The following is a 928,269-nucleotide window of genomic DNA, read 5'->3' on the forward strand; positions in this document are numbered from 1 at the left end:
CCAATGATCGACAGGGGTGGTGGGAGGGAGGAAGGCGAAGTAAACCGGGGGGCCCTTCTTTGATCAAAAAGAAGAAACGAAGATAGGGAACAAACAAGCAGAAAAGCCTAACACGATGAAGGTGGGATATAATCTGGAGGGAAGAAAAGGGAAAAGGCAAGGAGCGAAGGAGGGGTGGTTTCAATGGCGCCCGTGCATGCCCAAGAGGCTAAGATAGCTTGGATGGAGAGTCTCACACACAGAAGAGTTCAAGGTGTGGAGTTACCAAATTGATCGACGGGGATTTTGACTGTTTTGGGGAGAGCAAGAAGATTTTAGGAGAGAGAAGAGTAGAAAAAGGATAGAAGATCCCAGATCATCAGTGAAATGACTCGGAGATCGATCGCATTATTTCTTGGGAGAGAAAGGAAATTGGATGAATTGACAATGAAGCTGGATCAACAGACCAAAAGGACCAAAGTGAAGGATCTGGGGTTTGGATTGTGGATCAGAGGGAGATTTGACAGAGGAAAAAGAAAGGATCGAGTTATCGGAACCAGAATTACTTCCTACTACCTAGTACTAATACTCATCCTATACTGCCTAGATAGTCTATACTTGACTCTATCCACAAATGAGACTTACTATACTTAAGACGACAAGCACTAATAATACTACGCAACACCAACTTCATCTTCATCTTCAGGGTTTATTATCAGCTGCATACGGAGTATCCCTCCGTCGTACCTAGGTTCAATAGATAACCCTCATTTCCGAGGTTCTATATAGATTGCACGATCATCTGTCTCCTCTCTACTCTACACAACCCACTCTATACTGTACTGTATACATCATGATCATGATGTTTCTACCACCCACAGCCTTGACTCTCCACTGACGCCTCTCAGCCTCGTCGCATCAAATGCCACTTGTTCTCCAGACTATCCTCGTGAACCCAGCGCCAACACTTAAATTCTTCCGGTCTCCACTTGTTGCATCAACCGCGCTACGCTCCACCCAATCACCACTGACACCCAAACCGCGTCTCATCGTGAAACTCCCCTAAACCCGGTTCGGCCACGACAGAGGGGCTCCAAGCGGGTCCCGCTGACGAGTTATCGCTCCATGCAGAGGATTTCTTCTATTTAGTTCCCTCTTTTTTGTCTTTTTGGCTCTAGTGAGGTGTCGGCGTCGCCAGCAGACACGTAGATCCCCAGAACTACTGCAGCCTCATGGAATAGCACTGCCTACTACGAGTATCAGGGGGGTTTGCGTGATAAAAGAATATCCATTCGTGCTCAATCCACAATAAAATGATATCATTTATCATTTATTATTTAATTTGCATAAATGTACTCCCTCCACCCTGCTAAATACCTACTAAAATCTGAAACATCTGAACCAAACACCCACAAGCCTATAAATACACTGACACCTCCCCCATATCATATCTACCCCCAAAACACGCTAGCTAGCAGTATAGTCCTATAAATATTCCAGTGGCTTGAATGGCTTGACCTCCACGCCAATCTGGCAGTTGATCGGGTGTCCCCTTTCCCGGCTTCCCCCTTTCGTCCTCCCGCCATCTATTCAATGTCGCTCATGCAGGGGATCATTCATTCAAGAATGGGCATGCCCGGCCTCAATCCCTGCCGACTATCCGAGTTCCTATTCGCCGCTGTCAGATGCATAAGACGCATATCCGTACAGGGAGATGTTATATCAAATAAAGCCTCGCTGTCACCTGGGGAAATCTTTCCCTGGGTCACCGCTACATTCCAAGGCTCAAGTTCTCGAATGTCAAGTGCCACATCTCAAATACTGAATTTCTAATTTCTAAATTTCTCAATCTCTAGAATATACTTAAAATGCCTTGCTACATCATCATGTGGAGGCTCCCTGAGTCAAAGGGGTCTAATTATAACCACTTTCCACCTCATGAGTGGACGCCTCGGGCTTAGCTCTTTGGTTTCCTAACTCGAATATTTCTCATGAGCCATTGGAACCTTGAAGTCCCTCCCAATCCAGAATTGAAATTCTACCACATGCCGGATTCCTTCCCCGGGCGCCAACACGGACAGGGCCCAATCCTAGTGGGCGCGAGGGAAATCTTTTAACCGCTCGCAATAACACGTCAGCTGTTATGAGGGGAAATATATGCAAAATTGAATACAATCATATGATATTAGTATAATGTTTCGATTTTTTGGTAAGAAGAAAATTCCGCTCTACTCAAACATACATCTGTCCGTGCTGCGTAGTAAATCTTATGCAGGGTATGCCCGTTCGCCCGTGCGGTCCATGGTGGAGACCCCGATCTGCAATGGCAGTCTTCCCCAGCCAATGTCAATCACCTTTGAATCGCATAGCCTCGCGGGATTTGAAATCATGATGCGTGATGGATTCTTTGATCGACGACAGAACGGTGATAATCGTTGTCTTTTATGTACGAAGTACGGACATCGGAATGCTGGCTGGTGGATTTATCCCGCTTACGATAACATCATTGAATAGTAGTACTACTAGTAGTATAAACATCGATCATGGCCCGCTGACGCGCGTTCGCAAAGTAGTATATATCAAAGCAAACATTCAATGTTCAATTTAGGACCCGTATCTGTCAATTTTTGAATACTTACGTGCAGGCCATTGCAATCGTTTCAATCTTACGCCCTGCATATCTCAGGTGATACTATATAATCCATTCCAAGGTTATTGATGATTTCAACTTCAAGTTGACCTAGTATACTATTAGGTAGTATGTAGCGAGTCGAATCTAAGGGCAAAGTTTGTCCGTCATAGTACCTACACCTGGGCATGAAAGGGGTACTGTATTCGAGGTTCTCCAATACTGTGATGCTGTACTCCGAATATGTAGTTTTGCGCTCCGCTTTTTGATCGAGGGGTAGTATAGTATATACTAATGCGGTACCTAAGGTTGGCGACGACCCATTCGGGCACATATGCGTAGCTATTATAGCGGACTGGTGTAAAGAGCAAACCGTTTGAGTAGATGATAGGGGATTGTCCAAAGTGGGGAGTCTCAGGACGAGGCTTACCGGACTTATCAAAGTTTGCGGCCTAGTAGTAGCGGGATCAGTCTGAAATAAGGTAGGCCTTGGTGACCCACTACGCCATATCGGTGTAGAGCATAGTAAATTTTGGCGGGCAAGTACGGACGAATTCATCATTGTCTCAGCTTTCGTCAGAGCTATTTCTGCCAGGCAGGAAACACACGCCAGCATAAAGTGGCTAGTCCTCCTTAAGAATCGGCCTTGTTTGGGCAATATACTTATAGTTATTCGACCGCATAACATGGGGACGGTTAAAAAAGTCGTGGTAAGCCTTCCGGGAGTACTGCAGATAGACGTAGGCAGCCAACTATCTCGCGTTACCGAGCATTTTGTAGGTCTCAAACATATCGTTGCCGGTTGGGGGAGGAACGCTTGAGGCCAGGGGGCCCTCGTTGTCAGGAGTCTTCGCCTTGGCTCGGGACCTGGTGGCCCGGCCTTTACCCCTGGGGGTCATCGCTCCGGCTAAGGCGGTGGTTGCGACGGAGGAAGGTAGTAGGAGATGGGGATGGATGAAGATGGGGTGGGTAGGTAAGAGAATGAGAATGGCAAGTGAGAGAAGTGGGATGTGACGCGATATAAGTGAACGGCACGGATTAACAGATAACGCATACTAGTAGATGCGTAGATATATAAGAATAGTAGCGAGTCGTATTGGATGAACTTGAAGCCGACCGAGGTCGAACACCTTAGTTGTGTCACATCCTGCCCACGAGCCCTCTTAATCCACCATTCTGCATCACGAACGATGCAAAGCCGGATAGACTGATAGGAATGTTATGCTGCGTGGAGAAAGGAAGAAGATGAGCCCATGCCAGGGGTGTGGTTCTCATATATAGAGCCGGGGCGCAAACGCCCATCAAGGACAGTTCCTATAGGAAATCATCTCCTGATAAAGCCCATATTCTACATATGATATCAGCACACATGGATGGTACAATCGGAAGACGACAGGCGCGGTCAATGTATATGGGCGAGTTTGATCCACGACATACGCCCATACCAAGATCAGAAACGAGCGACAACACCTGTGGACATGAACCTTGAAGTTGGTATGTCAAGGTTAGAATACACAGGCCATTTAGATATTCATAAGCGTTTAAGAATCTGACAAGATAGTAGAGCATACTATCGTTCAACCACGAATTGTTCTTATGTGTTCATTTTGATATTCAGAAAATTCGAAGCTCGGTCGGGAGCTAGTATGTCAACGAGGAGGATGGGAGGAGGTATAAGGGACGAATGGCGAAAGTCAACTAGGCAAGAAATGATGTGAGCGTCATAATTTAAGAAGCTATATCATTCCCTGCATTGAACTGATAGGGTGATGCCAGTTCATGTCAGGAGACAAGTATGGGCCCTGGTTCAGGAGAGAACTCATCGTTGACGACCAGGTGACACCTTCGAAGGATTAGTTCGTAATCTGAATTATCGCTTCGTTGAATAGAGACAAGCAGAGGACTTTTGTTTCGGTTATCCTGACAAGACTCTCAGGCAGCGTAGGGTTGAGGCAGTGGTCGATGTGGGTATTGCATGGGTAAGAAACAAACATGATCTGGTGATAAAGAGATGGTTGTCAATATTCGTATGAAGTATCTAACTTTCGGCTCGGCTTTCTTCTTACTTGTCATTTGTGACCAGCTTGACAGCTTTGAGGTTGCACCAGAGTCAAAGCAGTAGAGACATTCACGGATTGGGCTGTTGACATCGACTCGGCCCTCTGGAAGAGATATGTGTGTGAGAGAGAGAGAGAGAGCAGGAAAAACCAGAAAGGTCAGCGACAACCATGCAGTCTCCGTAATTTAAACGCCGTCAAAGACTCATGTTGAACTGAGAATGGCTTGTATGATACGGCTTGATCCTCCTGGACATCCGAAGTGGGAAGGGTACACTGTCCTCCGTAAAAGAAGCTAGTAATAGGTGAGACATCATGATGCTAACGGGTAACAGGTAACCTGATTCTTCGAGATCTACAAATAACATCTACTTTGATTTGAACTATACATTATTTGAAAGACAGGCAATTGTATCAATGTGTATCATATCCTACCCTCGAAAGCCTCATTCAAGTAGCCGTGGTAGCCATTGGGCATCCCAACGCCACGAATGTAAACCGGCAAGAACCGGTGTGGGATTAAGAGAAGCCATCGTGATCTAAATTATGTAGCCGCTCGTATTATTGGTTCATCAGAGGCGTGTTCAGCCACAGGAACGACCTGAGCCGTACCCCACAAGTACCCTGAGACACTGCCAGTAACCGCGTGCAGATAGCCACATCGTTGCCTTGAAAATGAAAGGAGCTCTGTTTCATGGGGTGTTCATGGGTATGCTATCTCTGGCCATCACAGGGAAAAGTTTTCCTATCTTATTTAGCCCTAGAAAAAAGTTAAATGGAGAAGTGAAGCGCCAAAAAGAGCAAGTCGTTATAGGGGACACAGTGGGAACAGGATCAGCAACCGAGTGAGACATAGAAGCCGCACAGCTGAGGGATCGACTGAAACCGGCTTTTTGAAAAGGCTCAATGGCTAGAAAATATGAAAAATGGAAGGGAATAGTGTGGCGAGGATCATTGATGGCGATGTACAGCTGTGCAGTCATTGTAGAGGGGCCTTAGGAGGCCTGAATGGCCTGGACGTGGTAGTAGATAGGCGCAAGGGACAAGTATAAGGCTGAACGGTGTATTATATAGGCAGTATAGAGTTGATTAGGCTTTTATGATATCTGCTGATTTCAAGTAAATCAATTCTTTTTTGCCCCCTCTTTGCCTATTTTTTTTTTTTTCTAAAATGTCAGTGCGTTTATAGTCTTCTTTTCTCGTGCATATAGAGAGTCGTGTTAGTCGTGTTAGTCGTATAGTCAGTCAGATCCAGATCAGCCACGCTCCACCGCGACCCAACAAGGCGCAGCAATAACAAATAATTCACATCCTGGGAGTCCCCCCTTCTCTCTTTGGAGTCTTTGCCTGAATGCATGTTGGGATTCTTTTTTGTATTGAGGCGATCCAAGTAAAAAGTATTTTATTCCATTTTTTCCGCCAAGAGAAAAAGTCCAGCTCATCTTTTCTCGAGTCCTTTTTCCCCGGTACGTGCCGTTGCTCACTAGGGGCTGCGGACTTACGTACCTCTGAGTCTCTTTCCGCCCCGAAACTCCCCTCTTTCTCCAAGAATCCTGGATCCTAGTCTCCGTCCACTCTATTTGTTCCGACCTGACGTCGAAAAAAAAAAACCTCCTTTCCCCGTTTCTCATCCTTATCCTCGCAGTCACAACGCGATAGCGCGTGAGAAGGAGAGAGACAGAGAAGTGGACCACTGACTAGAAAACCCTGGCTCCCATCAACCCAACTGCCCACTCCGCCTCCCGAATTGTCAACACAACGTGGATTCGATCACACACGGGGGCTGACCTCCCCTAGGAGGTCATCCCGGATGCCCGAGACCCTCGAGATGTATCACGACCCGACGCGTTTCTGGAGAGATGCGATGAACATGGCTGGTCAACCCCGAGATGCGACCAAATGCGAGCGACGCGGTTGCCTGTCGGGTTCTCAAGGTCGACAATGGAGAGATACTTCCAAACGACAACGGCGGACACACGCGTGGGGCTCAACCTGCTGGACACTCACTTTATGTTTGATAATATTGCTGTCATCACCCGCCACTGCAGCATTGTTAAATTTCGAGAACTGCTTGAGCAAAGCTATCATCGACTCCAACCCTTTAACGCTTCAATACGTACCACTGGACGTGGCAGTGAGGTTTAACTTGAACGATCCTTTACACCCGTTGAATGTCACGGTATATGGCAATGTCTCGGGAACCGCTGACAAGACGAGCGACTATCCCTCAGAGGATGATCCCGACTGGACTAACCCTAACATCACCGAAGGGAAAATCGTGGACTTGGATACCTCGACTAATGTGTTGACCACCCTCTTCACCAGTTTTGAGGTCTTGAATTACGCTCCCTTTCACAATGCATCGAGCTTTTGCTCGTCCGTGGTGCAGGGAGACTGTCCACTGGCTCCAGTGTTTCATTACAACCTGTAAGATCAACCCCCCCCTCTAAGGCCACCGGAAAAAGTGTTGTAGAATAGTGAAGACCTCCCTTTCTAACATAAATATTGTTTTCAATAGGAGCGATTTGAGTACCCTTCGTGCATTCTCCATCGAGCATGATATGCTTTCCACCTACCGATTCTCTACAATAAACCCAACCTTCATCGTTCGGTCTGGAGATGCGGCTAGCGACATGCTCGCATGTATATCAGTGCCGGTCACACCGGATTTCGGGGAAAACCTGAAAAATGCGCTAGCTTATGTGCCAGTTGTAATCTTGATATTGGTTGGCATTGGGGCAATTACCGCGGCAATGTTCACACCATGGGGCACCACAGATATCTTTCGATGGACCAGTAATTACGGCCGCGATGAAGACATTTTGCGTCTCGTCACTCCTGGCTTTGCTGATTGCTTGCAATATCTTCAATTCATTGTGCTTACCGGGTCACTGTCGCTGAATTACCCAGGATTCTTTCAGCCCGCCGTCAGCCACGGAGCTTGGTCGGCCCTGATGTTCAACCGCAGCTTTGTCCACTCCGGGGGCTATGAGCCACTTGTGGATGGAGTATATGCTGTCAATGGCACATATGGACTGGATCGAATGAGGCAGCTGGTTGGAATGACCTCCAACCAGGATATCTGGCCTGGAATGATCGTTTGGCTTCTGGTTATCCTAGGAGCCGTGGCTCTGTTGATTCAGCTTGGCTTCTTATTTCGCTGGGTACACCGCGAACTGGCGCATAGTACGGAACAAGATTTGCGCGCCAAGAACATGCCTTTTACCGTGGGCAATGTCATTCGTGTCGTGTTCAACTACCTTCTCCTTCCCATCATCTCCCTCTCCTTCTTCCAACTTGTCACGGCACAGGGCTCTCCCGCGTATAGTGTTGCATTGGCCGCAGTGGTAATTGTTATTCTCATCTGCTTCTCAATTTGGTTTATTCGAATTATTGTGTCTACTCGACCCAAATCTCACCTATTCGACGACCTTCCAACCGTCTTGCTGTACGGTCCGCTCTACAACACTTATTGTGACGATGCCGCAGCTTTTGCAATCGTGCCGATCTTCGTCAACTTCGCGCGCGGTGTAGCTATTGGCGCTTTACAGCCATCGGGGATTGCCCAGGTCGTTTTGCTCGCCATCTGCGAGGTTGTGACGGTGCTCACTCTAATCGCGTTTAGACCATTTCCCGGCCCGACTCACATGAATCTTTATCAGTTTTTCTTTTCTTTCATACGGTTCTTGACAATAATACTGAGCGTGGTTTTTGTACCATCTCTAACCATATCATCCGCTGCACGCGGCTGGATCGGTTATGTGATCCTCATACTGCACGCCTTGGTTTTAATATTTGGATTTTTCCTAAGTGCTCTTCAAACATTGATCGAGGTTCTAGCACGACTTGCTGGTGCCGGTGGTGCCACTCGTGGTGGCCTTGTCAAGGTCTTTGGGAAGCGTCAATTGTCTAGGCGTGTACCTCGACGGGATATTACTCGGCAAAGTCTAGGGTCTGAGGCGGCTATGCTTGCGAATGTCGATGATCGCATGTCATCACAATTTGATGGGTCACGACCTCGAAGTCTATCTGGGAGCTCGGCCCTCCTTTTGAACCGCGCCACTGCGAGCGAAGGACGTGCTAGTGCAGCACTGGATTATGCTAGTTCACAGGGCGGTCATAGCCGTTCTCCAAGCGCTAACTTGATTGCGCAATCTCCCACTGCCTACACAGGGGCAGGCTTCCCCGTTGCGGCGTCTCCAAGCAGTAGCACATTCCTCGGTGGCTCCCCGCGTGATCCATATTACCGCCCCCCTCGTCCTGGTCGACAAACGCCCCAGCAAGGTCCTGGGGAAAGGAGCAAGCGAAGTTCTAGGAGCTTTATGAAACCATCCCGGGGTGACACGGACGAGTCAATCGGTGATATCTCCGGACGAAATACTCCTGTGCCAGCGTATTTGCCAGCACCTAAGGATGATATGGAGATGGATGATTCTCAGCAACCGAAAGACTATGCTGTTCGCGAAGTCGACTTTTATTACCGAGTTCGTGGCCCGCCACTTTCTCATACTGGCACTCGCAAGTTGAAGACAGGGCCTGCTGATCCGACTGGTCCTGTTTCGTCTGCTACGGGTTGGTTCCGCAACATGTTCCAAGGCAAAACCAAGGACAAAGGTAAAGGGTTTGAGGTTGTTCGAAGCGCTCGTGCTCCTCCCCCTGCTCTTGTCCCGGAGGCTCAGTACCAAGAGGAGTCATACCATGATGATCCTGAAGACTTAGGTGCTGGCGGAAAGTCCCGGAATGTATCCGCGGGTGAGGAGCTATACAGAGATTCTGAAGGTGATCACACAAGCGAGCCCAAAAGACTCAGCAATACAGAAGCCCCAGTCCTTCCGCAAGTGACTTCTGTTGGCAGTATCGAGCTACCTAGCCGAAATGGATCGCGCCGCACACAAGGCGGATCAGAGACAGGTGGAGAGGACGGGGCATCAGTTCTCCCTGCCGTGACTGAAGCGTCTTCACATTCAAGATCTCAATCGAGAGCTAGTACAACTCGAGCAGACTCCGACCACCTGCGCCCAGACACACCCAATGCAGCACGTTTACCCTTTAGCGGTGATAGTTCGCCGTCTCGTGAACGAGGCCAGTCCGTTGCATCAACATCCGCCTCATTTACATCAAGCCATCGCACTGGCCATGATGGAGCCCGTTCCGAACGACCATCTAGTATGGGATATGTGCCACAGCATCGCACGCAAGATAACATCCACGAGGCAGACCCCGAAGAGCCGTCCTTTGCCGGCAGTTCTGCAGAACTAGTTGACGAGCACATACGCGATGAACAATAGGATTTACCCCTCTCCACCACACATCACTCTGGACAGTTGTACATTCGAATCTAAATCTTATACCCACCCACCTACTACCGCCTTTCATCAATCTTCTCACACTCCTCGAAATATCATTTTCTCTCATCTACACTTGCAGCCATCCCAATGTATTGATTGTCTCAGATTCTCGCGATTTGGATCTCGTGATGCCACAGTGACGAATTTCTTTTCTCCTTCCTCTTCTGTGTCTCCCTTGCCCTTCCTCTTCTTCTCTCTTGTCATACTTCTTTTGCTTTTGTATCTGTTGTTTTGTCCTGTCCCCAAAATTGCTGCGAGGCGTTCGATCTATTGGAATACGGGTGCTACTGCACTATTCACTCGCACATTTAATTACCCTAGCTAGGCGGGTGCTCCTAATTTATGTTTATTTGGTGACGGTACCTCAGGCCATGTTATACGAAGAATGAGCTCTGGGGTACCGAGCCAGATAGTTTCGCTTAACTGAGATCAAAACAAATTGCTCGACTTTTTTCTTGAGAGTAATTCGTATTCAATACATCTAAGCATTTCAAAAGATATATACATACCTCTATCTCAATATTTCATACCTCAACCGATGTCTCTATTGATACTGTATAGTGGAAGGGTGAGTGACGTAGCGGAGATAAGCGCACCACAACTGCCGACCGACACCGCCCGGCCCCACCGATAAGGCGCCCCCGTTATGTTGGGCTTTAACTCTCCTGCATCCGCTAGACTCTCCTTGTTTGGCCCACGCCACCTGTGATTTTCTCAAAAGAAAGTTGTTCAGCAAGACCTTGTGACTCGCCTAGCCTTGCTGCATCTATTATATGGTTCAAGGCACTGCGCCACTGAACATACACCACCATCACGAGACCAGCATTTGTCATCTGTTGTGAGGCTCTTAGAGGGATCATCTCTGGCCGCCATGGTGCAGTACCAACTGTGAGCACGGCTTACCGGCGCTAAAAACTCGGTATGTGAGAGTGAATGTCATAAACGACAGGTACATTATTTTCTCATCAAGCTAACATTCTTTGAACTGCAGTGCTCTCAAGGAACCAACATCAGACGATCCATCATAAACACGAGTAACAGCAGAAAGTCCCCGAAAAAAAAAGAGCCCCATACTTTAGAATATATATCCTATATTAGACGACGCACCATGTCCGCTCCTACTACCGCATCCTCGAGTCCGCCCACTGCGACCAGTTCACCGCCTGCGGACGGCGCACATGGGTGGAACGAACCTTCTAGCGAGGCTACAGAACACTACGGTAATCCTACAGAGATCTCAAGCAGCCCTATTGGAAGCGAGATAGAACCAACAGCCGATTATACCATGAACACCGTGGGAAGTGAAGACACAGATAATTCACGGATAGTAATAGAAAGCTCACCCGAATCAGGCGGCTATGAGAGTGCAGGTGATGGTAGAGATGAGAGCGAAGTGGCAGCTCGGCATGGCTTTTATGGTGCAGAAAGTCGCAGACAAATAAGTTTGCTGCAGCAAGATACTCCCACGGCTAGACAAACAAGTCACCACTCCAGAGATCGCAAGAGGCGCTTGACCGGCTCTGCCGAACAGGGTCGATTGCAACGAACTCGGTCAGGAGAGATAAATAGAACCAGTGTGCATGAATTGCCGCATCGATCAGTCTCCATGATCAACCCGTCATCCCGGACAAACGCTATCCCGACTGGTTCGGGGTCCTCGCGGGAGACGGCGATTGATATTACCTCGTCCCCACCAGAGGCTGGCCCGTCTGGCAACGCGAGGTACAACAACCATGACGTTAGTGGGAGTGGAATGTTTCCTACTCAAGTGACAGCCGGATCTGTCGGTCTTGGGGGGTCTGGCCCAGTCCGCGCAGGCATCGACTCGCCAGGGGTAGACGTGCATGCATATCGATCACGTCCTATCGAAAACCCGCTTCCTTGTCTTCCACGAGGAGAAAGATCAAGTGCTAGATACCAGCCAGCGGAGGTGTTTCCTCAAACAAGTGTTCACCCCTGGGAAGCCGCTGCCTCCGGCTCTGTTCCACGTCCTGGACGTAGACACCATTCTTCCAGCTTTCAAAATACCACACTCGAACACGGTTCTCATCACACAAGGCCACGAGGAGTATCGGAAGCGATTCTCAATTCCAGACGTGAACGTGAACGAGAACGATATGCACCCGCTGTCTGGCAAGAATCAGGCACCGACGAGAGGACTTTACGTGCATTTTTGTCTGGAGCCCCGGAGACTCAAAGTCTCGCGGAAGCATTGAGATCCCCACATGAAGAAACAGACGTTGATACAACCTTGCCTGCATGGCAACCAGATGCAGAGGTGACAAACTGTCCTATCTGTGGGACAGCGTTTGGCCTTTGGTACCGAAAGCATCATTGTCGAAAGTGTGGTCGGGTTGTTTGCGCGTCCTGTTCTCCTCACCGCATCACCATTCCAAGACAATACATCGTTCGTCCACCTTGGGATTCTCTGGCGTCCAACTCTTCCCCTACTCCCCCGCGCCAAGTTGTTGATTTGACCGATGATGATCCCATCCCTCTGGCCCCGACAATCAACCCAGCACTTGGAGGTGGAGAGGAAGTCCGTCTTTGCAATCCCTGTGTCCCAGATCCCAACCCTAACCCGCTGGGCTATGGTGTACGTTCACGCGGTCATCGTTCTACCTATTCTTTGCCCTCAAACATGGGTAACATATACACCCGTGATCAAGTAAGCTATATCTACTTACCCTCAGCCTGTCTTCCAGAGTTTCGCTTTGCAGCCTATTGCACGACTTGAATTATTCTTGTTTGTTCGAATCTAACAATACCCAGGCAGACACAGCGAATCACCAATTTCGCTACGAATATAGCGGAGAGTTTCTTCAAGAACCTCGTTCAACCGCACAGCAAAACCGTCGTGATCAAGATTCAGAGCGAGTCCGCCATCGCCGTTCCCATCGCGACTCACAGTCTAGCGTCTCAACCCCACGCCAGTCCGCCCCGGCACCCCGCCCTCCAGTCTCAGAGAACGATCTTTGTCCTATCTGTGGGCGAAGATTTCCCGATATCAGCTCTTCACAGCCACTCGAGCTGCGAGAAGAGCATGTCCGACAATGCATAGAAAATTACGGGGCGCCGGCGCCTACGGCAGCACAACCTACCACCTCCACTACAACTACCACACGCCGGGGCCCAGCACCACCACCGCCTCCCCCTCCTCCACCTCCCGCAGCTCGGATGCTGGAATTTACCGCTACGGAGAAGGATTGCCTTGGCGAAGACGGGGGGACGGCTGAGTGCACCATCTGCATGGTGGATTATGAGGTTGGAGATGTACTGGTCCGTTTGGAGTGCTTGTGTAAATTCCACAAACACTGTATTCTGGACTGGTTCGATCATAAGATGGAGTGCCCAGTACATAAAGTTAACTAATGGCCTAGATCAGGTGGGTCGGTTGTGTTGTGAATTAACGTTGGGTGCTTGTTTTCTTGTTGTATTGTTTTCCATTTCAATTATTTAGCGGCGTTGGAGATATCCCTGTATGACGAAATGAATTTGAACCTCTTACTCTTTCCAGTGTTAAACCCCATCCTGACAATATTAAAATCTAAGTAACTCACGCTTTCAACCAATTCTTTGACCGTTGAATTAACCTCCGCATCTCTTTAAATACAAACTTATCGCCGTGAGAGATCACGTGGCTCCCATCAGCACCAACCTGAAACTTGATTCACTTAAGCTTCAAGCTACTAGCCTATTTCCCTTCCCATCGTGAATAGTGGGACAAAAGCCACAGGAGCCACATCTTGTTTGGTAGCACTAGTTTGGACAGGGTTCAACCATTCGGACCACTTACATTCCAGCGTTGAGATATTGGAGTCCCCCAGATCGGCGGGTCGGTGTTAGTGTCCACCGTTCTCCGTGCTCCGTCCTGCATCCCAAGCAAAAAAAAACAATAAACGAACATCGTGGAGCCACCACATCGATCTAAAGAAAGAAAACAACCAATCCGAATTCAAGCACAGAATCAACACAACTTTCCGAAAGCTAAGAGCTCAAAAATCCCCAAACAAGCAAATCACAACCCAATCCAGCCCCGCTTTACTCAGCAAAACACCTCTGGCAGTAGTTAGTAGCACGGGGAAGAATAGCGCGTGGCCCGGTACACCCACACCGGCCCTTGCAGACCCCGTTCCGACCGACATACCCCCGACTCCTATGTACCATGTCGATGCCATCGCACTACCCCGAGCCCCCAACCCATATATCCGACGCACAGGGCCCCCGAATCGGCTCTCCAGGCAATCGGTCCGCGTTCGGGCTACAGCAACGGCAACAGCCCCAGCCACATACCCACCCAAGACATGGCGAGAGCACCTCCACCGAGCCGGAAGATCGGCAGGTGGATCTGGAGATCAAGAGACCCCGAGCCTGCGAACCATGCCGACAATTAAAAGTGCGATGTGATTCTGATCCAGGAAATCCCGACGGTCCCTGTAAACGATGCGCAAAGGCACGCCGGCAATGCATTGTGACTGCCCCCACGCGGAAACGGCAGAAGAAAACAGATAGTCGGGTGACTGAATTGGAACGAAAGATTGATGCGTTGACAGCTACATTGCAGGCTTCGAATCAGGGCCCACCGTTTCCAATTGCGGGAGACGCAAATACACACAAATATACTGAGACATCTGCGTCTACGGAGCAACGCCAGTCTCCGAGGCGATGGTTTCGAGAAGATACTCATTTAGCTGGGGCTGGAAATAAACGACACCATGATGGGTTTTTGGTATCACAGTACCCGAGGCCTAATAGTCCATCTGCAGAACAGATACATAAACAGCCAGCTTCGAGACATTGGCGGGGTCCTTTCGCGGGGGAGACTACGCCTGAAGCGAATCCTAAGGCGCGAAACGATTTTATCGATATTATTGATCGGGGCTTGATTGATATTGACACCGCGCAGATGTCCTTCCATCGCTATGTGAACCAGATGGCTGATGAAATGCCAGTTGTGGTATTTCCCCCTGGGACAACGATGGGAGATGTACGCCGCGACAAGCCAGCACTTTTTCTTGCTATTATTGCAGTTTCCGTCGCGTCTTTCAAAAAGGATCTCCAAATGCCATTGATTAACGAATGCTACCAACTCATTGCCGACAACGTAGTTGTCAAAGGACGCAAGTCTCTTGAGCTTGTCCAGGCTTTATTGATTACTGCGATTTGGTATATACCACCTGATAACCTGGATGAGCTTAAATTCTACCAGTTAATTCATATGGCTATTGTACTTGCTATGGAACTTGGATTGAATCGGCGTTCAAATGGAGATCTCAGGCCCCTTTCTCGAATTCGGGAAATCATTGCTAAAACACCCGTTACACAAGAGTTGGACTTGAATGGTCCTGAAGCGAGACGGACTTGGCTAGGTTGCTACTTTATTGGAATTCAGTAAGCACTTCTTCTTCTACTTCCTTAATTGACCCACGAATTGAACTAATACTAATTTAACAGGGTGGCGACGGCTCTGAGGCGTATGCAGCTTGTAAGATGGCAGCCGTATATGGATGAGTCTCTTCAAATACTTGAAAGTCATCCTGATGCCTTGCCTTCTGACCGCAAGCTCATTTGGTGGGCAAAGTTAGGGTGGATCATGGAGCAAGCGGGCATACAATTGACTCCAGATGATACCCAGTCAGTTGTCTCTTTTACAGACAGTAAGGTGCGATACACCATTAAGGCATTTGCAAACCAACTTGTCCAGTATCGAAGAGATATCCCAGAGGATTTTTGGACGGGTAAGTATTGCTCTACTCAATCAGTGTGAAGTCACTTTTACATTTTCTAACTTCCGAATTTTCCAGTACCGTTATCCCACACATATTATGCTCTCAATCTATTTGTCCATGAAAATGCCATGGGGATTGACTGCCGGGACAGCATGCTTCCCTACACCCCAGCAAATGAAGACCTAAGCGGCAACACCATTATGGCACCACTTATTGACGCGTTGACTTCTTGCATCAAGTCTATCCACCAAGCGCTAGATGTAATTAGCAGTGTTGACGTGGAAAGATTTACATGCTTGCCAACACTAACTGTAGCAAGAACTGCATACCCGATTGTCAGTCTTATCAAGATTTACTCCCTTCTCACGGCCCCGGAATCCCGTATTGGCCAAGTGATCGACATGCAATCTCTCAAGGTAGAGTATTACCTGGACAAAGTGATCAACCACTACCGCGCAGCAGCCGCCCTGGACGCCGGCAGAGTGGCAACCAAGTTTGGCAACATAATAATGATGCTGCGGAACTGGTTCGTCAAGAAGAAGGAAAACGGCCCAGAACTGCGAGAAATTTTCGGGACGGAAATGCGATCAGATACGCCCGGTGAAAGGAAATCCGTAAGTCCTGCAAAAATCGACATGATAATAAGATTGAATCGGGCTAACAATGCACTGACAGGTGAAAGAAGGCACAAATCCACTACATGTGCTCAGCGAACTAGCGATGGAAGACCCAGCTAGACGACCATCGGAAAGCAACCTTTCACACCGACCACATTCAGGTCAAGGGAATATCTATCGATCACCAAATCCAAATTACCCAGATCCCACACGCAATCCCGCACCCCGAGCTCCAAGCCAAGATTCAGGACCAACAAAATACGGAATGGCCGAACAGCACAGGATGGGCAGCATGGCATCTACAAGAAGCGATCCGACCTCTGGCCCACCCGCATCGAGCTGGTCATCTACATCTTATTCACCGCAGGTCCCTGTTTCAGGGGTCAATGACACGAACATGGGGAATAGGACATACTATCCACCTTTCCAATCAACAACCGGAGCATCACAAGCATATGGGATGTCGAACGTAGGAACAACCCAATACCCCCCAATGTCGAATGTTGGAAACATGCCTCTTGAACAGTCAATGGGGATGGTCCCTGAGGGGCCTTTTGACCCTGACAACCTTACAGCCTTGGGTAACATCATGGACGAGGGGCTGTTCTCGTTTCCATTTGCTTTTGATGGAAATTTTCAGTTTTAGATGGAAACGCATTGCTGGGGGGTAGCTTTTGCTGGTTTTATATTATTTTTGCTGTTCATATTTACTCTCGCTACATATACCCCATGAGAGAGCAGATAGATGAATATCTTCGACGCTTACAAATTTGAAGTTCAGGATAAAACTTGGAGAGTCTGGATATACTAGATAAAACTAATGCACATATTTTGTGCCAGTGGTTCAAAGTTTATTTCCACAATAGATTCAGGAATGTCTCGCGACATGGTTCATTTGTAAAGGTTCAGGTATATATATGGGTATAAAAATAACAGAAAGCACCATCATGATCTACAACAACTCTTATGTCCACTTCACATGCAGATGAAGATCACCGTGACCTTGATCCACCCTGCCATGTATGCAGAATGCGCTGCTCGAAATAAGCCCAAGGCCATCCATTCTCCCTTTCTGTGCGGCGCAAGAGTTCAAACAACAGGTTCCGAGCACCGGGGTCGTCGATCCATGCGCTACCTATAATCACAATTCGTTTAGTCAAGTTCAACATGCATACAATGTTCCAATATGGATCGAAGAAGGCAACTTACAGGCACAAAGGGCATGGCAAGCCATAATTCGTAATGAAGGCTCGTCGTCCGCTGAAAGAGCTATGCCGAAGAGATAATTCAGGTTCTCGGTAATTTGTTCCTATTATCATATTAGTATTTGGTTCCTATTGTCAAGAAGAGTTCTCAAATTTGATAGATTGGACATACCTTGATTTGAATCAGCTGCTCCCTTGTACCACCACGGCTTTCATAGATCTCCGATTCTCGGATTAACATGAGTGCTTTCGCAAGACAGACATGTTGCATCGCAGTAGCTAGATAAAAGGTTAGCATAGAGCCACAGTCAATAAATAGTAAAACAGTATACTCACAATGCACTAGACTGGTATACCAAACAACAGGAAAGGGTTTCCCATGTCCAGGATCCGGCGGCGAAATATGCAAAGGCGTAAAAGCATCAGACCTCGTCAACTCCCACTCCCTAATGCGTTGCTTAAGGGCATTTTCCCCAGAAACTCCTAAATGACCCCCATAATTCCGACCGGAGACATTGAAGCAGAAATCAATAGTTTCGGCAAGTAACCAGATAGCACGATTGACCCAGTCTCCATCGCTAAGAAATGGCTTGGCGACCCACCACTGGCGGAGACGGTCATCAAACGGGGCGAAAGTTAGCCGGAGACATTTCTGGTACGTAAGTGCGAATTGAATGTCTTGGATCACAAAGACCCAGAAGGAGGCGGAGGCTAAACCCCCGGAAATCGCGCAGTCGACATGGGAGCTGATATAGACTGAGCCGGCGAGGAGGTGGCGTTGTGGGTCGTTAGAAGGAGTATGAGCTGTATGTGAATTAGCCTCGGGTTAACTTAAAGTTGTTCGGTCGTTTTTCTATTCGTCTCATTCAAAAGATAGAGGGCTCCGTACATGATATTTGTTCGAAGAAGCGGAGAATAACTGTTGAGCTGAGGAGGATATCGATTCCAATGTCGAATTCTGGTTTATCGAGAACTGGGAGCATTATTGAGACGCAGCGCTCATGGTAATTATCTGCCACTTCTGGAGAGACGGTATGTGCTGTGCGAGAGAGATGACATGCTGCTACTGCTATACAAGCGTATAGTAGGAGTGGAGACTGACTCGCACGCCGGGCGACATCCGCCGAGAAATGCCGCTCGGGATCACCGGCATCAAGCTGTTCCAGCAGTGTTAGCGAAAAGAATCGTAATAAAGGGGAAAAGAGCAGGGAAATCAATAGGAGATAGAAATTCGCGATCGAAGCACCTACCCAGTCTGCTAGATGTCTTTGAAAATGGCGTAGTAAATATGCTTCATTCACGTTAGCCAGCCTCGGCTGACCGGTCGGCGTAGATAATTGAGATGAACGCTCCGATGTAGAGCGCGAACCGCCCTGTGATTCTATAATATAAGAAAGAACAGCTGTATTCTGCGCGGGTACATCCATATTAGAAGAAGGCGTTGATCGCGCTTCGGATGGTGAGCGGGAAACACATTGATGCCCAATCACCGGCACAACAAAATACTCTGCAGCCGTCTGGTCGGTCTCATCTTTGAAAGAGTCTAATAGTAACTATTAGATTGAAGTTCTGTCAAGAAAAAAAAAACAAAAAAAAGCAAGATGCGACCAAAGGATTCGTCGAGCAGAGATTTTTGCCCTGCGATGAAACGCCACTTACATTCGGACGAGGTTTCAAGCCAGACCTGGTCATTCGGGAAGGCTAGGTCGCTTTCACCGTATCTCGGGGGCCCCTTTCCTCGTAGAGATGGATTCTGACCATGACGAAATGAAACTTCTTCTGATTTTCCTGGGGCAGGGATACATTCGCGGCCAGATCGTTGGCAGCGTAGACATTTTGTTCCAGATTTATCACCTAGGGGAGATTGTTAGATGGGTTGTTCTTTTTGATCTTTTTGATCTTTTTTTTCGCCCCTGAACATGAAAATGAACAAAGACAGGTCCAACATACATTTCAGATGGCGCAGACGGCATGTGAGGCTAAGAAGAGGTTAATAACGGACAGTATTAGTGGGAAACTAGCAAATGATACTCACCATCCCCTCATTACGCAGCACCAGAGGTCAGAACTCGTACAAACAAGGAAGTATTCCAGAAGGAAGATAGACTCGGCATCCCGGGCCCGAAGATATAAATAAGATAAACAAGTCGAGACTATGATGCAGGCACTATCAAAATCTATAAGATGGTCCCATCGCATCGATAAAAGAAAAAAAAGGTAAATTAAAAGAATTAAAAATAAACTAGGGTGGATTTATTGAGGGAAAAAAGGACATTGGAGTCTATTGGCAGATCATCATGATTTCTATGTGGATATGAGTTTTTTGGGGTAAAAAGCAGGAAACACTTTCATTAGCGGTTGGAGAAGGCTACACATACGCCAGGGCAAAAGAAAATGAAAAATAGTGGATTCAAATTGGAATATGGGGTGTAATTATTGAATCCTTTTGCCCGAATACAAAAATAAATAAAATGATACAATGAAAAGTCAACGCGGCCAACATCATACCCTTCAACGGACTGCAACGTCCCCCACTACGCCCAGCGTTTTGACAGTATTTCTGTCGATCTGGTTGGATGCAGAACATATCAGTCCCCACGTAATAGGTACCTAGAACACGAACAAAGTTTTGCTTTCCCCCGATCAAGACCGATCGTTGCCGCAAATAGAAAGATCAGGGAACGAGCCTTCTGGCCGAGTCAGCGCGGCTTGCTTCGGGAACCCGCTGCAAACACTGCAGCGGGCAAGAACAAGCGAGTTATGCACAATTGTTTGATGCTCTTTTACAAGTGTATTACATTAGTAAGTAGAATTTTGTTGAAGTTGTTGAGTTTTGTTTGATAAAACTGTATTGAACCGGTTCCTGGAGAGGTTTCATATAAACTACAGAGTGGTTTGTTCTTACCTATGCGTCGTTTTCGTATTTTCTGATTCATTTCGCTGATCTCTAATTCTATTTCACTGTTTATCTCTTCTTCTTTTCTGCTGTCTTTCTGCACGGAATTTATTTGAACACCCATTAATAAGCGTGGGTAAGCCAATCCACCAATCTTAAGTATCCACTGCTCCACAACTGACACGGCAGCTATGCCTTCACGTTTGGACACTCGGAGACTTTTTTTGTGCATGCAATCCGACCTCATTTTATCTCTTCCAATCCATTCCAGCCTATAACAAGGGATCTTGAGAATTCAAGCTTCAACAGAAACACTAGTGCGGCCAGGGGAAATCACGATATCCACCCGTTGGTTGCCCCTGGTTGGACTTCTCACCGACCTGCCTTGTTGAGATTGATTACGCGCGTTGGCCACAATAGTGGCTAGAGTATGGCGTCAATTCCAGGTACGGAGACTTCGTACCAGATTATAGAAGATAGCCATGTGGCGGTCACGCATTGTTGGAGTAAAACAATGTGAATGTACTGTACACTACGTAGAGAAGAAAAAGCCACACCAACTCAAAAACCTTCCACCCCAATTGAATACGGTCATTAATATCTGAAGAGCCAGAGAAATGAGATACAAAGTCCACACCTGGTCGAGTAATTGGATCGGCGACGCCGGGATCGACTCTGGCACTTGAGAAATCCCGCAGTGAGTGGAGATAGAAAGCGGGCCAGATTGAATGAAGGAAATTCGGCACTATCCGCGATTCGTTCGGCGTCGGGTTTAATTTTACTGGACCCGTGGATGGCGCACTCCGGACCCGTCAAACCCTGTCGATCGTGAGGAGAGGGAGAGAAATATGAAGCCCGAGCACTGCCAAATGGAAGCCGACACTGTGATTCGTGATCTCTGCTGGGTCAATGCCGAGACGCGCAGATAGAAAAAAGTTAAATCGTGCAATAAAAGGTTGATGTGCCCCCATCTCCCGGAGCTTTATCCAGAGATAGATGTGTTCGCCCGTGGGAGGATGTGGGGGGCAGATGCCGAGTCATCCAGCTGCCTTTTCGAGTTAGATGTGCCGGGCGGGGTCTGGATAATTAGAGGTGCGTTGTCTCGTATATCCCGGAGATGGTATCTACATGGAGGGTGGGTGGGTTGGAAGAGGAGGAGGCTTCATCTGCAGGAATATGGAGTTAGAAAGCGTACATATACGAGATGGAGAAGGGAGGTAGTAGTCAAGGAAGGGATTAGCAACTTACATGGAGAGAGATATAACATGAAAAGTATACTCTTATCTCCATATCTCCATATCTCTGTAGAATCTCCATAATAAGCCACTATACAATGTATGATGTGTTGTTGCTTCAATCCTTCGTGCTTCATATCGCAGGGATCGATGTCAGGTGACCTCTTATCTTTCCCCTCAGCGCTTTGACATCATTCAATCTCATCAGATACTGGATTTCCAAGATTCAGTTGATTTCCCATTTTTCTCTAATAAATCATTGTTTTTCTTACTATAACCTTGCAATAATCACCAAAAAATGCCATAAATCATGTCTTTAAACCGCATCTCTTTCTTAGAGGGATGGGAGCGCAATCCTGCAGCATTTCTACGAGGAAGTCGGGAAGAGCCCTTATCAGACACCGACTCCGACACTTACCAGGACCTACCAGACACTTCATCGCTGTCATCTTCATTTCCATCAACGTATAGCAGACTCAATTTCAACCCATATGCGGGACCTGGCTGGAACGAGGTCACTGATGATCATGATCGCCCTTCATTGCTGGGTTCCTTGGGTCTGGTACTGTCCCCCACGACAACTCAGTCTCGTGGGGACCCGCTTCGACCGGCAAGTCCTGCAAGTCCCGCGGTAAGCGGTGCAGCTGAGCTAGGACTACCAAAAGAGCCGGCCTCGTGGTCGGATACTACAGGTGCCTTTGAGGTGAGCCCCGCAAAACGTGTTGGTATGTGAAATGAATTTTCTTTTTTGAATTTTCTTTTTTCAAGCTTTTGAAGATTTAACTTTTGACCTTCCTTGTTGGAGTCAAGAGGAGTTGGAGAACCCCATATGGGGTATATGCACTCCATAATTCCTTTACTCCGTGCCTCGGTAGTATCCAAACTAGAGTTTTTAAGAGATTGGCTGACATTCGCTGAATAATTCTAGCTCAAATATGTTTGGCAGTAGTGTATTGCTTTCTTGCAGCTGGTGTTGTATTCGGGTTTGCAGCCTTGAAACCCGTCCTCATTCGCGAGAATGTATATCGTAATTTCTGCTCCAAGCAGGAACTTGAAGACGGCGTCGCCGTTTGTGACGGCCAAGAGATCAGGTATGGCTTCTTCTCTTCTCTTCCCTTCTTTTCAAAGAATAGAAGAAGACCTATCTCCGTAAACATAATTGCTGATGCATTTCACAACAGGCTAAACTTGATGTTCACCATCGCTGCCGTTGGAACCAATGTCTCAGCTCTGCCCGTAGGAACGATATTGGACACATACGGCCCACGTATAGCGGGAATCATAGGCAGCTTCTGCCTAGCAGCTGGAGCCACCCTGTTTGCACTTGCCGACAAGCTCTCGTTTGATGGGTACATCCCAGGATACCTACTGCTAGCTTTAGGTGGACCATTCGTATTCATTTCGTCTTTCAATCTCTCCAATGCGTTCCCCAAACACTCGGGTCTCATTCTGTCCATGTTGACAGGTGCCTTCGATGCATCCAGCTCTTTGTTTTTATTCTTCCGACTGCTAAGCGAGCACACTGCAGGCAGTGTATCTCTACAAAGATTCTTCTTGGCTTACCTGGTGGTTCCAGTTTTCGTCTTGGCAGCCCAAATCACAATCATGCCATCGACCTCGTACAAAACAGCTGGTGAATTGGTTCTCCAGGCTGAGACGCAGGTGATAGAGGAAATACATGACCAAGTAGACGATACCATTCATGATCGCAATGAAAGTGAACGCCAACGAAATGACCGCCGCATGCTTCGTCAAAGTATAGTCCATTCTATCCAAGGCCTACTTGACGACGGCACATCTTCAATAGCAGAAAGCATTGACGATAGGGTCTTCAATAATAGCAATGGATACCGTGACGCAGTCAATGATCCCACACGCAGTAATGGGAATACCAACACCAACACCAACATAGACACAAATACCCCACAGTCTCAGCCTACCATCCCAAATGCAAATACTCCAGACGTCAGCAAAAGTGGTATCTGGGGCATCCTTCACGGCCAATCAGCTCTATCACAACTGAAAACGCCATGGTTCATCCTCCTTTCTCTTTTCACAGTCCTAATCATGCTCCGAATCAACTACTTCATCACAACCATCCACAAACAATATTCCAACCTCCTCTCCTCCCCAACAGAAGCCACGAAATTAAACACAGCCTTTGATATTCTCCTCCCAGCAGGCGGATTACTCTCAATCCCATTCATAGGCACAATGCTCGACAATCTCCGCACACGAACCGTCCTCTTCATCCTAGTCACGATAGCTACCCTGATTGGCATCCTAGGCTGTATACGCGGTAGTACCGTCGCTGCGTATAGCAACATTGCCTTATTCGTACTGTACAGACCATTCTATTATACCTCTGTCTCGGACTACGCGGCGAAAGTGTTTGGATTCAGGACATTTGGCAAGGTGTACGGGCTTGTCATTTTTCTTGCTGGGGTTGGAAATTTCGCGCAGGCGGTATTAGATTGGGTTACACTTGTTTGGTTTTCGGGAGATCCTGTACCGGTTAATGTTGGGTTGACTGTTGCTGTTGCTGTTGTTGGGGGGTCGTTTGTTGGGTTTGTAAGTTGGGAAACGGAGAAGGTTTTGCATGGGGAGCCTGCCAGTGAGGGGGAGAATCAAATTCTCAGAGGTGGTGGGAATGATGTACATCCTGATATCTTGTCGAGGGATTGGGAGAGGGAACCTCTATTGGGCAGTGTGGAGGCTGGACAGAGGCAAGGAGAGCGGTTATATGGATCGTGAGGGTGAAGGATGCACAGTGATTAGTACAATCAAGAGGTCCATATGTATAACCTTGAAATGTTAGAATCTAACATATAGTATCGCGATTATATTGGTGGCCATACTGTATGACAACTGAATAGGAAAAGATGTTATAACATTTGAAGCTACTTCTTTTCCAGTCAGTTGGATCACAAACTCGATGACGCATATCAAACGACCGGGCTTTATAAACGACGATGATCTTGATTCAATATGAATGCCCGTTAAGATGTCCTAGCTTATATAGTTGCAAAAGGAGTAGTATGTCCATGAGTCTTAAAAGAAGTGCATAGATTTGTGTTGGCCCAGAAAAGGAGAAGGGGATTTAAGGGGATTTAAAGGGGGAAAACATCCAATTTCATTTGATATACGAGCCAGTCGCACAAATGAAAATTCTGCAATGATCCAGACTTAAATCTTCCATCGATCACTTAATAACAATAGTACCACAAGGGTATATATACTAGAATAAAAGTTCATGAGCAAGACGTAAATCAAGCCGACTCCAGTGTTGAACAGAGATATCCCGCTCGGCACAATATTGGCCTATTAGTTCGGCGGGGCGAGAGAAGGGAATCAGGCTAGGGTATCTGAGACAAAAGTATATAAAACAAGATTATAAGATCGTAAGGGGTGAGTGCGTAGATAGTCAAGTGATGTGAATGAAGAGAAAAAGAAAGGAGAAGATAAAGATCATCAAGCAAGTCCTCAGAAGGGAGATGGGAAGGAGAACAAATTCACGCGAAAATGTATAGTTTGCAAAAGCCAAAGACAAGGCAGCAATAGATGGACATTGGAGTGAACCTTGCAGCATCACGCCCGGGGTTTAGTCCGTTGCCAAGAAGCTTCGACTTCAGCCCATAGAACTTTACCGGCAGTCTCCCCAGCTGTATTGTGCCAAATCATCTCCGTCAACATATCTCTCAGTTCCAACCAGCTAGAGAGACCGCTCCGCCGCGCTGTGCCTGCAAGTGCCGAGACGAAGAACGAGCGGTAGGAAGTCTCAGAAGCTGCAATGCCGGCAAGCGTCAGAATCCAAACAAGTGGTACACGAGTACTTGATGACGACCAGAGAACACTCGAGCTGGGTTGAAGTAGGATGGCGTGGATTTCTTGTGCTAGTCGCGTTAAAGGGCTATTCTGAGCTGGAATAGGGAATATAACCCCCACACCGAAGATCAAACTCGCGAGACGACAAGCTTCGTAGGTAGCAGATTGCGTTGAATGTGCGAAGTGGTTTAAAACTTGTGGCGCTGGTAGGACTGCAAGAAGGGTATATTCAGTAAGGTTGCGTTGATCAGTCAGGAGCACATGGTTGACACCGTTGCGACTTGGGTCGTCAGAGCCTATACACTCAAGGATATTGATGTAGGCGCGAGCAGCTTGAAAGGCTGCTGCCATTTGTGGAGTGAAACCGATCACTTGGAATTGCCCAAAGCCTCGTTGAACATCCGATGGACCGAAGCCAAGTAAGTCCTGAACCGAGATTCCTAACCGGCTTTCATCCAACGGCCAGAATTCGAATATAGGCTGAATACACCAACATGCTGCGGCGAAGATCTCCGAGCTAGAATATTGCTACTGTCAGTTGACTGAGTAGTGAGATTTATACTTATTGAAACTTACAAACTGAGTGTTGTAGCCAAACCGGGATACTTGATATTCCGCAATCCGCCACGTATTTTGATCAATGCTACCAGACCATGAATATGGATTTCATTCGGCTTCAGACAACCATAAACATTAAGCCACTGTAGCCATTGAAATGGAGGATTGAAAGGGATTGATTGGGACTGGGCATGTGTTTTATCAGGAGCTTGGTGATGCGCCATACATATGACACTCAAAAGAACTGCATCGCTGACCATGCGCGATGGATCTCGAACAGCAGCATTGATGTGCTTAATGGATTCCATTTCGCAGACTTGTAACAATGCATCCTCTCGTGGGCCGAACTCGACTGAAGGCCCCCATTGATTCAGATACAGCACTCGCTGATGACATAAAGAGCCATACATAAAGGCCATATGAAGAGCCGGATCCGATCGCGAAAGCGAATACCATAACTCCGGAGGCTTCGGGAGGCGGGTAGAAGAGACCGATTTACTCGAACTTCTCGGGACGAGTCCTGGCCAAAGTACATTGAGACCTATAGAAAGCCAAGGAGGCAGCCGAGTCAGTACATATAAATTGACACACATGCGTCTTGAACATTCACAGAGTTACAAAGCGAAAGATAGAACGAACAGTAATGTTGACGTGCATCTACCATTGCTGGCGAGATGTTCAGGTCACCGGACGGATATGTGTAGAAAGGGTCTAGGAAAGGCGATATCTGCTGCTCGACGGAGGTGAAGGTAGCGGTTGATGGCCAAGCATCTGGTGGAGGGGAGCTCTCAACGCTACTCTCGCTACTATCACTGTTATGCGACGGCGGAAAGGGCGAGCGTCGCCATTTGCTATCATCGGGGATGGAGTAGAGGAGATCATGTCGTGGGCTCGGCGGTCGATTTCCCCGATAAGGTGAACAAGACGGTCGCGACGCAAGCGGAAATGACGAGCGCTCGAATGCGCCCGTAGGATCAATAGGCCGGGCAACAGGGAGGGCAGGTATCAACGTAAGACTTGGGTTGTGAACAGGATACGTGATGGGGTGGGGAATAGCGCGGGAAGGATTCGAGGACTCGGCGCGGTCTCTGGTCTGATCGGAGATCCAACGGCCGACATGAGCGCGCACGATGCGCTGTGTGTTAATGCGCTCACTCTCGGATGTGGGTCTGGCATTCACAAAGTGTATGCCATCTTTTGGAGGGTTCTGGCTCCGTTTACACGCCATTTTCTCTCTCCTTCGTCTTTTTTCCTTGACGCCCCCCTCTCCCCCTATCCCTTAACCACCTAGGGTTCCTCAAAACTGTCACCGGCGCAGCATGCAATTGTGAGATATGACCAGGACCAATCTGTTCAGCATCCTGGGAGCAGGAGGAAGACCAGATTGGTGTGACGTGTGATGTGGGATGTAGTTGAAGAGCAGAAAGAGGGTCGAAATAAAGGTACGCGTAGTCAGGGCTCACGAGCGAGGAAGTAACCCGAGATTTTATAATAAAAAAAGACGATCTCAGGGACATGAAAATTCTTTAAAAAAAGAAGAAAGTGGGGGAGAACGAAACACGATGAGGTTAACTATATAGTAGGAGTTGCCATAGATCCAAGGTTGGGGAAAAGGGAACCGGATCAAATTACCGGAATCACCATATTTCAACTTCCACCCGACAAGCTTCCCTCAACGCTTCAGCAAAAAAAGAAAATGAAAAAAGAAAAAAAGGGCGGAACTACGTGCAGACTATTAAGAATGGACTCTCTATTCCTAAATTATGACATCTGATAGGTGTTCACCCTGGCCTAGCTTTGCATTAGATCACGCACTTGTTTCTCACTTTTTTTGCGCCGCATCTTGACTATTTGGACTGTGCTCACTTGCATTCAGACGAGCCACGGGGAAACGCGTCCGTCATCCGAAGGAGCTGCCCAACGGTAATCCTTCCTGTCGAAGCGATCTATCAACTCGTTTTCCCGTCTGCGCCTGCCAGGATGGTGGAGATACCACCCTTCAAAAAGAACCAATGGAGGTGTGTATCGCCGCCCAAACTAGGGGTCCAATTCTCAGTCTACCGGGTTGTGGCATATGTACGAGGTCGCTACGGGAGCACGTATACACCGATATCTGGGTTTCAGATGATTCGATGGACACTACATTCTACTAAGATATGTACTAAGACCCCTTCAGTGGCTTGCATGGACAACGGCAAAGAAGGAAAAAAGAAAAAGAAAAAAAATCACGGATGACAATTCCCACGACGCACGAGGCCTTCAAATGCCAAGATTGTTGTAATGATGGAGACTGTCGATCACCGATAGGTCCAGATCCCCCCTGGGGTCGAGTCCGACTGGCCCCCACCATGCCCACAATGACACACGACGGCACTGTCGATCCTTCGGATAACTCCTACATTATATCCTCAATGCCTTTCATAGCCGCCTGTCTTATTGACTAATGCAGCTGTGCAGTTGTGGCGGGAATGAAACACATTGTTCCAATATGCAGTCAAACAGGAATCTCTCGCTTGGCTATCTGCTGATGCTCCTTTCTTCTGCAGAACCAACAATAGTACAATATGTCTGATTCGACTACGTAAGGGGGTGCTGCATGCGCTAATGCTAGCTTTGCACAGTCGAGACCACCGTAACACACCAGTCTCCAGCAACGGACCGTTAAGGCTTACATTAGGCTGTGCATCTGGGTTGCACGGCACAAGATTATTTATTCGCGTGACGTGGAGTCCTCCGAAAGCGGGGATTGAACATTGGATAGATTGGACAATTCAATGAGTGGATTTATGTTTCATTGGCTAAGGTATAATAATGTGCACCCGGAACTCAATTTTAGCTGCCGCGGGAGGAATAGAGCTCGGTACCCGATACAGAGAAGAGGGGCTGTGGGGGCCGAATTCGAAAGAAAGAAAAAGAAAAAGAAAGGGCAGGGGAAGAGTAAGAATCCTAAAGAAAGGGGATAAAAGAAAACCACATGTGCAAAAGTTCCTCCTAATCAATCTCGAGTAGGGTATATTTGGCATTTTGGCCAGTGTGTGGATCCCGATATTGCTCTAGCGCACTCTCAACAACGGACATGTACCCGAGAACTTGCTCTTCTTGCCAGCGACGACCGACTACCTGCACAGCAGTGGGGAGACCAGCCATCTTAGCTGCATCATAGTGCTTCCAAGCACCGCGGGCAACGGAATGGTCACTACCTAGCCGTTTCAGGGCCGTCTTGTACGGGGTAACCAGAGCATCGCGTGTAGCATCCACATGGCCGACTGGGAGCACACCAGCTGAATAATCCAGAAGGTTAAATAGGAATGTGTATCCACAGGACGACATGGCATCGCGCATGGCATTATGTGGTAGCGCGGGCGTGGCGTTGACAGGGCACAAGATGAAATCGAATTGTTGCGGCTCAGCGTTCCACCAGTTGTGCCAGGTGGCTCGGAAAGCTTCGCGCTGCGCAGTAAGGGTCCACAGATCAGCGGAGGATTTTGGTCCAAAGTCACGAATCAGAGTAGCAAGAATGGTGTCGCGCTTGATGTAGCGCACATAAAGATAGTAGAGATAGCGGAATGGGCGAGGGAGGTGGGCAATGCGAGTCATCTGCTCGGCACCTGGGTCAGAGGGCTCAAAGCTACGAAGAGGAAGGTTGAAGTGGTGGCATCCATCAGAGTTCAGAAGTTGAGAAGCGAGGTTAAAACCGGTGAAGGGATCAGCATCCTTGGGTGTGGTGATCTCAGTCACTGTATGACCGGCCTGAGTCAAAGCAGCGACAGTAGTAGAAAGAGCGCGCTCGATAGCTGGAGTGGGGGGCACAACACCTATAGCGAATTATTAAGTCAACATCATGTTCCCCGGCCTCCAGGGAGACCCATAGAGGTGAATTAAAACAATGAAGATCGAAACGTACCATCGTTGCTCATCAATCCAATACGAAGCTGCTTATCTTGGGCCTCGGCCTCAAGCTCTTCCCGCCACGAAATCGGATGAACTGTTGTATCATACTTCCAGGGCTGCATGCCAATAATCGCACGTGTGAAGTATGTCAAGTCATTCAAAGTGCGAGCCATAGGGCTGAAAACACTCGCAATACCTTCCTGTCCAGGCATACTGGTACTCACTCCAGCCTTAGGCCAGCGACCAGTACTACAGCGAAGAGAGTAAATACCACTCCAAGCAGCTGGAACACGGACAGACCCAGCGACGTCAGAGCCAATACCAATGCGACCACCCTGCGCTAGCAAAGCACCCTCACCACCCGTCGAGCCACCGGGCGAATATTCGGGTACATGAGGGTTGCGGCAGGTGCCCCACAGTCCGTTGGCGGATTCAAAAGACAGAAGTGTGATAGGTAGGGCAGTCTTTGCATATGGGACAGCGCCTGCAGGAGATCAAAAGAGGATCAGAATGAAGATTTTCAGAAGTATCCAGATACCTAAGGGATAAAAACATACCCGCATCCTTGAGGAGTTTGATCATCGCTCCATCCTCTGTGAAGGGCTTCCCGGCCTTGGTAGAGTAGCCCAGGGTTGAGTCGAATCCCTTGACTTGAAGCGAGTCTTTCACGGAGATGGGAATACCCGCCAATGGCCCCTTGAGATTAATCTCAGACTGAAGCCATGATTCAGCTTCTGGTAGCAAAAGCTCCGTAATGCAGTTAGTCCGCTTCTGCGCACGAACAGCGACCTTGCCATATGTGCGGAGAACAGCCAACGGAGAAGTCTTGGAGGTTTGAATATCCAGAACAAGCTCCTCAATCGGCTGATCGATGATTTCCTTGTCGGCCTTTGTAATCTGGAGGAGATAAGGATGGGGTAGGGAGGCAAAGCGGAGCTCCCTCTCCGCTTGCTTTTGGTTGCTAGCGCGTAAGTTAGATATAGCTCCAGTTGAACAGATGGATGGTCCAAAGTAGATGTATAGCATAGAGAACTCCACGAGGGAACTTACCGTATGCGGCGATACGTGAAATAGTCGAATGGAGGAAGCATTTTGGCGTGGCAGTGTGTACAAAGAACAAAAAAGCGAGATTCGCGCCTTTTTATCTTGTGAAGCAATTTGCGGGGAAACAGTCAGTGCGGAGATAGCTTATCTTAGATAAGCCGAGATAGCACCCTCGGCTGGAGACGGCGGAGTTAAGTCCGCGAGAAGCAGGGTGGTTTGATGTCCAATCAGTTGTAAATTGGACTTTGAGCCACCTTATGTCTCGGCAGATCAAGTCGGAAGTTGTGATATTGTCTTGGCTATCTGTAACTTGAAGATTATATCTCGGGTTTATGACTTGTACGAAGACCACCACCATGATGACCTGGGCCAAAGCGGCTATCTCAGGCTACCTACACATACGCAACGTGCTGCTAGGGCGGAATAAACAAACAAAACAAAATTTCATTGTAGTATTTGCAGACGGTCTCTATTGACAGCACGAGAATGTTGTAAATCTTCACATTTATATTTTCATGTTCAATATCACTATACTATTTCGAAACTATCTACTCGAAAACATCAAACCCAACAACTTGAACAAAGCCGCCCTGGAGGCGCGGGGGTATATCTCCAGTATTCCATCATGATATACACAAGCCAAGCAAATCAAAACAAACCCCGATAACTCCAGTGAAGCTTATAAAGCTCCAATATGCAATTTAACAACCCATCACTGTCGTATGTAGCCAATGCCAATTCATGGCTCAATGCTCTGAAGCCAGTTATGCTTGCTGAGCCACCAAACAATCACACCACCCGTCACAAGGAGAATGATGCAGAAGAATATAACAAAGCCCCAGATGAGAGACTTTTTACTTTTCCTGCGTTCTCGGTCAAGCCAGGTGTCTTTTGGTCTGCATTTCCCATTAGCTTCTTCGTCCGACGAAACATCGAGAGGATTGACAGAACACACTTTTCAGAAGTTGGCGTGTCCATTTCCATTTTGGTAGGTGAACCGTTGGATTCTTCGTCGAGGTGAACTGCCGTTGAGAATCGTTTCCAGAAGTACGGGTCGCGAACGAGGGCCATATCTGTGATCTTTCTGAGGAAGTAGGGGCTCAACAAAGTGGGATGGTACAGTGAAGCCCCTTGCTGAGTTTCTTGCTAACCAATCGATCGCACAATGATGATATAAAGGCAACAAGCTCCGTATGAGAGATCCGTTAGGCGAGTTCAGATGTTAGAGTAGGCTGGATCACAGTGGGAGGATAGCTGCGGCAGAGGTGGGATGTCGGATAGAATAAGGGTGGACATCAGGTAGGAGGGAGAGTTGGCCTTAACACCAAAACAAAAAGCTCATGGTAGGTCAGTTGCCGCTGGTTAAGTCAAGGTTGGCATGGCCGGCTGCCTTGATCAACCGGCTCGGCTATGTAGCAGATCCCCGGGCGTTACTTCTAGACGTACACAAGTCGGCCCTGCGATAACAATCTGGCTGCCATGGTGATAATCTGGCCAATAGAGTAGCTTGTTGAGCGGGACAAAATGCTGTTCTTGAGTTTGGTATGTGTTCATGAATGAAGGGATGCGGTTGTTGCAGCTAGGAGTAGCCAACCCCCGTGCGTTAAGAGCCATATGGAATGTGAACCGTTACCCGTCCATCTCATTTGCGTGGGTAATTGAAACGATTTTGCAAATGGGCCACCACGGAATTTAATGGTGGGCCATTTTCTAGCTATAGGCAGACTGCATTGGTTGGACATCTTTGAACAGATCTGAATCGCTGCGGGAGCCACGGGAACCACGGGCCCCACGCGAGCGAAGAGAGCTGGCAGCCTAAAATAGACGGGTGTGGAAGAGTCCTGGGGGTCTATTCAAGTTAGGAAGATCAAGACGATGAAGACTTATCCGCCTTATTTGCTGCATTGAGAAGGCACCGGCCCAGGCGTATTGCTCGACACCCACAAGGGATGTTCGGAAATGAACCTAGTAATAATGCTCAATCGTAGACTTCGGTAATAATATGAGGCGCATTATTTTTGGAATAAAACTTAAAGGCACTCGAGACTCAAAGCAAAGACCTCATAATCTTGGAAGGTGATTAAGTATATCATGTCACAAGTATTTGCACGGGGGCTTTCATAGATAGGCGTGTATTTCCAGATGCTTTATCATGAGAATGGAAGCTCAAATTTGTTGACAGAGAATACACCCGAGAGATAAAACAAGAATGAAAAGTTGGAGGATAAAGATAATTCCCCGGCAACACGACCAATATATCAACGGAAGCCGTGTATACCGTGTGGCAGCTTGGTTCACGGTCGGACTTCCGAGTCTTTGGCTGAGACCTCCAATCAAGGACCATTTTATTGGACGACAAAGTAATGTTTTCAAACCGGTATGCTTTTTGAGCGTCCCATGTACTCGGGTGAGTCTGGTTGGGAAATTGCTCCCAAGGCTCCAGTCCCAAAAAGGTCATTGCTTTAAGATGTAGCTTTGGAGCTATTGATGATGGAGGTTTAATGTGCGGATGTGTAGATTCAAAGGTGAGATCAACTCGTAGAGTTGTTGTTAATTCCAAATTATCCCGAAGTAAACTTGTTGATGTTTGAATTGCTGGAGGCTGAGCCGTTGAAGCCCTCATCAATCCCAAAGAGGATCGAAAAAGTCCTTTAGTGAGGGTTTTTTGTGAAGTGAGTCGATAATACTCGCTCCTAGAGGGAACGAGAATAGGCGCACCTTCACGGCTTTTCGGCAGGATGTAGATCGGACAGTTGTACTCTTGGGTCTTTTTCATCCGACCATCCTTCGAGTTGTCGGTATCCCAAATAGCGAACGCAATCTCATAGATAACCTGCGCTTCCTTCGGAGCCATGTCATGCGTCACATCAAAGTATTTGCTTGTATGTCCAAGGCTTGGAGGTAGATTCAAATGTTCTTGCTGAAGCTGTGCACTGCAACACTTGTGATGACAAACCTGCACTGGAAGCTCGAGAGGGACAATGAATTTGAATGGAATGTCATACTGGATGCCGGGTTGGAGCTCTTCATGTGGTATGGAATCGCGCACTGGTGAATCCATGCGGAGAAAAATTCTTTTGAGAGAATTGACAGGCACGGGGACATGAGTTATCATGTTTTCTACGACTGTTTTCATGCTTCCTACTACACTGTCAGCCCTTTGAACTTAAAACCCCAGACTAGTACCAGTGACTGACCTTGAAGACAAAGACTCAAATTTTCGACATAAACCGGTTGATCTGGCACAAACACAACCTTTCCTGTAATTGCATCACCAGTTTTGAAGATCTCTGAGGATGGATCCGCAAGCTGGTCGATGTGAATTATGGCACACGGGCGCTTCATGGTGTTTCTCGATAATTTTACATGCTAAAAAAGTTAGACCCGATCTGTTTCAGCTTTAAATTATATTTTGATACTCCTAATCTCTAATTAAAAATCGGCGAAGGATGGCTTCGCCGATACTATCTAGATCTCTGCTATTATATGTTTCAAGTATGGGGCAAGGTATTTATTACTAGTAGTGAGTAGTTAAGTTAGCCTTTTCAATTCCAGTTCATTGCATGATTAGAGGGGTTTTGATCATTTATAATTATCTTCAGATGAAAGAAGAGTATGGAACAAGTTTTTATAATTAGGCTTCATAGGTAAAAGTGCCCAAGGGAGTTCGTCTTAATAAACCTCCAGTAGTTCATTAGTGCTCTGTGGCGTCATCATATAGCCGACCTCGGGACTTGCCACTCGGCAAGATAAAGCTTTGCCGACTGAAGGCCCCCAACTTGCTACCCCAGTGTTCTCTCCAAAGAGAAATTTCACCGACGTTGTTTCACAAGTCCGATCTGCATACTAGTTGCATAGCGTCAATTCGGCAAAAATGAGATCTACTACCAGCAAGAGGGTTAGTGACGCTGCAATTAAGCGCCAGAAAAAGAAGTCTGTCGCGTGAGTATCCAACCACCCACCTGCTTTGCCGATCAGCCCACTTATATGCCTAGCTGTCGGAGATGTCATACCCATAAGATTAAATGCTCTGGTGGGCAGCCCTGCGTGAAATGTCGGCAACTAGGTTGTCCTACCGAATGCACCTATGTTAATCGCGATCGTCAAGTTAAGGTGCATGAAAGGTAAGAGCTAGCCCACAGCTCCTGTAGCATAAAGCCCTACTAACTAAAAATCAGCTATCTTGAACAACTGGCAGCAGAAAATGAACGTCTGCGTGAGCAACTGTCACAGTCACCGGCATTGTCGACGCCGAGAGGCCATAAAGACCAAGGTTTGTTGTAAAGGTGTTAATTAGGAGGCCAACTGCTAAATATGCTCGATAGAAGCCCCAGCATCAGACTCCGACATACATGTACAGAACCCCATGCTTGGCGAAAAAGCTTGGTTTCAGCCATATGATCCTTCGGCGCCGCCTATTTACATTGGCGAGGCAGCATGTACAGCATTCGCCACTCGACTTCGCCAAGTCCTCAGCAGGGAGAACAAGACATCTCACATGACTCGAACGCAATACACGGATGATACGACCTTGATGAAGCTTCGCAGTCAAATACCTCAATGGCCTAGTCTTGCACAAGCTCGATTGCTCATCCAAGTCGTCTTTAACCAAGTGAGCAGAGTGTACCATCTGGTCCTACGCAAATCGACAATGGAAGAACTCGAAGACACATATCGGAGAGGAAATTTCGATGATCCAATTCTAACTTGCAAATTCTTTGCTTTATTTGCGTTAGGTGAAGTGTATTCGGCAAGAACAAACACAGAGATGGAGTGTGGTGTCCCCGGTGCAGCATTTTATGTGCATGCCATGATGCTAATTCCTATTCTACCGGAGCGACCCAGCCTTGCGCATATTGAGTCACTTTTACTACTGGTAAGATTTGCAATCTGCTCGTATTGCATCGGGCACTACATATATATCAAACATCAGCTAACTCCGCAGTCTCTATATTCATATTTTCTAAATCGTCGACACTCGGCCTTCTTTTTGGTCGGAAGTGCCATGCGCGTGGCGTTGACACTTGGATTGCACCACGATATCCCGGAATGTCAATGCGCTGATCCGGTAGACCGGCAACACAGAATTCGTCTATGGTGGGCCATCTATGTCTACGACCGCATGTATGGATCTAAAGCAGGTTGGCCAATCCAAATTTCAGATGATGATATTCATGTCGAGATGCCATCAACTGTGCCTGGGCCAATTCACGATGAAGAGTTTTCTGATACCGATTTTCTGGTTGCTAGTATCGATCTCGCAAGAATAACTGGACAAGCAATTGAGAAATTATACAGTCGCAAAAGGCATCCGGATTCATTTTTGCAGCGAGAACAAAAACTGTTGATTGCCCTGAAGCAGTGGTCGCAGTCTTTACCCCATCACATCCGACTTAACCAAGATAGATCACTTCCGAAGAATGTGATCTCATTACATCTCCAGTTTAACCAGGTAGGTTCCAGACACTTATAATTTCTGAAGTTCGCGTTGCTCTGCTGACAAAAAGGAAATAGTGTATTATGCTGGCGACACGTCCCATTTTACTTTACCGTCTGATGCAATCGAGAGAGCCCGGTAATGAGGACGACAAAGATACCGCAGACGCAAGCTCTCAAGCCCTTAAGACATTAAGTGATGCGTGTATTCATGCTGCAAGGCACACACACTCGCTGATCGTCGACGAATGGATCAACGGAACATTGCCGATCTTTGGATATTTCTATGCACACTACCTATTCTCTAGTGCGCTCATAATGGTGATCTCCAGCCAGCTTCACAGTGAAAACTACAATGACTTCACACTATTCGAAACTGCTTTTGAAATCCTCCGCGCCATGAGCAACCACGGAAACCTAGCAGCATCCGAATTCTATGACAATCTGGAATGTGTACAAAAATGTTTAAATCAGAAGCATGGTTCATCAAATCGCCACTTACTCTCCAATCATGTCGATTATCGTCAATCCGACCCGCATCTTACCGAATATGCACGGGGCACCAGCGTCGAGGGAGCGTCAGGCCACCATCCGGCGCTGCCCGAGCCCACGGCACCGGGCAACCTGACAGATGAAATGGATTTCTTGGGCGCAAGTATGGAAGAATTTCTTGCGCACCCTGATGTTGACTTTGGGCCGCTGGACCCTTCGGGGGAGCCGATTAATGTGGCTGATGCGATGTACTCGTGGCCAAATTTCTCGCTGTGGACTGCATGATCGATGCAAGGCAATAATTGAGGCAAAGATGAAATTTCATATCCAATGATAAATGAATGACGCATTTCTTTCGGATTGGAACAGCTGATATGTTGTTAGTATGTCTATTCTAATTCTAATCCTATGCTAAGACTCTTATTAGTTACTCTTTATCACCTCAGCGCCGCCTTGTATACCAAGCAGTAGAAACCTACAAAGCGGAGAGACTCCAATGATGTACAAACGCTGCACTGGTTCTTGCGTTCAATATGAGAAACAAAGAATAAGCAAAAAACTTAAGTAAATGTTCATTCTGGGGAAGTCCTGATTTTTGTTTATGGCTGATGAGTACTAGGAATGCTGCCGTCGTATGATGACAGCAGCTGACTGCATCATAAACATTTGATCCAACTAATAGTATTGTTGTAATATAATATGAGTAACTGTTATGATTAATTCTATGACACACTGTTATATTATCACCCTAGCCTCGACTCCTTTTACTTTGTTTTCTTTATTCTGGTATTACTCTTCTCACTCTACGCGCTGATTAAGTGGGGTCTCCATCCTCCCCCACATGTGTGTGCCTGACCGCCCCTCGCTGCCTATTGACATTGACTCTTCAAAAGAGCCTGGCCATGCGCTGGTCGCGATCTCGAGATCCGACTCTAACAGCCCGAATGAGATGTCTTGGGGAACACTAATCAATCCGGATAAGAGCCCGGCTCCATTGTTGGAACAGTTATGTTTGGGGATTGCGCAGTTGATGGTGAGCTGAGACCGACTCCAGACCGCTAGATGGAACATAACCACTAACAGAGACCAACAGCCCTCGTTTGATTCGAGTGGCACTACAGACCTCACTCCTGAACGCATCGCCACATTTTATCGCAAAGTCGGCGGTAACTACGATCCCCTGTTCCTCGGTACAAAGTCGCAAGCCTTGTCCTTTATTTACCAGTCGCTTGGCTGCTTTCACAGCCTTCAACCCTCAACGAACCCATACGAACCACCATGCGTCCCATCACTACTGCCAAATGGCTTCGTGAGATGGCAAACAATTCAGATATTGATGGACCCGGATGAACACTGGCGATATTTGCAGAACGCGATCGACATGTGGGACATAACAGATGCAAAGGGAGAGATTTTCCCCAAAGAAATTCCCCGGGATGCGTTCCCTTCGGAGCCCGACCCGGAAATGCTGCAGTGGCATGAGGGCGTGAGTCGTCGATTGGAGTACGACTACATGAAGCGGAGGACTCAGCGCGCCTCGCCGCCCAATTTCGCCGGGTACCACTATCGCTTCAGCGGGAAGGACCCACTCCCCGACGAGGAGGAATACAACTCCTCTCATACCCCGCGTCGCTCGGTATCAAGGCCAAGGCATTATAGCCAATTCGAGGCGGAGCGACCGAGTCGGAGGCGCCACAATCGACGGTCAAGTGGCGATTACCCTGCCTATACCAGCCGCAGGCCTGACGGTGCTTTCTTCGCAAGACCAGATGGAACCCGATCTGGATTCTCGTCCCCACGGGGGCTATCTCCGTCATCTCGAATGGACCATCACTGCCGTCCAAGAGGGCGAGAGCAGCGATTCTGGCATGCACGACCGGAGCCAGAAAAGTCTTCACGGGATGCCGAAGATGAAACCGATCATACAATCCATGATGATGAACCAGACCCGACACGGTCTCGACATAGATCCCGTCGGCATAATCTCTCACCTCCATCGCATTCTCGCACTCGACGTCATTCTCACGATGCATACATGCGCAAACCCGCTCGCGATCTGTCCCCATACGCAGCTCGAAGGACCAACCGTGATCATGACCACGACGCTCGTATCCCCAGTACCCGCAAGTCAAACTCAGACGGGACCCCGAGGCACCATCACAGCGATCATCACAACGATGACCGATCCCGGTCCAGACCCTCGGGCGTCAAATTCAAGGAGTTTATCTTTGGTGGGCCTTCTTCGGCGGCTCCGACCCATGCACCAGACCCGCCGTCAATGTATACGCATGCCCCTCCCCCAAAATCTCCTCCTCCACGAGCAGTCCCTCGCCATCGGCATCATCTAGATCCATATGCAGCAGAGGACCTAAGACGTGGAAGCTACAGCGGCGGTAGCACTGGTGGCAGCCGTCCTGGAAGTGGAGGCAGCAGCTCTGAACGACCACGCTCATTTAGTAATGCCGGCTTTTCCCCTGCGAAATCACGATGGGTGAGTCCCTCGCGGGGCCCCGGGAAACGATACATCCCTACAAGCCTTGCAGAAGATATGGGATACATGCATTCTCGAAGAGCTCCACCTATATATGACTAATGACTTATGATAATGTCTGATGATGATGCATTGTAGGGCATTTGACGTTTTCAGCCTGCATTTGTATTTCCTCTCCCATTATTTTTCCTTCGTGCTTCTTGTCTTTTTATACAGCCCAGTGATCCCATCCACTCATACTTCATTCTTCACAACCTCTCCTTCATTCCCATTCTCGTTCACGTTGCATATTATGAACCACCAATTACACGACAGATAGCATTTACTCATGACTTACGACTTGTCTGGTGCATTGAAGGGAAATACGTGCTTTTAGCAATTTTGGTCTTTGGTTTCTTGTCAATTTTATTCATTAGCGCATATACGGAACTCAATCAATTGTGTGATTTCACACCATAAATATGCATCTGTCACTCTAATGCCTTGAGATCGGCATACGGTTAAGGCCGAGCGCCAGTTACACGGAGCTTTACCATCTGGGCTTGCTTATTCTATTAATTAAATCGAACCTCTGGTGGTCTGTATTGACTGACCAGAAAACGCGGGCCCGGGCACGCTAAGGTGGGATATCGCTTCAAATGATTCAGTTTAGCGAACGCCACCAAAAGCCATAGTTAAGCTGGTCTGAAACCCCTATTTCCCCCACAGGAGTTAGACTGGGCTGACTCTCATCTGTACCAATGCACGAGAGAGGGGTTTTCTATTGCATTTTAAGCTTTCTTCTGTCTCCACCTCTCATGCTTAGCAAAGCGCTCTGTTCAGTTTTCTCTCTCTTTTCATACACCGACTTCAGGCTTTCCTGAGTTCCCTTATAGAATTAAGGCATCATAGGCTCGACAATGATGAATATGTTGTTTTTATTAGCAATTCTAGCGTGGAGTGAAGTGGGAGCATTGTCTCTCAGCCAAAATGATGATCCAGCAATCTTTAAGCTCCCCATTCAACGAGCAAATGATAGACATGCCCAGTCTCAAAAGAGGGACTCTGTTCTTTCGGCATCATTTGGAATTTACGTAATGATTCCCTAACAAGGCCTTTGAAAATAGAATTGAAACTAACTGCAGTAGGAGCCAAGTTCATATTCAATATATCGTACTAATCTAACTATTGGGACACCACCACAAGCTATGAGCGAGCTATGGTTAGATACAACCACTGGTGTTATCGAGATAACAGCGACCAATTCAACAAGGTGTACAGACAACCCTGACGCCAGTTGCTCTACCGGATACTTTGACATCGACGCCTCCTCGACATATAAGTTCATTAGCAATGACCCAACCGACGAAGCTGATTTCCCCGTGGACTTTGGCAGTGACAATGTGACCATTTCCGGCCTTGCCTTATCATCAGTTGACCTAGTAGTCAATATGGGCACTGATTTGAATGAGTTTCTCGGTATCGGTTATATTGTAAGCGACAAATTAGATGCGCCTGCATCAATCCTCCAGGCCTTGCTTGATCAAGGACACATCAAATCAGCGGCATACAGTTTGTGGGTAGATGAACCCACCGGGACAACAGGAACCATTCTCTTTGGTGGAGTCGATACGACCAAGTATACAGGTGAACTCTATACCATGTCTGTCCCTGCCGTAAATGGGACACGCTATCTTCCCACGGTCCTAATGACAAAAGTCACTGTTCAAACAAGTAGCGTCTCGCCTGGAAACTCATCGACTTTACCAACATACATGGTTTTGAGCTCTACGTCGCCGCAAACAGTTCTCCCAACCGAAACTGTCGAGCAGGTTTTCAAAGACTTGAATATTACATGGGATGAAGAGTACCAAGTAGGGATGATTGACTGCGGCGCCAGCGAAAAAGACTACAGCATTACGTTCACATTTGGCGATTTCAGTATCAAAGCCCCAGTCAGTGATTTTATTGCTACTGGTAACAGTGACAGATGTCAGTTCAATTTTGTACCAAGTCTTGGTGGAACACCAATTTTAGCCAGCGATTTCTTACGCAGAGCCTACGTTGTTTACGACCTTTCCAATCATGAGATTTCCATGGCGCAGAGAGATTTTGATGCCGAGGGGGAAAATATTTTAGAAATCGGCAGTGGTGCCAATCCTATTTCTAGCGCGATCTCTGTATCAGACACTGCCAGTGTGACAGTTCCAACTGCCGTGGTAAATCCAAGCGGAGCTACGGTACTGCCCACTAAGTTCACTTCTAGTGTTTCTAGTGCTCACTCTACATCGACCAGCAAGGATGTGGCGGTTGTTCCGACTGGCTGCCCCAATAATCCGAGTCTTCTGGCTGGAGTGATTGGCGCAGGTCTTTGGATGGCACTGTAACATCAATTAGACGCACTTCCTAAGCTATTTATATCTTCAAGTTGATTTAATTATCTCCCACGATTCACGCGTGCCATATGTAGTGAATGTTGCTGTGACATTATTGGCGCGATCATAGTCCAACCTTGTCGCGATTTTATGTAGGCCGAAGGGAACTTACGAGAACAAAAGATTCGCTACGCTGAATTTATTTTGAAATTTCTCATAGAATATTTGAGGTTATGTCGTGCTTGGGGTGGCGCGTTGTGTAATTATCGCAATCATCATAGTTGGCGAAGAGGGGATAAATACTAGTAATGAATCTACGTAAGGAGCAAGCAAGTCGGCCGACATTGCCCCTTGAAGTTAGGCAAAGTCAAATCGGTTTAAATCACTTTTGAAAAGTGGACAGATAATTTCGATACGTGTTTCAAGTTCACTTGAAGTTTAAATGTTCGCCCAATTTTTGGGCAACTTGGCAAAATTGCTTAGCCCCCACGTACCGGTAGTTGAAATTCTTAGCCAAATACAGAGGTCTTACTGAGCCTGTGAGATATGAATATGTTACTTTAGATAGTCCGACCGAAAAGATCGCGTCATCTACACTTGACTATTTTAAGCAATGGAGACATAGTTGAATACCTGAAAAATGCAAACGATATGTACGATACAAATGTTAGTAGTACTAGGTAGTACCTGAAGCGAAATTTGAAGCTCTTGAACTTTCATATCTATATCATGATGCATATATAATTACTATATACATTCTGTTCATCACACCTCGTTAAAACCATGTCGGAAACATCATCTCCGTATATACATCTATCAGTCAGGATAACTCAACGTATTGCAAAATCTCCGTTTAGGCATGTTCTTGCTGCTCAATAGCGCCCTTTTCTTCCGTTTGTTTCCAGACCTCAACCTCAGCGGCCTCACCCTGTGGCAGATGACGGGCCATAGAAACAATATCCCATGTGGTGGGTGCATCCCGGAAGACATGATTCAGGGCCTCGAGGTTGCGGTTCATAGTCTCAGGATAGAAAAAGTAAACAGCGACGGGGATACAGGCTGAAATAACAGTATACATAATATAATACTGGTAGCCAATAGTGTCAAGAGCGACAGGAGTAATCATAACAACGACAAAATTCCACAGCCAATGGTTGGCGGTCGAGATAGCAGACATGGCGACACGAAGGCGCATGGGAGCTACCTCAGTGCAGTAAAGGAAGTTACCACCCAGGAAACCGACGGGGTAGAAGGAGTTGAAAAGGAAGATGAAGACGGCAGAGACAATTGAAGCCTTGTGGTTCAAGCCAAAGCTGTTGGTGATAGAGAGGACCATCATACAGACAGCCATTCCAGCACCACTGATCATGAAAATCTTGCGACGACCAAGTCTGTCGATAGCGAAGAAGGCAATGAAACTGCAAAGGAACTTCCATGTCATTGCACAGGAGGATAGAATTCGCGCAAGGTCGCTGTCCATCTGGAGATTTTCTTCGAAGATTGTTGAAACATATGTCGAGATGAGATTACCTCCGCACATCTGCTGGAAGAACTGGAGGGCAATACAAAGACAGAATCGATACAGGAGGCGCTCGTCATCGGGTTTGTTGGGGTTGAATAGGTCGCTGAGCTTGGCGCTGTCAACCGTGACTTCAAGGGAGGTCTCGATACCACCGATCTCGATACGGACGGACGGGTCCTCAGTGGGGACTCCCTTGTAAGCAGCGAGACTCTCAGTTGCTTCCTCGATACGTCCAACACGGACGAGCCAACGAGGGGATTCGGGGAGGAAGAAGACAGAGAAAAGAACGATGAGGGAGAAAAAGAAGGAGATGACGAGGGGAATTCGCCACTCCAGTGAGCCGGGGACTTTGCTGAGACCGAAATCGATCCAGTTGCAAAGTGCATAACCCAAGCAGATACAAATTCCATCAACGACGACATGTTGACCTCGATGCTTGGCTGATGTACATTCGGATTGCCAGACAGGAACAGCAACACTCCATTGTCCGACACCCATACCAAGAATCACTCGTCCGACGACAAATTGAGGAAGTCCATATGCGGCTACTTGCAACAATTGGCCGATGATTGTGAGAATAGCACCAAGGAAGATGGTCTTACGGCGACCAAGTCGATCACCAAGTGCTGTACAGGACAAAGCGCCAACAAGAGCACCAAGCTGGAAGGATGCAATCACAGCACCCTTGCTTGTTGAATTCTTTGCACGCAATGCACCCTCAGTGTTGATGGTATCGATTTGAGGGAACACATCAACCCAACTTTGCAGAGTGGCCAACGGGCCTAACCCAGACTGATTATAACCGAAAACAATGAATGCGGGCGCAACAATCAGTAGCGCCTGTGCTACACGAAGCACCTTTCCTTGAAGCATGATGGGTGGTCGGGATGGACGACCTGGAGATATGAAAACCCAGCAGGAAGGAGTACGATGAAAGGAAAAGATCAGAAAGCAGAGAATGTCCGAGATTTATGTCTACCGGTGAATCCGGTGTGCTTGTGGAGACCCCACAAAAGAAATTGATTTCTTGGCCAAAACCTGGTGGACTATGAATTACGAAATGGTATTGCTGAGAGATCATCTGTTATCCATAGCTGGGATTGGTTGACAGTACGGGGCACGAAGTATGGAGAACCACGCGGGTTCCATCGCAAGGAAAGGGACGGTTGATAATAGGCTGAATTACGGAACCAAAGGTACAAGATAGTCAATCCTTCCAGATTGGATGCACATAACACCGAGAGGGTTTGGGGATGGCCATGGCTCGGGGGTGACAAACCGGGATGTTTGCGGGAGACTTTGGGGTATGATCGCTAGGAGGGATGCCGAAAGTCGGAGAACACGGCATGATTCGAGCTGATTTTTCTACCATAGAAACTTGATACAGCTATGAAAATCCATCATGGGGCTAGACTGGAGTTTCGCACCGGTGAGGGGGGGACGGGGTCTAACTCAATTGGCATCCCACCCGGGGATGACTCCACGGCTCGGAGATCGGTTTCCATTCATCAACAGGTCCTCGCGAAAGGAATTTTATTCGGGCCGACCATTCAAAAAATCGGTTGACCAGCGCTTCCCGTGCAGAGCCGTCGGGCTGTTTGCCACAATGAGTCTTTAGACTGGAGATTTCGCCTTCTATCCCCAACAATAGCATCTATTCAGTTTGATCGGACATTTTATATCGTATGTGCGTCAAGCTGGGGAAATCGAATCTCAAGTTGAGTTTGCCGAGAAATTACCCCGGCGTCAAGGGCCTATTAGAGCTCATCCAAGGCGTGGGATGAGGCAATAACTCAAGGCTTGTTCGGCCTTGTCGTGCATCCCTATACATAGCCAAGTTCCCCCCGCCAAGACCCCCATCCCCGCCAAGCGGCCCGCCAAGAAGACCATCATTCCCATTCGGAAGGCAGTCGGTGAATTAGTGGAGCATTAAGGGACTGTGGGGGACGTGGAACAACCAGTTACTTAATACTTTTGTGGGTCTGCCTTGAACGGGAGCAAATCAGCGACCGCCACTCCGGACTCAAAATGAAACATGCTCCACCATATCGGCCATCTTCCGAATGGCGACAGCAAGACCCGTGGATATTTTGGAAGGAAAGTGTAAAAGGTTGATCATCCCATTTGTGAGACGCCACTTGAGTTATGTCGTGTCCAATCTAAGATTATTGTATAGTCTTTGTTAGGCTTGAATCCAATAAGGTTTGATATTTGAAGTCAATATTCAACGTGCACTAAGGTCCTAAAGTATAAAACCTCCACGTTCTCGAGCAGTACAAGATGATTAGGTTTTGGCCGAAGTCAGCCTCATATTAATGCTTCGGGTCAGTAAGCAATCGTGTCGATTAAACTTCAATTCTACCCTATTTATTCCGGTGGCCAATAGAGACAATTGAAATGACCACTCCATCCGTAGGGATCATGATGCAAGGCTATGGCATAGCCCCACGAATATCAAATATAGCCCCAGGAAAAACAACGACAAACTACTTCTCCGCGTTCTTTAAAACGTAGAATGGGTCATGGTGCATAATTAGCTTAGAATGCCACCCCGGCGTTTCATGATACCATGTATCACTGTCCACTGGGCAGGTGATTGTTAAACAGGCATTGAATAGTCTCATGCGCCTCTTTAGAATATCATATACCCAAATACAAAAGCGAAATGAATATCAAGTCATCCTATTTTGAATATCACGATAACCCCTTTACGAGTTATGGCCTCGGGAATCCCCGGAATGACGTCTAAAGTATACGACTTCCATCTGAATTATATTGAAGCTCGAAACCTTGGGCTTACTATTAACGCCGGAAATCGGTGAAATAATACATAGATAGTCCCGGGAACCGGAGGCTTCCATAGCACCATCATTAGATTGGAAATTCTCGACAGTGGGATCCACCGTCATGCAAAACACGGACCGCTCTGCCTTCCTTCCAAGCCGACATATCCCGGCACATTGTGATATCATTACATGATACAGTACGAATGACAGTGTGAAAGGGTTTCCTTTAGGCTACGACTAATAAAAAGCGTCCAACAGAGCTTGCTTAATGAGAAAGCCTAAAATCAGGAAAAGTATTCATTCGCCCGCGTCCTCCTAATTGAGGCATCTAGGAACTAAGTACTTGATTCAGCTCCAAGAATAATATCTGCTGCTTGCTCTGCAATCGCATACAATGTAGCCTGCGGATGTCCCCCAATACTCAAAGGCAAGATACTTGCATCCACAACCCGAACATTGCCGACTCCAAATACGCGTAGGTCAGAGTCTACCACCTTACCCATGGCAGCAGTTCCCGCAGAATGGTGGTGAGCCATACCAGTTGCACGAATACGCGCTTCAAACTCCTCATCTGACGACTCAGAGGTAAGTACTGACATTCCAGGTGGAGGCACCTCAGTCTCGATATAATCCGCTAACGCATTCGTATCAAGTAGCGCCTCCATAGTCCGACGAGCACCATGAATCAATGTTACGCGGTCGACTTCGGTGTCAAAGTAATTCGATAGAATCTTAGGCGGATCATTCGGCGATGCAGATCCAATTGTTACAGATCCCCGAGAGGTGGAACCAAGCAGCATTACCGAGCTTACGACCAGGCTCCCGTTCATAGGAACATCGGGGACACCTGCTGGGGCATAGATAATCATGGATTCAACGAGTGGGCGTCCGGGCTTCAGCAGGGACGGATGGCTTTTACCAAATCGTATATAATCCTTGCGCATTGCTGCCTCCAACTTGTCTGCTGGCACGTCTTGGTTTGTCGCCCAGTCTGTTGGAAGACCCTTTACAAATGCAGGATCCGAAAGAGCCGGGCTGCCAAGTGCAAGGCCTCTCTCGTGATTGCGCAGCTTGTAGAGCTGATAGACCGCGAAATGATCATTTAAGTTTTTTCCCACCTCTGGCATATCAATAACCTGCGGAATATCATATTTGAATAACTCATTGGCAGGTCCGATCCCGGATAACATAAGAATCTGTGGCGTTCTGATACTGCCTGCGGCCAGGATGACTTCCTTGCGAGCCTTGATGCGCTCACCATTGGCAAGAATAACAGCTGAAGCTCTCCTTGGCTCTCCTGGGCTGGTGTCGTCAAATTTGACCCGATGAACAATCATATTTGTGATAAGTTTGACACCATCCAAGCTATACGCTTGCTGTGATGCCTGGCGCTTGCCCTGATTCCAAGTCTCCAAAAATTCACAAACGCCATACGAGCTTCCCGAACAACCATCGGAGTTAAAAGGCACACCGATCTCATCCCAGGCCTGTCTGATTGGTTCACGTAATGGATACTTTCGATTGGGATCACTTGCAGAAACAGACGTGATCTTTACTGGACCATCAGATCCATGATTATGGGAATCTTGAGAATTGAAAGATTCCGACCGACGAAAGTATGGAAGTAATCCATTATAACTCCATCGATCATCACCAACGATCTTCGCCCAGTCATCGTAATCAGCAGCATCGCCACGGCTCCAGCCACCAAAATTGATGGTACTTCCTCCGCCTACTGCCTTCCCAGCATGAACCACGTGGGTCCGATCGCAAGTATTTGGCTGGGCTTCGGTTTTATACGTCCAATCTAGTGGGGAGTCTAGTAGAGAGAAAAGACCCGGGAAAGTCTGCGTATCGGGCTGATTGGAAGCATCCTCGCCGGCCTCGATGACCAGGATATCAAGTGATGGGTTCCGCTGTTTTAGGCGGGAGGCAAGCGCGCAGCCTGTTAAGCCGCCTCCGGCAATAATATAGTCGGCTTCCATAATTCGTAAATAAAGAATGTATTTTTGAAGAGATTATGTTCGAGGAGTCGAATTTAAATAAAACGAGGGGAACATAGGATAATGATTTGAAACCGAATTGAACAAAGAATGTTTGCAGCCGGCACATCCGGACACAGTTTCTGGCGAGAGAGATGGGGGCCATTTTCGAAGGCCGGGCTCATTGGTCACAGACTTGGAATATTGGGCTTTTTTCAATGCAGCTGGTGATTAATCGACAGGGATCAGCCATAGCCTTGCGTGGGGGCGGATTCCTTCTGACGATTGTCCAGTTAAAGGTGCGGCGTAGGCCCACGGAGAAGGATTTCAGCTTTACAATTACGGAATAACTAGACAGCCAACACGATACTCAGGCTGTTCCGCTTGCAGATGGGTTGAATCTAGCAACAAAAAAATAATCCTAGATTTACAGATGTGGTGAAGTAAAATCGCGATCGTGATCATTATCATGATATTGTATTGTGTGCGAACGCCAGACTTGAAGCATTAGCTTGTTCCAGCGCAGTCTTTGATTGAGATCTGACAAGTAATGATAATTGGAAGGGTTGAAGGTCAAATGGATGTCCATGCGGGATTCGGCCATGTTAGTTCTTCAATATTTTCTTCTTCGTCTTGTCTCGTCTCATCTATGATCGTTTCTTGGGACATTGGATCGCGAGATCATCATCCCAAACCTATGTGTCTTTTGCATTTATATTCCTCACAGGTTTCGATATTCGTTGTTTGGATCTGCCATCTCTTCTTCGACCGATTGGATAGTCTTGATGACACGACAAGGGCTTCCCACAGCAACAGAATAAGGTGGAATATCCTTGGTAACAATAGATCCAGCCCCAATAGTCGAGCCTTTCCCAATCCGAATACCAGGCAGAATGACAGTGTTACCTCCGATCCAACAATCATCTTCAATGAAGATGGGATGACCGAACTCCACCATTTTCTGTCGAGATAGCACGCTTGTATCGTGACCAGCACTAAAGATGCCGACACCAGTACCAATCTGAACTCGATCTCCGATGACAACGAGACTTGTATCCAGAATTGTAACACTGAATTATATTAGTACTTGAATTATGTATTTGGGAATTCGATATTCAAAACTCACTTCCAATTAATGAAACAGTCCTTCCCGATGATGATATTGCAGCCGTAGTCTGGCAAGAATGGAGTCTCGATGAATGTTCCCTCGCCAACTCGACCTAAAAGCTTGCGGAGAATTTCCATTCGCTTACCACCGATCTGGTCAAATGGAATAGTCTTTGTGTCCAGGCCGTTGAGATCAGCTGTCAAACCCCGGCACCTATGACGAGCTTCTAATAAAGCTGGTATGGTGGGATTGTACCTGGATAGCGTGTCAGGTTCTAAAATCCAGCGAAATTCATGACTCAAAGGATACATACATCATTCCCGAGATCATGCGATCGTAGTCCTCGCATTTCGGGATGCCTGTCAGGCTGCGGGAGAGCTCGATAATCTCCGGTCGCTTTTCCTTGGCTGCCACCATAGTGTTGAATGTAAAAAAGAACTTGAGATGAAATTGTTTGAGAATGGATGAAGTTGAATGAGAAGAATCGAACAGATGAAAGGGTCTGTTGCCTAGGATTTTATATGCGTGTCTTGTGTCGCGTCTGTGGCAGTAACCTTGGATGTAAATGAAGATATGTCATTGGCGGGGCAGCACCACGTTTACCCCGCTAACACAGGTCCGAGGTTTGTCCGGACGTGATGCTGGCTTGGCTGCCGAATCAGGTAGTTTATTCCACTCGGTGATCAGTCTGGACAGAGTTGCAAGTTATAGATTGCGGCGAATCTAATTTTGGATTATCTGCCACCTATGCGCTTGATCCCAAGTCTTTGTGGGGCTACAAAGCTTGAAATTATACGATACCCCAACTTAAATCCGGACACTACCTGCTTTCAAGATTATTTGAACCGAGTCTTTGATGATTTACCGTATACTTGTCAAAGTTTATATGGATTCCAGGTATGAGTATGTAATTGGTGGCAAAGATTGGTCTCTAAATGATTTAAGATTGAATTTTTCCTCAACTTGAAACAGATAGGCTTCAAAGTCTATAGTAATAGATATAGTACTTAGTATCGCAACATACTAGTAGTATATGGAACGTCTTCAGTATGATTTTGGCTGCAGGTTTGAATTAATAACCAGATATCTCATCTTTGCACAGTATTCCAGTGTCCGGCATCTAATCTTCCAGCTGAACTAAATCAATATATAGACTGTTGGCGGTGTCAATCAACTCGGGGGGGGGGTTGGGGAAATGATTCCGGAGACTCATCGGCGAGATCATAATGGGCGCGAAAAATTCACAAGGAGAAGAAAAGTCGAAGCATTTGAAACTTTAATAACTTTATTTATAAAAATTTATTTTACGAGCCACTGACAAGATCCAAAGAGTGTTCAAGACAAAATCCCAAATTGCTATTTCGTTTCACATTGATTTTTGCGTCGATCAGCAAATGCTTAAATACTGAACTTTACTCGCTCCTGACTATTGTGGAGACGGAACACCACACACAACAACACTCCCCCCACAAATTCACAATCACATCAATCAACAACCAAAACGTCTCTTTTGGACCTCGTCGAAGCAAATTATGTCTGCACCAACAGTAACAAAACGTGCCCGCGCAAACACTGCCGGTGACACGCTCGCCCAGTCAAGCACAGATGCAGAGACTACACCACAACAAGCGAGCGGAGGAGTTCAACCCAGCCCCACAGAGGAGGAGTTACAGCTCTTGAAGCTCCCACAGCTATCCGAGCTTCTAAAAAGGGCTGCGGAAATGCATCCGGATGTGAACGCCATGGTCACTGACGCGATCAAGGAAGAACGTGAGAAGCGCCAAAAAGTAGTCATCAATTTTGATCATTATTCTTCGTCTATTTGGAAGTCGATCAATATCACATATCGCTCTATGTCAGGCTCCAAACAATACGACATGGCATGGGATGTGGCCGGCAGCGTCACTTCTACTGTTGGGATGATTGCACAAAAGTGCGACGCGATGGCCAGTCCTCAAACCCGACTGAATGGGCTATCAGCGCTACGCAAGATTGGCAAGACGATTATTCTCTCAAATGACACGCTGGGCAGCGAGGTGCGGAAGCAGTTTCAATCGGACCCGAGCTTGGAGAATGCGATGCATGACATTGTGTCTGCGATGTCGGTTGAAGAAAGAGGGGCAATCATGGAAGATGATAGCGGGTCGGGCTCTCTTTGGGACAGATTGGACGAGTTAGAGAATCTTGCACATGGTTACTGTGTGTTTGAAGGACTTAAGCAGGTCTTGGACTTGATTGAAGGGAAAGACGGGGATTACGAAGGCTCCGATAATGATGATGAAGAGCTTGAAGGTGAAGAAGATGAGCTTGAAGAAGATGAGTACGGGGCAACCGGCGATGAGCGAGATATCTGTTAAGATCTTCAGTAACTATCTTGATAATTCAAAGCGAAACATTTTATTCGAAACCTACCATTGGCTGACCTCATCTTAGAGGGGTTGATTCATCATTCCCAATTGTAGATCATATTGACTGGTGGTTACAGATTCTAGACGAATACTCTGTCCGTACCAGATGAATCAATTTGCCCACAGAATTCGAAATCGAACTCGATCAATATGGGCTGCCGTTGGATCTCTGCATGCGAGGCAGATCTTATTGTGGGTCGCGTCGCATCACACATAGTGATATCGCAGAAGGAGAAACCCATCTTGGTAATTCCCTCGATAACCAGTTTAACGCGAGCTCAATTTTATTATCCAATTGTCTTATCTATAACATATAACTTCTACTGTAGGTGTGGTCCCTTACCGCCCCCTACCTTCACGCGCAATGCGGGGGGCAAAACTCGGCTTCGCGCAGTGCGCTGACATAGTCCACGACGTAATTCGCATGATAACTAACGCCCCCTTTCGTCCATAGCTTGAATTACAGGAGCATTCAAATGAATGAACGTACAGGCGCATTGAACCTGAAGCGATGTGGAGACAAATGACACACACTTCACAGGCTAACCTCTTTGGGATAAGGTGTTCAGCTCTTTGATTGGTCAGTCCCGGCGAGCTGTAGCGAAGGCGTGTATGTATTTGACCCTGATTAGCAAGGGCATGGGTAATGATCTTCGCCTAAGATAGTGCGCGAACCGAACAAGATCTTAGGTTTGCGAATCAAGAATGTGGGGCTGAGAGATTTTTCTCTATAAACGGGTCTTTGATTCCTCCCATATGGCACAGAACTCTCGACCCTGTGTTTACCTACTTCGAACGCTTTGAAGTTCAAACTAAAAACATACAAAATGAATGAAACTGCTATGGAAGCTCAGGAAGAGTCTAGATATGCCGATTTTACGACTCCCAGCTATGTCATGCCGGACTTTTTGGAACTCTCTCCTTCAATTGAAATGCACCAGGACGCGCAAACGATCCCAAATAAAAGCATGGAGTCCTCGGATGAAAGCAATCATCGATCCAAAGTAACGAAAGCAGATCTATTAGTTACACAGATAAAACGCAAAGCCCTCTAAGCCTCTCTTAAATCCATACTGAAGACCAATCTGTCCGGACGTAGAGTGCGCGCTGCTCGACCTAGTTTCAGCTCGAATTACCAATGAAACCAACAAGGGAATGGTTATCAGCGACGGCATAAGTGACTATTGTAGCGATATGGAGAAAGAGAGTCCTGCTTTCGAAACGTAAATTTTGGAGATGCTTCTGATTACCAGACTTCATCGACACTAACTATTATTCCCTGTGCAGAGATAGTTCGGACCCAACCCAATCTGTGATGCCTGAGTTCTGAGTTTAGAGTCGATTTGTGGAAACGATACACCCAATTAACGCGTCTTTCAAAGAGTAAATGCACAAAAACAACACTCTCTTCGGGGTACCGCTTTGATAAGCATTCGAAGCACACATGTGCAGTTTAAGGATGTTCAACACCGTCCGTATGCCCGGTGGTTAAGCCGGTTTGCAGCGAAGCGGATCGATGAAAAGGCCAAATGAAATTATATCTGTTGTTGTTGATATGGCGATTTAAACGCTCTCCAAATGCTCTCCAGAGCAGCGAAATGAAATTGATGGGAATCCATTCAATAAAAAGTATCAAATATGATGCCCGCCAGTTTATTGTACACAGCAACCCACGAGGCTATCTAAATCTTTCGTGGTCTTGAAAATCCCAAGGAACCAGAGGTGAGTCCCCCCTTTTTCGCGTTTGGGTGCAACAATGCTTTAACGGACATGTCGTTAGGCTGATCGATCCGATTTATTACAAGTGCTACACCCTGAAACTAAACGTTTCAAGGACACATAGGTTTCAGTGGACATGTGCCAGTGGAGAACACAACGCCTGTATGTAATTACCACGACCGGCGATTCATGATCAGCAGATGGATTTAAAAAGGAAGAGTGTTGTGAGGGTCGAAGAAACAGAGGAGACGGTTACGTGCGGATAATTCGGCTAGATGCTCCAGTGCAAAATGAATTCGTTACGTTGATTGATTTCGGATGGCAGCCTAAGGCTAAAGAGGCAGTTCGCCGCATGGATCCACTATGGTCATGTATCTAGCTCGCGTTTGTATCTGCCACCTCAGGCACAGTGTTAAGGAGTTAGTGGTTGGGTAAAAGTACTCTTAATTCGGGAATAATGAACAGAAGAACCTGTTCCAAGAATTTTAGGATACTGTTTTGTTGATCCTCCTGTGGGTTTCTTCACAATCTTGCATATATTAGTGGGGCAAATCGCATTTTCGTGATCTTGCCAATAACCAGATGCTTCCAAGTTGATACAACAAGGTCGATCATTCTTTCCTGGTCGCACTGGGCCAATTGACTGGAAAGTTAGCAGCCTGCAATGATCCTGCGGTGTGATTTCAATTTCCCTCGGCAGCCAGGCGTGGAGGCCTGGGCCTTCAGCCCCTGAAAATGAGCCCATCTCCACCCGAGAGTCACCGGGAGACGAAACCCACCAAGTCCCAAATATTCTCGGCCGGGACACAACCTACATGCAATGATCTACGGAATGGTGGAATCGTTAGTGAAGCTGGAAAGTGATAGTGAAACAGTCTGAGACTATAGAACCACTAGAAGATCAAAGAAAAAGCCAACTTGGAAAAGGGGAGAAAAAAAAAAAAAAAACCACACACGCACACAACCCCACCGGGTGATTCAGCGCATTGACGACAAAACACACGAAAAGCCTCGAAACAACCCAACCCCTGACTAAGCACGCTTCGGATGAGCATATGAATATTATCGTTTATTGGTCCGAGGCCAGTTTGTGGGGAAAGCGGGGAAAATATTGGGAGATGGACAACGCTGGCCTATCCCGCCTCTTCTAACTCACGCGTTCAACCTCATCCTGTATCCAGCTAAACGGGTGATTGACCAGCGTGTACAAGCCAAACCCCAAGTAGCCAACTCAAACTCCGGAGTTGACAGCGACTTCGTGGAGACCATGGTCGTGAAGGCATGCAATCGCTGTCATTCCGCGAAAGAAAAATGCACCTTCACCGGCAATGATCAGCAGTGCACACGATGTCGCCGGCTGAAGATTATATGTTCTATATCTCGTCGCAGTGGACGAATAGGCCGTCGCCCATCTGCTAAAACTTTCCCTCACGGCCAGATGCAAGTTTGGAGTGTGGAGATTGAACCCGAAAATGAGCGCCGTGGATCTGAAGCAAGCAGTAGCAATGACAGATCTGTTCGTGCACCGAGCCGAGGTTCAGATACCGGTTCACAATCTGATGCGACGGAGGAAATTCCCTCGCCTAATAATAATAATGTTTTGTCTTTGTCTCCGGAGAGGCTACTCGCAACGACGAAGAAGCTCCAAACAACGTCCGACGCCCTGTCGACGGTCTTGGATGTGGAGCAATTTTCTGTGATACATGCGCCTTTCGCATTGGGCACGAGCTTTATACCAGAATCCCAAAGCACAATTTATGCGATCTTGTCTTGCTCGGCGCCAACATTGACGGAAGGATATTTGGCATTCCTGGGATTGATGACAGGACATCAAAAATCACTTGTTTTGCGACCCCAACAGCCAGACATGCGCAAGGCTGCAAGGGGCTTGCAGAACCTGCGAGATATAATCATCCGCCACGATTATGACGCCGCCTGCACCCTGTTTCTAGGACAGACAATGTATGTGTTTAATGTACTCAGTGCGCCATATTCGAACACTGCACATTCCATCGTCCGAAGCGCACTTTTATCAGCCAAACCGTGGTTCCCAAGACTCATCCAATCTCCGATCATGGATACCGTTGTCATGTCACCGGTTTTGATTGATACAGTCGAATGTCTGGCGCATCGCGAGGTTCCCATAATACGAATCCCTAATACAGATCGGATTATTATTGACCGATATGCGGGGCTCTGTGCGACTCTCTTACCTCATCTATATGATATCTGCGAGTCTAGCCATGCGTTCAAGAAGAGCTTGGCAGATCCCACAATTGAGCCATACATTGGCTTTTATGACCAACTCACTGTCATAGAGCAGAGAATAAAAGACTGGGCGCCTCCAACTCCACCTATCCTGTATGAGAAGTTCGGCCAACATGAGGTGGTAGCGATGATGACTCAAGCGAATGTTTATCGTCTGGCGGGGCTGCTCGTAATTCATCGGCATCGATATCCGCTTGGTGTGGAGGATGAGACTGCTCGAGCTCTAGCCGAGAGCATTTTTTGTGCCATGGAGCTGTTTGCTAATACAGCAGCTGAGAAGTCAACAGCGATGCCCATGGTATTTCCAATGACCATGGCCATGCTTGAGATCGAGGGGACAGGAGAAGCACTGCTGGATAGATTGGCGACTTTCACAGTTCAAGCAGCGAGCGCATCAAGGCTCAAAGAGTTTATAAAGCAAGTAAGGGCGGCCAAGCAGGGCAGATATGAGGGGGTCTGGTTCGAACTAGTGGAGACCCATTTGCAAGTGGCAATGCCGCCTTAAGCTTATCAACGGAGATTTTACGATTATGAATCGACTATAAATATGAAATTATTTCTTTTTGGGCATTTTCCTGTCTCCTGGGCCCGGCGGGCCTTGCTCCACAAGGAATAGTCGCTGATCAAGCGGACCGGATTTCAGGTATCTTATTTAAGAAGTACAATCTAGCCGGTCGGATCATTTCCCCGTATCCGCATTTTGAGTCCGGGGTGAACCATTTAAATAATCTAGACTAGAGTACAGACGAAGTGCACGTTCGTTAAAGCCAATCTAAGTTCATTTGGCATGCCACGGATGATAATCGGGCCCCGGAGAACGGCTGCAACGGGAAAGAATAGACCGGACTCTCCACTCGATCTGGTTAAAGTTGACGTCGCTCTGACCCACATCTCAACTAACCTGATCGAGCAAAAACTGCCCGGGTGACAGCCACTTAAATGTTAGGCAATGATGCAACGAGGATATTAAATCAAGGTCAGCAGTCAAGGGCTTAATTTAAACTTCCTTTCTTCCGCTATGACTTAAAATGACTATCTCCCCGCATTCCAAGAACGTTTCAATGACGAGTTGTGTTGAATGACATCTGCAGCTTACATCCTTACAGCTTGTAGGATACACTGTACTACATGAATCGCTGCTTTGTTTCGCCAGACACCACCTAGACATCCTTGTTTCTTGGAGTTGATCTTCCAAGTTTGTAAAAGAAAGAAAAAACCTTGTACGACTCAAAAAGTCAAATATTCCAATCTATATAACGATCGAAATTACCCCACGGCCAAGGCAAGACCACTTGCTGTGAGGCACAAGGGTTCCCTTTCGATCGATTTCACTCAGACTTCAAGTTGCGAAGTCTCTATATCCTCATTCAAACTCACATTACCGAAGATCGACGGAACACAAGCAAAATGCCGAGATCACCCATTCAATCCAAATCCCCTACGCGGAGAAGCTCAAGAGCATGCCAGTTGTGTCACATCACCAAGGTTCGATGCAATGCGGTCCCTGGGTCTCCATGCCAAAACTGCTCGCAAAGAGGCATGGAATGCATTATGAACAGGAAGCAGCGCTCAAGGTAGGTGGATCCTCAAGCTGGTACACTGGACTTTCCATGAGGCTAATGTTCAAACAGACAGCAAATGCACCTGAAAACAACGGGACTACCTACAAACGAGTCTACAATTCAGTGGTCACCCGAAAGTGTAACATCCGAATCTTTTCCCTACACCAGCCCTCAGCTCAATGGTTGGAATGATGGATATACCCTTAATCCATCACCTACCAATATGGAGTGGCAGAACCCTTCGCTGAGCCCTCCAATTTTCCAACAACCAGAGGAGGAAGTTTGGAATGCCTTCACTAATCTTGGCTCGCCTGGCTCATCCGGCTCTGAGAGCTCAAGCCCAAGTGCACTCCTACCGGGCTTTATCCAACCACTTCCTATGATGATGAACCCCACAACGATCGAATTTCTTTATGTGAACGGTGTCTTTACTCTACCCAACACGCAACTGCAAAATATACTCCTGCAAACCTTCCTCGAATGCGTACTCCCCAGCATGCCGATTATCGAATGGCCCGCATTCATGAATGCTATCTCCAACCGCGACACCGATCATGGTTCCGTCAGCCTGTTGCTCTTCCATGCGATGATGGCCTCTGCAACAACCTTTGTAGACATTGGTCATCTCCAGGACGCCGGTTTCTCAACCAGACAAGAAGCACAGGAAGCCTTTTACAATAAAGCAAAGGTAAGCCAATCAAATGAATGAAGTTTAGCATCAAATACTAACCCCTTGATTTAGCTTCTGTATCAATCTGAATATGAGCCCAACACCATCATTGTTGTACAGGCACTTCTACTCATGACTTACAGGATTGAGACCGCTGACGGAGAGGACAGTCGATACTGGTCTTCTATCGCAATTTCAACGGCTCAGTGTATCGGTCTGTTTCGTGATGTTTCCGGCGTAAAGAACGTTCGATTGAACCCCAAATTCTGGAAGCGACTTGCTTGGACATGCTACATTACCGATTGTCAAATCGCACTCAGGTTGAGATGTCGGCCAATAATCCAAAATTCGGTATTCTGCCACGGAATGCTCACGGAAGACGACTTCGATTGGTATAACCTTTCCGCGGATAGCCTCGTCCAGATATTTGGATACCCATTAAGCCATAGCATGAACGTACAAAGGGACCTCGCTCTCATGTGTGTTGCAAATGCTCAGCTGTGCTCATCTATCAGCGAGGTACTAGACCTGCAAAACAAAGAAACATCTCGCCACGGTTCTTTCTCATCCTCGTCGCCACATACGACCCTCACAGATGCAGTCGACCACGAGACTCGGGTCTCAGTCTGCGAATCAAATCTAGCTCAATGGGCCAGCAAGTTTCCCTCTTCAATCAAGACATACCCGTTTGAATCACCGAATATGGAGGACGAGCCGGCAATCTCCCTACAGAGAGGCCTCCTCCACCTACAATTCTACACTGCCATTGCCGTGTTCTACCAATCACATCCCCTCCCATCATCAAACTTCTGCATTCCATACGCTGCCCAACAAATCACTCAAATCGCCTCAGAACTATACCAAAAGAAGCTACATCGCCGATTACCCATAGTGGGTGTGACAGCGATTCTCGTTGCACTCATTATCAGTATCTCTGAAATGAAGAAGGAGCCAACCCAGGAAGGCCATGCCGTTCAGAGTTTCCAGCTGGGATTGGAAGTCATGGCTGACCTGCGAGATGTATATCGCGAGGCGAACAGCATTACTTTATGGGCCATGAAGATGATGGACAATATGCCATTTGATGGGGTGTCACCATATTCGGATAGACGGATGTCTGTGACCAGCGCGGCGCCACATCTTCCCGGTTTAGACTTCCAGGTCATGAGTGTACCACAGGTGATGTAGTTTGGTCATTTTCGGGATCCAAAATTCTTGTATAACTCTAAATGTTACTTTCTGTTCAAAATCTTTAATATTATAGCTTTAGTGTATGAATATGAATGACTTTCAATATACAATATTGGCCTGAAATTGATGAAAACTAGGTTGAAAAAAAGCTTCAGGCGTTCTTCCGCGACTTTTGTTGCTGTGCAGCAAATTCTTTTAGAAAGGGCTTTTGCCATACGTAAACTTTGTCCTGAATGTAAGTGTTAGCAAGCTCAGTGCTTATACCCGCTCTCGAGGGCATGAAGAACTTACAAGCACCCACTGCGGTAGAAGCCACAGAGAAACCCGAGAGATAGTGGAGGCTCCACCGATCCAATACTTCCCTGTCGTCCCCCTTTCCACTTGACGAATCACGTCTTGCGAGTATGCTTCAGGGCTCATGCCAAAAGGAACACTATCCTCCTGTTTTGCAATTTGGTCTTTGATGCCAATATAAAACGAAGTTTCTGGTAGCTCCACAGATGGAAGATTCTGTAAGAAATTTGTATCCACGCCTCCTGTGACAAGACACAAGACGCGCACGCCGAGTGGTGCTAGCTCTAATCTCCAACCTTCACTGCTTTGAATCAGAGCAGCTTTTGTGGCTTGGTAAATAGCTGAGTGAAATCAATTAGCCTGAGTCTAAGAGCTTAGATTTCATAGTATTGGGTACATACTCATAAAAGGGACGGACATATACCCCCCTATAGATGCATTGTTGACGATGCATCCTTGAGCCTTAACTAGCATGGGACCAAACATCTGGATCATCTCGAGGACGCCGAAATAGTTGACGTCGAAGGTCTTCCGTGCCAGGGATATTGGGATATCAAGGGCTGGCATATCCAACCCAAGACCGGCGTTGTTGATCAAGACATCCAGGGTTCCTCCAGTTTGGCTTTTCACTGCTTCGGCAACTGCAGCAATTGACTCCGAAGATGCCACGTCTAGTGCTATAACCGTCGCATTAGAAGCGTCGTGTAAGAATTGAGGAACTTTAGATGGCGAGCGTGCAGTGGCGAAAACATGGTAGCCTTTTTTTGCGAAGGCTTCAGCTAAAGCAGCACCAACTCCGCCGCTGGAGCAGCCTGTGACAAGACAAGATTTGCGTGTAGTAGTCATTGTTTGGTTATTGCTTTGTGGTGAAAATTTAGAATTCAAAGAATTAGCATGTGGGAGCCAGCGACTTAAATATTCATTTCTAGGAATTAGGAAAGGGGTTGCACCGCATGTGGTTGGCATTTTATCTCCGCTACGAGTCGATAGAAGAATGACCTGCTCATTCTATCTACAAACCCAAAGTGTTTCGTCAATTCTAATTGGCTGTGAATTCCGGAGCCCAGCATCTCGCCATTGGCCCGCAATTGCGGCGGATCGTCATTAGCGTGGGTCGGCCATTCCGCAGTTCGCGGAAGCATCAGAGCTACCAATTTCTCATGCTCGTGTCACTCTCAGCCTTTGTATTGACCTAGGCGATGGCCCGGCCTTCCGGAAATTAGCATGCCGGTCCGACGAGCTAAGGCCTGTTTACAATGCCGCAAAGCTAAATCCCGATGCTCCCTCTCTACTCCGTGCTCGCGATGCACGACCCGCCGCCTCGATTGTCAATATGTTCGTGCGCTTCCCCACCTCGAGAACCGATCGCGCGCAGCCTTCCGGCCTATTCGACCTGCGACAAATTCCTTCACTCCTAACAGTGCTTTCACCGAGGATTATCTAGCTGGCACCCTTGCTGGGATCTCACCGAGGGCCGACCATGACAGTTCTGCCGCTGTAGCCAAGGAAGCCGAACCAGATTCGAGGAGATACTATACCAATATCGACGAAAATGAATTATTTGGGTCAATACAGGGTGGAACTGAATATGGAATCCCAGAGTTACCACCTTACTCAGATTTCACCTCCTACATTTTCGATATGCCTGAGTCCTCCGATACACCCTTGGCAATGACCCCAGCAACATCCCACAACTCCCAAATGCCCGAAGACACGTCCGCAGACCCGTCATCTTTCGACATGATCTCTCCTCTTCTATTGAACCTTGAGTTCCCGTTCGATAATCCTGCCTTCCCTACCCCACACCCGACCGAATCCACGCCCAGCACCAAAATACCGGGGCCGCAGTTAGCGCAACGTCCTAGGTCGCTCCAGCAAGGATCCTTGACGGCTAGGATGGTTTTAAGTCGAATGAAAGAATACAGCCGCATGATGGCAGATGCTAAAACCCTGCCACCCTTTATATTCCCACCCTGCTGTCTCGGACCCGATGATGAATGCCCCCAGAACACGTCCCATCGCTGCTTGCCTGAAGCACTGGCCGTGTGTTCAAACTTGACTCAAATGTTCTACAATCGTATGCCTGGAAGCCACAACTTTGTATGGAAGCAAATATGTGCGCATATACGCCAGATGCGAGAGGAAGTGAGATTCTACTGCAGCGTATCTTTATGTTGTGTATTATTTGATGCTAATGAGCTTGCCAGTATGAAACATGCGATGAAAATTCGAAGCTTACCTCCCTCCAATCTGCTCTCATATACGGGATGTTGTGTTCCCAGTGCACGGAATCAGTGCCAGTTGAAGATTCGACTTGGATAGTCAGCACAATTGAAGTTTGTTTATTCAATTGCGAAGTTTCACTCGTTCTGACTGCTGACTACATCTTTGTATAGGATTTTGCTGAAGAGCTGTATGATTTGGGCACATGGGGCTTAGATACAGACAGTCTGTGCGTGAATCGTACACAGTGGGTTTTCGTAGAAACCCTGAGAAGGTAAGTACCGTATTTTTTAATTATTATGCCATTATGCAAAGGCACTGTACATTTAGACCCATTCTAATCTTCATGGTTATACAAAGGATCGGCTGCCTACTGTACCTTTTCGATTTATTACTCCAGATCGATACTCAGAGTCCCTCTACCGGAGATTGTCCAGAATTTTTTGATATGCCCTTGCCTTGCCACCGCGACCTTTGGGAACCAATACCAGATCGAGACTGGAGAAAACGACACCAGGAAGATATTGAGTCAAAGAAACAAAAAGGAAGACAGGGCCTGACGTTGGGCAAGCTCCTTTTACACAGACAGTCTGCCGCCCATGGTGAGGATTCTACCACATCCGAGAGACCTGGGTTTGCAGAAGAGCTTGCTGAGTGGTGCGAGAAGGTAGACGACTTGTCTATGTTATTGTGGATGGCTATTACGGTCGAGGGTGAGGGCCAATCACAGTTATATCGGCTGGGGATAAGCCCGACAGTTAGCTTTTAAACCGACGCTGTTCGGTTGCTCTTTAATTTTTAAGAATACATTTTCAAGTTCCATTTATATCTAAAATCTCCCATTGGAGACACCGGTGATCGGTGAGTCGAGGTGACTAGTGCACGCGCCTTCGGATACAATTCGGCTACGACATTCGCCTCACCTCAGGCATGAGTCACCAGCAAGTCCGAGTGGAAGACATCAGTGACAACGCACCCCATGCAATTTACATCTGAAATTGAAACGAACAAATCGCATTAAGCGCGTTTACAACTCTAAGAAATACCGAGGTGCCTACAATAATTTGTCTAAAGCAGCGAATGCGGTCGATCTAACATCCCTCCAGATGGCCACCGACAACGACTCATTCAAAACAGAATTGCGAAACACCAAAGTTCTTCAAGGGCCATTCCCAGAAACCACCTTCGACAGATTCCCCGAAACTCCACATGACGCATTCGTATCATGGTTCCACGAGGCAGTTGCGGCAGGTGTCAAAGAGCCTCATGCCATGACACTTTCAACTGTGGATGAAGAGGGCTATCCGGATGCAAGGGTGCTGATATTGAAGAACGTTGATTCGCGTGGCTGGCATTTTGCGGTCAAGGCCGACAGCCCCAAAGGGAGACATATCATAAAGAACGGACACGCTGCGTTGACATTCTATTGGCCTCAACTTGCTCGACAAATCCGGTTGAAGGGAAAGGCTATTGCACTGTCCGACGAAGAAAGCGCTCATGACTACCAAGCCAGGCCTCTCGCATCAAGGGTTAGCGCTGTCGCATCGAAGCAAAGCGAAATCCTCGTGGATCGGGAGGAGCTCACTCGTCGTCATGCAGAGACAGAGGCTCTGATGTCGACAAACCCGTTCGTGGGTGTGGACAAATGGCGTGTGTTTGCCGTTGCACCTCAGACAGCCGAGTTCTGGCAGGGTGATTCTAGCCGCCTTCATCAACGGCTTCAGTATGTGTTGGATGAGAACACCAATAGTTGGAAGAAGCATTTACTTTGGCCGTAGGGGTATTTTAAACTCTACTATTTACTAACCGAGTAAATATTTTACAGCATTCAGAATGTTCAGGGGTCTGTATTTGCGGATATTGAATAATATCAATTGTTTTATAAGTTTGACGCACATAAGAAAATATTTATGTAAGGACAGAATACCCACAAGTACTAGTCGAGTATCATAACGAAGAAGTTCCAATACCGACACATGGTTTTTGAACTCCTCGGCAGTTGCATCGGTCCAGATTTCCGGGGTTTCGGTCTTTGGAACGTGAAGTACCCAGGTACAAATTTGATCTTGACATTATAATGAGCGTAACTGCTCATGCACCGTTCGATCTCGAAATCGTAAAGTCTATGTTTCTTGCCGCGATCTTTCTTGGTAATCACTGTCCCGACGTGGTCTCTCCAATGGGTTTCTGCCTTCCTGGGGACTGAAACCACATCTATGGCTTTCATAACTGCGTCAAGCCTGCGAAGATCGGCTCTCTGACAAGCAAGTTTCAATTTAAGGCTAGAGGGGTCCATTTTGTCTTCTCTTTAACTTATATTCGCCCAGCGGATTTGAGTTGAATTTCTGAAATGTCAAAAAGCAAAAAGTCGATGCGACTAAGCCGGATTATTCCTTATGGGAGTTGATTTGGTTCTTGGAGGAAGTTGAGGATAGAGATGGAATATTGTACAGCTCTATAAGAGGATGTAGGGTGTTTCTCAAATTATGGGTGTATAGTAGTGACAAGGGAGGACAATCAGCGGTATCATTAGTTACTATATTCACTGTGGCTAGAAGTTTCAAATATCTATTCTCATTACTGATGCACCCTTGCCTAATTTTAAGTCTTCTTTGTCCATTCCTTTGTCCATTTCTCGTAGAATAGACGAACAATACTTGGAGGGGGCCACTACTGAAACGTTTCTTTAAAAAAGAGACTAAAAGATCTTTGTTAAGTGATTCAAAAGCCTCAGTCGTAATATGCAGGCGAAAGAAAATGACTTACATCATAGAGCCGATAATAGTTTCTTTGAGATTAGGAGGACGACCGCCACAGCTACGATCCATGCAGGTAATACAAGGTTCATGTAAATGTAAAGAAGATCTGCTCCACGACGGCCGGAGATAATAAAGATGCACTAACACGCCAATTACTTGTTGAAGGGTTGATAGAAACATTGATGTCTAATTGAAAATCCCTCTCCGAAGGTGTATTCTATCTACTGGTACTTTTCATATTCTTTCCAGTCATAGCTTTGTATAAAGTGTCATATCCATGGATTATTTATAGGTGGTACCCTTTATCAAAATAGAATTCTGATCAGGTTTTTTGATCGCCACGCTGAGGGGTTTGAAAAACCAGAAAAACCAGGAAAACTTGTAAAATCTCTTCCATATAATAGCCCATTCTCTCTTTGCGTAAATTTGTGGATCCTCGATATATCGAAATACTAGTATATATACACTTCCAGTTCGTCACGCAATGCCATTGACGACAACAAAACAAAAGCAGGCGCTGACTTGTCTCCCTATTAATTCGAGATTCGGTTATGCTTGCGACCTTAAACATGCAGAGTTCTAGGCAGCTTTGGACCCTGGAAATACTTACAGCGGTAGATGAGACATCGCAAAAGATAGTTCAGGAAGTGATCCTTTGAATTGATTGGCTCAAGATTGAGGCTTTTTGTCTTCATCCTTGCCAGCAATGCCTGCTAAAATAATTCAAGATTCGGAGAGCGCGCGCTTCAACTAGGGAGGCTGTAAGGCGGGCTACCACTATGAGGCTTGGCGCTCCGTTAGTGTCGGCGCCAAAAAGCGGGGTCGGACCTTTTTGCGGGCGGCATCGCATCAGGTACTTCAGATATAATTGGATGCATCTGCGATCATTACCCCATCTCATATATTTGTTCGCTTTTAGTATAGGACATGTCTTCTGAAGTCTCCACCCGAAAGTGCTCAACACATCGAAGATTGCGAGTATTGACTTCAGTATTGACGAGACCGATCCTGAGGTGACAGCAGTAGTCGGCAAATTCTCTATTTTGAAGGCGACTCTTTTGAAGATCGACGACATGCTATTGACAGCCATATGACGAAGGTTTCTGGGTACTGCTTGTCTTGCAAATGTCTTTGCTCCCACATCCCTGATCGGCGCATCGACATCAGCTTTATACTTCATAGATATAAGATGTGGAAGATATCACTCTACCAACAGCTGCTAGTCGTTACTATGATCAAATAAGATTTGAATATTGGTATACCTTGAAACTGGCCAATGTTTCTATTTGATAGCTTAACTGTGCTCCCAAAATCTGACCTGGAGACATCTCGCCTTACTTGCTGCTCATGGCTACATACTGATCTCCTTATTGGGAAGCTTTGAACTGTACTCTTGATGTTAAAATTAATATATTGTAAGAGATAATTAGACGAGTTTAGGCCGCGGGAACACCTTGTCCTACTTGTTGGCCATACTCAAGGTGACACATATGAACTATGTTGGGGTGAACTGTTACATTGTACCTAAAATGAGGTGCATACTTGGCTCTACGGGGTCCATTCTTCAAGTTTGACCCTGTTTACAACTGTGGTACAGAGAATATTGCGTGACAACCGAAACTGGAGAGTTTAGTTTGTATTTTACCCAAATACTGCCTCGATAATATTCAAGATAAAATTCTGGCATAGATGCGCTGTTGCCTACGGCTATTTGCCACCTTGCAGCCTGACAAGAAGATTTCCGCGGTAAAGCAGGGTACAAGTGCCGATATGCATTTCAATTGTCATATGTCGGAACTAAAAGCGTAGTGAGGGAGCATGACAACACTCGGAAAGTAGCGTTGGTAATTTTATAGCAATTTCCTCTGAATTTAACAACTGTCATTCCTATTTTCCCATCCCCTCTCTCACCTTTATCCTACTAGTATCAGTTGTGAAGAATTATTTCGTACCATGAAGCTATCTATTGCAGCCCAGTGCCTGTCGTTTGGAGCTCTCATATTACCTTTAGTAACTGCATCTCCTCGACCCACTCTTGATGAGGTTACGGAAAAGCTAGCGATCGGTAACTACACTGGACAAGGTCTTCAAAAGATAGCGGATTTCCTCAACACCTTAGACCATTATGAGCGCCCTCAACTTGGTCTACCCGTTAGTTGCACCTTAGAATCTTTTCATTTGGCACAAAACTGCCGTAAGTTTTTTTTTTATCAATTCTAGATGAACTTCGCTGACGACTGGATATACTATACAGACGGCAACAGCTGTATTTTGGCACCTTCTGACTTTCATTTTGTTTGCCCCACCGTGTTCTAGACTAGCTTCAAATTAAAAACAAAATTTGAGCTTTGATGATCCTCTTTTTCTTCTATTAAGAAAACAACAAGAAAACAACAAAAAAGGGCATCAAAATCAATCCATATTCCATCTTCCATTATTATTCAGTAGAATAAAACCATATGTTGCTATTGAAAAGCCGGCTTCAGATTTTGGATCTGATGACTTCGGACATTACGCGTGGCTTATTGACGGAATAAACACTGGCATGATTCATGACTTTTGAATATCAACTGTGGAATCCGAACATTACCCATATGTTACTAGTAGTATATCAGGAATTTATTATATTAAGGAAAATTTGACCAGGTTAAGTTGTAACCAGGTGTGCTTGGAGCAGTGGATCTAGTTGGACGGTTACCTGGTTCTAGTCACGGTGATAGTACTAGATGCGTCAAATGTGATAATCCCCTTTATGTCTTCGCCTGCCCAAGTGTGCAGACGAGATCAAGATGCAGAGTTCATGCGTATGGATCGGGGCCAAGATACAAAAACTTTCGATGAATCATTGTAACTGCAACACATTCAGAAACAGCCTACAATTAGTAATATCTATTTTTGTTTCTCGGGTTTAACAGAGTAGTGCTCGCATGAAATTGGCTTAAAGCAGCCAAGCCTGGGCGAACTTTGGCTTCACGTGAATCGGAAAATTCGACATATAAAAGACACAAAGCCATCTTGCATTTTATCTCGCTTCCCAGACACAACGGAAAACAGTTCCAATTTTAGTATCTCCAAAGTCCTCGAACCTTTCGGCAATCTATCCCCAAAAACAAATCGCCAACATGAAGGCTGTTGTTGCAACTCTGTTCTCTCTGGTCCTCGCTACCTCTGCGATTCCTTGGTCCGGCTCAAAGTCCGTTGAGCTGAGCGGAAGCCAGCTTAATAGCGCTCTGGCAAGCCATGGAAAGGCAGCAAAGTTCGATGTCAACCAGGTCATCAACTGCAATGTTTCCTACACTCTGGCACTCAGTAATCTACCCCTTCTCACTTCGATACATCTGATCAAGAATGTTTCTTTCTGACTATCTGGAATAGGCACTGGAGGCCCTCCCTACAGCATTGACTTGGCTACCCTCGATCTGTCGAACTGCACCTACACTGGTCCTTAGGCCAGAATAGAATTAAGTGGCCGATTGCCTCTATCGAAGGTTCGCTTACATCATGACAATCTATGAGGAGGCTATGTGGGTAATTGTCTTTGTAGATACTACCATGACTTGTCATATAGCAGGACCTATGTCCTTCGAGCTATAAGTATATAGCAAGTACTAGTTGAAGCAATCCAATCGGTTATTGAAAATATTGAGATTCCAATGAGAGAACCACAGCCAGCCATATTGCACTTTAATATAACCTATTGACGGCTAAGATGTATAAAACGCAAACAGTAGTAACACACGGAGACTAAGGAACGAAAAGGGGCCCTGGGCATTTGGGTTCTATATCTGATCTCATAGATGTTTGGATATTCAAACCGGAGATTTTCCTATGCGGCCCAAGGCGAATCTTCAATCCCTTTCTCAATGCTAGCCCTTATAGGAGTGAAGTCGAGCTGGTCGAAGAATCCACGAAGCAATATTTGACTTCGGGTTCGCGGAAATACTTCTGTAGAGTCCCTTACTTCATCTGCGGGCGGGTCTGGGATCTTGGTGTTCTCTGGTCGCAATTCGCGCAGTAGAGAAATGGTGTCTGTCCAATTCATCTGCTCACCAAACGCGAATATACGCTGTGACTTGACATCGGAGTCCAAAAGTCCGATGATACATAACTTTGCGACGTCTTCAACATCAACATACCACTCTGGAAGGAATATCAGCAGATATTATAAGTACTGCAGCTTTCTTTGCTGTTTGAAGATGCTCTATATGATCAGATAACAAAGAAAGAAGATTCACAGCACGTACGTTCGGGCAAAGAAAACGCATGGGGGTTTCCATCAAGCAGCTGACGTAGATGTCCCATTGTTGAACCGAAGATTTCCGGATGAAGAATTCTTCCAACCTAGCGAAAACGAATTAGACCTGCTATGCCGGAACCGAACAAATCAATTTAAACAAACCGTAAAGCAAGGAAGAACTGAGTTGAACTCAAACGGGCATTTCTCATCCTCAGCCCATTTCCAGGCCTCTCTCTCTCCCTCTATTTTAGAGGTGGAATATATGGCTACATTCTTTCTCTCTTCTGGTGTATTTTCATCCCAGGCGGCTTGAATGGCGCTCTCATTCCAGCTATCTATTAGATAAATCAGAAATTCTGCTTCAGATTTAGTATTTGAGTAGGTTAAGCTCACGAGTGTCAATTTCACGGCCTGTGGAATTTGGATGAAGGTCATACGCTGCACTAGATGAAGACACCAGCACAACACGTTTGACAGTTGGGGTTTTACTTGCAGCTTCCAATAAATTTTTCATGGCTTGAACGACCCACGGTATTACCGACTGGGGATCATTACTGAAGCTCATATCAGATGCCTACACAATTAAGTTAGCCATGGAGTTCGATCCGAGTCACACAACCGGAGGGCGCTAAAAAGGAGGACGACACTAACCGCATGGACTATTCCATGTACACCATCCAGAAGACGTTCAATGTCTTTTAAATCGTCAAAGTTTGAGATTCTGACAGTTTCAAAAACTCCGATTCCATACTTTTGCTCGAAAAGTTCGTTCAACCAAGGTTTCTGGGTTCGCGTGGTGCCCCGCACGAGATATCCCATTCTCAAGAGATTGTCGACAATGTGGGAGGCAATAAAGCCATTTGCACCAGTGACAAGAATCCGAGACCCTTGAGGTAAATTGTATATAGTTTCAACCTCCATTTTGTACGAATTGTCCTAATTCCAGTGATGAGTCCCAAAAGCGGCGTCAATTCCGATCAGTTGTGGTGGAGCTAAATAAATATCCCTATAGGGGTTAGAGCACGACAGCCAGATTACTAGGTCTATTGTATCTTGTTCCTGGGGGGTCGTAATGGCTTTCCGATGCTAAATAACTCGACTTTGACACGTCTTGAGTTCCAAGGTTGCGGGGATCTGGAGTATCTCGCCCTTGCGCAGGGCCTAGCTGACCTGGCATGCACGATGATGTCACCATACGAGGGGAATGCATTTTCCGGTGGCTGGGAAATACCGCATTGTGGTTCAACTAATATGTTCGTTGGATGCACAGATTGAGTATTTACTGTAGAATGTCTGGACAAATTAATGTGATTGATTGATAGTCGACAGTTGAAATTCGGTAAGCTGGTAGATTGATCTGCGAATTCCGTCTATCTAAGCCGTGCATAGTGCTAGATTCACTCACCACGACGCGAATAAAAGAAAAAGAAAATACATGAAAGAAATCTAATCGACAATACCCTCGGGCAAAAAAGAAACATAGTCTAGCGGGGCAAGCTCCTTCCCATCTGGCTGACCAACGATCTTGAAAATATCACCCTTTGCTACTGGTACACCTCGGAAAGTGACACGAGTTGCTGAATGGCCATCCAGTAACTCCGAAAAGTCATGTCCCAGCTTCGATGGCAGATCACCAGTCCAGTTTCCGACAAATTGATCATTCAAAAAGATCTCATACTTGGACACACCACCCAGGTGATCGAAATAATTAACTGCGATGTCGTATGTGCCTGACGGGAAAGGTACTTCGACTTTGGCAGTACCAGGAATCTGATTTGATTCTGCCACAATGGCCTTTCCACCAGATGCGGCCTCTGCAGGCGTGACAGAGACAACTTTGTAGCCAGTTAAACGCATGTTCTCGGCTTCGATGCGCCATGGATAGTTTGCGACTCTTCCCTTCTCATCAGCGATTCCACACTTGCCATGGTAGAAATTGTTGACCGAGTCCCGCCAGACAATCGCATGACCTGCCTGATATTGCAATTTGAAGGCCACATTTTCAAAGCGATAATCGTCAATTAAACCCTTCAGCTTTGCCCACTCAGTTGGGAAGCTTTGCGCGTGGGCTGCGCCCTCGTAATGCGCATCATAGAAATGTTGAATCACAGTCTTCCCAGACTTCAAACGGTGTGTATATGGGACGTGATGAAACCAAAGTAACAGGTTATCAGGTGTTGTCTCTATGCTCTCATACATTTTGGCGACTTCCTGGGGATATTGAGCAGTGTTTCCAGATCCCGTCGCAACCGTACGGTCCATACCAATCGAAGTGGCGTTGGCACGAGTCCATTGACCCCATCCATTTCCGTCTTGAGATCCTGGACTTGGTCCGTAGTGTGTGTAAATGATATCACAAAGTGTTTGGATGCCGAGATTTCCACTATAGTTCTCATAGGTTGGCCAGGACTCCATTGAAATCTTCGTTACCGTATCAACAACCGTTTTGTTCAAACTAAAAGTGAGACGAGCCCAGTCCTGGATAATAGAGGCTGGGTCCGAGTGAGGGTCCCAGGTCATATGCCCGTATGCATACAGGTTAGACAATGAAAGATGGTGTCCAATCCAGGTATTGTCATCGCCAATATTGAGGACGGTCGTATAGCCGCTTCGACTCCAATTCAGACGATCACCAGAGACGATATCTCGGATAGCGGATGGTTTTCCGTCAATCCTCATATCGAAGTCGAGAATCTCTTTCCAGAGTGGTGCCATATAAACAAAATGCGACTGCTGTCCGAGATATTCTTGGGCAACCTGAAACTCGATCGCAACCTTTGTTTTGCGCAAGTTGGCTAACAAGGGAGACGGAGGCTCGCGAACTTGAAAGTCAATGGGCCCCCACTTAATTTGAACAATGACATTGTCATCAAATTGATCATCAAGCTCTTTGAAATACTCGACAGCGGCATTGGCACGATCATTTTTCCACTTAGATTCATCCAAGTGATGGTTGTAAACGAAGGCTCTGTACATCACAACTCCGTCTCCGTATGGCTTCAGCGCCCGAGCGAACATGTTCGCGCCATCAGCCAGGGTACGGTTGTATGTCAGGGGCCCCGGTTGACCTTCCGAGTTTGCTTTGATTGTGTATCCAATGAGGTCAGGCACCTTCTCATAAAGCTTCTCCGTGATATCTTTCCACCAGTTGTTGACAGCGGGATCAAGGGGGTCTGAAGTTGGTAGGCCACCGAATTCTCTTGGGGAGTCGAAGTAGAGTGAGATTCCGATACGTAGGCCCCATGGTCTCATAGTATCCGCAATACGACGCAGCCCATCAAGATTTGTTTTGCTGAAAAGCTTCGGGTTGGCATTGACGTTATTTACCACCACGGCGTTCAGGCGAATGGACGAAAGAAGGCGGGCAAACTGGGCGATACGTTTCATGTCTTCAACTATCTCACCGTCTTTGAAGAATATTGAGAGCCCCCCATATCCTCTCTCAATACTTCCATCGAGGTTGTCCCATTGGTTGACCCATCGTATAGGAGCGCTTGGATTGTTTGCAGCCGAAATAGGTTCAAAATTCCCTTGAGCCAATCGCATCAGATATTCGAAAGCACCGTATAAGGCTCCACGCTCATTTTGACCGATGATGTGAATGCAATCATTCTCAGCTTGTGTATTCAGCCAGAAGCCATCTTCCTTGAGCTTAGGTACTTGCGCAGTGATCAGCGCTGTGGGCAATGCATCAATAGTACTGACAACGATGGCGGATGTAGGAACACTGTTGATTTCGAAGGATGTCTCCACCTCCTGGCCAAGGATTCGTCTCAAACCATCTTGCAGCTCTTTCCCCGCGGTGTACACAGGGCTTGTTTCCACATTTGCGGACGCAACAATCGAAGAAATCCGTTTGTACTGAGCAGAAATACCTTCTGGTAGCGCAGCATAGCGCAACCACCCGTCGATTCCTGTTTCAATAGACATGGTGCAGAGAATGGAAAAGACAAAAATGAAAGTCCAACAAATCCTAGCTTACCCCTCAGGCGGGGTAGAAATATACCCTTTTATCATACCCCTGTCAATATCTGGGATTTAACCGGTGCAGGCTAAAGAGAATGATCGTCAAATATTTTATTGTGTTATCCCGATCAAAACTGTGGCGTTCTCGTTTCTGGTAGTGGTGGTGGGGACTCTTGAATTACGCGGCAATTGTGTTTCTTTGCCGTCGGCATGATCAACACGAGCAGGTCAATAGGCATTTCGGCAACATCGCAATAATTGAAAGGTTGAGACTATTGGACAGCTGGATTGTATTTGGGTTTTTCTTCTCTCCTCTCTTGTTCGTTCCATTATTCTTTCCTTTCCTTCCAATCAATATTTGAGCCATCTGCTTATTTTATATCACTACTAGTACTAGCTACGTGTATTGATCATTGATGTTGAAGTGGGCTAGAAAATTGATTCAAATTTTGACTGACAATACTGGCTCAATAAGGTGCTATAACGCCCAAGTTACATTTGAATGTTAACGATCGATTAAAATTAACCAAATACGGACGAGATAAAACTAGGCATATTATCCCTGCTTCGTGATAGTCTGCGCGGCATCCTCATCAACCTCCGCATCTCTGAATTCCCAAGCTTTCAAATCCCGCGAAAACAAAATGTCGAGCTCCTCGTATGTGCGACCTCGAGATTCTGGAAGTCTGAAGTAAGCCCAAACAATGATGAAGATGGTGAATCCACAAGCAAGGAATGCAGTTTTCCCTTTCCAGTCTCCAGCTGTCGGGTTGAGTGTATAAGGAGCAACCGTTGAGCTAAAAACATTGGCAACATTGTAGGCATTTCGAGCTAGAGAGATACTCTTTGATCGTAAACGAGTAGACGAGATCTCTCCGACAATAATGAAAGCGATCGGCCCAATTGTCAACTCGTAAAACACGTACCACAAAAGGTACATCGCCGACTCTCCGTATCCCAGCTGGCTAGTCTGTGGGACACAGGATAGGATGCCAATAAGCATCATAGATAAGCACATACCGCCGTATCCCCAGAAAAGAACAGGGCGACGGCCGAAATTTCCAGTAATGAAGACAGAGAGAAGAGTGCAGAGAAAGTGCAGCCCGGATTGTCCGACGCTCATCTTATACGCATCTGAAGTGGCCAAACCTGCTTGTTCATAGAAGTAGGTTGCATATGAGGTGATAGCAAAGCCGCAAAGGACCTGGGAAGTCCATACGATACAACCGATCTCCGTACGCCATGCGTTGGAGCCACGGAAACAGTCGAGGAACGATGCGCCCTCGGTAAGAACTTTCTCTAGGTCCGTTGTCTGAACCATGAGGGCAACAGATTTCTTTGCGAAATCCGGGTCACTGCTGGAAGAGAGGCGTTTGACGGAATTTTCGGCGTCTTGGATCCGACCTTTACGAACAAGCCACCATGGAGACTCGGGGGCAAAAGCGAGGACAGGCGCAATGATCACCGGCCACACCCACTGTACAGCAAGTGGAATGCGCCAGGCCCATTCATCTGATCGATGTTCAAGGCTGTCCAGAATACCAGTCGCGACGAATTGACCAATACCCCAGCACAAGACGACATATGTCTCGAGATAGGACCGAAGTACAACGGGAGTAACCTCGGAGGCGTATGCTGGAGCCAGTGTGGTGAATACACCCCACGCGAGACCGCAGAGAAGTTCACCGACGAAAAGGACCTGGATATTTTTCGCGAAGAACGGGATGAAAAGGACACCGGTCAGGAAACCTAGAGTACCTAGGCAAGTCTTCTTGTGGCCCCATCTCTCCGTCAAAAAAGCGTTGATGTAGATTCCAACAATATTTCCCAGAGGACTAGCAAGTCCAAGAGCAGTTTGCCATTTGGGCTCTAGCTGATAACTACCAGGGGTAGAGGTGGGATAGCCAAATTGTTTTTGAAAAGCAGGGAAACCAAAAAGGGAGCCAATAAGAGCTGTATCGTATCCGTCAAGAATGACCACGAGGGAAACAACCATTGTCCATAAGCACGCCCTAGGATACAGTTTCACAGCCTCGAAGAACGTCAATCTGTGTTCCTGTATGGTCGCGTTTCGAGCATCTTCGGCTAGGCCTATCCAACCTTGGACCTCGTGGTCCTGTGTGGCCATTTCGTCATGAGCGATATGGGGTGCGTCGTCTTTATTGATTTGCGCCATGGTCGAGATTTTGATGGTTATGACCTTGGCTGATCAGTAGCTAGCCTGGACTGCAAGCAGAAAAGGTGGGTAGTGGGCTTCTCTTAAACGCGACATAGGGCATCCTTATCGCCCAGTGGCATTCTTGGGCTTGTTAGCCAGCCAATTGGCTGAAGGGAGCTTCGCATTTTGCCGGATGTGAGGAGTTCTCACAAAGAGGGACATGAAAATCTTCTGATTAACCACCCGACACCCAGACCCGATAATGGCGTTAGGGACCCCGGGCAAAGGCAAGGTAATGATTCGTTCCCTAGAGTCGGAGAACGCGTGGCTGAAATTATCGGAGACTTTACACACCCGTGGACGCCCCTCATAAATATGTTCTTTTAATTTTGCTTTTATTTCTGCCCACATCTAGTCCCAAAATTCAGGCTCATTATTCTGCCCAGCTTGTGAATCTACAATAAAACTTTACAACGCGGTTTATCTGATGACTTGGCACATGCTTCGACTCTGGGCAGTTGTCTCACAAAAGTAGACTGGCTTCACAAAGTAAACTTTAAAATCAAAATAGCCGGATGACAAGGCGTGTTCAAAGCACTATGGCTAAACTTCGGGGCCTACTATTGGTAGGTAGCCCAAAGCTTGAATCCGGGGTAGAAGTCCAGGTTCTGGAGGGAGATAGGTAAAGCGAACACTACTTCCCTTTAGGATGGATACCAAGGGGTACATGCATATTTTAAAATGGGTTTACAACTTTTTGCATTATTGCAGAGCGTGAGACAGAACAGGAAGAAGTAAAACCAAACCTATCCTAATGATCAGCTCACTTCTTGCTGGGTGCACCCGCTTTTCCCACTTTTTCCCGCATGGTTCCCCGCGTTCCCCCACAACTTCCCCAGACTAACCCAAAACACGGAACAAAGGCCGATGCGCTGTCAATATTTCCCAACAAACATACCATACCCAGGCTATTCTTCTATTTATCCGCTTACTTTAGCCAAAACAGTGATAATTTTGGGAATCCTTTTATTATTGGTGGACCTATAATGCAGAACAAGCTATAGGCTGTCTAAGAATTATTCCGACCAGTTGAGCTTACCTCGGCCTTCCTTTAGCCGAAGCTACGGCCGCAAGCAATAGGCTATCTTTGTTTACCCCACGCCTGAGCTCCAACCTCAAATTCATAGCTTATTATTGTCAAATGTTTTTCTTTTTAACTCAATTCAATTGTCTTTGGACTCGAACGTAAACCCCTGCATGACATCAATAAGCTACGATAAACCATCGCCAACATGCCGTTAATCACATTCAAGAAAGCATTTTTGTTGAGCGCATTAGCTTTGAAGAGCAGTGCGACCCCCACACCTTCAACCCATGTTTCTGTCTCCGTCAACCCAAAAGTTCGATTTCAAGAGGTCGACGGCTTCGGCGCATCTCAGGCCTTTCAGCGTGCCGAAGATGTCTTTGGAAAATATGGTCTCTCCAAAGTCAATCAAACCCATGTCCTCAATCTTCTTTACGATAAAGATATTGGTGCTGGTTTTACAATTCTGCGCAATGGCATTGGCTCTAGCAATACCTCAGACAGCAACTTCATGAACTCCATCGAGCCAGCTGACCCCGGAAGCCCGACCGCCAAGCCCGATTATGAATGGGATCACTATAACAGCGCTCAATTCCCATTGGCTCAGCAGGCCGATACTCGTGGTCTGCAGACCCTTTACGCGAATGCGTGGTCGGCTCCCGGTTACATGAAGACAAACGATGACGAGAATAACGGAGGGTATCTGTGTGGTGTGACCGATGAGACCTGTGCAAGCGGAGACTGGATACAGGCTTACGCCGACTACCTCGTTCAGTATGCACGATTCTACAAGGAGTCGGGTGTGGAGGTTACGCATTTGGGTTTCTTGAATGAGCCACAATTCGCTGCTAGCTACGCTGGTATGCTCTCGAATGGCACTCAAGCAGCAGATGTGATTCGTGTACTTGCCAAGACTATCAAAAAATCAGGCCTTGATCTCAAGATTAACTGCTGCGACGGCATTGGATGGGATGATCAGGAGGCCATGATGGCTGGCCTGGAGGCCGGCCCTGACCCAGCCATCAACTACCTCGACACGGTTACTGGGCATGGATATGATTCTGCTCCCACATACCCCCTCAGCACCAAGAAGAAGACATGGTTGACAGAATGGGCCGATCTCAGCGGTGGCTACACTCCATTCACATTCTACGAAAATGGAGGCGTTGGTGAAGGCATGACTTGGGCGAACCATATCCAGGTCGCTATGAGAGATGCAGGTACCAGTGCCTTTCTGTACTGGATCGGAGCAGAGAACTCAACTACAAACAGTGCTCTTATAAATCTTATCAATGACGAGGTGATACCCTCGAAGCGATTCTGGGCCTTTGCTCAATTCAGCAAGTTTGTGCGTCCGGGCGCTTATCGGGTGGAAGCGAGCAGCTCCAATGCCAATGTCACGGTCAGCTCTTTTGAAAATGAGAATGGCAAGATTGCTACTCAGTTGCTTAATCAACTTGGTGTGGATGTTGAAGTATCTGTCCAGATTGCAACCCTCAAGTCTGACATTGTCATTCACCCTTACTTGACAAACAACGAGTACGACTTGGAGGCTCTAAGTACTTTCAAGTCTGAAAAAGGAGGCTCATTCCAAGCTCGGGTTCCGGCAAGATCCATGATCAGCTTTGTGTCGGCATGAAGCTAATGCTTCCAAGGTTGGAGATTGGCATGTATATAACCTTAATGACGGATAGTACATACTTCCCTATGAGATAGTAAAGCATACTACTAGTACAACTCAAGTATTTAATGTTCTTCGACTTGTTATCAAGACCGAATTTTCGTTTTCTCTAATCTATTTGAATGTATTTTTACGAAGGGGAAGCCTCTGTAAACACACTATTTAAGTAGATTCAACGAGAATCCATTCGCCAACGCGTGAAATGCATCAAGATTTGGATGCAATCGATCTCCTGAGTCAAACTCACTCGCTAGGACTGATGGTTGTTCGTTGTCTCTCAAAATTTGATCGAAGTCAACCACTCCGTCAAATTGTTCGTTGTCCCGTATCCACTCGTTTATCCTCTGTCTCGTCTGCTCACGCAATGGGTGTGAGTACCCAGTAAGCCCTTCGGCCTCGGCGTCCACAATAAAATCATCCTTTCTACGTCCAAATGGCGTTATCGTAGCAGCAAAGATCTTCAACCCGTGATTATGGACTCGCGTTGCGATTTGCTGAAATCCGGCGATCAACTGATCTCCAATTTCTCTCTGACTTTCCTCATTCGCATCGGCAACACCGATATCATTGACACCTTCGAATATGACAACGTATTTCAAGCCCGGTATGGCAAGGATATCTCTGTCTAGGCGACTCAACACGTTTGGTCCAGTTCCATCTGCCAAAATTCGGTTTCCGCCGACTGCCTGGCTTATGACTGAGAGCGAAGTCGTAGCTGGATCAGCATGTAAACGAGTGAAAAGAAGATCCGGCCAACTGAAAATAATTAATTTAATGGTCACAGTGACTTTTCTCAAAAAGAAAATTATGAGCGTACCGATCATTTCTGTGGGGCGTGCTACTTCTCCCATCCGTGATACTATCTCCAATAATAGCCAAGGTGCTCTTTTGGCGGGGAATCAAAACTTCAACCCCAGAAATATAATACCTATTCGAAACGTCAATTAGATTCCGAGTACAATTGGAGACAAGGAACTTACCAAGGCGCAAACTCTCGCACTGAAGAATCCTCCAGCACCAAATTCGACACAGCATTCCCTAAAGCGCAAAACGAAGTAGACCGACTACTGTTATGACACGTAATTCCTGTCCGACAGCTCTGTCCGTCTTCAAAAAACAAGCTAATACTAAGAATAGTGTTTGCGGCGAGTGGGGTTCCAAAGTCAATCGCGTCGGAAACTGCCAGTGCACCACCAGGGATGTGCGTTTTTGCCGATCCCCCGTCGAAAGTAACATTGCGCAGGGTATGAGCCTGGATTCGACTTGTTCCGGCCAGTTCATCTGCTGAAATTGCAACACTTGCTTGGGAAATCTTCAAGTTGTCGCGCCCAAACGCATTAGAGAAGCGTAACCGGAAAAAGCGATCGGTGCCCAGGGTGATCTTGATTGTTTGGCGGATTGTCGCGTTGGTGAATGCAATTGAATCTCGAATCTTGTTCTCGGGTAAGTCATTCATATCCAGACCTTCAAGTTGCAGACCACTGGATTCAAGTTTATCATATGTACTTACAAATTCTTTGGGTGGCAGTTTGTCAGGCTCTGCGAGCATGGGCATCGCTGTCCATGTGTGGACCCAATAATGATCTTGATTCATCTTGTATGCAAAGATAATCGGGTAGTCGGGCTTTAGGTAAATTGGAAGCCGACGTGTACTATACTCCTTTTTTTTCGGATATCGACTCGGAAAGGGTGATTATTGTGAAAAAGCAGGGATAAGTGAGAAAATAAATGTAATTCTCTCTCAATAAACAGTACCGGCAAATAGGATCCGCGTGATTAGACTTGAAGCTATAATCGATTGGTCTATTTTAGTTCAGGCTTGTTCTTCGTTTCCTGCGGGGTAAATTCGGTAGAATGCGAACCGGATAAATGCAAAGCCAGAATCACAATAATAGCCACTATGGGGGCCGTTGGGCCTATTCTGTTATTCCGGAGCCCAAAGCTCGACGTTCGATGGGAAAATAAGCTTCATGGTTGATTAATTTTATTATGGGTATTTGTTTTATCACAATTAATGCTAAAAAAGTGAGTTTTGGGGCATAACTCATACATAGAAATTTACTGGGCTCGTGAATCAATGAGTCCAGCATCAATTTCACAGGAAGTTCATGTTCTCCCATTTCTACCATGAAACTTCCTCTCAAAAGCTCGTCTTTTCCATCCTTTCATTCCCATGGTTACGAAGATAACTCCGTTCCAAAATCCTCGCAAAGACCCCAAAGTGCTAACAGCTAGCAGCAGTTGATATGATTCAACGTCGGGATGAACAAATGTTGCCACGCGATTAATTGTAGGCGTAACCCAAGTGGCCAATAAAGCGAGGAAGAAAAGTGATGGCATGAGGATATACTGTTTGAACGAAACCCGACGTTGTTTGGATGATTGGTAATTCATCGGTGCTCGGCCCGGTGTGAGAGGGCTCGAAGTGATGGCTTGTTGGACCGAAGTTTGGGTAACGATATGAGAAGGTGATATGTTTGCAGATTTGTCTGGAGTTTGAGGTGTTGATACGACGGTCGTTGAAACTGGAGTTTGAGAATTTTCGGGTGTAAATTGGTTCGAGAGGTTCGATGTCAAGGCAAGATGATCATCGTCGGTCAATTTGAACTCGTCACGAAGTCGGGATATCTCGATACCAATGAGACCATAAAAGACAAGAACGACCGCTATCGCAAGCCTGTTCCGAAGAGAGAAAGTTAGATGAATGAACTTATTCAGAATTAGTGAATTGATACCACCTACCACACAGGCGCGTAGTATAATATCAGACGTAGAACCATCCAATTTGGAGAGATGGAACACCAAATCTATCGCAACGTTAGCAAGAGGGTTTTGAATAATAGTTATCATCTGTATCCGGCGCCACTCACTGTCTCGCTACCATATATGGGCCCTCTTCCAGGCGACTTAATGAAGAGAAAAACGATCGCAGGTATGAATGTGAGAACTGTGATTCCGCCAATGTATTTGAGCTCCAGCTTATGTAGATTGTGGGCATCAAAGTGGTGAAAAACAACAAGGTATGTGTCAAGTGCCATTGCCAACGTCCAAAGCACATCGGCCAACGGAAACCTATAACCATCAAAGCGACTTGCGTTAGTGTCTTGCTAAACTACAAAATTGGTTCTACCAACTCACATTTGAAGCGCAAAGCCTTGAAACTGGCATAATGAGGAATAATCACCAGCCTCCGGTCCACTAACAGATATCATGGTGGCCACCGAGTCGAGTAAATTGAAAAAGGCATTAAAGAAGATAATCCGATGGATCGGACTTCTAAAGTGACGCGAAAGAATGAACGTGCAAATAATTGTTAACGTCCCCAATATCGAGAATACTGAAGTCACCCGCCCGGCGATGCCGATCGCGCGGAGCTGATCATCCGTAAGCGTCATGGCTTCTCGAAAGATCTCCCTTTTCCCTAGGATTTATCTCGCAGCAACGGCGAGCTATTAACGATAGCGACTTCACATAGCCGTGGCTGAATGGTGATCGCAAGAATATGCAAAGATACATGAAGAGAGGTTGTGTAGATTTATGTGCGTTAAGCAACTGCTCGCGCAATCAGATTTATTTTTTGTCTTATCACATAAACCCTGTCCGTGCAGTATGAGGACTCTTTGGTCTGGATGGCGTGATTACTTATAGCAGCACGATTTGACCACGAACGCCTGGACAATCCATCCATCGCCCCAAGTGTGGGTCTTCGAAGCGTCGATCTACGCCGCATGAAGCAGTGTCAGGAAGCAACCGCCATAAAAAGTCTTAGTGAATGCGATATCTATTATAACGATGGCTCATTAAGCCATGAAATCGCGTTCGTGGGATATTTTTTTAGTGGGGCGCGATCAATATTCCAGGGCGCCTTCGGTCCCTGGACGTGGTAGCCAATGAACATGGATAGGATGCGATATCCACTATCCGTGGCTTTGGGTACACAACAGACAGGGCTTTCGATCGGCGCTGCCAAGTCTTTTTACGATCATGCCATATGACCAGACATATTCTCAAAAATCACTTAAAGACGCATTTATGATGGAAATCGGCCAATATGTTTGACTTTAGGTCGCGCTCGTGGCTGACTAGTAACGATTGACTCAGGTAATATGGCGATATCCCAAGGTTGCCCTTAATTAATTTATCTGCCGCCATTACCGAGGAGCTTGGTTGCGACGTGCGTATTATGGAGGGAAAACAACAGGGGCAATTCTCGATTGAGAGTGAGGCGCAGTCTGTTCAGCTGCCAGTGCCACTGGCAGTCCCCGTCCACATTTCGAAACGTATTATGGCAGTACGATTCCACGGCTGACTAGACGGCAACTTTGCTACCTAGATAGCTGGATGGCTCGCGAATAAGGAAAATATTCATATGTTCATAGCATCGTTAGTCGAGTCTTTTAAATGTATAAACGTCCTTGTCGTACTCTCTCTGTCTCAGTAGTCTTCCCAACAGACAGGTTTCCGACATCTTCTTCACATCGTACATCCCCAAATCGGACCTCTAATGGCTTGATTGACCGAGTCTTCTTGTCCGCCCCCAAGAATGTTCCTGATCGAGGCAGCCCCAGAGGTGGCGAGTTCCATATGAAAGTTGAAACAAAACCTAACATATCAGGATTCATGCTGAGACTAGTCAACACGACAGTCGCAACAGCTGAAGCACCCATAATTATTGTTGCAACAAGGAATATTCCTAGCCAAACAAAATTGACATCATATATTGAGCCAGAGTTATAGTAAATTCGACGTGCACTGGCTTGTATTGGATTTGATGGTTGTCCTTGCAAAGACCCCGTGGGATCAATAGTACTGAAGAAAAAAGTATTCAAAAGTTGCTCGAGGCGTGCTGTCAGAACATTCATTGACGGGGATGCAGTGGAGGGATCAGAGAGGTTCGCATCGAGTGGTGATTGCGGGTATCTGATATATGCCTCGGAAAGGGAGAAGTTCTGACCAGATAGCAAGGTGTTCCATGCAATCTGGATATTCCTCACGCTAATCCAGCCGAATTCTGGTGTGATACTTGACATGTTGGTCTTCATTGCGTTCACTTTACAATCTCGACCGCTAGCCAGCGCTCCTGTTACAACACACTCTATCTCTGAGTTTAAAAATCTCTGAGTCCATTCGAACGTGGCCTTAAACGTTTGGTTGACGGGGCTGAATGTGACATAGGATTTCTCATTGTTGTTGCTGGAGCTGTTCCATGGAATAAAATTCTCGATGATGCTCAGGTTTGCAACAACCCCATTTCCATTCAATTCGAGCTTCCCAGTGCTGTTGACCAGATCAAGCGAAAAGTATGTTGATTGAATCACAGCCGTGACATTACCCGTTTTGTTCAACCCGCCGATCGGAATTCCAGTAAGTGCAGAGTAAGTGATATTTTGATCGGTAGGCACCGATACCCAACCCGTCGAATTGGCTGTTGCGGACAAAGATTCAAAGCTTGGAATTTTCACATTCGCCCATGGGTCCATCGAGGAATAGCGAAAGCTGCCTGCTGCAATAAGACTAGTTGTATAAAGAGCATCAATATATGGGGTGTAATACTCCAAATCAGCTGCCCCATCGACAACAGAGGAACTGTTTATTGGTATATATCCGACCGTTTGATGTCCTGTACTGGTGGTTGGGGAGGTTGAGAGGATATGCAAAGGAGATTGACTACCGATAGGTGACACCGACCATAGCAGTGCCAAGGAAATTGGTATGATGCCAAAATATCGAAGTCTCAACTGGGTGATAATGGTATTGATAAGTGTAGAGCTCCCATTGAGAGTCTCAAGATTCTGTAGGGAGCCTCCTCTCTCGAGTCTCCATTCGGCGATTCTTCGTGTCATTCGACTGACCAGGGCTGAAAAAACGAGGGTGAACGCAGTAGCGGACTATCATTGGTGGTTAGCGCTTTACCATAGTCAATGTTTGAATTCAATGAAGTGCACACATACTACCCACAGTCCCTGGTTCATACGATTCAGCAGAACTTCATCGACAGTCTGCTTGTGCTTACTTGCACAATAGATAATAAGGAATAAGAATGGAATCACCAGCAAAACACCAAGTATGTCCACTGTGATACTTCCCCATTTCCATTGTCGCAGTCGTTGTGGAGGCTCTATCTCTTGGCCAATTGAATCATTGGGTCGTGAATCTGCCGACCGCTGGGCGGGGAAAGATAGCAGCTCGAACTCTGCATCATCTTGAGCCTCGGAAATTCTATCCCCATCTTCTGGCATGTGTCGCATTGTCATGTTGACATCTACCCAACATTCCAAGGTCGAAGAAGGTCGAAAAGAAACATGCAGGGTATGGGGCCAAAAAAAGAACTCAGTTTCACTTTTGTTTCCTCCACGCCCTGATTAGGCTCAAAATCTTAACAATCTTAATGCCAGCGCATCATCATGCCGTTCGGTGAAATAAGCCGATGTGATTGGCCACAATACCCCACCGGGCTTGATCCTTCCAATAACTCAGCCATTATAGCGCTACGCTAGGATGAAAGGGGCAGAAATAAAATGTGTTTCGGTCCTTTTGCGTAGAGCTCGGGCTTATGCGGATTCAGCCGCAGTAAAAATAGAAACAAAACAAAATCCCCACCCGAAAACGTTGACTCTCAGGGATTCTTCTTTTTCTGTGGGGGTAGCGGTGAAATGAGACATTGTTCAACTTTATTGGGAGTGTCAATTGAATGAATGTTGCGTTATGCTGCGTTTCCCAGGCCGCGCCAAGTTCCGATCGCTAGCATCCAATGAACCGCTCGGCGATGACGATAGGGATGATTCGCCTTACGAGAACCCATTTGAAGATCCGATCTCATCTACACAATCCAAAACCGGTACAACTGCTACTTCCATTAACGAGTACTCGAAACTCGAGCCACAGACACTGAAACCGTATAATCGCCGATGGTTAGCAATTGCTGGGTGTCTTACTGCGATCATTCCATTTTTCGGCCTTGCGTGGGCTGCAGTTGGCTTACATGGTCGGGGCATCAGTCAAAATTCCTGGAATGGGCTACAAATTGCGATGAAAGTTGTAAGTATTTGTATTTATGATTGAGGAACTTGGCTTGACTATTCATCTAACAAAATCTATAGGAAGTTACCTTATTCCCCCTCGTATATGCAGCTATTGTCGGACGAATGTGCCGACAACTAGCTCACTGGGAACTCCAAAAAGGCGCATCTGTATCGAAAATCCAACGATTTATGGGTAGCACTACCGTGTTTGGAACTGTCTATACATCATGGACCCTACGGTCTCTCAACTTAATCGGAATCGGCCTCACACTGCTTTGGATACTCTCACCCCTGGCAGCACAAGCTAGTTTACGGATTTTGTCTGCTTCTCACACGAAGACCTCATCATCGCCCCAGTTGAAATATCTCAATTTTACAGGAACGGATGATATTACAGATTTGTCTAGTTGGAAATGGAGCAACGACCCTGCTGATGAAATGTTCATCGGTAGTATGGTCACAGCTAAGATCACTAAAGGTTCTACGACCGATCTCTGGGGAAACGTGAAAGTTCCCCTACTGAGTAGCCTCCAAAATGGAAATGACTCTTCCGATTGGATTACAGTGAGCGGTGATGATGTGGTGTATACGTCCCAGCTCGGGGTGCCTATTATGGGTCTCCTGGGGAACGGCAGCACTTCGACCAGCATCGAAACTTCTTATATGGATTTTCGATGTTACAATCTCCATGATACGACATTTGATGCTGCCAATATCAGTGCTAGTGATGTCCCTAAAATCACTTATGTCAACGAAACCCAGACCGAAGCTGCCGTAAATTGGAAATCCTTCAATTTTGCCGAGGGCTGGGAACGAGACAAAATGCAAGTCGCCGAAGCTAACTGCTCTGTCACTCATCAAACTATTGTTATGGACGTGAGTTGCAGCAGGACGGGAGGCAATACGCGTAACCAAGGAACATGTGCAGCAACCCGAATAAGAAAAGCTCAACCAGGGAATCCTGCCCTCCCACGGATACTCTCGAGCGCTATGATATTCAACAACTTCACAGAAACTATTCATAATGCGGTCCCGATGGGCCAAGTTACCGCGCCCACCGTCTTAGATTATTGGATGTCGAACCCCTATGGAACATATCCGGCTCTAGCAGCCAATATCACGCTATACGAACTGGATCCCGACGTTTTCTCACAAAGGTTGACACAGATGATCAATTCTTTCTACATGTCGCGACTGGGCTATCGATTCATGACAAGAACTTCCCTTGCGGGCTTGCAACTAAGTGCATCTGGCGATGAGACAATAGTAAAGTCGGACACTGGTTCAGCGAAATTTTCTTCGGCTTCTGGCAAAGGTGTCCATGTTAATTCGGATCTCACTTTGCATACAGGCCCTGGCTGGATCACGGCCTTCATATTGACAATCGTGGTCATGGTAGTTGCGTCCATCTTGACATTCTACCTCGGGTCCACCACGCTGATCCCAGATATTCTTGGTTATGTATCGTCTTTGACTCGAGATAATCCTCATATCCCTGTCAATGAGGTCTCACCAGTAGTTGGTGGCTTGCAGAGAACACGACTCTTGGGGCCTTTGGTATTGCGCATGGGAGACACTACACCGGGAGATGATGTAGGAACACTAGCGGTCGGGAGGTTGTCTTCTACGACACGCTCAAAGGCTCGGCGACTCTACCGATAAAAAGGCTTGTAATGAGTATTAAATTTCCATCGCGTGTCTCAGGTCTTAACGATAAAGAGATTTATGTCTTATACCAAAAATTGCGTGGATCTAATTTAATTTTATAACACGACATTTGAGAAGATTCAAAAAAATCCCATGATGTAGCTCGTCTACAAGTCAACCCCGCTCAACACTTAGCGAGTTATAGCAGAACTACTGGGAAAGCCTTGACTCGCATCGCGTGAGAAGAAATTCAATACCCGCTTTCATTAATTGATACTCATTAATTGGTGTAAGTGAATAAAGTGGAATGGCAATCCTCGAAATTAATCGTCGGTAAATCGGATTTGCCGAGGTTTTTTTTTCTCTATAGCACCCGTGGGGCTTTCAGATTCCTCCACAGTACTTGCTACGGATGTAAAACTTGCGTCTAGTGACATAGAGGAATCCGTCTTCTCGCCGAGACTCCAATATTGCCAAAGCATTTCAGACAAGCGAAATGCAAAATCAAACCCCAGATCCCCCATGATATAGAATGCATGCTGGCTCCAAGTAAATTTTTCTCGGCGTCTAAACTCCATGTATACCTTGCAAATTTGGCTCAGGCCAAAAATAGCGACACTCACGCCCCACGCTCTCATGGACGTCTGTAAGCAATATGGAAGGGATCGGCTGATCTCATCGGCGTAGAATTCTGTAAGAACAAGATCTTCATCCGCTATAGCATCGTTTGGTATCTGTTCGTATGCACGAAGTCGAACCTGCGCAATCAGACCGTGGAGTATTGACAAGGAAGCCCAAAAGAGGAGGGTAATCCTAGCGTTATCGAGGGACGGGAAACGATAAGATGCACCAAAAATATGCTCTGCAGAGGGGAGAGATGTATGAACAGATTCGTTGGGAGGATAAATTGATGGACGGCCACCTATTGAATTGATTTCTCGGGCATACCAGGCCATTAGTCGCTCCTTGTGCAAAAGGCAGTCATCCAGTAATTCTTGGTAGTAGCTAACATTAAGGTTGCAGCCATTTGGTGTATTATTAGCGTTCAAAAGTGCTGATATAGTGGTCATGAGACCGAGTAGCCTGTCAACGGGCTCATCTGGGCTCGGAGGTATTGGGAAGTCGTCTTCAGTGACATCTATCGAGCTCTTTGATTGTAGCGGCGATAATGCTTGTAGCTTTGAGACACATGGGTTAGCTACATCCAAACCCCTAGGTAGAGATTCCATTTCAATTGGTGAGAGCAAGAACATACCAGTCGCATTCTGTGAAATGCTAGGTATATATTTTGAATGATGGGGTTATTGCTTCCACGGCGAGCGCATTGTTTCAAAATTCCATTGGTCACCTCCATTTGGCCAATCCAAACGTCAAGGCCATGAGGACAATAACATGACTTGATTCAGATAAATGTCAGTGGCAATGGTAGGTACTTTCAAATCGTATTCAGCCAACATACCACTAGTTTCGAGAAAATGACAACAGTGAACACAAGTTCATCACTGTAAGCATTTTGCTTCTTCTGATTAATCTGATGTGACATATGTTGAATTGCGTTGTTGAATAATTGAACTCCGTGATAGAATAGTTTTTTATCGTTGTTAACTTTGCTCAAGAAAAGGCATGATTTTGCTGTAATGGCCTTTTCAAGCATTATGGGCCTGCAGGAGAGGGTAAACACGCCGGACATCAAATCGAACCAAGGATCGATAAAAGTGTTTTTTGTCACATCAATCGGAAAGTAGGCACCAATATAGGCGGAAAAAAGTTGCTCCCGCTTAGAAGGCCCATCATTCAGAATCTTTGCTTGTTGAACCGTCGGATTGACTCTGAAAGTGGTGTACTGGGACTGGCCCGCCGAAACTGTATGAGAAACTGCCAGCTGTTTCGACTTTTTCTCGCTAGCTTTTGGAGGCGAATTTTCATGGAATACAAAACGCAGTTTCTCGTAGCCTTGACACTTAAACCCACGTCTCAGACAACGCTCGCATTCAGGCTCTTTCTTATCACACTGTTTCTGGTAATCAGCAGACGGCTACATAACGGAATGCAGTCATAACAAGGCAAACCAACCTTCTTCTTTTGAATTCTACAATTTAAGCAGCCTGTCGACTGCCATGGTTTGCCTCCCATTTTGCTGGCATGCGACACCGTCTGATGAGCGGTCGCATTGATTGCATGAAATTCGGCAAATTGAGGGGTGAAGGATCAGAAAAGGAGTCAGGGACCAGTCTGGTGTGGGTGCTGCCGATCGTGCTCCACTCTAAGCTCCACTACCATCGATCAACAACTAATGACACTTCGGGGCCATCTGAGGCGTGAACAAAGTTGGCCCCCTTCGAACACATCTCAGCCCGAATACTGCGGAAGTGGCCCCGATCATGTTCACCTGGAGAGATGTGAGGTTCAATGTTTTGTTGATCACACATACGTGATAGGCCAGTTTCACATGATGAAGTATCTGCCCGTTTATTATGTAATTTCACCGGGCATAAGCTCAACTGGCCAGTTGACTTGACTCGTTGATGTTATTCTTTACGAAAATCGAAAATTGGACATCGGAATTGAAATTGAAATATGATCATAATTATTTTGGTGCCACAAAATGTACTAATGCAGGTTTCATGAAGGTTCTATGATACCACAGCCAGTCGACTTCGCACTGGCATGTTCTCTTCCATTCCTGGCTCAGGGAACCCAGAAACATTAACACCCTTCCGGAAGAGAAGGCAATGGGTAGATCCACCAAAATGGAACATGCCAATCTCATCTCCCTTGGCGATATGCTGGCCCTCTTTGACAGTAATATCACAGGTAGAAACCTCCGCCATGCCCACGCCAATAAAAGCCATTAGTCCAATGGCCGGTTCATCTGCTTCAATGAAGATTACCGCACGGGTAGCAGTCGCAGTGATATACCCCTGTGAGGTGACCTGACCTGCGATATCAATATCTTGAGAGTGTGGCTCGGGGTTGCCAACGCCTTCAAACAGTGGTTCAGAGTAATATGTTCCATCAATGACGAATGCCTTGGTAATCTTTCCAGAGACTGGAGAATGCCAGCGGTGATAGCTCAATGCACTCAGGAAAGCCTGATAAACCGTGCCGCCAACAAACTGTTGGGCGTATTGATCATGTCCCAACATATCAAGTACAGAGTACGGCTGGCTCTTAATCCAAAATGTATCCCGACCTTTTACATTATGAACAAGTCTGTACGGCTTCGATTCGCAGGCATTGGCGAGAACCCGGTCATTGTCCGGCTCTGCAATCGGACGCATTCCGTCGCGGAATAATCGAGTGAAAAAGTCGTCCCAGGACTTGAAACCGTAGTTGGGTGCTGATGGATCACAGTGGAACATTTCGTGAAATTCAAGCGTTTCAGCTGCTGTTGGCCCTATCTTGGCAACGGCTGTCAGGTCACGATGTCCAGTCTCACCAAACCATCCATCCGATGTGTTATTCAAGACATAGGCTGATTCAGGAGAGCGTAAAAATTCACCCCATGCGTTGAGGATTTTCTTGAGCATGGCGTTGATCTCGGGATCAAGGAATGCAGCATAGCCACTGGGAGTTCCCATCGGCCAATCCAAGACGGCATTGATGGGTAGGCCAACTAAACCAACGCGGTGGGACTTGTCAGTCCAGGAAGGGGCGGTGGTCAGCATGTGGTTGAGAATGCGCAGGAAATGGTGATAGTCCCGGATTTCTGGATGACCAGTAGGATCCTGTCTGTATGGCTTCTTCTTCGGTACTTCTGCAAACATTCCTTCCAGAAGCATGTAAACCCGCGTATTGTTCTCAATCATATCTTTGAACTCCTGGATGACGGGGTGTAGCTGGCCGTCCTTCTTGTCAACCTCCTGGATCACTCCCCTAAGCCACCTCTTATGGGCTTCATGGTCTGCTGGCATCCAATTGCCCATGCTGAGAATTGTTTTAGCAAGTGCAAATCTTGAAGGATTGGAGAGTCATACTGATGTAGGTGGTGGCTGTCTTCTTTTGGCGACATCGTGAAGGGTGAGAATTAGTCTGGTGGACACTAAGACTTCGGGGCTATCTCAATGGCCTATTAGATAGTAGTATGTGATCACTTTATAGTGTGTAAACAAAGTTATCTATTGTTATGGGTAAAAAGAGCTTGGTTGTGGTGATCATCTTGGCACAGCGGCTTTTATATTGAACCGCCGGCCCATTTACTATGTATGTTGCATCATAATGACGGTTGTGGAAGATTTACTTAAACAAAAACCAAGATTATTATAAGAGCACGACACGTGTTTATTAGGTGGGTATCCGGTACGTTGCATGATCTTTTCTACACCAATACAAACAAGTAGCCGTCTATCCGGAGGATGATGTCATAGAGCCGGTCTTGGTTTAATAGAAGCAGAGCCAAAGCCCGCTCAATGAACGATAAATTATTCTGAAAATTTATACAAAAATTAGTCAACCTCATTTCTGTGCTACCATTGAAGTTATTTGTTAAATTTACTAAAGAGTTGTAGGCCACAAAGCTGCAATTCGGTCCCAGATCGCGCAGGCTCATTGCGAGCGCAAGTTATCTGGGGGGCAGTACCCCACATTTCTCTCCACTGATGTCAATCTGCTCCTCATTAATGTCAAGATCATGATTGAAAGGCTCAGATCAGCCAGCCCTGTCATTTTCTGCATTTCCAGTTGGATCTAGACCAACAGTAATATACTAGCTTATGATTTCCCCCTCCCATCCCACCTAAAAGTCTTTCAAATTTACTACTCTGAATGGCAGCGAATCACAAAGGCACGGTCGAGGGCAACTTCGGTATCAACAGAACGAGCCGCAACACGCATTAAATACTAGACCTCGATTTATTCTTTGCTTTGACTCTGGCAGATTCGAATTCAGCATTATATGAAACGCCCTTAGATGTATGTAGGAGAATTTGATCCTGCCACACACTTTGATTGTTCTCCGTTATAGCTGTGGTACTCTTTATCAAGGGGTGGGGCATAATCAAGGATACCAGTACCGACGACTCAAGCGCAGTACACTCAAAGCTTAAGATCTCGATTTTATTATTAGTGCGGCACAATCAATCTAGACTCTTGCCTTTTTCTTCGATGGCCTTTTGACCCACAGGGTGTCCATCCAGTCCTCTACTTAAATACCCAAGTGACAATTACAAAATAAATATTAGCCTGCTCAGCTTCACATTTTGGAGACCCTTTTAAAGAGTCTGGGGTATTCTTAAGACCGTGGTTGGAAAGGGCGAATGTTGAGGACTAGTAAGACAAGTCCCAAATACACTCACAATAATCAAGTACCCCATCATTAATTAGGGAGCCGGTGGCCACGTTGCCTACAAGTTGTTTACACTTCCATTCTTCTGAAAGGTAAAGCAAGACAGAATATATGAGCCAGGGTGACTTGCGAAACAATGATATTTTTCAAGTTTTTATATTTTGCTGTTCATTAACAATTCGATATAAATATATGAAAGACTTCAACTTGAATGTTATATTTTTCGGCCCCGGATCTTCGGTGACAAATGACGTCAGAATATTTGTCCCCTTGAGATTTCTGTCTTTCTGTCTCTTTCTCTCGAATAGACTGCATTCGAGAGATAGACTGAATGCTAGAGACTGGCAAAAGATCAAGTTTATCAGTAATTGAGCACGAGTAGCGTTCGAGGGCTTTCAAGTTATTTGTATATATACCCCAGTATTTGCAATTCAACATGGGTTTCACAGCTGATGCCTGAAGGAACCAATACAGTACTATGAACTCAGTAGAGTTCCGGGGACATGGATGCTAAATATAAACTTGAACGTTGAGTGCACCGTAAATGGAGACCCTGAGACATGTCAAGGGCCAGGCGTGTAGTAGTAGCATAAATAATTTCATGATTCATCGAATGTAAAGCATTCATCAATCAGAGGTCCCACTTGGGCATATGGTTATGTTATGGCAGACAACATAATTTCTTTCAGGATAGCCTACTAACTAGAGATATCAGATAATCATGAACTCGTCAGCTCTAGCTTTGATGGACTTTTATGATGTCGCTACCAATGCCCAATGCCTACGCCACCCCGAAAATCAGTTGAGGCATATAAAAGAAAACAAGAAGTTTCATTTACGGATTTCGTCCCCCGCTGCTATGTAGTTGCAGAAAAGAGCTCAATAGATAGCAGAAGCATTATTGGAGAAAGAACCATGTGCGGGTCCAGTGGAATTTCAAGTTTCTGTGGAACATCGGAATATCTTGGGCTGGACCCTTCACTTGCCATTTGTTTCTACTTGTACATATTGATGAATGTATAAGCTAAAGATGCCTGTTCGTTCCAAGGTTTCTATCACTAGTATGACTTTGGCAATATACTTGTCTAAAGCAGTATACTAATCTCGATGCTCCCATTCCCTCGCTGATGAACAAAACATTGGTCAAGTGTTGGGTTTATGCACAAGGGGCAGGGTTTTCGGGACAAAACCGGAACGAGCCCGATTGAGATTTTTTGTGGACTTCAAAAACTCAATAATGGTGCTTTTTCTAGGCATGGAAAGGTTTGAACACCTGAGCCTCGTCATTCGACGATCTCTATGTGGGTACGCCGAAGATCTACCGACCGGACGATCATTTCGGTCAACCCAACGAGGAAACAAAGCCACCGAGGCACATTTGACTGCTCTCTTGGTACTTTAGGGCTCCTATTATGTCGATGGGATTCGAATACTCACCAGAAGTTAGACAATACTGTAACAACTTGTTTGTGTAAATCTGTTCACATTTTGTTTGGAACAGAGCTGAACCGAGAGGGTGCCGATTATGTACACGGCATGCCGAGTCCTTTCGGCCACGGGCTGACCGCCAAGGATGCCGACTCGGTTCGGGGAGAGTAGGATCGGGATGTCGTCGGTCACTCTTCGGTGTTATCAGTATCCACGAAAAAAAACCTCGCACCGCGGCCCTTGTCCGAAATTGGTCTGATCTTGACTATGTGGCGCTGTTATTCTGGATACGATTCGCCCAACATTCTGGCGATCCACTGGTACACACAAGGAAGCTGCACCGTGTCGGGCGTATCGATGGAGTTATGGTTCAGGTTTCACCAAAACAAGATACGATGGTGAGTTCGGTGCAAAGAGAGTGAAATACAGGCATATGCCTTCATTAGCTTCAAAGGATTTCATGGTACCGGGGTCTCTGCACAGGTGAGGATAGAGCTCAACGTCCCTGGTGGAAAGCTTTCAAGATTCATCAATCGGAAAGCTCAATTGTATAAGCTGGGTAAACGGTAAAGTCAATTGTACCGTTACCTCCACCTCAACAAAAGTTAAATTCGTCGAATGAAAGATCCGAGAACACGTTAGAACAGGTACATACTTACCCCCACGCTTTGGCTCCTGGAGGCCCGCGCCCCATACTCCCAGAACCCGGAGTTTTGCGGATGACGACAGGTCTCTCCCCCTAAGATCGATTGATTTATATAACCTGTTGTGTTTCCCCCGAATTCTGGTTCCTTCTTATCCACAAAAATTTTCATTATTATTTCGGGGTCCTTTATATTGCCCATCATGAAGACAAAAGAACAGCAGCAGCCGGTCTCTGCATCTCACACCGAGAGTATCCCTAACTCCGATATGTCTGCCACACACGACGAAACGCCTAGGGAGGATCAGAAAAGCTATATCGTTGGTGGAAAGTATCGTGAACAATTGCACGATGAACAATCCCCAGCATTCGACAATCAACTACTACAAGAGGTCGACTTCGACCTGCCTCTCACCGTGACCAGACCTCAAGAACATGACGGTCAACAATTCCTTGTCCTGGAATTCGTGGAGGGCGATAAAGAGAATCCATTTAACTGGAGTGGAAAGAGAAAGGCCTTCATCAGCCTTCTACTTTGTCTCATGACCCTGTTTATTGGTCTTGCCACTACAGCATACAGCTCCGGTATCTCCGATATGGTTGAAGACCTGGGGGCTTCTACAGAGCTTGGCCAGCTGGGCTTGTTCACGTTCAATTTCACTTGTGCTCTTGCTCCTCTATTCCTGGCACCCTTCTGTGAGCTGGCAGGACGTCGAGTTATTTATGTCGGTGCCTATGTTTGCTTCGCCTTGATGTTCATTGGACTTTCTCTCGGAAAGAATATTGGTACTATCATCGTCTGCCGTGCCCTTCTAGGTCTGTTTGGATGTGTTGGTACTATTCTTGTCGGTGGTACTTTCGGTGACATGTATACCCCTGCTCACCGTGCCATCCCGATGGCTTCTTTCTCCTTCGTCGCCATTTTCGGTACCGTCGCCGCCCCTATCTACGCTGGATTTATCGATCAAGCTCTAGGATGGAGATGGGTTGAGGGTATTCAAGGATTGGCAAACATTCCTCTCGTCATCGTCATTGCCATCTTTCTTTGCGAGACTCGTGGTGGTGTCACTCTGGCTAAGCGAGCCAAGAAGATTCGCAAGTCTACTGGAGATGAGCGCTTTGTCACCCACAACGACCTTGAAGCACCTGGCATTAAGCAGATGCTTCACAACTCATCGGTCAAAGCTGTTCGTATGCTCTTCACCGAGCCCGTCGTCTTCGCCTTCGGTCTCTGGATTAGTTTTGCCTGGTTCTTGACCTTCCTTTTCCTTTCCGTCATCCCGATTACTTTCACCGACAAGCGTGGCTGGGGAGAAGGTGTCGCCGGTCTTCCCTATATCTCTCTCTGCATTGGTACGACTATCGGCTTTGGTCTGAACTTCCTGCAGATTAACAAGTACAAGTCTCTTGTCGCCGACCCATCTACCAAGGTCACCCCCGAGGCCCGTCTGTATGGTGCTATGTGCGGTGCGGTCTGGCTACCCATCGGTCTGTTCATCTACAGTTTCACCCAATATGCTCAACTCAGCTGGGTGGGTCCCGTTATTGGGCTAGCTCTCATTAGTATTGGAATCTTTTTCATTTTCGAGTCCTGCTACAGCTACACCTCCGATTGTTATGGCGAAAACTCTTCATCTGCCATTGCTGGACAGGGTTTCATGCGTAACACCCTTGGTGCCATTTCGCCCCTCTTCGCTACTCAGTTCTTTGAGAACTTGGGCAGCCAGTATGCTGGTCTTCTTTTGGCACTCATTGCTACTGCGCTGACCTTCATTCCATTCATCCTTTATAAATTCGGGCCTGCACTTCGTGCTCGGTCCAAGCTGGCTAGCTCTACAGTGGCTGCTAGTACCCTCTAGTGGGGATTTGTTACTGTATATAACACAGCATTGGGGGAGTTGGGGGAGTTCAGTTCACTGATTGGACTTTGACAGTATATAAACGATCATGCTCACGCAATGAACCATATGCATATAGAAACATCATGATGAATATAGAAAGCATGGATTTCACTTCAATGATTAGAATCGCAGATCTTTATCTCCTTGAGGGTGTATTTCTTTGAACAATATGAAACTGGTGTGAATCAAACTCTGAAGTGGATCTCTTCCTAATATGGGATAACACCCGTCCATAGAATGGGCGACAGAGGCCTGAAAAATTTTCCGTCAAGAATGTAGAAGTGTTGACAGACAAATGTTCCGACGGTTCCCTTAATTACAATACTTTTATCCTTCTTGACATTGACTTACTTTTCACCGGACAGTTCATGACATTTGATTTAAATTCTTTTCATGGCAGTGTCAATACCATTTTCATCGCGCGTCAGCTCGACATACAGGCAAAACGTTCACCCACGTCATAGCTCGCACCCTCTTATGCCTGTCTGAAGATGGCGCCGCGTAAGCTTTCAAACGCAGAGGAGCTGGCTGGATCCACGGAGTATCTCTTTCGTAATTTCTCAAGCCGACGGGCAGCTACTGCTCATGTCTTGGCCATATGGTCTTGACTAAAGCGTGACAAACCACGCAAAGTCGTTCGCTTCGATGAACATTCTCGCCTCGTGGATTCCGGTAAAACCCCGGTGGATCGACACATCATTACCAAATTCGACGCGAACGCGACAACGCAGTGCCGAGCGTAAAGGGGGTTTTAAGGAGGTGTTTGAGGAGGCTGGATCAGCCCCGCAAAAAATGCCGTTCAAGAACGCCTGCCGCATCAACATCGGCTCTGAAACCGCCGATCACTCAACGTCAGACGGCTTTTCGGGGCCTCTTTAACCCTCCAATCTTAATTCATCGGCATTTTCTCCTTGTGGGGCTATGGACGGCCCATCCGTCGACCCCACTCAGGCTTCTATGGCTTCTTTGCGCGGGCCCATTCCTCAGCGGACGGTCGCTAGGGTCGCCAAGTGGAACATATTGATTCATGTAACGGTTCTCCCCATACTCCAATGACTCGGCCAGCAATAACCCGTGGTACCGCTTGAAAGTGCCGAATGATCTGACGGGAGGGGCCAAATTAATATATCCCACCACTCTAAATCGGGTTGAGATATAAGCCATGATCTGTGACGAGTTTGCCGTGCCGCTTCCCCTGGAGAGGGTTTCCCAAGGCTATATTACTATGTGTACCTAGCCACTTCCTTGGTGCACATTTCTGTGAAATCCTCATCTTTACTCTCTTTTCTTTCTTTTTCCTTCTTTTTCGATTTTATTCAAAATGCTCGCGTCTCTCTTTGCAATTGGCCTGGCGCCATTGCTTGCAACGGCTCAACTCTCAGGCTCCGTGGGCCCAACAACTTCTTACGCGTCCAAGGCAGACAACAAGATCTGCAGCGTCCTCGACTATGGTGGTGTCGCCGATAACTCCACCGACGTCGGACCGGCCATCAGCTCTGCCTGGGACGAGTGCAAGGACGGTGGCGTCGTCTACATCCCATCCGGCGACTATGCGCTCGACAGCTGGGTCACCCTCACCGGAGGCAGTAGCTGTGCTATCAACATTGATGGAATCATATACCGAACCGGTACTGATGGTGGGAACATGATTTACATTGAGCACACAACCGATTTCGAGTTGCTCAGTTCTACTTCGGAAGGTGCAGTCCAAGGCTTTGGCTACGTCTACCATGCGGATGGCAGCGTTTCTGGACCTCGTATTCTGCGACTGTATGAGGTTGTCGACTTCTCGGTTCACGACCTTGCACTTGTTGACTCCCCCTCTTTTCATTTCTCCATGGACACCTGTGAGAATGGCGAGGTTTACAACATGATCATTCGTGGAGGTAATGAGGGTGGCTTGGATGGTATTGATGTCTGGTCTACCAATATCTGGGTTCATGATGTGCGTTCATCCTGCTTCACTCCTATATACCTTTGGATACTAATACCCTTCCTAGGTCGAGGTTACCAACAAGGACGAGTGTGTCACTGTCAAGGTCAGTTTCAAATTTTTCAAAACACTACTCATTTACTAACTTCCATCCAGAGCCCTGCCCAGAATATCTTGGTGGAAAGTATTTACTGCAACTGGAGCGGTGGCTGTGCCATGGGCTCTCTGTCTACCGGAGTCAACATCTCTGACATTACATACCGCAACATCTATACCTGGTCATCCAATCAGATGTACATGATCAAGAGCAATGGAGGCAATGGAAGTGTTTCCAACGTTCTTCTTGAGAACTTCATCGGTATGAATCTCAACAAAAAAGGTTGATATATCAAGCTAATAAAGTTAATAGGGCATGGCAACGCGTACTCCCTGGACGTGGATCAGGAATGGAGCAGCATGAGCACCGTCGATGGTGATGGTGTGCAGCTCAACAACATCACCTTCAGCAACTGGAAGGGAACCGAGGCAGATGGTGCTGAGCGCGGCCCCATCAAGGTAAACTGTGCCGACGCCGCACCATGTACCGATATCACCATCGAAGACTTTGCCATGTGGACTGAAGAGGGCGATTACCAGTGGTACTCGTGTGAGAGCGCCTACGGTGAGGGTGCCTGTCTGGAGGATGGGGATGACTACACTTCCTACACTACCACTGTGACCGTGACTGCTGCACCGACCGGATACTCGGCCGCTACAATGGCTTCAGACCTGACTGCTGCCTTTGGAACTGACTCGCCCATTCCAATTCCAGCTATCCCGACCTCGTTCTACCCCGGTCTTACTCCCTACAGTGCTCTAGCTAGTGCTGCGGCGACTTCTGTTTATCCAGTTCGCGCTTAGGTGTGACAACTTTTCTGTATTGATTCTATTCTTCAATTTTGTACTTCGTACATCGATCTTTGTATCTATTTCAAGTAACTAACTTGTCAGCCACTGACATATATAAAGTTTCTGAACCAAGTGGTAATATACTTATAGCCGAAGGGCTTTAACAAACTTGGCATGTCTGAAACACATAATCGTCCTCAGTATTTCCCCATGCGAACCCACGCTACGTCAAAACCCCCAAATAAAGACCAAAAGAAAAAGCAAGATGGGGGAAGCTAAACTTCATTTGATGAGAATTGACGAGCACGCGATTTGCAGGATCCCATGGGGCAGAAAAGGGTAAAAGCAAGAATGTCAACAGATAAAGTTTATGGGTAAGCAACGAACCTGATTCGACGATGCTGATGCACATTCTAAGCTTCTTGCGCAAGGAGCGTGATTACGCATAGAAATATGGGGGCGATTTTGGCATACAGTCGCTATATAGAATAACGTCTATTCCCCACGAGGGTTATTTAGTCATTCATTCTTTCATATCGACCTATTGGGCCCCGGGCGTGAGGAAAATTAAACACCATGTCGGATCCTCAAAAGTCTCCACTTCCACATCCTGCAACATCCGAAGATTACTCTCCTGCAGATCCAGAAATTACCACACAAGATGATGGACCTGAAAAAAATTACAATGCCAAAGCAGAAGCTCTTAACCATGCAATCCAGGAGATTGGTATGGGTAGATACCAGTGGCAACTCTTCATTGTCATCGGTTTCGGCTGGGCAAGCGATAATCTCTGGCCGATCGTGACGTCTCTCATTCTCGCGCCGGTCGCGTACGAATTCCAAATCGGCAAGGAGTCACTCCTCACGCTCGCACAAAACATTGGTCTATTGGTCGGCGCGGTATTCTGGGGTTTCGGGTGTGATATATTCGGTCGGACGTGGGCGTTTAATCTCACTATTGGTGTGACGGCTGTCTTTGCGTTGATCGCAGCAGGGTCGCCCAATTACGGGGCAGCATGTGCATTCGCAGCCTTATGGTCTGTTGGGGTAGGCGGGAACCTACCCGTAGACTCTGCTATTTTCTTGGAGTTTTTGCCTGGGTCGCATCAATATCTTTTGACTGTTTTGTCCATTGATTGGGCGTTGGCGCAAGTTTTGGCGAACTTGGTCGCGTGGCCATTACTTGGTGATTTTACCTGCTCTTCAGCGGAGGGTTGTACCAAACAGAATAATATGGGATGGCGTTATTTTTTGATTGCTATGGGCGGACTAGCGATGCTTATGTTTCTCGCGCGCTTTGTCTTGTTTACTATCTATGAGTCGCCTAAGTACCTCATGGGTAAGGGGCGAAATGCCCAGGCGGTTCAAGTGGTTCATGAAGTGGCTCGGCGAAATGGAAAGACTTCGGCCTTGTCACAAGAGGACTTGGATGAGTTGGACCGGGCCCATGGTGAGTCGTCGAACGGTGTACAAGCGACGAGTCTCGTCCAGCAGCGACTGAAAAAGCTAAAGTTCGAGCACGTTCGTGCCTTGTTCAACTCGCCAAAACGAGCCTATTCGACGACTCTGATTATATTTGTCTGGGCGTTCATTGGTTTGGGTTACCCTCTTTACAATGCCTTCATACCGTATATCACTGCCCAAAGAGGTGCGGAATATGGTGATGGATCCACCTACACAACCTATCGCAACTCTCTCATTATCGCTGTGATGGGCGTTCCAGGATGTCTACTCGGTGGAATTCTTGTTGAGCTACCTCGCTTTGGTCGAAAAGGTGCGCTCTCGACTTCGACCGTATTGACTGGCGTTTTCTTATTGGCATCCACAACTGCATCCTCTTCCAATGGACTACTGGGATGGAATTGCGCGTTCAACTTCATGAGCAGTCTTATGTACGCTGTGCTTTACGCGTATACTCCCGAGATCTTTCTCACCAAAGACCGCGGCACCGGAAATGCGTTGACAGCATCTGCAAACCGAATCTTTGGTATCATGTCGCCCATCATTGCCATGTTTGCCAATCTCAACACTGCCGCGCCGGTATATGCCAGCGGAGCACTATTCATTGCCGCTGGTATCCTTGTGGTGTTGATGCCATATGAGCCTCAGGGCAAAGCAAGTCTGTAACGGGTTTTCTATTCATTCATAAATACTGTACAAATTTTTCGGTCGGGAAATGAGATATCATGAGATTTCCTCAAGCTGTAATTAGATAAGACTCAATAATAAATTTGAGTGCGTTGCTGTTGCTCATTTAGTCTATTCGGTAACCATCATAGTCGCATAAAATCCACGATGAAGCCAGAAACTTAGACTATATAATGTAAGGTTAGAAAAAGTAACGTACTAGTGATTAAATGAGCAGTCAGTTTCGTTAAGCCTAATGTTCAAGCCATTTAGTAGACTGATTAAAGTAAATTGACGACATTGATGATATTCAATTAAATGATTAAACAAATCGGCTGGCTAGATATAGCATGGAATCGCTATCTATAAGTTTGTATGCTTTCCTGCCTCTCAAGACTTCATGTAAAATAACTTCATAATCACGGACCCAAATTCAGCCCCACCAATATGCCTCAATATCTGTAGAAAGCTCTATGGGGTAGGCTGGGGAGCCTGGGTGAAGTCGGCGACGGGTGGGCTGGCAAGTTCGGCGTCTGTGTAATCAGGATAGATGAGGTAGCCATCTTTAATGACAGACATCTGTGTCCATGCGGGATCCGCATCCCCAACGTAGTTGCTGGTGATAGTGTAACCGCCACACTCAGTAGGGCCTCCGCTGACATCAGGACCATCTACGATGTAGGTGCACTCAGTGGTTGTGTCACCATCATAAATGCTGAAGGTCCAAGTGCATGAGGTTTGATCTTCGGTGCAATCACGATCAAGGTTCTGAATAACCCAGTCGGATGTCACGCTGGAAGTAGATGCGGAAGTGGAGATGGAGGTGGAGGTGGGCGTAGGGGCCGCGAGGACAGCCGAGGCAGCGAAGAGAGTCGCCATTAGAGCTTGAGTAGTGTGCATGATTGCGACTGTTTGAGTTGTTGTGATGAATATAAATGAAGAGTTCTGATTGTTGGTAATTAAGGCTTTGATTTCTAGTAGATTGTCTGAATGAATATTCTCTTTTTCGGGAAGATCACTCATGCTATTTATGCTTCTCGAGAAATTGACGAGTCGGTGTCTCAAGCGTACCCGGGTGCTTAGATTGAGACACGGATCGGTCGGACCTTTGACATAGTTCTATTGAAATGGAGTGGTATTGCAGCATTCTAGTAGGAAGGGGGGAATATAGTAAGTAAGGCACTTTTGACGCACCCAATAAGAAACAGGCTGCTGCGGCTTCCCCGGACGCCCCGATGGCTGCTGGCCTTATTTTCTACCTTTTCGGCTCGGCGATGATCGTTCTCATAGGCTATAGCAGCAGATCGCCTATAATAGAAACTAAGCCCAGCCTTATAAAGGACGCCTGAAATCGCCCTTGGCTCTAGTACCCGCCTGAACGAACCGTTCCCATGAACGTAGTATCAGTATCGGCCAAATATAGCGTGTGTAAAGCTGGAAGTTGAAGCTCCCGGCCTGGAGTCTCTGGCTCGAATACAATCATACCAAATATCTGTGCCTTCCAGATGTTCTTATTTGTTACAACTTACCGAATTATAGTTATTGTTTAGCACCTTCCAAGACGTCCGTAGATTAGATCCATGGCGCAGAAAAATAATTAGGGCAATCCTTGGCACCATGAATCGCAGGATGAGACATTCCTTGTAGCCTGCCTAGAACCAATAAATTCTGAATCAAAGAGATGCACCGGGGCAAACATATAGTCCCATACGATTCATGTCTAGAATGTGCCAAGAGGCAAAGTGTTGTGGTTACATTAATTTCAGATCTAAAAATAGGTTTCAGCCCCAGAGCATCCGTTTGTATGGCCGCTTCTACGATTTTGCAGTAAGTATCCGTCAAACTCCAATACAAACTCCAATGAGTTGTACAGAGTCTTGGTACTGTACGGTGAAGCTATTGAAGTATAGCGTTTCTCAATACTAGGGCTCAAGTAGCGGTCAACAAGGAATCCACTTCCACTGTCGTCTGGCTGTTCAATGAAACAGGCACCATATCTCACTCTTGAGCTGCAACTTACTATAAGGATATGCGAGCTGAGCTACCAAGCAAGAATAGTACGATCGGCGAGATCCAAGATCCATTTGTTCAAAGTTTTTTGAATCTCATTAAGCTGATGGATCTACTTCATATACATTCACACAGAATTCAATCCAACGTCAAGAAGACATATGTTAAACTTGGAATACTCATTCAGTAAGAAGATAGAACTAGTGAGGCCCGTTTATATAAAAATGTTGAGTAATCGCCTATTCAAGTTGCAAGTCCATGCATCGGTAGTACTAACCATATCTACCAATAATAACCAAATGCTTCCTTCGATCCAATAGTAAACCTCCAGTCTCACGTCTCAATATATGAGGATATATCTCTTTGCTTTCTTCCAGTCCATATTATATCTTCCTCCGGCTCCCTTTCACCAAACTTGAGGCCTGGAAAGACGCACAGGGTTTTGCCAATGATTGAGTTGATACACAAATCTAGAAGTTACGGTCGTGACATCAAAGAAGCTTTACATTTAGCTTTTAGAATGCAAACATTTTTGTTCTGAAAATATATGATATTAGTGAACAGCAAATCTAATGATCTCTCAATCTACGTCAGAGTTCACTGGGAATTGAATCGGATCAAGATACAATGACATCATTTTGAACCACTATCAAAATCGTCAATTTTCAATTCAAAATGCCACAATCCAGAAATGGTACGCATATGTTAATTGAATAAATTTCTTCCTTCGAGTTAATATAAAAAGCTTTTAGATGACAGATGTCCGCCATTTGCCATGGACATCGTTTGGTGATTCGGGGTATATCTGATCCAATCATGTCACCGAACCAGGTTGAGGCGATCAAAAACTGTGGATACCTGGAGCACATTTACGTCAGGCGGCGTTTCATCAGGCCCGCCAGGTGTGGTTGTCATATCGAAGGCGATTTTCTTATTCGACGAATGGGGCGGCTGTTGACGTGGGTTTAATTTATTAAAGTGGTTGTGGCTTGGGCGAGTCGTACGGATTATATCATTGCTCGGAACAGGTTTTCATCATTATCACTTAATCAATCGAAAAGTATATAGCCAGGCTTTCCCTACTGGGATGAGATATATTATTCTGAACACGAACACATATTATAATTTCCTACTGCGAATACTCATTCAAGTTCGCTTCTACTACGATTATTTTCGCCTCTTACTCGCACATCATCTCTGAATTACAACATGCCTGAGCAACAAAACAGTAAGAACTCATTTTGAAGCCACCACTCCTCTAGGGACATCACGAAATCTTTCTTTACTAATACGATGCGTCTATCTCTAGGCGGTGGACTCCTCGGTGGTCTGGGCGATACCGTTGGGAAAACAGTCGGCGGCCTCACGAACACTGTAGGCGGTACTGTCAGTGGCCTCGGAAACACAGTTGGTGGCGCGACTCAGGGCCTTGGAAATACTGTCTCGGGCGCAACCGAGGGGCTAGGAAACGCGACCAAGGGTGCTGGTGAAGGTGTCTCAAATGGTTTCCAGAGTGTTGGGGGAAAGCAACAGAATGCCGATAACCCCTTGGGCTTGGATCGGTCGTAATAGGTTCCTGGCAAGACCTTGGACGATTGCCCATTTGGATATGTTTAAATGAATTTTGAGACGCCATTTTATTTATTTTTTGTTTCTTCATCTACATAATGATATGCTTAATCAACGTGATACTAGTATTCCTCTCTCTGTCCCATTTAGTTGGTAAGTACTAGAGTTTCTCGAATATTTATAGTACTACTGAAAGAACACACGTAGCAGCCCTTTCCCTGTGTTTTCAATGATTATATGTGAGACACTTCCGAGTTCGAAAACAATAGCATCTAGCGTGTATTTTTACGATCGTGGCTAGTACTAGATAGCAATATGGCCGTTCACGATTCCCAAAAGTCTTAGATCAACTAGGCCAGAGCCTTGGGAATTTTGGTGACCAAATTTAACAATCAATAGTCCGAGAAGAAAAAACGTCCTTGGTTACCAGAGAAGTTTGCTTCAAGGGGATATTGGCTATTTGGAGATGTGTTTTTCCCACAATATTGCGAAATAGCTTCCCCAAAAGTAATGCTCTCGAAGCATCCTCGGGCCCATGTTCTATACAGTATACTCTTGGCTTTCTGATCATCAAAATATATTTGATTTTTGATTTTGTGTGGTATTCTCCGCATTGGCATATATTTTCAAAATTTCCGAAAAAAAGAAAAAAGAAGTTCAGTGTGGGAAGTCGTAGTATACTAAGTAGCACATACTACACAGCACATTCATCAGGCTATAAGGCAATAACTTGAATCGGTTAAGATGTGAATAAGGCAAGACTAAAAGATTCCAAAAATGTTCGAATATCCTCACATTGACACATTCCTGATCTGGCTGATTGGCCAAGACTGTCTCACCAACAGGAAGTTCAATTTCAGTTACATTACTCCATGCCCAGGATTCCCCAATAGTATACTTGGGCTAGGCCATTCAACTACAACACTAGGTTTCCCCGCTCCGGTCACGTGCTGTGGAGAGAATTTCGTCGATTTTTGAATTTTGAATTTTTTTTTAATTTCGATTTTTGATTTTATATTATTATTATTATTTTTGACCCTTTCGCCCATCGAGATCCCCCATCGTCCTCCACTTTGGTTCCCCCCACGATCCTCCGTGTATCCCTCCCGTCTTCTTTCAGGGTGCACTTGATCGGTCTTGATCCTGTTGGGTCGACTGGCCTTGGTGGTTTCTCGACCCCCTGAATCCCCCCTTTTCCTGTGTGCTGGCCCAATTTCCTTCCAACTTGCGCTGACCGGCAGCACTCGGTCTCCGTAGCCGCTAAGCCGTTTTGGGACTTTGGAGGCAAACTTTCTGCCTTGTTGCCTGACTGCCTGAGGCCTGGATCACTCGGCTCGTCCGAAACAACAGAAAAACACGCGGCGCGACTTACACGAGTAGTCTCAACCGAGCCACCTCATCACTTTTGTCTTGTCAACACGCGACCACTGCGAAAAAAGGGCCCGGGGCTTAACGATCTCCTAATCTAATATTTCGCCCACTATTTAACGCAGCCCGGTTTTCTCGCAAGCGGTGGTCGCATGTGTTGTGCATGATCAAAGATTCAAAACCCCGTCGAATCATATCTGCTCACTAATACACCGTATACAAGAATCACACGTTATTGAAGATGATGGGATACGGGGGTCAGTCGTTTCACCCCTCCCAGCAGCAGCAGCAACAACCGCATCAGCCCCATCAAGCCGGTCAACCCCAGCATCCCCTGGGTCCCCCACGTCAGCATGTCCCATCCCCATCGTTAGGCGCCGCCCCGAACCTCCCTCAACATGGAAGCCCCTTTCCTGGTAGTAAGCCACTGTTCCGCGGACAGCCACAGCAGAGTTTTACGGCCTCGCAATCCCCTGATCTGCGTAAGATGGCCCCGACTTCCAGTGGTCCATTGGCGGGGTATCCCACCCCTACCAGTTTTGCGGCACAATTTCCTGGTCACTTTGCCCCACAAGGGTCTCCCGATTTATTGTCGCGGAACCCAGATCTGATGAGGGGTTACAATGCAATGCCGCAAATGCGACCGCAGCCCGGAATGAGTCCTGGTATGAGCCCACAAAACGCCTTGTCGCATCCCCATTCAACAAGCGTGTCATCACCACAACAGTCGCTGAATAGACTTCCTCACTCAGGCGTGCATCAACGAGATAGCTACCCAAATGCTAGTCCATCTATGGCTAGTCCCTCCATGTTCGCCATCAATCAACAGCAGCAGCAGCAACGCCAGCCCCAATCCCAGCCACAATCACCGCAGCAAGCGCAGCAGCATTTACAGCAGAGGCAACAACAATATCAGCAACAGCAGCAGCAACAACATCAAGAACGCTTACAGCAGCAACAGCAGCAGCAGCGAATGGAGCAGCAGAAGCAACTTCAACAGCAACAGCAACAGGCACAGGCGCAGCAGCAGCAACAACAGCAACAGGCGCAACAACAGCGTATTGAACAACAGAAGAAATTGGAGCAGCAACAAAAGTTGGAACAGCAGCAACGCCTCGAGCAGCAGCAGCAGCAGCAGCAGCAACAGCAACAACAACAACGACTCGAGCAGCAAAGACAACACCAACAGCTGCTAGAAAAGCAAAGGCTAGAGCAGCAACAGAAGGATATGCTTGAACAACAAAGGCTACAGAAATTACACCATCAAACTCAAATTCAAAATCCCTACCAGCAGCAACAATCTCCCTTTACGCAACATGCTCAACCACCGTTCCATCAGTACCAGCCTCAGTCACAGAGCCAGTATACTCAACAGCAACCTGTTCAGTTCTCCCAGTCTCAACAATCCCAATTCTCTTCATCACAGCAAGCTTCTCAATTCCAGCATTATCAACCAACAGCGCAGGCTTCGGCGGACACATCCACAGGGGCATCTATACTGCAGCCTCCATCCACCGCCTCTTCAGAGAATCCAGCTCTTAAGGCTGAGGACCGAAGTCCTGCTCCAAAAAAGAAATCGAAGCCTAAGACACCTGCTGCTAATCAAACCCAAGCAGGACAGGCTCAGTCTCAGCTACAGCAGAATGCTCCTGGGTCTGCACACAATGTGACTCCTGCTCAGCCCAATGGACCGGCCCAAGTAATCGCCGCTAACGGCGAGCAACCCCAAACGCCAACTCCACGCCGCAAGCGTGGACGGCCACGTAAGGAAGAAGCTGCCGCTAGAGCTGCTGAAGCCGCCGCCAGAGCTGCTCAAACTGGTCAGCCCATTCCGGGATTGCAACCTGGGCAAGCGTCTTTCAACTCTAATATGACACCGACTGGCCCTGGGGGAATATCCACGTTTACACCCATTATCGGACCGGATGGAACTCCGCTTCCCTTAAAGCGCAAGCGCGGTCGTCCACGCAAGGCGGATCAGATTGCCTGGGCACAAGCCACTGGGCAACCGCTGCCAGTTCCCAAGCCGAGAAAACCAGCCGTTCCCAGAGCTAATAAACCTAAACAACCTGGGACAGGTAGACCCCGTGGCAGACCCCGTAAAGCGGATATTGCCGCTGCCGCTGCAGCTGCCGCAGCGGCAGGAGGAAATGGTGGAGATTCTACTCAAATAGATGCCAAACCCATCAACCCTAGTGACAACGCAGATATGAATCAAGCTCATAAGCGCGCGGTGACCACTGGAGATGAAGATCCCAACAAGCGAGCTTGTCCGACGCCTCCATACCACCAACAGGGCCAATCCTTAACGCAACAGCCGGGTCAGCAACTGCCTGGGCAGAACCACTCTCTCCCTCGACCAGGCCAACAAATCCCCGGGGCCCCACATCATCTTCAGGCACAGGCACCGCACATGACACACCAGAACAGCCAGCATGGTCTTCAAACTCAACAAAAAGCTCAGCAGCAGCAGCAATCACAGCAGCACCAGCAGCTTCCTCCTCGACCTGGTCAGCCTATGTCAATGCCTCATATGCACATGCACCAACAATCGCCTGTCCATCCTCCACGCCCTGCTCCCTCGCACCCGTTCATGCAAATGCCTCCGATGCAACATCTTCAACCGCAAGCTGTCCATGGACTTCCCCAGCCACAAACTCAAGCCCAAGCCCAGGCCCAGATGCAACCCCAGGCGCAAATGCAGGTTCAAGCTCAGGCACAAGGTGGCAGGCCACAAGGTCGCCCTGCGCCACAGCATCAACATCAGCATACATTCCAGATCCAGCTCCAGCCGCAACCCACATGACTAGGCCAAGGATACCAATAATGTCTTGTTTGAATAAACCATACCTGCTCATCGCAATTTAATTACGGCCTACGATCTTGTGATGTTTCGAAGTTTACCTGTTTTATTCCTACCCGTTTATCTTCATTGGGTTTCAGTGTTCCCTATCTACCTGGGTACATGGCAACATTTGAAGATAGATAGGTACTTATACTAAATCAAATCCTGCATCTATTCCTCCCCTCCTCCTGAATACTTGCCGTTTGTATTCATCTCTCATTTTCCTATTTATGTTTCTCTTTTCTATGTTATCATCTGGCATGACTATTCACGAACCCAGTGAAGTGGTTATTAGGATATCCTATTTTCTTTCCGGCGTTTACGTGATATGTTGGCTTGATCTTCGCATGATGGGCATGGGCATGTTTTGCTTGTGACTTGTTTTCACCTCTTCTTCATTTCCTAGTTCCTTTTCTTCATTCTGCGTGTTTGCTTAGCTGGTCTGGTTTGGTCGGTCTGGTTTTGATTGTGATTTTCTTTTGACACATATATCTAATGCTGTAGTACATATTCCTAATTTCATTGTACGGGTCATTATATTGACACCAGATGTTTCGCCTCGTATTCACTGGCATTTGCCGGCCTCCAAGATTGTATAGATCTATGGAAATCCACCATATTTTCAACTTGAATTCAATATCCATTATCGAAAGCTGGATCATGATTCAATTATATGATGGATAGTATTACTCTATGTTATACATGTATCTCAAGATTTGAGTGTTTTGTTTTGTTTACAGCTTCAACTTCCAAGGATTTTCTAGTAGATATCGATGCTTTGAACTTGGAAGGAATTTTCATTTTCATGTGACAGGCACGCACACCAGGATATAAAGCAAAATCAAGCGTTTCCCTCAATCGAAATCAATAAAAAATCAACTTATTCATCCTCGAAAGCAACGAAATCCTCCAAATCGCTCATATCCATAACCACAGCAGGATCAACTCCATAGCGACCGCTATCCCCAAACGAGCTCAAAGTAGGCCAATCGCTCAAATCAATTTGCAAAGTAGGTGCAATCTTCCTCACAATATCATCACATAGCAGAAACGCTCGCTTCGCCGCCGGATCAACAGAAGCCATAGCATGGATCCAAACAACAGCCTTTTTACTCATAGTAAACGCTGTACTCAGATCCGTATCCAAAATAGCAGCATACGGGTTCCCTGACAAACGAGACGACTTAGAATTAGATGCTCCATTCGCATTATGAGTCTCTTGTTCTCCCGTCGGACCCAAAGAAGAATACGACAAAGCCAAAAGCAACGCAGTAGTGGACTGCATAAGGAAATGAAGAACAGCCCACCAGGGCGTTACGCGCGCTAACCAGGCAATATCAACATTCTCAGGAAAGACAGAAATAAGCGAGCACGAAGCCTGGAGACAATTCGTAGCTAGTTCGGCACGGATTTTTTCGCGATGGGTCACCTCTATCGAGGAGCCTGGGTTGGGCGAGTAATTGAGGCTGAGACAGGGTCTGCAGAGCGTAATTCGGGCAGAGTAGTAGTACAGTGCTAGACAAACACGTTCACGAGCGTGTGGAGCACTGTCATCGTCCAGTTTGGAGTGATTTAGGCTCCAAGGACCTGCATCGGGAATATGAAATTGGTAGTCTGGAGGTATTTTCGCGAGCCAACGATCCATGCGCTGGCCATATTTATGGATACGGTGTTCCGTATGATCAGATCCTTGACGCATACCCTCGATGCTATATACTTTGTTCAGGACTGCTTGGGATACAAGGGAAAGATCAACGAGGTAGTAAAAAAAGAGGGACGGACATGGCTGGGTCTTAGTAGCCCAATCGGGTACAACGTGTGGCTTGGAGAGCTTCTCAAAGATCGAAGCATTGAGATCGTTAATCCGGGCTTCGGAATCATGGAGGAGATGCCGGATCTCTGGATTCTCAAATGATTCTTCTTCGACAGGAATGGGGAGGGTGACGGAACAAATGCCCTCTCCGACTCGAGAGGCTCGGCCATGCATTGACGTGAGAAGGTGTTGCAAAGCATAGATAGACCACCATAATCGACAGCGGGATTCCTTTGATTCGTCGTGGGGGTTCTCATCTTCGAAGCGAAGGTTGATTCCGAGGGAGATTGCTGAGTAGAGAGCCATATCTGCAAATTTGGATGCCCTATATTTTAACAATTAGTATGGCTCAATATGAGTCACGTCTAGTACTTGAATAGAACATACCTATTTAACTGTCCGGCACAGAGTAGGTAAAGGGAAACCAAAAACTCGAGTTGAATTTGTTGCAGTGTTGAATGCTCGAACAGCGTATTTGAATGAATACTCAGTTGTCGCGCTCTCGTCAAGAATATCATCTCGTTATCATAGACATTGCTCTTCTCGACATTAATCATTCGACAATGTCGACACCCAATAGCGAAAATCATATTCAGAATCGCCAACCATTTTCTCGAGGGTTTCGAGGGCCGCTCAAAAATCAACAAATACTGAGATGTAAATGTCGATTTCCGAACAGCGCTAAAGAACGGGTGAACCAACTCCATATATGAGTTGAAGTATTCGTCTGCCAATTCTCGGTCTGGTATCGCAAATGGATCCGTTTTGTTGTCAACAAAAGGAATATCAAGGTCATCCAGATGATAGTTCATTGATGCGATGGGGATGTCTTTCCCTACGTTGCCCATCTCGGGTGTGAAATCCATAGAACCGTGCGATGATTGAGCGGCAGTCTTTCGTGAATTATCCTCCAACTTCTGTATCCAAGATATCTCCGAGTTCTTGCCGAAAAATCCAGCGGCGCGCGTGTTCTCGTTGCGATCGAGGTCTTCGCCTACTATGTCCACAGCATCAAGGGAGCCGACAGACGAAGACGAATCAGACTGTTCACCTGCGGCTTGTTCGGAATGGTTTTCATCCTTGGGCTGTACATTTTCAAAATTGTTAAACATTATCTATACAGACAATTGGGTATAATAGAGTCGGGGTTCTAAGATGCCTATGAGACTCTTGAATGCGTGTTTTATACTAACCTTAATTGTTTTTCGAATCTTCCGCGCAACATGCGGGTCGACATCTCCCTCAAGCGAGTGAAGTAATTTTTCGTATTTTTCAATTCGGCCAGTTAAAGATTTAAGCTGCTTCTCGTCACGAATTCTTTTGGCATCCTCGTACATGCAACGATTCTTATGATAGATACACTGTCCACAAACCGGTTTCTTGCCATCGCATTTGATCTTCCGGTGTCGACAAGATTCACATGCGCGGGCCGATCGTCTTCGAGCTTGAACATGGTTCAAACCAATAATCCGAGGAATCGCGACCTTATTTGAGGGTATGATATCAGGACTATGGCTTGGATCTGTTCCAGATGCCGAAGGCGTTGGTCCGAATGGGTGCAAGAGCGCCGGACTCGTTACAGGATACGCGGAAGGCTGAACCCCGGAATCAAAGGTTTGTGGTGAGGGTAGATATGAAGGGTGGCTTGCGGGTGGCGCCCAAAAAGACCTCGTGATAGAGGGGTGAGATTCATCGTTAGACGCTGAAAGCCGCCTGCTATTCATATAGGGCAAAATATGTGCGAAACAGCGAAGTGATACACAATATGCGCCGATTTGCTGATTTTTACAAGATTTTGTAAAAAGATCGGTAGTGTAGGTCGGGTTGTGCAATGACGCATGCTATTTAAAACAACCTCAAATGGGAGGCGGGGGAGCGCAAGAAAGACTTTCACAAGAAAAAAAAAAAAGTCAAAAAAAAAAAAACTTACTGCATTGGTAACATCCAGAGCGGAATTCGTTCGTGACCGGTTCAAGCTTCATGTTGAACCAGACCAGATGTACCAAGTAGTTCTTCCCGCCTAACTTGCGTGCCGACGTTAACTTCCCCTCAACACGGAAGAGACCCAGACTAGATCCTGTCCTGGAAGAAAATGCTGAAATCCGACTCGACGCACACGAGCTTCTGTGGGGTTCACATATCAAGATAACCAAGCAATCGGGGCTCGTTTGACGTCATATCCTGGACATTGTGGACCTGACGGGAACCCTCGTCTGAACAAAGTGGCTCCTAGATCTGAGTACATCCAAACTTGGTACTAGCCTGATGAAGGTCACGGAGTCGCCATCAGATAATATGTACATGTATTTTGGCCTCTGATATTCGACATGGACTGACAGTTGACCAGGTGACCAGGTGAGATCTTCCCCAAGACTCTCGAATGAAAGCCTATATACACCCGCGTTGTGCAAGGAGTTACCTTTGACCAGCAGCAATCAACATTTGACTGGACGGAACCTTTCCACAAGCATATCGTCCTTCCCAAGACTAAGGCTTTCATACCGGTCAAGCATATCAGCAAGCCCCATGCCAGGGTAATCCTGGAGATTAGTGTCGCCGCCATTACCAATGCCATGGTATTTCTCCTTTTGGTTCAACTTCTCCAATCCCTCAGCGTACTGGTCAAATCGATGACCACCTTCTCCCCTAGACTCTTCATCGAATAATTCTTTCAATTCATCGGGTATAGATGTAGCGTTACGAATTCGGTCGCCTTGAGCTTTGGCCCGCACAGACTGCCGGAAAATGTGAAACAAGTTTCGCCCCAATGCCGATCGATTGGCAACGATGGAGAAGGCGCCCGCCAAGGAGAGAAAATCTTGGTCTAGAACATCAAATGTTTCCTGTTCAAGCATCGCGAATAGCGCAAGGTTGATCGCATACATAGCGAAATGATGAGCGCGGCTTAGACCGACTTCCTGCCGATGCAGATGTGTTAATGCAGCAATACTTCGTGCAGCTGATTGCGTAACCTGCCAGGGATTATATTTGGCTTCCGGTGTTTGCCTTGGTGGGCTTTCGGGGGTATGAGGGGCTTCAGATGTGGTTCTTGAGAGTTCGTTTTCAGAGATGCAGCTGAATAGATTGATGACCAGTGCATTGTATCGCATTCTGTATATTCAACGTTAGCAACTGCAGTGTTCATCATGCAAGGGATACCCAAGATTCATCATTCGATTAGTTCATTGACGAAGGTCCCAAATGAGTCAACTTACTTTAAGAGGATTATATGCGGGGGCAATTCCTTCGAGTCAAACGCGGTCGGCAACAACCTCTGCCACCGCTGTAGCTGCTCATATAGCTCTTCCCGACTTCGGCGTTGAACCGGCTCCAAGTGTATGTTCAAGTTGTGATCATTATCCCCAAACATGCTCCGAGAAATATCCCGCGCAATGGTGGACAGATTACTCGCCTCTTCGAAAAAGAGGTCTATCTGTGATGGACACGGCTGGCGATGAGTCGGATAAGGTGTCCATCGAGCTTGATCCGCCAGACACTCGCCCTCACTCCGAGGCATATTGACATGATCAATCAGACAAGGCCTTAAAAAGCCAGTATGAACCATCCTGCGTGATATGTAAGCTACAGTCGTAACAGAAGAATACACAGTCAACGTACGTGTCAATGTTAAAAAGACCCCAAGCTGCACTTCTGCATGAAAAGTCCATATCTCTTGATAACTGTTTGGATGTTACCCGAGGCCCTTTGTCTCCAACTAGCCCCAGAGCCTCTCCCATTTGGATAGCCTCGTGTAACATGATATATCCCAGATCATCATTGCGTGACAGGGCATATCTCTCATGCATGAGAAGGGTCCCCTGTAGCAATACCAGGCTAGGCTGAGGATCTTGTAGTTCTTTCAATCGCTCTGCCTCAGCTAAGAAACCACAGCCTTTAGAAGCTATATTGCCCGGATAAAGATATGCCTCCGAGAACTCTGAAAAGTACTAATGTTCACCACTGCAATGAGTAACCAAGTTCAGTCCATCATGATCAGACGGGGACTCCACAACTTACACACGCATTACTTAACAGAGCATTGACCAAATAAGGACTACAAAACTCCGATCGTAGATCCCCACTCTTCATATGTCTCAGAAAAACATCTCGATCCAAAAATCCCTGAAAAGGATAATTCCACGTGAAATAGAGAGAAATAAGATGAGACACCAAATCCGCATCATCAGTAACACTCGTCCACGGCCTCGCAGGAACCTTCAAGGGCGCCTCATCACATAAATAATGAATATCCATCACCTTACTCCGAAACGAAGGACCCTCCGCTTCAACATTGATAATATGCTTTATGTCCTCAAGCTTTGCCACTGTTTCCCTCGGCGCGGTGTTATCCCTCCCAAGTCTCGCAAGGGCATCATCGATATAGGTCCTAATTTCGTGCGGCGGGGCATTGCGTCGAATAATGTCAAGTAGCTGGAGTGCGTTGGATTCATCAGCCTCACGAATCAATCGAAAGAGATCAGTCAATAGGTCCCGATGGTATGAGAGTTCATCAGCGGTTCGTTTAGCAGCGACACGACGGCGTTGGTCAAGAGATTCGTCAAAGATGCAAACGCGTTGAAAAGTGCGACAATTTTCGCACGGGGGTGTTCCAGAACACTGGAAGGGAGAAAATTTCCGTGGTCAGCTGGGTCTAACTATACAAGGTAAAGTAAAGTCTCAGTCTAAATTGCAGGGAGACAATCACTAACCTTTCTCTTAGACTTCTTGCATGCAAGACATGCAGTCGATACTCTTTTCTTCCATGTGTGTCCTGAAAAGGATCTAGAATCATCTCCTGGTGGACTCCCATGATAGGAAGTAGGAGAGAGGTCTTGGGCAATGTGGCGGCGTTGATCATTCATCGTATCGTATCGTGTGCTAGTATCTTCCGGCATGCATGTACAATGTGGCTGCCGAGTTCAAAGCGTACGTATATACAATATGTGTATATGTATTGAAAATCAGCAGAGAAAAGGGAAACTAACGTCTCCTAAAGATGAGATCCAGGTGCTGTGGCGGTGGCACATCGCGAATTTCAAAGTAGCCACACGTTGACGAGTCGAGGTTATATCATATCAGAGGCATTTGCAGCCGTGATGGCGGGGGGCAACAGGTCTCGAGCCTTGGGCAACTTAGGTAAAGAGGCAAGACCTTCAAAGTTTTCTGATAAAAACTTGTATATTGATATACGCACGCACTTAAAAGAAAGACGCTGGATTGGTGATTTGTTCGTCGGGATGAAACGTGATAAAATACATGATCCTAGCGTCAAAATTAAGAAGCAAAGATTTCCTGCTGCGAGTACAAGAATTTCATTTCTTCCTAGGGCATCATTTGAGCTAAGCTAATCAAACTACCATAGCGGTGACTGACGTAAAGTGGAATTTCGGGCTTACAGTCCGCTTATCACAGCAAATAACGTAACGGCTAAGAACTAGCCACTACACAAAGAAACCTGAATGGAACCATAAAGACACAATACTTCAACTTGAAAGAAAAGAAGTCCAATTACATGATTCCATCCAGCATGGCCTATCTCTGCTACGTTTACGAAATGATGAACATGGAAGCTTCACCCATCTTGTGACTTCAACTTCCATTGTCTTGCAATTCATTCGATAACAAGAATACGAAAAGATTCAAAGGCCGTCAAGGGCCGGGAAGAAAAGCCGGGCACGTGATGGATCACCGCACCATCCAAACAGGGTAACTGATGCAGTTCGAGACCGACCTAAAGTTAAAAATATAGTGCTGCTACTATATCCATGGTCATGGTGTGGGAGAACTACTAGTAGGACTGCCATGTGTAGAGTTCTTTCATGCCCGTATACATTCTGACGAGAGTAGACCCTTTGACGCAGGATCATCATATTTAATTAGCTATCTCTATTCCCTTCATTGCCATATACTACAGCCTGATCTTAAAAGCTATATAGATGTATATATTGCTTTGCTCATTTGCTTTCGAGTATTTTTTGTCCCCAAAGATCCAGATATGTCAGCTTCAAGTTGTCTACGTGCTCTACAGCCCTCAGACTGGACCGTGCGGTCTACGTAATAATGTAAGAATGATGTAACAACATATCATCCAATAGGTATAGTGCAAGGCGCTCTAAATTTCAAGTATTCTCTTACAGAATTTAAGTACTAGGTCTAAAGTTGCCTTGTCAACGGTACATAGCGGCTAAGGCGTGTCGTCGAAATAGACGCAGCTGATGCCAGCCACAAATCCACTCCAAGTATACGGATCACGATGTTTCGACATGCAGTGACTTATAGTAACCAACATAATTTACTGATCCAATATGTTACCCCTGCATCGTTTACTTACTGTTGTTTTTGTTTAATCAACCTAAATTTGCAACGATGACCACTAGGAAGCAAGACACCGTACAACCATCGAATTGCGTGGGCTCACAGAGAAGCGTTCAGGTTGCACTACTCGTGGTGTCGAAACAACTGCGTGGACGGAGTCGTATCAAGGTTTTCTCTTTCCCCTGTTTCTTTCATGTTATATTTCAGGTACATTATCATGATCGCGACGTCATAGCCCTTTTTTTGTTGCTGGAGGTTGATTTTTTTCGCCCCCGAGACCTGTGCTCACGTGCATCATTACCTATGAAGAGGTCAATACAATAAGATCTATCTAGTATATTCCTACTGTTTCTTTGAATGGAGTCTTAGGACAGCCTGGAGTTCAGGTCTCATATACGTGGTAGAATGTGGAGATCAAAAAGGATGATGGCATTGACTCGGATAGTCCAGGACAAAAGTAGTACTTGAAGAAGGTAAAATAAGACCGCGATCCTAATGCAGCCTGAACCAGGACAAGAGACGGACAAGAGAAGGGTAAAAAGAAAAGACAAAACGCTGGATTATTCAAATGTAATACAAGCACATGTTTTGCGTACTCCATAGGATTCCGTAGCCACGAATGCACCTCCCAAAAACAGAACAAACATCATGACCGTTCACGATCCTTGGTATCAGATCAATTCCGCCGATTTAAGGCAAGCGAGAAGGACCCGCGGGGAAGGAGTCGCTTCGGGTAAGATTAAGAGGTTTTCTAGTTATTCCCAAGGAACCCGTCTAATGCTCCAGGATTCTCAAGCTACCTTGCACGACACAGTTCTCCAAAACAGATCCAGGGGGGATGTCAATGGTGCTGCCCTCGGTGGCGACAATGATAACTGTGCCCTTGAGGGTGACGTTGCGACCAAGGTTGACGGCACCGGTGATAGTGAGGTGGTCCAGCTCAACAATACGAGGAATGCTGCCAATACGCTTCTGGAAGTCAGAGACCTTCTTGAAATCAGATCCCAGCTTAATAACAGGCACACCACCGAAGCGGTTAGGGTCCATAACCAGCTGGCCGTGCTCGAGACGGTACAGATCGGACTTAACAACCATGAGATCGGAGCAAGTCTTGACGGGAAGGAAACGACGACGGGGCACGTTGACACCGTGGGCGTTCTTGAAGTGACGGATGGCAGCACCGACAGCGGTCTCCAGCTGGTAGATGGCCTGGTCGGCCTCACCCTTCTTATCAGCGGGGATGGACTTCTCGTTGGCGATGATCTCCATCTCGAGCTCGTTCTCCTCAACAACACGCTTGATGGCACGAACATTCATCCAGATGTTGTTGGTGTTGAAGTACTTGAACTTCTTAATAGACTTGAACTCGTTGACGTGCTCCTTGGGCACCTGGGCGATCTCGAGCAGGCGGACCTTGCCGTCGGAGTCGATGATAGTACCACCCTTGACATCAGCCTTGGTCTTGTCAGTCAACTCCATGATGTACTCGGCCTGGGAGTCAACCATGTGCTGCAGGATGCGGAGATCAACAACGGCACCCAAGTTGTCAGCGTTGGACAGGAAGATGTACTCGACACCACGCTCGATCAGTTTGTCGAGAGTGCCGGAGTTGTACAGGGACTCGAAGACGTCACCGTGACCGGGAGGGTACCAGTCCTGGAGGGGAGCATCGAAGCTCTTGGGGGCGGGGAGAAGGGAGTCCTTGATGATACGGGGGTAACGAGACTGGTTAAAGGTAATGATGTCGACGTTGTGACCCTCGTACTTCTTAATGATGGACTGGGTGTCCTGGTCGGTGTTGAAGGAGTTCATGAGAACGAAGGGAACGTTGACGTTGAAGCTGCGGTTGAGGTGCTCAATCTGGCGCACAGACAGATCCAGGAAGGACATGCCCTCACGAACCTCAATGACGGACTTGGGGCCAACACAACCCATGGACGTACCAAGACCACCGTTCAGCTTGACAACAGCCAGCTTGTTCAGGAACTCAACAGAGGCATCGGCACCGAGTTCTTCATAGCCGACGACCTGGGAAGGCTGGGGAGGGGCAATACGCTCCCAGTTGACAGCATTTCCCTTGGCCTTGTCGTTGAGGAAGCGGCGGAACAGAGCAAAGAAGTTATCCATCTCAGCCTCGAAGCGCTTCTTCTCGCTGCCTTCGGGAACGGAATCGGAGAGGGCGTTCAGGGCATTGCGCATCTGGGAGGCGGCGACGCTAGTGGAGGCATTCTCGAATGCCTGGCGAGAGGCGATATGGGTTAGCGATGCTTCGGACGTCATGATGCAGAATGATCATGCGAGTTAAATAATTAAACAATTCCCCAAGCTCAGGGAAACCAAAAAAGGAGAGGATTAAGAGAGGGGGGTTTTGGCGGGGGTGAGAGGCCCCAGATCGTAGAGAGCGCGGGGATATCAAGATTCACGGGATAGATAAAACACCTTGGAACGGTGTGGGCAATAAACACAATGGGAATAAGATGAAATTGGAGAGGAAGAAGAGAGAGAGAGAGAGAGAGAGAGAGCAGAGTTGAGATCCATGATGAATCAATCCAACTCAAATGTCAACCGCAAACTCTCTTTTCCTCCCAAAAACAGAAAGCGCGACTGGGCAAAACAGGCAGGAACGGAGCTTCATCCCGTGGCCTCGCAACAACGTCTCCAATGTTGACTTACCATGTGTGACTGGGACTTGCCATGGTGCTTGCCCTCGAAACCAGAGGAAGCATCGGCGGCAGCAGGCCGGAGGTGGGCAGGAAGTGCCTTGGCGGCCATGTTATTAAAGGTGGGGGAGGATGTAGGGGGAAAATGGGGGGATATGAGATAACAAGGGAGTTTGGAGAGAAAAGGTGGGAGGGGACCTGGTGGATAAATAGAAAGTCAGATTGTGGAGTTCACAGTAACAGAGAAGCTAATGGTTTAGTGTTTTTTCTTTTTTCTTTTTTCTTTTTTAGTGAATTTTTTTTTTCCAGGTTCTTTAATTTGCAAGAGGGGTCGTTGCCACAGCTGTCGATCAGCTCGGGCCCAGGAGCCACGGGATGTCGACAAGCTGCCGTCATTGGCAAGGTGGAGTGGGATTGAGGGATTGTGGTGGTGGCCAACTCACAAGGATTGTGCAGAATCCAGATCAATTGTCAATGCTCAATGCAGCATTGGAGGGGACAAATCAAGAGCACCGAGACTTGTAACCTTGGAAGCCAAAAAAAAAAAATTTGTCGAAGAGAAAAGAGAAAGGACAGGGAGGAAGGGAGGTGGGGGAGTAACGTGATATTTATTGACGCCGTAAAAAGGGAGAGAGCACTGTACATATACATAGAGCTACATGTATTTACAATTAATTAATTATTAAATTATACTCAAATTGGGGATCTAATTGAATTAATGAAATCGAATTGACTATTTTTATATCTGATTTATTTCCTCAGAAATAGCTCCCATATCCACCCACTCTCGCACGTTCTACCACAACGGCCCGTCGAAAGCATCTGGGAGTTTCCGGAAAGACAGTGCTCCCGACTGGTGATCTGTCACCTTTCGAAAGCTCTAAATACCTAAATCCCTACTAAATTGTCTGAGACCGGAAAACCCTAGACCCAAGACATACTAATATACTATGTATATAGTAAGACCTAAGAACGCCCCCCTTGTCTACATGTCTAATCCCTTCTCCGGAGTACAGCAAGATAACCCATAGCCCGATAGTCGCGATGCCACTTCCAGGGTCCTGTCATAAGAACCTAAAGGGGCAAGGGGGGCTTCAACGGGGAAATGGAACGAAAAATAAAACAAAACAAAACAAAAAACAAGGAAAAGGGGTGGGATGAGCTCCATTAAAGGGGGAGAGGCAGAACACTCATCCGTACAATTGACGAAGTTTACTTCCTTGTTCTAATGCGTATAGAAAGTATACGATCAGAGATTTTACTCAACTATTCTCTTCTTTGCTCTCCTGTATAACCAACATTCCCATGTTCCAGAAGAACTAGAACATCCAGCTTCCCAAAAAAAAAAAAAAAAAAACATTAATTTCCCCCTTTTTCATTTATCTCATTCGATCCCTCTCCCAGCCTTTGGTGGTATTTGCAGTTCCACCCGAATTGTCCCTCCGGTCGGGCATGGTATACCCCCATCTGCCCCACCAGGTGTCGTCGCCTGGAATCTGACCTAGAAGGTCCAAGTTGCAGATTATGCCGATAAGACGATTTTGCCGGTTCTAGAACTGCCTCGATCATGGTCTTATATCTGTCTCAATAACCAGCACTACATTCATTCTAGAATGCCTCTTTTTTTAAAACCCTCCCATGGCTCGATCCCGAGCCCTGCATGTATGGCGAATATCATATCCTCCAAGGATTCTAATAATATCTCCGGAATGCTGGCCTCCGAACCAAGATTCGTATCTCATTCCAAATGTCCTAAGTCTGTTCTAGTTCCGTCAATGCTCTCATGGCACACAACTCATTGCAGCGGAACCAGGCACGCCTACTAAATGAGTTCTTGACAGGTGGCAAATATCACCTGATCGCTATTCAGCCTGGGCTGCACTGGCACGTAGGTATAAAATGAAGTTGTTAAAACAATCACCTTGTATCACGAGTTTTGGATTCAACCAGCCTACAATAGACAATAACAACCATACACCTGGACATGGATGAGCACTTCCCAAACCCTCTACTCTCAATACTAGGTAGCATTGATTACACCTAACATCTCCTCTGTACGAAAAACAAAGATATCAGCACTTTAAACATAGGCAAGCCGGCCAAAATCCGAAAGAAAAGTCATGGCAGCCAAAAGCACTGAAACAAATCCAATACACAACCAGCCCTCACTGCAAGCGCCATTAACTTGAACCAGATTTACAAATAGCAAGACCAAACCAAGAAATCCGATGAAACTAGAGAAAAAATAGAAAAAAATCGAATAAAAGTGGATCTCACCACAATGTAATTAAACCCGCACCCCACCGAACCAAAGCCTCCGGAAGCGTGAAATAGGCACAGTCCCCGTAGGGCGCTACGTAATAAGTTAATTGCCAAGACAGAGGTTGTTAGCTTGAAATAAAGACAGATGCACCTACGCTACGGAGTAATTAGATCCAATTCAATTCAACTCAGGGATGAATTGTACACTAGATGAGCACTATTGAATTCAAGTTGTATACGTGGATCCTCTTTCATTACATACAGATTAACTTCAAGTTGAATGTTCCCCTGAATGGATCATACAAAATAAGGTATACATCCGCTACAACCTCAAGCTGGCGTAATTACTAGTAGCCGTGCCACGTACACTAATCCGGCTACCCCGAATTAGTGTCCCCCACCGTAAAGGAAAATATCACCGTAAGGGAAAAAATCTCTTCACCCACACCATTCCATCAATTTCACATCCTTAACTATGGCCGATTTCTATGAAAATAAGGAATATTGTATGGAAGAGGCTATTGGATATATCTCTACCCTTGAAAAGCCAAATTTATCGCGCATTGCTGAGGAATATGGGATTTCGCCTAAAGTTTTGTGGACTCGCGTCCGTAAAAATTCAACGCCTAGAAACCAACGAAAACCTACGAATAAGGCTTTAAATGATACGCAGGAAGCTGCTTTGATGTATTGGATCAAGTCATTAGACGATGCATTTATTCCACCGACACCAAATATTATAGAACAGTGGGCAAATATGAGTCTTGCTCGGTCGGCAACACCAGATCGAACAGTTGGTAAAAACTGGGTCTATCGATTTATGAAAAGGTTCTCCAAAGATGATAATGATTCTGAGGATAGTTTTGGGCTGAGACGTCAGAAAGTCACCGATTCAAAGAGAATAAGTGATAAAGATGTCGCTATCCTACGGCATTGGTATGATTTATTAGCCAATATTATGAACGGTGTGCCCGAGAGACTCGTCTACAATTTTGATGAGACTGGCTTCCAGCTTGGCCAAGGACAAACCCAGAAAGTCTTTACACGTTATCAATCAAAAATTCCTCGCCTCGCCGGTGAAGAACATGGAGAGCGAGTGACAGTCGCTGAGTGTATTGCAGCTGATGGCTGGCGAATGGAACCACTTATTATCTTCAAAGGACGTCATCAAATGGAGTCGTGGTATAACACCAATTTACCCCAGAATTGGATGACAGCTACTACTGAAAAAGGCTATATGATTGATGAACTCGCGGTGTCTTGGCTTAAAAGATTTGACCAAGAAACACAGCATCGTGTAAGACGTGGAGAGTATAGAATTCTTCTTCTTGATGGCTGTGGCTCCCATTTGACTGTGGAATTCTTAATGTATGCTGAACAGAAGAGGATAAAGATTTTTTGCTTTCCAGCAAATAAGACCAATTATATTCAACCTCTAGATGGCAAGCCTTTTTTGGCTTATAAGGCCTATTTTCGTCAACAAAATAACCTTATTTCACAGTGGGGTGGTGGCATTACAGCCAACAAAAATTCATTTCTTGAAGACCTTATGGGCTTTAGAGATAAAGCTTTAACACAGCGAGTTTGCCGCAATTCCTTCCGGGAAAGAGGCATTTATCCAGTTAACGCTGAGATTGTTTGCAAGCCACTAGAAGATGCACTTCCTCCGATTCCTGACATATCAATTGACCTTCGGAATACACCATCACCACCCCCAGAAAATCTATTATCTTCAAGTCTTGAAAATACACCTTCAAAGACAATCGAAGACGTTCAAAAACGCCGACAAAAACTGGCTCCGCTGATGGAATTGGATGGTGTTACCCCCAAATTAAAACGGAGGTTTGAGCAAGTCCTTACCGAGATGAATTTTCATGTTGAGGCTATCCAGAATGCATCAACTACAATCGCAAAAATGGCCCAAATTCAAGCCCCGCGGGCTAAAAAAACTACCAAAAGACAATTATTAAACCTCAAAAATGATGGTATTCTACGTGTGAAAGATGCAAATCGATCTATTGCTGAGCGGCGTGAGAAAGAAGATGCAGCAGAGGAAAGACGAGTGGCAAGAGAGATTAAAAAACGCGATGCAAAGACACCTTCCCAAGGTCCTGTTAGAGGTCAAAATAGTATGGTATCTACAGAAATTCTTGGTGCGAATGGTGATGTAATTGGTTATCACGATACTTTTGTTATGTAGTTAAAAATTGAAGATTTGGTGATTTTTTTCCCTTACGGTGATATTTTCCTTTACGGTGGGGGACACTAATTCGGGGTAGCCGGATTAGTGTACGTGGCACGGCTACCTAACTTATATCCAAGTCTATCCTACAATCATTACAACTTGACTTCTACAACCGAACGGAAACACGAATCCGATAACTTGAAGATACCCATGGAATCCCGTACAAGATACTACGTCTAAGCTTCAGAGGAAATGCAGATCAACATGTCAACGGGGCTGTGCAGGCACTAAACAGGGTTTTTAGGGTAACTTAGAATCTGCACGGAGTAGATCTGCTCTGCTCCACGTATGCTATTATAGAGAATTTAGTAGGGAGTAACTTGAACTGCACCGTGAGCTTGAATGAACTTGAAATTAATTAGACGCCGAAATACCTCCTATTGCTAGTAATTGAAGATTCTAAGATCGTCATGCTGAAGGTGTACATGCTCCATACTACCTAGCTAAAACGAACATACAGTGTAGTTGAACTATTTCAAATGAATACTAGTAGTAATGAATAATTCAACGAAAACTTTCCTCAGTATTAGCTAATTGAAACACCGAATCATGAAAGGGAATACTGTATAGGTCTAGAACAAGCTGAAAAACTTCATTGCATGGCTCATACGCTAGACTGCACAAGATAGACCAGATAGCCAAAAAAACACCCGACCGGAAAAAGCCAGGCTAAAAAAAAGGTTAAAAAAAAAGGTGAACAGGATAAACAGGTGAACAGTGAAGAAGCAACATGTAAAACACGAACTTGAAAATAAAAAATGAAAATAAAAAAGGATATCACATAACAGCCACCCAAAGCAACAGGTCATTTGAGGTTTTCTTCATATACTAGACTCGTACCAACTTCATACAGTCAAATCAGGTCGGGTACATATGTAGAGTCCAAAAGGGTCACAAGAACAAACAAGGTGAGCCTTCTAATCGCCTTTCCTTAATATTAAAGAATAAAGAAAGAAAGAAAAAAGGCTTTTAAGCACCGCTTACATTCCGCTTGCTGAGGAAGCTGCGGCGTGGCTTGCGGGAGTCAGGGCTATCGGGACTCTCGTCACCACCTCCACCTCCACCAGCTGTAGAGTGTGAGGTAGTAGGACGCAAGTTCGAGTCTGAAGGAGTGAAGCTCGAGCGAATGGTGACAGTTCCCGAACCGACAGTGATTGCCTTGTCTTGACCCGCAGAGCCCTGATCATCAACGAAGTAAAGAGCTTCACCGAGAACATCGTCCGAGCCAAAAGTTGAGTGGTTTACCACACGAACCTGGTACTGAGCATCAGCAGTAGCATTGGAGACCTTGAATGTATCGTTGAATTGGACCTCTCCACTTCCCTTTTGACCCTTAGTCTTGTGGACTTCCTTGGGACTCTTACCAGGTAGAACTTTGGAGACGACGACCCGCAGATTAGCAGTGGGAGAGAAGTTAGACACAGAAACAATGGTGATGAGTGCAGTACCCGCATCACCACGACCACCGCCGAGGACGCTGAGACGGTCCCCGTATTGAGAAGCAGTGCTACGTGTGCGGCTGTGCTCCTTGGTAGGTGTGGCGGATCCGGAGGGGCTATCCACCAAAGGCGCTGCGGGAGTCAAGCCACCACCAGCGCCTCGTGAAGCGGCGGGCGATCCCTCATCATTAGTGCTTTCGGCTAAGGATGCGGCATCGGCATCGCTGCCTTTAGGCTTGTGAATGTGCGACATGAGACCGTGTTTCAGGAATGAGGCACCACGCACAACGTTGCCACCCACGAATCCAACACCCTTGACAGGAGCACCGACGATCTTTCCGGGAACTGCGAAAGTACCAGCGAAGGTGGCGGATCCTTGTCGAGATCGGACGACGTAGCTAGGCTTGAAGAGCAGTTTCAATCGGATCACGCCAGACTTGCCGTTCAGAGGCAGAGTGACCTCTTGAGCCTGGAAGGGCTCCAAAGACTCGAGATCAATTGGGGCGGCACCCAGCCAGTCGGCGGAGTCACCAAAGTCCCAGTCATACACATCGACGTGCAAGTTGGCGCCAATACGAGATTTGATGGGAGTCTCGAAGAATTCGTTCCAGGCGGGATGAAGCGTCTTCTTTTGCACCTTGGTCTTGTAGATGTCCTTGTGATCATCACCCATGCGGAATTTACAGTAAGGGTCAGAGAAACCGTTGCGGTCGGCAGAAGGTAGATCGGCAGCATCCAAAATATCAACACGGAGGGTACCCATGTTGTTGATACTCTCCCTGGGGTCGAGCTTCATCTGGGTAGGAATGTAGCGAGCGCTAACAGTGATCTTGCTGACTTCACCAGAGTTGGAACGAAGAATAAGTTCGGTAGGAGTGTACAGAATGCGCTGCAAAGTTGGCAGGGTATCACCAGTCAGCTTGGCAACGATGTGCTCCTCGCTGGAGTCCTTGGGATCATCCTTGTTGACTAAGCGCAAAGTGAGCTTGGAGAATTCCAGTTCACGAACGAAAGCTTCGCCAATATCAGAAGACTTGACAGTTTGAGAATGAATCTTAGGAGAAACATAGGCAGGGAACATGTAGTCATCAATCAAGACCTCCAGCTGCACATTGCTGTGCGCCAGTTGACCTTCATGGAACTTGAATACAATGAATCCAGACTCATATTTGCTGAGATCATCAACACCAACGTAAGTACGGGGAATAAGATCCTTGATGGAGCGAACGGATGCGGTCTCGGAGTCACGGCCAGTGAGTGGACGAGAAGTAGTCGTTTCGAGACTGGCACGGCTAGCAGCTGCCTCGCCATTGGTGGTGCCATTGGGCGCGGCTCCGTTTGTCAAGGGCTTAGAAACCTTAGAGGCCTTCGAGTCCACGCTAGCGCTCTTCGAGTGAGAGCTCTTGAGAGGAGTCGCAGGAACTTCATCCTTTCCTTCCTCACTTTCCTCCTCTTCATCCGCCTCATCCTCGGGGTTCACAACAGGAACAGTGGGGAAGAAGGAAACGGTGTAGTTGATATGACCCTTAGGAGCTCCCTTACCAATGTGAAGAGAGCTGGTGATCAATTGCTTCTCATCATCGATCTCGTACTCCCCAGTCTCCGTCTCGCGAACGAAATCAGATGCATTGAGCTCAACCCAGCCAAGAGTGCGGTCCTTGTTGATAGTTTCCTCATCCATGACCTCCACGCTCAGTTTCTCACGAGCACTTCGAATAGGAACGTACACAACCTCATCCCACTCAGGGTTAAGGTTGTTGCGGAAAGTCACAGTGCGACCCTTGGTCAAGCCAGATAGCAACACACGGGCGTATGGGTCAGACTTGCCCATGGCCTCGAGGTTGCGCAGATCAGTAGCACCCTTGAAGTGGAAACGCATGACACCAATAGGATCGATATAACCAGCGCCACCAGCGATACTGCCCAGCGCAACAGGCTTCCATTGTAGCAGCATCTTGGCGCGTCCGGCCTTGACACCGTGAAGGTGGAACCATTGTTTACCCTGCTCCTGCATCTTGATCATATCATTCAACTTAATCTGGTAGCGACCAATGATTGGGTCAGCCATCAAATCACGGTCATCCTTGATGATAAGACCCAGCTTGGCGTTCTTGCGATCGGTAACCAAGAACTCCTTGGCAGCATCTTGGAAGATAGGGTTGTTGGTACGCTTCAATTTCTTGGTGATATGAATTTCTTTGCCGTTCAGCAACAAAACACCGTAAGGGTTCAACTTGCCAACCAAACTCTTGGATCCATCGAGATCCTTGGCCTGTTCAACAGTGAACTGCGCAATACCAGTATTAAGCTCCGGTGGAGGCTCGGTCTCGCCACTCTCCATCTTTCTACCTTCAATGACGGGGAAGAATCGAATATCGGCCTGAATAGCACCACGGTGACGACCGCTAGCCAACACTTCCAAGTAGATACCCTCATGGGTAGGTTCAGCTTCTAACTTATCCATGCCAAATGAAGATACTCCAAGCTCCTTGTCCTTGCGAAATTCGTTCCAATCAAAGGTCTTGATGGTCAACGCATCGGTATAAGAAGTAAGAATAACATAAATGGTTTCGTTCCAGCGAGGGCTATCAGTATCCTGGACAACCTTGGTACGACCCAATTCTGTACGACCATTCAAAGACACAACTGCGTAAGGATCGGGGGTACCAGCAAACTTGTCGGGATTCTTCAGCTGGTTGGCACCGTGAAGGGTCACAGCAACAACACCAATAGCCTGGTCGACAGGGTTTCCAGCCAGCATCTTGGCAATTTCAATTGGGAAGACGTTGGGGTCGTACATCATGGGCTGCAGGTTGGCGTGGATCTGTTCCTTGATGAAGTTTTCGAGACCAGGGATGAAGTTGATATCGAAACCAAGGTGATCACCTCCGAGAGGCTTACAGACATAGTCGAGTTCGGGCTTGCCCAAGAAGCAAACATCAACACGTTCGATATGGGGGAATTCAATTTGCAGTTTGACCTTGACGCGCATTAAGCCAGAGCAAGCCATGTCTTCGACAATAACATCCAGACCCTTGCTAACGACACCCTTACCAATGCGCACCTCCAGAACTACCTTGGGGTTGACCTTGTCCTTCACCTGGCGTGCGGTCAAATCCATAGTATCGTTCGGAGTGAAGCTGAATTTCCAGTCCATAATAACGGTATCGGGCTCGGTCTTCGGGTAGGTCTTGACATGTTCGAGACGAGGGGGCTTGGTACCAAGGACAAAAGTCTTCAGGCGCAAACTATCCAGGAAAGCAGGGGTAGATGTACTCAAAACCTGGTCGACAGAGTTGATGATGGTATCGCAAAGCACAGGAGCGTAAATGGGCCAGAACTTGACCAGGAAGCTGTTAATCCACTCCAGACTTTCGGTATCAGTCTCCAAACGCGCCTTGGCCATTTCCCGATGAATATCGTCACGGAAATTACGGCGGACTCGACGAATTGACGTGCGGTAGTAAGTACTGCATGCCGCCATGACTAGCAAAACCCAGCCTATACCACCACCTAAATTGGCGATGATCCAGGAGATCAGACATGCGAACACAATCACACCAGCATTGTGATACCAGTCGCCGAAGAATTTGTCGGACAATCGGCCCTCTAGGAATGTTTGGTGGTCAATTAATGTGCCTTCCGCTTCTTCTTCCTCGGTCTTTTCCTGGTGGAATTTTGGCGCCCAACCGGTACGATCGCGCGCCCACCTCATGTCCTCGTCCATTTCCTCTTTCTTGGCATCGGGAATATTGGCTTCTTCAGCAATCAAAGCGGTAGCCGAGCGAGGCGGAGGAAGATCATAATCCGCTTTGCCGTCATCCTACGATCGGATTAGCGATTTCTAACTTAATCTAGCTCTCATCTTAGACGAGCTGCATACCTTATCTGTGATCACTGAGATACCCTGAGGTTTCTTATCATGGTGAAAACCCGGCGGTACACGCTAAAATAGACCATGAAGATTAGTACGAAGCTCAAATCTCTAGACAGAATTTACACCTCTTTGCGTCTTCTTTTTCTTTCTGTCTGCTCCCTGTGTCATTTCTTCTTTGTTGTTTTTGGAGCTTGTTTCGAAGCTTAATTTGGTACATACCGCATCGGCGGCCGCAGCCTTTTCCTCGGGCGAGGCATTGGGATCGAATTGATACGCTGGAACGCCCGCTGCCTGTGAATCTTTAACCAGAGTCTCTTCAACCGTGTCGGGGTTGACTTTCGACTTGGGGTCCTGCTGTAATTCGGTGGCTGCCTGAATGACACCCTCCTCCTTCAACTCAGTCTTCTGCGCCTCGACAGACGCCATCGCGGCGGTCGGCGCTTAATGTAAGATAGTGCTGGAAGATGCGAAACTAGAAAGGGTGGTGAACAAGGAGGTCGCGAGGGTTTTGTTGACTGGTGGCGTCTGGGGATTGGTTAGAGACCCATGGATGGTATGATGCGGGACCAGAGCTGACGATCCGGGGATTGGAGTAGAGAAATGGAGGGGAGGTGGTGTTGAGAGAGGGGAGAGTTGAGATTGTAGGCGCTTACAGTGGGATAAACGGAGAATTGTCGACCTCCGAAGAGTAAGGAAAAGGATGATTGTCGAGAGAAGAAGAAAATACGAGGGAAGAAAGAGGGAAGGCCGAAAGTGGAGAGAGAGAGAGATCAATTGGGGGAGGAAAAGCTCTCGGGGCTTCACCCGCCGCTTGCGTCAGGGAGTAAGTCCGGATGGCCGTAATCAGTGAAATGTGATGGGATTCGCCGGGGAATTAATTTCAGGGATTTAGATTTAATTGGATCTCTAGTGTATTTTTATTTTTTATTACTTTATTCTATTTTTTGTAATTCGATATCACTACACAGAGCACACAGAACACACACAGAAAGAAAAAATAGGGAAAAAAAACAAGAGGGATCGGCCCTGAGCGATCGGAGATCAGTGACGTACGGAGCTCTGGGTCCCAAGGTTCATTAGGAGGAACTAAAGCTAGTCAAGATCCCCGTCCCTAACTGAGTAAGAGAGGGGGGGGATCACGGTGTACAGCGGAGAAGGCCGTACTTGCTACCTGAAGCTATATACACCTAGCCAAATACTAGGTGGAAGTATACCGATCGGGGTAGATGCTGTATAGCACACAGTTAACAGCTTCCCATGGATTATTTCTACAATTTTCCTCCTCTTTTCTTCTTCTCGTATCATCTCCAATCCATCCAGCCCCTAGTGTGGGACTATTGCTCGGGAGAAAAAGCACCGCCACAACCCCCAAGTCAATCGAGTCCATCCAAGTCATTTCCGGGTGGAGAACGTCCAAGCTGTGGCTCAGGAATCCTGTTGGGGCATTCTAGTGCTCGCTAGTGTGTTCGTCGGGGTTTAAAGGGGTAGCCCTACCAGGCAGCATAATTTAATCCAAAGGTCATCCTATGTAATTGTACATCGAGTGGACCATATGTGTTGTATAGACACTGCCAAGGTCTATACAGAAATCCTCAGTCTTCAAGCTGCAGCTATACAACAAATACAACCGTGGAACACAATCCTAGAATCCCCGATAATATCCCATCTATAGTACACGTGGCATACGCAATCCAAACGAAATTTAATTAATTCCATAAATCACATAAAATCAATAAATCAACAAATCAATTCAATAGTCGCCGCTCGCGCCCCGCCGATTGGAAGCTCACACAGATCTCCTTCGCCCTGCTCCACTGTGGATAGAAAATGGATTCCGAGGTCTCTGCCAGTCAGATTTTAGGGCAAAGAAATCAAAATTGCCTTCCATTCCATCCCACTGCGATCCATACAGATTATGATTCTGATTTTACTATCTCAGCACCCGATACTAACGCCAATGCCGAGGTTCTGTGATTCGCCATAGTCTGTGCGACTTATGCAGGCCATGCATTGGTAATACCTGGACCGGCAGACCGTATTAGCAGATTTGATCTATCAGGTTCAGGCTCAGGTTCAGCTGCAGGTGGTTTGGTGAGGGGCTGGGACCCGTGGCAGCATTCTTGGCTATGGGCGTTGGTGTTGGTGTTAAGGTTTCCACTCCTTGCAACATTAAAGATGAAGATGTGAATAAAGCCAAACGCGCATGAGAACACTATATACACCTGATTATGTTCCATTAAAAAAAAAAAAAAAACAGATTACATTATCTCTAAGAAAGAATAAATCTTCATTCGTAAACTTGAAGAACATGTGTCACGCTATTGTGGAATCGTGTTTCCACGGTCTGTGTCATGGTTCTGCAGCTTAAGCGTGGATTGGAAACCCTGGACTCCACTGATCAGCTTCAGCCTTCCTGTTTATTTTCGATTGGCTTTTTCTTTCTGCCTTTCTCCCGCAGATCTGCAATGAACCTCGGGTTTCATGGCTACCTATTCTACATAGCTGCAGGAGACGATACCATACGATCTTCACCGATAGAACTGCCCGCATGAACGAGGCGTAATCCCTGTCCTTGTCTACTTATGTGCGGAATGTTAGCTTTGTTGGTGATATGCCAGTGGTGGAACCTTCATGGTTACGGGGCTAGATCGCATCCATAATATAAGTATGTTATAAATAATGAATGCGGCTGATACTATGTAACGCTTGTTTCAAAGTTCGAATGTGCAAAGTTTGTCTCAATGTACCACATCCTACATTTGAATGCACAAGTGTACTACAGCTACTAGTACAACTATCTACAACTACACCTGGATTCAAAGATATCTACATAAATCCACCATGACATAAAAAAGGGAATCAATTGAAATTCATTTCATGCTAAGCAACTCATGAGAAAGGGATTTTAGATCAAATGGTAATGATATCTGCAAGACAGCTCGTCACATCTTGAATTCGTCGCAGTACGTTCCATGCTCGCCTCAACTCAGTCGGGAACAGTCATCGAATTTACCGTCCCATACGGATCACACCAGCAGCCATCAGCTTCTGGATCTTAATCCGCACCTGGGGGTTCTGCATGTGCTCCTGCAGCGCAGCGGGGTCACTCTTAGCTTGTTGGAGGATGCTCTGCATAACAGGGTCCTGGAGGATAGACATAATCTATGAAAAGGGTTAGCATGTATATTTGAACATATCAATGAAACAAGAGACATACCTCGGGGTCACTCTGAATGCGTTCCATGGTCTGCTGCTCGGTCTCGCCGGCACGAGCACTGAATTGTGCATCCAGACACTTCTGTTGCTGCTGCTCAATTTCGCGGGCGTGGGTACCGTCGTCGTGCTCAGCGGCCACAGTGAATGTATCCAGAGCACGGTTGTACTCCTTCATAGCAACGAGAGCCGCACCCTTGCGCATGTAGGCGCGGATGAACTTGGGATCGCGTTTGGTAGCCTCGTCACAGTCGGTCAGGGCTTGAGGGAATGCCAGCAGCTTGATCAGGGCAGCGGCGCGGTTGGAGTAACCGCGGGGGTCCTCAGGGGCACGCTTGACCATCTCAGTGAAGGCATCAACGGCAGCAGGCCAGTTGCCCTCCTGGAATTTCTGTTGACCGAGCTCACGGGCCTTCTCGGCCTCAGCGGGGTCCACGTATGCGGTCGTCTCAGCGCTCTTCTTGGTCTTTTCGGCATTGCGCAGTTTGGTCAGGGTCTCTGGTGTGCGGTGCTCCATAAGAGACTTGTTGTAGAACTCGATGGCCTGGGTGAGATCACCCAGCTTCTCGTGAGTGCTTCCAATACGAGTGAACGCCCTATTGTAAAACATTAGCACAAAATTTCAAAAGGCTGTTGAATAATCCTTACTTGGCCATTGTCTTGAAGTCGGCTCGCAAATCACGACCCTCCTCCACAGCCTTTTGGCAAGCCTCGATGGCACCGGGGTAGTCACCCTTCTCGAACTTAGCAGCACCCAAGTTGTTCAGGTAGGTAATGTCCTTGTGAAGCTCCCAGGCCTTCTCGTAGTGCTCGATAGCCTGGTCAAATTCCTTCTTCTTGTAGAAGTCGTTTCCAATCTTCTTCTCGGCATCACCAGCCTCCTTGGCCTTCTTCTTAGCAAGAGCCTCTTCATCCTCGGGCTCAGGCTCGGGGGTAGGCTCCTTCTTTGGCTGTTGCTGAGCAGCAGGCTTGGCATCGGGCATGGGGGAATCCTGGGAGGGACCCTCGCCACCGAAGTTCATATCAATTCCAAGCAGGACACTCATCACTGACAGGAAACGAGGATCGCGAATCTCCTCACCGACACTGTTGGGGTTTTGTTGGATCTTCTTGAGCTTAGCCATGAACTCAGCATCAGCCAGAAGAGGAGCGGTCTTGGGGTTGTTGGCCAGCTTCTGGTAAAGTGCTGGATCGTTGAACATGCCACCGAGGCCAGCAGATGGGTCACCCTCGACACCATCAGCAGTAGCCTCAGCGTTAATGGCGCGCTGAACGGCGCTGAAACCAGACTTGGCCTGTGCATTTTCGGGCTCGATCTTCAATGCCTCCTCGTATGCGTCGTGAGCGGCCACTACAAAGAAATTGGTATCCCATTAGTTATCTAGATTCACATAAAATTTGAGAGAATGCGTCATAATCTCTTACAGAGATCTCCAAGTCCCTTGTAGGCAGCTCCCTTTCGGGCATGGCCCTTCGACCAGTCGGGCTTGATAGAGATGGCCTTCTCGGCATCATCAAGGGCTTTTTGGTACTCGGCTTGAGCAGCGTAAACGGCGGAGCGGTTAGAGAAAAGGATGTGATTCTCGGGTTCAATGCCAATAGCCTGAGAGAACTTCTCACTGTAATTTCACATCTTCATCAGTATACTAACTTCAAGTCAAACAAAGGCGGGGTAGAATCATACATGGCAGTCGGATAGTCCTTGGCCGAGAAGGCCTTATTGCCTTCAGCCTTCAAAGCGTCAGCCATATTTGTATAGGGCGTTGGGGGGGGTATAATAGAAAAAACGAGGTAAATGAGTCTATGGAAAGAAAGTCGGGGGTTCCCAGCAAACTGATTACGAGCTCCGCTGGATCATGAGCTTCTCGAAATTTCCGTTGATAGTTGATGCCTGAGGCAGTCAAAAAGTCAAATGTTAAAGCTCCGGATGCGCTAGTCCCCAATAGGAAGCCCGGCATCCCCGCTGAGAAAAAAGTCGCCAAAAAACACAATGAATCGCACTTTTCTTTGACTTGACTCACTGCTTTGACAAAGCGAGAGGCCACCATGCTTATTTAAACGAACTCTCCTGCTATTGCAAGAGACTCGAATCGAATCATGACCTCTTCCGCCCTCCAATGATACCCTGATCTCACCCCATTCCTTACAGTCGAGACTCTGACTCCTCCAATTCCCTTCTCCAAATTCCGATCATGGCCGCCGCGGGGCCCAGCGTGAAAGAGCTTGCCTCGCAACTCTACGACGCCTGCTCAGAACAGTTCTCTACAGACCACACTTTCTACCAACAAGACCTCCTCAGTCTCGGTGTCATCCCCAATGATGACCTTTCACTCCTCCTGGAATGCGCCCAGTCGCTAGTGAATCAAAAACTATTCCGACTTCTCGAGGCCCAGAACAAGCGCCTTGTCTGGCGCCTGGTGGGCCGTGAAGATGCTGAAAAGTATGCCATTCATCGGAGTGGTTGATAAAAGCTATCCACCACAATAATGTAAAAAGATCAATTTCACTAACGTTCCCTTCCCCGCACAGACTCAAAAACCTGACCGGCGACGAGGGCCTGGTCTTCACCGTCATCCATTCCAGCGGCCGCTCTGGCGTCTGGGTTCGCACCATCCAATCCCGAACCAATCTCCACAAATCCATCCTAGACCGTTGTCTCAAGTCTCTCGAGGGCAAAAACTACATCAAAACCGTCCACAATGTCAAACACCCCACCAAGAAGATGTACATGCTGGCGGGCCTCGCGCCAGGCGAGGACGTCACCGGTGGCGCGTGGTTCACCGACGGTGTGCTAGATGCCCATTTCATCAACACCGTGGCTGGCTTCATCGAATACACCGTCAGTCGTAAGAGTTGGTACGAAGTCCCCGCCGACCACGGCAGAACCGCCAAGCGACTTAAAACGGCAACCGGCAAAGCCGACATCAATGACCCTTCTGAAAAATCTTATCTACCCTATCCTCCAGCTTACACTGGATATCCGACTGCCGAAGAAATCACCCGCGCTGTTAACAAGAGTGCTATCACCCCGGTACAGCTTGGGGAAGAGAGTATTGTCCAGCTGTTACAGATGCTCTGCTTTGATAGAAAGCTTGTTGATTTGAGCAACGGCAAGTATTACAAATCTCTCAAGAATCCCGCTCTTGTCAAGGCCGCTCAAGCCCGAAAGCCAGCAGAGGGCGAAGAGCCTCATCCTGCTATCGATCTGGGGAAGAACGGCATGACTGAGTCACCCTGTGGACCATGCCCAAGCTTCCGTCTCTGCACCCCTGGTGGATCCATCAGTCCCGAGACCTGTGAATACTTTGACCCCTGGTTCGAGAAGGTACTTGGCTTTTGAAAACCTACGTCTTACGTGGCCTACATTCTCGCTTTTTCTAGGCTAGAGACTCACAAAATGAGAGATGGCATTTCATTCGCTCGTGGCTGTGACTCATGGCTATGGCTCATTGAACCCGATATCATGAGTCATGAACTCCCAATGAGCGAGAGCAGCAGTAATCTGCTATGCCTCCCACTCTCTGTACTTGATTTACAGATACAGGTGGTGCTCCACTGTATCCGCACATTCGCATGGAAGATGAAAGGAAAACAAAAAAGGGATTTACTGCATAGCGCTGGCGTTGATTTTTTACCCTTGGCATCCACGTTGCTGTGGAAGGCGATTACGGTTGTATCTTGCATCCCACCTGTGGACAAGCCTTTGCTGGAATTTCTTAAGGATATTTCAAATGTTGTTCTAGACGAATAACAACTCGGGTTTACTATGATTGCAATACTTTCCTATAGATTAAGATTGACTGCTTGCCAAGTAGAAAAAGGTATAGGCACCACGCCATCACACATGTATTATGCAAAAAGAGGACCATGCTTCCATAGCAATTCTATGCAAAGTTTCAAATCCAGCAGGTAAAACCTGCCCAACGCCCTGGGTATATCAACTCCATCGCGCGAAATCCCACGCAAACAAATACAATAATAAAAACAGACGAAAGGCATCAAAGGGGTAGTCCGCCTATTTTCCCAGCGTCTTCCTGCACTCATCACAATACCACGTCCCCACAGGCTCCCGACTCAATCCAACACATTTCCAATGGAACCACTCATAAGGACAACTATCATTGTCGCACGCCACCATATCCCCATGACTAACAGTCCGACAAGTACAGTAGACCTTCGTATCCTCATTTCCCTCATCCTCCTCTTCATCCTCCTCCATATCCTCATCTCCACCCGCAGTATCACTCTTATCAGAATCCGACATATCGGCACTACTCAGCATGGAATCATCATCTTCCTCTCCCTCACCAGCAGGCGACTTCTTCGATAACTTCACCCTCCCACTCGCACTAGAAGACCTCTTCGTCGGCTTCCCATGAGAAGAAGACTTAAGCTTCTTAACCTGGTGATGAGGCGCGATTTTCTTCGTCAATGCCTTTTTGATCGCCCCGCTAGCTCGCGGTCCTACACTTCCCGCACGGCTCCCAGCCGGTGTCCCAGGCTTAGGTGTGCCCGGGCCCATAGAAGCTTGTCGAAGATTAGACGAGGCGGCCGGGAGAGTCCCTAATGATGGATGGTTCAAACGACGGCGTTTGCTATCCACTGCACCGGCGGAGGACTCGCGTTGTCGTTGTTGAAGATGGACACCTGTAGTTCCGACGGGAGTTGCTGGGGCAGAACTCCTGGCTGTAACTTGAGCAACCATGGAGGCGGGCACAGCGACGCGGGGAGTACTAGATGCCTGATTTAGACGCTGAGCAGCTGCGAGAATGGGGTTTGTATTCCCGGATGACTGGTTGAGAGGGGTGGAGTAAGAGGATGTTTCGGTAGTGTTAGAGTCAGGAAAGAAGATTCTAGGCGGGTCGCGGTAGTTATTCTTGTTATCGAAGAGAGAAGGAAGAGGCGGGTCATTCGTGAGGAGGCCATCATTGACTAGATCTCGAATTCGGACATCCAGCCGCTTAATTTGGCGATCTAGGAGAACGCAAGCTTTCTCGCTAAGATGTATCTTCTCGTCTTGTAGTTGCTGGCTGCGGTCGAGGTTCTGAAGCACGGATTTGCTATATTGGTCTTCTTTTGGATTGGGAGCCAGACTGCCGTTTAATTTAACGAATTTTTGGATGCTGCCGTCGCGCGAGTTGATGGTAGCCCGACATTCCTGCATAGTCTTATCCTTCGCTTGAATTTCTTCCATCAAGTGGTTGATTTCGGCGGGCAAATTGGCGGCATCGTGAACGAACTGCTCTAGGACGGTCGCGCAGTCCTCCGCGCCGTGCGCCATGGTGGATGGTTGGCTTGAAGAGATCGGATCGCGCTGGGCGATTTAGGGACTAATAACGGGGTCACACTTCCAGAAAATTTCGAAGTCAAACCTTTCGTCGGTTTCAAGTGTTTCTTCGAATGGTTTAAAGCCGATATTGATGCTGAAGGCGCGTCAGTTGTAGAGCGAGTTGCACGGTCGCAAGGAGTGACCGCGATCAAACCCGGAGTGAAAGTGAAATGATGACTAATATTTGCCTGTTGCGGTCTCCATCTCGAACCTTATCTCCGATGGTCCTTGTATAGTAGTCCACGGGTGTACACAGCTCTTGACAGGGAACAAAACTACAGTGAGTTTAATGCTTGGAGATTATTTCATTATTTGTATAAGATCAGAATACATTCAAGGTATCCAACTCATCCTGGGAGAATAACTAAATTTTTATTATATGATGAATATATATATACTTGATCTTGATCTGTCTACTTTAAACTTGGGGCCTGAGGCACATCATGAACTTGAAGTTTACTGTTCAATCTTGGTACGATTATAATATTAATGTGTACATGTACTAGTATAACATTTGAATCAATCAATACAAGGCTGACGATTATGGGTATGTAGTTGGTTGGTCGGTTGATTGGAGGAGGAGTGATTCTGCCTAATAGGTAGAGAAGTTTGTTTTTTGAAATATCACGGGCCGCAGTGGCAGGCTTGTTTTAGGCTTCACATTTAAAAATTGGGAATTTGGGGTTATATGAGGAGGACAAAAAGCATTGAAAGGGTGTAAGAGGCATTGACAGGACAGGTATAGGCTGAGGTTTTGGTCAACCCGGACAGAAACTTGAAACATTGACGGAGCTTGAAAAGCATTGACAGGGAATAAAAAGCCTTGACAGAATACTTCTGCTGTCTTGCAAAAGCCCTTGAAATCTGTAAACTTTCACTTAAAACTCTATAGCATAAAGAGATTTAGTACAGAACTCGGCTAAAAAGTCAAGTAGTTCTATTTTAGAGTCATTTGAAGTTGGTTATAGCCCATAAATCTATGCATAAAATGGATGAAACAATCATGCCGAATTGATAAGACTATCTCAGGCTGTACCACTGCAAGAAACACAAACACATAACTTGATTGCCCTACCATTGTCGGCCTAGTAGGTAGGGTACCAACCTTGATATGTAGTAGTAGTAGTAGTAGTAGTAGTAGTAGTAGTAGTAGTAGTAGTAGTAGTAGTAGTAGTAGTAGTAGTAGTAGTAGTAGTCCAAGTCCGCTCTAAGAAATACCAGTGCTTATGCTCCTGGAGTTTCAAATGTACTTCTCAAACGAGAAGAGCCAAGACAAGACTGCCTAATATCTGAAGAACTGCTGAAGTTGGCTGCAGCAAATACCGGCCATTTTGCGCCTGAAATTATGACTGTAGTCCTTTGCCAGTGAACGGCGAGACTCAGGGCAAGGCTGCTTGATATCGGAAGAAGTGCTGATGGCAGCGGCAGCAAACCCTGAAAAGTTTGGCTATAAAGTAATGGGCATAATTCTAGGAGAGCGAGAGAGCCTTCTGCTATCAGAGAAAGTGGTCAAGGAAGTCGCAAAGAATCCCAATTGGGAGGATATATTGGGTGTTCTATTTTACAGGCGAGGCGAGAGCGTTCCAATACCCAAGGAGGTATTGAAGGCAGCAGCAGAGAATACCGTAGAAGATGAAGCAAAAACCATGGAGATAATCCTTAAATTGAATAGAAGACCGCTCGAGCTAGTATTGACTGGGAAATATACTGTCTTCACTACTTAGCTGAGCACCCTTGAAACGCCAAAGTGAATTACGAATCGGCTATTGTGAAGATGTTGAAGGTAAAAATTTGAAGCCTGTTCATCACACAGCTTGCTAACTTAAGAGAAATGGGGTGGACCTGCTCATTTTCATTTTCATCTTCGTCGGCAGACAGTTTACACTGTCATATACTAGTAGTACATATAACGACTCGAGCTCGTGTGGAGTCTGAAGCTCCAGGGCTTAATTGTGCCGATCTAGGGTCGTAAACTTAGTTTCATATTTTACTAACAATTACCAATACTCTATTAGAGATCACTTGAAAGAATTAGCACACCATAAAATGAGTGGGATTCCCGCCTACCCGAATATCAACTGACCGATGTCTGCTCGGGGAAGAATACCTTTCTTGGCCTGCTCCCTTTGAGCGCCTCGGGAAAGCCTCGTATACTCGCCTCGCCTTTGTACGCAGCTTGGCATGGATCTGCCACTGACGAACTCGTTCCATGAGATCCATAGGCTATGGCAGTAAAAACAGCTTATTCAATCGATACATAAATCTGTTTTCATTGCATAGTTCAGCAATATTTACCGGGACGGGCCATTATCAATTGCTGTATGCAACCCCCCCCCCCATTGCAAACATTGCAAACAGCAACGCAATCAATAGTGAATTACCCCCGCGCTAAAGCAGTTGCTTGCGCAAGACAAAAGAAAGTCGGCTTTCATATCGCTCCGTCTTCCTCCGCACTCTCCTCCTTCTCACACACCCAATCTTCATAAACTGAACCCCGCGATCATCAAGACCGGGCTGTCCGGTCCTACCAGCAAAATGGGCGCCGAATTCACCTCCACACCAGAGGGCGTATCCTCCCTTCTGGATACTGATCTTTACAAGCTGACGATGCAATGCGCGATCCTCAAATACTTCCCTGATGTTTGTGAGTGGAAGCGCTGCACTTCATTTCACAAGAAAAGCGTCTGATCGGGCAATAGATGTGACTTATGGCTTTACGAATCGCACTCCGCAGATGAAGCTGCGACGCGGGGCAGTCAAATGGCTCTCGCAGCAGCTGGAGAGTATGTAGTTCTTTGAATATATTCACCTCTAACCATGCAGTGGATACAAAGAAGCTAATCTTGGAACACTGCCTTCATACAGAGCTCGGGAATCTCCGTGTCACCGCCGAAGAACGCGCCTTTCTTAAGAGAAAGTGCCCATACCTCAACGATGCCTACCTCTCCTTCCTCGAAACTTTCCAGCTCAAGCCAGCCGAACAAGTCGAGATAAAGTTCACACCAATAGAAGATACCGGAAGTGATGAGGACGAGGGATCTATCGAATACATTATTAAGGGACTTTGGCTCGATACTATTCTCTACGAGATTCCTCTTCTGTCTTTGACCAGCCAAGCATACTTTATGTTCAGCGACAAAGAATGGGACCACGAAGGCCAGGAAGAGAAGGCATACCAGAAGGGGCGTACTCTTCTCGAAAATGGCTGCGTCTTCTCAGAATTTGGAACTCGGCGGCGGCGAGACTACCATACCCAGGATATTGTCATGACAGGGCTTACTCGTGCTGCCGAGGAAGCGAAGAAGAACGGATGGAAAGGAGTGTTAACAGGCACTAGCAATGTGCATTTTGCTATGAAATACGACGTTAATGCAGTGGGAACTGTGGCACACGAGTGGTACATGACCATTGCGGCTATCACGGATGACTATTTGAACGCGAACGAGTTGGCGCTGCAGTACTGGCTTGGGTGCTTTGGAGAAGGAGTAAGTCCCTTGAAAAGATTATATCACGGTTTCTACAAGTATGCCGAATCGGTAGCTGACTTCTGAAGGTTCTTGGTATCGCTCTTACTGATACCTTCGGGACACCTGCTTTCCTGGATGCATTCCGCAAACCACTTAAATTCCTCGATGAAAGCTCGAGCGGTAGCCAATCTAACAAGACTTACGCACAGACATATACCGGCGTGCGTCAAGACTCAGGCGACCCAGCGCAATTTGTCAAGACGGTCCGCGAGTTCTACGACCGCAATGGTATCACCGATAAGAAAACAGTGGTATTCTCTGACTCACTTGACATTGAATCATGTCTGGAGTACAAGAACCTTGCCGAGAAATCTGGCTTTATCCCCTCCTTCGGCGTGGGTACCTTTTTCACAAGTGAGTGTAGACACCAGTTCAGGGTTTCCTGTATATCACTTCCAAGGTTGCTAATCATAAAATTCAGATGACTACCTTAACAAAACAACTGGCGAAAAGTCCAAGCCTCTTAACATCGTCATCAAAATTGCGTCTGCAAATGGCCGACCAGCCGTTAAGCTCAGCGATAACATGGGCAAGAACACAGGTGACAGCTCAAAGGTAGCAGAGGTGAAGAAGACGCTTGGCTACATCGAGCAATCCGGTGTTCAAATCGACGAAAGCAATCGTTGGACAGAAGGCAAATAGATGACACACATATAATCTATTTCGGCCATGTGTATGATCTGCAAATAGGAGATCCGGAAAAGATTTAGCTGATTGCTGAGCAGGGTGTTTTCATTTTTTTTTTTTTTGACGCCGCCTGTGTGAAGATAGATCTCCCGATAGACTGAGCAATAGTTTCCATGATATCCAGTAATAGAACCACGTAGCAGACTTTCCAATCAGCATCGATTTCTCTCCAGTATGCTCATTGTAATCATATGATCATATGGTATCACCGATCCAGTAGTCATAGTGTGATAATAGACGTGACGATGCTCTGTAGTATATTCATATTGATGATCTTTTAAATACAAATTGAGGAAGAATGAGGCCAAGGCCTGTTAATACACACAATACACCCAAAAATGTGACCCGTATAGCACAGCCTGAGATCCAATATTAGGGAAAATTCAATGATGTCAAACTAGAAAATGTCATCACCAGTTTAGAAGCCCAGATCTCGATCCAGATCGCCTGTAATGTTTCGATTATAACTGATTGGCTGGTTCTTCGGGAACCCCGCGTCATCATCTTTTAAAGAAAAATCGAACATATCGTCCTCCTGTGGTTGATGTGATCGATGTACGCCCCGGACTTGTTGATGTTGACCAAACTGTCCGGTCGTAGGCGCAGCTTTATCAAGTTCAGGTAATGATGTTCCCTGAAATAGGGCTGTTGTCCAGTCAATATCATCCAGATTTTCCTGTGATATTTCCATATTATCAATAATATTATACGAACGGTTGGAATCCACCACACCGCGGAACGAGTCAAAATCGAGAGACAGGTAATTGAAGGGATTATTGTCTTCGGCGCTGGGTGCGGCTGCAAAGTGCTCATCGAAATCATTGGGGAAGGAGCGGCGGGTTTGCGTAGATGTTTGGGGTGTATAGGGTTGATCGGTGGGAGTTACACTTGGTTTGCGTTGTTGGGATCGGTTGTCTTGCTGAAAAGATGGGGTTCTGGCGGATTGAGAAACTGTAGATTGGGTATCATTTGATGGTCTTTTTTCTTCTTGTCGTGATGCTTGAGGGCTTGATATTGATTCAGCATTGCTTTGCTTGCGGAAGTCGTCGAAGGAAGGGGTTGAGGTGTCGAAGTTATATTGCATGATTTGGAAGAAAGTGTTAGAGTTATAATTGCCTGATTGCAACTTGATCGCGGCTTCGAGATTTGCAAACTCGACATTAGCGGCTGGATACATGTCCTTTAGACAGTGTAGTACATGAATGCACCGTTGGAAGTTGTAGATGCTGCTTTCACGGATGGCAGGGTTATCAGACATGGAGTTTGAGAGGTGTGCAACTGCTGCTGGCAGAATAACCGTGACGCCAGATTGCGGTAAGAACCGGGTAAGGTTTAGCTGATTCAGACCTTGAACTATATGTGTAATCCCGGAAGCAGCATCCTGCATTTTCGTACGCGCTATATTCCGCCACTCAATGCGAGACTTGGACTGATTTTTGGAATTGGCTGCCCAAGGTCGATGCAGGGCACTGCTGGTTGCATGATAAAGCATACGAAGCATAGCACCGTGCAAGAGAAGTACATCTTCACCATCACGGAAAGTGGTTTTAGATTCCGGGATAAACTGTGCGTCCTTAGGCAGAGATCCTAGCCATGAGTCAAGTTTCTGCGTGCAGCGAGTAAACTCGGATTCTGACGCTTGTCGAGGAATTAGCGTGATAGTTGTTCTGTCAGTTGCACCAAATTGATGTTGCGACGGAGCATACTGCGCAAACAGTACACGACCGATGCACTGGCACAGTTTAACCATTTCAATGAACATTGTGGACAGGCGCTTTTGGTGTGACACATCTTCTAGCTGTCGACAGCGGAAGAGAGCAACTGCCGCAGGCGAGAAAGGCTCGAAATCAAAATCCTCAAGTTTTAGCATTGGGACATTGCTCGTTCCTTCATTCACTTGCAGCGGTCGGCGCATTCCCATGGCAATCAATCTGTCACGGGAGTACATACACCAATATAATCGTGTGCGCAATCTTCGTAGCGTGGGGTCAATATCGGCCGTCGAAGAGTCATTATTTAATCCAATAGAATAAGCCTGTGTATTACAGACACCAACCCAGTCCCATATATCTCGTTGCGGGAAATTCTCGGTATCAGACCAATATGTCATTAGCAACACAGTTTGCACAATAACGATGCGATCTTCTTCGCAGTCAAGGGAGTATAGGAGCTAAAAAATAATGGCGTCAGCAACTGGAATGAGAATTTGAATATGCAACTGGAACTGGAAAAACCTACTCGGAGTCGCGTAAAGAACGCATTGCGCGCCTCCTTCCTCGTGGAGTACCCAGCATCTTGTAGGTGCTGCAGATCGACAAATGCCGTGCCCACGAACATGACAGCCTGAAATAGTAAAACACTGATGTTTCCATCTGGGTCATTCTCCGCCACGCGTCTCAAAAGCTCTTGCAAGTTGAGAACAGGCATAAAGCTATGTACCCATTTGATATATGACCGCAGCAACTCATTTCGAAGGCCACTTTCCGGGATCGTCAAAGCACCTCGAAAGCGTAGAAATTCCAAATCTTCCGGTGCTATCCGAGCGGGCAACGGCTTCAGAAATCGGGGCTCCTCGTCCAGGATCGCAGTTAATGGGTCGAAATCCGGATCGATTAGATCTTGCACGGCCGAAACCATATTTGCCAGTGGCAAGGAGTGTTGGACTGCCGGGTCACCTAGTGTACGCCGGCCATTGCGCGGTTTTGTCGTTTCATAGAGCCATGGGGTCTGTGGATCATATCCCGAGATACTGTGTCGTTTTGTTGTAGGCTCATAGCGGCTTTCCGCTTGCTGCAGCTTGCGCTTGAGAGCTGCCGCGCTGCTATTTGGGGATAAAGACATCGCCGAATATGAAGTAAACCTACATAGAGCCGTGGTTTTCAAGCTTTGATAGAAGTTTTCCCTCGGAGACTAAGCATCTCAGAAAAGATCGATAAGTGGAATTTGCTGAGAAGGAAAATGGAGACCTCGTATCGACTAGTCTAGTAATGCGGCGAAGGCGGTGTTCGGAACTTTGGGGGAGAGTGTGGGGTGGGGATTTTGCGGAGGCTTACGTGTAGTCAATATAATAGGCCCAGGCAGATATAGAGATCTCCACTTTTGTATAATAGCATTCGAACAAGTATAGATCGACTAGGATCAAGGAACTAAAGGATTTGGAGAAGAGTTTAATCCCCATGTTTGATATCCCGCAACAAGTTCTCTGGGGCTTGGACGCTCTGTTAACCTACTTTATCACTTCCACGTCCGTGCTTGGAATGATAGAGATTTCCCCTCGAGGGAGTGTTGAATGTTTCAAGTTATTCTAATGACGTTTCCTTGTCTAAGGATACCGACATCTGATTCATATGGGGAGAGTACTGATAAGATAGCTACACTAGAGTCTATAGTAGTCGGATTGGCACCGAATATCAATACTTATAGGCATATAACAATTCCCAGGCTTTACTTTAATCGCATCTACTAGTACGTTATATGAGAATACGGAGTCTTGAAAGCTGGCTGGCAATATGTTACTTCCATCAAACAGCGTAAGAGAATAGCTTGGCACTGTAGAAGCAAAGTAGCTTTCATAGCAAGCATAGCGCATCCTAAGCTTATTTTATTCTATCATCGGAGCCATGTTTATTCTGGGGTCAACATCTATCATGATAGCCCTGAAGATGGAATGGCTGGAATTATTATTGGCTCGCAACCAGAAATCTTTTGCCCATGAGATATAAGTGATATAGCGTAGAAAATGGAGACTTGAACTGCCATTGGATGCGGCTCGGGATTGGCGGTAATGTTTTGCGTCTCTGAGCCTAACGGTGCTGCACAAGTACACGGTTATAAAAAGCTAATATTCTGTACATCAGAGTCAGAAAATAGCCATACTACCTCTCAATAGAAAGAAAAAAGAAAAAAGAAAAAAGAAGGCTTCCACGCGTGGAGGCTGGTAGTGCTCGGATAAGGCCATGCACCAAATGTATCTACGTCGTGGGAGCATCATATCGCAATGCCGCAAGGTCGAAGCCCCGCAGACACACTTTAGAACGCGGCTATTAATCATGTTGGCAGCACGTGTACGATTTAGCGTAGGCGCGCCCCTTTTAGTATTGGATTCGTGATTCGATTCGCGTGGAGTGTGAGAGGTTGGGCGTTCCGAGCTAGCCCGACAGCCAGGCTGAGGCTACGCAGAAAGGTTGTATGGCAATCAAAATCCTTGGTATTCATAACAAGATTGTGACACAATGCACATGAAGGCATGGGATGTGCCCCTTAGAAGAGACTATTGTACAGAGAAAAAAATGCAGCGGAGTCCCCTTAACCGACGCCATTATGCTTTCCCAAATTGGATTCAGGTTGAGAGGACGTTCAAGATTCGAGATGAGAGTATGTAGATGTTTACATACTGATGTGTGTTAGTTTATGTTGACTGGCACCGACCACGTTCGTCTGGCGATCAGGCGCGGATAGAATAGCGTCGACTTACGGAGGGAGGAGGATCTCGCCAAGGCTGCTGTGAAGGAAGGCAACGCCAACCTGTAGAATAAGTTAGCTCGTTGAAATGATAAAGAAGGATAACGATAGCGTCGCAGCCCGGCTCGGGCTAGGTCAAAGACGTACAGTGAAGATCGCGATGCTGCGAACAATGGTGGCGTTCTCAGGGTTGCGGGCCTCATCGATAGCAGTGGAGAAGAAGCCCTTCTGGGCGGCGATGCTCTTGGGGGCCATTTTGTTTGAATAGGGGGATGAAGGATGGAAAAGAGAGAGAGAGATGGCGTAAGTATACAGATCGGAGATGGAGTTCGGAGGTTCGAGAAATCTGCGGCTTCGGGAACACTTGGCGTCACTGCGGTTTAGGTACATTTCGGTTTCCGTATATCTTTTGCGCGGGCGCATTGCAAGCAACTGAACTATCCTACTGGCCGATCATGATGAAATTTTGATTGGAGGCTTCTTTGGGAATTGTGTGTTTCTACTCTAATCTTTCAAGAGATACAGTTCCAAAGAAAAGTGGGCATTCTACCGCGTTGGACACAGCTAAAGAGCACGCGCCGCGACCATGACTAGTGTCGACGAGCTCTTCAAGGTATTCCATAGCTCCGAACATTACCCAGGCCTTTTTCTGACATTTGAAGAAACCTTTTGGTGTAGGAAGCTCCAAGCGAAAGTTCGAGCCTGTTCAAGATCCGAGTACGTTACTTTTCCCCGTCAACAAGCTCGCGACATCCTTTTAACGAAGCACATCCAGATGCGCTCTACAAATCAGCAAAGCTCGACTCCGACGGCGATGTGAGGTCCAAGGGAAAAGAGGCTATGGTTGAAGACGAATTTGATGATGAAGGCGAGGCTGGGCCCGAGATGCCTCCAGACATGGAGGAAGATATCCCCGACGACGAGGAAGGGCGCTTCTTTGGCGGAGGAATGGAACAAAAGACTGCTGAGGCAATGCAGTATATTGACCAGCAGGAAGAGGAGGAAGTCGCGGTATGTTCAAGAGGTTCGAAAAGTTCGAAATATTGCAAAAAACTAACGCCTACGTGCTTGACAGCCCGAGAAATTCGACACAGCCTGGGTCCGCCGTTTCGCTTTGAACTTTGAACGAAAGATATCCAAAAACTCCGAGCTACGAGCTAAATTTGAGAATGATCCACAGAAGTACGTGACGTGAGGGCTTTCGAGGGATTATTATCGCGTGCTAATTGGTCATAAACAGATTCATGGCATCCGAAGCCGACTTAGATACAGAGATCAAGGGGTTGTCAATCTTATCTGAACACCCAGAGCTTTACGAGGAGTTCTCCAAGCTGGGCTGTGTCGACTCTTTGATTTCGTTGCTTTCACATGAGAATGCAGATATCGCAATTGACGTTATCCAAATCATTAGCGAGCTTACGGATGAAGACGTCGAGGCGGAGCAGGAGCAATGGGATAGCTTGGTTAACACGATGGTGGGTCTCCGAGCAGCTAGAAATCTAAACTTAAACTAACTTCGTGCAAGATGGATGCCGGCATCACTGAATTATTGACCTCTAATCTGACTCGCCTCGACGAGAAGCAAGAAAATGACAGGGCAGGTGTTTACTATATTCTGAGTACGTTCTACTTTTCGAGAGTAATGTCTACTTGACACTGATGTTTCCCAGGTGTATTGGAAAATTTATGCTCTCAAGCATCTCTAGCAGAGAAGATTTGTCAAGATGCGTCTGTTTTGCCCTGGATCTTGACTCGCATCCAGCAAAAGGAATCACCTGTCACCCAAAACAAGCAATATTCTGCTGAAATATTGGCTATTTTGCTACAATCTTCTTCCAAAAATCGAGACAAGTTTATCAGTCTCGATGGCGTGGATTTGATCTTACAACTTCTCAGTCAATACCGTAGACGGGATCCAGAAAAGGACTCTGACGAGGAGGAATTTGTGGAGAACCTCTTCGACTCTTTGATTTGTCTCGTTGATGAACCAGCAGGAAAAGAAAAGTTTTGCGAGGCAGAGGGAATTGAACTGGGGCAAATAATGCTGAAAGAGGGCAAGTTCAGCAAACCACGAGCTCTTAGGGTTCTTGATCACCTCTTCGGTGGAACAACAGGCGGGCCAGCATGTGAACACTTGATTGACGCAGCAGGTCTACGAACGGTATTTGGAATGTTCATGAAAAAGGTGAGTCTTGCTTTCTCCACCGTGCAATACATACTTGCTCACAAATAATAGCAAGAAGGACAGAACATTGAGCATCTGCTCGGAATCTTCGCATCGCTCCTCCGATTATTACCAGGGGGATCGGCATCGCGAATCCGAACATTGGCCAAGTTCATGGAGAAGGAATATGAGAAGATCGAGAAGCTTGTCAAGCTGAGGCGAGACTACGCCGCTCGAGTGGCACCAGTTGAGCAAGCAATTGAGAAGGAACGCAAGTCTTACCCGCCAGAAGATCAAGAATTCATGGCAGCCGAATGGTTGTCTCGTCGATTTGATGCAGGCCTCTTTTCGCTTCAGGTATGCGATATATACTGGGTTTAATAGCAATGATTTTCAAGCTAACCCTTACGCAGACTATTGACGTTATTCTGGCATGGCTCATTGCAGAAGATGACGGGGCAAAGAAAAAGGTTACCGCTCTTCTAGCAGACCGCGATGAGGATCTCTCCCTAGTCCGGGGTACACTGCAAGGTAAGTCACCAATACTTTTAGTTGGATTGAATAAGAGGCTGATTGATTCAGAACAAATGGAAGGGCTCTCAGAGGAAGATCCAGGACAGAAGGATGTTAAGGACATGCTAGGCACCCTCCTACAGTTTGTGTAATACTCGCAGCCTGATAATTAGCATGCAACAAGTGTATTCTATCTTCTGAAATATTGATCCTGCTGTAAGAATACAATTGTTCAAAGTTTAAAGTTTTCCAAATTAGCCAAGTGAAAGGTTATTTATTCAACCTCAAATTAGGCACCTAGGTGATTGTAAGATATAGAAGAAAAAGTCGTTCACCTCCATGGACTTCTGACCTTGGTACTATGGTCCACTTTCGGAATTTATTAGCACATTATTGACACCTAAAAGCATCTCCAATTACTTTTGGAGCATAAAACTTCTTTTCCAAAGCTTGGTAGCTGCAAATGATCCTTCATGAAAAAGCACGTGACGGCATACAATAATATCACGTGATACTTCAAGGTCCACATCAGGACTAGCGTGGTAATTCGACGGCGCCGAAGCATCAAGATCCTTGGAGATCGCCAGTTCCTTCATCTTGTCACCGCTGGGATATTTTCCGTCCATCCCTCCGAGCATCCCCCCTTCTCTGCTTCCTCGCTTGTCTGGACCGACTGCAGAACCTTTTTCTTCAGTCACTGACAAGAGGGTGTTGCAGCGCGTTGGGTGATTATTCACTAATCACCGCTTTCTCTAATTCCGACGCGCCTCCCTACGACCTTCGGCCATCGCTCTTTTCACCTCACCAGTGACAGCGTGCTGGAGAGATCCCCAGCAAACCGAAACCATGGCCGAATACGACGAAGCATATGAAGATGAGTTTTACGATGATGCGGATGAAGGAATCACCTCGGAAGATTGTTGGACTGTGATCTCTTCGTTCTTCGACACGAAGGGCCTTGTGTCCCAACAGCTTGATTCCTTCGATGAATTCATTTCATCGACCATGCAGGAACTTGTGGAGGAACAAGGACAGGTCGTTGTCGACCAGAGCGTTCTCCCCGACGAAGACGAAGTGGACCCGATCGTTGTCCGCCGTTACGATTACAAATTTGGAACTGTCATGCTGTCGCGACCGTCTGTCCAGGAAGGTGATGGCGCGACAACGATCATGTTGCCCCAGGAAGCACGTCTGCGAAATCTCACCTATGCCAGTCCTCTGTACCTCGAAATCACAGAGAAGCTCACCCATGGACGAGAGCGCCTGATTGCTGACCGCGATGATGAGGATGGAGAAGGAGATGAAGAGGAGCGCAAAGCCAGGGGCACATATCTTGATTGGGAATTAACTAAACCTGTCAAGACGGAGACAGAATTTCTGGGTAGAATGCCGATTATGCTCAAGTCGAAGTACTGCATTCTGAAGGATCTGAATGAACAGTCTCTCTACGCCTGGAACGAGTGCCCTTATGATTCGGGTGGTTATTTTATTATAAACGGAAGTGAAAAGGTCCTGATTGCTCAGGAGCGTAGCGCCGGAAACATCGTTCAGGTTTTCAAGAAGGCACCTCCGAGTCCCACACCTTATGTGGCCGAAATCCGCAGTGCTGTGGAAAAGGGATCTCGACTGCTATCTCAGCTCGCGTTGAAGCTCTTCGCCAAGGGTGACAGCGCCAAGGGTGGTTTTGGTCCCACCATTCGGTCAACTCTGCCATATGTCAAGGCAGACATTCCGATTGTCGTTGTATTCCGTGCCCTTGGTGTCGTCTCTGACGAAGATATCCTGAATCACATCTGTTATGATCGCAATGATACCCCGATGTTGGAGATGCTGAAGCCGTGTATTGAGGAGGGTTTCGTCATCCAAGACCGCGAAGTTGCTCTCGATTTCATCGCCAAGCGTGGCTCGTCGCAATCAAACCTGAACCACGAGCGACGTGTCCGCTATGCTAGAGAAATCATGCAAAAGGAGCTGCTGCCTCATATTTCACAGAGCGAAGGTAGTGAAACTCGAAAGGCATTCTTCCTGGGTTACATGGTGCACCGCTTACTACAGTGTGCCCTTGGTCGCCGGGACGTCGACGATCGTGATCATTTCGGTAAGAAGCGTCTGGACTTGGCTGGTCCACTTCTGGCCAACCTTTTTCGTGTCCTTTTCACACGTGTTACACGTGATCTACAACGCTACGTGCAGCGTTGTGTTGAGACCAGCAAAGACGTTCAGCTCAACGTAGGCCTGAAGAATAGTACTGTCAGCGGTGGATTGAAGTACGCCCTGGCGACGGGTAACTGGGGTGAACAGAAGAAGGCGGCAAGCGCCAAGGCTGGTGTGTCCCAGGTGCTGAGTCGCTACACTTATGCCTCGACATTATCCCATCTGCGGCGAACGAACACACCAATTGGACGAGATGGAAAGATTGCCAAACCTCGTCAGCTGCACAACACCCATTGGGGCCTGGTGTGCCCAGCTGAAACACCTGAAGGTCAAGCTTGTGGTCTTGTCAAGAACCTGGCACTTATGTGCTACATCTCCGTTGGAACACCCAGTGAGCCGATCATTGATTTCATGATCCAGCGAAACATGGAAGTTCTGGAAGAATTTGAGCCTCAGGTTACTCCAAATGCCACAAAGGTGTTTGTCAATGGTGTCTGGGTTGGTATTCATCGCGACCCTTCGCACTTGGTAAATACTATGCAAAATCTTCGTCGACGAAACTTGATCTCCAACGAAGTGAGCTTGATTCGTGATATTCGCGATCGAGAGTTCAAAATTTTCACAGATGCTGGACGTGTCTGCCGACCGCTCTTCGTTGTTGACAATGACCCGAAGAGCGAAAATTCTGGATCTTTGGTCCTTAATAAGGAGCACATTCACAAATTGGAGCAAGACAAGGATATTCCACCAGACCTAGATCCGGAAGAACGCCGGGAGCGTTATTTCGGTTGGGAAGGGTTGGTAAGATCCGGAGCTGTCGAAATCGTGGACGCCGAGGAGGAGGAAACCATTATGATTGTGATGACGCCCGAGGACCTGGAGATTTCGAAACAATTGCAGGCTGGTTATTCTCTTCCAGAAGACACAGACGATCCCAACAAGCGTGTTCGCTCAATTCTTAGCCAGCGTGCCCACACTTGGACCCATTGCGAGATTCATCCAAGTATGATCCTCGGTGTTTGCGCTAGTATCATTCCGTTCCCAGATCACAACCAGTCACCTCGTAACACTTATCAATCCGCCATGGGTAAACAAGCCATGGGTGTTTTCCTGACGAACTTTTCTCAGCGCATGGAGACCATGGCGAATATTCTCTACTACCCCCAGAAGCCCCTTGCCACCACCCGATCCATGGAGTTCTTGCGTTTCCGCGAGTTGCCTGCTGGTCAGAATGCTATTGTTGCCATTGCTTGTTACTCTGGATACAACCAAGAAGATTCCGTCGTCATGAACCAAAGCAGTATTGACCGTGGTCTTTTCCGCAGTCTGTTCTACCGTACATACACAGATGCGGAGAAGAAGATCGGTCTTAACACTGTGGAGACGTTCGAGAAACCTTCAAGGCAGGTAACTGTTGGTATGCGCAAGGGTACATATGATAAACTTGATGATGATGGTATCATTGCCCCTGGTGTTCGCGTTTCTGGAGAAGATATCATCATTGGCAAAACGGCACCACTGGCCCCAGATTCCCAGGAACTTGGTCAACGTACCTCTCAACACACCAAGATCGATACATCGACGCCATTGCGTAGTACAGAGAACGGTATTGTGGACCAGGTCATTGTGACATCCGGTAATGATGGCCTCACCTTTACTAAGGTCCGCATGCGTACTACTAAAGTCCCCCAGATTGGTGACAAGTTCGCTTCTCGTCACGGTCAAAAGGGTACTATTGGTATCACCTATCGACAAGAAGATATGCCTTTCACTCGTGAAGGTGTTGTGCCCGATCTGATCATTAACCCACACGCCATTCCTTCTCGTATGACTATTGCTCACTTGATTGAGTGTCAACTGAGTAAGGTCTCGGCTCTGCGTGGTTTCGAAGGTGACGCCACTCCCTTCACTGACGTGACAGTCGACTCGGTGTCTCGTCTGCTCCGAGAACACGGTTATCAATCTCGTGGATTTGAAGTGATGTATAACGGGCATACCGGTCGTAAGCTTGTTGCCCAGGTGTTCTTGGGTCCAACATACTACCAACGTCTGCGCCACATGGTCGACGATAAGATTCACGCTCGTGCTCGTGGTCCCACTCAGATCTTGACCCGTCAACCTGTTGAGGGTCGTGCACGTGACGGTGGTCTCCGTTTCGGAGAGATGGAACGTGATTGTATGATCGCCCACGGTGCCAGTGCCTTCTTGAAGGAGCGTCTCTTCGATGTTTCTGATCCATTCCGAGTTCACATCTGTGACGACTGCGGACTGATGTCCCCAATTGCGTAAGTGTCCCCAGCGACTATCCTTGATAATATGATATATTAACCGTTCCAAATAGTAAACTCAAGAAGGGTCTTTACGAGTGCCGTCTGTGCAACAACAAGCACCGCATCTCGCAAGTCCACATCCCCTATGCCGCCAAACTTCTTTTCCAAGAGTTAGCCTCGATGAACATTGCTGCTCGCATGTTTACCGACCGGTCTGGAGTGTCGGTGCGATAATCTTTTGGCATTTGCAGACAATTTTTTTGCACAGTTTTTCATTCATTTCCTTTTAAACATTGTACTTTAATGATCCATCCAAAATTTGCGAGTCCTTTCGGGACTAAAGTGCGGCGTCTGGAGGGATTTCTGGCCATGGCATCTTCTGTTCATCGGTCATACATAGTTGGGAATCAAAAAGTTTCCTATCTTCTTTTTGGTCTTTTATTAAGTAGACATTATCTAGTGCTGTTCAATGTTCGACTCATAGATTGACGTTAAATATTGTTCTCAGCATGAAAAAAAAGTGTTGTTATGCGTAAGGATGTACTTGGAAATACATCCTTGGGTGTGTTTTAGGTATACTATGTGTCAAACTAGATCCTAGTCTCCCTTTTTTTATTTCCATTTTTTTCCTTCTTATACCATTTCTTGCCAATATAAATGAAAAGAGAAACAACTGACATCTGCAGGGCTGCAGTGGATGGTTATTATGCAAATAATGCCCTCATCCGTCTAACAGGGATCATCCCGCTTCCAAGATTCTTCACCTTCACCAGCCACCACTTTATTGATGATAGAGGTGACCGTGCAGCCCCCCTACATTGTTGGGACCAGGAGACCACTGCAAGCCACTGTCTCGATAATGGAAGAATTCTCTCGGCATTGGCGCATTCAACATCCTTGAGTACATCCCGCACCTGCGGGGTACTCACACCATTGATCTAGCACATCCAAATCCTGATTCTCGGCGAATTCTTCCGCGTGCAATATCTTCAGCCCGCTGGTTGACTAAATTAATTGGACTGTGCGCAAACTATGATGTTTCTATTCTTGTACATGAGTACAGGACATGCACTGATACACCCCGAGGCCGATTTACGATGTCCATATTCGGTCGCAGGTTTTATGCTGGGATGACTCCATTCAATGATTTCACCTGAGCAATTCGGATTATTTTCAAAACAGACCAGCGAGTTTAAAGTATCGAATGCACACATTGGAAAGCACTATTATCAGTGGGAAGAGATACTTGCGATGGTCGCATTTCTCATCACATCTCGTGTCGACATGCATCACCTCAAAGCACTTTGGCCCACATTGTGAATAGCGTCTGCATGTCACACCCGAAGAAAAACTCTGCACAGCAAGATCAACGAGGCTGATTCGACCAGGACCCCTCATTTGGTCTCACCGCGAGCGTCAAAGACCAGGGGTTGATTGGCTGATGTGGTTGGTGATGTGGTTGACAGCCCATCACCATGCACCAGCAGAACGGGCCAACCAGATTCCTCTATTACCCGCCCATCACGTCCACACCAAATCCTCCCCTCCTCGTTCTGCAACGCTGATCCATTCGATTCCCTTAAAAGTCCTATAACCGCCCAGGCGGACTTCTCTTCTTCTTCTTTTCTTTCTTTCTTCAGCGAGTTTTTGTTGTTTGAGCTGTTATTTCGAGTCGAATCCAGGCACTGGTTGTCCGGTTTCTTTTTTTCTTCAACTTTATTCTTCATTCTATTAATTTTTTACTTAGACACTAAAGAGCTGTGCTCCTAAGTGTTCTTATTCTCAAATTCTGCCTTGCTTTGATTCATCTCGAATTCTTTCAATCAATTTCACAGCCTCAATCTTTGTTGCCGGTCAACATTGTGCCTTGCTGCCCCAGCTCTTTACAACAAACACGTTAATTAATCTCGCTCGATTCGTTTTTATATCTCTCGTCGTGGACAGGTTCCCTTCAAGCAGACACTTTCAAAAAGATTCATTATACTCAATCGACAATCAAAACTCCGGTAGTTTCTGATTGTTTTATTTTTGACTCTTTTTACGTCAACTTCTACGACAATATATCAACACTTTTTATTTGATTCTTTTGTTTGAAATCTTCATAATGGCCAACGTTCAACTGAAGTTCTCTCTCCGTACCTCCTCCAACGTCAAGACCGTCCACTTGGTCGGCTCCTGGGACAACTATGCCCGTCAGCTGCCTCTCTCTGGCTCTGACAAGCCCGGTTCCTGGGTCGGCAAGTTCCGCTTCCAAACCTCCATGCTGCAGCTTGGTCAACGCTACTGGTACTACTACATCATGGATGGGTACCACGTCTCCCACGACCCAGCCGTCGAGTACACCGTCGAGCCCACCACCGGCCGCAAGCTGAACATCCTCGATGTTCCCTCCGGAAAGCCCACCTCCAGCCGCAGCGCTCCCAGCGCTCGCCGCACCTCGACCCAAGTTGCCCAGGGCCGCTCTCTCTCGCCCTCGCGCATCCAGCACCCCAAGCCATCCAAGCCCTACGCCTCGCGCTCCCTGCGTGAAGCCGAGTTCGGCGCCCCAACCGTTGACGACCTCGCCCGCCGCTTTGCTGACTCCCGCCTGTCTGATGAGTCTTACTCCTCCAGCCCCCCAAGCTCTGCTGGCTCTTCCCTGTCGTCCCGCTCCTCCGGCTCTAGCTCTCCCTCTTCTCTGTCCTCCATGAGCGACTCCTCTAACTGCTCCTGTGAGCGCTACGGTATCACCCGCAAGGGTGACCGTGTCAAGCTCGACTGCGGTGGTGATCGCTGTGGCTACTACGGAGAGTCCTCCGATGACAGCTGCTCCGAGAGCGAGGATGAGGATGAGGTCTACCGCCGTGCCCGCAGCGCTGCCCGCCGCCAGGGTATCGTTGTCCGCCGCTAAGCTCGTCAAGTCTGTTTGGTTTGGGCTGTGTATCTTGCACAGCTTAAGCTATGGTCTTCAATTCCACAGTCGTATACGTCTGGATCTTGGTATCAGGGATTCCTGCTTTATTGTTTCCTGCTTTGATCGCCTTGCTTTCCAGAGAAAATACAGTTCTATAAAACCTACAAAAAAAGCCCAACGCCGCGGGTGAATCGGTTCCCCCCTTCCCCCGCGGCATGTGGCGGGGATGATAATTGAAAAGATGGAGTGAAGAAGGAAGTGGTGCGCGAAGAAGATGATGCACCAATTCGACAATATCTGCTCCTGGATCACGCTTTCAGAAGAGAATCCGGACATGGTGGATAAAGAAAAGCTTATTTTGCACCTTAAGTGCAGACCATAAGTGCCAATTCCGTTCCGCAGACCCTGCATGACAAGTATTTCTTACCCAGGGGTGCGGCCTTGCGGACCAGCTTTGCATCTCGCAAACCAATGAGCATCCGTAGATGTCCTGACACCTACTTGGTCCCAGGCTTTGGTTAGGTCTTATTTTGAGATGCGATGAATAATGAGATATGACCATTGGATCTCTTGGTGCAACTTTCCCGTAGACTGTAATGTAGATTACAATTTTTATTCAGTACGTAGTAGCTCTTTGTGTAAAAAATCAACTGTATACTATGTACTGTAGACGGACCAAAGTGGTAGCCTGTGGATATTAAAATTCCTCCTTATTCATGGGACATGTCCATATTATCAAAGGCTACCTAATTAATAGGCATGCTATTATCCGGAGCAGAATGAGTATAATGTGATGCGAGCTACCATAGATAATCATACGTTTTGAACAATATGCTACTGTTGTGAACTTGAGCCCATGGACGAGAAAGAAATCAATCTAGTCTCGAATTACCAACAAGCGAATTCAAATTTGAAAAGAATCCTGCGTACTGAAAAGCAAATCCATTATTGAAATTATCTTAACGGTTCGAAGCTCTTTTGTACGCTTCCATGGGCCTACTGACACGTCGTGGTTCCGATTAGCTGGAACTATATACCAGAATAAAGTGAATTAATATTCTGCGCGTTTATATATTAAGTCTTTCATAGAACGGAATCAAGTCTAATCGTTATTCTAGGGCAAGCATTAAGCGTATGTCAGAATTAGCACAAATAGACATAACTATAGTGCAAAGACAAAGAAGATGAGCAATTCAGAGAAAAGGAGAGAAAAACAAAAAAATATGTCAAAACATCAACCATTGATCACCAACAGAACAGATGAAACAATTTAGAGCAGGCCATGACATGATAAATCGGAGGCAACATGTCTTCGAAACCAGAGACAGCTACCCATATGCACGACTGCCAAATGGGAACGTTTGAAGTATATAGCCCCGAAGCCATAAGTAACCCTGTCAATTTTACATAAGACAAGACTACAACTACAGCATGAGAGCCAAAGCACCACCAATGACTCCAACGGCAGCAGGGTGAGCCAGAACAGCAACACCAGCACCGGTAGAGGGAGTAGCAGAGGCACTGCCGCTGGCAGCACCCGAGGAAGCAGCAGTAGTCATACCAGAGGCAGGGGTGCTAGTCACAGCGTGAGTGATCTCAACGGTGGTGCTAGCACCAGTGCTGGTAGAGACAACCTCAGTAGTGAAAGGAGTGGCAGTAGTAGAAACGGTAGTCGAGGTACCGGTCATGGTGGAAGAAGTAGAGGAGGTAGAAGAGGCAGTGGAGGCAGTGGAAGAGCTGTCAGCAGAACCAGTGACGTTGAACTGGCCGGTCTGGGCGAGGATGCCGCTGTTGTGAACATCGTTGGACATGAGGTCAATTTGGTAACCGTGTCTGATGGGTTGCTGTTAGAGATACTCCGAGGAGAAAATGAGAGGCATGCTTACCCGTTGGGGATGTCGCCGACATTGACGCTGTAGGAGTCCTTGGAGGTTTCGATATCCGAGGCCAGCTTCTTATTCACGGGGGGATAGACAGCGTTGTTGACGAGGTAGATGTCGAAGCTTGAAGCATCGGTGCTTGTTTGGGTTAGACCTTTAAATCAATCCGATGTATAGGGAAGTTGAAGTGCATACTCAACAGAAGTCCACTTGACATCGACAGAGCTTGAGGGAGTGATGTTGTCACCCTTCTTGGGCTCAGTGAGAGTGATGGCTGTAAAACTATCAATAAGGTGGTTTGGGATATAACCAGTAGTATTGATTCCACTTACCTCCAACGGAGATGGCCAAAGGCACCATAGACAAAGCGAATGAGAAACGCATATTGACGGTATTAGATGGTAAAAGAGTGTTAGAAGAGAACTTTAAAGTAAACGATAGAATGGCTTATTTCGAATAAGAAAAGACTGGGAGAGTTATTGTATTAAGTAGGTGGTAGTGGAATGATGATCAACAAAAACCATCAAATACGGAACAGGTCTCAGAATCCAACTTTTCTCTCCTCCAACTGGGAGGGTACATAATCTGAAAATAGCCATCCAAGAATATCTGAATCAAGACATGTTTTCATTTCTAAAAGAGAAATCCTAGAAAAAGTTGTTTATGCGATGTCTCTCGGTGCCTTGAGTACATACTCCGTACATACTGGAGATAGGATCCATAGAAGCCGCAATACGGGAACAACCCGACGCCAACGCCGCTAGAAATTTTCACCCAGTGCCAAGGCAAACCAGAAAAGATAAGTGAACCAATACTAGATCGAAACTTGGAAGAAAAATCCGAAGGCATCCACAATACCTAAGGTCAAGTAGCGAAGCCTCAACAATTTCGCTTCAAAGAAGCGTTTTGGTTCGGTCGGAGTAATCTCACCCACACATGGTTCGGTCCAAGCCGAAATTGGACAATCGAGTTGGATTTCCACGTCAGGACTTCGTAGATTGCTTCCAATGAGAATGGCGCCCAAGAGGCGTTACGCTAGTCCTTTTTGAAGTTAGACCCTGATGTTCAGGGTCCCGATAGAGGGCTCCAGGGCTGTGCCCAGCCCGGGTATCGTAATGGTAATTCCGGTATGCAAATCCGAAGATCAGCCCCGGTGAAATCCTTATCTTGTTACTTGTTTACTGAAAATTACTAGTCTGGCAATCATGGCTGCATTGTGTCCATGGGCGTAGGAACCTTGACGTTGTGGCTGATAAAATCCCCAAGTAGCAGAAATTCGAGCCTCTTTTTCCAATTTGCACATTGTTCGATTTACAATAATATTATATCCTACTTTTCGAATTCTATCATACATGTCTTAAACCTGATTGTTCGGAACAATGAAAATCTACAAGTAGGTTCCGGTAGGGTCGGATAGATCGAGTTTGTGGAAATTAAACGGGCTCAGTGGAAACTTACTTAGTCTCAATTTAGGTATTCCGTTAAATTTATTAATATCGAAAGGGTGGTGAAAGTCTCTTATCATGGGGATTAATCCTCTGTACGGACGTAACTTCAAGACATCTATGCGTTGACCCACACCCTGATTCATGGACCGACCGCCACTAAATGATGTTTCACCGAGTGCACACCACGTTTTCACACCGAGAAAAAACGTGCTTTTCAGAGTGGAGGTGAAAATGCATAGGGTAACTTATCTATGCAACTGTAGGGATGAACTAAATATTAATATTTAATTTTCAGTTTGAACACGAGTTTGATAAATCTTGTTAAAAGTAAGTTCGTATAGGAACTGTTTGGGACACATCAGATTGAGAATAGGCGAATCGCGTTCAACTGTCATAAATATTTACGTTACTAGCAAGTTTGAGCCGTTAATCATCACAAAATTAGAAGCAAATAAAAAGAGAGGGGAGAAGGAATGTCCATACAAATTATGTTGCAACTCCCGAAGATCAGCGGCGCTCGAGTCAACCCATACACTGACACTCATAGCACGAACCGGGAACTGACCATAGCCACGTCGATCGATAGCGACTGAACCAGTATGATGTTGCAGTATATCAATCCATTTTTGGCCCCTATTTCCTCGACCAATAGACATTCGTTTCTTGCTCATCCCTGCATTACTGATCACACAAGCAAGGCCAGAAGGATGACTCTCATTTCCGCTGCGCACAAACCCTAGGAGTACAGTTAATTGAGATAAGCCTCAAGTTCAGGGGACAGGCATACGAACCGATGCAGTTTGGTTGGTCGAAATAGTCTTTCTGGGAGCCATGGGCATATAGTTTCCGTGCCTGTGCAAGGATAGGGAGTCTTCCATTGCATGCGGGTGTCATCGGGTCTGGAACGTTGGCTCGTATTCCATAAAGGTCTCCATAGAATAAGCAGGGGAACCCATTTTCACGGAGAAGGATCAATGCGTATGCGATTTCCTTGAACTCTGGGGCTACCGGGGTCTAGGTATTGATTAGTATGGTGGTAAGATTGATCGCAATGAGGTGACTTACTTCAAGCATTTGTCCAGGTTGCTTTCAATTCGACTAAGTTAGCTGATTCCACATAATCAAAGTGATGTGAGATAGGGTATGAGTATTTCTCACAGTATCATGATTTGACACAATTGTCTTCAACAACAGTTAGCATTCTTATTCGCCATGTTTTGTCTTTGGAAGTGTTCTTACCACGGCGTGATCTGGTCTGCATTGCACTAGAGTATCATTGAATATCCCACGTAGATCGGCTCTTGGCGTATGAGATAACTGGGAGAATTTCTCCAAAAGAGGAACATCGTATGCAACAATTGTATGCTCCGTATCTTCCAAGTAGCCCAGGAGTGCTTGGATATTCCCAGTCCAATACTCACCAATCACGAAGAACTCCGGATTAGCCTTCTTCTGGACATGAGTAGTAAATTCCTTTTGGAAACCAGTTGAAATATGCTTAGCAGCATCTAATCTCATTCCACTGAGAGCCAGCTCGTCAGTAACCCAAGTCCCCCAGTTAAATAAATCCTCGCGGACTTCGACGTGAGAATGGTCCAAATCAGCAAACATTAGATAGTCGTAATTGCCATTCTCCGTTGAGACATCTGATGCCCAACCCTTTTCAGGGGCATGTATCTTGTAGATCGCATTCTGCTTGCTCTTATCGTCCCAATCAACACCAGTAAAATGTTGCCAGCGATACTTCATAGTACTGTATTGATCGCAGCGACCGGGGAAATCGAATCCAACCCAGCCATCAACTTCCAATGGTTTGGATATCTCAACATTCCGCTCTAAAACACAACATAATATTTTCCAAATTAATATACATCTGATCAATACCAGGATAGGACTTACCTTCGGAATTTACTTTGACAGCCTGGAACCTCTCAGGAAAATCCGCCCCAGCTTTGTGATTAAGAACCGCATCCCAGATGATACCCATACCCATTGAACGAGCGTCACTAATGAGTTCCTGCAACTCCTTTTTACTTCCCCATTTTGTTGAAATGCAGCCCTTTTGATCAAACTCTCCAAGGTCAAATAGGTCATAAATATCATACCCATTGCCATTTGCGTCCATCCCCTTGCATCCGGGAGGAATCCATATTTGATCAACACCAAGAGCTTTGAAATCGGGTAAGGCTGTCCTTAAACGATTCCAATGGTATCGATCGGCAGGTACATGCCATTCAAAAGCTTGTAATATAATTGCGTTCTCAGGGGCAGCCCATGCACGAGGCCGATCAACTTTCTGGGCTGTTTATCATGAACCAATACATGGCTTGTATCAGACTTGCAACATTGAAGCCATTCCCGAGAGAGCACTTACATTTTTCATTTTGCGATGAGGATTTATCTTTGCGGTAAAATCCGCCGAAACATGATAAAAAAGAAATCATTACACAGTTTCACTTGACAATAACAAGCTAGCGTTGATCTGAAAGGTTAGAATAAAGACAGTCATGAAATAACTATACATAGATCTTGACTCGGAAGGTGATTCTTTTTTTGACACTGGATTTTGCAATCAAGCCAATTACTAGGATATTCTAGTTTGAACTCCTTTCCAAAGTGTCTCACTGAAATCCATAGTAACAAGGATCTATCAATTTTCGGTCGCGGACAGGTGGAGTCGAGAAAATTTGAAAATTTCAACGGGCGGATCCCGCTATTTTTATGCTTGTGCCTGGTAAATTACATACCGAAATTACATACCGAACCACAGAACCAGACACTTCCAAGATTTCCAGAAGACCGAGGTATGTTGGCAGGAAACCTCTTCAAGCAGTGGATTTTTTAAACTGGGTCATCTATTTGCAGATATTTATGATTAATTTAGTCAATACTTGCAAGAATTTGAGTCGAAGGAAATTTGTACTTGGCATTTGAATTTGAAAGTATAGGCTTCAACGCTTACGGTAAGCCCAGAAAATATATACATTGGGTGAACATGAAGAATAAGCATTTAAATAAACATTTCTTGAAACTTTGAACACTGAAACAAGAAAGACGAGGCATCGGATTATGCGTAGGGATATATATGAAAGCCAGAAATGCCAATGACGCCTCATCAAATACAACTGACACCAAGAAAGAACAACGAAAGGGAATTGCTAGGAGCATCATGATGCCTACTAGCGATAGTTCAAAGTCAAACAGCAATGAGACTTATCAGAGCCAATAGTACTGCAAAGGAAACAGTTTGTCCCCGAATATGATTTAATCCAACTCCAAGAGACTTTTGCTGAGACCCTGACTGACCAGTCCTGAGTTCTGCGTAAGTCAGGTTGGCAGAGGAGTAGCCGCAGAGGCCACTGCCTTCCATAAGTCGCGTAGGGAAGAAGACCCGTGGCAAGCCCGATTCCATGCCGACTCTCAGGGCACCAAAAGCATCGACAGTGTAGTTGCTGCAATATAGGACCTCCGTTACGTCCATACCAGCGTTGTAGGTACCTTGCATTATAACATCGTATGGTTTCGCATTTGTGCCCTGCGTTGAGAGAAGCATGATGGTTTGTTTCCCCTCAATACCCTTGCTGAATCCTAACTCACTACCGCCCAGATAGATGTTAGATGTGTGTTGATCCACATAGCTGCTGTCTAATCGGGTGGCATGTTTGCGAATCTTATTAAGCTTCGTGATGAGACTGTAAAGCTCCGCATCCGTGTTATAGCCGGATAACCACAGAGCTTGTCGGTTTGCTGGTGTGTTGGCACCCTTGAAGTGTTGTTCTTGGCCTTGGTAAATGAATGGGACACCGTCGTAGAGAAGAGTGAAAGTAACAACATTTTTCGCAAGCTGAAAAAGCGTGATGTTAGATGGGGAATGGCCAATCTATCGCGAAAGCAAGAGATTTACATACCGATATGTCATCAACAAAACTGGGGAAACGTTCAACGTCATGATTCTCTGAAAACGACACAAGAGCAGTGATGTCGGGGCAGGCATCTTTCATCAGATCCACGCTGTTTGCGAGATGAGTCGTGTTCCCCAGGGTGAAAGCTTGTAGCATCGAGTAGTAGATTGGATAGTTGGGAAGACTTCCAATGTACTCTTTTTGATACTCGCAGATGGTCGATATTTCTTGTTGCATAACCTCCCCAGTCATGAACACACCAAGGTCATCGTTATACTTTCGTAAAAATGACGGAGTAACACTCTTCGCAGCATCGATTCGGAGTCCGTCAATTGAATATTTAGTCATCGTGGTCGTAGTCCAGTTGATCAAAAGCGATTGAACATCAGTGTGCTCAGTGAAAAGATCCGGTAAAGCGGTATAGTTATCACCTGTTTGGCAAATTTGCGCGTCTGTAAAGTTGTTCCAGTCCGTGATCAGACAGTAAGGGTGAAAGTATTTCGATTTATTGAAGGGTGTAAAGACCGAGTAATCAATGTTTGTTCCAGGGTAGCTGCCGTTTGTCATGTAGGCCATGTTATTGATGACAGTATCCATCATCAAGTACATGCCACGATCATGCACCTCTTTACTCAAATCCAATAGATCCTGTTCAGTTCCGAAATGCGAGTTGAGCGAGTATAAGTCCAGCGGCCAATATCCGTGATAGGCCTCTCCATACTTGACATGACCTTCAACATTCTCAATGATAGGTGAAATCATAATCGCGTCGAACCCCATCCCTTGAATATAATCCAACTTGCTGAGTGTTCCCTGCCATGTTCCTCCGCAGTACAAGCCCTCGGTGGTATTACAAGGGAAGGTTGTCGAGCCATCTGTGCGAGAAAATCGATCTGTCATCGTTTGGTAGACAGTCCTAGACTTCCAATCTGACGTGCTGGCGGCCAATGCTAGGCTGGACAGACATGATATGCCAACGATGCCACTCGGGAGGCGGCAGAATGTTGATGATGATCGCATTAGGAATATTGTGTGCGCCGCGACGCGGGAGAATAAATGTGAAACGATATAGGGGTACAGCAGTAACAAGGCCTTGCTAAAAGAGTGGATAGGACCAATTTGCCCAATGAAAGATAAATTAAATGAGTGACATGAAGACAAGCATTGTAAATATGTTAAGCACTAAGGAAAGAAAGTTGTCATAGACAAGCAAAAAACAAAGAGGAAAGAAGCCCACTGGAAGCGGAGTCCGAAGCGAGGGGTTTGGAGCATTGAATGGAACGAGCGGAGGTTACACCACCCTAGTCTACCTTGTGACCAAGTTTTTGTTGGCGATCGCCGGCACTCATTTTCAAGCAAAGCAATATCATTGAATCACACTACGCCATGAAAGCCACTAGTGTAGCCCTGTTAACTATCAGTGCTAGTAACTGGCTAAGACCCGAAGCGTCCATTCTCTAAGGATATCCTCTTTAAGGATATCCTCTTGACAATCATTCCTCTTTAAGGATATCCTCTTGACAATAATCAAGCTAGAGCATCGGATGTCTCTCAGGCTCTTCAACTGAATCGATCTATTATTGGAAAGGCAGTGGAATTCTCATGTGGTAGTGGGGATGAAGAGGCAAAGCGAAGTGAAGAAAACTAGCTTGACCTTGAATAACTTTACATGGAATAGAGCCAGAATGGTAGTGGATAAATATTGAATCATTTGAAGTTGGCTTTTGAAGGGAAATACTTGGTTGACCTAAACATGCTCCATCGATCTCCATTTTCTATGGAGTAGATTGCAGCAAAGTGGCTGAGACATTTTTCCGCGAATTTCCGACTGTGCGGATGGATGTCATGAAGTTTGAAAATGGCGAAGAAAGTAGGAAGAAGCCAAAGGTCCGAGACAGGATGCCAAGGAGGTTGGGACGCGCGGCTGATTAGGGCTAACTTCCAAGGTTCGAAGGCTGATGATTACCGATATCCAATGCTATAATTTGCATATCGTGGCGCAAAACAATCATGATTGAATCCAATGAATTAAAGCATCCTATCTGGAGGGAATTATGGTTACACTGCCTGATTTTACAAGTTGTGTGGTGGTATGCATCGGGCAAAAATGGGACGTGTAAGAATAGTATCTACCGATTATTAGGCATAATTTTAGATCCAAATGTCTTAAATAGTTACTAAAAGCAAAGTAATCTCAGGTTAAATCAATTATAAGGCCTTTTCAAAAGAAACATAGTAGACACACATCTTAGATACCGTATACAAATACGTGAAACCCTGCCCAGGTGGAGGGTACTGTACCATTTTCTTGGCATGTGCTTAGTTAGTGGCCCCCATTGGTAAACTAACGATTATGTCTGAGCTGCGGATTTTATCCGAGATCTATATCTCCACCCGTTGGCCTATTAAAAGACCGAACCGTGGTTTCGAAGCTCCGGTTGATACCAAAGACAAGAAGAAATAGAAATTTCATGTTTTGAATACTAGGAAGTGAAAAATACACGCGAGTGGGTCTGATATGGACCCTGCACAGTCAGTGGCTGAGTTTCACAGCACGCAGAACAATCGGACCAATCGGAAGGACCCACTCGTCGAGTGATGCCGAAGGCTAGTTATCTTGTCATTTTCCATCCCGAACCCGTATTTTCAGGGACCGAACGTTCGGGAGTATATTCTGTTATAGAGAGAGATTTATTTTGTATTTTATCTACTCAAGTGAATCGGTTAAATACAAGGCTTATCTTCCAAGTTTCCTTGGCTCATCCGGGTATTGATTATCTGTTACTTAACTGTACGGCCGAGTGAGACAGCTCATAATCGGCGTTCACTTCCAACCACATTGGGTACTCAAAGTTCATCTATGGCTTGAATTTCAGCGTTGAACATTCCAATTTTCATAGCGAGGAGAATTAGATAATTGCTTGGTATTGTGTTTTCATAAAGCATTGATCAACGGATCGATCCATGAGGAGAAAGTCATTTTTGGATCATTATGTGGGTCATTGAACGGCCTTCCAGGAAACAATCCGCCATGAAAAATACACTACTTAGAAAAGAGAAAGGAAAATTAAAACCAAAAACGTGCAAAGTGGGTAATGAAGTGAATCAGGTACCGTTCCTGGTGGGGGAACACTGCTAGTGTCACGAATCTATTAGGCATATGGGTCTTTTTTTAGTCAGAACAACGCTCTTGGGTCTTTCCAGAAAGATGACCCAAAGCTAACTCAGCCGGTCGTTCGCGTATCCTGTCCCAATCTAGTTACCAAATAAGCTGTAATATCTTGGCTGTAAGATGTTATTCAAACTCAGCGGCGGATCAGAGAGATCCGTGGAAATAGATGCATCTGTACCTCGTATAGGGCTGAGCCTATAGACATCCGCAGTACACCGGACTCTGGATGCTCCACAGACTTCGAGATTCTCACTGATACGGAGACTAGCCGATTTATGTGGCAATGCCAAGTTTTAATATCCAAGTTAGGCTCGCCGTTGTCTCATTTGTCTGTCGAGAATAGAAACATTGACCCGTCTAGCTTTGCAGGGCATTAGCACCTCAAGCCACTAAATCCTCTATCACTGTACCCTTTTCGCGATATGTGATCCTGCTGTTTGTTCTTTTGACTTTCTTTTGACTTTCTTTTAACTTTCAATTCATCTTTTTCATTCTATCTTCTCTATCTTCAATCCTCAAGGTTGTTGGCTTTCCCCGCGTTCATAGCAACTGAATGCCATCCACTCGTTTCTGAAAGCCTTCAGCCCCATAGAACTGTTATTTTGATCCTTTCTATTAATATTGCTGCAGATATTATCTATGCATCGCTCGTTTATTATTGTTTAAATTCTTTTATCCACGTTTGGAGGTGCTTTGACACCCACCACCACAATAATGGGGCGTTGGTTCTCTATCGGACTCGTCGCCCTCTTGGCCAAATCCGCAACATGTTGGCCCTACGATTCCTCTCTGACTGATTATAACTTGAATGAGAACAAGACTGCTACAGACCCCGCGCAATATTGGGGAGAATGGCCAAACCATAAAGGGAAATACTTCCCATCCCCACAGAATTGGAGAATGCCAACCTACACAATCTTCTTGGATCGATTCGTCAATGGCGAGCCAGGAAACGACAACATTAACGGAACATTATTTGAACATGACCTTAACTCAAACCAGATGCGTCACGGGGGTGACGTTGCTGGTTTAGTCGACACATTGGACTATCTCCAGGGAATGGGCATCAAGGTTCGTTTTATTCCATCGAGAATCAATAACCCAAACGCTTATACATACTAGACGCTATACCTTGCCGGAACATCTTTAATGAACCAGCCTTGGGGATTTGATGGATATTCTGCACTTGATACAACCTTACTCGATCAACATTATGGTACCATTCAAGAATGGCGCAATGCTATCACCGAAATCCACAACCGGGGGATGTATGTCATTTTTGACAATACTATTGCTACGTAAGTCACGATTGCCATGATGATACAGTATAACAAGCTAAACATATGCTTTTACATTAGACTCGGTGACCTCATCGGCTTCGACGGCTATTTAAATACGACCTCGCCTTTCACAGAGAAGGAGCACCAAGCAACCTGGAAGACAGATCGTCGATACGTCGATTTCGATATCGGAAACACATATAATGCCACTTGCGATTACCCCCGATTCTGGTTTGAGGATGGAAATCCTGTCAATGAATCACAAATTGCAGGTCTAGTCGGCTGCTATGACAGTGACTTCGACCAGTATGGTGATATCGAGGCCTTCGGTGTTTTCCCCGACTGGAAGCGTGAATTAGCCAAATTCGCATCCGTGCAAGATCGTCTCCGAGAATGGTATACACCAGTCCGCGAGCGATTGATCCGCCACTCCTGTATGATCATAGCCTCCTTGGATATCGATGGATTCCGATACGACAAGGCCACACAGTCTACCGTCGACGCGCTTGGAGATATGTCCGGGGCTTACCGTGAGTGCGCACGCAACGTTGGCAAACATAACTTCTTCATTGCCGGCGAAATCACCGGAGGTAACCAGTTCGGTGCCGTGTATCTCGGACGAGGCAAACAGCCAGATCAATATCAGAACGACACAACCACGGCGATGCTGTTGACAAATGAGTCCGCGCCACAGAACTTTTTACGTGACCTTGGCAAGGAAGCCATCGATGGCGCAGCCTTCCATTACTCAACATATCGTGCTCTCACTAGATTCCTCGGCATGGATGGACAACTTTCCGCTGGTTACGATGTAGATGTTGATTTTGTTATATCATGGGGTGAAATGGTCAACACAAATGATCTGATTAATGCCAACACTGGAGAATTTGATCCAAGACACATGTTTGGTGTGACCAACCAAGATGTGTTTCGCTGGCCTGCAATCCAGTATGGCTTGGAGCGTCAGCTTTTGGGTTCTTTCATCACTACCTTGCTTCTTCCTGGCGTTCCTCTGGCTCTATGGGGTGAAGAGCAGGCGTTTTACATCTTAGATGCGACCGCATCCAACTACATCTACGGACGACAATCTATGTCGCCTGCGAATTCCTGGATGGCCCATGGCTGCTTTGCGTTGAACTCATCTCAATACTATCAATGGCCCATCGATGAGGGCAAAGGTCGTCAGGGATGTCTGGATGAAACTGCTGCCTACGATCACCGTGACCCCAGTCATCCGGTGCGAAATATTATGAAACACATGTACCAGATGCGTGAAAAGTACCCTGTGTTGAACAATGGCTACAGTCTCACAACTTTGTCCAAGAATACAACGGAAGTTCGCTACCCTGGTTCCGGAACAGTAGACACTGAAACGGGAATGTGGTCGGTTCTTCGCAACATCAACTCTGAAGCCCAGCCCAAGGAATCTTCTAATTCTGATTACCAACCAGTGTGGTTGGTATATCAAAATGTCAACAGAACCATGGACTACGACTTTGACTGCGATTCGAATAGCACAGCTCTAATTGCGCCATTCGACACTGGCACCTGGGTGCAAAATCTTTTCTATCCTCACGATAAAATGAAATTGGTAGATGGACCTGTCTCGCTTGGCTTGAATGGGTCAAAGAGCGTTAGTGGTTGTTATCCCAACATAACATTGAACGCATACGAGTTCCGTGCGTATGTCCCATTGGAAAATTTTGAAAGCCCCGATCCCATGGTCACAAAATTCACTCCTGGTCATGATTTCCCCATGCTATCCAATGTTGCTCCCGACAGCCCAGAAAACGTGACAATCGAGTTTTATTTCTCTGAGGCAATGAGCTGCAGCTCTGTAACAAACAGTTTGTCATTCAACTCTTCCACTGAAATTGGCAAGATGCCTACAGTTGACACCAACTCTGTCCAATGTTCAAACCTTACGTTACCCAAAAACATGTCGTGGACAGGAGAAATCCCGAGTGCTTGGAAGTGGAAAGCCAATCTGACCGATGTTTACAACGGAGTTCATCGACTGAATCTCAACAATGTGTCCAATTTCCATGGAACTGCGTACACAGGCTCAAACGACCATTTCCTACTTCGACTTGGACAGTTTGATAACCCGATGGTTTTCAACAGCGCAAACTACTCCATCAGTTTGCTTTATCAACACACAAACAACGACAGTCTTTACATTAAGCACCACTCTGCCGGCGCAGATAAATATCGCTACTCAACCAACTGGGGAACAAGCTTCTCAGACTGGATGCCCTACAAGGGCGGCAACGATACCATTCAGCGCCTCCCTTGGTCTGGTACCAAAAAGCAGGAATGGACAGGCGACCATGTCCGGGTTGAATATTGGAGTCGATGGACTGGAAGCAGTGACTACGTCCAAGAAGGCGATGCAAACTGGGCTTTCGGTCAACGGCGCTTCCCTCATGTCTTCTTCAATGGACCTTACAACGAGTACGGATATGACGGTGGCCTCAGCAACGCCGCACATCTGGACGAAGACGATGGAAATTGGAAATACCATTTCACATCCGAGTGGCCTGCAGTCGGTCAGCTCAATATCTGGGGAATCAACCCCGACGGACAGCCTGATCAATCCTGGGTCCTGGGTGACGTTGATTACGACTATGTATTGGACAGAATGCCACCGTCCTCTCTGTCGGCTACTCTGATCAATATCACTGATGCGCCATCGGATGGACACCTCTCCTGGCAGGTCACTATCAATGATGCCACCATGCGCTATCAGCTAGTGCCCGTTGGAAACCAAAAGGTCCAAATCGCCATGTACGTTCTTTTCTGGATCTTGCCTGTCTTGACTGGTTCAGCCTGTGTCTACATTTTCATGAAGTCATTCTACAAGGTTAAGTTCAACCAAGTCGGAATCAGTGAGAAGCGCAGCTTGGCTCCGATAATTTTATTGAAGAAGTTCAAGCTATCTTCCTCTCTTAATAACGGTACAAACAAGGGATTCTTCAGTCGGGCTAAGAGCTCTGCCTTCATGCAAAGTACTACTGCGCTTGGAGCTGCTGGCGCCACAGGAAAGCGCCGCATGGTCCTCATTGCTACCATGGAATACGATATTGAAGACTGGGCTATCAAGATCAAAATTGGAGGTCTTGGTGTTATGGCCCAGCTTATGGGTAAGACCTTGGGACACCAAGATCTGATCTGGGTCGTTCCCTGTGTCGGTGGCATTGACTATCCCGTGGATCAAGTTGCTGAGCCCATGACCGTGACTATCTTGGGTAGTGCATACAGGGTCCAGGTGCAATACCATGTCTTGAACAATATCACCTATGTGTTGCTTGACGCTCCAGTCTTCCGCCAGCAGTCTAAATCCGAACCGTACCCCGCGCGTATGGATGACCTGGACAGTGCCGTTTACTATTCAGCCTGGAACCAGTGTATTGCTGAGGCTATTAAGCGTTTCCCAATTGATCTTTACCACATCAACGATTACCACGGCTCTCTTGCTCCTCTGTACCTTTTGCCCGAAACTATCCCTGCTTGTCTCTCTCTTCACAATGCTGAGTTCCAAGGTCTTTGGCCCATGCGCACAGTTAAGGAGAGGAAGGAGGTTTGCTCAGTCTTCAATCTTGATGAGGAGACTGCTCGCCGTTATATTCAATTCGGTGAAGTTTTCAACCTCCTTCACGCGGGTGCAAGTTACCTACGTGTTCACCAGCAGGGATTCGGTGCTGTCGGTGTGTCAAAGAAATACGGCAAGCGATCCTACGCTCGTTATCCTATTTTCTGGGGTCTGCGCAAAGTGGGTAATCTGCCTAACCCAGATCCCTCCGATGTGGGTGAGTGGACCAAGCAGCCCACCGAGGAGAAGGATATCACAGTCGACGCTGAATATGAAGCCGGCCGCGGTGAATTAAAAAGACAAGCACAAGATTGGGCAGGTCTTGAACAAAACCCAGATGCAGATCTATTGGTATTCGTCGGTCGCTGGTCGATGCAGAAGGGTGTCGACTTGATCGCCGACGCCATGCCCGCCGTTCTAGAAGCTCGCCCCAACGTACAAGTTATTTGTATCGGACCTGTTATTGATCTCTACGGAAAGTTTGCCGCACTTAAGCTCGGTCGCATGATGGAAGTTTATCCTGGCAGAGTGTTTTCGAAGCCTGAGTTCACTGCTCTTCCCCCATTTATCTTCTCTGGTGCGGAGTTTGCCCTTATTCCATCTCGTGATGAGCCCTTTGGCCTTGTCGCCGTCGAGTTTGGTCGAAAGGGAGCCTTGGGTATTGGAGCCCGTGTCGGTGGTTTGGGCCAGATGCCAGGCTGGTGGTATAATGTGGAATCCACTTCGACATCGCATCTGCTCGTTCAGTTCAAATTGGCTATCGACGCTGCTCTCAATTCTAAGACTGCCACTCGAGCAATGATGCGTGCCAGATCTGCAAAGCAAAGATTCCCCGTTGCCCAATGGGTTGAAGATCTCGAAATTCTTCAGTCAACCTCAATTCAAGTTCACGATAAGGAGGTTTCTAAAGGTCATGGCCTCGCTCGAACTCAACCCAATTCCGGGAGAAGCACCCCTGTTGGTACCATGACACCCGGAGCTATGACACCTGGGAACATGACACTTAGTCCCCTGCCTTCACCTGGAATCCGATCAGCATTCCCGCATTCCAGAGATAGCAGCTACTCAAGCTTCAACCAATTCAGTGATTTGGGCTCACCAAAGCGAAACCTTTTCAGTCGCGATGGTAGCTCCACTCCTGAGACCGAGAAGCCAAAGTCCGGCCTCAACCGTTCTCTTTCATTGGGTGTACGAGTCGGACCTGGTCATTCGGGACGTGGTACTCGCCGTGCTCAGCGCGGAGATGATTCTCAAGGTTCCGGCAATAGCAGCGACATTGAAGAAGAGAGCAGTGATGAACAGAGCGTTTATGGCGATGATGAGTACACTCTCACCTCCGCGCAAGCCGAGGAACAGAGACTAGCCCAGGCTGCTCACCGTCACGAACGGCCAATTTCTACTCATAGACGCGCCCCCAGTCAGGAGTCTATGCATCCCAGATACGCATCCCCAATGACTAGCCCAAGCATACCCCCACCTACAGATTCACTCCTTCTTCCACCTCAACCTATCATGAACAACAGATTTAGCAATGGATCTGTACTTTCTCTAGACTCTGTGGTGGGCAACAAGAAAGACTTCCGACTGCAGAAGGTTGATCCATTCTTCACGGATGGCAACGGCGAGTACTACCATATGTTCGAGCAGAAGCTGGCTGACTTGAATGGCTCCAACTCTGAGGGACCTCTTTGTATCGAAGAGTACCTTATCAAGAGTGAGCAGGAATGGTTCAATCGTTTCCGCAATGCCAGATTGGGTCGTCACAAGTCACCTACTCCATCCATTGTGCACTCAAGACACGACTCCCCAACTGGATCTTATAACGACGATGAAGCCCTATCGCACATTGCCGATAGTGACGATAATCATTCAGAGGATGACGAGTTCCTGCTTGGAAAGGACTACGTTCCTCCCACCGGACTTAGGAAGTGGATGCAGATTAAGGTCGGAGACTGGCCGGTCTACTCAATCTTCCTTGCTTTGGGTCAGATTATTGCTGCAAACTCTTACCAGATTACTTTGCTTACAGGCGAGGTCGGTGAGACTGCTGAGAAGCTTTATGGAATTGCGACTACTTACGCTATTACCTCTATCTGCTGGTGGCTGGTATATCGGTACTTCAAGTCAGTTGTCTGCTTGTCAACACCATGGTTCTTCTATGGTATTGCTTTCCTCTTGATTGGATCCGCTCACTGGGTGGATGATTCATTCACTCGTGGCTGGGTACAGAATATCGGAAGCGGATGCTACGCAGCTGCTTCATCTAGCGGGTCTATCTTCTTTGCCTCGAACTTTGGTGACGAAGGTGGTGCACCTGTTAAAACGTGGATCTTCCGTGCTTGTGTCATCCAGGGTATCCAACAAGCATACGTGATTGGCCTTTGGTACTGGGGCTCGATTTTGAGCAAGGCTTCCAGTGAAGGTCTTTTAACCTCTGACAACACAATTTCCAGCACATGGAAGATGACGTGCGTATTCCCATAAGCCTTATCTTTTCAATGACTAACTTATATTTTAACAGTGCCATTTGCTATCCTATCGCCATTTTCCTTTTCGCCGTCGGTCTTCTTTTGATCCTCGGATTACCAGATTATTATCGTCAGAAGCCTGGCAAGGTTCCCTCTTTCTACAAGTCCCTTTTCCGCAGGAAGATTGTCCTCTGGAATTTCGTCGCAGTTATTCTACAGAACTTCTTCCTTAGCGCGCCATATGGACGAAACTGGAGCTGTAAGTATCATTCCACAGCTTATAGCTTCTATGGCCATAATCCACCACACGATACTAATTTTGCATTTCTCTTCTTAGTCCTTTGGAACTCCATTCACACTCACCCCTGGGAAATCGTTATCCTGTGCATTGTCTTCTTCGGAATAGTATGGTGCATCTTCCTATATATCGTCAGTCGATTCTCCAAGAAACACAGTTGGTTCCTTCCTGTGTTCGCCTGTGGCCTAGGTGCACCACGCTTCATCCAAATCTGGTGGGGTGTCTCAGGCATTGGGTATTATCTACCATGGGTTGCGGGAGGAGCTACCAGTGGAGCATTGGCATCACGTAGTGTTTGGCTCTGGCTTGGTGTTCTCGATTCCATCCAAGGTCTTGGATTTGGTATTATTTTACTTCAAACCTTGACCCGTGTGCATATGTGCTTTGCCCTCATTGCATCCCAAGTCCTTGGTTCTATTGCGACGATTTGTGCGCGAGCCTTTGGGCCGAACAACCTTGGCCCTGGTCCAATCTCTCCTGATGTGACTAAAGGTGTTGATTCTATTGCAAATGCTTGGTTCTGGGTGGCTTTGTTCTGTCAACTTTTGATTTGGTATGTTCTATCCTCTTTTCATATATTGAGTACATCGCAACTAATGATTCTTCTATTTTAGTGCTGGATTCTTGCTCTTCTTCCGGAAAGAACAGCTCTCTAAACCTTAATCACTCCCTTATCTTCCTACTTTTTTCATGTTTATGCTCCGTCATGTACATATAACCCGACTGATTGTCAAGACCGTTCCGCTTTTCTTACATCTCAACGGCGTCCACCATCTCATCATATTTAGCCTACACTAATACATACATGCACGTTCAATGTTTTCAATTTGATCACACCGGTCCTCTTCCAATATACTTTTCTAAGAAATCAAATCCCTCCCGCTGTAACCACCAAGTCTTCGACCCAACTTCCATCTTCATTGCAAAAGTATGTTCCTCCCCAGGGACCTCAGTCATTCCAGACGGGACCCCCTTATCTTTCAACTGCTGGAAGAGTGCCCGACTCATCTCAATAGGAACCATCGTATCAGCCAATCCATGAACAATATACGTCGGCGGGAAATCCGATGAAATGTTCTTCACCGGATCAACCTTTTCGTAACCCGGGTCTGAGCCATGAGGTTCTCCAGAGGGATAGATAGCCGAAATTACATTTCCCGTTGCAATTTGCGTGAAAGCAAACGCATCGCGTGGCCGAGAGAAATCGGGTCCTTTCGAAGCCCCCGTTTCAGTCTGTCCTTCTAGAGAAACAGAGCTATCTGTCGGTATTGGCACCTCCTCGTAGATCTTCTTGAGAAATGACTCATCCAAATTAGGAAGTATAGCAGCGACATGAGGGAGGGGAGCTTTCCATGCAGGATCTGCGAAATTAACGGCGCCATAAAGGGAGAAAATTGCCTTCGCGGGTCTGGGCACGTCGAAACCCTGTAGCCCGTTAGTGAGCATTCTCATATCTACTTATATGATGATTTCTTACAAGACTAAGAGCCAGATTTCCGCCTGATGATGTTCCAAAGACGGCAACATTATCCAAGTCAGCTCGGTGGAATCCCCTTTCTGCTAAGTAAATGTCGAGGTGACCGTCGTATACCCAGGCGAGAAGATCGCGGATGTCTCGCATTGGACCTTCAAGGAGATCCACGCCCGGACAAAGTCGGTGGTTGGGAACGATAACGATCCAGCCACGTTCAAGGCAATCTTTGATCTGGGGCATAGAGACCATTCGGGAATGGCCGAGCATGAAAGCGCCACCATGGATATCGATCACTGGAAATCCTGTTAGCATTCGTTTCATTCCTTTATCCCTACCAATTGTGCATAATGTATTCGATGTGAATATTTAATATAACTTACCTACGGGGTATTTTTGTGGAGACTTTGAATCGCTCGGTGGGAGATAGACATCGGTTGTGATCTTGCTCCCGTCAATCTCCTTATAGAGCAGTGTGAGTGGATTATCGAGCGACATGATGAAATTGAGCGATTTGTGGATTGAAGAAGAATCAAGGGAATAAATGGGCCACTTATGCCCGGCAGATGCGCGGATATAACTATTTCAATGGAGCGAATCCCGGGGTACGTAGCCGCGTCAGTGCAAAAATCCGGAATTCCCGAGCGGGGCACATGGTCGGGTGAGGGGGGAAGATGGAGATCCCGGTAGATGATCTCGGACACGTGGGGGATATTTTACATGAAGGATAAACATTCATCATGACAATCTATTTCAACTATAATATACCTCAACGACGGTATACCATGCCAGGAAGTCTAAACACTCAGCTTAGATAGCAAAAACTGGCTCGCATCACCGGTATTAAGGATGTACGAAAAATGAGCTAGCGTGATGATCAGCGTGTTATCACAAACCAAATCACCAAACGCACAATAAACCTTCACTTTATCCTGTGGAAATCCAAGAATACCCCCAAACTCCTGTGCATTCCTGGTATACCCAAAGAGCACTACACCTTTGATCCTATTCTTGACATCTGCAGGTAGCTGTGTAATGGAGTCTGCAATGACGGCCGTTCCCTGACTACAATGATTTCAGTTTCCATCTCACCAAAAAAGAAAGTGAATTCAAATTTATCAATGAAAATAGTTCAAATGCATACCTATATCCTCCGGCTACAATTTGTGTATCGGGACATTGCTTCGCAGCCTGCTCGAACAAGCCGACTGCTTCGTTAATCGCAACCGGGGACGTGTTTCCAGGAAGAACATTCGACAGTAGATCGGCTTGGTATGCAGGTCCGACACCTTGGCAGGCTACTTGGCCTAGTCTCGCTAGTTGAAGATCACTGCATACGGCTGGACCGGTGGAGATACCCTGCTAGAATTAGTACTGGTAATAGTGAGTGGATCAGGCAAGACATACAAGTAGACCAGGCTCGGTAGTAGCACGAGCGAAGATGAGAGTCACAGGCTTGCAAGGTCCAGTGCGGAGGTCATTTCCCAAGTCAACTAATAGACGTATGTATTAGTAACAAGTCTCGATCTATTCATAGGATGGTTCGGACAGACATTGGCGGGTAGTAATATTCACCGGACTAGCCGCGGCGACAGCAGCCAAAGCAAGACTGAGTAGTAGCTTCATATTCGCGAAAACAAAAAATTGATAAAATGAATTATTGAAGTATAACGAAGTTGCTTCTCTGGTACTTTCTCCTAGTCAATGGTAGAGCGATACCCAGCCTTTTAAGTATCCAGCGATATTTAGAACAGCCAATGAACAATTTATCAGATTCCACCAAATATCCCAGAAATCAGTTTTGATCTACCATGCATCCCCATAAGATAGCACAAGTTTTTTCTAAGCTTTTGCCTAAACCTACACGTTGAAAAATCAATGGTTTTGAGACTCTTTCTACTAGTTCGGCGTTTCAGGGTATGCAGGATTAAAATTTCGGGTACCTGATCCAGAAAACAAGATGAAGGGTCTTGTTAGGATCTAAAAAGAAGTGCATGCTTTTGCATGTGGTTTAAACAGACTTGAACATTGGTTCAACGGTTTACAATACGGGATCTTCGTAGAGGACTGATTTTTGGGTTTGGGATCGGTCACTTCACCAGAAGGGGTAATGTATCTCAAAAATGATCCATGACGGTTCATGTGTTGAGTTCATAATTCAGAATTTCAATCTATTCTTTACTTATAGAGTAATATACATAGTTACAGGATAGTGCAAGTTCAATGGATTGCTTGTTGCTCCGCGGCTAACTACATACACGTGGAGTTGATCTACATGTGGCCATCCAGAGCTAAGTTTATCACCAGAATCTTCAAGGTACAACTCAGTCGTTTATTTTCCTTTATTCTCTAATTTTCTGAAATAACAAGACTTAATAAATTCTTTACGCTTGCAGGCATCTTATTCATACTACTGAAGAAACAACTTCCCAAAAAAAAGAGTGTATTTTTAATAATGGTATACCCCAATCGCTCACCAATGCAGATACGCAGAATATCACCGTCGACACAGTCACAGCAATAGAAAGGACAAAAAGAAAGACAAGAACAAACCAAATCAGAAGGCCGAAGGACACGACTACCAGAGTCCACGTCCACGCTTATCACTTCAATCCATATCAAATCCATATTCATGTACTATACATTGTCATGCTATTCATTCACCGCATGCATAATCCTACATCACTCATAATCCATCTGTCTGCCGTTGTCATTGTCATCGACCTTCCCTAGAATCAAAGCCCACACCAATCCATCGCGCCCACAAACGAAAAATCACGAACCAGCGTGACCATCAACATCAGGCCGTCTCGACTAGCGAGGATTCGGGCCCGAGCGTGGAGCAACTATGAATAGATGTAAAGCAAGGAGTAGGTCTCTCGAGCCAGCGAATTGACCCACTCCACTGATCTATGAGTCACTTAAGCCTAACCAACAGAGACATACTTGCCAAGCAAGCTACGAATCTTTCTATCATCCCATCAAGTACGAGTACTGAGTACCTCATCATTCCATCATGTCGGCATCCTTGCGTTGCGTTTGCATGTGAGTTTAACATGATCAAAACCAGTTCAATCAAGTCATCCTATACATCATCATTCATTCGTAATGCCGCCATTCCATTCGTTCTTCTGTCCTCCTCAAACCAGACACTCACTCAATCAAATGAATCAATCAAAAGACCAAGAATCCCATAATGAAATCAAACCAGTTCCAGCTCAAACCTGCAACCAGGCAAATCAGAGCCAAGACGATCAACGTCTACCGATAAGATCCCTTAGAACTAGAGTATCCCGAATCCGGCCAGCGGGTCGCAGTCGGCGAGGAAGAAGAACCACGAGAAGAGTGACTCGTGCAGGCATAGCCTACTAGCACAGTCTTTTCCTGAACGGAATGACCTCGTTGACCATAAGCAGAGCAGGGGTCAATAGAGTGTTGAAAGTAGACGCATTTGCAGACGGAGAAACGTTCGACGACTTTGTAGCACATTGTTGCGTTTGCGTTTGCGTTTGTTTATAGTAATCTCTATAAATAATGAAATCGGATTGAAATGAGATGAAATGCAATATCCTCTGATCTGATCGTTTTGTTCGTGTTCGTGTGAATTTGTGAATCCGTAAAGTCGAGTCGGGGTAAAACCGAGAATTGAATTGAATTGAATCGAATCGTTTATAAGGACCGGAATTTGTTTTATTTGCGATCGAGATCGTCCGCAAGTCGACGTCAACGGCGTAGGCGAAGCGAAATCGAAAGCGTAGTAAGGTAAGGTAGGAATCGAGAAGATCGAAGTTCTGACGATTTAAATCCTCGTCCGAGATAAAGAGCGCGAGCGCAACAAAGAATCTTAGTTGATGAGAAATTGAAGTTGAAAGGTGGACCAGCCCGGTATTAGGTAGCTTGAAACCGCGGAGGATTAGGTAGGTAGAGAGGGGAAATTGAGAAGGTGAAATTGAACTTGTCAATGCAATGCAATGCAGAAAGCAGAAAAGACTGAAAGAGAAAGAAAGGAAGCTATAAAGCTAATTGCAGAGAAGAGAAGAGAAGAGGTGCGCTGTCAAGAAACTCATCGCCAAGGAAAGGACCAGTCGGGCGTTATATACAGCGCTGGAGAGACAAGATTGACATGAGTGGAGTAGGTAAGAGGGGAGTAACTTGAAAGAGAGCTGTCTGTGCATTGTGCATGAGAAGGGCAAAAGAGCAAGGTTCCGAGTTCCACTTTCATCCACGCTGATCGCAGTACCTAGTGCAAGGCATCCCGCAACGGCCAGCCCTACGGCAGGAGCCCCAGGCAAGGACCGGAAAAGACCGATGGGGCTCGGGCGCGCTAATGGACCAATGGGCCAATGAACCACTCGGTGACGGAGTGAATGGGGACAAATACGACAAAGCTGACCGGGGGAACAGGAAGAGAAGAACGGAACCAAGACCAAGGACCTGAACCGTGACCTCGCAGTTCTTGTCATGGATTACGATTATCCACGGTGGGACTAGAGCCTACTGTATCCCGAATCCGTTGACTCCGTAGCTATTATTACTATTACTATTACTCTCACTATAGTTAATGGTGATCATTAATCCAAATCGGGGCTAGAATGAGGATATTCGGGACATGCTTTCGACGATCTCCACGCTTCACGTCAGAAAAGAGTTCACAACGCAGATCAATGCGCGAAACTGTGGCTAAAAAAGAATACTAAGCCATAAAGACGGTGAACACAGCATATAACAGACGTCCGGGGTGGACAATTTGTTAGAGGAAGTCGGTGTACACCAGTGAGCCACATGGAGGGGGAGGCTGAGTATGGCGGAATAAAGGAAAAAAAGGAAAGAAAAGAGTCGGAGAGTCGGAAGCTGGAAGCTACTAAGACGAACTAACAGGAACCAAGTGGGAATCGGGATGGAGAGAGCGAATATCAATGCGGTATCCACTTTTTTTCCCTGGTTCTTAGTGGATGTTGTTGGGTTGATCGTGATGATTCATCGTTGACTCCGCCTCATTTGTGGCTAAGGCAAGGCGAGGCATACTTTGCTTACCCTTTTCAGGCAAGATGAGAAAAATGATGCTTTGCATAGAACTTAGCTTCTTGGTTACCAAATTCAGCAACCTTCATGGGATCATAACTACAGTTCTTAGTTCACCGTCTCTGTTCCTCCTTTGACCATAGTTAATGCATCGCATCCACTGTAAATGCGCGGTGTCCCGTGCTGCCCGTCCCCGCCAAAGAGAAGAGCAGGACGCCCAGGCATCCACGTTCAGCTGCTGACGTTCACTGGGTAAACAGTTCAAGACCCAGTTTTTATCCCACTCCAGTATGTGGATGTGTTTCTTTTTTCGGTTTCCGTGCTTGACGAACCTCGGAACCCGGAGATTGCAGAACACGTAGGGCTGAGAAAAAAGAGGGGAATAGATCCACTGCGTTTTCTTGATTGGGGATGGTCGGACACCGGCGAGTCGGTTCTCAGCTGGCTCTGGCAGAGAGAGAGGTAGTCATAGATAGTCATGAAACAAATGAAACCTGATTCTTGAGGATCTCCAGCTTGCTCTATCCGGCTCTAGCCTAGTTTACCTGGTCTACCCGGTCTAGCTCTACAATTAAACCTTGGCTTTCATGCAGGGGGTATATCCACTCACTAACAGCTTGGAACCATGACAGAAGAACCGCAGTAAAAATAAACAAATTCAATACACATCATATGGAATAACATAGAATTTCGGAATACCCTGACACCTTCTACAGTATAATCATACATGATATGGCTCCATATTCAGCTCATGTCTTAAACGGACCCCAAAGCACCATGACTCAAGCCTTGCGCTAACCCCAGTCTCAGCATATGGAGAACATCCTGTCCCTTCAGAGTACCAGGGAGTCCCACTCGCCAGTCCCATCCCCGGGCTCGGCCCGCATCCTTGTCACTCAGATGAGGCACCAAGACACCTGAGCTACTCACGGAGGTCGGGCCAAATCCATTGCGAGCTGACTCCAGCATATCATTACCGATTAAGGAAAAGGTAGAGGCCGACAGCGATGACACGGACTTCTTCAGAAGGGCCCGCGGAGACGGGGGCTGATGTCCTTCTTGGGACTTTTGACCAGGGTTTTGGATCTCAAGGAGGGTGGACCGGAAGCATTCTTCACACTGTGCAAACACTCGGGGGGTCACTGTCTCAATATCTTCAATCGCTGACAGGATAGTGAATTGTTGAGCAACCGATAAAATTGGGTTGGGTTCTGGGTCGCCTGTCAGTATGACTGCTTTTGTTGCTGAAAAAGAAAATGACAACAAAGAAAGAATAGACTAAGACTTACGGTTCACAAACACCAAGGCCTCCCCAAGAAGAGCAAGCAATCCATCCACCTGCACCGCCGAATCACGACTAGGGTCGTACAGTCCACCGTAAATGTTGTCCGCCGCACTGCTGATTACAGCTGTGAGGGCCTTGGCGGCTATGCGTCGTCGGGCCAGAGGCTTGTATCGGGGTTGCTGGCCATCCTTTGCCTCCACGGCCTCGTCTCGAATTTCGTAAAACTTACGGAGGGTAGCGTATCCACTGAGGTAATATTGCAGGATACGAGCAGCCTCCTCATCGACAGAAGCGATGGATGAAAGGCAAGCCTTTGGGTCCTTGATCAATGATCGCAGTTGACCGTCCAAAGCAGCTGTTGCGGGGAAGGCCCGTGATTGCACCAGTGAATAGGAAATCAATAAATCAACAATTGACTTGACCTTTCGTCGGTTGTGAGCGCGGGCATAGCAAACGAGAGCAAGACCGAAGTCCTCAGAGTTGGAACTAGTAAGATCACCGAATCGCTATTTCATCGATGTTAGCCAATGCACAGAAATAAACAAGGCTGAGCCAAATGATGAAAATGTAGGGGTGTCGCAATAAAACGAACCTCGGAAATCCGTCGACCTTCCTCTTCTAAGCCCAAATCTGAACATAATACCACAAGTTTGTCTTGTTGGGAAATGTCATCCAGTGGCAGGTGATCCACAATATCCGCCACGGCCTTCTTCATTAACTCCTGATCATCGAGACGGCTGAGAACTTCCAACGCCATTTCCCAGCCTTCACGGGTCCCGGTCTCATTTTCAATAGAACCACGGTCATTGAGCCCAAACGCATAGCTACGCAGAATCTCATCCTTGTTGAGACTTTCGGCAGGTGGCCTGTTGTCTTGTCCGTACGAAAGTACCATCAGGTCATGCTCGCTCAGACCCGGCATCTTCTTATTACCACCAGCCTCAAACCAGCCACCAAGGCTTGCAACTTCGCTGACGGCAGCAGCCACACAAAGCGACCATGACTGTAGGAGTTCCAGGACACCTTGCACATTGCCCTCGAAGACAGATGCGAGTCCGACCTCCAGGCTGTTCAAGGTGTTTACTCGGAATCCTGTATCATCGGAGGGCTCGCTAGTGGCGCTGCTAAAAGCCAGGTCCAGACGTCGGAGATACGCATCTCGCATGTTACGATCCACGGCTCGGGCCTGGTTTCTGGATCCGCGAGACCGCTGGAAGTCGTTACTGGATGTGCTCGCGCGAAGGTCTAGACCAGGTACGCCATCATCATCCTCTCCATCCCACCACACAGTTAAACCAATTGTAGCCTCCACCCAATCTTGTGAGTATGCCTTGATCGTGGCAGTGTCGCCAAGAATGATTCGATATAAAGAACGGAGGTTCTGATAAATAGACCATGGTACACGACTTTCAGCCATGCGCGCAGATTGGGCGAAACTGGTGGGATTTTGATTGCCCATGTGGGGAAAGCCGAAGTTGACAGCCTGAAATTTGTTTTCTTGTACTGGAATATCAGCTTGATCTTTCTCATCACCCTCGGCGAAGGCTTCGAGATCATTAACTGCCGACAAGACCCGCTGTCGGTACTCAGTCCAATCCGAGCCTGTGATATCCCAATCATCATCTTGGAATCCAGGGCAAGAGTCCAAAATCTGCCATGCCTTATTCACGCAGCGCTGGATGTTCTGCAGCTGGATACCGCGGTAACCCGGTTGGGGCAAACCATCCTCGAGTGCAGATCGAGCATAGTTGAAATCAGCCGATCGTAGAATTTCCGCAGCTTCGGCAAAGCGGCCGCGTAGAACAGTCGCATTGATGATGTCCCAGAAATTAGAAGAGGAGGTCGGGTTTGGCTCAACATATTGCAATGCCTGGAGATCATTTGTTTGGGATGCGTGGTTTCCGTTCAGCCAATCCAGCAGAATTTGAGGCAATGGAGTAGCAACACTAGCTCGCTGCACGGCCTTGACCATGCTGGGGCGAGCAAGCGGGTTTGATTTAGTTGCGATGGGGGCAGAAGCGCGAGAAGGATGGTGGATTTGAAGAAGCAACGAAGCAAGGAAACTAGCTTTCACAAGATGAGGAGCTTGTTCTCCCGGGCCAATCTTAGATCCGACACCGTAGGGTCGAATGATCCCACTGCGATCGGCACAGATATCCCATGTTGCCGCCAGCTTGTTCGCAATGTAAGCTAGAAGCGCATCAAGATCCAGATGTCTATAATTCGTTTCTCTCAGTTCGTCCCACATACGACCAAGCGTATCCTCCGTGTTGATGACCATATCAGCGGGTTCGTTGACGGGTGGCAGCACGCGCGTTCTCGAGGCCAGGTTATGCAGGATAGAAGGCATCGCCGAAGCTTTCTTCGGAGATAATTTTGTTTTGCGAATTGGGGACTGGCTTGCCCATTGCTCGTCTAGCCTCGGTCGCTTGGCATCGGTAGGGTTTGAATATATCGATTTGCGCGGCTGGCCGAAGAGAAGTGGCTGCTGCGCTGGCATCGGGTTTGTAAAGGCTGAATCAATAAAGTCCGGACGACCTGTCGGATCCTGAACGCTCATGTCCATATCTCCCTCTGCATCCTCATCTTCTCCTTCCAATTCTTCCTCCATCTCTTCTTCCTCCTGTTGCTCTATTTCCTCTTCATCCTCATATTCCTCTTGGTAATCACTCAATTTTGAGGCCCCGAAGCCATTCGAGTCCGCAAAGCTCACAGCAGACTGTCTCGACTGTCCGAAATTGTTCCCATAGCTTGCGCCACCAAGATTGGCTTGTGATGTGAAGGATTTTTGGGTTTGCAGGGTTTTCTTGGGCATCGCAAAGTCGGTCGAGCCGAAGGAGGAGCCGAAGATGCTATCACTGGTGTTGAATCCGCCAGACTTAGTGAAGAGAGAGTCTCCGTGGCCATTTTGAGATAGGCCGAACTGAGAGTTACGGTTCACCGTGGAGGGAGGGTGGCCTTGCGGTGTAAACGAATTGGCGGTTGACGGTGGAGGACCGGCGGGTGTTGTAGAAATGTTACTCCAGAAACTTTGGCCTTTCAATTTATCAGGGGTCGCTGGAGGACTCGAGTCACCGTAGGGGACCTTGAACGACATTGTGGATGGTTGATGGAAGGTAGACTGGATGGATCAACAGATCTCGAGATTCGAGGAACGCAAGTTTTGGGCCGCAACACTTGCAGCACAGATCAAGATGGAAGGGCGATTGCCGATCGCCCAATGAGGATCGGGCTAAGAATTTGGACAAGTCACGGTTATTAGGGAAATGATGCGAAATGTGTCAAGACGAGCCCATGGTTGATGGGATGGTTTGTCCTTTCCTGCTATGATCGTTGACGCGCCTGAGAGCGCGGTGAAATTTGGGTCATGTGACTCGAGCTTATTCTACTATACAGTCTGGAAGTATAGTAGACTTGATTTACGACAACATATCGAGGTCAATTTTCGATTTGTATGAGATGAAATGAGTTTGACCTCTGTTTACTTCATTTGGTATTGTTTGGTCTGTCTAGAAGAATTATTTAAAAGGATGAAATGGTCTATATGGACAATATTTAACTGTAACACCGCCTAACTACCCACCGCTCGAATTATTTTATTTGCTTTCGCCTTCAAGTTCTCTAGCACACTTGAATATTCATTTTACCCCAATTTAATATTCAGGAACATTGGAACATCGGCTGTGCAAGATCTACAAATCTGAGATCAGCCTAAATTTCTGAATATTTCTATATATATACTACTATATGGGGCGTAGGTTCTGCCGTGAAGAGATCTGAACATCGTCATTCAACTTTAAACTTAACTCATAATATCTTTGTGCACCCAATCCTTTCAACTATTTAACATAACCTTGGAAGCTTGAAATCACAAAGCTTTGAATAAGCTAGGTTAACTTGGTACATCCCGGTTTAGTGTTTGGCTTAAAAGATAGTTGCGGAACATTCCGTGGAAACCCGTACATAATTCCAATATAGGTTAGTAGAGCGAGGTATGCCTACAAAATTAGTACCTAGCAACATCCTGTATACATTGGAATCATTCAAGTAGAGGACCCGATTTTTAATACCATAGGGAATGAAACATCATCACTCTGCATGGAACGCCTTTGTCCACGCGACTCATCGGGCGCCCGCTCAGTCTTCTAATTCATCTCATCTCTAAAATTCACAATAAGTCAAATGACAGTTACTCACAAACCCAAAAATAAGAAACAGTCATCATGTTCAACCAGTCCAAATCTACACAAATTACATTCTGCACTCGGAAATAGTATAGATGGTAAATATAGATTTACCAAGGCTTAGCCATTCATTCGACCCAGGGCCAAACACGTTTTTCTTGGGGGCCAGTCCAAAACAACCAGTCTGATTGGTCTGATCGGCTCATTTGCATGTTTGACAGCGCGCGATACAGCCGGATCCTGCTATCTGTGGGGTCTTAGGGGGCTGAATGTGCTTGGCTGGCAGTTTCCACACACCCAGCCCTGTGGTTCAGCCTCGCGAGAACGAAATTAGGAACATCAGGGGGATGGAATGTAATTTCCGTGAGATTAGGATTATCTGTTTGTTATATATAGGATGTTGCTCTTCGTCATTCCGAGGTTGAAGTCAAGTTCAATCAAGTTTCAAGTTGCTCAGCCCAATACACCAAGATCGTTCTCGAGTCAGACATACCATCGAGAACTTGAATTCAAACATTTAAACATTCAAATTGAAACAATTTAATATACGCATACCCACGGTCCGCAGACTACCATATCATAAGTCCGCATCCTTCACCACAACCATCATGCGATCAACATCAACATCAAGGCTCGCGTGCCATTACTCCATCACCCACAGCCTCTTCCGACATGATTACGAGATCATCTCAGCGAATGGGAAACCGAACTACCACGTGAACAACTCACATTTGACACCCGGCAAACCAGACCTAACGTTTCATGTCGGATCGGACGCCAAGGGCCCCATCGCGGGAGTATGTAAATACCGACACTTCTCCTCAGATGCGATCATCGGACTCGGCGATCCCAGCCATTCACATTCACATTCACATTCACACCAAATAAGCTGGGAACATTTCACGCGCGAAAGCCCACTTTCATCTCGATATTCATTCCGAGTCAAGTTAGGCGGTGGTCGAGCACGCACATTCACTTGGCGAGTCAGTAATCGGCTCAACAGCAGCAGCAGCAGCAGTGGAGATTTGTCTTGCAGTCGGTCCACATCAACGTCATCGGTACGCTCGGGTTCAGGACCAAGTTCATCCTCATCATCATCATCATCATCATCATCATCCTCATTTGGATCTTTGTCCGGGACATCGATGGAGAAGTTCAAGTTGGAACTGGAACTGGTGCATGAATCGAGTAACCAGCCGATCGCGGAGTTATCATCCGGAACCACGTTTTCCAAGAAAGCGGGCCAATTGAACATTTACAAATCATACGGAGACCAATTCGATCTATTGGTACTTATAACGGGACTAGCCTTGCGTGAAAAAATTCGCCGAAGTCGACCCGCCGCGGTACCTGGGCAATAAGGCATCGATATCATAACCCGAAGTCACCGCAGGTCGGCGTTTAATTCGGGGAGAAATCATAATCATGCTTAATGGCTGGAAGCGGGGACGGGTGAGCGGAGAAAAGCATAACTAAGACACCTGCAGTATGTAGTAGTGTGCGAACCCCACAAAGGAAGAAGAAAAAGAGCAGGAAAAGAGCCGGAAAGCAGGAAAGTCGAAAAAGGACCGACGGGGGACACTAAAAAGAGCCAAGACTGCCCATGATTATACGAAGTGACGAAGGATCCTACAATACATTTTATATTATATTAGACTTTGTTTTAATTTTTACTTTTTTACATTGTCTAGGCGGAAGCATTTTGTAGTCTATTTTTATTTGAATCATGCCAATTACGTGTACCGTATATTGTATAGTCCGGATGAATCGTCCTGGAGAACATCGTTAAATGTATACCACACTGAAAAATAGAGTTACTACTTTATTAAATCTTGGCTATTATAGTCTCTAGCATAATGAGGCAGTGCAGAGACAATGTTTCAGAGCAACTTTAAAGCGTGTTTGATCGACAGGGTTCGCCCTTAGTCAGCCAGGAGTCTTGAATCCTGTTGCCTATTATTGTCTGTTAGTAGTTTGAGTCTTTGCAGTTGTCTGGAGTTTTAGTCAAATCGAGTTAGTCATTTTTATTTTATTTCATTTTTTTACCCGAGGAACTATTCTATGTTCACTACATCTAGTTTATCTTATACTCTCCCTCCTCCTTCCCCCATAGTTAATCCCACCACACACATCTTCCCTCAACATCCTCAACCTCCACGATTGATCATCATGATCAATTCGTTGGCGTGACAATGGCACTCCGACGGCCACATCGAAAATCAAGACATGGGTGTTTGGAATGTAAAAGAAGACGAGTAAAGGTATGAACGAGTTTCAAATTGATCCTCCGATCTGTTCCCCAATTTCCCCATTCCCCTTTTTTTATTATCTGCAGTCCATACGTAACTCCCTCAAAACCTTCCCCTTATACTCTGTTTCATATTACTTAAAAATGAGAGAAAAAAAAAACAATCCCCCAATTGGCTTGGAAGTATTAAACTATAACCACCCCCTGCTTACACTAACGCAATTCAAATCCATAGTGCGATGAATCTAGACCTACTTGCTCCAATTGTGCAAAACGTCATGCGGAATGTGAATATGGCTCATCTACCTCCCTCCTCTGGGCAAATGAAGAGCCCACAGGCACGCGATCAGTCTTCCGCACCTCAGGTTCAGAGAGCGGTCACCCAACAGAGTCAATCCTAGGATCACCAACAGCATCCGACTCCCTCGGAATCCTAGGCAGACTCAACAATGCAAATGCAAATCCCGAATCCGCCACAGCAACAATCATCCCAATTCTCAACCTCCATGACCTGGAACTAATGACCCAATGGTGCAACACGACCTATTCCTCGCTCTCCCGGAATGAAACCACGGACCAAATCTGGCGCAATGCCGTCCCCCAGGAAGCCCTCTCTCACCCCTTCCTAATGCACGGCATCCTAGCTCTATCAGCTCTCCATCTAGCCCGCATGGGCCCAGACGCCTCGCGACGAACAGCACATCTGAACCGTGCCGTCGCGCACCAAAACCAAGCCCTAACCCTCTTCCGAGAACTACTAAGCGACATCCAAGAAACCAACGCAAAAGCAATGTTCGCCTTCGCAAGCATAGTAGTCGTCTACACATTTGGTTTTCCCCACTCACCAGACGTTCAAGATCCCTGGTCCTGCATAGACGACTTCCACCAGGTCCTAGTTCTAACCCGAGGAATCCAACAAGTGATCAAGTCCCCGACAACCTTGCTCAAGGAAACATCCTTCGCACCAATTTTTAACGTGGACGAAACTCGTGCTCCTCTCCCTGAAGAAACAAGAACAGCCCTCTTCCAACTCCAAGAAGCAAATCGCACATGTGGAGCTCAAGACCCAAACCACGAAACAGAAATCTACGCCATAACAATCGACAAAATGGCCGACATGCTAAGCTGGACTTACGCGGGTGTCACAGCTACCGTTGTAGCGGGGCGATGGGCAATTGGTCTTCCGCCACGGTACTTGGAATTGCTGCGGGAGCGGGAATCATTTGCACTCGTGATGTTAGCGCATTATGGCGTGCTATTGCAATATTTAAAACATCGGTGGTGCTTTGACGAGTGGTGCGTGCGTGTGGCCAAAGCTGTGTGGGCGATCTTGGACGATCAGTGGAGACCCTTGATTCATTGGGCGATGCAAGAGATCCTCGGTCAGAATTACTTGGAACGGATTGACACTCTTTGAAATGGAGATGAGGGGCGGCTCCGGGGCCCCAAAAATCTCTGTAAAGTTTATTTGGTCGCGATCTTGTCTGTATTTGGTCATGCTTGGGATTTCTATCGTGATGGTAGTCTTGGATCTACCTCATTGTCTCTCGTGCCCCTCCACAAGGTTATTGGTTATACTGAGAGGGAAAATTGGAAAGAAAACATCCGCCATGAAACGCAAGGAACATTAAAACCAGTCAAAATTTTGTTGGTGACTAGGGATCGAATTGTGTTTGGATATAACTTGCAACACCCACGACAGGTTTTACGTTTAAGCGAGTACCACAAAAACAGACCACAGAGGCAATGGCCTCGAACCAAAGGCGAAGAACAAGGTCAAGATAACCGGTACCTTGAATTCAAAAACCAAACCATTATCACCAGCGCCGACAGAGTTGGCACTGATAAAAATGGAAACATGCTGCAGTTTGTACTGGCATGGATCTATCGCGGATGGAAGTCACAAAATCAGGATAAGTGTACGGGCGGTGATGTTAACGACTAGGGATGAAAAGGAGAAAAAGAAAAAGCCGACAATGGAAAAATATTCCTTCTGGGAAAGCTACTTGTACTATAACTGACTGTTAGTGAGCGGATCTGTTTAAATACCCCTAGAATAGTCTTGAGTATCATTTATTTCATGTATGTTGTATGATTAGGTAAATTTAACCATTTGTATACTTCAAATATAATCTGGCTTCCTAGATACACAAAGAGCATATTTACAGACATCAGCGAAGTATCTCGCATCACAGTATATACACATCCGAGGTCTGAATCAAATACCCCCAATTTCAACCTAACCCCAAGGTCCTCTTCTAGCTATATACAAAACCAGGCGTAAATCCCTCCTAACAAATCCTCCCCACGCAAAATCCAAATCCTTGGAAAATTCAAAGCTTGGCCTCCACCTGCTCCCCACCATTCTTCAAAACGAACCGATACCTCGCCTTCCCATCATGCATATCCCCAAGAGCCGCATTAACATCCCCCATATCCCTCATAGTAACCCACGGCAAAACCCTCTTTCTCGCCGCCAACTCCAACATCTCCCTAATATCCGCCGTGGACCCAATATTCGACCCCGTAACCTTAACACTCTTCTGAATCAACGACCAAGCCGCAAGCTGCGGCAACGGATCCTCCGGCGCACCAACCTGCACAAAGACCCCATCACGCTTTAAAAGTCTCAAATAACCCGAAAAAGGCATATCACCGCCTGAAACAGTAGAAAGAACCACATCCAGCGATCGAGAATGAGATTTCGCCCACCCCTTCTCTTCAGCCGTGGCTATAAAAGCGTCCGCACCCAGTTTCTCCGCATCACTCTTCTTGCTTGAAGAGCGGGAAATAGCAACGACTTTCTCTGCACCGAGAGCCTTTGCAAAGAGAATACCTAGATGTCCTAGCCCGCCTATACCAACGATACCCACTGTTTTGCCAGGACCAACACCATATTTCTTGAGGGGCGCATAAACAGTTACACCGGCACAAAGTAACGGCGCCGCCTGAAGTGAGGGCAACGAGTCCGGAATCTTGAATACAAAATGCGCAGGACCACGCCACTGCTCCGCAAATCCTCCAAACGATTTACTTTTATCTGCATACCGCGCATTATAAGTCCCCGTCATGCGCTGACAATAAGATTCCTCACCATCAGCACAAGCTTCACAGTCTGCTTTCAAACAAGAACCGCTCTGAGCACCGACACCAACTCGATCTCCGAGTTTGATTTCTCGGGATGCTGCTGAAGAGGCCAGAGTTGGGACACCGGATCCAATCCGCGTCACTATTCCGATTATCTCGTGGCCGACGACGCAGGGGTAGTCTGCTGGTGCCCAGCCTGAGCGGAGGGTGTGAATGTCTGTTCCGCAGATTCCGCAGTGTGTTATGCGGATTTCGATATCCGTTTCTGTGAAGGGTTTTGGTTCGAAGGTTGTGTATTTTAGGGGGCTTGTTGCGTCATGGGCGACCCAGCCTGAGAAGGTTTTTGTGGGTGCAGACATCTTGTCGGTATAATAGTATTTTGTATTTGTTGTATCCGTTTGAATTGTCTCTTTGGTTGATTTCGTTTTGTGATGGGACTGTTGTCGTTGAGATGATTTTTCGAGTTCAATTGTCTTTGTATTCACAGGCATTTGGTTTCGTGTGGGGTCGTGCGGAGAGCCGCGGTAGTTGTAGAGAGGTGCGTTTTGCTGATTGTCGACGAGACCTGTTGTTCGATTTAAATCATCACTTCCTGGTAGTAATACCGGAAATGACTGAGTTTATAGATGAGATACCGAGGTGTCTTGTTCCGTGTAGAGGAGAAAAGAGACCATTGATGTCAGTCGAAGGACTTGAGCTTGCCGATTTGGAGCCGAGGAACTTGCCTAATTGGGGTTAGTGCTCGGCGACTGCGGACTGTGGATCGATGCTGCCGAAGACTGATTCTGATGTAAAGCGATTATACTCTATTTACATATCGTTGACTTATGCTTAAAATGGCACTTGTTATCATATAAAGGAGAGATGATAACTGTATAAGATAGGTAAAGAGGAGGAATAAACGCACCATTTCGCTTTCTTCCGATACTGTTTTGGGAGCCGAACAATTTGCTATTTGACTATTCCTGGGAGAGTTCTCAGGAATCAGATGAGTTCTCAGCCTCGTGTTTGACGTGAATGTCACACCTTCCATGACTTGAATAATCCAGCTCTCTATGCGGGAAACAATTGGGATTCAATGTTTGCTGGCGGCCCTATCATCACATGATATGAGGCTGAACTGGGCGCGTCTTTATGTGTTCTGACTGGCAAACAAATTATCGAGGCCAACACCAGCTTATTCCAAGGCTCATCTATTCTCTTGTTCCCATGACTGGACTTCTCTTGTAAACTCCCATCCTATCCGACTTCTCAATATGCAACCACGTATGTGCTACGACGATGCCACCTGGGAAGAAAGCGAGGAATTTGCCGATACTTGGGTGCGCAAGTTTTTCAACCCCGACATCTCCACACCGATCGGAAACTTTCTCTCCGGACACCAGAACCCAGGTGATGCCATTTCCTTTGATATCTTGGGAAAGAGCTACTTTCATATTGCCCTTTGGATGATCTACGAAACAGGTCCCGCCGGTGTCATACGCATTCCTCTTCCAGGTGCTATAATGTTTCCTGAAGAGGAGCAGCGGTATGAGGTGGCCATTATGCGGTATCCTTATGACCAAACTTCAATACGGGTGCCTTTTATTTATCAACAGGGCTCTAAGAGATCTCGTCCACTAGAGCTGGGTCCTTATATTATTTTATCTCATCTCAAACACCAAAGAAACAATGCAATTCACTCTGCCGATGATTGCCGACGGAAGTTCATTGCAAGATTTCTCTTCCGCAAATTAGCACAGAAGTGCCAGCTTACGCAGCGATGGGAAGCATCCATAAAGGCCCCTTCAAAATCTGGGGCGATGATTTCGCCTAGGTAATGTTCTCGTTAGTAACGACAAAAAGATCGTGGGTATTGTGGATTTCGAGTTTACACACGCTCCCCCATGGCGGCTACTCATCGAATGACCCGCGAGTACTGGCCAAATGGTCTCGAAGATTGGACCAATATCTTCGATTGCCGTCTTTGCACATTTCTTAAGAGCATGATAGATTGTGAAGATACTGCTATCAAGGAAGGATGGCTCAAAGAGGATGAACGACTTTCTGCCCCAATGCAGGAAAGCTGGGAAAGTGGTGACTTTTGGACTGCATATGCTGCGCAGAATGCCTTTGCATTCGATTTGCTATATTAAAAGAAGATTGATCAGCGCTTTTTGGACCCGCTGTAGGAGATATTGAGGATGTGTTGAAGCAAAGACTCGATCTTCTAAGCCACGAGGAGAGAAATGAGATGGAAAGACTTGTTGCACAGAAGCTCGAAGATATGAAAACTAGGGTCCTGGCTTGGGATCCCGATAAACATACCAAGTCTCATATAGATATCCCCAAGAAGTATGGTGCAGAGACAGAAAATGAGGCGGAGGACGAGGCGGCTGATACGGAAACCCCGAAGCCAGACCATGACGAGGTTCAAATCACCGAAGCGGGGCCAGACAAGCCTGATACCCAGCAAATATCCGAAAAGCTGACCCAGCTTTCAACTAGATCATAGAAATTTAGTGAGTGATCATTAGTTTCTGAGCATCCCTACACTGCCAATTTCTCGTCGTCCTGGCAAAGCGCACTCAGCCCAGTAATAATAGAGCGTTCGTGTAGACGAAGTTGGGAGGTGGGAATAGAAAACCCCTTTGTTTAAACTTATAGATATTTATAAAACAAAACAAAGTAAATAGATAGCAAAGAAAATAATACTTGATACTAATATAATTTTACATTGTTGACTTTTACCATTGGCTGTACTATTGTTTATTCCTTTATCCATATGATTACTTATCCTACTATCCATCATCAGCTTTGGGAAAACCTTGAAATATTCAAAGTTACTACTATATTGAATGTTTCTTTTTTAGATTAGTTGCTATTTCTGACCACTAATACCTTTCACTGTCTCATGCTGAGGACATGGCTATAGTAGCACTAGTATTGAGTTATAAGAAATCTTTTTGTTTTTTTAGAAGAGCACTAATACTATTTGAATAGTTGAGTAAAGCTGCATTTAGGCTTGGCTCAGAGAATATGCATGCTTTCATCCAATTTATAATTTCCGGTGACCCCTTTAATCAAATGTAAAACATTTGATTCCAATAATTTATAATATCCGTGGTGACCATGTACCCCGGAGAGTTCAACTCGGGATCCCGCGACATCATCGCTGCGACGATCGTCGGTTCGGCGGATAATTCGGGGTTTCATAGGGGAATTTTCGGTACTTGGCAGCACTCTCATTCGGCAGTGGGGAAATGTCAACCCCATATTCGACGATTTCGAATTTAGCTTCGATTCCCTATTCTGCAAGTCCCTATTAATGACTCCACTAAAAATACCAAGCGCCCGAAGATATGGCGATTCAATCCCGGACGGGCACCATGTTGCACTAGATCAATGAGCAAACATATTATAAATGGGCACTTTCATTCCCTGTGTTTTTTTTTGGGGGATCTGAGCAGTGAAAATCAACTATGAAGTCGATAATATCAAGTTGGTTGGCCATTGGGGCTTTTGCCTCATCGGCATGGGGGCAAACACTCACGAGTAGTGAAATTGAGAAGATGGGAAACAATACGTTGTTTACTCTCGCGCGCTGGAGACCATCTTCTCATTTTCTTGCACCTGCAGGCTGGATGAATGTATGCAATGTCAAATTAAGCTTACACTTTGGCTCAAGCTAACGATAACTTGAATAGGATCCCTGTGCGCCTATGTATGATCCTGTTCGGGATCTTTACCATTTACATTATCAGTTCCATCCAAATCATGTTGCCTGGGGTATGTTGTCAATTTTGTTTCTAACCTCTGACTTCAAAATATTAACCATTGAGTTTATAGGCAACGTATCCTGGGGACATGCCACATCCCAAGATTTAATTACCTGGACGGATGTCGATCACTATCCCGACGACGAACTCCCAGCTTGGAAGGACTACCAAGCCCAATCAATTGGCACGACCAATCTAACCAGTTCTCACCATGACCCAGAACTTTACAACCACCTGTCAATTTTCTCAGGCAGTGCTCAAGCTGTTAACCTCACTGGCGGAGTCGATGGTACAATTCTCGCCTTCTACACAGGTGCCTCCGAACTTCCAACTGCATGGAACGAAGAGTATTTCCCAGGAACAGAAAGCCAAGGGCTGGCGATCTCCAAAAATGGAGGCCTCACATGGGAGCACTATGAGAATAATCCCATTCTCAGTGCTCCTCCCGGTGATTGGAACATCACTGGCTGGCGTGATCCGTTCTTCATGCCATGGCCACAACTGGATACATTATTAAACATGACTGAGCCTCACTGGTACGCTGTCTGGGGATCTGGTATTCGTGAAATTGGTCCTCGCATGCCATTATATCAGGCTCCTGCCTCCGATCTGACTAACTGGACATTCCTGGGTTCTCTTTGGGAGCCAGAGAAGAATACATCGCTTGGAAGTCTTGAGGAAACCGGCTCGTATGGCTTCAACTTCGAACTTTCCAACTTCTTTTCGTTTGGCGATCGATACTTTGTGAGCATGGGAGCCGAAGGAGGCAATACCAGCTTCCATCAGAACAAATGGTCATTGTGGAATGAGGGTAATGTGTCCGTTCGATCCAATGGAAGTATCGCTTTTGAGCCCATTTCTGGAGGAGCAAGTGACTATGGTCTCCTTTATGCGGTAAGAAACGCCAGCTTTACCCTTTTCCTGTGTCGATATCTAACAGTCAATACTAGATTAACTCATTCGATGACATTAAGAATAACCGCCGTATTCAATGGGGTTGGGCACAGGAAGATTTGAATGACTTTGCCGCCACACAAATGGGTTATCAAGGCGCCTTCTCACACCCACGAGAGATTTTCATCAAAGACACCCGAGGCGTTGCCCATGACCCCTCCAATACCACACTGACAAGCTCCCGTTACTTCAAAAACCCCGATGGTAGCTGGACAGCTAGTACTCTTGGTGTGCGTCCCGCCCCCGATGTTATCAAAGGTCTCCATCGTGGTGCCCAACACACCAAGTATGCGTGCAGTAAGCGACGATGTGACAGGCAGAAGATCAACCTCCCATGCAACCTCACGTCATCTTACCAATTCAACGTGACCATTGAAAATACCACTGGGATGGCTGGAATCACCGTCGGTGCTTCCCCAGACGGCGAGGAATACACCAACATCTACTTTGACCCTTCGAGCAACGAAATTGTCGTGAACCGCACCCATTCCTCTCTCATTCAAGATGCTAATAATGCCTCTCACGTTGGTTTCTTTGAGCCTTATCAGCTCAAGCAGAAGAACGGCACATACATCACGGAGCCTGTCCAGTTGAATGTTTTCATTGATGGCTCCCTGGTAGAAGTATACGCCAATGATCGTTTCGCGCTTACTAGCCGGATTTATCCCAGTCGAGAGGATAGTACCGGAGTCGCTCTCTTTGTTGCCGAGGGTGCTGATGTAAAATATTCCAATCTTGAAATTTGGGATGGTCTGTTAGATGTTTGGCCGAGTAGACCTCAGAATAGCAGCTCCCTCTTGGTCTGGGACACGGCGGCTGCTACGGGCAATTATACTTGGTGGGCGGGCAATTAGGAATGGGCTTAATAGAAGTAAAAACGATAAGATGAAAATTGAAGAGTCATTTATCTTAAGATATCTAAAACACAATTGTTGTCTACGAAATTCTACTATCAATCCGGCGAGCCTATACTAATCCCGCTGGAGCCTAAACCCGCTGGAGCCTAAACCCTGTCGTAATAAGTGGTGTTCTGAAGACAAGGCTATCAACAAACTCCTCTTTCCCCCCACCCTACCACAAATACCTGCAGAGTCTGGTATACAGCGAAATTTGGCAAAGACTGTACCAATTGATTGATTGTTTGTTTCTTTCCGAAATCACAAGAATCCATTTCACAAAGCTTACTAGCAGCTATACAGTGCGACATTATAAACATGGAATCGCCCCTCCCCGAACAGCTGTTTCTCGATCTTCGCGTCGCAGAAGTAATCAATAAAACGGCGAGAATTCGATTGGTCGAACCATGGGCATCTCGCTACTGTATAGCGATTTCCGAGAAGCGCTACGGAGATGCAATCTACGCACGATACCAGATAGATGGAACGGCCAAAGATGGTATATACACAAGTCTGCGCGATAATGGTGATGGAATTGAATCACACGAAATCAGTGTTTACGACAGTATTATGGAAGACGCCCGAGAAGCTGCGGAGGGATGTCCTGACCTTTATCGTGATGCACTGCTGTTCTACAGCAAATCAAGTCCAAATGACAATCGACGGGATATCATTGAAGGACTCTTCGATATAGGATCAGACCATTCTTGCACACCTGATCTTCCATCCAGTACATAGGGAGTCACCCGCCCACCGAGGATGAGAGCAGGTTGTGATTGGTATATGGCTGTCATAATAAGAAGCAAAATCGAAGCTGCAAGCACCGAAATGGATTAAAATAGTCACACACAAGCAACACGCTGTATTTACATGCTCGCTCATCAATGTATATGTACAAGAGAAAAATTATGATGCTAAACGATGCGCATTTTTCATATCCTTTATTGAGAAGGGACTCCCATAAGATCATCAAGTTCATCACTGGTCAGAGTACTCCGGCGGCGGTTGCCAGACCGGCTGGATGCTTTATCTGGTCGGCTTCGTTTGCGGGACTCACGCTCCTTCCGAGAAGTCTCGGCTACTCGTGCTTCAGTTTCAGCTGCGGCGAGTTTCTGATGGACGCTCATCGATTCAGTTCCGTTGTCCTAAAAGCAAAATAAAACCGGTTATTAATTTCTTTTTCGAAACTTGACGTTAGGCTGTTCATTTCAAGGTTACTTACCTCAGATGTCTTGGAGTCAGTCTTGCGGCGTGATGGGCGGCGGGTCACAGCATCGGACTTGTGGGCCTTGATCTGGAGTGTTTCCTCATCGGCGCTAGGCAAGCATGGTGACCCTTGCAGACCGGGTGTGAATGAGACTTTCCGAAGGCGTTTTGGCCTGGCCGCCGCATTGTCACTTCGTTCTTGCAGGGCCCGCTCTGCACGTTCGGAAACTTTGCGCACCTTAGACCGAGGCATTGAAGGCTTCTCGGCTTCAGGCTCCGGTGCTTGGTCTCCGACAGAGCTCATTTCTTCTTCTTGCTCATCCTCAAGAATTGGCGAGATAGGTTTACTGCCTGTTTGGTCCTGCATGTTCACATCATCGATCGAGTTGATGCTTAGGTCGAGGTTCATTCCCAGTTTCAGTTCCTCCACCCGCACCGAGTCCCCGCCATCCGTGAGACGACGCTGCCATCCATCCATCATAGCCACAGCTTGCTTCCAGCGGCTTTCCATCTTCTCCCAACTTTGACGCAGGCGCATAATCTCCTCGTCCCGTATTTCAACCTCTTCTAGCGGAACAAATGAGGGGTTCGTGAGCAGTGTTCGTAAATGATCCAGTACTGTGTCCATTCGCGTTGAGAGCTCCTCACATGAAGTGGGAAGCGTGGTCACCGCGTTGGAGGCTGTTTTCTGTGGCCCAGTGCTTGTAGCCAAACCAGCCATTTCATCGCCTTGATCGCCGTTATCCGCCTCGGGAAGACCTTGGAGCTCTTTCAAAGTCTCAACCGTGTTCCGCGCCAGTTCGATTAACGTATCATTCTCGTCACTGAGATTCTGGCAAAGCTCGGTTAAGAAATCGGTTGTCTCTTGTTGAAGGCTGTAGCCTGGATCGTTAACTCGGTCACCTCCACCACTGGAACGCAAACGTGATCGGCTTGACCCGGGGTTGATATTGATAGTAGTAACACTCAACCCCTCACGCTTCCCTCGTTGTCTCTCGCATAGATGTGACTTCAACTTCTGTAATTCAAGATCGCGCTTGCGAACATCATTGGCGCATTGAGAGCGAACTTGCTGAACAGTGGTTTTCATGCGCTGTACTTGCTCCTTGAGACCACGAATTGTCGTATCGGCGCCGGACATGTTAGAGCGTAGCGAACGCTCTTGGGCCTCGCTCAACGCTAGCGATCGCGATAATTCGGATGTTCGAGTTTTCAATTTCCCCTAGAAATACGCAAAAAAGGTCAGTCAGCGTTGTAAACTCAGTTTTGAGCGAACTTTCCACATACAATCTCTTGCGTTTGCTCCGACTCGGTGGCGCGCAAGGCCCGAATTGTTGTTGCCAAATTCTCCCGGTGCTCAGCTTCTCTCTAAAGAATTGTTAGATATAATGCGACGCTGATGAATAGTATTGACTGACGTCTCTCCTCAAAACTAGGTCATTCACCAAATTGATGACCCGAGCCATTGTAGCTTCTGTTCCTCCCTCCTCATTTTCAGGTTGAGCGAAGTCGATCGCATTTCCGTCATTTAATAACCCTCGCGCCAATAAAATGTTGTTGACATATGTCGACGCTGCTTGCAGATTTTGCGCCTCCATGACGTTGCGACAATGCGACGATGCAGTGATGTGGAGCTGGCGGAAGATCCTCAAAGAGGAAGAAAGTAAACATCGTAAACAAATCATGACTAAGCGACCCTCCGGCAATCTGGTGGGGCCAACCGCGCAGGACACGAATCATGTCTAACGACGCGCGCGATCACGTCGCCAAATATTTGCTCTTGAACTATTTTCTTATGAACACGAGAATACTGATTTTCAAGTTAAGAGGCCACTATGCCATCGACTGTCTCAGGTCATCACGAGCGCGGCCAAAAGCTTTATCAAAAAAAGGATTTCAAAGCCGCCATTGAAGCCTTCGGCGAGGTAGGTCTATTCACGCTAAACTAAAAAAGTGCTTTATTGACTATCTCCTAGGCGTTGACCCATAAATCTTCAGATGCCATTGGTGTTCTTGATAATCGTGCAGCAACATACTGCAAACTTGAGCAATATGAGCAGGCACGTCGCGATGCGAGGCATATGATTAAAAAGGCCAGTCAAGATGAGCGCGTAAGTGATGGTCTGTTTGAAAGATTGCCATTTTTTAACAATTAGTTAGGGATATCTTCGATGTGCCAAGGTCTTGCTCCTTGAAGGAAAACCAGAAAAGGCATTAGAAATATACGCATATGGCCTGAAGACCCTTGGCAGTAAACATCCGCGTCGCGAGGTATGATTTATTCATTTTTATTCTTCTCCTTGCAATATAGTCCCCTTTGAACTTACATTTGAACCCCAGGTGCTGGAGCAATTGTATAAAAAGCTTGAAAGTCGCATGCTTCCCAACAGAAGAGACCCCTTTACTGTATTGCCTCTTGAGATGGCAATGTTAGTGATTGGCCAATTCTCTTTCAAACAGATTGTGGGCATCCTGCGTGTATGCAAAGGATGGCAACGATTCTTGGGCTCCATATCGCAACTGTGGATGAAGATCGACTTTACTGGCGCTCGAGGGACAGTTCCATTCAATGCCATCAGTTCATGTATCCGACGATCAAGAGGTCTACTCACCCATGCTACCATTAAAAGTCTTCCTCTTCCGCAGACATCAAGGAGCTTGGAATTCCTGAGCAGGTGCCCCCATATTGAGCATCTTGATATATCAGCAAATTACGGATGCAAAGAGTTTTTTGAGAAATTCAAACGCCACAAGAAGCTTCAGAACCTGACCTTTTCATCGGAAATACCTGTGACAAAGGCTGATTTTCTACGCTTTTTACATGACTATCCAAAGCTAGACCGCATCGCATTATGGAATATTCGAGAGGGCCAACAATCTTCAGCAAACTTATGGCCCGATTCTCTTCCAATTTTAAGAAGCGTCACCTTAGCTTCGCAATCTTCAAATACCTCATCCATTATACAGCACGGGCTGTGGGTGCCGAATTTAATATCTGTGCGTGATCTTGGAGCGTTACTTTGAATATCCAGACTCATTTTCTCTAGGACAAACAACCCCATCCTCTTCCTCGCCTCCAAGAATTGAGACTTGATTGGGACCCTCCAACACTTTTACCAGTGTCATATCCTATATGCTTCGACCGGCCCGACCGTCAAGATGCTTCGATAGATGATGATCCGGCGATGAAACCTCCGCCATTGCTTCGGCAAATTGATTTCCGTGGAATATTACCTTCGCCGAATCTTTTTACTGGCCTGCCAAAGGGTCTGGAATTTCTACGTTTTTCGGGTGGAATGGCTCGACCACTTCAATTAACGCCCCCAACAGAGACATTGCCACGTTTACATACAATTATCTTTGTAGATGCGGGGTGGGTTACATTTGATATTCTCCAGCAATTCCTTTTCGATGCCCAGCCTCCCATTCGCAAACTTTACTTGGACCAGTGTTTCAACGTCTCTTGGCACGAATTCCTCCTCATAATGGAACACAAAGGCCGCAATCCTGAATTGGAAAAGTTGGAGGAACTAGGTGTCTCTCACTGGCGAGACGTGGATGACATGTACGCGAGTGCCCTTCGCAAAAGCTTCACTAGCTTGAGGGTTCTTGATCTATCATATACAAGTATTACAGGATGCACAATCCGAGAATTTACCGATTCCCGCACCTCAGAATCAGATAAGGGGGCCAAGCTTGATCGGATCATCGTACGAGGATGTGAGAGTATCTCCTTGGATGCTGTTGCATACGGGCGGCAGAACGGGCTTGAGGTCATTACCTGAGTTCTCATCTAGTGCTCTACATAAGAATTTCCACGTCCAAATCCAGATCCACAGCCCGACCTTTCACCAGAGCCAAGTCTTTTACAAACTCATAGCAACTTCGCTTGGTTATCATAGCTCGGATCTTACCCCTTTCACCCTTGCCATATTATTGAATGGTCTTGTTGACGTTCGGAAATTGTTGATTAACGCACAGCTGTTTGTATTCCAGGCGGCGGAACGGCGGAATGGGTATCTAAAAAGGGTTAAACTACCCATATGTCGTCGCTAGTGCACAATCGGCTATTCGAGGGGAAGGGATGGCTCAAACCCACCGAATAAGCGGTGGATACAACCGGGCCGGCTAGAGGTTTCCTCAAATGCTATCATATTAGCTTTGTTCGCATGCCACATGATCGGGATCGACTTGAATTATGGTTTTTGCCAACAACAATATGATTCCATTCAACTTCATTATTTTCAGGGGATTTCTAGATTTTATCCCGGCTTTAGATATCTACAGTACAAAGACCAACGGCATTTCAGTGTTCAAATCAAATCGATCGGTTGATAATTGGGAATAAAGAAAGAAAATCGTTAATCAGGTGAGATCAATCCGATCTAAACCATACGCAATGCACTTTTAAAAGTCAAAAGAAACGGCAAGGATCAATGCATCATCTTAGACGCCACGCTCCTTGCACCACTTCTCCACTTCCTTGGCCAGCTTATCCCTCTGGTCACGAACAAGCTCCATCATAGGCTCCACTTGCTTGCGATGCGCAGCAATCAGATCCTTCTGTCCTTCTACAATAGTTACACCCTCCTTAGGAGCAAGGTGGTTATCGTAGACCTTAACCATCAGATCCATAACAGCCGACAGCTGATTGGGCAGCCACTAGATGATGTCAGTACAAGAGAAACAAAGGATATTCAAAGGAGGTACAGTCAAACTTACAGTCACGATGGGACTACCGCCAGTAGCAGTGGGGTGGGGTGTGCGACGGATAATGTACTCGCGGGCAAAAAGCCAGTGGCGCCAGCGGAAGCTACGCACATGGTTCAGCACTCTCAAGAAGAGAACGGCAGTCTCGGAGTCTTCAATAGCGTATTTCTGGACGCCGATTTCCTCTGACTTCTCCCGGATGTAGGTAAGGAACTCTCGATGTGGGCGAGGACGGTAGGCACGGAACTCGTGGAGAATCTTAGTCAAGGGAGTCTCGGGCATAGGGATCTCGCAAAGGTGATCGAGGAGGGGAATCTGCAAAATGGGGTTACTATTGTTAGTTTTTGCTTTCTTGATCGAAGTGGATAGACTGGTTTAGAGCCTGGATGAGGGATAAACATACAATGCTGTCATTGGCACCGCTCTCTCCACGGAAAGCGAGGGGATGATTCTCCTCAACACCGTCGTAAACCACTCCATCGGGGAACATGGATTGGTTTGTAATGCCGAAGATGAAGACACGGAAAGACAAGTATTCAGCTGGCTTTGAGTTGCCCCACATAGCTATGAATCACGGTTAGTTTGGAACTGATCCACGATATAAGGAGTGGATGGGGCGGTATCATACTTTCCATTGACTCCTCGATCTTCTCCATGGCAGCCAGGATTTCACGGAAGCCATCATTGATATCATTGCGAGGTCCATGTTGCTCAATGGTGTCAACAACACGAAGGGCACCACTGATCAGTGCGCCAGTCTCCTTAACCATGTCCACGTGGGTCAGAATGAAGCCGGCCTCGGAACTCTTGGGATCAAGGCCGCGCTCAAAGCCACGAATCAGACGAAGGTTAGAGTACTCTGAAAGGCCCTTGGAGTGGTCTGCCAAAGTGTAGTTGAAGAGCGCATAAGAGGCAGCATAAGACATGAAAGGAGGAAGGTCCAAACTATACAACAAGTTAGCATTGTATGTCAAAGAATGATACAATAGAATAGATAGCATCTTCAGATATCGGGGTCAAATAAACATGAGACGGTATGCACTTACATCTGTGCACATAGGTACATAGGACGAGCAACAGACTTTGGCAGCATCTGACGACCCAGGCCGTAACCTCCATCAGGGTTCTTAGTCCAGTTCTCCCAGCAGGGCTCAAGAAGGTACGACGAAGCCACGAAAGTGTAGTCACGGAAGATAGCAGCAATAGTGAAGCGGTCCAAAGAGCCATCAGGTAAGACAAGCTTCTCAACTTCATGGGTAAGGTCGGGCATCTCGGACTCGACAGCAGGGCCGAACTCATAAGTAGCCAGCAGACCGGGAGTGCCATCAGCCTTGACGACGGGCATGCGCTCAACCAGGGACTTCAGAGGTTGGAAGACCTCAGGGAGGTCAACAGGGGCAGTGGCATAGGGAAGAAAGCCAGTAGATGTAGTGATGGTGAAGGGGTCCAAGGCATGGGACATAGTAGCAGGGTCATCATGCACATGAGGGAACTTCTTCAGAGTGGAGGGGGAAGGGTAGGGGACTTGGGCGATAGTCATAATGAAGACGTATGAAGACTTGTGATATGTCCACGTCTAATATGTTCAAGCAGGTAGATAAAAGTTTTGGATGGATAATAGAGGAGGAGGGGTTACACAAGCAGGTAGGTTTAGGGTGAAAGGGGTTTAAGCGAGCAAGACCAAGGTAAAAGACCAAGTCAAGACTTAGGAAAGCAGGGGAAAAGGGGTAAAAAAGTAGAAAGAAAAGATATGAATTGTTGAGTGATGAAGAGGAGAGATGGAAGTTCAGGATTTGGGCGGGTGAAGAACAGATTCTTATAATACTCAGAGGCCGGTATCAATTCCGGCCTCAAGTCCACCATTACGAAATAAAGCAAGATAGCGTGAATTCGGTGACATCGGGCATGGAGCGGGTCCTTCAAGCTCCCATACTGCATGGAATACTTTATAGGGGCATTTTTACAGTCCCCAGCATCAAATTGCTCAATTCCACGATTCATGAAGCCATCCAGATATTCTCTATAGATGCACATGTGTCAAGCATTTGAGCGCAGCCAATCAGCAAAGAGACGGCGCTAATCCTAATACGGTAATACCTTATATGCCCCAGATTCATAGTTGGGGTATATGGGGCCTCTTTTATTAATTCAAACGATACTATTGGTAGTATTCACGTTCTGTATGATCCTGTAAGCTCATTTGCCGCAAGCCAATTTCACTGATTCTCACCATGAAAGTCATGATGTAGGCTCTATACTTCAGCCGGTGCCAACATTGGCTGGTCCCTGAGATCCCTCATGGTGATTGGTCGATAATGCTTGATTAGACTTTCTTAGCGCCAAGAGGCCGGAATTCAGCCGGCCACCGATAATAGCCGGCCATTTTGATTTACTCCGGTCACGGCCGATATCTGAATTATATAGACGGAAGATAGTCCGCGAGTATACAAAAAGTGAACTTACTAACATAGTCTAAAGTATTTGAAAATATGACGGTTTCTCTATTTGCCGTTCTAACTGTCCTTCTAACTGCCTTCTCAATTGTCTTTCCACTTGGTTTTATTTTCCCCCGTACCGATAGTACCGATACCAACGGTTGCCCTTGTAGGAAAGGTCGGCCCTCCTTGGGTTCGTCTCTGTATTGTTCCAGCTGGGTCTTTGCGTTTTCCCAACTTGCATTTGTTGAGTTCAAGTCTCCATCACTTTCTAGAGGAGGCCTTTTGCACTCTATCCAATCACTTTGATTGGGATTCCGGCCATTGGCGCGATGATATTGACGTTAGCTCTTCTACGCGTATTCGGCGCAAAATACTCCTCTCTTTCCAGGCCATATTGATTGGCCATTGTAAAGTTGTGGGACATGAGGTTTAACCACACGTGGTCAATGACCACCTTGCGGCACTTCAATCGCCTGCTCAATATACCCTCTAACAAAGCTGTTGTCGTAATACTAGTCTTTGTCAGTATAATATCTTCAAAGGGGACAGATAGGAAAGGTCTGGCTGTTCGCATGATTGTGTTGATGTTGATTGAAATGGGGGGGTATAGAAAGATATCTGGGGAGAAACGTGAGCGGGACAATCGTTGTAATGGTGGATTGGTCTTTTCGTTATGTTGAGAAATTTCGGTATCAAAGCTGGTGGTGGAATAAGTAAAATTATTACTTGAAGACTTCTGGGGAACAGGATTCCCAAGTAGGGGAAGGTATGTCAAGCGTATGAAAGTTCGAAGCAAGTCGAATCCGCCCGGGCAAGTTCAGATAGGTAAGTCATTTGAACTGAAGACTAAATGTCTTTGCTTTCATTTTACTGATTTCAGCATTCTCGGAACGCCGAGTCTTGCAAAATGACTACTCTGTGAAGCTTTAGTAAGCGCGTTGAGCTGATCTACAAATCCTGACTGCGCAATCTCAAAACGTATTGAGTGGAAAGTACCCTCTGTAATATAGAATATGCCGAATAAATACACGATGATGCCTGGGTATCGCATCATCTTGGCTTGACAAGGACGGCCGACGAAGCGAAAGCTTCGTTCTGGAGGTATAATAGCATCACATAGTATCGTACACGTCCCCGATTTTATACAAGAGGATTATGCATCGCCAAAGATCGAGAACTCCCTATGTCACCAATGAGAATCAAGCCACTTTCCACATATGGAAGAAAATGCATTGAATAATGGAGAAGATCATACCTAATATGCGTTCCATGGTCCAGTTCACAGACCAATGATAAAAATAGTGTATTCGCATCTCATGTCCCTGTATTTGACGCTTGACCCGCTGGACTTCTATCACCAGTACTGCTAGAAACAGTCTGCAGCTGTAGGTATTCCTCTTGCAATCTCTTCTGCAATTCGAATTCGGCCTGTCGTTCTTGTCGGATGCGCTGCTTTTCCATATCCCGTTCGACTCCGCGGTGCATAGCCTATGATATCAAACAAATTAGAACTTATATCGCTTATCCAGGAAACATGGAAGACCTACCGCCCGGTCTGCCTCTTGCGCCCAGTGCACAAAATAAACAATGCCTGCAGTCCCCAAGCCAGTGGCCGCCAATGTCAGCTTTGCCGCACGAGACATTCTCAATTTAACCTCGGATGAAGCTGCACAACAATTCAATGGACACAATCGGAGATAGAAATACAAACACCCCAAGATGCGGAATTATCGGGTTATCGCAACGAAGGCGGTGTGTTTGGCAGTAACTCCCCCACCGCCCTGGGGGGTCATGCGTGGCTGATCGAGCTTCGAAGCTCCAGCTCCCTACAGTTAACGCTGCTCTATTCACGTCCCATCAAATTCATAAGAGAGTTCCAAGAGCAAATATGGTGAGCCCTTTTCTTCTGGATAAATTCATGTCGTGACATGCGCTAATGTTGTTGGAATGTAGTCGGCTCAGAACTCCGCGGGCATTCAGACCCTCCTCGATGTAGGTTTGGACCAGACCCCGATCACGGAACGATTACATTGACCATAATTGTAGGCCGAGAGAGAGGCTCAGAAGATTGTGCAACAAGGTATGGAGTTCTGTCGCTCTTATCAAAGGATCGTGATGCTAATTTGTCTGATTGTGTCTAGCTCGGGAATGTATGAACATCGAATATCCGATCGATCGGCATGTGATGACCATCTAACTTGACGTTTTACAACAGACCGTACCAAGCGCATAAGGGAGGCTAAGGCCGAGGCCCAAAAAGAGATTGAGGAGTACCGCAACTCCAAGGAAGAGGAATATAAGAAGTTCGAAGCGGAGGTACGTTCAATCACCCAGTTGGAACAATACTTACCAGTGCTTCTTACTGACATATTGATTGAACTTCACAGCATTCTAGTGGATTCAAAAAGGCCGAAGAAGATGCCGACAAGGAAGCCCAGGAGAAGCTCAAGGAAATCAAGGCCTCTGGCCAAAAGCAGGGCGACAAGGTTGTGGATGGACTCATCAAGTCGACTACCATCGTGAAGCCCGAGGTTCCAGAGAAGATGGCGAAGGCTTAGAGTTGGTATTTTGGGTTATTTTTTCATTTGATGTGGTTTTCGCTAGAAGATGCAATTTCGGCTGTTCATCGATATCCAATGTTCGAGATATGAGTTTATTTCCTAGCCCATCATTATAGGCATTACAATAAAAGCCTGAGAATATGGGTCTCTATATTGAGGGGAAGTCATATAGGCACACCTGCTTCCATTATATCTACACCTGGGCAGATTCTCAAGTGATCCGGGTGTGTAATTCCCCGGATTATGTAGATGAAATAAGGTGACAACCATCGCTTTTCTCTATGTAGTAGACAAGTCCAAATGCATTGAGTTCATTTTATGTCCAAAACTCATGGGATGATCTAGATATTATCTCTCTGCAGGCCATCAATGGATGGGCTATTTAAAGGCGTATACTTCCAGATGTCATAGTGGTGATCCTGTGGACACCTCAGGCATCATATTCATCTTCCACCTGCGTCATTCCGCGACAGATACATCCGTTTCGACTGGTATCAATGTCATATACCGAAGGAAATAATGGGACATGCAGTTCCTTCAATGGTCTTGAGCACGTCGATAACTCGCACTTGCGGTCATGGCATTATAAGAAATCCATCAAAGCGTGCATTTCACTCGTTCTCCAGGAGGGACAAGCCGATTCTTGATCCGCGCTTAGAGGATCATGGGCACGTTATTCATGACAAATATTCAGTCATTCGAGATAGCTACGGTTTGTTACCGGTCCATTTAAGCTATGAAATGTGTTCGTTTTGTTGACTTTGTGAGCAGATGCCCCAAAGCACCCAGTAGTCCTCGCTCATGGGCTGTTGGGCTTTGATGAGTTGCGGCTGGCCGGTCCCTATCTTCCCAGTGTCCAATATTGGCGCGGAATCAAAGAAGCATTGGCCACTCAAGGTATTGAAGTGATAACTGCTACTGTTCCTCCTTCTTCGTCGATCGAACAACGTGCCGAGGAACTAGCCCGTGATATCGAGGCCGGAGCACGAGGAAAGGATGTAAATATAATTGCGTATGTACAAATTTCTCCAAGCTTCCATGTACACTAATCTCATTATTGTTATGTGGAACAGTCATAGTATGGTAAGTGAATATCATGACTCTTTGGGCGAATCCTACTGTGAATCCTATACTGATCTCAGTCACAGGGGTGAGTTAGTTACCGAATACACGGAACTCTCCGTTGGTAGTAGTATCTAACAGAACTCACAGTGGCCTTGACTCTCGATATATGATTAGTCGGCTCAAACAAGAGAAGTTCAAAGTGCTCTCGTTAACAACTATCGCTACTCCGCATCGAGGTTTGTAACAGACGGTACAAGCTCTGGGCGCGCTGCTGCTAACAAAATGCCTATATAGGTTCTGCTGTTGCAGATTACGTCTTTGACCAAATTGGAGGTCAGTAATTACAAGATTTCTACGCGATACAACAGTAGGCTCACATTGACTTTAATCTAGCCGATCGACTCCCGCAGATTTACTATACTTTGAACCGGCTTAGTGTTGAGACCGGTGCATTTGCCCAATTAACCAGGAAGTACATGTCTGAAACATTCAATCCGAGTACACCAGACGTTAATGATGTTCGGTAAGTGCATAAAACAGATCACCACTGATGTTTCTTGCTAATCAATCTGCAATCATAGATATTTTTCCTATGGGGCAGCAGTTGATCCTAGTATCTGGTCTGTCTTCCGTTTATCTCACAAGATTCTCGCTGCGGCGGAAGGTCCCAATGATGGGCTCGTGAGTGTTGCGAGTAGCCGATGGGGTGGGGAAGACGGATATAAGGGGACACTGGTGGGAGTCAGCCATTTGGATTTGATAAACTGGAGCAACAGAGTAAAATGGCTTCTTGGAGAAGTCATGGGTCAACGGCGAAATTTCAATGCCATTGCTTTTTACTTGGACATCGCAGGTATGAAAAATTTCAAAGGAAACTCGTCTCGTACTATACTAATGTTCCTTCTTAGACATGTTGGCGAAAGAAGGCCTTTGATATTCTGCTGCTCCTGTATTGAGCATTAATACCCTACATAGAGTGATGAAGCTTTATAGATAAGAATCCCCAATGACAACTTAGATAGGGTTCTTTCATGACATGAGGAATTATCTATACCTATAATAATGTTGCTCATTTTTTAGTTTTGGTGCGAAAGTTTATCAAGTCAAAAATTTGGAGTCCCTATGTCAACCAGTGGCCTACTGCCACCCTAGGAACATACATACCTTTGTTGGGAAATTTGATGTAAGTTACGAGATCAGATCTAGCTATGATAGGACTTGGAGGCTAACTATCGGTATAGCACTGCAGAATGGTAGGCTTATCTCTAGGTTCGCCACGTCTAAAGGCATAAAGGGAAGAACTTGGATGAAAAAGGCGCCATATCTAAACACCTTAACTTGAAATAGATATTTTTCGTTACTACCTTGGAAGCTGAGAATATCACCACAGTAATCATTCCCTTGACTGTATACATCTACTCGCAGATTAATCTATGTAGTTTGATTATAAATGGGGTTATTTCTAATTATAGTCCATAGTGACTATGTATAGGCAGATATCAAGCTTCACATGGCGGCGCATTTTCACCAGCACCCTTAAAAGATAAGATGCTTCATGTTTGAATATGCCACGTCAAGTCTTAAATTAAATTGAATTAATTATGGTAAAAGCGTACCTCAGGTGGTTCTGCCAGGTACATTCTGCATCATGCAATTGCCCGGTTTTGGGGCAAAACGAGTGGAAATTCTGGTGCCTGGGATCGTCTAGCATTGGCGCTTACGGTACTTGTTTGGCTCATTTCGAATGTTCCAAGGTCTGAGTTTTTGTGTCAGAGATAACAGTTGAACTGATGAGTTTGAAATACTGAATAGCATTCAGTAGGTTGCGGAATTATTTCGAAATTAAAGAGTTTGAATTTCCCACGGTTTCTAGTCGTCCAAGATCTCCGGATCGTGTGGATGATACAGTCCCGATCGCTCCATAGTTTGTCATGCCAGGGATACAGTGGCCTCAAAGTGGCTGAGTAGTTTGTGAGGCGCAGTTATCAAGCTTTAATTGCTATTGTCGTTTCGCTGTCTATGACAACATCATTTATGCCATTCATCATGCAAAAGCCCGGGGCGATCGCATAGTGGGGGGTGAGGATTTTATAGTGCAGCCCTGGAGCCGTAGTTTGATCGGGGAGCAAAACGTCATTCCCGCTCCCCTCGCATTTCCATCTGCAATCTTCCCTTTGTCAACACATCCCACTTTTCAACCTCTCCCTTGCCCACTACGACTTACCCCCTTTCGCACAGTCCACCTACTATTGTCGCAAACCATACCGAGTCCCAGACCAATTGCCCATAGCTTCGAAGCGACCGACAACAACAGCAACCAGAGCGCCGATCCGCCCCGGCCCGGGCGCTCGCCGCCATGTCTGCCACGGTCTTGCTAGACAGCCAGCACTCGCATTATACAAACCTCGACACTCTTTCGGGTCGCGTTGTATTGAGTCTTCCAACGGAAGCCGCCATTGCAGGTATCCAAGTTAAATTGGAAGGGGTTAGCCAAACAAGACTATCCGGACCTCGGCATCCACAAAATGTGAATTCCGAAAAGAAACGAACAGAGCTAGAGATTCACAAGGTATGAGGGCAACTAGGAATGCGAAATAAACAATTTGGGCTTTTTCTCATCTATCTAGATCCTGTATAAGGTTGCGACTGTCTTCCCTACACCAGCTGTCGTACAAACGGGGCCTGCCGCAGCCTCCTATACATTTGCACCGGGCTCTTATGAATATCCCTTCCAGTTCAAGGTCAGTCTACCTTTAAGTAAGAGTTGAAAAGATAACCTAACTCTCGAACAGCTCCCTTTCAACAATGCCTGCAGCAACCAAAACAGTATGCGTACAAATCTTAACTTCAACAACTTCAAAGTTGAGATGGCTCGTGACACCAATCGACATGTGAAAAAGACTCTCCCCCCTTCATTGAGTGGGTTCTCAGGCATGGCAGAGATTCGATACTTCGTCAAGGCTACTGTTATTAGGCCTCAGTTCTACAAAGAAAACTTCCGAGCGGTATGTCATCCCCGTTAGAAGTGTTTGACCCCGGTCAGCTAATGAGCATCTCAGGTTGTACCTCTAATGTTTCTTCCCATTGAGCCCCCGCGAACCGGGAATCCTAACGAAGAAACCTACGCGAGGCGGCCGCATCATTTCTCCAAATTTCAGCCAGGGAAATCGAAGAAGAATCTCTTCTCTAGAACATCGAAAGATGACAATTTCGAGCCTCCGCGCGTATCTGTGGATGCACGACTTCCAAATCCCTCTATTCTCACCTGCAATGAACCTGTTCCACTCCGGCTACTGGCTAGGAAGCTATCAGAAGGACCGGACATGATTTATCTTCAAATGCTCCAGGTAAATCTGATCTCTTTCACCAAGGTCATTGCGCATGACCTCACCCGCGAAGAAACCAATACCTGGGTAGTAGTGAGTCGCAGCAACATGGGTGTTCAGATTGGAAAACCAGATGATCCGGCTGGTACAGACTGGGCCATCGACCCCAACTTGTGGAACAAGGTGCCTTTGCCAAATTCAGTGGCCCCTTCGTTTGAAACGTGCAACATCGAGCGACGATATGAGGTAGAGATTACCGTAGGACTGACTCATGGCACACCAGGAAATATGAAGGTAGGCTTTTATTTCTCCTTCCTTTACTCGTGAACAATCTCTCTTTACTTACACTATCAACACCATTTAGCCACAACTTATCGTTCTGCCCCTTCGAATGCCAGTCAAGGTGTACTCGGGCATTGCTCCTCCCCAGGCTCTCTTGGACGCTATGGCAGCGACGACTCAACCCTCATCAGCTTCCAAATTGACATCCCAACCAACCTGGCCTACAGATAACCATACTGAAAATCCACCTCCGATGCCGCCTCGTCCAGCTGGACCTGTACCTGTACCAGCAGATTCAACGGCAGCATATGATGACGCGCCCCCAAGTTATGAGGACGCAATGGCAGATAATCTTAGCCCAGTAGATGGACCACGCCGCGAGTATCACCCACCAGACGCCTCTTCCTCCCGGAATACAGTGGAATCTGGAACTGATGCCAAATACCCAGTCGAAGCTGGCCGGACACATGAGGGAGGCTCCATCCCTGCTCCGGAGGGTAGCCTCACTTCTAGGGTCATCGAGCCCCGTTCCTCCTCCGAATCCTTCGATATGCTACCTAATACCCCTCCCGAATCTCCTTCCGGCTCACCACCTGGCTCCCCTGTGAGACGCTCTCAGAGTATTATGAAAGTCCGTGGTAATCCAGTGGAAGACGATAGTCCGCCCCAGTACCAACCCGTGGCAGATGGCCCGCTCCAAGCTCCAGACAATACAATCCAACACCGACCGTCGCAGAATAGCCTGCGCCCTATGAATCTAGGTGTACCCTCCCGGAAGCCGGTCCCTCGAAGCCCGGTTAGGCGACCTACCACCTGATCAGGAAATTTGGGAAGTTTGACTTTATCATTCGATTCATTTCCCCCCCCTTCAAACCAATATGAAGCTTCGTACATATGCTGCAACTGAATGCTTTTCCCCTGCTTGCATCTCTGATACCCCCTTTAATGATATCCTTAATGTTGTCCTGGACATCTGAAAGGGCTTTACTTTACTTTATTTGTTGCATTCATGTGGAGTTGGGCTACAGCATTTAGTCATAGGTGCCTAATATCATTGTCATGTAGTATCCATACGGATATGATTATCCTAAGCCTCTTACCTCCACTGTGTCCCCGGGTATTGTATGAGCCGAGTATACGATGTTAATCAACAAGCTAGTGATAACAATCGATTATTCCCATGATTCGTATTTGAGAATATCTATCTCCCTTGCTATACTTGATTCTGTACATTTCAATCCCAACCGTTGGGCATTAACGAGCACCGAGATTATTTGTAGATCCGACGCTTAGAGTTTCCGCCGATCAATGCTGCCTTAGGCGTCATACCCAATCAGGCTAGTCCCGTCTCCAGCTTTTGGAGCTGCACGAGGCATTCGCGTTTGCTTAACCTCGACAGACTTCCTCTCACGTTGACAAGTAGATGCCTAAAAGCATCAAGACATACTCGTTCTCGCTTGCTTAAGTCTAAGACAAAATAATCACCACCCTCCCCCTTTCTCTCCCGGAACTCACTCCATATTCGCGTGTTACTTCCACCCGCGCGAAAATTGACGCGCACCCGAGATTTGGCCGGACCTTCACTTTTCGACATCCCACCCTCTCCCAGATGATTTAGTTCGCTCATTCGCATCACTATGCGTCTTCACCTGATTATCTCGCGGCACGGCTTGCCCGCTACGCGTGTCCTGTGGACGACCACCGCCGCCGCGACAGGAGAATATGGTTCTCACCGTGCTGCTCCAACTTCCGCGATCGCTTCATCTCGTACCCCGAATATCGCATTCGCAAATGGTGGATACACAATTGCTCAATTACTCGAGGATGTGAATGAGGTTGTACCACTTGAGACAGAACCGAGTGTTTTTGACCCGGAATTCAGTGGCCAGTGGGGCTTGGAAGATTATGTGGTGGAGGTTTGCGGATCAGAATGTTTGCATTTTATGGAAGTTGAGGGTCTGCTTCGAGATGGGGATGAAGTTGTGTATGTTTGATATTCCCTTCTGCGCGTTTACTTTTTAGGGAGACCTTTTGACTAACTTCTCTGGCATAGTATCCGAGCTTTACAACTTGCGGATTTGCGCGCAAGACGACTTTGTGGTCGTCACCAGATTGCTTCTGATGGTAAACATCTTATTGATGGCGTTCCGTTCGGGTTACCATTTAAGCAACGAAATACCTCGAATCGACCTGCTATTACAATTCCGCCAAGAAAGAAAAGACGGACAGTGTTCTCGGGCTGGGACCAAGATGCAGGATATGCATTCGAGGATCGCAATGCTATTGAAGAAGAAGAAGGCGATGGAGATTGGCTCCCACCTACTGATAATGGGTTTGGTAAGGAGCTTTCTATCCTGCCTACCGAGCATGATATGTCCATGGGTACGGTTATTAGACACCCGGTGGATCATTCTGCGGACGAAGATAGTGACGACGACATGGATGTGTATGAGCCAGAAGAGGAGGAGTTGGAGAGTGAACTCAAGGCTTTGAAAGAAGACTTTGAGGAGCCCGCTTCTCAGCTGCTTGATATCCCAAACCAGGTCCAACGGCTCAGTGATTCTTCTGTCCGACGTCCTACATCTGCTGGTAACAGACCAGGTTCGGCTGGTACGCTGAGCAGAGGATCAGTAGTTGGTGCCTCATCTTTGTCTAGTAAACGTTCTCGTGTGGACGATTCTTCCCCTCGAACTTCTAAGGCTGTAAGATTTAACAAGGAAAATGAGTCACCACTACCACCACAGCATCCTCCAACGATTCGTGAATCGCTTGATAAATTGCTTCCTGAAAGATTTGAAGCTCAAAGAGCTCAAGCTGAAGTCGATGATCGCTCTTCTGATGCATCCTTTTCGGACTCTGATTCAGATTCCGACTCTGAGTCCGACTCTAGTTCTGAATCATCAGATAACTCCTCGTCTGAAGAAGAGGAATCATTTGCGGGGCAACAAGTAGATTCACCTGACTCCGGCTCATCTGACGATTCAAGCTCTGAAAGTGACAGCTCTTCTGATGAAAGTTCCCCACCTCAAAAAACCCGAAGTTCACTCATGGCTCCTCCCGGGCAAGGTTCCGTACGAACGAAGAAGAGTAACAATCGTTTCAAACTTCGTCGTCGTCTCTCGAAACTGAAAGAGATCGGTGTGCTCCCCGCTGAGGCAGACTTTGCCGCGCTTCGCTCATGGGAAGACAAAAATGGTGGCTGGCATTACCCTGAAGAATCAAGCATCATTTCAACCTCAGTGAGCAAAGCCCCAGAAATCAAAGCAGATAAGAAAGCCCAGGAACAACGTGAATTTGAGAAAAGACGACAAAAGCTTCTCGATGATCTCGCTTCTGGGGGCGTTGATGTAGAAGGTGGATCTGAAAAAGAAAACGCCCCACCACGTCTATCTACCGTCTCCGAACCTGCTGTCTCAGAGGAGACTAAGGTTGAGACTCCAGAAACAGAAAAAGCTCACCGCCGTACATTGGATGTTGCAAGCTCACGCCGACTCCTTTTCGGATCACTTGGAATTCGCACACCAAGGACTAAGGAAGATGAAGAGGAAACTCGCAGAAAGCTTGCCGCCCAAGCCAGCAAAGTGAACCATAAAAGCAAAACACCTGCCGAGAAACTGGTTGTTCAAGAAGAAACAGAAGAGAGCCATAGCGATCCCAACTGGCAACAGAAGCTCATCATCAGGGCTACCGAGTGTATTCTTCCGGACATCCAGTTGACTTCACCTCCATTTCCATTTGTGAATCGTTGGGATAAAGACGCGGATGCTATAATTCGTGAGCAATTGGGCTGGGGCAAAAAGCGAAAGCGAAAGCAGAGAATCCAAGTCTACGAGGGCTACGATGAGTATGATGGCTACGAGGAGGACGGTTACGATGGATACCAGGAGGACGGCTATGATGGCAATGAGGACACTACTTACTACGAGGAGGAGCAGTTCAACTATGACGAAGAAGCTGGCAATCATGACCAAGAACAAGCTGAAACAGACCATGTCCACCCTGAACGACGTGTTGCTGTCCACGAAAATGACCTTCCTATGCTCCCAGCAGACCCAAGCTCTCTTCCTGACTTGCTTGAATGCGAAGCGAAGCCGGGAGCCATTATCGCTTTCCGTCAACTTGACATGTCCAAGGAAACCAACTGGCAACCTCGCATGTCTGAGTACAGAGTAGCCGAGGTACACAAAGTTGAGGACAGTACCATCCACGTTCTACTAGCTATTCGGGATCGCAGAGTTAAACAACCCCCATCCGACCCGGAAAACGACGGACCTCGCATGTACAGTGGCTTTGAAATGCCAGGTTTCGATGACGATGACGAGGATGACGATGGATACCGAGATCTTACCTTTGCGGAGCTTAGCGACACCAAACTTCTAAAGCCTGCGCCATGGGTTGTCGACGATTCGGATAGCAATGTGAAGGAGACGGGCAAGAGCAATGCTCAAGAAGGTAGCATGTCAGTGAATTGACCTTGCGATTTGTTACAAATGCTCACCCGCTTTAAGTATCTCCGTAGTCAAGGATTCAATGCCGAACGCCCAGTTGGCTCCACCATCTGTTGACATGGATCTCGACGAGACAACCTTTGTGACACTAGTTACTGCCAATGAATCTCCAGCAAGAATCTCCGATATTCCAACCATACAAACTCCCAACGGTGGCGTCTTGATCCCCAGATCCCGAGACCACGATATCGACGATGAAATTAGCGACAGTCCTGCAGTACCTTCACCATCTTTCTCTGGCTTCCACTCGGCTCGCTCTTCCCCTGGGACGACATCGCGGTTCAATACAGAGGTCGGAGAAAGCAACAACCTTGACGGCCACACACTGATAGGCGACGGACAATCCTTCCTTGCTGACGGGTCTAATCAAGATCTATCAGCTGTCTCTTTCCTCTCCGCCAACCCATCTATCTCAAATAGCCGATCTCAAAGCCAGGAGCAGTTTGAGCGCCAGGTAGTCGAAGAGCCTCGAGTCACTTCAGGTGCCAATGGCTCTGGCAACGATTCACTTCTCTCGCAGGTGCAAAACGAAAACGGTGCTAATTCCATTAATTCCACCACTTCATCGCCGCAAAGATATGTTCAAGAAAGTCCAGATGTCAGAAGAGAAGACGAAACCAGAGAACCTCCATCTTGGGATAATGTGTGGAGTCTTCTGAAAAGCGGTCTACCATCTCGTGAAGACGCCGATCAGGACAAAGATGAGCTTGAAGAGGATATGAACGATGATCAAGAAGACCAAGACAGTCTTCTACACAGCAACCAAAGCCCCGATCTGTCTCCGCACCCATCTCCTCTTCCCACAAGCTCACGTTCCTCACGCAAGCCACCCCCAAGTGCGCAGCGTGAGCCATCATCCCAGAAATCCCAAGGATCCCAAAAGAGCAAATCCTCTTCAAAAATCAAAACCGAATCGCGCAGCGCATCCACCAACTCAAATCAGGATTCCCAAAAGCCCAAAGTCATAATGAACGCATCACAGATGTCCGAAGTCGTGGATCTAACCTCCGACTCAGTATCCCCAAGACCACACACAGCAGCCTCGGCACCAATCACCCCAGGACAGAAGTCAAAGTCTGGCGCACAAAATGCCAATACCTCTCCCGGACCATCCGATGTACCTACCGCTTCATCAACGGGGAAAGTACAACGCATGGTAGAAGTGAGCATTAGCCCACGAACGAGCCAGAAGAAGAAAAAGCGACTATCCAGGAAGTTTTGAGGTTCTTTGCTTCCATCCCTTCTTTTCTTGTTGCTATCTTATTGGATGAAGGATTTGGTTTGGTGCCTTTGTTCGCTCCACAATCTATCGCGATCCTCATCATTGTATGTACTAGATATCCCAGATCTCGAGCTTCATTCTTTGTATCATATCTACACTCTACGAGACGTCATGACAACAAATCCAACTTTCCTTTTATTATCTAGTTTCCCGTGCGAATTGTAGCAGTAACTACTATATCTATGTATGAAACTATATGTAGGCACAGCTAAGTACAATACAGCCCTAGAGGAACCGTTGACCAAATCGCACTCATTCGTGATTGTTCCGACTCATCTCATCCCCTCAAGCCTTATTCAAGTATTCTGGGTGGCTCCTTCCTCCATTCATGACGGTTGATTTCAGCCATCCCCTTACTAATCCGGTGCTGTGGTCCAGTGGTCAAGACCTGACATTGTGGTAATCTTACTTATCTGTCATAACCCCGGTTCGATTCCGGGCAGCGCCATTTCTTTTTTGTTTGCTTTTATTAGCCCTTGCGATGAAAGCACTCTTAGTGGTATTGGTTTATTTTTATTTTTTGGACATAAAGTTATGATTGATTCTGCGGGTTACAGTTCTTGTAATTTTAATAGTAGAATTCAACAAATACAGTGTTGCGGTTGTCGGGGTCGCGCGCTACCTATTATATCTAGTCACGGCCCAAATATGTCGCTCCCCGGGGTCAAAACATAGTACATATACTAATACTACTAACAGAGAACTGAGTATGTATTATCAACTTCAAATGTCGAATGTTTGTGTAGAGTTAGACTTTGGAATATGTCCTTTATCCACAAAATTTGAAGTCTATAGTGTTTATTCCAACATTTTGAAGGGTTTTGTTCGAATACTCTACAGAAGCTTTGTACCACATCTACGCTATATAAGGCGTTCAGCTACGACAGCGTATCCAGCCCCCGCACCCTTTTGTTTCTTGTTTCCAAGTTGTAGTTCCCAGAAATAACTAGATTCACACGTATTAGACATGTCGTAGACGCAACCAAGGACAATACAGGAATTGTTGACCAAATCCCACTGATGATTGGCTCAGGGTGATGTCACTCCGCATCCTACATGATGACAATCCCAACTTCAACATCCATGATACTCTCATTCACAATTCATGGTAGATTTAGTCAGGAATTCAGGAAAATACGGCTAACCACTAATCGAGGAGAGATAATAAATAACTTAAATATCCGCAATGTATCTCCATGACCATCACACTATCATGCCACCCCTTCTACATCCCCGCTCCTTTACTCTCCCCTCATTCCCAATTTTGCGGGTTCAGTCTAGACCAACCGGTTGTCGGTGTAGCTACTTGTGTCCCTGTCGTACGCATGTAATCGTCAGCCCAACTGCATTGACTCCAATTCCTGCTCGCTCATGCTCAACTTCCTTTCGTCTTCCCCTAACTCCAACCACAATTAATTCTCCTCTTCACAATACTCGAATAACTTCATATCGAGCTCCCTTTACTTCCCCGCCACAATTTACGCATTACTCCAACTCTCATTCACATACCCTAATCCAAACCCGTTCTCTCTCATCAACCTCCAAAATGACGCAAGAATACAAACTCAAAGACATCACGTCCCTGGGGGAACTCAAATCCTCCACCGATAAGCTTGAAGTCGAGATTGAAGGAGTTCCTGATGGAAAAGTACTGCTAGTCAATCTAGATGGCAAGATCCATGCGCTCAGTCCCAAGTGCACGCATTATGGTGCCCCGCTGAAGAACGGCGTTGTGACGCCAGATGGAAGACTTACCTGTCCATGGCACGGAGGTATGTCGAAATAATCCAGATCCCTTTTCAATTAAATTTTTGAATACGAAATATGGAAAAGGATTAGTGGAAATATAGCTAATGGGTGATAGCATGCTTCAAAGTTAGCTCCGGAGATGTGGAGGATGCCCCCGCCCCGAACGCCCTACAGAAATACGATGTCTTCGAAAAAGAAGGCGCAGTCTACATCAATGCTACAGAAGCAGCTATCAAATCAGGACAAAGAGATCCAGTCGGAAAATGTAACGTTCAATCCGACGAGAAAGTCGTCATTGTTGGCGGGTATGTATTATGTCCCCACCGACCCACTCTACAGATACTCTTCGCTATGCCTGTCTTCTCGATGCCACAAACCAAATCAACCGAAATAGAAACAACACCGGTACTGACAATAATCAACAAATAGTGGAAGCGGAACATTCGGCGTCATTCAATCCCTCCGCGAACTCAAATACACCGGCCAAATCACCATCATCTCCAAAGAACCAGACTACGTGATCGACCGGACCAAGCTCTCCAAAGCCCTCATCCCCGACGCATCGAAGATTCTCTGGCGTCCAGAAGAATGGTACAACGAAGCCGGAATCGAGAAGCTAGTCGACGAGGTAAAAGCCATAGATTTCACATCTAAATCTCTCTCCACGGGCTCCGGAAAGAGAATCCCATATACGAAACTCGTCCTAGCAAGCGGCGGAGAACCACGCAGACTACCTTTACCTGGATTCAAAGGCGAGCTCCAAAAAATATTCACTCTCCGCACAGTCGCAGATGTTCAGGATATCTTAGCCGCGGCGGGAGACTCTAAAAAGAACATCGTTGTCATCGGTAGCTCCTTCATCGGGATGGAAGTCGGAAATGCCCTAGCAGGAAAAGAGCATGCTGTCACGATCGTCGGAATGGAAAGTAGCCCCATGGAACGTGTTATGGGCGCAGAAGTAGGCCGTATTTTCCAGCGGAATTTGGAAAAGACCGGTATCACATTCAAGCTCGATGCTAGTGTGGAGAAAGCTACTGGATCAGAGTCAAGCCCTAACGCCGTCGGCGCAGTCCATCTAAAAGATGGATCGATTCTTCCAGCCGACCTAGTTATTCTAGGTGTAGGCGTACGTCCTGCAACAGATTACCTAGTCGGAAACCCCGCCTTGGATCTATTAAAGGATGGGTCCGTGTCTACAGATGCTCATTTCGCAATTGACGAGCTGCAAAGCAACGTTTTTGCCATTGGTGATATTGCGACGTTTCCATACCATGGACCTGGAGGGGAGGGAACTCCCGTCCGCATTGAGCATTGGAATGTCGCGCAGAATTCTGGACGAGCAGTTGCACGGGCTATTGTTCATCAATCTCGCGGGTCTTTGGGTTCTCTAGCGCCTAAGAAGTTCATTCCGATCTTTTGGTCGGCTCTCGGGGCTCAACTTCGATACTGTGGAAACACGGTGAATGGATATGATGATATAGTCTTACAGGGCGAGCCTGACAATGGGAAGTTTGTTGCGTATTATTCGAAGGGTGATGTGATTGTGGCGGTTGCTACTATGGGGGTGGATCCTGTGATGTCTCATTCGGCGGAGTTGATGCGCAGAGGGAAGATGCCTGGGAAGAAGGCAATTGTGGATGGATTGGATGTGTTGCAGGTGAAGTAAAAGTCGTAGTAGTAGTGTTCATCTCTGGAAATGTCGTTGATAGTTTAATACCGCCTCCTGTTAGGACTTTTTACCACATTCTCTTTCTTGTAGTCAGTACCCAGAAAAAAAAGCAAAATAATATCTTGAATGGCTCTTGAATTTGAGTTATACACATTTGCACACATATGAAGTCTTTTGACCGGAACGCCAACCGCGAATGTAAACGTCAGAAGGTAAAGGAAACACGTAGAAAGTCGAATATCAGAAACACTGGCACACCAGCACACCAGCCTCGAACATGACACACCAATTGACTCGAATATACAAGAAAAAGATCTAATTCTTCTCCTTCTTTTCTTTCTTCTCTTTCTTCTCCTTCTTCTCTTTCTTTTCCTTCTTTTCTTTCTTTTCCTTCTTCTCCTTCTTCTGAACCTTCTCACTCGGCTCCAGCTCAACATCAGCAACATCAACGACCTCAGCAGCCGGCGTAGCAGAAATAGGAATGACACGCTCAAACTTCCTCTGCGAAGAAGAGGCAGACTCAGAATCCCCCGAAAAGATAGCAGCAGGAACAGACTGTCCATGGTGTTCCGCAAAAGCCAACTTCTCTTCCTCAACCGGTTCCAGCATCGTTCCCTCAATACTCAAGAAGCCTCGATCCCTCTCCGACCCAGGAATAACATCAATATCAACAACCCGGAACTTCACAACCCCACGCACCCGATGGCCAGAAACAGACTGGAAGTAACCAGAAGCAGCCTCAGCCTCTTCATCTTCACCCAGATCCAGCTCATCGATAGCCAGCGCAGAAGGCTGGAAATGTTCCTTCTCAGCATCGAAAACAGCCTTCTCACTTCGTCCGGACTCATCATCTGTCGTTGCATCTTTAATAGCATCACTTCCATCAGGTGAATCCTCTCCCTCCTCGCCAGGCGGAACCCATTTCCAGTTTGTAGGGAGACGCTTGCGCTCAATACCCACGGAGAAAAGGTTGGAGACCACAGCGCCGAGGAACCCCTCTGATTGAACATTCACCCATCCCTCTAGAGTTTGGCCACGCTTAGGACGGAAGATAAGGAACGTCGCAGTGAGGTAAACGTAGAGGACACCGTACTCGTCAGCCGTCTTGGCCATGGTGAGCGGGGCGGGATTTTCTGTGTTGGATTGACGAGGGTTTGGAGAAGGCGGTTTACTAGAGATTGAAGCGTTGGAGTATGCCATTACCACACCTTTTAAAGGTGGGAAGTAGGTTAAGAGAAGCGGGGCGAGATGCTCCGCCTGAAGAGAGGCCAATGCATGAGTTGGAGAGATGGAGATTGGCGCAAGAGGCAGGTATAGAGTAGCCTTTGTGAGCGAGAAGGGGGACTCGGGGTTTTCGTCGGTGATTTCAGAAGATTGATCCTTCTTGCTTTTAGATTTAGAAGATTTATCGGCTTTGCGCTTCTTCGTTGGAGATGAAGGATCTTGCTTTTTGTGTTTGCGTTTGCGCTCAACCTCTGGAGTTGTCACAGGGGAATTATCGATATCCATTGCGTCGACAGCCATGATGTTATCACACAATTGAGCTGCTCTCTGTCGCAGCGAAAGTGAGATCGGCGTTCGGTCTTTTCTTCTTCTTTTTTCTATTCGAGAAACTTTTTTTTCATCGTGCATTTTCGAGTCCAGATCGGAAGGCGGTGTGGATGGCGGTGAGCGGGGAAGAGACAACATTACACGCTGGAGTTCCACTATCCAATGTTCATGCCAATGTTCACTTTCAAGCATTAATGGTATTGAAAGCGCTGAATTGCCACTGAAGAATAATCTTCAGCTTTTCAGCCCATATACCATGGCATCCTTACTCCCTTTGATTGGGTGGGGTATTCTCCCAAACGTAAGGAACTTCCCCTCCCATTAACCGCAACAATGCGGAGTATACAAAGAGCCATCCGCTAACAAAGCTTTAAAACGAACAGTATGCCACAAACTTCCTCCAAAGCGTCTACTACGGTCTTACGATTCGAGCCGGCGAGCCTAGACCCCTGCCTCAAACACCCCGCCATGAGCGTCATCGCCGCCGAATCTTCCTCTTCGTCATAGTCGCCTATCTCCTCTATACGCTCTATGAAACTTTCCACCAAGTTCAAATAGCAGGCGACTTCTACCAAGTATTGGGTGTATCCCCCTTTACAGATGAACGGACAATCAAGTCTCGATTCCGCCGACTAGCAGCGCAGCATCACCCGGATAAGGTGACCCTCGACAGCGGCTCCGAAGCATACTTCATGTTCTTGCGCCGTGCACAAGAAACCCTCACAGACCCAGTAAAGCGCTTCGCATACGATAGATTCGGGCCCGAGATAGCAAATTGGGGTGAGCAGAAGACCATGCGTGAATATGTAATGCGCTCACTTATCAAGTCCGTCCTCCCCCAGTATGTGGGTGGCTTCGTTACAATGATACTCCTAAACTGGCTCTGGTGGGCTAACTGGGGTCGCTACGTAAGTATATGCATACAATATCCTTTCTTCCTACCCTCCCTTTATATACATCTCACAAACCATCTACGATGATAACTAACAAGTCCCAGTGGCGCTTCTACACCTTCGGCGTTTTACTCGCCCTCGAACTAATGTTAATAACACACCCCCGATCAATCTTCATGCCAACCTCCTACCTCCCTGAAGTAATCCAAAATCTCCTCCCAAAAAACACATTCTACCTCCTCCCCTTTCAAACACTCACGCTTGCCCGCCGAGCATCCATAACACTACACATCTTCATCTCGCAAGCCGCACCACGAGATGCCGGAAAAGCAAGCACGGGCGGTGACAGGATACCGCAACAAACCATGCAGCGGATGGGACAGCTTGTTGTGGCCTCGAGGGCGACAGATATGGAAGCTTCGCGTATGCTGGGGCTGGGATTAGCGCCGTTCCGGGGTGATCGCGAGATGGTCTCTAATTTGAGGAGGGGGATGAAGGAGGGGTTGATTTTGGGAGGGATTAGAGCTAGTCCTGAAGTTCAGAGGGCCTGTGCGGAGGTTCTGGAGCGGAAGAATGCTGAGAGGGAGGGGAAAACTGAATAGGATTATTTCATGGTTTGTGGGATTGTTAATAGAGATACATTTTTTGTTGGAATACATAGCTTTCAAGGTTCAATATACATGTTGAAAAGTCAATGCCCAGGTGGTTGAATGACTTTCATATATACCTCTCTGTGATCTATCCATGTGATATTTTGCTAATCAAGTACATTCGAGTTTGACAATCAATTTCCGGATTAAGCTGCCACCGTCGAATTACCAGGATCAGATATGTCTTCTTTCATGCGCTGACATAGCTCCTTAACCCACGAGGTTGCCCTTGAAACATCCACAGTAAAATCCAAAAAGGATTTGCTCTGATATGCTACTCTCTGTACTATTACAAAGACTTAATAATACAGCAGAATCTAGGTGGGTCAATCACACTCCTGCATGACGCCACCCAAGTCAGTTTAGTGCTTCCCCGCCATACTCACTTACACCGCGCAAAATTAATCATGAACCAAAAGTATGTAGGACTCAGAAGACACCGAATGAGAAAGCCAGGAGACTGACAATACATTCAGCACGCCCCGTGCTGAAGCAAGTGAGGTTCCAGGCTGCGACCGCAGCTGGGGACGCACTATGAAGATGATGCGGGAGCGTCGGGAGCTTCTAGAAAACCCCGACGAAGGCGAGGACGGCGGGCATCCATGCGTGAATTGTCTTGAAGTTATTATGAAGACCCCTGGAGGAAGCGTGCGATCGCTTATCCTTAAGTGCCCCTCGTCTGATGGGGAAAGCATCCCATCGCTGCCATGCGGGATCTGTGAGGCACCGTGTTGTCGCCTGCACCCGGGGTTGAGTACCCCCGAACTCGATGTTATGATGAATCACGTTCTGGCTGGAAACTGGGAGCTCGAGAGCTACAGTGACAAGGAACGGAAAGACCTGATTGGGAAGGTGTTGGATCGACACCGGTTCTTAGTGGCGGCGGACATCAATGCGCAGCATCAGGAGCTACAACGCAAGGCAATGGAGAATTTCCGTAGCAAGTTTGCTTGAACTAGAAACCCATGTCCACTACATTCTACACTACATGAAATAAGCAGTGTATCCACGTAATCCGCAACCAAAATTTCCCCATATCGAGCGAATGGGGTATCAACTAAAGGCTATATACTGAAATCTTCAAGTCATCCCAACGGATTCCCAGCCATAACAATCATGATGCCTTCTTCGGAGTCAATTGGTCTTGCACAATATCAGAAACAGTACCATCTTCGCCCATTCTAGTCTCCTCAATGATAAACTGGTATTCCTCTCCCTCTTGCTTTCCCCAACCAAACCTATCGTGCCCATGAGCGATATACTTAGATCTCCTTCCCTTGGGGATGATGAGCCTTTCTTGCTCAGTGTTATCTTTAGCAGTCGGCCCTTTGATCGTAACTTTCCACCTCTACTGGAAGCTCTTATCGCCGTCAAAGCCCTGAGGCGACCCATCTGGACTGACTATGCAACGCACCACTCCAGATCCCGTGGGAGTAACAACGGCGCGGAACTGATTTGTTTCCAACGTCTCTGTAGATAAGCAGCCAGTCTAACTGCCTTTCGATAATGAGATAAACAAAGAGGAAGTGGTCTGCCCAGCAAGAAAATTGGTTGTAACCCTGGATAATTTGATATCTTCATTGCTGATGTTTTCCCCCAAAAGCGAAACAACTGTTCCAGTGGACTCGATAGTGGAGTTCAGGGACCAAAGTAGCTGGACTTTAGGTGTTTCATCGCTCTTGCCAAGCCACGATTTTCCAGTTTCCTTGATTCATTTTCGTACACTGTAGGTTCACGCTCGGCCTTGAGGACGAATGCGCTCACCAGGAAGAGAACTAGACCAACGAAGGCAAGAACTGGCACAGCAAAAGCAGAGATGGAACCAAGTGTTCCCTGAGCACCAGAGAAAATGAGGCCATCTGCAGCAGCTTGCAGAGCCTGAACAACAATTTGCGCAACCAGAACCCAATGGCCAGACTGGTAACTTTCCCAGTTGTTTATGAGCTGAACGAGTGTGATGATAACAAGGGCAACTGATGTTAAAAACATAAAAAAATGTAGGCCTTTAGGACCCCAAATCTTCTTCCACCAGGGCCTGTCCTCCTTGGGAACTTGCAATAAGGCCCCATGATCTGGATTCCCTTGAGGCAGGATTTCCACCATCTCAATCCCTGTTTTTCCCCAGTGCGGAATCGGCGCCTGCGCTCACTTCCAACACTTTCGGTGTAGGTTTCAACATGGCCCTGCCCGCTCGAAAGACGCTTGGAATCATGGCAATTGTTTGCGCGCTGCTGTGAATTGTGGTCAAAATGCAATGGGCTTGATCATCGGGGCTAAGACTGGAAAACGTCGTAATGGTGGTGCAGAGATCGAACACGGCACCTCCAAGAGTGATAAGACCACCGAGAATCGTCAAACCACTCTTCCATCCTCCCACGGACTCAACAACGGGGATATCGGCTAGAGGTACATTGCCTACCATCTGAGCTCTCTGCCATACGTTCAATACCACCAAGCCAGGTATGAGCGCTGCTTGCCATCTGTCATAAAGATTCTTGAACCCAATTATCGTGTCACCTAGACTTACAACCAAGGCTTGTTTGATCATGACACTAAGAAAGTGGATTAGCTGTCTACATTCATATATATAGATGGAATGAATGAATATTTACGCTTGGTCTGCGACCTCACTTATCAGAAACTTCTGACGATCTAACTCTACCTCCGCCAACATATTTTCAAAAGGTTCCTTCAGATATTCTAATTCTGCATCATGGTTTAAAAGCTTGACAATCACCTTCTCCATGTTATCCATATGATCCATATGTGATCTCCATATGCGAATGGAAGCATCTTGACTAAATGCTCCATCTGCTATTTCTTCGCTGCTTCCTGGAGAATATTGGTTAAGAATTTTCAGCTAATATTAAGAAATTGCTCTTACATTATCAACTGTATCATCAAAAGCAGCCGGACTTTTTAACTCAGCAATTCTCAGTGCAGCAGACGCAATGGCATGACTGTTTAACGTATCATGCATATTTTCGCCATCAAAACTGGTATCTGTCTGCCCAACATTTGGAACAGCCAGCCAAGATTGAGAATGTTTTGTGGCATCAGTGAAGTATGTTGCCTGGACTAGCTTTTGGGCATACTCCCTGCTGCTGAAGGGGCTACTACTCGAAATAGAGCTCAGCAGCGAAAGGAACTTCTACCTGGTCCTCCATAGATTACACGTCAACGTGAAATTTAGTCAGGGGTATGTATACTTTGGTGTGGATAGTCAACAAATAGTAGATATAACATAGTGCTGATCATGAGCGAATGCCAGTATTATGTTTATTTTTGCGGGCGTGTTGGTTGGGGAGATAGTAATGCTATTCTCAGGTTACATTCGGATATGAAGAAGCGTAGCTGACTTCTGGATTCTAATCTAAGTGCCAGTATAGCATTAAGAATGAGGTGTGAATATCCAAACGCACTCGTGTTAGGAGTAAATAGTAGAAGCTTATACCTTAAAAAAGTACTCCTGTTCGGCTGTTTTTACTAGTTTGAAGGTGGACTGTTTGATTTACATTTTTATTGGTCACGACCCCAGGGCTATTGCTGCTAGATAACTTCTTCAGCTTGATACACTAACGCAATAGGTACAAATAACCCCACCATTATATCAGTAAAGGCGAGAAAGTAGTTTTGTAACTGAATATTATGTTTGAGAATATCAGCGAAGTCGCCCGTGCGGTATGGAAGGAAAGACGATTGGAGAACAGACTGTTGGATGGTGAGGATCAAGTTGAACCGTATGGTCGTAATCTGGGTAGGCGAGAGATTCTTAGAGAAAGGACTATTGCTGATTTACGAAAGTACATATGAACCATATATGACAAAACCCAAAGGGATGGATATCATATTAGGTGGGTATGAATGGACTTGACTGCTACATAGACCAGGATGAAGGCCCAGCGGTGACGAATAGATAATAATTAAAATATTTAAGCATTCATTGGATTCATTTGTACTCTATAACATGTCATTTTCTTTTTCCAGGTTTGCCCATTGAACTCCAAAAAGATTAGAAACAGGCAACAGCCTCCTTTAAGTAATTTATCTATTGCTGTTTTCCAATGCTTCGTTGACCAGCATTGACAGCTTTCGTGACCTCATCCAAACATCCTGCAGCAGCAGCAAAGAAACCAAGGAAAGCCTTGCTGGGGCTCAACACACGGCTGAGATACTCCGGGTGGAATTGAACACCAACGAACCAAGGGTGGTCCTTAATCTCAATAATCTCCATTCGCTCTCCCTTGACATCCTTGCCAATGAAGGAGAGACCGGCCTTCTCGATCTGACCAATCATCTCAGGGTTCACCTCATAACGGTGACGGTGACGCTCCTCCACCTGGGTGGTGGTGGGACCGTACATAGCGCGCAGGCGGGACCACTCAGTACCTTCCTGGAAGATACAGGGGTGCTTACCCAGACGCATGGTACCTCCAAGCTTGTCCTTGTCAACCTCGGGCATGTAGACGATAGCATGGTTCTTGGCCTTGGGGTCAAGCTCCTCACTGTTGACATCCTCGATGCCCGCAACGTTGCGGCAGTACTCGAGCACAGCCAGCTGCATACCGAGACACACACCGAGGAAGGGCTTCTTCTGTGTGCGCGCCCATGAAATCGCCTTGATCTTACCCTCTGTACCGCGGTTACCAAATCCACCAGTGACCAAGATACCGTCCGCGGTGCAAACAGCGTGCCACGCCTTATGGTACTCGGCCGGCGAGTTGGTTTCTTCCTCAAGGTGCGAGGCATCGACCCAGACAACCTGGACCTTCTTGTTGCAGTACATAGAGGCGTGCTCAAGCGCCTTGGAGACACTGATGTAGGCGTCATGGAGGGTAGTGTATTTACCCACCAGCGCAATAGAGACGGTGTCGTGGACGAATTCCTGGCCACGAGCAAGCTCGCACCAGTCGTGCCACATGAGCTTGCCGTTCTCGAGACGCTCGGGGCTAGGAGGAATGACGGTGGAGGTGGGGGAGTTAAGGTCGAGAAGTTCGCTGAGAGTTTTGATCAGGTGCTGCTTCTCGAGAAGCATGGGTACGTGGTATGTAGTCGTCACGTTGTGCACACCCAGAACCTGTTTGGGCTCCATTGAGCACATGTTGGCGATCTTCTGGATTGTGGAAGCCTCAAGGGGCAGCTCACAACGACAGGCAATCAAATCAGGGTTTAGACCAGCGCTGCGAGTATCGCTCATGGCACGCTGAGTAGGCTTGGTCTTTTGCTCGCCGCCAGGGCCGGGAGGAATCATGGGCACGTAGGACACGTGAATCTGAGCAAAGTTGTTCTTTCCAGCGCGACGCTGGAGCTGACTCAGAGCGTGGATAAAGGGAGCACTCTCGATATCTCCGACGGTACCACCGAGCTCGATGATACAAACGTCAGGCACGGCCCTGGACTCGTCAACGGGGATAAGAGCGACTCGCTCAATCCAGTCCTGGATGGCATCTGTGATGTGAGGGACGACCTGGACGGTCTTACCCAGGTATTTTCCGATTCGCTCGCGTTCGATAACGTGTTGGTAGATCTTGCCGGTGGTGATGTTGTGATCGCGGGACAGGGTGGTGAGGAGGTAGCGCTCGTAGTTGCCCAGGTCAAGGTCCATTTCACCGCCATCATCTGTGACGTAGACCTCGCCGTGTCTATAGCAATATTACACGGGTGTGAGTCACATGTGATTTTTTATAATTTTTTTTTTTCAATCGAGACGTTGGGATGCGCAAAATACTGACTCGGTGGGGGCCATGGTACCCGCATCGATGTTGATGTAGGGATCGATCTTGATGCTGGTCACAGTAAGACCTTGAGACTTCAGCAGTAGGCCAGTGCTGGAGGCAATGATGCCCTTGCCCACGCCGGAGATGACACCTGCCGCGGGGAAGAAAAAATGAGATTAGCTATCAATTCTGGTAATTGTAGATTTGCTGTTTGATTTTCTTGAGAATTTCTTTCACAAGATGAAATCGGACGAAATAGTCTTACCTCCAGATACCAAAACGTACTTCATCTTGCCGGCGATCAGAGCAAAAACCAAAGGACCAGTTGCTCAACGATATGAACGACTCGGCAGAAAATCAGAATGAGGATGGAGATTTGCGGCGCGGTGAAAAAGTCACACGCTAAGCCTAGTTCGGCGAGTCATGAGAGTCACGTGTTATATAGATCCACTCTTGCTGTATATCATTGATAAGTCAGTTTTTGTATGGAGAGATCGACATCATGAATTAATCTATAGGGATTTGCGACTATTGATGATTTCGAGATTGAATACGATAAGAAAGTTTTGAATGAGATAAATTGCGCATGTGTATATTAGATTTAGAGATTATTGTGGCACTGTATCGTGAGTCTAGGATCCTCGGGGCTTATCATACTATGTTATAGTAGCACCCATTCGTACTCCTAAGTATGCTACTCTATACAACAGCGATTGATATAGACGATCACTAGATTTATCGATTTAATGGGGTGGTATATTATATACGTTTTTCCTTGCGGCTTGACTTTTGCCACTTGGATAAAGTTCCTGGGCATATTAATAGTCATCAGGCTACTTAATAACCGTCCCCGTGAGCTATTTTTTTCGGGACGCAGCGGGTACGGGCTGTTGGAGTGGAATGAGATCCATCCACGGAGTTTAGGGTTGTCGAGGTGGAAACGGAATGAGGTAAGTTTCCAATGATTGAGGAGGGAAAAGATAGAGAGTGTAAATGATATTTTGATATTAATTAATGGGTATCCAGTATTTGAAGCAATAGTAACTAGTCACTTGTGATAATTATAGACAACCCCATATATAGAGTACCGCCGTACTAAATTCCGTATGGATTCTTTGACGCAGATCGGGTCCAAAAACCTCCAGGGCGCGTAATATTGGTTATGGTACAGTCACAATGCACTTCCCGGGCCTCCATTCAAACCGATCGCGGTGTAATCTTGGTCACACGGTGTACCATCCGGCTGCGAGGCCCTTTCACCCTCTACTAACCCCCTGGTGGTTCCTCGTTCTCACGGCTGCGACAAAAACCCTTTTTCTGCGGATTTTTCTATCCAGAGAAATTAAACGAGATGAAATCCACTCCGACCATCCCTTTCTTCCCTTCCCCGCCCATTTCCCTCATCCTTCCCATCTACTCCCCCTCTCCTCCATACTATGATCCCATCTCTATTCACTGTCGACACTTTTGCCTCATAACCTGACGAATAAACCACTCTTCATTTCTTTCGGGCGGTGGAGAAATAAGGCACCACGTCACGATCGCCCCTAACATCATCATCAACTTGACAACATTATCCTTCTCACCCCCCTGATCTTTCATCATCTTCCACATCAACAAGGACGAGGTCAACCTTCCCAACCTCCGCCTCCATCATCATGCCTGCCGCCGGCTCTACCAACGGTCGCTCCAATCGCGCTAGTACAAGCAAGGCCGTCGCCCCAAGTACCTTAATGATTACTTTGAAAGTGTCTCCAGACAGCCTATATCGCATTATACACGGTACAGACCGACCGTCCCCGGCACAACCCAAACCCGAGAAGAGTACCGAACGCTCCTCGCCGGCCTCCTCTGAAGCCCCCGTGGTTCGCCCTTCGTCTGCCGACAATGGATCCGATGCCGAAGCTACCTCAACGCCAGCAGCTGGGGCAACCCCCGGCGACACCCCACGCCGGAAGGGAGTTCCGGGACCGAAGCCGGGCAACAAACGGACAAATGGTCAAACAGAACCCGCGGCGCGTTCACGAGGCAGACCTGGACCCAAGAAGAAGCTTAAACTGTACGTAGGAACACTATCCTGCCCAACACCTGGAAAATACCCAAACCAGGGTCACGGACAGGTATTGAAAACAAATTACTAACTTAGACTTGTCTTCATAGGGAAGAAGGAGGTGATCCAAGTAAATTGGGCCCCGGCCACCGTTTAGGACCCAAGGCGAATACCGGCGCCATCAACGCGGGACTTCGAGCCCTTGATCGCACTGGTGCACCATGTCGCAAATGGGATCGTCAACCTTTGAAGCTCCGCAGCTTCACCGGAGTCGCGTGGCAGCTACCCGCCTGGCACACATTCAAGACCGCTCAGCTCGAATCCGACGAGAACAAAGAAGCTGTCCTCGAGAGTGGCGACAGTGACGCCAAAGCTACTTTAGCTGCCACCGGCCTTGAGACTGCCAATGGCAGCAGTGCCGTCCCCAGCGAGAAGAGTGCCGGCGAAGTTACTCCAGCCCCATCTAATCTAGTTGAGCCCTCTTCGCCAGCCATTGCTATGGCGGCATGAGCTATGTGCTGTATAGTATTTGATGTTTGTTTCTTTCCTTTCTTTGTTCTTTTCTTACGATTCACTATTGGGATGGATTTTCGGTACGGCGCATTTGGGGAATGGCTTCGGGTTTGCTATTCTTTTCCTCTGTTCTTCCCCCCACATCTTCATTTGTTTCTCCCCTCATGACAGACAACGGACTATACATGTTCATGTCACCTTGCAATTGGGATAATATTTGGCTGCCACAGGGCTATATTGTGTATTATATTGAGGTGTTTTGTTTTTTGTTTTCTGTTCTGTTCTCTCTATCTGTCATGGGCGATCCGGGTGATTTTCATGTTTCTTTCTCCCTCTGATCATGTCCATCATCTTCTGATCAAGTTGGCGGATCTTTCTTTGTACTTGCTCATGTCTTGGGCGAAGTGCATATTTGCTGGGGATGTGATGGTCCATAGCGCTGATATTTCTCGATCGAAAAAAAGTTTGAAGCCCGACTTGAAATTGCTGGCTGATCTTTTACCTTCACAAACTATTCTCTATATCTGTCTCGTATATTCAAATTATTTATTATAGCTCAGGCCAGTATTAAATCAACTTTCAAGGCACGAGGCCAATCACCGGCAAGTATAGGCATCAAGAGCCTGGTTCCCTGGCAGCTTCTCATACAAAGGTGGCACGGATGAAAAAGAAATCATCAGGTAACCTTGCATGGCTCTCTATGCTGCATTCAAAAAAGGTTATCCCATATTAAATCTCTTCTCTTCTCGCTATAACCCGTCTATAGGGTTCTATGGGTTACCTAGGTACCTCCATGATGTATAGTGCCCTCGTGACCCGGTTATCAGTCCATCTCCCCTCTTTTCCTTCTTTTTCTCGTCACAATGTGTCAATCCTGATTGCCCCGCAATTCCCCTGCTTCTTCCGAGACAGCTTTGATCTAATACCTTATCTTTTCTTTTCCCACGTTGGGTTCACCTCCCACTATTACGGCTCTCTGGCGTGGTGGCATCCTCGCTGCTTTCGGTCAACAAAGGACCCGCTCGGTCACGCAAGAGTCAGCAAAGACAGGAGAAAACGAATAAGCAAGAAGGAAGAGAAGAAGAATAGACCGAAGGACAAAGAGTCACGAGAATAGCAGCGAAAAAGTAAAGGCCAGAAACCCTCCGACAATTTTTTTTTCCAATACAGAACTGGTATACAACGAGTGAAATCGCAGTCGCATATCGTTTTTCCGTTCGCGGCTTGGGAGTTGATCCCCCTCATCTATTCGGGGGTGGGTTACCCGCACCCGCTATGGCTGATATTCCTTTCCCCGGTGGAGCTCGAGGAGCTCCAGCATACGGTATCGCCTCAGGCCAACGTCGTTCCTCCTACGCCTCCGTCGTGTCCGGCAACGCCCTTTCCCCCCAATATCAGGCTCATTTTCCCATCTACTCAACTCAAACCCTGTATCCTCCTACCCATCATATTCTCAGCCTGACGCCCCTCTCCATCGGGCCTCGTCCGGTTTGGATGCCGCAGATATGCATCTCAACTCAGCCTGGAGGGCCTCTACCTCCCCAGATTCGCTCCCAGCATACTCTCGCAAGTACGCCGGAATCGCTTCACGACCAACAGACTTTCCGCATAATCTAGCCCTGGCCGACGGGCCATCCTTCTTCACCCCATCCTACCTCCGTCACTCCCGATACATATCACGTCTCGACGCCGCCCAGCGAGCGAAGACAGCTACCCAACATCGTGATGCCTCCTCCACATCTACATCGAACCCTCCACTATCTACCTCCTCAAGCCATGTGCACCTCCATCGCATGGCCCCTTCCCATCGTGGGATGACGTATGATCTCATCGAAAAGGATCCCCCGTCTCCCGCCGACCACATTAGCCCATTACCCACCCAGTGGAATGCATTTGACAAATATGCCAATCTAGAACTATCAAACGATGGTTTGGATGTGAAATACACTGGTCCAGTACACAAGCATGATCACGAGGCTGCTGCGCTGCGCGCCGACAACCCCATGCCACCGCAGTGCGGAATTTACTATTTTGAAATAAAGATTGAAGCCAAACCCAAAGAAGGGTAAGTACCTCCTTATATATCCAAATCATGAATGCGAAAGAAACGGGAGGTGAGGAGATGAAAATATATACTAATAAGTATTGTCGTCATACAGCATGATCGGGATAGGATTCTCGAGTCCCAAAGCATCGGTTGAGAGACTTCCCGGTTGGGAGCAGGAATCTTGGGCATACCATGGAGACGATGGAAAGTCGTTTTTTGGTGAAAGCCAAGGACAAGGTCGGCCGTATGGGCCGACTTTTGGCGTTGGTGATACTGTCGGATGTGGGGTCAATTTCTCCACAGGGCAGGCCTTCTTCACAAAGAATGGAAGCTTTCTAGGTATGAGACTATCCGAATTGCGAATATATATGTACGCATATATATTTCCGTGGCAAATGAAAGCTAACAGTTTGCTAGGATATGCATTTCATGAATTGCGCAATGTTAAGCTATATCCATCGGTGGGGATGAAGAAACAGCCCCCAGTACACTTGAAAGCGAACTTCGGTCAACAGCCATTCGTCTTTGACATTGATGGCATGGTTGATGTATGTCCTACGCAAAAACCATCTTAATTTATTTGGCATAATTGACTAACTCCCAACAGCAAGAGAGACATGACATCGATAACCAAATCAGAACTACAAATACAGATAGCTTGCAACCTCCACTGGATGAAACAGCTCTACTTCAGGAATTGGTCGCTCAATTTTTGGCTCATGATGGCTATGTGGAGACTGCGCGGGCTTTCGCAGAAGAGGTTGCCACTGAAACTGCAGCTCTCCAGAATGGACATGACGAACCGTTGAAGAAGTACGAAGTGGAAGAGGACCGCGAAGCTATTAATAGGAACAGTAAGCAGCTCCCACCTACATAGATAACGTTCTCTGGTGTGAAACTAAATTAACATCAAATCAGGAATCAGGGCGGCTATCCTCGACGGCGACATTGACAAAGCTCTGAAACATACGAATGCCTACTATGCCAATGTCTTAGAAGATTTCCCCCACATTCACTTCAAGCTCCGGTGCCGCAAGTTCCTCGAAATGATGCGACAGTCAAATGAACTCTCTGCAGCAGCAACAAACGCAACCCAAAAACGCCGACAATCAGGATCACAAGGCATCCCAGGCACAAATGCGGTCTTCGATCAAGAGATGGAACTCGACGGCGGCGAAGACTGGGATGCAGATGGCATGGTCATCGGAGAGACCGAAGAAGCGGCTGCGGCAGTAGCTCAGTTCAACGAACTTCTGACTGAGGCCGTTCAATATGGTCAACAACTACGCATGGACTATCCGTCCGACGAGAATGGCGGAGATAAGAAGACGCTGGAGGACATCTTCTCTCTAGTTGCATATCCAGACCCTAACCATTCCAGGCACGGGCATTACTTAGACCCCGAGGGACGAGTAGCAGTGGCAGAGGAACTGAACTCGGCCATTCTTGGTAAGCTTTCTACATAGATGCCTGATCTCTAAGTGCTTGTATACTAATTAATGTTTAGTCTCACTTGGGAAATCTTCGTCTGCTGCTTTAGAGAGACTCTATCAACAAACAGAGGTTCTCGTTAACGAGATCAGCGAAGACGGCGGCGCTGGGGCGTTCATTAATGTTCGGAAACTAGCATTTCCTTGATATGGCGTTGGCAATATGATTCAACTTTCCGCTCTTTCGTTTCCTTTTTTTCTTATGATGTCCATCTATTCTGTGTCCCTCCGAAGAATATATCAACTGTCCAGCATGACAATCTGGACCATCATATTCTGTTCTGCGCTGAGTCTGTCTGGGGTAGTTCACTTGTGCACCACCCTTCCATCGCTCTTCCCTCTCCCTTCTTCATTCCTCATCTGTTTCAATCTCTCCATCACTGCCTTTCCCCTTTGTCGAGTGTGCTACCTAAGACTTTGGTTGGTAATACACAGCCAGAGTTGATAGAGAGAACGTCATTCCCTTGATTCTCCGGGGAACCCTCTTCTTTCATTTACTCATCCCCCCTCATTGTGCACTCATCTGTCTATCACTGTATTGCGGCTCTGGGTGCTGCCAGGCTTGTAATGTTGGTCATTGCATACCCTAGATAGGATTTGTGTAGAATGGAATGATATAGTACTTGTGTGCAGACTCATGTCTTCAAAGGGTACTGATCGATTTCTTATCCATTTGGTTGCAGATGCCATTAGATAGCGCATATAAAGAATGGCGATCGAGCACTGAGAAAATTTGAATATCTAGAAGTTCAGTACTGAGGTAGACACAAGCTACATGCTATATTGATGCTACTGATCTATTCTACACTACTGAATTCCTATATATTTTCGGGTGTCAGTGGATTAGGCTTCATCAAGCTTACTAGTCTCTTGTGTAAAATTGATCTACCGAAGATCTTATCTAGACGAGTAAGTACATAGTAATTTGCAATGCAAGGGTTGTCAACGGCGATGCGGAATGTAGACCCCTCCCCATACAACTATGGCTAACTAGGGCAACAACCCCCTATACCCAGTGGCTAGTAGATCATGCAAATCCTTTATCCCCTGGAAATTTAAAGATACATTAGCTGATATATATTACAATAAATGCTCATTTCACCTCCTCAAAGTCCCTTTTGCAGCCCAATACCCAATACTTCCCGATTCGGCAGACTGTGTACCCATTACATAATCCAGTTACGTCAGCGGTTCAGCTGATTTCTCCGCTTTCTCGCGCCAACAGCTTGTGATACTCGACGCTGCATCACCTTGCAGAGAGAGAGAGAACAGTGTGGCTCTGTGATAGCTCGCATCCAGAGACCAACGCAGGGAACGGATGATCAGCTCGCCAACTCGTTGTTCGCCCAAGGGGCTACATTCTCATTCTCATACCGCCCATGGATTCCCTTCCGCATAGCTCGGACGGGAACCAATATCCCAGCATTCCGACGCATTACCGTGCGCCATCTTCGCTGCGCTGCTGCTGTGGTCGTGATGATTGCGCTCTGCTAGAACACAATAATGTTGCTCTCGAGGGACTGGAAAGGGACCTTGAAACAGCGGCAAAACTAGGTCAGGTACGTGATTTATTTCTTTAGAAGTGTTCGATTCCGCGCTTTCTCCGTTCTTCTGTAACACAGTGTGGAGAAGTTGGTGTTCATGGCGAGCTGAGCCATGCATGATTGACGATCCATCATTTTCATCTCATCATTCCGCACAAACACTCGTTGGTCCCTTTTCTTTTTCTAGCGAAGGGAACTTTTCCAGTTTCTGCTTTTCAATTATTTCCCCCTTCTATTTGCATATTCCCTCCCATAATTTCTATCTACGCCAGGTAGAGAGAAGGTGTTGCTGGAATACTTTACTTTTGCTTTATTTGCTTCACACATGGAACCTCTCACATTGAGGTCTCCCATACTCACTCATTGCGTTGGCGTCCGTCATGACTACCTTTCATCTCCACAATCGCTCTGTTTCAGCAGACTGTCATGGGTCGTCGTCGCTGACCTTTGCTCTACAGGCTTTGCTCCATCGTCATGAAAGTTATATGGCCGAGGCGGAAGACGATCGCCGGCGATTACTTGAGAATGTCGATGCACTCGAGCGCGAAAAGCGCCAGGTCCAAGAAGAGAATGCGCGCATTGTTGAGGAGAACCGAAGTCTTCTAGAGCAGCTTGATGGTTTAAACAAGGCCGTCGTTGACTCAGATGACCATGTACGGTCGCTTACTCTTACTTTGGAAAGCACACAGTCGGAATTACGCAGATTAACCGTTGCTGCATCCCGTGCTGCCGAATTAGAGATGCAATTAGCAATCATGGAAAGTGAGCAGTCGAAACTGCAGGACAGTTTGACATCTGCCCAGGAGGACGAGAAGTCTGCTCTTCAGCGCTGGCGCAATGCCGAGAACACATTACGAGGCCTTCATGATCAGGTTGAGCGCATTGAATCCGAAGCTCGCGAGGAACGCGAAAGACACGAGGAACTGGTGGAGCGAATGGAGCGAAAGCGCAATGTGGAACGTGAGCTTGACAATGCAGCCGTTCGATTGAAAGGTGCTGCCGCGACGTCCGAACTTGGCCGCAATCCTGGTACCCAGGTGGTCTCGCGTTTTGTCAAGGATATCTTGCAAGATAATGCAAATCTGCAAGTCGGTATTATGGAGTTACGTGAGATGCTTGACAACTCCAATCAGGAAGTACAACATCTTCGAGACCAGGTTTTCTCTCATCAGCCGCTGGAAGGTGTGGATGAAGAAAGCAACTCTCAAGTTGCGCCTATGACGACGTTATCCGAAGAACTAGAGACGAAAGAGTCAAAAGAACGCCGTGTGTCACAAGAATTTCACATCCACCATCACTATCACACACCGACATCCTCAAAAAAGGACAAAGGCACTGCCAATCGTCGTGTCAAGAAGAAGAGGCCTTCGCTGGGAAGCCCCGTCCCTATGCATTCAGCCGTTGGCACTCATTCCCCTCGCCGTTCTATTCATCGCTCCCAATCATCAGGCTCATCCATGAACACCATCTTATCCCAAACCTCCGTCTCTATTCCGCCACAATCCTCATCGCGTCGATGGTCACTACAATCACCACCACTTCCGGCCGATTCAGTGGCCAGTTCCCCACAGTCTGCATTTCGTACCTCTTCCATCTTTGACCGCGTCGAGCGAGGGTATGATTTCTCTCAACCCACTAGTCCCGATAGCACAGTCTTCTCGTCTCCAATTATGGAAGCGTATAATTCCAAAGGCTTTGACCCCCCATCCAGACCTTTGGGTGGCTTCGACAATTTTGACTACACGCCCCACGAAGATTCACCTTTCAACGGGGACCAGTATGATCGGCCTGCATATCTCGATCTCTGCGATGGCATTGCGACGCACCCAGCTATTCCGGAGGAATCAGAATCTTCACCACCCTACGGAATATACGCTCAATCATCCGCAGAGCGACGCTCTTCAGCAACCGCCGAGGATGTTCTGGGACTACAAGCCCCCTATACACCTTCCCTACGGAAGTCCACATCCCACGACAGCCTCCTCTCCGTCGCCGGGATGGACATCCACACCCCGATCAGCCGGCAACCACGCATGGGCGACTGGCATTCGGGCATGCGACTCCCCCAACGCCTCATGTCCTCTAGTATATCCCTGGCTTCCACGCCTCCAGTCATCTCAGCGCCTACAGTCACTGCCGATCGAGCCAAGGGCCCTGAAAAATCTTCCCGCTCCCTCCTCGCTTCAATGGCAGCAGCAAGCACATCAGCTACGATTCTCCCGTCTGACTCTGCTTCTATTGCCTCCGCAGACAGCACCAGCACCTCCTCCACAACACCTACAAACAGTCGCAAACCCTCCACGTTGGGTCGCCGCGTGGGCGGCTGGGTCTTGGGTCGGTGGGGCATGGCTCCAGTCTCAGAGAACTTGGATTCCGAGAGCGAAGGCCGTATTGCCGCCATTCAATCAGCACTTTCTTCAAATTCCTCTGAATCAACGCCAAGCAAGGTTCATTCGCACGAGCCACCGACAGCTGATCCCCCATCAGCTCTCCAGTTCAGATTCCCAGGCGTGAATCAAAAAGGTCCAATCATGGGCCTCCGTGCTCCACCCCCAGCACCGATTACCGTTCAAGTCCAAGGTATAGATGAGAATCTGCTACGAGAAAGCCTTGCTGACAACACTTGATATATGTCACACGGTTGATCCACTCCTTCCCCATCTCTCCCATTAACCTAAACTCCTTCTCTATGACCTCAGCCACTTGTCTCCCTCCTTATTCGTACTCCATGGTATTTTTTAGCATTGCATTTGGGTTGGCTTAGTGCTCTTTCTGCATTGCGTGGTTTATCCAGTTTTGGATCTTATTTTGGGTTGTCGCATTTGCACCATGTTCGCGTTTACCGTTTGAGCTCGTGAACAGAATCGTGCTGGCGTTATTTCTATGAATGATACCCTCAAGACGTTCCTTTTATTTTATTCCGGGTTTCTTTCTTCATCTTCGAGATTATTAAAATCTACGAAGTCCACAGTATGATATTCAAAGATAAATAACAAATATAATACCCTTTTAAAGAATACTCAGGATCTTCTCCAGTGCCGTATACACCGTATAGTAGTATAATCAATATAATTGGGTATTATCCTAGCTAGAAAGGGCGTGAGGTGACCGGGTTGCTGGAACGGATCTGCGTCGCCAAGGACCGAATCGGAGCATGAGCGGATAAGGCTAACATGGAAGTTGGTATGAAATTTTCGAGATTTTTTATCAGTTGTGGTTTTGTAAGGGAGCAAAAGAAAGGAGCTTCCGGGGGCTTCGACTCTTGGCAAAATGGGAAAGCCAGATCTTTTCCTATTTCTCGGAGGCTGAACATGGCGCTGATCCGGAGGCGCAGAGTGGGACTTGGGGACTTGTAGTCGCTATGTCATCTCAATTTCACAACCCATTCTGAATTTGGTGTTGTGTTGTAGACAGGCCCCTGTGTCTGTGCTAGAGCCGCAACAGCAAGGAAACATTGCCTCAATGACACAACTGGTGTAGCCTGGAGATCGGCCATGTCCGTCTTGACATAGGAGGTAGATGCCCGAACGACTGGGGAGTAATCGATGATCCATCTGCCTGCAATGAACTCCTGCCGAAGGAATATCGTCTCACAGTAGTTACTCATGAAGCCATACATACAATTCAGATCCTTCATATATTTGATCGGTTGGGCAAGCAAATAGCGAAGCATACTTTCTTCCTCATACGCCTCGCACATCTCGTGTTCGTACACCCAAGGGACTTTAAGCTCCCCAACAACCTTTAGCTCAACATTCTTGGTCATGAGAATGCTATCAGGCGTGTTAGCATAGTGGTTTCCAAGGCACTTGAAGTCCGCAAATTCTAGATCGATTGACTGGGCCTTTAGGATTTTTCCGACCATAAATCCCACCGAATGACTGAAAACACCCTGAAGGCCTGTTTCATCGCCAATAACTTGCGATTCAGCCTCAGGGTTGCCTAATCGATGGGTGTACTTGATGACCTTGGTGCTCCATCTCTGACCTTGGATCTCATTTTCGACAAAACGGAGGAAATTGGACCAACGATGGAGCTCGCCCACAAACTCGATATCGTGGAGGGCGTTGGATTTGGTGTGATTTGGGCCGAGGAGGAATGGAGGAAGGGCTTGAGAAGCTATCTCCCTTACGCGGGCTTGTTTTGCCGGCATATTGTCTAAGGTTGTAGACAGAATAGAGAGTCCGTTCAAAACATCAAGAATTGAGCTTGAGGCTTCTAGAGTGTAAGTTATAGATTTGAGAAGCGTAGAAATCGGTTTAAAATCCTGGTTGATAAAGTTGATAGCGATAGTGCTGGAACAAATAAAGGCGTATTGGGCAGGTACGGTGTTGTGTCTTTTACGAGTTTTGTGTTATTTTTCTTATCAACTTTCAGTCAACCGTTGCTACAATCGCCGCAGTACCCCCATTAAGATGTATTCTAGTCTCCTACAACAACTGTTGCAACGTAGGATCTGCATCGCCTCGGCTATGTGCGATTCGAGTGGGAGATCATAAGAGTACAAGAAGGATTGGAACAAGCATTTAATGTGGGTCTTATTGACCAATCAAAAAGGCGGACCGCCTGCTTATTTAGCTGTTGTGGGTGCCAAAACGGTTTACCAGAACCCGCTAGGAGGTCTCCACACCAGATTTACTAGGCTTTCATTTACCAATAGGTCTTCATCTATCGTTGCAAAGCTTATCAAGTCAGCATGAACAATCCCGAAACTGCCGAGTTCCTGTGCGGCCTCGACGGCACGGACGTCACTCTCGATCCACCACCTGAGCCGCCCCTTCACCTGCCCTGCCAGACCTGGGTGATCGATAAGAAACTCTCTGAACGATCTCAGTCGATGACGCAGCAAGACGTTGCGGATGGTCTTGGACTTCCATTCGCAGCTGCTAAGTTTCTCTGCCACCCCAAGGGAAATCCTAGCAAGAAGGCTTTTATGCGGATTTATCTTCAAATTCCAGTTATTGGCACTCAATATCAGAGCCCTCAGATTCGACGAAAGCAGGCTGCTAAGCCACAACCACACGTTGAGTTGACGACCTTGAAATTGTTTAAGAAAAATGAATGCGACGTTGTCCCTGACCTCCTTGCTTACCAAGAGGGAAAGCAAGACGAAGATAGTATCGTTCCGGGAGGTTATATTACTTATTTGGTTTGGGATAAAGTCCCCGGGGAGCCTCTAAGCGCAGAAGAATTCTGGGGGCTAGATATTGAGTCGCGCCAAGTGATCCGTGATAAATTTCGTGAGGCCTTTCCGTAAGCCTAGAGAACTCTTTGCCTGGCGTGCTCTCGATTGACATGAACATTAGAAAGCTGAAGAAGTTTGGTTACCTACCGCGTATGTCAACTATGTCAAAGATCATCTATGACAATGCCACCGGGAATATGTACGCTCTATCCGTTGTTGAGTGGCGAACACTATAAGCTGACGGAAACTAGGCATTTCTCAGGTTTTTCACGCGCAGGCCGTACTGATAAAAGCGAAGAGTGGCATGACAAGTACTACGTTCTGTTTCGTTTGGCTAAGATATCTCCAAAGACGATGGACTGGGCTAAGGATACCACAGGATGGACTTGGTGAACAGCGAAGTCACACTCAATGTAATACAAATTAGCTAGTTAGGTACCAGGCACTACCGTGGCGTAATTAACTGCGGCAAGTTTATCAAGTTTATTAGGACAAATGATCAAATTAATGATGCCCGTGCTTTTTTGAGAGGAACTGTGGGGTAATCTAGAAAGTGAGGATAGCTCGTGAATTGGACTAGCGTGTTGCATTTTATTGAGGCCGTCACTCAAGTCGCTCACCCATGCACGGCTTTACCACCTCATGAAACAGCATATCAACCCCTTGATATGCAGTACATTCGAATCGGAATAGTCGTAGAATGAAAGAATCCAGTCTGTTCGTCCAAATTCGTCGACTGAACCGGAAGATACTCAGCCTTGAACGAATACGCTTCTATTCACCACATTAGTTTCCATTGTGTTCAGCTTTGATCCATCATAGAATCTTCAACTCACCACACTCAGTCAAAAATGTTTGAAAAGTATCCTCGTTGCGTAAAGTCGCTGCCATAATAAACTGTTCGACCCCATAATTGTCAAAAAGGTCTCGAACAGTCGACAGGAGAAGTGGGACAAGATCCGCATCATAAACCTAGAAAATATCAGCATGCATCAAATCAAAGCCAGAGCAATTGTCAAGACAACAAGACAAGAAAAATTACAATAAGACAGAAATACATACCAAGTCAGCCCCAAGCGCAACATCAAATTTCAAATCCTCATTTCCAACAAGCAACTCCATCTCCTCCGTTCTCTGTAACGGTGTCCCCCAGTCCCAAATAGCAGGATACATAGGAATCATACTCCTTTGATCCAGTCTCGCCTGAGTTGACTCAGGCCCCGAATTCAAACGTACACATTCCTTCATAGTCTCAATCAGCGCATGCTCTCGATCCGTCGCAACAACACCACGCACACCAAGATGTTTCGCGCAGAATAGAGAGAGAAACCCTGTTCCAGCACCGAGTTCTATGATCCTTTTCCCGGTGACAAGAGCCTCGCCAGCTGGGGAGGCAAGAAAAGATTCCAAATGTAGCGCCGCTTCCCAGGTACGATTACCAGTTGTACCACCGGACAGAATCACGCCGCGCGATTCTATAGTTGTGACCGTGCGATCTGAAGTATGCGATTCGGATTGCGGAGCGGTATATTTCACGTGGGAAAGTTGTTGCGCTGCCTCGATAGCGCTGGGTTTTGGTTCGGAGAGGAGATTACCCCAACATTCCATGAGGTCATCTGAGATTTCCTAGAGGGTATTATATTAGCATTGATTCTGAAATTTGGTCGCAAGCAGATCTAGCTATGTCCCATCCAGATGTAGTAATGATTATGCTTATGCTAATTGCAATAAACGTACATGTTCATCTGGGTTTTGAATTCCATTTTCGATGCGCGCGAGGAGCAATTTGAGAATTCGGCTGCGATAAGTTGTTGGTGGTAGCGGGGTTAAAGATTCATCGAACATATGCTTGTATAGTGCGTGTTGGACCTCGGGGCGCACGAGGACATCATCGGGTGGAATGGTTAGTTCTGGTGGGTCGACAAGTTGAAAGTACTGGGCTGATAATTTGTGGATTGTATCTGCCATGACTGTTTGGGGAGAAGACAGAAATGTACTTAGAAGCTAGGTAGGATCGGTGCATGAAACATTTGAATGTTTAAATTGGATGTGACGTCGTTGCTGTATTGGGTTTAGCGTGGATCAGGGTTAGAGACATGGTTAATGCCGGATTAATTCCGAACTATACAATATACATAGCAGGGTAGGGCTTACTACCTAAAGAGTTCTACTGGTATTGACGTGAGATGAAATTAGACAATACAAGTATTCTATATGATTGATTAAGCTGTTATTTGCACTCTACGCCCTCTCAAAAGGTAACAGAACCTCCGTTGAGATCGCGTGCCTCTCTGAATCCTTTCCGGGCCTGTCCCTGAGACCCCCCAAAAAATTCGCACATATTCATATCACATATGAAAACACAAAGGGTCTACCAGCCCCTTGTATCTATAAACTGAAACAAACAGGAATCCTTGTTCCCTACTCGAAGGGGTACATGACCACAAATAGAGTTTTAGATGCTGATATCGTTTATCTCTTATCGATAAGGGGTAAGACTACTGTAGTACAGTCAGCAGCCCCGTGACCCACTTTTCACCTTACTAAACATTACCAAAAGAAGTCTAGCGCAGCCCCGTAACCGAGCGACGCACACGAAAATTGAAAGTCCATCGTCCATTTCCATTCGACTTCCGCATCACCACTCACCACCAAAATGGCCGACACTCCCGTTACTCTGCGGACTCGCAAGTTCATTCGCAACCCTCTGCTCGCTCGCAAGCAGATGGTCGTGTAAGACTCCCTTTCCCCGTTTCTCTATCGTTCTGGCGCAAATGCAAAATGCAAATTGGGACAAATCCACGAATCCTCGGCAAGGACATCGAAATATCTTCATTCCGAATGAACTGGGCACACCCTCGGCATCAAAAACGACCAGAAGAAGAAAAAAAAACCGGTCTACCTAATTTCGTCTTGAAATTTTGAAAACCAGGGATTTATGGATTGTTACCAATTTCGCGAATCTTGCAGCCACACAGACACGTCACATTTACCATCAAACCGCGACTAACATTAACTTCCAGGGATGTCCTCCACCCCAACCGCCCCAACGTCTCCAAGGACGAGCTCCGTGAGAAGCTGGCCGACCTCTACAAGAGCAACAAGGACCAGGTCTCCGTCTTCGGGTTCCGCACACAGTACGGTGGTGGCAAGTCCACTGGCTTCGCTCTGGTCTACGACTCCTCCGAGGCCCTGAAGAAGTTCGAGCCCCACTACCGTCTCGTCCGTATCGGCTTCGCCGACAAGATCGAGAAGGCTTCCCGCCAACAGCGTATGTCAAACCCCTGGAACTTTTTACTCTCTTTTTTATCTCCAAAAATTCTTCTCTGAAGAATTACCTCTTCGTGAGGTGGCCGAAAGGCCCGACCCTTTATATTGGTCACCCCCACTGACACATACTGATACAGGCAAGCAACGCAAGAACCGCTCCAAGAAGTTCCGTGGTGTCGCCAAGGTCAAGGGTCCCAAGAAGTCCAAGGACTAAGCGTCTCGCTCTGCTTAAATTATGGCTTGGTGAAACGTTTGGTGGACTGGTGGTTTTTTGGAGTGCCCGGCTGTTCTCCTTTTAAATTCTTATACCAATTAAGGGATTGAGGCGACAGACGTGGTCTTGGTGGATAAGATGGAGATGGTCTCAACGACTGAAAGAAAAGAAAGGGTTAAAAAGCGATTTGTTTTGTCGATGTGGACCATCTCTTAACTCCAATGAAGGTGGTTATGCCCCCCTGTGGGAGCCAGTTCTACTCATGTATTGTATAGTAGATTCTGGTTTCTAATGAGACGTGATGATCAATCCCCCTTTCAAGAGGCGTCGAAGTTTGATCAGTTTCAATTAAAATTACAGCGAGGGATATGAGAATCCGGGCTACGGCTGTTGTCCCCGGCACGAGTTACATATTTTTCTTCCTGTTCAGCCACAGTCTGCTCAGTGTAGATGTAGATGTAAATTGGGTCCAGTCTGGAGGTGTATATACATGAACTGCGCCTGGAAACTCCATCTCCTTGTTCCATGTGACTATCCAGGGTTCCCCACAGTCGACCCCGGAGTTTACTTTGTATATCGACCTCGTGCATACTAGTAGTTGATACTGAGGACAACGCCGAACCCTAGATATAATTGAAAGAAAGCAGCCTCGAATACCTACATCAAGACCATCCCCATGTGCATCTATCCCAAAATTCAGCCGTGTAGTGCATGATGTTCACAACCAACCCAATACATACATACCACCCCTGTCCCTGAAAATGAAATCTCAAATAAATTTATATATATCTCTATTTAGTCACAAGTCACACAATCCATTCCAGCAATCCCAACTTGACTCTCAATCCATTCACTCAACCTACCTAGGCAATACCAGTATCAGTTCAAGCTCTGATGAAAGAAACTTAAGCAAAAAGAAACACAGACTCAAGCTGTCTTCCCAACTTAAACTACTTCAGGTCCATATCTAAACTCTTTCTTCATCCTGGACATCTCGAGGTAACAAGTTACGCTAGATGGAACCCAAGCTTTCTTTTTTTGTCCATCGATAGACTTTGAATAATTCTACTAACCATCCATGATACAATATCAGGAATCCCAAGAGACAGGAATGAAGCTGAATAAAGCCATCTCAAATCATTATCGGAAGATATCTCTTGTAGAGGGTGATGCATGCAGGGTCTGAAATTGCAAATCATAGTATGGGGCTGATGTTGTGCAGAGATTACACAGAGCTAGGATTTGCTATTTCCTTTTTGATTCAACGTGGTTGAAATGGGATATCTTGTTGGGACTTGTGTACTTCAAGCTATTTTCGTGATATGATGCAATGTCCTTGAGTATATTGTAGTATGAAAGTTCGATCATCGTATGTACTAATGTAGGACTTTGTTCGAGTACTACCTGCATCAATGATATTCGCATTTTATGTCTCTTTGGAACCAGGGTTACAAGTTGAAGGTGCGATGATATTTCCAAGTGCCTGATCTTCCTATATTGGAGGTATACTTGAATGTCTCGCAATGACAAATACAATACATGAGGACGTACCACATGGTGATAGTGAAGATAAAGATATGCTACGTTGGATATGATTCAGATTACGAAGAAAATAAGAAATGCTTCCTTGATTTGGATACCCTAGAGCATGATGTCACATTAAAAGGATTAATATTGAATAATTATTGAGACTATTTTATTAGATATTCATCGTATAAAAAATGCTAAAACTAAACGCAATCAAGAGACCTCCAGATGATTATCCCAGGAGGAAATATGAAGTAGCAAAAAGCCTCCAGTGGAAAAAGCAAGTAAAATAAGATGAAAACAATAGATTAAAATAATCAGAAACCACACTCAGCTTGCGCGAGTCCATGGGCATCATCGTGGATCTCTGCTTTGTTTGGGCCTGGGAGTAGGCAATAGTGACACAAAATAGATGAAGATAGATAAGCAGCACGAGACCAACAGTTATTGGAAGAAAAGAGTGACACTTGAAACAATGAAAAGGGTAATATAAAAAATCAAAACAATGATGTGAACATACGAATCAAACTAAAAAGAATATAACAAATCGAGCGCCCTCCACACTAATACCTCCTCGGCTTCGAAGCCGTAAAGACTTGCCGTGCCCAGATAAAAGACGAACAACACTTTGTAAAGTCAAATGAAACATAAAGGGCAAAAAGCATCACAAACAAGATCCCTACCAGGAATGTCGAGACAGTGGCGCAACAAGAATAAATCAAGGTAACCAAGCCAAGTTGCTACAAGCAGAAGAAAGCACATGCAGATACACAACGATAAACAATAAAACACACCACAAAAGTCCAAAAGGGCAGAGAAGATAAATACGTAAGACAGATGCAACACCACCAGCCAAATAGGCCAGGTCCACTAAATAGTCAGATACACAAGCCATGCGGCTTTTGCAAGACCTCTTAGTAGAAACCGATCTAGTATCGAGTCCGGATCGGCCCCGGGAACAAAAAATAACTGACCCTGACACTACCCATGGTCAGAAGGGGCAAGAGATGGGGAGCAAGATCTTCAAGAAATATAATATATTCCGATTTGATCGATATGGCTCGATTCCCATACACAAGTATCATACAATTTGTTACCTTGAGAGGTGGCATCCTAGCATCCATCCACATGCACAGTGGAATGGGAATCACAGATACAAAGACAAGACAAGACAAGACAAACTTTGAAACAGAACAAGAGACGAAAGTCAAAATCAAGTACAAACCCAAACCAAACCAATAATGACAACATTAACAACAAAAGGGGATTAATAAACGAGGGACGAGAAATGTTCCTAATAAGAACCCTGGTTACCCAAAGGCTCAACGGCAGGTGGCCGGTGCACGTTCTCGACCACAGCACGGTGATACTCGGGCAGTGCATCCGGCGACGAATTGAAAGAGAATGCAGTGCTGGATGTGTCCCGGTGCTGTACACGTGTATATGGTAGGCCACTGAGTAAGGTGTGGGATTCAGCATCGGGGCCGCTGCCACGCGCTTTACTCTTTTCGCTGGTGCTATAGCCATAGATGGCCGGTGTGCATTCGTTCAACGCAAGAAGCCGTTGACCTGCATTGCCGTGGTCCCGGGAATGGTTGCGAGTGATTCTTGTGTCATTGTGTATACTTGGGTAGTCAGATCCGGTATTGTCAAGGGTCTCGAGAATGGGATAAGCCGGGCTCATACCCGCCGTGGAGATTGGGGGTGGTGGAGCTGTGGATGAGGATACTAGAGATTGCATTGTGTCTTCGGAGGTGGTGGGCATGGGAAGATATGGGAAAAGTAACTCTGAGCCAGTTCCATTGACGCTGATACCCTTGTTTGAAAGTTCGGGACCAGTAGTGAATGGTGTGTTGGTTGGGACAGTGTGAGTGGAACTTGGTCGATGGTCAGGTGAAGCGGCTATACGGGGACTCCAAAAGCCGGCTTTAAAGTCAGGTGAAGACCAAGGTAGGTTTGGATTTCCCTCTGTTGGAATGAATTCCGTCGCAGAGTTAGGGCCCTGTTGGCCTCGAGATGTAGGGCTAGGTAGTGTACGGTCTGGTCCTGGGGCATCAGAGGATCCTTCACTCATAGTGGCGCTGTTGGGTTGAGATAGATCTCCGACAGAGTGGTCTTGACTAGGGAGCATGTAGGTAAAGTGTGACTGATTGAAAGAAGTATTGGCATCAGACTCAGGATAGACGTTTCCATTGGTATGTCTGCCAGTCCCGAACATTGAGTCCCAAGCTTTAGGACTCCATGCTGGAATTCCATAGTCCATCATAACCCCCGGTGAAGTATTGGGTAATATGTATTGAGAGGGATGAGGGTGGCTTGACGATGTCTCGTCTTCGTAGTGCATAGAGCTCACACCTCCTGATCTCTGGTAAGCATGTGCATCAGCAGCACCCAGATCAAAATCGGCAGAGCGTTGTTGATAGGCATTGACACGGGTCTGAGGTTGTGTTGAGCCCATAGAAAGGAGGGTCGGTTTGGATTGGGCATGTGTCGGGATCACCCCAAGTTGGGATGGTGCAGCTGCTGGTCTCATATTGGGATAAGGTTGCCAGCCACTGGCACCGGGTCTGTCAGCACGGTGAGATTGAACCCAGTCACTGAGCATTTGGGTATTAAATTCATCAACAGGTTGAGAATTGACCTGATACGAAGAAAATTAGAACATATAGTCTAAAGCAATCCGTGAGTAATGATATAGTTGTACTTACTCTGGTAAATTGGCATAGGTTTTCACCGGCGCTATGACAATTCGAGCAACCTTGACCATCCTCGGAATCCCCACTACATTTAATCTTTCTTCTCCGACATCTTTGACACTAAAGAAAGAAATATGGTTAGCACATAAGAATATATCAAGGGACTCTGAAAAATAGTACGTACCGCCACTGGAACACGACGTCGTTGGGGATTGCGTAACTTGCCATCTGACTCACTTGTCGGCCCTGTACAGCTACTAGACCGATCTCCCATTTCGTGACGACTCATGCTTCTCATGGCACGAGGCAAAGAAAGTCCACAGGCGTGTCGAGACTGGGCAAAACCAGTGTTTTCTGCGTAGTAAGGGTCCATTGCTGTTCGACCACTGGAACAGTCAAGATAGACTTGCAGCCTTCAAAACGAAAACCGGAAACAAGATAATGTTATAGACACAAGGAAAGCGGAAGCAGAAGAAGAGAAAGAAAAGATCAGAGTATAGACAAGACACAAATGTTTTCTGAAGGTTCAATGATCAAGTCCTGCTGAAGCGATCAAGGCATGAAGTCAAGGAAGAAAGAAATAGGAGAGAAAAAGAATATGTCTCTGGTGAGTAGGGCTAGATTTAAGTGTGTTTTACTAACAATCAGTGTGTGGTGGCTAAGTCTCTCTCTTCCTCGCTCGATCTTGTTGATTCCTGTTATTTGTTGAATTTTTTTTTCATTTCATTTTTTTTACAAGAATATAAATGTAAAATATAGAATTAATTTTCTACTAGCAGCCCCTGGCTCATTTGGGATTAGATTATGGCGTAAAACCGATCTCTACGATCTATGAAGTTCTAGGTTCAAAGTTGGGGAAAGAATGCGTCAAGTGGAGAAGAATAGTCAAAAAAAGAAAAAAAAGAAAAACAAGTACAGTTTAATTATTTTGTTTTTATTCTTCATTTATTTTCAGATCTAATAAATCCATTTTAGGTCTTTTCTCTACCTTGTTGTACCCAGGGGAAATGATATGCACATATCCGCGGATCCAATCCAGATTCTCCTATGGCAAGACCAGCCAGAAGCAACCGGCGTTTTAAGAGGCTTGGTTTCACAACGTAACGTCACACGGAACATGACCTGATAGCCATGACAAGAACACGGCCAGGTGGAGAGAGAAAGATAGCTTTCTGATCCGCCACCAAAGAGGGCTGGGGTGTTTTCTTTTCGGGTGGCCCCCGATTCGCCGGTGTAAAGAGCCCTAGATAGGAAGAGGTGACAAGAGAATCCTCAACAATTATCAATAAAAAGAGAATTACATAGAGGCGTATAGTATAGTATTGGTAAGAGTAATCATCATCATGACCTGTGGTATCAATAGGTAAGAAAGATAGCATTTAGGACTTAAGGCAACGGAAAACCACCGCTAACGTTTGCCGAAAATCCTGCTGTCGATCCGGGGGAGAGGATCCGATGGATCGATCAAGATTAAGATTCAACAGGGTAAATGTTTGCTGCGTCGATGGGGGTCTTAGTCACAGTTGATTGGTGTGTTTGCTGCGCCCAGCTTGCTAGAAGAGTGGAGAGTGTTTCCTGACGCATCAAACAACGCGTCAAACAGTCCGAACTGGGGGGCCCGGGACGTTAAGCCGGGAGGCCATAGCAAGAATGATCTTCAAGATGATTGGGGATCTTTTGCCCTAAACCCACATCACATCATCTTGCGACAAACGCGCACACAGTCAGAAATTTCATTCTCTGAGGTTCCCTAATGTCTCAGACCATGGAACACGCAGTACATGTCTCAACATCCCCGACTTTTCCCCTCTTCTCTCTCTCCAAGAAAATGAGAAGGAGTCAAAAATACAGGGGTGGAGAAAGGCAGAGAGTAAGTAGTACACCGGTGAAATGATTTCAAAAAAGAAAAGAAAATACCAGACTGACACCTGTCAACTTGATCAGCCGGCGCTAGCACGTTCTAGCGATGGTGGAGTGGGCCCGATTAAAGCGCGCGCCTTTAATAGGCAAGTAGCTCTAGCAAGGATCACGATATTTAGGTTGCGTCTTGATCGACAGCATGGATTGGTGGTGGATCAATTGGGTGAAGTTGTTAGCGCTTCCGCCGCATCTAGATGGAAATGGCAACGGTAGAAAAAGCAATATCCAGCGAACCAGAAATTTGCAAGTTTGAGAATTTGCTAGGTTCACGACTGATGAATCCTGAAGGTAGACAGAACAGACCTAGAACTAGATCCCGGACCATCATTGAGGGGAAAAGAAAAGTAATCGGAATGTCCCAAGCTCAAAAGGGAAGAGGATCATGGTTCGCGTCTATACTAGGTATGATGCAGGAGATTCCGGGATACTAGCCAGTTGTGCGAAATCTTTACCCCCAAAAGAATCTAGAAAAACTCTTTTTTGCAGATATTAGCTTTTGATCCATTTCCTTGGGATTTCCAGTAGGTATGAAATGAGTCAAAAAGGCAAAACAGAGGCCGTTGGTGGAGATGCATCTAGGACATATGAAGGGAAGTCCCACATGCTCTTCATTCTTTGGGGGTTTCGTATACACAATTACCCAGACATTGGACTCACAGAGATGAAGAGACATCAGGTGAGCTCCAATCAAAATGCCCGGTCTGATATTGCACGACATGGAAGCATGAAAAAGAGAGAGTCAGGAGAGACAATTCGGACTGAACCAGCTGACTCTGAGTGGGCTCTAGCTTAGTTGCCAGGGACGTTGGAATTGAAACCGGCTCTATTCTGTGCAGACACTAGGTAGACGAGGGAATCTAGGTACTAGCTTCTGGGAGCCTCTTTCCTGTACTTTTGCTTCACGTTCCTTGCAAGGCTCTTATGATTGAGCTGGATTGATCTGATTCGTTTTTTTCTTTTCTTTTTCTTGGCATGATCCTTTTCTTGATTCTCTATCAACTTCTCATTGCTGCCGCTGTACCTGACCAAAGATGGATAGACAAGGTTCCCCATGATACTATCCCTCAGCTACCCACATAGAGAGATTTCTAAAGTAGCAAGAATAGCCTGATGTCGCCATGATGTCGCTGGTCTCCTTGCTGCAGGAATCCGCCCGTTTTCTCCCACCGTTATCTGCAGTGGAACAACTCACCCGAGAAGAAAAGAAGAGAATGTATCCAACAGGAAATGATTAAGTAAAAAAACAAAACAAAACAAAACGAGGAAATCAAAGTCGATCACCGTCATAGCGCTGTCGGGTAGTTGTACCGCGTACCTGGCAAGGATGAAATAGCACAGTCATCCTGAGGTTAACGCTCAAGACAGAGGCAGAAAAGAAAAGAAAAGGGAAAAAAAAGCCAAGACTTGTGGCTGGAGAATATGAAGATAAGCCCCTTTCCCAACATTCTTGAACGGGCACTTCAAGGACTTGAGAGAGAGGATCTAGTGCTTTTGGCCTGGACTGCCTGGTGCATGTTGCGCTATTCCGAGAAATCGGTGAGGGGATCTGCAAGCAAACAATTCATCTCCAACATCCAGATCCACTGCATCTTGATCTGAAAAGGGATTATCCATGTCCAACTGGGACATTCGGAAGATATGCCGCTCGATTGTGAAGAGGAGACATCCGCGAAGTTGCACAAATGCACCGGGGGCGATCATCCGGGAAGCTAGTTGACCTGCATGTGGGCGATTTAGGAGATTGGGGGTTAATTGGGGAAATTGGGGAGGGGGGGAAATCAATGATAGGTAAAAATCTCCTAAAGCCAAGTTTGATTGTATGACGAGAAAAAGAAAACATACAGTAGACTATTAAGTCTAAAGGAAAGATGATATGCACCAAGTCCAGTTCCCCGTTCCTTGTCATGTCTCTGATTGGTCCAAGCTGCCCGTCGATCTTCTCTCTCCGACTTTCATTCTGCTGACTTTGCTGTCATTCATGCGATAGGAAAAGGAAACAAAAATACCCCTTTGGCACCTTTACAACCATGAGTACCTTGTTAGAGACATCTCTGGGCGATATCGTCATAGATCTACTAGTTGATGAGTCGCCCAAGGCTTGTGAGAAGTAAGCGCCCTCTCTTCCCTTTGCCCCCTCTGGAAAGCACAACCAACCATCCCCCCCCGGGTCCAGCCTCTTATCCTGCCCCATCAAACTGTGCTGAACAAGAAAACTAAGCCTCGTCCTATCCGTCATAGCTTCCTGAAGCTCTGCAAAATCAAATATTACAATTTCGCCCCCGTCCACAGCGTCCAGAAGAACTTCTCTTTTCAAACCGGTGACCCATTAGGTCCTGATGCGCCCGAAAGCGATGCCGGTTCCTCAATCTGGGGCATTCTCGATGGCCCCTCGAAGCGCACCTTTCCAATCGATCTGCCGAAGCTCAAGCACTCCGAACGCGGAATGGTGAGCATGGCAACCGTTCCAGCCACCAACGATCCCGACCAACGGCTTGCTGGAAGTCAATTCTTAATTACCCTCGGTGACAATTTGGATTATCTAGATGGGAAAGCGGCTATTTTTGGAAAAGTTGTTGAGGGATTTGATGTACTGGAAAAGATTAATGATTCTTTCATTGATGACCGAGGCCGACCCTTGAAAGATATTCGTATCCGTCATACGGTTGTCCTGGATGATCCCTTCGATGATCCAGCAGGTCTGGTAGAGCCACCCGAGAGTCCCTTACCATCGAAAGCTCAATTGGCGACGGTGCGCATTGCGGATGATGAAGAATTGGGCGAGGAAATGGATGAGGATGCCATGGAGAAGTTGCGCCGAGAGCGCGAAGCTCGGGCTCAGGCATTGACATTGGAGATGGTCGGAGATCTACCATTTGCTGATGTCAAACCCCCAGAGAATATCCTCTTCGTATGCAAGTTGAACCCCGTTACGCAAGGTATGTCCAACCCTACTACATGTGTCTGGTTTATAATCGAACTTTATACTCACCATGACGCAGATGAGGATTTACAATTGATCTTTAGTCGGTTCGGAACAATCTTGTCCTGTGAGGTCATCCGGGATAAGCGGACTGGGGATAGTCTGCAGTATGCGTTCATCGAATTCGACAACCAGAAGGACTGTGAGCAAGCGTACTTCAAGATGCAAGGAGTGCTTATCGATGATCACCGAATCCATGTTGACTTCTCTCAAAGTGTGAGTTTTAACATGCTTACCGTTAAATTTTTTTTCACTTCTTCAAAAAAGGACGATATGCTAACATGCAGTGTAGGTATCCAAACTGTCGGAAAGCTGGAGAAATGCCACTGTCACTAAGCGAAAGCAACGAGGCGGTTTCGGTGGTGTGGCAGACCTTGAAAAGAAACGCCATTACCGAGTTGCCGACGAATATCGAGCCGATGAAGCCGACAATAGTTACCGGATGGTCTTTGATAAAAACAAGCCTCGCCGCGATCAACCTTCTGGACCCTCTGGGCCCTCTGGACCCTATGGACCCTCTGATCCTCCCCCTCCCCCTCGTGATTCATATCGCGACCGAAGAGACAATGACAGATCACGACGTCGATCTTATAGTCGCAGTCCTGGTCGCAAAGATTCTCGGCGCGATCGTCGGGACTATGACGGACGGCGAGATGACCGGTATGACCGACGACGATAAATACTATTTAGTGAACAAAAGGAGAGCAATACAATTGTACAATATCCAGTATATAACCAAAATCTAGCACCTAATCAACACAATTCTCGTGCATCGCGCAAGGCTTCAATCTTCAAAGAAGAAAACCGGGTCCGCACCGGGGCTTAGGTAGGCTTAGCGGGGCACAATGGGCCATTTGTAGCAATCCAGTGGCCAGGTCTCACATGGAGACACTCAGGTTGCCATATCCGTGGCTCCGATTCGTTCATGATACTAAAAATAATTGTCTAAGCCCATTAGGTGGGATTGCTGTGGACTCCCAAGGTTTTTACATGTTTTACTGTATCCCTAGTTACGGTGTAGAGCTGTTCATAGCTTCACCCGGTCAATTGCAATTTATTTACTTTCTCTCTTTCCCGCCACTTTCCTCCCCTTCAATTAATTTCACACATCTCAACCCCACCCACCTCCCCTCCCTGAATTTCTCTCTATACTCCCCTTCTCAATACCATTTCATTCCCCTCTTCCTAATCAAATTAAAGTCAGAAATCACAATATGGCCGAAGCAATCAAGGAAACTGTCTCCAATCTGATCGGCAAGCTTTCAGGCTCCTCCATCGAGGAAGCTCCCCGCGAGCCTTCCACAGAGGAATTTCAATCCCTACAGAAGAAATACACCGATGCCGGACAAGGCCACGTCTTCGCCTTCGCCGAGGAACTCCCTACCGCCGATAAATCTCGGCTATTCCACCAGCTGTCCAACTTTGATGTCAACCGCATCAATGAGCTGGCCAACATCGCCCTCAATCCTCCCAAAACCGAAGAGACTACCTCCACCGTTGAGCCTCTTCCAGAGTCCGCTACAGCCTCCATCATTGACTCTGATGCTGCCGATCTTAAGAAATGGTTCGATTCGGGTTTGAAGGAGGTTGCCGAGAACAACGTTGCTGTGGTTTTGATGGCTGGTGGTCAGGGTACTCGTCTTGGTAGCTCTGCGCCTAAGGGTTGCTTTGACATTGGTCTTTTGAGCCAGAAGTCTCTTTTCCAGCTGCAGGCTGAGCGTATTCAGAAGCTGCAAGAGCTTGCTCAACAGACTCACGGTGTGCAATCGGCTGTTATTCCCTGGTACGTTATGACCAGTGGACCTACCCGTAAGCCCACAGAGGAGTTCTTCGAGAAAAGCAAGTACTTCGGTTTGGACAAGAACAACGTCTTCATTTTTGAACAGGGTGTTCTGCCTTGTATTTCTAATGATGGCAAGATTCTGCTCGAGAGCAAGGGCAAGGTATGTTTCTCTCTAGTATTCCCCTCTATACATATACATATATGTATCTTCAAAATAAGCGAACAGTATACTTATCATACAATCTATAGGCTGCTGTTGCCCCCGATGGAAACGGTGGAATCTACCAGGGTCTAGTGACCTCCGGTGCCCGCGAGGACATGCGCAAGCGCGGCATCAAGCACATCCACATCTTCGGTGTAGACAACTGCCTGGTCAAGGTAGCTGACCCAATCTTCATCGGTTTCTCCGCCGCCAAGGACGTCGACATTGCCACCAAGGTCGTGCGCAAGCGTGACGCCGCCGAGTCCGTCGGCCTGATCGTTCAGAAGAACGGCAAGCCCGACGTTGTCGAGTACTCCGAGATCGACAAGGAAACCAGTGAAGCCAAGGACCCCAAGCAGCCCGATGTGCTTAAGTTCCGTGCCGCCAACATTGTCAATCACTACTACTCCTTCCGCTTCCTCGAGTCTATCGAGACCTGGGCTCACAAGCTTCCCCACCACGTGGCCCGCAAGAAGATTCCTTGCGTTAACCCCGAGAACGGTGAGAGCGTTAAGCCTGCCAAGCCTAATGGTATCAAGCTGGAGCAGTTCATCTTTGATGTCTTCCCTCTTACTCCTTTGGACAAGTTTGCTAGCATTGAGGTGCGCCGTGAGGATGAGTTCTCTCCCTTGAAGAATGCCCGCGGCACTGGTGAGGATGACCCCGATACCAGCCGGGCCGATATTCTCAAGCAGGGTCAGCGCTGGATTGAGGCTGCAGGTGGTGTTGTCATCACTGATGGTGAGGCTTTTGGTGTTGAAGTTTCTCCACTGATCAGTTACGTACGTTTAATTCTTTCTCCGTCTCCCTCTACTCTACTCGTGACAATGCTAATTATCTATATCAGGCTGGTGAGAACCTCGACTTCCTTGCAGGTCGGGAGATCAAGGCTCCTGCCATCCTTGAGCGGGAAGAGTAAGATATCCCAAGTACCTTTGACCCATGTCTAGGGATCAGTTAGGGCCGACAGGGGTTCAAACAACAAAATATCTCGGGTTGCATTTTGGTTCTTTCTTGTCTACACCAATTCCCTCTTTTTGTTATAATCTCCTTATCACCAAGCTTTTCGAAGCGATTGGAACGAAGAAATGAATCACATGGTTTTCTTATCTCTCATTGTTTCTGTATAATTTTTTGAAAACGCGAAAAAAAAACCATTATTGTTGATCAGAGAATGGATTCGGTTGCATCAGTCATGCATGGTGAACTGCATGTGGAATGTAGGGGTATACATTTCTTGCACTTACAATTTGTTGGAGGTCTGCTGTTGCTTTTCACAAGTATATAGACTGCGGAATTGCCTTGATATTATCTTGTTAACCATGGTCTTTGCGGTCGGTGCTGCAGTCTCTGTCATGGCTGCATGCAATCTGTACTCCTACCCCGCAACTTTGCGGGGTAGGATACTGCGGATATTTTACCACATTGCGGTAGATCATAATATTAGAACAAACCTTAAAATCTATCTATCTGAGCATGAGGGAATGTCAACTCTGAATCCATTCACATTGTGACATTTGACAACTTCAAGCCAAAAGAGATTGCCTCCTACCTCGAAGGCCTCTGAAGCTCAACTAGATCTCAAACTAGCACGTTATATGCTGCATTCTTCCACCTGTAGTAAAAGGGTTCAACAGATCTCACCATCATGGTAGAATACAACCTCCATGTTCCAGCAGCATGTCCATTCCACGTTCGTCGCTTGAATAAATCAATCTACCTTTTCCGAGAACACGACAACTACGGCCAATTCCCAAACATCTACGCAAAGATCTGTTCAACTTCAGACGCAAATGGGTAAATCTCTCTCTCTCTCCCCTCAAAGAGATACATTCCCAACTAACCACTAGCACCTCTAGCTCCCCAACCTCAGTGATTGTCCTGAGCGATGCAGGCTGTGCAACATCCATCAAGAACCCCGAATACGATATCTCGAAAGATCCCTCAACACCCAAATACTGGAACATCTACACAGTTCTAAAGCACACAATTAACCCGCATGGCCAACTACCCTATCTCGTCATAACCACACACTGTCATTTCGACCATATCCTAGGCTTAGGCCTGCTCCCACCAACTGACTCAGATCCACAAAATCTGCACATTGACCAGAGAAAGGGGCCTCAAACAACAGTCCTGTCATCCGCGCATAACGCGAATCATATAAATCCCTGGAATCGAATTTGCTGCCACTCGCTCGCAAAGAAGTTTAATGCAAAATGTCCATACTACTCCATTGGTATGTGGGCGACCGATTACCAAGATGTGATATATTTAGCTCCTACTACTACCCCTGGTTCATCTATCAAAATACCAACCGGTATCACCATAATCCATACACCGGGCCACACCCCAGACTCACTTACATGGTACGATCGAGATTCCCATCTCATCTGTGTCGGAGACAGCTTCTACGAATCTTCATCCAAGGACACAAAAGAATGTGAACTTGAAAAATCTATTCGGGCCCCTATAATCTTTGAAGAAAGAAGTCATTTAAAAACTTGGTGGGAGAATCTGAATAAAGTGCTGAAGTTTGTAAAAACAGAAAACGACCGGTTAGCGAGTCAACATACTGGGCCTACAACAGCACCATGTGTAGCAATAGCTGCATCCCATGTTACGACTACTTTTCCCGATGCTGTGGGATTTTTGATCTCGATTCGAGAATTCATGGCTCGTATACTTCGGGGTGAAGTTCCGATGACTCCGCTGGATAGTGGGGTGCTTCCTTTCGAGGATTTTATGGTGTATGATGATGGATTGGAGGCTGGATCTTCTAAGGATTTTGAGTGGATTGTTTGGGCACCTAGACAGATAATTGAGGAGGGGATTAAAGAGTTGATGGGGGAGTATTGAATATTTGTTATGAAAGATTTCATGGTCTTCAAGTTCTAACTTTGCTTTTATGTAGCTATCTATATTGAGATTTTTCTAGGAATTGTGAAGGGGCATAAATCAATAGTATCCAACTTTTTATCGTACGCATGTCTCGGAATATACTAGCCCTGGAGGTAGACATGTCAAATTATGGATCTACTTTTCTTAATTGAGAAACACCTCGTGAGACTCAGGCTCAGATATTCATAGATTCTTGAATCACATTATCAGACTTACAAATACAAAGAGAACTGAATGGCTGGTACCGAGATGACGAGATGAAAGGGGATCCGAGCAATGGACGCTCCGCTTTCCAGGTTTCTCGCGCAGCCGCACTCACAGCTGAACATCGCCACCCTTCGCACTCGGTAGGAGCCTTATACCATGTTTACACTTGTAGGTTCGAGTTGTCGTAATAGCCGCTGTGGGGTTGGGGTACCCCCAGAAAGCCCCACCTGCGGGCGGCTTTCCCCAGATGCGAAAACGAGGGGCGTCAGATATTTGCGGCAAAAGGCCGAGAAATGGTATAGTCGATTCGGATCACGTTTCTGACATACTTGATTCACATGAATACATAAGAGGGGAGATCAAGTTCGGCCTGAAAAGATACCCGTGCCTTTACAGCATTAGAATACAATAGATTGAAACATTTCAATACGACCGTCGACTTTGATCTCAGATCGAACTATGTTCAAATCATCAATGAAAAGAGCTCGCCTACAGAGTTCACTCGCCATGGCCTGAATCCTGCTACCTTGGAAGCTTTACCGGAGGTTCCAATTGCAACACCAGAGGATCTTGATAAAGCTACTGAAGCTGGAGAAGCTGCTTTCAAGCTCTGGTCTGCCACACCATATGAAGAGCGGTAGAAGGCAGTATTGGCTTATGCAGATGCTATTGATCAATATAAAGATCAGTTCCGGGATCTTTTGACCACTGAACAAGGAAAGCCTGTATGTCATCACTATCTGGTCATTTGTATATCTTGTACCTCTAACACATAATACTAAATGGATAGATAATGCCATTAATTGGATTCGAGGAATGGCAAGCCTTCCACTAATCGAAGACATTATTAAAGATGACGAGACAAGAACAGTGGTAACAAGACATATCCCTCTTGGTGTCGTTGGAGCCATTGTGCCGTGGAACTTTCTCTTGATGCTCGCAACCGGAAAGATTGCACCGGCTCTTTTGACTGGTAACGTTATTATTGTAAAGTCATCAGGCGTGCCACCGGCCATGGCCCATATGCCCATGTGCACATGGCTCTTACTAGTTCTTTTATTTTTATTTTTATTCAAATACAGGGTAACTCAATTATCAAGACCAAATCATATCATACTAGGGATATTCCTTACGCATCTTTCTTCCTGTGGCCATTGCATCTGTAGATATACTCGCATACAGCTTGGACGAAAGCTGTGTCCGAAATTTCGAAATGCTCTCTTTGTTCTCTAAATCTCATATTATATACCGTTCGTACTGAATATTAGAAACTTTAGAGACGGAATTTCATGCATGGATGTTAATGAGCTTCACCATATGTTATTTAACTATTTAACGGGCACTGGTAGCGAATGATCAGGTCAAAAGAGGGATAACATGTCTAGATAAACACCTCTACCATATGGAACATGTCTCCGATCCTCCCCCAAGTTATTTAAACATAGATAATCATAAAAAACTCCCAAATATCCCGAGGTCTGGGCATGACCATACATGAATTGCTTGCGGCTAGATATCGCAGCTGGTGTCCTTTACCCGATTGGGTATAATAGTCGCACGGTAGGTCCTGGTGCTGGCGACGTCATGTAATTCGCTATGTAATGCCTTAATCCTACTTTTTAAAGAATACAGACTGCGTGTTTCAATTCTTTCGTCTAGAACATACATGCTTTTTTCTACGGTCGCTCTCGCTGAGTTAGGGGCGCTTTTCGTTCCCTTAACAGCAGCATTCGCTGTTCCCAACCTCCCTACCCAACATCAACTAAGCGTATCAACCAACCCAACATTTGTGGAAGGCAGTATTTTCAGACAACAGTCAAGCGTTAACACCTTAGCCACCAGCCAAGAAGAGTTCTACATCGAGAACGACTACCACATGGAAAATGATTTCACCCCGCCCTTCAGCGGAATCGCAACATTCGCTCATCTGAATTGGACCAATTGCTTTGTCCCAGCTAGTGATGAGACGTTTGATATTGGTATTGTCGGTGCACCATTTGACTCGGGTGTTACTTATCGACCAGGGGAGCGATTTGGTCCACTCGGGACGAGATCTGGATCGCGTCGATTAGACCCCGGAATGGCATATAGGCAAGTCTTTACTACATCGATGAGGCGAATACACAACTGACGGATTATCCAATATGGACCATATGGTCAATCCTTTTACAGACTGGGCATCTATTATAGACTGCGGTGATATCTCCAATACACCATTTGATAAACGTTAAGCCATTCACGAGCTGGAGGCTGGGTGGACAAAAATCGCCTCGAGGAAGCCTAAGATTAGGGGAAATGGCGACCATGTTCGACTTATCTCGATTGGAGAAGATCATACAGTTAGTAAGAAATTCTCAAAATAATACTGCTAAACTGTGATCGAACTAATTAATAACTAATTGGAAGTGAACAGCACTTCCGGCCATCCGAGCATTACAACATACCTGGGGCAAAGTTGCCGTTCTTCACTTCGACTCCCATCTCGATACATGAGACCCCAAACAGCTAGGTGGTGGATTAACGAAGTATTCTGAAGTAACACATGGCAGCATGCTCCACATAGCGCATGAGGAAGGGCTTCTCTTCAACGATATCAACATGCATCTAGGATCGCGATCTATGCTCTTTGACAAACACTATGACATGAAAAACGACGCACGCTGTGGCTTTACAGCTATCCGGGCTCAAATGATTCACATTCCCGTGAAAGGATAGATCAGAATCATTATAGTATATTTAGACAAGTCTAGAATTAAATATCAATTGACTATTACCTCCTGTATAGAGCTCCAATGGCATTACAGGTGAATCAGCGGAATACGGAAAGGCTCGGGAGCTAAACTTTTGACGAGTTTGCATTGAAACCCCACGATTTGTCTCCAGGGATCTTCTCTCTCTCTCTCTCAAGCTCTTTTTCTCCTTTCCCGATCGAATTAATACAGTCAAAACACCAGAAAGAAATATAAACCGGTGAACTCGTGGTTGAAGAATTCAGGGGTCTTTCCTTTTGTTGGTTGTTGTAATGTGAGTGAAGTCATTGTGCGCTTGGGGCTAACGTTCCTCTCCCCACTTTTTTTTTTCTTCGTGTTTTTTTTTTCTTGAACCTGGTGGGCTGTAAAGAATGTTGGTGGTTCTTTGCGGGTTTCATATCTAATCATCCCTACATTGTTCATTTCCCTCCGTTTTCCTCCTTTCTCCAAGGTTCTCAAAGCTGACCAAGGTCCCTGTTCATAGACCTGAACTAGTCAAGGTTCTGTTGTTCTTGTGAGTGTGCACGAGCATCCTTGATTCGCTCTTTCGTGTCTCCCCGCGCAGATCGTCGGCTTCCCCTCCATCCCGCCCGATGCAAATTTTGAGGTTACCGGACCCTGCTATACCATATAGCCACCTATTAGGTACTATTCGGAGAACCAACACACCTACAATGGCTCTATAGCATCAGTTTTGGTGTGGAAACAATTCAATTTGCCCGATATTATCGTCATGGAGTAGCATTCGGTCGGGCGCGGGGAGCTTGCGGACTCAGCGGAACACTACGCCATACGATGGGAACTGACAACGGGCCCTAGATTTTCAAAATGATGCTTTCTCGTCGTGCATGCTACAAGTGTGGCAACATTGGCCACTACGCTGGTTAGTTGCGACGAACAATCTAGAGAAATTGGAAACACCTCACTGACTGACGTAGAGGTTTGCTCGTCCTCTGAGCGTCTTTGCTACAACTGTATGTGGGACTCTGCTATACCCTTCTTTCCCCCTTAAACTCCCCCATTATCGTCTGCTATTGAGATACTAACTGTGACATCATAGGCAAGCAGCCTGGTAGGCCTTTCGTGTAACCCAATTCCTTAAGAAACCCGTCTCATTCAATTTCAAATAGGCCACGAGTCCAGCGCCTGCCCTCTCCCCCGTACCACCGAGAGTAAGGAATCAATTCCAACATATGACCATATAATAGCGCCATGTCTGACCTTCCTCCAGCTAAGCAGTGCTATAACTGCCAGGGTCTCGGCCATGTCCAGGCTGACTGCCCTACCCTGCGCCTGAACGGTGCCAATGGCCGTTGCTACAACTGTGGCCAACCCGGTCACCTTGCTGTATGTGACAACCAGTTTATATCTAGTTTTCAACAAGTCGACAAGTACTTACGAATTCCTCTAGCGCAACTGTACCAACGCCGCTGCTCCTAACGCTGGTCGCCCTACCGGCCCTCGTGGTGGTGGTTTCCAAGGCGGTTTCCGTGGTGGTTTCCAGGGTGGCTACCCTCGCGCTGCTACCTGCTACAAGTGTGGTGGTCCTAACCACTTCGCCCGTGACTGCCAGGCTCAGGCTATGAAGTGCTACGCCTGCGGTAAGCTCGGTCACATCTCTCGTGACTGCACCGCCCCCAACGGTGGCCCTCTCAGCCAGGCCGGTAAGGTCTGCTACAAGTGCGCTCAGGCTGGTCACATCTCCCGTGACTGCCCTACCAACAACGCTGATGCTCCTGCTGCGGCTGTCACCACTGCCCCCACTACTGAGGCTGTCGCTGTTACCCCCGCTGTGGATGCCGCTGCTCCTGTCGTCGCTGCTGTTGCTGCTGCTGAGGCCAGTACTGAGGCTGCCCCCGTTGCCGCTGCGGCTCCTACTCCCGCCGTCGTATAAAGCGACAAACCCTAAAATATCACCCCCCCCCAAATGTCTCATTACCGTGCATTGTTATTTCGTTTCGTTTGGGGCGCTACTTACCTCAAACTACACTATCCCATTTCTTCTCTCAGCCCTGTATTACGGTCACTTTTCTTTTCCTGAAAAACTTCCCCCTCAACGATCTTTTCAATCCGGAGTCTCTGAACCATTTCTTCACTTGCATATATTAACCACCCTTCCATTGGACGCGGAGATGGCTGGGATCTGTTTCTCTAAGGCTTTTGTTTTTCCTTTTTTACCTTCCATTTGTTTCCCCTATCATGTACACGACAATCAAACAGAAAAGGTTTCCTCTTTTCTGTCTTTGAAATCACGAACTTCCCCTTTTCCCACAAGCTGACTTGACTCCGGTCAAGTCTCATGGTTGGCGTCTTGTCTATTTGTTTCTCCTATGGATGAATCTTTTTCTTGATTCGATGAAATCTACTCTTAATTGCGGTTTTCCCGGATGGGCCCGGTGAGAGAGAGCGAGAGAGGATGAAGAGAGGACGAGTTGTGGTGGATGCAGAGAGAAAGAGAACAGCAGATCGTAGTGTCGCAGTGTGTTTTGGAATGGGGCCTTTTATCTGGTGGGAAGATCACTCGGTGTTGAGAATACGAAAATGCAATTCTTCTCCATTATAATTATTCTTGTAGATTTGTAGATTCGCCGCTGTTCTTTGAGTATGTATAAGTGCGCGCAACTGGATATCAACCACACCAAACCCGTGACCTTCATCCTCACCCCAACTCTCACTTTCATCCATCACCCCTACAAGATCTACACGATTCCAATCAAATTATCATAAAATGCCAGGCTCAGACGTGGAAGACGGAATTAACGACGAGGTTTTTCCATACTCATCATCCACAATTCCAACCACTAACCTCCAAAGGATTTCATCGTCGACATCGACGGCATCCAGTCTCATGGCATTGGAGCAGCAGACATAACAAAGTTGAAAGCCAATGGCTTCTACACCGTTGCCGTATGCATCAGACAACCCCACTCATACACTGAGAGTCTCTTGTAATTCATTCACTAACACCCCCAGTCCGTCCACGGCGCTACACGCAGAACGCTTCTCAAAGTCAAAGGATTCAGCGAAGTCAAAGTTGAAAAGATCAAAGAAGCTGTTCAAAAATGCCTAGTCAGTCCTTCTTCTTCAAGCTACATACCCATCCCATCTCCTCCCAACTTTTCCCACCTCCTACTAATCTGATCCCATATGATCCTTCAGCCCTCCGCATCAGGCTTCATAACCGCAATGGAACTATTCCACCAACGCAAAAAAGTCGTCCGAATCTCAACAGGAAGTAAACAATTCGACTCAATCCTCGGCGGGTAAGCACTAGTCTAACCACAATCCTACCTCTCCCCTCCCGGAAAATCAATCAAATCACTAACAAAAGCCATTCTACAGCGGCTTCCAAAGCATGAGCATAAGCGAAGTCTTCGGCGAATTCCGTTGCGGAAAAACCCAACTCTCCCACACAATGTCGGTAATAGCTCAACTCCCTCGTTCTTTGGGCGGCGCAGACGGAAAGGTCGCCTACATAGATACTGAAGGAACATTTCGGCCTGAACGCATCGCACAGATAGCAGAGCGCTTTTCTATGGATCCCGATACTGTGCAGGAGAATATTGCGTACGCACGTGCGTTGAATAGTGAGCACCAGCTTGAGTTGCTTAATACGCTTAGTCGGGAGTTTGTAGATGGGGCGTATCGGTTGCTTGTTATTGATAGTATCATGAATTGTTTTCGGGTTGATTATTGTGGGAGGGGGGAGTTGGCTGAGCGGCAGCAGAAGTTGAATCAATTTTTGATGAAGGTTGCGCATATGGCTGAGGGTATGTTTCTTTTTTTTTTTTTTTTTTTTAGCTTTTGGTTGGACGGGCTTTGGGGTTTCGACTCATGCTAATATGATACTAGAGTTCAATGTCTGTGTTCTCATGGTTAGTATCTTGTTCTTCCAGGTTGTATTTGTTTTTTGCTGATCTGGTTTATGTCCGCAGACGAATCAAGTGCAGAGTGATCCTGGTGCTAGTGCTCTGTTCGCTGGTGCGGATGGCCGCAAGCCTGTCGGTGGTCATGTCCTTGCTCATGCGTCTACAACTCGTGTGCTGCTGCGAAAGGGTCGAGGGGAAGAGCGGGTAGCTAAGATTCAGGACTCGCCAGGTGAGTATCTTCTAATTATATTTATATACTTGATACAAGCTCTAATATCTTACAGACTGCCCCGAAAGGGAAGCCACATATGTGATCACGAATGGAGGTATCAACGACCCTGATAAGATTTGAGTGGCAGGATGTAATGATTTCACAACGCAAAGATGGAATCTGGGGTGATTATTTTCCACAGAACACGAAACCATTTATTACGAAAATACCTAATTAATGTATACTACTTAATACAAATATACAAATTATGCAAGTATTTTCCCTTCAATCTATGTCAAAAAAAACTATACTACAACTAGTATACAAAGCCCTAATAACTCTTGTACCTATAGTTCATTCTCACCGCCACCCCACCGCCCTATAAAATAGGCAGTAAAAAAAACCCTATCAACGTCCGAAAAAAAAAAGTCTCATCACCTCTAAGCTCTCTAAATCTAAATCTAAATCATCCTCAACGGCCAAAAGATGAAGAATTCCCCCGATATACCAGGGTACACCACCCTCCCAATTCAACTCCCATCAACCCCCCTATTCCCAAAACCCGCAACACACAACCTCTACATCCGTCCTCACGAGCCTCGCATCCCAGACCCCGACTCTACGCGCTCGCTCTTCATCGTCAACTTTCCAATCGACACAACAGAAACGCATATCCGCCACTTATTCGGTGCCCAACTATCCGCCGGCCGCGTAGCATCTGTCCAGTTCGAAGAACATCAAAACAAAAAATCCAAATCCTCCTCCGCAGTATCAACAGAAAGCAACCTCCAATCTTCCAACAACAAAAAACGCAAACGCATAACATCCTCCGACCTCCAAGTTACGCTCGACAACATCTCATTGCCAGAAACATGGAACCGACCCCTCCACAAAAGCGGCACACACGCTATTGTAATCTTCGCCGATCGCTCCAGCATGGAAAACAGCCTAAAAGCCGCTACCAAGGCGTCTAGGAAGCAAACAACCCTAATCTGGGGCGAGGGGATTGAATCCCGTATTCCAGAACTAGGAATTAAGCGCTATCGTACTCATGAGAAGATGCGGTATCCCAATCGGGCAGATATTCTTCGTTCCGTGAACGACTTTATGACTGTTTTCGAACAGGTTGCTGAGGCGAAGAAGAGAGAGGAGCATCGCAAGATTGGGGAGCCGGATGAGGATGGATTCGTTACTGTTACGCATGGACCGAAGTTAAATTCTGTTGCTAGGGAGGATGAGGCTAAGGAGCTTCTTGAGAGGCAGAAGAAGAAGGGTGAAGGGTTGGAGGACTTTTATCGGTTCCAGTCTAGGGAGAAGAGGAAGGAGAGACAGAATGAGTTGCTTAGGAAGTTTGATGAGGATAAGAAGAAGTTGGCGGATATTAAGATGCGGAAGGGGAAGATTCGGGTGAGTTTTTCTCCTAGATCTTGATCTTTGGTCTATGATTCTGGTGCGTTGTTGCTAACTTTTCTTCTTCTTTTTTAGCCTGAGTAAGGACTCTACTGCATGTTGGCAAGGTGTTTGGGCTTGGATTTGGGAGTTTTTATCATTTTATATCAGCGGGGTTAAAATTGAAAGTCTTTTGTCTGTATAGAAATGTGAGTTGTCTTGGATTTCATTTATTTCCCTGCACATTTATATCTATTCTATTCTATGCATATTCATGTCTTGTATCTCCATGATGAGTCCGCTGGGGCTAGTGTAGCAAGACGCGCTTTGTTAGATGGCTTAACTACCGGAAGTAGTGTGCACGAATACGATGGTATTTGCTATGAAGAGAGAAAGGTTACCCAGGTAGCAACTAAATACTGTGTAGTACCTAACGAGATACATATAGCATATGGCCCGATCTATCCACACAGTGTATCATTAATACCCAGAGTACATTCAAGGTGGACTGTGTTAGTACGCCAATCTACGGGATGTAGAGTGCATTTGAACGATGGTATTGACTATGGGAGAAGAAAGATTACGCGCATGTAGTTATTCAGAGTAATGGTGCGGCAGACCGCCAGAATACGCAGCGCCCATAACAGACTGTGTAGTTTGGCCAGCAACGTGGGGCCGCTACTAGGAGTATACTTGGTGTGAAGTTTGACTACATGTTTCTCCCCGAGGCCCCACACAAACGAATGAGGCCAGCTGGGTCTTCTTACTCAATTTGGAAGATGATCATTTTGGAGGCATTTTACATTGAGTGCTGGACTAAATAGATACAAGTACATCCCCAGGACCGAACATAGCAAAAAGAAGAACAAGAAGAACAGCAGAACAGATTTACCCTCCTCCGTATCCATGCCTCAATCTTGATCCCACATCACTTCAGTATTCAGTTCTTCATGACTGTTAAAAATCACAACCAAAAATATACATGTTTCAGCTCAGTCCAGCTCACAATAACCCCTTGTCGTAATCGAAAACGTCGTCATCAGATCGGTACAGTGTGAGGATGGGTCAAGGAGTCCAGTGCCGCTGTCGTAACGCGAATAGCTTTGGTCCACTCGAGATCTGTGCTATCATCAAGGCCAACAAAGCACAGATCCCCAAATAATCTTCCAGATTCCAGAAGCTTCACTGATCAGGAAGTCAGCAACGTAGAGGCAGCTTAGTGCCGTGATTGCAATGGTAGAACCACAGTCCATCCCTGGGCGGTTTCAATCTCGCACACATTTCCGTCGATCCCACTTTGAATTTCCTTTTCCAAATCCTTCACCAAACGTAGTTGGAAGGCATAATCCGAATCCTCCGAACTGAGCCCTGCATCTTCCTTCGCCATGTTGAGAAGGTAGAGTATCAACTTTTTCATTCCGAGCGAGATTGCCCCTTTGTCCTCTGACTTGGGTAGTCTTGCCAACATAATGGGACTTGCTCGGTTCAAGTAAGGGTGGCTCTCATCGAACGTGGCGCGCACGCACCATCCCATTGGTCTAGGGTCATCAGGGTCATCTTCATGGCGAATTGCAGGCGCGTTCACACCCAAGATATCACAGATACCTAGTATAAAGATAGATATATGTATCAGTGTATTGTTAAATCTCCAACCGGGTAGAGGGAATGCGATGAAAACGCGATTAGTAAGAATTCAAGCCAGAGGAGGGATTAGTTCAGCTTACGGATCAAAATAGAGTGATACGACAAATCCTTTGTTTCAATCGCTTTCTGGATGGCTTTGAGGGTAGCAAAACGATCCACTCTGGGCTCTGGCTTTTCTTCCAAGGGAGCCACGCGGTTATGGGTCAAAGGAACACGATTGGCGTTACCGAGATTTGGCTTCTTGACCTTCGGGAGCTTTGCGAACTTGAGAGGTTTGGGCGATGGGGAACCCCCGTATCTCGAACTGTGTCTCCCTCGCTTGATCTTTCTGCCACGTTCCGCTCTGATAGACACTAACACATCATCGAAAGATCGAGCCGGCACTGTAGAGTGGTCCGCGATACGCCCATTGAGACGCTCAACCATGGCTCTGGGCTTTGGCCTTGGCTTTGGCTTTGATCCTTCTTCCTCTTTCTTTATCACCACTGATGGGTCGGTAGCTGGAAGAATATGGTCAGCAATGTTATCACTAATCAAAGCGCTGTGAAGAGCAAGATGTGCAGCGGTATTCTGCGCTTGTGTTGATGTTTCACAGGGCGAACCAGTGCGGAAGGAACTGCCATTCAGCGTTAGATCGTAATGCCACAGCTTTCCCAAGTAGAGAGAGCCGTATAGAGGCAGTTCAATTCCTTTGATGTTGCAAAATGCTAGAAGAGTTCAAGTTCATAAGTGTTTGCCAGGAAAAGATTAGATAAATGGGCGTAGAAAGCTGTACTTACCTTCCACAAGTTTGATCCAGTCCCATTCAGGACCAGTTGGACCATCAGAAGGAGGGCATAGCCAGTGAGGGTTAAACTTGCGGAGCTTCCACAATGCTCTTCTGCAAGCTGTAACCCTGGAGTCCTGTACAGAATTGTACACAGGGTCAAGCACAATGGTGTGGCCGAAGAAAGTGAGTCTCAGACCGATCTGCTTCCCCTGCAAACCACCGTATTTGAACTCAAATCGCGGTTTCAAGCGCGCCATGATACAAAGGATGCCAAAAATGAACACAGCCTGGTTTGGGGTGAGGCTCTCCGGGTCCAATGCGCCCAAGGGCGTCTGTAAAGATGTCAGTCCGAGCTATCCAGCTGTTAGTTATATTAATTTGGAAACACTCACTGGTCCAGAAAGCTGGTTTGAGTTGTTGACCATAGAAGGTGACCAAGTAGACCAGATTTGGTCTCGTTCCCAACGAATCAAAGGATCACCTTGAGCAACCTGCTGAAATGGAGAGGACCGAAAGAGAGGTCGAGACTCGAGGTTACCCGAGGTGACAGGAAGAAGGTCTGGGTTGGTAAAGAAGGAAAGAGATGACAGGGGAGCTTGATGATCGGCAGGTATTGTAGTCGAAGGGTGTGAATTAGAAGCTCGGAGGGGGGATGTGCCATTCATGATACTGAGGCTTGCCAGTGACTGGAGATCCAATGCAGAAATCACTTCATGCAAAGGTGGCAGTTGAGTATTCATGATTGCTGAGAAGCGGGCTCGAAATTCACGAAGTTGACACAGAAAAGAGGAGAACAATATGATAAGAGGAAGAGAGAGAAGCTTTGCTCTGAGAGATGAGATGATAAACAACTAAAGACGCGTTACAAACCAATTGGTCAATGATAGTAACTCCTAAATCCGCCGGTGTTCCAAAACAGGCAGGCACTCCACTCGGGCCTATGTAAATCCCTGCAGGTTATCAGGCATTAAACATTTGAAGGTATATTACACTACGCATGCGAGTATTTGTTTGATATTTCTAACTAGGGAGATGATATCAACACATAATGACACACGAATGCGTACTCAGAGGCAAGACAAACGTGGAAAAACAGCTTGATTTTACGCTATGAGGAAAGGTTATTACTCCTATCTTTCATCATCTATCTAGGTGAATGACGCACGGGCAGAATGCCCCCGCCGGTATCAACACCGGGAGGAAGTTTTATCATTGGACAATTCTTAGTACACGTGGTGTTGGACGTAATAAAGGCACCCTTAGGACGTACCATAGTGACCCGCCCTCTCCTATGTGTAGCCCGCTTTTCCTCAAGTTCCAGTGCGCATGCGGTTTCGGGATGGTCATTTAAACTAACTATGTACTCAATTGTCTCTTGGTGGGCACACTAGGAAGCTTCACTATAAGAGACCAGCCCATAGGAGATGTTTCTGTGCACGACCAGAGATACTAATACGGGCTGTTTTTGTGCTGTAGCGCAGAGGCACAGAGCTCGGAGCGGGAATCGATTTGAAAGCATATTACTAGTATAGTACCTGGTAGTAATGGGGACGCCGTCATATAGAAAATGAGCTTGCTGCGAAAGGCTTCGTCCACTGGGGGGAGTAAGAGAATAGGGAGAGGATAACCTAGGGGTAGATGCGGAAGTGGAATGGTCCGTCCGAGTTCAAGTTGCTATACTGGTATCGACATATGTAGAACAAGTCTTATATACAGAAATGCTGTGAATCCTGACTCACACCGCTATCATGACCTCCCCACTACACTAGGTTATGACAATGGAAACCAGTCAAGCATACATATGAGACCTTTTTTCTTGATATTGTAACTGTTCTGAACTCTCAATCCCTGCCTCATGTCTGGATACAATATGAAGAGAAGCAGAGAGAGAGCTATAAGAATAAGACCAGGAAACAAAAAAGAGCATGGAACACCCCATCCATATCTCCGCTTTCAGGGCAGAGTTTCAGAAGCAGCTTCGTTCTCTTCATCCTCGCGCAAATTTTCGTCATTTTTTTTCTCGTTTTCAATTCCCCGTGGTGTGGTAAGCTTCTCGGACACTTCAACGATAACCTCCTTAGGGCTTTTCTTTGGCGTTTCTTTGGTATTGTCCTTGGTCCCTTCTTTCTTACCTTTGACGTTGCCACTGGGACTAACACCAAGCTTGGACGGAGTTGTAACGGTCGTGCCCGTAGGATTGGACTTGTTGCTCGATCCTGACACGTCTCGGGTACTGGGTTGTGAAATCTCTCGTAATGCAGAAGTGCGAGCACTACCTCGGGAGGTTGCTGCAGGGCGTACTTCGGCGGCGGTCTTGGTTGGTGCAAGGATGGCCGAGGGGGTATTGGAAGGTGCACGAGTACCAATGGTGGGTGCTTTTGTAGGAGTAAGAGCTTGAATCAATTCATTGTACTGCTCATCATCCATGGGTGCTATGATGCTGGGCTGTTTGCTGTGCTCATAGCTGAATCCAGTGAGGCTCGAGATGGCACGACTACCAGAAGAGGTAGAATAGTCTGGCATTGGAACATCTTCGCGAGACAACCGACAACCTCGATGATTCCAAACCTCTTCATTGACTAACGAGTCGATTGCTTGTTCTCCCATGAATGGTTCGAAGAAACGGTCCGGGTAGCCTCCCCATCGACGAGTCTCATTAGATTGGCGTTGCCACTGAGATGCAGGAACGGGAAAAGCACGATTGGAGACCCACGCATTGTATACCATCCCCTGCTTGCTGCTGGAGTGACTGGCTGCCACTGGCTGTGATCGATGTTCGACTCTAGTTGGAGAATGGCCATGAGGCGTCCCATCGAGGGTCGATCCACCAATATTCCCTGTAGATTGGTATTTAGAACCGATTGGCAGATTGTCGGTCCACATACTAGGGTTGGGCCAAGCGATGTTGGAATACTCTAAAATATCTAAGTTGTTCAAGTTGCGTTAGATAAACGTCCCTTTGTGAGCAACCGATTGGGAACTTACTAAGTGGAGCATGCTGAAAAGACATAGAGATCACATCTTTGACTCTCTCAAAAGGAGGAGATCGATTCGGACGAGCGAATCCCTCGGCAATAACCACCTTTATGCGGCCGTATGGGTCACCAGCATCCCAGTGTCGCTGGTCCAGAATATCCGGATGAAAGGTCGGAAAGCGAAGGAATTCTTGATTACCGTCTCTATCAATGTCTGCAATACAGTCAGTAAAGCAAGATTCTTGATACGAGACGGTGAGGGATTCGGTACGAGAACTGAAATCTGTAACCCAGAAAACGTCAGCATCAAAGCCAAGCAATCAACCGACGGGCAGTATCTTGTAATCTTTCAAACTGACCGATGATATACGGCCACAAAGCTCTTTGGCCAAATATACCACCCCTAATCTCAAAGAGTCACAGTCAGCATGATGCATCCAAAACGCCAAGATGGTCCGATTGTAAAGACCAATCCACCCGAGAAATACGCACGCAACAAGAACGCCATCAATAAAGACCCGAGCCTCAAACATCAGCATATCCTCCGGCAGCATCAATCTCTCGATGAATCGGCTAGGTTGTGGCTTGTCCCAACTGTGAATGGACACGCGAAAGGGACTGTCTTTGGTCATGCTGGGAACAAACGTTGTCAAGACGGGGACCTGGCCGACATTGCCCTGGATAGGATAGTATTGGGCGGGGCTCACTACAGCAGGAAGCTGTAGATAGGGGGAATCGAGGTCTTTGGTCACGAAACATTGCGTTTTGAATTCCTGAATGGGCACCTTCGAGCCCTCGGGGAAGAGCAACACATCCCAGTTTTCGTAACGCATGGTGGCGATGAGCTTGAGAAGAGAAGAGAAGAGAACAAGTGAGATGTTTGTTGACGCGAGTCTGGGGTATATAAGCACCTTCTTCATGTGGATATGAACAATTGTTGAGATAAGGCAGGCACAGAGTAAAGCGGAAAGACGCGAAGAGGCAAGAGCCAGTAGACGGTCACTGCCCGATTCATTGCTAGCATGGAGGTATACGTAAACACACTTTACACGGTCAATGGGAGAGTATCTATTCAATATACATGAAATAAGAATCAAGATTCGGACGAAGAATAATCCTAATAGGAGTCGTGTATACATGTGGCATAAAAGGTGGTTAACTAGGTAGTGATTTACTAGTGCAAGATACCCTTAACACCGAAGTCAGCCCTAACTTGAATATGTAAGCCTCAACACCCCCGAGCTCGATACAGCTACGTCACCGAGGCTTACACCTGACTTGAAGTAAGAGAATAATAATATTCCATGCTTACATTTAATACAAATACAAATTGCCAAATATTAAGGTCATTTTTCTGTTACGATTTTGGCCTCTTGAATCGCAAGCCAAAAGACATGGCTTCACGAATCAACATAGCGAAGGAGGATGGGAATCATCTAAACCCCAAAGATAGGAACGCCGGCAAGAAAACCGAGATAATGCGAGTCTCCAAATGTTACAGGATACAAAAGGAATCAAACCTTAACAAGATTTATCTAATGCAGTAAAGAATCCCGCAACGAACAGATCAGTCAACGCCTCCCCAAGGTGCGCCGGAACGATGATTCCACAGCCACAAGACACTCCAAGAGAAAAAAAAGCAACGTTTGGAAAAATAGCGAATTTTTGTTCAAAGGTAAATCAATCCCTCCACGCTTCAAATTCAGAAGGATCCCCGGGCAAAAACATGGGGTTGGGGAATTACGACAGTGGAGATCAATACCAAAACATGGCAGCATCAGATATGCATAAGACGTCAACAGATCAAAAGGGGCCGTGAGGGAGATGAACCAATAAACACGGAGAGGCACGAAACAGAGCGTGTTGTACAAGCCGTCGTCGGTCTAACAAGAAAAAAAATTGATAAACGAAAAGACACGGCGAAACGCAACACTAGTTGAAGCGAACATAGTTCAATTTGGCTGCTCGATGGAGAGAGAGAAAAGGAGGAACAAAGGAAAATAGAGATTGCGAAGGACGGAAATACTTGAACTTTTCGCAGAATGCCTGCCCAAGGAGTATAGAGTAAAGAGAAACGCATGGAGAATACGCACTTTCGTTACACGCGAAAAAGCCCCCAGGGCGGGGTAGTAAAGGAAAAAGAGGATAGAGTAAGTAGCAGACGCATTGACGTAAATAAAGAAAAGGGGGCATTTCGAGAGGAACCAAGAAGCAAATGTAAATAAAAGGGAAACGAATACGACTTGACTCTGTAGAGATACAGGAGTTGGGGGCCCCAAGAGGAAAAGAAAACTTCCGCAGTCCTGGACGAATAAAAAACGAAGAATGAAAAAACCATAGGGAAGGGGGCAAATAAATAGAAAGACCCCTCATAAGGAAAAAAAAGAAGGGAAAAACGATAACGGGGCTCATATCTTGCGAAGACTAGAAGCGCTCACGAAAATGCGTCGCAAGGAGGGAAAGAATGCTCATCAAGAGCTATAAGCGCATCGCGATCAGAGGGGAAAATAGCAAACTTGTTATGATACTAAAAGGGGGGACCCATCATTGGAATGACGCAAACAACTCCTGCTCGTGCTTTCTTGAATCAAAGGAACGCTTACTGTGAAGAGAGAAAGAGTCAGCCGACCGAGCCTGTAACTCAAGAGTGTTCTGGGGCTGGGCTGCCGGGGTGACTGCTAACCTTCATGGGGGCAAACCCGCCGTAGTGCTGAGCAGCTGGAGGCATACCCATGGAGGGGTACATGGGAGGGGGGGGGGGGCGGGGCGGTAGGGGCTGCCAGCAGGGCCGGAGTTGTTCTGGGAGCGACCCCAGCTCAGGCGGACGCGGGAGTTACCGATGGGGTAGCCCTGCATCTGGTTGATAGCCATCTCAGCAGCGTGGCGCTGAACGAACTGAACGAAACCACAGCCCTTTCCAGGGGGGATCTTGACGTAGGTAATCTCGCCGAATCCCTGGAAGAAAGAACGCAGCTCATCCTCAGTGACGTAGCCAGACAAACCACCAACGAAGACGGTAGTGTTGTTAGGGTCAGTGAACTGGTTCATGGGCTGAGGAGCACCATAGAAGCCCATGGGAGGGCCACCCATAGGAGGGTACATGCCGGCGGGTCCGGGCATGCCCATGTTACCGGCACCGACACCAGGGCCCTTGTTCTTAGGGGTAGCGGTGGAGATACGCATAGGGCGGTTGCCACAGTAGACACCCTGCATCTCAGTGAGAGCGCGCTGCTGGTCGTTCTCGTCAGAGAAGCGAACGAAACCGTAGCCACGGGACATGCCGCTGATGGGGTCGGTCATGATCTTGGCGGACTTGCACGAGGGGAAGCGGCTCTGGAAGAGGGAAACAAGGACGTATTCGTTAACCTCAGGGCCGAGGTCACCAACAAAGATGGAGTACTCGGGACCACGGTCATCACGGCTGCAGAGGAAAAGGACCTATAGTTAGCTATAACCGAACGAGACTAATAACGGAGCTCAATGAAAATAGATTGCACTTACCTGCGGTCAGCGAGACCGCCACCGGTAGCCCAGTTCAACTTGAAGACGCGGTTGGTGTTGGGCATGGGGGTACCGTTCAGAGAGAGGGCCTTAGCAGCAGCGGCGGGGGAAGAGAAATCCACAAAGCAGTAACCAGCATTGCTCCTACTACCAACATTAGGACCTCGGGAATCGTCATATATAGGGGGGGAGGAAATCATGGTCTTACCCAGAGAACTTGTCACGGATCATCTTTACGTTGACCTGCTCACCCATCTGGAACCACAGATTGCGGATGAAGTTCTCATCAATCCAAGGCTCGAGCTCACCCATCCTATTTCCCAAACCGTCAGATGTATTCATCAATTTGCAAGAAAATCTTCCTGCTAGAAGTGGTATAACTTCAAACGTACCAGAGGGTGGTCTTGCCATCAGCACTACCCTGGCCAACCTGCGAAGCGCCATCGGGAGCGGGGCCCTGGAAACCACCAGCAGCGGGATCAGCCTGGCCAGTCATAGTGGTGTCGGTAGGAGCCGGGGCACCGGAGGCGGCAGCGGCAGCGTCGGCCTGGTTGGGGAAAGAATCGAAGTTGTTGAAAGACATTGTACTATCAGCGGAGGCCCGAAATTCGACGTAAGAATAGAAAACGGTCTGTTGCGACTGGAATTTCGTGTATTCGTAAAGCGAAAGACCGTAAGATCAAAAAGCACTTCGTGAATAAACTCGGATATGGAGAGACGGAGTAGGTTTCCTGAAAGAAATAGATGTTAAAATTGGCCGTCACTCGGGAGGAAAGAAAGAGGCAGAGAGATCAAATGCGCAATTGAAAGATAAAGCAAAGAATCAAAGCCACGCGAAAGAAAGTATCAAGGTAGGTAGATATGTAGAAAGTGGAAATATGTTTGATGCAAAGTTCAAATCCACGCCCGGACCAGGTGAAGCTGAAGAGAGACAGCTGATGTTGGGGGCTATAGAATAGCCGATTCAAAGCGAGTATGTAGGCGCAGAGAGAAAAGTAAGAGCCTCCACTGTAACGACTATACGCATATACCAGGTATATCGTCGAGCCTTGATCTCTTTCAACTCTTTCATCTCTTTGCAAAGGGCGGCAATAGGTGGAGTGTGGATGGCATCGGTTAGAACAGAACGGAAACCGCCGGACTAGGCATAGTCTTCTCTCTTTCTTTGCGCCAGTCTTCGTTTTCCAAGAAATCGAATATCACATAGCTAAAATAGATAGGTACCCAGATGCTGAATCATTGAGGTTCCGTAGTATGCGTGCGCCGGCCGCTTCCGTTCAGGTCCAGTGTCGATGCGACCGTCCCTAGGGCTCCACCTTCCCATCGTATACACTATCCACCCAACCCATACGACCCATATGCTCTGCTGTAACTCGATATGCGATACTGGCGAGAGATAGGTCGGATCGTAATGGGTCTGGAGAGGACTGTTGCGAGGATTGCGCGGCGTGGCCTAGTCGTGTGTAATTTGCGAACAAGTTGGGTGTCGACTATCGCGGGCGGAGCGCACCGACCGACGATGAAATTGAGCCAAACCCATCGCAATAGCGATCTAGCTCGCTATTTTGATAGTCGTTTGTGGTCCAGGCATAGATTTCAAGATAAAATCGAAAAAGCAAACATCATAGAAACAACGAAAAATGCAGATAATCAAAGGGTTGGTGGTGACGATAGCGGCTCGTCAGGCAAGATGAAAAGAGGCCTAGGAAAGACTTACCAAGGGGAATATGGAAAAATCGAAATTCAAAAGCTGACGAAGAAGAACGAGATGAAGCAGAACTCCCGAGAACGGCGCAAGACGAACGAAATCCGCACGATAAATGGAATAATGAGAAAGGAGGGGGATGAAGAAAGGTTGGAGGGGAAAAGAAGGCGATGAAGAATTGAAATCACAGATTTCTGCTGGTTAACTTTGGGGAGGGGAAGTATTACATACACGCCAGTATGTGAGAATATGGGATACAGCTTCATACAGGGTATTACATATACAGTCAGGTAAAGTCATCTGGAGTCAAGATGTAATTTAGATTTCGATTATCAGTCATTAACTACATAAGAACTACACAGTATGACTATTATTATCTTCTTTTTCACCAGTCAATTAGAAACTAGTTCAGTCTATTCTATTGTTATCATCTCACATTCCCATCCTCTCTCCTCTGCCCGTTATCCGTTCCAGCTTCCCGGGCCCGAGGTTCAATCATCGATCTGCACAATTCTCTCATACTAAATCATCCCGGTCGGTTATCCCCAGCTACAGCCGATGTATCCTCGAGAGACAATCTACATATGCAAAAAAAGAGTCGACTAACTTTCTCTGCTCTCCATATCTCCTCTTTCTATGACCTAAATCAGTATATTGACCCAATTTTGGCCTGAACCTAGGGCTTAGGCGCATACATCTGCAAGGACCATCTGTCGTTGTCCTTGCAATGTGACTGGTCGCAAAACTTCCCCAGTGCTTACCCCAAACCATCGTGACAGGTTCATATATCCCTTGATCCCATTATTTAAAATAAAGAAAGTCATCCCTACAGCTTTTCATCGAAATTACCTACATATGGTGATGAAATACCAATAGTACAGCCTAGATATCTAAAAACTGGGCAGTAATTCCTATCCCGCCCGGCATAGCTTATACCCCTCCCCCCCCCCCTATATAAGCACTTCAAGGCTCTATATATATACCAGTCCTAGCGAGGTACCCCTAGGGAGTAGTATAGAATCCTGCACGCTAAGAAAAAAGAAACCTGCAGAACAGACGGGAAAAGCGAAGCTCCACATAAGCCACAGAACCGTGGAAATGGCCACCGCGGGTAATTCCCTTTCAAATCCGAGCCGCCATACCGAGGATGTCAGCCCAATACAACCAGGAAGAAAGAAAAAAAAGGTGGAAAAGTGGAAAAAAAAAAAAGGAAAAAAAAATCCAAAACCTGGAAAATCCCGAATTAACCTGCAGCTACACAGCTGGGGGAGGGGCATGACCTGAACTACATTCACTGCTTCAAGATCCTTTCTGCCGGTAACAAGGCGTTTTCCCCATAGTACAAAATGGACACATTTCCTTACCTAGTCAAGCCCATATTGCATGCCCGTACCAGGCAGGTACTCCGATGCTTCTGCAGCAAAAGCTTCTCGAAGCAAGGTTCTCAGATCCATGTCGGGCTTGCTCCCGCGCTTACAACGCAAGGATATGGACGATACGTCACCTGTGCACAATACAAGCTGAACGACATCGACCTGAACCAGAACCATGGGACCGACTAACAGACCAAATATTTAAATGTAACTCCCCATCTTGACTAAGCCTCTCACCGCTATTGAAATTTACCATATAAATACATCTACTCTACGCCTATTAATAGTGATATTCTATAGCCTGACACTATATTTACAAATAAAATACGGCAGAACTCATGTGGGTCATTACATTCAATATTTGGACCTGTAGGTCTGTTGGTCGGTGTGATTGGTTGCAATGGCTTGGATGGGGCTTTAGTGGTCGCTTGTATTCGAATTACATGAAAGCAACCAGCTTGGCGGGGGGAAAGAGCTCTTGACCTTGTCCAGATGGGGTTATATTATACGTTTCCTTGATCTTGAAGATATCTCTGAAAAATAAAAAGGTCTATATACAACTATGCATCTTCATCTCTAAGTTAAGAAGAGAAATATCTAGATTTCCATTTTTCCGATCGCGCCCCTAGCTCAGTCGCTCTCCTAGTACGCCTTTCCGTCCTTCATTACTAACAAGGGAAGTTCACCATGAGCAAGGGACTGGTGATCATGATATCAGAGCGGTAAAATCGAAACGATACCATTATTTGCCCCATTCATCCTACGAAGTAGAGAAGGGGCCAACCACTTAAACCCTTACATCGCGTGTTTTTACTCCAGTTGTTGCAGTGTCGCACAAGCACAACCTTGAGTAGACTAGATTTAACCTATGTGGATTCAGCCTGTCACCCAAACCCCCTGCAGTATTACCTGGAAGAATACTGATCATCTCGATCTTGACACCCTTGAATCAACATCGACATTGCATACTTCTCCTTCAAAACTAACCATATGAATATTGGACAATACCCCCATTACGCATACGCGAACGAACGGAAAAGCGGGCATTCATCAGAGACATTAATAATTGAGCGTGTGAACCATGGAACCCAGCTCCCACCGGAAATAGGAAATAAGGGCATGCCCTATTATTAATTAAGAAAGAAAGGAATGAACACCTATCCTTTCAAACAACCTTAGCTAATGTTAGAACCTTTGATAGAATTAAGAAAAGAACAAAACACACACAACGTATTCCAGATCCATTCTAGATTAGATTTAAATTTACGGTATAGTCTTGCCTACCATAATCTGAATCTTACAGTGGCTCAGGCCCGAGGCTGAGCAGCCCCAAAACCCAAAAGCTCCACTTTCAGGGCTCGCATCCACACTAGTTCGCGACGCTTTATCCAAAGAGAAGCCTAGGACTCGCTTCGTTCATTACAAGCGTAGCTGATTGTATTTGCCGCTGGTAATGTATTCCGCATACAGGGCGCTGCACCGGTTTGAGCCATTACACTCACTCACCCACTCACTCCACTCCACTCCCACAGGCAGGGCCCGCTTACAATTACACCTTGATTTGAATTGGAAACTTAACTTACTGTACAGACTTGTGGACACCATGGCCCGGAGGTTTGGGACGCGATTCTTTGTACCTGATGCTCCACTTTGAATTTTGTTTTTGTTGCTGGTGTCTTCGAGAAGATTCGGTCGTTTATCGCGTGTGGGTGGGCCGTTGTACTTACTTGGTACTGTTGTAGACTGATGTCGTCTATATACACTTGGTGTTTAGGCGAGGATTATCGATTATCGTCGCTATCGCATATTGATTATGTCCCAGTTGGTGATTGGCAGGTTTGTGCCTGGGTATATCAGTTGACCTCGTTCATATCTAAATATAGAGCCTCAATGAAAAGGTCTGCCTGTTTCTGGCTATATATAGGATTAGACTATATTCCAAAATAACTCTAAACATTGAAGGCCTACTTACTGTGCGTACAAACTTTGTAGGTCTCCACATATGCATCATCTACAGCTGAGCTCAGCTCCGCCTATTATCCAGACAACCTTTAAATTTGCCCTAGAACTTCATTCGACGAATAAAAACTGTAAACTCTGAATCGTCTCTGATATACACCATATGTAATACCCAGCACAGCCAATATTCAGCTTTCAAATTGAAGACACTGGCACTCAACCAGCAAAACAACCCCCCTCCAACGGCATCTCTCCCCCAGCCCCATCCCCTTGATCTGCCAATAACATCAATGTCTTATCATAGACACCAGCCGCTTCCATCAACCAAGGCTGCGCAGAAACATGCGCAGCATCATCATCAATATCGCTATTTTCCTCACTTTCATCCACCTTCCCATTCCCATTCCCATTTACATATCCATTCTTATCATTCGACTCCGCCTCATTTAGACAAGAAAAGATCCTTGTCCGTGTCCCCTCCGCTAAACTTCGAATGCGCACCTTCTGCGTCTGCGTAACGAGCGGACGACCATCTACTATACCAGGGAGGGGAGTATGAGTACTTGGATGTAGACCCGTACATAGAGCAGCGAAGACAACATCAAACTTATGTAGAATGTTTAGCGTAGCTTCCGGGTCGAAATTGTAAGTTGAAAGAGCCATTTCAGTCAATCCGGCTAGAGAGATAAGGCCTTCAACCTGGATAGAAGCTAAATAGTGAATTACCAGTTAGAGGTTATTACTATAGTGATTGTATATTCCAAACAAATGAATAAACAAACAAATAGTAAATCAAAGATAATCCATGAATAGACAAATAGAACATACAGGGGAGGATAAAGTAACTTACGACTCGCAGAAGCCCAAAGTATATCAACCAGCCCACCAACCTCAGCAGCCAACTCCCCGAAACCCTCGAATCGTCTCTCAGAAGCCTGAGCGCCAGAGTCAGGACTAGACTCATCCATACCCATTTGAGACTTCATATGGCGATAATTAATCCTTTCTATGCCCGTACTCAGCCGACCACGCAGCTGGGTCTCTTCTTCCGAGCCGGGACGGATAGGTTCGGCCCGTTGAGCTGATAAGAAGAGTGTTGGGACCCATGGCTGTCGGGGTGTTTGGAAGGAGACTGAATGGATTGAAGCACCTGTGTCATCTGTTGCGCGCTGACGAGATGATAGAGGCACATCCTCGAATTCCACATCCGAGTCACTGTCTGAGTCGGTTGGTATATTAGACATTTCGGCGAGATTGAATTTAGTATGTAACTCCTGGGGTATCTTGACTCTAGGGTTCTTGTCGTGGAGAGCTAGAACAAGAGTATGTCGGATTTCGGCTAGAGTATGGATTAGGTATTTTGTGGAGTGGCGGAGCTAGAAGCTCTACTGGGCTCTTTGTACAAGCCTGAGCGGGATGATATGACGCCAAGCCTTGGTCTGTGCTTCTCCGGCATCATCGCTAGACATACATGTTGGAGAATATAATAGCAAATATAATTCTACTAGGATTTGTTAAAGTATATAATTAATATTATTCGGTTCGTAGATTCTAGTCTTCATAAGTTATATACATTCAATCTTCGAGTTGATACAATTTTTTAAATAAAGTAATAAACAACTGGTTCTTGACTTGTTCTATTTTGATTATATTATAATAGTAATATACTATTATTATCACTATGTAGTATTGGTAGTTATAGTATTAAGGCTTTATCGGATCTCTTCTTCTTCTTCTAATCATTATTGCTTTTATATTTTTGTCGTTACGACCATCGTCTTGTTGCGATTGTCTCATTGCTATAAGATTGATTTATAAAAGTTATTGACAATAAAAATATTTCCTCCGACAAAATACCTTCTTGTGGCTATGACTACAGGATCGATTCTTCTAATAGCATAGTCAATCATTGAAATTACCTTCATAAAAGCTTATATCACAGCTAACGATTATCATTTCCGATCGGATCGTAGACATAATATTAATAACCGTGATAATATAGCCGTCGAGGTAACCTAACCAGACACGAGGCTTAACTTTATTGCTTTGAACACGTTTTTCCTTTAGGAGTCAAAACACAAGCTCGAAAATATCACGTTCCGAGGTGGCTAAGCGAGTTCTCGCTTGATCCCACGGTGCTGGAATTGTCCCCAGAAGGCCGATTTCCATCATGAATTCAGCGAGTAGCAAGCCGCCGCGGATGAGGCAATGGCCTTGTAGTTTGTCAAAACTTCCCTTGAGATCGGTCCTCGGCGCGATATCATCCATGAGAACTTTCCTCAGACCACTGTATGGCGAACAATGCAGCAACACGTGCTTTGGGGCTTGGGATCCTTCCGCACAGTGGTACTGATCGATTTCAGCCTCATTGATCTGGTACAAGAAGTGAGGAAGACCTATCCGCATCGAGCGGAGCTGCACTAAGATTGATTTATACGGTCGCAAGAGATCATTAAACAGATACCTTGAAGTTTACCTCTCTCTCTTTTACTTCTAGCTTTGTTACTCTTATTAAATGTTACTAAGTTTCGATCTCATCCGTTTTTATTAGGCCAGTAACACTTTAGTAATTTCAATATCATATAAAACTTCACTCCTATAAGCTCTCTAGGTGATTGACTATAGATTATAGGGATATTCGCTTGACTCCTTTAGGCTACCACCGATACTTACAGTTACTGCTTAAATTTATATCTAAATAGAAAGACTATGCAAATAATCTCATAAAGATACGTATAAGTGTGTATATCACTTTCTTCCTTTTTTGTTTCTTTCCTTCTTTCTTTCCTTCTCCATACTCTTCGGGGTTTCCTTTCTCATTATTCCATTTATCGTGCGGTTTTCGTTTGACTTGCACCGTCCTGGGGTTTCAGCTACTGGACTACAGGGGATAAGTTTCGACGTATTCTCTGGCCACGAAGCTTTGCATTAGTTTGCGACAAAGAAACACCTTAACGCGCGGTAAGTCTGGTGGATAAAGGAGTTGGCTAGTTACCAGTTTATACTCAGACATAGACTGGGGAGAGCTAATATCCTTACGGATACCCTCTCTCACAAAGAGACAGTACTTACCGCGATAGAAAAGAGCAGGTCTTGCTTCCTTCCTGTTTCTAGAATCGCCTGGAGTCGACCATCTCTCCAGTTTTTCTTAGTCTGGTCAATTATGTGCTAGCATCGAATCGGGATAACGAGAGTCTACACGGGTTATGCGATCGCGCAGTATCTGCGGACCCGGGAGAGTAGACGCTTAACAAAGGCCTACTGTTTTTTAGTGAGAAACTGGTGATGTTGGATGAAGGCGACTTACGCGCGCGGCTGTTGAATAACATCCACTGCTAACCAGGCCTTGCTCACCCCGGTATAGAAAAGACGAAGCTTTTTTTATCCAGCCAATACTACCGGTCTGGATGGAGTAAGGATGTGGAACGTTATTGCGATAACTGGACGGACCGAACTCCTGGACTACTGAATTCACTCCTGCAGCATACGGATAATCGCTAGCAGCTCATGGGACTCAACACTCCTAGTATCACCAGGGCAACTTAAAGGATATACCCAGATTAGAGGGCCTCTCAAAAAACACCCTAAATAAGAGTTTACGAGAATCTCTCGGAAACTCTTTCTTCGGATGAAGCTTCAAACAATCTCCACAGAATGACCATCGACGATCTTGAAGCCTCAGTAAAAACAGAGTTCGAATGACATGAATGCTATTCACGCAGAGAATAGGAATGCCCAGGTATAGAAGTCTAGGGAAAGAGAGCTCTTTGTTAAGTTTCTTTTCGAATAGAGTGTAGAATCGCTTGCAGGTGAGTGATAGGCATGTTTTGTCGATTAGGGGTAGCAACCCGTGGATGTCGAGTAATAAATAATTATCTAGGGAAGTTGTGGTAACATGTCGCTTGGTGCTTGTGAGGCGTTTTAGGAATGATGATAGAAGGGGGGTTTTGGATAACACAGCAGGACCCGGAGTGCGTTTGTTGATTTCATCTTGCTGTTTTGTGTATTTGGAGTCCATGTTGGTATTGTATCTGGTTTGGGAATGGGAATGAAAGTTCAATAAGTTGACTCTCAAGCTTTTGTGGGGGATTAAAGTTGCCCAGGTGCAATGCGCATCATAACGTCACAAGTTTATGGTCTCAACCTACTTTAGACTCGGAGCCTTACAGCACTTTGGCAAGCAAAGCCTGCTTCCATTTTTGGATCCGACATTATTAGCCTTGTATTTTAATCTGTACTAGTAGGTAGTGTTTTCTCTCTTTTCATACTATCTACAAAGTAGATGGTCAAAGTCTATTTGGCTATAGAGCCTACTAGTTTGAAAGCGAGATAGTGCGAGGGTGTGTAGATTATCGTAGCCACTCATATGAAGAACGTTCAATAACCTGGGATGAATGGAAAGGGCAAGAAAAAGAAATAAAGCTCCAGTCAAGGAAATGAGAAGCAGATAAGGTGGCGCTTAGGATACTGAGAATGGTTCTCATTTATAGCATACCATGTTGAACGGAGCAAGGAATTAAGTAACCGCACGAGAATAAGTAATAGTAATAGAAAGAAAGAAACGAAGCCAAAACTCGTAGGTCACAGTGCACTAATCTTGAATACAAAAAGAGACGCCAAATCCAAACATCAAGTTTTACGCGAGGACTTGATTGACGAGAGGTAGATGAGGAGAGGGAGAGAGGCGTAGCGTAGAGAGGTATAAGGAGGGAGAGGATAAAGAGGAAAGGAATGCGATCATTTGAAACACACCAACGCCAATCTCATAGCATATGCGCACGAACACATATCCGGCATGGAACCAACCAAAAAAAAGAGCAGGTATAAGGATGAATAGGTCGAAAAGAGGAAGGAAGCAGAAGGGAACGAGTATCCGCAATACGAAGAATTTCAAATCCAGCACAGGTCAAAAGAAATCAAATGTACAAAACAAGGGTATATCGGAGAGGTTCAAAGCACCTGAAGAGAAACCATCAAGACTTTTTCATCATGAAAGACCGTCGGCCCCGGTCTCAACACCGTCAGGGGGGTAGGACATGTTAGGATCAAATCCGAACCCAGTACCGTCAGCATCAGTGTTCAAGAATGTATCAAAGTCAAAGCTCTCCAAGATATCGGGATTATCCAGGGCGCTGAAATCAAGACTGAAGGGCGCGTTCTATTATCACAAAAAAAGTCAATAACCAGTTACGGAATATTAGTTAACAAAGAGATTTGTAAAAAAAGCTTACCTCAGAGATGCCGAGATCATTGAATTGTTGAGACTGGTCTGGAACAGCTGGGACCATTGGTGGAGGAGCGGGAGCCGATGTCTGCTGAGGTGGAGCGCCTGCAGCCGCATTGGCTGGACCCCGCAGAGTATTATTAGGAGGATGAGGCGTAACAGGAGTAGAGGGGTTGGGAGTTTGCGGGGGATCGGCGGCCTCAGTAGATGGGGTAGCACCAGTAGCTTGGTTGGCAGCGTTCGCGTTCTTTTTGCCTCCCTTGGCTGCGGCCTTCTTCTTTTCCCTCTTGGGGGCTGCTTTAGAAGGCGGCTGGGGAGTTGGGGGTGCATTCCCACCAGCTGGAGACTCCTGCGCACGGCCGGCGTTGCCACCAGCACCAGGTGGTGCCTGAGGTGGAGGCATATTACCTCTCTGATCCTGCGGTGTGCCAGCCTGAGGCTGAGTAGCAGGAGAATGCTGAGGAGGCATTTGCCCTGGCTGCCACTGACCACTAGGTACGCGGTTAGCAGCATTAGCAGTGAGGGGCTGGCCCATTTGAGGTCCACTGAAGGAGGGGTTAGAGCTTGGGGGGCGCATATTGGGTCCACCTTGTCCAAAGGAGAATTGCGCGGCCATCTCAGGCGGCATTTGACCACCGTTCAAGTTCATGGAGCCCGGTGATCCACGGTTCTGACCGAGGTCGGCGGCACTAGGCGATCCGGGAAGGCCAGACTGAGGCATCTTAGGTGTGCCTCGCTTCATTTGTTCGTTCGGATTTGGCGATGCACCGGTGCGACTGCCCTGAGGAGAGGTGCCAGGCGGCAAAGCACCTCCTTGCAACGGTTGACCGTCGCGGGCCATGGTGTCTTGCTCCTGTCGAGCCATCATCAGACGACGCTTATTCTGCTGTTCGAGCAGCATAAGTTGCATCTGATAATCTTGGAGAGCGTGGTTGCCGTGCTGACCGTTCGGTGTGCCCGCCATACCGGGGCGAACCTGGGGCATCTGACCATTGGCACCATAGTACTCCGCACCCATAGGGTACATTCCTTGTCCATCAGGCATAGCCACCAGATCCGCCTGGTTAGGCATCACACCGGGGTTCATCATACCACCGTTCGGGATACCCTGGGAATTCGATGCTGAGCGAGAGTGATGAAGGGCCAAGTTTTGAGCATATACCTGCATAGATTTTTGTTGCGCTGCAACCTGTCCCTGTTGTTGGAACTGCTGGAACTGAACCGGGTTCATTGCCCGCTGTGCCATCCCATTCTGCATCGCCATCTGCGGGTTCTGACCCGGCATACCCTGTCCTTGTCCACGTCCACCAGGAGCCAGCGGTTGGCCATTTACTGTACCATCTGCGAGGCGAGGGCGTTTCGACGGCGAGGGGGCGTTATCGGCAGAGGCGGGGGACTGAGGTCGGTTTCCGTTCATGTCCATGTCGGATTGTTCACGCATCTGCTGCATCAATTGCATTTGTTGTTTCTGCTGGAATGCCGCCATCTGCTGTGGGGATCTATAGACGTGAAGTAAAGGTAATTGTCAGCGACCCACAACCACTTGCACCGAGGGTACTCTCTAAAGGAGGCGCAAAAATCGGAGGAAATAAATGAGCGAAGCATACATTCCAGAAGTGTTGTTCTGCAACACTGCCTTGGTTAGATTGTTAGCCCCTGGTGGCACCATGCCACCATTTCGGGGGCGCATCATTTGGTTCATATGACCTGGCATCATTGGCTGTGCGCGCATAAGGGGATTTTGCTGCTCTCGCATGCGCATCATAGTCTGTAAGCTCAAGTCAGATTTTAGTGACTCATTAGAACCTGTCCAAGATAGTGACGAACCTGATGTTGCTGAAGGTATTGTCTCACGTCTTGACTACTACCCTTCTTGCGAGGAGTGAAAAAGAAATCCCAGAAGAGACTAAACCAGTCCAGTAAAAACGAGGACTGGAGATTTTCGCTTGCGAGACTGGGGCGTGGGAGGTCATCAGGGATCTTGATCTTCTCACCGTCCTTATCTACCATCATCGAATCACCATCGATCCCATTCACATTTCCCGGGCTTGTCTTCGTGTTCGGCTCAGTGTTGAGTTTAAAGGACTCATCCTGGACGAGAGCGCGGGCGCAATCATGGTGGCCACGTTTCAAGAAATAATCGTAGATGTAGGTGTTCAGCTGATTGATCAGGTAGTCAGGGTTATTCATGGGGCTGTCATAACGTGGAGCCGCAGAACCGTTATTCATCATAGGAACGCCGCCGACTGGGCCAGCGACTCCGGGATTCATATTGACGTTCATCTGGTTCATTTGGTTCATTTGGTTCATGGTGGCGAACGGTGGGACTGCAACCACCCTTGCCTATTAATATGTGAAAAAAACGAAACAAATATTCAGTGCGACTGGGGATATCCAGACGCGCATCCACCGTCTCAGGCGATGAGGCCTAGCGCGGGGTGCAAGGAGTAAACGTAACGCGTTGGAGCGGGAGGGAATCAGGAGAAGCGGTCAGGGCGCTTCGATGCGGCGGGTTTGATACCGACGGCAAGAGAACAGTCTCCTGACGAACTTCCAGACGCGTGAAGTAAATGGCGCGTGCACGAAATGAATCGGTAATCGTAACGAGATAGAAGTTGCGATAGAGATCTGCAGCGGTCGGGAGGACGTCTTCTCCGGATGGAAGCCACGCGACGAGAGGGTAAAAGGATCTCTAAATTCGGGTGGCGTCGAGGATCACTCTCAGATAAGCCCCAAAGTACTGAATAAATCAGACGAAAATGTTAATAACACGGCTCAATGCAAAAAAAATGAGAAGTACAAAGAAAAAGAACCGAGCGATCCCACGAAGGAAAGAGGGAAAGCGCGGATTGATAGGGTTGCGATGACGGAGGTAACAGGGAGGCGGGAAAAGGTAGTGCAACCAGTGAAACCAGAGAAGATGGGGGCGGGCGCTGGGGGGAGGGGAGGGAGCCCGATCGGGCCGGGTTGACAAAAACCAGCAAGAGATATGTCCACCACCAAGACGTAAAACGAAGAAGTCAACTCACCAACTATTCCGATGTTGAGTTAGGGGAGGTGGAGTCTCCTTCAGTGGTAGCAGAGAGAAAAGAGGAGCCGGGGGGAGGGATTAACGGCGACTGTCACTGCTTTTGCTCTTGTTCTCTGTCGGTCTCTGGAGAATCGCTTGCTCGGGATCGGATGAACGAATGTTCCGGGGCTGGGGATGGCGCTGTCAAGCGTATTTCTGGGCATGCACCGAATATGGGAGGAAAATGATCAAATAAGAATAGAATAAGCTGAGGGTTTTTGGGTGTCGGTGAAATTCACTAGGGAAAAAATAAAAAGAAGAAGTGAGCACACGAACAAACTTGACAAATATCAGAGAAAATAAGTAATAGACAAGAATCAGAATGAGGGAAGAAAGAAGAAAAAGACCATCAGACAAGACGGAAATGGGTCGATTGATACCTCCATAGAAAGAATGGATCCCGCAAGTCTAAACTTCGGCTCCACGCAAAGTAGAAGTGGAAGATCGGCGATCGAACCAATCAAGACAATGAAGCTTTTTCAAACCAAGTGTAAAAAGTGACGATGGGAGGGGAAAATATCGAGATGTCAAGAAGTCAAGGGGGACAAAAGAAAGAAAAAGTTGATCTGTAAGTTTTTTCGGGGGGGGGAGTTGAAGGGTGGCGGAGGGATCTTCGTACGGTATTGTTACACTCTAACCAGTTGTCTACATCATGGCACACTCCGGAGATCATGAGGATTAGAGTACACACCACGGAACATTATTACGATATACATCAACTTCTACTGTATATGATAAAAATTAACTTGCAATATATTCTCGATCCTCGTCATTTATAGGCTCTTCACCTTACCATCTTCAGGAACAAAAAGTCACAATCAAAGTCTATTCATGAAAAAATACACCACAACCCGGTCCGATGCCAGTGATAAATCGCGTGGCGGGGAGATGATGCTTCCTACATACTGATAGATCATAAACCCTAATACTACATATCAAGATCACCCAAGACCACAAACCCACATATTTACACCTGGGAAAGCAAGCAAAATAATAAGAATAATAAGAGGGCAGACTCAGAAAGAAAGAAAGAAAAAATAAAGAGTATCATCAAATAGAAATAGAATTGCAACCCTCAAAAAATCATTACCCATCGTAGTCTGCCAAAAACGCCCGGGAAATGCTCTTGCGCCATCTTACTCTTCCTCTGGAGGCATCTCGTCTTCGATGTATCGGACCAGCGAGACCCGCATCTCCGTAGTGTCGTCTCCACGAAGTACATCGCTCACAAAGTGTGCCTCGATCTGCACTTGAACCTGGATCTCGGGTCAGCGATCGGACCCAACACCAAGGATCCCCGGAGATTTTTAAGATCCAAGATAAACATGAAACAAAAAGCAACAGAGAGGGAGAATAAAATACCATTTCTAGCGACCCCCGAAGAACTCCACACAGGATATTAGAGAACCAAAGTTCATCTTGTGCCCGTCCATCATCCGGCAACTCCACAAAGTCCGCGAGCGGATTATCATCGAAGATCAATGAGAACTGGTTGTTATCGCTAGTCCAATTGGTGACTGTCGGAGCAACATTCAGAAAGATCTTAAAGCCCACCTAATCAAACCAAAGCGTGTCAGCATTGCATATTCCCGACTCCACTCCACTCCGAAAAGGACAAGATAAATAAATCTCCATCTCCATTGTTACCACGCACTTTGGCAATCATATCCGCTGTCTCGCGGAAATTGGCACACCGGCCGACCCCCGATTTGGCCAGGAAATCTTCGATCAACCGCATACCAATATTATACCCCATTTTATCCAATTGCTTGTTCACTTCCTGGTAGTCGCTGTTGTAGTCTTGGCATAATTGGGCCACAATGGTACCGTAGGTTAATGTGACTAGCTCCGCATTGACTTTATCGACTCTTGTTCTGTAACTCCGAGCGGATAGGTTAGATAGGTAGGTTCGTAGGGGGGAGATAAAGCAGATTTTGGGTTCGATGCAACAGGTCGATGCGTAGCTCCCAAGGTTTAGCAGCTTACTGACTTCCATATTCTGCCCAAAATAGTCATTAATTAGTAGGGAACACTTTATAGACTAAGGTAGAAGCTCACTCACTCTTCTCCTATTCTGGAGGCTTTATTGGCTGACATGGCGGATGTGTAAGGCTAAGCTGCCTTTATCGATATTTCTCGAATGATCCGATGACTTCAAGACTCCCACGATGGTTCCGCACAGAAAAGATATACTCTTGAACGGAGTTATGTGGAGGTTGATTGCGGGGAATTGTTGATGCTGCTAGAGCTGTCGCTGTACCCATATTCTCACCGCCCGAAAAAGAGTGGGATTATCATTCTTCCCGCTTTCTTCAGATCGTCAAGGAATATCTGCGCACGCCACGCTTCCTCTCGCTCGTCGACTTTTAGGCCCATTTTTTCTTCTTCTTTTGGGTCCGGATCTATTCAGGCTTTATCATCAATATGTCTGGAGAGAAGCGCCCCGCGCAGGAGGCTTTCGGGTCCTCCAACTCACTCGTGGTGAAAAGAAATAAAGCCGATGCCGACCTCAACCCCGGTACAGCAGTCGTGAAGGGTTCCTCGCAGAATGGAGCTCTTATCCAGGCTGTAAGCTTTTTTTCAAGGCCGAGGGTCCTAGTGGGATCGGCCGATTAAGCTTTAGCTAACGTTGTAAATAGATCCCTCGTACCAGCGGCCTTGATGCGCCTATCATGGAACTTACTGGTGAGACACGCTTGCCCAATTGAATTGATTTGATCGCCTCTAACAAAAGGAAAATAGGTCACTCTGGCGAGGTCTTCACAGTCCGGTTTGATCCAACTGCACAACACATTGCCTCCGGCTCGATGGACCGATCCATTTGTATGTCCTTGCACGAAATTGACTTGCGCGCAAGCATTGAAACTAATACCTATCTGCGATATAGTACTTTGGAACACATACGGGCAATGTAATAACTACGGTCAACTGACAGGCCACAAGGGCGCCATTCTTGACCTTCAATGGGCGCGCGATTCACGAGCAATTTTCTCCGCATCAGCAGATATGACACTTGGAAGTTGGGATGCAGAGACCGGGCAGCGTGTGCGTCGTCATATCGGCCACGAGGAGATCATCAACTGTCTCGATATTAGCAAGCGCGGGCAAGAACTGCTAGTCAGCGGAAGTGACGATGGGTGCATAGGAATCTGGGACCCACGACAAAAAGATGCGTTGGAGTATCTTGAGACCGAACTTCCCATCACTGCAGTCGCACTGTCGGAAGCAGGTAATGAGATTTACAGCGGCGGTATTGATAACACAATCCATGTTTGGGATCTTAGGAAGAAAGCTGTGGTTTACTCTATGGCTGGACACAACGACACTATCACCTCTCTTCAGATTTCTCCCGATTCACAGACTCTGCTATCCAACTCCCATGACTCCACTGTCCGAACATGGGATATCCGACCATTCGCGCCAGCTAACCGTCTGGTTAACACATTTGACGGCGCTCCCGTTGGTCTTGAGAAGAACCTCATTCGTGCCAGCTGGGATCCTAAGGGAGAGAAGATCGGCGCAGGAAGTGGTGATCGTAGCGTGGTTGTTTGGGACGCTAAGACAACAAAACTACTTTACAAGCTTCCTGGCCACAAGGGTACTGTCAACGATGTGCAGTTCTCCCCCAACGATGAACCTATTAGTAAGTTTTGAACCTTCTCGTCGACGAAACTAAGGACATGCTAACCTTTTCTTCTGCACAGTTGTTTCTTGCTCTTCTGACCGCAATCTCATGCTCGGTGAATTGGGCAAATAAGCATGGAAAGTCAGTGAAAAACACATAAAACATTTGTAATTAGGGACAAGCGGGCGTTGAAATGATCTGATCCTTAATTATCCTTCCATCTCGAACCCATATCGACTTGCGGAACCAGCTAAATGAGAAAGCTGCCCAAGCAAAGGACTATCTACTGTTGTACTATGATATTTTCTCTCTATGTGCAGACATATGGTCCCAATGATGTACACTATATCTTTATATAAGGCGTTTTTTGGTATTCTCCATCTGTTGTTCCGGTCAACATCTAAATCCGACATCTGTTTCGCGGCTCCATACTCCATATAGTAGCTTCAAAGGTTGTACACAATAAGCCCGGGCCGTTATGAAGTAATGACTTACTACAAGTTAGTCAAATGATTGACTGGGTGAGAAGCATTCGGATTAAATTTGCCTTCAAAAAACTAAATACCTAAATGCCATGTATCACATCAACTGTAGGCCCTTTCTATACTATAACCAACTTCTACGAGTATATCATAGCTATACTTACTCCAACCCCCTAAAACAGCTCTAATTACAATAAAATATCAAACCTCTACCATTCAAACTATATTTCAATACAATTCGAAAACTTTCCAGCTCCTAAAACCTAAAATTACACTAAACCCGCCGCTCAGGGCTTCCCACAACCAGTCAAGGTCCATATGATGCAATGACCCAAAGCGCGAAAAAAAGATTCCCGAATCGGCTTATCTGGCCGTATCCACCCCCGTTTACTTTTCTCCCCTCCACCAGCCCTGGGCACTCCATTCCGTTCAAGATTACCACTATAAGCCCAGGACCAGACTCCCGAACCCAAACGTTCACCCGACAGGCTTCCGTCTGCCACCCTATACGAACCCCAGCGGACCGACCGCTCAGCTGATGCGCACGCGATGTTGGAGTTTGCAAATGTTCAACCCTCGTCGCGCCTGGATAATGGTACTCTGGGCCATTCTGCTATCGCTATGGCTCACCACAGCGCATGGAATGAGAGATTACCAAATTAAAGAACTCCGGTACGACTATGAATATGGCACTTAGCTACTTCCCTTCTCCGTGGCGATTGGCGATGTCATCCCTACCTGCGTACCTGGCCAAACAATGCTGATCTCCTTTCCTTTCCTGTAGACAAGAAACTGAGCGCATGTTCTATCATGGCTTTGAAAATTACCTCGAGCACGCATTTCCCGAAGACGAACTACGGCCCTTAACCTGTGGACCCTTGACTCGCGACGAGAAACGCGACGAACATAACGATGTCTTGGGCAATTATTCCTTGACGTTGATTGATAGTTTGTCAACGCTGGCTATTCTGTCTTCGAGTCCAGAGAGTGGAGACCAGTCTCTTGGATACTTTCAAGATGGTGTAAAAGACTTTGTTAGAATGTATGGGGATGGTTCGCGCGGCCCTGCTGGTCGGGGAGAGCGTGCAAGGGGATTTGATATTGATAGCAAGGTGCAAGTGTTTGAGACTGTTATTCGAGGACTTGGTATGGATATTCCTAGATTTTTTAGGCGACTTATAAACGCTATAGCTGGTAAGCTAACATGAACGTCTAGGTGGATTACTTAGTTCACATCTTTTTGCCATAGGCGAGCTACCTATCACTGGATATACACCTTCAGAACAAGATGCATCCTTTGCAGCTGCGTGGGACAAGACACTATTCTCTGAAAATGATCATGGAATTGAATGGAGGAATGGATTCGTATACGATGGCCAACTACTCCGATTGGCAGTTGATTTAGCACATCGGCTCCTTCCCGCATTTTATACGGAGACCGGCCTGCCTTATCCGCGCGTCAATCTACGTCATGGGATACCATTCTATGAAAACTCGCCTTTGAATCTCAAGTCTCGCCCAGAAACCAAGAAGAAGAAATACTCCTACCTGGCTACCGCGGAAGTGACTGAGACCTGCAGTGCAGGCGCAGGCAGCTTGGTTCTTGAATTTACTGTCCTGAGCAGACTCACCGGTGATGGCCGATATGAGGAACTAGCCAAGAGAGCGTTTTGGGCTGTCTGGGCTCGCCGCAGTGACATTGACTTGCTTGGATTTGGGATTGATGTCGAGTCTGGTAAATGGGTCGGCTCATATGCTGGGGTAAGTAGAAAGGACATGAAGGATACCGTCAGGAAGTAATGCTAACAAATATTATTAGATTGGTGCCGGCATTGACAGTTTCTATGAATATGCCCTCAAATCCCATGTTCTGCTTTCCGAAGGAGAACGTCCCCCCTTTGATACCAAGAGCCATTGGAAGGCATTGGATGATTATTATCTCCCCTTAACGGAAGATCAACATTCTCCCGATTCCTTTCTCCAGGTCTGGGAGGATTCACATCAATCAATCAACCGCCATCTATACCGAGGTGAAGGGTATCAACACCCCCATTTAGTTGTTGGAGATGTAATCACGGGAGCTACCCGGGCCTTCTGGATTGATAGCCTGAGTGCATACTATCCGGGACTTTTGGCACTTGATGGAAAGCTAGACGAGGCGATTCAAATCCATCTTCTCACAACCGCGATTTGGACCCGCTTTTCTGGCCTTCCCGAGCGGTGGAATGTGGCTACAGGTGATATTGACGGCGGTCTTTCCTGGTATGGTGGTCGACCTGAATTCATCGAATCTACATACTATATTTACCTGGCAACCCAAGATCCCTGGTACTTACATGTCGGAGAAATGGTTCTTCGTGACATCAAGCGCCGATGCTGGACAAAATGTGGATGGGCTGGACTACGCAATGTTCAAACTGGAGAGATGATCGATCGCATGGAAAGTTTCTTCCTCGGAGAAACTGCCAAGTATATGTTCCTTCTCTTCACTCCCGAACATCCCCTGAACAAGTTGGATGCGCCGTGGGTATTCTCCACGGAGGGCCATCCTTTGATAATTCCGAAAAAGACCAGGCCAGCTCAGCCTCAGCCCAATCGCCGGCAAGACGTTTCCACATTTCAGCACACTGCTGAGAATATCTGCCCCGTAGTTCCTGGCTCACTCAGCTTCGGCGTGTCATATACAGCATCCCGGTCTGATATCTTCCACGCTGCCAGCTTGGCGCGTTTACACCTTCGTCCTCGCCGCGGCACAAATGAAGGACCTATCCTACCGGAGTCACGCAACCACCAAAGTGTATTAGTATCTGACTTAACATCGCCGACGAACTATACATTTTACCCCTGGACGCTCCCTCCACAACTCGTTCCCTTCGACGCAACCAGCGCGCCCATGGCTGTCCGCCCAACGCTCGACATCTCATTCCCATCTCTACCTGGCGGCGTCAACCTAGGACCTGGAGCCTTGGAGCGAATTCAAGACGGAATTCTCGTCAAAACCATCGGAGGACTTCGACTAAGCATGATCCAAGATGTGCCACTAATCTCTACCGAGAAAGGCAAAGAAGGAGACGGATTCCGGGTGCAAGTGATCAACAATGTGCCCTTAGGCAAAGATGAGAAGGTATATCTCTCACGCCAGGTCACATTTGACGTTGTCGATCCCTATGATCCCAACTTTACCCGAGTCCGCGACAGTACAATTCTAGATCTCGTCATTGACGTTCTCCCAGAGCCCCCTCGCCGAAACAATGGATCAGCTTATCCACGATCTGAGCAAACTGAAACAGAACATGGAAATGATTCGAAAGATCCACAGCGACTCGGTCGACCACGACCCGGACCCGCCTCATCAGTCCACGATAGCCCAACATTAGACTCTCCCATGAAAACTATCTTATCGTCACTAGTCAACTCGGTCTCTTCTCTCCTCCGAGATGACCCTCATGAAGATGCTCCCCTCCGCCTCAGCCTCCCAGCAACTATACCTATAGGCGTTGGCGCTGCACCTCTTCCCGAAGTGGACGATGCAGCCAGCGTCTCGCTATTTGGAAACCCATCAACCTCTCGACTGTCATGGTCCTCTATCTATTTCGCAGGGGACCTCTGTAACGAGCGAATCCTGCGTGACGTCGCCCAAAATCACGAAGTCTTGGTAATCAAACGAGGACAGTGTACATTTTCACAAAAACTACGCAACATCGTCGCATACAGGCAATCGCGATCATCACTGAAACTCGTCGTCGTAGTCTCCTACGATGATGAGATTCCTCCCACTGCACCTCCTGCATATGATCACGATCCCGAATCCGAATCCGAATCCGAAGAGTACACCAGCGAACAGCCCCAGCCAAGGCCTCAGCGAAGAGTTCCACTAGCTGCCCTACGCGCAGAACCATACCTTATTCGTCCTCACCTCGAAGAAGGTCAAGTGACAGCTGGTGGAATTTCTCGCAATCACCCCATTAGCATGGTCATGGTTGGTGGTGGCGACGAAACATATTCCCTTTTGCACGGAGCTACCGGGATCGGCATTCGAAGAAGGTATACAATGCGCTCGCAAGGTGTCCCTATCACAAATTTGCATATCATTTGAAATGTTTTTATATACCCGGGAATCACCAGGATGTGTTTTTCTTTTAGCATTGGTTTCGGTTTTGTAGATCATTGTTGTATAAAATCCAGTATGTTTTATAATTTGCATTAATACCTTCCTGCCTGGCACTAAGACGTTCATTCAACATAGTTTCTAGAGATATCATGCCTAGCTACTATTATACTGCATACATCAGATGCCTCTAGTACGTACCCAATACCTCTTGAGTCATACCATTGTCACATTTAATACTTGAATAATTCATACAGCATACTGCATAATCAATTTCAGTTCCATTTTATTTCCTTAATTCAGTACATGTCCGATTTACTCAAGAGCAATGCACTCAATCTCAACGGGAACACCCTTGGGCAGCTGATGAACAGCAACACAGCTACGAGCAGGCTTGTGAACAAAGAACTTCTCGTAGGTAGCGTTCATCTCGGCGAAGTTAGCCATATCAGTCAAGAAGACCTAAAAATTCATCATTAGTTATGTCCATCCGTTCATTCCATGAAACAGTGCTAAGAAAGCAAAGAAAGGGAGAACATACGTTGACCTTGACAATCTTGTCAACGCTAGATCCGGCAGCGGTGACGATAGCCTTGATGTTGTCGCAGCAGGCCTGGGTCAGGACACCAATGTTACCCTCGACCAGGGAGCCGGTGGAATCAGCGGGGATCTGTCCGGAGACGAAGAGCTGGCCGTTGGCGCGGATGGCCTGGGACTATAGGATTGTTAATTTGGTCTTGTTCTTGTTCTTCTGGTCTAGGTTCTGGAGCTGTCTGGGGATTGAGGGTGGCGGAGTATTCGTTCAGAGATTGGAGGGTAGGTATGTATGGAAGGATGAAGGTAGGTTCAGAGATTGGATTGAGGTTGAAGGGGAACGTACGTAAGGACCAGCAGCTATACCGGAGTAATCGTTAGCAATTGAGTCAAGTCAAGCTCACCGGACTGCCCAGGTGGGGAAGGGACTGGACTGATAACTTGAAAGAGGCAGTAAACTCACGGGGGCAAGCGTCCTTAGCAGTGACAGGGGTCATGTGGGCAGACATTTTGGTTGAGAGTGGGAGACGTAAAGTAGGAGTGGTATTGAAGGAGCGAGAGAGAGCTGTAAGACGAGAAGTAGTTCGTAGCATAGTTGGGCGGATTAAATGGGAGAAACTGTCCGCCGTGCCCGTGCCCCGCTGTGAATTTAGTGGGGTGTTTGCGGAAGGCGTTTCCCGCGGTTAACTATGGAGGGTCGGGAAACTTGAACATTGTTCAGTATCTAGATAACTACCAAGGTTATTCGGGATGAACCGTGCCACCAATTAAGAAAGATATGATATAATATGATATAAATTTAGAAAAGAGATCCAGGTGGATGTGTCAATAGAGCGGTTTGGAATTCGATTCGCTCATGAATACAAGTACAAAGTTGAAGCAAGTCATCTCGTCGTTAGGTAATGGGGTAAATCGCTGGACGCCAAGAACAGATTCCCTCAAAAGAACCAAAAGAAGCAAATATAGAACAAGATAGAGGAAAGGAATGAGAAGCGAGAGGCCTAATACTACATATTGACTTGGCCAAGGTCGCGTAGTTGTTGCAGCAAACTGGCTGTTTGCTCTGGCGAATACCCAAAGAACACCGGCCCGTTGAACGTTATATGAGGCCGCATTGAGGTTGTGTCTGGTTTCTCGGTGGCATCGTCGGTCTTGGGAATATCGGCATTGACCTTATTTCCATTTGCACCGTTGCCCCAGTTAGCCCAGGGTGAAACAGGTGGCTCGGGCTTGAATTCAAGCGCAGGAGTAGGAGCAGGAGGAGGCGCAGGTTCGGCAACTTCTGCTTTAGGTGCGTCATGCCCAAATGGACAGCCACCAGCTGGTTTAGCCGGTGTCTCGATAGGTGGTTTCTCTGGGGGTTCGATAGGTGGCGTTGCCGGTTTAGGTGCATCATGCCCAAATGGACAGCGACCAGCTGGCTTAGCCGGGGTGTCGGTAGGTAATTGCTCAAGGGGGTCGATGGGTCGAGAGTCGGGGGACATTGGACCAGGTACAGATCCAGACAAAGGCAATGAAGCGCTGGTCGGTTGGGTGATAGGAACATGAATACCCCACGGCCGGCTAGGAGATTCACCCAAGCGGACCTCACGGAGAGGACGGTCGAAATGACTCTGGCGATTGTCATCATCGTTCCCGTTCTCATGCTCAACTGAAACTCCTGGATCAGGACCAGGGGTCGCCTGGTTCACGTTTTCTGCCCATTTCTCGACTCTTTCTGTAGACGCAGTGTGAACACTCTGGTCCTCGCCATCTCCATTCGCCTCTCGGTCTGGGCCTGGTAGAAAAGCTTGGTGTTTAGCCGACAGGCCACTAATCATATTAATTAGACCGCCATACTTGGCATCAAGCTGCCGCATATTTTGGGGGTCTCTTTGATATCGTTTAACGCAGATAGCATGACTCCGGGGAATCTCATGCTTGTGTCTCTCGACATACTCAGCAATCTCCTCCGGGGAATGTTTATCAAGGTATCGGATCGGGCATCGGGATACAGGGCATCGGCTGCCTGAGGTTCGGGCCGAGGGCGTCGTACTAGACCGTCGCTCTTCTTGTTCGGCTTTAATAGGATCCAAGTCCTCATGACCACATGTATCGACGCTGATCTTGGGCACGTCCTTTAATCCATTCGCCGCCTCGCTTCCTATGGGTGTTTGAGGCTTTGAAAATGGGCAACGCAGAGTTCCCTGAGCCCCATTGGTGGTGAAGTCTTTCTCCAACGAGGCTGAGAGGTCTGGTCCACGAACCAACATGCATGAATTGGCAGAGGATATTTGGGAAAGCTCGTCTTGGGAACGAAGAAGGGCTTTATAGCCCTTGACACCGGCTGCGATAGCACGGGTTGTATTTTCGTCTACATTTTGGTGTGAAACGAGAGTCTTGATTACATCCATAGAATTCAGCGATTGTTCTTCGATTCGAGATTTGCTGTGCACAAGGCCTAGACACAATTCTTTCTGTTGATCCAGTAACCTTTGCTGAGTTTCCATCGCCTGAGGTCTATCTTGAGGAGGCAGTTGTCTAGTGACACTAGTATACTATATGGCAGAATGTTAGCCGCCATGTCTTTGTCATGAGTTGAGTGAAACTAGTGACAGTGTAAAAAGTCTCATCGGATAATACATGTTAATCCGTCATCGCCACAAAAGAGTGACTCGTGATCTAGAGCTAATCAAATTTTCTCGTCATTTGAGACATTTGGGGGGGGGGGGGGGGGGGATGGGGCAACGTGCAAGTGAGGAACGATCAAAGAGAAGGGGAGTAATTACCTGTTTAAAAAGATCATCGGTGTGTTGTTTGAGATCATTGTGTCTGTTTGTAAGCCGGTAGAGGGTTAGTAGAAGGGCATCAAATGCTTTGCCCACGGCTTGAAGCTGGTCTGGATGATGCAGATCCGGCTGCATCTCCTCAGCAATTGGGGCCGGCATAGTCTCTTCGAAACAAAGCAGATCAATAGATTACAAAAGGAATAAAAAGCTCATTTGACATTCCAAGAGCTATGCCCTATGTGGTGATGACACCGAAGGCATGTAAGGTGACGATGAAGGAAGAAATCGTAAGACAGACATTTTATAGCGATCTCGCGGCGCCGGAAAAACGTTAAGCGAGCTGGTCCGTGCTGTATCACGTGGAACATCCATCGCAAACCCTTTTAGGCAAGTTCTGAAGATTCTTGGCGGTTTATGTAATCCATTGTTTAGTTAACGTAATTCCCGGTCGGGCTGTACACCCGGCCGAGCTGTACACCCCATCAAAAATCACATCTTCCTACCAATATACCAACTTTAACCAGCCACTATGCCACCAATTCGCGCCCAATCGTCTCGAAATTCTGCCGGAAAAGAGGGTAGGATCTTATTAGCCGTTAAAGATATCAAAGATGGCCGTATCAACTCTCTCCGCGCAGCAGCAAAGCTATACGATATCCCCCATACAACGCTGGCTACGCGCGTCAATGGTGTACAATCACGCGTCGATATACGTCCAAATGGCCATAAACTGACACAATTAGAAGAGGATTCACTTGTTGAATGGATAATCTCTATGGATACGCGTGGAGCAGCGCCTAGGCCAGCTACTGTACGAGAGATGGCTAATATACTACTAGCTGCGCGTGGTAGCTACCCTCCACCAACAGTTGGTAAAAATTGGCCATCAAGCTTCATAAATCGACGCGAAGAGATTCGATCACGCTTCTCTAGGCGTTACGACTATCAACGCGCATTAAACGAAGATCCTAAATCGCTACGAGAGTGGTTTGCGACCGTACAACGTGCTATTGACGATAACGGTATCCAAATGGAGGATATCTACAACTTCGATGAGACAGGGTTTGCAATGGGTCTTATTTCAACACAGAAAGTGGTTACGCGGGCTGGATACTACGGTCGGAGAGCTATATTACAACCAGGAAACCGCGAATGGGTTACTGCTATTGAAACTATTTGTGCAGATGGCTATTCGCTACCGCCATGTATAGTTTTTAAAGGCCAAGTTGCTATGGCTGGTTGGTTTGATAATCTACCAAAAGACTGGCGATTTGAGGTCTCAAATAATGGCTGGACTACCGATGAAATTGGCCTACGTTGGCTACAGAAACTATTCATCCCATGTACAAATTCGCGCGTACATGGCCGGTTTCGGCTATTGATTCTTGATGGCCATGGTAGCCATCTTACGGCTAAATTTGACCAAATCTGCGCAGAAAACAATATTATACCACTTTGTATGCCTGCGCATTCTTCGCATTTATTACAACCGCTTGATGTTGGATGTTTCGCAGTGCTTAAACGCGCATACGGTCGCTTTATAAGTGATCTTGCGCGTGTAGGCTATAACCACATTGATAAGTTTGATTTTCTGGATGACTACCAACGCGCAAGACTGGAAGTGTTCAAAAAGCCAATTATTATTCAAAATAGCTTTATAGCTGCTGGCCTAGTGCCTATTGATCCAGAAAGAGTGCTTTCGAAGCTTAATATCTCTCTACGAACACCAACACCCCCAGGAAGCCGACCAAGCAGCAGATCTAGCCAATTTACACCAAAAACGCCGAGAACTGTCATTCAACTACAAAAACAAGCTTCTATGATGAAAGATCTATTAAAACAACGGTCAAATAGCCCACCAAGCCCATCGAAGACTATGTTAGATCAAATTATCAAAGGTCACTATATATCGCTACACAACACAGCGTTACTCGCACAGGAAAACGCAAATTTACGTACAGCCAATGAGAAAAAACGCCAAAAACGCAATCGATCAAATAGGCAGATACCCTGTGATACTGGCCTAACGGTCGAAGAGGGCCTACAACTAGCTACGCAGCTAAATTTACTAGATGAAGCTACTCCGGTGGATTCGAATACACAGGGCAAAACGCCTATTCAGCCAGGTCAGCCAGCCAAAAGGGCTCCGCCTCGGTGTAGTGGATGTGGGAATATTGGCCATAAGATCAATCGATGTATAAATCGCGTTATTTAGCTAAATTAATATATGTTGGCCAATATATATCGATTTAAATTTTTCTAATGGGTTGGGGTGTACAGCTCGGCCGGGTGTACAGCCCGACCGGGAATTACGTTAACTAAGTTAGTTTACCAACAACATTTGAAGTTAGCCCCAGACGTCGACGACTGTACAACGAAGACCAGGTGATTGTACAAAATATTCATGGGTAAGGGGCTTTTCAATGTTGGGCCCTATAAGCAGTCACCAGGCCCACCAGAAATGCAGAGTCGGTTTCGTAGGTTCTAGAGTGAATACTGAGGCGGCATATCAATTGTCGTAGGGGCGTGAAATTCCAAGGTTCTTAGTATCGAAGCTCTCTCCAGCAAGTTGCTTGAAGATGATTCAAAATTGCCAACCGTATTCGACGAATACAACCCCTCATATGGCAGAAAATTAGAACATTCTGCCCTACGTCACAAACGGCAAGGATCCAGTCAGTGAGAAGCTGAAAGAACGCGTAATTCTACCCCTTGACTCAGAGGGTCCCCGGGCATGTATGGCTGTCGATCACATCTCTTGCGTAAAACTTCTGAAAAGCAAAAATACATATCGTCATGCAAGGGTTGTTGATCCACGAGGGGGTTGAATAACGAACGAGTGTGAACCCGCCGAAGGATGAATTAAGCTCAAACATTGCCTTTTCAACCAATGTCAACAATACTTTATTCATATGATATAGATCTTGTCTGTCAACTCCAAGACTCGGTTAAATCTGAGGCTATTCAAGAGCACATGCTCCATACGCTGGAATTTTCAGATTATTCAATCTCGTCTCCAATGTCGCGGCCTTATTGCCTATTGTCCTGAGAAATGAATAGCACCCATCTGCTTGCAGTCTCACAAGGCTGGGACTCAGGCCTAAAATTCACAAAGGCAATTGCACTGGGTGCTATTACACTACTGAGTATTCCAGCAGGGCAAAGTCTTTTCTCAGAGGCAGAATATGGAGAGAAACCAAAACATCGAAATGAGTGTCAACTCTACGAAGATGAAGATGGCCAAGCTACATTTACTTCCATGCAAGAGTTTTCGCAATCAACGCAGGCCACTCTATCTCTAATTATGAATATTATGGGCTGTGTGGTATGCTTCAATGACAGCAAGAACGCTTTAATAGACCGATCTGGTGGTGAATCCTTGCTTGATCACCAGTTACAAATGGCTATATGGGTGAGTGCAGGCTCTAATATTTGAATTGATGATACTAAGTCAGTTAAAAGGTACTTTTATTGATTCAATGTGTTGCAATTTGGCGAGAGCCACAATGTACAAATCGTTTTGCTCTTGGCTTGCAGGCCAGTGTCTGTCAGTTGCTCTCAGCGCTCTCATTATCAGCTGGTCTATATTCTAGCGTAAAGTTCGACCAATCTATTCGAATGCGTTCACTTTTCCAGCTTGGGGTTTCCATCGCCGCATGTGGATGCCACCTTCTTACGCCCAGGCGACCCCACGTCTTCCGAAATGGCGTGCTGGTTAGTCCAGAGTCCACTGTCAGCTTGATATCGCGGATGACATTCATGTGGATGAGCCCTTGGCTGGCAGTAGGAAAACTGCCACGAGCTCTTGAAGTTTCTGATACTCACGAAATTCCCCAAAAAGCCCGTTCTCTAGAGTCGAATAACGTATTCATGCAGACACGCGTGGACAGATTTCAATGGACCCGAACAAATCTCCTGTGGACTTTGCTGCGTCTACATAGTGTCGCGTTCACAACGCACCTGATATGTACCCTCCTGGTTACATCTTTCAATTTCATTCCGCAGGCCTCGCTATTTGCTACTCTGAGAACGTTGGAGGAGGGAAGTCGCCAAGGGCCTGTCCTTTGGCTTTATGTCGCCGGACTAGCGATACCGCCAATCATATCGGCTCCGTTCGATGCATATAAATACTGGGTCGCCCATAGTACCTTCATCCTAGGGACACGCCAATATCTCACGCCTGCCATCTTTTCAAAAGCCTTGACTCTTAACGGCAAATTGCAGACAAAAAAAAGCACCGAATGGGGGGATAGCGACAGTGCGCATCGCATTGTGAACCTGATGACGGTGGATACCACAAAGTGTGGGCTGGCCTTCAATACTGTTATGCAAAGTATCTGGACGTCTATGAACCTTCTAGTCTCGGTCTATTCTCTTATCGGTCTCCTCGGTTGGCACAGCGCGTTGACTGCTATTGTGGTTGTTGCTTTGACCTTTTTGGTTAGCAGCCAAGCAACCAAAATACAGAGTACAGCCAGGCGAGAAACGCGAATGCTTCGAGATAAGAGACTATCCAGTCTAACTGAAGTATTTCGTTGTATCAAGATGGCCAAAATAATGGCCCTTGAAAAGCAATGGGAGGAAAAGGTGAAAGGGGTCCGTGATGCTGAGCTCCAGAAATCTCACACTATACTAGTCTGGGATCTTTTTACGAGATCATTGTATCTGATTACGCCCACTCTTCTGTCGGTATTGCTTTTGGGAACGCATGCATGGATTTATGGTGAAATCAAGCCGGCAAAGGCATTCGCGGTCATTTCAATGTTGAACACCGTTCAGACCTCCATGTCTGCTATTCCGGGTATCATTCCATCTTTCATGGAAAGCCTGACTGGTGCAGAGCATCTGGCAGAATTCTTGAATGCGCCGGCGAGGATTCAACAAGTGATCCAATCCGACACAATCGAGTTTCGCAATGCCTCAATCTCCGGCCCTGGTGGCCCTATAAAATCTGGGAAAGCAAGACTCGAAGATTTGAGTTTACAATTCCCACAGGGAAGCTTAAGCCTCATAACAGGCCCCACAGGTTCTGGTAAAAGCTTACTGCTCGCATCAATCCTCGGTGAATGCCACCTACACGGGGGTACTATCCACGCTCCCATCGCTCAGCCATGGGACAGCACGGTGGACAGTGGTTGGTTAAATGACTCAATAGCCTATGTGGCCCAGAGTCCTTGGATAGAGGCCGCGACTGTCAAAGACAACATCCTCTTTGGTCTTCCATATGATTCTGGGAGGTATAATCAGGTTATCCATGCTTGTGCTCTACAACCCGATTTAAACTCTTTCCAAATGGGCGATCTAGCTGAAGTATGGGCTAATGGAGCCAACCTCAGTGGAGGTCAACAATGGCGTCTCACCATGGCGCGTGCGCTTTACTCACGAGCTCGAGTGCTAGTCATTGACGATATCTTCAGTGCAGTTGACGTACATACTGCTCGGCATCTATATGAGCACACATTGACTGGTCCCTTGTCATCCGGGAGAACACGCCTTCTGGCCACCCACAGCTTAGGTCTCTGCTCGCCGCGCACAGCATATTTGGTTTGCCTTGACCAGGGCAGGGTATCATTTGCAGGGACTGTGGAAGGCTTTCAAGGTGTCAACCAGTTGCCTGTGGCTAGGATAGAGCCATCGAGCGATAACCCGACAGATTTCCAAGAATCTCGTCTTCCTGATTCAATACATCCTCCTCAAGCTGTGGAGAAAGAGCCCACGGTGTCGAGTATGCATCAATGGTCTAAATTCTGGATGTATACCCGAAGCAGCGGAACAACTGCACATTGGATATTGACATTGATCATTTTTGTTGCATACGGTATTGCGTTACTGTCGCAGGTAAGAAATATAGACTATCTCAAAGAACAAAAAATGAACAATGACGCTAATAATTGACTGTTTCAGGCATGGTGGCTTGGGGAATGGAGTACACAACTAGATGACCTACATGACTCGCAGTTTAACGGCCAAGAAAGAACACATCCAGCGCTGAGAAGAGGCCTCGCCATATACCTCGGACTCTCTGGACTCCTAATCACGCTCAGCGTCGCCCGTATCTACGCCGTCTCAGTGGGAGCATGGCGTGCCTCCCGCAGACTATTTCGAATTGTTCTCGCCCGAACGCTGGCAGCCCCTACTCAGTGGGTCAACACAATGTCCCTTGGTACCATTCTTGATATGTTCTCAGCAGACTTCGACACAGTTGATACACTACTTAGCACACACATGCAAGATGTATTAACTTCCGGAGTCGATGTAATCATCGCCCTAACCTCAGCTACCGTGACCCAGCCTCGATTACTACCCGCGGTCTTCATCCTCGCAACGTTTGCTATCCATGACACCAAAAAATACCTCGCAGCCGCGCGTAAGGTTAAGAGGCTTGAAGATTCCATAAGAGGACCAATCATCAATTATGCGACATCCTGTCTACAGGGTATCTCGACAATCCGTGCCTACGGAAAGACAGAGCAATCCTTAGCACGCATGGGGGAACAGCTTGAAGAACGATGTCGAGCATCACGGCATATCGCGCTCCTCAAGCACTGGCTTGCAGTTCGAACTGATATTCTTGGAGCATTTTTCGTGTCTATAACTGCATCTGTGATGATTGGGCTTCCAAATGTGGATGCGGCATCTGTAGGCTTCGTCATTACATTTGCCAACCAACTCGCACAATCATTTAAAGTGGCTATATATCGCTACCAGAATTTCGAGCTAGATCTTGATCCTCTTGGACGGGTGTTAGATTACACTCAGCTTGAGACAGAAGGGGGCGAAGACAGAAGCTCTACCACCTCTACCGAGTGGCCCAGCACAGGAGCGATAGAGGTCTCTGGCCTCGTGGCTCAGCACGGTCCTGATCTCCCTCCAGTCCTGAACGGGATAACATTTCGGGTTGAGGCAAATCAGCGAGTGGGAATTGTCGGACGGACAGGCGCAGGAAAGTCCTCAATTGCGCTAGCATTATTACGGATGCTCAGCATAACGCAAGGTCACATCATGGTGGACGGGGTAGATATTGCAACGCTTCATCCTCAACGTGTCCGGAGCCGCTTGGCTATGATTCCACAAGACCCAATGTTGACCAAGGGTACGATCCGATCGAATCTTGACCCGTTCGACGAGTTTGGAGATCAACAGTTAGTTCACGCGCTTTCTTTGGTCGGTTGGCATGGTGTAGCGGGTAAATTGGCAATGAATGAAGATAAAGAACGTAGTGCTCTGGTTGAGAACACAGAAAATCTATCCCAAGGTCAGCGCCAAGTACTATGTATTGCGCGTGCAATTGTCAGAAATTCAAAGGTTTTGATTCTCGACGAGGCGACTTCGGCAATGGACAAAGTGTCTGAAGCCAAAGTCTTGCAGTCTCTGCGGTCCGCGTGTCAAACCTGCTCTTCCAGCTTGTTGGTAATTGCTCATCGACTAAGTACGATTGTGGATTTCGATCGAATTATTGTGCTTTCAGATGGTCGGGTACAGGAATATGGGAGGCCTTGTGAGTTGATACAGATAGAAGGAGGTTCATTTCGGGGGATGGTGGAAAAGGATATAGAGAGAGACGTATTGTTCGAGAAAATTATTGGGCAGAAAGCGTGAATTTGAATCTGTGTATACGTTCGAGTTGTCACAATAGCAGCTTGAGGAAAACTTCCAGCAAATTTGATGTACCATATACTAGCAGTACAGCCCTATTGTCGAAATCTCAACATATGCGTGCCATTCCCTATTCAACCTTAGATGGTACGCCAGGGCGTGATAGCTGACGCAAAAAGTGGATAGAGACTCGGGACCTTGGAATTACAAGTAGACAATGTTGCAGTCACACGGAACATGCCCAGGTGAATTGCACTAGTTTTGAAAACGGTATCAAACCACCAACCATTCCCTAGGTAGCAAATATAGTACATGTGTTGCACAACCGGGTCCGTGGATTAGTCAACTTGTGTGGCAGGACACTTTTATTTCTGGGGGTCTTGATTGGCTAGGTGTTAACACCTGGGCACCTTTACCTTCCAAGGTTCATATTTCACAGTTTCCATATCACTGGTGCCCAGGTCACGCTGGTGGCGCCCGGTGACCCGGAGTTGACGTGCATACTAGTGCTCATCGTGCATGGTGCAGATCCGCTCTAGATTCATCTTGAGATATATTTATGACTGCGGGATTAGGTGGGAGGCAGATGATGCCCTTCTGGAGTCTTTTATCCTGTTTCTTGGGGAAAGAAGAAACTTGAAGCAGATATAATCTTTAAACATTACTATGTAGTACACACCAAAAGTGGGAAAGAGGAAAGTAGCAATTCAACAAACAACTCTGGGCAATTATGGTGATCAGATGAGACCTAGTAAACTGATTCTGCAAGGATGGTTTATAATTCCACAATTTTCTCGGCCCTCAACAAGCCCTGCCGGGCTAGCTCAATCGGTAGAGCGTGAGACTCTTAATCTCAAGGTTGCGGGTTCGACCCCCGCGTTCGGCTATTCCTACAAATAACCTGAGATATCTTTTTTTGCATCCTCAATTTTTTTTTTCTCTTCTTCTCTTTGCATTTTTCTTTTTGTTTATTGACAATGACCCATTTTTATCCTAACCAAACGCGCAATTACCCCTCCACTGAGTCACACATGGGGTACCCAAAAGTGTATGAAGGAGTTTCCAGACTTCCTCACCCCACCTCCCTGCAGAACAGACCCCTTGGACCTGCACGAAACGTCGCCCTCCACTAGATCCCCTAGCGCTGCATGCGTCCAAAATTACTAGAAACCCGACTGTAATAGGTACAGAAATGTACTAGTATGGTTCGATGAGTGTTATTGGCTGGGTTGATGGCTTGTACGATGTAATCTGCGCCCTGACGTGGTCTGTTGAAAGACGATGATGGTCTGATGGTCTAAGACCACATTAGCTTTGTCTCCGATCTATGGATTCCTTCCAAGGTTCGGAGATAGAGATACATACTAACATACATGTACCTATGTACCTATTATAGTAGTAGTTGCCTAGGTAAATATTATTATTTATAAAAAGTGAAAAGCCGCTTTGAGTCTTTCCTACACACCATCATTCCGCCACTTATGTTCTGGACAAGGCTATATCCTTTCAGCTACACGCCATGAGTCACGGTGGTTGGTGCATTTTTCCACAATGAACCATTTTATTTTTTTCTTTTATTACCGAGTCAGTAATATACATAATTGGAATGGAGCATTGTCAGAGACCCCAACTTGAACCAGGATGGTGTGATGGGCGGAGACAGAGCGATGATTCGTCCGGGATGAAAACCAGAGGCGTCCGTTAGCCCCAAAGCTAGGCAAGATGCATGTTTAGGCAAGTGGGCAAGTTTCGCAGATCAGAACGGAGAGAGGACGGAGTGGACAGATGTATGCCCGAGGCCCGCAGCGGGACCCTCAGCCAGACACATCAGCACATTTCTCCTTGGAGCTGCATGGGCGGATTCTAGAAACTGGCGGGCATGCGCGAGCTTGAAACGGGTGACGAATGTAGGTAATATTACAGACTGACACAGACCGATGGAGATAAGTACATCAGGTACGGGTGATTATTTAGTCAGATTTAATTTTGGCCCTTTTTCATGGGTTTGACCGCTGAAGATCTACTCTGTTTGTGTCAAGGTTGTTCTGCACTAAAATAAGGCGAACCGGGTACATGTCCACTGTTATCTGTAGTGGGCGGTATCTATAGACCTATAGTGGTAGAATAGATATCCCAATTCAATTAAATAAGAAAGGCTTAGTATAGAATAAAGTCTGGAGTTTATACTGTGTAGCTTAAAATATAATACATAATATAGAATCCCCGTCTATAATAATATCTATAATAATATCTATAATAATCTACTAGTATCTACCCATGATACCTTCTTCCCATCCAATTCTAGGCTTTTGGAGGGGCAATTCTGGCAACTTATCTGCTTATCAACCCTACCTTAGAGTACTTGGACCCGTAATTTTACCATTGAATTTTTAAATTTTATTTTTATTTTTATTTTTTTGGATTTAATTTTTTTTCTCTCTTCCTTCTTTACCAGATTAGATTTTTTTCTCTTATTTTTTTTATTTCTCGACTCTATAACCTTCTCAATTGCTTTTCTACCCCTCCCTGTCCTCCTCCTTCCTTCCCCCCTTCTTTCTCACCATGTCCTCATCCACTCTTCCTGATGCCTCCGCCCAAGTCCCCGGACACTCCGCCTCCAATCCCTCCAGCACCTCCGAACTCGCCAGTCTTAAAGTAAACCTGCGCTCTGCTCTGCGCCAGTTCCCGGACTTCCCCTCTCCGGGAATTCTGTTCGAGGATATTCTGCCTATCTTCGCCAACCCTTCTCTCCATGAAGCCCTGATTCGCTCTCTAGAGCTCCAGGTTCTGGCCAGCAGCAACGGCCAAAAGCCCGATGTTATCGTCGGCTTGGAGGCTCGTGGCTTTCTGATGGGCCCCAGTTTGGCTTTGCGTTTGGGCGCTAGCTTTGTTCCTGTTCGCAAGCAGGGCAAGCTTCCTGGTCCTTGCGTGACCCAGGGCTATGAGAAAGAGTATGGTACGGATTTCTTCCAGATGCAGAATGATGCTATCAAGCCTGGTCAGAAGGTTATTGTTGTCGACGACATTATCGCCACCGGTAAGTTTTTTTTTCTTCCCTTTTCTGCCTCAACCTTCATATAGTCTTGGATAGTATACAGTACATCCTTATCGCAGATCTTCATATTAACATGTATTTCCTTTTTAAGGTGGCTCTGCCTTCGCAGCCGGTGAGATGATTAAGAAGATGGGCGGCGAACTGCTGAGCTTCCTTTTCATTCTCGAACTCGAATTCCTCCACGGACGTGACAAGCTTCCTGCTCCTGTCAACACTCTCCTCTCCGGCCAGGCTTAGATTTTTCATCTTCTTTTCTGACTGGCCATTGCTGTACCCCTCCAACCGTGTTCTTTATAATATTTCTTTTCTAAAAAGAAAAACAAAAAAGCACATTTGTCTACCACGATTCACCGATACAAATGGTAATAACCAAAATGCCCGCACCGGAAACTGGCGGTGTCCCCACCATCCCACCCGACCAGCCGCCACTCCCGAAATGACGCTCATGCAACCAAGCGACCTGAGTTCCCGAGCATTTGGTGAAACTTTATACGCCTATGGGATCCTGTTGGTTTATTATTTTATTTTTAGCTTCCAATTTTTTTTATTACCTGGTTTTTTCTTTTTCTTTCCGTTTTGATTCTACGGGCCGAGGCTTCTTTCCATGGGTTGGAATAGAGCCGGGCTCATACAACCCTCTGACTCAAAATTTAATGAATACAAAAAACTCTTCCTCGACCATGTCGATATAGATAGAAGCCTCTCAAAATGCATTTCTCTGGTGTCCTAACACAAATCTACAAACTACATACCCAGCTTCATTACCTTGCAATTGTCTTATCCAGCTATCAGAATGTATAGAGCAAATGCGATTAAGATACGACCTCGGAATCAATTGAACTTCTCGCCGACTTTCTAAGTATGCCTAAACTACTAGTATTAAATAGAGATATAGATGCATATATCGGAGATTACAGTCATACTCCGCCCAGGTGAACATTTGAATAGGTGTAAAACGCCTTTTCTATAACAGAAACCTGAAGATGCTATCTATTGTAGCAGCAAATACTCTCTATCTAAAATGACATTCACACACGACTACACTGTGACCTTAGGCGCCGGAATAAACCGCCTCATAACCTCCTCAACCCACCTCTCATTAACCCCCAACGCCACCGATTCACGAATAGCCCGATTCATCCTCCCGATATACTCCGTCTTCGGCGGCGCAAGTCTCACCCGCTCCTCATCAACATAAACAAGCACATCCACCTCCTCTCCACTTCCCCCACTCTGACCCTCACCCTCATTCTCACCCTCACTCTCAGAATGAATCCACTTAACAATCTTCGCAGGAAGATACCACTTATTATAATCTCCCTCTCCCTGCTCCTTCGGCCTTATATCAACCCCCACCCCCGCACTTCCATTCGCATCCTCCGCATCACAATCAACACCCTCATACCCATCAAGTATAGCCTCATCCTGTAAATCCATCTTATAAAGTACGCCGTAGACCGCATCTTCAGATCCAGAAATAGGTATTTTAGATGCAACATCGCTTTTTTGAGCTCCAACTCGTAGACCAGCTGGTGGGAGGACGTTCGCATACCCCGCTTCGCAGATTAGCCAGCGCCATTTAGGGAGGATGGCGATTGCGACGGGTTTTCCGGAGAGGTTTGGATTGATTATGCAGCGTTGTTTCATTTGTGATGGGGAAAGGTTGGAGCCGTAGGCGAAGTAGAGGTATTCTTTGGGTGTTTCGGTGGTTCGGGGTGTGGATTCGGGGCATATTGTTGATGAGACGGGGAGGGTTGTTTCGGAGGGGGTTTCATTGTTGAGATGGATGTTTATGTGCATTTTGGATGATGGATTCATTGTTGTTTGGCGTTTGTTAAGTTTAGGTTGGGATACGAGTGTGGTGATGTAGGTGGATGGATGATTGAAGGTGTATGTGAAGAAGTTAAGCTTAAATGAGGTTTGAGGGACTCCGCACCTTGAGATCGGGCGCGGTTAAACTATAGATGACATACTACATAGGCTATATGAAGATCACGAGAAATAAACATTAATTAATCTAAATTAATATAATACTTTAAAAATTTCAAAATATACTAATTGTATCTTGATTCTATTCTAATTATCTTTTCTCAGCTTATTATACACGAGTAGTGCATCATTCTATTTTCATTCAATGCTGAAATTTAGTTAGTGTGTGATCTTTGTCATTACTCCAAAAGCTATATAATTGCTCCCGAAACCATGTCGATGGTCTCAAATCCGCTCTAAAGCCGTTCAGAAACCGTTAGGAAATTTCTACCCTCTCAAAGCCGTTCAAAAACGGATCGCCCCCTCGAGACCTCTCCAAACCCTCTCCAGGCCCTCTCAAGATCTACCGCCGGCACAAACATATAGTCCCAACACCGTAGAAACAGTGCTACTAGTATATATACTACCTAATACATATACCAGGCTCAATCCAAAAACACACCCAGATTAAACTAATTACTCAAAATAAGAGACTCATCACCCTCCGCCCAAACAAGACCGGCAATCCACCTCCTAATCTTCCAAAGCCCATCTCCATTCCCATCCCCTTCATGAAAATCCATCTCAAACATAAACTCCGCCCCAGCAAGATACTTAGGTGCCTTTACATCTTTCCCCATCCCAAGAGGACAATGCTGAGAAAGTGTATAACATTGCAACGTAGCTTCCTTCGCGCCCTGCTGAACATCAACACGAATATTGCTAAGCATATGGGAGGTATCCATCTTCACGACACGGTCGAAAGTAGCAGCGCGAATATTTGAGATGCCGGTAAACATAAGAGGCTCGGTGATGTTTAGTTCGAGGACTGCGTCTTCGGATATTGCTGAGTTGAAGGCGTTTATGTCGTTGTGGTCGAAGCTTCGGGCTAGACGGTATGCGGTGTCTGTTATTGCTTCGCGGGGTGTGAGGCCTTTTAGAGATAGAGGAATGGCCATTTTAGATTTGTGTGTGAATTTGAATTTGAATTCAAGGATGATGGGGTACTGGATTCTAATTGTATAGATAAATGCCTTTTTATGTTAGTTGTTTTCAATGTTGATTATTCGGACTTAAGGAATATGGTGCTTTTATGTCCTTCGTGAATACGGCGATCATATCGTGTGAGATGCACCTAGCAAAAAAATGTGGAGTTTACGGTATTGGAAGTAGGAGGAATAAACATGTTATGCTTCTTTACTGGCTTCAAATGCTCATTGCTCGGAGTTAAGGGTGTAAAGTCCGCCAAATTGGAGAACAAGTACAGAAGACCACGCACAGCTTTGAAGGTACCTGGGTAGTAAGTAGCGTCTATTCTTGGATATTCCGAGAAGGCCCGAGAAGTGCCGGGCGGGCCTTCTTGTATAGATTGCACCGAGATGATGGAGCTGTCATTAATGGATGCCGTCAATTACAGAACAGAGACCGAGACATTCATTTGATTGCTAGATTGTCATATAAAGATCCATGTAAGAAAGTATTACGAGTTCACATCATAGAAACGGTATCCTGGAATCAATTCAATCGCTGGCCATGAAACAAAAGAAAAAAAGGAAAAAAAAGGAACAAAAGAAAAGGAATTACATAAAACACCTAGCGCCGGGGAATCGTTCCACCCATTCGACTTCCAGCCCCGGCCATCAGACTTTGTTTCACGATGGCATCTGCGGCTGCGGCTGCAGCCAGTCGTTCCTTTTGACGACTACGATCACGAAGATATCCAGCAGCTTCAGGGCGCATACGAAGGATACGCAAGATCATATCGTCGTTAGGATCAGCCTGTGCTTCACGGCGCTTCTCCTCTTTAACCTTCTTCATGGTGCCCAGGTTGCGGGAGAGCATGATACTCTTTGCGCGACGAGCGGCGGGGACACCTAGGCCTCCATAGCTGGTACCGGTGGCGCCTAGGTGCGCGGGGGCAGATGTGCGGTTGCGATTGGCTTGCTGGCGGTTCACGGTGGCCGAGGCCATCTTCTCAGAAGTACGGATTAGATTCTCCGTAGGCTCAAAATAGAAGAAGTTCAAGCTTTGAATCTCATGGTACTTTGGTGATTTCAAGATATCAATGGGGACACCATTGGCTTCTCCAGTTTCTTCATCGATTGCATGGAAGAAGTTGAGCAATAGCAAGAGCCATCGTGATACGATGTCGACTTCTTGGATAGTCAATGGCTTCTGATGGGATGGTTTATCGGACAATGGTGGGACCAGTAGGCCGTCAATGGTTGCAAGAACCTCTTTCCATAGACGGGCCATAACCATTCGCATGGCTTCAGTGGTTAGTGTCTTGTTCATGATGGCGAAGTTATCGTTAAAGTAGTTGAATAGAGGATCGAGGGCATTCTCGACATCGGCAGGGGTGGGTCCAGTCGCAGTAGGCTGTCCTCGGTTGCGGTTCAGAAAGTTGGACACACTCGAGATGCTGATTCCACGGGAAAGTAGAGACTTTAATGTCCGACGCGATAAACAATGACTGATATATGCAGAGAGCTAAAATAAAAGTTAGTCACACGCAGGATTTTATGCAAGATGTAGAGTTACAACGAACCTTCTCGGTAATCTTTCGAGTCATGTCTCTTTCTGTTCGCTTGAGAGTACGGAAAGCTTTACCAAAATAGAACTGAATATCATCACGCTCACCCTCCATGCTGACACGAAGCAAAAGACGTCCTTGAGTATCCAGATCGAGCCAATATTCTCTCGGCAAAAAGTCGCTGAAATGAACGGGGTCAAGTTTGATGGATGTTCGGCCAACATAGTCATGATCACCGACGGCATCCCAATCCCAGATTGTAGCGATGATATTCAAAGCACCCTGGGTCGTGATATCTACAGAGTCCTCCCAGCGCGGGTTGAGGTTGTTATAGATGATACGAGTCTTCGCAATTCGCTTTTGGTACTCATCTGTCAGAACCACATATGGGTCACTGCCGCCATTCATGTCGCATGCCTTCAGATCTTCTGCTTCCACCACCTTGATGGTGAATACGTAAGTGGTTGCCTTGCGCACCTTTTTAAGTTGCGGAGGTGTATTCTTTGCAATAACATCGGCGCATCCATCAACATTGATCTCCTGTTCAAGCCTATCCAATTGAGAGAGCGCATATTCAATGTTATTTAGTTTCACCAAAGACTATTACCATGGTTAGCCAAGTTAGGAAGGTTGTTCAAACGAGCCACGAGTAACAAGATCAACATACCTCAGACGAGAATTGAAATGGCTCAATTTTGTCCTTGTTCGTCCAAGTATCCTTGGCAAACTGCATAAGCTTCTCCTGTGCGGTTTGATTCAAAGCCGCCTCTTGCTCCGGCGTGAGGCGGTCCAATTCCCGAACAAACATTTGTTCTAAGGATTCACAATATTTTGCGACACCTTTACCTATCGAGTTGGATAACGCAGTCATGAATTTCGCATACTGGAGGTCATCATCCCACTCGAGGTTGACTAGGTTCTCCACGACCTGGTTAAAAGATCGGAACACATCAATGACGGAGACACTGTGCCGGCAATCTTCTGGGACATCACCCCCAACTTCGTCTGCCCGAACGGAAAATGCATCCTGTCTGGTGGCCTGGTTGACCCACTCCATGACACTTTGGTCCGTTAGACGCAGCCATCGCCAGACGAATTCCTCTAGTAAGCTCTCTATATGGTATGGGAAAGGGTCACTATAATGAGTTAGCTAAGAGACCAATGTTAAGAAACACGATGTTCATACTCAGGAATTGTATTCATAAATAGACGCCTGATGGTAGCAAGCAGCCTATAGAGATCAAATCCTTCTTCGATCTCGATCTCTTCGCCTTTTGCCTTTGTTTGCTCAAGAATACGAATAACCATTTCCTGTGAATCTTCTGCAAACATGGGGAGCACTCTGGAGCAGAGTGTTATGTATGGGTTGACACTACTATGGTGTTAGAACATGTATCTTTGGATATCGGGTGAAAAACCGTAAAAGCGTACCCCATGATCTCAGGGTTATTCCTGTATCGTTTTTGAATTTTCGTTGCGAGTTTTGAAATAGCATCGCCCAGTTGAATGATATCATCGACCTGCCAGGACTCTTGATTGACAGAAATTAACTGGCTAAGAAGGCTCTGGTACCTTTCCGTGGCCTTTTGAGCGAGACCCTCCTGGACGTACGAGCCAAATCGTTCAAGGTCCGCCGGGTCCTCTGTATAACATGGATCCATCTGAACGTGATTTTCAAGAACATACATTACTGGCCCGAGAGGCCGTGGCTTTGTTTCATAACAGTCCATCATCACATCGTAAAGTTCGCGTAGTAAGGCCTCATGAATTTTGGACAATAGCTGCTGCATCATCTGGATATCATGCACGGTCCACTTTTGTCGGTCAAACATCGCTGACGCAACAAAACTGCTGCGTTTGCTACTCTTATCGCCAGCCGACGATTCTTTCACAAAAGTAAATGCCGAGTCCAAAGTGTTGAGATCAATCTCGTTGTCCACGAATTTTGATTGCATCACATCCAAAAACAACACAATGCGTGAGAAGTGAGGTATCCGCCAGCGGAGACAAATCTCATTTAACATTTCAGATGACTGCTTTGATAGCAGTTTCATGGACGGGGCATCTGATGTCGCTTGGGTTGCCTCGATTTCCCGATCACGCAGATCGTGAGTTAAGGTTTGTGCCAAAATGATTCTATAAACTGCCCGGGGGTCAGAGGGGATGAATGTATATGTGTCTGACTCTTCCGAGTCACCATTGGTACCACTCAATGAGAGACCGCTGATGTCAACGGGCTGGTCAATGGCATAGGATGTTCTATCTGTACGACCGGAGGCTGTTCTTGCAAGATCGTCATCTCCTGATGCTGAGTTGAACTGAGGTAGGGAGCCAGGTGTGCTTTTAGCGAGTTCTGGATTTGACTGCACGATAGCAAGCATCATCTGAGAAAGATCAGGCCCTTCGCTCTTCTTCCAATGTTCATAGCCTTCGTCTGATTCAAAGTCATCCCTAGACAAAGTCTTATGGGTTTGAAGACTCAAATGAGTTTGATAGGTTTTCAGATCCTGCAAAGCTGCTTTTTCTGTCCATTTCTTCTTGTGTTTATCAATTTCTGCTTGGGCTTGAAGCGTCGCCATTCCAAATACCCTAGCCACATGTTGCACGAGAGGCATGTCTTTAACATCATAACTCAATGGAGCAACAACCTCCGTAGTTGTCGTAGGCCCATTTGCGGCCATCAAGTCCTGATCTTGCACTAGAAGCTTGTTCTCTAGGACCGATAATCGATTTGACAATTCAGGGCGATCTTTGGCCCAGTCCTTTTCACTCAAAATCAACGCAAGTAGTCGGACAAAAAGAGCAACGTGTCGGTCCACCATCATTTTCCAGCTATCATCGTCATGGTCTTTGCCCTTGCTAAGCTCTTTGATGGCATTCGAGTAGAAGATAAGAACCAAATCCTCAGCGCGCCGATCCTTTTCCATGCGCTTGCGGAAAGAATCTTCTTTCAGCACATTGAGGAAAGCAGCGAATGATCGCACCACCAAATGATCCTGGTATTCCTTGCGCTTTTCTTTCCCTATCAACACGTTCGTCAACCGCTTCTCCAGCTCAGCAACGAAATTATGAGGTATTCTGGTGCTCTTTGAGTCCCTGACCAAAGAGAAGTCGCTCATCAAATCATGGATGGAGGTAGACGCCCGTTTCTGCTGCGCCGGCGCGGCAGGTACAGTTTGGGTACGACGAGAGCGAGGATGTAAAAGGTAGGCTAGGTAGGCTACACGGAGCGCATGGTTGCTTGCGACATTGGCGGCGACGGGTCGGCGACGCGAAAGAGAGGAGTTGCGCGAATGACGACCCTCATTTTGTATACTGTTGATCCGTCGGTTGACTCCTCGGGATTGAGTAGATGCTGTCGACATCAGGCTGTCTTCTGGATTCGTAAACGGTTCGTGGGGAGGCAGTGGAATGCGGGACCATGGATTAAGATAGAACGCAGACCACTAGCCAGCATCGGGAGCCGGACGAAGCCCTTTTTTGCGCGGCCTGATTTTAGTTCAGGTGGAAGTTTTATTGGTTTCCAAGTGGGTATTGTCTCGGAGGGGAAAACACCTTGGCCGGGCAGAAGGGGGGCGGAAACTTGAATGTGATTTCCACTGTTTACACTGGAGAGAGAAAGGAGGAGGGGGAACGGGTGAGACTCAAGCTTCTAACCTGACGTAGGCGCCCGGACCATATATAATTGACAACGAACGCCTCCACTGAACCCTGGGCTTGGGAAATAGAAGTTACGTAGGAGATTGGGTGGAAATAAATATATGATGTGTTTTTGTCCCCCAACTTTTTCTAGGAGGTGACGCGCCCTGGCTCTAAGGGAGGGGCCTGATCTACGTAGGCGCTAATAACAGGCATTGTAATGCAAGGGTGGTCTATACTACAATTTATACTATTTGGCCAGGACAGCTCCGATGTCTTTCAACAAAATTGTAAATGCAAGCAGGAGAATTCGGATATTAACTGTTTTTAGCAACTAAACCCAAACTTACCAATACCTGCTGCTTCAAAAGGTGCTGGCAAACGATATATACAGGTGCCCAATGTTGTAGGTATGGGGTCGTTTTAGCGCTCGGCAACATCATTGGCTCAAATTAATGATACCTATGCACCTGCAACAGAGTAGGGATGCGTTACAAAGGAAGAAACTTGAATAAGAACTTGTTTTGGAATGGTAGTTGAACTTCTAGTTCGGTCCAGATCCAGCTTGCGTCAGGAGCTTAACATGACACTCAAGTGACGCCAAATAGGAAACAAAATCATCTTGGTATTTACACACACAGCATATCAAAAAGGAAATGAGTAACGAGAGAAGTACAGCGGGAGGCAGGGTTTACCACTTGTCCTCGCCAGCCTTGCGGGCCTATATATAACTCCAAGATTAGTGGATAGGTTCAAAATGGTGATATAGTACAGAACTGAGCCCTACCGGTGCAGCATTGGGTCCGCCCAACTCCTTCTCGAGACCATCGGCATAAGTCTTGGGAACGCTGGGCTTGTCGGGGTAGTTGAGGCTGACAATACCGCACACACCGAGGAAGGCGACGACGAACATGCCGAGGTGGAGGAAGCCCTTGCCGGAGCTAACGTGGGTATATTGCTCGGGACTGAAAACACCGAGGATTTCGTTGTCCTCATGAACGGGCTCGCCGAAGTTTCGCTTCTCTTGTGCGTCCCACCAACCACCGTAGGGGTCTCTGTGAGCGCGCTTCACGCGGGGAGGGTTGGGGTAGTTTCCATTCTGCCATTGTCGTTAGATCACTTGCTGGATATCATCGGCTCATAGTCGGCGTACCTGGAGAGGGTCCTCAACCTCAGCAGCACGGAGTGCTGACACCTGAGAGAAGGATGCGCGGGGGACAATGGCGTGGCGGGAAGCCAGCTGGGGCAGGCGCCGGGCTAGGATCCGTTGAGAGAACATCTGAGGCAGGGCGAGGAATTGAAGGTTAGCGAGGGCTAATGACTTGCAAGTAAATAGATAGACATGAAAGAGCCACTCACTGTTCTGCCAAAGACCAAAGACCAATGGGGGCGTGGATAAAGGTCAGGTAAATCGGCGGAGATGAGGTGCAGGATGATTCGATGATGGAAACGGAGGTTTGCGGAAATCGACACCTGAGGCATTAATAAAGCCTGAATTATTAGGCCACCAAGGCGCGGCGCGCTTACAAGTCGAAAGTGCTCGCCCCGACGAAAAAACCACTCCCTCACGCATTCCCCCCATCGAACTACGTTTTCGCTTCCCATCCACGCTCCTGTGTCGATAAGCATGCCAAACTTTGGGTGGCATATTGAATCTATCATATCTACTCGTTGATGTCCAAATTGTCAATTTCGACCGCGTCATCGTTGGGATAACTGGGGTCACCTGCGAAAAAGGCCCCTGTCGTCTGCGGCTACAAGTCATGCAAAACGGCAGCCCAAACGGCCCATCACCCCAAGATGAACGCGTAACGCCCGTGCCCGACTCTCCGCGCCTCCAAGATTCAGCTTTGGAAAATCCACAAACTTCCACCCCCGGCGAGTCAATCCCTCCCGTGCCGAGCGACAATGAAACTGGCCGTCAACTCGATGAGCCTCCTTCGAAGAAGCGACGCCTGACAGATACAACCCCATCGCGTCGCTCGACCCCCCGGCCTATCTCGCCACCATGGAAGAAAGTCGGCGTCGAAGGCCCGACATCTTTCACATTGGAGGGCCGGCGCAGATCGTCGCGGACAAACACCGTTCCTATGGAAATGCAACCTCCATCCGATAAGCGACATACACGTGCGGCGCAGCAAAGCTTTACGACTAAGAATAACCGCAGTAATGGAAAGCCAGTAACGTCATCACCGTTAGCTTCCACCCAGTCGCGCGCCGAAGCGAATGGAAAGCCAGGTGGCAAGCTGGTTACAAATGGCTCCCCGAGAACTGTACCTACCAAAGGCGCGGCGGGCAAGCAGCAACCTGCGTCCCCTCCATCGAAGCAATCCCACTCACGTAATCGATCACGAAGTTCCGCTACCACACAGCGTCCTCGAAGCGGCGTGAACGGTGCCAGCCCTCGCCAAACCCGTGACCGATCCTCCCTATCAACTTCCTCCCTTACCCCCGCCGAGAACATCTTCGATACAAATGAGAATGGAGAAGAACTTGACTCAAGATCCCAGGTCGTACCTCGATTGCGAATCAAATTTAAAAAACCCATCCTTCCAATCCGACATCCTGGCCACGTGTCTGGCAAGAAATATGCGAATTTCAGAGAATGGATAGATCACGAGGATACTCCAAATTTACTATCATCTGAAGAGGCGCTTGAAGAAGCCCAGAGGCGAGACGAGGTGTTGAAGGCGGCGGAGCCTGGTGGGCCGTTGAGTTCGGAGGTCTGCTCTGCATACATTATGGAACAACAGGAGGAACCATCATCACAATATTCACATCAAGATCACTTAGTGGCGCATGCGTTATATTTTCAGAAACTCTTGGATAAGGAGCATAAACGTCATCGTCAGATGGCCAAGCTTTTTGCCCAGTGGTGCGCCGACGCCTACAGAAAACGCCACAAGAACCCGGAGGACATTCTTCGAGAGCAACAAGAAGAGATGCGCGGTAAGCGTAAACAGCTGGGCAAAGATCTCCAGAGGATGTTTGACCTGGCACGCGCAGACATTGATCGGGTCCGTCTTGCACGATGGGAGGAAGAGAAGAAGGTTCAAGACCAACAAGCCCTTGATCGTGCTATCAAGAAATCAACTATGCTTTTCGAAAAACGTCGCTCCGAAATTCTCGGAGAGGTTCCTAGCGATGCTCCTATGTCAAGCGATGATGAAGATGGGGAGACGTATTACTCATCAGACTCTTCAGCCGCAGATAATAACAGTAATATGTCGGGATCCGAGTCTGAAGCCGACGATGAAGCTAACGTGGATGATGACGCCAAGTTGACTGCCGAAGAGCTCCGCTCAAAGTATGCCAATATGCCAGCCGAAGACACTCCTGACCAGATGTCAGTGGTCTCTGCATCAATAAACGACGGCGAAGATACACCTGATGATGTTGACTCTCAAGCTATCCCTGGTGATACTCAGCTTGATGATGTTGACCCAGTCTTGATTGACGGGAGTGACGAATCTACCGACATGGACGACATGAGTGATAGTGATGACGAGAGCGGATTTGAGGATGATGAGTCTGACAACGAGTCCAATGGCAGCGTTGCTGCATCTGATATTCTCGGTTTCTTTTCGCGCAAGCAACTGGCTAAAAAAGAAGACGACACCGTTGAAAGAGAGGTGGAAGAAGTCGACGAGGATGATGAGGACGATGGCGATTTCACACCCAAAGCAACGGGATCAGAAAATGAGGTCGAGGATTCAGACGAGGTCTCTCTTGCTCCCAACAGAATTGAACATAATGAGGATGAGTCGGTATTTGATGAGGGGACACCATCAGAAGTCGTTGAGGCTTCCATAGCCACCCCTGCAGACACCGAGGATATTTCAATGGTTGATACTCCCACAGAGACTGAGATCAATGAAATACCCCTCCCAGCGCCCAGCGCCCCTACAGAAGATTCCAAAAGTGTAGTAGTCTCTGATGCCGTTCAACCAATTGGTTCTGAGGTACTACAAGAAAACCGACCGGCCGGCGAGGCATCTAGCGAGGCATCTCCTGGGACCTTTGCGACCAAACCCTCTGAGCCCGAGTCTGTCTCTTCATACGAGCCCGCTGTCGAGAAAGCGTTACAAGAGAGCCATTCACCTGCGCCTGGTCTACAAACGCAAATTCCACACCTTCTCCGTGGTACTTTGCGTGAGTATCAACATTATGGATTAGATTGGCTCGCAGGCCTCTACAACAACCACATAAACGGAATTCTGGCAGATGAGATGGGTCTTGGTAAAACCATTCAAACCATTGCCCTTCTTGCTCATCTTGCTGTCGATCACGGAATTTGGGGTCCTCACCTTGTCGTTGTACCCACCAGTGTTATACTCAATTGGGAAATGGAGTTCAAGAAATGGTGTCCCGGGTTCAAGATCATGACCTACTATGGAAATCAAGAGGAGCGCAAACAAAAACGCCGAGGTTGGACCGATGACAACTCTTGGAATGTGTTGATCACTTCATATCAACTAGTCCTACAAGATCAAATTTCACTGAAGCGAAGGGCATGGCACTACATGGTCCTTGATGAAGCGCACAATATTAAGAACTTCCGCTCGCAAAGATGGCAAGCTCTGCTCACTTTCCGGACCCGAGCCAGGCTTCTTTTGACCGGTACACCACTACAGAACAATTTGACTGAGCTGTGGTCTCTTCTGTTCTTCCTCATGCCCTCCGATGGTGATGGCACTGGCGGTGTTGAAGGATTCGCCGACCTCCGGGACTTCTCTGAGTGGTTCCGACGCCCCGTGGAACATATCCTAGAACATGGAAGAGAGACCTTGGATGACGATGCCAAACAAGTAGTCACAAAGCTCCACACTGTTCTTCGTCCTTACATCCTACGTCGAATGAAGGCCGATGTCGAAAAGCAAATGCCCGGAAAATATGAACATGTTATGTATTGTCGACTATCGAAGCGCCAGCGTTTTCTTTACGACGGGTTCATGTCGATGGCTCAAACGAAGGAAACGCTTGCGTCGGGTAACTTCCTCTCAATTATCCACTGTCTCATGCAGCTTCGCAAGGTTTGCAACCACCCTGATCTCTTTGAGACAAGACCCATCTCGACATCTTTCGCCATGCCTCGCTCTGTCGCTACAGATTACACAGTGAAGGAAAGCCTCGTTCGCCGAAGACTTCTTTTTGACCATCCTCTCACCAAAGTCGATCTAGATTTCCTCAATCTGGCCCCCGTATCTCGCGAGGATATCTCACGGCGATTAGCCGATGACAGTATTCGACTTATGGCGTTTGGGCCGTTCAAGAAGCTTCGTGAGCTACAATACAACCGCACCAATTGGGAGATGAAGTTCAACGGGTCTACTATGCAAACAATACTAGAGTCGTTGGAGAATTCCAGCCGGAAGCGAAGAATGGCCGAGTTAGAACGGTGTTTGTATTTCGAGTCAAAACGTCATGGTCGTCGTCCTGTGTATGGTAGCAGCCTAGTCGAGTTTCTGAGAGCTGGAACTAAAGAACATGCTCTTTCGAACGCTCCCCTGCGCAAGAGCAACATGGCCGAATGGCTTTCAAGTCGATCTTCTGTTCTTGCATCAATGATCCTCACTCTCGACGAGCGATCATATGACATGGATGGGTACGTTCAGAGATTTGCGTGCGTTACCCCTGCTGCGGTCGCATCGGGTATGACGGAAGCCGCCTTGACTCCGGTTGAGACACGACTTCTCACAAACACTGCCAAAGAGCAGGCCTATGACCCATTCCACGAAGCTCGCATGCGTCTCTCAATTGCCTTCCCCGATAAGCGATTGCTGCAATATGATTGTGGTAAGCTACAACGGCTGGACAAACTACTACGCGACCTGAAGGCTGGCGGGCACCGTGCCTTGATCTTCACGCAGATGACCAAGATGCTGGATATCCTGGAACAGTTTCTCAATATCCATGGCCACCGGTACCTTCGTTTGGACGGAACCACAAAGGTCGAATCGAGACAGATGTTGACCGAGCGGTTCAACAGTGACCCTCGAATCCTGGCTTTCATTCTATCTAGTCGATCGGGTGGTTTGGGTATCAACTTGACTGGTGCCGACACCGTAATCTTCTACGATCTGGACTGGAACCCTGCTATGGACAAACAATGTCAAGACCGTTGTCATCGTATTGGACAGACCCGGGATGTTCATATTTACCGCTTTGTGTCCGAGTACACCATCGAGTCCAACATCCTTCGCAAAGCCAATCAAAAGCGAATGCTCGATGACGTGATCATCCAAGAAGGAGAGTTCACAACGGATTACTTCACCAAGCTGAATTCTCAGGCTGTAGAAGAGCCCGATGCACGAGAGGGTAACGACGAAGCTACTGCGGCCATGGACCGTGTCCTTGGGAATCGAGTTGCAACAACTGGTTCTCGCGCCTTTGAGCAAGTCGAGGATAAAGAGGATATCGATGCGGCCAAAAACGCACAAAAGGAACTGGAACATGCAGACGACGGCGACTTCGAAGACCGCAGCCCTTCACATGGGACTCCGGCACAACCGGGTACCCCATTGCCAGGTTCTGGCGAAGGTCAAACTTCCGTTGCGCCCGATGATGCAGGGGCAGACGTTTTCGAACCAGGGCACATTGATGAATATTTGCTTCGTTTCATGGAATGGAACATGCGTGATGAGCCTCTAGTGCTGCCTCTAGACAAGAGCAAGAAAAAGTCTAAGAAGGGCAAAGAGCACCACCTCAAACGCCGCCGCTGATCCTCATTCCAATTTTCAAGCCTCCTCGGTGCCTTTTTCTGCTACTATCCTCTCTTTTTGGATTCCAGTCCGAATATAGTTCGTCTTCCTGGGTCCACTCTTCTCCCCCGACCGTTTCACCATACCCATCACCGTGCATGATATCCTCTTCCTTTGCCCGGGGTTTGCCCGTCTCAACGAACGTCTTTGACTTCATGAGTTGTTTTCTATGAGCAATTTTCTGTTCCTTACCTTTTCTCACCCCTCTTCTCTTTTTTATCTATTTGTCAATTGCCATTTACTCTGTGCCCGGCGACCCATATTCCCCTCTAACTGTCCTGTTTACAATTTCAGCCTCTCCACACCTTCTCCCCTTTTCTTCTTCAACCTTGTGTTTTTAATTTTCTTTTTTTGATTACCTTGCACTGCGTCGGAGCCATGTGGGTATGTACTTGTTTCTACATGTAATAGTGTGCAAAAAAAAAGAGTGGAGAGATCCAAAGACAGAATCAAAACCCCCCTCGAACCAAGACGTGCGCAAGAAGACCAAAATCCAGAATCTAGTTCTATTGATTCTAGTTTGATGTCTGTGTGTTCAGACCCAAATCTTTGTATACTCCGCCGTGTATGCTAATACTATTCTGACTATTTCATGAATGTCTCTTGTCTCTATACTCTATGTAAAATCTGCCGCATTGACCCTATTGTTCCCACTTTTTCTTAAATACTGTATCCCACAACTAATTTAAACAACTATATTAATTTAGAATATCTACGATATCAATTTGACTTTTGATCCACATCACTAAAAAAGCCCAAGCTAAACTCTTCACATCAAAGTAGAGTAAGAGTAGTAAGACCAAGCAGAGGTCGAGCTTCCGAGACTTGTTCCGATCGGATATACCTGCTCCACACCATTGACAAATTCCATATGAATTAAAATAAGAAAAAATAATAATTGTGATTCGGCCTTACGCATGCCCAAAGGGTAATAACTGCCCGGAGATTATCCTCGAATAGTCAAGTGGAGATCTAGCCCTTTAGAAAAACACCAGTGCTTTTTCAGATTCCGCCACCATTTCACTGTCTTGGGTCGGGATCTGAGAGTACTTCCTAGCTAGACCCAGTTTATGTGAATTATGCAGCTCACTTGAAGATTACCCTTTGCAGCAAGATTCAGACAATTGCTTTTTCATTTAATCTATTTAGCTTTCTTGTGGTATGGGGATTTAACTGTTCCTCATTACGTTGGATGTGATCACCGCGGCAATCTGATTATGGTGGCGGCTGGATTCGCGGTGCCATCACGGACTCTACTTTCACTCCGGCTTTGCGTTCTTTGCGTCATGAGAGCTCTAATTAGAATTTAGGTTTTGCCTCGTCGCGAGGCTTGAAAATCCTTGGATCTCAATTCTTATCATGTTGGAGACTAGAATAGCTAGCTCGATTAAAAATATGAGGGCAGTATGAAAAACTATGTAGGGAGGAAGGGAGCCGGGGATGAGATAGTAGAGGTTGAGGCACTTCGAAAATACCTAAGACAAGGGGAGGCTACCGAGTACAGTGCAGATGGAGCGGAAAAATTGAATAGCGTGATCCAGATGTGGGTTCTTGTGAAGATTCACCCCGGATAATCATCATCCAGTATAATCTCCCCGAGATTACTCCGTCCATCAAGCCACTAGCTGAGAATAGCCACCGATTCGCAATGCCCTATGAGGAAGATAGATAGATCTACATGCATCCAATGCAAAAGGACCGCGAGAGGAAAGTCCACTTTGAACTGCACATGGCATGCTAAGCCATAGGGAATATCCCGGTCGATCACATTCGGGAGGCCGTCGATCACGGCGGGTTCTCGAGCTTCGGCCACACTGCTCCGAAGAGCATCAATGCACCGGTGATAGGGGCTAGACGCTTACCTAGTACAGGATAGCGTATAATTCTTCAAGAAACAAGGCAAGCAAGCTAAAAGGTTCGGGGGTTGGACAAGATGCTGTAGGTCTGAATAGTGGAGTATTTCCGCCGACCCGGGTATATGGAGACTTGCTGACACAGTTTGCAAAGGAAATTAAACTTGGAAGAATACGACGCAAGTACGGAGTAAGACTTGGAGTAGCAGCCTTACCCCAAAACCTTGTTTCTTCACCCAGTATCAAGAGAAGGTTCTCTCATGGTTCCAAGGTTCCAGTTCTGCACGTTTTCTGTCTGGGAGAGTTATAGGGGGACTATTGGCTATTGTTTCAATTAAACACTTGAGAGAACATACCGAGAAATTCCCGGGTCGGGTGCGCTCTTTCTCTCTCTCCTTGGTCCCCAATGGTGCTGATGCCCCGTGGAAAATGTGGATATGGGTTCGTTCCATGTGTCGGCGACCATACCGCTTCCGGAGCTAGTTCCGTTGATGTTGGGGAGGAGGAAGTGGTTGGTGCTTGCTAGTGGGCTCGAGGATCATGAGCTGCAGGGATCCACGGGGATCCGGAGATCCCACTGCTTTTCTCTTCTCCTTCTTCTTTTTCTTTTTCTTTGTTCAGGCGCGCCGATTGACCAGGTTTCATCCGAATAGGAAAGAAGTGGCCGGTCTTATTGGGTCGGGGAAATATTATGATTGGAAGACAAGCTTAGTTTAATCTTGAAGTTAGAAAATCCCGGAACTCTCAACAAAGACGCCTTACGGTTATCGCGACCCTACCCTAATCGTGGTGTAGCTCCCCGTCTGGGCATGCTTGAGGGGGACGTGTAATCTGGGGATAAGCGATCACCCTGCTTCTGGGCCCCTTTGAAGATGCATTGAGCTAGTGGAGGTAATTCTGACGGTAATTGCCCGCGCTGCCTTTTAGGGATGTGATCCTGCTTGCCGATCCCAACGCACTGGGTAGAGAGACCTTCCAAGTACAGGGTGTATACTCCATAGTGCTGAAGCACGACCCGGGCTTTCTAACTAAAGTTCGTTCGACATGAATTCCGGGAAACAAACAAAGACCCCAATTGTAGATGCCTTTAGGGTTCGGTTCCTCTATACCGGGGATTTGGAGATTGATCCAAACTTTCATGGTCGCGGTAGTTGAGACGCATTTCATATCCGGTGGGCGACTGGAGAGTGAAAAACGTGGAAATGGGGAAAGTTGGAACCGTAGACCCGAGAATGGAATGATCCGAAAACGATTTACATATGATGGACATGGCGATCCCTTCCTAGATGAGGTTCAAACTCTCTTTTAAAATAATGAATAATATTTCATAACGACAATACAATTTGACAGTTCTGCATCGTGCAGAGGTGTGACACATGCAGTCGCAAGAACGCTGCATGGGTGATTGGCAGGATGCTCGTGGGTCAACATGGACACCAATGCAGGAATAGGTGGCGTTGACTCTGAAAGCTGAAGTGTTTGGTGACTGGGATAAATGTGTAGATGCTCAGTTTCACATCTTTTCTCCCCTAGTTAACCTGTTACAAGTGTAAGCTTTGCTGTCCAGATTGCTACTCGTGAGTGTCAACAAGGATCCTCTCAGATCTCCAACACAGAGTCCAGTGGCGTTAACAGTCGATAGTCTGACTGGAGGCTCTGGATACTAGGAGTCTCCACATTGTCCACTATTGAGTACCCGGGCAGATCGGGAGGATCCACATCCACGTCGATTGGCGCGCTCACGAACCGTTTCTCCATGAGTGTCTCCATGATTGGTTTCGCCCGAGAGGGGGCTTTGCTCACTAGGCTGACACTATTCCCCTTGTAAATTTAGCGTGTCGGTCCAGAGTGTTGGGTACTTGACCGAAAGGGAGTGAACAGCATCATCACCAGGCGAAAGCAGAGAGTTGCTAACCAGACATCCCCTTTTCGAGTAAAACCCAAAATATTAGTATGTAACGCAATGACTACAACTTCTACTTTTGCCCAGACGCCAAATATTAATCTACCAATGGTGTATACCTACCTACCTCGGCAGCATCTTCGGCACCAAAGTTATCAAGAATGCAGGGGCAAAAAGACATGACGAAGGACACCGTACATCAGGCTCCGTTTACCGGAGTAACTTCCCTCTCAATCGCTCGCAATCCCGCATGGATCATGGGCGGAAGATGGCGGAAGTGGAGCCGTTTTCTCTTTCAGGAACAATGTCCATTCCTTTCAGGCTTTTTTCTCGGAGGTTTCAACTCGAATGGACATTTTGTTGTTCTGGTTTTCTTTCCCTCTAGATCTAGTTATTTCGGCAGTTTTGTGCCAACATGTGTCAACTTCAAAATTCAAATCAAGTGAAGGTTTGAAACGCCCAATGGTTCTGATCGTCTAGTTTGGGGAAGACATCCGGTGAAGAGCCCACTCAAAAGCACCGCGTGAGAGCCCCCGGTACGGCGATGATCAGCGGGACTTGGCTTTTGAGATCCAGGCGAAGCTAGTTCCTGTTCTCCTAAAGTGGAGTTCAGCTTATCTGGGTTTTTAGAGAGAAAGAGTCGAGCACATTTACGCCCATGACGCCGGCAAACTTAATAGCCTATTCACCGAGAAGCTAGCTAAGTGGACGGAAATCAAACGCATGAGGGGGAAAAGAGCTCGGGGCACACTCCCATGTTCGTATGGTTAGTCCGATAAATGATGGAAATGGTCGGAGCAGAGGAAGCACCCCTCAAACACGCCATTCCATGGGTCGATAGGTCATCTTTTTCATAATTTACAGGCAGGGTGGGAGTTGCTATGGAAAAACTAGAGGAAACTTGTGTGGAAAGTGAACAAAGAAGGATCTGTAGGAGCCGTCACCTGTCATAAATCCAGATATAAGCCGTTCAAATCTCAAGGTGATCAATCGAATCTCAGGTCTTCGTTCATCCGGATATGCGCCAAGTGCCCCATAAGGAATACTTGGAGGGGAAGGAGTTGGGTTGTTTGGCTACTATGGCGCGAGATGTCAATGATCCACATCTGGATCCCTGAGGATCGCCGTCGATCCGAAAGGACCAATTCCCACCACGTCAAACATATCGTCACAGGATCGACGGAGAGGGGGCGCACAACGTTGACAGACCCGACACCATGGAAAATGAAAGTGGGGTTTAGGAGAAGGGGAGAAAGAGAGGAAAAAAACAGAGCAGACCCTGGAAAATCATTTGATTGTCGGATGCAAGTTGGTCGGTCCAGTCTATATCGCTCCTCCCCGGAGGCACCTCGCCCTTTCCCTCTCTCTGGGTTTCTCTCCACTTTTCTTTTCTCAGTCAAATCAGCGTTAATTCGTGTTAAATCCAAATTAAATCAAAAAACATAATTAAATTTGGGTTTTTATTTTATTTTATTCTTCTACATAATAAATTAAGTTACTCGTTTCCATTGGATTTTCATCCTTGTAATTATTTCCCGCGATCGCGACTGGACTACCGAGAGTACATAGACCCTTCCCCATCCTCTTTCCCCTCTCCTTATTCCTTGATACTCCTCTTTATATCTTATATCCCTGGCCATCTTACTCTATCTTGACCCTGGTCCCCTGTCAGCCTCTTATCCTTCGAAACTCTTGGTATCTGGCTTGGAAAAAAGAAGAAGAAGAATGAAGACATCTATCTCCTCAGATGTCTGGGAGAAGAAGAAAGGGTTGATTGCCAAGTTATATATGGAAGAAGAATGGCCATTAAAGCAGGTCATCAAGCAAATCCGATCAGACGATTTTAATCCAAGGTTAGTACTGGGATTTTCGAATTTTCGTGGTGGGTTTTCCTCATGCTCACCATCTTCATAGCGAGACACAATTGCGCAGTCGATTGAAGAAATGGAGGGTTACAAAGCCTTCACGTCAAACTCGCAAGAAACCCCAGGGTACAGATGATGGGGATTCAGACAAGGATGTTAAGGGATCGTCAACTTCCCCTCGCAACAACCGACCACCTCCCATGAAAAGGAATACATCTACAACTTCGCCTCATTGGACGGGCGCATATCACTCCGCCTATGTCCCCTCCGACATTCACACAGCAGACCACCAGCAAATGAAATGGAACACTTCTTTAGATCAACAGGTATCTCCCACCCCATCGGGCGAACATGGTCTCGATGCAGAGAGGCCCTCCCTCCACAACTACAACCCGAGCCCAACTACTTCTTCCTTCGAGCAATCTGCTCAAGCATCTCCTATTAATGACGGTCTGGTGGTCAACACCTCATCAGAACTCACGCCCACATACGCTGGATATCCACTTTCGCCTACTTCATGTATTCCTAGCCCTGGATCAACCGCCGCAATGCCATGGCCCGCCCGCTCTGTTTCTGTTGATCTCGGTCTGAACTCCAGCTTATACCCGACACAATGGTATCCCATGCCTTTTGAGCCCATCACCCCGCCATCAGGTGTGCCTCATTCTGCTTCTATGGTTCCTCCCCCTGGATATCGCGACCACATGCCTATGGTGGTCCCATCAAACCCGAATGTTTATCCTCATGAATATGGTTCGTTCCCTGGCGACGGCATAGAATATCATCATGGTTACGATCCAAAGCATTGGAAGCGTACCATGTCTCTTCAATACGACTTTACTGGTCACCCATCCGCACGGCTGGACCAGGCGGATCGCAAACATATGCCTGTTCATGGCCACCCTCCTTCAGGCATGATCTCAATGCCAACAAGTCAACCGGGACCACACAATGGAATGTGCGCACCCATTGTTCCTTACTTAGGTCAAAACCCAATGGTACATAAGCAACACCGCGGGGTTGGATACTAAAGCTGATTGATACCTAAACTGTGGTTTTCTTTCTTTCTATGTCTATTTTATTTACTGTTTATTATTTCCTTTTTTCACTTTTTCCTTGGTCCGTATCTCGGAAAAAAAAGGGTGGCGGCTTGTATTCAATAGATGTTTCGTGTACGACATACTTGGAGTTGATTTGTCTGGGTGGTCAGCTTTTTATTGATTTGACTTTTGGCGTTGGGAGGCCCTTTATCCATTGATACCTCTATATCTACTATCTACAGATACCTTTTTTACTATCTACATTTATCTCTGAATCTACTTGTATCTTGATCTGAATTTCTCCTCTCTGATTTCCATCCTATAGTATCAAAAATCGTCACCAAGACTCAAAATTGGGCCCTCGTACTTGCAATCCTCGGTATTTTGATTGTCCACCGAGGTTCTCGATTTCAAGCAGGTTACGATCTCGAATCACAAATCCTTCTCATCTCAACTTAATAATGACCCCAGTATGCAGGCCTTGTATAGGGTTCAGCTAAACCTTCTACCCTTGTTTTAGCATTCTCACTATACGACTAGTGTCTGCATGAAAGCTGAAACCCCAAATGGGAAAAATGGGAGATTATGCATAACAAGAGGCTGATCTACCGTTTGAAGATTCGAAAATGAGTCCCGAGGAATGCGGAGTCCTTGTCTGCTCCAAAGTATCTGGGGATAACCCACCCATGGCCGTTATCAAAATTCATCTACCGTTAGCATCGGCAGATTATACCGATGAAGGAAATGTCCGGTCATGTTTCGGATGAAGCATTCGGCAATTACAAGAAACGCATTGGGGTCTCTGCCTTGATTCTGAAACCCAATTAAACAGTAACATCGCCCAATAATCCTAGTTTACGTTATAAGACCTGTTATCAGTTCCTAATCCCGTTGCTTAGGAACAGCCAACTATGAGACTGATGATCCACCAGTATTTCCGTAAAAGGGGAATATTCAGCAATCTGCCATAGGCAATCACTCTAGAACCAAAAAGGCCAGTGTTACGCTTTAAGAAAGTGGGACCAGAGGGAGATCAATAGCTGAGGTCCTCTTTTTGAGACAATGAGAAGCTTAAATCTAATTGCTCAGGTGGAATCCCTGGCGATCCTCGCGGAGATCACCACGTGGGACCCTTATATGAGGATCGCCGTGTTAACAATAGACAAATTTTGGGTTCACCTGGGTATCTGACCACATGGATAATGAATGATCGACTGGAAACCATCCACCTTATTTTATTAATTAATTTCGTGTTTTGGTGATTTGTTATTTTTTTGCTCTGATTATTGGTTGCTGGATGAGGCTTTCACGTTGGATAACCTTGACTTTTCAGCTTTGACTCCCGGACCTTTTTCCTTTTCTATTCTTTTATTTGTTTTTGGTTTCATTTTCTGGTACTTTTTTTCGTTCTCAGACATCTCCTCATCCTCGGGGCACATCCTCGGGAATCATTCTCAATTGATATTGTGCTCAATTAATCCCATGAGGGAACTCCGCTTTATTGATCTCCGCTCTTCATCTCCGCGTGGATGGCTTCGGCTTCAACTATTTTCCCTTGGCCATGACGCTTTGGCTGCAAGACCGTTTTTTGAGTCTGGGGGAGAATCTTGACTGCTTAGTTGCAGAGCCTTCTCAATGCCATTGATGGGTTCTCACCCCGGTATAGGTGCTGATGGCGGGGCAAACAATGGAAAAGGCAAGTTTCAAAGGCTATGACTACATATCCAAGAAAAACAATACCCAGCACTAGAAGCCTTGAATGCTAATATATTTGAATCTTTCCAAGCAGATATATCTTCTACCGTATCACCTTCCCCGCGCTCGATTTATTTTATTCCTCATTTATACAAGGGTGTCGCTGTCTTTGTGCCTATTCTGCAGGCTAATGTGCACACATAACTGGAAGAAATACACTGAAAGGTAGCTTCAATGGGCATGGCACCATGGGAGTTCTTAAGAGTTCATGGACTTCATGAAGTGCATCATGGCACATAACTGTGTCACGGTATTTTATATGTCGCCTGAGACTACTACTATATCGTTGGGTAGGACTTCAAGTCGGGCGCACTTAGTATACTACCCATGTCATAAAACAGTTAAGGAAGGCCTCTTCGACAAAGTCATCGAGAGAATTCAAGTCATGGTTAGTGGTCTTCCAACAGCTGTTTAACATATCCTAGCACTTCAATATTCCCCGGAAAGGAACTTGAACTTGTACTGAACGTCAAGCCCTCGGCACATGAGGCGGAGGCCCACGTTGCTGGTACGTCATCAAACTGAGGCCATCGCCAGTTAAAAAGCAGCAACATTGCTTACATTAAAACACCAACCGGTCAACCATTATTTTGTTTGAAAAGTTGAAGCTATCGTAAAATTCCTTCGAGTAGAGTTGTAGTCGGGGTATACTTCACGCCGAGTCGATTATCCGAAAATAAACCTCGGCATCTCACGCGGGGAAACCCCAACTTAATCAGCCCTCCGCTTCGGTTTTCTCAACTACATATCACACGTGTATACCCCTACTATCAACGAGAAAAGCACATTTATCCTGAGGTCAGAACCGATTCAACTCCTAGAAACGCCCAATTAGCCAAAATGCGTGCCGTCCAAGTCAGCGAATATGTCAAAGTGCGTTCTCCTATCTCATGAATCCACTCCGCCCATCAATCCACTGACACGAGATCTAAAACCAGGGTCCTCTCGAGTTGAAAGTGACCGAAGTCCCAACTCCCACACCTGCAGCAGACAAATACCTCATTGAAATTCATTCTGCCGGTACCAATTTCTTCGATATCCTCCAAATTCAAGGCAAATACCAACACCAGCCACCTCTGCCCTGGGTCGGAGGTGCAGAGTTCGCCGGTATTATCGCCGCTGTCCCAAGCTCGTCTTCTTCACCCCGCTTCAAGGTCGGAGATCGGGTATTCGGTGCCACACAAGGTGCCTACGCGACCCATGTCCTTGCTCCCGAGAGCACACTGCTCCCCGTGCCGCAGGGCTGGAGCTTCGAAGACGCAGCAGGATTATTCGTCACCGCTCCAACATCATATGGGGGTCTTGTGCATCGGGCTGGTGTGAAGAGTGGCGACTGGGTACTTGTGCATGCGGCAGCTGGTGGTGTCGGGCTAGCAGCGGTGCAGATCGCGAAGGCAAAGGGAGCGACCGTTATTGCGACTGCGGGTACAAAGCGGAAGCGTGAGATCGCGAGCGAGTTCGGAGCGGACTACGTGATCGATTATACGGATAAGGCGTGGCCGGAGGAGGTGAAGAAGCTGTGTGCTTCTAAGAGGACAGGGAACGGGAAGGCAGGTGTGGATATCGTTTACGATCCTGTTGGCATGATTGAGACGAGCCTGAAGTGTGTTGCGTGGAATGCGCGCTTGTTGGTCATCGGGTTTGCGGCTGGTCAGATTGAGAAGGTTGCGTTGAATCGGGTCCTGTTGAAGAACGTGAGCCTGGTTGGATTGCATTGGGGACAATATGCACGCTTCGAGACCGAGACCGTTGGCGAGGTGTGGCAGGGTATCTTTGATCTTGTCGCTAAGGGTCAATTTCGCGGTACTGCTTTCAAGGATGAGAGCTTTACAGGGCTGGAGAGTGTGCCGAAGGCTCTTCAAGCATTGGGCGGACGGGAGACATGGGGAAAGGTCGTTGTTAATGTCGTTGGGGAGGAGAAAGCTAAGAGCCGGCTGTAAGAGTGCATCTTTTAGACAGATAACCAGGAACTAAGGAGACTCCATGAAAGGATCATAAATGTAAATGCGAGGAATATGAAATAATATTTTCTTTTCGATTCTTCTGCCCAAATTTGCTTGTATCAGGATGAATGAGATATGTAGATTGAGATATGTAGGTGCGCAAGGAGTCATGCTCTCGTAGACAAAGATAGATCTTAAATCTCTTCCGAGGAAGAAGACTCGAGCAAGTTAACATGAACTATGAAGGCCCTTGATTTGTTCTAGCAACATATTCAAATCAACGACCGAGGAATCTCTGACGAGAATCTTCAGACGCGCAATCCAGCTCCAGTCAGTCACGGCCACAAGACGCAGCACTGTGAAAACCGTCCTTCAAAGAAGGGTCCGTGGAGATTCCAGGATGGAAGGAACAGCTGGATTGGAAAATTGCGATGCGAAAATGTCTTTTCAGGAGTTGGGGGGGGGGGTTGCAGATCAGATTAGAAGGAATTGGCGCTGGGGTTGAAGTCAGTGACTAGATAATGATTGGAGTATGTAATTTTTTCAAGTTGAATGGAATGTACAGAAGCATCATCAGAATCTGACATCCATATCGTGATTGGGGGTGGGATGGAAAGAAGGAAATCAACAGAAGCAGAAAAAAAAAGGAAAATAAGATATTGCCGGGCGGTGTCTATCTTAGTCATAATTGAACTATGGACCCACTTGCAGCTACAGCTCCCCCATAGCTCTGTAAACGATTGCTGAAGCTGCTCTTCATGCACCGGTTTTAGGAGCAGAAATACAATATGTAATCTCATATTAATATGTTCAGTCATATTGACATCTGTATATGCGTAAAAGTGGGTGATGGTTAGGAAATGAAGATATCAAGATGGACTTGCTATCCAGAACACATCGAGGGGCTGGGACGTTGAACATCAGGTGACATCGAATAATTGATTACAACTGAGCTGCACAATGGAATGCCCTCTTTGATTTTATGTGATCTTGGATAGCTTATACACTAAGTAGAGTGGAGCACATGTACAGACTCATCCTCATATCTGCATGCATGCATTGGGGATGCAACTCGGACTTCAATTGATCACACCAACTTTTGTCACAAACAATGGGACAATATGGCGCCGGCTTATAAAGGCAGAAAACACCAATCAAAAGCCGGATATATTCTTATTAGACCGGAAAGGGTTGCTGGAAGGGGTGTGGGTCCGGCTTTTGGAGATCCGATCTGGGGAGGAAAGTGATATCGTGACTTGAGAGCGCAGTTACTGCAATTTAGTATAAGGCATTTTTTACTCAAGTTACGTCTAGCATGCTTAGCGAGAACTCCGCGTCTTTCATTGGCTCAACCAGAAGACCAAATTGCTAACCACGAGTATAAATAAGTGCCTTTGTCCCTCTCTTCTTCCTTCTTCTTCCACCTCTCGTCTTTTCTCTCCTTTCCTCTGAACCTCATTCTGCTGAGTCTGTTGCTTCCCCTCTGAGCCTTAGCTCATCTTCACGATGTCTTGTTCATACATCAACCGCCACAGCAACGTTGTGCCTCACCAACATCTTACTCGATGGATGGCACAACATGTTTCTTGACCTTATCACATCACGCCCTTTTCCTTCTCTTTCTCAACTCTCTTGATCTGCTGCTGTCGCGTCAATGACACGTCCAGACACGTTCTGCCCGTGTAACCTTCATGCCCTTATGGATGCCTCAACTCAGGTAAGCTCCCCCCCATCACCCGTTCATCCAACATGCTGACAAGAACATAGCCATGACTTCAACCAAGGTGAGAATTCACATGGACGATCCCCCATTGGTTTGGTTTTTCGGCATCGTTCTGGTGTGTGGTTCCCACTTAGCGACTGGGCTAACGTAGGTTTCCTACGTTCTCATTCTAGGTCTTCAAGTTATCAACTGCAGCATTCATCCCAGTGGCTTCAATCAAGGTGAGTAATTCACGTGGAAGATTTTTCCTTGGGCTTAGATCGACATCGTTTTGGTGTGTGGTTCTCACTTAGCTATTGGGCTAACAGAAGACCTTCTTCTGCTTTTCTTCTTCTAGGTCTTCTTCTTCCAGACTTTTCTTCTCTCCGCTCTCAACTGCAGCGTCCCCTCCCGTGGCTTCAATCAAGGTGAGTAATTCACATGGAAGAATTTTCCTTTGGCTTAGATCGACATCGTTTTGGTGTGTGGTTCTCACTTAGCGATTGGGCTAACAGAAGACCTTATTCTGCTTTTCTTTCCCCAAAGTCCTCGTCGTCTTCTTCTATTTTTTCAATTGACAACATCCAACATCTACATGGATGTCAACCGAGGACTTGCTTCCCATTCTGCCATCTGGATCTGATCTTGAGCGCCTGCCTTGCTGAATTTATCATTCTCCACACTTTCCTTCAAGGTGAGTAAGTCACATGGACGATTCCTTGGCCTTTTTCGACATCGTTCTGGTGTGTGGTTCCACTTAGCGATTGGGCTAACAGGAGATCTTCTTCTGCTTTTCTTATTCTAGGTTCTAGGTTTCCCCATTTCAACTTCGAACTACCACTCTTGCTGCATTTTACTGGCTCGAAGGCGGAAACAGTTGAAGACCTCTTGCTCCTCATCATAAGGATTGTTGAATAAAGAAAGAAAGAAAGAAAGAAAGAAAGAAAGGAAAAGGAAGGGTGGAATAGGGGACTTGAGAACATGGAGGATGGGTAGGGGCTTGAGAATATGGAGGATAGGTAGGAGCTTGATAACAAGCTCAGGAGCGAAGAACAAAGATCAGATCCCCGTATGTCTGTCTGTCTTTCTGTATAGACTTTGAATTCATTCATGTCAATTATTCACATCAAAGACAATCTCAAAATAAGGGCAAACATTAACTTGTAGCATTCAGTGCAAGTAGGAAGTGCAAGTAGGATAAAATAAAATATTGAGGTACGGAAATCACAGAAAAGAGATCGTATTCATGATCATCATCCATGTCGTGGTCAAGTGAGCAGAAAATCCTTTAGTAAAATTCATGTTGGATACATCCAATCCATGATCGAAGTACTAAGCAACAGCAACAACTAATGATTCCGCTCCCGCATATGCACAAGAGCAGACCACCCCTGACAACAAGTCTTGCTCATATTATGCGCACACCAACAGCATTGAGGCCGATAAAGAGGCGTCGGCTGCGTAGGCGGCGCCGACTGACCATTACCCTGACCATCCGTAGCACCTCTCGGTCCAGATTCAGGATACATTCGCCGAGGCACCGGTATCCGTCGAGTATCATTAGGATCCGCCGAGAAAATCGAGTTCCTACCCGAGTTCTTTCGCGAAAAAGTTCTCACAAGACGTGATTCCGAGGGTAGACGCTCAGGACAGGCAAGTTTGGCATATACCTCTGATGGCATGTCGTGCCAGTATTTGCACTGGCAGCAGATGACGAAGAGTTTCGCGACTACGTCGTCCGATCGGGGTGGTTTGACTTTTTGCATGGGTTTTCTGCGGAGCATGCTTAGGGGACCGCCGCCTGGGGCAAGTGGTGGATTGTTTCGGAGATTGGGTGGTGGTAGAGATTGGGGTTTCGTTGTAGACATCTCGGTCGGGGGAGCGGACGGTTTCTTGATGGGTTGTTTTGTTGGATTGGCTTGGGGGTGGTTCGGAGACTTTGAAGGAACATCGAGTACTTCTTCGTCTGCGGTGTCATAGCTTGATGCTGCGTGTGATGAGTTGCGTGAAGGTGGTCTGGGATGATCTGCTTCATTCCAAGGTTCGGTCGTCTGTTTGTCTTCAAATACTTCTTTGGGCGTGAGGGTATATTTATCCTTAGACTCTTCAGAGCCATGTGGTGGAGAAATTAACAAGGTAGCAGGTATGGTGCTATGCGCATTATTGTTGTTTCCTGTTTTTGGAATATCATGATGATCGTCGAGGCTTCGGCGACCTGGATGTTTAGCCGGGGGGATTATACGAGAGCGCCTGTTCTCGCTATTTATTTGGTTCCGCGTATCAGGGCTATTGCTAGTAGGACTTGATCGATTTTGAGAGATACCCCATGAACGAGCAGGAGCCGATTGACGATTTCGTTCGCGAGATTCTTCTGGTTTGGAATGTTTGCCGATTCGCAGTGGCTGGGGTACTTGTACTGGATGTGATTGCATTTGAGAGTTCTCTTTCGGAGAGTTATCATAATTTTCTGGGTTATTGGGGTTCATTGCCAGAGGCGACGATTTATATGCTCTTGGATATGTTGGCGAAGAAGCCTCCACGCGAGACTTTCTGGGCACATTGCTCGAAATACTGTCAAGCAAAGATGTGAGGGATTGGATGTCGTTCGTACTCGCACTGCGTGGGGTTTGACCAGACTCAGGCACCGCGTTGGAGAGGTCACGTAGCTGGCACGCTGTTGTGATTCGAGGAGTTGAGGGATCATTCAGGGCTTGAGTGTTATCGGACCGAGGGCTCTTCTTCGGTAAGAGACCTCTTGGCTGATGAGATGGCTTTTCTATCTTCGGAGAGCCAGTGGAGGGTTTGCTCGTCTTTGATGGCTTCTTTATCTCCTCCTTTGTATTGGTAGGGACTAGATCTCGGTCAACGGCTGCCAATTTAATTGTGCTGTTACTTTGGTGCCGAGACTGACCTCCCGCCAATACATCTAATTTCCGAGCAAGGGATTCAGAACTAGAGTTGCGGCCTCCATTTCCCTTTTGCCATGCCTCTGCCATTCTCCAGTTCTCTCGAAGATCATCCGACTTCATAGTTGAATGGAGCGAGCGCTGCAGTTGCAAAGAATCGCGTGAGGACTGTTGCTGACTGGTGAAATTCTTAGTCAATGAAAGTTGACTCACTGGAACTAGAGTAGTTCCATGTCGATTGGCCAGTTCCCGAGAGACATCAGCTCCAAAGCGCTCGGGCAAGGCCAAACCTATAGCTGGTGGACCCGGTGGACCTCCTCTTCCTCCTTCGCCTGAGGTACCACTTGCGCTGTGTCGATCATCTGCATTCGCGGAGCTGGCTCGAGATCGCGAGGCTCGACGAGAGCCAGTGAAAAATGCCGTGATGCTTGAGGATCTCAGTCTTCCTCGCGCGCTCCCAGCACTCGAGGAGCGTTCCGAGCTTGGCGGGGGATTTTTCTTGGTCAGACGCCGAGAGTTTCGATCATAGATACCATTGTCCAGCCTAGCTTGGGATTCCTCCAACTGAAGCAAGCGCTTCTCCAGTTCCTTTCGCTCTGCCTCTAAACGCTTCGTGGCACGTCGTTCCTTCCTCGCATTCTCCTTTCCCCAGGTCGGAGAAGAACAAATATTGTCGCGATCCGCGTTCGGGTTATTGATCTCCGGCATTGGCTGTGGTGTGGAGTCCTCATCTTTGGGAAAGAAATGTTGAACAGAGGGTGTAGACCCCGGCGTACTGAGAGTGGTAATGCGCGAGTTGGAGGAAAAGGTTAACGAGCTGATGCCCGTCTCATCAGGCACCGACTGGGGAGCAGTTGTTTCCGACTTAGGACCCTGGTCATCGCCTGGCGCCCACGATAGATGAGACTCGGTCTTCGAGGTTTCCTGTAATAAATTGCGTCGTTTCTATGATGAACTGGTTAGCGCGACACGTTCGGTGTCAATTCCAGGGTCCCTACCTTCTCTGCGGAGTCGACATGGAAAACACGTTGAAAGTGACCGGAGAGAGATGATCGACGTTTGCGGGGTGGATCAGCCGACATTGTGTCCACTCAAAGACAGTCGCGCCCCAAGTGTATGGAGAAGACAGAAATATAGGGGTTTTGATCGTGTTTTGTTCTTCTCTCTCTTTCTTTCTTCTTCAGATGAAAAATTATTCGAGGGAAACAGATTGAAATCCAAGCTGCAAATTCCAAATCTCGCCACTTCGCATTTGGTGACACTGAAGTTTTTCCAGTTGAAAATGTGAGACCTGCAGCTCCGAAATTCTATTCTTAGCGTTGTTAGTGTTGGTTAGTTAGTTAACTAGTGTTAGACCCTGGCATCCTGGAATTTTAGGTTGGGAACTATTAACTAGTATAGAGATTAGACCTGTATAATCCGAGTCTGCTTTGTTCTATTATTTTGAATATATATATAGATATAATGAATAAGACATACACTTAGTCTCTCATACTAGTATTACCTCCACACTATGCATTGTTCCAATTGTCTAGAACATCACTCGAGTTGAGAATACATCTGTTACACCTAACGATGGACTGATCTCAAAACCGACAAGTCTCAATCTCCTTTCTAATCCCCGCATAATATTCTGGCCATTCTTTGACTCCTTTACTCTTTGACTCTTGAATACCAACCTCCAATATAGTCTGGGTTCATTTGTTCCTAACAAAGAACCGTGGATGACCCGCACTGCCCCGCTTGGCACCGTGGATACCAATTCAACCTTAAGCCAACCCGGAGCCGGAAGCTACAATTCACATCATGACCAGCCAGTTTGAGTCTTGATGCTTTTATTCCTCAATCAAATCAGAGCTCCAGACAAAGAAAGTGCGTGAAAGTAAAATAAAAAAAAGGCACGAAAACATGTCACAGAAAAAAGACCCCCAGGTCTGGGGACCACCACCGAGCTACGAAGCAGCCGCAAATACAAATCACCAAGGTGACCCTCCACCATATCACAACTGGCAAGAAGCCGTACCAGATACCTCAGTCTTCCCCCCTCCCCCTGTCTCAGGGTACTACAGCTCAGGAGCAGGAAACGCATCCAGTGACGAGGCCGAACGAGCCCACCAGTTCTGCGACAATACCCCGCTCTGGATCCCCAGCAGACCATCCGAGGCAGTCTACAGTTCCGTCCAACATCATGACCTACGCCCAGTTCGCCAAAGAGAGTACGCCGGAGATCTACAACTAACCAATCCCGGGAAATGGCGGGGACGTACCTTCGACGGAAACGGAGACTGCCTAGTCCTCACACATCTGCCGCTGTACTTTGCCGCGGAGGATTCGCCTTTCATCCGAGAAACGCCTAAGACAATCTACTTTGAAGTGAAACTGCTAGCACTCCGATCTGGCCCGGGAGCTGACGCGAGTGGCTTCTCGATCGGGTTCGCAGCTCAGCCCTATCCCTCCTGGCGATCTCCCGGATGGGAGCGGGGAAGTCTAGGAGTCTTTTCAGATGACGGGTGTCGATTTGTGAATGATTCGTTCGGGGGTCGGGATCTAACAGCCCCATTTAGAGTTGGTGAGACCGTTGGGCTCGGCATGGTCTTTGCTCTTCCTGATCTTGAGTCTAAGTCTAGCGGCGATATGAAGTCCGAGAAAGGGAAAGTTATATGCAAGGTGGAGATCTTTTGCACTCGGAATGGACATCGGGTCGGGGGGTGGGACTTGCACGAGGAGGTGGATGAGGATTCCGGGGGTGTTCAGGGCTTGCAAGGGGACTATGACCTTTATGGGGCCATTGGACTGTTCGGTGGCGTCGATTTTGAGACTTGTTTTGACCCTGCAGGATGGCTTTGGAAGCCCGCTGTGTAGTTATGCAGGTCAACTGGTGTGGATGTTATGCTTAAGCCAAGCCTGGGTCTGGGTCTAGTGAGGATTCATGACATAACTCTGAAAAGCTTATAGGGCTGAAATGGCTGTCTTTTTTTTTGCTTTTTTTGCTTTGCTGAGTTTCCCTTCTACTAGGCTTTGTATGGATAATAAGAAGGAGAATGGAAAGAAAGAAGAAAAGCATGAAATTCACTTTTGCTTCATTTTGATACATACATTTTACCCCTGTAGATCTAACCTTAGTATCTAGGTACTCCCGAGGTCTACACTTTCTAAGGTACAGAGCTCATCAAGTTCTAGATCCATTATCATCTCTATATTACATACCAAAAAGCAATACATACCTTGTTATAATATGTAATATTCCTTCTTGAACCTTGAAAAGTATCATGCATAATAGACCGAAATATTAATCTAAAACCCCAAAACAATCAGTGGTAGCAGCGGCTATTACTCCAACGGGCCACGCCTCGCCTCGCCTCTCCTTCTTATACATGCTTACCGCACCAAAGACGCATCTAGAAGTTGGGCACTATACCATGCATGGTTCTAGAAAGGCATCGACCACCATCCTTCCAGGATTTCTTCCTGGCAGAGGCGCGCATTAGTGTGCTCGGGGGGAAGCAAGAGCTGCATTTCCGGGCTGCAGCACGTTGTATCAAGGTGTGGGAGATGAGCAGGGGCATGCAATCCTTCCGCCCCCAGGCCTGGACACCACCCCTCCAAGTTAATCGAGGTGCATGAACAGCAGAACAAGGCTTGACGTCACAAACTGCATCCACTGGATCCACTGCATTCCTGCAGTTAATGAAAAGAAAAAGAAAAGGAAAAGAAACGATTGACTGCGGGCTTGCATTGCCTCGTGCAACTCGCAACCTTCTTCGTGAAGATCCGGGTGGTCGGTTATACTCTTCAGTTCAACCGAGGGTTTAGCCTGGAATGTAAGTAATTAAGTTAGTCAAGTTACTACTAGTGGTGGATATTAGATATGGATATTCAATTTTTGCTAGCTTTGTTTGTGGTTCAAAGTTATTAAGTGAGTACTAGGTAGTAGCCCTGGAATAGTTTAGTACAACGTTATCCATGCGTTCGGTAGCGAAGCCACGGCTTATCCAAAGTTTGAGCTCTACAATGCCTAGCTTTTTTCTTGCTCTTTCGGACTGGCTTAGCTGCTCAAGGGCTTGAAATCTGTCTTAAAAGAGTCTCATGCTTTTACTGGCTTCGAGAAGCGGCCTGAACACACTCTCTTTTGCTTTTGCTGGGAACGCCATGACCGCACCGCAGCTGCATGTAATGCGCACTGACGACATGGGGGTGGAAGCTGAAAGTGCACGGCTGGTCTTGACAGGGGTTAGTTCGTTGATAAGAAACACCCTTGTCAATAGAAGGGAAAGAAAAATAATGTTATAATAATAGAATCTTGTAGGTATAATAGAGTAAAATAAATCGCCGTTCAAGCTCAGCTGCAGCCGGCTTTGTCCCCTTGGCACCTGAGATTAGGGTCTAGATACAGATACAGTAGTCGATTTGGTACATGTACATAGCTTATGGATAACTGCGTCGATCATGAATAATTGCACGGTTTAATCTGCAATAGAGTTCTCTTACCTCGGTTATTCAAGTTGTTTTCTTTTTTCCATTTTTTCAGGTTTCTTATAAAGCATTTTCAATCAACCACATGTATATTTATAAAAAGAAATGATTGCGCAATATAGTCTCGGTCTTTCTATCTCACTAGTTGTCGTCGTGTACCCAGGAACACGGGAAAGGACGGACAGAAACCTTGAAAAGATCGAGTTAATATAGATAGATGCATCGTATACATGCAGAATGTACGTAGTACTATGAAAAGGTACGGAGATATCTCCCGTTAACAATGTACCTACATACATTAAATATGTAGAAAGAAACAAAAGGCCAAAGTCAAAAAGCAAAACAGCTTCTTTGAAGATCGCAAGATGATATCCAAAATGCAATCCGAAAAAAGAAAAGTGAAAATGTAATGATAATACCGGAAAGAACAAAATCAGAGGCCCGAGAATGGAAAAAAATACAAAATAAAATAAAATAAAATAGTTTTCCCAATGTTAAACCTCCTAAATCGACAGAAAAGGGAAGAACGGCAGCGGGGGACCGAAGTCGGTGATTAGACCGAGACTATCCACGACGGTTGCTGCAGCTGCAGCCAAACTAGCCAGCCTCGCTGCAGCTAGAGGATCAGAGCGACCCAAAGTCACCGGCAGCGGGGGTGGTTCTATCGACGTCGTATCAGCAGGCCGAGTTTCCTAACTTTCGTGACTTTAGAGACTTTCGAGACTTTCGAGCCTCCAGAGAATGGGGATCTGACACGGGACATTGCGATGGGGCCCCCTGCAGCTCTTGGTGGATGCGTGGTGCGTGAGTCGGCCGTTGCCACCAGATCGCGCTACTCTGCATCTCACCTATTTCGATCCCGCATACGGAGTAATCCGTATCGGATTAGAAATAGCGAAAAGAGTAACTATCCGTACTTAATTAATATTAATAATAGAAAAAAAGAAATTTTATTTTAACAAAGAAGTAAATTAATTATGATTGCTGACCATGTCGGCCATAGTCTGGGGAGAGGGGCTAAACGCCTACATTTGTGGAGCAATAAGGGAGGGGTGTGTGTATGGGGTGGAAACTTGAACAGAGAAAACTTGGCAAAGGAATCTAGCTTTGACGGACTCAGGCTCTGTTACAGAGTATACTACATACACTGGCAATCTATGGTGAAGTGTGAGCGTCAACCAACTACCAGTACGGAGCTATGTAAGAACTAGAGACCAACATAAAACAAACCCACAACCTCCTAGGTACATACAACGGAAGAAGAAACCACTCAAAAGCCGTACTTTTGGCGCCTGGATTCAACTTGAGCCTTCGATCCACCATGGATCAACTCATTGTCGTCTTCATTCAGGTAGCGTGCTGTTGTTTTCATCCTTTCAGCGCTTGTAACAATACTCAGCCCCACTTCGTGATCTAGGCGCACCAGTTCAGACGGGTGCACAGCTGTCTGTTCTTATTTCCCCCCTCCGAACAGGAAGTGCGAAAGAGAGACGGGACCTCGAAAGAACACAGACACACGGACATAAATCTAAGGACCTGATTCGTCGAAACTTTCAGACGGTGGCTAATCGGCTTGTCAGCGCCAAAATAGGCCAAAATGGGCCAAAAATACGGGCGGCCAAAGATAAAAAGCACAAAAGTGGAAAAGGCAAAAAGCAGAAAGGCTGGTTGTGATGGGTGGGAACTTCAGGTTGAACTTACGTTGTCGATCGACCAGGAGCTGCATGTCATTTTCTGGCCCCCGGTTCAAACTCGGGCTGTCAATTACATTTACTATCCTATTGTGGTGAGTTCCTACTCTCGAGGGGTTTGATCTCATTCATGTTCATGTTTAAATTAATAATGTTAAATATTACATCAATGCTTACTTTGCCTTTCTTTGCTTTATTTTATTCCGTGCGATGCTATTGAATCCTGCCTGCAGATAAACCCTAAAACTGAATCATTGTCTTCCCACATATAGTTATAGTTTTATGATAATTGCATTAAAACACAAACTTGAAAAGATAAATTTGCACATACTCCATTCCATGCCCCTCTGCCCCTCCAACGGGAGAAAATGAAATGGAAACGAGAATGACTGACATACGGAATACCCATAACACACTCAAACGAATCCGGTCGCTCCCGGGATTTGATGTGGGTTCGAGGGGCGCTACGGATACATTGTGGAGTCGGGGCAAGGACTCGTGGAGAGCAAGAGGGAGAAAAAGTCCGTGCAGCCAAGATACGCGTCTGTTTCATTCCAGACAGACATGGGAGATCTCCACGGGCGAATCGGTCCTTTTCAAAACAGCCCTCCATACTCCGATAGAAGAGCTAGGTTCGGCCGAAGAGTCAAATAGTCCTCAAGGCTGGGTGACATGACAGCCCTACTAGCGTAGACAAAGAAAAAAAAAGAAATTAATAGAAAAGAAGGAATTAATTGGAAAAGAAATATACTGTGCTGTGGCTTTCCGTTCAATTCTATAATTTTATTATTTTATTTCTCCGGTAGAAACTTGAAATGCCAAACGAAAGAGGGGATGATTGCCACTGAGAATGCAACGGCCTGTGCTGATGTGATGGTCTTAGCGAACCCCATCTGAAGTACCAAAAGTACCAAATTGCGTGGACTAAACATAGGGAAAGAGAAAGAGAGAGGTCGGAGTCGAGTTCCAGACGACCTTGGCGTGATGATTATTACTAAATTATTCCAAGGTAAAAGATTTTAAATTGTAATATTATGAATTGTAGTATAAAGTTACCGTTATCATAGGTAGAGGAGGGGGAGGAGCTATGCACAGTATACGGCCGATCATGGACCATGGACCTCGAGCGCATGGGGCGGAGATCCAAGTTGAGTTCCAAATTGAGCCGGCTGCATGATGCATAGGCCAAGTCCGTTAAGGCGGACTCCGGGTGTCAGCACGAGCTGGGTTGCTCCATTAGACGCCAATTCGCGCCTGTGAGTAAGGTCATGGGGGGAACTGGGAAGGAAAGGCGTTGTTCGCTCCAATCATGACCCCGGTCGGAGGGGGTACCAAAGGAGATGGGTGGGGGGAACTTCAAGTTTGTAAGTAGTCCCTGGTTCATAATAGACGGTTTTAAATACTATACCTTGGTAATAGTAGTAGGTCTTGCCCAGAGTGGTAGTTTGTACATAATTAGCGTGTGGTGTGTACGGACCTCGGGAGTATACATCCACATTGATAATCCCGCATGATGATAAAGTACTAATGTTTCTTCCTTACAATCATCGGCGAAGTAAAAGGTATAACCGATTGGTATATTCGGGATGGGTAAGTTACCAGGGGCTCCAGTAAATATGTACAACTCTGGAGTAACTTGAAACTATATCCATCGGGGACCCATCTTAGGTACCTACATTATGTACAGTATGCAGTGACCGACTGACGAAATACTAGTCCTACTAGTAGCTGAAGGAGAGTTTGAGTCTGACATGATAGTGACACGGGCCGAGAATGTACATTTGTACTGCATCGTCAATAAGAGTCAAAAAGTCAAGAGAGAGAGGGAGAAAAAGCGAACGAGGGCGCCACCTAGCCGGGGCGCCTAAACTCTTTATGGACGGACCTGCTTCGGTCGCAACCGCACAGCCATTCAAGTTGCCTTCTTCTTCTCACGATACCCATTCATTCTCTGCTCCGAGATGGTTCGAATCTGCACTGCCTTATAGAGGTGTATTTACTCGTATCTTCTGAGTCTGTCTCTGTCTCTCTTTCCCTCTCAGCGGCTTTATTCGTAATCCACTTGCCGCTTGTCTCTGCTCCGCCCCACAGAGTGGTTCCATCTCTGTGACTCTGATCACAAAAACGGGACGCGAGGGAATTTTCTTTTCTTTTCTTTTCTTGTGTCTACATATTCTGTTCTCGATTTTCTTTTTTGGGAGAATTTTATGTACGATAGTTGGAGAATTTTCCATGTAGCCGCTCGGAGAACAAGCTAGTATACAGAACAGCGTGTACAACAGATCGCCACCAATGTTTTCCCTCGTAGATGCTCCGAAGCGAGCTCCGGTTGGCTCAGTGATAGTTTTTTTCTTTTCCTTTTGCCCCAGTTGCTGTATGAAAGTGGATTTGCCCGGGTACACGTCTTGGCCGATTCGATGCACGTTAAAATTAAGAAGTCTATCTTGTGCCACAAGGCGTGCGAATCATGGCTGATCATTGTCGCAGTTCTGAAGCGGGAAATCAACCGCAAAGGTACGATACAGTCGGGGATCCACGTCGGCGCTAGGGAATTTTCTGTTTCTGTTTCTGTTTCTTGGCCTTTTTATTTCCTACTTGATTTCACTTGATTTCATTTTCTGTAATTGTTTTCTCGGATTAGGATGTAATTGATTTGAATTAAATTATTATTTGACGATCTAGGTTGCGATTCTTCCACTAATCGGAGGTCGATTGGAATTGCAACTTGAAGGTAGAATAGACGAGGCTCGGCATTAAAGACTGATAATAACAATAATTAGAAATATGTCAACATCGTTTTGTAGGCGTCATCGGTGCCAGAGCTCAAGATTCAATCGTGCTGATCCATGCAGCACACAGAGGAACGAGAAAGAGTAAAAAAGGTTTCCGGTGATGGGCTGGGCACCAATGAAGATCCACACCCTAAACAAGAGGGGAACGAAAAGAGGGGGAGAGAATCTCGCGTGCATAACGGATACATTCTCCTTGTTCGGCCCCCATTGTTGGTTGGCTAGTCGCGAAACATGATACCGGCTTGTCTGGTTAGCTTTTCTAAACCCCCCTTGTTGGAGATCTGATTCTTAGCTATTTGGGGGGGGGGCAGGGGGGGAAAGGTTTATATGACTCGCTTTTGATTCTATTTGGAGAGATTCATGAGTCTGTAGAACTAACTAACATTCCTAGTTTAAACTCTGGTAACTATTTTATTTTACCATGTGCAAGTCCTATCTTTCTATAAATAATTGGAAATACAGAACAGTTATTCAAAGGTTGCTTTGTCTCTGGTGGATGCATGTCACAGGCGAGACTAGTTTACAGTAGTTCGATCGCGCAGTTGGTACCTGCGACAAGTGAGAACCAACCAGAAACGAAGGATGAGGAATTCCTCAAAGTCAAGTGCTCATGGTTGCCTTATCCAGTTTTCGTCACCTCGTAGATCAAGCACTACAGTAGCCCAAAAATAAAACTAAAAAATTGAAAATACCATTGACAGGATGAGAATGTCTATTGTTCGTGCTCCCAAGCAGCTGATTACGATCTGATGCTTTCGCCCCATTACGTTCCATGGATCGCGTCGCCCTAAGTTGATCCCTTGACTAGCCGAGCCTTGTGTCTTATGTTGACTGGAGGCTCCAAGAAGCTATCTGGATCTACCTATACCTATTAGGTAGTATGTATGGTATCTATGGGGAGTAGCTGGTGACCATGGGACCCAAGACGCTTATCTGAAACATCTCCAAGTATAAACTATGTACTCTCTACCTTCCAATAACCAGATCCACCTATATATATGTACCTGATCTAATGTATAATGCAAGCTTGAACTGTACTAGCTCGCGCCTTATAACTATAGCAGTTGGTTGAGAAGCAGAAAACCTGAATTCCCGAATTTCTACCATAACTTTCGAAGCTAAATTACTAGTAAATTAGCCCTGGTCTAATCCCCCATCAGCTTGAATTAGATTTCACAGGTACGGCGTAATACCCATGTACACTTACCCGGGAACTCCACTCCATGTCACCGTGCTGCATGGGCCGCCGCCAATCCCTCTCCACCCTCGAATGCCTCCATCTAGATCCAGGGTCTCTGACGCACGAGGCAAAACTACACCTGCAGCACACTCAAAACGACAACGGGGACTGGGGCGTTTTTTTATTTTCGTTTTTTCTCTTTTCTTTTCCCATTTTTTAATCATTTTTTATATTCCATTTTTTATATTTTTTATATTTTTTAATTTTCCATAATTATATTTTTATTTTTTATTTTTTATCTTTTATTATGATTATGAATTTATGATTTCTGGGTTTCCAATAGTTCTAGTATCAGGATTGTGGAAGGCATGTGCCTATAATTTAAACCTCCTTCGAACTCCAGTGGCTGGGTTTCTTTTCCTTTCTCTTTTTCTTTTCCTCTTTCCCTTATTCCTTTTGCTCTCCTCTTTCCTTTTTCTCTTTTCTCTTTTTCTTATTTCGACATTGCCCTCGGGCTGGTCAAGGAAGCTGTCTCTTCCCCGACATTCGTTCTGTGCTTCTTCACCTACCAGCCCATCTGGTCCTCTATATTCATCCCCGCCAGATAATTGGGTTTATGCAGGTAAGACCCTTTGTACAACCTCCCAATGCTTTAGAGCTAACAGGGGAAATTGAGGGTCCAGTTGAATTGGAAACTCGGGGACTACCAGCGCAAATCGGTCGCCCAGATAAACCAAAAGGCATAAACTTCGAAAAGGGGAATCAGAGAAGAGCAAGACGAACGGCTTCTATAAACCAGGAGGAGAAGAATTATAATAAGGAAAAAAATTGGAACAAAAGGGGGAGTCCCAAAAAAAAGAACGAAAGAGAGGAAATCATACTCCTCTTTGGAACATTATGGCATTTCCCTTCCTACGGGCATTTGTTGCGCTATTGTGAGTGTGGAGAGAGACAGAAGAGCAATTCGCCCTTCCCCACCTAAGGAAATCTTGGAAGAGATATCCCCTCCCCTAAATTAGTGGTGGCTGACTTTAGAGAATTAGTGTGTATCGCTACTTTCGCCTCGTGGTCAACCTGATTTCCTTCTGGTCATTTAAGCCGATCCCACCTCCAGAAAACCCGAAATTGACTTCCCAAGATGTCTCGGTGATCATCCCCACTTTAGAAGGCTGTGGCGATGAGTTGGTCGAAACAATCCGTTCGATTTTGGAAAATCAGCCCTTTGAGATTCTCCTGGTGACAATCGAAGCCAATAGGAAGAAGGCCGAGAGAATGCTGAGCGTGATGCCAGCCTCCAAGTCCCGAATTCGCCTCTTTACCGTCACCCATCCCAATAAGCGCCGTCAGATGACCAGGGCGATCCCGGAGGTACGTACGGCAATTACTCTGCTTGCCGACGACGACGTTAGCTGGCCTTCTACCGTGCTTCCCTGGATTCTAGCTCCATTTGAAAAGGATGATCGATACGGAGGAGTGGTGACCTGTCAACGATTGCGTCGAGCTATTGCTCCAACCCTCTCACAGCGCGTCTGGGGGTTCCTGGGAGCTTTGTATCTAGAGCGACGCAATTTCGATTGCGGGGCTACGACCAATCTGGATGGAGGATTACCATGCATGTCCGGGCGGACAGTAGCATATCGAACAAAGATTCTCCAGGACGAGGGTTTTACTTATGCCTTTACTAATGAGGAATGGTGGTGCGGGAAATACCAGCTCAATGCTGACGACGATAACTTCATCACCCGCTGGATGGTCTCGCACGGCTGGGAGACTTATATGCAGTATCACCCCGAAGCAGAGGTGCTCACAACACTCGAAGATAACCCCCGATTCCTGAAGCAATGCGCACGTTGGTCTCGAAGCAATTGGCGGAGCAATCTCACCAGTATGTTCCACGAGAAGCACGTCTGGTAGTAAGTGATACCCTCCCTCTTCCCTTTCCCCCTCTTTTTTTCTTAATTATCTTGTTTTATCGCCCTGTTTGCCTCATTACCTTTTGTTATCCAATGATGGAGTTTTTATTTTCTGGGGGGTCTCTTGTTGGGTTCATTTTTGGGGGGGTCTTTTTTTCGGCTTTGGGGTCCCACGACGCGTCCGTCGTGCATGACGCCTCGCCTGCAGCTGCATCGCACAGGTGCCTGTTGTTTGGACCCATTCAAGGGCCCCGAATGGACTGTGGGTAACCACGGCGCATGTCCGGGATCCAATTTTTTTTTAAAAAAAAAGAGGGAAAAAAGAGAGAAAAGGTCAAGCACTGGCCTTATCGGTATAGCCGGCTCACTTATACCCTTGTATACTTTATAGCCTTTTTTATGTTTTGCTTTTGCCTTTCTGGCTTAAGGATTGGAGAAAAAAACTCGCTTTTGATGTTCAGCCGCAGCTAACTCTTGTTATCAACGTGCAGCCGTCAGCCATGGAGCGCCTATGCTGTCCACTTGACCACATTATCGCCTCCGGCCCTTTTAGGTGACCTACTACTGCTTTGGTTGTGTCACCGAGCGACCCTCCCACAGGGAGACCTTCTTCACGATCGTGCAATGAAGGCGCTTATCCTATGGGTCTTCACTAGCAAATTCATCAAATTGGTTGGCCATTATATTCGGTACCCAGTTGATGTGATGTTATTGCCTGTGTCGGTGCTATTCGGGTATTTCCACGGTGCGATCAAGATGTACGCGGTGATGACCCTCAATGTGGTATGTATTGTTATTTCGATTTTTACATCTTTACCCTTACTATTTCCCTCTGTATTTTTTTTCTGTCAAATTTTCTTGTTGGTGGCGGAGTATGGCACAATTGGCAAAGATGGTTCTAGCCGGTTTAACAGTCGCTCTTACCCCCGAGCCCCTCTTCCCGGTCTTGGTCCTTCCTATGACACGCCAGCATCACAAACGCTTTGATCACGACTCCTCTCTCTTGCAGCTGGAGTTTCCCACTATTTTCCCGTGCGAGCCACTTTTTTGATTTCTGTCTTGTCGTTCTCGTTTCATTTCTTACGAGACCTGTTTACTGGGCCCGGCGGTCTTTTCCCCCGATTTTTGATTTTTTGTCTTCCTGTCGGGGTTGCCTTTTCCGATGCACATACATTTCCCGGGTTCGGGGTTCGGGGATCTCTTTGCTAACTTTGCCTTTCTCTAGACAACATGGGGTAGTCGTGACGGTGCTGATGATTACGATGCTGAGCGTATGAAGAAACGTACCGATGCCGATCGCAGAAAGCAGCCCTACTACCCAAGCTACCTTACTAAATAAGGAGCTCACTCCATCAACCGGAAAATTGATTCTATCCCAACCCAGCTGAAGTTGTTGTGTAAACACTCAGTATGAGATATACGACTACAGATCACAGGTCCAAATTTCAATGTCTACGAGATATTAGAATGCGTGATGTGTGATCATAGCTCACCCTTTATGATGAAATGCCGTGACGTCTATTTTCGACCATGTTCGAAGCCATTTTTTCGTTTATCTGCTGGAATTTTCGTTTCCTTTTTGATGATTATTTACTCTGGGCTCGAGTTCATTTTCAGTACCGATTTTAGATGCTTTCAACTTTCCAGCGCTTTGGTTGCCCTTTTATTTTTGACCGATGATTTCTATGACTTGATATTCCATTCAAGTTTTTCTACCACCATGCATTCATGCTCGAAAGAGAGGGAAAATCCAGGAACCCCCATCCTAGGATCCCTTTCTTGAAATTCGTGCGACTCGACAGAACCTGATATGCGATGCCATCACAGCAAACATCTCTTCTTTTTCGGCTTTTCTCTTTCCGCCCATCTCATTCTTCTCTGCACATGATTGGTTTTTCTTTTCAAAAGCAAAAAGGGCGGTTCACGTCGAGCTTTGAAGTCTTTGATATTTAATTTTCTTCTTGTAAATTACAAAAGCATGGGCGGATCTTGTCGTTTTGCACTTGTTCCTTTGCGCTTTGCATCTCGATGTGCTGTTCAGCTGGTTTCTGATTCTTCTGGATTCCTTTTTTGGTGATAGTTTCAACATCTCGTTTTCTTTTTTTCTTTTCTTTTCTTTCATCCATTGCTTTCTCTCTGGGATCTAGATTCACGGGCGGATATCTGTTTATCGTCTTCATTTTCTTGTTCGTTTGGTCTTTTTTTAGTCCAACTGCTCATGCTGTTGATAATCCTAATCAACTGAATTACGCGCAATATTACTTCCTACTTCCATAGTACCATGTGGCCGCATGTGCCTCTTAACACTGGTGTCATCGTACATGTACATTCATCATAGCGTCCACTCTGATGCAATATTGCAGTAGGTTTGCCCCGCTTGTCGTCGGGGCTAGAAAGCCGCGGAATCCGAATATCGAAAGATGATCGTAAGACATATGATGGGGCCGAATCGAACGTTAAAGATTGAAAGTTTATTAATCAATAATTTATTTTTCTGTAAGACACCTGACAAGTACTTTTGGAAGTGTACGTGGACAAGCACTATAGTGAATATATATACCGGAACTACATTATATAGAGTTCAAATTTGGGTTGACCAGTTGACGTAGACAGGAGATAGATATGTGTAAGCAAGGAACACGGGAGATTACATTCGGGCCGAGATTCGAAAAAGTTCCAGATCTCAACTTCTCCGAACTTGAGCTCAACCATAACCATCTCTTCACATATCACAAGAGAAGAGACAATGGCAAGTTTCACTCGTGCTGCATTCCCGCAGCTCTCATCTCTCGTACGACACAATGCCGCTCGCCGATTCCACTCCTCCCCTTTGAACGCCGCAGTCGCACACCCCATTACCGCCCATGGTCCCCCACCCAAAGCTCCAGAGCCAGCAGCCGGTTCAAAAAGCGAACAGAAATCAGAGGCATCGGCAACAAATGCTTCAACAAAGTATAAAACGATTGAGTTGAAATCGCGGTTCTGGAATGATGTCCATGTACACGGGAAATCAGGTATGTGAGGTTGGGATTGTCACTGTTTACGAGAATAATGAGCTAATACGAATACTAATTGTCACAGGAGAATATCAAGTTCTACTCGACAAGCGTCCCGTCAGAACACCCAATAAAGATATCCTCACAATCCCCGCTACAAAGCCTCACCTTGCACATGCCGTTGCGCTAGAATGGGACGTGATGACATCCGCCCAACAAGCTCTGAAAAGTCATCTTATCCCCCTTACATCGCTTTCTGCGCGCGCCGCAGATATCGCCCGTGAAGATGAAGCAGGCGACAAGACAACCCGAGAGGCAATCATCAAGACCGCAATGCGATACCTCGATACCGATACATTGTTATGCTGGGAACCAGAGCGGAGAACCACTTCGATTCTAGACCGGACACCAGTAGAGGCGGAGGAGAACGTCGAGAGTCTGCGTGAGATTCAGATTCGTGTTGCGCAAGGTATCATGGGGTTCTTGTCTACTAAGGTCTGGCCTGGATTGGAGATTAAGCCCATCCTTGACTCCGATAGCATTCTCCCCGTGTCACAGCCACCCGCTACCAAGGATAGTATTCAAACTTGGGTGTCGGAGCTCTCGGCTTATGATCTAACTGGGTTGGAGAGAGGTATTTTGGCCTCTAAGAGTTTACTGGTTGCTACACGACTGCTGGTTGAGTGGAGTGAGAACTTCCGTCATCTTCAACGATCTGAAGGACAGAAGTGGGGATTGGATGAGGCGGCCGAGGCTGCTAATTTGGAGGTTAAGTGGCAGACAGATATGTGGGGTGAGGTTGAGGATACCCATGATGTTCAGATTGAGGATTTGAAGCGACAACTTGGTAGTGTTGTTATTCTTGTTAGCGGCGAGACTCGATAGATCAGGATCGCGATCGAGCTACATACGTCGGTGTGGAGACAGTTTTGTACAATATGTGTTTATATATGCTCTATGTTCCATTATATGTCAATCTATTTGAATAGAACTTAAATTTCGAACAGATTGAATAAGTGAAAATAGAAACAGCATTTAAAATCCAGCCCCAATTGATCATCCAATTAGTCGCGATACTGTCCTTTCCATGCTTTGTTCCCGGGTGATATCTACGGGGGCGCCAAGACTCAGGGATCGTCCCCTTTCCCCCAAAGCAAATTCGCCTCTTTCCAATAACCTCCCTCTCCTCTCCCAAGTTTCCCGAGTCTTGGAGTCTTTGCTCCAAACGATCAAGGGAACACAGATAACCGAGTGTTGGAGTTTCGCCAACCATGTCCGAGAACCCTGCAGGGTAAGTGCTCATTAGGTCCCCCCCCAAGTCCTATCTAGTCCCCCCAAATTGCCCCCCCAAACACCGCTTGGACCCATGGTTCCAAGGTTGTCACGGCGGTTTACCCACGACCAAGTTCGCGAGTCTTCCATGACGTTCATCGTTCTTAAGGTAAAGAAAGAGGAAGAGAAAAAGTGAAGAAGCAATAAACACAGAGAGTGTAAAACAGGCAACTGCGATCACAAACATTCGGGGAAAGAGCGATCTATATGCACACCACCTGACTTTCATGTGACTGACTCGCCATGCCCTTGTCTCACAGACACAAGCGCTCGCGTAGCTCCTTAGCACTCTCTCTTCTGCATCGCGACAAATCCCGCGGCGAAGAGAAGAGCGGAGACGACAACACCGACACCAACTCGGTCGCATCAGCCTCGACGAATGGCTCCTCTCGATTGACGCATGCCCGCAGTCTAAGTCGTCACAATTCCCGCAAACCGCCCAACGACACGAGTCCATCCCCCGCGAACCCCTCAATCCCCGAGATAGGCCCCGTGGACCCAGACCCAAACACACCGATCGTGGACGATATGGATTCCGCGCCGCAGGTGGTAGAAACAGGCAGCATGTCCCTGGACCAGTCGGTGCGAACATTCCGACTGTTTGAGATCCTGCGCAGCGGAGACACCACTGCCATCGGCAAGGTGATTCAGGAATCCAAGGATCCCCAAGTGGCAAACAACTTGTACGGAACGACCATATTGCATCTGGCTCTGCAGTGCGCTGAACCCCAGATCGTGGAGTATGTTTTATCCGAGGGTAATGGGTTGGATATCAACGCTCGCGATCGTGAAGGAAATACTCCGCTGCACTTGGCGGCTCAACTGGGTCGTGTCTCACTTGTGCGCGACCTCTTGAATAAACCCGAGATCAATGATGCGATTTTCAACTACCGAGGCCAGACACCCCTTGACGTTGCGCGCAGCCCGGAGATCTTCCAGCAACTGCAACTGGCTCGTTCCCTGTTCATCGATACCAAGACCCAGGAAATCCAGAGCATGATCAGCAACAAGGACTATGAGGATTTAGAGAAATTGCTAGAAGAGCCCCGCGCGGAGGGCATTTTAGATGTCAACAGCTTGGAGTTGGTCACTGAGAGAGCTACCGTTCAATCGGGCGGTACTTTGTTACACGAGGGGGCTCGGAATAAGGACGCACAGCTCATTCAGATCCTTCTAACTCATGGAGCTGATCCGTTCCGTCGCGATAAGAAGGGAAAGCTTCCTCAGGATGTCACCAAGGACGACAAGACGCGGGCACTTCTGAAGAAGTCGCCCGCTGCTGTTATTGCGCAGCGTGGTATCCAAGAGAAAGCTATTCTTGGAAACAATAGTGCCCAAGGCTTGTCTGGTCGCGCCTCTATCGGGGAAGCACCTTTGGCCGGTAAAGATGCGCGTGAAATGAGGGGTTATCTTAAGAAGTGGACTAACTACACGAGTGGCTACAAGCTGCGGTGGTTCGTACTTGAAGATGGTGTCTTGAGCTACTACAAGCATCAAGGTAGGTTACATACTCTATGTTGAATTTGAGGTTCTCGTCTCATCGCCTTGATTCATTTTTAACAATTTATCGCAGACGATGCCGGTGCCGCTTGCCGTGGTGCCATAAACATGAGAATTGCTAGACTCAACATGGATGCGCAGGATAAAACTCGGTTCGAAATTCACGGCAAATCGTCTGTCAAGTATCATTTGAAGGCAAACCATGTTGTGGAGGCGAAGCGCTGGTTCTGGTCTCTGAACAACGCCATCCAATGGGCCAAGGACGAAGCCAAGGAAGAAGAACGACAGCGATCCAAGGACGCGGAAGCCCTCCGTCAGGCTAAGATAGATCAGAACACCGGAGAAACACCCTCCGAGTCTGGTCTAAGCCGAAGAACGAGTGGCAGGGGACCTCCAGCGTCGTCTCTCGGAGTGCCCAACAGTGGCCTCAACAGAATGAGCACAGCCACATCGCGAACAACCCTTGAAACCTCCCTCGCCGAGGAAGAGGGCTCGGTCTATGGCTCAGTTGACCAAGATAACGCGCCTAACGAAGTGAATCGCGTGATCAGTCACATGTCCACTGTCCCTGATGGAGAGGGTTATGACGAAGACTACAATGACTATGATTCAAGCCACGAGATGCCCTCTAATGATAAAGATGCACTTAACATTACTGCACAGTCTGCGAAATTGCAGTTAGATCTCCTTTCTCATGTCGCCGCTTCGCTTCAAGCGGAACGATCCAAGAACCCAGAAATGTCTATTGCCGACCCTACTGTTGACAAGGCTCTCTCCGCCTATGAAGGGGCTGTTAGCAGTCTCAAGGGGCTCATCCAGAATCTTCTCAAGATTTCACGGGACCGGGACTCTTATTGGCAATATCGTCTAAATCGCGAGGAATACCTCCGCCATATGTGGGAGGAAAGTATGGCTCGCGTCGCCCAAGAGCATGAAGAACTTCAATCTAAGATGGGCGAATCCGAGGAGAAGCGCAAGCGAACTAAGAAGGCCCTGAAGGAGGCGTTGGAGACTGCAACAGCCGCCAGCCGATCTACCAGCGGCCCGTCCTCAAGGATTCCCACCGAAAATACTAGTGATGTGGAAAAAAGCCAGTCAGACATCCGCGAAGCTGAACCGGTATCCGAGGAGAGCCAACCGACTCAGCTTACAGGAGAAGATGCCGTTACCCGCCGACCCTCTGCACTTTCTCGTATTAGCAGTTTGTACGACTCTGAATCGGACGGTGATGAATTCTTCGATGCCATTGATGCTGGCGAGATCGAAGTAGAGGAATTCAGTCAAGCCAATGAGAATAAGGAGCCCGAGGAACCTGAGGATGAAAGTGCTCAAGCTAAAGCTAGAAATGAGAAATCTGTCGTGATCAAGCCCTCTTTCAAGGGCTACGAAGATCCCGTGAGGCAGAGACTCAAGATGGATAATGATAACAGGCCAAAAATTGGTCTTTGGGGTATTTTGAAATCTATGATTGGCAAGGACATGACGAAGATGACTTTACCTGTGTCTTTCAACGAGCCCACTTCATTACTTCAACGAGTTGCAGAGGATCTGGAGTACACTGACCTTCTTGATGTCGCTGCGGATCGCTCTGACTCAATGGAACGTTTGTTGTATGTCGCATCCTATGCTGCCAGTGAATATGCCTCCACCATTGGACGTGTGGCCAAGCCATTCAACCCTCTTCTGGGTGAAACCTTTGAGTATGTTCGACCCGACAAGGGTTATCGGTTCTTTGTCGAGCAAGTCAGCCACCACCCTCCAATTGGTGCGGCGTGGGCCGAATCTCCCAAGTGGGACTACTGGGTATGTTTTCGAGGCCATTTAAATACTTCGAATCAAATTGCGGTCCGAACTAACCAAATATTTTCAATAGGGCGAGTCCTCACTCAAGTCTAAATTCTACGGAAAGTCGTTCGATATCAACCTTCTGGGTACTTGGTTCCTCAAGCTACGCCCGTGCACAGGTGGCGAAGAGCTGTATACCTGGAAGAAGGTTACATCATCAGTGATTGGCATCATCACAGGTAACCCAACAGTAGACAACTACGGTTTAATGGAGATCAAGAACCACACAACCGGCGAAGTCTGCTATCTAGACTTCAAGCCTCGCGGATGGAAAGCATCCTCCGCCTACCAAGTCACCGGTAAAGTGGTTGACAGCGAAGGATCCCCGAAATGGAGCATCGGCGGACGATGGAACGATAAGATCTACGCTCGACACACACCAGGCTTCGAAGCCCCTGTCTCCGGCCAAGACCCCGAATCAGCTAAGACACTACTGGTCTGGCAAGCTCACGAGCGTCCAAAGGGCCTCCCATTCAACCTCACTCCATTCGTCATCACTCTCAACGCTATCCCAGATAACCTGCGCGCTTGGCTTCCTCCAACCGATACCCGACTCCGTCCCGACCAACGTGCCATGGAAGACGGCGAATATGACTTCGCCGCAGACGAGAAGCACCGCGTGGAAGAGAAGCAGCGTGCTAAGCGCCGCGAAAGAGAAACTAACGGTGACGTTTACTCTCCCCAATGGTTTGGTCGAGCTAAATGCCCCATTACTGGGGAAGAGTACTGGGAGCATAATGGTAAATACTGGGCTAGCCGAGATGCACAAGACTGGAGCCTCTCTGAAGATATTTTCTAAGTGGAAAAGAGACTTGGAATTCGGCTTTAGATACCATCAATTGATGCATGTTACATAGGTGGAGGGGGCTTTGTCTTGTCTTGTCTTGTATTTCTGTTCTTGTTTTATTTCCGAATTGTAACTTTCGTGTGTATGCCCTTCCGTGCATTGTCCATGAAAACACGATTAAACGGACTCCATTCAATGTCAATTGTGCATTATCTCATTGTATATTTCCAAGTTCACATGTTCCTGGTAAAAACTCTTTACAGTAATTTGACTTGAATGTGTTGAGAGTCCTAGTACCTACCCCAGCTCTGGAGGTGAAGACACCCTGCTAGAATGGCAAGGTTTACCTCCCAACTCAAACATGCGTTTACCGAATGAAATCGGAGCTGCGAGGATGTAGCCCGAATGTGTCATATATCTTTCTGTGTTCAGAACAACCACTGGCATGGTTTTGTCCGTTTCCGAAAGCTCCCATCGCTAGCTCTGGAGGTAGAGGATGTTGATGAGATTTTTGTCGCTGGCCTCTTCCTGCTCATAGATAGGGAGTAAATGTACTCCAGGCTTGTCTTTCAGAAAGTATTCACTCCGTCCTAATTGGACAGTGACTCCTTGCGTAGTCATTCTGAGGTCTGTTAAGATTGTTTCGTCAGAGCTTTTATGACAAAACATTCAGACTAACGATAAACGCGATAATAGAGTTTGATACACTCGTGAAATCCACAGCTTTAGACCAGCCGTCTTTCAGCTATAAGCGAAGAAGGAACAAAGAAACCTCCTCGCTTTTGTCTTGCTGGCCGACATTTATGATTGGGTTTTTGAGGACAGGGATCAGATTGCCCCTCCTTTCAACCTCTCAATTCGGCTTCATCACAATAATACCTATCTTACCTGGGCAATGTCACATATCAACTGAGCAGTGAGTTTCGAAATCCCAAGTAGCTAGGCAAATATTGCGAAGGCATTTCGTGGTATGCTTCCAAGGTTCTGTTGTTGTGTGTATACTTCAAAGGACCCACTTATCACGTGCACCGGGAGCGCTTTGAGAAAAACGACGAGATCCATCATCAGTCCACCCACGTCCCGGTCACCAAATTCCCCCTCCTGTCAATTCATAATGGCTGGTGGCTACACATGTGCTAAATGCCTCCACGGGCTTCGCCAGGGAGTTCGAGTACCCAATGCGCCAGCTCGTCTCCAAAGCCTAGTTCACTCTCGTCAAAGATGGGCCGTTTCCCCGGCATGGACTCGCAGCTTTGGCTCCGGGCGTAACAACGGCCCACCTGGCAAAGCCCCCGAAGGCATTCAAGCTGCTACTAAATTGACACAGAGCACAAAATCGTCACCTACAAAACCATCACTTGCGAACCGAGCTGCTTCCTCTTCATCCGGAGCCACCGTTGACCCGCGTCAGCTGGTGTTGAACCAGGATAACCTCTTCCACTCTTTTTCCAACTCTCCCTCCCCCGCTATTCGACAACGCGCAGACTCTATCAAGCAGAATGCCTTCTGTCCTCATCCAAGCCACCAGCAGACCCGTCTCCCTGACTCGCCGCATGACTCCGAAGCGCGAAAGACCGAAGAAAGCAACCTACCTCCGGCACACTCCCATTTCGAATGCCCCGACTGCGGTGTCCCAATTTACTGCTCCGAAGGCCACTGGATGGATGACTTTGAGTCCCATCTTGAGGTTTGCGAGACAATTCAACAAATCAACGAGGATGACCACGACCTGCACTCCGGCCGTTACTTCCCCGAATTCAACTACCCTGGTGTCCAGGATGATAACTTCGTTATCAACATGACAAATTGGGATACATACCTTTACACTCGCGAGTTTGAGGCGATCAACTCCGACCGTTCCATGCGTCAGGTTACCCGCATGCTCACCTTCCCGCAGACAATTGCTAGTGTTCTGCATGAACTCAGTCCATACAGCGTGCGAGGAAATAACCGGTTAACGGCCGAGGGGTTGAAGAGCGTTAGCGGTATGTCCATACAATGGTGCCTGTTTCTTTTCACTTGTATTCTTACTAACTTCTTATTTTCTAATCTAGCTCTGCGATACTCATTGCACCCCCCTCGAACAGGTGAAGACGTTGACATCAAAGGTCTCCGCGTCAAGGCGCCCCCAGTCCGAATCTTCATTCTCGGTGCCCGTGCTGAATCCTCTCTCCCCCGTGACGTGTGGCTCCAGCTCCAATACATGTTCCCCCGCTCCTTGATCCATCTCGTCTTCATCGGACCAGAGAGCATGACAAACCGTGATGCAGAGTATCCGCTCCCAGAACGCACACCTGGTAATCCATTCGGAGGCATTGTCGAAGATCGCCTCGGTGGCCAAATGAAGATTACCACCTACGTCGACTACTTCCACACCATGTACAAGGCAAACTACTTCCAGCCTTTTGATCCCTACCTGGACTGCTTTATGCTCTTCCACCCTGGTCTAGGACACCCCGCCAGCTCACACGAGTGGCAGGAAACCCTTCCTCAATTGCTTGAGACCAAGGTCCCCATTATCTGCACCGGTTACACACAGTGGGATATGGACCGCGATATCAACTGGGTGAAGGAGAAGTGTGCTGGTGAATTTGATATGCTGCTCGAGCCTGGTGAGAATATTTTCCGCAGTTTGCGTTGGGATTTGAATGATCTTGACCCGCATGATGTATCATGTGGTAACTGGGGTGTTTGGGCATTCCGAGGCAAGAGGTATGTTCCAATTTTATCCTATCCGCTTTATATTTTTACAGTCATGCTAACATGCGATATAGATACGAAGCCACTTTCAAGAGCGAATAAAGCGGTGCGCGCGCTTTCTGTATGATATCAATTTCCTTTTCTGGGGTCTCCAGCGGAGGTCCTATGTAGTAGATAGACACCATTTTGAGTCCTCTCCTGAAATCTGTATTATTTACCCTGCCAGTTAGTTCACTATCAAGTATTCCACATTTGCTGTCATGGAACGTCATGCATAGACGATCATGCACATCCTCACCTCGTATCTCGAATTCTATACCGAGAACAGAATGATCAACAACAGACCCACAAGCTTATACAACAATAACAGATGATTTCAGCGTTTTGCGCTGATATTCAATTCTATATAGTATCTACAGCAACCTTAATTAAATGACACCTAAGCTTAACAATGATGTCTTATTAAAATCGAGAAGGGATTAGATAGACTCTACTCTAATATTGAAAGCTAAAAATGCAACCAAAACCAAGGAAGTAGAAAAAGGCTTGGATATAATAGATGTAGATCGAGAAAGGGTATAATAGACATGAAGAATTCGGAGAACACATCACAGCAGCCGTGGTCACACGTAGAAGAAAAGTATATCGAAAAAGTATGTATGAATCAAGGCGGGCAACCAAGAAAGAAAAGAAAGAAGAAAAAGCCCAAAAAGAATAGAAAAAAATCGAACATAGCGACCATATTAGATGGTCGATCCATCTAACAGTACCAGCCGAAGCCGATAAAGTTCACTCAAGATCCTCAAGATCCGCGCTCAACAAGCGCATCGCACGTCGCAACGTAGATGCAATTAAACACCCAGTCTAGATGGAAATCTAAATCATCAAGAGACCGGCAACAGCCAGCGCACCAGCGGCAACAGCACCAGGCATCTGGAGCGAAGAAGCGCCAGAAGCAGGGGTGGAAGACCCAGCGGGAGCAGCACCAGTTGTCTGAGAAGAACCAGTAGGCTCAGTACCAGCAGCAGTAGCGGTAGTCTTAACCAGGGGAATAGAGGTGCTGTGCTTGACAATAATGCTTGAGCTAGGGCTGGGGGTACGGGTGCTGCTGCGCAGAGGAGTCTTGGTCGACGAGGGAGTCGGGGTGTGGGTGTGGGTTGAGCTGGGGGTAGGAGTTGAGCTGGTAGGGGTGTATCCGGCAGGATACAGGGTGATGGTGCTGGTTACGCTTGCTGCGGATGAAGAGGTAACAGCTTCAGCGGCCATGGCGATAGGGGCCAGGAGAAGAAGGAGAGTCTTGGAGAAGTACATCTTGAGTTTAGGTTGTGGGATTGTTGATGTGCTTGTTTGTTTGTTGTTTAAATGAAGTATGTGGAGTGAATTTGATTGATCCGAAAGAGAGTGATTGTAAAGAGTGAATGGAGCTGGAGAAAAGAATGACAGCCCGTGTCTGGGATCAAAAACGAATGGCACTGAAACAGTGAAGAAGAAGAAGGGAAAGACGAGAAGGAGAAGGGGCGGAAAGTGGGAAATGAAGCCTTAATCTTAGTAGACCCGCGTTTGTCTTGGTTGGGTTTAGCGGCAGACGTAATCGCCCAGCAGCCAGTGGAATGTGCACATCAACATCAACATAGTCAAGCTACCAGGAGCTACATTTACGGTGTAAACAACACTGGCTGGCTTCTTTTAGTTTTGCTTTCTTTGTTGCTTTTGTTTTTTTTAATATCTTTGTTAGCTAGCTGAATCGATCTTATGGGAGCTTTCGATAGATAAGTATGGGTAACGCCATCTCTCCTTATAGAACAACAGCAAATTCTTACTGTATGGCATCATCAAGTCACTTTGATGCGGTGAATTTGGCAAGACCATCAAAAATCGTCTCATTAAAGAATACAAAAGCAAAATCCATTTCATCTCGGGGGTATAAATAACCAAGCCAATGGTGAAAAAAAAACATCTCAGCCGCCCATATAACAATCGTGGTGTATGTACATGGCAATAGCCTTTTGTCATGGTCGTGAATAAAAGACAAACAAAAGCAGACATATCGGGCACTCTTCCACATATTCAGCCTCAACAAACATTAAGCGAGTCTCAGTCCACCATCCCCTTCAAATCTCCTCTTACTCCGCTCCTCTCCATTCCATTAGACTGTCCACACCATTGCAGCCACCAAAACCCCGGTCACCCAGAACCCACTGGAATAGAGCAGAGTTGATATCGACCCAGTAGCGGCAGAGCTATCAGCAGATGTAGTTCCGTTCGCGAGGGTGCCATTAATCCAGATCTTCTCCGTACCATTTACCTTAGCAACCTGTACCATTGTCGAATTGCCAGGCTGAGTACCATTGAATAGCGACTCATAGTAAGTAGCATTGCTGTTATTATCGCAACCACATTCCTGATACTGTTCGCACAGACAAGCCACCGGAAGCGAGGAGTTCTTGTTGGTCTCATCATTGTGATAGTTGTAGTTGTCGTTATAATTATAAACGTAAACAGGATGATACCAAAGAAGAGGGAAGAACGCAAAAGCCGCAACCGGCAACAAAAATGGCGTAATTCCCAACGCTGAAGTTCTTCCAGCTCGATAGGGTGTAATTGCACCACCCGCGTAATATCTATTCATGCCGTAAGCTCTACTGTCATCTCCCGGGCGCTTGTGCTTCTTTGGACGAGAATCTGGATAGTAAGAATCAGATGAGGAGCCAGAGCCCCATCCGTTTCCCCTATATCCGTTATACCCGTTGGATCCATCGTAGTAGTCGCCATAGTAGTTATTAGTTGTTGTATCATACCTGCCGTTGCCATAAGATGGTGTCACGCCGGAACCCTTGCTGCTTGTACCGCCGGTGTTACTTGATGAACTGGTTTTGCCACTCGACGATCCGCCGGAACTGCTGCTTCCACTGCTGCTGCTGCTGCTCCCAGACTTTCCCCCGCTGCTTCCTCCACTGCTACTACTACCTCCAGAGCGACCGCTGCCGCCTCCACCGCGACGCTTTTCTAGCTCGCTAACATCCTCAAGCTCATAGTCACCAGATATCCCGAAGCGTTCAACGAGATCCGTTTGCGCGTCGGTTGGTAGAGAAGTAACGCCAGAGGCACAGAGGAGGAGCGCGGCCGTAGCCCAAGTCAGCTTCATGATGAGATGTGGATATCGATGATGAAGGACTACAGTTCTTGGACGTAGGGGAAAGATGCAAGAGAAAGAAAAGAAAGAAAGAATTCGAAGCAAGAAAAAGTTCCCAAGCCGAAAGTTAAAAGAGCAAAAAGCATTAGCCAAGGATAAAGTAACCCTGGGCAGATTCAGGGTCCGCTCGGGCTGAGGCTCTCATTGTGGAGCGGAGTTGAATCCGGGAAGGAGCCAAGACTCACTCTAACTAACACTGCCACAATTAGCCTCGAAGGTCAGAAACGAGTACGGAGGTCACAGTAGTTTATTTGTTTGTTTGGTTCATTTAGTGGTTTTAAACATTCAACCATTATATCATCCTCCCAGGATTCGCCCCCACATGCAAGGCGCAGCAGAAGATTAACCTTGATGACATTGACGTCTGCAGGGATTATGGCTGTTCCTACATGATATTTATGTAGAGATGAGTAATTCAACCTTGGGAATAACCTTAGTCATAATCAATGTAGTGTGGCTCAAGAGTTTATACGCTCCGGGGTCAGATAAGCATAGGTCGCCGGTGTTCACTATTTGAATGAATAAAAACATGTAGAACATTAAAACGAGAAGAAGAACAAATTTGGGAAATAATAGTGTCGCTACATTTATGTACAGTAAGTAGTAGTAATATTAGTAGCAGTAATAGCAGTATTGCATGATCTCCTTATCAACCTGATTAGGTACCCATTCATTCAAAGGACCTTGCGATCTAACATCTACCCGTGCTTGTCCCCTTCTCCCTCCAACTCCCCTGCACTTCTCCATGGTGCGTCCTAGGGGTTTATCGAGCGCCTCTTCGGTCTCCTCGGTTCCTGACCAAGATCAGGTACCTATTCCCGGTTTCCGCCCGACTCCCAGTGCCCCTTTTACTTACCATGATGCTCTAGGAACTGGGGAGCATGTATGATTACCTAGCCAAAGTCATTCTGCTAGGACCTAGTGGCGCGGGGAAGTAAGTGATTTCCAAGAATGTAAAGAAGTACATCAAGAAGAAGAAACTAAAAATACCTGAGATCTGAACACGGCTGACTTCCCGTATCGAATTCCAGATCGTGCGTGCTACACCGATTCGTCAAGAATGAATGTACGACGCCGACCCCGATCACCTCCCTCCTCTCCTCCCACACACATGGCTAATCTAAAACTTGAATTTTACAGGGCGCATCCTATCCTCACAAACTATCGGGGTTGAATTTTCATCCCGAATAGTTAAGTTGGGCACCGGCTCAAGCAGAAAACGCATCAAGCTGCAACTCTGGGACACAGCAGGCACGGAGCGATTCCGATCGGTATCACGATCTTACTACCGCGGCGCAGCGGGCGCAATCCTAATTTACGATGTCGCCTCAGACGCCTCCTTCGCCTCCCTCCCAACCTTCCTAATGGATGCGCGAGCCTTAGCCTCTCCGAACCTGACTGTGCTGTTAGCTGGAAACAAAGCCGATCTGGCCGATGGCAACTCCGAGCCGTCCGACGAAGCCTCGCGACCTCCACCAACCCCGTCAAGCACCTCGAGTAAACAATCCTCATTTCCATTGGACGGGACTAGCTCGATGCGCTCGACAAATTATCTTGGTACAGGGACTCGTCTGACAGCGACGTTTGGCGAGGGTCGGGAGGTGAATCGGGAGGACACGTCTCGTTGGGCAGCACAATCGAATATTCCCGTGGCGGTTGAGGTGTCTGCTTTGACGGGTGAAGGTGTGGAAGAGGTTTTCCATCGACTTGCACGGATTATTCTGACTAAGATTGAACTGGGGGAAATTGATCCCGACGATCCACAAAGTGGGATTCAATACGGGGATGGGGGAATGTACGGCCACGGGACTAGCGATGCCTCTAGTATTCGAAGCAAAGCGACTTTAGATGAGAATGGTGTACATCTTCATCGGCCGCGTCGCCGGACTAGAGGGGCTAGCTCTGTGGGCTGGAAGAGTGGGATGAGAGAATGGGAAGATGTGTTTCGACTGGGTGGTTCTCAGTCACGGACAAAGCGAGGGTGTTGTTGATCGAAAACACCTCTACGCCTAATCTTCTCGAGCTTGAGCTGCATTGGTTTTTTTTTTTCGCCTTTTCTTTTCTTCTTCGGCTTGCCTTTCGTTGAATCCTTGCACGATACCCCATCTTTCCACGTTCGTTTATACATAGTTCTACATACGGTTTTTACTTATTCACACCACCCAGGCGTCCTTTGAAGATAAGAGGCGACATATTCTACTTTTCTGCGATACGATACGATTCAATTTGATTACATTTTTTCCCACTTGACTGCTGGACTAAAAAATAGCAGCTAATCGCAACACTTTTCTCTTTCTTGAACGTCATCTCTCATTTCGTCTCATAAACCACGGCCGTTACATCATATTTTCTGGGACCTTGGCTCATGAATTCAAACATCAATTCCCGCAATCAGGGTCTTGATTCCCTTTCCAGCCTTGACTTCCTTGAAAGCTTGCTCTGCCTCCTCAAACTTGACTGTGCCCGTGATCAACTTCTTCACATCCACTCTGCCAGATGAAACAAGGCCGACAGCGAGCTTATAGTCACCGCTACCGTATCGGAAGCTACCCTTGAGAGTCAACTCCTTGGAACAAGCAGCCATAATGGGGAACTGAATCTCGCTTCGGCCCATACCACCCTGCACGTAGGTACCACCATTACGCAGAACATGAATACCAGTGTGCACCGAGGGCTCAGCACCAGAAGCATCAATAGCAACATCAGCACCAAATCCGAGATCGTTCTCCTCAATCAAGCGCTGCGCATTCTCCTGCGCAGAAACCTTAGACGGCATGAAAGTGGAGGTAGTAGCATATTGCTTCGCGAAGTCAAGACGGGGCTGCTGAATATCCACAGCGATAACCTTCGAAGCTCCAAAAGCAGTCGCCACCGCACAACACAGTAGACCCACAGGGCCAGCACCGAATACCACGACCGATTGACCGGGGCTCACAGAAGCCTGGCGCACAATGTGAACAGCAACACTCAGAGGTTCCATCAGGGCACCCTCTTGCAGAGACACACTCTCAGGGAGCTTGTAGCAGAAGTCCTCGGGAAGGGTATAGTACTTGGCAAGAGTACCATCGTACGGCGGGGTAGCGGCGAAAGCCATATTGATGCACAAGTTGTATTTTCCACTCTTGCAGGGCTCGCAGCGACGACAGGCAATACCAGGTTCCATAGCGACGCGATCGCCGACCTTCAATGAGGTCACAGCGGAACCGACCTTGGTGATGATACCTGCGGATTCATGGCCTAGCACCATAGGATCCTTAACGACGAATTGACCGATCGCACCGTGTTCCCAGTAGTGTACCTAATTCATTTCACCCGGTCAGCCATTGTCTCTTGCCTCTCAAGTCTCTTGACACCTCATGCTGGGCATGGATGAAACAACCTACATCACTTCCACAAATACCAGTGTATTTCACATTAATCAAGACATCATGGGGATTCTTCAATTCCGGAACTGGACGATCTTCGAATTTAACCTGATGGATTCCCTCCAGGACGAACGAGAGATTCTACAACAGCGGGTTGTTAGCTATGTCATCTCATCCGGGAAAACAGGAGCGGTGTATCCTTTGGGAAGAGTGGAGCGGGAGTTAGTTACCTGAGCAGTTGCGGAAGCCATAATGTGGGATGTATTGTATTCTGGAAGAGAAGAGAGAAGAGGAAGGAAGAGAAAGAGAAGAAATAGACAAGTGTTAAAGAACAGTCTAATAAATCAAAATCAAAATCAAAATCTTTTTCACGGTAAAATTGCAGGAAGAATGAACCGAAGCTCCCACCTCCCCGCAAGTGCCAGTGATAGTCGGATGACTTGCCCCGTGTGGATCCAATTGGGACTTTAACCGCGGGGTCTTTTACCCGATTTTGCCTATGTCACGCCCACGTTTCTATCGGTCGAATAATACTTGCTCTGTTGCTCTGGAACGGTCTACTACATTCTAGAGGGGTTCACCGGCGTATCAATTAAACCGATTTCTCACTAGATCAATCATATCCATGTCAGATGACTTTCTGCACCTGACCTGGCCTGCATAACGTAACACGGCGATCTGTGGATGTACCAGATCCTGGCTAGTGTGGTTCTGTGCTCCTCGTTATTTTATTTTCAATAGGGGAGTCTACCTAGTCACGCGGGTTTCTGTTAATTGATTAGTAGTTTTATTCTGAATTAGCCTATCTATAGTGTTGTTGACCAGTTGGAAACCAGGTTTGAACTACAAAATACAATTGAACATCATCGTAGCCGGCAGCAAGCATTTTTTAGGTCAATTTAAACTATAAACTATAAAACTACACATATAGCTCAAAGCCGCTTTGCCCCTCACTACTGGGCAGTAACAAGGATGTTACCCAGGTGTTGGGCTGCTTGCTGGTCCGAGTCCCAACATACAGCGAAAACTTCAAGTTGGTTTGAGGATAAACCGACATTCAGACCTCTTTAGCGTTTACGAGTGCTTCTGGCTCGCCACATGATATTTCATTCCAGATAATTGCCATTTTTAAGTCTATTCTCACCCCACTAAGAGGAGCCTTGAATGTTCTGTATCCTGGAACAAGTGTGAGGACTCTTGAAGCCCCACATCATGATTCTCCCGATACAACATTCAGTGACGGATCAACACATACCCTAGACGGAAAACGCTATCATATTCACCCAGAGGTTATTGTAAGTTAATTGCAAGCCACCAAGAAGATATGTCACTAAACTCCCAAGGGACATATGGAAAGAGTCAACATTGGAAAAGTCACACCAATCTTCTTAATCTCCATGCATGATGCAAAATGTACTCAAAACTAGATTGAAGCCTATATACAAAAGTCCTTATTCCGAGATGACGTTCTTACGGAAGCTTTCGTGACTACTGTGATTGTTGAGACAGAAAACAGAGAGCAGAAAATAGATCTCGTTACTAGCAAGGTCAAGGAACGTCAAAACATTTACCATCCGGTCCATAATTTCCTTGCGCCCAATCTATCCATCAAGCCTGGAGACTTTACGAAGATTCGCTAGACGCGTTCGTGATCCCGATCATTCCAACCTCTTCACTCCCACCGGAAAGGTAATCAATAATGCCGCGCCATATAAAAACATATAGAAGATCCTAATCGTATTTCTAGATTTAAACCACTAGGCACCACAAGCTCCGGAGGAAGATGGAAAGAAGTAGCAGTATCAAGCCGCTATTACCACCAACCTACTGAAAAGCATCAACTGGCCGGACTGAGAGTCAGTATCAAAGACATATTTGACGTACAGGGCACTCAAACAACTTTATCAAATCGGGACTGGATGTCAGTGTACGGGCCAGCTGAGACAGCAGCGGACTATGTCCAGCGCCTTATACAGCTTGGAGCTGTGTTTGTGGGCAAAACAACCTCGTCAGCAGTTGCTAATGAATTGTTATTAGCTTACTGGCTGTAGGAAATTAATAAAAATGATTTCGCTGGTACCTCTGAGATTAGAAGCTGTAGAAGATTAGCTCTCCATACTCTCTGACCTTTGACCTCTGCGAGAGGAAGCATACAAGGGCAAACTAGATAAATTGTTCCCAGGAGCTTGCATACTTCAGCCAGAATTTCATAGGATAATAAGGTGAGCTGCTCTATGTGTTTGCTCCTGGGGGATAGTATTACCACGTAATTCTGCAGCTGTTTGTGATGCGTACTATTTTTTGATGGAGCATCTGAGCCTTCTAAAATTGGGGAGACTTTTGTGAGAGATAGCGTGTTGCGTTTTATTGGGGTCGCTTGGGTCGGACCACTGGCTCTCAGGTAAGCAATGCTCAGGGAGCAGATCAGAGTAGTTACGTGATGATCACTGGTAGAATATATATTGCGGTTGGCAGACAACGGCTATCCGCTTCCCGTCAAGTTCCTACGCTCGCTTATCCTGACGATTGTCCGACAAACAACGAGTCTCAATTTTCCAGATCCTAGAACCTGGCCTCGACGTCCGACCTCCGGGAAAAAATTGGCTTTAGGGGTTTTATCGATGTACCCGCAATTGAAAGCGTGACGGCTGCGAGTGATTAATTAGAAGCGAGGTTTTAGGTAGATCGAAGATAAAGTCCGGTACTGATTTGCTATAATTGGCTGAGAGCTGGCTAATCTAGCTATTATCCTTAAGAATGTGTATAATATGGACGAAACAGGAGTTGTGCTTAGCGTTCTTAACTCCCTTAAGGTACTTGTTAATAAAAATGATATAAGAAAACATCGAGGGACCATCGTAAAGCGGACGCTAGTTATGGCGATTGAATGTATTTCCGCTGATAGTCAGTTCCTGTACCCTCTTATTATCTGGCTAGCGGCTATATATTGTAGTTAATGGACTATTTACCCCACCCCCGGATGGTGTTTTGTCTACTCTGAACCGGGCTATATAAATATAGATATTATTCTATATTGGGCGGATATGCCCTATACGGTGGGGTTAGGCAGTGTTGCGTTTTCGTGAGGCTGAGCTCCCGAAGGCTATCACAACGCTGCACGTAAACCCCACTATTTAGCGTCAGATTTTATCGAGGAAACAATCTTTCTAATTTATTTCTCGGGCTTCAGCATCCAGTTTAGCTTTAGTATATTTCAGACTTAGCGCTTTCGGAAAATGTCAACGCACGTAGAAACCCCTTCATTGCCATGTCCCTTCCACGAAGGTGATCAGCTCAACAATGATCTCGATGCATCGCTTGATTATTTGCCAGGTTATCCCCGTATCAAGATGAGCAATGAAAAGGAGTTGTTTGATTTTATTCGCCAGGAAGTCTGGTCAGAGGATCTCGAGTCGATGTCGGGCAGACTCTGGTGGATGTCGAAGCAGGATAGCAGCAATATCTCTCCGTTACATCGACAGCGAGTGAAGGGCCGACAGATTATCGTTACCGAGGATCCCCGGCTACATCTCATCTGGATCGACAATCGAACCTTCCTGAAACCTCTCCCCCGGTACATAACGTCCTACGTATTCTGGGATCCGTTCATGAGTGATCCGTCTAAATATGGTGCAAGGGTGGAGCTAAGAAAGGCCGCACTCGGGTATCTGCGAACATATTTCTAACTCATCCAGCATGAATCAGATCTACGAATTGCACAAGATCCGGCTCTTTACCTGGTTCCTAAGGAAGTGACCTGGCATCGATTCTGACAGTTCACTGCCCGTTTTAATAACATCACGGAAAACGAAGGAAAGGCCGATATCATTACGGAGAGATCCGGTTGACCCGACTGAACTATTATGCGCCCATTCTCCTGGGAAAGGGCCATTATCAACGGGAGAACTATCAGTATCGAGCATACTTTGCTCAAATTCAAGGCCCTGTGATATCTGCATTTGCATTTTTCTCGATTGCCCTGAACTGTATGCAGGTCAGCCTCGCAGCCTCCGATTCCGATGAGAGATATTCGAGTACTTTGTTATTTGCGGGTTGCTACTGGCTCAGCACTTTGATTGGATTTGTGACCGGCGTCCTTATGCTGCTGTTGGTATTTCTTTTCCTTTTCAAAGTGATCAAAGAGTGGAGGTTTGCGATAGCCCATCGGCTCCAATGGAGAAAAGAATCCACAGCAAAGATCAAAAGGCTATGTGTAGCCGGGAACTTAAGTAGATTTCAGGATATGCTACCGCGAAGACAAATTAAAGACTGGTTGAAGCTAAATCCGGTGTCCCATAACAGTGGAGTTTCGGGTCTTCTGTTAGAACAATGGCAGGCCGGTTCACCAGCTACTGGTGAGTAGGGATATATTACTACATACAATCTTATTTCGACATACACCAAAGTCTGTCAGGAACGCAGTCTAAGTCATTAGAACAGGATCTTTAGCAAGCAAATCACACACTGCTTATTTAGTCCAGTGGAATGCCAGGGGGACTAGGCACATGTCGGGACGGCCCGTCCAGTCCCCGTGTTAATTGATAGGCCAACGGGTAGGGCCATGTTACACCTGATGTCACCAAGGTCGCCGGCATCATATGAAAACGGACGCCTAGCTATTCAAAATATCAGACTTATTCCCGTGAATCGGCGAGGATGTCGACAGCTTCACTGTTCTACAACACGTGGACTAGGCGCGCGATACGTCACGCTATGCCACGTCACTTCCTGCTACGCCCCATGTGACCTTAAATCATGTGGTCTTCAGCCGCAGGTCTTCCGAATTTTTACTCCTCATGGCGACGAGGCAAGTATCCTGCAAGTTCATTTTGCCTGTTCGCAGCAACTTTCGCGACCCGCGCGGACTCCTGATTTTGAGTGAGACTAAAGGAATCGACTTGAAAGACTCTGCTGCTCACTATCGACTATCTCGTTCGTGCATCTTTTATCTCAGAATGGCTGTAGAATCTCAGTCTGGATCACTTGACTGGAGGAATGAGTCTAAATTCCCGTTTCTACACTATGCTACAACGTCATGGGTATCTCACGTGAAGCTGGGGTGAGACAGCAGAAAAAACTCCGGATGAGCTCATCAGATGTCTAGGATGGCCGAAAGAGTTATTGACCAAAGTCTGGGTAGAAATATATAGCGCAATGGAGCCCTACTCTCCCAAACGACCTGCTTATGGAAGTAAAGTCGTGCATATTTTGTGCAGATACGGCTTGACAAAATTACTCTCCTCCATTCTGCTTGACATAAAGAATGTCGATGTCGATGCGATAGATACAGAATATGGGCGGACAGCGCTATCGTGGGCTGCCGAGAACGGCCACGATACCATTGTCAGGATGCTCCTTGACACGGGCAAGGTCGATGTCGATGCAAAAGATACAACTGGCTGGACATCGCTGTCATGGGCTGCCAGAAACGGCCACGATACTACTGTTAGGATGCTTCTTGATACAGGTAAGGTCGATGTTGATAAAAAAGATATATTTAGCTAGACACTGTTGTTATAGGCTACTGAGAACGGCCAGGATACTATTATTAGGATACTTATTGACACGGGTAAGGTCGATATCGATAAAAAAGATATATTTGGCTGGACACTGCTGTTATGGGCTGCCGAGAACGGCCACGATACCATTGTTAAGATGCTCCTTGACAAAGGCAACGTCGATGTCGATGTCATTGATGAGGATAGTTAGGCTGTGCACCTTGTTTAGGAGAACTAGCTACCCGAGCCTCCTAGTCAGTAGTTTTATAACAATTTCATTAGTATCAGGTTCATGCCAAACCAACTGAGAGCTTTTCTTGTTCTTACGGTTCAGTATATTAGTTTCGTTTGGCCTTGATTCTTTTTTGTTCCTGGTACGCCGCACTGAACTTAGTTCTCCAGTTGCTATAAAACTGATTCTCATGCGGTCATTTAGAATCCTCCAGAGACTATAGGCCGAATTCCAGCTAATAATCTGGACGCGGTTTCATGTTGTGTAGCAGATCATTGGGCAGTGGCCCACACAAATACATAGTGTGCGTCCCCATCAGTTAGCCTAGTGAATTCTAACATTGAAAACTCTCTCGGAAATTGACTGGCGAATTTGATCATCAAGGAATACGATTTGAAAGACTTCAATCTCGCGCAAGTTCCCGTCCAGAAATAGATTCTTTCCCCACCTCCTGAATCAATAGTAAGACAGTATCAGGAGTTTATCCAAATCCCAGATCCTATATTTCTTCTGATTCAAAATTCAATGTTCATGTGAACGAGGAATTATGAATAAACCGAGGTTTATTTGTTTCTCATAGATTTATTCCCATATAGTTATGGGGCGCCTGTTTCGTTTAGCGGCTCTAGTATTTTTTATACACCAAGTTACATGACTATTCCGTACGCGTGTATTCGCCTCATCAGTTTTCTTGTTTCAAGTACCTTCCGCTGCCAAGAATTCCACCAGAATTGTTACATTCTCAGGTAACATGATTATGAAGATTGAAAAATCAATTCTCATAGTCAGGAAGGTAAGACTGTGCAACCTTGTCTTTTTGATCCCTCCCAGACATTTTATGGATGATCCTGGCGTCATAGCAGTAAACAGCGCATTTTATAGTCGTCCGTGTCGTCCTGTAATCCACCACTCCAGAGCTTTGTAATTTTGTGTAAAAAGAGGCACCAAATAAGAAATTGAGTGACTAGTGCTTCTGCTACTCTTAACAATTAGTCAATATGTAGATCGGGAGTGACGGTGCTCGAGTTTGCAGGTACCTGGTGGGCGTTTCATCACGTAGGGCATTTCATGTCACCGGGATGGGGGCTACCTAGGCTCCAAGCGGGAAGTTATCAGCATCTCTAAGATGTGGGGCTGATCGCCGTCCGAAGCAGCTAATGGAAAGGGGATAATGGAGTAGATGGAAAAAGCAGGGTTCTGGCCTTAATCGTGAGTTTTATGACGTCTTTTGAAAGGTTTAGGGAGACCGTTAGAAAGAAGTTTGGCAGACGTCCTTTTGTTGGACCGACTACTGAATTTCGATGGTAAGTATGAGTGCTCATAAACCTTTCTTTGAGCGGCGTAACAACACAGCTCACTTTACCATGTAGGAATCTTGGCCTCTCTGTCACGGAAAGCGACTTCAAAAGGTTGAAAGAGGAACAGATGGTCTTCCGTGATTGGTTCAATGAGAATAACTATCGGAGCATCCCGACTCGCTCTGTAATGCTGTTATGCTTTTGCCGTATGGCCTAGCGGATCCCCAATACAGAGATCTACCAACTGAGTCAGTGGAATATAAACGTGTAAAAGGGCTTGGAGTAACATTGTTTTAGTCCCCCTGGTAAGTTTCATTCGTTCACAAGCAAGCTATTGTCACCTATCCTGCGATTGCCCCAGCTAGTCACTCCAAGAAAGTATTCAAGATCTCGATTTAACATGGCTAAATAGTAATGTCTTCAGTTGGTCCAAAGCCTTATTACTCGTGTATCAGCGAACGTGTTGAATACTTGCCGATTGTGTGTACGTTGGTAGGCGCAAGGGGTAAGTTCGAAATTACCCAACACCAGGGTACGCTTCGATGAAGAAACTTCTCTGACTCTTATATAATTCACAAGGGAGTGAGCTTATGCTTTTGAAGCTCGCAGAAGAAGTACTTGGACAGGCTAATTGACCATCTACTGTTCTTACAGGAAGGTATACTTTTACTCCAGACGAAAAGTGAGATCTTTTAAAGTAGTAGTGGGGTAAAGGGAAAGTGGCATTATATGGATACGTTCTTTCAATAGCAGTATAAATTTTATGGTAAAATTCGTTGATTCCGCTCAATCATGATACTATCATCACCATTAACCCTTGATCCGCTTCGCGCAAATCTAGAAAGGTCCAGAGGTTTGAGCAACTCCTCGCGGCATGACCATAGAGCAAATAGTACGATAGTTAAGAGGGTCAGAGGCATCGAGACTGCCCATAGGATCCAGAAAGATGGTGAAGTCTCCAGATTATTTGTATCATTTTCGAGATAGAAGAATGGTGTACTAAAGAAGGTCTGAAATAATTAGACGGGTAGGAAAGTGTAATGGGAAAGACAGATAATTTGGTAAATTAAATGATTGATGTTATTGAATGTGTCCTCGGTTGGAAAGAGAAGAACATTCTCGGCGAGTCGGCGTATCTCGGCGTACACAGGTGCACAATGTCACTCTATCTAATCAACTCATCTTTTGATTGTCATTATTTTCAATTTTCAATTTCCATTTTCCAGAGATATTAAATAGAGAGTGTTGCTCGGTTTCATACGGGTTATGACTTTAATTTGAGGAAGGTCAACTATAAGACCGCCTGTAGAGATAGAAATCATATATCGAATACAAGCGAGTATTCGCGTGTTGATGCCTTTTTCATTTTATTTTTTGAACTGGCTGTTACTAATAGAGCGACAATAGTGTCATTGGAAGCCGAAAAGTCGGAAGCGCATAAAAATTGTCCAAATTCTTGAATCTGATATCGCGAATATACTTAGGAGCCATTAAAGCTCGACCAAGTTCCAAGATCTATACTAACTAAACCACCATAGTTTTGCGATTTTATACAAAATACAAATAGAAAACATTCGAGAGTATACGTAATTTGTTTTAAATTAATCATGATAATAATTTATAACCATATTATCTGTGGATGCTGTTGTACGCCGTAATCCTGCACTTATAAGACGTGCTTGGTCCGTGCACACCCATGCGGAGAACCGCATAATCCCGCATCTCGCACGAGAGCTATCTTTCTGCTCTTCCAACACCACATTAGCCATGGTGCGCCCAAATCCAATTGCCCTACGAGGGGCCCTGCGCACAATAAACGCCCGATCTGCCCTTCCGCAACGAAGGCTGTTCGGTGCCTCCGCCCGCTACCTCGCAAACGAGAAACCCCAGCAGCCGTCCTTCAAAAGTCAGCTATACGAAAGCACCCAACAGCGCTTGCAACGTGAGCGGGCCGAACAGGCGCGATTCGCCCAGTACCAGACTCAATCTCCCGGTAGTCGGTATGCCGCTTTAGTTTTCGGTAAGTATCCAGACGGATTAACTGGCTTTTCATGCGATAGTGTCGCTAACTTATTCCAGCATTGGTCTTCTTCTCCACCGGTGCCTATTACCTCGGATCCCTCAAGCCACCTGCCCTTCCAAGCACGTCTACAAGTCCGCTCTCCGAGCTCGAACCCCCGAAACATAATGTCACCCCGTCCAACCTCCAGGCTGCGTGGTCTGATTTTGTTGAGATCCTCGGCAAGGAGAATGTCTCCACGAATCAAGGTGACCTCGAGTCTCACTCGGGATCAGACTGGTCTTCCTACTCGCTGAAGGCGGATGAGAAACCATTCTTAGTTATATACCCCTCGACAACGGAGGAGGTGTCACAGATTATGAAGGTCTGCCACCGGCGAGTAATCCCGGTCACTCCGTACTCAGGCGGCACAAGTCTCGAAGGACATTTCGCCCCGACCCGCGGAGGGGTGTGCATTGACTTCCGTCGCATGGATCGCATCCTGCAGCTGAACAAGCATGACCATGATGTCGTCGTACAGCCCGCACTAGGATGGGAGGAGCTAAACGAGGAGCTGATCAAGGATGGATTGTTCTTCCCACCGGACCCTGGTCCTGGCGCCATGATCGGCGGTATGGTCGGCACAGGCTGCTCAGGAACAAATGCCTATCGCTACGGAACTATGCGCGAATGGGTTCTTTCACTAACAGTCGTCCTGGCAGATGGCACAGTGATCAAGACACGCCAGCGCCCTCGTAAATCGAGTGCCGGATACGACCTGACCAGACTCTTTATTGGAAGCGAGGGAACCCTGGGTCTTGTGACAGAGGCAACCTTGAAATTGACCGTGCGCCCCAAGAGTGAGAATGTGGCCGTAGCCAGCTTCCCCAGCATCCAGAATGCAGCGGAGTGCGTCACCAACGTGGTGGAGGCGGGTATCCCTGTTGCGGGTGTGGAGATCCTGGACGACGTACAGATGAAGTGCATCAATGCCAGCCAGACCACTAGCCGGCAATGGAAGGAGTCCCCGACCATCTTCTTCAAATTCACTGGTACACCGGCAGCCGTCAAGGAGCAGATTAGCATGGTGCAGAAGATTGCTTCTAACGCATCCGGGAAATCATTCGAGTTCGCGCGTGGTGCAGAGGAAATGAAGGAATTGTGGAGTGCCCGGAAACAGGCACTTTGGAGTGTTATGGCCATGCGTCGGGGGCCCGAAGATCGCGTCTGGACGACTGATGTGGCTGTTCCCATGAGCAGACTGCCTGAGATCATCGACATAACCAAGGACGATATGACCAAGAGTGGCCTTTTGGCTGGTATCTGTGGCCATGTTGGAGATGGCAACTTCCACGGTAAGCATACTCCAGACAAGGCAGCAACTAGACAACGGACTAACTTGGAATTTAGCTATCATTCTGTTTAACGAAAGCGAGAAGAAGGCCGCAGAGGGTGTGATCCATCGCATGGTCAAGCGAGCTGTGGAGATGGAAGGCACTGTCACAGGTGAACACGGCGTTGGCCTTGTCAAGCGGGACTATCTCAACCATGAATTGGGTGAAACTACTGTAGATGCTATGCGCCGGGTAAGTCTGAAGATCCCCTCTACGACGACCTAGTTACCAGTTATGACTAATTTACTTTACGCATTTATAGTTGAAATTGGCCTATGATCCCCTGCGTTTGCTTAACTGTGACAAAGTTGTCCGAACTGAGCTCCCAGCGCCTGGCGAGGTCAAGGAGTGGTAATTTAATTGATATATGAGGTTCTATAATCAACACATTCAACTTGAATCCGAGCCAGAGTGTTCATGTTCATCATCGTCATGATGATGATGATGGTGGTGATGATGGCGGTGGTGCCTGTGGTGGTGACGCTCTTCGTCATCGCTACCGCGCGATCTCGAGCTATCTCTAGATCGTCGCTCATGTTCAGGCGGTCCCTCTCCATAAACCACAGGTCTCTCACCAAAGCCTTGGCCGTAACTCTCTTCTCTGTATGAATATCCCGGCTGCTGTCCCGGCTGCTGGAATTCGTTACCTGGTGGTGGATATCTTCTGTATTACAACTGGTCAGCTATTGAAACCTGTTAATATCAAAAGTATAAAACTTACTGTTCAAAACCTTCACGACCGTAGTTGCTTTGCATGGGTGGGTATCCCTGCTGCTGAGGTGGATAGCCCTGCTGAGGTGGGTAACCCTGTGGAGGTGGGTAACCTTGCATAGGTGGGTATCCAGATTGCGAGCTTTCGTATTCGTAACGACTTTCGCTATGCACATATTCGGATGACTCGGTGCTTTCAACAATCTCCTGCCGCTCCTCTCGATAGTATCCACCGGAGCTCTGCTGTTGGTGCTTTTCGTGATGCTCGTGGCGAGCATAACCATTCTCGTTGGAGGACCGATCGTCTTCATCTTCTCGGTCAGACCTACGTTGATTCATAGCTCCCATGCCACCACCCACGATACCACCAAGTAATCCGCCCAGCGCGCCTCCTCCCAGCATCTGGGAGGCCATGTCCCCAATAGCATCATCGCCGAATCCACTCTGTTCATCAGAGTTATTCTTGATCTTTGGCAGAGCAAGAGGCTTCCCACAACCATGACCACAGTCTTCAACGCCTTCCTTGTGGTTTTTGCCTTCTTGAACACCGTCCCGACTCAGCTGTTCGCGGAGGTACTCCTGTGCCCCTTCTTCCTCCTTCTCGCCCCACCACTGCTCAACTGTGGAGAACATGATCTGACGCATCTCGTTTGCTCCATCGTCTCCATACTCCCGTGCGGCAGGATGATGAAAAACACCCGAGATGATACGAGTTAACACTCGGTCGACGTCCTCATCTTCGTTATCCCAGCACTGCATCAGCTGAGGAACGGTCCATTTGACAATCGTAGAAGCAATCCGCCCAGCAGGTTCATTAAGTACATTCGAGAAGTGATCTTTCGAAAGCATCGAATGGGTTGGGTTGGAAGAATAATCATCATTGAACACAATATGCTGTTGTTGCTGACTACTCTGAATCACTTCTGAGGAGCCAGTCTCGAGCTCAGATTTGACTTGTTGGATAATCGGTAAAACATACGGCGCGATAACTGAGAAGACAAAAACCGTTATTTCGTTCTGGATGTTTTCTATCAGATCTGGTAAAACGGGGATCTTCTCGATGATCTCATTGATTGATTTCAGCAGATGGTCGTGCCACTCCAGAATTGGGTAGATTTGCTTTTGTACATCATTGAGATAGATTGCCCACTCCTCTGGTTCGCGTGGAGAAACGTTTGAGCCATTGACTCTAGCCTCGTCGGCCTTTGCCTTGAAATCGTCCATCTGACCTGTCTGGTTCTCACTGTCACCAAGCAATCCACTAGGAATATTGCTCAGCAACCCTTGCAAGATGCTCTCTGATGAATTATCGTTTTCCGACTCGCTAATAACACCCTCCAGTGATTGTAGCTCGGATTGCTTTGTCTTATCAGAGAACTCCCCGAGGACGGAGTGGAAAAAATCAACACCACCAAAAGTTCCAGTCACAATCGGATAGACGTTGTCAGAGATACCCTCGATCTCCAGCATTGTATCTCGACCAACGTGGGGGAAGATGTCTCTTTCCCCAAGCTCAATTAAACTTAACTCAGTGTAGTTTGAGTGAGCTGCATAGTCTTCGAGACAATGCAGTCCCGTTCCCAGTAATCGGAGTGCCTCGAATAGATCTTCTTCATGGCCGGAACGAGCATAGCGACGACCGAGCTGAATAGAACGACCAAGAACACGACGGATCAACTGTGCCGACGTATCAATACCCATATCCTCGGATGCAATGTAGCATTTCAGACCCGTCCGCGGATCGATAGATAATTCTCGCTCCTCATCCACCGGACCACGTAGGCGATGGTCATAGTTACGAGCATCCTCGCCTTCCGCATATCCCAAGGGATTATCAATATGCTCAGTTGGCTGATAGCAACCAAGTCGCTCCGTCGTAACCTCGAACTCGCCAGTGCCATACCTACAATTCCAGTTAACTAAGTCTTCCAAGTTCTAGACGAGAATACCCTTACCCGAAACTCATAAATCCCAGAACCCAGATCAAGATCCGAATAGCCTCTGCACTAACATACTTCACAGTACCGACATCAACAGCCTGACTATAATCCCTTAACCAATTTCCAAAGTAAACTCTTTTCACGTCCAATTTGCCGAACTTTTTGCCTCCAGCCACTCGCGCCAGGTACAGAGTTAAAAGGGCATCTTCAATATCACCATGGCGCCAGTTCTGCCCCTCGATCTTAGAAAGGGACGCGATGTTCCCCGCTCCGAATCCATATACCGGGCTGGAAAGGGCAAGGATTATCAGGACGGAAAGACACAGGCTTTGCGCGGATATACCCATGATAAGAGGAGATAGGGCGAGGAACGTCGACGATGCGGGGGTTTCGCGGGGATGGGGGGTAGATGGAAGGAAAGAGAGATTTGAAACGAACTACTCACGTGTAGGTATTTTAATACCGTCAGAATAGGAAGAAAATTCTGCCCAACGTGCCGAAGCCTTTGTGGTCGGGCTTTATTTACTCTTCTTGGCTGCAGCTTGTGTCGTGCTTGGCTCCGATTGATGGGCTTGGCGCGCCAGCTGAGTTGGTATTTAGTATGGTGAAAGGTGAAAGATGGAGATTTTGAATGAGACTGTTGATTGGTAGGTCTTTGCAATAATATTAAATTGATATAGGTATGAGTACATGTGCTGATGGAGTGCCGAATCTTGACGATAGTAGATATACTTCACATCTACAGTGCAGATTTGAAACAACATCCCCACCGGGTATCACTGGCGAGGTGGGGCCAGACCCCGGGAGGAATTTATTTCTAGCCACTTCAAGTTCAGTCTTTCTTTCTTTTTCTCCTCTGGTGTTTGCTCTAAATTTCGGTTCCTAGACGAAACATGAGATAAATACTATAATCCGAAGTTCAAGTCCCCTAAAACGTTTAGCTGGTTAAAATGAAAAAGAGGCTATAAGTATCGGATAGAAGTAATGGACGTTCTATACAATGCACAAAAATTGGCCCTGGTAAGCAAGAGTCAAAACTGAGAGTCGATTTGTGACCTGATACTTGAGAAGAGTATGTTTCAAGTTCATCTAGGTCAACTCGGTTTCTTATATCTAAGATCAGTAAAGAATCCAGTGATAATCCCTTGAGATTGCTTGTCTTTCAATATTTTAGATATCCGCCCGCTTCTGCACATTTTGTTAATACAAGAATAAACAGTAATATATCGTAAAACATTTTCCGATTGCTAACCAACATCGGAGAGTTTACATTACATGTCACTAGAATTCAATAAACTAAAACAAACACAGTTAGGCTCAAGTGTGGATACTACGGAAAATGCAGGCGACATCCAATATACATGCAGTCTACGGAGTAGTCCTTGTCGATTTTCTTTCCAGAGCTCCGACTCTTCCGGGCCTTGATCATTCATGTGGATAAATGGATCAAATCATGCCGTGCAATCAAATGTTTACTTTAATTGTATACTTACCCAGATTACTGCGGCCAAGTGCCATATATAAGGGTCCCACTTCTACATTCGCAAACGCAAGCATGAGGGTTAATTTGGACTCAATTGTGACAGGTCATATTCATATACAGCTGTATACATACTAAACATTTAAACCATGCAGGTCATGCAGACTATTGATAACAAAACAGCAAACTTTGCGTGATTGGACTGCATCACACAATTAATCTGACATGGTTTAGCATGATCTATCAGATTACGCTCAATCTACGGCTATATTATTGGTCAATTCTTGAAAATTGACGTACATTCGCAAATGTCTAGCAGCTGCTTGGGACTAGTTAATCTTGGGTGGCGGTGTGCCTGTTCAGATGCCCGACTACTGTACATACATATGCCTAGTGCATAATGAATCCACATCCCTCCACTGGCAGGCTGCTACTAGTAGAGGAGTTGAACAAATATTGGATACGGTGGGGGCTGTGTGCAGACATATATAACCCTTTCAGCAAGGACTCATTCTAGAAACCCTGTCTTTTTCTTTTCCTCCAGCATTCCTCTTGTGAAGACGTCTTGGTTCAGAATGGCCGAGGAATTTCGCGAATGGCCTGTATACCCCCCTCGCCCGGGATTACATGGACCTCAAGTCACGCAACTCTACCGAAGTTCAGCAAAAGACACTGCAATGGATCCAAAATTGGTGGAGCTACGTGCACCTTTTGTCGTAGCCATTACAGGATCCGGAAAAGGAGTGGGGGCCGCGATTGCTGAGGCGTATGCGCACGCAGGCGCTTCAGGAATTTTGCTGAGCTCGCGGACTTTGGACGATCTACAGAGCATGAGAGCACAAATCAATACTATCAATGAAAAGTGTGATGTGCATTTCGTGGTTTGCGACGTGACAAATGAAGATGAACTTTCAAACTTGGCCTTGGAGTGCAAAAATAGATTTGGCCGTCTCGATGTCGCTATAATCAATGCTGGAGTCGGATCGAAGAGAATAAAGGGCCCCGATGGAGATCAACGCTACCCTCAGGGTATACTAGAAGATACTACGGCGGATTTCTTTCATGTCTGGAGGACGAACTTCGGTGGAGCCTACCTAACAGCAAGGGCATTTCTTCCTTTGCTTCGTGAGACTGTCGACGGAGCGCAGGCGATGGTCTTTATCTCTTCCATGGCTTCTCTTCACAATTACACAGACCTCACTTCTGTGTCATACAATATTAGCAAGCTGGCAGTCAATCGTCTGGCAGAGCATATCCACGACTCGTACGCAAAGGATGGCATTCTTACGCACGCAATTCATCCGGGTTGTATTCGAGATACTGACGGTCACAGCTCATCGCGCTGGCACGATAGTGAGTAAATCACGTCACCATCTAGAAGTATCTTACTAATATTTGATAGTAATGGTCGATGATATAAGCTTACCTGGTGCTTTTTGTGTATGGCTCACTCAGGAAAGACGTGATTGGTTATCTGGTCGCTACCTTAGCGCAAATTGGGATGTTGAAAAATTGATAGAGGACAAGGAGCAAATTGTGGATGAAGATAAGTTCAAGGCGTACTTGAAAGTGTGAGGTGTGAGGCTACAGGTCCAGTCTATCCAGAAGGACACTCGAGAACTCGCCTTATTGTACTATCTGGGAAATCTTGCGTGGTCGCTCGAAATCACCTGGGAAGCTTCATTGGTCATTTAGTTGAAGTTTGATGGAAGACAAGATATTCCGGATATAGTATGTCCTAGGTAGTTTTAGTATGTAAACATTACTACCTACTATTCAATGTTTAATCAATCGTATATCCAAGGACATTTGAATGTTGTTTTCAGCGCGCCATGCCAGTGGTATTATCAACGTTGACAACTTGCATAATTTTATCGTCATATATTGAATTTTGAAGATATAATCTTGTCTGTCATATCGTCTGGCTTAAAAATTGACGGTATTGTGTACTGGAATAGTTCTACGGAGTATGTTAACTTTAAAACGACATCTCCGCCCCGGACAGTGCACTTCCCGATACAGTAGGTGGATTTTCCCCGGCATGCACGGAGCGAATCGAGACAAAAGATACTCAAAAAATGGTGGCTTTCTAAGAGTGCAGTAAGAGAGTACGAATAGATCTAGAAATTGAACTTCAAATAATCTGGCAACCCCGCTCTTGAGTTGGGGTTATTTTTCCACCTGAATCATGCTCGTGAAGAACTATATCCGCCCGGCCCACTCGATCTATGTGAACTAAATCCTTCTGCAATATAGAAGATCAAAATAGCCGACAAAAGAGAATTTGGGGACTACCCAATGTAGGATATTTTTTTGCATGATGAGAAAACAGATATGGGTGGCAATTTTGTAGGTGGGCAGGTGATTCGGAGGTTTGGGCTACTTGGTCTAGTTCCTTTTGCTTTTAGGCGCTGGCACTTCTGATTGAGTTCAGCGTCGGCTTTTTTATACTTTATAACATAGACTTTTTTTCTATCAGGAACATATAGTTTAGCCGGAAGTTTTTGGTAGATAGGAAAGATGGTACTAATAATAGTAGTGAAACTTGAACTATTCATGTTGCCTTCAAGTTCCGCAAGGCATAAAAATTATTACTCGGAAATCCCCCACATCTGGGCAGTTGCTGGGTGGTAGGGCCCACTTACACAGCGTTGCCCCGATAAATATGACATTATGGAGTCGCGATTTTCCAAGGTTAGGCGTTCTTTCTTGCACCGGATATGCTTGAAGTGTAGAATTTTGATCTAATTCTGTCCTCGTATATGTATCTCTACTTTCGCCCCTCCTCTCCGCCTCCCCGAAGGCCTATTCTCAGTTGACAGACTTCTTGGATGCAGCATCCGTGTCCATCACAGCCCCGTGGCTTGGCATGCAGTGTGAATTCTCATGTGCCGTGAAAAGGTGGAAACCTGGCCAATCAGCATGACCTTGGAGCGCAATCTGACTTACATATCTCACCATTCATGGAGATATAGATCGATCGTGGTCCTTGTTATCTCGGTCGGGGTGTCAGTAGTATAGATTAGTATAAGGCTGAAAACATATATTAAAAAAAGACTTGTTACCCGAGCAAACCAGAAAATTGGAGACTTGGATCAGGTTTCCTGGTCATATCATAGGAGGATAGTTACATCAAAGAAGAGTAAAAATTTCCTTTGAAGTGTATCGGGGGCGTTGCACTTCGGAGGATCCAAAAGATCGGGGAGTCCAATCCTACTGTTGCTCCGGCGCCGCATGCGGAGTCTCCCGGCTTTTGCCCTTCACCGCTCCCTATTTCTCCTCTTTTCTGCTTTCTTTTCTTCTTGATCTCGCCAGGCCTTCCTCGTTCTATTCTCTCTTTTTCTGTTTTTCCCTTTGGTATTGGATCTCTGAAATATTTTGGGTATTCCAAAGGGGTCTGATGTGCCCATCGGACATGCACCAACCAGAGACACGGTCCTCAGCTTTGTGATTTTGACATTGCGCCCCCGCGCTTACGTTCCCCACCCCAATTGCCTGATAGTCGCGACTTAGCACTCGTGCGCTGCCTCTTAAAATCTCCTCACAGCCCCGGATTCCGCCTCGTGGTCGTCCATATTTTGAATCCGTCGTTCGCCACCCTCAAATAAAGATCGGCACCCTCGATCCTCCACCCCGTCTCCACTCGAAACTCCGTGCGGCTCCCTATCAGTGACAATCATGCGCCGCGCGATTTATTCTTAACGGCCCCATTAGCTTAGAGTTGGAAGCGTGGGCTATTGACATGGCTCGCACTGATATCCCATACGGCCGCGAGTCGGTCATTGCGGCCTCTAAAGGACGGGTCTCGACCGATTCAAAGAGACGATGGCGCACGAAGTCAGCAACCGAGGATTCAGGGGATCCTAAGATTACCGGGCTGGCCCCGTCTCATCTAGATGTAGAGGATATGCACGAGCCAGCTGCTTTTCCTGAGTACTCCGACTCGCAATCACCGACATACAAAGGCCGCGACACAATCTCTTCGAGTAGAGGATCAATAACCATAGCCCCGAGCGACCCATGGAATTTACCTCTCAATGAATCCTCCGATACGGTGGATTATCGTTCCAAGATCAAGCATATTAAACCAAAGGTCCAAATCAAACCGATGCTTCGCAAAATGTCCCGTGAGGATGCGCCCTCCGCATCCTTTGATCTCTCCCGTTCGTCGACCGAGCAGGATGGTCTGGGCATCTACATGAGTACGGAACGGGATCGGCGCCGAAGTGAATCGTTGACTGGAGCAACATATCGGCGCTCGTCAGGACTCCATCATCGATCCACGAGTGGGACGTCTCAATTCTCAACGGGCACAGGATCTAGTGGAGGTAGAACTGGATCGCAATATGTGTACCCTATGCGCCCAACACCTAAGACCTTCACACCACCATTGAGTCAATCCTACCAAACATCAGCAAATGAAAGCGACGATCCAGAAGATGACAGCCCCGACTCTGATTCCAGAGGCATGTCTACTTCGGAAACTCCCCGGTATGTTCGTGCTTCCTCAGGGCCGGTCCCACGCTTGTCACTGCAAATCGAAGACGATTCATTCACCCGCCTTTCTGGGTTATCACAAACAAACATCTCCAGTCGACCTTCGTTCACTTACTCAAGAGACAACGGGAGTACGTTGGACACTACGTCCCCAATCTCCAGGCCGTCCCTAGATCACGTATTTCGATCCCGAACTCGCACCAGTACGGATCTGATTTCGCGGGATCCGATTTCTCGAGCAGCCACAGTTCAGGCTGCCCGGCAGGCGTTTGAAGAGAAAGAAGCAGCCAAGGCTCGCCGACTCGAAAAACAGCAGCTGAAGGCTGATGAGCGTCAGACTCGCCGTCGAGTGAAGCGTACTGTGACGAGAGACCAGGAGTCCTTGCCAGTATCTTCGCAGCAGTCCAGTGAAGAAGTGATTTCCGAAAAGCCGACCAAGCCTCGGGGTCCCAAGCGAGGTAATACAGACCAACAGCGTCAATCAGCTTCATTCAAATCCCAATCGAAGAGTACATGGGTACTTTTCATGACTTGGCTTCGGACCCGAGTCTTCAAATTTCGACGAAAGCTGCGAAGATGAATCGATATTTGAAAATTTTGAAGTCCTTTTATCCTTTGACCGAATCCATCCCTGCGTATTAGCCATTTGCTGAGCGAACTTATTTTTTCACCATTTTTGTTATTTTCACGTTGGACATCGATGTAGCCTTAAAGGGTTTATCTATCTCGTGCAATTTAGGAGTTAGAAGCCTAGGAAAGAAAGGAAATGATTTCTTAGCCATAAGCAAGCTCTGTATATTGTCTACTCAATACGTGGAACTTAGATCCGCTTCTGAATTTAAATGACTTACTACATAGCAGTAGTGGGAGTTAATCTTAGTCTTCAAGTTTGACCTAAGACTAGGACCAAGACTATACCGCAGTCTATATTATATACTGTTAAAAGCCATGCGGGCTGAGATGCGGGCGGTCTATCGCGGGTCCTCCACTATTAATGAATAGTAACTGCATGTTTGAAACCTATAGTTGCGTGATTTTGTATTGAAGTTTGATTTTTGGAGGACTATGCTATCCATTCGCCTGGTCTAGTGGGTAAGCAGCCCGGAATTGCCTGGTATTCAAAATACAGAGTATACTAACGCCTTATAGTATGATTCCTGCTTCGTACGTAATACCGAATTTCCATACAAAAATATCCTTACTAACATACATCCAGGGACTCTATGTCACACTGCGCACGTGGTGAGCTTGCACGAGGCCCCGGCCGCATCCCGGCTCGGGCCATCTTTTCCTTTCCTCCTTTATTGGGCTATAAGGATCTATAATATAACTAGTAGAAATAGAGCTACTCTGAAGTCATGAGCCCCTTGCTGCCGTCTCAACAGAATCAACTCTTCGTTCATGGATACTTCATTCAGATCACACAGTGGCACGTGCCTGCCCGTTGGAGCCTGGTGTTTCACATACAGTTTATGGGTGGTTTTCATCATTTTTGATATTATCAGGTAGTCAATTCATATTGGACTCATAGAAACTAACAAATACGATTTTCCATACGTATTTAAAAAGTCTCAGCCTCTTATTGAACATACTTGGTATTGATTACATCTGGCTCACGTGACCAAACTGCGCAAGTGTCGCCTCTGCGTCGCCAACAATCTACCCTTCCTTACTCCTCTACGGCGAACAGCAGCGACAACAAGCGCCTGATAAGAGCTTCCAGTTGTTGGTTGTATCAGCTAGCTCAACCCACACCCTGTCAGGTGCACCTCCACGAGGGGTAGCACCTCCATCATAATGGTGTACGACTGGGCAGGAAAGCGGGACATCTGCTTCCAGATGTACATCCAAGAGAAGAAGGCACTAGAGGAAATTATGGAATACATGCGGAATTACTACCAGTTTTCGCCGAGGTACATCCCCATGATAACCTATAAGATGCGCTTCATGATTTTAGAAAGCTAATATCCATATTTTCGATAGTAAACGTGCCTACCAGACTCAATTTAAGCGATGGGGGTTCCCTTCGAAGCAAAACCCCGCTCATAAGAACATGGAATTAGTCGCCCGCGTCAAACAACTATGGGAACACAATACGAACCAGCGAGATATGCTCCGCATTCTAAACGACGAGGGATTCGAGATCAAGGAACGAGAATTAATGCGTGTGCGCGCCAAGAATCGATGGTTACTCCGCGTCCCCAATGGGATGAAGACTCAACAGAATGTGCCGACGCAAGAAACGCAACCAGAAGATGAAGGGTTACTAGCTCTACAGCGGGAAATGTACAAACAAGACGCGATATTTGAGGCAACTGAGCCTTTACCCACAGAACCGCCTGTACCTGAAGAGGGCACTCCTGAATCGTCCGTTATAACACCCGAAGTTATGGCCAAGCGCAAGGAAAGGCTGGACCGTCTAAAGTCAGAGAGCGCAGAACGATGGGCATCTAGGAAGCGCCGCCGTCGCACTCGAGGCTGGGCCGGATTACCAGCTGATCCACCCGGCCCCCCACGATTTCCCTCCGAGACGACAATCGACGAGAGTAAGCAATATCTCAATCTTGACAGTACAATGTACCGCCAGCTTCGGGACCGGTTTCAACGAATATGCGAAGGATCCGGTTTCATCAAGAAAACAGTCGCAGGCCCAGAAAAGTGGCAAGCAGCGAAAGATAAATTGATACAGGAATCTCCGCATCTCCAGCAGGTCTTCAACGCTGAACCGAACGAGCGTGATGCGAAGATCCTCGCATTAGATGTAGTCTGCACTGATGTCACAAAACGAATGAGGACATTAGAGAGACGAATGACGATCGCCGAAGCAAAGAATGCTCTTGGCATCAATCCCGAAGAGAGCCGACAAATTCGAAATGCCTTTTACGACACCCTGAAAGGGGACCATTTCACAAGCAAGCTGGAAGCAGGCGACGAGCACTGGCGAGAACTAAAAGCGCATTGGATTCAAGATACACCATTACTACAACGAATTCTTGAACCGGGCCCGGCCGACCCTCAACACACGGATAAATTGAAAGCCTTAGAAGTTTTATGTCGCGACGTAATGAAAAGACTTCGCGATGACCAAACAAAACGAGACCCAGCTCGCAAGAGATCATCTGCGCGCGCTGAATCACAAACTTCCCCTCCTTCTACCGCAACCCCTAATATCCTCAGCAACGAAATCAGCAACGGCATCAGTACGCTTGCATCTCAAGCTCTTGCCAGCGCACCGATCACAGCAAGTGAGATCGGCGATATGCAAATTGACCCTACACTGCTTCAGGCCGCGAATGATCCTGCCTCTTTCTCAAATACTCAACACGACGCAGCGAATGCATTTGAATACATGGACCCCATGCTTCACTCTGCCTTACTCAACACGCCTGTTACATTCCAGGTTCGTCACCAAGTGGACATTAGTCCATGGGTCGAGAAACTCCCGACGCGGACTATAGAGGAGATCCGGCAATTGACTGCGAATCGATATCCGTACTCGATCATTACCAAGATCGAGGGGCTGGGTCAAGACGAACATGGAGAAGAAATTTATTTTGCTATTGAGGAGGATGATGAATTAGATGCATATTTGACACATACGCAGGGCAGGAAATCTTCAATAGTCCTGACATTGGGCTCGGTTTAATTATTGTCCATTCAAGCCATGGCGTACGGGTCTATCAGAAAACGGAGTTCTTGACATTTTAATAAATCCAGTATGGTCATAATGAACAGGTGTGTAATGAAGGAAATAGTTTGAGAACTGGATATGAATCTAGTCTACATAATTTTGCAAAATAAAGCTACATACGATCATGTATGTATGGACCTAGCTAGTGCTATTCGTGAGGTACATCCTATTAAAAAATAAATAAAAGAATCTGCAAACTCCCTGAACTGGACCAACGCATGTATAGATTCTATAATCTAGCCTGGTATACTTTTACAAGACAAGATTGTTGTATAAAGAGAAGGAAGAGAAAAGACTTCTTTTGTACATACATTGTTGGCATGTTGACGCTGATCTTGAAAAATACATGATATTGCAAAGCCCTTGATTGAAAGGCAATTTTTACTAGATAATAACTCAGAACCCTCACCTAACTACTCCCCAAAGACTGGACCACATTCTTGAATAAGACACCCAAGGAAGGCAAAGAGAATGAAGGAGTATCACCAAAGACGCTAGCCAACCCCCTATCTTGCGAGTGATTGCCATCCTCAATAGCCTGTACAGGAGCTTTCTCAGGACCTCGGCTGAAAATACTAGCCAGTCCTGAGTTAAGGTGCGTTGTGACCTCTGTAGGCTGCACATTCTTTTGCGATGCCTTGTCCAAGCATCCAAGGCGTTGCACACTGGAGGTTGCATCGAGGACAATGTAATCACCAGAGTAGATGTCCGAGAGAAGGACAAGAGGGGAGCTTCCCAGGGTCTCTTGGAATACCAGGCCCAACGATGAAATTCCATAGATCCGGATGTGAAACTGAGCGTTGCGTCGTCTCTTGCGTGCGGATAGCTCGAAGTTTGAGCTGGCAACGGCAAATGTTTGGGTGCGAGGGTTAACCGCGACGAGAGGAGGGGATGAAGAGTTGGTTGAGCTAGATTCTAGCAGTTGAACTGGCTTCACCACGTCATCAACGATATCCCAAACTGTCACTGATTTTGTTGAAGCAATGATCAGACATCTGCCGAGGAACTTGGCTGAGTGTGGGTTTCCGTGGAAGACGTCGTTTCGTCGGTAGTGCACAGTGCAGTTGTGAACATCGATCAGAAGCACAAGGCCATTATTCGCCGTGGATGACGGTAAGCAGACTGCGAGTGTTGAACCATCCTCCGAGAAACTTATGCATGACTGGTTTAAGGGCAGAGCCGATTTACCAAGGAATCCAGTTAGATCTACGGCGTTGCGAGACTTCCAGGTATCTTGGTGTTGCTCTGAAGGATCCTTTTTGAGACCGCTTCGGTGGCGAGTGGTTGGGCACCAGAAACGAAGGAATCCATCGGCGCCAATGGTTGCGAATTCATTTGACTGTGGGCGGGCCGTTAAGCCGAGAACCTTGGCATGGCGGTTGTCATTGAAGTGAGGTCCATCAACACGAGTCACCAATTCCCATACATTAGTAGAGGCACTCCACTTCCAGAACTTAAGGAAAATCTCTGGTCGCACTGAGCCACTTTCTTTGTTGGAGCCAACTCCAGCAAGTGCCTGCATGTCTTGAGTAGGTGGGGTCCAGCTATCAACGGTAGCCATCCACTTGCCATTATCAAGGATATCCATATTCAGAATGTCAGGTGAGGTTATTGGTGTTCCTTCAGGGCCAACATTCACGGTGGTTGCGTTAGTTCGGGCAAGAGCCTGACGAGATATATGGCCATTTGACCTGATGTCGAAGGTCTGTAGCACGGAAGTATTAGAGCGCTGGGCTCCTCGCTGGCCAGTCTGGTGTGAAGACGGAACAGCAACAAGTAGGTGTTCCGGACGTTGGGGGTGGAGAGCGGCAACGGCATCGACGGACTTCTTGGAATCCTTGCCATGGCCGGTCTCATAGTTAAGCTGAAGGCCAGTCATGGTGGCAGAGGGTTGGAGCTCTCGTGCAGACATGACCATGACTGAGTTATCGGCAAGTTGTACCACATAAGAGTTGCCTTCCGGTGAGATAACCACGTTGAAGATAGGGGAGGACAGATGAGGCAAGAATTGCTTTCTGCCAGTATCCAACTGCCATAGAACTAAGACCGACTCGTTTCCACCGGAGATAACATAGTTGCCTGTGTACAAAACGTAAAGTTAGAAATCTCATTGGTAATCACGAATTGAATAATCACAAGCTTACCATCCTTCGACCATTTCACTGTGTTGACAGATCCACGGTGCCAGTGCAATCTCCGAGGAGATGACTTCTTCTCTGAGTTCTTTCCGAATAAAGTGTTCAAAACATCTTGATAGATTAAGATAGAACCGTTAGACTCGCCCAGAGCAATGTCGACAGTCTCCGAGCCCTTCAAGCCTTTAACTTCAGAGGACTGGCCTCGCTGAGTTGAGGCCTCTTGCAGGTGGAAACATGTGGCAGAAACTGGGAGCGTAGCTTCTCTCCAAGTATATTGTGTAGACTCGGGTTTCTCGAGATTGATTTTGGCGGTGGTGCCCAGGAAGACGCGGGGACCATCACAAGCAACCACGACCCGTCCACCATAAGCGACCTGAATTGTGTTGATTTGCTCGCTGGTTCGAAGAGTGACGATGCTGGTTGACTTCTTGTCGCCCAAGGCATTGATGAAGATCTCCCTCTTTCCATCCTTGTTGCCTCCAATGAAGAATGCGGCCGGTTGATCCTTACCCTCGACAGAGACCGAGGCCACATCGACAGCGACGCCCTGGGAATCAGTTCCCCAGCGAGCGAGTCGCTTTCCAGAATCCCAGTTCCACTTGGTCACGAATCCGGATGTGAAGATGTACAAAATATCCTTGTCGACAGGGCAGATTTTATAACCAATGACTCGCTGGCCAGCCTCCATCTGCAAAGTTCGTACTAGTCGGGATGTCGAGGTCGCAAAGACTTGGACGGCTGTATCAAGTCCAATGAAGAGATATCTATGGCAACGTCAGAATAAGTTCTGCAATACATGCGCAAGAAATGTAATTCTAAAAATCAATAACTTACGCCTCATCCTGGGTCATCACAGGGTTCACATGGCTGTACCGACCACCAACCGGTCGTGAGAATGACCATGGCGAAGTGCTCTTCTGTTTTTCAAGTTCCAATGATGGGGTGTCCTTTGTCGGGGTCTCCTGCGCAGGAGTTGTATTTTTCGTTTTCTTCAAGGCCTTTGCCTCATTGACATCCGAAGTCCGTCGTCGCTTTGATCGCTCCTGGGTGGGCTTTGGAGGCTTTTCGGCGGCATCGCTAGCTCGGGAGCGTTTTTGCTGTCGTTCCGATAAGTTCGCCATTGTGAATGATCGAAGGTGGCGTTAGGCCAGAATATGTCCTGATAAATAGTTGAGCAAGATAAGCAGTCACTTAAATCATGTCCCGAATGATATTTGCGTCAACTGCCACGGAAGATAAGGCCCGCGTAGATCGTCGTCGTGCTGAATCGCAACTTTTTTTTTTCGTCCGAAGCAAAAACCAGGCGGAGAGGAGTGGCAGAAAACCATACTTCCGCGCTGACCGCCATCACCGGGAAAAGTTTGAATGAGCTTCAACACTTGTGTCCCACCTCATATCTCATCGAAGTCGCAATGATTATCCCGGTGCGCTGTTTCTCTTGCGGAAAGGTGAGTCTCGCTTATTGAAGATATGAAAATCTTTGTCACTGAACATAACTCTAGGTCGTTGGTGACCTCTGGGAGCGGTACTTGCAGCTGCTCGATGACGGTGTGCCTGATGGGTATGGATGACTCTTGAATGACTCCTCTTTCATCGCTTTGATTCTAACTATGTGCTAGTGATGCCATGGATCAATTGGGTTGCCGCCGATACTGCTGCCGCCGTATGATCATGACCCACGTCGATCTCATTGAGAAGCTCCTTCGGTATGTCCCGAGACAACCCTGAAAAGATTCCAAATGAAGAGTCCTTTTACTGATTTTGTTTCTTTTCTCGCATGCAGATACAACTCCGCCGAGAAGGACCGATCCAAGGCCCAGGCTTAAGTTACGTGTCTATTGGTTTCTTTATCCGGGATGTGTTTTTTCTTCTTTACGTACGATCCACTCGCCGGCGAACTCTACCCCATTCCCTTGCACAAGCATTATATCTTCACGGCTTGCCGGCGATCTCGACATTCCCCCGACCAACAGTGATACCCCCGCCAGCGGCAAAAATCATATCAAGGAAAGATTGTTCGGATCACCCACTCTTGCTCTCGCCCTTCTCCCTCTTTTCCAAGGAATTCGTCCATACCTCGATTTGATAAGCTGTCTACCTCGGGAAAGCTGCTTGGAACGGTATGGATATGTATTATTCTCCTTTTTTTTTCTGGTATGAGAAATGGGGATGTTTTGTCTCCATTCTCACCAGTGATGCATTTGACTAGGCGTTGTTCACACTATCTGGGATTCGGCGTCTATGGAGGTACTTACTAGAAGAAGACCAAGAGAGAAAAAAAATTCATATCAATTTACAGCCATCTTTTTTTCTAATTGTCCCTCTTCCCCGGAACCCATGATACACGTCTTATCCATGGATATAGTGTATACATAGTTCGATTTTGACTTTCTGATTGTGGAGAAAAGGAGGACCAGGAGCTATGAGAAGGGGATTCGGAAAGATCCTTTTAATTTTGATATTTCCTTTTTTCCCTTTTCCCCACCCCCTTCTCTGATAAATTTAGAAGAATTCCAAAAAGCGAACTCAAAGTGTAAGCGCCCTGCAGCCAGAAAGAGTCTAGTTGGCGTCTGAGTGGAGACGGAGGAAGAGCCCATGCATGCTCATCACGCCCCAGGCGCCTAGCACCGTGTGCTGTCTTGACTTGTTTTCCCTATTGTTTCTCAACTTTTTCTGCAAGTTGGATCCTTCCGTTCATTTGTGTCAATTTGATTGGGACCAAGACTGTACTAGAATACCCGAGGACCAAATTGATGGGTTTCCTTAGAGACGCGGCCTGAACTCTGCCCAGGATCAGATGCGCGGGGATTGCGCTGAACTCCTCTTCCCTCTTCAACTCCCCTTGCCCACCCTCCCATTAGGAAGCTCGTGTTATTTTCACTTTTTCTCTGTTTAACAGACTCGGCTATGATGGCCGTTAGGTCACCGTTGCCTGTACTTCCATATCGTGACGCCTCCAGCCCGTATGCTGGGTCGGACCCAATGTAAGCCCATGTGCAGCCCCAAGGACAACGGGTATGACATGGATGTGTTCCCGGTCGCTGATCAATCCTTGTATATACATATAGGTCTTTTGAAGGTCCCTCAGTCCCTGTTAGTGTCAGGAGTTCAACCTCTTCGATTCCAGATTCAAATTCAAACATCAGTGCTACAGAGTCTCCATCAGGTTCCCCGGCCCCCACATCACCGGATAACACCCGGACGGAGCCAGATCAAGAGAAGCATGAAGAGAAGAAATCCCCGTCAGCGACACCAATTCAAAGTCCAAGACCAGCTATACAACCAGGGTTGACGGTATGTATTGATGCCAAGGACTCGGCTGATGCCCAGCGCTGACGCGAACAGATAACAACTACAAATGCGCATCACTTGGGACCTAGTACAAGATCAGACGATGACGAACCACCGCAATCAGTTATACATGCCCCATCAGGGTTCAGAGACTTTGTGAGAGACGATCAATCTAATCCTGTAGATCAAACCTCTGGGGTTTACCGTGATTCGCTGCTAACGTTCACCCAAGAATCAAATCGAATCCGAAACCGATGAAGCACGTGAAGAGGACGACTGCGATGATAACGAATCGTCTTCCCCTGACACCGAGAATGGCCAATTAGCAATTGCACCTGCTAAAAAGGTACTCATCCGAACCTTCTGATCATCTATTGGGCCTAGTAATAATGAGACATCCATCTGAAAAGATTGGTAATAGCCCTATATCCCCGCCGCCAATAACCACAACCATAGCACCTCCGAAAGACTGGTCCGAAAGAGCGACTCCACGAGCACAAACAAGATACGAATTTGATGAATCAGGGCGACGCACACGGTCCAGCAGCAGCTTAGAAGGTGAAAATCTATACCAACTCTCAGTATATAAAATATTGGCTCACAGTTTATCAGATATACCCGAAGGTACATGGATCTCAAGAAACCCGCAAACGACATGCGTCTGTTACTAGTGATGGGCAAGAAACTAACATCATATTAGGAAATCTTTCCAGCAAAGATGCCGAGATCAATGCTCTGCGTGCAGCGCTAGCAGAATGCTGGAATCTATGTAATACGCTGGCTAGTTTAAGCTATATAAATCGAGAGCGGCTTTTCAGAACCCAAGAGGATGGAATGCAAGAAGATGCATGGAGATCATGCTGGCGACTATGCCAGAAGTTATATGAAACGCGAGACGATGATTTCGCGCTACAGATCCACCCCACGCTTGACCTTTGTCGCGACTTTTGCCAGTCCCTCTTCGAGGTCCGTGTTTGCGACAGCGAACTAACGGACTCGGTTTTACGAGTGAGCTTTGAACTAAACAACCATCTATACAATACCCATGATCGCAACTTACCAGATGCGTTCCGTGAACGAACACTGGACTTCTACATCACACTCTGTCACCGTCTCATGAAACAACGCACACGACTAGCCGAAACCGACTCATTACTCAGTGCATGCTGGACACTAGCCGAGATGCTTTTTAGCATTCGGCAAAGTAAACGGGAAGGAAAGAGATTGGATGAGGAACTCTTGGGATCGGCAGTGCAAGCTTGTTGGGAACTTTGTGATATCTTCCGAGAAGGCTGGACTCTACACAGCATGCGTAATTCTGACCGTGGCACACCACGACCGAGTCAAACAACTTTTGCTCAAGCCTTCCAACAGGCTAATAGCCAACATGAAGACGACGATGATTTTGCAGATGATCCCGGTCTACTTGGTAATCCAGAGACACCGACCACAATCTTCGAAGACACAGCAATGGTATCACCAGATGAAGCTCCCGTTCCCAACATCCTTGTCCTTGGACATGGAAATGGTGGCGGACACGGTCACAGCCACGGACACAGTTCCCAAAGATGGCCATCAAGTGCATCAAGCATCTCAGAAAAGTCCCGAACATCAGAACGCACAGCATCATCAGCCAACACCGTAACAACCGTCTCTGAAGACCCCAACTTCACTCGACTAAAGGTACTGATTACCAAAGCCGCCATAAACAGCGGCTATCAACGAAATAGTTCTCAAAACCTATCATCATTCGTGAAATCTCTACCATCAGACGCATTCGGTTCCGCGCCATGGCAAACATCTCTACTAAAGTACTATCGGAAACTGGTTGCATTTGATCCTGCTTTTCGCACCGTCGGACCTCAAACACGGGTTAGCGCGATGGATGTCGCGCGAGCTTGTCAAGCAATGCTTCAGAGTGGACAGTATTCCTGGCTGAGAGATCTTTATCGTCTCGTATTTGGTTTTCATATGGAGGAAGCGATGGGTCAGAAGGGGATTATTATTCAAGCATGAATGAGAAAGTTTGCTTTCCCTCTCATCCATTTTTCAACACTTAATATCATCTACGTCTTCTCCTTGTCCCTGTCTTGCTTTACAAAATTTCGTAGTGAATGAGTACTGACGATTAAGGGCAGGGCTGCACAGACTTCTCTCAACTAGTGGGATTACTAATACAGAGCCAGTTGTGATAGATAATGAGTTGGGGTCATTCGCTACATCGAGGTAGTTATACCAAGCAGAAACTGAATTTTATGAGCAAAGTTGACAGCAGACTATGGTCAGCAGAGAGGCAGAGATGTAAAAGTTACAATATAATAGCACGTCCCAAATACAGATCTTATTGGAAGCGTCCGTTACGTTGTGATCAGTCCTTTCCTTATCCAGCCACACATGGCCATCCGAGACAGCCCCCATAGATAACAATCCTTTGACCAGATAAGATACTAAGAGTGGGATAAACTAGGCAGGTTCTAGACAACAACAGATTTGCGGGGCATGGATGAGGGGAAGATAGGAGGTATTCAAGGTTATCTATAGCCCATGGCTAGACCAGTCGATTCAGTATTGAAAAGTTTCATTTTGAAAATTGATGGAATCAGCTCATCATAATATTAAGTAAGTACATTAAAACATCCATAATTGACCTCTATGCTCGGCAATGATAGGAGTGGCGAACACCACAATGGAGTCAAGGCATCTCTTAGCAGGAGGATAACGAAAAAAGAAGAAAGAAGAACGGGTCCTCTAAAATTTTGTGAAAAAGAATTGTCAACCCAGGACTGAAAGAGCTCACTGAGCCTTCTTAGCAGGCACCTTAGACGCCTCACGACGCTTCTTAATAGCCTCAGGGTTGTACTCAGTGTCAAGGCAGTAATCCCACCAGCGGAAACTGCTAGAGTAGTTACCAACGAACTTCTCATGGTGAAGATCGTGGTGATCAGCACCAGCCCAGAAAGGAAGGAAATGGTGCAGACTCCAAGGGAACTCGTAACCGCTGTGAGCATCGATAGCTTGGAAAAGACGCAGAACGATCCAGATATACATTGTGAGAATGTGCAGGTCACCAGTGAAAGCACACCACAAGATGGGGCAGCCGACTGTTCCGAAACCAAGAATCATGACTTCAATAGGGGAAGCGTATTCTGCGGCGAGACCGAATGGAGCGGAGTATTGGTGGTGGATCTTGTGAATAGCCTTGTAGAGAGGACCCCAGTGAAGCGCGCGGTGAGAGAAATAATGCCAGGCATCTTCCATCACAAAGAAAATCGCAATTTGGTAGGCCATGGTCCAGACAGTGGGGAAGGGAATCGAGGTTGACAGGCCGCAGAACTGGGCCATGGGGTGGAAGAGCCAAATTTGAGGAAGCTCAACGGTGAAGTGACTGAGAAGGACGAACTTGGCGCAGTCCCATTGCTCTTTCAGGGATGGGATTTTGCTCTATAAACAAGGTATTAGTGAAAATTCCGCGAGTTTTCGTCATGGTTGTGGTTCTGGATTTTCTCGACTCACATTCTGAATTTTGTACCCCTTGAAAAGTCCGAGGCTGTCGATGAAGATCCAAGGCAAAGAGCGACCGAAATAGACGGCCTCGTGCATCACGAAGGACATAATACCAGTGGCCAGCACATCGTTTTGCATCCAGGCATACCATGCCGCCCACAATCGCTCCGCCACATTGAGACTTGGGTTGTACTTCCCAATCTCTTCAAATTGACCCCAGTAAGTGGGGGTGATAGTGGAATTCCTAGATAAATGTTTGATTAGTTCCGAGCAAAAAAGAAAACGAGGCAAGACTCAAGGTTGGGGGTTGCAACGAACATTGTGGTTTAGGAAAGATTTTGTGAAAGAAAGAAAGAGCGAGAAAAAAAAAAGGGGAGATCGCTGGGGTTGTTCCAGCAGAGAAGAGGCGCGAATGCAGCAAATGAAGAATAAATTCAAGCCGGCCGCTATCAATACTTCAGAGAGTAAATTGAGATAGGTTGGAGAAGAGTGTGATAAGAGTAGGAAGAAAAATAGAAAAGGTCCAGAAAGGACTGAAAAGCTCGTGATTAATGTGTTGACGGGGAAGGCAGGACAAGCCATTCCCGAAGTGGCGAGACCAGCTTATCGTCAGGGGAAAACCAGTTAGCAGCCAGTAATCGCCGAGGAAAGGGGCGGCAAGGTAAGGCCACTGGAAGCCGATCGCTATCCGAAGCCCCAGTTGCCCCACCACGGGAGCCGTAATGGGCTTTGACTCCTTTCTGTTTGGTTGATCCTGGTCAGGCCATATAAAAGGAGGAGCACTTGAGGAGTTGCCTGCAATGCCTGGATTGTCTGATACTTTACTAAAAATACGGGGTAGATTAAGTGTGCAGGATTCAGTGCTTTGTACTGGACTCTTTTGTACATAGTTAGAGACTCGTTACTGTTCACTGTAATGCATTAAGCTTGCATAATTTACCCTTTTGGGAAATGAAAATTCTAAATTGTGCACGTTTACATAAGCCAGGATGCAGAGTACACAGCACACTTGAGTATCGCCAAGCACCGAGTTGATCACGTTCATCCCTGTTTGCTGTGTTTGTCTTATCCATCTAGTTTGCCTGGTTTGCATGGCAGCTTTTATGACGACAGTCCAAAGACCGCATTAACATGCGCATAGCTTGGTAAACCTGTAGATCCGGTATCGTATCATGTTCATGGTCCTTGCACCATGTCGATTGTTCAGGAGTAAGATCTTACGATGCACCTTCAGCCATGTCTTACTAGGGAATACATTGATTTCTAATATTTTCTACTTTCTTCGCATCTAATAGGAATGCCTGTGGTCTAAATGTCCAGCTAGATCGTCTCCAGCAGCAAATCAGCCCATCGGAACAGCGCCTCGAAGCCACCGAAGCGCCGGGTTCCCATGTCAATAAGCTCCAGGATGTGATCAATTCAATTTCTATTACCTCAAAAACACAGTCCCTTCTACCAGCAGCTCGGTTGGTGGAAGTGCTATCAGACCCGGCCCTTGCAAATCACCCCACCGGCGATTCCTTAATTACCTCCGACAAGGATGCCTCCAACTACCTCTGGCTAGCGGCGGCCAAAGCCGCGGTCCAGACGTCGGGTCTAGCAATGAATTCCCTACTGGACCACACGCTTCAGCTTCAAGAGGAGATCTATTATTGGGACGAGGTGCTAGCCTCCAAATGGCTCAGTGGTGTGTACACGGCACAGACTTCTCCCACCCGACTGTGGCACTGGTCAGTAGATGTGTATACTACACATCGTGCTCGGGAAGCCTCTTCAGCTACTATTACAAGATCAGTAGCTGCAGGCTGGGCCCAATTTTATCAAATCGCCCGACAAAGTTTACGAGAATGTCCCAATGTGCGCAGCTGGTCGCTACCCATCAGATCTTGTCGTCTAGAGATCCGCCAGAAGAGAGACCATCTGGCGGCCATTAGAGATCTCCATACCAGTAGCCTTGGGCTCCTGATGGAAGCTTGGTATGCATTTCAGACCGAGGATTTTGCAGTCCAGACCAGTGCTTCATCACAGCAATGGCAGACCAGTGTAGCTAAAACAGTGCACCTGACCGAAGCTATCCTTCAACATGTGGTCAATCAATCTAGTACCGCAATTTTCGAACAATCCGTCTTCCAGGCCGTTGAAGTGGACACGGCCCGCGTGCAGTCGCAATCTGATTCTCCACTGCCTACTCAACAGCCAAAGGATTTGATTCAATCTCTCCTTCGTGTCCTTCGAGACCAGATACCTACTCACACTGCCGCTGTATATACCTCCATGGATAACCATGGGCGTCCTTCGAGGCTCGTACGATACTGGATCCCTCTCTCAGTGGCTTTACTCTCAGGTAGCTTCTCTTTGAACATTATCTCTCGACGTCGGGATGATATCATCCAATGGGTCATGAATATCGGCTCCACTATCATGGATTTCGGAAGCAACTGGGTGGTGGAACCCATTCACAAGCTCGTTGGGACAATCAGACACGACGAGAAGAGCGAAATTGCCATCATGAGTAAGAACAGTTTGGAGGCTGAGCGGGCTAGCTTGGAACGGATGGTAGTTGACTTTGTTCGCGATCGACCGGATTCTAGTAAGGGTAACGTTGCTGATGATACCGCCGCTATTATAAGTGCAGTTAAAGAAGGCGATGTTACTCCTGTCTTGAAGGCATACGAACGTGATCTACGATCACCATTTGTGGGAACAGTTCGAGGCGATCTGATTCGCGCTCTGCTTATCCAGATCCAGAAAACGAAGGTGGACGTGGAGGTTGCAATGAGTGGAATCGATGCTCTGTTGAAGAGCCAGGAACTTGTTTTTGGGTGAGTTATTCCCATGCTACATCCATTTAGATCCATTCCCTCCATTGTTCAAGCAGCTAAGCTGACATTCCGAAGATTTATTGGTCTCACGCCCGGAATCTTGGTTTCATATACCTCTCTACAGTGGTTTGCAGGACTCTTCAGTAACCGCCGAGGTCTACGACAAGGCAAGAAACGATTTGAGTTTAAGCGCAGACTGCGGTATGTTTTCAATCCCAAGAACAAACCCTTCTTCCCGCATATAGAACTAATTATGATCATAGACATGTGACACGAATCCTAACATCAGCGTCTCTGTCCTCCAATGGGGTGATTTCCTACAAGGACTCAGGCCGCTTGATATGCGAAGCCGAGGCTCTACTCCAGCAAGCCAAAACTGTTTTGGGAGGTCTACAGTACCGAGAGTTCCGGGAGGATATCGGAGATCTCTTGGACATTCAGGGAGGAGTCACCAAGCAGCTTCGCGTGGTCGAGAGGATTCGCTGGACATATTTCCAATGAACATATCTTGCATCCATACATATGTCATATTAAACCAAAGAAATAATGATAAAAAGAAATCTTCACTTATCTCACCTCAAATAATAAGCGAGTGTTCAGTAGGTAGTATAGTAGAGAACTCAAATCAAGGCATATCGTGGAATTTACTACTGTGATAGGCTGGATCCACCAGTTGATTGTGACGACTTGAAACATGGCGACACCGCCCAGGATTATGTAACCCCGGGGCAGGTATCAACCGTACCGTCATCACTCCACTTAGGTGTTGACCACATTTCCCATCTGCTCCCCCTGCTCTACTGGTTGACTGGAGGTTTTATGCGCTGATCTGTGAGTTTAACCCTTGGGTCTATTTAAGTCACACGTCCTGATCTTGCTTGTCTTGGTCCCGTTGGCGGTGGATCTGTATTCTACATTCGGTCACTCCTGATACTAATACCGTCCCTGGAGGCCTACGATCTCTTGCCCTCCAACAATCACAGGCACCCAGGCGCCTCACCGATTTCTTACGGATCTCTGCAAATCAGCAGGTCCAACTAATCGAACTTCTCTTTCCATCGGGCACTATACCTCTCCTCTCTGCTTATTTCCGATCTTGTGGGAATCAACCACAACTCCGACCGTCTCCTATCTCGAAATATTGAATCTTGTTGAGTCTAAAAAGCACTTCAACAATCCAAGATGGCGGGCACAAGAAATTACGACTTTTTGGTAGGTAAACATGAATGTGAGATGGTGAAGAAATACTTGGCTAACTCGGCCCTGAATTACAGATCAAGTTGCTGTTGATCGGAGACTCGGGTGTAGGCAAGTCATGCTGTCTCCTGCGTTTCAGTGAGGACTCTTTCACCCCCTCCTTCATTACCACAATCGGTATCGATTTCAAAATCCGTACGATCGAATTGGATGGCAAGAGGGTGAAGCTACAGATCTGGGATACGGCCGGCCAGGAACGCTTCCGTACCATCACCACAGCATACTACCGTGGTGCCATGGGTATTCTCCTTGTCTACGATGTGACCGATGAGAAGTCTTTCCAAAGTGAGTACCAACTATTCGTTCGCCTTTGTTTTTCAATTTATTTCCGCCTCCAAGGTTTCTAGGCTGACACGTTGATTTTCTCTTTCTTCCCCTAAAAGATATCCGTACCTGGTTTTCCAACGTTGAACAACATGCCAGTGAAGGGGTACACAAGATTTTGATTGGTAACAAGTGTGACTGGGAAGAGAAGAGAGCCGTCTCCACCGAACAAGGACAACAACTAGCCGATGAACTTGGCATCCCCTTCCTGGAAGTCTCTGCGAAGAACAACGTCAACATCGAGAAGGCATTCTACAACCTCGCATCAGACATCAAGAAGGGTATGGATACCTCAAAGACTGAATCATCTGGCTCTCAGGGCGTCAACATAGATCAGCAGGGCTCTGGTCTCAACGGTGGCTCTGGAGGAAAGTGCTGCTAGCGGCTGTATCACTATAATTCCTTTCTCATTATCTCACATCTTGCACTGCGCGCCATAATCTCCTTTCCCTCCACCTCCACAGTCGACCTCCACGAACCCCCATCTCCACCTCTTCGAACTCCTCCTTACCCCCTTTTTCCTATCTTTCAATCTTATCATTTCCCTTTTGGTCGCTATCTGTTTTTCCTTTTCCGAAGTCGCCCATGTATGTGTGTTTGTCGTTTCTTTACCTAACGTATTTGCAATTGGTTCTTTTCCACGCAACCCGCTACATATCCTTTCTGCCTCTGCCTGCAATTTCATGTGCTAAGACCTGTATGTCCAAGTTCTATGGGAAGTTGGCGTCTGTTTCCCTGAGGATCATAAACACCTGTCCATAGCTTGTGGCCATCTCCATGTTTTATGTCTAGTAGTTTGAATTGCGTTCTTGAAGATTGATGTCTATAGTTGTTTTTTATTCTTGATCCATGCGAGATTTACTTACAGTATAAATTCAATGTTCATTCCAATATATACTTTTGCCCCCCCTTTAATGTTCGTCCTTGACCCACTTTTCTTCCTTCTGGTATCAGTTCGCCGATAAGATTATTTTCCCCCCACCATCAGAATTTCACGCTCCGAAATTCAAGTTCTTCATTCCGCTCATTTAAGATTGTCTGTACAACATATGGGGGGAACAAAGTTTTTGATTCGTTAGTATTTTCATAATGTCAAAGTCCCTACAGCTCTTCAATTTGCTAACTATCCTTTCCCAACCATGCAGTACCATTACAGAGACGCCGGAGCTACGAAGCTGCACCACCCACCTATACAAGTTCTTCATTTGAACAAGCGCAACCCATAATTTCTCGAGTCAGCATTTTGCAACTTCTGCCAGATATCATATGATCAAAAATAGATCCCCATTCGATTAAGACCGTCGGGCGCATCTTACATATTCCTTTCCGCTTAACTTGAACAATATTTCGCAATGGCGGACGTTCGCAGCTTCACCATACGACCGGTCACGAAAAATGCTCGAAGCGACCTCAAAGATGCATTCCGCGTATACCTATCTTCCTCCTCACTCGCTGCTCTCCGACTTCGCGCCGACGATCTATGCGTACTTAGCTCCGCGGAAAGACCTCCCAAAACCGCGATCGCTTGGACCGCTACAGAGAATATACAAGCTACAGTTGTACAGACATCTAAGGCTCTCCAAGAAAGCTATGGAATGAAAGTTGGAGAAAAAGTCGCCATTACCAAAATCGACGGCGCTCTTGAGAAAATTCTCTCCGTTAACGTGACGGATTGTTCCGATGCGGAGAAGATCGAGAGATTTGGAGCTATCTCAGCTGAAGAACGATGCCATTGGGAATGGGCATTGGAGTTTCAACTTTTGAGATGCGAGGTTCTTTCTAAGGGACTGACATTTGATCTTGAACTCAAGGGTCAGCGCCGAAGCTTCCAGATTGTGAATATTCATTCTGAAAACCCAAGCTCTAGCCGTACTATCTTTCGCTTCACAGATAAGACTAAGGTTTCTATCGGGGCTATGATCGAAGATGCTCCAAAGACTACCTCTCGAATCTGCGTTGAGCCCACAGGACTCGGCGGCCTTTCGCGACAAATTAACGACCTAAATGAAAGTCTCTCCGATCTCAATGTGGAACCTTATAGTCCAGTCATGCCTGATTTCTATGAACACAGCCGTGGAATCCTTATCTACGGTCCTAAGGGAACGGGTAAAACCTCTCTACTTCAACAGCTTGAAAAAGCCGGCTGGCAACGAGTCTTCAAAATCAGCACCGCATCACTTGGTCGGAATAATCATGAAAGCGAGTCAAAGCTGCGCACTATTTTCCAAGAGGCTGCGCGCTCAAAACCCAGTGTGATCATCATTGATCAATTGGATTTCATCGCTCCTAAAAAGTCATCCGCTGAATCATCATCCCTATCCTCGGTTCTCTGTGAAGGTCTAGATGCACTGAGAAGTGCTTCTGTCCTAGTTGTAGCTGCAACAAGACATCCCAACAATGTGGATGATGCGCTACGAACGCCTCATCGCCTCGGAACAGAGATCGAGATTCAGGTACCCACAGCACAGGATCGAGGTGAGATCCTACGCGCCATTCGTGGACCAGCATCTAGTGGACTGAATGATGAATTGATTGAACTGCTTGCCGAAAAGACCCATGGTTATGTCGGGGCGGATTTATTCGCTCTTCTTCAGACCATTTGTCGGAAAGCTCGTCAACGGCAGATGCGTGAACACAGCTCGGGAAATGTCTCTATAAGCCAATCGTTAGAGAAGTTGGATCTGGTTGGTAATGAAAATGAGGAAGGTCCAGCTGGTCCTCCTCTCAATATCCAGGAACCCGATATCTGGTCTGCATTGCAAGAGATTCGCCCCACAGCTATGCGAGAGGTATTCCTAGAAACACCCAAAGTGAGATGGACCGATATTGGTGGACAGCATGATATTAAAAAGCGTCTCCAGCAAGCAGTCGAGAGACCTCTCAAGGTAAGAATCCTCCTTAAGCCCAACATGATTACATCAACTAACTTCATCAAAGCACCCCCAACGCATGCAGCGTCTCAACGTAAAGAGCAAAAAGGGTGTTCTCCTCTACGGCCCACCAGGATGTTCCAAAACACTCACCGTCAAAGCCCTAGCCACAGAAGCAGGTTTGAACTTCTTAGCCGTCAAAGGCGCAGAGATCCTAAGCATGTACGTCGGTGAATCTGAACGATCACTCCGAGAGATCTTCCGAAAAGCCCGCGCCGCCCGACCAAGCATCATCTTCTTCGATGAGATCGATGCAATCGCCGCGCGACGAAGCAGTTCCTCATCAGGCGGTGTGAACGTCCTAACAACCCTCCTCAACGAAATGGATGGTATCGAAGAACTAAGGAACGTGCTCGTCATCGCAGCCACTAATAAGCCGGACGTGCTTGATCCTGCACTTATGCGTCCAGGTCGTCTTGACAATATTCTTTATATTGGACCTCCGGACTTTGAGGCTAGGAAGGAAATCTTGCGTATTTGGACTGATAAATCTGTTATTCATGATGAGGTTGATTTGGATGAGTTGGCTACTCAGACTGAGGGATATTCGGGTGCTGAACTTGTTAGCATTTGCGAGACTGCGGGTGATGCAGCGTTGGATGAGGAGGATGAAACCAATCTGGAACAGGCTATTGCGTTGAGGCATTTCGAGTATGCTTTGGATCAAGTGCGAAGACAGATTACTGATGATGTGATTCGTGAGTATGAGAATTGGCGGGATGGTCAAAAATAAATACTTTTCCATCTTTGTATATAATGGAATCCATTAAAATTCCCACAATGACACCTGGATACTTCTAAAGTTCCAGATATTTGAACAAATTCGTGAAAGTTTTGATTCTCAAACATCCTCCAACTTGAACATATAAAGACAGTCTTCAATTTTCATATTGCTTTGCCATCCTCGCAAAAATGGATCTTAAATACACATACACATACACAGAATATTCATTCTCCCTCGACATATACTTCAGAACTTGAAGGACTGAATCCATAAACTCACTTCCCTACGTGAAGTCTATCGTACACTTCACCGATTTCCAAATCTCCTCACTGTTAAACTTATACATACTATTACCCTTACATTCCTCAAGCTGAGAAACAGTAACCGACCAATCGTTTTTTGTACAATCCGTATTTGTATACGCAACACAATTACCCCCGTCCATCATCCAAGACCAAACGGTTACCTCTAGGCCTTCCGCACAATTAGCCCAGTTAATCCCGTTGTCGGTGTAGAAGCCACAGGAAAAGTCTGTTCCTTCTATAATCATTGTTGGGTGTTCCTCTTGAAGGACTATGCATGTAGAGTCTGCTGCGCCGGTGCCGGCTATGACGTAGTAATCTCCGTCGCAATTCATGCCGGAGTATCCTGTAAGAGCCCAGGTGGGGGTTGGGATGGACTCGGTGCTGGTTGTGCTTGAGCTTGTTGTGGTTGTGGTTGTTTTGGTTGAGGTGGAGGTGGATGTGTGGGAGGTGGTAGAAGTATGAGAGGTGGTGGTAGTATGGGAGGTAGTAGAAGTGTGGGAGGTTGTAGTATCAGATGTTGTAGTATGGAATGTAGAACTTGAACTTGGTTGTTCTGTTGTGATATCTGATGTAGATATAGACTGAGTGGTGGTATCGACTTTGGTTGAAGTAAACTCAGCCTGAGGTTCACTGGTGGATTGAGCTGACTGGGTATCCGTCTCAACTGATTTGGTGGTGGCATCGGTCGATCCTTTCCCACAATTCGAGATGCAGTTCTTTGATGCGCATGAAGTTGAATCTGAGAGACAATACCCTCCCATCACACACTGTTCAAATTTACTGACCGTTAATACAGGCCAGATGGGTATGAAATTAAGAGAGGCTTACACATTGACCACCAGGACACGGATTCAATGAAGAAAGGATTGAATAATCATTTGGTCGAACGGTGCCTGGGACCTGAGGACCACAAGTAGCTTGTGGGAGAGCAACAGGCATCGGTGGTTGTCCGGAGCTAAGACAAATAAATTCACCTTGTTCAATGCTAGCACATCCTGTCCAGTTCCAGGTTTCGCTGTTATAAGTCTCGATTTCAGCCGCAGTGATCTCATATTGCGACGCAATAGTTTGGCATGTTTCGGACGCTTGAACAGTATAAGTATAGCAGATACCATTACTGCTGGCCTGGGGTGGAAGAGTAGATGTGGTTCTCTTGATCATAGCCCACGATGGCCAAAAAGCATTACTAGTGCCGAGTACTAATGTTGCTATTGTGAGCCATCCGAAGATGCCCACAGGTGATAAGATTGCAGTCTTCATATTTGATCATAACCTAGCAAGTGAAGAGAACCTACGTGAGCTTTCAACATTTAAAGAGCAGATGTCATCACGAGGTTTGGGGTCCGAACGCTCTATATAGATGCATTGAACGTTGCCGCTGCCATTGTTTAGTCCTCGAGTAAATCATCATCTGTCGCCTGATTTGTGAGTGTTGACTGGTATTTGAAAATGATTGGTTCTAGACAATAAAGAAATCTTTGAGAGGAGCATTATGCGTCAACAATGGATCTCGTTGATATAGTTCTTCAGTGGCAAGCTGGGTCTTGGTTGTTTCAGAAAGTCATTTGAAAGAACCGAAGAAAGAAGAAAGGTGCTTCAAGGGAACTTTATCAAAAAAAATTCCAAAAGAATAGCTTGGTATTCTTTGTATAGTACAGAGAGTAGGGCGAATTCTGAAGTCTACTCGGAGATGTCTGATGCATGCACTCGACTAGACATGATACAGATCCTCCCTTGACGGGGCTCCAGAGGGCTGTATTTATCCGTATCAGAATGTAACACACTGTAATCAATATGGCCCAATAGAGAAATGTGACTAGCCAAATGAGGCTAGTGCCAATATGCCAGAGCTGCAACTTGTTTGATCAGTTTGCATTCATCGGATGCAACAGACTGATTTGATTGGATTGATGCATACTAACTCTCCCTTCTCTCCATCTCTCTGCCATTTATCTCTTTGCGTATCCTTCACTATTTCGTGCAAACCGAACTAACCGATCTCGGATCCGACCTGTCATGTCTACGCGATCCCCTCGGGGCCGTTCGCCCATCCCCTCACACCAAGATCGAGCTCCGTCGCGTTCAATGCGCTCTCGATCTCCCCAATCACCGCGACCCCGAAGCATCTCTTCTCGCAGCCCCTCACAAGATCGCCGTGACCGACGCTCTCGCTCTCGATCATCATCTCGTGGCCGTAGTGGTCGCCGAAACCGCAGCCCAAGCTACAGTCGCTCTCCAAGTCGGGATGTTAGCCCTCCCAGAAGTGCAAAGGTCAGCGCGCCCAAAGAATGACATCAGTGCTTTGAAATATCAGATTTCGCTAACCAAGAAGAGCAGATTGTCGTGGAAAAATTGACCAAGAATGTGACAGAAGCTCATCTCCGAGAGATCTTCGGTAGCTTCGGTGACATTGAACACCTTGATCTCCCCATGAACCGAACATGTAAGCTGTTGTCGAGCCATCAATTTATGAATAAGCATCAGGATAGCTGACTGGAGACGTTAGTTATGACAAACCGCGGCACCGCATACATCATCTACTTCGATCCTGCCGATGCCGAAGCAGCAATTGCCCACATGCACGAGGCCCAATTGGACGGGGCGGTGCTGAATGTTTCTATTATCCTTCCAAGACGCGCTTTCTCACGAACTCCACCCCCATCATCCAAACGAGGAAACTTTGGCAGACCTCAAATGGGTAGAGGGTCCCCTCCAAGGCGGGGCGGGCGTGCGCGGCCTGGCGAACGACACGATACCTATCGACCTCCATCGCGATCGCGATCACCGGTCCGCTCTCGATCCCCACCAAGGAAAGAGAGTGCTCGTCCCGATAATTCACGACAACGTCGACGACGAAGCCCCAGTTACAGTAGTTTCAGCAGTCGCAGTGACCGAAGCCGAAGCCGAAGCCCAGTTAGAAGCCGGAGCCGGAATCGGCGTTAAATGAGGTTCTACCTTCCTCACCTTGAGCCTTTGTGCAACTTGATCACCGCAATAGCCACAAAATGGTTGAGTTAGGTTTTGGGCATTGCGAAGACCTAATGATCAAGCCAGAGTTGAACCTTTAGAGCTTCATGCCGTTACACCCAAGAAATAATCAAAATATCTCATTTCACATATCACATATCGACGCCTTCTCTATCATCATCCTTCGCTACTGAAGCCTTTCAAATTCTGAACGAGGAAAATCGAAGAAAATTGGAAAAATTCGCTATGTCATTTTATGCGTATTTTCATGGCATCACGGCATTGGTGACCCATTGATCACGGAAGTAAAAAACATCAAAATGTTAGAAAAACGAGCACCATCCAATGTACATGGCCGCTAGATTCTTCTTGTCAGTTGCCTGCACAATCAGCTCATCAACTTGCCCGTCTACTGAGAGAGGGATGGGCTGCTTAGACATGAACCCCCGAAGTTTGTTTCGAACATCCTCAAGGACACCGGCCGGCGTGTCTGGAACATTTGTATGATTACGACGCTTTGAAGGAGGTGCGTTAGCAAAAAGGTCTCACATTTCACATTTTCGGAAGGACTAGTCTCACTCTTTTCCCGATGAAGTCGGTGGTTGGGTCATGTAGGAAGGTCTCTAGGATGGTCATCAACGCATCCTCGTTTTGACGAAGGAGGCTCATGGTGATTTCGCAGGTGCGTCGGAAGGGTCCTGTGTATCATAAAAAATTAGTAATTATTCACACTCTCAATATTTTCTTTACGAATCCATTTACCATTATATCCGTAAGCGCCAAATGCGTCAATCATATTTTGTGTCAGTCGGAATGGAACCACTTCGGGTTTCTCGAATGTTTGGCCCTATGGGATTGTATGAGTATTTTCTGCTGGGCCATTGAGATCCATTTGAAGACTCACCTTGTCGAATAGACAGTTGAAATCGACATGCAAGATGCCTCCAGTTCCTTCTTCAAATGACAAGTTCTCTCCGTGTCGATCGCCGAGTCTATATGAAAGAACCCCATTAGTATGTAGTTCAAGAAAAGAAAATGCTTGCGTTAGAAAATTACGAGAATCCACTTACCCTAAAACGTATCCAACCATAGACATCACAGCTGAAGACCTTGTATACCGCATTCTTGCTGTGAACCAAGCCTCAGTTTCAGGGAACATTTCAACAAACCACTCATGGAGGACAGGAGGGAGCCTGAATTGATATTAGCATGGGAGCGTGCGAAGTCATGATAAATGGGGCTCGAACTTGTCCAAAATCTTGGTGGTGAAGAGTGGTAGCTTGGAAAGCGACCTGTCCGCGCAGATCTCATTGAGATAATGCTTGATTTCGGTATACTAATGTTTGAGTGTCAGTTGCATGGATCGATAAATAACTTTGCAAGTGGCTCACGTTTGGCGCAACTCCTCTCTCGCGGAGAAGCTTGATGATAATATCCCTCAGTGTACGAAGGTTGTCTACCCATTCAATCAAACCACACTCTTCATTTAGTGGCGTGACTGCATAGGTTTTGATGTCTGTTCCCCAAATTAGTATTCAGATTTAACATGTGCCCAAGACTTTGCTTATGACTTACACATTCTTCTCTTGCTGGCCTCAACGTCGCGCTTCAGGAATCGATTAATCATGTTGTTGAACTCCATGAGTCGCTGATCCTTTCGCAAATCATCTTTTGGTTTGCAAAGTGCATTGTAAATTTTCCCGTCAGAACCACGGATACTGATCTTGCGTGGCTTTTGAAGCGAGTTCAAGATTTGAGCCTCATCGAGAACAGCTAGTGCAGATTAGCTTCAGTCCACAGAAAAAAATCAATAGTAGAATTGACATACCTTCAATGGTCGTGGGATCCCTCGGGAAAGCTCTGAATCCTTTCAAATACTCTGAATCATGACTTGTGGGGAGACTCGGAATCAACATGGCTTGAAACGGTACGACAAGTCGGCATGGTGCAACTTTATGATTAAACCCAAGAGTGCGAGCAAGATGGACCTTAGAGACTCTATCCTCAACACGAGCAAGACACAACTGGAGTAGCTCCTCCGAGAACTTTTGGCCTGAGTTTATCATTCGCCGAATATCAGGAGACGAGATGTCAGCCTTGTGTTTTGTGGTAAACTCCTGTAAATATGGTATTAGCAAATTATTCTTGTCTTATTCTCGAATATTGCTTACCGTGATTTTCTGGAGGCAGTTATAGCCTTTTGTAGCTCGATCTTTATTTGAAGATTTCACTACAGCCAGAACTGTCCAAAGACCTTGTTGGGGGAAGTTATGGACAGATTTGGTCACAATTCTGGTCAACAGGTCGTAGACTGTGTTATTTGGGTGACAGATACGAGCCACAACTTGAGGAAGAATGGTAAACAACTGGGACTATTAGCATATTGTATATGTGGCTTCAATGGGTTTTCACGTACCAAGGCAGGCTGGAGGCGAGACGAGATGTATTTTTTCAACTGCGTATGCATCTCATCCAGACTTTTCTGCCGTTGTGTCTTTGTGTGCCTCTGAAACTCCCTGAGAATCATGTTAGATTGTGGGCTGACATTCGTTGATTCAGAACACTCACTCGTTATCTCCTCTTTTTGGGTCAATGGGTTGATCCACAATGGAGGCATGCTCTAACCAGAGAGTCAAAAGCTTTGGTAGAGTCTGGAACACATATTTGCTGCCATAGGTTAATGAACGGAGGTAATTGTCAATCACCAACTTAGTAGCTTCTCCACTCAGACTAATAGATTTGTTAGCTGGACCAGGACTTTCATTCCCAGATGCGATAGCTTACTATATTTGAGCCTCTTTACCCATGGGTTTGGCCTTTTCTGAGTCCAAGATTTTGTTGTAGTGTTTCCCCAAATAGTAATGAGCTTTCTCCCACCTATGTACCTTATTAGAGAGGCGCTCCTGGAAAGTGCGACAGGACTTGTTGAGTACTGACCTTGGATTTAGCTTGATAGCTTCTCGGTATCGCTGGACAATGGCCTGAGAATGGGTTTGACCAGCTCTATCAGTCCACTTCGCCAACAGGAGGTGCGCCTAGAAATATTTAACGTATTGCTATTAACATATATCCAGAGGAAGATATTTACCCTGGCAGGAATATCGTTTTGCTTTTGACCACGAGTGGAAACAAATGACAGTGTATCAGATTCATTCGAAGTAGAGGTCGTAGAGGTCGTTTCATTAGCAGCTATGGCTCCTTCAAGAGTCTGAATTGCTTTACGGTGATGTCCATCTTGCCAGAGAAGTTTTGCGTGTTCAATGGTGGCCGAACCATCCTTGAGTCGCGCTGCATTAAGCATGGAATGATAAGCCTGGGTGGTGAACTTTCCCTTCCGGGAAAGATGGGAGCTTGTAAGCCAAGCAGTAGATATATCGAAATCGACAAAGCCGCCCCTATATATAGAAAATAATTAGCAAGCATGCACTAGGCTAGTACCACCTTAACATTCAACTTACGCTAGCTCCATAGCTGCTCGTCTTATACCCAAGAGATACTGTTTGTCAGCGATGTAACCCCCCAGAACATCCAATCGTCGCTTGAGAGCAGCTTTCAAATCTGGATAGGCAGGATTTGCGGCACCTGCGTTAGCTATAGCCTCGACATCTGCCAGAGCATGCAATCGGAGCATGTCGTCATGGCACGACTGCAACGAAGTGACAGAATTCGCTGTCAACGACTTTGCGACGTTGAGTCTAAGCTCATTGATAATTCTGGTGAAGTCATCTTTCTTCTGCTCTTCGGCATTGTCCTTTTGCTGGCGTTCCTGAAGAGTGCGGAGAACCGAGCCGATTCCCACATTGAAGTCGCCAGTACCTTGCTCAGCACACGACTTGAGATAGCCATGGAGCTTAGACCATCTACTTGTGATCCATGATGCCTCAACTGCGAATGGCAAAAATCGTGAAGTCGCAGCGTCGTCTTCTTTAAAGGCTTCAAAGCGAGTGAGAATAGCATCTAGGAAAAAATGAGTTAAGAACTTCGGTAAAAAACTGTTGTTAATAAAATGGTACCTACCTTGCTGGCCTGATTCTTTGAGGCAGGTAATCAGATTCCACTGCGCGTCCAGATTCTCGGGCTCCTTTTCGAGCTGAAGCTCATACCAACTTTGCGCCGTGGCCCATCTACCTGCTTTTCGATGCTCTAATACTTGCTGATCAACGTCGAGCGCGGAAAGATGAATAGAAATTCCTTCTATCCCATCTGGTTCGTCAATTTGACTGTATATGTCTTGTAGTCTTTGATAAAGAGGCTCAGCACTTGCTCCATCTTTGGGCTCTGGGGATGATGAATTCCATCTCCGGATGTATTGCTCCCAATGGAACAAAGCTCTAGAGAAAGATTTACATTCCACAGCACGTTTGGAAATGATCTCAGGCGGTATCGCAGCCAGAAGAGCCTCAACCGACTTGATCTGAGGCGTATATTTGTCGACAAGGAAATCTCGACCTCCTTCTCGGTTGGAACGACTAGATTGATGCGAATGGTTGCCTACAGTATTGAGTTGTTTCTTCTTTCCCTGTAACCACCTTGACAGATAATCAAGGACTTCAAAAACACTCTGAAACGGGATTTTCTGTTCAGTACTGGCTATAAACTTGGGGTTCGGGGATAGCTTACCTGGCTACTGCAAATTATTGTGTCCCGATCAGCATTGTTCGTGTCGGGAAGAGGATGCGACAGCACTTTCATCAGTTCATTCTGAACATCTAGCTGTTCTTGTACTGTACCTCCAACAACGCGGTTGAGGACTGCAAATGGCAAGAGAAAGGATGAGATCGAGATATCTTGGCCCTTCACAATGCGACTGCATACGGCAAATATGAGTTTCACATTATCGGCATTACCAGTTTGGAGCAAGTCTTGTACGAGAGTTCGGAGCCATTCACTGTGTGTCATTTCAGGAGAGAAGAGAGGATATTCGACTGTGGGGTTTGTCGCGCCGATGGTCACTGTGTAAGTAGATGTGAGAAACGGCGTTAAAGTACTTCTGATTCCTTCCGGAAGTTCAAGCCAGCGCTGATATTGTTCATCGCCCTGGAGGGCACGGGAGTTTTGAGCAACAGAAGTATGCAAGTGGCAGATCTTAAGGAGATTTTGCATGGCGTATGCTAAGAACCCTTGAGCTCTTGTGTTGGAAGCCGACAAGAATGCTTCAACTAGCACATGCTGGAGAAAGAAGAGGACAAATTCAACAGTCTCTTCCATTCGATCGAAGTTCGACAGCACAAGAATATCTTTCTTTTCCTTGATTGTCTCCACTCGATTGGGGTCCAGACATCCAACAAGACCCAAGCACCGTGCTGACAGCGACGTGATTCGATCAGAATTGGCGTTGAATTTAACACAACAATCTAGCAATGCTCTAGTAAGTTGTGCTAGCACAGGATCAGGTTGCTCACTTAGAGCAGACATATGCAGGAATTCTTCATTATCGGAAAGGAAGGGAAGTAATTCGTTCAATGCCTGCTCCACGACAGTCCCATTCTCGCCTTGGCAGCGACGGATCAAGGCAAGAAGTTGGCTCCGGACGTCCATCTCCGCACGCAGTTCGTTAATCTTGGCCTCGAACGGAGCCATTTCCGGTATGGAAGCTAGAGAGGGCATCGTGTTGAAAGTGTCCCGCAAAAGGTTTGAGTGGGTTGTCAACATATGGTCTATGAGATTATAGGCCTGTTTCCTGCTCTCCTCGGTCATTTTTGTCCAGTATCGAATCACAATTGCCAATGTCTGATCGACAAGGGGTTCGACATCTTCCGCACTGAGAGTGCTAATCAAGGTTTTCCATGCGGAGAAGGCCTGATCACACAACTCCTCGATCTCGAGTGCAGAGCGAAGACAAGCACAAACCTGAGGTAATGCATTGCTGACATGACCTCTTGCGATATTGATCATTTCTTCAATCGCTTTCAAGTTACGCCTTTTCTCTGCTAAGGTCTGTCTGACTTGGAAATCGTTAATTGCGTTTGCAAATTGAGTGATGATTCCGAGAACATGTTCTTCGATAAAGTGGCTGAGCAAATCCGCCTTCTTGGAGCTCCCGTGTGAAAGCTTTCTAGGAACAAACTTGGCTAGGCGGCGGAGTGCTTGATGAAACTATGGGTATATTGTTAGTTGGAATTCAGATGTGGTGATGTTGACCTGCAAAGAATTCTAGATGCCTACCCTTTCCTTGGTCTGTTCGCTAGCATCCCCTAAGCTTTTCAACAGATCGCAAGCAATGAGGATTGGCTCGATTCGCACCAACTCCGCCAGAGTGCGCCCCTTGAAAGCCGGATCTATTTCTGCCAAGAGAGACATAATCATAACTTCTGGATTCTTGCATTCCTGAGATAATAGAAACGCTAAAATTGCGGCAAGATTATTCTTCTCGGAACATACGTCGAAAGGCGACTCGGCTTCATCTCGACTCGCCCCAATGCGAGCAATGATGTCTCTCTTTCTCGTCAAGACCAGATACGGAAGTACGTAAACCTCTGTTAGTCGTAAAAAGCTATCGACCTTCATACCAAGTAGTTCGCAGAGCTGCTCGGCCATATATGGTCGAGACTGAAGGTTTTTGACCACTTCCACAGACAATGTTCTCCAGTATGGTCTGAATAAGCCAGCAGGTGTTAAGCTGAAGGATTGTGCAAGTTTAGACAACTATTCGAATGCGTCAGTCCGTATTTCGAAGGTAAAATGGCGGGACTAGTTGGCAAGTTCAATCTGGTCCAGATAGTTGGAAGGCGTAAATCCTTACCTCATTGTACGATACCGCACATATGTAGGGATTCGAGTGGCCAAGGTACTCCAAGAGACGCAAAAGAATGATGTTCTTTTCTTCTTCGTCCGAGACTCTACAAGTAAAAGCCATAAATTAGCTATCAAGAAGGTTTAGCCATGATAATGGAGGGAGCATTACTTCGCAAGACAACATAGTGTTAGCACGCATGCCTCGTGTAACGGCATTTCATTTTTTTGAGAGAGGCTTCTCAACCACTCGAGTATCGTGACAAAGTTGGCTCTTCGGATATCTGGTTGCAAACTAGAGCGTACAAATGCCACGATTGAATGACTATATATGAGTCAGTATATACTCAACAAAGTATTGTATACTTATAGATCGAACCTTGTTGCGACGCGAAGCTCTCTAAGAGAACTTCGAAGAGAGTGAAGACAAAATTCCCCGGGTGCAGAGTGGGACAGATGCATTTGATCCATACAAGGGGAGTGTATCAAAAGTCTTTTCAGCGCAACCATGGCAGCTATTCGGGGACCAGGTGTTCGCGTGAGCTTTGGAAGGGTGAGGTTGAACATCTTCCATAATTCCTCAAAGTTGGCTTTATCTTCCTCGGCAGCGATTCGATGACCATCTTCTCCCAGGTCACAGGTTTGACAGAGAACTGTGTCTCGGCCTAGAATATCCGATGATTTTTGCTTAAGACCCCCTATGATGGCACAAGACATCTTTCCCATGATATGCAGTACCTCGGACCTTTGAGTCTCAGCAAGCCCATCGTATGATGCCCTGAGAATTTCAATATAAGCACTATGTGTGACATGATAGTTTGTGGGAATACCTACTGTAGGGCAGTGTGCACGCCTGCTAACCCCCCGGTACTGTCGCAATTTAACACGGTCGACATTTTTCCCATGAAAGAGGACAACAAGTCCAAATCAGTGGATTCAACAGCAATGCAAATGCGCTTCGAGGCTCGCGAGTCTCCATTTTGCTGTTGCTCATCATGGGATCCCCCAATCATCTGGACCGGAGCTGTCTTTTCTGTCTCCATAGCATCATGTGGATCACCAGTAGCTTCTTCGGCATGCTTTGAGTCGCTAGGCAGGTTACGCTGTAGAAACTCTATTGCGGCCTGTAACAGAGTTAGTCTGACATTTCCCGAACCCAATTCAAACAATATGGAGGCTGGTAATCACCCAAAGATCTGGCTCCATCGGCCGCAAGGTACCGTTCTTGTTCTTGATTTCTTCAAATGCAGGTAAAATGGACTCTCTCAGCTGCTGTCTGAAAGATTTGGACTCATCTGCTATTCCCAGCGCTTGAACCAGATATACGCTTAGACTTGTTTGGATGGTAGATGATTGACTGTAAATGCTAGGCAGGAGTATTTCGCTCAAACATTGAATCCAAATAGATGCCACACACATGTCTGAACGCAGAGTAGATCCAGATGTATCAGAAAAACAAAACTGCTTTGTGTATAAAAAATACTGCAAAACAGTCTGCTCGTCCTCTGCAGTAATTTTTGACCCAAGTTTATGGAGCCATCCAACTACTACCTTTCTTAGGCGGTTGTATCCATTCGATGCCCATGGATGGTTCTGGCGGAGAATGAAGGGACGCTTTTTAAAGCCCCCCTCAATTGGTGAATGTGAGCTGAATGAATCTAATAAGAGGGTGACAAGAATAATTGCTTGAGAAAAAGACCCAAGTGTAATGTTTTCTCTTAGGATAACACGAGGAAGACCCAAGTTATCTAGATCCACTGCCATTGACCCCTTCGGTGCGGGGATAAACAGCTTTTTGGGACGGGGGCCCGCCGAGAAATCATCTTGTGAAAATTCCAACGTGCACAAAATATCTGTCGTTTTATTGTTAGTCCTAGTCTCTCTCTCGACGATGGTAGATTTTGCCGGGACATGACAAACCTGATGTACAAGCACGCAGGAAGGCTGAAATCCCATAACTTGATGTTGGTAAGCGCGCTTGTTTGGGTTGGATATTGATAATGATGCTTAAGATCAAGTGAGCCCTCTCCTGAATATCTTGAGACGTCCAAACACTCATCAACTTAATTAATCTTATGATTAACCAGGCATACAATGGTGCCGGGGCATCCTCGCCTAAGATAAGAGGATCCGAATCTTCCAGCAACACCTGGGGCGCTTTCTCAATGCCTGCATGTATGATATCGAGACAGTCCAGAATTTGACCCTGCAAATCATTTGCTAAAGTGATGTTGCTCGGGTTTACTTCCAGGCCGGCTTTGAGAACGATACATATGAGCTTGTTGATGTCTGTGATGCCCTCATCGACCCGGACTTGACTTTGCCTTTCTCCCAGAAGCTCCTGGCGAAGCTGCGAGAAAGTTTCTCGGGACAGGCGATGCGTTTCATGTCCTTGAGATGCTAGCGGGGCGAAGTGTGCCGCCAGGATAGATGAAGCGGGCTCCACCTGTCGCTGGGCATTCCCAGCCCTGAAGCCGCCTTTTCGATGCTCAGGTGCCATTGGATCTTATCATGGTCGGTACTCAGAAATATCCGGTCTTGAATATATGATATTGAGGTCGAATGGCACGTGTCGTAAAATGAAGAAAGGCACGCGGAGTTGATATTGACATGGACACCTGAGGCACGAACTCCCCACATCGGGACCAAGGTTGTGTTAGATAATGATGAGACACAGTGACATTTTATTCATTTTCCAATAATTGAACAGCTTTTTTTAAAGAATTTGGGAAATTTGGGGGAAGAGCAGCTATACTACTATAGATCAAAGAGACAGCCATGAGAGTACATTGTGTAGCACGCATGTTGGTGGTTTATGCTCTCAATGACATACATTGTGTTAGGGTGAGGTTGAGGCTCCCGTAGAAAATTTAGTGAGCAAATTATCCCATATCTTTCACCTCTTAGAACCCCACCCCACCATTAAACCTTGGGATATAACATTGAACTTATCCATCTCTAAAGCTCTCTTCACCCATCCTTTACTCATCCCAATTCCTTTCATCCATATCCCATAGAGCGCAACCAGAATGGATCAGCCCACTGCGGAGCCCCATAGTTCAGGCACGGAGCAGAAAGACTCCAGGCATGAGTATTTCATGCAACAAGCTTTGTTGATGGTAAGTGCGACAGCTTTATCACTTGTTTCTCTTTACTGACCAGTGACTACAATGTCCAGGGAGAGAAAGCGTTGGAAGCTGGAGAGACACCAGTCGGGTGTGTGTTGGTCCACAACGATGAGATCATAGGATATGGAATGAATGACACCAATCGATCGATGAATGTCAGTCTCTTCAAGTTGCCTCAAATTACTGATCACTGATGACCTACAAAGGGAACACGACATGCGGAGTTCCTCGCGATCGCAGAGGTGATCCAGACCTACCCCAGATCAATCCTTCAGTCTACGGATCTCTACGTCACAGTTGAGCCTTGTATTATGTGCGCCTCTGCCTTGAAGCAGTATCGGATTCGTCGCGTGTACTATGGCTGCGCCAATGACCGATTCGGAGGAACCGGTGGCGTCTTGTCTATTCACTCAGAGTTCGTGAACGAACCTTTCCCAATTCCAGAGCATAAAGCTAACCAGAACAGCCCCTCAATCGATCCCCCATATCCAGTCTATGGTGGGTTCTTCAGAGACGAGGCAGTGATGCTCCTCCGCCGGTTCTACATTCAAGAGAACGAGAAAGGTCAGTACCAGAAGCAAAAGAGCAAAATATGGTACATCCCATACTGATAACCTGCCAGCACCCAACCCTCGACCAAAGAAGAATCGAGAACTGAACACCAATCTCGACGAGGGACTTCTGACACCAACTGCACCATCCATGGAAATCTAATCTGCTTCTCAATTATTCATAACGAGGCGGTACAATGACCTTATGCGCAATGAAAATGAAATTTTAATACCCAAGAAAGCGAATTCAAGAGTTCTCGCAAAGACCGCTAGCATAACATAAGTTTGTATTGTTAATTGCAAATTGCGCCTTTAAAAAACACACGAAAAATGGATATGTGTACAAAAATTTTGCAACCCGAAGGTCCAACTCGGAGGACGAATAGTTCAAAAGATCATTTAGAAGGAACCTATGCGGTTTTCTCAGCCTCCAATTCCCGCTCCGCTTGTTGGTAGTACTTGGCAGTGTCAACACCGTGCTAAATAATAGTTAGTGAATGGATATTTCAAAACATAATAGAGAGGCAGGAGCCTCGGTATCAATTACGGACCTGATCGTGGTTGACAATGTTGATCCATGGGAGGACGTGAATGAACAGCTCGGAGTAACGAGAGTTACGGGCAGCAACACCCTGAATATGAGAAGAGACACCAGAAACACCGTAGAGGGGTTGTCCCTGCTTGACCTTGTTGACCATCTCACGCATATCCATGTCTACTTCACGAGCGTTCTCAGTGAAGCCGTAGAAACGTCCTATAACTGTATAAGCACTGGACTGGAGAACCGATTGAAATGAAGCTGGTATACGTACGGCAGGAACGCTGGTAGAGAATGTGAAGACCGCCAATGAGACCAACGGCGGTTGCGAGGCGCATAACGGGGGCAAAGCCACCACGGCCCACATGCGAAGGGCTCACCCGCTCCATAACCCAGAAAGCAATGGGAGAAGCTGTGGCCATACCACCAGCCACGGCATAATCGGAAGGACGGGCGTATCCGAATACACGGCGCAGGTGCCTATAATGATTGTGATTGTAAGTGTCGAGTTCGTAAACATGGAGGATGAGAGGTTTGGTTCGGGAGAGGATCGTACGGGTCGGAATCGATCAGCTATAGAAACGGGTTAGCGGGGTCCATATGAGGAGTTGAGGCAATCGTACAGGGTGATCAGTAGGGGCCCGCTTAGGGGGCACAATGGCCGTGTTGGTGGAAGCCATGGTGAGCGCTTGATATGGTGGGATAGAGCGTTGTGCAGAGTCGAAGTTCGGAAGTTGGAGGAGGTGGATGTGCTAACTTGTTTAGGACTAGTGTATGCGGGTGGGCAGCTTTCCCATTCACCAATCACAGAACTGCTGACTGGGCGCGTCTGGAACGCGTTGACTGGACCAAATTGCCTCGAGATCCGCGACGATTAAAGATGGTCAATATCATTATCGGAGAAGGAGATTGACACCTTTCACCCAGCTCCCACCGCACAACATGGATACTACAACAGCAGATTCTACCAATGATCTCGATGATCTTTTTGACTACGATGTGGGATTAGACGAGATATTGCAAGGAACCGATAATACAACAACCAACGCCAACGATGCCTCGAGACCAGCAGGCGATCCCTCCTCACTCGGTCTTGGATTAGACGAGGAGGTCAAGATCACGAAGAAGCGACAACCAGTGGCCAAATTGGACGAATCGCGGTATGTGATATTTTTCGTGCCGATAGCTGCTAGCATATTGTCTAACTATATTCCATCGCAGACTACTCTCCCAAGCAGGAATTCCCAAATTACGAAGCTCAGCTAAGACAAAACTTCGACTCAAAGGCAAAGGACACGAGGTCAGTACATCCAGCTCTTGGAAATGGACAAAATCGACTAATAAGTAATAATTGGGTAGTTTTCCGACGCCGCTCGTCTATTGAATTTCTATCAACTATGGCTCGACGATCTATTCCCCCGAGCAAAGTTCGCAGACGGTCTGGAAATTATTGAGAAACTGGGCCACACAAAGCGCATCCAGACTATGCGCAAAGAATGGATTGATGAAGAGAAGCGCGAAGCCTTCGGAAAACTCGACAACTCGCACAGAACGTCTACAACGGAAGATCTGCCAGCTAGGCTGTCCTCAGACCAAAACAATGCCGACGCAGAGAACGCAGGCAATTCAAATATTTCACCGCCAGTGCCGGGACCATCAGAATCCACAGAACATGATTTATTCATGCCGAACCCTGAGGGTCCAGCCCAGCCAGCTGCTAGTCACCCCGAGCCCGATGACGATGATCTAGAGGATCTGCTTAGAGAGCAAGACGATGCCATGCAGGACACATCGCACTCAGCAGTGGACGCGCCGAAGACCATTATGGATGATTTTGATGACGAATACGAAGCCATGAATGACATGGGGCTGTAGACTCTTGTATAATATAATTTTTGTCATGAATGATAGCTACGGAATAAATTGACCAAATGCTCTGCTCTTTATTCTTTGATGTAATAGATAATTTGAAGATAAAATGATATGCATAACTTTGATCATTATTAAATGCCCTTGGTAAACGGAATGTCGAGGTTGAGATTGGAGAAAAAGATATCAAATAAGATTGAAACGAAGGTAGTATCATATTGCGGCATCGGTTATCGAGGGAATTCAAGAGAAAAGAATACATGATGGATGAGACCGAAGATATTAGATAGTAATCCATAAGGGTCATGGGAGGAAGGGAGGGGCCCGAGAGGGTTTGACGGGGATTTAAACGTTAGCAGCTAGCAGCATCAGCGAACACAGAGAACTGGCCACCAGCACCAGCCCAGTTCAGCTTCTTGCCACGAACAGCAGTGTTGTCAATAATGGTGGCAACTTCAATATCGTCGGCAGTACCCTGGCCGGTCTGGTAGTTGGCTGAGAATCCCCATGACCAAGCGCGGCCATCGGCATCAATAGCAAGTGAGTGGTCTGAAGAGGCGGAAACCCACTCGGCCTTGATACCAGGGACAATGGTGGGTTCAATCAGAATACGGGGACGGCCGCGCTCATCCTTGATGACAGCGTCATTGCTAAGGGCGTCCAACTTGAGGCCGCTCTGGAATCCGTCCAGTCGACCCCAGACCAGACATTCACCGTCAGTGGTGCGGGCAATGGAGTGGTGAGAGCCACCGACGACCTGGGCAATGTTTCGGGACGAGAGCGCCTTCACAAGGACAGGGTGCACAACGGCGGCTTCATCATCTCCGGCGCCCTCTTGGAGAGCTGTGGCACCAAAGCTGTTCAAACCCCAGGCGTAGACCTTGCCAGATGAGTGAACTGCAAAGGAATGATACGCGCCACTTCCGATGTGCACAATGTTTTTGGGAAGACCGAACTCTCTGGGCTGCAGGCCATTGAGCTTGTTGCGCTCCACAATTCGGCGACCAAGCTGGTTCTGCTGACCAGATCCCCAAGAGAAGACGGCTCCCTTATCGTTAAGCGCAAGCGCATGGTTCGATCCGCAAGTCAGGTATTTGATATTCTTCAGGTCGGGAAGAAGGATGGGGGTCTTCTGGACCTCGTGAACTGAATCGAAGCCGAGGATTCCATCGTTGCTCTATATCAAGAATTGGTTAGCATCGATAGGAAATTGTATTTGTATTAATGGGATGGGTGAGTCCTACTCGGAAAGTTCCCCAGCCATAAACTTTGCCCTCGTCGGTAAGGGCAAAGCTCGCGCTATCCGCAGCGGCAACTTGAACAAAGATGGTTCCTTCTGGGAAAGAACTAGCAGGAATATCGGTAGGTGTGGACTCCCGGGGGTTCAAGCCGCTGTCCTCATCGTCTGAGTCCGAGTCACTGCCGTCATCCATATCCTTGTAACCACCGTCCCAATCTGTGTCGCGGCCAAGGGCGCCCTGGTCGTTCACACCCCAAGAGAGGAGCTTGTTATCGTGGGTCAAGGCGACGCAGTGCATACCACCAATGGCCAGTTGCACCACGCCAACCTTGTCAGCAGACAAAAGCTGGTTCAGACGCGGCCGCTTAACGTCAATGACATTCTTGGCTGTGCCCAAGCCAAGCTCGCCAGAGCTTCCCTCGCCGCAGACGTACACATTCAGCCGAGTCTTGGGAGCTTCGTTGATGGCGACCTTTGGCTTGGTAGCCTTGGGCTTCACAGGGGCCTTAGCTTTGCGCTCGCGTGGCTGAGCGATAACACGAGGCTTCTTGGGTTCACGAGGCTTTTCCTCCTCTTCCTCCTCTGCCTTACGCTTCTTTGACGCGGCGGAGGTTGTGGTTGTGGTCTTTGTGGTTTTTGTAGTCTTTGCGGTCTTTGTTTTCTTGGGTTCCTCGGTCACCTCTTTCTTCTTCTTCTCCTTCACGGAAGTCTTCGGAGCATCCTCAGTGCTCATCTTCTTTGGGCGGCCACGACCGGGTTTAGCCTCAGCTGTCTTGGTAGAAGTGGCCTTGGTGGTGGTGGCCTTAGTGGTGGTGCTCTTGGTGGCAGATTTGGTTTTCGGGGCATCCTTCTTGGGAGCAGAAGCCGCAGCTGCCGCAGCCTTTTTTAGAGGCATGTTTGCTGTGGAATGTGGAATTGATAAAGAAAAAGGGGGAAACACGACTTAAAAGGGGTGTGGAGAGAAGTAAAAAATGGGCGAAGCAAGAACGCGTTATGATGATTCGGACGGGAAAAAAAGTAGGAACAAGAACGAGGCGCCAAGGCACGGACGTAAATAATACGGCATTCCCGGCCACCCGAGTCTACCTAGTCACGCATGCTATGTAAAACATTGGAAGTTAATTGTGCCTCAAGGTTACCTAGATTAGGCACTTTCAGCAGTTATTCACTGGGATATTCTTTTATACTAGATTTGATTCGCTTTTGTGATTATTTTCTATTTATTATTACATGTTTCACTTCTTTCAACATAAATCCCTTGTAGATAAAGAGGTGGTACGTTCTTCATTTCGGTGGCTCAGGCGATCGGATCTTCCCACACATGATGACATTCTGTCCCAGGGGAGTCCATTTTACACTGTGTGGGTTCAAAGCAGCATTGGGGTTGCCCCCGACGTCCTGCTTTGACTCTGGGCTGACACTGACTCCTCCTTGGCCTAGGTAAGTAGGTGCCACAGTCACGATAATTGAGTCGACGATGTTGCTGTACTCCGGGTTCAATAACTCATTGAGAACAGTCCCACCTCCTTCAATCATGACACTCTTGATCCCCTCTAAGGCGAGAGATCGAAGGATGGCCTCCCATCTTATCCGCCAAGCTAGATTATATTCCATAATCCGGAGAAAGTCACCGCCATATCCTTTGAGCATCATTAAGTGGTCGGCATTAATTGATGCCCCCGGTGATACCACGACCCATGGAGCCCTGCCTTTACCCTCGACGGCAGTTCGGAGCATTCTATCCTCGGGGTGAATTGGCCAGCGTCCTGTGGGATCGATAACGACTGGGCGGGGCTGCCACATTCTTCCCAGCCCTCCAAAACCCCCAGCACCTTCCAGGCGACAGTTCAACCCGGGGTTGTCAGAGAGTACGGTCCCAACTCCAACAAGGATTGCGTCATGGCGGGATCGAAGGTAATGTGTCATAAGTTTGGCCTCGGGTCCAGAAAGCACTGTCTGCATACCAGCCCGCAGCGAAATTTTCGAGTCCATAGATGAGGCATACGATAGAGTAACATGGGGGAACTCGTGCTTTTCATTGTGATGCTTAGGTATAGCAGGTAGGTATGGCTCTAAAAAGTCCAGTGAGAACGTGGGAAATGATAGAGTGTCGAGCGGTAGCGGAGTGGATGTTGATGTTGATATTGATGTAGGTGGAGGATTCTGTTGTGGTGTCTGACTGGTCGTTTGAGTTTTAACAACACCACGTCCTTCTACGTACTCCCAGCCATCGTGGGTTCTAAGCTCAACCTCAGGGTTTTGTATACGCCATTTGGCGGAAACGTTGCGCACATCCGTCACACTAAGACCGCTGCCTCCTGCATCATCGAGTTTCTCCTTTTGCTCTAGAAGTACCTTGTAAGTCGATGAAGGCAGATATCCTTTGAATGACTCTCTTCGAACATACTCCATAACTCCAGAGTTACGTTTGACACGGTCAATATACTCGAGATCATGAGAGTGGGCGGCATCACTTCCTGGCGTTCTGTATATTGTGACCGCCGAATATGCGCCTTCAAACCGCACAACCTTGATCGAAACATTGCAAATGCCACCTTCTCTTGCGCGTCTTTTGCGTGGGCGCTTACCCTCCGGTAATGGCGGTTTTGTCTCCGACGGCTTATTTGTAGCTCTTCGTAGCCGACACATATAGTACTCTGTTGTGCAATGGCCATCATGGCTTGCGTTTGTTCTCTGTTTAACCCAGAAATTATCGACGAATGGCCAGTAGGTCTCAAACTCCTCCTGGGTGATCTCAATCGGATCTTTGCATTCGAACAACAGTCGACGAATTCGCGCCAAGTTTGGTGGGTTATCGATTAAACTGTCCGTAGACTCTCCCACTGGGGACCTCGTACCAGCCTCGTTGGCCTCATTATTATTGTTGGGTGGACTGCTTTGCCGTGGGGGTTCATTCGCGTCGCTCCGCTGGGCTTGCTTCTCTAAGGCGCCCGTCAAGTCCACGGGGGCTGGGGTATCTGTAGGGTGCCGCGGGTCTTCGTCTACTGTAACTTTGTCAGGCGCAGGTATGGGACCAGACTCTGGGTCTTTCCCCTTCGCGTTTGGCTCATTTCTGGGTTGGGGTTGATCCGTTCGTGGAGGTGCTAGAGCTTTCGTGGTTATAACGACCTGTGGGACCGCGGATGATTCGTGGCTGGCAGGGGCCATTCTGTGCCAGAAGCCAATGAGGAACCGCAGCTGCGACGGGGATTTAGGAGGCCCCAGGCGATAAAGATAGGGCACTCGTATGATGAAGTAACTCCATCTGTAAATAGTGGAACGTGCCGACGCATGTTGGACGCGAGTGAGGAAGTTTCAAAAGGCTTGGCATTCTATCATCATTGCGGGGAAACCTAAACTTATACTATGAGGAATCCACACCTTAGTTCTGCTTAATATTTAACCGTGCACGCTCCCTCTGGTCTAAAGAGCCAGGCCTTTTCTGTCACAATTGGGACATCGTCAGAGCGCAATATATACTTAGTGTAGTTGGCAGCAATGGCACATGCGTTGAACATGCTGCCGGGACTACAATGGTATAGATTACGCTGAGGATCTCTCAATAACAGCCATGGAGTCGGGCTAGAACAGGTCACAAGTTCCCCATGGACATCACAGAGATTTCAGCTCGACCCTTCCAAGGTTTCCGTGGTTTCATCAACCCACAGAGCTTCAAATTTTGGAGCATAAACTTCGGCCAAAATAGATTGCCAAGATAAGCGTCACGCTAATTGATCCCGAACCAAATAAGTATCGAGACATTCCCACCGGAAGTTCTTAGGGTCTCACCACCAGGGTAGAAAGATCCCTGAGGATCTGTAACTACTACTCTATTATCTCTTACTTCTGCTGTTCGGATATCTCGTGGTCTATCACTATCTAAATATCAATTCCGACACATGATTGCTTCGACTTCTTTCCCTGCTACGCGATCTAGCTGAGATCAACAAACTAGTGACCGAACAGGATAACCAATCTTTCTAATATCACCCTTTCTAGTCAAAGCGATAGCCACATCTCAACATTGTCGACTACTTCTCAGTCAATTAGCTCAAAGCTCTATAGTTCAAATAGACTAAGTAAAGCCTAAGAACATTTGAAGGCTTCTGTACCCGTCGGTACTCTCTAAATTCCCCTAGGGCTATATTCTAAATGAAACCGAGCTTGTATGATTGTGCTGGACGGCTGGTAGTGAAGCACCCGCTCGCCCTCCAAAGTTACGGGGAGAAAGGTGGCTGTTTCTGACGTCAAAAGCTATCAATTTAGGCGTCAATTTCACAGATCCTCATGATCTGAATGTAATACCTTTTAGTGGGCGCAAGGACCCCGCTCATGCAAGGGCCAGGGGCTCATGGAGATCGTAATTAAAAGTCAAAACATGCAAAAAAATAACGCCCCATGATAGGTGCAGTTCAAACGGGATAAGCACATTTGTGATCTTGATGTGCTTAGCTGCCGAAGATCGGCAAGTACTATCTAGGCTAGTTAAATCGATCAAAAATGAACTGACCCACCCTGTCCAATGGTCTCTTAAGTGGGCCACACCCTACTTATTACACTATTGCAATCCTTTGATGATCTATTGATTTTCCCTGTATTAATGTTCTAAAAAGGAAGTTGTTCATCACGATTATGAACTAGTATGCGGACACTATTGAGGGACACCTGGGATCAACCCCGCTTAAAGTTGGCGATCAACATGCTGAAGGTTGGCGATAATAAAATATACTAAGATCAAAGAGCATATAAAAGAGGACATCCTCGCTGGGAGATTCATTTACTGGCCAGCACAATCAATCTTTTATTCATATCTTGCTGAAAATCACGCTCATTATATCTTTCTTTTGGCAAGATGCGATTGAATCGAATCTTCGCTGCTTGGATAGGAGTGGCTGCCACACCAACTCTTGCAATAGGCTTGCACAAAGCAGTTGAAGGCCTCTTGCAAGTCACACCTTCATTTAGTGGTGATGATGTGGTGTTGCATCCCGGGCTGAGACCCGACCACGACACACTTGACCTAGAACACCTCATGCCCCGCCATGACAAAGTTCTTCATTATAGCCAGGAAGGACATCGCCGTAAGCCTTGTTCCTTGAAACAATTCAGTTCTTACAGTCTCGCTCACCACCTCTAGCTGCCCTACACGGAGCCAAACATGCCTCCCTGGAGGGCAAATTCGTCCGTGGTACTGTCGTCTTGGATCAATCTAATCATATCAAGAGCGTCATTTGTGACACTGATGACATTCAAGTCTGCTTCAAGAATTCAAGTGCACTGCAGGCTGCTGAGAGTTCTTGGGCACGCGACGGTGGCTTTAATCTTGCGACTTACCATGTGGGCTGCGGAGACGAAGGCTCTGGAAAGCGTACTTTCTTTCACGTATCACACACTTCATTTAACAATCAGACAATGTGTGCGGTGATGACTGTCACCGAGATCTCAGAGGAAGAAGCGTTGGAGTCGGCAGTCTTATCCTGGGGCACCTACACAGATCCAACTAACAGAAAAAGGTCACCAACCAAAGGTCATGTACGCGTTCAACGACCGGGCAACTCTAACCACACTTTACGTGGCTCTAACCACACGCTGCCTGGCCGACCAATGCGAACCATGAATGGGACAGTGATAATAGGGAATCCGACAGAGCCTCCGATCATCAATGGTACTACAGATATTACGACTGATCCCAACGCATTTCATTATTTCTTTAATAATTCTCACCTGAATACGACTGATATGGGAGCAAAAATTCCCACAATGCCTTTCTTGGACATCGACGACTATGAGAATGAAAATTCCAAAAATGTTTCCCGTCGTTCCTTGATGCGAAGCCGACACGAAAGAACCAACAGAGTTCGAACTGAGTTGTCAACACGCAGTACATCAGCTCTTGCTCGGCGTGACTTTTTCGGAGATATTTGGGATGGAATTATAGCACTAGGTCGAGTAAGTTTGCTCGAGAGATCCTTGAAACTTATCTCAAATGATGGAATCTAATATGGTTATAATTTCTAGGCAGTCGTGTCCGCCTTTAGATTTGCGGCCGGGGCGGTTCTCTCAATTGGTGAGCGGGTAGTTGAATTAGCGACTATTACTATCAAACTCCTACTCGTTCCATTTGGTGTCCCGTTTAAACACATATATCACCATGACATCTCATTCCATGAATATCTCAATGGAGCCAGTGTTAGCAATAAACCACCGAACATTTTCGGTGTTGGGGACGGATTTGTGCTTGCCAAACCCCACGGCGCAGAGTGGACAGTACAATGTACCAAATGTGGCGTCCACGTGAACATGGATATCGAAGGACAACTGGAATTCAGCATCAAAGATGGCTTGACGGAGGGGTTCCTCCAATTTCGTAACAAGGATGAGCTTAGACTGGATGCCCAAATCGGCATCAGCGCCACTGGAAAACTGTCCAGAGGGTGGTCAGACCCCATCAAACATCATGACAAGGAACTAAAGAACATTCCGCTTCCTGGATTTGGGATCCCGGGGATCCTCACGCTCGGTCCACAGGTCTCTTTCAGTGTTTCTGTCGCTCTTCAGGTCGAGGGAAAGATCGAACTGCTGGTGGGTGGCAGCGTGATACTCGAACCAGGTACTGCTACAGCCAGCATTGTAAAGGCCGAAAATGGGATCCACGGATTCAATCCAAGATTTGAACCTGTGTTTAAAGCGTCAGGTCAATTTACTGCTGGTCTTGATATCGGACTTCCAATTGGGATGGACTTTGGCATTGATGTCCTACAGGGCAAATTCAAGAAAACCGTCTCATTCACGAATGCTCCATCCATTTATGCAGAAGCAACTTATGCCCTATCAAATGATGAAACAAAAAAGGGCTCGTGCAATAATGGTGTGCAACTGAAAGCAGGCGTCAGGCATCGTCTATATGTTAACGCAGTTGATTTGTGGGAATTTGATATTGCCAACTTTAAACTTTATGAAAAGGACCTTGGCTGTGTTACGTACTTACCCCCTCAGCTTCCCAAATATCTCACTTCAGCTAACCTTGGTATATAGGGCGAATGGATTCACACCAGGAAACGTAAAAAACGATAATGGAGTCATCAAAGACATCGTTGACAAAGCCAAGGGGGATTCTTACAACCAGAAACCCTTCATTCCTCAAGTCTCTGTCGTACCCAAAAAGACCTATAAGGACCAAGCATTCAGAATCTTGATGGACTCGAAAGGCGAGACCATTATGGTTTCTGGTGAAGACGGCGGACTCTATCTGGTCGGGAAAAACCAGGGGTACGACACCAGTGCACCATGGGGGACACTCGACAAGAAAGAAAATCCAATCTCATTGGATGTCTTCGGACGTGTTTTAGCTTTCAAATCTCTTCCACGTGCGGTGGACTATCAAGACTTCAAATACCAGTTCGCAGGTTATGGTCAGGGTATCGCCGATCTAGTCGTGGTAGACCCTACAAAAGTCCCAGATGGGTACCAAGCTACGTGAGTTTCTCAAAATAACTTTTGAACTTGAAACACAAAGTGGCTAATAGTCTCATACTAGCGTTTTCAAGCCATTGCCAAACAGCAAAGCTGGGTGCTCAAGGAGATATGGCATCGCATACGTCGGCGCGCATCCAAATAAAAATGATGGAGACTTCGTGTTTTACCCCACTGCCTGTGTCACGCCTACTGGACTGAGAATCATCATGACTACTTCTATGATTGACAAGGAGGGTCAAGCTCTCGACCTTTTCGGCCACCCTAGCGTTCTACTTGAAGAAATTATGAAAGATGACTTTCTCAAGCACTATGGCACTGCTGTATGCCGCACGGTTCAATTGGTCAGCGATCAGGATCAGCAGGGCTGCAAATAGACACTTGGGCTTGATCTACCAGCATCACAGCGCCTTATGAGGTCAAATTTCCATTGTTTTGAGAGCTTGGGCATGTTATTAGCGCCCGGGGCTCCTAAGTATTGAGGCGATATCTGCTCGAGGGCATTCAAGTTTCGGGGGGTAATTCGTTGTCCAACTTATATTGGATTTCAAATGTTATGGTGAGGCACTCTACATTCATGTACATAATTGAAAATATTATATATAGTTGTCGTATCCCGCATATACTAATTCGCGAGGGGGCAGCGTAAATGAAAAGTTCTACTACTGTTTTCGTGGCAGGAAGATAAGAAGACTGCGAAAAATCCATGAGCAATCGATTACGTGAAAGTACAGGAACAATTTTCATCCTTGTGTGTTGAACCTTGGGGTTCTGGTCCGTTCACTGCCGTTTGAAAGGTCAAAATACACTAAATATCCATGTGCAGGCACCAGTGAAGCTAACAGATCGAGATCTACAATAGGTTGGCAGATCTTTATTTCCCAAAACTATTCGCTGGGACTCTCACGAGCCCCTACTATGATCAATAGAAGTTCGAATGCTAGTGCCATCTCCAGATGGCTCCAAGATTCTTGCACATATTGACCAAGATCTGATGGTTTTGGATTTCTTCAAATGGAAGTCCGTTGCTTAAGTTGAGTGTAAGAGACGATTTCTTGGTATCTGGCAGTCAACCTTCACTTCCACAGGATGGCACTCGCGCATCAGTTTTGACGGAAGATGGAGCTGTGCGCATCTGGTCTCTTACCACCAGCCACCTCAGATTCGAGACCAATTGTGACCAAATATTAAACATGGATGATTCACAGGCCTTCTCTGCTGATGGCACTCGTATTGCTCTTTGGGAATCGTGCTCGAACGTTCAGATATTCAATGCTTCAATAGGCCATATGGAACAGGAGTTACCCATTTCCGATAATGGTAAACCTCATCTGGTATTTTCGTGGGTCCATTCCGGTCCGATGGAATTCCCTTCAACTTATGACAAGTCCCTCGGACTGGTGTTCTCCCCTGGTAATACCAGGATTGCCTCTTTTGGGGATGATGGCTTTGTCTATATATGGAATACAAGCTTCGGGGCAGTTGAAACATAGGCTACGAGGCCACCGGGACTTAGTTTATACACTATCATTTGGATTGGATGACTCCTTCCAGGAAGCTGCACCCTACTTTCTCGATTCCTCGCCTCGATGGGTTCTTTACAAAGGTGAAAGAGTCTTTCTCATACCGCAAGAAGTCTTCATAAAAGTTGTGGCTGCCACAACTTGAAGAAATAAACTGATACTAGGAGATAAAGATGGGCATATACACATTCTCACATTTGATGGACCAACAGACTTCATTGATTCATGAACTTGAACTTGAATTCACCATTATCGAGCGTTTGGGTGTCCTGTCTGGCCTACATACTAGTTAGAACATGCCCTGGCTGAGGCCATTATAGAATACGTGTTCATGCCAGTAGAATTATATGAAAATTGCTTTGAATCATCTGAGGCATTAATATTGAAGAGGAACAATTAAATACAAACAAACGCTCAAAAGGCACCAATGTTAGCACCCGCGCGAGCCAAAGCCTCATAAACCTTAGGTGGCAGCTTGTATTTCACCATGCCAGAGAAAATCATGAGATCCTTCGCCATAGCCAAAAGTCGTTCCGCGAATCCCTGGTGCATATCTGTCTCATAGGGACCCGAAGTCTGTCGGCGACGCTCATGATCAATACAGGCAATGCACCACATAATGACGTGGCCGACATTGCGGGAGATAATCTCCGGAAGGGAGGAGAATGCCTGAGCCGAGCTTCGGATGTGCTGCATAGAGCCCTGTGCTTGCAGAGGAAGGACGTTGAGTTTGTCAATAGCCTGTGTTGAATGATTAGTTTTGCGGAGGAGAATAGTGAGGGAATAAAATAGCAACTTACATCGAGTGCAGGTGCCCATCTGCCGGCTTCCACTTCAACCTTGGCTTCCATCATACAGAGGAGCAGGCCGCAGGAATCACGGTTGACTGGGCGAATGCTGTCATAGTACATTGGGTTGGAGTTGTACAGGAAGATCATGTTCTTACCGAGGACGACCGGGTCATCGACAGCAGTCAAGCTCAGGCTACTTCCAGGTACGGACTGGTCGTTTGATTGGCCTTCCTCGACACGGGGGCGGAGAGGCTGGAGCTTCAGCATGATGCCGCCCAGCTCGACGGCAATTGATTCAGACAAGGCACGGTTGATGATGTCGACTACGCGGTCATAGTTCTCTGCCAGGTGGTAGAGGAGGACCGCATCGGTGATCAGACCCTTGTCATCTGCCACACCTGCAGCTTGCAAGGTGATGTTCTTCAAGAAATCCTTCTCATCTGCCAGCCTGATCAAGTCGAGACGCTGCTCAATGATACCCTTGATTCTTGTTCCGTCGGCACGAATATCTCCCAGCAACTTGGCAAAGTCTCGAGTCTCGAGAATGAACTCTCGCAGGGCCTCGTGGCAAACTGATGATTGAGATTTACCAAGCGAGCCTGGAAGGTCTGTATTGAGACATATTAAAGTGAAGTAGTCGATAGCTGCTTCGACATACCCAGTACGGAATTCCCGCGTATATTGAGTGATTAGATAGCCGAAGTTGATCTGAGCATTCTGTTTCACAGTGAAAGAAACTAAAAACAGACATCGACGTTAGTAAAATGAACATTGTAAATGGAAAGACAGGTACTTACGGATTTCTTCTCCAGAAGTATAGAAATCTGAGACGCGTAGGAGGCCATAGAACGACAGCGCGATGGCAAAATGAACGGCTGTAACTGGCGCATAAGTGCCCAGATAAGCCACTGCCTGCTCAAACATTCCACCCAGAATTTGCAGCAGGAAGAATGTTCCAAAGCCGCCCGGCGCATCCTGGCCCTTGGCGAACACCCTTTGGCCAATCTCAGTTATATCAGTCTGGATGTCTTCGAGACCAAATGTATCACCTGCCGCTTCCTCGGCGCGGTCGTCCTCCCTAGCCAGACTGAACTGCAGCCACATCCAATCCTCAACAGTTTGGTTCACGTCAACTAGACGACGCTGAGAAAGGTCACAGCGGCCAACGATCTTGTAGCAAGCCATGCGGTACGGATCAATGGTATTTTGAGGGGCATTGAGAGAACGCTGCTGGTATTCTCCAGTAATCTTCTGCTGCAAGTCTCGGGGAAGGCGCCGATTCTGGGCGTAGGTGGTCATATAAGTCACAAATTTGTGATCTAAGGACCTGAATCCGGGATCACGGCTGACATATTCAGCTGCCTCTGTGACGAAACCGCATCGTAGCAGGTAGAAGATGAGGATCCAACAGTAATCTTGTCCATTCATCTGTAAATGACAGTTGTCTGCGCCCAAATCCTTCCTGGCGGCAAGAACGCGGATGTAAGCTCGGATCTTGTTGATCACAGATGGAATACCACCTAGTTGGGCTTCACGGGGATTCTTGGAGATGAGGTTCTCTACCTCAGTGTAGAACATTTGTTCGAGGAATCCCCTTGACCCTTCAAGGATCTGTTTCTTGAGGTTAATGGCCTGGCGAGATTTGTTTGATTCCTCCTGGTAGTCTGCTGAGTAGTGTCGCTCTTTGACTGCATCGGGGTCATATGAGCCGGTGACAGTTGGTTTCTCGTGGACAATATTTATCAGTGCTTGATAAGCTCCATACAGCTGGCGGGGAACCTATCAGGGATGTTAGTTTCATCGAAAAGTGGATGTGAGTTAAGCTCTTTATACTCACGTCGCCCCCAGTGTGCAGTTCAACTTCAGAGAATTCGTGAAGTACTGGGTATATTTGCCCAGCAAGTCGAGTCAAATTCAGCTGCTGGACCTTTTCAGCGTAGTGCCCCATTTTCTCTCGTAAGAAGCGCTGATCGGGCAAACCGTTCGAAGGCGCCTCGTTTCTCTCTGCTGGATCCTCGAATAACTGGCGACTTGTGAGGCCGGCACCCGGAGTTCCAATAACAGATTTATCAAAGCCTGAACGCCCGAAAACGCTTCTCCGAGATGCAGGAGGACCTGCTTGCTTCGATTGGCGCGCCGATCGGCCAAAGGCCCCGCCCCTTGCTGTAGCATTCAGACTTGCGCCGTTGGGGCTGTCTTTTTGAGAGAGGCCAAAATGGTTGAAAATATTCTGGCGTTGTTCTTCCCAATCCATGTCCACCTTCTCTTCCAAAAATGCATCGAAATCCTTTTGAGCCCGAGAAAGACTCTCCGCGATCATCACCTGGCGGCCACGCTGTTGGATGTTTCTCAAGAATTTCTGGTTATCCGGATCAAAATCCGATTCTCTCGTCGGAGTCAAAGAGGTCTGCGGGTCTAGCGAGCGAAGATCTCGCAGTGTTCGCTCGGGTGTGATGCCACAGGATGCAAGGAGGTAATGACTATGATTGATAGATTTCAGATTAGCATAAGAGCCTAATGAAGCCTTAGTCGGCGAGAGAATTGCCCATAGTCGACTCACGCTTTGGTGTTCGTGCCATTCTGTTGGGACTCATTGGATCCCGCTTTTCCAAGCTCCCGTGCCTTTCTCCGGATATCATCTAGACCCAGGTGAAGATTGGGAACGTCCTCGAAATTGCCGTTTTGAGCGGCAGATAGAGGTCGCTTCTTACCGCGCTCCAGAAGACTGTTGAAGAACGCCGGTTTAGTTGCCTGGGATGACATTGGTGCTTGCTGTTGTGCGCCGCCTGCTTGTGCCTGGGATTGACCTAGAAGAGAAGGCTGCTGCTGCTGCTGCTGCTGCTGCTGTTGAGGTTGAGCTTGCGATTGGCCAAACAGCGGAGTCTGGGCAGGTTGTGATTGTGCTGTGGCCGAGGGCCTAGCGCCAAAAGAGCTTGTAGGGGTTGATCCGAAGAGACTTGGAGTCTGCGGGGCGCCTGTTTGGGCTTGGGCGCTTGTCGAAGCCCCAAGACCGCCTGTGACCCCAAAACCGGCGCCGCCGAATAAAGAACTCATGTTGGAATGGTAGTCTGGGTTCGCTGAGAAACACCGAAAAGAGCTTTCGGCTCAGTAACCTTCTGGTGCAGGAATAGATATTAGATATTGCTGAATTGAAAGCCAAAGCCGTTGCGCTGCGAGGGGGGAGAAGGGGAACGGAATGGAAAAGAGCAGCTGTGAGGGTCGAGTCGCGCGGCCCGAGGAGCTTCAAGTGAAAGTCACAAGAAACGGGTTGCAGATCCAGGACAACATCTAATGGTACATACAAGTCAGGTTTGAGGTAGTAGTAAATAATCTAGCACCAATGGTAGTTCACTACCTGACCCCGCGAGCTAAAAGGCGATCACAATCACAGGTGGAAGTGACTTTGTATGCTCTTGTTGCTCCCCAAACAAAAGTTATCGCTCCGGCATCCCGGACAATCCATTTCCCCGATATCTTTTTTGGAGATAGAAATCCAACGCTCCAGAACCCAATCGACATTCACAATTACAGCTGCAATTATGCCTGCATTTCAGTCTAAGACCTTTCGCCGGGCGACAAACGCCTCATCGACCCTCGGTGAAAAACTTGGAGCCCTGTATCGGGCACGTCTAAGTCGGCATCCTTTCCTACTTTTCGGACTCCCGTTTATGTCAGTCATTGTGGCAGCATCATTTGCCCTGACCCCTGCGGCAGCTCTACGTTATGAACGATACGATCGCAAGGTTCAGCAAGTTAGCAAAGAAGAAGCTTTCAATCTCGGTCTCAAGGGCCACGACGGTGAAGAAGGAATTAAGCGCAACCCACGTAGGCGGGTTGTTGGCGATGAACGTGAAGAATACTATGTAAGATGCCCGAATTTATATTACATTCGAATATTTCCCATATTGTATGCGTAAAAAACTAATCAAGCTTTTACAGCGACTCATGGCCAAGGATCTTGATGATTGGGAACAGAAACGAGTGAAGAGATTCGAAGGAGAGCCAGACGGCAGAATATGATAATCCCCAGAGACTTTCTTTCTCTTTCATGCTTGTACAATATCTATGTTATCATCACTTATCCGGCTTCTCTCACATCTAAATACCCCAGCGAAGTGTCAATATTCATACCAAGCTCCCGTCGAACATATGGTAGCCATACGTCTATGTATCTCCGTTAGGTGCCAGGTGCGGCGGCAATGACACCCCAGTCCAAATCCGTTCCAAATCGCCACTTCACTCTGTCCAATGGATCTCTCAGGTTCAACCTGATTTCGTCGGCTTTTTTCTCTCTTCTTTTTTCCTCTTATTCATCTCTCCCGTTTTCCTTTTTCGTCTGCCCCCTCCAGCGCATACATATTTTAGCGGCATTCCCAGGTATCCTGGTTGTCCCCCTTCATGGATCATATTGACGTGCCAGTGTGGAAACAGTGGGGACAGCTGAGTGGCACAAACTCTTGCTGTCTCGTTCACATAGCTTTACGGTGACCCTAATCTCAACTCAGATGGCTAGACCAAGATCGGCACCGGTATGATGGAAGTCGGATCCTCTTCGGTGATTTTGACGCCCCCCGAGAACCCCCATTCTGTATGCATATGCGTGTGTGTGGACCTGCAAAGGTCATCCTGAGTCCGTGCAACTTACCTATTGGTAGCTAGAGCGGAGTTCCTTTTGAAATTGGAAAATTATGTATAACGGAAGAATAAAAGTCTAGCCCAAAGGCGCGGGAGTCCTCCGTAGCTATAGATTTACACAGTTCATAGTACAGGATATACTCACTGTTCAACAGCTATGATATCCCAAGAACCTCAAACTGAGATTGCTAATCTCCATTTTTTATTTATTTAAAACAATTTGAACCAGTCATCCCCATGCTGGTTTGTCCCCAGTTTGTCCAGCTGTACTCGAACCGAGGAGTGACCGAACCCGTGATCCCCACCATCACGTCATAAGGGAGACTTGATGGGCGTTTTTCGCTTCTTTTCCAGATGTCCGCTTCGCTGATCACTTCTATTGGTCTCGCTCGGTCCATACCCCATTTCCACTAGACGGTTTATGCTTCTTCCCCCCCCTGCCATCGTGGTATCCCTTCAATCTTGCTTCCATTGGTCTAATTAGGTCATCTTTTGGCTGGACTCTTTTCGCCGCAAGCCGCAAGCCCCCTCGAACGCCATCCGACCCATATTACGTCAGTTATTATTTTTTAACTTGGTTTCCCCCCCTCTCCCAAATCCGACTTAGCAAAATGCAATCATGAACACCTAAACCTCCTTTCACTATTCCCGTCACCTAAATTAGTAACCAACCGATCAACCAACCAACCCAATATTGAGTTCTTGGTGATTCTCAATTTCTATCCCGCCAATATTCCATATCACAAATCAGAGACAAATGGTGTGACCTGTCTTCGTTAACTCTATCCTACTTCCCCTCGATTCATAAGCGCTGGGAGCAAGACCAGTTGCCATGACGGGCCCAGGGCGATCACCATCTTCGCCATGGGGACAGGCGACACAAACACTTACCCTGGAGAACCCAAGCCCCCAACCTTTTCATAACGCTCGACCCTCACCTACGAATGGCATGCACTCTGTCAGCAACGCCTCGGACAAGCCCAGCCCGAATTACTTTGGTATCGCGGTTGGGCATTCGCATAACTCACCCAACTCCAATCCCGGATTCCATACACAGAAGAACTGGAGCTCGTTTCAACCTGCACAATCATTGCCCAGTCCCACCAAATTACAACTCTATTCACAAGAGTCGATGTCAGAGGGTTTGGTCAATTTGTTGAGAACAGAATCGGACCTTGATAAAGACCGACGAGAATCGTTGGGTTATTCATCTAATGGTAATCAATCTCCCGAGAAATTAAACGTGGCGAGTTGGTCTCACGGCTTTTCTGGTCCATTAAGTTCTCCAAATAGGAAAAGTTCACTCGGTAAGTAAACCCCAGCGCTCCCCATCGCAGGCTGATAATGGTCATAAATCTAACATTTGACCAGCCTCTGTACCGGAAGCCTCTCCACCTTCTCGGTGGATCTCAGCTGATCGTAGTGCTGAACTGCTTCGATCTTCCCCACGTGGCATTCTTCTATTAGATGTTCGACCTTTTGCTCATTTCTCAAAAGGCAATATCAGTGGCTCGCTGAATCTTTGTATTCCAACCACTCTGCTGAAGCGCAGGTCGTTTGACACTCAGAAATTGGAAAACACATTCACCAGTGATCATGACAAGCGACATTTTGCGCAGTGGAAAGAATGCAAGGCCATCATCGTCTATGATTCTGCGACAACTGACCCGAAAGATGCCGTTCCCCTCTCTAATGTCATCAACAAATTTCAACTCGAAGGCTGGACGGGCGAGGGGATGATCTTGCAGGGTGGCTTCAAAGACTTCTCGAGTCACTTCCCAGACTTGCTTCACCGACCAAAGTTGCAGCCGGCCAATGTACCTACTAAGAAAAGATCCCCCATGAGCATCGATCTCCCATCAATAGCCCCTGTCGTTGGAGGCTGTGCTCTGCCCGAGTCATCATCGGCAGTCAATCCCTTTTTCAGCAACATTCGACAAAACATGGATCTGTTGGGTGGAGTCGGTCAAATTCCTTTGAGATTACCACAGGGCCTCACAGAACGCAAGCGAAAGCGGCTTCCATCTTGGATTCAAAATGCTTCTGAGACCAAAGATCAAGGTCGCTTGGTTTCGGAGACGTTTCTCGATTTGGAGAAGGAAGAGTTGCAGCGCATGAAACAGGCGCTGTCGTACGATGGACCTTCCGCGGATACCGGGGGCGCGTCTAAGAAATACAGAGTAGCGGGTATTGAAAAGGGCACCAAAAACCGGTACAACGATATTTATCCGTTTGAACATTCCCGCGTTCGGCTCGAAGGCGTCCGCCTAGGCGATTGTGACTATGTCAACGCCAATCATGTCCGAGCTGAATTTACCAACCGCCAATATATTGCCACGCAAGCCCCGGTGCCTGATACATTTAATGTAAGATTCTACAGCTCTCTCCGTGCTTTCTTCTTTTATCTAGGGACTGCATACTGACAGATTGGTGATAGGACTTCTGGCGAGTGGTTTGGGAACAAGACGTACGGGTCCTCGTTTCATTGACTGCCGAGGTAGAACGAGGACAGGTGAAAAGTCATCCATACTGGAAGACTGGGAGTTATGGACCATTTCAAGTGAAAGCTTACTCCGAACAATCTATTCATGTCGAATCTCAGAGTGCAGCAGGCAAACCAAGTCAATCTCCTGACGGAAATAATGAGAATCCTGTCATTACCGTGCGACATTTCAGTCTTTACCACTCAGAAATGCCGTTCCAACCCCTTCGGGATATCACACAGCTCCATTATCCTTACTGGCCCGATTTCGGAACAACGTCACAGCCAGCGCATCTACTCACTCTAATTGAGCAATGCAACAAAGCCGTTCGTGCTAGCAGCAACTCTGGATTTAGTAGCCAAGACGCCGAACCCAAGGGTCAGCGACCAGTCTTGGTGCACTGCAGTGCAGGCTGTGGCCGTACCGGTACTTTTTGTACGGTTGATAGCGTGCTGGACATGCTCAAGCGGCAACAAAACTCGAATGCACATTCTTCAGAATCACCCGAATGGACGAAGGATTACCATCGCGACTTAATTCGCAAGGCTGTCGAAGATTTCCGGACTCAGCGACCAAGTATGGTGCAGAATCTGAGTCAATATGTGCTATGCTACGAAAGCGTGCTCGAATGGCTTGTTACTCGAATGGATAACGAGTCTTCTTGATGTCAAACCCTTGAATGATTATACCCATTTTGTTGTTTCTTCGTCTTTCCTGAACTCATGATCTAAGGAAAAGATGCATTTTTCGGTGTTGTCTTGCTTTTTTGGACTTTTTGGGATGCGGCGGGGGATGATAACAGGAGTTTCATGACTTGATCAGACATTAAAAGCATTGAATTTAGCGATAGATATACGAATTGCTTCTCATTTCAAATCTTCAATTCAATCTTCAATTCATGGATTCTTCTCCTCTGTCTAACAACCAATATGTTATAAATGACCGCCCCCAATCATCTTCAAATCCTTAAAGCTCTTTAAACTCCTGCATGGCCCCGTGCAGATCTACTACTAGTGTATCTATCATGTATTTAAAAAAGAAGATCTAGTAAATAAACTTTCCTTCCATGCATATACTTATTTAGGTTGTGAGGGGTAGTATGCGAGGTTGGGGCCGTGTACGGCCTATCCCGACACGGTCAAACTCTAGAGCTGGCGAAGTCCGATCGTATCCAATGAAGAAAGAACTTCATTATATTCACCAAGCCGTGCACATTTGTGGGTATATCGTGTCCACAAGTTTTAGTACTAAGGTCTAGAATCAAATTTTGCCAAGTCCCATAATCTGAATCTCCACTTTGATTAAGGCCATCTCTGCCTGAAAAGTCCACCAAATCTAGTCTCACGCTCTAACTATTTGAGCCCCAGGCAACAAGCAACGCCTGCCTAAGGGTCCGCCGTTTGTCTCTATACATAAAACAAGCCACCTGGAACCACACTACAACCTCGACAACACTTCTTCTTCTTCTTCATTTCTATCTTCCTCTCACAATATCTCAGGTTATCTATCAACTTGAGCCTGCCGCCTATCATTAACGCAATGTTGCTCTCGCTTCCCCCTGAGTTGATTCAGCTCATCTTGCGGAGTTGCGAGGCCTCAGCTTTCTTGCAAGCTGCGTACAGCTGCCATGCTTTATTTAACCTTGCTTCGTCAAGTCGGGATCTCGTTCTGTTCCAGCTCAGCCAGACACCTGGAGACGCTGGGGACTGGGGACCTCTCACAACAAAACAGCTGTTCCAGATTCTTCTACAGCGCTGTCAACGGCAGCTGTTTGGTGTCGAATACCAATATGAAGGCAAAATGATCGAATTCAAGGGCAAAGTACTTGATACCAGAGCATCTTCATTTATACATGCAGAAGACGCCAAGCACTCCCTGCTAGTTTTCAAAGATGACCCTACGGTTTATCTTGTGGGTATTCACAACGGAGTATTATCTCTTCAACACCGATTTAATACCCCTGCGAGCAAATTTGGGGATGTTCAAATTCTTCACACGGTTTTTGATGACCCGGAAGTCTATGTTCTGCATCGTTTCCGGCCTAACTTTGATCAGGACTTAGATATGAGCCATCCATTTGTAAAGAGGGCGATACAGTCTAGTCCTCATGGGAAGATTTATCTGAGCTGTCATAGGCTAGATCATGGAAGCAGTGGTGTTCATGAAATTGCGCCTGAAAGCACGATCGTGGAAGTCTACGGATTTCCAGAACAAAATAGTCACGAGCCTTTAAGTCTCGCTGTACATGGAGACCATTTCGCGATATCATGGCAGCATATGCAGCATTCTCATGATCATCAAGTGGTTCTTTATACCGCGCAAAATTCTGAGGACGATGAAGAGAAATATGATTACCTACGGACAGATGCAAACTGGAAGGATCAATCGGCGCATATCGGTTCGTCTTACTCCATTCACTGTATACACTAAACGATCATCTTCTTCTCTGAATACTGATACGAAAGATACCTAGTTGTCTCCAAATACTCCTCATGTGTTTTGACAGACACCACCGATAATAGTGATGGTGACCGCGAATCTGACGGGAGAGGTGCCCCGGTTAAAATCGCATTCAACGATGAAGGCCAACAACTACTATACCATTACAGGGCAAAGACGCTCTATGATTCCTTCCATAGACTTCAGTGGACTCCCCCTGTCGGCCAGTTATATCCACCTGCGAGCGAGAACGGCTGTCGCGTAACATTCAGAAGCGACCTTTCGCTTCGTTTCTCAATCGGGATCCCCTTCTTCGGTACCCATCAAGCAGGCGATGGAACGCTCGGATCTCGCTGTCGCTGGCGGTACTTTGCGGTCGGGATAGCGACTCATAGAATAGAGCACTGGTCTGTAGCCTGTCTGCTCAGATCCGAGGCTTTCCCCGGATTCAACCGCTGTGGTCACGAGTTGAATCTCGAGCGAGGAAGACGGTTCAATGAATGGCAGATAATGGCACAGTTAGGAGGGTTCCAAGAGAATAGCACCTCACTCGGATCTCTGATTGCATATTCCAATCAAAAGACTCGGGTTGCGATGGCTAGCTGGAAGACTATATCTGTCTGGGCTCTGGAGCCAAATCTGTTAATCGAAGGTGATGATGATGGCTTTTATCCTGAATCATGGCAGACACCAGGGGGGTATCCGGAACTTCGACCGGCAATAATCCACTTGAATGCGGTTTGTTCTCAATTGCAGTTCACTGAGAAGGAGAATGAGCTAGTTGCGATTACGGATCGAGGCCTTATGCTTCTTCATTTGAAACCTGATGGGCGAAGTATTCAAGCTTTCGAAAAGCATGAAATCGACATTCCGAAGTCTGAGGGATGAAGCCTTGCTTCTTTTCCCTTTCCCTTTCCCTTTCCATTTTTCCTTTTATTTCTCGCCAGTTCAATTTTTGATACCAAATGCATAGCGTGCCTGTTGCTTTTTCTCAATTAATGGAATTCGTGGGACAATCTGACAGCGCCTTACAAAAGAAGAGTTTATGAAAAGTACCGCAAGCTATTTTTATTATTCTGTTCATAAAGAATGGTATTATACTCTTCTGTTTCTATGTCCAAGTCTATTCTCCACCGCCACCACCGCCAGACATAGTCAAGAAAGTAAGAATCAAAAGCACCCACCAATACCTATTCAAAAACCACATTAGCACACTTCCAACACATAACGTAGAAAGAACGAAAAATGACTTACTTCTGCAAAAAGCTCTTCTCCGGTACCTCCTCCGGGTTAGCTCCATCAGGTCCAACCACCACCGGCCGATTAAGATGAGGCTGAGTACCCTGTTCAGCAACAACCAATTGCACCTGAGGCCCAGAAACATCCTTCGTAATCGTAGACGCAGAAGCAGCCAAAGAAACGTGGTAAATATCATTCGCAGGACCGAGGTGAAGACGGAAAGTGGGCTGGGCGTCATCGCCAATCAGCACGGACATTGAGACAAGACTACCGGTCCATTGTTTCGGGTTTGAGGGGTTTGATTTGTAGAGGCCGATGCGAACGAGATCGTCGCCAGAGGTTGAGGGCTGGTGGTATGATACCAGTTCAGAGGTGAGTGTGGTCGGGTCGTATGTGACGCGCGCCAGGAGAGAAGGTTGCGCGGATCCAACGGGCCAGTATAGGATATCTGAGGTGTCGGCGATGACGGATGCGATTAGGAGCGAGATTGCTCCTAGGAGAGTGAGGAGGTACATGGTTGCCGGGTGGATGATTGAAGAGGAGTGATGGAGCTGGAGCTGGAAGTTCGGGGAGTTTGGGGCGGTCGGACCCATGTTGTTGCTATTCCCTATCGGCTTGTCAACTGGTATCCACTACATAGTGCGTGCAAGGTACAACTTGAAGTATAGAGTCCATTTAAATTCTGCTGACGACGTTGTGACATCAGATATCTGCCATAAAGTCTTTATTGAGTATAACAAGATAAATTAATAGCCATATCTAACCCTTTTATATACACAATTTCAAGCAAATGCCAGCCGTGGACCCAAAGTTCCCTATCGTAGTATTTTACCCCACAGGCTTAAGTTTGTGCTCCATCTCGGAAGTTCAGATGCGATCATTACCTTCCATTGCTTTCTCTGAAGAGCTTCCTCACTACTAGACGTTCTACAATACCTCAATTGAGCTGACATTGTGAGAGATTTGATTCCACTTCAAGATACATCCGACCCTGCAAGCTAATCTGCGCCACTCCGTCGCAGAGCTCCTCTTCTCCCCCGCACCACTTTTTACTCATAAAGCTCCGACAACCTTAGCAAAACAATGGCTTCGGACTCGCAACCTTACCGCAAACCCTCACTCGAGAGCTCCCGACTAGCCTCTCTGGGTTCCCGAGAGGATATATCCGTGAAAGCAGAGCATTTCATCGGTATAGATGTGGGCACAGGCAGTGCGCGAGCATGTATCATCGACGGCAGAGGAGACATTGTCGGCCTAGCCACGGAGAACATTGGACTCTGGCAACCAGAGCACGGCTTCTATGTACAGCTCATCCAATAAGCATTTCCGCATTCCTACATCTCCATGCTAATTGCATCTAACAGGAGCAATCCACCTCCGATATCTGGCGTTGTATCTGCATAGTAGTGCAACGTGCCATTAGCCAACATAACATCAAGCCAGAGACAGTGCGAGGAATCGGATTCGACGCAACATGCTCACTATCTGTATTTAACAACGAAACCGCCGAACCAATCTCGGTGACTGGTCCGAACTTCGACACAGACCGCAATGTCATTCTATGGCTAGACCATCGTCCCGTGAGCGAAGCGGCCAAAATAAACGCTACAAATCACAATCTCCTCCGATACGTTGGAGGGAAAATGTCTGTTGAGATGGAAGTTCCAAAGGTTCTTTGGCTAAAGAACCACATGCCGAAGGAACTTTTTGATAAGTGCCAATTCTTCGATCTAGCAGATGCCCTCACGCATATCGCAACGGGTAATGAGAAGCGAAGCTTCTGTAGCGTGGTCTGCAAACAGGGATATGTTCCTGTTGGAGTTGATGGGAGTGTAAAGGGGTGGCAGGAGGACTTCCTACATGAGATTGGATTGGGAGATTTGACAGAAGACAACTTCAAGCGCATGGGCGGCGTTGACGGGGTGGTGAGCCCTCCCTGATAAAAGATAGTGACACTTTCGCTAATATAATTACGCAGAATGGTGACTACTTGAGTGCTGGTGAGCTTGTCGGCCATTTATGCGAAAAGGCTGCTGCAGAACTAGGATTACCCGCTGGTATTGCTATTGGTAGCGGTGTCATCGATGCCTATGCTGGGTGGATCGGTACAGTTGGAGCCAAGGTTGATCTAGATGCTGCCCAGCTAAAAAGTGAGGTTGCCAAAAACGATCCGGCACAGGCCTTTTCTCGTCTAGCTGCTGTGGCAGGAACATCGACGTGCCATCTGGCAATGTCTCCGGATCCTGTCTTCGTTGATGGTGTCTGGGGTCCTTACAGAGATACTATTATTCCGGGGTATTGGATGGCGGAGGGTGGACAATCTGCTACAGGCGAATTGCTGAAGCATGTCATTGAAACACACCCGGCATTCAACCAAGCCTTATCAACTGCCGAAAGCTATCACAGCAATATTTACGAATACCTGAACGAGCACCTCAAGGAAATGAAGCAAGACCAAAACGCCCCATCCATATCCTATTTGGGTAAACACTTCTTCTTCTACGGTGATCTGTGGGGAAATCGGTCTCCTATTGCGGATCCGAACATGTCCGGATCTATTTTCGGATTAACGAGCGATAAAACCGTCGAAGGTCTTGCCATTTATTACTATGCTACCTTGGAATTCATCGCATTGCAGACCAAACAAATTGTCGAGACAATGAACAAGGCCGGCCACAAGATTACTTCGATTTTCATGTCAGGCTCACAATGCCAAAACGATATTTTGGTTGACCTCATCGCATCAGCTTGTGATATGCCGGTTGTGATTCCTAGGTATATTCATGCTGCTGTATGTCACGGTGCTGCTATGCTTGGTGCGAAGGCTGCTAGTGCCGATGATGAGGGAAGAACAGAGTCTCTGTGGGGTATTATGGACCGTATGAGCAAGCCTGGGAGAAAAGTGGCGCCCACAGTAGATGCGAAAGAGAAAGCTCTTCTACAAGCCAAATACCAGGTTTTCCTGGAGCAGTGCTTTAAGCAGCAGCAGTATCGGAAGCTGGTGGATGAAGCAGTTGGTGATTGGGGCTCGCACTAAACACCATATACTGAAATTTGAATTGATTGGTTTTAATTTTCATTTTCATTTCCATTTCCATTTTGAATTAAAATTAAGATTAATGAGCTTTGTTAGTAGCGTATTATTCTAAGATAAGAAAAAACGAGACGCAAAATTACGCTGGGTTGGTTATTGAGGAGTTAGCAAACTTGGATTTCCAAAAAGCCAATAATTATATTGCATAAAATCTCTAAATATATGTACGGGTACATCATTCTAAGTTCTATCTATTGTACTAGGTTATGTCATCTATTGAATAATAGCTCAAAAGTCTTGCTGACATTAGATAGGGTAGGTAGTAGAGCTATAACCTACACAGAGCCGATAACCCCATCCAGCAGCGACCGATGGAGATGAACAAGGACATAAAGGGTAGGCAAGTATAAACACATTCACGCTATGCACAAGATGACAGATATAAGACAAACCCCTCGCCACGATACATACTGTGCATCCATGTGGTCTAGGTAATTTCAGGGTAATAGACATTTGTGCTGAATTTAATATGCCCTACCTGCACGAGTGTGACCGATTGTATAGAACTTCTCGGGGCCATTAGCGCCCAGAGCAAGCGTGTCAAATCGGTCCACGCCCATATTGTCCATATTGCTATAACCTGACAGATAAAAGCCGAGCACAACAACCAGGTACGTCAAGACCAGGACGGAACCCTTGAAGTAGTTGCTCTTTCCTTCGCCGTATACGTACGAAAGCAAGAAGACACACAGGATCACGGTAATCATATCCCATTGAGGGAAAATGAGGCTGGGGAGAGACAATGTCAGCAGTGGTATTCTAGGTGCACATTCACGGCCAGTAAGAGAGAATACATACTTGAAAGAGTGCTTTGCGAGCTCTGATGGGATCATGGAACTGGTGTATATGGCACTGAATAAAACAAGAGCAGGCACCTGCAGTAGGCAGACCTGCAATGCGTACGCTGAACCAATCTCCATGGACAGGGCAATATTACCGTTCATTGCGAACGAAATAGCATTCTAGTGAAAGTAGTTAGCAACCGTGATCAAAAGGTAGTCTAGCAATAAGAGAGTAAGTAAAAACGTACAAGGAACTCAGTGGTGTTGGGGACCAGAGCAAAAAGTGTGATACCAAGGAACTTTTCGTCAATATCAACGCTTTCCAATACCACGTCTACCGTGTTGACAAGAATTTCTGCAATAATAGCGTACAGCAAGGTTGCTCCAAGCAGAATAATGGAACTCTTAGCTTTACTCCAATTTGGAGCATCATGACCTCCAGCAGTGTGGTTAGCTTCGACAGCAACACCGATGTCCTCGACTTCGTCTAAGGCTTGGGTTTGAGCTTGTTTTGCTTGCTCTGCCAAGGCACGACCAGCATGACGCCCAGCAGTTTGTTGACCAGCAGGTTTGCGGCTTCGAGCGGCATCGCGAGCCGCCACTGCGGCTGCAGTTGCTGCAACCTCTGTGACTTGTCGTACAAGACGCTCGTTGTCTTCCCCAGTAAGCCCGTGGATAGCCTTGGGAATCTTGCGGTCTTTGTCGCCGCTGCTCGATGGGGGTACTAGATGAGGTATACTGCTCCGATTCTCCGAAACATTATCACACTGCTCCCAATTGTTGCCACTTTCATCTTCTAGGCCGACTTGTCTTAATGATTGTCCTAGAATCCGCTTGTACAGTTGAGTTTCCCTGATCGAGTCTTTGCGGCTGGCTAGTGCCCCGGAAGCCTCGGCCGATCCTGAAAAGAGCATATGTCTGGGTTCAAACGATGCTGAATCGTGAGCAGCTTGAGCCGCAGCTGCCTTCTTCTCTTTTTCTTCAATTTCGGTGGCCCAGATTAAAGCAGCGTGGGTTCTTAGGGTGAACCAAAGACCAATGATGTACGACAGGAAAAGGAAACCAGCCGCAGCCCATGCGTACGGTTGAACAGCTTTCTCGTAGAATGCATCCTGGAATGTCGCTGTCTGAGAGAAATAGCATTGTCGACAATCTCGGTTGTCCTCGCCGGCTAGTCTTACACAAGCATGGCAATTAAGTTCGTGCTGTAGTACGATGTTAGCACGTAAACCTCGGTTATAAATGAAAACCCTAGTCACTCACACTGCCATAGACCTGATAGAACAGAGTGGGTCCGAAGGCTGCAATCATAGCAAATAGTAGCATTGTTGATGTTACACCGGCGGATTTGACATTGAACCGCTGGGTTTTACGCTTGATGGCGCCAAAACACATTGATAGTCCGGGGAGGAAAAGGATACCGGCAAATATACTTCCGATGATACTTCCCTCCACAAGTTGGGCTTTGCCTTCTGTTAAAGCAACACAGTAGAGGTATACTTCTACCACAGTCGAGAAAAATGCATTAATCGCGGCACCTAATCCCATGGATGATTGGGCGGAGATGGAAGCCACAGCTTGACCGATGAAATAGGCCAGTGGAATAATCGAAAATAAGGCCAGAGTAAAGATGAGCCCTGGATGGGTGAGCCATGTCTTTATGCCTAGGAAGTTGCCCAGGAAATGGTAGTCAAGTATGACAAAAAGGACAACACTCAGCAGATTAATAAAGAAGATATTAGTGCCATCGATAGTGTATTTCCAGTACCTGCTTCCTGCAGCACGGTAGGTACATAAGAGGATGGAGGGCGAGGAAGATCCAGAGCTAAGTCGTGAATATGAGGTGTCCGAGTGAAAAGACAAGGCAAGAGGATGGCGCCGCAGGTGGCTCACCAGAACCAGTGTCACGCGGCCCATTGGAATAAAGAAGACCAGTAACCAGCAAATTAGCGACACCATAAGTGTCAAGGGTCCCACTAAGAAGTAGAAGAATATGAAGAACACAACTCGGCCCGTGGTCCATTCACCGCGGCCGAAGAGACGACGCTTGGAGTGGTGAAACTGTGAATCTTCTCGCTCTCCTCGCAGAGGCCGTCCTAGCAGACTATCTTGCTCACCAGCAGAATCCACGCTATTCCGTCGACGCCCAACAAGCGATCGGTCCCTACGAGGTCCGAAGAATAGTCGACCATGTTCCAGATCCCCATTCTGCCATTGCTCGTACTCGCTGATGCTTCGGCCTTCACCTTCATCCTCTTCTGCATAAATCTCATCTGTTTGGAGAAGAACGAAAGAGCCGAATGGGTAGAGTAGGTAGCGCGATAAGCCCGAGAAAACCCTTCCGTAGGCTCGGGCACTGGAGGAGTAGGCAAAGAAAAAGCATGCGATCGCTGCCATTAGAGAAACCAAGGCAAGCCACCATCCAAAACATAAAGACCACAGGATGTTAGTCAGGAATAGCATAGGACTCACACGACCCCCAGGAGACGAATGAATATCGCCCTCGGCCGTTTTTTCCACCGATCGGCTTTTCTTATACAAAGCCGGCTTCCAGATTCGAATACCGAATGGATGGGTTTCATTGATAGCTTGCTGCCGATCCTTGAGCGTAAAGCTTTCGGTATCACTAGACACATCCTCCTCGTCGTCGTCTTCGTCGCTGTCATCATGATTATCATTATGGGAATCCTCGTCTACGCTGTCGAGATCGCTTCCGCCATCCAACTGCCGCAGTGATGGAAGCTCGAGTGAGGCTTCTAAGCCCGGCTCCGGAAGGCCGGTCTCATCCACACTGATATTATCCGATTCACCCCAGATCAGCGGGCTGGGTCGAGCACTCGGACGGCGCCTCAAGGTGGAAGTTGCACGCAAGGGGCGAATTCTCGGTGACGGCTGGGTGGATTGATGGAGGGCATCTTCTTCGATTTCCTTAAGATCATCGTCGGTGGAAAATTCTTGTCCCTTGTGGGGTATTTGGCGCTTCGAGGACATGCGGCGCGTAACCGAGGGCTTTCTAGGCCTATCGGGAGCTGTGGAGGATGAGGTGAAAGCGCGACCCATGGAGTCCTCCTGGTTCTCTTCGTGGCGTACGTCAGATGTTGCTTCAGTGGAGGAGGTATCCAGGGTTCCTGTTCGCGGATAGAAATTAATACCATTTTCTCGAGTCTTTCCCTTTTCTCCCCTTATCCCGTTACACGGAGGGCCTGGTCTCACCGTAAGTTCTTCGTGCAGAAGAAGTTGATCTTAAAGCCGGATTGGATGACACCGAGGCGTAATCACTACCTGACATCCCTGAGGGCCGTTTTGACTCGGGAGCCTCGGGGTCTTTTGTGTCGCCCGCCATATCTGGATAGTCTTGTCCAGCGAATGGAACGAGATAATAGAATGACAAGAAACCTACCCAACCAAAAAGCTCGGACGGTGAAAGGGCAAAGAAAATGTCAAAGAAAAAGCAAGAAGTGGGACTGAATACCCAAGCACCCTGCAAGGACTTTAGAAATTAACAAAAGTAAAGAATTCACGTCATGTCATGGCGGGGAGGCAGATGAAACGGGTCCGATCTCAATGATCGCATCAGCTGAGATGCGGATGGATGATAATGGTCGATATTGACTGTCATATCAGCCCAATCATTAAATCCGCGTGGAGAGCTCCCGCTGTTAATAATCGGATGATCCATGGCTCGCGGCCAATCACTGGGTCTAATGACTAATCTTATGGGGAGCTGTGTGTTTGTCATGTTTGCTCAGAAGTGATAGCCTAATCATAGACACCTGGAGAACCAGGCTCCAAGATCATGTGTTTGGTTCCCGCAGCTTCGAGAGAGCTGGTCCACAGCTTCATCGGTGACATCTTCATCTTAGCCTCCATCGTTTTCTTTGCATCCTGCACCGTCCATCCCACGAATCGCTCATTTCCCTCCGATTGAGCCTACTATCATATACTTCTGGTTTATAGGAAACTTATCCTTCCAGCAAGTCTCATCCCTCTGTGGACGTCAGCAGGGTCGACCGCTCCTCTCTTCCTTCTCCGATAGCGTCATCACTTCAACATGGCGCTGGATAACTACTACCGCAATAAGATCGAGGGCATGAAGCTCGAGATTATACAAGGCCAGGCAGTTCTACGACGATTAGAAGCACAGCGCAATGATTACAACTCCCGGGTACGCCTGTTGCGGGAGGAGCTCGGTCTGTTGCAGCAACCTGGCTCGTACGTTGGTGAGGTCGTGAAGGTTATGAGTACCAAGAAGGTCTTGGTGAAAGTACATCCGGAGGGAAAATACGGTATGTCCATACATGATCTAGGGTGCCGCATCTACCCAGCCAGCCTTGTTCTCTGTCTAACACACTACTCATTTTATAGTGGTCGATATTGCCGACGGTGTAGATATCGCCAAGTTGAACGTGGGCAAGCGTGTTGCGCTTTTGTCTGACTCCTACAAGCTGGAGAAGATGCTGCCATCCTCCGTCGATCCCCTCGTTTCGCTCATGATGGTGGAGAAGGTCCCAGACAGTACATATGACATGATTGGTGGTCTAGACCAGCAAATCAAGGAAATCAAGGAGGTTATTGAGCTTGGTCTGAAGCACCCCGAGCTTTTCGAATCGCTGGGTATCGCACAGCCCAAGGGTGTTTTGCTATATGGACCTCCCGGTACCGGAAAGACACTGCTGGCTCGAGCTGTCGCTCACCACACGGACTGTCGATTCATCCGTGTGAGCGGTTCGGAATTGGTTCAGAAATACATTGGTGAGGGTAGTCGGATGGTGCGTGAGTTGTTCGTCATGGCCCGTGAACACGCACCAAGTATCATCTTCATGGATGAGATCGATAGTATTGGATCTAGTCGTATAGAATCGGGAGGTGGCGGCGACTCCGAGGTACAACGTACTATGTTGGAGTTGCTGAACCAACTTGACGGTTTCGAGCCCACCAAGAACATCAAGATCATTATGGCGACCAATCGATTGGACATTCTCGACCCTGCCTTGTTACGGCCAGGGCGTATTGACCGAAAGATCGAGTTCCCCCCTCCATCGTCAGTTCCCCTCAGATTTCCCGCTAAGATATGATTTCGTAGTACGATGCTAACTAGTTTTTGTTCGGTGTAGTGTCGAGGCTCGTGCGGATATTCTACGGATCCATTCTCGGTCTATGAACCTGACCCGAGGCATCAACCTGACCAAGATTGCCGAGAAAATGAATGGATGCTCAGGTGCTGAGCTTAAGGGTGTGTGTACCGAAGCTGGTATGTATGCTCTTCGTGAGCGACGTGTGCATGTCACACAGGAAGACTTCGATCTGGCCACTGCCAAGATTCTCAACAAACACGACGACAAGGAAGTTGCCGTGTCGAAGTTGTGGAAGTAGATAGAGGCAGGGGGGTGGTCGGCCTGTACCATTAGTTTCTAATTCTACCCTTGCACTTATTTCCGTCCTGAACCCTCAACAGATGCGTGCTTGGCACCGCGCATGTGTGTAGTGCCAAATAATGATCATCTAGCACTGCCCAACTTTATCTCTTGGCTTGACGCACATAGGGGCCCAGTTGATCACCCTTAGACAGAATCGGACTTAAGACCGAATCTAACCCCTTTCAATAAGCCTAGCCAATATCCATACTCATATCCGTAGATCCGTCTTATATGTTCGTACTTTTGTAGCATACTACCTAAGCAATTAAGATGCCGCCATTATCGCGATACCCCATCCAATCCAAAATGAACAGAATAAACTCCAACATTGAACCGTTGTAACATAACCCCCGTACGCCCAACCGAGTTTTGACCGAAAAAGCAATGCAGACTGAGACTGAATTGTTCATCCGTCATCCCTTGGGGTCTTGGCCCGTTGCAATCATTCCTACCCCCATCTGCTTCAACGACAGTAGTCCGTCTTGGCTTCGCAGCAGTGGGGGAAAAAGAAGGGTCGAACATACTTAGCATCATCCCTGGTCTGACTGTATCTAGCAATGGACGGTATGTCTGTTTTCAAGTTCATGCAGAAGACACATTCATCGACACAATATGTGTAAGTAGTATTCTGCATCGCCCCCAACTTGAAGGGCCAAGAGCATCATGGTTACCTCATAATCTTTCATGTAGGCGAATGCCCGATCGACCGCTTGGCGCGGATCATTGAGCGCCCTAGTGAAAATATTCTCTTGGCAGTCTGACATTAAATAGTACAGCTAAAAGGATTCTGCATGTTTCTTTAATGGCCCCTGATTAATGTAGTTCGTTGTGTATTGTGAGACTATCACCAATGCCAAGGGCCAAGCACAGTTTGAATTGTTCAATTCAGCCACCGTGGATAAAACGGGGTTACCCGTCTATAGCCTACAGTCCCCCGTACGGAAGAATTATTCCACTCTTCCCTTTTTCCGCTCCACATGCAAAGTATACTAGAATGGGCAGATTGGGTTATTTTCTGTAGATGAAATTTACCCGGGCCTAGTTGATTGGACCACGATACATAGTTGCCACCCGGGGCCCCAATATAGTGTACAGTGCAAGTACAACTCCGTCACTACGGATCACATTCGAGAAGAAAGTGGATCTTCACTGCTTCTCTTTTCGCACTGACGCGGCCTAAAAAAGAACCGCGTGACCTGCGGATCAGTGGGGGTATCTCTATTCGAGGTGGAACCTGGTTGTACTCAATACTTGGCTGGGTCCACTGTTCCCCAACCAATTCAAGTCCGGAGTAACCAGAGAGAAATGTACCAGGTACACAGGAGATGTCCCCCTTACTCCTCAAAAACAGGCATGGATTTATCATTGGATGATCTATGTTTTCTTTTTTGTGTTTGTTCATCGTTGCGTTATCTTATTTTGTTATGGATGACTGTATAGATTGGGGCGAAGAGTGGCAGTGGTGATTCTGCCATAGTGCATAGTATACATCATACTAGTAGTAGACATCTGCACTTGAAGGCCATTCTTTCATATATCTATACATCTCCCTCGTTCCTTCGTCTCTTTATTCTCCTACCACCTACTACATAATCACTATTCTCTTACAACCTGAACAACCCGATCATCTGATTCACCCTTGTCCCCTTCCTCCCTCTCACCCCCAATCATTTACTCCCCGTGTTCGGCGCCTGTGCTCGCCGGACCTACTCAATTGGGAGCATCCGCAACACTGACCGACAGACCGACTCTTATCATTACTCAATCCAATAATCCAATAATTCAATAATCCCAATTCCTCATCGGATTCTCCACACTCCGGGTCTTTGTTTCCGTCCCGCATGACAGTCGCACTATAACTCTTTTTCTCGCCGGTGAAGATCTGTTCGTCAGTCGATCAGATCAGATCCCTTCTTTCAATCGCATTTAACCCCGTCCGAGTCCCTGGTTCCCCACATCACCTCTGACTATATCCATTCGGTGGAACCACCCACCTTTACTATATATTTTGGACCCTCTCAACTATAAAGGCCCCGTCATCCACGGACTATGTCCGACTTGTGGCTCGATCTTGTTTCTACTGTTAATATCGATCACATCGATACCATGCCTGCCGTTCTACAATCCACCATTAATCTCCTAGAGACGGAGCTCATTAAAGCGCGGGCCGCTTTACAAGAAATTCAACCACATCCACCAATCTTACGCATTGGCGATGAAGTCGCCGTCGGTGCCATGGCCGCATATCGCCAAAACCTTATCGGCCGCGCTCCGGACTTCTATGGGTCTCGTCGTTTGACTGCAAAGGAACTCGGTCTCGAGCCAACAGTACGTGAAATAACTCACGAGAAACTACTTCCAGCTCCAATCCAAGCACCAAAACCTGCTCCTGTTCCACAACGAGCGCCTATCGAGAGGACCTTAACCAATAGCTTGATCTTGGATCATATCGCGCCCTACCTATCTGCCCCATCCTTGATATCTCTGGCATCAACTTCGCGACACATGCACAGCATGGTGACCCAGACTCCATACATTTTCCGCCATCTCGACCTGACTCATTGCCGAGGCGCAAATCTACCTACCAAAGAGCAACCCCGTAACGACTCTCAAACAGAGGACGAGTTCTACTCTGCACCATTACGGCGTATTTTCGGAAGTCTGGAAAAGAAATCCGTCTTGCAGGATGTGCGCAGCCTGGTTCTAGACGGATTGACCGTGCCCGCCGATCTAGTTGCGGAAATCATCCTGACAGATCGATTCAATGTCAATATTCTTTCCATTCGCGAGTGTCTGCATCTCAACGAACGGAAACTCATGCAAATAATTCAACATGCCGTTCGACCCACGCGCCCAGAAGGTACTCCCCGCGTAAAGGGTATCTATCACTTCTCACCTATAACAAAGGCGCCTCGAGCTCCAGTACGGCGCCGATACCGCGACTGGTGGGGTTCTCGCATTGGTGCCTCTCGACGCCCAAGCGAGACCTCTTCAACTTCCTCTTCCTCTTCAACCTCTTCATCAGATAACGAAGAGGAAGAACGTCCTAGAATCCAGAAGACCCAACAAAACGAATGGTATAGCCCCTCAGGCAAATTATTCAAACACACCATCGAAGACGGGTGGGCACAAACCCTACAGAAATGCGAGGGTATCATCGCATTTGATGCAGTGCTTTGTCGCGGCCCGCGCCATGATGTCAACCTATATTCTTCCGCCAATGAAGATACGCCGGCCCCAGAAGATCCTCTTCTTGCACCGGCCATGGCCACAGTCGCTCTGGGGCCACGCGGGTGCGATGGATGCCATAGTTCTCCCGAGGGACCGGTGATCTGGGGCCAATCTCCAGATCACCAGTTCCCCTTGTTGAGTCCCATGCCATTGCATGTATCGAATATAGCAGCTGCAAAGCGCCCTGAGCAGATTCCAGGAAAACATCCACTCCTGATTGCTCGATGCACCGACTGCTTGAATCATCGCTGGTGCCACCGATGCAACAAATGGTTCTGCGGTAACTGCCTGCCTCAACCACAAAATGCTCAATTGAATTTGTCTCCACACCAAACGGCAGTTCGTCCAGACCAGGAGAACTTTAGAGATGCTGTTCGGCCATTAGAACGAGAGGTATGTTGACTCCATTACTTGGGATAAATCCCATGTTAGATCTAGCTATTAACTTGAACTATCTAGTCACTCGGACAGGGCGTTTCTAAGGACTGCTGGGAGTGTGGACCGACAGTAAGTGGCTATTATGCAAATCTGAGAAGCTTCATTTCTATTCAGAAATGCTGACTCTTGACTTAGTGTGCATCGTGTAAACTAGATTGCCAGCGCAGATGTCAAAGCTGCCAGGGCGAATATTGCATCGATCACAACGAAGGATGCTCTGCAACGATGGTAAGCCTAATTACATGTCCATTTCAAGGTTCACAGTTAACAAAGTTCCCAAATAGTGTGATTGGTGCAATACCAGTGCTCGCCACCGTATGCGGACGTTCCAGTGAGTTCGGACTCGAAGCGGAGATAACAAGTGATTTATAAGCGAAGGAGTATACAAGGAGCAAGATTAGCAGGATATTTGGACTCTCTTCTCATTCTGGGAATTCATTGTGAAATTTAATTCAACCATCTGCTCCGTAAGCTTGATTGCATATAGATCCAATAAGTGGGGAGAGAAGAAAAGAGGCTTCCAGAACTTGCTCGGAGAGCTTGTCAGCTTTCTCGCCCCGCGCTCCACCTTAAATTACTCCAATTTCTCAATGTCCACTTTACCCTCTTTACATCATGGAGGGCAATTCCTTGACCTGGTCAGCCCAGCTGGCTGTAGCTGCTCCCGAGAAAACGCCACGTTTACCAGGCGACAAGATCACTTTACCTCAATCCGCGCTCGAACAACTTCTCGCCGCCGCACCTCTCCAAGCCATTTCCCCGAACCCGAATTCTCGCGTACATACCACGGCCTTCGATCCTTTCAACCCCCACACTTTCGCAGCGGAGTCTCGAGCCCGCCAACAGGTTGAACATCGTCAGCAGCAGCTTCCTCATCCTTTGACGTTCCGAATTGTTAATCCTCAGAATGGTCGCTTCGTATATGCGGGGATTAGAGAGTTCTCTGCTGCGGAGAATGAGGTCGCGCTGAGTGCTTTGCTTCGCGAGTCGCTCGGGATAGAAGATGAAATAGAGCCGGCCGCCGAAGTGAACGGGGACACTGAGATTACCGATGCAAGGGAAATAGAAGACGCATTACCTTCTACTAGCCCAAGCGTGACCGTACATGCAAAGCAACTCCCAAAGGGCACATATGTGCGCCTGCGACCGCTGGAAGCTGGATATGATCCTGAGGACTGGAAAGCATTACTGGAGCGACATCTACGAGATAACTTTACAACACTGACAGTGAATGAGCTGTTGACTGTCCCTGGAACGCGCAGCGAAGCCTTTCGATTCCTAGTCGATAAAGTCTACCCAGAGGGCGATGGGATATGCGTGGTGGATACCGATCTAGAGGTTGATATCGTTGCGCTATCTGAAGAACAAGCCCGAGAGACTTTACAAAAGCGACTAGAGCGTGCTACACGTGCACCAGGCACAACGAGCGGTAGCTCAGTCGGTGGTGTTCTTTCTCTCGGAGAAGAGGTTGCAGCGCAAGTACTGCCGGGAGAGTACGTGGACTACGAACTACGCGACTGGAACCGTGAAGACACGATTCGAATCGAACTTATCAACGAATCTCCGAATGTTTGCCTTTTTGTCAGCCCGCTTGGTGCTCGCCAACAAGGCCGGCCTCGATCCGATATGCATGTTTGGGGAGACTTTTCAACTCAAAGTCCCAAGACATTAGAGATTCGGTCTACGAATGTGGCTCTTGAAGGGGCAGAGGCTCTTTACATATCAGCCCACGTGCTTTCTCTTATTTCTGAGTCTGAAAACCCGACTCAAACGCAGCAGTCCCCGGTACAATATTCCCTACGCATAGCCACGGGTGAAAGCCAAGAGAAAAGTGAAGAAGATGAGAGCGAGGACCACGAGCCAGGAGATGTACAATGCAAAAACTGTCAACAATGGGTACCAGAACGAACATTAATGCTCCACGAGAACTTCTGTCTCCGAAACAACATTCTCTGTACTCAGTGTCAAAATGTTTTCCAAAAACGCTCACCCGAGTGGGAAAACCACTGGCACTGTCCACACGACTCATCACACGGCAACGACGAGCCCAGCAAACAAAGCCACGACTCGATATTCCACAACTCATACGCATGCACAGATTGCGAAGTTCAATTCGAAGGACTCCCCTCTCTAGCCCAACACCGAACAACCGAGTGCCCCGGAAAACTAATCCTATGCCAATTCTGCCATCTCCTCGTCCCCCAAAAAGGCGACTCAGATCCCGACCTTCACGATCCAGAAGTAATGCTATCAGGCCTAACACCACACGAACTAGTAGACGGAGGCCGAACAACAGAATGTCACCTCTGCGCTAAAATTATTCGTCTCCGCGACATGAACACTCACCTCCGACATCATGACTTGGAACGTCTCTCACGCCCTCCACCTCGTATCTGCCTGAACAAAAACTGCGCCCGCACACTTGGCAGCGTAAGCAATGAATCTCTCGGACTATGCCGTACCTGTTTCGGACCTCTTTATGCGAATACATATGATCCTGAAGGAAAAGCTCTCCAGCGAAGAATTGAACGACGCTATCTATCCCAATTACTTACAGGATGTGGCAAAGCATGGTGTCAGAATTCATTCTGCAAGACTGGAAAATCCAAAAGCAAGTCACCTGCTGGTCCTGAAACTATGAGCATGCCAGAAATCAAAGAAGCTACGCGTCCATTGGTAGAGTCTATTTCTGTCAAACCTGATGTTGCGAATTTATCATCTTTCTACCTCTGTACCGATGAGACGGGTCAAGTCCGTCGTAATCTAGCAGAGATGATTTATGCTGAAGGATCCGCGAGTGGAGACAAGCGGTACAATTTCTCATGGTGTGTTGCTGGCGTTGAAGCTGCTGGTGGCGATTTAGAGAAGACGAGAGAATGGCTAGCTAAATGGGCACCGGCTGAAGGCGAGAAGATGGGATAGATTAGAGCGTGGTTTATCTACTGGACATGGATGATTGATATTGATGTATATGGTGATTTAACGGATTTCAATTCATTTAACAGGATGGATTTACAGGATAAAGGTCAAGGGTATGGATAAATGGTGTGTATTCGATAGAGCAAGCATGAACGAATCTAATGATACATGATAGTATATAACAGGCTTATTATCGTAATATTCATAAAAATTAATGCAAAGCGCCCAGGGCAACCTTAGTGCACTCTTTACCGATTTGTATCTGTATCTGTAGGTAAAGGATATGTAGCATCCTAGTGATGACAATCAGGATCACAGCCAAACACAGCCATGGCCAGTATCTTCATAGCCAACTAACATAACTGCATGTGCTAACAGCAAAGCATCCTAAAGCGCCCCCGTCTTCGCAGCCAAAGTGCCCGTTCCCCTGCTCGAAAAAATCCCCATAATCCCAAAAACAACATAAAACAACGCAAGCGGATAAGCCACCAATCCTCTCATCCCCGTCATCCTAGCCACAGAGCAAAACATCCCCGAAGAGCTATACGTACACCAACCCACTGCAGCAGTGGTAAGAAGGTATCCGAACAATGTATCCATAGGAAGGAGGACACCGATAAGAGCCGTGAGCACGAGAGGAAGAAAGCAGTAGCCCAGAACGCTTGCTGAGCGGGGAAATGTCAGGGTAGCGGAGAAATGGCCGGCAGCTGAAGCGGTGGAGATAGATGGCTTGTGGTGCGGGTTGTAGTTTGATGGGTCTGCGGCGTTGGGGGCTGATGCTGCGTCGAGGACGGGGGACATGAGACTGAGGATTAGGTGTAGAGAGACGGTGCCGAAGACGGCTACGCCGTAGATGTAGCCGTAGAAGACCTTTCCAGAGAAGAGGAGGAAGAGGCCGTAGAGGAAGACGTAGAGGAGGGCGCCGTAGAGGTCGCTGTCGTCCATTAGGTGGTTGTCGATTGAGGCGAAGGGGTTGAGGACGGTGAGGGTCTATAATGGGATGTTAGGTATGATGATGCACTGTATATCAAATCAAGTCAAAGCATCAATGCGAGAGCAATAAAGGAGAAATATCCTAATTAACGTGACTGAATCCCCCCACTGTTTTGTTGCTTTTCACACCTCGTCTCGTCTCGCCTCTCTCATTTGATTTGATTGATTGAATCAAAAACTCACCTTAGTCTTAATATGACCAATATTGATCCCAAGTTCCTCTTGCAAAGAAGGCTCCCCATCATACCCCTCCGCTCCAAACGCAGCCAACCACCCAGTCCTCAAGCCACCCTGTTCACCCATCCGTCCACTCACACCCGCAGCCGGGGCCCCAAATCCCCCATATCCAGCAGCAGGATATGCCTGTGCAGGATTAGGCGCGCCACCGAACCCAGCACCATACCCAGCTTGCGAAGGAGTAGTGTGTCCGGAGACAGAGGAATAGGACGTGGGGAAGAACTGGAGGTTCTGTGCAGGTGCAGAGCCTTGAGGGGCATAGCCCTGTTGCTGTTGTTGGGGGTAGTATTGAGCCATTGCCGTAAACGGCTACGAGATGAGTAGCGCTGACAATGTGGGGGATCGGAATTAGAATCGTGGTGAGAGCTGAGAGCTGAAGCTCGAAGTGTACAACTTGGCGGTTTGGGTGCGGTGATGATGCTGAATAAGCGGGTGGAGTCTGCACATGTGCACGGGGCGAACTATAAAGGAATAACATATAAAGGAAAAGGTTTCGATTAATTTAAATAATTTATTAGGAGGGTGGGTAACGGAGTGAGAAGAAGGTATCCTGGTGATATTGAATATCACTTATTATGGATGTATTTTTCTAAGACTAGGTTATTCCATAGTATAACAATGTGATAATCAATCATCTAGTGGGGTACCTGACATCAAAAAATTGGAATCGGAGGATAGCAAACGATCAAGATAACAAAGAAAATAGGAGTTGTTGAGTATAGTTCAAATCCGCTAAAATCTAAAACAGAACATATTTCTACAGGAAGCTGATACCAATGCCCAGCTGTAGGCCCTTACGGCCCTCTTCGCCTTTACGAAGGACCAAGGGGAGAGCGAAGTTCAGCTCAAATCGCGCCGCCGGGTGAGCGTAGACGAGACCGACACCAGCTGAGATACTGGGGAGACCATTTTGAAGATCAGAGATAGTTGAAACCACTGCGTCTTGCACCTCGCCACCGGTAGTAGGAGTGTTATTCTGTGATGTGCGTAGCGGCATCAACCGGCCGCCATTCAAGAACGCCTGGAGGCGAATGGGCCTATCAGCTCCAACTCTTGGGAGAGGAAAGAGAAGATTTGCACTTCCCGCAGCGTAGACATCTCCACCTAGAGAATCACCACCTTCACGGGGACCAAGGCCGCAAAGACGGAATCCACGAACGTCAGTGGGTCCACCAAGGAAGAAGCGATCGTTTACACGAGAAAGCTGCGGACGAGAATTTGAGTCCAGGCCCAAGGGACAAAGAAGACCTGCACGGAAGCTGGTGGTCAGGCTAATACCGCTGTCACCCTTGATGAAAGGAATGGGGATAGGGATGGCGCCTTGAGTCTCGACCTCGGACTTCCAGAAAGATACGTCTCCCTTCAACGGGCCCCATCCGGCAACCTCGTTGAAAACCTTCGCGTAGTATCCGCGCGAAGGGAGCATAGGGTGATCCCGCTTATCACTCACCCAGCTGTGGAAGACACTACTCTTCACACTATCTCCGGCATCAGCTCGGATGGTAGGAGAGGCAGCTTCCGAAAGGCCAGTAACCTGTCTCCAGAATCCATTGTAGCCCAATTCGTGGCGATTGCCAGATTGAGACAGCCATCGAAGCTTGCTCCATCCACCCTTAACCACCTCATCGTGGCTAGCCCATTGCTTCTGGGTAGCGCTTGAAATACCGCCAACTTCCAAACGGAAATCCGGGTCACAGAATAACGGAGTCTCAAAAGCAGCTTGGTAGGCAGATCGTGTACGTGTACCCAAAGAGGCATTCAAGTTGAGGGTCTCGGCGCCTCCGAATACATTGCGCCACAGGAGGTTACCGTAAGCTGAACCTTCCGCATTTCCAAGGTCGGTGCCGGTCTTCAGAAGTATGCGGGACTTCTCTCGGGTAGCGAGGTAAACATCAATAGTGCGCAGGCCGGTGACAGGGTTTTTCGACTCATCCAAATTAACAGAGATAGGTTGTTGGAACAGGTCTGGAATTCAAGATGTTAGAAAAACTGTCAGAATTCTTTGCATGCCGTAGAAAGTCACACACCAAACCGTCCAAGCTTGTCTGCCGTAGCCGAAATTTCCCGCAAAGCCTCGGATAGGGTTAAAGGTTGATCGCGGTTCTCAAGAAGCGGGCTGACGATCTTTTCGAGGAAGCTTCGGCGAGTGTTCGGGGCACTGAGGAACTGAACTGAACCGATGTTGGTTGGCAGGGTGGAGTTTTGGTCGAGCTGATATCAATCGCGATTAGCCGGAAGATCCTCGAAGCTCATTGTTGCATGATACCAAAGTACCAGTGGTCTCGGAGACTGAAGAAATGGAACTGCATACCAATTCAGAGAGACGATCCTGGGCCTTGCCAAGAATTGCCTGCATCCGCTCATTCACAGCTTGTTGCTGTTCTTCAAGGACCTTCGGGTCCTTGCGCTGTTGCAAGCGCTCGAAGATCTACCGAAGGGGTAGTTAGTAGGGTCCTTTCAAAGGAAAAAAGTAACAAAAGTAAGGCATATAGAAGGATGACATACGTCTTCATCTCCAACCGACAGAGGAGAGGACATTGTGACGACTGCAATGGACCATTATCGGAGAAGAGCAACAGCTCGATGATCGCGTGGGAAAACGGTGCCCCACGTGACTCCGGGGAGTTCGCCGCACCGCAAGTCTCGTCCTCGCTCTTTCTTTCACTTTCCAAAGTCACTCTCTTTGACTTGATATTCTGGTTTCATTTGCTGCATCTCTCAGCCATTTACCTTCCTTTTTACTCAGACAAATAACCGCTAGTCGGGTCTGCAGCGTAAAATGGCCACCAAGGCAGCATTCAAACGTGTGGGTAGTCAAAACTAGTGATGCAACAAGTATCGGGGTTTCTAACAGTCCATATAGCTCACTCGAGAATACCAAAATATTCAAAAGAACCCCCCTCCATTCATCGTCGCTCATCCATCAGAAACCAATATTCTTGAGTAAGGCACTTGTTTGAGGTGGTACTATGGCGAAAGGCGCAGGCACTAACTTTAGACCAGATGGCATTACATCCTCACGGGTCCTCCGGGGACCCCCTATGAGAACGGGCAATACTGGGGAACCCTGATGTTCCCTCCTGAGTATCCTTTCGCACCCCCTGCTATTCGCATGCATACACCGAGCGGTCGTTTCCAGCCGTCTACTCGCCTATGTCTCAGCATCAGTGACTTCCATCCTAAGTCATTCAACCCGGCCTGGGAAGTTTCGACCATTCTGATCGGATTGTTATCATTCATGACCAGTGAGGAAATGACTACTGGGAGTGTCAGCGCATCGGAAGCAGAGCGCCGAGTGTTTGCAGCTCGGTCGCGATGGTGGAACTCCACTGGAGGTGGTTCGCATTCTAGCGCCACCCCAGGAGTCACTCGAACAGCCAAAGGAATCAACAACGTCAAAGCGGGAGACGGTGGATTAAAGTTCCGTACTGAATGGCTTGAGCTGGATGAGGAGAACTGGGCGTGGATGAAAGAACACCGCATCGACACGAGTACCGGCCAGATTCTCCCAGACCCAAATGCCCCCACCCGCTGTTCCCCAGAGACTAGTGCTTTGCGTCGACGTCCGAATGGGAGCGCTCCGGGGATCGGCGCAGTGATGGAAGGTGGCCATGTGGCTCGGGAAGCCGGCGAAGGATGGGCACGACGACACCGGGTGTGGATCGGATTGGCCGTCCTCTTTGGCTATGCACTAATCTCTAGACTAGTGAGTGACGTGCAGGGATAGAGAGACCTCAAGGTACACTACTACATACTACAGTAGTACTGCTGGAGAGGTATGGGATTGATACCAATTTTGTCTTGTTAGCGAGTTTCTTCTTGGTAGATAGCATCTTCAGGCGCATTACAGAGGACATTTTTGGTTTCGTTTAGTTTATACAATTTTCTACTCTTTTATTCATTATTCCTTATTTTCTAGAATCTAGAATCTATTCGTCCTGAGACTTTCATCTTATTTCCGAAACACTGCTCTAGAAAGAAGTGTACAACGTCGGTTACACTCATCGTGACCACACCGGGTCATCCCATGCATGGTTTTCTCCGCTCAAACTATTGGCACTGAATTGGGCTGGTGCTCTCTAACCTTGGAAACGCCCATCCTTCCTTCTTTCCCACCTCCTCGCATTGACAAAATAACTAACTCCCCTTTTTCCTCTTCTAAATCCGCCTTCGCACCCCCCCCCCCCCACTTCAAATCGCCAGCTTCATTGGCTTGGTTTGCTTTGATTCGCCATCATACTGGGCGCTGGCCTTCGGGCCCACGATGGATCAGCTGGAATCGTTCACATTCTCCGGTGCTCGACCTTCTAATTCAGGTTCGTGCTCGATGTCCCCCGTTTTCTGCCCGCATTTCCCCTGGCAGACCCACCAGTCTCGCCCCGTTAGTGGATCATTGCCATGCCCCCGCATGACAGAGTGGAGGGACCTGCAAAGGGGCATGCAGAGAGGGACTCCCATTTGACTCAAATCAGGCTAGTATATCATTACTAGTCGTGTTAGCCCAAAGGAAACAAACAGACAGGTGTATGTGCTAATCAAAGTGATCAGAACCAAAAACTTCTGCACCGCTCGATCGACCCTCATTTACGTTTATCGACCATGACGATGACTTGATCTCCAAGAGAATCAAAGATGTCAATGCTCGCAAAGCTATTCGTTCACATGTAATGCGCGATGTCCGCCGTCGGGAGAGGTTAGCTGGAACAAAACGGACATCCAAGCGGGAGAATCGTGAGACCCGTGTCACGGCCAGGACGGAGAATGACGAGACTGGAGACCAGACGGAGCGCACAATGGTATTAAGAGCTCCATCGCCATCGCCTGGCTCATCTGCCTCGATTAAAGCTTCTGGGACCAGCTTGATTACCCCAGAAAGTGAACGAGGGCGCCCACCAAGATGGATGGCCGGCTCTCCGCTGCCTTATCAACCTTCACGGTCGTTGCCCATGGCGTGGTTCTGTGATCCGTTTTGTACATTGCCAGGGTCAAATGAGATTCCTGCAATAGTTGCGGGTTTGCTTTATTATTGTATGGGGTTCTTGTCCGGTAGTTCTTCTCTTTACAAACTAACAAATCGCTGCAGGGAAGATGGTATTTGTCCCAATAACGTTTCCAAGTGATCTCAAAGATTCAAAAATCCCCGAAGTTGAGTTGATGGTCCGATCTTCTTTCTCTGACCCTGGGAGCTTTTTCGGTCTTATGAGCATGTGCGCTGCGCATAGAGCTGTACTGGGTGTTCAGCGTCCTGGCGCATCAACTACTCCAAATGACCGCGACCGGGTCATCAACGACATAGATTACTACGTCATGAAAGAGAAAGCCATACATGAAATGAATATCAAAGTTAGGGACCCTAGTCTAGCACTCAGGAACGAAGCCTTCGACACTATTGTCAACCTCCTCACAGGCTCGGTAAGACTCTTCCCTTTCATCAACATGAGCCAAAAAGCACTTCTGACTAATTATATTACAGTTAATTGCGGGATTATTTGATGAGGCTAGAGTCCACCTCACTGGGCTCAAACGTATGGTGGAGCTTCGAGGTGGAATTACGGATAAGAGCATCAGCTCGTCTTCAGTTTTAGTTGCGATCGTTGCGTATGCCATCCCTGGACTTTCTTTTCTTTCTTTTCTTTTCTTTTCTTTTCTTTTCTTTTCTTTTCTTTTCTTTTCTTATTCCAGTATAGTGGCTTACAAAAATTGTCTATAATAGGAGTGATGTGAAAGCCGGCTCGGGCCTGTTGGCCAAACCGGTATTCCCGCTCACTTGGGATGCACAACCTGTGCCTATGGAGATACATCGGCGAATCCGACCTCCTACCCAATCGCCCGTCCGACGACTTGGCTCTGGATTCTGGGCCAATGCACTCCTCAGTCACCAGCTCCTAATCATTTTGAATGTCGTACGGGATATAATCTTCTACAGCATTACTGTTCGAGTTACGCCAATGCTGGTTCATGAGAATGACCATGGTTTCTTTCGAGTACTCACTTGTGAGACTGAGCATCAACTACTCAGTTATATTTACGACAATTATTCCGACTCTCAAGACCCCTCCAAGGCAGACCTCGATATCCATCCGATCGAGTCAGTCACCCGTGTGGCTTCAATCTGCTTCCTGAATCACTTTCTCATAGTCTCCCCTCCTTCCTCCGGGCTCGGTCGAGCCCTAACCAAGCATCTCAAGAAAGCAGTGGATCGGTATAGTCTTACATCTCTTCTTGAGCTTCCCAAAGAAAATGCTGGCTTGTTCGCATGGTCTTTATTTATTGGAGCACAAGGCTCACTCGGTCACCCTGAACGATCCTGGTTTGTAGAGCGGCTGGGCCGCGTCGCAATGCTCTATGAATGGCAGTCATGGGAACAGGTCTCTCGGATTCTGACCGATTATTTCTTCGTCGCAGCTGTACAAGGGTCGAGCTGGCCAGCCATTTGGGACGAAGCAGTGGCAGGGTTTGTGATATGCGCGGAAGAAGCATAAACACATGGTCCCGTTGTTACATCATAAATACTGCCCAGATGGCATTGTTGCTGTATGATCGGGGAGGTCTACTGTAATAAGCGTAATATTAATGAATTCCAGTGAAATATTCTTCTCTTTTATCTTCACATTTTCCTCTTTTTGCCTTCTAAATATACTTGGCAGACCACCGGAGCAGGAGACCCAACCATATCACAGCGATTTCTCATTGGCCCCGGTTTTATAGTTCGGACAATTGCCGGGAACCCGACTTAGTCAGCATTCCATTCATCATCCCGATCTTTTATCGGCGAAAGACAGCTTTTTTTGATTTCGCGATCACTTCACGTTTTTCTTTCGCGCCCTTTTTTCGCAGCTTTCATTATTCACTATCAAAATGGGTTGGTTCTGGGCAGACTCTCAGCCAAGCGTGCCACAGGCACCTCATCCTCCTTATCCATCCAATGCATCCCCTCCGGTATCTACTTTTCACCCTATCTCAACTTTTTGACTTCCCCCGACTGACCCTTATCGACGTAGGCTGCATGCCCGATGCATGAATCGCGTCCGGCAGCCGTTACAGCCCCCGCGAGCGCAGACCCTCCCAGCGCCTGTCCTATGAAAAAATCAACAGATTCTCCTTTCTACACTCCCCCGAAAACATCCAACGTGGAAACTCCGCAAGAGCCCGCTCCTTCCAACAAGCCCTCTACATTGTCCAAACTGAACCCGTTGAACTACATGTTCGCTTCTATCTCTCAAGAGCGCGCTGCGAACCAGACCGTTGATCTGTCTATTGAGCGTGAACCATCAACTATTCCCCGCGGCGACTCTGAGGGTAACTGGGAATATCCTTCTCCGCAACAAATGTACAACGCTATGCTTCGCAAGGGTCACACGGATACTCCCCAGGATGCAGTCGAGGCCATGGTTGCCGTTCACAACTTTTTGAACGAGGGTGCCTGGAACGAAATTGTTGGATGGGAGCGCACATTCGCCAGGGGCCTTAAGTCAGGGTGGGAGAAGTGCCGCCGCGGTGAAGAGAATCTCGGCTGGGAGCTGGCCATGGCCGAGATGCATGGCAAAATTGACCAGGAGACAGAGCCTCGTTTAATCCGATTCCAAGGCCGACCGAAGGAGCTTACTCCCAAGGCTCGGGTGATGCAGGCTCTTGGATATGTGTACCCCTCTGCATTTGAGTATGTTCCGACCATGCCACTTTTGGATTTGGCGCATAAACTAATATAGGCATTCTTTAGAACAAAACCACCATTCGATCGACACGATTGGTTTGTCCAGCGTCAAACACCTTGGGGAACTAAGGAAGTTCGATACGTCATTGATTATTATTCAGGCCCCCCCGAGCCCACTGGTGAGCCTGTGTTCTTCCTCGATATTCGCCCTGCTTTAGATTCGCCCACAGCTGCTGTTGAGCGACTGATGCGATGGGGAGGTGATGTTTGGTGGAGAGCCAGCGGTGCTGCTGTCCGAGAGAAAGGTCATTGAGCAGGCTTCTCAGACTCAGTTGGTGTTTTTTTCTCCACTCTATATTCTGTATAACTTTTATTCCTGCATTAGATAGGCGTTTTTGTGGCTTCATTCAAAACGGTATCCATGAAATGCATGCCGATGTACATCAGTCATTTATTTAGGTAATATATCGAAGAACGTCAATGAAGAAGAAACCGATCTATTTCGAACATCTCTCCTCTGCATATCTGGATCTTTCAAGATGGAGTAAAGAGCATATCTCGGCCGAGTCGTATGGGGTTTGAATAAAGTAGGGTGAGAGCACATCATTTAAAGGTTGATTGTGTCATGATCGTACCCCAACCCACACGGTTTCCATAGGCTGTGGCTCCCGAAAGCTAACAATTAAGGGATTTGAAATAAGCCAAAGTAAAGTTATTATCGAATCCTTTCCCCTTTTCCAGGCTAGTGGATCGAGACATAGCTGAACCTGAACGCAAAGCTGGTTATGCAGATCAATGGTTCGTAAGTTCCATGTCACTTGTGCCCTTGATGGTGCGATAGTCTAGATACCATAGCATAGATTTTAGTATATGTATTCTTCAATCCAGCTTTTCGTCCTCTAAAATCTTTTAGAACTTCATATCCTTTCCTATCAGGGACTTTCACTAGACTGCCACGCCTTTTCTACTGTGAACTATAGCCAAGATGTCCAAACCATCACCGGACAGCGACAATGGCACGCAAAAAGCCACTGAGTCGCTTGACCTTGAGCAACAAGGCAGACCGATCGCTTTAGATCCAGGTCTTCCCAAGTCTCTCGGTGCAGGCGTAAGTTGAGCCCGGGCAAATGCAAGAAAAGAAGTATAAAACTAATCATGATTTCTAGTCCGCGCTCGCGCTAGGTGCATTCGGCACAACTTTGACCACGCTCGCTCTGGGTCTCATGGAATGGCGAGGAGTCACCGTATACAATGTCTTCATCGGAAATTTTTTCTTCATTGCTGCATTTGGTCTTCTTATCACCGCGCAATGGGAGCTATCCATTGGAAACGGCTTCGCATACACTGTATTCAGCGCTTTCGGTACGTAACAAATCCCTAAACTCAAGAATTTAACCCAATACTAACATCATTCAGGTCTTTTCTACGCAGGATATGGTGCTCTCTTGACTCCTGGCTTTGGAGTAGCAGAAGCATACGGTGGGACCGATTCAGCACAGTATAACAATGCCGTGGGATTTTTCATGATTCTCTGGACAGTCTTCGTCTTTACGTTCCTTATAGCTTCTCTTGCGAGCAATATCGCATACATCTTGGTTTTCCTCTTTGTTGATCTTGGCTTCTTGACTGTTGCCGCAAGCTATTTCGCCAAAGCCGATGGCCATGCTGCGTCTGCTCTGGCCTTACAGAAATCAGGCGGAGTGTTCTGTTTCCTAGCTGGATTGGTGGGTTGGTATATTGTTTTCCACCTATTGTTGCAGGATTCTATTCTTGATCTGCCACTCGGTGATACATCTCGGTACTTTGGAAAGAAGAACAAGTCTAAGGGGGCATAAATCGCGTGATTGGAACAGGAATTATTTAATAGGTTGGAACCTTGGAACGCAAAGCCAAATATCAGATCGATAATTAGTTGATGGGGAGGAGTGGGGCGAATCTTAGTTGCGTGATAACTTTAATTCTATCAAATGGTGTGTTATTTTTCGATTTTGAAGCCTCAAACCTATTTCTGTAGCCTGTGCGGATTAATCTTTGAACTCGCACTGGAGATACAAAATACATACTGTATCAATGTACCTAAAACCGAGTGGATATCGCGATCGCGTTCATAATTGGGGCGCGTGGGGGGATCTACATGTACTGCATATGATGATAACGACATCACCCGTTCATTTGACGAAACCAACAGCTATAGATATTCGAACAAGCAAATCTTGTCGGCCGAGTCACAGTCACAATCACAATTTTGAGCTACAAACATGCAAGATGATGTGTATGGCATCATTATCTACGAACAGCATGTCATTTAATATTGACAAATGATAGATATACTGCTATTTCCCCTACATTTATCGATCGGAAAGACCTTTTTTTGAGAACAACTTAATTGTATATTTGCATAACTTGTCCAATCATGGCTGCCAACGTTCCAGCCTCTGACGAAGCTGTCTATGCTTCTTATCAAGCTAAATGGGCTACCCAGCCTGATAGCTCTGATGCCTGGCTCGCGAGGGCTCGCGAGGTATCTGAAGTCTTGTCTCAAGATGCAGCCCAGCGAGACCAGGAGAACAAATCGCCTCGCGCGGAAATCGCGCTTCTGAAACACTCAGGCTTGCTTAAGCTTCTGGGTCCTAAGAAATATGGTGGTGGTGAGCAGCCTTGGAGTGTCGGATACCAAGCCATTCGCGAGGTCGCCAAGGGAGATGGGTAAGAGCTACCCAACTCAAGCATTATCATATCAGAAGAAAAAGGAGAAAAAAGAGAAAAACGATATACTGACAGTCCTAATTAGTTCCATTGGAATGTTGCTCGCTTATCACCTTCTATGGTCAACCACTGCCAACGTCGTTGGCACACCGGAACAGATCGAGCGTACCCATGAGTTAATTATTAAGAACAACTATTTCGTCGGTGGCGCTGTCAATCCCCGAGACAGCGACCTTAAGATCACATCAGACGGCGATGACATTGTTTTCAACGGTGCCAAATTCTTCAACACTGGTGGTGTTGTATCCGACCTCACCGTTCTGGAAGGTGTCCTGGAAGGCACAGAAGACCACATCTTTGCCCTGGTAGAGACCAGACAGCCCGGAATCAAATTCGCTCATAACTGGCACAACATTGGTTTGCGCCTAACAGAGTCTGGAGGTGTAAAGATCGAGAACATTCGGGTCCCATGGTCCGATGCCTTGGGCTGGGACGCAGCCACCAAGAAACCAAGAGAGGATATCCTGAAGATCCCATTTGCCTCTCTACTCCTCCCAACGTATGTTATTACTACCACCCACATATTCAAGCTCCCATAACTAATCATTTTCTTAGTATCCAACTGGTCTTCAGCAATTTCTACCTTGGAATTGCGATCGGAGCTCTTGAATTCGCATCAAAGTACACTGTCGGCAATACGCGCGCATGGCCATTTGGCGGAGACAACAAAGAATCAGCAACAGATGAATTCTATATCCTGGAGCGATATGGTAACTTCTTCGCCCACTTGCGAGCTGCTGAGGCGTTGGCCGACCGTGCAGGAGAACAAATTTCATCGGTATACAGCAAATATGGTTCTAACCGAGCAAGTCTGACTCCGGAAGAGCGAGGCGAGGCTGCCGAATGGGTTGCTAGCATCAAGGTTGTCGCTACAGACGTTGGACTGAGGGTTACTTCAGGTGTATTTGAAGTGACTGGTGCTCGGGCGACTTCGTTGAAGGTAGGACTTGATCGATTCTGGAGGGATATTCGTACTCATACCCTTCATGATCCTGTGGCATATAAGAACCGGGAATTAGGGCGATTTGCTCTCTTGCACGAGTACCCCGAAGCTTCTTGGTACACTTGAGAGTGGGTCCAAGATTCTTTAGTATGAATTAGTGATTATTATGAGAATATAAGACTTTCATTTCAATTTCTGGCATGTAATGTATGGCCCAGCTGGCAGACCGCGGGAAGAGAATCATGAAAGGGTTGATATGTAGACGATAAGGCAGAGTACTATGTTCTGTGTCTAGAGACCTCGGGGATAGTCGGCTCTTGCCAGCTATGCAAGAATTGAAGGTTGGTTCAAAATATTAACTTGCAAATTACTTCATCTTATCTAACACTCTATGTGTAATGATATTATGTACTTGTGAGCGGGGTTGCGCCCTCGAGGCTAGTCCATTTCCCGGTCACTTGGGCACTGACACTGTAGTGCGTATTGATTCGTGACGATCTCAAATATTTGGCGACAACTGGTCATACTTGACACACTGCTCCACACTCTCGATGCTGGCCTGCAGCAGTCCACGAGCCTCTAAGCCGACCCAGACACGGAGCATCGATGTATCCCCCGAACGCACTGTCTGTATAAAGGTGGAGCCAGAGCCCAACTGCCGAAGAATGGGGAGAGAGCTGGTGATATCAGGTTAGTTTTGCGATTTCCGATAATCTCGAAACACCAACATACCTCTTAAACAAATCTAAATCAGGGTTCAAACTTCGTCCAATGCCTTCAAGTAGGAGACATGATATGACCACGTTGACAAAATCGCCTTCAAACCGGACATGGTGACCGCGAACCATTGTCAGGACCTCACTTAGCACATCGCCGATCTTGATATTTCCCAGTGCAAACGTGCGCGTCTTAATACTCAGCACAAGATGCTGCATTTTCAATGAGAAAACTTCAGGTTCGAGGACTTGTTCCGGGGTACGGCATCGTTCAACCATAAGATGGCCTGCTTTGTATCCGTCGAATTCGGCGATGGCTCGGAAAAGGTCCAAGAAGTTCCGTCGGTTGTCATCATTGAGCTCGGTCACCAGGCCAGTGTCAATGAATATCAATTGCGGACGAAATCCCTCGTGATTTAACTGGGTTAGAGCTGCATCCCATTCCTGCTGGTTGCCGATATGGGGACGCAACCGAGCAAGTACGGATTCAGTTACATCTACCTCCGCGCGAGTCGGGGCATCAGTAGCCCGTGAATGCTTGCGTAGAGATAGATCAAGTTCACTCGGCTGGTAGAATCGCACCATAATGTTCCCTGGGTGCAGATCCGCATGGATGAAGTTATCAATCAAAAGCATATGCAAAAAGGCATCCAGGCCCTCATTAGCGATCTCACGCTGATAAACACCGCCTCCAATTTCCAGAAAAGTGGCCAGTGGGATGCCTTGCGCGAATTCCTCAACTAACACCTCTCGAGTTGCGTAATCAAGATACGGGTAAGGGAACCACGCCGTGGTCCGTGTCTTGAATTTCTCCCGGAACCTAACAAGATTGGTGCCTTCGATGCGCATGTCCAACTGGAGCTTCATCATCTCCCCAAATTGCTGGACCTCGTCCGGAAAGGATAGCCAATTCATTGTGGGAATGGTATTTAGTAATGAGGCGAAGAACGACATTATTTTCAGATCACGATGGATCATCTTCTCCACTCGGGGATGCAATACTTTGATCGCCACATATGATGAAGGGACTCTTTGGGGTGAGCTCTTCACCAAAACGTCAACGTTCTTTCTCATTTTCTCCCCCAGTGTCGTAGGCTCATCACCCAGTTCCGGGTTGCTGGTAGCCAAGCTAGGCTTGAGCTTGGCTTTATAGACCTGTGCAATCGCGCCTACACCCAAAGGCTCTTCTTCAAACTCTTCGAATATGTCTTCGAATGGCAGGCCATTGAATGCCTTTCGGATGATTCTCTTGGTGTCGCGTAGAGAATGGGCAGGCGCGTTCGAATGGAGGGAGGACATAACGGTGCACATCTCAGGAGGGAATATATCGGTTCGAGAAGCAGCCCATTGACCAAGCTATGTAGTGAGATAGCTGCGGTCAGCATACAGTTCAGTGAATGAATCAAGATTCAAACTCAATCATACCTTGATAAAAGCTGGTCCAGCGCGCTCCATCGCCTTGACCAGGAATCGATACCACCATATTGTTCCCCATTGCGCTCCATTATTACTCTCAAGCGCTCGACCAACCCATATCATAGGTACAGTCACAATAACAGGCATGAAGATGACGAAGAGGTGAAGGAACCGGAACCCAGTAGCGATTGGATCGTAAACATAGTGATAGAACCCGACGGTAAGGGTTTGGCAGACACGAGTTAACCCCCGAGCATCTGGTGAGACACTTATTCGAATCTCATCTCGAGAAGCTTCAAGCATCTGTTGCTCACCCGTTGTTTCGGGGCAGTCCGAGTCCTCCGCCAGTTTGAGGAATGCGCCGGGGGCTAGCACGGCCATCACCATCCCACCGAGAAGGGGACCCCGCGATGGGGTCTTTCGAGGAACGCGCCATGATATTAATCGACGTTGCGGGATGCGCGAGATCCCACGTCTTAAGCATAAACGACTGAGGAGGGCCGTCCTCATGGTCTAGTATGGTCCATGGAGATGCATGGGAGAGATGAGAGATGACAAGCCGACGATAAAGCCGATCGATAACCGGCACGTGTTACGACGTCATCACAGCTTTGGATCGATCAACACTTAACTTTGGAAAAAAACAGGGAAACAGGTGATTCATATCATGATGTTGATCCTTGCGAAGAGCTCACTTCTCTAGTATATTATGATATGACAGGATGAACAAGGACAAAGAGGAGGTGAAGAGAGAGAATACACGACCTGTCCATACAGTAAACACGTGAATACGAATACGAACGCGATCACGACATGTTCATACTCTAGCTATTCATATACTGTGGCATGCACATCAGCAGTTTCTTTTATATACTGTATCCTGAGAAACTTCAAGTCATTAATTTTCCTACTATAATAAACTCCCAATACAGCCCCGGGTGCTCAGAGGAGTTCCAAGGTTCTTACTATCTGGATCCTCCCGTCTACCCAACCCCTAGACCCACATTCCAGTATGCATTCCAATCTACATTCTTCACATTTTATCCGTTTGCTATAAGATTCAATGAGAACATTTCCTATTCCGTCCACCTGGCAGCTATTTTTCAACCAAAAAGAGATTGTACGTCGATCTTACCGGAGTCCATGTTCTTTTTGAGGTCGTTGCCGATTCAGTTACAAAGGCTTTATGTTCCGAAAACAGGCCCGTAGATCATGGTCCCATAACGGAGGCCAACACTGGGTGCCATTAAATGGGCCACTAGAACCCTAAACACTTACGAAGAAATTTGCACTTCTTTTGCTTCTTCTGGGGGACTTCGAGTTCATACCCAGCCAGGTCATTTCACAATGGGCCGCCCACAACCCGCTCATGATGTTGAGTCGAACGACGACCAGGAGCGTCCAGCCTGGCGAGATTGGGCAGCAGTATTTATCTGGAGTATTGTTGGTTACTTGTGTATTATCATGACCGTCATTGGCTATTTTAATCCATCTTTCCTGCCATTTGATCCATCAGTCTTGATGTTCAATAAGGATATTTCTCCGTTCTTTGCATATTCGCATGGCTCGGGTTATTTTCCCAAGCCAACCGACTTCAAGATCATCGCCGTGGTTCCATTTAGGTATCATGAACGCACGGAGATTCTTGATTGCTACCTGCAGGTGAGTTACAACCTTTTATTTCTCCAAAATCAAATGGAAATAAACACCAGCTAACTTCCAGAGCAGAAAAACCTAGTTCATAACCGCGGACTGCTTGATCAGGTTGTTTTTGTTCCGGATACACACGATTCTATAAGTCTGGATTGGCTACAATCTCTCGTTCTGCGAACGCCCGAATATTCAATGGCTCCTCCGGGTAAGGACATAGACTGGAAGATTCTCCGGGATAATGTCATGTATATTCGTATCGATGGGGATACCGTTTTCCTAGAAGATCACACTATTCCTACAATTGTCAAGACCAAGTTGGACCATCCCGACTCACTGATGGTTTCTGCCAATGTCGCAAATGAAGCTGCGCTTGCATCACTGCACAGCCACCCAGGCGTTGCACTTCCATACCTACCGGAACTGCATCACGTTAAGCAGGCATCTCGATCGAAGTCTCAGTTAAGAGAGGATTGGCGCACCTCGAGCCTCCCTGCCTGGGAGGGTCCCGAGAATTTCAAAGTTCAGAAAGGATTCGAAGCGCCTTTTGAGGGTCATCGCTGGTTGCTACCCGCCGGGGCAGGTGCGGATAGAGACCCCATTGCTGCATCGGTGTACACCGATACTGGTCCGACTTTGAACGACTGGACTGTCGCTGCCCAGCAGCACTACTCTTTCCTTCACAACTTAGAGTGGAACAAATTGAACAGGTATAAGTTCCCAATCTGGGAAGATCCAACTGAGCCGATCAGCTTCAACTTTGGATGTTTCTGGGGAAGAGATGCCCAGATGCTGCGTGACATTTTTGTGCGCCAGTCAACTCACGGAGACTCGTCGGAGTCATGGGTTCAGGCGGATGGGACACGACCACATGTCAGCATTGATGGCAAAGGTCTAGTCTCACATTATCCGGCCAAATTAGGGGCTGCAGGTTTAGACGCTACTGATCTCCTAAGTCGATACCGAGCATATGCCCAGGAGAAGGTTTGCCGAGATAAGTGGTGAGAGTCCGTGAGCACAGTATTAATTTGGAAACTTTGTGTATATATTGTCAGTTGCTAGATACAAGCTTAATAGAAAAACGACCCCAACCATCTATTATATTCAAATTCCTATGCAATGAAAGCTGCCTTGCCATTGTAGACTAGCCATGAGCCTAGAAACCAGGGCAAGGGAATGCCGTACGGTACCAGCTGCAGGCTTTTCCGGACTCGGCGTCGCATGAGTTCCAGGCACCATTCTCGGGCATACCGTATCCATATGTGCCATCACTGTAGCTAATAGTATACTTCATACGGCAGTCCGCAGTCTGACCACCATTCTCATTGATAATGCTGACGGTGTATGGCAACTGAGAGTCAATCGAATCACCTTCCTGGAAGAAGTCGCTAGACCAACCGATCTGGTTGCAAGCGTGGTCGTAGATAACCGCCTGTCTTGTCAAGGCGGTTGAGCAGATGCCGCCAGAGTCATCGGTAATGTCGAAAGTCGCAAACTGGCAGCTGCCTTCGCCTTGGCTCTCACACATATCGGCACCAGAGGGAGTATCGATGTTGGCGGCTGCCAAGGACAAGGTCATGAAGAGACCGGCCAAACTCTTGTAAGAGAACATGGTGATGGGTTGAGATGTGAGGGAGGTAAGTTAAACTGTTTGAAACTGTCAGTATGTGATCTCTGAGTGCCCGTGGATGAAATCGGCATTGGTATGCCTAAGGAGATGAGAGAAAAGAAATGGGAACGAACCTTGAAATGGAGTCTTGTGAGTATCAGATGGGATTGATGGATTATGAAGGAGTTAATTCCAAAGGAAATTCTCTGATTTATATACCTTCGACTGAAGTCATGGAGTTGTTCTATTCATATCTTGTATCAATGCCATGGGGCCTCATGCCACCGCCATATTGCATTCCAAGGTTGCGATCGTCAGTTTCATGTAACCTATACTCCGTACTCCGAAGTGCTATCCACATAGTACAGTCGACTGAATGGATATCCAGAGCATTACGGGTCCAGAGGGGGGCCAGCAAGTTACGTATTGGTCGCAACTACAGTATATCGCAGTCGTTGCGCAAAAAGGGACTAGGCTATAGTATTGAACCCACTTTCAAAGTATATGAAGGAGGGGGCCAGGAGATAGGCAATGTCGATGGGGGCCAAAGGATGCGAAAATCATTACTGAGTCTTGTACGACACCAGTTGAGCAAAAGCTTGGCATACACCGATGCAGTAGTCTTGCATAATACTATTTAGGCTATTATACTGTACTCGGTATGTCCATGAAAAGCTCTGAGACGAGGCTGCGGCTGATTCCACAAACCTGCTGGCAATTGAATTCATTTAAAGGCGGGAAGAGGATAGGCAGGGGAAAGAGACCCGAGATGTTAATTTCGAATTGCCAATCATTCCTGATCATGGCTATGATCGCCTTTGCGGCTTCATACTGTATGTACATGCAATGCTTCCAATGGCGAATCGTTTATTCAACAATGCCCCACAAGCCTAGTCAATTTCGCCGATCTTGCTAATTATAGTATGTAATTGGATTCTTCATACTGTACTGTACTGCAGGGTCAGGTTGGCCCACATGGCCATGCATCGCCATGCATCCCACTTTCAAGTTTGCAATGAAAAACAAGCTCCACACAGGCTATTCTTATCGCCAGAAGCTTATGATGTATGCGTGTGGAATCGAGTTAATCGATACACCGCTGTCTGCGGCTGAATCCTTGGGTAGTGTAAGACATATGGAGCCTCAAACGGACCCTATCTTATGCATATCCATGGGCGTATACGTACTGCATAAACGTGACGCGCATCGGATCCTCGCATGCTGCATCAGCAGAATTTCCCCATAAAAAGGAGCAGCAAAAAAAGCCCACGCGTCATCGGGACCCATATTCTGTATCGCCAGTCAAATTATTTTCAATTGGTTTCTTTTTCGAGAGCTGAGGGATTTTCATGGGGTGTGCGCCCGAGTGGAGATTCTTCACCCCCGGGGCCGAGTCCATAATCTTTTTTTCTCTAAGCCAGTGCTGATCTTCTGCCCAACCCACTGTTTACAGTTCGCTTCGAGGGCTGGAAATAGCCTCTGTATGTATGTGTCTTGTCCAATAATCTGGTTCAGAGGACCACAATTACAGATTAATTCGCACCCTCGCATGACCCGTGGACCTCATGGCCTCATTTCTGAAACAGGTTTCGATTTCGATAATTCGCCGTGCATTAGATTGGAAGAAAATCATGATTTCCCCTGAGACGAAGATCTTGACAACAATAGCCGAGTCCTAAGCGACTACCAGGGATCTGAGACCGGGAGGTCCGAGAAGATTCCAAGGTTTCAACGATGTCCCCTAAGATGAAGATGGCGATCATCAAGCGAATCTCAAAATTCTCGGATCCATTTCTATGAAATTCGGAAGCCTGGGAGCAAGGACAATTCGGGATCAGGTTCTTGACTGTCTCCACCAGAGTGACGTCGACCCAAGTGGTAACACACTATTCCAAGACCCATACGAACAAGCACCGCCCGAGGGGAAAGATTTTGTTATCGCAATGAATCCCGTTAAAGGCGCGGATGCATTGAAAAATAAGACCGAGTGAAGGTACAGCGAAGGGCGAGGAATAAATTCTTCCCCATCTGCGTGTTCCAGCCGAGTACGAGTCGGTGATTATGCAATGTCTGCTTGACACAGACACTGCCTCCTTGTATTAAGGGTCCGAAGGAAATGGTGGTATTTCCCCCTCCTTGTCATCGACGAGTTGTCGCATATTTGAGATACGTACGGTAGCCATTAATATGACTCGCATGACACTCTAGAGATAAATCGAAGTTTTTTCAACAAAGAGTAGATAGAGCCAATGGCAGAGATGGGCATGTATAGGGGCCGTGCTCCATCATGATGAAGCCACCTCTCACCATGAGCTTGAGCGTGGAGGTTTAATCCACCTCCTCTGTCGGCCTCAATCATTCTTCTGTTTCCAGTCAAGGTCGGTAAAAGGAAAGCTCAGGAGAGGTAGATGGTTGTTGGCTCGAATCAGCGTTCCGTATTATAGGCGTTGGTCTACAGGTGGAACGTCCAGCTCAAGTGTGGGTTTGAAGTATAATGTGTTCATGAACTTGCGACAAGGTGATATTGTCCGCGAAATAGTTTAAAAGACTTGTCGATTCGGACAGGCAAAATAGACAGCCATAAGACGGGAATATAGTCAGTCGATGTCTATCCACTGATTCTGCTAACATTCATTTCCGGATGGCGCTGTCAAGGGTTTCAAAGATGCGAGAAACTCAAATAAACACGATTGGCTTTAACAAGACATACTGCCTGGATTTGCTCTGGCATCAGGATTCGAATACTAAGTGGTCGGCTAGAATCATCATCAGGTACAGAGAACCCCCGGCTAGCATCGGCTCTCGCGATAGACGACTTAGGATTGGAGAATATGACAATAAACTTCATACAAACCATTATAAGAGATAGCTTGAACAGATAAAGTTGGGCACTTGAGGAGATACTATGATCGGATTTTGTTGAAACTGGAGAAAAAGCGCGAGGGAAGGTTATTTCTCAGCCCAGTAGCTGGGTGACGGGTTAATTGGATATTAATGACATCTCTCATAGTAAATCCAAGATATATCAGTAATCTGATTTACCGTAAGGTCGAGTTCAAAATACCTCCAATTATTCGTGGACCTATATTTAGACTATCATATAGATCGTGTCGGCATATGTCAAAATGTCCGGCGATAAGCCCCGCGCCCACGGATAACAGAGGGGATGCCGATCCGAAAATTTCGGCTTTTCTGTGTGGAGATTTTTCTTCTTTCCCTCGTTCCCCAGCTCCTAAACCCTCTCAGTTGAAGACCCTCAGTCTTGCTGATCTGAAACCTTGATATATACTATACATATCCCTGAACCCTGTCCAGCTCAAACTCAAATCCGCCAAAATGCCTCAGAAAGTCTACGTTACCTACAACCAGGTACGATTTTTGTACTTTCCCTCCACTTGTCATCGATCTACAGTCATGCAATATGCACGTTCACTCTTGTTCTCAACGAGATTTTGATATATTGATTGGCTCAGATTGGCTCTTTTAAAGTGGATTTGATATAAAAAAAAAAAAAAAGGCTAATCCCATCTATAGGTGCACAAGCTGTGCCAGAACTCCGCAGATGAGATCCTAAAGGAGTTCCACCCTAACCTGATGATCGCTATTGGCGGTGGTGGTTACGTTCCTGCCCGTATTCTCCGGTATGTACCTGATGATACGCTCTTCTTGCGCTTGAGAACGAACCACCAGAAAGCGCACGTTCTAATCCGTCTCTTGCGAACAGATCCTTCCTCAAGCGCCCCGGTGACGCCAACATCCCTATCCAGGCCATCGGTCTGTCCCTCTATGAGGATCTCGGCAAGGGCGATGCTGAGGAGGTCCCCGGTACCAAGGTGACCCGCACACAATGGTTGGACCTGAGCTCCTTGGAGATGGCCAACCTGATCGGCAAGAACATTCTGATCGTGGATGAGGTCGATGACACCCGCACTACTCTGGAATATGCCGTGCGCGAGCTGGAGAAGGATGTTGAGATTGCCCAGAAGCAGCTCGGCCGTGAGGGCGAGAAGACCAACTTCTTCATCTTTGTCCTGCACGTGAGTTACAAACTAGGCTTATTAAACTCCAGAAGGATCATTCTTTCATACTAACCGCATTATTTCCTGGGATAATAGAACAAGAACAAGGAGAAGAAGGGTGTTCTGCCGGCCGATATGATGGAGAGCGGTCGTTACCACGCCTCCGTTACCACCGAGGATGTGTGGATCTGCTATCCTTGGGAGGCTAAGTACGTTTTGATACCGAATCATTATGCACAGTCATTGAACACAAGCTAATAATCAGTAGGGATATTGATGAGCACGATGCTCTGTCTAAGGAGAACCCTCTCTTCTAAAATCACCGGACCTTACTTGCATAGTCTAACAGCATTTTGTACGGCGCCCTGATCTACCAGGCGGCTATTTGGACCCCAAGCTCAAACTCAGTGTCCACCTGGACCCGAACATGTTAATTTACGATACATATGAATTAGAGTTAAAAGTTACTTCTTTCAAACACACCTACGCCTCCCTGAGCCCATGTAACTCTACCCTTTGGGCATTGCGAGGGCTCCTGCTTGACAGAATATTGTATAATGAAGGGTATCAGACGTATATTTATTGAATGCGACAGAAATAGCAATTGAAAAAGGCACCATGGCCTAGAATGCCCCGCTTCAACTCTCAATGGGGAAAGTCACGCTTCCGCATCCCAAAAGTCCGGAAGATTGTAGAATGACTCCCGCATAACGATGTACTGCAACGCGTATATTTTGTGAACAGGTTTAGTCGATGTCCACCTTGCCCTGGCGCAGCTCAACTTTAGCCAGTTCGATCTCCTTCTGCAGCTCTGCGTGTGCCTCGGGGACGTCGTTGAAGGTGAAGATCGCAAGACCCAGGCGGCCGAGTAGGTAGGCTCCGAAACAAATAATCGCCCAGAAGGGAAGCTAGTGCACCAAAGTTTGATTAGTATTGAGATCGGTCTAGTCGGGTCTGGTCTGGATGAGCTGCGGAAGCTTGAATGGACATACCACGGGGATGATTTCGTTCTGGACAGTTTCGTTCAGGGGAACAAGGCCAAGGTAGAGACTGAGGTAAAGCTAAGGAAAGAAGTAGAGTTAGTTTTGTATTATGGGAATGCTCTCGTGGAGATGAAAATAGAGGGCGCGCGAGTAGTTAGTAGTGAACGTACGGAGGAGACGAGGAGAAGGACAGAGAGGGTCTGCTGCGCGCGCGTCATGATGGAGTGGTGAAGCGTTAAAGTGATTAATTAAAAAGGTCGACAAAGGAGAGATGACAGAGCCGATTTGCACCGGTTCAATTGATTGAGTATAAAGGAGTGTATTGGATTTGTACAAGGGGAGAGGCTAAGGCCAGCTTGGGGATTTGACGGTTTCTGGCCCGAAGGCGGAACTCGAACTCTCTCAGCTTAGCGGAAGGGGGAACTACACTCTACAGTACGGATCATAACACAAATTGAAGCCTTGTTCATCAAATTCTTAAATAGATATTCACCAAGCGAATAGCCTGAGATAAACTAATAACTATTTGTCTCTCTAATGACAGATATCAAATAGATAAAAGGAATGTAGGCGGCACGAAGCCTAATTTGAACATTAGAACTGTTGGTCCTGCTGAATTGCAGTAACGTGACCTCGAGACTCTTCGCACGGGCGGTGTCAACTGCTAGTGTATACGACAGTACACACATGCAGTGAACCCAGTTCCAAGTTTGATACCTTATATACATAGGAATGTACGAGGGGCAGCTCTTCATGGCTGAGTGACTCTTTTAGGCGCCAAGCACACCCAGGTTTTCCCAAGTTCCCTTCGAAAGTGATAACTGTTTAGGCGCAGATCACTAACTAATCTAGTTGATGCCTGAATCCACCTCAGGCAGCACTCTCCACCACCCATGTGGTGCCTGTTTTCTCGGTTTTCCAGAATCAACTATTCAAGGCAACGATTGAGGCTCTCACCAGCCTAGAACTGAGAATACAAAAAATATGGCCTCCCTAGGACCTATATTTACCGGCCATGGAGCCCCCGACGAAACGAGCCAACTCTCAGGCTCAGTGTCAACGCTCGACTTGCCATCTGTGGATAAAGTTCTATCAGGTCTACCTGATACACTGAGCTCACTTGAAGAGAGGGACACTACAGAACTTGAGACTGAAAAGCAAGAAGAAATGTTTCGTGCTTTGAAAAATGTAATTGAACGCACCGCCGAAACGACGGAGGCGAGCAACACCTTCGATCTGAAAGAACTGCATGCTTCTTTGGGACAAGCAGAGGGAGAGGCACGTCTCGGATCGCGGGATGCCAAGATTTTAGAAAGTGTGCATGATACCCTGATTCAATTATGGTCATGCAACTCTCAGTTTATGGCACAAGCAGCTGAAGTCCTTGCCAACGGAAGCCGAGAAGGTAAGTTCTCTTTATGATTGTTACCGTCCACTGTTAAACTAATGATTATTAGAATCATGGAGGGGCCCTATTGGCCAGTCTGGTATTCTCAAATTCTTCTTAGATTTAATTTCGTCTAAGCAAGAAATTGATTCGGATATACTGCTTCACTCCTTGCGTTTAGTCGGCAACTCTTGTGCCGATACTGATGAGAACAGGAAGATTGTTGTGGATAGCAACTACACTCGTGTCATTGTTAGGCATTTTCTCAATCCTAAGTTAATTCAGGTGGCGATCCCGGTGATCTATAACATCTGCATGGATTACGGTGAGAGGACCTTCATTTTGATTTATACATTGCATTTGCTGATACATCTATAGAGCCGGCGCATGCGCAAATAGCTGAAAACCAAGTGGCATATATTGTATTGCGCATGCTGAAGGACAATTCCGTTGGGGATAATGAGGCTTTGCTCAGTTTCTCATATGATTTGGTTGAATTAGCCTCCGAACAAGGTAGAACATACTTTACACGCATCCATTGATTGATGAAAAACTAACAAAGAACAGCACAAGGGGTCGAGAACGCTCCGGACGGGATTATTCTGCTTCTCATGGAACTTGCATTGAACAAAGAAATAGAGTTGGAACGTTACTCAACCTTGATCAACAGTCTCTTCGCGTACCTGGAAAAAGAACGATTCCAAAACACATGCGTTGCGCACAACCTAGTGGAGACGTTACTCTCTGTCTTATATCGATCTTTCTCTATTGAAGTTGATCAATCCTCCCAAGAAGATGTTCAGAGTATGGCACAATCACGTCTGAAGGTTAACCAGGCGCTGGGCGAAGTATCTGCATCACCACTCTTCTCAGAACATTACCCTCTTTCTTCTCCATTATCCCAAAAGCTCAAATCGTGGATCGTCGCCGAGGAGGATCAGCTTCAGATCTGTGCTTGTGTGATGCTGGGTAACCTAGCTCGATCAGATGAGGTCTGCCAGGCGATGGTCAAAGAACTAAAGATTCACGAAGAATTGATATCAGTTCTTCAGAGCGAGGCCCGAGGCTCCGTCTTACATGCTGCTCTAGGATTTTTGAAGAATCTGGCAATCGCAGGTGACAATCGCATCACCCTAGCTGAGGCAGGAATTATTCCTGCCGTCTCACGATTATGGGCATTTGAGTCAGTTCCCCAGGTACAATTTTCTGCCGCCACGATTGCACGCCAAGTCATTATCTCGTCAATGGACAATATCTCCAAACTGCTATCGCCACTATCTGATGATCTTGACTCACCCGCCCATCGACGGACATACCTATCTCTTCTTCTCTTGCTTTTCGAGAAGACAGACTCCGCTCCAATCAAGACCGAAATTGGCCGCACCATCGCTTCTATATGTCGAACTGTGACCCCCAAGATTGCTACCGAAGATGCGCAAGCAATCTCCCTATTGAACACACTTTACGATTTGCATGAGGGTGTTGCTCGCCCAATCGGCGCAATGATCACACAAACCCAATGGCCCGTTGTCCGAAGTGAAGGATGGTTTGCGTTAGCTCTTATGGCTAACACCAAATCCGGTTGCGTGGCAGTTGCAGACTGTCTGCAGAACGAGGATGTATTGGAGCTACTCAAGCATACTCTCAGCACGGAAGCTTCCAATGACGATACAACCGAGAAGCCCGATGAGAACCAGGTCAACAAGGACCGAGATAATGCATTCGTGCTTGTCCAAGAGCTTTTGAAGAACGAGGTACCGCACCATAAAATAATCCCTAATACTTCCGTATACTAATCAGTTGGCAGTCCGGAACACTCCCAGATGGATACCGCGGTACAATTGAGGATCTAGCCAACGAGCACTCGAGACATTTGGCTAGTAAATAAATTTGTATATAATCGGAATGTCCAATCTTAAACTGATGAATAAAGGAATTTCGATGAAGATATTGCACCAAATTTTAAATATGCAAGTAATGTAAATGCAACACTTTTCAGTCGTTTCTTGAAAAGAAAACAGGGGTATCAAGACGACAGACAACAATTTTAAGCCAGACTATTCGCGCCAAATCAGCAGGATATGTGCCTACACAGCAGGATTGATCCGTATAATCTCAAAGCCACCCTCGTCTCGATCCTCACCCTTCTGCGGCCACAAGATCTGATGGAGAAGGACAGCCCTCACCATCATGTAAAAGACAAAGAAGTACATCAGAAGCAGCGGTAAGATCGCAACACAGCCAATGATATTAATCGCATCGCAAGAGAATGCTTTGCCAATCGCGAAAGTCGCAGTGACCAATGCAGTATTCGGAAAGACAAAGGAATACCATGTCATCGAGAATACCATCTTCCCCGGTCCAATAGCAGACCAGTGAGCTGCACTCGCAATGATGAAGAAGAAAATCGCCAATCTATTCAAAATTAGTCCATGAAGAATCATAAGCAAGGTTGGTAGAGATAATTACCCCCACAGCCATAAACATGCAAAATCAGTCGTTACTCTCACTATATCCGCAGCTAATGCCCCATTTCCCATAAAATCAGATGGGAACGAGCGCTTTGCTCCTGCTGCCATATTCACAAGACCGGCGACTGTGAATCCACTCGGTCCGACGGAAACAAACATACCAGGTCGCATGTTTTCTTTCGGTAACTTTTGAGTCATGAGTCGGTAGATAAAGGCTGAATATACCATCAAGGACACTAGGAATCCAACTCCCTGGATAGTAACGCCGCCCACAATGATACGTAATGAGCGACCCTGTTCTAGCTTTTGGCATAGAATTCCCGCATGAGGACCGATGATGAGCATGGGATAAGCAGGGAAAATCCAGATAGGCGTCATTTGGGCGATTGTAAATGTTTGTGTCGACCAGCTATGAATTGAATTAGTTTTACTTTTCATTTGGATGATATATCCGATGATTTCATACATGGTCAGATAGATACCTGCTGAAAATACTACAGCGAGGATGCAGTCGATCCAGAACAAAATACCAACGGCTTCCAGTAGCCATGGGCCTGCTTTCTCTGGGCCATACTGAGAGATGTTGATCAAGATTGTACCAAAAGACACCACTGAGGCGGGAACAAATAGGGATTCTGTAGGATGGAGAAAAGACGCTTTGAAAGTGTAAGGGTAATAAAAAAATCGTGCGAGTAAAAGGCCCCAGACAAAAAGATAAAGGACAATATTTATCAGAAAGACGACAGTCCCAATCGTGTCTATGCCGTGAAAACGGTACGGAACTGCGAATTGTTAGTATAACTTAGTTCAAGTTTCCCGCGATGAAGTATTGAACTATGAATATTTCACCTTCGTAAAGAACATTTGCCAAGCCACCCGTAGCCATAGTCAGCGTAAAATAAGCCCAAGTTACATGCCGAATACGTTCCTTCCAGAGGAGTTTCGGTGCAGAATATTCATCGCGGACTCGATCAAAGCGCGCATGTTCACTATCGGGCTCTGCACAGTGGGCAACCTCCTGCTTAAACGAATTCCCCGTAGTGCGCGATGAGGTCTTTGCCACCGTTGCTTCCAGTGCACTAGCATGTGCATCACGAGCAGTGCTTTGGCTTCTTTGAATTTCTATACTCCCAAGTATAGAGCTCATTTGTTCGGCATCTTCTATAGTCGGGGTTCGGTACCCGTCTTCGCCCGGTATTCTCATGTGTCGGGGAACCGGAAATTCAGATACCATGTCTGTCTAGAAGAATAATGTATTTCGATTCCGTACATTGGCGTATTTAGGATCCTCACGAGTATCGTCGATACATTAACATGAGGGAGAGTAATAGATTTCGAAGGCAAATTTATTCAGAAAGTCAAAGTTTCAAGTTCCAAGTTTCGAGGTCCACGCAACAGTGTCTGGGCTAACATCACTTGGGCAGTGATTGCCCCCGCTATTGGTCCGAGTTAGCCGGGTGAACGCTTAGTCCCATTGCGGAGTCTCAATTTTAATTCAATTAGAGTATAACACTTTAATCCATTTTATAACCGTAATATAATTTATAAATATTAGTACATAGTAGAATCAGCTTCGGGTCGTCCTATTCTATACAGCCAAAAAAGACCAATATGTAGATCATTGTATTGTATCGAATTATTCCGAGATCCTATACAATCATGGCTACGGGGTTCATAAAGACTGGGCTTGTGTAGGGCATAGAAATCTGGAACTTGACATGGATGCTTCAGATGCTTACCCTCGTTAATTTCAAGGTCTTACTTCTGATTCTACTTTGTAAGTAATCAGCAGTTCGAGTCCCCAATCTCTCTTATACTATCTCTCTCTTATGTACATCGTCTGCTACCTAATCTAATCTAGCCACTGAGCACGTCTGGATCGAGTCTTGGGGATTTTGGCGTCGATTGGGATCCGGTCAATGGCAAAGCTCACAAAGGGACTGCTGTTGGCAGTCCTGAACAGTCCACACTAGTTGCTCCGATGCTGTCAGGTATCCCATTCAACTCGGTCATACGCTTTTTCCTTCATTGTGGAAAACCAGTAGGCAATATGCATCCATTTTTATCTGCTCATTAGCCTCAATGGTTTCGATAAAGATGTCTAGATAGTAACATCACATTTTGCATATCAATAACGCGATCTTATAGAGCAACAAATCTGAAACAGGATGTGGGTCGGGTATTACGGTTACAGTTCGACCCGCCTGTTAGGCTTTAAAGCAGTGAACGGGAATAAATACGGGTATTGAATGTAACATTTCACAGCTTGATTTTGTAAAGTCATGCAAGGGGTATATATCATTCGAAACTTGAAATGTACGAAAATGTATAGTAAAGAAAAATGCCTCGATATCCTAAGACATAGGGTTTAGGGTCCATGATGCCTGTGAAGAACTTGAACTTGTGAAGAACCGAGGCAAAGGGCCCCCAATGGCCGGGCGTGAATAATGGGGCTAAACCTGAGGGAGCTTAGTGGGGGCAGAGATATACCTTATGTACGACCTAGGCTCTTGGTTCAAGTTCTTTTCTCATTCAATCCTAATTTCTCTTAGCATAACCCTTCATTCAGAAGCAACCATGTCAGGAGTTACGGACGTTCGCAAATCCATTCTCATCACAGGGTAGGTACCATACACAAAAGCGACCAGGAGAAATAACATACGCTAACTACGTCATTCAAGATGCTCTCCAGGTGGCATTGGGAATTCTTTGGCCCGTGAATTTCAACGTCAGGGTCTGCGAGTCTTGGCTACTGCTCGTAAAACAGAGACCATCTCCGATTTGTCTGATCTAGGTATTGAGACTCTGAACTTGGAGGTCGATAATCTAGAGAGTGTCAAAGCCTGCTATGCTGAAGTGGAGACACGGCTTGGTGAGAAAGGCCTAGATTATTTGGTGAACAATGCGTGAGTCTATATCTGCTTTGCTGAAGCTTTATCACGTACTGATTTTATGTTATAGAGGTCGAAGTATGATCTTTTAAAAGCTTTTATTGGGCGCTACGAACCTATGCTTCAAACACTAATGATTTATAGACTATACCGTCCCTGCTATGGAGGTTGAGCTAGAAGAAGCACGCCTCACTTTCGAGGTTAACCTCTTCTCTGTTATTAACATGTGTCAAACATTTATGCCACTTCTAATCAACGCCAAGGGAACCATTGTGCAGGTCGGATCGGTCACCGCAGTACGTAGTTCCCAGTCATTGATCACAGACAGAAGTTCAACACGATTGACCGGCTCTTAGGTTGTTCCTTATGTCTTTGGATCGGTCTACAACGCTTCTAAGGCTGCTTTGCAGTCTTTCAGTGACACTCTCCGACTCGAAGTAGCCCCATTAGGGTATGTGTCTGCCCTTATCCCATCCTGCATTTCTATTTCTTTGGTGTTGATTGTCGGATAGGGTCCACGTTACGACCATTGTAACTGGAGGTGTATCATCTCGAATCGCGCGTACTGAGCGCCAACTAAAACCAGATTCCTTATACCGCGACATCGAGGACAAGTATCTCCAACGCGTCGTACATAGTCAACACAACGCGATGTCGCACGATGAGTATGCGCAGAGCGTCGTCATTCAGATTCTGTATGGATCTGCACCATGGCGTTGGATTAACCCATGGGCTCAAGGACGAAAGCTTTATATTTGGGAAGGTCGCCTCAGTTGGGTGATCTGGTTAGCTGCGGGAGGGTGGATATGGATTGGGATCTTTGGAATGGTTCTCAGCCATATGTTCCAACTAGGAAGGATCAAGCCAAGACAACAGAAAGTCAAGGCGAAATGATTGTGATGTCTTTCCAAATAGATTTGATGTATCATTTAGCCAGCTAGCCAGCCAAATTCCAATAGCAACAATGAATGTGTTCAACGCAAGTTCGTTCCGTGATATTCGCGTCTGCCCGAGGCTGGAGCTTAGTCAGTCAGGGACGGGTGCTGGTTGGCTGCAGCACCCGGTTTTACCGCGACTGCAATGTCATTCCGAGAAAAAGAAAGAAACAGCTTTCTCCCCCGAGTTTTCGATATCTAACTATCCCTCCTAAACTCCTTCAGGGCCCATCACACCCATTTCCCTCTCTTTCCTCTCTCCTCTCTTCACATTCATCATGTTCAAGCTCGCCCGCGGTCGCCCCTTCGCTGCCGCCCTTCGGGCTGCGACGGTAAGTTCTTCGTGAATGCCGTGCTATCGGCCCGTGGCTCGGTTTCTTTGTCAAGATGTTCCGGAAGATGAATATTAACGTGTTCATCCATTTCTAGAAGCCCTCCGTCCAGTCCAACCTGGGTATGCAGCAGAAGCGAAACCTTTCCATCCACGAGTACCTGTCCGCGCGCCTCCTGAAGCAGGTATGTCAACCCGCGTCGCCCCGATTCCTTCGGTTTCAGAGAGGAATATCTGTTTTGGACCCCGATCGGCTTGCTGATAACAAGAGATAGTACGGTGTTGGTGTGCCCAAGGGTGAAGTCGCTCACACTCCTGAGGAGGCTGAGGCTGTCGCCAGGTCTATCGGTATATCTATCCTTTTCATTCTTGTTCAATTTTGATATTTTCCACATCTCCCGCAATACATATAGGCCACCCCCTTCATTGCGCCCTGCTAACCATTCATTTTCCAGGTAACGATGACATGGTTATCAAGGCCCAGGTTCTTGCTGGTGGTCGTGGTAAGGGTCACTTCACCAATGGCCTCAAGGGTGGTGTCCGAGTTATCTACTCGTAAGTAGAATTCGATTTTCAAACGTCCAACGCGAAATAACGATCAGTGATCTCACACGTCTCATTTTTTTAGTCCTACCGAGGCTAAGATGTTCGCCGACCAGATGATCGGCCAGAAGCTCATCACCAAGCAGACTGGTGCCGCCGGTCGCGCCTGTAACTCTGTCTACATCTGTGAGCGCAAGTTCGCTCGCCGTGAGTTCTACCTTGCTGTCCTCATGGACCGTGCTACCCAGGGTCCCGTCATCGTCGCCTCTTCCCAGGGTGGTATGGATATCGAGACTGTCGCCAAGGAGAACCCCGAGGCCATCCTCACCACAAGCATCGACATCCACACCGGTGTCACTGACGAAATTGCCCGCACCATCGCCACCGACCTCGGTTTCTCTGAGCAATGCATCGAGGAGGCCAAGACCACCATCCAGAACCTCTACAGGGTCTTCATGGAGAAGGATGCTACCCAGCTTGAGATCAACCCTCTGTCCGAGACCTCTGACCACCAGGTTCTGGCTATGGACGCCAAGCTCGGATTCGACGACAACGCCGAGTTCCGTCAGAAGGAGGTCTTCGAGTGGCGCGACGAGACCCAGGAGGATGCCGATGAGGTCAAGGCTGCTGAGCACGGCCTGAACTTCATCAAGCTGGACGGTGACATTGGCTGCTTGGTCAACGGTGCCGGTCTTGCCATGGCCACCATGGATATCATCAAGCTGAACGGCGGTAGCCCCGCTAACTTCCTTGACGTTGGTGGTGGTGCTACCCCCGCTGCTATCAAGAGCGCTTTCGAGCTCATCACCAGCGACCCTAAGGTCTCTGCTGTCTTCGTCAACATCTTCGGTGGTATTGTCCGCTGTGACGCTATCGCCCAGGGTCTGATCAACGTTGTCAACGACATGGGTCTGCGCACCCCCATCATCGCCCGTCTGCAGGGTACCAACATGGAGCAGGCTCACAAGCTGGTATGTTTCAATCTTTTCGCCCTTTTCAAATACGTGCTACCATTCTTTGATACAAATATACTTACAATTTCCTTCTCTAGATCAACGAGTCTGGTCTTAAGATCTTCTCCATTGAGGACCTCCAGAACGCCGCTGAGAAGTCAGTCCAGTTCTCCAAGGTCGTCAAGATGGCCCGTGAGATCGATGTCGGTGTTGAGTTCACCCTGGGTATCTAAAGAGTTTCTGAAAGTCGAACTCATATAGATGAGGGCATGCATTTGGGAGCCCGCGGGTCGTAGCGACGCATTAGAGAACCCCATGTGGTTGCTGCACTGCCCGTTCGTGTGTCATTTACTTTTTCTTTTGTCACTGTATTCTTGAGTGTTTCTATGTCCCTTTACTTTATTAACATTTCCTAATCGGAAGGGGATCTGAGATTTCAATCGTATCAAACGATGTTTCCTTGTAATCTGTGATTGTAAAATACATCAAGATTCAAATAACACCAGCCTGTCTATCCGGGTGCTGATCACTGAAGGGCTCCCATGTATCATCAAAGCCCCAAACTTCCATGACTCCGTAATCCACCAGAACCAAAAAGTCGCTATCACCAGACACCCAATACCAAGGTCCAACGTCAATTGCCCGCTGGAGCGAGATTCCCCGTTGAATCGAATGTTGACACTCGCCCACGTCCTGGGTTGACAACACTGCACGAGACTTCTTATACGTCGAGTCCAAAATCACTATGCCGTGCTCACTGGTAGGGATATAGATCAGATCAGGGCCCACGCAAGCCATCCACATTGCTTGAGGCGCAGCCGGGAAACTGTGACAAATGATCTGATTGCCCTGTAGCGAGAAACACATCTTCACGCTATCATCCCCGGAAGGACTTTTCCGTACCAAAATGGTACTACTTTGACCTTTAAAGAGTTCCTGTGGATCGAATAAATCATATAATTCTCCGGACTCGATCATCGGAAACTGCTGTTCTTGCGAGTGTGCACAGTAGAAGTCATTAGAGTCGCTATCGACAGCGTATTGCTCAACATGCATCTGGCACTCCTGGTCTGCTATTACCATCGATTTACCATAGTACACCTCTTCGCCGACACGAACCATCGTAATCGAGTCTTCTGTCGGGTGAGGAACTAGCAGAAACACGCAAGTCGGGCATTGGATAGTTCGAGCAATGCCCGATTCCCAGCCCCAGTGGATGATGGTGGAACGGTAGCTGACAACCAAGTTGAGACCGTTAATTAAGATATGGGTATAATTTAATGAGGATATTCGAAAGGATTTTTGTTCTTGCGTGCGAAGATCCCAGACATGACAATAACCGCGTGATGATACTGCCGCGATCAAAAGCGTGGATATTGAGTGTTCAATCAGAGGCTCACGATTTCCTGTAGTCAATCGATCCATCTTTCCTGTCCTTAAATTTGTCAAGGAGATAGAGGTTCGATCATCAAGCGCGTCTATATACGCATAGATTCCGTTTGAATAGCCCATCGCTCCGATATTGCGAGCATTATTGACGTTTAAAGCGCGATTGGTGTTAAGGGGGCGATTTGGATAATTATGCACCGACGACAATGGAGAAGACAACTTCATCGTCGCCGCAGGTTGACCCCGTTCAGCCCGTAACCGTTTTCGAATCACAGATTTTGTATCTGATTCATAGATACCGCTAGCCAGTGTGGCTCGGATGGCCGCATTCTGCACCATAGAGGATGAAAGAACTTGGTGCCATTTCCGAGACACTCGCTGCAAGCGAATCAGATCGGATAGGTGGAGATGCTCAGCTATTAGAGCGACAATCTCTAGAGGGAGATTTTCGTTTCCTAGTATATCGCATTCAAATGTGATACGATCTGCGCGGTGTTTCACTTCGCGCCACTCCGCCCGACGCAACTGGTCCAGGATGCCATGGTATCTGCAATGTTGATCAGTCACTGTATATTGACTCTGCATCTCCGTTGGGGGCTGCAGGGGAGCTTGATTTTCATGGATAACTTACACGGCATGCCGATTCTGCGGCGGTAAGGCACTGAAGTGGGACAATATTTGCTGGTCCATGTCAGGATTTAGGAGGTTGGCGAAACATACTATGATCTGCTACGGAGCTGGAAGTCCACTTACTCAAGGCGGTCAATTTTATATTCTGATTTACATTTATTTGTATATGTTTTGTCTAATATCGATGCTTATATTATTAAGGTTATTAGATAGTTATATTCTGAGGTCTATATTAGTCTAATAATATAAATGGGCCCACTTGGTAGGATATTATTACGAAGACCTTGGAGATAGCAGAGGATTATATATAGACCATTGTGTACGAGAACTTATAGGAAGACGTATAACCTTGGAATTTGAAGAGAGTAAATTGAAGTAGTTGAGAATAGATGAAAACGTTCACTCTCTATACAATGGCATATATCTATTTCTAACTACGTTAACCATACTAGTAGTACTCGTAGTATACAAAGTATGGAAAGACGGTGGAGCAGGAGCAAAGTCAGTCTCTCTCACTCATTCCTCTGATTCCTCCCCCTTTTCTTTTTCTTCTCCACCGGATTTTCCCCTTCTCTTCAACTTTCTCCCCCTCCATCTTATCGTTAGCTTTGGGATACTATTCAAACTTGGACTCTTCTTTTTTTTGGTTTCCCAACCTTCTACCAATCTTCCCGAAACATCCTTGGAAGCTTCTATCGCAGATCCCGAGATCTTTCGCTTTCCCGCCCTTTTTTCCCCTCTTCCCTCTTCCCCCTTCCCCGCAGCCTGCAACTGAAACTTATTCTCCAACCTTCAATCTTAAATCCTTCCCTGGACCCTCAATTCTATGGGCGCAATGACAGACCAGGTATCAATGCTTCGGTGTTGATCTACACCTTGTCTCTAGCCCTACGCGATTACTTCTCTGCTCTCCCACGTTCTGCCGCGCCACGAGCTGCCCGCTTTAACGGTTCATCGCGTTACCCTCTTGATCCTCAATCCCGACTCGGCCCCCCCCCCCCCAACCTTTCCCAGCTTACATAGCTTATATATATACACATACAGAATTCGCTTGACCTCGAAACTTGCAATTCTATTCACCACCACTTAAATCGCCCCCTTATTACACTCGCGCGACATGAGTGGGCTCGCCGAACCCCCCTCCAGGAACACTTTTGCCGGGCCTCCAGATGCGTCTAGCAGAACTCGAAACATCCCGGTTCTTTCATCGTCTGCTCGCCACTCCCCCGCAGCAATGGAGATTACTCCCCCTTCATCAGCTGCGCCAGCTATGACAGTTCACAGCAGCCCTGATGGCGACCGTGTCGCAATTACTACCAATGGCTCTGAGATTGGGAGCACGAGCAACCCATCTAACCCTGCTGTTGGAGCTGCAGCCGCAGCCCAGCAACCCAAAGTGGTACAAACTGCGTTCATCCACAAGCTTTACAAGTAAGCTGCTCTTCCATGTCAAAGCTTGTCTGGCCTCTCGGTTACTAACGCACGTCCCACTAGTATGCTCGAAGATAATACCATCCAGCATCTCATCTCTTGGTCGGGTACTAATGATAGCTTTGTGATGTCCCCGACCTCGGAATTTTCCAAAGTCTTAGCGTCAGTTCCAAAAAGAACCCCCTTATAAACACTCGATCGCTTCGGTTGCTGACACCCTCGAAGCCAATATTTCAAGCATACCAACATCTCGTCCTTTGTCCGTCAACTGAACATGTACGGATTTCATAAAGGTATATTTCTCTGATCGCAAGGCGTCGATTACATTGCTAACATCAGAATCTTGTAGTGAGCGATGTGTTTCATACAGGCTCTCCGGACTCTGCGTTGTGGGAATTCAAACACGGGAATGGAAACTTCAAACGAGGCGACTTGGTCGGCCTTCGAGAAATCAAACGACGTGCATCCCGACATGCTTTAATTCACCGCGACTCGTTCCCTAGCCACAAAGCTGCTGTATCACAACCGGGTACACCCGCAGAGCCTGTTCCCGATGCGACTGAAGCTAGGTTGATGAACCTGGAACACACTCTCTTCGACATGCACAGCCGCCTCTCTCGCGCTGAAGAAGGAAATATGGCACTTCACTCGAAATGTCAGAGTATGGCCGAGGGTCTGTCTAAATGCTACCATGTAAGTCAAATGGGCTTCAGTTTTTTTTTTTTGTGAGAAGATACTCGTTGCTAAATTAATTGTTTCCTTAGTGGACTCACTCTATCTCTCGATTCCTTCAGGCCGTTGTACCTGACAGAGAGAATCCTCTTTATCATGACAGTAAGACCACGCCTATCTCATAGGCCTAATTATTAGCTAACATTTGCAGTTTCAAACATCCAAAGAGAAGTCGAGAAGCAGCTTGAAACGATGCGTGCCATGGAAGCATCCCACGACACCCTCATGCCACCGCGCCAGCCATACTTTGGAAACATGCCTATGGAATCTGGACCGCCCTTATCTCCCCGTCAACTACCACAGGACGACAGCCGGCGCCCATCCATGATTCGGCCACCTGTCCCACCACACATGACAGGCTCACCGCGCCGATATGGTTCAATCGGAGGTGCGAATGTTCCACCTAATTTCAATCGACCACAGCCTCCCCCGGTTCCACCACCACATCAACCTGGGCCATCTCCTTTATCCATATCAACTCCTCCCGGTCCTAGTTTAGGTCGCCGCCACACATTCGCGGACATTCGTCAGACAGATTGGCAACCAGGGAGCTCTTCACCATTCCCGCCGAGTGGCCCCGCTAGTGGGCCTTGGCCCTCGTCTCCACATCGCACACCAGCCTCTAGTGACCAACAGGTCCGCGATGTTCTTGCACAATACGATATGGGCGCACCTCGACGCCTTCAGGACCACTCTCGCCATGCCACACCACCTGGTCCTGCGGAGCCCTCCCCTTCCCTGCTTAGTGTTGACAACGGTTGGAACATTGGTGGCTCCAGATTCCCTCGCCAGGAATCTTCACTACCTGCAACCCGTCGTTCTAGCATGGCAAGCAATGTCCATTCACTTTTGAACCCTGCAGATACAGCTGAAAGACCTGACGAGGATCAAATTGGCGATGATCGCAAACGCAAGCGGCTGGAGTAAATTCTGCCCCTCCGAATTACACAATCAGGACTTTCATCAAATCTAGTGATCACAATTGACTGAAATCACATCTATTTGATACATCTAAAAAACCACCATCTATTTGACAATTGGTGAGCAACAGTTCCAAATTTGGCAACATTTGTACACTTAAAATCCTACCCAGGTTACTTTCCTCCTTACCTCTCTTATATCCCCCCTCCTCATATCTGGAGAATATCGACAGCATCCCAGGATTTTCTTTCTATGTTTTCCATCTTTTCCTCTTCTGTCTGTAGATGTCTCGATTTGTTTATCCCTCCTTATATCTTTTTCTTTTCTTTTTGTTTCTTTTTGTTTCATTTATTGGATATTTCAGGCGGAGTTGTGTGCTGTCGGTGCCGAGTGATCATAGCCTCGGGGGTTTATACTTCATTCCCACCGCATATCTTATACCCTTGGGTCGGGCGGAGCAACCAAAAATCATGGCGACATCTAGAGATTGAAATAAGTTTTGTACTCTAAGCCTGCGCCCTTAATCTAATCAACGGAGATATTCTCTCTTGCCATACTACTAGCCTTGGAAAATAAGCTGTTATAGCCTCATTGATATGACATTATAATATTTATCAGCAACTGAACTGATCCGGTGATCCTGCACCGGGATTCGGGCTATACAAAGCGTAACATTTTCGGTGATGAAGTGAAGAGTAGACTCGAAGCTTGCTATCCTACAATAGCGATAGATTGAACATGGCCTTAAGCCTTGTATATCATCACAACAAGTAGAAGCACAACCCCATATCCAAAACTCATCCTCACCTCTTCTTCCTCTTGTTCGCCCTTTGAGCCAAAATCTCATCCAAATAGCTCGTAGCCTTCTTCTTATTCTTCGACGGCGCCTGTCGCACAGGTACCTTCTTCGTAGCAACAGGCACTTCATCCTGTCCATCACCCTGCACCTGCATATCTGTATCCTGATCCTGATCCTGACCTCCCTCCTTCTCGACAGCCTCTGTCTCCGCCTCCGCCTGTGTCGTCATCTTTGTCTTTGTCTTCATCTTAGACTGTCCATTTTTCCTCCTCATCCCAACAGAAGTAGTCCTCCCCTCCTCTTCATCATCACTACTCTCCTCCACAACAACCGGTTTAGCCCCCTGAGGCGCCGAAATGTTCACCTTAGCCTGCGCCTTATTTTCCGCCTGAATCTTCATAAACCGATCATAGTTCTTCCCAAGTAATTGTTTCCGTAATTTATCATTCGAGCTTAACTCTGTGCGGTTCCAACTTCCATCCGCTGCTTTTTCGGGGAGTGGGGCGCCGATTCCGAGTCTGTGATTATATTATATTTTATTTTAGCCATATGTATAATAAATAAAAAGAAGAAAAATGTGAACGTCACTTACGTCTCTGGTACTGCGGTGAAGATCTCGTCTTCTTCACGTTGTAGCTCTTCTTCGGATTTGAGATTTGATAGCTCGTCTTCTGTTTGGGTGGGGAGCCATGATGAGACGAGACGTTGGCTGCGGGATAGAGCGACATTTGCCCTGTTTAATATCACGTCGGACTCTGCTTTTGAGAGCGACATTTTGTGTGGGTATATTTGTTTCTGTCGTGGTTTAGATGGAAAAAGTTATGCGCGATAATGTAATTTTTTGATAAGCTTATCTTAGGCGGTGAGGGGTGGAGATCTATACACCAGCCAGTCGGCTTTATACTAGCCGTGCCTTAACCTACGGTCTGGACACCAAATGCGGTGGCTAGCTAGTACTTCATGGGAAAATTAAGTATATTCTAGACTTTATTTGAATAGAGAAATTAAAATATGTGTATGTGGCTTATACAGTAAGTATTTATTTACATGGTGTTATGGTCAGTGGTGTTGAAAATGAACAATAAACAATGAGCACAAAGCCTATTGTGCAACTTCCTTCGCCTCTTGCTCCTGTTCTTGTTCTCCTGCCTCGGCAGATAGCTCTGATAAGCTTTCGAGGCGATGTGTATCCCACTTGGTAGGTTGAGCATGTCGATCGGGAGAGCTATTATCCTGTTCAAAAATGGCTGAAACGGTCTTTCCCAAAGTCCTAAGAAATTCCCTTCGAGATTGAATTAATTGCGAGCAATCATGGTCTTCCTCCAGGCTATCAACGGATGTGATGATAAGTGATTCGTAGGCGGTCGTCAGTGACTATATATTAATTTTAGATTAGTGGATTGGGTATTTCCAGTGTTGAGACAGCTTACCCGGTCAATGGCTTTTCGAAGCTCGAAAAGACTCCGCAAAGCCTCGTCTCGAGAAAAGGCGCCCTTCTCTATTATAGTCGGAATTGCCAGCCAGTCATTCATTCGCAGCTGTTGATCTTTCCAGACCAACCTGCCTCCCATAAGACATGCAGTCAATGGAGTAATTGAAGACACATTTGCCAAAGTAGTCACGGAATTCATTGTGCTGTCATGTTTTGAAGAGTGCGCGATCAACTGTCGCTGTGGGAGGTTTTCCTTGTCCCTGACAGTGCTGACTAGTCTGATCGCTAGGGCGCTTTCAGTAGCTGAATAGTAATCAAACTTATTGAAAGGTTTTGGAGCGGATATTTGCGCCGAAAGAGTATGAGCGACCAGGGCCTTGATGAGAGGAATGTTGTGCGAGTTGATGTTGACATAGGGACGACCGAATTGACGGTTCTGAGGAAATCCGCGTTCGCGTGGAAGAAGGTGTTCCCTTGCTAGCGTATCGTAAATCGCGCAAACAGTTTCAAAGTTCTCATTGTAGCCTCGGAGGTTCAGATTTTCCGAAGTGGCATATGCTTGAGCTTCCTGTCTGCCTTGGCCCCATTTCTCCCGAAGAGCTCTAAATGCATTCAACTCCGCAATGTGGTCACTGGAGGTCGTCCCTGCAAAGCTAGAACGAATTTTCTGGATATTCTTCCGCTCTTCTGTAGTCGTTCCAGTGGGAAATATGCTTTTGCCTCGCTCTACCGCTGCGATGATAAGAAGTGGATCCAAACATCGAAATATCACTCCGAGAATGGCCAACTTGCCAACCGTTGGGGAAAGGCGAGTTCTGGAAATAAGAACACCAAGGCTGGTCTTATTCTCATTTTCGTCAATGGCCTTCATCAACTTCAATGCCTCGATGGCATTATCAACTCTCTCATGATCGGGTGGCTCTATGGTTTGCTGGAGAAGCTCGCGGAGTGGAACGTCGGGAGCAATATCCTTCGCGCGCATGCACACGTCTCTTAAATCCTCACGCTGTATTTCGGAGAATCTAGTTGGTCGAAGATTGTCGTAGCATTTCTGCATGCCGAGGAAGAAATATTCCCCATCTTGGACCCTACCAGCTCGGCCTTGCCGCTGAATTGCATTGGAACGGCCGACCCAAGAGCATTCCAGATGACGAGCGCGCGTTTCGCTGTTATATTTAATCAGGTTTGCCTTTCCAGAGTCAATCACATATTTGACGTCTGGGAGGGTAACAGATGCCTCGGCTATGTCAGTGGATAGGAGAATTCTTCGGCAACCCTCCGGGACAGGGAGTGAGAGCTTCTCCATTTCTTCGGGCCGGTCGGCATGCAATTGCAAGATTCGGAATTTGTTGTCATCTGAAAAATCAAGGTCAACATTTGGGCTGCTTGCAAAATGGTTCAACTGTTCTGCCAATGTCTCAATCCAAGCCAGGCCAGGTAGAAAGACCAATATGGAGCCGGACTCAGTGGTAGATAGAATATGAAACACCAATGCGCTGACCAGTCCACATGGAACAAATTCGTCCGGGTTGTCTTCCAGCTTCATTTGCTTTTGAGATTCTAGGCGGGAAGGCGAACTTCCGCTGGTTGCCACTGGAGTATATTTTGAGTCACCAAACAGTTCATGGTGTTTTACCAAGAATTGTTTAGTCTCCAAGTCACTCAGCAGCAGGGAAAGCAACTCGAAATCCGTTGTCTTTCTCAAGGTATCTAGGATTTCCGCGAGGTAATGTTTCTTTACATGATGATGACGACCGGGGAGGCATATATGCGGGGCGGGAATGAGAGCCCCATCAGGTCCAATATTTTGGAAATAGGATGTAAAAAGATCGATATCCACAGTTGCGCTCATGATGACAATTCGAGGTTCGCGGATACCAGCGGTCCTGCATCGATCAACATAGCGCTTCAACAGAAGCATTGTAAAATCAATACCAAGATCTCGAACATGAACCTCATCGAGGATAATATGAGTGAGTGAGTCCAATTTTTTGGGACGGTACTGTAGATAGTTCAACATGATACCGGTAGTACAGTATGTGATAGTGCCACCACGAGCATCCGGTTCTCGACGGTCAAATCGAACCACGCTGCCGACTGTTGATCCAATGAGCTGGTTGCGTTCTTCAGCGACACGCTGTGCTAGGAGCTGTGAGGCGATTCGCCGTGGTTGAACGCAAATGATTCTGCATTCTGCTCCGACTCCTCTGTCAATCGCATCGTCCAGAATAATCTGAGGGACCTGTGTCGACTTTCCGGTCCCCGTTTCTGCAGAAATTATAGTGTAGGTGTTCTTATTTATGAGTTCCAAAATCTGGTTTCCGATCTGAAATACCGGCAACTTAGCTCTGACGGATTGGATAGCGACAACTTTTGGATATTTTGATTCGCGTCGTCTCTTCAGGAGCATACTCAACCGTTTGGAATGCGCCTGTGTATCATAAGTTATCAACTCTTTTGACATATGCGATTCGGGCCATTCTGACAGAGAATCCTGGGGTTCTGGTAGCACAGAACGGTCTGCATCAAGCAGTTGATCCCTTGTTGAGCGTAGTCCCCAGATAATTTCATCGTTCAGAAAAAGCTTGCAATCGGGCCAGACAGCGGAGCTTTGTATCTCGTTCCCTAGCAGCTTGTAGGCCCACAATTTGGCGACAAGAACTCTGGTGGCTCGTCTTTCCAAGTCAGACTAGCAAATGCAATGTTAACACATAAATTGTTCGTGCTGTATAAAGCACTGTATAGGGAAGAACTAACCCTTAGAATTGGTTCAAAGGGATCGGCCTTGATGATAGCATCCACTCGTGCATCTCGTTCATTGTAAGAGGCTCGACAAATCTTTTCCCCTGTGTATAAGACTTTTACACTCATGTCTAATCGACCTATAGCCATAAGTCTGCGAAACATGTTACGGGATTTCTCATTCGAATCGAGTAATGTTTGAACTGCTCTTTCTATCACCATCGGAGGTTCCTGTTCTGTGCGTCCTGGAGATAGCAATTCGACAGCATCAGGATCCAGCTCCTTGGTCGGACTTGGCGTCGATTGACTTAGAGGTTCAAAGGCGGATTTATGTTCAGAAGATTCAGATTCCAATACTTGAACCGGGTCTGATATCGAGTCTTCAGGTGTATTTCCTAGAAGGCGAGACCAAACTCCTTCCGCTTGCATCATCGGGATCAATTGCTCGATCGCAGATATAAGGGTTTTTGCGTTCAATTTTTTTTCTCGCTATGGGGAAAATTATTAGAATATCGTGAAGTATCCATAGAAGTGATTGTATCTAAACGTACTGGCAGTGTTGTCTTGAATGGTATGATCGATCCCGGTACTTTAACAAAGATACTCCAGTGCAATCCCTTCGATTTGGTTTCAAGTGTCAAGCGATTTGTCAACACCATCTGCAAAAACTTGATCTCGTCTGATTCCCCCGACATATCGTACCAGTCAATATCTTTGGTGGTCTCCGAGAAGAGGACCTCTAAAGCTCTCTCTTTCGCTTCGAGCTATGTGAATTAAGATTAGAACCCTATCAGTAGCATGAAGTATCAAAGCGTACATACCGGTGACGGAGCCTGGACTGAGGCCGTCCATCGTTCTTTCCCAAGAGGATCTTCTTCCGTATTGAGGCGCTCTAAATGCATGTCACACCACGTTGTCCCAGTCCTGGCATTTTCATCCCAAGGCGTAGTCGCCCATGCTAAACGCCACCCATCGTCATGCTTCAAGCTAGCCCAGCTACCCAGAGCATAAAACTTCTCATTGCTGTGTCCCCTCCAAGGCGATTCCCATTTTGATCGAAGCTTCGGTTTCGATTTCAATATCTTTGGTTCATCCCCAGATTTCTCCTCCGGGTTATAAGGCCGCGGAGATATCTTGGAGGTCTCCTCGTCCGCAGCACTTTCAGTCTTCTCCCCAGGGTCCAGTGTCGAACCATAATTGACCGATATCGACGAATTGAAGAAGGTGGCCGAGACTTTATCGTGCTTTGAACGGTTGGGGTGGGAATGTGATCGTCGGGTTGTGGTTGCGTGAACCTGTCGATACAATGATAGACGTGATTTAGCTTGTCGAGCTTTCCGGGAAGCTGCATGGCCGAAGGAGTCAGCTCGTAAAATGGCCAGAGACTGTGCCAAGTTCCGCACGCGGGTGTATGCGTGAACTCCTGCCATCATGGTGTTGGAATGGCTGTTATTGGGGATAAGCTGGAGAACCGCGAGCACGCATCGCGACGAATGGAATAACAATCGAGCCCAGCCTGAGCGGGCGGCAATTGGACAATCGCGATCGAACTGTAAAAAATTGAGTGATCAACAAGGCGTCTAACGCAGTCTTGGTACTGTTCAGGAGCGGTGGGGGGTTGGGTAGACATGTGATTAAAGAGCGAAATAAAAATTGCGGAGAACGTTGAAGCCCCCGGGGGCTTGGCATGTGTTAGCTCGTAGCGGCGGGAACCTTGGAACTTGAACTTGAAGTACTTAGTATCAAATCATTATCTATGATATCGTGTTAATCACTAAACATCTTATAAGTAAAAAAAAATTTAGAAATAAAAGGAAGATTATAAATCTTGAAATCGTAATTTTCGAAAATCATCAAATCATGGATGTAATCTATGTACAAATCTAATCTAAATAGAGAATCTATATATTTATGCTTTAACACTTTGCCCGACTCTTCAACATTGAGAACGTTCAAATCCACCACCCCTTACTTCCGGAATTTATAACACAGGATATCGATTCCAATATAGATCGCAAGTCAATGCCCACAAAAGGCAAAATACAGACAAAGAGGGAGAGGGAGAGGGAGAGGGAGAGGGAAAGAGCGGACAAGTTTATATAGTCGCTTTGTTCTGGTGCTTGACCCGCAATTTCTTCTCAGTCTTCATAAACTCCCGAATTCCAACTGGGATGTTGGCAAACAAGTCATCATCTTGACTTGGAGCTGGCCAGTTGGCTTCGCTTCCACCGCCGTCATCATCCATACTGAGACTGGCTGAATCAACCTCTGATCGAGGCGCAGTGCGCATGTCCCGAGTGCCCTTCTCAAGGCCGCCCTTAGCCTTGGCAATTGCAGCACGGCCAGCCCATTCTTCCATCTCGTCTCGAAAGTCATCCCACACACAGTGCACGCAGCCGCTCATACAGCAATTTTCAGGCTTCTCGGGTTGGGGTGGGATAGGAACACCATTGATAGTTTGCCATTCGGACTCTGGTGGTGCCTCGCCTGGATTATAACGAGACTGACGACCTGGACCAGCAAGACGAGTACCAAACACAATAGACATTTTATCTTCGGGCGTTTGTTCCTCTTTTGGCTTCTCTTCGGGCCGAGGAGCAGTGGATCGAGCGGTCACTGGAAGGTTGTAATATGGAGAATCGGATTTCAATATTAAAGCATAATATCCAGATAGAGGGTATGCTTGAGACTGGTCGGGCATTTCTTCTTGTTTGCTCTGGGTACGGGTGTCGGTTCGGCTATGAGCCATGCGCCGAGATGTCGGGGCCAATGCATAGTGTCGGTTCGGAGGAAAAGAAGATACGACGGTATGAGAAAGAAAGAAATGACGTGCTATCGTCCGTTTGAGCGAGTGCCTGCTCGCTGCGAGACACTCCATCGCAAAATGGCGCAGAAGAAAAGAGGAATCCTTCAAATGTTGCATTCTCCCACTTCCGAGGCGGAGGGAGACGATTAAGTCATAGATGCAAACAATGCAAACACCGTTGTTTATGCGCGGGACTCGCGGCGCGAATCCGAGTAGATATCAACATTGCAATAATGGATTCGCCTCCAAAACGACGCAGGAGCAGTAATGTTCCAGGCGACGCCGCTGGCGCGTCGCATTCCACTGCATTTCACGATGCGACGCGGCGTTCCGGCACCCCCTCCTTCCAGTCACCAACTAAGTCGAGTCTGGCGAAATCACATCCTGACGTTCTTGAGCGTGCCCTAAGTAGATCTCCTAGTCGGCGACCGGCAAGTCGAGACAATCAGGACCAAGCAGAAAGGCCTACCAGCTTTGGGCTTCGAGGCCGCAAAGCCTTTCGTCCCTCTATGAGTGCGACATCCAGTCCGACAAAAGCCCCGCGAATGGGTGACAATGCGCCCATGATATCACCGAGTAAACGCCCAAGTGGCATCCAATCGTTTACAAAGCCACCTCGCCGATTATCAAAGAAAATCCTGCCGGGGGATTTCTGGTTTGGGTCACCTGCTGGGAAACCAAGTCAGCCGATAGCGCAACCTCAATCCAACACTCCAGAGGACCAATTAGCTTCGGAGTTGGGAACAGCTACACAGGAAGCGAATTTGAATGAGCCTATACACTTTGGTCTGGATGGTGCAGAAGATGATCGTTCAGAGCCAGAGCTTCCCCCCACTCCCACACAGCTGGGATTGGTAAAGGCGCCGGATCATGGAGCAGGGCTGATGAGCAGCAGTCCCAGCGCGAGACATGAGAAAAGAATGAAACGAAAAGCAGCCGATATAACACATGGAAGTCCCTTGAAGTCAATGAAATTCCGACATCCAAGTCCAGAAGAGGAATCGGTCTCGGGCTCAGATCTAACTGGGGACGGCCTGTCCGCAGCCGCTCTAGAGAGACGCAAAGTGCACAAGAGCCTTCAAGCGGAATTGCAAAGATTGAAAGACGATGTCGATGAGTTGACACAATGGACTGGGAAAATTGAGTCCAATGCGAACTTGGACAATAAATCGAAAGAACTTGACCGTTTCCTGTAAGTTGAAACTTGCGTGATGTGATATCCACTCATTCTAACAACCGTAACAGCACCCTTCTTTCAGATGAATCATCTCATATCAACCGCCCCATTCCTCGACAAGCTCCAACTCCTATTTCCTCTCTTCTATGCTCTTTACTCCCGTTCTCCAAAAATATACCTCGCCCTGCACGTCACACATCACCTCTACCAACAAACCCATTCGCATTGAAACAATCACCGCATGCATCATCATATCTAAAGGTCTTCGCCCCGCTGGCTCTTCAGACAAGCACGAGCCGTAGGACGGTCTCAAATACTAATGTCATCCTCGAAACGCATACTCTAACATTCACACCTCCACCTCCATTTCCATCATCTTTATACAATGTCTCGGTTGTTTACGAAACAAACCCAGAGACTCAAACTGTTGTCTCTGTTTCCGTTCCGACAGGAAGCAACAGTAAAAAACGCCGAGTACCTGAAGTACTCCGAGGATGGATTGAAGCCCGACTAGCCAACCCCCTTCTAAGACTTGATATAACCACACTTTGCTGGGGTATAAACCGATACTGGGAAGTGTCTGTTGCTCGCGCCCAGCTATGGGCATATATTGACCACAAGCATGGCAGTGGCGGGAAAAAAGGCACCTTACCCCAATCCCAACCAGGCGTCATCATGCCTTCGGAGCTTCGAGGATTGGTTCCCCACCTGGAACGCAGTACAATGATCCTCCAGTCCAAATCAACAGGAGGCACACCTCGAGTCCTTCTGGCCAATGCATTGACTATTGACGATTGGACTGGAGAGCCACAATTACGACCGGAACTGAGTGTTTCCACATCGGGCTCTGGCTCTGGAATGAGCAAGAAAATCGATCAGGAAACAAAGAAATTGTTTCATGCGCTTTTGCGTGAGGATAATGCTATGTCTGCCCAAAGTATTATTGGAGGTGTTCAGTTTGATGCGATTGTACGCGCCACTGAGGGTGCTATAGGTGCCTTGTTCAATCGTGGTTGATGTTCTTTATCTGTGTTCGTGATAGCGATGGCGCAAGGGAGTTGTTGATTTGTAGGCTGATTTTAAGATACCATGGGAATGCTCTTGTAATGAAATGAGAATTGTTTGTTGTTTGACATAGACCAGTTGAACTCTATGACCAGATTCAAGTTGTAACAATGCTCCTTCCACACTACTACGTACCTAGACAGCCAATTGTAAGAGGGCAGCATAGTTGTCTGTACACGCTGTGGATGCAATACAACACTTAGTTTATCTACTGAGAATGCCCCAAGAGTACGTTAGGTACAGCATTCTGATAGTTTAAAGATGCTAATTTTGAAATCATGCAATCTGTTTATTTGCAAGACTACAGATAAGTTACCATGGCATGAGCCTCACTATTCCCCTCAATATATCGTAGCCTATAGCTTCACGACCTCCAACCCGATTGAAATATACCAATGCCAGAGGAAATGAAAACAAATTCTCATTTCTTGAGAATTGATACCATCCAAGAGACAAAACAGGCTGGGAACTGTACAGTCACCAGTAAATATACACCAAAACCAAGAGATTGGACAATAGTTGAGAAAAATTGGGCGGTTTTGCATTTCGAAGGATCTTCCGAGTTCTTTCTTTTTTAAGAGACAAAAAGGGGTAGTTTCAAGGGTAGAGGGGGAGGGGAAGAAGAAGGATTCAGTTTGAGAGAAATGGAAGAGGCGCCGCGCCATGCCACAGTACACTCATCCCCGATCCGAAAACCGACCCGATCATCATCATCAACGCGAGCAGTAAATTATCACATTTATTTCTTGGCGGCAGCCTCCTCATCAGCCTTGGACTTGGCGCGCTTCTCACGGATACCCTTGTGGCGGGCCTCGGAGCGAGCGTCACGAAGACGGCGGTAAGCAGCCTCCTCACCCTTGGGAAGAGAGTCACGCTTGATGTCGGTGACGGCGTTCTCCTCAGCGGGGTTGGTGATGGGGAAAGTGGCGTTGGAGCGAGTGGAGTAACCCTCACGCTTGCCCTCGGAGAGAGCAGCCTTGACAGCGTTGACGTCCTCAGCGGAGGAGTCGAGCTTCTTGAACTGACCGCTCTTGCGGGGGAAGAGGATCAGGCGGGCCTTGTAGTCCTGGAGACGGGCAACGTTGGCGACCAGGGACTCCTTGGAGTAGTTGGTACGGCGGTGGTCAACGGAGATACCGACGGTAGCAGCGAGCTTCTTGGGGATCTTGGCCTCCTAAAAGAAGAGGAAAAAAAACATGTGAGCCAAACTGCCCTCTCAATTCGTATCAAATAAAATATCAATCGACAAGAGTCGAATTTACCTTGAGCTCAGCCAGAGTGAAACCACGGCCGGCACGGACACGGCGGTTGTACTTGACGGTGGGGCATCGCACAACGGGACGCAGCTTGTCGACCGGACGGGGAGCAACGGCAGCAGCCTTGGCGATACGGTTCTCACGACGACGGTGCTTGCGGCCGGGCTATGACATCGAAAAAAAGTCCATGTTAGTTTGGCGAGGTCCATCCAATCAAAAATTTTCCATCGTTTTTTCCACAATCGATTCTGGTCGTCGAGTTTGAATCGGGCGGATGATGTTCTTGGCGGGGAGAAAGATTTTTCGAAATCGTACCTGGTTGAAGTGCACGCGCACACGCTTCTGCCAATCCTTGCGGAAGTCTATTGAAAACTTGTTAGTTGACTTGATTCCCTGATTGATTCTGCATTTGCTTCCGTGCGACGAGTATCGAATTGCGAAGCAGAGTTGAAGGCCTTCTGGGGACACTCACGGTTCTTCTGGATCTGGTTGTTGTGCTTGATCGCCTATATTCCGGAAGAGATGTCCATCAGCCTTAAGTTCCACCACAAGCACGCCGTATATGATTGTTCTTGAACAATTCTTTCAATTCCAGCGCATATTCGCATACGATAATCGAGGGGAACGCACCATGGTGACGGATGGGGATCGAGCCGGTTGGTGGTCGTCGGAGGGTTGCTGGTCAAATCTCCCTTCAACGGCAGAAACTCTGAAGTTCCCAATTTTCGTGTGGCCCGCTTTACCACTGACCGCCTCGCTTAGCGAGCCCTAACTAGTCCTGATATGGACATCTGCCGTGCCTTAGTCATCCATATCCGCTCCCGTTTTTGGTGTTTCTGATTGGATGGAATCGTAGTAATTAATATCCACTTAGGCAACTTTTAGTATGGAGTAGACCTTGGACTTTACAGAGCCTCTTCATTTGATACACGGGATATATTTCTTTCATATTGTTCATTGTTTCTATTCCTAATGTACAGCTATGCAATGCTTTGCATTCTGAAGCCGAATGCTAAATCAATAGAAACAGGAGCTGCAGTACTGGAATTGACAGAATAATTATCCATCAATTACAGCCTTGCAGACTTGCCAACCTGTTTCCGATTTTAAACGCCATGAGGGTGGTGGCCATGAGGTAAACCACCAGGGTCCCGAAAACAGAAAAAAAAGAAGAAATACAACGCGGTTAAAAAAAGAAAAAGAAGAAATCGAATCGCTAAGCAAGAGAACGGCGTGACGTTAAATTTCGTTCATCAGTCATAATGGATCCTACCCTGAAGGATCCCAGTCGTAAAGTGAAGAGAGCAGCGCTAGGTCATGAATCGTATGCAAAAGGTTCAATAAAAACAGAAATGGAGAAACACACGTTCAAGCCCCGATACCCAGGCCAACTGCGGTGCTGGTCCTAGACTTCTTCGTGGCCGTGCTATTCTCATCCGAGTTGGCCTTGCGCTTTGTGGGAGGATTGCGTTCCACACCGGGTTTCTTCACATGGCCGAATAACTTGGTTTGAAGTAAAGCACTGGTTTTTGGTGCAGTGCGTCGCACATGCGAGGATCGACCTGGGATAACTTCACCCTCAGATTCGGGGGCAGACAAGGAAACGGTGCTGTCGCTGTCATATTGGTGACTACGAGAGTCCTGGCCGGGAGTCATATGAGGCCTTTGTTGGCGAGTGGCACGATTCGGGGTGACAGGAACGGAAGAGTGAGTGTCATCGTAAGACACCTGCGGCTCATGGAGACGATTTGTGAATTTGTCGGCGAAGAGTAAGGCTGCGAGTCCATCGGTATGTTCGCCACGGCAAATTGTGTGAAGCTCGCTCTGCATACTAGGGGACAAGGATCCATAGCTGTAGATCTGGGAGAAATGGAGGCGGTTGTCCTCGATGCGTTTCTTCAACATATTGTTTTGCTCGGTCAGCTCGACCTCTCGAGCATGACTATCCTCAATGGCACGCTTTGCTCGACGAAGTCGGCGATCTGTAAGAACATTTTGTTCCTCAAGCTCTTTAGATCGCTGAACCGCAAGGATGTATTCATCGCTGGAGAAAGATTGTTTAGGTGTTAAAGGTTCTGTGGGTCGCGAACGACGGTATTCGGCGCTCTGAATAATTTCGACTTCCCGTTTGGCAAGGTGATGCTCCACCTCTGCGCGCTTGACGGCTTCATTGCTAGCAAACGAGACGAGGCTATTTTGCAGCTTAAAGTGCAAAGCGGACATACGTGCCTCCTGGGCGACTGTGAGCAGATCCTTCGCAATGGTGCGCAGCTGAGTGACATTTGCATTGTCAATGTCTTCGGTTGTTGGGAGATTCTCAGAGGCTCCATAGGCAGCGCAGAGAGATTTGTCTAGGTCGGCAGTAGAGACAAGAGTAGGGCTAGTGGAGCGGGAATGCGACCGGCGCAGAGGTGCGCCAGGGATTTGAGTAGATGGCGGAGGTGTCATGTCAGATGACGACACAGGTGGTGGAGAGAAGTATTTTCTCTCTGATGAGCGATCCTTGACTGCAGCACTCAGATCGGGTGAGGGCGATAGAGTTGCCCGGCGGTTTGGAGTTGCGGGGGCCATGATCTCGGCCGGCGCTGCGAGGGGACTTTGAGAGAGACGAGTGGATTGAGACATGACCGATGATGTCAATTTAGGATCAAGAAGACAAACAAGCGGTCAGTTGTGAGGGCGGACTCCTCACACTAAGATATGTTAGTGCTACATTCCACCAGGCTGATACGATATGGGTGATGAGCGATAGGGCGCATACCGGAGGATAGCGGGAGAAGTGGGGGGAGAGAAACCACAGGAGAAGCGGTTCACAAATGATTCAGATAGGATCACAATACACACGGAGATATGTGGAAGATGAGAAGAAGGAAGGGTTGAAGGGTTGGAAGTGGGCACTTTGTATGGTATCGTGGAGGAGGGGGCTGGGAGGCTGGGAACGGCCAGTGCAAAATGCGGCTGGGGTGAATGTGCCCAGCCTCAACCAACCATTTATAGCAACTAGCCAATCAGGTAACAATATACAGTCCAGGTACCGACCCACATTCCTCGATGCGGCTAGATTGACGATCACGGGACGCTCAGGGCAAGTAAACAGCCGTGAACGACGTCGATGGGGGCAGGTTGGACTGGCAACCGATAAGCTTCCAAGGTCGGATCTTGATTCGGGTACACGTCCATCTCGTCATACATATGTAGGTCAGAACTCACGATACTGAAGTCAATTGGATATAGTTTACCTACACAGACACGATTCTTTCCAATTTTCCATAACAATTATCGTTTATCCTCTTGGGGATCCATAAAGGGGATCCATATCGCCAGTCAACCTTGGAAAGCCATCAACTTGCTCTTTTTGATAGATCATATATCAAGCTTCTCAAACCTATTAGCTCCGCATTCTCAACATCTCTTCTGATATAAATACTTTATAATACTATCCCCAGCTCTATCAATCTTTCTTGACTCCACTCAGCTTCGCTTTCTTGCACTTCTTGCCATCCCCTTCCCGCACCACTAATAGCTTCTATCCAGACGTATTGTGTAAGATCAGCCGGGAATTGCGTATTCCATAGCAAAACCACCTTATATTTCCATCTCAATGTAATGGCTCCCAATATCGCTGACTCAGCTTTATCATCAAGTTTCCTTCCCCGCTCAATTTACCCCGGATGATTTGTCTCATCCCATGCGTATAACTTGTACGCCACAGTCAATCCAGGAAAGAAAAGACATTCGCGATGTCTAATAAGATTGTTGTTCTAGGGTAATCACTCTCATTATTGAAGAAAAACAACAAAGAAAATATCAATGATATTGAACTCACACATCATAGGGCGGGTGTCTCGGGCCTCACAACTGCATATCTTCTGTCCAAAGATCCCGCCAACAAACTCACCATACTGGCAAAGTATATGCCTGGTGACTACGATATTGAATATGCATCTCCGTGGGCTGGTGCCGACTATTTGCCGTGAGATCAGCCCATCAGCTGCGCAGTTGAACATTGGAAGCTTACTTCTTGTGATGCTCAAATTTCTTTAGTTTTGGAAAAGAGGGCAGTAATCAACGTGAATGGGAGCGGGCTTCCTGGCCAGCGTTGAGAGAAATAGCAGAGAAGTTTCCCGAGGCAGGTCTATATTTTCGAAGTAAGTTGCCATGTGTCTCAATTCCATTTGGCCAACAATTGATGTTTGCTAGATTGTTTGATCTACAAGCGCAAGAAGGACCAGGGACCTGCTGCGAGGGGCGAGATTTCGAAGTCTGTCCAGTCGCCTCCCTGGTTCGCCGACTTGATGCCAGACGTATGCGTCCAGAATAAATTGTATCCTTTGCAGCCTGGCCGAGAAACTAGCACTAATTCCGAATGCACAGTTCAAAGTGATCTCTTCGGATCAATCGGCACCTGAAATCGACAGTGTTCAAAGTTTCACTTCTATTTGCATCAATACCGCCATTTATCTACCGTGGCTAGTTGGCCAATGTGTCAAAAATGGTGTCATTTTCAACAGAGCCAGTTTCCATCATATTTCCGAAGCTGCCAATGCACATCATTCAGGGCAAAATGCAGATGTTATAGTTAACTGCACAGGGCTATCTTCCAAATTCCTCAATGGAGTTCGTGATGACAATCTCTATCCAGATAGGGGTCAGATTGTGATCGTTCGTAATGATCCCGGCTTCATTGTCTCTGTCTCAGAGGCTGAAAGTGGTAGAAATGAAGTCTCATATATTATACCTCGCGCTTGTGGCGGAGGTACCATTATTGGCGGCTCACACCATCAGCACGATTGGAACCCCTTGCCAGACCCAAACCTTGCAAATCGTATTATGAAACGTGCTATTGCGATTTGTCCACAGCTTGTGAAGAAGGGCCAGGGAATTGAGGGTTTGGATATTGTTCGGCACGGCGTTGGATTACGACCTATGCGCAATGGTGGGCCTCGGGTTGAGAAAGACCAAGTGGAAGGTGTGTCAGTGGTTCATAATTATGGCCATGGAGGCTTTGGATACCAGGCTTCGTTTGGCTGTGCCGTTACAGCTGTCTCGTTAGTAAAAGAAGTATTGTCAAAGAAAACGCGGGCTAAACTTTGAATGATGGGCTGATGGGCTGATGGACTGCATGGGTCAATACCAAGACAGAGGCCAAACAGAATTATTTTTTTTCAACAATCAAGGAAACTAATATAACATTGATTGACAAAGAAGAAGAAACAAAGCCAAGTAAGACAAATAATGATCTAAAAGACTTTCAAAGTTGTTTTGTCTTAGATTGTTTTTCAAAAACGCTCAGATACATCAAAGTATATTCTGACACAATCTGCTCAGATAAGACATGGATCGTCGTGACTGGAATCTTTTCAGGAACTTTGGAAGAAAATTTTTTAGTCACTTAATAATATAAACGTCAGTGATCCTAGAGACCCGCAAGGTATAGATACGAAGAGAAACAACTAATGATTTCAAATCATTAAACTAACAAAACATACATCGATCAATTGATGATGAACCTTGGAACCTGCGCGGAATGGTTCGCTGCCTCAGGCCGCTATCAGTAGGCGCGACAAGTAAACATCGAACTTCAACTTTAAAACAAATCTCCAATCGGTTGCCCGGGGTAAAGAACACGCTGGGAAAGTGGGCCTGCCGCAATTCCATCTCAGACCCCTCGTGATTCTTCTGACATCTCTCCTTGCGACATTCTTGGCTCCCCAGATATAACTATATACTTTCTTAGGCGGTTTCATCTTGAAATCCCGAGCAGTCGCCATGGATGGGCAACCAAAAGTAAGCCGCCCGCCCAGCGGCATTCCTCGATTGGCTTCCAGATTACCTCTACCTACCTCCACTGGTTCGAAAACCATTCGCCCTTCCCCATCGCGAGACCGATTACAAGCGGATCCAGGCTTAGATGAGCGGCGACTGCGAAGACCCTCCTACGAGTCGTTGCTGAAGAAGCACACGACGCGCTACTCCCCCGCGAAGCCCTGCTCCGAAGCTCTTCCAAGCCAACAAGAGGAACTCCCAGAAGAAGAGAGCGCATATACTTTGGATGATGGAGGTTCGGCAGTGGGGGATGATGAGATCGCGCCGGGTGAGGTCCGTGGTCGTACACGTCCCTCGCTATCGGATCGGACAATCGAAACACTAGCGCATATACCCCCTTCGCCGGTTGGTGTAAGAAGGCAATCCAGTTTCTTCAATGGAGCTAGCCCAATCCGATCGCCTTCTCGAACACCGTCAAATGTGTCAAGTTATTCACGATCTCCATCACGATCGTCATCCAGTCAGACCATCGGCAATGACTTGTTATCTCAACCGGTTTCTAAATTGCGCCTCCCATCCCGATCTCGCATGTCGATGGCTTCATCCTCAGAGATATCCACGGGGAGTACCGATAACCTTGATAGCCCTTCGAAGTTAAAACTACCTACCAAAAGGCGGAGTATGGCGGCCTTGAATACCGCGCCCGGGGGTAGTACGACACCGAAGAAGTCCATCGCACCGCCCAAGAGCCCCCACGTGCGACCATCCCCGAGCGCGGCTCCAAAGCCTTCCAAGTCAGATATGGGGCCCCCAGAACGGCCTCTTCAAGTCCGAAAAACCAGAAAACCCCAGACGGAAACTGCCTCTTCGCTAAGATCTCCTTCGACTACCTCGCGATATGTGTCTGCCGCATCTACCCTACAAGATGAGTTGACCCCAGGGCAGCAAGCAGATAACGAAACTAGAAAGACCTCCAAATCATCCAACACTTTGCGAGAAACCATTGCAAAAGCGAAAGCTGCCCGTAAGGCGGCAGCAGTGTCTGAAAAGACAAAGGCGCCAGTTACGGATACCACACCCGTTGAATCATGGGGTGATCCGGAGCTTACTGATCCTTTCAACCAAGTGCCTAAGGGCTCTAATAACTTGGTCCTTCGCAAACGAGTAGATGGTGCGCGCTCATCTGGGACTTTGAACATTGCAGCACTCTCTCTAAATGAGATACCAAAAGAAGTTATGACCATGTACGATTTCGACCCTGAAGGTACATCCAATTGGTTTGAGAATGTGGACTTGGTCAAGTTTATTGCCGCTGACAATGAATTGTCTGAACTGCCTGACGCTGTCTTTCCCGACATCGACCTTGAAGATCTTGATCCAGACAGTGATGAGAAAGGCCCTCAATTTGGTGGCATTGAAACATTAGACCTTCACGGAAACATGCTTCGCTCTGTTCCAATGGGACTTAGACGGTTACACAACCTGCGCTTTTTGAACCTCTCGAACAATGCCTTGGGCATTGACCAAATTGATACCATCGCAGAGATCGTCTCTTTAGTTGACCTGAGATTGGCAAATAACAAATTGGAGGGATCATTGCCGTCGGCTTTGGGTCGTCTTCAGAAGTTGGAATCATTGGATTTACGCGGGAATGCTTTGACTAAACTGCCGAAAGAAATAGGCGAGTTGAAGTACCTCAAATCATTGGACGTTGGTGACAATCAATTATCATCTCTACCCTTTGAGGAATTGAGCAAGGTCCCACTGAACATTCTAAACGCCCCCAAGAACAGACTGAGTGGTACCCTGATACCCGAATCTGTGAATCAACTTGAAAAGTTGCAGTCATTAAATATTGCAAACAACTCTGTCGAGATTTTTGCTGCCAGCAATATGCTTTCTTTACCCAGCTTGCACAGTTTGTTTATCAGTGTGAACCGCATCTCAAGCCTACCCTCCCTATCATCATGGCAATCTTTATTGGTTCTTACTGCAGATGAAAACAGGCTCACAGAGCTTCCCGCTGGTTTTGTAGACTTGAAGAACCTCAAGACCGTGGACTTCACTGGCAATAACCTTACACGCCTGGATGAGAAAATTGGATTCATGGACAAGCTATCGTCCTTCCGAATTGCCAACAACCCACTTCGCGAGCGCAAGCTTCTCAGTATGGATACAGAGGATATTAAAATGGACATGCGTAATCGAAGCGAGCCTGATCCTCAAGATACAGATGACGAGGGATCTGTGGCAACTCAGTTTACGCTCGCTCCAGAAACCCCAGCACTAGAAAGTGGCTGGAAAGTCAAGCCTGGCGGCGTTCTTGACCGATCTTATTCAGACCTGACAGACCTAGAAACAGACAAACTGGAATTGATCAATGCAGAGGATGTGCGCAGTCTTTATATACAACACAATGACCTGCGCTTCTTCCCTGTTCCAGCCCTTACAATGCTTGCCCAGAGCTTGGTTGATCTCGATCTTTCGCACAACTCCATGGACAGTACTCAACTACTATCTTCATCACTCGACATGCCTAGATTGCAGACCCTCAATATCAGCGCCACGGCATTAACAACGCTGGAGCCTCTTCTCACAAATCTCAAAGCCCCATCACTTACATTCCTCGACGTTTCCAATAACAAACTCACCGGAAACCTTCCGCACATGCGCGAAACATACCCAGAGCTTAAGACTCTTCTAGCCTCTGATAATCAAATCTCTCAACTAGAATACGAAGCAGTACAAGGCCTTCAAATTTTGGATGTCAGCAACAATGATATTGATTCACTGCCTTCAAAAATAGGGTTATTGGGCTCTGAGCGCTCCCCGAAAAATTGGGGCACTGGATCGGCCTTGCGACGCTTTGAAGTTGCTGGAAATCGGTTTCGCGTACCGCGATGGCAGACGGTTGCTAAAGGCACTGATGCTGTGCTGGAGTTCTTACGTGAGCGTATCGCGGTGGATGACCTGCCTGAATGGGAACGTGAACACGAGGGTGTTGATGAGTATTGAGAGATCAGCATAATATCTATACACGATTGTTCCTCAAATAAGAGATGTAACAACCATACCCTGTATATACTACATAATCAAAGACCAGTCAACACTTGAATATTGCCACTGGCCCTCTATATAAATAGTGCAAATCTAGAGTTCCCTGTTCCCTCTAGAGCGCTACGAGTATAGAGAAGTGGGAAAAAGCTAAAAGAGAGTAATTGTTGACACTCGTAAAAGTAGAAATAAAAAGTTAAAAAAAAGAAACGCCCGACCGGGGTCTCGAACCGGAAAGAGCCACCAGGGCCAGCGGCATAGACTGGCAGAATATTTATGCAAACACAACAAACATCATTTCATTATTTGTAGGACGGTGCTAAGCTCTCTCCAACCTTCAATAACTATAACTTGCAAGAATGGGAACATCAAAAGCCCGCGCCTCTACGAAGGCACAGAAGGCAACCCCAGATGTACCTACACGACATATTCCCCAGAAAACCTTCGTTCTCGACAATGGCGCATACACCATGAAAGCGGGCTACGCCGCAGCTTCCAGCCTTTCGTCTGAAGACGCCTTAGCGACCTGCACCTCGATCCCTAATACGATAGTCAAAACTCGCGATAATCGAACCGTGATTGGTGCTCAGATTTCTACGCAAATTACCGATTGGAACGAGACCGTGTTTCGTCGCCCAGTGGAGAAGGGATACATTGTCAATTGGGAAGCGGAGAGAGAAATCTGGGAACAATCTTTCTTTGAAGAAAAAGCTACTGCGCGGAATAAGAATCTTCGGATTGCCTCGCCAGAAGACACCACTCTTATTTTGACCGAAGCGCCGAATGCTATGCCGATATTACAACGTAACGCTGATGAGATGGTGATGGAGGAATGGGGATTCGGAGGATATGCGAGGTGCCTTGGTAAGGAACACTGACATACCTCTCGCTATTCTGGGTATGCGAACAGTACTGACATGGGCACACATATAGCCCCAACATTAAATGCCTGGAATGAACTTCAATCTACGTTCGGTGACCCTCTTACCAGCACCGAGGCCAATATTATGCCAATGGACTGCCTACTTGTCGTGGACTCCGGCTACTCACACACAACCATAACGCCGGTCTACAAGGGGCGACCCCTGCAACGTGCGATCCGACGTCTCGATATCGGGGGCAAGTTCCTTACGAATTATCTCAAAGAAGTCGTATCAATGCGACAGTATAACATGGTGGATGAATCATACATTATGAACGAAGTGAAAGAAGCCGTTTCATTCGTGAGCAACGACTTCAAAACAGACATGGAACGTACTTGGAAAGCCAACAAGAAGCGACAAATGGAAGAAGGCGTTGTAGTGGATTTTGTCCTACCAGATCCAAATGCTGGAAGGAAGGGCTTTGTGCGCCCGCACGATCCGCTTCTACACGCGAAAAAGAAAAAGGGCGCATCTTCAGGTCTCAGTTCCGAGGTCTTATCTGAGGACGTGCTAGTCCTGGGCAATGAGCGTTTTGCTATTCCAGAGCTTCTATTCAACCCAGGCGATCTTGGGATGACTTCGGCTGGTATACCTGACATGATTATACAGAGCTTGTCTGTTCTTCCTCCTGCTTTGCACGCTGCCTTCTTGGCTAATGTGCTTGTTGTTGGTGGCAATGCTCTTATTCCGGGCTTTATGGAAAGACTGTCTGTGCCTATCTGTCTCTGGACAATGTAAAGAAATAAATGTGCTAATTATAGTGTGATACAGGGAAACTGAACTTCGCCCAATTGCGTCGGCCGACTGCGTTGTGAGGGTCAGACGTGCTCAAGAGTATGTTGCTTATATCCATGCTAACCTTTTTGTGATTTTGTATGCTAATCTTTTCTTCTAAAAACAGCCCCATCTGCTCAACATGGCTAGGAGGTTCTCGCCTTGCTAGTAATCGGGCAGAATTAGGTAAAGTTGCAATCACTCGCCAGGAATACCAAGAATACGGGTCCGGATGGGCCGGTCGACGATTTGCTGGCGCTGTATAGAACATAACCCTGGAGGAAAATCAGCATCCACGGGTTTATGGCCAATACTCGGAGTTTTGGAACTTGATTTATGAGATGGCGATTGGCAGTGATACCCTTGTGTTCTTAATATGGCGTTTTAGGTATAGTCGTATATGTCAACCACGGTTTACTTCTGCATTTCCATTGGCCCTGACTACGGGCGACGATACCGTCCAGCGGGAAAAAGCGTTTTTTTTTACTGGCAGAAAATTAAGATGCCGCTAATACTAAATTCTGATTGGCCCCAAAAACGTTTTTCCCCGCTGGACGCTATCGTCGCCCGTACTTCGTGTTGAACACTAGAAACTTCTAAAAGTAAACAAAAAGCTTGACATGACGCAGGGCTGACACGCTCATGCATACTATTTGCGTTTGTAACCGTGGATATTAATGTTTTCCCCTCGACGAATGACATAATCGACATGTGCATGAATGGTCATTGCAGAAAAACCCGGAAAAGCTACCCTACTTAGATAGTATACTCATCATGCCACTCCTTGAAGCTTTAAACTCATCCATCTCTGCATTAAATCTGGTTAACTGCCTAGGTGCCATATAAGAACAATGGCTGGTCTAATAGCTCAGGCCCAGCAGAACCATCGTAAACGGTTCCAAAAAGCGGCGAAAACCAGAGAGACCCAAAGAAACAAGTCCAATAGCTCTTCGATCAATGAGCGATACCTGGCCTCTGATAGCGATTCATTCACTGATCGACCTGCCAATACAACTTTATTCGACTCTTTTTTAAAGGCGGCATGGTATTTCTGGCCGTCCTCTCAATCAAAAACAAAACAAAAACTTCTAATGGTTGCGATACTCATACCAGCCAATCATCAGAAAGAAGAAATAGATCACGCCCAATAGCATCAGGAACCACCACTATGAAATCAGAACCTCGTCGAAATGCAAGCTCAAGCCACTGTCGCGATGTTGGAGCGCATATACAGTCAAGGTCCCATGTTGGCTTGGGAGAACGGTTGAAAGAAGCTTGGAAAAGCGCTCTGCCTAATAAAGGGTAAGTAAGCCAATCTATATAAGGCACTTGTACTAAGTAATAATAGGAAATGTGAAGGATGTTATAGAGATACCCTAATCACCAGGCTAATCTTCACACCCTGCGATCATAAATACTGCCCCAACTGCGTATGTAAAATGGCCAGTCTCGCCATGAGAGAAAAAAGCCTATTCCCAGTTCGATGCTGTGGAAACGAGATTCCCACCAAGCACGTTTCCTCTGTACTAAATGTCCAGGAAAGGAAAGCCTATCTATCTCGTATTGACGAGCAAGAAGTGCCTCCTGGAGACCGTTGGTACTGTCCACATCCAAATTGCGGGCTATGGATCCACCCACGAAATTTGACTACAAGGTCCAAACCACTTAAATGTCCCCATTGCAGGGTGGTGATTTGCTTTAAATGTCGTGATATGGCTCACGAGGATCGTGAATGCGCTGTGGATGATACAATTCTTGATATACTTGCTGTAGCACGACAATATCGCTGGCAACGATGCTATAGATGTCATACACTAGTTGAAAAGACGGACGGTTGTACTCATATGAGATGTCATTGCTCGGCGCAATTTTGGTAAGTCTTATATCTCCTGTATATTACTATCTTATATGTCGAGGGCATTTTTTAACTAGCAATTAGTTATGGATGTGGTGGTCCGCATCCTTGCCACTGTAACAGAAGTGTGGCGGCGGCAGCTAGAGAGGATGCTAGACGGCTGCAGGAAGATGGTGATCTTGATCTTACTACCATAGTTGCTGCAATGGAACAGGCGGATCGGGAAGAGCAAGATATAGAAACCGCGAGGCAACAGCGTGATAGGTTCGGCCTATGGGCTTCTGGTGGTACAGATGGGTTTAGACCCGCAACTAGACCTACATAATGAGATTGGAGGAAATTGGAAGAATTCCAACTATCATTTATGCTAATGGGTATTTTTCATGACAAGTATAAGAGTCCAAAAGAAAACTAGAAAAAGCCCGACAAAAAGAACCCATGTGTAAAGAACATGAATCACTAAAATCGCCCATTTTTCACAAAACATATGGAATGCTAACATACAGAATGAAGTGTACATCTCAAGATACACAACAAATACTGAGTCGTCAATAAAATCTATAATTTATGAATAACATTGGAATCAGTAATCATAGAAACCCTTTCCAGACTTCTTGCCTAGCCAGCCAGCATCTACCATTCGGCGCAGAAGGCCCGAGGGTCTGTATTTACTGTCACCAGACTCTTGGTGAAGTACGTTCATGATAGCCAGACAGGTATCCAATCCAATAAAATCAGCCAAAGTTAGGGGCCCCATGGGGACATTGGTACCAGTCTTCATAATATTGTCAATGTCTTCGCGACCACCGACACCTGTTTCCAAACAGATGACAGCCTCATTGATGTATGGCATGAGGATTCGGTTTGCTAGGAAACCGGGAGAGTCAGCAGAGACCGAGGCTACCTTGCCCATGCGCTGCACAAAGGCAATGGCAGTTTCCATAGTCGCTTGAGAGGTCTGAAGACCTCGAATAATCTCAACTCCCTTTTGGATTGGGACTGGGTTCATGAAATGGGTTGAGATTACTCGTGAGGGGGCTTGCAGATCCGTCGGGTCTGTGGTAGTGGCGGCTGCGATCTTTGTGATGGAGATCGAGGAGGTATTGGTAGCCAAGATAGCGTGCTTGGGAGCGATCTGGGCGAGCTGAGAGAAGATAGATTGCTTGAGATCGACAATTTCGGGAACTGCTTCAATGACAAAATCTACCGAGGATAGGTCATCTAGCTTCACACTCGGGGAAAGCAGCCCACGGGCAGCGTCGGCAGCTTCTCGGGTAATGCGTTGCTTAGAGACATCCTTTTCGAGAAGCTTATCTGATGGTCGCGACGATGTTATTAATTGATGGCACCAATGACGGAGAGAAGAATGGCAGGGCCGAGGCTTTAGAGGATTCATGCGTGTAGAGGGGAAGGCATCATACCAGCAAACCTAAGACCCTTGTCCAAGGAAGCTTGAGAGCTGTCAACTAGTGTGACGGGGACTTGAGCTTTCAGTGCAGCAACGAGCGCAATTCCCAAGCCCTGACATCGAATTAGCGTCAAATTTCCTAATAACCTAATGTGTAAATTGAAAACTCACCATCTGCCCGGCACCGATCACACCCAATGACTTGACCTCGGCTGCGCTTGCAACAGATGTGGAGCTAAAGCCGCGGGCTGCTCTTGGGCCATTTCGGCAGAACGAACGAAGAGAAGTAGCAAACATGATGGCAATAGCATATATCAATATACAGAGGCAGATGAAGGAACAGAGGTTAGAAAGATACAGGGAGGAGCCAGTTCATAGATCTTCACGTGTGATCCAACGTCATCGGTTATCTTCGGCTCTTTCTCTATAGAGAAAGGCGGTGATAATCACCCCCGAATCGCCGAGCCATAAAATCAGCAGAAAAATTAATAAGCAATTTAGATAACGATAAGAGAGACGGTGACAAGGCGGAGCACGCGTTTAGTACGCGTTTCCCTTGTACTTGATGAACTTGATGAACATTGGAACACAAGTCACTCATTATGGAGCAGGCGCCCATAGCCGTGGGCCATGAGGTCCAGGTCGTCGACCCAGATGTTCGTATTTATGTTTACAGCTTGGTCACCGCCGTAAGTTGCATCCCTGATCTTAAAAATGCTTACACGCGTACTAACACGAATTTGATCTCTAGCTGGGAGGTTTCAATGGCGAAGACGCGGAGCGCTATATCTTGGGTGATGACGCCATAGCGTGTCTACGCGATATTAAACGATGGTTGAAATTATATGACGAAAAGAATAACCGAATGGACGTGGCACGGTGTCTCGGAGAAGCGAATGTAGTGAATGGCGACCTACTTCCGATTCTTTCGCTCTGGGGGTCCAGCGAGAAGAAGGGCAAGCATATGACACGTATTGCTCTAGCATGCTGTATGTGCTTATTTGACGAGTTTTGATGTCGAAGAACAGGCAGCTAATCTATACACAGTGGAACTTCTTGTGCCGTTAACATGGCCCGTCGAGTTCCATAGCCAGATGACCGTGAATCACCACCGCCACGCACCCTACATCCAGCAAGCACAGGTTCAATACAAGCGAGGTATTCTTCGAAATAGCGGCCCCAACATCCTACACAGTATCATCAGCATTGCTCTTCCTAGCATGGCCATGCCCCGATCCGAGCGTGAAGCACGAGACGAGGGTATCCTGAAGCTGCTGCTCTATTTTCTTCGAAATATTGCCATAATTTCTACCAATGCACGTCTCGCCGCCGATGGTGACGAAGAGGAAACGTCAAGGTCCACTACAATCGATGTGTTCCATGAACAGGATGTATTCGCCCTCATCCTGACCATGTGCTCAAACGTTGGTGACGACTTCAACTTGCAGGATGTGGTACTATTGGAAATTCTATTTCACCTTGTTAAAGGTGTCAATGTTGAGAAGCTGTTCATGGACGATGACCAGAGAACAGTGAAGCGAACGGACGAGCTAGGTGATCTTCTACAGAAGGAGCGCCAATCACGCAGAGAAATCACCAAACGCGCACCAACCCGACATGGACGATTTGGGACTATGATTTGGGTCAAACGCGACGATGCAAAGGTATCCACAGTTTCCGGACAAGATGTCTTGCGTGACGATAAAACCACCCTTCACAAAATGGACCAGAGCAAAAAATGGAACAAACCCCGCCCTCGTCGCAAGCAGGAAGACGCTGTTCAGAACAACAACTTCAACATGCCTGCCTATCTGTCATCATCCGCAACCAAAAATCTTCGAGCCTTTGTAGAAGAGTTCCTCGACTCTGGTTTCAATCCTTTGTTCATCCATCTTCGAAGAGCGATTGAGCGCGAAGCAGAGCGAATTCTGGAAATCAATTCCCGCCAATACTTCTACACAGTAAGCTGGTTCCTAGAAGCTGAACGTGCACGACGAACTCGGCAGGCGAAGAAGAACGCACAAAGTGGCAAGTCAGGCAAGCAAGTGGAGCCAGATAGTTATGGCCTGGTGGCCGGTGTTTTGAACCAAGAGACGTTTGTATCTTTGAATCGTGGCATGCAAAAGAGTCTCGATAACAAAGAGTGGGAAGATTTGACAGCGCAGATGCGCTGCTTCACACAGATCTTGTTGATGGTTCAAGAAATGGCTGCATCGCCAATCGAAGAAGACCAAGAGATCGCGGACAATATTCAGAACCGCATTTTCTACGAAGAGACAACTCATGACAGAGTTATCTCCATCGTACGTGATTATAAGGATCAGGGGTTCGGTTATCTTGATGCAGCCACGGAGCTTGCGCATGTATTCCTGCGCATGCTTGAGCGATACTCTAAGGAGAATGCGGACATGCAAATCAGAAGCCGACGAAAGGCGAGGCGCAAAGAGAAGAAGGCCGCCCAAGCCAGTGCGCCCGGTGGCGCTAATGAAGAAGACGACGAACAGAACTCTGAAGATGAGGACTTGGTGGACCCCGCCCAGGTTGTGAAGGAGCGAGGTTTTGACTTCAGGCGCTTCGCAGCCAAGTTTTGCAATCAAAAATGTGTTGACACGTTCATTGCGTTTACCGAGTTCTACCGAGAATTGAGCTCAGAGCAATTAAAACGTGCTCATCGCTACTTCTATCGCGTTGCCTTCAAGCAAGAAATGAGCGTTCTACTTTTCCGCTTGGACATCATCAACCTTTTTAATCGGATGATAAAGGGACCTGGAGGGATGGCCTCAAGTACGTCTGTCTTTAAAGAATGGGAAGAGTTGGTTCGTCAGCTCATTCGACGCGTCGTTAAGAAGATTGATCAACGCCCTGTTATGATTACGGAGCTGTTGTTTAGCAAAATGAACTCTAGTGCATTCTATCTGGAGTATGGCCATGAAAAGCAGACCATATCTACACCTAGGCGCGCGCCAGCAGATTTAGATATCACTATGAAGGAGGAATTATCATCGCAAGCAAAACAGAACATTGTGGCTGGTGCTCTTGCTCTTGATGGACGGGCAGATCTCGCGAAATGGGTCATTGACGTCTTGAGCTCCGCTGCCTCTGAAAGAGAGTCTTGGGGTGTTCAGGATGAAGAACGTCGAGCAGAGAACCCTGACGCTACTAGCGCCCCCAATCCCATGATTTGTATGTTCTCCAGTCACTTATATGCTCTTTTTGTCTCATCCTAACCATATTATTTCATATAGATGTGAAAGCTGCCGACGAATTCTGCCAGAATGCCATGTTCTCAAACGCCAAACTCCGACTCCTCATGGGCATAGTTGGATTTGAAAGGCTCGGAGTAGAAGACGTTCCTGGAGCCTCATGGGTGATCCCACCGAACTTGACTGCTAGTGAGATGCGCGAAACCATTTCGAATATTCACCAGACCATTGTCAATCCGATACCGGAGGGTACCGATGAAGACCCTCGTACCCTACTTAAACGCAAAGAAACCAATAGCGGGCGAAATAGCGGGGTCCACGAGAATCTTGGTGTCAAATTTGGGTCAGAGTCAGAGGGAGAAGATGTTGTTCCGGATGGGATCTTGTTCCCTCCAAATCCTCGATCTAAGTCCAACGCCTTGGATGATCTGAAGAAGAAACGAAAGAAGAAGAGTAAGAAGGTTGATGAAACTGAACATGAGTCTTTGGATGACGAAACACTGGAAGCCCGCCGACAATTACGTCTCACCAATACTTTGGCTCGCCAACAAAAGATTAAGAGTGATCTTTTCATCCACCCAAGTGACGAAGAAAGTGACGCGGAAGGAGACCAAGAGTTCTTCCGCCTCGAAGAAGAGCGACGAAAAGCCCAAGCGGCGAATGTCAAACACGCCCTCCTAACTGGAATTGTTGAAAAGTCAACCGCAAAGGGCAAGAAAAAGGCAAGCGTGCGTAAACGCAAAAGCGACGAAGGAATCTCTGCTGCCGGTAAATCGAAACGACAGCGTCGTGGATCCGACTCTGCTGAGAGTGGCCTTGAGAGTGATGGGGATGATGATATCCTTATGGCGGATGTTCAAGACCAATCGCCTCGCTCTCAACAGGAAGTTTCCACAAGCCATGGCGCTGGTGAGGATGAGGACACACCTCTGACATCTGCAGAGGATGATATGGATTTTGATGATGATCTTGCGTTCAGACGCAATCCCCTGCCAAGGCCCTCGGAATCCAAGAACGATTCTGATGACGAGTTAGAGGACGCTCCTGTTGTGCCACCTCGTCGTATGCGAGGTGGATTTGTACTTGACAGTGACTCTGAGTAAAACAGATGACATGTTTCTGATGACCTGTTATGAGGGCGTTACTTGTATTTTTCAGCTGGCGGAATTGTAACTATGAAAGCAAATGATACTTATTTCAAACTTCACATACTATGGCGGAGTAAACCGGCCAGGCAATTGATATAATAAAAAAGTTATAAGAGCATTAGTAGTCTAAATAGTATTCAATGTCTCTACTCAACATCAAGTTGTAATAAGGGATAATGTGATATCTTCCTCTGTTGACACTAGTGTCTAAGCGATAATTTAGCAACATCCATGTCGGTGTCGAATTGGAGGGGATCTTAGTGGCTGACAAAGGTACTAGGCTGACGTGCTTCATGATCAAGGTATGCTGTCCTTGCTTTCCATATAAATTGCCATGAGCTGGGGTCTATCCACCTTAATCAACGATAAAATCAATAGAACTACAAGGATGCCTTAGACTTTCCCTTCTTCCCAGTATTCCGCACAATATTAACAATCATCGCAACATGGTTACTCAATGCAATGATCTCTCCATCAGCATCTCGCACAAGAACCTCGATATCGAACTTTCCATCTTTGATTTGCTTCGATGACGCTCGAACAGCCAACCACTCAACTCCTTCATCCGGAAGAGCCGTCTTAACCTCCATATTCATAACCACAGTTGGAAACCACAGCTCAGAGCGCTGCTGATCTTTCTCCCGGGTCTCTTTCACATCGGAATCACCGGACCGCTCAGGGGGCGCATTCAGAAGCTCACGCAGTGCCGGAGCCGCCAAGAACGTATGCATATTATGCGGGAATGTATCAACTACGTATGCTAGTGTGCTTTGTGTGATGGGTTCACCGCTATCGAGCCGAATCCACATATCCAGCACCCCGGGGCTCAACGGTTCTTTGCGAGGAACATAAAACTGCCACCTAGCCAATGACGGCATCATAGCGGCGTATGCCTTCGGAAGCTTCTGCAGTGCCCAAGCTTCGTCGGCGCCGTTAGTCTTCAGAGCCTCGAAATCAGATACGGAGGGGAGTTCAGCAGCTGGGGTTACTTCGTAACCTGTGGGCATTGAGGTGCCGGAGAATGTGCGCAGATTCGTGTGAGTAGTGTAGGCAAGTATCACCCGTCGTGAAACGGAATGGTCGATCCATGGCGCTTGGGAAAGGAGACCACCCTGCCAGAGTGTTAGGTGGAGGGTGGAGACTTGCTTGCCAAGCTTGACATCCTCGATTATGACAATGGCAGGCCCGGTCGACGCCCGGTTTGGAAACTCGAAATGTGCAGTCAGGGTATCGGGCTGGTCACGTGGACCAAGATGAATCTTTGCTGCTGCGAGCATACATGCAGATGTGTAACCGCCATTGGGGACTAGATTGGTCAAGGTCAGAAGAGTTGCTGTGATTATGTGTCCGTCGCAGCGACATGGACAGTAATGCAGAGAGGGACGAAACTAGGGGTCAAAATGGAAGTGGCTAAGTACCTGCACCAACAGAGAAGTCTTTGCTGAGGCTGACTTGATATGCGTGAGAGCTCAGCTGCTCAACCTTTATGGCTTCAGAGAAAGAAGGGGGAACTCTAACAGCTTTGTCTGACGCCATGGTGGGGTTCTCCTGGACTGGGTGCTCTAGATTGTGAGATCAAGTTTCTTGGAATGGCGAGAAAGGAGAGCTGAGGTTGTGAAAGCTGCAGAGATATAATGAATCCACGGGGGTCGGTTTTTGATTCTGAACAACCTTGGAAGGCAACAGCTTGGGTCATTTATCATGGTCGGTTTGCCCCGGTCCGGAGTTTCCCCGTGTGACGTGGTACTTCCCTGGGCAGGTGCATTTCTTTGTTTGGTATTCCAAAGATGCAGGGATGTTGAAACGTTGATTACAATATTACTACCGAGGTGGTGACGATACATACGGTGACAGTCCTCCAGGGCTGATCGTCGCACCCCGCCCACGGGCACGGGCACATGCACTTGGCCTGGGCACTGGTGGGGCCGTAATGGATTCTGGGATGATATGATTGGTTTGATTGCTCTGGTCTCTGATTGGTCCGTTCGTGTACTACATTCCACATGTAGATGTGACATCAGCTATCTCCATCATAACATTCTACTACTTTCTACAATTTAACCTAGAGAAGCGGAGTAGAGCAAGAAAATATGGACAGAGAGAAATATTTTGAGACTGAGGTCTGCCGAAACCGCCCACAATCAAAACCAAAACCAAAGAACCACAAACAACGAACAACAAAGGGAGAAACAGAGAAACAGAGAAACAGAACATTCAAGAAGATAAATGAAACATCTTGGATAAAGTACACTGTCTTACCAAGAAATTGCCTGTTAGGAGAGATCAGACATATCCGCTTGACCAAGAGTCATCGCTGGCAGCTGTGCAAAAGCAAGAATCAAGCTTTTATAGCTTCTAGCAAGCCTATCTGCTTCATCTCTTCCAAAAAGATCACTTCGCAAGAGGAAGTAGTGGATGCATTCACCCCCCGGATTGTCAATCGTGTCAAGGGAAACGTCGTAAGGGACATTGAAGTCATAGTCCATCATGATTAGCTCATTATTCTCACCGAATTTCATCGAAGTGCTCTGCCCCGTGCGGTAGTCGGCGAAAACATGAACGAAAGGGTAGTCCTCCGTGACGTGCTGAGAACCGAGCCTGAAAGAATTGATTAGTTAGCATTTCGCAAGATTTTGGGTCACATAGGAACTCACTCTTTCACAAGCACTGGGTAGGGTAGCTTGGAGTTTGCTAGTGCCGCATATGTTTTATCTCTTGTAGCTTCCAATAAGGTCTCAAATCTTGTGGATTGTTGGGCAAGAAGGCGCACGAGCACGATGTTATAAAGGGGTCCAAGAACATCCATCTCCTCAGTATTGTAGCTTCTTCCGTTTTCTGCAACAGCAATCGTCACATCCTCGTTTTTGTCACTATGGGCGGTGTACCGAAGTAACAAAACTCGAAGAGCTGCTAGGTAGAAATGAAATGGCGTGGCCCGCAGGTGACGACATATTTCGAAAATACGCTGTTTGGTTTCGACGTCTATTGTTAGAGAGGACCGGGTATTCCGGAGTGCTGTCAATTCTGGCCGCTCCTTTACTATAGATAACGACAATAGGGGCAACACCTCTATTGGAGTTTTAAACTCGTTGCGCCAGAACTTCAGCTCAGGCTCAAATTTACCTAAGATGTAGTCCGCGTGTCTTTGCTCTGAAGACTCCGCAAACTGCTTCACCCGAGGCACTGTGTCGTGAGAGGTGTAGTGAAACGAAAGCCATCTCAAATATGCTTGAATGGACGTTGCATCAAGGATCAGAGGATGTAGCCCCATGATGAGAAAGTTCACTGTCGCTGATCGAGACAGTAGTATCATTCTCATTGTTTCGCCTCTTGCTATGTCATATACGTGTGTCTTTTGAATGAAATCTGCCATTTCGCTCGCCTCATTATCGTCCTGAATCTTTTTATACTCCAAACAGATAGGGCTAGTATCCATTATGTGCTGCATCTGTTTTTGGCCTTGGTCAAAGAATGCAGTTCTCAATATCTCGTGCTGCTGTGTGAGAGAATATAAGGCCCGTTGCAGCCTATTTGGATTTATTTCCCCGACAACACGAGCCCATGCAATATGGTTGAACCCCACTTTGTCTTTCAAGGAAAGACCAGCAGGGTAAAATCTCGCTTGCGTGAACGAAACCGGGACCGACTTCAGAATCTTTGGTTTAGAGTGTGTGGTAGTCACGCATTCCTGATCCGATGAGGACCCCGCGTCGGAGGGGTCCATTTGAGCAGATTCAAAAGGACTATTAGTGGCCCCGTCGGAACTACTAGAAACATCCTCGCTAGGGGTAGGTCTTTCGGAGTTGGGTTCCGCGGCAGAACATCGCTCTATCTTTGGAGTAAGATGTGATGGAATCATGTCCGTTGCTGTATCGACTAGTCCATCAACAGAGCTGCCATTGAGGATTTCGAGAACGGGGATGTTGACTGCGCAGGTTTTCATGAGCCAGCTGCTAATTTCTATAGCGGTCAGAGAGTCAATTCCCATTTGGTCCAACTGCATAGCGCCCAGCTCAGCATTGGTAGAGCCGGTGGTGTCTATTTGGAACACGGATTGGAGCTTGCGAACAAACGCATCCCAAACAATTTTCAAGACCTCCCCGCGGTTTCGGGCTTCCGTAAGTCGTGTCTTGATTGGGATATTAGCGTCGACACCAGAGCTTGACATGCTTTTATCTTCTTCAGGATCCTCGATAAAGTGGCTCATACGTGGCCATGCTTCCCAAACTGGCCGTTCTTCTGCCCGTCGACTAATCTTTTGCAGCCCTGAGACAAGCTCGATAGGGCCACTGGACCCCGGCTTCCCTGCAAGCACAGCTTCTCCAAAGAGCTGATGTAAGTCTCTCTCAGATGTAGGGATGTAACCTCCTGTTCGAAGTGTCAATCTCCCCACGCCGTTGTCACGATTGGTCTGGGTCGCGTGGCCCACTCCCACAACAAAGCCGAGGTCGATGATTGATCCAGCAAGACCACGTTGCCTACGCTGTTCGGCAATGCTGGACATGAATGTATTGGCTGCTGAATAGTTTGCTTGCCCAGGGTTCCCAATAACAGATGACACAGATGAGAAGAGTATAAAGAAATCCAGTGTGTTCTCTTGGAAAATATCGTTCAAGAATAAGCTGCCGTCAACCTTTGGCTTCGTGGCTCGTAAGAATTGATCTAGCGTCATGTTCCGAATAGCTGTATCCTCCAAAATCATGGCACCCTGACAGACTCCACCAATGACTGGCATACTGGAGCTTATATCAGCGTAGACTCCCTCTACTTGGTCCTTTTGCGTGAGATCACTAGTTGTAAGTCGTTAGTCACAAAATCCATGCTGTGTATCGGGAGATTCACTTACCAGGGTGAGACTTTCACTTGGACTCCTTTTGTGTGCATGTCGTCTAACCATGCTCTTTCAACATTGGGGTTGCGACTGGAGATAACAAAATGTCGTGCGCCTCGCTGTACCATCCACTCACACAGAGATAAACCAAGCCCCCCAGCGAGCCCGACAAGCCAATAAGTCTTCTTGTTGGAGAGTAACACCAATCTGTCGACAGGCTGAATTTTAACTGGGACCTCAGAGGCTATGTCCCATCTTATGATGGTAAATGGCTCTCGTTGATTGCCAGTCTCATGAACAACATCGATTGCGACGGTGGCCATGTGCTCGGACTGACACGTATCAAGCATGTCAGAAGCCCATGAGACAGCTTTGAAAAGACTTTTGTGTATTTCCTCAACTTGTGGACTCGACGGGATCCAAGAGTGCGGTCCAAACAGTGATCCTAGATTTTCCTTCCTACAGTAAGCTGGAAGAGTTGCCATGATGAGATCTCTAACAAACTTGCTTTCTCCATGGGGTACCATATCGACGAATACTGAACAATCTTCATCTGCAATGCGAGATACAGTCCTCTGTGAAGCAAACGGGTGGAGGGTGACCCAATTCGATGGAGCTTCATTGTTCGTGGTTATACAGATAACCTTAACACCAAGGAATGCCGCCTTGTCGGTTACGGCCTTCGACAATTCCAGACTGGGTTCATGAATCAACACTTTATCACCTTGGGAGAGTCCTTTCAGAATGGTGGATGCAATCAAGTAATGGGCTGTCAGCCACAAAAAGCGAGCCTCTGAGCCTGGTGAAATATTGACAGAGATTGACAGTTCCGGTAGCGGACAAGGAAAAGAAACGTTCTCGGATGATAATGCCATTTTCTTCTCACCAGAGACAGTGTCAATACCGAGTCCCAGATACACACAGCCCGAATTAGCAAGTCTGATTGGCGAGAGCAATGAGTGCGTGATCCGCAGCTGTCGGGACACGCAAGGTTCTAAAGCGACATCCCAACCAGACTTAGACATCGATATACCGATATTATCAGTACCGGAATGAGCCGATCGACGGATCTCTCTCAAATTAGAGTTATAACGGTCGTTCATCTCATCATTCATCATGAGTCGAGGGATCAGAAGTCGGCCTTTTCTGTCAAGGACCAACTCGTTTTCAACGGTGAAGTTGGCGTCTTCAAGTTCTCGCCACTGAGATGAAACCTTGTGGCGTAAAATTGCTTCCGCAATAACGGTGTGCTGAACCCTTTGAGAGTCTTCAATTTCCAATAACAAGGAATCCAGAGTTGGATTTTCGCGAATAGCGCTGCGAACTATACCCAACACCATATTGGCATGTGGATTATCCGCAAGGCGGCCCCGCGTGACCCACACTAGGGTCCCAGTATGGGAAGCTATTTTCTTCAAGGTCCCCCATTTGGTCTCGTCGAGCTCCTTGAAAACGCTTGTGTCTAAATCGACCAGGCTTAAAATCACTGCTTGCGGTGGAAGCTCAACACCGACAAGATCGAACGAGCGTACTATTTGAATGTTGTCACAATATCCCTTGAGCACTGCTGAGAGTTGACATACAAGCCTAGAGGTTTTTAAGCTGTTCCCACCCAGTATAAAAAGGCTTTTTATTACTGTCTCAGCTGATGAAGCAGGTAATTGGGTTAAAAGGGGATCGCGAAGGAAAGCAATTTTGTCGTCCGTGGCTTGTGATGCAAAGACACAAAACGGCACGTCAGTGTCAATGTTTTCCACAGTATTGGTATCAACCCCCGAAAAACCTGCTTTGTGTAGCAAAGTATCCCATTCCAGCAGTGTAATAGCCGGAGACGAGGCTCTACCTTCCTCAGCGTTCAACGACTGGTGAGAGGAGGCACTGAAGACAACACGGAGGAAGTCAGGAAGAGAAGGCCGCAACTCGAGTACAACTATATAGCCACCTGGCTTAAGTAGACGTCGTGCGTTCTTCAAGGCTTTCTCGAAATCTGGACTTTGATGTAAAATAAGAGACGCCACGATCACATCAAATGACCGTTCAGCGAAGCCTTGTTCCCGTGGATTCTTTGAAAGGTCCAACAATTTAGTTGAGACCTTTTCCTTGTATGAGTCGGGAAAGGCTTTTTGAGGACCGAGTAAAACGTCTGTCGAGGCAGTGATAGTGTAAGATGCGAATTTTGGACCGATTTCTGCTAAAATGATGTCTGTAGCCGTTCCCACCTCGGGCCCAACCTCAAGTATGTGCATCTGAGGGTATCTGTGCACGATTTGCTTCATTATTTGAGCCAAACAACTGAAGAAGGGTTGTAAACCAGAGCCATTCTTATACCACTCTTTCATCAAAGCGGACACGGGGTTGGTAGGCATTTCACCCAGAACGATATCTTTCAGATTCTTTCCGCATTCTAGGACCAGCTTCATGTCCACGCTATCGACATATGGCTCGCACATTGCAGCCAGGGTTTCCGGTGTATCATATTCGCAATCTACCTGCGCGGTCTGCGACACTGTAGAGGAGTATTGTAATAAACCCCTATACGGGCCCTCATGTCTTGATGGGTGATTTTCTGGTACTTCTTTTTCAAATTTTCGCAGATAAGAGCCCGCAACCCTCTCGAGCAGACTAGGTAGCTCCAATGGTTCAGAACTTTGCGAGTGGCTCCACGTTAGAGCTTGAACGTCGGGTTCAAGAACATCCCAAACAACATTAGAAAAAGCCTCTCTATCATCCCTAGCCGTCAGCCTGGGAAATGGGACGCATTCCAATCCTTGTACGCAAATCATCGCATTGCCTAGATTGCCAGGGAAAATATCAATATCGCATAGCATGTTGACATGTGGAAATCCGATAGGCTGGGTTGAATGAAAGTCCAGCGCTGTTCGGTCATTTTTAGCGTGCGTACAGAGATCTGGATTGAAGGCAAGTCGTTGAATCCTTCTCGGAATATACATCGACTTGGAAGAACCATCCTCAGGGGCTGCGTAAGTCAAAAAAGTGGATTGCTGCAATCTCAGTAAGCATCGTTCTATGAATATAAATGAGAAGTGATCAACGTACAAAGGCAGCATCTAGTGCTCCAGGGTGAATGAGACAACTAGACAATTCTGTCATGGAGATGGAACCTGTTGCGGCGCCGAGTTTCCTTTTGATATTTTCTAGCGAGGCAAATGGACCACTATATTGGTACCCAAATTCCAAAGTGGATTCGTAAAAACTCTCCTCACTGACTGGAATTAAGTTTGGTTGCCTTTTAGGACGAGGAGGAAGAGCCGTACGAGAGGCTTCGCCCAAGTGAATTCGCATCCGGCCACTGGCTTTGAGTTTAAGCGAGTCGTTGTCTTTTCCTGAGGTGGCGTGATACTTGAAGTTTGTTTCTATTGCCTTGTTTTCTCGTCTGGAGATGTCTGTAAGGGACAGTATTACCTCGATGCTGATATCGTCGTTTTCAAAAACTAAGGCTGAGCCAATGTCGACATCGAGAATTTCAATCAAAGTGACGGAAGCATTTTTGCACAGTAGCATGGCTGCTTCTACCACACTGACAATGTAACCGGCAGCTGGAAAGACCACAAGGTTCTGTAGCTTGTGCCCATCCAGCCACTTAAGCTCAGATAGACGCAAAAAGTGACGCCATTGCATATCTTGATCGGTGCTGTTTGGAGTTAAATGACCCAACAGATCGTGTACTGGATCGGGTCGCATGCGCATTGCTCTGGCATATCTCGTCTCATGCCAGTATTCACTTTCATGATTCCATGCATACCCGGGAAGTCCTTTGATCAATTTAGAACTCAAATTGTTGGATATAAACTTATCATAGTTTTGTAGATTGACTGCCCCCTGGCCAAGGTGAGTCCAGGAGCATCCAAGGCCTTCTGAGAGAGAGGTAATTGCAGAGACTCCGCGTTTGAAAAGACCAGTGTATGGAATTATTTGTGAAAGTTTTTCTCCTATGGTCTGGAGAGCTGGTCCCTTGAGAGCTGGATGTGGACCTAGTTCGATGCTTAAGTCGAAATCCCCTATGGCGACACAAGCGCCCTCAACAGCCTGCATAAAAAGTACTGGCTTGACCATGTTATCAACCCAATATGGTCCCTCCAACAAGCTGAAGTCTTTCAATCCCGATTCATAAACACTGGAGAACCAAGTTGTTTGGCTGCCAGGACCCACCTGTATGTTCAAAGCTCCAAGAGATTCAAGATATTTGACAGAACATTCAATCATATGATGAGAATGGTAGGCTTTGTTAACTTTGAGAAATTTAACTTGTCTACCCTCGTCTTCGAAAATAACCTTCATTTCTTCGAGGGCATCTTGGTCTCCGGAAATTGTTACACTCGTTGCTGAATTAATTGCCGCAACACAAGCCCGGCCCTCAAATTCGGAAAACTTTAAGAGCTCCGCGGCATCCTCAGCAGATGTCGCTACCGCCATCATGGCTCCAGGCTTTTGGTCAATCTCCTTTTCCAACGATGAATGTAGACCACGGTAATAAGCTATGCAGATAGCATCCTCTGCTGAAATCAAACTCGCCGCATAGGCAGCCGCAATCTCACCAGAAGAATGACCAACAGCAGCGTTAAATTGAATACCTGCAGCGCGTAGCAGATCTACTTGAAGGATCTGAATCGCTGTGCATAGAGGCTGTGCAAAGGTCGCCTCCATTACACGCGAGCAGGATGCGTCTTTTTCAAGTTCTTGAACGAGTGACCAGGTGGGGCGATCAGTATCGGGAAGCTGATCAAGTCGTTTTTGAAGGCCCCCAAGAATGGATCTTGCAACAGCGGAGGTAGTTATCAGCTCCCGTCCCATTTGGGCCCATTGCGCTCCCTGTCCTGTAAATACCCCCAGCACCCGAGGCTTTCTATGCTCTGCTGCTTGGTGCATATCTCTCACTCCAACGCGATAGTCGGAGTCATCGCGTGACAATTCGAGCTTCTTTTCGATATTTGCACATAGCTCATCAGCAGTGGATGCGCTGATAGTTGAGCTGACCTGAAAACGCGTCCGCCGAGCATCCAATGAGTAGGCAATGTCTCTGAGCTCATGTGTGGTCTTTTTTTGGCGTAAATAATCCATAAACAGAACGAGATATGATTTTAAAGAAGTTTCTGAGAACGCTGAAAAAACAAAAGGAATATATACGGTTGATGCAAATGGGTTATGCTGGCCCAATTGAAGTTTTGCTGGACGGATGTAGCTTTCGAGAATTGCATGAGCATTGGTGCCCCCGAAGCCAAAGCTATCACATATGTGAAGTTAGTCCATGAAACAGAACATCAAAAGCGATAATCAATATGATCTTACCTATTGACACTTGCTCGGCGAGGGCAGCCACTAGCAATGGACGGCCATTGCGTCAGCACAGTTGGCACGTGTAAGCTACCGTAAAAGGGCTCGATGCGGGAATTCAGAGTTTCGAAGAGGAGATTAGGGGGGATTTGTTCATTTTGCAGGGCAAGTGATGCCTTGAGCAGTCCAGCAATGCCTGCTGTTCCTTCCGTATGGCCGACAACGGTCTTAATACTGCCGACACACAGAGGCTCGTGGACGCTTTCCTTATTTGGGAAGAAGGTGGTACTGATAGCTTCCGCCTCAATCGGGTCGCCGGCCGGAGTCTGATAAAGTGATCTTTGTTAGATTTATTTATTCACGACACGGTGACACTCAAGAATTGAGCTTACCCCTGTTCCATGGCATTCAAAATACTGAGGACGCTCTGCTGCATTTCTCAGGTCCAGCCCAGCACGGGCATAGCAGTCTCGCATGAGTTGTGTCTGCGCAGTTGCACTTGGCCTGAAATAAGGTAAGAAAGCTTTCCGTCCGCCTGGTTGCTTATACACTTACATTGTCTGCCCAGGTGTCCGGCCATCTTGGTTAATAGCCGTCCCACGGATAATGCACTCGATATTGTCTCCATCGGCCTCGGCGGTGTCGCGCATCTTGAGCACAATAGCAGCAACTCCTTCCCCGCGCGCGTAGCCATCAGCACTTGCGTCCCACATACGCGATTGGCCTTTGGGTGACAGCATTTGCAGATTGGTCTCGGCAATGAACGTGCCCGCATCATATATAAGATTGGATCCTGCAATGACAGCCACGCGGGAATGACCTGCTTGCAATTGCTGAACCGCATGATGCAGAGCAACCAGGCTCGAGCTGCATGCCGTATCAATGGTCATTGATGGGCCGTGCCAATCGAAGAAATAAGACACTCGATTTGAGAGCATCGCCCGCGACGTGCCGGTAGCGTGATATCTGCCCAGGTTCTCATGATCTCGGTACATGATTAGCTCGTAATCATTTACCATCTGCCCGACATATACGGCGGTGTCCGAGCCTCGGAGTTCGTGAATAGTTTGTCCGCTATCCTCCAGCGCTTCGTATACTGTCTCAAGAAGCAAACGCATCTGCGGGTCCATTACATTTGCCTCAGAGGGTTTGATGCCAAAGAAGGCGGCATCAAATTTTCGGTGCGCTGCATCTTCAGCTAAGAGATAAGCCTCTTTCACATTCGCATGGCCGTGATACAATGCCGACTCATGATAGTACCCTTCAAGAGCTGGAACTTTGCTTGCCGCAGGTTTTGGATCTCGTAGCAACGTCCAAAGCTTGGAAGGAGAGCTAGCATTTCCAGTAAATCGACACGCGGAGCCGATCATGCACGCAGGAATGTCTTGGCGCTCACTAGCCATGATGAGGAGGATGCTCGTAAAGATGGAATAGCACAGTTCACATGCGATCCGCCAAATTTTCCGTACCGTGAAGTTAATTTATGCTCGAATGTGCTAGTAATCTTCAGGATTAAAGCTTCCAAGGTTTCTGCAGTAATCTTCAGAGCAGAACTGCCGATACCTACTACCCAAGGGCAGCCACGAGATTTAATAACTTTGATGTTCTGCCTTCCTAGAAATTAACATACACAGTCATTAACCACTATGAGGGCTACGAACCTTGTCGTTCCTGTAGCAGCTTCAAACACATTCAACTCTCTGAGGTAAGATCCCACGGGTATTGTGAATTATTGTTCAAGAAAATATAGTGTGTACAACGTCGCGAATGGCTGTAATTGAACAATGTAAGGCATTCCTTGCATTATTTACGTGTGGGAGAATAACCTGGGCTAAATATACATAGTGGAGTGGGGATGTATGCTCGCCAATCATGTTGATAATATCATTCAAGTTCTGGGGCGGAGAACCTATTACCTGTTATCCTGCCCAGTTGCATTACAGTATTTGAATATCACATAGCAGTCATTTCGAGGAGAGCCTGAATATTACACTCCTTACATCTCTTGAGTCCTCGGAGTGATGTGACACGGTGGCAAACAATGAGATTCCCGCTGTTGGCGCTGTTGGCTGTTGTGATGATATTATTGGTTGCCGAGTCTTGCCTGCACGATTGCGCACAGCGCCAAGGCATATTTACGGACGACGATAGCAGGGAATTCTTTTTTGACCAGCAGAAAACTAAGATACTAGTAATACACTGACGGCGGCCATACTTCAAGTCATTAATATACTGAGATTGCTGTATACCACCACTTCACGATTTCTCTTTGTCCTTCTCCTACATCTACTCCTGCGCCTATCCCTGTAGCTATGATACTTTCTTTCAAGACTGACTAGGTTATAATCGTGTGTGAAACCTATAGTTAACTAGGGTTGCTAGGGCTCTATATATTTTACTGTACACAGTATGGCCATGTATCAAGTTAATAAGAAGTTTACATTACATTTAGCGGTCTGCTAGACGGTAAAAATACTAAATTCTGATTGATCCCAAAAACGTTTTCTTTCCCGCTGGACGCTATCGTCGCCCGTACATATTCCCCAGTTCACCAAGTCCAGACAAACAGACGTATCATCATCGAAAATGTTCACTCGACTCTAGCTCATGTACCTACTATACTCCAGGATTTAAGATCGCCGCCCTGTTTCTATTTCCGTTACGAAATAAACACGGCAGATCACCGCGGGCGCTAAGCCGGGCCCAGTGCGGCCCGCTATGGAGTTTGGACCCATTTCACATAGATTCCCGGAGGCAACGCAACTTGCAGGCCCCACCTGGGCAGAAAGCACTGGCACATGTCGTATATGTATCTATGCATGCCGAGCGCCATAAATGCAAGTAAGCATCCATATATAGTAAAGCCTCCGAGCCTACACAGTGCTATGACCTTTCGGTACGACTGATTAATTTAACAACAAGGCGTCCCCTTTTTTTCTGATTTGAAGATGACTGACACCTAGACAAACAGTGTACATACATGATGATATACCCTTGCAGTACGTGTTGTTACAACCATTCTTTTGACCTTGATACCTTACTCATTAAGTAATGATCGACCGGCCTGGTTTACATGTACGGGCCGCCTTAATGCGGACGACCCCCTCAACTATGCAGCCCATATTACAATATCGTGATAAGCCTTGCAGGAATCACCTCAGAAAATTTGGTTGCCAACGGATTAGAAGGGCTGGAATGCTATGTTCCTTATTTGTATGTAATGGTGTGGCAGCAAGGACCCACGAGTTCCGAGTGTTTACAGTGACTCCTAGGTTTCGAAGGGTTCAGTTCTAATGATTCTGCCTCAATATCACATTCTTCCCAGCCATACACCATTTCCTTGGAGGTTTTAGTCGTTAAATGTTCGATTAATTCATTCTCTTTCTCCACGTTATTGTCTAACACAGTAAGTACTGGTATCTACCAGGGTAATGTTATACCATAGTGGAAATGAAACGCGTGATAAAAAGCACACTCCCCTACCCTCCCCTACCCTCCCCTACTCTCCCCTGCTTTCAAAAATTAAATTCTAGTGCTTTTACGCTATATCACATTTGGAGGTCTGCATACTGCCCCCAAATGACTGCGGGGTTAGCCCCCATCCAAAACTCATAGTACAGTGGTGGAAAATTGAATGGGCACTTGAGAATGCTCTCTGACATACAATAGATTGTTCGTCAATTCTTGCCTCAACCTGTCACCGTCAGCCCGATCGTCACACATGAGAATGACGCGTATGTAATCTTTAATGTAATTGCCTGGGGCCAAAGAGGCTGTTAACGTTCACCTGTTGGTGCTATTTGATCTCCACAATATGCCACTTGGGTTTTTCAGATGATTACCTGCTATCTAAGAAGGGTACCTAATCACCACCTCCAGGATGGCTTTCGAAATGCAAAATGATTCAACACAATTCGCCCAGTTTGTCACACTTATAATACTCACGCCGTTGGGTATTGTGGTAACGGCCTTGCGCTTCGTCGCCGTCCGACGTGTTGAACGCAAAGTCGGCGCGGAGGACTGGCTGGCTATCATAGCCACTCTTTTCACTATATTGACCAACCTTTCAGCTTTGATGGGTAAAAAAGACCCTTTCTAGAAATAAAATAAGCTTACTAACACCCAATACGTTTCTTAGCAATTGGCATTTTGAATGGACGTCAGATCAACGAAGAAATTGCTGAGAGCAAATCGGATTATGTGCGCATGCGAAAAGTACGTCTAAACTCCAAGCTTTCCCGCTCCATTTACTGGGGCCTCACTAACCAAAGACAGTGGGATATATGCGGTCTCTATTTCTACTTTGTTCAAACACTCGCCGTGAAACTGAGTGTTCTAGCGCTCTGTTACCGCATCTTCAGCTTCAACAATACCGGCGGTAAAATCTGCATATATGTCTTGGGCGCCCTACAAACAATCTTATTTACCTGCATGTGCATCTTCCAGGGCTTCCAATGCGTCCCAATTCAGAGATACTTTGACCCATTTGTTCCCGGTCACTGCACAGATGAGGGGACGGTAATTCTAGGTGGGGAGATTCCCAATTCAATAATCGACTTTGCCATGGTGATTTTGGCAATGGTTATGATTCGGTCTGTGCAGTTATCAAAGAGAAATAAACTGAGAATAATGTTTATCTTTGGTCTTGGTTTTATGTAAGTCTCCTCCTACTCGTCGTCACGGTATAATTTGAAATCTCACTTCTCCTTAGTGTTGGTATAATTGGGTTCGCCAAGGTCGCTATCACTTATTCTGTTAGCGAACTATGTAAGTGAAGCTCCTTTTTATCCGTTTTATATAGCCACATGTGCATGCCTTCTAACCCTCCCTCAGATGCATTCAGCCTGATTTCTATATGGACAGCTGCCCAAATGTTTGCTTCTCTACTCTGCTGCTCTCTCCCCACGTACAACCCTTTTTTTAGGGCAGCCACCAGTTTCTGGCGGGGATACTCTGGTCACTCTCTATTTTCATGGAGCTCCTCCGTCTGGTCGACACGAACAGGGAAAAGCGGTTCGAAAACGCGTGGTGGATATGATTCATATCGGCAAGCAAGTTATGACCAGCAAACCCTTGTCCAAAGTAACGGCACCGATGACCTTTCGTGGCCCAGTGCTACAGCTCATGCTGACAGTCATGCTTTAAATAATATCCTCCCACAAGCGCATAGTATTCATGTGCAGAAGACGTTTAACATGGTTTAGTCAGATCATCACGCCTAGATGCTGCACGGTCTATTCAAAGATACTATGTTGTGATTTTTATACGATGTTTATACGATTTATTATAGGCCCCTTTTCGAGGGCAAGAGCAATTTGGCAAATATGAATGACGTACTAGTAACTTTCAGAGTAACATTGCAAGGTGACTTTTTGTAAGCGAAAACGGAGTTAACTACAGGGATGTTTGACTCGTCTTCACTAGAATCAATAGAAACACGGGGCCATAAGCTTAGTTGAGAAATAACACCGTTACAGTACCGAATTAGTCTCGTAATTCATTTGAAAAAAAAAAAAAAACTGCCAGCCACCTAGGCCCTCGTATATAGTAATATTACGTACGCTGTACATATACCCCTGCAAATTTGCACTGGTGTGAGGTCATCTCATCGGTCGGCGGACAAAGAAACAAAGAGATAACGCCCCGTCACATGCCAAGACGCAACCTTCCTCCTTCAAGGTTTCTCCTCGTTTATCACGACTCCTCTTTGTCATGAATATTAGTTCCTATTCATCATAGAATATCTTCTTTTTCATTAGCGATTTCTCACACAGTCGCTGCCTTCCAACTATGATTTTCCTCGATTACAAGGTGCTTTATTCGTCCACATTTCAGGATCTGATTGCCTTTGTTTTGATCAGTGTATGTCTGACCAGGAACCTTTTTTCTTTCCACTCCTCCTTTCTATGGAAATAAAGCCGTTGACCCATAGTTATTTCTAATAATAGAGTACCTTTTATCTGGCTGCCCGGTCTGTCTGGCGTCTCTATTTCCACCCATTATCCAAATATCCCGGCCCAAAGATTGCTGCCATTTCCGATATTTGGTATGCCTACCATTCGTAAGTGCCCAATAATTGATTAGTGAAATCGATTGTTTCAACGGTGGCTGACTTGGGGCTTAGATTAGCTGGTCGATGGCCTTGGGCTGTTGCGAATGCCCTCGAAAAATACGGTACGTGAATAGACATCAACTTCAGCCTCAATTCAGCTTCTATGTTCTCACTGAAATTAGGTGATGTTGTTCGCATTGCACCAAATGAAATAGCCTTTTCCACCCCACAGGCTCTAACAGGTAAGCATAACAGCAGACAATATTTTATATACGCTTACGCGGAAGCCATACAGATCTTTACGGTTCCCATAACAAGAATCTCGAGACTTTCTGCAAAACTCAGATTAACAATCATGGAAATGACAAGCATGGTGGGCTAATCTGGGAATGGGATCCGGTACGACATCGTCAGGTGGCTAAGCAACTGTCCCCAGCTTTCAGCGGCCGTGCCCTGAGAGCTAAAGAACCGACTCTTCACAAATATATTGACCTCTTCGTTGAGCGTATGAAACAAATGGGCGACGAAGCTGGAGGCGTCAGCTTGCCTACGTGGGTAAATTGGCTCTGTGTTGATATTTCTGCCGATATGGCTTATAACAGGGAGATGAATGCCCTGCAGGATAGTAGGTTCTCTTGTCTTCTACCCGGGGAAGCAATATTGATTATTTGACAGTGAAAGAGCCGGCGTATCTATCAATGCTTTCCGGCTTTAATAGAGCTGTTGTCGCTATCCAGATGTCATGGCGATTTCCCCTTCTCTACCCTCTTAAGACTATCTTTATGGCAGTTACAGCCATGCGGTCACATTCTCATATTCGGAATCATAGCCGGTTTCAACTGGAGCAACGCATCCGCCGGAAGGGTGCTCCACTACACCTTGATTTCTTTGAGCAGATCATTCCCGAAAGTCGCGAACCTCCTGAGGACCCTAAAGAGTTGCGCCACCTTGAGCAGGTTGCAGGTCAACTTTTGGTAGCTGGATATGAGCCCCCAGCACTATGGCTCTATTTTACAATTTACTACCTTCTCAAAAACCCAAATGTCTTGAACACACTGACCAAGGAGATTCGGAGCGCATTCAAAAATTACGACGACATCGTCCCAGACTCTGTAGCGCCATTATCTTATTTGACGTCGAGCTTAAAGGAGTGTCTACGCATCATGCCAAATGTTCTTACTGGAATGCCGGTGGTCAGCCCAGGTGCTATGGTCGATGGGGCCTATATCCCGAAAGGAGTAAGACACATTCGCATTTCTGTTACACCTTGATCCGCTAGCATTTGAAGTGTACTGATATTTCAAACTATCAAAATAGATTATATGCCAATCTAGCCCACTTGCATTGGCACGAAGCGCAAATAACTTTCGAGACCCGATAAGTTTCCGTCCTGAGCGGTGGCTGAAGGAGGGACATCCACTGTATGATTCACAGTTTGCTAGAGATAACCGCAAGGGCTTTCATCCTTTTAGCCAGGGACCTCGTATATGTGCGGGAAGGGAAATTGCTTGGTGGCAGAGTAGGTTGTTCTTAGCCAAGGTCTTATGGACATTTGACCTCGAAATGGTGTACGGCCAACATGTCGACATGGAAAAAGACTTGAGAGGGTGGGGGATGTACGAAAAACCAGAAATTAGCGTCAGATTCAGGCCAGCGGCTCAGAATGTTGCTGCATAGGCTAGGTCTCCAGTGTTGCTATTTTGATATTGGGTCTATATATCTGTGCTGATACAATGGACTGATCTTCACTGCACGGCACAACCCCGCTGATCTCTACATCTTCATGTATTACTCCGTAGAAGTTTTCAGAATTAAAATAGGCAAGGCACTAACTCGATAAAGAGCGTGCGGAAAATTCTAGATGCAGCCATACATAGGTCTCTATACAATCCAACCAATCATGAATAGTCTGTAAACAAAAATGATTGATGTGCCTCTCGCCTACTCCTGTGAGACATGCCAAGGTACTACTCCATATGCAACTCAGCACGCGTGCATGGGATGGCGTATGTGTGCGCGAAATGGCGGCGGTCTTCATTCAACCCCAGCCAGTGTCGATAGATAGCCTCAGGTACTACTCCAAGGTTCTGACAATCAAAAGCCCCGGAGCTTGTATATTGTGGCGTTTTATCAATTTGAGTCCATCCAATTTGCGCTAGTCCCAAATCATAGATTGGCTATGATGATCACTCCAAAACCGAGTTTACTAACCCCTGAATTGCATTAGAATGTTACACAGACCCTTGGGGGCTGAAAGATGCATATTCAGCCCGGTCTGAACATTCTACATACGGTCCGGTACATACATGTACCCGTCATCCATATTACAATACCGCAGTTACTTACGCATAATCAGTTGATCATGCACCTGGGCGACTCTCGACGAAATGGCTATGTTGCTCTTCATCAAAGCCGCCTGTGAATAATAAACACAACGTTGGAACTCGGAGTATCGAGCGACACAATTAGGAGTCTGAAATCCAAATCCATATCGATCTTTCTAATATAAAATGTTTGGAATAATGAAGACCTCGAACTCTTCGACAGAAACACAACACTCACCCCCACGAAATGATGTTAATCCCACACCCTTTAAGCCTAGCTTTCGAATATATGCAATTGTCTTCGGTCTGGGAATTGCAAATTTGCTGGCAGCGCTTGAGAACACAGTGCTTACCATCGCAGCACCTGTGATATTTACTGACTTACAGCTCGGGGATAACTTTATTTGGGTCACCAATGCCTTCTTCCTTTCCAGGTACGTTGTCCAACATGGAAGAAAGAGAGAAAAAAAACAATATATAATCTAACACACAGAGCAGTACAGCAATGCAGCCCCTCTTTGGGCAATTCTGTAATGTCTTTGGTCGACGATATGTGATGCTCACTGCCGTGGGCATTTTTGTGCTGGGAAGCGGGATCTGCGGGGGAGCCAGCACTGGCGCCATGCTGATCGGAGGACGTGCTGTTCAGGGAGTTGGCTCTGGCGGCATAATTATGGTCTCGAGTATTGTCATCAGCGACCTAGTGCCTCTCCGCGAACGAGGGAACTTCTCTGCCATACTCATGTCCATATTTGGCGTCGGAAGTGCCTTGGGCCCCTTCGTCGGTGGCGTCATCGTCTCCTCAACTAGCTGGCGTTGGGTCTTCTATATCAACCTCCCAATTGGCGGGGTCGCCTTTGGTCTCCTCTTCATATTCCTTCGAGTCAAATACAACAAGGAAATGACTTTATGGGAAAAGCTAAAGAAAATCGACCTCATCGGTAATGGCATCCTCATCGCCAGTACAGTCTCCATTCTATACGCTCTCAGCTATGCCGGTACCCGCTATCCCTGGCGCTCATGGCATACGCTGGTGCCTCTCCTAATTGGATTTCTCGGCCTCTTCATCTTCGCTTGGGTCCAAAACACCTCCATATGTCCCGAGCCGCTCATGCCAATGCGCTTCTTCCGTACCCCCACGTCAATAATCCTCGCCATCAACACTTTTTTCTACTCTGCCCTTCTTTACTGGTCCATTTTCTTTCTTCCCGTTTTATTCCAAAGTGTTAAACTCTACTCACCCAAACGCGCCGGTGTCGCTCTCCTCCCAATCTCCCTCCTAGGTATCCCGGGCTCCATCGTCGGCGCCGTCGCACTCACGCGCTGGGGACGCTACAAGCCTCTCCATATATTCGCTTTTGCATTACAAACCTTGGGACTAGGCCTTTTCACACTTCTCAATGAGAAAACTACCGTTGCTGAATGGGCCGTGTTCGAATGCATCTTGTCCTTTGGCGGCGGTATGATTTTCACCAGCTTGCTCCCCGCCTTCCAAGCGTTTATTCACGAACGAGACCTAGCCGCATGTACTGCAGCGTGGTACTTTATCCGTCTTTTCGGGAATATCTGGGGCGTGGCTATCCCCGCGGCCATCTTTAATCAACGTATCGACTCATTACTTGCCAAGGGCGCGATATCTGATCCACAGGTGTCAAAGATTATATCTGCAGGAGGCGCATATCAGGCAGCTTCAGCCAGCTTTGTACACCAGTTTCCTGAGTCGTTGCAGTCAGAGATTCGGACTCTGTATAGTCAGGCGATTCAGCGCGTGTTTCAGGTTTCGATTGCCTTTTCAGGTGTGGCGTTTCTGTTATCACTGTTGGAGAAGGAGATTCCATTAAGAAAGACCCTGGAGACAGATTTTGGGCTTGAGAAGGAGCAGACGGTTAGGGAAGGAGAGAGTGAGAACGCCGAGCGGACGTCGGGTTAGGATCATGATCTGTGCTACAAATATATACACCCTGGTGATGAGAAGATCTCGAATCTAGAGCGATTCAAATATTGTCCAAATGACTCTTCCTACCTACCGGATATACGTAAGTATTTCGGATACGAGGAGAATTGGACTCTGTGGCTATATAAAGATAAGAATATTTGTCAAGCCTAGTACCTTCAAGGCCGATTCTGAAATATGAGGACAGCACCTATTAGCAGACGTATCTACATAGTCACAAACTAAATAGAAAGTTTTCTGGCGGCCGAATTCCCTTTGAATTGAATCAAATCGTATTGAATGATCCCAATTATCTTCTAATGCTCACGCCCCTAGACATCGTGATTGGGGGTTTTATGTAATTTGAGCCTTTGCGTTATAGTTGATCTAGCAGTTTACTGCTTCTCAACTGATAAACCTAGTCCGTGGAGTGAATATTTATTCCTCGAGGGTCAAAATACCACGTACTGGCCTACGAAACGGTTTCATATATTGACCTCATCTCAAAAGACAGCAACTTTGTACCTGATTCTGCACATCTACGTCGAAAGAGACCAAGACCTGCGGATTGCTACCAGAAGATCTTGTTAGAAAAAAATGTTTGATACTGCACTTAATATTACAATTACTGGAACTTCCGTTTCTGTCGTATTGGGGGCGTACGAATGGGTATGTATTTTGACTTCCAATGGTCATTAGTGAAGATACTGAACAAAGTAGGAAGTATGTTCCTTATGCTGATCACTGTTCGAAAGTTCCAGTCATGAAAGCCCCCTTTATATATTCGAAGACCGAGGAGCTCGTTTGGAAGTGGGAACAGTCAAAGCTCTGTGGCCAGAGTATCAACATCACACTTACTTCTACCATGATTCTACAATGTCACCTACTAAACAAAGCTGATAGCCGAGGGGAATTCGTATCCGTCGAGAATTGCGTCATTCATGTCTTCCCTTAAGTATAGCTCACGGATCTGGAGCCTCATGATTATCAGATTAGAATTCTGGAGACAGAGCATTCAGCAAACTTGAAGATCATCCTTCTCGGTTCGAAGAAAGAGAAACAAATAGAACGTCTCTGGAGAAGCCTCTTTCGCCCCCAGCATTCCCCTGTTGGAGAGAGTTTCTCTTTCTTCAAACCGCAGGTCAACCGAATTCTGGGTATTTGACTCGATCATTATTGATTCAAGATCCATCGAAGAGACTAGATCGGTACTCAAGGCTGTGCGTCTAGAGAGCCCTGAGGAGGCAGCGTATATCTGTGTTGGCCTTCCAGTCACATTCTTCGGGCTATTATTCAATACGCTGGTTTCGAAATAGAACACGAGTGCGGCTTCTTTCGCACTCTAACAGGTTTATCTCGATATATTTCACTGTGGACCCGACAAACTTTACGATTGACTGGGGTGAATCTTCCAGTCCAACCAAACACTCAATTTCTTCCATACTGGAGCGAATGAACGGTAAATCATGGCTTATTAGGGTGAAGCTCATGCTCAGACTCGAAATGTCGAGCAGAAAGCGGCTATTCTGGCCGAGCTCCTGGAAGTTTCTCATATACATGTCACCTCTTCTCATAAGCCCATCACTCACTCTTAGGGCGACATATGTTGGAAGGTTGGCACAACCGCCGCTGTCATCTTTCTTTTGTCAAGTAAATAGAAGTACTTTAGATTTATACTAGGGCATAGTCGATATTAGAGCATAAGAACTGCGTGCATTTTTACCCAATAATGCTCGGTAAAATACAATAACGGCGCCTTGCTAATTAGGGTCAGATAGGTGCAAAAGGGGGGGGTCCGTTCGTCAAGAAATGATGTCCTAATAGGAATTCCCTTACTATATCATTAATTTCTGAACAAGTTACAGATAGTAAGAATAATCATAGAAAGCAAGGCAGATTGTCCCATCTGTAGAACCTCCTAACAGTCACAGCCCTTCATATCACTGCTTACCAGTGAAATCATTAAAGTTATCCAAAGGCGCGTCAACCTCAACAATCTTCCAAACCTGCTCAATCTGCGCCGCAATCTCAGAATCAAGAGGTCCCTTCGCAAACGCAGCAAGAGTCTGATTCAGCTGGTCAATAGTGCGCGTGCCAAAGATAACCCCATCCCCAGACTGCCCGCTGAGCGCCGAGTTATGTGCCACCCACCGATACGCCATCTCAACCTTGGGAATGCCGGACTCCTTAGAGATCTTATCCCAAAGCTTCAAGCCCTCGAGCATGTTCTTCGTATTATAGAGGGCATGGTACTGTTCACCAAGCTTTGTCTTCGGATCCCATCGACCCTCACCACCAGAAACCAAAATCTCAACGTCCTTAGTCAAGAATCCACCTGCGATAGGCGAGTAGGCATTGTAGGAGATGTTGTGCTTGCGCAGTGTTGGTAGTAGCTCTGTCTCCGCCCGACGCGCGACGGCAGAGTAGTTTCCTTGATACACACTGGGCAGGACGTATCCCTTCTCATGACAGACGCGGGCGACTTCGTCGACCTCTGTGGCGAGGTAGTTTGAGAGACCGAAACGCTTGAACTTTCCAGCTTGGTAGAGGGTGTTTATGCCGGCCAGAAGTCCCTCGAGGGGAACGCGACGATCGGGTGCGTGAATGTAGTAGACATCCACCTGATTATGCTATTAGAGATAGATCTTCCACGTAACCCCCACGTAATCAATTTTTAGATGCATACCTGGTCTGTTTGGAGATAATTCAAACTCTCGTTTGCGATTGAAACGATCGATTCTTGGGAATTTGCCTCTGGGGCGATCCCACCGGGGTGTTTCGTGTCAATGGCGAAGCGGGAGCTGGCATTGGCCTGACCCAGACGCTCCTCAGAGTTCATGTAGAATCTGGCTGTGTCAATAGTCTTGACACCATTGGCTTGTAGGATATCTAGGGCTGCATTGATGGATTCGAGAGTGGGAAAAGACTCTTCGACCATGATGGAGCCTCCGCCCCAGATGAGATTGGCGGGAGCCATGATTGATGGTTTGGAATAGATAGAGGATATAGCTGTGGATGAATGTTGTATTTTCTGCTAATGGTAATAGCAAACAAAGGAGTTGAATTGTTCTTGAATATTTATCTAACTCGCCCCATATGAATCCCGCCAGCTCCACCAGATTATAAATCGCAAAGCAAACAAAAGAGTTGAGTTGTTCTTGGGTATTTACTTAACTCGCCCTATATAAGTGCCGCTAACTCCGGCGGATTATAAATCGCACCCCTTGTACGTCATTGTTAAATTACACTGTGTGCATCACTAGAACATTGACTTAAAAACCCAGCTTAACTCAGGAACTCGGGGATCGAACGTGCCTTTGGCGAATTGTATCACATTGGCATGCTGGCGTTGAAGGAGGAGCAGTTGTTTCCAATTTCGCCGGGTCCGTATCTCCAACAATGGGCTCAAGGTCTAGGCTTTTCCCAATAGAACTGAATGTGGAAGTAGTGAGACATGAATCTCGGGGCAAAGACAAGCTTGGCTTGCAAGATATCAAAACTGAACCAGGGCAATGTCAGTCATTGCACTTATCTAGTTCATGTATCAAGACCACTTGGATAAAGTGAACAAAATAGACTCACCTGTCACACGCCGACAGGAGACTTCGTGAACCATGATTCTGCTCATCGTTCCCCCAGCCTCATAAGAACCCAATAGGTACTTAGCCTAATGATTGTATGTCTCAGTGTTTGAAAAGAATCCTCAGCTTTCTTGTAGTGCATGGATCTTTTTCAACGGTTCCTGCAAGCGAGGGAGATTACCCCTGCATTCTGTACAGCACCATCAATTCGCAGCGTGATAGAAAAATCCGCAGTTCCTAATGTGAATCCCTTCAACCACATACCATCTACTCTGATAGGCACCAGACCTCCATAGAGACATGAGTCTTCGAGACTCCGTACCATTGCTGTACAGGCTTGGATTGACTCCAAAACTCCAAGCGTAGTGACTTTGGAGAATTTCTGGGAATACAGGCATGTCGTTGATCTCGTCAATATACACACGTATTGTATTTTCATCCTGCCTTTGCTTTTCCAACTCTGCAAAGCGTAGCAGGTAGTCCATTTTCGCGGAGAGTTGAACGACAACCTTTCTATCACTGATTCCTGAAACAGGAATATCGTAAACGCTGAGGTAACAGTGCTCTCCAGCCATGATGTACCCATGTTTGCCTGACTTAGACATGGTGTCACCAACTTGGATTGTTATCTTAAGAGCGCGAGTCTGAACAACTACACACAGAGTAAGTAGATAGTTTAATACCATACACATCTTTCCTCATTGGGATTGCATTCTGTCCGCATAGTGAAACTTTTGTCCACATAGTGAAACTTTTGTCCGCATAGTAATTCCCAAGAAAAACCTGGAGTTAGAAGTGACGTATGTACGCGATGATCATATCTATTACTCCTAAGGTCGTCTATAGGAAACCAATATTTCTCCAAAGTGATATCAAAACGCTTGCTCCTTGTCTTCCTAGGGTAGATGCTCAGCACCTACCCTCGCATACACCTATTCTCGTTCAAACAAATTGCATATCCTTCCTTCCAAACCAATCATAGAAGCTTGTTCGAACCCAATACTCCAGCTTGCTGTCTGTTCTTATGTCGTCCGATAATTCATTCTTGAATGTATTTTCTTCAATGCTGCGCCAGACGCGGGATTCAGCACCCCTGTTGTGATCCTAGTCACCCTCACCAAAGATCCCCCAGTTTCCTTTGCTCGGTCCAGACACAAATTGAATGCTGCCGGGGATGGAAAAATTGAAAAATCACATGCCTGTTGAGCAAGAGTGCGATAGAGCTCATCCGCTCGGTAAAGTACTTTCTCAAGCCGAGCTATCATAGCGTCGCGATCTTTCTTTGCTTTGTCCCTAGATAAATTTATACTTTGATCGGCCCAAAACACAAGCATGACATCCTCACAATAACGGAAATGCGTTTGTAGAAGCGTAATAATAGCATCATATACACCCTATGATACTTCGAGTCCTGAAGAGGTCTTGCGGCAGCTGATAGTTGGATAAGATGTGGAAGATTGCAGTAGATTATCACAGGACTTGTGCCAAATTGCCTTTCAGCGGATACAATATCCACACCACTAAAATACCTGAAGAGCCTAGGGTCAGATTAGAGGGAACACCTCGATCGAGCTTCTACAGGTCTTGAGAAACTCACTTCATTCGTAATCGATTTAAAGTCCGGAAGACACCGCCCTTTCCGGACAACGTAGGGTGTAAAGCACACGTAATTTGGCTGCTGATAAGTGTCGGGTTCTGGTGTTGAGCATTCTCTCCATGGTCGGTGAATGGGTCTGTTAGAGCAGCCCAGGATGTTTTGCTGTGAAACTCTGCTCTAGGCATTCCACATTCAGCTGGATGAAGCTGGAATTGTACGGGTATAGACATCTTTTGTCATGTGCCCGATGTCGGAAACCTGGCATGGCATAAGAATGAGAAGAAAGCTTGAGCAAGAAGCGGCAACGGAAGCCGTAGCCGCTTAGACTACAATTACTGCGCCTTTACTAATTAGGTAAGGTGTGCGCCGGGGGTGTCATTTTAACACTACATTGAATAAACTCTGTCTCTCATTTAAAAGTAGCTCGCTCTCCCTAGCTCCATCTTCTTCAATTTCACCTGCTCGTAAAATCCTTGCGGCACGTACAGGTTAACGGAGTGTGGAGAGTAGAGTACTCATACGTTCTCCATAGCGACGAGACTGAAGTTTAGTCAAGCAATGATGTTGGTACTTATAATTGCTGGCAGTTACGGGGCAGCCTGTCGCCAAATCCACTCCAAAGTATCAGTTGATCGCCGTATGTCGCACATCGCCGACGTCTTTGTTTGTGATGTTTCTAGCGCCAACCATCAACATGAGGCGAGACAAACTGAGAGAAAAAAGAATGTACAAATAGTTCATACTAGTTCGTTTATCATTGCGTCTCATTAAATACACATGCTGAATACTCGGTCCCCTACGAACTATCATCCATCACTAATGCTTCCTCTTACCCATCTACACCGTATCGAGAATAGCCTTGATAGGCTCCCTAGCAATCAAACGCTCAAGCCACTCTTTGGCATGAGGGAACTCATCCGCCTTGAATCCGTCATCAGCAAGGTGGCTGGTAAGGATACGCTGCCAAGCAACGAACGCCACATCGGCGTAAGACAGCTTATTTCCAACTAGCCACGGTCCATCACCGAGACTCTTCTGGTGAGCTTCCTTCTGCTTCGCAAGCCATTTGTCCAGCACGCCAGTGACACGCTTGGCCTCATTGACATATCGTTCCACAGCAGTGGGGACCTTCTCGGCGTGGTAGACTTTGAACCAGATAGCCTGGCCGTAGTAAGGGCCCTGGCCGGAGATCTGGAGATGGAGGAATGAGCGTGCAAGTTCGGCTTCGGCGCTGCGGGGCGTGAAGCTCAGCTTGCGGGGCTCTTGGGCGTCATAACGGTCAATTAGATATTCGATGATGGCGCCACTCTCCCAGATGGTCAGATCGGTGTTCGGGTCGTGGATTGAGGGCACACGTCCGTTAGGGTTGACGGCTTCGTATTCAGCGCCCTTGACCTCGGACATCTCGACTGGGACAGTTTCCCAGGGGAGTTCGAGGAGGGAGAGGATGAGGGCGACTTTCAAAGGGTTGGGGTGGGGGGCGGGAGGCCCTCCGTAGAGCTTGATAGGCTTAAGAGTGGAGGCCATTGTTAGGGCTTGTTGATATGTTTTGAAATGTTTTGAAATGTTGGTGTGGTATATTAACCATGCTATGGGAATTTAATCTTGCTTTATACTTGCTTTATACCTCATTACATCTCCACTTCGGCTCTTGCTTTAGGTCCCGTTGGGTTCGCGCCACTTAGCATTACTAATCCGACTAATTAACCTACATATATGGCATCGTATTTCCAAGGATTGGCTTATTCATCTGGGGCGGCTCGGGCTTTTCGGGGGCCGAGCCTGCCAGGTGAGATCGAATACAGATTACCCCCAAGACACTCACACTTTGTTTCTCGGTCCCTACACAAGGCCACTTTAACATATACAGATTAGTGTGGTGATCACATGACCACCAAGGTCATGTGACTGGATGTTCCTGAGTATAACGTTAGTCCTCGGAGGTTCGAAGCTTCTCTTGTTCCCTGTCCGATTTTCCAACCAATAATTGCCATTATTGCTTACTACCTTCTTGCCTGTCAAGAAATAGGCATAAACAATCATTTTTTAAAGAAGAGATGCTTTCTAAATTCCAGAACGACCGCTTTGCGTATAATATTGTATTTCACACGAAATTCCTATACATTTCTACGTCACTGCCATTCCATACCCTTACATCCATCCTTCTCGGCACCACTATCTGACAACTGCTAAATATGGCACCTAGACTACCCCTATCAAAGCTACGCCTTATTAGTTTTATAGTACAAAACCAGCCACGAATGCAGTGAACAGACAGTCAAACATATCCGCAGGAATTTGTGACTGTTCGGAGTTATCCAACCCCCGCCCTTCTCGTCGGAGTTGAACTCGGTCGAGGAGTGTGTTGCTGGGCTGAAGAGTTGCGAAAGCCTATGTGTAACGAGACCAAGACGTAAGAGAATGAAAGAAGGGACGATCTAGACGCATCTAGATATCCGCACCGTGCCTGTATCATTCGCCGCCTTTGCCGACTTCGTGTTGCGTCAATGTAGGCCACTTTTGTCTTAGTACATGCCCGTTCAAAACTATCTTCCCACTCCAATTTCTCGGGTCCCCTCTCAAAATATATATTCACTTACACTATATATAATAGCACCATTTTTTGGCCTATAATAACGAGGTAAATAAATTAATAAGCTTCATAATAGCACAATAAGAAATTCTACTATAATTTCGGTCGCTGCCCAATGAGCCAGGTGCCCCCACTGTGGTTCCAATACTGGCCATGTCGATTTCAGAATAGCCGTAGCCCATCCTCATACGTAAGTGCCACAACTAGAGAGGCGTGCATTAAAAAAGGGCACTGTGAGCCATGTGTTAGAGGAGCTCAGGCCCATGATATATAATCCCGCTCCGATCCTGTATTATATAATAATACTTATGGCGAAGGCTAGTCTCAGGAGCTTGCGATTAACATACATATCAGGGTCATCTGGGGTGATGAAATCTTGACACTTTGCGTTCAATTGATAGGACGTGGATTTATCAGACGTCGAGACAGCACTTTTGATAGGGGGTTGAATCTCTGCTTTTCCTCGAACCACCAATAGCCTCCTTGTGGTAGCGGCGATGGGGTGTAGGTCGAGAATATTAGACATAAAGTTGCATAATACCCCGAGTGAACTACATCTCTTGCAGTGTGGTGGTTTGCCCTCATCGCACTAAGGGACAAATGGATTTTTCAGTTAAGCACCAATATAGGAAAACCGAGAGCCACCTACCTTGTGTTTTATGAGCTTACAATTCCGGCAGCCCAATCTCGACCTCCGCGGAATCCTACGCTCCCGATCCTCTCTTGGACAAGTCGGGGCCATACTTGGTTAATTGTCCAATGCTTTGCGGAGCTTGTGAGGGATTTACTCTCGAAATGGAATACATTGCCGAAGAGCTTCGTAGCCGGGGGAGGCATGGTCACCCCAAGGACGCTTGGTTTCACATTCAAAGGCATACGCTAACTTCCCCGCTAGTCGAAACCAGAGGGCTCTGATTGGCTGAGTCCTGCCCTGACCCCACTCCCATCTATAAACCACAGTCGCATCGGGCCGTCACTACATGAAGATGGGTTAATTGTATAAGAACAAGGTTGTCCCTCAGTATCCTAGAAAGAGGAGCTAATGTCCATCAGGATAATGAAACCTCCTATTAGCAGTAACGATTTCATATCATTATAGTAGCCTATATACCTAGGCACATCAATTAAAAGCTCTAATGTTCTATCCCTTGATAATATATCCAGTATTATTTAGAATCTGGTAAATTGACTTTTCCTAGGTGATATTCTCTTATATCTACACAGTATACTGACAAAGCCAAAATTATAGTCGTTCCTGTACCGAGGGGGTTAAAATTAATTCTTTAAGCGTGTGGCATCCCCCGCCAGCTCATTACTTTCTATTACGAATTACACTAACTCTTCTACATTATTGTAGGAAGCTGGAAGACGCGTGTGTTTGGCCAAAATTAGATTTTCTTGTGGTCAAAGATTCTGCGTGTAATTCAAGTTTAAGACTTTCTTTTTTAGCAAGACTTTTCTGATTCGGAAAGAGAAAGTGAATATCATTCGTCGACATCGCGAGGGTAGGAGTCCTGGTACTTTGCAATTTCCCGGTCGGTAATGCCCGGAACAGGGTCGTATCTGGTCAGAGGAGCCAGTGGAATGTCATGCTCTTTGAATTGCGCCAACTTTTGTTGTGTGAGCTTGTGGGTTTTGTTCACGCTGTAGATCTTGATGCGGTGTGCTGAGGACGTGACATGTAGACCCCAGTTCCAGGCTGCTCGCACATTAAGTGGTTGGGTATTCAAAGAATTGTCCCAACATCTGCACACAACCTCGATCCAACCTTCTACATCGCAAGGAAGATCGATTTCCCATGATCTCCAAGTCCATTTTCCCTTCTTAGATAGATTCTCTTCTGGAACAGCGTACCAATTGAAGCCTCCATCGGCTGATAACTCCACACGTTCAGGCCACCGGCCACCACCAGAATAAGCCCAGCCCTTGCAACAGATCTTACCACTATGCATAATCACTTGATTCTGCCATGGAGACATGATAGCAGAGCTTACAGGCATCTCCTGGATCTGGATTCCATCCATGGGGCGTTGGTTATACTTACCCATCTGTTGGTTGAAGTACAGATATTCTCTGCTTTGAACAGGCGCCATGGATGGACTCTTAATGGCCTTAATTCGATACAGCCATTTCACACTGCGAGCTCCAATATATCCCATCACGATCACTCGTAATGGGAATCCGTGAATCTTAGGAAGTGGTTCACCATTCATCTCCCAGGCCAGAATAACTTCATTGCTCTTGACCTTGGACCATGGGACACTGACAACGTAGTTACCAACATTAAGGTCTTTCACATAGGTGTCAACGCCATAGAATTCAAGGTGCTTGGCGTTGCTGACCAGCCCTCCACAATCTTTGATCAGCTTTTTGAGACTTATGCCTTTGTATCTCGCAGTGCCTATGGCACCTTCAGCCCACGGTGCCTGGGGAACTTCGTCGCCTTGACCAGCGTACATAGAGATCTGCTCAATCCGACGAGTTCCTGAGCATTGCATAGTAATTGTCTTCTCCATCTGTGGAAAAACTGACTCGTTCATCAAATCTTTCATAGTATATGTTTTGGGGGACTTGACAAGACCATCGAGTTGTAACTCAAATTTTTTCTCGTCAATAAGCGGGATGCCACCGTGGTTACGGACAAAGTGAAGTGAGTTTGGAGTAATAGCCTTGTCTGTAACCAATCGTTTGGGTGGCTCTCCATTGTACGGGAATTGCAGCAGGTGCAGCATTTCAGGGTGTTTCTCCTTCAGAACAGTCTTCCAGGAATCATCGGGGACTTTAGTTAATTCTCCCCCTAGTGCGGTATGCCATGACTTGAAATCATCGCCGGGTAACACAGGGTTGGTAGGAGGTATAGGTCCCCATTGAAAGTCTGGACAAGGGGCAAAAGTTTGCGATGTTAAGACTTCATGTGCTTTGGCTTTCTTTTCGGGGTAAGTCTCCCACTCAACGTATCTGAATAATACGTGATTGATTAGTCGAGATAGATCTACGTATATATTGTCATCTCATGGAAGACTTTACCCTGTCCAGCCCGGCTTTTCACGGGCAAAAAGTTTATTTCGGTCACCAATGGCGCGGATGGTCTTTTCATTTTTTGTGACCGGTTTATCCGCGACTGGAGCAACGAAGAAAGTTGTTTTTGCACTTTGATCGATAATGGGAAGTTTGTAAGCAGCAAGACCTTGCTCAACCTTCCACTCATCAGGGCGGTTATTGATCGGTTTTGTATACTTGGTTCGAGTCTCCATAGTGGAACGATGTGGGGTGGACATGTGGAATCAGAAAATGTGGAATGCTTTAAAGTAAATAGTTTATAGACAAGTGATTTGTGCCAAGTTATATACCTAGCTGACTATGGGACCTACAGACCGACATTTCAGCCCTTGCTTGTGATGTACACCTGGGTCGATTCTAACCCATTTCTCGTATTTGCCATACATGGATTCCATTCGATCCTTGCCTTGGGCGTCAAAATCAGAGTTTGTGTAAAGCGTCATGTGGCTGTTAGTGTGTTTTTTTCATGCCACGGAAGCAAGAAGATAGCGTAAAATAGGTTATGATACTTTTTCTATGGGTTTGGGAATGTTACAAAACCATGTTGCTATTTTACACAAGAAATACGAGACAGATCCAGTTTTGAATGAGATTGACTGATGGAAAATCTTTTTATAAATCTCTCTCTTTTTCAACGTCGACTCGATCCGGGCTAGCAGCATAGAAGATATCATAGAAGACTAGAAGACCCCAATCGAGTGATTGACATCATGACCTCTGAAGCGTACACGGTAACCTTAAGAAAGACACACCACGCCGCCAATCTTGGTAACAACCAGTATAATAATACCCCTTCTTGCGACTTGTTTTAGATGATATTAGTAGTCATTTAGTGACAGGAAATTGTCTGGAATGCGGTCTACAACCACGTGGCATCTCTTTTACTGATTGCAAAGTAATGGATCAGGAGAATTGGAGATAGCTTCAAGTTATCCCTACAAGGATAAATAGGCTTCAATATTACTGGATTACTTTGTAATAGATAAGGGGGATGCTGAATCATTGCCAACACTACCGATACCAAGCCGTGAGGCGTTCGGCTGTCCCGGAAGAGACAAATATTCGTAATTTACGTTAGAAAATCGAGTAAACAACGGTGTCTCTCTACCAATGAGACTTTGATCTATGTAGAATACAACAGCAGGTCCAGGTTCTGTTAATATTTTCGATCGTTATATTATCTTTACAATTGATGTGTGTGTATACAATATGGTGGGGTATCTAATCGAACAATGACCCGAACTGTCATAGGGTGTAGATCTGCTCACGTGGCATTTAAGACGCCTCCATTCACCTCTTCAATTCAATAATTACCGATAATTATATTATAGAGTATACCAAAATCAATCATATTTTTGTTACTAAAGTGGAATAGCTTATAGACACTGTTGGGTGAAATCATTATATGAGTAGGTGGGTAAACATATCGACTAGTGTAGCGTGAATTGATATATTCCTTAAGCAAGTACTGGTAGATTGTGAATAGTTTTTACCCGGTCGGAACTCCTCAAACTAGAATAAATTATAAGAAGTATTTAATAAATGAGTAAAGGGTGGGGTCACCCATGCATACATATCCCTTGCTGAATCATCTATATTTGTTATCGGGCATAACCGCTCAATCCCTCAGTAAACACCCATCCCTTCTCCCTGGTTCCGATTTGGTGCTTTGCAATACGTTTCGTGGTTCGATGTTAAACTTTGCATGCACCAGCCACTGATAGTAAGGAGACCGAGATCTGACTAAGCGTAATCTAGACAACCAATTATCTTTCCTACATTAAAAGCTTAAACCGACAAAGTCTCTGGTTGGTTGTGGCCCTGCAAGGATCTCGTATTCCCAAGCCTCTGAGTCCCCGCTTTCATGAAAAAAAGCTGGAAGCTGGTTTCTTTGATTTTCGGATGAACTATTATTGTATACGATTGTTACCGTGGAATGGCCAGCCAGGCATGGCTTGATGAAAAATGGTAATCGGCGGTACTATGTGAGCTTTATCGAACCCCCCCCAACAAACCATCTGTTTGTGCAAGATGCATCAAAATATACCTCAATAATGGCTCGTATTTTATTTTTCATGGTACAGTACCCAATCAATCGACGTCGATTTTATCTGAAAACTATCTCTGAGACCTCTTGCCCATTCCAGGAAGGTTTTCTGTTGAAATATCCAATGGAGTCATCATCGAAGAACAATAAAATCAGTGTAATGCATCACGCTAAAATATTGAACTACTGTCGGACGGCCGAAGCATGCAAAGGCCGACCGATCAGTCACTGATACCTTGGTACCGGTTCTGACAGGCAGTGTGTTGTGGCCAATATTCTGTAAACCACACAGGTAATTTGATTCGGCCTTCTCCTCTTTCATAGAAATGTGATGTCACCTAGAGGTCCGATGAAAGAAATTAGTGTATCATGCGTTGGTGCTGTGCTCAGACCTCGCTCGAAGCCACATGAAACGATTGCCGCTTCGCCTAGTAAATTCTCTCCCTAGAACGTAGTGTGTATCATGGCCCAGCAAAGATTCAAAAAATGTGGACCACCTCCGTCCGTTTATTCTCCTTGGATCTTTGTATCCAACGCACTTTCCGAGTCGTGGAGGAAGGGCGACGGTTCTTACAGACATCAAGTGGGGCACCTCCTGTGCGTCTCGTCCGAATAGACAATCTATCAGTCACATAATCTGACCAAGTTCACTTAATAGGCATCTCGGCCTCCGAGATCGTTTAACGAATCGACGGTCAAGCCGTTCTCAGCATTTCTCACAGACCGATTTCATCGCCAGCATGATTATCTGCGGATCAGCGTCACAGAACGGTGCAATTTGCGATGTTTGTACTGTATGCCCGAGGAAGGCATCGAGCTGTCACCACCACCTCAGCTGTTGACCACTCCAGAAATACTTTACCTATCATCACTTTTTGTCTCCCAGGGCGTCAAAAAGATTCGTCTTACTGGTGGTGAGCCTACCGTCCGGAAGGATATTGTACCGTTGATGCAAGGAATTGGCCAGCTACGGCAAAACGGGCTCCGTGAGCTTTGTTTGACTACAAATGGCATCTCACTACACCGGAAGCTAGACAAAATGGTAGAAGCAGGTCTGACTGGTGTAAATTTGAGCTTGGATACCCTGGATCCCTTTCAGTTCCAGATCATGACACGCCGGAGTGGGTTTGAGGCTGTGATGAAGAGTATCGATCGCATACTGGAAATGAACCGACTTGGTGCCGGAATTAAGCTCAAGATAAACTGCGTCGTAATGCGCGGATTAAACGACCGTGAGATTATCCCATTCGTCGAAATGGGTCGTGAGCTGCCTATTGAGGTCCGCTTTATCGAATATATGCCGTTTGGTGGGAATAAGTGGAACCGAGAAAAGATGTTCTCATACGAAGAGATGCTCGCAGTTATCAGAAGTGAATATCCGGAACTGATGAAGATCGCTGATCATGAAAATGATACTAGCAAGACATATAAGATTCCGGAATTTGAAGGTCGTATTGGCTTTATTACGAGCATGACGCACAATTTCTGCGGCACCTGCAATCGACTCCGCATCACCAGTGACGGAAACTTAAAGGTTTGTCTTTTCGGCAACTCAGAGGTATCACTACGGGATATCATACGCAAAGAAAATGACGGGCTACCAATTGACAATGATGCCCTGAAAAAATTTAGCTTTCTAGAGAACACGTCTCGTCTTGATGGCAGTGGGGTACCGATCTATGAAAGGGAACGCGAGATTTTAAATATAATCGGTATGGCTGTGAAGCGCAAAAAGGCAAAACACGCCGGCATGGATGAGCTGAAGAATATGAAGAACCGCCCTATGATTCTTATTGGTGGATAGATACGGAAATTCGTGTTATGAGATGAATGAGTCACGTCCTCTGTATTCTCACGAATCTGGATGGAAAATACCAATTTCAATTCGCGAGAAAATGTGTTCTAACTTGATCAAACCCCGTTTCGAACTTACTGTGTGGTAGTGTTCTGCAATACCTATGTTGATTGCACATGTCCGTGCTTGTAAGGTTATTCTAGCAGAGCTATTTTTCCTACACGGTGCCATATTAATGAGAAAGGAGATGACCCATTGAGGCCAATGATGCAACATTTTTTTCTTTCCAACCTTGGACTACAAGCCAGTTTATCACCCTTCCTGCATCATGATCGACCAAGCACTCACGCTGGACTTTTGTGCCTGTTTGGGTACAACTATTGAACGAATCATGTCTATTTTAAAAAATATTACGTCCCGACCGCAAGGGATCCAATTTGAGAGGAGCAGGTAATGGCAGCACTCTCGGGAGAAATTCAATTTCCACTCTAAAATTATGGCTTACATTGGTCAAGCATATCTGAATACGACCTTCCCTGCAGCTAAGACCAGTGATGAAGTTTCGGTAGGCCTGCGAAAGCGGAATATATTTCTCCGATCCCTGCATATTATTGGGTTGAGTTACTTCATCTTGTGTGGAGCAAGGGACTATATCCAGGGAACTTTCATACCTAGATTGTGGATAGATTGAGAAAACACATGGATCTAGCTCGCTTCAGAAAGGCCTTTTTGTTTTCACCCAAGCCACAAAACCTACCTCTGAACTGGACGGTGATACCATGTCTTTGAGAACTATGTCTAAGACAAATGTGATAGGGTAGCTTCCTCGAGTAGAAACCGAGTGCGTCGGCCAGAACTTTGACATTCAAAGCAAAAGACATTCAAAGCAGAATCCCCCGCCGCTTTCCGACTAGCTAGTGGCGAAACTTACTTTTCGCTGCACTAAGCGGTGGGTGTTAGCATTCCCCGCACGAGGACGGTGATTCATAAAGTCGGAACTCCCTCAGTAGTAGCATGAAGCGTAATATACGCATTTTACCAGTAGCTAACGAGGGCTTATGCTGTTCAACATGTCTCCGCTCACCACACTCACTGTTGTGGCATCCCTGCTCCTTTCAGACCTGACCAACTCAGAACGGGTCCTGGGGGCATATGTCTTCCAGCGCCATGGTGATCGCACCGCAAAATCCTGGCCACCGACCAAGTTGACCAGCCTAGGGTATAGCCAAGAGTATATGACTGGGAATCTTTTCCATGACCGCTATATTTCGGCCAATTCTTCCTATAGGATTGATGGGATCAGTACCGACATCGTAAACTGGGCCCAGATCACTGCTAGTGCACCGCAAGATGATGTGATCGAAAACTCCGGAGAGGGATTCCTCCAAGGCCTTTACCCTCCCGTCGGTTCGATTGCCACTGAGACTCTGCGCAATGGATCAACCGTCGAGGTGCCGCTGAATGGATATCAGCTAATTCCGATGTCAGATGTGAAATCTGGCAGCGGGAGTGAGGACAACACGTGGCTGCAAAGCACTTCTTCCTGTGGCAAGGCCATAGTCAGCAGTAATGATTACTTCGACTCGAACTCCTATAACAGCCTACTTTCAGGCACTTGCAGGCTCTACCAATCTCTTGAGCCGTTGGTGAATGGGACGTTCAGTGCTAGCGAGCTGAGCTACAAGAATGCATACACTATATGGGATTTACTCTTCGTGGCTCTCATACATAACTCTACCGCAAGTTTCCCTTCATCGACCATTCTCAACGACACAGTAATGCAAGAGCTGCTTGTTCTCGCGAACGAGCACGAGTTCAACCTGGCGTATAATAGCTCTGACACTATCCGTGCTATTACGGGTATGACTCTGGCAGGCGAAGTTCTGACGGCCCTTAACGAAACAATCACATCTGGCGGCAAATCCAAGCTAAACGTCCAGTTTGGTGCGTACGCCTCTTTTCTGTCATATTTCGGTCTGGCTGAGCTCCCAGCCACCACTGTCAATTTCACAGGCATTCCTAACTATGCTTCATCCATGGCGTGGGAGCTTGTGACAGATGACGAGGGGACTGAGATACCCGCCACTTCAGACATCAGAGTCCGTTTCGTGTTCCACAACGGGACTAGCATCGAGGGTTCGATCCAGCTGCAAGCTTATCCACTTTTTGGCCAATCGACGGTCGAGCTCCCGTGGGCGCAATTTGTGAACGAGACGAAGAGAATTGCCATTCAATCACAAGAGGACTGGTGTCAAGCGTGTGGAAATAGCACTGGGATCTGCGCATCGAGCTCTGGTGCCGGTGATGATTCGTCGTCTACTTCCTCTGCTGGTTCTTCCTCGGGCAGAGGAATGAGTCTGGGGGTGGCAGGTGTCATCGGGGCAATGGTAACCTTAGGTGTTCTTGTTGGGCTACTCATCTTGAGCATGGTTGTCTTCGGCCTACAATTCGTACCGAAGAGTGCGATCGCTGGTATTCATCGAGGATCGGACGCTTCCACAGTTCCCGCGATGAAAACGACTGCTGCGTAGAAAGCTCCAGTGGAAAGAAATTATCAATAATATGATGAGCATTACCTTCAGAGCTTTTATTTTCTCACTGCGTTGGTTTTATTAATAGTTGCATTGTTAGCTTCGAAGTTACAGTTCTCTGTAAAAGTATAGCTACTTTTAACAAATGAATAATTATCATCAGTAGCCCCAAATCCACTCCACAATCATATAAAGTGTCTCATCGCAAATTTCCACTGGCGGGCGGCTTGACCAGGTCGACCCCCCTCCATGCCAGCGGGACAGGTTGACCCGAGCTTGGCCTTGCGTGATGAAAACTGATATATTATCATCTGTTGCTCCAATTGGCTGGGCAGGATGAGTGAGAATGGGGCCTGTTCAGCTTTGCTGTGAATACTGAGGGCTCGAGGGGAAGGGGGCTGCTTGCCGGCAATCACTCGAGAGGTGCCTTTCGCCAATGGGCTCACATAAAGATTGTGGTGCTTGGGTGGAGTGTAGACACAGATTATTAGAATATCCGAGCTGTTGGGATTTAGTTAATGATACGCCGCTGTCATTGGGAAACGTCAAACTTTGGCTTGCTCGGATCACTTGCTTGCCTTATACAGGGACAGCACAGCGCCAGTCAATAGACAGTTTTCACACAATCTAATATTTTTTATTAACCTCTGTTCACTATATAATCCATTGTTTCTTCTTGCAACAACCCATACACCATATGCACATATAGATCAAACGTGCCATTATTGAGTCTCACGAGGAGTCATATCGAGACGCTTATGAAGTGTCTTCTACCAATACCGAATTATGAAAATCATTGGACTACTTTTCAGCTCTCAAATACAGCTGAAATCATTAAAGACTACCTCTAATCAATCTCCGTGTATCAATTACATATACTATGCAGCAACCCATGATAGCGGCTATATATAAAAAGGATTGAGTTTATTTCGGTGGTGGCACTGCACTTCTCTCTTTACATTGCTCTGACAGATAGTCATACTTGATAATCTGTGTAGGGCAACATACGGCTTAGAAGACCATCTTTTATTAGTTGCTTAGCCTATTGACATTTTTCGCGTGGTAAAATGGTGCAACTTTAGGAAGTTTGCCGTGGGACTATTGGATACATTAGATTACAAGATGATGAATGTGGGACTAAGGATACTGTGGTGTTAGCATTTACTGGGACCAAAATACATCGAATTGATGAAAACAATTTTCTATTTTACGTGTCAAAAGTCGAAATGTTTTTGGGAAATATGTATAACTGCTGAAGTTCATGAAGACCTCCTCATTTTTTGATTAATGCCTCGGTCGCACGCTTGACTCTAGTCCCGAGGTCCAGGCTGACTAGACTAAAAAGATCTATGAAAGGGTCAGTTTCCATCACGCGCTACTTAAAGGGTGAGACCAACCGTATACTCCATCTCGCAACTTGGGTGATTTGACCTCTTTAACACTCCGAGCAATGTTTTCGATGGTTCGGTCCTGATGTCCAGGTTCACGGCCGATTACTTTCCACAAAGCAGCAGGCTGAACAAAATCATCTTCCCTCATGTGACTGGTGTAGGTGGTGACCTCACCTACCCACTTCTCGTGCTCAGTATGTAAGCTCAGTGAATTTGGGCTTACTCCCTTGACTTCGGGATAGAACCTTGTTGGCTGAAGAGAAGAATTCACATAATTTGGATCACCTCCATAGTTTCCATCGAATCTCATTTTACCATCTCTCTCAAATGGGCAATAAACGGGTACCTTGGCTGCGTTGGTTGGAAGTTGCTGGTAGTTGACACCAAGACGGTAACGAGCCGCATCCGGATAAGCAAACAGTCGTGCTTGAAGGACTAGAGGGGATAAAAGTGAGTTTCAATCCTTCCTTTTCAAACTCTCAGTGGGAGACTCACCTGGATCGGCAGAAGCAGCAAACCCAGGCACCATATTAGATGGAGAGAATGCTGCTTGTTCTATGTCGGCAAAATAATTACCAGGCTGTAAAAAGGTCAACAATCAACATATCAATTTATCAAAAGGGGAATTGGTAACATACGTTCCGTTTCAGGGTGAGCTTGCCGATATTTCTCAACGGGAAGTCTTCATGTGGCCAAACTTTCGTCATATCGAAGATATTCCAACGATAGTTTTCCGCCTCTGAGGGATCCATAACCTGTACAAAAACATCCCAAACGGGGTAGTCCTTTCTCTCAATAGCTTCAAACATGTCTCGAATCATGTAATCTGGGTCTTCACCAGCAATTTTCGTAGCTTCTTCTCGACTGAAGTTCTTGACCCCTTGTCGGGTTTTCATATGAATTTTGATATATTTGAAAGAGCCATCCTAGTTCCATAGGCTTAGCTAATGTGAGAAATAATATGCTGGAAGTCGAACCTTTTGAGTAAATTTGTAAGTGTGACCACTGTAGGAGTTCAGGAAGCGGATAGATTGGGGAGTTCCACGGTCACTGAAAAGAACCAGGAGCTGGTGGATTCCTTCAGGATTGCCCACATGGAAACTATATCATGTAAGCGATGAAGTGGTAAATAAAGCTACCTTGACCTACTCCCAGAACTAAACTCATGTCATTATTGTATATAACTTGAGCTGGATCACTTGAACTTACCATATTCGCATCGGGAAGGTGGGTCTGTGGGTGTCTCTTGTGAGAGCGATTCATGGAGGGGAACTTAATAGGGTCACGAATAAAGAAAACAGGCTAAAACTAGTATAAGTAGGGGATTTATCGATGGATTTTAGTAATCTCACTGTGTTATTGAAAACCCAATCAAGGTTGCCTTCATCGGTATAGAGTTTCATGCCCCAACCATGAACATCTCGAGAAGTATCAGCCGAGCCTGCTTCGGGACCAACAGTAGAGACACGAAGTAAAACAGGGGTTTTTTTGCCAACTTCACTGAGAAAACTGGCACATGTCAGATCAGAGCAATCGGCTGTGGCTTCGAATTCTCCGTAGGCGCTTTGAATGGGAATGTTGATTAGAACTTGATCTGCGAAGAAACTTCTTTGAGCCTTACCCAACAGCTTTGGCATGAACAACACTTTCAATCCCCTACAGTGTCAGCCAATACACGAAACTTCTTATAATGGCGACTTACCGCTCCGGAATCCTCTCCCGCGAGAAATGCGCCAATGTCTCGATGAGCTGCGTATCTTGGAGGAGTCCGAGACCCCCTCCATCTCTGTTTCGCATAAGCACTGCTGTGCTATTGCTTGCAAAGGGGCATCCTTTTTGTCTTGGTGAGCTAGGAAAATGAAGGAAATTCAGGCTATTCTTTATTATTTGCTTCACTCACCTTCAGCAAGGGTATAATATTTGTCTGCGGACATGATAAGATGTGAGTTGATAAAGCTTCTGCAATTGAAGATTCATTGAACTTGAACATTAAACGTGGGCTCTTGTTTAAAATTTATAGGCGTCATAAACATACAGAGCCTTTTAAGCTTTCCTCCCCAAAATCAGCAGCTGGTGGGTTAGCTGAGTGGTTACCATAATCACTCCATGTGTTAGATGTCTTACGTCATTTACCGTTCGTAAAACAGAAGGCCATCCAGAGCGGATAATTGGAAATGAAATTCAAACCATTGGTCTTCGTTGAAAACCCAGCGGGACTTGGTTCCGTGTCCCCAGATCTAGGTCTTGAATTCGAATGTTAGCTCAATGATCCATGGCCATGATGAGAGTGTCCCCACATACCCGATAAATCCATGCAAAGCCATAGATGGATAGGCGTTCTTTAGATATTATCTGGTATCTATACCGTGGATTGGGATCCATAATTATAGTGGAAAGCTAGTTATCCTACTTCAGCGCCACCGTCCTCATGAATTGTTAGATTTCTTTTTGATGTTGCAAGGCTGCATTACCGGCGAATCAAAGCGACCGGGATAAAAAGAAGTCCAGAGAACAAAATTTACATATGGTATGTATAAATAAAGATCATTGGACAAATGCTATTTCCAAACTGAGATTCTATTTCTTATTCATCCTCAAGTCTTGCAGTTTGTGGAGTCGGTTGTCTAAAAAGGAAGGCTCTTTTCATGGATAAAGGTTTTTTTTATTATTAAATCTCTCTGCCACGGGTGGTAATATTGCGTTGTAATAATTAATTTCCTTCCGAGTTTTCGTACATTTCAGCTTCTATATTTGAGATTTCGTCATTCCTGTTCAGTGCATTCGTAAGAAGACAAGCTTCTCTTTTCTCTGACGACTATGTATTTGATATTTGCAACAAATTACGTGGGCATTGAGTTCGTAGAATTGAATTCAGAAGTATCTTTGAAGTGACTGACTGGTCAAAGCTTTTTATACATAAATATGAAAAAGATTTCTTGGGAGGAAACCGGTAATACCGGCTTTGAAAGTTCGCTCGGTTCAAGGGATACTTTACGGTAGTATAGTAACATGGATAAAGTTAACTTTTTGATCAAAAAACTAAATTGGATTTTTACTATAGATGTCAACTTGTCGTCGACGTCATTGTATCGATGCCCGCCCATATCTACCCGGCCTCAAAATATAAGGAGGTGCGTACACCAACGGGAAGGAAGTGAATGGTTCTAGACTTCAACCTTTGACCCAGTCTTTTAGTCACGAAAATCCTCGTTTTCAATAACAGAAACAAAAAACGGAAAGACTGTAGACTGCCTTGCTATGTCTGAAAGTCCGTCCGTATAGTCCAATTCTGAAATACACGGAATTAACGATAACCCAGACTTCCATGAGAATCCAAATCGAGAAAAATCTAAGATCAAAAGGCTTTTAGGTCACTTTTCTCGAAGTCATCCTTCTCGTTCTCCTAAAGAAAGTGACTCGCATAGCAGCCCGGCAGAACCCAAGACATATGAAGACTACTTGAAAAGAGACGAAGAAAATTTGGAAGAGTACTACAAAGAGGAGGAAGAGGAAAATACGAAGGAGAATAAGTATAGTAAAGCTGAATCAAGGAACCGTGGAGATGTAATCGACAACCAAATATGAGTACTGCTGTCCGGGTCGCAAGTTATGAAAAGCACAAGTTCAAATTTACCCTTTCCTTTGATGGGTATGAATCGAAAATTTAAACTTCAGTTGTATCTTAATGAGTGTAAATGATGTACAGGTTACTTGGTCAACTATACGGAGAGCAGAACGGAATTTATCATGTACTCATGAATCATCAAATCAAAGTTCACTCAACTCAATTCAAGCCGGCGGGGCCATAAATTGGTACCAAAGAAATTAATGTAAAAGCAATTTCTTTTAAATAGCGCCTCATACATGATGCAATGATGCTAGAGCTTGACATCGTACTTTTAATGCTTCGTTCTTGTTCACTCAAATATATATATATATATTCTTCGACGAAGCGCAGTTGCGTTTCGACGAAAAATATTCCGATTCTCATTGGCAAGTGATCATTAGAAAACATAGAAGCAACATGGCCCAGTCTCAACGTAAGTTGATATTTTCCTAAACTTTTTGGTTTTCTTGACTAAATATTTCCAGAAACTGAATCCAGCCAGCCGCACCACGAAGGCATTATGGAAAGAATTTTTGAACATCACGGTCAACATCACCAACATGGTGATGAGAAGAAGCAGGATTTGCCGACAGAAACAAAACCGGATACGACGCATAAAGAAAGTGAGAAAGATAAATATTTGAACTGGTATCACAAGGAGGAGGAAGAGGAGGAAGAAGGAGATACGTACGGTGGTCTGATGTAGGATCTTCAGAATCTCGAATGTATTGTGACGCTTATTGTATATTGCAATACTCTAGTTAATGACTCCCTGTGACATGTGCCTTACTTGAATATCTATCCCTCAAAACTGAGGGATAGATATTCAAGTAACCCGGCCTACACCGGAAAAGCTCACGTGCACCCCCCAATTTCATCTATCCTACTACGCGAGCTTCTCTCTTATATCCAGCTTTATTACTTTGTCTAATATTACGCCATAAGTGCAAGTACCTGGTAAATGGGCCACGTGACCAGTTGGCAACGCGAGACAGCTGGTAACTTTGCGATAAAACATACCTCTGAACTTCAACAGGATAGACGATTCATTAGTCTTGTACTCGTCTCTCACAACCTTGGCTCTTTTCGGGCTTTGAAGGGTCATGATAGAGACCGCCTCTATGTATTATAGTTGCTGGCTCGAAGGTGAAAAGGAGCCGCTCATTATTCCTCTTTTGGGACATAGAGGGTGGCTATGCGCAGGTGCCAAGTAGACTAGTGCTTCTCCACTTCAACCTGGACGGTCAAAAGCGTGATCCTTGCATGACAAGTATGATTCTCACCCGGTGTCACCCCGCTCTCGCCCTGTCTATTGCGCACTCACCCTATATCACACCGGTCGCATGATCTCAAAGCGGCGCTCTCTAAACTGGATTTATTGATTGATTACACATGTAAGTATATGGAGCAGTAACAAGATATACTAAATACATACGACCACAGGGTGTGGAGAACAGGGCTTCCCGTCCGCTCAGCCGTACTTAAGCCACGCGCAAAATGGTCAGGCTAGCCAATAGTTAGTCTAGCCTGGTGGGGAAATAGCTGAACGCCGCTTTTCTGCCGCGCGACCTAGGGTGATAAGTGTGAGTGCTTGACGAGAAACTGGGAACTTGGGTGATAATATCACCCCCGGACGCGCGACTGCTGCGCGGGCTTCTCCAGCCAGATAGCAAAATGAAGAGTGATTGGCCTTTAGTACCTCTGCCAAGCTGTCCGATCTAAAGCTCTCCTTGCTCTAGAAATAGCCTCTTTCCATGATATGTGAGGATTAATTCCAAGAGTATACTGTTCTGGGAGTTAGAATGGGGCTACTTAAAGTGTCTGATTAGTCGTCATTAATATCAGGTGGGGAAAGTTGACTGATTAGAGGTGTTTATAATAAAGCAAGGATACATAGCAAAGAAAGCTTGATTCTTGACACCTTTCATCTTCACTTGCCTCAATCTTGTTATACCTCGTGTAGTTTTTAGTGCTTTGTGCTATCAATTACGGGGATTTGACACGCGAACATAACTCAGAAGTTGTTTAGGATATATATAAATTAAATGCGTTTGTTCTGTTGAGGAATCAGCCTCAGTTATCACTATTAACCGTACGACACCACTATGACAGACTATTTCCTGGTATCCACATGTAGGACTGTTTTATATTACTTCATTCTGTGCGCTCACTGTTCACCCCAAAATTGATGAAAGGGCCCATTTTTTTCCCGAGCTTTCAACGCCCGTTGATATACTGCGTCTGCCTCTTTTAATTTCTCTTAGGTATTAGCCACTGAGCTAAGGTTGCGGATATCCGGACTATATTAATCTGTGGAGACTCCCTCTGTGCTTCGACTTAGCGCGTTATTTGTTAGTTCAATCTCCTCTAGCCTAAGCACTGTCGGTGGGCTTGTTAGGGAACTATGCTTTATGTTTTTGATTCTTTGATTGAGCAAAGACCGCAAGTTAATATCGAACTTAACCATAGAGATGCTGTCGAGCCCTGGATTGTAAGAGCTGATCTGAGAGCTAATCTGAGAGCCAAATAAACCCTTGAGTGGGTCTTAGTGGGAGTTCTTTGTTTGTTATTGGCACGGAACTTTGTACAGTAAACAAAGAGAGCACTAGGCCTAGGGTAGAAAAAAGGAAAATGTCACCTTTATAATTGTACGCCCTCACTCATTCTCCGATAATTAAATTCTCAACTATCACCAAGCCTTGTCGAAGTCTTCACACAGAGTGTACATTTTAGTTCCAGTCTCCTATCCGCAATGTCGAAGAACAAGATTTCTCGTATACTCTTGTCTGCGAAGGATAAAAAGGGAGAAAGTTCACTTGTTGCAGAGCCCGCCAAAGAAGTGCGGCGCAATGTCTCTGTTGCTTGTACTGAGTGCCAGAAAAAGAAAATCGTCTTCCCCAGGTTACAGTACCCAAGTCAACTAGAAGGGCTGACTTTGGGGATTGGTACTGCCGTCTTTGGTGCTCCCATGAGAGGTCGGAGTACTCAGGTGGGCGATCCTCGGACGAGAGACATTGCACACGCCATACGTTCATCCTCGTCTCATTTCTCCGAAATTTCGGAGCACGTAAACCAGGTTTTGATACCGCTTTGCTATGGAGATATATGAAATATGAGAGCATGATTTTATCTTTATGGCGGTTTCAATACTATCCTACACCAAAAAAGCGTAATTTAAAGAAGGGTATAAAACGTAATGAGAGAATAATATCATCACGCTGGTTCGCGACTAATTAGATAACATGAAGCTCCTTCATGTTCATAGTTTGTTCTTCGGCCTTCTTTAAATAGTCCTTCCTCAAAAGATTGCCAAGTAGGGGTGTATAGTCGAAGATCCAGTCACGAAGCTTTGCTACTGGCCAGGGCAACGAATGAAACACATGTCCACTGAAACGAGCAAACTCCATGTTGTGGTTTACATATTCCACACGCTGTTTTTCGAAGACTTCAAAACCTGCGTTGACGGCCGAACTATCACGAAGGTTGACGCCGTCTAGCGATTTAGCTAGGAAATAGCCATCTTCGATGGCCATCCCTAGCCCGTAGGCAGCATAGGGCGACACAGGTTGGATAGCGTCACCAATGCACATGATGCGTCCAGTTGACCATTTTTTCATGGAAGTTCGGTTAATAATTTCCCATCGATACACCTGGGTATCAAAGTTGGTAGCCTCAAGTAGACGAGGTAAGGGTTGTGTCCAATCCTTAAGGATGTTTGCCAGATATGCTTGAGGGTCTATTGGCACGGGTTTGCCTTCCCAGGACGACTCCACAATCCACCACTCAAATCCTGGTTTACCTTCGTGAAGCATGGGGAAATAGCTGGCTTGGTACTGCCTATCATGGGATATAACGCCATAATTCTCCGGGATGCCGGGAATGTGGTCGCACCAGGCAAGCCAGACACGAACCCCGGCGTGGAAAAGCTTTGGGTCACCGAAGGCTTGGCGTGATACATTTGAGCGTATTCCATCGGCGCCAATCAAAATATCGGCTGTGACACTGCCTCCGTTTCGGAACCGGACTTCAACGCAGTCTTGCTCTGGGACCTCGGAATAACATATGACTTCGTGGTCATTTGATATAACACCGGGAGGGAGAAGATCGAGCATTTTCTGGAAGACAGACGATCGCAGTACTCCATATTGCCAACCTTTGATTCCCATATGTCTCTCGATTTCTTCGTTGAATGGAAGCTCAGCTCGTTCTAAGCCTTTTTTGTTTTGAAACGAAGTGGTAGTGAAAGATCCCACATTCTCCATCTCCATCCCGTAATGGCGTAAAATGGCCAGCACAGGAATATTGAGAAGCACAGCACCCCCGATTGGCCTGCACTCTGCTTGCCGTTCGAAAATACGGACGTGATAACCACGCTGGATGAATGCGAGGGCTGTCGAGACGGCGGCAGGCCCACCACCTGCTATAGCCACCCTTTTACCCGGTTGCCAATTCTGCTGAGGCATCCGGAATATATTTGACCTAACACGCAAAGAAACAAGAGGCAAATGCCCGGTAGATGGCAGAAGAAAGGAGGTGGAGCGTTGAAAGGAAGAAACCGAAACGAAACATACGCTTGCTACATTTTAACATCCTCTGGATTTATGCAACGAGCAGATGCCGATGACAAAGTATTGTGTGGAGCCTAGACCTGTGCATATGGGACCCATGGGACTAAGGTCACTCCCATTTCCCATATGCCCCACTCCCATGGGAAATGTAATATGCCATGGGAGCCCCATTTGACCCATTATTTACATAAAATAGCCGATCTTTACCTCATGCGTATACATTAAATAATACATGTATGACATATAATTTTCTTTGTTCTTATTATACGTATTTTTACATGCTTTTATAAAGTTTCATCACCGTCTTTATTATACCTATTTTCAATATTCTTTATCAGAAATCAAACTGTTAACTTCTTTGATTAATTTCGCTGGTAGAAAGGTATAAAATCTAGAGGTTATTCTCTCCCTTTTTGCCCCAGAGTCTCTACAATATCAAGATATAATGCCTGAGCCAATTGCTAGTTGGGACCATATCCAAGAGCCTCTATTTGAATGGTGTCTACATTGTTTACGTCAGGCAATCAATAGCTTTGACCCTCACTAGTATCGCAGAAAGTATGTATTAATTGGCCAACCAGATCTCCAGGGCTACCTACCTGGGTAGTCACGACATCTTAACATGAGATGAGATTCAAGTTCGAATTAAATTTTTAAACTTAATCCCACGGTGCCATAATACCGAACTACAAACCCCCAAATGTTCGAAGTTTAAATAATATGTGGGGTAGAAGCTCGGCTCAATAGTAGTAGGTACTTACCTAGGTACATAGATACCTAGGTAGATACCTAGGTAGTGTAGTGGGCGTGAGAGGCCTATATTGATATTGCCGCCTGGGCGGTGAGCTCTCCGACAGTGATTCTCATGTTTATCTTCATGTTCTATAGAGAGCATGCTAGCTAAGATAGTACGAATATGATCCTTACACACCTCTCCTGACGTGCCCAATAGCTTCATTTACCATCCCAGACGTCTATATATCCTATGTAGCGAGTGGTGGTGGTGTTGGTTCTCCCTTTATATCGACCCGTGTAGCTAGACTACACAGCCTTGAGCGTAGCCCACTTTAGTAGGTATATGTAGGTGATGTTAATTCATTATTAGAGTGTCATCAATGGCACAGCTTGACGTATAGACTGATATGGACATGCTGCTGATAATTCTCCTCGAAGCCCGAGTGACATAATTAAATGCAAGAGCTTGCACAAAAGTATCAAAAAATTTAAGATAAAATTTTCATTGATCTGTGCATTGCCTTAGATACGAAGTTTCTGCTAAACTAACCCCAAATCAATTTGATGCGAAAGCCCCTCTCCGTAGTATTTACATCAACGCCACACAAGTGGCATGGCTTGAGGGTGTTCGAGATTACGAACGACTAGATTGCATTGGTTCAATTCCCTCTGATAACGAATCTATGGTTGCATGGTAGTTGGCCTGAGATCACTCCGTACTCAATGCGAGAATTTGCAAGATAAAATAGGTCGAGGGCTTTATAAATTGCACGAATGAAAAACACGCAGGCACACACTCCGCTCGGCGGCTTAGTACATCATGCTAACATTTTGAAGATGCAATCGTCAGTCAAGATGGCTTGATTGCCGCATATGTTTATGCCTACCTATGATGCCCCATTGAAACAGAGATGCAGTAGGCGAAAGCAGCTTGTACAATACGTTTCGTAAGCTTATCTATGGCCACTTCTGATTCAGACTTGGACCCGTCTTGTAGCATTTCAAGCCAGGACTCACAGTTGAGACACTGACAAGGTGGTATACAAGATTCGACGGTGCAAACCCAGATCCTGCTGGCTTTCTGATATTAATATTGACTGAGTCTGTATTACTCGGGGTTTAGTCGATGTTCTCTGAATTCTTGATTTGTATATAAAAATTTGTAGAGAAAAAAAAGAAAAAAGAAAAAAGAAAAAAAGAGAGCGAGAAAAAAAAAAAGAAAAAAAAGAGAAAAAAAAGGAAATCGAAAGTGGCATATTTGAGCTACTAGTAACATGGCTGAAAAGTTTTTGCGTACTAGCGTAAGACACTATGCTGAATTATTACTTTTGCAATTTAATTTGTTCGCTTCGTGACTCAAGTTTCACGTATTACGTAGCGGTTGCAGGGGTATATCCCATGGTGGCCGGAGAGCGAAATCCCGCAGACCGAACCGAGTCTGTTTGCCAACTAATGTACCTTTGTACCTTTGTACCTACTTTCTTTGTTCCTCCCACCCGGGCAATCCCCCCATCCCCCCATCATTCCCCCCATTTTCCTTCACTTTCAAGATTGTTACTTCCTGAATCCTTTCCATAATCTTTCTCAAACAAGTTACCCTCTTGAGAGTAAGAACCCATTTCGGAAATACTATATTCCCTTTGTAGCTAACAACGTACGATTGGATCACCAGTCGCCTTGGGGGCCATTTACTGAGAGATCTGAGGCAACCAGCCATGGCTTCATCGACTCAAACTCCAGGAAAGCGTCCATCACATGGTTGGCGGTTCTGGGCTGTGTTCCCTGGACTATGTTTTTCTATTCTTCTTGCTGGCCTTGATACTTCAATCGTCGCAACGGCCCTACCTACCATCTCTGCAGACCTCAACACCGGAGCCCTATATGTCTGGGCCATCAATGGCTACTTGCTCACAACAGCAGCAGTGCAGCCGTTGTTTGGCCAGGCATCGGACATTTTTGGACGTCGTCTTCCCATGCTTTTCTCTATCGCCCTATTCACCCTAGGAAGTGGACTTTGTGGTGATGCCAAAAACACGGCTATGCTCATTGCTGCCCGTATGATACAGGGGCTGGGAGGAGGCGGCCTCTTTGTTATGGTTGACATCATTGTTGCAGATCTGGTCCCGTTACGTGATCGGCAGCTTTACATGTCAATTGTTATGGGGACATTTGCGTTGGGAACATTCGTAGGACCCATCATCGGAGGTGTCATTATCACTAAAATATCCTGGCGATGGATCTTCTATATTAATCTACCCATTGGCGGCGTTGCCCTGGTTCTGGTTCTGCTCTTCCTAAGAGTCTACTACAAACGTGAAGGGACCCTGGCCGCTCGCCTGAAAAAGGTCGACTTCTCCGGAAATGCCCTCTTGATGGCTGCCGTAGTCCCTGTACTTATCGCCCTGACGTGGGGTGGCACGACATACACCTGGGACTCATGGCATGTTCTTGTCCCACTGCTTATTGGTGTTGCTGGCTTGGCCGCTTTCTTCGTTCACCAGAAGTTTTATACACCAGAGCCGACCATGCCGATACGCCTCTACAGCAACAGCACTTCTATGTTGTCGTACCTTCTCACATTCCTGCACGGTATTGAGATGACTTGGCTGAGTTATTTTCTACCTGTGTATTTTCAGGTTCTTATTGAAGCCAGTCCTCTTAGATCCGGAGTCGATCTGCTCGCCATTGTTATTCCCTTAATGCCTGCTGGAATTGCCGGAGGTCTGATTATTGCCAAGTTCGGTCGCTATAAGCCGACAATGGTAGCTGGCTATGCGCTGCTTTCTATCGGTGCAGGTTGTTTGACAACCCTGGATGCAAACTCTTCAACAGCGGTATGGGTTATTCTTCAAATCATTTCTGGCATTGGAGGTGGATTAGCCTTGACAGCGACGCTTCCTGCAGTACAGGCGCCATTACCGGAATCAGACGTTGCAATTGCCACAGCATGCTGGGCTTTTGTGCGTAGTTTTGGCTCTATCTGGGGTGCTGCTATCCCCTCAGCTGTTTTCAACTCGAAGATTGACTCTTTGCTTCATAAAATAAGTAATCCAGAAGTCCGTGCACTTCTAAAGCGCGGCGGCGCGTATGAGCATGCGACTGCTTCTTTCATGAAGTCATTTAACGGCGACCTTACAACAAAGAACGAGCTTATCGAAATCTACACTGCAGGCCTCAAACAAGCATGGCAGGTTCTCATTGCCTTTACGGTTATTGCCGTACCCCTTGCTTTGGCCATCAAAGAAATACCCCTCCGGAAAGAACTGGTAACTGAATTTGGACTCAAGGATGAAGATGAAAAAGATAATGCTGCTGCTGATGATAACACTGAGCTTGCAGCAAGGGCGACCGGAGTGGACCCGAGTCCAGCGAGGTGATGTGGAGGAAGTGCGAGTCTTTTTTCTTTCATTTCTCTCCTTAGATTCTTTCTATCTGTTTATTGCCTTGTCACTAAGTTCCCCTCTATATATGTACAATACCTACATTTCCACTCCAAAAAAGAACCTTTCCTTATTGTTTAGAGAACTGCATTCTTATAACGGGTCACACGATATCCAATTTTGAATTAATTGGACAGGGCTAACATCATCTCCGCCTGGCATCGATTTGTAGCACTGCCTATTCACCTAGGGGCCAGAAGGTACCTTTGCAAGATGAAGTCTCAATTCTTGCTATGATAGGCGAGGGCAAATATCGTGATATGAATTCAAGTTAGCGTATCAGCCATTGTCATTCTAGCGATATATCATATGCTGATTTTACATATGATACTACCTACACTAACGTATTTCACTACCGAGCCGCCATCACCACCAAGCCGCCACCCACTGTCTACCCTACTATTTTAAATGCAGTTTTCACCACCATAACGCCATTTTATTAAGGAAAACTAATTATCAGGGTACCAAGTACGGATATGCTTTAACTATGAACATTTACCATATTATAGATTCTTTCGTGATGACTACTAACCTAATAAAACAAGCGCAATTAAATAAATCTAAGGGAGTGGTAGTTATATTTCAATCACTTCATTAAAAGACTATATAACCTTTTGGCTCTCTTAAATAATTACTCCACCTTCGTTTAGTATCTATTATATTAATTATCAGTGTTTTTACTTTTATTTTTCATTTTCAGCGTATAGTCAAGTATTTTCTTTAGCTAATAAGATAGTAAACTAGGGTCTGTAAGTTAGCCTCTTTACTACACTTCTTTACTATATTTCTTTACTATAATTATTCACCACAATTATTTACCACAATTATTCACTACACCTCTTTACTATACTTCTTTACTATAATTATTTACTATACCTCTTCACTATACTTCTTTACTACACTCCTTCACTATACTCCTTTATTACAATCCTTTATTACAATTATTTACTATAATCATTTACTACACCTCTTCACTACAATTATTCACTATAATTATTCACTATACCTTTTTACTACACTTCTTTACTATACTCCTTTACTATAATTATATACTATAAATTTGTTTATCTATCTTATTCTTACACTCTCCCTCTTCTCTATACTTACTAATCCCCCTTCCTATCACTTATCTCTCTATATCCAGCTGTTATACTATTTAATCTACTATAATAGATCCTCTTTCTGAGTATAAACTCTCTACTGAGGCTACCTAGCAACCCTATAATCCAGCCTAGGTCCTCCCTAGTAGTAACCAATTCCTTTATCTTCTCTCTTATTTCTATAATAACAACTAGGCTTCCGCAGAACCCAGTACTGGGTCAAAACCTTCGACCCAGAACCCAGTCCAGCACTGGGTTGGGTCGAAACTTCATAACCCGGACCCAACCCGGACCCAGTACTGGGGCCCCAGTATACCCAACAATAACCCAGTTGAACCCAACTTTGGCATAAATTTTAACACAAAGCTACTTAGTCATCTCAATAGAATACCGTTTTTTCCTACGTTTTACTTCATACCCCAGAATTTAACTGTTCTTACCGAGATGCCCCTTGAAGTCCTAAGAAATCTCTATGTAAATAGCAAGAATCTATCTGTTTTACTACCAAAAGTTTTCGAGATACTATATTCACGTGAAATATCGTACATGAGACGTTGTGGAAGATCTACGACCCTAAAGTTGTTAAAATATATTTTCAACACTAGCATACTGTGAAGGGCTGTAGCAGAATTGATTCAATTGTACTAGGCCGATATGCTGTCTACATCAATCTTGAGGAGAAGGAACGTTTCCGTGCACGTTCGGATATAAACGTGGGCGATCGGTCACGTGTCTCCGTCACTAATATGGGGCTTCGGCCCGTTACACATACGTGGTATGTATTTTCTCATATATGTTAAGAGTGAAAAAAAGATAACCATTTTTCTATTTTTGAGAGTTTATTCAGTAATAAAGTAGACTTTTATTTACATCTTGATCATAGAAGAGACATTTAGAGTATAATGCATCTTAAAATGCCGAGTCTTGTCCTTTGGAGACCCTATGGGATGAAATATTTTGAGGGTTTTTAAATGAAATTGGGGTGGGAATTGGGCTTCTACTGGGTTATCGCTGGGTTACTGGGTTTTTAGTGGGGTTTAATTGGGTTATTGCTGGGTTACTGGGTCAGACCCATATATTATAAGCCTAGTAGACCAATCAGAGGAGTATAGCCATCTAGCCAGATATAGTCTATTTGATCTATCAACTACTGAATTTGCCAACAACCTTTACAGAATATTCATAATCTCTGATTCCTCCCTTACTTGACTATTCATCCTACTTATAGTCTATTATTATGTCTCAAAGCCAGTTTTCAGACTTTGCATCATCATTATATGGGGAACTTGATGATTCACAAGTGCTTACTCCATCCACAAGTACACAGACCCAAGAATCCTGGGCATCCATTTTCCTCCGACCGGGTGATTTGCCTTCTACACCGGCTCTTTCTTCCATTACACGCGTTGGCCCCGGTAGTAGGAAGAGATTTCTTCTTTACAATCAGGTGGTTCATTCGGAGTGGGTAGACTGGTGGCTAGCGACTGAATATGGCATAAAAAGCAAGATCAATTGGGACTCGAGAGCCGAGACGCCATACAGAGGTATGGGATAGCTACCATCAGGTCGCTCAAATTGCCGATGGGGCACCAAAGGTTATGTGCAAACGTTGTGGCAAGATCCTAGAGTATCCTTATTCTACTAGCCTAGGTAGTACAGGTAGCAGACTGCAGTACTATGGCACATCAACAATCATGAAGCATCTTAAGACTGCTGGATGTCTACGCTTGGATACCAATAGGAATTCCGGGATCAAAAGGTTTCTACAGACTGAGGTAAATTATAACCCCTAGCTCTGTCAACCCATAGTCTTACTGATTCATAGCAATTTGAATTTGTAGGTAGAAAATTCAGCCAGTACGCCATTTTCATCCCAAGAATGGGAAGAAGATATTCTCCAATTCCTTACCCTTAATCGCTTGCCATTCAATATAGTCGAACATGTGTCATTCAAACGTCTATTCTACAAAGCTCGCTCTGCCCCAGCTACTTTACAATTCCCCTCCGCCGATACTATGCGTCGCCGACTCGGGGGCATAGTCAAAGATCGACAGCAGTGTATCCTTCGTACGCTCCCCCCTCACTCTAAGATATCTATTGCGCTTGACTTCTGGACGTCTCCTTTCTCGCAGGCATTTATGGCCATTACTGGCTATTTCATTGATGCTGATTGGGTTTATCGAGAGGTGTTTCTTGGGTTTAAACCGGTTTCTGGCTCACATACCGGTGATAAACTAAGTGGTATTCTGTTAGAAACACTTGTAGAGCATGAAATTATAGATAGGGTCTTTGGATTAACGACAGATAATGCGTCGAATAATAAGACACTGGCTACTGCTCTTCAGCAAGCGTTACAAGACAGAGCTTTCATCACCCGGATCCCATGCCTTGCCCACGTTATTCAGCTTAGTTTGAACCAGCTTCTTTCTCAGATCAAGGCCAGTCCAACAAATGACTCGACTGAGACAAAGTGGACGGAGAAGCAGTCAAACCTCGCCCGGGAAAATGCGAAGCAACGGTCTGATTCATATCACATCTCTTCTACAATAAACAAGATCCGTTATCTTGCAGTTTATATTAACGCAAGTCCCCAGCGCCGAGAGACATTCTGTGGACTTCAGGTAACCGATGTTAAGATTGTTCCAATCCAAGACGTACGGACCAGGTGGAATTCAACATACTTGATGCTTCGCCAGGCAAAGCGACTACGCAGAATCTTTACTCTATTTTGCACAGAGTATGAATGTGGGGAGATGCTTCCTAGCGATCAAGAATGGCGCCAGATCGACTATTTGCTGTTCATCACCGAGCCGTTCTTTGATTATACAACACAGCTTCCAAAGACTCGAGACATCACAGCCCATTATATGTTTATAATTTATAATAAGCTGTTTACTCATCTTGAACAATAAATAAAGCAGCTCCGACGAAAGCGGGTTATATAGAAGGTACAGATGCTTAATGCACTTGAAGCTGGGCGGATAAAGCTTGATGAGTATTACTCTCAGACTGATAGTATCCGAGGGCATATCTATGCCATTAGTACTATGCTTGCGCCGGTAAACAAGTTCCAATTCTTCCATACCAACGACTGGTATCTGCATTGGCGAGATATTTATCGATCTTCATTTCGCGAAGCCCTTGCTCCATACCAAGCACTGCTTAAAAGTGATATCCAGGCTTCAGGAAGGTCCATAGCTTTAGCTGGACTATTCTCGATACTTGATTCAATGCTTACTGGGCCTGGACGTGGTGGAGATTCAGCACAGCTTCCAGTTTCTGATGAAATAAGCCAATACCTTGATAGTGGTAAGTAAGCCCATTAATTGCACCTATTTAGTAACCCGATACTAATTAAATAGATACTATTCCTATGAGCCCCCTCACTTTCTGGAAAGAGCACCAGTCTCGCTTCCCAGCTATTGCTGCTCTTGCGCGAGATGCCCTCTCGTTCCCAGCAACTGGCGCAGGGGTTGAACGTCTATTCAATATCGCTCGGGATATCTGCCACTACCGTCGTGGTAGAATGAAGTCGAAGACTATTGAAGATTTGATGATGTTTCTTTGTACGACCAGATTTGATATGGAGGAGCAAGAGGCGAAGCTTCTTAGGGAGTTCTTTACGTGGGACGAGGTCGAGACGGCGAAAGAAGAGAAGGATGGGAAGATTGATCTGATTGAGGTTGATCTAATAAGTGATACGGAAGAGCAGGAAGATGAGATAGATAATCAGGATAAGCACCGAGACATTGTAGAGATAGACGATATATCTGTCAATGCTGGTAACCATGATGCCGGGCCTAATCCGTCATTACCACCAAACCAGACGCAAGTTCGGGCCTCAGGACGAAAGCGGAAAAGCAGAGAAGATGATGTCTTTGAATACCACTAGAAGTGAATATAGATATGAATTCAATCTGAAGATATCCTGAATCCTATATTCACTGTGCTGAACGTAAGTCAAATACTCAAATTTACAGCTGGAAAACGTATAATTTATGCAATCAGAGATCTTGGTATGTTTGTAACGTTTGAGACCCAGTTTGGGGCCCCAACCCAGTGCTGGGCTGAAGGGCTCGACCCAGCACCCAGCACTGGGTCGGACATGTTGACCCAGAGCCCAACCCAGCCCGGGTTGGGTCCGGGTCCAGTTGGGTTTTGCGGAAGTCTAATTCAGGGTGAAAACGCCTGAACAGCCTGAAGATAAGGCGGCAAGAGAAATTTCCCCAACGAATCCAAAAAATTGGGTGAGCACAAACATACAACAGTCAGGATTCGCATGTGGTCACCCACCATACTACTAACTGACCGGCGTGTGGCTTAAATGCGGCCAGTAGTTGGGTGGGTGCCGCTAGGGTGAGAAATGGGTGAGAGCCGCTTTAGCGTCGCGCGACCGGGGGTGAGAAGGGTGAGTGCGCAATAGACAGGGTGAGAAGCAAGGTGAGAGCGGGTGAGAGATCACCTCCGTCGCCTGACAGCTGCATTGACCTTTCCAGCTGAGCATCAATAGAACCTCATTGGGCCACGATTGCCCATCTGAAACAGCCAGCCTCTTGGCATCTGCCCACAGCCCCCTCGGTGGACTGATTCTTGAATATAAAGATGAGGCCTATCCTCTTCTATACAGTACAGTAGACTTTCGAACATTCAACGTGGTATACGTAATGACTGCCATTTAACGGTGGGAATCAGAACGGCGATCCTTGATCATACTAGCGCTTGAAATATACGTCTTTGACTTGTTTCCTCTCCACCCTTTCAGTCCCAGTATCTTAACCTTGCAACCATTTAGGTGGCTTCGCGGACTTCACCACTGTGCTGACGATTGCGTAGCAAGAGCCCATGGTCATACAAATTAAGGGATAGGAAGGCATTTTCAGAGCCCCAAAATAAGGAAAACGCATTCTCGTCAATATTCTTTGCGAATTCGATCATCGTGGCTTTGAACTCACTCCAATCTTTAATGTCTTGACAGCGACCTCGGCCAAGGTTTGGTACTCCTAGGATGTACATTTTATGAGGGTAGAGGCTTCAGCGGCGCTGCTCCCTTTTATTAACGGACTGAGTCTAGACATTGAGAACCTTTCCGGTCTCTTTCAACTCAAAGGGATAGATAGTACTTGTGTATACTATAGCCCATTCATTGGTTGCCCGGCGCTTAAAGCTTTCCGGTGATCAAAATGTCTAATTCAGCGCAAACTCTCCCGCCTCATACACACGGGAGGTATTTGGTTCCTCGACATCATCATCATAAACGATAATTATCTTGCCCTCCTCGATGGCATCTTCCTTATCGGAGCCTGGCTCTACTTCATCGTCATCGTGTCCGAAAGTCAGATGATGACCTTTACTTCGCTTAGCCTGGCCAAAAGCTAGTGTCTTTTTCACAAAATGCGGAGCATTTCTAATGAACTCCCGTTTCACTTTGACCTCGCAGTAAGCGATTGCAAATATTTCCTCTCCGATATATGCATCGTGCACTGTGCGCGGGTTCCGTGTTTATTTCTAAGTCTCAATCCAGCGTCCAATCTAGCTTGAGACCCTATTCCTATGCCTATGATGTCACCGACCGGCACACTGATTCTACCCCCTTCAGAGTGCTCTCGGTTTCGCTTGTGCTGCCACACGGCACCGGTGACTGTGAGGAAGCCAACGACAAGGTAAGCCTTTCCAAGCCGGGCCTTCTGCAAGAGGTTGAAGACATCCCGGGCATAAAGCGGATTAGCAACCAACCGGTCGAATTGGTTTGCTGGATTAGAGAGTGTAAATCTTTTGACCGACTCGCTATGCAGGGAGACACTTTGCTGATCCTCACGAGAGAGATCCAATCCCAGATAAGTGGTTAGGGTTGACACAATGGCCGAGCGGTGCACGCTTGTGACAAAATCCTGCCTGGATGTGGAGATGAAAGGCTCGGGGAGAATATCAGGAATTATATCGTTTGTGTGATGGCTAGGTTCTTCGGTCGACGAGGGCTCGGAGGGGGCAAAGTGGTGGAGTGGCAGCAGTTTATCTACCACCACTCGGCACATCATCCGACTGATCTCTTTGGCCGGGATCGTTTCATCAAGAAGAAAATAGCGATTCTTCATGATGATGAGAGCGCTATTGATTCTTATGTGGTAGAAGGTTGCAAGACTGTTGAGATGGAAAAGAAGAGAGCTGAGTGGAAGGACGTGGCTGTAAATACGAGCCAAGGAAGTCCTGAAGCAAGGCACACGCCATAGCGCTTATCGATTGGTAGCAAAGATCTTTGATGCCTATTTCACGTATCAGCTAAAATTAGTGCTTCTCCAGGGAATGAGACGTATCAACTCGAATTTGGGAGGATGCTGGGTCTTCGCCAGCATCCCCACGAACGTGAACCGTAAACCATCACACGATGAAAATAATGAGCAAGCAAATCCAAGTGAAGATTCAGGCTTCCGATAAAGATTTACCATGTGATTCGAAAGGCAAGCTATGCTGGTGCGTCGATATCTCCGTTGCAGGTATCATTGTTGCTTGTGATGTTGAGGTTTCAGATCCTTTGACGTCGGAGCAGCAAGACCAAAGCCGTTGGTACTTGGAGCAATTTCTTCAGCAAAACCCGTATGAGAACATCAAATCTTCAAAGCACGATGGTTATTGTCTGTGTACTCTACCAGCATTCTGGAGCAGCTGCAGCTCAAAGCCTTCGTTGAAACGCGAATCAAGCCGGAAACAAGTACAGGGGCGATCTTGAATTTGTCAATCGACGTGGTCGACGCTGCAGAAAGTTCTCACACAATTCATCAGCTTTTCTGGGAACTTTTGGAAGATCTCCAGCTTTTCAATGGTGAATTTCAAATCGTCACTGTTGTCAGATCTCTTAGAGTTAGATCCCTACATTATTCAATGTGACAATCCGATAGCATTGCGGCCGAGAAACCGAGCTATGTCCGCCTTCCATCACTCACATGTGCATTTGAAGAATCCGTTCAGTAAAATTATGTTATTATCTTTAAGGTCTCACTTTGGGGTCGGAAGACGAATGGGACTGAGAATTGTATTCGCGTCGGGCGGAGCATTTATCCGAATATATGAAATTCTCCTATTCACAACAAAATTCGCGTCGAGCATATGTGTTATCAGGAGTGAAGGGTATCCGCTGCATTAACTCCAATTTTCGAAGGTTAAGGGTTTGTAGGGTTCTTTTAATTGTACTTTCTGAGATCGTGCCGGTGGATGCAGGGAGATTTGCGCGAATCGTAAAATACGTCCAACGAGGGTTCTGTCGCGTTAAACGATAAATGTATATAGTGGCGAGTACGGGTATTGAACTTTTTAGGTTTGCCTTTCCGTGGTTCCAGATATCTGATTGAACGCGACCGGTGGTTTGGAAGCGTCAACCTTTTGGGTATTAGAGATCGTAAGTAGTGTAGTCCTGGTCCGTGACAAAAACCCGGTTAAGCTCCGATGCCTGTTGAAGGTTATGCCAGATAGGTACTATGCCTAATTCGGTCGCTACAGGATCTTTAGTGCCACCTCCCTAACCTAGATAATTACATTTGAATAAGCTAATTTTTCCTTCTCCTTTCATTGTCTACGTATTCCTTCTAAATACCCCTTCGAATTAGTATAAGCTCAGTCAAGATGAAAACCGAGTATGACTTGTGCCAGAAGCAGTGCGATGGGTTGGAAAAGATACTCCGCTCCCTCTTTCCTTGGGAAAACTTTAACGATATTGTCGACTAACGTCTAGCTGGCATAGAGACCTCTGATCTTGGAGTATAGCTATATTATCTCGATATCGAAACTGGTGATATAACCCCTCCTGATATACCCTACTTTCTTCCAAGAAAGGATTTCCCAGACATCCCCGACGCTTGCAAAAGTTTGCTCTAACGGGATTGTGTTCTTTGGTTGTTGAACAAAGACTTTGAGTATTAAAAGACCGATTCATGGATAAAGGAAAGCTTGGAGACCTATATATGTCTTGCTATTATGTCGTACTTATTTGATCGGGATGATGATATACGTAGTAAATTTATTTGCTCTAAGTATGTTATTTCCCTGTAGAGTCTCTGGAGGTGTGAAGATTACTTACTTTCTCGCCTTTGTATAGGAACCTCCTAAGCCGATACGATTGGATTTATGACCGGTAAGCTTACAATCCAGCATACTTTAATCTAACTTTACTTCCAAGTTCCCTAACTTTTGATCTGTAAAAGAGATACTGTGCACAGGGAGTCGCAGAATTCCCAATCCATCTAATGTTATTTGACGCTTCTCATCTGTTGGAATATTGGATGATGTAAGCTAACTAGATCACATGACCTTAATCAGTACTTATATAAAGTGTGAGCGGGAAGATAGAAAAATAGACAGATATATGTATACATACGACCGGAACCTACTGGTTAATGATCCACCGCCCTGATTATGTATTTCTGAGATTATTACCCTTGAATACGGCTGAGATTGTTGATTAAGGCCTTAAGCTGCTGAATATATATAGAGGTTTGTAGTCTTCTTTTTAGTTATGAACCATAATAATACATCCTGTAGACTACCTAGAGCTGCTTACGATACGATAACGTCGCCTATTTTGTGTATTGTCGATCGTATCGTCTTATCAAATTGGGCGACGATAATTATTGTTGATATTATTGTTAGTTAAACGATAATTATTAATAACTAAGTATATTAAATGTAATAAAGGTGGGCATAAAAAAGTATTAAAAGTACTATATTTTTATAGATAATATAGAGGTGTATTATACTACCTTAATCCTTAATCCCCGTATCAAAGGTAATATTATATTTTATAAGATGTAATGAACCGATGCCGAGTTGATGCTAATATTGAGGTTGCGAGGTTGCGGGATCACATAATGGATTATATAATCCTATATCTATCTGATTCTCTTGTATAATAACGTATAAGAACCTAACTCCCCTCTTTCCTTTTTCTTTATTTTTGATACTTTAATTAAATTGTACGAAAGTTCTTCTATTTTCTGGTTCTTATATTGTATTAAAGATTATTTTCTATTACTTGAAGCTGTATAGATCTGTATCTATTTAGAAGTATATCTTAGCTAATTAGATTATATCTTATCTATCTTATATTCCTTAAATAAATAAATTACTATAGTTTGTGAAACCCCTACTATTGATAAGATACTAATATATAGAACTAAATCTGAAGAACCTACTAATAGTAATGATAGTTATAGATAACCTAACAGTATAGAGAAGCTTAATCTTCTAAGTCTAAAAAAGGATTGGAGATTATTTATCTTTATCTATCTAGATCTCCCTAAACTAGACCTAGAGAATAGTTTTATTAAGTTTAGCTAATCTAAGGATCTATAGGAGTACCTATAAGAGGATCTATATTAATATAGATATTTATTTAATATCTAGGAAGATATAATAGATAAACTAAATATAGTTTATAAGAGAATTAATACCTATAAGTAGAATTATATAGATATTACTTAGCTCTAGGATCTTTTAAAGTAGTATCTCTAGTAGCTTTAAGAAACTAAATAAGAGAGAGATAAACTTTGATAGGCTCTTAATAATATATATAATATTTCCTAACTAAAGATATTAATATCTAAGAGAACTAAAGTAAGGATCTATAAGTTTATTGACTTCTTATCGTTTACTAATAGAAGTAAGACTAATATAAAGTTCTATAGTTAGTATACTACTATAGAATTAAAGCTGTATATAAATATAGATCATTTCTTAACCCTTAATCTATATAAGATTTATATAATAAGTTAGTTAACTAGAGCTATATATAATTAGATTATATCTTTTCTAAATAATAATAATAATAATACTCTTAATAATAGTAATAATATCTTAGACTACCTAGAGTAGATCTATAGAGACCTAGTCTATTAGGACTATACTAAATTTAACTTTAAGAAGCTTTATATAAAGGAAACAAAGAAATTTATAGTCTTCCTTACTAAATTTATCTAACTAACTAATAATACTATTATTCCTTATAAGAAATATATAAAACTTCTCTATTAGAAGTTAATCCTTAAGTTATAATATAAGCTTGTTAGAAAGGTCTTGAAGATTAGTATTACCTTCTTAGACTATATAGAGAAGACTTATTATATTATATCTATCCTAGAGATTATAGATATTAATACCTAGTAGATAAAGGTTATAAAAATTACTATAGCTATAGCTATTATTACTAATATTATTAATAATACTAGTAGGATATAGAATATATAAAATATAAAGCCTATTGTAGATCTTCTTAACTAGTCCTTTTTAACTATCTTATACCTAAAGTTAGATATAGCCGAACTCTAGAGATAGCGAAAAGAAGGATATTATTATAAATATAATAAATAAGACTATTATAATAAGAATTATTCTATTTATATAACTTATTTTATAACTAAGGCTATAACTAGAAAAACCCTTATTATAGCTAAAGTAGTAGAGCTAAAAGTGAATACTAAGATAAGAAAAGATTAGGCTTATTATTAGTCTTCTTAATAAATAGAGAGATATTAATCCCTAAGTTAAATATAGAAGATATATCTATAGGTAAGAAATTTATACTTAAAATAAAGATAGTCTTTAATAAATATTATTATTCTATATTAGTATTAGGTAATACTAGAGCTACTAGATTTATATATATAAATATAGTATTTATTATATCTTTGGAAAAGTTTAGATTAAAGAACTATTATCTTTTAGTTCTAATAATCCTAAAGGGTTTTAATAGATATAAAGATAAGCCTATTATCTATAAAGTATGATTAAATTTAATAATAGATAGATAGAAGATAACCAGGTTGTCTTTCTTGATTGTAGATCTAGGTTAATATTATATGATCCTAGGTTAGGACTAGTTTATATAATACTATATTCTAATAGACTATTATAATAATAGGCTTATTTAGCTAAATAATATTATTCCTATACTTAAAGAGCCTATATCTTAGGAAGAGTCTCTAGAGTCCTAATTAAGATATAGCTATTTAGCTAGATAATAGTATAAATACTAAGAATTGTAAATAAAGATAGATAGGGCTTTAACTAGTACTAAATTACTCCTAAAGTAGCTTAAGGAGATATTATTCTATCTTTTTTCTTCCCCTAAGATTATAATAATTAGAGTAATAGGATTCTATTAATATATAAAGAAAGAAGGTATAGAGATCTTTATAACTTTACTTTATAAGATTAATTATATTATTAAAGAGATGTCTCTATAAGAAGAGGTTATAGAGATTAAGAAAAAAATATTAATAGTATACTACTACTTAGTATAAGTATTTTCTAAGTTAGAGTTAAATAGTATACTACTATAGTAGGGTAGTACTAATTATATTATTTAGATAGATAGTATTTTTAATCTAGAATACTACTTTCTCTATAAGTAATCCTTTAAAGAGCTGAAAGTCTATAAGAAGTATATTACTAAGAAGCTTTATTTTGGCTTTATTAAGTTAAGCTTTGTACTCTTTATATTACTTATTCTAATAGTTAGGATATTTAGTAGGAAGATATACTTCTATATTAATTACTAGAGGCTAAATACTATTACTAGGAAGAATAAATATCTTATCCTATTAATTAATAAGCTATTATAGTAAGTAGTAGATATAAAGATCTTTACAAAACTAGATATCTAATAGGGATTCTACTATATCTAGATATATATAGACTTAGAGGATTTAATAACCTTTTGGATGTGATATAGGATATTTAAATATAAAGTAATATTATTTGGGCTTACTAATGCCCTTGTTATATTTTAATGTTTTATTAATATAATATTAGCGGAATATCTTAATAACTTTTATATAATATATATAGATAATATTAAGATAAATTTATTTAATTCTCCCTATATATTTTATATGTTACGATCTGTTATGTTTGTTTATGTATAGCAATATCCATATCTATATCTATTACCATCTATCTATAATTATCTGATTGTATATAATTAGATATATCTATTTGCTATATTTATTTACTGGTGTATATATATTAACTATTGTTTCTTTTAACTTAGTAATATATATTTGTTGGTACCTAAAGATCTTATATAGTAGTATTATTTTAAAGATAATACCTTTTATAGTTTATTAGGGACTGCTAGGGGCGTAATATAAATATCTATATAACCCTAGAAAAAATGATTCGAAAGGTGATAAGGTCTACTAAAGGGGTCTTAATATAGTAATAGTGTATGGAAGCTTAATACTATATATATAGCTTTTATCTAAGGGAATTTAGAAGCTAAAGTTTGTAGGATAAGTATAAACTACTATAATCGGATAGTTAAAGCTCTAAGTATAGGTAAGATATAGTAAATCTTGTAGATCTATATATGTTGGTGCTTTATTTTTAAGCTATTATATTATATTATATCGACCATACTATTTTAGGATATCCTTCTAAGTAAAACTGGAGATTAGCGGTTAAGAACTATAATATAGTCGCCTCTAAGGGAAGTAAAAAGGTAAATATAATAAGGACTTAATATCTTTAAAAGAACTTTATTATAAAGAAAAGAAGAGTTAGTATATTTAATTTCGCTAAAGAAAAGGCTAGAATATATTAACTATAATAGATAATTATTATCTATATAAAGTTATTAACAATAGATTAGAAGATTACCGGTAAGCTTTATCTATAGATAAGTGAACTATATATATATTTTCTATCCTTCTATTGGTACTTATAAAGACTTATATAAATATATAGAGTACTAATAGTAATCTAGTAGTTATATCCGAAATTATTATCTAGATCACTATTGTATTTAAGTATAAATATATAGGATAAGGAGTACTGTAAGCTACTTAGTATAATATAATATCTAATACTATTTGTATCTAGTTAAGTATATTAGCTACTAAATAGGTGTTGATAAAGAGTATTTATATAATTAATAAATATAATAGCCGAATTTAGGATAATACTATATAAAAGTATCTCTATGACTATGAATACTATTTTTATAAGATTATGTAGTTTACTAAAATATAACTAGAAGAATATAATAAGATAATTCAAGCTAATAGAGCTCTTAAGAGAAGAGTAGCTTAGTTTTAGAAATATTATAAATAATATATTATAGTTATAGATCCTAATTAAGAAGTTTATATATTTATAGTATATAAGGTATAGATTAAATATAAGTTCTTGGAATATCTTGGTAAAGAAAAATAATAGGACTGCTTCTAGAAGTATTATTAAGAAGATTATATCTTTATTAAGTATATAATAGATCTTTAAGAGGCTATAGCTAAATATAAAATTAAGATATTAGAGGCTATTCTAATTTAATTCCTATAGAAGAATATGAAAATATAGTTATAGAAGTGTTAGATAGAGGACTAAAATTATTTAATAAGACTTATAGAGGTAATTAAGTATTTTATATAGTTTAAATAAGGAGCTATAATTGTTAGCTATCTAGAAAAGAAGGATAGAAGTAGTAATTTGTATAGTAATTAGTGTAATCCTAATGTAATAGACTTAGATGTTCTTAAGTCTATGAATAAATTGAAGGATAACTAATAAAAAGAAACTTAGATATGTTTTAATTATAATAAGAAAGGGTATATTAAGTAGAATTACTAATTATTTAAGAAGAGTTAGAATAGGGATTCTAGATATACTAAGAAGTTAAAAAACTAAGGATAACTAAGATAACTAAAGCTTTTATTAGCTATATAAAAAAGGCTTTGAAATTGCTAGTATATATAGGTCTAGATCTATTAGACCTAGTGTTAGTAGTTCTTACTATTCTAGTTGTTTTGTAGAAGCTAGAGAGTATAGAAAAATATAAGAAGAAAGCTAAACTTATTAATATTAAAATAGATCTCTATATTATAGGAGATTTCTTATTGTACTATAAAGTTTTAGTATATAGCTAAGATAGAAATATAGTTATTTATATTTTACTTAATTGTAGTACTTTCTATATCTTTATTTTTATTAACTTCCTTAAGAAAAATTATTTATATCTTAACTATTGTAAAATAAGCTTAGATATATATATTTGAATATCTAATAGAGAGAGACTTATTATAAGATTGAAGGTTTGATTTTTGATAGCTTTTGGAAGCTAGTATATAACTATTTTAGTATAGATATTTAATTTACTAGAATATAAACTTATCCTTAAGTAGGATTTCCTAAAGTACTGGAACTCTAAGATCTATTAGAGAATATCTATTATAAAGATTCGTGATTGTGACTAGACGCATATCATATAGGTTAACGATTGATATAGGTATATCTTAAATAATAATAACCTGTAGCTAAATTTAATATTAGTTAGATAAGTATAAAAAGAACTAAAATATAAGTCTATATAAGGAGTATTGTATATTATATGTCTGGAGGTAGTAGGAGAGTTTAAAGTATCTAAGTTATCTAGGATTCTTATATATAGGGACCTGAAGATTTGTACTATCCTAATAGGATATAAGGATATTTTTAGAGTAATATTGTTATAAGAGTTATTGCTAGAATGGGCTATCTTATATAATATATATACTAGAGATACTATACCTATTAATATCAACTTATATATATTATCTGAGTAAAAGCTATAAGAATAGGTAAAATAAGTGTCTAAACTATTGGAAAAGGGTCTGATTTGATTATCTATAAGTGCTTAGGGATTTCCTATAATATTTGTTATAAAACTGAATAGTAGCTGGAGGATATATATAGATTACTATATATTAAATAGACTAATGTTAAAGAATAGTTATCTACTATTGTGAATTTAAGATCTACTTGATTATATGGGTACTACTAAGATTATATTTAAGATAGATTTGATATCTAGGTACTAGTAGGTTTAAATAGGAGTATAGTTAATTGAAAAGACTACTTTTAATATAATATAGGGAAAATATAAGTAGATTATAATACTATTTAGGCTATATAATATATCTATTACTTTTTAGTCTATTATAAATAATATATTAAGACCTTTTCTTGGCTAATTTGTTGTGGTTTACTTAGATAATATCCTTATCTTCTTAAAAACTATAGAAAAATACTATAAGTATCTTAAAAAAGTATTAGCTATACTGAGAGAATATTAGTTATATGCTATACTAGGAAAATGTGAGATTGCTACTAAATGTATTAAGTTCTATAGGTTCTATATTAGAGGAGGATAAGTCTTAGTAGTACTAGTAAAGATTAATATAATTGTATTGTAGCTGAGGCCTATGAATATATATAAAGTCCAGCAATTCTTAGGACTTGTAATATATTACTGATAGTTTATTAAGGATTTTGCTAGAATCTATATACCTTTATATAAATTGTTAAAGGAGCTTAATGAGCAGCTCCGAAAAGATAAGCTTTATCTAATTTTGTGGTTAGTAGTATATAAAAGGGCTTTTAAATAACTAAAATACCTTATTACTACTACTTCTATATTGATCTAACCTAATCTAATGAAACTATTTGTAATTGAGATCGATATGTCCGAATAGGCTATTAGGATAGTCCTAAATTAAGTAGATAAGAATAGAAAACTCCATCCTGTGATCTTTAATAGTTGTAAGCTTTCTAGTGTAGAATTGAATTACCCTGTGTATAAAAAGGAGTTATTAGCTATTAAAGAGGCCTTATATCTATAGGATTATTATTTAGAAAATAGTACGAAAACAACTGTTATAACTGATTACTAGGGTTTATAGTATTTGTAAATATTGCTAATCTACAACAAACAGCTTACTCGCTAGGTTATAAAATATTAAGAGTATAATCTAAAGATTTAGTATTAGAAAGGTAAAGAGGCGATTATTTCTAATGCTATTAGTAGGAGGCTAGATTTTATTAGTAAAGGCCCTATAAATATATTATTCCCTCTGATTTAGGATATTACTCTTACTATAATCTTAACTATAGTAGAATAAATGATTATAAAAGTCCTAGAAAAAGAATAGTTGGCGGCTATAGAAGAGTATTTAGATTTAGGAATACTCCTTATTGATAAGAAGCTTATAAAAGCTGTAGAAAAGTTCGCTCTGAACTTATTATATTGTGATATAAAGTTACCAATAAAGTCTATAAGTATAGCTTATTGTTAATTAGTCTTTATCTATGAAGATAAGGTTTATATACCCTATCTAGAACCTCTTTTTTATAGAGAATAGTTGTTATATCTCTATAAGAAATTTGGTTATTTGGAATACCTAAGTATAAATAAAGTTATTTGTTTACAAGTGTGGTAGCTAAATATAAAAAAGAATATAGAAGATATTATAAAATTGTACTTTGAATACTAAGTTAACTAGAACTCTTAAAAAGGTTTAGAATAAGAGATAGCTTGATATATAGTGGAGAATAGTATCTATCTATTTAAATAGTGGGGTATTAATCTAATTGGATATCTTTTTTATATATCTAATAGTAATCACTAGATTATTACTATAATTAATTATACTATTAGCTAGGTTATTGTATAAGCTATTCTAGAAACTATAGAAGAAGCTTTGGGTTAGTTTATATATAAGTAAATCTTTATAAATTATAGTGTATTGAGAGAAATAGTTACTGATAATAACTAGAATCTATTAGCTAGGGTAGTGAGATACTATATCTAGCTTCTTAGTACTTAATATTGAATGACTACTCTATACTATCTATATATAAATAGGAAGGTAGAAAACTTTAATAGATTATTAGGCTGAATACTAATGAAGTATTTGATAAATAAACTGATGAAGTTATGGGATCTTTACCTAATGTAGGCTGTTTTTACTATATACGTATATAAACATAATACAATAGGATTTAGCCTATTTTATTTAGTGTATAACAAATAATTATAAATACCTAGTGATAATAATAATGCGATAGTAGTATAACCTTTTATAGAAAGATTGGATATACTATAGAACTTAAACAATATATAAACGAAGATAAATAAATTATTGCTAAATCATATAATCAAGAAGGGTTATATCTGTAATAATAAAGTTATGAAAACTAGCTTCTAGAAGAATAACTAAGTATTAATATATAATAAAAGTAAGAAGAAATTTAAAAGTAAGTGGTTTAGACTATATTATATCTTAATAGTCTATACCCTTAGAATATATATTTTAGTAGAGCTATCTAGCTATATGCTTTGAAATCTTATAAATAGATTAAGATTCTTAGGAGTAAAAATAGATAACCTAAAGTTATTATAGATATTATAAGCCACTTAAACTATAATATAACAAGCTGATATAAAATTAAAGAGACCTAAAGAGATCTAGAAGATCCTAGAGAATAATACTTTACTACTAATTTACTCTAATTTATTGACTTTTATTTGTAAAGAGTAGAAAGAGTTCTATTGTAATAGTATATAATAAAGTTTAGTAGGGGAGAATACAATTATAGAATATATTATTAAGAAAGTATATGGATATATAGCAAAATACTAATATATATAAGGAGATCTAAAATGGAAGGATCCTAAAGAGTTATAGGAAGAGTTAAGTTTAGACTTAAGTGATAATAATAAAGCTAGGTATATCTCTAAAAATAAAGATATAGATATGGAAAAAGATATTCTTCTAGGAAGAAGTATTCTATATACTACAATAGTATATAAAAGAATACTAATAAAAGATAGTTCTTTTACTATTATAATCCTAAAGGCTAAGTTATAAAGTCTATAAAAAGAGAAAGGGATAAAGTAGAGATTTATATTAGATATATAAGGTTTATTAAGCACTAGCTAAGAATATAAAAGAAAGTATAATTAAATTAAACACAGAAAAATACTAAGAATCATCCCCAAAAAAAGGTTATAAATATTATGAAGTAGTATAAAATAGTATAAAATAGTATAGATTATACTAAGGTATCCTTATAGAGCTAGTTATAGTAAACAGGTTATTTATTAATAGTCTTCTTTGAAGAAGTTGTTAGAGGTCCAGACAATATACTAAATAAAAGTTTATTATTAAAGGTATTATAGGTAGAAAGTTTAGGCTTATTATAAATAATATCTTTAAATTCTTTAAGTTCTTCTTTAAGAATAGACTTCTTCTTATAATAATTATCCCTCTTTATAGATAGGATAACTACTTAAGGCTTAGTCTTAACTATATTAAGTATAAAAGGATTCCTCTCTAACTTAGTCTTATTTTTATTAGGATTAAGAATATAGTATTCTGTTAAAATTACTACTATCTGTATATAATTATAGGCTAGTTAAGACTTTATAAGAGAAAGCTAATTATATATTACTAGTATTAGCTTAAACTTACTAGTTTTAATATAGTAATAGATATTATAATTATCTAGTAGAGAAAAGTACTAGTCCGTTAGATAGACTAGCCTATTAGGATGCTTAATATTAGTAGTATAAGTAGGTCCTTTTAGACTAGGAGAGGAAGAAGAAGCTATAAGAAAAGGAGATTAGATCTTCTAGGTCTTTTGTATAAAAGAAAGGACTAACTTAGTATAAACTAAAGTCTTTGGAGTTACTAGAGTAAAAATAGTTATATATAGCTTCTTAGAGATAAGAGATATAGTCTCCTTAGAAAAAGATATAGAGATAGTAATATAATACTTTCGTAGCATAATCATAAGAGAAGAAGCTTTTTCTATATTATAATTGTCCTCTTCTGTAGCTAGATCTTTAACTAGATAATAAGAGATATAATAATAGGAGGTTAGATAAGTATCCTATATAAAGCGAATAAGGTTCTTGGGAGGATTCTAACGGAAAGAGTATCTATTTATAATATTCCTGTATATATACGAAGTGTAAGAGCTGCTAAATATAATGTCTCTACTATTAAGAACTGTGACTATATACGAAAGAAAAGGCCTATAACCTACTAAATAGTATATATATAATAGAGAGGTAGCTATCCCGATTTATTAGGTGATATATATATATCTTTATCTTTTTGAATTGACTTTGATGTTATTGATATTATACTAATCTATATTATACGTAACTAGTGTAACAATAAGTATAAGATTGGAAGTAGATTAGAAGTTAAGAAGAAAGATATTGTTGAATATATTAATGCCTTTGCTATATATAACAGCTTTCACAAATTAAGATCTAACGTTAAAGTTCTGGGGTACGATTGTATCTATATTAAGGGGTAGAATATCTAATATTTCTATAAGAAATAAGATATTAGCTTATATTTAGCTTAAGTAATACTATAAGAATCTAGAATCATACCTATTGGAAAAGAAGAGACACAATAAGATATTTAGGAAGAGAAGTATAGGAGAAAAAGTATATAAAGGAAGAGAGAGTGTGATATAATAACATATAAGAAGGATAGTAAACAACACAAAGGTGGTATTAGTAAGCTTTAGCAAACAAGTAGAATCATATTACCGGAGAGAAAGATAATATAATAATAATAGTGATATTAATTACTAAGCTATGATAGGAGGTTGAAGAGAAAGAGGGCTTATAGCTGGAGAAGGGGTTGATACTTTATATAGGTCCCCTATAAATAGGAAGCTCTGCGAAGCTAAGCGAGAGGCCTTAGGCTAATATAGGTGTTTATATAGCCGGAAGGGGTAATCATAACACTATTTGGTAAATACTGTATAATTTATAATCACAGCCTCTCCCTCTATACCATTTACTATATTATTATTAAAACTATTTAGAAAACGACCGGCAGGCTACTATTGAGCCTAAGGCTATCAATTTATATACTAGAAGGGTAATTTAAGAGGTTCTATTATCTTAATACCCCTGGGATACTACTATTGTATAACAATCCTTGATATTACTAGTATTCTCTTATACAATATATACTATATAATAAGACTATCTACTATATAACTGGATATATTATTATATACTATTGTATAAGATGCTTTATAAGTAGCCAAAAAAGTAAGTAACATAGCACTCTTAAAAAGGCGAATTGTGAACATTCGTAATCCTTTATATATATAATCATACTACAGGTGTTTTATATACTGTTGCCCTATACAAACACTTAAGATCGAGACGATCTTGGTTAAGTAGGGGAGGATAAGATAAATTTACTTAATTCTCCCTATATATTTTATATGTTATGATCTATTATGTTTGTTTATATATAGCAACATCTATATCTATATCTATTACTATCTATCTATAGTTATCTGATCGTATGTGATCAGATATATCTGTTTGCTATATTTGTTTACTAGTGTATGTATATTAACTGTCGTTTCCCCTAACTTAGTAATATATGCCTGTTGGCACCCAAAGATCTCAATATCTTAATTTATAATAACTTATTAGAGGAATATATTAAGTATATAAATAAAGTACTATAGTAATTGATTAATACTAGTCTATAAGTCTCTCTAAAAAAATATAAGTTCTATATGATTTATACTAAATTCTTAGGATTCTTTATTAGTATAGAAGGTCTAGAAGTTAATCCCTAGAAAGTTAAAGCTATATAGAATTAGTAATAACTAGTAATAGTTAAGGATATATAATCCTTCTTAGGATTTAGTAATTTCTATTAGAGATTTATTAAGGATTATAGCTATATTATATAGTCTTTATATCTCCTAATATAGAAAGATATTACCTTTTAATAGGATACTAGTTATTAGATAATATTTGAAGAGATTAAGAGAAGACTAATAGAAGCTTTAGTTCTTTAATACTATGAATTAGATCTAGAAATAAAGGTTAAGACTAATATATTAGAAGGATATATAGGTATAGTTCTCTTTTAATAAGTAAATAAGGATAACCTATAGAGGCCTATAATCTTCTTCTTAAAGTTAATAGACTCAATAGAGTAGAATTATAGTACTCTAGATTAAGAGTTATTTATTATTATATATATATTAGGTGAGTAGTATCTAGAATTAGAAGGGTTATAATAGGATAATAGGTTTAGTATTTATATAGATTATTATATCTTATAATACTTTATAATAAAGAAGATACTTAGTTCTAGATAAATATATTAGAGTAAACTTCTTTCTTAATTCTACTTTGTTATTAGATATTAATCTAGTAAGATAAATATTATTATTAATACTCTATCTTATAAGGAGAAGCTTAAGTAAAGAGATAAATAACTCCTGATCTTCTTAGCTAAAATAGTAGAGCTATATATCCTAATAGAGTTATTTTTTATACTAATAGATCTTAATATCTTACTAACTATAGTAGAATATATTCTCTTAGCTAATTAAGTATATACTTCTCTTAATAATTATAGGATAAAGGCTTTAAATAAGGAAGAATCTTAATAGATAGTTAAGAATAATCTATTACTTTTCGAAGGATATCTAGTAGTTCTTGATAATGAAGACTTATAAGTAAGGCTCTTAGATAAAATCTACTAGTAATTATATATAGTATATCCTAGATATGGCTAGATACTAAGATTAGTTAAGGATTACTATTACTAAACTAGATATATAGCTAATATAAAGTAATATATTAATAACTACTTAATATATAAGCGTATAAAGTATGAAGGGCTAAAGTAGAATTTATGTTTAATTGAGCTAGGCTATATATTATATATAAAAAGCTTAAAGAGAGAATTACTAAGTAGGTGTTCTATATATTAGGTTGTTATAGTTATATATACTACGTGACCTTATATTAGGTATTAGCCTATGATAGTATTCCCCCTTTAGGGTAGTCCTTCTTATGTATATTGTAGTTGTATTTAGTCGTCTTCGGGCTTGTAATAAAGTCGAAATGGGGCTGAATTGTCTTTTAAAGATATCTAATATAGAGTAATCTTGAATATCACTGAGACTCTATTAGGTCTGTTCTATCTAATCTATCTATTTTACTAGGGCTTTATTATGGTATCCTTAATTGATTTTCTTATATTTTATGTTTATTATTTTTTCTATTTTATACTTAAGTTTCCTATTAACTAGTATTGGTAGGGAATATAAATTATTTATAATCTATAATAGAAATAGATCTAAAGCAATAGGTCTAACTAGCTTTATATAGAATATTAGATAGATATTAGTAGATACCTCTAATTATACTATATAAGATATAGGAATATCTAAAACTTAATATTAAATATATAGCTAGTCTAGCTTTTTTGATTGTTGTTGTATATATATATTCTATAAATTTAGCTATATTTAGTTATCTTTCTTATAGACTAGTATAGTTTATTATTACTTATTTAATTACTTTTCTTATAGAGCTTATATAGAAGTAATTATAGCTTAGGCCTAATCGGTGGCTTCTTATAGTTAATTTATAAATATTTTATCTATGATTCCTGGTTGTATATAGGTTTTATAGGATTTCTTTATCTTTTTTATTTTAATAGGGTTAATATAGTAACTATATATAAAGAAGAAGAGGGATAGTCCTATTATATTAGTGTTATAGTTATTAATCACTATAATGACGATAGGGAATAATATATTCTAATTACTTTATATATAGGTTATAAATATATATAAGATCTATTTAACTTCTTAGTTTATATACTCTATAGTACTATTGGATTATAGATAGAAAGTAGTTAATAGTTGATATTAAATTAATAGCTTCTTATATATTATTCACTAGAATACACCTACAAATTAGGACCTATAGTTACTTATAACTACTTATAGTAGCTTATAGTATATATAAAAGTAAGTAAAGAATATATCTACTACTCTCTTAGTAGTTATCTCTATTATATTTATAAGAATTATACTTTTTATAAGTTAGTTTATGATTACTATTAAATTTATTATATCTATATATACTATTAGGGGTAGTTCTATAATAAAATCTATAGATAATTCTACCTATATTTATTATAGAATTAGTAGTAGTTTTAGTAGTTTATACTTTATATTATACTATATAGTACTATAGCTATAAACTATATAGTTTTGTAAGAAGTATTATATATCTTTTGCTATTTCTGGCTAGAAGAACCTCTATAATAGTATTATATAAGTAGTATCTTAACCAGGGTATATTATAATATAAGAGTTATAGATCTTTTATATAATCCCTATATATAGTATCTTATTATCTAGGATCTATATCTATTACCTAAAGTAGAGTAGCCCTTATTTATTTAGATAGTACTCTAATAGGCTCATTTTTATATTTGCTTCGGCAGTGATTTACTGGTCTCCCTTTTCTAAGGCTTTATATATCTTCTGATACTCTGGATTAGTAGATCTTATATTCTTCTATTCTTATTATAGTATAGGCTCCTTGAATAGGGGTATTTCCTTCTTAAAGTTAATTCTCTTTACTACTAGTAGATCGGGTTATCCTGTCTTGATCTATACCTTGTCTACTCTCTATTTCTTATAAATATGTTAATATATCCTTTTCTTACTGAGTATTGGTTGTTAATATCTTATAGCTAAGGGTCTTTTAATATTATACTATCCTCTTGTTAGGGAATAATATATATGAATACTTATTCTTACTAGTGGCTATGAATATCTAGGTTAAAGTATATAACCTAGGTAATTTAATCCTGATTTAGGACTATCTTATCTAGGATCTATATAGGTATCCTGATGCGTAGGAGATTAAGTAACTGAACTAATACTTTATTTATAGTTGTGTAATAATAGTATTTACTATTAATTAGGACTTATATAAATTAGATTTTATTTACTTTAGTATTAATTAGAAATAGTAGTGTTTCTTATTTTAGTAGTTTTTTAACTCTTTTTTGTTTCTATTTATGACTTAGAACTAGAGTTACTCTTTTTTTAAATCTTTATTTAAGAAGAGTTTATCCTTAGAAGCTAATATACTTAACTTATAGTTAGTTATATATCTAGCTTTCTTATCTTTAATCCTATAAGAGTGTCTCTTTTTTAGTCTTTAGTATTATATAGCTAGTAAGGAATATTTTATAATAAAGTAGTCTTATTTATTATAATAAAGATATCTTCTTTTATCTTATTATCTTTTTATCTCTTTGTAATTAACCTATTTTGCTTATCTATTTATTTTAGGTCCTGATTAGTAGTATTTTGTATAGAATTTAGTTTAATTAACTATAGTAGTTAGGGCCTAATCTATTAAGTCCTAGTACTATAGGGTATATATATAGTATAATCTTTCTAGGATATTAATACTAAGGGTATCTATATTAATACTAATTTTATAGAGCTAAGTAATAAGATCTAAAAATGTAGTAGGAATACTATAATTTATTAATAAATTTATTATACTTTTGTTTAAGGATCCTAATAAGATCTATCTCTTTATTTTATTATATTATTTGAGGGTATCTATATCTATAAACTTCTTCTTTAATCTAGGAAGGAATTTTATAAAAGATATATTATTTAATTAGTGTATTTAGTAGAGATATCTTATAGTATATACTTTAATATTTAGGTCCTTATAAATACTCTTAAGGTAGTCTAGAATTATCTATAGATCCCTATTATTTTATTATAATTTTATAAAGGTTCTAGTATTCTTCTAAATAAGCTTCTTAAGCCTAAAGAATATATATATAAACTAATCTTAGGATAAGCTAATTACTATACTATTAATATATAGTTTATTCTCTATTGTTATATACTATATTAGCTAGTTAGCTACTTTTCCTTTAAATAAGATTAGGTCTAGTAATTATATCTTTAGGTAATATATAGATTCTAATTATAGGGGTTCTAGGGTTAATTTAATTATAGTTTATACTAGAGTTAGTTCTCTTATTATTATTGTTAATTATAAGACTAATTACTCTATTATAGTCTCTAGGCGATAGATTTATTTATCTTAAGTAATATACTCTTGGTCGTATTATTATATTAATTCCTTCTATATTATATATTCTATATTAATTTATTTATTCTATTTATTTTATATAGCTTATGACTATACTATTTATTATAGTAGTGTCTATACCTATAATAGTGGGCTTATAGACTTTTATATCTTTTACTTAGGGGTTATATTACTGAATTACTCTTGATTCAGGGATAATTTATATATGGTTTTAGATTTTTATAATATCTAATTAGAAGCTTTTTATTTGTGAAGGGCTAAAGTAGAATTTATATTCAATTAAGCTAGGCCACGTATTATATATAAAAAGCTTAAAGAGAGAATTACTAAGTAGGTGTTTTATGTATTAGGTTATTATAGTTATGTATACTACATGATCTTATACCGGACATTGGCCTGTGATACAAAGTATTAGTAGGATAAAGTCCCTAGATTATTATAACTGCTTCTAATCTCTCTTTATCTAGGTGAATATCTCTTAATAGATTTCTGATCCTTCCCTAAGAATAAATATAGATATAATATAGTTTTAGTGTTTATTAATTATCTATTGAAGTGATAAGTATTGATTTTATACTATAAAACTACTAATATAAAAGAGATAGTGTATCTATTTATCTAAGGGATTCTCCCTTAGTTAGATATTCTAGATATAATTATATTAGATTAGGGACCTTAGTTTATATCTGAATTCTAGATAGAATTAATATATATTCTAAGTATTAAAAGGAAGCTATCGATAGCTTACTATACTTAGATAGATAGCTAGAGTAAAATTGTGAATAAATAGATGGCTTAATAGTTATAGGCCTATATAAACTTTTATTAAGATAATTAGTCTAAATATCTCTTACTAATAGACTATACTATTACTATACTCCCCTAGGCTAGCATAGGATAATTACCTTTCTTTATAGAATATAGATTTAATCCTAGGATAACCTTTAATTAGGTATTGGATACCCCAGCTATCTTCTCTAAGGATATATAATAGATAAGAGATGTTACTAATAATATAAAGAATATATAGGATAATACTTAGGAAGCGATAGGAGTTGTGTAAGTAAGCTAGAAAAGATATATAGATATACAATACTATAAGGATAAATTTGGAGTTAGTTAGTTAGTTTTTGTTACTATATATATCTAGAAGATAGGAAGATAGAGTAGGAAGCTATTTAATTAGTAACATAGACTGTTTAAAATTGTGAAAAAAGAGGGCAATTCGTAGTGTTTAAAGCTGTTAGACTCTATAAAGATATACCCTATCTTCTTGCTAGATAAGCTATATCCTATAGTGTATATAGAGCCTCTCGTCGGATAGATCCTGGATATAATATTACTAATTATTATTAATAAGGAGGAGGCTTACAAGATTAATAAGATTAAAGATTCTTATATATACTATTAATGTCTATAATATTGAGTATCTTAGATCGGAAATGAGAATACTAAATAGTATCTTGTAGACGACTTTAAGAATGTACTAGAGAAATTAAAAGAATTCTATATTTAATACCTTAATAAGCTAGGGCCTTCTATATACCTACCTATATAGCTTAAGGCGGTAGAGGAGGATGAATTTATTAATAATAATAAAAACAATGATATTCTAATAGCTAAAGCCTAGAGGCTAGGCTTTTTTTAGAGGGGGGGTAATATAATAAACTAATACTAAGTTAATACTAATATTGAGGTTACGAGGTTGTGGGATTATATAATAGATTATATAATCCTATATCTGTCTAATTCTCCTGTATAATAATGTATAGGAGCCTAACTCCCCTCTTTCCTTTTTTCTTATTTTTAATATTTTAGTTAAATCATACGAAAGTTCTTCTGTTTTCTGGTTCTTATATAAGATTGAAGATCAAGAAGCTGCCAAAATAATAATATAGGAGACTTGTCTAATATTTTATGATAAATATCCGCCGCCTAAATTAAATCCCTAGATAATTCTATAAGTAATTCCAGAGTCAATATAAACGCGGATATTTAATAAACTCTAATCTTAAGGCTTATCTGGAGACTTTAAATATGTAGATGATATATATATTTATTCTATATAGTAGAATTAGTCATATATAAGCTTAATTGGGCTAATATTTGTTATGTGTAAGCTTAATTAGGATAGTCTAAAATATTGACGATAATTATTATTGGCGATATTATCGGTTGATAAATTTATCGTGAATAGCTCTAAGACCATCTAATATGGTAGAATTAGACGGAAGGTCTAATGGTTTATTGTTATTTTCTGCTTTTGGTGTGTCTGGCCCTATATATATATATATTATCCGAACCTTCTATTTCTATTTCCGGCGCATTATTTTCGTCCAAAGGGTTTACGAATTCCTTAAATGATATGATATTTGTCTTATTACCTGACTTTTTAATTGCCTTATGATATAAATCCTTTAATTCTGTCGCTAAATGTGGCCCTTTAGGTCTATTAAGCTTACTAGGCTTATTAGATTTATTAGGTTTATTAGGCTTTAGATGAATTAATGTGCTTTTGTTATGATATGGATGTCTAGATCTTGTGGTAACTATGCCCTAACGTTAACTAACTACCGCAATATCCGCTAAATGACTGCTAATTTACTCTGAATTAGTGAGGAAGCACTATTGTAAGGCTAGGTGAGATAGAGGAGAACTTGTAGGGATCCTCAAGAATTATTTTTGATAATCCTATACACCTTATTGTGATCATTCTTTTTGCCTAGCTACTATATTATTCTTAATAATTCTAAAGTAAATAGATAGCCTCTTATCTAAGTATTAGCTTTATCTGTTAACAAGAAACTCACTAATCTTAAAGATTATAACTATAATTACTATTTGTAATCTCTTTCTAAAGGTATTATATATAGAATATTTAAATAGTTAAGATCGATAAGATACTATTATAGTAAAATATATATTGTATATACTAACATTCTTAGTTAAATCTAGAAGATACTAACAAAGAAATAAGGATAATAATATAGAATCAGACTTAGAAATATAAAATACCTAAAGATAATATATGTTGAAAATTAGCTTAAAAGTATTGAATAGCTTCTAAATTAACTTAGACTATAAAGTCAATATATTCGAGGAAACTTTCTGGGCCTCTAGCTGGGTAGTTAGGGCATTTGGTATAGATTGTATATACCCCTGAATTGCTATGATTGCCTGTTACTAGATTTTCTATCTCTTGTGATATTTTGCTTCTTTGTACTTGTACGTGTTGTGCTTATTGTTCTAATGGCTATATCGCGAGTTTGAGCAAGAATAAACTGCCCTGAACTTGTGGTCATTTTGGATATTACCACTATTCGGAAGTTCTCTAGTCCTAATTTAGAGTCTGTTTTATGCTTTTATATTAGCTGTATACCCTTCTTTCTTCCTAACCATTATGGGTAATATCCTTTGAATGTAACTGGATGTTAATGACTTGCTGAGGAGTTTGGGGTGTATTTGCCATCACCTGTGAGCTGCTGGGGAGATTTGAATATATTATAGCACCAAAGCTCTATATTTGTTGCTATAAATAAACACTATAAACTGTTCCTTGAAGCTGTGGCTTGATAAATATACTCCTTTGGGGGTCCTTACTTATGGATTTAATATCTATTTATAGAAGAGTCACGAACTTGATCGGTACGTATGTGGTATTGTGGTGCCATCCATAGGCGCTTAGGCTGAGCGCTTACTGATAGGTGCTTAACCCTTAGTTATTATACGTTAAATTAGAACGAATTATGATTGACTGTACTCTCTGGTCTGGAAGATTTAATACTAAGAGCCCGGCGATCTTTTTCAGCGAACATAAAGAGAAAACTCCCGCCAATAGTACCTTTCCTCTTGCCGCTGCGGCGTTTCAGCTCTTTCTCCTAAAAAATTTCATTTTAATTATTGTCTATGCTTATACATGTTATCTCTATAACTTGGGGTTCGTTTGCATGGGAACTGTTAGATCAAACGCCTGTGTTCGAATACTAAGTTATAGCTATGGTTATATATTGGGGGTATACTTCTGAACCTACTGATGAAAGCCATCAGAGCCCTGATTATCCACTATATATTATACTATCTGAAGATTAAATTCCCACCTATGCTAGAGTCAGTTTGTATTCCCCTCTTAACAAACTCAAAGATTATGCTGGCTTGTGTTCTCTCGACATGATTCTTGCAATACTTGAAGGCACCATATTAACCAGTTTCTTGATGTAGCGCATTGAGATGTTTTCCTTTCCTTTGGTAACTATATACGTCAAATGGTTAGCGCTTCCACAGGTGCGCTTTTGTGTATTCTTCTTTCTATGTAGAAGCACGTCCTGTGTAATGCTAAGCACTAGAGAACAAACAGGTAGTCGGATCACCATCATGCCTATCTCCTTAAGAGCTTGTTCGAAGGTTTGTGGAATCGCTGTATTTTTTCGACAATAATATATTTTGCTGTTTGTTGGGAAACAAAGGGTTACGAATGAAGTTTTCCTCCACAAACGACGATGTCGTCGTGCAGAGCGACTGGGATTTCGTTTCGTTTGCGGGTTAAGGCAAATCTCGATTTTCGGTTAAAGCCAATTATGGTCCAGTAGAAAAGCGTCCCCTCGCGTTTAGCCGTCCGATTCTGTAAATATAGAGAACAATATTATTGTTCCTTTTCGATGTAGAACTTGATCGCATCGTTCGCTTTGAGTTCAACTTCTGCGCAGCCGACGAAAACAGTCGCGCGCTATTCAATTTCCCAACTTTGATAAAAACAGGCAAAGTCAAGGCGTGCTTTCCGAGCCTCCACTGTCAACCATAGCCCATGAAATCCCATACTTTTGCAATAGCCTTCATTTGTCACACTATTTTGCAAAGTTTGCAAGTGGACATCATCAATGCCAAATTCACGTGCCAGTTCCTCCCAAGAGCTAGCTTTGAGCTCCTCAAATGCATTAACAATTCTGTCAATTTGGGCCTGATCCAGTTTCTTGGGCCTTCCTCGCCTCGAATGAACCGTTTTCACTCTTCGCAGACTAGAAACCATGGCGTCGGTGATGTGGGTATCGTATAAGAATTTGTTAATGTAGTGAACAAACTAGAGAGATGGATAAACATAACAGAGCATTCCACTGCCCTAGGGGTATGTGTGATAACCACATCGACCCTCGAAACCTATAACAGGAATGCTTTTTGATTTGTTCCCAGTTAATAGTGCTATTATAGTAGCATTCCGTTGGCTGTTTGCTCTTTTCTTACTTAGCTGAATGGTGTTACCAATTCAAATATTTGGGACTAACCTTAGCTTCGGACTTTTGCTCCTTCAGACTGAGATGTGGTGATGAACACGAAAATGTGTTATGCGATACTTATGGGTTAAGCGGGCTAGCTACCCTTTCTATTATCGCTTTGGACTACGAACACCAGGACCTAAACATCGTCGCAAGTGCTTAAACGTTTAAGAAAATTATAACCCCCAGCTTTTCTTATAACTGTCTGCGGACCTCTTGAGGGTGGTACTTAGACTAAGTCGCCTATTATTAACTGCTAGGGCATAAAGAAGTAAAATTAATTCAGTATACAATAAGTATAGTGCCCAGGTCTCTTCTACGGAAGCAGAGAATGCGCCTGAGGCAAAACATCTTGCCCGATTCCGTCGTAGTGACCCCAGCATGGGGAGGGTGCAGGATGTTCAGGGTGCAAAATAGTGGGCTTCAGGGCGGCAAGAGGGGATTTCCCGACGAATCACAAAAAACGGGTGAACAAAAAACATACAACAGTCAGGATTCGCATGTGGTCACCCACCATACTACTAACTGACCGGCGTGTAGCTTAAGTACGGCTGAGCGGACGGGAAGCCCTGTTCTCCACACCCTGTGGTCGTATGTACCAATTGAGTATCAACTTGGAATATATAGATTGAGTATTCTATGAGTTTATTGTCGGGCGAGAAATGAGTGAGTGCTGCTTTAGGACTGTGTGACTAGAATGAGATAGGGTGATTGTGCAATAGACAGGGTGAGGATCCGGGTGAGAGCGGGTGAGAATCATCCTATGTCGTGCGACCTCGCACTAACCCTTTCAGCTGAGCAGGCACGGGATATCATTGGGCCAAATACCTGTCCCTGAAACAACGGATCTCTTAGCATCTGCACTTCGCCCCAATTCGAAGCGATATATCATGAAGCAACTGGGTTTGCCCAAGAGCTCTACAATTGGAGCATAGATTATCTAAATGAGGAGACACAGATTTTTTCCTACAGATACTCAGAAAAGTACAACCAGGAATTTTGGGCGGGAGGGGATTTGGTGACCACATGGGAATCCTGACTGTTGTATGTTTTTGTTCACCCGTTTTTTTGGATTCGTTGGGTCTAGTGCCCTTGCCGCCCTACTCTTCAGTCAATTAAGCCCCTTCACCTGAATGCCCTGAACGCCACTATTTTACACCTGAACCTCCTGCACGTGCCTGAAGCGCTGACGTAGCCTTACTCTTCCCATACTCATTTCTATCCAATCTCTACAATCTAGTCTGGGCTCGGGTACTCTTTTCCGTCGGTCGCAGTAAGGATTCTCTATACATCTGGATCACCGCGCTGATCAATTTATTTCAAACATTCAAGGAAAGGTGTAGTGGACTATCTATAGAAATCCTATTCCCACTCTTATCGTCTCCTTACTGATTCAGAAATTTTACGCATGAATCGGGATGGAATAATCGTGAATCTGATATGCCTAGATAGAGTTGGGTTCTAATAAAGACCGAAACACTAGAAATGAGTATTGCGCTCTTATGGCCAATTCTTGACGCTGCTCCTGGCCTAGAAACTTTATGTTGCATCACTAACACATACGAACGCTCAATGATAAAAAATAGACACCCAGTTACGTATGAGACCCCGTGGTTTCGACGCTGCCGCCCAACATCACACGCTAGAAGGGGCTTAGCGACGGCGGTTAACATGAGCATCAGGCATCATGATTCGATGTTCAAGGTTTCCATATGTACTTTTTTACACTGTCACACCCACAGTCTGCCCCACCGAGGCTATGACAACTTTCTCAACGTACGGCGCGGGAGACGGGCGTTCCCACTAGAATAAGGTTCGCCCCGTGTGGAGATGATTTGTATTTTTGTATTTTTTTTTGCACTCTAATTACGCCTTAACACGACTTACGGTCCAACTTTTACTTGTGAAAAGTACGACTTTGACCAAATGATGGACAATCACTTGAAGAATATAAGACGCTTGGCGCTTTGCGATCGAAAACGATGTATTAAGAAGATTTTCCGCAGAAATGGCATGGTATGTGTTGTATTTGGCTTCTTCCACAACTTCCTTCTATCCATGGTTGTGACTAATAGAAATCATAGTTCCAGGTGCAGAGCAAGAATCTGGCAATCGGAAATACAGGTGACCATGAAAAACAGTGAGCACTATTCTAAGCAACTGGAAGAATGTCAAAGCTCTCGAAGACCTTGCCAGTGCTCTTATTCGAAGAATTTATATGACTTGTGGGCATTCTCCTGTCGCACGATTGGTACTATCGACCTTCCGCTGACATACTTTCCCTTCTACTAGTTACGAAACTAGAACGATTAGACTGTTCGAAGACCGAGCCGAGGAATTTGTCATTTATGATGATATCCTGCGATCGCAACTCGAGAAGCAGGGCCCGGACCGTGTGTATGGATTGAAGAACACAGGGAATTTTGATTCTCTTCTCTCCAGCTCAGCCCCGCCGGAACTTGCAAATGAACCAGGCGATACTATCGGAGACATAATCAAACACAAACCATTTGATTCCGATACAGATCCTCTGCTTTTTCCATTCTTACTTCTGGAGGCAAAATCCGAGTCCAGCAATAATGGATTCGATGACATTCAAATTCAATCCGCTTTTCCGATCCGAGCACTTTTGAAGTTACAAGGAGATTTGCAAGCTAGTTCTTCCATACCTGATCCTTGTATGGCCCCTTTAGTCTGGTTCCTTGCATGTCGAGGTGATGCGTGGAAGTATACGGCTGTTATACAGTCCCAGGTGAAGAGGGACTCCCCACTAAATTTGTGAGCTGGTTCAGACCTGTCACCCAGTCCAAAGCTAATATTATAAAGGAAATGACAATACTGTGGTCTGGCTCCCTGATGCATAAGGATCAGGCTTTGCAACTTGTTCTGATTGTTGATTATATTATGTACTGGGCCCGCGACATATATCGCATTGAAATTCTAACGCATCTCCGATCAATTGTCACCGGTAAACTCTCAGACGAAATTACTTACAGAGACAGTGATATGTTCTCAACATATGGAACCATCTTTAACTGGATCCCACCCGCAAGAAGCATCGTGACCGAGGAAAAGAAAAACTCACGCTCTGCTGTAACTGCCGATGAACCTGAAACGAGTCTGTCAGACTTTACAACAGGACGGTTCAGCCACCAAAAGATCCTCAATACCACAATTTCAAACACAAGGCTTGGATCAGTTCGCTCAGCAATGATTTCACATTTTAATTTCGATTGCCTCTACATCACATCCGATCTGATCCCTAGTCTATTTGAATTGATTGGAGGTAAACATCAGAGCAAAGATCGCATTGAGTCCGCAGCGAGAAGTTTCGTAAACTTCTTCACGCAAATTGATGAGACATTGGTAATGTCTGGAAAGAGCCTGGAGCTGTTTGAATCACTATGGACTGGATCTAGCCGTTCCAGTTTGGAAGCTTACCCAGAGGAGCTTTTTGTCACCATGGAGGCAAGTTGGTATTTTAACACTTCTTGGGATATTAAGCGCAAAATATCATGTCTGGCAATATCTCGAACAGCATTTGATATGCTGACAAAAGCTGCCAACTTTCTAGTCAAACATAGAGGGGTCCAAAACCTTGAAAATACTGAGAGAATTTGCCATGAAGACAAAATCCGACTTTTGGTACAGTGTCTCGCTTCTGGGCCCCCCTGGCAGGTACTTCTTGCCACAATATCGTCAACTTTGCTTACTTTGTACCCTTTCCCTTTACGGGAAAGACATGATTTTACACCCCCATTAGAAGCCATTGGATTTGGCTATATTTGAGAGGCAAGCGCTGGTCCTTTCATCCAAACGATTCTACGTCAATAGATGTGGGCACCTACCAAGCGTATGACTGTCTCAGACGCCGAAATGAGAGCTGCCCACCGTATGGGCATGACCATTAATAATGTTCGTAATTCCAAGCGCAAAAAAGGAAAAAGACATCCCGGACACGAGGATTGGTCATTTAAACGTATCTTGGAGTGTCAAAAACAGATAAGACAGCCGAAGCACATTTTTCTGACCACTGCGCCCGATGCCTCCTCAGCCAGGAACACAATGTCTCATCCTCGGATTATCGAATATTCTCGGGTTCCAAGATTTTGTGCAATATAAGGCAAGATTTCGAAGTATTATTTTTGAGTATAGTCCCCTACTCCAAACCCTCGAGTTCTTTGTACATAGGTCAGAATAGGCATTGGCGAGGCCATACGTTTTATCAGACTCGAAGAAGATTCTTCTTTCCAATAATTATTTTTTCATTTACAGGTTTAATTTTTACGGCTATACTAACCTTGGAACATTCAAGCATGGACTTTGAATTGAACTCGCTCACGCTGCCTGCTCGTGGCGTAACAATTTTTTTAAATTGAGAGTGGATTCATCTCGGAGAATTTTCTGTTTTATACCTCCACGCGTCTGCCCTCTGGGAGTAACCGACTCTATCTCTCAGATGGATGGATCTGTTTGGGTACATAGAGCTCCTCCAAGTAACGTATCTCCTCTTCTGTTAGCTGAACGCTGATGGCAGCCACAGCTTCATCTATGCGATCTTGACTGTTCAGACTGAGAATGGGGTTCTCGTTAGGATGAGCCAAGCACCAAACAATCGCAACCTGGGCCATAGTGATGCCTTTACCTTTTGCAACTTCCTCTACTATATCAATAATCGCCTTGTCGCCTGCCGATTCTCGATCACGGATAATGCTTTTAAGACTGCCATCAGTAGACTCGCGGATACTCGAGCGAGAATCCCACGCCCTGGCAAGCACACCACGAGCTATGGGGGACCATGGAGTAAGTCCGATCTCTGTGTCCAAGCAATATGGAATCATCTCGCGCTCCTCCTGGCGCGCAATGAGATTGCGAAGGCTTTGCATGGAAACAAACCGATGCCATCCGTTCTGTGCGGCTATATTCTGGAGAGTCTGAAAATCCTACGCAGCCATCTGGGCGTGGTGCATATTCATTAGGTCTTATATCAGGGAAGGCTCTTTTTCTGAACACGAAATGACTGACAGAGCTAGCACCGATGTATCGAACTTTCCCACCGTCAATGACATCGTTCAAGGCCTTCATAATTTCCTCTCTGGGGGTTCCACGATCCAAACGATGAATCTGTAGCACATCGATATGAGTCCCCAGTCGCCTCACACTTGCTGCGACTGCGTCAAAAATATGCTTCCTTGACAGTCCAACGCGGTTTACCCGTTCTTTTCCATCATTATAGGCGGTAGCTCGATTTATCGGTTGTCGGCCTTGGTCGTCCACGCCGAATAACACTTTGTCATAATGACAACGCGATCGCGTGGTATTTTCTTCTGTTCCAGAAACTTCCCAATAATCTCTTCGGAACGACCGTGGGAATAGATATCCGCCTGGTTCAGTATCATGTCAGAAATTTTGGGTATTGAAAAAAGCAGCTTTTTGTGTTTTGACTAGGACACAGACTGTATCCCAGGTATTAGTGCCTTTATTGTAGGCATGCTCGAGAAGGAGGAAAGCTTTTTCCTCATTGAGGACCCATCCCTGCCACTCGCTGCTGCCATAGGACATAATCCCGAGAACAATTTTGGAAATCTTGAGTCCGGAGTTGCCTAGCCTGATGATTGTTGGAAGTGCGTTAGATCCATCTGATTTGGCTTTCACCAAGAGGAAGATAATAGAAAAAGCAATATCGAACATATTCCATCTTGCCTTCCATATTCATCATTGAAGTAAAGTAATTCCTAGGTAGTTGTGAGCAACAAGCCTGTTTTCAGTCAGCAAAGTGAGGAAAATTAATGCAGCACGAAAGGATGGCAAGCAAAATATCTTATGAGGATGGAAGTTCTCTGGAGATATGAGAACGCCGCTTAAAGTCCGAGGGATGACACGTCGGGAAAACGGTAGGTTCAACCTTAGAACCTATTAAGGTTGAAAGTTTAATGAGCTTCTATAATTACAAGTATGACGGACGTCTGCTCGTTCTACTGAGCTTACTCCTTCAAGGCTTGCCTCGGAAAGGCACATCGGTTAGGTTCAAAGGTACCGTAATATTACCGTATCGTTCGGCTTGGTTCACGCATGGTTATAGATAAAGAGCAGGGCCCTCTCTTATCGCCCCGAGAGCTTTCCACATTGGTTCAAACCTCAGTGCAAAAATGATGGACAGAAAGTTTGTTCTTATCACTGGTGGAAGCAGAGGTGAGTGCCTAGCCTTCAAGGTATCGTTTCGTTTGCTTCAATTGCTGATCAATATCGTCACACAAGGGATTGGCAAAAGTCTGCTTTCGACATATCTTTCAAGGCCGAACTACACTGCCATTGCTGCTCTCCGTGATCCAAACACTTCATCATCGAAAGAACTAGAAACTCTCCCTTGTGGAAAAAATAGTGAGCTTATTTTGGTAAAACTCGACAGCTCCTCGGAAGATGATGCATGCGCCGCGGTCAAAACCTTCGTGTCCGAGCATCATATACAAAAGCTCGACATAGTGGTTGCTAATGCAGGAATTTCAGCTTATTTGGGTAAAGCGACCGTTACGCCAGTCCACGAGATATTCGAACATTTCGAGGTCAATACTGTGACTCCTTTACTGCTATTTCAATCTACGAATTTCCTGCTAAACGCTGCCTCGATCCCAAAATTTGTGATCATATCATCTGGTGCTGGAAGTCTGAGTGGAGTAGAGAATCTACCAGTGGAGAACACTGCCTATGGCACATCAAAGGCTGGCGTCAACTTTGTCATGAGAAGGATTCACTATGAAAATCCGAATTTGATTGCCTTCTCCATCAATCTTGGGTGGTTTCAGACAGATGTGTGTCACTCTCCTGACCAACTTCTTTTTCCGAATGCTGATTTCTCTAGTTGGGCAACCACACTGCCATAGGAATTGGAATGGTTGTAGCTCCTGTCCCTATCCAAGACGGAGTGAACGGTGTCATCGAGCAAATTGGTGTGCCTACCTGAGAGAAAAGTTCGGGAAAATTTCTTAATTATGATGGAAATTTGATCCCTTGGTGAAGAACCCAAGATTATCAGAACTACTGATTTGGGTCAATATCATTATAGAGCTTCCATAGTGTCCGTGAAAAGAGATATGAAAATTGGCTATGAGGAATCTGAGTAGGTAGTATTACTCAAATAGTGATATTCACTCCTGGAAATGTAATTTCCATGATATAGTTATCGAAATCCTACACGTACTACACCATAATTTGCAAAATTATGTCGCTGGGACTAGAAATATCGAGTGGGTTTGTTTTTTTCAAGTCACTTGCCGCCTCAGGAGCGGAATAATCAGTTTCAAAGAACAAATAGCTTACCAGTGAGAATACTAGTATCATCGCTCATGATCCTAGCGTCGAAATATCCCAAATTTCCTTTTGTGGGATTTGCTCGTACATTTTAACCTACCTGTAACTTCGCAGTAAGTCCGACCGAGTGGGTTGCGTTGATGACCGTGCGTAAGTTAGGCATTTCCACTAGGGCCGCTCGCTGACGCAAGTGGCATCAGCGATGTAATTCTTACCACTGTAATACCACTATGCTGAGACCATATCCAAGATGCCAGTCATTCAAAGAGTAACCGGAATTCTAAGCTATAGGATGTATAGACCCCACCACCCGAGCGTGTGATGGAATTGTCAAATCACAATTGACATATGTTGAAAACGAGTCTGTATCTCTATCCACGATTCGTTTATTATCACCGAATAGCATGAACTTCAGAATTCGATCAAATTGCCCAGTGAATCTTTAAAGCCTTGATTTTTTTCGGGCCTTGGTAAATCGATCTAAGTATCCATCTCTTGCTGAGATCTATTAAATGGCATTCTCAAAGCTTGCCCTTTTTGGCTATATTCCTCTTCAGTCACAGCTTCGTGCCATACAGTGCTCCCAATTTCAATAACGAAGTGAGTCATAATGCTCCCATAATCCGCTCCATGCCAGTGGGTAGTTCCAGCTGGAGCCCAAACAACATCACCAGTCTTCAGGCGCTGTGGAACGCCGCCCTTATCGCAGATCCAGCCGCTACCAGCGATAACTTTTATCATTTGTCCCTTTTCATGAGTGTGCCAATGGGTTCGGGCACAAGGTGCAAATGTGGCATTGGCAATGCCTGCATCTTGGTCGATATGGATCGGATCCAGAAAAACGTCACCGCTGAAGGTTTCAGTGGGCTTCACACACTTAACGTCCTATCTGAAGCCATTCGGGATGACAAGTGATTTAGGCATGATCGCATACGATGTGCTCTAAATAAATAGGAGTTGGGTTTAGCTAATTCTCATGGAGTAGATCAAAACGGAGCCATACCCTGAAATTCCTCTTTTTGAAAGATGGTGAGATGAAACGATTGAAATCAGTCCGGAGTCAAAACAGCTTTTTGGAGGTAAAGACCTTACATCACTATTTAAAGATCCAAATTTTACCCTGTAGTCACCAAGCGATGCAGAGCTTTTTTCAGTCTTCTGCGGCAAAAGCTCAGCAGAGTCAGCAATCAGCAGATTTCACTGATGTGCCAAGAAGTTCCACTAAATCCCACCTTTAAGTCCGATTTGCTTACATCGGCACTTCCCTACCGACGAGGCATTTCCAAAATCCAAGGCATATTGCGGCATTACAACAATCATTTGATGAATCGTCTGTGGAGTACAATACAATCTGACTGGAATTACTAGCTAATGGCTAAATTAAGACTAGCGTGTTTCGAAGCAGGGTTCGCGAATGAATGTCTAATTTCGAATATTACTGTAACCCATAGATGATCTCAAACTCTCCCACCATGACGCCGGGATGATGGAGTACACGCCGACCCACATTTAGTTTATACCAAACATTCTCTTCCAAACCAGTGGCTTCTCACCTCTTCGCAAACGAACTGTAGGTGATAAGCCTGGAGATGGTGCAAGTTTTCAAGTCAAAGCTGAAAAAAAAAGTGAGAGAAAAAGAGAAGGTTGTTTCTGAATTTTTGAATATTTCACAAGCGACCTGTTTACAGTTTCGATTCTTTGGGACTACACATCTCTTTGATCAGATTTCATGCCATAATCTTCAGCAAGGTGTCGCCGATCACTGCAGCACTTCGTGGGTTTTGTCCTGTCACTAAATTCCCTCCATTCCCGCTAACAACCACTTTTACCTCAAATAAGCCATCAGCGCTCTCAAACTTTGCTCCGCGTTTTCGAAGCTCCGATTCCAAAAGAAATGGCATGTCTCTTGTGAACTGCATATATTCCTCCTCCGCGTCAGACAAGCCCGTCACAGTCTGATTTGAAACAAGATACGTTCCGTTGGATAGTTTCACATTGACAAGAGCAGCAGGGCCATGGCACACAGCTGAGACAACTTTGGAGGACTCATAGAATTCGCGAATCAAAGCCTGGGAAACAAGATCGGTTGCGAGGTCAAACATCGCTTTAAATTATGTGTCAGAATTCCATTGTGTGCAGTATATCGTGAAAACAACGGGGTTCAACTCACGACCATGACCACCAACGTAAAATATGCCCGCAAACTCAGCCGATCTTCCAAGGAACGAGGACAACTTCTCGGTTTCTTTCCACAAATTCTCATTTTCTTCTAAAAAAGCCTGACAATCAGAGTCGTCTTTGGTAGCTTCAATAGAGTAAGGATCCAGTGGTGCCTCTCCGCCAGCTGGAGAAGAGATGACGATGTTGAAATGGGGCGCAAGCTTATTGTAGGGGTGGACAAGTTCAGGCAGGTACCAGCCAGTAGGGGTCCCCCGACTAGGCAGAGTTGCCTGGGAAGAAAGTACGAAGAGGAAGTTGGGCTTTTCGATCATATTGAAAATAGTAGAGGCGTGGCCGGGTGACGTGTATGGGTTATTCATGAGACAACAGCAATATAACTCCCGGTACGTTGAAGATCTACGTTCCTAATGGTCACATCCTTTGCTTTATAGTTGAAAGCCCAGTGACTGTCACTCCAGAGTCGAGACATGCACGGGCCAAGGTTCACCCGGTATTAAAAATATGACCACATGAACTTTAGCTGAGGGAAATTCGACGGACTTGTGCTAAATCCGCTGCAAACCCCGCTCTTGCTCAAGTAACAACGAGAATTTTATCAATCGCATTCCAGAGAGTATCATTTTTGCTTACCTACATATATCCCCACTCGGTGGGACTCTTCGGATTTACAGGCTTAAATCCTTGCTACACCTCCGTTATAGCCGATCTTCCATACTTCTTTCTCGCAATCCTGCATACACATCATTATGCCCTACACCATCACTGTTCTTTTCCCCAACGAACCAGATGCCAAGTATGACATCGAATACTATGTCGCGCACCATATGCCACTCATACAACAACATTGGAAGAAGTACGGGGTCCAGAGCTGGTCCGTTACCACGTTCGGTCCTGGTCCGATGGGGCACAGCCTCCCTATACATTCGGAAGTATTGTCGTTTGGGAAAGCAAAAAAGGTGTCGAGAAAGCCTTCGAAAGTATTGAGGTCACGGAGATCATGAGTGATGTTCCCAACTTTAGCAATAAGCAACCGCTGTTCTTGTTTGGTTCGCATGTTGGGGAAGCAAATTAAATATCTCACGACAATCCAATCAAGATCCATTGAAATCAGGTATGTTCACATTTGACTTATTTCTGACTATTATATCTAATTTGAAAAGTAGTTAATTAACTAGATGTCGTCTACGTGGTTAGTAAGTTATACCGTCCAGGGTGACTTTCTTTTGTACATTGTCATTTACTTAGATAGCTCTGAGAGCGGCATAAGTAACCTTGGAAGCAACCTGATAATTCTTGATTAGTCTTTTACTTTAAGAACTCCATTTTGTAACAGTATCGAGTTGATGCTCTTCCATATGATATTTGGCTTTGTATATTTGTATATGTTTTGGGACCATGGCTGCATCCTAGTTGTTACAGTTCAATAGATTTGGCAGTGGGAGTGCCTCTTCATGGGTATATTCTTTAGCTCTACCTAGGTGAATACTGGCCAGGTCCACTCCGCTATGTGTATACCCCATGGTTCCAGTGATAGTCACCTAATCGATTGTATCTATCTCCGAGACCGACAAGAGACGCGTCAGGACTGGAAAATGTCAGTTTGAGAGGCCTGCACTCACGCCCAAACAGAGAAGCCCTTCGAAACTAGCGTCTTCAAGTTTCGCTCACCCGTCGCTGATGTTGCGGCGTCCTCCAATGCCTACAGGACTGTAACGTGACATGCGCTACATCAATGTTTGTACCAACTCTGTAGAATCCTCAATATATTCGCAGGAAATTCGGAGCAGTGTACTCCCAAGTATTCTGTATGAAAGTTAGCTCCGCTGTAATTCATCGGCTATGATGTTCCAGTCCTTCCCCAGAATACACAGTCCAGGCGAGTTCGCCATCCTATGGACTGCTTGTCTCGATTTATCGCATGGATAGGCAATCCACATTGCTTGGTAATCGAACAAAATAAGGGTGTATAGTGATTAATCATTGACCGAGCTCAGATTCCTACAGTCTGCACGAAATATCTTCTAGAACAGGATTTTATGATGGATATGCAAATGATGGCTATGACTCAGACAAGAAAAACATTCAAAAATCACAAAGTATCAAAACTATAGGATATCTACGAATCATTGATCCATAAAATACCGGAAAACAAGACAGGCCTAGCAGATCAGATCGACAGCCGATGTGATATTTGATGAAACGGAATGAGGTGTCCGATTCTCGATTCGGAATTTTCTCAACAATCATCGCCGTAGTCATAGTCAAAATCGGAGTCATACGCCCCGGTAACATCAAACGGAATAGTGATAGACCCGCTAAGCAGATATTAGCAAATTGTGATCTCAAAAATATCGAAAACACATACCATGCGTGTTCATTACAATAAGTCACTGGCATGCCCCCTTCTTCTGGGTTATCCGAGTAATCATAGTTCAGGGAGAACCCATCGATGCAGTCTTCTCAACAGATTAATATAATTGAAGATAGTGGTTTGAAGGATCTATCATATTAAACATACCAAGGTCATTATCCCCAGGGAGTGTACCGCCCTGGCATGTTTCGGTTTCCTCACCGGTCACATCATCGGTTACAGTCATTTGCCCGTTTGTTCTTCCTTTAAAATTCACGCAAGCCAAAGTGGAAGAAGAAAAGCCAACAGCTACAATAACTGTTGCCACGATCTTCGAGCTAATCATTTTGATAAAATAAGATAAAGAGATATCTAGAAATCGAAGGCTGAAGATTGAAAATTGAAGAGTGCTTTGCTGGAGAATGATGCGATACTGTTGATAGTTGTCTTTGAGAAGGTGTGATATAGTCCCTTTTATAGAGACCATGAGCAAGCTTGGAATATACGTATAGTTCACTGTCTATTAGTAGTATAGGGGCCAAACAAAGGTGCAATATATATTGTTACCGTCTTCAGCAGTGATGCCCAGGAAATCTTGGAGTCATTTTCTATACTTGTTTGAAAAGAGGCCATTGGAGGACGGTGATGTCACGCTTTCATGCTGAGCTGTGCCTTTTCCGGACCCAATACAGGTGTAGATGAATCTGATGGAGATAGATTTGCAAACTTGAAAGCTATACAGGAAAGGATGATCAGAGCTGGGGAAAGGTCGGGCAAAATGGGGCGGGTCCAAACATCAAATCGGTCTTGGCGTGCCGCTCCGCGGCTGTCGCCAAGACCGCATTCAAGGTTTAAAACCTCAATTTTTGGAATTATTGCCAAGAGGAGTTCTCACCCAGGCAGCCCCCGGGGCCAGAAAGATAGCCACTGAGGTCATGGTCATAACCTATCCAGGTACAATCGAAGGGAGCTGTGAGTAGACAAGGAACCCCGAGGTCTAAACAAGACCAGGGTGTCGGATAAATTGTATTTCTATTAATAATAGGTATAGACTTTGCCTAATAAAGACTTTGCCTACCTAGGTAACATTGATTCAATACCTCGGACTCTCACTTCGGCTTGATGTATATCTTTTTCTCTCTGCACCGGGTGGGCATCATCTTTATCATCTCGGAGGTATGAATTCGATACGTCCTTTACGCTCACTACCTTGTGCCTCTGTTTCTCCCTTCAAACATCGATATATAAATTTCCAGGTCTTAATTTAGATATAGATAGATCTATAAGCTATAAAGAGAAGGATAATCAGAGATAGATAAAGTTAGGCTAAACAAGACGGACCCAATTTTCAAATATGATTTAGCGTGCTACTGCGAAGTACCCACCAAAATCTTATTCAAATACGAGACTCTGAAGCCATTGCCAAGGGGGCCATTATGTAGGCCCCCGGGGCCCTAAAGCTAGACTAGGGAGTCGAATTATGAACATTTCTATCAATCTCATAGATACAAATGACGTAGAGGGTATACCTAGCAAAGAAAACATGAGCCAGAAACCTGGTCCTTTTGATGTCATACCCAGCATCATCATCATCATCATCATCGTTGGATGAACATCTCTCTCTCTCTCTCTTAGTGGTGTAGAGGGGAATTGCTCCAGTTCAATGCAGCTTTCCCTGAAACCATAGAAAAGAGGGATTGTCAAGGCCATCGAAGTTAAATTTAGATCAGAGATCTAATTTACGCGATCATAGTTGTTTTATATTACCCTAGAGATAATTGTGCAAAAAGGAGTAAGAGGAATAGTAAGTGGAATAACAGAGGCTAAGATATGAATCATTCCAAGGTTATAATATGTAGTCTCTCTAGATAATTCAAATTCTCCTGCTAGGAGCCACCACCACCAATTGGGACGAAAGATTCTCTAGTCTCAGCCCGGCTGGTCTTCTTGGTCCGGTTGGCTTTCGCTACTGTATAACGTAGCACCAATTTTATCTTTCTTCCCGTCCTTATCTTATGAGGATAGAAAATTATATAAAGGAATGAAATGAAGAGTCGTGAAGACAGTGCAACCCCCCCGGGGGTGTTGAAGGAAGATCAGCGACTCTCTAATAATATACGTGCGAGCTGAGATAGTGGGGACTTTTGAATTGTATACATAACTTTGCACAGCCTCGTATTTGATGAAGTATATTGGCAGAAGATCGATACGTGATGTTTTGATATATTGAGAATACAGTAGAAGCGTGGAAAGGCGTTTTTGGTCGCTCCTAACTTGCTGTATGCTGTAGTATAACTACATAGAGGAAGACTCGGGATAGGTATGTTTGCACTGTTTGTACGTTTATGTCGGATAGGGGCGAATGCGTATGAACTAGTATAACTGGATACTATTTAGAGAGGGTTGTTCTATCTAGGTGCTCGATCGAGTTGAGCGATCTTACCTGATTCGTATAGGCTAGTTATATAGCCTATATGTACGCTTATGTGCGCTTTATATACAAAAATAGTAATATAGGATCTAAGCCTGCGCTGAATTATCAATCTGTAATAGGAAAGGTGGTAATCTTCTCTTGCGGAGTTCGATATACTCCTCTAGTGTGTGCGGTATTCTCTGTTCGCTTCTATTTAGGTTGGACTAATTAATCTAGTAGGTCCTTAATGTCCTCAATTCTAAGCTGACGGATGAAATTGGTGTGTTTCTGATGTGGTAGGAGCTTAGTGAGGCTGTCTGCGATTATCTTGTTCGTTCTTGTCTATTGAATAATAATATTTTCTGCCTGTACTTCTTGGTGAAGCTAATGGTGATAAATATCTATGTGTTGTAACTTTGTATATAGTTGAGGCTGTTTTTTGTGAGTAATCCAACTGTTTATTGATTATTGTATTTAATCGATAGTAGGTGATTAGGGTTAAATTTGATAGCTGTAAAGAGATATTTCTATATCTATATTGTCTTTATATTCTTAGAGATAGTAAGGAGTTCGGCTTTAGTTGTGCTGGTTGTGACTGTATGTTGCTTTCTAGCTCTCTATTTAACTAGTCCTCCGAAAATTATATATATATATCCTTCTGAGCTCTTCCGGTCTAGATTGTCGGTAAAGGAGATGTTAGTAAAGAAGGAAACGGCTTTGATTTTATTAGATTATTGGGGATAGTAGGTGATTGTATATGATTGTATATAGTAAAGGTAAGTAATCATTCTATTAATTGTATCTAAATACTTAGGTCCTGGATTCTTTAGGAACTATATAAGGACGGTAGTATATTTAGTAATATCTGGTTATATTATTATAATAGTATATAGAGTTGATCTAATCTTTTATTAATACTTATAGATCTATTTAGATATTACTTTATTGTTAAACTTCTGAAAGGATATATTCGGTAATAGTATTGCTATTTGTTGAAGATAGGTAAGATAGTATTGGCTAGTTATTAAAGAGATATATAAGTCTTAATAGAGCTAGAGAACCTTATAGTTATGATCTTAGATAATTTAAATCCTAAGGAACTAGGTGGTCTTACTAATATCTCTTAACTTCTATTTATTTATAAGCTGTTATCTAAGCTTTTATACTTATTTGGTTTAGGAAGGGTAGTTAATAATAATAATATTATTAATATAAAAGAAGATAATAATTCTATTATTTATAAATAGATAAAGATCTTCTTGTACTACTTGAAATCCTAGTTTTATTAATATCTTTATAGCTTCTTTTTACTATAGATATAGGGATTTTTATAGGCTATATAATATTTTTATAAGCTTCTAGTATTGTCTAGATTATTAATAATCTTCTAGTAACTTTATTATTACTTCTTTATTAAGTATATTATTAAGAAAGGTATTAATAGTATTAAATTAGTAAGTATTAAGATTAAATACTATTACTAAGATAAAGATAGCTCTTATTATTTATACTACTAATATAGCTAAATATTTCTTTTTGGTTATGATCTTTTATAGATTGTCTTATATATAGATTCTTACTTTTAGTTTAATTAAGAAGTTATTACTATTAAATTTATATATATATATCTAATAAAGTAGAAAGATCTAGGTACTTTAATTATTTAGTTGGTGAATAACCTAGTATATTTCCTTTTATTTAAGTGTTTTTAGTTTAAGTACTAATACTTTTAGAAAGCCTTCTTAGTAAGGATATTTTATTATCTTTTACTAGTTCTCTAAGATAGATAGAAGATTATTCTTATAGGCTTTTATATATAAATAAGTATTATTTAGTCTTATTGTAAAGATAGAGAGAGTTCTATCTTTATAATTACTATTAGTATAAAAGCTGAATTCTTTTAGCTTTTGTATATAACTCCCTATAACGATATTATATTTGTCTATATCTCTATTAATATCTCTTAGTATATATAGTATAATTATAGTTATAAGCTTATCTTAGAGTTAATTAGTAGGATCTTATTTATTCTAAATTATTCTATTAGATATTAGGAATAGTAATAAAAGCTACTGATCCCTTTCTTTTAGTTATTATTTATGATTACTAGTTAATTAATTTAAAGATTTAAGCTATATATATAAACTAATTGAAGGTTATTTATTGGTTAGATCTCTTTCTATATCTAACTCTAATTTATTATTTATCTAAGGTATTGCTTCTATATTATTTCTGATCTATTTGATTATAATATCTTATAGGTTAAAGAATCTATTCTTATTAAAGATTATATCTTAGATCTCTTAGACTATTATTTATTATAGAAACTAAATCTTCTAGATATTTAAGGCTTTATATCTAATAAGATAACTTATTTCTATATATGTTTATATCTTATTAGTATTTAGAATATTTTGTTTTCTTATATATATATAATAGTTATATACTTTTAGGTTTATAAAGTTAATAGATATTAGTAAAGAGTTTAATACTAATATTAGTACTTCCTGATATAGGATAATCTACTTCTTATCTAGTATCTTTATAGATAATCTATTTAGAATCTATACTACTATTTAGATAGCTTTAGGCTAAAGAGCTTTTAGTAAGCCTAAATCTATTATTAAGCTTTTATTAACTATAATTATTACTCCTCTAGATCTTTCTATAAAAGAATTCTATTCTAGAGTACTAATAATATTATATTCTACTATAAAGCCTTATTTAGCTATAAAATCTTTAATTATATAGCTAGTTAATTGCTTATTATTGTAATAGAATACCTTAATTAGTAGATTCTACTAATTTCTTATATATATAATAAATTCTCTAACAATATTCTAATAGCTATTTTTTTATTTATATATAAAGATAATATATAAGTATATTCCTACTATATAAAAATAGATAATCTAATAATATCTATTATAGCCTAGATCTATTTAGATTAAATTAAAGTAAATATATCTAAATTAACTAAATCTTCTTATATTTAGTTATTAGGATATCTACTACTTTATTTTAGTAAGCTAATAGACTTTATATTTTTTTGAATAATTTTATTTATCTTTATTCGATTCTTTAGTAATTTATATACCCTTAACTATCTTTTAAATCCTTGAAAGGTTTTGTTTAGCTATATATCCTAGGTATTAATACTATCTTTTTATAGATACTTCTAATATTAAGGGTTTCTCTAAGTAATAAATAAAGAATACTAAATATATTAGTATAGAGTCTATAGTATTAATAATATATAAACTATTTTATCTTTTTACTACTAATATTAGTTTATTTATGTCTTTCTAGATGATTATACTTCTATTTAGATCCTAATAGAACCTACTATACTCTATTTAGTTATATAAGATTATATTTATATAGAATCCTAGTATATACTATATATTTTTAAAATATAAACAAACTAGAAGTTTTATATAAGGATTATTACTTATTATTATAATTTCTTTAGTTCTAAGGATTTCTATATATATATCTCTAGTTTTAATCTTATTAGATTATAGTAATAAATATTTAAATATTATATAATTATTATAGATATAGACTAAGGCTCTAGAGTTAATAATCTAGTTTAATTATAGAGGGCTTATCTACTTAATTAGGAAATAAGATATTATAAATACTATCTCTTCTTAAGTATATGATTTTGTATTAACCGGCCCCACAATTTTTCTTTCACAAAAATAATGAACCCTCGCTTACGAGGGTCCGCCACCCATATGGAACAGATCACCCATATGGAACATTTTTTCTAAATCTTACCACAACCACTATTATCATCTACCACACCACCAACAATGCCTAAAACCAATAAAGATATAGAGAACCAGATTCAGCTGGCAATAGAGTCTCTCTCTGAGCAATCTAAGCCTAATATTAGGAAGACTGCGCGAGAATTCGCGGTTCCTGAAGGCCGTCTTCGTCGGCGCTGGCAAGGTGGAAAATCGCTTTTCCAACGACAACCTAATGGCCGGAAGCTTAGTATTGCACAGGAGAAGGCTTTATGTGAATATATTGATTATTTTGATGCGGTCGGAGCATCAATAAATCGCCGTCAAATTGCTATTGCTGCCGATTCAATTCTGGAAGAAGATCATACCGACACCACCACAGATCCCCCACAAATTGGCGACCATTGGCTAAAGCGTTTTCTTAAACGGTATCCTGAGTACTATATACGACGTCGGCGAGCTCTTGATGTTGAAAGAGCTACTGCACTGGATAAATCCGTTATAGAGAGATGGTTTCAAGACTATCAACGTATAGTGGCTAAATATGGCATCTGTCAACAAGATATCTACAATTTTGACGAAACTGGCTTCCAAATTGGCGTCGGTCGCGATCAATTTATTATCACAAGACATCCAAAAAAGAAGCTATTTAATGGCTCAGTTACCAATCGCGAGTCTGTCACTGTTTTAGAGGCTGTTTCGGCTGATGGCTTTACATGCCCACCGCTGATTATTCTAAGCGCTAAACAAGCATTACTACGTTGGTTTGATAAAATTGAAGACGACGAGCATCTTGCTATAACTGATACTGGCTATATCAATGATACATTAGCATATCAATGGATTCAGCTGTTTCATAAATGGACAATTTCTCGTACCATTGGGAAAAAGAGGCTAGTTTTATGCGATCGTTTTGGATCACATTTAACGCGTCAATTTGTTGAATTTTGTGAGAAGAATGATATCATTCTATTCTTCTTACTCTCACATACTAGCCATATACTACAACCTCTCGATGTTGGAGTGTTTAGTGTATATAAACACTGGCATAGTGAGGCAGTTGAGGCGGCTACAATGACTGGATGCCGTAAATTTTCAAAGGATGAATTCCTACATTCAATCAGTGAAATCAGACGCAAAACCTTCCGGCCACATACAATCAAGCTTGGGTTTAGATTAACTGGCCTTTGGCCAATTAATTCTAAGCTTATTACCGATGAATTGGATTCGTACGATCCATATTATGATAATATATCCCGGGAAGATACACCATCAGTTAACTCACAAAATACTGAGTTTAGCACCCCAAAAACCGCTGAGAGAGTTCGAAGAATTAGCGATCGTATTAATCAATATGATCCTACTACTCAACGTTTTAAAGAAGGGCTAGCAAAGCTTGTAAAGGGTGCTGAGACTCAGGCAATGTTGGCTGTCCAACTGCAACGGGAATTCGATTCTACACAAGCTATTATGGGAGCACGTCACGCTAGATATGATGCTTCTCGCCGTTATACGCAAATCACTGGTATTATCAATTCAAGCCAGATCAAAGAAATGAAGCTAAAAGAATATAAATTGACTGAAAAAGCCGATCAAGAAAAGACGAAGCGGAAGTGGAAGAAGATATTGGTTGAAATTAGGAAGCATGGAAGAGCCAAAAAACGCCGGGGAAATTAACTTGATTTTGTATTCTAATATTAAAATGGCTGATTGATTTGTTTATTATTTTTAGTTAATTAATTAACTATATGGTGGTGTGGTAAATAGTAGTTGTAGTACGATTTAGCAAAAATGTTCCATATGGGTGATCTGTTCCATATGGGTGGCGGACCCTCGTAAGCGAGGGTTCATTATTTTTGTGAAAGAAAAATTGTGGGGCCGGTTACTCTTTTTCTTTTTCTATTATATCTTTTTAATTTAATTATAATCTAATTAGCTTATCTTTTTAATATTCTCTTATACTTTCTTAACTATATTCTTATAAAGTTCCTATTCCTCTAGATAAATAGTTTTATTAAGATAGAAGTACTTTAAGAAATAATATCTTAGTAATCTATATAGATATCTTTATTTCTTATCTAATTACTTTAGCTCTAAAGCTTTTACTTCTAGCTAATTATTTAGTATTATAAATACTATCTTTAATATTAATCTTTAGGATATTATAGATAGGTTAGTACAATAGTATTAATAGTCTATTATTACTTTATAGAATTTAATCTTATCTAGATATTTACTTAACTCTTATTTCTAGTCTATATAGAAAGTATTATCTATATTCTATATAATATTAAGAAAGTCTCTAATAACAAATATATCTCTAAATAAGTAATCAGGAATCTTTATAACCTTCTCTTCTTTAAATAGGGAATCCTATTAAGTAATCTACTAATTAATATTAACTAATTAGTTAAGTAATTAAATTATTACTCTCTACACTTATTAAAGCTTTTATTAACAGTTTTCTAACTTTAAGTAGAATATTTTAGCTAGTTTTAAAAGTTTCTTTCTTAGTAAGTCTTTATCTATAATTAGATAGTAATATTTAATAGCTAATAATTAAATAATAAGACTATTTAGATATATTATTATCTTTAAGAGCTTTATATATTTTGATTTAGATCTCTTATAGATCCTTATCTTTAAATCCTATACTTAGATCTTATCTTCGAATAGGTCTTTAAGATCTTTCAGTTATCTATAATTATTTTTAGGGACTTCCGGCTTTAATAGAGCTATAGGAATCTCTAAGATCTTATTATTAGATCTATTAAGATTAATATAATCCTATATTTCTTCTAAATTTACTACTAACCTAATATATCCTATCTAGACTCTCTAGTATACTTTTAACTAAAGCTTCTAGTTAACCGGAATTATTATAAACTTCTCTTTATCTAAACTAACTATTATAATCTATATATTTTCTATCTTAGTTTAATTTAATTTAACTAGGATATATAGGTAGCTAACAAATTTCGTTTATAGCAATCACTTTACAAATTTAAGAATAATCTAACCCGTTTATTTAACTATAGCCTATCTAAATTGTATAGGGGTATATAGTTAAAAACTATTCTAAATATCTAATTCTATACAATAATACCGGACTTATAACTATCGGATAGGGACGAACATATATAAACTAGTACAACTAGATACTATTCAGAGAGGGTTATTCTATCTAGATGCTCGATCGAGTTAAGCGATCTTACCTAATTTGTATAGGCTAGTTGTATAGCCCATACGTACACTTATATACGCTTTATATACAAAAACAGTAATATAGGATCTAAGCCTGCGCTGAATCATCAATCTATAATAGGAAAGGTGGTAATCTTCTCCTGCGGAGTTCGACAGTTTATGTAGTTTAACCCACTTTCAGATGCAAACTAATTAGATGATTAGTCTAGAGAGTAGGTATCCGCTTATATATATAAAGTATAGCTCTCTCTTCTTTTCCTTTCCTTAATATTATTATTTATTATTCTTTGTACTCTCCTCTATTCTAGTAGATTATAGGTACCTCGTCACACTTAGTGGAATTGGAAGGAAGTCTATATCTCTTAGAGATGAGACTATAGGAATTTTGTTAGTAATCGTTGAAGTGAACAATTCATGAGGGGCAGAAAATAGATAACGTGAGAAGGCGAGAATGTATTAGACGGAATGACAGAGGCAAAAGGGCGGAGGGGCCTCAGAAGACGCAGAGAAGGCCATCTAATGTAGATATAGACTTACCCCCAGTTAAGATTAGCTGTACAGGCAAACTTGCAACCATCGATGAAGTTATTTAGGTTAGCTGCCAACTTCTCATCGCCAGTGTGCATATCGAGCACCTTGTCGGCGATTTGATCAAATTCAGCAACAGAAGATGACACAGTCTCGACTGCCACGTCAATAGCCTTTTGCAGTGACCTATACCGGAGAAATAGTAGTGGAATGAGAGAGTCCGTTTGTTCTTGCATCTGAATAGCTGAGTGTTAGATCATAAGATTATCGAAATTTGAGGTGCTGCGGTCACGTAAGATTTCCTTCTTGAGAGATATTATATCATTTGTACTATATTGATAAAATTGTATCAATTAGTAAGGTAGAAGGAGCTTATAAAATAGAAAATACGAAGCATCTACTCACACGGAGATAATGACGTTTGTCAGATGCCACAGTCGGCGAATGAGCCTTTCATTCATGACGGAATCTGGAATGTCCATTTCGTATACATAGCTTGGAATCCGTGAGCTAGGGAAGCAGAAAAGGATGATTGCGCTCAAAGAAGACGTACTTCGTCAAAGCCAAACATACTCCCACCGCACTAGACCCCATTCTACGGTGCATGTACTCCTCAGGTGTCGGGAGGTGAGTGCTGCATTGCACTTGCTGCTCTAGGTCCGTCATATCAATGAATAGGTTGATCTCTTTCAAAAATCGATCCAAGTCCTCTTCATAAATACGTATTCAGTGAGATGTACAGCCTCGTAGAGGAGATAATTGCCTTGATCGAAACGATACCTCTGTTGCACGATTCCGCTATTGCCTGGCCCACGATGTCAAAATTAGCAATTAGAGGATCCTTTGACCCGGGGAGATCTAAAATCTCCGCTTCTCCAATTGAGACTGAGGTTGAGTAGTGTATAAAGTCTTTTGTCTGTTGTCGGAAAATAGCACCCTGGTTATGGTGACGAACCATATCGGATATCTCAATGGAGTCGGATTCTGAACAATCTCTATATCAGAGCGAGCTCGCTTTGATGATAAAAAGCTCGTAATTGAAAGGAGGTCAACTTACCATCATCCCAAGCGAAGAGCTGTATTGATTATGGTATTAGTCGCGTAATTCCATAGGTAGGAAGATGATTGAGAGGAGGAGGGGACCCACCCAGAGTGAGAGGTATGTCGCAATGCATAGTCGGTCCAAAGAGGCGCACGGCCACCAAGCTGCTCCAAACTCTGCAACCTTTGTTTCTTTCGTCTTCCTAGCAATTTTACCCTTTGGGAAGAATCTAAGTCTGTCGTAAGCCAATGTATTCAAAGACACCGATTTAATGAAGGCTACTCCAACCTACTGGGTAAGCCTTTGATCGACCGCTACCGTAAGATCTTTGAGGCATGGATTTATGCCTTGAGGCCAATGGGAAAATGTAGCTTGAAGATCTGGTATGGTGAAAGCGATACCCCTTAGGGACGCGAGGAGCGATGGTCGAGGATCTGGAGTGAATGCCGAGAGAATAACTGAGAAAATGGCTCCCATCTTGAGGAATGTAAAATTTGAAAGGGTGTTGTTACATTTTTGGGACGAAGGGACTTTTTAAAGCCTTATGCTTAGAGCTCAAAAGTGGAATCTGAATGTTTGCCATGCTAGCGCGACCTTGGAAGCAGATGACGTGTTGCAGATGTTGTCCATCAACATGGCCCCCACTATCATTTGAACCGAGATTAGCGGACTGGGGCCTTTTATCCTACCGCTTACGGTTTATGTTTGCGTCCTATGTACGGAGTAAAGATAGCCAACATCCATCTGGGTCTTGATTTATGGCGGACTCGGATCGTCTCATCGATAAAGGCGAAGCATCCCTCGACCCACTCGCGATGTGGACTGGGAGCCGCATGGGGCGCCATGGGGCGGGATGCTAAGGCCTTCTGCTGCAGCTAAGTGCCCAGTGCGGCATCTATGCTCGCTCGGGCATAAATGTACCTAACCTTGGAACCTTGAAAATTACCTAGATACTGTTCTTTGCGTTTTGTGACAATAGTGATGCAACCCCCTGCTCCACCAGGGCTCCAAGAGCTCCACCAGCGGTGGAGCGGGGCACATGCATCTAGTACAGAAGGCCAACGGGGCACCTTCCAATTTGGCGCACAGGGTAGCCTAGAGCCCGCCGGCATCAGGATGTCTACGTCATAAAAAGCCCTAACTTTGCGAACCCTTGTCCCTCCTTTGCCGACAGAAGAGAGTGCCATTTCAAGGACAAACCGATCGCCCACTTTCTGCAGTTTCTCATTGCTTCCATTTAAACATTACCGTTTCAGCATCCTAACTTTTCGCTATACCATGCCTTCCAGCAAGCCAACGATCGTCATTGTTCAAGGCTCATTCCAGACACCTTTGGTATATGAGGCTCTTGAGGCTGGGCTCAAAAATGCTGGGTATCCGGTTGTTCATCCGCTGCTTCCAAGTTGCACTGATGTCGAGGCTGATGATTTTCCCTCCCGAACCCTGGTGGATGATGCCTCAGCTGTTACGAAAGCCATTAAAAGACTTGTGGTTGACGAGGAAAAACTGGTTATCGTCGTAATGCACTCCTATGGTGGAATTGTCGGAAGTGAGGCTGTCCAAGAGAGCCTTAGCTATTCACAACGCCAAGCTGAAGGTGAAAAGGGTGGAGTTGTTCATCTTTTCTACTATTCTGCATTCATCCTAGGGAAAGGGCAGTCAGTTCTTAGTACATTTGGTGAATCGCCGAATAATAATGTTAAGGTTTGTGGCACATCGTGGTTTCAATCTAAATGACCCCCTAAAAGAAAATCTCTGATGTTTGGGTACTAGTCTGATGGGCGATTCTGTATCAAAAATGGCGCCCCTACCCTCTACAATGATCTTCCGGATGATCAGGCTAGACTTTGGGAATCACGTCTAATTCCCCAATCATACAAAGTTCAAACGACACTTGTCGAAAATACGGCATACGAGGAAATTCCGTCCACATATCTCATCTGCGAAAATGATAAAGCGGCCCCGCCACAATACCAGGAGATGTTCGCTAAGATCTCCAGGTCAGAGACTCAACATTGCCAAGCAGGACATTCTCCCATGCTGAGCCAGCCTGAGATGTTAGTCGAAAGGATTTCAAGTATAGCCGAGAGCTCAACCACTGCAGTTTAGACACTAAATTAGGAAATTACTTTGAGCGACCTGCTTCCAGTCTTAAAGAGGTCTGAACAATGGATCTCCTACAGGGAATATCTGAGCATTGCTTCAAGCACTACCAGGTAGAATTTGCCTTGCTGTGATGTTTTACTTGCAAAGAATGGAACATCCTTTTAAGATTTTGGAAGCCCCAATGAACCGTATAATTATGTAGTAAATGTTTTGGGCCCAATTGAGAGTCCAATGTTTGAATACATGTGTACAATTTCTTTTTTTAAATTCCTCGAGAATGAATGAGCTTCAAGGTATTTGTCGTTACGCATGAACATGTTTCAAATATTCGCCCACGTGACAGGGATGGTTGTGTAGAGCTACTATAAGTTACTACCAGGTTCATTTTCATTAATTTCTGAAAGATGGGGGAGGGGAAGTGGAATTTCGAGATGTAATTGAAGAAGCCCATGATTCGATCGTACCCAGGCAAGACATCCGCCTATATAGGAAGCTTATAACGAACGGGAAGAACAATTGTATGTAGAAAATTATTAAACCTTAAACCACAAGCTCAGTTCGCTTACGCTGCGCCACCATGGGTCTTGATTGCAAGACCGCGTGCCAAGTTCAATCAAGAGATCGCACGCATGTCTTCCGCGATCTTTTCAGCCAAAGCGTCTACGCAAAAGGGTTAGATTGTTTGAGTTATGATTTGAGGTTCTAAACTTACAAACTGTAGCTGATGGTTGGCCGGGTGGAAGGAAGGGGAAGGCGGAGGCATCAACTACCCGCAGCGATTGAACACCAATGACTCTGCACCGACTGTCAACAACAGCCCATGGGTCACTCTTTCTGCCCATACGATTGGTGCCAACTGCATTATAGACCGAATTAGCGCTCTCGCGTATAATCTCCAAAATATGCGAGTCGGATGTGTAGTTGGCACCCGGAAATGCTTCAGAAACGACAACTGGGTTCATCGAGGCAGTTTGAAAAAGCTGTCGCCCACGGCGAAAGGCTGCTATAGCAACTTCTTGATCTCGAGGATCGGCAAGCCAGTTTGGACTGATAACTGGATTCTCACGTACGTCTGCGGAAGTTATTGTCACATTGCCACGGGAGAACGTAGCGACAAGCCCGACGGATGCGGCTACGTATTGCCTCATGTCCTTGAGGCCAGAGCTGCTGTCGGTTCCTGAGCCAAAGTACTCATCCAAAACAAGGTACTGAATATGTGGCCAATCCTCTGGGAATGATTCGTTGAGGGCACGCATCGTCGATACGCTAATCATATCTAGTGGAAGTTTTTCGAATGCTAAGTAAGGGTTGTCAGCAGCTACACTAGAGATGGAAAGACAAAGCAAGAATGGGGTTAATTACCAGAAACGTCGCCGCCAACGTTTGTCAACATTCCGGTTCTGTTGATGTTATACTGATTGATGGAATCGGCCAGGAATGCTGGATCAGCGAGGCTGTTATGGGTAGTCACCTCTACTTGATAGGTAGGACCCACCAGCACATTGTCCTGAAGAATCGTAAGCAAAAGTATTTGGAGAGGTCGAAAGCTATATCTGCTTGGGGTCCATGGTATTGATTGACATACCGAGAGGTTTTGACCAACGCCTGGCCGGTCGGCAATCACATCAACCCCGTAAGCCCTGAGAGTGGCGCTTGGTCCAATCCCGGATACCATTAACAGTTGGGGAGATCGCATCTAGCATCAGATTTAGCATTATAATACATATAAAAGCAAGTCCGAGCAACAGGAGGGGGCTTAACTTACCACACCGGCAGAAACCACCACCTCCTTCTTTGCAGTGATGTGATACTTCTCCCCGCCACTTTCGACCATCACACCTATGGCTTTTTTCTCTTTGAATATGACCTTCTTTGCCATAGTAGATTTGTACAAGACCACATTATTGGATTCCACCAGTGCTTCTTTAAAGTACTCCAATGAAGAGCTCCGAGTCTGTGTATTTGAGTCCAAAGTCTGTGACAGCCATGACCATCCAAGCAAGTTTCCACTCAGAAGGGACGGTATTTCTTTTATGCCAAGCTCAGTGAATCCCCGTCCCAGCCAGGCCGAGATCGGGTTCACCCAAGATGGAAACCCTATCTGAATTGGACCCCCATTGACACTCTAATCCGAGCTATTGAACGTTGCACTCGCATTTGAGGGACGCTTATGTTCATCAGGGGGATTGAATTTGGCGAATCGCTTGAAGAATGGCAAGAACGAATTGTATTGATAGCTATCATCTGAGACTTCGTGTGCCCACTTTTCAAACGTACCATAGGTTCCACTAAAATCATCCGTCAATAAAAGCAAAAATAAAGGTGTAGACAATGATGTTCGTCTATACAAATTTTGGGGGCATAGATTGAACCCACCGAAGTTGCCACAGAAAGTTCCTTCCACTGCTTCCACTGATCATCTTCCCGGAATCGAATAATGCTTTTCGTCCGCCAATTTGCTGTATATTAAGAGGGCCCTATTGTTAGCCCGACCTCTTTGCTTCGCCTTCTGTCACTTCTCAATGTATTGGAAGGGGGTAGTTCTGATTCACCTACCGTTTGGGGCGTCGTATACATATACCAATCGAGATAGGGATTTTTCTCGGTCGGATTGTTCCCTGTAAACTCAGATGCATATGCGGGAACCTCCGAGTAATTGCCATTGCTAAATTGTGGGAAGTCACCAGCTTCGATGACGGCGACAGTTACAGAAGAATTCTCGGCAAGGCGACGGGCAACCGCTAGGCCGGCTGTACCCCCTCCGATAATCACGAAGTCATATGTAGCGTTGAGCCCCGGGATGCCGAAATGAGAGCCAAGGAGTCCCACCGCCTTAATTGATTCTACGCCAGCCGAAAAAGAATAGCAGTATTGAAAAAACGCGAAGAAAATCGCGGCAAGAATGATATGGTCGCGCATTTTATGGTGAATTTGCATAAACCTAGGCGTTTTGTCGCCGATTACTGGACCAAAATCGAGAAAGACTGAAGATAATATTCAAGACGAGCCAATTTATATCAATATTTACGTGTTCTCATGTTGTCTCCAAATACAACGTAATACTCTGCCCTAGAAAAACTTGTACGAACGGGTACATATTTCGGAGCTCACGACGGCCCAAGTACCTCCAGCCATCGATATACTATTCCAAGTTTCTCAGGTGAGATTTGATGTGTTTTCCTAGCCGCGGGCTGTAAAGATGGACCCGCTGATCTTCTGCGGGCTCTGCGAATGTGTAATTTATTTGGTACGAGGGACGCATGATCGGGTAGCTGAATACAGCCCGGCAGGTGCCCACCTGGGCGTGGGAATTGATGTCGAAAGGTTCCACACGGGTTAATTCAGCCCCCAAGTACATACCCCCAGGCTTTGTGAGGCGGTTTTTCTATGTGGGACCTAGAAAACACACTCGCAGGAGCCCTGGAGGCAACCTTGGAGCCTTGGAAAGTGTGGCCTGTTGGAATAGCCAAGGCTTAAGCTCCTCCTTAGCAACGGGATCCCCACTCGCTCGGGCTTAAAGAATTATCCCGCCAACTTGAATGTGACGTATGCAGTGCTTGAATTTGAGAACCCCATTGCTGAAGAAATATACACAATAATGCAGATGTACGACAACACTCTGTATTGTTGTCTCGGTCTCAAAACTCAGATTGTATCGGGAGCTCATGCTATGTACCGAGAACAAGGCGCAGCTAATGGCCCTACATTATTTTTGGAACTCATGTGCAGAATGATGTCATCAGTACTGGAAAATCCCACTCTCTTGATTCGCGTACGTAATACGGCAAATGATTGCATAGCCCATTACAGTATGCACCTGCCTTTAGTTATGTTTATTTGTAAGGATCAAGAAACTACACTATAAGGGATCCCGGCCCGTACCGCATTAGCGCGAAGGAATGCCGTGCTAATTGGACCCGCAGAGTGGATCCCTAGCAAATGCAACACGTACACCCTTGCTATCAGGAGACACCTCCCCAATGAAGCAGTCTCGGATGGTGTCGATGCCTCGACCTCGGTGGGTATCGTAGAGCTCTAAGTCCAATTCCCGCAAAAGATAGCCGAGGCACATGTAGAGTTCCGCGAGCGCGAAGCTGTTCAAAGTTACAAAGTTAGTTCCAAGACGAATACAGCGATAAGATAGGATATGGGCACTCACTTCATGCCTATGCACATTCTGGAGCCTCGTCCAAATGGTACATACGCGTGTTCCATTTCTGATGTCGAGTGAAACCAGCGCTCAGGAAAAAAGGACTGAGGATCGGGGAAAATTGTTGGATCAAGCAAAACATCGCGGAGTGTCATGCTAACAGGCGTCTATCGAGGCTTTGATAAGCTTAATTCCTTGCGAAGTAACATTGGTTATACTCACGCCAGGGGGTATAGTCCATTTGTAACACAAAGCCTTATCAGGGGATACCAGAGGGAGTCGAGATGTGACAAGGGCGGTCAGACGAAGAGATTCCTTTATCACAGCGGTCTGACTGACAGTGAGAAAATGCTGGAATGAAGAAGCGTATTTGGGGAACTCACCAGCCATGGAAGCCTTTCGAGAGATTTTAAATCATAATCAGATCTATACAGTAGTCTTTTGCCCTAGCAACAAAGATCTCTGGAGGACAAATGTCACCTTTGACGTCAACATTGCTCCAAAATTCGCGCAATTAACAGCGGCATCACCATCACCATAGGGTGGGCATTAAGGCAGTGGTGGCGTTTTTGTGTCAATGCGAGTTTCCTGTGCAAGTTCCTACATAACATTTTGATTCATCTAGTCTACCTGCAAGAATAATATGAAAATACTGGTGGTGCTATCATCTTGGTGATACCCGTATTCATTATTCGGTCCACTTTTCTTAACTTAAAGACAGCTTTACGAAGCTGCTATTTAATCAAAACACCATATATAGCATTTCAAGTAGTTTACATTATACAATAAGATTAGTGACTTTAGCTCTTCACCCTTTTCGGCAATCTCTTGTTCAACATTGACCTCTGTCTCGGCGAAGTGGCGCACAGGGACTTTTCTTTCGAAAAGAATTTCCATCTCCGCTTCAGTTCTGCCTTTGGTCTCAGGAACACAGAATTAAGCAAAGATGCAAGCTATAAGGCAGCCTCTACCCCAGAAAGTACAGTCTTAGCTCACCAGTTCCACAAAGTCGCGGTACGTTGGTAAGTCGTAAGAACACCCGAAGCAATTTCAACAGCGGAAAAAGATGTTTGTGAGAAGTCCCATAGAGGCATTATAAAGGAACGAGGAAATGATAAGGAGAGCCCCAACTGCCCATAGGTAGGAATCTTCTTGGTGATCCGCCAAAGGCACACCAGTGGCATCGATGCTGATCATCATCAGCAACATGAGGACCAGACTCCAGAAATAAATCGATTGACGACCGAAGACAGGTAAAAGGAACCACTAGAATTAAAAACCACGCTTGTTGGCCAAAGCCCATAAGCGGGATGAACGGGCCTCTTACCGAGGTGGAAATCCTAGAGAACGCTACTGGCCATGTCAAAATTGGCTGGCCAATTCCCTGGACATAATTACAAAAAATGGTGAAAGACGACGTTGGAGGTTACGCTTGAGTGGCCTGTTCTCGAACTCAAAGGATCAGTAAGAGATGCAATAGAAGCTACAGTGGTCGCAACTCAGCCAATTACCTCCAACAATGGCCCCCTGGTATATGGATTGGAGGACAAAAAGATTATACCTCATCTCGTAGAGCTATTCATCGAAGAGGTACACACGAAAAACCCGATCCTGGATATTCCACAGATTCAACAAGATACCGCGCGTGTCTTATCTGAAGGGTTTGGCTACGACAAGGAATCCTGTTTTGTTGTGAGTAGAAGAAATCTCACAGATTTTTTCAAATTCCGACGCGTTTAATGAAGCTTCTGTATTGTGCACTGGGGTCAATATCCTGCAATTTCTCTCCATCTTCATTACACATATTTACTGGGGACTGCAACACCGCATTGAGATATGAAAACCATGCTGATTATTTCGCCGCGGCTCAAGAGCGGGTTGGCACGCTTTGGAGAAACTCAAGGCTGAGGCATGCCCAAAGTCTTTTCCTAGCGGGAGTCTATCTCATGTACGACCTAAAACCATGGCAGGCATTATAACCCTTTCGAATGGCCAGCAATTCATGCTACTGTCATATGATGGCAGTGCGGACCGCAAGGAAATCCGATAGAAACGTACGGAAACTTAGTTCTTTTTGAGCTGTTACCAATGGTGCTAATGAGGTTTACACAGAGTTAGCCTACAAATATGGGTTGGAGAAATCATCATTGACGCAGCTAGCGAATCCCCCATCGCTGCCGACACCACCGGACTCACTCACAATTGACAAGATCTTCGCGTCGAGATTCATCACGGCAGGTCCGGACTCCAAACTTTCCTATGTGCAAGAGAACAGTTGGTACTACTACCTCACCAGGATCACGCTTCGAAAACTGGAGATCCAAATCCATGCCTCATCTGAGCGTTTAAACGACGAGAACTGGCATACTCTCATTGAAACAATGTCCGATACGGAGAAACCTCATCTACAAGATTTCCTCCAATGCATTACAAGCGGTATCTCGGAATTTGAAACCCAGCTCCAGAGCTGCTGGGAGCGATTGGGCTCGGCGATGGATATCAACTTGGACAATGTCACAGTCGGATGTCTCGATGAGCTGGTAGAGTATTTGTGGATCAAGTTCTTTTGGATAAGGCATGATTTGTTGCGCATTGCATTGACCATGGTTCTGTGCTTTGAATCTGAAGCTAAGGAGTCGAGCGCGCTCACAGAGTTTCCGATGGTAGCGGAGACGTTTGTTCGGGATGGCCAATCGTGGTTTGGCAGCCTATGTGGCTGTTATGATAGTTGCTTTGAATACGCACCGAAATCATGGCTCCTGGTTTGGGCCTAGAATTGCTGTCATGTGTGCGCTTGAGGTTCTGGCGGCGCAAAAGCTGGGGAATCCGGATCTAAAGGTACCAGAGGAATTTGAAGATGCGGCGAGGAGACTTGTTGACGGGCTGAGGTGGTGGAGACCGGGTATTTTAGACGCTGGCGATTACTTGAAAATTTTGGCGTCTCTTGATCCTGTTTTTGAAGATGTGTATTGATAAATTGTGACTTTATACTATCAAATCTATTCTATTCAACACCCAGGTACTTCAAATAATCGCTATATTTTTCGTCTTGTTGCGTCCCCTTGCCCACCAATCCCGCAATCTCAGTTATAATCCGTCACGGAGCTGTTCAAAGCCCCGGACAGGAGATATTCAATGGAAACATTTTTCCGTGGCACCAAAGTACCCTCAACATCAGGAATATACCCCGGAAACCCACCATACATTTGCTGAAGCACAGCCTACGAAGCCTGAGAATCAGAGTCATAAGTCTCTGACTTGTCGAAAGAAGTAGTATCAAGACTGTGATAAAGCATAGGATGATCTTCGAAGCTCGCATTGGCACTAATAGAAGCCACGACCTGAGCAAGCGGGCTGCTAACGAAGCTATGCCCAACAGCTGCAACGAAGCTATAGGCACCAGCCAGATTCGAGTAGAGACCAACTGCTCCACTATTCGCCTCTGCTTCCTCCCACCACAGGTAATTGTCATCACCCCGGTCGCCCATGTATGGGAAGGGGCCCAGATGGAAATTCTCGACGTGTGCTTGCATGGGGAATGTCATACTGGGATACCAGTTCTCACCACACTCTAGCATTCCGACTCGAACGTAGGCAGAAGTGATCACCTTGAGCTGGTCCATTGTGCCATCACTGAAAATGTCCCGCTCGACTCCCGATGGGCGGAGTTTGTGTCGGAAGATCAATTCGTCGCCCAAAGGGGAGATAAGGGCTTGAGCCATGTAGAGGTTATCGCCGATCCTTTGAGCAAAGTTGATACCGGCGTAGAGCTTGGTTTCTTGAACGGTAGATACGAGGCGTTTCCATTCTGGGCCGCCGACGACCATCGTGTTCTCGATGTAGGTGGGAAGGTGTGTTTTGGTCCAGTTGTTGTACCCCGACCCCTTGGGGAACCTGGTGGACAATGCGAGGTTAGCATGCAGTGAGATTATTTCAACATAGATGGGGGTTGGAGAAAGTAAATACCCAGGAAACCAGAGTTCAGGAAACAGAATTCAATTGGCGTCGTTTTCTTTGGCTTCATGCATGTACTTGATACCCTGGTCGATCGAAGAGTTCAAGTTGGGGCTTGATGTCGGCCCAGTCATAACTGTACACTGGCAAAGGCCAAGCAGGGGGTGGTGCTCTGACAAGAGCAACTGTGAGGTTGGCATCCTTGCCGGCGGCTTTGGTAAAGCCGGCTTGGAGGGCAATTGAAGCAAGAAAAGTAAAGCTCAGATGCATCTTGGTAGAGATCTTGAAGGTTGGCCTAGTTCCTTACACGCAGGTACATGTCTTGAATTTATAATAAAAAGTGATATCTAATGAATCGCATATCTATCAATGTAGTTCTTATCATTCAATTGAGTTGATTTCTGTCTTAGATGTCGGGAGCCGATCGGCACCCGCTGCTACAATACTACTGCCGATCGGCCCGACACTGATAAGTTCCTGCCTCAATTCGATGCGCAATCAATGCCCTTACTCTATTCCAGGGACGTTATACCTGGGTAGGTTCCATGGGCTTCTTTGGAACCTGATTTTTGGCCTTAGAAGTTGCTCAGTCGCCCTGGAATTGGTACAGTCTTATTTAACCAAATATTCTATAAACTATGAAAGTTTCAGCCTGATCGGACGAATGGTGGTGGAGAAATTAATTCATGACAAATTTTTGATGGGGTGCGACCGGCGGATATCAATACGGTATCACGCAACGGCATCTTAACTATGGTAGTAGTAGTGGAATAGAGTACTGAGTACGGTCATTAATACGGGTGTATTATTGGACTGGGTCATTTGAGGTAACGTGCCAGTACTGTCGAGGTACTACAGACGAGGGCCTTCCTGTCTTAAAGTGCGCTGTAAAGTGCGAGGCAGAGAGAGGAAAGTGTGGACAGCCGTACCACTCAGATACCCAGTGATAATTCGATCAACCTCTGCCCAAAGCATGTCAAGATGACTTTCAGCTTTGCGCAGAGCCTCGACATTTTCTTTAGTACGACGCTTCTCAAAGGGGTAAGTGAACTTTCCATTGGAAGGCTCACCAAGGTATGTACAAAAAGTATTTGACCAGTTGAAACATTTGTTAGATATCCATCACTGCATCTTTAAAACAAGGGAATCTCTGTTACATTGACATAATCAATATTGTCTTTGTGCCCTTCTATACGAGGGATAGACGTGTTAAATAGCCGATCCCATACTAGAGTCTGTTTACCATAGTTATGACTGTTCTTCCAACCTTTGCGATGATGAAGATCATGATCCTCAATTACAAGCTGCATATCGAAAAGCTTCAGCAGCCAGCCCCACGGACTCACAGCAGGGCCCATCATGCGCAAGCCGCTATGCCCCATAACTTCAGTGAACACCACATACGCCTGACAGATCCACCATTCGTAGAAGCCCATCGGAAAGCCCATCAGCTTCATTGACCCGTACGCGAGAAGAGGTGTGGCGATAATATCGAAGAACTCCTGAACCATATCCGCGTAGGCAGTCAGGAGTGGGTTCGGGTGCTTGGTTAGATGGTGGGTTCGGTGAAACCTCCACAGGTACTCAGATTCGTGCGCACATCGGTGGAAGATATAGTACCAAAAGTCGATCATGAGGGGGTATATGCCGGATTCAAAGATTAACCATCCCCATCGAATGGATGATGGGGCTTCACTTGCTCGATAGGCGACGATAATCGAATACATTGGTCTGAACGTGATGACTGATACGAGAGATTGCGCCGTCTTCCTCACTCCCACATCAGGTACACCATCTCGAGCATGTTTGTCACCGTCGAAGTATCCAGTCTTCTCGCCGATTCGGCGGAAAATGTGGATCTCGTGCACGGCCGTGAACTTCAGGGCTAGACTATAGAAGAGAAACACCAGCACACCCGATGGTCGGCCGATGTAGTTGATATAGAGTTCGTGAAGAATGAGCGGGATGGCTGCGTGGGCTAGGATCCAAATGTGGAACTGTATCTCGGGTACATGGGGGACTTTGTCTGTCTTCTGATGAACTGGGACCTCTTTATCTGAGGAGAGGGGATGAACATCCAGGATCTCGATCAGCCAGTGACCCGCATTCCAGCGTGAGCGATCCCACGAACGCCAGGTGGACGTCATGGAATCCATCGGGTTGCGCATAGGAGCAGACATAGCCAGTGAACATGTGGTAGGGTACTGCGAAAAAGACTGGCAAATGTGTTTTTCATTCCTTGCGCGTCGGTTTGGTGGGCGTCATCTATATTTGTATCGAACTTCAATTGTTGGGAAGACATGTGAAGAGTGGGATGAGCGGGTCAACCTAGTCCATAAAGAAGTTGAGAACCGAGGTGTGGGGAACGCTGATCCATCGTGAAGTCGGACTGTTTTTGTTGCAGCCTACAGCTTGGGATAATTATCACCAGCCAAGTGGATGAGGCAATGATTGTAGGAGGAGGCATATCATTTGAGGATGTTTTTCATCCAGTGACCCATTGTCGAAAAATTAACATGATCAATAGATAGCAATCTTCACGCATATTGCCGAGGTGGTGATTTGGTGGATTACGCTATCAACAAATTCCGGCGCCTTTTTCCAATAACGGGATAGTTCATTGGGGTCGGTGGGCCTGAACCTTATCCCAAGTTTGCGCCGCATTCAAGGCGACTAAGTTCATATGAAAAGCAATGGGTTTTGTCGGAAGCCTTGGAATATCTGGGAAAGGCTATGGGAGATCAACGGTGCGTCGATGATGATAATGATGTATGCATGTAGAGGTTAAGATAAGGAGAGAGAGATGTCGAGAATGTTGGTGCCTGACGCAACCAGACCCACTAGTTAGTTAACTAACTAGTTATCCGATCTCCAGAACATGGACAAGCTCTCACATTCTTGCGAGTTGAAGCCAGAAGTAGACATTGATGGCCAGATCTAACAAAATACTCCCACTATACTAACGCCCTATCAGGATCTCCTGCGCCATGGACGGAGCCGGAGCGTGTTAGTTTCTCTCTCAAAAATCTGAAAGGATAGATGACTTACACTTGGAAGGCAGGGCCTTTGCTTGTTCAAGCTTTTCCTTCGCAACTAACCACTACATTACATAATCAAATTAGCTCATAATTTTGAACCACTCAGTAGAAAAGACTCAATACTTGTACGAGTGATTGGGAGGTCTTCTGTTCGCTCTTTACACTGCCATCGTGATGATTCTGATTCGGTCTATTTACCGTGTTATCGAATACGCCCAAGGAAACAGTGGCTACGTCATCAGCCATGAGGTTTTCATTTATGTTTTTGATGCTACAATGATGTTCTTGGTTATGATTGTGATGAATGACTTCCACCCGTCTGTTGTTCTAAAAGGAAACCCGCCCGTTCACTCCAAGGAGCAAAGGGGCGAGCACAATGAAACTGAACTGGAGGAGGCGCGCGTCTAGTTTGTTATGACGCGTGAATTCTTGATCGGACGAGCACTAACACTTTTATTGAACGTGGCACGATTGGCGTATACGGATGCATTTATCATAATTTGGTTTATTTTTAACCCCTGGTTCCTTCAACTTTGTACATCATAAACATGTTTATATTTTAGATCTCATATATCAAATGTTACTGGTTCAAATTATATTTCTTGACTTTAATACAACCATTTTTCTTTCTGCCTAGGCGTAAAGTACTTGATTTGAGAAAGATGCAAAGTGTGTAATTCTGCTGCTATATGAAAAATAAGTCCTCGACAGCGCTGTATGTAAATATGAATTAACATGTACCCCCGAGAGCAGAGAAAGAGATTCCGATGTTGACTAAAGCACGTCACGATTGTCTGGAGTATATCGATCCATAAGCTTGTATCCTCGTGGTGGACAGACTCTGGGGAGATGGGTGAGAGCGGGTGATTCCATCGACAACCTTTTCAGCACTTACGTCTAAGTACGCCTTCACGAAGGAGAAGCATGGTAACAGATGCCAGCGCCACTATTGAAGGACTGCGCGCATTTAGCCAAAGCCAACGTGATTGAAGATTAGACAGAATCTTCGCTCTCCGTCCCCCACGAAGACTGATTGCCATACAGAGAACAAGGAGGATGAGATTCCTATCATCTATAAATATTTGTCGAACCCCAATAAATATGGCTCGTTGGCGACAAGCCTGGTCTCATTCAATAACCAGAAGATCCTGAAGAAGGTCTTAGTGCGACAATTTGAGAACCCCATAGTCGACTCTATGTGACATACGTGTGATGGAGAGATTCGGGTTATCTTAGTATATGAATATATAAACTGAATATCAGAGAGCCAGAGTGTGTTGTTTCTACTAGCTAAGTCCAATACCAAGAATACTTGAACCTTGGAAGCTTTTCCAAGTCACTGCATGTATCTAAAAGAACTTGAAGTTTTTTTTTTTTACAAAGTTTATCATAATGGAAGGGACAACAGTGAGTATTAGTTTTCGATGGATTTGATGTTGAATATGTAAAAGTTGAAAGTCGAAAGTTTTGTTCGTCGTGGATACAAAGCGAAATATTTATTGAATGAAGTTCAAGACCTCCGAGTCAAACAGGCCACTCGGACTCGGAGGCGAGGGCAGAAGCGATGGGTAAGATTATTGTGGTGAAAGATTCAGATGTAGTGAAAAATATTCAGTGTTTACTCCTTGGCAACGCACTTTCCAGTGACCTTTTCAAGACTATTGAGGCCAGATTTAACCTTTGTTCCAAGGTTAGTAATCTCAGTCTCGGTCAGATCACGGCGGATTTTGGCCGCCTTTGAAGCCTTAGAAACGGAAGTCAAAGATCCAAGGTCGAAGACAATGTTCATGATATCCAAAGCAGCGTTGCCGGGGTGCTTGACGATATCCTCAACGCCCAAGCCGATATCTGCGGCAGTTCCGGCGATACTGAGAACCGTAGCCATATCAGCCAATCCCTCAACACTACCCAGAACCTCACCAGCGACAGGAATCAAGAACAGGATAGCAGCGATGAAACCACCAATGATTTCCTCTTCTTTCATTTTCTTTTCCTCTGCGCTGATCTTCTCTGCGACACTCTCTACCTTTGCCATTTGCTCCACAGCTGAGGAGATCATAAGGATAGGAACTGAAATGGCATCAATGACATCGGCTCCACTTCCGGTGAAAGTGTCGGTGTTGATTCCGAACAAAATATCCTGGACCTGTGGATGGAGATTTCCGGACCGAGTAAGACCCTTCTTGGCTGTATCCTTGGGATTGTCGACATCAGATGAATCGTATCCGCTGGCTTTAGGGATGTTGAAATCGCGACCGGTCTTATAACAAGGATCGTCATCTTCAACATCACCGCTGCAGTCATCTTGGAAGATATATGTACCAAACGAGATATACTTTTTGGCTATACCAGTTGTGGTGTAAAGATCGGAGTAAAAATCAGCGGACTTGTCGTCCACGAGTGTCCAGTGTATGCTCTCGTATTGATTGTTCTCACCCGTTCGTTGGAATCGCTGCGAGTTGTCTGGTGGACATGGCTCAGAGATTGTCTGCCATTGGCGCCTTGTCTTTTTTTGTCCGAATTCGTGATCCATTTCGCAGCCGAGACTGTCGCAGCTCTCGGTACAGCTCCCGGTGAAATACTTGCAAAGGTCGCAGTTGTACAATTTGTCGGAGCATTTATCAGCGCACATGAGGTCTTCATCCACCTTGCAGGTGAAGTACTTATTGCCGTTCTTGTAGACATAGTCATGGACCGAGGCGCCAGCGTTGCTTGAAACACTGTCCGCGTAGATCTTGAACTTCTTGTCGTATCCATCATTCATAAGGTCGGTGTAGTTGGACATCGCATCACTCAATACGGTCGACAAAGTGTTCAACATGTATTGAGTCTGGCAGTGTTCTGGAATCGAGTCGGCGGCATCTTCAAGTTCATCCAAAGTGTCATAGCTTGCAGTGCAGTCAGACAAGTCGGGCACATCAGGGCCAGTCCAGTCAGTCTCGGGATTTCCATCATCTCCACTGAACTCAATCAGGTCAATGGCCCAGTCAATGGTTCCGCCAAAGTTGAAACTCTTGTAGTAGCCCTGGCGACTTGCCATAGTATCGCTAGACATGTACGCAGCCCATGTGTCGTTCCACACAATAATATTCGAATTAGATCCCTCGTCATACCACGCTTTGGTCGACTCGTTGAGATTGATCATCTCCTCAATTTCAGCCTGGGCAATAATCCCGGCAGTCTTTGTGCAACGACCTTCCTCAGCGGTAGAATGAAGTCTATTTCCGGTGTAGTGGCAGTTAGGGCCAGTGCAGTCTTTATCCGCCATGCCAAACGAGCGGCCATAGCTTGGAACTCCCACCATGATCTTAGTAGAGTCGACACCAGCCTTGGTAACTAAATGAATCGTGAGTATGCAGACCTGTAGTAACGGTATGTATTAAAGAGAGAAGTCGCTTACTCATTGCTAGGGCGTAATTAGTCTCGGTCAGATTCACTTGACTGCGCAGACAGTTTCCATTAGAACATCCTTCCTGGGTCCACTCCTTGCCGTAATCCCATTGACCTAAATTGAGAACACATGTCAGCTATGCAAACAAAGTCAGAGTGGAGACTTGATACTTGCCGTGCAAATCGTAGGTCATGTAGACGATATAGTCCAAGGTTTTAGACATCTCCTCAATAGGGAAGTTCTTCAGATACCAGTAGGAGGCTGGAGCGGCAATTGAAACGGTCTTATCGAAGGGAAAATTGAGCTTCATGTTCTTGAGGAATGCTAGGTAATTAGCACCATCAGAGGTAAGACCCTTCGGGATGCCAGGAATGTCTTGTTCCTACATGAAATGCATTAGTATGTTATCCAGCAACCGAAGACGAAATTTTCGATGTACTCACTCCAGGATACTCCCAGTCAAAGTCGACTCCGTCCAAACCGTTGGCATCAATAAAGGTGTAGACATTTTCCACGAAGGTATCGACGTTTTTTGGATCCATAGCCTCTCGAAGCTTATCGTAAGTTGAGGTGCTGGTAGAGAAGCCCCATCCACCGAAAGATAAAATCTTCTTTGACCCATAGATATTTTTGAACCCGTCCCATTGACCATATGTATCGTTGATGGTGACATTGAAATCGTCACTAATACCAGCAAAGCCCCAGTGAATATGGGTGTACGTATCGGCATCGATATCGGAAGCACGAAGGTTCAGACAGGGACGGTCATAATTCCAGGACTCGTAATATCCGACCCTGAACTGTTCGGCCGGAGCAGATTCAGATTTCTTTATCTCTGTGCCACAGTTGGAGATACAGCCATTCTTGTTTTTGGGTGCTGTTCCTGGGTTACCAGTTGAGCCTGTGACATTGGTACAGTACTCAGGAGTGATACCACACTGACCCCAGATGTCGCAGCATGACTTCAGCGGACACTGGTTGAGATCAGCAAGTGCGGTACCATTGGTTGGTTTCTTTGTTCCAGTGACTTGAGGACCACACTGTGCATTTGAGAGTGCTGCTGGCATTGGCGGGTCGCCCTTGCTCAAGCAGATATAGCTACCAACTTGAAGGTTGTTGCAGCCGAACCAGCCCCAGGTAGTGCCGTCATTGAAGTCACTGATATCAGAGGCCTTGATTCCATTTGCAGCCGCGATTGTGCTGCATTTGTCATTTGACTGGACCTTGTACGAGTGGCAGGAGCCATCCTTGTTTGCCTTGGGGGCGATGTCTGGAAGGGTTCCCGCATCACAGCACAAACGTGTACCAACGGGTAGATTATTGCAGTCCACATCGTTATCGGTATTGTACTTCTTAAAATCGGCCAAGGAAACACCACAAGCCTTTGCCATGCTTGTACAGGTATCTCCCCCGCCCACTGAGGTAACTTTGCAATCGCCGCGTTTAGACAGCTGGTGATCGGAAACCGTGCTGTTGCTGTTAGTGGCGGACTGAGAAGGTGTCTCAGAGATCTTGACAGCGTCGATGGTAGTGCTGGTCCCAACGGCCTCAGCACATTGACCTGCATGCCATGATGCCACAGACTTTTGCACTGAAACTAAGTTTCCAGTCGTATCAAATGCAACACCGACAATAGATTTCGCATTGGAAACATCATTGCAGCGCTGCATGGTCATGCTCTCAACATCCTTGGCGCCCGAAGATTGTTGGCGCATATGCTCAAACACAGATGAGACGGTTTTTTTATTGTTAACGGCAGACCCCAGGTATACTCCCACTGCAACACCCTTGTAGTAGCCAAACACATGTCGAGTATCACAATCCGCATAATTCACAAAGCTATCTTCGGTATGCTTGAGGATAGCTTGGAATGTACTGTCAGAAGTGGAAGAATTTCCTGTAACAGTGCTCAAATCCAATGATATGGTTCGCTTTTCACCCGAAGGGCAAGAATCAGAGTCTCTGGTGTGGAAACGCCTATGGGAGATTCCGTGATGGCCTTTGGTAGAGGAATGGCTAGTTGAAATAGTTGAGGTACTTTCGCTGTCGGCTGTGCTGTTTGCAGTGCAGACAAGGAGTTTGGTAATGCCTTTTTCTGCCTCGAGGTCTGTGTGAAGTGGAATGTTTAGCAGCATAGGCTCGGTGCAGTACCGGATGCGGTCGACTGAGGAGTAGACAGTCCATTCATCGGAATCGGTGGTGCAGGGAGCTGGGCAAGGTTGCAACGAAGATTGAAAGGCATTTGACATGGAAGCAACAGACATCAATGCCAAGCCAATTGCTGGCGTGCCCTTGGGCAGCAGCATTTTTGCAAAAGTCCAACTAAAAACAAAAAGAAAAAAGACCTGGTGATAAGGGAATGAATAGGTCGTCGGAATCAAAGAAATTGAGAAGAAAGAAGGATATACATCCAAAAGAGTGTAATGTATGAACGAGAGAATCCGAAAATGCTGGGTTGAATGAAATTCCAAGAAGGCGTAGAGACTCGCCTACATATAGGAAATCAGAAGCTACTCTACTTTCAAACTACAGAACCGACTTCTCCTGTACGAAGCAGCCATTTCTCCTGCACTAAGTCCCGGCTTTCCGGTGAGACGACTATGGGATCCGCATATCGAAAGTTCGAGGGCTCCATTTGGGGCCAAAGACCACGCTCCGTCCATTGTTAGCACGGACAGCTGTCAAAGATTTCTGGTGATATCCAGTTTTTTCTTGAGCTAAGCTGTCGATCCCAATACAAACCGCGCGCAACAACAAAAAACACCCCCCACTCATTTGATCCACCTGTAAATATCTGTAATGCTCTGTCGCGGGTAGTAACAATCCAAGGCCGATGGCAGCATACCTGTAAGGCTCCAGATAGGACAGGCCAAGAATGGAAAACCTGCAACATAGTAATAATATCCGTAGAAATTTGTAGTAAATTTTGAGCGGAGATGTACTATTTTGACACACGGACTTCTCCACTAAGTCTCAGTGATTTCCTAAAAATTGAATATATGTGATAAGCAATGCTACAAATGCAAGTGGAGTGCATCTCTCTGTATGTTGAACCCTTTGCGGCTGTATATTAAGCTCAAAACAGAGTTTGCAGCATGTAGGTAATGGTGCCGCTGTCTGACTAAATGCCGAAGATCTTCAGTTCGGTAGAACACCGGGGGCTGAGGATTGGTCTACTCATTGCGGAGCATTTTTTTCATCGCACAAAATGCCCAAAATGAACCCTGATCGCTATCGCTTGGCCCCAAGCGAGCCGTCAGTATCCACAAGGGGGCCGTGATCTGCACAGGGTAACCAGCTGCCAAGAACGGGATGATCAAGCTTCTTCAACACAATCCGTCAAGCCTTTTATGAAAGCTTGGCGGATTTGATACTGTATGTATCGCAACTGTAAGATCAATGTTCTAGGCAACCATTCGCTTCTTTTTTTTATCAAAAGAAATGGGTTTAAAAACCGGCCTCACCTTTTCCCCTTATCATTCCCCGAGCTATATGGGCCCAACCCCTACCATGGTCCAACTCGTCCGGTGGTTTGACCCCTGCCAAGACTAAGTCCGCGCACTAACTGACCCCATCCTGCGCGCTAAATTAGTACCTCGCATTCTACAGTATCGATTCCCATAGCTCCCAAACACTAATTCTGGTGCAGCATTACAAGCTTTCCGAAAATATTTCAGAGTATAGAGGGTGTTTGGCCATTCCATTACAACAAATGAACCCCCCACTCCGTTATTTACAAATTTGGGGGCCATAAGACCCTTTCCCGTTCTATCTGACTATAGTAAAATGAATAGGGGTAGCGCCAATTCCCGCCAATGCAATTTTCAACATGTTCTTATGCATAAGAACATGGTAGCACTGCCGACTTTGTCTAAAACTTTGTCTCGAGTGCGGTTCTTCATCCTTATGTCGCAATAAGGACTTCCCTTCATTTCCAACTGTCGTCAATCATTCAATCTCTTCAACTTTTTCCAATCGTTACATTCCTTTTGTCAACATCAGCAAGATGAAGTTCTTTACACTTCATCTTGTACTGTTACTGGGTACCTTCCTAGGCCCAGTAGCCGCGTACGACAAACGCGGTACCATTGAAAAGTAAGACTATACCAAACTCGCAAGATTGTTCTGGTGGGGTTACATCAAGCTAATTGATACCTCAAAGTATGTCATATTATTATATGTATCTACTTGAAAGTCTGGATGGAAAGACCAGTGATACACGATCTGTTGCGCCGGGTTGCGCAGCAAAGATGATCGGAGAGGACCAAAAGGACGGAAAGTGTGACCTTAAGCAATTTCTAAAGTACATTTGGTACCCAAGAATAGGCGCAGGGAAGTTTCCAAAAGATCCGTCTGATAAAAACTCGGAAAAGGTCACAAAGACGGTCTATGGCATAAACGGGAAAGACATTCTAGATGCCGATGGCCAGCCAGCGAGCCTTGAGGTTGCTCTGAGCAAACGTAAAGATTTGGACGAATTCGCCCCTTCACTGGATAAACTTTCGAAGCAGCAGATCAACTGGGAGAACAAAGGCGCCCTAATCAAGCTATTCGGCAATTTATATAAGGCTGGATACACCGACGGTGCCGATTCAGCGCGACTTGTTCGCGGCGCCACCAGCTACACCGAAGCTCGAAGCCAAGTTACGAAGTTTCTCCCCCATATCGCTTCCAAATATCCAATGGTTGAGAAACTAAGCTCAAAGCCCAAAGATTACAGAAATGGGGCCAAATTGGTTGAAGCAGCTCAAAACTGTGTCGAGTCCGCTTACAAGACACGACTCTGGGATTACGAGACCTTCCGTATCGGCCAAAACGGTCTCAAGAAGCGGCTTGATACAAAACATCCAGAGCTGAACGTCCAGATCAAAACCAAAAAGATCAATACTGGTCTGGGATTTCCTGATTTTAACGCACTTGATGCCGATGCCACTCTTTCTGCCAATCCAGATTTGACTAAGGATCAGTTAGTTACAGCTTGCAAGGAGCAACGCACTCGCGGTGGCACAGACAAGGAGCATTGGACAGCCTTGCAAGCTGCGGTAGGCTCAGTCTATAATGGCCAGTGTGAGCGGGTCAATGTCAAACTTTGATCACATTTTTCGACTGTCTCGATATTCTGCTCCGTTGGCAAATAGTTGGAACAATTTGTGTGTCTTGTATCTATTTGCATTTCGACCTAAAAACGAGGTATCAAGTTGCGGCGGACTTTTCTATGTCCGTCTCATATTTCAGATACGTGGTATAAATGCCATATAATTACTCTTTATTCTCTTGATATTTCTCCCGATCTGATGGCTTGGTCTATTTCCTTTTTCTGTCCCCGTTTTGTGGACAATTCGAATGGCCGGAGTATCGCATACATACACAATGTAACCTTGGAAGGAGTGGGGCACTAACCCCTATCCCTGTGCTCCATATATAGACCCACTGTGCCAAAAATTTATTCCTGTAGACTGCCGATCAAGGGTGTATGTAATTAATCAGAAAGTTCTGTTAACCCTGGGCCGGGCAATTATTGGACCGCACAGCGTGTAGACGTGTGGGGTGGGGGTACGCTCCTTCTCCTAAGACTAGACACTTCTCTTCCGGCGTTTTCCTTCCTTCTCCCTTCCCGCTGCACCCCACATACTTGAAAATAATTGACAGACAAGCAATATGCGAGTACGAATCCGGGATTTCGCTGTTCTCGAGCTTTGTCGAGCTGCAGGTAACCAGAATATTAGACTCGTCGAGGATCTGTTGGCTTCAGGTGTCGATCCAAATGCACGTTTCGATGACTTAGAATCCGTGCTCTCCGGTGTGGAAGAGGGCTGGGCTAGCGGCGAGAAGAATGCTCTACCGCCCAGATTTTATGAAGATGAAAGTGAGGAACCGCCTCTTTATGGGGCCACCAGGCGTGGTGGCAGGGATAAGACTTGTATCACTCGTCTGATGAAAGCCCTACTCAAACATGGCGCAGACCCTTATGCTCTATTCCGTCAACCCATAATCCTCCACCAAGAGCAACCTCTCTTTCCAGGGAGTTCCGTTGATCTGGAAGAGGTGAGTGATGAAACGTTAGATCTCGACTATGGCTTTTTTGCCCGGCGCGGAATCATCGACGAAGCGCGTAAGTCGGAATTTGAACGCCTCAGTCTTGATCCAAATTCAGATCCGAACGCTATCTTTGATTCTTATGAATTTGTTGGTAGCCCCTTCGGCAATAATGATATGGGAGACTGGATCGACTATGAGGATCGTTTCCCGCATCCATACGGTGTACGCAGCGTGCTTCATTCTTTACTTGAGATGGGTGTATTTGTGCAGCCTATACTCGACTTCCTAGGAGACCAAATTGACGTTGAACGACGAGATCCCCAAGGTCGCACATTATTCCTGGCCGCTTGTCTAAGCAGGCTCGGCTTAGATGGCGCGGTTGATGGAATCTATACCACTGTCAGTGATGCTAGAAGTGACAAAGGAATGGCTGAAAACCCATTCCCACAACCCGATAATGCATGGAGATCATTTGAGCGCCCCTCTACTACACGAAGCATTGGGCCATCTCTACTTGATTTTTTTATTTCCCATGGATCAAACCTATTGGCCGTGGATAACTACGGGAGAAATGCCTTTCATCTAATTTTTGACGAAGAAAAGCATGTAACGGATCTGCCTTCCATCAACGATATAGCGATCAAATATCTAGTCAAAAGCTGCCCCAGTCTTGTCAACAAACCTGATAAGGCCGGGTTCTATCCCCTTCATATGGCGATACGATGGATGGGCATCGGTGGCCACTCTGGCTGGACTCCCGTATACGCCCCTGAGTCACTTTATCAAGTCGAAGTCCCTGTCAATGAGCTCCTTTCTGCCGGCGCCGACCCACTAGTCCGTGATAGTCGAGGAAATACTGTCCTTCATTATCTTGCGGCGAGTAAATTGGGAGAGAAAAATCATCGCGTGGGTCACAAACAAAAGCGTTTGCTTCAGGTATTCCTCGACCGAGGGGTAGACCCCAAGACGCGCAATGCGGATGGCCGCACAGCATTAGAACTCTTTTTTACGACCGGGAATGACGATCAAGTTCATCATGACCAGTTAGACGATCAGGAAGGCTACCGCATTCTCTGTGAAGAGGTTCTTGGCATTTTTGTGAAAGGGGGCTATGACATTGAAGAGAGAAATGAAGAAGGGCAGACACTGCTTCATCTGGTAGGCACCCTGGCTTCTGAGAGGGCAGCCGCGTGGTTCAAAGTTCTCCAGGCTAGGGGGCTCGACCCTTTGGCAGAAGACAAAGAGGGAAATACGCCTCTGGGATTGGCGAAGAAGAATGATGAGCTGGAGCGGTTCATGGTCAATGACAGAATTGAGTAGACGAAAAAACATACTTATACTATCTTGAACCTCATTTTACTAATCAATGAATCTGAGGGTACTACCCATTTGAGCTTGTATCTATCTTTTGATCTGTTCTACTGTGTGGTCAATAAGGTTGATGAGAACTTAATACAATTCACAATGCTCGCCCGGATAGGTGGAACCGTATTGTAAATTAACAGAGCTGATATAGCACTAACCTCAAACAACAACCCACCCACTATTTACTTCATTGCCCATTTCCTTTCGAGCGTAAGCACCCCGAAACCCAACTCTTATCATCTTCCACCTTCTATTCTTGATGGCCAGTGCAGGCGTACTAACCATCGATTCGAAATGGAATCGACGAATTATGGCAACCAGCATCTAACCAACCTCCAGTGATATTCTTCACTGTCGTGCCATTTCCAAATTCCAGGACGATTCCACCATCGGAAGCACTGGCATTGAAGGCAGGCCAGCCAAGAGTGGAAAACGTGCTGCTATTCTTCATATATGCTAGGAAAAAGTCCTGCATAGTCCTAGAGGTATCAACCTCTAGCTGGCTGACCTCACCTACATCCAAGTGGTAGGTACCGAATATCATAAAAAGATCTGTCCAGTGGAAGGCTCCCAACCAAGGGACTGGACTGATGTTGGTGAAGTTTCCTGGTATATGTCAGTCTATAGTCATCTTAATGTGGATATAGTAGATATTGACCGGCCCAGTAATAGCGGTAGGTGTCAAGACCAATTGACTCCCGCCGTTCAGAGTCTAACAGAGCACGGCAATCCGATACTCCCTCATTCATGCTCACGTCCGTAGCATTGGTGCTCGGATCTTCCCTAGCTGTGTCGGATCTGATCGAGGGGCCTGGGGCAACCTTCCCTTCGGCATATCGACTCGCCTGGTCGGAGAAAATATATCTCTCGTCGGCTGGAGACGTTAGTAACTTCCTTATTCAGAATTTGTCTCCGCGGGCAACAAGAAACTTGAACTTACGAAGGTACTCTGCGAAAGAAATTGACGGGGTACCATTGTAGCGATTTATATATTCTTCGATCTGAACCCAGGATATTTGACGCATGCATTCCAGCTCTGCGTCTGCATCATCCCCGTAGTTGCATCCAAGCCCTTTCGCGACGATATCGAAGTCTTGATAGACATCTCCGGCAGTGGTGATATTAATTGAATCCGACGCTCCTTGGGATATGACGCCAAACTTTACTGCAATAGGGTCGTCCGGAAAGGCAAGAGTGTACAGATGAGTGAGAAGTGCTCCTTGACTTTGCCCCCACAACTGTTTATAAGTTAGACAATGAAATGGCACGCAAAGGGGAAACCAACGAAGATATTGTTCTTATCGCCACCAAAGGCTTCGATATTCTCATACACCCACTCAACCGCAGCCCTAACGTCAAGAAGACTAAGCGAAGTTTCATTCAGTGCCCTCGACTTGGGATCTAGCAAATAATCAATTTTGGTGCGAATTCGTATTCAGGAAGTAGTATTGTCTTACTGCCAAAAATATTCACGCGATAGTTTATAGAGATTGCGATATGTTCCTGAGTACGCGAGACCCAGGGTGTGGGTATCTGAGAAGCAATGTCTATTCCACCTGTAATTCCACCGCCACCGGTAATAAACAGCGACACTGGCAACGTGGATGTTTTATTAGCATATGCAGGGGTCCACACCGCAAGCGATAGACAGTCTTCGGCGGTCGACCAAGCTGTAGAGCTCTGATTCAAGTTTTCGCCAATACTGATCAGCAGGTTCGCAGGCTGATACGCATTCCATATACTCCATGCCGAAGGAACGTATTGTGGACAAGCTAAACAAAGTGTCAGCTTTTGAATCGTGAATGGGCTTGAATTCAAAGGCTTCACGACTAATAGCTTACCAGGACCAAAGAATGTAGAGTCAATTTTCTTCGATGATCTCTCCTGCTTGTTTGGGGGCATCCAGCGAAGATCACTAATTGGAGGCTATATCAAGATGTCAGCTAGTTGACAGCAGATTCCGCTCATGGCCTCGTGGCACTCACCTTGGCGAAGGGGACTCTGAGAAATTGTCGGACGTTGGGGTAGGTATCGTTCAACATGCCAATGAATGTCCCTGTTTGTGTTTCCACGGTGAGATTCGACCAGTTTGACAGTGTGCGAGGAGCCTCCCATGTCAAGTTTGCGTAATAAGGCTGGTCTTGATAGCCTAACACCAGACCGACGAGGCCTAGTAGACCAAGGCTGGATATTCTCATTTCGCTGGATGAAGTATTTCCGTATAACAAGCGACCAGTAATTGTGTGGCGGGGTTTGAGAGTGATCTCAATTTATTCTCTCCGGGGTGTTTATAAATCCCAACCGGATCACTGCATCTTCTTGTTCCCCACGCAATTTGACGATATCCACCCTTCTCCCGAAGTCGGCCCATGAGGATTAGAGGGGTTCAAGGCCAAGAGGAACCATGGCCAACCATGGCGGAGAGTGTTTCTTGATTCCCCACTGAGAACGTACTGGGGTGCGGGGAGAATCCTTTAGCGTGGGAGCGGAGTCTGGAGAAGCTTGGAAAGCCTTTGGCAAGCAATGAGCCATCCGCATATTTCCATCCATGAGTTAACCCTCTTTGGCAACAAAAGCCGGATCGACATCTTACGCCCGATTGTTTCGGCTTCACGGGCGGAGGTTCCGCCACAACCTCTCTACTGATTCATAACTCTGTTGCCAGTTCCCTCACTTCAAATCGGCTAATTCTTTTTCCTATCTCTTTTGTCTCTTTTTTCTTGCGAGCATGCTAGTTCAAATGCTTGGAATACGTAAAATGGGAACGGAGTTAAATGAATTTATTTCACCCTTCTAGCCAATGATTTTATCTACCCCACGGGGGTGGGAGAAGCAGACCCCAATGAATTCAATTTTTCTCCAGCTTCAAAAATAAATAAATGATAACTCTCCTAGTCTTCTTATTTTTTTCGGGCCTCACTATGGATGTTTCGAAAAGTCAATTTTTCAGCAATAGTCCGAGGGGGAAAAGGGAGCGAGGGAAACTTGCACTACTTACTGGTCAAAGGAACTTTATTCCGGGAAGGAGTAGTAGTGCGGGAATTGAAGGAGGAAAGACAAAGGAGAAGATACATTTAGCTACGAAACCGAGCCTAATTTTGCAGTTACGTTCTGCTTCTTAGGCTGCTTAGTAGAAAAAAAAGATGAAAGAAAATGTCAAAGGTTTCCACGCACTCGGTTTTGAATTGAGGTTTAAATCTCTTCTCAGGCCCGCCTTGAAATTATAAGCTAGATATGGGCGATTTAGCATCAGGAAAAGGATAAGGACTTCTTTCCGGCTTTCTTCATGTGACTTTATTGGGGGAAAGATCAACTCGTCTAATGAGGTGTCCAAACCTGCGAAATGAATCATATTTTTAACCACGCGGCTCTAACGTTTCTCCAAGGAGAAGATTGCAAATCGTAATAGGAGAGTTAGGCCAAAGAACATTATAGCTCATCTTAGACCACATCTTGTAATCAAACCTCACAAAACCTGAAACCACTATTCAGACAGTCCATTAATTGAGTTCAACTTTCCCCCAACCGACTAATCTCTGTGTCAAACCCCCGACCTCGAACATTTACGAAAGAATACATATCAGTCGAACAGATGGCTAAAATTTTACGTCGTTCGAAGGATGATTACTTGGCCTCAGAGCTGGCCTGAGACAGCATGTCAAAAGTTGTTAAGAAAAGGACACACACCAAAATGAATTTTCCCATGCACAATATAGATGGGGTGTTACAGATAGAAGATGGCGTCAGAATGGGTGCAAGTTGGACAAGACAAACGAAGAGCCTGAGACTGATATTAAGTAAGTTTTTATGGGCCTGCGGCCTTGAGCTAAATGAAGTGCCCCATGATGATAGAATGTAAGTGAAATGCGCTTTTGAATTCATTGAATTGGGCACATCATATAATGTAGTGCGCTGAGAGAAAAATGGCCTACAGTATCGGACGAGGAAGCACAACGGTTAGAATTTTTGCACGGCCTGAAAAACCAACTTCGTGAAAAGGGTGATCCGCATAATGTACTCCCTAATATAAGAGCTGTTTTGAGGGCCTACAAAGCCAGAAGGCTTGAGCGGACTCCGCCAGAATATGTCACATACTGGTCAGGTGGGAGACAACTTACCAGGCCACAGAGATTTGATTGGAATGGATTTTAAATTTGGAACACGAATAATCAAGGGTGGGAAGGCTTTTGGGTTGAAGGGATATGAAAGTGCACATTTTCTAGCTCAGGCTCAGAGAGACACTAATACAAACTGCCTTCTCTAGCCTCGTGACACCACACTGACCCGTAGGTTCTGGAACGCAGAATTTGTTGGCCGGCAAGATATAATTATCTAGGTGGAAATCCACCTGCCTGTGTCAAGGTATGAATACCGATCGGAAGTCTTTGAATATAATCTTGCCATATGTCTCGATCCCATGACCTCTTCGGTCTGTGCCTTTGTCTTGAATATTCCCTGATGATGTTTGATATACGATAGGTTCCAACGGCGCTTCAATTGATTCGACCACCAGATGATTTGACAGCTCCGAGCCCTAATACGAATATGGATCCTGCTCTCCCCAAACTGGCCAACCCTAGATGGGCCAGTACTGTTCCGCGGCAGTCAGTAGATGCTATGCAGTTTCTGGTTGGGTTTTAAGACGAGCCTTGGGACCAAACAGTAACTCCAGGGCCACAGTCACAGTCACCATATGATGTAAATAACCCATACAAGCATCTCGTTCTCTGGATGAACGATGATACTGGAGCTGACATTTGCACTATCACCGAAAGCGACGTAAATGCCTTGACAGCCGCCGCTCAAACCGCAAGTGCATCCCGTATCACACAGCCACTTCTGCTTGGTTACATCGGGGTGCAAACCTCTGATGGGCGTGTCAACTTTGAACCGGTCATAGCACTGAAAATGAATTGCCGGGGTCTTAATGGGAACTACTTTTGAAAGATGCCAAATAGGATATAATATAAGTTGCTATAGCGCCTGATTTGGCTGATCCTGCCGTGGAACCGATACGGTTATTAGGCCCGTGGCTAAGACATAGGTTCTATACAGCGACTAGTCTGAATGGTATCAATCGTTTATATATCGTCAAAAAGAGACGGAGGTTGCGACACGTGAACGGTGTTCCTAACGGATACTCTGGCTTACTTCCAGGTAAGGAAGCACGGCAAAACGTCGACGCTAATGGCAATGACAGTGGTGAGAATGGTGACGATGATGGCACCAAAACCAGTCCCAATACCACTGTCAGTTCTCCTCAATCCAATAGCAATAGACCGAAGCCCCATTCGATCTAGAAGGCACCGAAGGAATTGAAATGGACGAGGTCGTAGTCCTGGGGTGGCAAAGATGGCAACGGGAGTTGAGAAGTATAGTCTAATTTCAATTTCATTGTTTTGATCCTACGTAATGAGTATGTAGATAATTGCTTGACAATGCCCTGGGTCGCAATTTCCTGTTGTCAGGTGTTCAATTTTTGTCTGTTTGGCTGTTTGACTGTTGTATGTTATTCTTATTTGTCCTCAATCTGGGCCTCTGCCCGAACTGTCTGTGGGATGCGTTCTTTTTCGCTCAGCTCCATTTTAAACAAGTAGCAAATTCTATTCATGTAAAACATAAAATTTCCCCAACTTGCTTTCGTTTTCTAAATACCCAATCTGCCCAATTTTAAGCCAATCAAACGTACAACACAACACATTCAGATGATAAGGAAAGGTTGCTTGGTACGAATGGGTTCAATAAAATGACATGTCAAATGTCAACGCAATTGTTCCAAACTCAACTCTGGTAGCATGGCTTCGACTTCAGCGTCAAAATGCGTCAAAAAGTCCTCCAATCCTCGCGAGGTATTCCAACCCAATTGATTGCGGCCAAAGTCAGCACGAGCTCGCGAACTGCATCATAGATATCAGTATGCCAATCTGAAGTTCAGGGAAGGAGTATTATACTTGGAAGCAAGAGATATCTCAGCCAGACTCTCATTCCCTTTCGTGATCTCCGCTGCTGCCTCCTTCAGGCTAACCGATTCAACCTGGTTTGTGGCCAGCAATCCACTTTTGTACATGGCGTCTGCAATACCCTGGCTGACCTGAAGCCATGTATGCTCGCCACTTTCAACAAAGAAAATAGCCTTCGGGCCAGATGGAAGCCATGCTGGCTGCTCCCTCACTGCCCGAAAGAGTCGAAGGTAGAAAACAGACAGGTCGGACATGTGCACATGATTCCAGGTCTGTCATTATTTGTTGAATCAGTATCAATTTTTATAATATATAATTTCACTGTCGTCATGATGGTCTTACGGCCTTTCCTGTCTCGATTACAGCAGCAGATCCACGCTTTTTTGCCATGCGTGCAAGGTTGGGAATCTGCTGGCTCAGAGTTGCAAATGGACCAGATCCCATTCCGTCTGTCAACTAATATCAGTACGGGACCTCCTTTTCTGGAATCTAATTGACGCACATATGGTTGGAGGGACGACGATGTAGGTTTTAACGCCAACACTCAGTCCTATCTCAACAACCGCAACATCGGTAATACGTTGGCCATATCGTTCAGGGTGTTGCTTTTCCATTTCATAGATGTCATCTTTCTCATCGGACCAGATCTTGTGATCTGATGATGCCGTGCGAGTGTAGGGATGATCTCCTAAAATCGACGTTCCGGACGTCTGAATTGATGTCAGGATCTGAGAGGATGATTCTCATTTGAGCATACTGTCTCACATGGATGAAATATGCATTCCTCCCCGTATTCTTCTGTCTCAGGGCAAGGCCTTCGATCAGAGCTTTAGCAGAAGTATCATGAGATGCCGAGGCAGCATTGATTACAACTATAGTAAGATCGTCAGCAAGGAATATATTGAAGGGCCAGAGTGTGACCGGTGTACCATCATGCTGAGAAGCTGCATCCCTGCAAGCATTCAGATCATCCAGGCCTTGAAATGGAAGCGAGGCAACACCCAGCGATTCAAACGTCTTTGCCTGCTCTGAGCGACGAATCAAGACGGAAATGGCGAGTGTAGAACTATCTGGCGATTTCAGGAGCTCAGAAAGAATCGATCCTCCACTATTGTGAATTCAGTAAACCTTTATGATAATTATGGCGTCACTCGTCACCCTCGCAGATGCACATACATGTATCCGGTGGCGCCAACGATAAGAACCTGGGTTTTGATTGAGACCATTTTGAAAACGAGGTTCAAACGATCAGCCTAAATACTTTTGTATAATTCAAGTTATCGACGGACATAGGTCAAAGGGACAGACAAACTATTTATCTCTTGAGTTGCCGACCGTTCTTCGTGGTATCAAGTATGCACTGGCACAGTGACTAATTCGACCGAAGATCGAACTAAGAGTTAAAAACTCTCCGGATTACAAATTCATTGTCGACGTTATGTATTTCAAGTTGATGACCCTTAGTTCCAGCGGGTTGGACCTTCCTCGCTTCATAGAATTAAGGTTTTGACATATATCGGATTGCTAATCACAGGTGGATACGCATACGTGCAGGCCCGTACAGGGGGGAATTAACTCCCAGCTCATTAGTGAGAAGCGCGGAATGGCTGAATCGGCCTCTCACTCGACATTTGATCAAAGGAAACCGTTAGTAGTCATGATGATATGCAGGCCTCTGGCGGTACGGGGGTTGCATCTCTGCTGCAGGGAACTTCTTTGGCTCAAGCCAGTGAAGTTGTCACTGAATTCTTTGCCCAGAAGCTTTCAAAGGCGTTGGGTATCACCATTGCCGATAATGATGCAAACAAGCCCCTGCACCAATATGGTGTCGACTCACTTGTCGCGGTAGAGCTACGTGGTTGGCTTACCAAGGAGCTACAGGCGGAGCTGGGAGTCTTTAATCTTGGGAGGGGCCACCTTATCTTCGGTGACACAGGTGGCCACGAGGAAAAGCAAGCTGGTCAAGGCATCTTAGGCGAAGCGGTATTTCTCATGCTATCTTTTTTTTTTTTTTTCCAATGTTGTGTTATACATAATACAGCAAGCGGGACGCGCTGGAAGGCGGTAAAGAGCATAGTCGATTATATGGGCAGCATTAAAGGCGGTGTCCTGTTTGGGAGGCGGTCATATAGGCGGTGGCCCCTCTGCCCAATTTTTCTGCCGATCATTCTCCACTCAAACTAGGCCATTCCTGTCATTAGCTTAACGTAATGCGATTACATTCGATATATTACCAAGGGTCAAGACCACCAGTTTGTATGCTGATTTATAATACGCCACGGTTTGTAACTGTTTTAATTACAAGCATAGTTTTAGCGTGGATGTGGGGTGACGCATCGAGGGGTACCAAACTTTTTTTTTTCTCTCTTCAATATCTTCAACATTCTGCCTTTACGATCACCCCCAATCCTTTCTATACGCCGCTAAAATCACGACCATAATGACTACCAGCCTCGAGGCCGAAGCGCCTCACAACAACTTCGACGTACGTGCTACTACCCTTCTAACAAGACTTGGAATAGTGACCTTGGACACTTATCTTCGCCTTCCGCAACTTGCGATTAATCACCCCCGCAATGGATTCATAGATCCAAGATGAACGATTTGACTGACTTTTTGACTTTTCAGACTATCCTCGTTCTCGACTTTGGCGTACGTCAATTCCAATGCCGCTCCCTTCCTTCATTACATCCAGAACTCCGATCTTGAATCGCAAACACTGACTCATGTTGAAGTCCCAAACAAGCCATCTCATCCTGCGCCGTCTTCGATCTCTCGGTGTCTTCGCTGAGCTGCTTCCCTGCACCACCAAGATCGCTGATCTGTCATGGAAGCCTAAGGGAATTGTTTTCTCTGGAGGTAGGAGACCTCTCGATACATAGTCCATGATTCATGACGATATCTGACTGAGCTACTAGGTCCCGCTTCTGTTTACGATGAGGGCTCACCCCGTAAGGTGTTCAACTTCCAAATTGCCTATTTTCTATACTTATATCTCTAGATGTTGATCCCGCTGTGTTTGATCTCAATGTGCCTATTCTGTGAGTCTTTCCTCTGTACAGCACTTGTGTTTCTGAATGTAGGCTAATACAGGAGGTATAGGGGTATTTGGTATGACTCATCTCAAAATCAGATCAATACAGCTCTAAAATTAACACAATTCACTCAGCTATGGTTGCCAGGAGATCGCTTGGCGCATTGACTCAAAGAACGTTGCCCGCGGCGAGGCACGGGGTTAGTGAATCATAAAAGTCCACATGGAGATCGTATCTGACCTTTTGCGCACAGAGTACGGCCACGCCGACGTCAAGGTCACCAAGGTTAACGCTCATGCCGACCGACTCTTCGCTGGCTTGGGAGATGAGGTTCCTGTCTTCATGTCTCACTTCGATAAGCTGATTAACCTGCCTGAGGTGAGTTAACTACGGTGGTCTCTGGAGATATGTTGCTGATCCCAGTGTAATAGGGATTTGCCATTATTGCTGCCACCAAGAACTCTGAGTTCGCTGGTATCGCTCATACTGAGAAGCCCATTTTTGGTTTGTTTCTCCCCAGGCTGTCTTTGCGCCCCCATAAATACAGATACTAATACAATGTCACTAGGTGTCCAATTCCATCCTGAGCTCGAGCACGTTCGTTTTCCCTATCAAACCCCACTTTAATTTCCTCCGATTTTATCTAATATTCAAATTTAGACACCTTGCGGAACTGATATCCTCCGCAACTTCAGTGTCGATATCTGCGGTGCGCAAGCAAGCTGGAAAATGGGCGACTTCTGCGAGCTTGAAATCGCTCGCATTCGTGAGCTTGTCGGTGACCGTGCGTTAGTTCTTGGCGCTGTTAGCGGTGGAGTTGATAGCACTGTCGGAGCTGCCCTCATGCGTGAGGCTATTGGAGATCGCTTCCACGCCATCCTCATCAACAACGGATGCATGCGTCTCAATGAGTGCGAGCAGGTCAAGGCTAATCTGGGAGAACACCTTGGCATTAACCTCACCGTTGTCGAAGCTAGCGACTTGTTCCTGGACCGTCTTGCTGGAGTTTCCGATCCTGAGAAGAAGCGAAAGATCATTGGGTCCACTTGTGAGTTTTTCAGCTATATGAGATGAAAACCCAAGTACTAACTACATCGAAGTCATCGATATGTTCGAGCAGGAAGCTATTAGAGTAAGCTTTACATCTGAAGGATTCGTGTGCCTGGCTAACAAACTTGCCAGATCGAGAAGGAGGCAGAGCACACCCCCAACAGCGGAAAGGTCGAATGGTTCTTGCAAGGAACCTTGTACCCTGATGTGTAAGTTGTTTAATTCAGTTGTATAGAGGCCAAGCTAAGCCGACGGCGTTTTAGTATCGAGTCCCTGAGCTGGCGTGGTCCGTCGGCCACCATCAAGAGTAAGCAACCCAAAGAAGTCACGGGCGCAGAATCCTGCTCTATGCCGTACCATGGGATTTACTGACAGTAAAAACAGCTCATCACAACGTCGGTGGTCTACCTGAGGTAAGCAATACAACCCCCCAAACACGAAATTATCAAACTAATCAGCATATAGCGTATGATGAATGGCGTAAGTTGAGTTGATCTTGCATCATTTGATTTATTTACTAATTGAAATGACTTTTTTAGCAAGGTTTGCGTGTAAGTATCATTATTATCTCTCCATCAAAAGACCAAAAACTGACGTGACTGCCTACAGCTTATCGAGCCCCTTAGACTCTTGTTCAAGGATGAAGTCAGGGTAAGTTAAACTTTGTAGGCGCGAACACCGTCATGGATTGTACTAAATTGTGCAGGCAATTGGCCGTAAACTCGGCATTCACGAGTCTCTCGTAAACCGACACCCCTTCCCCGGTCCTGGTATTGCCATTCGCATTCTCGGCGACGTCACCAAAGAGCGAGTAGAGATCGCTCGTCAGGCTGATAACATCTTCATCACCAAGATCAAGGAGGCCGGTCTTTACGATCAGGTGAGTCTTGTCACGCAATTCGGGACGAGTGCAAGCTAACTCTCCTCTCTCAGATCTCTCAAGCCTTTGCTGGCCTTGATACTAACCGTAGCGTTGGTGTTTTCGGTGACCAGCGTGTTTGGGGTTACATCATTATCCTCCGTGCTGTCCGTACCAGTGACTTCATGAGCGCGGAGGTGTTCAACTTTGACAACTCTTTCCTCGCTGTAAGTCACATCTTCAAGAGATTTTACCTCGGCTGTCCCTTCCCTTATGACCCGATGCCATTAATTTTGTTATTTTTACTAATCTGCTCACCTCAGGATGTTTCACGCACTATTTGCAACCAGGTCGAGGGCGTGGCCCGTGTTGTCTATGATTTGTAAGTCATAGTGCTGCCCTCAATCTCGACGCTTGAGCTAACATTTTCTCCACAGGACCTCCAAGCCACCCGGTACTATTGAGCTGGAATAAGCGATATATAGAGGGAAGAATGGCAGACAAACATTGGATAGATCATCTGTCGGCGTCAACTATGAACAAAAATAGGACTTCAATTTTATGGCGTTAGAGACTCTACTAGAAAGGCATATATAGTGAGAATAATGCAAAGACATGCAACTGGTAAACGCTGCATGTTTGTTTTTCGTTTGACACTTTATAAGCCCCTTACTCTATCTACTATGTCTTAACAGGATTGGACTAATTTACATTGTCTTTGTTTTCCTTCAATGTTGTATAGTTCTCTGTCAGCATGCGTGGATCGATTATGTCATGATCGGCCCCCAGAAAATAACATGTGATGCCGCGGAGTTTCGATTATTGATCACAATTCAGAATTCGAGTTGACCGACACTCACAAGCTCCTGATTACATTATGAAATAAATACTCCAAGTAGTCACCTAATTTTCCCACGCAGCTAGAGCCGCCCATTCCTCCATCACAACCCGGGTATCTATCATGACTACCCTCTTCACGGTCCCGATCACCTCCACTGGGGGCTCTATCGTGTGCACCAACCCAGCCCCAGACCAGCAAACAATCTATCTTTTGACGTTCACATCACCCCCAGATAACCGGCTGACCCCAACATTCATTGATGCCTTCATTCTCGCTCTCGACATTATCGAGCATCGCTACCCCAAGGGTGTTGTGGTTACAACGAGCGGAATCCCCAAGTTCTACAGTAACGGATTGGATCTTGACGTTGTGGCGAGCACTGAAGGATTCTGCGAAAAATGGCTATGGCGACTTTTCCGCCGACTTTTGACGTTTGTCCTGGATCTTAAATGAAATTAAAAAAAAAAATCATCGCTAATCAATTCGATTCAGATACCCCATGCCAACTGTGTGCCTGCTGAATGGACACGCATTTGCGGGCGGATTCATGCTAGCCATGTATCATGATTACCGCATTCAGAACCCGACGAAAGGCTTCCTATGTGTAAATGAGTTGGAGTTCGGTGTGCCACTCCAAACACCTATGATGTCTATTTTCAGGGAGAAGTTGGTTCCTACCACTTTCCGGAATGTGGTGCTTGAGGCGCGCCGCTTTGGAGCGAAGGATGCTTTGCCGGCGGGGATTATTGATGGGGTCGGTGGTTTAGATGAGGTTCTGGGGCTTGTTAATGATCGGAAGCTTCTTACTAAGGCTGCGACTGGTATTTATGGTACTATGAAGGAGGAGATGTATTCGAGGGTATTGAATGGTTTGGATGATGAGCCTGGGAATCTTGCGTGGAGAGAGAAGGTTGAGGAGAAGAAAGATGAAGTGCAGAGTCGTGGTCTACGGGATGTGGAAGAATGGGAGAAGAAGGGGAAAGCGAAGCTTTGAGTTCATATGTTCTATCGTTCTGTTCAATGTTGGCATATGCCTAGTAGTAGCAACAGTCGAGGCGCTACTATCACCCTCAGGTTATCATCCTTTCTCGTTTAGAGCTCAATGCACACGTACATTACTATGGAAACAATTTGTATATATCACTACATGTGTATCCATATAAATGCCAGTGGAGATATGATATGGATACTATATTTTATTCCTGCCAGTGCATCGTTCGGTGAAATACTAGCAGGAGAATTGAAAAGCAACGTTCAGAGCATTCAGAATAGAAGCCTTGGAACTTTCGACGTTATTTTTCATTATGTCCAGATACTAGTAGCTTCAGACCAGGAAATAGTGGCTTGATTTAATATTAGCCGGTATGTTTAGGCCAACAGGTCCCAAACTTGATGCCTTCTAGAAAGACTCCTAGGTTTATACTGGGGATCCTGAGTCGTCATCAATGCAATCGTTTGATCTACGCTCACCATCAAATTTGGTGGGCTTTTCAAATATTACTGATGACAATGATGACAGGATAGTTTTGAATTGGAATATACTTGTTTACGTACAGGATTTGGCACAAGTATAGTCTAACGTTCTTTGTTTTTTGTGACAAAATACTGATGAATTTCTTGAGGACTGCGGGATGGTATAGTTGGGAATCTGCGCCGTATTCCTCAGCAGATGAACGCAACCATGGTGAATCATCATCTAAAAAATTAACAGTATGCCTCATATAGAATTCGGTATAACTAATCGCATAGTTGCTTACTTTCACGCTTACTTTCAATATAGTCGGTTTGCTGGCCCTTGCCTGCTACCTTGCTGCTACATTACCAGTTGCTAGCTAAATAGATCTGACAGATTGTGATCCGTTAAAACGAAATGCAGCTCAAATGTTATATTTTGAGAAGCCCAGGAGAAATCTTCAGATTAAGTTTTCAAGTAGCCAAGGGCTGCTCGTCTCGCATGGACACCTGGAGCCACGCTCCACGCGGCCCTGTCACATAACAAGGATACGAACTCCACGGACTCTCGATGCATTTATGTCCAGTCTAGTCTGTCTATCAATGAGAAAAGCAATATATATGTATTATGTAGTTCGGCATGGAAGGCCTGCTGGAGATTACAATCCTGGCGATCCAGCCCACGATATGACTGGCTTGTACTCCGATGATCTCCGACTCTAGTCAAGACATACTCGCCGAGATTATGAGCTGAATTCAGCACAGCGGTTTTCAAGATGTGAGATCTAATTTTGAGAAGAATATAAAATGGGATGTTCGCGCTGATTTATTGCTTTTCAGATCTACAAGCCTTACAGTTCCTCGGTTGATCCCTCTTGCCTCTTCTCTCACTCGCTCAATTGCACTTTGCTTCATTTGAAGTATTTTTCAGGTACGATATTTGAATTATTGTTGCGTTGCTTTTTTGCTAAACTCGTGCTTACGGCGTTGAACTTGGCTAGGTCTACTATCCCAACATGCGTTTCAACTACATCTTTGCCCTCCTTTCCCTTGGAGGTGTTGCTATTGCGGCTCCTGTTGCCGCCGAGGCCGGTTCGTTCCTTCCATCCCTTCTCATTGAGCTTCGTCTAACAAATTGACTCTATAGAAGCCGCTGCAGCTGAGGGTGGTATCGGTTCTGGAAGTGGTTTTGGTCTCGGAATTGGTAGTGGCAGCGGCGGCGGTGGCGGTCTTGGTGCCGGCTATGGAAGTGGAGGTGGACTCGGTGCCGGTGCTGGTAGCGGCTATGGCAGTGGAAGTGGAATTGGTGCTGGAGGCGGTTCGGGTTCAGGCTTCGGCTTGGGCGCTGGTGGCGGTGGTGGCATTGGCATCGGCATTGGAGAGGGCTCTGGGGAAGGTGGTGGTGCTGGCTACGGAGAAGGGTCTGGAGCTGGCTTTCGCAAGTAAACCATAGATCTAAACATGGATTCTTTTGATCCATCTTGAAGAGATTGATTCGATGTGAGAAATCACATCAAATATCAAATGGCATTGGCATTGGCATATATTCGAGGACACCTCTCTAATTGCTTCATAATAAAATACATCATGTCGTAAGGTGTAGCATCGCTGTCATCAATATAAAATTTCATCGTAATCATGACTTTTTAGTCTTGCTTGGACGGCCCAGCCGTACAGGTGTGTCTAACTGGTCAACCAGTGGACGATATGGCGAGGCTAATACGTGTTCTGGTGCAGGGTCTCGTCTTAGTTCGCCGGTATTTGGTCGACGTAGCTGTTCTTCATGCATGCGATCAAGGGGTTCCCCGACCACTTTGTACTTGGCCCAGTTTATTGGAGGCATTCGTACAACATTTTGGGGCGGGGGGATGCGACCGAACGCGGAGGGGCTATCGGCGCTTTTTGTTGTCGGGTTTTCTTTGTTATCATCGTCATCATCGTTGTCGTCGTCCAGATCCATATCCATATCATCAGAGAACTGAATCACAGTACCGCGATCTTCGGTGCGCAACCGACCCTCTGCCAACTCGCGCGCAAACCCTTCTGGGTCCGCAGCAGCAGAAACCTTCATGCGATCGAGAGTTTTTAAATCGCGTAGACTCTGTTGTTTCTGCATCTGCAGTATGGACAAGGCTGAGCGCAGTGCGATCGCATCGGGGTTCTCACTCTCCGAGATCGGGACTGGCGGTGGCTCTGGTTTGAATACGGGCGGATTTGCAGGAGGTGGCAACGGTCGATATGTTGTTTGTGGAGGAAAATACTGGCTTGTAGGGGAAGGCGACAAGGGTGGTGGTACAATAGTCGCATTCTTCGCTGCTTCTGGTTCCAGCTGACGGAGCACAGGCGTTACTGGGGAATATGGCGGGCGGGGTGGAGTACAACGTCCATATTCCGGTATCTCGGCCTCATTCGCTTCATTCCCCGTTGGTTCAGGAACAGGTTGCATGGTTAGCGAATAACGGCGCACCCTGCACCCAGTTCAAATTTGATGTGTTTTATAAAGGGTATCCAGGGGGGGTGTGAGGGGGGAGAAATGAAAAACTCGAATTGGATCCGACGGCTGCAGGGTGTTTCCAGTGGTTTCTGGGTCCACGGGAAGTGACGACACCGGCGCTGCCTGGCGCGAAGGGGATTCAGTCAAATGAGGCCACCCAAATCTTTGGGGTCGACTGCTGGAAACTCTGTGGATCTATTCAAAGAATATAAAGTTGAAAAGAAAATTGACACACACACACACACACACAGAGAGAGAGAGAGAGAGAGAGAGAGAGAAAGGGATTCAACATTGATCGGTGTTAAAGCTATTGTGTCGATCACTTTAGAGTGAGGCGAATCTTCAAGTCCCAGCGAATGAGAGAATGAGGCTTTGTTCCAATAGAATCAATGCCATAGAACAAAGATCGGAACTCTGAAAAAGTCCGAAGTCACGGTAGATATGTTCAAGCACATGGGGTCAAATATACCCTGCTTGATAGGTATAGGCTCAAAGCTTCAAGACTCAAATGTTGACGAGACCAATCCTGGCTTGACCGCCCCAGTTGACGGATCGTTCACCGCCCGCAAAAATTTATTGATCAGGCCATTGATCGTCCCCTCAGTGTTGCTTGTCTGGAGATCGCGACATTTTTCAAACAATCATGAAGCGCAAGACAGATGAAACAGGCTCTCATGCCAATGGACTTCCAGAGTCCAAGAAGCGTGCCCTCTCAAGTGAGGAAGCTACTGCACGCTTTCGTGAAGGCTTGTTCAACTCCGCGGAGCAACAGAAGTACACCGATCAATACGCCAAGTCAAACCCGTACGTTCAATGTTACTCCCAATGCGTGAATGAACGAGACTCTAACTAGCTACCTCAATCCAGATACTATCATGGTGTAATTCACTCCTTAATCGAGCCGTCATTACTCCAATCCGTCCGCGAAGAGATCCAAGAACAAGTCGACTTCACCGAGAAAGAAACCGATATCTATAAGATCTTCCAATCCGGTGATCTGGCCAATTTGGATGGTCTTGACGATTCTTCTTTGTCAAAACTACCCTCCCTCCTGAAGCTCCGTGATGCGATGTACTCGGCCCGATTCCGCGAATTCTTGTCTGGTGTGACCGGCTCAGGCAAGCTGAGCGGTCGCAAGACAGACATGGCTATCAATGTTTATACGGAAGGTTGTCACCTACTGTGCCATGACGACGTTATCGGTAGTCGTCGTGTTAGCTACATCCTTTATTTGACCGACCCAGATACCCCATGGCAAGAAGAGTGGGGTGGTGCGCTGCGTCTCTACCCTACTAGAACCGAGAAGGATGCGAATGGTGATGATGTCAAGATCCCCAGTCCAGACTTCAGTCTCTCTATTCCTCCTGCTTTCAACCAGCTTAGCTTCTTCACCGTCCAGCCTGGTGAGAGCTTCCACGACGTTGAGGAGGTCTATCATTTCCGCGAGGGTGAGGACAAATCCAAGAAGCGCGTGCGTATGGCTATTAGTGGATGGTTCCATATTCCTCAGGAAGGCGAAGATGGATATGAGGAAGGTCTTGAAGAGAAGCTAGCAGAGCGAAGCAGTTTGGCTCAGCTCCAAGGCCGTGGCGATATCTACGATCTGCCCCAAGCACAACCTGTCTCTTGGGAAGAGCCCGAGGTGGAGGGCAAGGGTAAAGGCAAAATGGAAGAACAGTCCGAAGGCACTGAGTTCAATGCAAGCGATCTTGAATTCCTGGTACAGTATCTTGCACCCACATACTTGACCCCCGATATTGCAGAGGAAATGTCCGAGGCATTCGAGAACGAGTCATCGCTAAGCCTTGAACGCTTCCTTAATGAAAAGTTTGCCTCTCGTATCAGTGCATACATTGAGGATCAAGAACGACAAACCCTGCCTGCCTCGTCTGAAGAGATCAAAACTGAAACAGAATGGACTGTGGCTTGCCCACCGCACAAGCACCGCTACCTCTACCAGCACACCGCGCCCGGTGATACATCAAATCCTATCAAGGAGCTGTTGAACGTGGTGTTCCCTTCACAAGCGTTCCGGAAATGGCTGGCTCTGATCACAGGTGTTGACCATCTGAAGAGTCACAATTTCCTCGCTCGTCGCTTCCGTCGCGGCGGTGACTATACTTTGGCTAATAGCTACAATGGTGAAGAGCCACGTTTGGAGTTCACTCTTGGACTTACGCCGACAACTGGGTGGGAGAAGGAAGTGGATGAGGAAGATGATGAGGAGGAGGCCGACGGTGAAGAAAATGCAGAGGCAGAGTCATCCTCGTCCAAGCCTAAGCCTAAAGAAAAGACTGAAGAGGAGACCGCTGAGCATCCTTCGGTGGGTGGTTACGAGATCTACATGGCTGGTGATGAAGATGAGGAGGATGCGGAGGACGGCAAGAAGAAGGCCGACCCTGCAATCTACCGATCTGCCGGTGCTGACGAGGATGATGGAATTCTCTTCAGTACCCAGGCTGGATGGAACCGACTCAGCATCGTGCTCCGCGACAGCGGTACCTTGAAATTTGTCAAGTATGTCAGTGCGGCAGCTAAGGGTGATCGGTGGGATATCACTGCTGATATCGATGTTGAATTTGATGATGACGACGAGGACGATGATGATGAAGAGATGGAAGAAGATGATGATGAGTAGGCGGGATATTGTTCCTTCTCAGCAACATTGAACAGCTATTTTGAAAGAGAAAAAAGGCAATTCGCAACAATTTGTAGATACATTATACCATTTCATATAAAATCTTTTATTTATACTTACTTCAATCCATGAAATGAATGAAGAGAACTGCGCACTTCTAATTCAGCATTTCTAATAACTAACCTGCAGACAACCACTCTACCACTCTACCCATCTACTGATACCCGGTCGAGTGTGAAATCTCCTCAGCTTCCTTCAAATTCTGCTGCATCCCATCGATTTTCGCCTGAAAGCGCCGATAACAGTCCGAACCAAGCGGTAATCGAAACAAATTCTCCTTCCCAACACCCATGCCAGTGCCTGTCACAACTTCCACAATCCTCTGGGCCGTTTTAAAAGGATCTCCCGGGTGATTGCTCTCCTTAGATCCAAACTTCTTCAGGACATCTTCCAATGGCGTACCGGCATAGTCCTTGTTCATTCCCGCGGCGGGCGAGACGAACGATGTCCAGAATGGGGTACGGAGCGATCCAGGCTCAACTAGAAGCACGCGGATCCCGAACGGTGCTAGCTCTTTTGACAGACTTTCGGACATACCTGTAGATTAATTAGCTTTGGTTTGTTTTGTTTTGGTAATTTGTTTATGTGTTTCGGTTTTTGGTTTGTAGGAACAGTAGGTAAGTTACCTTCTAACGCGAATTTTGAACCCGCATACATCGCACATGTAGGCACTCCGTCTATTCCTGCACTGCTGCTGATATTCACTACTGTACCGCTTTTCTGGGCTCGCATGAATGGTAAAGCGCCCTTTAATACCCGTACGGGTCCGTAGAGGTTTGTGTTGAATTGATTCTCGATCTCCGTCTCACTCATATCCTCGATGCTGCCGAGTAGCGAGTACCCCGCGTTATTGACTATCACGTCAATTTGGCCGTTCACTTCACGGACCGCATCTTCCACTTTCTTGGTGGTTTCTTTGGATGTGACGTCGAGCTGGATCCAGGTTCCGCCCAGCTTCTCGATGTGGGGGTGTTGTTCTTTTGCTTTTGTGGGATCGCGAGCTGTGCAAATCACTTTATGGCCTTCTTTGAGGGCGAGTTCGGCCATTATAACTCCTAGACCCGAGGAGGCGCCTGTGATCAGCCATTGTTGAGTTGTCATCTTTATTATTTGTTGGATTGGGTTATTGGGATCGAGTTCTTATAGCCTTGGTAGTTCGATGTAGGTTTATGATTCTCATTTGTGGCGGGGCTCTGCCTTCTTATATGGCATATATATCAGTAGATTATTACATAATTTAATTAAGCTTGCCAAAATCCTGTCTGGGCCATATCGGTGATTGTATGTATGATTGGATAATTCTATAGTATCTTCTTGCGAGCCTTGCACGTTGGCATTTGAAGTCGGAGATAGCCGGGCCTAGCGGAGTTAAGTATACGAATACTAGGCTTTATATCTGATAAGGAAACAATGGCGAGTAAATTAAGCCCGTAGACAATAAACATTTCGTGTTCATTTCAAGGTTCAGACATTCCACTGCCCATCCATGGATGGGGTTTTGGATTTCAAGTTCAAGTTCGAAAATGGGAGTCTTTCAGTCCACGGTTGAAATATACTACTACAACGGTGGGTGTATATATCTAAGTTCACGCGGATGCGTTCCAAGGTTACTATTTCGCGTCCATTAACTTTGGAAGTAAACTAAACAAATTTGAAACGTTACCTGCCCGTAATCCAGCAGTCTATGAAGAAATGTACTATATAAGATCAAGCGACACGCATCAGGTTATAGATACTCGCTAATGATTATAAGTTGTTTGGTGCACATCATGATGTGCCTAGCGGTTGTTAAGCCAGCGGTGGAGCGTGAAAAGCTACATACCTCCACATATTGGAACCGGTCGTTGTCATTATGAAATACAAGGCTTAGAACTTGAACAATAGAACATAGAACATCTATCAAGTACAGGCGAGGCTCTACTACTTAATTTCACCTCGAACGCCCAAAGCGATAATCTGCTAGTACATCCTCGGCAGATTCCCAACAAATTCCCCATCTACAGTACATGTCTGTCAATTACATCCATGCCTATGCTTACTTCTAATCGGAAAGTCCTCAAACCTCAAGCCCCACAGCCCTATGGGACCCTCTCCCCCAAAACTTGAATCTGCAGAACCAAGAGTAGAAAAAGCCCCGGTCGCAAATCGTCATCAAAGGTTCGTGGAGGTTCTAGATGAATTTGGCCCCATCATCTGAGAAGCCGATCCAATCCTTTTGATGACACGCAAAGACGATCTTCTTAACTAAATGGATTAATGATGTAATTTAGGGCCGCAACCAGAGATAGCGGTCAATCTTATTATTATTATTATCTGTATGATATCTCCTATTTAGGATTCTCGTGAAGTCTTACAGGCGGTTATTTGGTGGATCTGTGGAATTGCTGGCAACTCGAAACGAAACTTGAAACAATCGCTCCACTTCAGCGCTAAACAACGGGTGGGTTTTGGGGTTTTGGCTTTTTCAGTCTGTTAGCTTTGTTTAGGGTATTATTAGCCTTCGACGTAATTCTTCAGCGCGGCGGTAGTTGAAACGATGCAGGTGGTTCCTGTTCCTGTTCCTGTTCCTGTTTATTTTGGGTTCATGCCCCTTTTGGTAGTGTTTTGGATTATTTTAGATGGATCGGTGTATACTTCCTTACTTTGTGTATATCTATGCTTACACTTTTACATGCTACGGGTTGAGTGAAACAATTCCTCCTCGTTATGAGATCATTGCTACCATTAGTCTAGTTATTGTTTAGATTTAGACCGCGCGGTTGGATTGATCGACAAGCGGTATGGGATATAATCAATTATTGGCGTCAGTGGCTCTTCTCTTCTCCCCTCCCTTGTACAATCATTACCATGTTGTACCGCTGTACCTAGTACACATGGGTTACCCGACAGTGGATGAGACATGGCCAGTGAGAATGGCCATGGAATTTGGGGCGTGTTTTCCGCGGTATCTCAAACATATTTCTCGCGCTCTGGTCCGACCCTGCGAGCCTGGTCAAGGTACACATACACGCGAGAAAATGGAAATAAATCAGAAAAGTAATAGTAATGAAAAGCAGGGGCAATACTGTCTATCGTGCCTTTGTACATTAACATTACCAATGTATCCACTTGCATGTGGGACATTTGAGATCTCGGCATTTGCATTCCTGTTTGTATCTACTAGCAAGGGGTTGGTTGCTTTTTGCACGCCATGAGACATGACAATGTCAAGGAAGAAATGGAAATGGTCCTTTCCCGGTAAGCATGGAATGATCTACCCATGTCTGAACCAGAGTGCTGGTCCCTCAGCTTCGGGGAGGAGGGTCCGACGTTATGATCGACGTGCACGGAGTCTTTCTCCGCTGTTTATGTCTCGCTGGGATTACTGAGGTGCACGCCGTGTACAAAACGGGTTACAATACGGGATGTATTCTGCTTACCTTGTCTGTTTACCACTATAGTTGTTTCTTGGATAGCTTCTAGCTGTCGTTCTGTTTTGTGGTAGATTATCCTTTTTTTTTCTGTGTTTCTCTGTCGGATCTTGGGGGAACACGCGCTCACTACTACGTGATACCTCGCGTGTCATAGCGAACAAACTATTGGGACGCGGCAGTAAGGAAGTGGGCCGCAGTTTCTATTATTATTATTATTTTACATTATTCTATTTTATTTTATCACCCAATCTTCTTGTTCTCCCCGTGGGTTGACTGGAATCGGAATGGGGGCAGTTGCGTCTGGCAGCACAAGGTCCGTGGGCCACACTATTTGGTCTTGTTAACTCTATCGGTGCCAGGTGGATGCCATCCCTTGAGGCTGAAGCTTCTGGAGGGGGCAAAGGCGAAGCTATGACCTTCTCAGATGGCAGACTAGTGGAGTGGAGAAAGTGTACTGATGGGGATTAAAAAAAATAAAACTAAAACAGAATTAATTTGAAGACGATGGGTTTAGCCTCAAGGGAGCTAGCTACCTACCTACAAAGCCTGCAGAATACAGTAGCAGAGTCGCATTGGAAATTCCCACGGGTCTGGAGAAGCTTTGATGGGTCGGTCTCCGGAATGGAAGATTGCTACCGTGTCAAATGGAAGAGAAGTGAGCATGGTACTGCAGTGACGATCGGTGGCGATCTTAGTGAGAAACATTCTGCAAGGCTACGACGCCATGTGGCTGACTCTCTGAACTTGGTGATGATTGTCGTTTTTCCCTTCTCTGTTCCAATCATGGGTACGAAGTACGAAGGTCCGTTTCTAAGGTTTCTTTCTTTCTTTCAAGTTCTTTGGTTGGTCTCGAACGGGCCAAGGAGTAATGAAATCAAGGAGAAATGCATAAATGCATACATGAGGAGTATGGTTCAAATGTTATTATCCTTGGCAATGCTGAGATTTAGGCTGAAACGGTTTTACAACCTAGCAAGCCACCGAGTCCACTTCAGCTAATCCTTGTTATTTATGTTTAAAAAAAATGATAAAAAAATAAAAATTGGTGGCTTCGCTCATCTGGCCGTTGACTGGGATATGATCAGACTCGGCAAGTATCTTGCTGCCTACTCTCATCGCGTCAATCACACCTGTTTATTCCAAGGTTTTTTTGCGGCGCCACAGAAAACCTTTGCCAGCCCTTTTCGGACTCCCCACATTTCTATAGCTCGAGTACTAAGTAATAAGTACTAAGCACTAAACTAAATTAGAGTGGTCCGGGATCTAGATGTTTGGAGAAATCTCCTCCGACTCGACTGTATGACCGGTACCTTGGGGAGGCGATGAAAGCCGAGGAACAGGATCAAATTGACACATCCATCAGGTGTTAGATACCAGCCAGCCACGGAGAATTTACAATCCTGCGCAAACAAGAAAAACGAGAAGAAGCAAAATACTCGATGCACATTCCCTAGATTACATTTTTTTCCCTTTTCTTCTCTTTCATCCGGAACTTGGTGGCTTATGCTCGTGATCTGGATGCTGGACTCGGGGGTTTGTCCTCACGCTACACCGAGATTAGGCTCGGCAGCTCGGGCAGCAAAAACCCTAGGTGAAAAACCCCGAATGCTACAGCGATTAAGGATCAGATCTAGTCTTGCGCCAAGTGCCGTTCCGGTCGCACAGACGTGAAATCCCTGAGACTTCGAGTAAGCAGGGTTGGTTCAAGTTATGTGGGAGTGGGAGTGTGCCCGGGCAGGAAAAATACACATCAAGATTGGAGAATACTAAGTTCAAGTTTTGGATCATTTGTAGCGATGAGTATCTGAGCACTTTCTAACCTTGGTGATCTATCTTGTACATGTATGTAGCACTTGAGCCTTCAAGATGAGGTGCATCTTAGGTGAAAATAGCCGCGCATGAGTCTAAGACTGAGCAGGATTAACCGGTGACCCGTGTTTTGTATTTTTTTTTACCTCTATTTACCACCTGGGTAGGTGCCCAAGTGGTAAATGTTGCTGCGCGTAACCAGTCACCAGTCACCCTCGATAACGACTAGAGTGGCATTCGGGCGGCAGCGGGTCTGCACCGACCCGCCCCAGTCCCCTACGATCGAAATTGTCAAGCTTTGAACGTGAACGGAGTCACTCCAAACACGCGGCTCGGACTGAGCGCGTAGTGTTACGACTTGGCACCGGCGATTTAGTTCTACGCGAATCTGCCGGTTACCGTGTAGGACAGACAGAAAAGAACAGAGAGGAGGAATGAAAATAAAAAAGCAAAGAAGCTATGGATCCATAGGATGTATACGGAGTACCGACAGTGCTGGAGGGGTTTCTGCATAAGACTCCCAGGGCCATGGTACAGTCGGGTATAGTTTAGCGAGGAGATAGGTTAGTTTTTGATATACCAGGCTAGAAGTTACTCGTCTTTTTCTAAGTATTTATTTGTTTTTGAAAAGTAAAATAAAAAGCCACTCTCTCGTACCTGTCTTGGACAAGACTAATGCAAGTTGACTTGGTTCTAGCGTGGTCGTTATTTTGCAGAGTGATTTGCCATGTGTGTGGGACACGATGTGCAGCTTGAGCGTGGCGTGGGTTGGACAGGTCGTCCAGGGGGGTAGATAGGTATTCGGTACCCATGTTGGGCCGCGAGGTGCGGATGTTGGGGGCGTATGAGTGACAATCGTATCCCTGTCGAACATATGCCATGTGTCCAACGTTTGATGGGGATTAGCGTGTGGTCGGCATGCAGCCACTGCTTCCCCCCCCGGTCAGGAATGCAGTTTGACACCTCTTTTTTTGAATTATTTTATTTTTTGTTTTCTGTATTTTAAACTTGGGGAAGAGTATTTTATTATTTCCGCTCGTTCTTTCTTTTCTTCCGCTGGACCCTGGGGATCTCCCAATTTGAATTTTACCTGGTTATAGATTCTGTTGAGGAAGCAAAGGATTCTGTAAGGAGCTCAGCGTGCCATGTCCTTTTTTAGTTTTAGTTTTATTTATTTATTTTTTATTTATATTATTTTTTACCATATGTACTCCGTATTCAATGTTACCACGTCCCTCGCTAAGGGCGATCACTGCACTTGCCACGTGAAAAATCAAACATGATCTCAGAAAATCGTGGGTGATATGTAGGTTGTAAGATGGTGGATGAAAATGGACCCAGTATTAGGCAAACGCATATCAATTCCCAGAAGGATCTACCTGCTATACCTTTTCGGAGTACAACGGAACATGGGCATAGTACATTGCCCAGTATGTATAAATAGCGAAAGGGTGGGGAAAGGCTTATGCTTATGCTTGAATTTTGGGTTGAATCCTTCTTCCTCTTTTTATCTCAGCCAAAATAAAGAACAAGAGATCTGCTCCACTCCACTTAGTGTATAGTAGTCCATGGGTTGCGCGGGTCGTACAGAAAGTCAACCACGTTCAAACGTTGTGACGTGAAGACTGACGGTCATGATGTAATAAGGGAGTGCATTCTGCTGGGAAAAAGTTTTTATTTTCAATGTTACCGGCAGAAGTCAACTGTACATACACAAGGTTGGAATAATAAAACGTGTCCTCCTTGCGTGGGTCTGTTCTTCAAGGGAGCCCAACGATGAATGGGAAATGGCCCATGTCCGGCATTTGGGGACTGGGGAATCTGGAGGACCACGGGGATTGGAGAATGTGAACAGAGACATAATGCAGAATGGGGTTATCATATTTCTTTTTGTATTTTATTTTATTTTATTTTATTTTTTGGCCCCTTCTTTCTCCCCGGTCAGATGTACAGAGTGGGATCAACTTGAAGGACTTTTGATCAATTCCACAGGGAATTTGGGTTCGACGGGCCGTGGTTCCTATGTACATACATTTGTCGCTTCATAGAAGGATTACCAAAATGCGGAATTGGTCTGTTCCTGTCAACTGTGCTCTCCACGGATCCAAATACATGTATACTGTCGTTCTTTCCGCAGTCTTTCAGGGTGACTGCGTCGGCGGATACGGATGGTTCGATTTGCAACCTGCCAGTCCTTCCTGAACTATGGGAAGAGACGTAGAAAAAGAAATCAAAAGAACAGATCATTTGCCTTTTCCTGGCGGAGATCATGGTTTGGCGGGTGTCTCTATGCCCGCCCTGTATTATTGGGTGGGGAAGGAAATGTAACTCTGGAATCTGGTGCTCCTTGCCTTTATTTTACTTTAGCATTTAATATTATTTCATTTATTCCATTTTGTTTTTTAGTTTGCCCCAGAAAGGGTCAGCCTCGTGGCACAGTGGAGAGTGTTGCGCGCAGTAGCGGGCTTGGCGCATGGTAACGATACCCGTAATCCGTACATTCCATGAGGTGTTGTTTGTCTTGACAGGGATATTACCGTGGAGAGGACATCTGGAGAGAAGCTTTGTATATTGTATTGTAGATTGTGCTCTAGATTGTAGCTATACTCGAGATTATACTCTAGATTCTACTGTATAATCAATTTATGTAAGGAATCCACCAGGAATAATGAACCGGACGAGTTGCCGCAAGAGGGCGAGGCACCGGGCTAAATCCTTGTGCCACGTTCCTTCAAGCTTGATGCTCCCTTGTGGTATTGTATGGTCACGCTGAAAAGACTCAGCGGATGAATATACTAAGGATCTAGAGATATATAGAATAATATGTGATATCTACAATGAAGATCTATGCTCTCTGCTTAAATTAAAAGATCACGATCATCTACTCATGGAGATCCAAGACCTATCGTGATCAACTTCTTCATAAATCATAAATTACAGATATACAGCTACGAAACACGCCGTAATCAAGGAGAAAATAAAATAAAATAAAATCTAATATTGTATTCTAATTCTAATTCTAATTCTAATATTGAAAATAAAATAAAACAAATCCCATTCGGACCCGATCCTTTCTACTGGGACCCCCTCCAGTGCCTCTCTCCCTCTACAATACCTACACACTCCCCAGTGCCTCTACAATACACACTATAGAGGTCCACTTATTCTTCTAACTTTCTTAACTTTCCTCCCCGATCAGTGGGACATTCTCATTCGTTTATTCCGTTGATTCGTTTTCTTCCCATTTACCCCAAAAAGGTTCTTCCCCGGCCCCTCTTTGCAACATTGCCTCGTTTGTCTTCTTGTCCGCTTTTTATGCCCCCATTTCCTTCTTGAGGAAGAAAAGAAAGGGAAAAAAGAAAAAGAAAAAAGAAAAAAGAAAAAAGAGATTAAAACAAGAAACAGAAAGACAGAGTGTGAATCCTTATAACAAAATCTCACCTTCCTGCTCCTCACCCCCTCCCTTCAGCGTTGCGTTGCCGACGCCGATCTCCGACGTGACGAACTTGGATCACTTTTTCTACTCCATCTGGACTCTGACTCCGACTCTGACTGGCTTTCCTCTCACGCTTCGGCTGCCACTACCACTCTCTCTCTCTCTCTCTCTCCTTTGCTTCCCTCCCACCCTCTCTCTACAATTGCTTTCTCCGCTTCAATAAGTCTACGGAGAAATATGCAATAGTGTGCGCCAATCCTCCCCCGTCTCAATCTCGAATCCTGCCGAATCTCGCACCATTCTTTCTCTCCCCTTGCACGCTTTCGCTCTTTCGCCCATTTCACTTTCAACCCGGTGGTCGCACCTCACCACTCTCCCTTCGTTTAGCCTCAAACTACTTTCCATCATGGACTCAGTCAACTCCGTCACCCATCGGCCATGGGAAACCGTTCATTCGGGCCCTGCGACGCCCGCAGCCTCGGTTCAAACCCTGCCTTCCATCTCCACACTCACCGCGAACATGAACGGCGCCGGCGTGAATACCGCCGAAAAATCACCTGGTAATGCATCTCTAAATACCATTGAGCGGGACTCTGGGAATTGGTCAATGCCGCAAAGTACAAGTAAGAGCCCGCCCAGAGTACAAGCGGCCAAGGTACTGTGCAAATGTACTAACTATGATTCAGGATCCTCAACGTATTCCACCGCGACCAATGGAACAGGCAACAACTATCCCTCGCTCACCTTTTTAACCTCGACATCACAACCCTCGCCCAATCGGGGTCATATGGCTCCTGCGCCCGATCGATCGCCTTACAGCCAAGAACAATCTACCACTCCCTCCTCAGCCGGTGGACAACAGCAGCACTCTCCAAATTTCAATTCCTCGCAACCAAACCCAGCCCTCCCCTCAATCAACCAAAACTTCGATGCTTCATCTCAACGAGGAAGCGTGGCCGATATTCCCGAGTCCCGCCGCAGCAGTGTGGACAGCCGTATGAATCAAGGCATCAGCTCACTGGCCATCAACCCAGCCTCACCCTACCACAGCACCAATGCATCCCAGGCCTCGATCGTATCGAGCCTCCAACGCGAACGGGGCATCGCAACAGACATGAATTCCTACCGTGGGCCCAGATACTCTGGAGGCAGCCAGCCTATATCTCCCATGGACCCTCGCGCAAATGACCAGCATCGCGGGTTTGCAGCTGGACGTACGGCCCCTGCTATCTCATCTAACCCCCGGTCGGATATTTATAACGCAGAGGCACCCACTGCGGGTATGGCCTATGCTTTCCCCGACCCAGACGTAGCTCGCTCAAGCTCAATATCATCAACTGAGAACCCTCCCTTCTCACGAAAGGGTAGCACCGCGGAGTCGCTGAGCAGCTTATACTCGGAATCGCAGATGCCCCGAGGCCAGCACGGTAAGATCAATCGAATTATTCAAATAGTAATATTCGCTAACTGGTATATTAGAATTACCGCAAAACGCGCACCACCACCATTCCTTACAACATAAACAAGTACGCGATCTAATCGGAGAGTCAGAGGGCAACACCCCCTACAGCCGGACTCCAGAATTACGTGTTACACATAAGTTGGCCGAGCGGAAGCGACGAAGCGAAATGAAGGACTGTTTCGAAGCGCTGCGTGTACGTCTCCCACAGGCTCAAAACAACAAGTCCAGTAAATGGGAAACCCTCACCCGAGCCATCGAATATATCAGTGGATTAGAGAAGAACCTTGGGCAGACGCGCCGCGAAGTATCCGTACTTCGGACTGAAAATGAAGAGCTCCGAGCGCAATTGTCTCAACAACAAGCTAATGGCGCCTCACGAACACCCTCAATCTATGAACATCACCCTATGGCTACTCCCCAGTCAAATGGACAAGCCCAGCAACCTGTCTTTTCTGGATTTGGGAACGGCAACATGGTCACTCAAGAACAACCTCGTACCCTCCCCCCACTTATGAACGGCTCAGTTGCCCCGATGCAGGGAATTGAGTACGAACGACGATGACCAAGTCGCTTTGGATGAGAAATGACTACGACTTCCTCTCACCTTTCACAAAAAAACATTGTCATTACTATATATCCCCCTGTTTTAGATATGGACCTCTGGGTATCTTGACACGGCCTGTTGTGAGATGACTCCGGGGTTTTCTTTTTTTTTTCTTTCTTTCTATCTCCTATCTGATTTTTGTTCTATCATCATACCCGCAATCGCTGTCTATTTTCATATCTTTTCCTTGCTTATTTTTTTCATTCTCTCTCTCTCTCTCTCTCTCTATTTCCTTTTTTTTTGTACCTTGGTTTCATTGAGGCATGATCCACTCCTGCATGTTTTTCATGTTTTTCATTTTCTTCTTCTCTTTTCTGGGTTGGACATGACGGGGTATTGGGGTTCTAGGTATATGGGACTGATGAATATGTTTGAACTGGTTTCTTTTCTTTTTTTTCTGATTTTTATTCCGTACTTCCAGACGGAGTGTGTACCAAATATCCAAAAGCGTGTGCTCCACGCCATGAGATCCTTACCTTGCTGTGCCAATACTACTTTCCTACCTCTGGTAGAATCCTGACTCAACAATCTGGCTCCAAGTTTGTAAACGTCAACAGGTAGTCTATTTACAGTACTCTTGTGGCGCTACATCAAACAGCTAGCCAGCATGCAAGTGATGAATAGGTCGGTACGAAGCTATAGGTTCTAGAACCACCAGGGCTCCTAATACTCCTCAACTGGTTACATAGGATCGACCAGAACCATCCGTTTCAGCCATCAATCCATCGAAATAGATACTACTCTTCTCCAAACCATCCAAAAACCATAAATAAACTCGCAGCGCCTGAAGAAACACATCTCCACAATTAAAGCGGGATCTATTTTGGGGCCCGGGGGTTGCTTCCTCCTCATTGGTCATTCTCTAAGCGCCCACCACCTTCCCGGCGCGTAACACTGACAGCTGCACCCAATCTTTACACAGCACCCCAATTGCCCCTGGTGATCTTGTCCTGAAACATGAAGGATCTTCTTAGCTTGTCTTGTTTTGCTGCAGTGTATTAGCTGGAAGGATCTTTATTGGTTGTTTGGATCGGTCTGGATGCAGATGCGAGATGCTCCTAATCCCGGTTCATGTAGAGTGATGAGTTAGTTCATTTACTGCAGAAGAGCTCTTTTCTTGGGACTCGTCGCCACTTTCTTTTTTCTTCACTCTATTTTTCCCCCCTTTTCTTATGTTTCGTACTTTCCTTTGTCGCGGATCTTTTTAGGCATTTGGACTGGGTTTGTTGCCTGGTGAAGTGAATGCATTGAGTGGCGTTTGTTTCTTTGACTGCATTGTTTCAGGCGTCGTCATTCATATTATTAGACAGTACTTTGTCTTTGCTCTTCTCGTGATATTCTGCAGAGTCTGATCTGACCATTACTCTTTTTCATTCATCTGCATCTGATTTACATTTGCATTTGCATCGACATATGGTATGTTGTGTATTGTACCCTTCACAATCTTAATCTCGAAACTAACCCACCCCACCCTGACAGTCTTGTGCTCACAATAAAAAAGCGTCAAAATGGCTTCAAGACGACTGAAACAGCCTGATTTACAGGTTCCGGTCCCAAAATTTCCCCTCTCATCACCTATTAGCGAGGAAATATCCAGTCCATCATGTTCATCCGCTGAGGAACGGGAGATGGAACGAAATCGACCCTTCGACTTTCTTGTTAAATCGACTAGACAGAAAATCGAGAAATCGCAAAAAGATAAACATACATCTCGTTCGTCGCATGGGGGAAGCAGCTCAAGACTGAGTATTCGGGGTATGGGTATTACGAAGAGGAAACAGGCTGCGAAACCGGTTGGATTGAATCTGGTAACGAACTTTGCGCTTGAGGATCCACCGAAGAGGAAGAAGTCGTCGCGCGATGGAACGGTCGCTCCGTTTGTCGATTTAAATGATTTGAAGCAGCTTTCTAAGGCGAGGGAGCAGGAAAGGACGGCTCAGAAGGATAATGTGAATGTTAACGGGGATTGGAAAGATGCCTCGAAGAAGAGGGTTTCGCGCTCTTTTCAACAGCTGGAGGGAGAAGAGGAGAGCCCCGCTTTGTATTCGCAGACTCGGGGATCGTTTCTAGAACCAAGCTCTGAGAATCCTTTTGCTGATCGGTCCGAACATGGATTTTCACCCTCTGATCGGAATGTGATGATTGGGTTGACGGTTCCGTATCATGAAACTCATAATCGGTCAAGGGAACTCGATCATAATGGAGATCAACAAACTCCTCTTACGCCTTCGATCATTGTTACGCCTGCCCAGGAAGAAGCGCCTTGGTCGGTTGATATGTCTAGTCCTGAGGGTCTAAGGTCCCGAGCTACATCGAGCGTTTATTCGCAGCCTACTCCGCGACTTTGGTCTGATGGAGCGGATATTCCGCCCGTGCCTGCGATTCCACAGGAGCATACCTCGTCGAAAAGGAAGGATGTTGAACCTAGTTTCCTGAATGCTCATTTTACTGCTATGACGAGGAAGCGTCGCTCTGCCTCTGCGAGTGTTGTGCTTGATACACAGAGCCCTGATACAGAACGTCCTACGTCTATACTTACTGATCATGAACATGATCATGATCACGACCGGAGACTGTTGGATAGGCTTAGTGTTAATCCGGAAGCTAGCCGTCCACAGTCTCAGGGTTGGTGGAATGTCTTACTCTCGCCTTTACTCGGTCGCTCCAATACCCTGTCTAGTAAGAAGTCACCTATCAGCCCGGGGTTTCCTCCAAGTCCTTCCGTTGCACCGTCTTCATTGGGAACAAACAGACACTGGTGGGAAAAGGAAAAGGAGTCAGAGAAGGAAAAAGAAATCTCATGTTTTTCGCCTGATACCCCCGAGACTGCGGTTACGAATCAATGGCAAGATAAGATGCCTAGCGTTGAACAATCTCGTTCTCTCGATGATACCTCTGCTCCGCCTCTACCTCCAGTTCCAGATAGACAAGCCGCGATGTCGATGATGTTCCCTGGTAATCGGATCCAAGGTGAAGCAGCGGAGTATTACCAGGCTTGTGCACATGAACTCTTCAGCAAAACCTCCTACTTCGAATGTTACAATCATACCTGTTCGCTTACACCTTTATCTGCTACTGGACAGCCAAGTGTCGGAGCTGTTGTTACGGGTGATAGAGGGTTGGTTGTGGCTGAGCCGGAAGCTGAGACTCTTTCTGCGGATTCGCAGGTGAAAGACGCTGAAGTTGCGACTGTGGCGCGTGGGTTGCTCATTGATGTTAATTCGCCAACTGAGGAGACTGCGAAGGAGAAGGAGACTGGATGTGCTAAATGTACGCATTTGCGTGCTTCAACTGGTAGTGTGGATTCTTGGGCTTCGACTACAGTGGATACTGTTGTGGGTGATAATGAGAAGAGTCTCCCTGAGATACCGAAGGAAAATACGAGGGAGCTTGTGCCTGAACGTCCTGTCCAGCAAGTACCACAGCTTTTACAGCCTTCTGTTCAGGAACCAGTTCCTGTTCCAGCAGCTTATTTCCCACCTGAGCCTCCAGCTCCTACGCCTGCACCTGCACCTTATGTACCACCAGAGCCATTAACGAGGGAGCTAGAGCCATCCCCAGCTCCTTATTACCCATCTGAACCACTCATGCCAGGCCCAGCCCCATACGTCCCTCCCGAGCCTTTGGCCCAAGCTCCACCTCCACAGATCATCAACAATTATCATTACGGGACCGCGCCCTATGAAGTTCCACCTCAAGCTCCAGTTACAGTTGAGCGAGCAATTCCCCATTATATCCCTGTTTATCCCTCGAACAATCCTTTCTTTCCTCCACCGCAAGATCAAAAACAAGCCGAGGAAGCTGATTTGGCAAAAGCTCCTCCGGTCCCCCATGCGTACTCACAGGAGCCTCCACAGGAAGCAGACATCACAAAAGTGCCAGCAGAGTTTCAGGATGCACCACATGGATCTGCAACACAAGAATCAGAGCGATCACTGGAGCATCTCGCGCCACCAGGGAATCAGGAACCACATCAGGCCCTGGAGCCAATGTCTCCTGGATTTCAACACGCTGCAGGAGGACCCAGCTCAATTCAACTATCTGATGTCAATGCTCCTGCACCTACATACGCACAACATACAAGAGATATACCTCTCCCACAACGATATGATCTTTATCCTGCCCCAGGCGTTGCAGTTATGGATCCCACTGGAGCCATCGGACCCGCCGAGGCCCACCGTCGTAGATTAGAGCGCGAGGATGCCGTTGGCAGGAAAGTCGGTGGTCTTTGGCGTGGTAGAGGCTGCTTCAGCAAGGGAGGTTGCTTCGGACGCCCAGGCCGCGAAGGTCGTCTTCGTCGAAGATGGTACCTCGGTATTGCCGCTCTATTCCTCATAATTATCATTGTTGCAATTGCCCTAGCCACTACATTGACGAAGAAGACCGATTCAACCCCCGTTCAGTCGCAATGGGTGAACTTGACGAATTACCCGCCTATACAAACTGGAATCATGACCATCGCTGGTACAGAGCCTCAAGCCCTAAACTCGGGCTGTATCAATATTCCGACTATGTGGAGCTGTGCTCTTCCGAAGGGTACGCAGCAATCGGGAAATTCGCCTTACAGTGCAGACCAACCTACCTTTCGTGTTGAGATTCGCTACCGCAATGGTACATCTAGCAATAGTACTGATTCTGGTACTTACAACTCAACTACGATAAAGCGTGATGTGTGGTCTGCAGATCCATCTGCGCCGAGTATTGCAGATCAGACCTTTCTCGGAAACACAACAGACAAGAACTCCAAGCCTTATGCTGGCGAGGAAACCCCCTTCTATCTATCTGTTCTGTCGCCAGCCCATCTATCTTCTACCAATGTCTTCCGTCGCAGTGCATCTGCATCTCACTCGTCCACCTCTACATCTACCTCTTTAAACTCAACTTCTCTCATTCCTGCTCCAACCGAGGACTCAGATGGTACCGCCGCTGCAGCAACGCTGTATCCACTTCCTTCATCACAGCCTGTACGACTCTATAACAGGGGAGAATCATCAGAGCATTACGGCTTCTATACATACTTTGACAAGTCTATTTTCCTTAATTCACGAGCTCCCCTCAATAACAGCAAATTCGACTACGCATCCGAAGATCAGAATGGCGGCTCAACGAAGGAAGATGCACAAACACGCTGTACATGGTCTCAAACTCGCTTCCTTGTTCAGATATGGACTAATCCATCTAAAATGGGATATTCTCTTCTCTCGGCTGGTAGTGGAAGTGGTAGTTCTACCGCTACCGCTACTGCTACGGCAACCAGTACCTCTTCAACGGCTACTTCCTCTTCCTCAGCGACGGATTATACGACACCAGGCTCGTTTCCTTATCCAGTTACTATTACCCTTGATCGACATGGTGGTGTTGAGGATAAAAAGCGAGTGTATTGTTATGGTGTTGAAGAGAGTGGCCATTATAATTTTACAGAGGCGAGGCTGCAGCTTGAGACGTTGGGGGCGGGGGGAACTTTGATTAATGGCTATGGTGATGATGCTGGGTATGGTGGGATTGATGGTGGGACGGGTGGTTGTAAATGTTCGTGGATTAATTGGATATCTACCTCGTAGATTGTCGGTCGATGTCTCTCAAAATCGTGTTTATGATGATTTCTTTTGTTTTGCATTGGGTGGTTTTTTTCTGAGTCTTCCATGACTATTTTTGTATTCGCCGTCGTGGATGATAGTGTGTTATAATATTTTGTTCTCATAGCGTGCATCAATGGATATCTTTTAAATTTAGACTTTTTCCAATTATACATACTAGTAGTAGTCAGTTTTGATGCATTTCGCTTATGTATTATTTCATGATTACATTTATATTCAAATCACTCGTAGTAGTAGGTTTGTTTCGTGCTCCAGGGCTACGAATATACGGCTAAATTGAACTTGAACTACGTTTGCTCTGTTACTACTGCTACATGTCCTCAATCTCATTCCCTAGCCTAGTCCACAGTCTTGAGAATGTTAAAAATTTTTACCTATGTCTTTCCATTTGTAGAAGCTACTGCTGCAATAGGGGACTGAAATTTGTAAGTTCGCCGGAATTGGTATATCAGACATCACTGAGTTTTCCCTGGTAGAACAGGTTTATCCTCCAAAACCTAAGGTACAGTTCTAGGTACTGAGGTTTAACAAACTCTATGGAAAATTTCAATTCTCAGAGGCAGGCTCACTTAAGCTTAAATAGAGTGTACTGTCTGAATTGCTCATAGATTCGAGAAAAAGGTATAGATCTGCGCTGAAACCCTTTTATGTCATGGCGGATCGTTATGCGCGCATCTACATCTTCCTATCATCAACTTGATCAAGTATGGCTTCCAAGTGAGCCAGTCTGTCAAGGTTGCATCTTTATCTGGGAAAACCTTATTTCAAAGTTAATTTCACTCAGCTAAAGAGCCCCTGGTAAACCAATGGTTTGCTCTTGGTGTCCTGATTCAGCACGCCATGAGCTATTAATAGATGTATGACTCTGACAGGGTCGACGTTGCATTTGCCACTCTAATTAGGGTTTATGGTTTATGATCAGCTACTAGTATCTAGGTGGTCATAGGGTTTGGAGATTGTGTGCTTGCACCGTTTGCTGGGGATACTATACTACTACATATACTACTAGTACAATGTACATACTGTGAAGAAAGTTGGAGAAAGCAAAGAAAGCTCCATCCACTAAATTTTTTTGATTAGAATTATATTAGATCGGTATATATCCCAAAAAATATCGGTAGAAACATTTAGCACGATCTAAACACCACCTGAACGCCGTCCTTTTCATTTGGGTGTCCTTTACCTTCAGTCTGGGTTCTGTGGTTGTTCAAATCCAACAAGATCCTTTGGACAGCAGCCATTGAGATCATACCAGATAGAAGTCCCGGTCAGAAGATCAGATACAGAGGGTTAAGGAGCCAGACGAGAGGAAATTGAAAACCAGAGCCACAAAAAACAATTGAAATTAATAAAAAAAACCGAGTATTAAGTAATAGCGACCCGCTTATGCGAGGAGCATAAGACCGTAGGCAGCACCACCGACAACAGCGCCGGCCATGCCCATGGGGCCAACATTGGCACCAGCGTTGGAGGGGGTGAAGCCAGTGGAGCTTGGGGAGGCAGGGGTGTTGCTAGCGCCGGAGCCGGAGCCGGAACCAGAGCCGGAGCCAGAGCCAGAGCCAGAGCCAGAGCCAGAGCCAGTGCCAGAGCCGGAGCCGGAGCCGGAGCCAGAGCCGGAGCCAGAGCCAGAGCCAGTGCCAGAGCCAGAGCCAGCGGTGCTACTAGCGAGAGGAGTGGAGCAAGCACCATTGTGGCAGACGGCGGAGGTGACGGTGACGGTACCGTTGGTGCCGGTGGTGCCGTTGGTGTTGGGGGAGCCAGTCACGATGGGGTGGGTACCGGTATTGACGCCAGTGCCGGCGGCAACGCTAGCGGACTTGCCGTGGACTGGGGGCTCGTGCTGCTTAGCGGCCTGGACACCGGCAGCGACGGCCAAGATGGCGATGGAGGAGGCAGTGAAGTGCATGGTGAATTTTGTGGATGAAGTTTGAAGCGACTGAATCAACGAATGACGAAGCGTGCTAATGGGAGATTAGTGTAAGGTCTTGTGATGCGGTTCAAGATAAGAGCAAAAAACATACCTAGTGAAGTAGATAGTAATGCGATGGCAAGATCTGGAGGAGGGGAAAACGGAACCTGACCATTGTGGGTTGAGGACCTCATTCTTATAGACTTGTGAGCTGTCCAAATCCGGCCTGTTTACGGGGGTCCAAGGGAAGTAGATGATGATGACATGTAACGGAAGAGAAAAATGTAAGAAATTTTCGTTTTTCACTTTTTTCACTTTTTTCTTTTCGCATGTTCCTATCTATGATCGCCTGTACCTCTCTGCCTTCGACAAGAGCCTCGGTACCTTGGTGTGGGATGAGGTTTGCAGTATTGCGGGTTTCCGCATCCGGGGGTGGATACTTCAATGTCACTCTGGGTAACCGGTCAAAGCCAGGCTCCACCGTGCTACCCTGGCAAAAATCGGCGACAATCTCCCAACCTTATGATTTTGGGGGAATCAGTCAGCGTCTGTGCTGATGGTCGTTGAATTCTTGCCTTGAGGTGAGGGCATTATATGTCACGTGATATTTCCTAAACAGGAAGGTGATAAGATCGCATGCGGAAAACAGTCGAGATAATCGCTTCAGATGTTTCTGTCTACGTCCTAATATCCAACGGGGAATTCTTCGATCAGCAAATTATGGAGACAGACAATGGCCTTATATCTTCAAAGGGAGGTAGAACGTCATTTGGACGTGGAGAAGGGCCGCTTTCTGCATCCGCCTGGCATGTTACTCCGCATATATGATGGGTACAAATACTAGTATTTCGTATATTTAGTATGTGCAATGAAAACTCAATAGCGGTTTAGATGCAAACCGCGTGTAAGTTTCAAGTTGGTCATGAGATGGCCTAGTAACGATAGACAAGATCCAGGGCACTAAGTACACTCTTTACCTGGGCTGTGGTAGATGATCGTAGATTATACCAGGCTATAACATAAATCCAATATCTTTCTGTGTTTGACAATTTGGCGGGAGGTTTAATTAGTTGCCTCGGATCAGAAGCTTCCAGTCCCCCAAACACGCGTCGTGTGTTCCCCTGGGCGTATCAGGGTACATCCTAGACGAATCAGTGCAGCCATGCGCACTGACGAGCAATATTCGCGATGAATTCACAAAATGACAACGTAAGCTGCATCCGGAAAGGCAATCAGTATCTAAGGTAAATTATTGGCTTCCTCTGGGATGCACAAAACCGCACATGTCGAACGGTTTGAGACAGCTGCAACGTTGATCATTCTTGCGGAATGTAAAGGCGCCGAACCCGAAGATCGCCAATGTTCTTGATCTGACAAGGATCAGGATACCAGAATCATTTTGATGGAGATGGAGAGCAGAAGCCGATTTCATTCAGCCGATCGCCAGGCTTATCCCGTTTCCAGATTGGCTGTAGACACAAACAAGGGAGAATAGGAAAGCTGCTTGTCAATCTTGCCAATTTGAGAGACGATCACCGGTCGCGCTCGCCATTTTGACCGCCATGAGAAAAGATACAAACAGGCTTCATCATCTGCAAACTCGAGATTATAGAATCAGCTCCTCTTGTTTATTATTGTCAGTGGGTCTTCTCTTGGGCATGGTGCGTAGTTCGAGCGTGACTGCCAGACCTCCTCAAGATATGACGATATCAAAATATTTGCACTGAGATCAGCTCGATCACGAATCGCCATGTTGTTCATATTGGTTAGCATGGCCACTGCCGTGAGAGGGCGATGAACTTGAACGTTAAGATGCAAGACCAAGAAGGGAAACCGTGTCTTGGCGGGCCGGGGTTCACCCGCCGATCTCCCTTTTTCAAGGTCCGACCATAAACCCAACCTCATCTGTAATCTCTCCCCTTCCCAGCTTCAATGTCTTCATGCTGTGGCTGAGATGCCCTCTATGTTGCATCACGAGAGCCTAGAACTGCTCTCCCCATCAAACTACGACAACGACGCGGCTTCGTTACGATCACCATCTGAGCAAGACTCCGACTCCGAAGATGACGAGTTCCTTCGCCATCCCCGCAGTACCCTAGAGCTCGCCAAGCACGATCAAAGTGTCCTTGAAGATGAAGATGAGTTGGAAAAACTGTTGACGAGACGGGGTCCGGCTCATGGGATACGTCGTATGTTCAGTCCCAATGGGAGCAATGTCCGCATTGGAAAGAAAGAACGGCGCCGGGCGCGCAAAGAAGCCAGGCTGTCGCGCCGGGAGAGGGTCAGCGAGGAAGGAGAACTGATGTACGAGATGGAAGAAGGCTTTGGCGACGATGAATCTTTAATGAGCGGCTCCTCGACCGACTTGGATGACGACGATTACATATACGAACCGGTAATTCCCTACCATATTGCACCAACGAACTCTTTTTCTATCTTTCCCTCTACGAGTAAGACTAATATTTGCTTTCTATCATATACATTAGCCATCCAAATTTTCCTGGCAACGATACCTGTTAATCTTCGCCCTCGTCGTCGTCCTCTTCCTCATCCTCGTTCTAGGCGCATACAAGGCCTCCACCGGCTTTCGAGCTTCCCAAATTCCCTTGCAATCACTTCTATCCAACGGCACGGCCCTTTTTGCCCCCACCACGATCCTCATATCCCTGGATGGATTTCGAGCGGACTTTCTCGACCGTGGCCTAACCCCGTCGCTCAACTCACTGGTTGCCGACGGGGTTTCTCCTCAATACATGAATCCCAGCTTCCCCAGCGTGACTTTTCCCAACCATTTTACATTGGTTACTGGATTATACCCAGAGAGCCATGGGATAGTCGGGAATACCTTTTGGGACCCAGTTTTAGAAGAAGAATTCTACTACACCCACCCATCAGTCAGTATGCTATCTAAGTGGTGGAATGCTGAGCCGCTGTGGGTGACTGCGGAGAAGAACGGAATCAAAAGTGGCATTCACATGTGGCCAGGGTCAGAGGCTCATATTGGGACACCGGAACCGACCTTTGTTGATAAATATAATGGTTCCGAGGCGTTATCGCGCAAGGTGAACCGTGTTATGGAGCTTCTTGATCTGCCCGGCGCAGAGGACAACTCGCAAATGTCACCGGAGCGACCCCAGTTCATCGCAGCCTATGTACCAGATGTGGATCGAGATGGTCATAAATTTGGACCTAACAGTACTGAAATTAGATCCACAATTTCCAAGGCAGATGAAATGGTGGGAGGTATTCTGGCCGGTCTGAAAAGCCGTAATCTCACTGACGTGGTGAATGTTGTCGTGGTTTCGGATCACGGCATGGCTACCACTTCGATCGATCGCCTTGTACAGCTGGATGATATCATTGATCTTGATCTTGTCGCACACCTGGATGGGTGGCCGTCTCGCGGAATTCGTCCTAAGCGACCGGAGGATTTGGCAACTTTGCAATCTCAGCTAGAAAAGGCAGCGCCAGAGTATGAGCATGCCTTTGAGCTTTACACGCTAGATAATATGCCTGAGCGTTACCATTTCACGAAAAATGATCGCATTGCCCCATTGTGGGTGATCCCGAAAACGGGTTGGGCCATTGTAGAACGCCCTGAGTTTGATGCAAAGGAATCTTTGAAGACGGGGGAAGTTTACGAACCTAAGGGAATTCATGGGTATGACCATCAACATCCGCTGATGCGTGCCGTCTTCATTGCTCGGGGACCAGCGTTTCCTCACACACCCAATAGCCGACTCGAACCATTCCGTGAGTATTCAATTCCTTTTTGAATCACCCAACTTACACACACTGACATGTCATTTAGAAAACATTGAGGTTTACAATATATTATGTGACTCTCTGGGGATTGATCCGCTGCCGAACAATGGAACTCTCCGTCTTCCCCTCAACCCCGTCGGACTCCACTCAGATGAGGAAACGCCTTCTCTAGAACAACCTGCAGATCCACCTCAGTTCACATCTACTACGCCTGCTCCGTCGGAGCCGACCAGTCCAGCACCTGAGGTTCCACCCGCCCAGACATCGCCTGCGGCTGATTCCGACAGTAAAGATGAGAAGAAGCCATGGTGGCAAAGCGCGTTGGATAAGTTAGAAGGGTGGAAAGAGTGGACTGAGGAATTATTCTCGGCTCAGAAGGATAATCGTCCTTCAAGTGCATAGAGTGGCTGGCGGATATGAGAATCTTTTGCTACTTTGAGTTTTCTATGCTTCTTCTGATCGTCTTTGGTCTCTATTATTTTCTGAAAGATACCCATGTTTATAAACTGAAGACGCCGGTTAGATAATATATTGATTCGTGAAAGAAGACTGCCATGTGCTCATGAGGTCTGAAGAATCAGCTGCACGTATATATGGCTTCAAGACTACCACTAGTAGTACTATCTTATCTCAGGCCTTGGGAGCCTTGAGGCAAGATTATTCCGGGGGCTATAGTAAAATTTACATAAATAGTAGTTGAGTTGCTTTTCTGTTATACTAAAAACTTGCAGTCCACGGCACCGCGGGTCTAGGCACTCAGAATCAAGCACTCTAGGGCTACTGTAGGTACCTACTACTACTAATAGTAGTACGGAACAGCGGTCTCAAACTCAACTTGAACTCGGACACCAAGTCCATCCACGCCAGTGAACGAGCCCAGGATCTCGATATATATACTACTCCTACAACCCGTGGACTTGAAGTTCAAGTTCCAAGGCTGGACCAGCTAAATCCTACCTAGGTATCCCCAGGGTTGGTGCCCAGGTGTCACTATATCCGAGTCCACATGAATACCTATCTAGCTAATCTGCAGGCTTTAAGTCTGCAGTGATTTATTTACATACATCGAGCATTAGACCCACAGCCCCGGAGGTATAGTACAGTATGACTGGATCATATTTTTAAATTTTAGACTTTTGACATCAACCACCCCAAGTGGCCGAGTCGAACTCGGCTGTCTTATCTTCCTTGGTCTAGTGGTCATGATTTCCGCTTGTCATTAACACCGTCAAGCGCGGGAGACCGGGGTTCGATTCCCCGAGGGAGAGTTTCTTTTTTGCTTTTTTATTTCATCTTATTTGTTTTATTGTGCATATGTTTTATGAATCAATTTCTCCGGCTTTTGTGTTATTCAGCTCTAGCCACAATCGCACCTTTTAACACATTCCCCCGATCCTTCATTTCCCCACTGTGTAACTTTTGCGAGCTCCACACTAATGACACATGTACCAACCAGCCACACTGGTCACTGGTAAGCTGCAGATCTCAGAGTCTAAGCCCTAGAGTCACATCAACATGCATGAGTCAAGCATACAACATCAGGCAGCAGTCACTCATTACTGGCTGGTCCCGGGCTCGGGCTCCCAATTGAGCGTCGCTAACTCTAGGTCTGTGAACTAGGCAAACATGAGGCTCAACTCATCAACACCCTATAAAATGCTGTTGATCGCTTCTGTTTATTTCCCTTATTTTTCACATTGCTCGGGCCCTTCTGTGAGGTCACGGTGATCGATCATGGAGTTCAATCAAACCAACCCTTCCGCCACAAGGCCGGGCCTTTCATCCTCCGACTCCGCCATGCTGGAGGTGCTTGTGCCCGGGTATACTTTAATTTCACGATTTCTCGTCTCTTATCTCCATATCGACCCCACCATCTATCTACAACAACTGATTCTCTTGGCAGTACTTGGTGCTGCCGTGCGATACATTTCTTTATCCGTGATTGATCTTGTTAAAGATTATTTTGTTTCCACGGCCGAAATTCGTCTCGACGATGAAGTCTTTACTTACTTCATGTACTGGATGTCACGGCAGCCGCATATGAAACGTACCAATCGCTTCGTTGCTGGTGTCAAGGCGAATGGCTACCAAAGCGACGATGAGGAAGAGGAAGAGGAGGATGTCAACTCTGATAAGTCTGAGGGAGAATGGGATGAGCCCGGCAGTAGCGAATCGGCAGATGACTTCGATCAGTACTGGGCCAAGGTGGTCAGTCGGGACAAGTATAAACCACTCCGCTTTACTCCCTCTCAGGGAAGCCATGTTTTCTGGTATAGGAATCGACCCCTGATGCTCCAGCGACAAAAAGAGGATGGCAACAATAGGTTGGTGCTCATTAACGAGCGACTTTATCTATCTTGCCTCGGTCGCGATGCATCCATCCTTCGGGATATATTGAATGAAGCCCAAGAGGCGTATGTCCAGCGAGATGGCAACCGTACCATTATTTACCGTGGTCATCGATACTATTCTGGGAGTTCGTGGTACTGGGATCGCTGCATGGCCCGCTCGCCGCGTCCTCTGTCTACTGTTGTCCTTGATGTAGAACAGAAGCAGGATTTCATCGATGACATCAAGGAATACCTTCACCCTCGAACCCGCCGTTGGTATTCCAACCGTGGAATTCCGTATCGACGAGGGTATCTGCTACACGGTCCCCCTGGTACAGGAAAGACCAGTCTTTGCTTCGCCGCGGCAGGTCTATTAGGCTTGAAGCTTTACCTTCTCAATCTCAACTCCAAGGCTCTTGACGAGGACAATCTTAGTTCCCTGTTCTCTGAGCTTCCACAGCGTTGTATTGTTCTCCTTGAGGACATCGATACCGCAGGCATTACTAAGAGCCGTGGCAAGACGGTTGTTACCAACATCAAATCTGAGGATGAAACTGGTGAAGACTTTGAGATCGAAGAGAAAGATAAAACCACTGCTGCCGAAGAACCTGCAAAAGCCGATGGAATCACACTATCTGGACTCTTGAATGTTATCGACGGGGTCGCCGCTAGCGAGGGCCGTATCCTTGTCATGACCTCCAACCACCCAGACCAACTAGATGCGGCTCTTCTTCGCCCTGGTCGCGTTGACATGAGCATTGAGTTTCGCTACGCCACTTCTGACGCCATTGAAGAGCTCTTCACTACCATTTATGCTACTATGGAGGGAGACTCTCCCCAGACCTCTGCTTCTTCTCGGCGCCTTAGCAATGGGAATACGAAGCAGCCAAACGGTTGCACGCCTAGCCCGCCTAGCCCGCCTAACATGAAGCGCACTAAAAGCCAGGAGCTGAATGAGAAAGCAGAAAAGGAATACAAGGAGCGACTTGCTTCTTTAAAAGCTCGAGTCTCTGCGCTAGCAAAGCAGTTTGCTTCTATTGTTCCTGCCGCTGAGTTCACTGCTGCTGAGATTCAGGGATACCTTCTCAATCACAAGAGCACTCCCGAGGCCGCTATCAAGGGCGCTGACACCTGGGTGCAGAGTCTTCGCGAAAAGAAAAAAGCCCGTGAAGAAAAGTCTGCTTAATTCGGGAATATCATATTAGTATCTAATTAATTAGACGACCGGAGTTATTTTCAGTGACCGATTGATGATAACGAAACCATATCTACATTCTTGCAAACCTAAATAGAAAATTCAGTTATTAATCATTCAAATGACCTATCTTCTTCATTTCGCAACAGTCATCAACAAATATTCAATTCGGCATGAAACTACCATAGATAGGGGGTATATCTCCAGAGAACAAGTCATAACAAATTCATAAATAAGTCACTCGCCAGGCTTTAAGAAATCACCGCATCTTCACCAGAAAGGCTCACATCCGCCACATACATGCACCTGGTCGTCTTTGCAGAATTACAAAAGCCATGAAACAGCATCCGATCTCCACATCCACAAACCGTAGCCGAACCAGGAGACGTCAGACCATGCTGCCCCGTCTCCAACAACTGAACATTCTTCTTTCGATACGGTCCACCAATACTACTAGCCGTTGCCCATCTCAAGTCATACGCTTTATCGGTATAGCAATGTGTTGAGTAAAAAAGATAATAAACACCTTGATGCAGCAGAAGACTCGGCGCCTCAACGAGCGGTCCGTCATTATCAACCGTATCCCGATCTAGAATCTGTACCGCGTCTCCAACAGGCGTCACACCATCTGCTTGTAGCTTCTGTATCATTATTGGCGTTTGGACTAGTGGCTCAATGCCATTATTACAGTCTCCACCGTGCCCGATGCTGTTACCGTCCACTTTAAAGACGGCGTAGCGTGTGCCATCTGCATCTTGGAAGCCGGAGGGGTCAATTGAACCTCCTTGGTTTAGACGACAGGAGAGCGGTGTGTTGCTGGGTATGTATGGTCCTGTTGGACTCTCGGAAATAGCAGTGCCAATGCAATGGTGCCCTATGCTTAATTTGGATTCGCCAGAGTAGTACATGACGTATTTTCCGTCGTCCTGAGCATTTGTGAGTGTTTGTTTATTTGCTTGGCTCATTTTGATATGCTGTGTTTTGAGTTTATTTGGCTAATGGGCTTAATACTTACTCGTAGAATCACGGATGGTGCCCAATGATCCTTATCCGTCTCCCACGTTGATAGTGTGGTGAGGGCGTCGATATTTAGAAGTGTCCATGTGTTGAAGTCGGTGGATTTTGCAACTTGAATCCGTTTGTCGTTTCCATTTGATCCAAAGGCGTACCACTTTCCATCTGCTGCTTTGAGGAAGGTTGGGTCTGGGAAGTCGGTGCTCAGACCCATATGAATGCTATTGGATCGTTTGTGTATAAGTGGCGAGGCAAAGACAGACGGAAGTGATACTAGGGAAAAAGATGCCCACGCAAAAATTCTTGAAGTGAATAACATTTCATATATTATGGCAAGTGGGAAGCCAGATGAGAATTGAAGCAAGATCCAATAATGGGCACATCAAGAACTTATTATCTCTGTGGGGAGAAAGTAAGCCTTATATGTTAAGTTCTGTCATAACTCGGGCCACTTCCCAACCTTGGAGCTGCACTGGGGATATGCTTGTCTTGGAGACGAACGGAAAATCCATCTCGAAAAACTAAGTAAACTACGAAGTACTGTGCACATGACATGGGAGATCCGCTAGCTAAATGCATGTTTTGAGGGAGGAGAAATTGCGCTTGAGAAAAAGCCACGTTCGTGCCCATACCCGTGCCTGCACCATGATGCGAGGCCGGAACTTAATGCTGCAATGGCAGGACCGGCAAGTGCATATACTGGTGAAAACAGCATAATGCCAGTGTCGCTTTCAACCGAGAAAGTGCCCGAAAAAGTAAGATTCGGTAGGGCGATGGGAACTTTGTTTCTATCAGGGTCATCACGAGGGATGTAAACTTACCCCAAATCTCGGGAGTGATATTGATTGATTGCAAATATCAGCCAGTAAGAGGGAGAATCGATATATTTCTTTACGACCCGGAAAATCTGGGGTGATCGTCCCCTCACCGTCACTTCAAGCTTGAACCGGGGTGGGGAAATACATTACAATGCTTGGCTCGATGGGATCAGCCCACGAGCATACGCACAAATTAAATCATGGGATGGGTAAGGTTCAGGGCAAAGAGTTCACTCGATTTGTAAATGGGGCGTTGAAGAAGTCATGGAAATTACAAGACATTGACAAAATGGATATGCAGTCCAGTAGGAGAGATGCGAGGGTGGCATCCCTCGCTCAAAAGGGAAATATTAGACATGCAGACTAGACATGCAGCGTTGTTCAGTTCAACGTGGCTCGTGTATAGGAAAGATCTAAATTTTCATTCCGATTAGATTGGCACACGATAGGAAATCAACCGTCCTAGTCTTTTGTTATTGTCTTGAGTATGCATCCCTCGGCGAAATTTCACCGATTTTGAAAATCTGAATTTCGGGCCCATGTTCTTATTGGTCCATATCTGAAATTTTTTAATAGTCTCAGTTTCCCCGCACGTCGTTCTTCCGCTTCAGAGGCTCATGGAGGAAAGTGCCGACCTGTTGGTGAAAGATATTCAACGGGGCCCGTGATATAATGATGTCATCGTTCGATCGTGCGCTTTGATCGACGCCTCGCATGACAGGGCACAGCAGGGGATGAAGGACATGCAATGATGCTGAGACCCAAGTGCCAGCCGTGACATGAGGGCGGCGAAGTTGATTGAATTTGTTGTTCGTTTTTTGGGTTTCGCATTTTGGATCGCAGGTAAGGGACAAAAATATGATAAAGTTAATGACTGCTGCGGACTCGGATGAGAGAGCTACAAACATTCGAGTTTACTCTATGGCAAAGGAATACCCGAGATCCCTTATATTAGCTATAGGTAAATTTAAGGCGACTTGGGAAATTGACTGTTTAATTTTCGGATTTCATTAAGACCCGAATACTAGAAGTTTGGCTTCGACCATGGTTGAATTTCTGCTGAGCCCGCCTGAAGGTACGTTCTAACCTACTACGATTCTATTTTTTTTGGTGAAGTCGGTTTCAATTCTTTATTTCGTTCTTTCCTTGAAGTGATGCGCAATAATGGCTATATAAATGTTTTGAAATTTCGTACATGTTACAACCAAGCAGATGTCATATTTGGCCCGCTCAGATAAACGTTGATCTGCATAGCTTGAAGCTTGCCATTGTACCATTGAAGTACTTCGAGGGTTTCACCTGTGGCTTCAGTGGGAGCCACCATTGACAATACACCCTCTTTCTTCATTTCATCATACCACACATCCTGTGCTTGTTGCGCAGAAGTCATAGTATCTGGGATAAAAGCAGAGATATTGCCATTGTAGGGATAAACTTTGCCCGGAATCATCCCGCTTGTCACGATGAATCCCAATTCTTCGTCGATGACCAATCCAGTACGGGGGTTTGAATCAGTAGGATGACTAGCAGGCCAACTGCAACCAAGTGGTGTAGACGATGCATTCCCCCATACCCCAGTATCGACCACTTTCCAACCTATTTCAGTAAACTGACAGTCATCGCCGATTTGATTTGAATAGTCGCTTGTTTTGTCAAAAAGAGACCGACTGAGCAAGTCTAGCTGTTCTCTACTTGCTTTAGTGCGATTGTTGGGTGGCGACATTAGTGTCTCATAGTTCGAGGGAAGCTCCTGAGCTGAATACGAGAAGCCATGATCTCCACGGGAGCGATTGATAAAGAGCTCTATCTCAGTAATCTTTTTGTTGACAACTTTAATACGACCACGCAGCACTGAGAGCTTTGTATCATCACCCTCACTGACATCTAGGGCGAAGTATGCGGTGCTGTTCGTGGTATCGATTGCCAGCAGACTCGGTGGACCTGCATTGACAATGGTACGCCAGGAGGTCATCGTGCTGAGCGCTGCTGGATGCGAGTTCTCGGTTGATTTATAGACAGTTGCAAGTGGGAGGGAAAGAGGATCATGGTCTACCATAGAATCCAAGACTTGCCGTACAATTACTGTCATGCAATCTCGGGAACAAGCATCTTCTGAGGTATCCGAAGAGGAAGCACTGGCCAATGAAGACAGAGCCAATCCAAAAGCGAGCGTTAGGTGAAAAAAGCGAGTTAGAATTTGAAACTTCATTATTATTTTGATCAAGTACGTAGTATGGCAATGTGCTTTCGTTGAAGTGGCGTAGATTCAGTTTCAAGTTATCATATGCCCCTTTCGGAAGCAACGATTTTATACTCCATTGATCGTAAGACAACATGCATTAACCCCGCAGCTCGTCCATAGCTACCCGAACCGTCACATATGTCAAGTAACAAACCTGGGGTTTAATTGACTTTGTTCCAATAATTTACGCTGAAGTGCGGAGGTTGTTAACCGGATCAGAGAAATCTCGGCTCCACACTCGGGACCCCGCTCTGAACGATCGTCGCGTGTATACAGCCAAGAGATTTATTCACAAGGGGAGAGATCGCAATTGACAATACAATTAACTATCTAAGGCATCTTTAGAGGTAAACAGAAGTTCAAAACAATTTTCCTCCAAAGAAATCGCAATCGACTCTCAGGTGTTTTAATTTTGATGTGGTCCACTGGCTCTACATACGCCGGATAATCAAGCGAGGTTAGACTCAAGAAACTTAGTGCGCTTGATATATGTCCACTTCAGGTTGATCATGAATTCAAGAGGTGGAGCCGATGATGATAAAGTGGACTTATGTCTGAGTCTTGGCGGAAAATTAACATGAATGGGAGCTTTTTATGGAAAATATGGCCGAGGCTTCGAGGGTACAGAATGGAGTCTGACTTTGTATGTCCTTAGCTTAAGTGTCTGTACGGCATTGATGTTTTCGGGCCAAAACTCAGAGAAACTTTGAATCACTACGCCTTGGAATTTTACAGGGAAGGTTTGGCAGTCACAATTTGTTCCCAAAACAATACGCATATCTATGTCACTCACATAAATAGCAGGTGGCTCAATTTAAATTCCAATTAAATATGATGTTATTTCTCTTACTAGTCAAGATATACTAGTATCGCGTGGAAGGCTATATTTGTACTCGAGGAGATAATTTTGAATATATGACAGACTTAACAAATGTTTTTTGAGTAAAGTACCTCATTAGATTCATATTGGCGACTGGGAGAGCGAAGATATCTGCCACAGATTCTTTGGATACAGCTTCTGGTGCTCCTGATATTGACTTGAAGAGAAGAAAACATCAATTGCAAACCATTTTGACCCATTTCATATTGACTGGTACCGCCCTTGTCAGTGACAGGATTTAAACATGGTCAATAGAGGAAGGCCCGACATCAATCGGATAAGTGAAGAAGTAGTTAGGAGCGCTGGCCATTAGACCGTTACTCCCAGGGCGCACCTGAGAGGCTGGAAGCCACAGCTTCTTATCAGTAGTCACCCACATGAGGTCGGTCCAGAGTAATAAATTCTCTTGGACAAGAATAGTAGCACGGCCCTCTGGAATAATCTTCCAAATTGCCAGAAGATTGGTATCACTAACGAAGATATTGCCATCGGCATCAACAGTTGTACCGTCAGTAGAAAGGGTCAAAGCAACAGCCTCAGCATAGTCCTCAAGACTAGCAGCCATAGTCGAATTTGTGAGGCTAGCGTCGACATACGTAGTCTCTATACGATATAGATCACCATTGCAGGGCTGGTGATATAGGTACTTTCCGTCCGGCAAAACCTCGATTTGGTCAAGGCCCACTGCAAGAGTGCTGCCTGCGCTTCCATACCCTGGAACGAGCGTGCCGTTGTACATCATAGGGAACTATGCTGTGGCGGAATCTGAACCAGCCAAAACGCGAACACCATTGCCAGCTGTGAGGTTCAAAACGAGAAGAGCACCAGCAATATAGCTCAAGTATCCCACTTTACCCGAAGCACTGAAATGGAAATCATCAATACAGCTGTCAGACGCTTTGATCTTATCAAGATAATAAAGCTTATCAACAGAATTTGTGGCCAGGTTCCCACCGACAAGCTTGGTCGATCCATTCAGACTAGTGGAGCTACCGTCAACTACCTAGTATCGGCCGTCGCGACCAATACGGGCACCATCAAGAATGACGAAGGTTCGGCGTGGGTTGATGACGAGTCGCTTGAATTACAAGAGTTCCATGCTACGTTCGCATAGAGCTTGGTAGTATTGTCCGCGAGAAGCTCCAGGATCTGGGGAGCAGCAGTTGTCGAATAGCGCTGCGACAGGAATTTGCGTCCATCGGCGGCATTGCTGATTCCCTGAATTGCTCGATCAAGCGAGTAAACCAGTTAAAGACCAGGAGAATACTATGTACTTTCTGTGCAGTCAGGAAAGCCTAGAAGCTCCATGAACAAATGAACACGCATAATGATGGAGTAGTATCAACCTTGGCAGGTGAGAATGTGGTATCTAGAGGAATATTCTGCGCGCTGTCCATGGTATATATTGCTCCTCTAGAAACTCAGGAGAATTTCACAAAAATACTAAGCTGTGGCAAGAATGTAGACACATGGACTTGAGTCGCGTCGCTCGTAGTTGATAGAAAGAGTGACGCGGGAAGTTTGGAGCTGATGCAGCCGAATGGAATCATCCTGCAATACTGTGGGGTCGTTGTGGAGTGCCAACACCTTGATTGTACCTGGAAGATTGAAAAGGTTCGACCAGGAGATGAAGATCCTAGCCCAACACTTGAGTGATTGAGAATTCATCTAGATCCATGAGAGGAATAGGTTACTTATGTGAGCCCACGCAAACAAGCTTAACCTCACCAGCTGCGGAGATTAAACCTAATCGGTGTTCGCGTGTATGGAGACCCACATAAATGAGCCCTGGATGTTTGAAGCAGTGAAGATTGTATCGCAATCAGAATTTAATGATGATGAAAAATACCTATCATGTACCTGATTTTCCCCAAGTATTGCCCGAAAGCTTAGATCATAGAAGTATTTCAATGGAGTGAGAAAGTAACATGAAACAGAGTCAAATATGACAAGAAATGACTTCCAGATGCAGGCAGTATTCTAATAATCCTGGCAACAGTACAAAGCGATCTGCCTCATACGCTTAGTTGGCATTATAGATACAAAAGACTTGGGTAATTTCATAGTGAGGTAATCATTGACAGGTGAACGGTGGTCTTGGTTACATTTCCATGGTTCTGATATGTCTGGCTCACAAACACTGCGAATAGTAGGAATTCTGTACCTGGCAGGTATACGGGCTGGCACATTTTGTCGCTCCCGTCCAGCCATTGCCACCGCACTGTGCCCAGTGAGATGCGGTTGCGGTGCTAGTGGTAGTAGACCCCGTGCTGGTGGTGCTAGTGGTTGATGTAGCTGTGGTTGTTGTTTTAGAGACTGTGGTAGTGGAAGTGGTTATAGAGCCAACCGAATTGGAAGGGAAATAGGGAGACAGGATGTCAAGGTAGTACGTATACGCAGGTCCCGAGGGTGGTTCCATCGAGAAGATGTAAGTACCCCACCATGGTCCTGCAGCCCACCAGGATGCTCCGAGCCAGACGTCATTGTTCTCTTGTAAGTAGTCCAACATTCCAGTGACGGCGCTTTGACAAACCGAGTTAGCACCGCCGGCGAATTCGCCCAAGAACCCAAGCTTTCCGTTACTTTGTAGCCACTCTGTTGCTGATTCGACACGCTCCTGACCGATAGTCGTGCTGACGCAAACATCGGATGTGCCGGATCCATCCGAGTCAAGATACTGGTGCATCTCGTAAACAATCTTGTTATTGGGATCCGTTAGGCTGACTAGGTTACTATTAACCGACGTCCAAGTCCAGGCACCACTCCATGAATTTCCTTCTACAAATATATACTGCGAAGTGGCCCCGGTAGCTCGGATAGCGTTGATGGCCGCCTGGTTGAGGTTTAGTACTAGTGTTTGATCCTCCGTATTGAATTCATTATCTATAGATATTAGTAAGGAAAGAGAAGGGAGCCATAGAGGACTAGACTTACTCGTGTCGAAAATGACCTTACTGTTTGATGCGAACTGCGTTGCTACAGTCGTCCAAAAGGTGGCAAAGTCACTCGTGGAGTTGATTATATTTCCATAGCTGATTCATGAATGAGTTAAGTTCCTAGTTAAGAGCTTCGGAGATGGAAGTTATCAACTCACTATCGCCCGTAGTTATGTGGATCAATGAGAGCGTAGGCTCCGATGGAAGTGATAAACTCTACCGTCTAAAAATACCCATGAGCGCGGGTTTATTTTTAGCCAAGAACAACTTACACTCTTGAGGTCTGCAAGATAAGTCGCATCCGGACTTGAAGTCAATGTATTCGGGACCAATCGTTCCATCAGGAATGGCACCCGAAAGATGTTCATACCAGCATCGTAGAGTGTTTGGATTGCCGAAGTATCTGGCCAAATGTAGTCGGTTCCTAGTACACCCGGTATATTCCCACTGCCGAACTCCGCTCCGGATTCGCTTGCGCCAAACCCTATAGAGAATGGTCAGCAATAGTTAGGTCCTGGTGGACTCTAACATACAAGTAAAGGAAGAAGCCCGCTTGGACTGGACATGAGGTGCAGCGTGAGCCAGGGCGGCAGTGGCCGTGAGCAGTAGAGCGTACTTCATGGTTTTGAATGTTGAATTTGGATGCTAGTCAGCTCGAGGGCATTGTTTCTTTCGAGTAGAGGAGCTCCGAAGTAATTTATATGAGATCCTCATCCCAGGAATTTGGGAAGTTCGACAATGCCCACTTTCTCCGCGGCGATGTAGCCGTATCGGCCCTTTACCGTTGGGAAAAGGTCTCCATGATAATAGCCAATACAGCGAGTGACCATGTTTGGAAATAGGGGTTTCGGAATGTTCACCGAGTATTACTGAAAATCTGTGAGAGGGCCTTCCGGAAGTGAACCATTGATCCAGAGAGAGTTCAAGTCATGCAGATATTTAATGACTCAATTAGACATGACAGTAGACGCGGCACGGGGAATGGCACATAAACGGCTAGACATCAGACACAATACGCTGCTACCACATTAAAAATCCAGTTCGAATGTGGAGAGTAGATGGAGGAACTTCCGAGCCAAAACAGGCAATTCATTTTATCATCGAGCCTATCTAGACAGCCAACCTCCCGGCTTATTTCAAGCGTAGTGGAGCTCCCCGCATTCCGACATGCTAGCCTCTCCTATTCATATTCGAGACGCAGGTCAATCCGAGGAGTGATAATCATCTGTTTCATGCGAGATCAATAGTACTGTGAGGTGTTCGAAGGGACTTCAAGCTTCCTAGTAGGGATTGGTAGATCCTGAGCTTCAAAAGAACGTCGCCGTCGAGACTGAAGTATTGCAGCGACCGAGAGTTGGTTCTTGGTGATGAAGACTGAAACTCGACTTGATATGAAGCAAAGAAACATTCTAAAACCCCACAAAAAAATCGGCATAATTTAAAATTTCGTCACACGGAGCTATGGCGCTGGGTGTTTTCGGAGAGAAGACCTCCTACTGGCTTGTGCTGTCGGAGCGCCCTCCGCATGGCGGCGCCACGCATGTTGCAGAAACGTGACGGACATGACTGCCGGTGGAAATGAAGTTTAGAACAACTGGCGCATCTTGGTTGGTTAATTCAGCAGAACAGACCATACGAGGGGAATTTTAAAGCCAGGTCATTCGTGTATTGGGCCATTTCGAGTCCTTCATTCTTCTCTGGACACGATACGGCAGCTCGCGGTTTAGAGACTCGATAACAAGGGGACTGGGTCGGATATCCTGGCCTGGAATGTTAAATACCCCCTTGCCTTTGATAAGAGTCAAATTTGACGGTCGGAAAGATCAGAAACCGAATATCTGGTAGCAGTTGCCATTGTTGTTGCAAGTCAAATGTACTAAACCCAACATTGTATTTTTAAGTCATTGACTCCGGATCAGCAGCATTGACAACCGTCGTTTGACTGTGCATCTGGAAAATGGCACCCGCTGGGAGCCATGGAAAGTTATGGTCTTTGCTGTTGCTGTTGCGTGGCCAAGATAGTTGAAAGTCTTTGTGTCACGTGAAGTAGGCCCCATTTAATACAGAAAGGTCTCGCTTTTCGTGCTTTGCAATCAATCGAAGGCTGTGGCGAGCCAGCGTAGTGCATAAATCATAGAGGCGCGGGTGAGCTGAAAGCCAACGTGACTGAACAAGCGGGAGATCACTGGCTATGCGCGCGGAAGGTTGTGCAAGGATGTCACATGTGTGATAACCTAGACAAGAACCAATATCGCACAAAAGGTAGAATGTAGACTTGGAAGCCATAGCGACCATGATCACACAGCCACCATAGCCACTCTTCCCCTCCAGTAATAATCAAATAAAACTTTTTATGCTGACATAAAGTCAAATAGCATATCGTAAAAAGGATTTGAAAAAGCATATCAATAGGATGGTCTTTTGCTAGCATGTCCTCAAAGCCCACCAATCAAGAACTATGTGCTATTGTAATGTTGCACCAATTCAAGAGTCAAACCCGCCAAGGCATACGTTCCTCCCTTTCATGACATACGCAAGGGCTCAGCCACGTCGGGCAGTAGGTCCATGGTCATGGTCAAGGTCCGCAAAGTGGGCAGAACTTGAATGACACAAAGCCTCCCCCCGGCAGATATGGACATATTGTCAAATGCCCTGTTCTAAGAGGAGGGAGTCGAGTCTGACTTTGTGGGGTCTTGACTCTTGACTCTTGTTCCCTCCCAATCGCCTCATCATACAACATTGAAGTACTGACGTTATGTGTAAGCTGAGTAAAGAACGCCATGGGGGTTCTTGAAATTCACTTCGCTGGCTCCGTACAATTCAGCTCCGTGTGCTGTCCAGACAACTTTGCCTTGGATGCCTCTGTGGAAGACACAGGACTGTGGCTCTTGATGGCTGCATGTGAGATCCAGGTCCAGCCACTTGATGCCTCACATCTGAAACGTAGCCATATTCCACGATACCCCTGCAAGGAGAACACGAGGCTGGGTATTCGGTCTCATAAGATACCACTACCAATCAGCGCGAGGGATTCCGCGTTCAAGTGGAGGAATGCCTAGGCTCCCGCCGAGCGGAACGGTCTTGGCATGAACTTTCATCACGAACCTTGATAAGGATGTTGCCATCTCTTCATCGATCGCCTTGATGTGGCCTTGGCTCCACTCAGAGCAGAATTAACTGCCGCATCCAGGTTTTTTAAATCCACGGTCCAACGAGGCGCTGCACTTGGCATACCCACCGATCCACATTCAAATGTTTCGAGACAAGGAAAGTTCACAAAATTGGGAAGACCCAAGAGAAAAAGATGTCGTCAGCTATTCGATGACTACATATCAGTCACAGGAAACCGTTCTAGCATATCTGCCAAGGTCCCCAAGTGAAATAATGGAAATTTGACATCTTCTAAACAGACCTAGGATCAGCAGCTTCTTATCCCGATGATACCCTCAGCTGGTAGAAATAAAAGGCCATTACTCGCCGGGCTCATGGGGGAAAAAAGCCAACGGAGGATCCGGAGTTTTTCATTTTCATCTCAAGGGTAGTTTTGAATTCGGGGAGGATTCAAAAGCCACCCGAGCAACTATCTGTATACCAAGAATAGCTCATTGGAAGTCCAAGAGACCAAGAAAATCACCAAATCGTCAGCTCGCAGATCTTTGCCGGTATTTTTTTTTAAATCAATTCACCCCTGCAAGCTAGATCGGAAGTCGAATTCGAACTCTATAAGCCGAGTTTAAAGCCCAGAACTTTTCATCAATCAAATTAAGTAGAAAAGTCTTGTTACGTCGCAAACGCTCTACGATGTCCTCTACTGAAAGCTCACTCTTTTCTGATACAACTGGCATTAGTCCTCTTGAAAAAGACGTGACGTTGCAAGGCCGAGAGGGAACCCAGAATCATATCTCGCATAGCCCGTCATGCGCTTTAGATGACGTTGTTACATTACCCGCTGAGGAGAGAAGAGCAGACGCACGAAGACGCCCTATAATATCGCACATATCCCAATATCTTCTTGTGGAAATAGATCCAACACGCGCGGACGTTGTTCTCATTATCTGTGGGTTCGTGAGCGGCCTGGTAGATGGTCTCTCTTTCAACGCATGGGGTAGTTTTTCGAGTATGCAAACAGGTCAGTGAATCAGGTTTACAAGCTCCGTTTATTCCCTTCTAAAAAGATAGCAGGAAACACAATTTTTATCGCACTTGGAGTGTCCAGCCAGCCAGAGTATCCAGCCTACCTATGGGCGAAATCACTTTTGGCACTAGTTGTTTTTTTGATGAGTAATTTATTTTTCATTCACATATGTCGCGCTCTCAATCCCCTGCGAAGATCAACAATTATCCTATCATTTGGTCTGCAGACAGCTGCATTGATCATCGCAGCTTCTGTGGTCCAGATAGGAATTGTAAGCCCCAAGCCCGAAGATCCAAGAGCTGCGATTCAGTGGATGCAGATCCTGCCAATAACCCTCCTCGCATTTCAAGCAGCGGGGCAAATCTGCGCGTCACGTCTTTTGGCCTTTGATGAGATCCCAACCCTGGTGGTTACTACGCTTTTGTGTGATTTGCTGGTTGATGCAAATCTTTATACCAGGCCTTGGTCTGCCAATCCGAAAAGAAACAGGAGGGTTGCTTCTTTTCTCGCTTTGTTCGCGGGAGCTATGACTAGCGGTGGACTCTCAAAGACTACCGGAATGGCTAGTAGTCTCTGGCTTGCAGTTGCTTTAAAAGGGGGTATCACGTTAGCGTGGTTCTTCTGGAAGGGAAGTTCGGATTGGCATCAACCAAAGTTCTCAATGAATGAAAGCCCAGTTTAACCATCCGGAGTCGACTCCATGGGGGCAAATTTTGTTAGCTCTGGAAGCTGAGCTTGATCTTCCACGGCTATTATGGAAGGTGAATTTTTGGATTTTCGTGAAATTCAACTTGAAGCTCAGAGTCATTTCTTAATATGATCTTAGAATTTCCACCATGTAGTAGACTCATGTATATTTTATAGATCTTGAGCATATATTAGTCTGCTATAGACTTTTCAAAGGAAACATAGCTTTAGTGCTATGCCAAACATCTCAATTGGAATTGAAGTTTCTACAGAGTACAGACTATATGTTGTGGCAAGCCACTGGCATCCGCGCCTTCATAGCCAGGCACCTAGTTACCTGTAGGAAGTTTGGCATTAGGCCTCACATTTTGTATTTTCTCTTTCGTCTTCACGCACATAGTCGTCTCTATTAATGAAGATATTGCACCCCATTGCGATGTACAAGTAGCGAGTCTCGCCACGAATCACCAGTGAGCTCTTGGAGACTCATGCTATCGTCGCGTGGACGCATTGGAAAAGCCACATGCGTATTAAGGTTGACCCTCGGAAGCTCACCCGAGGGCTGGATTTATTTAATCAATGAAAAAAGTATATCTTAAATGAGGGGAACGAAGAAGATAAAGCCATAGCGATTTAGAATCTGTCCAATAATATCATAGATCTATGAATCCTTCCTAGCTAGTCTCCTAATACATAGTCAAGATCTGCTTTCGTCATTCAGAACTTTCTGAAACATTGATTAGAATAAAAAGATAAAATATGGAAGAGGTTTTGGATCGGCTCATCAAGTTTGCATATATAGGCGATAAGAAGAATTCCTGGAGTGGGGCCACCTATAGGTCGTCATGCATTCAGTGCTAATATCACTACATCACTACATGATACTACTCATAGCATCAAATTAAAGACACTCTCTTTCGATCCGTTCCTCCTAACACCTAAATCAGGAGCATCGGGCTTGCTTCCGATTGCGACAGTCGAATGCGAGTGTGGCTGATAAGATACTTTGTTACCTACCAATAGATAAGGGGGATTGTCGCCTAATCAGCCTTGACATGCTTTGGAAAGCTTCCGATATTTTAACTTCTATTGCATTGGTCGGCTTTCACAAACTCTGTATCCAACGAGAGTGAATCTGCCATGTTCAGCCCCATATTTCTCTCTACATCATAATATTATCGTGCACGAGTATTGGGCCCCCACGAAAGGTCTCATTTTTGACAGCTATTGCCTTGGATTCAGAACCTGTCCTCCGTACCGATGCTCACCCTATTACGGGAAAGGCATGATCTTGCTGAAAGACACTCAAAAATGATGCGAGTTTCTTTCTGAATCTCGCTTCTGGCATCATATTGCCTTCAATCTATTTTCTTGCCCTGGTCGGCGCAAGTTGCCGGTGGAAGAGCAAGTGTCGGGAGAATAATCCCAACGGGCTCGATTCCGAAAGGCAAAAAGTGCGGGGAAACCAATCATTGGAACTTAGCTGTCCCGTCATTGGGTGGCACGGATGACATTCGTATAGATAACAACTTCGCCCGCTAAAATGTCAGCTTAGATTAGCTACACATACGATTATACTTTTTACTTGTCTACTTGGAATTATGTATTTAACCTGCCAGCGACCCACTATTTCGCTCATGCCTCGATTGTTTAATTCTCTAAATGATCATGGCTATTCCTACGGAGAAGATACTGGCGATGGACTGTAAAGAGGAAGAAGCTCCTCGGGTGGTGGCTGACCAGAAGGAAGGAACAGTCCTTGATAATAGCGATCAGCTTAGGCGACATCTAGGCAATCGCCAAATCCAATTGATTGCCATCGGAGGCTCCATTGGGACGGCAACTTTTGTCACAATATCCTCTGGGCTAACCAAGGGAGGCCCAGCAGGCCTCTTCCTCGCTTACGCTCTTTACTCGTGCGTTTTGGGTCTGGTCAATAATTGCATGGCTGAGATGGCGGTTTTTATGCCTGTTAGTGGCGCCTTTATCCGAATGGCAGGTCACTGGGTGGATGAGGCGGCTGGGTTTTGGGCGGGATGGAACTTTTTTATCTACGAAGCACTCTTGATTCCTTTTGAAATCACAGCTCTGAATTTAGTCTTGACGTACTGGCGAGATGATATCCCGGTAGAGGCCGTAGTATCTGCTTGCATTGTCCTTTACTTGTGAGTTTCAATAATGGTAGTTCCTCTCAAGATCAAAGGCTAATGGATTCAACTATAGCATCCTCAACGCAGTTACGGTCAAGTGGTATGGAGAGGCTGAATTTTGGCTCGCCTCAGGAAAGTGCATCTTACTCTTGATTGTCTTTCTCTTTACCTTCATCACCATGGTAGGCGGCAACCCTAAGCATGATGCGTATGGGTTCCGTTACTGGAATGATCCTGGCCCCTTCGCCGAGTATATCGCCACAGGAACTCTAGGTCGTTTTGAAGGCTTTTTGGGCGCTCTCTGGAGTGCCTCGTTTACAATCGTGGGCCCCGAATATATGTCCATGGTAGCCGGGGAAACGAAGCTTCCCCGACGCTATTTAAAGTCCGCTTTCAAGACAACTTATGCCCGGTTTGCTTTCTTCTTCATCGGAAGCGCCCTATGCGTCGGTATTGTGGTTCCATATAATGAGAAGACGCTGCTGGCCATCCTGGATGGATCAGCTAGTGGCTCGGGAACTGCAGCAGCGTCTCCATATGTCATTGCTATGAGAAATCTGGGAATTTCTGTGCTACCACATATCACCAATGCATTATTAGTGACAAGTATTTTCTCTGCCGGGAACTCCTATGTGTATTATGGCAGCCGCAGTCTGTATGGCCTTTCTTTACAAGGTCAAGCACCGAAGTTCCTGGGCCGGTGCACAAAAAAGGGAGTCCCGATCTACTGCCTCCTCGTCGTGATGGTCTTTCCGTTCCTTGCATTCTTGAATGTCTCCAGCGGCTCTGCTAAGGTTCTTACATGGCTCATCAATATTATCACCGCTGCTCAGGTGATTGACTACATTGTCATCTGTATAACCTACATCTTCTTCTATCGTGCTCTTCGCGCGCAGAATATCGATCGCCGCACCCTTCCTTACTATGGCTATTTTCAGCCTTACTCCGCTTGGATTGGCCTCGTCTGGATGACTATGATTGTCTGCGTATACGGCTATTCGACATTTTTGCCGGGAAGTTGGAGTGTGGGTGATTTTTTCACTTATTACACCATGGTCCTCGCGGCACCCGTACTTTTCATTGGATGGAAACTGATCAAACGCACCAAGTTCATCAAGCCTCAGGAAGCAGACCTAGTCTGGGACCGGCCGGTTATCGATGCTTACGAGGCTACTTTTACAGACTATGCCCCCGGCTTCTGGACCGAAATCTTACAGATGTTCGGGCTGCGGAGGAACCACAAGGAGCAACGGCAGGTGTGATTATATGTAGTATGGGATTGTGGACTATGTATTTAGACAAGTTCAAACAAATCGGTACTATTACTAAATAGGATTGTTCAAGTAGTAATTTATCGCGCGTCAATGAGTGGCACAACCCTCATGAAAAAGGCGCTTGGACTCACGAACCCGGGTGCACTAGCTGCCCAGGCGTCTATTGAAGCTGGGCTCGGTAATATGGGGTAATTCCAGCTACCGGGTGCAAATTTGAGAGTAATGTAGTCAAGCCGTGGATTGCTGAATACTAGTAGTGTGATAAACTTGAGACACTTGTCATAAAAAAGTTCAAGTTTGATTTGTTGAAGAAAGCTGAAAGTATATACAAGTAAATCTTGAGCTTGCTGCGGCCATCGACTGAAACTTTGAAAGGAGGAAGGATTACAGTGAGGCGATGTTCGGCTGCGCCTGAGTGTGATCAATGTGCATATACGAATCAGCCACCGAGGTAACACAGCAATCAAGTGAGCCTGTGTTCGAGGATTGAAAAAAATGGAATTTACAAATAGCCAAAGGCAGGTAAATTGAGTCAGCATTTCTATTTTTGAAGAAATTTTCCTTGGGTCCCATTACCGACCAATACTAGTATCGCCTAGTCACCCATGGCTTCTTACGGCTAAGTTTAAGTTAGTATCAGGCACAGTCTACATTGCACTAACTCATCAACTTTAACATGCATGATGGCATTCCCCGCTTCCTTCCGACTAGGACTTGATATCACAAATGTTGTTGGGCCGCTCGTAAAGACAATTCTCCTCCTGGGCTCGGTTGACATTTTCCAGGAAATCAAACGGTCTAAGTCGGATGGCATTACAGGGCTGCATCTCGAGGCTCTCATTGGCCGTCACCGAGTAGCGGAGTATATGAAAGAGAATTTTCAGCGCATCGTTGCTCAGTCACATCAAACTATATTCTCTAGAATTCTTCAAAATGAAGGCTTCGTTCTTGAAGCTGGAGCTGGGCCGAGTGTTCGACAAGCGCTTACCGATTCAAACCCAGCTTGGCTTTTAATGATCATTCAAATGTCTGTCCTTGGTTTCTCAAATGAGCAAGAATCCCTAGCGCAGGCAATCACAACTGTGACGAGTGAGATGCTTCACTCATCGGCAGTGGATAAGAGGCAGGATCTAGACTACGTATCCATCCTAGCCGCTCTCAGTGCCTGTCAGCAACAAACCGCCAATTTTGTCTATGTGGACTTTTTCGAAAGAACAGAAAAAAAGATTCACGACGCTATAAGAAACTCTTAAATAACAAAGCGACCCATCAAAAAGCGCCGTTTGAACGACTCTGTAAACGCGAAAATTATGTCAAGTGTCACAGACCGGTCATTACCGTTCGTTGTTCTGAAAGCATTATTTATAAAGCTTGTGGCAGTACAAGATTTTCTCGAACATCAAAACCTCCATATCAAGACTGACCGTGGAATCAACACAACTGTTGTGTGGTGTTATTACATTCTTGGAATGGGCACGAATGTCCGGATGGGAGGGGTTGTCGTGAGGTTCGGCGACGAGCCCCAGATCTTTGTGGAATATTGTAAACCACTTCAAGTGTTTGCCTCCTATTAGAAACGACCAAAGATAATGAGCTATTGTTTCAATTATCGCAAGTTGACGAAGATCCGCTTCTCCATAGTGAGAATCGAGCAAGTGCGCGAGGCTTCGCGCGGAAGATCATGCTTTTGGCTAGCGTAGACGAAGGAAGCATCGAGTCACAAGCACATTGTATAGCTAGGGCTTGCATTCAGATGCTTTCAACCAATAAGCATTTGGAAAGTCTCAAAGACCCGAAGTTGATTTCTATGACATCGCAAATCAGGGAGAACATATCAAAGTTAGTGGCCCTGCTTTTCGATACCCCCGAGCTGCAAATTACTGGCGTACCCGAGCTCAAAGATTCTGCGAGGTCGGGAAGGTCATCTATTTTGTCAAACAATAGAGTTAAATGGGTGAACCTAGCTCTTGTGATTATTTCATTTGTCAGAGTGAAAGATTTGAGCAAATGCGAAAACCTACCACTCTCTCTAGATTCATTTTGGGATCTAAACGAGAATTTCGAAGTTCATGTGAGCGGAAACCAACTCCAGGGACCACCGCCCGAAACACTTGCCTCATTCGACATAATCGCGCGTCTTATTCTGGGAAGCCACTATGTCCAGGATGATGTTGGGAGCTCGGCCCTTCTTAGTGGGTGGGAATGGAGTATCTTCCTTGATTCATCATTCGACGCTGTAGATCCAGGACACGTGCGGCCTGGACTACTCCACATCCAAATGGATGTTCCCGCACGCATCGTAGATAGTGAGAGTCAGCTCAGCGCGACTCTTATTGGATATCATGGACGCGATGTGTTCTCGGTTGTTCAAGTGTACGAGTGGAACATCACTGGAACAAGATCCAAAAAGTGGAGGTTAGGCTTTCGAAGAAAACAAAAAATGTACTCAAAGTTTACTATCATGGAACAATGTCCATGTGAGAATGTTCTCCGAGATGAAGACCGATATCAAGTCGGTTGATAAGTTCATCGCAAATGGCGAGGCGGGGAATAATGCAAACCACTGCACTGTCATTGGGCAGAAGTATCCTCCAAAATCCGAAAGAACTCAGACGCCCAGGAAAGGCTGTTTTACAAAGAGCTGTCTGAACAAGATTCGAGGGTATGGTTCTTTTTTGTTGCCAGGAATTATGTTTTCCGTTGGCTGGCAATTGACGGCTTGGATCAGTTAAAGGGTGAAGAAGGAGGATTCGAACATATTTCGTGTGGGAAGAACTGCTGTGTCAGGTGCGCATGTGAAAGTGTTACTGCCAAAAGCCTTGTGCTTGTGTGATGAGTCGCTGTTTAAGTTGCTAGTCTCGAGTCCCGCAGTAGAAGAATGCCTTGAAGGTTACGATATGGTGGAGATAAATAAATCAATATACTAGTCACGGTGATCATTTTTGAGGATCTCAGGCATGGGATGAAAAGAATATGAATAAAATGAGTGGGCCCGGGTCAGTATGAAGGAGCACTGATAATAAGTCAAATATTGCTGATGTTGGGCTATTACTGACCTTAGTTAACTGCCGGGGCGGACCGTGCTCCAAAAAGTGACAACTATGGCGCACAGTAGTAAGGCTTAAATGTTTACAGTAACAAAACCGGAGACTTGTGCCTTGTACTAAGAATTGCACATAGAGGTGGAGGCCGCGAAGCATTGTATTTTTATGCCTCAGGAATCCCGTTCACCCCTTGTTGTTTCTCTAGTCACGTTTTTCCTTTTTTAGAGATGGATGTCTTTCTTCTGGTTGGTTGGATGGCATTAGCATCAATGGAGACGAGCCCCTATCCCAAAACAGGCAGGATCCTCGAATTGGATCTGCGCGGCCTAGTCTACATGCGGGCCAAGGTGCGACGCCATTTCTCTTCCTACTGGACGTTGACCTGTCAATCCTTGTTCAGCTACTCCACATCACTGTGGTTGGCCGCTCCAGAACCGCGTTTTGGCGGGTAATTTGGTGATGGTGGGTGGACCTTGCGGATGGGGGCGAAAATGTGAGAGACTAAAATATAAAGCGTCAAGTTTAACCTGCCTTAAATCTGGTTTTCGTCGCGTTTCATTTGATCACTCCAACAGTCGTGATAGGGGGAGAAATCCATATTGTCTGAGATCCTATATCTGTGCAACATGGGAGGCAACCCACTCCTTGATCCGCTTCATTACGCTACTCCCCAACTACGATTAGGGCCACCTGTGACGTATGCTACCGCGCAACGCAGCCTTAAAGGTTATGATTACGGTTTGTGTCTTCATACATGGTGATAATGTTGATTTTAAGTTCGTGCCAGCGCTAATAAAAGATTTTTACAGTAATTGTGGGAGCCGGCGCAGCTGGCTGTGTTCTTGCAGCGAAACTTTCCGAGGATGAAAACACATCAGTTCTTCTTCTTGAGGCTGGTGGTGACAATGCAAATGTGCTTGCGTGCAAAGTTCCTCTCATGTATTCCGAAATGTTTCATACTGAAAATGACTGGGATTACTATACTGCGGAACAACCTAACTTAGCATCCCGTCAGATTTACTGGCCCCGCGGACGGTTGGTGGGAGGCTCATCATCAATGAATACTATGATGTATCATCACTGCTCACCATCTGACTTCGACGAATGGGCATCTGTTCATGGCTGTGCTGGATGGGGGTACGATGATCTTGCTCCGTACTTTCGTCGCATGGAGAAATTTACTCCCAATCCTGCACGCCCTGCGATTAATCTTGAACACCGTGGCTCAGATGGCGCGTGGAGCACTGGATATACATGGCTATCAGAGATAGGTGAGAAAGGCTTGATTCCCTCATGCGAGGCTGTGGGCATTCCCGCCAATCCTGATATTAACACCAAAGACGGCACTCTGGGTGTTACTCGCTTCCAAACCTCGATTGATCAAAAAGGGCAGCGCTCCTCTTTGGCGACTGCGTTCCTCACGCCAGGGGTGCTACAGCGGCCAAACCTTTATGTTGCGTGTCATTCTCATGTAACCAAGGTACTTTTCGACTGTCTTACTAGCGAAACTCCAACTGCAATTGGCGTGCAATTGCAAAAGAGCCGCGACGGCGAGCTCTTCAATGTTCATGCACGACGTGAGGTCATTCTCTCCAGTGGAACAGTTAACACTCCCCAGACCTTACTGCTCAGTGGCATTGGTCCTGCTGATGAGCTGTCTGGGCTTGGAATATCTGTTGTGAAAGATAACAGAGCAGTGGGGAAGAACCTGAAAGACCACCTCTGCCCTACTCCCATAATTTGCAAAGCCAACCCTTCATACACCTTAGATTACCTCAGGAACCCCATCAAAGCTTTACCGGCTCTTCTTCAGTGGAAGATGTTCGGAACAGGACCGTTGACTAGCAACGTTGGCGAGGTTGCTGCTTTTATCCGAACAGCGGATTTCAATTTCCCTGGATCAGCTAGCGGGCCCCCAGTTGATGTTACTTCGGGCCCTAAAAGTCCTGACATTGAGTTGATTGCCGCTCCGCTGTCATTTATACATCACGGCGAAGAGGCGCACCTTGATGCCGAAGGAGTGTTTACTATAGGTCCCATTCTTCTTCGTCCTCTCAGCACCGGAACCATCTCTCTCAGAAGCAGGAATGCGTTCGAGCCACGTTAGTGATCTATACGAAACCACCGCGAGAGCTCTTTAGCTAATGAATAACTTCTGCAGCAATTATCGACCCAAGGTATTTGTCAGACAAATCTAAAAATGACATGAAAGCCCTCATGGCAGGTCTACGAGTTACTCTCAGAGTAATTCGTGCCGCACCTTTCCAAAAGTACCTTGAACCAGTCCCAATAAACGATGATCCAACTTCCTACTGGTGGCCGTACTCAAGCAGCGATATTGAGAATATCTCGGACGAGGATCTTATCCGCTGGTTGAAAGAGAAGGCGTTCACACTCTATCATCCAGTGGGCTCAGCACGTATGGGCCCCGACGCAAAGACCAGTGTCGTTGACTTGGAGTGTAAAGTACATGGAGTCAAGGGCCTCAGGGTCATGGATGGAAGTGTTTTTCCGCAGCAGCTTAGTGGGCATCCGATGGCACCGATTGGTGCTATGGCGTTCAAGCTAAGCCAAATGATCAGGGAGGGACACAGCGCGAATACTCCAATAGATAAAACAGTTTCAGGTGGTGGGTTGTAGTGAGGTGCAACTATTTTGCGGAGGGGGCTTACAGTACTGAGATGGTTCCAAATAGACTGGAGCCCCAGAGCTACTAGTAGCTCATTCCTAAAATGTTAGAGAGTTCTAAAAGAATGTAGTAGTACTCTTCACATGGTTGTATAAAGCTTTACTTGGGCGTTCAAAGGTCTTGGGTCCCAAGTTCCAAAATTCTAATTCATTGACTGCTTCCCTTCAGAATTTGAATTGGTCTCTATATAATAGATGATGTGAAGTATTTATTCAGGCCCGTACACACGCTAGGCGCACGTGATCAGCATCTCTCATCCTCAAAAGCAACTGGAGATCAACGTCCTGAGTGGTAGCCAGGATTCTGCTACGAGTCTGTCCACAGGTTTCTCCCGGGCTAGGAACAGCTCGTACCCGGTAATGACATAGCAACTTGGCTATGACTGCCACAAATTCAACTTGAGAAAACTTGTTTCCAGGGCAGCTGTGTCCACCATCAGCCCACGGGAAATAGGTACATCGCGAAGGCGTGACAAGCCGCTCATCAGCAGGAACAGTCGAGCCCAATGTTGGGGTCACGAGTCGCTCAGGTTCTAGTAAGAGTGCTGCGTCAGACTCAGCTGTGGGTGAGTTCGTCACCCATCTTGCTGGCCTCCAGACGAATGGGTCCGCCCAGTAGGAAGGACTCTTGTGAGTGTGAATCAAATTGATAAGCACTCCTGAATTTTGAGGGATCATGATGGTTTTATCGTTGAACTTGAGGGGTTGAGGTGAGTCATAGGCAATTTTCGGAAGAGCAGGCACTGGTGGGAAGATGCGGAGAGTTTCGAGCTATTTATGTCAGATGAATATTCATTCTTCGATGATATATGGATTGACTTACCATGAGCGCTCTGCAGCGGTTGAGCTTGGGGTATATCTCAGAGTATTGCCCTTGGAGGTCATCTGGGAACGATTCCAGCTCCTCGGCCACCCAATCTTGCACCTCTGGGTATGCAGACAAAAGCAGCATTACAAAACTCAGGGTGTTAGCCGTGGTGTCGTGGCCAGCAAAATTGATAACAAAGATGTTGCCAAAGATCTCATCAATTGAGAGCCCTTTCTGTGGTTCATTGGGTGTTTCGGTCTTGGTACTCGCGTTCTGAATATCCATGGCTCTTACCAGAGTCGTCATAAGACTCCCAGATCCAAGCTTGCCTTCATTCAAGGCCCTGGTCTCATCATTCAGCATTGTAAGCATATGGCCTTTGAATTCCTTAGCTGCTCTTCCAAGTACTTGCCACGACTTCGGGGCAAATGGCAGGCTAAGAAGGTTCCGTGGAGCAACCATCAAGAGAATAGCGTTGTCAAGAATAATTTGTAAGGAGTCCCGATAGTTCGCCGGGCCATCCTGCTGCTCCTGCACACTTAGGAACGGATATGATTTGCGAAACCCAGTTGCAGCCAGAACGTTTAATGAAACCGTGCGTGTGTCTTTTGAAACGCTGGTTATCTCGCTCGACCCTTCTCCCACCCACACATCCAGCATTTGGCGACCCTGCTCGACACTCTGGTCCCAAACATAAGACATGACATTTTCATTGAATGGAGCAGCCACGATCTTCCGATGGCGCGCCCAGTCCGGTCCGTTAGCTGTCGAAATGCAGGGGCCATAGACCTCTAACACCTCTGTTGACCAGGAAAAATTAGTTTTCGATGAACACCAAGCGCAAGATTGATTCCACACATACTATACATGATACTTGGGCGAACAAAATCAGTTCGTCTTTGAAAAATATCGCAAATGGCCTCTGACTCCGCCACAATTAGTGTGATTTCACGGGGGGTCGCGAGAGCCCAAACGGGCCCGTAACGGCGATGGGACTCGCCCCGGTCGTGAAAGAACCACCCACGACGGGAATAACGCCCGAAGCTACCAAGGCTGAAAGGTAGTTTCTCCAGCAATGGCCATACATGGGGCTCAAGAATCATCCAAGCGAGGTTTTGCGCGTCGACGCACAAGCGTACGACTGGGATGCCCATCGCAGAGGCTCGACGATAATGAATTTCCATCATCACCATACTCCACCCGAAGTACAAAAGGGCTAACGCGCCCAAAAAGATCAGGATCATTTTCTCTGGTCAGAGCGCCCAACGCGTTCGGGCAGTAAGAAACGAACGTGAAGGACTTTGGCAATTTTGAAAATGGGAGAAAGTGAGGAAGGGTAGGAACGAGCTACGCTCGCAATTATACTGAAATGCTGCCCCGCTAGGCATTAGAGCTAGTCAGCTCGCAGACTACTGCCCTATTAGGATAGACCCAATTTTGATAATGACGATTAGTATACGGAAGGCCGTGGGGGCCACAGCTCTTTTTGCCTTGGTGCCTTAAGAATGAATGATCCCCGGGCTTTTCTGATAGGTTCAACGTTTGATCCAACAGGCATTCTCAATGAAGTGGCAGTTAAGGCTCATGGTGGTGCTGGTTGTTACGTCGAGTACTATTACTACAAGATGATATTTGTCTTGGAATTATATTATCTTCCCTCTATGGATATATCCGTTTTACGGTCAGTCGCGCTACAACAACAAGCAGAGTGATTATGGCCCCCGGGGCCATTGCAATCATCTTCTGACACTCAGTGTCTAAGCGCCTGAGCAGTGGCTATTCTCAGTCGCCCGTAAGGCTATGAGACTTAGATAGTGACCTGGTATATAGCTACACCCCTGTCTCTTCGACTGTAGTCGAATTTCTTAGCCGGATTCGGGACCTGGCTGGGCTGAGAAGCCAGCCCCTTTTCATGGACCCGGCTTAGCGCCAATCAAAGGGCTAGACAAGGAGCTAGAACAGACCATGATCTACGTTGGTTGACTGGGAAGTGCCATTGGTATTCGAGAGAATCCCCACCCTGACGTCTGTTTGGCACTACCTACCAGTCACAAGTGAGTTGTCTATTGATGCAAACACCCTGCAGTGAATAATAGGTCAAGTATTAACTCTGTCTTTTGTCCGATTTGGCAACTCCGCTTGTTGTCCGATTTGCAATTTCGATTGCAGTTATAGTTCTGCAATTTGCAGGATTGTTTATTCTCCGCGAAACATACCCTTCCTATATCCTCAGGAAGCGGGCTAAAAGTATCCGCGAAGAGACAGGCGATCCTTTACATCAGACTGCAGAAGAACGAAAGAACAACACTCTAGCCCAAGGTCTAAAAACATCGCTTATACGGCCCTTCCGCCTTCTTTTTATGCAGCCTATTATTCAAGTCCTCTCTGTGTATACGGCCTACGTTTATGGGCTTCGATATCTTATGTTATCAATGTTATCAACCCTCCCTACTCTTTGGACTGATCCTGAGTATTACGGAGAGAATATTGGTATTGGGGGATTGAATTATATCTCGCTCGGCTTAGGAGCCCTACTAGGCTCCCTCATCGCCGCTCGTCTAAATGACTATGCCTATGCCAGTCTCAAAGCCCACGATAGCGGTTTAGGAAAATCCGAGTGCCGATTGCCTTTACTCGCTATCACCAGCATCTGTTGTTCAATTGGTCTTTTTATCTACGGATGGACAGCTCAGAGCCACCAACCCTGGATAGCTCCTAACATCGGCGCATGTATCTTCGGTGAGCCGAATATGATAAGCTTTCAGTGTATGCAGACCTTCACCGTGGACACACACACGAAATATGCAGCCAGCGCAATGGCTTCGGTATCAGTTCTGCGGCCGATATATGCTTTTGGATTCCCTTTATTCGACCCATGCTTGTACAACGACCTTCATTATGGGTGGGGTACTAGCGTGCTGGCATTCATTTCAATAGCTATAGGGTTCCCAGCACCGATCTTTCTTTGTGTATTTGGCGAGAGATTGCGAAAAGCCAGTCCATATGCCGCTGGTTAGGCCAGTATCATAAACAAGAGAAGGAGGGCACTCAGCGTTCATGTAAGACGTTGAGTCAATCAATTGGCCAGAATTCCACAGGGTCAGTACATCCGATGGTACAAACTTCGCACCGTAGCTCAGGATTCGTTTTCGCCAACCCCAGGATGCCTCCGGTCTGTGCTCACAGATGCCAGCTGCACAATTGTCAGAATTACACAAGAATTCGCACGCATTGAAGACAGAGATGGTAGCGAGTGGGTCGAGAATCTCAATGTAACCCTGTCTTCTGGAAACGGCGTCGAAGTGGCTATGATACCGAAGTAGGACTTGTGTGTCAATCTATATGGTCTAGATCGCAGCAATCTTTTACACAGCTTGGACAATACATGAAGAATTTAGATAAACATATAATAGTAGAAGACTACGACCGCCGTTAGAATTGACATGTAGAAAGATAAACTGGGTTTAAAATTGAGATGCAACGTAGGTGTTGAGACAGAAACTACATTCTACATCGGAAGACTCCTGTCCGACGCAATTTACGCACGCTTATCAAGAACTAGCCGTGGGCCCGATATTCGTACGAAACCAGGGCCATTTGGGCGGATCCTATCAAGATACTACAAGTGCTAACTCTTAATCGTTATGATATTCGCCCATGAACTTACAATGTTCCCCAGGTAGACTTCATGGAGGCCAATCGCCTATTGCCGGTGATCGTATGTATTTTGGAGGGTTTGTACTTGCAAGCTGAGAGTTGAGGGGTTTGAACGTTTCTGTCGCATATCACTCTTCAAAATGCCGTGCAACATGATGTGCTACAGCGGCTTCGTCGCCTTCAAAGACACCGCACACGGGACATGACGCAGTTTCTGTTGTTGCCTGAGGGATGGCGGTTGTGTCTAACATACCGTTGTCCCTCTCATTCGAATTCTGCTCCGTCCGTGTCTTTCCACCTCGCTTCTTTCCCTTGGGAGGTCGTATATACATGTCTAGCCCAAGGGGTTCCGATGAAGGCTCTTCGGGACCGTCAAGACGCATATCACGCGCAGTAAAATGATTGTATCGTCCACCCGTCATATCGCCTCCCTCTGTTTTTAACTGTATACCCTCTTCCCTTCCTTCGGCTTCATCTTGCGTTGAGTCGGTTGGCTCGTCAGCGCTACGTAGGCTCTGTACCCTTCCGACGCGCCCGTCAGTAAGTCGCACTTTGACACCCCGCGGATGGTCTCCTCGTGTGAGCAGTTCGTCAACTGTGCCTGATACTGTGCGCCCTGTAGGCTGGTCGGCTTTGAGTATAATGTTGACGAGTGTACCGTGGCTGATCGATCTCGAGGGAGGCACGCGTGAGTTGGAGGGGCGCGATCCACCGCGGCCGCCGGGTCGCTTTTGGCGATTCATTCGTGAGTCGATCTAGGAGGTCATGGGCAGCACGACGTGATGAAGTTGGTGCATTATGGTTGATGTGGGTAGGATTTGGATTATGTCATCCACATATCCTGCCTGTGGCCTGGTAAATCAGGCGATAACAAGCCTTCATAGATCAATTTGCAAATGGTGCATGAGGAAACATGACTATTATCACAATTCTTTCTATTTGCTGATGTTTCCAGTATCTACCTGAGGCTACGATTTCAAATGGTCATTTTTGGTAAATGTCAACATTTGTAATGTAAACTTGATTTTAGCCAATATTTAAACATTGAAGTATACGACCCGGCATTGCGAAAGACGGATTGAATTGTGCTATTTTCTACATTAGCTGGAATGGATGTCTTTCTAAAAACTCCTCAAACGTAGAAAGTTTGCCCCTGGCAACCGCACCCGCCTCAGCGACTAACGCCTCAGAGTCAGGTCCAAAGTATCCATATTCATCCATGAAGCTAAATCCCTCCACAAAAACATCTTGAAAGAAAGGCAGGCTTGTCCGAAACTCCTGAGTGGAGACCTGCTTGAAGACAATATCTCTTCCGGTACTCTTAGAAAGAAGTGCAGCAATCTCCTCTCCGGTATACAACTTAGTAGCAGCATGGAGTCTTTTCCCCTCGAACTTAGCAGGGTCAGCGAGGATTGCACCAGCAAACTTTCCGGTATCACCAACTGCATCGAGCAATGGGAACTTCGCTTTCGGAGAGGTGTGACGAGCTAGTACATAAGTACCATCTGCAGCTGGTTTCGGGGCTAGAAATGTTTGTGCTTGAAAGTTTTCCATAAACGAGCCGAGTGAAAGAAAGGCCTTTTTGATAGGAAGAGTACGAATATACTGTTCGGCTGCGGCCTTCACATCAAACGGGACGACTAAGGTATATTTTCCCTTGGAGATGTCATGCACAGATGGTAGCGTGCTCCAAATGATATAGTCAACGCCTTGTTGAACAGCGACGTCAGCGATTCGCTTCGCGTTTTGTAGCTCGACTTCATAGGCGCTGGCGCTAATGTCTGGCGTGGTCATGGCAAAGACAGTATGCACACCGGTTAAAGCCGTGGCCAGTGATTTGGCGTCGGACACGTCACCTGCGACAATATCGACGTTTCCTTTTTCTTTGAGGGCCTGGGCTTTCTCCGATGTGACGTCGCGAGTGATAGCCCGGATTTTGTACTCAGGGGAGAGTTTTGAGTCATTCAGCACATGGTTCAAAACAGAGCTTCCTTGTTGGCCAGTGGCACCGAAGATTGCGAGAACTTTTGACATTTCGATTGTTGAGTCGGGGATCAATGAATTGCGACGATTAGGGCACTGTAGTGGATGATGGAATAGAACTCGCTTTTAAGACTGGAGTGCTCGGGAGGGGGAATGTCTCAGCTTAAGAATGGATTGTATAGACTATATACTAAAACATTGGGATGTACTGATTTCCAGGTCTTGGATTAAACGCGGATGCATACTGAGCTCACCCATACTGTCATAGCTTCCAAGGATGATCATACTAGAACATTGTGGAGTGCGACGGAACTTTTCGATCCTTCAGCCCCCACTGGGGGTTGCAGGCCTACTAAAAATACGGGACTTGAATTCCTATCTCCGAAGTATTGCCAAGCAGGCCATCGGATTTACCGTTTTGGGCCGTCAATTGTACACTTAGATCCACACCAGAACGCCTTCCCGTTGCTCAGACCACCTTTTCTACATTCCCGCCATTCACGGCATCCGGCCAAGAAAGAAATCCCAAGGAAAGGCATTGGTGATATTTTATCGCCTGATTGCTAAGCCATACAGCGGCTTTATCAGCTCGAGGATTTCTACGCTTCGGCGTGCAAGGTATCGCGACCGAGTGCTCGGTGATGACAACTAAATCATTGATACGAAGCGTGAAAATAAGTGTCCCTGATTCGCTTCTTATAAGCCCAACAGAGTCATCAAGTTTATCTTTTGAACTAGCAAGCTTTTGATGATTATTAAATGATATATTAGAAATAATGTAGGTCAAATTATGTGTTTTTACACCAATCTGCATCTATATCGCTGGGTAGTATATGCTACTAGTAGTTGTATATTCTTCTAAGATCCAATCTACCAACTTGGGCTTCAAGCTCTACGGAGCCTTCGCATGTCAGCTTTGAAGAAAATTCATTGAAGTTGCAATTCAAATATCAAACTTTTGGACATTGACTATTTTGTCCCTTGCCAACCGATGTTTACAAGATTGACAGATCTAGGGGCTTGGTCTCAGTATTTCTCGGCAGCCAACATGATTTCCCCCGATTCGACGTTTTAAAGATAAATTCTTGGAAAATTCCCAAGATAATGTAAGCTTCCGTGGATGTGGGTGGCTGAGGAACTGACGCGCCAAGAGCATGCAATCCTTGGACGGGCCCATCAAGCCTCAGTTCTTTGATCCGTCGAGCCATACCCATTCATATTTTTCAATTGTGTAAGATTGAGCTCCAACTTTCTTCACTAAATGTCTTGGGAGGCCTGTAGGAGTAACAGTGTGATGCGTGATATCACAGACTTATCATATGAAGAGGTATCATTTTAAGATAATTCTTGTCAATGACTTGAAAAGGAACTCTTTGGGGTCTTTGTAGCTGGATTTCCTGGTTTTACTCGTGGATCTGGGCTTCTGGTTAGAAATTCCCACTTATCATAAGGGTCAGGAGTACACGATAATCCGTAGACAAGCTTTTTCTGTGCCAAACCATTTCCTCTGGTGGACTATGTGCAGGCGATCTTTCCTTTTCTGCCGACTAGCCTTTTGGAGATTGACCTTTCTCAACAGGCTATTACTCTCAGCCGATCGACTCATATTTTTTTTTCGCAGTAAACAAAGCTGTGCAAATTCCTTTAACAACTCTTTGACGTTATGCAGTGGTTGACTGAAACCTATTGGTGGCGTGCTAACATCCTCGGTCCCTGATCTACATTACTTGCCCTTAAGAATACATACTGGGGTCACCGGATGGGGCGGTGCAGATACTAAGGGCGTGTTAAGCAGCGTAAAAAGTGTCCCACTATGTTTCGTAAAACTCGCCTCTTGAATACTATTCGGGTAAAGTGAATAGGCTCTAATTGTTTCATCAATTGCTTGTTCAGGTACGATGATATCAACTCCAGTGGGGTCTGGTTTTCTCCTCCTAACCATCCAACTGCAGATCAAAGGATTGATAGCCCTCATTTTACTAGACAAGGTAGGATGTTTGATTTTCGCAGATTCGACTTTTTTTAGAATGGGGCGGTCGTCGTTACATCACTGCTGGGGGCGCGATTCTTTGAGCAACACGATGGGAGGTAAGTATATGCAGTAAGAAGTACCAGAAATAACCCAACGATGACAAAATTGAGAGAACCCAGCTCGATGCATTGGCTCTTAAGAAAAACCAGGTTGTTGACAAGGGGAGAGAGGGTAAATAGGCTGCACCAATTGCCAAGACAGTAAAGGATCGACGATGCGAAACTCCGGGGAGTGGAGACACCCAAGCGCCCCATACACACCAGGCTTAAAGGGGCGATGGCAACGAATTCTATTTTCTTGATGACCTGATTTCAGTTCTTTTATTTAAAGGCATGAACCTGCACTGCGAGAGTAACCATAACAGAATTCTTACAGCTTCCAAAGTTGTTTCCAAGTCTATTTCCTGGCAAATCGGTAAACTACCTCCTTTCTATCCCACCTTTCATACACACCAATTTAAAATACAAGCCGAAATGTGTTATATCACCTATATGTTGCTCAAGAAGAACAAGGCCAAGAAGGCCGCTGCAGCTACAGCCGGAGATGGTAACACTCCGCCACGACCAAGGGAAATCGAGAGAAAGGGGGCTCCCGGCTATTCCTATTCGCCCTCCCAATCCGACCAGTCATCATACAGTGAAAAAAAGATACGCAGACGGGAAATCTAGTCTGAGTTGGCAAATATTTTGAGTGTAAGTTGTTAAATTCTGTGGGAAAATTGGCGAAGGCGTATCTGACGATCTATGGACATAGTCTTACATTCGACAGGCTCGAGTAAGAAACCGACCACCAAGACTGTTTTTTGCGGACCTTTTGATATCCAATTCTCGTCAATCTAGAGATACCGGCCTTAAATTGTGTCTTGTTGCCTTGAGTCTTTTTTCACATTGTTTTGCTTTTATGTACAATTACGATTTTACGATATGTATGGCTCACTACCCAAGAAGGAAGCCTACATGAACCATGGTCAACAGGTCATGCGTTTGTCATTTTCTGGAAGGGGTTATCCATCTATCCTCCTGTCTTTTGTTGGTTAGTTGCGAATATCTTACGATTTTCATTATATAAGCCCATTTTGAATTCTCAGCAATTCACCGAATCCCCCTTCTTTTAGAACCCAGCCCCAATGGTAAGAACTTGAGTAGCCAACAAAGCCCCCGGGACCGGAGTCCAGGTCTGAAGTGAATAAGGCAGAGCAACGTGGGCCAATTTGTGGGATTGAGCCTTTTTTCTTCTTTCTCTTTTCTTCTTTTTTTTCACATTGTGACGACCCGCTCTCATAGTGTTATTCACTGAAAAGGAGAAGCGGATTCATAAAAGCGAAGTCGGGGCATACAACCCGCATAAAGATTTTGAACTCTAACCCAATCGATAACTTTGAGATCGGAGAAATGACGACTTTGATTGATCTAGTTTGATAGGATTATTATACAAGTTTCGAGAATCTCAAGATTATTTATAAGAGTTCAAATAAACGGGGTATTCAAATGCAATGAATAGTTACCTGGGCATTTTCCAATAATCTGCGTACTGCTAACTACGAGCGGCTATGGAGATGTGACTAACACTTTCATGTCTCGTATACTCACACTGACCCTATCTTTGAAAATTGACACTCTACAGACTTCGCTATCTTACATCGAGAATATTATTTGGTCTCAAATCTGGGCTTCACCGGACAGGTCTTTTCATTTTGTCTTGACAGAACTTGTATTTGATTTAGACGAATACTAAATGCGGAGCCTCTATTGTAACGAGTGGAAACCATGTTCATTAGGTAGTAGAGCCCTGGAGGCCCCGGGAGAATCACATGTGTATCATGATGATATCCGTATCCAGATAACATTGAACTCCGGCGATGTAGTATTCTCATGGATGATATGATGTGGACACTATTGAGAAAAAATCCAATGTATGGAAAACAATAAACAATAATCCGAGACCAAGTCATAAAGGTGGTAGGTAGGATTGAATATTCAACGAACATCCATCTTTAGGTATCGCCGGTGCCGTGGACCCACAATTCCGAAGTCCTAGTTTATTTGACCATGCTCGGAGGGATTTAAGCGTGCCGAATATCCGCAGTGACCTACGCCTGCCTTAGTACAGTATCGATGTGGATTCCAAGATCGGTTAACACTGCGCTGCAGACTTTTGTTCAAACGCTGAGCCCCGCGCATTCATCCCGCCGATTCAGTATGCAACGCGCATAATCGATGTGGTTACCCAGTGAGGCTTAGCGTGTTGAGGGGGCTGAAACTCAAATCTGATTTTGAGCCAATCGGCGTTGATAAAACACGCGCTAGCTTCAACCCTCTGTAGAAACACCGCCAAGAGGCTGTGTTGGATGCTGGATGTTGATGTAGCAAAAATTGATGAGCAGAGTACCGCGTTGACGGATGATATAAAAAGGTAGCTAAATTCGCATTGTAATCTTGATACTTTACTTCTCCTCATCTACCTTCACACTTTTATATTTGCTTAGGAAGATTCAACTCCATTCAAAATCATCATGAATGCCGGTCCTATTGGCATGATTGCCAAGGGAGTTGGTAGTGGTATTGGCTTTGTGAGTGAAACACACAAATATAGAAAAGCGAAGAAGGCAGCACAACAAGAACGAGAGCTTGAGAGACAGAGTCAGCCGGGGCTATTCGAAGAACGCGATTCACCAAGTCACGTCCCTCCATCTTCTTCCCCATTCAACACGTTTTCACCATATGGCTCAAAGGAGGACGAAGAGCGCTACAATTTCACTCCTACAAATGTAGCTGAACGCTCATGGCAACTTGATGAAGCGCAGGATCATGTTATCGTCGAAACCAAAAAGCCCCGCAAGAGCAAAAGTGGCGTCGCAAATCCTGACAAACTCATCGCTGCTTTCCTTCAACGCCAACCTCCTCCTTATTGCCCTGCACCGGTACAACTAGATTATGTGCGCCCTATCCCAAAACTCCATCATCCAGTCGCAATACCTCAGCGACGTCCAAAGGATAAAGCACGGGGTTTTATCCATGCGTACGCACCGGACTTGCAAAATGTGGGTATTGACCAAGAGACTTGGTTCGACTTCGTTGAAACATTCAACGAGGCATGCCTAGCTAATCCGTGGATTAATGCCATTAACTTGGCAGCGCTAGCAGCTTCACCGTTGCCTTCTCTTGCCTCACAAGCAATCTCAATGGCACTTATGGTCGCAACAACTGTTGCTATGGAAGTGCAAGGCCGACACCGGTACGATGGCTGCCTCTTCTTTTTTCTCCGGTCGCTCTTTGGAATTAAAAATGTCCTAATATTTTATCGTGAATTTTAGACAAAATAAAGCTCTCGACAAACTTAACGAAGAGTTCTTCCGACCCCGTGGTCTCTTTTGTCTTGTAATGACATGGGACGCTGAATCTACCAGTACTCGCACTAATATGAATGTTACCGATACTATCCGAAATACAATGAATGCCCAAGGCCGAAAATCACACAAGTTTCAATATTCAAATGGTGTGACAAACGGAATGGAATCTATACAGACTGCAGAGCTTGTCTTCCCGGGTCTTGATCTTCTCGCGACGATGGGAAAGAACGAACAGGCAGGGTTCAAAAATAAGATGAAACGTGGAAAATTGTTCGTTGAAGATTACATGGACCGTAAGGCACAGGCAAAATTCGTGAGTATCTGTCCAGGCATTTGATCTTTTCTTTGAATTCGCTTGTTAATTTGACTAGTATTCGGAAAATCCAGGCAGCCATCTCAACCAAGCTGGAAAGCCAAAATTCCACTCCAAATATGGTGACCCAACGCATGGTATACACAGTGGTTTCGCTGGAAGCACAACCGGTCAAAATGGCAGACAACGAGGCGGACTTGTGGAAGATCAAAGCAGCGGTATGGGAGGAAGGGGCGATAGCCAGAGTGGTGGCCTTCTTGGTATAGGAGGTCAAGGTGGTGGTATGGGAGGACGTGGTGACGGGCAAAGAGGCGGTACCACTGGTATCGCAAACACAGGCCCAATTGGTGGTATCATTGCACTCGTGGGCATGGCTGTCAATCACATGAGCGAGCGTAACAAATCGCAAGACAGCTCGAACAGTACCGTCAGCGCCTTCAAAGGCAATGGTGCCAAAGACATCGAGCGCAGCACCAGCAACGTCAAACAAGACAGCATTTCTAACCCCGATGGACCTATCAACAACATCCATAACCACTATGTCAATCACAACCACAACCCTGTCGACGCCTATTGCCCCATCAACACCAACAACCGCACCATCTCATCAAATTCACCCTATCAATATTCTAGACATCCGATATTTGAAATAAATGCAGAATACGGAGAAAACCGACATGAAAGACAAGCTGCTGATGCGGGATGGTCTAATGAGCACGCGATGCAACATCCCCAATATCAACAAACTGCCGCAGGTGGAAGTGGATGGCAACCACCAAGTCATCAGTCAACAGGCCCTCAACATCAGCAACTTCCCCAATATCAACAAGCCTATCAGTATCATGAGCCACAATATCCGCAAACACAATATCAAGTACCGGCTCAGTATCAGCTACCGCAATACCAGCAACCCGTTCTCCAAAATGCGCAATACTCATCTTTTGGAGGGCAGCAACAGTATATGCATATTCAACCAATTAATGAGGAACAATCACGCAATGCACAAAATGCTCCAATGCCAGGGCAACAGCAGCAGAACCAACAAGGCGGGCTCGGTGGAGGGTCTGGAGGTATCAGTTTGGGCAAGCTTTTCAGTTCGGTAAGAGTTGCACTTATACTTCCCAGTGATTTATTCGGCGATAGATACTAACATCCCGATACAGAAAGTACTTTACTTGATGGTAGTCAATATGCCTACCGACGAAGAGATGGCCGAAGCTCAAAGGTTGTCTGCCAATTGGAAGCTTCAGGGTCAGCAACAGGAGTTGTAACGATGAATTTCAATTTAACTTAATTCAATATCTTTATGGCTTCTTTACAGGCAGCTTCATAGAGTATTATTTGTGTCGGATAGTCGTCTAATCAATTTTTGTTTGAATTTTCAAGAAATGGTCGGATTTTGCTAGATAGATGCAGTCAGATCGGGAATATACTTGTCTCCACTGGAATGATTTTTACGTGAACACGTATCACACTATTTGACTTATGCATGTCCAAAGTGATACATGCATATACAGTGCATTGTGTCACAATGCAAGGCGTGATACGAGTCGGGTAGAATTCGAAGTACACAATACTGAACACACGCGAGCCTCGCGTCTATCATTTGTACCAGTTTGTTTGGCTACCCTCAGCAATTCTACCCCAGGTCCCCTGTAAATTCCAGAAGAAGACCCTCCAATGATATCTCATTAAGTATAAAAATGTGGCTTTAGTCATATTTCAATGTCCAACGTAACAGGTTTCACCGCGCCCTGACAATGCCGATCATCGCCCAATTCAAACATGTAGCGCTCTAAATTACCCCACTAATCACCTAATTACGAGAAATGTGAAAGTGACCAGAAAGTGATTGATCATTTCAAAAGAATTGTAAAAACTTGGAGGGCTCCTAGAAAGACTATTCGAATTATTCGGGTCATAAATTTAGTTTCCCAGCTGAGAAAACTGCAATTGACCCAATTCCGTGAATAACGACTCTCTAAAGTATGGGGACCGATGAGAATGATATACTTCAACTCGCCGAAGACATCTCGGTAGCACAAACCCCTTTGAGACACCCATCTCCCAACTCTCCACATATCCTGGTCATTGGAGGCGGAGTCACTGGTTTGGTTACCTCCTGGCTCCTCCTTGACCGCGGCTATATCGTCACTATAGTCTCCAAAGAATGGGCTAGCTATGGCCTCAGACAACGCTTAACATCACAAATATCAGGCGCGTTGTGGGAACTACCCCCAACAGAATGCGGCGGTGTTAACGCAGTAGAACAAAAGCTCAATGATGGTGACCTCAAGACCGTCCAAGAATGGGCACAAGAAAGCTTCAAAATATACGCGAAGTTGGCACAGAATGAAGAAGTTGCTCGTGCTTCTGGTGTCAAGTTATGCACTTGCACCTCGTTCCAGACATACCGATTATTGGATGATGAGTTGAAATTCCGCAAGATGGAATTGGCGAGGAAGATTAGTCCTGATGGCTTTCAGTGGGGGCTTGATCTGGCACGGAAATACGGTGTTAATACTAGTGCTTTTGGGGGATTGAAGGATGCATATGAGCATCTTGCTCCGGTTATTGATACGGATATGGCTATGTCCTTTTTGATGCGACTTGTTCGCGTCAAAGGTGCAAGTTTTTATACGGATACCATTGTTGGGAACTTGATCGACCAGGAGGCTCATCTCTTGCGCATATATCAGGCTGATGCGATAGTCAATGCAACTGGTATGGCCGGGGAGCTAGCCTCAGACAAGGAAGTCTATCCTCTTCGGGGCGGTGTTCTCCGCGTGATAAATGATGGGTCGGACTTTCCCAAAATTGAAAGCTCTCTTATAGTGGCCGCTGATCGAAAAGACGATGGCACATATGGAGACGTGGCATTTGTTGTGCCGAGGAGTGATAATATTCTTATTCTTGGATCTATTGAACAAGCTCATGAGTGGGACTTGGATCTTAAGATTGACTCCCCGATAATCCAAAAAATGCGCGAAAGGTGTGAGGAGCTTGTTCCGGCCCTTAAGCAGGCACGTTTGGATCCTAGGTACCCCCTCGCACAGGGATTGAGACCATATCGCAATTCGAGGATTCGGGTCGAGCGAGAAGGACATGCAAAAAATGGACACCAGAGTCGGATAGTGCACTGCTATGGTCATGGTGGCGCAGGTTGGTCGCTTGCATTTGGGTCCAGCAGAGAGTGTGTACGGTTGATTGAGGAAACAATCGAGCGCACCAAAGGGAGAGACATCCGGGCTTCTCTTTAGCATACATAGTACGGCGTGAGTTTTATTCTTTGAAGGAAATGGGTGGTGAGTACGGGAATAGTTACAATTTTCGGTTGATCCCATTACAATTAAACGAATTTATGTTCAATCTTGACATTCAAATGTGTAGTATAAGAAAAGGAAATAGGAAGCGATTTCCAAAAAGACCGCTCAGTCATCAATATCGTCCACCATGTCAGAAAAAGGAAAAAGGAAAAAGAAATTTGAACAATTTAGGAATACCCTCCCAGCCCTTCAGTTAGACCTCCGACTTCGCAGGAATACTCTCCAAGTGAGTCGCCTGCTCGCCATTGCGCTTCTCATTAGCCTCCGCCTCAAGCTTGGCAAGATCACCATGCTTTGAGCCAGCAACGTCCCTCACATCAGTGTAATGCACAGATGGAACGAAGCCTTTTGACTTCCACGCAACAGGCACTTTAGCGTAAAGCTCATCGACCTGCTCCAGTGACAGTCCCTTCGTCTCATAAATACAAGTGTAAACGAAGATAGCGCAGATGAAACAGAATCCACCCCAGATAAAGAAGACTTTGGATTGGAGATTTGCGTTTCCTGGTCCATCGTTCACCATGTATGGTGTAGCGTAGGCAATAGCCCAATTGAGGAGCCAGTTGGTTGCTGTTGTGATGGAAAGACACTTTGCACGGGCCTTCAAGGGATACAGTTCACCTGTCACTACCCATGCAACTGGGCCCCAGGAACAGGCGAAGAAGAAGATGTATACGCAGACGAAGGCGATGAGGACCTTGTTGGCGACCTCGGAGTCTGCTGCTGTGCCGACGATAGCGACGATGAGTTGGGAAACACACATGCCAACTGCGCCGAACATGAGGAGTGGGCGACGACCCCACTTCTCAACCATGTAGAGACCTGGGAAGGTGGAGACCACGTTGATGATGTTGGTGATCAGTGTGATAACGAAGGAGTCCTTGATGCCGGAATTTTGGAAGAAGGTGGTGCCGTAGTAGACTAGGTCTGATGTTAGTATACACTCAAAGTGATTTGCTGGCAAGGGCTAGACTTACAGATGAAGTTGACTCCTGCAAGTTGCTGCAAGGCCTGAATACCACAGCCAGTTGCCAATCGCTTTCCAATGGATCCGCGCAGAATTTCAAGGTAAGACGCACTACCCAGCTGGAGCTCAAATTCATGGTTGGCTTGGATCTCGGCGAGCTCCTCAACGATAGCAGAATCGTTGATATCAAGGCGACGAATGCGAGCTAGAGCCTTGGCAGCTTCCTCTTGCTTGTTCTTCTTGATCAGGTAGCGTGGTGTCTCGGGCAGAACAATCATGCCGGCGACTAGAATAATGGCCCAGGCAAATTGAATTGCCACTGGGATCCGGTAGCAGCCGGTGTCATTGCGGTCCTTGGTAGAGTTGTTGACGATAGCAGCTAATAGAAGACCGAATGTAATGGCGAGTTGATAGGCTCCGACAATGGTTCCTCGAATCCACTTTGGAGCGGTTTCAGACTGGTACAGAGGGACTGAGAGTGGGAGCAGCAGGTTAGCAACACGTTTCAAGGTGTAAATTCAATCCTGAATGGGTGAATATAATAGCTTACTGGTTGCAGAAAGAAGACCAACGCCCAAGCCAGCAAAGAAACGACCAGCCACGAAAAGGGGGATGGAGGTGGACGCAGTCTGCAGGATAACACCGAAGCAGAACACGAAACTCTCAAGGATCATAGCAAGGCGACGACCGAAATGGTCTGCGACAGGGGCAGCACCAAGGGCACCGAAGAAGGTACCAGCGGAGAGCAATGAGACAATCATAGAAGATTGAGAAGAAGTCACATCAGGTAGATGGTCAGTAGGGTTGGTGTAGCCGGTTGAGAACATTTCCCGCCAGTATTTCATTGCGAGAATACCACTGATAGTTCCAGTGTCATATCTATAGAAAGAAAGAACCACCAATTAATATCAAGGATATTAAGATGAAGGTGTATATAATCACCTACCCGAATAGAACACCACCAAAGGCAACAAAAAGACCAATAATGATGGCTGGGGCTGCAGAGCCGACAGCATCATCAGGCTTCTTCAAAGCGAAGCCCATGATGAAATATCAAATTGATAAATATGGGGAGAGATAATGTTATCGAAACAGTAGACCAAGATGCAACAAAACGAGAAAGGCCAAATTCGAAAAGAAAAAATAAACAGAGGGCAGACAAACGGTTTTGTACTCCACTGCTTCCCTCCATCCACGCGGGGCAACAAACAAAATACAAAATAATAATTCAAAAAGAAAAATGAGAGGCCAAGAACGGGGAAATCCCCATCAAACGCCGAATCTAGAACTAGATCAGCAGACAACAGGGCTCCATGTGTTTTTTTATGGGCTATACACATGGGGCGGAAAGGGACGCAGATGCAGATGGTGCGACAGGTGGAGAAAGGGACTGGGCACTATAGAAAGGTGGGGACTAGAACGGCCATTGGGTGGCCATCTCAGATTAACTCGTTGGCTTCATTTGCGAACCCACGGAAAGGATCCGGTGGAAGATCCTATCCAAGGGATGGTGGTGGATGAATGTTCAATTCCGGACTGCATTGTGCCTGTGATAGACTGTTTTCAGACCAAGGACCGATGTTCGAAGAAGTAAACAATAATATCCTGGGTATATTCAATATAGGCCAGCTGTGAACAGAACTAGTGGCTGCTAGTCGTGAGTTGCATGCGGGAATGGGGAATGTTCGAGATGATGAAGTTGGGGTTAGGATCGGCGGAGCCGCATTGGGGATTGGCAGGAGTTTATTATCCCTTGTTGGCGGCGAGATCTCGAACATTGCACTTTGACCGATGAAGATGACATTTCTAGAATAAGAAAACGATTATTGATTTAATAGTATTGTATTCCATCATTGTAGAAACTTATGGGTTATCCCGTTCTGTATTGCAATATTTTCATTGTAATTATTTGTTACTTTGGCATTAGAATCGACATCTCCAGATTTACCTCCGCATTCTCCAGTCCCCAACCCCCACATTGTTCTCTTGCCAGGTCCGAGGGTGGTGAGATCCAATTCACCTACATATTTTGTTCACCGGCTCCCAAATCCAGCATCGCCAATACTGCGGAGAAGCAATCAAATGTCATTTCGTGTCGGGACTCTCTCCACCGTCCGTACCTCCGTACACGTAGTTGCATCCCGGCCCGCGTTTAGGCTTGGCACAAAGCCTAAACATTATTTGCGGGATTTTCCCGGGGCGCAGATTGGTTGATGGACCCGATGGATCTCCGAAATTAGTCCTTTCTCGGGGAAATTTGAGGTCTATTGTTGGCCGCGGGTGGGAGACTCGGGATGCGAAAACTGGGAAAACTGATAGCTGAGAAGCCGAGGAAGTGAGACATTGGCGTATTTGGGGCCAAGACGTCTAGACTAGCGAGTGCCAAGTGGTTGTTGGGAGTTGGGTGTTGGCGGTGGCGAGGAACCAACATTTGAAAGTGTCTATGGGATGAGTAGAGGTACTCTGCAGACTGTAGCGAGAAATGAGTACATTAGATCTATTCATTTTTACTATATATGCGTACAGCCAGAGAACTAGCTACCAGCGCCAAATTAAAAAGAAATACACAGACAGGACAGTCACGGCTACGACTCGCACTGACCGCACAAAGTCGCGGCCCATGTAAATTGACTTTTGTCGAAATCCATGGGCACGGGCTGGGCGGTAAACCCCTTTGTCTTTGGAATTGGGGGACCCCATTTCATCTTGTTCTAGAGCGCGATAAGTATCCTGAGTGGCTTTGGCTCCGGCATACCGGGGAAAGCATTGATGCCGCCACGGCCAGCCAAGCCGCCCGGATGAGACAAGGTGGAACTGGACGTACCGGATGTGTGGTACTGGTGCCTGAAGGCATCACTGCGGCGTTCGGATAAGGGCAGTAAAGAGCCATTCGGTAGCACCGAGGGCTTGGGAGCAAAGAATGCATGGTAGGCAGAGCTGAGGAAGAGAACAGCAATGCTCAACCCCAGGATGCACGCGTAGTAGATGAATATGCCAAGTTGGTCTGGGAGAATACAGAGATGATTTTGAATCGTCGGTGAAGAGGTCTTTTGAGTGGTCTCGCCTGTCTCTGAGTCAATTGGATTCCATAGGCTGGTCATCAGGAAGCCTGGATGCCGGACACCCATCGCCCAAGACAAACTCTTCACGGTGATCTCGTTAGGTGAGCCATTGAACTCGCGATGGATCAACTCGCAGTAGTCATGATCATCGCCAGAGTAAACTTGAACCACGTTAGGCCCTGCCCTTGACACCAATCCATTTGAAATAGTCGGTGTCAGCACATTCTGATACTGATAGCCGCCGGCAATCTTGAGTGAGTTCGGCTCATCTTCTTCCAACTCTTCAGTTGTCGAAGACGGTGGATACTTCTCTCGAAGGGGACCACAAGGGGTGGCTGGCTTTCGGTAAAGAGGAACGTGTGTAAGTAAGATGGTGGGGAGGTTGATGGAGTGGTTTTCCTCAGTGCTATGAATCGAAGGGTCCATCGGATCCACTATATGATAGTCGAACTGGATTCCGTCAGATATGTTTTTCAACATTCGGAGCTCGTTCCCCTCAGCTTGAGCTCGATAAGCGGGCATATTGTCGAGGAAGTCATTGGCGGATTTCCAGATCGGTTCACCAAAGACGTTGTCGGAATTGGAGCTACCAGTTTGAGGATCTGGTTGATCCATTGCACTCAATGAAACTGTATCGACCGAGACAAAGGTATGATTCCCAATGATATCCAGTCTGTTGCTATGCCCAAAAAAAGCTTGAAACCGACGCCGCACTGGTTCCTGGATGCCTTTTGCAAATCCCAGGTCATGGTTTCCTGGTAAGCTTGCGAGCAGCCTGCGACCACGCCCATCCACAGGCGGCTCGTTCTGCTTCATCCAAGGGTCCAAAAAGATTTTCATGAACCGGCCATACTCTTTCTTCCAGAAAGAGTCTGTATAACCCTTATATCGGTCCTCGGGGCTTGTGGTGGTGCTTGTAGCCCATTCTCTGCCTCCGTCGAAGAGATCGCCGAGAAAAAGTACTGAGTCTGGGACAAGGTTGTCTTGTATTAATGAGAATGATCGGCGAAGATATTGATCGGTATATTTAATAGTCAAGGTTGAGAGAGGCCAAGGGCGACCAGGATACGTGTGGGGATCGACTAGTTGCGGATCGGCGACGAAGGCGACATGGTGCGGTACTGAACCTTGAGGCTAGAGAGTGAAATTTGGTTAGCCTTAAGTCCAGCTGAATATACCTGCTGAAAAAACAAAGAAAAGGTCAATCGCGTCGGGGGTAGCTCACCCATCGTTCCCAGCTGTTCCAAACACAAGCATCTATGCTTTCTTGGAATACGGTCCGTTCTCCCCACCACAGGGTAGACAGCCATAAGAGAATAACAGCGTTCACAAGAGTAAAAACGCGCTTGAAGACTCGCACAGCAAAGCTTCGCGCTTCATCTATATCCCGAGGTCTAGCTGTCTGCAAGGCCGTGACCCCATCTGTCACCCATTGCTTTGACAAGCCTGTGAAACCACCCCATTGGCGATCAGTATGTTTTGGCGATTTGGGGTTGATTGTAAACGATGGAAGAGAATATGCGCCTGTGTTGCGCGGATAGGCGTGGCTCATTTCTGGGCGAGGACGAAAGGACGTTACTCAAGCCAGATAACAGAGGCTCAAGAGTGGGGAATCAAGAAAAGGAATGACGCTGCATACTATGAGAATGAGGACACCGGGGGGCGTGAAAAGAGTTGAAAATAAGAAATACTAAGGAATGAATTGTAAATGTATAAAGGAAAAGGGGAAGGGCGAGGAAATCAATTGCTTTCCTCGAAAATGTCTTGATTCATGGTGGAATTGGCGTGTCTCGAATCAAGGGGAAAACCATTCGGAGGGATAATCCCGCGTCACGTGGTATCTACATTCTAGATCTAGATCCGGGGATTGGAATATCCACCATAGTAAAAATGAACAAATTACGGGGGTTTCATTGAGTGTATAATAGTCAATTTGATTGTATGAAAGAGAATTGAGGTGCATCATTCATCTAAGTCTGCTAAGGTATATCCGTGGCTAGTATCCAGGCATGGATCACCTTGGACCAGCGCAGCCCGAATTTCTAGCCTTGTGGATTGGTAGGTGATTAATGATCGGTAATAATACATGAACAATGAGTGTTGGGATATCAAAATGAAGTGAACGCCCGAGAGAAGGACCGAAAAGTCAACCCAAATGCCAATGTCAACAATCAACGTAGTGGAAGGCCCAATGAGAGGAGGAGCAAAATCCCGGTTCTAGGGGTTCAAGACCAGGTGGGAAGAGACCGAACTAATGTGGTATATAGGACAAGGTGAACTCGCTACTATAGGTCATGTAGAAGAAGGTTAAAGTAAGGATGTGATAATCCGAAACCGCGACACGGATGAGTGTCGGAGAAATGAATGCGAGAACCATAATGATCGAAAAATAAAAACAAAGGATAAAGCTTTTAAGTGGACTTTTTAGGGCAGCACTGCCCACCTTTAGCGCAGTTGTCGTCACACTCGAGCAGACAGGCTTGGTTATCACTGTCCCGTACACTGCCCGCGCGGCTAGAGGCGTTGGGGTCGCTATTACCTACCCGCGATGAGGGGCCTTGTGATTGATTCTGGATTTCCTCGGTATCACTCTCCGGTGCAAACTCCGGTTGAATGGTGGAGGAATGGATACCATATGCATGAAGACAGCGACGAATCTGGCGGGCAAGACGCATGTATCGCTCAGAGCCCTCGCCCTTGATTTCAGTGTCGACTTGAATGTGAAGCGATGCCACAAGCTTAGTATCACTCAATTGCCATACGTGCAGGTGATGTGAGCCAATGACACCCGGAAGACCTTCGATATCCTCCTTGATGTGGTCAATGCTCAGACCCTGAGGCACGGCCTGTAGCAGGATTCGCGACGCGGCCTTGCACAGGGGAATGGCAGAGCCTAAAATAATCAGGGTGATAACCAGCGAAATACCAGGGTCCACATAAAATCGCCAATCATAGTCAGTCAGCCAAATGATAAGCGCAGATGCGATAACCCCAACATTACCCAGAGCGTCTCCCATGACGTGGAGGAAGACACCGCGCATATTGAGATCATGACTGTGACCACCCTTTTGGCTTTTAGGCTTAGGTTGAGCGTGGTTGTGGTGCTTGTGCACGTCATCTACCACCGGGGCAATAGTCTTGGTAGGGCCATCGTGCTCATCGGTATAGTTAGCAGTTCGATCACGATGGCTCAAGAGACCGGAGTGCTCGGTAGGGGTTTCATCATCGCGATTATCCGAGTCGGATGACTGGTCATTTTGGAAGGATTCCCGGCTGGCGGCAATAATATCCTGTCGCATAGTCGCCGGGTGCACATAGATATCCTCAACACTGGCCAAGCCGGATGTACTGTAGCGTCTTGAGCCTCGGTTCTGGGAATCGGTAACGCGGCGTTTGCGAGAGGAAGGCGATGCGGGGTCTGTGGCGGCGTGTGGAAGGCCATGGCCATTGGGTTGATCTGGGACGTCGTGGCTATGATCATGATGGTCGTGCCCGGCTTCTACATCCTCCTCGTCATGCGAATGATCGTGGCCATGTCCGTGTCCGTGTCCATGGCCACCGTGAGAGTGGTCGTGGAATAGGGCAAGACCCAAGATATTGGAGAGGAGACCAAAGCAACCAACAATGCAGACGAGTTTGGGGTTCTGGACTTCCTGGGGCTCGACCAATCGTTGGATAGCTTCTAAGAAGATCGACATGCAGAGGGCGACCAGGAACACGCCATTAACCAAAGCACCTAGAGTCTCCGCGCGTTGCCACTAAATTTCACGCACAATGTTTTGTTAGATCTCTGATTCGGAGGTGGTTCAAGGGATTTTGCTGCATGCGTCGAACTTACGCCGTAGGTGTACATTTTCGAGCTCGAGTCGCTATTGGCGACTTTGACAGCCCATAGTCCAACACATAATGATATGACATCGTTCAGCTAAGGTTATAGGTCAATGGAAGATCCATGCGACAAGAGGATCAGAACGCACCATGTGAAAGGAATCGGCGACGAGGGCGAGCGAGTGGACAGCATAACCTAAAGGAAGAAATACATGTGAGCGGAAATTCCCGAGTAACAGTCTGGATTGGAATTCCGAGTGCGCTGAATTCCAGGGAAGGTTTGTGTCATACCGGTGATCAGCTCCAGCAAAAAGAACGCGGTATCAATTACCAGGAGGATAATGATCCTGTTGGTCTTGGAGAGTCCCATCCTTGGCTGCAGGAGAGCGCTTGAGCGCGCCGGATTGGATAGGAATTCAAGGGATTTTCGATTTGATGTCCTCTGAGTGTGGAAGAATGAAAAATGAGAGAGAGAAAAAAAAAGGAAGGAAAATGAGAACCTTGGAGGAAGAGGGGCCAAAGATTACAAGGGAGAAAAGGGCGAATCCATCGCTGACGCAGATGTGGAGACTTGGAGGTTCTAACGGCGAGAGCGGAAGCAGCTCCGATCTGGCCCGAGCGTTGTCTTCATTAAGAACTTGAAGTATAGAGTACTTGATATTACTGCACACTGACTATACTAGTATCGTTCAGGTCCTTTGTCTGTCCGACTGTTTGAGACTGTTTAAGACTGTCATTGAAATTAATGTTTTATGAATTCTATTGATATAACTAGAGCTATCACCCAGATACCTCGTATGATACTGACAAGCCAAGTACCCTTCATCGTCAACGAAACGCTGATTTTCTTTATTTGTTTTCTTTTCTTTTCTCTTTTCCCCTTGGATTGCTCTATTTCTCGCGGAATTTCAAGTCAAAAGGTGGCGAGATCAAACTAAGTGGGGATCAAAGGATTCCAGCCAAAGAAATCCGTCCATCTGGGAACAGGTTCTAGGAATGATCTCCAATCTACCTGCTGTAATATATGGCTCATAGGCAAAGAATTGGGTCTGTCTTAAACTCTATTGCACCTCATGGATCCAAAAACTACCGATAGTACAGGGAGGATCGAAATCAGTTTCACCACTTGCATACAGAGATTCTTTCTCAAACCCTCCTTCGAAACTTACCATACCCGATGCGGTTACTCTACCCCTGACCCCGTGTCTTGACGGTACTATGGTACAGACGTATAGTGGCGTAACAAAAGTTCTCATAAAACTTATTTTGCCAATACCCACCTTACGTAATATTCTGCCGGTCAAAACCTCGAAAATATCTCAAATTCTCTAATAGCTAGTATACCACCCTTTATTATCAATAATCTTCTTCACACGATATAGTATAGTAATAGCTAAATTCTCTAATATAGAGAGATCAATCTCTGACTAAGCCTCCTGAGTATAGGCAACTAAATATTCGAGAGTATTGTTGTTGTCTGGTATAGTATGAAGCTCTGTATATAGCTTATAGATTTTGGCTTTTAATAACACCCAAAGATTCTCAATAGGATTTAAAATAGGAGAATGAGGTGGCCAAACTATTACCTCGAAGTCTTGATCTCTTAGCTAGTCTCTAACAACATATACTATATGAATAGGGGTATTGTCTTGTATAAAAACTGTATTTTTATTATTATTGATTAAGGTTGGAAGAACTAATTGATATAGTTTAAGAATAACCCAGCGATTAATTCCTCCGACAATCTTACTCTCTTTATTGACTGGTGGATAGAGTGGAATTAAGCCAGTTCGACGTCCACAACCTAAAAAAGCAGCCTAAAATATTTGTTTAACTCCTTTATACGAGAAAGTTTGAATATTGTGAGTTTTAGCCTAATATTTTGGTCTTGTAAAGGTCTATTCCTGATGAGCACCCTTTTCCTTTTCAACTATTGATTCGTTAGACTAGTAGAGTCTTAATTTCTATTCTTTAGGGGTTAAATTTTGCTAGGTTAAGGCTTATTAAAGTTGTTTTGAAGTATAATGGTTACTAAGTTGTCAGGCTAGAGACCTGTGACTAGGCAAGGATATCGGATGGTAGAGATCAAATAGAACAGTTGATATACAGAACTGATTCTTGCAGGACAAGAATCGTAGCTATTGTTCGTGTGTTTTAATATTGGTAGAGCTTGCTAGGGCTTAGGGCAGTCATGCATTAGCGGGTGTATCGTGGTAGATTCGCCCGCGGAGCGGCCATGAATCGTACCCGAATCGTACCCGAAGGGATTCAGGAATCCCGTGACATGAAGCCTATTCATCAGTTAACTTGGGACGGTATATATATCGCCATTTTCGTTATGTACTTCTTTAAGAAGGCGCCAGATTAATTGCCGATGGACCTAACGATTATAAGCATCTATTAGATCTTTAATTTTGGTATATAGATTGCTATAGATTACCTTAAATATACAATCACAATTATCTTTAGAGATCTTATACAAACACCTAGATCGCGGCGATATAGTATTATTTTCTTGCTTATTTTTGAGATAATAAGTTAATATAATTGTTCCGAAAGGAATATAAGGCAGACGGGCGTGAATTTCTTTATATTTAAGACCCTTTGAGTGTAGAGTAGTAATTTTAGTATATGTATATACATCTAATTACAGACCGCGACGTCTCGGTGGATTTAAGGGTGTGCGGTATGGCGTAGAAGATGGTTGTTGAGGTAGCTGATGTACACGGTTTGGAGGTATATTGAGGATGCTTATAATGTGTTTTTTAACGTGCTTTTCGACGTGATTTTAATGTGTTTTTTTAATATAGTATAGTATATTGTGTCGGATAGGGGCGAACGCGTATGAACTAGTATAACTGGATACTATTTAGAGAGGGTTATTCTATCTAGGTGCTTGATCGAGTTGAGCGATCTTGCCTGATTCGTATAGGCTAGTTGTATAGCCTATATATACGCTTATATATACTTTATATACAAAAACAGTAATATAGGATCTAAGCCCGCGCTGAATTATTAATCTATAATAAGAAAGGTAGTAATCTTCTCCTGTGGAGTTTGACATACCCCTCTAGCATATATAGTATCCTCTATTTGCTTTTATTTAGGTTAGACTAATTAATCTAGTAGGTCCTTAATATCCTTAATTCTAAGTTGACGGACGAAATCGGCGTATTTCTAATATAGTAGGAGCTTAGTAAGACTGTCTGTAATCATCTTATTTATTCTTATCTATTGAATAATAATATTTTCTACCTGTACTTCCTAGTAAAGCTAATAATAATAAATATTTATATATTGTAACTTTATATATAGCTAAAGCTACTCTTTCGTAAATAATCCAACTATCTATTGATTATTATATTTAATCAATAGTAGGTGATCAGGATCAAATTTGATAATTGTAAAGAGATACTTCTATATCTATATTATCTTTACATTCTTAGAGATAATAAGAAGTTCAGCTTTAGTTATATTAATCGTGACTATATATTACTTTCTAGCTCTTTATTTAACTAGTTCTCCGAAAATTATATATATATATCCTTCTAAGCTCTTCCAGTCTAGATTATTAATAAAGGAGGTATTAGTAAAAAAAGAAATAGCTTTGATTTTATTAGATTATCAGGGATAGTAAGTAATTATATATAATTATATATAGTAAAGGTAAGTAATTACTCTATTAATTATATTTAAATACTTAGGTCCTAGATTCTTTAGGAACTATATAAGAATAATAATATATTTAGTAATATCTAGTTATATTATTATAATAATATATAGAGCTGATCTAACCTTTTACTAATATTTATTAATCTATTTAGGTATTGTTTTACTATTAAACTCCTAAAAGGATATATTCAGTAATAGTATTATTATTTATTGAAGATAGGTAAGATAATATTAGCTAACTATTAAAAAGATATATAAGTCTTAATAGAGCTAAAGAGTCTTATAGTTATAATCTTAGGTAATTTAAATCCTAAGGAACTAGATAGTCTTATTAATATCTCTTAACTCCTATTTATTTATAAGCTATTATCTAAACTCTTATATCTATTTAGCTTAGAAAGGGTAGTTAATAATAATAATATTATTAATATAAAAGAAGATAATAATTCTATTACTTATAAATAGATAGAGATCTTCTTATATTACCTAAAATCCTAGTTTTATTAATATCTTTATAGCTTCTCTTTACTATAGATGTAGGGACTTTTATAGGCTATATAATACTTTTATAAGCTTCTAGTATTATCTAGATTATTAATAATCTTCTAGTAACTTTATTATTACTTCCTTATTAAGTATATTATTAAGAAAAGTATTAATAGTATTAAGTTAGTAAGTATTAAGATTAAATACTACTACTAAAGTAAAGATAGCTCTTACTATTTATACTACTAATATAGTTGAATATTTCTTTTTAGCTATAATCTTTTATAAATCTCTTTATATATAGATTCTTATTTTTAGTTTAATTAAGAAGTTATTACTATTGAACTTATATATATATACCTAATAAAATAGAAGGATCTAGGTACTTTGATTGTTTAGTTATTAAATAACCTAGTATATTTCTTTCTATTTAAGTATCTTTAGTTTAAGTACTAATACTTCTAGGAAGCCTTTTTAGTAAGGATATTTTATTATCTCTTATTAGTTCTTTGGGGTAAATAGAAGCTTATTCTTATAGGCTTTTATATATAAATAGGTATTATTTAGTCTTATTATAAAGGTAGAGAGAGTTCTATCTTTATAATTACTATTAGTATAAAAGCTGAATTCTTTTAGCTTTTATATATAACTTCTTATAATAATATTATATTTATCTATATCTCTATCTATATCTCTTAGTATATATAGTATGATTGTGGCTGTAAGCTTATCTTAGAGTTAATCAATAGGATCTTATTTATTTTGAATTATTCTATTAGGTATTAAGAATAGTAATAAAAGCTATTGATCCCTTTCTTTTAGTTACTATTTATAATTACTAGTTAACTGATTTGAAGATTTAAGCTATATATATAAACTAATTGGAGGTTATTTATTGGTTAGATCTTTTTCTATATCTAACTCTAATTTGTTATCTATCTAAGGTATTGCTTCTATATTATTTCTAATCTATTTAATTATAATATCTTATAGGTTGAAGAATCTATTCTTATTAAAGGTTATATCTTAGACCTCTTAGACTATTACTTATTATAGAAACTAAATCTTCTAGATATTTAAGGCTTTATATCTAATAAGATAACCTATTTCTATATATATTTATATCTTATTAATGTTTGGAATACTTTATTTTCTTATATATATATAATAGTTATATATTTTTAGGTTTATAAAGTTAATAGATATTAGTAAGAAGTTTAATACTAGTATTAATACTTCCTAATATAGGATAATCTATTTCTTATCTAGTATCTTTATAAGTGATCTATTTAGAATCTATACTACTACTTAGATAGCTTTAGGCTAAAAAGCTTTTAGTAGGCCTAAATCTGTTATTAAGCTTCTACTAACTATAATTATTATCTCTTTAGATCTTTCTATAAAGGAATTCTATTCTAGAGTACTAATAATATTATGTTCTACTATAAAGCCTTATTTAGCTATAAAATCTTTAATTATATAACTAGTTGATTACTTATTATTATAATGGAATACCTTGATTAGTAGATTCTACTGATTTCTTATATATATAATAAATTCTTTAACAATATTCTAATAGTTGCTTTTTTATTTATATATAAAGATAATATATAAGTATATTCTTACTATATAAAAATAGGTAATCTAATAGTATCTATTATAGCCTAGATCTATTTAGATTAAATTAAAGTAAATATATTTAAATTAACTAAATCTTCTTATATTTGGTTATTAGGATATCTATTACTTTACTTTAGTAAGCTAATAGACTTTGTATTTTTCTGGATAGTTTTATTTATTTTTGTTTAATTCTTTAGTAATTTATATACCCTTAACTATCTCTTAAATCCTTAAAAGGTTCTATTTAGTTATATATCCTAGGTGTTAATATTATCTCTCTATAGATATTTCTGATATTAAGGGTTTTTCTAAGTAATAGATAAAGAATACTAAATATATTAGTATAGAGTCTATAATATTAATAATATATAAGCTATTCTATCTTTTTACTATTAATATTAGTTTATTTATATCTTTCTAGATGATTATACTTTTATTTAGATCCTAATAGAACCTACTATACTTTATTTAGTTATATAAGATTATATTTATATAGAATCCTAATATATACTATATATTTTTAAGATATAGACAAACTAAAAGTTTCGTATAAGGATTATTACTTATTATTATAACTTCTCCGGTTCTAAGGATTTCTATATATATATCTCTAGTTTTAATCTTACTAGATTATAGTAATAAATATTTAAATATTATATAATTATTATAGATATAGACTAAGGCTCTAGAGTTAATAATCTAGCTTAATTATAGAGAGTTTATCTATTTAATTAAGAAATAAGATACTATAAATACTATTTTTTCCTAAATATATAATTTTATATTATTCTCTTTCTTTTTCTATTATATCTTCTTAATTTAATTATAATCTGATTAGCTTATTTTCTTAATATTCTTTTATACTTTTTTAACTATATTCTTATAGAGTTCCTATCCTTCTAGATAAATAGTTTTATTAAGATAGAAGTATTTTAAGAAATAATATTTTAGTAATCTATATAGATATCTCTATTTCTTATCTAACTACTTTAGCTCTAAAGCTTTTGTTTCTAGCTAATTATTTAGTATTATAAATACTATCTTTAATATTAATCTTCGGGATATTACAGATAGATCAGTATAGTAGTATTAATAGTCTATTATTATTTTATAGAATTTAATTTTATCTAGGTGTTTATTTAGCTCTTGTTTCTAGCCTATACAAAAAATATTATCTATATTCTATATAGTATTAAGAAAGTCTCTAATAGTAAATATATCTCTAAGCGAGTAATTAGAAATCTTTATAATCTTCTTTTCTTTAAATAGGGAATCCTATTAGGTAATCTACTAATTAATATTAACTAATTAATTAGATAATTAAATTATTACTCTCTATATTTATTAAAGCTCTTATTGGTAGCTTTCTGGCTTTAGATAGAATATTTTAGCTAGTTTTAAAAGTTTCTTTCTTAGTAAGTCTTTATCTATAATTAGATAGTAATATTTAATAGTTAATAATTAGGTAATAAGACTATTTAAGTATATTATTATCTTTAAGAGCTTTATATATTTTGATTCGGATCTCTTATAGATCCTTATCTTTAAATCCTATACTTAGATCTTATCTTTAGATAGGTCTTTAAGATCTTTTGGTTATCTATAATTATCTTTAGGGACTTTTAGCTTTAATAGAGCTATAAGAATCTCTAAGATCTTATTATTAGGTCTATTAGGATCGATATAGTCCTATATTCCTTCTGAATTTACTACTAACCTAATATATCCTATCTAGACTCTCTAGTATACTTTTAATTGAAGCTTCTAGTTAACTGGAATTATTATAAACTCCTTTCTATCTAAACTAGCTATTACGATCTATACGTTTTCTATCTTAGTTTGATTTGATTCGATTAGGGTATATAGGTAGCTAATAAATTTCGTTCGCAGCGATTGTTTTGCGAATTTAGGGGTAATCTAACCCGTTTGCTTAATTATGGCTTATCTAAATTGTATAGAGGTATATAGTTAGAAACTATTCTAAATATCTAATTCTATATAACGATATTGGGCTTATAATTGTCGGATAGGGGTAAACACGTATAAACTAGTATAACTAGATACTATTCAGAGAGGGTTATTCTATCTAGGTACTCGATCGAGTTGAGCGATCTTGCCTAATTCGTATAGGCTAGTTGTATAGCCTATACGTACGCTTACGTACACTTTATATACAAAAACAGTAATATAGGATCTAAGCCCGCGCTGAATCATCAATCTGTAATAGGAAAGGTGGTAATCTTCTCCTGTGGAGTTCGACATATTGTTTCTATGCGTTATTTACTTTGAAGGCGGTAAGCCTTGACTGCCTGATTACTAAGGCTTGGTGAAAATAAGTTTTATGAGAACTTTTGTTACGACACTGTAAATACAACTATAAAAATAGATCATATATTGTACTTGTATGGCTTCAGCAGGTTCTAGAATATTAATCTTGTAAACAAAGCAAACAAAGGGTAAAAAGCTATCTGGTTAAGCTAAGTCCCTCGTAAGGTACGTTTACTGCGTTCGGTCCTGACCATTTCAAATGTGAGACCATCCGTGATTACTCGAGACCATATCTTTAATTATTTCAAGCTTTGATGGAGGAAGATTGGTGCCGTGTTGTGAATGGAAATTTGAAAATTAGCGGATGCCATAGTGGTGAGACCGCGGAGGACTAACTTAGCAGGGAGCGAATCCATCTGCTTACCTCTCTTTCCATTAAACAAGCGAAAAGATTGCCCTGAAACGAGGAACGAGTGGAGGGGTTTACTGCGCGAGCTGCCCGTAAGATTTTGCTGCGCTCCCACTGCCAAACTCTTCGCAAATCTTGACGCTGATTGGTCCAGTCCCTTGCCAAGAATTGCTTTTATTCGCTCCAGTTTTCGCGCTCCTTACTGTAACTTTTCGTAAGTCTCACATGTAACGGTCACGCTTTCGCTCTTTTCAGGGCCACGGGTCCTTTTCGTATTCCGATATTCAAGGAAGCATCTAATCTTCCCCTTTCTAAGTTTCACTTTTGCCACAACAGCCAGTCCAAACTTCTTAAACTGTCCGATATTTGATTGGTATGAACCCCGCTATCTTGGAATTCAATAACGGAACATGGATTCTCTGATTATGCCAATAGCCAATCAGATGTGTTTATTTCGCGCGCGCTTCACTCAGCGCCTCATCCCAGGTGCTGATTCTCCTACCAATCATGATTGAGGTAATATCACGTTTCTTGGAAGACTATTTCCACTATTTAACTGGACCCTAAGAGCCCTAAGTCATTCTCGGATATGTCGTTACCCCAATTAAGTTCTCTAAGAAGCTTCTGATATATGGTTCTGGTAAAAATGTCCTCCGAAGTCTCCAAGAAAAGTCAGCCAATCCTTTCATACGATGCTACACATGATGCCTAGCTCATGCTTTGAGTAGTTGACGCCCAGAATATTGAGTTCCTGACATTGTGTCGTTCAATGACCGGTGGCAAAGAAAAGACCGAAGTGAAATTACTAAGGGAGCAAGATTGTATATTAACCTCCAAGATAATTTGAGATATATGCTAACTTACTCTAATAATAGTCGTAGACTTCACCTTATTCAAAAAAGCGATTGACAAAGAGCTGCATACCGAGACGGACGCACTGCAATCTCTAGTTTTGTAAGATTCTCTACATCTTTATGGAATGAATGATGTTTGACCAATACAAAGTGTTTTTTCCTCCGACACGTTGAACGAAGCCAGGAAGTTTATGGGCGATGGAGATTTTATCTCAAGCTTAGGCCTTGATCTCAGAGCACCTCGTCTCCACTCGTATCATTCGGCATTGCATGGTTCGGAATATGGGCGTATATTAGGTAAGTGCTTCAAAGACATCCTTCAGATTTGATCACTGATCAGTCCAAGATATCCGATATAGTGCTGGAAGTTCTAATCAGACAACCCTCCAACACCGAAAGCAAGACATCGGTTCTAAAGTGCAGCTGCAATCGTTTCAACGCAGGCCGAACCTTGTGTACTACAGATATGAGCTGGAAAGAAAGCGATCGATTTGCTTGGTCTCAGAACGACGCTTGCCATCAGGCTCAGTGCCAGAAAGAGACTGCGCAACTGTTGAGGCCATTAGGTTTATCGAAAATCTATCGAAAGAACAAAACTTGTTGCTACATCCACTCTGGATTCATCTCGTTATTTTTTATTGTGTGGTCGGTGGGAGAGACCTTCCGTTCAAAACGTGCTCGCAAAGGCTGTTTGCTATCGAGGCGCAACTTCTTGACGGGTCTCTTATTGGCATGGCAACCATTGAGGGGTTTGAAAAGCACATTCAGGGTCTACATGAGATTTTGCGTACCCTGATAACGTTACAACATTCCTATGATCGTGATATCTCATTGATAAATAAAATGATCGTGGATCTAGGCCGCCTTTCCGAAGACCCAGTTCTTCTCGACAAGGAGCGCACCTTCGAGTCAAACACAGAGACTCGCATGAGGGATGCGTTTCTATACCTGAGAAATTCTTGCGAAGAAAATTGCCGGAAGTTGAGCAATCGCAGGCAAAGGTCTCAAAATCTTGTTGAGTTGGTAAGTAAAGCAAACATAAACTTAAACATTCTCCCTGCTAAGAAGTAAATATAGCTCTATAATCTCACTGCCGCACGCGATGGTCTTACTTCGCTTGAAATTGCTCGGAAAAATACCGACATTGCGAGAGACACAAAGAAGGACAGCGAATCAATGAAGACTATTGCAATCCTAACAATGCTTTATCTTCCAGCTTCCTTGGTCTGTAGCTTCTTTGGGTCCAACTTTTTCGCATTTCAAACAAATGATAACGGTCACCAAGAACTTTTGGTATCAAATCTGATCTGGATATGTTTTCTTGCTAGTATACTGCTTACGGCTCTGACAATCTTTTTTTGGATATTGTGGCAGAGAAAGTCTTCAGTAAGCAATTCTCAATAGTCAAGAATTACGAAGCGAGTCCAAGGAGCCACAAAAGTTCTGCTGCGCTCTCACTGCCAAACTCTTCACTGATTTTGACGCTGATTGGTCCGTTCTTTTGCCAATATTTGCCAATATTTGCTGAAGTTTTCGCTCTCCTTATTCGCCGTTGCTTATTGCAATCTCAAGTGTGCAACTGTCCCGCTTTCGCTCGCGTCACTAGTTTTAGGCGGAGGGTCTAGGGTATAGCGGGTATTAGGAACCGCACGTGGCCTGTTGAATTGCGTAGTTTATAGGAGGGAGGTGGCTTATCGTGAAACCCAGGTCCTCAGAAAAATGGTGGCCGCAAAAATTTGAGGTGTCCTATACAAGCTCGTCCACAGTCACAACAAAATGGCTATGTGACGTGTAATTTGAACTGGTGGGCAGTGAGATGCTATTCAGATGTAATTCCAATGCATCTCTTTACAGCATCTGGAGAAGCTTAGCTGAGCTGATCTGACCGTCTGGCTCGGGTCGATCCGTTCACGAAAAATCATTAATCTAGCCCCACACGGATTACAGCAGTCTGATTCCCCTCTTAGCGCCGTAATCACCTAATGATGACGTGTTGTTTACCTGTGTACCTCCTCAAGCCAAGTCAAACAACACCGCTTCACATGAGATGTGCAAGAGTGTAAGATATATACTTGTCGATTATGGCATCAATATCATTTGGGAACAACAACTGTAGGACTCAGATTAGTTATAACCACAGCCTAATAGAATTTCATACTCCTGGTAAAGTATAGAACTCAAGAACATCAGCCTTTAGACTAATCGCCTCTTCCTAACTAGAGCCACCAGAAACTCCGCCTAGTCTTTTATTAACTGTTCTATTTCCACAAAATCCGGATTTTGTCTATTGTAGCACTCTAGTTAATCAGATTTATTGTAAGTGCTTAATCCCTAGGTTAAGAATAATGCTAGTCGGCCTCGTGTTACGGACCCACTAGGAGGAGGTGTCAAAAATGGAATCACCAGAACCAATCAACTTGGGACTAGGACAGTCAGGGATCCTGGATTGGGGAAAGCAATTCTGGAAGAAGTCACGTGGAGATACTATATCTGGGCCATGTGTAGATAAAGGATTCCCTCTCGGATCATACATCCCCTGTTGAAGAGCTAATAAATGCCTTGAGTTTAACTTCCACAAAGTATTATTCTATCGCTAATTGCCTTAGCACTTATAAAAAAAGAGGAACATTCACTATATCGCTCAACAAGCCATCCTACTAAATTAATATGTTCAGAGATGACGCAAAAATGAAAAGCGGGAATGACGTAGGGCGATCAAGTGTAAAGGCGTTTCATGTAATGTATTAAACCGAGCCCCACCTGATACGATCTTTCAATACAATTCGAGCCTTTGAAACAAGGCTAAGAGGGATTCATATTAGCGTGTTTCGAAGGAGGGTTCAAGAAGGAATCTCTGTGTGCAAGTGGTGAAACTGATTTCGATCCTCCCTGTACTATACACACTCTTTCATGCTGCTGCTTTCTCACATGAAATCAAACAAAGCAGAAAGCAATACTCTCAACCATGCCCCTCCCCCCTTCTAAGCGAAGTCTCTTATTTATCTTTGCATGCCAAGAGCCTTTGATTTTGTACGAGAAATCCTAGTCCCAAAAACCTCACAAGGCTGGCCCGCTCGTCCCCACTATACAGTCTAAAGCTTCCCTGGTTTTTTCTTCTTTATTTTTTCTTCCCTTCGTCTCTCTCTTGGCACTCAATTCCAACCAATCCTAATCTCTTTAATAATTGCATCAAGCGACAGGGTGTTCAACAGCACGCTAGAACGCGCCGGTCATTAATAGTGTGAAACGGACAGTGCGACCGTGCAAAACATGGCAAATGCCGACTCCACACTCGGCAATGCTGCCCATAGGATGCCCATGATTCTGTTCTAGGCTGCTAAAATAGCCTAGGTGGATCAGGGATACATATTCGCGTCTACTCCCGACCAAGATTTTACCAATGAGTTGTGGGGATTTGGAGATCGGGGAGAAGTGAACCAAACTCCGTACTCTGTTCTGCCCCTATCATGCTGTTTAGCGACATTGGCGAAGTTTGTCTTTTCATATTGGAGACAAGGGCGATTTCCCCCCCCCCCCAAAAACACAGAATAGAAAGAAAGAAAGAGTGTTTCAGATGATTTGATCCACACAAAGGATTCAATGTATTGAAAATTGACTAGCAGGGCAGTTAACCCCCGGGTCGACTTGTTGAAGGTTATACTAGTATACACTGGCATATCTTAGCATGCATATATATCCCTTTCTAAGATAACTTTCTTCGGAGTGAAAGAATACGATCGGTCCCCTGCGAAAATTCCCCACTAGACAATGACCCATCATTCAAAGCAGCCAGAAGCGAATCGTAAATAGCTTCTCCCTGCGTGACATTTCGACCCGATGCAAGAATGATGTCCATTCCTGCCTGGCCAGCTAAAATTGCTCGTGAAGGATCATCTCCAAACGCCTGCAGTGCACCGGCCTCAATCGCATCGGTGATCGTTACACCCTTAAACCCGAGTCTCTCTCTCAACTCATCTTGAACCCAGGTCCTGCTCAATCCGGACGGGTACTTCGAATCCAATGCAGGATACAGAGCCCATGAAGTCATAACCATATCGATTCCGGCAGAAATAGCCTTGGAATAAGGTGCTTCGTCCACATACCGAAGTTCATCAACGCTGAGATTGATCGTCACGGGCTCTTCATCGGTGTTCTGGCCTGCTGCAGCGGCTCCTAGACCAGGAAAATGTTTCGCAGTCGCGATAAAGCCTGCTCCTTGCTGTGTTTCTATAAAGGCCGAGGCACATGTAGATACTATTGACGATGTGTTTCCATATGAGCGACCGGATTCATCGATGAAATTTCCTGCTTGTCGGTATATGTCAAGAACGGGGGCGAGGTTGCCGTTTAAATGGTCGGCACCGAGTGCAGCTGCTGCATCACTACCGCTCTTCTTGGCGGCATTGGAAGGGTCTGTGGATTGTCCGATTTGTTTGGCACTTGAGATGGGACCACCGGAGAGGCGTCGAACCTCACCACCTTCTTGATCTGTCAAAATCAAGAGAGGGGACCCTGGGTAAAGAACGCTTTGCTTATAAGTATCCTGAAATGCGTCGATGATGGCGCTTAGATTATCCGCGACATTTTCGCCAAATATTATAATTCCGCCGACTTTGCCTTGCTCAATGAGTGTAGTAAGCTGAGCTGGCGGCTGTATCCCTGGGTAAGAGTATATTATATGATGACCAACCTCGGCTGAAATGTCCTTAATTGCGGCTCCATTTCCAGGATGGATAAGAGCAAGGAGACAAGACACAAAAGTCCAAGAGTATTGACTAAACCTCATTTCTGCGATGTTGTTTGGACCAGGGTGTGGTTTCTGGGGATTCACGCATTCTTTTAGCTTTGGGCTCGCGACATGGAAACCTTTTCGGTATCTCGTATCGCGGGCCGATCAGGGACAATGCTTATTTTATCCGGGCCCTCATGCAGGTGAGCTGGCAAAGATGTTACATTGATCGTCCTGCGATCGTCCCCAAATCGCCCTAGTATGGGACCACTGTTAGAGAATACGAGGTCTACTTCAATCGCCGCATGTCAGTGGCAACGAGATTAGACTATACAAGGTCTGCGGAAATTTTTGTCAGGGTCGTATAGAATCCAATCAAGGATCAAATTAGAAAATCCAGGGTATTATGGCGTAGGAGAGAAACGCTTTGGCCTCCGGGCAGCCGTGTACTACCGATCCAGCTACAAGCTCCTTTTACCATCAGCTTTTCAGAACACAGATTTATCATTGCAACGAAAAAAAAATTCAAGTTATTATTCAAGGCATGTTGCTTTTTTATCGGGGACAAAAACTATTCAACCAAATCTGATAATGTTCAAAGTGTCCAATATTACCCTGCCTAAGATTAACCGCAAAGCGTTGTTATGTCTTCTGGAACATAGGGGCTCATGATATCAATAAGCTGATTGAGTTTGATCCAGTCAAGCTTGCCATGAATGGTCTCCACAGACTGGCCGCTGTAAAGCACTCGAGCATAAAATCGATCTTTCTCGTTAACCGTTTCCCTAAGGTGAATTAGCATTAACATAGCTACGTCCAGAATTGAAATCTTCAACTTACCAAATTTCAAAGGCAATGTTAGAGCCCATTGCTGGCCAGCGAAGTCCATTGATGCCCAAAGATCCGAGAATAGGGCCAATATCTCCGTCATGAATGAAGATATGGCTATAATCAATCTTCGAATTTCCATTTAGCACCGCCTGAAGACGAGCTAGAATTTCACCGATGAATAGACCTTCAACAACCTGGATATACTTGACAACGTAAGGGTTGGTTCTCCAGTAATAGTTCCACTCCCAGTCTCCAGCTCGAAAGACTTCATTGGCCATCTCATGAGTCACACATGACGATGCGTTTGTCATGCTACATGGTAGCTCGTAACCATTGCAAAGCCGCGCTTGGAAATTATCCGAGAAGTGGTCAAATGTATCCTGCCAAGAGCTCGATGTAGCACCAAGCATGGAGCCAAGCTTGGACCGTAGCTCAGCTGTGACTGAAAGATGATCTTTCCATTCGGAAGTAGACTCTAAACTGGAAAGAGTTGAGCTGACGGCATCACAGGAATACCCTTCGTTCACGGTATCGACGGAAGATACCATCTGGTGCAAGGCTAGAGCACCACCGTATGCAGGCCAGATCCCGCGAAGGACAGCCCCGGCAGTGGCCTGTGTCAGGGCAGAGTCACTGGAGCGGAACCAAACACGGTCATTTGGTTCCTTGGGAATGAAGTCGAGCTTTTTGCCGTAGACATTCCAGAGATCTTGTCCATGCTGGTACCCGTCTTGGACCCCACCGACAGTGATCTGTGGGTATTGGCAGGTGCCATTCACATCGGCACTGAAAGGGTTTGAGGGGTCCTGGTAGGTTTGGGCATACATTGGAATAGGCTGGATGCCGCTTTGGCTGCTGGGACCAGCGTAAAGATACGGTCGCACATTATCACAAGAGTATTGTTGGTTCTAACTTTGCATTAGCTGACTCGGAACATAGTTGACAACTGTTGAAAAGAGAGGCTGAATTGGATACCTCTCCACCGGGCAAAATATTGTAGGGAGTGCGTCGCTGGTGACGCTGTAAATACTCTAGATGAACAAGCTTGCCCTTGGTCGACCCATTCGCAATTGGGGCTGGGAGTTCGTATTCCTGAGATCGTGGATGTGGCATAGAACAATAATCATAAGTTCCGTAAGGATTTCCCTCGGATGGACCATACGTAGTTGCTTTATAAATACCACCGTATGTACCGAGCGAATTGTTGGAGATGTATGAAGTTTCATTGAGCATCGGCGGGTAAAATGTACCCAGGGGCGTCAGACTATGGGCAAAGCCAGCTGCTCCGAGCACAAGGCCGGTGTGTATAGTGCGCATTTTGAACAAATAACACAGATTAATTGCCTCGGTGCCTGGGAGAGAAATTGCAATCACATTTCTTGCTAGCTACACGGACTATAAGTACTTCGTATTTGCCGAATCAATGAGATGATGTTGGTCGTATCACGGGGTCAATTAAATGGAGCTCCACTTTCAGCAACCAGTCGGCGCATTGACTTCACTCCACGTGGGATTCAATCGCTAAAGTGGAATCAAGCGACTCTTCAGAAACGTTCGTGATACGTTGTTTTCTGGTGTTAGCCGATACTTCTGAAGCGAGGGGAAATATTGGCTCGGATCCTAGCCGAGTTGCCGATTAAGGGGTATAATACGTGCATTCCAGTGTCAGCCACCGTCTAGTGTTGACCACAAATTGGTATTTGCTGTCAAACTCATCTATTCAGTCATTCAATTGAATCTTGATTATGAGAGTCCTTCATTTTGGGTCGGTAATCACACTGGGTGCATTGCCCCTCCGTGGCTGGTGTTCTTCATTGTCCGATTATGCACTTCAGCGAGTTCTTCAAGACGCGTCGTCAATATTTGGCGAATATGCTAAGAATGTTTCTGATAAGTCCGAGTGGATGAAGAAATATGCAGATGATACTCAAATCGTTCATATGAATATTCCTGGGACACATGACAGCTCTACTTGGAACTACACCCAGGCTACTCAGGAGTCACTGCGAGGGATTACCGATTTGAACGAAATGACTGTGCCCGTGCCAGAGACATTTCGCTGCCAGGAGAAGCCGTTTATAGACATGTTAAGCATGGGAATCCGGGCATTTGATTTGCGATATGCATTTGACCCAACAAATAGCACCCTTGTGTTTTATCATTCCCAGGCCTTGCTGTCTGAGACCGCTACAGTGGATGATGTTCTCTTTGGCTTTTACAAGTGGCTCGATGACCATCCCTCTGAAACGCTTCTCCTTTCCTTCCAATACGAGGGCTCGACTGCCAAATACGCAAGCAACAATGCCGCAGTCCAGACGCAAATCTTCAATACCCTCACCTCCCCGGTTGCGCAATACTACTTCCTCCAAAGAAAAAACACGCTCGGAACCCTTGGAGAATCCCGTGGAAAGATTATTCTCCTCCGCCGCTTTGATCTTGACCAGCTACCAGCATCGTACGAGGAAAGGTTACCTGGACTTCATTTTTCACCCAGTCTTTGGACAGACAATAGCCCCGATATTACCTTGAAGTACGACACAAACGATAACCTGACTGCTTATATTGAAGATTACTATCAACCACTGACACCTACCGGATCCACGGCTGCTGAGAACATCAGATGGAAATATAACGCGACCACGAGAAACATTGTCGAGGCAACGACAAAGCATGCAGATAGTCTTTTTTGGACCTGGGCGTCAAGTGAGAATACAGAAAACACTCCACCTGATTGGCCGAAGACCATGGCACTTGGAAATGGAACTGCGATCACACCTCAAGGGGGAGTGAATGACCACCTTGTTCCATTCTTCCGGCAGCAAAGGGGCAAGCGGGTTGGAATTGTCATGTTTGATTTCTTTGACAAACCAGAGGATCTTATTGATGTATTTCTGAGTATATAGTACTATTAGATGTGATTGGAGTTGTATTAGACTAAGTATTTGACATTGCACTTGGGCCAACCGTCAAATCGGAACGGCGATTATCTAGATAGTAGTACAGGGATAAGATAATCTTGGAGCAGAGGTGACCCGCAAGATGAATCAACTCCGTTCTTTCCATAGTCTTTTGAGGTCCTTTTTCATCGGCTTGAACAACGCTTTAGTTTCCGCCTTGAGTGCCTTTCTTTCGGTCTTGGTCCATTCCCCATTCTGCTTGGCGGTCCTGATATCTCGAATGTGGCCCGTGAGTAGAGCTGAGACGTTCTCCACCGTGCATCGGGTGCAACCTCCGGTGTCTTTGAGATCGCTCAACCCTTGTATCAAAGCATTTATGAGTGCCGTTGTTTGCTGTTTTTGGACCTCTGTGTCAACCCGTGGGCACTGGCTTGGCCCGTGAGTCGAGCAGGGCATCTTAGGGCTTGTACTGAAGGTGATTGTTAGTAAAACAGATTCGTTCTAGCAGAAATCATAGCAAGATTCAAAAAATTACATTTCATTTCCGGGTTTCTCAACCTCATTCCATTCAGAAGAGGCAACTGAGACGGCAGGCTTGATTTCGGTCATTGTGTCGGGTTCCAATATTGGGATTGAAATAGAGATATGTGTGGTAGATGGATTTCTTTGAATTTGAACTTGGGTTTGATTTTGATTGAATTTATTCTCCATCAATTCTCCTCCCAGGAGTACTTATATACATTTTTGTATCGCAATGTAAAGATATATGATGCCTAAAATGCTGATCGATCCAGATTTCCGATGAGCCTCGGAGTTACCGCATTAGGCTATTAGCATGACTATATCCGCCCGAGTTCGGTCATTTCGGTCATTTCGGTCGGAGTTGATTGTTCAGCCTCTTTTTTTGCAGCGATCATAATAAGTTATAGTGGGGGTAAGCTCCCATCCAGCTATATGAAGTTGATCAGAAATGCTAGATCAAGAAACCGGACGCTTAGTATGTAAAATATGAAGCAAGACGTGGGGCCGAGGGTCCACAGGGATCTTCCCTTCTTTTTCTGGGCAGCTCCGGTAGTGCGTCAGTGATCAAATATCCGTTCTGCTGGATGTGAGATTTATTACGATTATTTGAACATAATCGCGATCCCCAAAGATTCTTTGGTAGGCTCATTGTTTGCATCCATCTAGTCATGTGCGGGGAGAAATACTACCCTGACGGACGGAAAGGGGGCAGGGACACACCATCGTGATCCAGCACAGAAGGCAGCCCCACTAATGTACCTGTGCTGGCCACGTGAAAAACAAATGAAAAAAAGAAATAAGAAAAAATGATTATGATATTGATAATGATTCCAGAGCATGATATTGACTGCTTTACAGTTGTAAATGATCATCAGATGGTGGCAGTTGGAACCAACCTCTAAACCACGAACCTTTTGACTGGATTGTGACCTGTGGAATGTGCTAAATGGGTCCCTGGTCACTTTCCTCTCCGTATTTCTATCTGTACACATCCGGAACCCTCCTCGGATGTCTCCTTCTGGATTATCCATGCTGGATTGGCCGCTTGGATTTGGAAAGGAGTCAACGACACGAATCAAGGTAGCATCATCTGGCGCCTGTGCACGGAGTCCTTCTAACAACCTTGCAAAATGAGTGTTTCCGGTGTTTAAATTGTCTCTGCGCCATGGACCTCGCCTATATCTGCTTACGTTGATAACTCCCGCCACTCATGAGTAGAGAAGTCTCCAACGGCACTCAAAAACAGCGTAATCATGCGATTTCGAACAGGTGATATCTATATTAGCTATGGCCGCATGCGGCACCTGGGATATGCTTTCCACAAAAGCCCCCGGGCGCCAGACAAGCTTTCTACAATTATTTTTTCGATTTCGGCGAAAACTTGAAAGGATTGGGATAATCCGGACATCTGGAGGATCTCATGCATGGAACTAATCAAGTCTTGGACAATAATAAATCTCTCCGGACCAGTACAAGGCGCCCGGTGAGACTTCCAGACAAAACACTCAACACTCCAGACTTCTAACCGAGCCTCCTAGATTAAGGCAATCCAAGCCACGAGGATTGAGAGAGAGGAGGCTTTCGGAGCAATTTCGGGATGGAACTCTTACGCGGTCTTCCAAGCCCTGTATCTCGGGTCGCGGGATGTTAGCTCTAAACCTGAACAGCTAATCCCCGCGGATAATTGCCCGAACTGACCAAGCGGCCGTGAATCAGGAAGGGTGGCCCAAACACCATGTGACGCTAATACTGATCGAGATTCGCGAACGAATAGAACCGAGTTTAGGTGAAACCCGGGGTTGCTACTGGTGGGATTATTCAAGTGTGGGGCAAGCCACCCCAGGTTTCTTCCCGGTGGAAAACTGGGGCCGCGTGGTCTGGGGATGATTTGGGGATGAAATACGGGGCAGTGATTGGATCCGGGGGCTCGATAACTTTCGGTTGGCTTGGATCCTAACTGTGTTGCATTTGATTCCAGCCAAATGGCTGAAAAGAAGCAAAATGGCTGAAAGAAGCACTAGCCTCCAAATTTTCTTCTCTTCCCCCCTATGCAGCTCGGGTGGTTGCGATAGAGCCGTAGGCCCCCCACCTAAGTAATAAAGACGCCTCGCGCTGATTACAGCTGCTTTTTTTCTTTTCCCCCCAGCCTCTCCTCGCCTATTTTCTTTTCCCTCCTCTTTATTCTTCTCTTCGACTCTTCCATATTGGACTGGTCGTTTTTTTATTTCCTTTATTTCCTTTTCTTCTCCGCTGCTTCAGAGAGTCAAGGGCATTTAAATCTGCCAGGAAGAGAAAATCAATAAAAGAAGCCCAATATGTCGGACGTCGAGAAAAAGGAGGACCTCCACCCAGTCGATATCAGTCATGATGAGGTCTTGGCTAATCCGGATCTCATGAATGATGCGCTCGACGCAGAGGCTCATGAGCATGAGATGGGAACTTGGGAGGCCGCTAAAGCCCATCCCATGGCCTGTTTCTGGGCATTTATCATGTGTTTTACAATTGTGAGTGGCTGCAATACACATTCTGGCCTGGACTACTAAGTACCCATGGCTAACCCGACAATTTCTAAATAGGTCATGGAATCGTTCGATATGTTCCTGAACACCAACTTCGTTGCCCTGACCGCATTCCAAAATCACTTTGGTGTCCAAACTGGACCCGATGCCTACACTATCCCAACTCGGTGGCAGAGCGCGCTTTTCCAATCTGGTCAATGTGGTGCTTTTATCGGTGTGTTTCTGGCCGGTCCCATCACCAGCCGAATCGGTTATCGTTGGACAACAATCTTGGGTCTCTTGATTATGAATGCTACTATTTTCATTTCCTTCTTCGTAAGCAAACTGTACCCGAGAGATACAAAATGATCTTATTGACTAATTGCAATCTCTAGGGTGACTCTCTTACCGTTCTCGTGATAGGACAAGCGTTTGAAGGTATTCCCTGGGGTTTCTTCATTGCAAACTCCCCTGCCTATGCTAGTGAGGTTGTTCCAATTCCTCTTCGAGCTGCCACCACTGCCACTCTGCAGATGAGTTGGTCTATTGGTTCAATCATTGTCGCTGGTGCATCATACGCATACAACGATCGACCCGACCAGTGGGCGTGGCGAGTGCCTCTTGCCCTTCAGTGGATCTTCCCTGTCAGTACCATATTCATGACTCACACTGAAAGTCGAAAACTAACCAACTTAGACCCCTCTATTGGTTCTCATCTTCTTTGCTCCCGAGTCCCCATGGTGGCTCATTCGTCGTGGGCGTAAAGCCGAGGCCCTTCGCTCTATTAAGCGCCTTGGTAGCAACGTTTCAGAGGACGCTGCTCAGAAGTCTTATGCTATGATTGAGCGAACAATTGAGATTGAGGCCCAACTTGGCAAAGCCCCAACCTTCATGGACTTGCTCAAGGGATCCGATAGACGCCGAACCATCATTACTTGTTTAGTATACACCTCCCAGAACTTCGCTGGTAATTTGATTGCCAACCAAGCCACCTATTTCTTCGAGCGTAAGTAGAAATCCCTCCTTCGACCCGCTTTGTAACTTTTCACTAACTACTCATCCAGAGGCTGGCATGTCAACCGCTTTCTCCTTCCAACTGAACCTGATCACCACCTGCCTTCAGTTCGTCGCCAATGCTGGTTCTTGGTTCCTGACAGCTTACTTCTGTCGACGAACTGTCTACCTGTGTGGTCTATCCGTCAACATCGTCTTCCTCTTTCTCCTCGGTATCTGCGCATCCATCCCCCAGAACGTTCACACCAACTATGCCCAGGCCTGTCTTGGTGTGATCATCTCGTTCGTCTATGCTGGTAGCCAGGGCCCAATCTCCTACACCATCATTTCTGAGACATCCTCCATTCGCCTCCGTCCTCTCAGCACTGCGGTCGGTCGTGCAGCATACTACTTCACTGAAATCCCCATGATTTACCTCTCTTCCAGAATGCTGAACACCACCGGGTGGAACCTCGCAGGAAAGTGTGGATACGTTTGGGGAGGTACTGCTGTTGTCTGCTGGGTCACAGCTTATTTCTTTCTGCCTGAACTCAAGCACCGTTCCTACCGCGAGAGTGACATCCTGTTCAACCGCAAGGTCCCTGCTCGACAGTTCAAGTCGACTGTCATTGACGCCAGAGATAATGAGTAGAGAGTGCGTCTCGGAGAGGACTTATTTGGGGGCGATTTCCAGTTGAATGAGATTGACGGTTCACTTTGCAGAATAGTCGATATAGAAAGTGCATGCATGTTTGATAATAACTAAGTTATATCTCAATTCCGTTTCTCTGTATACGTGGTGTAGTAAAAATAATATTCGTATTGCTAAACTTTTAGTGGAGGAATATTCTGCAATATTGACGGCCAATCGATTATTGCTTCGATCAACTCTCCGGGCAACATGCATTTGAGATCAACAACCTTCAATAATTTCAAAACTACCATATCGCACTCGAAATCATAAACGAGAACGACCCCTGGGTATTTCATTATCCCTGAGGCTTGCCTTCTCAAAGTTGTGGCTCCGCCCCACCCGATGCGAGACGGCGGAATCCCGATCTCCGATCGTACGCAGAGACTCGAGTGTGGGATTCGGGTTCTGTAACGTCGAATTGTCTCGTCTTTGGCCTTCAGGCCCCTTTTCCACCTCGAGATAATCCACAAGGGCAAAGCCAACCGAATTATAAATAGCTTAGCAATCCCCGGCCATCTCTAGGGCTATTTTTTATGATCTGTTCAAAGCCACAGGCAGTCACCATCAGCCCCACAATGGCACACGAAAACAACTATGAGCTCTCTCATGTCGACAAAATTGCAATGCCGATCGTGGTAAAAGCCTTCGTTATCTATGAGCTAGACCTTGCCATCAACCGCAATGATGTGATCAATTCTATCACTGAAGGGCTGGCAAATGCGACCACCCAATGCCCGTTTATGGCAGGGAAAATCTATTTCAACGACTCTGGGAAACCGATTATCAAGAAGCTCCCCAACGACCGACTGCAGTGCACCATTCAAGAGTTTGCGCCCAGTGAGCATAAATCTTTTCACGCACTGCAGGAGTCCTGCTTCCCGCCCGAAGAATTCAACAACGATCGGCTTCTTCCCAGCTTTCCAGTTAGCGAAAGACCGGTCAGTGCTCTGCAACTGAATTTTATTGAGAACGGTTTGATCCTTGCATTTGCAATCAACCATATAGCCGGGGACTGGTCATCCATGAATTCGTTTTTATCACTCGTATGTCAGGGCAGCAAGGCCTATCAACAAGATCTCAGTATGCCAACATATGCACCGGACCTCAACCGATCTCCTTTTAACGGAGATCCTCATACAAATATCCCCCAAAGCAAACTTCTTAAGGGCTGTCCGGGGTTCTTTGTTGATGAAAATGCATTCATTCCTCCTAAAATGCCTCCCCAATTCTCCACGGGAATCTACAAAATCACCAATTCGGCTGTCAAACGACTCAAGCAAGAATGCACGGAAATGCTCAATGGAGTTGACTATGTCACGTCCTATGATTGTATTGCTGCCTTGCTATGGGTAACTATCACTCGAGTCCGAGCTCAATTGAACCGCGAAAATATTTCATTGCAGTCTCGTTTCCTCCATCCCATTGACCTACGCTCACGAGACCCTGAGCACAGAACATCACCACGTTACTTCGGTAACGCAGTTTTCCCATCACAAGCAGGCCCAATAGATGTTGAAACACTTCTGGCACAAAAGGGCCTCGGAGCTGCAGCATCGTTAATTCGAAAATCGATTAATGAAGTGAGTATGGCTTCCATCGAGAATCTAACTACGCTTGTGGCGTCTCTTGCGCCAGCTGAACGGCTAGGTTTCCATGCAAACTTCTTTGATATGGATGTCTTGTTCAATAGTTGGTTTTCTGGGAAGGCAACGGATTTTGCTATTGGATCTGGCCTGGTGCCTCGGGCGTTCAGGACCCATCGGCCCATTACCGGGGCTTGTTGTTTGATTTTGCCAAACTTCAGCTTGGAAGAAATTACTAGTAGGCTGTATGATATTTTTGTGCAGTTGGATGAGAGGGAGCATCGGCTTCTTCGTCAAGATTCTGAATTTTTAGATTTCTTTGAGATCAAAGTTTGAATGAGACTGGTGGTTTAGATTAAAGATTCATTGGTATAACATTGGTGAATTTTAGTGCTTCACACTTAGTATGCATGAGCCCAACGTTTGGAGAACAGGACTTCCGGCCTTTTTTGCTATACTTTTCACTTGATCGGGAATTCATAAAGCACGAAACCACGCCTAGTTTTGTAGATCGGACAGGGGGGCTATCTGCCTGAGGTGTGAGCATCCTTGGCCTTCATTGACAAGTTGAATCCCCTGGGCAGCATATCCGATTTCCGCCCCGCGTTTGTTATTTTACCAGGTATCACCGAATGATTCCAGGATCGTAGGCCGCTGTCGGCCAGAAATGTCTCATTTTGTATCGGAGATGTGTTCTAGTTAACGTGGGCCGGTCGATCCCTGGAGCCTCAGGCTCTTGAGCCAATTTGGATGCTATGTAAACTTCATTCAGCTTAATATTTCATAATTTGGTATATATTCTGGGATATAGTATCTCGCATGACAAACGGACTGTCCGTAGTATGGGACAACTGTCAAAATAATAGATCTTTAAACAGGAAAGGTACATAAGGCTATAGGAGCAGAAAGCGCGAAGGCACCTCCGACTTGTGCCAAGTTGTGCCAAGATGATGAACTTGAAGTTATGTGGAATGGGTAGAGGTTAAAATCAACGTTAAAATATCAAAATGAATGTTCCCCCCAGCAGGATGTAAGCGTAATTTAGAATCAAATCCTTCTTATTCCGCGTTTCTCTCTGCCGGTGCTATCTCCGAGCGCGCATTGCGGTAATCCCTGTAAGGTTATCACCGAGGTCAATTTCAATTATGCAGCTGCCTTGGAAATTTTCGTCCTAAACTCTATCTTCTTTGTTTGTCACTTAACCCCTGCTGAGCTGCCCTTCTCGACATGAGACAGAATTCGGAATTGACCATAATGCTAACTACGATATTGACCAATCGCCAAACGGTCTTTATTCGGAATCGGCCCAACCCTGGCTCTTTAATCGGCCGACGTTCCTGAAATAGGAAGTTTCGGCCTACAGTTCTAAAACGGACACAATAAGCAAGTTGAAAATTGATGTAGACCTCAGCGTAGGCATGTGGGCAAAAATGTAAGAGGAAGCTAGATCTCATTATCCTCGTATTTAAAAGTGTATCCCGGTTGTCGACACGATCATTGGACATCATTTCTTTGGACACAGCGCCGCATTAGTATCCTAAAAGAAACCAACAATGGGCAAGAACGAGGTGGGTAGTAAATCTATCATGGAAAAGATCCTGTCGAGCATCTCGTGTCAGCATTCACATCAGGTGGAAATACATACCCACAGACTTGAACATCTGAAAACAGATAGCGAGCATCTCGTGCAATTTGATGGACCGGAGGATCCGTATAACCCGCTTAATTGGACCTTGACCAAAAAGGCCGTGACAACAATTCTGTATGGCTTGATTATGATGGGTAAGCTTAGATCTATATACACGTTCAAACTGTTCATGCGTTCTGTCTTATGTGAATATTCTTTTAGGTTCGGCATGGGCGAGTTCTGCGTGAGTGGTCACATCCAAGACTTCAGATTCTCCGACTAAACTTATATAGATACTCGCCTGCGATTTCCGATATAGATAAGGAATACACAATACCGAATGAAGTGGGACAACTAGGCACATCTCTTTTCCTGTTAGGTGTGGGGTTAGGCCCACTGCTATGGGCCCCTTGCTCCGAGGTATATGGGCGGAGAATCGCCGTCCTGGGCCCTTATGCTATAGCTACAATCTTGAGCTTTGCTACTGCAGTCTCCAAAGACATACAATCTATTATGATAACACGGTTTTTTACTGGCTTCTTCGGATCTGCTCCAATTACAAACGTTGGTGGCGTTTTGGCTGATATATGGAGTCCAGAGCATCGAGCTCTCGCAGTGACTGTGTATGCCCTTACGCTTGTTTCTGGGACAGTCATTGCGCCTGTGGTGGGTGGTGGACTTGTAGTGCAAGATATTAGTTGGAGATGGACTGAATATGTAAGTCAAATCGTTCTACATCTGGCACCTACCAATGATTTTCGCTGATTCTATTCTAGATAACTGGTATGATCATGGGTCTAGTTTGGCTTTTGGGGTTTATCTTCTTAGATGAAAGTTATCCGCCTGTGCTGCTTGTCTATAAGAGTCGTCGCCTCCGTCTCCGATCAGGAAATTGGGCTCTCCACGCACGACATGAGGAATGGGATATCAGTCTAAGAGAAGTATCTAGTAAATACCTGATTCGCCCATTCCAGCTCCTTCTTACCCCGATTTGTTTCTTGATCGCTCTATATGCCTCTTTCGTTTATGGAATTCTCTATCTCAGCCTGGCTTCATTTCCAATTGAGTTCCAAGAACTACGAGGGTGGAATGCGCTCATCGGATCGCTACCTTTCCTTGCACTACTACTGGGATTTCTCCTCGGCGCCCTTGTGAATATTATCAATCAACGATTCTATGCCCAGAAGTTTCGGGCAAACAATAACCGGCCTGTCCCTGAAGCGCGTCTTCCACCAATGATGGTTGGCTCGGTTTTCTTCGCTGCAGGCTTGTTCATCCTTGGCTGGACCAGTGGCTCGAACATATTCTGGTTTGGATCAATCTGTGGTGCTGTATCTACAGGCTTGGGCTTCTTTACTATCTTCCAAGCCGCGTTGAATTACCTCATCGACACGTTTCAAAAATATTCTGCTAGCGCTGTGGCCGTGAACACATTCCTTCGAAGCGTGTTTGCGGGGTGTTTTCCTTTGTTTGTTAATAAAATGTTTCATCGCATGGGGGTTCCTTGGGCTTCGAGCGTTTTGGGGTTTGTTTCTATTGGGCTGATCCCTATCCCGTTTTTGTTCTATATCTTTGGTCAGCGTCTGAGAGCGAGGAGTAAATGGTCAAGAGAGTCTGTATAGGACTGGTATTCAGCTTGAAAGTGTGTTGAATGTTGGACCCCTGTCATTGTCAGGTCAAGAAGTACGAAAGCAAAACAGACTTGTGATTATTTCTAGTTTGATAGAGAATATCCATGAAGTTGGTGTCAAAATCGTGATTGTGTTCTGGCCAGAGTCGTGGCCTCGGGAACGGGCTACTAGTTATAAATGAAGTTTATGCCTTAATGCCTCAGGCTTCAAACAATGACTGATCATCACATGCTCCCACATTCCATCACGTGACTGTTCCTGAACCAGTTTGGAACTCCCCGCGTTCCACTTCTCGCTGGGGCGCAGTTTGGGGATTGTTGTTGAATTTCTTCTCTGGATGATCCTTGCTTGCCATACGACGGCTCATGATGCTGTCAAATATCTATATTGATAAAAGTTGAACACGCGACCATGTCGGTCACAATCCCTCTGAAGACTCTCCCAGCAAACCGACCCGAATCTGGTGAGAAGTCCATCGGATCCCCGATCGAACACATTTATTCGACATCGCCCGCAGAACACATTGCCAAACCTTCGGAACAAAAACGCCAATATGCGACCGGTCTAATTGGGGGTTCACTATCCCTTCCCGACAAATCGCTTGGAGCTAGCGATCTCATCTTCCCAGTCGACTCGAGTGACCACCCGCTCTTCCCTCCTCTACCAGTCTACGGTCCACCAAATTTCGCTCGCAACCTGCAATACTTTGCATTTCGGACTGCATCATTCGTTCTATCACTCGCCTTCCTGACTTTTATATTTTTTGGCGCAATAGCATGTATTAGTGGGGCGGCTTTATCGAACGCGATTGCACGATTATTTGGCCATCAGACCGGTCCAGAGAGGATCTTCCATACTGAGGAGCAAACGCGTCGATCGCAACGAGCTGATTCCGATCGCAAATGGCATATCCGACGACAGAAAAAAGATGTGGACGAAGAGCAGGGACCTGATGAATGTCCTGCTCTGGAGGGGGGTAGGGATCCCATCGTTTGCGACGTTGCCTACTATGCTAGACGGGTCGGTCTAGACGTGGAGACATTTCGAGTCCAAACGGAAGATGGTTTTATAATTACACTGTGGCATGTATATAATCCACAAGAGTATACAACTCTCTCTCCGGAACAGAGACGTGAGCGAGGCTCCGCGGTATTCACTGGAGCTAGGGAAGATAACCCGTCACACCACAAATCTGCGCGCCGGTACCCCGTTTTGTTAATCCATGGACTATTACAAAGTGCTGGAACTTACTGCACGAATGACGATGACAGTCTTGCATTTTATCTGTGCAAATCGGGATATGATGTTTGGCTGGGTAATAATCGATGTGGGCTGGACCCAGAACATACTACTCTTTCCTCGTCTGACCCTCGTATGTGGTCATGGGATATCCGACACCTAGGTGTCCTCGACCTGACAGCGCTAACCTCACGGGTTCTGTATGAAACGGGATTCGATAAGTTAGGATTGGTCTGCCATTCTCAAGGCACAACCGAAACATTTGTTGCGCTTTCAAAGGAGCACCGTCCTGATCTTGGCGAACGAATCTCTGTGTTCTGTGCTCTTGCACCAGCTGTGTATGCCGGGCCGCTCGTCAGGAAACCCTATTTTCGGTTCATGCAAATTCTTTCACCAGCAATGTTCCGTGTTGTCTTCGGGATTCACGCTTTCATTCCGTTCATGATGACTTTTCGACGTTTCGCTCCCCCAAGGGTGTATGGTACCCTTGCATATTGGGTATTTTCGTTCCTTTTCGGCTGGTCCGATGCTCGGTGGGAACGCGATCTCCGCCACCGGATGTTCCAATTCGCTCCCGTATATGTCAGCGCCGAGTCGATGCGCTGGTGGCTTGGTAGCGAAAGCTTCGCCAAACATGGATGTATCTTGAGCCCTGCCGTCGAGTCAAAGTATCAATTGAGTACGAATGATTGCATTTCACCTGGGAGTGAGCATGGTGATAATCCTGGGGATCCATGCCTTGGCTCTCGAAGCGATTGTGCTTGGTTTGGCCCTCAAACACCTCCCTTTGCTTTATGGGTTGGTGGCTCTGACGCATTAGTTGATGGCCGAAGACTTCTTCGCCGTTTTCAAGACGGTCTTGAGCCACATGTCCGAGTTGTTCATTCCAAGATCATTGATGAATATGAGCATCTCGATGTTCTCTGGGCCATAGATTCCATTGAGCAAGTTGGCAAAGAGGTACGCCAGGTAATTTGGAAAACAATACCGGAGGAGACCCGTGTTAAATGCCGAGTCCCATCTGGGGTTCATCGTGGATAATTGAAGGGAAACACAATGGACGTAATGTTGAATTATCCATGTTTTAGATCAATCATTCTGTACATATTGCATAATGCACATACATTTGTACATGCAAGCCTTTTATAATAAACTTCCCCAGGTACAGATTGCTTTCACGAATAGCAAGATATGCCGGTGCCACCAATGTGTTAATGATGGTCGCCACACTCCGTTCTGTTTAATCATGATTATCTAGGGCCTCGCTTCATGTAAAACCTTCATTCAACATACCCCACGCACAACTACCTCAGGCTCCAGGCAGGGTATTACAGAATTTCCTTGTCGTATTATGAAATCCCAAATATTAGTTGATGTCTCGCTTTGTTTTTCACCGAAGATCTACACTCACTCGAATCCTAGGGGCGACCTGTGCGCTTATTCCCGTCGTATTATACTTTGAGGGTGCATTTCCCTATGTTACATCAATCTAACTAGATCTCTCTTCGGGATAAGACATAGCGAAATCGGCTACTTCCGGTCCTCGAAACGACGAATGGCTCCCCGCTCTTCAGTGTGGCCCTTTTTTTTGATGTCGATTACCCCAGAGTTGGTCGGAAGCTAGTAACAATGCCCCTGTGGGTCTTTCGGGGCTTTTGGGGATGGTAGTCTACTATATAAATCTCATTTTCCATTGCAATAACTAGCAGTCTTCTATCATTGAGGTTCAACTGGTTAGCGCTGTACGTCATGGTATACAAGCACAAAATGGCTCAGTCGTGGCTGGGGCTTCTTGCTCTACTTTCTCCTGTTGCATTTGCGGCCCAGAACTACAAACCCATTGCATACAATGTGGGCTCCGGTCCTGATATTGATGGTTTGATTAGTTATACTGGTGAAAGGATTACACTGAATAGTACTCACCCTGTCTTGACATTGGACTACGGGGCGGAGGTTGGAGGGTTCCCTTATCTGCAGACTGAGAGCCCGGATCAAGCTGTACAAATTGAACTTAAGTATAGTGAGCCTTTTGGTGGATTACAACTACCATACGGAGATGGTCCATGGTCAGTGAATTCTTGTACTTTATAAGAATCTGAGTTAAAATGAGCTAATCCATCTACCATTCAGGTTGTTCGTCAATGGTCTTGCAAACTCCTTTCGCACTGAAACTTTCAACATCACCAAGGCAGGGAAGACCGAAGCTCTTCTTCTCCAAGGTGGCTTGCGTTGGCAATCCATCACCGTTCTTGGGCAGTCATCATTGACTATTAACGATATCGGACTCCGCCCATCCGTCATTATCAAGGAAACAGACTCGTTACCGGGTAGCTTCTCGACTTCAAATTCAAGCTATCAGGATGTCTGGGATCTTGGAGCTCGCGCCGTGCAAGCAGCTTGTTATGATGCTGGATCCCAACCTTCAACGTGGCAGATTACTGAAGACGGTGCCTTTATTCAAGGTCAATATCCTGCTGTCTCGGCTCAGGGTGATGGCTTTTCAAACTACACACTCGAGTTTCAAACGAAGATCACTACCGGTGGGACTGGATGGCGTGTTGCGGGTGGCGCAAATGGTGGATACGGTTCATATTTCGTTTTAACTTCGAATGGCCCTACACTGCAAAGCTCAAATATTACTGCTCTTCCGAGGAACAGCCTTGTCGCTGGTTATGGCTATAGTATTATCAATCAGACTATTTTGTCCTCGGCTCCGCCGCGCACTTATGATGTGTCTGGAATCAGCATTGAGGAGAATACATGGCATACTGTTCGGACAACTATCAATTCGACTGGATACGCTGTTTCTGTCAATGGAAAGAACGTCGCATTTGTCACTAGTGCCCCATTCCAAGGCTACATCAACACGGGTTGGGGCCCTGATGGCCTGACTGGTGGTACATTCGGCTTTGGACCATTTATGAACCATGCAGCATACTTTAAGAACGTGACTGTCACAGCAGAAAACGGGACTTTGATTTATTCTAACCAGATGACATCAAACGATACCCTTGAGGAGTATGCGATTGCAAGTAACTCGTATGCAGTCTGTCTCGATGGCGCTAAACGAGACCGAGCTATTTGGATTGGTGATTTTGCACATACTGCTCGCATCATTGCATCTAGTAGCGGTCGCTATGATTATATTCAGAGCATGATTGATTTTGAATTCGATTGGCAATATCCGCCTGGTCCTGCGTATGGCCTTGTACCTATTCAGGCTTATATGGGTGCTGGGAAAGAATATCGCGAAGTTTACTATCCGTCTGAATTTGGGGAGACGGATTATCAGTTTTTCTTCCTTTTGACGTTGGGAGATTACTTTGCACTCACGAACGATACTAAGACTATTGAGAAGTATTGGGCTGGTACGAAGCTGTTAGTGGATACCGTTGTCGATCGATATCTTGATACAGCTTCGGGGTTAATGGCGAGTGCCGATGCGTCTTGGTTTACGGCTCAGGGAACACAAAACGCGACCGCGCCTACTGCCTTGTTTGTCGTTGCTATGAATCAGCTTGTTAATGTTGCGAAGGTAATGGGAGATATCGATACTGCGACATCTTGGGGACAGTTGTCTGGTAATGCTAGTAATGCTATCAACGCACTGTTGTGGAATGAGGATATCGGTGCTTACAGCTTATCTCTGCCGCAGCCTAATGATACTGCTATCCTAGCAACTGCGTTCACTATTCGTGGTGGCATCGCATCCCCAGAGCGTGTTGCAACTAGTATATCCCGTCTTAGTGATGTCTTCTTGAACATCGGATATAAAGATAACTCTGCAACGGGAAACAGTCCCAACACACAACTATCGCCCAATACACAGGGGTTCCTGTTCGAATCTCTTTTCCTCGCTCACATGAAATACAATGCTACCATTGAGAGTGTTCTTCCGGCGATTCAGGTACTAGCAGAGACCTTTTGGCCGAAGATGGTCACTCAGAATGAGTATTACACTGGCGCTAGCTGGGAGTATTTGTATGCGGATGGTAGTCCGGGCATTGGCATTTTTACAAGTCTTGCTCACCCGTGGGGCGGTGCGGCGACTTATATCTTCTCGAATTATATTCTTGGGGTGAGGACTGAGTGGGATGGTGGTGTTGGGAAGTATGTTTGGGTTTTTGATCCGGCGTGGGATGTTGTAAGGGGATTGGGATTGGAATGGGTGAGGGGGGATGTGCCCTTGTTTGGTGGGGGGTATATTCGGGCTGAATGGAATTTGTCTTCGACTACTGCGCCCTCGATGGATGCTCGTGTGATTGGGAATGATGATGTGCAGGTAGAAGTTAGGGAAGTCTGAGATACGTAGCATGGGCTATTGTATCAGTCTATAGCTATTAAGGTTACTGCACGTCTTCATTCACAATTTGAACATTTCGAGTCGTTCGGTAAATTACTGAGATCATCAATATCATAACACGTTTCTACTTCTTTTCTAGTCCAAGTTTCATAACAATTGTTTCATCTTTTCAGATTTGGGTATGAATCGCGTATATACACATTAGCGGAATGGGTATTATAAACATCAATCTGTCAAACTTTGACAGGTCAACAAATCGAGAAATTAATCAACGAAGAAATGGTCAATATATAAATAACAGACTGCATCGCTACATCTCTGACTTGAATCAGATGACGACCGAAATCAAGAGAAAAAGAACTAGACTTTGACTCCTTCCTCTGTACCTTCAGCCCCACTAGAGTGGGGAGGTGCCACTGACTGTCGACGCTTGTCATTGCCACCCTTGATGCGTTTATATCCGAGCATCTGCCCGATTTCTCTCCAGAATCCAACAGGTGGATCTAAGAAGCTAGCCTCATACGCATCGATCAACGGTCGCTCCCAAACCAGATCCACTTCGCTCGATCGGACAAATCGAGTTCTCTTGAAGATCTTCCAGATAATAAAAAGGCAGGGAATAACGATTTGCATCGTATAGTTGGCCCAGAAGTCCTGGAGCGACCAGGGCTTGAAGACGGGGTATCCGTAGAATATGGTGATGAGGAACATCCAGACTAAAGCGATGTAGGCGCAGTAGGGCTGGAAATATCCGAAGTATGCGAATTGGCGTCGGTCTACGCCTTGGACCTTGCAGGCTCGGTGATAGCAAATGAATGTTATGCTGATGGTGATGTAGTTGATAAGTCCTAATTATCTGGTCAGTACGTGTCTTGCGCAAATGGGATTACGATTTTTATATCTGGGTGATCTTCTTACCTCCGGCGGTGACGAGACTAGAGAACCAAGTGATGACAACGGAAGAGTTGTTGGAGCACTGCAGGAAGGAAAGAATGGGGAAGATCATGACAATGCAGAAGCAGTAGATCGGGACACCATTCTTGGTCGTGTAGGTCAGAACCTTGGGGGCTCGGCCTTCCAGGGCCAATCCGTAAAGCGTACGGATAGCACAGTAAGTATAGGTGTTGCCCGCAGAGAAGATAGAGGTACACAATAGACTATATAGATGGTTAGTATCTGGGCATTGGTCGCTTTTCATTTTTAGACTCACGCATTGATGATCGAAGGGAAAATGTTAATGCCGAGGTTAGTCATTCCGATAACATATGGTGAGGCTGCAGCTGTTGAACCAGAGGCGTTTCCGGCAACGACATCGGCCAGAGACGGGTCTCTGGAGGAACACACGATACCGACAGCGAGGGCACCACCCATGAAGAACAGACCGAATCGAACGTATACGGTTTTAAAGGCAGCCTTGATATAGATGCGGGGGCGTTTGGCTTCGGCGGAAACCATAGAGATGTACTCGGGCCCGACGACGGCGAAACTGGCTGACCAGAGAGATCCTAGGAAACCTTCAAAGCGACCGAGTGCCCCGGTATCCAGGTACTCCATGAAAGAGCCAGGGTTGTTCCAGTAACGGAAACCGTATGCATCGTGGGCTGGGTTGCCTCCAACCATTGTGATGAAAGTGAAGAAGAACAGTGCAAAGATCAGAATGATCTAGGCCGCGTGACATGTTAGTGAATAATTCAGGGTTATACGGTAGAACTGAGTATTGAAGTAAGTGCTTACCTTGCCACCGGAGAGCCAGAACTCTGCTTCGCCGTATGCTTTGACTGCTAACATGTTGAGAGTACTATTGCGGGAGAAAGAAAAGAAAAATCAGCGTTGTGTTCAGTGCTTCAGTTGGACTTTTTTTTGGAGACGCATCTTACCCATATATAATACACACTCCCAAGCAAATGCCTGCAACGGGACCAGGCTCAGTGACCTTATCAGACCAGAACGAGAGGACAAGGGTAAAAGCCGAGATCTCGAATGGAATCAACAGGGCCTCATAAAAGCTATCAGTGATGGTCAGTCGAAGTCATTCGCAGTATAGGTATCAAAAAGAGAGCGAACAAGAAGTTCCATCCAACCATAAATCCAAGGGCGTCGTCCACCCATTTTCCAGCCAGTCGAATGAAACCACCACTAACAGGGAAAGCCGTGGTCATCTCAGCCAGACAGTTATTGACCATGGCCAGAATGAAACATTGCAAACTAAAAGCGATAAATAAACTACCCGGTCCGCCGTGGTATAGACCCGTTCCGATGCTGACGAAAAGAGCGGTTCCAATGGAACCACCAATAGCTATCAGTTGAATTTGACGATTACCCAGGTGGCGCTGGAGATTGTCAGCGTTGTCAGCCATCAAACCCTCTTGGACATCTTGGTGGCCCTCGCCGCCTTTGAGTCCTAGGGTATTGAAGAGACCGCCATTTCCGCTATTGTCGGATTCTTTATCTTCCTTGGGTGCCATTTTGGGTCATGCCAATTTTAGGCAGCGATGGGAGTAAAATTGGAGGGCAAATGGGGTTGGATGCTGCGGGCGAGAGAAGAAGAATCTGGGGAGAGGGACTAGGTAATCGAAATGTTTATTGGTGCATGGGTTGTTGATATCTTGGTCGCGCACAGGGCAAAATCCGAGTTGCAGTCGGGGAAATTTCGCTGGGTTTAGACTGGTTTGATCTAGCTTTTAGTTCAGTCGCAATGGTACCTTAATCGGCTGTGGCAAATGGCGCGGTATGGCAAATTGTGATAATGGTCAGGATTGGCGCGTAGGCACAGGAGTGACAGGTGCGGCTCGGAACGAAACTATATGGGAGTAACGGAGAGAGTTGGATAGTAGTCGCAGAGGGGAGTAATCTCTCTTTGAATGGATGTTGACTATTCAGGCTGATCCGAGGAGGTACAATCTGGTGATGGTCAAGAGAAACTGGTCCTTTTTGGTCCTTTGGAGAGAAGATGAACAAGAAGTATAGAGATTTGGAATGGCCAGATCGAAAGAGGTTGGAGGTGTGAGGAGTGCAGATCCAATGGGAGTAGCAACAGAAGAGAAGCTGAAAAGAAGATCCCTGATCTATGCGCCGGAGTTATAGCCACCGATAGATATATAAGGGAAGGAGGGGGAGAAAAAAAGAAAAAAAAGAAAAAGAAAAAAGAAAAAAAAGAAAATCCAATTTAATTTAAAAACGCGGTTTGGCCGGGAATCGTTGAGAGGCTAAAGCAGTAGAGAGAGAGAGAGAGAGATACCAAGCGGGGGCAACATTTCCGGATTGTTAATGGATGGTAATGGATGGTAATAGACGATAATGACCAGTATCGTGGATAGGATACCCCCAATATTTCCCCGGATTAGCCGTGTCAAGGTGGTTTTCAATCGTTCCGGCTGGTTTTGGTTTGGTTATAGTTTACGGGTAATGGAACATACATCAGATCACACATGGGCACGACATATCATGAGCCACGTTTTTGATCGAGCTGATTCAATGCTGATTGGCTTCTTGTGGGGAAAAGCCCGGATGCCAAGAAACACTGACCGTGTAGGGACCGTCCAACACGAGTATTCTTGCCGGATGGACCACTAGACTCCCACTAGACTCCCACTGGCTGGGAGCCGACGTCAGGGGCTTGGGAGGGATTAGGGATTGGGGCTGAGAGAAATTACTTGATCCCAGCAAACTCTACGCAGAGAATGACTCTTGTGTCGCATGTTACATCTTCCTCGTGGATCTCGTGGCGGTCGTGGCTGCTGGTGGCTCTATCGCGTGGCTTTTTAAGATGGATCCCGCGGGACTCTATCCTTGACATACTGTACACCTGGGCAGTACTAGTAGGCCAGGCAGAATAACGCCCGCCCCTTTTCTTCTTTGGGCGCCTCGTCTCCACCCCGCTATGGTCGCAGATACAGAGTTGCGCTTGGATCGGGTATGATACGGCTGAGCCCTGAGGGTAAATCAAGATGAGGCATATTACATTTGTCGAGATGTAGTACACAGTAGAAAGAAAAGGCACGGGGTATGTACTGAATACCTATTCGTAGGTGTATTCTATGCGTACGGCCGGAGTACCCCATACCCGCCACCACCCCAACATTCCAACGTTACACTGGAGTCGAAATCTTCCTTAGCATTCTAGACAATCTACATTATACATAGTACCATACTGTGTATCCTCGCGGAAAATGCCCCCAAATCCTGAAGGCATCCTTAGCGCATCCCCAGTGTCTACAGAGTTTTCTTTTCATCCTAAACCCAACATGGTAAGCCGAGGACCCAGATTTCTGAAACACTTCAATTTAATTTGAAGCGGCACACGGTGGGGAGAATCCGGTCACGTGAGAGATAACGCATCCAGAGAGATACCGTCGCACATCACGTGAGAATGAAGATAGAGAATAACTGATAACGAGTGGGAAACAATATCTGTAGTTTCTTATCATATTGAAGAGGGGAAATAGGCCTGCACTGGAATGCTAGTCAGAAAAACCCACAGCAAAACATCAATATATTTCTCTGGTCAACGCGGGAATTGAGAATTGCAGAACGCGAGCAAAAGAGTGTAAGTATGTTGTGCGTAGAACTAATCGCAACGCGATGCTATATAACTGCAAATAACTCTGCGACCGTTAGGGTCATTCCTGACAGGGTGGAGGTTTTCCCCACTACAATATCTAGATACTATACGGAGTAAATATCGAGATCATAGATGCAGGACTAGACCCCTTCACTAGAATAGATTGGCGAGAACAATGTCACTACTAGTACTGACAGCATGATATTGTATATCAGATTTATTGGGAGTCATGAATAGACCAAGATCATTAAATTCTGTCGGTCGCTTTGTCTCCTATGTCTACAACACTGAACTGAAGTGGATCGAATCAATAAACAGCCCGAATCAGTAACATGTCACCTGTCGGGCCGACCGGGTATGTTTCCAAGGTTCAAGGAATATCAATGGGATCTCCTGTTCCACTGTCAATTCAGTGCCAGTGTATCAACGAAGATCAGGTCTTCTTGCTGTGAATATTAGTTTCCCTTGCGTGTTCACGGTGCACTGTGGAGCGCCACTTCCCCCACAAATCTCGAATCCCAAATCCCCAGATTTTCCATTTCCCCACGGTGGGACCCGCTTGGATCCACCTTGAATGAAGAAAAGAAGATCCACAGCGTTATGGTAAAGCAGAGAAATCAACTTGCTGGATGTCTCTGAGATAAATAACATTTGAACAGAGTTCTCCCCAAACCCATGGGACCAAGTTCATTTTATGGCCTGACAAGAGAGGGGGTTTGGTTTCAGGGGCACCACCAGATGACGGTGTGTCCTATTTCCCATTGGGCACTGATCTGGACAGAGATGTACATGAGGAAGGGCAATGGTACTTCTGTCCCTCGAGCCAATCATCGGTGTGTATAACGCGCCTTCTATGTCCATCTGCGCCCATCTGTGCGGCAGAAAGAGGGGGAGATGGGTCATCGTAGACAGCCAGCAAGAGATTGGATCATCCCCTGGTCATCTTTCATGGAGCAATTGTCTATTGTTTTCTTATTTATCATAGCACTTGAGACTGAATCTATTCCGGGTGATCTCTTTATTCTACATATATGAATCAATGACCCAATATGCCGTTATGAGACATCCACTCTTCTCTATAGGTTAATCTAGACAAAGATTCTCCCTTTGAAACCTTGTACAATTGTCTCCCTTTTAAAACCTACGAGCATCGCCACTGTACAGGGGTGCCCCGGATGTCACCCTCGCGCCACCTGGTACTTGGTGATACTTGGTGATACTTGTCAACCCCGCATTTACTCGTCAGATGATCTGGGCTATATAGGGGTCATACAAAGGTAAATAAACCCTCATCTTCACATTACTCTCTACTCTCTACTCTCTACTCTTCTCTTTTCACTCTCCACTCTCCATTCTATTCAGTCAGAACTTTCCTTCTTATCCGTGAAAACACCCACTGTCATCGCAAAGATGTCTGCGCCCGTTGGTCCTATCATGCAGCAGCTCGCTACCCTGCCAGCTCGCTCAAGACAGGGTCTGAGCAACCTACGACAGAGACTCTTCCAGCAGGGTACGTTTTCCCCCTTCTCTCCTCCCAGCAACAAAATCATGTCAATACTAATATCTTGCAGGTGAGAAGCCAAAGAAAGAAAGTCACTTTCTTCGAACCTCTTTCAGTGCCCATCGTCCCGTATGGGTTACCGCTGCTGGTGGTGCTTATACCAGTCTCGCCGCTGTTTATCTCACTATGCGCTACCTAAGACGTATTCGATAAATGCCTACCACTACTATCATGATCAATCCCTTCGATTCTCAACACATATTTTCTTGCAACGATTACTACCATCGAACGTCTCACTTCTCTTCCGTGCTTGTTATGATTTGTCTTGGAGGATATGCCCGTTGTGGCTGGACCTTTCTTTTGTTATTTCTACATCTCGAAGATTTCATAGGTACTCCGTTCATGCCATAGAGTGGCATAGATACGCATGGACTTTAGGGCTACTATTACCCTGAATACAATATCAATATCTCTTAAATAACCACATTGGGAGATGTATCGTATTACTTTAATGGCCATGGAAGTAAAAATGATGACGAAGATTGATCCAACTCAGTTTCGCGAATCTTACAACCAGGGAGTAAAATATTCAAATTTGTGCGCGACCCAGGCTGCAGTCGAACGCATCTAGTATAGATTAGTAATATTACCTCTTCGAAGCACTGACATTTTGTCAGGAACTTACTTTTTTGCCTTTCCTTTTATATGATTTTACTTCCAATTTATCTTCGGCCCTCTACGGTGATGAGTCTTGGATGACCTGCAGCGCAGACCAAGTGTCCAGGTTAGACACCGCAGTTTTCCCTTTCTCTGTACTTCTCGGTGCAGAGTCCGCCCCATCTATTTTCGGTTAGGGGGAAATACTTCAACCTATCACCGCTGATCTCTTACTCGGGGCGTCGTCACTGTGCTGATGCATGATTTCATGGTTTTTCCATGGCCTTGGTGCCTTTTACCCCACTCTGAATATTGGGGTCGGTTGCCATAGCTTAATAATTATGAGAATTTTAGCGTCAATGTTATCGTAGGGTCAAAATGGGATCGACTGAGTTGACTACTACCAGACTTGAACATCTTGGATGAAGAAACATTTCTAAACTTAATTTAAGTTGGTTTCTCTGCGAATGAAGTTTTATAGTTCAAATTGGAAAGAATAGTAAGTTCCACGGCTGTATACGTGCTAATTCACACTTCGTACGAATAAAATTGATGCCAATATCCGTAGCTATCGGCTGCCAATCAAAAGTATGGCCTCATAGATTTATAGGGGTTTCCTCTGTTCCGATATACTTCTTTGCTATCGTGACTGCAGATAGGTGCGGCTCCCAATACTTCAAATGCTCTATTCATACATGAAAGCTATGTGCGATTCACAATTAGCCAAACTTGAACCTGTATATAAAGGTTGCTCCCCCGTTATTCGGACCCACATGGGCAAATCTTCAACTTTCAGGGCTGCCTGCAACCTTAGAGTTGTTCCCAGTCTTAGTTTGTAATGCTTTGGTTGCCGTGGTAACTGCTGGTACGTGCAGGTTAGATTCGCATAATGTTATATTAACTTGGGATGAGGTCATTCATCTTCGACATCTGGAGTGTACTGTCTCCACTTACATGAAACATCCGAGCTACCAAGGTAGATCTCGGAGGAGTTTACTTGGAGTGGAAACAAGAGAAGTATTAACGTGAGTACATTTAGATGCACAATTTGAAGCAGACTTGAAATTTGAAAAAATTGCCCCTGGCCTTATGCATGGAAGGGTTACCACAGGGTACTGGCGTCGAAAATGTTTTAACAAACCCTTAGCCACTAATGGTCGTACGGATTTAGGTACCGGCCTTGGAGCTTGAATTTATCCTCAAGAAATGCTTCTATCCAACGGCGTGCTTCATCGCATCTGGATATAGTCCCCAAGGTTTCCCTCTAGTGCATAAATGGCTGACGACTCCGAGTCCTTCTGGTCTCCCATTTCTCGGGGAAAAGCCACCGACGTTGATTCCGCATTAGATATTAAAAATGTGGGGGTTTTTTCAAAGCTTACCCGTATAGTCAAAATGCCGAAATATAGACTGCATAACAATTATCGACTTAAGAATGCCCATGGCTTTAGTCAACTGACTGTTCCAGGTTTAAAATTTTCTCTTTACTTGTTTGCCTGCCTGTTTGAGTCAGCATTGAACTAGGTATTGACTACATGGATGATAGAAGCTTGCAAAAGAACTCCGATTTAAATTGTGTTTTTCTCGAGCTATTGCGATATCTATTTCCGTAGTAAGCGGGGTAGGTATGGCCTTGGGATTTCAAGTTGAATTAGTCAGTCTATAGTTTTTATATTTAAATCCTAGGATCATATATGCACCTCACTCCTTGAATAGCATGTCCCTTGTAATCGGGTATCATGCCTGTGGCTCCGAGGAGCATCATGATGCGGGCGATGAATTCAGTATGTCAGATAATAAAATAATTGCAAGGTCATGTTATTATTGTCAAATCATTTATCCGGAGCTCATACAAGTACTACCCCATTGTACCCAATTTTCTCTAAGCGAGGCATCACGGTCCGCCAACAACGGATAAACCCCACAGTGGCACCGACGATGATATAGTGATATCCATAAGGCTAACGTAGGCTTCGAGACCCCCTCATGCGGAGAACTAAATTGATGGTCTTAAATAGTAAGCTTTTTGAGCGAATTTCTGATTCACCTCGGAGCTTTCAATTCCCCTGCTTTTCCTTAGACTAGACTTGGATAACATGAGACTTGGCACTTGCTGAATGAGATTATCGGCTGCAGGACTTCTTATCCTGGAAAGCTTGATCCGAACTTCTATTTTCATCTACCGGAAGAAAAGAATCCCGAGCGCTTCGGGCCCTATTTTTGGAACGGCATAGCCAGTTAGCAGGTGGATAGTAGTGCATTAGGTGATTTTGCACGGTCCCCGGTGGGTCATTTAAAAGCTTAAGTGTGCATATGCGCCCCGCACCCCAATTTCCTTGTTCATTGTTGGAGACATCTCCCTCGCATGAAATCCGATCCGCTTTTTATGATACTACCCAGGCTCAAGCACATTGGATTTTACCTCTGTTGTATTCAAAATGAGAGAGAGAAATTTGGAGAAATAGTGGCTTGTATTGCGAAGTTAATCCTTTAGATGGCATGATGTTAGCTAACTTCTACTGATCAATGATCATCATGACTTTCCATGAGAAGATACTTGCTGAGCTTCTATTTCTGATGCCGAGCGGGGATCATCAGGGTTTAAAAGCTCTTCTATCCCCGATTCATAAAGTCATCAATGTCAATCATTTAACCCCTCTTTTCTCGGAGATTTCCTGAAATAGAGCGCAAGGTTGATAGGCCCCGCTAGGTTCCAACTTGCTGCATGGATACATGAACACGGCACGTTGATGGATACTATGGACAAGATTGAGTCATCGCCTCCATTGGAATTGCCGGTCCTCCCGTTATGTGAGGGGAAGTACCTTTGGGAAATGGCATACAAGGAAATGGGAGTGGGAACTGCCCGTTTGAAAATAGCTATAAAAAGGGGATAGGCATGCCTCTATAGCTTGAGATCTCAGCAGGAATTTTCTTCATTGTCAAGGACGTACTATCTCACGCTCCTTCCCAAGTTCTCTTTTGGGTGAATCATTTTCTCACTGTTCATCTCCTTCGATATCCTTTGTACCATGAAGTTTAACCATATATCATGGGGAGTCGGTCTACTCCCCATGTGTTTGGTTGGTACTATCGCTGCACCGACCAAAAGGGCTAGCAATCCCCCGTTGAGAGGGTCGGAAGCTTTAGTCGGATATTCCACTACAGAGAATATTGCTAGTGGAACTCAACCCGATATCAAGTATAGCCTTCTTCCGGGACAAAAGGAGAATCCAGATATTGGTTCCTACTTGGACTTCGAAAATGTTGATAACCCTCAGCCCATCCGGGGCTCCACTGGTAGTGATGATCCGGGTCCACGTGAGTTCAATATTCCGACATCTTTATGGCAACGGAGATAATTAACCCTTGGTGCTACAGGAAATTACTGGTACGACAGAATAAACAGCGATAAACTGGCACCTCCTGGTACAGACAATGGCCAAACTATCAATGCACAGTGGCCTATGGGTAGGTTCCAAAACTCCTTCAAATGATAAACTTTTACTGACTGTCAGGGTAGGTCTTAGTCACAATCGGTATGTGGGACCGTTCTTACTCAACTTAGCATCCAGACTAACATCACGAAAGGCTTGGTATTGATGGCGCCGGGTGGGCACGCCAAGAAAACACCGTGGTTATGCCTGATGCTACCGATATGGCCGGGGTTGATATGCGACTTGAACCCGGTGGATATCGTGAGTTGCATTGGCACGTGGCTGGAGAGTGGTCTTTAGTACTCAATGGGTCTTGTCGAATTCAGGTGTGTAAACAAATGGACTACGGCGACAATTTTAGCCATACTCATCATTTCTATAGGCTGTCAATCCAGATGGACAGACATTTGTTGATGACCTAACAGCAGGCGATGTTTGGTTCTTCCCCCCGTACGTTACTTTGAAACTCCCTTGCTGCTTTGCCTTGAAGTACCGCTGATTCTCCATACTTAGGGGCGTCCCCCATTCAATTCAGGCATTGAGTGACGGCGTTGAGTTCCTCTTGGTCTTTGATCAGGGTGACTTCAATGAAGACAATACTTTCCTTGCAACAGAAGTCTTCCTTCATACCCCTGTGAGTTCATCACTAGTACCCGGTCAGTCTTGACTAGTTCAATACTTATTTTATTTCATACAGAAATCCGTTCTATCCAAGAACCTGGGTGTTCCTGTCTCCGCATTCGATAACATTCCAGATGACGAGTTATACATTTTTGAAGGTACTCCTGCACCAGAAGATATTGAAGAGCAAAACGTCACCACGCAGTCTGGCGTAGTCCCCCGTACCCAAAGCTACTCATATCATTTCTCGGAGCAGCCGGCACACGAGGTAGCTGGGGGCTCCGTTAAAATCGTCGACCCACTCACATTCCCCATTGCTAGTAATTTCTCAGCTGCTATTGTTACTGTTCACCCTGGTGGAATGCGTGAGATTCATTGGCACCCTACTAGTGATGAATGGACTTTTTTCATCCAAGGCCAAGGACGGGCAACACTTTTCACGGCACCAGATGCCGCAACAACGTTTGACTATCGAGCTGGAGACGTGGGCTACTTCCCTCAGTCCAACAGTCATTATATTGAAAACACGGGAGATGAGGATCTGATGTTTGTAGAGGTACTACAAGCTTCACAATTTACTGGTACGTCTCTCTGCCCCTATGTCTGTTAGATTTATTTCTAATCGTCATGATTCCTTAGATATGGCACTTGGACAATGGCTTGCCTCTACCCCGAAGCAGATTGTGGCGGATACTTTAAATCTTAGTGACAGTACACTCAGTCAACTTAAGACTGAGAAGCAATATGTTGTCGCTGGCTCTACTAGTGATTAAACATTACCAAATCAGTGGGTCGGAAATTTGTTTGCTTATGTTCTGATGAATCTTTCATGGTCTATTCAAGACAAATATTAAGATTCGAGTTATTTTACTGCCTCCCAGACGCAGACGCGGGTGTACTGCTATATATAATAGTAGCATGTTCAAGTTTTCTTATAGTTATCTGTCTAGTTGGAAATTTTGAGTGTCACATATATTGCATATTCGGCCCTGTGGTGTCCTCAGGAGTACTACTAGTATTAGGCCTCTCACATCCCCCACATCGATAGTTGAACACAATGGTCCACTCACCACAACTTCAAGCTCTAGTGCTTAGTAACTTCTCTGTACCTAATTATTTACTTGTACTCTGTACATCTGCACATGTGCATAGCCACACATAGCAGCTTACGGTGTCGTTTAGGCAGCAGGGTTCCACTTACAGCTCTTCAATCTCCCGCCGCTTTATTACTCACATTCCCTCACCAAATATTTGAGGACTATCCACTTTTTTATTGCTGAAGTCAATAGATACACTGAAAACTGAAAACGCCCAGCAGCTAATGCTACCAGCTCTTGATTCCACCATGTCGTGCCAATCAAAGCAGAAAGGCAATCTCAAATCTGGCACAACCACCATCGGTGATAACAACTCCATCGCGCGTTGCAAACTCAAAAACTGCGAAGTCACAGGATCTTGGCTAAAAGGCTGCACTTTCGAAGATTGCTTACTCTCTCAAGTTCGCATTGCGCGAAGGACCACAGCTACCAAATCATATTTCCACGATGTCCACGCTGTTAAAAGCAGTGATATCTCCGAAAGCACGATGCGCGACGGAAGCGCTGCAAAGCGCTGCACCATGGTCGCATCCACAATCAAAGATGCATCTAAAGTGAATCGGAGCACCTTGGCCAATTGCACCATTTCAAAGGGCGACCTATGGAGGTCAACGTTGAAAGATTGCAACGTCGAGGAATGCGTGATATACCGCTCAAATTTTGAAGGGTTGACTTTGAAGTATGGAGTCTGGAAACGGGGAAAATTAGTATCAAGAGTGGCCGATCGTGTGCCAATCGCAATACGAAAGGATGGATCTATGATAGTAAGTGAGACCTACAAATCCTCCACGGTGAGGTTTTCGCAGCAACTAAGAACGCTATAGACGTTTCCTCTCCAATCTGTAAGCGGCTATCCTCCTCATTCAAATCTGACTACGCAGCCTCGAAGTCATGATGATGAAAACAGAGCTCTTAGTGATGATTCGGATGGGACTTTTGATGAGAATTATTCGGATACGGAGAAAGATCTACCCCCACCATACGAGGTTTGAAATCGAGAATGAATTTTGAAAAGGGGAGGGTACGCTCTATTCGGTTTCTTTAATTACAGGAGTTCTTTCATGGGTCTATAGCCTACGTTATAGGTTTATAAGAGAAATACAAAACAATGACTTTGTAGCATTTATATCTTGTCTTGCAGTACGGGGGACGATATACCACGCCAGTAGAAGCATGGTGATTTATTAAATGTGTACACATTGAAATTTATAATAAAAGAAGAGAAAGAACATAATGGTAGGGGCTATGCGGACAGGATGTCGATCACAAGTCATAACAATCATCGCCAGATTACGGATAGTATCTGAACTGGATCAACCCTGGAGCTTCACAGAAATTTATTTCTTCAACGCTGCGCAGCCAAGAGCAAGAGTTCCGCCCTGTTTTGAGTCAGTAATTAGTCTTGTCTCTGAATCTTCAATTGTCAATGCAAACTTACAAGAAGGTTGGCCTCGGTACAGCACTGGGGAGCAGAGGAACAGGTGCTGCTTTCGTAGGGGTCACCTAAAAGGAGGTTAAAACTGTTGGCCATCTGAAGAACGATTTCAAGGGAGCATACATAGAAGTCCAACGGAGCCAACAATCTTCGCTGCGTTGATACCAAGGTCCTCCAGAATTGGGTCCACGATATGGTCCAAAGGAGTGGTCAAAGAGCCACAGCAGAGAAGCGAACCCACGCAGTCCGAAGTCTCAGACTGGTTATCAACGGTTGTACCACTGAGTGCAGCGGCAGCTTGGTGCACTTTCTCGACAGCAGAAGCGTTGCTGCGCTTCACAGAGACGATGTCAGAGCCTTGAGAAGGCAGAGCAGATGCCATGCCGACGAGGAAGAGGGCGGAAGGAAGAGTGAAATGCATTGTGATGGAGTAGGAAGATTTCAACCTGAGAGTGTTTAAAAGACCTGAGGAATTTGCTGTCACCTGACGGAAGATGTTTGGAATGATTCTGGGAGTTCTCATCGAGGAACTTTCATGTTCTTTATATAACTTTTTTTCGGCCAGAGACTTGCCTGGGAGAATGTACCATAATGATCCCCATCATTGTAACTTTTGGCTTAGTAGAGAACTTCACCAAACATCCCAAAAATGCCTTATCAGTGACGTATAGGAAGTTCATGCTCACCGGGGCTGAGGTTTAGAGGATGCATCCTTGGTCTTGAAAATCTCACATGTCCAAAGTATTGATCTAGGACACTCTAGATAGGCATTATCTTCTTGAAAAAATCGAATCATAGGTTGAGTCTCAGCGAAAGCATAGATACGCCAGGAGAGTAATGTCTTGGATGGATCAAAGATCGACATGGTCCATAGATCGATTCTATTGAAATCTTCGATCATCGACCTCAATATTAAGCTGTAAACTTCTAAGCGACCTTCCTTGGCTGTCGATCATTCTTGGTCCGAGTATATCATTGGATCGCCAGGTGCCTTGGATTCTTGGTTATATTCATGATTCGCTGAACTATTGAATTGGTTCTTCTCTGGTTCCTGTTCCTGGCCGCAATGGCCTTATCAGTGGGCCCCCATCGACCCGACATGTTGGTTGCGAGGTGCATCTTGCCAAGGCGTTCATCCACTATGATGAACTAGCAGATCCTCAAGACAAAAGGAACCAATCAACTATGGAAGAGGATTGAAATTAATTCTCGGACAACAGTTAGATGATCTAGAGGTGTAAATTGGTTATTTGTCATTTCTAAGCTCTCATTGAATCTTCTAGTTGGTCTGAACAGCTATGATAAGTTTCTTTCCGTTGATTGCTCCGCTTCGACCCACTTCGCGATGAACCGCCGGAACCGCAGTTGATCGTAGGCTCTATTTTTACTTGATTTCATAGAAATTTTTCGGACCGAGGCTCATACTTGGTCTATGGGTTGGATTATGCAGGCTATACATCGGATCTTTAGTCGATGTACTCGTATATTTTACGGTTTGTAGATCCATTGTTCTTCCCCGACACTGATAAGCGCCAGAACTTGAATCATTACGAGAAGATAATTGGGCTTGAAATGATATGCTAATCTTGAGACAAAGAAGAGAAAATCTGGCTAAGTCAATCCAACCCCTTGCAAATATTCATTTTTGGCTGTCATTGAGTCCATAGGTGGCGATATGCTTTCATGGAATGTTATTTCCAGTTTTTGTCTTCTCCGAATTTTTCTCAATCGAGCACACCTTCTATTTCAACATTGTTTTATCCCTCGTTAGGTCCAGAAGTACAAAATTCTAAGCTTGTCAAGTCTTGTCAAGTATGAAGGGCCCAGATATACTTCTCCGGATCACGTGGTGTGGCTGTACACTGTGGCTGAACTCCACCCTAGCCACATCCACTCGCGACACAAAAACTTCCCGGCGATAATCTCAACCCCACGCAAAATACCTATTTTTGGCCTTTTTGCTCAATTCATCCTGCAAAATGGCTCCTACCTCGATCGCCGACCTGGTGGCCGCCCTCCCCTCGGAGGACTCTTGGGGTCCTTCCTCATCTGCCGACAACATGCTGAACGGCGTGCCCTATGCGCCCTTCTCGAAGGGTGACAAGTTGGGCCGTATGGCCGACTGGACTGCTGAATCCAAGGACCGTGATCGCCAGGGTCGTCAGCAGTATAACCGCAACTTCAGAGGTAACTTTTTCACTTTTCTTTCGCTTCTATCCTCTCATCATTTTTCTTCTTCTTTCTCTTTGTGCCTTTACCGTGATATCGCAAGCCGCAGTTTACTGACTTTTTTCTCTCCTCTCGCTTCTTCTAGACCAACAAGTTTATGGTGCCGGTTCCTCCAGTCTCTTCACTGTTCAGGCTGCTGAAGATGAGTCTTCTTTCTCCGTTGTCGACAACACTCGCACATCCGCCAAGCGCACATTCGGTCGTGGAGGTGGCACCGTTTTCCGTGGCCGTGGTCAGCGTGGCGGTATGGCTGGACAGCGTGGTGGCCGTGGTGGTTTCCAGCGTGCCGGTGGTGGCCGTGGTCAGGGTGACCGCTACTACGATAACCGCGGTGGCCGTGGTGGCGGCGGCCGTGGAGGTCGTCGCTTTGGCTGGAGGGACTACGACAAGCCTCAACGCACTCGTGAGGCATCTGTCAACATTCGCGCCGACTGGCAAATGCTGGAGGAGGTTGACTTCAACCGTCTGTCCAAGCTGAACCTTGAGACCCCCGATGGCGAGGAGCTCGACTCCTACGGTTTCCTCCACTACTACGACCGCTCTTACGATCGCCCCCCTGTCAAGAACGCCGAGCGCAGAATCCAAACCCTCGACCGTGCTGCCTACAATGTTACTACCTCGCAGGATCCCGTCATCCACGAGCTTGCCGAGAAGAACGAGGCCACTGTCTTCGCCACCTCCGATATTCTGTCCATGCTCATGTGTGCTACTCGCAGTGTCTACTCCTGGGATATTGTCATTACCCACCAGGGCAACAAGATCTTCTTCGACAAGCGCCCCGGTGCTTCGATGGATTTTGTCAGCGTCAACGAAAACGCTCAAGACGCTCCTCTCGAGGTTGCCGAGGCCAATGGTAAGCTAGACCAGATCAACACCCCAGGCGCTCTGGCTATGGAAGCCACTTTCATCAACCACAACTTCGCCCTCCAGACCGTGACCGAATCCGAGGAGGCCAAGATCCCCTTCTCTAAGCCCAACCCCTTCTACAACGAGGCTGAGGAGACTGAGCCTCTCGCCTCCAAGGGTTACAAGTACCGCCGCTTCGATATCTCTCTGGAGCGCGATGAGGAGCCTTTGCAGATGATTGTCCGTACCGAGGTTGACGCTGTTATGAAGAGCCCAACCGGTGGTGCCGATCAGCAGCTGATCGTCAAGGCTCTCAACGAGTTCGACAGCAAGGTTCCTGGCTCTGGCGGCGCCCTTGACTGGCGCAGCAAGCTTGTCTCCCAGCGTGGTGCAGTCATCGCCACCGAGATGAAGAACAACTCCTGCAAGCTCGCTCGCTGGACCACCCAGGCTATCCTTGCTCAAGCCGATGGCATGAAGCTTGGTTTCGTCTCCCGTGCTAACCCTCGCTCTGCCGCTGGTCACGTTGTGCTCGGCGTTGTTGGCTACAAGCCCCGCGAGTTCGCTACTCAGATGAACCTGAACCTTGGCAATGGTTGGGGTATCGTTCGTACCATTGTGGACCGCATCCGTGGTCTTGATGCTGATGAGCCTGTTGATGCTGTGAAGAAGTACGTCCTTATCAAGGACCCCAACCGCTCCGTGCTGCGTCTCTACAGCGTCCCTGCTACTACCTTCGAGGAGGATGAGGAACTCGAGGCCGAGGAGAAGAATGAGGATGAGGAGGAGGAGGAGAAGGATGAGTAATTTCTCCTTGTGGTCTGATACGCTTTCTATTTTATGTCTGGACTAGATCTCCATTTCTTTTTGTTTACTTGGACTGTGCATATGCAAAAGTTTGATAAGAATTACGAACCAAATCTTTATGCCTGAATATCTGAACGTATTTCATTACAATTCTGCTTAGTCCATTCCAGTAAACGGGTCCCGGGGGGGTATTGCATGTTAATTTAAACTCATCCACGTCAACCATGGCTGCTCTTGGGCATCCATTGTACCATCTAGCCAATCCAGAAACGGGCCTCGATCATCGATATCAATGCCATCCAGTAAATCTGCACTTATAAGTGTGGAGTCATCAATATCGAAACCTATGGGATCAGCCGCGGGAGGGAACGTAAGCACATTTGGAGCAGAAAGAACTTGATCCAAAACACAACGGATAGATCTCTGGCCTTGCTGTGCAATTTGATAATTTCCTTCCTCGGATCGAACTAATGCTCCAAGATGTGATGCGAAGATGCTTAGTTTCTGGATAACTTCGGAGCGGGAGCGAGTTGGGGCCTCGGGCGTTCGTAGTCGAGATTGCCGTAACAGGTCGGCTGATAAAACACCAGCTGAAGGAAGTCCAGCATGGCAAAGCTGGTATCAGATTTTGAATTAGATTTTCCTCTTCTTTCGTGGGTCAAGGAAGGTATGGTCTACTTACAAGCCATGAAATATTCGGTCTCATAGTCGGATATTCAAAGGTTCTGTCAACCATTGATAAAAGTGCGTTCATGATCTCTAAGGACAGGCTGATAATTCGCTCTGGTTGAATGTTGGTTCGTTTCGTGAGAATCCTATACAGCAAGAAATCGTTGTATAGGTATTCAAGATGCAAGTCGACTAAAAGACGATCGTCCCAATTTGAGCCTGCGGTATTTGCATTAGGATCCCAACGTAGGAAAGCAGGGAGCTCCTGGTATTGCTTGTGTATATCTTGAGACAACTCTCTGGGGAAGCAAATATCAGCATCACTCATTCATCTTGTTTAGGATAATCAATTGTATATAGGGGAAGGGGTTCTCACTCAACCCGCTCTGGTAGATCTTGTGTCTGACAGAGAGATAACTCTAAAACCTTTTCGCGAATGATGGCCCCTATCAAAGTGACGCGTGCGCATGCACCCCGTTCCAAAGACCCATCCTGATTCCAGCCTGCACTATCTAGTCCCTCAATAGCAGCTTCTATCTCGGCCGGCTCCGCATTTATTTGTTCGCAACTAAGATCCAACGGCATTCGAAGATCACAATATCGCCCGCTAATCAAGGGAGGTCGCCCAAGAAATGTGGCAAGCGCTTTATCCATGGCATAGGATCCTACCATTGATCGCTTACGCATCTCACGAAGGAAAAATGGACAATTCTTAGACTCTTGGTGGAGTCCCAATGCGAAGGTCGTAGAGGCCAAGTCGCCGAGCTTTCGCCATGGTCGATAATCTAGAGTTTTGACACAGATAAATAATTAGATAGGCTTATTACGTGGGGATCTATCGATTTCCAAGCTCGTTATTATGAATGACATACCACTGTCCCCGTAGACAATTGTCAGGAGAGAAATATGATGTAAAAGAAGCCAGCATTGCATATCGTTGATTATTCCAGCACTGTCGCAGAATTGAAGACATAAGTCCCCAATCGCAGTCGAAATCAGGGAGATCTTTTCCGATTCGTAATTTTTATCGTGGTATTCATCCATATTCACAAAATGGCCATTTGGGAGGTATTCCGCTGCCAACCCAATGGTAGTGAATAATAACCCGATTGTTTCCCAGCGACCCGCAAATGCAGATGCGAATTCGGCTAGGGTTGTGTTTGAGTGGATTTCTATAGGTTGGTTGTGCTTTTCAAACAGCCTTCTTGACATTAGTAATGTCTGATGTGCTTCATCTGGTTCTTCACTTTGAATAGAAGCCCATATCTCTTCTGTCGATGTCAGAATCATATTTGTGATCGGCCAACCAAGAGACCATCCTTTCCAAATCTTGTAGCGTGCTGTCAGTATTTCTCGGTAGATAGGGAGATGTTTTAACAGAGCCAGTGCTCGGGCTCCCAGTTGAATTCGTTCCAGGTTGACCGAGATAGAATCTGGAGAAGACGAAGGGCCTCCTATCTGCAATCCATTTTCGCCGTCTGCAAACACATCGAAGTAACTTGTTTGTCCAAGAAAGCCCGGGGTGGACCACGAGGCTTTCTTCTGGCTCCAATCATCAGATTCATTGCTTGATCCAGCGGATAGCGGTATTTTTTGTTTTCTCCGTTTTCCTTGTGGGGGGTTGTTAGTCGTTAGTGGTGCTGGGTGGTAGATACACAGATGCTCCCTGTTGCGGCGGACGCATCTCCCACAGACAGGGGTTGTGTGGTCGCAACGTAACTTTGATTTGCGGCATGGCTCACAGGACCACAGCTGACCATTTCGTCGTGTTGTCGGCATTGTTTCAAGTGTACTCAAGGAACCTGGACTACGAAAAAGATTCAAGATGAGGGGGATGGGATGCTTAGTCGGAGTTCGGAGTTCGAAGGTCTAAACGGTTTTAGTTCATCTCTTGGCGTTTGAACTCCGATATTGGATATTTCTTGTTTTGAGCATGGAATTAGCAATGCAGTATACTATAACTGGTTAGTGTTGTCTGGGAACTAAGTTTGAGAGAGCTTGCAATATTACTGACGCATCGAACTCCGAGTTTAATTCTTTTGTCCGATGTTGCTCAGCCCCAGAATTAGTAGTGCGATTGAGTCACTACTAGTACTATCTACTATATAAACCCCACGTTCTACTCCGAGTCCTTCAAGTTCAAGTTGAACAATACCTAGTACCTACTAGTACTACATCTTACCTACCCTTCCATCATTTCAACCTTTGAACTAAATATCATATTTGATCATCCAACTATTACTCCCGTTTCAATATGCCTACCCTCGGCAAAATCCAAGAAATTTGGCGGAAAACCTCAAGATCATCTGGAGTATGTATCTGGCTGGCTTCAAAAATGGCAAGATGAAATCACGATGAATACTTATATGTATATTCAACAACAATAGATAGAAACAGACACAGAGAGCTTGAAGAATGAGACAGCCCCTCTGATTTCAGCCTCCAATGCTCGGCAATCAACGTTGAATGCGAAAAGGCAGGAATTCACAGCGAAGAGACCGTTCGAACAAGCTCCATATAGTAAGTCCGTTTCTTTTCAGTCGCGGTGTCCTTTTGTAACAGGTAACTGACGAGGACCTGCGTATTAGGTATGATTTCGGGCAATGCATTGAGGTTTTAGATTCTTTGTATTATGAGTTCTATGAAAATATCCAATAATGACATTTATGTTCTCTCATTTGCGATCAATGGAATTTGGGTATCCTGGATTAGTACTAAAGTAAGAGTTAGTCCTTCTTTTTGTATATTATACACTGTAAACCCCCGCCAGGATCGACATGGTGGATCCCGGATATTAACCGAGACAGCCTTAAGCATCAGGGCCCCGCTATTATTCAGGATTCGGGATATCATATATATAAGAATTGCCATACATACACTAATCCGAGCTCTGAACTGATATCCTGTCTGTTAGTGGCTTTCTTTGGTGCTTGGATGTGGAGGCAATCCCAGGCAGTTAATTGGATGTCGATCATCTGCAGCTCCAAGCCGCGTCCTCGGTTCAACGTCAGATAACTCCAGCTCGATTTATCTGATAGTACATTCATCACCCAAACACCATGGACAATATATCAGCTTCTCCTCTGGAAATAATCATTTGTGTTGTTTCCATTATCGCCACAGCTATCATAATCAGATTCAAATGGACAACTTCGCAATCGCGTCGTCTGCCACCTAGTCCGCCCCAGAGCCCCATTTGGGGACATCTCCGCATGATCCCCAAAGATAATCCGGAACGCCAGTATGTTAAATGGGGGCAGGAGTATAACTCGGATATACTTTACTTCAACGTCCTGTCCCAACCAATAGTCGTCCTGAACAGTGTCGAAAGCGCTCATGAACTTCTGGATAAACGAGGAGCCAACTTTGTGGATCGTCCACGATTCGTTGTCTACGAAGTTATGGGATGGGGCGTCACGCTTACTTTCCTCCGTTGGTCTCCTCGTTTCAGACTTCATAGGAAGCTACTTCAACAATCTCTTACTCAGTCTGCCTGTAAACCGTATCGACCCATTCAGTTGGAAGAGGCGAGGAGAGCTATAAAAGCTATTCTTCGAAAGCCGCATGACTGGGAGTTTCTTCTGCGTCAGTTCTCAACGGCCGTTGTCTTACGCATCGGATTCGGGATCGATGTTCAAGATGAGAATGATCCTTACGTGAAGATGGCTATTGATGTCGAAGAAGCCACGGGGAAAGGAGGAGTTCCTGGGGCTTCAATTGTTGATTTCTTCCCTGTGCTTCGATTTCTGCCCAGCTTTATGGAGAGGGTATCGGCTGCTTTTCAGCCTCTTGCTCATGCACGCCGGACGCGACCATCTATTCAGCATTTGCATGATGCACCGTGGGATGCAACTGAGCCATCTATACGTTCGGGTAAAACATGGCAGCCTTCGTTCATGTTAACGCACTTTAGCAAATATCTTGAACATGAAAAGAATGGCACTCCTGGCGAGGCGAGTATTGCTGACATTAAAGGCGCAGCGGGGGCTATCTCCATTGCAGGTGGTAATACCACTTGGTCTACGATTATTGTCTGTATACTCAACCTCATACTACACCCTGAAATACAAAGGAAAGTTCAAGAGGAAATACATCAAGTGCTCGGCCTCGATGAAGAAGGGCATATATCTCGTCTTCCTAATTTTGAAGATAGGCCGCATCTGAGATACCTGGAGCTTGTTATTCAAGAAGCGACACGCTGGGCTCCCTTATCGCCGCTCGGTGTCCCCCATGCTTCTCTTGAAAATGACTGCTATAAGGGTTACCATATCCCGAAAGGATCGGTCGTTTTCGCCAATGCCTGGGCAATGTCGCGGGATGAGCGTCATTACTCTTCGCCTGATGAATTCCTTCCACATCGGTTCATTCCCAAATCCGAAGGAGGCAAAGGAGAACCTTTACCTGAAGGACCATTTGGTTTTGGAAGGAGAGTTTGTCCCGGTCAGCACTTGGCACTTGCAGGTGTCTATATCGCGTTGGCAACACTGGTGGCTACAATGGATTTAAATTGCCCCGTCGATGAAAATGGTAGAACAATTAAACCACACGTCACGTTCTCGAGTGGACTGAGTGGTGTTCCGAATAGTTTTCCATGCGTTATCACGCCGAGGTCAGCAGAGGTGAAGTATTTACTTCTAGGAGATTAGATATTGGATATACTACAGTTAACCCGATCAACATCCTACTCCTTGTAAGAAGAGCTTGGGTATAATATTATCTAAGCCTCTAGAATTACCTTAGTGAAGGTATTATAGGAGACGATTAGACCGATGTTTGCAAAAACCATTAACTATTGGAAAGACGTGGAGTGTAATATGACGTTAAATTGCGTATTCAAAGCCTACTCATTCTAAAACTTGAAGTAGCAAAGAGTGGGATTATTTATGGCGTGGAAGTAGTATATCAAAGTACTAGGCACATGTGCAAAGTAAACAAGCAAAAGTTAAGGAGATCAATTGGAGAAGTCCAGTATAGATCACACATATGAAGGTAAGAGGGATGATAGATGGAGACCAACATCCATTTCATGAAGACCAGCAAGATGAACAAAGGAAAAGCCAAAATTATCAACTCCCGCGGTGGATGGCTCTGCCACGCACCCATTTTTCAATATATACATCGCCAAAGGGAAAGAGCAGAAAGATCAAGCAATACAGAAAAGAACCAAGTAGAAGTGGTGAAAGTGGTAGAAGTGTCAGGAAGACAGTATAACAATGAGAATAAAGAAAGATAAACCAGATGTCATCATCACCTATGGCTCCGAGGTGGATGAATCAAAGACCGAAAGCAAAGAGGTAGGAATCAAGTTTCACTCCGTATGCGGCGCCAAAGAAAATCAATATGTTGCAAAAAACAAAGAAAAACAAAAACAAAAACAAAGAACATGAAGATTCGTTGATCGTTTCCTATCGGGTTGAAGGATGTCGAAGATGCTGCTTTTCCTCGCTATTTCCCTCATGCGTAGATGGAGTCGCCGCGGACACGAGTCACGCCCAAATCAACCTTAGTTCCCAGTACGCTGCTCAGGCAATCCATGAGCTCGAAGTCTTCCACGACGGCACCGAATCCATAGCAGCGCACTTTGGTGTTAAGGGTATCAATGATGATTCGGATGTCTTCGCGACGGAGAGAGGGGTAGAGCTCGTGGTTCTTGAGACATTGCAGAGCCATAATCGGGGTGATTTGTCCGTCCGTCACGAGCTGTCGACTGAGGTTGAGGAGAGTAGAAAGGTTGGCATGTGGCAGATTTGGGGCTTTGTGCGGGTACGGCGTTTCAGCTGTGGTCGTGGCGATGTAGCTCGGGGGTGGGCAGGTTGCCATGAGCGCATGGCCCGAGAATGGCATATCTTCGTCGTCGGCCTCGGTCACAGACCGTCGGCAGAGGTAGTCTGTATGTTCACGGCACGGCCCTTCCAATCTGTGGAGATGCATTTATTGGTTAGTGACAATGATCTTCTCGGGGTGTTTGGTTGATTTTTCTATTTGAGATGGTAAGACACGACGTACGTTAAGATGAAGTCGATCTGAAGCTGGGGGTCAGTTTCAAAGACGCCGCCCTTCATCGCCGCGCCCTTTATCGCTGCGGGTACCACGGGATCTACCGTTTGACACGCAGATCGATCGAAACTGACGGGTTGTTCACCGGCACCAGAGTGATAAACTTGTTGCTGAGGCGCAAACGCCATCGCAGGCGAGACGTCTGGATGATCTATGCCACCGGTCGCGCGCGGGCTCATCCCCGTGGAGATTGATGTTCCGGGGGTCGTATTTTGATGTGAGATCGTGTTGGAAATCGAGTTCGAGAAAGCTGCTGTATGCGATCCATTGCTGCTCACTGCGACCGGACTTGACTGGTAACCACCGGCAGCAGCCCGTTCGGCCCGACGTCGCTCTAGCTCAGGTTCGAATTGAATTCCGTTGGCAATCAGGATTTCCTTCAGGATTTCATTTTCATCGCGCATTGTATGGAGCACCTCCTTCTGTTGTTGAATCGTGACGTTCGCATCGGATATTTCGTTCGTATAGGCCTCTCGTAGTCGAGACACCTCGGTCTCCAGTGCTCGCATATACTGTTCTTTTCGCTCGCGATGGGTTCTTTTCGACAGGACATGGCGTTAGCTCCGAACAAACATTATCAATCCTTCTCTCTTTGGTCTTTCTTTTCTCAGAGCGTCATCAATTCATGGTTGTCGCTTGGGGAGGATATATATACCTTTGGGCCTGGCGGTTCAACTCCTGTCGACGAGTTAAGGCTGGCTTGCTGTCGGGCTTGGGCCCTCGGCGTTTTGGCTCCTGGCCCTCTACAATCTCCGAGTTAATTGCATTGTCTTGGGGTAGGAAGGGCAGAAAGCAGATCACTCACCTCGAGTGATCTTCTTAGGGCCAGCAGGTTGAAACATCTTCATGATCTCTGCGCCAAAGCCACCACCTCTGGTGGGAGTCTCTGGTTGCTCTGTAGTGGAGCGCCGAAATGGTTAGCCGACTTGCTCAGAAAACCCCGACGCATTGTTCAGGAAGATGCGATGGATATCTCCCATTGTGGTTCTCTCTGATGTTCTGTTTGATTCATTTCGCTCGGAGATGAAGGACCAGATGATCCGACAGAACGGGAATCCAAGTTGCGCGGTCGCAAAACGTTGCGGAGATCAGGATCACGATCAAGCTTTACTTACCCGGTAGCTGTTGCATATCCATAGGATAAACTCCACCGGTCGCCATGGCGAGCAAGGGGATGGGATGGTTCCAGGGGTAGATGAAGAAGAAGAAGAAGAAGAATGAGTCCGAGCGCAGTGGAAGAAGGGGGAAACAGTGGTATCAGTAGTAGTGGTAGTAGAGAGGGAGGTAGAGAGAGAGTGGAAGAAGAGGAAGAGGAAGGGGAAAGAGAAGAGTAGATCAGTGACTTTTGGGATTTCGGGAAGAAAATAATCAAATCATGTGGCAACAGCACAGTAGAATAGTAGTAGTAGAATAGTAGATCAGGAGATATTAGAGAGAATAGAATCTTCTTCTGTTCAAGTTCATAATAATAAGAATAATTATCGAACGGATTAGATCACATCTGCATCCCACTAGTGAAATCCTGTTCAGTCAAAGTAAACAGACTAAACAGACTAAACAGAAAAAGACTATAAGACTAAACAGACTAAAGGACTTCCAAGGGAAATCAGATCATTGCCCGGTTTCACTATACAAACTCTACATACAATACAACAGAGTTGATGGTTGCACGGCATTTATCACCTAACCACTACCAACACCACTACCAACACCACTACACACACACACACGACAAAGTACAATCCATCTTTTCCTCTTCTGCACTGGGCAACCTGCAGATGTGATCAGTCTCAGGGGAACCAACCTACGTCCTTCAGAAACCCAGACCCTATCACGAAATTTCAATAGCGCCCCTGCATAATCAGCTTCTGGGTGACAAATACTTGATGGAGATCCTCATCCATGTTTCTGCGCCCAGCACCGTTCAGGATGATGCGCGTTACCGGGCGCAAGTCGACGCCATCGTTGCCTGTCAGTCCAATCAATACTGGCGAACCATACAACCAGCATCATCGTCATCAACAGCAGCAGTGGAAACCTGTGAGAGTCCAAGGCAATCCACCGTGGATTCTGTCTTGATCAAACCCCGCGGACAGGAATCCCCTGCTCCTCGCTCGGACCACCAGCCTGCTAGACCTCTTTCAGGTCAGACCCTGTGTGCTCAGCCGATCGCTACTAGGATCGGTTCCAGCCCACCGGCTCCTTTAGATCGTGTCTATCACCCGGTACCTGATTCCCTCGACAGTCTGGTCAGCGTTATTCCAGACTCTCAGCCGGAGACAGATCTAGATCCTATCCATTCTATCCGCTCCCTAGATTCATGCCCACTCGACACTCGGGAGATTTCACTGGAGGACTCATACTCTAATCCGCCATCCAAGAAATGCCGCATCGGGCCGTTGCTCCTTCCTCTAACATCTACTGTGAGCCCTTCAGCCACTATCACCCATGGTCCCGCAAATACACCTACACTCGTGAACCCAGTATCCTCAACATCGCATTCCCATTTCCCTTGTCCTCGTAAGATTCTTGGAAATATTCCCCATCTTCAAGAACCATGTCATCTCCTCCCATTCCTCCCCCTAGAAATCAGACCTGCTCCACCCCCAATCTCAACAGCTACCTTCGTCACTCATATCACTCCCACACTATCCATGCTCACTGAGCGACTCAAGCCCGCTCGCACTTATAAACCACTTCATCAATCCCGCTCACTTGATCCGCTTGAACGCGGCTACTGGAGTACAAATATGGTACTTTGGCCTGATAAGAAAGGACCCGGCCACGATCATCATTGGGATGTTTCTACCTTTCATCGCTTTTGGTCCTTTCTGTCGGATTTCATTGGTAAGGATTCTCGTGCTGGTTGGGGAGTTTGGTGTATACTTGAGTATACGGATTTATCGCCGTCCTTCTTAGGAGGTGTTTCGGTGCACGACGCGAACGAGATGGTTCTGGTGCAGTTGAAGGTTTATGCATGGGGTGAGATTGCAATGCATATCTATTTACTCCTATTTTTGGCTAGTGAGCGGCGAGTTCGAGGAATGGGATTGCAATGGAGGGATTCACGAGATGAAACTGTAGTTCAAATGCCGTGATGCTTCGATGAGGCGTAATGAGCTGCATTCTACTGGAGCGGGTTTTGTTTTGGTTCAATTTCTTATATTCGCGCCATGGGTGGCTTGATATGTACTTTTATGCCAATTATGATCATGATGATATTCACAACTAATATCGATGACTTACGACGTGACGAAGACTTGGATATCAAAAGATTTTTGGCAATTCTCCGATTGATGAAGGATATTTATTGTACATGCTAATGCAAAGGCGGAGATCCCCGATCGAGAAAGACGATGGCTAGGGAGAACAGTGCTCAAACTGGTTAAGGGACGAATAGAAGGAAAGAGTAGAACGGAGGGGCCAGAATGAAAATTGAGTACAAAAAGAAAGAGGGTAAAGAAATGAGAGAAATGGATGTTTCACACAATGTTGATGAGAGATTTTTAGAAATGTGAGACTCCGAGAAATAAGAAAAATCACGGCAAATCAAGCATATCCCATTCCGTTCCCGTGCAATACGCCGCGCACACCTGGCAAACCATTGGAAACAAATTGAGAAAGAAAAGAAAAACATGGATGAAGGTTTCCCTAGTAGTTTAGCTCGCCACTGCCGGAGCCGCCCACAGCATCCAGATCTTCGTAACTCTTCAAGCTACGACCTTGAACAGCTTCCCGAGGGGGCATAGCTTGCAGACCACCGCCAGCCCCGATAGCATCGGGGAATGGATTAGAAGCAACCATGTTGGCAGCTGGGTGACCAGGGGGAACTGTAATTCCAGCAGATGGGGGAAGGCGTGCGCCCGGTCCATACATATTGGGCATGCGAACGGGGCTTAGTCGGCCGTTGCCGCCATTGTAGCGGCGGCGGTCATACGGTCCAGAGCGATTGTTGTTGTGACGGTTTTGACCACGGCGCATTACGCCTGGTTGATGAAGACTCGCACCATCGCCTCCCATGAGCATACTCCCGTTCCAGCCACCACCGGGTCCCATAAATCCGGGCATCCCGGCTGTGGGGAACCCGCTAGGGATAGCCCCGGGGTTTCCGACGTAAGGCGCGTTGGTAAGGCTAAAGCCACGTGGGGTGCCACTCTGACCTGCACCAGAGGACATAGGAAAGTGACCGTTACTGTTGGCATCGGATCGTGATGGAGCAATGCGTGATGGATCTAAAACGTACGCATTCACAAGTTCCAGCTGCAAAGCAAGAGTTAGTAAACTATCGGACGAATTTTGTACGAGGAAATAAGTGAATACTTAAATACTGACCTCGCGCTGTATGGTTTCAAGCCATTCTGTATGACGTTTTTCGATGTGTTTGCGCCAGAAATTCTCTGCCTTGAAGAGCTTTGCGCAGTCGGGCACCTTGCAGCGGTAGCGCGAGTCATCTTCTTGTTTCACGTGTTTCGATAACTCATCATCCAATGCCTGGTCTACAGGCTTGCCCCCTAGCTTGCGCAAGTCCACGTTTTCCGGTTCCAGGATCTGTAACAGTTTCTCCTCAAACGTTTTGACCCAATTGAAGGCACGCTGAAGCTGTTGTTCTGTCTTGTTCAATCGTTGTGGTCGTTTCTCTGCAATGGGAGAGCCTCGCTCCTCTGCCTCCTCGTTGCCGTCTTTCTTCTTGGCTGGGAAAGAATGACCTAATGCACTGGCACGAGCAACTTGCTTGGCCTGGCTTGAAAGACCAGAGCGCGGTCGGCGAAGATGGCCTCCGGGGCATTTGCGACTGAGCTCATGAATGGAGTCACTCTCAAAAACACAGAAAAAGCAGAAATTGTACACTCGACGGAGGTATTCAACTATGAAGTCAAGTTTCTTCTTCTTAGCTAGCAATTCCTCGTCATCCTCGTCATCCTCTTCGACGGTCTCCTTTTCTTCGCCCTCTTCCATTTCACCTTCTTCGGTGGCATCTTCGCCAAAGCCATTCGAGTGCTTCTTAACACTGACAGGACCGGTGACAGGAGGTTGTAGCCAACCCTTGCCTCGGAGATCCTCAATACGTTCTTCAATTTTGGAAAATCCATCCACACCCTCACCCATTTCAGAGTCAAGCTTAGAAACCAAGCGGCGAGCAAGATCAAGGTCACGCTCAATTCTCTCGGGGGCGGAAAACAAATCCCAAAGGGCCTTCTTTCGAGGTTGCGCTGGAGGAACATGTACACCGACATGGCAAACAAAGTCACCGTGGACAGGGTCATGAATTGTTTTGTCATTGACGGCCTCCAGAGCCTTCTCCGCAGTACCGGTGGCCTCCCCAGTATTGGCATGGTCCATATGGTCGCCTTCTTCGTCGCGACCATCGCCGCGTTCCACGCTGCTGCTATCTACAGCAGGGTGAAGCAAGATCCAACCCATACGGTGAAACCTCTTAGACGGGTTGGGATCACTGAGACTGAGCCATTTGAAGCCACCGTCATTCTCCCCAAGATGTTCTTTGCAAAATTCCTCGATCTTGTCACGGCAAACATTCGGGGCCAAGGTCTTGATGAGAAGCGCTGGCTGGGATAATGCTTCGTCGCGGAGCTCACCACCTCGAACGGGTAATAAGTCCAGTACGCCCATGGTTTCACCTACAGCGGTTGTCTCGCCTTCCTCTTTTTCAATCACCCCGCCAGCACCGTCGCTTTCGTTCTTGTAAATCCCCTCCAGTGTAAAATCATCGAACACACCTGTTTGGATGTCGCGCTCCCATTGAGTATATGCACCTATCCGAAATTGTTTGAAACGGGCATAGAGCGGATTTCGCACTTCCGGCATATAGCGCTCCTTGAACCATTCTTCACTTCGGTGCTGTTGAACGAATTGGCGCGCCAGCTTAATTTGGAGATCCACCTTATAGGTATCATATGCTTCTTGGATCTGCAATCGCTCTTTGTCTCTATCATCACGGGCCTCGCGCTCTCCCTTGACTCGATCAGATGGGCGACGCCCACCGAGCCTAACACGTTCTTTCTCTTCAACGACGGACTGTTCGGCCCTCCACCATTCGGCAAACCAGTTGAAACCCACTTGAAAGTCTAGGCTGAGTGGATTTGGGAGTGGGTTTGTGGGGAGCGACCGTTTTCCAGAGTCTTGGCCGGGTATGTAACGATCGATGTTGGCGACAGTGGGAGATGGCGGGCGTCGGCGATCCTCACGCTCCCGAGCAGCATGGTCACGGGAGGTGTTATAGAAGTCTTCTCTGGGTCGGCGGTCAGACGGTTCATAGCGATCAATCATGGGCGACCGAGAACGACCACGAGCCCGGCGTCGATCCTGTGAGGCTATAAGGCGGGTTGTCAGTCATGCGATCATTCTGTCTTGAGGTAGAAACAAGCTCAATGAAACCTACCAGGTGATCGGCGTCCGTACTCACCCGGGGCTCTCCCGGAGAAGGATTCCGCATCGCGATTTCTGCCTGGTGAGGCATAGCCGTCGTATGAGTCCATCTTCGATTGTGATGCTTCCGAAATTCGCGCAATCCCACGGCTTCTGCGACAAATGGGCCGACGTCAAGGTCCCAAATGCGTAAGCTGAGTCCGAATCGCGAGTGGGGCCGCCAAGGAGGAATCGACGAGTTGTATGCGCACGAAGAGCTAAGAGGTTGACATCGTCAATATGAGGCCCAGATAAGCGGTAGAAGCGAAGAAAGCGGGAGGTGACGGCACGACAGAGAGGAAGGGGTTGGAAAATAACAGAAAGGAGAAGAGATCAAGGGATTGGAAAATAACAAGATGAGATGACATGGCGGTCGACATGGTGGCTGAGCAGGCCCACGGCAGGGTTGACCAGCCACATGGTCCCGGATAATGGTATAAGAGTCAAAGAGAAGATAAATGGAGGCCAGGAACCAATGCCAGTGCGCTGCAGTGCAGTCGCAATCGGTCGCAAGGACCAGCGACGGTGTAGGCGAATGCAGGTACGGTAGGATCGACCAACGGAGGAAGCAAAAGATAAGCAGGAACAGGCACGGAACCAGAAGATAGGGGAGAGTTGCACACAGCAAATGATTGCAGGCAGGGCAAAATCTTGAGAACCAAAGAAGGGGAGAATGTGCCAGAAGAAGAGGGAAAATAGGCCACCTACAAGAAGCCTTGAATTGATGGGCGGTTCAGGGTATAGAAGCAACAAGCTCGCAGCTGAAGGAGAAGAAGAAGGTCGAGGTTGACTAAGTTTCCCGACTGGAGAAGGAGCTGGAGACACGCTAAACCCGTTTGGGTTGCGCTCTGCACGGGGTCACCTGATATGTATCTGTGTTGACCTGAATGATACAGTGATGTGATTACTAGAAAAGAAAACACCAGTAGGGTGAACAAGGGTGACAGAGCCGACGCGAAGTGGTAAGTAAATCAATTTGAGTATCCTACAGTACACCGAATAACCCGCTTTCTTGAGACAAAGTAAGGCGCGTGCAAACGGGAAGGCGACTGTAACCTGGTCTTTATTCTCCAATGATTATCTACAGATAGAGGATCCTGGTTTTTATCCTGGTCTATGCACTTATAATTGGGCCATCTATTGGCTGAGTTCTGCAACTGGCCTTTTTACTGTAGGCGCCGGGGCTACGTGCAGTCGGGGTTCTCCCTCTGGTCCGGCGCTAAACATACATACCCATTGGGACGTCAGCACGGATACCTAACAAACGACAATGACAACGACAAACGGTAAGAAAGGAAGATACGGAAATGAAAAGGCTATGACTTTCCTAAGTTGATCTTATAAATTCCCTCTTTACACTGGTATAGACTCTATTCAATCTACATAGAGAGCATTCTGTGGACCCGATGGTATACGAAGCTAAAAGCTCTCCGATAAGGCGATAAGAGATAAGTCGATAGAAGGTATCAATGTTGACGCGTTAGAACTTGACATCCAGATGACTTCGGTCGGACGAATCTTTCTTGAGACTTGGAATGAGCTCATGAGCCCAATCCACTTAAAACCCCTTGATTATTCGAGTCACCTTTCTCTCCAGGAATCAATTGTAGCTAAGTACGCTGGGAGGGCGCGATCTTCTCTCACTTCATCGGGACCAAAGAAGACAATCTTGGTCTGTGTAGATGTTATGTAGTTTAATGACTCTTCTTTTCTAAGTTCTTTGTGGGTATAAAAGAAAAAACAACTCACGGACATAAAAGTCTCCAGAGCTTAGGACGACATCGTTCACCTGTGGCCATACATACATACATACATCTGGTAAATGGCCCGTGCACCCCCACGATCAGCTCTTTCCTTTGGACCTGCGACCATCCAAACTCTCACCTCTCACCCAGGTCACACCATCATACCTAGGAATCCCTGTCACCAATGTCTGACCTCCTCAGCTCGCGCTGGGCCCCCAGCGCGAGCGAGTCAGCTTCATATCCATCAAGATCAAGATCCCTCCGCCGCCCACGCTCAGAGAACCGTATTCGCTCAACCGCAACACCATCCCCCACCAACAATAAAAACGAATACAAATACACAAACACAAACACAAAAACAAACACATACGGGAACCAAAGAGGAGGGCCAGGATCAGGAACTCCCCTCGCACCAGCAGAGGAATTATCTCGATTCATGAAAATCGTCGCTCGACTACGATGGAAGCTTCCCTTCCTAGCAGAAGGCTACAGACGAGCAACGCTGACCGTTGACGGTGTCATTACTTCTGCGGAGGAGGTCGCTCACTCCGAGATTATGTTTAAGATTGATTTTCATGAATACTACGCTTTACTTGAGCGAGCTATCGTTCATCTTTTGGCTGTGTTTAATATCTCCGTTTCTTCTGTGGGTGGACGGAGTGGTTCCGGTTCTGGTTCTGGTGTTCAAGTTGGTGGAGGGTCGGGCTCGGCGGGTGTTCATCGCTTCCATGCGAACGTTTTACAAGCGCTACAGGAGGAGAGTACGCCTTTAGCTCCTGTTTTGGGAACTGGGCATGTCCACGAGTTGTTGAAGAAGGCGAAGGAGTTACGGAATCGATGGAAAGCGGCTGATATGACGGATGAAGAACGGGAGAGGGATCCCTTTGAAATGGGAAGAAGAGTTTTGCCGCTGGCTAGCTTTGATTTTGATGAGATCTTGACTGGGGTTTTCAACGGGTTGGAGAAGGCGTATATCCGTGCTCAAGCACATGTGGATCTTTGCAAGAAGCCTGGGGAAGAGGAGAAGACTGATGCAGAATCGGATTGGGGGTTTATGGTCGATGCTATGGATTGGGAGGCTGTTTGATGCGTTGCAGCTTTGGGGGTTGTTTCTTCTTTTTTTGCATGGTATGGAGTTTATGGGTTTCGTAGCGACTCCCTTGTGGTTGCATTTTCTTCTTCCTCGTGGATATATTTACTTTGCTCTGATGTGGATATACTGGAATGGCTGGCGACTGGTTTCGCCTGTTTTGCAGGAGCACTTTCTTTAGAGGTGGGCTTTAGGGTACGTACATTTGAACTTTTAGGTGGCATCAAGAGGCACGGCTGGGATATTTTCAGTGCAGTAGAGATTCAACAATGCATATAAACCAGAGATTTGGAGTAGCCTCGCCGAGAAACAACACCACTGCTACTACCAGAACGAAATGCTGCCAACTAAACATCATCATCCTGCAGCGCTAATGTAATGATGTATAGAGCACAAGTGCATATCCGAGACAAGCCCGATCAGTGTAAACAAGAATGAGACTGGATCTTTATTGCAGCTCCGATGGTATAGGCAGTAACAAATTGATTCATATTCATAAAAGAAAGGGGAAAAAAAAAGAAATGGAAACCAACAACAACCTAATCTTTCCAAGCCCGATTCCCAATCTGTTTTTCCAGTGATGGAGACCCTCTAAATTCCCAACCAGAAACCGTTAACGCACAACACAAAGACACCGAAGAAAACACAGAAATTCGCCTGAACGTTGAAGAAGCACAAACCAACTGTAAACATGGGTAGTAAGAGCCGTTGTAGTAGAGACAGAGAACATGGAAACCAGGCAAGACATGATTGTCTTGTCGACATATACAAAAATGATGTGGCAAGTTCTTGGACTCGCGGGGTAAATGGCTGGGCGAGAAACCCGTCATTGTGAGTCGTGAAAGCTCGGTATGAAGCATTTGGTTTCAAGAATATCACAAGTCAATATAAGCTCATTGGGATTGATGTGATGGCGATCCTCCAGACCAAGATGACAACATCGTCCATCGTGCGGAATACTTCATGAAAGGTATAAACGAAAAGAAGAAAAGAATATCGTCCAACCATAAGCTATAAACAGACATCATGGGTAGAAGAAGTGTAAAAAGGGAGTTGAAAAAAAAGGACAAGGAGATAGAATAGAATAGAAGTAAAAAGGGGATCCGTACACATCGCTCGCTAGAGAAAGGTCCAAGAAAACGTCCATCCATAAAGCCGTAACAATCACAAAAGGGAACAAAGGAAAACATAGAAAAGAAAAGCGAAACACCGGTCACCAGGGGGTATCATGACTCTTCAGTACCTCGAGGTGGCATCAACGAGATATTCAACCATCATCGTCAGATGCGTCGGCGGAGTCTTGTTCGCTGGCGTCGGCACTAATGCTGGTCTTGGGCTTCTTCAAGTTCATATGGTCGTCGTTGACCTCACTTGATTTCCGTTTCTGGGCAGAGCCATTCTCTCTTCCCATGATCTCGGCCAGCGGGTCAGGATCGCCATCCGCCACCTTCTTTTCCATCGCGGCAACCTCGTCAGCAGTCAAAAAGCGACCACCAGGACCACGAGGCCGGCGCATGGCGTGGTTGTGTCGCGACTCGTGAAGGTACGGTTTGCGGCCCTTCGAAGTGAGTCGCAGCTGCTCTTCTAGCTTCTGTCGCGCGACGCGACGTTTCAAGATCCGATGAAATTGCTTGGCGTTGACATACAAGGGGGACTCTTCTTGGTTGCCACTAGGGACCATCTCAGGCGAAGGTTGGTTCTGTTGTACAGCAGCTTGGGGAGCGGACATAGGTGGGGGAGCTACCGAGGGTCGGCCGATGTGGTTAATTTGCGCATTTTGCACTCCGGGGCTGCCCACATGGCTCATGCGACGGGGTGGCAACTGGGAGTTTGGAGCCATTTGAACCTGAGTGCCCATCGGAGGCATCTGGCCGGACATCTGAGGTGGAGATCGCGGATTCCGATCTGGCTTCATTTGGACACCTGCCATGCGTGGGGAGCCTCTTGACCCTTGCGCCATCTGTCCGGTAACATCCTGATGAAGCGGGTAAAATTGTCCAGAGGCGGCGGCGGTGGCCATCGCGGCAGCCTGGGTTGGTGAGATACCATATGTTTGAGGCATTGCCGTGGTGACTCCATAGCCTTGTGGGAAATTCATCTGCTGGTGAACGGCACCGGGCGCATTCTGAGCTTGTTGATAATGCTGTTGCGATGGAAGGATCGGGGATGTCTGATGAGCAGGGTGTGTTTGTTGCATAGGTGCCTGGGGATTGGTGGGGGATGCCATGGACCCAACGGGACCACCTGGATTCGGTGGACCTGGTTGGTATGGGCCAGGGATATGCGACGGGGCGTGTGGGTGTTGCCCATGAGGCTGTTGATATTGTGGAGGGTACTCCATGGTTGCGAAGGAGATAAAGGAAGACGGCGCGACGCGACTATTGTGTCACACCCGAGAAACGGGGGGAGAGGAGGGGATATGGTTGGGGAGAATAGCCGGCGATAAGATAGCCAAGTCCACCCGGTTACAGTGAGACGAGACTCGAAGATTAGATGCACTGATGAATATCGTGATTGGAACAGTGGTCGGAAGACTGTCCAGCAGATGAGTTGTCGCAAAACAAATCAAATGGAGGCAAAATGCGAATCTCAGACGCGTGTGTGGAAGAGAGTTAATCAATCACGACCGTGGAGTCTTTAGCGTGATGAGGGCGATGATTCGACAGAGCGGGGCTCAATCGTCTGCAGGCCCGGGAATTCGCGTCAGCAACAGTGCAGCACGGAACAGTCACTGGATTTGGCTGGAGAAAGTGGGGGCAACACAATATGGGGCAGAGATACAAATGGGTAACAGGGGACTCGGCGCATACCTTAAAACTTTGGGGAGACCAGTCTGAAGGCCAGGATCAGATGTGTCTCTTTGGTCGAACTAGAATCCTGAACCCGGAGGGTTTGAACTCTTTTGAGCAAATCGGTCTCTGCACAGCGTCGGGTGTAACGTGGTTGGGCTGTGATGCAGCCAGACCGGGGAGTGGTGGTGGTAGTGAGATGCGCCCCTCGACGAGATTTGATGCGTTGTTCGTGCTGATGTGCGACCGGGAGCGATTGAAGATGATGCGCAGACTACTTTCAGGCACAGGCGCCCTTTTTGGCTACTTCAATGAAGCTGCAAGTAAATCTGGGGAGACGGTGCCACTCCGGACTAGTGGATGTCGAATGAGGATTGAATGCGAAGAATCCAGAGAATTAGTAGACGTCACAGCGCAGTTGTGAGATGTCCACGAATGAGGACTGATTCCGTCAGTATTGACATTTCTTAATTTGAACCGTGCCAGGCGATGATGAGCGGGGGGCCCGAGTTATGCGTTGGCAAATTAGGGGGGTGGGTTGGCAACGCACGCCCTGAAGAGCCAGAAATGGGTTAGGGCCCCAAGGCGAAGGGGGCGGGCGGGATGCATGCGTTGGCACGGGAATGATTGGGTTGAAGAGAGAGTGTGAGGGGAGAGAACAAGAAAGAAGTTGACATACTTTGTCGATCGTCTGCAGGAGCAGCAAGCAAAAAGCAGAGGACCCGATGTAAAGGGACAAATCAGATGCTAGATGTCATATGTTAGACTGGCGATGCAGGTTTCCAGCGATGGCGATGATGAGTAGGTGATGGATATTCAATACAGATTGAGAGTTGGGACAAATAAAAAAAAAGAATCAAATACAATAAAAACAAATTTGACAAATTTACAAGCGAGAATGGACGAACAGGATTGAGGAATAGAACATCAAAGTAAAGCACCAATGGCAATGAAAGGCGTGAAACAGGGTGTAGCCGCTTTGCAGAGCGCGTTGTTTTGGCACGGGCCGAGCAAGTAAAAAGGCGCGCGCGCAACGTGGGATTGGAAGGTTTTTGCCAAGTGGGGTTGGGAAGATGAGTGGTTCTTTACCTGGATCCCAAGGGGAAACAGCAGATGATTGGAAGAGACGCACGAGGGGAAAGGGGAATTGGAATATCGAATCAAAAGCGAGGATCAAGAGAGAAGAGGGGGGAAGAAGGGAGAGAGAGAGTGTGTGTGTGAGAGAGAGAGAGAGGGTCAAGGCAGGGAGTAGTGAAAGGCGGTGGTTCTGTGCGCAGAGAGAGATACAGTATTGAGTATGTAGATATACTCCAATACATGGTAAGAGGGATAAAGAACAAGATCAAAATCAAGATCAAGATCCAGCACAGGACAATGAGAATGATGTTCGAATTCCTCCTGGACTACCTCAGAAGATATGATCATCTTGTATAGGTAGGATGGATGTGATGTTGATGCTCTTCTTGTGGGGGGTTGGGGTCGAACAATCAAAGAAAATCAAATTACGAAAACGAAAATAAAAAGCAAATATCACATAGAATAAAATATCCAAACAAGAATCATGATCAAGAATGGAAAATGAGTGGGAAGATGGGATAGTGCACGCGCCAGTTGGGTTCACTGTATACATTGTCCATAGGGAACCGCAGCGATTGAGTCCCCATCCGGCGCGCGCGTCTGCAGCAAAAAAAAAAAAAAAAAAAAAGAGCCACTTACCAGCACCACACAATTTAGGCTGAGAAAGCAGCTGGGAGGGGGGGAGGGGAACGACAAACCCAGATCCCAAGGAAAAAAACCCACGGGAACCGACGATGATTGGGGGTCAGTAACTGGACCAGAGAGCTGGACGAATGAACGGGGAAAGACGAAGTAAGGGTGGTTGACTCTGTGCGATGGTTGGCAGGATAGAAGAGGGTGGGAAGAAGGTGGGCAACCAACGAGAAGAGGCAGAAAGGGGAAAAGGAGAAAAAGAGCGTGAAGGGCAGTATTTGACTCTTCTTACTGTCTTCTTACTGGGAAATCCACGCTTGACCGCTTTCTCTGGACTGCTTAGTGGGGAAAGGTCAATGCCCAATACAGTCTCCACGCGTCCAGTCAGTGTCTAGTCAGTGTCTAGTCAGTGTCCACCGGGTGTTTAGTCGGTAATTTTAGTATCAGCCTCGTATGGGTCCGGTACTGATTGGGCTCAATACACTTACCGCCCAACGCACCTGCCCATCAACATCCGGCCATCCCGGAAGTCACGGGACAGTCACGAGAGTCACCGCTACAACATTCATATACCCTCAGTACATTGCAGACTGGATGTCTTTTCTGTTTTCTGTTTTCTGTTTTCTGTTTTCTGTTTTCTGTTTTCTGTTTTCCAGTCCAGTCTCAGTCTCGTACTTCGTATTTAGGATGGAAATAGAACAACCTTGGAATACGATCCCGGAGTTGACTCCCCCATTCATGCCCCCAAAATCCCTCTGCAGTATCCAATCTCCGGGTTCAATACTGTACGGACTACTGATTCAATACTGTACGAGTACTCTCGGCCCTCCCCCCAACTTAGGCAATTATCGCTGTGATACCTGTACCCTTTCATCGTGATGGAAATCCTAGCTCGGCGGTGATCGGCGCTCATTCCAATCTCGCCCAGAACCTAGCTCGAGGGTCTGTCTGTTTGTCTTGTCAGATTCTTGTAAGAGGTCCCAGATGTCCCGCTCATCCAACTATGACGCACAAGACGTCATGTCCAACTGTGGCAAACTCCAGCACAAACAATTTAGGACAGCATGCAATTTCGCCGCTTCATTCATCACATCCCACCCCCTCAAACAGGTCTGGCTCCCGAGCTCGTCGTCACATTCTTACCTGTATTTGAGAAGGGGGCGAGACGCCCATGCCCACTCCCACTTGCCCGGCGCGTAACTCCGTATATCAACTCCGGTAGTCAATTTGACTAGGGAAGCCCTGTTCATGAAATTGGAAAGGGCTGTACTCCGTACCATTACAATACTGTAGATAGATCTTGTCGGTCCACCAGACATCCACGGACTCAGATGGATACATCGTATACTGTGTATACTGTCCTCGCTATCAGATGACTCCACGTGCGAACCATCAACTTTATCGCAAGTGACCAGTCAGCGCATCCAGCGTGCCGATTCCCACCGGCGGGTCCCGCTTCCCCTGCAAACCCCACGTGTGGAAGCTAGGCTCGGAGCATTTCCAGTCCCCCAGTATGAGCTGTAGGCAGCGAAGGTCTCCAAGGGTTGGGGACTACCTAAGTGCCTATAAAGCGGGGATTTAGAGATCCTAGATCTCTACCATAATCATGATGATCCGAGGGTATCGATATCATGATCTGTGTATGTGGACATTTGAACTTTCAACGTTGAAGTACTAGTAGTAATAAATATATCCTTCGGGGGCCCATAGCGATCACCGTGACTATCAGGGAAAAATCCCTTGGGCAAACATTTGAAGATCATGATAACCTCTAGCGCACATTACATCGCTACCTATACTGTTGAAGCTCTACTTAGAAAGAAAACCAAGCGCAAAGACAAATGGGATGACCACTGAGTCCATCTCCAATTGGCTGATGAGCATAGATCAAGTATGTATGGGATCTACAGTGCACATGTGGTGGCATTCCAGATACCCTGCACCAATGCAGGGTAGATTCCCACGCGTCTAGTAATAGCCATCTATAACTCTGATATATAAGTTCCTTCAGATAGTTCAGGTCTCTCTTAAGCTGTTCTGTTGACTGTCAACTGTAACTGTATATAGTGAACTACACATTTCCCATTTCCCGCTCAACTCGCTTACCTCAGCAAGGGGTCCCGCGCTCTGGAGCAGGTGGCTTTTCCACATGAACAGATCAAAGTCGACAAATTGCAGTCAAGACTGTTGGTGGCCGTGATCTTTCATCATCAAAGTCGCGGCTCTTGAGTCGATCGACCTGGAACCCCCTCGTCCGCCTACAGCGACACCCCCTTTCTCCGTGACCCACCCTTCACTCAATGGGACGCGTTGAATATTCACTACATGACGTCTTTGTTGACATCGACTGTTTCCGATCTTTCTATAATTCCGATCCATACGAAACAACCGAACGAAGAAGCAGATACCGAATCTACCTCAAACCCGATACCTTTGAGACATCGCTTCAACCTCACAGTGCCGGCGCATTACCAGTTCAACCGTCACCGCTTGTGTCAACCTTCCAATCTCAAAAGACCCTCCCCCCTTCACACAGCAGTCGAATCCCTGACTACACTCCCCCCAGTGCATGGGGCTGAGAGATCAAGATGGCTCCAGGCGGCGGAGGTAATATTAAGGTGGTGGTGCGAGTACGACCTTTCAACAGTCGAGGTGAGTGAGGCTTTATAAAGATAACCCGGATTACAGATAACAAGGACTGATTCCCCCAATTTCGAGATATACAGAAATCGATCGCGGTGCAAAATGTATTGTACGAATGAAAGACACCCAGACGGTGATCACACCACCGCCGGGCATGGAGGACAAATCCTCGCGCAAGGGTGGTAAGGCTGGCGGCGAAGGACCCAAGACCTTCGCATTCGATCGTTCATACTGGTCCTTTGATAAGAATTCCTCCAACTATGCTGGACAGGACAATCTTTTCGATGACTTGGGTGAACCGCTTCTGGACAATGCTTTTGGAGGGTACAACAATTGTATTTTCGCCTATGGTCAAACCGGCTCTGGAAAGTCATACTCGATGATGGGATATGGAAAGGAATATGGTGTCATCCCCCGAATTTGCCAGTCAATGTTCGAACGCATCACCCAGATTCAACAAGATAAACTCCTCAACTGTACGGTGGAGGTTTCCTACCTCGAAATTTATAACGAGCGCGTGCGCGACTTGCTCAACCCATCCAATAAAGGCAATTTGAAAGTCCGCGAGCATCCATCGACGGGTCCATACGTGGAGGATCTGGCCAAGCTCGTGGTGCGTTCGTTTGAAGAGATTGAAAATTTGATGGACGAAGGAAACAAGGCACGAACGGTGGCTGCGACAAACATGAACGAGACATCGAGTCGATCACACGCTGTTTTCACGTTGACTCTCTCCCAAAAACGACATGATGCTGAGACCTCCATGGACACGGAAAAGGTGTCAAAGATTAGTCTGGTTGATTTGGCAGGTTCAGAGCGAGCCAACTCGACCGGAGCCACGGGTGCCCGTCTGAAAGAAGGTGCTGAAATTAATCGCTCGCTATCCACGCTGGGACGTGTCATCGCGGCCCTTGCAGATGTGTCAGCGGGCAAGAAGAAGAATGCATCCATGGTTCCCTATCGTGACTCTATTCTCACTTGGCTGTTGAAGGATTCATTGGGTGGTAATTCTATGACATCCATGATAGCAGCCATTTCACCTGCGGATATCAACTTTGAGGAAACTTTGGGTACCCTGCGGTATGCAGATTCTGCCAAGAGAATCAAGAACCATGCTGTAGTGAACGAGGACCCGAACGCGCGTATGATCCGTGAGCTCAAGGAAGAATTAGCTCAGCTACGCTCGAAGCTTGGAGGTGGGACTAGCGGAGCAGCAGGTGGTGCGGGAGGTGCTATGACTGCCGAAGAATATTACCCTCCTGATACGCCACTCGAAAAACAGATGGTTTCTATCGCACAATCGGATGGCTCTGTGAAAAAAGTCAGCAAGGCCGAGATTGTGGAGCAGCTCAATCAAAGTGAGAAGCTCTACAAGGACCTCAATCAGACCTGGGAGGAGAAGTTGCAGAAGACAGAAGAAATCCACAAAGAACGTGAATCCGCCCTGGAAGAGCTTGGTATCAACATTGAGAAGGGTTTTATCGGATTGAGCACACCAAAGAAAATGCCCCATCTGGTCAATCTGAGCGATGATCCTTTATTGGCAGAATGCCTAGTCTACAACATCAAGCCAGGGGCCACGACGGTGGGACATATGGACCAAGGAAACAGTGTGGAAATCCGTCTGAACGGGTCCAAAATTCTATCTAGACATTGTACCTTTGAGAACGTCGATAATGTTGTGACGATCGTCCCTACGGAAGGTGCCGCAGTCATGGTCAACGGCATGCGCATTGACAAACCCAAGCGCCTCAAGAGTGGCTTTCGTATCATCCTTGGCGATTTTCATATCTTTCGTTTCAACCACCCGCAAGAAGCTCGCGCTGAACGGGTGGAACAATCATTGTTGAGACATTCTGTAACAACTAGCCAACTTGGATCGCCTGCACCCAACAAAACCCATGACCGCAATCTGAGTAAGACAGGATCCGAAATCGATGGAGACTCGAGTAGGGCGGATTCACCGATGCCTTCTCAGCGTGGCCGCGAGTCAGACTGGTTCCTTGCTCGGCGAGAAGCGGTCAGTGCTATGCTGGGACCAGACCATATTTCGCATATGCCTGATGATGAACTGGATGCCCTGTTTGAAGATGTACAAAAAGCACGAGCAGTACGTCGCGGGTTGCCAGAGAATGAGGAAGACTCCGATTCTCTCAGTTCCTTTCCAGTGCGTGATAAGTATATGTCCAATGGCACCATCGACAATTTTTCCCTAGACACCGCAATCACGATGCCGGGAACGCCACGCCAAATTGGCGATGATGAAGGTCTTAATGGAGATGTCTCTTTAAATTCTGTTCGACAGGATATGCAGCGCCAGTTGGACCGACAAAGAGAGGACTTTCAAGATAAGCTGAAAACCGCCGAAGCATCTTCTAACCAAGACCCGGGAGAAATTCGTACTGAGAAAGAGCAAATGGAAGATGCACTCAAGTCTGCCAAAGATAAATATGAAAAGCAACTGAGACAGCAAAAAGAAGAATTCGAAACCCAAATGCGGGACATGGGTAAGCCCATACCTCATCATCTTTATGAGAACGGCTTCGCCAAATTAGACGAGCGCGAGCTTGAAATCGCCCAATCCGTCTTCCGCCACTGGTCACAGCGCAATTATGTCCGCATGGCCGAGAAGATTCTGCAACATGCATCTCTCATCAAAGAGGCACAGATCATGAGCCAGATAATGGACAAGAATGTGGTTTTCCAATTTGCCATTGTAGATCATGGTTACAACATGGCTTCGTCATATGATCTTGTATTGAACGGAATATCTGGCGATGAGGACATTGTACTGGAAGAGGCTAAAAAGCCTTGCGTTGGTGTCCGGGTGATCGACTATAAGCAGTGTGTGATTCATCTTTGGTCGATTGAGAAGCTCCAGCGTCGTGTGCAGTCCATGCGTCAGTTGCATCAGTATATCGATCGCCCTGACTATATCCAGCACTTCAAACTCGAAAATCCGTTTTCAGAACCTTGCTCGCCACAGTTTTCTCTTGTCGGAGATGCCGATATCCCTCTGACGGCTGTGTTTGAGACCCGCGTCCAAGATTTCTCCGTCGAGATCACGTCACCATATACCCAGAGTGTTGTTGGAATCATTCGACTGTCGCTTGAACCATCTTCTGCGGAGGCACCCTCATCAACCTTAAAGTTCAACGTGGTCATGCGGGATATGGTGGGGTTCGCTGAGTGGGAGGGGACAGAAGTTCATGCACAGCTATTTGTTCCTGGGATTTCGGAGGAAGGGGGTGCTACGACGACACAGATGATAAGTGGCTTTGAGGAGAGCCCCGTGCGATTTGAAAGTGTTCATAGCATGAGCCTTCCACTTTCCAGCCCTAGATCGGCTGCCCTGAAAGTATGTGTTTATGCTCGTGTGACGTCGGTACATCTCGATAAGCTCTTGAGTTGGGACGATATGCGCGATTCAGCGGAGGTTACACCACAGAAACGTACAACTCCTCGCATTGCAGAATCCGAATTCTACTCAGAAGAACGCCATGACGTTTTTGCCAGAATCCAGATTCTTGAACTTGCGGAATCTGGTGAATACCTTCCCGTTGAAGTGATTCAAAGCACCAATCTTGACGCGGGGACTTACCAGCTCCACCAGGGCTTGCAGCGTCGCGTTTCTATTAATATAACCTACAGCTCTACCAAGAGCCTTCCATGGGATGATATTACCAATGCTCGCGTCGGTTCCGTCCGATTGTTGGATCCCTGGGGCAAAATCCCGGACCAGGACCTTCAAACGCCCGATGTTCCTCTCAAGTTCGTCCAGGAGCCGATGGTCAAAGACAATGCTGATGGAACCTCCAATGTGACAATTGTGGGCCAGTGGGACTCGAGTTTGCATGGATCTTTGCTTCTCGATCGAGTCACCGCAGATAAGTATCGAGTTCAAGTCACGGTACGATGGGACCTGGTTTCTTCTCGTCTGCAGACACCTGTTGTGTTCGAGGTCGATCAAACTGTTCAGATCCTTGGGCGTACCTACGTTCGCCAGCAATCCATGTTCAAACAGCTTTGGAGCTCTACTCGAGTTGTGCATTCAACGACTCGCATGTACTCCTTAGTCATTCGCCCAATCTCCGCGAAGCGTGCTGCTGATCTGTGGCGAATGAACACTCAAAATGACTATGTCAAGGGTGAGGAGCTTTTGACTACATGGGCACCTCGGAAAGTTTCGCTCGTCAGAGATCATATCGTCGCCCGCAAACGTCGATACCGAGTGGCCGAATTACATGCTGCCCGAGGTGCTCTCAGTGCAGGGAGTCTCATAGCGTCGCCTATGCGGGGAAGTGGCAGATCTACGCCCATGAGGAGTCAAGACCTTAATGAGCGGAAAACACAACTTCTGCGAAAATACATTGACCTCTGGTCAACCAAAAAAGACCCAACGGAAACTATTCTGGTCCGCAGCAACACTGAACCACCTACCGATGGCGCGCAGGCCAGGTCTAAAGACACCAATTCCCTTTCTGATAAGATCTCATTGAAACCTCGTTTCGTGGCCACCATCCAGACTCTACCTAAGAACCCCTCAGCTCTCAAATCTGGACACGTCCTGACACCTGATGACACTAACAGTGTCTGGGTCCGCCGATTTGTGGAGCTTCGCCGGCCGTATCTTCACATCTATTCGGTACCCGATGGAGATGAAATCAACGCGATCAATCTGCGGAACTCTCGTGTCGATCATGCACCTGACTTTGCTCGTCTTCTCGATGGATCCGGAGCCGGAGCCGACCGTTCGCTCTCAACTCGAGGACGGCCGAATGTCTTCGCAGTGTACGGTACTCAAAATACATACCTTTTCGCCACGCGGACTGAGGCCCAGAAGGTCGAATGGATCCTCAAGATCGACGAAAGTTACTTCAGCAGCAGTGGTGGTAGTGCAGTTGCAAGTGGCGATGAGCGATAAATTACTATGCTTTTAAACTCCTTGCTTTCATCTCCTCTCCCTCTCCCTCATCTTTTGCTTTCTTGACGGCTAGTGCTGTGTTTCATGCGTTTTGACGATGCTGTGAGGCCTGGAGTCTACTATTTCCATTTATTTTTCTATATGATTTCCCCCCAACCCCTTTCCCCTATTCTTGTCATGATCTGTTGTTGAGATACCCCCTTTGAATATATCAACTGGCTGTGGTGCGCTTCTCTCTTCCCCTTGTACATAGTGTGATATCGCTGAGACCATAGATTCGTCGGTACTCATTGATTTGGTTCTATAAAGAGTGGCCATCTCGGGTTCTTTATTTGCTCTAGTATTATATAATAGCTTCAATGCATAACGATCTATCATGAAAGCTTGCAATATTGATATTTCCATTTCTGCCTCCAAAACCACAAAATTAATTTCAAGCTCTGGGGCGTATCAAAGTATTCTCACAGGAAGCATGTACTACAATTATCCCCTTTAAAGAACCCCACTCCTTATACAAAGAACAACAGTATCAATTGTGTTGCTCGTGTAGTTTTAAAAGAGCCCTGGAGCCGTGTTAGATTATTTATCGGGGTGACTGTAGTATGATGTTGGCTTAAGTTGTGGTGATATCACACACTCCGCGTTGCTGTGGAAACTATCGCGGGCCCCAGCACTGAAGTCACCATCATGATGAACTTGACAAACCTGGACTTATCGTTGATTTATCTCCACCACCAACGAAACATTTCAAGTCTTCAATGGGCTTCATCTCTTCGTTGAGATATATACAACTTCATATCTATTCATTTGGACCGACTGGATTCAATTTGATTTAGAAAAGATCTTCGTTCCGGCATTCCACAAGCCGCGATGCTTGCACAGAGACCCTCATTCCGCTTCTTGGCCACTGGTGCCGTCGGTTCGCTCTTCATCCTCGCATTCCTGTCATTTGGAATTCGCTATTCAGACAGCTCTGCTCTATATACCTTCAAAACGTCTCAGCCCCGCCCCTCATTGCACTGTCCGTCGGTTGAGTCTACCAACGGTACATGGGAATTTGCTGTAGAGCGTGATGGGCTGGATCATGGGCTGTCAGAGGAGCAGTGCCGCACTGCATTCCCCAAGCTTTTCATTGAGATCGATAAATCTGTCGCGTTGAAGCAGAACAACCATATCTCCTATAAGGAACTTGATTCTCGGAATGTGGAGGATAGTATGGTGCGGGGGATTATCGATCAAGGCGAGGTGAGTTATTATGGGTAACTATCGATTTTTATGTTGTCTAGATTCAAGTCTAATATGGATTTCCTACCAAAGCTGTACATTGTAGATTATGCTGCAATGCCCGTTACGCAAACTCGAGCACGCGCCACATTGAACTCGCTATACCGTGCCCTCAAGGCATACCCGGATCGCCAACTCCTCCCAACTATTGAATTTATCTTTACAACGGAAGACTTTGCTGAAGACCCTTCGGGACTTGGCCCGGTTTGGGCCTACTCTAAGCGCGACGGCGATGATTCAGTCTGGCTAATGCCCGACTTCGGATACTGGTCCTGGCCCGAAGTACAGATTGGGCCCTATCAAGAAGCCCGACGACGCATTGCAGCAATAGACGATGGAGAGACTCTAGCGGATGGCACGAATGTACCAGGGTTAAATTTTCAGGACAAAAAGAAACAGCTTGTCTGGCGCGGAAGCCTAGCGACCAACCCGGCCATACGCAGCAAGTTGCTCAAATCCGCCCAGGGCCGAAGTTGGGCTAGTGTTCGTGTCATTGACTGGGACAATGAGAACGATATTCGATACAATCTCCTCCCAATTGAAGATCACTGCCGCTATATGTTCGTCGCCCACACCGAGGGCCGCAGTTTCTCCGGTCGCGGAAAGTACCTTTTGAACTGTCGTTCCGTGATGATTTCGCATCCTCTGATTTGGCGTGAGGCCCATCACGGTGCGCTCGTTTTGTCTGGTCCAGATGCGAACTATATAGAGGTTCAGCCCGATTTTAGCGACCTGTCAAGCAAGCTTGATTTCTTGATTGATAACCCGCAGACTGCGGAGCGGATCGCTAACAATGCGGTGCGCACATTCCGGGATCGATATCTGACACCAGCTGCTGAGTCTTGTTACTGGCGGTACTTGATCAGACAGTATGCTGCTGTCTGTGATTTTGAGCCAGTCTTATTCTCCACGGATCGGGATGGCAGGAAGTTGCCTCGTGGTGTCCCCTATGAGACATGGTTGCTTACGCACTGAGGTACTCAATTTTGGACATAATCATGAATGATGATGCATTTGAGCGTGTTTAAATACGGGGCTATGGCTATTGTGGCGTTTATGATACCTTATAATTTCATTTTTTCTATCTCTTCATCATATATTGCATCTCACTATGACATACCATTCTTCTCATATTATCGTGTTTGGATAGCTAGCTCACGCTACAATAGGCTAAAAAGATGAAGAAAAATTTAGTTTACCAAGTGAATACCTAAGTGTGATAAAACAGTATAGAATTGCGGTGATATCTTCGCGTGGAGAGATACAGACAGAAGGACGTGAAGTAGTAGTGGCTCATCCCCCTTTTCTGGCTGCGAGAACAGAGCTTGAACATAATGTATCACTGTGGAATTATCCATGGTCTCGAAAAAACAAAAAGGATCTAACCTGACTTGATAAGAATGCTCTTCGTCTGGAGATAGTTCTCAATACTGTAAAGCCAGCCCTCACGACCCGAGCCACTCATCTTATATCCACCGAATGCACTATCCCTCGTACCGGTTGGAGAAGTAGCATTAACTGCAACAGTACCGGCCTGCAGAGCCTTGGATACGCGAATCGCTCGATCGATATCCTTGGTGAAAACCGACGCATACAATCCAAACTCACTATTATTGGCTCTCGCAATGACCTCTTCTTCCGTTTTGAAAGTCTGAACAGCAACGACAGGACCAAAGATCTCCTCCGTCATCACGCGCGAATCATCCGCCAACCCCTCAACAATAGTAGGTTTGATAAAGAACCCATCGTTTGGGTTTCCACCCACCACAAGCTTGCCTTCTTTCTCAGCAAGCTCAAGATAGCTCTTGACCCGATTATATTGCGCCTCATCAATCTGAGGACCATGCTTCGTTTCAGGTGAGAAGGGATCACCCATCTTCACACTCGCCATGGCTGCCTGGAAATAGACCATGAACTTCTCCTTCACATCCTCGTGGACATAAAGGCGGGAGCCCGCAACGCAAACTTGCCCACTGTTGAATTGGATTCCAAACATTGCACTGTTAGCTGCGGCTTCAAGGTCTGCATCTTCGCAGATGATAATTGGCGACTTGCCACCTAGCTCGGTGAGAACATGCTTCAAGTTTGACTTCGCAGATGCAGCGTGGATCTTTTGGCCTGTAAGCGAAGAGCCGGTGAAGCTGATTGAGCGGACCTTCATGTGCTCTGCGATAGTGGAGCCGGTTGGTGCGCCAAAGCCAGAAAGAACATTGACTACGCCAGGTGGGAAGCCGGCTTTTTCAATCAACTTGGCCATATACAAAGACTGGTCTCATAAGATAAGTGGCTGAACATAAAATGACGGGAGAGGTCATCGAGAATCTTGCGAAACTTACAGTCAACGGGGCCTTCTCGCTACTCTTCAACACCACAGTATTACCAGCAGCCAAGGCTGGAGCCACCTTGCCGGCGAAATTGACCAAGGGGAAGTTCCAGGGGATGATCATTCCCGCGACACCATACGGCTCCTTCACGGTTAATTTCAGTATGCCAGGTGTGTTGGTACTAGCTGTACCCTGGACAGTCCAGGCGTGTTCAGCGTAGAATTTGAAGCTGTCTGCGGCTGATATTCCGTCCACAAACTGTGAAACTGGACGCCCAATGCAGAGTGTCTCCAGTTTGGCCAAGTCTTTCATATTTTCGGTGATGGCTTCGCTCAGCTTTCGTAGGTATCCGCTGCGCTTCTCAACACCTAGATCTCTCCAGGCGGGGAATGCAGTTTCGGCGGCGTCGACCGCATCATTGACGTCCTGGACATCGGCCTCATGAACTGCGATGCCAGTGGTTAGTAGGCGAAGAGTTCTGTTATGAATTAAAAGAATGCTGTACATACCGCTTGCGACGACTTCTTTGGTATATGGATAAATCACATCGAATTTCTTCCCACTTGAGGATTCACGGAACTTTTACACCGTCAGCACGAAAGATCTGATACATTTTAGACGTAACTTAAAAATACTAGCTCAGACCTCGCCATTAATAAAGAGCCGAGTCTCGATTGGCTCCAAAGATTTGATAACATCAGCCATTTTGTTCAAGCCGACACAATTTCTCTCAGACAGAAATAGTTGAGAGAGAGAGGATAGAGAAGAACTCTCAGTCACTGAGGGGTAATAATAATATGTGTCGTATCTCAGGCCGCGCCATGTGCTACTTGGGGGCCGGCCCTTATTCTGATTCCACTTGTTCCGCTTTGTGAGGGGGAGCTAATCATATTGAAGAACAAGCTTGGAATACTCCACATCACAAAGCAATGATACCTCGGTTGGGGAGTTTTGTTAGCGTTGATGCCCCCCACTTGTTCTATCGGCTTTCCAAGCTGGGTAATACTTCTGTCGTATTGCCTCGAGGTTCGTTCGTCGGACCCCCCCAGTTTAGCAGGAAAACCCCTACTTAATCATATAGTAATATAATGAAAATTGTGAAAGGATACATCATAGAACAACAAGTAGAAAAACCAGTCAAAATATGAGTAGAAAGATAAGTAGAAGACACTGCTAGAAACATATTCCCGATGTATCTTAGAATTGCAAGATAAATTTGAAGCTCGACTTGGATTTGGCAAAATAACCTACTCAATTTCTCAAGGTCAGAAGGTTGGAAGTGTCCTGCATTCCAGGTACTAGTATTGTGAACTTCCACCAGTCTAAAATAAGTGAACCGAGTGGCGAACCTCATCCATCGATAGTAGCTTGGGGACACATTTCCCGCAGCGATTTCACTTTTAAACCAAGAAAAGAAGAGCTAGCGAATATTGCCATCTATTTGTTGCTGGAACTTTTCTTGAAAGGCACTACAAAGCCTAAACGCCAAATACAATCGCAGCCCAGATCTTTTGATATCGGAACGGAGGCGCATACCCAGCAGAAAGAGCTGGCCAGCCATATTATGGAAAATATCAGAATTGAGAAGGATGATCTTGGCCAGCTAGAGCTACCAGCTGAGGCCCTTTATGGAATCAACACCGCTCGGTCCTTGCAGAATTTCTTTCTGTCTGGACGACCTATCGCGACATGTCCTGACTTTATCCATTCTCTTGCAGCCATAAAAGAGGCGGCAGCTCGAGCAAACTGTGAGATTGGTGAGCTGACAGCAGAGCAGGCAGATGCTATTTATACTGCCTGTGAAGAAATCAAAACTGGAAAGTATGATCACCATCTGGTCGTCGACATGCTGGAGGGTTCGGGTGGCACCTCAACCAACATGAATATCAATGAAGTGATCGCCAATGTCGCTACAAAGGCCTCGGGAAGCTTCATTCACCCAAATGATCATGTCAACATGGGACAATCTACGAATGATGTGGTTCCAACTGCAATGAAGCTGGCCGTTTACCGTTTGATGGCGGGCGCTCTATGGGCACTCACCCAGCTGGCTGAAGCTTTCTCGACGAAGCGCGAGGAGTATAAATATCTACTCCGTTTAGGAAGAACCTGCCTTCAAGACGCGCAGCCCATGAGTCTTGGCCAGGCATTTGGAGGCTATGAGTCAGTCATCCGGCGACATATAGAACAATCGAATCAATTCGCGAGCAATTATTGATAATTCCCCTTGGCGGTACTGCCATTGGCACTGGCTTTGGATCGAGCCCGGGGTATAAAGAAGCGGTGTTTCGATATATGTCGTCAATATTGAATGTCAAAGTACAACCAGCTCGTAACGCTTGTGATGGCATGCAGAACATGGACACTTGTGCCCGCCTGTCAGGCGAACTGCGGAATATAGCGAATTCTTTATGGAATATTTCCAACGATTTAATCGTCTTGTCTTCTGGCCCACATGGTGGGATTGGCGAGATAAAACTACCTTCAGTCCAAGCAGGGTCCTCCATCATGCCTGGGAAGGTTAATCCAGTAATCCCAATAGCAGTTTGTCAAGTTGCCTTTGCTATTACTGGAAATGATGCTTCAATTGCAATGACATGCCAGCAAGGAATGCTTGAAATCAACCATTTCGAGATGCTTGTATGCGACCGCCTCATTGATAGTATCCGCCTTCTCACCCGCGCAGCTGAAATCTTCTCTCGCCGATGCGTTGACGGAATAGTTGCAAACAAAAAAGTCTCACACAAAAACTTACTTGCATCTAGTGCACTAGCTACTGCCCTTGTACCCACTCTTGGATATGCGCAGGTTTCGGATCTTGTTCGCACAGCCCTGGCGGAAGACCGACCATTTATAGATTTGATCATTGAGAAAGAGCTACTCACTGAAAGTGAGATAAAAGGGCTCATGGAACGCTTGATTGGTGGTGATAACGCCCCAAACTAGCGAAGAGCCCACACGAGCAAGAAAGCGATGGATCATGAAAGCTGTGCAAGCTGTGATGGACTGCCTACAAGAATATCTGAGAGGAGATCACTTAATATACTTCAAGGGGTATGCTTTTGATTTATTGAAATATGTTCATAGATGGTATACATGCAACTGAATCTAGATGTTTTGGTTCAGTTGTTATAGAACATATCTATCGGCCTGGGCCCATATCGGGTTTCCACTCTTGTACTCTGCCCTTTGAAAGTTCTCGAAGTGCCATAGTAGCGTACTGGCTTTGTCCAAGTTGGAATTTGACCACAACAGCTAGCTTATCACCTGTTTGAGTATCGGAAACGGCATCGGCATCATCAGTGGTTTGCTTTAGCTTGTCCAAATCAGTCTTCACAAACTGTTGGTCCTCCTCAGAATAAAGCTTGACGTCAAATGAGTAAGCTCCACCGATGCGACTGAGGATCTTGCGGTAGCTGCCACTGAGACTGATATCCTTCCACTTTCGTCGCATGTTCAGAGGGTCTAGGCCACCGCCGTTTTCGCTGCCCATAAACTCACGGTAGAAGTCGTTCATCTTGCCGGAAGGATAGATAACATCAAAGCCGGGCAGAGGAAGGACAATATCAAAGACAGAGTATAGGCCGCTGGCAGCCTCTTCATTGGTCAGAGCTCGTGCACGCGTGAACATATCATCGGTTGCATTGGCACTGTTTTCGCCCTCTGGTATAACAATGACCTCTCCGTCCGCATCAACGGTATCTTGGGCTTCGGGTTTCTTGGATTCTTTGTCGCGGTGCTCCTGCACAATGACTAGGTCTCCCTCGACTACTTTATCGCCGTGGAGACGCCAGCGCTCACTAGCAGCATTGTTCCATACAAGGGATTGGTACGCATGAACATACATCAGGCGTAAATTACGGGGAATAGACTGGAGGGCTCCGAGGAAATCACTCTTAGCCCGACCGAGGTGGCGGATGAGGCTGGTCTCTGCAGAAAACTTCCCTGGGAGTTCTTGTAGAGCTTTGTTGATATTCCCGGTGGTCTGGAAAAGATGAATTCCCAAGGCGCGTGCCTTATCATCTCTGCTGATGAGTGCTGTGGAGTCTTCACCTTCCTGAGCCGCGGCGAGGACATGTGGAGAGTAGTGTAGAATCGCATTACATGCGCCTTCAAAATCACCCTGTAGCATCTTGATACCGATAGAGTGAGTGCCGGCGGAGAACGTTCCGAATCGTTGCAGACCATAGTAGTTAAAGTAGCCGTGTTCAAAGAGTTTCTCCAGTGACGACTCGACGACCTTAGAAGCCTTTGCAATAGTATCTTGTGGGTTCTGCATATCCAGACCAGGGATTTGACAGTCGCGCAGCGTGATAATAAATTCATTGCCGTAAAGATCTCCCAGGTCCAGACCATGCTTACGGTACTCGAAGTCACCCAATTTAACACCCCGTAGTGTCGAGTTCAACTTTGCTAGTCGCTCCGCCTGCACACGGAGAACACAGGCACGCTGTGCGGTGACACCACGGCGATCTTTAGTACCGGCGAACTGGAAGTTCTTGGCATTCATCTTTAATTGACGCGCTAAGAAGGAGATAACTTCCATTGTATCCTTATTCTCCTTGAAAATCGTGAAGTGGAGATACGGGCCACCCAACTCATCCCAGCTGACTCTGTTACCTCCGTTGGAGCGACCGGGCCGTCCACCCTGAGGAGCACGCTTGAAGCGATTGGAAGCAGCAGCGATGGAAAAGTTACCTTCACCATCAGCACTTGATTCCAGCTGCGACTTAAAGATACCGCGAATGATCTGATGCATTTTCGTGCGAGTATCCCGGTCTGTCACCACCGCTGCAATTGTTCCGAATTCAGAAGGTCGGGCCTTGCGGTCGGCCATTGCTCGCGCATGAAGCTCAATAATTTCCGTGGCACTCTTCTCGCCGAAGAGCCCAGTGAGTGAAGCTTTGTCTGTGTCTGACACCTGGAATTCGGGTTCGGCCGCCTCTTCAGTTGCGGCAGCGGGCTTTTCTTCTTGCTGTTTGGGCTGCTCTGGCTCCTTCTTGGTTGAACTCATAGAATCGGGTACAGATGTATTTCGGAGATGTACGACTTCGCCGGAGGGCATGATCTCGTTGACCAAGAAGTCAGTGTATCTAGAGAAAGGTTGTTAGTATTTCCTTGATATTATCAGATAAGTGGTTGAGAGATATCTCTTCGAAGCTTTGCAATTGCTCACCTTTTCTTCAGAATACCGCCAATCCCTTCAATATTCGCGGTCACCAGCTCCGCGATGCCAACCTCCAGCTCCTTCGGATTCGGAACTCGAGCAACGGTGCCAACATCAATCGCAGGCACATCTTCGGTCTTTTGCCGCTTTCGTGCGGACTCTACCACTTCTGGGCGATCCATTGTAGCGTGATAAGATGAAGTTGTTTTATCGTTGCAGAAGTTTTGCTCGCATATCGGGAATAGCGCGACAGGGCTTGCACACAGTGGGGTGATGTTTGTCCTGTTTGACTACGTTCGGATTTAACCAATCAGAGTGCGTTGCTTCACTGTCCGTTCTCAGTGCTCCTTCTTGGTTTTTATCTACGAGTACCTTTCATATATATAGACTTACAATAGTTGGATATGTTGTACTGCAAGGGTCTAATGATAATATCAATTTGGATACCGCCATATAATAAGTAGACGGTCTGTTAAGTGTAAATATGGAAAATCCTCAATTTCCGAATTGACCATTCAACGAGCCACATTCCATACAAACCTCAGCTACTTCAATGTTGCTAGCCATTCAAATGTTTAACATTCGATGGACATACCACAGTCTGATTACTTTATTGTGGGGAATTACCCACAATGCGTTCATCACTCGTATCGGGGCTTAAAGCTTGCCATTGATTTCGGAACTTGAAGCCAGCTCCGGATCGGAAAATTGACTATATTGTTGTGAGACAATGATACCTTTGAATACTCAGCTGCGTCAGAAGAGTCAAACTTACTGTCCGTTAAGGTTACGGCGGTTCCAAACTCCACTCAAGTCGCCAATAGGCAAGGACAGAGGAAATCCAACAGAATCAAGTAACTGAGCGGTTAACAGGTAAAACCCTAGCATGGTTGCCACGAATAGAGCGGCCCCGGCTCCCTAATTCCTATCAGCATGTATTCTTGTTCGAAACGAAGCCGAGAAATGTTGGTTTCTTACCACAGTCAGCCGGTTACCTGTCACAGCATCCTCTAGCCCCAACTTCCAATAAGCGGCTGCCAGTAAAGAGAACACAAATATTAAACTTGTGAATATTAAAACAAAAACCAAATTCGTGCGAGTTGCGCAGACGGTATATATCAACATCAGAAGAGCCATAAAAAGGAAGAAGAAGGCTTCAGACAGCATATGTTAGATAGGATTATAAAAGGATCCTTCGACATGGAGACCACATACCAAATGTATTCACAAAGCCAGGGCTGTGAAGACCTGCTAGAGTATCGGTTCCATTGGGCGAATAGGGGGCTATGAAAATAGAGCAATAAAAATATTAGCAACTGGAGAAACTGCAAACACGAACCGGGCTTGGTTCATACCGGCAGAATTGAAGGCTGGAGTCATACTCGCGCCGAAGGCCAGACAAAAGCCACCTGAAACATTCATTGATTAACGGTTGCCGAGAGCATATTCAGGAAGACCGATCTACTTACCCAAGTGGCCAAAAACAACCGAAGAAAATGTGTTCCCGAGAACGAACTCAAGGATACTTGAAAGAACCAACAAGAGCCCGCCCAGTAGAATCAAAACTCCCCTATAATGCGTAAGAATTTACATCACTTGTTCAATAGGAAGACTCATACGTAAAGGCTGCTCCACCACCACCAGCACCCCTCCATCCCATGAGACAGCATGAGAGTGGTGTAGCTGTGAGGACAAAAGCTCCAATTCCCCTGTAATTGATTGAGAGGTCAGTATATGAGGCCCTTCCGTCAAGTGCAGAAGGATAAAAGACACACAATGGAGTGGGGTTGCCCAGGTTTTTGGCAAGTGTCGGTTGGCGATGCATCATAGGACTCAAATAGAGCTTTTCAAATTGCTCGGCCGACAGCGTTACTGAAGTTGGAACTTGCGTTAAGGGAGGCATGCCACCAGCCTCGACGCGAGAGCTCTTAGAGCTAGCGTGCATAATTTCATGATCCATGATTTTATCGACGATCTTTCAAAGTACCTTAAGAGGATTAAATTTCAAAAAGAGAGAAAAGAGCAAACCGAGTTGTATATAAATCGGACAAGCGGATCCAGACTTCATTTATTCTAATTCAAGTTTTGAAATAGGTTTATATAACTATAGAGGCAAAGCGTCATGACCCCAGATCTGACCCCTTTCTCTGCATCCGATCGGAAAGGAGGACCGCACATTTGACCAGTGAAGGAGATATCGGAAGCCATTTCGGCATTTCATGGGGGAAGATCCCCGCATTATGGGGCAAATAAGGTTTAGCTCCACCTTTAAATAAAAGTTAGCGAATCATCGACTGGCCCAAAATATAGAGTCCTGGAGTAGCAAAGTCTCTTATTCAGAATTGCCAATGGTGCTCCGATGGAAATCACCCATGATTGACAGACACCACTGCGAAAAGATTAGAGTCCCAAGAAAATAATCCTTAAGATTCGCCCATAACAAATTATTGTCACGAGCGTAAGGGATATACTATCCTCTGATGGGCGTAAACCCAGGATATACAAAATTTGCGACCGTAAGGAGTCTTTTATGTACATGATACTCAATTCGAATTTTTAACTTCAATGCTCTATCCATCTCACGATCCGAAATGTCTATAAATGCCGATAAGTGAGCCGGAGAGGAGGTTAAGCTCTGCATAGACCTTAATTCCAATTCAGATAGTCTGGTTATACTAATCAATTGCCAATTATTCGAGTCTTGGCTACGGTGAAAGCCCCACAACAGTAATGAACCAGCCTAGAACTATGGTTTATACTTTAAATGGTGTTCAGAGCGATCTGTTAATCGCGGAACTTGAGTTCCGCGACATGGGGCACGGATAGGCAAATAAAATAAATGGGAATAATCAAGAGACAAGATTTGAGCTGGTCAGCAAAGGTTACTCAATACCTCTTCATACGCGATAAGGCATGAATTTGATTAATTTGCAGATGACGTGCAAAAAATTCCGACCGTCTTACTATAAGCCCCTGGCACAGTTTGAACCAAGGTATCAATCCCGTTCATAGGCAAACTTGTATGTGAACGGGCTTCCAGGTGCTTTGTTGCATTGATCACGTATACTGATTCCGCATGTTTCCTAAAATTGCTAACAGAATGATGTATCATGAGATACTACAAAAAAGAGGCCAGGAAAATACGGGTGTACAGGAGTATAGACAAAAGAAGGGATGCAACTCTATCATGATTGGTATTTCGATCATCAAAAACTATACCCTGGCAATGCGACTTGCCTACATACAACGCGATTAGCCTCGAGTACATTGGCTTATCAAAGACGGGATTGTTGACTTGAAATGCCTTGCATGGGAAAGTCTAAGACGATTAGAAATGTTGAATTCTCTGGTAGTCACTCTCAGGACGGGGTGATTGGCTGGTCCATATAATCCAGTTATCTCTAGACCCACATATGATGCCTCGATCCATATACGAATGGTTTGTTTTATCCCCAGTTTAGGGTGGCGAACCTGCAAAGGCTTTGTTTCTGGTCGACATTGTCATATATCATATGATCGTTGATTATTTTTGGAAACCCGAGGATATAAAATTGGATTTCAAGTCCAAGCCTACTAGTGCACACTCACTCGAATTTGAACTATACACACCAATTTAACCGTCCTGTTTCCATTCCAAACATGTCAAATATTTTCCGCCGAACTTCTGACTTTTTCAAACATTACGACGAACGGCATGGCTCAGTTGATTCTACCAAATCTACTAGTACGCCAGCAGAGCCAAACCAGGCAATTGTAAACTCACCTCAACCAGAGGTTCTTAAAGAAGCCCCGGTGGAAAGCCCGCCAAGTATGACCCCATTGAATTCTTACATTCGCTCATACACCCCACGTGTTATGCATGTGCTAATGTATTCCAAGCAGGCAAAATTTCTCAGCCAAAGCAGCGGAGATGGAGTCTCAGTCGCCAGGAGGATGAAGAAAGCAAGAAAAAGCGCCAGCTTGAACAGCTCGAGAAAGATCGAGTAGAATTTGCGGCCACGAGAAAATACGTCCAAGCTCGACGTAGAAGTGCGGGTGCAGGAATTGGATTTGAAGGGGGGTGGCAAGGTTGAAAACAACGCTTTTTATCGAAGATTTCAGGGATATTTTACAACAACATGTAAGAATTCATCTGCATAATGAGAAAACTGAAGTATGCTCACTTTTACTTGCGTGTTAATTCAAGAAGATAAGATTCATACAGCCCTGAGAAGGTTCTTTCACAATCTATGTCGAATAAATATGGAAATGGACAAAATGCAAAGTGCCAAATTTCAACACAGCATATCAGCAGTTCCTAACATCTGTAGATATTTAAACCGAGTCTAGTAGACAATGGTCATGATAATTGCCAAAGTAGTTGAGGCGATCCAACTCATGAAGCCAACCGTGGATGTAAGACCGGCCGCACTACTTGCGACAGGTGCCGTGGATGCACTATGGGAAGAGGATGCGCTAGTTGTTGCTGTGTCAACATCCTTAGAAGTACTGGTCTTTGTCGAGGCAATTGGAGTCGTGGTGAGACTTGTTTGAGAGACCAGGTTGGTCGAAACTAGAGGACGGGAGCTGGTGATTGAGGGGGTAGATGAGACCACAGGGCTAACAGCTGGGGAGCTAGATGGGATGGGTGATGTAGCGACCGAGGCAGAAGATAAAACCCGAGAAGATGAAGAAGCAGCATAACATGAATTGCTTGTCAACTGAATGTTCACACAATCTGTCACAGAAGTACTGTTGGTAGTGTAAACATTGCGCCCATTATTCTCGCCAGTCTGGCATGCGACGAAGGAGGAACTACTATCAAATCTGAGTAGACCCGATGAAGTTAAATAAAAGCCTGAGGTGCCTGTGCTACCCTCATCACATTGGAATTGGGTTGTTTCCGCTGTATTAATCGTCAGTCTACGGAATGAACCGACTTTGGCGAGCTAGACTTACAAGTAATCACACAGCCACGACCCTCACTATCAGTGATAATAGTGTTTGAGAGACAAAACTCAGCGGTTGATAAGCTGGAGTCGCCCACACGAACTTGCCCATCATCAAGTTGACCAAGAGACCCGGACGCACCACCAGAGGCAGTAAGCTGAAAGCAGCAACTGTCACTGCGGCTCACAAAGGCATTGGCCATAGTGACAAACAAAGCAACATTCATCATAGTATTCTTCATGGTGATATAAATGCGAAGAACTGTGGAATTGGTAATTTCAAAGAAATTGCTAGGTTGTTGTGTTTCACAGGAAGATGTCCGAAGCCCAAATCACAGCAAAATGTCCGTGTTACTTCAGGGGTTTATGTACCCCGAGAAAGCTAGGGATCTTTTTTTTCCATATCCTGACTATGAAAAACAAGAAAAGGAATTACGACGCAATCAATGGACGAATAACATCAAAAAACAAGTATTCGGTGATCCCTCATGTTCATTTGTGTGGTCCTCCGGATCTATCATTTTCACATCAATGGACGACAGGTGAGCGAATAGCATGTCCATACCAGTCTGCATTGGAGCGGGGGCAGCGGCGAGCTTGTTCCAACGTGGCTCAGGACGCGTGTCTCATTGAGAGATCCCTGTTATGGGTAGGCGACAGCCGATAAGTCTATCACTTTTCAGGATTCAAGCTGTCATGTTCGAATTGTGCATAAGAATTCAATTCCATAGCTGCCTCCCAAAAATTCAAATGCACATATAAACTGCTCAAGTAGTCTGTCTCATATCATATGGATAGTACTTTAGTGTGACAAATGCCCCGTTGCTCATTTGGGATACCGATGCCATACTAAAAGGCGACTTAGGGCGGTTGTTCTGGATCTCATTTAGCAAACTCGAAGCTAGAAAACATGAAAGGCGCCACTAACCAAGTTGCTCCATATTCTTGGAACTTGGTGGCCAGGCCGCGCACTAAGCTTCAATGACAGCCGATGCTTGGTGGTAATTCCAAGCTCAAGAACAGTTAGTTGACTATCATATATCCATGGATTTGGCACTTCCCACCACCACCTGCCAATCATCAAGACGGTCAAATTTGACCTTACGAGCCTTGAAATACCCTTAATTCTATATCGTGATTTGTCGCTCAATACTTATATGCAGAATTTAGAAATGCGCAGTCTACCGATGCAAATTAGCCAGTTTTTGCTTCAAGCGTATGGGCCGCGTCATTCTGGCCCTTGCGTTGCATAGGTACCCACTACTAACTAGACCTTGTTCATCCAGTTGCGCCCAATATGTCAGTGGCTTTTGTTACCCGAATTTTGGGTCAAGAAGACATCCTAGTTTGTGCACGGCATTTTTTCCGCAGAAAGCAAGATTGATTTTCCTTCTATTTAGTTTCATGCTTGAGAGAGTGTAGGCATTACAAAGCGAAGCACCTGTAGTTCAGTTGTTGTGCTTATATTTGCGGCTTTGCCTGCCTGTATGCGACCGGCCCACTCAGCTACAATCTTTTCGCCACCAGTTAGACCTTCTCCTTTCAACACATAGAATAGCTGGGTAGCATCTTCCATCATGATATGACAAGTAGAGCTCTCAATCTTCAAAATTTCTGCCCTCGTCTCGCGCTCCGAGAAAACCCCAAGAGTCTTTTTCCAAACCCCGTTGCAGCCCTTGACCTTAGACCATGTGTACGCGTCTGGCTGCATCTTGATGACACGATCGTACCGGCCCTCCGGATATACAAGTGGGCGGCGCATTTGATCCTCCCAAAGAGCCTGATAAGCATCTATCGCTTCGTCCTCGCCAATGTTACTCCCCTCGTCGCCTTTCACTGCGCGGAAGAACTTGCCACCTTCGAACCGACCCTGGCCATCCAGCCGTTTTTGGCTTTCTGCCAACTTTTCATGGCTTATGAAGCCCTGTCCACTTGCACCACCAAATTGTAGGACCAGCACCTCCTTCAGTTGGTCACCGTCGTCTTGTGGCCCGTAGTAAACACCCTCGGGGTGATAGCAGAGCTCACCTTGGCGTACGTTGACATTTGGGAGAATACTGATATCGCCTAGCGTAGAGTAGCGGAACTGATCAAAGTTATGGCGGTGGACAGGGGAGTAAAAGCTTCTTTGGCGAGCCAGCATAAAATAATAATTATTTGCTGGGTCTCCCTGATCGCCGAGAAAGAGGGTTTTGAAGTACAAGCCAGAGCCTCTATGCTTGAGGCTCACGGGATCGAACGAAAGCTTGCTTGTATCGGCAATTTCCATGATGAATGAATATCTTGGCAACTACTATCCGCTGGGAATTGGTGTTTATCTTTCAATCAAGAAATACCGAGAAGACAGTTTGCCCCGCGTTATAGTCAAGTGCTGCTCCCATAATCCCACAATCCCTGTTACCTGATTAGCCGAACTTCCGGATTTTTTGTAGGGTGTTTTAGCCCCTAAACGTGGGGGTTGAATTTTGAGGCAATTGAACAACAAGACATTGTTGAGTGTAAAATTGAGCATGACCAACTTGGGAAAAGTCTAAGACCAACGTAGACGACTATATCAATGCCAGAGGGTTTAGATGGAAGTTGAGTGGTGGCATAATTGAGACTTGTTGGAATGGATTTTAGCCAGGTTCACCAAGCCAACATTTTGGTATCGTCTTAAGCAATTATGGAATTCTTTCTCGTTAAATTCTTGACCTTAGTTACTCTGCCACTCACCCTTCAGCCTTTCCAGTCTATGTCAAACAAATAATGATCTAGTTCGGGTATACTTCCCAGATAGGCAAACCCCACTTATCCCATTCCGCTGCGTCTCTGGCACGTATCGTGTACCGTAAAACTTTCATCTGTAATTCTCCGAACACGCGCAAGCACAACCTCATATTCAACACCCCGTCATGTCTGACACCGGAGATGAAGCTGACTCGCGGACAGCCTCGGTCGGCATCCAGCGACCCCGATCAAACAATTCCTCTACTCGCGGCTCAGGCGACAACGACTCGCGACCCACAAAGCGACGGAGAAGAAATCAAAACCGCGCGAACGATGTGAATGACATTGTCCCTCGAGGTGGATCCTTCAGCGCAACGCCCCTCAAAGTCGACCCAGAGGATACGTCCAGCTCTGGCTCCAGCTCAGAATTCGAAAAGACTGGAAGTGACTCGGGGAAGTCTGCTACTTCCGAGGAAAAGGCTCCTGTCAACTCAAATGCAGGCAGCACGGCACCTGCCATTAGCTGGAACCAGGGGAAGAAAAATGCCGTTCGAACAACTCTTGGGAAGCGCAAAGCAACAACTCAACCTACTTCCAAACCTCAAACTACCACCACGACCCCGGCCCAGTTTTCAACCGTAAACGCTTACTGGAAAGCCAGCGATGACTCTGCCTCGCCTGAACCCAGCGGAAAAGATACCGGTGCGGATGAGGGAAGCCAGTCCGAGGATGATTTAGAAGGCTCTAGTGACCTGGAAGAAGGGGAGATTGATTCTGAAGGTGATTCTGATTCGGAATCTTTGGGTTCGGAAGCCGACGACTCAATCATGTTGAATATCGGCTCAAAGCCTGAAGATGTCGCTGATGAGTACAACCCAGAAGATTTGGTCGTGACGAATGGCCAGACAAACGGCTACACGAATGGTATAATACAGAATGGCGTGTCGGCGCTGCCTTTGGCTTCTGGAGCTGCTTCATCCGAATCCAAAGAAGAAGCCTTTCGACAGTTTACACAAAATTACCCCTCACCACCGGCTAGTCTAGTCGATCTGAATCAAGAGGATATGGATATTCAGGCTAGACATATCTATTGGGATCGGGATGTCAATGACATTGATCTCCGACTTCCTATCGGTTGCACTGAATGTCTTCAGCATGGCCATTTAGCGGCTGTCTGCCCTACCAAAGAGGTATGCCGTTCTATTTTTGCAACAAATGTCAACGTTTTATAAAAAATTAACCTGTCTCTACTTCAGTGCGTGCACTGCAATGCATGGGATGAGCATCCATCGATACTATGTCCTTCATGGCGACGATGCCAGCGATGTCGGGAAAGAGGCCACAATGAAAAGCAATGCCCCTCGCCGCTGAAGAGCTCAGCAGCTGAGGTCCCCTGTGACCTGTGTGGATCTTCCGAGCATATGGAGAATGCATGCGATCACCAGTGGAAGTTTCCAATGCGTCCAACTACTTCCCAAGAGTTCCGAGTATCGATCTCATGTGCTCATTGCGTCAGTTCAAGTCACTTAATTGGCGATTGCCCATCCCTCCGCCGATCGCTCAACTCAAGCTCTTTCTCTCTCAAGGGCATTCCACCTTCTGCTATCGTCAACCTCAACACAATGCCTAAAGAACCCCAGCCACCAATTAACTACAAGCAGGGACGAGCCAGGCCACAAGGGGCTCGAGGTGGCGTTAATGCCCGGTCTCCATCTCCATCAAGCGATGATATGTTACCTCGCAAGGGTTCAAAGCCCCAACCTCCAAGAGGGAGAGGTCGTGGAGGGCCGATTCGATTTGGCACTGGTTCCGATAAACCTCGGGGCAGGCCGCCTTCCAGAGGTCGACCCCCATTTGCTGGTAACGGCACGCATAAGCGTTTCTCTCCTCCCCCAGGCCCGCCGCTTCCCCGTGGTCCACCTCCCCGTGGTCCGCCTCCCCGTGGCCCATCATCCCGTGGCGGTCCTCCGGCGAGAGGTCGTGGCCGTGGAGCACCCCGCGGAGCACCTCGGGGTGGCGGCAGAGGTCGCAGAGGAAAGTAAACTCTTTTCCCCATCCCAAAGTAATGAAAATACCATGATATCCATGTACTATATTTGATACTCATACACATCTACACAACCATTCTCCTTTCTCGAAATGGGTCACTTTCATCTGAAAAGCTCAATATCCGGGTACTAAATGTCATTCAATAGCATCAAAGCTAATCATCCCTAACAATAAACCCGCCCACCTATTGAGTATTTTAACCCGACAGTGGCTTCCTGGCCCAGACTCTTTTTGTGCGTTGGTAGCCATGGTGACGCGGATTTGATAATTCTTTCCTGATCTGAGAATTGTAAACGTGCACCTCTTCTGCACTCCATGGCTTTGGGTGTCCGAATTTGGTCATAAGATACATCGTATACCCTTCCATGCCGGTCAGCCAATGGGATAGATTGACCGATCCAAGTTCTTTCAAAGTTCTTTCTTTTGCCCATGGCCCAATGGGCCATCTGGCGTTCTTTTCGTGCACATCCACGAAGCCTGCTTTCTCAATTGATGCTCGCATTGTGTGGATGAGATCCATCGGCTTCCCAGACTTATTGGCGGCAGCATCGAATCTATCATTGGAGTAAGTACCACGACGGAAAATTCATGTAGAGAAATACTTCATACCTTGGTCCAACTTCTAGTAAAATATTGCCGGCAGGAATACTCTTGTCGTCGCAGAAGATTGTAGGGTGAATTTCCATTTGCTCGATCCATCCACCGGGTTCTAGTTGGTCATAGATTCTCTTCATCACCTGGTCTATCTCTTCGGGTGTAAAAGCGCAAGCAATAATGCGAAGATGAATTAAATCGAATCTTTCGTGCCAGGTCCAGGGTTGCAAGACATCGTCAACTTCCAGCACGCAGTTTGGTGGCACCCAGGAGACGGGTGGTGGGAATAGATCCACACCGCGAACTTTGCATTCTGGAAACATGTCGGCAACGTCAATAGCCCATGATCCTTTCCCAGTGCCAATATCAAGGATATTTTGGGGGTGGATTGGTGCTTGAAAAAATGGATTCTCTTGATCGGAATCCGCTATCAAAGCTGTTAGGTGAACGGCATCATAAGTTTCAAATTGCCGTTCATCAGCAGGAAAGCAATATTCTTCCGGTTTGAGAGACTGGTATCGTCGGCCATTTTCAATTAGGCCTCGGTAGATTGAGGACTGGATCGAAGTCGTGTCGGAATTACAGTCCTCGCTGTAATCATCTCCCACTAGATGTATGTCATTGTCGACAGGAATGATGATCTCGTCGGACATCGGAGAGAATAGAGTGCCTTAAGGGTTTTATAGGGGCAGGCCACAGCAGCAGACTCGTTGGTATCAATGGTATGTAGTAGAATTTGAGGTTGAATATTGTGGGTGGATAAAAAGAGGGGGACGGGATGTTACTCGGGGAACCTTTAATAACGCTTTGGTCCAGTACTTCCCCAAAGTAGAAGAGGTACTTTTGCTCGAAATACGAGAGCTGATTAGGTATCTTTGACTGCATACGACCGCAAAGGGTGATGCGATCGCGGTCGCTTATTTTTGGACTACATCGCCATTCGATCTTGGTCCATTATCACCCCGTTGTTCACCAAGCATTTACAGGTTTACAAGGTTAACTGAAGCACACTTGCCGTTGCGAATTAGAGTACTAATGTCATTCCCGCTCTGCCGAAACTGAAGACTGTGCAAGACCACTTAGCGTCAAGCTAGCGGATTTAATATCCGAATCGAATCAACTATCCTCACTAACCACTAAGCAAAGTACTGTACTCAGTGCTCATGCTGGCTTGACGTGGCACGTGACATAGTCGGCCGATACAGATAGTGCCGGTGTTAACTGCTCACCGCCAAACACACCGCCATTTGCATGACTCAGCTGATCACGAGACAGGGGGAAATACCAAACGATACCGTACAGTCTTGGCATCCGTACATTCCCTTCAGAATGTAGGATACCGTAGAACAGCTGTCTCTGTATTACCATCTGACCGTCCCGAGGTTCATAATTCGACTCGGCCGATTGGATGTTCCTTATGTACCAGACATCTGGAGAATTGGTCCCCGCAGCTTTTTAGTTCCCCGGACTCCATTAACCCGAGCCCTCAATCCGATTCTCGCTCGTGGGCTTCAAGATATATCCCTCGCCTTCCTTTCTGATCTCCCACATTGGCACATTCTTTATATGATACCCCCCTTCACAATGGCGCAGGATAAACTGACTGGCGCGAAGGTCGCCGAGCACAACTCCAAGGACTCATGTTGGGTGATCGTCCACGGAAAGGCCTACGACGTCACCGAATTTTTACCAGGTGAGTCTGTGTGGGAAGAACACACTCCGAAGCTACGACAGGTATTAATACGGTTGTACAGAACACCCCGGTGGCCAGAAGATTATTTTGAAATACGCTGGCAAAGATGCGACCGAGGAATTCGATCCTATTCACCCACCGGATACCCTGGACAAGTATCTCGATCAGTCGAAGCATCTGGGCCAAGTCGATATGACTACAGTCGAGCAGGAGGAGAAAGCATTTGATCCAGAAGAGGCGGAACGCCAGGAACGCTTAAAATTAATGCCCTCATTGTCAGCGTGCTATAACCTCATGGACTTTGAAGCCGTCGCAAGACAAGTAATGAAAAAGACAGCATGGGCCTACTACTCCAGTGGTGCAGATGATGAAATTGTACGAAAAAATAAACCCCGTTTCGTCTCTTCTGTGTGCCCTCCAGCTAACCTGGCTGTCCAAAATAGACGATGCGCGAAAACCATGCCGCATTCCACAAAATTTGGTTCCGACCCCGTATCCTCGTGGACGTTGAGAATGTCGATATGTCGACCACAATGCTAGGAACCAAATGCTCAATCCCATTCTATGTCACAGCCACCGCACTCGGCAAACTAGGCCACCCGGAAGGCGAAGTTGTTCTTACAAGAGCAGCAAAGACCCACGATGTCATCCAGATGATTCCTACACTAGCGTCGTGTTCATTTGATGAAATTGTTAATGCAAAGCAAGGTGATCAAGTCCAGTGGCTGCAGCTCTATGTGAATAAGGACCGTGCCATCACCGAAAAGATCGTAGCGCACGCTGAAAAGCGTGGATGCAAAGGTCTTTTTATCACTGTTGATGCACCACAACTTGGTCGTCGCGAGAAAGATATGCGTTCGAAGTTCTCGGACACCGGCTCAGACGTGCAGGCCGGAGATAGCAATGTTGATCGGTCACAGGGCGCTGCACGTGCGATCTCTAGTTTTATTGATCCCGCACTTTCCTGGAAGGATATCCCCTGGTTCCGATCGATTACCAAGATGCCTATCATCCTCAAGGGTGTACAATGTGTGGAGGATGTTCTCCGTGCAGTAGAAGCCGGTGTTGATGGCGTTGTTCTTTCCAATCATGGAGGTCGTCAGCTTGAAACCGCTCGGTCTGGTATTGAAGTCCTGGCGGAGGTGATGCCTGCATTACGGGAGCGCGGTTGGGAACATCGTATCGAAGTCTATGTTGATGGTGGTGTTCGTCGCGCAACAGATATTCTGAAGGCATTGTGTCTTGGCGCGAAGGGAGTGGGTATTGGCCGACCATTCCTTTACGCCATGTCTTCATACGGCCAGGCTGGCGTAGAACATGCGATGCAGCTGCTGAAAGATGAGATGGAGATGAATATGCGCTTGATTGGTGCATCGCGCATTGAGGACTTGAACCCCCGTTTATTGGATACCCGTGGCTTGATGGGTGGTCATTCTGGTGTGATTCCTTCCGATACGTTGGGCTTGGGGGCTTACGATCCACTTGAGGCACCTCGATTTAATGAGAAGGCTAAACTGTAGATTACAAATGTGGATTAATAGGTGTTGGGGGTGACTGGTACAAGTATCTAGTTGGTATACATGTATTTGATCTCTTATTGGTGATAGGCTTGTGCATACTTTGATGATAGTATACTATACATATATCCATACCATGATACCTAATGTTGATGTCAAGGCTTCAAGAATAACTCAAATAGATAGATCATTTGAGACATGGATCTGAACTACACCATTTTCAGTTTTTCCTGTCTTTAGGCTCACGATAGGGGGGGTGGGGGGAAGAGAAAAGCCCAAGCTGAATCACTTCAAGTTGGAGGTGATAGTCGTAGTTGTGGACATCCGACTCACAAAATCGGTTTTACCCAATAATAATTTTCGATCGCTTCTTTAATCACCAATTTGTTGAGGTCACACGAGCTGATTCTTTTGCTAGTCTGCAGCAAGCAATTATTTCCCCAGCTCGCTAATCTTGCCCAGGTGTTCGCGAGCATGTCAGACCCACCTCGGTTAGTTCTGCAGAAGTTAGAACCGGCCAACTCTGCACAGAGTAGTTCATACGCTAGCTATGGCATCCACGTGAGATTAGTTCGCGTGAAGAAACCTTTGTGAACAGAGCTGGGCCTTTTTGCCTTTCATTGACCGAATCAGATCTCCCATGAGGACTCACCACTCGAAAACTGCCCTGAATTAAACCTTGCGGGGAGAGCTGAACGCCGTAAAGGGACTGAGCGCCGGAGATAGCCTATGCGACGGGCCACGGAGATCCCGAGAATGGGGCCAGACTTTGCAAGATTCCTATATGGAACTATATCATGCAGCAGATGGGAAATTCTGGGCGACGACATCATAATTTCCAAATACCTATGGCGAATTTCCAAAAGGGAGTCTCAATGCGAGAGATATCAGAGAAGATAAATAGAGATCGTGTTCCGGTGGGACTATTGAGCGATAATAATCAACCATCTCAGCGACTTACTATTCGTTGACTTCAAAGTTATCGCAATGACCAATATGTTATCGTCTCAGGGCCCTTTCGTCAAGTCCTGGGATTTCGGCATCCAGGAGCAGCACATAAAAGATAAGATGCGCAAGCCACAATCAAAGCGCATCATCATTTGCTGTGATGGTACTTGGCAGTCTGCTGTTTCTGGCGAGAAGAACGTTCCATCAAACGTTACTCGTCTTTGTCGTGCTATAAACCCTGTCGGAACCGACAAGGCGGGGCAGGAATGGCAGCAAGTTGTCTGGTATGACTCTGGAGTTGGTACAACTTCCCTATCAATGGGAACTGCCATCGAAGGTGCGACCGGACAAGGCCTTGAGGGTAATGTCATCGAAGCATACAACTTTTGTGTGTTGAACTATAACATCGGAGATCAAATTATGGTCTTTGGCTTCTCTCGTGGCGCCTACACAGCTCGCACGATTGCTGGTGTTATTACCGATATTGGACTTTGTTATCAGAAAGACCTCAACCAATTCCCTGAACTTTGGACCCAATACAAGGCCTTCAAGCGGGAAAAGAAAAACAAAGGGAAGCGCTTTTTCCGTAGTGAGACATGGTTCAAGTGGATGTGGGGATCAGCTGATGAGACGCAGGGCGCTGGTGATGCAACCAAAGGAAGCTTTGTTATCTCCGAAGGAAATCATGGGAAGCCATGCAGGGATCACGATTGGGCTCTCCTGGATAATGACTGGGCTCAACCAGGGTCAAGGTCGGTGGAGGTAGTTGGTGTTTATGACACAGTTGGTGCCATTGGAATGCCCGAAGTGGTTGGATTTAAAGTTCCACAATGGGCACTTTTCTGGAAGGAAAAGCCAGACTGGCATAACGTGGGACTCTCAACGCGTAAGTGGAGAAAGTTTTTATTCTACTATTCCTTTCCTGAACAGTCGGAAAGCAGTCACTAAAGATGTTTAATAGATATCAAGCATGCCTTCCAAGCGTTGGCTATCGACGAAAGACGGAAAGCATTCGAGCCCACTCTCTTCTATGTCCCATTCCCACCAACGAGTAACAATGAAGTTGAATTAACAGACGAGGTTCATTCGAACAAGGAGAAATTCTACAAAGAACTGAAAGATGCGCGCGCGCTAAAGGAAAATAACGACCCTCGCACTCCGACAGATGCCGAGGTCAACGCAGCCGCTAATAGAGTCAACACTGCTGCTCTCAATTGGAGCAATGCTATTCGTCATCTCATGAATTACCAAGACAAAATGGAATCCCCGACTGAACTAAAGCAGGTCTGGTTTCCAGGCTACCACATCAACATCGGTGGAGGGTCAAGCTCAACCATGGAGAACAAGGGTAACATGGAAGAAATGTCCAACATCGCCTATGCCTGGATGCTGGATCAAGTGAAGCTGCATCTCTCGCTTGATGAGGATCATATTGAAGAGGAATATGAGATTCGAAAGAGAAATTTCGAAAAGAACAACAAACTTTGTGAGAAGTGGAATAAGATGACAGAAAAGGAAGGCTGGGGAGCATGGGCTTGGCGCAGGTCAGCGGAGACAGCCTCGGCTGTCATACACCCCTTGACACCCAGCTCGGAGCCCCCCTTCAAGAAAAATCGTCGATATGATTGGGGCACTGCGGAGATGGAGGACAGTTTCACCAATATGTATTGGCCGAACGGTCAACATATTCGCACCCCTGGCCGATACGCTTTCAAGAACGGAGGTCGCGATAAGCTCCTTGGAGAGACCTTCGAATCTATCCATCCTGTTGTGCAGTATCGTATCGATAGGTGCAAAAACAACAAAGTTCTCACGGAGTATGTCCCCAGAGGACCCGAATACACACGTGAACCAGTAGACGGTGGTTATGTGTGGCACTTGAAATACTCTTTCGATGATGAACTTATCACATTACCGGAGTGGAAGCTTGGTGGTCCGGAATGCTATGAGCGCAAAGCAATTGTTACACCTGAAGCCCAGTCCTGGGTTCAAGCTCAGGGCCTGGGGTCAAGGACTGAGTCAAAAAGTAGCAATTATCAGGTAAAAACCATCGAGGTTTCTATCTAGAAGCGAAATTCACTTGTTTTTCAAATAGTCACATTGAGACCGAGGTGTTGAAATGAATCTTTCTATTTGACATTGTCGCAGTAAGCGACATTGACTGCTCCAATTGAGCCACTCACAGAGCATCGACCTGACTTATTGTGATTGGAATTGGACCGTACGGGCCGTGGGACTATTATTATATATACTGGCTGTAATTATTTGAATCTTGTGCGGCAATGTTTGACTTCAAGTTGTTACTGAAGTTATAATTTTTTGTTTGTCATTTTGTATGTTTCCGTCTATACAAAGGGTCCTCCTCGGAAGCCTCATAATTACCTGTTATTTGAGAAATCGGATCTTATCGGCGAGCTCATGCAGAAATGCCGTGATTAAACATGTTAATTTAAATTAAAAAAAGAAATATGCCGACCTTGGTCCTTCTTCACCGATCCTGGTTGACTTCCGGGACGGCACCAGATCCAAGAAGTGACAGCTGTGACATACAGTAGCTGCTCCCTCAACAGAAAAGTACGTGATCAAATAAGGAGGAGAAATGTCGACATGCATAAACATGCCATTTCTTGGCCTATCACGTTGTTTAGAAAACTAAAATGTATCATTTGCATGAAAAGCTCCGCTACTAGCCTTGCGCTATATGACGTGCTTAACAGGAGATATGAAGTAACGCAAAAACCTCCGACAACGCAGCAGCCGATCGTATTAACATATAAAACGAGAAATCCGTCTTTATTTTATAATGTTCATTGCGATTCAAAGGGTAATTGTTTCATCATGTCCTTTTGGCACGATAAGGAGAAAACGGCCGAGGTTGCCAACGCCTCAACAGTCGCCTCAGAAGAGTCTTCAACTCCAGAGGGATATACGGCTGCTGAAGGTCTTAACTCCAGTATTGTGACATACCAGGATGCATCAGGGGCACCTGTTGAGACAAATTCGCCACTGGGCTATTCAGTTGGGTTTTTGGCGGCCTTCTGTTTGAATATTAACCAGATGGTTGGGACTGGGATTTTCTCGACGCGTACGTACCACAAGATTATGTCTCGATATTAATCTCACTTCTTGAGCTAGCTACTGACAGTTTTGAAGCTGCTACAATTCTATCTGGCGTTGGCTCGGTGGGTTTGTCGATGATATACTGGTTTATAGGTTATCTTCTTTCGGAGAGTATTCTTTCTCTTTACTTGGAGTACGCGTCGTATTTTCCCAGCCGATCGGGATCTGAAGTCGTTTACCTCGAACAAGCCTTTCCTAATCCGAAATACCTAATTCCGACCGTCTTTGCAGCGAAACATGTCATTTTCTCCTTCGCTAGTAGCAACGCCGTTGTCATGGCGCAATACATCTTCGGTATTGGCGGAATCTCTTATAGCGCTTGGCAGATGAAGGGCGTGGCCATCGCAATGTATACCCTTGCATATTTCGTTGTTGTCTCGAGCACCAAATGGTCCTTGAGGCTAGTGGTCTATTTTGGGATTATCAAGGTCCTTACACTACTTCTGTATGGTTAAGCCCTTATTCCAAAGACGAGCATTTTGCTGACTATGTGGCAGGATTTCAATTGCTGGACTTGTTGTTCTGGGTGGTCATACCAAGGTTGAGGACCCCGGAAATTGGAGTGATCCATGGCGTGGAAGTTCAGATGCAACTGCTTATGGGGCGACTAATGCTATGGTTAAATTGATTTTCTCGTATGCGGGTTATAACAATGCCTTTGGGGTTGTCAATGAGATCAAGGTTTGTCGCTCAGCTATTACTATCTCTTTCTCTGAGGCTCAGCAGATTAAACTTGAAGTTCAACACTGACTGACGTTTTCAGAATCCTATCAAAACCCTCCGTTGGAGTGCACCGGCTTCCCTTATTCTTGTTACTGTACTATACATTCTAGTCAATGTTGCATACTTCTCTGCTGTGACTCGGGAGGAGATCCTTGCATCGAAGCAAGTTGCAGCTTCGATTTTTTTCGAGAAAGTCTTTGGAAAGCATGGTGCGGCCAGTGCTCTGGATGTGCTTGTTTGCTTGAGTGCGTTCGGAAATTTGATCGCGGTCCTCGTAAATACATCCAGATTGCTTCGAGAGACTGGCAGGTATGAGCAGAATTACCTTTCCAAAAATACCATACCAAATATCATGCTGACAATTATCTCTCTGATAGACAAGGTGTTCTCCCCTGGCCTAAGTTTTGGACTTCCGTTAGGCCATTTGGAACTCCTATTGGGCCATACACAGTCATTTGGGCCTTGACTATCTTGATGATCCTGGCCCCACCCGCTGGTGACGCCTTCAATTTTGGTCAGTAGCAGACTAAACTTTATGCAGGGAAATCAAAACTAACATCTCGCAGTCGTCGATCTCTCCGTCTATCCCACGAACATTTTCAACTTCCTTTTGGTGATTGGCATTCTAATCATCCGTAGACGGCGCAGAGCACTCGGCCTTCCTGCTCCTCAATATTCAGCTTGGTGGATTGCCATTGGATTTGCAATGTTAGCCACGCTTTACATGCTTGTTGCGCCTTGGTATCCTCCCAACACTGGGGCAAATGGCGGAGATGTAAGCTTTTGGTATGGAACATACTTGGTCGTTGGTGTTGGCCTGTAAGTTGATCAAATCTATTAATATCTCTGCCACTATATCTTGTATTCGAGCTAACCATATTCAGGCTGACGGGCTGTGTGGTATACTATTACTTCTGGATCTACATAATTCCCAAATGGAAGGGGTATGAGTTTAGACAGACTGTAGTTCAGTTTGAGGATGGCTCCATCACGCACCAGCTTGTAAAGATTCCAAGGGAAGAGTTGGCTACTTGGGATAGCCAGCATGATGCAACGGGTCGTTCATTGAATGGATCAGTGAATGAACATCAATGAAGCGTCTCATAACAAGTTTTGAGTCTTGACACGGTCAGCAATGATTGCAATTTGCCATTGATCAAGATGTAAATAGTCTATTCTAGTAAATGAAGTACATAACATAATGAGGACTTTGAAATGGAAAGCATGAGAGAAGATGAAATAGCAAGCAAAAAGCACGTTGGGAAAATAAAATTCTAAAACGAAATACTCAGTGGAGTCTATGATATATAGTGTAGTATCTCGAGGCCGGTCGAGACCCGCTTATCAGCTTATCAGCTTATCGTTCATGCTATCAGATCTACTATCTTCACGTGCACCAGCGATAACACCCGAATTTCTAATCAATAACGAAACTCGATTGACTTCCCGACTGGCCGACACCTCAACATCCAACCTTGTGATCCTTAATGTTCTCCCGCACCTCCTCCCTCACTGTCCTGAGCAGAGGCTGTCGCTATCTCCTCCGTCCAATTCCTCAGCGCGCCTCCCCCTTCGCCGCATTCTCCCATTCCTCGCGATCTTTCGCCGCCATCAACGCTGCCATGGCCGATACCTCGGGTGTCACTGCGGACTCACTGAAGCTTAAGCTCACCGAGCAATTGCAAGCACAATTTGTTGAGATCGAAGATCTGTCAGGTAGGAATTGGAATCGGAATCATGGCGTGTACGATTAGGATAATTTGCTGATTGTGGGTGTAGGTGGTTGTGGTCAGGCTTTCCAGGCGGTGATTGTCTCCCCGCAATTTGAGAGCAAGAATATGCTTGCGCGTCATCGTCTTGTTAACTCTGTGCTGAAGGCTGAGATTGCGGCTATTCATGCCTGGACTCCTAAGTGTTACACTCCTGAGCAGTGGCAGGCACTTCAGCAGTAATGAGAACTTACCATTCACGAATAATCGGAATATTTGATGGAAATGCAACTTCTAGAACTGATGTCTAGTTGATTGTATTTTTTAATTATAGCTTGGGTCCGAATTTCTTTGTCTTTGGACCATTAGGCTTTTTGTGACGATTCTTCGGGCATACCTTTTGACGATACCCGAGATAGTAGCTGGATAGTCTACTTTGCGCAGCATCGGGATTTGTGTGTACAATAGAGCTCTATATCTATTAATATCTTTTAAGTTTAATGACAAGCTGAAGTCTTACCTGTGAAAGACTGCCTAAACTGCCTAATACGCAAGTGGTCCTGGAAGCAAGAAAAGATGCAAACATGGATGATAACAACGTTCAAGAAGGAAGAGGAGATGCGAAGTAAGGCACTGGACAAATAGAATCAGAATTCAGTTAAACATGGCAAGCAACCTGAACCACAACAACGTACACCTCCATGTCACAAGCTTCACTAAAAATTCCGCTGTCATTAGATTATACTAAGCTTATATATATCGCTGATGTGCCAGAATCATGATGTTCTCTTTGCCAATATCCATTTTTTCCGTCTCTTCATCGGTAAAACATCAATGAGGCTCCTTCACCTTGAAGCAACAGCTATATATCCAGGCTCAGGCTCCCAGAGTAGATACAGCATCAGCACGAGCTCAGAGTCAGTGATGAGCTCAGAACAGTCACGTGCATGATGACTGATATTATGTTGATGCTCATTGGATGCTCACTGATTACTCAGTGACACTCTGTGTCCAATCAGTGAGCAACTCTGATCACTCAGACCACCGCAGACTATACCTTTAATGGAACAGCCCCACAGGATCGTTTAAACTGTGATTCTTAGTTCGTAGATAGCATCGCACCAGCCCTCATTTTCTGAACCCTGCCAATGTCACCAAGAAGGAGATACGTCATGCTCATGGGGCATAGGAGAAAGTGGAGGCCCTTCCCCTGTTTGATGATGCTGCCGTCAAGAGTTCTTTCTGAATTCTCATTGTGGCTCGAGCTCGAAATCTTAAATATAAAAGCAAACCATGTCCCAGCCCTAGCATGTTAATCATTCACACGCCTACGCTTTCGGCGTCTATTTTTAATACGTTAAACCAACACCGGGCTCATCTGCCCTGAATGCCTGCCCCCTTGTGGCATCGCACTTGATTATGGGCAGAAAAGACTTTTTTGCTGAGCGCGATGAGATCGCAAAGGAAAGACGTCGTCTACAACGGGAAAGAAACGGTTATGTTCCTGGAGTTCGCAGACAGGAGGATTCAATTCGGGAGAAAGACAAAAGGCTTGCCGAGACCAACAACTTACATCGACAAAACGTGGATCTTTGGCTGAAGTAAGTTTAAGACGCATCTGAAGTGGCAATCCTTCTCATTCATGAGCAACGCTGACTCCTCCTTAGTCTTACTGCAGACCTAGAGAATGGATTTGAATACTACAGGACCTCGTTTGGTTGCCCAGCCCCAAGTCACGAGATGATCAAGGAATTTATCCGCTGGTACATTGGTTCTATTCAAGGCCGACTAAACGAGATTGGACGACCAACGGTAAGAACCGTCGAGGCCTGTGTTGAGCAGTTCTTTGGTGGATTTGAAGAAATTACAAAGACTAAAATCATCCCAGATAATCGAAAAGAAATAAAACCGGTGTATCTATCGTCACTTCCCGCTAAGACCTTATCCTTACAGCCATACTAATTTCAAGATAGTAGATCAAAAAAACCCTAACGGCGGAAGGCATAATAGTAAACCAAAAGAAAGAGAAGCTGAACTTCACAAAACATAGTTTCCTGAGAACGGTCTCGTCTTTGTGGTAGACAGATCATCAAACGTTTATCCCTGGGTAGCTCAAAGTGTGCATCTTGTTCGCTCTTCAACTGTATCTCTTTACTGGAGCAAGAGTCGGATATTTCATTCCTTCCAGCAAGGACAAACATGAAAGAGGTCTTCGATACAAAGTAAGGTTTCTTTACTCCAGCGACGTCGTCTACTACTAACCTCTATTCCAGCACATTGACTTTGTACTATTTCCTTCAACCACGGCCCCTTGGGCGGTGGGATGGCGGGTCAAACAGGTCTGGCTCAAGAATTTAACCGATGTCCACAATACACTGTGTGAGTGGGAAGAGCCCAGTGGCGTACTGTTTTGGTATACTGGGACATTTCCTTTGCTAATCAATACTCTAGATTCGGGATTGGTATCCGGGACAGCAACAGACCGCAATTTGCTCTAGGCTACCTTCCTCTCTCCCTCGCACTAGCACACGGTGCTCTCTGTCGGGTCAACACTGCGGACGATCCAGCACAATTCGATCTCTCAAATGGAGGATTTCCATTGCGATGGAAAGATGAGTACTTGGAAAGCCAGTCCTCAGACATGCCATGGCAGATGGACCCCAAGAGACTCCTTTGACGAAGCAAAAGTTTTGTTCCTGCTTACGCCAAATCTTCGCCCCTGCGAGATACTTTGGTGAAATGGCAACGATCCACTGCATTCGACGAAATCTAGGGACGAAAGTCGAAAGTCAGTCCCTGAAACCACGAAAGAGGCCACAGTACTAAAGTTTGTTATAGGAAGGCATGGTTCTGCACCTGTGTCTCAAATCATGGCGCACCAGGGACCATACACTTTTCCAGAGCATTATAAAGCCCACTGCTCCTCTATAGATACAGTGTCAGCTGTTGTCGACGAGGCGGACCAATCTGATCACATTGAGTACTTCCAAGGCTACGTCCAATTTTATGAGCGCGGCTTGCCGAGCGAATTGCCAGCAGAAGTCAAGAAAAGTATTCTTGAAAAACCAGACATGGTAAGAATGAGAGATCGGATCGACTAGTTTGAGCGAAGTCACGATGCGAACTCATTCGAGCACGAGCAGCTGGAATGCAGGAAGGCGCTAGTTCGACATCGTCTTTCTGAGCTCAAGCAATATCAAAATCGGTGGGTACGGGAGAAAAGAGACCAGAAAATCATCAACCGGGGAAAGGAAGAGCCGGCGCATTTGGAGAATGACATTTGCACACGCGCTCAAATGTTGATTATGCCCGAGGTTGCGCGAATCGCAACAGCCATGTCCTGCACCAAAGAGCTTTCTTTTGACGAAAAACTTCTTTTTGTCCAAGATCTACAGACTCAGTGTGTCCCTGATTTTGATGTGGTATACCTCCCAAATGAAAGCCCAGTTCAAGGTCTCTGTCATGTAAAAGGTTGCCCAAATCAATATCGCAAGGTGAGCGCCCCGATCTGATAATAACCTGGTCGATACTAACTCTATTAGTCTGAGAAAATGTGACAGAAGCGCTCATATTCACGGATGTATTCGGCGCGAGAAAGCTTTTAGCCTTCAAATACCAGATGCGGATGTGCGGTTTTATTACGAGTGCATGGAATGGTGTACCTCAGCTCAGTGGCGGGATCATTGTGATAACCATCTCCAGTCTTGGAAAGCCCAGCATTGCGAAGTAATCATATATCGCCATACCGTCATTCGTCCAGGATACTGCCTCTTTTGCTTATGGGACCCAAATCTCTTTGCGGAAGAACGTCTACGATACTGGCTGCGAAGTGACAACCTGAGGGAACACATTGAAGGGCAGCACTTGGCTAATATACAGCTTGGTCCGACAAAGCCGATATGCGGATGCTCCCAACCCTTCAGCGATGAGCGTGACCTTCGACATCACTTGCACAACGCACATGGGCTCAAGGAAACCATATGGCAAAATCCAAAGCTCCCCAACAAGAGAAAGCGCACTTGCAAGTTGGAAGCCAAAGGATTTCCAACAGATCCACGGGATGATCAATTAGTGACATTACGGTTATATGATCCCAGGAATCCTTAATTTCCACGCATCCACATGAAAGCGGGTTTACACTCCAGAATTCGAAGCAAAATGTACATGGATTGCTGTTGAGCTGTGAGATTAATGGCTTACTCAAGTTTGCACTCCCACCTGAGAGTTATCGCACGATCCTGCACCCATCCCTTAATCCTAGTACAGGAACTAGAGTTCCTAGGAGCCGGGTGGCTCAGACTTATCAGGCTGGGAATATAAATTATAGTACGCCTGATTACTTAAGTTCTTTAGACGTCGGTAGACTGCTACTGGATAACTCTATATTAAGGGTGGTCCGATCATCTTGCGGGGCACTCGTTTAAAGTTAATCTAGACTTCCGTGCGGCAGGTGATCCACAAAGGTTAAATCGGCTGCCGGGACGGGGGACGGCAATGTTCGTTCTTTATTTCAACACTACTTGACGGCGATAGAAGAATATTACTAGGGCAGACATCTTTCGAGACTATATGGCTCGAAAAAAATTGGTTCTATCTGCATCTTCAGAGTGCGAAACCAAAGTCCGATTGTAAGATAAAAGGTTATTGAGTTTCTAGATCAAAAATTGGGATATTTTGTGCACATTTACGGTTAAATTTCCATCCCGACTGAACGTATTCAAGGGATATCAATTGCTGTCCTGGTAGAAGTGGAAATGTCTCTGTACAGAGCTATGACGAAATTGGCCCCTCGGGCCGTCCCAAGAAGACCCGGAACGCGGAGTTTTCGGCGAGTTAGTTTATCCCTTATGTGGCTCAAACGAAATGAATCATCTTCTGTGCTATTATTGATTAAACTCCAGTGCGCAGTCGGCTTTAGCTACTAAAGGGTCTGGGAGTTTGCCGGAAAATGGGTTCTTGACAAATTCATCAATTGTGTTAAGTTGGTAAAGGAGGGGATAAAGATGTTCATCAATTTGTAACCCTTGCTTGTTTAAACTTAGTTTGAGAGAGTCCAGATGGTCCTTGAATCTAGGTTTATTATTTGCCACAATCCTTTGTTCCACTTAACTTAGGAATTTCTCTCACAAAAGAAGGGGACATAGGCTGAGCGAACCACAGGTCTTAGGGTCCCAACGGAACATGTCTACCGGTACAAACCCTCACTACTTTTGTGGTAGCTACCTAGAAGTCTAGATCAACGGTCCAGAATATACTATGAAGAAAATATAACCAAGTTCACAGTTGTTCAATTAGTCAGTCGTAAGAATTTGATGATTCAAGTCTTCATTCGAGCTATCTAGCTAGCTGCAAGAGAAATACGATGGAGAGAGAAAAATAAGAGTGTGTGCGCGAACAACCGATGTATCATATCAGTGACATGAGGTCACATGTTCACAAGCCCACTTAGGTCTTGACAACAACTGACTGTCCCTTGCGTAGACTACTTGAGAAGGACTCAAAAAACCTAACCTACTAAAGCTGTACAATTTCCAGGAAAGTTAAGACAATTTTAGCAGCTACCATCTGCACACCATATATTGGGTTGTGGCCGAGGGTAATGTAGGACCGGAATTCTGAAAACGGAGTTTTAAATTGAAATTTAAGTGTTGTAGAAAACCGCTTCCGTTTGCGTCACTCGTCATATTCTCTAGAATCATAGGATATTAACAAGATGACGGATATCCATGGGAGCTGTTACCACCAAGCACAAAGCCTAAAAAGAGAATATATTATATAGCTATTATAATAACATTATTTCAGACCTAGTCTAGATCTTAAATCGTAGTCTCTAAAACCATAAGATATTAGACAAGATGACGGATATCCATGGAAGCTGTTACCATCAAGCACAAAGCCTTAAAAGAGAATATATTATAGCTATGATAATAATCTAATTCCAGACCTAGTCTAGATCTTAATTCGTAGTCTCTAAAACCATGAGATATTAGAGAAGATGACGGATATCCATAAGAGCTGTTACCACCAAGCACAAAGTCTAAAAAGAGAATATATTATAGCTGTCATAATAACCTCATTTAAGACCTGGTCTAGATGTTAATTCGTAGTACGGTAACCTAAGAGGTGCATAGGACTAGGGGGAGATTATATCTGCAAACGGATATTTCAGCTAATAGCATGATTAGAAGGAGAGGAAGGGAAAATAGTATAAAATAGTATTGGCAATAAATTATAAATATGTCTTTTTGCATCCATATCCATTTCGATTCTAAGTTATATTTCTCCCCTTGAGCATATCACAATAGGTAAGACTTCTACACTCGGTTTTAGCAGATACACCCTTGACATGAATTTAAACAGGTACATTCTACGGATAAACATCGAAAACATCTCTGAAATTCATACTGAACACACATAGCCATCCACAATGAAACTGATCTCTCTGGTTTTTCTGTCTGGCTTTGCGGTATCAGTGTTGGCAAATACAACTGTTCAAATGTCACCGGCACAAGAGCAGCAATGCCGTAAAGGAGGGGGTGTAAAACCTGCCGATTGTTGCGACTATAATGACTGTCCTGGTTGTGGATTTTATCAACGATGCTGCTTCAAGAGCGGTCAGAACCCAGACCCAACTTCAAGAGGATCGTGCGAATGTGGGGTTGACGACTACCCACAAGGATCCTGTTTCTAAGCCGTGCTTTATTTTGTAGGCTAGTAAGTATCGGAGTTGATATTGTTATTATTATTCCATGCACGTTATACTGACAGGAATGTCTGCAATTAGAGGTCATTTAAGCTGGGTATGCCATTCAACATACGCTACCCAAAACAGCCTTTACTGTTGCCTATTTCATGTGTCTTACCTGCGTCCTTGGCTCTTTCAATTTGCAGTTTTTTGGGGGTATATTCTCGGGTTCTATGAGGCTTAAGTGACTGAAGTATGGCAGGGATAGATTATATTTTCATCCGCAGAACTAGGATGGTGCCCAGAACCCAAAGAGGGAAAATTGGAGGAGTGCAGATACAGTTAAGTAGGTAGTTAACTAACTGTTAATGAATTTCTGTTGACAGACCAATAACTTGTTAACTAATAAGGAACATTGTCAAGGACTATGAAGTTATGGTGACAATCAAGTGTGTGGTTGTGAGCGTATTAGATGGTGCCTACGACCGGGCGGAAGGGGGGTTTCGATAAGAATGGCCAGATCAGCCCTAGGAGAGCCAAGATACAAGCACATGTGTATAGTAGCATTTTGTCGCCCAGAAGAGGGGTTAGGCAGCGATCAATTTATAGTGAAAGCCTGGTTTTAATTTGACGGGGTAATACAATCTGTCTCAAAAGACCAATGCCAGCGGGCATATACTAATATCTCGAGGACCAACGTGAATCGAACCTGTAACCCCACCAAACTGGGGACAACCTTTTTATTAGACCCAGAATCCGTATCCAGCTGTCCTAGTTATACGTTCACAACTCTGTATCGATCACGTCTCTCAACTCAGTTGAGGTCTGTTATTATCCTATGCTGTCAGTGCTTCCCTGAAGTAATACAGGTTTCATGCAAAGGTATCAATGCCTAGGACCGCCTATAAGACTAAGAACACCAACGCGCCGTTCTTCAAAGAAGAGGATGACCTGATGGCCTCTAAAACGACTAAAAAAGATGATCTACGTGGGATGATTGGATACCCATGTGGGGTAGTGATTGTATTACGAATACAAATAATCAAATGCACTGAGTCGTGAAACATACCATACCACTAGACCTCCGCAGAGCCCACAAAGCCCAAAGCCCAGCCTGGGCCCCCAAACAGTACAAACATGCCAATTCTTGGCATTTGCATAAGTAATGCAGATTTTCCCAGTATTTTTGAGTATTCCAATTACAGGCTAAGTTCGAATTGGCCGAGTTCTCTTAAGAATTGACTGAATTGACTGATTGATGAGATCGATTGATAAGATATCAAGTGAGATTAAACTATCTACATACTAATATCGCTCATAAAGTTCATCATCAACATGCCTCCTCTTCCTCCCCGATGTACGAACCTAAGACGGTGCAGCTATAGCTATAGCAGTGATGGTAGCATCGTCATCGTTGGAACTATCGTCAATATCAGTCAGATCCTCAGAGCTATCACCCTGCTCTTTAGTATCACTGATCTCTTCAATTTCGAGGTCATCTGCGCCTGACTGCTCATACTTCTCTTCCATCAATACCTGGATGTCATCAGATATCAAGAACTGTTCAAATTCCTTCGCTTCCTGCACCTCAAGGTTAAATCTTGATGTACATAGGTACAGCATCAGCTCTTCGACAGTATGCGGCTTTAAAGAGCCGCGGGGATAGTGGCAGATATCGCGTGCAGTTTTAAACAGACTTTCTACCCCAGCGCCCGTTGCCGGGATTGCGAGTACATCCCTTGCAAGTGCAGTAATAGCCGGGAAACGGAATTCATCCTCTCTCCAGAAGGAGAGAGGCTCAAAATCAGTCACATCTAATTAAAATTAGTAATAAGTCAATTGATGAATATAGTGATGAACTTACTGCCGTCGAGATACTACGTCAACTCATCCACAACTACACTTGCTGTTGCTTTGGAGAGAGATTTTTGGCTTCGAACTAGGTCATAAAGGAATGATTTGGTGTCGATCCGGAAGAAGACTCGTGCGGGCCTTGAGCATTGGCATTGGTAAAACGTTGCTGGATAGGAGTGAGGGCACCACGGAATGCGACACGGTACTGATCGCGTAATCCTTTGGCTTCGGACCAATCATCAGAAAGGAAGAACTGGAATCTACTATCTGGCGATATCATTGTACACAGTGCATAGATATGCCCCCGCATATGGTCCGTCTCTTTGAAGTGGTCGCGCAATTTTGCATGGCTAGCCTCGAGAGAGATGAGCATCTGTTTCTTCCAAACGACACGCTTTCGCTGTAACTGTATCTTTGATCGTTCAATGTGTTCAAAGAGCAAGTTATAGATCTGTAATACAAGATGCGATGTCACATCGCGCGTCTTTGAAAGGGAAAGGGTATAATCAAAGAACGGCTTTGTGAGGCAAAGAAGGTAGTCGATCTGGCGCCACTGATCATCATCAAGTGCGAGCTCTAGATAGTTGTAGTCTTCACAGAATGTGACAATAAAAGAACGGATCCTCTTTGCTCGGCGAAGCATAAGAAACGTTGAATTGCATTGAACCTTAACATCCTGGACTAGTATTAGCCCTAGGGCTGGAAGTTGAAGCTTTAGGAATGGCTCCCGGCGCTGAGGACTAGCCCAGATGAAGACTGTAAGATCTCGTATTCTTTGTAAGGTATACGGTATCTCCCGGTTGTTAGATTGTGCGTTCGCCTTGGCTAGGGTCATCTGACGCTCTGACCATTGAGTCTCGGCATGTTGGTTTTTGGGACTGCTTTTAAACGATCAAGCAGTCGGTCCAAACTCAATTGGATCACATGGGCAAGGCAGGGGATACGGATAACGTTGAAACCACTAGCTAAAGACTGTTGTAGTGAATCAACTAGGGTCTTGTTATTCGATGCGTTATCGGTCGTTACTCCAAAGATTCGGTCCTGAATTCCATGCTCAGTGAGAGACTTTATAAGAACGGCACTTAGGTTTGCACCTGTATGCGGTCCCATAAAGGGGCTTAAAGCCGAGTAGCACCTCGCGGTACACCCAGTCGGCGTCGATAAAATAGCCAGTGATAGCCATAAACGCCTGCCCAAATGGAGATGTCCAACAGTCTAGTGCAACCGAGACCTTCGCATGCTCTGGTAGCATCTTGAGCGTATCCTGCTGACGCTCTTTGACAAGAGTAGACAACCGATGTCGAATTGTATCAGCGGAGGGTACGGTTGGAGGGCTTAAAGCTGGAGCGGACGCCGATTGTGTGATCAGGCGGCGAAAGGCTGGATTTTCGATAAATTGGAACGGCAGCCGGTTAGTAGTGATGAACTGTAGGAGTTGATCGTTCCAGGCCTCTTGCGAGAAGGGTTGACCGTCGGTATCGGCGTCGCACTAGGTAAAGCTCACTTATTAGTATTGCTCTAATATAATACACCTTAACATACCGCTGTTCGAAGAAACCTTGTTATATGCCTTTGCCGGCGTCCACTTGAGGCCTTTTGGCAGGCTGAAGTCTGAAGATGACGGGTAATAGTCGTCGTGCCATGACGACCAACCCTACCATTCGCATCCTCCCTGTAGCATAAGGGTGCTCACGAATCGTATCGCAACGCTTACACATAACCTTTGGGCTCCCGTTGCCCACATGCGCTACTTGCTCAAACTGTTTCCAGGTCTCCAAAGTGGACCCATGTTGGGATTCCTAAGCGATATTACTGTTGTTAGATCCATAGTCAGTCTCCAACCACCAGTCGGCCCAATCTCTATGATTAATCGCGCCGTAAAGAAAGAATTGGCCTTTCCTACCAGGACTGACACGTTGGAAGCGTTCGAGAGGATCCGGAGCGATCGACGAAGGAATAGACGGCTGAACAAACGAGAAGCCATCTACCTGCTGAGAGATAGACGGGGTAGCTGGGTAATTGGAAGGTATAATAAACGAGAAGTCGTCGGCCCAGAAATTGAATCGAATGTATTTCACTGCGAAGGTTCAACCTCGGTTTGCTGGCTTTGCGACATGGTTAGTGATAGTTAATTGGTAGTGAATTCAAAGTAGTATAGTAGGAAGGGCTTTAAGGAATCAATAAGAAAGAAGGGAGATACAACTGCCAGTGCTGTGAAGGGCTACAGTCGAATTGATTCAATTGGACGGTGTCTGCATGCTGTTTACATAGATCTTAGGGAACTGTAAACAAAGGGGCGGTCAACTATAGTATATAGTGTCAGAACAGGATGCAACTGGCCAATCAGGAAAATTGGAGAACTCTGTCTTGTTATTATGTAGCTAAACTATCAATTTATAACTACGTGTAGAATACATGACTAATGGGCAAGCTGACTTATCCATAATAGTGGAGACTTCTCAGGAATTCATCCTGACACACCCCCTCATCGGGAGGAGTCTCTGGTCTTGATGACCCAAAATTGCCTGAGAACCACCCGATTCCTCCATTTCTGCTGTTTCTACAAAACAGCCTCTGTTTTCTGCGAATGAAAAAGGCGATATTTAGCAAGCTGCAATACAAAAAACTGGGGTCCACCTATAGGTAGGCATATATTTACGATATACTATAGAGCAGCTTGATCTACATAGTAACGTCCAGAAGAGATATTTGTCGGGTTTAATCGAGCACAAATCACTAGGCAGGATTCTAAGATAACAAATGTTCCATGTTATACGATGTTGGAGCTGCAAATTCGAAGTTTTTGTTTCGCTTTTCATCTAATGCTGATCTGCAGAGTCGTCAACTATCACAAAATCACGCAAGTTTCATTACGAAAAGGGTGAGACTCTGTCGAAAAAGACACATTTCAAGAATACAGAAGTTGCTACGGGGGAAAGTAAAAGGATTACGACGTTATTTTCCCTAGCTTGTCTCGGTTTAATCAAAAGATACCTTGAAATGAGTCCAGAATTAGATTGGGGTGGATCCTGAATTAGCCTTCATCATGATGATCATTCACATTATATCAAGATCGACTCCAATAGTCAAGCTTACGATTAAAGAATAGAGTGGACCGGAATGACCATCCGAGAAATACTAATCCTCTGAAAAGTTCTGAACATTTGAAACAAAATCTGGTTATAACATGCATATCCAGTGATATCTCCGTTCTCGAAGTGCGTACGAAGTACATAGTCCGTGAAGTAAAAACAACTGGCTCTATTTTTGGATAACCTACTGTATGCAATCTGCATAGCCCCCAGACTTTTTTTGAATGGTCATCCATGGTTGGATAGAGCACCCGGAAGTGGGTTCATCAGAGACATGCGGGCAAACCTGTTATGCAGGGTCCATTTACCCGCATCGCACTGCGTACGGATAATAGGCGAGACACGGGTAGCGACGATCCTATCAGTTAATATTCATTTCGCCGAAGTTGCACCGCCATGCTGTTTAGTTGCCACCGGCCGCGCAAAAGCCCAACGCAAAATATGACCATTTTGAGTGAATGGGGCTACTAATCATGCGGGGAAGTAACAAAAGAAAAGATACAGAGCCAAATCCCAGGAGTGTAAGTGAAATGGGCCAGTTGAGTGTGTCTTCACGATGATTGCAACCAAATACTGTATGTACAAAGAGGTCGAGGATAGACCCGCCTAAACCTCGGCATGATTTCAAGTGGGACCGCTGAGGATAGTTGTCTGAGACAATTGTAGCCTGATGCAATATTGAGACATTCGCCATGCCAAGTTCAAGTATCCCCACCCCTCGTGCAGATAATCAATAGGCAAGTGCCAGTGGGCATGACTAGCCTGCAGACGCGGAGATGCCGCTTCCAGTTTTAGGGCATCTTCCAGGTTTAGGGCATCTTCCAGCTGCTTCCAAAAAACAGGACTACCTGTAGAAAACAAGGCAAGAAACATATAAAAAGAACCCAAGTCCCCAGCCACAGAGGAGCAATTATCAACCAAATCTTCTGTTCTTCTCACATCCAGACTTTCGCTTCACCGTTCTCCATATAACTATTTTCATAATGCAGATCGGAAACATTCTGTTTGCTGCCTCCGTTGCAGCGACCGCTTCTGCTCTTCCCAGCACCCAATCCGAGACTTTCAACGTCGTATCTATCCACTCAGGCTCTGATGTGCAATATGACGGCTTCAATGCCGCCAAGAGCAGCATTCTAGCTGGCCTCAAGTCTCAAGGTGCCAGCTGCGCACGCCCCAAGGATCAGGATGCCACCTTCTACATCAAAGATGGAGCTCTTTATCTTTATGCTGCATCCGCCACACCTCAAGAGATCTACGTCGATCGCTCTGGCATGGGTAAGTTCTGAGGCAATCTCCAAGGCAATTTCTATGGGGATATTATGCTAATGCTATTGTGACAAACAGGCCAGGGTAAGATTGGATACACCACCGGTGCTCAACCTGCGCCCAAGAACTCCGAGCGTAAAGGCTGGGCGATCAAGAATGATCATTTGCAATTCGCCGGCAATGACCTGATTGCCTGCCCCAATAGCATTGATGGTGCTTGGTCTATTTGGGCATCAGCTGGAGTCGCGAACCCTGGTGGCAACAAGGACTGTGTTGGCATTGCCGCTCGCATCGAGAAAACTTCCAAGCCTAACAGCTGCCTCTACACTGAGTAGTTCCAGCGACTACCATAAAATGATCGGTGGATGTAATGCCAAGTTAAATTGCATCCATTGTGTCGGCTTAGAAATCCCCAGAGCTTATATGTTGGCGAAAGCTTCAATACATGTAATAATATCAATTTTCATTAGAAATATCTAATGTTCCAATGTAATGCAGTCATTTAAATATTCATGATCAAACTTTCAATGTATTACCGAGTATATCCAGCATTTCAGTTCTTTGGAGTTATCCCAGATACCACTCAGCTTCCAACACTATTCAAGAATATCACCAGCTCCCAGCCCCTGATCCCCCATCCTGCTGACCAGATCATACCACAGTCGGATCTGTATATGAAAAGCGTCAGAAAGAGGGTCAGACAGCCATCATCAAGCTATGCAGCACTCTCATCCGAGCGATCAAAACAAATCCCAAATGGGAATGACCTTCCACTGAAAATTTCCCAAACCTCGCACTCTGAATTGCGACAGGGGAGGCGTGGGGCCTTGGCTTTTACGTTGGCACTAGAGGATATGTGTGTATTATCCATCAACAGGTGTACAATCCCATCGGTGGCTGGCCGTCAAACTATCTAAATTACTGGATAAAAGATAGCGCTGGCATCTACACATGTACATCATGATCCAGGAAGAATATAGCACTATAAGCGTGAGAGTCGCAAGCACTTGTTTAAAAAGAGTTTTATCACGCAATTTGTGACCTTGGTACTGGGATAGTTGCTTCGCAGGATGGCATCGGATCTTTTAGGAAAGATGACCAGAATAAAGATGTTCGAAATGGCTATTTCAAGCTCTTTGCTAATAAAAAGTTTCTGGTGCTATCAAAAATTAAATCAAACTCCGCTAGACACAATCCCGGTGCCATGAAGATATCAAATCATCAATCTAACTCCACCGATGTTTCTTTGCATTGTCTGGGCTTCCTGGGTTTCATCCAGATGCCCTATGAGCCGTACCATGCAAATAATCGTCCGTATCATCAACACCAAAGCCTTGACCCTTACAAGAAATGATAGGCTTAGCCACCTTTGCCTGTTCACCCGCTTAGCTGCCGCCTTTGCTGCACTCTGTTTTCTGCTTGTTCCGAAGCTTAGTACCGTCACTTCTTAGCATCGTCGTCTAGCGCCTTATTTAATTCTTTCTGGTAGTCCTCCTGGGCCTTTCTCAGATCTTTCTGCAAGTCTTCCATGTCTTTCCGCAGATCCTTCATCTTATGGTTTGAGGGACCCTGCTGCATGCGCTGGGAAACACGGTTAATCTTGTCCTGAAGCTCTTCAACATCGTCCTGTTTTTCCCGCACAGACTTTTTATTGTGACGCAACTGGTTCAGTGGATAGAATTGACTCGGCGGATATGCACCTTGCGGGGGATATTGTTGATATGGGCCCTGAGGAGGATATTGTTGATATGGACCCGCTTGCGGGTATGGCTGCTGAGGGTATTGCTGCGGGTAGGCACCGCCCTGGGGAGGAAGGTTCTGTTCACTCTGCTGCTGGTGCTTCTTGTAGGCGTCTTGAGCAATGGAACCAGCAATCGCACCACCGATGGTTCCGAGGAAGCCGTGGTTGGCCTTGTGGCCAGCGAAACCACCGACAGCACCACCGGCGAGGGCACCGCCAAGACCGCGTTCATCGGCCTGGGCTTGACCAGGGGCGGTCTGTTGCTGCTGCCCGTTGTAAGGCTGGGGGTACTGAGGCTGAGGTTGAGGGTACTGATTCTGAGACTCCGGGTACTGTTGCGGATATGATTGCTGATACCCTTGGGGTTGGCCTTGGGGAGGCGGAGACCCAGGGTAGCCAGACCCATTTTGAGGGGCAGTTCCGTAGTATTCTGAATTCATGATTACTAGTAGGGATCGAGAAGGTTCAAGGTAGAATGTTGAAAAGTAACGGATGCTGAGTCGTCCATCACAGTCCTTAGCAGGGGAGCAACTTCCTTTAAATATTTAAATGTAAGAGCCCACACTAGGAAGAAAACGTCAGCTGGGATTGCTTAGTTCTTCTTTTCTTTCCTCATTGGGCCACGTTCGTTTTAGCCCCCATGTATTGATCAACTCCGCCCTCAATTTGGCCCCTGCGTCTGCCTTGTGGCGTCGCGTCTCATCCATGGCTGTGTCTGTACTTTTTTTATTATTCGGGAATTTCGTCTATATTAATGTAGTGCATCGGAGAAAGGTCTAACTTGAAGTCAATGGATTATCTCTATGAGGTATCTACTCTATAAATAGAAACCCCAGCCACAAACGTATGTAGTAGAATCACATGATGTCGATCTCTGACAACGCCCCACATCACCACGCTGTAGTCAACTTGAAACCTACCACGAGAATTACATTTTAATTAGTGAATAGCATCGATCAACTGAGATCAGAGATTATGTTTGAGACGCACAGTATGGATGTTAAAATGAAGAAGCTGGTGGGTTGTTGATATCGTAAGATTACTTATTGATTGGCAATTTTGGCAATTTCAATTGTTCTTTATTATTTCTTTCGTATCTACTAGTTCTACGGTGCCTGCATTATCATTGCAAAAAGGCAAAATAATATCAGGTAAATAGAGTATCATCATCATTATCACACCAAAAAATGAGAAGAGAGAAAACATGATATCACAAAACACAACCTCTATTTCTCTGCCTTTTTGTTCTCCATGTCAGCCACAAACATAGATTCGACAGCTTTGAGACCGGCCTCCTCGCCCTTCTTCGAAGCTTCAGCATCATCACCCGCGACAGCCTGGTCGAGAGCCAACTTCGTCTGCCCAAGAGCATATATCTGTTCCTCAATAGTACCACTAGTAACGAATCGGAAGATCTCCACGTCACGAGTCTGACCAACACGATGGGCACGATTCTCAGCTTGAACATCCTCTTGAGGATTGAAGGACGAGTCAAAGATAATGACCTTGTTGGCGCATGCAAGGTTGATACCAGCACCACCCGCTTTGGTGGAAAGGAGGAAGACAGGGATTTCTTCACGCTCGTAAAAGGCGTCCAGGATTGATTGACGGTCTTCGACGTTTGTGCGACCATCTAGTCGGACGAATTCAATGCGCAGAGTCTCAAGGACGTGTTCCAGGATGTCCATGACCAAGGTGAATTGGGAGAAAATGAGGGTTCGGTCTCCGTTTGCAATGAACTTGAGGAGAAGCTCACGGAGCTGGTCGATTTTACCTGAGTCCATCCATTCGTCATTCTTCAGCTTGAACTTTCCGAGCGAACTGGGATTTGCGGAACATAAGGAATGACATTCAAAGTCATTGTAATTCTCTAGTTCGGTGTATATGGTGTCTGGGTCAGAGAGTGACCATTGTGGTTCCTTTAAGCATGCCTTGGACATTTTGCGGAGTGTCTCCTGGTCATAATGGCGACGAGCGAGAAGAGGATGAATTGCGGCTTGTCGGAGCTTCATAAGGATATTGGCGGACTTGGACCCGGTCTTCTTACCAGCAGCACGGTCTGCTAATAGCTGACGAACTTGCTCCTGTTCATGTTCGTAAATCTCAATTTGAGAACTTTTCATTGCACAGTATTTGACATATGAGTGTTTAGCAGGTAGGTCAATGACTTGGTGCTTCTTGCGACGAAGCACAAATGGCTTCAGCATCGATTTGGCTCGTTCGATACGTTGAACGGATAGCAGTGCTGCATGGGAGTCATCGGAAGTCTTGGCTTTATTTGAGAAAACAGCTTGCAAATCTTCTTTGTGCTCATTGAAGACCCCGGGTAAAATAAATCCAAGTAAAGAGGCCAGTTCTTGCAGGTTATTTTGAAGAGGTGTACCTGTTAGGAGTAGACGGAATTTGGCACGAATCCGAACAAGTTTATCGTATAGTTGCGATTGATGATTTTTCAACATATGTCCTTCATCATACACACAGGCTGTGAAATCTTGATCTCTCAGGAATTTCGCATCGAGCTTGCCACGAGCAATTGTGTAAGTGGTGATTACTACATTGATGTTATCGCGATTATCCTCGATCTGTTCTCTGAGCTCGGCACGCTCATTCTGTCCAGCATAATAGGGTATCACTGAAAGAGCCGGGCAGAACTTCTGGAATTCTCGCAGCCAGTTCTCGATGGTTGAGGACGGTACGACAATAAGATGAGGCCCCTTGATACCAATCTCATACAGATGTGCAAGGAAAGCAATAACCTGACAGGTCTTACCAAGACCCATATCATCTGCCAGGATACAGCTTAATTTCTTCTGGAATAGCAGGGCCAGCCAGTTGATTCCCACAACCTGATAATCCTTCATCACTAAGTCATCTGCCATTATGGACGGTTGTGAAATGAAGCCTGAGTTCGTCTTGGACTTGCGGGAAGTGGTCACTGGGCCTTCGTCGTCTGAATCATTTCCGGACGGGTGGTTCGATGAAGGAGTAGCAATTCCAGAATCATGAGCATTGGCTTTATTCATCGAAACCAGATCAAAATCACCATCAGCTTTTCCAAACATATCAACACCCCATTTCTTCATCTCTGTAGCAACTGGCTTTCCAAGTGCTTCACACTCCGCCACAAGAGAATCAATCGCCAAATATCCGTTCCACATTTCTGTACACTTTTCAACAATTCTTTGGCCGATTGGGACAGGGGCTTTTCGTGGCTTGCCCTTAGGCTTAGGCTTGGACGGATCAACTGGAGTGGGAACAGCCCGAACATCGTCGAGCGAATGAAAGGGACGAAATGAAATTATATGGCTGGCTGTGTCCTCTGGAACAGACACGATATCGGCAAGATCACGAGCGTTGCAAGTGTTAAAGAATTTCAGGACCTTGGAACTCAAAGCATCAAGAGTATGGTCTTGTACTCGTACGTCTGAATCGTCTGAATCCGACATGGCTGCTTCAATGGACTCAGAGCGAGAGAGTGAACGATCTCGACGGCCCTTTTGAAGACGGCCCGCCTTTTTCTTGGGCTGGCTGTCGTTATCGGAATCGATAGTAATTGGGGCTATAGATGAATTTTCACGGCTTCTCGGGCCACGCATTAGTCGACGGCCGGGCTTAACATCTTCAGCTGGGCCTTGATTCCGGGAAGTTTGCAAGTTTCGTGCCGTCCATTTATCGTGGATCGTACCGCGGGCTTTGATCTGTTGCTTGGCCATCGGGGCTGCTGGGGCAGGTGTGGATGCAGCACTCAGCTCATCGTCAGATGAATTAATGAGAATTGGGGAACCGTTTTTTGTTAAGGCTTGATGATCAGAAAGGTGATCCAAAGCGTTGTCGTAATTTCCGTTCATGAGTATGAGGGCTGACACGCATTCGTCGACAGACTTGTTGGGCATAACGCTCAGCATGCGCTCAACTTTGACACGAACCCGGTAATCGTCAATGGCCTGCACATCCAATACCTTGTCGGTCACAGGTAAGGCGCGGGAGGGCGCAACCTGTCTAAATTTTTTAATTGCAACGCCCTTTTGTCCATTGGGGCTCATTTGATCTGCTGAGCGCTTGACTCCATTGATGGATGGGTCGTAGATTGCTGATGCTGTGATTTCTTTAAACCTATCCATTGCGCCATTGGCACGTACCGGCGACTCAGAAACCTTCTCAGGGCTCCGGGTCTTCTCGAACATGGAGGGTTTTATGTCGGTGGATCTAATAGTGTAATTGGATTCTTCGTCTGATGAACCTCCTCGGTAGGTAGGAGCATCGTCGAGATCAATGACGGGTCGTTTAGCCGGACGGGCGGCGTTCGCAGGGGGACGGAATTGAGTACCAGACGGCGCCATAAGTGAGGATAATAAACCACCGCGGCGTGGAGGTGAAGTTGCAGGGGCAGTGGGTGAGGACTGGGCGACTTGAATGATGGAGCCCCGTGAATTTGAATGTGGATTCGGCATTTCGACAAGCTGTGTGGGTTGCGTGAACCTTTGGGAGGGGGTAAGTGAAGGATGCGCGAGCGGGACTGTGGCAATGGTGTCGTAGTCGCCGTCGTCTTCTGGAGTATCTGGGGCTACGGGCTCTGTAGCCTTTTTGGCCCGAATGGGAGTGTCTGGCACAGTATCATACATGGCAACCCTTTTCTCTCTTTGTGTTGTTTATCTGAATCAAGGCCCACCTCCCTGGAATCTGCAGATCAGGAATCTAGGATCCGATCGACGTCCTGCGGCCGGCCAAGATACAGGAGAAATTCCAGCGGAGCTTCTGGACGAGTAAACCACCACGGTTAGAAGGGAGTGACGCGTATTAAACAAAATGAAGAAGGAGATGTAAATAAGGAAGCACCAAAGCAAAGAAAAATGCAAGCAGAGTCTCGTGTAATGTGCTCTGCGCAGCCAAATTTGCCTTCATGTAAAAAAAGGAAAATGTGATAACTCCGGCGCGGCAAAACCAGCTTCCGGTCCCGCATCTCCAAGAGCCACCAGATCACAGTCTCCAACAACAATAGAAAACATCGCTCCGAACCCGCCAACTATATGTACAATTATGTACAACTTGGAAACCTAGATTACTGCATGGATTATCCCTGGTGGATGCCCACGAGAAATCGTAAAAGGAGTTGATAACCAGGAATGAGTGCATTAGTTGAATGAATTTGAATTCTTGAAAGCATGTTATATAGCACACGCGCCTATAAACAGATACACAGATACATCGCTTTTTTGTTAAATTAACCCCCAAGTAGATACCACAAGACCGCACACAAGTGGGATTACTCAACAGAGTCAGTGATACAACCGTGGCTAGCGTCCTTCACAGTTCGGGCATACTTGCCCAGAGTACCACGCATAGTAAGACCGGTCTCGGGCAGCTTACCAGCAGCCTTGCGGTCCTCCCAGTCCTTTCTACGCTCGACCAGAGTCTCTTGAGAGACATCCAGGTCAAGGAGAAGGTTATCAGCATCAATAGTAATGACATCGCCATCCTCAACAAGACCAATGGGTCCACCGACAGCGGCCTCGGGAACAATATGTCCAATTAGGAAGCCGTGGGAACCACCGGAGAAACGACCATCAGTAATAAGAGCGCAGGACGAGCCAAGGCCGTAACCCATCAGGGCGGAGGAAGGCTTGAGCATTTCTAGTAGGAGAAGGTGTTAGTTGAGACATAAAAGAAAGTGACACATAAGTGAGTACGATTCACGACTTACCAGGCATGCCAGGTCCACCCTTCGGGCCACAGTAGCGGATGACAACGACAGTCTTCTCATCCTTCTTGATCTCGCTGCGTTCCAGCGCAGCAATGAAGGAATCTTCATCGTCAAAGACACGGGCCTTACCAGTGAAGTTGGTACCTTCTTTACCGGTAATCTTGCCAACACTACCACCCGGCGCGAGGGAGCCACGCAGAATCTGAATGTGACCAGTGCTCTTGATGGGTTCGGAGAAGGGACGGATAATCTTCTGGCTAGGATCCAGGTCGGGCACTCTCTCTAAGTTCTTAGCAAGAGTCTCACCTGTGACGGTCATGCCAGAACCATCAATAAGACCTTCCTTAAGTAGAAGTTTTAATAATCCAGGGGTACCACCGATCTCGTGAACATCCGCCATGACATACTTGCCAGAGGGCTTCAGGTCAGCCAAGAAGGGAATACGGTCGGAGACAGATTGGAAGTCGTCAATAGTGAGCTTGACACCAACGGAGTCGGCAATAGCAATCAGATGAAGAACAGCGTTTGTAGAGCCACCAGTAATGTTAACGACCACCATAGCATTCTCAAAGGCCTGGCGAGTCATGATATCACGTGGGCGAATGTCTTCCTTCAACAGTTTCTTAATAGCACCACCAGCAGCGAGACACTCAAGGTACTTAGCCTGCGAGTTGGCTGGGTTGGAGGAAGACCCGGGAAGAGTCATACCCATAGTTTCAATAGCAGTAGCCATGGTGTTGGCGGTATACATACCACCACAGGCACCCTCACCAGGACAAGCGTGACGGATAACGTCGAACCGCTGAGGCTCAGTAATCTCCTTGGCGATGAATTGTCCATAGGCCTGGAAAGCGGAGACAATATCAATATCAGCACCACCCTGGGACGCAGCACAGCCAGGCTTGATGGATCCACCGTAGACCATCAGACTGGGACGGTTGATACGACCCATAGCCATCATAACACCGGGCATATTCTTATCGCAACCAGGGATACTGATATTTGCATCGTACCACTGACCCCCCATCACGGTCTCGATCGAATCGGCGATAAGGTCACGACTCTGTAGGGAGTAGCGCATACCCTTGGTACCCATACTGATAGCATCACTAACACCAACGGTGTTGAATTGGAAACCAATCAGATTTTGATCCTGCACACCCTCGCGGACCTTATTGTTGAGATCCAACAGGTGCATATTACAAGGGTTACCATTGAACCACACCGAGGAAATTCCGACTTGAGCCTTGTTCATATCCTCCTCCGTGAGGCCCACGGCGTAGAGCATGGCCTGAGAAGCACCTTGGGACTTGGGCTGGGTAATGTTCCGAGAGACCCTGTTGAGGCCTTCATCATATTGAAATCGGGGGAGGGTGGTTGAGAGAGCGCGACTGAACCAGAAGTCAATTGAAGGTCAGCCAGCAATACAGTCAATTGGGATTCATTCACGCATACTTACGTCGGCACAGTCGAACGGGACAGACTGCGAAGAGCCGCCGGCACACGTGCCCGGGTTTGGGGCAACATTGTGATGAAGATTGGTAGAATAGGGCGGGTATTTACCGTCCACAACTCTCGATGTTCTTACAAGGTAAAGACAAGGAAAGATGGTCAGTGGGGAGGGGGAGGCTTTCGGGGGGGGGGATGAGAAAGAGGAAAAGACGGAAGCTTAGCAAAGCTCCGGAGTTGGAGTGCCGCTCCCCGGCTGAGTCCAATCTGTGATCCGGAATTGTCATCGCGATCCACTTTGTGACATCTACTTTGGCCTATATAGTAGACACCTTAGGCATAAAATTCCTCATGCGAGTCAAGCATAACATCGTAATGTACAAGGCCCACTTTTCCCTCCCCTACCGAACACTTACTGGCCCATTGCTAATCCTACTACTTAGGTATACCGACAATACTGGGATATGAGATGATACATTGGAAAAGTAGGAGATGCCAGGGATTGGGCCTATTGTACACTTTTGTTTCCGGGTCTGTCTGTCTCTGTGCCGAAATAATAAAATATGTACCTTCAAATAAGATACCGCTGCGCTGCAATAGAATCTGATGTCGCTTCATGATCTAAGAGAACGCCTTCACTTGTCCAAGAAAGTCAGTCGCCCCCATTTGAAAGTCCCCATTCGGGATTTCTTCTTCAACATTCTCTTCTTCTGCCTCCTCACCATCCTGCGAAACAACAATCAACCCAGAGTGGATCGTGTAAGCCACCAGTGCAACGATAGCACCAGCAACAGTCGCAATAGACACATACATGTCCTTCTTGCGGGAATCGGCATACGTAGAAACAGCCCGCCGTTCTAGAGAGCTAAACTCCGAGTCTGCAGACTGAGCTTCCTTCTTAAGGCGGTTATTCTGACGAATCTCGCTCAAGAACGGCGTGGAATCCGCTAATGTGGCGAGGAGTGTACTCCCAACAGCCGTAATGGAGATACGGCCAGGAGCTCGCCAAGGCAATGCCGACGGAGAAGTGAGACCAGACGAGAAAGCTTGCTCGACTTCAACGGGGACATCGCCGAAGCAACGCCGACGCCGACGCTCAGTGTAAGCGGAGAGCCGCGGGGCCTTGGTGCGGAAGGCGTCATGAAGCCAAGTATTCGTGAGATCGGGAATCAACGCGAGGGAAAGGTATCCGAGCGCCACGCAGTCTAGGCTTGAAGGGGCGGGTTCATTCGAGGCGAGCAGAAAGTCCTTCTCGCCTAGCATTGCCTCCAGGGGTTCGAAGAACTCACTTGTTAAAGCGTCGATACGGAAATGGTTTGATTGGGCTGTTCGGCCTAGGAGCCCGGAGACGGTTTGACGGGGCCGTTGGATGAAGTTTCTTGGGATGTGACCGGCTGCTACGGCGGCAGAGTGTTCGCGTTGCCGTTGGTCTTCCATTGCTTGGAGGTCAAGGGATGAGAGGCCTAGGTGCGCGGTGCGGGTCTTGGCGGCGCTGTGTAGCTTTGGTGGGAGGATCCATTGATTGGGCCATTGAAGGAGACTGCCGTAGGCAGGGGATGTGTTTTGGTAGTAGTTTTGGCTGCTAACATAGAGGGAGAGGTCGATAAGGGCTTGGCCGCGAGATTCAATGAAGGAGGAGAAGCTGTTCGTGTCAGGTTTGTTAGCTGGGCGCCTTCTTTCGCGTATTCTTACGCATCTGTCTTCTGGCGCAGAGGATTTTCTTAATCTTCCGGTACACATACGCGATGCTATCGGCTCGGTCTGACTCATCCACGTCCCGATCCAGATCCAATTCCTTATTTGAGTATTTCCGGAGATAATCGACGATGTTGCGGAACCGGCTCACCCATACCGACCTATTCTGGAGCGCGGGCAGCTCACCTGCCATTGAGAACATAAGATTAGCTTATCTCGTGTTGCATTCTGGTAACTGAGGGACGTTCTTGTTGCGCTTGGGATTCTGTAGCTGGATATAACGTCACGTACCTGTAGGGGACACGGATGGATCGCTGCTTGCAACCAGTTCCCAAGAGTCCTTGGGGAGGGCCGTGGAGCAATATGCAATTGTTGCTAGGCATTGCGCATCGATTGAGGGCAACCCAAAGGCTGGCCCCCACACATGTAGTTGCAGCTTCATTGTTGGGTTGGAGGTGAAGAGAGAAACGCGCGATCTCGAATTCGGCCCGCGAATCACGTGTATTGCCAGACGTCTCGGACGTAGCCGTGGAGGGAGATGGCCATGGGAGATTGATAACCCCCAGAGAGGAGCCAATACCGCGAAAGAGCTAGGGTGGTCTCAATTTAAATCTCAGCCGAGTCCAACAAACGGAAGACCAGCCCGAACATACCATTGATCTTCACTGATCTCTCAGCACGTTTCGCCGGGTACGTCCAAACAGTCAACAACAAACAGTCCACGCCAGCATTCCACGCGCCTAAACAAGCAAGAGATCGCCCTCCGCATCATCCTTTACTCCTCTCGGCAGGCCAACAACTGAATGACTTCGTTTGCTCGATTTTATCTACGGGTGACTTAACGTTTGAAGGTTGCCGCGAGGGCGGAGGGAGGATGCCGGGCCAGAGCGAGTCTCGGAGCCGGGATCGCCATGGACAGTCCCGCGATCGGGCACGCGACCGTGAGCGCGAACGCCGTCGGGAAAGAGAACAGGACCGAGAACGCGATGTTCATGAAAGATACGATGAGGACGAAGGTAGAACATCGAGTCCTGAAAATAGGCGGAAAGAGAAGTACACATTCCAGGGTGAAGAGGGTTACGAATCTTATGAGCGTGCACGAGATGGAGATATAAGGGATAGGGCGGACAACGAGGAGCAGGAAAGACGGCGTAGGGAACGAAGACGCAGACGAAGGGAAGAAGAGAAGTCCAAGGCGAAGGAGTCTCCTGCCACAGCGCCTGTCAGAAAGCGAGAAAGAGATAGAGACCGCGAGGGGTATCGGAGGCGGACGGATCTTACAGAAGATGAGAGGACTCCTACGAAGAGAACTAGAGAGCGACGAAATCGGGATAGAGAGGGAGAGAGTGAAGCCGAGGCCGAGGCTGAGACGAGAAGACGCAGACGACGTGAGAGACAGCAACAGAAAGACCTGGACCGAGAACGTGAAATCGAAGCTGCTGCCGCTGTTAATGTTGCGAGGAAGCATAAGAGTAAAGAGTCGACTAGCAGTGCTTCTCACCTACTTAGTGCGGATGCACTAACACGAATGGCGTCTGGGTACGACGAGGAAGATTTGACCGGGCAATGGGAGCGACGAGACCGAGAACGAGACCAGGAACGTTCCAGAAATCAAGACGAAAGTCGCAGGGAACGTCGGTCGCGCAAACGAGCCGCCTTAGCTGGTGCGGGCGCTGGTGCTCTTGGAGCTGAGATTGCCGAAGGAAGGCCCAGACACAAGTCCGGCGCTCGTGTTGTTTCCGGTGCATATCTGGAAGAAGGGAGAAGTTCGGATATGAACGTCCGTCGCCGTGGCGGTGGAGGCTCCGGGATAGAAGAGGCATACAAGTATGAGGAGAGCCGGGGGGGAAGTTATGATAGTGCTGGGGGACCACCAGCCTGGAAGGTCTGGAGCTCTTGGTCTAAGAAGAAGCGGATTTACATCGGAGCTGTCGCGGGAATCCTGATATTGCTGGCCATTATCATCCCGGTTGCAGTTTTTGAGTCCAAGAAAAAAGCATCAGACTCAGGATCTAGTTCTTCATCGTCTTCAAGCTCGGATGGCTTAACCGGTAATTTGGATAGTATCACTCGTGATAGCATCCCTGTGGGTCTTTCCCCTCCCTTCTTTCTAGTTCATTTCCTATCCAAAGCGAAACACTAATTCCAACTTTCTAGTCCTATGCACAAGGGACATACCTAGATCCATTCACTTGGTACGAAACCGAAGGCTTCAATCTTACATTTACCAACGAGACTGTGGGTGGCTTATATCTCATGGGTCTCAACTCGTCATGGGAGGATACAGCTAGACCGAATGACAATGTACCACCACTGAATGAGGCTTTCCCCTACGGCTCACAACCCATCCGAGGAGTCAACATTGGCGGATGGCTTTCCATTGAACCATGGATTACCCCATCGCTGTTCGATACCTACTCATCTAGCGATGGTATTATCGACGAGTGGACTTTGACCACGAAACTTGGTTCTGGCGCTTCAACGACGATTGAAAAACACTACGCGACATTCTACACCGAGCAAGACTTTGCCGATATCAAAGAAGCCGGCTTGGATCACGTTCGCATTCAATACTCTTATTGGGCGGTAAAAATATATGACGGCGATCCTTACGTGGCTAAAATAGCATGGCGATATCTCTTACGTGCAATAGAGTATTGCCGTAAATATGGCCTTCGGGTCAACCTCGACCTCCATGGTATTCCTGGCAGTCAAAACGGTTGGGAACACAGTGGTCATCAAGGGAATATTGGCTGGCTGAATGGCACAAATGGTGAGCTCAACTCGAACCGGTCTCTGGAGATCCATGACCAATTGTCAACCTTCTTCGCACAAGACCGGTACAAAAACGTCGTGACTATGTACGGCGTTGTCAACGAGCCTTTGATGCTCTCACTTTCCGTGGAGAAAGTCCTTGATTGGACGAACCAAACAGCAAAGCTTGTTCGGAAAAATGGCGTCAATGCGACGATCGTCTTCCATGACGGATTCCTCAATCTTGACAAGTGGGACTCGATGCTCAAGGATCACCCAGATGGCATGTATCTTGACACGCATCAATATACTACCTTCAATACCGGTGAAATCGTGTTGAATCATACAGCCAAGATAAACCTTATTTGCAATAGCTGGTATCCCATGATAGAAGCTATCAACAGCACCAGTGACGGGTGAGTTTTTTGTTTCCCCCATTAATTTCGTATACATAATCTAATTTGACTACTAGATGGGGACCTACAATATGTGGGGAATGGTCACAAGCTGACACTGACTGCGCCAAATACCTCAACAACGTTGGTCGGGGTACTCGTTGGGAAGGGACATACGATACCAGTTCTTCTACGCAGTACTGCCCAACCGCTGATGATGAGGGCGGTTGCTCCTGTGATAGTGCCAATGCCGCTGTATCTGAGTATTCGGACGCGTACAAAAAGTGGCTACTTTATTATGCGGAGGCACAAATGTCTGTTTTCGAGACCGCAATGGGCTGGTTCTATTGGACTTGGCGAACAGAATCAGCATCGCAATGGAGTTATCTCACAGCATGGAAGAATGGATTCTTGCCGACTAAGGCTTATTCACCTACTTTCAAATGTGGAGATGATGTACCTGATTTTTCCAGTTTGGGCTTACCTGAAGACTATTAATATCTTAGGATTATATCAACCAATCAATATTTCAATTCTCCTCATCTGGCTGTCAAAATTCACGATACAATCTTCAGATGTTTGATCTAATCATGACCATTGGTTTGCCCAATGATTTTCTATTGTTATGGCATCAGCTACGAAGGTCGTATCGGCGCAGGAGTGGAGCTTCACCCACTGGGTGGACACAAAAAAGTCAAATTGGAACGGAAGTCAACGCCACCGTGCATTCCACATAGTTCTGAGGAATCGAGGAAGCCATACACAAACACAAGAACGGTGGTTTGGAAGGGGAGCTCTGTGATGGTTATCTACATGTAAACACTAATCTTTCTTTGCTTTTACACTTCTTGGCAGCGTAATTTCCCATCATTTGTTGTAGTTAATCGCATCTCTATTCTACTCGTGGAATCTACGCGGAAAAAGGTACTTGAATGGCCCTTGGAGACGGATTTTCTATGGGCGCAGAGCATTATTGATTGGGTATATTGAAACGTTTTTTAAAACATATAGCGCTTGCACACGATCATTTCTCTTGCTTGGGCTGCCCAAATGCCAATAAATCATTCGGAAGGCCATTCAGAAGTCGTTGGGTCATCCTCTTCTCTCGCAACTGCGCAAGCTCTCTTCGCCGCTGATTAGTCGTTTCCTCCCATTCTACCCTCCTCTTTGCTCGAACTTGCCTCTGAACTTCAGTCTCCTGACGCGCCCGAGTCAATCCCTCCATCTGCTTCCTCCGCTCCACCTCATCCGTCGAGAAGGAGTAAAATCCGGTTCCACGATTCCGCACCTCCCCCTCAGCATTATAATGAACTTCCTCCGGGGGCGTAGCTGACCGGTCTCTTCGCGCTGCAAGACCAGCCATCTTCGCCGCTGTATTTTCCTCTGGATTAAACGCCTCTGACTGAACAGTAGCACCGTAAATCAAGTTCTCCGGGCGCGCTGGCTTCCACCGTTCGTCCGGTAAATGGCCAGAAGCCTCTTCCTCTTTTGTTTGCGCAGAAAGAGCAGCCTCTTTCCTCGTTCCACGACGAGATCGCCCAAACTCATCCTCGTAGGAAACAATAGAAGCATTATCATCAGCTTCAGATTCAGACTCGCTCTCTGTCAGCGATCCACGCTTCCGTTCCTCATCAGCCCATTTGCGATCAAAATCGACTAGTCCCTCCTTTTCCTTCCGCCGCAAGCGAGAAAGATACTTATCAGAATGTGGCTTTTCTTCATCATCACTGCTATCCCCAGTAAGATACAATCCCTTCTTCATATCATTATACTGGCGCACTTTCTGCTCCATCTTGCGTTTGGATCGGCTAATCGTTGCATCATCAATTGACCCGATATCCTTACTACTTTGATAAGGTTGTGTGTGTCTACCATCGCGAAGATCTGCGGCAGCACGCTTCTCAGTGCCTTTGTTTGCTTTGGAAAAGAGGTCGGACTTGGGGCCCTTAGATGGGCGTGCTCGACCGCGAAGTGGGCCGGAATCTTGGGCTATGAGGGAGGAAAGTTGTGTGCTGAAGGCCAGGTTGGAGGAGTTGGAGATTTCTTCGTGTTTTGTGTTTTTGGCTCGGCGTTTACCGTAGAGAGAGGAGTTTTCGGATGCCATGGTTTTAGGCTGGTAGCTTAGACGAGCTAGCTAGAAAGTAAATGATGAGGTGGATGAAGAGTGAAAGCGATAGAGCCGATAAAGCCGATAAAGTACCGATAAGAGAATATATGTAGCCTTATACTGGAGGCATCAATTTTACCAAAATTAACTTAGGACAGAACCCGGGTCAGTGGGGGTCCACTGAGATCTTAGTGGACCCCCATTGATACGAGTTCACAACTTAGGACATCTTTGCGGAAACTTTAATCGATCTATATACATGTACTTGGGCATGCTTTCGTGCCAACCAGGAAATTCAAAGGGCAGAAGTGAAAGATTAGTATTAGTATGATTAAATTATCCCGATCTGGCTAATTTTTGTATACGAGTTGTCATACAGGAGATGCAATTCAGCCAGTACACAGATTGAATGACGTCCAAGTTCAAGTTCGCCCGGGTCACGGTAAAATATATGCACAATGTATATGGAGAAGCTCCAACTTGAAGATTCTCGCGGGACCCCTGGACGATTACATACTAAATTCAAACTGTACGGGCTTCAAAACATCGTCTAAAATGGAGATGGAAACGTAGTGTGTGGGATGAATGATCACAGAGATAAATGGATGAGAGATGCTAAATAGGCTGATATGAGGGGTCCACAATTCAAACTAAAATACTAGATCCATCATTTTTCTGACACCCACAATCACTATTTCCAGATAAAATCTGTGATGGGGATCGTGCATAGCTAGGTGGAACGTCAAGAACGGGATTTCGATCAAAGAAATTGCGAGGGCGAAGAAGAAGTGTCATAGGCTCTGCGGGCATAATCGGATAATCCTCTGGCGAGGGGAAATGTGTCAACCCAAAAGTATGCCATAAGACAATATCCGTATTTTCAATGGAACAATTAGGCCCGGCAGCTTCTATCCAAGCTGGTAATCCATTCGATGGTTCACCAGAGGTCTGAGGGACGTGCCGCCCGGCCGGATGAATTTCGTCATCAGAATCTAAAGATAAGCGTTAGAATATGAAGTCATAGACAGGAGTCAAGGGCCAATAGTAAAAGTAATACTTACATTTAGTAACGTGCACTGCGTGGCGGGCAAATCCAGCACGCTTGTAGACCAGACTGCCCTTCTTTGGTAGCAGAGGAGGAACTTCGCGGCTGACAAGCTTATAGCAGACTGGCTTCTTACTGTAAGGGTTGATTTTGTTCGTGTTTGCCATTTCCCAGGTACGAGTTGTGGATGCATTGTAGTCAGACATAGCCTCCAATGGCGTAGTATATTTTGTCTTCTTGGCATAGAAGGCATTGCCGTAAGGGTTCTCTTCGCTCCCGGGTTCACCAGGCCCTTGTACAGCATCAACCTGGAAAATGGTGTTCTGAGGTCCATCGATATTGGGATCAACGCGCAAACAGAATAGGTGCTGGTGGTTGTGGGCATTGACACCGGGATACACTTCAGTACCCCACCCATGGGTGTCCTCCCCGGGGTTCAGAGAATAAGTATTCAAGATGCCAGTGAGTTTGATCTCGAGCTGAACAGTACCATCTTGGTGGAAAATCCAGTAGACACAGTACTCGTAATTAGCAGCAGTGAAGATATGTGAAATGATCAACTTTCGGCCGCGAGTCACAACCGTAGACTCATCACGGAAATCAGTGTGCTTGAATAAAATACCAGCATCTTCCTCATGAATACAGATAGCATTCTTGATGATAGTAGATGCGCCAGCACGATTAACAAAGGCAGCATCCATATAATGAATCGAACCCTTGCAATCACAACCAAGGGACAAACTGTTCGTCATATATCCACCACCATACTCACCTAGATCGAAGGCATGCTTCCGCTGGTGTGGGTGCTCCGGGTTACCGTATGGAACAACCATCTCTGCCAGCGAAAGACGGTAGAAGACTGGACGTACATTGCCTCTGTCATTGAATGTAATGTTGTTCAGCACAATACCCTCCTTGTAGTTGAAACCGACATGGATATTCCAATTTTGCCAATCAATAGTACGATTGCTGACTTCGAATGAGACGCCCTCGGGCTGAGTGATGTGAATTGGTTTGATATCCTTGCGAAATCCACCTTCCTTTTCTATAGCCTCGGGAAGGTAATTATTTGGTGGCGCTTTGTTGAGGGGTCTTCGTACCGAAGGAACGTCGATGTGGATAATTTGCTTCGTCTCTGCATTGAAGATGGGACAGAAATCCAATGGATATGTGTATTGGGAATCGTCAACGTGAGGACGATAATACATAAGCGCTTGTTGTAATCGGACCTCGGTACCAAATCGCTCATCATAACCAATTGTCCAAGCTGTTGGCCATGATTAAAACCTGAATCTGAAGGCTTGCCAGGAGGAAGGAAAGATGGGCTCAAGTTCACTTACGGTCACAGTACACTTTGTGCATGTCCTCTGGGGGAATACCAATAATACCACATTGCTCGATAACTTTGGCGTCTTTGCGTACAATAAATTCGACCTCCTGCAGGTCCTCCATAGTGATCAGAGGTTGAACATTCGGAGTGTGTTCCCATTGCACGATCCGTTTCTCGTCCAAATTCACAATTCCGTCATAGACCTTGCCGCCGGGTGCGATCGCAACGACATCGGCCGCACGAGCAGGACGAGGAGCAGTTTCTGGGTTTGATAGCCAAGCCATCATCTGAGCCTTACGAGGCTCATATAGTGTGACGGCATTGAAGTTGACCGAGCCATGTTCCATACGAATGAGAGCCACCGCGGCGTCGATCTCTCTGGCTGTGAGGGGGTCGAAGGGATGAGGAGGAGGAGCAGTCGCGTTGACTTGGTGAGTCAACTGTTGGAGTCGGTCAAGAACCATGTTGATAGCAGTATATGCTCTGAAGGGTTAAGATCAGGATCCCAAGGTTATCCGACTATGGTGGGGTGGAATTCCGAATGTAGTATAGGATGTTGTAGATCTTAACAGTAAGGTAGCTGTAGGTCCTCTTTCAATATTCTGTGCGTTCAATGGACTGAAAACTAGTTTCAATTGAACAATTCGTGCAGGATACTATCTAGGTATTTATGTAGATACAACTTTGTACCACCACGCCTTAGCTCTATAGTAACTAGCATCAACGTGATTAGATAAAAAACCGGGGATTGTGTTGAGGGGACCGGATCCATTGCCTTGATTCGGTTTAGCGTTGCAGATCTCCTACCAAACAGGAAATGCGATGCTTCCGAACTGATAAGCTCTGCTTGTTGCCGTTGCTTAGTCTTGGGTATTGAAAACGCGGGGCTATGGGAGAATCGCATGTCAATTCTGCATGTGGGAACAGCTTGCTGATGGGGGATTACGCATGTAACATGTCATTGGAAGACGATTTATTCGCCCAGGATGTCGAAGTGTATTCCGAGAACCAATCTGCGCTACATATTGTATTACGCAACCCCCTTCAAAATCAGGTCAATATCCCATCCCCAAGGTTGTCCAGTTGATCAATTTCCAAGTAAAAAAGGTCTGCAGAACTCGGTTATATTAAATACCAGTCCACAATTTACATTAGTACGCGGTACAACCCGTCTTACGTCCAACACTCAATCACAGTCGTACTATACAAGACCGGTCTATAAGATAGTTTTGGTTATGACACTTCTGATCACAAACTTAGTATTGTTAAAGACTGTGAAATTGAGTATTAACACAACCCTCTGTGGCTAACAAGTATTTAAGGCTATCACTATTTGGTAATGCGGATTCACCCGTAAGATTCTAATAATTCTCAAAGATTGTTGTAGACGGACAAGATGGAAATTGAGATAGCCTTAGGGTAAGGACTCTACATGAGTAGTGCCGGATTCTTTCTCGATCTCTTTCTGTGTGACCGCAAGATCGGTAGCATTTGTAGTATAACTATATGGAGGAAGACTCGGGACGGGTATATTTACACTATTTGCACGTTTATACAGTTTGACCCACTCTCGGATATAGGCCAATCAGATAATTAACCTAGAGAGTGGCATCCGCCTACATATATATAGTATAGCTCTCTCTCTTCTTTTCCTTTTCTCAATATTGTTATTTGTTATTCTTCACACTCTTCTCTATTCTAGTAGATTATAGGTACCTTATCATATAATAATAATATTCTATCACGGGATTCCTGAATCCCTTCGGGTACGATTCAGGTACGATTCATAGCTACTCTATGGGCGAATCTACTACGATATACCCGCTAATATATAACTACCCTAAGCCCTAGTAAGCTCTAGCAATATTAAAATATACAAACAATAGCTACGATTCTTGTCCTGTAAGAATTAGTTCTATATATTAACTATTCTATTTAATCTCTACTATCTAATATCCTTATCTAGTTATAAGTCTCTAGCCTAATAACTTAGTAACTATTATAATTCTAATTCTTCTCTCTTAATTACTTAAGGATTAATAATAATATCCTCTATATACCAAAACCCTATATTCTCTTATAATAGTACTTAATCTAAGCCTACTATATTTTTTCCTCTTATTATTAGATAACCTAAGATTAAATTAGTCCTAGATTAATATATAAACCTAACTAAATCTAGTCTAGACTAGATTAGGGAAATTACTAGTAACCTTATAACTAAAAGTATTAGTAAATCTAGGAGTATTACTATAGATACCCTAAAAAAAAAGAGATATAAACTAAAACACCTAGAAGAGTTCTTTATAATTAAAGCTAGGACTTTCCTAGATAATCTATCTATAGCTTATAGAGGAATTAAGATTAAAATATATAAGAAAGTAAAGGGTTTTAAGATTAATAAGTTTAAGAAATTATTTAGTCTTTAAGAATAAATAAATTAGCTTTTATAGTTTAAATATATCTTTTAAGGTAATCCTAAGATATATAAGAATAAAGAGATAAAGATTCTTATAGAAGTTAAATATCTTAACTTTAACTATAAAAATAACTAGACTATAGAGAAAAGATATCTTAAAGATAATAATAATAATTATTTTAATAATTAGGAATACTTTAAGAAATAGACTTTTATTTTAATATATAAAATACCTTTATCTTATACTTAAAAGATTAAAAAAACACAACTATTTATAAAAGTCTCTAAATATTAATTCTATAAAAAATAAGTTAAATTCCTTAGCTTTATTATTAGTTAAAATAATATCTCTATAAACCTAGAATAGATTTAAGCTATCTAAGAATAGAAGTAATCTATATTCTATAAAAAGATTTAAATCTTCCTAGGATTCTATAACTTCTATTAAAGGTTTATTAAAAATTACTCTTTAATTATATTATTACTTATAAAACTTCTTAAAGAAAGTAAAAATAAGAAAAAACTAAGGAATATTAAGCTAAACAACTATAAATTAAAAGTATTTTAGGATCTTATTAATACTTTTTTAATTATATCTCTTTTATAATACTTTAATCTAGAGAGATCTATTTAGCTTAAAACTAATACTTTAGATTTTAGAATAAATAGAATCCTTTTATAACTAGATAATTAAAGAATATAGTATTCTATTATCTTCTGGTTAAAGAAATTTTTACTTATAGAAAGGAATTATATAATATTAGATTAAGAGCTATTTATAATTATTTATTTATTTAAATACTAGTATTAATATCTTAAAAAAAGCTATTATTAAATTAAGGTTCTAATAGATTACTATAATCTAAAGCTATTTATAGATTAATCTAAGATTAATAGAAGATAAATATATTAATATCTTTTTCTTACTCTATTTAACTTTATAATATATTATTACTCTAAGAAAACTAACCCTATAGATAGGTTATTCTATATCCTAAAAGAAGAGAAGCCTTTACTTATAAAAGAGATATTAAGGCTAATTTATAAAAGAATTATAACTAAATTATTTATAAAAATATAGTAGTTTACTACTAATATAATACTATTTAGAAAAGAAAGTAAAAAAGAGTAAGAATTAATAATTATAATTATATTAATCTATAGAAGTCTATTACTATCTTTTTTTTCTAATTATAAATAGTTTAGTTAATAACCTAGAGTTAGAGCTAAACTAGATTTAAAATAATATTACTATCCCTATAGATTAGAAGAATCTAAAAAAGACTATAAATAAGTCTAATAAAGCTAATTATTTAGATCTAAAGAATAATAAAGAAGTTTTCCTAAGTTAAAACTATAATATAACTAAGTTTTTCCTAAGTTAAGACTATAATATAATATATTATAAGATTTTAAATTACTTCTAATTTATATTTCTTTAAATAGTAGTTATTATAACTATAAATAAAGATCTATTTATAAATAAATCCTTAAGAAAACTAAAATTATTAATTAAAAAACTCTAAGATAAGAATAAGATAGTCTAGAAAAGAATTAATATAACTTAAGAAGATATTCTATAAAGAAAGTATTAAAGTATTAACTCTAAGAAACTTTTATATTATAAAGAATATCTTTATATTCTTATTACTAAGAATCTAAAATAAAAACTAATTAAACTCTATTATAATAAATAACTTATAAAATATTTTAAAAGAATATATATAGAAAAATTTATAAAAAGGAAATTTTATTAGGAATATCTATTAAAAGATATATAAGAATATATTAAAATATATCTAATTTATTAAGAAGTTAAAATATTTAAATATTATTTCTATAAAGAATTCTAATCCTTTTTTATATCTTATAGATTATTTATAAAGCTAAGTATAGATTTTATTATAAGACTTCTAATTATAATCTTTAAAAGAAAGAAATATAATATAATCCTAATAATTATTTACTAACTTATAAAATTCTTTTAATTCCTTTCTATATTAATAATAATATCTATAAAAGATTTTACTAAACTCTTTTTTAATTAAATTAAACTTAAATATAGAAACTTAAAAAGAATTATCTTTAATTAAAAGCTTATTTTTATAAATAGATTTTAGTTATAACTTTATTATTATTTTAAGATTAAACTATAGTTCTTTATTATTTTCTATCCCTAAACTAATAGATAAATAAAAAGACTTAACTAGATTTTAGAAGATTATTTTGTTAGGGTATAGTAGGTAGTTATATATTAGGAGCTAGTAGGCTGGTTTATATAGTAAGTAGGGGATCAGAAGTAGTTATATTATAGATAGGCTATAGGATAGAAGGTTAACTAAGATATAGCTTAAAGAGCTATATTAAATAGGAATAGGAAGTTCTAATAGTCTTAGAGGTTATATAATAATAGGAATAGGGATCTTTTTATATAAGGATCTATACTATAATATTATTCCTCTTTTTAAAGCTAAGCTTTATAAGATTAAGATAGTACTTAGGTTAGACTAGGTTTTAATAGATATCTTTAATAGAAGTTATTTATAATCTCTCTAGTATTCTCTAAGTATTTAGTAGGCTTTTCTATAGGATTATTATAATCTAACTATTTTATAATATATTTTAAATAGGGTTTTATATAACCTTATTATTCCTATCTAAAGTCTAGGATATCTTTAATAATCTATTTCTTAAGATCTTTAACTTTAATTAGGGGTAGAGAAGACTATCTTTATATTAGAAGAGGATTATCTAAGATAGGATAGAGTAAGTTTATATTAAAAATAAGATAGATCTTTATTCTAGGTAGAAGTTTTAGATAGTAGGTATATAAACTTATAGTCTTAAGAATCTTAAATAGACTAAGATTCTTTTAATTAAGTTTCTTTTATAGATAGAGAGTTTTAATATTTTAGATATTAAGCTAGACTAGTTATTTAACTTAGTAGTTCTAGATAGACTAGTAGTATTAGTTTATAGATTCTTTATAATAAGTTTAGATAAATATTATCTTATTCTATACAAACTTAGTAATATCTCTTATTTATATAGTAATCTTTTTAGTATCTAGAATAGTAATAGATAGGTAGGGATCTAGTTATATAGGTTTAAATCCTAGGATTAGATAGAATCTAAAGTTAATAAAGAATAGGAAAACTTTAATAGTCTTAGATTTACTAGAGTTTAAAATAAATTTAGTTAATAGGAGCTATTTTAATTAGTTATCTTATAGATATAAGATATATATTTATAGATATTATTCTAGGATTATATTTATTTATTTAGTTTAATTATTAATCTTAGGGTAGTATATAGTTAATAGTAGGTTTATAATTTATAGATATTAGATTAAGTATCTCTAGAGTTCTAATATAAATTAGGATCTATAATTAGATATAATTATATAAGATAAGCTATATAACTTCTAGATATATTAGATATATAATTAGAAGACTTCCCTAGTATTATAGGTTCTATAGTAGAGTATAAAGTATCTTATTTTTATAAGTTAGTCTACTATTACTAGGATAGTATTAAATCTATTATTTTCTAGTAGATATATAATAAAGTTTATTAAGATATTTTACTAGGGTTATATAAGTATAAATAGGGGATAGAGAACTTTTTATTAGGCTTTTTAGGATAGGGTAATCCTTTAGTAGATATAATAGTTTTAGGTCTAGTAGATAATATACTAATAGATTCTAGGCTAATAGTATTTTTAGAAGATTAGTTTATATATTTTTAAATATCTAGGATATCTAGTAGTAAGGATTTTATAGTAAAGTTATATAAGCTTATCTTTTAGGTTTTTATTATTAGGAATATAAAGTTAGTCTTTAAATAAAAGGTAATTTCTATTTTATATATATTTAGTAAATATAATCTTTAGGTATTAAGATTAGTTTAGGTCTAGAGCTTCTAGGATTAATTAAAGTTCTCTATCTTTTTTATATATCTTATTAAAGACTTCCTTTAGGATAATAAGTAGTTTATATAGAATATTATTAATAAATCTTTAAGATTTTTAGGGTCTTTTAGAGATTAGTTTATACTTTAATAGAGTTAGTTTAGATTTAGGGTTATACTTTAGTAAAGTTAGTTTAGGTTTAGTATTATATTTTAATAGAGTTAATTTAGATTATTATATAGTTATAGTATTAATATTTAGATTATCTTAGATCTAGTTATCTAAGTTCTCTCTTTTTAGGATTATATAGCTCTAGTATTAGAGTTATTTATCCTTTTCTTTAGGAAGATCTTCTAATCTCCTGGTTAGGGTATTAGGCTTAATACCTTATTATCTAGAATAGTAGATAATCTTAAAATTAAACTAAGATAGAAACTTAGACTATTAGACTTATTGTTAATTTAAAAGCTTTATTATTATAAAATACTCTAGGTTTTAGTAATTAGTAATTATAGAGATTAGGAAGTTTATTTTTTTTAACTTTAGATATTATTCTTTAAAGTATTATATAATTATAAGTAGTTCTTTATTATAGATTTTATAATTATACTTTATTATAAAGTACTTCTTAGAGAAAAATATAATAAGATAAAAAATATTCTGGTTATTATATTATAAGATTATTTTAGTAGAGATATAGTTAGAAGTATTAGTTTTAAGTATTATATTCTTTATTTAATTAAAAAGGATTAGAATAGGGGTAGATATAAAAGTAGATTTTAATATTTTAAATACTTTCTAGTAGATAGGATTCTAGATAAAGGTAATATCTTTTTTAGTTAGGTAGACTAATTATATAATTAGTTTTAAAAAATCTTAGATAAACTATTAGTAGAAGTTTATAAATCCTAGGAAGGCTTATATATTAGTAAGATAGATTAGGGTCTTTTACTTAATAATTATATAAATCTTTTCTAGATCTATATAGAGACTATCTTATCTAATAATAATTCCTAAGAACTTTATTTTATATATATAGAATTTATATTTAGATAGTTTTATAAATAGGCTAGTTTTGTAGAGTTATTATAGGACTTTTTATATATATTTAATATACTTAGCTCTTATATAACTATAGATTAGAATATTATCTAGATATATAGTATAAAATAGATCTAGGTAGTTATAGAGAGAGTTATTAATAAACCTTTAGAAGATTATAGGGACTCTAGTAAGTCTAAATAGTATTATAAGAGATTTAAAGAGTCTAAGTCTTATATAAAATACTATAAGGTATTCCTACCTAGTCTTTATATAGAGATTATTAAATATTAATATAATATTAACTCTTATAAAGAATTTTATTCTTTTCAGGTTATTTAGAGTCTCTTTTATTAGAGGTAGTAGGTAGTAATCTTTAACTATAATTATATTTAGGATATAGTAGTCTATATAGAATTATAGATTATTATTAGATTTATAGATAAATAGTATAGATAAGATAGTAAGAGATAAACTTAGATAAATAAACCCTTTCTTTAGGTTCTCTATAATCTAGTTCTTTAGGATAGTAAGCTTTATATAAGATATAGTATAGAGAGGTTTAAATAGTAGTATCTTATCTTTTACTAGCTATATATTATGGTTATATAAGTAGTATAGGAGTAGTTTATTAGCTTCTTTTAGAGAGAATATATTAGTATAGTCTTGAAATTCGGTAAGTAGATAATTAGTAGGGTTCTCTTCTTTAGGTTTCTTATTTAGAGTAGCTTTAATATCTTTAATTATTATAGTAAAGAGTTAGTAGCCCTTTTGGCTTTTAGTATATATTATATAGGTATTTAAGCTTATAGCTTTAATATCTTAGGATCTTAGATAGATAGATTAGTCTAGTTAATTATAGGAATAGGCTTTTAGGGGAATTTTATATATAGTATAGATCTTTAGGCTTTATATAGTAGTATTATAGTTCTTCTAGTAATATATACTATTAAACTTAACTATATAAATAATAAACTAGACTCTTAGATTATAGATCTTAAACTAAGATAATCTAAGAATAATTAGGTAGTATATAAGTTAAGTAACTAAGAACTTAGCTTTTTCTTAGTACTTACTAGTAGTTATCTTTATTTATATAAAGTAGGTTATCTACTTACTTTTAGATTCTTAGTTATTAAAGTCTTTTAGTTAGATTAGATTTTTTAGGGGTTTTTATATAAAACTATATTCTTTAGTCTAATTAGTATTAATAAAATACTTTCCTTTAGTACTACTATTAATTATTATATATATTAGAATTTCTTTCTTATTCTGGTTTAGGGTAATTAGTAATATAATTAGGTTAGAGTATTAGATTTCTTTATTAATAGTAGTTCTTTAAGTAATAGTAGTAGATAGATAGATTATATAGGTTATATTAGTCTAGTTATAATTTAGACTAGGTTTATTCTTTTTAGTAGTTTATTATATAAGGAGTGACTAGATAGTAAGAATTAGAAGTATTATTTTAGTAAGGTAGTATACTAGTATTCTAGGGAAGTAAGTCTTTTTATATAGGTAAAGTATATTTATATAGGGTATTAATTAGGGTATAGATAGTCTTATATAAGATAGTCTTTAGCTCTATAGTAGAAGTATTTATTATAGTCTTAGTAAATTAAGTAGTTTAAAGTTAGGTCTATAGGATTAGAAGTAGATATAGGTATTAAGATAAGAGAACTATTTCTTACTATATAGAAATCTAGGTAGTTATTCTAAGTAGAGGATAAATTATAAACTTATATCTATATTAATACTAGTTATATAGTAGGAGATTAGGTTACTCTATTATAGTATATATATTAGTTTTTAAGCTTCTAGAGGAAAGTTATAAACTAGTAGTATTTATAGATTAGGGACTTATTATAGAGAAGTATTTTATAGAGTTCTTAGTTAATAACTTATTCTAATAATATAAATAGGGTTTTCTTAGGTATCTCTTCTTTAAGTATAAGATATTAGAATTTAGTAAAGAACTAACTAAATTCCTTATTAGTCTATTGAAATTGGAAGAGTTTATCTTAAGTATTACTTATATAATTAGGATTACTAAAAGTATTTTTAAGGATATTTAGGATTTCTTTATAATTAGATAAGATATAACTTCTATTCTAGATATATAGTAAGATCTAGGTATATAGGATTCCTTTAAGTTAATTTATTATATATAATATTTAGCTTATTAGGGTTAGAAATTAGTTAAGGTTTATAGTTAATTTTTTTTAAATCTAGAATATAAATTAATAGAGGTTCTTATAATCTCTATTAAATATATAGAGATCTAGGAGATATTTAGAAAGAATAGAAAAATAGATAGTATAGGAATTAGATAGTAGAGATATTCTTAATACTAAAACTAGTAGTCTTTTAGTAAATATTTTAGGAACTAGGCTTATATAAAAAATATTTATAGTAAGAGTAGTAGTTATTAGGGTTTAATTATACTTTTAGTAAGTAGATTTTAGTTTATAGGTATATTTTAGAAGGTTTTCTTAAGTTTATATTAGTTTTTCTTCTTAATATTTAAAGATACTATTTTTCTTAGATAGTTTATTATAGATTTATATAAGTTCTTCTTTAATCTAAATAATTTCTTGGATTAGGTAGGTAATCTTTTATTAAGTAGTATAGTATTATTAATAGTGTAGATAGATTAGTTTTCTAACTTTCTTAGGGTATTTATATATTTATTTATAGTATATAAACTAGGTTTTAGGGTTTATATTATAGTATTTAGTATAGGTTTTAAAGTTTTTAGATAAGAATAGTAGTAGGGAAGTCTTTATAGGCTCTAGTAGTTAGTCTATAATTAATAGATAGTCTAACTCCTAATATAGGGGTAGAAGCTATATAGTATTAGGGTATAGTAGGTAGTTATATATTAGGAGCTAGTAAGTTAGTTTATATAATAAGTAGAGGATTAGAAGTAGTTATATTATAGATAGGCTATAAGATAGAAGATTAACTAAGATATAGCTTAAAGAGCTATATCAAATAGGAATAGGAAGTTCTAATAGTCTTAGGGGTCACGTAATAACAGGAATAGGGATCCTCTTGTACGAGGATCCACACCGTGATATATTTTAAATATTTTATTAATAAAAAATAATTAAACTAGACTTAATTCCTTAAAATAATATAATTTATATATAATAATAATATTAATATATTAACTAATAAGATCTCTTTTTATATATTATTTAAGTATAACTTTAATTTCTAAATCTAAACTCCTAATAAAATACTTAAGAAAAAGACTTCTAATATTAAAAAATAAATAAATTACTTCTAGAATATCTATAAAGAGACTATAAATAAACTTTAAATTATATAAGAAATATAATAGAGATCCTATAATAAAAATTATAAGCTAAAAAACTTTAAAATAGGAATCCTTATATCCCTTTTAATAAAGAATCTTTATTTTAAAACTAAAGAAAAGAAACTATTCCTCTATTAAATTAGATCCTTTTATATTCTTATAAAAATTAGTATCTAGATCTATTATATTATATTACTAGAAAAATACTTAAGATTATATAATATCTTCTTTATCTCTTTTCTTAAACTATAGAATAACTAAAATAATAATAACTTATAAATACTAATACTAAAACTTAAAGATAAAAAAAAATAAGAAGTTAAAAAGATTTAAAATAAAAAAGTCTTTAATAAAATATTATATTATTATATAAAATAAATAGAATAGTCTTTAGAATATAATTAATAAGAACTAATAGAATATTTAGAAAATATAAAAGATATAATAGCTTTATTTAAGAAAAACTAAGCTTATAAAATAGTATTCTAATAATATTAAAAACCCTTTGAAACCCCTTTAAATTACTTTTAAATTAATATTAAATAAAAAAAAGCTATACTAGATAAGACTATTTAATTAAAAAAGAAGAGAATAAATAAGATAAAAAATAATAAATTACTATAGAATTCTATATTAAGCTATAAATATCTTAATATTAATAACTATTACTATTATAATTAGAATTAAAATAATCTTAATTAAAGTTATATTATATTAATATCCTACTATAATCTCTATAAAAAAGGATTAAATACTACTCTACTAGAGAGTAAAACTAATATTATTAATCTATAGATATAAAAGATTATTAGAATAGTAAAGAGACTAAGTAAGAGATAAACTAATCTTAATATTTAACTTCTTCTATTATTTAATAATAAATATAGTATATACTCCTATAACTTAGTCTATATTCTATAAATTAAAATAAAGCTTATAACTAGAAAGATAAATAAAGATTATCTTTTAGAAAAATACTAAGAGATAAGTAGATCTCCCTATAGCTATAGCTTTATTTTCTTTATTTTAGATAGATATAGTATTACTAATAACTATTATAATAGTACTACTACTTTAAACTTTATATATCTAATTAAGAATTAACTAAAATTAATATAAATTACTATAAATTCTATAAGATATCTAAGATAAATTAGTACTAAATTAAATATAACTTAAAGAAGAATCTTATCTAAAAACAATTTTTACTATACTCTTTATATAAAGTATAAATAATTAAATTTATATAATCCTAGTTATAATAGATCTTAGAAATAGTATTCTTAGAAGAGTAAAAAGCTATTTTAGTAATATATTTAATATAAAATATAAAGAAAGGATAAGTAATTTAATTATAAAGAGAATATAAGCTAATAGAAGTACTAGTAATACTTCTATTATCTTTATTAATCTTATTATCTCTATTACTATTACTATTATCTCTATCTCTAATCTAATCTTTATCTTTAGTTATATAATAACTACTATAATAAGAAGGATTACTAAAAATACTAGAAGTAATAGCCTTAGATATATTAAAATAAAATAAGATAAAAATAAAGAGTAAGAAGATAAAGAGTTAAGAATTAAAAGTTAAAAAAAAGGAAAAGATAAGAGTTAAAAAGATAAGAGAGAAGCTTTTATCTTAAAGATATTAAAGAATCTATATTACTTTATTTATATCTATATATAAAGATATCTAAGATAGTATTAGTCCTAGAATCTTTATTTAATATAATATTACTAGATATAAATTACCTAATTAAATATAAGTTATATAGATAATTAAGTCAACTATTATTAAAAGGGGAGGATAAATTATTATAGGATTTCTAAATCCCTTTAGATACAATTTAGATACAATTTATAGCTACTCTATAGACGAATCTATTATAATATACCTACTAATATATAACTACCCTAAATCCTAGTAAGCTCTAGTAATATTAAAATATATAAACAATAGCTACGATTCTTATCCTGCAAGAATCAGTTCTATATATTAACTATTCTATTTAATCTCTACTATCTAATATCCTTACCTAGTTATAGGTCTCTAGCCTAATAACTTAGTAACTATTATAAATTTATATATTATTATTTGTACCTATTAAGGGGACAACCCCGATAGGGAGGGATTTAGATATCCTTCCTAGTTCAATATATTTCTGGTGTCGATTAGTCTATATTACAATATACGTCTCTTATCGATTTGAGGACTTTTTCAATATTGTTCTATTAAGTTTGCCTTATTAATTCAAGGGCTTTCTAATATAGTTCCGTTAATACTCTATATAAAAAGAGGAAGATCTATATATATGAAGGGCTACAGTCGAATTAATCCATTTAGGCGGTGTCTGCATACTGTTTATATAGATCTTAAGGATCTATCAACAAAGGGGCGAACCGTCGCGTTAAGGTCATGCTTCGGGGTGGTGAGGCGGCAGATCTTCTGGGTATCATCGGAACGCATGGGTTTCGACGTCTGCACAGGCAGAGCCTGGGCCTTATTGTGGCCTTGGCCCGTTACAAAAAATAGTAATATAGGATCTAAGTATACGCTGAATTATTAATCTATAATAGGAAAGGTAGTAATCTTCTCCTGCTGAGTTCGACACTATATAATTAAAATTACTTCTTCTAGTTAGGATAAGCTAGGAAGATAGTTAAAATCTATTACGCTGTATTCTATTAATAGTACTAATATATATTAATTTAATAAATATCTATAAAAGCTATAAAGAAGCTACAAGAATTTTAAGTCTATTTTCATATTGTGTAAAAGGCTAGCATTCTATCCATACCAAAATCATTCTTAAAAGCTAAGGTTGTATATGCTCGTTTATGACCAAAATGTCTTATAGACTCTGACGTCAGAGGGCCGTAGTGCCGTGTTTCTTCGGTTGAAAGCGACCAGCCCGACCAAAAAGGTATAGGAGGAATCGCACGGGGTTGACATATCACACACAGTACACTTTAGTCCCCTCCCGGGGTATAGCAAAACGGAAAATTTATCTTAGCTGACAATTGTTTGAGCTCAGTAGATCCATCGATGCCCAACAAGCAATGCCACGAATCTAAAGATAAAGGGCGCAGGTGGCATATCCAAAGTCACCATCAGGCGACAGCTGCCAACATCATTGCAGACCGCATAGACTTGATATCGATGATGTCACCTCCTGTCTTCCCTACGTGGATCATTGCATATCGTATCTTGCATTTATTTTTCGGACTCAAGGTTTGATTTCCCATCTACCTTCGTATATACACGTTTCCTCCCTCTATAATTGAGTGCAAAACCATCGCATCCATTATGGCCACCAGCGAAAAGCCCAAAGAGCAGCAAAAGAAGCTCCCCGTACAGGACGATCACTCTGATGGTGAAGACTACTACAGCTCCGACAACTACATCGATGAGGAATATGAGGATGAAGCGCCCCAGACTCAGAATAATATGCAAGTGCTGCAGCAACGGAGGCGTCCTCTTCAACAACAGAAAGACGACGAATACACGGATGAGGATGAATACAGCTCAGAAGAGTACGATGACGAATATTCTGATGATGATGGCCAAGCCATGCAGCCCTTTATCAACCAAGTCTCAGAAGACAAACCTAGCGGTGGCATGGAAATCCTCCATGAGGGGGAGAAATCGATTCTCCATGAGAAGGGTTTGAAGCTGAGGCTGGAATTGAACCTGGACATCGAGATAGAACTGAAGGCCAGTATTCGCGGTGACATAACCCTGGCTCTCTTGTAAGTTTCCTTCTGCCCTAAGGAACGAACCCCTCCCACTCCTCTTACCCACCAAAGATTTCTGCTCAAAAACCGAATAGAAGTTGATCTTGTTTTGTCGACAACAGGGCATGAACAACCATCCTGGCTCCGTTGCCAATTCATGCACAACGAAAAATTTACGTCGTCACAAGCAATCCCTCATCCATGGCTACTTTCGTCTTTTCATAGAGCCATACTTGATTATTTATCAATATCCCTATCTACTTATGAATGTCACAGACCGGAATCTCGTTGAGGTGAATATTTTCCTGTTTTTGATCTGATCGGCATGCAGGGCTAGGAGACACAATTTCAAGGGAAACCGGAGAGTTTCAGTTATCGTTTGTTCAGCGCCACCCACAATGAGGTCAATGGCTGATAGGAACCCCGGGTAAAACACGGTTCAATAACCGGACTAGATCGCATGGCTGCCATGTCCTAGACGACAAATTGGACTCCCTATTCACCACTCGTTTGCTTGTTATTGGCGTGGGCACTGGATGAATGGGTAACTTTCAGGCTTCTTGCGGTTCCACCCAATCATACCATGTGTCATAAACCGGTTTTATTTATTGTGGATGTAATAGATATAAGGGCGGAGAGCCTATTATTATCAATAGCCTAGCAACCTGAACCTCACAAACTCATATTTTCTTGAATCTTTAAACGAAACCTACCAATCCTCAATATGTCTAACGAGAGCAGTACGTCCAAATTCAACACCGTATAGCTAATATCAGTATTCGCTGAAACTATGGTTGGATAGAAGGTCCCCTCAGCGGTGTGACCGATACCGTCGGTAAGACAGTTGGCGGCGTGACCAACACCCTGGGCAGCACGGTCGACGGCCTGGGAAAGACCGCCGGTGGAGCCACTGAAGGCCTCGGGAATACTGCCTCCGGTGCGACAGGTGGCGTCAGCCATACAACCAAGGACGCTGGACAGGCTGTGCAGGGCACCGTCCAGGATGTTGGGGGACAGAAGCAGACTGCGGACAACCCACTTGGTCTCAACAACGCCTCGTGAAGGAGATTGTGATTTTTGATGCCATTAGTGGACGGCTTACAGCTTTATGGATTTGGTTTTTAAAATCGATGGATAATACTTTCGTCTTTATAGTCATGAAATTGATATAACCAGTTCTGAATTTGCGTCTCTATCATTGTTCAGACTAGTATTAACTAGGGCCTTTAACCCATGTTTATCCACATCTCTCTTAACTCTTTGAGTTGACGTGTCTGACTACTTTGTTGGCTTCCTGATCTGGCGCATATTTTATCATCACTATCAAGATCGGCTGCGAGGTAACTAGCGAGCAGGGTTTTCTGGCCTTGGCACTAGCACTACCAGGAAGACCGTTGGGATGGGATTCGAAATTCCGCTAGTGCTCATTTCCCCGGGGTTGACGTGGGGATCCCGCTTTGATTCCCATCCCGTGCCAAGAAAAGTTGGAAGCGATCCCCATTTTTTGGGATTTGGGATGTGTTAATGCTATTTCAGAGCTTATAAAGAAGCGTTAGGAATATCGGGAGAAAAGGCTACCTGAGGTGAAAAAGATTAGTTGGAAGGCAGGCAGAGTGAGATGAGAAGGTCCCGAATGGTCAAAGACATGGAAAAGACAGAGTGTATTGAAAGTGGCAATGATGGCATGCTGTATGGGATGGCCATGTACTTTGGTTCGCTACAAGAGGAGCGATAAGAAAAAGAAATGGTGGAGCTTTTTTGTTTTCTTAATGTTTTTCTTGGCTGACATTGTCTGGTACCAACTCTCCCGATGAATACGGCGCCACCATCTCTGACGCCGGACATCCCAAATGTTCATCTCGCCCGTGGCCTGTCCGATGATATAAAACAGTTGGAACAGATTTGTTGCAAATGAATCATACGTACTTTACAGATGCGCATCGTACTTCGTCTAAAGCTACTCCCACTAACGTTTACACCTCCATTCACGCAAATTGTATCCATCCGACCAGCTCATATTCAGGTCACTTTTTATTTATTCTTTCTTCCTTCCCTCCACAATGGCCGACCAGGAACAAACCCAAACCCTTAGCTCGGACTCCAAGACCTCCCCCAACAAGCCTAAGCGTGCGCCGCGCAAGCTAGGCGAAAACGCCCCCGCCAAGCAGGAACCGAAGCCGTTCACGCCCAAGAAAGACCCCGACTTAAATCAAGAGCCAGAACAAAAACGAAATCGCCAGGAGGAACTGCAAGAAGAAAGGCCAGAGCCCGAGCCTGAACTTGAACTTGAACAGAAACGTAGCCGCAGACGAGGACCCCGCCCCACTCGCTCATACAGTCGGGAATCCGATATCGACTCAATTCACCGCAGTGACATAGATAGCCAACCCCAGCCTCAGCCTCAGCAGCGCCAACGCACCCGGCGTCGTCGCCAGCCACAGCAAGAACTGCAGAAGCAAGAAGGTAGTGGTGGCAACGCACTTTCGGGCCTAGGTGGTGTGGACCAAGCGGGCGAGCTCGTGCAGAATACGGCTGGCAAGGCCGTGAACGGCGTGACTGACAGCGCAGGCAAGGCGGTCGGCGGAGTCCTGGGTGGTGGAAAAAAGGAGGAGGAAAAAGAGGAAAAAGATGAAGGTGGGCGTGACGAGCAGTTGCGTCTTCGGTTGGATATCAATTTGGATATTGAGATTCAACTAAAGGCGAAGATTCATGGTGATTTGACTATAGGTTTACTGTCAGTGAGCCCTTCCCTTCTCTTCAGCCCGCACTTTTGAACCCAAAAAATCACTTGGCCATTCTATTCAATGTTTTGTGACATTTTTACTGACTGGCACTAGTAACTAGGTTCCGGATGAGGCGGCTATGGACTTTTGCATCATATCTTGTTATATTAGTTCCTCTCTCTGATTTGCCTTATCGAATTCACAATTTGGGTGTTGCAAGGAGAACATATCAGCATAAGGCTCTCACAGCATCAAGTATTGTGACAACTGTGGTAGGCTTTATGGCTATAAAGCCTTGTCTCATTGTGATTCAATAGGCTCTTTTATACTTTGCTTTTGGGCAGAAATTTGATCCATTTGTCGGCCCAACTACACCAGCGGAGCAGTAATCAGGCAGCGCAGCTACTTTCTGTTTCATCTACGACCCTTTATGCGCCAGTATCTTTTGTTAGGCAATTTGAGTTGAGCCGTGGTTTTGGCGCTGAAAGGTGTATTATATCAATCCTTGGTTGATTGGAAGTTTCCATTTTAGAAAGTGATCAAGCAGCCAGTATCCAACAGACCGCATTTGGTCAGGCCCGTGGATAAGTAGAGCGATGGTATAGATGGGTTTTAGACCGCCAATGAGCAGTCTTTGAACAAGTAATTACCGGAAAATAGTTAGAGCTCATCGAACCGATGAAAGCGGCTCGTGGCCAACACGCCAGTCTTCAATATTCAGCGTCAACGAGGCATCTGTAACCAGTCGTCCAATGCATCGTAATGTATTGCTCTAAAGTAGAAGCCAGGGCTTGGCTATCCCTCGGTGCCGCTGACTGGTCGGGGGCAAGAGGTGGAAAAAGAGACTAAAATTGAGCTCATCCCTCTCCCTCTTTCTCAGGTGGATATTCTATTCCTCCGGAAACAGCGCAATACTGAAATGTAAAAAAAATACATTTTTTTTGTTTAAATCATTATTTTTTACTTTTATTTTTATATTTATAAAATACCATATGTCCCCATCGCTAGGGAGCCAGTCAGTAGGCCGAAGGTTACGGAGAGTTCGCGACCATGACCATATATTCTGTAAACGAGACGACTCGGGCAACAATTAAAATCTCCGCCCTTTCAAATTTCATTTGAGGATTTAGGTGAACGAAGAGCTAACTCCCAATGAATGGCTGCATCGGGTAGTGATTGGTAGTGTCAGATTGGTTGGCGTTGCCGCCGACGTCACTAGGGCGCTGCAGGTCGACCATATGGCGATCATTTGCTTGAGTTTGGCTAGAATATTCACCAAAATTCGTCATTGATTGTATTAATTCCAAGACGTTCAATTTAAAAAGAAAAATAGAGCCCTTGACAAAGTCTCGACCTCAATGGCCCGGATAGCCTGCTTGGTTCGGCGTGTTGGATCCAAACCAGGCCGTGATAAAGTAGATTTTGGCTACATTAGACGGTTGACGCTTGTCATACGACCTGGACAGCATACGGTGACAATTTTTTGGTGTCACTATGATGCAAGACAATGGACCTTGCTATTGCAAACAAGATTTATCACAGCACCAACTCATCATAAAGTATCAATGCCAGAATAACAACTTAGAAATCTTTACTACCAAATATCCCAAAAGCTCAATTCTCATGTGCCTATTTTTGTGGAACTAAACACTGAGTACAACCAAAATCCAAACGGTGAAAAGCAAATCTCCCCCTTACGTCGGGTCGAAATGAGTCTCACTTCCAAGAAAAAATCTGGTCCGCGCAAGCTCCAAACCAAACAATTCGAGCCCGTCTCGGATGGCAGGGAAGGAAAAGCCGTGCCTGCAACCCCGTCTTCAAAGTCTATGAAGAAGTCGCCTGGTGCCTCTGAGCAGCGCCGTCCTATCTCCTCACCCAATGACGATGTCTCTCAAGCTTCTGGCTCCGCGGCCCCACTCGGGCGCGCCGCGTCCGAGCGGTCCGATAAGGTTTGGAGCCAATCGTGCCAAGCGAAGGACATAGCGCGGAAGGGCGAGAACACTCTTTCGAGCAGCGTGCCGCCCGATGTTTCTACGCTTAAGGGTCTCCAGGTCGCCAAGGGTGGCCAAATCTGCGATAGTAACGGCAACCCAATGGGAAAGGTGGTGGAGGGAGACTCGGAGGACTTGGTTGGCCAGACTGTCGGGGACAATGGCGAGATTTTCGATGAGGATGGCGAGTTGATCGGCCGCGTTGATGTATTGGATGAGACTGTTGATCAACCTATGGAGTTACCTGGGGAGGAACAGTCGAAGCTGGACCAGGCCAAGGACGTGGTAAACACTCTGGAAGGACTTGATGGGCTTCCTGTCTCCGAGGGTGGCATGATTAAGAATTCTTCTGGCCTGGCAGTGGGCAAGGTCGTCGAGGGAGATCCGGAGGATCTCGTCGGATATACTGTCAATGGTGAGGGAGGGATTGTCGATGACGAAGGCGACGACATAGGCCGCGCGGAGCTGATCCCCGTGGAGGAACAGTCGAAGCTGGACCAGGCCAAGGACGTGGTAAACACCCTGGAAGGACTTGATGGGCTTCCTGTCTCTGAGGGTGGCATGATTAAGAATTCTTCTGGCCTGGCGGTGGGCAAGGTCGTCGAGGGAGATCCGGAGGATCTCGTCGGATATACTGTCAATGGTGAGGGAGGGATTGTCGATGACGAAGGCGACGACATAGGCCGCGCGGAGCTGATCCCCGTGGAGGAGCAGCAGCAGCAGCAACAGAAGAGTGCCGAAGAGACTGCTGACGACGCCAGCGAGGAGGATAATAAAACGATCCCGTCAATCGAGTCTCTCGAAGGTTTGAAGTGCAATAAGCGCGGCTACATCATGGATGAAGCTACCGGCAAGCCTGTGGGAGAAATAATTGAAGGTGATCCTAAGAAGCTCTCGAAACTTGGCGCCGAACTTGACACCATGGGCCAGTTTTGGGATAACCGCGGCAATGTGATCGGCAAGGCTCAGCCAATACCTGTCTATAATGATGAAGAGGGAGGGCCATTTGCGGGCCTAGATGGCCTGGTCGTAGGCGAGGATGGATGGGTTGAAGACGAGAACCAGACAAGGGTCGGGCGGCTCATTGAAGGCGACGCGAAGAAGCTGGTCAACCGAGCAGTGGATGAGGACGGTGAAGTACTCGACCGGTATGGCAACGTCATCGCGCGTGCAGAACGCTGGGAGGAAGCTGAAGCGCCGGAGGAAGAGCCTATTGACCTTTCCAGTATGGAAGGGCTGAGCTGCAACAAGGCTGGGTATGTCATCGGGCCGGAGGGCTCTCCGATCGGTCGTATTATTGATGGCAACCCTAAGGAGCTGGCGGGAAAAAAGATATTCGAGGGCGGCGAGATTTACGAAGGCAAAAATATAGTCGGTCGCGCCGAGCTTATTCCTGAGGACGAGCGCGAAGATATTCCCGACGGACCGTTCGCCGGCTTCGAGAGCTTGGTCGTTACTAAGGACGGGTTTATCGAGGACGAGAACGGCGATATCGTAGGTCAACTCATCGAAGGGGATGCCAAAAAATTGCGTGGCCATGCGGTCGACGAGGATGGCGAGATTACAGACAAATATGGCAATGTCAAGGGCCGTGGTGAGCCTTACGAGCCGCCCGAGGAAGAACCTCCTGCCGAAGAGGACCTGTCTATTCTTGAGGGTAAAGTTGTGAACAAGCAGGGCAATATCGTAGACCCAGCCACAGGTGATGTCTTTGGGCGGGTCATTGAAGGCGATAAACGTCTTACTGGCTGTAAGGTCGACGGCCAGGGTCAAATCTGGGGTGACAACGGCAAGGTAGTTGGCCGGGCGGGGCTGATACCCGACGCAGAGCAGGAAGAAAAGGAGGGACAGTTCTACAGCTTTAACAACGCCGAGGTCGGCAAGGACGGTGTAGTTGTGGACACAGGCCGGGTTATCGGCCGCCTTATCGAAGGCGATGCAAAGTATCTTTACGGCCGTAAGGTCGATGAGGATGGCGATGTCGTTGATAAGAATGGAAATACCATCGGCAAGGCCGAACGCTGGGAGCCGGAAGATAAGCAGCGCGACGTCAACCCTATGTCTGGCCGAAAGATCACCAAGGAGGGTGAGGTGCGCGATGCCGATGGCAACCTTATTGGCAAGCTGACTTCCGGTAACCTGGCAACGTTGGTTGGCAAGACCGTCAACGACAACGGCTATGTCGTTGACAACGATGACAACAAAATTGGCGAGTGTACCTTACTGGAGAATATTCCGGAGCCTGAGCCTGAAGAAGAGGGTCCCACCGCGGAAGAGTTAGAGGCTCAGGCTAAGACCGAGGAAGACCGCCAGATAGCTGAGAAGATGATCAACATCCTCAGCCAGACCCTCGACCGAGTCAAGCCTGTTTGCCAACAGATCACTGAGGCGAGTTGAAGTTCCCCCCCTTATATTTCAGCTTTCTATTTCCTAGTAATAACAATTCAACAGCAAATCGAAAAGGCCGAGCGCACACCCAAGGAGGAACTCGACGAAGAGAAGCTCGTCCAAGCCGTCAAACCCCTTCTGGAGGAAGGCGGCCGCATCCTCCAAGAATGCAACGGCTCCATCCGCGCCCTCGACCCCGATGGCCGCATCGCGGCCACCGCTAAGGCGCGCGCCTCCTCGCGTGATGCTACCCCGGAGGAGTACCAGCTTGCCGATCTACTCAAGGAGCTGTCCGAGACGGTCACCAAGACGATCGATAACGGCCGCAAACGCATAGCTGACATGCCTCACGCCAAGAAAAAGCTGAATCCGCTCTGGGCCCTCCTCTCTGAGCCACTCTTTCAAATAATTGCCGCCGTGGGCTTGCTGCTGAGCGGTGTTCTGGGTTTGGTCGGAAAACTGCTCGGTGGTCTCGGGCTGGGCGGTTTGTTGGATGGCCTTCTTGGTGGATTGGGACTTGACAAGTTGTTCGAAGGTCTAGGGTTAGGGGGAAAGGGTAAATAAGATTAGGGGATTGTGATAATGATATTTTCTTTTATTGGCAAGTATCTTTGATTTTACGGCTTGTGTTGGCTAACTTCATGTTGGGTTTGAGCTGGCCCGTGATGCTTCAGTTTTTTAATTCATCTTATTATATCAGTATGTGTTTGTTCATTGTAGAAATTTTGTAAGATGCTGATTGGGTCTTGAAATTCTTTCTTGTTTCTAGTTTGCTAGTCTAATGAATTCATTGGTTCCTTAACTTACCCCATTAACATTTGATGGCGCCACTTTCTGGTATTAGCCAAGGAATAGGATAAATCTGTAGAAGTAGAGGGGTGTGGAATTTTTGTATTCCCTTCAAAGCACTTTAGAACAATTGTCATTGAGAGGGTTGTCATTGTGACTAAAACTTGGACCACATGTTGAGTGACTTAGAGAAGACGAACTAGGCAGGGAGGAAAGTTAGGATTGGCTATGAAAAAGCAACTCTCGGTCTGGTCAATACCCTTCCCTGTATCGCAAGACAAGCTAAGTATTTTCATTTTTAGAAAATTGCTATTCTGATTATTTTTCTTTATGTCTCCTGGAAGGTACCGTCAATCGCTTAAGCTTGAATGGTAATAGCAATAGTTCTCGCGGATGGGTGCCAGTGCTTGAACTCCTATGATCTATTTGTCTCATCAATTACTTTGCAGTGGACTGAAAGATCTGAGAACTCCTAGGGAGGTCTATTAGGCTCTATTTAGTTAGCAGAAAGAGCGATAGTCTAGGAATCAAGTTCAAGGAATCAAGTTCAAGGAATCAAGTGAAAAATCAGAATAAGACACTAAACTAAATTTACAAGCTATTGAATTTGGTTTCCAAAGATACTGCTAGATAGTGTAGAACTAAAATTGAGGGCTGTATATTTCTGAAACTATATAGAGATGCTATTGTGGGCGCGAGACTCGACGAGTTAGTGGTATAGCCCGCTCGAGGCTTAGAGTAGTCTTCCGTAACAATAATATCACAGTAAAACTCCAACAACTATTACTTAATATAGTAGCCAATGCATCCAAAATACAATTTCAAACTACAATTAGGAGGTAGTTTCTGCAATAATATGCTTCAATACTTCATCTGTGGCTTATTTCTGCCTAAAATTGAGTAATTCACAGTGATTAGCAGGTGAGATCAAGTGTCAACAGTTGAGGTGATTATTCACTCACTTTTAAGAGGCGGTCGAACTCAGGCCCGGACGTTCATAGATAGCAATGACAGTAGCCTTAGTATGGCTTTTGCCGATCTATAAAAGGCCCTCTAGCACTATGTCTCGTCCATTCTATTATAATGACTAAAATGGATCAACCCACTTCGCCTTCCCCAAATGACCGTCCAGCTAGGAGATGTCACTTAAGCTAGGGAAGGGAGATACTAATAGATTAGTAGTTTTGGTAGATCTGGCCCTCACCTGCGGGTAACCCTCCGGACCCTCCACCTAACCTACCCTATAGGTAGGTAAGTAACTAAGTTATTGACCCTAAGGGTCGTTTACCTAGATATCTAATCCTTAAAAGGATTACCTATAGGTAAACCTTAGGATCCCTAAATAAGATAAATAGGTAGAAAACGTAACTTACTTATAATATATAAATTATATTAATTTAGAGAGGATTTCTATATATTTATTTATAACTTTTAATATAGTAGAAAAGTAAAGGATTAAGAATTAAAAGATAAAATCATAAGAAAATTATATTCTTTATTATATAAATAATAATATAGAATATATAAAATTAAATAGTATAGTAATTATTAAGATCTAAGTATATAGTCCTTAAGTAGCTTTAAGTATTTATACTTTCTACTAGATATATACTACTAAATATTAGATAAAGAAGGATTTAGATTATTATTATTATTATATTTATTATATTTATTATAATCTATAGCCTCTTTATCTTTAAGATTAAGTATTATTATATAAGACTATAGAAGGAACTATATATTTAGAGACTATATATTCTCTATCTTATATACTATATTCTTTATCTCTTTTTTAATATTATTAATTAGATTAAATAATTTATCCTATATTTTATTAGCCTCTATTATAGCTATAATCTCTTAGTATAAGAGATACTCCTATAGTATAAGCTATTTCTACTTTTAGAGATTAAATCTCATTATATATATCTAAAATATAATATCTTAGATAGACTTTAGCTTTAAAGACTCTTATTAATAATAGTAGATATTCTAAGTAGAGTTAAAGAGATACTTCTATTCTAATTACTAAGATTAATATAATATCCTAGATAAGACTTATAAATATAAGTTTCTTATATTTATAGTCTTACTAAAAGACCTAAAGAGAGCCTTATATAGTTATTAAAAAAAAGAGTTAGTATTATATAGTAAAAAGAGAAATATAGTAAAAAGAGAAAAGAGTATATATAATTTTTAAGATATCTTATAAGCTTATTCTATTATAGAGGTAGTAATATATATAAGTTTTTAAATAGTAGATTAGTATTTATTATTATTATTATTAATAATATTATATCTAATTATAGCCTTTCTTCCGGATATTTCTTCTTATATAAGATAAAAAGAGACTTAAGACTACTATAATAAATCCTTTTATAGTCCTTCTCTAGATTATTAGACTTTTAATCCTTAGTTAAGAAGAACTAGAGCTTTTTTATTAGTATTAGGATTATACTAATTATATAAAGATTACCTTTTATTCTATTTATTATAGTATAGTATTTTAATAGTTTCTTTTATATAGTCTTAAGTAAAGAAAATATTAACTACTTCTAAAATATCTTCTTTTATTAAAATTAATAGATTAAATTATTAAGATAATTAAAAAGCTTATTATAGAAACTAAAGACTAAATAAATACTTATATCTTTAGTTATATAAATAATAATTATATATTTAAAGAAAGGCTATAGAATAAATAGTAGATAATTAATTTATTACTACTCCTTAATATTTAATATAAAATAAGCCTAATTATATTATAAATAGAATATATTAAATATTACTTAAAGTCTCTTAGCCTAATAAAGTATAAGATATATTAAATTTTATTATATTTATATATCCTAGATAAGTATAAGCTTTAGTTTATTAGATTAAAGATTATAGAAAGTATTATAATATTAAGGATTTATATTAATATATATAATAAGACTATAAACCTTAAAAATATAGATATAGATATAGTTATTATATAACTAGAAAATAAAAGAACTAACCTTATTTAGTATATTAGTAATCTCTTACTTCTACTATTAACTATATAGAGCTTATATATTATTCTCTTTCTACTTAAGCTCTATAATATTATTCTTTAGTAAAGCTTTTATCTTCTTAAATAAATTATTTAGACTAAGTTAAATTATATATATAATATAAAGGACTTAGATAATTATAGATTTACTATTAAGTTTTAAAGCTTATATTATATTATTAATAATAACTATAAGTATAGTATTATTAAATATATTATCTATTATAATTATAAGTACTTAATTAAGGATTTAATATTATTATAGAATCTATATAATAATCTTATTAAGATTAATCCCTAAATATATATTAGAAAATAACTTAAATCTAAGAAGAACTTTATAATAGTCCTAGTTTTAATTAAGAAAATATACTATTATTGCTATAAATACTTACTAGAATAATAATATCTAATAGTTAAATACTAGAAATAGCTTTATATCTAATAGTAGGTTTTAGAAAGTAATTATTTAGTTTTTAGTAATAAATTTATAAAGCCTTATATAGATTATCTTCCTAGAAGGAATAATTAATATATAGAGACTAATTATATATATAAAATAAGATTATAGAACTCTTAATACTTAAGGAATAGGAAAGGTAAATATAATGTTATAACTAGATTTAAAAGCTTCTATTCCTAAGTACTCTATATAAATACTTAGATAAATATTCTTTAATCCTAATAGACTATCTATTAGTTAATTCTAAATAAAGAGATATTTTAGTTATATATATAACTTATATAAATAGTTTTTAGATATTTAATTTATTTATCTTTTATTAGTATTATAGCCCTTTAAGATATTTATTTATTAATAAAATACTAGAATATATTAATACTAAATATTTAAGAACTATATAATATTATTTATATATTATATCTAGCTTTCTATCTTTTATATTAGTTACTTAATTAAAACTTTTCTAATAGGTTATATAATATTTTCTATGCTAATTAATTTATTTTTTCTTTCTATAGTTAGTTTAAAACTATTACTCTATAAATTCCTTACTTATATTTACTTTATATAATAAATATTTATTAATCTAGTTAGATTTAATCTATTAAAGATTTTCTAGTATCTAGAGTACTAATAGTTAAAGAATAAAAGAATTATTAAATATTATATTAAATAAAGATTAATTAAATAGAAATAAACTTAAGAAAATAGTATTATTTAATATAAAATATAAAAGATCTTTTAATTTAATCCTTTTAACTATTAAAGAGGAATATCTATCTAAAAGTTAAGATATACTTTATAGATAGTTTATATAATTACTAAGAAAAAGGACTTATAAAAAATAAATAAAAAAAAGCTATTATATAGAAGAAATTAGTTTATTTTAGTTATAAGAGAATATAAAGTTAATAGATTATCTTCTTATTTATTTATATTAAGATTACCTTATTGAATTAGTTAATATAAAGAGTATATATAGATAAAAAGGATTATTCTAAAGATTAATAAAAATTACTCTAAGAGTTACTAAAGATTACTCTTATTAATCTTTTAATTATATTATCTTTTTTTCTAATAGAAAATATTAAAGTCTAATAATCTAGATTTTTAATCTTCTTTTATATAAGATCTAAAGTAATTAGAGATAAACTAAATTAATAGAAAATAAAATAAGACTTTATTTAGTTAATTACCTAAAATAACTTTATATTTAATATTTATTTAATATTATAAATAAAAAGATATATTTCTTATTATATAAGTATACTACTATTAGTCTACTTTAGAAATATATTTTAATTACTATACTATAAATATTCTATAATATTTATTAAAACTAATCTTTTATAAGATATTTCTAGTTAATACTAAGAAACCTAAGATAATAATATATAAAATATTAACTTATAATTTAATTTCTTTATATTTTAAAAGCCTTTATAATAAAAGATAAGCAGAATTTAGAGATATACTAGAATAGCTATAAATAATAGTATTTTAAAAAGCTAAATTATTAAATTTATATATCTAAAATAGAAAAGATATAGAGAAATTATATATTTAAGGATTAATAAAGATTAATATAGATAATTCTTAAAGGACTCTTAGAGGATTAGGGTTAGGATTAGAATTAGTAAGATTAGATCTTAATCCTCTAAGATATAGATAGAGATTCCTAATTTTAGACCTATAGAGTAAGTAAGTACTAGGTCTAGGTTTTAGATTAAACTATTAGCTAATTATTAGGTATCTATAACCACTAAGTAGCTTAGATTAGTTTTAAGCTATTTGAATAAGGTACTATAAGTACTACTACTTCTTACTCTAAAGTAGAAAACCTGGATACTAAAATAGTCCGCCAATTACTAATATTTAAATTAATACTGAATTATAAAAATACTATCCCTCTTACTAGTGGACTAAGCTAGCATTTTAAAAAAGTCTAATATAAAGTGAAGGAGATCTTACTAAGTGGCTCTCTGATGAGAGCTTAGTATAGGTATTAATTATAAAAATCTTTTGATACTACTTTACTATTGAGGAAGCAACCTATATTATTCTAAAATTTGGATCTAAAAATTGATATAATAATTGTCAGGTACTATAGAGTAGTATACTATATGAAGATACTTAAAAGTGGGCCGATAAGTATAAAATATAGACTTTGACTATAGCCATAGGTCTATTAATAATACCAAAGTATCCACTTTTTCTTAAGCCTATAAAGCTTATATATACATGGAGTTAATATATATATAGTACCTCTACTATCTTTGTTAACTATAGTTAGGCCTAGATCCGGGAAGGGGTCTCTACATTAAGAAGTCTTAGTAAGAGGGAGGAGGGTAGACCTAGTACTTACCTATAGGTAACCCTCTAGACCCTCTATCCTACTTATACTATAAGTAGATAAGCACCTGATTTATTGATCTTAAGGGTCTTATATCTAGAGATTAGACCCTTAGAGGGTTATCTATAGATAACCCTTAAGGTCCTTATATAATTTATTTTAGCTAAAAAAGTCCTATTTTTATTAATTTTAGATATTAAATAGTTTAGTAACTTAACTTAATAGGGTAAAGTATATCTTAAATAGGTAAGGTATAGCTTTTAAGGGTTGATAAAGATCAATATAGGTAACCCTTAAGGGACCCTTAGAGGGTTAGGGTTAGGTTTAGTAAGGTTAGACCCTAATCCTCTAAGATACAGATAGAGATTCCTGATCTTAGACCCGCGGGGTAGGTAAGTACTAGGTCTAGAGGGGGGTCTGAGTATAGGCCTTAACACAGCCCACCTATAGGCCTAAGGAGGCCGCCTGTAGCCTATCTAAATCAGCCTGCCGGGCAGGTAGATAGATATTAAGCCCGCCCAGTATACCTATATAGGGCCCCCCTGGGCGGCCTGTTATATCCCATCTAGTATATAAATTTCCTAATTTAAATTTGCTAAGATATATAAATCGACTATTTTTTATACTTTTATTAATTATGATATACTTTATTTGTCTTTCTTTATTACTTAATCTTAATAATTTAATTACTATATAGCTAAAGAATAACTATATTATAGTTATATAAGCTATAAGAATCATACTTTTAGATAAGTAGTTAGTATATTACTATTTTTATAATTAATTATTTATACTATTCAACCACCCGCCGGGCGTCTGTTCTGCCTAACTAGGTAGAGAGACCGGCCTATAGTAGCCTATCGAATAAAGGAAACCTACCTAATATCTACCTATAGACAGGCTTAGGCTCAACCTATTTAGAGCAGCCTAGGGCTATATTGACATCTATCCAAGTAGGTCTCTAGAATAAGTAGATCTAAGATAGACCCTCCTAAATCTCTAATCTTTGAGATATTATAATTACTATTTTTAGAAGTTTTAAAATTAGATTATAATCTATTATATTATAAAAAAGTATTCTAAGATATATAATTTTCAAGGTAAGACCCCAGCTAGTTTATATTTAAGGAATTTCAGTTTTGATAGGGAATAACAAAGCCAATGGCCGTAGATAGGCTATTCCTCTTTAGAATATCTTATTAAAGATAAAATAAGATAGATAAGATTTTTTTACTCTAATTACCCTGGAGTAAATACCCTATCCTAAGAGGGTCAGTATAGTAAAGTTTACTATACTTTACCCTAACCTTTTTTACTAATAAAAAAAGTAGGGATAAAGTTTACTATACTTTATTTTTATAAATTAATTATATTTAAAAATAATTATATAAGAAAGGTAAAACTTTTAGAAGTTCTAAGTTCACTATTTCTTTTACTTCTATTTTAATCTTAAAGTCCTTTTAATAAAGATTGACTAGTATAAAGTAGATAACAGCAGAAAGACTACCATTTCTGGCTGTTAGTGATGCCGTTTTTGGCCATCTATCTACCAAACTTAATACCACTATAACATTACTCTAGATATATACTATCCTGCTGTGGCCGCTATAGGTATAGCCTAGTCCTAGTGTGTACTATAGTTATTTTAAATACTCTTAGACTATAGATCTATTACCTTTTGTTATACTAACTTATTTCTTAGCTTCTAGAAACCTATTAGGCCCTAGTCTATTAAGGCGCTAAAAATGGCTTCTTAGCTAATTATTCTTATTAAAAGTACTTCTGTCTCTATTAAGGTTGACATCAAAGGGTTAGGCAGATAAAGAATAGTGATATTAGATCGTTTAATTCCATCTACAAATTTATTTATATTTCACCTTCATCATGTCCTTTCCCTACACTAGAAATCCTATCTATAGGTCTGCAAGAATTTACAGTAGGCTAAAAGTCCTAGGCCCCACTCCGTTATAAACATCTAGAGGATTTACATCCGGATGTCAGTCATCTATAGCATTCAGTACTTGAACTTAAAGCAACCGCGTTACTAGTAAGATACATAATTAATAAGGAGAGCATAATCGACAATCGAAAATGCTAAAGCCAGCCCGATGAATGCATCTGATAATGTAGGCTTTCGTCTAGCCTGCAATCAGAAGAAAAGTCGAAGTACTATTACAACTACTGATAAGATTAGCATTGAGATAGCGGCGCCAAGGTTGGCAACACCACTACTACTAATTTCCTTCATAGTCAAAGTGATCGAAAAGTTCTTTGGTCTTGGTGCACCAAAAGGAGGGGGAAATGGTGAGTATCCCGATAGAAGTGACACATAAATGGGACAGATGAGAAAGAATCGCTGAATGTAATAAGGAATAAGTAGAGAAGTAGAGAAGTAGAGCAATAAAATGGTTTACGATATCTGGGGGTTGCATTGCACGGACCGTACGCAGTTGGGTTGGTTTACAAACTGTCCCTAAATTATTATGTATGATGATGTATCGAGGTGCAGGGTATTCTTTCCCATTATTATCGATGTTCTGAGGCCCCCCACAGTGCCACAACCTTTTGGGGAAAGCTGTGCTGTGATCTACGGAGGCGAGAGGTGAAGCGTAAAAGTAAAGTCCATTCGATTTATTTAGGAGAGAGGGCGAGAGAGAGGGTGAGAGAGAGGTAGCAACATAGGCAGAAACATAGGCAGAACATAGACAGGTTTCTCATGTAAATACTAGTAGATGTCTATACTTACCTACCACAACGCTAGAATGGGAAAGTCAAACATTGGAAGACGGTAATCGAGTAGCAATTAGCTGAACCTACAGGCGCACCAAAAAAATGAGAACTAGCTTGTTCTGTAAATATTCTGATATACATACGGAGTAGTACGAGACAGGAAGATGTGCTTAGACTGTCTTCTGTACACACGGAGTACAGTGTGGTTGATATAACAGGGGTATTGTTTGGCCCACAAAACTTTGGCCTCCCACAGACACACGAACAAGAGGATTGGCCGTCTTGCTGATCAGCTTGGGGGCCGCCCCCAACTTCCTATACATAACTGCAGTGCCTTGTTTCGTTTGGTGACTTTCGCTCCATTCGGGTGGGGCGAATAGGCCAGACTCCACTACATGGGGCCGTCCCGAGATATGAGCTTCGACCACAAGCCTATCAGAACCGTATCGATCCTTTACCCCTGTAAGTATATCCCTGCAGGTTTCCCGTGTTACTTTTTTTTGGCTTAATTTCTTCCTTCATCCCTTAGGTGGAACGCCACGTAGCCATGGCCGGAGATCTCGGGACTCTCCCAAAAAGAGGATCATCGGAAAGTGTCCGTGCCCACGAAGAGCTAGACATAGAAGGCAGAAAAAAAGACCAAGTCAAAGATTTAATCAAAATTAGTGCATGGGGAAAGTTTATAGTCCAGCACACTTACAAGATAACGCTCGAACTAATCCAGCGATTAAGTGCCACACTACATATGTTATATTGGGGGCTGAGGTTACGAGTGGGGAACCTTTGAAGTGCAAGGTCCATGGGTTTGCGTAATGTATGGTTATGTACCGAACAAGACGGAAACTTTGAGCAGATAATGTACTGTCGGAGAGGGGCGAACGCGTATGAACTAGTACAGCTGGATAACATTTTTTTTGAGAGGGGTTATTCTATCTAGGTGCTCGATCGAGTTGAGCGATCTTGCCTGGTTCGTATAGGCTAGTTATATAGCCCATACGTACGCTTACGTGCGCTTTATATACAAAAACAGTAATATAGGATCTAAGCCTGCGCTAAATCATCAATCTGTAATAGGAAAGGTGGTAATCTTCTCCTGCGGAGTTCGACATGTACTTACTGCAGCGCAGACATTTCTTTGTTCAAATGTCTCCGAGCCTCCCCGCGTACACCTATAAATATTCCTCCGCCCTCTTTTCCTGCCCCTAAGATCTATCGTCACTTGGCGTTTGACTACAAGCTCCACTCTCAATTATTTGTCCTCGCATTCTACCTCCAAATATGGCTCCTCTCGTCCTTCTTACCGGCGCGACCGGACTGGTCGGCTTCAGAGTCCTCCAAGAGCTTCTCAAGAAGAGCGACTTCGACGTCCGCATTGCCGTACGCTCCGAGGAAAAAGCCCAGACAGTCTTTTCCAACCCAGTCATTCAAAAGCTCCAGCCCACACTGGGTGGGCGATTGACATACAAGATCGTCCCCGACAGCGTTGTACCGGGCGCCTTTGACGAAGTCCTTCAAGAAGTCACATATGTGATCCACGCTGGATCACCCGTTCCAGTCCCCGGATGCAACCCTCTCGAACAAGTGTGGAAGCCTACAGTATTGGCCATCGAGAATCTGCTCGCCTCAGCCGCAAAGGTCCCCACTATTAAACGCGTGCTCGTAACTTCATCCATCGTCGCGAACATGGCCCCCATGCCTGATCCCACCGTCACAGTTACCGCAAACTCTCGATTCCAGCTCCCAGGTGTCCCCGAGACCTTCAGCAACGAGTTCGAAGCCTACATCCTGGGCAAGATTACCGAGATTAATAACATTGACACATTCGTCAAGGAAAAGAAGCCACACTTTTCCGTTTCTGTCATCGTGCCCGGGTATATCTTTGGCCGTGATGAATTGGTGCTGGATGCCAAAGCGGCCGTTGAAAAGAGGAGCTCGCCTGGAATCTTGCTGCGCAGCTTGACAGGAGTCGATTCCCCGGCTCCGATCCACGGTGGCTATGTCCACATTGATGACTTGGCGGAGATCTACTTGAGGGTTTTGAAGCTAGAGTCTAGCACGGAGTCTGTTAGTAACTTCGGGGCCTGTAAATTGTGCAACTATGATGACTCGTGGGCTCTTGTGGAGAAGAACTTTCCCAAGGAGATTGCTGATGGAGTGCTCACGCGTGCTATTCTACCCACGCTGCCCATTTCATATGATTCGAGTGGGACTGAGAAAGCTCTGGAAGGCTTCAATTTCCGCTCGTTTGAGGATGGAGTTAAGGATGTCGTGCAGTTTTACCTAGATCGCCTGGCCGAGCAGAACTAGTGGATCTAACCCATAGGGGTAATTGTAATCTACTAGATTATATTTAGGGTAGGGTGCTTAAGTATAGGGAAATAAAAGTGGGTTGGGGTTCATTATATTAAATATTCAGCAGTAGACTATAATTATATTTCGGACTTGTACAAGGCTTAGAGTTTTATATGTTTTATATTTATATTTCAAGTATCTTCTATTTTAATTTTAGATTATTTAGAGTAATGGAAAGAGTAGTTGTAGGGGTTTAAAATTAGGGGGTTTTTTTAATAGGGTGGAGAGCCTGCCTGACTGTAATATATTACTATATAAATACTACTACTAAATATTTAATAGGGTATAGATAATTATATAGTTTAGATAACTAAAAATTTAAGGGTTGATTTACTATATTCTAGTTTATATTCTAGTTTTTTTTTTAGGCTAATTAACTAAGTTTTGTTTATATAGTATTACTATTATATAGATTTTATATAATTATCCCTAGATATATATTTCTATTTTTAGTATATTGTAGACTATCCCTAGTAGTCCTAATGTTAGTAAGTTTTTTTCTACTAATTCTAAGTTTAATATAGTGATTTACTATAAGTGTAAGTATACTATACAAAGGGATAATATTACTACCTAATCTATAGTGTTATGGGATTCCTGAATCCCTTCGGGTACGATTCAAGTACGATTCATAGCTGCTCCGCGGGTGAATCTACTATAATATATCTATTAATATATAATTATCCTAAGCCCTAGTAAGCTCTAGTAATATTAAAATATATAAATAATAGCTACGATTCTTATTCTATAAGAATTAGTTCTATATATTGACTATTCTATTTAATCTCTATTATCCGATATTTTTATTTAGTTATAGGTCTCTAGCTTAATAACTTAGTAACTATTATAATTCTAATTCTTCTCTTTTAACTACCTAAGGATTAATAATAGTACTCTCTATATACTAAAACCCTATATTCTCTTATAATAGTATTTAATCTAAGCCTACTATATCTCCTCTTCTTATTATTAGATAATCTAAGATTGAATTAGTCCTAGATTAGATTAGGGAAATTACTAATAATCTTATAACTAAAAGTATTAGTAGATCTAGAAGTATTACTATAGATACCCTATCCTAAGAGGGTCGGTATAATAAAGTTTATTATACCTTACCCTAACTTTTTTTACTAACAAAAAAAAGTAGGGACAGAGTTTATTACACTTTGTTTTCATAAGTTTATTATATTTCAAAATAATCGTACGAGAAAACTTAAACTTTCAGAAGTTCTAAGTTAACTATTTCTATTTCCTCTATTTTAATCCTAGACTTTCTAATATAAAGATTAGTTTATATAAGTATTTTGAAAATAGTCAGTTTTAGGAATTTATTTTAATAGGATATAGTCAGTTGCCTATCTTAATTACTAATATTTTAAAAAATAATAAAGGATCTATAAAATATATATTTATTTCTCTTTATTTCTTTCTCTTTATAATATTATTTTTTTTTTTATAATTTATATAACTACTATAATTATCTTTCTTATTTATATACTTATCTCTATCTTTATATAATTTTTTTTCTATATAAATTAGATATTATAGTTAATTTAATAGATTCTACTACTAATAAATACTTCTAACTTATCCCTAAATTTCTAATTATTATATACTAAAAATATAAAATTAGTATATAACTATAATAAATTATCTACTATCTTACCTATTCTCTATATTAACTTCTTAAAAAGATAGCTTATTCTATCTAAAAGACTATTTATTCTAAGTAGCTAATTAAACTAAATATCTAGAAATTAGATCTTTCTTTCTCTATATAAACTCTAATTATAGGAATTTATTATTATAATAATAGCCTTCTTTATATCTAGAATACTATATATTACTATATTAGCTAGATAGCTAACTCTTTTAAATAGTATTTATATACTAAATATCTATTCTTATCTAATAATAATATCTCTATAATCTCTATATACTTAACTACTAACTTATTTACCTAATACTCCTACTAAGTTAATTATTAATATATCTTTACCTCCTAATATAGCTCTTACTATTTTTCTATCTAAAGGACTAAGTAAGAAACTATTCTAGATAAGCTAGTATAGTAGGATATTATTAAAAAAATCTAACCTATAGGGGTAATTGTAATAGACACCATTACAATTAGGGTAGATTTCTTAAGTATAGGGAAATAAAAGTGGGTCGGGGTCTATTACATTTAATATACCCAATTCTATTATATTTATATTTTAGGCTTATACGGGGCTTATATTTTAGTATATTTTTAAGTACCTCCTAATCTATAGGGGTAATTATAATGGATATTATTATAATTAGGGTAGATTTCTTAAGTATAGGGAAATAAAAGTGGGTTAGGGTCTATTATATTTAATATACCTAAGTCTATTATATTTATATTTTAGGCTTGTACGGGGCTTATATTTTAGTATATTTTTAAGTACTCCCTACTTTATTATCTAACCAAATTTAAAAGTATTCTAAGTATTAGAAAAGATAGTTATAGGGGTTTAAAATCAGTAAGTTTTTTTGATAGGATACGGATCTTACACGACTGTAATATATTATTGTATAAATACTACTACTATAGATCTAATAGAGTATAGATAATTATAAGGATTATTCTAGTTGAAAATTTAGGGGTTGGTTTATTTTATTTCAATTAATATTATAGTATTTTTTTGAAGTGGTTTAACTAAGTTCCAGTAATCTAGTTTTCTAGTTATATAGATTATATATAGATTTATTATAATATATATTTCTATTTTTAGTATATTGTATCCTATCCCTAGTAACCCTAATACTAGTAAGTTATTTTCTATTAATTCCGAGTTTTAGATTATAGTATATTAGAAATATAAATATATTATATAAAGGGATAATATTATTATTTATTTAACTAGTACTAACTACTAGATACTCTATATAAGAGTATAATATATTAAGTAATATATTTAGTAATAGGACTATATTAACAACTAATCTAATATTACCTATTGATCTATCTAGATTAATAAATCTATCCTAGGATTACTAGTATACTATAATAGTTTATTATATTTATAATATAAGAAATATATTTATTGTATAGTCTAGTTATTATAAGTCTATTAGTAATAGATCTATAGGTAGTCCCCTAATAGCTATTGAGGTTATTCTAAACTATCTAAGATTGTATATATTAAGATAGAGATTAATAGTAATTCCTAGTCTATATTATACTAGTGGATTTTTAAGTATAGAGCTAGTTCTTATTTTATCTAGATCTACTAGCTTATTAGCTATACTATGTCTATTATCTTACTAGCTAATACTATTAAGTAGTTAGTTTAGTATATATAAGTGTTCTAAGTAGAGTAGGCCTATAGCTAATAGACTATTATCTAGGCTAGTGAATTTAATAAGGCTATCCTATAGTTAAATTATATAGGGTAGGTCTAGTATTTATAGGGTATCTTATCTACTCTATTAGTCTAGTCTATAGAATAGCTAGACGAGGATATAGAGGGTCCTAAGGGTGTGGCGTAGGCTATTTAGTAGACTATAGAGTAATTGGCTATAGTAAGCTAGTAGATTACCTAGGTAAGTAGTTTTTTAGTATAGATTAAGACTATATATATATAGAAGGCTGATTCTCTATATAAGTTATTATTAGTGTATATGAAAGAGGTGGAGATTAAGGATTATATTAAGTTATAGTAGTAGATTTTAATATTTTTTGTATAGATATAGTAGTCTTATAAGTAGGAGAGTTCCTTATATAAGTTTATATTATAGTAGTAGCGATTATAGGAGATTGTATAGTATTGTATATAGGCTAGGGGCCTATCTAGCCTAGACTCTATAAATATAGATAAGAAGCTATATAAGTTATAGTTGTTAGAGTATATAATTATAGATTTTTATATTAATTTATTATATTAGAAGATCTAGTACTATAAGTATAGATATATATTTATTTATATATTAGCTATATTAGGATAGAAGTTATATAGGTAGGATAAGATAAAGGATTATTTATCTAAGATTTCTAGTTTAATTAAAATTGCTTAGTTTTTTGTATTATATAAAGTGTTATAATTAGACTCTAATTTAATTATAATCTGGTATAGATTAGTGTAAGGGGTCTATAAGAAGTATTTTTATAGGGATAATATCCCTAACCCATAGGGGTAACTATAATATATACCTAACTATAGTCGGGCCCAACACCCCCCCCCCCTGTTCCGCATTAACAAGTCTTAGCAAGGGGGGGGGTGTTGAGTGGGTCTTTAGAAAAAGTGGGTCAAACCCAACAGCCCCTCCCAAATCTCTAATTTTTGAGATATTCTTATCGGGGTTTTTTTAAAATTGGTAATTAAAGCCCAAATTATTGTAATATCAAATAATATTCTACAATATACTAGTATAAGAGTAAGACCCTAGCTGATTTAGAATTAGGGAATTCAGTTTTGATAGGGGATGACAAAGCTAGTCGCTGCGGGTAGGCTATCCCCTTTTTAGCTATCTTATCTTATCTTTAATAAGAGAGATAAGATTATTGAACCCTAATTACCCTAGAGTAACTACTCTAAAAGATTAGACTAGAACTATAGTAGTTTAATAATAAAGATATTGTAATAAAAATCATATATTCTAGTAAAGACGCCTAGCTATAGCTAGCTAAGCTAGTTAGCTAAGTAAACTAGTTAGCTAGCTATAGCTAGGCGTCTTTAGGGTGGTTAGGGTGGTTAGGGTGGTTAGGGTTAGGGTGGTTAGGGTGGTTAGGGTGGTTAGGGTGGTTAGGGTGGTTAGGGTGGTTAGGGTGGTTAGGGTGGTTAGGGTGGTTAGGGTGGTTAGGGTGGTTAGGGTGGTTAGGGTGGTTAGGGTGGTTAGGGTGGTTAGG

At 45.3% G+C, this 928,269-nt stretch overlaps 332 protein-coding genes across 332 annotated transcripts; 188 read left to right on the forward strand and 144 right to left on the reverse strand.

The window, feature by feature from the left end:
• Nucleotides 1-6,475: 6,475 nt before the first annotated feature.
• N7478_008923 (uncharacterized protein) lies at nt 6,476-9,953 on the forward strand (the record flags this gene model as incomplete). The annotated part of the gene is made up of 2 exons (XM_056925137.1): nt 6,476-7,092; nt 7,184-9,953. The coding sequence occupies 2 exons, from the start codon at nt 6,476-6,478 to the stop codon at nt 9,951-9,953; spliced, it is 3,387 nt and encodes a 1,128-aa protein (XP_056777863.1).
• A 1,168-nt stretch (nt 9,954-11,121) lies between these two features.
• Nucleotides 11,122-13,385, forward strand: N7478_008924 (phosphatidylinositol-3-phosphate-binding ubiquitin-protein ligase; the record flags this gene model as incomplete). Its single annotated transcript, XM_056925138.1, has 2 exons — nt 11,122-12,681; nt 12,786-13,385. 2 exons carry the CDS (start codon nt 11,122-11,124, stop codon nt 13,383-13,385), a joined length of 2,160 nt encoding a protein of 719 aa, XP_056777864.1.
• Nucleotides 13,386-14,178: 793 nt separating this feature from the next.
• N7478_008925 (putative C6 transcription factor (War1)) lies at nt 14,179-17,005 on the forward strand (the record flags this gene model as incomplete). The annotated part of the gene is made up of 4 exons (XM_056925139.1): nt 14,179-15,404; nt 15,468-15,751; nt 15,818-16,356; nt 16,418-17,005. The coding sequence occupies 4 exons, from the start codon at nt 14,179-14,181 to the stop codon at nt 17,003-17,005; spliced, it is 2,637 nt and encodes an 878-aa protein (XP_056777865.1).
• Nucleotides 17,006-17,351: 346 nt separating this feature from the next.
• On the reverse strand, nt 17,352-19,256 carry N7478_008926 (uncharacterized protein; the record flags this gene model as incomplete). Its single annotated transcript, XM_056925140.1, has 7 exons — nt 17,352-17,494; nt 17,569-17,668; nt 17,737-17,843; nt 17,901-18,368; nt 18,454-18,721; nt 18,815-19,117; nt 19,224-19,256. 7 exons carry the CDS (start codon nt 19,254-19,256, stop codon nt 17,352-17,354), a joined length of 1,422 nt encoding a protein of 473 aa, XP_056777866.1.
• Nucleotides 19,257-22,005: 2,749 nt separating this feature from the next.
• On the forward strand, nt 22,006-24,449 carry N7478_008927 (putative MFS transporter Fmp42; the record flags this gene model as incomplete). Its single annotated transcript, XM_056925141.1, has 2 exons — nt 22,006-22,420; nt 22,624-24,449. The coding sequence occupies 2 exons, from the start codon at nt 22,006-22,008 to the stop codon at nt 24,447-24,449; spliced, it is 2,241 nt and encodes a 746-aa protein (XP_056777867.1).
• An 834-nt stretch (nt 24,450-25,283) lies between these two features.
• On the reverse strand, nt 25,284-27,306 carry N7478_008928 (uncharacterized protein; the record flags this gene model as incomplete). Its single annotated transcript, XM_056925142.1, has 3 exons — nt 25,284-26,037; nt 26,097-26,619; nt 26,670-27,306. 3 exons carry the CDS (start codon nt 27,304-27,306, stop codon nt 25,284-25,286), a joined length of 1,914 nt encoding a protein of 637 aa, XP_056777868.1.
• Nucleotides 27,307-29,069: 1,763 nt separating this feature from the next.
• On the reverse strand, nt 29,070-31,060 carry N7478_008929 (putative acetamidase; the record flags this gene model as incomplete). Its single annotated transcript, XM_056925143.1, has 4 exons — nt 29,070-29,893; nt 29,983-30,453; nt 30,527-30,930; nt 31,020-31,060. 4 exons carry the CDS (start codon nt 31,058-31,060, stop codon nt 29,070-29,072), a joined length of 1,740 nt encoding a protein of 579 aa, XP_056777869.1.
• A 692-nt stretch (nt 31,061-31,752) lies between these two features.
• Nucleotides 31,753-32,084, reverse strand: N7478_008930 (uncharacterized protein; the record flags this gene model as incomplete). The annotated part of the gene is made up of 2 exons (XM_056925144.1): nt 31,753-31,909; nt 31,969-32,084. 2 exons carry the CDS (start codon nt 32,082-32,084, stop codon nt 31,753-31,755), a joined length of 273 nt encoding a protein of 90 aa, XP_056777870.1.
• A 1,018-nt stretch (nt 32,085-33,102) lies between these two features.
• N7478_008931 (uncharacterized protein) lies at nt 33,103-34,074 on the reverse strand (the record flags this gene model as incomplete). The annotated part of the gene is made up of 1 exon (XM_056925145.1): nt 33,103-34,074. One exon carries the CDS (start codon nt 34,072-34,074, stop codon nt 33,103-33,105), a length of 972 nt encoding a protein of 323 aa, XP_056777871.1.
• An 813-nt stretch (nt 34,075-34,887) lies between these two features.
• N7478_008932 (fungal specific transcription factor domain-containing protein) lies at nt 34,888-37,226 on the forward strand (the record flags this gene model as incomplete). Its single annotated transcript, XM_056925146.1, has 5 exons — nt 34,888-34,955; nt 35,192-35,286; nt 35,339-35,889; nt 35,959-36,465; nt 36,528-37,226. The coding sequence occupies 5 exons, from the start codon at nt 34,888-34,890 to the stop codon at nt 37,224-37,226; spliced, it is 1,920 nt and encodes a 639-aa protein (XP_056777872.1).
• A 556-nt stretch (nt 37,227-37,782) lies between these two features.
• On the forward strand, nt 37,783-39,534 carry N7478_008933 (uncharacterized protein; the record flags this gene model as incomplete). Its single annotated transcript, XM_056925147.1, has 2 exons — nt 37,783-37,974; nt 38,035-39,534. 2 exons carry the CDS (start codon nt 37,783-37,785, stop codon nt 39,532-39,534), a joined length of 1,692 nt encoding a protein of 563 aa, XP_056777873.1.
• Nucleotides 39,535-40,619: 1,085 nt separating this feature from the next.
• N7478_008934 (uncharacterized protein) lies at nt 40,620-41,798 on the forward strand (the record flags this gene model as incomplete). The annotated part of the gene is made up of 1 exon (XM_056925148.1): nt 40,620-41,798. The coding sequence occupies one exon, from the start codon at nt 40,620-40,622 to the stop codon at nt 41,796-41,798; it is 1,179 nt and encodes a 392-aa protein (XP_056777874.1).
• Nucleotides 41,799-42,639: 841 nt separating this feature from the next.
• N7478_008935 (sugar porter family MFS transporter) lies at nt 42,640-44,181 on the reverse strand (the record flags this gene model as incomplete). The annotated part of the gene is made up of 1 exon (XM_056925149.1): nt 42,640-44,181. One exon carries the CDS (start codon nt 44,179-44,181, stop codon nt 42,640-42,642), a length of 1,542 nt encoding a protein of 513 aa, XP_056777875.1.
• A 2,248-nt stretch (nt 44,182-46,429) lies between these two features.
• N7478_008936 (GMC family oxidoreductase) lies at nt 46,430-48,079 on the reverse strand (the record flags this gene model as incomplete). The annotated part of the gene is made up of 1 exon (XM_056925150.1): nt 46,430-48,079. The coding sequence occupies one exon, from the start codon at nt 48,077-48,079 to the stop codon at nt 46,430-46,432; it is 1,650 nt and encodes a 549-aa protein (XP_056777876.1).
• Nucleotides 48,080-48,797: 718 nt separating this feature from the next.
• On the reverse strand, nt 48,798-49,601 carry N7478_008937 (sugar O-acetyltransferase; the record flags this gene model as incomplete). Its single annotated transcript, XM_056925151.1, has 3 exons — nt 48,798-49,146; nt 49,203-49,439; nt 49,498-49,601. The coding sequence occupies 3 exons, from the start codon at nt 49,599-49,601 to the stop codon at nt 48,798-48,800; spliced, it is 690 nt and encodes a 229-aa protein (XP_056777877.1).
• Nucleotides 49,602-50,716: 1,115 nt separating this feature from the next.
• On the forward strand, nt 50,717-51,541 carry N7478_008938 (uncharacterized protein; the record flags this gene model as incomplete). Its single annotated transcript, XM_056925152.1, has 1 exon — nt 50,717-51,541. The coding sequence occupies one exon, from the start codon at nt 50,717-50,719 to the stop codon at nt 51,539-51,541; it is 825 nt and encodes a 274-aa protein (XP_056777878.1).
• Nucleotides 51,542-52,419: 878 nt separating this feature from the next.
• Nucleotides 52,420-52,647, forward strand: N7478_008939 (uncharacterized protein; the record flags this gene model as incomplete). The annotated part of the gene is made up of 1 exon (XM_056925153.1): nt 52,420-52,647. One exon carries the CDS (start codon nt 52,420-52,422, stop codon nt 52,645-52,647), a length of 228 nt encoding a protein of 75 aa, XP_056777879.1.
• A 1,931-nt stretch (nt 52,648-54,578) lies between these two features.
• Nucleotides 54,579-56,084, forward strand: N7478_008940 (Zn(II)2Cys6 transcription factor; the record flags this gene model as incomplete). Its single annotated transcript, XM_056925154.1, has 1 exon — nt 54,579-56,084. The coding sequence occupies one exon, from the start codon at nt 54,579-54,581 to the stop codon at nt 56,082-56,084; it is 1,506 nt and encodes a 501-aa protein (XP_056777880.1).
• Nucleotides 56,085-57,217: 1,133 nt separating this feature from the next.
• On the forward strand, nt 57,218-58,999 carry N7478_008941 (fungal specific transcription factor domain-containing protein; the record flags this gene model as incomplete). The annotated part of the gene is made up of 2 exons (XM_056925155.1): nt 57,218-57,829; nt 57,884-58,999. 2 exons carry the CDS (start codon nt 57,218-57,220, stop codon nt 58,997-58,999), a joined length of 1,728 nt encoding a protein of 575 aa, XP_056777881.1.
• Nucleotides 59,000-59,153: 154 nt separating this feature from the next.
• Nucleotides 59,154-60,142, reverse strand: N7478_008942 (SDR family oxidoreductase; the record flags this gene model as incomplete). The annotated part of the gene is made up of 3 exons (XM_056925156.1): nt 59,154-59,231; nt 59,294-59,637; nt 59,698-60,142. 3 exons carry the CDS (start codon nt 60,140-60,142, stop codon nt 59,154-59,156), a joined length of 867 nt encoding a protein of 288 aa, XP_056777882.1.
• A 378-nt stretch (nt 60,143-60,520) lies between these two features.
• Nucleotides 60,521-61,618, forward strand: N7478_008943 (Zn(II)2Cys6 transcription factor domain-containing protein; the record flags this gene model as incomplete). Its single annotated transcript, XM_056925157.1, has 1 exon — nt 60,521-61,618. One exon carries the CDS (start codon nt 60,521-60,523, stop codon nt 61,616-61,618), a length of 1,098 nt encoding a protein of 365 aa, XP_056777883.1.
• A 1,007-nt stretch (nt 61,619-62,625) lies between these two features.
• N7478_008944 (pyridoxine/pyridoxamine 5'-phosphate oxidase) lies at nt 62,626-63,297 on the forward strand (the record flags this gene model as incomplete). The annotated part of the gene is made up of 1 exon (XM_056925158.1): nt 62,626-63,297. The coding sequence occupies one exon, from the start codon at nt 62,626-62,628 to the stop codon at nt 63,295-63,297; it is 672 nt and encodes a 223-aa protein (XP_056777884.1).
• Nucleotides 63,298-66,231: 2,934 nt separating this feature from the next.
• Nucleotides 66,232-66,512, forward strand: N7478_008945 (uncharacterized protein; the record flags this gene model as incomplete). Its single annotated transcript, XM_056925159.1, has 2 exons — nt 66,232-66,472; nt 66,499-66,512. 2 exons carry the CDS (start codon nt 66,232-66,234, stop codon nt 66,510-66,512), a joined length of 255 nt encoding a protein of 84 aa, XP_056777885.1.
• Nucleotides 66,513-67,400: 888 nt separating this feature from the next.
• On the forward strand, nt 67,401-67,727 carry N7478_008946 (uncharacterized protein; the record flags this gene model as incomplete). Its single annotated transcript, XM_056925160.1, has 2 exons — nt 67,401-67,587; nt 67,654-67,727. The coding sequence occupies 2 exons, from the start codon at nt 67,401-67,403 to the stop codon at nt 67,725-67,727; spliced, it is 261 nt and encodes an 86-aa protein (XP_056777886.1).
• A 377-nt stretch (nt 67,728-68,104) lies between these two features.
• On the reverse strand, nt 68,105-69,436 carry N7478_008947 (uncharacterized protein; the record flags this gene model as incomplete). The annotated part of the gene is made up of 5 exons (XM_056925161.1): nt 68,105-68,418; nt 68,523-68,619; nt 68,678-68,850; nt 68,909-69,089; nt 69,167-69,436. 5 exons carry the CDS (start codon nt 69,434-69,436, stop codon nt 68,105-68,107), a joined length of 1,035 nt encoding a protein of 344 aa, XP_056777887.1.
• A 525-nt stretch (nt 69,437-69,961) lies between these two features.
• Nucleotides 69,962-72,445, reverse strand: aguA (alpha-glucuronidase; the record flags this gene model as incomplete). The annotated part of the gene is made up of 1 exon (XM_056925162.1): nt 69,962-72,445. One exon carries the CDS (start codon nt 72,443-72,445, stop codon nt 69,962-69,964), a length of 2,484 nt encoding a protein of 827 aa, XP_056777888.1.
• Nucleotides 72,446-73,037: 592 nt separating this feature from the next.
• On the reverse strand, nt 73,038-74,657 carry N7478_008949 (uncharacterized protein; the record flags this gene model as incomplete). Its single annotated transcript, XM_056925163.1, has 1 exon — nt 73,038-74,657. One exon carries the CDS (start codon nt 74,655-74,657, stop codon nt 73,038-73,040), a length of 1,620 nt encoding a protein of 539 aa, XP_056777889.1.
• A 1,274-nt stretch (nt 74,658-75,931) lies between these two features.
• On the forward strand, nt 75,932-77,362 carry N7478_008950 (uncharacterized protein; the record flags this gene model as incomplete). Its single annotated transcript, XM_056925164.1, has 1 exon — nt 75,932-77,362. The coding sequence occupies one exon, from the start codon at nt 75,932-75,934 to the stop codon at nt 77,360-77,362; it is 1,431 nt and encodes a 476-aa protein (XP_056777890.1).
• Nucleotides 77,363-77,562: 200 nt separating this feature from the next.
• On the reverse strand, nt 77,563-78,998 carry N7478_008951 (SGNH/GDSL hydrolase family protein; the record flags this gene model as incomplete). Its single annotated transcript, XM_056925165.1, has 3 exons — nt 77,563-78,160; nt 78,222-78,332; nt 78,385-78,998. 3 exons carry the CDS (start codon nt 78,996-78,998, stop codon nt 77,563-77,565), a joined length of 1,323 nt encoding a protein of 440 aa, XP_056777891.1.
• Nucleotides 78,999-81,801: 2,803 nt separating this feature from the next.
• N7478_008952 (uncharacterized protein) lies at nt 81,802-82,884 on the reverse strand (the record flags this gene model as incomplete). Its single annotated transcript, XM_056925166.1, has 1 exon — nt 81,802-82,884. The coding sequence occupies one exon, from the start codon at nt 82,882-82,884 to the stop codon at nt 81,802-81,804; it is 1,083 nt and encodes a 360-aa protein (XP_056777892.1).
• A 1,225-nt stretch (nt 82,885-84,109) lies between these two features.
• On the forward strand, nt 84,110-86,088 carry N7478_008953 (uncharacterized protein; the record flags this gene model as incomplete). Its single annotated transcript, XM_056925167.1, has 2 exons — nt 84,110-84,442; nt 84,505-86,088. 2 exons carry the CDS (start codon nt 84,110-84,112, stop codon nt 86,086-86,088), a joined length of 1,917 nt encoding a protein of 638 aa, XP_056777893.1.
• Nucleotides 86,089-86,396: 308 nt separating this feature from the next.
• Nucleotides 86,397-87,616, reverse strand: N7478_008954 (uncharacterized protein; the record flags this gene model as incomplete). The annotated part of the gene is made up of 2 exons (XM_056925168.1): nt 86,397-87,338; nt 87,533-87,616. The coding sequence occupies 2 exons, from the start codon at nt 87,614-87,616 to the stop codon at nt 86,397-86,399; spliced, it is 1,026 nt and encodes a 341-aa protein (XP_056777894.1).
• Nucleotides 87,617-88,706: 1,090 nt separating this feature from the next.
• On the reverse strand, nt 88,707-89,999 carry N7478_008955 (uncharacterized protein; the record flags this gene model as incomplete). The annotated part of the gene is made up of 1 exon (XM_056925169.1): nt 88,707-89,999. One exon carries the CDS (start codon nt 89,997-89,999, stop codon nt 88,707-88,709), a length of 1,293 nt encoding a protein of 430 aa, XP_056777895.1.
• Nucleotides 90,000-93,631: 3,632 nt separating this feature from the next.
• N7478_008956 (uncharacterized protein) lies at nt 93,632-95,287 on the forward strand (the record flags this gene model as incomplete). Its single annotated transcript, XM_056925170.1, has 1 exon — nt 93,632-95,287. One exon carries the CDS (start codon nt 93,632-93,634, stop codon nt 95,285-95,287), a length of 1,656 nt encoding a protein of 551 aa, XP_056777896.1.
• A 1,363-nt stretch (nt 95,288-96,650) lies between these two features.
• On the forward strand, nt 96,651-98,162 carry rhgB (putative extracellular rhamnogalacturonase; the record flags this gene model as incomplete). Its single annotated transcript, XM_056925171.1, has 4 exons — nt 96,651-97,274; nt 97,330-97,368; nt 97,419-97,620; nt 97,672-98,162. The coding sequence occupies 4 exons, from the start codon at nt 96,651-96,653 to the stop codon at nt 98,160-98,162; spliced, it is 1,356 nt and encodes a 451-aa protein (XP_056777897.1).
• A 564-nt stretch (nt 98,163-98,726) lies between these two features.
• N7478_008958 (putative sugar transporter) lies at nt 98,727-100,277 on the forward strand (the record flags this gene model as incomplete). The annotated part of the gene is made up of 1 exon (XM_056925172.1): nt 98,727-100,277. One exon carries the CDS (start codon nt 98,727-98,729, stop codon nt 100,275-100,277), a length of 1,551 nt encoding a protein of 516 aa, XP_056777898.1.
• A 471-nt stretch (nt 100,278-100,748) lies between these two features.
• Nucleotides 100,749-101,177, reverse strand: N7478_008959 (uncharacterized protein; the record flags this gene model as incomplete). Its single annotated transcript, XM_056925173.1, has 1 exon — nt 100,749-101,177. One exon carries the CDS (start codon nt 101,175-101,177, stop codon nt 100,749-100,751), a length of 429 nt encoding a protein of 142 aa, XP_056777899.1.
• A 2,319-nt stretch (nt 101,178-103,496) lies between these two features.
• On the forward strand, nt 103,497-103,856 carry N7478_008960 (uncharacterized protein; the record flags this gene model as incomplete). The annotated part of the gene is made up of 2 exons (XM_056925174.1): nt 103,497-103,515; nt 103,597-103,856. The coding sequence occupies 2 exons, from the start codon at nt 103,497-103,499 to the stop codon at nt 103,854-103,856; spliced, it is 279 nt and encodes a 92-aa protein (XP_056777900.1).
• A 1,609-nt stretch (nt 103,857-105,465) lies between these two features.
• N7478_008961 (uncharacterized protein) lies at nt 105,466-108,030 on the forward strand (the record flags this gene model as incomplete). The annotated part of the gene is made up of 1 exon (XM_056925175.1): nt 105,466-108,030. One exon carries the CDS (start codon nt 105,466-105,468, stop codon nt 108,028-108,030), a length of 2,565 nt encoding a protein of 854 aa, XP_056777901.1.
• Nucleotides 108,031-108,949: 919 nt separating this feature from the next.
• Nucleotides 108,950-111,606, reverse strand: N7478_008962 (uncharacterized protein; the record flags this gene model as incomplete). Its single annotated transcript, XM_056925176.1, has 3 exons — nt 108,950-110,207; nt 110,270-110,997; nt 111,076-111,606. The coding sequence occupies 3 exons, from the start codon at nt 111,604-111,606 to the stop codon at nt 108,950-108,952; spliced, it is 2,517 nt and encodes an 838-aa protein (XP_056777902.1).
• A 711-nt stretch (nt 111,607-112,317) lies between these two features.
• Nucleotides 112,318-113,399, reverse strand: N7478_008963 (fungal specific transcription factor domain-containing protein; the record flags this gene model as incomplete). Its single annotated transcript, XM_056925177.1, has 2 exons — nt 112,318-112,993; nt 113,098-113,399. 2 exons carry the CDS (start codon nt 113,397-113,399, stop codon nt 112,318-112,320), a joined length of 978 nt encoding a protein of 325 aa, XP_056777903.1.
• A 10-nt stretch (nt 113,400-113,409) lies between these two features.
• N7478_008964 (uncharacterized protein) lies at nt 113,410-114,744 on the reverse strand (the record flags this gene model as incomplete). The annotated part of the gene is made up of 3 exons (XM_056925178.1): nt 113,410-113,817; nt 113,900-114,499; nt 114,592-114,744. The coding sequence occupies 3 exons, from the start codon at nt 114,742-114,744 to the stop codon at nt 113,410-113,412; spliced, it is 1,161 nt and encodes a 386-aa protein (XP_056777904.1).
• A 2,227-nt stretch (nt 114,745-116,971) lies between these two features.
• ugp1 (UTP glucose-1-phosphate uridylyltransferase) lies at nt 116,972-118,969 on the reverse strand (the record flags this gene model as incomplete). Its single annotated transcript, XM_056925179.1, has 2 exons — nt 116,972-118,435; nt 118,871-118,969. The coding sequence occupies 2 exons, from the start codon at nt 118,967-118,969 to the stop codon at nt 116,972-116,974; spliced, it is 1,563 nt and encodes a 520-aa protein (XP_056777905.1).
• A 2,625-nt stretch (nt 118,970-121,594) lies between these two features.
• On the forward strand, nt 121,595-123,319 carry N7478_008966 (transposase; the record flags this gene model as incomplete). Its single annotated transcript, XM_056925180.1, has 1 exon — nt 121,595-123,319. One exon carries the CDS (start codon nt 121,595-121,597, stop codon nt 123,317-123,319), a length of 1,725 nt encoding a protein of 574 aa, XP_056777906.1.
• A 1,014-nt stretch (nt 123,320-124,333) lies between these two features.
• Nucleotides 124,334-129,106, reverse strand: N7478_008967 (uncharacterized protein; the record flags this gene model as incomplete). Its single annotated transcript, XM_056925181.1, has 3 exons — nt 124,334-128,626; nt 128,687-128,749; nt 128,900-129,106. The coding sequence occupies 3 exons, from the start codon at nt 129,104-129,106 to the stop codon at nt 124,334-124,336; spliced, it is 4,563 nt and encodes a 1,520-aa protein (XP_056777907.1).
• A 2,583-nt stretch (nt 129,107-131,689) lies between these two features.
• On the reverse strand, nt 131,690-133,642 carry sti1 (Hsp90 cochaperone STI1; the record flags this gene model as incomplete). The annotated part of the gene is made up of 5 exons (XM_056925182.1): nt 131,690-131,842; nt 131,898-132,489; nt 132,542-133,244; nt 133,319-133,512; nt 133,578-133,642. 5 exons carry the CDS (start codon nt 133,640-133,642, stop codon nt 131,690-131,692), a joined length of 1,707 nt encoding a protein of 568 aa, XP_056777908.1.
• Nucleotides 133,643-134,085: 443 nt separating this feature from the next.
• On the forward strand, nt 134,086-135,233 carry N7478_008969 (RPC34 RNA polymerase subunit family protein; the record flags this gene model as incomplete). The annotated part of the gene is made up of 2 exons (XM_056925183.1): nt 134,086-134,333; nt 134,423-135,233. 2 exons carry the CDS (start codon nt 134,086-134,088, stop codon nt 135,231-135,233), a joined length of 1,059 nt encoding a protein of 352 aa, XP_056777909.1.
• A 675-nt stretch (nt 135,234-135,908) lies between these two features.
• On the reverse strand, nt 135,909-137,174 carry N7478_008970 (putative PHD finger domain protein; the record flags this gene model as incomplete). The annotated part of the gene is made up of 1 exon (XM_056925184.1): nt 135,909-137,174. The coding sequence occupies one exon, from the start codon at nt 137,172-137,174 to the stop codon at nt 135,909-135,911; it is 1,266 nt and encodes a 421-aa protein (XP_056777910.1).
• A 2,583-nt stretch (nt 137,175-139,757) lies between these two features.
• N7478_008971 (nicotinate phosphoribosyltransferase) lies at nt 139,758-141,391 on the forward strand (the record flags this gene model as incomplete). Its single annotated transcript, XM_056925185.1, has 5 exons — nt 139,758-139,866; nt 139,922-140,005; nt 140,088-140,707; nt 140,776-141,103; nt 141,171-141,391. 5 exons carry the CDS (start codon nt 139,758-139,760, stop codon nt 141,389-141,391), a joined length of 1,362 nt encoding a protein of 453 aa, XP_056777911.1.
• A 463-nt stretch (nt 141,392-141,854) lies between these two features.
• N7478_008972 (transcription factor domain-containing protein) lies at nt 141,855-144,277 on the reverse strand (the record flags this gene model as incomplete). The annotated part of the gene is made up of 2 exons (XM_056925186.1): nt 141,855-143,606; nt 143,675-144,277. 2 exons carry the CDS (start codon nt 144,275-144,277, stop codon nt 141,855-141,857), a joined length of 2,355 nt encoding a protein of 784 aa, XP_056777912.1.
• Nucleotides 144,278-146,483: 2,206 nt separating this feature from the next.
• Nucleotides 146,484-148,726, forward strand: N7478_008973 (beta-catenin-like protein 1; the record flags this gene model as incomplete). Its single annotated transcript, XM_056925187.1, has 9 exons — nt 146,484-146,510; nt 146,576-146,908; nt 146,973-147,079; nt 147,138-147,372; nt 147,423-147,516; nt 147,568-148,082; nt 148,134-148,418; nt 148,475-148,592; nt 148,644-148,726. The coding sequence occupies 9 exons, from the start codon at nt 146,484-146,486 to the stop codon at nt 148,724-148,726; spliced, it is 1,797 nt and encodes a 598-aa protein (XP_056777913.1).
• A 694-nt stretch (nt 148,727-149,420) lies between these two features.
• N7478_008974 (DNA-directed RNA polymerase II subunit RPB2) lies at nt 149,421-153,232 on the forward strand (the record flags this gene model as incomplete). Its single annotated transcript, XM_056925188.1, has 2 exons — nt 149,421-153,013; nt 153,070-153,232. 2 exons carry the CDS (start codon nt 149,421-149,423, stop codon nt 153,230-153,232), a joined length of 3,756 nt encoding a protein of 1,251 aa, XP_056777914.1.
• A 1,870-nt stretch (nt 153,233-155,102) lies between these two features.
• On the forward strand, nt 155,103-155,888 carry esdC (GTP-binding protein EsdC; the record flags this gene model as incomplete). The annotated part of the gene is made up of 1 exon (XM_056925189.1): nt 155,103-155,888. One exon carries the CDS (start codon nt 155,103-155,105, stop codon nt 155,886-155,888), a length of 786 nt encoding a protein of 261 aa, XP_056777915.1.
• Nucleotides 155,889-157,315: 1,427 nt separating this feature from the next.
• Nucleotides 157,316-158,155, reverse strand: N7478_008976 (GPI anchored serine-threonine rich family protein; the record flags this gene model as incomplete). Its single annotated transcript, XM_056925190.1, has 4 exons — nt 157,316-157,724; nt 157,778-157,909; nt 157,967-158,045; nt 158,104-158,155. 4 exons carry the CDS (start codon nt 158,153-158,155, stop codon nt 157,316-157,318), a joined length of 672 nt encoding a protein of 223 aa, XP_056777916.1.
• Nucleotides 158,156-159,933: 1,778 nt separating this feature from the next.
• Nucleotides 159,934-160,968, reverse strand: N7478_008977 (uncharacterized protein; the record flags this gene model as incomplete). Its single annotated transcript, XM_056925191.1, has 2 exons — nt 159,934-160,233; nt 160,459-160,968. 2 exons carry the CDS (start codon nt 160,966-160,968, stop codon nt 159,934-159,936), a joined length of 810 nt encoding a protein of 269 aa, XP_056777917.1.
• Nucleotides 160,969-162,415: 1,447 nt separating this feature from the next.
• Nucleotides 162,416-164,141, reverse strand: N7478_008978 (alpha-amylase; the record flags this gene model as incomplete). Its single annotated transcript, XM_056925192.1, has 2 exons — nt 162,416-163,063; nt 163,128-164,141. The coding sequence occupies 2 exons, from the start codon at nt 164,139-164,141 to the stop codon at nt 162,416-162,418; spliced, it is 1,662 nt and encodes a 553-aa protein (XP_056777918.1).
• A 2,866-nt stretch (nt 164,142-167,007) lies between these two features.
• Nucleotides 167,008-174,594, forward strand: N7478_008979 (uncharacterized protein; the record flags this gene model as incomplete). Its single annotated transcript, XM_056925193.1, has 6 exons — nt 167,008-167,364; nt 167,416-167,591; nt 167,652-173,633; nt 173,687-173,892; nt 173,971-174,484; nt 174,546-174,594. 6 exons carry the CDS (start codon nt 167,008-167,010, stop codon nt 174,592-174,594), a joined length of 7,284 nt encoding a protein of 2,427 aa, XP_056777919.1.
• A 168-nt stretch (nt 174,595-174,762) lies between these two features.
• N7478_008980 (uncharacterized protein) lies at nt 174,763-175,900 on the reverse strand (the record flags this gene model as incomplete). The annotated part of the gene is made up of 3 exons (XM_056925194.1): nt 174,763-175,356; nt 175,409-175,698; nt 175,786-175,900. 3 exons carry the CDS (start codon nt 175,898-175,900, stop codon nt 174,763-174,765), a joined length of 999 nt encoding a protein of 332 aa, XP_056777920.1.
• A 299-nt stretch (nt 175,901-176,199) lies between these two features.
• N7478_008981 (uncharacterized protein) lies at nt 176,200-177,028 on the reverse strand (the record flags this gene model as incomplete). The annotated part of the gene is made up of 5 exons (XM_056925195.1): nt 176,200-176,267; nt 176,316-176,467; nt 176,547-176,761; nt 176,810-176,895; nt 176,956-177,028. The coding sequence occupies 5 exons, from the start codon at nt 177,026-177,028 to the stop codon at nt 176,200-176,202; spliced, it is 594 nt and encodes a 197-aa protein (XP_056777921.1).
• A 1,635-nt stretch (nt 177,029-178,663) lies between these two features.
• Nucleotides 178,664-178,891, reverse strand: N7478_008982 (uncharacterized protein; the record flags this gene model as incomplete). The annotated part of the gene is made up of 1 exon (XM_056925196.1): nt 178,664-178,891. One exon carries the CDS (start codon nt 178,889-178,891, stop codon nt 178,664-178,666), a length of 228 nt encoding a protein of 75 aa, XP_056777922.1.
• A 2,289-nt stretch (nt 178,892-181,180) lies between these two features.
• On the reverse strand, nt 181,181-184,806 carry N7478_008983 (putative nuclear pore complex subunit Nup85; the record flags this gene model as incomplete). Its single annotated transcript, XM_056925197.1, has 3 exons — nt 181,181-181,635; nt 181,714-182,215; nt 182,302-184,806. 3 exons carry the CDS (start codon nt 184,804-184,806, stop codon nt 181,181-181,183), a joined length of 3,462 nt encoding a protein of 1,153 aa, XP_056777923.1.
• Nucleotides 184,807-186,501: 1,695 nt separating this feature from the next.
• Nucleotides 186,502-187,076, forward strand: N7478_008984 (uncharacterized protein; the record flags this gene model as incomplete). The annotated part of the gene is made up of 2 exons (XM_056925198.1): nt 186,502-186,690; nt 186,897-187,076. The coding sequence occupies 2 exons, from the start codon at nt 186,502-186,504 to the stop codon at nt 187,074-187,076; spliced, it is 369 nt and encodes a 122-aa protein (XP_056777924.1).
• Nucleotides 187,077-188,085: 1,009 nt separating this feature from the next.
• Nucleotides 188,086-189,558, forward strand: N7478_008985 (Zn(II)2Cys6 transcription factor domain-containing protein; the record flags this gene model as incomplete). Its single annotated transcript, XM_056925199.1, has 2 exons — nt 188,086-188,154; nt 188,377-189,558. The coding sequence occupies 2 exons, from the start codon at nt 188,086-188,088 to the stop codon at nt 189,556-189,558; spliced, it is 1,251 nt and encodes a 416-aa protein (XP_056777925.1).
• Nucleotides 189,559-190,474: 916 nt separating this feature from the next.
• Nucleotides 190,475-191,587, reverse strand: N7478_008986 (NAD(P)-dependent alcohol dehydrogenase; the record flags this gene model as incomplete). Its single annotated transcript, XM_056925200.1, has 1 exon — nt 190,475-191,587. The coding sequence occupies one exon, from the start codon at nt 191,585-191,587 to the stop codon at nt 190,475-190,477; it is 1,113 nt and encodes a 370-aa protein (XP_056777926.1).
• An 897-nt stretch (nt 191,588-192,484) lies between these two features.
• Nucleotides 192,485-193,048, forward strand: N7478_008987 (uncharacterized protein; the record flags this gene model as incomplete). The annotated part of the gene is made up of 1 exon (XM_056925201.1): nt 192,485-193,048. One exon carries the CDS (start codon nt 192,485-192,487, stop codon nt 193,046-193,048), a length of 564 nt encoding a protein of 187 aa, XP_056777927.1.
• Nucleotides 193,049-193,114: 66 nt separating this feature from the next.
• N7478_008988 (Aminoglycoside phosphotransferase) lies at nt 193,115-193,722 on the forward strand (the record flags this gene model as incomplete). The annotated part of the gene is made up of 2 exons (XM_056925202.1): nt 193,115-193,304; nt 193,400-193,722. The coding sequence occupies 2 exons, from the start codon at nt 193,115-193,117 to the stop codon at nt 193,720-193,722; spliced, it is 513 nt and encodes a 170-aa protein (XP_056777928.1).
• Nucleotides 193,723-194,689: 967 nt separating this feature from the next.
• On the forward strand, nt 194,690-196,794 carry N7478_008989 (glycoside hydrolase family 32 protein; the record flags this gene model as incomplete). The annotated part of the gene is made up of 4 exons (XM_056925203.1): nt 194,690-194,857; nt 194,915-194,996; nt 195,057-195,880; nt 195,937-196,794. The coding sequence occupies 4 exons, from the start codon at nt 194,690-194,692 to the stop codon at nt 196,792-196,794; spliced, it is 1,932 nt and encodes a 643-aa protein (XP_056777929.1).
• A 360-nt stretch (nt 196,795-197,154) lies between these two features.
• Nucleotides 197,155-197,574, forward strand: N7478_008990 (uncharacterized protein; the record flags this gene model as incomplete). The annotated part of the gene is made up of 1 exon (XM_056925204.1): nt 197,155-197,574. One exon carries the CDS (start codon nt 197,155-197,157, stop codon nt 197,572-197,574), a length of 420 nt encoding a protein of 139 aa, XP_056777930.1.
• A 203-nt stretch (nt 197,575-197,777) lies between these two features.
• Nucleotides 197,778-199,640, reverse strand: N7478_008991 (uncharacterized protein; the record flags this gene model as incomplete). Its single annotated transcript, XM_056925205.1, has 4 exons — nt 197,778-197,981; nt 198,059-199,264; nt 199,330-199,410; nt 199,461-199,640. 4 exons carry the CDS (start codon nt 199,638-199,640, stop codon nt 197,778-197,780), a joined length of 1,671 nt encoding a protein of 556 aa, XP_056777931.1.
• A 237-nt stretch (nt 199,641-199,877) lies between these two features.
• Nucleotides 199,878-201,827, forward strand: N7478_008992 (Leucine Rich Repeat domain protein; the record flags this gene model as incomplete). Its single annotated transcript, XM_056925206.1, has 5 exons — nt 199,878-199,967; nt 200,019-200,153; nt 200,203-200,313; nt 200,383-201,039; nt 201,090-201,827. The coding sequence occupies 5 exons, from the start codon at nt 199,878-199,880 to the stop codon at nt 201,825-201,827; spliced, it is 1,731 nt and encodes a 576-aa protein (XP_056777932.1).
• Nucleotides 201,828-202,488: 661 nt separating this feature from the next.
• N7478_008993 (indoleamine 2,3-dioxygenase family protein) lies at nt 202,489-204,292 on the reverse strand (the record flags this gene model as incomplete). Its single annotated transcript, XM_056925207.1, has 5 exons — nt 202,489-202,704; nt 202,765-203,067; nt 203,156-203,316; nt 203,381-203,697; nt 203,799-204,292. 5 exons carry the CDS (start codon nt 204,290-204,292, stop codon nt 202,489-202,491), a joined length of 1,491 nt encoding a protein of 496 aa, XP_056777933.1.
• Nucleotides 204,293-206,504: 2,212 nt separating this feature from the next.
• N7478_008994 (protein PET117) lies at nt 206,505-206,833 on the reverse strand (the record flags this gene model as incomplete). Its single annotated transcript, XM_056925208.1, has 2 exons — nt 206,505-206,678; nt 206,738-206,833. The coding sequence occupies 2 exons, from the start codon at nt 206,831-206,833 to the stop codon at nt 206,505-206,507; spliced, it is 270 nt and encodes an 89-aa protein (XP_056777934.1).
• A 245-nt stretch (nt 206,834-207,078) lies between these two features.
• On the forward strand, nt 207,079-207,748 carry N7478_008995 (uncharacterized protein; the record flags this gene model as incomplete). The annotated part of the gene is made up of 6 exons (XM_056925209.1): nt 207,079-207,081; nt 207,144-207,182; nt 207,237-207,270; nt 207,332-207,340; nt 207,406-207,506; nt 207,578-207,748. 6 exons carry the CDS (start codon nt 207,079-207,081, stop codon nt 207,746-207,748), a joined length of 357 nt encoding a protein of 118 aa, XP_056777935.1.
• A 522-nt stretch (nt 207,749-208,270) lies between these two features.
• N7478_008996 (triglyceride lipase) lies at nt 208,271-209,750 on the forward strand (the record flags this gene model as incomplete). Its single annotated transcript, XM_056925210.1, has 9 exons — nt 208,271-208,463; nt 208,523-208,763; nt 208,825-208,834; nt 208,900-208,901; nt 208,964-209,052; nt 209,111-209,149; nt 209,210-209,339; nt 209,398-209,669; nt 209,725-209,750. The coding sequence occupies 9 exons, from the start codon at nt 208,271-208,273 to the stop codon at nt 209,748-209,750; spliced, it is 1,002 nt and encodes a 333-aa protein (XP_056777936.1).
• Nucleotides 209,751-211,172: 1,422 nt separating this feature from the next.
• On the forward strand, nt 211,173-213,241 carry N7478_008997 (arrestin (or S-antigen), N-terminal domain protein; the record flags this gene model as incomplete). Its single annotated transcript, XM_056925211.1, has 5 exons — nt 211,173-211,385; nt 211,444-211,557; nt 211,609-211,821; nt 211,876-212,436; nt 212,507-213,241. 5 exons carry the CDS (start codon nt 211,173-211,175, stop codon nt 213,239-213,241), a joined length of 1,836 nt encoding a protein of 611 aa, XP_056777937.1.
• Nucleotides 213,242-213,740: 499 nt separating this feature from the next.
• N7478_008998 (uncharacterized protein) lies at nt 213,741-214,057 on the reverse strand (the record flags this gene model as incomplete). The annotated part of the gene is made up of 2 exons (XM_056925212.1): nt 213,741-213,851; nt 213,872-214,057. 2 exons carry the CDS (start codon nt 214,055-214,057, stop codon nt 213,741-213,743), a joined length of 297 nt encoding a protein of 98 aa, XP_056777938.1.
• Nucleotides 214,058-214,061: 4 nt separating this feature from the next.
• On the forward strand, nt 214,062-216,896 carry N7478_008999 (uncharacterized protein; the record flags this gene model as incomplete). The annotated part of the gene is made up of 2 exons (XM_056925213.1): nt 214,062-214,408; nt 214,478-216,896. 2 exons carry the CDS (start codon nt 214,062-214,064, stop codon nt 216,894-216,896), a joined length of 2,766 nt encoding a protein of 921 aa, XP_056777939.1.
• A 58-nt stretch (nt 216,897-216,954) lies between these two features.
• Nucleotides 216,955-218,154, forward strand: N7478_009000 (uncharacterized protein; the record flags this gene model as incomplete). The annotated part of the gene is made up of 1 exon (XM_056925214.1): nt 216,955-218,154. One exon carries the CDS (start codon nt 216,955-216,957, stop codon nt 218,152-218,154), a length of 1,200 nt encoding a protein of 399 aa, XP_056777940.1.
• Nucleotides 218,155-219,760: 1,606 nt separating this feature from the next.
• Nucleotides 219,761-221,629, forward strand: nfr1 (putative AIF-like mitochondrial oxidoreductase (Nfrl); the record flags this gene model as incomplete). The annotated part of the gene is made up of 3 exons (XM_056925215.1): nt 219,761-219,986; nt 220,079-220,268; nt 220,393-221,629. 3 exons carry the CDS (start codon nt 219,761-219,763, stop codon nt 221,627-221,629), a joined length of 1,653 nt encoding a protein of 550 aa, XP_056777941.1.
• Nucleotides 221,630-221,947: 318 nt separating this feature from the next.
• N7478_009002 (DNA-directed RNA polymerase I subunit RPA43) lies at nt 221,948-223,156 on the reverse strand (the record flags this gene model as incomplete). Its single annotated transcript, XM_056925216.1, has 1 exon — nt 221,948-223,156. The coding sequence occupies one exon, from the start codon at nt 223,154-223,156 to the stop codon at nt 221,948-221,950; it is 1,209 nt and encodes a 402-aa protein (XP_056777942.1).
• Nucleotides 223,157-223,439: 283 nt separating this feature from the next.
• N7478_009003 (J domain-containing protein) lies at nt 223,440-224,678 on the forward strand (the record flags this gene model as incomplete). The annotated part of the gene is made up of 3 exons (XM_056925217.1): nt 223,440-223,484; nt 223,567-224,091; nt 224,181-224,678. The coding sequence occupies 3 exons, from the start codon at nt 223,440-223,442 to the stop codon at nt 224,676-224,678; spliced, it is 1,068 nt and encodes a 355-aa protein (XP_056777943.1).
• Nucleotides 224,679-225,133: 455 nt separating this feature from the next.
• On the forward strand, nt 225,134-225,680 carry N7478_009004 (uncharacterized protein; the record flags this gene model as incomplete). Its single annotated transcript, XM_056925218.1, has 2 exons — nt 225,134-225,144; nt 225,203-225,680. 2 exons carry the CDS (start codon nt 225,134-225,136, stop codon nt 225,678-225,680), a joined length of 489 nt encoding a protein of 162 aa, XP_056777944.1.
• Nucleotides 225,681-226,364: 684 nt separating this feature from the next.
• Nucleotides 226,365-226,829, reverse strand: N7478_009005 (uncharacterized protein; the record flags this gene model as incomplete). Its single annotated transcript, XM_056925219.1, has 1 exon — nt 226,365-226,829. The coding sequence occupies one exon, from the start codon at nt 226,827-226,829 to the stop codon at nt 226,365-226,367; it is 465 nt and encodes a 154-aa protein (XP_056777945.1).
• A 1,945-nt stretch (nt 226,830-228,774) lies between these two features.
• On the reverse strand, nt 228,775-230,733 carry N7478_009006 (putative CTP synthase; the record flags this gene model as incomplete). The annotated part of the gene is made up of 3 exons (XM_056925220.1): nt 228,775-230,368; nt 230,459-230,594; nt 230,709-230,733. 3 exons carry the CDS (start codon nt 230,731-230,733, stop codon nt 228,775-228,777), a joined length of 1,755 nt encoding a protein of 584 aa, XP_056777946.1.
• A 1,368-nt stretch (nt 230,734-232,101) lies between these two features.
• Nucleotides 232,102-233,003, forward strand: N7478_009007 (uncharacterized protein; the record flags this gene model as incomplete). Its single annotated transcript, XM_056925221.1, has 2 exons — nt 232,102-232,502; nt 232,604-233,003. 2 exons carry the CDS (start codon nt 232,102-232,104, stop codon nt 233,001-233,003), a joined length of 801 nt encoding a protein of 266 aa, XP_056777947.1.
• A 1,278-nt stretch (nt 233,004-234,281) lies between these two features.
• N7478_009008 (uncharacterized protein) lies at nt 234,282-236,691 on the forward strand (the record flags this gene model as incomplete). The annotated part of the gene is made up of 7 exons (XM_056925222.1): nt 234,282-234,576; nt 234,624-235,071; nt 235,166-235,392; nt 235,471-235,601; nt 235,661-235,907; nt 235,972-236,502; nt 236,561-236,691. 7 exons carry the CDS (start codon nt 234,282-234,284, stop codon nt 236,689-236,691), a joined length of 2,010 nt encoding a protein of 669 aa, XP_056777948.1.
• A 1,231-nt stretch (nt 236,692-237,922) lies between these two features.
• On the forward strand, nt 237,923-238,207 carry N7478_009009 (uncharacterized protein; the record flags this gene model as incomplete). The annotated part of the gene is made up of 2 exons (XM_056925223.1): nt 237,923-238,102; nt 238,166-238,207. 2 exons carry the CDS (start codon nt 237,923-237,925, stop codon nt 238,205-238,207), a joined length of 222 nt encoding a protein of 73 aa, XP_056777949.1.
• Nucleotides 238,208-238,467: 260 nt separating this feature from the next.
• N7478_009010 (uncharacterized protein) lies at nt 238,468-240,714 on the forward strand (the record flags this gene model as incomplete). The annotated part of the gene is made up of 1 exon (XM_056925224.1): nt 238,468-240,714. The coding sequence occupies one exon, from the start codon at nt 238,468-238,470 to the stop codon at nt 240,712-240,714; it is 2,247 nt and encodes a 748-aa protein (XP_056777950.1).
• Nucleotides 240,715-241,451: 737 nt separating this feature from the next.
• N7478_009011 (uncharacterized protein) lies at nt 241,452-242,240 on the reverse strand (the record flags this gene model as incomplete). Its single annotated transcript, XM_056925225.1, has 1 exon — nt 241,452-242,240. One exon carries the CDS (start codon nt 242,238-242,240, stop codon nt 241,452-241,454), a length of 789 nt encoding a protein of 262 aa, XP_056777951.1.
• Nucleotides 242,241-242,783: 543 nt separating this feature from the next.
• On the forward strand, nt 242,784-243,665 carry N7478_009012 (uncharacterized protein; the record flags this gene model as incomplete). The annotated part of the gene is made up of 3 exons (XM_056925226.1): nt 242,784-243,340; nt 243,394-243,471; nt 243,524-243,665. The coding sequence occupies 3 exons, from the start codon at nt 242,784-242,786 to the stop codon at nt 243,663-243,665; spliced, it is 777 nt and encodes a 258-aa protein (XP_056777952.1).
• A 262-nt stretch (nt 243,666-243,927) lies between these two features.
• N7478_009013 (protein-lysine N-methyltransferase) lies at nt 243,928-245,240 on the reverse strand (the record flags this gene model as incomplete). Its single annotated transcript, XM_056925227.1, has 5 exons — nt 243,928-244,046; nt 244,109-244,244; nt 244,335-244,406; nt 244,509-244,898; nt 245,010-245,240. The coding sequence occupies 5 exons, from the start codon at nt 245,238-245,240 to the stop codon at nt 243,928-243,930; spliced, it is 948 nt and encodes a 315-aa protein (XP_056777953.1).
• A 688-nt stretch (nt 245,241-245,928) lies between these two features.
• On the forward strand, nt 245,929-246,756 carry N7478_009014 (40S ribosomal protein eS24; the record flags this gene model as incomplete). The annotated part of the gene is made up of 3 exons (XM_056925228.1): nt 245,929-246,005; nt 246,296-246,543; nt 246,680-246,756. The coding sequence occupies 3 exons, from the start codon at nt 245,929-245,931 to the stop codon at nt 246,754-246,756; spliced, it is 402 nt and encodes a 133-aa protein (XP_056777954.1).
• Nucleotides 246,757-249,577: 2,821 nt separating this feature from the next.
• Nucleotides 249,578-251,352, reverse strand: N7478_009015 (uncharacterized protein; the record flags this gene model as incomplete). Its single annotated transcript, XM_056925229.1, has 3 exons — nt 249,578-250,924; nt 250,992-251,099; nt 251,164-251,352. 3 exons carry the CDS (start codon nt 251,350-251,352, stop codon nt 249,578-249,580), a joined length of 1,644 nt encoding a protein of 547 aa, XP_056777955.1.
• A 1,900-nt stretch (nt 251,353-253,252) lies between these two features.
• N7478_009016 (uncharacterized protein) lies at nt 253,253-253,692 on the forward strand (the record flags this gene model as incomplete). The annotated part of the gene is made up of 2 exons (XM_056925230.1): nt 253,253-253,301; nt 253,454-253,692. The coding sequence occupies 2 exons, from the start codon at nt 253,253-253,255 to the stop codon at nt 253,690-253,692; spliced, it is 288 nt and encodes a 95-aa protein (XP_056777956.1).
• A 1,234-nt stretch (nt 253,693-254,926) lies between these two features.
• N7478_009017 (PPIL4 family peptidylprolyl isomerase) lies at nt 254,927-256,558 on the forward strand (the record flags this gene model as incomplete). The annotated part of the gene is made up of 3 exons (XM_056925231.1): nt 254,927-255,006; nt 255,138-256,095; nt 256,172-256,558. The coding sequence occupies 3 exons, from the start codon at nt 254,927-254,929 to the stop codon at nt 256,556-256,558; spliced, it is 1,425 nt and encodes a 474-aa protein (XP_056777957.1).
• A 535-nt stretch (nt 256,559-257,093) lies between these two features.
• N7478_009018 (UDP-N-acetylglucosamine diphosphorylase) lies at nt 257,094-258,783 on the forward strand (the record flags this gene model as incomplete). The annotated part of the gene is made up of 3 exons (XM_056925232.1): nt 257,094-257,822; nt 257,912-258,646; nt 258,712-258,783. 3 exons carry the CDS (start codon nt 257,094-257,096, stop codon nt 258,781-258,783), a joined length of 1,536 nt encoding a protein of 511 aa, XP_056777958.1.
• Nucleotides 258,784-259,512: 729 nt separating this feature from the next.
• Nucleotides 259,513-260,723, forward strand: N7478_009019 (MBL fold metallo-hydrolase; the record flags this gene model as incomplete). Its single annotated transcript, XM_056925233.1, has 2 exons — nt 259,513-259,661; nt 259,715-260,723. The coding sequence occupies 2 exons, from the start codon at nt 259,513-259,515 to the stop codon at nt 260,721-260,723; spliced, it is 1,158 nt and encodes a 385-aa protein (XP_056777959.1).
• A 405-nt stretch (nt 260,724-261,128) lies between these two features.
• On the forward strand, nt 261,129-261,613 carry N7478_009020 (uncharacterized protein; the record flags this gene model as incomplete). The annotated part of the gene is made up of 2 exons (XM_056925234.1): nt 261,129-261,144; nt 261,375-261,613. The coding sequence occupies 2 exons, from the start codon at nt 261,129-261,131 to the stop codon at nt 261,611-261,613; spliced, it is 255 nt and encodes an 84-aa protein (XP_056777960.1).
• A 1,025-nt stretch (nt 261,614-262,638) lies between these two features.
• Nucleotides 262,639-263,103, forward strand: N7478_009021 (uncharacterized protein; the record flags this gene model as incomplete). The annotated part of the gene is made up of 1 exon (XM_056925235.1): nt 262,639-263,103. The coding sequence occupies one exon, from the start codon at nt 262,639-262,641 to the stop codon at nt 263,101-263,103; it is 465 nt and encodes a 154-aa protein (XP_056777961.1).
• A 1,447-nt stretch (nt 263,104-264,550) lies between these two features.
• On the forward strand, nt 264,551-265,616 carry gisB (putative zinc knuckle nucleic acid binding protein; the record flags this gene model as incomplete). Its single annotated transcript, XM_056925236.1, has 6 exons — nt 264,551-264,605; nt 264,661-264,696; nt 264,783-264,794; nt 264,853-264,894; nt 264,954-265,069; nt 265,134-265,616. 6 exons carry the CDS (start codon nt 264,551-264,553, stop codon nt 265,614-265,616), a joined length of 744 nt encoding a protein of 247 aa, XP_056777962.1.
• An 834-nt stretch (nt 265,617-266,450) lies between these two features.
• On the forward strand, nt 266,451-267,943 carry N7478_009023 (recombinase DMC1; the record flags this gene model as incomplete). The annotated part of the gene is made up of 8 exons (XM_056925237.1): nt 266,451-266,489; nt 266,537-266,629; nt 266,696-266,791; nt 266,882-266,985; nt 267,065-267,492; nt 267,524-267,597; nt 267,658-267,820; nt 267,876-267,943. 8 exons carry the CDS (start codon nt 266,451-266,453, stop codon nt 267,941-267,943), a joined length of 1,065 nt encoding a protein of 354 aa, XP_056777963.1.
• Nucleotides 267,944-268,288: 345 nt separating this feature from the next.
• Nucleotides 268,289-269,296, forward strand: N7478_009024 (putative ribosomal small subunit assembly protein; the record flags this gene model as incomplete). The annotated part of the gene is made up of 2 exons (XM_056925238.1): nt 268,289-269,209; nt 269,288-269,296. 2 exons carry the CDS (start codon nt 268,289-268,291, stop codon nt 269,294-269,296), a joined length of 930 nt encoding a protein of 309 aa, XP_056777964.1.
• A 1,111-nt stretch (nt 269,297-270,407) lies between these two features.
• N7478_009025 (uncharacterized protein) lies at nt 270,408-272,344 on the reverse strand (the record flags this gene model as incomplete). Its single annotated transcript, XM_056925239.1, has 4 exons — nt 270,408-270,796; nt 270,916-271,542; nt 271,615-271,936; nt 271,997-272,344. 4 exons carry the CDS (start codon nt 272,342-272,344, stop codon nt 270,408-270,410), a joined length of 1,686 nt encoding a protein of 561 aa, XP_056777965.1.
• Nucleotides 272,345-273,557: 1,213 nt separating this feature from the next.
• Nucleotides 273,558-275,412, reverse strand: N7478_009026 (uncharacterized protein; the record flags this gene model as incomplete). The annotated part of the gene is made up of 4 exons (XM_056925240.1): nt 273,558-274,528; nt 274,590-274,862; nt 274,939-274,982; nt 275,072-275,412. The coding sequence occupies 4 exons, from the start codon at nt 275,410-275,412 to the stop codon at nt 273,558-273,560; spliced, it is 1,629 nt and encodes a 542-aa protein (XP_056777966.1).
• Nucleotides 275,413-277,264: 1,852 nt separating this feature from the next.
• N7478_009027 (RNA-binding protein) lies at nt 277,265-278,663 on the reverse strand (the record flags this gene model as incomplete). The annotated part of the gene is made up of 4 exons (XM_056925241.1): nt 277,265-278,000; nt 278,081-278,224; nt 278,289-278,393; nt 278,473-278,663. 4 exons carry the CDS (start codon nt 278,661-278,663, stop codon nt 277,265-277,267), a joined length of 1,176 nt encoding a protein of 391 aa, XP_056777967.1.
• Nucleotides 278,664-281,131: 2,468 nt separating this feature from the next.
• N7478_009028 (uncharacterized protein) lies at nt 281,132-281,347 on the forward strand (the record flags this gene model as incomplete). Its single annotated transcript, XM_056925242.1, has 1 exon — nt 281,132-281,347. The coding sequence occupies one exon, from the start codon at nt 281,132-281,134 to the stop codon at nt 281,345-281,347; it is 216 nt and encodes a 71-aa protein (XP_056777968.1).
• A 1,986-nt stretch (nt 281,348-283,333) lies between these two features.
• N7478_009029 (uncharacterized protein) lies at nt 283,334-284,361 on the reverse strand (the record flags this gene model as incomplete). Its single annotated transcript, XM_056925243.1, has 2 exons — nt 283,334-283,827; nt 283,968-284,361. 2 exons carry the CDS (start codon nt 284,359-284,361, stop codon nt 283,334-283,336), a joined length of 888 nt encoding a protein of 295 aa, XP_056777969.1.
• A 3,743-nt stretch (nt 284,362-288,104) lies between these two features.
• somA (putative cAMP-dependent protein kinase pathway protein (Som1)) lies at nt 288,105-290,651 on the reverse strand (the record flags this gene model as incomplete). The annotated part of the gene is made up of 4 exons (XM_056925244.1): nt 288,105-288,275; nt 288,349-289,840; nt 289,949-290,109; nt 290,169-290,651. The coding sequence occupies 4 exons, from the start codon at nt 290,649-290,651 to the stop codon at nt 288,105-288,107; spliced, it is 2,307 nt and encodes a 768-aa protein (XP_056777970.1).
• A 1,896-nt stretch (nt 290,652-292,547) lies between these two features.
• On the reverse strand, nt 292,548-293,508 carry N7478_009031 (TRAPP complex core subunit BET3; the record flags this gene model as incomplete). The annotated part of the gene is made up of 5 exons (XM_056925245.1): nt 292,548-292,667; nt 292,774-292,965; nt 293,066-293,285; nt 293,402-293,410; nt 293,474-293,508. The coding sequence occupies 5 exons, from the start codon at nt 293,506-293,508 to the stop codon at nt 292,548-292,550; spliced, it is 576 nt and encodes a 191-aa protein (XP_056777971.1).
• Nucleotides 293,509-293,835: 327 nt separating this feature from the next.
• On the forward strand, nt 293,836-295,168 carry N7478_009032 (WD40 repeat domain-containing protein; the record flags this gene model as incomplete). Its single annotated transcript, XM_056925246.1, has 5 exons — nt 293,836-293,979; nt 294,051-294,096; nt 294,154-294,234; nt 294,299-295,054; nt 295,116-295,168. 5 exons carry the CDS (start codon nt 293,836-293,838, stop codon nt 295,166-295,168), a joined length of 1,080 nt encoding a protein of 359 aa, XP_056777972.1.
• Nucleotides 295,169-296,318: 1,150 nt separating this feature from the next.
• N7478_009033 (glycoside hydrolase family 47 protein) lies at nt 296,319-299,614 on the forward strand (the record flags this gene model as incomplete). The annotated part of the gene is made up of 3 exons (XM_056925247.1): nt 296,319-296,664; nt 296,735-297,279; nt 297,338-299,614. The coding sequence occupies 3 exons, from the start codon at nt 296,319-296,321 to the stop codon at nt 299,612-299,614; spliced, it is 3,168 nt and encodes a 1,055-aa protein (XP_056777973.1).
• A 327-nt stretch (nt 299,615-299,941) lies between these two features.
• On the reverse strand, nt 299,942-300,669 carry N7478_009034 (uncharacterized protein; the record flags this gene model as incomplete). The annotated part of the gene is made up of 4 exons (XM_056925248.1): nt 299,942-300,088; nt 300,168-300,341; nt 300,507-300,520; nt 300,624-300,669. 4 exons carry the CDS (start codon nt 300,667-300,669, stop codon nt 299,942-299,944), a joined length of 381 nt encoding a protein of 126 aa, XP_056777974.1.
• Nucleotides 300,670-301,167: 498 nt separating this feature from the next.
• On the reverse strand, nt 301,168-303,087 carry N7478_009035 (uncharacterized protein; the record flags this gene model as incomplete). Its single annotated transcript, XM_056925249.1, has 2 exons — nt 301,168-302,697; nt 302,929-303,087. 2 exons carry the CDS (start codon nt 303,085-303,087, stop codon nt 301,168-301,170), a joined length of 1,689 nt encoding a protein of 562 aa, XP_056777975.1.
• Nucleotides 303,088-303,457: 370 nt separating this feature from the next.
• N7478_009036 (uncharacterized protein) lies at nt 303,458-305,143 on the forward strand (the record flags this gene model as incomplete). Its single annotated transcript, XM_056925250.1, has 1 exon — nt 303,458-305,143. The coding sequence occupies one exon, from the start codon at nt 303,458-303,460 to the stop codon at nt 305,141-305,143; it is 1,686 nt and encodes a 561-aa protein (XP_056777976.1).
• Nucleotides 305,144-305,980: 837 nt separating this feature from the next.
• Nucleotides 305,981-310,527, forward strand: N7478_009037 (ABC bile acid transporter; the record flags this gene model as incomplete). Its single annotated transcript, XM_056925251.1, has 3 exons — nt 305,981-306,340; nt 306,391-308,766; nt 308,833-310,527. 3 exons carry the CDS (start codon nt 305,981-305,983, stop codon nt 310,525-310,527), a joined length of 4,431 nt encoding a protein of 1,476 aa, XP_056777977.1.
• A 2,559-nt stretch (nt 310,528-313,086) lies between these two features.
• Nucleotides 313,087-313,816, forward strand: N7478_009038 (adenine phosphoribosyltransferase APT1; the record flags this gene model as incomplete). The annotated part of the gene is made up of 2 exons (XM_056925252.1): nt 313,087-313,561; nt 313,671-313,816. 2 exons carry the CDS (start codon nt 313,087-313,089, stop codon nt 313,814-313,816), a joined length of 621 nt encoding a protein of 206 aa, XP_056777978.1.
• Nucleotides 313,817-314,617: 801 nt separating this feature from the next.
• On the reverse strand, nt 314,618-315,379 carry N7478_009039 (gamma-glutamylcyclotransferase family protein; the record flags this gene model as incomplete). The annotated part of the gene is made up of 1 exon (XM_056925253.1): nt 314,618-315,379. The coding sequence occupies one exon, from the start codon at nt 315,377-315,379 to the stop codon at nt 314,618-314,620; it is 762 nt and encodes a 253-aa protein (XP_056777979.1).
• A 641-nt stretch (nt 315,380-316,020) lies between these two features.
• On the reverse strand, nt 316,021-316,506 carry N7478_009040 (uncharacterized protein; the record flags this gene model as incomplete). Its single annotated transcript, XM_056925254.1, has 1 exon — nt 316,021-316,506. One exon carries the CDS (start codon nt 316,504-316,506, stop codon nt 316,021-316,023), a length of 486 nt encoding a protein of 161 aa, XP_056777980.1.
• Nucleotides 316,507-317,140: 634 nt separating this feature from the next.
• N7478_009041 (C2 domain protein) lies at nt 317,141-321,445 on the reverse strand (the record flags this gene model as incomplete). The annotated part of the gene is made up of 5 exons (XM_056925255.1): nt 317,141-318,037; nt 318,096-318,680; nt 318,748-319,216; nt 319,267-319,452; nt 319,512-321,445. 5 exons carry the CDS (start codon nt 321,443-321,445, stop codon nt 317,141-317,143), a joined length of 4,071 nt encoding a protein of 1,356 aa, XP_056777981.1.
• Nucleotides 321,446-322,410: 965 nt separating this feature from the next.
• Nucleotides 322,411-322,998, reverse strand: N7478_009042 (uncharacterized protein; the record flags this gene model as incomplete). Its single annotated transcript, XM_056925256.1, has 3 exons — nt 322,411-322,440; nt 322,507-322,818; nt 322,873-322,998. The coding sequence occupies 3 exons, from the start codon at nt 322,996-322,998 to the stop codon at nt 322,411-322,413; spliced, it is 468 nt and encodes a 155-aa protein (XP_056777982.1).
• Nucleotides 322,999-323,482: 484 nt separating this feature from the next.
• Nucleotides 323,483-328,441, forward strand: swr1 (putative SNF2 family helicase/ATPase (Swr1); the record flags this gene model as incomplete). The annotated part of the gene is made up of 1 exon (XM_056925257.1): nt 323,483-328,441. One exon carries the CDS (start codon nt 323,483-323,485, stop codon nt 328,439-328,441), a length of 4,959 nt encoding a protein of 1,652 aa, XP_056777983.1.
• A 5,520-nt stretch (nt 328,442-333,961) lies between these two features.
• On the forward strand, nt 333,962-335,132 carry N7478_009044 (Clr5 domain-containing protein; the record flags this gene model as incomplete). The annotated part of the gene is made up of 2 exons (XM_056925258.1): nt 333,962-334,089; nt 334,151-335,132. The coding sequence occupies 2 exons, from the start codon at nt 333,962-333,964 to the stop codon at nt 335,130-335,132; spliced, it is 1,110 nt and encodes a 369-aa protein (XP_056777984.1).
• A 2,604-nt stretch (nt 335,133-337,736) lies between these two features.
• Nucleotides 337,737-338,836, forward strand: N7478_009045 (NADPH:quinone oxidoreductase family protein; the record flags this gene model as incomplete). The annotated part of the gene is made up of 2 exons (XM_056925259.1): nt 337,737-337,769; nt 337,835-338,836. 2 exons carry the CDS (start codon nt 337,737-337,739, stop codon nt 338,834-338,836), a joined length of 1,035 nt encoding a protein of 344 aa, XP_056777985.1.
• A 3,054-nt stretch (nt 338,837-341,890) lies between these two features.
• On the reverse strand, nt 341,891-344,529 carry N7478_009046 (uncharacterized protein; the record flags this gene model as incomplete). Its single annotated transcript, XM_056925260.1, has 2 exons — nt 341,891-344,392; nt 344,446-344,529. The coding sequence occupies 2 exons, from the start codon at nt 344,527-344,529 to the stop codon at nt 341,891-341,893; spliced, it is 2,586 nt and encodes an 861-aa protein (XP_056777986.1).
• Nucleotides 344,530-345,355: 826 nt separating this feature from the next.
• On the forward strand, nt 345,356-346,309 carry N7478_009047 (SSH4 family protein; the record flags this gene model as incomplete). The annotated part of the gene is made up of 1 exon (XM_056925261.1): nt 345,356-346,309. The coding sequence occupies one exon, from the start codon at nt 345,356-345,358 to the stop codon at nt 346,307-346,309; it is 954 nt and encodes a 317-aa protein (XP_056777987.1).
• An 8,171-nt stretch (nt 346,310-354,480) lies between these two features.
• N7478_009048 (glycosyltransferase family 2 protein) lies at nt 354,481-356,835 on the forward strand (the record flags this gene model as incomplete). The annotated part of the gene is made up of 4 exons (XM_056925262.1): nt 354,481-354,518; nt 354,627-355,496; nt 355,988-356,279; nt 356,722-356,835. 4 exons carry the CDS (start codon nt 354,481-354,483, stop codon nt 356,833-356,835), a joined length of 1,314 nt encoding a protein of 437 aa, XP_056777988.1.
• Nucleotides 356,836-358,242: 1,407 nt separating this feature from the next.
• Nucleotides 358,243-359,377, forward strand: N7478_009049 (ATP synthase complex assembly protein ATP12; the record flags this gene model as incomplete). The annotated part of the gene is made up of 2 exons (XM_056925263.1): nt 358,243-358,510; nt 358,578-359,377. 2 exons carry the CDS (start codon nt 358,243-358,245, stop codon nt 359,375-359,377), a joined length of 1,068 nt encoding a protein of 355 aa, XP_056777989.1.
• Nucleotides 359,378-360,067: 690 nt separating this feature from the next.
• N7478_009050 (OSBP family protein) lies at nt 360,068-363,968 on the forward strand (the record flags this gene model as incomplete). Its single annotated transcript, XM_056925264.1, has 3 exons — nt 360,068-361,322; nt 361,398-363,127; nt 363,198-363,968. The coding sequence occupies 3 exons, from the start codon at nt 360,068-360,070 to the stop codon at nt 363,966-363,968; spliced, it is 3,756 nt and encodes a 1,251-aa protein (XP_056777990.1).
• A 1,102-nt stretch (nt 363,969-365,070) lies between these two features.
• N7478_009051 (putative mRNA processing protein (Mss51)) lies at nt 365,071-366,758 on the forward strand (the record flags this gene model as incomplete). The annotated part of the gene is made up of 3 exons (XM_056925265.1): nt 365,071-365,941; nt 366,011-366,668; nt 366,731-366,758. The coding sequence occupies 3 exons, from the start codon at nt 365,071-365,073 to the stop codon at nt 366,756-366,758; spliced, it is 1,557 nt and encodes a 518-aa protein (XP_056777991.1).
• Nucleotides 366,759-367,532: 774 nt separating this feature from the next.
• Nucleotides 367,533-367,967, reverse strand: N7478_009052 (putative extracellular serine-rich protein; the record flags this gene model as incomplete). Its single annotated transcript, XM_056925266.1, has 1 exon — nt 367,533-367,967. The coding sequence occupies one exon, from the start codon at nt 367,965-367,967 to the stop codon at nt 367,533-367,535; it is 435 nt and encodes a 144-aa protein (XP_056777992.1).
• Nucleotides 367,968-368,802: 835 nt separating this feature from the next.
• On the reverse strand, nt 368,803-369,801 carry N7478_009053 (uncharacterized protein; the record flags this gene model as incomplete). Its single annotated transcript, XM_056925267.1, has 1 exon — nt 368,803-369,801. The coding sequence occupies one exon, from the start codon at nt 369,799-369,801 to the stop codon at nt 368,803-368,805; it is 999 nt and encodes a 332-aa protein (XP_056777993.1).
• A 793-nt stretch (nt 369,802-370,594) lies between these two features.
• Nucleotides 370,595-371,840, forward strand: N7478_009054 (putative Ras family GTPase (Rab4b); the record flags this gene model as incomplete). Its single annotated transcript, XM_056925268.1, has 4 exons — nt 370,595-370,657; nt 370,719-370,783; nt 370,881-370,915; nt 370,990-371,840. The coding sequence occupies 4 exons, from the start codon at nt 370,595-370,597 to the stop codon at nt 371,838-371,840; spliced, it is 1,014 nt and encodes a 337-aa protein (XP_056777994.1).
• Nucleotides 371,841-372,220: 380 nt separating this feature from the next.
• Nucleotides 372,221-373,465, reverse strand: N7478_009055 (NAD(P)-dependent alcohol dehydrogenase; the record flags this gene model as incomplete). The annotated part of the gene is made up of 3 exons (XM_056925269.1): nt 372,221-373,147; nt 373,233-373,355; nt 373,445-373,465. 3 exons carry the CDS (start codon nt 373,463-373,465, stop codon nt 372,221-372,223), a joined length of 1,071 nt encoding a protein of 356 aa, XP_056777995.1.
• Nucleotides 373,466-376,450: 2,985 nt separating this feature from the next.
• N7478_009056 (uncharacterized protein) lies at nt 376,451-376,900 on the forward strand (the record flags this gene model as incomplete). The annotated part of the gene is made up of 1 exon (XM_056925270.1): nt 376,451-376,900. One exon carries the CDS (start codon nt 376,451-376,453, stop codon nt 376,898-376,900), a length of 450 nt encoding a protein of 149 aa, XP_056777996.1.
• A 1,468-nt stretch (nt 376,901-378,368) lies between these two features.
• On the forward strand, nt 378,369-378,923 carry N7478_009057 (ankyrin repeat domain-containing protein; the record flags this gene model as incomplete). The annotated part of the gene is made up of 2 exons (XM_056925271.1): nt 378,369-378,686; nt 378,735-378,923. 2 exons carry the CDS (start codon nt 378,369-378,371, stop codon nt 378,921-378,923), a joined length of 507 nt encoding a protein of 168 aa, XP_056777997.1.
• A 3,086-nt stretch (nt 378,924-382,009) lies between these two features.
• Nucleotides 382,010-383,990, forward strand: N7478_009058 (uncharacterized protein; the record flags this gene model as incomplete). The annotated part of the gene is made up of 4 exons (XM_056925272.1): nt 382,010-382,262; nt 382,322-383,596; nt 383,652-383,827; nt 383,898-383,990. 4 exons carry the CDS (start codon nt 382,010-382,012, stop codon nt 383,988-383,990), a joined length of 1,797 nt encoding a protein of 598 aa, XP_056777998.1.
• Nucleotides 383,991-384,025: 35 nt separating this feature from the next.
• Nucleotides 384,026-386,633, reverse strand: N7478_009059 (Het-C domain-containing protein; the record flags this gene model as incomplete). The annotated part of the gene is made up of 3 exons (XM_056925273.1): nt 384,026-384,299; nt 384,357-386,249; nt 386,302-386,633. The coding sequence occupies 3 exons, from the start codon at nt 386,631-386,633 to the stop codon at nt 384,026-384,028; spliced, it is 2,499 nt and encodes an 832-aa protein (XP_056777999.1).
• Nucleotides 386,634-388,341: 1,708 nt separating this feature from the next.
• On the forward strand, nt 388,342-389,341 carry N7478_009060 (SDR family NAD(P)-dependent oxidoreductase; the record flags this gene model as incomplete). Its single annotated transcript, XM_056925274.1, has 2 exons — nt 388,342-389,119; nt 389,169-389,341. 2 exons carry the CDS (start codon nt 388,342-388,344, stop codon nt 389,339-389,341), a joined length of 951 nt encoding a protein of 316 aa, XP_056778000.1.
• A 2,167-nt stretch (nt 389,342-391,508) lies between these two features.
• Nucleotides 391,509-392,843, forward strand: N7478_009061 (uncharacterized protein; the record flags this gene model as incomplete). Its single annotated transcript, XM_056925275.1, has 1 exon — nt 391,509-392,843. One exon carries the CDS (start codon nt 391,509-391,511, stop codon nt 392,841-392,843), a length of 1,335 nt encoding a protein of 444 aa, XP_056778001.1.
• A 1,217-nt stretch (nt 392,844-394,060) lies between these two features.
• Nucleotides 394,061-395,909, forward strand: N7478_009062 (Clr5 domain-containing protein; the record flags this gene model as incomplete). Its single annotated transcript, XM_056925276.1, has 2 exons — nt 394,061-394,176; nt 394,247-395,909. The coding sequence occupies 2 exons, from the start codon at nt 394,061-394,063 to the stop codon at nt 395,907-395,909; spliced, it is 1,779 nt and encodes a 592-aa protein (XP_056778002.1).
• A 454-nt stretch (nt 395,910-396,363) lies between these two features.
• N7478_009063 (WD repeat protein) lies at nt 396,364-399,213 on the reverse strand (the record flags this gene model as incomplete). Its single annotated transcript, XM_056925277.1, has 3 exons — nt 396,364-398,033; nt 398,099-398,856; nt 398,927-399,213. 3 exons carry the CDS (start codon nt 399,211-399,213, stop codon nt 396,364-396,366), a joined length of 2,715 nt encoding a protein of 904 aa, XP_056778003.1.
• A 291-nt stretch (nt 399,214-399,504) lies between these two features.
• Nucleotides 399,505-399,918, forward strand: N7478_009064 (DNA-directed RNA polymerase core subunit RPB10; the record flags this gene model as incomplete). The annotated part of the gene is made up of 4 exons (XM_056925278.1): nt 399,505-399,540; nt 399,595-399,653; nt 399,712-399,798; nt 399,876-399,918. 4 exons carry the CDS (start codon nt 399,505-399,507, stop codon nt 399,916-399,918), a joined length of 225 nt encoding a protein of 74 aa, XP_056778004.1.
• A 1,084-nt stretch (nt 399,919-401,002) lies between these two features.
• On the forward strand, nt 401,003-401,750 carry N7478_009065 (uncharacterized protein; the record flags this gene model as incomplete). Its single annotated transcript, XM_056925279.1, has 3 exons — nt 401,003-401,076; nt 401,161-401,386; nt 401,616-401,750. The coding sequence occupies 3 exons, from the start codon at nt 401,003-401,005 to the stop codon at nt 401,748-401,750; spliced, it is 435 nt and encodes a 144-aa protein (XP_056778005.1).
• A 22-nt stretch (nt 401,751-401,772) lies between these two features.
• N7478_009066 (uncharacterized protein) lies at nt 401,773-403,399 on the forward strand (the record flags this gene model as incomplete). Its single annotated transcript, XM_056925280.1, has 2 exons — nt 401,773-401,941; nt 401,988-403,399. The coding sequence occupies 2 exons, from the start codon at nt 401,773-401,775 to the stop codon at nt 403,397-403,399; spliced, it is 1,581 nt and encodes a 526-aa protein (XP_056778006.1).
• A 777-nt stretch (nt 403,400-404,176) lies between these two features.
• Nucleotides 404,177-405,207, reverse strand: N7478_009067 (sterol desaturase family protein; the record flags this gene model as incomplete). Its single annotated transcript, XM_056925281.1, has 3 exons — nt 404,177-404,824; nt 404,897-405,131; nt 405,182-405,207. The coding sequence occupies 3 exons, from the start codon at nt 405,205-405,207 to the stop codon at nt 404,177-404,179; spliced, it is 909 nt and encodes a 302-aa protein (XP_056778007.1).
• Nucleotides 405,208-406,018: 811 nt separating this feature from the next.
• On the forward strand, nt 406,019-408,210 carry N7478_009068 (NCA2 family protein; the record flags this gene model as incomplete). The annotated part of the gene is made up of 4 exons (XM_056925282.1): nt 406,019-406,032; nt 406,183-407,709; nt 407,785-407,910; nt 407,973-408,210. 4 exons carry the CDS (start codon nt 406,019-406,021, stop codon nt 408,208-408,210), a joined length of 1,905 nt encoding a protein of 634 aa, XP_056778008.1.
• A 681-nt stretch (nt 408,211-408,891) lies between these two features.
• srgA (Rab family GTPase srgA) lies at nt 408,892-409,672 on the forward strand (the record flags this gene model as incomplete). The annotated part of the gene is made up of 3 exons (XM_056925283.1): nt 408,892-408,921; nt 408,984-409,251; nt 409,350-409,672. 3 exons carry the CDS (start codon nt 408,892-408,894, stop codon nt 409,670-409,672), a joined length of 621 nt encoding a protein of 206 aa, XP_056778009.1.
• A 970-nt stretch (nt 409,673-410,642) lies between these two features.
• Nucleotides 410,643-412,953, forward strand: N7478_009070 (putative AAA family ATPase; the record flags this gene model as incomplete). The annotated part of the gene is made up of 2 exons (XM_056925284.1): nt 410,643-412,175; nt 412,228-412,953. The coding sequence occupies 2 exons, from the start codon at nt 410,643-410,645 to the stop codon at nt 412,951-412,953; spliced, it is 2,259 nt and encodes a 752-aa protein (XP_056778010.1).
• A 274-nt stretch (nt 412,954-413,227) lies between these two features.
• N7478_009071 (LysM peptidoglycan-binding domain-containing protein) lies at nt 413,228-414,509 on the reverse strand (the record flags this gene model as incomplete). The annotated part of the gene is made up of 2 exons (XM_056925285.1): nt 413,228-414,016; nt 414,078-414,509. 2 exons carry the CDS (start codon nt 414,507-414,509, stop codon nt 413,228-413,230), a joined length of 1,221 nt encoding a protein of 406 aa, XP_056778011.1.
• A 756-nt stretch (nt 414,510-415,265) lies between these two features.
• N7478_009072 (Serine/arginine-rich splicing factor SR45) lies at nt 415,266-416,196 on the forward strand (the record flags this gene model as incomplete). The annotated part of the gene is made up of 3 exons (XM_056925286.1): nt 415,266-415,520; nt 415,548-415,692; nt 415,883-416,196. 3 exons carry the CDS (start codon nt 415,266-415,268, stop codon nt 416,194-416,196), a joined length of 714 nt encoding a protein of 237 aa, XP_056778012.1.
• A 343-nt stretch (nt 416,197-416,539) lies between these two features.
• Nucleotides 416,540-425,448, reverse strand: atrA (protein kinase MEC1; the record flags this gene model as incomplete). Its single annotated transcript, XM_056925287.1, has 26 exons — nt 416,540-416,731; nt 416,796-416,914; nt 416,979-417,063; nt 417,121-417,208; nt 417,287-417,409; nt 417,464-417,552; nt 417,608-417,732; nt 417,792-417,989; nt 418,045-418,333; nt 418,388-418,582; nt 418,633-418,732; nt 418,785-418,946; nt 419,001-419,093; nt 419,154-419,251; nt 419,305-419,611; nt 419,675-420,173; nt 420,234-420,777; nt 420,837-422,312; nt 422,382-422,543; nt 422,598-422,861; nt 422,959-423,055; nt 423,255-423,273; nt 423,422-423,726; nt 423,783-424,072; nt 424,137-424,224; nt 425,042-425,448. 26 exons carry the CDS (start codon nt 425,446-425,448, stop codon nt 416,540-416,542), a joined length of 6,414 nt encoding a protein of 2,137 aa, XP_056778013.1.
• A 529-nt stretch (nt 425,449-425,977) lies between these two features.
• Nucleotides 425,978-426,790, forward strand: N7478_009074 (nucleoside deaminase; the record flags this gene model as incomplete). The annotated part of the gene is made up of 4 exons (XM_056925288.1): nt 425,978-426,067; nt 426,127-426,231; nt 426,283-426,640; nt 426,699-426,790. The coding sequence occupies 4 exons, from the start codon at nt 425,978-425,980 to the stop codon at nt 426,788-426,790; spliced, it is 645 nt and encodes a 214-aa protein (XP_056778014.1).
• A 247-nt stretch (nt 426,791-427,037) lies between these two features.
• On the reverse strand, nt 427,038-427,845 carry N7478_009075 (putative NADH-ubiquinone oxidoreductase 21 kDa subunit; the record flags this gene model as incomplete). The annotated part of the gene is made up of 5 exons (XM_056925289.1): nt 427,038-427,106; nt 427,179-427,381; nt 427,440-427,645; nt 427,722-427,738; nt 427,789-427,845. 5 exons carry the CDS (start codon nt 427,843-427,845, stop codon nt 427,038-427,040), a joined length of 552 nt encoding a protein of 183 aa, XP_056778015.1.
• Nucleotides 427,846-428,107: 262 nt separating this feature from the next.
• N7478_009076 (Chromosome segregation in meiosis protein 3) lies at nt 428,108-429,040 on the forward strand (the record flags this gene model as incomplete). Its single annotated transcript, XM_056925290.1, has 3 exons — nt 428,108-428,325; nt 428,387-428,465; nt 428,525-429,040. The coding sequence occupies 3 exons, from the start codon at nt 428,108-428,110 to the stop codon at nt 429,038-429,040; spliced, it is 813 nt and encodes a 270-aa protein (XP_056778016.1).
• Nucleotides 429,041-429,386: 346 nt separating this feature from the next.
• N7478_009077 (RCC1 domain-containing protein) lies at nt 429,387-431,169 on the reverse strand (the record flags this gene model as incomplete). Its single annotated transcript, XM_056925291.1, has 2 exons — nt 429,387-430,211; nt 430,279-431,169. 2 exons carry the CDS (start codon nt 431,167-431,169, stop codon nt 429,387-429,389), a joined length of 1,716 nt encoding a protein of 571 aa, XP_056778017.1.
• A 389-nt stretch (nt 431,170-431,558) lies between these two features.
• N7478_009078 (RibD family protein) lies at nt 431,559-433,442 on the reverse strand (the record flags this gene model as incomplete). The annotated part of the gene is made up of 1 exon (XM_056925292.1): nt 431,559-433,442. The coding sequence occupies one exon, from the start codon at nt 433,440-433,442 to the stop codon at nt 431,559-431,561; it is 1,884 nt and encodes a 627-aa protein (XP_056778018.1).
• A 1,684-nt stretch (nt 433,443-435,126) lies between these two features.
• Nucleotides 435,127-438,124, forward strand: N7478_009079 (uncharacterized protein; the record flags this gene model as incomplete). The annotated part of the gene is made up of 5 exons (XM_056925293.1): nt 435,127-435,324; nt 435,393-436,223; nt 436,293-437,254; nt 437,310-437,750; nt 437,812-438,124. The coding sequence occupies 5 exons, from the start codon at nt 435,127-435,129 to the stop codon at nt 438,122-438,124; spliced, it is 2,745 nt and encodes a 914-aa protein (XP_056778019.1).
• Nucleotides 438,125-438,940: 816 nt separating this feature from the next.
• Nucleotides 438,941-439,240, forward strand: N7478_009080 (uncharacterized protein; the record flags this gene model as incomplete). The annotated part of the gene is made up of 1 exon (XM_056925294.1): nt 438,941-439,240. The coding sequence occupies one exon, from the start codon at nt 438,941-438,943 to the stop codon at nt 439,238-439,240; it is 300 nt and encodes a 99-aa protein (XP_056778020.1).
• A 444-nt stretch (nt 439,241-439,684) lies between these two features.
• nic96 (linker nucleoporin NIC96) lies at nt 439,685-443,115 on the reverse strand (the record flags this gene model as incomplete). The annotated part of the gene is made up of 5 exons (XM_056925295.1): nt 439,685-440,011; nt 440,071-440,798; nt 440,859-441,840; nt 441,899-442,541; nt 442,622-443,115. 5 exons carry the CDS (start codon nt 443,113-443,115, stop codon nt 439,685-439,687), a joined length of 3,174 nt encoding a protein of 1,057 aa, XP_056778021.1.
• Nucleotides 443,116-443,600: 485 nt separating this feature from the next.
• On the forward strand, nt 443,601-444,081 carry N7478_009082 (cytochrome c oxidase assembly protein COX16; the record flags this gene model as incomplete). The annotated part of the gene is made up of 2 exons (XM_056925296.1): nt 443,601-443,924; nt 444,001-444,081. The coding sequence occupies 2 exons, from the start codon at nt 443,601-443,603 to the stop codon at nt 444,079-444,081; spliced, it is 405 nt and encodes a 134-aa protein (XP_056778022.1).
• A 1,447-nt stretch (nt 444,082-445,528) lies between these two features.
• Nucleotides 445,529-447,844, forward strand: ptpA (uncharacterized protein; the record flags this gene model as incomplete). The annotated part of the gene is made up of 3 exons (XM_056925297.1): nt 445,529-446,003; nt 446,068-447,062; nt 447,134-447,844. The coding sequence occupies 3 exons, from the start codon at nt 445,529-445,531 to the stop codon at nt 447,842-447,844; spliced, it is 2,181 nt and encodes a 726-aa protein (XP_056778023.1).
• An 874-nt stretch (nt 447,845-448,718) lies between these two features.
• On the forward strand, nt 448,719-450,506 carry N7478_009084 (F-box domain protein; the record flags this gene model as incomplete). The annotated part of the gene is made up of 2 exons (XM_056925298.1): nt 448,719-449,577; nt 449,653-450,506. 2 exons carry the CDS (start codon nt 448,719-448,721, stop codon nt 450,504-450,506), a joined length of 1,713 nt encoding a protein of 570 aa, XP_056778024.1.
• Nucleotides 450,507-450,741: 235 nt separating this feature from the next.
• N7478_009085 (uncharacterized protein) lies at nt 450,742-451,450 on the reverse strand (the record flags this gene model as incomplete). The annotated part of the gene is made up of 2 exons (XM_056925299.1): nt 450,742-450,808; nt 450,873-451,450. 2 exons carry the CDS (start codon nt 451,448-451,450, stop codon nt 450,742-450,744), a joined length of 645 nt encoding a protein of 214 aa, XP_056778025.1.
• A 490-nt stretch (nt 451,451-451,940) lies between these two features.
• N7478_009086 (FGGY-family carbohydrate kinase) lies at nt 451,941-453,894 on the forward strand (the record flags this gene model as incomplete). The annotated part of the gene is made up of 3 exons (XM_056925300.1): nt 451,941-452,159; nt 452,222-452,782; nt 452,836-453,894. 3 exons carry the CDS (start codon nt 451,941-451,943, stop codon nt 453,892-453,894), a joined length of 1,839 nt encoding a protein of 612 aa, XP_056778026.1.
• Nucleotides 453,895-454,415: 521 nt separating this feature from the next.
• Nucleotides 454,416-458,076, reverse strand: N7478_009087 (calcium/hydrogen antiporter; the record flags this gene model as incomplete). The annotated part of the gene is made up of 6 exons (XM_056925301.1): nt 454,416-454,680; nt 454,750-454,913; nt 454,982-455,860; nt 455,915-455,938; nt 455,997-457,861; nt 457,947-458,076. 6 exons carry the CDS (start codon nt 458,074-458,076, stop codon nt 454,416-454,418), a joined length of 3,327 nt encoding a protein of 1,108 aa, XP_056778027.1.
• Nucleotides 458,077-458,784: 708 nt separating this feature from the next.
• Nucleotides 458,785-460,106, forward strand: N7478_009088 (proteasome regulatory particle base subunit RPT6; the record flags this gene model as incomplete). The annotated part of the gene is made up of 3 exons (XM_056925302.1): nt 458,785-459,019; nt 459,099-459,774; nt 459,848-460,106. 3 exons carry the CDS (start codon nt 458,785-458,787, stop codon nt 460,104-460,106), a joined length of 1,170 nt encoding a protein of 389 aa, XP_056778028.1.
• A 2,093-nt stretch (nt 460,107-462,199) lies between these two features.
• On the forward strand, nt 462,200-463,783 carry N7478_009089 (uncharacterized protein; the record flags this gene model as incomplete). The annotated part of the gene is made up of 1 exon (XM_056925303.1): nt 462,200-463,783. The coding sequence occupies one exon, from the start codon at nt 462,200-462,202 to the stop codon at nt 463,781-463,783; it is 1,584 nt and encodes a 527-aa protein (XP_056778029.1).
• A 651-nt stretch (nt 463,784-464,434) lies between these two features.
• On the forward strand, nt 464,435-466,741 carry N7478_009090 (putative ubiquitin fusion degradation protein (Ufd1); the record flags this gene model as incomplete). Its single annotated transcript, XM_056925304.1, has 1 exon — nt 464,435-466,741. The coding sequence occupies one exon, from the start codon at nt 464,435-464,437 to the stop codon at nt 466,739-466,741; it is 2,307 nt and encodes a 768-aa protein (XP_056778030.1).
• Nucleotides 466,742-467,125: 384 nt separating this feature from the next.
• Nucleotides 467,126-468,265, reverse strand: N7478_009091 (transporter YIP1; the record flags this gene model as incomplete). The annotated part of the gene is made up of 2 exons (XM_056925305.1): nt 467,126-467,728; nt 467,915-468,265. The coding sequence occupies 2 exons, from the start codon at nt 468,263-468,265 to the stop codon at nt 467,126-467,128; spliced, it is 954 nt and encodes a 317-aa protein (XP_056778031.1).
• A 460-nt stretch (nt 468,266-468,725) lies between these two features.
• sam50 (SAM complex subunit SAM50) lies at nt 468,726-470,506 on the reverse strand (the record flags this gene model as incomplete). The annotated part of the gene is made up of 4 exons (XM_056925306.1): nt 468,726-469,933; nt 469,996-470,179; nt 470,280-470,396; nt 470,474-470,506. 4 exons carry the CDS (start codon nt 470,504-470,506, stop codon nt 468,726-468,728), a joined length of 1,542 nt encoding a protein of 513 aa, XP_056778032.1.
• A 241-nt stretch (nt 470,507-470,747) lies between these two features.
• On the forward strand, nt 470,748-471,731 carry N7478_009093 (ubiquitin-conjugating enzyme E2; the record flags this gene model as incomplete). Its single annotated transcript, XM_056925307.1, has 4 exons — nt 470,748-470,774; nt 470,832-470,911; nt 470,972-471,674; nt 471,729-471,731. The coding sequence occupies 4 exons, from the start codon at nt 470,748-470,750 to the stop codon at nt 471,729-471,731; spliced, it is 813 nt and encodes a 270-aa protein (XP_056778033.1).
• A 501-nt stretch (nt 471,732-472,232) lies between these two features.
• N7478_009094 (uncharacterized protein) lies at nt 472,233-474,450 on the forward strand (the record flags this gene model as incomplete). The annotated part of the gene is made up of 5 exons (XM_056925308.1): nt 472,233-472,284; nt 472,517-472,981; nt 473,052-473,380; nt 473,442-473,566; nt 473,682-474,450. The coding sequence occupies 5 exons, from the start codon at nt 472,233-472,235 to the stop codon at nt 474,448-474,450; spliced, it is 1,740 nt and encodes a 579-aa protein (XP_056778034.1).
• A 376-nt stretch (nt 474,451-474,826) lies between these two features.
• N7478_009095 (holocytochrome c synthase CYC3) lies at nt 474,827-475,935 on the forward strand (the record flags this gene model as incomplete). The annotated part of the gene is made up of 3 exons (XM_056925309.1): nt 474,827-474,907; nt 474,970-475,628; nt 475,689-475,935. The coding sequence occupies 3 exons, from the start codon at nt 474,827-474,829 to the stop codon at nt 475,933-475,935; spliced, it is 987 nt and encodes a 328-aa protein (XP_056778035.1).
• Nucleotides 475,936-476,607: 672 nt separating this feature from the next.
• N7478_009096 (uncharacterized protein) lies at nt 476,608-477,457 on the forward strand (the record flags this gene model as incomplete). Its single annotated transcript, XM_056925310.1, has 3 exons — nt 476,608-476,730; nt 476,789-476,984; nt 477,039-477,457. The coding sequence occupies 3 exons, from the start codon at nt 476,608-476,610 to the stop codon at nt 477,455-477,457; spliced, it is 738 nt and encodes a 245-aa protein (XP_056778036.1).
• A 578-nt stretch (nt 477,458-478,035) lies between these two features.
• Nucleotides 478,036-479,457, forward strand: N7478_009097 (thermophilic desulfurizing enzyme family protein; the record flags this gene model as incomplete). Its single annotated transcript, XM_056925311.1, has 3 exons — nt 478,036-478,328; nt 478,414-478,887; nt 478,944-479,457. The coding sequence occupies 3 exons, from the start codon at nt 478,036-478,038 to the stop codon at nt 479,455-479,457; spliced, it is 1,281 nt and encodes a 426-aa protein (XP_056778037.1).
• Nucleotides 479,458-479,830: 373 nt separating this feature from the next.
• Nucleotides 479,831-481,973, reverse strand: N7478_009098 (ABC1 kinase family protein; the record flags this gene model as incomplete). The annotated part of the gene is made up of 3 exons (XM_056925312.1): nt 479,831-480,008; nt 480,064-481,403; nt 481,473-481,973. 3 exons carry the CDS (start codon nt 481,971-481,973, stop codon nt 479,831-479,833), a joined length of 2,019 nt encoding a protein of 672 aa, XP_056778038.1.
• An 837-nt stretch (nt 481,974-482,810) lies between these two features.
• N7478_009099 (uncharacterized protein) lies at nt 482,811-484,118 on the forward strand (the record flags this gene model as incomplete). Its single annotated transcript, XM_056925313.1, has 2 exons — nt 482,811-483,125; nt 483,192-484,118. The coding sequence occupies 2 exons, from the start codon at nt 482,811-482,813 to the stop codon at nt 484,116-484,118; spliced, it is 1,242 nt and encodes a 413-aa protein (XP_056778039.1).
• A 151-nt stretch (nt 484,119-484,269) lies between these two features.
• N7478_009100 (uncharacterized protein) lies at nt 484,270-484,725 on the reverse strand (the record flags this gene model as incomplete). Its single annotated transcript, XM_056925314.1, has 1 exon — nt 484,270-484,725. One exon carries the CDS (start codon nt 484,723-484,725, stop codon nt 484,270-484,272), a length of 456 nt encoding a protein of 151 aa, XP_056778040.1.
• A 1,793-nt stretch (nt 484,726-486,518) lies between these two features.
• N7478_009101 (uncharacterized protein) lies at nt 486,519-486,713 on the forward strand (the record flags this gene model as incomplete). Its single annotated transcript, XM_056925315.1, has 1 exon — nt 486,519-486,713. The coding sequence occupies one exon, from the start codon at nt 486,519-486,521 to the stop codon at nt 486,711-486,713; it is 195 nt and encodes a 64-aa protein (XP_056778041.1).
• A 1,345-nt stretch (nt 486,714-488,058) lies between these two features.
• On the forward strand, nt 488,059-489,058 carry N7478_009102 (xanthine phosphoribosyltransferase; the record flags this gene model as incomplete). Its single annotated transcript, XM_056925316.1, has 5 exons — nt 488,059-488,091; nt 488,257-488,363; nt 488,447-488,759; nt 488,838-488,950; nt 489,010-489,058. 5 exons carry the CDS (start codon nt 488,059-488,061, stop codon nt 489,056-489,058), a joined length of 615 nt encoding a protein of 204 aa, XP_056778042.1.
• Nucleotides 489,059-489,487: 429 nt separating this feature from the next.
• On the reverse strand, nt 489,488-489,942 carry N7478_009103 (dolichol-phosphate mannosyltransferase subunit 3; the record flags this gene model as incomplete). Its single annotated transcript, XM_056925317.1, has 3 exons — nt 489,488-489,649; nt 489,734-489,802; nt 489,895-489,942. 3 exons carry the CDS (start codon nt 489,940-489,942, stop codon nt 489,488-489,490), a joined length of 279 nt encoding a protein of 92 aa, XP_056778043.1.
• A 766-nt stretch (nt 489,943-490,708) lies between these two features.
• On the forward strand, nt 490,709-492,999 carry N7478_009104 (uncharacterized protein; the record flags this gene model as incomplete). Its single annotated transcript, XM_056925318.1, has 5 exons — nt 490,709-491,129; nt 491,182-491,436; nt 491,490-491,624; nt 491,679-492,865; nt 492,919-492,999. The coding sequence occupies 5 exons, from the start codon at nt 490,709-490,711 to the stop codon at nt 492,997-492,999; spliced, it is 2,079 nt and encodes a 692-aa protein (XP_056778044.1).
• A 199-nt stretch (nt 493,000-493,198) lies between these two features.
• Nucleotides 493,199-494,786, reverse strand: N7478_009105 (tellurite-resistance/dicarboxylate transporter family protein; the record flags this gene model as incomplete). Its single annotated transcript, XM_056925319.1, has 4 exons — nt 493,199-493,526; nt 493,581-493,991; nt 494,049-494,364; nt 494,432-494,786. The coding sequence occupies 4 exons, from the start codon at nt 494,784-494,786 to the stop codon at nt 493,199-493,201; spliced, it is 1,410 nt and encodes a 469-aa protein (XP_056778045.1).
• A 1,373-nt stretch (nt 494,787-496,159) lies between these two features.
• N7478_009106 (uncharacterized protein) lies at nt 496,160-497,367 on the forward strand (the record flags this gene model as incomplete). Its single annotated transcript, XM_056925320.1, has 5 exons — nt 496,160-496,203; nt 496,264-496,454; nt 496,618-496,769; nt 496,830-496,924; nt 496,986-497,367. The coding sequence occupies 5 exons, from the start codon at nt 496,160-496,162 to the stop codon at nt 497,365-497,367; spliced, it is 864 nt and encodes a 287-aa protein (XP_056778046.1).
• A 319-nt stretch (nt 497,368-497,686) lies between these two features.
• Nucleotides 497,687-499,468, forward strand: N7478_009107 (succinate--CoA ligase (GDP-forming) subunit beta; the record flags this gene model as incomplete). Its single annotated transcript, XM_056925321.1, has 6 exons — nt 497,687-497,740; nt 497,838-497,924; nt 498,015-498,087; nt 498,195-498,294; nt 498,368-499,253; nt 499,334-499,468. The coding sequence occupies 6 exons, from the start codon at nt 497,687-497,689 to the stop codon at nt 499,466-499,468; spliced, it is 1,335 nt and encodes a 444-aa protein (XP_056778047.1).
• A 259-nt stretch (nt 499,469-499,727) lies between these two features.
• N7478_009108 (F-box domain protein) lies at nt 499,728-501,314 on the reverse strand (the record flags this gene model as incomplete). The annotated part of the gene is made up of 2 exons (XM_056925322.1): nt 499,728-501,171; nt 501,256-501,314. The coding sequence occupies 2 exons, from the start codon at nt 501,312-501,314 to the stop codon at nt 499,728-499,730; spliced, it is 1,503 nt and encodes a 500-aa protein (XP_056778048.1).
• Nucleotides 501,315-502,371: 1,057 nt separating this feature from the next.
• N7478_009109 (heat shock factor family protein) lies at nt 502,372-504,344 on the forward strand (the record flags this gene model as incomplete). The annotated part of the gene is made up of 6 exons (XM_056925323.1): nt 502,372-502,685; nt 502,749-502,847; nt 502,911-502,978; nt 503,035-503,378; nt 503,450-503,519; nt 503,569-504,344. The coding sequence occupies 6 exons, from the start codon at nt 502,372-502,374 to the stop codon at nt 504,342-504,344; spliced, it is 1,671 nt and encodes a 556-aa protein (XP_056778049.1).
• A 797-nt stretch (nt 504,345-505,141) lies between these two features.
• On the reverse strand, nt 505,142-505,911 carry N7478_009110 (DUF3245 domain-containing protein; the record flags this gene model as incomplete). Its single annotated transcript, XM_056925324.1, has 2 exons — nt 505,142-505,655; nt 505,730-505,911. 2 exons carry the CDS (start codon nt 505,909-505,911, stop codon nt 505,142-505,144), a joined length of 696 nt encoding a protein of 231 aa, XP_056778050.1.
• Nucleotides 505,912-506,238: 327 nt separating this feature from the next.
• Nucleotides 506,239-510,744, reverse strand: N7478_009111 (uncharacterized protein; the record flags this gene model as incomplete). The annotated part of the gene is made up of 5 exons (XM_056925325.1): nt 506,239-506,511; nt 506,568-509,258; nt 509,327-509,755; nt 509,863-510,075; nt 510,133-510,744. The coding sequence occupies 5 exons, from the start codon at nt 510,742-510,744 to the stop codon at nt 506,239-506,241; spliced, it is 4,218 nt and encodes a 1,405-aa protein (XP_056778051.1).
• A 662-nt stretch (nt 510,745-511,406) lies between these two features.
• On the reverse strand, nt 511,407-512,060 carry N7478_009112 (oxidoreductase-like domain-containing protein; the record flags this gene model as incomplete). The annotated part of the gene is made up of 1 exon (XM_056925326.1): nt 511,407-512,060. One exon carries the CDS (start codon nt 512,058-512,060, stop codon nt 511,407-511,409), a length of 654 nt encoding a protein of 217 aa, XP_056778052.1.
• A 290-nt stretch (nt 512,061-512,350) lies between these two features.
• On the forward strand, nt 512,351-514,311 carry N7478_009113 (uncharacterized protein; the record flags this gene model as incomplete). Its single annotated transcript, XM_056925327.1, has 2 exons — nt 512,351-513,309; nt 513,363-514,311. The coding sequence occupies 2 exons, from the start codon at nt 512,351-512,353 to the stop codon at nt 514,309-514,311; spliced, it is 1,908 nt and encodes a 635-aa protein (XP_056778053.1).
• A 787-nt stretch (nt 514,312-515,098) lies between these two features.
• On the reverse strand, nt 515,099-516,248 carry N7478_009114 (60S ribosomal protein eL13; the record flags this gene model as incomplete). Its single annotated transcript, XM_056925328.1, has 5 exons — nt 515,099-515,533; nt 515,622-515,780; nt 515,931-515,977; nt 516,088-516,121; nt 516,246-516,248. The coding sequence occupies 5 exons, from the start codon at nt 516,246-516,248 to the stop codon at nt 515,099-515,101; spliced, it is 678 nt and encodes a 225-aa protein (XP_056778054.1).
• A 735-nt stretch (nt 516,249-516,983) lies between these two features.
• N7478_009115 (uncharacterized protein) lies at nt 516,984-518,240 on the reverse strand (the record flags this gene model as incomplete). Its single annotated transcript, XM_056925329.1, has 1 exon — nt 516,984-518,240. One exon carries the CDS (start codon nt 518,238-518,240, stop codon nt 516,984-516,986), a length of 1,257 nt encoding a protein of 418 aa, XP_056778055.1.
• A 1,115-nt stretch (nt 518,241-519,355) lies between these two features.
• N7478_009116 (FAD-dependent oxidoreductase) lies at nt 519,356-520,709 on the forward strand (the record flags this gene model as incomplete). The annotated part of the gene is made up of 5 exons (XM_056925330.1): nt 519,356-519,381; nt 519,451-519,588; nt 519,660-519,763; nt 519,816-519,919; nt 519,990-520,709. 5 exons carry the CDS (start codon nt 519,356-519,358, stop codon nt 520,707-520,709), a joined length of 1,092 nt encoding a protein of 363 aa, XP_056778056.1.
• A 675-nt stretch (nt 520,710-521,384) lies between these two features.
• Nucleotides 521,385-524,396, forward strand: N7478_009117 (uncharacterized protein; the record flags this gene model as incomplete). Its single annotated transcript, XM_056925331.1, has 1 exon — nt 521,385-524,396. One exon carries the CDS (start codon nt 521,385-521,387, stop codon nt 524,394-524,396), a length of 3,012 nt encoding a protein of 1,003 aa, XP_056778057.1.
• Nucleotides 524,397-524,794: 398 nt separating this feature from the next.
• Nucleotides 524,795-526,398, forward strand: arp6 (actin family protein; the record flags this gene model as incomplete). Its single annotated transcript, XM_056925332.1, has 4 exons — nt 524,795-525,299; nt 525,369-526,092; nt 526,130-526,192; nt 526,260-526,398. The coding sequence occupies 4 exons, from the start codon at nt 524,795-524,797 to the stop codon at nt 526,396-526,398; spliced, it is 1,431 nt and encodes a 476-aa protein (XP_056778058.1).
• Nucleotides 526,399-527,300: 902 nt separating this feature from the next.
• N7478_009119 (uncharacterized protein) lies at nt 527,301-527,779 on the forward strand (the record flags this gene model as incomplete). The annotated part of the gene is made up of 2 exons (XM_056925333.1): nt 527,301-527,434; nt 527,671-527,779. 2 exons carry the CDS (start codon nt 527,301-527,303, stop codon nt 527,777-527,779), a joined length of 243 nt encoding a protein of 80 aa, XP_056778059.1.
• A 791-nt stretch (nt 527,780-528,570) lies between these two features.
• On the reverse strand, nt 528,571-529,692 carry N7478_009120 (3-hydroxyacyl-CoA dehydrogenase family protein; the record flags this gene model as incomplete). Its single annotated transcript, XM_056925334.1, has 3 exons — nt 528,571-529,301; nt 529,409-529,508; nt 529,567-529,692. 3 exons carry the CDS (start codon nt 529,690-529,692, stop codon nt 528,571-528,573), a joined length of 957 nt encoding a protein of 318 aa, XP_056778060.1.
• A 305-nt stretch (nt 529,693-529,997) lies between these two features.
• On the forward strand, nt 529,998-533,701 carry tof1 (putative DNA repair protein (Tof1); the record flags this gene model as incomplete). The annotated part of the gene is made up of 4 exons (XM_056925335.1): nt 529,998-530,084; nt 530,147-530,384; nt 530,443-532,578; nt 532,641-533,701. The coding sequence occupies 4 exons, from the start codon at nt 529,998-530,000 to the stop codon at nt 533,699-533,701; spliced, it is 3,522 nt and encodes a 1,173-aa protein (XP_056778061.1).
• Nucleotides 533,702-534,126: 425 nt separating this feature from the next.
• N7478_009122 (thioesterase family protein) lies at nt 534,127-535,282 on the reverse strand (the record flags this gene model as incomplete). The annotated part of the gene is made up of 2 exons (XM_056925336.1): nt 534,127-535,052; nt 535,165-535,282. 2 exons carry the CDS (start codon nt 535,280-535,282, stop codon nt 534,127-534,129), a joined length of 1,044 nt encoding a protein of 347 aa, XP_056778062.1.
• A 737-nt stretch (nt 535,283-536,019) lies between these two features.
• On the reverse strand, nt 536,020-545,272 carry N7478_009123 (uncharacterized protein; the record flags this gene model as incomplete). Its single annotated transcript, XM_056925337.1, has 9 exons — nt 536,020-536,344; nt 536,401-538,536; nt 538,593-540,108; nt 540,161-540,164; nt 540,215-541,579; nt 541,635-543,819; nt 543,885-544,195; nt 544,262-544,373; nt 544,425-545,272. 9 exons carry the CDS (start codon nt 545,270-545,272, stop codon nt 536,020-536,022), a joined length of 8,802 nt encoding a protein of 2,933 aa, XP_056778063.1.
• Nucleotides 545,273-547,749: 2,477 nt separating this feature from the next.
• Nucleotides 547,750-549,014, forward strand: N7478_009124 (uncharacterized protein; the record flags this gene model as incomplete). Its single annotated transcript, XM_056925338.1, has 4 exons — nt 547,750-547,948; nt 548,008-548,524; nt 548,581-548,636; nt 548,794-549,014. The coding sequence occupies 4 exons, from the start codon at nt 547,750-547,752 to the stop codon at nt 549,012-549,014; spliced, it is 993 nt and encodes a 330-aa protein (XP_056778064.1).
• A 645-nt stretch (nt 549,015-549,659) lies between these two features.
• Nucleotides 549,660-551,598, forward strand: N7478_009125 (uncharacterized protein; the record flags this gene model as incomplete). The annotated part of the gene is made up of 5 exons (XM_056925339.1): nt 549,660-549,731; nt 549,818-549,930; nt 550,209-550,546; nt 550,597-551,159; nt 551,239-551,598. 5 exons carry the CDS (start codon nt 549,660-549,662, stop codon nt 551,596-551,598), a joined length of 1,446 nt encoding a protein of 481 aa, XP_056778065.1.
• Nucleotides 551,599-552,431: 833 nt separating this feature from the next.
• On the forward strand, nt 552,432-554,175 carry N7478_009126 (MDR family MFS transporter; the record flags this gene model as incomplete). The annotated part of the gene is made up of 2 exons (XM_056925340.1): nt 552,432-552,679; nt 552,744-554,175. The coding sequence occupies 2 exons, from the start codon at nt 552,432-552,434 to the stop codon at nt 554,173-554,175; spliced, it is 1,680 nt and encodes a 559-aa protein (XP_056778066.1).
• A 1,943-nt stretch (nt 554,176-556,118) lies between these two features.
• Nucleotides 556,119-557,155, reverse strand: N7478_009127 (aldo/keto reductase family protein; the record flags this gene model as incomplete). The annotated part of the gene is made up of 2 exons (XM_056925341.1): nt 556,119-556,799; nt 556,865-557,155. 2 exons carry the CDS (start codon nt 557,153-557,155, stop codon nt 556,119-556,121), a joined length of 972 nt encoding a protein of 323 aa, XP_056778067.1.
• Nucleotides 557,156-557,962: 807 nt separating this feature from the next.
• N7478_009128 (uncharacterized protein) lies at nt 557,963-558,364 on the reverse strand (the record flags this gene model as incomplete). Its single annotated transcript, XM_056925342.1, has 1 exon — nt 557,963-558,364. The coding sequence occupies one exon, from the start codon at nt 558,362-558,364 to the stop codon at nt 557,963-557,965; it is 402 nt and encodes a 133-aa protein (XP_056778068.1).
• A 988-nt stretch (nt 558,365-559,352) lies between these two features.
• N7478_009129 (uncharacterized protein) lies at nt 559,353-559,586 on the reverse strand (the record flags this gene model as incomplete). The annotated part of the gene is made up of 1 exon (XM_056925343.1): nt 559,353-559,586. One exon carries the CDS (start codon nt 559,584-559,586, stop codon nt 559,353-559,355), a length of 234 nt encoding a protein of 77 aa, XP_056778069.1.
• A 607-nt stretch (nt 559,587-560,193) lies between these two features.
• Nucleotides 560,194-560,883, reverse strand: N7478_009130 (glutathione S-transferase family protein; the record flags this gene model as incomplete). Its single annotated transcript, XM_056925344.1, has 1 exon — nt 560,194-560,883. One exon carries the CDS (start codon nt 560,881-560,883, stop codon nt 560,194-560,196), a length of 690 nt encoding a protein of 229 aa, XP_056778070.1.
• A 1,358-nt stretch (nt 560,884-562,241) lies between these two features.
• Nucleotides 562,242-562,786, reverse strand: N7478_009131 (uncharacterized protein; the record flags this gene model as incomplete). Its single annotated transcript, XM_056925345.1, has 2 exons — nt 562,242-562,538; nt 562,619-562,786. 2 exons carry the CDS (start codon nt 562,784-562,786, stop codon nt 562,242-562,244), a joined length of 465 nt encoding a protein of 154 aa, XP_056778071.1.
• Nucleotides 562,787-563,433: 647 nt separating this feature from the next.
• Nucleotides 563,434-565,227, reverse strand: N7478_009132 (sulfite oxidase; the record flags this gene model as incomplete). The annotated part of the gene is made up of 2 exons (XM_056925346.1): nt 563,434-564,907; nt 564,977-565,227. The coding sequence occupies 2 exons, from the start codon at nt 565,225-565,227 to the stop codon at nt 563,434-563,436; spliced, it is 1,725 nt and encodes a 574-aa protein (XP_056778072.1).
• Nucleotides 565,228-567,542: 2,315 nt separating this feature from the next.
• N7478_009133 (uncharacterized protein) lies at nt 567,543-568,860 on the forward strand (the record flags this gene model as incomplete). Its single annotated transcript, XM_056925347.1, has 2 exons — nt 567,543-567,653; nt 567,715-568,860. The coding sequence occupies 2 exons, from the start codon at nt 567,543-567,545 to the stop codon at nt 568,858-568,860; spliced, it is 1,257 nt and encodes a 418-aa protein (XP_056778073.1).
• Nucleotides 568,861-569,921: 1,061 nt separating this feature from the next.
• On the forward strand, nt 569,922-571,382 carry N7478_009134 (uncharacterized protein; the record flags this gene model as incomplete). The annotated part of the gene is made up of 1 exon (XM_056925348.1): nt 569,922-571,382. The coding sequence occupies one exon, from the start codon at nt 569,922-569,924 to the stop codon at nt 571,380-571,382; it is 1,461 nt and encodes a 486-aa protein (XP_056778074.1).
• A 1,273-nt stretch (nt 571,383-572,655) lies between these two features.
• N7478_009135 (catalase) lies at nt 572,656-574,570 on the reverse strand (the record flags this gene model as incomplete). The annotated part of the gene is made up of 9 exons (XM_056925349.1): nt 572,656-572,729; nt 572,780-573,208; nt 573,269-573,353; nt 573,412-573,699; nt 573,751-573,874; nt 573,923-573,930; nt 573,983-574,075; nt 574,126-574,429; nt 574,476-574,570. 9 exons carry the CDS (start codon nt 574,568-574,570, stop codon nt 572,656-572,658), a joined length of 1,500 nt encoding a protein of 499 aa, XP_056778075.1.
• A 2,227-nt stretch (nt 574,571-576,797) lies between these two features.
• On the forward strand, nt 576,798-577,086 carry N7478_009136 (uncharacterized protein; the record flags this gene model as incomplete). Its single annotated transcript, XM_056925350.1, has 2 exons — nt 576,798-576,813; nt 576,866-577,086. 2 exons carry the CDS (start codon nt 576,798-576,800, stop codon nt 577,084-577,086), a joined length of 237 nt encoding a protein of 78 aa, XP_056778076.1.
• A 2,046-nt stretch (nt 577,087-579,132) lies between these two features.
• On the forward strand, nt 579,133-579,489 carry N7478_009137 (uncharacterized protein; the record flags this gene model as incomplete). The annotated part of the gene is made up of 1 exon (XM_056925351.1): nt 579,133-579,489. One exon carries the CDS (start codon nt 579,133-579,135, stop codon nt 579,487-579,489), a length of 357 nt encoding a protein of 118 aa, XP_056778077.1.
• Nucleotides 579,490-579,613: 124 nt separating this feature from the next.
• N7478_009138 (FAD-dependent oxidoreductase) lies at nt 579,614-580,843 on the reverse strand (the record flags this gene model as incomplete). Its single annotated transcript, XM_056925352.1, has 1 exon — nt 579,614-580,843. One exon carries the CDS (start codon nt 580,841-580,843, stop codon nt 579,614-579,616), a length of 1,230 nt encoding a protein of 409 aa, XP_056778078.1.
• A 2,555-nt stretch (nt 580,844-583,398) lies between these two features.
• N7478_009139 (MDR family MFS transporter) lies at nt 583,399-585,060 on the forward strand (the record flags this gene model as incomplete). Its single annotated transcript, XM_056925353.1, has 1 exon — nt 583,399-585,060. The coding sequence occupies one exon, from the start codon at nt 583,399-583,401 to the stop codon at nt 585,058-585,060; it is 1,662 nt and encodes a 553-aa protein (XP_056778079.1).
• A 2,857-nt stretch (nt 585,061-587,917) lies between these two features.
• On the forward strand, nt 587,918-589,135 carry N7478_009140 (uncharacterized protein; the record flags this gene model as incomplete). The annotated part of the gene is made up of 2 exons (XM_056925354.1): nt 587,918-587,998; nt 588,065-589,135. 2 exons carry the CDS (start codon nt 587,918-587,920, stop codon nt 589,133-589,135), a joined length of 1,152 nt encoding a protein of 383 aa, XP_056778080.1.
• A 42-nt stretch (nt 589,136-589,177) lies between these two features.
• Nucleotides 589,178-590,115, forward strand: N7478_009141 (uncharacterized protein; the record flags this gene model as incomplete). Its single annotated transcript, XM_056925355.1, has 2 exons — nt 589,178-589,532; nt 589,586-590,115. The coding sequence occupies 2 exons, from the start codon at nt 589,178-589,180 to the stop codon at nt 590,113-590,115; spliced, it is 885 nt and encodes a 294-aa protein (XP_056778081.1).
• An 896-nt stretch (nt 590,116-591,011) lies between these two features.
• Nucleotides 591,012-591,236, reverse strand: N7478_009142 (uncharacterized protein; the record flags this gene model as incomplete). Its single annotated transcript, XM_056925356.1, has 1 exon — nt 591,012-591,236. One exon carries the CDS (start codon nt 591,234-591,236, stop codon nt 591,012-591,014), a length of 225 nt encoding a protein of 74 aa, XP_056778082.1.
• A 171-nt stretch (nt 591,237-591,407) lies between these two features.
• Nucleotides 591,408-592,315, reverse strand: N7478_009143 (uncharacterized protein; the record flags this gene model as incomplete). The annotated part of the gene is made up of 2 exons (XM_056925357.1): nt 591,408-591,584; nt 591,794-592,315. 2 exons carry the CDS (start codon nt 592,313-592,315, stop codon nt 591,408-591,410), a joined length of 699 nt encoding a protein of 232 aa, XP_056778083.1.
• A 299-nt stretch (nt 592,316-592,614) lies between these two features.
• Nucleotides 592,615-592,947, forward strand: N7478_009144 (uncharacterized protein; the record flags this gene model as incomplete). The annotated part of the gene is made up of 1 exon (XM_056925358.1): nt 592,615-592,947. One exon carries the CDS (start codon nt 592,615-592,617, stop codon nt 592,945-592,947), a length of 333 nt encoding a protein of 110 aa, XP_056778084.1.
• A 22,750-nt stretch (nt 592,948-615,697) lies between these two features.
• N7478_009145 (uncharacterized protein) lies at nt 615,698-615,997 on the reverse strand (the record flags this gene model as incomplete). The annotated part of the gene is made up of 1 exon (XM_056925359.1): nt 615,698-615,997. The coding sequence occupies one exon, from the start codon at nt 615,995-615,997 to the stop codon at nt 615,698-615,700; it is 300 nt and encodes a 99-aa protein (XP_056778085.1).
• A 2,252-nt stretch (nt 615,998-618,249) lies between these two features.
• Nucleotides 618,250-620,030, forward strand: N7478_009146 (uncharacterized protein; the record flags this gene model as incomplete). The annotated part of the gene is made up of 3 exons (XM_056925360.1): nt 618,250-618,257; nt 618,534-618,993; nt 619,068-620,030. 3 exons carry the CDS (start codon nt 618,250-618,252, stop codon nt 620,028-620,030), a joined length of 1,431 nt encoding a protein of 476 aa, XP_056778086.1.
• Nucleotides 620,031-620,689: 659 nt separating this feature from the next.
• Nucleotides 620,690-621,326, reverse strand: N7478_009147 (uncharacterized protein; the record flags this gene model as incomplete). Its single annotated transcript, XM_056925361.1, has 2 exons — nt 620,690-621,151; nt 621,189-621,326. 2 exons carry the CDS (start codon nt 621,324-621,326, stop codon nt 620,690-620,692), a joined length of 600 nt encoding a protein of 199 aa, XP_056778087.1.
• A 164-nt stretch (nt 621,327-621,490) lies between these two features.
• On the reverse strand, nt 621,491-621,803 carry N7478_009148 (Aldo/keto reductase; the record flags this gene model as incomplete). The annotated part of the gene is made up of 2 exons (XM_056925362.1): nt 621,491-621,625; nt 621,699-621,803. The coding sequence occupies 2 exons, from the start codon at nt 621,801-621,803 to the stop codon at nt 621,491-621,493; spliced, it is 240 nt and encodes a 79-aa protein (XP_056778088.1).
• A 587-nt stretch (nt 621,804-622,390) lies between these two features.
• On the forward strand, nt 622,391-623,202 carry N7478_009149 (uncharacterized protein; the record flags this gene model as incomplete). Its single annotated transcript, XM_056925363.1, has 2 exons — nt 622,391-623,050; nt 623,101-623,202. The coding sequence occupies 2 exons, from the start codon at nt 622,391-622,393 to the stop codon at nt 623,200-623,202; spliced, it is 762 nt and encodes a 253-aa protein (XP_056778089.1).
• An 827-nt stretch (nt 623,203-624,029) lies between these two features.
• On the reverse strand, nt 624,030-624,857 carry N7478_009150 (cupin domain-containing protein; the record flags this gene model as incomplete). Its single annotated transcript, XM_056925364.1, has 2 exons — nt 624,030-624,434; nt 624,819-624,857. The coding sequence occupies 2 exons, from the start codon at nt 624,855-624,857 to the stop codon at nt 624,030-624,032; spliced, it is 444 nt and encodes a 147-aa protein (XP_056778090.1).
• A 419-nt stretch (nt 624,858-625,276) lies between these two features.
• Nucleotides 625,277-626,041, reverse strand: N7478_009151 (type 1 glutamine amidotransferase domain-containing protein; the record flags this gene model as incomplete). Its single annotated transcript, XM_056925365.1, has 2 exons — nt 625,277-625,653; nt 625,720-626,041. 2 exons carry the CDS (start codon nt 626,039-626,041, stop codon nt 625,277-625,279), a joined length of 699 nt encoding a protein of 232 aa, XP_056778091.1.
• Nucleotides 626,042-627,966: 1,925 nt separating this feature from the next.
• Nucleotides 627,967-628,426, reverse strand: N7478_009152 (uncharacterized protein; the record flags this gene model as incomplete). Its single annotated transcript, XM_056925366.1, has 3 exons — nt 627,967-628,045; nt 628,096-628,186; nt 628,249-628,426. The coding sequence occupies 3 exons, from the start codon at nt 628,424-628,426 to the stop codon at nt 627,967-627,969; spliced, it is 348 nt and encodes a 115-aa protein (XP_056778092.1).
• Nucleotides 628,427-634,311: 5,885 nt separating this feature from the next.
• N7478_009153 (transposase) lies at nt 634,312-635,922 on the forward strand (the record flags this gene model as incomplete). Its single annotated transcript, XM_056925367.1, has 1 exon — nt 634,312-635,922. One exon carries the CDS (start codon nt 634,312-634,314, stop codon nt 635,920-635,922), a length of 1,611 nt encoding a protein of 536 aa, XP_056778093.1.
• A 2,060-nt stretch (nt 635,923-637,982) lies between these two features.
• N7478_009154 (terpenoid synthase) lies at nt 637,983-638,459 on the reverse strand (the record flags this gene model as incomplete). The annotated part of the gene is made up of 2 exons (XM_056925368.1): nt 637,983-638,163; nt 638,383-638,459. The coding sequence occupies 2 exons, from the start codon at nt 638,457-638,459 to the stop codon at nt 637,983-637,985; spliced, it is 258 nt and encodes an 85-aa protein (XP_056778094.1).
• Nucleotides 638,460-640,297: 1,838 nt separating this feature from the next.
• On the forward strand, nt 640,298-641,128 carry N7478_009155 (alpha/beta hydrolase; the record flags this gene model as incomplete). The annotated part of the gene is made up of 2 exons (XM_056925369.1): nt 640,298-640,723; nt 640,793-641,128. The coding sequence occupies 2 exons, from the start codon at nt 640,298-640,300 to the stop codon at nt 641,126-641,128; spliced, it is 762 nt and encodes a 253-aa protein (XP_056778095.1).
• Nucleotides 641,129-641,738: 610 nt separating this feature from the next.
• N7478_009156 (GMC family oxidoreductase) lies at nt 641,739-644,044 on the reverse strand (the record flags this gene model as incomplete). The annotated part of the gene is made up of 6 exons (XM_056925370.1): nt 641,739-641,785; nt 641,838-642,422; nt 642,488-642,632; nt 642,711-642,821; nt 642,891-643,079; nt 643,682-644,044. 6 exons carry the CDS (start codon nt 644,042-644,044, stop codon nt 641,739-641,741), a joined length of 1,440 nt encoding a protein of 479 aa, XP_056778096.1.
• Nucleotides 644,045-645,032: 988 nt separating this feature from the next.
• On the reverse strand, nt 645,033-645,665 carry N7478_009157 (cytochrome P450; the record flags this gene model as incomplete). The annotated part of the gene is made up of 3 exons (XM_056925371.1): nt 645,033-645,219; nt 645,330-645,442; nt 645,498-645,665. 3 exons carry the CDS (start codon nt 645,663-645,665, stop codon nt 645,033-645,035), a joined length of 468 nt encoding a protein of 155 aa, XP_056778097.1.
• A 1,573-nt stretch (nt 645,666-647,238) lies between these two features.
• Nucleotides 647,239-648,049, forward strand: N7478_009158 (uncharacterized protein; the record flags this gene model as incomplete). Its single annotated transcript, XM_056925372.1, has 2 exons — nt 647,239-647,299; nt 647,388-648,049. 2 exons carry the CDS (start codon nt 647,239-647,241, stop codon nt 648,047-648,049), a joined length of 723 nt encoding a protein of 240 aa, XP_056778098.1.
• A 447-nt stretch (nt 648,050-648,496) lies between these two features.
• On the reverse strand, nt 648,497-649,499 carry N7478_009159 (aliphatic nitrilase; the record flags this gene model as incomplete). The annotated part of the gene is made up of 2 exons (XM_056925373.1): nt 648,497-649,169; nt 649,315-649,499. 2 exons carry the CDS (start codon nt 649,497-649,499, stop codon nt 648,497-648,499), a joined length of 858 nt encoding a protein of 285 aa, XP_056778099.1.
• Nucleotides 649,500-650,362: 863 nt separating this feature from the next.
• Nucleotides 650,363-651,409, reverse strand: N7478_009160 (sterol desaturase family protein; the record flags this gene model as incomplete). Its single annotated transcript, XM_056925374.1, has 1 exon — nt 650,363-651,409. The coding sequence occupies one exon, from the start codon at nt 651,407-651,409 to the stop codon at nt 650,363-650,365; it is 1,047 nt and encodes a 348-aa protein (XP_056778100.1).
• A 1,032-nt stretch (nt 651,410-652,441) lies between these two features.
• On the forward strand, nt 652,442-652,675 carry N7478_009161 (RTA1 like protein; the record flags this gene model as incomplete). The annotated part of the gene is made up of 1 exon (XM_056925375.1): nt 652,442-652,675. One exon carries the CDS (start codon nt 652,442-652,444, stop codon nt 652,673-652,675), a length of 234 nt encoding a protein of 77 aa, XP_056778101.1.
• A 1,210-nt stretch (nt 652,676-653,885) lies between these two features.
• N7478_009162 (killer toxin alpha/beta) lies at nt 653,886-657,964 on the reverse strand (the record flags this gene model as incomplete). Its single annotated transcript, XM_056925376.1, has 4 exons — nt 653,886-655,603; nt 655,668-655,708; nt 655,829-656,040; nt 656,102-657,964. 4 exons carry the CDS (start codon nt 657,962-657,964, stop codon nt 653,886-653,888), a joined length of 3,834 nt encoding a protein of 1,277 aa, XP_056778102.1.
• Nucleotides 657,965-659,664: 1,700 nt separating this feature from the next.
• Nucleotides 659,665-660,751, forward strand: N7478_009163 (uncharacterized protein; the record flags this gene model as incomplete). The annotated part of the gene is made up of 2 exons (XM_056925377.1): nt 659,665-659,753; nt 659,854-660,751. 2 exons carry the CDS (start codon nt 659,665-659,667, stop codon nt 660,749-660,751), a joined length of 987 nt encoding a protein of 328 aa, XP_056778103.1.
• Nucleotides 660,752-661,316: 565 nt separating this feature from the next.
• Nucleotides 661,317-663,017, forward strand: N7478_009164 (ankyrin repeat domain-containing protein; the record flags this gene model as incomplete). The annotated part of the gene is made up of 1 exon (XM_056925378.1): nt 661,317-663,017. One exon carries the CDS (start codon nt 661,317-661,319, stop codon nt 663,015-663,017), a length of 1,701 nt encoding a protein of 566 aa, XP_056778104.1.
• Nucleotides 663,018-663,339: 322 nt separating this feature from the next.
• N7478_009165 (alpha/beta-hydrolase) lies at nt 663,340-665,260 on the reverse strand (the record flags this gene model as incomplete). Its single annotated transcript, XM_056925379.1, has 7 exons — nt 663,340-663,668; nt 663,721-663,936; nt 664,003-664,300; nt 664,348-664,463; nt 664,520-664,834; nt 664,904-664,988; nt 665,048-665,260. The coding sequence occupies 7 exons, from the start codon at nt 665,258-665,260 to the stop codon at nt 663,340-663,342; spliced, it is 1,572 nt and encodes a 523-aa protein (XP_056778105.1).
• Nucleotides 665,261-667,793: 2,533 nt separating this feature from the next.
• N7478_009166 (uncharacterized protein) lies at nt 667,794-668,445 on the forward strand (the record flags this gene model as incomplete). The annotated part of the gene is made up of 3 exons (XM_056925380.1): nt 667,794-667,955; nt 668,162-668,311; nt 668,341-668,445. 3 exons carry the CDS (start codon nt 667,794-667,796, stop codon nt 668,443-668,445), a joined length of 417 nt encoding a protein of 138 aa, XP_056778106.1.
• A 378-nt stretch (nt 668,446-668,823) lies between these two features.
• On the reverse strand, nt 668,824-670,248 carry N7478_009167 (NAD-dependent epimerase/dehydratase family protein; the record flags this gene model as incomplete). Its single annotated transcript, XM_056925381.1, has 6 exons — nt 668,824-668,959; nt 669,014-669,294; nt 669,365-669,471; nt 669,525-669,732; nt 669,788-670,130; nt 670,199-670,248. 6 exons carry the CDS (start codon nt 670,246-670,248, stop codon nt 668,824-668,826), a joined length of 1,125 nt encoding a protein of 374 aa, XP_056778107.1.
• Nucleotides 670,249-670,687: 439 nt separating this feature from the next.
• N7478_009168 (acyl carrier protein) lies at nt 670,688-671,090 on the forward strand (the record flags this gene model as incomplete). The annotated part of the gene is made up of 2 exons (XM_056925382.1): nt 670,688-671,005; nt 671,064-671,090. The coding sequence occupies 2 exons, from the start codon at nt 670,688-670,690 to the stop codon at nt 671,088-671,090; spliced, it is 345 nt and encodes a 114-aa protein (XP_056778108.1).
• Nucleotides 671,091-671,462: 372 nt separating this feature from the next.
• Nucleotides 671,463-675,801, forward strand: N7478_009169 (enoyl-CoA hydratase/isomerase family protein; the record flags this gene model as incomplete). Its single annotated transcript, XM_056925383.1, has 24 exons — nt 671,463-671,507; nt 671,651-671,674; nt 671,758-671,881; nt 671,941-671,973; nt 672,024-672,063; nt 672,125-672,133; nt 672,192-672,256; nt 672,311-672,435; nt 672,489-672,561; nt 672,626-672,654; nt 672,718-673,105; nt 673,158-673,189; nt 673,240-673,316; nt 673,371-673,414; nt 673,492-673,520; nt 673,573-673,587; nt 673,647-673,658; nt 673,717-673,758; nt 673,814-673,987; nt 674,041-674,193; nt 674,290-674,348; nt 674,404-674,420; nt 674,887-675,238; nt 675,300-675,801. The coding sequence occupies 24 exons, from the start codon at nt 671,463-671,465 to the stop codon at nt 675,799-675,801; spliced, it is 2,463 nt and encodes an 820-aa protein (XP_056778109.1).
• A 1,474-nt stretch (nt 675,802-677,275) lies between these two features.
• On the forward strand, nt 677,276-677,705 carry N7478_009170 (uncharacterized protein; the record flags this gene model as incomplete). Its single annotated transcript, XM_056925384.1, has 2 exons — nt 677,276-677,351; nt 677,407-677,705. 2 exons carry the CDS (start codon nt 677,276-677,278, stop codon nt 677,703-677,705), a joined length of 375 nt encoding a protein of 124 aa, XP_056778110.1.
• Nucleotides 677,706-677,895: 190 nt separating this feature from the next.
• Nucleotides 677,896-678,705, reverse strand: N7478_009171 (uncharacterized protein; the record flags this gene model as incomplete). The annotated part of the gene is made up of 1 exon (XM_056925385.1): nt 677,896-678,705. The coding sequence occupies one exon, from the start codon at nt 678,703-678,705 to the stop codon at nt 677,896-677,898; it is 810 nt and encodes a 269-aa protein (XP_056778111.1).
• Nucleotides 678,706-679,396: 691 nt separating this feature from the next.
• On the forward strand, nt 679,397-681,391 carry N7478_009172 (oxidative DNA demethylase; the record flags this gene model as incomplete). The annotated part of the gene is made up of 2 exons (XM_056925386.1): nt 679,397-679,557; nt 679,621-681,391. 2 exons carry the CDS (start codon nt 679,397-679,399, stop codon nt 681,389-681,391), a joined length of 1,932 nt encoding a protein of 643 aa, XP_056778112.1.
• A 214-nt stretch (nt 681,392-681,605) lies between these two features.
• Nucleotides 681,606-682,552, reverse strand: N7478_009173 (putative short chain oxidoreductase/dehydrogenase; the record flags this gene model as incomplete). Its single annotated transcript, XM_056925387.1, has 2 exons — nt 681,606-681,988; nt 682,078-682,552. 2 exons carry the CDS (start codon nt 682,550-682,552, stop codon nt 681,606-681,608), a joined length of 858 nt encoding a protein of 285 aa, XP_056778113.1.
• A 7,963-nt stretch (nt 682,553-690,515) lies between these two features.
• Nucleotides 690,516-692,133, forward strand: N7478_009174 (uncharacterized protein; the record flags this gene model as incomplete). The annotated part of the gene is made up of 3 exons (XM_056925388.1): nt 690,516-690,732; nt 690,796-691,536; nt 691,589-692,133. 3 exons carry the CDS (start codon nt 690,516-690,518, stop codon nt 692,131-692,133), a joined length of 1,503 nt encoding a protein of 500 aa, XP_056778114.1.
• A 1,550-nt stretch (nt 692,134-693,683) lies between these two features.
• On the forward strand, nt 693,684-697,736 carry N7478_009175 (uncharacterized protein; the record flags this gene model as incomplete). The annotated part of the gene is made up of 1 exon (XM_056925389.1): nt 693,684-697,736. One exon carries the CDS (start codon nt 693,684-693,686, stop codon nt 697,734-697,736), a length of 4,053 nt encoding a protein of 1,350 aa, XP_056778115.1.
• Nucleotides 697,737-699,156: 1,420 nt separating this feature from the next.
• N7478_009176 (uncharacterized protein) lies at nt 699,157-699,678 on the reverse strand (the record flags this gene model as incomplete). Its single annotated transcript, XM_056925390.1, has 1 exon — nt 699,157-699,678. One exon carries the CDS (start codon nt 699,676-699,678, stop codon nt 699,157-699,159), a length of 522 nt encoding a protein of 173 aa, XP_056778116.1.
• A 1,966-nt stretch (nt 699,679-701,644) lies between these two features.
• On the forward strand, nt 701,645-703,848 carry N7478_009177 (nucleotide pyrophosphatase/phosphodiesterase family protein; the record flags this gene model as incomplete). The annotated part of the gene is made up of 3 exons (XM_056925391.1): nt 701,645-702,076; nt 702,168-703,434; nt 703,493-703,848. The coding sequence occupies 3 exons, from the start codon at nt 701,645-701,647 to the stop codon at nt 703,846-703,848; spliced, it is 2,055 nt and encodes a 684-aa protein (XP_056778117.1).
• Nucleotides 703,849-705,180: 1,332 nt separating this feature from the next.
• Nucleotides 705,181-706,962, forward strand: N7478_009178 (BCS1 and AAA domain-containing protein; the record flags this gene model as incomplete). The annotated part of the gene is made up of 1 exon (XM_056925392.1): nt 705,181-706,962. One exon carries the CDS (start codon nt 705,181-705,183, stop codon nt 706,960-706,962), a length of 1,782 nt encoding a protein of 593 aa, XP_056778118.1.
• A 260-nt stretch (nt 706,963-707,222) lies between these two features.
• N7478_009179 (glycoside hydrolase family 43 protein) lies at nt 707,223-708,199 on the reverse strand (the record flags this gene model as incomplete). The annotated part of the gene is made up of 2 exons (XM_056925393.1): nt 707,223-707,945; nt 707,987-708,199. 2 exons carry the CDS (start codon nt 708,197-708,199, stop codon nt 707,223-707,225), a joined length of 936 nt encoding a protein of 311 aa, XP_056778119.1.
• Nucleotides 708,200-710,001: 1,802 nt separating this feature from the next.
• Nucleotides 710,002-710,775, reverse strand: N7478_009180 (uncharacterized protein; the record flags this gene model as incomplete). Its single annotated transcript, XM_056925394.1, has 1 exon — nt 710,002-710,775. The coding sequence occupies one exon, from the start codon at nt 710,773-710,775 to the stop codon at nt 710,002-710,004; it is 774 nt and encodes a 257-aa protein (XP_056778120.1).
• A 1,388-nt stretch (nt 710,776-712,163) lies between these two features.
• On the reverse strand, nt 712,164-712,664 carry N7478_009181 (uncharacterized protein; the record flags this gene model as incomplete). Its single annotated transcript, XM_056925395.1, has 1 exon — nt 712,164-712,664. The coding sequence occupies one exon, from the start codon at nt 712,662-712,664 to the stop codon at nt 712,164-712,166; it is 501 nt and encodes a 166-aa protein (XP_056778121.1).
• A 129-nt stretch (nt 712,665-712,793) lies between these two features.
• N7478_009182 (uncharacterized protein) lies at nt 712,794-713,039 on the forward strand (the record flags this gene model as incomplete). Its single annotated transcript, XM_056925396.1, has 1 exon — nt 712,794-713,039. One exon carries the CDS (start codon nt 712,794-712,796, stop codon nt 713,037-713,039), a length of 246 nt encoding a protein of 81 aa, XP_056778122.1.
• A 1,017-nt stretch (nt 713,040-714,056) lies between these two features.
• Nucleotides 714,057-715,482, reverse strand: egl2 (putative endoglucanase; the record flags this gene model as incomplete). Its single annotated transcript, XM_056925397.1, has 5 exons — nt 714,057-714,808; nt 714,860-714,957; nt 715,020-715,084; nt 715,134-715,345; nt 715,395-715,482. The coding sequence occupies 5 exons, from the start codon at nt 715,480-715,482 to the stop codon at nt 714,057-714,059; spliced, it is 1,215 nt and encodes a 404-aa protein (XP_056778123.1).
• A 5,863-nt stretch (nt 715,483-721,345) lies between these two features.
• N7478_009184 (putative general amino acid permease (Agp2)) lies at nt 721,346-723,095 on the forward strand (the record flags this gene model as incomplete). The annotated part of the gene is made up of 2 exons (XM_056925398.1): nt 721,346-721,848; nt 721,907-723,095. 2 exons carry the CDS (start codon nt 721,346-721,348, stop codon nt 723,093-723,095), a joined length of 1,692 nt encoding a protein of 563 aa, XP_056778124.1.
• A 695-nt stretch (nt 723,096-723,790) lies between these two features.
• On the forward strand, nt 723,791-724,360 carry N7478_009185 (uncharacterized protein; the record flags this gene model as incomplete). The annotated part of the gene is made up of 1 exon (XM_056925399.1): nt 723,791-724,360. The coding sequence occupies one exon, from the start codon at nt 723,791-723,793 to the stop codon at nt 724,358-724,360; it is 570 nt and encodes a 189-aa protein (XP_056778125.1).
• A 428-nt stretch (nt 724,361-724,788) lies between these two features.
• N7478_009186 (uncharacterized protein) lies at nt 724,789-725,628 on the forward strand (the record flags this gene model as incomplete). Its single annotated transcript, XM_056925400.1, has 1 exon — nt 724,789-725,628. The coding sequence occupies one exon, from the start codon at nt 724,789-724,791 to the stop codon at nt 725,626-725,628; it is 840 nt and encodes a 279-aa protein (XP_056778126.1).
• A 1,149-nt stretch (nt 725,629-726,777) lies between these two features.
• Nucleotides 726,778-728,791, forward strand: N7478_009187 (GMC family oxidoreductase; the record flags this gene model as incomplete). Its single annotated transcript, XM_056925401.1, has 3 exons — nt 726,778-726,889; nt 726,961-728,253; nt 728,313-728,791. The coding sequence occupies 3 exons, from the start codon at nt 726,778-726,780 to the stop codon at nt 728,789-728,791; spliced, it is 1,884 nt and encodes a 627-aa protein (XP_056778127.1).
• Nucleotides 728,792-729,052: 261 nt separating this feature from the next.
• N7478_009188 (cytochrome P450) lies at nt 729,053-730,891 on the reverse strand (the record flags this gene model as incomplete). Its single annotated transcript, XM_056925402.1, has 3 exons — nt 729,053-729,610; nt 729,663-730,447; nt 730,510-730,891. The coding sequence occupies 3 exons, from the start codon at nt 730,889-730,891 to the stop codon at nt 729,053-729,055; spliced, it is 1,725 nt and encodes a 574-aa protein (XP_056778128.1).
• A 1,188-nt stretch (nt 730,892-732,079) lies between these two features.
• N7478_009189 (MFS multidrug transporter) lies at nt 732,080-732,561 on the forward strand (the record flags this gene model as incomplete). Its single annotated transcript, XM_056925403.1, has 2 exons — nt 732,080-732,386; nt 732,422-732,561. 2 exons carry the CDS (start codon nt 732,080-732,082, stop codon nt 732,559-732,561), a joined length of 447 nt encoding a protein of 148 aa, XP_056778129.1.
• Nucleotides 732,562-733,432: 871 nt separating this feature from the next.
• On the reverse strand, nt 733,433-734,047 carry N7478_009190 (YwbE family protein; the record flags this gene model as incomplete). The annotated part of the gene is made up of 1 exon (XM_056925404.1): nt 733,433-734,047. The coding sequence occupies one exon, from the start codon at nt 734,045-734,047 to the stop codon at nt 733,433-733,435; it is 615 nt and encodes a 204-aa protein (XP_056778130.1).
• A 352-nt stretch (nt 734,048-734,399) lies between these two features.
• N7478_009191 (NmrA/HSCARG family protein) lies at nt 734,400-735,338 on the reverse strand (the record flags this gene model as incomplete). The annotated part of the gene is made up of 1 exon (XM_056925405.1): nt 734,400-735,338. The coding sequence occupies one exon, from the start codon at nt 735,336-735,338 to the stop codon at nt 734,400-734,402; it is 939 nt and encodes a 312-aa protein (XP_056778131.1).
• Nucleotides 735,339-737,792: 2,454 nt separating this feature from the next.
• N7478_009192 (uncharacterized protein) lies at nt 737,793-737,987 on the forward strand (the record flags this gene model as incomplete). The annotated part of the gene is made up of 1 exon (XM_056925406.1): nt 737,793-737,987. One exon carries the CDS (start codon nt 737,793-737,795, stop codon nt 737,985-737,987), a length of 195 nt encoding a protein of 64 aa, XP_056778132.1.
• A 1,844-nt stretch (nt 737,988-739,831) lies between these two features.
• N7478_009193 (uncharacterized protein) lies at nt 739,832-742,252 on the forward strand (the record flags this gene model as incomplete). Its single annotated transcript, XM_056925407.1, has 4 exons — nt 739,832-740,553; nt 740,633-740,981; nt 741,040-742,080; nt 742,145-742,252. 4 exons carry the CDS (start codon nt 739,832-739,834, stop codon nt 742,250-742,252), a joined length of 2,220 nt encoding a protein of 739 aa, XP_056778133.1.
• Nucleotides 742,253-742,969: 717 nt separating this feature from the next.
• On the forward strand, nt 742,970-744,241 carry N7478_009194 (FAD-dependent oxidoreductase; the record flags this gene model as incomplete). Its single annotated transcript, XM_056925408.1, has 1 exon — nt 742,970-744,241. The coding sequence occupies one exon, from the start codon at nt 742,970-742,972 to the stop codon at nt 744,239-744,241; it is 1,272 nt and encodes a 423-aa protein (XP_056778134.1).
• A 259-nt stretch (nt 744,242-744,500) lies between these two features.
• On the reverse strand, nt 744,501-746,318 carry N7478_009195 (sugar porter family MFS transporter; the record flags this gene model as incomplete). Its single annotated transcript, XM_056925409.1, has 4 exons — nt 744,501-745,228; nt 745,285-745,746; nt 745,825-746,153; nt 746,221-746,318. The coding sequence occupies 4 exons, from the start codon at nt 746,316-746,318 to the stop codon at nt 744,501-744,503; spliced, it is 1,617 nt and encodes a 538-aa protein (XP_056778135.1).
• A 1,667-nt stretch (nt 746,319-747,985) lies between these two features.
• N7478_009196 (putative manganese ion homeostasis (Fr)) lies at nt 747,986-749,888 on the reverse strand (the record flags this gene model as incomplete). The annotated part of the gene is made up of 2 exons (XM_056925410.1): nt 747,986-749,470; nt 749,562-749,888. 2 exons carry the CDS (start codon nt 749,886-749,888, stop codon nt 747,986-747,988), a joined length of 1,812 nt encoding a protein of 603 aa, XP_056778136.1.
• An 859-nt stretch (nt 749,889-750,747) lies between these two features.
• Nucleotides 750,748-752,534, reverse strand: N7478_009197 (cation diffusion facilitator family transporter; the record flags this gene model as incomplete). Its single annotated transcript, XM_056925411.1, has 4 exons — nt 750,748-752,094; nt 752,175-752,261; nt 752,314-752,360; nt 752,456-752,534. 4 exons carry the CDS (start codon nt 752,532-752,534, stop codon nt 750,748-750,750), a joined length of 1,560 nt encoding a protein of 519 aa, XP_056778137.1.
• Nucleotides 752,535-762,316: 9,782 nt separating this feature from the next.
• Nucleotides 762,317-762,949, forward strand: N7478_009198 (uncharacterized protein; the record flags this gene model as incomplete). Its single annotated transcript, XM_056925412.1, has 3 exons — nt 762,317-762,496; nt 762,551-762,766; nt 762,878-762,949. The coding sequence occupies 3 exons, from the start codon at nt 762,317-762,319 to the stop codon at nt 762,947-762,949; spliced, it is 468 nt and encodes a 155-aa protein (XP_056778138.1).
• Nucleotides 762,950-765,176: 2,227 nt separating this feature from the next.
• Nucleotides 765,177-766,259, reverse strand: N7478_009199 (putative glycosyl hydrolase; the record flags this gene model as incomplete). Its single annotated transcript, XM_056925413.1, has 1 exon — nt 765,177-766,259. The coding sequence occupies one exon, from the start codon at nt 766,257-766,259 to the stop codon at nt 765,177-765,179; it is 1,083 nt and encodes a 360-aa protein (XP_056778139.1).
• A 568-nt stretch (nt 766,260-766,827) lies between these two features.
• On the reverse strand, nt 766,828-768,350 carry N7478_009200 (uncharacterized protein; the record flags this gene model as incomplete). The annotated part of the gene is made up of 3 exons (XM_056925414.1): nt 766,828-766,987; nt 767,043-767,941; nt 768,009-768,350. 3 exons carry the CDS (start codon nt 768,348-768,350, stop codon nt 766,828-766,830), a joined length of 1,401 nt encoding a protein of 466 aa, XP_056778140.1.
• A 428-nt stretch (nt 768,351-768,778) lies between these two features.
• Nucleotides 768,779-769,936, forward strand: N7478_009201 (phosphatidylinositol-specific phospholipase C; the record flags this gene model as incomplete). Its single annotated transcript, XM_056925415.1, has 1 exon — nt 768,779-769,936. One exon carries the CDS (start codon nt 768,779-768,781, stop codon nt 769,934-769,936), a length of 1,158 nt encoding a protein of 385 aa, XP_056778141.1.
• A 141-nt stretch (nt 769,937-770,077) lies between these two features.
• N7478_009202 (uncharacterized protein) lies at nt 770,078-770,539 on the reverse strand (the record flags this gene model as incomplete). The annotated part of the gene is made up of 2 exons (XM_056925416.1): nt 770,078-770,399; nt 770,466-770,539. The coding sequence occupies 2 exons, from the start codon at nt 770,537-770,539 to the stop codon at nt 770,078-770,080; spliced, it is 396 nt and encodes a 131-aa protein (XP_056778142.1).
• A 2,228-nt stretch (nt 770,540-772,767) lies between these two features.
• N7478_009203 (uncharacterized protein) lies at nt 772,768-774,595 on the forward strand (the record flags this gene model as incomplete). The annotated part of the gene is made up of 5 exons (XM_056925417.1): nt 772,768-772,956; nt 773,029-773,286; nt 773,346-773,594; nt 773,647-773,956; nt 774,015-774,595. 5 exons carry the CDS (start codon nt 772,768-772,770, stop codon nt 774,593-774,595), a joined length of 1,587 nt encoding a protein of 528 aa, XP_056778143.1.
• A 617-nt stretch (nt 774,596-775,212) lies between these two features.
• On the forward strand, nt 775,213-776,556 carry N7478_009204 (uncharacterized protein; the record flags this gene model as incomplete). Its single annotated transcript, XM_056925418.1, has 1 exon — nt 775,213-776,556. One exon carries the CDS (start codon nt 775,213-775,215, stop codon nt 776,554-776,556), a length of 1,344 nt encoding a protein of 447 aa, XP_056778144.1.
• Nucleotides 776,557-777,773: 1,217 nt separating this feature from the next.
• On the forward strand, nt 777,774-779,469 carry N7478_009205 (MFS transporter; the record flags this gene model as incomplete). The annotated part of the gene is made up of 4 exons (XM_056925419.1): nt 777,774-778,002; nt 778,070-778,091; nt 778,141-778,564; nt 778,624-779,469. 4 exons carry the CDS (start codon nt 777,774-777,776, stop codon nt 779,467-779,469), a joined length of 1,521 nt encoding a protein of 506 aa, XP_056778145.1.
• Nucleotides 779,470-779,889: 420 nt separating this feature from the next.
• Nucleotides 779,890-781,758, forward strand: N7478_009206 (putative ab-hydrolase associated lipase; the record flags this gene model as incomplete). Its single annotated transcript, XM_056925420.1, has 1 exon — nt 779,890-781,758. One exon carries the CDS (start codon nt 779,890-779,892, stop codon nt 781,756-781,758), a length of 1,869 nt encoding a protein of 622 aa, XP_056778146.1.
• A 726-nt stretch (nt 781,759-782,484) lies between these two features.
• Nucleotides 782,485-785,020, forward strand: N7478_009207 (uncharacterized protein; the record flags this gene model as incomplete). The annotated part of the gene is made up of 2 exons (XM_056925421.1): nt 782,485-782,783; nt 782,848-785,020. 2 exons carry the CDS (start codon nt 782,485-782,487, stop codon nt 785,018-785,020), a joined length of 2,472 nt encoding a protein of 823 aa, XP_056778147.1.
• Nucleotides 785,021-785,380: 360 nt separating this feature from the next.
• Nucleotides 785,381-787,485, reverse strand: N7478_009208 (uncharacterized protein; the record flags this gene model as incomplete). The annotated part of the gene is made up of 6 exons (XM_056925422.1): nt 785,381-785,868; nt 785,939-786,177; nt 786,231-786,682; nt 786,755-786,818; nt 786,898-787,026; nt 787,085-787,485. The coding sequence occupies 6 exons, from the start codon at nt 787,483-787,485 to the stop codon at nt 785,381-785,383; spliced, it is 1,773 nt and encodes a 590-aa protein (XP_056778148.1).
• Nucleotides 787,486-790,991: 3,506 nt separating this feature from the next.
• N7478_009209 (uncharacterized protein) lies at nt 790,992-791,295 on the forward strand (the record flags this gene model as incomplete). Its single annotated transcript, XM_056925423.1, has 2 exons — nt 790,992-791,091; nt 791,153-791,295. The coding sequence occupies 2 exons, from the start codon at nt 790,992-790,994 to the stop codon at nt 791,293-791,295; spliced, it is 243 nt and encodes an 80-aa protein (XP_056778149.1).
• Nucleotides 791,296-794,813: 3,518 nt separating this feature from the next.
• N7478_009210 (putative oxalate decarboxylase) lies at nt 794,814-796,570 on the forward strand (the record flags this gene model as incomplete). Its single annotated transcript, XM_056925424.1, has 7 exons — nt 794,814-795,060; nt 795,263-795,278; nt 795,331-795,502; nt 795,559-795,626; nt 795,690-795,810; nt 795,874-796,378; nt 796,437-796,570. The coding sequence occupies 7 exons, from the start codon at nt 794,814-794,816 to the stop codon at nt 796,568-796,570; spliced, it is 1,263 nt and encodes a 420-aa protein (XP_056778150.1).
• A 572-nt stretch (nt 796,571-797,142) lies between these two features.
• Nucleotides 797,143-797,886, forward strand: N7478_009211 (uncharacterized protein; the record flags this gene model as incomplete). Its single annotated transcript, XM_056925425.1, has 2 exons — nt 797,143-797,658; nt 797,719-797,886. The coding sequence occupies 2 exons, from the start codon at nt 797,143-797,145 to the stop codon at nt 797,884-797,886; spliced, it is 684 nt and encodes a 227-aa protein (XP_056778151.1).
• Nucleotides 797,887-798,231: 345 nt separating this feature from the next.
• Nucleotides 798,232-798,750, reverse strand: N7478_009212 (hydrophobin family protein; the record flags this gene model as incomplete). Its single annotated transcript, XM_056925426.1, has 3 exons — nt 798,232-798,273; nt 798,333-798,397; nt 798,453-798,750. The coding sequence occupies 3 exons, from the start codon at nt 798,748-798,750 to the stop codon at nt 798,232-798,234; spliced, it is 405 nt and encodes a 134-aa protein (XP_056778152.1).
• A 1,558-nt stretch (nt 798,751-800,308) lies between these two features.
• N7478_009213 (eukaryotic translation initiation factor 3 subunit D) lies at nt 800,309-802,211 on the forward strand (the record flags this gene model as incomplete). The annotated part of the gene is made up of 2 exons (XM_056925427.1): nt 800,309-800,516; nt 800,644-802,211. 2 exons carry the CDS (start codon nt 800,309-800,311, stop codon nt 802,209-802,211), a joined length of 1,776 nt encoding a protein of 591 aa, XP_056778153.1.
• A 1,041-nt stretch (nt 802,212-803,252) lies between these two features.
• On the reverse strand, nt 803,253-804,659 carry N7478_009214 (uncharacterized protein; the record flags this gene model as incomplete). Its single annotated transcript, XM_056925428.1, has 2 exons — nt 803,253-803,665; nt 803,753-804,659. 2 exons carry the CDS (start codon nt 804,657-804,659, stop codon nt 803,253-803,255), a joined length of 1,320 nt encoding a protein of 439 aa, XP_056778154.1.
• Nucleotides 804,660-805,939: 1,280 nt separating this feature from the next.
• Nucleotides 805,940-807,526, forward strand: N7478_009215 (cytochrome P450; the record flags this gene model as incomplete). Its single annotated transcript, XM_056925429.1, has 1 exon — nt 805,940-807,526. The coding sequence occupies one exon, from the start codon at nt 805,940-805,942 to the stop codon at nt 807,524-807,526; it is 1,587 nt and encodes a 528-aa protein (XP_056778155.1).
• Nucleotides 807,527-808,334: 808 nt separating this feature from the next.
• Nucleotides 808,335-810,098, reverse strand: flbB (the record flags this gene model as incomplete). The annotated part of the gene is made up of 5 exons (XM_056925430.1): nt 808,335-808,797; nt 808,887-809,474; nt 809,593-809,680; nt 809,743-809,832; nt 810,053-810,098. The coding sequence occupies 5 exons, from the start codon at nt 810,096-810,098 to the stop codon at nt 808,335-808,337; spliced, it is 1,275 nt and encodes a 424-aa protein (XP_056778156.1).
• Nucleotides 810,099-810,823: 725 nt separating this feature from the next.
• N7478_009217 (uncharacterized protein) lies at nt 810,824-812,035 on the forward strand (the record flags this gene model as incomplete). The annotated part of the gene is made up of 1 exon (XM_056925431.1): nt 810,824-812,035. One exon carries the CDS (start codon nt 810,824-810,826, stop codon nt 812,033-812,035), a length of 1,212 nt encoding a protein of 403 aa, XP_056778157.1.
• Nucleotides 812,036-812,588: 553 nt separating this feature from the next.
• Nucleotides 812,589-815,431, reverse strand: N7478_009218 (putative arsenite resistance protein Ars2; the record flags this gene model as incomplete). Its single annotated transcript, XM_056925432.1, has 3 exons — nt 812,589-813,197; nt 813,270-815,266; nt 815,335-815,431. The coding sequence occupies 3 exons, from the start codon at nt 815,429-815,431 to the stop codon at nt 812,589-812,591; spliced, it is 2,703 nt and encodes a 900-aa protein (XP_056778158.1).
• Nucleotides 815,432-817,289: 1,858 nt separating this feature from the next.
• N7478_009219 (uncharacterized protein) lies at nt 817,290-818,192 on the forward strand (the record flags this gene model as incomplete). Its single annotated transcript, XM_056925433.1, has 1 exon — nt 817,290-818,192. One exon carries the CDS (start codon nt 817,290-817,292, stop codon nt 818,190-818,192), a length of 903 nt encoding a protein of 300 aa, XP_056778159.1.
• Nucleotides 818,193-819,462: 1,270 nt separating this feature from the next.
• hapB (CCAAT-binding transcription factor subunit HAPB) lies at nt 819,463-820,536 on the reverse strand (the record flags this gene model as incomplete). Its single annotated transcript, XM_056925434.1, has 1 exon — nt 819,463-820,536. One exon carries the CDS (start codon nt 820,534-820,536, stop codon nt 819,463-819,465), a length of 1,074 nt encoding a protein of 357 aa, XP_056778160.1.
• Nucleotides 820,537-820,961: 425 nt separating this feature from the next.
• On the forward strand, nt 820,962-821,408 carry N7478_009221 (uncharacterized protein; the record flags this gene model as incomplete). The annotated part of the gene is made up of 1 exon (XM_056925435.1): nt 820,962-821,408. One exon carries the CDS (start codon nt 820,962-820,964, stop codon nt 821,406-821,408), a length of 447 nt encoding a protein of 148 aa, XP_056778161.1.
• A 3,874-nt stretch (nt 821,409-825,282) lies between these two features.
• On the forward strand, nt 825,283-830,261 carry N7478_009222 (kinesin-3 motor protein uncA; the record flags this gene model as incomplete). Its single annotated transcript, XM_056925436.1, has 2 exons — nt 825,283-825,346; nt 825,421-830,261. 2 exons carry the CDS (start codon nt 825,283-825,285, stop codon nt 830,259-830,261), a joined length of 4,905 nt encoding a protein of 1,634 aa, XP_056778162.1.
• An 870-nt stretch (nt 830,262-831,131) lies between these two features.
• N7478_009223 (uncharacterized protein) lies at nt 831,132-832,520 on the forward strand (the record flags this gene model as incomplete). The annotated part of the gene is made up of 2 exons (XM_056925437.1): nt 831,132-831,506; nt 831,555-832,520. 2 exons carry the CDS (start codon nt 831,132-831,134, stop codon nt 832,518-832,520), a joined length of 1,341 nt encoding a protein of 446 aa, XP_056778163.1.
• A 406-nt stretch (nt 832,521-832,926) lies between these two features.
• Nucleotides 832,927-834,574, reverse strand: N7478_009224 (aldehyde dehydrogenase family protein; the record flags this gene model as incomplete). Its single annotated transcript, XM_056925438.1, has 4 exons — nt 832,927-833,811; nt 833,882-834,315; nt 834,379-834,448; nt 834,515-834,574. 4 exons carry the CDS (start codon nt 834,572-834,574, stop codon nt 832,927-832,929), a joined length of 1,449 nt encoding a protein of 482 aa, XP_056778164.1.
• Nucleotides 834,575-835,433: 859 nt separating this feature from the next.
• N7478_009225 (uncharacterized protein) lies at nt 835,434-836,087 on the forward strand (the record flags this gene model as incomplete). The annotated part of the gene is made up of 1 exon (XM_056925439.1): nt 835,434-836,087. One exon carries the CDS (start codon nt 835,434-835,436, stop codon nt 836,085-836,087), a length of 654 nt encoding a protein of 217 aa, XP_056778165.1.
• Nucleotides 836,088-836,377: 290 nt separating this feature from the next.
• N7478_009226 (uncharacterized protein) lies at nt 836,378-836,815 on the forward strand (the record flags this gene model as incomplete). Its single annotated transcript, XM_056925440.1, has 1 exon — nt 836,378-836,815. One exon carries the CDS (start codon nt 836,378-836,380, stop codon nt 836,813-836,815), a length of 438 nt encoding a protein of 145 aa, XP_056778166.1.
• A 196-nt stretch (nt 836,816-837,011) lies between these two features.
• Nucleotides 837,012-839,218, reverse strand: N7478_009227 (pseudouridine synthase PUS7; the record flags this gene model as incomplete). Its single annotated transcript, XM_056925441.1, has 2 exons — nt 837,012-838,962; nt 839,046-839,218. The coding sequence occupies 2 exons, from the start codon at nt 839,216-839,218 to the stop codon at nt 837,012-837,014; spliced, it is 2,124 nt and encodes a 707-aa protein (XP_056778167.1).
• Nucleotides 839,219-839,693: 475 nt separating this feature from the next.
• N7478_009228 (uncharacterized protein) lies at nt 839,694-840,996 on the reverse strand (the record flags this gene model as incomplete). The annotated part of the gene is made up of 8 exons (XM_056925442.1): nt 839,694-839,748; nt 839,812-839,954; nt 840,015-840,070; nt 840,252-840,320; nt 840,392-840,445; nt 840,506-840,606; nt 840,656-840,745; nt 840,812-840,996. 8 exons carry the CDS (start codon nt 840,994-840,996, stop codon nt 839,694-839,696), a joined length of 753 nt encoding a protein of 250 aa, XP_056778168.1.
• Nucleotides 840,997-842,675: 1,679 nt separating this feature from the next.
• N7478_009229 (uncharacterized protein) lies at nt 842,676-843,109 on the forward strand (the record flags this gene model as incomplete). The annotated part of the gene is made up of 2 exons (XM_056925443.1): nt 842,676-842,844; nt 842,919-843,109. The coding sequence occupies 2 exons, from the start codon at nt 842,676-842,678 to the stop codon at nt 843,107-843,109; spliced, it is 360 nt and encodes a 119-aa protein (XP_056778169.1).
• Nucleotides 843,110-843,361: 252 nt separating this feature from the next.
• Nucleotides 843,362-844,206, reverse strand: N7478_009230 (uncharacterized protein; the record flags this gene model as incomplete). Its single annotated transcript, XM_056925444.1, has 2 exons — nt 843,362-843,921; nt 843,975-844,206. 2 exons carry the CDS (start codon nt 844,204-844,206, stop codon nt 843,362-843,364), a joined length of 792 nt encoding a protein of 263 aa, XP_056778170.1.
• Nucleotides 844,207-845,366: 1,160 nt separating this feature from the next.
• N7478_009231 (uncharacterized protein) lies at nt 845,367-846,233 on the reverse strand (the record flags this gene model as incomplete). Its single annotated transcript, XM_056925445.1, has 1 exon — nt 845,367-846,233. One exon carries the CDS (start codon nt 846,231-846,233, stop codon nt 845,367-845,369), a length of 867 nt encoding a protein of 288 aa, XP_056778171.1.
• Nucleotides 846,234-846,858: 625 nt separating this feature from the next.
• N7478_009232 (zinc knuckle domain protein) lies at nt 846,859-848,715 on the forward strand (the record flags this gene model as incomplete). Its single annotated transcript, XM_056925446.1, has 2 exons — nt 846,859-847,863; nt 847,930-848,715. The coding sequence occupies 2 exons, from the start codon at nt 846,859-846,861 to the stop codon at nt 848,713-848,715; spliced, it is 1,791 nt and encodes a 596-aa protein (XP_056778172.1).
• A 203-nt stretch (nt 848,716-848,918) lies between these two features.
• Nucleotides 848,919-849,969, reverse strand: N7478_009233 (class I SAM-dependent methyltransferase; the record flags this gene model as incomplete). The annotated part of the gene is made up of 2 exons (XM_056925447.1): nt 848,919-849,276; nt 849,332-849,969. The coding sequence occupies 2 exons, from the start codon at nt 849,967-849,969 to the stop codon at nt 848,919-848,921; spliced, it is 996 nt and encodes a 331-aa protein (XP_056778173.1).
• A 931-nt stretch (nt 849,970-850,900) lies between these two features.
• On the forward strand, nt 850,901-852,529 carry N7478_009234 (L-lactate dehydrogenase (cytochrome); the record flags this gene model as incomplete). The annotated part of the gene is made up of 3 exons (XM_056925448.1): nt 850,901-851,009; nt 851,071-851,384; nt 851,453-852,529. The coding sequence occupies 3 exons, from the start codon at nt 850,901-850,903 to the stop codon at nt 852,527-852,529; spliced, it is 1,500 nt and encodes a 499-aa protein (XP_056778174.1).
• Nucleotides 852,530-853,513: 984 nt separating this feature from the next.
• N7478_009235 (T6SS phospholipase effector Tle1-like catalytic domain-containing protein) lies at nt 853,514-855,541 on the forward strand (the record flags this gene model as incomplete). The annotated part of the gene is made up of 2 exons (XM_056925449.1): nt 853,514-854,360; nt 854,436-855,541. 2 exons carry the CDS (start codon nt 853,514-853,516, stop codon nt 855,539-855,541), a joined length of 1,953 nt encoding a protein of 650 aa, XP_056778175.1.
• A 771-nt stretch (nt 855,542-856,312) lies between these two features.
• N7478_009236 (uncharacterized protein) lies at nt 856,313-858,412 on the forward strand (the record flags this gene model as incomplete). The annotated part of the gene is made up of 7 exons (XM_056925450.1): nt 856,313-856,559; nt 856,628-857,039; nt 857,092-857,275; nt 857,358-857,626; nt 857,695-857,831; nt 857,884-858,136; nt 858,202-858,412. The coding sequence occupies 7 exons, from the start codon at nt 856,313-856,315 to the stop codon at nt 858,410-858,412; spliced, it is 1,713 nt and encodes a 570-aa protein (XP_056778176.1).
• A 392-nt stretch (nt 858,413-858,804) lies between these two features.
• On the forward strand, nt 858,805-859,269 carry N7478_009237 (BolA family protein; the record flags this gene model as incomplete). The annotated part of the gene is made up of 2 exons (XM_056925451.1): nt 858,805-859,033; nt 859,097-859,269. 2 exons carry the CDS (start codon nt 858,805-858,807, stop codon nt 859,267-859,269), a joined length of 402 nt encoding a protein of 133 aa, XP_056778177.1.
• Nucleotides 859,270-860,445: 1,176 nt separating this feature from the next.
• On the forward strand, nt 860,446-861,703 carry N7478_009238 (uncharacterized protein; the record flags this gene model as incomplete). The annotated part of the gene is made up of 4 exons (XM_056925452.1): nt 860,446-860,627; nt 860,694-860,838; nt 861,300-861,409; nt 861,478-861,703. 4 exons carry the CDS (start codon nt 860,446-860,448, stop codon nt 861,701-861,703), a joined length of 663 nt encoding a protein of 220 aa, XP_056778178.1.
• Nucleotides 861,704-861,896: 193 nt separating this feature from the next.
• Nucleotides 861,897-862,538, forward strand: N7478_009239 (uncharacterized protein; the record flags this gene model as incomplete). Its single annotated transcript, XM_056925453.1, has 2 exons — nt 861,897-862,100; nt 862,128-862,538. The coding sequence occupies 2 exons, from the start codon at nt 861,897-861,899 to the stop codon at nt 862,536-862,538; spliced, it is 615 nt and encodes a 204-aa protein (XP_056778179.1).
• Nucleotides 862,539-865,592: 3,054 nt separating this feature from the next.
• N7478_009240 (uncharacterized protein) lies at nt 865,593-866,221 on the forward strand (the record flags this gene model as incomplete). The annotated part of the gene is made up of 2 exons (XM_056925454.1): nt 865,593-865,732; nt 866,122-866,221. The coding sequence occupies 2 exons, from the start codon at nt 865,593-865,595 to the stop codon at nt 866,219-866,221; spliced, it is 240 nt and encodes a 79-aa protein (XP_056778180.1).
• Nucleotides 866,222-867,076: 855 nt separating this feature from the next.
• N7478_009241 (uncharacterized protein) lies at nt 867,077-869,549 on the reverse strand (the record flags this gene model as incomplete). The annotated part of the gene is made up of 6 exons (XM_056925455.1): nt 867,077-867,525; nt 867,752-868,446; nt 868,660-869,054; nt 869,108-869,109; nt 869,280-869,364; nt 869,469-869,549. 6 exons carry the CDS (start codon nt 869,547-869,549, stop codon nt 867,077-867,079), a joined length of 1,707 nt encoding a protein of 568 aa, XP_056778181.1.
• Nucleotides 869,550-871,640: 2,091 nt separating this feature from the next.
• On the forward strand, nt 871,641-872,258 carry aspf34 (cell wall protein PhiA; the record flags this gene model as incomplete). Its single annotated transcript, XM_056925456.1, has 2 exons — nt 871,641-871,932; nt 872,002-872,258. The coding sequence occupies 2 exons, from the start codon at nt 871,641-871,643 to the stop codon at nt 872,256-872,258; spliced, it is 549 nt and encodes a 182-aa protein (XP_056778182.1).
• A 1,105-nt stretch (nt 872,259-873,363) lies between these two features.
• N7478_009243 (uncharacterized protein) lies at nt 873,364-874,104 on the reverse strand (the record flags this gene model as incomplete). The annotated part of the gene is made up of 1 exon (XM_056925457.1): nt 873,364-874,104. One exon carries the CDS (start codon nt 874,102-874,104, stop codon nt 873,364-873,366), a length of 741 nt encoding a protein of 246 aa, XP_056778183.1.
• A 786-nt stretch (nt 874,105-874,890) lies between these two features.
• On the reverse strand, nt 874,891-878,286 carry N7478_009244 (DEAD/DEAH box helicase; the record flags this gene model as incomplete). The annotated part of the gene is made up of 1 exon (XM_056925458.1): nt 874,891-878,286. The coding sequence occupies one exon, from the start codon at nt 878,284-878,286 to the stop codon at nt 874,891-874,893; it is 3,396 nt and encodes a 1,131-aa protein (XP_056778184.1).
• Nucleotides 878,287-878,927: 641 nt separating this feature from the next.
• ilv3 (dihydroxy-acid dehydratase ILV3) lies at nt 878,928-880,892 on the reverse strand (the record flags this gene model as incomplete). The annotated part of the gene is made up of 3 exons (XM_056925459.1): nt 878,928-879,295; nt 879,366-880,756; nt 880,825-880,892. The coding sequence occupies 3 exons, from the start codon at nt 880,890-880,892 to the stop codon at nt 878,928-878,930; spliced, it is 1,827 nt and encodes a 608-aa protein (XP_056778185.1).
• A 543-nt stretch (nt 880,893-881,435) lies between these two features.
• N7478_009246 (glutathione S-transferase family protein) lies at nt 881,436-882,951 on the reverse strand (the record flags this gene model as incomplete). The annotated part of the gene is made up of 3 exons (XM_056925460.1): nt 881,436-882,456; nt 882,557-882,695; nt 882,801-882,951. 3 exons carry the CDS (start codon nt 882,949-882,951, stop codon nt 881,436-881,438), a joined length of 1,311 nt encoding a protein of 436 aa, XP_056778186.1.
• Nucleotides 882,952-883,383: 432 nt separating this feature from the next.
• exg2 (putative exo-beta-1,3-glucanase) lies at nt 883,384-886,156 on the forward strand (the record flags this gene model as incomplete). The annotated part of the gene is made up of 3 exons (XM_056925461.1): nt 883,384-884,595; nt 884,667-885,679; nt 885,736-886,156. The coding sequence occupies 3 exons, from the start codon at nt 883,384-883,386 to the stop codon at nt 886,154-886,156; spliced, it is 2,646 nt and encodes an 881-aa protein (XP_056778187.1).
• Nucleotides 886,157-886,682: 526 nt separating this feature from the next.
• Nucleotides 886,683-887,762, reverse strand: N7478_009248 (CCDC174 family protein; the record flags this gene model as incomplete). Its single annotated transcript, XM_056925462.1, has 1 exon — nt 886,683-887,762. One exon carries the CDS (start codon nt 887,760-887,762, stop codon nt 886,683-886,685), a length of 1,080 nt encoding a protein of 359 aa, XP_056778188.1.
• Nucleotides 887,763-888,410: 648 nt separating this feature from the next.
• Nucleotides 888,411-890,604, reverse strand: N7478_009249 (peroxisomal copper amine oxidase; the record flags this gene model as incomplete). Its single annotated transcript, XM_056925463.1, has 3 exons — nt 888,411-888,757; nt 888,827-890,077; nt 890,151-890,604. 3 exons carry the CDS (start codon nt 890,602-890,604, stop codon nt 888,411-888,413), a joined length of 2,052 nt encoding a protein of 683 aa, XP_056778189.1.
• Nucleotides 890,605-904,145: 13,541 nt separating this feature from the next.
• On the forward strand, nt 904,146-904,592 carry N7478_009250 (uncharacterized protein; the record flags this gene model as incomplete). The annotated part of the gene is made up of 1 exon (XM_056925464.1): nt 904,146-904,592. The coding sequence occupies one exon, from the start codon at nt 904,146-904,148 to the stop codon at nt 904,590-904,592; it is 447 nt and encodes a 148-aa protein (XP_056778190.1).
• Nucleotides 904,593-905,297: 705 nt separating this feature from the next.
• Nucleotides 905,298-905,635, forward strand: N7478_009251 (uncharacterized protein; the record flags this gene model as incomplete). The annotated part of the gene is made up of 2 exons (XM_056925465.1): nt 905,298-905,313; nt 905,376-905,635. The coding sequence occupies 2 exons, from the start codon at nt 905,298-905,300 to the stop codon at nt 905,633-905,635; spliced, it is 276 nt and encodes a 91-aa protein (XP_056778191.1).
• Nucleotides 905,636-906,633: 998 nt separating this feature from the next.
• On the forward strand, nt 906,634-907,347 carry N7478_009252 (uncharacterized protein; the record flags this gene model as incomplete). Its single annotated transcript, XM_056925466.1, has 1 exon — nt 906,634-907,347. The coding sequence occupies one exon, from the start codon at nt 906,634-906,636 to the stop codon at nt 907,345-907,347; it is 714 nt and encodes a 237-aa protein (XP_056778192.1).
• A 1,658-nt stretch (nt 907,348-909,005) lies between these two features.
• Nucleotides 909,006-912,239, forward strand: N7478_009253 (DUF3659 domain-containing protein; the record flags this gene model as incomplete). The annotated part of the gene is made up of 2 exons (XM_056925467.1): nt 909,006-911,654; nt 911,739-912,239. The coding sequence occupies 2 exons, from the start codon at nt 909,006-909,008 to the stop codon at nt 912,237-912,239; spliced, it is 3,150 nt and encodes a 1,049-aa protein (XP_056778193.1).
• Nucleotides 912,240-922,325: 10,086 nt separating this feature from the next.
• Nucleotides 922,326-923,354, forward strand: N7478_009254 (uncharacterized protein; the record flags this gene model as incomplete). Its single annotated transcript, XM_056925468.1, has 1 exon — nt 922,326-923,354. The coding sequence occupies one exon, from the start codon at nt 922,326-922,328 to the stop codon at nt 923,352-923,354; it is 1,029 nt and encodes a 342-aa protein (XP_056778194.1).
• Between the last annotated feature and the right edge of the window lie 4,915 nt (nt 923,355-928,269).

Source organism: Penicillium angulare (assembly GCF_028827245.1).
Source record: "Penicillium angulare strain IBT 27051 chromosome Unknown utg000005l_segment0_segment0, whole genome shotgun sequence".
Classification (NCBI taxonomy): domain Eukaryota; kingdom Fungi; phylum Ascomycota; class Eurotiomycetes; order Eurotiales; family Aspergillaceae; genus Penicillium; species Penicillium angulare.